The sequence below is a fragment of the Dendrobates tinctorius genome, unplaced genomic scaffold (genome assembly GCF_039654945.1).
Source record: "Dendrobates tinctorius isolate UK_male_01 unplaced genomic scaffold, ASM3965494v1 ptg000016l, whole genome shotgun sequence".
NCBI lineage: Eukaryota > Metazoa > Chordata > Amphibia > Anura > Dendrobatidae > Dendrobates > Dendrobates tinctorius.
The window spans coordinates 51,869,222-53,022,654 of NW_027361684.1; the positions used below are offsets into that span (position 1 = coordinate 51,869,222).

At 43.8% G+C, this 1,153,433-nt stretch overlaps 3 protein-coding genes across 9 annotated transcripts; 1 reads left to right on the forward strand and 2 right to left on the reverse strand.

The window, feature by feature from the left end:
- The first annotated feature begins 49,062 nt into the window (after positions 1-49,062).
- Positions 49,063-62,951, forward strand: KLHL34 (kelch like family member 34). 2 transcript variants are annotated; one of them, XM_073565846.1, is made up of 2 exons: positions 49,063-51,221; positions 61,306-62,951. In XM_073565846.1, the coding sequence occupies exon 1, from the start codon at positions 49,429-49,431 to the stop codon at positions 51,211-51,213; it is 1,785 nt and encodes a 594-aa protein (XP_073421947.1). In that variant the 5' UTR covers positions 49,063-49,428; the 3' UTR covers positions 51,214-51,221; positions 61,306-62,951. The 2 variants fall into 2 exon arrangements, with proteins under 2 accessions (XP_073421947.1, XP_073421948.1); XM_073565847.1 differs by having other exon boundaries at positions 61,310-62,951.
- Positions 62,952-103,507: 40,556 nt separating this feature from the next.
- On the reverse strand, positions 103,508-693,345 carry CNKSR2 (connector enhancer of kinase suppressor of Ras 2). 6 transcript variants are annotated; one of them, XM_073565849.1, is made up of 24 exons: positions 693,007-693,345; positions 527,831-527,994; positions 523,505-523,707; positions 519,386-519,454; positions 511,675-511,762; positions 496,246-496,287; positions 495,791-495,910; positions 469,505-469,564; positions 468,503-468,571; positions 395,745-395,891; positions 389,443-389,487; positions 366,515-366,648; positions 358,666-358,877; positions 325,135-325,224; positions 319,680-319,894; positions 225,284-225,332; positions 213,959-214,131; positions 189,073-189,146; positions 176,972-177,043; positions 164,973-165,040; positions 163,703-163,803; positions 161,950-162,478; positions 107,370-107,563; positions 103,508-103,957 (listed from the first exon to the last, which is right to left on the reverse strand). In XM_073565849.1, the coding sequence occupies exons 1-24, from the start codon at positions 693,068-693,070 to the stop codon at positions 103,742-103,744; spliced, it is 3,198 nt and encodes a 1,065-aa protein (XP_073421950.1). In that variant the 5' UTR covers positions 693,071-693,345; the 3' UTR covers positions 103,508-103,741. The 6 variants fall into 6 exon arrangements, with proteins under 6 accessions (XP_073421950.1, XP_073421949.1, XP_073421951.1 ...); XM_073565848.1 differs by having other exon boundaries at positions 107,370-107,566; XM_073565853.1 differs by lacking the exon at positions 107,370-107,563 and having other exon boundaries at positions 103,796-103,957; positions 693,007-693,343.
- Positions 116,546-134,301, reverse strand: LOC141080563 (uncharacterized). The gene is made up of 2 exons (XM_073565855.1): positions 129,562-134,301; positions 116,546-128,703 (listed from the first exon to the last, which is right to left on the reverse strand). The coding sequence occupies exon 2, from the start codon at positions 128,468-128,470 to the stop codon at positions 126,947-126,949; it is 1,524 nt and encodes a 507-aa protein (XP_073421956.1). The 5' UTR covers positions 128,471-128,703; positions 129,562-134,301; the 3' UTR covers positions 116,546-126,946.
- Positions 693,346-1,153,433: the final 460,088 nt, after the last annotated feature.

Consider the following 1,153,433-nt stretch of genomic DNA (forward strand, 5'->3'; position numbering starts at 1 on the left):
CGTAACAGAATTATTTCTCGCACATGGTTAACATAGCGTGTGTTCCCTTTTCCAACAAGCAACTGTCCTGGTGGATAATTTTTTATATCATCCCTTTTTTGAACGAACGAGTCTTGTGATGCATTTGCATTATCGTTGGGATCACATACATGGGTGTTGTTATGGGTATAGTACAATAGTGGAATTGTGCAATATAACTCTCTGAGACATTCACTACAAAATTATTTGACCCTAAATGGCAAGAATAGTGCTTGTCCTCGATTGCAGTAAGCCACTGTTTTTTGGATTGCATTAGTTGCATAGCCACGGATCGGACTCATTTGATATGGTAATTCATCTTTGATATTATCTCTTGTTTGTAGAGCTGCATGAGTCTTATGTTTTGATGTATCTGCATTATATTTTGGATCACATGTATATTCATCCAGTGGACCATAAAGGACTATGGCACTTCCCTGTATCCCCCTAGTGCACCCATTGACATCGTGAATTCTGGGTCTGGCGTCTGTCCATAATACCTTTCCTTGAGCTCCTCACACACCTGACCTTCTCCTCTTTTTTTCCCTCTCTTGGGATTAGAGAGTGATAGGGTTGATCGTAAAGGGCAAGTGAGGGCAAGTCGACGTTGAGCGAGGACGCCAACTTGCGCAACAATTTAGGGTGCCTATCTCCGTGGCAAGGTAGGGACATTCATCAGGGCGAGAGAAGGGTGAGTTAATATAGGCTTTTTTCCCCACCTCTACCCTACGAGATATACTTTTTTTTATCTAATGCATGTCTGGGTATCCTGGTCTAATTTGATTTTTGATTGTTTGATTTTGGATTTGTTTTGATTGAGGAGAAAAAAGTGCAATGCGTCTGTGAGGTCATTTACTCCTTGAGTTCACAGATTTTGCTTTATACCTTCTTGTCTCTTCCTTTCACCATGGCATCACCATCCTGTCTACATGAGACAGTAGTTAATTGTTCTATTGTGTAAATTATCTGACTAGGGATTGATAGTACTCATACCCAACCTGGGGTTGGTTTCTGACCCCATATAAGCTAGTTTATTGTCCACGCTTATATCTAAAGGGGAACTGGTTTCAGCCTACCGTTCAGGTGTTATTGGGGAATCCTGGCAGCAACGGATCAAAAATTTATATATGTATATTCCCAGCCTGGGACTAGTGATATATATACCACCATAACTGCAAGGCGCCCCGATAACCAGTACGTAACAGGGCAGACACTTCGGTGACTATTTATCCTAGATGCAGTTCCCTGACTGACCTGAAGGTAAGGCGGTGCTAGAGAGTGGTGTCTGTGTAAGCTCTGTGACAGATTGGTAACAGCGATGGGATATCTGTATCCCCTCAACTCTCGTTCATCACACGCCCCCTCCATGGGGCAGTAGGTAGCGCCCGAGGCAAATATAATGTGGAGCAGTTGTCCATAACAACCAAAGCAATCAACTTTTCTGTTTTCTCACCCTGCCATATATTGTCTTATGTGAGAGAATCATGTCAATTATGCTACTGACACTCTGTTAGAGTTTGCTTCAAGTCTCATCCAAGTGTGATCAGATTCCCTTGCATGAGAGAACCACAGCTCAGATGGGACGGAAATGGACCAGGACGTACGGCAGCTGTAGTCTGGGCAGTGATAATCTCCTGCTGATAAAACACTCTTTACATTCAAACAACAGTACACAGCCTAAAAAGTGACCCAATACTGAAATTAGTGTCTCAGCTCATTCATAATGTTGCCCATGGATTACATAGCACAAACCTGCTGATAGCTTCTCTTTAAACATCTGATAGTTTAACCTGTGGCTATGCTGCAATTTAGGCTGCAACAAAGGTCACATAGCCTAAGATCATTGGGTGTCGCTACTACAACACAGTACAATGGGGTCACATTTTGCCTGGAGATATACTACGACATGCAAATTCCAAATAAAACAACTTGTTCTGATTTTTTTGCCACTTATTGTAGTGGATTGCAGTTCAAACGCACTCACATGCATTATGCTGCAATGTAGCAGCTGTGATTTGTGTTGTAGCCGTGTAGGCCCAGCTTAACTCTGACTGGCACAATGATATCGTATAGGTTTTTTATTTATGCATGTACAAATCAATGAATGGACAGCACAAAGATTTATTTAATGATCTGTTCATGCAATCTGTAAATATAGTAAGAAGCATCCATTCTGTCTATACGAATAAAGACTCTACACCAAACTAGAAGGAGTTCTTTACTGTAAAAGTAGTAAGAATTCTTTGAAGTTTTGCGTTTAAAATGGGCCTAGATGCATTTATTGGGAATAATATTACAAGTTAGAAATGCAAATGGGTTTTTAATGCAAGAATTAATTGCAATATATGAGAAGAAGGCTTATCTTAAGAGGAAGCAATCCTCTAGCATCTCATAGGGTTTTTTTTTTGCCTTTCCTTGGATCAGCACTGATAGGTTATATAGGTTGGACGGCATGGATTTGTTTTACCCTTACTATTTCTTTGACATTCAGTTCAACCTTTAATCTTGGGCAAAGTGCAGATGATATTTCTACATCCAGTAATGACTGTTGTGCTGCTCCTCTCTACTTGATCTGAGGAAACATTAATATCTTTATCACTCTCAGTGATGATCATCTTACTGGGAACTTATGTGAAAAGGATTCAGTAAGCAATCTGCAGCTATTTATTCCTATAAAGAGTCTGCGTGCTTCGTACATTTATCATTTGAAGCTGTGAATTGATATTCTGAAGGCGTCTGATCCACTTTGAATAAGTTTTCAGTGTTTCCATTACCCAATAATGGTGTATTAGGTGTCTTACAGGGGCACGAGAGCTTACCCTAGTATGAAAAAGACAACAAAGTTGTTCCTTTTTTTTTTTTTTTTTACTATCCCTATTCAAAGACTAGCAAACATAAAGGGGGTTCTTAATGGCATTTGTGATATTTTTTGCCTCAGAATGTTCTAAGTTGTGGCTCATTGGGGGCAAAGGTATATCTAGATTTTCTGGCACCCGTGGTAAGTTTGGCACTCCCCCAAGCACATGTACGATTTGTACTTAGTAATGTACCTACGAGCTGCTCTCTCTAATTCTCTCAATGTTCAGTGAAAAAACTTTGAGAAGCAAGAAGAGAAGTTCATTACCACAGGACCTTATGTAGGAAAATCGCATATGAAGTGACCATGTGATGACTGATGGAACCAGCAAGGAGAGGTGAATCCTGACAGTGAGGATATTACATGCTGTTAGGATTGGCATGCTACAGGGCTTCATTTTATAATTAAAGAGCTTGTCCAGGTTTGAGATTAATGTCTGGAGTCACTCTAGGTGACTGCAGGCTTCTGAATTCTCACAGCGCATGCACTGCACACTTTTAGAATTTTACCTTGCTCGTGGCAAAAGTGGATGGTCAAGTCAGCACAAGTATGAGATTTGTATGCTTCTGGCCACATTCTGACTGGACGTGTCTGGCCGTCTCACTCAATTCATTTTCATTGAGTGAGGCTATGCATGTCTAGTTGGCATGCAAGGACAAAATTGGACAACACCTTTAATGCTCCTAGCATAAATAAAAGTATGGTCTTGTGCAGCACATCCCCACACAATGCCCTTAAAAATAATAATGTAATGCTCTTGAATAAAAATATCTGCCCTACGCTGAGCACCTGAATAAATAATTGGCCCTCATTATATTCCCTGCAAAAAATATGACCCACATACTGCCCCTCTTATGGTACATGCCCTCTGCACTGCCTCCTACTTTCCATACTGGGCCCCCATCTTCACACTATCATTTCACACTGTGTCCTCCCTATAGGACCTAGTCTATATACTGTGCCCTCTCATCACACACCCCCTCCTTGGCATACTGTTGTAAAGGGGATGCTGTATGTGCTTTGTGCCTTCCCCTTTAATTGCTGTATGTTAGCGTGGCTGGTCTGAAGCCGGAATCTCCAGGAGTGGACCCTCTGGGCCGTGGCACCGAGGGGCCCTGGGCAAGCTGCCAGGTGGAACCGACCCCTATACAGGGACCGTTAGGAGCAGGCCCAGGGGTTCGAGTACCACGTAGCCGGTACCGAGAGGGGCGGCTCAGGATGGACTGGAGTAGGACTGTGGGACTGAAATGTAGATGACAGAACAGAGCTGGAACACAGGAGACAGGAATGGAGTAAGACAGTAGACTGGAACGTGGAGGGATGGCTGGAGCAGGAGCGCAGGAGACAGGATTAGAGGAGGACGGAAGGACTGGAGCAGGATGGAACTGGAACACCGGAGGCAGGACTGGAGTAGGATGGAAGGACTGGAGAAGGATGGAACAGGAACTGCAGAGGCAGGACTGGAGTAGGATGGCAGGACTGGAGCAGGATGGAACAGGAACACCGGTGGCAGGACTGGAGTAGGACGGCAGGGCTGGAGCAGGATGGAACAGGAACACCAGTGGCAGGACTGGAGTAGGACGGCAGGGCAGGAGCAGGATGGAACAGGAACACCAGAGGCAGGACTGGAGTAGGACGGCATGACTGGAGCAGGATGAAACAGGAACACCGGAGGCAGAGGCGTATCTAGGCTTTCTGGCACCCGGGGCAAGAATTCGGTTCGGCGCCCCCCCCCCCCGCATATGCGACTTGAACACTTAGCCATGTACCCACGAGCTGCTCCTCCTAATGCTCTTAATGTTCAGTAAAAAACTGAGAGAAGCAGGAAGAGAAGCTCGTTGTCACAGGATCATACCTATGAAAATCGCATATGAGTGAAGTGTCCATGTGATGACTACGGCAACCTGCAGAGCTGAATCCTGACACTGCAGCTTCTGAATTCTCACAACGAATGCACTGCACACTTTTAGGATTCTCCCTTGCTGATGTACCGTCATGACAGCACAAGTATGTGATTTATATACTTCTGGCCACATTCCGACTAGACGTGCCCGGCCTCGCTCTGTTCATTTTCATTGAGTGAGGCCACACACGTCTAGTCAGCATGTGACCGTATGTATGTATATTACCGGCACAAGAGAATCCTGACAGCGTTCAATGAGCACTGTGAGAATTCAGAAGTCTGCAGTCACATAGAATGACTGCAGACTCAACACAAACCTGGAGAACCCCTATAATGTTCCTAACAAATAAAAACATGAGAATTAGTCAGTATCACAAATAACATTTACATCCAAGTACCTTATAGATGACGTCGTCTCTGCAGTCAGTCACCTTTTCTTCTAGACCCCATGATGAGTTTTCTCATCCACATCTCGTCTCTGCAGACTTCCATCTTCTCCGGTCTTCTGCAGAAAATCTCCACACAATGCCCTTAAAGATAGAAGTGTCATTATAATGCTCCTAAATAAAAATATCTGCAATATACTGTCTCCTCACACTATTCCCCTCTAGCATCCCACCTGTTCACCATACTGTCTCCTCATATATTTACCCCCTCACTCTCTATACTGTCTGCTCACACATACCCCTGACTCCCCATACGGTGTCCATCCACATACATTAACCCATTCGCTCCCCATACTGTCTGCACCAATCCCCCATACTGTTTCCTCATACATACTCTTTATTTTATGTCCTCAAATCTCCCCACACATTAAATCCCCCCATCCCCAATCCCCCACACACATTAAGTACCCCCATCCCCATTCCAAATCCCCCCACACATTAAATAACCCCCCATCCCCACTCCAAATCCCCCCACACATTAACCAAATCCCCACTCATTAACCCCCATCAGCACTCCAAATCCCCCCACCCCCACTCCAAATACCCCCACACATTAACCCCAACCCCACTCATTAACGCCCCCATACATTAACCCCCATCCCCATTCATTAACCCCCGCGCACATTAACCCAATCCCCACTTATTAACCCCATCACCACTCCAAATCCCCCCCACACATTAAATAACCATCTGCACTCCAAATACCCCCACACACATTAACCCCCATCCCCACTCATTGATGCCCCCACACATTAATCCCCATCCCCATTCATTAACCCCCCCACTCATTAACCCCCATCACAATAAATAACCCCCATCTCCACTCCAAATCCCCCACACATTAACCCCATGGCATCCCCACTCATTAACCCCCACACACATTAACCCCCATCCCCACTCTAAATACCCCCACACATTAACCGCCATCCCCTCTACAAATCCCCCCCATCTCCACTCATTAACTCCCCCTCATCTCCCATCTTCGGTGGTTCTTCAGCTCCACAGAGGAGCACACTTACCACCAGCGTTTGCTTTGGGCGCCGGGGAGTGACGTCAGCAGCGTGATCACATGACCTGATCACGCTGCTGACGTCGCTCTGGCCCGGCGGTCAGAGCTTCAATTGTACAGGCGTCTGTATAGACGCCAGTACAATTGGTCCCTGGGAGCCGGCACGGCCTCCTTCTCTGCGCCGGCTGTCAGCTTGACAGCTGACACAGAGAACCGCCTACTTTCAGGCGGGGGGCGGCAGAACGCAGCCGCCAGGGAGTACACTGCGGACCGCTGCATTAGGCGGCCCGACTGCGCCCCCCTGCTGGCTGCGCCCGGGGCAACTGCCCCGGCTGCCCCCCCTAGTTACGCCACTGACCGGAGGCAGGACTGGAGTAGGATGGAGGGAGCACCGGAGGCAGGACTGCGGAATACAGCAGGGAACATGGATAGCAGGACTGAGAGGCTGCTGCAGGGAGCAGACGAGAACGGGACTGCAGGACTGCAGAGAGCACACGATGAAGCGAGGCCCAGTGTGCTAGGAAACATAACGATCAGGCGCCTCCCTCAGGGGGAAGCGACCTGATATGCCCCTGTCTGGTCTGCCCTTGGTCAGGGGGTGCTTCTGGGTCAGGGCATAGCCAGAGCACAAGAAGCAGGAGGGAGGCGCGGCCACGGCCTATGGCGCATGCGCATTGCATGCAGAGACGCCGCCGACCACGAGCCTGTCAGAGGTGACCTCCGTGGATGTCGGGCGGCGGGGGGCTGCAGCGTGGGAGCAGTGGCCGGGTGAGTATGCAGAGACGGCGTGACAGTACCCCCTCCCCTAAGCCGCCCTCCCCGGAGATTAGCAAGAAATCTCTTGAGGATACGGGGAGCATTGATATTCTCCTGAGGTTCCCAGGATCTCTCCTCAGGACCAAAGCCCTTCCAGTCAACAAGGAAAAATGTCCTACCTCTAACCTTCTTCATGGCGATAATGTCCTCCACTTCAAAGACATCATCGGCACCCACCGGCTGAGGACCGGAATCAGGCAAGGAATGGAAGCGATTCAGCACCACAGGTTTAAGGAGAGAGACATGGAAGGTGTTCGGGACCCGGAGCGAAGCAGGCAACCTCAATTTGTAGGCGACTTCGTTGATACGTCCAAGAATTTCAAACGGACTGATGTAGCGTGGCCCCAACTTATAGGAGGGCAGTTTCAACCGGATGAATTTGGACGAGAGCCAGACTTTGTCCCCGACACGATAGGGTGGAGGATCCAATCTCTTCTTGTCGGCATAGTTCTTAATCCGATCCACGGACCTCTTGAATGACGTGTTGGTCTCGGCCCAAATCTTGGAAAATTCGGAGGACAAAGCATTGGCCGCGGGTACCTCGGAGGCAGGGGTTATCGGAAGGGGAACACCAGGATGTCTGCCAAACACAATGAAAAATGGAGACTTGGCCGAGGACTCGCCCGCATGGTTGTTGTAAGCGAACTCGGCCCAGGGAAGTAAGTCAACCCAATCGTTCTGGTGGGCGTTGGAGAAATGACGTAGGTACCCTGTGAACGTCTGGTTGGTACGCTCCACCTGCCCGTTGGACTGTGGATGATAGGCAAAGGAGAAGTTGAGGGAAACGTTCATAAGCTTACAAAGTGATCGCCAGAACTTGGAGGTGAACTGAACCCCTCGGTCAGACACGATGCGTAGAGGTAGTCCATGGAGTCTGAAGATTTGCTGGATGAAGACTTTGGCCAGCTCCGGAGCCGAGGGGAGACCGGGCAGAGGGAAGAAGTGGGCCATCTTGGAAAAACGATCCACCACCACCAAGATGACTGTGCAGCCGGAAGAACAGGGTAAGTCAGTGATGAAATCCATGGCGATGCTTTTCCAAGGGACCGCGGGGCGGGCAACGGAAGCAACATGCCGGACGGAGGTCTTTGTGGCACTTTGTTCTTTGCACAGGATGGACAAGAAGCCACAAAATCGAGTACATCTTGGTGAAGCGTGGGCCACCAGTAGTGATGCGCGATAAGATCCAGGGTCTTCTTAGTTCCGGCATGGCCGGCCAGTTTGGAGGAGTGCCCCCATAGGAGGACTTTTCTCTTGAGGTTCTCAGGCACAAGCGTTTTGCCAGGGGGAGGAGCAAGCCAGTTCACTGGAGCCACTGTGATGATCCTAGTGGGGTCAATGATATGCGAGGGTTCCTCCGTGGTTTCGTGTGGCTGGAAGACCCTGGACAGAGTGTCGGCTTTGGTATTTTTGTTGCCGGGACGGAAACGGAGCTCAAAGTCAAATCGGGCGAAAAATAAGGACCATCTGGCCTGACGAGGGTTGAGACTCTGGGCAGACTGGAGATAGGCCAGATTCTTGTGATCCGAGAAGATGACAAAGGGATGGACAGCTCCCTCGAGGAGGTGACGCCACTCCTCCAAGGCCAACTTGATGGCCAGAAGTTCCTGGTCGCCGACCAAGTAGTTACACTCGGATGGAGAAAAGGCCTTCGAGAAGAAGCCACAAGGGTGCAGACGACCGTAGGCGGATCTCTGGGACAATACTGCCCCGGCACCTTGTCGAGGAGGCGTCCACCTCGAGTACAAAAGGTCGGTTGCTCTCCGGGCAATGCAGGACCGGAGCCGTGGAGAAAGCCCATTTTAGGGTCAGAAAGGCCTCTTCCACCTCAGGTGGCCAATCGTTGGGAGTAGTCCCTTTACGGGTGAGAGCAGAGATAGGTCTTGTGATTGCGGAAAAGTGAGAGATGAATTGCCGGTAATAATTGGCGAATCCGAGAAATCATTGTATCGCCCTTACCCCGACGGGGCGAGGCCATTTGAGAATGTCAGACAACTTCTCAGGGTCCATCCTTAGTCTAGCGTCGGAGATAATGTATCCCAGAAACGGCAGGGAGGTCTGTTCGAAGAGACATTTCTCAATCTTCGCATACAGGCGGTTCTCCCGAAGACGCTGTAACACCAAGCGGACACTCTTTCTGTGGGACGAGAGATCCGGCGAGAAGATGAGGATGTCGTCCATGTACACGACCAAACACGAGTACAAGAGGTCCCGGAAGATCTCGTTGACGAACTCTTGAAACACCGCAGGAGCATTGCAGAGACCAAAGGGCATGACCAGGTACTCGTAATGGCCATCTCGAGTGTTGAAGGCCGTCTTCCACTCGTCTCCAGCGCGGATATGGACCAGATTATAGGCTCCTCTGAGGTCCAGCTTAGAGAAGACCCGGGCTCCTCTGAGACGGTCAAACAGCTCCGGAATGAGTGGAAGAGGGTACCTGTTCTTGATGGTAATTTAATTCAAGCCCCTATAGTCAATGCATGGCCGTAGAGTTCCGTCCTTCTTTTTGATGAAGAAAAACCCGGCTCCCGCGGGCGACGAGGATTTCCCTATAAAACCTTTGGCGAGGTTCTCCCGGACGTATTCGGACAGGGCTGTGGTCTCAGCGGGAGACAGGGGGTAGATTCTGCCCCTTTGGGGGGGTTGAACCAGGAACAAGTTCAATTGGGTAGTCAAAAGGCCGGTGTGGAGGAAGGACCTCCGCTTCCTTCTTATCAAAGACATTGGCGTAGGAACTGTAGGCTGGAGGGAGACCCGTAAGGTCTGGGGGGTGACCGGGGAGCGGCCGCCAGGCGGACAGGAGTCAGACAGCGAGCTTGACACGGGTGCCCCCAGCGGAGTATCTCCCCAGAAGACCAGTCGAGAACAGGCTGATGAGTCCTTAACCATGGGAGACCGAGTAGAATGGCGTGGGAGAGCTTAGGCAAAACGTAAAATTCTATCTTCTCTCGATGTAAGGCACCGACTTGCAACTCCACTTCTTCAGTGGCCAAGGTGATGGTCACCTGTAGCGGTTTGCCATCCACCACGGCAATCTGCAGAGGGTTACATAGAGCAACTACGGGAATTTCGTATTTGTCCACTTCTTCTGGCCGAATGAAGTTACCTGCCGAGCCCGAATCCACGTAGGCTACCTCGGACCCACGTCTATCCCCTGAAACCTGAAGCACAGAAATAGTAAGAGGTTGAGAGGGATCGTCACCTAGGGACGCCTCTCTTACCTGACCTAGGAGGAGGAGTTTCCCTGTCTCTTAGGACAGGTGCGGATATAGTGCAATGAACCTCCACAATAAAGGCACAGACCTTGTGCCCGCCTCTCTTGCTGACCCAACTTGGCCAAGTTGAGACAGTCTATCTGCAAGGGCTCGACCGAGGAGGAAGAAGAAGACCCGGCCGAATGAGGACTGGCAGAACGGGTGAAAAAGGGAGCTGGCCTGGTGGATCTCCTGTCTCTCGCTGACTCCCGAGCGCGCTCCTGGAAGCGTAGGTCAATGCAGGTAGCCAGCGAGATAAGGTCCTCTAAGGTGGTCGGGGTATCTTGACCTGCGAGTTCATCTTTTATTCTGCCTGAAAGACCGCGCCAGAACGCCCCTACCAAAGCCGTGTTATTCCAGGCGAGCTCGGAGGAGATAGTGCGAAAGCGGATAGCGTACTGACCGACCGTGAGAGAACCCTGATGTAGGTTAAAGAGTGATTCGGTGAGGGCAGCTAACCGACCCGGCTCATCGAAGACCCTGCGAAAAGTATCCAAGAAAACCGGAAGACTTGAGACAACGGGATTGTCACGTTCCCAGAGGGAATTCAACCAGGACAGGGCCTCTCCCTCCAGATGGGACATAATGAAGGCTACTTTGGCCCGGTCAGAGGGATATTGCTGCGGCAACCATTCAAAGTGGAGGCTACACTGATTTAAGAACCCCCTGCAGAGCTTAGGATCCCCAGTGAAGCGAGGCGGTTTGGCGAGGCGGGGCGTTGGGAGAGCTGTAGGAGCGGAGGGAGGAGTCAGAGCTGCGGCGGCAGAGTGTAGAGCTGACAAGCGGCCATCAAAGGAAGCCATGTGAGACAAAATATGGGCTTGAGTATCTTGTTGCTGGCCCAGCTCCTGTTGAAGACTGGCCAGTAAAGTGGCAGTTCCAGGATCGGCCACCTGCAGGGCCGACAAATGGGTGTCCATAGACTTCATGATAGACATAATGCGTCCCTGATTCTCCCGCAGGAAGAGTAACTCTTTCTGAGTGGCAGCAGTGGTACCGGCAGGGTCCAAGGCCTGATCGTACTGTTAGCGTGGCTGGCCTGAAGCCGGAATCTCAAGGAGTGGACCCTCTGGAGTAGGACGGCAGGACTGGAGCAGGATGAAACAAGAACACCGGAGGCAGGACTGGAGTAGGATGGATGGAGCACCGGAGGCAGGACTGCAGAATACAGCAGGGAACACGGATAGCAGGACTGAGAGGCTGCTGCAGGGAGCAGACGAGAACAGGACTGCAGAGAGCACACGATGAAGCGAGGCCCAGTGTGCTAGGAAACACAACGATCAGGCGCCTCCCTCAGGGGTAGCGGCCTGATATGCCCATGTCTGGTCTGCCATTGGTCAGCAGGTGCTTCCGAGTCAGGGCATAGCCGGAGCACAAGAAGCAGAAGGGAGCCTGTCAGAGGTGACCGCCGTGGCTGTCGGGCGGCGAGGGGCTGCGGCGTGGGAGCAATGGCCGGGTGAGTATGCAGAGATGGCGTGACACTGGATTTTCGCACCCAGAACATTTTTGGTGCCAAATTGGGCCCATGACGCCCACGATGGGTGGAGCTATTGCCAGCCTGCGCACCATTTTGCTCCATCACAGCACTCACAGCCGCCATCTTGACAATGCTGGGAGCTCCTCCAGTTTCTTTAGGCAACAGTCAGTTACCCTGCTTGCAGCACCACTTTGTAACGGGGGCCCGGCTATCCGTGTCCCCTGCTGTACTCCAGTCCTGCCTCCGGTGTTCCTGTTCCATCCTGCTCCAGTCCTGCTGTCCTACTCCAGTCCTGCCTCCGGTGTTCCTGTTCCATCCTGCTCCAGTCCTTCCGTCTTACTCCAGTCATGCCTCCAGTGTTCCTGTTCCATCCTGCTCCAGTCCTTCTGTCCTACTCCAGTCCTGCCTCCGGTGTTCCAGTTCCATCCTGCTCCAGTCCTTCCGTCCTCCTCTAATCCTGTCTCCTGTGTTCCTGATCCAGCCATCCCTCCACGTTCCAGTCTACTGTCTTACTCCATTCCTGTCCCCTGTTTTCCGGCTCTGTCCTGTCATCTACACTTCAGTCCCTCCACGTTCCAGTCTACAGTCTTACTCCACTCCTGTCTCCTGTGTTCCAGCTCTGTTCTGTCATCTACACTTCAGTCCCACAGTCCTACTCTAGTCCATCCTGAGCCACCCCTCTCGGTACCAGCTACCGTGGTACTCGAACCCCTGGGCCTGCTCCTAACGGTCCCTGTATAGGGGTCGGTTCCACTGGGAGCTCGCCCGGGGCCCCTCGGTGCCATGGCCCAGAGGGTCCACTCCTGGAGATTCCGGCTCCAGACCAGCCACGCTAACATCCAGCTGGCGGGGAGGGTGCCTGGTTCCTAGGCCCCATCCCCTTGTGAGCGGTGCCCGCCTGCGGTGGGCTCGGCGAAGAAAGAAGAAGAGTTACCTCCCACAGCTGATTCCAGGCGAGCAGGAGGAATGTCCGGAGGCTGCTCCACCCTGGCCCGGGAGGGGCCAGAAAGAAGAAACCTGCGTGTCTGGCTGGATGGTGCCATTACAGGAGGACCAAGATGGCAACCGGAAGGAGGAGGCTGACCCAGAAGAGAGTCCTGGCACATGGCAGACCCGGGAGGAGATCACCGGTGATTACGGAGCGGCAGCAGCAGAACCTCCGGTGAGTTCCTGTAACGAATGGAAGTGGAGGCAGAGATGGTAAGTTCACATTCATTTTTATTTTTATGTGGAACCTCGGGACCACAGTCCGGGGGGCTCCAAAGGGGGCGTGACTAGTGAGCCCCGGGTACCCGTAGTAAAACCCCTCAGGCAGGGCCAGAATGGAATACCCGGAGGACACAGGTGCTACCTCCAGTTAGACCCCGAACACGTGGCAGCTGTCCCAGTGGGACCAAAAGGGATAACAACAGTTACAGCAGAGTCTGTAATGAGCTGGGTCCTGGATCCGGTTAGTTGGTAAGGAGTCAGTTCCAGTGACCTTCACACAGTCCTTGGACTCGGATGGCTGTAGGTGGAACGGGATGGCTTAGGCCCAGATGGTTGCTGATATAACCAGGTAACACAGGATACTGATATGCTGTGGAAACAGAGAGCATTAGACAATGTACAGAGACTGCAGATGCAGTGCAGACAGGTTAGCATGAGAACCGGATGTAGCAATGATAGATACTAGTTGCTCCGGCGCTCTCCCTATGGAGGAGAGGCCAGAAATAAAAGCCAGTGTGCTGCCATTGGTTAATTGCATTTTATGAATATTGCACGCTGCCCCTTTAAGAAGGCAAGAGAGCGGGCAGGTGTGCCCTAATAGCCTTAGCTACAGATCTCCTCACAGGACGCCAGGAGGAGGAGGCAGGAGGAAGGACAGAACACTGAGCAGCAGCATGAGAGGCTCAAGGTGAGTGCCCAGAACGGAGAGCAGCGGCAGGCCTGGACGCAGCACCAGGACGGGGGCCAGGTGTAACAGCGGCAGACCTGGGCGCAGCGTCAGGACGGGGACAGGGTGTAACAGTATCCCCCTCTTTACACCCCCTCTTCTTCAAGCCTGCATAGAACCATTTAAGGAGAAGAGGAGCCTGTATGTTCTCCCTAGGCTCCCAAGATCTCTCCTCAGGACCAAAACCCTTCCAGTCCACCAGGTAGTAGGTGTTACCCCTTACTTTTTTTACGGCCAGGATATGTTTTACCTCAAAAACATCATCCTCCGAGACAGGGTCAGGAGTGGTACCCGGATCCTTAAAGAAGGGACTTAAAACTACTGGTTTAAAGAGAGAAACATGAAAGGAGTTAGGCACACGTAGGGAAGTGGGCAACTTCTGCTTGTACGAGACAGGATTGATCTGTCTCAAGATCTCAAATGGTCCAATGAACCGGGGACCCAATTTGTAGGATGGCATCTTTAAACGGATGTACTTAGAAGAGAGCCATACCTTGTCTCCGGGGCAAAAGATAGGTGCATCCAAACGTCTCTTGTCCGCATGCCTTTTCATACGCTGGGAGGCTTTCTCCAGAGCAGTTTTGGTATCCCTTCAGACCTTAGAAAAATCTTCGGAGAAAGTATCGGCAGCTTGGAACGCCAGATGATCTGGAGATGGGAAGAGGTATTCCGGGTTGCATTCCGAAGACAATCTGAAAGGGAGACTTTCCAGAAGATTCACTTACTTGATTGTTGTAAGAAAATTCGGCCCAGGACAGCAAGTCTACCCAGTCGTCATGATGGGCGTTGACAAAGTGACGCAGGAATCCAGCCAGGATTTGATTTGTCCTCTCCACTTGTCCATTGGACTGGGGATGGTGTGCTGAGGAAAAATCCAGTTCAATTCTTACCAGTTTACAAACTGCTCTCCAGAATCTTGAGGTGAACTGGACTCCCCTGTCAGACAGGATGTGGAGAGGGAAACCATGGAGACGGAAGATGTGCCGGATAAACAGATCCTCCAACTCAGGAGCAGTTGGAAGACCGGGTAGTGGAACGAAGTGAGCCATTTTAGAGAAGCGATCCACCACTACCCACACCACAGAACAGCCAGATGAGATCGGGAGATCTGTGATGAAGTCCATCGCGATATGTTGCCAGGGAGCAGATGAAATTGGAAGAGGCTGAAGCCTACCTGCGGGTTGATGCTTGGCTGCCTTGTTACGAGCACAGGAAGGGCAGGCTGTGATGAACGCCAGGATGTCCTTAGCCATGGCAGGCCACCAGTAGTACCGGGAGATGAGTTGCAGAGTCTTTCTCTGGCCGGCGTGACCAGCCAACTTGGACGAGTGACCCCACCGAAGGACACGAGTACGCTCAGAAGCTGACACGAAAGTCTTCCCAGGAGGCAGCCGGGCAAGATAAGTAGAAGCGACCGCGACTAACCTTGAGGGTTCTATGATGTGCTTCGGTTCTTCTTCTTGATTCGGAGGTAGAAAGGCTCTGGAAAGTGCATCTGCTTTGACATTTTTGTCAGCTGGGCGAAAATGAAGAACAAAGTTAAAACGAGCAAAAAACAAAGCCGAGCGGGCTTGACAAGGATTCAGCCTTTGCGCAGTTTGGAGGTAAGCAAGGTTTTTGTGATCGGTGTATACGACTACCTGATGAAGAGCTCCTTCTAGAAGATGCCTCCACTTCTGCAGAGCCAATTTGATAGCCAACAATTCCCGATCTCCAACAGAATAATTCCTCTCTGCAGAAGAAAAAACCTTGGAAAAAAAACGCAGGAATGCATTCGCCCGGAGGACGATTTCTGGGTTAGTACAGCTCCCGCACCTACTGAAGAGGCATCGACCTCAAGAAAAAATTGTTCATTGGAGTTAGGACGATGAAGAACAGGTGCGACAGCAAAGGCCTTTTTGAGGGAAACAAAAGTCTCCTCAGCCTCAGGAGGCCAATCGTTGGGATTTGAACCTTTCCGGGACAGAGCTGAGATGGGCGCCACTCGGGTGGAGAAGTTAGGAATGAATTGTCTGTAGTAGTTGGCGAAGCCCAGAAATCGCTGTATGGCCTTCAACCCAGACGGACGAGGCCACTTGAGTACAGCCGATAACTTTTCTGGATCCATTTTTAATCCTGTGGAGGAAACAATGTAACCGAGGAAAGGCAAAGAGGATTGTTCAAAGAGGCACTTCTCAAACTTGGCGTACAGTCTGTTCTCCCCGAGCCTCTGTAAGACCAAGCGCACTTGTCTGCGATGTGAGACCAAGTCAGTAGAAAAAATCAGAATGTTGACTAGGTATGTAAGAGAATGGTCAGCTATAGTATACTGAGCTGCCATGAGCAACGAGGCAGCCATCTTAGGAAAGTTAGGAAAGAATATATTCAACTTTTACAATAGAAATAATATGATGTACTCTGTAAAAGCAGATGGAGGATGTAAAATGAGATCATGCCCATTAACCAATTTAGTAGATGTGCATACAGGTAAATTGGATCAGCCTCAGGGCATTGAGAAACTAAAACCAACGAATATATGGTGAATATGTGTATTCATGATAAGGTTAGTGGGAAACAGACTTCTGAAATTGTCAAATGTATGAATTTATGGGTTTTAGTCTAAAAGCAGTAATAAGATTAATGACAGTAGCTAGAGAGAATAGTGGATTTATGTGCTTCTTAATGTGGTCTGGTAAAAAGTTAATTACTGATGTAATGCTGTGCCATTTTTTCCTTTGTCCAAAAAGATATGATGTAACCATATACGCCCTTTTCTATAATATGTATACAGCTTGTTTGCATAATGTATAAAAGGCACCTGTAATCTAGCTCGGGGCCTTATCATCGCCAGACTTCCTAGCGAATCTCTGCCCGTCTGAATCCCTGTTTTTGCCCGCATATTTCAACTTCTCTGACTATCTGTTCTGTTTTGCCGTGTATCTCTGAATAAACTACAACCTCAGCTTCGAGAGGAATTGTCTGCAATTTTGTCCGGCTCTTCCAACTCTCCAAATCAGGACTCTCTTTTTTCTTACAAGTGGCGATTGCCAGCCAAGAGATGCGGCTCCGGAGAGCGGCCTCCAGCGGCCTCCAGAAGAACCTTTGGAAAAAGTTGCAGATGAGAGTTTGAGGTTGGAAGAGTGAAGAAAAAATAAAAGAAACGCGAGTGGCCACACGTGAAACTGATCAAAGGAAGCCAGCCTGAAGGAGAACCTCTCGTGATCGCTCCGAGACCGCCTGCCCGATTTTTTATAAGAAAACCACGGACAAAGAAAAAGACTATAAAAAGATGAGTAACTAAGAAGAAGCCATCTACAAGGACGTGAGAATTTTTTTGTGCCCGGTAGCAAGAAGCTTTAAAAGGGCGTGGGGAGACGCCTGGCAAGCTAACGAGTGAGGCTGGAATCACGGCTCTTTTGATATTCTTGGTCGACCCAGCCTGCAGGAGGTCTTCCATTCGAGAGAGGTGTGAGTATCTAACTTTGCTTAAATTGCATTTGTTGATACTAGAACAGAGTAAAATTCGTCCTTGTGGACCACTGTAAATATGGAGTGGTTACGGAAGCAGGCAGAGAAATATGCTGACACACCCCAGCTGGAGGGGGTTAATGTGGAAACCACGTGGTTAAATTGTATGCGTTGGTTTACCACTGAGAACAGGGAACTAGATAGAAAAAATTTGCTAGGTTAAGCTAATAGCCAAGTAGTGGCTTTGTGTAAGACAGTCATAACTTTTGATCAGGCTCTTGATAGGCAGCTTACACAGCAATATGTTAACATGATCACCCGGGGAGGGGCAGCGTATAGGGAGAGATTGGAAAAGCTGAGTGAGATGCTGGAGCTAGCACGGAAGCACAGAGAGGAGGGGTGCGAGCAGCAGCAGCAGCTGAGAGCAGTTATGTCACAGATGGACACTGCAGCTTCGAGACACAGTGCTGATGTAAATACAGTTGTAGACAGGAGTAGAGAGTTAGAAGAATGAGTGAAGTAGTACATAACAAGATATAGTGTCCCAACAGCTCCAGCTTATGCAGACACAGTTGAGGAAAGATATATTGTCCGACAGCTCCAGCACATGCAGACCCTAGGTTAGGTGTGATGCTGCTTTAATCCCAAGAGAAAAAAATCCCAGGCCAAATGTTCCTGGTCCATCTTAAATTTATTAAAAAAATGTTGCCTAATTGGGAGGAAAGTGAGTGTTTTGTTAGGACGATGCAATCCGAGGTGAAGGGTGATGAGCCTAATGCTTTTGCGTACCATTCTCCTCGGGGTGTATCTGCTGATTCAGGGAGACCAGGAGTTCTGGGGGGTATGCGCAGCTGCAGAGAATGGGTAGGTCCCGTTCGGCAGAGCCCCCACGGGATCCCATGAGAGGCCCCCCCCCTTGTGTTACTTTTGTGGACATCTAGGACATGTTAGACGTTTTTGTCCCAACCTTGTGCCAGGGATTGTACCCCTAGAACCCCGGGCACCATTTAAGTCCCAACAGCCCCGGGAGTTCTCTAGACCACCTTTCGGAGTTAGACCTCCGTATCCAGCAGTGAATGACCCTAAGCAGTATCAGCAGTACAACGGTCTTCAAATGGTTAACCCAGTCTCACAGGAGCCTTCTGCTCCTGCTCCCTCCCCAATAGCTTTCACTCATCCGCGCCCGGAGGTCCATGCTATTCAGGGAGGGGTCACTTCTCCTCGTCCCTGTGCTCCCCTGATCAAGGAGCTACGGGAACATGAGGACCGGACCCTGACTAAGGATCTCTTTGGGGCGGAGGTGGCGGCTGTTGGACGGAAGCCGTGTTCAGATGGGGATGATGGATTTTTCGGGCTTCCCACGGCAGGTAACACTGATTGATGGAGTGCTCCCCCTGTTCCCCTTACCCTCCTTGCCCCCCTTTCCCTGGGCAGGGACGGTAGACCTTATGTCAGAGGGAGAATAGAGGAGCTGCCTTGGGAAGACATCCTCATCGATACAGGAGCCTCAGTTTCAGTAACAAGACACAAATTGCAGTCACCCCCTGGACTGCCTGACACCACAACATTGGTGGGATTCGAAGGCTCCTGTATTCAGGCTGTAAAAAGTCATCCAGTGAACCTGAGATTTCAGGACACAGGGGGATTGAAGCAAAGGGGTCTTCGATGCGTTTTTTGGGTAAACCCACATTTACGGTCCACTATTTTGGGAACTGATGTTTTGGGAGCAATGGGAATTGTTGTTGATTTATGTAACAAAGTTCTGTGGCGGAACAAAGAAGCCACTATCTGTTCTGTAATTGTCCCTGTGGAGGAGGAGGAGGAGAGTCATAAATTACCCATTGCTAGCTTCGGATTAGGTGCTAATGAAAATGTTGAAAACACTGACAATGATGCTTTGAAAAATGAATTGAAGCAAAGGTTCCCTGAATTGTGGATCTCAAAGAAAACTGATTGTGGGTTAATGCAAACTCAGGTTAAAATTGATGGTGAAAAACTGCCACCTTTCCAGCGTCAGTACTGTATTCCTGAGGACGCAATCCCTTACATAAGGGTTGCAGTCAGTGAATTGGAGAAGCAAGGTGTTGTTGTGAAAGGTAATTCTCCATGTAACAGTCCTATTCTACCTCTAAAAAAGGAAGATGGCAGTTTTCGAATGGTGGTAGACCTGAGACTTGTAAATAAGTACACTCCCTCAGCTGCTCACCTTGTTGCATCTGTCCCTGAAGTTATGTCACAGCTGAGGAGTGATTGTAAAGTGTTTTCTTGTTTAGACATTGCAAATGGCTTTTTCTCAGTACCCCTAACACCTGAATCTGCCCTCCGCTTCGCATTCACTTTTGAGAATGTGCAATACCTGTTCACGTGGCTGCCCATGGGATTTCACAGTTCTCCTGTGTATTTCCATCAGGCATTAGCTCAGGTGTTAGAGCCCCTTGGTTACGGAGACAAAGTCTTACAGTATGTGGATGATCTATTGATTCAAACTGTCGATGAATGTGAACACAAAGAGACCCTTGGAAATGTTTGTCAGGCTTTACAAGAGGCAGGACTCAAAATGAGTCTAGACAAGGTACAATTAATGAAATCAGAGGTTAAATTCCTGGGTGTGTCTGTCTCGGCAGAAGGAAAGAAACCCATGCATGATAGGGTTAAAGCTATTCAGGCTGTTCCCATATCAACCAATATCACTGAGCTCAGAAAATTTTTGGGTCTTATCAACTTTTCCCGAGAATTTATTGAAGATTTTGCTTATCTGGCTAAACCGCTGTATGATTTATTGAAAGATGTTAATGATGATTTTGCACCTGTCAATGTGGAGGGAGCCGCCTTACAGGCTTTTGAGGGATTGAAGCGCGCCCTTACGGCAGCTGCTGCATTGGTTAACCCTGACCCTTCCCAGCCTTTTTACATTCAGACTGATACTGGTGATGTCTCTATTTCTTCTCTGCTTCTACAAAAATGGCCCAAAGAAAGCCCAGAAGTATCTAGTCAGTTGTATGCCCTAGGTTACTACTCTAGGTTGCTTACCCCCGTGGAAAAAGGATTCACTCAGTGCATGAAGCACCTACTGGGCGTGCACTGGACTATGAACCAAGTGAGACATATAGTGGGGTTTGCTCCTTTAATTTTACAAACCCCGCATGTCACTTTAAAAACTTTGCTGAAAGGAAAAGCTTCAGGTATTAATTCACAGAGAATGGCCCAATGGATCAATGATTTTGAGACCAGAGACTTACAAGTTGAAGTGGGTGAGAAATATCATTTAGCCCAGATGATGCAATATGCAGGAAAAAGTCACGATTGTCAAATTGAACAGGCTAATGTCACTCCCTCCCCCTTCCGAGCAGATTTCCAAGAAGGAATTTCTTGTGCCTATATCGACGGAGCTCAATACTTGCATGAGGGGCATTACGTCACCGGCTTCGCTGTGTGGCTTCCAGCTAAGCCATTGCTGCTGCAGTATAAACTCCCAGGTCATTTCTCCGCTCAAAGAGCTGAATTGGAAGCAGCTTTACAGGTCATCCTTGTGTGCACAGAGCGAATGAATATCTTCAGTGATAGTGCATATGTCGTTTCTTCCCTCACCCTCTATCTCAATGTATGGGCACTGAGGGGGATGGTTGATTCACAGAACAAGCCCTTGCAACATGCAGAAATTCTTAAACAAATTGAGCCACGGGGCAAAGAATTCCCGATTTATGGTCCTTCTGTAAAATTAAAGGGCACCAGAGGTTGATTCCTGACCCCCACATCCTTGGCAATGCATATGTAGACCACGCAGCCAAGGAAGCTGCACTCACAGGCGATGACAAATATCCCCAAGAAGTCATCGCTGCAGTCACTAAAAAATCCCGGACGAGCCCCCTTGTTTTTTCTCCTCTTCAAGATCTCGTAAAGGCCCAGGAGAAGGACGGAGACTCATCCCTGTTCAATTCCCTTGAGTCCCTGCCCATTGAGGGGGAGTGTCTGTACTACAAAAGAATTAATGACAGGCTGGTGCCTTATATCCCAACAATAATGATTAAGTCTTTGCTCAAATTTCAAGCTACAAAGGTGTTAAAATTGTTCATATCGATCAGTGCAGACTTCTTAATTATTTTACTGAGATTTCTGGTAAGGACTGATACTCCACTTTTTTTTTCTATTTTCTCCAGGTCCGCTGAAGATTTTCATATTCGACTCCTAGGACCATGGATTTATTGGATGATTGGGAGAAGATGCTTCACACTATACAGTGGGACTCTGATAGTGTGAGAGGGGGAGAAGATCAGGAAAATCTAGAAGCCAAAGAATGAGAAGAAAAAGACCAAAAGACTTAACTATTGTGCAACTTATTTTTTTCGGGACTATTTGAATTATTTTTTTTTATTTTATTATGTGTTTGTTAGGGACTTTTGCCCACACACACGTGCATAAAGCGCTGAATTACCTCAATATTCTTATTTTCAATAATTCACCCATGAATATTACAGTACTGTATGTTGTACTCTGGACAGAGTACAAGAGGGGGATTTGTAAGAGAATGGTCAGCTATAGTATACTGAGCTGTCATGAGCAACGAGGCAGCCATCTTAGGAAAGTTAGAAAAGAATATATTCAACTTTTACAATAGAAATAATATGATGTACTCTGTAAAAGCAGATTGAGGATGTAAAATGAGATCATGCCCATTAACCAATTTAGTAGATGTGCATACAGGTAAATTGGATCAGCCTCAGGGCAATGAGAAACTAAAACCAACGAATATATGGTGAATATGTGTATTCATGATAAGGTTAGTGGGAAACAGACTTCTGAAATTGTCAAATGTATGAATTTATGGGTTTTAGTCTAAAAGCAGTAATAAGATTAATGACAGTAGCTAGAGATAATAGTGGATTTATGTGCTTCTTAATGTGGTCTGGTAAAAAGCTAATTACTGATGTAATGCTGTGCCATTTTTTCCTTTGTCCAAAAAGATATGATGTAACCATATACGCCCTTTTCTATAATATGTATACAGCTTGTTTGCATAATGTATAAAAGGCACCTGTAATCTAGCTCGGGGCCTTATCATCGCCAGACTTCCTAGCGAATCTCTGCCCGTCTGAATCCCTGTTTTTGCCCGCATATTTCAACTTCTCTGACTATCTGTTCTGTTTTGCAGTGTATCTCTGAATAAACTACAACCTCAGCTTCGAGAGGAATTGTCTGCAATTTTGTCCTGCTCTTCCAACTCTCCAAATCAGGACTCTTTTTTCTTACAGGTAGACAACAACACAGGCGTAAAGCAGGTCCCTGAAAATGTCATTGACAAACTCTTGGAAAACAGCGGGAACATTGCTTAGACCAAACGCCATTACTAGGTACTCGTAGTGGCCATCACGGGTGTTGAAGGCTGTTTTCCATTCGTCTCCATCTCTGATTCGGATCAGATTGTAAGCCCCTCTGAGATCCAGCTTGGTGAAGATCCTGGCCCCTCGGAGACGGTCAAACAGTTCTGAAATTAGAGGCAAAGGGTACCTGTTTTTTACCGTGATCTGGTTCAGTCCTCGGTAGTCGATACAGGGCCGCAGGGATCCATCCTTTTTCTTCACGAAGAAGAAGCCTGCTCCTGCCGGTGATGAAGATTTTCGGATAATCCCTCTGGCCAAGTTCTCCTGGATGTAGTCCGACATAGCCTGAGTCTCTGCCTGGGAAAGAGGGTAAACTCTCCCACGGGGAGGAGATGTTCCAGGAAGAAGGTCTATTGGACAGCCATTCGACCTGTGGGGAGGAAGTTTTTCAGCCTCCTTTTTCCCGAAGACATCCGAGAAGGACCAGTAGGCATGTGGTAATCCAGGCAGGGTAGCAGGTTGGACCGGGGGTGAAGCTGGTTCAATCCGGGTTAAACAACGGTCCGAGCAGGAATCTCCCCAACGTAGAATTTCGCCTGTTCTCCAATTAAGGACTGTTTCATGCTTCTGAAACCAAGGCAAACCTAGAAGCAAGGGGTGAGACAAACCAGGGTACACATAAAAACGGACTATTTCAGAATGCATAAGACCTACCCGGAGTTCCACTGGCTCAGTCTGGAACTGGACGGGTTCGGTCAGAGGCTGGCCATCGACAGCGGTTACCCGCAATGGATTGGGAAGAGCCTGAACTGGTAAGTGGTAGCGATCCACAAGCGTCTGCTGGATAAAGCTTCCGGCAGCTCCGGAGTCCAACAGACAAAGTCCAGAAAATGTTATTGCTTCGCAGGTCATGGAGACTGAGATCTGCAATGAAGGAGAGGAACATTCTCTACCTAGGGTGGCCTCTCCTACTGAGCCTAGGCACAGGAGTTTTCCGACTTCTTTGGACAGGAGCGGATCAGGTGTTTGGAACTACCACAGTACAGACAGCTTCCATTTTTGCGACACGCCACCTAGCGGCTGGCCAGACTTACTCGATCTACCTCCATAGCTTTGGGAGAAGAGGATGAGGTAGATGTCTTGGAAGAATTAGAGTCCAGGTGGTAGGACCTCCTGTCACGCTTAATTTCCATGGAACGCTCCTGAAAACGCAGGTCAATCCGAGTCGACAAGGAAATCAGGTCATCCAAGATGGTAGGCCTGTCCAGTCCCGCCAGCTCATCCTTAATTTTTCCAGATATGCCCTCCCAGAAGGTAGCCAGCAAGGCCTCATTGTTCCAGGATAACTCAGACGAGAGGGTGCGGAACTGAACAGCATATTGAGCCACCATGAGGGTTCCTTGGCGCAAGCGAAGCAGGGCAGAAGCGGTCGACGTGACCTGGCCAGGTTCATCAAAGGTCCTGCGAAAAGTTTCTAGGAAAGATTGAAGATCACTAACCAGCGGGTCTCCTCTCTCCCACAACGGATTCAGCCAGGCGAGAGCCTCTCCTGCTAGATGTGACATAATGAAGCCCACTTTGGCACGGTCAGAAGCAAACATATGCCCCAAGATTTCGAAGTGTAGGGTACACTGATTGAGAAAACCCTGACGCTGAGTGGGATCACCATGGAAGCGGGTAGGAGCCGCCAGGCGGGGGCCTTTGCTTGTCAAGACAGCAGGTACCTGGATGTTGCTAGGTGAATCAGGAGCAGCCGAGTTCTGCAGAGAATCCATGCGGGTGGACAGGTTACGTAGATACGTCGTGATCTTATCCTGTTGATCTCTTAAACGGGTCACCTCTTGGCACAACTCCAATGTCGGAGGCCTCTGGGGTCCAGCGGATTCCATGGCCGGAGCAATCTGTAATGAATGGAAGCGGAGGCAGAGATCGTAAGTTCACATTCATTTTTATTTTTTAAGTGGAACCTCGGGACTACGGTCCGGGGAGCTCCAAAGCACGCTGCCATTGGTTAATTGCATTTTTTGAATAATGCACGCCGTCCCTTTAAGAAGGCAAGAGAGCCGGCGGGCGTGCCCTAATAGCCTTAGCTACAGATCTCCTCACAGGACGCCAGGAGGAGGAGGCAGGAGGAAGGACAGAACGCTGAGCAGCAGCATGAGAGGCTCGAGGTGAGTGCCCAGAACGGAGAGCAGTGGCAGGCCTGGACGCAGCACCAGGACGGGGATTGGGTGTAACAGTGCCTCTCTACCTCACACCCCTGAGCCCAAGCTTGCATGTGCGGATGTCCGACCTCGCAACCCCCCGGCCCCAAGCCGCAGAGTGCCAATCCCACCATGCCGTACCCCCGTTCCGTGGGCCCTCACCTCAGAAGCAACAGGTGGTGAGCCCGTTTACATCCTCCAGGCAGGCGGCCTGGGTGGCAGAAGTTGTGGATGATACAGAGGTGCAGGCATTCCTGGAATTGGACCGGGAGCAAGGAGCACTGCACCCGAGGCCTGTTTTTGTTCGCTCTGGCGCACCAGAGGATGTGGTGGCCAGAAGGATTCCAGAGGTGATGTCTGGAGCACGGGCTCGGAGCCCTGCTGATGCTGAGTGGGATCGGGAGGAATCCGGTGCCAGCACTGGAAAGAAAAGGACAGTGACTGAAACTTGCCATTAAGAAAAGTTGCAGAAGTTGTGCCTGTTGCATAAAAAAAATTATGAAACTTTTGGGATTGTTCCACGTCCCCGAGGGCAGGAGCCCTGGAAGTCGTCCAGATAACGTCTGGATCACTGCTTGATTGAGGACTGTTTGTGTTTTTGTGGGCAGGAGCCCTGATGTGAATACGGTCAGAGTGGCGCCGGGTCCTGAAGGACCGGCAGAAGTGAACTGAGCCTGTGACAAGAATACCACTGTATGTATATTATGTATCTAATGCTATGTTTTGTTTTACAAGTCTTTAGTGATGCCATGGTCGGGGAGGTATGTAAAGGGGGTGCTGTATGTGCTTTGTGCCTTCCCCTTTAATTGCTGTATATATATAATATGTGTTATTGTAATGCTAAAGTAAGGTAGGGACAGCATAGATATGTAGTTATGACACTAGGGGGTACTGTAGAGTTAGGGAGATTAGATGCTAGATGGGACAGCAATAGTTAGCTGGTTTTAACCAGAATTGAAACAGTTAAGTAGCTGTACCAATGGGATTGTTGGTGGGAGGAGTTACCCAGAGGAGACAGAATTGTTCTAGAAAAGTCAGAGTGTGTGTGAGCATCAAACAGCAGTGCAGGCTGGAATTACAGTCGCAGTGGAGTGTGAGAACAGGCAAGACATGGTACAGTGGTCTGAAGAAAGTTTGAAGTTTGGCTACTGGGGAGCACACTCTGGGAGAGGCCAGGAAGAGGATCTCAGGTTGGAGTCTGGGGACACCGTCTGGAACTGTCAGGGACCTAAGGTCCAGTTGAGGCTGCGAACGGCAGTCTGGTTCTTTTGCCAAAGATGGGCAATGTAGACGGGGAGTGTCCAGTGAATGCTAACAGGAGGATTCTGCAGGCCTTGGGCTCAGAGAACGTGCAGGACAAGAAGTGGCAGGGTCAGACCAGGGACTGTACAGAAGATGTCATGTTTACATTTTACTGGAATGGAAGGACTGTAACTGTGCTGCTAGAGCCTGTTTCAAATAAAACCTTAAAGAAAAAGAACAAGGATTCTGCGGACATTTGTTTGTGTTCGGATCCCCATGGGACACTATATCCTGATCAGGCTCCGGTCCCGCAGGTGGGTGAAGAATTGCACACATGCCGCACCAACACCAAGACACACTCCAAAGTTGTAGTATCGGGGCGCCCAGGTGCTGAAGAGTTAAAGCCCCTCATCACAGCTGGCACCCTGGTCCCCGCTACACTGTCCCCTCCTGGCTGTGCCTTTACATTGTCCCCTCATACTGCCCACCCCACTACTCAGTCTCGGTTCTGTGCCGACTCACTATTTTCTCCACCATACTGTCTCCTTACACAATTCCCCTCAATAGTCTCCACACAGCTTTCCACCTCCCTCCTAATAATGTCTCTTCCTCTCAAATCCCCCAGCCAACCATATTGTCTTCTCATATATTTACCCCCCAGTCTCAATACTGCCTCCACACACATCCCCTCGACTCCCAATACTGTTTCTGCACACATTCCTTCACTCTCGCTCCCCTTACTGTGTCCGCAACTTACAATTGTCCACTGGGAGCCAGCATGCTGTACCTTCTCTGAGCTAACTGTCACCTTCACAGCCGGCTCAGAAAATTGCCAAATCCTAGTCTGGGGGGCGGCACAATGCATCCACTGGGGTAGACACTTTGGACTGCTACATTAGACGGCCCGACAGAGCCCCCCTGCCGACTGCACCTGGGGCAGATTCCCCATTTGCTAACTCAGATACGGCTCTGACTGGGGGTGAAAGAAAAGGGAGCTGGCTTTGCTGTTGAAATAAGCAAACAGTCCCTTTCATACACAGCTCATGTTATGTGTTGAGTTGTCAACGCAAGAAATACTATCCTGTGTTGGATACAAATTGGAAGAGGTCCTGTAGGGTCCAAGGAGCCTGTAGCTGAAGATTGGGGCACCTATCAAAAGGCAAGTATATTCATAAGTTGCATAAGGTACTAAATTGGGTGCATTTACCATGATTTCATTTTAGCTGGAAAACTCCTTTAAGACAAACAATCTTGCAGCACGGTGGCTCAGGGTTAGCATTGTGGCTGCTTGTACGTTCAATTAGCAACAAAGACATCTTAAAGAACTTTGTTTTCATGGGTTTCCTCCAGTGGCGTAACTATATAGGTGCAGGGGTTGCAATTGCACCTGGGCGCTGGAGCCTAAGGGACCCAAAAAGTCCTTTTGGCCTATATAAAAAGACCAGTACTTTTAAAAACTTGCAATAATTGGGTTCCCCATTGGAGCTTTTTCAAGTTATGCCACTGGTGCCTTCCCAGACATGCTGATAGGCAATTTAGATTGTGAACCCCAATGGGGACAGTGATGAAGATGATGTTTGTAAAGTGCTGTGGAATATGATGGTGCTATATAATTAAACTAATAAATACAGCTAAAATGGCATATACATTAACAGATGCGGCTCAAGAATTATTAGTTATGAATACTCCAGCTGTCCCTGTATATTAAGGCACCACACATTCTTTAAAATTCGCACTGTTTTTGCATCATTTTCTATTAGCATATGATATGCCAGTTGGTTTGATAATTTATATGCCTGATGCTTGTGGAAAAACGAGACGGTAACCAAGTAGGATGTTCCACCAACGCAGACTTTTAGACAGTGACTCACTGCTGTATAATTTTGGAGCTCATCTGTCTGATGTACCTCCAGGTCAAATAAATAGAAATACAAGTGGCATTTAGAAGATGTTCCTAAGCGGACATAAAACAATATGACAGGTCAGTTCTATTCCATTATTTGAAGGACGAACAGACTGTTTTTTTAATGAGGCTCTATTAGTTTGAGATGTGTTTCTGCAGCTTACGGGAAGTTGTTTGTTATTTTTATGTGTGTCCACGTATGAATTTTCCAAAGGACAAATATTGCACTTACTTGGTTTTTGTTGTTTTCATAAATCTGACATGTGATTGTATTAAAGGGAATCTGTCACCCCTTTTTTCGAATATGAGCTGCCAGCACCGACATCAGGGGCTTATCTACAGCATTCTGTAATGCTCTAGTTAAGCCCCCGATGTAACCTGAAAGAGAAGAAAAATGAGTTAGATTATACTCACCGGGGTGGGCGGTCCGGTCTTGGTCCGATGGTTGTTGCGGTCTGGCACCTCCCATCTTCATACGATGCCGTCCTCTTCTTTCCTTCCTGTCGTAGTTCCTGCGCAGGCGCACTGCTCTGCCCTGTTGAGGGCAGAACAGAATACAGCAGTGCGCAAACGTCGGACCTCTCCTAGTGCCTGCGCACTGCAGGACTCTGCTCTGCCCTCAACAGGGCAGAGCAGTACACCTGCGCAGGAGTCACGACAGGAAGGAAAGAAGAGGATGGCATCGTATGAAGATGGTAGGCGCCGGACCGCAACACCCATCGGACCAATTTTTTCTCTTTCAGGTTACATAATGCTATAGATAAGCCCCTGATGTCAGTGCCGGTAGCTCATATTCAAAAAAAGGGGTGACAGATTCTCTTTAACTATCAATAATTGGTTAGAGGAACATTACAGGTTCAGTGAAAACCACACGACACTCAAAATACCCCTGTAGGATGATACTGTTTTAATAATTACAATTGGATGGATGTTGTGGCAGTAGTGTCTCGTGGCTCCACGGACTGTAGGATCATACACAGTCTGCACAGCCTCTCATGATCCGTTAGTTCAGAGATTATTATCCTCATTAAACAAAGATACTCTTTTTTTCAGATTCATGCAGAATTAATCAGAAGAAAATTCCTGTATGCTTTTATCAATGGAATACAAAAGAACAGTAGAAGGTTCATGCTCCTCTATATGAGCCCTACAAATAAAAACTGTGTTTTTCATTTATTTCTCTGCATTTTTGTGACGTTCACAAATAATTGATTGAAATCAGGTTTATTTCAAGTTTGGCCCTAAATTAGCTTTCCACCAGAAGAAACAAAACTGCCTCTCTAGTCACACCTACAGAAGACAGCTACCATATAAGGCAATACCCTATCCATTAATAAGCCTTATAAAATGACTAAGTTTATTTGCCAACCCAGAATCTGACATCTGGTAACATAATCACTGACATGGTCACTGTGTGTCTGGGCGCAGGTGTTACCGCAAGGCGAACCCATAACACACGTGACCCTGGATACAGCGCCTCCAGTGGGGCGAATTTAAATAATAAAACGTGCAGATGGATACACCGCCTCCACCTGGCGAATTTAGGTATTACATGTTAATAAACATTCTGGAAACCCCGCCTCCAGTACGGCGAATTTAAATAATAAGGGGGACCTGGGAAACATTAACAGTGGTGGGCCCTGCGATAGGGAAAAGGGAATTGGAGACCTCCTGAGCTCCCCTGAGCCAGTGTCCCTGCACTCCTAACGTTCCCTATGCCGGTTCCGCACCGGGCGCCGCACGCGTACCTCAACGCCCTAGCTCGCCCTGACCCTAAACCCTCACTAGGGAATAGGTCGGTGCGGAAACTAATCCCACCACTGCACTAATAACACACATGAGGGAAAGAGACAATACAGGGGGAAACCACTTAGCTTTATGCTCTGTGCTTATGCTCCTGCAACAGAGCCCTCCACCTGCGTGCGTCTTCTCCTCCACCCGGATCCATCACCATAACAGGATCCTGCACCATAGTGCTGCCTAGGAGCAGAGTCCACCACCAGTTGCTGCTGCTTAGTAACAGAGTCCCAAGGATGAGCTCAGCTTCTGCCACGAAGTCAAGCATGCTTGAGTCCAGCTCAGCAGCCAAGTCCCACATGGTGAGTGCCACTCTCCATAGTAGCCACTCCACCAGACCATGCAGACACTTCCCGCTGACACCATCACTGTGACCCCACCACGCCATGCCAGCCCTTCGTCCAGACACCATAGCTGACACACGTCCCCCCTGGCTAAGCTGCGCAGGACTCCTCCTCAGCTCCATCCTTCCACCAGGCTCTCCCAAACTCAGAATAAATGAATCAGTATCACCAGCAGCGATTGCACACCCTGAGACTCCTTTATAGAGCCCCACACCTGATTCCTAATTACGTGCACATTAAACTGAAACCTAAGGTGCGATACCACTAACCACCACCGGGGACAGTCAAGTCACCTTGGCAACTTGCCACAAGGAAAAAAAGTTCACACAGTGCTTTTAAAATTGTCAGATCACTTCAGATCATGACACACACATTCAACATTTCCCTTTTACAATGGACGCCCAGGGCCACGGACCGGGTCACAGCTACTGTGACATCTCCCATTGAAACCAACGGGCCCGGTACCAAGTACTCCACCAGCCCTGGCGGGTGATCCAACTTGGCGAAAATACATAGCAGAACAGGTTGTGCCAGCTTTTCACATAATCTCAGTGCATATCTAGGCTGCAGAATGCTGACAATAAGTAATTTACCTTCTGTGGCTAGTCTGCACGGTTTCCAAGATATCATCTCTTGCTTCTAAGATAAACGTCCAGGGGGGGGTGTTCTGGCATTGAAATGAGAACTTGTTGTTTCCTCCTCCCTCACTAGTTTCACTTTCCATAGATCACTGTTCAGCATGTGTCTGGGGGAGGAGCAGCTGGGTGGTCTGCTTGCAGCCGATCACAGCCATGCCATTAGTTAACATGCCTACATGCCTAACAGGATGTGCCCACACTTCTTAGGTGTCACGACTGTGGCCGCAGACGCGGCCTAGCAGGCGCCTCCACGCCTATGGCAAGGGGCGGGCATCCCCCGGGGACGCAATATGGACCCTCTATACCACAGAGGGGGACTCGGGCCTACCCGAACTAGGGAAGGGCAGCGACCGGGATACTGTGTCAACTGAGCATGTGGACAAGGACTTGTAGGACTTGATGACACCACACAACTTCAGGTATAATAAAGTAAAGTTTACTTAAAGTAAAGTCACAGTGCATAGACAAAACAGGGCTAAACCAGGCTCTCGATTCCACACCTCCCAGAAGGGTACCACCCAGTGGACCCCAAGGCACCATCGGATCACTGAGGCACTCATAAGCGGGACATCGGGTCACCCACAAAACATCAGAGTCACCGGCAGACATCAGATGGGAGTCGTTTGGTTCCGGACATCCAACACGACCTACAGGCACCGCTGCAGTCATCCAGCTCCAGGCAGCGGTCATCAGGTTCCCGACTGCGGTCGACAGGCTCCAGGCATCGGACCTAGGAAGGAACTCAAGCGTGATGGTGCTAACACCGCAGGATTGCTGGGCCTGCATGGAGCTAGCACTGCATGGTAGTCAGAGCACAGCATAGTAGATGCTCAGCAGGAACACCGGTAACAAGAGTCTCAGAGTCACTAGGTGCAGGGCTCCAAACACAGAGGGATTCCAGGAACATAATACAGCAGAGAGTTCAGACATGGTCAGGTACAGGATAGGTACAGGATCAAGGATTCAAGCCTGGATACACCGCCTCCAGGCCAGGGCGAATTTAGACAGGGTCAGGTACAGGACAGGTACAGGATCAAGGATTCAGGCCCGGATATAACGCCTCCGGGGCAGGGCGAGGGTACAGGACAAAGCAGGAATCAAGGCAGGGACTTTGGTACCATAACCGAGACAGGCGAGGTCCAGAGACACAGACACGAGACACACATGGCAAAGTCCAGGAGCTTTGTGAGTAGATCTGGCCCCACCCATAGGGCAGGGTAAGGTTATAAAGGAGCTGCCCCTCAGCAATTGGCTGGGGACAGCATTTCAAGTACACACTAACCCTGATAAAAGCAGGGAAGGTGTGGCTGCGCACGCCCTAAGCACACACAGAAACCATTACAGCACAGTCAGTGCAGGAACTGCAGCCTAGAGCACCTGGCAATGGCTGCCAGCCAAGACACACGTGGAATGTCATGCACCAGCTGCAAATGACCTCACAACCCGCGGACAGCTTCCACAGCGGTGACCAGGGCCCGCACATGCGAATGGTCAAGCAGCAGAGCAAAGACCCAACACCACATGTGCAGCTACGTAGCAGAGCAGGGAACAAAGCAGGCTCTATACAGGTAAAAGCCAGCAGAATCCCAGCTCAATTAGGGGGAAAGGAGTAAGGGGTTAAAGCAAAAAACATGCATTGTCACGCCGACAACCAAATACAAACAGAACGGTGTGACATTAGGATTCCTCATTGGCTGAATCAAGTCAAACTGGCTCATAGCATTATGGGAACTTCCGATTCTGGTATTCGATATGCAAAAAGTATCGGAACTCAGTATCGGAATTCCGATACCGCGAATATCGGCAGATACCCGATATTTGCAGTATCGGAATGCTCAACACTATTACTAATATGTCTGTGATTCCCTATCCCCTGAAGGGTTTTACAGCTATCTTTGTGATCATTGATTGAGGATATTTGAACCACTGTTGGATATTTGATCTATGATTTCTGATTTGCTTGTTGCGATTCAGATAATGAAGGTTGTGTACAGTTTCTAGTATACACGATCCTGGTCTTGGTTGCTGGACTTGCCTTGCCTTCATCATCCTATATCCAGCATTTTGAGAAAATGTGAAATGTGATTTTTATAGTTCCACTTCTGCATTTATGGATAGTTTACAGGAATTTACCATCTACATATATTCTTGGTGTTAACACCTTATTATCATTAAAGGATGTTTGTCTAGACAGTAGGTTCACCATTGTGGATACCTCAGTTTAGTGTGAAGTTATTAATTAGCATTGGCAATATTTTAATGGCAATTATTTAAGGTTATGTTTTATTACCTCATACTTTTTGCCCTATTTTCTATTCACGCGATTTATAGATTATTTGAACTTTATAAGTTTTTTTAATTCAAATTTCACTTTTTTAATTCAAATTTCACACATGCATTCATGTGACACGGGATTTGTGACAGTGTGTGCAACCTAAACCATCTGCAGTCATGTAGAGTGATTGAAAACTTTTCTTCTTAGATTCGAAAATCCATGTAAACTCAGGTCGGGACAGCACTCTCATGACAGTAATCTTGTTTATTTGCTTTCCCCAATTCACAGCTGTAGGATGCATGCTTCAGTTCTCTGCAATTCTGCTGCAATATATGTGATAATTAAATTTGGAGAAGACACAGCGGGAATATAACAGACAGAGGAAAAATAAATGGAATTGCAAACTTCAATAATGCTAGGACAAACAGGCGAAATAATGTAGAAAAAATAAATGTGAGAAACTTGTAACAGTGATAGGGAATTTCTTTAAATCATTTCATTTTTGTGGTGAGTAAATTACACCTATACGGTATGTATTTACAAAGTACAGCTATCAATTACAGTATTAGGAACCAGTAGCGTAGCTACCAGGGTGGGGGGGGTGGGTGCGGCAAGCACACAGTAAAACCAGTATTCAGGAAAGCACTTGTACAGCCTTAACTCTCCTGTTTGTGACTTCACTCCTGTGGAGGTGACTGTGGAGAATGATGTCCCTTGAGTAGATTCATGGAAGAAGGGAGTTTCCTTCCTCTGTCTTGACTAGACAGGACTTAACTAAACTGGGTTATACCAGCTCACAGGAAGTGTGTGTACTGAGCTGGGAGGCTCTTACCAGCCGCTTCCATGGCAGCTTTTTGGGAGGATATTAATCAACTAACTTTCATACGCATACATTGACCAGTATCAGGTAGTAAAGTACCATTTACAATGTACATTTATGAATCCTCATGGTGCGCACATGTAATGTATTACATCTCCTAACTCACTGTGCCAAAAGTAGTCCTGGCACACTGGAACAAATCTACAGCCACATGACAACTGTTTTACTCAGCAGCAGTAGATCGATACCGGGATACCACAAACTACCCCTCGTAAGGAAAGCCATCCTCGGTGTATAGATGGAGGGTGGAGACTTGTACAAATGACAAACTTAAGCCCCCGTCACACACAGCGATCTCGCTAGCGAGATCGCTGTTGAGTCACAAGTTTTGTAATGCAACAGCGATCTCACCAGCGAGATCGCTGTATGTGACACTTATCAGCGACCGGCCCACCTGCCGGGTATCGCTGATCGTCTTGGAATGGCCTGGACATTTTTTTGATCGTTGTTCTCCCGCTGGCACGCATCGCTGCGTGTGGCAGGTGGGAGACCAGCGATCAGTGAGCTGGAGCCTGGTAACCAAGGTAAACATTGGGTTTCTAAGTGCCGCGCGGCGCTTAGAAACCCGATGTGTATCTTAGAAACCAGCGCCCTGGTGCAGGGAGCTGGTAACCAAGGTAAACATTGGGTTTCTAAGCGCCGTGGTAACCTGATGTTTACCTTGGTTACCAGCTCCCTGCACCAGCGCGCTGGTTTCTAACATACACAGCGGGTAACTAAGTGACGTGCGTCTCTTGTTACCCGCGTGTCGCTGGTGCTGATCGCTGGTGAAGCTGCCTGTTTGGCAGCTCACCAGCGATCATGTAGCGACACACCAGTGATCCTGACAAGGTCATATCATTGTCAGGATCGCTGGTGCGTCGCTATGTGTGATGGGGCCCTTAGGAGCACAGAGTGCAAGAAAAGATTACAGTATATCAACAGGATAAATTACTAGTAGAACCAAATTAGGTTGCAAACTTTAAGACACGTTCAGAACACTGTTCAAGTAAAGTAGCTACACATTTTAGGAAAATGTCAAAAACTAGAAAAAATTGCTATAGTAGGTAAACATTAGCATAAACAACATATTTAGCAATTCCCATAATAATGCTACATTTAAATGGAAAAATGAAATTTAAGAGTTCTTGGCTTTGTAAGCCAAGCACAATCCATGACCTGTTACATTAACTAGAAAATGAGCACACATTAATCTGGTAAATCTTAGTATATACAGGTGCTTCTCCCAAAATTAGGATATCATTAAAAAGTTAATTTATTTCAGTTCTTCTATACAAAAAGCGAAACTCATATATTATATAGAGTCATTACAGAGTGACCTATTTAAATTGTTTAGTTCTGTTAATGTTGATGATTATGGCTTACAGCCAATGAAAACCCAAAAGCCATTATCTCAGTAAATTAGAATAATTAACAAAAAACCCTGCAAAGGCTTCCTAAGTGTTTAAAAAGGTCCCTTTGTCAGTTTCAGTAGGCTCCACAATCATGGGGACGACTGCTGACTTGATAGATGTCCAGAAGGCAGTCATTGACACACTCCACAGGAGGGTAAGCCACAAAAGGTCATTGCTAAAGAAGCTGGCTGTTCACAGAGTGCTCTATCCAAGCATATTCATCGAAAGTTGAGTGGAAGGAAAAAGTGTGAGCGCGAAAGGTGCACAAGCAACCGCGATAACCTCAGCCTTGAAAGGATTGTTAAGAAAAGGCCATTCAAAAATTTGGGGGAGATTCACAAGGAGTGAACTGCTGCTGGAGTCATTACTTCAAGAGCCACCACACTCAAAGATATCCAGGACATGAGCTACAAGTGCTGTATTCCTTGTGTCAAGCCACTCATGGCCAATAGACAACACCAGAAGCGTCTTTTTCGCCAAGGAGAAAAAGAAATGTTCTGTTATTCAGTGGTCCAAGGTGTTGTTTTCAGATGAAAGTAAATTTTGCATTTCATTTGGAAATCAAGGTCCCAGAGTCTGGAGGAAGAGTGGAGAGGCCACAATCCAAGCTGCTTGAGGTCTAGTGTGAAGTTTCCACAATAAGTGATGGTATGGGGAGCCATGTCATCTGCTGGTGTAGGTCCACTGTGTTTTATCAAGACTAAAGCCAGCGCAGCCATCTGCCAGGAAATTTTAGAGCACTTCATGCTTCCCTCTGCCGACAAGCTTTTTGGAGATGGAAATTTAATTCTCTAGCAGGATTTGGCACCTGTCCACCCTGCCAAAAGTACCAATACCTGGTTTAAAAATAACAGTATCACTGTGCTCGATTGTCCAGCAAACTCGGCTGACCTTAACCAAGAGGAAGATGATAGACCCAACAATGCAGACAAGCTGAAGGCTGCTATCAAAGCAACCTGGGCTTCCATAACACCTCAACAGTGCCACAGGTTGATCGCCTCCATGCCACACCTCATTGATGCAGTGATTTATGCTAAAGGAGCCCCAACCAAGTATTGCGTGCATTTACTGAACATACATTTCAGTAGGCCAACATTTTGGATTTTAAAATTATTGTTCAAGCTGGTTTTATAAAGTAATAATAGTAATAATTTTATTTCTATAGCGCCAACATATTCCGCAGCACTTTACATTATAGAGGGGACTTGTACAGACAATAGACATTACAGAATTCCAATAAACACATACTGTAGATCAAAACAGATACCAATAGGAATGAGGGCCCTGCTTGCAAGCTTACAATCTATAAAGAAAAAGGGGAGATACGAAAGGTGGATGGTAACAATTGCTTTTATTGTTCGGACCAGCCATAGTGTAAGAATCGGGTGTTCCTGTAATGCTGTATGAACCAGTTAACAGTCTAAATATGTAACAGTACAGACACAGAGGGCTATTAAATGCATAAAGCATTTGAGAACATGATGCAGGCACCTGGTTATGGTAAAAATTTTGAATGGGGATATTTAGGTTAATGCCTTGAGGCGGTAGGCCAGTCTGAACAAATGAGTTTTTAGGGCACGCTTAAAACTGTAGGGATTGGGGATTAATCATATTAACCTGGGTAGTGCATTCCAAAGAATTGGCGCAGCACGTGAAAAGTCTTGGAGACGGGAGTGGGAGGTACTGATTATTGAGGGTGATAACCTGAGGTCATTAGCAGAACGGAGGGCACGGGTAAGGGGGTAGACTGAGATGAGGGAGGAGTTGTAGGGTGGTGCTGAGCCATGGAGTGCTTTGTGGGTGAGGGTAATAAGTTTATACTGGATTCTGGAGTGGATGGGTAACCAGTGTAATGACTGGCACACGGTAGAGACATCGGTGTAACGATTGTTGAGGAATATGATCCTGGTTGCAGCATTCAGGGCAAATTGGAGAGGGGAGAAAGTTTGGTAAGAGGGAGACTGATTAGTAGAGAGTTACAATAGTCCAGACGAGAATGAATAAGAGAAACAGGAAGAGTTTTTGCAGAGTCGAAAGTAAGAAAGGGTCGAATTCTAGAAATGTTTTTGAGGTGCAGATAACAAGAGCGAGCCAGTGATCAGATGTGGGGGGGGTGAATGAAAGCTCGGAATCAAGTATGACCCAAAGACAGCGTTTATGTTGCTGGGGAGTAATGGTGGAACAACACGCGGAAATGGCAATGTGGGGCATAGGTACATTAGTAGAGGGAAGAAACACGAGGATTTCAGTTTCTGACAGGTTCAGTTTCAGATGGAGGGAGGACATGATGTTATAGAGAGCGATAAGACAATCACTTTTGTTTTCTAATAAGGCAGGTGTAATATTAGGAGAAGAAGTGTATGATTGGGTGTCATCAGCATAGAGATGGTACTGGAACCCAAATCTGATTGCTTGACCAATAGGGGCAGTATACAAACAGAACAGGAGGGGGCCTAGAACCGATCCTTGAGGACCCCCAACAGTAAGGGGAAGATGAGAGGAGGAGGAGCCATCAAAAGATACAGGAGCGGTCAGAGAGATAGGAGAACCAGGAGAGAATGGTGTCCTTGAGGCCAAAGGAGCAGAGCATAGTGAGGAGGAGCTGATGATCCACAGTGTAGAATGCTGCAGAGAGATCCAAGAAAATTAGCATGGAGTAGTGACCATTAGATTTAGCTGTTAGAAGCTCACTAGAGACTTTAGTGAGGGCAGTTTCAGTAGAGTGTAGAGAGCGGAAACCGGATTGTAGATTTTCAAGAAGAGAGTTATCTGAGAGATAGCGGATAAGTCAGGTGTGGACCTGGCATTCCAGGAGTTTAGAGATGAAGGGAAGATTAGAGACAGGTCTATAGTTAGCGGCACAGTTTTGGTCGAGGGATGGTTTATAAAGTAATGGCTGTTTGATGGTATGCTTAAATAAGAAAGGAAAGAAACCAGAAGAGAGAGGTTGAATATTTTTGTTAGGCAGCAAGGGAAAGGGACTGGAGGAGATGTGATGGAAAGGGGTCATTGGTGCTAGTGGTAGGGTGAGAAGATGCAAGGAGCCTAATTACTTCTTCTTCTGTTACTGGTTCAAAATCAGAGAGTGAGCTAGATGCAGAGGGGGAGGGAGGACAGTGCATGGTATGAGGTGATTGGGAGTTAATTTCCTGTTGAATATGGTTGGGGCCTGTACTCTTGGGTTGAGTAGGGAATGAAAAGTGTCAAAGAGAAGTTAACTTATACTTGATGAAATCTTCGAATAGATTGGATTTTCTCCACAGATGTTCGGTGCACCAGGAGCACTGCTGTAGGAAGTGTGTTTGCAGTGTGTGCCAGGGTTGTCACCATCTGTGCTGACTTGTTCTATGTATAGGAGGTGTAGGCCCAAGTGGGGGAGGAGGTGGATGTGGCAGTGTAGGTAGAAGAGGTCAGGGAGGAGTAATCCAACATTGTTTTTGTTGGAAGTTTTTTTTGGAGCAGGTGCATTTTTTTCAGCTTTTTTTTTCATAGAACTAACTTAAAAACTACCTTGAATTAACATAACTAAAACTAACAATCTAGAACAAGAAGGCGTAGGTCCAAGTGAAGGAAGAGGTGGAATTCACGGTGTCGATAAAAGAGGCAAGGGAGGAGTAATACAATGTTTTTGTGGGATTTTTAAATTTTTTTTTATGTAACTGACTTAAAACAATCTAAAATTAACAAAACTAAAGCTAGCTATCTAGAACCAGGGGTCGTAGGTCCAAGAGGATAAAGAGGCGGACATGGTGGTGTAGGTGGAAGAGGCAAGAAAGGAGTAATGCAACACTGTTTTTGTGATTTTGGGGGGGTTTCTTTTCTTGATTTTTTTTGGAGGAGTTTAAGAACAGCCTGCCGTTGTTTCCCCCAGGTCTGACTGTGACTAAATGAGGAGACAGTGGAGGAAGCGGAGTAGACGGCAACCTTGACAGAGAAACATCCAGCAATACTCAATAGCGGTAGGACATGTGCTAGAACGCCTTCTGCCTCTGTCCCAGCTGCCACTACATTTACCCAGTGGGCATTTGGGGAGACGTAATGTCCCTGACCGTGCTTAGTGGTCCACGTGTTAGTGGTTATGTGGACAATGCCACTGATGGCATTGTGCAGTGCACACCTGATTTGGTCTGCAACATGTTTTGCTGTTACATATTCTCTGCGGGGAGACAAGAGGCCAAGACCACAGCAAAAGAGGTAACAGAAAGGCTCGGATCTGTCATACTTTTCACGGTGTGTACACCACTGCACGTCGTGCTTGAAATTCAGATGCCTCGTCATGCAGGTGGTGCTAAGGTTCAGAACATTTATGCCTCGTTTCAGGGTCTTATGGTACAGCGTGCAAACCACCTGTCTCTTGTCGGCAACACATTGCCTTAAGAAATGCATGTTCTCATTTCCTCAACGAGATGCGCAGTAGCAACCGACATACTGACTAGGGGCTGCCTCCTGCACCCTTCTCCCTCTTTTCCGGTGCTGCTGGGGCTTCTTTTCCTCTGAACTGTGCACATCACTAGCATAGCCTTCGCTCCTTGTAGGGCAGCCTTAGGCCTCTTTCACACATCAGTATTTTTGATCAGTGTTTCATCAGTATTTGTATGCCAAAACCAGGAATGTCTCCAAAATAAAGAACAGGAGTCAGTCTTTCAATTATATTTTTTTCTTGGTAAGTTCCATTCCTGGCTTTGGCATACAAACACTGATGCAAAATACTGACCAAATAATGACGTGTGAATGAGCCTTAAAGGTACTGTCACACTTAGCGATGTACCAGCGATCCCGACCAGCGATATGACGCGGTCAGGATCGCTGGTACGTCGCTAAGTGGTCGCTAGTGAGCTGCCACATAGGCAGATCTCACTAGCGACATCGCTGGGGACGGGGATCGCTACTTACCTGTCACACCAGGCGATCCTGCGTCCTCCCGCCCGGCTCCACGCGTCGCTCGTCCTCACAGCAGGAAGCGCCACAGGAAGCTGACGACGAGAAACAGTCCTGAACGTTCTCGCGCGATCAGCGATAACCAGCGGGGGAGCCGGTCGCTGGTAAGTATCAGACACAGAGATATCGCTAGCAATATCGCTATAACGTCACTAGTTATAGCGATATTGCTAGCGATATCTCTTAGTGTGACATGCCCTTTAGGCTGATTTCACACATCCTATGTTAACGATACGAGAACACTCTCCCATAACTAGTCTCCTTATCTGAACTGAAGAGCCTCATAGACAATTGAGAGGCTGTTGAAGTTGCCGGTCTGCATATTGCGAGCCCCGGCTCAGGCCGGAAATGTCAGATATATGAAATCTGCATTAATTATTAATTTAATTTTAATATTTATCCTGTTTAACCCTATAGGTTCCAACTGCAGTACTTTGGCAGATTTAAGGTTACACAAATTTATAGGGGAAAATGATGGCTGTCAAAGGTGTTGTTCACTTTGGTAAGTCTGACACATGAAAACTGTGCAAAGCTAAAAAGTATGCAGAGTATCCTAATTAATTGACTACAGTATGTTATGGCTTAAGGGAATCAGGGAATTATGTAAATGCCTTGTATACTGTGTGTCACCTTGGCGGTAAGTGTAGGATGAATTACCAGTCTGCCATCTGCTTACTTAGCAGTCTTATTAGTGCATACATGGATATTTAGTTCTTTTGGCAGTTAATTATGATCCCATTAGGACTTTGTGCTACTCTGGTGTACATTGTTTGCAGCCATAAATCTTTTCTGCTTATTGGTGATGAGAATAGTCAATTTTCAGATTTTATGGCCTGTCCCTGACATTTCAAGGTCACATAATTCCTAAAGTCAGACCTAATCTCACTTAATCCTCATGGTCATATGATAAGATTGTGGAATGATGGCAGTAAGTGCTGCTTGCATTGTTCATTACTGTGCAACATTATACATGAAGACTAACTTTTATCTGAGATTAGTATTAATTTAAAGAAGCATGCAAACATTTATAGTACCTAACAATTTAATGCACACATACATCTATGATTATTTTCTTTAGCCAGGCACAATATAATTTTCTAGAAGACAGAACAATGAATGTACAGTGCTCAGCATAAATGAGTACACCTTCTTTGAAAAGTAAGATTTTAATGACTATCTCACTGAACACAGTTTTCCAAAAATTAGTTTATGCAAAAATGAAATATACAACCCATATCAAAAACTAAGACATCTAGTATTTTGTATGACCTCCATGATTTTTAAGGTCAGCACTAAATCTACTAGGCATGGAATGAAGAAATTGGAGACATATTGCAACATCTATCTATACCTATTCATCAAGAACAACCTCGTTTAGATCCTGGATGGTGGATGAAGAGTGACACTCAACTTGTCTCTTTAGAATTTCCTATAGGTGTTGCGGTTGGGTTCAGATCTGACGACATACTCTGCCATTGAGTCACTTTCACCCTGCTGTTTTTCAGAAACGCAATACTGTCCTTAGATGTGTTTTTTGGATCATTGTCACATTGGAAAAGTGCACGTATGTTTCACTGTAAGCACTGTGCGCTATTTTTGTACTTCTCACCTTTGTGGTGCCATACGGTTTGGAAGCCATCAGTCCCAAAAACGTTTATCTTTGTCTCATCACTCTAAACTATAGAGTCCCAATAGTCTTCATATTTTTTCCATTGATCCTGGAAAATTGTAGGCAGGCTTTGTTGTGCATAGGCTTTAAACCCCTTCATGCCTTCATGCCCTCTGCCTGTTTTCCAGTTCCTGACCAAACCAACATTTTCAATTTTGACCAGTGTCACTTTATGTGGTGTGACTCTGGAACACTTCAACATATCTCAGTGATTCTGAGATTATTTTTATGATGTGTTGTACTTCATGTTAGTGGTAAATTTTGGTTTCTATTCTTTATTAATGAAAATATAGAAAATTTGACAAAAAATTTAAAAATGTTACAATTTTCAAACTTTCAGTTTTATGCCCTTAAACCAGATAAAGTAAAATCCAGTAAAAAAAATGAAATTAAAGATGAACTTTCAATATTTATACAATGCAGAAAATAACCAACTCATATTAAAGAAACAAAAGTATACTTTGGCTGCTGCTCTGCCACAATTAATGACATACTGTTTAGCCTAATGTGATTCCTCTCCAGGGCCCCCGTTACACACTGCGATATCGCTAGCAATATCGCTGTAAAGTCACGGATTTTGTGACGTAGCAGGATATTGCTAGCGATATTGCTACTTGTGATACTTACCTCCGACTGGCTCCCCCGCTGATTATCGCTGGTCGCGCGAGAAGGTCCTGGATCATTTCTCGTCAGGCGCTTCCTGTGGCGCCGACGAGCGACGCGTGGACGCGGGCGGTCGGGAGGACGTCAGGATCGTCACATCTGACAGGTAAGTAGCGACCCCTGACCCCACCGATGTCGCTGGTGAGATCTGCCTGTGTGGCAGCTCACTAGCGACCACTTAGCGATGCACCAGCAATCCATATCGTTGTCGGGATCGCTGGTGCATCGCTAAGTGTAACAGTACCCTTACAGTGGGGACTCTACCTCACAATTGGCATCCCTCTTGCAATGCTGTCCTATATCTGGGCCAAGTGCTCACTGTTGCTTTGGTGGGGTGTTACCTCTGCTTCCCTGGTCTCCTTATGCAATGTCCAGAAGTTCGTATACCAGCTCAAATGGTGAGAACCCCATAGAGACCTGTGAGACTTCTCTAATGGACAACACTAGGTACAGTAGTAGGCAATCCCAGTCTCGGCCATCCTTGTCCATGACCTTCTTGAGCATAGATTCCAAGGTCTTGTTGAACCTCTCCACCAGGCCACCCATCTGTCGTTGGTACACAGACATCCAGAGTTGGGTAATCTGGAGAGCCTTACACAACTCCATCACTTTGGACATAAAAGGAGTCCCTTGGTCCGTTAGGATATCCTTTGGCAGGCCCATCTGGGAGAAAATATAGACCAGCTCATAAGCTATAATCCGGGCTGAGGAGCTTCTCAATGGTACTGCTTCAGTGGTACTGGGTACCGTGTTGCATAGTCCATCACCACTAGGATGTGTTGTGAGTTCATTCTCTGGTTCGGGAGGTGGTGCGGCTGGTTTGATAGGTGGAGATCTGCCACCTGAGAATGAGGATGACGAATGGATCTCAGGATTCTCAGATTGGATTTAAGTCAGCCGACACCCTATTCACCTGGTGATTCCTTCTGGCTTGTCAGCTCTTGGTTTTCAGCTCTGTTCCAGTCATCTAAAGCTAAGTTTTTCTGCTAATGTTCACACTTGATTTTGTTTGTCTATTCAGTTTTTTGTGTGGTCTGCCAGCCCCGGCTGGGGGCTGAGCTGAATTTCCACTCTTATTTATCAGTATTTTGCCAATTGGCTTTTTGTCCCTTACTAGTTCTGTCTCTTTTTGCTCTGTCTCAGAATACTTCAGAGTGCTGATATAGTGGGAGAAGTCTAGTGACTTCAGGGTTAATTTTGCTATCAGAAGTGTTGGACATTATTTTTGTAGGGTTTTTTGCAGGTTGCAGACAGTGTCTTCTCTTTCCTTTCCTGTCTAGTTAGTTTGGACCCCATCATTTGCTCAGCCTATTTTCCTGCCTGTGTTTGTGCCTTCTTCTTGTTTCACCGTTAATACATGTGTGGGGGCTATCTATTCCTTTGGGGTTTGCTCTGGGGCAGATAGTTTTCCCTTTTCTTGCTTTAGGCTTATGTAGTCCACCGGTCGTGACGAGGCGTCTAGGTTCATCGTAGGCACGCTCCACGGCTACTGCTAGTTGTGTGGTAAGATCAGGGATCTGCAATCTGCATAGTTACCAACCTCTCTGGTTCTCTGTGGCTTAGCTTGTTTTGTTTTTTTTCTCCTCGGTGACCCATTCATAACAAGGATGTATTGGTGTCTCCTGGCAGACTTAACTAGGGGCCTTACAAGGTCCATAGCAATCCGATCAAATGGAACTTCTATAACGGGCAACAGTATTAGGGGACTTCGGAAATGAGATATGGGAGCAGTTAGCTGGCAAGTAGGGCAGACAGTAGTTAATCTCTCTGTGACATCCAGGCCAGTAGAACCTCTGAAGGATCCGTGCTTGAGTTTTGTCTAATTGCAGATGCCCACCCAAGAGATGAGAATGGGCCAGTTCTAGTACCCTATGCCTATAAGGACCCGATACTAACAACTGCTCTACCACTTCCTCTCTTAGCTCAGTGACCCGATATTGCAGCTGCTTATTTAAAGTGAAGTGGGGATACTTGGTGTCAGAGCCCGGCTCTTAAGCGACCCATTTATCATAGTTACATTGTCAAATGCCGTTTTAGAGTAATATCCAGCATTTGAGTAGTACCAAAATTTCCCCCAGAAACCCCCAGTTCAGGAATTTCGACCTCATTGGTCACTGTCTCATCCTCGTCACCATCAAGGACACATGGGAAACTCATCCACCTCCGACTGTGATGTGGATTCATTATGGTGGAACTAGCTCCTGTCTGAGTCACCTGGTACTTCCACCTTCTACCATAAGTCCCAAAACATGCAAAAGTCCCACCCTATTATCACCAGGAGTAGTAGGTCCTTAACCACACCGACCTCATGGGTCTCAGGGCCACAGTTCGTTGTTATAGTCCCCGTGAATACAGCAGGTGCCCACATGTCTGCTGGGGATCAACTGGTGGGGGGACTGTGAGACCAAGAACCCTGACACAGTACCTCATTTATTGTTACAAGATATTCCTGCAGCCCCTCACCAGCTTGATAGTCCACACTGCAGGACAGGTAGGCATAGTACGAATAGTGACTTTCCATGCTCCATTCCATCTGGATGTTTGACTGACACCTCTCCATTACTTACCCCTGGGCTTTATGTCAGGAGACATTACACAACTGACATCAACCCCAAAACCATTACCCCAATTGCAAGAGCACAAGGGCAATCAGCAACAGCCGAGGCTAAGCTCGGCACATCTCATGGATACGCCATTTATGGTGTGGCTGATGTTTACTCTGGAAAGGGGTCAATATTCATAGCCCCATACCAGCCTATTAATATCAGCCCTCAGCTGTCTGATTACCCTTTGCTGGTTAGTAAAAGAATGGGCAACTCCATGTCATTCCGCTCCCCATTTTTAATAATCAATAAATGCTATGCAGACAGCTATGAGTATGAGGTGACATTAAAAGGCTGGGGAGATCTATGGATATTGGCCACTTCCCAGAATAATAACACCAGTTCACAGCTGCCTGCTTTCCCTCAGCTGGTTATTAAAAATAAGGGGGACCCCTAGCCATTTTGATCATTTATTTTTATATTTATTAGCTAAATACATTTACAGTAAACAACACACACTGAACTAATTTTATATCTTACTGACATATTTTTGTATATCTATTCTATTTATATATCTATTCTATTCTGATCGTTCAGGCGGTGAATTTACTGTACTTGGCTGATGAAATTTCAGGTTTTCTTGAGACGGGTGAGTAAAAGTCAGACGGTACACAGATAGTCCATATGCGGTGCAATTTTTTTCTCACATTGGTGTGTCTCGACAGTTCTATGCAGCCATACGCAGCATGCAGTGATTTTTTTTTCTGCACCCCAATTCTAGGTGAAGAAGAACACTGCCCCATTAGGTAGCATTGGTGCGAGTGCAATGGATTTTTTATCACAGTGCACTTGCAAATTTTGTATGCAGATGTGAGCAAACCCTAAATCCGAATATTTCTGTTTTCTACTAAACAGATTTCTACTGATATACATGATAGAATGTTCTTTTCAATCTGAATTTTATCCTGATATCACTTTTTTAATGTATCTACCTGAATGTGAAATTATAGACCAAAATTTGGTTTACTCAAAACAAATATAGAACAAAGTGTCTCCTATAGGGCTCATTCCCACGTGCAATGAAATTGGACGAATGCAATCTGATTGAATTCGGACCAATATTATTCTATGATTGTGTCTTCATCTGGGTTTTTTTTTCCAGCTCCGATCGGATCACGATCGGACTGGAAAAAAATCGCAGCATGCTGCGATTGTAATCAGTATTCAGATCTTATCCCGCAATAGAAGTCAATGGGTGCAAGAAAAAAATCGCACAGCTCTCGTACCATGCGAGTGCTGTCCAATTTTTAAGCACCGGTGTCCTTTGAAAAGCCGGCAATTCATGTGCGGCTACAGTAAAATCACACTGACATCTTAGAATAGAATAAATAGAATAGATATATACACATAGAATACATATATATATATATATATATATATACACGTCAGTGACACACACATATATATGTATTTATATTACATAGATAGATATGTAAATGGCGTGGACTCCTGCTCATTTTTTTTAATCAAACACAAAACAATGGATAGCCATGAAAAGCCCAGATAAGGAATTAAAGATACCTTTATATAGTAAAAAATGTCAAATAGTAGTACTACATACAAAGCACGTGCACGTGCCAGGCAAAATATAAAATATTATAAAAAGATTATAGTTGTGTATATAAACCCGCCCCGGTATAGTAGATAGCAGACCAGAAAAAGGATTCAAGACAATTATAAAAAGTATATCCCCCCTTTTTAAAAAAAATTCCACAAGGTATCCCTAGGAGAATTTAAAAGGTACTGTGTGATTGAAAAATTTGAAAATAATAAAATATAACAAAATATAAAAACCAATATCCAAAAAACATATATAAATAAAGAAGGGTATGCACTCAAAGTTAATATGGGGGAACACCCCCTAGTGGGAATGATTAAAGTTCATAAGTATAAACACAAATCATCAATATACAATGCAATACAAAAGGTGTGTAGATGCAGAAAAACTGTAATGTCAAAGACAAATAGTAAAATCATTTCAAAGTGCCCAAGTGCTATGAGGATAGTACAGGAGGAAAAAGGAAGGTGTATACCTTATAAGGTCTGCCTGGTCCTGATAACGCGCACACCCTGATGCACGTTGGAAAGAACTTCCCCTGACGAAGGAAGAACCCCCTATTGGGTGAGGGGACCACTCTGCAGAAGTTAACCCCTCATACACTGTTACTGGCAGTACTACTTCCAGCATCCATACAGTAGCAGGTGAAAAACTTTTCTGCAAATCGCTTTGTACACCTGCATACTTTATTTGATATTATATCATTTTATTGGATGAATATTGGTACCTTTCTCTGTTTATTATTAACACCCCTTCCTGTGCCTTCACCAATTCTGGGTGTCCTTATCATTATTTTGGACCCCCCATCTCTTTGGCCTGTATTAATATTGCTTTTTTCAAAACTTGGCAACAATACACAATTATAGATTATGGTCCTTACCAAGTTGCCTTTTGGCAGGCTGACCGCAGTGCACATATAAGGGGTTTTTACTATACACCCTGGTTACTTAGAAGGCTCCTTATTGATTAAAACTGCATTTAAATACAGATATTGGTATCAGCTGCAGACCTTCCCCTTCTTTTTGGAGGCTTTCTGCCCTGTCTTTTTAAAGTTTATTTTATATTTATTGTTAATTAATAAAGATATATTGTTCTATCACACTTTTCTCGCCTATTTTCACTTCTTTTTGTATGGTACCCACCATTACAAAATATGTTGGACTATGTTTTGAAGTGACCCTTCGCCAATAAGAATAAGGACCATGAGATGAACTCACCGAATCCTTGTAGCTTGAAAAGTCCTTTATTCTATTACATGTGAACAGTATCCAGCAGTATGCAGGTAAATGAGGGAGACATGCGGGGGAAGGAAAGGTGGAAGACGTCCATTTTGCATCTATCTGGCGTTTCTACGGTCCAAATCAGTATACCTGCTGCACTTGCCGTGCCTGCCTGTATCCCCGCTGTTCCTGCCAGCACCTGTTGCTATTGTATCCTTTCCCTTTGGGAGTCAGCTGCCATGCATCCAGGTCTGTCCTGGCGTAGCACCTGGCGTCCATCTGGAACCAAGTCTAAACCCACCATCAGGGGCTTTAGCGAAGAGTCCGGTGTTGGTTTAGCCATGTCCCACCAGGCTCTCCTCGGTCCACAGCACAGTGGGCCTGCGATTCATGTGTGCCCTTAACAGCCACAGAGCATAACATAGTACCGGTATATAGCAAAACTAGCATTAAAAACTAATATAACTAATAAAATATTCCACCCTGTAATATTTACACTATGTAGTATTTAGTATCTTTAACTCCTAATCTGAAATGTATTACTGTTTTTTTAGTGAATATCTAATAAAATGGTGTTTTTAATAAGTATATATTGGTGAATCATTTTTGTTTATAGTATATGCTGTTTAATAGCTATAATTATTGTGTGAAATATTTTCTAGGGATATTTACAACCAAGAATATTTGCAATATTCATTCAATGTTCTATTATAGTTCAACATAATTATGCTTGATATAATTAAGGACCTGTAAGGATTAGATGGATTTTTTTTTATCTATATACTGTTCTGTTATCACTATATACTATTTACACATGTTACAAGGTCACTGAGATTAATTCTGAAATATGTAAGACATGGCAGGGTATGAATCCTAGAGATAAACTAAAAGTATGTAACGCAACATATGTAAATGATGAATACGCATAAACATCGTAATTGAAAATATAACAATAATTTTTTTTACAAATGTCCGACATAACAGTGCTGTATACTATATTGATCTCCAACAATAGGTTGGCATTCATGGAATATGAGATAAGGGTATTCTAATGTGCCATGTGCACAAACAAGTCTGTCCCCTTAAACTGCAGCTCCGCTCTGGGAAAGTGAAGTAATCTGGTCTTGTGTTTGCATGCTATTCCTGTAACTGTGAGTTATGATGATATCATTCACCCAAGACTGGAGATACACATGTCAAACTATGGCGGTCGCTATAGTCTTCTAAATTTGGTCCACCTCTTCTCTGCGGCTGTTGATTTGATCTTTAAACAAATGCTTTCAGTGGAAGTGACAAAGGGTCATCTACATAGAAAGTGCTCCTGGGCTCTGCAACTTCCAGAAGAGGATGACAAACCTTCATACAGAAGGATCCAGGTCTGACTCTCCAGAAGGGAATGGAAGAGAGCTTTTGTTTTTTGGACGATATAAGTCACATCCATGGATTTAGAGAATAAGGAATTTAGTTGCACATCAAGTCCTGCACTGGAGAAGGTGAGACACAAACCATAACTTCCTTGTAGAGATACTGCTCTGAAAATGCAAATCTGAGAATTACAAGTGCTGCATAAGACGTGACCATTGCAAATATTTTTAGATTTCCTGCAATCATTATGCATCATGAGCTATTTCTTGGCTTTCTGCAAGTCCCATCGTGGCATGGTATTAACCCAGTTCCAGTTGCTTCGATCTTATGGCCACTTGTGTGATGTTTCTCTAGTTGTGGATGGACATGAGTTCCCAGCACACAAATCATTGCTTGCTTGCTCAAGTGACTACTTCAGGGCAATGTTTAAAGACTATACAAAGGAGTCCAATGCCTCTGTCATCCATCTTAAAATTATCTCAGCAACAGGTCTGCAAAATATACTGGATTTTATATATACATCATGGTTGTCACTTTCCATGAATACTTTGGAGGACACGTTGGAAGCAGCAACTTACTTGCAAGTGATGGATGCAATTCCGTTGTGCAGCAAGTATATAATTAATAACTGTGACTTGGAAAATTGTTGCTTTTGTGCAAATATTGCATCCCAGTATTATCTTATAGATGCTTTAGTGGAAACGGAGACGTACATTGTTCATAACCTTTGGAAACTGTTACAAGAGGATTTAGAATGGACCGAGCTTCTGGAATTAAATACAAAGTCAATGATCAAACTGATACAGTGTGAAAATATTCCAAAAGTGACTGAACATTGTCTCCTGGATTTAGTTTTGAAGTGGTTGCGGTACGACAGAACCCGGCTGTTACATGCTAAGGTGCTTTTTGAAAATGTACGTTTTGGATTATTGCCATTAGAAACTCTTCGAAAACTTTACACCCAATCTGAGGTTCCTTTAACACCATCAATCAAAAGTCTTGTTATCAAAGCAATCAATTATCATTCATTCCCTGCCAAACAACCCATCTTACAAGAAAAGTATAGCACAATGAGAAACCAGAAAGGTTGGATTCTGCTAGTAGGAGGCTCTGCCAATGGAGAACTAGTAGAGAATGTTCTAGGGTTTGATGTCTACAATCATAAATGGAGAATGGTGACAAACCTAAAAATGAAAGTTCAGCATCATTGCACATGTGTAATCGGCAACTTTCTATATGTCCTTGGGGGGGAAACGCCTGAAAATTTGGAAAGCAACTCAAGCGATGCTTGCTTGTCACCTACAAATATTGTTTATCGATTTGACCCAAGGTTCGATCAGTGGATGCAAGTCTCTGGAATGCTGGAGAAAAGAGCTCAGTTTTCTTGCTGTGTTGTAGATAATCATATATTTGCTATAGGTGGAAGAGGATATCAACTGGCTATACATTCATCAGTGGAAGTCTATGATATAAGTAGAGATACATGGACAAAGTCAAAAGAGCTGCCTTTCAAACTCCATGGTCAGGCCAGTGCAGTACACAAAAACATTGTCTATATATCCGGTGGAAAGTTTAATGGTCAGGCAAGCAGCTGTAAAGATGTATACTCATTTAATAAATTAGAAGCTCAATGGAAAAAAAAGGCTTCAATGACAATTGCAAGGTTCGGACACCAGATGGCCACTGTTAATGATGCCATATTTACATTTTTAGGAATTTATGAACCGTTTTCTGATATAGAGAAATATGATCCATTAAACAATCAATGGACTCGTTTGAGACCAATGACCTTTGACCGTTTTTGCTATGGTCTGGTGGTGGTAGAGCAAACTATACTTCTACTAGGAGGGAAGAAATGGCAGGACTCACAGGAGGTGGCGACACACAATATTGTTGGGTATGATTCAGAAAATGATTGCTGGGAAGAAATCTGCAGCCTAGCATTTCCATTCTGTGGCCTACAGTGTGATGTTCTACAACTGTCTGACTCAAATGAGAGCGAGGAACAACAGATCAAACCATGCACACAAATTAAGTGATATAACTGGTAATGTATAGTAGAATGTATTTCATATTACAATTTTAAGTGATTAAAAGGTCTGTTTCTTCCCAAAAAGTAGCACCAATTCTTTCGATTGCATCTCAGTGCCATTCAAGTGTATAGGATGGAACTGCAATACTAGACCCTACCCAAGAAAAAGAGTAGTACCTTTTCTGGAAAAAATGCAGACTCTTTTTTTTTTTTAAATTTCAGGCAATTCCTTTAGAGTGTTTTTTTTGCAGTTCCTATAGGTTCTAAGCACAGAGAGAAGTTAAGATAATTCAAAATTTAAAGGGAACCTGTCATGAAATTCATGTTTTCCGAAAGACAGGCAGCATAAATCAGGCACAGGCTGTATTATTGCAACCAGGTATTTTGAACTTTGAAATACTTAATATTTCAGAGAAAACACAATCTTTAAAGTGACAGGGCAATATGTGTGTCACATGAGTAGTCTGAGACAGGTCCCCGGCAGCTTCTCTACTTAACTGACAGGTCTAAGTATACACACCCATAGGGAGAGTCCTGTCAGTCTAGGAGAGCCAGGTGAGGAGAAATCTCTGAGGACCTTCCTCAGACCAGTCTTCTGAGATGCATAGTCCCCAGCCAGCCATCAGAAGAAAACATGCAAGGCTGCAATAATGCTGCCAGTGTCTGATTCATGATGTCTGTGGTTCAGGCAGCATTAATCTTGATGACATGTTCCCTTTTAGACTATATGCACATGTTTAGTATTTGGTGCAGAAATTTCTGCACCATTTCTGCATCTCTTGGCAGGAAAAACACAGCGTAAATAGGTTCATTTTTGCCACGTTTTTGTTGCAGATTTTTCCCAACTTAGTATAGTTGAAATCTGCAGCAAAAATGCTGAAAGAATTGAAATTCTGCTGCACCAAACCTTCAAGTCAAAAATAAATCCTTAAGGTTCTGTGACAAATCTACGCAGGAAAAAACGTGAAAAAAACCCGACAAATCTGCAACGTATGCACAGGCCCTTAGCGTGCTCATATTAATGTGTTTTATAAATATTGTTGTTCATTTTGACAATATAAATAAGATAGGTTTTTATTGTCATAGGCTATTGATATAGACTTGTTGGTTTAGTGGAGAAAAAGTAAAGCTCTAGAAGATTACACATAATGTACAGTAAGTCAAATATATTAACCCCTTCATCCTGAAGCCTGTTTTCATCTTCCTAACCAGGCCAATTTTTTCAATTTTGACCACTGTCATTTTACGAGGTAACAACTCTGGAACACTTCAATGTATCCCACTGATTCAGAGACTGTTTTTTTGTGACATATTGTACTTCACGATAGTGGTAAAAATTTATTTGATATAACTTACGTTTATTTGTGAAAAAAATGGCAAAAATATAGAAAATTTTGCCATTTTCAAATTTTTCATTTTTTTACCCTTGAGTCAGAGACTCATGTCACACAAAATAGTTAATAACTAACATTTCCCACATAACTACTTTACATCAGTACAATTTTTGAAACATAATTGTTTTTTATTAGGAAGTTAGAAGGGTTAAAAGTTGACCAGTGCCAGCGATTTTTCATTTTTACAACAAAATTTACAAAACAATTGTGTTTATGGACCACATCACATTTGAAGTTACTTTGAGGGGCCTATATGATACCATTCAAAAAACTACACCTCTCAAGGTGCTCAAGACCATATTTAAGAAGTTTATTAACCCTTCAGGTGCTTCACATGAATTTACCCCTTAATGACCACTGATACGTATTTTAATGGCAGCAGTTAAGGGTACTTATTCCTCAACGCCACTTCTTAACTGAGAAATAAGGGTATAGTGTCACCCAGTGTCTGAAAATCTCCGGGGTTGACTTTTACCATTTCCAATGTTGCTCACTGAATAACGGCGATTGCAAAAAAAAGTCAGATTTCCCATTTATTTCTCTCCCCTGTGATATGATCTAGCATACCAGAGAAGAGAAAAATGGGTTCCCCCGAACCCCTCCCTTTGCCTTCTCCAGACCCTCCATCTCTGTCCACCCGCCCTCCACGTCATCTTCCCGGAAGAAAATGGTGGACGTATATGCAGTGCACCCTCCAAGATCTGCCGGCCGGCACTCGGCAACAGTAGGAGATTTTTCCTATTGGTTCTTTTAGATTACTGTGAAAGACCCTATTACAGTGATCAAAATAAAAAAATAGTAAATCAATACCACCTTTATCATCTCCTCAGTTAGGTAAAAATAACATTTTTCCCTAAGGGTTAGGGTTGAGGTTATAGCTATGGTTAGGGTTGGGCTAGGGTTGGTGCTATGGTTTGGGTTAGAGCTAGGGTTTGGGCTGGGCTAGAGTTAGGCTAGGGTTAGAGCTAGTGTTAGAGTTGGGCTAGGGTTAGGGTTGGGGCTAGGGTTAGGGTTGGGGTTAGAGTTGTGTGGGGGTTAGGGTTGTGTTGGGGTTAGGGTTGTGTTTAAGGTTATGGTTGGGAATAGGGATAGGAGTGTGCTGGGTTTAGGATTGGAGTTAGAGCTGTGTTAGGGTTGGAGTTAGAATTGGGGGGTTCCACTGTTTAGGTACATCAAGGGGACTCCATTGATTCCAGCCAATTTTGTGCTCAAAAAGTCAAACGGTGCTCCCACTCTTCTGAGCCCTATCATGCACCCAAACAGTGGATCTTCCCCACATATGTGTGGGGTGTACTCAAGAGAAATTGCAAAACAAATTTTGTGGTCCATTTTCTCCTGTTACCCTTGTGAAAATAAAAATGTTTGGGTCTAAAGAAAATTTTTTGTGAAAGTACAAGTTTATTTTTTCCTTTCACATTTCTTTAGTTCTCGTAAACCACCTGAAGGGTTAATTAACTTCTTGAGAGTGGTTTTGAGCACCTTGAGAGGTGCAGTTTTTAGACTGGTGTCACTTTTGGGTATTTTCTGTCATACTGACCCCCCAAACTCACTTCAAATGTGAGGTGGTCCCTAAAAAAATGATTTTGTACATTTTGTTGGGAAAATGAAAATATTGCTGGTCATCTTTTAAACTTATAACGTCCTAACAAAAAAATTATGATTCCAAAATTGTGCTGATGTAAAGCTGACATGTGGTAAATGTTATTGATTAACTGTTTTGCCTGACACAACTCTCTAATTTAAGGGTACAAAAATTAAAAGTTTGAAAATTGCGAAATGTTCAAAATTTTTGCCAAATTTTCATTTTTTTCATAAATAAACACAAGTCATATCAAAGAAATTTTATCACTAACATGAAGTATCATATGTCACAAAAAAATATTCTCAGAATCAGTGGAATCCGTTGAGGCATTCCAGAGTTATAACCCCATAAAGTGACAGTGGTCAGAATTGTAAAAATTGGCTTGGTCATTAAGTACAAAATTGGCTCGGTCACAAATGGGGTTAATGGAATGTGGAAGAATAAACATTTCACTTTTTTCACAAAAATTTCCTTTAGACCTATCTTTTTACCTTCACAAGTAAATGGACCATACAATTTGTTGTACAATTTCTCCTGGCACATAGATACCCCATAGGTGGGGGAAAACCACTGTTTGGGCGCATGTCGACGCTCAGAAAGGAAGGAGCGCCTTTTGACTTTTCGAATGTAAAATTTACTGGCATAATTGCAGACGCCATGTCTTGTATAGAGAGCCCCTGATGTGCCTAATCAGTGGAAACCCACTCAAGGGACACCATTTTGGAAACTAGACCCCTCAGGGAACTTATCAAGATTTGTGATGAGCAACTTAAAACCCCAGGTGCCTCACATAAGTTTATAATGTTGAGCAGTGAAAATAAAAAAAATCAACATTTTCCCACATAAATGTTTTTTAGCCCCAAATTTTGCATTTTTATAAGGTTAACAGGATAAAATTGCACAATTCAATTTGCTGTGCAATTTCTCCTGAGTATATAGATACTCAATATGTGGAGGAAAACTACTGTTTGGGCACATGTTATGGCTTGGAAGGGAAGAAGTGCCATTTGACTTTTTGTATGCAAAATTTGCTGGAATAATTAGCAAACACCATGTTGCGTTTGGAGAGCCTCTGATGTGCCTAAACAGTGGAAACCCCCAACAAGTTACACCATTTTGTAAATTAGACCCCCAGGGAACTTATCTATGTGTGTTGAGCACATTGAACCCCCCACGCGCTTCATAGAAGTTTATAATGTTGAGCCATGAAAATAATGCAAAACACATTTTTAACACAAAATGTTTTTTACATCCAAATGTTGCATTTTCACAAGGGTAACAGTAGAAAATGAACCCCAAAATTTGTTGCATGATTTCCTCTGAGTACATCGATATCCCATATGTGGTCAAAAACTACTTTTAAAGGCACAGTGCAAAGCTCAGAAGGGAAGAAGCATCATATTGGAGTTCAGATTTTGCCGGACTGGTTTGATGGTGTCATGTCATATTGGTAGATCCTATGAGGTGCCAGACCAGCAGAACCCCCCCAACAGTGACTCCATTTTACAAACTGCAACTCTCAATTAATTCATCTAGGGGTGCTGTGATCCTATTGACACCTCAGGTGTGTCACAGAACTGTATACCATTGGGCAATGAAGAAAAAAAAATTACATTTTTACCACCAAGATTGTGCTAGTCCCAGATTTTAAATTTTCATACTGGGAAATGGGAAAAAATGGCACCAAAATTTGTCCCACAATTTCTGTTGAATGTAGAAATACTGTATATGGCTGTACCGTACTGCTTAGCCACACTGCAAGACTCAGGAGGGGCAAGCGCTATTTGCCTCCTGGAGTGCAGATTTTCCTAGAATAGTTTGCAGACTCCATATACAGAACCCCTAAATGCTAAAACAGCAGAATTCCTCCTCAAGTGACCCCATTTTGGAAATTATACCCCTTTAGGAATTTATCTACAGGTGTAGTGACAATTTTGACTCCATGGGTGTTTTCCAGAAACCAGCAGCAGTGGATGTTGCTGAGTGAAAATTGCTAATCAGCTATTGTATTGATCAGTACGTTGTAGTGCCTAGTATATTGTAGTCACCAGTACGTTATGCCCAGCTCGCGCTTCTGGAGACATGCATCCGTAAATTAGGTGGGCTTTCATTGCAACAAAAATGCCAAATATGTGGCCGCCAAATGTGGGGTTCAGAAGGGAGAGGGGGCATTTGGATTTGAGAGTTCAGAATTCACTGGATTTCTTTTGGGGGTGAGGTGCCATAGCGCTTTTCCAGAGCCTTTGCACTACCAGTAACATGGAATGCCCCTATATTTCTGTTAGTTAGCAAATGTCAGACCTGGGTGGTGACTCGTTTTTTTTGTGGATTGAGTTGAAGCTTTTTATTGGGAACATTTTACATAACATTTTGGATCACATTTATCCGGCGCTGTACGCTGAGCACTTACTTTAGCATTTCTATCTAACTCTCGCTACAGATAAAACTCCCGAGGGATCGAGAGATCCATGCACTTTAATGAGGCCACAGAGTTACTCTGGACTCTGTTCAGCAGTGTCCTTCTTTTCGGGAGTGCACAAAACTGTGGTCGACCTCGCTTTTATGCTCGCCTAAAAAGACAGACACCGCCGGATCACAGGTCCTATGGCATTCACAGTGTCTCTATCTGCCTCATTGTAAGGAATCTTCCACCAGGGGTTCGTCTGAATTAAGTATTTCAAAGAATTACACAGAGACCCTGACGTAAGCGTTCAGTGCAAAGCGCAGGATAAATGTGAGTGAAGCCATACTGTGATCTTTGAGTTAGAATGAGCAAATCTACAGCAGGTGAAGAATTGCTTTTAATTATTTTTAACACAGTTCCTCGTGCAGTATAAGTGATTAGGCTACTTTATTCTTCGGCTCAGTTCGATTACAGTGATACCAGATTTATATTGGCTTTTTATGTTTGGCTGCTGTCACACACTAAGACTCTTTTTGTTGCAAAAACTAGATTTTGCATCTCCATATTTAGACAGCTATAATTTTTCCATATTTCAGCCCACAAAGTAATGTGTTAGCTTCTTTTTTTCAGGACGAGTTGATATTTTTATTGGTACCATTTTTGGGCATATGACATTTTTTGGGAGGCAGAAATATCAAAAACAAGCAACTCTGGAATTGCTTGTTGGGAGTTTTTTTATTCTATTCTGCTTGTGGTAAAATTGATAAGTCAACTTTATTCTTCAGGTCAGTACGATACAGCAATATCACAATTATACCTTTTTATGTTTTGGTGCTTTTACACAATAAAAACTATTTCATAGAAAAATGTATTATTTTTGCATCACTTTCTTCTGAGAGCTATACATTTTTATTTTTCTGCAGACTGAGTTGTATGGCAGGGTTTTTTTGCAGGTCAAGATGACGTTTTCAACTGTACCATTTTTGTTTTTTTTTTGTATGGTGTTCACTAAAGGGGCTGACTAGTGTAACAGTTTTATAGGTCAAATTGTTCTGGACGCGGCAATACCAAATATGTGTAATTTTTTTGTTCATTTTATTTTACTTGAATTTACTTGTATTTATTGGTGTCATGATCCAGGACAAGGTTTTGTCTTTGTCCCGTCCTGGTCAGACAGGGGTTAATTGTTTCTGCCTCTCTCTGGTGTTAGGGTGGCTATTTAGTTGCCATATGAGCTAGGTTCAGCGTCGGTTATAGTTCTGGTCCCTCGGCTTGAGCAACTGACCTAGGTTACTCTGTTGGTAATCATGCTTCTCTGTATGCATGTCCACTGTTGTGTGTATGACCCGGCTTGTTCCCTGACCTGAGTTTGGTACTGTTTAGCTTGCTCTGGTTTCTGATACCCTGGCTTGTCTCTGATTACTCTCCGTTTTTCCCCCGATACCGCGCAAAATAAAACAATTACAAAAAACAACACATATTTGGTATTGCTGTGTTCAGAAATGCCAGATCAATCAAAATACAAAAAGAATTATTCCAATAGGTAAACGGCGTAAAAAAAAATCAAAACATCACAATTGCGTTTTTGGTTGCTCAACAAGAGGTGATCAAAAGATCCTATCTACATGAAGATGACATAGATAAAAACGTTGTCTTGGTGCTCAAAAAAATAACTCTACGGGTCTTGGAAAATGGCGCCATTTTTTTTTTTTGCAAATTCTGGATTTTTTTTTACCACCGCTTAAATAAAAAAAGAACCTATACATTTTTGGTATCTGCAAACTCGTAATGACCTGGAGAATCATAATGGTAGGTCAGTTTTAGGATTTACTAAACATGGTAAAAAGAAACAATTGTGGAATTTCCCTTTTTTTGGTATTTCACCGTGCTTGGAATTTTTTTCCTGTTTTCCAGTACAATATATGGTAAAACCAATGGTGTACAACTCGTCCTGCAAAAAACAAGCCCTCACATGGCCATAATGATAGAAGACTAAAATAGTTATGGTTCTAGGAAGAAGGGGAGAAAAAAACAAAAATGCAAAAATGGAAAATCTCACTGTGGTGAAGGAGTTAAGCAACAGTCACTGATGACCACCTTGTCTACCACCATCCATAGTTCCATAGTCACGAGGCTAGCTAAAGCCACTGCCAGTAGAATAACCTAAAGGATCTTCCATCTGTCTATTCTATAGATCAAATCATACTGTAAATGTCTACCGGATGAGGATCCAACTCCTGGGATCTTCACAGTCCAACTTGGTCTTCCATTTCGGGTGGAATATAGAAAATGTCATCTCTTTTTCATGAACAAGGGGTCAGGCAATCCCATTCCCATTCACAGTTTACTTAGCAATGTGTTACTATATCCCTAAATCTTCTACATTGACAGGAATGTTACATGAATTCATTTAAAGGATTGTTAACCTTCAGGGACAATTTTTTTACTTAAATGAATGTATTTCGGGATAAAAATTATTTTTGCAATTTCATGAAAATTTTGCACTGATTTGCTTTTACAGGCTCGTTGTTTCGCTGCACATTGAATTTTGATTCCATCTTTGTTGATAAATCAGCTGAGAAGAGGTAAAAAATGGCAGGGCAAAGAGCTAGAAACTCTCCCATTGGATTGTGAGAGCGAGTTCACTGATGGCTTCTCAGTTAACCCACTCTGCAGCCATTAAAAGTCAGTGCAACACAAAACTTTTAAAGAAACCCAGTAACAAAAATGATGTTTAGCTGCAAAAATCCATGCATTTAAACCCTTCAAGAGCTTTGATGTACCCATACATCATGGTCAGATAGGGGTTCCCGACCTTTGACATATGAATATGCCATGGCGATCGTGCCTGGGACAAGACCTGCGACTAAGCTCTCACCACCGGGAGCTCAGCTTAAGAGCCCCAGCACTCACAGCCAAGAGCAGTGCCCACACCGCCCCTGGCTATTTAACCCCCTCAATGCTGCAATCATTATCAATCACATTTGGGAGGCTAGGAGAGGGTGAGGCTCCCTCTGCCTTCTGATAGGTGCCCCCTGACTTCATCGCGAAGGCCTGATTATTGCCATGGCAACCTGTGCTCGTCATGACGACCTGAGGGTCAGCTAGCACTGGCAAGCATGAAAAGATTCTGTCAGAAGCTTGACCTAAGAGGTTTCTGTCAGTGCAGCACTGAAAAGGTACAGTATGAAGCATTGCAATGCACTATACCAGCAATCAAGTAAAAAAAAGTAAAAAAAAAGTAAAAATATTCTAATATTAAAAACCTTATCATGTGTCAAAGTTGACATCAGTGTGTGAATAAGGGCAGACAAAAGGAACGGGTCCCAACCAGTGGACACCAGTCAGGGGAAGCCTTTAAATACAATTTCCAGCTCAGGAGAGGGAGGCCACAACCCAGCTTGCACAGAATGCAAAAACACAAAGAAAAAAAACACAAAAATTTAGCTTGGTTTGAGTTGGTACACATGCAGCATATAAACGCATGTTCACATTGACCATAAAGCATACAAAACCTACAAAAGACAAAATGAGAAAAACCCTGCTGTAATTAAATAAAAAGCAAAAGTGCATTTAAGTAATTCAGAGTTCTTAGTAATACTGTATTTGATCAAATATGGCATAAAAGCCGTCCCACCATCGACAAGGTGACTCTGTGGTCGGGGCGGTTCTACACTGTCTAATATTAAAAACCAATAAGATTATACCAATAAATAGGTATACTTATGTAAAAACAAAGATAAACAAAAAAACATACACATATTTGGTATTGCTGCATCCAAAACAACTCAAACTATAAAACTGTCATACTAGTTATTTCCTTCACTGAACATCACAAAAATGTATAAAAAAAACTATGCATTTTTATCATACAAACAATAATAAAATGTGATAAAAAAGTTGAATATAAATAAAAATGTTACCACTGAAAACGTCATCTTGTCCTGCAAAAGATAAGCCACGATACAGCTCCATCAATGGAAAAATAAATAAGCTAAAGCTCTCAGAATACAGTGATACAAAAACAATTGATTTTTCTATAAAATAGTTTTTATTGTGTAAAAGTGGCAAAATCTAAAAATAAAAATGATATACCGTACATGTGATATGACCCCGTGGTATCCGTCTTTTTAAGTGTGTATAAAAGTGACATCGGACACAGTTTTGTGCACCTCTGAAAATAAGGACACCACTGAACAGAGGCCAGACAGAGTCAAGAGAAATGCTGCTGTCTCACTATAGTGATTGGATCCATCAATGGTTTCATCTGAATCCCGTCACTCAGAGATTTAGATGAACACTCCGATGGAAGTGCTCAGCGTAGAGTGCAGCATAAATGTGATCCCAAATATTATATAAAATGTTACAAATAAAAGCTTCAACACAAGCCACAGAAAAAAAAAGCAACATCTGTAGCCTGAAGACTCTGGAAAAGCGCTATAGCTTCTCAGACCCCCAAAAGAAATCCCGCAAATTCTGTGCTCCCAAATCCAAATTTCTCCCTCTTAGCCCCGCAGCGTGCCTAAACCACATTTAGCGTTCACATGTTTGGCATTTCCATACCAATGAGAGCCCGCTTAGTTTATGGGGTCCATGCCTCCAGAAGCACGAACTGAGCACAATGTATGGGCACTATAATGTAGAGCCCGTATAGATACTTTCAATTATTTTTTTCACTTTGTAAAGTTGTATCTCAACTGATAGATTTTATCTTTCAAGGTAGAGCTGCAGCCCAAAGGAAGTCATGGAGCTGTTTGTAATCTGGACTCCATCTGTCCTTCATAGCTAAAATTACAAAAAGTCACAACCAGAACCGATGGCCTAACTATGGAAGAGACTTTCAATATTTGAACATGGAGTTTCCAACTTTTGGACCCCTGCTTGTTAACTGTGGACTAAGTTGGATTACGAGGAACAGATAAACAATGAAGGAACAAGCTCTGTTCATGGATTAATTACAGTGAGTGGAACAGGCTGCCACGAGAGGTGGTGAGTTCTCCTCCAATAGAAGTCTTCAAACAGAGGCTGGACAGAAACCTGTCTGGGATAGTTTAGTGAAACCTGCATTGAGCAGGGGGTTGGACACGATGACCCTTGAGGTCCCTTCCAATTCTAACATTCTATGATTCTATGATTCATCCATCTAATTGACAGTGGTCAAAGGAATCAGACCGACTCACATACTCTAACACTGGTAGAGAATTCTAAGTAAAGGTTATCACTATTATAGTCCAGAAAATGCTTCTAATTCAACCATTAACTGTTTATATATGGTTACCTCTGTAGTGCTACTTAACATGCCAATATTATTTTTGTAAAAAGTAGCAAAGAGAAGAAACTTTTCTGTATGTTATATTACAGACAAATGCTTCTTTATCCAATTAACAGTAACTTCTTAAAGGGCATGTCACACTAAGAGATATCGCTAGCAATATCGCTATAACTAGTGACGTTATAGCGATATTGCTAGCGATATCGCTATGTCTGATATTTACCTCCCACCCGCTCCCCCGCTGCTTATCGCTGATCGCGCGAGAACAGGCTGGACTGTTTCTCGTCGTCAGCTTCCTGCGGCGCTTCCTGCTGTAACGACGAGCGACGAGCGTGGATGCGGGCGGGAGGACGCAGGATCGCCTGGTGTGACAGGTAAGTAGCGACCTCCGTCCCCAGCGATGTCGCTAGTGAGATCTGCCTGTGTGGCAGCTCACTAGCAACCACTTAGCGATGTACCAGCGATCCTGACCGCGTCATATCGCTGGTCAGGATCGCTGGTACATCGCTAAGTGTGACAGTACCCTAACTCCATGAACTGATTATTTATTCTCAAATACTGTCTACAAATCTGTCTGTAAAGTAATCCTGTTGATTATAAGTCTATAAAGAGGTGGGAAAGTGTTAAAGACAATACACACAAAAAGAAACTGCTGATTTTAGCGCATAGGGAAAAACTGCTGAAATGCAATATAAAAATCATATAATAGTTTGAAATAGTGTTATTTCTCATATATACACATACCAGCTAATTCTGAAAAGTTACCTAAAATAATAGTTACACGTTAAAGGTAAATTCCACCATAAAACAAAAATAATAAGGTGTATATAGCATGTCGAACTGTAATCCTTTCTCTAAAATGAAAAATGCAAAGTACATGGGTACAGAACTGTGCATGATTCCATATTCATTGCATATATTGTAAAGTTTCTGACATTCTTAGAGCAATTATTAATGTATTCACTGCATTTATATGTACTTTCCACTAATAATTTTGAACAATTGTTCTCTGTGGTGTGGACATAGATGTAAATGTACAGTATATACTGCTGGGCTGAAATTCTATAATAAAGCGATTTGGAGTAACAAGAAATACTGGCATGGATTTATTGCATAGAAACTTTAGGAAACTCTTGATTATATGATATTTCCTGATTTTCGGTTAAAACTTATTTTAAAACAACATTTTAGGTCCTTTATGCGAAGCAAAATGAAGTTTTTTGTCTCTGATCAGCTGGGAAGGGAGAGGAAGTGGAGAGGTGTTATGACAGCAGTAGTGGGAAGTGTTATGATTGGGTCACCGAGGAGGAAAACAAGACTAAGCTAAGCAGAAAACCAGAGAGGTTGGTAACTAAGCGGATTGCAGACCCCAGATCCTATCCACACAACTAGCAGTAGCCGTGGAGCGTGCCTACGATGATTCTAGAAGCCTCGACACAGCCCAAGAACTAAATAAGCCTAAAGCAAGAAAAGGGGAAATCTAAACTGCCCCAGAGCAGACCCCAAAGGAATAGACAGCCCCCAAACATATATTGTTGGTGAGACAAGATCAAAGCACAAACACAGGTAGGAAAATAGGCTGAGCAAACGATGGGGCCCACACTAACTAGAAAGGACAGGAAAGGAAAGACACTGTCTGCAATCACGCAAAAAACCCTGCAAAAATGTCCAACACTTCTGATAGCAAAAACTCTGAAGTCACTAGACTTCTCACACTATATCAGCACTCTGGCATATTCTGAAAGCAGAGCAAAAAGAGGCCAATCTAATAAGGGACAAAAAGCAAACTGACACAAACAGTAACATAAGGATGGAAATTCAGCACAGCCCCAGCCGGGGCTGGCTGACCACACAAAACTGAATAGACAAAACCAAATCAAATGTGAGCAATAGCAAAGAACACTTATCTTGAGCATGCAGGGACTGAACTGGAAACCAAGACCTCAGGAGGCAAGAAAAATCACCAGCAGGGATAGAGGGAGTCGGCTGTCTTAAATCCAGTCAGAGACTCCAGATGTCCAATCGTCGTTCTCATTATCAGGTGGCAGGCCTCTGTCAAATAGATCAGCTCCATTACCTCCTGTAACCACCAGAGGGAGCCCGGAAAGAGAAATCGCGACTCCTCTGTCAATGCAACCAGCTCCACTACCTTCACTAGCAACCAGAGGCAGGCCAGAAAGTGAATTCACAACAGGGAAGCCTCTTCTTGATTCTGCATTTCTGATCCATGAAGTCTGGAAGACAGCAGTCATGTTTTTATAAACCAACACAATCCTTTTAAAGAAGATGTGTATACCGTATTTTTCGCAAACTCACCGGATCATAAGACACATCCCAAATTGTGGGGAAGAAAATATATAAAAAAAAGTATTTTTTATAAGATGTGGTCAGAGTTTAAGGTGTATTACCTAGGGGGTGCTGGCAGTGGTGGGGGGTCACAGGAAGCATGATCCCTTCCTCAGGTAGCCAGCGACGGCAGAAGAGCGACAATGCTGCGGGCCCTGACAACGCCAGAAGCATCTTACCTGGGCCAAGGAGGAAAAAAACTGGACTGTTGCTCAGTGGTCCAAGGTGTTGTTTTCATATGAAAGTATATTTGGCATTTCATTTGGAAATCAAGGCCCCAGAATCTGAAGGAAGAGTAGAGAGGCACACAATCCAAGCTGTTTGAGGTCTAGTGTGAAGTTTCCACAATCAGTGATGGTTTGGGGAGACATGTCATCTGCTGGTGTAGGTCCACTGTGTTTGTTTAACCTATCCCCTGTGATAGGGAATGGTAGGCTCAAAACTGTGAGTACTTCCACACTTTAGTGTGTTTCCACAGAGAGCCAATCTGTGAAGGTGCCTCCATCAGTGTAATATTTATTGGACTGAGCATAACATTTCCTCTAATAGCAAGAGAAGAACTCCGCTCCAGCCGCCTCAGAGGCAATAACCAAGCTTGTCTCATGAGGAGAGAATCATTACTTTCATATGCATAATATACTGTGAACTTTGTCTTTAAGAGAGACTGTACCCGTTACCTCTTTCAGTAAAATTGTTATGTTTACAAGTTCACCTGCATGTCTGGCTGCTTGAGATTGCACCACAGGCGCTCCAAAACCTGCACATAGACACCACTGCTACAGGAGTGCCCCGGGGGTCCTATACCATCCACAAGTGCCACTTCCCACTATTGACAATTGTTGTGGACACGAGGGAAGGGTTGAGGCGTCCAGTGACCCACTTCAGCAACCGTGACATCATTATCTGCTGCCAGTGGGACTACATGCCCCAGCTGGCCCTTCTGCAACATCTGGCTCCTCCCCAGTGGCCCACCATACTTAAGTACCAGCTCCACCAGTCTCACGTGTATCTAAGTAGCATATACAAATGAAACGGATAAAGAATAAAACACTTTTCACATAAACGTCCTCCTAGCTACAGACACCAAAAAATTGGTTTGCCAAAATCAGTCACATTTATCAATAGGTGTTTGTAAACAGAGAGCGTAGCTGATTTTTTAGCTCAGAAACCTAAAAACCACTTGATGTTAATTTATCTTGCTCACACCTGAGTACCAGCATAGGGAGCAGTTTTTATCAATCCACACAGCCCAAAACAAATATCAAAATACCACTTATCCAGACCAGTCCATGAAAAAGCTGGGAGGAGAAACTCCGTCAAGTAGGTGATGCCCCAGAAAGAAATCAGTAGAGAAAAACTCTGTCAGGTGGGTGGTAAGTACTTTTTTGAAATAATGTTTTTGTAAGTATAATAAAATCCTTAGAAAAAATAAGTCCAGCGCTGTAAGTCCATAAAATCCATTTTTCTTTTATTCCATCACTTCCAGTAAGATAAAAGCAATTACGTCATCGTCCAGAACATTAAAATCAAACGCGTTTCAACGCAAAACCGTGCGTCTTAATCTTAAGACGCACGGTTTTGCGTTGAAACGCGTTTGATTTTAATGTTCTGGACTATGACGCAATTGCTTTTATCTTACTGGAAGTGATGGAATAAAAGAAAAATGGATTTTATGGACTTACAGCGCTGGACTTATTTTTTCTAAGTTCTGAAAATTTGCTGCACAACATGATCCGTGCGCTCCAGGAGAAGGTGAGCAGACTCTAAACTTTTTTTGCATATTTATAATAAAATCCCTTTAGCAGAGTAACATGTCTTTGTGGCGCCCCTGAGGCTCAATCGCCACAGAGGTACTGCACCTTCTCCTAAGGTGTGGTGCCCCACCATCCAGGTAAGTTGGAGGCTCCTGACCACGCTCCAACACTCGCAACCCACACAATAGAGTAGTTCAGCAAAACCACATTGCGGCTCCTTGCTTAGAGAGAAGCAGAGCACCTTTGGTGGTTCCCTGCTTGGAACACTAAACGTGCTGGGAGGTGGGTAGAGTTGAGAATACATCTAAAAGAGCGGGAAGGCTTTAGGATAGAGGTTCAGTTTCAGTCAGACGGAGAGTCTGAGAGAGGAGGCCACTCGGAGAGGAGTGGGGATCCCTGGAAGAGGGATGGAGGAAGGAGTGCTGCAGCTGCCTCAGTGATCTGAGCCAGCTGGCATGGGAAAGGAAAGAAGGAGAAAGACATTGAACCGAAGCCTGAGCTTCCATAGAAGGGAAAGACAAGTACGGAATGTAGGAGTGAAAGGGAACACAGAGGACGTGGGTTAGAGGAAGAACCCTGCCTAGAAGTTCTAAGCGCAAGGCCGGGGCCCGGTCCCCGAGGTTGTATGGACACTAATGGTTCTGCAGCAGACACCGGTGGAGTAGTGGCCTGTAAATGCACTACTCCCATCTAAGACTTGGGGCACAACAGCAACACGGATAGAGAGCCGGGATTCTGGAGTAGAGAGTCCCCGAAGCAGGCTACAGCTGTCTGCCGTACAAGTAGAGTTCTTGGAAACATCGGTCAGGAGGAACTCCAGTGTAACTCAGTACTAGGAGATCTTCACACTTAAAGCTGCTATAGAGGAGACGTTCAGAAAAGGCACATAAGTTGGCGGAGTGTTGGAAGGGAGCATTCCATCTTGCCTGGAGGTTGACTGAGTCCCTGACCCGGAGGACACGGCACAGAAGCGGGCACTACAGACTGTGAGTAAAGCTTTGGAATTACATGCCCTGGTGTCCTTCATTCCTTCCTGCGTCCGCCCGCCTGGCACTGCTACATCCCCTGCGCCGAAAACTACACCATCTAAGTGTCTCCACATCTACACTGCCCTGGGACAACAGCCCTGCCTGTGGAGGGCTATAACATCATTGCTGCACCACACCATCTGTCCCGGAGGATCTGTCTGCAGCGTCGGCTTAACACCTCCCTTGCCGAACACCACAGGTGGCGTCACGAACTATTCCATTAACTACATTCCACCATTCACATCTTCCTATTACTTGGGCGCCCAGGGCCACATTCCGCCGACACCGGCCCGGTACCGAGTACCTCACAGCCCTGGGAGGGCAACCCATCTTCACTAAGGGAGGACATGTCCTTGTCTATTCTGTTTTAGAACTAGAAAGGAGGAATGCTATGGTTAATAATCCTTTTATTGGCCTTGTGGATTTTTAAAGATCTGATGCCTTTGCTGGCATTCAGGTATGGACTAGATGAAGATCCAAAGGTCTTTATTTTTCTGGGCAAGAAAATCAGCTAAGTTTTTTTATTTGCACACAACTGATGAGAACTGTCAGAAGTATCTATGAAATCTCAGGTGAGATACCAAGCAACATGATCTGGTCTTTTTTTTTTCTTCTCTATGTCAATGTTGTTAAACGTATTTACTAAGACGTAAGCAGGTGTTTGCTGATGCAGATCACAGATAGTTACTGTGTCAAATATACATCTTCACAGGATCTTCAACATTTGACATTGCCTCTTCATTTCAGTGATGACAGCTGTTTGATTACACAAAATTTCAGTAAGTAACTGGATGATCAGATGTAATGAAGTGTGCCAAGACTGATACTTCACAAAATTCATTCCTAATTTATTTGTCCTGTTAAAGATATACTGTACCCATACTGAAGTACTCACATTTTGTACTACTGTATACTTGGAGTCTCCACATTTCCAAAAATTATTGTCACACACCATTAAAGTGGCATCAATCTCCACAGAGAGGAAATTGTATAATAGGCCTCTGACAGACTTTCTACTACAGGCAACCCAACTTCTAGTCTCCCCATTTAAAAAAAAATGCGAAATCAATGCATAACACTAAAAATGACCCCATCGCCTAGTCAGCGACAAGGGTAAAAAAGTCATTGGAGATCCACGACTTGTTGATTTTGATGAAAGTTAGGTGATCTACACTTTCAGGGGACAGCCAGATTCCCTTTTCCATCAGGACACCACCAGCAGTGCTGAAGACACGTTCTGAGAGAACGCTGGCTGCCGGGCATGACAAAACCTCCAAGGCATGCTGGGCGAGCTCAGGCCACTCTTCCATTTTTGAAGACCAAGATGCAAAAGGGTCCACACACCCCTTGATGGCATTGATCTTGAGCTCCAGGTACTCCTGCCCCATCTCCAGTCATTCCCAACATGTCAGACTTGTACTCTGTTCTGCTGGTGCACAGGCTGGTCTAAAAAAAATGTGCGAAATGACTCACAGAAATTGATTATCCCACTTACACTGCTGCTGCTAATGTTTTTGCGATGACGCCTTAACATTCCTGGGGTTGGACAGCTAGAACTACGATGCACACACGGTGCTTTGCTGTTGTGTTGGGGAAAACCACTCTTAACATTGTTTACAAGCATGTTTAAATGCTCCAGAATGTGCATGCCCCTTTCCAGAGGTGGAAGTATCTGGCTAAATTTACTCTTGTACACTGGATCTAAGAGTAGCAACCCAGTGCTATTTCTAAGCCTAAGAATACGAGCATAATGTTGAAGATAGTGCAGCAAGAAAGCGCTCATGTGTATCGCGCTTCCATGAGGTCCAAGTTAATGGTTTATGGTTAATTTGTTCATCGGCTTCTGTACCTTCACTAACCGTTTGTCTGGTACAATGAGACCCCCTTGATCGCTGTAAGCCACCCTCCCATGGCACCCGGCTGTGCAACAACAGTCTGGAAATTTGAGATATTGTCATTCCTTCCACATCCTCCTCTGCTTCCAGCTCCTCCTCTGGGATCACCACCTCCTCACGCAAGCATTTCAAAGTGTGCTCCAGCAAGTAGATGACCGGAATAGTGATGCTGATGATGGCATCGTCAGCGCTAACCATCTTAGTAGCCATTTAAAAACTGTGCAGAAGGGTGCAGAAGTCCTTCATCTGTCTCCACACTGCAAGCATGATTTGCACCACGTCCATACTGCTGTTGGCCCAGGCTATGCAAAAGGACATATTGCATCAGGACTCGTCGCTGCTGCCACAGTCACTGCAACATGTGCAGAGTGGAATTCCACCGAGTTGGAACATTACAAATCAAATAATTAACCGGTAGGCCGAAAGACCTGTGTAGCGATATGGCGATCAAGTTGATGAGCTGTGGGGTGTGATCATCGGAAGTGAGCACACAGCAATTGTGCTTTCTGCAGCAGCACATCCAGGCCAGGAAAGTGGAGGAAAAATTGCTGTACCACCAGGTTGAGGACATGAGCTATGCAAGGGGTGTGTGTGTGAGGTTGCGCCGGCATAGGGCCGCCATCACATTTGCACAGTTATCACACATGGCCTTCCCTGGCTCCAGGTTCAGCGGAGACAACCATTGCTCTTACTCAGCCTGAAAAGCTGTCCACAACTGTTGAGCTGTGTGACTGCAATCTCCAAGGCATATTAATTTTAACAGTGCCTGATTGCGGTGAGCCATGACTGCGCAGTATGGATTCTATCTGCACTGTTGGAATTCGTGTCTGATTAAGGGAGAGGTTTAGGGTACAGGTGGAGGTGCTGGAAGCAGGGGAGGAAGTATTAGATAGAGTTTTTTCTGCAAGCGTTGGGGATTCAAAGACTTGACTGCCTGCCTCCACAGCTACCAGAGTCACCCTGTGCCCAGTCAGCAAGATGTAACGCCCCTGCCCATGTTTGCTCATCCAGGTGTCATTGGTCAAATGCAACCTGGCAGACATAGATTTTTTTCAGGGACAGCTGATGTTGTCTGCAACATGCTGGTGTAGCACAGGCACAGCTTTCTTAGAGAAGTAATGGCGACTGAGCAGCTGGTATTGGGGGACGTTGACGACCATCAACTTCCTGAAACCGTCTGTATCCAGGAGCCAGAAAGGCTGCATTTCCATGGCCAACAGATTGGAGATGGTGGAGTTCAAGCTTATACAGCTGTGCTCAATAGTTTACATACCCGGGTAGAATGTATGCTTTCTTGGCCTTTTTTCGAGAATATGAATGATAACACCAAAACTTTTTCTCCACTCATGGTTAGTGGTTGGGTGAAGCCATTTATTGTCAAACTACTGTGTTTCCTCTTTTTAAATCATAATGACAATGCAAAACATCCAAATGACCCTGATCAAAAGTTCATATACCCTGGTGATTTTGGCCTGATAACATGCACAGAAGTTGATACAAAAAGGGTTTGAATGGCTACTAAAGGTAATATCCTCACCTGTGACCTGTAACAAATACCAGGAAAATTGTTCGGGATGCAAAGAAAAGCACACAAATAATATCAGCTGAAATACTGGACTCTCTGAAAACTAGTGGTGTTTCAAGATGCACAATAAGGAGGCACTTGAAGAAAAATGGGCTGTTTCCCCAAATTTCCAAACACCAAACTGACTGTGGGGAGCCACAAATGGGCCATTCTGCAGAGTTGTTTACACATTCTATCCCATGGGCATCAGAGATCTGCTCTAAAGATTCACAGAATACAGAGCATGTGCACCAATGCCCAATTTTTGGGAAACAAGGGTAATTGGGGTGCTGCCTCTGAGGATTGTACTATGTGTGATGTTAAGGTGGAGGAAGTGGGGTAGAGTAGAGGCCATTTGATGCAGTGCTTGGCATCCACTAGAACACATGCTGTTTGTGAGCCTCCTTTGCAATGCGGACCGCTGTGCAGCTGCCAAAGAAAGGGAGTTGAGTAGCCCATCCAGTAACTGCTAGCCAGCCTTAATACATGTGGGGATTGCATGTTTGTTAGGAAATCTGCACATGTATTCAGGCTGTCTACCTGCCGCAAATCATGCAGCTATGGCGACAGAAACTAAATCTCCGAGGACACCCAAGCATGCTCGGGAAACCTCGAGTAACGAGTATACTCGCTCATCACTATTAATTATCATATTTTACCTTTATGCCTCTGAATCAAATCTCTGTGATTTAATATTTAATATCTACCCTATTATCTTATTTATTCTCATTTTCCAATATTGTGGGTTATGTATGGGACATTGATTTTTTATGTTTAACTTAATATTCTCTTCCTTTCTTCTCTGTAGATTCCACAACAGACAACAAGTATTCCATCTTTTTTCCCCCATTTTCCCTCTCTTTCTTTCATCACCTTCTCCTCTTATTTTGCAGTATTTTCCCATAGCATAATAACTGTATTTAATATATTATTCCATATTCTCTTACTCATTTAACAATGCTACCATCTACATCCTCCCCTTATTCTTGTGTAAACTACATCTCTTCTCCCCTATTCACGGCTCCTTATTAACCTATACGTCTGATGCCCTTGGATGCACTGACCAATTCACCATCCTGCCATTCCTGATTGAAGTACAGGCGCATGCGTGCTGTCTTTCCTTTTTTGCCTGGAGCTGACATCACAGCAAGCACTGACATGCTGCTTTTTTGGTATTTTCTCAGCTAGCGCATGCACTTTTCAGCTCTCTGGACGCCGGCCGGCTTGTAACTGGAAGTGCCTCTGAATACTTCGATCCAGCACCAAGGCATGTGTGGACATTTCACTCCTTCACCTGGCGACCCCATACTTCACAGGTAAATGATAACCTATAGTTATTTTGCGTTTCTCATGATTTTCATCCTTAACACCTTTATTCTACGTTATTCTTCTCTCCTTGTATACCTGAACTACGACTTTAATCCTTTTTCATCTATGCTTACAAGCCTCTTATATATCCCTGATTGGTGCATTATTTCAAGATTTCTCTTGATTTTTTTCTACCTTGTACTCATGTATCCATATAGTATTATACATAAAATCTGCACCATTAGGGTCTAACATACAGATAGATCTTTACTTTGTTCAATTTTTACTATGACCCACTGTCTATTTTGTATTATACCATTTATTAATAGCTATGTTTTTTTACATGTAGCTAGATCTTGAAAAAGGGAATGATGTGCCGAAGCGTTGATGATTTTTTACATATCTGTATTAATTTGGGTCTGAGTATTTATTTTTGCCATCTGTTCAAAAAAACTTCCATTTTTTGGGTGCCAAAGTTTGCCATTTCTACATCACTGTATTAGCATAAAGGTTTTGATTATGAAATCAGGTATGGTGCCTGCACCAATTATCCCATGCGATTTGGATTATGAAATGAGGCCTGGTGCCTGCAACACATTATTAGCACAAAGAGTTTATACAGTGAAGAAAATAATTATTTGATCCCTTGCTGATTTTGTAAGTTTGCTCACTGACAAAGACATGAACAGTCTATAATTTTAAACGAAGGCTTATTTTAACATTGAGAGATAGAATATCAAAAATAAAATTCAGAAAATCACATTGTAGAAATTATATAAATTTATTTGCATTTTTGCAGTGAGAAATAAATATTTGATCACCTACCAACCATTAAGATTTCTGGCTCCTACAGACTAGTTAGACACTCCTAATCAACTTGTTATCTGCATTAAAAGACAGCTGTCTTACATAGTCACCTTTATAAAAGACTCCTGTTCACAGACTCAATTAATCAGTCAGACTCTAACCTCTACAACATGGGCAAGACCAAAGAGCTTTCAAAGGATGTCAAGGACAAGATCATAGATCTGCACAAGCTGGAATGGGCTACAAAACTCATGTACTTCTCATGTACAGCACCATGGAATCAATGGTGCTATGTGAATAAATAATAATAGTAATAAAAAAACATAAGTAAGACGCTGGGTGAGAAGGAGACAACTGTCTTGTGTTATGTGTTAATATGCACTTACATTGTGCATACACATTAATTTATTTTCTCAGTTCAGACTTCAGTGTTTTTTTATCCATTTCATTGTGCATTCAGTGCATATAAGGGTGTGACCGCCCTCTTTCTGAGCTGGGAAAGCCATCCAGTCTGGCCTATGCTTTTACTAGAGGTTCAGTCCCTCGATCCTTGTTCACATTCACGTCACTTGGCAAGTGAAAAGGTTTTAAATACTAGAGTAGGGACTGTCCCACAAGGGTTGCCGTGACGTGGCGGGATGGCTTGTACATCATTTTGATCAAAATTATGTTTACTAAATACCCTTATTATTGTTATCATTACCTTTATGCATTATTTGCAGTATATTTTTTACTTTTTATTTGTGTTCGTTGCTTTTTGCTTTCTCTGGTTAATGGTCATGTGTTAATATGCACTTACATTGTGCATACACATTAATTTATGTTCTCAGTTCAGACTTCAGTGTTTTTTTTGTTGGTGCAATAGTAAGAAAATGGAAGAAATACAAAATGACTGTCAATCGACATCGATCTGTGACACCATGGAAAATCTCTCTCCTCATGGCGTATCCTTGATCATGAGGAAGGTGAGAGATCAGCCTAAAACTACACAGGGGAACTTGTTAATAATCACAAGGCACCTGGGACCACAGTCACCAAGAAAACCATTGGTAACACATTACACCGCAAGGCTATGTGCCCACGTTGCGTTTTTTATGCATTTCTGCCGCGTTTTTGCCGCAGAGGAAAAGCTTAAAAAACGCTATAAAACGCACTCCCATGCAATCCTATGGGATTCTGCACAAGCTGTGCTAATGCTGCGGATTTTTCCACTGCAGAATCGCATAGCGGTAAAATCTGCAGCATGTTTATTATTTCTGCGGAATCGCGGCAATTCCGCCGCCATAGGATTGCATTGAAACGCTCACTTTATGCATGTGTCTATGCATATTCATGTCTGGATGGTACCCAGGGTCTGGAGGAGAGGACACTCTCCTCCATGCCCTGGTTACCATATCCCTGTAAAAAGTAGAATTAAAATAAAAAATAGGGATATACTCACCTTCTGATGGCCCCCAGAGTCCTTCCCGCCTCTCAGCCACGCTGCCAGCATCTTCCGTTCCCAGATATGCATTGCGCGAATGACCTCTGATGATGTAGCGGTCTCGCGTGATGCTACGTCATCAGAGGTCATTCGCGCAATGCATCCCTGGGAACGGAAGTTGCCAGCAGCGTCGCTGAGGGGCAGGACGACTCTGGGGGCCACCAGAAGGTGAGTATATCCCTATTTTTTATTATTTTTAACATTATATCTTTTACTACTGATGCGGCATAGGCAGCATCAATAGTAAAAATTTGGTCACACTTGTCAAGCACTATGCTTGGCAAGTGTGACCAACCTGTTAATCACTTTTCCAAGCGATGCGTGAAATCGCTTGGAAAGCGCAAGCATTCTGCAAGCTAAAAACGCTTGCAAAACTCTTGTGTTTTGCGGGAAAACACATGCGAATTCTGCATGCATTTTACCCGTGGCAGGGAGTTGCGGAAATGCTGCGGACATTTCCGCAGCATTTCTGCAACGTGGGCACATAACCTAAAGGTTTAAAATCCTGCAGTGCCCGCAAGGTCCCCCTGCTCAAGAAGGCACATGTGCAGGATCGTCTGAAGTTTGCCAATGACTACCTGGATGATTTTGTGAGTGATTGGAAGAAGGTGCTGTGGTCAGAGGAGACAAAAATTGAGGTCTTTGGCATTAACTCAATTCGCTGTGTTTGAATGACGAGAAATGCTGCCTATGGCTAGTTTCACATTAGAGTTTTTAGCGCTGTGCGTGCTTTGTGCGCAATAGAATCGCATGCAAAAACGCATCATGCGTTTTGTATGCGTTTGCTTTTTTTAGGCGCATGCGTTTTAACCAGTTTCTAGCCATGTTAACTCTTAAAACGCATGTGATTTTAAACGCAGGCGTGCGCATGTCCATGCGCACGCCTGCGTTCCCATAGACTGTAATGTGATTTTTTTGCACATTCCATCCATGCTTTTTTGAGACAGGTCGGACGGACCAAAAAGGCAACAGGTTGCGTCCGGTGTGTCTAGGCGCACAATAGAAAAAATGCATGCGCACGAAAACGCATACGAATGCGTGCATACGCTAGACCATGCGCCCCCATGTTAAAGATAGTGGTGCAGGATGCATGCGCATGGACGCGCACGAAGCGCGGCGCTAAAAAACGCTAGTGTGAAACCAGCCTATGACCCAAAGAACACCGTCCCCACTGTCAAGTATGAGATGGAAACATTATGTTTAGGGGGTGTTTGTCTGCTAAGGGCACATGACTACTTCACAGCATCAATGAAAGAATGGATGGAGCCATGTACCGTAAAATCCTGAGTGACAACCTCCTTCCCTCTGCCAGGACATTAAAAATGGGTCATAGCTGGGTCTTTCAGCAAGACAATAACCCAAAACATACAGCCAAGGCAACAAAGACACCAACCTGACAAACAAGGCAATACAAACAAGAGTTAACAGAAAACTCCAGGTATACAAAATATTCACTCACATATAACAGAGGAATGCACCGGGGCATGGAGGTAGGGGAACAAACCAAAATAGAGGATAGGGAATTACCACATCTATAAACCAAGCAACAGTCACAGATAACTCCTCCAACGCTCCTTCACATATGAACATACTTGCTCTGACAAGGATTTGTAACAGAGCCCAGATTATAAGGATGAAAGGAGTGGCTAACCAAGCTCAGCTTTGAGCACAGGGATATCCAACATGGCCGATTAACCCCTATTCTTCCAGAAGAACACATTTAAAATGAAGAAGTGCTTCTTCTTAGCACCGAAGTAGAAGCAATCAGATGCTGTGGTCCTCTGGCTACACACTAGCGCGATAACCCCGTGACACCCACCCTTCTAACCATGAGTGGATGAAAGTCCTGATAACTGTATGTATTAGCTCTGCTATTCCTCCTGCTCCACTTCCTCCTGTGCCATCACCTTATCCATCGTGACCTGAATTATTTTTTCCAGCAGTTGTATAAGTGATATAATAATGCTGATGATGACGTCATCAGTGCTGGCCATATTGGTAGAATATTCGAAGCAGCGCAACATGGCACCTACATCCCCCATGGTTGCCAGTCATTGGTAGTAAAGTGGTGTTGTTCTGCAGAGCGACTCAGCCATGCGTGCCGCAACTGAAACTCCACTATTGCCTGCTGCTGCTCTCAGTCTCTCCAGCATATACATGGTAGAGTTCCACTTTGTTGATACATCACATATCAGCTGGTGAGTGAGAAGGTAGAAGTGATGCCACCCAAGATTTCTCTGTAATTGCAAAACACCAGACAGGGCTTGAGGTTCACCGGCACCAACCTGCGCGTTGTGGGATTTGTCCCCAGCGAAGTTTAAGAACAGTCTGCTGTCATTTCTCCCTGGCTGTGCTCATTTGGTGATGCAGGTCTTCCTGTGATCGAATGAGGAGGTGGTGGAGGAAGCAGATAAATGTCCAGCAATACTAGATGGTGGTAGGACATGAGCTAGAACACCTTCTGCCTTTGTCCCAGCCGCCACTACATTTACCCAGTGTATCATAGAATTATAGAATGCTAGCGTTGGAAGGGACCTCTAGGGTCATTGTGTGCTACTTACTGCTCAATGAAGGATTCACAAAACCATCTCAGACAGATGTCTGTCCAGCCTCTGCTTGAAGTCTTTCATTGAAAGCAGTTAGGGAGATGTAACATCCCTGGTTCTGCTTACTGGCCCATGTATCGGTGGTTATGTGGATCTTGCCAGTGATAGTGTTGCGAAGTGCAAACATATGGTCCGCAACATGTTTGTGAAGTGAAGGGATGGCCCGACTGGAAAAGTAGTGACAGCTGGGAACAACGTACAGCAGCAGTCACCACCATCAATCTTTTAAAACTGTCTGTCTCTACCAGCCAGAATGGCAGAGCGGGAGGAAGAGGCTGAAATTGCAGTAAAAGAGGGAGCAGGAGGAGGCTCAGATCTGTCATGCTTTTTAAAGTGTGTACTCCACAGCACCTCGTGCTTGGAATTCAGATGCCTTGTCATACAGGTAATGCTCAGGTTCAGAAGATTTATGCCTCTCAATTCAAGATCTGACAGCACAGAGTGCAAACCACCTGTTGCTTGTTGGCAGCACACTCCCTGAAGAAATGCCACGCTAGGGAGCTATTTTGAGCTGTCTTTGTTGTGCTTATTTCAGCTGCACGGTGGGCAGTAACAGCTGATGTACTGGCAAGGGGCTGCCCGCTGTGCCTTTGCACCATACTCCCTCTTTTGCTATGCTGTTGTAGCAGCCTTGACCATCTCCTATTCCTCTGAACTGTGCATGTCACTAGGATAGCCTCCACTCCATGTGGGATCTAAGACCTCATCATACACCACATCATATTCCACCAATTCCTCAACCCTGCCATCCTTGCCAGTCTGCACAATTCAGAAAGATGCTGCAGTTGGCAACTGAGTTTCATCATCATTTGACATGTGCTGTGGTGGTTCACTGACCGAGAGCACTAGCCCTCCATGTACTCATCCTCCATCCTAACAAATGGTTGGGCATCCTTGCATTCAGTCTCTTCCACTTCTGTGGCAGATGGATGGGCCATGGAACTCCAGCCAGAGGAGTCATCAAAAAGCAAAAGAGACTACTGCATGATGGGGCTCAGACAGCTTGGCTGATTTGCAAGGTGGAGAGGTGGAAGCTGGATGACCAAATTCCTCAGGTGTCAACTGTGCACTTTCTGCAGTGGACTGGTGAAGATAAGGTGAAGGAACTGGAGCCATTCTCAGCCATCCAATCTAACACCTTTTCAACATCTTGTGGCCTCACTGTTCGTGAAGCAGTATTCGGGCCCATGAGAAATGAAGTATAACGTCCTTTCGCCTGTGTGCACTAAGAGGAAGGTGTTGTATTTGGGCATGTAGCAGTTACAGAATGACCAAGTCCTCTCTATGCATCAGCTACACCACCATGACCATCAGCAGTTACACCAGCACCACCACGTCCATGTCCCTTATTTGATGCACTCCTCATTTTTGTAAGTGATTTTTCTCAAAGCTACTACCATTGATATGGCTGAAAAGTTGATTTATTTATTTACAACGGTACTAGAAAAAAAACAGCAGTCTTGAGAAATTATTTCTTTCACCTAGAAATGGCAACTAGACAGCTGATGCCAATTATTTATTTCCCAGACTACTGGAAAACACACATTGGTCCAGAAAATTATTTATTGGGCCTAGAAATAGCAACTAGACAGCTGATGCCAATTATTTATTTCTAAAACTACAAAAAAAAACACCAGATCAGAAAAAAATATTTTTTGGACCTAGAAATGGCAACGAGACAGCTGATGCAATATTATCCTTTGAAAACACACAGTGGTCCTGAAAAATTATTTCTTTGGCCCGCTAATGGCAATGAGATGCCTTATGCCAATTATTTAATTCTCAGACTACTAGAAAACATACAGTATTTAGCGGCTTAAAAGAAAAGTACTCCCACACCTGGGGGGAGCAGGGGGAGGTGCAGAGTACACACAGTGACTTAAGGAACAGTACTCCCACAGGTGGGGGCATTCAGAGTACACAAAGTGGCTTAAAGGACAAGACTCCCACAGGCAGAGGGGGAAAGAGTACACACAGCAGCTTAAAGGGACAATACTCCCATAGGCAGGGGGTGCAGAGTACACAGAGGGACTTTTAGCATAATACTCTCACACATGGGTTTGTAGATTGTAGAGTACACACTGCATTTTTTATCACAGTACTAGCACATAATTAGCACAGATTTGGGTTGCAGAGTACACACAGAGTTTTTGTGCACAGTGCGCAGTCAGAATCTGTCCCTCACTCCAGATGTGTCCTATCCCTACACTGATAGCATAATGGCGGCGACACTTGTGATCCAGCCTTTATACAGCCTGGTCCACCTCCTTCACTGGCCAATCACACCTATGCCAATCTTTGTGCTGCAGCCTTTCAACAAGCTTTATTAAACTGGTGAAACCGAACAGGAAACCGGACGTACAGTAAAAAGTCCATGTTCGGAGTATGGTGACGGACACTAGATGTCTGCTACAGACGTCAAACTTTCCAGTTCGGGTTCACTTATTCCTAGTTGCAGCCAATCGTACAGGAAACATTTTCACAGGTAGAGTGAAGAATGGAATCAGTGAAATTTCAACAAATTCTTACTGCAAACACAACACTAGCTGTAAAAAAGCTTGAGTTGAAAAGAGGATGGCTTCTACAAATGGATAATGATCCTAAAACACAATTCTAAATCCACAATAGACTACCTCAAGAGGTGCAAGCTGAAGGTTTTACATTGGCTCTCACAATCCACTGATCTGCACATCATTGAAAATCTGTGGCTAGACCTCAAAATAGCAGTGAATGCAAGTCAAAAATCGAATCTCACAGAACTGGAAGAATTTTCCAAGAAAGAATGGGTGAAAATCCCTCAAACAAGAATTAAAAGGCTCTGGGCAGGCTACAAAAAGCCTTTACAAGCTGTGATACTTTGAAATGGGGGGCTACTAGGTACTAACCATGCAAACTTTTGCATGTTACTCTATGGCTGTTGTTGTCTTAATAAAGTTTCATCTTGTTTACTTATGCAGCCTACGGACTTTCCTGTCTACCTCTATCAAACATTATGTAGAATACCACACAACCACCTAGTGAGTGAACAGTACAATGGCAGCTTTATCCACCACACATCCACAGACATGTGCCCTATTACAAGTCACCGAAGCGCCAGGCACAGGGCACGGTCAACACTCCCAACAAGAAGGCGCCAACGCATGAACTTTGTACTGGGTTATCTGTGCTCTGCTTGTTGCAAAAATTGGTGTCACTAACAAGATTCTATGTGCCTTACAAAGTTACTCAAAATGGTGGATTATGCACCTTAAAATGGGGGACTTTGTCACATTAGGAAAACATAGGTCATCCCATCGTAGGAGTGTACAGCAAAAAGCTCCAAAACTAGTTCAGCTCACTGCAAAAAAAACGATTGACGAAGTAAAGCCCACAGTAGAAAAAATCTGCCTATCCACTGAAGAACCAATTACCTCCGTGAAGACGCCCATAAAAGGAGGAGCTTAAGAACAGACCATGCTGTTATCTCAGAAGAAAAGCCATTACTGCAAGAGGAGTTTAGAGGAAGTGCAATCTTGTGCATCATGAGCGAGTACATTATCACCCTGAGGACGTTGCCGGAGCGCAACTCCCTAGCAGTGAAGAATTGCTGTTTCCACCACCTATACCTCTGGAGATCAGAGCGCTCCAGAGGCCATCCTGTACCCACAGCCTATGCCGGATGATAAAGCCACAGACGCAGCGCCTATGCAGCACCACTCACTCTGAAGCTGTCAGTTAACAGGTCGCAAAGTCCACTTACCAGAGCTGAGGCCAGTTCAGGCCCAAATCACTGACATCACCACCTAAACTTAAGGCCTGGCATATGTTCTTATGAGATTGGAAGAGGAACCAAAAGTTCCAGGCAGCATGGCCTGATGGCGAACAACCAACCACCGCCGAACCACAGGTTAGTGTGACAGCATTATGGGACCCTCCAGCCCCCTCCACAGTGCCTTATATGCTACAATTGCCATCCATAATACCAAGGGTGAGTATAGGGTCTGGCCTCACTAGGCCCAAGTATGATAGAGATCGAGGAAAGCTCATGGAATTCTGCAACATGCTCTGGATTGCAGAGCAGAATGAAATGATGGGGCTCTGGCGAGAAACTGAACCTTATGTATTTCCAAAATGGTAACCTCCACCAGTCACTAAAATACCTGTCCAGGGCACATATCCTGACTGCAACCATCGCTACCCAGACAGAAAACCTCCTTTTGGCGGTCATCCCGCCAGTACGGGAAGTTCCTGGCCCTACTCAGCCAGCACCTTCCGCCACTGATGCCAGACCACGTGCACTGACTATTGCCATTCCTGCTCAACGTAGACTACTTGTATCTCTCCATAAACGTCACACCACCTGCGCCTGCTGTTACTACCATGACAGCTGTGTTGGACGCCACTCCATGGTTATCTGCGCGCTTCATGTTGCATATATATGATTAAGGGAAGCGGGATCACAATTACCCATATTAATGCCTGAATTTTCAGTTTGTAGGTGAGCACTAAGTGTGGTACACACAATAAATCAGGGCTGTACAATATAATCATGAAAATATTTTCCCTGATATTGGCTAATTAGTATTCATGTTAAGTCTCTGGAGAACTGACTGTAAAAGTCACACTATGCTCCAATCAGATGGATGACCCATGTAACTCAATGATTTTTTTTTTGTTTCTGCCTCATCGCAAAAACAGAGAATGATGTGTTAACTAGAGTTGAGCGACTTTTGGTTTTTTAGGGTCGCGTTTCGTTTCGTGAAACCCGACTTTTCCAAAAGTCGGGTCGAGCAAGATCGTCCGATTATAGGGAAAAGTCGGGGTCGTCCCGAAACACGAAACCCAATGTAAGTCAATGGGGAATAAAAGTCAGCAGTGAGAGGAGGACAGGAAACACACCTACAGTGCCCATTTGAATGCCATAAGCATCAATTCTTCTTACTTAAGCTTGTCAACCTTAATTAACTTCATAATACAAGTTACGCACTGAAAAATGGGGATTATTTGGCTAAAGTTGTGGGGGGGGGGCTGGCTGCAGGTTTTCATGTGCCCTGGGCGAAAGAGCGCCCCTTTAACACATACCACAACTCATCATGCTCCGATACGGCAGATAAATAGCGGTATAGTACAATGAAAAATACCTCACTTTTTACATCTCATGACGAGGCCCATCTATTTCTCCATACAGAATCATTGGTCCCATATAATGTTTGAAACAGTATATGATGAGCTCCACATAATGCTACAGTATATGTTGGTCCCCATGGATGAAGCTCCACTGTCTTATGGGCCCAAATAATGCTCCAAACATAATGGGCCCCATTTCTAATGCTCTAGTGTATAATGGGCCCTGTAAATGCTGCTCCAGTGTCTGAAGTCCACCTTTGGAATGTTCCAGTGTATGGTGGGCCCCATCTATCATTCTCCAGAGTATAGTGCTCCCCAAAAATTGCTGTCCCAACATTGAAAACAATCAAATAAGTCTCCTCGCTAGGGAATCCCTGTACTTGTCTGGACAGGTGCTGTAGCTTGCTTAACAGCTCGCCAGCCGTTCTCACGCCCAGTATGGATTGCACGTGATTGTACAAAGGTTAGAAAGGGTACCGTATCCCTGGATAACATGTATGGATAGCGTACACATTCAAAATATATGTCTCAGGAGGCAGGCTCAGACGGTGTTAGGCCCAGTATGGATTGCACGTGATTGCACAAAGGTTAGAAAGGGTACCGTATCCCTGGATAACATGTATGGATAGCGTACACATTCAAAATATATGTCTATACAGCATGAGGCAGGCTCAGATGGTGTTAGGCCCAGTATGGATTGCACGTGATTGCACAAAGGTTAGAAAGGGTACCGTATCCCTGGATAACATGTATGGATAGCGTACACATTCAAAATATATGTCTCAGGAGGCAGGCTCAGACGGTGTTAGGCCCAGTATGGATTGCACGTGATTGCACAAAGGTTAGAAAGGGTACCGTATCCCTGGATAACATGTATGGATAGCGTACACATTCAAAATATATGTCCATACAGCATGAGGCAGGCTCAGACGGTGTTAGGTCCAGTATGGATTGCACGTGATTGCACAAAGGTTAGAAAGGGTACCGTATCCCTGGATAACATGTATGGATAGCGTACACATTCAAAATATATGTCTATACAGCATGAGGCAGGCTCAGACGGTGTTAGGCCCAGTATGGATTGCACGTGATTGCACAAAGGTTAGAAAGGGTACCGTATCCCTGGATAACATGTATGGATAGCGTACACATTCAAAATATATGTCTATACAGCATGAGGCAAGCTCAGACGGTGTTAGGCCCAGTATGGATTGCATGTGATTGCACAAAGGTTAGAAAGGGTACCGTATCCCTGGATAACATGTATGGATAGCGTACACATTCAAAATATATGTCTCAGGAGGCAGGCTCAGACGGTGTTAGGCCCAGTATGGATTGCACGTGATTGCACAAAGGTTAGAAAGGGTACCGTATCCCTGGATAACATGTATGGATAGCGTACACATTCAAAATATATGTCTATACAGCATGAGGCAGGCTCAGACGGTGTTAGGCCCAGTATGGATTGCACGTGATTGCACAAAGGTTAGAAAGGGTACCGTATCCCTGGATAACATGTATGGATAGCGTACACATTCAAAATATATGTCTCAGGAGGCAGGCTCAGACGGTGTTAGGCCCAGTATGGATTGCACGTGATTGCACAAAGGTTAGAAAGGGTACCGTATCCCTGGATAACATGTATGGATAGCGTACACATTCAAAATATATGTCTATACAGCATGAGGCAGGCTCAGACGGTGTTAGGCCCAGTATGGATTGCACGTGATTGCACAAAGGTTAGAAAGGGTACCGTATCCCTGGATAACATGTATGGATAGCGTACACATTCAAAATATATGTCTATACAGCATGAGGCAGGCTCAGACGGTGTTAGGCCCAGTATGGATTGCACGTGATTGCACAAAGGTTAGAAAGGGTACCGTATCCCTGGATAAGATGTATGGATAGCGTACACATTCAAAATATATGTCTATACAGCATGAGGCAGGCTCAGACGGTGTTAGGCCCAGTATGGATTGCACGTGATTGCACAAAGGTTAGAAAGGGTACCGTATCCCTGGATAACATGTATGGATAGCGTACACATTCAAAATATATGTCTCAGGAGGCAGGCTCAGACGGTGTTAGGCCCAGTATGGATTTGACGGCCCAGATTACACAGCGGAGGAGCAGGGAGAGGTAAAGATTGCAAATGCTGGGGCCCTGCCCAAGCAAGGGGGGCCCACTCGTGGGCGTCGGTACTGGCACTGGGCCCCTCATAGTACAGCGGTGTGTCTGACGGCGGGTGTGCACCACCACCGTCAGAGACACTTGATTGCACTATGAGGGACCCTGTGCCAGTGCCCGCGCCCAAGAGTCGGCCTACCCACCTGTCCAGGGCAACGGCACTCGCACGGTGTCGTGCGCTAGGTGTTGACCCCGGCCATGGGGGGGGAGGCAGCACAGTTAGGGAGTTTTAGAAAGTGGCATATGTTGATGTTGGACATTCAGCTGATGCAAAAGGCGAAATAAGTGAAGTACCAGGAAGAGGTGGACCAAAGCAAGCCATTTTTCTGTCACCCTATGTGTCATCAGGGGAAGGTGGGACAAAATCCTTGGAAACCCATGCGTGGTTCATTTTAATGAAGGTTAGATCATCCACATTTTGGGTTGACAGACGGGTCCTTTTTTCTGTCAGGATTGATCCAGCTGCACTGAAGACTCTTTCCGATAGCACACTTGCAGCTGGGCAAGCGAGCTCCTGTAAGGCATATTGGGCCAATTCAGGCCAGGTGTCCAGTTTAGCGGCCCAATAGTCAAAGGGGAATGACCTGTGTGGGAGAACATCGATATGGGAGGAAAAGTAGTTTGTAACCATAGTTGACAACTGCTGTCTCCTGTCACTTTCCATCGATGCAGTATTACCAGTTGTGTGAGCGGTATTTGAAAAATCAGTCCACAACATTGTCATGAAACCCCTGTCTCCAACGCCACTTCTGCTGTGTGCACCATGAACACCTCTGCCAAGCTGCCCCCGGCCCGTACGGCTCGTGTGAGAACCATCACCGCTGCTGTGTGCTGGGAATGCCTCAAGCAACCGATTTACAAGAGTTGCTTGTTTATTAGCCAATATTAGGTCAAGGTTCTCCTGTGGCATGATGTTTTGTAATTTGCCTTTATAGCGTGGATCCAGGATGCTGGCCAACCAGTAGTCGTTATCGTTCATCATTTTGGCAATGCGGGGGTCTCTTTTTAGGATCCGCAAGGCATAATCTGACATGTGGGCCAATGTTCCCGGTGTCAATGATGCACTGCGAGTGCTGGGTGGAGGAGCACTTTCTGGCAAATCCACATCCCTCCAGTCACGCACAAACCCTGTACCAGACCTTGCCACGCCAACATTTTCACTTGCCCCACGAGATGCATCCTCCTCCCCTAAGTAATCATCCCCATCATCCTCCTCCTCCTCCTCTTCTTCCTCCACCTCGTCCAGGAGAGGTCCCTGAGCAGACAATGGCTGAATGTCATCAAGGATTCCCTCCTCCTCTTCCTCCTCATCAACATTGGCTGCAGACACCTGCTCCTTAAGGTGCGTCAAAGTTTGCATGAGCAGACGCATAAGTGGGATGCTCATGCTTAGGATGGCGTCGTCTGCGCTTACCAGCCGTGTGCATTCCTCAAAACACTGAAGGACTTTACAAAGGTCTTTCAGCTTCGACCACTGCACGCCTGTCAACTCCATGTCTGCTCTCAAAGTGCCTGGCCGTGTATCCTCCCACAAATGCATTATGGCCTGCCTCTGCTCGCACAGCCGCTCCACCATGTGCAGGGTGGAGTTCCACCTTGTTGCAATGTCGATAATGAGGCGGTGGTTGGGAAGGTGGAGCAATCGCTGCAGCTTCTGCATACGAACGGAGTGTACAGGCGACCGGCGGATGTGCGCGCACAGTCTTCGCACCTTCTGGAGCAGGGCTGTTAACTCCGGATAATTTTTGAGGAAGCACTGCACCACCAGGTTCAAGGTGTGAGCCAAGCAAGGTATGTGGCTGAGTTTTGAAAGGGCTATCGCTGCCACAAAATTACGGCCGTTATCACTAACTACCTTGCCTGCCTCAAGATGTACACTGCCCAGCCATGACTCAGTTTGTCGCTTCAAGTACTCGGCCAGCACCTCGGCGGTGTGTCTGTCGCCCAAACACATCATCTGCAACACAGCCTGCTGACGCTTTCCACTAGCTGCTCGATAGGGGGACACATCGTGTGCAACAGTGGCAGCTGCAGATGGAGTGCTCGTACGACTGCGCTCTGTGGACGAGCTTTCGCTTCTGGAGGAGGAGGAGGAGGAGGAGGGTCGAACGCCTACAGCCAACTGTTTCCTATACCGTGGGCTAGGCAGCACTGTCCCACCACCGCTGTCCCCTGTGGACCCTGCATCCACCACATTAACCCAGTGCGCAGTGATGGACACGTAACGGCCCTGGCCATGCCGACTGGACCATGCATCAGTTGTGAGGTGCACCTTTCCGCTCACTGACTGCTTGAGTGCATGGACAATGCGGTCTTTCACATGATGGTGGAGGGCTGGGATGGCTTTGCGAGAGAAAAAGTGGCGACTGGGTAGGTCATAGCGTGGTACTGCATAGGCCATGAGTTCGCGGAAAGCTGTGCTTTCCACCAACCGAAAGGGCATCATCTCAAACGAGATTAGTTTGGCAATGTGGGCGTTCAAACCCAGTGTACGCGGATGAGAGACTGAGTACTTTCTTGACCTACTCATAGTGTCTGGGAGGGTGAGCTGGACTTGAGAGCTGCATATGGTGGAAGTAGCGGTGGACAGGGCGGACTGAGAGAGGGTTGATGATGGTGATGGAGTTGGTGTTCTTTCTGATGGCCTAGAATCAGTCTTTCGTTGATATAACAGTGGGATTCCCTGACTGCTGTGGTCTTGCAACGACACCTCAACATTTGCTGCTGTGCTAACCGGTGGGCTTACAGTGGGGGAAACAATGTAGCGTTGCTGACTACCTTCGTTGTGATCAGTTGCACATGTGGCACTTGAGGTTTGGTGTTGTGTCCACGCTTGCAAGTGCATGCTGGTTAAATGTCTAAGCATGCAACTGGTATTCAAATTTTTCAGATTTTTCCCTCGGCTAAAGGTCTTTGCGCACTTCTTACAGATAACCTTGGCCTGATCATGAGGATTTTGTTCAAAAAAGTGCCACACTGCATTCTTCCTACTTTGGCAGACATTTTGCGGCCTAGCACGCTGTGATCTTTTGACCCTCTGGACAAGCTGTCCAGCAACTCTTTTGATGTTTGGAACCTGTCTTTGGAGTGCTCCGGGCCTGCCAGATAACAGCTGTTGCGATGTCGATGTCTGCTGTGGATGCTCCTCATCTGAGCTATTGGAAGCAGCACCCTCTTCCCCCAATGGATGCCAATCTGGGTCAACAACTGGGTCATCCATCACCTCCTCTTCTATGTCATGTGCACCTTCCTCTGTGTCACCGTGTATGGTGGTATAGTGTGCAGGAAGGGGCACCTGAGTCTCATCAGGGTCAGAATCTGGCTCTGTACACTGCGAGGACAATGTAGTGCTCTGAGTGAATGTACCAGCAGAATCATCCATCAGCGGCTGTGCATCAGTGCACTCCATGTCAGATTCATCTTGGCCTGGGTAATTCACCATTTCACTTGATAATCCAGGCATGGTATGTGAAAACAGCTCCATGGAGTAATCAGTAGTATGGCCTGCGTCATCCTTCAATCTTGGTTGGGGTGAAGGACACAAGGAAAGGTGTGGTTCATGAACATGAGAATCCAATGACGACTCAGTGCTTTTACTTTTTACAACTGAAGAAGCTGGAGGCTGAGTCAGCAATGTAAGACAAAACTTTTTCCTGATGCTCTGGCTTTAAAAGCGGTTTGCCAACTCCTAGAAAACTAAGCGTTCGAGGCCTTATGTAGCCAGACGATGACGCAGGGTCAGCACCTCCTGCATTCGGTCCTATTTTGCTCTTGCCACTACCATCAGATCCACCACCAACACCATCATTACCAGCTGCCAACCCCCGCCCAATTCCATGGCCTCTTCCACCAGCCTTCCTCATTTTTGGTAGAAATGTAGACAAAATCCAACAAACTATATAGTAATGTAAAACAAGGTACAAGGTGTCTATAGGACAGGGGAGATTTAGAATTTCTGCACACACTTGTGGACAGTGGACACTTTTGGATTGTGTGAGGCCCACTGATATATGAGCGCTATGTGACAGGCTCGATGGCACAGCTGTGACCAAAGTGACGAGAGGATAAGGGAGATTTTGAATCTCTGCGCACACTTTTGGACACTGGACACTTGTGGATTGTGTGAGGCCCACTGATATCTGAGCGCTATGTGACAGGCTCGATGGCACAGCTGCCTGTGACAAAAGTGACGAGAGGATAATGGAGATTTTGAATCTCTGCGCACACTTTTGGACTCTGGACACTTGTGGATTGTGTGAGGCCCACTGATATCTGAGCGCTATGTGACAGGCTCGATGGCACAGCTGCCTGTGACAAAAGTGACGAGAGGATAATGGAGATTTTGAATCTCTGCGCACACTTTTGGACACTGGACACTTGTGGATTGTGTGAGGCCCACTGATATCTGAGTGCTATGTGACAGGCTCGATGGCACAGCTGCCTGTGACAAAAGTGACGAGCGGATAATGGAGATTTTGAATCTCTGCGCACACTTTTGGACATTGGACACTTGTGGATTGTGTGAGGCCCACTGATATCTGAGCGCTATGTGACAGGCTCGATGGCACAGCTGCCTGTGACAAAAGTGACGAGAGGATAATGGAGATTTTGAATCTCTGCGCACACTTTTTGACACTTGTGGATTGTGTGAGGCCCACTGATATCTGAGCGCTATGTGACAGGCTCGATGGCACAGCTGCCTGTGACAAAAGTGACGAGAGGATAATGGAGATTTTGAATCTCTGCGCACACTTTTGGACACTGGACACTTGTGGATTGTGTGAGGCCCACTGATATCTGAGCGCTATGTGACAGGCTCAATGGCACAGCTGCCTGTGACAAAAGTGACGAGAGGATTATGGAGATTTTGAATCTCTGCGCACACTTTTGGACACTGGACACTTGTGGATTGTGTGAGGCCCACTGATATCTGAGCGCTATGTGACAGGCTCGATGGCACAGCTGCCTGTGACAAAAGTGACGAGAGGATAATGGAGATTTTGAATCTCTGCGCACACTTTTGGACACTGGACACTTGTGGCTTGTGTGAGGCCCACTGATATCTGAGCGCTATGTGACAGGCTCGATGGCACAGCTGCCTGTGACAAAAGTGACGAGAGGATAATGGAGATTTTGAATCTCTGCGCACACTTTTGGACACTGGACACTTGTGGATTGTGTGAGGCCCACTGATATCTGAGCGCTATGTGACAGGCTCGATGGCACAGCTGCCTGTGACAAAAGTGACGAAAGGATAAGGGAGATTGGATTGCTTTTAAAAAAGCAGTTTGCGGAGCAGTGGGTAAACAGCAATGCCAGCGTGTCAGGAAGCCTTAAAAGGCAGCCCAACAACCAACACCACTGATACACCACTATATAGCCTCCCCTTGCACTGCACACACAGTGACTTGTGTGTTGTGCAGGCCAAATCGCTAGCAGCAGAAGCAGTTTTTTTGTCTTCGTCCCTGCCTAACGCTCTCCCTACAGAATCAGCAGCAACCTCTCCCTATACTAAGATCGGCAGAAGTAAGATGGCGGTCGGCGGGCACACCCTTTTATACCCCCTGTGACGCCCACCAAAGCAAGCCAATCACTTGCATGCCCTTCTGAAAGATGGTGTTGACCCGTGCCTAGGTCATCACGTTGCCCATAGTGTCCGTGGATCCTGATTGGCTGAAAAAGAGCGCAAAACAAACTTTTGAAACGCGACTTTGGCGCGTAAGTCGCCGACCTCGTGGCCGACCTCATCCTAGGGTCGGGTTTCGTTTCATGAAACCCGACTTTGCCAAAAGTCGGCGACTTTTGAATTTTTTCGACCCGTTTCGCTCAACTCTAGTGTTAACCATTCCCTCTATCACTGTATTAATTACAGAGCAAAGATTTATTTTTTAGTTTTAAGAAAGCTATGAAAATACACTGCTCAAAAAAGTTAGAGAACACTTAAATAACACAAAGTAACTGCAAGTTAATCGTACATCTGTGAAATCAACCTGTACAGTTAGGAAGCAACACCGCTTTGCTTTTGTGCAAATGGAACAGACAATGGGTAGAAATTGTAGGCAATTAGAAAGACAACCCCTATAAAGGAGTGGTTCTGCAGGGAGTGACCACAGACCATTACTCTGTTCTCATCCTTTTTGACTGTTTTGGTCACTTTTGCATTTTATGATTGCTCTCACCACTAGAGGAACTGTACAGTAGCATGATGCGGGACCTACAACCCATAGAAGTTGCTGAGATTGATGTGCCATCCTGGATGAGCTGCACTATGTGTGCTGTTGCAAAAAGGGTAGCTGTGTCTGTCAGCACAGTGTCCAGAGCATGGAGCTAATAACAGGAGAAAGGACAGTACACCAGGAGATGTGGAGGGGGCTGTAAAAGGACAACAACCCAGCAGCAGGACCGCTACCTCCTCCTTTGTGCAAGGAGGAACAGGAGCAGTGCTAGAGCTCTGCAAAATTACCTCCAGCAGGCCGCTAATATCCATGTGTCTGCTCAAACTGTCAGAAATAAACTACATGAGGATAGTATGAGAGCCTGACGTCCATAAATGGGTGTTGTGCTTATAGCCCAAAACCATGCAGGGTGATTTTCATTTGTTAGAAAAATCCAAGGTTGGCAGATTTGATATTGGTGCCCTGTGTTCTTCATGGATGAGAGCATTGATCACCAAAAGGCTTAAATATGTAACATAATGGTTCTAATAAAAAGTAAAGTCATCTCTTGATATCATACACTGGAACTAACATAACCCAACCTGTTTCTTTATCATTTGGATCTCTTTGAGTGCCATGGCATTTATCATCACCTGTTTGGGATCATTGTCTTGCTGAAATGTCCACCCTAATTTCATCTTCATCATCCTAGTAGACAGCAGCAAATTTTTATCAAGAATATCTCGTTACTTTTGTCCATTTATCCTTCCCTCAATTACATGAAGTTTGCCAATGCTAAATGCTGTTAAACAGACCCACACCATGATGTTCCCAGTTCCAAACACCACTGTTGGTATGACATTTTAAAATGGTGTGTATTAATGCATACAAAGGTTCGATTTTGCTCACATCTGACCAGACTATATTCTACCAATATTTCACAGGCTTGTCTAAATGTTGTTGAGCAAACTTTAAACACGCTTGTGCATGTTTTTGGTTCAGCAATGAAGTCTTATGTTCTGAGCATGACTACAGGCCATAAAAGTTGAGTGCATTACATATTGTTTTCTTTGAAACAATTGTACCTGCTAATTCTAGGTCTTTCTGTAGCTCTCCACAGGAGGTCCTTGACTCTTGCACAACTCTACTGATAACTCTTTTCACTCCTCTGTATGAAATCTTACGGGGAGCATCTAGTTATGGCCAGTTTATGGCGAGATTATGTTCTTTCCACTTCTGGATTATGGCCTCAACAGTGCCCACTTGTACCTGCAGTTTAGAAACGCTTCTGTCAATGCAAAAAGTAAGTTTTGCAACAATAAGGTTGTGGAGGTCTTGAGATAGTTCACTGGTTTTACCCATCATGATATGTTTCTTGTATGGCACTTTGATAATGAGACACCTTTTTATAGACCATCAGATGAACCAGGTGATTTTTTTTTTTTTTTTTTACTAAGTGTCAGGAGTGCTTCTAGGTTTTAGCTTGTCTCTTGACTTTACATGGTTTTGCACCTTTCTATCGTCATGTGTTCAATACTTTTCCCTGGGTCATTTCTTATTACACATAATGTATGGTAATCTATGGTTTGATCTCTTTTCCTGTGTGGAGTAGATGAGTTGTTACCAAAATCGGATGAGAATTTCAAGTCAATAGTACCTTTTAGAAATATATTTACTTTGAAGATTGGTGACTTGTTCAATATTTATTTTACCCACTATGTGTGATATATATGCTTATCTAATATATAAAGCTCAATGTGGGTGTGTATGTACAGTCATATGTTAAAGTTTGGGCACCCCTATTAATGTTAACCTTTTTTCTTTATAACAATTTTGGTTTTTGCAACCGCTATTTCAGTTTCATATATCTAATAACTGATGGACTCAGTTATATTTCTGGATTCAAATGAGGTTTATTGTACTAACAGAAAATGTGCAATCTGCATTTAAACAAAATTTGACCGGTGCAAAAGTATGGGCACCTCAACATAAAAGTGACCTTAATATTTCGCAGATCCTCCTTTTGCAAAAATAACAGCCTTTAGTCGCTTCCTGTAGCTATTAATGAGTTCCTGGATCCTGGATGAAGGTATTTGTGACCATTCCTGTTTACAAAACAATTCCAGTTCAGTTAAGTTTGATGGTCGCCGAGCATGGACAGCCCGCTTCAAATCATCCCACAGATGTTCAATGATATTCAGGTCTGGGGACTGGGATGGCCATTCCAGAACATTGTAATTGTTCCTCTGCATGAATGCCTGAGTAGATTTGGAGCGGTGTTTTGGATCATTGTCTTGCTGAAATATCCATCCCCTGCATAACTTCAACTTTGTCACTGATTCTTGCACATTATTGTCAAGAATCTGCTGATACTGAGTTGAATCCATTCGACCATCAACTTTAACAAGATTCCCGGTGCCGGCATTCGCCACACAGCCCCAAAGCATGATGGAACCTCCACCAAATTTTACTGTGGGTAGCAAGTGTTTTTCTTGGAATGCTGTTTTTTAGCCTCCATGCATATCGCCTTTTTGTATGACCAAACAACTCAATCTTTGTTTCATTAGTCCACAGGACCTTCTTCCAAAATGTAACTGGCTTGTCCAAATGTGCTTTTGCATACCTCAGGTGACTCTTTTTGTAGCGTGCTTGCAGAAACGGCTTCTTTCGCATCACTCTCCCATACAGCTTCTCCTTGTACAAAGTGCGCTGTATTTTTGACCGATGCACAGTGACACCATCTGCAGCAAGATGATGCTGGTCTTTGGAGGTGGTCTGTGGATTGTCCTCGACTGTTCTCACCATTCTTCTTCTCTGCCTTTCTGATATTTTTCTTGGCCTGCCACTTCTGGGCTTAACAAGAACTGCACCTGTGTTCTTCCATTTCCTTACTATGTTCCTCACAGTGAAAACTGACAGGTTAAATCTCTGAGACAACTTTTTGTATCCTTCCCCTGAAAAGCTATGTTGAATAATCTTTGTTTTCAGATCATTTGAGAGTTGTTTTGAGGAGCCCATGATGCTACTCTTTATAGGAGAATCAAATAGGAGAACTACTTGCAAGTGGCCACCTTAAATACCTTTTCTCATGATTTGATACACCTGGCTATGAAGTTCAAAGCTCAATGAGGTTACAAAACCAATTTAGTGCTTCAGGAAGTCAGTAAAAAGTAGTTAGGAGTGTTCAAATCAAGAAAATGATAAGGGTGCCCATACTTTTGCACCGGTCAAATTTTGTTTAAATGCAGATTGCACATTTTCTGTTAGTACAATAAACCTCATTTGAATCCAGAAATATAACTGAGTCCATCAGTTATTAGATATATGAAACTGAAATAGCTGTTGCAAAAACCAAAATTGTTATAAAGAAAAAAGGTTAACATTAATAGGGGTGCCCAAACTTTAACATATGACTGTATGTATGTATGTATATGTGTGTGCATGTCCAGGATTGGCATCCGCACCGTCGCAGCTACAGCCACAAAATTTGGCACAGTCACACGTCTGGACCCGGAGAGTGTCCTAGGCTATGTTGTGAGGCGAAATTTTAAACCCGCGCGTTCCAATTCACCAAACAATTTTGCTCCTATCTACATAATGGGGAAAAAGTGTGTGTGTATCAAGCCCCGCCCCTCATTACGATGTCATAATGGTTGCCATGGCGACACTGATATCATAGGTTGCAAGCCCCACCGCTCATTATGATGTCATAATGGCTGACTATGGGATGGAGGATGTGTGATGGTTATATGGGCACTGGACTATGGGATGGAGGATATGAATGACGGGTATATGGGCACAGGACTATGGGATGGCGGATATGTATGATGGGTATATGGGCACGGGACTATGGGATGGAGGATATGTATGATGGGTATATGGGCAAGGGACTATGAGATGAAGGATGTGTGATGGGTATATGGGCACTCGACTATGGGATGGCGAATATGTATGATGGGTATATGGGCATGGGACTATGGGATGGAGAATATGTATGATGGGTATATGGGCATGGGACTATGGGATGGAGAATATGTATGATGGGTATATGGGCATGGGACTATGGGATGGAGGATGTGTGATGGGTATATGGGCACTCGACTATGGTATGGAGGATATGTATGATGGGTATATGGGCACGGGCCTATGTGATCGTGGATATGTATGATGGGTATATGGGCACGAGACTATGGGATGGAGGATAATTATAATTTGCTATAACTAACCACAGTAAGTTACTATGCCCGGGCAGCGCCGGGCTCTTCAGCTAGTTTTATATATATATATATATATACACATACATACACACACACGTATATATATATATATAATATATGGTTTACTATGTCTGAGATAATAATACCCCTTTAAAACTTTTCAATAAAACAGTTTTTACATGCAGTTTTTAAATGCATTTCCGAATCAAGATCCTTGCCATCGCCATAATGTTAGTAATGACATATAGTGGCCCTGAAATAATGTGATTCATAATAGAAAATTGACAGATATCAAAATTCATATTTCATATTATAATCTATGGGTAGATGTATATTTTAACATAATTAGTGTATTGCATAGAAAAATGTGCACCTACATGTATGTATGACATATGTATATACCAGGCCTGTTAAACAGCTACGGGTCCCCCGTGATGTGCACAATATGATGACATTTATGCATCCTTAAATTATTTCTACATGTATGTATATTGTAGATTCATAACATATTCATACTAGGTCTGTTTTATTAAAAGGATAATTTGTGCAAAAAATAGTACATTTACAATATGTCTCCCTTGAATTCTATAATGTGACATCACTTGTGAAATTTGTATGATCGGTCTTGGTCTTGTAATATCAGGACGAAAAGTATGATCCAGCTACCCCAGTCTGTTACAACCAGTAATCCTTGGCATGGATAAACACCACTCCTGCTTTTATGTGGAACAGCATAAAAGAAAAAATCCAGATGTTTTCTGGATAAAAATATGCAAATAACTTTATTCCAAAATAGAGGCAATCCCAAAACGACAAAATTTATATGAAAAATCCTACGTTTCAGACTGAAGCTTAGTCTGGATCCCGGGAGAGGTATCATGTTAGGCATAGGGTCCCAACAAAGGGTTACACCTCATCGCTGGCGGGCTCACATGAATTGGCCAATTTGTACTCTAAGTACCTTCATTTTTTAACACGTTCTCTACAGCAGTAATGCAGTTCCAATTTCACATATTCAAGGTGTACATACTATAGCATTTCTGAGTGCAGATTAAGTTTGTTAGTTATATAGAATGGCTCTCTTAAGTGTGAACAAGTGCAACCTGTCTTTTTCTGTTTGAAAGTGCCGGTCAGTTTTTTTTTTTCATATACTGTATTATAAGCTTTAATCTGAAACGCGTAGGGTTTTTTTAAGTTTTCAGGCTAGTCTATAATTAATCTATTTTGGAATAAAATTGAAAAATAAAAAAAAGTATACCTTTATTTGGAAAATTACTTGATTTCTTTTATGCTTGGAATATCGGGAACCTACTACTTAACAAAAGGACTGGATTGCCTGCTGAGTCAGGTGTCACAGCTTAGCACTAGAATGAAACTAGAATGAAATATAGGCCACCAATGTGTTAAAATGACACAATCATTCTCAGTGCAAACCATTACATTCTCTTCATGTCCTACTGTTTGACAAATGGTAACTCAATTTCTAAATGCAGATAAAATGTCCACTTGTTAAGAATTGGAGTTATTTTCTATAATAAATATGCACATATTGAGTCATTCTTATCAGTTTCCTTTTATATGGTTTCTTCTTGAGCCAATAAAACAATAAATCGTAATGCATTTTACAAGAACACACACATTTCAAGAAACAATTTTTTTTCTGGGTAAATACAAAAACAGATACTATCATAGTGTGCAAATTCATATTAATGCAAAAAAGAAATATGTCTCATTATAGATCATTTTCTTTTAGATTATACAAAGTATACCCTGCAGCAGGTTTCCAATGCAGTCAGATTAAACTGTAATGAAAGGCCACGCGTTTACTGTACAAGTGGACTGTCAAAAAACACCAGTGGTCACGTAGATCATAAAATAAACAGAAAAATAATCACTTAACTCTCACATTTTTTAATATCTGGAAAATTTCTGATCTCTGAGTTGTAAAATACATTCAATCCACTGAACATGCGTAGGGAGATGAGAAACCTCTTTATTAGAAAAAACAAAAACACACTGTGTACAGCTAAATCATTGTTTGTGCATTAGTTTATACCAAAACTATTTTCCATCTTACACATGTTACATTGTTATATTTAATTAATTTTCATAATAAACACTTTCATCCAAAATATAATTCACATGTGAAGGTTCATAGATTTTTTAATCATTATAATCAGCTACAATTTGCTCATGTGATACCCTCGCCTGATGTTGATCGAAGCAGTCCAGAGGGCAGAGGGAGAGAAAGTGCAGAGCACGGAAGAGTGGCGCCAGTCTGCAAGTTGATTTTTTTTTTTTTAGACTTTTCTAAGTACATTAATAAAGTGTTTTCCATTAGCTGTTTTACAGTTCAGGTTCCTCAAACTTTGGCCAAAGTGTAGTGCGGGTCCTCTCTGGAGAATCTGTCCCAACCTGAACTACTCAGATAACCCATTTGTAATCCCCTATTCCCTCTATGGTGGTACTTCAAGAAAATGGTACACTAAGGGGCCGATACATCATTTTGGCCACAAAAGTTTTTGAACAATGCAGAGCTGTGAAAAAATTTGGGGGTTTTGGAGTTTTCATAACACTTTATATTAGCTCCACCAAAATGGGAGGAGCTGGGGCTGGACAGGACATGATCACACCAAACTGCTGTCCAATTAATGAAAAGTGTCAGTTTTTTTATGTTAGAAATGCTCCAGTTCCATGCCAATAAGAAAAGGAGATGAATTTATTAACGATCGCCTGCATCTTAATGAATTTGATGCTGTGCAATCTGTCAACTTACATAGCGCCAGTCTGGATGGGTTCGCTCCTACGGGTATGCTCATCATCTGTTTCAAATATGTAGCTTTCATTTTTCTGCACCAAAAACCAGAATGGTGGCAGGAAAACCACTTGGCACAATAAGCATGTTTTTTTTGTGTTTTGATGTGCGTTTTGCAATTCACCGCCACCCTCACAGGCTATCGACAGCACTGGACGGTTTGTGCTTTCTCTATAGATCGTGCTAGACGAGCCATTGCTGTCAATCACAAGTGATTGAAGCGTGGGATGCAAACCAGTGGGCCGAGTAGTCACACCTAGCCTAATCAATTTAAGATCAGTTGATCTGGGCACAGCATAATGTACCATGTATCATGGGCAGCATGGTGGCTCAGTGGTTAGCAATGTTGCTTTGCAGTATCGGTGTTCTGATTGCAAATCTCTTTAAGGACAACATCTGCGTGTTTGCATGGGGCTTCCTCGGGGGAACTCTGTTTTCCTCTCACGCTCCAAAGACATACTGATAGGGAATTTAGATTCTGATCCCAATGGGGACAGTGATGATTTCTGTAAACTACAGCAGAATATAATGGAGCTAAATAAGAAAATAAAAGTAAATCAAACAAGGTCATTGTTGTATTGTTTTGTGTCTTTTAGGATCCCCTTAGAGATATCCTTCTGACCATTCCGGTATAACAATCTTACCCAGTAAAAGACCATATCAGGCATGGATTTAAAATTTTATTGCAAGGTCATCATGCTTTATGAAATTCCTATGTTAACAATATACATTGCTCAAAGTTGCTGGGTTACCTCAACCATATAGAACATTTTGAGGTACAATAATAGAATCCCAAGGTACATCCTGGTAATGTTATTGGCTTGCAACCACTACAGTGAACTTGTGGCCTGTGAAGTGCTAGGGCTCATGCAGACGAGCTAGAACACGGACCGCAATGCACGGACTGTCTACGGGGCCCAAAATTGACACCCTCACAGGCATACTGTATATGAAGTGAACTAGTTCAGGCCAGGTGACCAACGGACAGTCCGTGCATTACAGTCCGTGATGAAATTGAATTTCTCAGATGTCTGCATAAGCCCTTAGTCAACACTATGGTCATGGATTGGCTACAGAGGTCATGCACTGTCAACGCCGGAAGAGGAGTAGAAGAAGAGATTGTAGGGGGATATGGCCAGCAGGAAGAACAAGCAGCTGGGGTCGGAAGTTGAGTAAATCGTGTTTTTGAGCCATACCTTATAGATACGAATGAGGTACATAACCTCCTATATTCCTGTGTGCATGGGGTCATACTGTACTTGAAGAACTTGCATACAGAACACAAACTTTAAATATACAGTATATATTTCAAAACAAGCATCTATATCTTGTGTAATTTGTCTAAAAGGCAACATGCTGCATAAACAGAAGGGTTTTTTAATGCAGTCAAAAAAGGTAAAGTTACCCGCTGCATGATTTTATAATCAACTCAATAAAACTTCATTGTGACTACTTTCTAATACATAATAGTCATCATTCAGGCAGAGAAAACCCAGCTGATAAATGGTTACAAAATGTTTCACAGAAACAGGTTCTCCTATGAATTATTTCTGACAAATAATTTAGAAACCAAAATTGGAGAAGAAGCGAGAGTCATTTTAACACGATAAACATTCCATTTTCATCTTAGACAGCGCTGTCACAATGGACAACACATAAATAAGATGGGACATATTCCAGGAGGTAGTCTTCTAGCAATATGAAATATTCTGGCACTGTTATAACGCTCTCTGAGTATTATGGCTAATATTGTAGCAACAAATAGATTTCCCAGAGTATATTTGCATTAAAGGGAACGTGTCATCAGAAAAATTACCCATTCTTTAAATCAAGGTTTTATGTTAATTGTATTTTTTTAATTATGTGTGTTTTTTCCATATCACAATCTATTAAAAATAACAAAAATAGAAAGCTTTTAATTTTCATACTGGCCACTGGAGCATTATTAGACTCATACTTTCTGTTGTTTCAGGAGATCTATATGTACATTAGCAGCAATAGGCCGACTGTGACCCTAACTTTTGTACTGAAGCATCTAATCAGTGTGTACAGAATTCATGGTGAAGGGAGGAACAGAGGAGCTGTGACATCACCTATTTTGATTGGTTGATCCTGTGTTATTAGCTGTGAAAAAAGGTAACATCTGTCATTGTAATCCTGCATATGATGATGAGACTTATGAAAAACTCTTTCTGAAAGGTCAGGAAGTATGAACCTTAAATAGCCCCAGGGGCCAGTAAGAAAACTGCTAAATTACAATTTATTTTTTTTGCAAATTGTCTCTTCAGAGATGAAAAGAACTAGAACTCTAGTGCCACCTATTGGATGTAGCAATTCTAAAAGACAATGTCGACCCTATAACGAGTTTTGTCACATGACCCTTTAAAACAAGCCAAACCAGAAACTCTATTTGCAGACACTGTGTTTCGGGGTACTGCCCCTCGTCAGTGCAAAGTGTGAGAGGCATCTGATCGGGATCCAAGAAGTATCGTTTTTCCTTGCGGAGATGACATGTTAAGCATGCTGAGATGAGGAGACTTGAAGCCGCAATGCTCCTCTGGGAAACATGAAAATTGTCTCTTCAGAGAGGAAGAGGAGTAGAACTCTAGTGCCAACTATTGGAAGTAGCAATTCTAAAAAAAAATGTGTTTTTTTAAATATACATTGTGATATGCAAAAAAAGTCTTTTTTTTCAAACACATATAACACCAAAGCTTGATTTAAAAAATAGGTAATTTTCTAATAATACACCCCTTTAAGGCTCTGTTCACATCTATGAGTATATTTCTGTCCAGTACTTTTGCTAGTGATACAGATGGTGCTATCCTTGCCATCAAAATACTGGATATTGAGAAACCCTTAGAAGGAATCCATCACCACATTTGACCTATCTAAACTATTAGTATGGGCCTACAGGTTATAGTCTGCTGAAAATAGAATTAGACTTACCAGTAATTCAGTTTCTAATAACCTCCCATGACAGCACACATGAGGATGTCCTCTCATCCTAATAGGGACTGGAAACAGGAAAGAGGTAAAATAGCCCTCCCACCTCCATTCCCCCGAGTGTTGTTATAAAGGACTACAATCGTATGAATGCTTAACGGTATTTATTACTACTAAATCCAATAATTGAGTAGAGGGGAGGGAATTACCTGTGCTGTCATGCTAGGTTATTAGAAACCAAATTACCGGTAAGTCTGATTCTATTCTCTCTAATAACCCCACATGACAGCACACAAGAGGAATACCAAAGACTAATGCCAGGGAGGGACAACCGCCTGGAGAATCCTTCTCTCAAACAAGAGATCCTTCACAAATGTTAAATCAAGTCTATAATGTCTGACAAAGGTGTGAACAGATGACCAGGTATGGGCTCTGCATATCTGCTTAATGGAGGCGCTGGCTTTTTCCACCAACGAAACGGATACTGCTCTGGTGGAATGAGCTGTGAACTTCTCTGGAGGTGTGAAATTCTGAACCTGATAAGCCTCAATGATTGCTCTCTTTATCCAATTTGCCACTGTAGTCTTGGATGCTTTCTTTCCCCTATTCTGGCAATAGGGTTGAATAAATAGGTTCTTATCTTTCCTCCACTCTTTGGTTATGTGAAGATAATGTAGGACCTCTCTTCTTACATCAAGAGAATGGAACTCTTCTTCTTTCTTTCTTGCAAAAAGAAGGTATTATTATGTCTTGATTTTTATGAAAGTCTGTAACCACTTTTCGTAGAAATGAAGGATCCAGACGGAACACCAGCCGGTATTCCAATATCCTCAGGTAGAGCTCTCATATTGAAAGAACCTGTAACTCCCCCCACTCGCCTGGAAGTTGTGATTGCTACCAGGAACGCAGTCTTCCAGGACAGCTTGTCCAACATTATTGCCATTAGGGGCACAAGCGGTGGAAGCGTTAATCCTTTAAGGACAACATTGAGGTACTAGGCGGGGACCAGACTGATTGATCTAGGACGAAGTCGTGTAGCTGCCGTCATGAATCGTCTTACCCACTGGTGTTCAGCAAAGGCCTAGTCAAAGTATGAGCTCAACGCCGCCACCTGTATTTTAAGGATACTGGGTCTAAGTCCTTTTCCAGGACTTCTTGCAGAAAATCTAGGATCTGGGCGATATTGGCCTGTCGGGGATCCGGCCGGTCTGGTGCACACCATGACACAAATGTCCTCCAGGTCTTTTGGTATATGGCGTTTGTAACCGCCTTTCTACTCTTCAATGTTACTAGTGTGATGTGTAATGTTTACCAGGGTTACCAGTATGATGTGTAATGGTTTCCAATGGAACTAGTGTGACGTGTAATAGTTACCAGTGTGATGGGTAATGGTTACCACTGCTACCAGTGTGATGTGTAATGGTTACCACTGCTACCAGTGTGATGTGTAATAGCCGCTCTCTGCTCTCCTGATCTTACTGCAGAGCTGTGTGCGATTACACCTGACACATCTGCAGGCTTTTCTTCAGTGGTAAGTTTCCATCTCACAGGCAGACAGGGTTGCAATATTATTGCAACACAGCAGAGCTGAGAGAGAAGCAAAAAATGTTTGCAAGATGACAAACTTCATTCCTGCTGTTCTGTGTTTGTTACTTGTCTTACACTGGTAACTCACCTTCATGTAAAATAATCTCTGGGGGGGTAGAGTTATCTGCCTGGCAGCATCCTCCCCATAGCCTGGAAGAGGTTATTTACATAAAGTGATAAAAGATTACTTCTAAGTACCAAGGCATCTGATATGAGGCATACGGGCAGGATTTTTTTCAGCATTCTATAACCTGTATGCCCATATTAATAGTTTAGATGGGTCAAATGTGGTGACAGATTCCCTTTAAAGTGGTTGTCCAGGCTTCGGGCTGAAATATGCATTCACTCTATGTGACTGCAATGCCAGGATTCTACGATCCCGGCACCAGGAGCATGTGATTTGCATAGATGCTGTCAAATGCTAACTAGATGTGCACAGCTTCACTCAATACAAATAAATTGAGAAAGGATGGGCACGTCTAGTCAGAATGTGTCTAGAAGTATGCAAATCGCATACTTGCGGTCATATGTGACCGGTCGCTACAGAGAATCCCGTCAGCACGCACTGTGCATGCTGAAAAAAAATCTGGCACTCCCGACGCAGTAAAAATGTTTTATTTTATTCACAATAAGGTAATCCACAAGGTTTACATTGATTTGTGTAACGTTTCGGTCATTATCCTGACCTTCTTCAGACACTATAAACCCTTGTAGCGACCCTGTGAATCCCTTAGCATAGAAGGCAAAAGAAAGAGCCTGGAGTGGTACCGCAGAAGTAGCTGTGGTCCCAGTGTAACATATTCGCACAGCGTTATATAGTAATGCAGATAAATAGGCAAAGTAGAAAAGCTTTGCGCTGAAAGTCAGGATAATGACCGAAACGTTACACAAATCGATGTAAACCTTGTGGATTACCTTATTGTGAATAAAATAATCCATTTTTACTGCGTCGGGAGAGCCAGATTTTTTTTCCGCATATGATTGGGACTGGTATCCTTTTCTGTGCACCCCTCATGAATACCACGGAGGAACGTGTCTCTTTGTTTTACTGCACTGTGCATGCTGTGAGGATTAAGTGACTGCATACTTGAACTTCAAGCCTGGACATCCCCTTTAAAGACCCCAATATAAGTCAATAGGTTTTCATTATAGACTCATAAAGCACCCAGCATAGTCGTAAACAATATGTTATTAATAAAAGCTAAAATAATTCTGTGAACAGAGCCCAAGAGCAGTTGTTCCCACTAAGCTTGTGATTGCCTATCCACAGGATAAATGACAGCTAACTGAACTCTGGGGTATGGGGCTGCGAGGTGCCCTATTTGAATGGAGCGATGGCTGGGCATGTGTGCCACCACTCTATATACTATCTGTGGCACTTACAGAAGTAATCGAGTCAGCACTTGGCCATCTCTGGAATTCCTGTAGACATTGAATGGAACAGTGGCCTGTATATGCATCCACCACTCCATTCAAACAAGGTACTTCAGAGCCCAGTTCTTAGGATCAGTTCTCATAACCTCTATTTATCACCTATACGGGGAATAGAAGATAAGCGTTGTCCTAACCAAGAAAATTAACAGTAACTAATTTGTATTATAAATTTAATTGTCATTATATCATTTAATTTTATAATCTAAAAAAAATACAACTACAGCATTTGATATTTTCTAGCTGAGGCATTGTTACATTTCTTATATATATATATTTATCTATCTGGTTATAAAAAGGTTTTATTTTTTTTCTTTTGCCAAACACTATACTTTTTTTACCCAGAAATAATTTGTGTCATAGAAAAGTAAGTTTTGTTTCAAATATAAAGCCCTAAGCTTGACCAACATATTTAATAAATACATATTTATTAATTTTTACCACAAAAATAACACAAAGCATAGCACTGATCGCATTAAAAAATTACAAATGCCAAAATAAGACAATGGCATCTGGACAATATAATGCTTACGGCACATAAGTCAGCAACATTAAAATATATATTACCAGACTTTGCAGATATTCAGGATCATTTCAGTTAGAAAAAACTTCCATGGTTTAGAGTAGATTCAGGGGATACAACAATTATACATGCGTTTCAATATAAGAATGTGTGAGAGAAAGAGACTGAATAAGAGCATCCACTTCCGAAGAAACGCTTTCACAGTTCTTTACGTCACTTTTTTGACAGATGTCCAAAAAAAGGTCAAGATATAGCTGCTTCCATTCCTGAAAGTCTTTAGATGTCAAATCTGGATTTTCCAGAATCTTATCAATAATAGCTACTTCTCCTTCTTTGGCCTAAAAAAAGAACAGTCAAAAAATATTATTATTAATAAATGAAAACATCCCATAATCACCATAACTTCCAGATTCATGTGTATATAAAGCAGTTATCCAAGTTTTTAAAATGTTTTATTTCAGCACTGGAGTGGCATCACTAATGTAAGTACTCGGCTTCTAGGGTTATAGTTACCAGCCTCCATCTTCAGCTGTTCCCGACGCCACTCTGGTCCTGATCCACCATCTTGTGACCTCAGCTTTTAACAGAAGGGAAGATACAGATCAAATTTTCCAAATGCAAGTTTATGACAACCTTTTTCTGGCCCCTAGGCTTACATAGAGAAGTGACCTCCAGCTCGCCTAGCAAACACTGGAGTGATCCAGCAGGTCACAACCAGAACAATCAGAGTGGCGCCGATAAGAGAAGTGGACGGCAGCTGGTAAGTATTTTACTATGGGCAGTGAACATGCATTAGTTATATCACTATACACAATTTTGGTGAATTCTTTTGCCACCTCTTCAATCATTTGACTGTCATTTGACAGCTTTATCAGGCTACCTTCAAGGTGTGCAGCAGAATGTGAAAAGATCGTCATGACAAATATTGCCTATTCGGTCATATTAAGTTCATAGAGGGTGTCTACCCACCTGGAAACGCCTTATCAGTAAGAATAGAGAGCTGCTATGCAAGAGAAATTACAACTCTGGTAGACACAGCCATCCATGATCAGATGATCGAATGACTGCAGGCTGCCCTGCATTAATAAATGACCACTGAGGGGTAGGTGAGATTTCCATTTGATTGGAGCTTTAATTGCATGTTTTATGATATTTCCTGGAAAAAAAATAGTGCAGCATGCCGCACTGTTTTTTCAGGTAAAACAATGGACACTATGACAGACACCATATTAGGCAAATGTCAGGCTGTTATAATATAATAGATCCAACAAGGAAGTTTTCCATTTTCTGCTTCTATGTATAAATGGAAAATAGGAAATGCTAAGTAGCAGATAGCCTAAGAGAAACCATCTAATGGCCTCGATTGATCAGCGTGATTATGCCAGAATTGTAGAGTAAAACACTTTGACGTGAAAATGCTTTGCAACTTTTGATTTTTGACGGCAGGAAGGGGCGTTGCAGGGTATAGCAGCACCCGCTAGTCAAGTTCATGATGAGCTGTTGGCATCCCTGACTGGAGTAAGATTTATGATGAGAGGCACATACGTGCACACCACTTATCAGATGCACTGGAATCATTAAGAGGCACAGTCAGGAGCGTCTGACTCCACCATGCTCCTCATCATGACTGGTGTGAACAATGTTGGTCTTGATGAATGGGGGCAATGTGTTTATGCCCAAGTCCATGTTGTAGATGCCAAGGGCAGCCCACTGGAGTCATTGGTAGTAACAAAGTACAAACATCCTATCCATTTGTGCAGTTGTTAATGGCGAACTACCATACTTTCTTACTTAGACAGCTAGAACTGGTACTAAAGGCTACTAGACATTGACAAAGGCATATACAGAAAACAATTTTTCCTAAATTTGATAAAATAAAAGTGCCTTTCAACACACAAGGTGCAAAAGTGTTTTATGAACAGAGCCATAATAAAATAAAATGAAATATTATATTATTGTTCTATATTCTATTATTAGTGTACATGACAAAATGATAAAATTCTGCCAGACCATTAAGTGAATTACTACTCCTAAACTTTATCTTCAATACACAAGCTGTACAGCTAGAGAGTTGCTGACTATAGCAGTTAATATTGGGATGACTGTCAGTACATAAAACTTCAAAGGAATGAAAGCACAATTGTGCCTTAATAAGCGGGACCCCATCCTCAATGATTTAAGGCACGTTATGGTTAACTTTGGCTTTCCAACTATTTCTAGCTTCTTAATGGCAGCTTATGGTCATCCACTGCATATGTCAAGCACTTAGTTACCTACCAATAGACACATACAGAATAGATATGTATATATATATATATATATATATATATAGATATATATATAGATATATGTGCACATATATATATATATACTTATTGCACACATACAGGAACTTATCAATACACACACACACTATATATATAGTCCAAAGATTGCTGTTGAGCGTTATTACGACTGACCATGTATTTTTTTACAGCTGGCGCCTTAAACATACCGCAGTTTTCATGCTGGTCCTTTTTGAATACTATATGCATATATCTGAGCATGGTGAATAGAAAAATCTTTTTTTCAGTTTAACTTATTAAAGTAATAACCTACAGTTCTTACTCAGTGAAGAATCAAATACATTTAATTTCAGTGGGCATCACATATTCTTTCATTACCCCTGTGCCGCAGAATTAAACACTTTCTACAGGCTTGTCTTGCAGATGACAGCTGATGGTTGGATATCCTAATAGACACGTTGTGATCAGCCTAGTGTCAGAGGATTCTTGTACATGAAAAAGATTGTTTAGTTTCGACCCTTGTAACACTATGGCTTGATGTTGCATTTGTTGGATGTAGCACTCTGTCTTATGCAACAGTATGTTATTTATAGGAAGGTTGGTATGAAGAGGAAGAAGAGTAGGCCGCCATGGGGGTGTAAACGGGTGTCTTGTGTCTGAATGGCTAATAATGCCGTATGGGACAGCCCACAGATCCCCTGATGTGCTACAGTAACCATCGGCGTAAAAGTGCACACTGTGACAGATTAAGATTTATTTTGGTGTTCTTGGAATTTAGAACCAGCAATCGAAAAGCTATTCCACTTGTCGATATTTGGGTTCTATCTAAATATATATAAGAAAATAAAGAAAAAAATGTATCCTGGGCTAAAAATAAGTTTAGCAATTGGGCTTCATTAAAAGTTTTGCCCACATCTATCTCCAAACTAGGGTTCCTCCGATCTATTTTCTGGCAATTTCCTTTGGCTTTATTCAGAACTTTTATACCTGTGAATACGCCATCATCTCTCCAACTAGTGATGGTAAGATGCCGGGTGCAGGTCTAAAATGTACCTGCACTTATTGGATAATTATGGAATATCCACTGGATAAAACATTAATGTCTCTCGTGAGACAGCGCTTTCAAATTGGGCTATGATAGCAACTTGAAAAATTACAGCTGTTACGGACAATGTGGGTCTTCTATGAAAGCCTATAACCAGACACTCGCCACGTTCATTTAATGGGGAATTTTTCTGCCACATAACTTACAAAAAGTTATGCGAATGAATAATTGACTAAATATAAATACCGTAGGCAGAAATAAACTTATGTTTAATACTCAGATAAAAACAATACATTCTACAAACAAAACTGTCCTGTATATTATATATTTGTAATATTTACAATTAGGTTTATAAAAAAAATGTTGCCACTTTAATATCTTTCCCAAGGATCTCTTACAAATTCTTTTCTAATTTCCTACCTTTAAAGTGCTTTGCAAAATTCGCAGTCTGTGAAGTTTTTCATTGACTACTGGATCACTAGATCTTTTTATAAAAGACTTCTTGTACTCCAATTTGGTTGAAAGACGCTGTTCTCCAATTGGGGACAAACTGGCCTTTTCCAGGGCCCTGTAGAGATCTTGTAATGAGTCTGCTGGCTCCTCATCTACAGTGTCTGCTATCACGAAAACAGAAGGAATGGAGCAATATTAACTAGTGAGAAATTAGGCCAGCAACTTTTTCTTGCTTTCTTTGTGATTTTTTTTTATAGATTTTTTTTTTTTTAGTCTTTGTAATTCCTGGTAAAACTTTGGAGGGAACTTGTCGCTATGAAAATGCAGTCCAATCTTCAGGCAACATGTTATGGAGAAGAAGGAGATGACCAGATTGACATACAGCTTTGTAAAAAAAAATAAATGATTCAGTATAACCCGTGTGTTAGTTATTTAAACCTCTGCTTTTTCAGTCCAGTGGGCGGTCCTATCAGTGACTGACAACTCTCCCTCTATGCACCCTAAGGGTATGTGCACACGTTGCGGATTGGTGCGTGGAATTTTCCGCGCGGAATCTGCATCTCTTGGCAGAATCCACAGGTCAAAATCCACGCTTTTTTATGTGGATTTCCTGCGGATTTATTGCAGATTTTGTGCAGTTTTGGCATGTGTTTTTACACCTGCGGATTTCTATAAAGGAATGGGTGCAAAATTGCTGCGGAATCCACAAAAAGAATTGACATGCTGCGGAAATTGAACCGCTGCGGATTCCGTGCAGAATTTTGCGCAGCATGTGCACAGCCAATTATTTTCACATAGGTTATCATTGTATTGTAAATCACTTGCAGATATGCAGCGGCTAATCCACAGCGGATCCACAACAAATCCGCAACGTGTGCACATACCCTTATACAAAGAAAGCAGTCAGTCACTGATAGGACCGTAGGCTGGACTGAAAATCCCAGAAAGAGAAGAGGATTAAATGATGAAAACTGAGGTTATACTGAATCTGTCATAACAAAACTATGTATCAATCTGCTTATCTCCATCTGCAGATTGGACGGCATTTTCATGGGGCAGGTTCCCTTTGTCAACTTTTGACATGAAAATCTAAAATTAAATCAAAGAAATTTATATATACTTAGTATCTTCTCCTCTGTACGAAATCCTGTCATAAAATACAGGATGTGACAGATTTGCTTTAAACCCTTTCTTCTCCAAATTTAGATCTCCAGTGATTATTTACCAGGGAAAAATAATTTTCAAAAGTTATTCTCAATGGACCCATAGTGTGAGGTAATAATAAAAAGGAAAATCCTACACTCATTCTCTGGACCGGCACTGCTACTCTGCATGTTCTACTGTGTCCCCCCAACTAGTCTCAGAGCATCAATATTGGGAAGTGTCAAATGCCTTGTGTGCCAATCATTGGCAGCAGTTGCATGGCGCACCCACCAATGTTGATGCTCCAAAACCATTGAGGGACACAGGAGCGAGTATGGAATAGCGGTACTTGTCTGGGAGTTGAATACAGGAATTTTTTTTTATTACCCCACTCTGGAAACTCTGAGAATAACTTTAAAGTAGAGGAAAACCACTAAAATATGGAGACTGCATAACCACAGCTGGAATTATGGAAGTGTGGGTCTGTAGGCTCCCAGCAGTTTTGCCACTTTACAAATAAAAATATAATTGGTAAATGTCTACATTTGTCATCATTTAAATAGTCAGATCTACTGTATTTGTGATCGACATTAGTATCTATTATAAAGAAAGAAATCCTAACAAATTATTTTTAATTCATTTTCTTAAAATAGTAAAATAATCAGACTTTGCAAAATTTATTGAAAATCAAAAAAATTGTTAAAAACTTAATATAGTGGGGAATTAGGAAAGGTAGAAATCAGATGCGAGGCCAAGTAGACTTCAAAAATAATCAGTGACCAAATCCTTTTATGGTAACAAGAGAAGGGGCAATAATAATAATTCAGTCATTTTATCACTAGTAGGAGCAATCTCCTTGGCAGTTTCATTGTAATAATAAGTTTCAATACTTTACCTTTTCTACTACAGAAATTAAAAATTAATGTTTTACGATTTTTGCCTTATTTTCAATGCAATGAAAGTTAATAGAGTCAATACAAATATTGTATTTTATATGTGGGGTTAATTGCCACCTCTACATCCATTTTGTAGTATAATGGTTACATGTACTTACAGGAAAAATACGTTGCTTTATTGTGACCATAATGGTAATAAATGGGAAAACAAGAAATTGTTTTAAAAGTAAATTAGACAAAAAGTTTCACTATTTTAAGCTTCTTCACTTAATAAGATAATTTTCTATAAATTCTAGCCTAAACAAGTTATTAAGTTTTCACTGGATAGGTAGTAACAGTTTTATCAGTGTGAGTCCCAACTCTGGACTCGTATCTGCTGTTCTCCCCAGGCCAGGAGGCCGCATCCAGGGGGAGATAAATGGAGGCACAGGTCACGCATGTGCACCATTGCCCCATTTAAATCAATGATAATAATCAAAGATGACCAAGTACGCCTCACTAGGCTTTCTTTGTCAGTGTCATGGACTTTAATGTGGTGGCAGGGTCCGTGTGTAAGATGCCTCTCCATTCAACTCATTGGGGCCAGAAAAGAAAGGGGATTCACTGTTATCACCTATCCAATTGAGATGGATAAGTGAATGGCTTTAGTAGAGGAGAACCGGGGTGTTATAGCTTCATGTACTGTAGACATAACTGCAGGGATAGGAATATTAAAGCAAGTAGTGGACTAAGCATGTAATATATGCCAACAATAAGATAAAGTTATGTATGAGAAGTATATAACTTTAGGGATAGGAATAACATACTATATACTGATGAAAATAAGAAAAAGCAGAAAAACTGATTAGAAAACAAACAGCGTAACACTAATAATACACCTACTCTGCAGAAATGAGGCTCAGATACAGAAAAACAAAGAGCCTGCTCCATTACTGTATATGTGAAACTAGTAGGCAGCACTGTTGTGTACAAGATGGGCTGGGAGGTGGCCAGCAATAAATTCTGCTGACATTTCCTAACTGCTTGGGTTGTTTGCATTTTAGATTGCTAATTAGTACATGCTTTACATCTCATCAGTGACAATGTACGGCAGTGATCAAACTGCTAATTTGATCTGGCACCTTGTGCTGCTCATCAGGAAGATTTATAATTAGCTTCTGCCTAATAAAAGTGTTAGTGCCTAAACGGTATATTGGGAAGAGTCTACAGTTCGGAGAGGTGCAATGAAATGGAGAGACTTCTGAGCAGACACATAAAACAACAAACACAAAGCAGACATGAACGTTTTTGTCATCCATCATTTTTTCCTAGGAGAAGCCAGAGATATCATATGTGTCTGAGCAATTCAAGTTTAAATATGCATTTAGCAGAAAGATCACATTTTTGTTTTTGTTATTGTTTAAGGGGTTTTGCTCTCCACATCTTCACACAGAAAAGCTTAAAAATGGAGATAATATAGGTCCTTGAGTGGTAAGCAGCATTACCCGTTAAGAGTTCTAAATAATAATACATGCCTTGAAAGGGTAGCTGTAAGAAACCCGCGTGATGGTGGGTCTGACACTTTGCCAGTGATATAGATCAGTAGGGCTTGTGACAAAATTATTCAGGACTGTTCATCTGCAATTTTGGGCAGAACATCTGCAGGAGAATGCAATAACAGCGTGTTGGGAAACATTTCAAGAAATTGCTTCCACACAATGTGGATAGTTTCCATCAGTGCTGATGTTTTAAGGCGTTATCCGGGATTTATATTTTTTTTAATTCTAGGTGATAAGCATTTAACAGTAGGTAATTGCCAACTGGGCATCTATCATTTAACTGGCTGAATACCCTTTACTCCATGGTGCTCCCTATGAAGCAACATCTGGAGGGGGAAAGGCATTGAGGAACGGTATGTGGTAAGCATGGGGGCACATATTGGTGAACTCATATTCATGACTTCACCAAGGAGTAACATCCTTTGTTGTATATAGCTTAAACATATGCAGTATACACATCTAGATATCATTAGCCACGTATATGAGGCCGTATAGTAACCTGGTAGGGTGCTTTTTGTCTGTATAAATCACATGCTATATTATAGCTATAATTACAATATATCCAAATAAATGGGCCTACCATTAATGGCACTTCAAAAATACTGATATATCCAATAAGACAGAAGTATGAGCCATAAAATATACAACTTTATTAAAGCACAATGGCCGAACAATAAAAGCACACAATAAAAAGGAGACACCTGGCCAATGAACCAAACAAGGTAAGTATGTATGTATAGTATGTATGTATGTATAAACCCACTAAGGGATGTACCAGTAAAAGATGAAAATCTTATGACTAGAATAGCATCCATAAGTCAAGATAGGTGTATAATAACACATGGTGTATTTATGTGTTATTATACACCTATCTTGACTTATGGTTACACCAATGTGGCCTTAATGCACATTGATAGTTATGTATATATTTGCACATTATCTTCCATATGTCCATTCTTATGTGTTACTGCATATGGTTATTAGCATTGTGCAGTTACTTACCTGGAGCGGTTAGAACATTACACATGTGCACTACTGTTTTATTCTCATTTGGTTTGCAGAGAGGATTAGAATGTACCATGAAGGGAGTTATGTTTGAGCAGTCACCAGGATGCTATTCTAGTCATAAGATTTTCTTCATCTTTTACTTGTACATCCCTTAGTGGGTTTATACATACATACTTACCTTGTTTGGTTCATTGGCCAGGTATCTCCTTTTTATTGTGTGCTTTTATTGTTCGGCCATTGTTGTATATTTATAAAGTTGTATATTTTATGCTCATATAGCTATAATTAGTTTGCTCCCTGAGTATGCAGGTAAGAAATTTTGCTTGTGCTTTTAGGCTCCCTCCATGGGATACATCTAGCCATAACTGTTGGCTGTGATGGCAATGTAGGGCTAGTCATCTTTATCTTCATATTGGCAGTCAAACCAATCTTGGTGGACTTCTCCTGTGTGCTTCAAAGTTACATGATAAATATTACCTTACTGTGAAAAACTGACTGCCGTAATCCTTAGGCTACTTTTACACTTACCACATTTTTTGCGGTCCGTTATTGCAGCCCGTTTTTGCGTGCTGTATGGCCACATTTTCTGTGGTGTACTGCAATAACGGGCAGCAAAAAAGTTTGCGGATCGTTGTTTTTTTTCCCAATACTATGGAAATAGCATTGGAAAAAAAAGGCGTTCCGCTAAACCGTAAGTGACGGCGCACCGCAAAAAAAATTTCCGCAAAAAAGGCCTTCACGGCCATATGGCACACCATGGAATTTTTGCGGGTCGATTTTGCGGCCCCGTAAAAAATCTATTGGGGCAACAAAATCGGCCCGCAAAAATACGGTAAGTGTAAAAGCAGCCTTAATGTTTGCAGGCAGTGTATCACTGGGGTATTCTAGGATGCTTTAGGGTTAGACGACGGTGAGTGGAGGAGCCATTTTACATTTATCTTTAGGGTGCTAATCTCTGTGGTCAGGCACTTTCATACTTAAGGATAACCAGGAATTATCTATTGATTTGCATTTACATCCTTTGATGTTCTTGACTTTACGGCTGTGTGCCATGTCTTCCCTATCCCTAGCTGCTTTTTTATATTGGATAAACGGTGTGTATTTTTTGTTTTGTTTGGGCATTTTTATTACATGCATCAATAAGTAAATATCTTTAGGGGATAGTTTTTTTTTTTTTTAAGATAATCATTGCCGACTACCTGCTTGTTCAGCCCTGCACTGATCTCTGCCAGCTCAGAGTAGTTACAGAACCGCTGCTGGTGGCGATTCTCCTACTTTCAGTGACATTACTTTGACAAAGCAGTTCCTTCTCTCCAGCTATGGCGAATCACTACTGATGTCATGTTGATAGACAGCCGAATCCCAGCTGCTTACCTCAGTGCAGGAAAATAGAGCTAGTGTGATTTACATTGAATGAGCAATATAGTCTGCTAGTAACACGGATACCTAGCATATGCTCTGAAAATCAGAGTCACCGGCAAGGTTCTTTGCATTTCTCACGCACCGGCTCACGCAATGTAAATCGCACTCTCAGCCATCAATCATCATGACAGCGGCAGTGATGCAGCGTCAACAAAGCTGAGCGGAAGAGAAGAGAAGAGAAGAAGGAAGTGGATGAATAGTTGCCAGGAGCAGTTCTGTGAGATGGAAGAGTTCGGTGCACAGCACAACAAGCAGGTAGTTGGCAAATATCTACCGATAAGTGCTTACAACCATAGAAGAAGGCGCTGATAAAAAAAATGAAAAAGCAGTCCACTTTAAGTCCTAAACAACCTCGAGTGTGTTGTTTCACCCAAAGTAAAAGCATGATGTCTTCATTCTTCATAATGACGTTAAAGGGAACCTGTCACCAGGTTTGTCCCATATGAGATACGGCCACCACCTTTCATCCCTGATATACAGCATTCTCATATGATGTATATCTGTCCCCAATCTGGCCTGCAAGCCAAGAAGGACACCATTATACTCGCCTAAGGGGTTGTCATGTCTGATGAGTGTCACTGTAAGAAAATAAAAAAATGGGTGCACAGCCTAGATAACAACTACAGGGTGCTGCATCGCATATCAACGAACATATGAGATGAGGGAGAAAAAAAGAAATACACTAGTGTTGCACACACGAAAAATAAAAACAGCTTTTATTGGTGTACAAGCATAAAAATACAGCTCTGGCAAAAATTAAGAGACCACTGCAAAATTTCAGTCTGATTTTTCTCTTTACAGGTATATTTTTAAGTAAAATGTAAATTGCTCTTTTATTATATAAACTACTGACAACATGTCTCAGAATTTCCATGCACTAAATTTTGTATTTATTTGCAGAAAATGAGAACTGGTCAAAATAACAAAAAAGGCAGTACTTGCAGATCTCAAATAATGAAGAAAACAAGTTCACAATCATTTAGAGCCAACAATACTAATGTTTTAACTCAGGAAGAGTTCAGAAATCAATATTTTGTGGAATAACTATGATTTTTAATCACAGCTTTCATGTGTCTTGGCATGCTTTTCCACCAGTCTTTCACGCTGCTTTTAGGTGACCTTATGCCACTCCTGGTACAAAAATTTAAGCAGTTCTTTGTTTGATGGCTTGTAACTATCCATCTTCCTCTTGATTACATTCCAGAGGTTTTCAATGGGGTTCAGGTCTGGGCTGGCCATGACAGGGATTTGATGTGGTGGTCCTTCATCCACACATTGAGTGACCTAACTGTGTGGCATGGCGCATTGTTTTGCTGGAAAAACCAGTCCTCAGAGTTGGGGAACATTGCCTGAGAAGAAGGAATCAACTGTTTTTCCAGGATAACCTTGTATGTGGCTTGATTCATACGTCCTTCGCAAAGATTAACCTGCCCAATTCCAGTCTTGCTAAAGCATCCCCACATCATCAACGATCCTCCACCAAATATCACAGTGGGTGCAAGACACTGTGGCTTATACTCCTCTCCAGGTCTCCATCTAACCATTAGATGACCAGGTGTTGGGCAAAGCTGAAAATTAGACTCATCAGAGAGGATTACCTTACTCCAGTCCTCTACAGTCCAATACTTATGGTCTTTGGCAAACTTCAGCCTGGCTCTCATTTGCTTCTCATTGATGAAAGGCTTTTTTTCTAGCTTTACAGGACTTGAGCCCAGCCTCTAGGAGCCTGTTACAAACTGTTCTTGCCATGCTCTTCACCCCAGCTGCCATTTTCCATTCCTTTTGTAGGTCACTTGATGGAAGCGGCTCTTTGAGGCCGCGAAACGCGCGTCGGGGAGCTGCACACCCTCCTACCTTGTGCCCTCTGTCCTTCCCTGGTAAGCCAGACTATTTTCATCACCGCACATTGAGCCTCTATCTGTCGCCATATAACGCCTGATGCGCATTGCGCCATGGCTGTTGCTCTCCTACTGGGTAATACTTGTTACTATGGCTCATTAGGTTCACAATAATTATGTGTCATGTTGCTTACCTTTAAGGCATTGCGGCACTTGGGGCTAGTTTTCCCTTTTCTGCCTTTTCACTGGGATCTATGTATTGTCATAATAACTTATATTATGAATATTTGTTAAATAAAAATTTGACTTTTATCTTTAAGACACCTTTGGCTCTTTTCTTCCTCTTATGGTCTTGGTATACTTTGAGCTGGTGCATTTTTTCTTTCCTGGACCGGCAAATGAGATCTAAACTGTCCGGAATATGTTTTGGGAACTTAGTGTGCTTTTTTCTAGCTTTACAGGACTTGAGCCCTGCCTCTAGGAGCCTGTTACAAACTGTTCTTGCCATGCTCTTCACCCCAGCTGCCATTTTCCATTCCTTTTGTAGGTCACTTTATGTCATCCTGCGGTTGCTGAGTGACGTTCAAATAAGATGACGGTCATCCCGGTCAGTGGAGAGTCGTTTTCGCCCTATTCCGGTGTGTAGCTTTATTGTTCCCAATGTCTGCTGCTTGACCTTGTTGTAATGGACTGCCGTCTTAGACAACTGACACTGAAATGGAATGGCTGTCAGAAATTTAGAGAAGGTGATTTTTATAAAACTGTGCTGTGGTCTCTAAATTTTGGCAGAACTGTATATAAAATATCAATGAAACCAATCTGAGCCGCACATAATCAGGTGCTAACATGGGCCAAGATGACATACCAAAAGGTAGACATAGCAACATAATAATACATAATCTTTTATAAATATTGCTAGGAATAGTACAAACTGTAAAATTAGTATATGCCATGCATAAATGCATATAAAGGAACACCATGTAATACCAAAATAATCCTAAGGGACAAAGAAAAATGGTATTCTGTTTCCCGCACCAGTGAAAACAAGGCATACTGGAGATGAGCTACAGAAATATTGAAATATATTATAAAGGTGCACTATGTAAACCAATGTAATAAATCTCAAATAATGTAATAATTAATAGTAATCTCAAATGGCTGTATCCAGATGTTTCCAGTTATCCAACAATAAATAGACACAAGAAAAGCCTATAGCAGGTATATAAAGATGCTTTCAATCTTTCTGTAGCTCATCTCCAGTGCGGGATACAGCATACCATTTCTTTATCCCATAGGATTATTGAGGTATTATATGGTGCCCTTTATACGTATTTATGAAAGGCTTATCTATATATATATAGATAAAGCTGAGTGTATGTGTATGTGTGTATGTATAAAGCCCCGCCCACTCCACAGAGCCCCGTCCACTCTGCATAGCCCCTGGTCTAGAGACAACAGTTGTGACACACAGCTTGGCCTCACATACATTGCATACACAGCTCTGCTGCAGGGACCCTCTGATTTCATATATACAGGGTTACTACAGGGTGGGCCATTTATATGGATACACAAATAAAATGGGAATGGTTGGTGATATCAACCTCCTGTTTGTGGCACATTAGTATATGAGAGGGGGAAAACTTTTCAAGATGGGTGGTGACCATGGTGGCCATTTTGAAGTTGGCCATTTTGGATCCAACTTTATTTTTTCCAATGGGAAGAGGGTCATGCGACACATCAAACTTATTGAGAATTTCACAAGAAAAACAATGGTGTGCTTGGTTTTAATGAAGCTTTATTCTTTCATGAGTTATTTACAAGTTTCTCTTTGTTTACAGCCATTGACATGTCACGTGATGAGCGGATAGAAATAGTGTTGATATCTGGTGAATGCAGTACTCGGGTCATTGCAGCAAATTTCAATGCAAGACACCCTATGCAAGAAAACTGTTACCATTCCCATGTTATTTAGGTGTATTCATAAAAATGGCCCACCCAAAAAAGTTTGCCTCATCACTGAACATAATGTTCTGTGTAAACTGAGGGTCCTGTTCCAATTTTTGTTTTCCCATTCTACAAATTCAGCGTGCCAATCTGGGTCACCAACCATTCCCATTTTATTTAGGTGTATCCATATGAATGGCCCACCCTGTATACTTCACCCAGTGATGTGATACAAGATCCTGCTCTGTGACATGAGCTGACACTTCTACTCCAGCACAGCCCTGCGTCTGACTCCTCCTCCCAAGCACGTGACTGGTCACACCCAGGATCTTGCATCTATCAAAAGTTCAGGCAGGGAAGAGAGGAAAAAAGCAGCAGCAGGCGGCGCCATCCTCTCCGGCAGCAGTGATGGCCCTTCGCTGCCAAGGTGCTGATTGGGATTTAAAGCCTAGAAACTCTCCAGACCTAGGATTGGATCTGTGCACCAGCTGCTGGCCTGGCAGGAAGGAGGAAAGAAGAAACTGACCACACACAGGCAGAGCCCCCGCTGTCAGTGTGCGCTGGATAAGAGCAGCGACATGAACACCAACATCATGTACACCAGCAGGAAGAGGTGCAAACCCGTGCAGAAGGCATCACACCCGTGCCCCGCAGGCCTTATAGGGGTTAACAAGAATGACCTGAGAGAGGCGGAGGGCCACTGCTGGCATGGAGGGGACAGGGCAGCGCTGTCTGCCCGGTGACACTGCCTGCCACTAGGTATAAAAGCTGTGCTGCAGAAAAATGCTGTGTATAAAGGAGGAATGTGAGGTGCAGAAGTAGGCTGTTTAAAAAGAAGGAGCATGAGGTGCAGGAGGAATAAGGCCCCTTAACTGTCGCCGTTATTTGTTATAACTAACCACAGTTAGGTACTATGCCCGGGCAACGCCGGGCTCTTCAGCTAGTACTAATTCTATGTACGATTACTAGCAATATTTGTAAATATGATGTTTTATTATGCTGCTGTTTCTACCTTTTGGTATGTTAACTTGACCCATGTTAGCACCTGATTATGTGCACCTCAGCTCGGTTTCATTGATATTTTATATATTTTTATGCTTGTACACCAATAAATGTCTTGGTCCAGTGCCTCCTTTCTTCTTGCGAGGCCATCCTCCCTCCTGTGCTTTGTGTGCATGATTTGTCTTACGTCATCCAGTGTCCCCAGCATTGTGCTTCTGTGCAAGTGTACTTCTTTCTGCCTTGTTGAGGGCACATCAAAGTACTGCAGTGCACATGTGCAAGAAAAGGCCAAACAGCCCTGGCACATGCGCACTGCAGTGTAATCCACACGAAGCAAAGAATACGGACGGCATCGCAAGAAGAGAGGAGTTACCGGATCAAGACAGCGACGTCCATAGGACCCGACAGCTCCATAGGTGAATATTATAAAAGGTCTTTTCCTTTTCTTGCAGGCCAGATTCGGGGTATATATTCAGCATATTAGAATGCTGTACACTAGAGCTGAAAAATGGTGGCCGTATCTCACACGGGACAAACCTGATGACAGGTTCCCTTTAAAACTGCTTTTGGTGCACATACCAGTCACTATATCCAGGAACTGCTCAGATTTTCATGCTCTATAAATTAACATCTCTCTCTTTCAGTGGGCAGATCAGTATTCTGCCAGTAATATAAGTGATGGAATTTCTTCCCCACACTTCCCAGCATGCACAGCACCTGCCATTATGTTATCCATCTACTATGGCTAAAAGGCCAATACTTGTCAGTGGATAGTAAATTAGACAGAAGTGAGACACCTAAACCTCGATTCATCAAGACTCGTGATTTTCTTGTTAGTCTTGATCAGGTGGCGTGTAGGAATCAGACAGTCCTGATGCATTAAGAAGTGAAAGCCTCTTACTGGATTTGTAGCATCAGACAAGTGGCTAGCACCTCTGTTTGCGCCTTGCCACAAATCTTACTTCCGTCCCTGAATCGTCATTTAGACAAGCTGTGGTTTCACGCCCCAATGCAATCCAACTCTTCCAATGTTGGCAGACCATGGTGAAACTTGCGAAAATTTCAAAAGTTGTTACATTTTTTTAACTCCAGAATACTGGCTAAATTGGTTTGATGAATCAGGGCCCGAGTACCTGGCTACTTGAAGCTTTATTTTGGGCTGGAAACATCAATTTAATTACAAAGAAAGCTTCTTCAAAATGACAGGTACCAATTAAAGTATTATGTTCTCTGCAGTGACTTTCTAGCCTAGCTAATGAGTGATAATTTTGACGCTGGATGAATAAATTGGTGGTTGACCAAATTGAACATCCATTTCAGATACTGTAGCTTTGCAAATTGCTTGTCCATCACAATAAAACATAAAATACTTAAATATTATATCCACAACTGACTATGGGAGATGGCATCTTACTTTTAATGTGATGTCCTTGGTACAAATGAAAAACCTTGAGGAGAAAGGAGCAGACCTGACATGTGATAGGACTACACAGGATAAAGGATGACCTTTCCAAGGCTCAAACCAGCTGGACTTCAAAATAGGGTAGTACTGCATTTTATCATGCACCTCATAGCAAAGACAGGCTTAGCGAGAGTTAAATGTCATACACCGTCCAAAGCCAGACATAGCTGTATTACTCACCAATTAAATTACAAGTGCAGGTCACAAGTTGGCTTTCAGAGCCTGCATTGTTAATTCCTTCATATTCACCCGAAAAAAAATAGTACAACATACCAAGAAATTCTATATTGTAAAATAACAGCATAATGGAACCCAAAGAACATTGGAAGTCAATTAGAAGACAAATAGAAAACTCTAAGAGAACTCAAGTTTTGAGTGCAGGGTTCTAGATACCTTCCTACCACATTGACTTATTTTAGCTTGAACCTCTCTGATGTCTGAATTAGGCCTTAAGAAAATTCTAACGCAAACGACATCATGTGCCATTGTGAAGTATTCATATGACAGTTTTGCCCACAGTTGCTGCTACAATGGTGCAATTATGCTAGAAATGTTATCATATTCCTATGTCGTTCCCACATAATGCAACTTATTACTTTTTGCAGCAATTAGGATGCCTCACCAGTTCTGACTACAGCTTCTACATGTCACATAGCTGTACCACTGCCCAAAATTGTTAAAAAGGTTATAATTTATATTATAAAAATGTTCAATCTGTGTAACTAAATGAGAGTAAGTTTACTGAATTAAAAATATTCACTGTATAAAAATTTACAGCTCTTCATTTAGTGCCATTTCTGATACGCAAGGCAGCGCAATATTCACACTAGTCATCACAATATTGTCACTTCTGTTTTATCACCGCTTAGGTATAAAATATCAGTACTTTACATATAAAAATGACATCTTACCAGAATAAATGCATGTGGCCTGAAAGACTAGATCAATTGAATACAGAAAGATCAAACAACCAGAAAAAAATGGTAAAAAAACAAAAACTAAAATAAACTGTTATTGTTTGCTCAGGTAGAACAACTTTGCTCTCTTGTCAAGCCCTGAGATTGCTTGTAAGTTACAAATATTTTCCTCTCTTCCAAGTAAATTCACAGCATCCCAGCTTCCCAGGCATTTAACACTCAGCACAAGGATAAGGCCCTGCTTGATGTTCTGTGTAAGTCTACATAGCCTCCAGCTACAGATTAGAAAATGAGCCGTCACGAGAGAATCAAAATGGAAGGTAAGGCCGTGGGACAATCTGCCATCTGCACCGAAATTTACTAGTGATAGTGAATCATTACATTTTTAAATGCAATATCATGAATGGCAATAGGAACATAGTATTTGCATAAGCCTTTAGAATATAACTGGAAACAGATTTCTACCTGGCAATGTGATATTTACACTTTTATTAATTGCAGCGATGAGAGGAAGAAATGATAGTTCACAAAAAGTATATAAAGTATCAGTAACATATATCTTTAGGCACGATCTCTATAGGCAGCCCAAAAGATAGAGCACCTACTGAAAAAAAATGTACATTTAAATACACTGAACAGTATGTATTCATATGCAATTTATCATCAGGCAGTCACAGTACTGTGTGCGTGAGAAGAGGACACCCAGGTTTTGGAGGATGGGCTTTGTAATGGAACTGCATTAAATCCTCCAGCTGGCTTGTCATAGTAAATTACATAATATCTATATATAATATATATATATATATATATATATATATATATATATATATATATATAATTGAATGTATGTGTGTATCACCAACCAATCACGAAGCATCTTTCATTTCACCAGAGCTGTTTAAAAGAAGCTGAGCTGTGATTGGTTGCTATGAGCAACAGTTTTCCCACTCCACGACAACACCTCAGCAGACACTGACCGGGTGGGAGAAATCTAGCATCCCCGGGAACATAATCTCCCAGTCATTGTCTGCCCCCCAGAAAGGAGCAGAGAGCACATGACAGAAATGAATACCCCCTCCCTGCCCATATACCCATCACACATCCTCCATCCCATAGGCACATCCTTCCTCTTAAAGGGATCCCGAGTATGGAAGTGAGGGCAAATCCAAACTGCACTTTGGTACTGACCCCAGGCCCCTCTTAAAGGGATCATTGGTATGGAAGTTAGGACTGTTCCACTCAGCACTCTGGTTTTGACCCCAGGCTGACGGGATGATGTGGGATATTAGGGGTAGTGGTCCGGTGGCTCTGGCTGATGGGATGATGTGGTATATTAGGGGTAATAGTCCGGTGGCTCTGGCTGACTTGATGATGCGGGATATTAGGGGTAGTAGTCCGGTGGCTCTGGCTGACGGGATGATGTGGGATATTAGGGGTAGTAGTCCGATAGCTCTGACGGGATGATGTGGGATATTAGTGGTAGTTGTCCGGTGGCTCTGGCTGACGGGAAGATGTGGCATATTAGGGGTAGTAGTCCGGTGACTGATGGCATGATGTGGGATATTAGTGGTAGTAGTGTGGTGGCTCTGGCTGATGGCATGATATAGTGAATGTGGCTTTGCGGAGTTGGTGGGGCTCTACACTCAGCTTTATATACAGTATATAGATATGATCATTATAATTTGTTATAACTAACCGTAGTTAGTTATTATGCCCGGGCAGCGCCGGGCTCTTCAGCTAGTAAATAATAAAAGCAAATAAAATAATCTTGAACAAAACAAATCACCGACTGGTACAGGAGGAGAGAGGACCCTGCCCGCGAGGGCTCACAATCTACAAGGGATGGGTGAGGATACAGTAGGTGGGGGTAGAGCTGATCGTGCAGCAGTATGGTGGTTCGGGGGTTACTTTAGGTTGTAAGTTTATACAGTGTCTTGAAAAATGATTTATACCTTGTGAACTTTTCCACATTTTTTCACGTTACACCCACAAACTTAAATGTATTCATTTGGGATTTATATGATATAGTAACATAAAGTTGCGAGTATTTGTGAAGTGTAAAGGAAATGATACATGGTTTTCTAAATATTTTAAAAATATAAATTGGAAAATTGTGACGTACATTTGTTTTCAGTCCCATGCAGTCTGATACCCCTAAATAAACACCCGGAGTGACCAATTTCCTCCAGAAGTCACATAATTAGTAAATTGAGTCCACCTGTGTGTAACTAATTCTAATTAAAACAACAGCTGTTCTCTGAAGGCCTCAGAGGTTTGTTTGAGAACATTCGGGATCAAACAGCTTCTTAAAAACCAAGGAACACACCAGATAGGTTAGGGATAAAGTTGTGGAGAATAGAAAAGCAGGTTTAGATTATAAAAAAAATAACCAAAACTCTGAACATCCAAGTGTAAGGATTCCGGATTTCCGTTTTGAGCCTGTTTGCCCTCATCCAAGATGGAGTCTGTATCTTGCCCAGTCATGGAACTTCCTGTCTGTCCTGTTATTTAAGTCTGGGTCGTGTGTTCCTCCTTGCCTGAGTATTTTCTGCTGTTGGCTCCTGAGCTCCTGCCTGGTGTTGCTGGTGAACTACCTGCTACTGCTGTTCGTTAATCGGTGGTCTTCCTCACCTCGTTCAGCTGCCTTCCATTTTCTGTGTGCTCCTGGATCCTGACCGGGGTTGCCTATTGACCGGAATACTTGGGTGCTGCCTCTCGCCACACAATCTACAGCAGTCAGTAAGGAATGTTAACTTCTCTATATCTGTTGGACTATGTCTGTTGGGTTGTGGTGCGGGACTTGTCAGCCCTTAAAGACCTTTCCCTGTCTACGCTCCTTCTATGTATTATTGGACTCCCACAAACAAGTGCCTTATGCACGTGTGATCAAGTTAATGCTGGACTTCCTCGTTTAAGTAGTGCATTTTCACTACCCCCTTGCTGGATAACCATGTTTAAGTACTGTATGCATACCCACTGATATCTTTAATTGACTTCCTCATTTAAGTGTCTCGCACACTCCTGCGTCATATCCTTGCTGGACTAGTTCGTATTAGTGGTCACGTCCCGCTATTCTGTTTGCTGTGACTTTCTATATTGTGCTGAGCACCTCGTTTCAATTGCAGGAATATCTGTGTGGCTAGTTTCACACTTGCGCCTTTTTGCGCAGCGTATCGAGCGTACATGAAACGAATGTCAAAAGCGCATGCAAACGCTTGTAAATGCTGAGTTTTTTTGTAGCATTTTTGTGCGCATTCCGACAAAAAATCGCAGCGTTTTTATGCGTTTAACAGCGTTTTTCATGCGTTTGCATTTTTTATGCGCAATGGTGTCACTTCACAGGAGGAAAAATCCTTGAAAAATTCTTGCAACACACTCCACCAATGGGACAGCAGTGAGCGTGTCTTATGGAAATTCTTTATATTGACCCTGTTTACAGCTGAATTCTTCACATTTGCTTGCTTTTGCCTTGATAAACATGGATCTGCGCTGGACGAGTTTTTACTTTGACTTGGATCTGGACATGAGGATGGCTCAGGCTTATGCAGTTGCTTGCCATGAACAGAGGGAGAGAGAGAGGCAGCGAAGACAGCAGCGGCAGCGTTTGTGGATACATCCCATTTTTGAACTCCGGGAGAGCCGTGGAGCGTACCACAACCTCTACAGTGAGCTAAAGGCAAACCTGGAGAAATTTACGGATTATACCCGGATGTCCCAAGAAACCTTTAACTATTTGCTTGGTCGGGTCCAAGAAGTCATCTGGAGACAGGACACGCAGCTCCGGCGTGCGATTACTCCTGAGGAACGGCTCCTGGTCACATTACGGTATGCAGTTTTGCAAAACCAATGCCTGCCTAATTTTCTTTGTTGTGACATGTACTCTTCCAAATCTGGCAGAATTAGAGTTCTGCCATGTAGTTAACAAAAGGTTGCGGTAATTTTTTTATGGCATGTATTGAACAAAAGGCTGCAGATATATATATATATATATATATTTTTTTTTTTTAATTGAATTTTAGGTGTGTACAAAAATCCCTATTCACAAATATTAATTTTTTTTTTCTTTGTGTCACAGATTCACAGATTCCTGGCTACTGGAGAGACCCTCTCTTCACTGCACTTCCAGTACCATATTGGAATCTCCACGTTGTCTGGAATTGTAGCGGACACCTGCCGGGCTTTGTGGAACGTTCTTTGTCCAGAATTCATGCCCCTGCCCACCGCAGAAAAGTGGTTGGAAATCGCCGAGAGATTCTGGACTGTCTGCAATTTCCCTGTTTGGGAGCAGTGGATGGGAAACACATCCGGATTATCAAGCTCAAAAGAACAGGCTGAGTACTACAACTATAAAAAGTACTTTTCTACTGTACTCATGGCCATTGTGGATGCAGACTGTATGTTTATTGCTGTGGACATTTGGGCATTTGGCCATAGGAATGACTCCCAGGCTTTTAAGAACTCGGACATGGGCAGGAGGTTGTATGGCAACCACTTCAATTTTCCCATGCCACATCCTCTTCCCAACACCGAAGGTCCGCCACAGCCCTTTGTAATGGTTGGTGATGAAGCATTCCAGATGTGCCAAAACCTGCTCAAGCCCTACTCCAGCTGGGACTTGGACCACAACAAAAGAATTTTTAATTACAGGCCAGAAGAACAGTAGAGTGTGCGTTTGGTATACTTGTATCTAGATGGCGCATTCTTGGCACAGCCATTAATCTGAAACTGGAAACAGTGGATGAGGTGGTGAAGGCGTGTGTAGTTCTACATAATTTTGTAATTGCTAGAGAGCACCCGAACTTAGATCTTGATGATGTTGCTCCTAACCCATTGCCTGAATTTACTCAGCACCCTCTCAGGTCATCCGTTGAAGTTGGCCAAATGAGGGACCAATTTGTGGCCTACTTCAACTCAGATGTAAGACGGGTGGAATGGCAAGAGCAAATGGTGTAAAAAAATTGTCTTGTTGGTATGTTAATAAAAAAACACTGTTTTGATACCTGTACAGAGTGCATTCTGTGTTTTTACACTCCCAATACTATTAGCAAGTAGCCAGGTGTATGAGTGAATTTATGATGCTGTGTTTTGTGCATCATGAATTCACTAATACTCCTGAGTAGGTAACTATACATACACACACAAGTTGTATTACCTTTATAGTCTCTACAGTGTGTTCAATTAACAGCGACCGTGGAGATAATACAACTAATATTTGTGTTACATGGGGCGATTTTACAAATAGTGATTTTTGGATTCACTGGTATACTTTGAAACATGTAACTATAAATATTATTTGTAGGATCAGCACTGTGGCTTGGATTTTGAAAGCACACTGGTAAAATACCCAGGCCTGGTGTTATGCTGAAGTGACGAATACTTCACAAATTTATCACAAATGGGCAGGAGAATACACATTAAACTGCATCACTACACTGTTCTTCAAATATATGGAGATTTAAGCAACGATGCAGGTTCAAACTCATGTGTATTCACCTGCCCAGGTGTGATAGAGATGATACAAAGTCAGGGTATTTGTGAAGTATACATAACATTTATTTTCACCATCATTAATCAGTTTCTTCAACAAACACTGAATAGGGTATGTGGTTAATTGCAAGGTATATCTACAGTTCCTTGCCTTATCTCTAATAGTTAAATGATGATGGTACAAAATAGGCAAGGTAACAATAGATATGCCTTGCACTCAACACCATCCTCTATGCCAGGGTTTCCAAACTCTAGTCCTAAATGTCCACCAACAGATCATGTTTTAAGGATTTAATTTTTTTTTCCCTCAGGTGATGCAGTTATCACCAGAGTAATGGAATTACTTAAAACATAATTTGTTTGTTGGCCTTCAACACTGGAGTTGGGGAACACTGCTCAATTCATGACTTGTCTTTTCCACAGCAGTCTCCACATTCTTGTAATATTGCACAGACTGGAACCAACAGGGTTCCCCAACTCCAGTCCTCAAGGGCCACCACAGATCATGTTGTAAGGAAATCCATATCTCCGTTGATAACTGCTTCACAAGAGCAAAAAGAAAAAAGAAATTCCATACAACATGATCTGTTGGTGGCCCTTGAGGACTGGAGTTGGGGAACCCTGCTGGATCCAGTCTGTGCAATACTCCAAGAATGTAGAGACTGCTGTGGAAAAGACAAGTCATATAGATTGGTTGTTTTGACAACACATATCTCCAAGACTGACACAAGAAACATGTCTCAGTAATAGAGTTTTTGCCACCAGATATCTCCAAGTGTACGGCGCAGTGTGTGTACGGCGCAGTGTGTGTAGTCGGCGATTGACACAGTAACCAATCCAAATAAGAATTGCACATTTATTTTTACAAAAAAAAAAAAAAGAAGATTTTAATAGGAATGACGTTTGGGGGAAGATTCGGATACTTTGGGGGGTGTGGAGAGACGAGGAAAGGCTGGAGGTTGAGGAAGGGGTTCTAGGAGAAGGGGCGTCGAAAGTACTGGGGGAAGGGAGCTCTGGAATGGACATGGAGGCAGGTTGAGACACATTAGGAGGAGAGGGTGGATGGACGAACAAAGTTTTTTTTTTCTTTTCTTTGGCGCAGGAGTATCCTGCCTGGACCGACTTCCACCGTGTGACTGCCTTACTTTGCTCGACCGCTTGGAGATGGTAGACCGTGGCGTTGACCTGTAAAATATCGAAAGCGGGTCACCACTCTGCTGCTCTGTGGTGGCGGTGCTCCTAGAAGTGGCAGTGGCGGTGCTCCTAGAAGGGGACAAAGTTGTGTCGGTGCTCATAGAAGTGGCGGCGGTGGATGTCATACGAGGAGACGAAATCGTGTCGGTGCCCAAAGAAGTAGCGGTGGCGGTGATCCTTGGAGATGTAGTCGTGTCGGTGCTCCTAGAAGGAGGCTGCATGTCGGTGATCTGAACAGAAGTTCTGGCGGGACTCTGAGGAGGAGAATTGGTGGCGGTGCTCTTTGGAAGAGTAGTGCTGGTGGTGTTCTTTTGATGCGGAGAGCTGGTGGTGCTCCTTTGATGAGGAGTGCTGGTGGTGCTCCTTTGATGAGGAGTGCTGGCGGTGCTCCTTTGATGAGGAGTGCTGGCGGTCCTCTTTTGATGTTGACTGGTGGTGTTGGTGGCCCAAGCAGGTTCTGCTGTGGTGGTGCTCCATACAGGAGCAGCGCTTGCCATAGTGGTGGTGGCGGAGGAGTGTCCAGCAGCACTCAGACTTGGGGTGGTGTAGTGGTGTCCGGCTTCGCTGGGAATGCAGGTGGCCGTGCAGTGGTATGCAGCAGAAGTCGGTAGGGAGGTGTAGCGAGTCAGCGGTGGCACTGTTGGAAATGACACCACTGACTGCTGCACATACCGATTCTGCTGCATAGCCTGCAAGTAAGCAGTGTTACAGGCCTGTAACACACTCAGCTGTTGCTCAGGACTAAGGTGTTCCGCCATGCTCTGTTCAATTTTACTGAAAAAATGGTGCGCTGGTCTGTTGAGGTCGGCCTCCAGACGGTCAAGGCACTGGTCGACAGAGTGGAAGCGGTGTTCCATGTGGTTAAAACCACATTCCATCAGGGAAAAACCGCTTTCCATTCTGGCGGACAGCGCCTTGAGGCTGGCCTGAAAGGCCTCGCTCAAGTACATGAACTCGGGCATGACAGGCCTGTCCGAGGCCCTCTGCCGCTGGTGGGTAGTGCCCGCATAACCAGTGACAGAGACCTGGGACAGGGGAACACCTGATGGACCAGCTTCCTGGTCACCAGCTGTCTGTGTTGCTGACCTGCAAGATGCTTCCTGGCTGTCGGATGGCTGGGAAGGGTCCGAGGTCGATCGATGAAGAACCACTCCCGGGACAGGCTGCAGGGTGCTGCTCCAAGTGCTGTGGAAAGAAAGGGAAAACATTAGTATCATGCATTAACAATAAGCATCAGCTGTGGAATAGAAAAGCACATAGTAATAAAAAAAAAAAAAAAAAAATACTTACGCTCTGCTGGCAAGGACCGGTCTCAGGAAAGCCAACTCGCGATGATAGCTGTACTTTCTTCTGCGCCTTGCCGCTGAACCACTGCGAACCTGTCCCTCAGCACGAACATCAGTGTTGAAGCGGTCCTTCATCGAGCGCCAACGTGTGCGGATTTTGTTCACTGTTGGGAAAAAAAAAATAGAAAAAACGTTAGACAATGCACTGAAGGCAAGATAATTATCAGCACACACACCTGATAGAACTTTGCAAACAGTCAATGCTGCAGCACAAAAAATTCTATATACAATGCAGTCACTGTTGATCCTGAGGACACTTATGTTTCCTGTTAGAATATATGTAGCAGCCAAAACAACAATATCATCAAGAGCAAGAGTGAAAACAGGATCAAGACAGCAGTTGAATACACAAAGCAATCACTGTTTTCCAGAAGGCATTGGTGTGTTTGATGCAAGAATATATCTTGCCACAAACACACCAGCACCATCAGGACCATAAATCAATGCAGCTTAAAGACAGCAGTTCAATACACAAAACAATGTTTTCCAGAAGGCATTGGTGTGTTTGATGCAAGAATATATCTTGCCACAAACACACCAGCACCATCAGGACCATAAATCAATGCAGCTTCAAGACAGCAGTTCAATACACAAAGCAATCACTGTTTTCCAGAAGGCATTGGTGTGTTTGATGCAAGAATATATCTTGCCACAAACACACCAGCACCATCAGGACCATAAATCAATGCAGCTTCAAGACAGCAGTTCAATACACAAAGCAATTACTGTTTTCCAGAAGGCATTGGTGTGTTTGATGCAAGAATATATCTTGCCACAAACACACCAGCACCATCTGGACCAAAAATCAATGCAGCTTAAAGACAGCAGTTCAATACACAAAGCAATCACTGTTTTCCAGAAGGCATTGGTGTGTTTGATGCAAGAATATATCTTGCCACAAACACATCAGCACCATCTGGACCAAAAATCAATGCAGTATCACAGAGCATCTTCATACTTACTGAACGCCCTTTTTGAAGTTGGAGAGGCGCTGTCCCAGCCATCCATCATCGCTGCGGCCACCTCATTCCAGAGCTGCCGGGTCACCACTGTGTCTTTGTACTGCTGGTCACGGCTGTCCCACAACGGGATACGCTCCTCACCAAGGCGGATCAGGTGCTCGTTGTCGATGTACACTTCTTCGACATCCCGTTGTGGAATCTAGGAAAAAAAAAAAAATTAGAATCTTTGTAATTTTGGAGAATGAAAAAGATAGAAAAATAAACAGAGAAGAAGATGAAAATAAAGACAGAAAAAAAAAGGATAGACTATATACTAACATTGCGTCTCCTCGCCACGACTTGGATACGCTGCTCCCGCTCAGACTGCTCCCGCACTTCACTTTCACTGGCAGTGTCCGATGTCTGTACAAGAGAAAAAAAAAAATTAAAACACATTTCTAGAGGCAGCTAAACTTACTCAAAGGCAGCAACATCCTCACCTCACGATCAGCTTGGGCCAGTTCTTGCCGAGATGGCGAATAGACCGATCCAGAAGAAGACATGCTGAAATTTAAACAAAAAATACATTTGTACATTATAAAATCGTACAGGACACACAGACATTATGTTGAAGAATACTCACATTTTGGCTTCTGAAGCTTGAATCCACAGCTGGAAGGCTGTCTTGTCTCTTCAAGGCTGTCTGTAGAGTATTGGTCTGGCCCTGAAGACACCTTCTTTTATCTAGACTCCTCTCAAACAATGTTGCTTGTTTAGGGGGAGGTATAGACAAGTGTCTGGACATTGTTTACCGAAATCGCGTGCGCGCACAAAGCGCTGACGTGCGCGCACCCAAGCGCACGTCAGCGACCCCATAGACTTTAATGCTGTTTTTGGGCGCACACGTGCGCGCGCGATTTTTTATCGATGTAGGCGGAACAAAAAATGCAACATGTAGCGTACGGCGCGTCTGGGCGCACACCTGTAAAATGCGCAGCGCACACTAAACGTTGATGACCCTGCGACCACCATGTTAAAGATAGGGAAACATTGCACGTGCGCGATAAAACGCTAGTGTGAAACCAGCCTTAGTTCTGTTTTGTTTAAATACATCTTTTACTGCAGCTTTCTTCTCAGATGGGTTTTATCCCACGCTATCAGATTCCTTAGTACCTACATAATTGTTACATCAAACTCTGTTCAATCCATCATCCAAAAAATGGAAGGAGTATGGCACAACTGCAAATCTACCAAGACATGGCTGTCCACCTAAACTAAGGATGTCAAACTGAAATACACAGAGGGGCAAAATAAAAAAAAACTTGGACAAAGTTGTGGGCCAACCTTGATATCCATTAAAAAAAATGTCCACAATTGAGGAAGTTTTTCCCTTATCAAATATAATGAAGGACTTTTTCATATGGCATCAAACTTAAAGGGTTTGTGCCCCAAAGTACATTTTCATTAATAGATCTGAAAAGAAACACTATTACAAATGGGGAATACTGGAATATTATTATTTGTTATGTAAAAGCAGTAAAAAGCATATGGCCCAATGGCCTAATTTAACATGTAATAACAAAGGATAAAAAACCGGTCAGACAATGCTCACACCACCCAATGGCTGAAACACAACAAGAGAACACAAAATGACAAATTTGCAAAAACATGACATTGTCTGACCGACTTGTTCACACTTGTGCATGTCACATATGTTTTTAATCCGTTTTTTCCTTGCTCAGCATGGTTTGGGAGACCCCACCCCTCTCCTGTGTGACATGCACATAAATGAGCTGTCTTACACCACAAGCCCAAATACTAGGAGGCACCTGTCTGTATCCTGTTCATTTAGACACTGTTCACATGTTCAGGTTTTAAATACATTAGATAGGGACTGCTTTGTGAAGGGTTACCGTGACGTGGTGAAGCAGCTTGGTATACATTTTTTGCAAAAAACGTATCGACTAAATACCCTGTATTTGTTATACAGCACTTGCTGATTACTGTCATGTTTTTTACTGCAGAGTATTTTTGCAAATTTGTCATTTTGTGTTCTCTTGTTGTGTTTCAGTATAATGGGCCTTACAATATGGGGGCATTCACTGTGTTGCGGGTCAAATATAAGCATTCTACGGGCCAGATTCAACCTGCGAGCCAGAGCTTGACATGTGTGACCTAAACTGACATCCAAAGCAAGGAAAGTACTAATTAGAGAAGCAGCCATGAGGTCCATGATCACTCTAGAAGAGCTGCAGACAGCTACAGCTCAGGTGGGAGAATCTGTCCACTGGACAACTATTAGTCTTGTACTCTACAAATCTGGCTTTTATGGAGGAGTGTCAAGAAGTAAGCAATTTTTGTAAGCAAGCCATAAGAAGTTCCGTTTGCAGTTTGCAAAAAGTCATCTGGAGGACACAGTCAGAATGCGAAAGAAGGTGCTCTGGTCATGTGAGGCCAAAGTAGAACTTTTTGGGGCTAAATGCAAAAACGCTGTGTGTGGAGGATAACTAACAGTGCACATCACTGGAAATGGTGGTGGCAGCATCATGCTGTATTTCTTCAGCAAAAACAGAGAAGCTGGTCAGAGTTAATTCAAAGATGGATGGAGCTAAAGAGAGGGCAATCCTGGAGGAACACCTGTTAGGAGCTGCAAAATACTTGAGACTGGGCCGCAGGTTCACCTTCCAGCAGGAAAACGACCCTAAACATGCTGCCAGAGCTACAATGGAACCATTTAGATCCAAGCATATTCACTTGTGTGACTGGCCCAGTCAAAGTCCAGACCTAAATCCCATTGAGAATCTTCAAGACTTGAAAATTGCTGTTGATCCAATCTCACAGTGTTAGAGCTAGCGTGCAAAGCAGAATGGGAAAGAGACATCCCCCAAAAAACTTGCAGCAGTAATCGCAGCAAAAGGTGGTCCTACAAATTATTGACTCAGAAGTGTGGAATACAAATGCACATCACAATTTTTAGATTTATGGTATATTTTTTAAATACCGTATATACGTGAGTATAAGTCGAGTTTTTCAGCACATTTTTTTCAGAACATGGAGGAGAGGCAGCAGCGGGTCACAGGAGGAAGGGGTCGGCTGTTACAGCTAAAGCCTGTGTCTGCTGCTAAAGAGAAATGAATATTCACTGCACTGACAATGAATATTCATTTCTCTGTAATAACGCGCACAGTGTCAGCCGCAGCAGCACGTGTGCCGCTACTTAAGAGAGGTGAATATTCATTTCTCTTAAGTAGCTGCACACGTGACCACCCGGCGGTGACACTGTGCATGCTACTTAATGCTCACTGCCCTCCACGCATATAGTTCCGGCGTGGAGAGCGGTGAGTATTCTGGCAGTTGTGCTCTGCTTGTGAGCAGCTCATGATGTCCCTGCCATCCGCTGCTTGCAAGCATAAAGCAAAGCAGCTGCTGGAACCGGAACAAGACGCTGCGAGGGAGTGCAGAAAGGTAAGTGTATTTGCTTATTTTTTTTAATGTTTTTTCATGGGGGCTAATCATAGGAAAAGACTAGGGTCATACATACAAGGATAGGGGATGAGGAGGCCGTGCATACCAGGATTCGGATTTGGGGACAATGCATACCCGGCTTATATTTGAGTCAATAAGGTGTCCCAGTTTTTTTTTTTTAGGTATAATTAGGTGCCTCGGCTTATACTCAGGTCGGCTTATACTCAAGTATATACAGTAATTAGAAAACCTTGCATTATTTCCTTTACACATCAAAATTACTTGTTACTCAGTTTTAGTAGATCACATAAAAAACATTTAAAATGTGGAAAAGTTCAGGGCATATGACTACTTTTTTAAGACACTATAATACCCCTGCTTGTAAAAGAGGAAATTACAATGATAAGACCAGTATTATGGGATGCTATGTACACAGATTCATAATTTATTACTGTTGATTGGAAAAAAGAACAAAAGAAAAATTATTTTTAAGAAAGTAATTTTATGTCTATCACTTTACTTTAATTTCCCTTGAAACCTTAAAAATCTTTTTAAAATATTAATACAATAACAGTGCTCATTATACATGTTAAATAGCACAGTTAATGCACATTTCTAGATCGAATAATGCTGAGAAAATGCATCGTTATATCTATGGTTTGTTTGGCGAATTAAAAAAGTACAGTAGTGGGGTAGTTTCATTCTTTTTCATATACTATACCCTCCTCAATGTAAACCTTTGGCCCTGTTCAGTATTGCGTCTGTGATGGTTTATATCAAGATTTTATGTACCGTATTTTGTTCATTTCTGTCTGAGCCAAATTCATATTTCTATTTGGGCCTTCTTTGAAGCCTATTTTTATATATGCGTTTTTTTTTGTTTTGGGGGGGTGTCTTCCACTGTGGACGTGGTTGAGGGTTTCAAGATATTTTCGCCTGATGCATCATTTGCTATTTTTCAAACAGTTTTCAAACAGTTGCAAATGTACTCCCATCTCTTCTTGGAGTGATTTCATGTACACCAGAAGTTTCTGCACATTTTTTTGGAGCAAAGTCAAGAAAGGTATTTTTTTTCGGGGTGTTTTTGCAACTTTTCGAGCTAAAAAGTTACATATTTCACAAAAAAAGTCAAACAAATTGCACATACATTTTAAGAATACATGAAATGACTCCAGGCAGAGACTAATGTACTGGAAGGATGCAGTTTGACAGGTCCTGGATAGGAGATATGTGTCACCTACAGTGGGTACGGAAAGTATTCAAACGCCTTTAAATTTTTCACTCTTTGTTTCATTGCAGCCGTTTGGTAAATTCAAAAAATTTCATTTTTTTCTCCTTAATGTACACTCTGCACCCCATCTTGACTGGAAAAAAAACCAGATGTAGAAATTTTTGCAAATTTATTAAAAAATAAAAACTGAAGTATCACATGGTCATAAGTATTCAGAGCCTTTGCTCAGACACTCATATTTGAGTCACATGCTGTCCATTTCCTTGTGAGCCTCCTTAAGTTGGTTTTACTCCATCATTGGAGTCCAGCTGTGTTTAATTAAACTGATAGGACTTGATTTGTAAAGGCACACACCTGTCTATATAAGACCTCACAGCTCACAGTGCATGTCAGACCAAATGAGAATCATGAGGTCAAAGGAACTGGGCAAGGAGCTCAGAAACAGAATTTTGGCAAGGCACACATCTGGCCAAGGTTACAAAAGAATTTCTGCAGTACTCAAGGTTCCTAAGAGCACAGTGGCCTCCATTATCCTTAAATGGAAGAAGTTTGGGACCACCAGAAGTCTTCCTAGACCTGGGCATCCAGCCAAACTGAGCAATTGTCCGAGAAGAGCCATGATGAGAGAGGTAAATAAGAACTCCAAGATTACTGTGGCTGAGCTCCACAGATGCAGTAGGGAGATGGGAGAAAGTTCCACAAGGTCAACTATCACTGCAGCCTTCCACCAGTCAGGCCTTTATGGCAGAGTGGTCTGACAGAAGCCTCTCCTCAGTACCAGACACATGAAAGCCTGCATAGAGTTTGCTAAAAAAAACAAACACATGACGCACTCCTAGACTATGAGAAATAAGATTCTTTGGTCTGATGAGACAAAGAGAGAACTTTTTGGTATTAATTCTAAGCAGCATGTGTGAAGAAAACCAGGCACTGCTCATCACCTACCCAATACATTCCCAACAGTGAAACATGTTGGTGGCAGCATCATGCTATGGGGGTGTTTTTCAGCTGCAGGGACATGACATCTAGATGCAATTGAAGGAAACACGAATGCGTGATATCCTGGAAGAAAACCTCTTCCAGAGTGCTCTGGACCTCAGACTTGGCCGGAAGTACAGCTTCCAACAAGACAATGACCCTAAGCACACAGCTAAAATAACAAAGGAGTGGCTTCAGAATAACTCTGTGACCATTCTTGACTGGCCCAGCCAGAGCCCTGACCTAAACCCAATTGAGCATCTCTGGAGTGGCCTGAAAATGGCTGTCCACCAACGTTCACCATCCAACCTGACGGAACTGGAGAGGATCTGCAAGGAAGAATGGCAGAGGATCCCCAAATCCAGGTGTGAAAAACTTGTTGCATCATTCCCAAGAAGACTCATGGCTGTACTAACTCAAAAGGGTGCTTCTACTCAATACTGAGCAAAGGGTTTGAGTACTTATAGCCATGTCATATTTCAGTTTTTCTTTTTTAATAAATTTGCAAACATTTCTACATTTCTGTTTTTTTTCAGCCACGATGGGGTGCAGAGTGTACGTTAATGAGAAAAAAAATGAACTTTTTTGAATTTACCAAATGGCTGCAATGAAACAAAGAGTGAAAAATTTAAAGGGGTCTGAATACGTTCCATACCGACTGTAAAATATTCTAATTTACTGAGATAACGACTTTTGGGTTTTCATTGGCTGTAAGCAATAATCATCAACATTAACAGAAATAAACACTTGAGGTAGATCACTCTATTTGTAATGACTCTATATAATATATGAGTTTCCATTTTTGTATTGAAAAACTGAAATAAATTAACTTTTTGATGATATTCTAATTTTGTGAGAAGCACCTGTATGTATTTTTCTCACAAAAATATTGTTTTAGACTATTTTTTTTTAATGTTCACAAGGATAGCAGGAAAAGAAAAATCGACCCTAAAATTTGTGCAATTCCTCCTAATTATACAGATATCCCATATGTGATTGGAAACTACTTTTGGGGCGAAGTGCTCAGAAGGGAATAAGCATCATATTGGAGTTCAGATTTTGCTGGAATGGTTTGAGGGTGCCATGACACATTGGCAGAGCTTCTGTTATACCAGAACAGTAAAAAAAAAACTCATAAGTGACTTCATCTTACCAACTACACTCCCCAATGAATTCATCTAGGGGTGCAGTGATCATAATGACACCCCATGTGCCTCACAGAATTTTATACCAATTGGTGTTGAAGAAAAAATAATTACTGTACATTTTTACCACTAAAATGTTGTTTTAGCCCTAAGTTATTAATTTTTCTAAGGACTAATAGGAAAAAATGGACCTCAGTTTGTTGTAAAAATTTCTTCTGAGTGCGCCAATACCCAACATGTGAACAGGAACTACTTTTGAGGCACAGTGCAAAAGTTCATAAGGGAGCCATATTATACAGCAGATTTTACGGTCATGGCTTGAGGGTACCATTACCCACTAGGAGAGCCAATAAGCTGGCAGAACAGCAGAATGCCCTATAAGTGACCCCATTTTACAAACTACACCTCTCAATGAATTCATATAGGTGTGTCACAGAATTGTATACCATTGGGCAGCGAAGAAAAAATAATTATATTTTTAACACCACAATTTTATTTTAGCTCCAGATTTTATAGTTTCAAACAGGGAAATGGGTAAAAATAGCACCAAAACTTGTTCCACAATTTCTGCTGAATGCAAAAAGATATACCAGCAATAATCTTAATCAGATACCCATCTTAAATGGCGACTCAAATACAGCAATACAAACAAGGAGAAACAATGAGTATATGTTGCCACAATTGTATCAAAAAATATATAAATTTATTAACAAAATGCTAAACAAAATTTGTGATTCAATAGATATCACAATGGTTACATGGGTTTATCTTCCAATGTCGTGACTAAATCCATAGGTTTGAATGACCAAAGAATACAAGACAGGATAAAATTTGCTGAAAATGGCACATATAGTTAAATGTTGCCATTAAATACAGATTCCATATATCTCCATAGCAGAAAACATGTGCCAACAGATATAGTGAAAAAAAGGAGGACTTCCCAATGTAGTGACTATCGCGTCTGCTAAACACTATACCACTCCATATAAACAGTATGAAATGTGAAAATAAGGGTTAACAAAGAATTGTTACCCATAAGTGTTAGAAGGTCCCGGCTTGACCCAGGTAACATACCCCGACGCGCGTTTCACGTACACAAGATGTCGCTTCCTCAGGGGGCGTGGCCTAATCTGGGCCTCAGTCCGGTATACATAGTGATCCGTTCCGGTCACATGACCGCAAGTGAAATAAGAAGTGCGCATGCGTGGAACGCGGAAATGCCTCACTCATCCAATTCAAGCCTTGGTTTCAGCACACAATTCCGGTCACATGAGGGGGCCGGCGCCAAGCACACCACCACGCAACACAAGTGTGGCATCACTCCGGGCATGAAAAAAATGAGGCTGCACATCTGCGATTCTATATAAAAGTGACAGGATTAAGAAAAAATTCCCATAAGTGCACCGTGCGAATAAATATTATGAATGCATGCATCAATATATCCAAAAAAATTACATTTATATAAATAAGTACACAAAAAAATAAAAAAAAAATTATATATATATATATATATATATATATATATATATATACATATTTTCCAGAAAAATAGGGAATGTATACACAGAACATTCAATGATATTGCCATCCAAAAAAAGAGTAAAAAACAAATATGCATTGGACACAATAAATTAAACAGTTAGAGCAAAATATATATGGTATAGTGTTTAGCAGACATGTGATAGTCACTACATTGGGAAGTCCTCCTTTTTTTCACTATATCTGTTGGCACATGTTTTCCACTATGGAGATATATGGAATCTGTATTTAATGGTAATATTTAACCGTATGTGCCATTTTCAGCAAATTTTTTCCTGTCTTGTATCCTTTGGTCATTCAAACCTATGGATTTAGTGACGATATTGGAAGATAAACCCATGTAACCATTGTGATATGTATTGAATCCTGAATTTTGTATAACATTTTGTTAATAAATTATATATTTTTTGATACAATTGTGGCAACATATACTCATGGTTTCTCCTTGTTTGAATTTCTGCTGAATGTAGAAATACCCCATATGTGGCTGAATAGTACTGCTTAGGCCGGCGTCACACTAGAGAGGAATACGGACGAGTGAGAGGTGTTAAAAAACACGTTACACACGGACCAATATTTCTCTATGGGGCAGCTCCCATCAGCCGTATTTTTCTTGCGTATATTTTACGGCCCGTGCCAATCACAGCATCCTGCGATTGTCAGCGTACTACGGCCGTAGTACGCCAATTCAAGTCTATGGGTGCGCTAAAAATACGCATTACACACGGACCACACATGTGACTTGCGAGAAATACGCACCCGGTGTCTTTTAGAAAAGCCGGCAATTCAGTGCGCGATACAGTAAAATCACACTGACAGGTTTAATAAAGAAACGAAAGAATAGATCTAGACACATAGAATACACACACATATATATATATATATATATATATATATATATACACATATACACACACACATATATATATATACACACACACATACACACACACACACATACACATACACATGTCATTGAGACACATATTTATATATATATTTATATTTCACAGAGTTCTTCATAGCAGAATAGCTGCTAATTCAATTGCCGGCTTCTGTCAAATCATTCCCCAACCCTACATGAAATGACACATGGTTTACATACAGTAAACCATTTCATTTCATGTTTTTTATATGTCCCTGACTAATAATTAGATGAGGGTTTGTGTGCAAAATTTGGGAGGTGTAGGTGTTAATTTAAGGGGTTAATTCGTTGTAAAAAAATGCATGGACTCCCGCTGTAATTTGTTATATTAACCCATTCGCCACCGATACAGGGCAATGGGAATAGAGAGGATAAGTGCCAGAATTGAAACATCTTATAGATGCACCATTTCTGGGGTGTCTGGGGGCAGATTTTTGTAGCCGGGGGGGGGGGGGGGGGGGCAAAAACAATGGTCCCTCTCATGGCTATTAAAATCTGCCCGCACTCACCTGCTTTACCTCTCTGGGTGACAAATTACAGAGGGAGTCCACACATTTTTTTAACAACGAATTAACCCCTTAAATTAACACCTACACCTCCCAAATTTTGCACACAAACCCTCATCTAATTATTAGTCAGGGACATATAAAAAAAAACATGAAATGAAATGATTTACTGTAAACCATGTGTCATTTTATGTCGGGTTGGGGAATGATTTGTTAGAAGCTGGCAATTGAATTAGCGGCTATTCTGCTATGAAGAACTCTCTGAAATATAAATATACTCGTATATATATGTGTGTCTCAATATATGTATTCTATGTGTCTAGATCTATTCTTTCATTTGGATTTGAAAACCTGTCATTGGGCTCTATTATATGTCCGTTTTGCCAGCCTGCAAGAAAAAAACGGTATTCGGATGCCATACGGATTCTTACGTGAGAAAAATACGCGGCCACACCCTTACAACGGATGACATACGGCGCACTATTGAGGGACCATTTTTATGCGTATTACGGCCGTACAATACGGTCCGTATTTTTCTACGTTGTGTGTGACTCCAACCTTAGCCATATGGCGAGACTCAGGAGGGATAGAGCGCTATTTGCCTCCTGGAGCACAGATTTTCCTAGAACAGAGCCCCTAAGTGCTAGAAAAGACACAATTTTTTTTTAAATGATACCCCTTTTGGAGTTTATGGACAGGTGTGGTGACAATTTTGACTCCATGGAAGTTTTACAGAAACAAGCAGCAGTGGATTTTGCTGAGTGAAAAGTGCAAACTGCTATTGTAATGCCCAGTACGTTATTCCCAGCTTGTGCTTCAGGAAACACGCACCTGTTAATTAGGCAAGCTCTCATCGGTACAGAAATGCCAAACATGTAGACACTAAATGTGGTTCAGGCACACTGTAGCTCAGAAGGGAGGGGCATTTGAATTTGGTAGTGTAGAATTTGCTGAGTTTCTTTTGGAGTGCGAGGACCCATTTAACTTTTCCAGAGCCTTTGTACTACCAGTAACATGGAAGATTCCTATATTTCCGTTAACAGATGACAGACCTGAGTGAGGACTTGCTTTTTTTGTGGATTGAGTTGAAGCTTTTGTAGGGAACATTTTACATAACATTTTGGATCACATTTATCCTGCGCTCTATGCTGAGCACTTACTTTGGCGATTCCATTTAAATCTCTGAGTGAAGTGATTCATTATGATGAGGCAGCAGAGTTGCTCTGGCCTCTGCAGTCACTCTATGTTACTGCAGACTTGTGAATCGTCATATCAAGTGCACTGCGTGCTGTGAGAATTCTCCGATGCCAGTCACGCAAGCGTCGGGCATGTGACCACAAGTATGTGGTTTGGATACATGCAGTGAAGTGCCACCTATATGGGCATGGCCTTGCTCAATGCAAATCTAGAAGGAATGTGGCATAAGTATGCAAATCGCATATTTGCAGTAACATGACCACACGTTCCTGGCACGGGAGAATCTTCACAGCGCATGTGATGTGATGATGCAAAAGTCCTCAGTCATATAGTGTGACTGCAGACTTGTAGCCTAAGGCAGAACAACTCCTTTTACTATGCATAATACATTTTGTATAGACACACACCGTAAGGTATATTTGCTCCGGTCATTAAAATAATTAAAGGAATTGTCTCTAGCTCCCACTGTATGTGCCAGATTGGAATGACGCTCTGCAGCACTGCTTCTGAATGGCCGTCATAAAAAATTATATTTCTCTGACTGCGGATGTGGGTTCCCTGATACATGTCAGGATAATATTAATATTCCAGGAGAAGAAGGCAAGCTTAATCAACATTAACTAATACCAAACAGCTCCAGCGTGTGATTGGGGGCAATGGGTTTTCAGTGCTTCGGAAATTCTAATCTACATAATGAGACGTTTTTTAAGTTACTAAATTCACATTGTTGTTACTTAGAAGTTTACAAAAATAGAAAAAGTGTTACAATTTCTTCCCACGCCCAGTCCAGGTTTCTACCAGAAAGCTGCGCTAATGAGTGCGGTGTAAGGCACTCAGACATTACTCAGTGATAAGAAGTGAAGTGGCCGAACATGTTTCCTTGGAGATAGGGAAATCATTACTGCAGATGGAAAGCACCACCTCATCGGCGCAGGAATTCTACACAAGCAAAAGTTAAATGCAGCTGCTGAATAGAAATGTGCGGCCTGCGGCTGATCAGCTGCTCTAAAGATACACGTTGTCATGGTGACTGTCGAAGAACGTGAAATTATACACAGATATACATATTTACCTCATACCGCTGCACGTACAAGACGCCTATTTTTAATCAGAAGTCAACAAAAAGCACGGAAGGTCAAAATTGCAATAGAAAACCATATATAAAGATATATAGGAAATGGTGTTCCATTAGAATGAGGCTGCAGTCATTCCATGTCACACACCATGCAAGAATGAGAAGCCATGACTGCAAGGAAAATGGCAGATGCTGGATGCCATCTATTTGCACAAATTATAAAATTATTTACAAGGAAAAAATGTTTTAAGCAAAACACATCTTGACACAGTTACCTTTTCTACCCTTAAAAATTGGAAGCCCATCAATATATTCTGGAATGTTACTGAAATCTTTCTATATAGGTGATTGTGGTGTAATGACCACTGTGTCCGCTAGGGGGAGCTGTGTGGATGTCCCAAGAGAGGATGAGTGGCAGAATATGGAAGGACGGTGATGTATCTCAAGGTGGGTGGCCTTGAGATGGAGACTTATGTGTTGTTCAGCAATGATATTGCTGAGGTGTTGTTTCAATGTGTAAGGGAGAAGTCTCCAGGTAACTAGACAGATGGGTGGACCTGGTTACCTACAAACCCACCCAGGGGGTGTGTTTAAAGCACTGTTGTTTAGCGTGTGTAAAGGCTTGAAGGACCTGTGATGAGGTCAGAGTCATGTGACCCGGTGAGCGTGGCTATGAACCATATAATGTGGCCAGGGTAGGTCACATGGAGTGAATGCTGGGACCCGGTTGGTCCAGTGTGGAAGGTCCCGCTAGGAGAAGCATCTCCTGGCTAACAGCCTGTGGAGTGGTTGTGTGTCATGGCTGCCAGTGTCTGAGTGTCCCAGAGAAGAGAGTGGATGTCTGGAACCGTGGGGAAACAGCCATGAGGAAACCCTGACGTGGGTGAGATAATGATGAGGCTGAAGAGCCTGACTATGGACATTGAGTAACCTGTGTGACCACAGGCTTAACCAGAGTGAAGCTATAATGGACGCTATGCTGTAATGCTGTTTATGTTGCTTCTATGGGTTTATGAAGGAGGAATAAACCGCATGGACTGTGTTATGCTTTATGAAAACCTGTGCCAGATCTGATTTTGTGGCTGCTGAGCGAGTATCCCCTATCCGAATAACAGCGCTACCTCATATGTGGTGGAGAATTGCAAAGGGCAATAATGTAGCCTTATTGCTAGGGGCAACGGAAAAGGACTGCAAAGTTTCGGTTGCTAAGGGCAATGGTTTCCGAAGGCATATGTTACAGTGCTGGCAAGGCTGAGCCAGGAGGGCTGACTGTTGGGGAAGCCACTGCCCGGCTGTGGTTCTGGAACCGTGGGGCGGCCTAGTGAGTAAGGCACTGTCCAGATTGGTGAGCCCAGTGCGTCCGTTTCCCCAGGAGAAAGAGACTGATAGGACACCTCTGCGGTAGAGGGGTCCGAGAACCTGCGCGGCCAGCAGGTGACGGCCGTGAAAGCCGTGTTGTACTGACCGGGGTCAGTGAGCAAGAGACTGGTGATTGATATAGGGTGCCTCTGTGGAGAAGAGGTATCCGAGGACTTGTGTGGCCGACACAGGTAATGGACAGGTGTTCGTGTTGTACTGACTGTGGTCAGTGGGAAAGACTGTGTACCTAGAGGGATCAGTGAGCAAGGTCCTGGAGGGTCAGTGTTGGGAGGTTTTGGGAGAAGAATCGGATCCCTGGAGCACGTGGTATGACCTTGGACCTGGTGAGGCGTGAGTGTTGGGCAGTCTCAGGCAGGAGACGGATGTCCGGAAGAGCACCCGCTGAGCCCCTGGACCTGGTGAGTCCGGTGTGTTAGGAAACCCTGGGAGGGGGGCAGCTCCCTGAATAGCACCCAGTGCGCCCTATGTGTTGGACGGTCTCAGGCGGAGACGGTACATCCTGAATAGCACACAGAAAGGACACGTGAGTTTTGTGTGGTGGTTTTTTTTTCTTTTCTTAACTCAGCCTGCGGTGGCTCAGTGGGAGTCAAGAAGGTGACAAGCGGCTTCCTGTAACTCGGCGGGGTTACGAAGGGGGACAAGCGGCTTCCTGTAACTCGGCGGGGTTACGAAGAGGACACCAGCCGCTGTTTGTGAACAGCAGCCGGTGGTGTCGGTGATCGGTGACAGCATGAGCTGTGGTGGTGCCAACAAAGACTTGTGTGGTATTGTAAAAGAGACAAACTGTTTGATGTGAACTGTGGTCTGAGAAGACTGGTATAACGGACATGGGGAGATCCCGAAAGGGGGTGGAGTCCCAGAAGGGGGCGGTGACCCAAATCGGGGTGGTAGCCCAAAACGGGGTGGAGTCCCAAATTGGGGTGGTAACCCAAAGAGAGGTGGAGTCCACGAGGGAGGTGGTAACCCAAAAAGGGGTGGAGTCCCAAAAGGGGTGGAGTCCCAGGGAATGGGGGCGGAGCATCCCAATGTGGAAAAGCTGGTACAGACGAACTGTTGCCAGGAGCAAATGTCTTATGTCTGTCCTATCTGTCTGGTAAACTACCCAGCCGGCATGATGCCAAGGGGGTGTGGCCTCCAGATAGATAATGAAGATATGGTTGGTCTGGTCAACCCTGAGAGCCCGGTGACTTTAGTGCGGGTTGCTCCGGAGATACCAGGCAGAAAGGTCGGGGTTACTTGCAACCACGGGCGCACTAAGAGTTGCCCGGTCGCCAGGGTAGTCTTTGAGACAGGTTGGGACATCGAGGGGCAGGATGTAGCGATAGTCCCGTATCTGTCCTGTCCAGTGGTGATAGGCCGCGACTCTAGACTTTTCTCTGGCTTGTGGGAGAGGGGAGTTCCTCTACAGCAAGGGGATGGAGACATTTCTAATGTTGGGCTCGCAGACCTTGAGACGGTGACGCCTCCTAAAGTGGACGGGTCAGAGTTAGAAGTGACCGGAGGAAGGGGTACATCTGCCCAACTTACGGACCTGACGTCTCGTGACATGACGGATGGTGGGCTGGGAAATGAGATGACTAGACTAGACCCACGGGTGGACGGCAACTGGAGAGTTCACTCGACTGATGGGGCTGACCCAGTGGTACCCTTTGACGATGTAATTAAAGAAGTAGTGGTGCAACACGTGCTGGCCAAAAGAGAATAAGATCAGGAGATACAGTTAATAAAAGAGACAGTGAAGGAACATCTCGAACGAGAAAGAGTCATGAGATAAACGGCTGAGCACAGAGTGGAGGAGCTCGAGAAAGAAGTCTTGAAGCTCAGAGGTCAGCTGTCAACGTGGCACAGCGTGAACAATACCTTAAGAGAAGATGTGGAAGGGCTCAAAGAAACTGTAAGAGGTCTTCTGCGGGAGAAGAAGTTGGTGGACGAAAACTTACAGCGGCCCGACCCAAGTGAGGACAAGACAAAACTCCCGGTGCCCGTCTTGGCAGACGGTCGTGAAGAGATGAGATCTCGTGAAATTGAGGAGCTGAGAACTGAAGAAGACAGTCACCCGGTAGGGGCAACTGTAGTGAGGGAAGTGTCCGTGGTAAAGCCAGAGCCTCCTGGCCTGGAAGAGAGCAAGGCCACGACCTTCAAGGTTGTGACTGATGTACCAGAAGACATGCAAGAAGCCTGTGCTGAGGAAAGTGTGCATGAGGCTTTCAAAGAGGCGGTCAAGGCGTGTAAGGTGCACTGGGTGCCTGAGACTCGGCAGTTGGTTATAATATCAACCAGGGAAGACACAGCAAAGCGGGTGGCTATCCTGAAAAACATGCATCTGCAATGTCTTCACACCAAACAGCTGGTTAGGCGGAGTAATGTGAAGGCTGCTCGACGCCTAGAGTTAGCAAGGGAGGCTATGAATCGAATGGGTTTGCGGAAAGATGTGGTTCCGGTACCCAAAGCTCTGATTGGGAGAATCATTGGAAGATCCGGGATGGTAATGCAAGACCTTGTGAATATCTCCGGTGTGGTGAGGGTGAGGATCCCTCCTGATGATGAAGACCAGGTATCCAGTGAAGTGGGTAGGATTCCCATCATGGTGGTTGGCTCCATGGAGAGCCTGAGAGACTTTCGGATGCTCGTGGAGTATCGAGTGTGGTACCTGCAAAAAATTGAGCAGTTGAGGCGGGACTGCCGGCGAATTAATAAAGAAGTACGGAATACCAGGTGGCGGCCGCCTGCAACCCAAGATGTAAGGACCCGAAGGGTTCCGCCAAGAAATGACAGGGCAGATGGCCGAAGAAGGTTAGCAAGTGGCAGTTCAATGGGCCGTACGACGTTGAGAGACTGTAGTTCCTGTGAGACCCTGAATGAGTTAGACTCAGGCCAAGCAGTAGGCCCGATTAAGACTGATGACCGTACCAACCGGGGAAGATGGTCGGGGAACGGAACAAACAGGGAGAGGAACGTGGTGACCAAACAGTGTCTGATGATGCAGACAGACTGTAAATGGAGGGCCAAAGATCAGGGCTGATATTCTGACCGCTGGGGGCGTGGGAGGCCTAATGTAGAGATGAGGCCGTATGAAAGATGGAGACGGTTCTCTCGACCTGTGGGGCAAGGTGTAATGAGTGCCCGGTCTCGAGAGCCTGATGTAATGTTGTGTGTTCAACCCCACAAGTTTGAACAGAGGGGGGAGGTATGTGGTGTAATGGCCACTGTGTCCGCTAGGGGGCGCTGTGTGGATGTCCCAAGAGAGAGGATGAGTGGCAGAATATGGAAGGACGGTGATGTATCTCAAGGTGGGTGGCCTTGAGATGGAGACTTATGTGTTGTTACCTGTGATGAGGTCAGAGTCATGTGACCCAGTGGGCGTGGCTATGAACCATATAATGTGGCCAGGGTAGGTCACATGGAGTGAATGCTGGGACCCGGTTGCTCCAGTGTGGAAGGTCCTGCTAGGAGAAGCATCTCCTGGCTAACAGCCTGTGGAGTGGCTGTGTGTCATGGCTGCCAGCGTCTGAGTATCCCAGAGAAGAGAGTGGATGTCTGGAACCGTGGGGAAACAGCCATGAGGAAACCCTGACGTGGGTGAGATAATGATGAGGCTGAAGAGCCTGAGTATGGACATTGAGTAACCTGTGTGACTACAGGCTTAACCAGAGTGAAGCTATAATGGACGCTATGCTGTAATGCTGTTTATGTTGCTTCTATGGGTTTATGAAGGTGGAATAAACCGCATGGACTGTGTTATGCTTTATGAAAACCTGTGCCGGATCTGATTTTGTGGCTGCTGAGCGAGTATCCCCTATCCGAATAACAGCACTACCTCACAGTGATATAATATGCCATTCATTAATAGCAATGTATTGCCATGAAATTAATTATTGTTTGAATCATATTTATGTTAAATTTTCACCTATTTTTTCCTACATTTCTTTCCTAGCTTGTTTTCCCTAATTTTCTTTACTACTGCCAATATAAAAATGATTCTAATCTTTCAGCTTTCAAGCCATTTATTGAGTAATAAAATAAGTTAAAACTTCCAGTTCTGTAGAGATCACTTCTCAGCAGTCAATTCATTATCATCACAGGAAGGATTGCAATGTAATATAATAGCGATGAGCGCAAGTGCTCGTTACTCGAGTTTGCTTAGGGTGCTCGGGTATGCACAGAGTATTGCGGGTGCTCAAGTGACCTGTTCGAGTCCCTGTGGCCACATGTTTTGTGGCTGCTAGACAGCCACAAAAAATGCAGGGGGTAGCCTGACGACCACGGGCAATCCCTGCATGTCCTGAGGCTGTCTAACAGCAGCGAAGCATGCAGCCATGGGGACGCAAACACCCGTGATACTCGGTGCATAACCAAGTACCCTAGGCAAACTCGAAAAGAATGAAAAAAAGTAGTCTACAAAGTAGAAAAACAAACAAACCTCTACAAGAAGGACAAATAGGGTGATAACCTCCCTTGACACATTGGGGAATTGTAATGAAAATACACACAAGAACGAGCATGCTACAGATATAAATGCGCATCATGCTTTCAATTCCAAGAGGCTTTTTTTCTGCAACATGTGAATGGGACTATGAAAACCCCAATTATTTAACAGATTTTTGCTGTGCATTGATGGTGCAGAATCCGCAATGCAAATCAGCAGCAAATCCTGAATTTAGCCTAATAAGGGGCCTATGCACATTAATACCAGGAAAGCTAACTGAAACCAAAGGGACCAGAACAGCTAATATATAACATGATAATATTTGGGGCTATGTTAAGATTGTAAACCGGGTTAGAAACTCCCTTTAAGCTGAATGGCCGCACAGACTCCCTGATTTCTCCCCGATTGCGCAGACTGTTCATGAAGTGCTCTACCTGATCACAGATTGCACAGTTACTGCTGCCCAGCCCTGGCTATCTCCCCACTGCACTTATCTCAAGGATCAGTGCACAGAGAGAACAGAGAGCTGAAAAAGCAGAAGGTTTGCACCAAACTTTGAAGTTATTCCCTATTCTTAAGAGAAAACTTCCGAATCACTGGTGGTCTGATCATTGGACCCCCACTGAAGAACCCCATCTGAATGAAGTGCAGGGTGAAAACATGCACCTCTGATCTATATATTTTCAATGGAAATGCTAGAGATAGCCAAGTGCTGCAATCTCCAGCACCATGGTGGTGAGCATTGCTCTAACTCCATGCTTCAGAGCCAAATTCTCATGACGGGTGGAGGTTTAATCAAACTACGGCACCCAACAATTAGGAACTGATTCCATTTCCTTTTTACAGGCAGGACAAAGCTAGAGCAAGGATGACAAGTATAACACTTGAGCCTAAGTATAAAAGACTAACCCCACACTATCCTAGGTCTATGAGAGGTTTTGAAGTAAACGCTTTCTCTACCTTAGACCACCCAGTATACTGGCATTAATCCTCTTTATGGCATAGACCATCACATATGGAGGCAAAAATCACTTCACTGCCATAGGTTACTCAGGATGACCTCCAAGGATTGTGACCTTAACTCTTTCACTGCTCTAGTCTACGGGGAACAATGTCAATAATCCTAATCCATGCCAGGAATAAAAACCACGGCACATCCACAAGAAAATTTTCATGTAATGCAAATAACAGAAATCTGCATGCAATAAAAATATCTTTAGGCCACGTGCACACGTTGAGTATTTGGTGCGTTTTTTACATCAATATTTGTAAGTCAAAACCAGGAGTGGGTGATAAATCCAGAAGTGGTGACGTGTTTCTATTCTACTTTATCTCTGATTGTTCCACTCCTGGTTTTGGCTTACAAATACTGATGTAAAATACTGACCATATACCCACCATGTGCACACGGCCTTAGAAGAAATCTAACAGCTGATGCATGGTGCCTGATCCACGGACACGTACCAGGCAATGACTTCATGATCTCAGCCTGGTATGTTTGAGAGGAAAACAACTGAAAAGTCGCCGACTAGTTTAACAGATGCGTTCCTGGCGGCTTCTCCTTACCCTCTCCCATGGAGTGATAGGTCACTCCCTACACACGTGTAGGTCACTGGCAGTGGGGGAGGGAGAAGCCACCGGCGACCCACCAATGAATCGGGCAGCATGTATCAGCTGTCAGGTTCTCTTTGGTAAAAAAAAAAAAAAAAAATTAAAAATAATTCATAGTGTCAGATAATCATGCGTCATTACACAAGAGTGTGAATACAGGTGTGTCAGGAGGCATTCGTGCACAGCGACAAAGTAGGAGTTGTGAGAAAGGGAATATTGTATGAGCTTCATAGTCGTCCATACAGCTCGGTTAATTTAAGTATCGTGTAGAAATACCCAATGGAGATTAACTATAGAGGGAAATATCTAAATTCAGCACTGTGCACAAAACACAGAGATGCGAAATCCATGCAGCAAGAGTCTAGCGATGACATAACATTGCTGCTGTGAAAAAGTACAGCAAACCATGCTGCATCTCATTGACATGAGCAATATCATTATCTGCTACAATATTGTATTTTTATATCCCTGGAGCAAGAAGCAGAATCCAAGAAAGATGAACATGTCAGATGTAATGTCAGAGATCAATAGATTTGATTTTATTTTTAGAGGCGGCCTGGTCTTTATTATTGAATAAGAAAAAACGAACTATGGAAAGAAAAATTGCTCTATTTTTATGCAGTGTAATCATTACTGCGGCACATTAATTGGCGGGTAGTATGAGGATTTCTGCAGATTATTACCTGTACTGTACTTGCAGCATACATGTCACTTCAGGAAATAGAAATTAAAGGGGTTCCATAGGAAAGAGAAATCGATAGAGAAAAGCCCCTCGCAAGGATTGCCATGCAAGACCTCGTGTATAAAATGCTGCTGGCTTTCCTGGTCTAGCCTCCAGTGCTACATGATATACTGTATGTCATTACCTTTAATGGTAATATAATGGCAATGAGATCACTTAGGCAAATAACTTTGCTAGGTTGGGGACTCGACTATAGATTTTACATTGGGGCATTTATGAGTATGAATGGAACGGAATTCAAACTCCAGCTCACCATGGTCATGAAGAACAGGGGGCTCAGGACGCCTGTTGTACTGACATGTGGGGCCATAAGTGACATATATTATCTGTCCTGTGGATCGGGGAGAAAGGCCGCCTAAGAAAACCGTTTATATGTACATACTGGCGCAAAAATACTACTGGTAAGGTCTACATATGGGAGTTTTCTAGAATAAAGTAATTATAGCAAGCTGCTGTTTCTGCTCCCACTGAGAAGTTTCCATATCAGAGCAGTAATGACGTCACAACTCACTGACTACTTCTGTACTCATCAATATGAATAACATGCGTAGGAGACGATAACTAACGTGAGGAATCATCACAATGTATCTTCCAAGACACGGATTATACTTGGAACTGTGGAATATGACGGGATAGACTGATTCAGCATGATATTTAGGATCGCGTTGTCCAGGACATTATTAGCGCACACTATGGCTGTTTGCTTTATTATGGTGATGCGGAATTGGAATTGAACACACATTGCCACATTTGCGAACAGATTACAATCGGCTGCATGGCGATCCCTTGATTCAGGCATTTACATGGTACCTTGCTAACAAAATAAAATGTTTACGGTTACATTTTTATGTAGTCTACATGGAGACTTTAATAATGTATCCTATACATGGGTTTACTTGCATTTTGCTGGAGTTGCACCATATAGCTCTACTTATCTAAGGCAGTATTTAGGATTCTGCCAGCTTCTGAGCGAACATTGGGCAGCATTTCCTATGAGATCAATGTTTGCGTTGATGATCTTCATTCTTGGAAGCGTAGCCTTCCAACAGGCACTGTACACTAATCACGCTAATCTGATGTACAATTGGACCAAATCTTCCAGAATGTAGTGTACAAGTGTTAAAGGAAACCTGTCTGTGGATTGTGACATATTGTAGTGGTATTGCTGCATAGTTGCTTGTCCCCCCAATTAAATTGATACTTTTTTTTGTAGAGATTTGATGTGCCAGTTGTGATAAATCTAGCATAGAAACAAATGCAGATCACGCAGTTAGTGCACGGGGAGACAGTCATTGTACTTGGAAGAAGAAGCCCAAGCGCCTGAAACGCCCCCAAAGGACTTCCAGGCTGACTTGCATAATGTTTCGGTGCTAGATTTCTCACAACTGGCAAATCAGAGCTTTACTAAAATGGTAACATTTTAATTGGGAGTCACAACTGTCACAGAGCCACCACTACTTCCATTGCCAGGTTACCATTATACTAAATTGTACCGCATATGTCTGATGAGAAGATGTCAACAGGCAGATTCATGGATTATTCTTGAGTTTTGATTCAGTACAAGATAAATAATGCAATTACAAAGTTACTTCACTTCCATACGCCTTAATAATCTGTAATACGGTATAGTGTATGTGTGATATATCCATGCAACTCAACTGTCTACCATTAAAAAACACAAGAAGGTCCAAACCACCAGATGTTCTCCTCATAGGGATTTTTATTGGTTACAGTACACAAAAGATAAAAAATACAAGTGACGTTTCGGCCACAATACTTTATCAAACCAAATATCATGAGGGGTTTACATCTCCTATTATATTTGGCTTGAGAATGGCCCTAAGAGGTTTACACCTTTTACGATATTTGGCATGAAAATGGCCCTATGTGGCGGAATCATCAATTGTATTCTTTGCACCTCTTTATTTTGCTCACCTCATTATATTTGACATGAAAAAGGTCATAAGTGGCCGAAATGTCACTTGCTTTTTTCTTTTATAACTATTTTTTTTCATTTTCTACACCTTTTGTTATATTTGACTTGTAAACGGCTCTACGTGGTCAAAATTTCTCTTGTATTTTTTACCTTTTGTATGTGATCACCAATAAAGAGATCCCTTGGAGGAGAAAGTCTTGTGCCTTGGAACTTCTTTTATTTTTTAATGATCTTCCAACATGTTGGGAGTTGATCCAAGACTGCACAGACCACAGAGTGGTGCATAGGAGTAGACATCTTTTCAACGATCTACCATGTTATAGAAGTAAGGTTCATTGTAATATAGTAGTTAGTATTTAAACCCAATTCCCATAATGGTACAAAAATGATAAAAGTTTGGGCATTTTCTTTTAGCAACTGGAAAGGAGGTGGTGGGGAACCTCACGTGTCTCCTCTCCCCTGGACACTGTTCACCCGATTACCTGCGGCACCTCATTGTTATTAATGTGTAATGTTTATGTACTGTGATGTCTTGTATCTGCAATGTACAGTGCATATGTTTAGGATTAGGTATAAAGTTAGCATAGAGTAGTAGCGGGGTTAGAATAGGGGGGGACATTAGAGATAGAGAATAGGATAGATAACAGTGTTAGTCTAGGCACAGGGAGCAAGAAGTTAAGTATATGGGAGGGGCACAGAGCAGAGCAGCACAGAGCAGGGAGCTATAGGACAGATACTTCCTGGTTCTGTCAGACGCACAGGCAGTCTGCCCAAGAGCAGGATGTATGCAGTGAAGCTGAAGAATAGTGTAAATGGAAACCAGCTTGAAGGAATCATCCCCAGGAAGGATTCGGGGTCTAAGACTGGGTCAGGAGCAACTGAGATGGCGTTCCCGTCACCTTTTCCTATTGGAACCGGATACGGGGCTGACAGAGACCTGGTGACACTGAAGGTACAGATGGGACATGGACTGTCCAAAGGGGATGCCCGTATGGCAGAAGAAGGGAAAGTACAGGAAACTTTGCCTGTGTGAACGGTGCTGCTGATGTGATGGATGCCTTACTGTTTAGTAAAGTTCAACTGTACTGTTTAGTAAAGTTCAACTGTTGGAAAATAACTGACTCTGTGGTGTTTCCTGGAGCCTGAAAGCCAGAAGCTGGAGTAACAGAGGTAACCAACTGTATATCAGTACCAGGACTTTACTTATCCTTTCATGTACAAGGTGCCGGGGTGCTCACCGACTGTGACTTAGTGAACTCGCCCATGACTACCACCCGGTGCCATCTTGTTACACACTTGCTCCAGACCAAGCCAGCTTTAAATGTCTCAGCTTCATGTTGCTATGCTCTTGTTGAGCTCATTGCAAGCAATGATACTTTATGCATAATTAAGATAACTACATACTAAAGGGGATGTCTCGTGAAAACAAGTTATCACCTATCTGGCACATAGGTGATGACCTGTTGCTTGGTGGAGGTTGGACTGCTGGGATTCGCAGTGACTTGCAGATTGGGGAAATGTTATCACTGTTAGAATTGAGCAACAGTGAAATCGCTCAAATGCGGCTCCTTTCATTCTTCGTGGGACTGTTGAGCACTGCGCTCAGCTTTTTCCCGCAGCTTTAAAAAAAATGAATGGATCAACAGTTGAACATCTGACCTGCTGCTGGTATAAAATTCCCTGTTCTGTTGATCGGTGTGGGTTTCAGTGCATGGACCCCTTCGTTCTGTGGATAGGTGATCATTTCTTTTTACCGAACAACCACTTTAAGACCAAAAATACGACAGGTTCACGAGTGGTATATGGATCCAGCTAGTACAAAAAAAGAGCAACAGTAGATCTAAATTATAATTTCGAAAGAAGACAGACAAGATAAATGAGGTAATGGGGGAAGGCGGGACACCAACACATCTTGCGAGTGCCGAACAACTTCCCATGTCCCAATAGGTGTCCAGATAAACAACGATCAGAGCAGTATTTTTCTTTAATTTGACAGCTGACCTGTCATGTCTAATTACTACAGTCTGTTGGTGCACAGCAAGACAAGCATATATCAATGAGCATCAATAGTGCCACACAGGATGGAATGCTAGGCTAAAAACTAATCTTCTGCTCACTGGGGCCGGAAAGGAAGCTGAATAAGAGTTTGGGGAAAATTGTGTGACAGAATAAAATAAGCGCACCGTCCAACAATTTATGTGACAAAATAAGCAATTATAGAGCTTGTCTACATGGTGTTCATAGTGATAATAGAAATTGTCTAATTACATATTCATGTAATTAAGTAATATTCATGAAAGGATTTACATAATTGAGGTTGGGAATCGGTATGGTTTTGTTGAGCATTATACATATAGCATTATGTAGTAATGAGTACGGTAGGCTCATAGAGGGGGATTTTCTAGAAATCTACAATATTGCTTTCACTCAGGACCCAGCACCCATTATCAGACTGGACTAGCTTAAAGTGAACCTGTCAGCAGGATTGTGCACAGTAACCTACAAACACTGTCAGGTCAGTGCCATTATACTGATTACACTGATACCTAGGTGATTAAATCAGTCTTGTGGTTGTTGTTTAATCTTTATTTACAGTTTTGAGTTAATGATATTCTCGTGCTCCGGGGCGGTCTGTGTGGGGGGTCTTCATGTGGTGCTCTGATTAGGTATTCATTAATATGGCTTCTGACAGGTCACTGATCCCTCAGTGACCTGCTCCCTATTTTACATAATGATTATTATATATGTATTGAAAAAAAGAAAATCCCCTTCTGCAGGCAGTTGCAGGCGGCAGCGCCTGCACTGCGGCATGATTGCATATGTGATATACAGTTCATTCTTTTTTATGGTATCTATAAATTCCTTAAAAGAAAAAAAAAATCAGTTTGAAAATGGTGCCGGCTGCACCAGTAGCAGCTATCAGCAATCCGCTAGAGAAAAAAAAAATTTCCTCCTCCAAGATGGCGCCGCCTGCGCAGTAGCAGCTGTTGGAGATTTTGCCTTTTTACCCAGCTAATTTTTCTGTTCTCCATTAGGCCTATGACATCATATGATAAAAGCTGACTGGCTGAATCCTTCTAAGCTCTGTGTAGAAATAGGAAGTCAATTTTCCATGTATGACTCATGAATCACTGCACAAGTCAATGGCATTGGGTGGAGGGATCAGCTGGATCAGGAGTTGAGTTGAAGAGAGGAATATTTCTACAGGGAAGAGAGACTTCCTGTTTCTACAGAGAGCAGAGAAAAGAGAAGAATTAGCTGGGTAGAAAGGCAAAATGAGCAAATGTAAGTACACAATGCTATGTAATATGATTGCAGTATATTAAGAGGATAAAAACTTTGATGGTAGTGCTTCTTTAACAAACTATGTTTGGTCACATAGATCTTATTAACTGCTGATGTGTAAAAAAGGCTAAAGATAGCAAATGGATGACAATTGTTCTTATTTTCTGCATGTGCCTTACCACGTGGAGGAGGTAAACGCAGCAATTAGAGGTTACAGACCTGTACTTGGAGTTGTCTCCACAGTGTGTCATGGCACGTGCACAAGTACTTATAGGTGAATGTAGAAACTGTAGTGAATCCTGTCATACAGACTTTAGATGTGGTGAAACCTGTCAGCAATACTTTACATGTGGTGAATCCTGTCAGCAATACTTTACATGTGGTGGATCCTGTCATAAAGACTTTAGATGTGGTGAATCCTGTCAGCAATACTTTACATGTGGTGAATCCTGTCATAAAGACTTTAGATGTGGTGAATCCTGTCAGCAATACTTTACATGTGGTGAATCCTGTCATAAAGACTTTACATGTGGTGAATCCTGTCATAAAGACTTCACATGTGGTGAATCCTGTCAGCAATACTTTACATGTGGTGAATCCTGTCATAAAGACTTTACATGTGGTGAATCCTGTCAGCAATACTTTACATGTGGTGAATCCTGTCATAAAGACTTTACATGTGGTGAATCCTGTCATAAAGACTTTACATGTGGTGAATCCTGTCATAAAGACTTTACATGTGGTGAATCCTGTCATAAAGACTTTAGATGTGGTGAATCCTGTCAACAATACTTTACATGTGGTGAATCCTGTCATAAAGACTTTACATGTGGTGAATCCTGTCAGCAATACTTTACATGTGGTGAATCCTGTCATAAAGACTTTAGATGTGGTGAATCCTGTCAACAATACTTTACATGTGGTGAATCCTGTCATAAAGACTTTAGATGTGGTGAATCCTGTCAGCAATACTTTACATGTGGTGAATCCTGTCATAAAGACTTTACATGTAGTGAATCCTGTCATAAAGACTTTACATGTGGTGAATCCTGTCAGCAATACTTTACATGTGGTGAATCCTGTCATAAAGACTTTAGATGTGGTGAATCCTGTCAGCAATACTTTACATGTGGTGAATCCTGTCAGAAATAAAATGATGTCTGTACAGGTTAGAGGGAACTCAGGCTTTTAGAAGCAGGAGATCTTGAGGTAAAAACCTCCTCCACGTGTGTTCTACTCTCCCTGAAGGCATTCCTCAGACTAAAGAACATTCTAGACTTGCCTGGAAAAACAGCTCCTCCTATTGACCATGTGACTAGGAGCTGGCCAATAGGAGACCGAATTCACATCTCAGTTCCTTACCAAACAATAATTCAGTCATTGTACACTTTCACCATTAGATGGTGACAGAACGCAGCAAACGAGAAATGCATTGCATCTAAAATGAAGGTGACTAGAAATGGAGAATTACAACTCACAAATAATGTAGAGAGCCAGTTAGAGAGTGAGCAGTAGTGTACAGAAGCTACTCACAATTCAGTATTACTGAAAGGGACAGACACACTCTGGACTGGGTCACTACATACTTCCCCTCTGAAGATAAGCCGTCCTCGGCGACTGTGCAAGTGGTGGACTACTAAAGAAGGAAATATACAAATAATGTAGAGGGCCAGTTAGAGAGTGAGCAGTAGTGTACAGAAGCTTCTCACAATTCAGTATTACTTAAAGGGACAGACACACTCTGGACTGGGTCACTACACATCTATGCCTCTTTAATGCATCCCATGATTTTATTTGCCATAGTAGCAGCTGCCTGGCACAGTTCATAAATGGCACCACCACCACAAAAAAAAAAAAAAAATAAAAGTTTACACTCACCTTACAGTTAGGTCCATATATATTTGGACAAAGACAACGTTTTTCTAATTTTGGTTCTAGACATTACCACAATGAATTGTAAGCAAAACAATTCAGATGCAGTTGAAGTTCAGACTTTCAGCTTTCATTTGAGGGTATCCACATTAAAATTGGATGAAGGGTTTAGGAGTTTCAGCTCCTTAACATGTGCCACCCTGTTTTTAAAGGGACCAAAAGAAATTTGGACAGATTAAATAATTGTAAATAGAATGTTCATTTCTAGTACTTGGTTGAAAACCCTTTGTTGGCAATGACTGCCTGAAGTCTTGAACTCATTGCTATCACCAGACGCTGTGTTTCCTCCTTTTTGATGCTCTGCCAGGCCTTCACTGCGGTGGTTTTCAGTTGCTGTTTGCTTCTGGGACTTTGCCTGAAGTTTAGTCTTTAACAAGTGAAATGCATGCTCAATTGGGTTGAGATCAGGTGACTGACTTGGCCATTTAAGAATATTCCACTTCTTTGCTTTAATAAACTCCTGGGTTGCTTTGGCTTTATGTTTTGGGCCATTGTCCATCTGTAGTATGAAACGATGACCCATCAGTTTGGCTGCATTTGGCTGGATCTGAGCACACAGTATGGCTCTGAATACCTCAGAATTCATTCGGCTGCTTCTGTCCTGTGTCACATCATCAATAAACACTAGTGACCCAGTGCCACAGGCAGCTATGCATGCCGAAGCCATCACACCGTCTCCGCCGTGTTTTACAGAGGATGTGGTATGCTTTGGATCATGAGCTGTACCACGCCTTCACCATACTTTTCTCTTTCCATCATTCTGGTAGAGGTTGATCTTGGTTTCATCTGTCCAAAGAATGTTCTTCCAGAAGTGTGCTGGCTTTTTTAGATGTTTTTTAGCAAAGTCCAGTCTAGCCTTTTTATTCTTGATGCTTATGAGTGGCTTGCACCGTGCAGTGAACCCTCTGTATTTACTTTCATGCAGTCTTCTCTTTATGGTAGATTTGGATATTGATACGCCTACCTCCTGGAGAGTGTTGTTCACTTGGTTGGCTGATGTGAAGGGGTTTCTCTTCACCATGGAGATTATTCTGCGATCATCCACCACTGTTGTCTTCCGTGGGCGCCCAGGTCTTTTTGCATAGATGAGTTCACAAGTGCTTTCTTTCTTTCTCAGGATGTACCAAACTGTAGATTTTGCCACTCCTAATGTTGTAGCAATTTCTCGGATGGGTTTTTTCTGTTTTTGCAGCTTAAGAATGGCTTGTTTCACCTGCATGGAGAGCTCCTTTGACCGAAAGTTTCCTTCACAGCAAAACCTTCCAAATGCAAGCACCACACCTAAAATCAACTCCAGGCCTTTTATCTGCTTAATTGAGAATGACATAACGAAGGGATTGCCCACACCTGTCCATGAAATAGCCTTGGAGTCAATAATCCAATTACTTTTCGTCCCTTTAGAAACAGGGTGGCACATGTTAAGGAGCTGAAACTCCTAAACCCTTCATCCAATTTTAATGTGGATACCCTCAAATGAAAGCTGAAAGTCTGAACTTCAACTGCATCTGAATTGTTTTGTTTAAAATTCATTGTGGTAATGTCTAGAACCAAAATTAGAAAAATGTTGTCTCTGTCCAAATATATATGGACCTAACTGTATATGAGCCACCCAGTGCCCTTCTCCCTGCACATAGAGTGGGAACGCACAGGCGGAGCAATGCAATGATGTTATTGCAGTCTGTGCCAGAAGATGGATATCATGTAGACACCCGGCCTACAGCAGCCAGTGGACTACAGGACGGAGATTATTATGATAGGTAATATTCCTGCTGTATTACAAGATCCAACAATATCAGATTATATCCAGGACTTGTGTATTGCTTTGCATCTTCAGTGCTAAGACACCGCTTCTACTTCCTTTGTTTTTTCTTTTGTAATTTTGAGCTCCTAAGCATTTTGCACCCAGGGCAACTCTAGTCACTAGATACTAGACCACTGCACTGAAAGTATATCAACGAACATTATTAAATATAACTTCATATAGCAAGAATTACGGTCATTCATAAAATGCACATTTCCTTCACCAATTCATTTTGGATAAAATTGTGCTCTCTCTTTAGTTTTGGCAGCTTGCGTCCATATGTTTGACAAAACTGAGCCATTATGGCACAGTAAGTGTTGTCACAGTGGCATTCATCAGCTGCCTTCAGTACTAAACTTCACGCAATATGAACTTAGCAAAGAAGCCGCCTAGTGATGCCCATACTTCACAGTTTTATGTAACGTGCCTTTTAGTTAATATGTTTACAAATTCACAGTTAAATTTCTATATCAGTCACATAACCTGCATATATTGAGTGTAAAATGTAATAACTGCCAGCTCTTTTCCAAACAAACATTACTACCAAGTACAGTAATTAAGGGCAACATACGGCAATCATACTACAGAAACCGTTCTTAAATGAGTCCTCTGGACAACACGTAAAGCTAAACCAACAGTGGAGCAAGTGTTCCAGCTTTCTTATATACTGTCTGCTATAATAAGGCTGTGTTCACACATTGCGATTTGCAACGTTTTTTGCTGCTTTTTTATGCAAATTGTAAGCTGCGTTTTGCAGTACTAGGAAAGTCTATGTGATTTCAGAAACAATGGCTGAGTGCTGAGTGCAAAAATGCAGCAAAAAAATGCAAGTATCAGTTTTTGCTGCATTTTTGGGGCTAAAACCTAAGGAAGTTTATTCATGATTTTGCCACTAAAGTTTATCAACATGCACAAGAAATAACAAAAAGCAGCAATAAAAACGTAGGAAAACCTGCTTTATCTAACCAGTTTCTTTACTGCCAAAAAAGCGGGTTTTGCCTGCGGGAAAAAAAATAGAGCAAAAACTCAATGTGTGAACATAGCCTAAAGGGCCCGTTACACATAGCAATATCGCTAGCACTGGTTTTGTGACGTTATAGCGATATTGCTAGCGATATCGCTACATGTGATACTTACCTCCGACTGGCTCCCCCGCTGTCTGTCGCTGATAGCCCGAGAACGTCCTGGACCATTTCTCGTCGGGCGCTTCCTGTGGCGCCGACGAGCGACGAGTGGACGCGGGCGGAGGACGTCAGGATCGCCGTGTCTGACAGGTAAGCAGTGACCCCCGACCGCTGCTATGTTGCTGGTGAGAGCTGCCTGTGTGGCAGCTCACTAGCGAACACTTAGCGATGCACCAGCGATCCATATCGTTGTCGGGATCGCTGGTGCATCGCTTAGTGTAACGGTACCCTTAGGCCCACTGCTTTCAAGGACAGTACTTATTGGAGGAGGAGGAAGCATTTACTAATACCTATTCATGGAAGAAGAGACTTTGTGGATGTAGCCTCTTATGTTTGTCGTGGACTAGACACTGAAGTAAATACAGCTAAAACCCCCCATACTCTGAGTAATGTTGGCTGAACCCACTCACAATGACAGATTTGGCCAACACTCTAATCTGTATGGGAGAACTGGCCAACTGATCATCGGGGAAGGTTTTTCAATCGGGCAGGTTTGATTTTGGACTGCTGATTGTTCTCCTGGCGACAGACCACCAAAAGAGATTGCTTTCTCAAAAAGGACACAGAGGAGCACTGTGTAAGGGAGAGATGGCCAATCTGCCGAAGCATTTTCAGGTCGATAGACCAGTTTAAAACCCCTACTCATTACCGCAATCATAGTTCTATTGGTCGGCTCTACTATGACTTTTACTTTGTGAACACAGCTCTTCCACTAAAGAAAAGTCTGCCCCAGCATTAAGTATTTATGTTGTCCTCTTTGAGATTGAGCAAGTGTTCACCAAGATCGCACCCACAGAGTGTGACCAGTACAGAGCTAGGACAAGAAGTTGAATAATCAGCGTCCACCTTACTGCTACAGCGACAAAGTGAAGCCCAGACACCTAGGGAGGTTATGAAGTTGCGTAAACCACTATGCCACAAGTCTCAAACAGTGCCTTCTTCTCTGCCCTAACCCACCTGGAATACAGACATTACACTTTTCTAAACCCTACACCTTAAACCTTTATCTGACCTAGACCACCAGAGATGCTACCAGAGACATTAAGCCTCGACCACCAGGAATCGTTACATGGATTCCTTAACTATCAGACCAGTGGGGATTTCGATATTTATACATATTTCTCTAGACACAAAATATATCTACTTACCTAATTTATCTAATCTAAGATTATGCATCTGGCACTGCTGGCAGATAACTGTGACTCTATAGAGTAAAATATATTGAATACTATAAGGCCCTTTACTGTACAGTCTAGTGCCAGGCTGGTTCATTTTTAGGCAATTTGTCCTGGAGAACCCATTTAATCTCCAATAATAACTCCATGTTACTAAAATCAGTAGGGTCCTGTGTATTGTGTACGTAAAACATTGTCAAAACTCATACACCCGCCTACTTGTAAAAAATATCGGTACAGAATGAACACATTGATCCACAGAAAACATTGCAACATAGGTAGTTAGCTTGAAGCTTAAACATACAGTATATAGCACATAAAAACATCAAATGAGAGACATTGGGCTGTTCGGGCTGCTGTGTGCTTTGTGCAGACATGGTACATTCACATATGTATAGATGTGGAAGATGCATTCTGGGTGTGGGTTGTAAGTTTAGCAGAAAAGGCAACTTCTATGTATGGAAACACTAAATGACACAAATCAATGTTTACTGCGGGGTCCTCCCAAACTGTGAGCATTTAAATTCTTAGCTATAAAAAGATCAGTTCGGTTTCCTACAAAGAGAATCCATTACCTGGAGTAAAGGAGAATGTAAATGTAAATGCTGGGGAGAATGGCTGCTATTACCTCCTGGAGCCAGCTATAATTATGTAATGAATCACTTCCCGAGCATTGTGTTCGTTGCGATTACCAAGTGCCTACTCTAAGAAGATGTATGGACAGGCTGTGAACAGAGAGAGTTCCTATTGTAGCGATTTGTTTATTTGATGTATGGGGAGCCATGACGTGTTTAGTTCATTCATATGTCTCTATTTGATGCATTAAGTACATCTACGTTGGCATCCTTTGTACTCGGGAACAATAAGTGCACTTACTGGCTTCGTCTGGTCTTTCTGGCTCCTGGAAAGTACATTCCTCTTCCGTTTCTTCTTTCTGAAGAAGTTCTGTTGGTTCCAGTATACTTACTGGGGAAAGAGGAGCACAATGGCTCAGGCCTGCATCTCTTGGTAGTGTAAAACTGCGTGGCTTTGCCCCACTGCTACTTAGTACTTGTAATCTGTTCCCTTCTACCAAAGGAAAAGGGCCATAATGGTCCTGTTGATGGCATTTTGGAGCTGGAAGTGTGGACTGCCGCCTGTGATCTGGAGATGCCACTCCTGGTTCAGTGAACACAGAGTCCTCAAGAGGAAGAGTCTGAAGGTAATGAAGTCCTGAGCTGGTTAATGGCGTTTCAATTAAATCTTGCCAAGAGCGTCTCTGGCTGGCAGTTTTACGCACTGGAGAATCAGTGGTGCTTCCTGCTGGTTCCTGACGGTAATCCTCATGGGAAGAATGGGACTGTGAGGTTTCTGTGGAGGACAATCTGCCGTGTTTCTGTTCCACAAAAGGGCTTGCACATGACATCTAGAAAACAATCAAGGGAGAAAACAAAGAAAGAGAAAACAATCATTAATATATAAATGTACTTGTACAATGTTTTTAAAAAAGTTACGTTAAGAATTTAATAATATACTATTTATTTTTATTTCTAAAGGTGGCCCAATTTAAAGAGATCAGCAGTGATCCTTCACTTCCGGCTTAAGCTTCCTTTGTTGGAATGTCATTAGTGTGGTGTGTAAAAAGGCATGCCTGATTTACCTATTTTCATAGTTAAATCTATGACACAGATCACTGATGACATACTGACACTGACAACCCTTTCCTGTGTAGGGCACAGAGGCCGAAGTGTAGCTGTCAAATCTGGGATGTTCATAAGTTCATTATATTAGGAAAAGACATAAAAGTTTTTTTTTTTTTTTTTTTTTTTTTTTTACAGTGGGCTTAAAACAAATTGCAAAAAAAAAAAATCTCATTATAGCATTAGAAACTATGAAAATAAATGTATTGTGAAGCTTCTCTTACCTTTTCTTCTCCAAGCCTAAATTTTAGGAATTCCTTTAATTTTTGGCTTTCAGAATATATGAAGGATTTACAATAATACAGTGGCTTGTGAAAGTATTCACCCCCTCCCCACCTTGGCTTTTTTTTACCCATTTTGTTTAAATGTGTTTAAATATTTTTGTAATCTTATTAAGTTGGTGAAGTGAGAAACATATAGGCACACATTAAATTTATGGAATCAAATAACTAAAAATTGGCATGTGCATATGTATTCACCACTTTTGCTATGAAGTCCCTAAACATTTTTGGTACAAAAAATTATCTTCATAATTCACAAGCTTAATGAAAGGAAGTCCCCATGTGCAATCTAAGTGTCTTTTCTGAAAGAGGCTGCAACATCATTAAGCAAGAGTCACTACTAACCAATCAACATCATCAAGACCAAGGAGATCTCCAAAGAAGTCAGGGACAAAGTTGTTGAGAAGTACAAGTCAGGGTTGGGTTTTTAAAAAATAAATATCCCAATCTCTGGTGATCCTCCGGAGCACCATCAAATCCATTATTAAATGGCAAGAACATGGTATTACAACAAACCTGTGAAGAGAGGGCTGCACACTAAAACTCTCAGCCTGAGCAATATATAATGTATTATGATATCATTGAGGAAGTCATAGCATTTCCGCTATTTACCCCCTCTTCACTCTTCTTGAATTGATCTGTGTAAAAATCCATGAATATATTACTTACTGTTGCAGGTCTGGGGTAAGTGTCATATGGTGGTGGAGGGCTGTCTTGTTTTGGAGTTGATGGGGTTTCTGCCTCTTCTTGGTCACTTTCACTCCAGTAGTCTACAAGACATAAGTAATTGACAACACATGGTTTACTATAAAGACAAGTTATAAGTTTTTTTTTTGTTTACATACAGTGGAACTTCTCTAATAGATTGCTGCTATGAGAAGACCACCCATGTCCTGCAGTGTAGGTGCTGTACATTGGCCATCTTCTTCAAGAGCACAACCCTTCCAGAAGCTCATTGCAATTTTGCCTCAAAGGAAAACACCAAATGTTAACTATTATGTCATTTAGCATTTTTAATTGTATTAATTGCATTTAAGTGAACATATTAGGTAGGAACGGGGCTAGAATTGTCAATAGAAGGAATCTCATTAAAGAAAGCTGAAAACTATATGATTAATTTACATAGGCGAGTGTCCAACTTTATATTAAAAAAAGACCATTTTTTTTTCTTAAACATTTAAAAAGATTTGGTCCCTTAGTTGTTTTTCTCCTTTAACGGGAATCTGTCACCTACCCTACATATTTTTTGAGCACTCTGAAGTCACTCAGTTAGCACACTAGCATGCTCGGATAATGACTTATCTGAGCACGTTCGCTCATCACTAGTAGCTACATGTCATGAAATCCTGGCAACTTATCTAAACCAGAGTGTGAATGAAAATCAGCTCAAATAATTCCAGCTCCCTATATTTGCACATCTAGCCAATGCACAAAACTGCATTCTGTTCTGGGCAGCACGTTGAAGGGTCGCAGTAAACAGAATATGCTTTGGTACACAAGGCACAGGTTATTTTTATCCAACACACATTAGTTGACCACCCACACATGTCCAAATGCCACATTATCTTGCAGGCAACATCTATTTTTATATACAGACCTAAACCTTTAGATAAACTGTGTGGTTTTATTTCTGTATCAGAAGAAATAAATGTTTTGTTTTTTTGCTTTGTACTTCAAAAGCTATAATATAATATGCTTGGTTACACAGGAAACTTTAATTGCTTTGCTTAGGCAAAATATGCTTAAAAATACTAATATGAGAAGCAACAAGCATTTTAGTGTTCCTTTAAAGAGACTTTTATCTCCAAAAACAGAGCCACCTTTTCCTTGGCGGTATCTGGTATTGTGCATCAGGCCCCGTTAACGTTAATATGGCAGAACTTCAATACCAGACACAGGATATAGGATAGGTCAGCTTTGCTCCAAGGACTATGTTCACCTTGATCTTGCTTGATCCGCTCTCTCTCTGCATAGCCAGAAGCAGCAAGGTTAACTCGACTGATCCACCTGAAAAAGAAAAACAATTAAATGTTTACTGCCAGTTGTATTCACAGAGGGAAAAAATGTGTTTTACAGATTTCTATTACGGTATATGTTCTACTAATACTATTTTTATAGTGACATACATTGCCAGTTATGTTACAAGCACAGAATAGTCACGCTCAGAAGTGAAGTTCTATCGTTAGTTGGAATAAACTCATTTAGAATATTTCATGATGAGTCATATGAATAATGGCTTAAAGCAAATTCCACTGATAAGGGTTTTGAAAATAAGCAGATAAGTGCTTTATGCATCAATGTAACCTTGTACTACAAAATCTGTGCAACACAAGCCGCAGAATTGAATGCTTTTCACCAAAGCCAGAAAGTCAATGATACTGTACATTAGTTTTTATTAAAAGATGGAGAGTATACAGATGCCGTTATTGAATTAATGAGTGACAAGGAGGTGTCCTTGACCCTTAAAGGGAACGGTCAGTAGGATCAACCATGCTAAGTCATCTGTATGGACATGCAGGTCATAGAAGGTTAAATAAAATGCTACCTTGATATCTGCACTCAGATGCCTTATTCCCGAGAATTCCACCCTTTTCTTAATATGTAATTGAGCTATTATGATCTATGAGCAAGACATAGATCTCCATGAGAATCTTCCTCCAAAGCTCATTTTAAATGAAAGGAAAAGTTACCAGTGTGAGACATGTACATCAGAGAGCAGACTGTCAGTCATTACAAGTCTCACACTGGTAACACCCTTTTTCATTTAAAATAAGTTCTGGAGGCAGATTCTCAGTGAGATCTATGACTGGCCTATAGCTCTTACCAGCTCATTTTCATACTAAGAAAAATATGGATTTTTTTTAATTAGACATCAGATCGCAGATACCAAGATATCATTTTATTCAGCTTCCTATGATCTACATGCCCATAGGAGATGGTTAACAAGCATTGATCCTACTGACACCCTCATAAAAATATACATATTTTGAAATAAAAGTCCCAGATTTGTCTATTTCTGTAAAGTTGCTGAGATTTTTATTTGTATTTAATATTACAGATTTTTTTATGCCCAATGTCCAAAGGAAAACGCTACTAAAGGAGCTTATACACCTTATATATCTATTCTCTACAGCTATCTCTCTCGTAGCCACACACATGGATTTTGGCTTGACTGAGTATTTATGTTTTTAATGGTGAGAAGGTAGTTAGCCACTGCAAAACACCTCCAATAATGTTTTTTCTGCTAGGAGAACTAAAGTTGTGTAAATTCAAGGTGCCCGAGCCTTTTTGCTCCCAATATTCCCTGTGCTCAGTTTGGAGGCCCCCGTACACATCAGATGATCAGATAGTTCAGACATCTATATTCTGTATGGGGGCTTATAGCCAGTCATCATACCCTGAGGGTCACTCACTCAGAATTATACTATCTCCATCTTTTTATTTCCATGTTTGTCATATGCAAGAACCTGAAGGATCATGATAACCAGTACTAGATGTCTTACTAGATAGGGTGTATAGAACTGTGCTGAATCACATGAAATTGTAAAATTAATTTTTACCTTTAAGAAAATACTGTAAATCAAAGAAAATTTGTCAGCCTGGTAAGACTGCTGTGTCTGAAGGCAGCAAAAAGTACCAACAGGCACGCTGACTTCAGCAGTCTGAGTTTTTTTTTAGAATTCACATCTTACAAGAGTTGTCCCCTTTAAAAATAAATGTTTCAATTACTTAAAAGAAAACAAAAAACTAAACTTTACTTACCTCCCATTGATCCGTAGCTGTGTCTCCTCTGCTTATCCAGTTTCTGTTGTTTGGCTGCAGCTGTGAAATCACAACCTAACCACCAACATCGATGACCCAACTTCTGAGTCCAGTGATTGGCTGCAACGATGGCGCAACATGACATCACCACTGCAGCAAAACAAAAGAGACCGGGGAAGCGGCAGAGACACAGCGATAGACCCAAAGAGGGCAAGTAAAGTTCTGTTTCCTTTTGTAAGGATAACGGAGCCTTTTGGAAAAGGATTTTTTAAAAAAAGTGATAATCTACTATATAATTGTCTATTTCTGTCTGTTTGTCTGTCTGTCTGTAATGGAAATCCCACCTCGCTGATTGGTTGCGACAGTTAGGCCGCGACCAATCAGCGACAGTTGCTTAGTCATCGTGGCAACACGGCCGCATTGCTTATTGTACAGGCACTTTACAGCCGTTAAAGGCATCACTGCTGCGTTGCTCATTACACAGGCACAGTCCTGTATATATTCTGGAGTACAATACATTAGGTAATTAGGTAACAGTAGACCAGTGACTGCAGCTCTGGGTGTAACTTGCGTACAATTCATTAGGTGACAGCAGAACAGTGACTGCAGCTCTGGGTGTTACTGGAGTACATTATGTAACAGCAGAACAGTGACTGCTGCTCTGGGAGTAACTGGAGTACAATACATTAGATAACAGCAGAACAGTGACTGCAGATCTGGGTGTAACTGGAGTACACTACATTAGGTAACAGCAGAACGAGAAAGAGTCCGGGGGCTGTCGGGAGGTGAGTATATCACTATTTTTTATTTTTACAGAGACTCTAGAATACCCGATGCGATAGAATCGGGCCACCATCTAGTCATTTAATATTTGCAATACATAGTACAGCAAGCAAGGAGTCCAATGTATTTATGATATGTAGCAGCAGCTGATTGGCAGGTTTCTTCCGATTAATATGCACAGGGAGGAAGCTGTCAATTGGCATATAGAGGGTAAATGGTAAAAGCTTGTATAAGAACACAGGATCTTTCTCATCCTTTACAGTGACCCTTCACTGGTCAAACACTGCACATTATCATATAATTGACAAAGCTCTGATACAGCAGAGCAACTACTTGACAGATTCCCTTTGAGGCCATTAAAGGGAATCTGTCAGCAGAATTTCAGCTCCCTAACTATTTATATGGACATGCAGATCTTCAAAGTCAAATATAGCAATACCTTTACATGGCCAGTCTGTTCCTCCATTACTGAAAATCAGCGTTTGAACTGATTCGCAAATGAGACTGAAAACTATTTGTAGATCTGAAACCCCTGTCAGTCCAGCTCTATTTTCCACCCAGTGATGCCTCCTCCTACTTGACTGATAGCTCTTATGCCTGAAGCAACTTAGAATAGAGGCTGGAATAGAGCTGGAGTGCCAGAGGCTTCAAATCCATAAAAAGCTCTTCACTCTAGTTTGTACATCAATTGAAACATGTATTTCTCAGTAACTGAAGAATAGACTGGCCATGTAAAAGTATTGGACTTGTATTTGAAAGCGCTACATGCACATATAATTTGGGTAGGGGGGTGAAATCCTGTTAGCACAATCCCATGAAGAAAAAGAAGGAGTTTACTAGGTTTGTGTATCTAAAACTCACATGTAGTATACTTTGTATGCACATACAATATACTGCAACTATACAACTCCTTAGTTTAAGACGTTGCCGCACACCTCATCTTTCTATAGTTTATATTTAGACATCTAAAATTCAGGTTTCCAAAATTCACTTTTAGGTTGATAAAATACACTTATGATTCCTGCTTCACCTTTTGAGATAAAAGCGTGGAGGACTCGAATACTTTCAAAATGACATGTTAAATAGCTCTCAAAGTCAAACGCGTTGGCTCAGAGATGAAGAAGGCTTAATCTGGATGGAGCACAGTGTTCTGTGTTGAGCAGATTGTTCCATGGGCTCTGCGGATATCAATGAGCAATCTTCTATGAATTTGCAAGTCATGTTCAGACTATTTGAAGGAAAGGCGATATCAACTGTTCTGATGTTTTGGCTGGAGTGGTCTCTGTCATATGACAGCTTTTGGCAGTTGTTACTGCCAGCCAATAGGATCTTGTTACAGGTCATATCCCGGTAATAAACTATGTACTGCTGGGTGCATAAAAAACAAAGCAAGTTCATCCAAAGTGCATTTCATTGCCATTACTATAAATATTAGTTGTATTGTTAAAGGCAGATAAAGAAGGAAATGACAGAATTCATTCCCTTCAAAGGTTTCACGTTTCCTACCATCTGGCATGTTATATCTTGGAAATAAATGGATGGAACAAAGTAATGTAGTAAATTAATGATGATAATAAAAGTATCAGTAATAATGATACTAATAATAAAGAGGGTCAGACAAGCCCACTCGGGAACAGGAGACATTAACACTGCCTACCTTTAATGTGTAGGTCCTCCTTATGCCACCAGTGACATGAGGTATACTGCGATTTCTTAGGTAAAGACTTTAGCAGTAAGGCCTTTACCTTTTCAGATGGGGTCTCCATGACTCAGATTTGTTTAACTATTTCAATAATTTGTGCTAGACTAGTTCTTTTGTAAGATCAAATCCAATGATTGTCACCTCACTCTCATCCAGCCTTGGCCTTCCATGATGCTGTCACCAATGGACTTTGCTTGCCCCATGTTTGGCACATGCTAACAACTGCATTATGGGAAAAACCTGTGCATTGGAAATGCTTCGACTACTAGTTCAGCTACTACAGTTTGTTACTGAAACCGCTTAGATACTTTATACTTGCTAATTGTTTTCTGCTTCCAAGATATAAGGTGCTATTATCACATTATATTTAATTATATGCATTTCCCAGAGTGGTTTAAAAGGAGTTGGTGCACAAAAAAGTGTTTATATATTTATTAAATATACACACAATGTATAATGGGGGGATCCAACTCTGGGACCTCCACTGATCAGGATTACAGGTCCTCATTTTCCCTGTTTGATTAGAATAGTTGTCACACATATGTGTTTCTGATCCATCCAATATCTATGAGAGTCTTGGAGACACTTGGGCACTGTACTTGCCTATTTCAGTCCCATAGACACTGAACACAGAGGTTGCACAAAGTGTATGTGTGACCACTGCTCCACTAACACAGTACTATAAAATATATTTTCTTAAAGGACACATGCCAGCTGATACATGTTGCCCAATCTACGGCAGCACATATCAGACACTGGCTGTATGATTTCAGCCATATATGTTTTAACTCTGAAATGCTGTGGCATTTCTGAAAAAAAGAAACAGTTTAAAAGAAGCTGGGGACATTGCCGCATGGGAGACTAGTCAGACAGGTGTGTCCCTGATGGAGACTCTCCACCTGCTGCCATGGAGTGACAGTTCTCTCCCCATACATGCATGCATAGAGAGACTTGTCAGTCACTGCCAATGGGTGGGGAGCAGCCTCCAGGGACCCGCCTGTTAGAGCAGTTTCCCATGTGGCTTGGTCTTCGACGGGTATTAAACTATGTTTTACTCTGAAATGTTGGAGCATTTCAGAGTTAAACATATATGGCTAAAATCATACAGCCATGGTCGGCTACACACTGGCCATGGATCGGGCAAGCATATATCAGCTGTCAGGCTCCCTGTAAAATGCAGGTGGCTTCAAGACATATTTTGAAGTAAAGGTTGTGAATAGAGATGAGCGGATCTTTTAAAATTCAACAAATTTTCCTCAAAAATTGATTTGTGCAAATTTATTTACTGCAAATCTCAATATTGGAAAGTTTGTAATTGTTTAGAAAATACACATTAGGGAGAAGAGAGAAAGACAACCCGACTGGCCATAAGAGCTTACACTCTATAGGATATAGGGGACCCTGCTAATTATAAGAGCTTATACTCTATAGGCAACAGAGAAAGAGTGGACCATGATGACCATAAGAGCTTACACTCTACAGGAGACAAAGAGAGAGAGTGTGGACTATGATGACCATAAGAGCTTACACTCTATAGGATATAGGGGACCCTGCTGATTATAAGAGCTTATACTCTATAGGCAACAGAGAAAGAGTGGACCATGATGACCATAAGAGCTTACACTCTACAGGAGACAAAGAGAGAGAGTGTGGACCATGATGACCATAAGAGCTTACACTCTACAGGTGTCACGATAGGACTGACGAGTAAACTGGGATCAGCGGCACGTTTCCTGGCACTAACATTAGGGGGCGCCCTAGCTCACCCTGCTCCCCGGGATACCTCAGATGGCGAGGATGCTGGGGCCTCCACCCTTGCCCTGTCTTCTAGCTGCAGCCCTGCGTCTGTCCCCTTCCCCCACCCGGGGAAGAGAGGCGACACCGTGTACCGCAGTACACCAACCCGACAGACAGGGGAACAAAGACAAGGGTAAAAGAAAATTCCACTCGCACAAAATATACTCTCATAAATAACAGAGGTATTCCCCAGGGTGTGAAAGAAGGGGGAAGAAAATAAAGCAGGTAAAGGATGAGGAATTTCCAAGCGTACAAACCAGGCAACAGTCGCATAATAAACTCCTCCAGCACTCCAAACACCAGCTTCTCCCTCTCCAGATCTATGTAGCAAGTGCTAACACAGACAAGGATCTGGCCAGCAGGCCTATCTTTTATAGGAGAGCGGTGTGGCTAACCAAGCACAGATGAATGCAGGGATTTCCACATGGCTGATTAACCCCTTTCCCGCTGAAAGAAAAAAAACACATTCAATACACTGGAGAAGTGCTTCTTCTCAGCAGCGAAGCAGGAGCCATCAGACGCTGCTGTCTTCTGGCTCTGCTCTGTCGCGGTAACCCCATGACAACAGGAGAGAGAGAGGGTGGACCATGATGACCATAAGAGCTTACACTCTACAGGAGAAAGAGACTTACTCAGTGACTTTGATAATGGAAAACAACTCTGTGGTACTCTGTGATGACCCAGGTACTGACACCAATGTACACGGTATGATAATCTACTATATGTCATAGCTGCAGGGCTTTATGGGGAGGCCCGCAAGGCCACGCAAAAGGACATTAGCTTTCTAATGTTTTTAGACATCTCATGTTTCATCAGTGTGGAAAACAGGGCAAGGCAAGGTTTTTTTGTTAATTAAATCTCAAAGAATTTTAATTTGCATTAAACTGCCAATTCCAGAAAATTCAACTCAAACTCAATCCTCCACGGATAAATTCACTCATCTCTAGTTGCTACCAAAGCCAGAAACTAAGGCAGAAAACATGAACACAAATTTTCAATACTTATTATAAGGAATGTGTCAGCAGATTTTTGCAAAATGTAGGGACAGACACCTTGATTCCAGTAACATATCACTTAGTTTAGTTGGTCTAGCACTTGCGATAGAATCACAGTTTTCATTTTTGTAGATCTAGAAGAGTTCGTAATGTTGAGCCCTGTGTAACCCCACCCACATCACTGATTGACAGCATTTTGTGTACAATGTACAGTGACAGAGAGCTGCTTATCAGTTCTGGGGGGAGTGTTTGGACTATGAGGCACAAGGCCAGTTGTCCTTTAGTGATAATCTCATGCCGACAAAACACTTATTGTATTTAAACAGAAAAACACAGGCATAAAAGTGACAATAGTGACATATTACTGGAATTAGGGTATCTGCCCCTACATCATGGTGCTCTGATATTACATAGCAAAGACCTGATGATAGATTCACTTTAACCTATTTAAGATGTTGAAAATGCTATATAGAGGAGTACATCCAGAGAGTGAAGCACAATAGATGTTCCTGCAAGGTGGCAGGAAACATTGTCAATTTAGTGGTAATTAATAGAATACTTAATAACTCAGTAATTATATAACCACTTGGAAACACATGGGTAGGGTTCTTACAGCCACAAGTGTTCATAATGAATGAGAGAAAATAGTGGCAACAAAGGCCTACAACCATACTTGACACATGCTGTCAGTAAGAGCAAATTCATTGATGAGGATTTCAAGAGTTAGAGCTCATTGTCTAATAAGTAGTGTTGAGCATTCCGATACCCAATATTTGCAGTATCGGCCGATATTCGCGGTATCGGAATTCCGATACTGAGTTCCGATACTTTTTGCATATCGAATACAGGAATTGGAAGTTCCCATAATGCTATGAGCCAGTTTGATTTGATACAGCCAATGAGGAATCCTAAGAAGTGTGGGCACATCCTGTTAGGCATGTAGGCATGTTAACTAATGGCATGGCTGTGATTGGCTGCGAGCAGACCACCCAGCTGCTCCTCCCCCAGACACACGCTGAACAGTGATCTATGGAAAGTGAAACTAGTGAGGGAGGAGGAAACGACAAGTTCTCATTTCAATGCCAGAACACCCCCCCGGACATTTATCTTAGAAGCAAGAGATGATATCTTGGAAACCCTGCAGACTAGCCACAGAAGGTAAATTACTTATTGTCAGCATTCTGCAGCCTAGATATGCACTGAGATTATGTGAAAAGCCCGGAGAACCTGTTCTGTTATATATTTCCGCCAAGTTGGATCGCCCGCCAGCAGAGGTTGCATTAATGCCTGTCTGGGCGTCTACGACGCACAGGCAGGCGAAAAAACACCTTCAGATTAGTACGATACGTCCACGGGACGCATCGTTCTAAGCTACAGTGGCAGTGAGTTGGACGGAGCTGGGGAAAGGGCAGAAAGGGCAGTATCAGATGTTGCGGAGCGACTCACGTCATCGCGGCAGCTTGTCTCTCAGCGGGTGGTAGCGTGCAGCAGCGGCCGTATGGACACGTGACCCGCGCGACTACGTCATCGCGGCACGCCCTCCTCTGTGCTTGTCTCAGTGGGTGGTAGCGTGCAGCAGCGGCCGTACAGACACGTGACCCGCGCGACTGACGTCATCGTGGCGCGCTCTCTCTGTGCATCTCAGCGTGTGTAGCATCAGTCGGCCTCTCCGCGGCCAATGGCAGCCGGGGGCAGGGCTTGCTGGCTGTGCGTTATTGGCGGCATGTGACGTGGGTGTCACTCGTACGGTGGTCAGCACTATTGTGGAGATGGGGGTGCAGTATATGCATAGTGGGGTGCGGGGCATAGTTATGTTAGAGAAATCCTGATAGCATTTTTGCATTCTCCCTTTTTTTGTCTAGATTAGCGATGGAGTCTGGTAAACGAAAGCAAGTGAGCTTGTTGAACTATTTTAGCAAGAGCAGCACGTCCAAGATAATTGCTCTATTTGTGTAAAAAATCATTGTGTGAAGTTCTAATAACGTTTCCTAATGTTTTTTTTAATAGCACGGCAATGTATACTCCTGTATGGCTAATTTTAATTCATACAAATTGCGTACTCCTCCGTGGTGAAAAATACTCCTCAAAAATATTGGGAGGAGTATTTTTACTCCTCTGAAAAATATGTAGCGCGACCTCTGCCCGCCAGGGCTGGTGGGGTACTCGGTACCGGGCCCGTTGGTTTTAATGGGAGATGTCACGGTAGCTGTGACCCGGTCCGTGGCCCTGGGCGTCCATTGTAAAAGGGAAATGTTGAACGTGTGGGTGATGATTAAAGTTTATGAGTGAATGATTCGTGACGCCACCTGTGGTGTTCGGCAATGAAGATGTTAAGCCGACACTGCAGACAGATCCTCTGGGACAGATGGTGTGGTGCAGCAATGATGTTGTGGCCCTCCACAGGTAGGGCAGTAGTCCCAGGGCAGTGTAGATGGAGAGGTAGTGAAGAGACGTAGATGGTGCAGTGCCAGGAACAGAGATGTAGCAGTGCGGAGTGTGTTGGCACAGGAATAACTGGAGGACACCAGGGCATGTAGTTCCAAAGCTTTACTCACAGTCTGTTGCACATACACGCATCCATGCCGTGTCCACCGGGTCAGGGGCTCAGTCAACCTCCAAGCTAGATGAAGCACTCCGTTCCAACACTCCGCCAACATGTGCCTTTTCTGAACGTCTCCCTCTATTGCTACACAACCCCTTTAACATAGTCAATATCTTTGTAACTCCGAACGTCTTAAAAAAAAAAATTAATTCCTGCTATTCCATTTGATTGGGCTAAATCTCTATGCCTTTAATGTCTCCTCCACCTCCCCCAATACATTCTACATTATTCTTAGTTGTTTTCCTTCATGTAGAATTAACTTACAAGGAAAGAAAGGGTTTATTTTAATTCCGATATTTCTGTCCCATTGACTTGCATTGGTTTCCGGTATCGGAATCGGCGATATCCGATACCCAAAAAGTATCGGTCCGATCCAATCCAATCCGATATTTCCTGATATCGGAAGGTATCGCTCAACACTACTAATAAGGCTTGTGCTGGAGGTCTTTTGAAAAAAACTAAAGCAATGTCCTTGATGTGAAATATGCACGTGGAGAGTTCTGGACCTATCGCAACATACCCATGGGACAAGAATTCTCCATTGGGTTTGTAGCCTCCTTTTATGACGCACTTCTGTTAATAAACCCATGAATGTTGATTTTAAATTTTTGGTGATTCTTTTTATAGAATTTAACATTTAGGTGCTATAGATGATTTTTTTTAGCTCTGGGAGTTTGTAATGAAATTACTACAAAGAATAGTTTGGTCTCCATATGCTTTCAATCATCTCGGTCTCATCACACTGAAAAGTACAATCAGGTTCTCATTCATCATGTAATAGTATTAGGGAAACAAAGGATTAAAATCAGTTTCATTCTGCGGCAAATATACTGTCAAGATCATAGGGTGTTATATTCAATGAAAAGAAGAATAATTATTCAGAATAACCAAGGCTAAAAAATAATAATAAAAAAAAAAATCATAACTCAAATGGCAGCCTATCCTAGTCATGTGTCAGGATATGTTGAAGTCTAAAGAAGCAAGGCTAGTGCCTCAAATCCCAGAAGCTAAGTATAGTAAGCACACATAGCTCACTGCATCGAGGAGAAGGGTTGTGTAATCAGAAGAAATATATCTTCTCCTCAGCTGATAAAGGATTTTTTCTCCAGTCTCTGTCCTCCCTGTGCTGCCAGTCAGCCCAGAAGATGATATATTTTTATTTATTTATTTTATATATTTTCACACTGAATGAGGTATGTTTGCTTAAGATGTAGCACATCTGCCATTGAGACATGTATTGGGAGCTGTGTTTTTTCAGACTGCAGCCCGTCCTGACACGTGACTTGGACACGTTGCTGTTTTGTTTATGTGACGAGGGTCATTTTATATTTGTGGATAGACCCTTTAAATCATCCCTCTATTCCCAATTAACGGGGTTGTCCATTACTAGGATAACGCCTTCTCAATCTAAATGCTTGGCCCCGATAAAATGAAAAAGCTTATACTCCCCTCCCATGCCGGCGCTGTTCCAGCGATGTCGGTACTTGCGGTCCCGGGACTCTCATGCGGTTGCATGACAAGTGGTGCCCGGTGCGCATCAGTGCAGGCGTCTCTATCACTTCCTTCATACGAAATGAACATGAAGAGGAAGTCAGAGGTAAGTTGCAGCCTGGACTTCCTCTTTATGTTCAATTTGACAGAAAGTGGGGACAGTGACACCAGCGCTGATGGGGCGATGGGCACCACGTCATGCAACCCGCACGAGAGCCACGGGACCACAAGTGCTGACACTGCTGGAATGGCACCGGCATGGGAGGTGAGTAAAAGCTTTTTCATTTTATGGAGGCCAAACATTTAGATTGAGTAGTGGACAACTCCTTGAATACATAAAAAATAAGCATACCGTATTTGATATTGCTACATCCATAAAAGTGTAATCAATTAAAATATAAAATGAATTTACCTGTACGGTAAGCCACAAATACACAGAAAAAAAATCAAAGTGAGTAATGCTGATTCTTTTTGATACTCAAAAATAAATTGTTAGGACTCTTAGAAGAAAGGGTTGAGACAATAAAAGCACAAAAACATGGCCAAGTCTCATGGGGGTTAATGTGTGCTAATCGATATAGGATGTATTTGACTAGAGAGTGCCGATGGTCAATTCACTACAAAAGAATAAAAGAAAATGTGATGAAATGAGTGGCAGTCACATAATTAACCCAAACAAATATCTTACGAACTGTGATATGACTTCAGCGTGAACGAGAAATGCCACCTTTGTGCCGAAAAATAAACTCTTAAACTAAGAATAGGCAACCCTTGCAACAACAAAAATATGTGACATGTTTTGTTACCTGTTCATATCATCTAAATTGTCAGCAGCAAAGTAGAAGCTTTTGATCTTGGGATGACATGCTTTAAAGGCACTAGAAAAACAGAGAGAAAATATGTCATGCACACACAGAAACAAGGCAGCCACTCCACTTTATACCCAACCAAAAAGAATTAATAAGCAATGAAGTAAGGTAAAGTCGTTCTCTAAAGAATATTAAAAATTTGGTAAATCCCTCATACTGCTTAAAAATACAGTGCCTTACGAAAGCATTCGGCCCCCTGGAACTTTTCAACCTTTTCCCACATATCATGCTTCAAACACAAAGATACCAAATGTAAATTTTTGGTGAAGAATCAACAAATGGGACACAATTGTGAAGCTGAACGAAATGTATTGGTTATTTTAATATTTTTTGGAAATTCAAAAACTGAAAAGTGGGGCGTGAAATATTATTCGGCCCCTTTAACTTAATACTTTGTTGCTCCACCTTTTGCTGCGATGACAGCTGCAAGTCGTTTGGGGTATGTCTCTATCAGTTTTGTACATCGAGAGACTGAAATTGTTGCCCATTCTTCCTTTGCAAACAGCTCAAGCTCAGTGAGGTTTGATGGAGATCGTTTCAGAACAGCAGCTCTTTCCACAGATTCTCGATTGGATTCAGGTCTGGACTTTGACTTGGCCATTCTAACACCAGGATATGTTTATTTGTGAACCATTCCATTATAGATTTTGCAATAAATGTCTCAGCCACAGCTCTAGCGCTATAGTCTACTCAGCTGCAAAATATTAGGATAATACCACAAAATTACTCCAAATAAATAAATAATTAAAAGTTTTAATATTTGCGCTCAGAGATAGACCTTTATATATACTAAACTCACTCTTCAAGTAGAAGTGGAAAACTAAGTAGCCAACCTAAATTGCAACCTCCAATTAGCGATGAGGGTCAGGCACCGCCTACTTGACTCTTTACAAAAAACTTCAAAAATAGAAAATAAAATAATAAAAAATTTTTTATAATTCAGATTATGCCACGTATACAAAGTTCACCATGGGGCTAAGGAGAATAAAAATTGTCCATAGAAAGAAGAAAAAGAATTACCTTGAGATTAGCTTCTTTGAACTGATAGTGCTTAGCAGTCCAGGTCCTGTGCATAGGAGGTTCCAATGAAACGACAGCGATAATATTAATAAAATCCAGAGTAATGACACCATGTGAGGAGAAGGGTTTGATGCTATAAGTTGCGGACGCTTGTCCCGGCCGGAGACAGGCGTCCTCTCTGCAGTGCGCCCTCCTGGGCTTGAGGCGGTAACGGCGCATGCCGAGAAAAGCTGACAAGGTCCGCAGGACCTTGTGTGACGTCACAGTCACGTGATCACTCATGTGACTAGCTATGGAGAGCGGTGAAGCTCAAAAACATCCGACGCGTTTCTGAATCAACGGATTCCTTCATCAGGGATACTCCATAGCGGATAGATAGCATTTATATACCCTCCACCTTCAGAGGTTCTAATTCAGACATTGAAAGCAAAAAGTTCGATTTCACTATTAAGCCCATTAGGCATCAGAGTGTCCATCATGAAAATCCATCTACTTTCTTCTTTTGACATCTGATGGATGAAGTTGCCTCTCCTCCAACTTCTATTAACCACTTTGATGCCTGTCACTAATGTACCTCTTGTAAGACCCCCATGATTAATTAAAAAATGATTGGAGAGGGGGTGACCGCTAAATTTATTCTTAATATTCCTCAGATGTTCCGCTATCCTTATATGCAATGGACGTATAGTCCGGCCAATATATAATTTGCCACAAGGGCAGGTGATTCCATATATGACCCCCTTAGTTTCACAAGTTATGAAGTCCTTAATTTTGACCTCCTGAAATTTATTTGAAATGGACAATTGCTTTCTGAGACCTAATTTTCTACAATGTCCACATTTGTTGCATGGAAAAAACCCTTTTGGGGGTGTGTGAACATGTACATGACTCGTCAACATAGGTTTAGGAATAGAAGGGGCTATTGTATTACCGAGATTATTTGCTTTCCTAAAAACAAACCTAGGATAAACTGGTAACTTTTCACCGATCACTTTATCGTTTTTTAATATATTCCAGTGTCGGTTAACAATCTTTCTAAGGATTTTACTGTTGGCATTGTACTGCGTAATAATAGGAATATCTTCCATAATAGAACACTCGGTGTTTTTCTTTTGTTGTATCAGTAGATCCTCTCTCGGCATTTTCCTAACAGTCTCCTTGATTTCACCCAGGGCCTTAATGTCATACCCCTTTCGGACAAATTTATTAGTCAGAAACACCGCCTCCTTATCAAAATCTTGTATTCTAGAGCAATTCCTATGAGCCCTAATGAGCTGGCTTTTAGGTACATTCACAAGCCAGCTTGGAAGGTGGCAGCTATCCAGAGAAATGAAATTATTAGAATCTGTTGGTTTATGAAAAACCTGAGTCTCTATGTGATCATTTTCAATAAAAATTTTCAAATCTAAAAAGATAATCTCTTTATGACTGGTGGTGGCTGTAAATTTTAAAAAATATTGATTTTTATTTAGTTCATTTAAAAATTCTCCCAATAAAATAGGCCCACCAGACCAGATAAAAACAATGTCGTCTATGAATCTCTGCCATAGGACCAGGTTCTTCCATAGGGAACCTCCCGGGTAGATGATTTCTTGTTCCCACTTGCCTACATACAGATTAGCATAACTCGGGGCGAACCTGGTCCCCATGGCAGTCCCCCACTGCTGGGAGTAGTAGTGCGCCCCAAATCGAAAAAAGTTGTGAGTTAAAATAAAATTTATACAGTCTAAAATGAATTGAACCTGGTCGTCCGGTAGATCGCCATCCTTAATCATGAAGTATTTTACTGATTCACACCCTTTGTCATGTTGAATGACAGTATATAAAGAGGCAATGTCTAATGTCCCCAAAATGTAATGGTTTTGCCATTCAATATTTTTCAAAATTCTTAAAATATGTGTACTATCTTTCAGATAGGCCGGAAGTTTAGGGACTAACTTCTGTAAATGGCAGTCAATAAATTTTGATAAATTGGCCGTGAGATCCCCTATTGCCGATATAATTGGTCTACCGGGTGGGTTTAATGGATCCTTATGTACTTTTGGTAAATAGTAAAAATAAGGGATCCTAGGGTGCAAATTATTAATAAATTCCAATTCTTGTTTATTTAAAAAACCTCTTTCAAAACCACACTTCAAAAGAATTTGCATCTCAGCGAGATAGACATCAGATGGATCTTTCTCAAGTAGGAGATAGGTTCTTGTATCACCCAGTATACACTGGGACTCCTTTTCATAGTCTCTATTATTCAAAATAACGATCCCACCCCCCTTATCGGCTGGTCTGATGGTAATTTCCTGATTCTGTTGAAGCCGTCTGATAGCTTGACGTTCCTTATTTGACAGATTGTATCTGAAATTATTACATCTGCTCTCAGATATGTTTTTAATGTCCCTTATCACATTATTCTGGAAAGCCTCAAAAGACTCAGAATACTCCTGAATAGGGTTAAAATTTGACTTCTTTTTCAACAAAGTATGTTGATAAGGATCTATCAGCTCAACCGCACCTTCCGCATTTTCACTAGTACATTTTTTCTTCAGATAGTACTTTTTTATAGCCAATTTTGTCATAAATAGTTTGATACCCATGAAGGCCTGAAACTTATCAAACTTAGTGCTAGGGGCATATTTCAATCCTTTATTCAATAGACTCAATTCGTTCTGATTCAGAACGTAGTCACTTAAATTAAAAATCTTTTGGTCTAGAACCACTAATTCCCCTGCTTGGTGTGTTTGGTGACTCTTTTTTTTGGTTGATTTCCCACCCCTACATCCCCTTTTTCGTGTTTTTTTTGGCCTACCTGTAAAAAAGGAAGATGGCTCTGTTTGGTTTTCATTCTCAATGGCGCTTTCCTCTGTTTATTCAGAGGTTTAGTACCCAAGCTCATGCCTGGTTGTGAATGAATATGGTCAACTCTTGAGTTAAGGGGAGTAGTCCCTAAATTGTCTAACACAATGAATCTATTCTGAGTTACAGTAGAAGGCAGTGGGGTAGAGATGGATGGTGATATTTCATCAATATTAGAGTGCGCAGTATTGACCATCAGACTATTGCTCCTAACAGTAGTGCCCTTGGTCTGAGAGTACTCAACATCAGAAGTGAGATGGATTGAAAACCGCTCACTAGATGTTAATGAAGAGTTTTCCACCCCCTGCACTTCATCTATAGTAATCAGTGGACTTTGTGTCCTAGATGAATTTTGGTTCTCACTATGGAGGAGATCATCCTCCGTTGTGTTTATAGGCTCAGATGCTCCAGATCCTGTACAGGGGTCACCCTTCAAGAGGGCAAAATCTCTCCCAAATTTCCTGCGTTTCTTATCCATAATCTCTTTTTCCTTTGACTGTATCCTCTTATGAATATTCACTGACAAATGTAGGATCTCAGGATGCAGTTCATAGGGCTTAATTTCCTCAAAAATATCAGAAATCACTTTCCTGATTTTCATTAATTCATTCCTTCGTTTTTCAATGATAAAACATACTGTTCGTTTGGAAAATTCCTTGAACATAGCATCCCACTCGGCCATAGTTTCACTATCGCCAATGTCCCCTGTAAGGGGTTTATACACAACAAGACCCCTTGGTATACAGTCAAAGGATAAATACCTTTCCAGTGTGGCTATTTCCCATAAATCTCTCATTTCTTTAATCAAATACTGTTCCAATTTCTTTAGGGATTGAAACACCACACTAAGATTTTCGGTACTAGCGGCTTTAGAGGTCTGTGGGTGCGGTAGATGAAAGAACTTTTGAATGTTGTATATTCTTTCTTTCCTATCTGTCCAAAGACCACTCATGTTTAAAAATAAATAAATAAGTGACTAAATAGAAGGCAGTAATCAAAAAAGGAAAAGGGGGGGAGGGGAATACTCCTAAAATAGCACAGCTGCTAAGAGGCAGTAGTGGTAAAAAAAGAATAAAAAATAAATGTCTCAGCCACAGCGCTAGCGCTATAGTCTACTCAGCTGCAAAATATTAGGATAATACCACAAAATTACTCCAAATAAATAAATAATTAAAAGTTTTAATATTTGCGCTCAGAGATAGACCTTTATATATACTAAACTCACTCTTCAAGTAGAAGTGGAAAACTAAGTAGCCAACCTAAACATCCAAACTTTTTGCTTTCAATGTCTGAATTAGAACCTCTGAAGGTGGAGGGTATATAAATGCTATCTATCCGCTATGGAGTATCCCTGATGAAGGAATCCGTTGATTCAGAAACGCGTCGGATGTTTTTGAGCTTCACCGCTCTCCATAGCTAGTCATGTGAGTGATCACGTGACTGTGACGTCACACAAGGTCCTGCGGACCTTGTCAGCTTTTCTCGGCGTGCGCCATTACCGCCTCAAGCCCAGGAGGGCGCACTGCAGAGAGGACGCCTGTCTCCGGCCGGGACAAGCGTCCGCAACTTATAGCATCAAACCCTTCTCCTCACATGGTGTCATTACTCTGGATTTTATTAATATTATCGTTGTCGTTTCATTGGAACCTCCTATGCACAGGACCTGGACTGCTAAGCACTATCAGTTCACAGAAGCTAATCTCAAGGTAATTCTTTTTCTTCTTTCTATGGACAATTTTTATTCTCCTTAGCCCCATGGTGAACTTTGTATACGTGGCATAATCTGAATTATAAAAATTTTTTTATTATTTTATTTTCTATTTTTGAAGTTTTTTGTAAAGAGTCAAGTAGGCAGTGCCTGACCCTCATCGCTAATTGGAGGTTGCAATTTAGGTTGGCTACTTAGTTTTCCACTTCTACTTGAAGAGTGAGTTTAGTATATATAAAGGTCTATCTCTGAGCGCAAATATTAAAACTTTTAATCATTGTAGATTTTGCTTTATGTTTGGGATCATTGTCTTGTTGGAAGACAAATCTCCGTCCCAGTCTCAGGTCTTTTGCAGACTCCAACAGGTTTTCTTCAAGAGTGGTCCTGTATTTGGCTCCATCCAATTTCCCATCAATTTTAACCATCTTCCCTGTCCCTGCTGAAGAAAATCAGGCCCAAACTATGCTGCTGCCACCACCATGTTTGACAGTGGGGATGGTGTGTTCAGGGTGAGAAGCTGTGTTGCCGTTACGCCAAACATATCGTTTGGCATTGTTGCAAAAAAGATCGATTTTGGTTTCATCTGACCAGAGCACATTCTTCCACATGTTTGGTGTGTCTCCCAGGTGGCTTGTTGCAAACTTTAAACAACACTTTTTATGGATATCTTTGAGAAATGGCTTTCTTCTTTCCACTCTTCCAGAAAGGCTAGATTTGTGCAGTGTACGACTGATTGTTGTCCTATGGACAGACTGTCCCACCTCAGCTATAGATCTCTGCAGTTCATCCAGAGTCATCATGGGCCTCTTGGCTGCATCTTTGATCAGTCTTCTCCTTGTTTGAGATGAAAGTTTAGAGTGACCGCTGGGTCTTGGTAGATTTGCAGTGGTATGATACTCCTTCCATTTCAATATGATCGCTTGCAAAGTGCTTCTTGGGATGTTTAAAGTTTTGGAAATCATTTTGTATCCAAATCCAGCTTTAAACTTCTCCACAACAGTATCACAGACCTGCCTGCTGTGTTCCTTGGTCTTCATGTTGCTCTCTGTGCTTCAAACAGAACCCTGAGACTATCACAGAGCAGGTGCATTTATACGTAGACTTAATTACACACAGGTGGATTATATTTATCATCATTAGTGTCATTTAGGACAACATGGGATCATTCAGAGATCCACAATGAACTTCTGGAGTGAGTTTGCTGCACTGAAAGTAAAGGGCCCAAATAATATTGCACGCCCCACTTTTCAGTTTTTGAATTTCCACAAAAATTTAAAATAACCAATAAATTTTGTTCAACTTCACAATTGTGTTCCACTTGTTGTTGATTCTTCACCAAAAATTTACTTTTGGTATCTTTATGTTTGAAGCATGATATGTGGGAAAAGGTTGAAAAGTTCCAGGGAGCCGAATACTTTCGCAAGGCACTGTAAGTAAAGAAATGTTCACAGTCAGTGGTTACTTACAGCTCTGCTTCCAAGGCCTACATGGTCCTACAGGTCTCTGCTTACCGGTCCTGTCCTTGACAATCTGGAAATTGACAGTAATGTTCGCTCAGCAAATCACTGGCTGAGAAGTAGCTGCTCTGACCATAGTTAATTGGGTATTTACGGTCAGAACGCAGAATCAGAAATTAATGTGAATAGAAGAAATCTCTCTATGATATTGCCCATATATAGGGTTTAGTCCTTGGCTGGGGCTACATCAGGCTAGTGTACATTGGGCCCATGGGTCAAAAGCTTTGCACAACAATGCAAGTGAATGGTCCTTGGGTTAAAAAAAAAAAAAAATCACAGCATGAACTATGATCCATATTTTTGCTTTTTCAGGTTAGGCTAGCTAATGGCCCAGATTAATCAAGACCAGTAATTTTCTTGCAGGTCTTGATAAGGCAGAGCGTAGGAGCCAGATACTTCAGATTCATTAAGGCTGTGTGCACACGCTGCGGATTAGGTGCGGATTCATCCGCGCGGATTTTGTAAAATCCGCAGGTGAAACCGCAGGTCAAAAGACCTGCGGTTTTACCTGCGGATTGCTCTGCGGTTTTGCCCTGCGGTTTTTCATCTCCTCAATGGAGGAGATGGCAAACCGCAGGGGAATCCGCAGAAAGAATTGACATGTCAATTCTTTCTGCGGATTGAAAACCGCAGATAATCCGCGCGGAAAATTCCGCACCGTCTGCACTGCACACAAGAAGAAATGCGTAGAGCAAGACAGGGAGGGGGGGGAGAAGGTGAATAAGCCCCGCCCAGCGGACCGGACAGCGGCAGTTTACATACATCTGAACCGATATAAAAAAGGTATTTATGCATGAAAGGTGTGGGGTCAGGGGGAAGCAAAAGTACTAAGGGAATCCTTATGTGACACACAATTGAATGTTATCATTATACGATAGCTCAAAAAAGGGGTGACAGATTCCCTTTAAATGCATCGGATCAAGAAGTTCTACCCCATCATTAATGTTAGAAAAAAAAAGATAAAGTTGCCATTGCGTAGCAGCCTAAGGGCAATATTTGATAACGGGAACAATACTGGTCTTCCATCATAATCGGCTGACAGCGTTACCTGTGTGCTTTGTACCTCAGCCCAGTGTTATACAGACAGTAATTCAGCATCTGTTCTCGCTCGCTGCTTTCTTCAGGAATGATGACATTTAGTATCCATTCCTAATAGTGTGGAGTGAAGTGCTAAATGTCAGAAGTATGAACAATTGGCGGCAGCTAGCTGTGCCCGGTGAATTGCCAGCGTTGTTCCAAACCTTGGGCAGCAGCGCTGCAAAATATCAATATAGCTGAAACATCGGGTCATTATTGTACTATAAGCGTTGAATAATACATGGCAGTTGCAATTGAAGCATGCCACCTCTGGTTTTCAATATCAGCAGGAAAAAGCAATTTCCAGAGCCTACACCATCAACCAGATATAGAGGGAAAGCACACCTTATCTACATGAACGCTTTATTTCTGAAAGAGCTAATTAAACTGAAATAATAGATTTTTTACTCATTTACAGAACATTATTTATGCATTGGTATTTGCAGGAAAGTGTCTCTTTCTATGAGATAGAAATTCTGTTACAAAGTGAAAAAATAACAATTGAATTAGGAAGAATTGGACAGATTTCACAATTTACAACATGGAAAATTAAATCTTCCCTTTGGGTCTCATGCACACAGATATATATGAATAAGAGAGCCACACAGGCTCGACGATGTACAGAGTCATCACATAGATGTCAGCAGAGTCGTTACCTCTGTATGACTTACATGCTTCTCATACACAATACAGCTTCTGATGAGACATGGTACAATTTCTTTCTGTAGGATTCATGCTGCTGTGATGAAAGTGTGGGATAGAAGAAGCTATACTCGCTTATGACTGTCATCAATGCATTAGTTGGTTATGGCACCTGATCAGTTCTGCACATGGCACCCTTAGGGAATCCACCAGCAGGTGTTTGCTATATAATTTGACAGCAGCACAAGGTAGGGACATAGACCCTGATTCCAGTGATGTATCACTTAGCTTACTGGTGCAGCCGTTAAGATAGAATCACAGTTTTCACTGTTGCAGATATAGCAGGCTCAGTTGTTGAGCTGTGTGTAACCCTGTCCACACCACAGTTTCCTGTGTAAGATGTATAGTGACAGAGAGCTGCTGATCAGTGCTGGGATTGTGGTTGGACTAGGATGCACAAGGCCAGTTGTCCTGTACTGATAATCCCTTGCTCGTAAAACAAAGGTTGGATTGAAAGAGTAAAACCTAATAAGTGACACATCCCTGTAACCAGGGTCTCTGCTCCTACAATGTGCAGCTCTCAGATTATGTACCAAAAACCTGCTGACAGAGTGTTTTTTTTAGGTAAGGAGAGAAATAATAGGTAAATGAGATACAGAAGTTTCTAGGTTGAGGAGTGGCTTAGAATATATAAAGGGGTTGTAGAGCCAGAGGGACAGTAGCTGAAGTTCTGTTTAGGAATACTGACAGCAAGACCTGCAGAAAACCGCATTGCAGAATTCAGAGAGGCAGAAGATCTGATACAAATGACGAGTACCACCTATGCTGGAAGCTGGCAGGTAAGGAGAGGTCCCACATGAAGCATCAGTGGAACAGAGGTGCGAGATACGAGTCCTGAGACTGCTGAGGGTTGAGAATGTTGCCCTGGAACAATGGAGGACTGATTGGTGCCAACCTAGGGTGGAAGTTTATAGAGAGAATTCTAAATATTGCCTCATGGAAGACTGGGAGAGCTGCTGATGTAGCTGGATTGCTGGCATTGCAAAGTAGGGACATGTGGGTGCCAAAACTGTAAAATTGTTTGTGATGATGAAGAAACTAAGAGATGTGTTGCTGACCGAATGTAACCACAAAGATGAAGCCTCTGTCAGTGTTACATGTGAGAAGTATCCAGCATTGTTCCTGCTCTCCATTATGGTTGTTCTTCCAAAACCACAATAAATTGAATCCTGGTTTTAACTATAATGGCCTCTCCTGCTTCCTTGTTTGTGGCCTTCACCACCGGATACCTCAGGCTGCTGCCCCTGGCCGGCTCACGAGGAAGCGGTATAGATAGGGTCAGGATGGGAGTTGTGCACATGACACGTTTATCACTCCTGTTGAGAGATCCACATTCGGTCAAAGGAAACTTGATAGTCACATGCTGGATTGGATGCTGTATCAGATCTACTCTGCCCTCGTAACACTACATGGAAGCACTTAAAGCGAGTGCTTAACTTTAGTGACACCCAAAGATCCCGACTGTGTTATACAATTGGCACCCAAGAGAAACTTGCTGATGCCAACCTGACAGTGTCTGTAGTTTACTGACACAACCCTGCTGACAGGTTCACTTTAATGCCTGCAACGATGCAAAATATTTATCCCAAATGTGGAACGTCTAAATGAAAAAAATTAATCTAAATGGCAGAATTATTTTTGTCACGTCACCTAGAAAATATATTCTGGAATAAAAAAAAAGATCAGAAAGTCATGTGGACACCAAAATTGTATTATTCTACTAATAAAAACTAGAGCTCAAACATCAGAAAAGAAGACCTCGCACAAGTCTATAAACAAAAAAAAAAAAGAAAAAACATTACGACACAATCAGAGTCCATAAATTCTTTTAAGTAGTAAACAAAACAAACCCCAAACTATATTTAGCATCACCACAACCTACTGACCTGTACAGCAAAGTTACCAGGTCATTTTTACCACAAAGCTAAAGTCATAAATACAAAACCCAATAAACCGCAGCAGAATTGCAGTTTTGTTTTTCAATTCCACCACACTTAGATTGTTTTCCTGTTTCTTAGTGCATTTTACATATGGTAAAATGAAGGTGTCATTCAAAACGACAACTCATCCCATAAAAAAAATCCTTTATGCAGCTAGATCAATGGTAAAATAAAAAGTTAGGGCTCTTGGAAAACGAGGAATAAAAACAAAAATGAAAAAAAGGGAGAAATATCTCTCTCTCTCTACAAGGTATAAAAGGAATAACAAATTCCGCAGCACAGATCATATTTATGCCGCACTTTTATCATTATACATATGTTAGAAAAACGTAGGGTATTAGAATATCACAGAGTACAACTTATTTATGAAGGATTTCTCACACTTTGTGTCTAGCAATAGGTAGGAAATAGTGATGAGTGAATGTACTTGGATAAGGTGTTACCTGAGCACGCTCCTGTGCTAACAGAGTGGCGTGCTCGAAAAATATGTTTGAGTCCCCGTGGCTGCATGTTTCCCGGCTGTTCGACAGCCGCCGCTTATGTATAGATTGCCCGTTTTTTAGGCAATCCCTGAATGTGTTGCGGCTGTTGATCAGCCGCAAGATATCCTGCCATGGAGACTTGAACACATTATTCAAGCACTCCAAAGATGCTCGGTTACCACCCGACCATGCTCAGATAACCCCATATCCGAGTACGTTCGCGCATCACTAGTAGGAAATCAATGCAGGTCCAATCCGGTGATGTTTTTAAGACAATGGCAGAATTATCAACAGGACACTCGTCTGTACATGAAACTCTTCACACTGCACCTAGTGATAGTCTGCAATGTTTGTATCGATTACCTGTGCTAATTGTTCTCCCCTAATATTGTCGTTTCAAGTAAATGAGACGCTCATGTTTTTTTATTTTTTTTTTATTGCTGCACTTTCTATTATCATTTTGCACACAGACATCATTGCACTTTCTTACGTTCATGCATAATCTTTAGTGTACCGTCCCTAAACTACGATAAAAATACCCCTCCAGGGTATCTAATAAAAGAAACACACAAAAAGCAATAGGACTATACAGGAATTTACATATCTACACAAATGTAGCATTATTTATTTTTTTTAAACACGAAAAAAACAACTGAAAAATAATACATTAAAATGAAACATTAAAAACCCTTTACCCATATATGTGATATAACACACATCATTCTATACCAGGTGTACTTACAATTTCTTACGACACTCGCTAGCTCGATCAATTTTGAACTCAGGTAGGCTGATGAATCCCTCTGCTTTTTCTTCCTGGAATTCAAAAAGAAACCGATATATATAAAAAAAAAATTAAATAAAACTGCAAATAATGAAAACATTTTTCCCTGAAATTTAGACAACGGACATGACATGTCAAATACAGACAATACAATCATAGAAAACATCTTTAACCCCTTCACCCCAAAGCCGGTTTTCATCTTCCTGACCAGGCCAATTTTTTCAATTCTGACCAGTGTCACTTCATTTGGTTATAACTCTGGAATGCTTCAATGAATCATAGTGATTCTGTTTTCTCGTGACATATTGTACTTCATGATAGTGGTAAAAAAAAAAAATGTAATACGACTGGCATTTATTTGTGAACATATCGGAAATTTGGTGATTTAAAAAAAAAAAAAAATGTTGGCAATTTTCAAACCTCAAATTTTTATGCCCTTAAACCACAGAGTTGTGTTAAACAAAATAGTTTGTTCTGCCGATTCTGTGCAGCTAGATATTTTTAAGTGCCGTTACAGCTATGGCCATTAGGTGTCATAAGTTGCCCTTCTCTTTTATTCATGTGTTTGGAATTTCTGTTCCCCAAATGGTTAATTGTTCAGTACCGCCCCTTCTTTCTGCCCTGGTCAACAAAATGTAACCATTTTTCCAGCCGTCTTCTGAGTAGTGCACACCTGCTCAGCTCTCTGCAAACCATTGCCTATATCAAGCGGATTCCGGTAAGATTAATGCAATAATGAGTTATGCATCTGTGTTAGCAGCCATAATGCAGCCTCCCATGATGTTTGCAATGCATGCTCAGCTTCTGTGATGTTATTTCACTACATGTTTGTTATAATCATCCTCTAGTTAAGCATCCTCTGTTCGGTCAGTGCAAGCTTGCAACCATTAGGTGTTTTAGACATCTTTCTCTTTTGCTGTTGTGTATGTTATATTGCTCAGCTCTTATATAATGCATGATAACAGCATCCTGTATCATTGCTACTGTTGTGATAATACCCTGCATTGCTATTACCTACCAGTATGTGTTTTGTGTACTGTCTACCAGTACTGACATGCTGTATTATCTGTCTCTTGTAGTTTTTACCTGAATCATCCACATTTTGTACAACAATCTCCTGAATCATCCACATTTTGTACAACAATCTGCTGAATCATCCACATTGTGTACAACAATAGCTGCATCATCCATATCTGTGTTCAACAATCTCTGATACCATCTTAAACTTGTGCAACAACCCCTGATCTCATCTACTACTGTGTTCTACTATACCATCTATTATCATCTCCAATTGCTGTCCATATCATCCCAATAAATAATAGACTTAAGCACCCATACAGTCTTGTTTCTGGGAGTGGATGAAAGGTTAAGCCGTATGCTGGTATCCACACAGCGTCATACGTGGAAGAAGGCAGAACATAGTTAATAAACATACACTGCCCACATGCCTACTTTACATCAGCACAATTTTTGAACCAGTTTTGTTTTGTCAGGAAGTTAGAAGGGTTAAAGGTTTATCAGAAATTTCTCATTTTTCCAACTAAATTTACAAAAACTTTTTTTTAGAGACCACCTCACATTTGAAGTGACGTTGAGGGGCCTATATGACAGGAAATACCCAAGAGTGACACCATTTAAAAACTTCACCCATCAAATTCCTCAAACCACATTCAAGAAGTTTATTAGCTCTTCAGGTGCTTCACATGAATTAATGCAAAGTGTAAGGAAAAATGAAATGAACATTTTCCTTTTTTTCTCAAAAAAATTTTACTTTAGTACAAAAGTTTTCAATTTTACAAGGTTATCAGTAGAAAATTGACACCAAAATTTGTTGTGCTATTTCTCACGAGTACACAGATACCTCATATGTGGAGTAAAGCTACTGTTTGGGCACACAATTTTTCCAACCACCCCCAGGACTGGGGGAAATTCGGATGGGGGGGTCAATCTGGAGTGTCCTTCACTTCATAAACCCTAAATCTGTGGGTGTTCCCTGAGGTATTCTCCAACAGTTTGCACAGTGTAATTCCGTACCTAGCCCTCTTACAGAGAAAGTATTTTTGGAATTTTAGCTTCCCTTTGAAATGAAACAGAGATTCATCTATACAGATGTCCCATTGGGGGTTGTACGCCTCAGCAATTGTTCTGCTGAAGTTTTCAACTACTGGTTGAATTTTTTTATAGACGATCAAGCTTAGAATTGTCTCGGGGAGGACACTGCGCATTATCACTATAATGCAAACATTTTTGGATTGTTTCAAATCATGTCCTTGTCATGGCCATGCGGAATACCGGTGCACTGTACAGTATATCAGTAATTCAATATTGCGGAAGCTCTAATTTTCTGACTCTCCATATGCAACACAATGCGCGAAAATGTTATCTCTGTTGCATTTACAGGGGTCCATTTGACGTATAATGACATGGGATTTTGGGTGAAAAATTGTTGGCATCCCCTTTAAGAACTGACCGGCCCGGTACCGAGTATAACCCTGGCCCTAGTGGGTGTTGCACATTCAAGCGTGGCTTCTGATTTGCCTCTCTAGCTATCCTACAAGCAGTTCTCACTGAAATTTTGCTTGGTCTTCCAGACCTTATATTGACCTCCACTGTTCCTGTTAACTACCAATTCTTAAATTACATTTCGAACTGAGGAAAGGGCAACTTAAAAACGCTTGACTATCTGTTCACAATAAATAGTAATTTTAACCACGGGGGGGAACAAATGTTTACATGCCTCTGTATAGCAACTTGCTGAGTATTTTTTCCCACTCTCAGAGTTTTCTTATAGAAAACCTGACATCTCATAAATGCAGCCCAATCCATGGGTATCATGCATCAGGCAGTGACAATGTGATCTCAGCTGGGTATGTTTTGACCCTGAAATGCTGTGGTGTTTCACAGAAAAACATAGAAGCTGGTCACCAAGCCGCATGCCATACTAGTCAGAGAGTTGGGTCCCTGGAGGCTTGTCCCCGCCCACTGCCAGTGATTCACAGGCCTCAGCCTACATGCACACATAGGCAGAGACCTGTTAATTCAGGGCAGCGGGAGGAGAGAAGCTGATGGGGATCCGCCTGACTAACTGGTATGCTATGCGGCTTGGTTACCATTGGCTATTAAAAGTATGTTATTCTCTGAAACGCTGCAGCATTTCAGAGTCAAACATACCTTGCTGAGATTACAGTGTCCGTGCTACCTATAGATTGTGCAACATGTATCAGACGTCAGGTTCTCTCTAAGCCATCCACATTATTCTTAAACTAATTTGTAGCTGGGTTGTAGTTCAGTTTAAGCTACAATATGTGAAAACATAGCACATTAAATATTCAAGGCTTCCTATTTTCCCAATGTATTCAAAAAAAGAGATTATCCATCCAAGTGTCACACTATCGCTTTATTATGGTACTTTGCCTAAGGTGGCAATTCTGAGAAATATGTCACAATCACAGAGAATGTCAAAACTGCTAAATCACAAACATGACACATACAACTTTCACAGGATAGTCCTTGCTGAATTAAAATGGGAGCTGTACGCAGTTCAGTACCAAAATCAAAGCAACACAGTGCTGCATGCTGGTGCAAATACGCTCCTAATACTGTGTATGGAATAGTCTCAATACATGAAAGCTCTAACACTTCTTGTTCTAAAATAAGTTTAGTAATAATACACTGGGTCTTTACATTATAACTGCAAATATTGTGTCCAATAATACTGTACATTTGCACCTTTTATTATAATCAATAATATAACTCAGAATCGTATTTACTATTACTATACTACTCTGATAGTCATCTGTGAAATATACTGCAGACCAGTGAAAATAAAAATATACCTAGAACAGAGTTGTTATCCACCTGAAATACTACATGGCAATACACAATCACAGGGGAATTAAAGGGAATCTGTTGCAGGTTTTAGCTATGGAATCTCAGGGTACCATGATATAGAATCATAGAATCATAGAATCATAGAATCGTAGAGTTGGAAGGGACCTCCTGGGCCATCTGGTCCAACCCCCTGCTCAAAGCAGGATTCGCTAAATTATCCCAGTCAGATGTCTGTCCAGCCTCTGTTTGAAGACTTCCATTGAAGGAGAACTCACCACTTCTCGTGGCAGCCTGTTCCACTCATTGATCACTCTAACTGTCAAAAAGTTTTTTCTAATATCTAATCTGTGTCTCTTCCCATTCAGTTTCATCCCATTGCTTCTAGTCTTTCCTTGTGCAAATGAGAATAAAGTTGATCCTTCTACAATGTGACAGCCCTTTAGATATTTGTAGACAGCTATTAAGTCTCCTCTCAGTCTTCTCTTTTGCAAACTAAACATTCCCAAATCCTGCAACCTTTCCTCATAAGACAGGGTTTGCAGACCGGTCACCATTCTGGTCGCTCTTTTCTGAACTTGCTCCAGTTTGTTGATGTCTTTTTTAAAATGTGGTGCCCAAAACTGGACACAATATTCCAGATGAGGTCTGACCAAAGAGGAGTAGAGGGAAATAATGACTTCACGTGATCTAGACTGTATGCTTCTGTTAATACATCCTAGAATTGCATTTGCCTTTTTTGCTGCTGCATCACACTGTTGACTCATATTCAGTCTGTGATCTATTAGTATACCCAAGTCTTTTTCACATGTGCTGTCACTTAGCCCTATTCCTCCCATTCTATATATGCTTTTTTCATTTTTATTGCCCAGATGTAGTACTTTGCATTTCTCCCTGTTAAAAACCATTCTGTTAGTTGCTGCCCACTTCTCCAGTTTATTTAAATCTTTTTGAATCCTCTCTCTCTCTTCTCTAGTATTAGCTATCCCTCCTAGCTTTGTGTCATCAGCAAATTTAATCAGTTTACCCTCAATTCCTTCATCTAAATCATTGATAAAGATGTTGAACAATACAGGGCCCAGGACAGAGCCCTGTGGTACCCCACTTGAGACATTCTTCCAACTGGATGTGCAGCCATTTACGACCACTCTTTGGGTCCGATCACTAAGCCAGTTATGAATCCACCTAACAGTTGCCTTGTCCATTCCATACTTAGTCATTTTTTCAATAAGGATTGTATGAGAGACTTTGTCAAATGCTTTGCTGAAGTCAAGATATACTATATCTACAGCATTTCCTTGATCCACCCAATCAGTGATACCGTCATAGAAGGAAATTAAGTTAGTCTGACATGACTTATTAGTTAGAAACCCATGCTGACTCTGTTTAATCACTTCATTCTTATCCAGGTATTGACATACATGTTGTTTAATAATTTGTTCAAAGATCTTTCCTGATATAGAAGTCAGACTCACCGGCCTATAGTTGCCTGGGTCCACCTTCTTCCCCTTTTTGAAGATAGGAACAACATTTGCTCTTCTCCAGTCTTCTGGCACTTCTCCTGTTCTCCAAGAATTTTCAAAGATTATGGAGAGGGGTTCAAAAATTTCTTCTGCTATCTCCTTCAGTACTCTGGGGTGTAATTCATCTGGACCTGGAGACTTGAATTCATTTAGGTTAGCTAAGTGTTTGCTCACTATCTTTCTGTTTATAGATATCCTGGATTCTTCTATTCCCTTAATAGGACAGTGAATAACAGTTGATGTTGCATTTCCTTTCTGAGAGAAAACAGATGCAAAATAGGAATTTAAAAGTTCAGCCTTCTCAACATCCTGTCTTACCATTTCATCATTTTCATCCTGTAAAAATCCTATAGCATCTTTGACTTTTCTTTTACTTTTGACATATCCCAAAATCCTTTATTATTGCTTTTGACATCTCTTGCAAGCCTCAGTTCATTTTCAGCTTTAGCTAATCTGATTTGTGCCCTGCAGGTTCTGCAGACAGCATTATATTCTTCTTTAGATATGCCTCCCTCTTTCCATTTTATAAACATTTTTTTCTTCCTTTTTAGCATGTGCTTAAGTTCTGTGTTCATCCATCCTGGTTTCCTTAAATGCTTCCTATTCTTCCCTCTTTTCGGAATTGTTAACAACTGTGCTTTGAGAATTTCATTTTTCAAGATTTCCCATCCTTCCTGGACATTTTTGTCTTTAAGGATATCCAGCCATTGGATCCCTCCAATTCTCTTTCTGAATCCCTTAAAATCTGCCTTTCTGAAATCTAACCTTGACGTCTGAGTCTTCACAGGTCTTCCACCTCTAGTAATCCAAAATTCTAAAATAGCATGGTCGCTACCTCCTAGGGTCCCAGCCACTTTTACCTCCTCAACCATTTCCTCCCTGTTTATAAGGATTAGATCCAAGGTAGCAGTTCCCCTTGTTTTCTCCCTTACCTTTTGGAAGATAAAGTTGTCAGCAAGAGAGGATAAGAATTTCCTTGACCTGTTAGTTTTGCCTGAGAGAGATTCCCAACAAATGTCTGAATAGTTGAAATCTCCCATGACAACTATGTCATATTTTTTGGAGAACTTGGCCATCTGATGCATAAAGAGTTCATCTATATCTTCGGCTTGCACAGGCGGCCTGTAGTAAATGCCTACAATGGTGTCCTTTCCATTGTTCTGTCCTTGTATTCTTACCCAAACAGTTTCCACAGAACTCCCAGTCTCTGAAGCTTCAATCTCTGTGCAGATATACGCGTTTCGAACATACAATGCGACACCCCCTCCTCGTTTATCAAGTTTGTTTCTTGCAAATAAGTTGTATCCTTCTAGTCTTGTATTCCAATCCAATTCCAATATAGGGGCAGAGAGCCTGATCTCAGGGATGTGTCACTTACTGGACTGCTTAGTGTAGTTCTGATGGAATATTTGTTTTCTCTGTTGTAGATGTAGCAGTGCTCAGAATGCTGAGCTGCGTATAACCCCGCCCACACCCCTGCCTGGCTGCTTCCTGTGTGCTGTACATTGTCAGCTAGTGCCTATCAGTAGTGAGGGTGAGTTACACAGATTATTTGTTGTGACTTGCACAGGACACCAAGTTCTCTAGTGATAATATCATGCTGATAAAACAATGATTGTATTGAAACTAACCCACACAGTCTAATAAATGACACATTGCTGTTATCAGGCTCTCTGCCCCTGCATTATAATACTCTCAGATTAAATAGCAAAAACCTGCTCACAGATTCCCTTTTAAGGAATATTTCCATTTTGAACATTTATGGGAGTATCAACAAGATATGCCAAAAGTGCATACATCCATGTCACAAATGGTGCCTGAACTCAGGCTTGCTCAGAAAATATGGAACTTCCATACAAGTGAATGCTGACCGTCGTCCCTACCAGGTGGCTCAGAGCATATATTCACAGTGAGCCATTGGCTTCTCATTCTCATATGCCAAAAAGAGTGTCAAGACAGAATGCAATTGAATAACCTGTCCCATACCCATGTGGATTGATTGTAGAAATACGTAAAGTACATATGTATCTTTGTGTCTACACAGTGGCATCTGCCAAAGTATTACATTCTTCCAACTTCAAGAATAGGGCTTCAGCTGATGAGACAGTATTGAATGCATATATGCAAACTGCCTCTTCAGAGAGAAAGAGGACTTGAACTCTATAGCGCCACCTGTTGGAACTAGCTATTCTACAAGCCACAATCAACCCTTTAACGAGTCTTGCAATATGACAGGATAAAAGCCAAATTAGAATCTCAATCTGAATACATGACAGTTTAGCAGAACAAAGCCATAAAGAAAATCCTGATTTGTAAGATATTGTTAAAAATGATAACAAATTTCTACAAACTGACCTAGATTATTTGTAGACATAAAAAAAACAATGGGGTAGTAGTTTACAGCGGAACTGCTACAGCTAGAAAAAAAAAAAATCAACTGATGATGCCATAAACAAATTTGCTTCTGAATAAAACATACAATCATCAGGAAACGGTTTGAAGCCATGAATCCTGCATCGCTACTAACTGCTTGCATAAATATTCAATCCCCAAGATTTGCAAGAAATGGTAAAATCCTGGATACTTGCTAAAGAATATATTATATTCCAGAGGTGGCAGCCAGAAAATAATTTCTAAATATGCTTTGAAGTTCCACATAATTTCTCTGGGGAGAAACGGTACATTTTTGCTCCTGTCATACTGAGAAAAGACTCTGCGCTTACATGAAACTGATCATCACTTTATCACTAGGGTTTTAGCTATACTACTTAGCATAAAATTGTAATTTTATTCTGTATTTTGGTTATTGTATTATGTGAATATATCATGGAAATATTTTATTGACAGTTTGTTTTACATTTGGTGCTTTCTAAGAATAAAGACTATTTCCAATGACCACAAATTGCAGAATAGAAAATAACTGCCTTTACTTATTCTATCCTAAACCTCCTAAGAAAAACATGAAGTTCTTGAAATCCAAAAAGGTTTTCAAACAATGACTTAAAATAGATGGGACAAGTACAACGTGGAATGAAAAAGTAAATGGACTCCATCTTGTGACGTCGCCGTCGGACTCGGGGGCTGGTGTTCCTGCCTCGGCCACTGGGAGGCGCCGGACTGTCACCTCGCCGTCGGACTCGGGGGCTGGTGTTCCTGCCTCGACCACTGGGAGGCGCCGGACTGTCACCTCGCCGTCGGACTCGGGGGTTGGTGTTCCTGCCTCGACCACTGGGAGGCGCCTGACTGTCACGTCGCCGTCGGACTCGGGGGCTGGTGTTCCTGCCTCGGCCGCTGGGAGGCGCCGAACTCCTTCGACTGGTGGTGCCGGCGATAGGAGGGCTATGTCCTCATGTGGACCCGCTCCTTTGACGCATGCCTCAGTCGTCGGGCATCGCCCTGTGGGTGATGTTGGTGACAGAGAAGGGTCCCCTGCGCAGGCGTCTGATGGGTGCAGGCTTTGCACTTCTGTCAGAGGTGAAGGGGTTGGTGCATTGCCATCTGGCCTGGGGGTGGTCCAGATTAGGTCATCAGGCTGTGAGCCTGTGAGGAATAGTCGTATCCTTCAAATATTTTGGAGCCTGTCCTGCAGGCCGCCAGATATAGTCTTGGTTTCCCCAGTGTGCCAATGTTTATATTGCTTTGTGACTCTGACCTTAGCCTGGATTTCTGACCCTTCTCTACAGCCTGCCGATTCTGTACCTCTGCTGCTCTCCCGGTTTTGACTCTGACCTTGGCCTGGATTTTCGACCCTTCTTCAGCCTGCTGATTTTGTACCTCTGCTGCCCGCCCGGTTTTGACTTGGACTCCTGACTATGCTTTCGGTCCCGTTGATTAATCCCTTCCTGGCGACCGTCCTGCTCCGGTCCACTGCGCTCATAGGCAGCTACTCCTTGGGCTCCATTGTAATTCCAGATTCCTCTATAGGGGTAAAGGGTCTAGGGGTGCTGTCTTACTTGCAGCTCAGACTCGCACCAGACGGACGTCACACATCTAGGACGTGGCCATATCTAGCCACAGAAACTATGTCGACTTCAGGTATTAAAATTTGTAATATTTGTTCCTTATAAAAATATTTAGGTTTCCACAAATAAAGGGTATTACGGTAATTGTTTGACAAAACATTATGCCATGATGTAAAATACCCCCAAAATACTGCAAATGAGTTGGCAAGTGTAGTCCTGGAAAGTGCTTTGGCTCTTCACAGTAAATCCTGCCCTTTGCCTTGAATGATGGCTCCAATATTCTCTTATGTACAAAACATTGGAATAGAAATGTTGCACCTGCACCACATGTTCCTAGTCTGGAACATGCACAGCACTCGAATTGCTGTGAGAAATGACTTCTTAGAATGGTAGCTGTTGTGAATTCATTTTCTGCTCCTCCTTCCGTTCTCCCTCTGGTGGTGACAGGAGGTAGTGAGGTTGGTTTAATTGGTAGTGATCTGCCACCTGATGAGGAGGATAACGATTGGATTTCTGGAGTATCAGACTGGATATAAGACAGCCGACACCCTATCCTGGTGCTGGTGATTCAGTCTGCTTCTCAGGTCTTGGACTTCAGCTCTGTTCCAGTCTTCTCAAGTTAAGTTTGTTTTTGCTACTGTTCACACTTGCTCTTGTTGCTCAATTCAGTTTTTTTGTGGTCAGCCAGCCCCTGCTGGGGTTGTGCTGAATTTCTACTCCTATTTATCTGTATTTGCCTTTTGGTCCCTTATTAAATTGGCCTCATTTTGCTCTGTCTCAGAATATTTCAGAGTGCTGATATAGTGGGAGAAGTCTAGTGACTTCAGGATTAATTTTGCCATCAGAAGTGTTGGACATTATTTTGGTAGGGTTCTTGGCAGATTGCAGACAGTGTCTTTCCTTTCCTGTCCTTTCTAGTTAGTCGGGCCCCATCGTTTGCTCAGCCTATTTTTCTGCCTTTGTTTGTGTTTTCATCTTGTTTCACCGTCAATACATGTGGGGGGCTGTCTTTCCTTTGGGGTCTGCTCTGGGGCAGTTTTCCTCTTTTCCTGCTTTAGGCTTATGTAGCTCTCCGGTTGTGACGAGGCGTCTAGGATCATCGTAGGTACGCTCCACGACTGCTGCTAGTTGTGTGGTAAGATCAGGGATCTGCAATCTGCATAGTTACCAACCACTCTGGTTTTCTGAGACTTGGATTGTGTTGTTTTTTCCTCCTCGGTGACCCATTCATAACAGAATCACCAGCCATACCGCAGATTCTAGGGTACTCAAAAGCAGGAGAAAATTGTTTAAAAAGGAAAAAAAAAAACTGTCAGAATTTTTTTTTTTTAAATTATATTTTTTCCTCGTTTTCTCTGGGGCCGTAGGAGGATTTTTTTTTTCCTCTCCTAATGGAGATTAAGCAACTGTCTGATCGTGTGGAGCAACTTGCTGCTGAAGTACAGGGAATTTCCACCTATCTCATTCAGTCACATGCTGCTGAACCAAAGATTCCTACTCCTGATGTGTTTTCTGGGGATCGGTCTAAATTTCTGAATTTTAAGAATAATTGTAAATTATTTCTTGCCTTGAAGCCTAGCTCATCGGGGAGCTCTGTGCAGCAGGTTAAAATTGTCATCTCCTTGCTGCGCGGCGATCCCCAGGATTGGGCTTTTTCTATGACACCTGAAAATCCTATTCTGACTAATGTGGATGCATTTTTTCAGGCCTTGGGGTTGTTGTATGATGAACCTAATACCGTTGATCAAGCTGAGAGAACTCTGTTGCCATTAGACCAGGGTCAGGATCCTGCAGAGTTGTACTGTCAAAAATTCCGAAAGTGGGCGGTCCATACTACATGGAATGATAGTGCATTGGCAGCTCTCTTTCGGAAAGGTTTATCAGAGACCGTAAAAGATGTTATGGTGGGATTTCCTGTTCCCTCTGGTCTGGATGGCTCTATGTCATTAGCCATTCAAGTTGATCGGCGTTTACGTGAACGTAAAACTACACGGGAGGCGCTGCCACCTTTTGAACAAATGTCTGAACCTGTGCAATGTGATGGGGTTCTGTCTAGGGCGCAACGCCAGGAGTTTAGAAGGAGTAATAAGCTGTGTTTTTTCTGTGGAGACGCCTCTCATACTATTTCTGTCTGCCCTAAACAAGAGAAACATTTTTCACACACATTTGCTGTGGGCAGTGTACAACCTAAGTTCCTTTTGGAAATTACTCTGATCTGCTCCTTGTCCACATTTTCCACTAAGGCTTTTGTGGATTCAGGAGCAGCTCTGAATCTGATGGATTTGGACTTTGCTAAACGTTGTGGTTTGTCCATGATGCCTCTGCAGATGCCTGTTCCTTTGAGGGGTATTGATGCCACTCCTTTGGCGGAGAATAAACCTCAGTATTGGACCCAGGTGATAATGCGAGTTACCCCAGACCACCAAGAAAATTGTAAATTTTTGGTGCTGCATAATTTGCATGATACTATTGTTCTGGGTTTCCCCTGGTTGCAAACTCATAACCCAGTTTTGGATTGGAAATCTGTGTCTGTGGTGAGTTGGAGTTGTCAGTGTGTTCTTAGGGACGCTCCTGTTTTCTCCACATCTCCTCAGCCTCATGATATTCCTGATTATCTGGCTAATTTCTCTGATGTATTTAGTGAGAGTAAGGGTGTGTGCACACGCTGCGGATTCTGCTGCGGTTCCGCAGTGGATTTGGCCACTGCGGCTCCGCAGCAGTTTTTGCTGCGGTGTACAGTACCATTATTCCCTATGGGAATAAAAAACCGCAGTGCAGACGGTGCGAATTTTTACGCGCGGTTTTCCTGCGGTTTTGAAACCGTAGAAAGAATTGACATGTCAATTCTTTCTGCGGATTCCGCTGCGGTTTGCCATCTCCTCCATTGTGGAGATGAAAAACCGCAGGGCAAAACCGCAGAGCAATCCGCAGGTCTTTTGACCTGCAGATTTACCTGCGGATTTTACAAAATCCGCGCGGCCAAATCCGCACCCCAATCCGCAGCGTGTGCACATACCCTAAGTCTGCGTCTTTGCCTCCTCATAGGAGTTATGACTGTGCAATTGAGTTGATGCCTGGGTGTAAATTTCCCAAGGGTCGGCTTTTCAACTTATCTGTACCCGAAACATGATGCTATGCGATCCTATATTAAGGAGTCGTTGGAGAAGGGTCATAGTAGACCATCCTCGTCACCTTTAGGCGCTGTTTTTTTTGTGGCCAAGAAAGATGGTTCATTAAGACCGTGTATTGATTATCGTTCCCTTAACAAAATGACGGTTAAATATCAGTACCCGTTAACTCTGGAGAATAAATCAGACATCAGAGGTAAGAGAGCCTGCTGGTTTAATAAGCTTGACCTCAGGGGGGCGTATAATCTTATTCGCATCAAGCACGGGGATGAATGGAAGATGGCGTTTAATACTCCGGAGGGACATTTTGAGTACCTGGTGATGCCTTTTGGGCTCTCTAATGCCCCTTCTGTCTTCCATTCCTTTATGAATGATATTTTCCGAGACTTTGTGGATAAGTTTTTGATCATCTATCTGGATGATATTTTGATCTTTTCTAGTGATTGGGATTCCCATGTGGAACATGTCCGGACTGTGTTCCGGATTTTGAGGGAGAATTCCCTGTTTGTTAAGGGATCGAAATGCCTCTTTGGTGTACAGAGGATTTCATTTTTGGGATTTATCTTATCTCCATCGACTATTGAAATGGACCCGGCCAAGGTACAGGCCATTTATGATTGGGTTCAGCCTACCTCTTTGAAGGCTCTCCAGAAGTTTTTGGGTTTTGCTAATTTATATCGTAAATTTATAGGTAATTTTTCTAGTATTGTCAAACCACTGACTGATCTGACCAAGAAGGGAGCTGATGTGCTGAATTGGTCTCCTGAGGCTGTCTCAGCATTTCAGGAGCTTAAGCGGAGATTTACTTCAGCTCCAGTTTTACGGCAACCTGATGTCTCACTTCCATTTCAAGTGGAGGTAGACGCTTCTGAGATTGGTGCAGGAGCTGTTTTGTCCCAAAAAGACCCTGTGACTTCTAAGATGAATCCTTGTGCCTTCTTTTCTCGAAAGTTTTCCCCATCTGAACGCAACTTGTTGTGAGTTCATTTTCCCCTTCATTACTGAGGCCCGAGGAACTCCCTCTTCTGGTAAAGAAAGGTAGTGAGCCTGATTGTCAAACACCTGAGGCTGATGATTGTGACTGGCTGAGTGGAGTTACGGACTGGATATAATGCTGCCGACGCCCTTCTGCCCTGCGGGTGATTTCTCTGTGGGATCCTTGGAGACCAGTCTGAATTCCTGCTCCTCCAAAGCTAAGTTTACTGCTCGGCCTTTTGCTTTTGTGCTTTGACTTTGTTTTTGCTTTGTTTTTCTGGATTTCTGCCATTCCCTGCTGGGGTGTGCTGAATTCATTTAGCTCTGTCTTCTGAAAATACCTGAGTGCTGATTCAGTTTTGGAAGCCTAGCTGCTTCAGGGCCTTTTTCATATCAGCTGGTTGGCTTATGTCTTTGATAGGGTTTTGGCAGATTGCAGACAGCAGCCTTCCTGTCCTTTCCTATCTAGGTAGTTTTGGGGCCCCGTCTTTGCTCAGTCTATCTTTCAGTCTGTGTTAGTATTTTCATCTTGCTTCACCGTCATTATATGTTGGGGGCTGCCTATTGCTTTGGGGTCTGCTCTGGGGCAGTTTAGATTTCCCCTTTCTTTCTTTAGGCCTATGTATTTCTCCGGCTGTGATCGAGGGGTCTAGGGCATCGTAGGAACCCCCCACGGCTACTGCTAGTTGTGTTGATAGGTTCAGGGGTCTGCAATCTGATAGTTGCCAACTTCTCTGGTTTTCTGGACTTAGCTTGTATTTCTGCTTTTGCCTCCTACGGTGACTCATTCATAACAGCAACTATGACGTGGGGAATCGGGAATTGCTGGCCATGAAATGGGCATTTGAGGAGTGGAGAAATTGGTTGGAGGGAGCAAGACATGAATTTGTGGTCCTCACCGATCACAAGAATCTGATTTATCTGGAGTCGGCCAAACGCTTGAATCCTAGACAGGCTAGATGGGCCTTGTTTTTCACGCGTTTTAATTTTGTGGTCTCTTTTCTTCCGGGCACTAAGAATGTTAAGGCAGACGCCCTTTCTAGGAGTTTCTTTGTTGATTCTCTTAATGTGACCGAGCCTACTACTATCCTAGGTGAGGGGGTAGTTCTTTCTGCCATTTCGCCCGATTTGAGACGCTCCCTGGAGGAATTTCACGAGGATAGGCCTGAGCATTGCCCTATGGGAAGATTGTATGTTCCTGACCAGTGGAGAAAGAGAGTGATGTCTGAAGTCCATTGCTCCGCATTGGCTGGTCATCCAGGTATTTTTGGTACCAGAGATTTGGTGAGTCGGTCCTTTTGGTGGCCTGCCTTATCTCGTGATGTCAGCAATTTTGTACAGTCCTGTGGAACTTGTTCTCGGTCTAAACCCTGTTCTCGTTCTAGTGGGTTGCTGATGCCCCTGCCGGTGCCCAAGAGGCCATGGACCCATATCTCAATGGATTTTATTTCTGATCTTCCTGTCTCTCAGAGAATGACTGTTATCTGGGTGATTTGTGAAAGATTTTCGAAGATGGTCCATCTTGTACCACTCCCAAAGTTGCCTTCTTCTGCTGAGTTGGTACCCTTGTTTTTACAACAGGTGGTTCGGTTACACGGGATTCCTGAGAACATTGTGTCCGATAGAGGGGTCCAGTTTGTTTCCAGATTCTGGAAAGCCTTTTGTTCCAATCTGGAAATTCAGTTATCCTTCTCTGCGTTTCATCCCCAGACCAATGGGCAGACTGAGAGAACAAACCAGACCCTGGAGTCTTATTTAAGATGTTTTATATCTGCTGATCAAGATGATTGGGTCTCATTTTTGCCCTTGGCCGAATTTGCGCTGAACAATAGAGCTAGTTCTGCCACTTTGATGTCACCCTTTTTCTGTAATTTTGGGTTTCTTCCTCGATTCTCTTCAGGGCAAGTGGAATCTTCGTCGTGCCCAGGTGTGGACACTGTGGTTGTGAGAATGCAGCAGATATGGGACCAAGTGGTGGATAAGTTGTCACTCTCTCAGGAAAAGGCCCAGCGCTTTTCCAACCTGCATAGGACCATTGGTCCTCGCTTTAAAGTGGGTGATATGGTTTGGTTGTCGTCTAAGAATATTCCTATGAAGGTTGCATCTTCAAAATTTAAGCCAAGATTTATTGGACCTTATAAGATTTTGGAGATTCTTAATCCTGTTTCTTTTTGATTGACTCTTCCAGTTACGTTCAAAATCCATAACGTATTTCACAAGTCACTGTTGAAGAGGTTTGCTGAGCCAGTAGTTCCTGTGGCGGCACTTCCTGACCCTGTATTAGTTAATGGCAATGTGGTATATGAGGTAGAGAAAATATTGGATTCTCGTTTGGTTAGACGGAGACTCCAGTATTTGGTCAAATGGAAGGGTTATGGCCAGAAGGATAATGGGTCTTGGGTCTCTGCCTCTGATATTCATGCCAATAAATTGGTTCGTGCTTTTCACCGGGCCCATCCTGATCAGCCTGGTGGCATGGATGAGGGTTCGGTGACCCCTCCTCAAGGGGGGGTACTGTTGTGAACTCATTTTCTGCTCCTCCTTCCGTTCTCCCTCTGGTGGTGACAGGAGGTAGTGAGGTTGGTTTAATTGGTAGTGATCTACCACCTGATGAGGAGGATAACGACTGGATCTCTGGAGTATCAGACTGGATATAAGACAGTCGACGCCCTATCCTGGTGCTGGTGATTCAGTCTGCTCCTCAGGTCTTGGATTTCAGCTCTGTTCTAGTCTTCTCAAGTTAAGTTTGTTTTTGCTATTGTTCACACTTGCTCTTGTTGGTCAATTCAGTTTTTTTGTGGTCAGCCAGCCCCTGCTGGGGTTGTGCTGAATTTCCACTCCTATTTATCTGTATTTGCCTTTTGGTCCCTTATTAGATTGGCCTCTTTTTGCTCTGTCTCAGAATATTTCAGAGTGCTGATATAGTGGGAGAAGTCTAGTGACTTCAGGGTTAATTTTGCTATCAGAAGTGTTGGACATTATTTTGGTTGGAATTTTGGCAGATTGACGACAGTGTCTTTCCTTTCCTCTCCTTTTTAGTTAGTCGGGCCCCATCGTTTGCTCAGCCTATTTTTCTGCCTTTGTTTGTGTTTTCATCTTGTTTCACCGTCAATACATGTGGGGGGGCTGTCTTTCCTTTGGGGTCTGCTCTGGGGCAGTTTTCCTCTTTTCCTGCTTTAGGCTTATGTAGCTCTCCGGTTGTGACGAGGCATCTAGGATCATTGTAGGTAAGCTCCACGACTGCTGCTAGTTGTGTGGTAAGATCAGGGATCTGCAATCTGCATAGTTACCAACCACTCTGGTTTTCTGAGACTTGGCTTGTGTTGTTTTTTCCTCCTCGGTGACCCATTCATAACAGGTAGCGTTGGAAGGGACCTCCTGGGTCATCTGGTCCAACGCCCTACTCAATGCAGGATTCACACTGGTTCCATAAACCATCTCAGACAGATGTCTGTCCAGCCACTGTTTGAAAACTTCCAATGAAGGAGAACCCACCACGTATCGTGGTAGCCTGTTCCCCTCTTTGATCACTATCACTGTCAAAACAGTTTTTCTAATATCTAAACTGTACCTTCTCCCTTTCAGTTTCATTCCATTGCTTCTAGTCTTTCCTTGTGCAAATGAGAATAAAGCTAATCCCTCTACAATGTGACTTCCCTTGAGATATTTGTAGACAGTTATTAAATCTCCTCTTAGCCTTCTTTTTTGCAAGCTAAACATTCCCAGATGTGCTGTTGCTTAGTCCTATTTCTCCCATTCTGTATATGCTTTTTTCATTTTTATTGCCCAGATGTAGGACTTTTCATTTCTCCGTTAAAAAACATTTTGTTAGTTGCTGCCCACAGTTCCAGTTTGTTTAGATCTTTTTGAATTCTCTCTCTCTTCTCTAGTATTAGCTATCCCTCCTAGCTTTGTGTCAAAAGCAAATTTAATCTGTTTACCCTCAATTCCTTTATCTAAATCACTGATAAATATGTTAAACAGAAACCTGCGGTACCCCACATGAGACATTCTTCCAATTGGATGTGCAGTCATTTATGACCACTCATTGGTAGAGATGAGCAAATTTGTTCGGATTTTTGCCCCAAATCTGATTTTGACATATTTGTGCCATATTCGGACACTATTCGGGCCAAATGCTTGTCTTATGATCGCTTCCGAACATATTCGGCAATTTCTACTCCCATTGACTCTAATGACGTTAGGCTGTTTTTGACGAATAGACGAATATTGCAAAAAAATATAAAAATTCTATTTAGATCGTATTTGGAACCGAATCCGAACAAATTAGCTAATCTCTACCTATTGGGTCCGATCACTAAGCCAGTTATGAAGACACCTAACTAATGATACGCAGGTTGTTGACCACAGCAGGGAATATAGGGATTTGAATAAGGTTTACAGCACGAAATCAGAGTGCTTGACACAAATGGGAAGTTCGTTTTTTTTTGTAATGCGGCCAAAAAGGGCAAGTATGAACATGTCTTATACCTGGAGAGGTTACTATTTTAGCACCAATAAGGCTCCTGACAGACTTCCATTGATTTATTCAATATTCTAACTCAAGGAGTAAGAGCAAACTGCACAAGTAAAAAAAAATTGTGGTTAAAAAAATAAACTTGGCTAAACAGGTATTATAAACAAAATACATATTAAAGGATCCTTATGTGGTGGGCCACTGGGGAGGCGCCAGATGTTGCAGAAGGGCCAGCTGAGGCATGTAGTCCCACTGGCAGCAGATAATGTCACCGTAGCCGAAGTGGGTTGCTGGACCCCTCAACCCTTCCCTCGTGTCCACAGCAATTGTCAATTGTGGGAGGTGGCACTTGTGGATGGTATAGGACCCCCCGGAAGCACTCCTGTAGCGGTGGTGTCTGGGTGCAGGTTTTGGAGCGCCCGTGGTGTTTGTGCAATCTCCAGCAGCCAGACACGCAGGTGAACTTGTAAACATAACAATTTTACTGAAAGAGGTAACAGGTACAGTCTCTCTCTTAAAGGCAAAGTTCACAGTATATTGCGCATATGAAAGTAATGATTCTCTCCTCATGAGACAAGCAAGGTTATGGTCTCTCAGGGTGGCTGGAGCAGAGTTCTCTTGACTTGCTATTAGTGGAAGTGCTATGTGCAGTCCAAGAAATATTACACTGATGGAGGGACCTTTACAGACTGGCTTCTCTGTGGAAACACACTAAAGTGTGGAAGTACTCACAGTTTCGGGCCTACCATTCCCTTTCGCAGGGGGTAGGTTAAACAAAGTCGGTGGCATGGCAGCCACGTGGATCTGTTCCTTGCTAGAAGCAAACAGGATAACCAGCATGCAGGAGAGCACATGTGCAGCGTTAGCTCTCCTGACTAGAAGACTTCATTCCTTTGTGGAGGAGATTATTTGGAGAAAGATGTCCCCTCAGCGAGGACTCGCATGGAAAACAATGATGGGAACAGTAGTGTTTACTCCCTCAGGCAGCTTGAACCGCCCAGCACTGGACAAACTCAGGAAGTCTGTGTGAGCCCTGAGCTGGGAGGCTCCTCCCAGCCATTTCTATGGCAGCTTGTTGTGAGAAGAATAATCACTTAACTTTCATATACACATTGGAGAGTAGATGGCAGCAAAGCACATTTATGAGTCATCGGTATACAATGAAATGTATTACATTTTCTAACTCACAGTGCCCAAACTAATTCTGACACACTGGAACAAATCTACTGCCACATGACAACTGCTTTAATCACCAGCAGTAGAACGGGTATCGGGATACCACACCTAGAGTTCAGCAGAAAGTAGGGGTCCTAGTAATAACATGAGACGATTTGGTGGCATCACAATATCAGACACACCCACACTGACATAAGAGATCCTAAGCCTTAAATTGTTTTTCTGCTCTTTTATTATAAAGAAGCCATCCTTAAGAAAGAAGTCATACTAAAGAAAGAAGTCATACTTATCACATGAATCTGCCCCGTTTCAACGCTCTGTTGCTATCCGCTCTACCAGAAGTGATGACAGCAAGAACATCAGTGACCTGACTGCTGAGGCCATGGATAGGCTGCAGTCAGGTGGCTGGTGATTGGCATGTCATAGCTTAAAGACCTTCACAGCTGAAGCTATGGAGCACGCAGTGGTTTGGGGTACTAAGTATGGCTTCTGCTAATGAGTGAATTGATTTAATGTAAATTGAATTTGAGCTGAATCTGGATTTCGCTGGATGTGGCAAATACAAACAATTTGCGATTCGCTTCACGCTGCCATTAGCTGCTGCCATTTTACACAATGCAGAAGGTTGCATCAGCCACAGAAAGATCACTTGACCTTGTGCAGGCTTTCACACAAAGCCTTGAAACAATCATACGACACGGTAAAGCCAACCAGGAGAGCGTATTATAGCCAATATAAAAGAAGCAGAAAACGCAGCAGCCATATTGCAGTAAATCTGTATAGTGAAAAGAGGTCACAGATGCACCATAGAGATATGGAGTGAAAGCCATAAAACACCACAGAAACTAAAAAGATAGTCTGTGCAACAGCACAACAGTGAAGATTAATATGGGAGGAAAAGAGACTAGTGTCTCCTCACAAACTGAGTTTCCTGGCAAAATTCAGCAAATCTGGAAAATTCAAATCTCAAAAGATTTGCACATCTTCGACGGCTTCTGTTTTCCATTCTCCAATTATAAGATTCAATTCCCTATATTATCTTTATTAACAGGTCAAAAAACCCCTGTAATAAACAACTAAGGGATGCTTGTTGGAGTGAATGGGGCAAGGCTGCAGCACCACGCACAACCACACACATGGATGAGCCGCAACGCCAAGTTAAACAATAAAGTCCACCTTTCAGTCTGCTAAAGGTGGAGGAACTTCACCAACCAATATCCAAACCCTGTTTTGTTTTTTTTTGGGGGGAACAGGGGTTCCTGTGAGGTAAAACTAAAAAATAATTGCTCAGAGAACACTTATGAGTTGATAATCCATGAAAGTTTGACACCGCTGTCCTTTGCACAAAATTTGGGTGGCTGTAAATGACAACTGGTGGCTCCAAGCTTTAATGCGCTCCAGATAAATTCATTAATCTGCGTGGTGTTTTTAGTGTAGGAAAGGAGTACGATTATGAAAAATTGTATGACTTTTTGAAAAGTCAATATGCAAATAAAGTCCGTGGAGCCTCCAGGGAAGGACCCAGCCAAGGAGTGGCTCCTTTCGGAAACCACCATTACCACCATGTTAATTGGCCCTTTAAGTCAATATCCAGCTCTTTACGAGTTTCCAGATATGACAAGGGAAATACCAAGGCCAGGTATCCACAGACAGCTGTTTCAGGGTGTTGCCCCTCAGTGTGGAGTAGGATTCTGGCTAGGTGGGAGCAATGACTAGTAGGCCAACATCACAAAACAATCACTGACCTCAGGGAGACCAGTCAAAGAAAAGACTGCGGCAGTCGGCAAAGGCTCTCAATCAGTGAAATCCTAGGTGCATTGCTCCCTGGGAAATACGAATATGCAAATAAAGTCTGTGGAGCCTCATTTAAGAGTCTCAAATACAGGACTAGCCAGATCTTCCTCCAGGGAAGGACCCAGCCAAGGAGTGGCTCCTTTCGGAAACCACCATTACCACCATGTTAATTGGCCCTTTAAGTCAATATCCAGCTCTTTACGAGTTTCCAGATATAACAAGGGAAATACCAAGGCCAGGTATCCATCCACAGACAGCTGTTTCGGGGTGTTGCCCCTCATCAGTGTGGAGTAGGATTCTGGCTAGGTGGGAGCAATGCCTAGTAGACCAACATCACGAAACAATCACTGACCTCAGGGAGACCAGTCAAAGAAAACACTGCGGCAGCCGGCAAAGGCGCTCAATCAGTGAAATCCTAGGTGCATTGCTCCCTGGGAAATACGAATATGCAAATAAAGTCCATGGAGCCTCATTTTGTTTCGTGATGTTGGTCTACTAGGCATTGCTCCCACCTAGCCAGAATCCTATTCCACACTGATGAGGGGCAACACCCCGAAACAGCTGTCTGTGGATGGATACTTGGCCTTGGTATTTCCCTTCTCATATCTGGAAACTCGTAAAGAACTGGATATTGACTTAAAGGGCCACTTAATATGGTGGTAATGGTGGTTTTCCGAAAGGAGCCACTCCTTGGCTGGGTCCTTCCCTGGAGGAAGATCTGGCTAGTCCCGTGTTTGAGACTCTTAAATGAGGCTCCACGGACTTTATTTGCATATTCGTATTTCCCAGGGAGCAATGCACCTAGGATTTCACTGATTGAGCGCCTTTGCCGGCTGCCGCAGTGTTTTCTTTGACTGGTCTCCCTGAGGTCAGTGATTGTTTCGTGTTTTTGAAAAGTCAATCGATCAGGCGAAAACACCAAGCCCCAGTGAAAAAAACAAGCAAAAAAAAAAGCAGATGAATAAAATAGACTTAAAAAAAGGCTCCTGGCTGTATATCAAGGAGACAAGGAAAACAAATGATGAATTTGGTTTAAACAAAAAAAACACTAAAACCCAACAAAAAACAGCTGCAAATGCAATAATGGTTCATTGTGTCTTTCTAAATACTAGGTGAAAAGTAGAGGAATCCTCTACTTCTAGAGAAAAGAGGGTTTAATCATTATCACAGACAGATTCTTTACTGTAAGAGAAATGAGATTATGGAACCAACACTCTGACACATGTTGTAATGGTCGATTCACTACAAAAGTACAAGGAGGCCTGGTTGCTTTTCTTGAAAAATATATTAATACAAGCTATAAATACTATATTCTGTGATGGGATGTTGATTCAGGGCACTTGTCTGATTGCTGTATGTGGAGGCGGGAGGGAATTTTCCGCTATTATGGGGTAATTAGACAACCCTGGCATACCCTGGAAACAAGTTTCCTGCAGCGGTGCTCCAGGTGCACCGAACGTCTGTGGAGAAAATCCAACCTACCCGAAGATTTCATCCATTATAAGTTTATGCTTTGAATATACAACACTGCCCTTCACCTCTCAAAACAAACCTATTTCAACACCCTCATCACCTCACTGTCCAATAACCCTAAACGTCTCTGACACTTTTCGTTCTCTACTCAACCCAAGAGTACAGGCCCCAACCACTAAGCTTCGAGCTGATGATCTGGCCAATTATTTCAAAGAAAAAATTGACCAGAGACGACAGGAAATTATCTCCCAATCACCTCATACTATGCACTGTCCGCCCTCCCCCACTGCATCTAGCTCACGCTCTGATTTTGAACCAGTCACAGAAGAAGTAAGCAGGCTCCTTGCATCTTCTCGCCCAGCCACTTGCACCAGTGACCCATTTCCATCACATCTACTCCAGTCCCTTTCCCCTGCTGTCACCCCTCACCTAACTAAAATATTTAACCTCTCTCTCTCTTCTGGTATCTTTCCCTCTTCATTTAAGCATGCCATCATACATCCACTACTTAAAAAACCATTCCTCGACCAAAACTGTGCCGCTAACTATAGACCTGTATCTAACCTTGCCTTCATCTCTAAACTCCTGGAACACCTGGTCTACTCCCGTCTTATCCGCTATCACTTTGATAACTCTCTTCTCAACCCTCTCCAATCCGGTTTCCGCTCTTTACACTCTACTGAAACTCCCCTCACTAAAGTCTCTAATGATCTACTAACAGCTAAATCAAATGGTCATTACTCCATGCTAATTCTCTTGGATCTCTCTGCAGCATTCGACACTGTGGATCATCAGCTCCTCCTCACTATGCTTTGTTCCATTGACCTCAAGGACACCGTTCTCTCCTGGTTCTCCTCCTATCTCTCTGACAGCTCCTTTACTGTATCTTTTGCTGGGTCCTCCTCCTCTCATCTTCCCCTTGCTGTTGGGGTCCCTCAAGGATCAGTCCTAGGCCCCCCCTCCTCTTCTCTTTGTACACTGCCTCTATTGGTCAATCAATCAGTAGATTTGGTTTCCAGTACCATCTCTATGTTGTTGACACCCAATTATACGCTTCTTCTCCTGACATCACGCCTGCCTTTCTAGAAAACACCAGCGATTGTCTAAACGCTGTGTCTAACATCATGTCCTCACTATATCTGGAATTGAACCTGTCAAAGACTGAACTCCTTGTGTTTCCTCCCGCTACTAATGTACCTATACCCGACATTGCCATTTCTGTGTGTGGTTCCACTATTACTCCCCAGCAACATGCCCGCTGTCTTGGGGTCATACTTGACTCCGAGCTTTCCTTTGTCCCCCACATCCGATCACTGGCTCGCTCTTGTTATCTGCACCTCAAAAACATTTCTAGAATTCGACCGTTTCTTACTTTTGACTCCGCAAAAACTCTTACTGTTTCTCTTATTCATTCTCGTCTCAACTATTGTAACTCTCTTCTAATCGGTCTCCCTCTTACCAAACTCTCCCCCCTCCAATCTGTCTTGAATGGTGCTGCCAGGATCATATTCCTCGCCAATCGTTACACCGATGCCTCTACCTTGTGCCAGTCATTACACTGGCTACCCATCCACTCCAGAATTCAGTATAAACTTATTACCCTCACCCACAAAGCTCTTCATGGCTCAGCACCACCCTACATCTCCTCCCTTGTTTCAGTATACCATCCTACCCGCGCCCTCCGTTCTGCTGATGACCTGAGGTTAGCATCCACAATAATCAGAACCTCCCACTCCCGTCTCCAAGACTATACACGTGCTGCGCCAATTCTTTGGAATGCACTTCTCAGGTCAATACGATTAGTCCCCAATCCCCACAATTTTAAGCGTGCCCTGAAAACTCATTTATTCAGACTGGCCTACCGCCTCAACACATTAACCTAATCTATCCCTGTGTGGCACAGCCAAAAGTTTTTACCATAACCAGGTTCCCCGCATCATGTTCCCACATGCTTTATGCATCCATTAGCCCTCTGTGTCTGTACTGTTACACACTTAACATTATGGCTGGTCCATACAATCAGGGCAACTATTACCACCCACCTTTCGTGTCTCCCTTTTTTCCTCATAGATTGTAAGCTTGCGAGCAGAGCCCTCATTCCTCTTGGTATCTGTTATGATCTATGTGATTATTGTTATGCTGTAATGTCTATTGTCTGCACAAGTCCCCTCTGAAATGTAAAGTGCTGTGGAATATGTCGGCGCTATAGAAATAAAATTTATTATTATTATTATTATTATTAATTAGTATCTGCTTCATGGGATTTTTGCCTCAATCAACATGTTAGGTTTTAGGATGAACTTATGTCTAACTTCAACCTTATAAATTATGAAACTATGAAAATACAATGATTCACGCACATATTATTTGGTACATGCAAAATGTAAATTAGTAAAATGCAAAATGTAAATTAGTGACTTCTTATAAATCAGATGAAATTTCACACATACACATAACAATATGACAATTTACCAGTACAGACCGTTGCGAACAGGAAGACGTCTTTACCTCCTCATTGCTGTACCAGTACATGGAAGAATCCTTCAAGACAAACCAATACTTTTTCCACTTCTGTGAAAAATAGCTCTTCGCATCTTTCTTCTTCCATAGCCATCCTTCACAATCGCCCCTTCCCAAGTCTTTACATGATATACGTCTTTTACTTTTCCCAGGAACAGGACCTGGAGAACAATACAATGAAGATAAATGAAGAATGGTGTTAAACCCTTATGAGATTATCTTCTATAAACATTTACTAATGTTGTCCCCACCGGTGCAACTTCGGGATACAAACATCACAGACACAAATAAAAAGCTATGACAGGGACGAGGACACTTTGTGCATGGGGCTGTATATCAAGGGGACAGGGAAGACTGAGAACCACTCTTAGGCACTGTACATATGCTACAAAAAGCGATCTCATGCGCCACAAGCACCCATCTCGCTACAGAGAAAACAAACGTGTACATAGCACGCAGAGGACCGTAAATAACCCCATTTAAGACGCGCAATACAAAATAAGTGTTTGTTTTGCAAGTACAACATTATTGTGTATTTATGAGGGCTTTAAATCATCAAACGCAGGCGTGCTTTCATCTGGCTGAATTCAGAAGCTGGTGACTACGAACACAAAGAAATATCCTGAAGCTATTTTATCTGGAGATCGTGTAACATAGTGCACGAAGCAGAATTTCTATGAAAAGCGGCTCTTGTATTTCACAGGATTTCCCCTGAACACTAGGGAGGAACGGAGGTCAGCCACTGTGATTTATCTAGCTGCAATAGGCAAGGGCAAGATGAAGCCTAGGATGAGAAAGCGATCAAATTATACAATCATCTATCGAGAAAAGAGGTGAAAGTCAGGTGGGAGTTTCAGCTTAAAGCTATTATTAAAATAGCAATGGCATAATCTATACTCCTTTTTTAATTCTCATCTGCCACACTGGTGGTCCCCACCGGTCTCCGCTTGCATCCTACAGTCAATGTGTCTTAGATGCGCATGTGACCACAGCAGCCCATCACTGGCCTTAGTAGTGAAGTTGGCATAAGGCCTGGAACCTCTGAGGCTAGTGATAGTCAGTGGTCAGATGTGCATAGATGACGTGTCATAGCTGAAGGAAGTAAGCAGAAACTGTTGTGGAGCAATGTGACAGAAATGGCAACAATGGCAGTTAAAACGAACAAGAAAACGTTAATGCTTTATTCCACATCTTTTTCATCTGAATGATTTCTAAAAAAATTACCAACAATCCCTTTAATGGTATTCTTAGAGAATATAACAAAAACTATCCTTTATCCAGAGGTAATGCCACTCTAGCCTATGACTGTGTCCGGTAGTGCAGTAAAGCCCCATTTACTTGTATACCAGCTAAATAGTGGAGCCAGAGCAGTATCATTCAGGCATTGTGAAAATTAACATAATGAATGTCATCTCTGTGTGTAATCCTGAATGTCAATGATATAACAATAGGGGCTGACATGGAATTGGTCCTGATCCCCAAGATTTCTTTGAAAGGTCACACGTTTTTATACACAGTACTGATCAGATTGACCTAATGTACTGCATAGTCTTGTCCATAACATAATTGCATGTTTATTTGATTTTAACCACCTATTAGCCTCGGGTATGGCCGAGGAGGCCAAATCCTAAATTTCAAAGTGACCACTTTTGATAACGTATTGTGACAATTTCCTAAATGACTAACTCTGCTCTTTTACACACCAATCGGCCAGAATACTATAACCACATGCCTAATACTGTGTAGCTAATCCTTGTGACACCAAAACAGCTGTGCAAAGCACAAGCCGCATAGACACCATCACATGTTTTTCAACGCAAGCAATGACTAGCCAGGTCTTTCCCCGGGAAGGAACAACCACGGGAAGGGCAGTCTCCAATGAAGGAAACCACCTATGCCAAAACATGGTATCCATCCACAGACAGCTGTTTCGGGGTATTGCCCCTCATCAGTGTGGAGTAGGAAACTGGCCAGTAGGAGCAATGCCTAGTAAAATCACTGAATCACTGCGTTGAGAAACATGTGATGGTGTCTCCGCAGTGTGAGTTCATTCATCCTCATTTTTCACAGTCTTCTACTAGGCATTGCTCCTACTAGCCAGTTTCCTACTCCACACTGATGAGGGGCAATACCCTGAAACAGCTGTCTGTGGATGGATACCATGTTTTGGCATAGGTTTCCTTCATTGGAGACTGCCCTTCCCGTGGTTGTTCCTTCCCGGGGAAAGACCTGGCTGGTCATTGCTTGCGTTGAGAAACGTGATGGTGTCTCCCCGGCTTGTGTTTTGCATATTTTTACATATTTCCCATAAGGGATGGAGGCATTGCTCTAGAATCACTGCGTTGAGAAACATGTGATGGTGTCTCCGCAGTGTTGGATGTTGATCTCCATGAGTTCATTCATCCTCTTTTCACCAAAACAGCTGTTACTTATTGAGGCGCTGACTCTACAACACCCCTGCCCGATGCTATTTGGCACCAAGTTGTCAGCAGCATATTCTTTAAGTCCTGTACGTTGTGAGGTGTGACCTCTAAGGGCTCGTGCATAAGACCGCAAATATCATACTAGTGCTATCTATCGCTCTGACAGATGGCATTCGTCACTATATTATTCAATGGCACAGTGCACATGTCCAATTTTTTCCTGTGACTAAATCTGTTTGAGCAAAAAAAAATTGAAGCATGCACGATTTGCCTCTAATAATCGCATGGCATTCGGTCATTCATGCCTATGGGTCCGTGGAAAACATCAGAACGCACTCAGATGACATCCAAGTGTGGTCCGATTTTCATGTACACACGGCATATTTTTTTTTCTTAAAGAATTGAGAAAATCTGGTCACACAGAGTGATTAGCATGATACAGGCAAGGATGACAGAAATAGGTCATGTAACCCTAGCCTTAGGATCAGACTTTTCTTCCAGCACATTGATTTGAGTGGAGAATTTGGAGGCCAAACACCTTGAAAATATCATATTCCTCAATACACGTCCCGACACCTTCTGTAATTGATTGCCATGTCCCAACACCTTCCTGTAATGATCGCCATGTCCTGACACCTACTGTAATGATCGCTATGTCCCGACATCTACTGAACTGATCGCCATGTCCCGAAACCTTATGTAATGATCGCCATGTTCCGACACTTTCTGTAATGATCGCCATGTCACAACACCTTCTCTAATGATCGCCATGTCACAACACCTTATGTAATGATCGCCATGTCCCGAAACCTTATGTAATGATCGCCATGTTCTTACACTTTCTGTAATGATCGCCATGTCCCGAAACCTTATGTAATGATCGCCATGTTCTTACACTTTCTGTAATGATCGCCATGTCACAACACCTTATGTAATGATCGCCATGTTCTTACACTTTCTGTAATGATCGCCATGTCACAACACCTTATGTAATGATCGCCATGTTCTTACACTTTCTGTAATGATCGCCATGTCACAACACCTTATGTAATGATCGCCATGTCCCGAAACCTTATGTAATGATCGCCATGTTCTTACACTTTCTGTAATGATCGCCATGTCCCGAAACCTTATGTAATGATCGCCATGTTCTTACACTTTCTGTAATGATCGCCATGTCACAACACCTTATGTAATGATCGCCATGTTCTTACACTTTCTGTAATGATCGCCATGTCACAACACCTTATGTAATGATCGCCATGTTCTTACACTTTCTGTAATGATCGCCATGTCACAACACCTTATGTAATGATCGCCATGTTCTTACACTCTCTGTAATGATCGCCATGTCTCGAAACCTTATGTAATGATCGCCATGTTCTTACACTCTCTGTAATGATCGCCGTGTCACAACACCTTATGTAATGATCGCCATGTCCCGACACCTTCTGTAGTGCTGGGAATATTTACTTTTCACCAGTTTATGTTACATTCACTCTTCTGCGTGATTGGATCACATGGCCTTTGCACCCAGCGGGAATAAATGAACCACTCGTGACCATGCCACTTGGACAGTCTCCCTCATTGGTCTATTTTTGGTAAAGACTAAACAATATATACCAAGTAGACTACAAAAGCCCTGTCATGTTTGAGATGTTCTGACCCAGTAGTCTAGCCATTACGATTTGGCCCCTGTCAGGCCTTTGCCCATTTATCCTGTTCACTTTCTACTTAATTGTGAAAGACATAATAAACGCCAACTCATTTTGCCTTTCAGTGGTTTTAATATTATGGCTGATCAGTGTGTATTTTCTATATAGCCTGAAAAGATCATTTTCAAATGACATTATCGGCCAAATCTTAATAACATCTCCTGGCAGCAGTCGTGCCCGTCAGGCAGCATATCTATTTTGTCAAGCTGTCTTACAGCAGCAGTATCATTGTAATTTCACTTATCTCTTTGCACTGCAGATCCAGTAGGACTTATTCACCTACAGAAATCAGATACTAGCACTGCTGTGGATCTACAATCCCCGCCACACACCTAGGCGATAAACTCCCCTCCTTCACTGCTCCATGATCTGCAGCAAATCAGTCATTAGCTGCTTACAAACCTGCTTTTCATGTATCAGCATGCTTGACCTCTCCTAGGCGATAAATCATTTAGATTTCTATAAAATATATTCTTTCCAAATTAAGCATATGATCAAATAATAAAGTCAGGTATATATCTAGGTCTATGCATATGCTGGTGTGTCTACCTACATTTTTCAATTTTGTTAAAGGGTCCAATTTTTCACTATACAAGTTTTACACACTGCTTAAAAAAATAAAGGGGACACTAAAATACCACATCCTAGATATCACTGAATGAAATATTCCAGTTCCAAATCTTTATTCATTACATAGTGGAATGCGTTGAGAACAATAAATCATAAAAATTATCAATGTAAATCCAAATTAATATCCCATGGAGGTCTGGATTTGGAATGATACTCAAAATCAAAATAGAAAATTAAATTACAGGCTGATCCAACTTCAGTGGAAATGCCTCAAGACAAGGAAATTATGCTCAATAGTGTGTGTGTGGCCTCCACGTGCCTGTATGACCTCCGTACAATGCCTGGGCATGGTCCTGATGAGGCGGCAGATGTTCTCCTGAGGGATCTCTTCCAAGACCTGGACTAAAGCATCCGCCAACTCCTGGACAGTCTGTGGTGCAACGTGACGTTGGTGGATGGAGCGAGACATGATGTCCCAGATGTGCTCAACCGGATTCAGGTCTGGGGAACGGGCGGGCCAGTCCATAGCTTCAATGCCTTCATTTTGCAGGAACTACATTAGGAGGAACCCAGGGCCAACCGCACCAGCATATGGTCTCACAAGGGGTCTGAGAATCTCATCTCAGTACCTAATGACAGTCAGGCTACCTCTGGAGAGCACATGGAGGGCTGTGCGGCCCGCCAAAGAAATGCCACCCCACACCATTACTGACCTACTGCCAAACCGATCACGCTGAAGGATGTTGCAGGCAGCAGATCGCTCTCCACAGCGTCTCCAGACTCTGTCATGTGTCACATGTGCTCAGTGTGAACCTGCTTTCATCTGTGTAGAGCACAGGGCACCAATGGCGAGTTTCCCAATCCTGGTGTTCTGTGGCAAATGCCAAGCCTCCTGCACGGTGTTGGACTGTGAGCACAACCCCCATCTGTGGATGCCGGGCACTCAGACCATCCTCATGGAGTCGGTTTCTAACCGTTTGTGCAGACACATGCACATTTGTGGCCTGCTGGAGGTCATTTTGCAGGGCTCTGGCAGTGCTCCTCCTGTTCCTCCTTGCACAAAGGCTGAGGCAGCGGTCCTGCTGCTGGGTTGTTGCCCTCCTACGGCCCCCTCCACATCTCCTGGTGTACTGGCCTGTCTCCTGGTAGCGCCTCCAGGCTCTGGACACTTCGCTGACAGACACAGCAAACCTTCTTGCCACAGCTCGCATTGATGTGCCATCCTGGATGAGCTGCACTACCTGAGCCACTTGTGTGGGTTGTAGAGTCCGTCTCATGCTACCACGAGTGTGAAAGCACAACCAACATTCAAAAGTGACCAAAACATCAACCAGAAAGCATTGGTACTAAGATGTGGTCTGGTCTGTGGTCCCCACCACCTGCAGAAGCACTCCTTTATTGAGTGTGTCATGATAATTGACAATAATTTCCATCTGTTGCTTATTCCATTTGCACAACAGCATGTGAAATTGATTGTCAATCAGTGTTGCTTCCTAAGTGGACAGTTTGATTTCACAGAGGTTTGATTTAGTTGGAGTTATATTCTGCTGTTTAAGTGTTCCCTTTATTTTTTTGAGCAGTGTATATTATCCGGACATACCAGCAAAATCCTAGACAGGCTTCAATTTATATTACTACAACGACTAGGTGATCACAGAAAAGCACACAACTTTTTTTTTTTTAAGCTAGTCATCTGGCTCCACACATAAATAGCGCTGGTCAATTGTAAGGCTACATATGTGTCTTTACTTATCTCACCTCTTGGCTCAATATTGAGATGAAGGGCACAAAATGACCAGCTTTAAAAATAAGTGACTTTGTGATACTCTGTTTGGAGAGGTTTCTTCCTTATTGAACTGCAACATGAGCTTTTTGGCAGGAAAAACATTATTAAAAATGTCTACGTCTTGTAATGGACCATTGCCGGCAAGGTTTGCTTTGCGGCCCCTAATCACCCAGTTACGGTAGCCCTGAGTGTGTGTATGTGCACTGAGGATTTTTCGCTTATCCCTTTTCAGACCACAAGCAGTTTGACAGTATGGGGAACTTAACAGTTTGAAACAATTCAGTGAATTCGAAGTCCGTCGCAAAAAGTTAAAAACATCTTTACTGGCATGCTTACCCTATGCTCCTTCCTGGTTGGAAAATACTTCTCCAAATTTCCAGGACTGGTTTAACACGCTGACCTGTAGCCCACTCCTTGTAGCTGCCTAGGGGTATTACGGCTCCCTCAGCTCTGTTTAATGCACAGAAGTACTCACTGATGGTGAAAGGAACCTTCTTATGACTTCCTTCTATCTCTGCACCCAATCAGTTAGTAGTAGTAACTACTAGTAAACTACTCAGGTTCTGTACAAGTTGTTTTTTGAACTTTTTAACCCTTTAGATACTCTGTCACTAACACACTCTCCAACCTGTGGCCTTCTAATAGACAATACTTCTTATAAGAACTGCCTAAAAACCAAGAACTAGCTAAGTGCCCATGTAACTCCTCCCCACCAGGGCTAGCTTTAACTGTTAACCCTATCCACAGGCTAGCTAAAACACCCTATCCACAGGCTAGCTAAAACACCTGCTGCGTACAGTATACAAAATTACAAGTAAAAAAGTTATTACAGTACATTAGAGCTGTAACTCTTCAAACAGGGTGCCAGGACAACTTCTCCACCTTTATAGTCTCACAGTTTAAAGTCAGGGGGACGTAGTAGAACAAGACCCTTATGACCACTCCCTTAATGATTAGGCACTGCTCCATGAGCATTAATAGAACTGTGTGAGGCAGCACTAACTTCATCAGGGCCATTGAGTTGGTCAAAATGGCAGTCTTTGCACAGCACCGATGGCACCCTCTTGGATGTGAGACAGAAACAAACGCGTCTTCTAGGCTGACTGATCCATGCTGCGGAGACTAACAACCAACAGGTGACTCTGATGCCTCAAGAGCCTACGTCTCCATGAGATGCCATTATATTCATAAATGTTTCTGTCTATAATCTGGCCTCAAGTGTATAAAAAAAAAAAAAAGAGGAAATTCTTATAATGGTGCTCACAGATGTAGGAAGAGCCAAATGAACCACCATGGCAGACTTATCCTGCTCATATGGGCAGTATTAGAACAGTGCGCTACATTAGTGGGCTACAGCGGCCTTGGCAAACTACATTGATAACATTGTTCGCTGCCTGTTCATCTACCACCTGCTAAATCTGTATACTGATATTTTATTTATCAATCTAAAAGGGCCTAAAATACCAACCAGGCTACCTCCTTAATCCACAACCGCTTGTCACAGTATCACACAGTCCTGGCTTCTAAAATGTAGTGTGTGTCATCCCTAGCTGTAACCTCAGCTCCTAGAATAGCATACACTCCCATCCATCCAACAGTGAATTACACACTGGTAGGGACATTAACCCTAATGCTTCCTTAGACTTTCAGTTAACATGGAAACATTTTTTTTCCATATTTTCTATTGCCCAAGGCCGAGGTGCCATCTATAGTTGGGTGCACCTTAGGGAATGTGCTCATGTAGACTATTTGCAGTGGTTTTTTCTGCAACAAAAGCTAGATTGTTATCTGAAAAAGAACTGCACACAAAAGGTGCGTTTATGTGTTTTTAAATGCGTTTTTTTTCTGATGTATGTGAATGGGTGAAAAATGCTAAAATAATTGAAATGCTGCAGATTTCAAAAACCGCATTGTTAGTTAAAATCCACAATGAAAAAATAAGCCGCATGTCTATGAGATTTCAGAAATTCCATTCATTTTGCTGTTACTGTAAAGTGCAGCACTTTTTACCCCTGAAAAATATGCAGAAAAAATGCAATGTCTGAATAAGCCCTTGTGGTCTGAAAAATACTGCATATACTATTTATGTAAATATGTGGCCACCCAGTGGTTGTGACCAGGCCTGCAGCCTGGTGTGCGTTCTTATAGTCCTTTACAACATTTTAGAAAATGGGCAAAAAATACTGTATATCATAAATTGTCCCATCATATACATCTAATATGCTCATAAACATTTAACAAAATGATCACAAAAGAATAGTATTTTTGGCATTTGACTGGTATAGGATGGAATTCTTTTGTTTCAACTGTATTGAAAAATATAAGGTTAAAGGGGTTTATCCAGGACTAAATTATTATTTTTTTTACTATGAGCCAAAAAATGAACAGGCAGATAGTTGCTATGTAGTTAGGAACGACCTATCTGTTCTATCTGGCACCAGCACAGAGACCGTTCATGCTAGCAATGTAGCTCCTGCACGTCAATACAGCAGCTCCTTTTCACTGGGGCTACTATGTTGACGGTGTGACAGCCAATGTTATGCTGAGTGACAGCTTTATTCCCACAGTAATATATAGGGGAGCTAGCTGTCAATCAGCATGATGTCAGCAGTCATGCCCCATCAACTGAGCAGAGTGGAAGAGAAGCCGCAGCTCTGATGATGCAAGGTCAGCAGAAGCCACAGAGTTGCCGTCAGGAGCGGTCAGTGAACGCTCAGTACTGCCAAAAATCTGCCTGCGTAGAACAGGCAGCTAATTAAGAACTGCCTGCCTGTTAGTTCTTAGGTCCACAGTGAAAAATTAATATAGTCCTAAATAATCTCAAATTTTTTTAAATGGAAGTCAATGGCAGACATATTCAACTATACACAGGTGCTTCTCACAAAATTAGAGTATCATCTAGCAGTGAATTTATTTCAGTTCTTCAATACAAAAAGTGAATCTCATATTATATACAGTCATTACAAACGGAGTGATCTATTTCAAGTGATTATTTCTGTTAATTTTGATGATTATGGCTTACAGCCAATGAAAACCCAAAAGTCATTATCTCAGTAAAATAGAATAATTAACAAAACACACCTGCAAAAGCTTTCTAAGAATTAATAAAGGTCCTTAAGTCTGTTTTAGTAGGCTCCACAATCATGGGGAAGACTGCTGACTTGACAGATGTCCAGAAGGCAGTCACTGACACACTCCACAAGGAGGGTAAGCCAAGAAAGGTCATTGCTAAAGAAGCTGGCTGTTCACAGAGTGCTGTATCCAATCAATGGAAAGTTGAGTGGAAGGAAAAAGTGTGGTAGAAACAGGTACACAAACAATCGGGATAACCGCAGCCTTGAAAGGATTGTTAAGAAAAGGCCATTCAAAAATTTGGGGGAGATTCACAAGGGGTGGACTGCTGCTGGAGTCATTGCTTCAAGAGCCCCCACACACAGACATATCCAGGACATGGGCTACAAGTGTCATATTCCTTATGTCAAGCCACTCATGACCAATACAAGACGCCAGAAGCGTCTTACCTGGGCCAAGAAGAAAACGAACTGGACTGTTGCTCAGTGGTCCAAAGTGTTGTTTTCAGATTAAAGTAAATTTTGCATTTCATTTGGAAATCAAGGTCCCAGACTCTGGAGGAAGAGTGGAGAGGCCACAATCCAAGCTGCTTAAGGTCTAGTGTGAAGTTTCTACAATCAGTGATGGTTTGGGGAGCCATGTCATCTGCTGGTGTAGGACCACTGTGTTTTATCAAGACCAAAGTCAGCGCAGCCATCTACCAGGAAATTTTAGAGCACTTCATGCTTCCCTCTGCTGACAAGCTTTTTGGAGATGAAATGTCATTCTCCAGCAGGACTTGGCACCTGTCCACACAGCCAAAAGTACCAACATCTAGTTTAAAAACAACAGTATCACTGTGCTTGATTGGCCAGCAAACTCGCCTGACGTTAACCTCATGGAGAATCAATGAGGTATTGTCAAGAGGAAGATGAGAGACACCAGACCCAACAATGCAGACGAGCTGAAGACTGTTTTCAAAGCAACCTGGGCTTCCATAACACCTCAGCAGTGCCACTAGCTGATCGGCTCCATGCCATGCCGCAATTGATGCAAAAGGAGCCCCGACCAAGTATTGAGTGCATTTACTGAACATACAGTTCAGTAGGCCAACATTTCAGATTTTAAAATCATTTTTCAAGCTGATGTTCAATTTACTGAGATAATGACTTTTGGATTTTCATTGGCTGTAAGCCATAATCATCAACATTAACAGAAATAAACACATGAAATAGATCACTCTGTTTGTAATGACTCTATATACTGTAATATATGAGTTTCACTTTTTGCACTGAAGAACTGAAATAAATTAACTTTTTGATGATATTCTAATTTTGTGAGAAGCACGTGTAGGTAAACACCTATATACATCTGGGACCTACATTTGTTGAAATATGTAAAACGGTCCGGCCAAACATAATGCCCTAGTAGCCTAACAGCAATAATAACTAAGCCTTACTAGGGCACAGGCTCCTACATGCACAGTTACTGTATGTATATGGCGCCACTCGACAAAAACAATGGAATTAATAAAACCCAGGTTCTAATTGTGAAACACCGTAATCGTGCTACAGAATAGTTATTGAAATGTTTACAAGCTCGGATGGAAATATAGCGTTTATATAATTTATATCACCTCCCACATGAAATCTGATATTTCAAACGCAGAATATTTGCAGTTCCTGATTCATCTTATCCAGCTGCTTCTCCAAATGTCATTAGTTTCACAGGAACTTTATTGCCCACACTTTGTAATTATTCACATTACCTTTATTTCTTTTCTTGGATTTATGCTGCAGAGACGACTGCTGGAAAGTCTGAAAAATAAAGGAAACATTCACATAAGAATAAAGCCCATTTTCCTCCTGTACTCCTGTAGATCGGTGTATGCCCATATTTCCTTTTTCAGCAAACCAGTTAGCCGGCTCATAAATGCTCTCCTGGACACAATTGATTTGCCGTCTTTTATTTTTATTACAAAAGTTTAGATTTAAGTCAGTGATGACTATCCTGTAACAGTTACCCATAAGACCAATCTTAAGTCAAGACTTGAAGAAGGGAAAGAAATTAAATATTACATGCAAGATTAAAGCACCTGTCACTGGAAACAAGGAGACTTATGCCTTTCAAAATAGTTAAAAAAAAGTCAAGAAGATTAAAAACATTACTTTCAATATCCTGCATTAATGAGTAGGTGTTATGCTAGGGTGAGTTCTGTACATAAAGCATTAAAGAACTACTGGCAAATTTTGGGAAATTTTGGGAAACTTTTGAGATTTGATTCAAAGAAATTAAGCAAAATGGTAGCCAGGTGGCTGCTGTTCTGTGGTTTTCTTTTGAGGGCCGGGAAGGGTAAAAAAATAATAAAATACATTACATTCACCAATCAGAGGGCATTCAATTGCCCTAACATCATCTCTTTTGCAGCGACCTCTATTTTGGTCTTCAGTTCTCCCATGATGAGGAAAAGGATTGACCTCATGTGGTCGCGTGTGGAGCGCCACGTTTTCATTTATAATTTTGCACCATTCGCCTCCTATAGTCTCTGTGTTGCGCTGTCTATTGCAGGCTGCAGAATAAGTTAACTAAAAATATATAATTGAGCTGGTTCTGACTGTACGACAAGAGTTTGTCATTTGTTTTTTTCTGAGCTCCTCACAGCTGACTTATGGCCACAGACCACTTTAAAAAAAATAATGCGAGTGGAAACAAAGTCTACAAAAGCCAAATAGGGCAAATTAGTCCTACATACATGCATTTGAGAAAAAAGAAAAACAGATCAATCTGCTCAGCAGGTTTCCTGCATTCAAATCAGCATATTTAACTAGAGAGTTTACTTTTGGTTGGTGGGATTAATAAAGGATACCTTTAGCATTACATCTATGAATTTATTTACCGAATATACAGTATAGAGTTTTGGATGCCCATGAATGGATAATATGCAATGTTAGATAGGTCAAGCTACCAGGAACTAAAGGGTGTACTGACTGCAGGTTAAAGGGAATCTGTCACCAGGTTTCTGCTATGTAATCTGAGAGCAGCAAGATGTAGGGGCAGAGACCCTAATTCTCGTGATGTGTTACTTGCTGGTGTGCATGCTATTATTTTGATTTAATCACTGTTTTATCTGGTGTAGATCTAGCAGTGCTCTGAATGCTGAGCTCTGTACAACTCCCCCACACACACACAACTGCCCCACACACACAACTGATTGACAGCTTCTGTGTATACTGTACATTGACAGAGAGCTGCTAATCAGTATTGGGGCGGGGTTACACAGATAAGTTGACTAGGAGGCACTTGAAACCTAGTCCTGTAGTGATAATCTCCCGCTGATAAATCACTGATTTTATTGAAACAGCAATACACAGCCTAGTAAGTGACATATAGCTGGAATTAGGCTCTCAGTCCCAAAATCATGTTGCTCTCAGATTACATAGCAAAAACCTGCTGCGTTAAGGGTTATTAGAGTTGCTAATTTTCTGGAGATAAATACAAGTACTAGATTAGTACATTCCACCAATTTTCCAATTGCATGGCTGACTTGTATAGCATTCAAACTGTACCCAAATTTACAGATTTCTAGGTCTCCAAATTGTCTGCCTATTTCAGTAGAAATCTACTATTACTAAATTAAACGTACTTGTCTAAAAGGGAAAAAAAATATGGCATTGCTGAAAATCTGCAGCATAAATTTATACTAGTACTCTATCACCATGGAAACTAACTTTTTACAGCCAACACATTCTATATAAATGAATATTCCCAGCAGCAAGATCTACCAAAGAAAAATAGAACAAAGCAGAATAAACCGTTCAATCTGTATTACTTAAAATATAGTGTGAATTTACATTTGGAACAAAGATATCAAAACTTTAAGCTCTTCTCATCTCAGTCAATTTTCACCTTTGCACTTCTGGGTTTTTTCCTCCCTCTTCCAAGAGTCATATAACAGGGCTTGTTCTTCAGCATGATGCATTGTAGTCCGGAATGACACCATTCATTTTACCGTACAATGTAATGGAAAAGGTGATCAAATTCCAAGTGCACACAAAATGGAGAAAAAGTGCAACTCTGCCATTGTGTTTTTTGAGATTTGTTTTTACGACGCTCATTGTGGAGTAAAAAATAAGACTGGTCAGTGTGATTCTCCAGGTCAGTACAATTCCGCTGATACCAAACTTGTATAGATTTTTTTTTTTATTGTTTCAATGGTGAAAAAAAAAAATCAGAATTGTGTAAAAAAAAAAAATGTGGTTTGTGTCTCAAATGACTGTTATTTTTCCATCAATTGAGTTGTGTGAGATTTTTTTAGGGAAGGCTAAAATTTTTATTGATATTTTGGAATGCAAATTACGTATTGATTGCTTTTTGTATTGCATATTTTTGCAATGGGTGTGATGAAAAACAACAATTCTGGTCAATTCTGGTAAATCAATTATTTTTCTTCTTTATGGTGTTTACAGAATTATTTACAAAATGTGTTTATTCTTTATTTTTCCATGTCTATTTTTAAAAATGGAAAAGTTGGGTAACATGAATTTGATGTTTTATTTTTTTTATTTAATTTTCAAAAAGTCTTTAAAACTTAACAAGGTAGTCACTGGGGCCTTAAGCAGGATCCAGCTGCCATGAGAAAAAACAAAAAAAAACAATTAGTATATCATGGGGTAGTGGGCAATGGGAGTCCAAAAAGGCACACTCTAGGACTGGGTCAAACAGATATAGATCTTAACAAGTAGTCTGCATTCATAGTAACCATTTCAGAGCAAAAAAATTGTTTAGGGTGAGCCACTTTCACACTTTTTGCATATTCCAGTCAGTATTTTACCTCAGTATTTCTACATAAAATAAGAATACAGATAAAAAGTACTGTATAATGAAAAGATGTGCACTATCTCTTTTTTTAACCCACTTCTGGTTTTGGCTTACAAATACTGATTCAAAATAATGGCAAAAAAACTGAAGCTTTAAAGTGGCCATATAGTGTCACAGACTGGCTAGTCTTCAGTTATCAACACTCATCCCTCCAATAAAACGCATGTATAACTTGGCTGTGAAACAGATTCCAAAAACGTATAAAAAAGGTTGTCCACTACTTAGATCACCGATATCGGATGGGTTGAGGTCTGATACCCAGAAGCCCTCTATGATCAGTTGTTTGCAGCGAAGTTGTCCACAGTGTGTAGGGAAGGTGACCTGACGGACGGACGGACTAGTCAGAGTGAAGAAAGATAGGTTTGCACAGTGTAGGTAGGAGACAGTGATTACAGTGGGGAAACAACTAGAAAAGTGTAGTGGACGTGCAGTACCTTGGGATGACCATTAGATGGCAGGGTGGAGTGTGAGTAAAGGACTTTACAGCAGCTTAGGGCTTTAGAAACCGTTGGTCATGGGGGGCGTGGTGACAGTTAGTGACAGTTTCAAGGAACCGGGGAAGTTATAAATTCTGAGGGAGGGTTCCAGAAGGTTCCAGTCCCCAGGGGGAGCCCAGGTGACAGGAGGACTTCGCCAGTCTGTGTGCCCTGAGGAGAATCCGACCAGGGGGACTGAGGAGAGGAAACGTCAGGGGGGTGGTCCTGACAGGGAAGGACCGCAGCAGAGACAAGGCTCTGGGTGGAAGACACCGTATGTGTAACGACGAGACTGATTAGTAAAGTGCTGTTGGTGTACGGGCCTAAGGCGGCCACAGTAACCGAGCTGTCAGGATTGTCACAGTGTGAGACGGGACGTGACGTGTAAGTACGTCCCTTGTGTAACATACGGTGTTGAAGCGGCCCTGAACACGGAGGGCAGAGAGAGATATCGCGGTGTACCGCGAGGACCGTCAGTCGGACGGTGTGAAATAAACTTGGACCTGTTGCACCCAGAATCTGCCTCATCGTGTCTCTGTATCATCTCTGCGCGGTAAGAAGTGGGATCACCCCCTATCACCCCCCAGCTCGTCCGACCCCCCACCGACCCTACATTTTTTTTTTTTTTTTTTTCTCCAGACTCGGGGACTCCGCGGAGAAGTGCATAGCGCTGTGCAGTCACTGTTCTTGGGTACTGACCGCAGCTCAGCTACTATTCACTTCAAAGACGCACTGCAAGTGACCAAGAGTTCAGAAGATGGTTTCTGGTCATGGGCAGTGCTGGCATGGAGGGGACGGGGCAGTGCTGTCTGCCCGGTGACACTGTCTGCCACTGTGTGTATATAAAAGCTGTGCTGCAGAAAAATGCTGTGTATAGAGGAGGAGCGTGAGGTTCAGGAGGAGGCTCTGTAAAAAGAAGGAGCCTGAGGTGCAGGAGGAATAAGGCCCCTTAACTGCCGCCATTATTTGTTATTACTAACCACAGTTAGAAATAAATATTAAGACTGATCTGATGCACAGTATGATGCCATCTGCTGCTCCTGTACTTCTCTCTATATATAAAGCTGAGTGTGTGTGTGTGTGTGTGTGTATCAAGCCCCACCCACTGCATGACCACTGCACATAGCCCCACCCACTGGCAGTTGGAGAGCAGGGCTGCGGAGGGAGAGAGCGGGACGGCCAGTGAAGACAGGGGTTGCTGAGGGAAGAGCAGGGTTGTGGAGGGAGTGGGGCTGCGGAAGGAAAACGTGTGATGGTGGATGGAGAGCTGGGCTGCAGAGGGAGACAGCGGGGCTATGGAGAGAAAGCGGGCTGCTGAGGGAGAGAGTGGGATGACCAGTGGAGATGGGGCTGCGGAGGGAGAGAGCGGGACGTTGGATGGAGAACGGGGCTGCTGAGGGAGAATGCGGGACGGCGGGTGGAGAGCTGGGCTTCGGAGGGAGAGAACGGAACAGTGAGTGGAGAGTGGGACAGCGAGTGGAGAGCGGGGCTGCGGAAGGAAAGAGTGGGATGGCAGTTAGTTACTATGCCCGGGCAATCCCGAGCTCTTCAGCTAGTACATACGTGCAGCTCTGGCAAAAATTAAGAGACCACTTTCAAATGTTCAGTTTGTCTGATTTTTCTCTTTATAGGTATATTTTTGAGTAAAATGTAAAATTGTTCTTTTAGTTTTGCTAGAGCCGTACATTATAATATATACAGTATATATATATATATATATATACACACACACACACACACACACACACACACACACACACATTATATATATATATATATACATACATATACATACACACACACACACACACACATACACACTGTAGACCAAAAGTTTGGACACACCTTCTCATTCAAAGAGATTTCTTTATTTTCATGACTATGAAAATTGTACATTCACTCTGAAGGCATCAAAACTATGAATTAACACGTGAAATTATATAATTTACAAAAAAGTGTGAAACAACTGAAAATATGTCTTATATTCTAGGTTCTTCAAAGTAGCCACCTTTTGCTTTGATTACTGCTTTGCTCACTCTTGGCCTTCTCTTGATGAGCTTCAAGAGGTAGTCACCAGAAATGGTCTACCAACAGTCTTGAAGGAGTTCCCAGAGATGCTTAGCTCTTGTTGGCCCTTTTGCCTTCACTCTGCGGTCCAGCTCACCCCAGACCATCTCGATTGGGTTCAGGTCTGGTGACTGTGGAGGCCAGGTCATCTGGCGTAGCACCCCATCACTCTCCTTCTTGGTCAAATAGCCCTTACACAGCCTGGAGGTGTGTTTGGGGTCATCCTGTTGAAAAATAAATGAAGGTCCAACTAAACGCAAACTGGATGGAATAGCATGCCGCTGCAAGATGCTGTGGTAGGCATGCTGGTTCAGTATACCTTCAATTTTGAATATATCCTCAACAGTGTCACCAGCAAAGCACCCCCACACCATCACACCTCCTCCTCCATGCTTCAAGGTGGGAACCAGGCATGTAGGGTCCATCCGTTCACCTTTTCTGTGTCGCTCAAAGACATGGTGGTTGGAACCAAAGCTCTCAAATTTGGACTCATCAGACCAAAACACAGATTTCCACTGGTCTAATGTCCATTCCTTGTGTTCTTTAGCCCAAACAAGTCTCTTCTGCTTGTTGCCTGTCCTTAGCAGTGGTTTCATAGCAGCTATTTTACCATGAAGGCCAGCTGCACAATGTCTCCTTTTAACAGTTGTTGTAGAGATGTGTCTGCTGCTAGAACTCTGTGTGGCATTGACCTGGTCTCTAATCTGAGCTGCTGTTAACCTACGATTTCTGAGGCTGGTGACTCGGATGAACTTATCCTCCGCAGCAGAGGTGACTCTTGGTCTTCCTTTCCTGGGGAGGTCCTCATGTGAGCCAGTTTCTTTTAGCGCTTGATGGTTTTTGCCACTGCACTTGGGGAAACTTTCAAAGTTTTCCCAATTTTTCGGACTGACCATTTCTTAAAGTAATGATGGCCACTCATTTTCTTTACTTGGCTGCTTTTTTCTTGCCATAATACAAATTCTAAAAGTCTATTCAGTAGGACTATCAGCTGTGTATCCACAGACTTCTGCACAACACAACTGATGGTCCCAACCCCATTTATAAGGCAAGAAATCCCACTTCTTAAACCTGACAGGGCACACCTGTGAAGTGAAAACCATTTCTGGTGACTACCTCTTGAAGCTCATGAAGAGAAGGCCAAGTGTGGGCAAACCAATAATCAAAGCAAAAGGTAGTGTTAGGAGTCAGGTTCCTGTGTCTGCTCTGCAGGAATCCAGACCCTTACATTCTGCGCTCTTGCTCTTTATCTACCGCAGAGGAGATTGCCTTGCAGCAAATCTCTCCAGGGGCCAAGTCCCTCTGTCCTCCTACTGAGCATGCTCATGAGATGGTTTCCCATTGGAGATCGGGAGTCATGTGCTCAGGTTCTGCTCCAGATCTCATTGGTCCATCTCGGAGATCTGGAAGCTTTCGGAAGGTCCCGGCTGCTATAAAAAGCACGCATGGCCGTTCCGCCACGTGCTAGTATAGACTATACTCTGCACCAGTCTGTGGCAAGCCTTAGGCCACTGTGCACACCGCACCTCTGCGCTAGCGTCCGACATAGTGCCTGCTTTGTAGCTGTGTCATCCAGCGGCAGTGTCCTGCACCGCGCTGCAGTTGCAGCCCTTCTTGGCGTTCGCAGTAGCGACGCTGCACACACGGTAGGTCTAGACGGACGCAGCCCCTCTGTCTTTAGTTCCTGCTCCTGTGACCTTATACCGTGTGTGCATTTACCTGAGGCCTGTGACTCTAACAGGCTCAGCCTTTTGTATGTTTTTGTTGCGGCGCCTCTGTGTGTGAACAGAACCCGCTCTGCGCACTTCAGGTGAAGTTGAACCCGTGCGCATTATATCGCCATATTGCTCGTCTGCCATTACTCAGCAGCGGTTGTAACACCTACTGCACGGTGGACCCTGAGCGGCGAAGCACTTTATTATTATTTTTATTTAGTGCGTTCCACCGTTCCTAACAGGTGGCTACTTTGAAGAACCTAGAATATAAGACATACAGTATTTTCAGTTGTTTCACACTTTTTTGTTAATTATATAATTCCACATGTGTTAATTCATAGTTTTGATGCCTTCAGAGTGAATCTACAATTTTCATAGTCATGAAAATAAAAAAAACTCTTTGAATGGGAAGGTGTGTCCAAACTTTTGGTCTGTACATTATATATACATTATATATATATATATATATACATACACACACACACACACACACACACACATATATACAAACACACACAGTGAACTGTATATAACGCAAACAGGTTGGAGCTCATTCTAATATTTGGGCTGCAGTCATGGGTCGTTCTGGATTCATGGGTACAATGCTCTAAAGTGCCATCTATTGGTTGGAAAGATTAGTGCAACAATTTACAGTACAACTCCTGTATAGGCAAGCCCAAGCAACATGTGTGAAATATCAAAAGCCAGTGAACAAAACACAATATTTACAAATATGTAACACAAAATGACCAAGTTTCCACACCCCATGGGGGGGAAAACGCCATTTTGTCATCAATGGAGGTGTTACAATACTTTAATTATCTAGTTTGCAGATTATTGGATGCATATGCTATTGCATTACAGTTAGGTACCCATCTAGTGTCGTATTCAGCATTTAGTAATGTAGATCATTTGTATAATCGGATCTGGGGCAAACTATGCTGTTCTGTGAAAAGGCAGGATAATATAAGGACATGACTATTCTCCTGCTTGTCCAAATATCAGAAAAAGACAACGGATGGGCTGGTGTGTCCTCATGTTACATTCAACCTCTCAACCACTGCTGACAGGAGTGACAGCGTGCTCCTCTCATGAATTCAACAGGCTCATTACTATGAATCCTGTCTATGTCTGTGTGAGATTCCTCTCCAATGCATATTAGGATCCTGGAAGTATAACATTTATCATTATTTGCCTACTTATATAGCACCATCAACTCCACAGCACTTTACAGATATTGTCAAAATAAGGAACATTTACTGTAATAACTCCAGGTTTTGGTTGCAGGCCCAACTTTCCCTTCTAGCCCTGGTTTCTCCGCAGACCTCAGTCAGTTTAGGTGCTGGGTTGATGCATTACAGGCTTTAAAAATACATATACTTTAGTTCAGGACTGCACAATATGCGGTCCCCCGGAGGATGTTGTACAGTCTGCAGAGAATCGGGAGACTCTGGTTCCCACCTCCCTATATTCAACTGTTTTTCCATCTTTCAGACAGGGAAACAATTAAACACTTCGGCACCGGGACTGGGGCAGAGCAGAGCATCGCTCATCAGCCACTGACCCAATGTGAAGCAGCGTGATGAGGTCATTATGCCACGCTGTGACCTCATCACACTGTTGCTATTGCTGACACTGCAGTGCAGAGAAGGCAAGGATGTACCAAAGAAAGTAACCGCTCCTTGGAGGAGCCGAAGATTAAAGATCCTATTGTATGGGGAGGGGTCTTGCGGTTACTATGAGACCATATTATGGGGCAATTGGGGAGAGGATTGTGAAGGAGATACAGTATGCAGAGGGGCAGGGTGTGTGGGGGTAATATCATATAGAGATGTGTGTGGGGGAATTTACAGAGCGGAATTGTGTGTGGGGGAGGAATTCCGGAGAGGAGCTAAGTGTGTGTGGGGGGATAACGGAGAGAAGCTGTGTGTGGGGAAGTTGCAGAGAGCAGCTGTGTGGGGTGGTAAATTACAGAGGAGCTTTGTGGGGGAATATTATGGAGAGGAGCTGTGCGTGGGGAATATTATGGAGAGGAGCTGTCGTTGAGGAATATTATGGAGAGGAACTGCATGTGGGGGGGATATTATGGAGAGGAACTGCATGTGGGGGGGGAATATTATGGAGAGGAGCTGTGCGTGAGGAATATTATGGAGAGGAACTGCATTGTGGGGGAATAGGGGGAATTACGGGGAGGAAATGTGTAGGGGAATGTGGGGATTTCTTGAAATCCCATCCACTATGCTGTAACATCTGGCCGGCGTTTACTGACTGTGGGAACATACCCTTAGAGGCTTCTAGTCTTCAGTTGGTGCTACTGGTGTGAGGTTTATTTCGGTTGGTTGGTATTATAGTCCTGTATATTCCAAGAAAATGTCTTGTTAGTGCTCTCACCTGGGTAGGGGTTGCTTTTTATCCTGAAGGCAAAGCAAACAAAGGTATCCAGAGGTTTATATATAAAACGTCACCAATTAGTAAAGCGTAAAAGGTTCTAGGTACATTAAGGCCACATTCCCACGATGAGTTTTTGGTGCTTTTTTGATATTCCAGAATTTCAGCACCTATTATGTAATTTAGGTTGAGTTTTTGTTTAATTGCGTTTTGTGTGCATATTTTTAACAGGTGTTTCTATTGCGTTTTTTATACTGCGTTTTGTCTGTTTGGTATGTCATGCCTTAAATAAAGCTGCTTTATTTTTGATACTTCCTGTTCTTTTTCTTTGACAAAACTTTTTTTTGACTTAAGTGAGGAGTACAAGCGTTTTTGATGTGTTTCCACCGTGAAAATGCACTAAAACCGCAAGTGCGTTTTTTGTACCTGCGGAATTTGCATACCTAATACAACTTTATGGTTAAAATTCCACACAGAAAACTCATCGTACCCACCAAAGAAATTTGATTTGAGAAATGGATTAGGAAAACGGACTGCAAGTCAGTTTACGCAGCATTAAAAAGAAGCACAGTGGACATGAGATTTTTGTAAATCTTCTCCATTTCGCTAGAACGTAAGATGCTGCGTTTTTTAGGCAAAGACATGCAGCATCAAAAACGCAGCAAAAGCTCATTGGGGGAACGTAGCCTAAAAGTATTACGCATCTGTTTTTACCTTGATGTGTTATACATAGAGCGGTCTTTAGTTATGGTACTTAATAAATGACTTGTGTTTTGTGTCTGGATAAAAATTCTTTATATCTATCTTGTCCACCAATACATAAACAAAAAAGAACATGAGAAGCCTTTGTTTATACTGAACCTGTGCCTCCCTGTCTCTGACTGCATTGATACCATTTTGCTCACCGCTAGGCAGCTAATTTCCACACCTGATAAAAATGTTGCTCATAAAGTGTGTAAAAAGAATCTCATGTATCACTTTGTAAGCGAACGCCCATGGAACACAGGCCTGATAACCAGGTGCGAAAGGAGAATGGATCTCTGCCAAATAGGAGCAGGTAACTAGTTACGGTATATTGATCCAATCATTATGCAAAAGATTATATGTAACGCATCAACAAAACAAAGTGACTTGTGTGACTGTGCTCTGCACCAACATAGGCCGGCAAATGCAGTAAATGTGCAGTCCAGACAGAAGGGGGTCATAACCAAACCACTGCTGGAAAGAGAAATGTCACAAATGGCTTTCATAAACTCACTATAACAGCAGAAAATACAGTCTGTGCAGTAATTTTGCAGAACAGCACTAACATAAAAAAATGTATATATACTACATGTGTCATGGTTAGGACATGGTTAATGTCCTCTTCTCACAGGGTTAACTTTTGCCGGCCTCTCTTTGGATCTGAGAGAGGTATTTATACTCACTCCAGACTAGGATTCCCTGTCAGCCATACTGATATTCTGGCTGTGTGTCTGACCCCCTGGTGTGCGTGGATACTGCATTGCTTGTTTGATTCCCGTGTATGACCCGGTCTGTCCCCTCACTCTGAACTCCGTCTCTCGTTTTGGTACTATTGTCTTCTCCGGTTCTGACCTCCTGGCTTGGCTATTGTTACTCCGTTATGGTTTGTCCCTATTGTACCGTCCATTGCCCGTTCTGGTTTTCTGATCTATTGCTACGTTCTGACTATTCGCTCTGTCTATCCCTTTGGTACTGTCCTGCTATCTCGTGCTTTGACCTGGCTTGATCTGGTTTACGTACCTGTCTATGCCCCTTGGTAACTTGTCCCGTAGATACCTTTCTAGGAGTTTCCCTGCAGCTCCTAGATCTGTGGAGTTTAGGCCATGCCCCCAGCAGTCACGTGCTTCAGGTCCTGATAGTCTGAAGCACGCATCGTCACCGCTGCTGTCCCACTCCACAGGTATCTGAGCACTGTTTTTGTACTCAGGACCCGTGCACTGGCTCAGTGAGCAAGTGCAGTGCGCTGTTCCTGACACATTATAATATATACACAGACACACACAAATATATATATATTCACGCACACTTTTAAATAGTTTGGTTACTTGTGCAATGTAATCAAATTTTACAGTTTGATGAATAAAAATGTTTTTTTCATGCATTTATAACTTTCTATTTTACTACAAAATACCTATACCCCTACCATGAATTTAAAATGTATATGCCTAATTACTCAGAATTAACTTCTTCTTGGTAGCTAGAAGAAGAAAATAGCGGGCACCACAAGAAATATATAACGGGTAGATGAGGGGTGAGACAACTGACTGCAATTCCCCACAGATCATTATGTATTTTCGCTGCCTGTTGATTAAAAAAATACAAATATGTGGTATCACTGCGCTCATAAAAGTTTTATCTATCAAGATAAAAAAATAATTTAACAGATAGTAACCAGAGTAGACAGAAAAAAAATTCAAAAAGCCAAAATTTAGGGTTTTTTTTTTTGGTTGTTGCAACGCCGCACAATAAAATGCAGGAAGAAGCAAAACAAGAAAAACAAATCTATCCCAAAGTAGTATCAATATAACATCACCTCACCCTACAAAAAATAAGTCCTCACACAGATACATCAACCAACAATTAAAATGTTATGGATCTCCAAAAAATTTTTTACTACTAGAGTAAAAAAAAAAAATTGGGACAAGTTTGGTATCACTGTAATAGTATTTATGAGGAGAATGATGATGCCAGGTATACTATGTTGTAAAATAAATGGAGTCCTTCAAAAATAAGCGCTCAGATGAGTGCAGAAAAATAAACCTTATGGCTTTTGGAAGAAAGGGAGGTAAAAACTAAAAATGTCAAAATGTAAATTGTCCATGTCACTAAGGGAGTAAAGAGAACCTGTGTCCATTTCTGAAGTGTCTATTTTATTATTCCACATAAACAAATAATTCTGGAGCCAGTTTCCGGTTTCCATATAACTTTGAGTTGTTCCATTCCTGTTATACTTCTGGAATATTTATGAGAAAAATGACAACTAGGCTTTACAAATTTGATTGCTATTTAAGTAAGTGTTTCCCTACATAGTCTAAGGAGTAATGTTTCTCCTTGTAGAGAGTGACATGCTTGGCATGCCAGACTGAGGAGGCTTATAAGCCATGCAATGCGTCTCTGGTAAATTAAATATGCAAATTGCCTTTTCTTCAGAGAGGAAGAGGACTAGAGCTCTAGTGCCACCTATTGGAAGAGAAACGTTACCCCTTAGCCTCTCATACAGCATAATCAAATCTCATACTTTTCACTGACAAGGGGCAACATCCCAAATCACTGTGTCTGCAAATTAAGATTCTGGTTTGGATTTTATCCTAAGTCATGTGGCAAGGCACGCTAAAGGGTCAGTATCAGCTTTTAGGATTGCTACTTCCAATAGGTGGCACCAGAGTTCTAAATCTCTTCCTCTCTGAAGAGGCAATTTGCAAATTTACATAGTCTGGAACATTTAGTACTGATTGGACATTGATAGACACCTGTTGTGAATTTCCTTGCTCAGACTTCTGAGCTGGAACTCCCTCTGGAGGTTACAGGGAGTAGTGGAGCTGGCCAGTCTGATGGAAGTTTGCCACCTGACGACGATGATTGGGAATCTGGGATTACTGGCTGGGAGCATATAAGTGAGCAGGCTTCCCTTGGTGGTGGCTGGTGATTTCCTCCTTGTGCATTTGGAGCTCTTCAGTCTCCTGCCTGATCTGCATGGTTCAGTTAGGCTACTTTCACACATCAGGTTTTCGGCGTCAGGAGCGATCCGGCGTCGTGCCGGAGCGCCGGATCCGGCAAATATTTCATAAAACCGGATGTGACGGATCCGTTTTTCTGCCGGATCTGTCTTGTTCTTGACAGACAAAACCGGATCCGTCTCATCCGGTTCATCCGTTTTTCGATCCGTTTTTCGACGGATTACGTCGGATCCGGTTTTTAAAAACACCCCTTGTGGCCTTCCGAACGGGATTGGCTACTGGAAAACTATATATAGCGTGTTCCTACAGCCCTTCTTTGACAGGTTGTAGAGGAGAAAGTGTAGGTTGGAGAGAAGAGCAAGTTACTGGCGAAGATGGATGTTGTCATTGGAAATATTTTGAAGAATTTGGCGGATTTTACAGCGGAGGCGAATCATTTGAGGGTGATTGTTCTGGAGAAGGAGAGAGTGAGACAGCAGCGCATCAGGCATCGCAGACGACGTTTGTGGATCCACCCCATCACAGCCAAGAGAATGACGCGTGGGGTCTATTCTACACTCTGCATGGACCTTCGATGAAACCCGGATAAATTTTTTGGATATGTTCGGATGAAAATGGAGAATTTTGATTACTTGGTGGAGCGCATTGCACACCTCATAAGAAAAGCAGACACCTATTGCCGCTTCTCTGTTTCACCCGCAGAGCGTCTGATGGTGACTTTAAGGTAAGCCACATTTATTGGATATGGTCGCTTTAGAGCACACTTTCACTGCAATCTTGTTGGTGGTAGTTTGTATCTCCAAGTGTTATAGCTGAGTTTTGGTATGTAATGCTGTGATTTAAAACTAATTGATTGTTTTTTAATTCCCCACAGATTTCTTGCAACTGGAGAATCCCTTTCGTCACTGCATTTCCAGTACAGACTCGGGATTTCCACCATATCTGGAATAGTGAAGTACACATGCCGTGCACTGTGGGATTCCTTAGCTGAAGAGTTTTTACCAGAGCCCACAACAGAGAGGTGGATTGAAATTTCAGAAAAGTTTCAACAGATATGTCAGTTTCCCAACTGCTTGGGCGCTGTGGACAGGAAACATATCCGCATTGTAAAGCCAGCCGGATCGGGATCGGAATATTTCAATTACAAGAAATATTTTTCAATTGTCCTCATGGCCATCGCTGACACGGAATACAAATTTATTGCTGTTGATATTGGGGCCTATGGCCGCTCCAATGACTCTCAAGTTTTCAAACTGTCTGCCATGGGGCGTAAACTGTATGGAAACACCTTCCAGTTCCCACCCCCTAGACCGCTGCCGCAAACATCTGGTCCACCTATGCCATTTGTCTGTGTAGGGGATGAAGCCTTCCAGCTGTCAGAACACCTTTTGAAACCGTACTGTAGCAGAGGATTGTCAAGAACAAAACGCATTTTTAATTACCGCCTCACAAGAGCAAGAAGAATGGTTGAATGTACCTTTGGTATTCTGACAGCCAAATGGCGGGTCCTATTGACTGCGATCAACCTCAAGACAGAAACTGTGGACGAGGTGATCAAAGCTTGCGTGGTACTCCACAATTTTGTTATCTGCAAGGAACCCATTTCCATTGAGGACACCTCTGAAGAAACCACCTTGCAAGATTACCATGACATTACCACTAGAAGTTCTGTGACGGTTTCAGTAATGAGGGACAATTTTGCACTATACTTTATGTCACCTCAAGGCAGAGTACACTGGCAGGATGACAGAGTGTGAAAGATTTGTGCCCTTAACCAAAATTGTGTACCTTCTGTACCAACAGTATAAACCTTTGCCAACCAAAGTTGGCTATCTTGTCATGGTCTTACTATTTTTACCTTTAGGCCACAGGTGTGTACCTGGTTGTGTTTTATGCAAAGTATTTCACCTTTTAACAAAAGTTGTGTACATTGTTAGGAAATCACCAACAATAAACACAACTTTTTAGGTGAAATACTTTGCTTCAAACACAACCAGGAACACAACTGTGGCAAAAAGCAAAAATTTACCCACAGTTATATACCTAGTTTTGAATACCATTTTACCTTTTAAATACCCTGTATTTAACCTTTTTGGCCGCAGAAAGAAATGACAGACAACCAGTGTAAAATAATTTAACTTTTATTGAAAAATGTTTATTTAGTAAACTGTTTTTAAATTTTAATAAACTTTTTTAATAAAGCTTTGAAACCATAAAACTGGTCATTTTTATTAAAATACACATATATTATAAATCTGTGTAGTGTGGGGTGGAAATACTGCTGGAGGGGCTGCGGGACACTTCGACACTGGGAGTGTGGAGAGAGGACTGGGATTGTGGTGGGGAAGGAACAGTTAGAGGTGAAGGTGTGGAAAAAGCTACAGAATGGGTGGACATGTGGGAGGCAGAAGAGGTGGTGGGCGGTGGAGTGGAGGGTTGGGCAGGGACTGTAGGAGCAGATGATGTTGATGGCAAGTTGTATGGGGAAGGAGTTTGGTATGGGGCAGGTTGCTGGAAGTGGGGAGATGTCTGGTACTGGGGAGGTTGCTGGTACTGGGGAGGTTGCTGGTACTGGGGAGGTGGATGGTATGTAATAGGAGGGGGAGGATGGAAAGTGGCTGGAGGGGGTGCAGGTGGAGGAACTACTGGGGTGGGAAGAGGAGGTTGGGAGGTAACGTGCTGGAGAGCACCGTGGCATGAATGCATTACATGCATCTGCTGGGTAGGAGATAGCGTTTCCATGCGCTCCACAACAGACCTGAAAAAGGTGTGGTTTGACGAAGATCTTGCTTCTGAATGCATGGTTTGCAGAAGTGTCTTCACCTCCAGAATGCTGGAGTTGATCTGCTGAAAGCCTGCGGAGATTTGCTCTGACAAGACTTTTAGACAGTTCTGGAAAGATGCATTCAGATGCAAGAACTCTGGCGCATAAGTCTTTTCCTGACCCCTCTGCCGCTGCCGCCCAGAACCCGCAGGTGTACTAGAGGTGGCAGGGGCAGAAGGGTGGGGTAAAGGGAAAGCGATCTCCTCACCAGCAGCTTCATGTAATGTAGGCAGCCACGATGCTCCTGTGCTGGTGGATGGGACAGAGGGGTCGAATGTGTGGGAAGGCTGTGAAGGTGCAGATGTACCGGGGCGGTCGAAGTGTCCCTCGGTGCCGGTCTCCTCAGGGATCGCCTCAGAAGGGTCCAACCGTGCAGGCTCCCGAGTGCTGCTCACCGTGCTGTGGAATAAAGAGAAAAAAAAACAATTAAAAAAGTGACATGGCATGGCCCTGGCTGAAAAAAAATTGTTACATCTAAACATTTTTTTTTCACATGTGGTGTGTAATATTTACCTTCTGGTGACCATTGTATCCCGGAGGAACGACAGGGCTTGTGCGTACTTGTACTTGCTCCTGCGTCCTCCAGATCCACTCGGGGCCCGCATCTCTTTATTGAACTCCTTCTTGAAACGATCCCTCACAGACCGCCACCGCTTCACAATTCTGTCCCCTGAAACGAGAAAGGAGTGGTTAGTATACAACATCAGTGTTTCCCAAACTCCAGTCCTCATGGTCCCCAGGGGTCATATTTTCAGGATTTCCATAGTAAATAGAAATCCTGAACACATGATCCGTGGGGACCACGAGGACTGTTGTTCGGGAAACACTGGTTTACATCAAGCAACCGGTACTGTATATACTTACGCTCTTTAATCTGGGCCCGAGCATCGAGGTCCTCCCAGCGGTCCACAAGGAGCGAACAGATTTCCTCCCAGAGTCGTCGGGTAACGATCAGGTCAGCGTGGTGGCGGTCAGCCATATTCCAGAGCGGCTCCCTTTCTCTCACGAGATCGATGAGGTGGTCCACATCGATTCCTCCATCCTCACCGTCAGAGTCGGGAGCACGCTGTGAAGGCTGTTAAAGAAAAAGACAAAAATTACATAATTAGCCTCCACAAAAGAAATGAAATAAAAAGTGCAAAAAAACAAAGCAAAAATATTTATACTTACACGCTGGTGACCGCCGCGTTGCTGTCGCCGACGACCCTGGGAGGCACTGCGAGGACCTCTTGGCCGAGCACCAGATTGGGAAGACTAGAGAAGAAAACAAAAAATGTTATGTCTTTGGATGTAGGCATTTGTTTGCTGTGTGTGGTCTGCAGAACATTGTTTTCTATGTGTTGTGTGTAGTGTGATGTTGTGTTTCTGCGTTTGATGCCAAAAACTTACCAATTGTGAGCCCACTCCAGGTGTCTGTCCACCCCTTCCTTCTTCTTCTGGGAGCTCCTCTTCATCTTGTGATTCCTGTTTTGAAATAAAAGGCAATGAATAGACATATATTACAGAGATGATGGATTTTGGAAATAAAAACTTACCGTCAAACGCTGACGATGAGAGGGAGGGCTCCCAGAAGAAGATGTGCTGTCTTCCTGCTGGCCAGACTCCATGCCTGTGGGTGGTGTTACAGCTGCTGCCAGTGCTGCCAGTGCTGCTGCATCTCTTGGGCGGCTGTTGAATAAAGAGAAACAAAGGGCCAATGAATATCTTGATATTCCATGGCCCTAGTTTGGAGGAATGGGGGATTTGATAATTACCGTCTCTCATCTGCTGCTGGACTCCCCTCCTCAGCATGTTCCATTTGCTGCTCCATTTGGCGTGGTGGTGGTGCTGATGGTGCTGCAGTGGTCTCCTGCCTTCTCCTGCGCCTGGTTGCTGTCTTGGGTGGCATGTTGGGTGTGGCTGAGGGTCCCACTGTCTTGCTTTTATATATGTGTCTTGTGGGCAGAGCTACTGAGCATGCTCAGACCAAAAAAAACGGATCCGGCCACCGGATCCGGCTGTCGCTGGATCCGGCGCATTGCGGCGCTCATAGGCTTTCATTGTGTGAAAAAGCCGGACGCGCCGGATCCGGCGTGTCCGGCTTTTTCGCCGGAGACAAAAAACGTTACAGTAGCCGTTTTTTCCAGACGCCGGATTGAGACACATTGCCGGATCCGGCGAAAACCGGATGAAACGCATGGCCATCCGGCGCGATCCGGCGCAAATGCAAGTCAATGGGGGGGAAACCGGATCCGGCATTGCATTTCGCCAGATCCGGTTTTTGTCAAAAGCGCCGGATCGCGCCTGACGGCGAAAACCTGATGTGTGAAAGAGGCCTTAAGTGATTCTTTTGCTAATCCTTTGCATCCAATCTGGTTGTGCCTTTTTTTTGCTTTCTGCTTTGTTGCGAGGGTTCAGCATACACCATGCTGGGGGCAGCGCTGGGCCCTGCTCCATATGTTACAGCTTGTGCCAGTTTGTTCAGTCCCCTGTTATATTAATATATTTTGCTTTGCTTCTAGTTCACACCAGAGTGCTGATCTAGCAGGGGTAAGGTCGTGCGGCCCCAGGTTTTTTGTATATCAGATGTGTTGGATTTTTTTACGGTTTTTGCGTGATTGCAGTCAGTATCTTTTCTTTCCTGTCCTATCTAGACAGTTTGGGCCCCATCATTTGCTCAGTCTATTTTCTGCCTATGTTTGTGTTTCATCTTGTCTCACAGACAATATATGTGTGGGGGCTGTCTATTCCTTTGGGGATCTGCTCCGGGTCAGTTTAGATTTCACCTTTCTGGCTTTAGGCTTAGTTAGTTCCTGTGCCGAGGCGTCTAGGGCATCGTAGGAACACTCTACGGCTACTGCTAGTTGTGTTAGGATCAGGGGTCTGCAATTCGCTGAGCTACCAACCTCTCTGGTTTCTTGGTGGCTTAGCTTGTTCCTGCCATCTTCCTCGGAGACCCATTCATAACAGACACCCCACAACTGCCAATACCCAGATGTCACTTTACTTCCAATTTTCTAAAATGAATTACTGTGGAATAGCAAGAAGAAAAGATATACCAGAATTGTTATGTTATGGGAAATATTAAATGTGTTAGGAAATACTAAAACAAACATGCCCATACGTCCTCTTTGAACTCAATGTACAGTGTAGCAACAAATCCATCACCGACGAACTAAATCTATTTACAACCGGATCCCAAGAAATTATAATGGTGTATGTCTTGGATCTTGTAGGTTTCTGACATGTTTTATATAAAAAAAAATCACTACAAACTGTTTTATTTCTATCATGAAAATAATATGGAAACACAACTAATTGTAAATATGACAATGTGACAATCAGACACAAGAGCTTTCAGTGTGAAGCTGATCCTGATACCTCAGAAAACAGATGTTTTTGCCAAAGTGTTGGGCAAACACTAAATTAAATTAAATGGCAATTCGTCTTTGATCACTGATATAGTTAATATGCACTAATAACATGTGAACAAGAGCCATCTTTATGAAAACACGCAAGATGCCAAATATTTTATTTTTTAGTAATATAGCTTACTAATTACTATCAGGGCAGAGACAATGGATAGGCACCAGCTTAGGGCACTACCTCAGCTCCTGCCTTCTTGGGGGGGTGCACTCTGCTCTGCCCTTCGGTTCTTTAGGAGGAACGTGAAGTGGTCGACGGCCTTTAAGCAGGATAGGTCAGAGGTGCCATTGTCTATCTGTCTAGGCCATCTCAGCTCATGAAGGAACCACTAGTGACTGCGGGTCAGAATCTCTAGTCTGCATAGGAACCGGCGGGGTCAGTGGCGGTTTATAGTGTGTTTCCCATTTTCCCGAGTTTCTAACTATCATAACACTGATACTGCTGAATGACTGAGGCTGCCCGGAGCCTTCCTCCGCTCGCTAGTATTCAGCACGGTGACGGATGGGTGCAGGCACACAGATAAGCAGTGTCAGTCAGTCACTCACCTGACTCACCCCACTGCCTGCCTGTACCACAGCTGCCGTAACCTCCCCGTACTCAATTGTATTCACTTCTGTAATATGTGCATACAACAGATGTGCTGATGCATCAAAAGCAGGCCACTTCCAACCTGCACCCTGTTGGAGGTGGCACATGCAAATAAAGACAGATGGCGCAATGCAGTGACATCATCGAGCTGTCCAGTGCCACTGCTGTGCAGGATAAGAGAGTAGACAGAGGCTGCACAGGACAGGGGGCCTGGATTAGATGAGTATAAGCTTTTTTTCATTATTCTTATATTGAATTGCCACTGAATGTGAGCCATCAAAAGAGTTAATGGCTGTAGGGGACCATAACACGGGGGGATAGCTGTTTGTGAGGTATACTACTTAGAGCTGCTGGCTCTGGAGGACATTATACTGGGGGTTCCTGGCTGTGAAAAATACTGGTGGTTGCTAATTGTGGAGGACATAATACTGGAGGCTGCAGGCTGTTGTGGACATTATGTGACTGGCTATGATTAACCATATACTGGGGGCTGGCTGTGAAGACTGTGGACCCATCATACTATATAGGGAGGCTGTCGGGGGGACGATACTGTATAGCTGGCTGTGGGGTACGTAATACTGGGGGCTATGGAAACATTATTGTCACAACTGACATGGGTAAGTCCAGTGGAAGACACAACAAACACCAACATGGATGGGAAAAAGGAGAGCGAGAGATGGAGGGAGCAGTAGGGAGCGAGAGATGGGGCACCTCCTAACCACAACCTGTGCCTATCCCTAAAGCTCACCTAACACGCTATGAGGGTCCTTCCCCCCACCGCCGTCACATGCCTAGTCCTTAGCTGTCACTTCGCTATACCATGGCTAGTGCACTGGCCAGCAAGGACGCTAGCATCACCACTGCAGATGGTATAAACACAGGGGATAGTGACAAGCACAAGACAGACAAGGAAAGGGAACAAGAAACTTAGCTCTAGTCTCCGCTGCCAAGCTCCACACAGCAGATGACAAGGAATCAGGAAACCGAACTCCACAGAAGTAGCAGATAAAACCGCTGGTACCAGAGAGCGCCACACTCCTAGGCTGGTCTTCGTAGAATAACTCTATTACCAACATTCAGCTAATGTGTAATGTGACTATTTAGAGGATGAAGGGACTGATCACCACCCACATCAGCTGACCAGCAACAAAACAATTGCCAGCAAGGAAACTGACAGTAACCCTTGCTGGCCCAAAAAGGAAAAAAGCAACATTTCAATTATAGAAGAACCAGAGCTGGCATGAAACCAAAAATTAATTATGACAATTATACTGTCAAAAGGCTGTGATGACCATACTGTATAGAGGGCTGTAGGGGACATACTGGTGGCTGTTCTGACCACGCTGTATAGGGCACTGTGGGGGACATTATTCTGTATAGGTGTTTGTGGAGACCATATTTTATAGGAGGCTGTGGTGGACATCACACTGTTTATTGGGGGCTGTGGTCAATATCATAGTGTGTGGGGTGCTGTGGAGAACATACTGTATCAGTGACTGCGGTCCCATAATACTGTATGCAGTGCTGTGGACGCCATTGTAGTATACATGGTGGCTGTAGTGGTGACACTATATAATGGGGGACTGTGGTGGACATCTTACTTAATGGGAGCCATTGTGGACAACATAATGTATACATGGGGGCTGTTGTGGATATCATACTATATGGGAGGCTGTGGTGACTATCATACTGTGCATGGGAACAATGTGAGGAGGGGTACAGTATGGTGGGCAGTATGAGGGCATAATGTGAAGTGAGGGCACAGAATTGAAATGCAGAGGGGGCAGGATTAAATGGGGACACAGTATGGAGAGAGGTTAGCATGACATGGGTACAGTGTGGACATACAGAGAGTGGAATGGAAAACAGTTGAGAAGGGACAGCCATGGCATAGGCCATTGTTAACAAGGGTAGATAGTGTTACGGTTATAGCTGATAATGGCAGTGTAGTGGTTATAGTTCATTAAGTCATACAGTGTGAATACCATATACCATAGAAGGCTTATTTAGGTCATCGTATGTACAGATATATTTTTTATGCAGAGGGCATTTTATTGACACTCTTATTTAAAGGACACCGTGTTGGGATGTGCTGCATTAGACCGGAGAAGAGGGGAGTCTGCAGAGATGAGATGTGGATGTGAAACATAATCATGGAGTCTGGACAAGATGGAGACAAAAAGAATGAATAACCAATCAGAGATGATGTGACTTGTAAGGCACCTGGATGTAAATGTTTACTTGGGGATACTGACTTGGTCTCATCAATTCTGTGGTTCCTGTATGATCCGATAATGACCGACTAGCAACAACTCCTAGCATCTCCTTAGCATTCTTAAGGACACATTAAGAATTGTAGGTTCATGCGATATACAGGCATATGGGGCTAACTTGACATTACAATTGACTGCTGTACTAATCATGGTGATGTAGTCATGTACTGATGGTGGTTCTAGTGATGTAGTCATGTACTGATGGTGGTTCTACTCACCCATTTATTTATTGATGATGGTTCTGGTGCCTTATTTATGTACTATTGGTGGTTCTGGTTTTCTATTTATGTTCTGGTTATGATTTTGGTTTCGTATTCATGTATTGCTGATCGTCGTTCTGATGAATACACCATAACCTTCATCACTACATGAATAGTCACCAGAGCAATCAGTAGTAAATCTATACAGCACTAGAACCACTACCATTACAGGAATTTGACACCAGAACCACTATCTGTACATGAATACGCCACTAGAACCACCTTCAGTTTTGTTGCAAACTGCATTTGTCGCATGACGGATGCAAAAACCACCATACATATCCCTTTATCTATAAGAGGGTCTGTTTAGTTTTCACTTTCTGTATACACTAAATGCTGGACAACTTAATTAAAACCAAACAGCCCCCATTATATTTTAGTATATATTAATTTCTATGACTATCCTTGTGTCTGACATTTAAAATATAGGACTTTAGGCATGAATATCATTATTTAATATTGAGATTGTGTAAATGGTCTATAAACAATGAATGATTCTATATATAACTTTGAAGTTGCACTCCCTGTTGAGTCTCACCCCTAAAGTACACTTTTTTTTTTTTTTTTTTCATTTTTCTGGTATTGTTTGGTGAAAAAGGTAGCAATTATAGTGGAAGTGGTCATCAGAGCTTGATACCTGATCCATTGGCGGGGGAGTGTGTTAGGGGTTCTGCTATCTTAGGGTATGTTTCCACGTGGCGTAATTCATCCGGATTTCCTGCGGATTGAACGCTGCATACAGCCGCAGCGTTTAATTCGAAGCGTCCAGATGTTACAGCATAGTGGAGGGGATTTTATGAAATCCCATCTCCACAATGCGTGCAAGAATGCGGGTGACACACCCAAAATTACGGACATGTGGCGCGTCTTTTTAGACCGCAGCATGTATTTATCTTGGGTAGACGCTCCGTCTACGCAAGATAAATTACACAGTCTATGGATACGATGAGGTGATACCACATGTGTTCAATACCGCGCGTAGAAAGGGGGGCGGCGCATTGGGCAGAGCGGGGTTTCCGCAGCGTCCAAAGCGCCAGCAATACGCCAAGTGGAAACATACCCTTAGTCTCTGATCCATTCCTTTGCTTGGGTGCTGAGGGTTCATTGGTGGGGTAAGGGGGCATCACTTGCTTCATCTACCTAGGGCAATAAAATACCTTGTCCCGATCATGCTTATTATATCTCGTAAGATAGAACTTGCGTGGTGTAGCTGCATACATAAAAGTCCGTTCTATCAAAATAAAAAAATATTTAACCCAATCGGTAAGCACTGTAAACAGAAAAAAATTCAAACCACCAATTTTGCAAAGACAAGTATCGGGCAGTGCGGAATATGTTGCAACAAGTCCAATCGCCTGTCACTAATATTGCACTTCCCAGTGTATTGTCGTCATTTTCTGACAGTAAAAAAAATAATATATATATTCGGATGACAGTCAATTAATGTAGCGTCAAATTCCCACACAGCCTGTATCAAGGCTAAGGCTACTTTCACACATCAGGTTTTCGGCGTCAGGCGCGATCCGGCGTCGTGCCGGAATGCCGGATCCGGCAAATGTTTTGTAAAACCTGATGTGCCGGATCCGGTTTTCTGCCGGATCCGTCTTGTTCTTGACAGACAAAACCGGATCCGTCTCATCCGGTTCATCCGTTTTTCTATCCGTTTTTCGACGGATTACGCCGGATCCGGTTTTTAAAATTGACCCTTGTGGCCTTCCGAACGGGATTGGCTACTGGAAAACTATATATAGCATGTTCCTACAGCCCTTCTTTGACAGGTTGTAGAGAAGAAAGTGCAGGTTGGAGAGAAGAGCAAGTTACTGGCGAAGATGGATGTTGTCATTGGAAATATTACCACTAGAAGTTCTGTGACGGTTTCAGTAATGAGGGACAATTTTGCACTATACTTTATGTCACCTCAAGGCAGAGTACACTGGCAGGATGACAGAGTGTGAAAGATTTGTGCCCTAACTAAACTTGTGTACCTTCTGGACCAACAGTATATACCTTTGCCAACCAAAGTTGGCTATCTTGTCATGGTCTTACTATTTTTAGCTTTAGGCCACAGGTGTGTACCTGGTTGTGTTTTATGCAAAGTATTTCACCTTTTAACAAAAGTTGTGTACATTGTTAGGAAATCACCAACAATAAACACAACTTTTTAGGTGAAATACTTTGCTTCAAACACAACCAGGAACACAACTGTGGCAAAAAGCTAAAATTTACCCACAGTTATATACCTGGTTTTGAATACCTTTTTACCTTTGAAATACCCTGTATTTAACCTTTTTTTTAAACATAGTTCGCCGCAGAAAGAAATGACAGACAACCATTGTGAAACGATAATTTAACTTTTATTTAAATTTTTTTTTTTTTTGTAAAATGTTTTTAAAGTGCAAAAAACTTTTTTAATAAAGGTTTTAAACCCAATGGGCATTTTTATTAAAAAACACACATTACAAATCTGTGTAGTGTGGGGTGGAAATACTGCTGGAGGGGCTGCGGGACACTTCGACACTGGGTGTGTGGAGAGAGGACTGGGATCGTGGTGGGGAAGGAACAGTTAGAGGTGAAGGTGTGGAAAAAGCTACAGAATGGGTGGACATGTGGGAGGCAGAAGAGGTGGTGGGCGGTGGAGTGGAGGGTTGGGCAGGGACTGTAGGAGCAGATGATGTTGATGGAAAGTTGTATGGGGAAGGAGTTTGGTACGGGGAAGGAGTTTGGTACGGGGAAGGAGTTTGGTACGGGGAAGGAGTTTGGTACGGGGAAGGAGTTTGGTACGGGGAAGGAGTTTGGTACGGGGCAGGTTGCTGGAAGTGGGGAGATGTCTGGTACTGGGGAGGTTGCTGGTACTGGGAAGGTTGCTGGTACTGGTGAGGTTGCTGGTATGTAATAGGAGGGTGAGGATGGAAAGTGGCTGGAGGGGGTGCAGATGTAATAGGAGGGGGAGGATGGAAAGTGGCTGGAGGGGGTGCAGATGTAATAGGAGGGGGAGGATGGAAAGTGGCTGGAGGGGGTGCAGGTGGAGGAACTACAGTGGTGGGAGGTGGAGGTTGGGAGGTAACCTGCTGTAGAGCACCGTGGCACGAATGCATTACATGCATCTGCTGGGTAGGAGATAGTGTTGCCATGCGCTCCACAACAGACCTGAAAAAGGTGTGGTTTGGCGAAGATCTTGCTTCTGAATGCATGGTTTGCAGAAGTGTCTTCACCTCCAGAATGCTGGAGTTGATCTGCTGAAAGCCTGCGGAGATTTGCTCTGACAAGACTTTTAGACAGTTCTGGAAAGATGCATTCAGATGCAAGAACTCTTGCGCATAACTCTTTTCCTGACCCCTCTGCCGCTGCCGCCCAGTACCCGCAGGTGTACTAGAGGTGGCAGGGGCAGAAGGGTGGGGTAAAGGGAAAGCGATCTCCTCACCAGCAGCTTCATGTAATGTAGGCGGCCACGATGCTCCTGTGCTGGTGGATGGGACAGATGGGTCGAATGTGTGGGAAGGCTGGGAAGGTGCAGATGTACCGGGGCGGTCGAAGTGTCCCTCGGTGCCGGTCTCCTCAGGGATCGCCTCAGAAGGGTCCAATCGTGCAGGCTCCCGAGTGCTGCTCACCATGCTGTGGAATAAAGAGAAAAAAAAAACAATTAAAATACTGACATGGTATGGCCCTGGCTGAAAAAAAAAAGTTACATCTAACATTTTTTTTCACATGTGGTGTGTAATATTTACCTTCTGGTGAGCATTGTTTCCCGGAGGAACGACAGGGCTTGTGCGTACTTGTACTTGCTCCTGCGTCCTCCAGATCCACTCGGGGCCCGCATCTCTTTATTGAACTCCTTCTTGAAACGATCCCTCACAGACCGCCACCGCTTCACAATTCTGTTCCCTGAAACGAGAAAGGAGTGGTTAGTATACAACATCAGTGTTTCACAAACTCCAGTCCTCATGGTCCCCAGGGGTCATGTTTTCAGGATTTCCATAGTAAATAGAAATCCTGAACACATGATCCGTGGGGACCACGAGGACTGGAGTTCGGGAAACACTGGTTTACATCAAGCAACCGGTACTGTATATACTTACGCTCTTTAATCTGGGCCCGAACATCGAGGTCCTCCCAGTGGCCCACAAGGAGCGAACAGATTTCCTCCCAGAGTCGTCGGGTAACGATAAGGTCAGCGTGGCGGCGGTCAGCCATATTCCAGAGCGGCTCCCTTTCTCTGACGAGATCGATGAGGTGGTCCACATCGAGTCCTCCATCCTCACCGTCAGAGTCGGGAGCACGCTGTGAAGGCTGTTAAAGAAAAAGACAAAAATAACATAATTAGCCTCCACAAAAGAAATGAAATAAAAAGTGCAAAAAAACAAAGAAAAAATATTTATACTTACACGCTGGTGACCGCCGCGTTGCTGTCGCCGACGACCCTGGGAGGCACTGCGAGGACCTCTTGGCCGAGCACCAGATTGGGAAGACTAGAGAAGAAAACAAAAAATGTTATGTCTTTGGATGTAGGCATTTGTTTGCTGTGTGTGGTCTGCAGAACATTGTTTTCTATGTGTTGTGTGTAGTGTGATGTTGTGTTTCTGCGTTTGATGCAAAAAACTTACCAATTGTGAGCCCACTCCAGGTGTCTGTCCACCCCTTCCTTCTTCTTCTGGGAGCTCCTCTTCATCTTGTGATTCCTGTTTTGAAATAAAAGGCAATGAATAGACATATATTACAGAGATGATGGATTTTGGAAATAAAAACTTACCGTCAAACGCTGACGATGCGAGGGAGGGCTCCCAGAAGAAGATGTGCTGTCCTGTTGATGGCCAGACTCCATGGCTGTGGGTATTGCTGCTGCTGTTGCTGCTGCCAGTGATGCCATTTCTGCTGCTGCTGCTGCTGCATCTCTTGGGCGGCTGTTGAATAAAGAGAAACAAAGGGCCAATGAATATCTTGATATTCCATGGCCCTAGTTTGGAGGAATGGGGGATTTGATAATTACCGTCTCTCATCTGCTGCTGGACTCCCCTCCTCAGCATGTTCCATTTGCTGTTCCATTTGCTGCTCCATTTGGGGTGGTGGTGGTGCTGATGGTGCTGCAGTGGTCTCCTGCCTTCTCCTGCTGCGCTTGGTTGCTTTCTTTGGTGGCATGTTGGGTGTGGCTGTGGGTCCCACTGTCTTGCTTTTATATATGTCTTGTGGGCAGAGCTACTGAGCATGCTCAGACCAAAAAAACCGGATCCGGCCACCGGATCCGGCTTTCGCCGGATCAGGCGCATTGCGGCGCTCATAGGCTTTCATTGTGTGAAAAAGCCGGACGCGCCGGATCCGGAGGGTCCGGCTTTTTCGCCGGAGACAAAAAACGTTACAGTAGCCGTTTTTTCCAGACGCCGGATCGCGACACATTGCCGGATCCGGCGAAAACCGGATGAAACGCATGGCCATCCGGCGCGATCCGGCGCAAATGCAAGTCAATGGGGGGGAAACCGGATCCGGCATTGCATTTCGCCGGATCCGGTTTCTGTCAAAAGCGCCGGATCACGCCTGACGGCGAAAACCTGATGTGTGAAAGAGGCCTTAGCAGTCCAGTAATGCAATAATACAAATTTATCACCGTTTCACGTCTAAGAGTCTTTTTCCCTCACCCAAGAGCAATAGAGATTTAATTGGATTTCCACTGTCCCTTTAGGTTAATGGAGAGAAGTTGAGAAATGAGCCTCCCCATGAACTGGCAGCTGCAGTATCAACAGTTCGTAACTAATGAGTGTTAGTGATTTCTCGATGTCAGGACATGTCACCGAATCATAAGGACAATGTGGCCAAACAGAATGTACATTCTGAAAATCTGCCATAAAAGGTCTCCCTTTCAAGCCTCCTGGTGCAGTAGTATAAGAGTGCACAGCTGTGTAACCTGTACACAATATGGCTTTCAAAAAGCTCTAAGGCAGTGACAGTAGATAGAATATGTGCACGCAGAGTTAAACATTACAGAAAAGAAGAAATAAGATTTCATGCAATCTCTTAACATTTTTTTTTAAGTTATAGGCAATGTTTTCCATGAGGATTGTATTGTAATGTATGGATTAAAAGAAAAGAAGAAGCTAACCACTCTTCACTATCATACACCACAAGATAACCTGGTTGTATTTTTTGCTCTGGAAATTCTGATGTCACTTCGACAAAGCAGCGACTTCTCTTCCGCTCTGCTCTGTTAAAGGGACATGACTGTGGGTGTCATGCTGATTGACAGCTGGGTCCCCTACTGCCTAACTGCGGGAAACTGGATGTCAATCAGTGGTCACACCCAGTTGACCGAGCAACCCAAAAGAGGTAGAGCTGCATTCTTGGATCCTCCAGAGTAATACATGTTCTTGGTAACTGCACGCCACTCGTACTGGAGGTCCTAAATTGGACATCTATTTATTTGTATATAACTCCCTAATAGAGTATTTGAAAATGTTTTATCCAAATCAAACAACCCACCAAATTTTTCAATACAGTCTGCATATATTATTACAGAGAGTTTTAAACCCAATTAGGATAGGCACATTTCCTTTTAAATTTTACATCAAAATGTCTTTATAATACGGATATTAAAATCATTATTTTATGAGTCCAGCTAAAGACTGAGAGCACATGAGTCAATGAGTATTCAATTTCCACCTTCACAGTCTGAAAGACAGCTGCAGTCTGTCCTGAGCAGTGTGAGGTTTCAGCAGCAGGAAGGAGGTCACTGAAGAGCAGTAAGTAAATACACGTGGCTCACCAGGTCTAGGAGATCTACAGTATGCAATGTATATAACTTGTATGTTGAAATCTGGTGACAAATATACTTTAATTTGTGAGTAATCAGTAGCCCTCCATAATGTAAAATTTCAAAACATGAACTACAGAGGTAACAGCACAGTATATGCTCACCCTGCTCACAACCTATGGCTGTGAAAGAAACAGGCACAAGACTGAGATGTGCGCGAAGGAGAATCCTCATGACCGCTGCTTCCACCTGGACCAACTAAGGCCACTTTCACACTTCAGGCTTTCGGTATCCGGCATGGTGCGGCAAAAAACCGGACTGCCGGATCCGGCGCCTGTTACGACCAGATCCGGCTTTTTCCCCGTGCTGTTTCATTGCTGCCGCATTGCGCCGGATGGCAATGCGGCGCGTCCGTTTTTTTCCGGATCCGGAGAAAATAACCAGTCCGGCGTCTGGAAAAAACGTTGCATGCAACGTTTTTTCCCAACACCGGACCGGTTTTTCGCACTGCGCATGCCTGGAAACCTTCCCTGCCAGGAATATATCCGGCAGAAAGAAGGATCCGGTGTCTGCGTTTGTGGCCAGATCCGGTAGTCCGGTTTTTCTCCGCACCATGCCGGATACCGAAAGCCTTTAGTGTGAAAGCGGCCTAAGGGTTGTTTATTAACAATGTAAAGTACTGTAAAAGTAAAAGCAAGGAGTAACAAAGCGCTGCCAATGTAGGATGAGTAAACTTTTTTTTTTTATCTAGAAATATATTCTTGTTCTTTTTTTTATACGAGTCTCAAACCAGTCTGGTTTCAAAATGCATTTTGTTTTTGTCTAGCAATATATTTATATTTTATAAATGCAATTATGTTGTACTAGATGGAGGCCCGATGCTATCTCATCGGGAGGGCGGTAATGTCACTATGGGGGCAGGCTTTGCAGCGTTGAGAATCTCTTCCCCCATGTGCTCACCCACCTGTCCACTCTCTCATTTCCCCATGTGCTGACTTCTCCCATCTGTGCTCTCTTCTTTGACCTGTCTACCCCATGTGCTATCCCCCTTGTCTGCTGTCCCTCTCCTTCCTGTGCGGTGTTCTCCCCTCATTTGCTGTCCCGTTTGAGCTGTCTCCCCCCTGTGCTCTGTCTCCCTCACACCTGTATCTGACCGCATACATAACATACCACAGCTCCTGGGTAGGGGAGGAAGCAAAAGACAATACTGACATTACATCAGGAGATCGCAGAGGATACATTTTGTGAGGTAAAATATTGTTTAAAAGCAGTCAGTGAAATATTTTACCTCACAAAATGAATCCTCTGTGATCCCCTGCTGTAATGTCAGTATTGTATTTTGCTTCCTCCCCTGCCCAGGAGATGTAGTATGCCCTGTACACGGTCAGACACAGACAATTTTTAAAATGAACTTTCATTTGTGGGAAACCCCATTAATGTGACCGGCTTCCTCTGCCTGTAGACACATCGCGCATCTGCCGCCAGGATCAGCCAAATGATTCACTGCGCCTGTGCGGAATTCGTGCAGGCGCAGTGCAATGGTGTTCCGCTGGTGGTACCGCGCAAGAGGCTGCGAGAATCTGAGTGTGTGAGTATGAGTGTGAGTGAGTCTGAATCTGTGTGTGTGTGCGAGTCTGAATCTGAGTGTGTGTGAGTCTGAATCTGAGTGTGAGTCTGAGTGTGTGAGGGTATGAGTATGAGTGTCTGAGTTTGTGTGTGAGAAAGTTTGTGAATATGTGGTGTGAAAGGCGTATAGAGTGTGTGTGTGTGTGGTGTTCCGCTGGTGGTACCGTGCAATAGGTTGGTACCAGCAGCAGTTTCTATATTGAGACACCCATCACTTGGTCGGTGAACTTCCTCCGCTTGGAATTCTGGGATACGGTGACATCTGGACAGAACAGGAAATGAAAACATTACAAGGCAATTATATAAATAGATAGGTTTTATACTTGGTTTCTCATCCTACATGTCAGTACTTCATTACTACCGGGTTTTACGGCACTTTGTGTACTTTAATAAGTGATGTAGCATTATAATTAATCCAAATTGTGTGGAAGTAACCTAGCTTCAGTCTTTTCATATGAATCTCTGATGTCATGGAGGTAACAGATTTACTACACTGATAGTACCCATGAGGAGGATGATCTCATTGAGGTGCAGTATTTGACGAATAGCAGCACTGTGCCATTTCGACCTAATGAAATCTTATGTTCATCTCATACATAGTGCTCATAAATAAGAATTTGATTAATTGAAATAGAACAAAAGAGTGTGTTCTGTTTAAACAAAATACCATAAAGATCCTTGTGTCAAAGTCCATTGATGGCAGAGTGACAACTTATACTTCTAATGAGGAAAAGGTCAATATCGCTAAATGCCAAGAAGGCGACACACACAAGTCGTTTAATAGCAAGAGAAGATATGCTAATGATGGAGAATGACTGAAAAAAACACGAGAATAATTGGTGAGTAAAGGAAAATGCTCATCAGAGTTTAAAGATTTTTAAGGGTTGAGAGTTACGGTACTGTCACACTTAGCGATGCACCAGCGATCCCGACCAGCGATATGACGCGGTCAGGATCGCTGGTGCATCGCTAAGTGGTCGCTAGCGAGCTGCCACACAGGCAGATCTCACCAGCGACATCGCAGGGCTCGGGGGTCGCTACTTACCTGTCAGACGAGGCGATCCTGACGTCCTCCCGCCCGCGTCCACGTGTCGCTCATCTCCACAGCAGGAAGCCCAGCAGGAAGCTGATGACGAGAAACAGTCCAGGACGTTCTAGCGCGATCAGCGATAACCAGCGAGGGAGCGGTCGGAGGTATCAGACATAGCGATAACGCTAGCAATATCGCTATAACGTCACAAAAACCAGTGACGTTATAGCGATATTGCTAGCGATATCGCTTAGTGTGACAGGCTCTTTAGGGTGTGACCACTCATGTGAACAATCTTTCTTAACTTGGGTTAGAAAATCTTGGCTTCGCATGCTCTGCTTCCTTCAAGTCAGCAATCGTCATGATTTCCCAGACAACAAGAAAAATAAATATTCTTGCTACAGACTTATTTCTTATCTATAAGTGTGATGATTACCTCCAGGGATTTTTTTTTCTAAAGTCTGCTGGCCAAAAATTCTACTAGATCTCCAGCGAAACAATGAACAAATGAGAAAAGTACAAATACATAATTATTTTAATGATTAATAAAATTAAAGGGCAATAAATATAGAATCCCTACCTTTCCACGGAACATCCTATCTACAAAACACAGTTCATAAAAGTTACGGATTTGGACAATGTACATGATAAAGGGCATGTGATGATATTTCCAGGCAATGGTTGTGGGTACATTGATTTGGTTTTGATATTGTATGTTTTTGTGTAGTACTATTTTATTTATATCCATGAATGTAGGTCGCTGACATGTCAGGTGATCTATAGTAGTATTTACTGCATGACTACAAAACTAAGTAATTTCCATAAAGGTATTTTAGGCATTTTCTGTACCAAGTGCTTCAGATGGACCATGCCTTGTTTTCTTCAGTCTGGTTTTATGATCTTGGAGACAGGGGTGATGTCAGTGTTTTGTGGGGCACACTAAGAAGGCATACTTCATTCACTATAAATTGGGGGAAAAGGAAGGAGTCGGTGACAATCACTGGTAGATGGGTATCTCAAGGCAAAGCAGAAGGCTTGAACTTTTCTGCTGAACAGCATTTATTGGGAGAGAGTTGGAAACCCCCATAAATGTCAGATGGCTGGACGTTCTTGCAGAAATCCGCGGTTTCCATCAACTTTACGATTATGTGTATGCGGGCCTTTAGTAGTCCAATGGTCGGCATAATTATCAAATCTCTATAAAGGATCTATCTGAAACCTGTATCATGTGTGACCATTTGCTGTATCAACTTGAAACCAATATGTCTGCAACAATTGTAAATCTATATGGTGTGCTTCTGACATCTCACGGATGTTATGCCAGGAAAAATACAGGCTATTATCAGGGTTAAAGTACTGTAAATTGCAGCTTTCACAGAGGCAGGTCATGGGACTGCTTTGTGGCTAAAAATGCTTTCCCAACTTGTGGCAACGCCATAGCAGCTGTCCACAGGCACTACTATCATGAGTTCAACACACACAAATGTATACAGCTCCTGCTCACACTACCTATAAAAGTCAATATTCTGTATTTTTCCTCCTAGTGATGGCTGAATGTAGTCAGCATTATATGATCTCACCAATGCAGCAATATGTCCTCTGGAGCCTGGAACATAGCCACTGCCATGAACATCAAATGGTTAAGTATATAGAGGAGATCCAGCTCAAGATGGGAGTAAAAAATTCTAGACTTTATTTAAATGCATTAACATAGTGAAAACATTAGAAAATAAATGCACTGATTAGCAAGTAGCACCTACAGTGGCTTGTGAAAGTATTCACTCCCTTGAGAGTTTTATGTTTTGCTACCTCACAACCCACAATTTCAGCAGTTTTGCTTATTGTTTGCATCAGGTCATGTAAAAAACATGTATTTCAACAATATGTCCAAAAATATACAGAATGGCACTTCAAAACAAGGCAGAAAACACACTGATGGCCACGAAATGAGCTCACCATAAAGAAGCGAACCAAAACATTAAATAAAAAATTATTTTTATTAGAAAAATCATATACATTAAAAGGGCTACATACCCATAAATACAAAAATACCCCAAAAAGGGGACTGCAGCACTATCATAATAACGTATTGCACAGGTAAGAAAAAATTGATATCCTAAAGGTATGTCCCCTATCAATCTTTAGCATAACAACATACATCCTTATGTAAGGTAAAAATTTCACTAGTGCTATAATTGGCATCTATTAAAAATGATGTTAATTAGCTTAGACAGTGGACTATCTCCAAGGAATCAACATACATCATTCCACATATGATCTCTAATGACTCCTCCCTTAAGACTTTATAAAACAAGGTACATGACGTCATACATTGAACGGCATTAATCCCATATGCCTCTCCCAACACCGAAAAACCTGTTTATACCTTATAAAACAGTATAGAATCTAACTTATATATCAGATTATTAAATAATACCCACAATGGGGAATTTTAAAGAAAGGTGTAGTTAATCAGTGCTAGGTGAAGCACATAGCATCAGCCCCTGCACTCCACTATACAATATACAAGTGGAGGGACCAGTACACTCATAATAACCCAGTAAGGAACTTTAAGAAAATAGAGACATAATATAGCATTAGCCCCTGTACTCCACTATACAATGTACAAGTGGAGCAACCAATGTATTCATAACATCCCCAATAAGGACCTTCAAGTAGATAGAGACATAATATTAATACCTTATAATGTGCTTATGCAGTCCAGCCGCTGTCCCCTGACGCGCGTTTCGCCCTGCTGCTTCTTCCGGGGGAGCATGTAAAGAACATGCCTACAACTGTGAACATTTGGTTTACTTTTTATTGTGTAACAAACAACAAACAGGAAAACATAACGGAAAACTTCAGTGTGCAAACTCTTCACCCCCTGGAGCCAGTAGTTTGTACAGTCTCCTTTTGTGGCAAGTACAGCTGCAAGATGCTTCAGATAATTCTTTATGAGCTTTCCACATCTTCCCACTGGGATTTTTGCCCATTCTTCAAGCGAAATTGCTCCAGCTCCTTCAAGTTAGGTGGTTTCCTTTGGTGAATAGCAATCTTCAAGTCTAACCACAGATTCTCAATTGGATTAAGGACTAGGCCACTCCAAAACATTTACATGTTTCCCCATAAACCACTTGAGTGTTGCTTTAGCAATATGCTTTAAGTCATTGTCTTGTTGGAAGGTGAACCTTCATCCTAGTCTCAAATCAGTGACAGACTGAAACAGGTTTTGCTCAAGAATATCCCTGTATTTCGCATCATCCATATTCCTCTTGGCTCTGACCATTTTCCCGGTCCCTGCTGCAGATGTACATCCGCGCAGCATGATGCTGCCACCACCATGTTTTACTGTGGGGATGTTGTTCTTGGGGTGATAAGCTGTATTTGGCATCAGACATAGCGCTTACCTTGATGGCCAAAAAGTTAAATTTAGGTCTCATCTGACCACAGCACTTTCCTCCATCCATTTGGGGAGTCTTCCACATGTCTTTTGGTAAACGCAAAACGAGCCTTACAATTTTTGTGTGTAAGTAAAGGCTTTTTTCCGCCCACTCTTCTATAAAGGTCATCTCTATGGAGTGTACGGTTTATTGTGGTCATATGGACAGACTACAGTCTCTGCTTGGGAACTCTGCAGTTCCTTCAGGGCTACCTTTGGTCTGTGCTGCCTCTCTGCTTAATGCCCTCCTGCCTGGTACCATATTCTTTCCATTTGATGATAATGGATTTGATGGTGCTCCGGGGGATCATCAGAGATTGGGATATTTTTTCTTTTATAACCCAACTTTGTCCCTGACTTGTATGGAGATCTCCTTGGTCTCCATGGTGTTGTTTAGTTAGTGGTGCCTCTTGCTTAATGGTGTTGCAGCCTCATTGGTCTTTCAGAAAAGATGTGTATATACTGAAAGACGATGTGACATTTAAATGGAACCAAAGTGGACTTCCTTTCACTAAGCATGTGACTGTCACCTAACTACAGTATGGTAGAGAACAAATATGGCTAGAAACAAATGAATACATCATGGTGTTAATCCACCAGTGAGTAGAAAACAATGTATACAGGTATTTGAGATACAATTTAAATCGTATAGACCAAGCAACAATGTCATACATGGTCCAATGATAGTTTTATCAATAAGTCTATACAAGAAGGTTCCCAAGAATAACCCACATGAATGGAAGGAAGAAGTCTTAGGGTACCATTACCCTAAGCGACGTACCAGCGATCCCGACAATGACCTGGTTGGGATCGCTGGTGCGTCGCTAAATGGTCGCTAGTAAGCTGTCAAACAGACATCTCTTCAACGACGCAGCAACGATCCGGCGATCCGTATAACAACCTCGGCAGTCGTTGGGACCTTGTCACACAGCAGCTGTTCTGACGACTCCCGCCTGCGTCCCTGAGTTCTGAGTCACCGAGGTCGCTCGTCAGGCCAAACAGCGATGCATGCTGGCCAGTGGGACACCAGCGATCAAAAAATGGCCCAGGACATTCGAGCACAATCAGCAACATCACAGCGGGGGCCCGGTCATCGATATGTGTCACACGTAGCGAGATCGCTGTTGTGTCACAAAATCGGTGACGCAACAGTGATCTCGCTAAGGATCTCGTTATTCGAGACAGGATCTTTAAGGATAATACCTGTGTAGTAGTTGAATCAGAGAAAAGTGAAGGCTGATAGTTAGGAGTGGTCAGCACAGTGTCCCCACACCCCGACATGTGTTTCACCACTAGCTTCTCACAGGGGCTATGTATTCATTTGTTGGTGGCATTATTTTTTGTTCTCTAACATGCTGTAGATAAGTGACTGCTTAAACTGCTGGAATTGTGTTCCTTCTAATATTCTTTTGTGGTTTCGCCAGTTTATTGCAATTTCATTAGGGATTTTATTTCTCTGACCTGTTGTGATGCATCATATGGGGAGTCACTTGACTTTATAAAGTATCTCATACTGTGATTATCACACTTCCTTCAGTATCGCAGTTTATATGTTTATTTGCTTATCAGTCAGAATTCAGAGGCGTACCCTATACAAGGCACTCTGTATTTATGCTGTTTCTAAAACATTTATTGATTATAGCTTTACTCTGGCTGTTTACCTGTGGCCAGAGTTTTTTTTTTGATGCATTGCAGGAAGTGTAATTTATCTAACAGTTTGGACATTGTGATAATGTTACAAAATAAGAACAGAATTTTGAAAGTAGAGTAAAAAAAATGATGGAAATTAAAGGAATTGGCAACTTTATCTTTATTTTAACAAATATGTAGAGAACATGTTTGTTTGACCTTTTTCACAGACCACCCAGCTGTCCTTTTATCAAAATATCTGCTGATGGAGGCGCAGAAGACCAGACCTGTCCAAAAGCAAATACCAATTAAAAAATCTACAGGAGATTGATGTGCAGGTCTGGTCATGTGCTCCTCCATCAGTGGCCATTTTAAGAACATGAGAGCTGTGCAGTCTGGAAGAAAAGCTGAAGTAACCACTGGGCGCCATTTCAGAAAAATGGAGAACCAGTAATACTTTCATGTTAATAAGGACCTGTCATGATTCATTTTTGGATTTGTGGCAGCTCTGGTTCCACTATAATTTAAATGCAGTTTTTTCCTTTCAGGCCAGCAAGGGTCAAAGGTCTGTTTCTTTGCTGGCAGCTGCTGTGCTGCTGGTCAGGTGATGTGGGTGGTGATCACTCCCACCATCCTTTAAATAGTCACCTCACGCATCAGCTGTCGGCGACAGAGTCTATGTTTACCAAGCCTGGAGTAAGGAGCTCTCTGGTTGCAGTGGTAAATACGCTGTTTTTGCAGAGTTTGTGGTCTGCGTGCCTTACCCTCTGCTGTATGGTGCTTTGCAGCAGAGACCGTTGTTAAGTTCCCCTCTGTCTGTCTTGTGTTTGTCACATTCCCTACGTTGTTCATCATTTGCAGTGGTGAGGCTAGAGACCATGCCTGTCAGTGCATTAGCCATCAATTAGTGAGGTGTCAATCAGTGTCCATACACATGATGGCAGCGGAGGGAAGGACCCGCTTAGGGCGTTAGGGAAGTTTAGGGACAGCCTCAGGTTGGAGCTCAGGAGGTTCCCTATGGTTAGGGCCTTCCTCACCCCATTCCATCCCATTGTAGGTATAAGTTGTGTCGTCCGCTGGTCTTAACCTTGTCCGTCGTGACAGGACCATAAAATTATGTCCCTAACACATTTTGTTAAAGGAATGAAGTCCTTTAATTTTATTGGAGGGGCAGTACATTTGGCAGAGCTCTCAATAGGGAGTGGGTCTCATTCTGAGTTTTGTTTATGGAGCACTTTTATTCATATATACTTAGATATGCAGACTTAATAAAATTGCCACAGTGAAAGAAGGACATATACTTCTGTGGTAAATTTTTATAGATCCTTTACAAAGTCATATAAACAATTTAAGAGTCATCCTAAAAGTCAGAGCTCACTGTGCTATTTTAGTATTATTTAAAGGTTTTTACACCAAACTCACAGATGTGGGCACAAAAGAGTGAATAAAACCAGTAATTGTAAGTACATGATTACAACCGGGGAGCAGCATGTAACACCATTAAAACATGATTTTGGCCCAGCTGTTAATTAAGACAGGAACCCTGCCCTGACAAGTACTGGAATATAACTTAAGGAGATTTGTTCTAGCCAAAAATAGTTGGAGTGAGGATTAAATGTACAGACATTACCCAGTACTTTTTAGATTTTTTGTAAACCTTTTAATGACCTGGAAGATAATAAATGATTTTACTGAAGCTTCATTCAGATTTCCGTGATTCCTCTTGTATGTAAAAACACAGACCCTTGTTCATCAGTGTTTTGGATAGGAGTTTCATCAGCGTTTGGTCAGTGTGTAGTTATTACCATCAATTTATCATCAGTGGTTTTCACTCATGAAAAAATATATATATTGCAAATTTTTCCTATTCTTTGCAATATTAATCATGGACAACGCGCGGCCTGTCCAGTGGTGCCATCCGTGTGCTGTTTGTTATTCTCACAGCCCCATAGACTTGTATGGGTAATTTTGATCCATGACTACGATCAAAACTGGTTATGTATCTGGGATTTTTTGCTGACAATTTGGTCCTCAAAAACGAGGCCCTATAGACTATAGTGTGTACGTGTTCTGTGAAAAACACTTATTGAATAACTCATATCTGTCTCATGGGCGACTAAACGAGGCCTAAGTGTCTATAATTCTTCCACTTCAATATATAAGTGTAGGTGATACGGTACTTCTAAAGTATAACATTTGCAGAGTCCTAATCTGCTTCAGGACCAGGAAACTTTAGCCTTTAGGACCCTCACCAAATTTTGGAATTTTCATTTCAACATTAAGTCTGAATTTACATGTGGTGAAAGTTTACAATAACCAAGACCAAACAATCCGTTTAACCTTTCATTTTAAGAATTATTTGGAGGGGAATGGGGTCAAACGATGAAAAAACTCCATTCTGCCATTATTGACCTACAAGAAGTATGTTCACTACCACTGACCAATTGCTGTCTAGTCAGCAGCTAAATACTATCATTGGGCTGAGGTGGAGTAGAGCGGTCCTATAGATCGTTTAGTGGCCTTTCACTTCTATACTAGATAAGGGACCTCACTTCATCTCATATACAGGTGAATGGAAGGTAGGGTGATAAATGGGAGGGCCATAAAACAACGTAAGGAGCCACACTGTACTGGCTCTGTACATTGCCTATATCTGCCCACTGCTGGAGCAGATAAGTTGTTAGTGAGAGTGCTGGGTTTTAGACCTCAAAGTATGATATTGTCACGCCCTCAGCTGCAGGCCCGGTCTCTGCTGCTCAGGGAGACCGGCGCCTATCTCACAGCTCCACTGGTACTACTCACCCTGTCCGTGGCTCCAGACAATCAGCGGCCCCTTTCTCTGCTAAGAACCTGCATGCTGTTGGCAGGTCTCCTGGTAATGCTCTTAGGAGACGCGCCCCGCTTCCTGCACATACTTAAAACAGCAGGGCACCTGTTCTCTATTAGGGCTATGATGCTCTGTGCATAAAAGGCATCCTCCCTTTGAGGGAGGTGCCTGAACAACGTGTTCATTCTGGGGGATCTCTGCCTTCCACTCAGGCCACACTCTGCTTTGCTCTGCATACTGAAAGGCTGTTGCAATATCCTACTTCCTAATCTCTCTGTCTCCCCAGAATCCTCTGCTGGCAGTACCCTCTCCTGTATCCTTCTGGACACTTCAGTTTCTACGCCAGACTGACCAAGGCTCTCATCTTGGAATCAGCCAGTTACCACTGCCGGCTAGAAGTTCACACAGACCTTTCAGGACTACTGCCACCTCCTCTATTCGGTCTGTATGGGTCGTCCCTCTGGTCCAGGTATCGCGGCATTAAGGTCACCTGGTGTTGCGACGGAGGAGCCCCTGTATAGGGGTACACCTTGCCTGGTGCTCCACTACGTGGTTCTGTGTCGTGGTCCAGAGGGTTCTTCCCTCAGGCACCTTTTCTGTTTGTTTGCTTCATTTAATAAACATCCTTGGTTTTTGGAAGCTCATTCTCCTGTCTCGTGTATCGGGTATACAGCTACCACTGCACCATCAGTGGTCCAGTGAGTCCACTATACACCTTCACGCCCTGTGGGCGTAACAGATATTAATGAATTAATCTACGGTCATTGATCGGTATTGGAGACATACAGATAGATCATCAATACCAATACTAAGCCGGACAACCCTCCAGGAATGGCTAAGGGAGGACAAATCAGTCACACGGTGTCTGGTCCAGAAAACCCAAAATACGCCAGACATAAATTGGCTAAAGAGGTCTACATCAAACCTAAATCATTATTCGTAGTACAACCAGGATTTTCATAAGAAAAGATAAGCTCTAGGAGGTGGGTTTTATATATATTCTCTTAAGAAAGACAAACTCTTGCTGCTTTATTCCAATTTTACTTGTGTATGAGACATTCAGTACATGAAGATAAGTGATAAAGAAAAGATATCATTCAATACTGCCTCAGTAGGTGATCAGGCATGAAAAAGAATGTGGAGTGTGGACCTGTGGAGCCTGGTAGGTTATCTGCAAGACTATAAAACAGATAATCCAGCTAAATATTATTCAGTGTTGTACAGAAAAACTGTCTGCTACACTGCAAACATAAGGAAACAGAGAATCTTGATGTAGCTTTATAAAATATTTTGCCAAGATATCAGTTGGAGTTTTTATACTTAACTGTGCCATGACACAGGATATGTCACGGAACAATAACTTCCCTCTATAGAAATAAGTTCTGCTAAGAAGCTGACATTACTGGCCTTGGTACTGAAAGGAAAAAAAAAAACTAGGAGTGGCAACTAGAAAACAGATTCTTTCAGTCATCTAGAGTTTTTCTCCAGCTTTTAAAACCTAATACATCGCAATCAAAGGAATTTCAATGTAGCTCCAAATCTACATTCCATCATGAAAATTAACCAAATGTACTCAGCTGGAAGCATATTAAACTGCAAATTTGCGAAGTAGTAAATTAATTATTTCCCCCTTATTAAATAAAATAATTAAAAAATAGTTATTATTTATTATGGCGCTTTACATGTTAAAAAGGCTGAACTTTTAAATTCCTATTTTGCATCTGTGTTCTCTATAACATCAACTGATCTTCACTGTGCTACCAAAGGAATAAAAGAATCCACACTATCTATAAACAGACTGCACATGAATCAACAGTGTGATACAGCAGATAAAAAGGCAAACAGAGTTGTGGGATGTATTAAGAGAAGAATAAAGTCTAGATCATGTGAAGTAATAAAGGCCCCGTTACACACAGCGATCTCGCTGCTGAGTCACAAGTTTTGTGACGCAACAGCGATCTCACCAGCGAGATCACTGTGTGTGACACCTATCAGCGACCGCCCCCCGGTATCGCTGATTGTTGTGGAAAGCCCTGGGCATTTTTTTTTATTGTTGGTCTCCCACTGGCCAGCACGTATTGCTGCGTGTGGCAGGTGGGAGATCATCGATCAGCAAGCTGGAGCTGGTATCCAAGGTAAACATCGGGTTTCTAAGCGCCGCGCGGCTCTTAGAAACCCTCTGTGTACCTTAGTTACCCTCGCGCTGATGCATGGAGCTGGTAATCAAGGTAAACAGCGGGTTCCTAAGCGCGGAACGGCGCTTAGAAACCCTCTGTGTACCTTTATGCTCTGATGCAGCGAGCTGGTAACCAAGGTAAACAGTTGGTTTCTAAGCGCCATGCGGCGCTTAGAAACCCGCTGTTTACCTTGGTGACCAGCTCCCTGCACCAACGCGCTGGTATCTAAGGTACACAGCGACGTGTGCGCTCGTCGTCGCTGGTGCTGATCGCTGGTGAAGCTGCCTGTTTGGCAGCTCACCAGCGATCACGTAGCGACACCAGCGATCCATATCGTTGTCGGGATTGCTGGTGAGTCGCTATGTATGACGGGGCCCTTATCCTTGATCATATCTCATCTGGAATACTGTGTCTAGTTTTGGGCACCACATTTTACAGAAGATATCGAAAATTTGGAGCAAATTCAGAGAATCGCTACCAGGATGGTGAGCGGAGTGCAAACTATGTCGTATGCGGAACGATTAAAGGATCTGGGAATGTTTCGCTTGCAAAAAAAAAAAAAAAAGACTAAGGAGACTTAATAGCAATCTACAAATATCTGAAGGGATGTCACAGTATAGAGGGATCGTCCTTATTCTCATTTGCACATGGAAGCACGAGAAGCAATGGAATTAAACTGAAAAGGAGAAGGTACAGATTAGATATTAGATGAAAGGGAGAAGGTACAGATTAGATATTAGAAAAAAGTTTAGACAGTGATGGTTATCAATGAGTGAAACAGGCTACCACGATACGTGGTGAGTTCTCCTTCAATGGAAGTCTTCAAACAGAGGCTTGACAGATATCTGACAGATTGTTTAATCAATCCTGCATTGATCAGGGGGTTGGACACGATGACCCTGGAGGTCTCTTCCAACTCTAACATTCTATGATTCTATGTGAAAAGGGGTATACATAATAAAAACAAGTAGGGATGAGCGAACCCAAATTGTAAATTTCTGGGGGTTTGTACCAGACACCTAGTGTCCGTTACTGAACCACGTACACAGACTTTTTATTGAATGTCTAGTTAACTTTTCAGGTTAGGCAGCCTAATAAAGTTTGTTGAAAGGCTGCAGCACAGCCAATCTACAAGTTTTTAGATTGAGGGCACTTCTAGAGCCATCACAGCCATTGGCATGGCTGTGACTGGCCAGCACAGCACGTGACCCGGCCTGTATAAAGGCCGGATCACAAGTACCGCCACCATTATGCTCTCATTAGTGTCGGGATAGGACGCAACTAGAGTGAGGGTCAGATTTGGATTGCACGCTCAGTAAAAAAGCCGCTGTGTTTACTCTGCAACCCAAATTTGTGGGAGTACTGTGCCAAAAGCCATTATGTGTACTCTGTAACCCATTTATGTGGGAGTACTGTGTCTTTAAGCTGCTGTGTGTTCTTTGTACCCCCCAGTCTGTGGGAGTACTGTGCCAAAAAGACACTATTTGTACTCTGCACCCTCCGCTTGTGAGAGTACTGTGCCAAAAAGCTGCTGTGTGTACTCTGGCCAATTGCCTGTGGTAGTAATGTGCCTTTATGCCACTGTGTCTACTCTGCACCCTCCGTCTGTGGGAGTTCTGTGCTTTTAAGCCACTGTGTGCTTTCAAGTAGTCTTGGAAATAAATAATTGGCTTTAGCCATCTCGTTACCATCTATAGGCCAAATAAATCATTTTCCTAAACCAATGTGTTTTCTAGTAGTGTTGCAAATAAATAATTGGCATCAGCCATCTCATAGCCATTTACAGTCCAAAAATATTTTTTCTGTACCGCTGTCTTTTTTAGTAGTGTGGCAAAAAAATAATTGTGACCATCTAGCTCATTGCCATTTATACGCCAAAGAAATAATTTTCTTAAACTGGTGTGCGTTTTCTAGCAGTGTGGCAAATAAATAATTAGCATCAGCCATCTCATTGCCATTTATAGGCCAAATAAATATTTTTTTCAGGACTGCTGAGTGTTATCTAGTAGTTTTGCAAATAAATAAATCTACTCTTCCGCCATCTCTTTGTGTCTCTAAAGGCCCTTTTACATTTAGCGATGCACCAGCGATCCGACCCGGTCAGGATCGCTGGTGCATCGCTAAATGATCGCTAGTGAGCTGTCACACAGGCAGACCTCACAGCGATGCAGCAGCGACGTAGCGCATGATACTCACCTTTCACACACAGCGATCCTGGCGTCCTCCCGCCCGCCTCCACGCGTCGCTCGTCATCACAGCAGGAAGCCCCAGCAGGAAGCTGACGACGAGAAATGGAGCCGGACATTCTCGCGTGATCAGCGATGGACAGCGGGGGAGCCGGTCGGAGGTAAGTATCACACATAGCGATATCGCCAGCGATATCGCTATAACGTCACAAAATCGGTGACGCTATAGCGATATCGCTATGTGTAAAACCCCCTTAAGGCTACTTTCACATTAGCGTTTTTTTGCACAGTGCATCGTGCGCAAGCAGAAATGCATGCAAAAATGCACATGCGTTTTTGCACGCCTGCGTTCCCATAGACTGTAATGCATTGTTATGACGCACTCCGTGCTCAAGCGAACGCATGCGTTTTTTTGCGCCTTTGGACGGACCCAAAAATGCAACAGGTTGCGTCTGGCGCGTCTAGACACACACCTTGAAAAAAATGCAAGTGCACAAAAACACAGATGAACGCATACAAACGCAAGACCATGCGTACGCCATGTTAAACATAGGTACGCATGACGCATGCGCACAGATGCACACGATGCGCTGCACAAAAAAACGCTAATATGAAACCAGCCTGAATAGTGTTTAAAAAAAACACCTCCAAAAATTAGGAGGGCAACAAATAGGAGATGTGACCATGCTGTTGGTGTGGTAGCTGATGCAGGGAGAAGACGTGGTCATTCTGTGCCTGCCCAAATACAACACCTTCCTCTGGTGCATGAAACCAGCAGGATGTTTTGTGTCCTTTCGTAGGCCCAAATACCTTATGCAGGAATGGTGAGGCCACAAAATGTTGAAAAGGTGTTAGATTGGATGGCTGAGCGTGGCTCCAGTCCCTTCGCATTCTCTTTCACCTGGTCCCTTGCAGAAAGTGTACAGTTGGCACCTGAGGACCATGGTCATCTGATTTCCACCTCACAAATCAGCCAAGCAATCTGAGCCCCAAGTAATGCAGCAGTCTTCTGCTTTTTGAGGATATATGATGAGGTATCTGAATTAGAAGCACAAGGTGCAGTGGCATACACACCTTAAAAAGCATGACAGCTCTGAGCCTCCTCCTGCTTCCTCTTCTGCTATGGTCTTGGCTTTTTCCTCCAGCTCATGATCAAAAGGGCCCCCTGCCTCCCCCACAAAGAGCGGATGTGACAGCATCACCACCACCAGCTACCAGTGTCACGAAGCATCCCCACATCATACCATGGAAGTGTTCAGCTTTCCATCCCCCAAACCCTAGAGAGAAAGACGAGATACCCCCCTAACCACCCATGAGCCATGATACTGCATGACAGCATTTCCAAATTACTTTCCTTTGAAATACTGCCATTCTGGCTGATGAAGGACAGTTTTATAAATCTGATGGCGGTGCTTGTCCCACAGTACGTTATTCCCAGCTGCCAATACTTTTCCAGGTGGGCCATCCCTTCCCTGCACAAACATGTCACAGACCATATCAAGTGTGCACTGCAGAACGCAATCAGTGGCAAGGTACATATGACCAGTAAACAAGACCAGGGACATTACACCTCCCTAACTGCGAATGGGTAAATGTAGTGGTGGCTGGGACAGAGATGGAAGGCGGTGTAACCCATGTCCTACCACCACTGAGGATTGCTGGATGTTTATCTGTTCAGGTTGCCTCTTGATCTGCTCCCTCCCTTGCCATTTAATCCGGTCACAGTAAGATCTGCACTACCAAATTCAACACAGCTCAGAGAAAAACGAAAGCAGGCTGTTCTTAAACCCGTGTTTGGGGGACAAATCCCACTATGCACACGAGCTGTGGACTGGGATCAAACAGAAGACAGATGAGTCGTTAGTGCTGCTGAACCGCAAGCTCGGCCTGGTGGTGTGTGATAACGGGCAAAATCACCTAGAAACTCTGAGACAAGCTGGTTTGATATACATTCCTTGCCTGGCAATTATGCTGAAATTGTAGGTGCAGAGCTCTGTTTCTCTGGGCAGTGTGTGCGGACTTTCGACGCTTTCACCCTACTGCTGCTCCCCTGTCTGCGTGCAGCTTCAATACTGTCTTCCCGCTCACCAGCTGATATGCAACGTACAAACAAGGTGAAACTCTACCTTGCATATGCTGGAGAGATTATGTGAGCATCAGCAGGCAATATGGGAGTTTCAGCTGCAGCATGCACGGCTGAGCTGCACTGCAGAACAACCCCACTTCACCACCAATGAGTGGGCTTCCATGCGGGATGCGTGTGCTGTCTTGCGCTGCTTTGAATATTCCACCAATATAGCCAGTGATGATAATGTCATCATCAGAGTTACTGTACCACTTATATACCTGCTGGAAAAAAAGTTCAGGCCATGATGGATGAGGTGGTGGCACGGAGTAAGAGGAGCAGGAAGAGCAGGGCCAATTCACACCGTTATCAGGCCTGTCATCCAGACATGGCTCAGAGGGTGGGTTACTGTCCCATCAGCGGCCAGGTACCCAACTGTACAGCCAGGGCCAGTTTGGGAGGATGATTATGATGAGAAGGAGGCGGAACAACAGTGTTCAGAGGAGGGTGGCACTCAGCTCATGGGCATCACTATAGAGTGGCTGGTGGGGATACAGAGTACCCAGATGATACACTTTCCACCTAGGACAGCTTGATATTGCATCTGGGCAACCCACCACACATGAGCCAATAAATTCTACAGTGCCTGTGCATTGACCGCCGAGTTGTCCGTATTGTTACCAATGTAGATTACTGGGTGGCCACCCTGCTGGATCACTGCTACAAGGACAAAGTGCCATCATGACTTCCGTCACTGGTGTGGGAGTGCGTAATGTGTGACTAAAAGCAGACGATGGTAGAGAAATTGATAGTTTTCCCACCTGACAGCTGGGGCTCTGTGGAAGAACAAGGCAGAGGAGGAAGCTGCTGATGCAGCTGGGGTACTACCAGCACCTCGGAAGACAGGGTTAGCATGGCTGAAACTTCATGAGCACTCCACAACATACAGCAATATCATGTAATAGGGTGGAAGAGTACATGTCCACACATCTCTGTGTACTAACAGACTGGTATGCCCCATTTAACTTCTGTGTCTCCAAATTGGACACATGGCTTAAGCTTGTCCTATATGCTTTGGAGGTGCTGGCCTGCATTGCGGCAAGTGCTTTTGTTTGAAGGTGTGTTTAGCATGTGAAGGGATCTGATGACAGACAGGCAAATTCACCTGTCCACAGCCAACTTGCGGAACCTAATATTCCTTAAAATGAACCAGATGTGGATCCCACACGACTTGCCCATACCTTGGAAAGACTAGACAACTATACCAGCCGCACCCAACCAGTATTCAAATTTATTTGCTATTAATTTAATTTGGGTGTTTCATCCTCAAAGAAAAAACTCAAACAACTGTGTTGGCTACCTACTCCTTTGACTCTTTGAGCTATACCGCTACATCCACTTCTTCCTCCACTTGGACCTACGCCTTGTGGTTCTAGATAACTAGTTTTAGTTTTGATAAATCTAGGTTGTTTAAGTCAGTTCCATAAAAAAAAATTTCAAAGAAACACAAAATAAATGAAAGAAAAGGAAAAAAAATGTTGGATTACTCCTCCTTTGCGTCTTCCACCCATAACACCACATCCACTTCTTTCTCCATTTGGACCTATGCCTCCTGGTTATAGTATTGTAGTATTGACAGATTTAGTTTTTTAAATTCTAGGTTGTTTCAGGTTACTTCCATATAAAAAAAGAACCCAATGACCCCCCCCCTAAAAAACAGTGTTGTATTACTGCTCCTTTGAATCTCTATTTATTTTACTCAGTTATGTAGCACTATTTACAGTTGCGCCATTTACAGACATCAGCACTGTCCCCATTCGGGCTCAGAATCTGATTTCTCTATCAGATGTGACGCGCACCAGAGGCCGTGGGATACTCGGTACCAGGCCAGTCTTCTTAAAGGGATGTGTCACAGTGGCAGTGACCTGGTCCGTGGCCCCAGGCGGTCATGTAAAAGGGTAGTATTGATTAGGGATAAAGTTTATGTAGTGATTTGTGACGCCAGTTGGAGTGTTCGACTGTAGTATAGCCGGCACTGCAGATGATCCCTTGGGGAGTAGATGGTGATGGCAGTGCTGATGTTTAACCCTCTCCAACCAGGGCTGACCCCCAAGAGATTGTGATGGAAATAGAAGGCATGGAGTAATAAGGCAGGATACAAGGAAAGTCACTTTATCATTTACTGACGTTCAGGTGCAGTTCAGAGGAGATATTACAACTCTCACCAGGTTACAGTCTGCTCTGCAGAATGGGAGTTATCCCAGAATGGGAGTTATTCTCTTTGCTGTGACATGGTGTAAGCTTCCTGCTATTCTAATCCCTTCAGGGACCAACGCTTCCCAGAGTTTGAAACTTTCCAGTATAGCCACTACTCACTGTGTTTTCCTCCTCTGGCAACTTGCAGCTTGGTTCCTGTGTGAAGCTCTTCTTGCACAATCCTTCACTGATCCTAGTTTTCTGCTGTCTTCCCAGGGGAAACACTCCACTGTTGGTTGTATAAACTCACACAGTCTCTCAGCTTACCACCCTGCTCTGAAAGCATGGATCGCCTAGGGGCTGATTCCCTGATACTTCTTAGCTTTACTACTGGAAGGAGCATGGCATGGCTTCAAAGAGTGTTCTCCATCTTTCCTTCTTCACTGAAACAACAACTCTCGGCTCCTCCCCCTCCCAGTTAGGGTATGTCTGCAAAGCTCTAAGCTTCAGACAAGTAAGGGAGTGAGGTAAATTGTGTGTTGTGGTCTCTATCAGAGAAAGCATAACTCCCATTGCTTACAAAACACACGCAAAACAGTACATATTAACCCTTTTGTGGCGACAAAGACACAGGGCGCCGCATTTGTCCTTGGAGTGTGGGACGAAACCGGAGTACCCAAAGGAAACTCATGCAAACATGGGGAGAAGATACAAACTGCCTGCAGATATTGTCCTTGGTTGGATTTGAATCCAGGACCCAAAAGCTGCAAGGTTGCAGTTCTAACCACTGAGCCACCATGCTGTGCTGCCTCTTCCACCTATAATGCCATGTCCACCTCCTCCACTTGGACCTGTTCCTCCTGGTACAAGATTCCTATTTTTTTATTTCTGCTCTGCTTAGCATAGGGACAGGATGCAACTGTAGTGAGTGACAGTATTAGATTTTGTGTATGCGCAGGTTTTTAAAAACAATCTCTATGGGTACTCTGTACCAGGGTATGTGATGGTTACGTACGGTACTAAAAGTTTTTATAATCTTCTGTTGGTGGGAGTGATGTGCGTCCAAACATATTTTTGTATTCTTATGCATGCATGTCTGTGCCAAAAGCGGCTGTGTGCATTCTTTAACCTCTGTAGATTACTGTGCTAAAATACGATGTATGTATTCTTAAAGATTGGTTTCACACCAGCGTTTCTGTACGCAGCCTAGGGCTGCGTACGTTTTTCCTTAAGATCTGCATGTGTCTTGCGTACCTATGTTTAACATTGTGTACGCAGGGACATGCGTTGAATGTGGATGCGTCCCCATGTGTCGTTTTGAGGTGCCCGCCCAATGCAACATGTTGGGCACCTCAAAATGACACACGGGGACGCACCCGCATAAAACACATGTCCCTGCGTACACAATGTTTAACATAGGTACTCAAGATGCATGCAGATCTTAAGAAGTACGCAGCCCTACGCTGCGTACACAAACGCTAGTGTCAAACAAGCCTAGCCCATATCTGTGTGAGTACTGTGCCTTTAAGCCGCTGTGTGTACTCTGCAACCCTGTCTGTGGGCGAACTGTGCCCTGTTGTCTGAAAGTGACATTTTTAATTTGTAATCAGCTTTCTCAGGGAAATCTGAAAACATGCTCTGTGGGTGAAATTTGTTATCAGTTTCTGTGGGGGTACTGTGCACTATGCTCTTTGGGTAAAATTTGTAAGCTGCTTCTGTAAGGGTACTGTGCCCCATGCTCTGTGAGGGAATTTTTTAATCACCTTCTTTAGGGGAACTGTGCCCCATGCTCTGTGGGTGAAGATTTTTAGCAACTTCTCTTGGATAAATGTGGAAATATGCTCTGTGGGTGAAATTTGTTATTAGCTTCTGTGAGGGGTATTGTGCCCAAAAGCTTCTGTTTACTCTGCAGCCGTGTCTGTACAAGTAATGTGCACAAAAAAATATTTTACTCTATCTTTGTGGCTGGGCCTAGTGCTCATTAAAGGATTTAACTCATTCCAAATACAGAGCCTCTAAATCGTCATGGACGGCTATTATGTCGTACTACATCAATGGCTGACTGTTGATAAGTGGTTAATTTGCTTGACTGCTGCCTTTATTGGATGTGGTAAAAATGTATTAGGCTGCCGCTCCGTAATAGAACTCTGATTCTCAGTGTGTACTCTGCAACCCAGCCTGCAGGCAGTTTGAGATTGGATGGCTGAGAGTGCCTCCAGTTACTTCACTTTGTGTTCCACCGAGTCCCCTTTTAATAATGGCCCCAGTTCAAACAAGAAAATAGAGTACAATTCAATTATCCCTTGCTTAAGTATTCAGGTGTGGTTGCCTGTTTTGAACACTCATTTTTTCAAGAGAAACACTTTGGGCCCCCAGGACCCTAAGGCAACAACATTTGGGAGGCGTCCCAAGGTAATGGGGCTGGTAGAAAGCCTCACGTCGGACTGCCAGCTGTATCCAGAATCAAACTACAAGATTTTTTTTATTATCAGCAGCTACTCTACTGTACGCTACTGAAGATAAAAGCTTGGCCCTGTGGGTGAAATTTTTAAGCTGCTTCTGTAGGGGTACTCTGCCCTATGCTCTGTGGGTGAAATTTTTAACTGGACTGCCGGTAGCAAGTCTCACAGCGTACTGCCAGCTCGATCCAAGATTATACTACAAGCTTTTTTGAAACGGGTCACTGAAGTCCTTATAGAAAAAAAAAAATAAACATAAGTTTAACAAATCAAATTTGTTTTACGACCATTTTTCTAAATCTGTTACAAGGATATAAAAAATCTCCTTGTAAACAGGAGCAGACTCTCAGTGGGTGACTAATCCAATGATGACATAGACACAGGAAAGAGCATTGCTGCAGATGGTGCTGCTATTATGTAACGTGAAAGACATTAAATCATTAGCGGGCAAATGTTCTCATTTCAACAGGTGTGATGGGCATACAAATCTCTTGGCTTTTAAAATACATTTCTGTATGCATTTGCCATGATCAATAGCCATATAGGCAAAGGATATACATGGCACATATAACGGGATCATGGAGCTATTTATTCAAGCCTGCAAATATCTTCTCCAGTTCTGTCACTGAAAAGGAAAAAGGCTTTTTTCATTCTAAAAGGAAGTATAAATGTGAGAACCCAGAGGGAGGCGTGGGAGTGAAGCATTCTTCAGACCAAAGGAAATAACAGTGTGGGAGGACTCTGCTTTTAATTCTAAATTCAGGGGGAAAAAAGAAACCTCATTGTATATGCACTTCTGTTTCTGGAACATGCAATTTAAATTTGTTTACCAATTTTAGATTGATGCTTTTCCGCAGATGGATTCTTAGGAGTTGCATTTTGCTTCTGATGTATAGAAATTGCTTTTCTACTGTCTTCTGTACCTTAATTTAGGATGCATATAGGTAGCAAACAATACAATACATATGTGCTCTGTGGAAACATCCTGAATATATAAGTGTAAATGCCTGGGACATGAGAGAGAAGCAGTAGCTTCCATATTTAGGCAAGCCAAAGCCTGTGTAGTACACACACATACATACGTATATACACCAAGTCATTTTTGTTTTACCAAAGGAGTTCATTGTCTTTAATGCACCCCAGGAAAAGGTTTAAAGCGTCAAAAATTAGATAATCTACATATCAGATAATATTTAACAAGATGCAATATATTAGGAAAAATTGTTTTAAATATTATTTTTGGGGAAGTTAGGATGAAAAGGTTGATTTTCTTACTGAGGAATATATTACCTCTGTGTGAATACAGCCTATCACTAAAAAGCCCCATTGATCTCTGCTGAAGGTTGAGCACATTGTTCACATAAAGGCAGATAAAAAAAATTGTGGTAGCCATTATAAATAATAACCCTCAGTGGTTTCCTATTTTTGACAGATGACCAAAACTCAAGTGATTCTCTACCCAATGAAATATTTTCCAAAATGGACACGTGGCCATACACAGAAGATTAAGGTCAACTATTCCCACCATTTTTGGCGGAACTGGATGACAATCTAATCTGTATGGGAGTGTCATGATTCTCCTCTGATGGCAGATGTTTTTTTGAAAAAAAAAAAATGATCAGAGTATTTCAACATAGCGAAAGCTTTTGTTTTCAGAGAAGACAGTTGATCCCAGAAGTGTCTAGCAGCAACTTACTTTCTCCTTGAACCATTCAGAACATGATATGAAACAGATAATTTTTAGGACATCCCAATAATGTCCAAAATACTGGATCCAACTGCATTTTCAGTGCAAATCAATAGTAAATACACTCTGATTTTCAGTTAAAAAAATGCTTTTTACAACAGCTTTTTTTTTTACAAAAATTCTGCACAAGTGAATGAACAACATTCAAACTTCATAAATAAGTATGCAACATAGGGAAAACTAATCCAGCTTCCAGGTTGATTCTTGAAGTTAAAATCTAAAATTATTTTGAGGATGCACATTTAGTCATATTTCTGCTGCATGGTTGTCAAAAAGTCATGCTTAACCCCTTCATGACTGGAGGTATTTTCGGTTATGCATTTTTGCTTTTTGCTCCCCTTCTTCCCAGAGCCATAACTTTTTTTTTATTTTTCCGTCAATATGGCTATGTGGGGCTTGTTTTTTGAAGGACAAGTTGTACTTTTGAATGACACCACTGGTTTTAACATATCGTGTACTGGAAAATGGGAAAAAAATTCAAAGTGCGGTGAAATTACAAAAAAGTGCAATCCCACAGTTGTTTTTTGTTCTGATTTTTTACTATGTTCACTAAATTCTAAAACTGACCTGCCATTATGATTCTACAGGTCATTACGAGTTCACAGAAACCAAACATGCTCAAGTTCTTTTTTTATCTAAGTGGTGAAAAAAATTCCAAACTTTGTTAAAAAAAAAATTGCACCATTTTCCGATACTCATAGCGTCTCCATTTTTCGTTACCTCGGATAGGGTGAGGGCTTACTTTATGCGTGCCAAGCTGACGTTTTTAATGATACCACTTTTGTGCAGATACGTTCTTTTGATCACCCATTATTGCATTTTAATGCAATGTCGTGGCGACCAAAAAAAAATTAATTCTGCCATTTTGACTTTATCGCTACACTGTTTAGCAATCAGGTTAGTCCTTTATTTTATTGATACATCGGGCGATTCTGAATGCGGTGATATCAAATATGTGTATGTTTGATTTTTTTTATGGTTTTATTTGGAATGGGGCAAAAGGGGAGTGGTTTTAACTTTTTTTATATTTTTAAAAACTTTTTTTTTTAAACTTTTTGCATGCTTCAATAGTATCGGTTCTGCTACATACAGGAGATGACCAGATCACCTGTATGTAGTAGAATTATACACTTGCTATGAGCGCCGACTACCAGGCAACGCTCACAGCAAGCCGGTAGTGACAAACAGAGGTCTCCAAGAAACCTCTGGTTGTCATGCCGACCCATCGGCGACCCGCGATCATGTGACAGCGGCATTTAACAGGTTAATAGCTGCGGGTGGATCGCGATTCCACGCATGGCTGTTCCGACCACATGTCAGCTGTTCAAAACAGCTGACATGTGCCGGGAAAGATGTGGGCTCACTGCCGGAACCCACAACAAAGGGAGGAAGTCCGACGTGGGTGTACTATTATGACCATCGTCGGAAAAGGGTTGCGACGCGATTGCGTAGACAACCTTCCATAAGGAGAATATGCTGTTTTAATATAAATTATTCAAATTTGGAATTACATCACAAAAGATGAAATGGAAACTTGTCATGGGGGTAACAATGGTGATTTCTTGCAAGGCAAAAACAACATAATAAAAATCATATCATATGACAAGATAAAAACAAAAGTACAAGAGTCAGATAAACATAAATAAACTAATATGGTAGCATTATTTATTTTTTAAGATTCAAACTTGACAGCATTGTGGTATTAAGATTATATATCCACACGTATAGTGATTAGATAACTGACTAATATCATATAAATGTTCCCTGACCCTGGATTTAAATGCCCTTATTGTACAGTATAAGCTTACATTGGGTCCTGAAATGATATCAACAATATGATCAGAATTGCAATTCATGCTCTCCCTGATGGGAAGTTCTCGGTGATTTTCAAAATTAAAAAAAACCAAACTTTCTTTTGGTTGTAGAGTGTGAACAGGTTTTACGCAGAATTTGGCCACACTTCTACAAGCTTTTTGTGGACAACCAAGATTTTCTATCACTATTCTTTCCATAGGGGCTATACATAGTAGGTGAGAGAAAATAAACTGCATTGTAGAATTTGAGCTGTTTTTTTGTGGTTTGCCTTTTTTTTCGCTGTTGGTTAGTGCCTACAAGATTATCTCGGCATTTATTATTAACATTATTGGAGGCTCTTTGTATTTAGGGTAACCTTTATATTTCACCCTATTCTGAATGATAGATTATTTTTCAAAAACTATGTTAATGCAGCAATTCCATTTAGCCCTGGTGATTTCTCCAACCATTTTACTATATATGTGTTGGATGGTGACTATGTGTGTCATGATCCAGGTTGGATTGTGACAGATTTTGCACAAATAACCTTTTTTTCCTTTAAACTGTTGGCTTAAAGTTAATTTTGCCCTCCCGGTGGCCGTTAGGGTCATTACACTGTGGTTTCTTTAGTTCTAGTTTTGCCCCCGATGGCCGCTAGCATTATTACACGTAATTACCAAGCAGGTGATGAACCTGGCTCCTTCCTATAAAGGAGTAGCAGGTGGTCTCATTCACTGTTGGTGATATTGGTCATTTCCAACCAAGTTTGGTGAAGGAAAGAGCTATAGAGAGGTGTTCCTTGCAGCTCAGTCAGAGCTCTGGTGTAGTAGCTTCAGGTGGAAGCTGAATTCGGGTGTCGTACTCTGTTGCTGGGAGCAATAGCAACAGAGCAAAGCTAAGTGGTGTTTTCCCTGTTTGTTATATTTTTCCTTGTGTGTGTATTAGTGCAGTGATGGGATTAGATTCTGCACCGTCCAATGCACTAGTAAGGGATAGGTGCAGGGCGAGCTAGGGATTGAGGTACCCAGCTCGGCGACAGGTGAGGAACCTGTATAGGGATCGGTAGGAGTTTAGGGACACTGACTCAGGGGAGTGCAGGAGGTCTCCACTTCCCCGTTCCCTATTGTAGGGCCCACCACTGTAACTGTTTCCCCGGTGTTCCCCTTTACTCTGTAAATTCTCCCCGCTGGAGGCGGTGTATCCAGCTGCACGTGACAATGTGCATGAAGAATAATGTTGCCAGATGTAGGTTCTGGGTAAATTTTAGTAATAAAGAATTGCCCCTTCATAACATGCAAGTATATTAGAAATATACTCTTAATACTACACAATTAGGAATATAATTTTTTCTTATATGTTTACCTGGATTTCCTACTCTTTTTTTTATCTTGTCATATCATATGGTTTTTACCTTACAAGAAGTTGTCCTTATAGCCTCAAGGCAATTTTCCATTTTATCCGTTCTGATGTAGTTACGAATTAGAATAATCAATCTCAAAATAAATCACATATTCACGAGGCGTGCCTCATTATGAAAGGTCATCTTGGCAGTTGTGGATCTGGGTAATATACGCATGACTTTTACACAGTCAAATACACCAGGAGTAAAAAAAGAACGTTTAATAACTTTGAAACACATTGGTGAATAATGTTACACTATGATATTATATTTTTCATTGGATCCTAATAATGAAGTTTGGATTACCGTATATACTCCTATATAAGCCGAGATTTTCAGCCAATTGTTTTTGACTGAAAGTCACCCTTTCGGCTTATACGCGAGTCACATACCGGGGGTGAGTGGGGGAGGAGGAGCGGGGGTGTCAGAGACCATACTCACCCCCTCCTGGCCCATCTCTGCAGCACCTGCTTCTCCCTGGGTTGTCTACTTCCTGTGTTCAGCAGTCATGTGGTACCGCTCACTAAACTCATGAATATGCACATATTTATGAGTTTAATGAGCGGTACCACGTAACCGCTGAATGCAGGAAGCAGACGACCGACGGAGAAGCAGGGGCTGCAGAGAAGACCGTGCGCCAGGAGGGGGTAAGTATGATGGGGCGGAGCAATATTCACCTGTCCCCGTTCCATCGCCGTGCACCGCTGTGTCTCAGGCTCCTCCTGTTGTGACATTCAGGTCAGAGGGTGCGATGACATAGTCAGTGCACGCCCTCTGATGAATGAACGCCACTGCAGAGACCCGGGAGACACAGCGGTGGACAGAAATGGAACAGGGGCCGGTAAATATCGCCGGTGACGGGGGCTCAGGACACCGGCACCTGGTCCCCAGCGACAGAGAGGTATGTTCCGTGAAACATTTTTCAGACATCTGTCTCAAAAGTTGTGTGCTTCTAAAACTGTGGAAGATTGGGAATTAGACATTATTCAAGCTGTAAGACTCTAGTCTGAGCTTTTCTCTATGAGGTTATTGATAATTCTAGGAATAACATCCCATAAGGTCAATGTGAAACATAACGTAAATACCTTATTACACATTTACTGCTTCACCGTTCAAACCCCTGGCGCTCTGATAAATTCAAACCATAGGTGAAACAGGGTACATAAAGGGGCGTTGGAGCAGTAAAGGGACTATTAGCACATTAAGTCAGTCATCTCTAAAAGTAGAATATGGAGAATAGTTTGGAAGACCTTCAAACAAGGAAACATAAGTTAAATAGGATCTCCTGATAGAGGAGCAATAATAACTGCTGCTCTACCCCTGGTTAGGCTTTTCAAAAGAACAAAAATAATATAATTATTCTAAAACATAATAAAAAGAAATAACAAACACATTTTTCTAACAAAGACCAGCAACACGGTCTGGCAGCAGCAGAACACAACCATGTTCCTCTCCTCAAATTCTATGTCTGCCTGTGAGACAACTGGCTGCAGCAGAGTTTTCTCTAGTGCAGGGTACCCCAACTCCAGTCCTCAAGGCCCACCAACAATACAAGGGAAATCCTGAAAACATGACCTGTTGGTGGGCCTTGAGGACTGGAGCTAGGGAACCCTGCTCTAGCGTGCCCTGTCTGCAGTTGGATATAATGAATATTGAGGGCCATCCCTTGGCTAATCTTTACCAACCATAGCCGAACAGTAACTAAAAAAGGAACAGTCAAGCAATACATTAAGATGTGCATTCTCTGCAGGATTCGCACATGACCCTTTGGTTCAGAAACATATTGTAGGATACAAAATTTGCTACTGACTAAAACAGTGTAGGCTATATTGCTTGATTCAATAATTTAAAGCAGTGAAAATTATTAAAGGGGTGGTCAGAAACTAACACTGATATAATCGTAAGTGTCTATGTAATAATCTAATTGTTTTTCTAATATATTTTAATTACAAATTCTCTACCTTTCCAAATCAACTTCAACTGCTTTATTTTTTTTCAACCAGCTTCCCGTTTGATGACATTTTGTTTTGTTTGAGAATCTCCAGTGCATGCTGGGAAACTCAAATGAGACATCATCAGGGGGCAGTCTCTGTCCTCACCCTGAAATAGTGACATACATTTCGGGGGCTGGGCTAGTCTCTGCTCTACTGAGCATCTATTGGTTGTCAATTCCGACATGCTCAGTTGGATATTGTCCCTGTGCAATATTCTATTTAAAACACTGATTGCGTGTTCCCTCGCTGGCTCTGATGAGTGCTCTGTCAGTAAACAATGTAAGGCAATAACCCAGTGAATATGAAAAGCAGAGAGGATACCTGTATGTGAAAGTGACATTGGTTTTAGGGTTGGGGACAGTCTCTGCTTTTCCTTGTTAATAGGGTTATCTCCTTACAATGCGCACTGACAGTGTGCTCTTTTGCCAGCTCATCACTTCTCGTTAAAACTGGTGAAGGAGCACATGGTCACTGTCCATTAAAAATATTACACAATGAGAAGATCCTACTGAGCGCTATGTAGGAGTTGACAACTGACACATGCTTCGTTACAGGCTGTGGCAGTGACCACAGCCTCTGCCCCCAAGGACATCCCTTTTGAGTATCCTTGCACGCACTGTGATTCTCAAACGAATCGTCATCACACAGGAAGTAGGTAAAAATAAATAATAAAGCAGTTAAAGTAGAGATGGAACAGTAGGGAATTTTTAATAAAAGCATATTAGAAATACAATTAGATTATTATATTAAATAGATAAGACATTTAGGTTTAAATCAGTATTAGTTTTGGACTACCCCTTTAATAACTTTGTGCCGATTTTGGGGATAATAAAGCTGGACATTTTCTCATGTGTCATATTTGCATTAACAAGTGAGATTTTCCATTTGTTACCACTTTTCAAAGATGATGAGAAAAGTGAGTAGAGTTCACTTGAATGTGACAGAAATTTGGCAAAAATGTAAATGCCTAAAGTAAAGAGTGCCAAAGATGTGCCAAAATTATTAAGAGTATGCCTCCTATACCGATTTTCATTGAAGTAAAATGAGCCAAATGTGTTAAGAGATGCCTAGAAAATGCAATTCTAATTAAATACCCTCCAATACTCTGAACCTTCAGTTCACATTCTCTATGCCAGTAAAGCGACAGAGATGAATAACAGATAGAACAGATGAAGTAGTAACGATTGTAACAGGGTTTGGACAGATTGTTATAAGACTAGACAGGGGTCAAGGTGAAAAGTACTGGAACAAGGATTGGATTAGGCATTGGCAGGTATTAAAGGAATACGTAAACACACAAAGCAAGAAGTGCAAAGGAAACCTGACAAAAATAGGCATGTCAACCTATACTATCCCCACTGGGGTATTTGTGTCCTAACTGAAATTAAGCATTATTTGTTTGTATATCATAATTTCTGGCTATTCAAAACATAAGTGTACACGAACCACAATACAGTATTTGCTTGGACCCCATACAATGAGAGGTTATGGGGTCTAAAAGGAATAATTGTGTCATTGTGTATTTAGATCACAAGAAGTGCCATGTATATTCCTTAAGGGCATGTCACACTAAGCGATGTCGCTAGCAATATCGCTATAACTTGTGACGTTATAGCGATATTGCTAGCGATATCGCTGTGTCTGATACTTACCTACGACCGGCTCCCCCGCTGGTTATCGCTGATCGCGCGAGAACGTCCTGGACCGCTTCTCGTCGTCAGCTTCCTGCGGCGCTTCCTGTGGAGAGATGAGCGACGAGCGTGGAGCCGGGCGGGAGGACGTCAGGATCGCCTAGTGTGACAGGTAAGTAGCGACCCCCGTCCCCAGCAATGTCGCTGGTGAGATCTGCCTGTGTGGCAGCTCACTAGCGACCACTTAGCGATGCACCAGCGATCCTGACCGCGTCATATCGCTGGTCGGGATCGCTGGTACATCGCTAAGTGTGACAGTACCTTTAAAAATACACTTTAAGTGAGTTCCAGCCTGCTTCTAAAACACAGCTCACTTATCTTTGCAGCTGAATGTAGGAAGATAAGGATTGAAATGATCTGAATAGTTATTCCCTGGTGACAGCCTGTGCTAATGGGATTTACTGACAACTGCTATTTCACCAGAAGATTTCCAATGAGAAGTACAATTGTATCTTGCATATTTGCAGGCAGAAACCTTGAAAATCTGTCATTCCCGGCCCAAAGGATCTGTGGATATACAGACGCAACCTCAGGCCAGTGGGCTGAATTAAACTGAAAACCAAAGATCAATTATCCCATTAGCCAAAAAGACACAAAAATATTATGGTTTTGACCAATATCAGCGAACAAAGAATATAAGAGATTCCATCCCTCTTCAGCGGTGATTGACGTAATACAATATATAAAAGACTATCAATCATCTGTCAGATCCACTTTAAGTCTTCAAATTGCCCAAGAAATAGGATCATGCTGAATGCTAGAAAACACAGTAAAATCAATGTTTTAACCCTCACCCATGGATATGCTTCCTAAAAAAGTATAGAAAAAATATTCTTCATAAAATATTTGGTGTAGTACTGTAGATTGCACATGAATGAAAACGTTTTGTAATGAACAAAAAAAAAATCATAAATTAGTGGATTTAGCAAAATAAGACGCTGACCCTTGGGAAAGATGTTGACACACTACTCCTTTTACTTTTGACTCTTTTACATAAATTTTCCTTACATAGTTTATTTGCACCTTGGCAGAAAGCAAAAGGTTAGCAGTTACTGTGACTATGGCTTTCAAAATAATGATCACCGTAAGGGTTATTTCGTCCTACAAATGAGTTGCTTTAAGAAGATGAACCTTTTTCTGTTTCAGCAAGTCTGGCATCTGAAAACCATGGCAATTTCTAAATACAACTTTAACTCACTTAACTACAAAAAAGGTACCAAAATGCCTATTAGCAAATCACTTTAATTAAAAGGTGATGGTGTCTTACATGAAAAAAATCACTAAAAAAAAACTGCAGGCCACAAAGAGACCACAATCTGTCCTGTGCGTGCAGCCAACTGTCTGGCAGTGGAGACCCCCAGATTAAGGGGTGTTGGAGGGCGTAGTATTTGTCATAAAACTGAAAACTGGTACAGCAGAGAGGTAGGCACAATATGTTAGGAAGAGAGGGTAGTAAGTCCCAGCATATCTAGTGCTGGCAGAACTCTGATGAAGAACATCAAATGAGTAAATGGCCCGTTATAGAGCATGAGCATCGGGACGTTTCCAGGACAGATAAGATTGGTAGGAGCATGAAAAACAGCTGTAACATGGCATGAGGAAAACCAGACCATGCTTTTCAACAGGTTTTGGTTCAAGGACAAATATGCTGGCAGTCGGAATGGCAACTTTTATATGGCTTGTTATCCAGCTAGATACAAAAGTACAAATCTGCCATATTATTACATTATGCACACAGCTCCCTTGTATTGTACTATGTACCTAACTTAGCGGAATTACTATTTACAAAGTAAGAACCTGGTGGGGATTTTTTTTGTTTTATTTTAGGGGGAAGTAGGGTTATTTATAATGTATTGATTCTTCACTGTTAGTTCTCATGCACACAAGTATTGTTTAAAATACACTGCTCAAAAAAATAAAAGGAACACTAAAATATCACATCCTAGATATCACTGAATGAAATATTCCAGTCGCAAATCATTATATAGTGGAATGCGGTGACACTATAAAACATAAAAATGATCAATGTAAAGCAAAATTAATATCCCATGGAGATCTGGATTTGGAATGATACTCAAATTCAAAGTGGAAAATCAATTTACAGGCTGATCCAACTTCTGTGTAAATGGAACAAGACAAGGAAATGAGGCTCATTAGTGTGTGTGGCCTCCATGTGCCTGTATGACCTCTCTACAATGCCTGGGCATACTCCTGATGTTGTTCTCCTGAGAGATCTCCTCCCAGACATGCAACGTGATATTGGGGTAAGGAACAAGACATTTTGTCCCAGATGTGCTCGATTGGATTCAGTCTGGGGAAGGGGCAGGCCAGTCCATAGCATCAATGGCTTCATGGAGGAACTGATGACACTTCAGCCACATGAGGCCTTGCATTGTCATGCATCAGAAGGAACCCAGGACCCACTGTACCTGCATATGAGCTCACTTCTCACAATGGGTCTGAGGGTCTCATCTCAGAATCTAATGGCAGTCAGGGTAACTCTGGCTAGCACAAGGAGGGCTGTGCGGCCCTCCAAAGAATTGCCCACCCACACCATTACTGACCCACCACCAAACTGGTCATGCTAGAGGGTGTTGCAAGCAGCAGAACATTCTCCATGGCATTTCCAGACTCTGTTAAGTCTGTCAGATGTGCTCAGTGTGAACCTGCTCTCATTTGTGAAGAGCACAAAGCGCCAATCACCCTGCACCCATTTGTGGACGTCAGGACCTCATATCACCCTCATCAAGTCTGTTTCTAACAGTTTGAGTAGACACATGGACTTTAGTGGCCTGCTGGACGTCATTTTGCAGGGCTCTGACACCGCTCATCCTTTCCTCCTTGCACAAAGGAGGAGATAGTGATTCTTCCGCTGGGTTGTTGTCCTCCGAAGACCCCCTCCATGACTCCTGGTATCTGCTCCATGCTCTGCACACTATGCTAACAGACACAGCTACCCTTCTTGCCATCTTGGATGAGCTACAATACTTGAGCAACTTCTGTGGGTTGTATAGTATCTCTAGGGGAGAGAGCAATGACAAAATGCAAAAGTGACCAAAAAAACAGCCAAAAAGGATGAGAACAGAGAAATTGTCTGTGGCCACTTCCTGCAGAACCACTCCTTTATAGGGGTTGTCTTGCTAATTGCCTATCATTCCTACCTGTTGCCTGCTCCATTTGCACAACAGCTGATTCACAATCAGTGTTGCTTCATAACCGGCCAGGTTGAGTTCTCAGAAGTGTGATTTACTTGGAGTTACATTGCATTGCAACGTATTCCCTTCCTGTGTTAATCCAGCGAACAGTAGAAGTAGGAAGTAGTCTGTGTGGTTAGAATAGGTAAAAGAAAAACTAAAAACAGTTAAGAAACTTTTACAGGGAATAATCTAGAGGTGGCAAGTCATAAACAATTAGTATATATTGCCCCCTACAGAATACTAGTACTAAAATAGTCATGTGACGGAACAGTGCACAGGCGATTGTTTGTTGCACAGACATTTCCCCTGACAATATAACCCTGCAACTAATAACTTTTCAAACACATGGAAGGCCCTTAGGTTACCAAAGTCTTTCACCTTCCCTCCCAAATAAAGTCTAAACAATAGAGTATATTGAATGTCCTTGTCCTTATAAATACTCAAAGGTAAAAGGGTTTATTGGTCTATAAAAATATAACATAACTGTACCTGAAAACTTATATTTCATTGGGAAGTTCTATAGCAAACTAGAATCTATAATCCATAATTAGTGGCTATTTTTTATGGTTAGCGAAAATTAGAATAGTCAAAGAATATTTTCCTATTTAACTGTTGAACTAATATCTTATTACTCCAGTAAGTTTCTTGTCCAAGTTTACATCTAAAAAAAAACGTGGGTAAATTTGCCATTAGTCCACTACCCTGGCTCAGTTACTGGTTTTCCAGAGACATTGTTTCCAAGGCACCAGAGAGACAATTTTATTCCATTATTTATCCAAAATGCTTTTTAAAAGAATGTTTGTGTCAACAAGCAGCCTTTTACCAAGCATAATAATAATAATAATAATAATTTTATTTCTATAGCGCCAACATATTCCGGAGCACTTTACATTGTAGAATGGACTTGTACGGACAATAGACATTACAGCATAACAATAAACACATAGATCAAAACAGATACCAAGAGGAGTGAGGGCCCTGCTCGCAAGATTACAATCTATGAGGAAAAAGGGAGACCCGAAAGGTGGATGGTAACAATTGCTTTCATTGTTCAGACCAGCCATAGTGTTAGAATCGGGTGTTCCTATAATGCATGAACCGGTTGTCAGCCTAAGTATGTAACAGTACAGACACAGAGGGCTATTAAATGTATAACGCATGTGAGAACATGATGCAAGGAACCTGGATATAGTAAAAATTTGGAATGCGCCACACAGGGATAGTTAGATTAATATGTTGAGACGGTAGGCCAGTCTGAAGAAATGCGTTTTTAGGGCACGCTGAAAACTGTGGGCATTGGGGATCAATCAAATGAATCTGGGTAGTGCATTCCACAAAATTGGCGCAGCACGTGAAAAGTCTTGGAGACGCGAGTAGGAGGTTCTGATTATTGAGGATGTTAACTTCAGGTCATTCACAGAATGGAGGGCACAGGTAGGGTGGTAGACTAAGACGAGGAAGGAGATGTAGGCTGGTGCTGAGCCATGGAGTGTTTTGTGGGTGAGGGTAATAAGTTTGTACAGGATTCTGGAGTGGATAGGTAACCAGTATAATGACTGGCACAAGGTAGAGGCATCAGTGTAACGGTTGGTGAGGAATATGATCCTGGCTGCAGCATTCAAGACAGATTGGAGAGGGGAGAGTTTGGTAAGAGGGAGACTGATTACTAGAGAGTTACAGTAGTCCAGATGAGAATGAATAAGAGAAACAGGAAGAGTTTTTGCAGAGTCCAAAGTAAGAAATGATCAAATTCTAGTAATGTTTTTGAGGTGCAGATAACAGGAGCAAGCCAGTGATTGGATATGGAGGATGAATTAAAGCTCGGAATCAAGTATGACCCCAAGACAGCGGGCATGTTGCTGGGGAGTAATGGTGGAACCACACACGGAAATGGCAATGTCGGGCATAGGTAGGTTAGTAGAGGGAGGAAACACAAGGAGTTCAGTTTTTGACAGGTTCAGTTCCAGGTAGAGGGAGGAGATAATGTTAGAGACAGCGGTAAGACAATTACTGGTGTTTTCTAAAAAGGCAGGAATGATGTCAAAAGAAGTGTATAATTGGGTGTCATCAGCATAGAGATGGTACTGGAAACCAAATCTACTGATTGTTTGACCAATAGGGGCAGTATACAAAGAGAAGAGGAGGGGGCCTAGAACTGATCCTTGAGAAACAGTAACGGGAAGATGAGAGGAGGAGGAGCCAGCATAAACAAACTGGCAGAAAAAGTTACTGGTTTGCCACAAATGCTTAAGGATAATGCCCCTAAATAACACTATAATCCTTTTTCTGCCAAGTTTCATGTTTTATGCCATTTCACTTTGCTTCCTGTGAGCTGACACTAGCTCTATTGTCACAGTGATGACTTCCTATTCAGATTCCTCTGCTCCCTTTTTACTACATTTCCAATCATTCCTTGTGCTGGGTTGTAAGCCAGCAGTGAGCACAGACCTGCAACTCCACCTACACACATCCCATTTCTCGTGTCACACACAGCCCCAGCACCATCTCCTGTAATGGACACTGGAAAGAAAAGAAGTAATGCACAAATCACCATTACACCAGCCCTGACAATAAAGGTTATCCCCTACTCCCCCTCACTGACAAGGATAATGGGATAGATGGATGGAATGAATCAATGGACAGATGGGAAGGATGAATGGATGGATGGGGAGAGATCTGAATGTATTCATATTATAAATAGCATACAGGAAGGTGTATGTACTGTTCACAGGGTATTCAGCAGAGTGTGTACATGGATATACATCCTGCTGTATACATACAGATTCAGGGAGAGATGGCAGAAATCAAGTGAGTTTTGTGCAATGCAGCCATGCCTACCTGCACTGCAAACATCACCCATTAGTTGCCAGAGCCTGGAAGTGAGGGAGTATCTGACGTGACATCACAGAAAGCAGGAAAATCTTAGCCAGAGATCATGTGATCAGAAGAGCAGCTTGGGTTACAGAAGGACTTGGTACAGCAAGGTATTTCGTAAAGAGCTCACCCATGGAAGTCCAGCAGGAACCACATCAGCAGCACCCAATCTGATAATGTAATGACATTCCATCTGGATTCATCCTCTTTCTAAAATACAGACCTAGCAATCATCTGATCACATTGGGTACAACAGTTGAAATCGTATGTGATCGGCTGATTTTCGCTTTCTGAATATACCATAATACAACATATGAGGAGGATACACAAATCGTAAGGTGTGTCAATATGATTTAACTATATGCACATTGTACCAGATACACAAACAAGTCTATGTTATTTCATGTATTTACTTCATTATGTTAAATTTACACATTATACATATTAAATTAATCCAATTTGTCCACAAAATTCGAAAATTATCAATGGCACTTCAAACAATTCATATATCACAAACCAGAGTAAATAAACTCCAGATAGAAGCGTTCCATTAAAATAAGATTTATTTCAATATATTTTTAAAAAAGACACACAATAAAATGAAACAAGATGTCTCCAAAAATGAGACGTCACCACAAATCAGTTAACCATCATCCGTATAAATTTTTTGGCAAACAAAAGTACATAAGAATTGAATTCACAGGAAAAAAATATTTTCTCTCTCTCTCTCTCTCTCTCTCTCTCTCTCTCTCTCTCTCTCTCTCTCTCTCTCTCTCTCTCTCTCTCTCTATATATATATATATATATATATATATATACTGCATATACATATACACTTGGCTATAGAGTCATATGCTTAAGTGTGCTTATTTACAACCATCAATTTCAAGGTATACAATATATTGTTATGCCGAACAATTATGGTAGACTGATATAATTTGTATTGAAAAAAAAAAAAATATACCAGGAAATCAATCCTTATATAAAACGGAGCCCAGCTATATTAACCCCATAGTCATATGCTTATTCTCAGTAAGATAAATTATACGTTTCAAGTGATACAGAGTGCATATTAGGCGTTTCCTAAAAGAAATAAATTTATACCTGGTAATATGTAGTGGCGGCGTCTCACTACCCCGACGCGCGTTTCGCGGTTTGCTTCTTCCGGGGGCGTGAAGAAGCACAATGGTTTGGAAGAACCTTAACCCCCGGAGGTATTTTTGTTTTTGTGTTTTCATTTTTTGCTCCTCTTCTTCCCAGAGCCATAGCTGTTTTGTTTTTTAGTCAATGGCCATGTTAGGGCTTATTTTTTTGCGGGAGGAGTTGTACTTTTGAGCAACACCATTAGTTTTAATATATTGTGTACCGGAAAATGGGAAAAAAATTCCAAGTGCGGTGAAATTGCAAAAAAAAAAGTGAAGTCTCAGTTTATTTATGTTTGGCTTTGTTACTATGTTCACTAAATGTTAAAACTGACCAACCATAATGATTCTCCAGGTCATTATGAGTTCACAGACACCAAACATGTCTAGGTTCTTTTTTATCTATGTGGTGGTAAAAAAATGTTAAGCTTTGCTTAAAAAAAAAAAAAAATAGCGCCCCATTTTCCAAGACCCGTAGCGTCTCCATTTTTCATGATCTCGGGTTAGGTGAGGGCTTATTTTTTGCGTGCTGAGTAGACATTTTTAATGATACCATTTTGGTGCAGATACGATCTTTTGATTGCCCTTTATTGCATTTTAATTGAATGTCGTGGCTACCAAAAAATTGTAATTCTGGCATTTTGACTTTTCTCTCGCTACGCCGTTTAGCGATCAGGTTAATCCTTTTTATATTGATTGATCGGGTGATTCTGAAAGCGGCGATACCAGATATGTGCATGTTTGATTTTTTTTGTTTGTTTTATTTTGAGTAGGGTGAAAGGGGGGTGATTTGAACTTTTATTTTTTTTATATTAAAAAAAAAAAAAAAAAAAAATATATATATATATATATATATATATATATATATATATACACACTCACTGGCCACTTTATTAGGTACACCTGTCCAACTGTGTGTTAAGACTTAATTTCTAATCAGCCAATCACATGGCGGCAACTCAGTGCATTTAGGCATGTAGACATGGTCAAGACAATCTCCTGCAGTTCAAACCGAGCATCAGTATGGGGAAGAAAGGTGATTTGAGTGCCTTTGAACGTGGCATGATTGTTGGTGCCAGAAGGGCTGGTCTGAGAATTTCAGAAACTGCTGATCTACTGGGATTTTCACGCACAACCATCTCTAGGGTTTACAGAGAATGGTCCGAAAAAGAAAAAAAATCCAGTGAGCGGCAGTTCTGTGGCCGGAAATGCCATGTTGATGCCAGAGGTCAGAGGAGAATGGGCAGACTGGTTCGAGCTGATAGAAAGGCAACAGTGACTCAAATTGCCACCCGTTACAACCAAGGTAGGCAGAAGAGCATCTCTGAATGCAAGTGCGTCGAACTTTGAGGCAGATGGGCTACAGCAGCAGAAGACCACACTGGGTACCACTCCTCTCAGCTAAGAACAGGAAACTGAGGCTACAATTTGCACAAGCTCATCGAAATTGGACAGTAGAAGATTGGAAAAACGTTGCCTGGTCTGATGAGTCTCGATTTCTGCTGCGACATTCGGATGGTAGGGTCAGAATTTGGCGTAAACAACATGAAAGCATGGATCCATCCTGCCTTGTATCAACGGTTCAGGCTGGTGGTGGTGGTGTCATGGTGTGGGGAATTTTTTCTGGGCACTCTTTGGGCTCCTTGGTACCAATTGAGCATCGTTGCAACACCACAGCCTACCTGAGTATTGTTGCTGACCATGTCCATCCCTTTATGACCACAATGTCCCAACATCTGATGGCTACTTTCAGCAGGATAATGCGCCATGTCATAAAGCTCGAATCATCTCAGATTGGTTTCTTGAACATGACAATGAGTTTACTGTACTCAAATGGCCTCCTCAGTCACCAGATCTCAATCCAATAGAGCATCTTTGGGATGTGGTGGAACGGGAGATTCGCATCAGGGATGTGCAGCCGACAAATCTGCGCCAACTGTGTGATGCCATCATGTCAATATGGTCCAAAATCTCTGAGGAATGCTTCCAGCACCTTGTTGAATCTCTGCCACGAAGAATTGAGGCAGTTCTGAAGGCAAAAGGGGGTATATTTACAGTTTGCCTATATGTAGCAGAATTGCTGACTTGCTATGAGCTCCGATCACCGAGCGGTGCTCATAGCAATCCAGCAGTGACAACCATAGAGGTCTGCAGGTGACCTCTGATTGTCATGCTAACCCATCGATCCGCGATCATGTGATGGGGGTCACGATGGGCAGATTTCCGGCACGATTGCCAGAAGGGCAAGTTAAATGCCGCTGTCAGAGATTGACAGCAACATTTAACAGGTTAATAGCTGTGGGTGGATCACGATTCCACCCGTGGCTGTTAGAGGCACATGTCAGCTGTTCAAAACAGCTGACATGTGTCGGGAAAGATGTGGGCTCACTGCCGGAACCAACATCAAAGGGAGGGTATCTGACATTGGCGTATTACTCCCGATTTCGGAAAGGGGTTAAAGGAATTGTCCGGTCTTAAACCACAAGTCTGCAGTCACTCCATGTGAATGCAGACTTGAGAATTCTCACATTGCGCGCTGTGACTACTCTCCGGAGGGAACATCCTACTTCTGGCCACATTCCGACTAGACTGTTTTCTGAGCACTGAGTGAGGCTTGTGGCTGGGAGTATGTATATCGCTTACTTGCAGTCATATAGTTGCACTTCCTGGCGCAGGCATCAGAAAATCCTCACAGCATGCAGAGCGTGCGATGTGAGGATTCACAAGTCTGTAGTCACATAAAGTAACTGCTTGTAGTTTAAGAACAGACAACCTGTTTAAAAGGCCTCATCATTCCAGCATTGGGTGCTGCTGATGTGGTGACTGCTGGATATCCATCAGGTATCACACACAAGTCTTATTCTAATTAACAGACCAAGTGTACCATGTGTAGGAAGGTTGCCCAGGCTTGCAAAGCATCTCTTATACCGGATGGAGAAATTATCAAAAATAAAATATTTTATATGGTTATTTCTCCAAGTACAATTCCCTGATTTATATTTATGTGACTCCTAACATTGGATTCAGTTGAGAGTCATAAATAACATAAGAATATGGATAATAAAGGCTTCTTACTGTATGACAAATGAAATGTACAGTGTTATGAATGGGTCACCGAGGAGAAAAAAGCAAAACAAGCTAAGTCACAGAAAACCAGAGAGGTTGGTAACTATGCAGATTGCAGATCCCTGATCCTACCACACAACTAGAAGCAGCCGTGGAGCGTACCTACAATGTTCCTAGATGCTTCGTCACAGCCGGAGGACTAAATAAGCCTGACGCATGAAAAGGGGAAAAATAACTGCCCCAGAGCAGACTCCAAAGGAATAGATAGCCCCCACACATGTATTGACGGTGAAACAAGATGAAGGCACAAACACTGGCAGGAAAATAGGCTGAGCAAACGATGGGGGCCAAACTATCTAGAAAGGAAAGGAAAGACACTGTCTGCAACCTACAAAAATAATGTCCAACACTTCTGATAGCAAAATTCACCCTGAAGTCACTAGACTTCTCCCACTATATCAGCACTCTGAAATTCTGAGACAGAGCAAAAATAGACCAAACTAGTAAGGGACAAAAAGCAAATTGGCAAAATACTGATAAATAAGAGTGGAAATTCAGCACAGCCCCCAGCCGGGGCTGGCTGACCACATAAAAAACTGAATAGACCAACAAAATCAAGTGTGAACATTAGCAGAAAAACTTAGCTTTAGATGACTGAGACAGAGCTGAAAACCAAGAGCTGACAAGCCAGAAGAAATCACCAGCAACTGAATATGGCGTTGGCAGTCTTAAATCCAATCTGAGACTCCTGAGGTCCAATCGTCATCCTCATTCTCAGGTGGCAGATCTCCACCTATCAAATCAGCCTCACTACCTCCTGTTACCACCAGAGGGAGTCTGGAAGGAGAACTCAAAACTGGAGAACCAGAGAATGAACTCACAACAGTACAGGTTATGCAAGTTATAAGATTTATACCAGTCCAATGTTCATTTCTTTTGCTAAACTCTGACAACATTAAATATTTTCTGTTATTAAACCAACATTTTCAGTTTTCCCTATCTTAAGATTAATGCGGTAATAAAATAAAAAGGTATTGTCAGGCTCTGCTTCTACTAATAAAAACTTGTGAGCAGTTTTACAGAACATGGTGACAGAAGGTGTCGCATGATATTACGTGGCACAGTATGAACCACCGGAGGCAGAGGGCTGCGGACGGCTCTCCAATCTACTATATTCACGGATATAAATTGGGCCTGTCAGATGTCAGAGTTTTGTTTTTATTGCTAAGTTCCATGTCCTGAAGCTGTACACTGAGGGAGACGTGAGAAATCTAGTAGATCAGCAATTCTTCGTCCTGCGGTTTAGAACGCAGTCAGATTTTTCTGTACAAAATGTAGTACTGAATTCCAGGGGAAGGAACAGAAGAATACACTGTACATACAAAAGGTGGCGAGATAACAGTCTGTGCTACATCATGATGGCAGCTCCTTCAGTAAGCAGATCCGATTTGAGGACAATCTTTTTTTCCAAAATACTTGAATAGTTTGCACCATTTCAGTGCTTCTTCACATTTCCAATTCTTGCAGTTTTTTAGGGAGTTTCAAAACAAGAAGTAAATAAAAACAGAAGAAAGTAGAAGTTTCCTTGTGGAATTTCGTTGCCATTATGCTCCATTATTGACACTGGCTTCACAAATGAGATCCTTGCGCATATTTTTCATCCTTATAATATGTGTTGCACATGTATTAATTATTTTCTTGGAGTTGCAACAAGTTTCAGCATCTCAGAATTATGATGAAGAGCCACCAACATTAAGGAAGAGTAAATGGCATATTACAGAACATGAAATCGGGGCATTTCTTGGACAGAGGAAATTGGTATGAGCATAACAAAAGTTGTAACTTGGCACGAGAAAAGCGAGATCCAAGTTTTTCTACTGGTAGAAGGACAGGTATGCGGACAGTCTGCATTACACCTTTTGTACGGTTAGTTACAGAGCCTCACTAGACTCAAGTACAAATCTGCCTATTTATAACTTTGTATTAACATATTTGCAATTTAAAGGAAATCAGTCAGTATGTTTTTGCTACCTCATCTGATAGCTGCATAATATACCCAAAGAGACCATGAATCCAAAGATGTATCACTTAGTTTATAGGGTGCAGCAGTTCTGACACAATCAAGAGTTCTTAGGTTTAGCAATGCTGAGAAAGCCAACTCTGCCCACACCAGGGTCTGTATGTACATTGTCTATAGACAGTGAGCTGCTTATCACAGGAGGGGCAGAGTCAGACTATCATGCATGCACTTCTGTAGTTGCTGTAATCCCAGCAATACTAACCACTAGGTGATAAAACCTTCAGTGTAAGTAAACAGCACACAGCCTGACATGTGACACATCATAGACATTTGTGTTTTAATCCCTACCTCATGCTGTCTTCAGATTACATAGCAAAAACCTGTTGACAGATTCCCTTTAATGGTCAAATCTGGCAGTTTTTTATTTCATTTTAGGGTGAAATAAGGGACATCTATAATGCACTGATTCTAGGGTGTTGGTTCTCATGCATATAAGCAGTTTTGCAAATAGTTTGCATACAATGTACCATTCGGTGCGTTATGGTCAAGTGTACAGGAGACAGAAGTTGGTATTTGTTGCTATAGTAGCACAAAAAAAATCCTGTCACGGGAAAGAATCGGAAAGAATCTACAGCTGGCAAGCCATAAAGAATTAGTATATATAAACTCCGGCAGAATCTTAGTATTACAACAGTCATCTAACTGAAAATTACCCAGGTGATTATTTGCTAAACAGACATTTCCCCTGACAATGTAACACTGCCAACTAATAACTTTCAGAAGCATGGAAGGCCCAGAGGTTACCTAAGTGTATGACCTTCTCTCCAAAATAAAGTCTAAACGATACAGGATATGGAATGTCCCATGCGTATAAATACTCACAAGAAAAATTGATGATCGCCCGAAAAGTGTGCTACGAATCGGATATGTGGGGCAGCTTTGCCTCTGCAGCATGGGAAAATCACATTAGCACTGATCCACCAATCTGACCAGCTTCGGAGCAGTGCAAACAAGCTGTATTGGAAAGAGCTGGTAAGCTTTGCGCTTATTGCTTAGTAAATGAGCCACTGCTGCTAGACTGCAGAGGTGGCCACTAACCTAGGCAGAAAGCAGGAAGCGATACCATTCTTGAGAATGGCGAATATTTTTTAACAAGTAAATTGCAAATTTGCTTGCTTTTACAAGCATCATACAATTTTAACCATTTATGACGTATTAACCCCTTAACGACCGCCGATACGCCTTTTAACTGCGGCAGTTAAGGGTACTTATGCCTCAGTGTCGCTTTTTAACTGCGCTGAGAAATAAGTGTATAGCGCCCCCCAGAGTCGGAAATTCTCCTGGGTCTCGTCTACCGGGGGTAGCTGAGACACCAGAGAACATGATTCAGGTCGTTTTTTTACTGACCCCAGTGTTACGATCACTGTTATTCATGGAATAACAGCAACCGCAAAAAAAAGTGTCAGATTTCCCATTTAACTTTTCTCTCCAAGGAGAGAGAAATGGGGTCCCCCGATTCCTCCACAGTACCTCCGGTGTCCCCCGGACCCTCCTGCATCCTCCACCCGGCTGTTAGAGTCTTCTTCTGGGAAGAAAATGGCAGGTGCATGCACAGTGCACCCGCCGAGATATGCCGACCGGCACACAGCAACAATAGGAAATTTTTCCTATTGGTTCATTTTTATCACTGTGATAGACCCTATCACAGTGATTAAAAAAAAAAGGAAATCAAACCCCCCCTTTATCACCCCCTTAGTTAGGTAAAAATAATAAAATAAAAAAATGTATTTATTTCCATTTTTTCATTAGGGTTAGGATTGGGCTAAAGTTAGGGCTGGCCTAACGTTAGAGTTGGGCTTAAGTTAGGGTTGTGGTTATAGTTGGGATTACGGTTAGGGTTGGGATTAGGGTTAGGGGTGTGTTAGGGTTAGGTTTGTGGTTAGGATTATGGTTAGGGTTGGGATTAGGGGTGTGTTGGGGTTAGGGTTGAAGTTAGAATTAGGGGGTTTCCACTGTTTAGGTACATCAGGGGGTTTCCAAACGCGACATGGCGCCACCATTGATTCCAGCCAATTTGACGTTCAAAAAGTCAAGCGGTGCTCCCTCCCTTCTGAGCCCTGCCATGCACTCAAACAGTGAGCTTTGCCCCACATACGGGGTATCGGCGTACTCAGGAGAAATTGCACAACAAATTTTTTTTTAACCGTTTTTATTGAGTGTAATACAAAGTATACATATAATGCCCAATAACATAACAGAAGAACATTTATGCAATATTATTAACATTAGACAGCATTTTTTCAACTATAACCCCCCCGCCCCTCCCCCGGGCAAACTCCATAACTTCGTAATTTCAATCCAGTCTAACAGGGATATTACCGACAAGCTGCTCTCTCATATACCAGTTGGTGAGTTGGAAACAACTATGTATCGCCTGGCGTGTGGAAGATGTCTGAGTATTGATAAAAGAGGACCATGTGAAAAAAAAAGCGTTCAGTGTCTTTATTTATTAAGTAAGGCCTTTATCCAATCCATTTTGAAGAGATATGTTACTTTTGTAGTAATTAGGCTTAAAGAAGGTGTTACATCCTGTGCCCACAAATGTAGAATGCTTTTACGTGTGGCTGCCGCCCATATGAACAAGATGCGGCGCTGCTGGACAGTAAGCCTCACCAACTGGTCCTGTGTGAGAATATTAAATATGGCCCACTCCGGGGAGAGAGAGAGAGATATGCCAAAAGAGTTGATGAGATGTTGCAGAAGTGTATCCCACACCTCCCTTATTTTTGGGCAGTCCCAAAGGCAATGGAAAATATCAGCTGGAGAGTGTAAGCATTTAGGGCAGGGATAGTCCCCTGAGGGGGACATTTTAGACTTAGCCTCCGGGGAGATGTATGCTCTATGAAATATCATAAGAGACATGGTTATGTAACTGTCATATGGTAATATAGAGTTAATACACAGAGTGGTTTTCAAAAGGTCATTTACCCGACAGTTCGTTAATTGAGCAACCCATTTTCCAGGGCCTGGTGAAGAGTCTGACCAATGTATAGAAGGCTTTAATGATTCATAAATAAGATTCATAGAATAAGTTCCCATTTGGGCATAAATGCATATTAAATTTAGAGGGTATGTTCTAGCATCATCCAGTATGTCTCGCAATATTGAGCTTACGTAATGTCTAATTTGAGAGATAGTAAAATTGTCTTCTGTAAGGATTGGGTATTTGAAAACCATGTCCTCTAAGGTAAGAAGGCATTGATTATTTGTTAACGTATCTCGGACCAGTCTACACCCATTGTTTCCAAGCACCTTGTAAATGGGAAGTGACTTGCCTTGTAGAAAAGAGGGGTTACCTTGAAAGGGAAGAAACATCGAGATGTGGGGGTCAAGACCGCTAACTCGTCTAGCTTGACGCCATCCCAAGATTACCGACCATAATAGAGGATTATCTCTAACCTCCACTGGAATTTCAGCATTTCGTAGGTGAAGCAATGCTGGGAGGCTGAAGGGTCTACACATGGCGTCATCTAGTGGGGTATTAGTGAAGCGATTAAAGGCGTATAGCCAATCAAGGGAATGGCGAAAAGCAGCCGCTATACTGTAGAGGCGTATATTTGGGAGATTAAAACCACCCAAAGATTTGGTTTGCTGTAGCTTAAAAACACTAATTCTAGAGCCCCCTTCTGAGCCCCAAATAAATGGGCGGAAGGCTCGTGTCCGTAGCCTATCATCAGCTTTAGAAAGTAGAACCGGGAGCGTCTGTAAAGGAAAGAGTATTTTAGGGAAAGAGATCATTTTAATTAGATGGGCTTTACCTGCAAAGGATAATTTAAGGGATTTCCAAAATTGAATTTCTTGTATAACTACAGAAATAAGAGGCTGAACATTTAATTTATAGATATCATGAGGATTTGACTGTAGGTCAACGCCAAGATAAGGTAAAGAATTTCTCCTCCATTGAAAGGGAAAAGGGAATGGCCACCGTTTCTGAGCAATTTTAAAAATAGCTAAAGCATGATGTTGATTAAAGTTTATACGAAATCCCGAAACTGCTCCAAATTCATTAAAAGCGTCCATTATAGAGGAAATGGCTTCCTTAGGATTGGATATCATGAGTAAGATATCATCAGCAATTGCCAACGTTTTAAGTGTATGGTGACCGACCCCTATGCCCCCAAAGGAAGGGATTATCTCCAGATATCTTAGTAAGGGATCAAGGGCAATATTAAACAAAGGTGACAGAGGACAGCCCTGTCTCGTCCCCCTGAAGATGGAAAAAGGGGTTGACTGGATACCATTAAGCTAAATCAAAGATTGGGAGTTAGTGTAAATTGTGCGTGTAAAATTAAAAAAGGTAAAACCAAACAGTCTATACTTCAGAGTTCTGATAAGATGAGACCAGGACACACGGTGAAAAGCCTTATCAGCGTCGAGGCTGACCAGTATATTCTGCTTGGCCTTAGCCTGATAACTATGTTTGATGGCCACTAACGCCGTCCTGATATTGTAAGTGATAGACCGTCCATGGGCAAAGCCCGTTTGAGATGAGGTAAGAATATCAGGAAGCTTAGACTGTAATCTATTAGCTATGATTTTGGTGAGTAATTTAAAATCAACATTTAGAAGGGAAATCGGGCGGTACGAGGCAGGGAGAAGCGGATCTATGCCCGGCTTTAGTAGTAATGACAGACAAGCTTCATTAAATCGATTCGGCAGAGAACCCAAGTCCAAAATATGGTTAAAAAGAGAGGTGAGGTGTGGAGTAATTAAGGGTTGTAACAGTTTATAAAACTCAACCGAGACCCCATCCGGGCCAGGGGCTTTATGCAGTTTTGAAGATTTAATGACTGATCTTACCTCCTCAGAAGAAATTGGTTGGTTTAGGATCTTCCGCTGAGAGTCAGAAAGCCTTGGTGGACAAGCCTTGCGTAGGAATGCATATCCATCCTCCCGAGAGTCCAGAGATGGGCCATAAAGGTCTGCATAAAAGTCTCTAAAAACCACACAAATTTGGGTTGGGTCACGAGTGATAGAGCCATCGGGTAAGACAATATTGGGAACCCTAGTAGCCGCTTTGAATGGCTTCGTTAAAGATGCCAGGAGACGGCCTGGTTTGTTACCCCAACGAAAATAACGGTTACGTTGATGAGCTAATTGGTTGTGTGCTTGCTCATGTAATAGGGTATTTATATTTTGTTTAGCTGTCAGGTAAGCCTCTCTGGAGGAGGGAGTATTATGTAATTTAAAGTCTCTATACGACTGAGTGAGCTGGCCTAGGTGAGGCCGCAAGGAGGACAACAACTTCCTTTTTTTCTGGGACACATAAGAGATAACATGTCCCCTAAGTACTGTTTTAGCAGTGGCCCAAAATAGATTGATATCGTCCAAGTGTTCCAAGTTGTCTTCCACGAAAGTCTGCCACCAGCCTGTTATATAGCGCTTGAAATCATCTGAAGTATAGAGATAAAAGGGGAGGCGCCAGCGCAAAGACACAGATCTATTAGTGGGGAGTTCCAGAGTAAGTAAGACCAGGGAGTGGTCTGAGATAATTGAAGGGAGAATGTCAACTGTATTTAGAAGGGAAAGAAGAGAGGCAGAAGTTAGCCAATAATCAATTCGAGTGTGAACATCATGTACCCTAGAATAGAAGGTATATTCTCTTTCCGTAGGGTGGCAGCACCTCCAGGCATCAACCAAGTCAAGCCTGTTTAACAAGGTAGAAATCTCTCTGGATGGAGGGTGAAATGCGGGCAGGGGGGGAGATCTGTCCAAAAAAGCATCATGAAGGGTATTTAAATCTCCACCGAATAATATACTGGTAGGATGCCAGCCGTGAACCATCTCTTCAAGTTTAGCAAAGAAGGAGGGGCTAGTAGTATTGGGTGCGTAAACATTTATAAGGCAATATTCTCGCTGTTCAATAATAGCTCTGACTAATATATATCGCCCTGCCTGGTCCCTCACCACATCCTGTATAGAATAATCGAGATCCTTATGAAACAAAATGGCCACACCACGTTTTTTCTGTGTAAAGGAAGCCTCCAAACACTCAGCATAATATCTATTATGGAGCGCTGGGTGACCCTTGCATAGCCAGTGGGTTTCTTGTAAAAAGACAATATGGGGGGTGTAGACGAGTAATGTGATCTAGTACTTTTCTATGCTTTACCGGTGAATTGAGGCCAGCCACATTCCATGATAGAAGTTCGATGGAGCGTATATTAATGTGAGAAGCTATGCTATTAGGGGCGGCCATGTTAACCTATTCCACATTGGGGCCAGAACGTAGAAATGAGAAAAAAAGAGTAGTTGGGCAAAGGTCTGTCCCAGCGAGCAAACCTACCAACCCAAGATAGCCAAAAAGACCGGACATAGAGCGTGCCCAAGGAGAGGGAACCCACCCCCCACCCCCAAACCCCATCTGAACTGAGAAACAACATATAAATCAAAAAGTTAAACATCAGGTTACGTTATCTTAACTAATGGTATCCCCTAGAAGGAAAAACATGAGATAAGAATAAAAGTTCAATATAGATCAAGCAATAAGCTCAAAATCAAATCTTAAAGGCAAAATAACATGGCTACAAATCAGAGTCAAGTGACCGGAGAGAAAGCCTGGAAAGAGCGCTCAACTTCCTCTAATGCTTTATCTGGCTCATCAAAAAATACCGGTTTTCCTTGAAGCACCACCCGAAGGCGTGCAGGGTAGAGAAGAGCAAAACGACTGCCTTTGTCATGTAATAGTTTACATATTGAAGAAAAAGCACGGCGCTTGGTCACCACCTAGGAGGAGAAATCTTGAAACATAAGGAGGGAATGGCCCTCATATTTCAATGTGTTTCTGTTCATGTCAGCGGCCATCTTGGATCTCCTGCACAACAAATTTTGTGGTCCATTTACCCTTGTGAAAATAAAAAAAATTTAGTTCCAAAGTAAACGTTTTGTGAAGAAAAAAAAAAAAAAGTTACATTTTCATTTTTTTCCTTCCACATTGCTTTAGTTCTCGTGAAGTACCTGAAGGGTTAATAAACTTCTTGAATGTGGTTTAGCGCACCTTGAGGGGTGCAATTTTTAGAATGGTGTTACTTTTGGGTATTTTCTGTTATATTGACCCCCCAAATTCACTTCAAATGTGAGGTGGTCCCTAAAAAAATCGTTTTGTAAATTTTGTTGGAAAAATTAGAAATTGCTGGTCAACTTTTAACCCTAATAACGTCCTAACAAAAAAATTATGTTTCTAAAATTGTGCTGATGTAAAGTAGACATGTGGGAAATGTTATTTATTAACTATTTTGTGCGATATGACTCTCTGATTTAAGGGCACAAAAAGTTTGAAAATTGCAAAATTTTCACAATCTTTGCCAAATTTCTGTTTTTGTTTTCATAAATAAGCGCAATCTATATCAAAGAAATTTTACCACTAACATGAAGTACAATATGTCATGAAAAAACATTCTCAGAATCAGTGGGATAAGTTGAAGCATTTCAGAGCTATAACTTCATAAAGTGACAGTGGTCAGAATTGTAAAAATTGGCCTGGTAATTAAGTACCAAGTTGGCTCTGTCACTAAAGGGGTTAAAAAACCCTTCTACTGCCACACAGCTCTTGAATCAAACACAAGACAACTCTAACTCCTATCATGACCAAAGGCAACTCTTGAAAAAATAAGTTAGATGTTATTCTCCTGCTATTTTCTTGGTTACAGTGTGGTAACATTTATCAGTTTCTTCATGATTTTAATGGCATCCAATATTTCTGGAATATTACAGCCGCCACCACTATCCATGTATAACAGAAACCCAAAGCTGGGTACTTGATATGAAATCCTGTGTATAATTATCTAATTGACTCACTCACATGCTGATAGGAATGTTTGCTGTTGATCATATCTATAATTGAAATATGGTGAAAAAGTTATTAGAAGAGGTTTAACATGCCTGAGTCGAGAATATACAGTAAGTCACTCACCGGCACTGCACAGTCTGGGGTCCTGTTTCTGTCCTGCACTGAGAAGTTTTAGTTGTATTGTGGTATTATTTAGTCATAGTGTGGCTGCATCATCTAGTCACTTTATGGTGGTGCTTTTTAGTCAAGGTGTAGTGGTGGTAATCAGTCACGTAGGATGGTGTTATGTTGTTATAGTCTGGATATACTGTATTCTGCTGACTAGACGCACCAGACCATAAAATGCACCCAAAATTTGGGGATGTAAACCACCATGGTTACTTACCGGTAGCCGGTTTTTCCGGAACCCATGACAGTACACCTGAGAGAGGGATCCGCCCCGCCAGGACAGGAACCTACTGAGATATAGGGGCGGCACCTCTCCCCCTCTTCAGTTGGTTACAGAGCATTGAGAGGACTTCTTGGTTAGTTACATGTTTATCCAACATCACATCACACAAAAACACCCATACGGTGAAAAGGGGGGGAATATACGAGTGCTGTCATGGGTTCAGGAAAAACTGGCTACCGGTAAGTAACCATGGTGGTTTTCCCTTCACCCATGACAGCGCACCTGAGAGATTTTTGGAGACTTCGAAATACCTTAGGGAGGGACCACTGCTTGCAGCACCCTTTTACCAAAGGTCAAGACAGCAGAGGAGGATAGGTTTAATCTATAGTGCTTAAAGAAGGATGAAAGTGAGGCCCAGGTAGCGGCCTTACAAATTCGCTCAATCGATACCTCTGCCTTTTCAGCCCAGGGGGTCGCCACGGCTCTGGTGGAATGAGCCTTGATGCCATCGGAACACCACTAGCTGAGTAGGCTATACTAATGGCCTCCCTAATCCATCTTGCAATAGTCCCTTTTGAAACTCCATAGCCTTTCCTGGCACCCTGAAAAGCCACGAATAGTGACTGGGACCTCCTCCACTGGCTAGTGACACATATATATTCTAGCAGGGCTCTCTTAACATCCAAATTGTGGAACTTTTTCTCCCCTGGATTTTTGGGATTTTCTCAAAAGGATGGAAGGACAATCTTCTGACTTCGATGAAAATCTGATACTACCTTAGGTAGATAAGCGGGGTCCGTTTTTAATACCATCCTGTCCTGAAAAATTTCTGTATAGGGTGGGTTCACTGAGAGAGCCTGCAAGTCGCTTACTCTACAGGCTGATGTAAGGGCCACTAAAATAATCGCTTTTAGGGTAAGATATTTTATGGGTAGTTGTTGTATAGGCTCATATGGTTCTTTTGTAAGGGCCTCCAGTACCAGGTTTAAATCCCAAGGGGCTATTTTAGGTATTGGGATAGGTCTAGAACTATGGCAGGATTTAATAGATCTGGCTACCCATCTGTTTGCTGCCAAGTTGCAGTTATAGAGCGCGCCCAGTGCGGATACTTGAACTTTAAGAGTGTTTACCGCTAACCCCAGCTGTAATCCTGATTGTAAAAACTCCAAGATGGCACTAATCGGGGGCTCTTGCTCTAACGGCTTACCTAGGAACTGCAGGAATTCCATGTTCTGCCGTAGATATTAGTCGTCACCGGCTTCCTACTTTTTAACACGGTGGCCACCAACCTGGGAGAGAACCCTCTATGCGTTAGAAGCGACCTTTCAAATTCCACACCGTCAGATGGAATCCTTTGACCTGAGCGTGGAATATTGGACCTTGAGCTAGTAGGTCCGGGGAGTTCTGGCAGAACCCATGGATCTGAGAGGGACATAATTCATAGCAGAGCGAACCAGGGCCTTTTTGGCCAGAATGGAACTATTAGGATCACCCTGGCTTGATCCTTCCTGATCTTTCTGACTACTGTTGGGATCAGAGCCACTGGGGGGAACGCATAGGCTAGCCTGAAGTCCCACGGAATCTGCAATGAGACCATCGCCCATGGTTTTTCCTTTGGGTTTAGTGAGCAAAATCTCTCCACTTGCCTGTTTTTGTTGTGGTTCCCCCCAAAGCTGTATTATTTTTTGAAAAACGGACCGATTTAGAGCCCATTCCCCTTGCTTCAGAGTATTGTGGTTCAGAAAATCGGCCTCTATATTCTCTGCCCCCTTTATGTGCAATTCTGTTAGAGAGAGTAGATGCTCTTCTGCTCTGTGAAAAATGTCACTGGCTGCCTTCATAAGGGAGTGTGATCTTGTACCCCCCTGGTGATTGATGTACGCCACTGTTACTTTGTTGTCCGACATGATCCGGACATTGCAGCCACTGAGGAGGGGGATAAAGTGTCTTAGGGCTTTGCTCACTGCCCACAGTTCTCTCCGGTTGGAAGATGCGCCCATTTCTTGAGGCCTCCAGGAACCCTGGGCCACATGACCCCTTAGGTGTGCCCCCCACCCCGAGGAGCTCGCATCGGTCAGTATTATATCGGTTGTCGGTCTGTCCCATGGCATTCCTGAAGCCAAGTTTGTCCTGTCTAACCACCAGTTGAGAGAGTCTCTGACCTCTAAGGAAAGCTCCAGTCTTCCTTCTAAATGCCCTCTCAGCGATTTTTGTGCTGACAGAACCTCCCCCTGAAGCTGTCGGGTGTGAAATTGAGCCCACCTGACCGCCGGAATACAGGACGTCAGGGTACCTAGCAGACACATCGTGTTCCTCAAGGTCATGTGAGGTTGGTCTCGGGCAGCCAAGGTCACCTTCTCCATCTTTTATATCTTAGTATCTGGTAGTAGACAGGCTTGCTGCTCTGAATCCAGGATAAATCCTAGAAAGGTCTGTTTTTTCAGGGGCTGTAGTCTCGATTTCTTGAAATTTATCATCCACCCTAGTTTCTGTAGGGTGTCGGTCACCTGACTCAACTGTACCGTCCAGTGGTCTTCTGAGCTGCCCACTATTAGGAAATCGTCCAAATAGGGTATTATTACTGTGTCATGAATTCGGACGAAGGCTGTCATCTCCGCTACGACTTTGGTAAAAACCCTCGGGGCTATGGATATGCCACATGGAAGGGTTCTGAACTGAAAATGCCTGAGAATGCAATGGATATAGAGAGCCACTCTTTTTGATAATCTGGATGGATGGGGATGTGATAGTATGCATTTTTTAAATCGACTACGGCCATAAAACAATCTTGATGTAGCAATTTTAAGGCTGTAGATACAGATTCCATCTTGAAGGTCTGATTTTTCTATCCACCGATTGAGGCCCCTGAGGTTTATGATTGTCCTGAACGACTGGTCTTGGTTTTTTTTATCAGGAAAAGGGGGGAATTGAACCCTGTTCCCTCCTGTATATTCGGCACTTCGGAAAGAACCTGCTTGTCTAACAGGCTCAGGATTTCTGATTCTAAGGCCAACTGCTCTTCGATCGCCTTCCAGATAGGGGTAATGACAAACGCTGCTTTTGGCTGGCGAAAAAAGGGGATCTTCAGGCCTTCTCTTATGATGCATAGGATCCAGGTATTGGAAGAGATGTTTTCCCAGGCCTAAGAAAAGAGCGCCAATCTCCCCCCTACCGGAATACTGGCGTCATTGTGGGGATTTTTTTTGAAGTGGAGGTGCCTCCACCAAACATAAATCCGGACTCCTTATTTCTTTTATCTTCCCATCTTCTTCTATCCACCGGAGGACGACCCTTGTTGAATTTCCCTCTCCCCCCACCACGCCGGTCCGTCTCACCCGGTCTTCACATTGCCGGTGAAAGTGCAGTAGGGAAGGAGCGGGTCATGTGACAGGCAGGCTGAAGTGACGTGCACAGAGCCTGTCACATGACCCGCCCTTTCCCTGCTGCACTTTCACCGGCAATGTGAAGACCGGGTGAAACGGATCGGCGTGTTGGGGGGGAATGGAGTGGCGGGGGGGAATAGCGCCGGGGGGAAGGGGGCGGAATGGAGCGGCGGGGAGAGGGCGGAATGGAGCGGCAGGGAGGATTTGTTATTGTGTGAGGAGGGCTTCTTTATGTGGTCGGGGAGGGCCTGTAGCTATGGAAGGTGGGGTTGTTGCTACAGAGGGCATGTTTTTAGTAGCGTAGGAGGAAACGACCAGTTGTCATTTCAATGCCATAACACACCCCGCCTTGGACGTTCTGTTAAGAATATCTACAAAACCATGCAAACTAGTGACATAAAGTAAATTACTTATAGTCACAATTCTGCAGCCCAGATATGCCCTGAGATTATGTGAAAAGCCCAGACAACCCCTTTAATAAAAGTTTATTTTATTGCTTCAGCACAATTTTAGACTCCAAATCACTATTAAATATCCATAACAATAGTAACAAAGTTGAACATCAATATAAAGTTGATGAAGTTTCTAAATTAGTAAAAAGAATGAAAAACTAAACGGCAGCAGTTTAATTATTTCTGTACTCTATAAATCATTTCCTCACTGGCATGAAAACAAATATTGATCTGATTTTCCCCATTAAGCAAAGGTTTCCTGCACATGTAGTCTACGGCATATTTTGGTTTAACACTTTAATGTTCTTATCCTGAGAGAAGAGGGATTATATAGCAGTATAGCTCTAAATCTTTGCCTTCCATGAAAATCTTTCCTGAGTGAAATGCTGTAGATGAGTATAACATGCAGCGCATGTTGTCTTTTGCAATTTGGAAATATGCTCATTTTTCCTCTCTAAACTCATATCTCCCTCCTCCCCATCTTCTATTTAAAGGGAGTGTGTCAGCACATAATGACTTTTCAAACTGCTCTATAAAACCAGAGCTGTCAGTTATAGAAGCGATGGGGGTGACGACAGAGGAAAAACAAGTAGGGAGTAAGGTAAAGCACACTTAAATGTTTGGCTATGCTAAGGGTGCATCGGGCATCTGTACATGGTTTTAACCGTCATTCTGTATTGGCAGACTCCCATTAATGCATTACTTCAGGCTGATTTGTGGGATATAGGATTATTACTGAACATTGCTATAAGGAAAGTGCTACAATACCAAACTAAAGTTAGATGAAAAGTGACTCATTTTATGGTTCGGTTCACAAAGGGAAGTTTTTAATTTCGATGCACTTTTTAGCTAAAAGCAGTATGAGGGTGAGCATTAAAAAAAAAAAAATTGCTGCTTTTCAGGCGATTTTTGAAGCCAAAGCCAGAAGTGAATGAAGAAAGGAAGAGAAAAATCGTAGTTACTTACCGTTAACGGTATTTCTCTGAGCCCATGACGGCACCTGGAGAGAGGGATCCGCCCCACGGGGACAGGAAACCTACAGATAAAAAGGCGGTACCTCTCTCCCGCATCAGTTGTTTTACAGAGCATTAACGGAACTTCAGCCTAAAACTAACAACAACTTTAAGAAAAAGAAATTTCTATAATCAATAAACTGCATAGAGGAGACACCACGTGACTTTTTGATTAAACTGTATTTACAATAAGTGCGCACCTCATGCGTGTAGGAAAGGTATATACGGGTACCGTCATGGGCTCAGAGAAATACCGTTAACGGCAAGTAACTACGATTTTCTCTTTCCACCATGACGGCACCACGGAGAGAATTGCAGAGACTATTTATTAGGAGGGGACCACTGCCTCCAGCACCCTTCTACCAAAGGTTAGATCTGAGGAGGTGGCTAGGTCCAGCCGATAGTGGTTAAAGAAAGTCGAAGGAGAGGACCAAGTGGCAGCTCTACATATCTGTTCAATGGAGACACCTGCTCTATCTGCCCAGGAAGTTGACCCCGCTCTTGTGGAATGGGCCGTTATTCAGCCTGGAATGTTCACACCTTGTGACGAGTACGACAAGGTGATGGCGTCCCTTATCCACCTCGCCAGCGTGCACTTTAATGCCTTTCGCCCTTTCTTTGGCCCCTGGAAGCAGACAAAAAGAGACCTATCCTTTCTACACTTCCTGGTGGCCGCTAGGTATTCAATTAGGCATCTCCTGACATTTAATGTGTGTAGGGTCTCTTCTCCCTTGTTTTTGGGATTGGGGCAAAAGGAGGGGAGGGAGATTTCTTGAGTTCTGTGGAATCAGGACGCTACCTTCGGCGGATAGGCTGGGTCTGTCCTAAGTACCACCCTGTCATCCAGGATCTGTGTAAATGGAGGGAAGGCTGACAGGGCCTGGATGTCACTAATTCTACGGGCCGATGTGAGGGCTATCAAGAGGGAGGTCTTGAGAGATATTAATTTTAGCGGTAATTCTTGCAAAGGCTCAAAGGGCAGCTTGGTCAGGGCTGAGAGTACCAAGTTTAGATCCCAGGGAGGGGTGTTTAGGGAAGACACGGGCCTGGACCTTCTGGCTGCTTTAATGAATCTGGACACCCAACAATTCCCTGCCAAATCACAGTTGTATAGGGCCCCAAGGGCCGCCACTTGAACCTTTAATGTGCTGGTAGCTAGACCTTGCTCTAAGCCCTTTTGCAGGAACTCTAAGATCTTTGGTATGGGTACCTTCCCCTTTGGACTGGCCCTTGACACTGAAAGGAACTTTTTCCAGACCCTACCGTACTGTTTAGTGGTTATCGGTTTTCTGCTTCGTAGTAGAGTGGATACCAAATTTTGGGAGAAGCCTCTGTTGAGTAATAGAGCCCTTTTAAATTCCAGGCCGCCATATGTAGGTTCTCCACCTGAGGGTGTAGTACCGGGCCCTGAGAGTAGGATCGGGATATCTGGGAGGACCCAAGGGTCGGAGATGGACATTCTCCTCAACCACGAGAACCACGTCCTTCTTGGCAAGAAGGGGGCTATTAATATTACCCTTGCTTTGTCCTCCCAAATCTTCCTCAGAACTGATGGAATTAGGGCTATTGTTGGAAATGCATAAGCAAGAGGGAAGTGCCAGGAGATCATGAGGGCATCCAGGGCTACTGGATTCCCGGAGGGGTTTATGGAACAGAAGGTTTTCACCTTCTGATTCATCCTGTTGGCGAATAGATCTATATCGTGTTTCCCCCATAGTTTCGTAATATGGTTGAAAATTTCCTGGTTCAACTCCCACTCACCCCGTCTCAGCTGTGTGCGACTTAGAAAGTCCGCTGTGACGTTGTTTGTCCCTTTTTTTGTGGAGTGCCATCAGTGAGCCCAGGTTTCCCTCTGCAAACTGGAGGATTGATCTTGTCACTGTCATTAGGGCGCGGGATCTTATGCCCCCCTGATGGTTTAAATAAGCCACTACCGTGCTGTTGTCCGAAAACACCCTTACTTGTTGGAATCTGAGGGATTCCACAAAGTGCAGGAGGGCGAGTTTTACTGCTAACAGCTCCTTCATATTCGAGGAGGCTGCCTTTTCGTCCTCTGTCCAGACCCCTTGAGTTACCTGATTGTCCAAGTGAGCCCCCCACCCCCTGGGGCTTGCGTCTGTAGTGAGGACTCGAGATACCGGTATTACCCAAGGGCCCCCCTGGATAGCTTGGCTGATTCCGTCCACCACTGTAGTGAATGAGCTGTTTTGGGTGATATGTCTAACCGCCCTTCTAAAACTTCGTGAAGGCAAAATTCAGCCGCTAGTGTTTCCCACTGTAGATCCCTTGTATGGGCTTGAGCCCACTGCACGGCTGGTATACAGGCAGTCAATGACCCAAGTAGGGACATGGCCTTCCTCAGTGTTGTTACTGAGTGAGTTATTGCCCCTGTTGCTATTTGCTTTATGTGTAGCATTTTCCCTTCATGGAGTCGACATTCCTGCCCTGAGGGAATCTATGGTTATGCCCAAATACTCTTGTACTTGGCTCGGGACCGTCCGGGATTTTGGTAGGTTTAGCAGCCAACCTAGGTCGGTCAGAGAATCCATGGTCCTGTTCAACTGGTCCCTGCACTGTGATGGGGAGTTGCCTATTACTATGAAATCGTCCAAGTATGGGACTATTAGGATGTCCTGCTCTCTTAGATGTGCCATAACCTCTGCTATAATTTTTGTGAATACCCTCAGGGCGATGGCCAGCCCGAATGGGAGAGCTTTGAACTGGTAGTGCTTTATCTCTCCCCCCACGGTTACTGCTATCCTGAGGAATTGGCAGTAGTCCGTGTCTATGGGGCCGTGGTAGTACGCGTCCTTTAGATCGAGGACGGAAACAGCATTTTCACTGCAGATTTTATTGTTTCCATTTTGAATGGGTGGATTACCAGGCACTTGTTTAATTTTTTCAGGTTTATTATTGTCCTGAATGTCCCATCTGGCTTCTTCCTCAGGAAGATAGGGGATTAGAAGCCTTCTCCTCTTTCTTGGTGAGGGACCTCTTGCAGTACTGATTTCTCCACCAGGGTCTGAATCTCCTGTTGAAATGCGGCTTGTTCTTCCACCGACTGCCTCTGTGGGGTCACTACGAAAGAGGGTTTGGGTGAGGTGTGAAATTTTAATTTGAGACCTGTTTTTATGATGTCTAAGATCCATTGACTGTTTGAAATGTCTTCCCAGGTTGGGAAGAAGAGGGCCAATCTTCCTCCTACCTGGGAGACACCTTCATTGGGGTGGCTTCTTGTCTGCCGGTTTTCCAAACATGAACCCCTTTCCATTGCCTCTTCTATCTTCCCACTTGTCCTGGGAATTCTTAGGCGGCTTCCTCTGGATAAATTTCCTGCTCCGAAAACGCTTGAAGGGGAAATTGGATGTGTGGCACCCCTGAGGGTTCAGTCGCCACAGAGGTACTGCACCTCCTCCTGAGGTGTGGTACCCCACCATCCAGGTAAGGTGGAGACACCTGACCACACTCCAACACCTGCATCCCACACAACATAGTAGTGCAGCAAAGCACCCTTTGGTGGCTCCCTGCTTGGAACACGAAGCGTGCTGGGAGGCGGGTGGAGTTTAGTTTTGCAACCAAAAGAGCGGGAAGAGTGTGGGATTTAGTCGGTCTGACTAGGTCAGTCGGTGAGAGGAGATCCCCCGAGTGGGATGGATGGAAGGAAGTGCTGCAGCCGTCCTCAGTGACCTGGGTCCACTGGCACAGGAAAGGAACATTGATAAAAAGCCTGACTCTCCATAAGAAGGAAAGGATTAGTACAGAACGTGAGGAGAAGAAGAGGACTAAGGATTAGGGTTAGAGGAGAACAGTTTCCAGTTCTAAGCGCAAGGCCGGGGTCTGGTCCCCGAGGTTGTATGGATACTAATGGTCCTGCAGCAGACACCGGAGGAATAAGTTGTCACCACTTTATTCCCACACCAGACTTGGGGGCACAACAGCATCGTGAGTGAGCCAGGACTAGGTAGTAAGGAGTCCCCAAAGCAGGCTACAGCTGTCTGCCATACAAGTAGAGTTCAAAGGAACACCTGACAGGAAGAACTCCAGTGTAACTCACTAAACGCGCAATAAGGGAGACGTTCAGAAAAGGCATATGTTGGCGGAGTGTTGGAAAGGAGTACTTCATCTTGCCTGGGAGTTGGCTGAGCTCCTGACCTGGAGGTCACGGTACAGATGCGGGCCCTTGTACCACAACAGACTGTGAGTAAAGCTTTGGAACTACATGCCCTGGTGTCCTCCACTTATTCCTGTGTCAACCTGCCCAGCACTGCTACATCCCCTGCGCCTGACACTACACCATCTACGTGTCACTTCACCTACTCTGCCCTAGGACTACAGCCCTGCCTGTGGAGGGCTATAACATCATTGCTGCACCACACCATCTGTCCCAGAGGATCTGTCTGCAGCGTCGGCTTAACATCTTCATTGCCTAACACCACAGGTGGCGTCACGACTCATTCATTCATAAACTCTAATCACCATAAGCACACTGAACATTCCCCTTTTACAATGAGTGCCCAGGGCCACGGGCCGGGTCCCAGCTGCCGTGACATCTTCCATTGAAGCTCATCGGTCCCGGGACCGAGTACCCTGCCAGCCCTGGGAGGGCGACCCAGATGGGTTAGAGAAAGACTTCTTTTTATTCCCCGCTTTGTCAAGTATATCGTCTAGCGTACGTCCGACAAGGAATTCACCTTCACAGGGAATGGAGCAAAGTTATGATTTTGTCTGCAGGTCTCTCGTCCAGCACTTGAGCCATAGGGCCCTTCTAGCTGCGTTCGAGAATGAGGCTGCCCTGGCTGTTAGCCTGATTGAATCTGCGGATGCGTCCGCTAAAAGGGCCGCTGCTCCTCTCATCAATGGGACAGAGTCTGGGATTGCGCTTCTCTGTGATTTGTTTTTTAGCTGGTCCTCCAACTGATCCAACCACACCATAAGGGCTCTAGCTGTGCAAGTGGCGGCTATGGCGGGTTTCAGCCCTCCTCCGGCTGCCTTCCAGGAACCCTTCAGGAACGTATCCGCTTTTTTGTCCATGGGATCCTTCAGTGTACCCATGTCCTCAAACGGCAGAGAGAATTTTTTTTGAAGCTTTTGCGATGGCTACGCCCACCTTTGGTGCTTTATCCCAAAATGAACAGCTTGGATCTTCAAAGGGGTATTTTCTTTTGGGGGCTAGGAGGCCTTTTCTCTCCGGTCTTTTCCACTCCCTTTGTATTAGCGCCTGAACTTTATCGTTCATAGGGAATGATCTCCTCTTCTTCTGCTCTAACCCACTGAACATAGTATCCTGGATAGTCCTTTTGGGACTGGTGTCTACTAGTCCCATAGTGGTTCTGATTGCTTTTATTAAACTATCGGTTTTCTCTATAGGGAAACAGCTGCGACCTTCCTCGGCAGAGGACGAGGAGTCGGATGACGGGCTGTCCATGTCTGATGCAGAGGAATCGCTCTCCCTATCGCTGTGATCTGACTTGGGATCCCTGCTTTTAGGCTTCTTATGCTTTTTATTCTCTCCCTGGAGGGATTTGAGGGTGTTCTCTACCTGATGTTTAATTAGGTTCCTAAGGTCGGAAGCGAAGCCTGAGGATTCCTTGCATATAGTGTGCTCTAAATGCAGGATTGGCAGAGCCTTTTCCCCCACCCTGCGGGGAGCTCCTCTTTACAGAGTGGGCAAGCCTTGTGGTTGGCCTTTTGCGTGCACTTATTCCCCTATAAGAGAAGTAAGACAGGCCCTAATTACAATATGTACATTGACGCAGCTCACTCACCCACTGGACCGAAGAAGGATACCAAGTCTGAAGGGGCTCCCGGATCTGCAGGTGGTTTGTCTTTTGGGACCCCCATCCCACCGGACTCCTTGCTGCGTCGGGACCCCGAGCGGCTGCTGCTACTGCGTCGCTGTGAACCTGTGGGTTCCTTCTTTCGGTGCTTTTGCCGCTGTTGCTGCTGGGGTCCTGCGTCGGAGGACATGTCCCGCAGCTGCTGCTCTTCCTGTGCCAAACTCATGATTCCAGGAACAGGTCAGCGTGGTGCGTCCTGCACCTTTCAACCGAGCGACCGGCGGTTTTTGTTTTTTTCCCGCACGCTCAGCGCCGGCACCCAGAGGGGCCTAGCGCTGCCCCCACGTGACCCCGCGGCACTCCGCCCCACGCGTGCGCACTCATGGGCCTCCCAGTGATGCCTTGCGCCGGGCCCACGTGACCAGGCGGCGCTCCGCCCCACGTGACTAGGCGGCGCTCCCATGCAAGCGTACTGATGCCGTCCCTGGCTCCCAGCAATGCCTTGCGCTGAGGCTGGCGCGTCTGCCTGTGCCTCGCGCGCCCGGCGCCCGCTAGCCTCCACTACCTGCCCCGAACCGCATCGGTCGGTTCTGGGCCCGCTTCTTAGGGGGACGCTATTTTCGGGAGAGGCGGTCTTCTGGAATGTCTTCTGCTGCCTCTCCCCCTGCACACCCTGGAGGCCCGCTGACTCCAGCGGTGGCGCCTTGGGTAACCGACCCAGCTGGGACAGGGGACTCCCGCTGTCGTCCTCCAGACTGGTCGGCCCCGGCATCCCAAGACGATGGTAAGTCTGTAGGTTCCCTATGGGGACAGGAAACCAACTGATGCGGGAGAGAGGTACCACCTTTTTATCTGTAGGTTTCCTGTCCCCGTGGGGCGGATCCCCTCTCTCCGTGGTGCCATCATGGGGGAAAGAGAAATATCTTATATTTTACATTTTATTCCACTTTTTTTGGCTCAAAAATTCAGTTGAGATATTCTAAAGAATGTTGGCCATATTTATCAGGCAAAATGTGCCAGACATCTTGCACCATGAATAGCACCATAATCATTATGGCACATTCTGAGCCTTTTTTGACGAGAGGAAGTGGCCTTGTAAAAAAGGAGCATAAAGCTAACGTGCAAAACTATGTGCCATAAGTGCACCAAGAGTTTGGCACACATTTCTGGCTCAAAGTAATTAGTTGGTGTAAACTTAAAGTGGTCTTCCACTACTGGACACCCCATGCTTAATCACTTCAAGGACCAAATAAAATGAAAACAATGGATACTGAAGTCTCACAGCAGGGATGATCCAGTAATGCAGAAGTGGGTGACATGACTTTGGCTACAGCGGCCACTAATCGTCTGTAACACATCAACATTAAGCCAGTGCTAATATATGATCTGATGAAATAGTACAGGCTGCAGCAGACGCTTGGCACAAAAATATCATGTGACCAGCCAGGAATAGCGGGGGCCAACATGGCTGGGACTGTGCCGATGCTGGAGGCAAGCATCCATTCTTTTTATTTTAAATGGGGTCCTAACGTAGTCAAGCCTAGGTTTTCCACTGTTGGACACCTGATTTATTGAACAGCATGAACCACTATGATAAATCCGGCGGATTTCATGCCTAGTATAAGTTTTAGTTGTCTCAATTATAAAGTAATGATTAGTGATGAGCGAGTATACTCGTTGTTCCGTTGCTTGGGTTTTCCCGAGCATGCTCGGGTGTTCTCCGAGTATTTTGGCTTGCTCGAAGATTTACGGTAGTTTGTGTCAAAGCAGCTGTGTAGGATAGGTGAGAGAGTGTAACCAACAGGGATGGGGGGGTGACCCACTTCTTGCCGCCGACAGACACGAGACTGAGACAAGGATTGTATTCAACAGGTCCGTCTTTATTGGCCACCTCACTGACGATCACCGCAAGTCACCACAGGAATTTCACACTTCTTTTATTCACAGACCCGGGTAGCTTCACTTCTTATTTACATCGTCATGGCGTCCTTTGTGGCTCTTCTCACTGTGGCTGCCCTAGGCCTATCCACCACAGCGCTTCACCATTCCAAGTACGCCGTCCGCTTGGTACCCTCAGACTGTCTACGTCTGCGGCTACTGTCCTTTGGGCCACCCCCCGTGACCGTCTCAACTATCAGTTCCTCTGTGGAGCCTTTCTACCGTCTCTCTCTCTACAGCAGAACCTCCTTACTAGTGAGCTCCCCTGGCTGACTGGACCTTCTAGAACCTTCCCTCAACCTCTCATACTCCCAGTACTGGTAGCTCCGCCCACCATCACCTGACAGTTTCTTTGACCAATGGCAGTTAGGCTGGTTTCACATTCGCATTAAAACGACGCTGCGCACTGCGTCGTTAAGCCCCGCCCCGATCCGGCTCCCTGCCCGCCCCATCCAGGATCACCGCCTACTTTCGCATTTGCACTCATGCGATCGGCGCACCCTATCTTTAGCATAGGGTGCGCAGATCATGCGCTGCCAGTGTGAAAGTAGCGTGCTGCGCACTTTTGACGGTGCACCGTGCGCGCCGAAATGCAGCATGTTGCACTTTGGCGCGCACGGCGCACCGTCAAAAGTGCGCAGCACGCTATTTTCACACTGGCAGCGCATGATCTGCGCACCCTATGCTAAAGATAGGGTGCGCCGATCGCATGCGTGCAAATGCGAAAGTAGGCGGTGATCCCGGATGGGGCGGGCAGGGAGCCGGATTGGGGCGGGGCTTAACGACGCAGTGCGCAGCGTCGTTTTAACGCGAATGTGAAACCAGCCTAACACAGTCAAACTGCTACACTCCTCACTGCCCTCTAATGGTCAAACTACCACACAGCACATCTTTCTCTTTATCTCAGCGCTTTTGTGCCTACACTGCGCTACCCCTCTGCCTCTTCCTACAGGCAGATCTATCCGTCAGTTCAACCTCCCTACACTTGCATAATTTGGGCTACTAGACAGCCTGAATACATGTGGGGATTCCCTAACAAACAGGCAACCCCACATGTATTCAGCCTGTCGACACAAACTAAATCTCCGAGGACGCCAAAATACTCGGAGGACACCCGAGCAACAAGTATACGCTCTCATCACTACTAATGATAAATACAAGTGAAAAACTACTTTAAGTCCTTCATTCATACGTGTAGTTCATTTATATCCACTTTTATTGTCAGATGAAGAAAGCACAAATCAAACAAATCAGAAAACATTAAAAACTCAAACATTACATGAACACATTGAACTGTGAGAGCAAAACTTCAGCCCTACCATCAGACCAAATATGTGATCAAATCTAGTTTATTGTATAGCTAAAACTTGAATATCATATCTAACTTGATTCTCAAATTAATGCATAGTAAAAAACATAAAATAGTAAAATCTTGAAACTTCATACTTGAAAGTAAAATAAAAATCGAGAAGGAATAAAGCGTGCTACTCACATGATATGAAGCTGTATCTGCTACTGATGGACTGACCACTTCCTGCCTTAAGGAGTCCATTTGTGCTCCAGAAAGTAGACCATAATGACTTGGACTTGTATTTTTCTCTCCCTTCTTTTTAGATTTCTTCCCTGTGTCTTTTTTGGTGTTTCTCTGCATCATAAACTCTTCTTGAATTATTTTGTCATTGCTCATGTACCGGAGCAGAGAACTTTCTGAGCAAAATGGAAAGAAAGACTTTAAGAACCTCAAGTTACTTAGATGAAACCAATGATATATTAAAACTTTGGAGATGTTACTATAACATTGTCCTGCTGTAGACTAGAGAAAATTGCATTTATGTTCACTTACAGATAAATTACAATGACTACTTCTTCCCATAGGATGGGTGCTTTTGGGATTTGCACTCATTCTACACGGTTACTGTATTTCTCAGATAGTTTAAACGTATTTCAAGCACTAGAAGATTACATCAGAAACAAAAATTACATTCCCTGGAGGCAGTCTATGATGCTGTGAAAAATTTTAACATTTTCCAAAGACAACATGAAGTATATGCTCTTCTGAACACGATTCTGCTGTTTATCAGATTGCGGCTGCTACAGTTTTCAGAAAATGCTGCTATATTCAGGTATATGAGAAAACGGTAAATTGTGCATTTTGTCTTGAAAATAAAATTAGCATTATATTATATTAAAATATGTACTAGGATTTAGCTTCTTAATTTTCCATAAAAAGAGAAAAAATGTAATAAAAAAATATACTGTATATATCTTTCTTGCAATGGAAGAATCAATAGCATAAAATATCATATTATAGATATACATATGCACAGTTAATGCATTTAACACAAAAAGTATGGGAAAAACAAGAGTAACAGAACCAGGGTAGAGATCATAGAAGAGACCTTTTGTGCAACTAATTAAAGGCAATTAAAGGATTGTGCTACCCCATCTGAGAGCAGCATGATGTAGAGACAGAGACCCTGATAACAGCGATGTTTCACTTCCAGAGTTGGGTGGATCAATTTGTGGGACTTTGTAGATTGGCCAAATCAGTAGTTTCTGGCTGCTGAACGCAAATCTCTTTCCTTCTGGGATACCTGGTACGCCTTTTGATTGGCCGGGCTGGCACGACGTCATCTGTGTGTCAAAACGTAACGATGACATCACACCAGCCCAGGTAATCAAATCTGTCACTGTGGATCAGGGAAGGGAAGAGATACGCAAGCCTCCCATCCAGCCGGCTGAGACTACTCATTTGGCCAATGGACCGAAGTCCTGCAAATCGATCTGCCCAACTTTAACCACAGGTTGCTGCAGTTTTGAGAAAATCCTATTTTAATTTGCTACACATCTACCAGTTCTCTGAATGCTGAACTTTAGAACCCTTCCAACTCCATTGATTGGTAGCTTTCTGTGTATACTGTGCATAGGCAGAAAGCTGCTAATCAGTGATGTGGGCGGGGTTATACAGAACTCAGGAATATAAAATACTATAATGAACACATAGTAAAAATTATGGTACTGCTGCGCTAATTAAATAAATTAAATATACAGATGGCTAAAACACGTATACCTATAATGCTAACAACATGACAGCAGGTTTACTAGTCCTCTAATCTGCTAATAATATAGGGATTTTATCAAAACTAAAAGCAAGTGACACATTTCTGGAATAGGGGTCTCTGTCTCTACACTATGCTGCTCTCTGATTAGGTGCAAAAATGTGGTTATAGATTCCCATTCACATAATTAGTGTATGTGCTAAGAGAGATCTTCACATACAGTTGTGGCCAAAAGTACTCACACCCCTGCAATTCTGTCAGATAATACTCAGTTTCTTCCTGAAAATGACTGCAAACACAAATTCTTTGGTATTATCTTCTTCATTTAATTTGTCTTAAATGAAAAAACACAAAAGAGAATGAAGCAAAAAGCAAAACATTGATCATTTCACACAAAACTGCAAAAATGGGCCAGACAAAAGTATTGGCACCCTCAGCCTAATACTTGGTTGCACAACCTTTAGCCAAAATAACTGCGACCAACCGCTTCCGGTAACCATCAATGAGTTTCTTACAATGCTCTGCTGGAATTTTAGACCATTCTTCTTTGGCAAACTGCTCCAGGTCCCTGATATTAGAAGGGTGCCTTCTCCAAACTGCCATTTTTAGATCTCTCCACAGGTGTTCTATGGGATTCAGGTCTGGACTCATTGCTGGCCACCTTAGAAGTCTCCAGTGCTTTCTCTCAAACCATTTTCTAGTGCTTTTTGAATTGTGTTTTGGGTCATTGTCCTGCTGGAAGACCATGACCTCTGAGGGAGACCCAGCTTTCTCACACTGGGCCCTACATTATGCTGCAAAATTTGTTGGTAGTCTTCAGACTTCATAATGCCATGCACACGGTCAAGCAGTCCAGTGCCAGAGGCAGCAAAACAATCCCAAAACATCAGGGAACCTCCGCCATGTTTGACTGTAGGGACCGTGTTCTTTTCTTTGAATGCCTCCTTTTTTCTACTGTAAACTCTATGTTGATGCCTTTGCCCAAAAAGCTCTACTTTTGTCTCATCTGACCAGACCAGAGATCATTCTTCCAAAATGTTTTAGGCTTTTTCAGATAAGTTTTGGCAAACTCCAGCCTGGCTATTTTATGTCTCGGGGTAAGAAGTGGAGTCTTCCTGGGTCTCCTACCATACAGTCCCTTTTCATTCAGACGCCGACGGATAGTACGGGTTGACACTGTTGTACCCTCGGACTGCAGGGCAGCTTGAACTTGTTTGGATGTTAGTCGAGGTTCTTTATCCAACATCCGCACAATCTTGCGTTGAAATCTCTTGTCAATTTTTCTTTTCCATCCACATCTAGGGAGGTTAGCCACAGTGCCATGGGCTTTAAAACTTCTTGATGACACTGCGCACGGTAGACACAGGAACATTCTGGTCTTTGGAGATGGACTTGTAGCCTTGAGATTGCTCATGCTTCCTCACAATTTGGTTTCTCAAGTCCTCAGACAGTTCTTTGGTCTTCTTTCTTTTCTTCATGCTCAATGTGGTACACACAAGGACACAGGACAGAGGTTGAGTCAACTTTAATCCATGTCAACTGGCTGCAAGTGTGATTTAGTTATTGCCAACACCTGTTAGGTGCCACAGGTAAGTTACAGGTGCTGTTAATTACACAAATTAGCGAAGATCACATGATTTTTCGAACAGTGCCAATACTTTTGTCCACCCTCTTTTTTATGTTTGGTGTGGAATTATATCCAATTTGGCTTTAGGACAATTCTTTTTGTGTTTTTTCATTTAAGACAAATTAAATGAAGATAATAATACCAAAGAATTTGTGTTTGCAATCATTTTCAGGAAGAAACTGAGTATTATCTGACAGAATTGCAGGGGTGTCAATACTTTTGGCCACAACTGTATTTGCCAAACAGAACAGGTACAAATTCCCATGCGTATAAAGGAGGACATAAGAGTGCCATTTTTGTATATATTAAGGTGATATGCTTTGAAATACCCTTTTTAAAATATATAAAAAAGCATAGCTGAATATGTTTTGCAAATTAGTGGCCCAGCCTAATAAAAGCATACCCTTTGGTATTTCCGTTTTTTTTTTTACTTTGGTACCTAATGGACCTCTGACTTGAACAGAGCATATCGATTATAAGAAAAATGTAAAAGTGAATGCCACTAGATAAAATTGTAAGAATGGCCTACCCTTGTATAAGTACTGCAGCATGCAAAGATGTGGCCTACAGTATTAACACACATGTTACCAAGTAAAGGCTGAAGAAATGCCAGATGCGTGTCGCCACTCGTGGTGGCTTCGTCAGGGGAAGTTGTTTGGTGATCCCCTTATATATAGCCTATAACCTTATTCTTCAGTACTCTTCTCTGGGAGGTGGTAAGTGTGAGGGGAGATGAGTCTCTGAAAGGTGCCAAGTGTGAGGGGAGCAGATTCTCTGGGTGGTGCTAAGTGTGAGGGGGAGCAGAGTCTCTGGGAGGTGCTAAGTGTTGAGAGGAGCTGAGTGTCTGGGAGGTGGTAACTGTGAGGGGAGCAGATTCTCTGTGAGGTGCTAAGAGTGAGGGGAGCAGATTCTCTGGGAGGTGCTAAGTGTGAGGGGGAGTGGATTCTCCGGGAGGTGCTAACTGTTAGTGGGAGCTGAGTGTCAGGGAGGTGCTAACTGTTGAGTGGAGCTGAGTCTCTGGGAGGTGCTAACTATGAGAGGGAGCTGAGTGTCTGGGAGGTGCTAACTGTTGGGGGGAGCTGAGTCTCTGGGAGGTGCTAAGTGTGAGGGGGAGCTGATTTTCTGAGAGGTGCTGACTGGACTGTGAGGGGTAGTTGATTCTATAAATCAATCAAATGGTAAAGTGGAGTCTTGTGCTCAGATCTAACTTTTTATGCCATCTTAAAAAAAAAACTGCAAAAATAAGGTCAGAATGTTGCTTTATGTATGGAGAATTAAAAACAAAAAAACTAATTGATCATTTTGCAACCCCTAGTGAGGGCTGTCAAGATTTTTTTCATTGACTTTTTTTGCCATTTTGTTACTTTGCTGGACTAGAAAATATAATAGAAGAATTTATTCATCAATTTTTCTCATAAATCCACCAAAAGTAAATCAGCAAAATGCAAATCTGTACCTCGCCTCCAACTACTTTATCTCAAACTAAATATTGTTATTTATCAGCCATCTAATTTGTCCCTGTGTATAAAGAAGGAATCAGTTGCCTGGAAAGGTTTAATCTGGGTTGGGTTTGTCCCTCACACTGTATAGAGTATGTCAGCCACAATATGCTAAGTAGTAGCTGTGTCAGGACTGAATGTACCATTTATTGCCTTTTCTCCTCCTGCTAACCCACAACACATCCTACATCTATGCTTCCATAAATACATCCAGTTTCAGTAGGAAGAAAACAGTTGTCCACTACCATTCTCCCCCACACAATGGTATCTCCCAGCTCAGAACAGGAACTCTCACACAGCTGATGAAAGGTAAGACAGCTAAGAGCCCCAATGATAACCTCTCTTTCATAAACGAGTAAATTTGAGCAAGCTCAGCTTGTTGGTTCTAGCGGTCGTCACGTGATTGGAAGTATGTGATTTGCATACTTCTGGCCACATTGTGACAGGTCAAGTCCGGGCTCGCTCCATGCAACTGCATGGAGCGAGGCCACGCATGTCTATGTGGCCGATGACAGAATGCAAATCCCATACTTGTGATCACGCACCTGCCGCCGACAATAGAGAATCCTCACAGTGTGCAGTGCACTTTGATACTTTACTGGGCCCTTTATGATTACATTGTTTGCTATTAAGGAATATATGCAAAAAAATAGATGACAATCCCTTTAGGAAAACAAATTGTTAACATAGCGCTCGGACTAGTTCTTTGCAATCTCTTATAAATATAATATTTATTATTTCTATTCACGATACTTGACTTACCTCTCCTACTATCACGTTTCATCTTGCCAGGATCATCATAGTCTCCAACCCAGTTGTATTCTACGGGCATAGATATTGGCCTCAACTTACCTATACGGTAGAAAAAAAGAATATTAAAGGTTAAACAGCAGAAATTCATCAGTAACAAACTACAGTGAGTATACAGTATGCTATGATGAATAATCAAAACAGACTGTTACCGTTAGTGTGAGAATTGTGGCAAAAAAAAAAAAAATCACACTTGTTGAAGGCTTACTGACTAACCTGGGCACATCTTTACAAGTAGTAGTGAACCCAATACTGTCTAGGCATAGAATGTGACCCTCAAAGGTCTGCCATCGCATTCAGCCAGGGCTGAAAAATAGACATTGGACAATAAAATATTTCCTATGTTGGATCTGCTTAACCTACGGTATATACTTAAAGGGATTGTCCCTCGAACAAAGTACATTTTAATAAATAGATCTTGGAATAATAACAAGTTCCACAATTTTATTGTGTTAAAAAAATGTTCCTGTGCTGAGATAATCTTATAAATGTGCTCCCGCTGTGTACTGTGTAATGGCCGTGTCTGACCGTACAGGAACATGGTCTGATCACACCACATCTCCAGGGCAGGTGAGCAAACAAAAGAGAGGATACAGATGACACTGCATGAGTTTGCAGCAGATTTTTTTCTGTGATGTAAAATATTGTTTAAGAATAGACAGGGAAATGTTTTACCCAACAGAATGAATCAGCTGCGATCCCATGCTGTCCCATCTGTATATGTAAGGGTGTGGACTGTATTCCCCTATTCCTGCCCCTGAAAACAACAATTGCGTAATGTGAATAGTGTCATGTGTCTCTATGCGTCTAGTGTGCAATAGGATATGGTGTAGTAATGTTAATATGGTAATGTGAAGTATAATATGCATGATGTGTAGCAATGTATGATGTTGGTAGTGTACAGCATAGGGACATAGATAAGGACCTAGGGCATAATATAAGGACAGATAAGTTTAGTGCATACTGATATAGGCTAAGTTATAGTTAATGTTTGGGATGAGCCCACAGTGGGAGGTGTGAGGAGGTTAAAAGAGGAACGCAATTCCTGATAGTTGTTAGATAGGGAAGTACAGTAACAAGGTCAAGCTCAAGTGCAGTGGGCTACAAGGGCTAGCATGTACCGATTGTTCTAGGCAGTGGGAGGCCATACAGCTATCCCTATGTCAGAAGCCCAAGGCCCGGTGTGGGGGCTCGTGGGCGCAACGTGTTCTCTGGCGCACAGGGGAAGAGGGATGAGGAACCATGTGAAGGGCATCTGGTTAATTCCAAGTACACTGTGTGACTGGACAGGAAATTCCTGGGGCTGACTGAGTCAGTGGGCTTAGGGATAGTCCAGGAGGAGCGAATGGTAGGGCTGAAGATGTGTTTTGCTAAGGAAGTAAGGAATACGATGTGTTATGCCCTATCCCACGTTATAACTTGATGAACTTGAACTGACTTGGAGTCAGCAGAGGCCTGTAGCCTACAAATGAGTGTGATGTACCCCACGCCTGACAGCACACTGGGACACTATTTTCCTGTAAAGTGCCAGAGCGTAATCGGCCAGCAGCTCGATTATGACTACCGCTCTTGGTCACTTTACATACACTCTTTTGCATTGTCCATTTCATAGGAAATATGGTACCGTATTGCACCAACAAGCTAATCCTCTAAAATTGAAGCTGTAGCTTCATAAACACAATCATGTGTATAACATACAACCAAAATGTGAGCACATATTCTATTAAATAGATATAACTATATAGAAATGAGATCACCATAAAAGATTTTTTAATTCAATACAAAATTTATTTAGTAAAATACTGACAATGTCTATGATAACAAGTCATAACAGAAAAATATTTTTATGTGAGAATTGATACACAGCGTGAAACCTCATCACAGAACCCATGAGGGACTCACTGAACGATGAACACCTAGAAATGGCTGAAGGTTCAAATAAATCAGCAACTGACTGTACTGTATATTATAGAAGGTGCTTTAACAATATAAGTGTCTAAATATACCACCTCTATTCCAATTACAAAGAACCTTAGGCACCAGTATTAGTCATAAGTAGGTATACATATGTCTGGAATGCATAGTCCTTGTAAAATAATAATAGAATAATAGTATAAATAACACTACCACTGAACGGCTAATGATCAGTCCAGACACATGTCTAACAAACAGCCCAAATAAAGTGTCTAAGCATACCCACTAATGAGGGTGAAGTATTATACCTGAAGTCATGGTGCCAACAGCAAAAGGTAGGTGCCCCTGCAGGACTCCCACCCCGCAACCTCATATGGTACCGTAATTTGCGGACTGTAAGATACACTGGACCATAAAACGCACCCCAAAATTTTGGGGAGGAAAAAAGGAAAAATATTCTTTTTTTTTTTAATAAAATGGTGGTGCGTCTTGTAGTATAGTTTTACAATAGCATACAGGGGGTCGGCTGCAGTGAAGCAGGGTCACTGCTGCAGAAAGCTGGTGGTGGCAGCAGGAGTAGGGCGATGCTGCTGGACCCGAGCTGGGAGGAGGGCGTGTTCAGATGCTGCAGGCCTTGAGCTTTCGGAAAATGTAGGCGGTGAGTGAAGTCTCAACACTTTCCATGGATTTCCCTGAGGTGGGCTTCAGGAAAATAGCCACCAGGGGCGGCGCATGTGCAGATTGAGATCTCAGGAGCTAAAATCTCAATCTGCACATGCGCTGTCCCTGGCAGCTATTTTCCCCAAAGCCCACTGCAGGGAAATTAATGGGAAGTGGGGGAACTCCACTCACAACCGACACTTTCTGACAGCCCAAGACCTGCAGCACAGGGACACCCCTCTTCCCAGCCCGGGACCCGCAGCATCGCCCCACTCCTGCCACCGCCAGCCTCCTGCAGCAGCAGCCATAACTTCTGTTACCCCACTCCACCACAGACACCCCCCTGGTAAGCTACATACGGATTATAAGACGCACCCTCATTTTCCTCCCAAATTTGGAGGAAGAAATTGTGTCTTATAATCTGAAAAATATGGTATATATTCAGACCATGTCCCTGCATGAACCCAAAAGAATTGTATTCACAGAAATTCCCATATAATACAAAATGTATTTGATAAATAATAAAGCCATGATTGCACAACAAACATTTTCTCTTATTCTTCATTGTGGAGATTGCTGCTTATGCTATTGAGATACTCTATTATAACACCATTGTACTATGCACTTTTGTGGAGGCTAATAATATTAATTTAAAATGGCATTTTGTCACGTTCATTGTATAATCTGGTGTTTTGTTTCATAGATGCAGTTACCTTTTATGTGCACTTATTGCTGTTTATACTTTTATCTGAGCATTATACATTTCCTGTATCTATGATATTGATTTTTGCATGTATAGCAGCCCCTGCAATTCATGTGTTATTATGGATGTATTTTTGATTTATTACTAGACAATCTGGGTGACATATACTGCCCCCTTACCCATCATTGTTTTTTATATTTTGTTTTTTATCTTTTTCTTTCACAGAATTATGCCTTGTATAATTTTTTATTTTCCTTGTTGTGCAATCATGGTTTTAATATTTATCAAATAAAGTTTGTATTATATGCAAATGTCTGTGAATACGTTTCTTTTGGGCTTATGCTTTGTATTTTGGCATTCATGGTACAAATATATGGATTCTTATGTATGGAATTTCTTTTTTATATAGGTTTTGGTTTGTTTTTTCATGCTCCTGCATGGTCAGACATAGCCACTACACGGTACACAGCAGGGACAACTTTATAAGATTATCTCAGCACAGGAAAAATCGTAGTTACTTACCGATAACGGTATTTCTCTGATCCCATGACGGCACCACGGAGAGAGAGGGATCCGCCCTCAGGGACAGGAAACCTACAGATGAAAAAGGCGGTACCTCTCTCCCACATCAGTTGGTTTACAGAGCATTACACAGAAGTTTCAGCTGCAACTCAAATGGTTATAAAAATCCAAAATTAATCAAATTAAGCTTAATAGAGGCACCGTGTGGCTAAGTACTAAAGGTAACTAACTCACTCTAATGTGCACACTTGTGTGTGTGAAAGGGAGGGGATGTACGGGTGCCGTCATGGGATCAGAGAAATACCGTTATCGGTAAGTAACTACGATTTTCTCTTTCCCCCATGACGGCACCACGGATAGAATTACAAAGATTGTACATCTAGGGAGGGACCACCATCTCCAGAACCCTTTTCCCAAAGGTGAGATCTGAAGAGGAGGTTAAGTCTAGACGGTAGTGTTTGAAAAAATGTAGAGGGGGAAGACCAAGTGGCAGCTCTACATATCTGGTCTATTGAAGCGCCGGCTTTCTCTGCTCAGGATGCCACTGCCCTGGTTGAGTGGGCCCTTATGTCCTCCGGGATGGCCACCCCGCAAGAGAAGTAGGATAGGGTGATGGCCTCTCTTATCCACCTCGCCAGTGAGGCCTTCGATGCTTTTTGACCCTTCTGTGGACCCTGAAAACAAACAGAGACCTATCCTTCCTAAACTCCCTCGTGGTTGTCAAATATTGGACCAGGCATCTTTTTACATCTAAAGTGTCTAATACCTCTTCTGTTTTGTTCTTGGGATTGGGACAGAAGGAGGGTAGGGAGATTTCCTGGGTCCTATGAAACTGTGAAGACACCTTGGGGAGATATGCTGGGTCAGTTCTAAGAATTACCCTATCATCCAGTACTTGCATGAAGGGTGAGTGGGCAGACAAAGCTTGTATATCACTAATGCGGCGGGCAGAAGTTAAGGCTACGAGGAGGGAGGTCTTAAGGGACAATATTTTTAAGGGAGCCTCCGCTAGGGGTTCGAAGGGAAATTTGGTTAGTGCGTTTAGCACTAGGTTTAGATCCGGGGAGGGGGGGTGCGTAGGGGGACCGGCCTGGATCTACTTGAGGCTCTAATGAATATCATAACCCATCTATTTTTGGCTAGGTCATGGTTATACAAAGCTCCCAAGGCCGCCACCTGTGCTTTTAAGGTGCTGGTAGCTAACCCCTTTTCCAACCCCCTCTGTAGGAATTCCAGAATCTTGTCTATAGGGATTTTGCCCGTTGGGTCGGAGTCTGACACTGACATGAATTTGTTCCACACTTTGCCATATGCTTTAGTAGTTACTGGCTTTCTGCTTTGTAGTAGCGTGGTTACCAAGTTTGACGAGAAGCCCTTGTTACTTAGGAGTTCCCCCTCAAAAGCCAAGCTCTTATATGTAAGTTTTTTATGTGGGGTTGATACACTGGTCCCTGGGATAGCAGGTCTGGAGTTTCTGGTAGAACCCAGGGATCTGTTACGGACACTCTTCTCAGCCAGGAGAACCATATTCTCCGTGGCCAGAAAGGCGCTATTACCACTACCGTCGCCTTGTCCACCCGTATTTTCCTCAGTACTAAGGGGATGAGAGATATTGGGGGGAAAGCGTAGGCCAGATGATAATCCCAGGGTATCGTGAAAGCGTCTAGAGCTACAGGGCCCCCCCGGGGATCGATTGAGCAGAAGGTTTCCAACTTCCGGTTCTGACTGTTCGCAAATAAGTCTATTTTTGGCCGGCCCCAGAGTTTCACGATCTGGTTGAAGACTAACTGGCTTAGTTCCCACTCCCCCTGTTTTAGACGTGTCCTGCTTAAGAAGTCCGCCGTTCAATTTTCTGAACCTTTTATGTGAAGGGCTGTCAGGGATTCTAGATTGTGTTCTGCCAGATGGAAGATGGACTTTGTTACCTCCATCAGTGGCCGAGATCTGGTGCCCCCTGGTGGTTTAGATATGCTACCACTACCTGGTTGTCTGAGAAGACCCTTGTGTGATGGGAGCAAAGTGAATCTAGAAAATGAATGAGAGCTAGTTTTACTGCCAGCAGCTCCTTCATATTTGAGGAAGCAGACTCTCTTCCCTGGGTCGAGGGCCCTTGTGTCACCTGGTTGACTAGATGTGCACCCCACCCCCAGGGGTTTGCGTCCGTAGTTAGGATCTTTGTCGCAGGCAATGCCCAAGGAACCCCCTTGGCTAGTTTGGCTGGAACTGTCCACCACGTTAATGAATGTATTGTCTCTGGTGAGATTTTTAACTGCATGTCTAAATTCCCATGTGGGGAAACGTCTGCGCCTAATATTTCCCACTGTAAGTCTCGAGTATGGCTCTGTGCCCACTGAACTGCTGGCATGCAGGCTGTCATTGACCCCAATAGTGACATTGCTTTTCTCAGGGTAGTGTTTGAGGAAGCTATCATTTGTGCCATTTTTTGAACCTTCGTCTGCGAAAGATAACATTTCTGTTCGATTGAGTCCAGTGTTCTCCCCAAGTACTCCTGCACCTGACTTGGTAGGAGTCTGGTCTTGGGCAAGTTCAGCATCCACCCTAGACTCAGTAGAGATCTCATGACCATGTCCAATTGTTGTTTGCAGTGGTGAAAGGTGACCCCCTATTATTAAGAGATCGTCCAGGTATGGGACTATCACAATGTTTTGCGCTCTTATGTGGGCCATTACTTCTGACATTACCTTTGTAAATACCCTTGGAGCAATGGTTAGCCCGAAGGGGAGGGTTCTGAACTGATAATGTTTTATCTCCCCTGGATTGTCACCGCCACCCTGAGGTATTTCCTGTGGTCTCTGGGAATAGGCACATGGTAATATGCGTCTCTTAAGTCTAATACGGCCATGAAGCAAGATGGGGGAAGAATTTTTATACAAGATTTTATTGTCTCCATTTTGAAGTGCTGAATTTCTAGGAATTTGTTCAGCCTTTTTAGATTTATGATCGCCCTGTGCGATCTGTCTGGCTTCTTGCGAAGGAAGAGAGGGGAGTAGAAGCCTTTGCCCCTGTCTTGGTAGGGGACTTCTTGTAACACATTTTTCTCTCTTAGATTCGTTATTTCTTGTTGTAGAGCCAGCTGCTCGTGTGATGTCCTTTGGGGCGTTATCACAAAAGAATTGTTTGGGAGGGTAATGAATTTTAGCCTCAGGACTTCCTTTATTATGTTTAGTATCCGTGAACTCGCGGATATTTTTTCCCAGGCCTGGAGAAAGTAGGATAATCTTCCCCCGAAACCGGGGAGTACCTTCATTGTGGCTTCTTATTGTCAGGGGGGTTTGTTAAACATGAAGCCTTTATTCTTGTTGCTTCTATCCTCCCATCCTTCTTTGTTCCCTTTTGGGGGCTTCCTCCGCATAAACCTGTTCTGAAAAGGCCATTTGTATGACTGGCTGGGGAACCCGGGAAAGGATTTCTTCTTGTCCCCTGCTTTGTCTAGGATGTCGTCCAGCATTGGGCCAAATAAGAATTCCCCCTCACACGGGATTGCGCACAATTTGGCTTTTGTCTGCAAATCTCCCGGCCAGCATTTCAGCCATAAGGCGCGTCTTGCAGCATTTGAGAAGGCCGCTGTCCTGGCTGCCAGCCTGGTTGAGTCTACCTATGCATCCGCCAGAAAAGCTGCTGCCCCCTACATTACCGAAACTGATCTCTGCATTGTTTCTCTCGGGACTTTCCCCTTTATCTGAGAATCTAAATAGTCCAGCCAGACCATCAGGGCGCGTGCCGTACACGTGGCTGCTATAGCTGGCTTTAGCCCCCCTCCTGCTGCTTCCCAAGCGTTTTTTAAAAAGTTTCAGCTTTTTATCCATTGGGTCCTTCAGGGTACCCATGTCTTCGAAGTGCAGGGCAAATTTTTTAGAAGCTTTTGCGACCGCTACATCTAATTTATGTGCTTTGCTCCATAAGGAGCAGGCTGGGTTGTCAAAGGGGTATTTTCTCTTTGGTGTTTAGGAGGACTTTTTTATCCGGCTTTTTCCACTCTCGCTTGATGAGGGAGTGGATTTTCTCATTAATCGGCAAAGTCCTCCGTTTTTTTTTGCTCTAGCCCTCCGAACATTATATCTTGGGCCGTTTTCTTAGGGCGTTCGTCTACCAGTCCCATAGTTGTCCTCACAGCTTTTACCAGGGTGTCCGTCTCCTCAATGGGAAAGCAGCTGCGTCCCCCTTCTGAGGATGATGAAGAGGACTGGGAGGATGATGAGTTACTTGAGTCGGATAGTTCACTTCCTGACTCACTGACGCTCGACTCTGGGGATCTATGCCTGGACTGGGGTTTCTTCTTTGAGGTTCTGGTGGCCTTAAGGGTGTCTTCGACCTGGGCTTTTATTAATGTTTTGAGGTCTAAAGCAAACCTTGGGGATTCCTCCTGTATTGTCTGCTCTATGCAAGCCGCACAGAGCTTTTTCTCCCACGTAGGGGGTAGCTCCTCCGTGCATATAGCACATACCATATGTTTAGATTTGGTACTGCATTTACGCCCCTGAAAAAGAAAAATTAATAATCGCAATTTAGCGAGCATTCACGGAGATCACTCACCCTCCTGTGGAACGAACGATACCGTCTCAGGCGTAGGGATTATCTCCACTGCTGAATCCACTTCTGGCTGTGCCGCCATGGTGGAGCTTTGGCTGTGCCGCGATCCCATACGACCACTGCTACTGCGCTGCTGGGAAGAGTCGTGTTGGCGCTGCAGGTGCTGGTGCGGTCCCCGCCGCCATGTCTCCTTCTCCCTCTGCGGTTTCCCACTCATGGTGACAGCTTCCTTCTCCTTCAGCGGGGCTTTTCAAACCTTATTTCCCCCCTTTTTTTTTTAGAAAAATTTGCTGCCGCCGCCCCCCCCTTCCCAGGGATCCCTGCGCCCCGCCGGAAGTCCCGCACGTGCGCACCGCGAGATTACCCAGCGGTGCACCGCGCCTCCTTTTTTTTTTTTTTTTTTTAAAGGGAGCTGTAATGGTGCATGCACACGCCCATCCTACCGGCGTCCTGCGCTGGTATCCTGCGCCCTCCCGGCGTGTCCTGTACTCGCGGCTCCCGGTGGCCGCCACCACCTCCCCCCGCTCCAAGGTATGGCAGTCTCTGACCTGTGGCCCTCGGTGACCATCGCCACCTGCACAGGCTGCCTTGTCCAGCTCGGCAGGGCTCTCCTGTAGTGATCGCCGCCACTATACTGCAGGAGCCCCCTTTTTTTTTTTTTTTTCCTTTTTTGGGATCGGCAGACTTCTCCTGGCTTCTTCACTGCCTCTCCCCACTCACCCTCAAGGCCCGCCGATCCCGGTGGTGGTGCTTCGGGGGGAAGCCTGTCCAAGGCCTCGACCCAGTCGAGGCAGGGTGCCCCGCTGCCTATCACCGGACTGGATCGGTCCCCGGAATCCTGCGACGACTTGTCAGGTACGTGCTGTAGGTTCCCCATCAGAGACAGGAAACCAACTGATGTGGGAGAGAGGTAGCGCCTTTTTTTGTCTGTAGGTTTCCTGTCCCTGAGGGTGGATCCCTCTCTCTCCGTGGTGCCGTCATTGGGGAAAGAGAAAAAATTTATTTTAAATACATTCAATTGTGAAACTTATTATTAGTCCAAGAACTATTGATGAAAATGTACTTTGTTCATGGGAAAACCCCTTAAAGTGTCTTGAGGTGTTCTTTTAATATTGTGTATAGAGGCTTACTTAACAGTCTTGTTTGTTTTCTTCAACTTCCCACTTATATATAACCTGCTAATAGTAGAGAGAGCAGATAATGTCAAGTAACACGTTCTGTAAATGCAGGGTCAGACTACACAGGTTTATCTGTAGTCTGCAACCATGGCGGCATCTAGGTCTGCATGCGAATTGTACATGTAAGCAGGTGGACATTTTCACTCAGGAGTGCACTATATTTAAAGGGGTCCACTTTTTTAAGAAACTAACTTGGCCCGTGCGAAATTTTCGCACATTGGTCGTCGGGGGCGCAGGCAATTTCATAAAAAGCAAGCTGGACAAATGTAAATGTATTTCATGAGATGATAAACACAGACAGGTATTTATATATGTAGATTGGCAATACAATAAATTGGTTTGATAAATAGAGGCTAAAAAATGTTTTGCGGTTGAGGTTCCTCCTGCAGGTTATTGTGTCTTTCTGTAGGTTTATGAAAATGAATGTTTAAACTGTATTTTTTGATAAAATTGTGAATGTGTGGTTTGTTTGGCTGCTTTCTTCCTGAAGGGAGCAAGTTTACCTTTCAAATGATGTATCGTGTGTGTGTGTGTGTGGGGCGAAGAAATTCCCAAAAAAAGCTGTGCATGTTTACAAATGTGTTGGTAGTGTGCTAGGGTACCGTGGTGCCACCTGCAGGTCATTTTTCCTTACTGCAGGTTTATGAAAATTAATGTTTAAACTGTATTTTGTGATCAAATCGTGGTTGTATGGTTTGTTTGGCTATTTTCTTGCTGAAGGGGGCAAGTTTATCTTTCAAATGGTGTATCATTTGTGTGTGTGGGTGCAGTATGGACAGGGATACAAAGGAATCACTGAAAAACAGTGTTTAGAAATAATTGGATAGCACAACAGTTGTTAAAATGTGCACAGGTTTTTGCACAATGTTAATGTGTTCGTTGAGAACATGAGGACGATGCTCGTTTCAAAGACAAAGGTGTTGATTTCTAACCAATCTTAACTTTCAGAGCAAGATCCGAGCAGACAAAATAGTCTCTAAAATGATGAGAGACTGTGTTCTTTTGGAAAACTCGACTGTTATAGAAAGGATAAATACCATCTGTGAAAACCAACAGTGAGGACTGGAGACATTGTGTTAAATGTTACCAGGAAGGAGGTAAGAACATCTTTGCATGTTTTTCTATATTACATTGGACTGATCAATGGAACTCGTGCCAATTTTTGCAAGTGATGTCAACAAAAGAAGCCATTTCATGGTAAATGGTTTATAGATTTGTTCTACAAGGCAGAAATTAATAGGCTTAAAGGGGTTTTCCCATAAAAAGTTAAATTTAAATCAACATTCTAATTTAGTCAATAGATCTTTGAATAATAATAAGTTCCACAATTGGATGTATTTATATCAAATGTTCCTATGCAGAGATAATCTTATAAATGTGCCCCTGCTGTGCACTGTGTATTGGCTGTGTCTGAGTCTGCAAGGACATTGTCTGATATTACCTCAGCTCCTGGGCAGGGGAGGAAGCAAAAGAGAGTATACAGACAGGACAGAACGGGATCGCAGCAGGGAAATGTTTTGCTTCAGAAAAAGAATCAGCTGCAATCCCCTGCTGTAATATCTGATAACTCTCTCTTGCTTCCTCCCCTGCCCAGGAGCTGTGGTATGATCAGACCATGTCCCTGTACTGTCAGACACAGCCATTACACAGTACACAGCTGGTGCATTATTATAAGAGTACACTGTGTTCCAAATTATTATGCAAATGATATTTTTCTATGATTTTCCTAAATAGTCAGTACAAATGACAGTCAGTCTAATAAAAGTCATCACCAGTTAGAGTATACATCGAATTTTATTGAAGAAACCTCCCAATGATAATAGTATAATCTCCAAAATGAATAAAAACTCAAATTGCACTGTTCCAAATTATTAGGCACAGTAGAATTTCTAAACATTTGATCTGTTTTAAAGAGCTAAAAATGTTCATTTGTGGAATTTGCAGCATTAGGAGGTCACATTCACTGAATAAAAAAGCTATTTAACTCCAAAACATCCTAACAGGCCAAGTTACATGCTATCATAGGAACCCTTCTGTGACATCACCTTCACAATTCTTGCATCCATTGAACTTGGGAGTTTTTGGAGAGTTTCTGCTTGGATTTCTTTGCATGACGTCGGAATAGCCTCCCAGAGTTGCTGTTTTGATGTGAACTACCTCCCTCATAGATCTTTTGCTTGATGATACGCCAAAGGTTCTCTACAGGGTTGAGGTCAGGGGAAGATGGTGGCCACACCATGAGTTTATCTCCTTTTATGCCTATAGCAGTCAATGACTCAGAGGTATTCTTTGCAGCATGAGATGGTGCATTGTCATGCATGAAGAGGATTTTGCTCCTGAAGTCACATTTCTGCTTTTTATACCATGGAAGACAGCTGTCAGTCAGAAACTCTATATACAGTACTTTGCAGAGGTCATTTTCACACCTTCAGGAACCTTAAAGGGCCCCATCAGCTGTTTCCCCATGATTCCGGCCCAAAACATGACTCCTTCTCCTCCTTGCTGAAGTCGCAGCCTTGTTGGGACATAGTGGCCATCCACCAACCATCCATCTGGACCATCCAGGGTTGCTCGACACTCATCAGTAAACAAGACTGTATGAAAAATAGTCTTCATGTATGTCTGGACCCACTGCTACAATTTCTGCTTGTGAACACTTTTTAGGGGCGGCCGAATAGTAGGTTTATGCACCACAGCAAGCCTTTGAAGGATCCTACACCATGAGGTTCGAGGGACTCCAGAGGCACCAGCAGCTTTAAATATCTGTTTGCTGGTTTGTAATGGCTTTTTAGCAGCTGCTCTCTTAATCCGATGAACTTGCCTGGCAGAAACCTTCCTCATTCTGCCTTTATCAGCACAAATATGTCTGTGCTCAGAATCAACCACAAATCTCTTAACAGTACGATGGTCACGTTTACATTTTTGGGAAATATCTAATGTTTTCATTTCTTGACCAAGGCATTGCACTATTTGATGCTTTTCAGCAGCAGAGAGGTCCTTTTTCTTTCCTAAATTCCTTGAAACCTGTGCCCTGCTTAATAATGTGGAACATCATTCTTAAGTAGTTTTCCTTTAATTGGGCTCACCTGGTAAACTAATTATCACAGGAATTTGAGATTGATTAGAGTGATCCAAAGAGCCCTGATACACAATACCATCTATGAGTTTATTTGAAAAACAAAAAATTACATCTTTATGACACTTAAATCCAATTTGCATAATAATTTGGAACGCAGTGTACATCAGTGGAGGAGCTTTTTATTTATTTTTTTACACATCTAATTGTGGAACTTACTTTTATTCCAAGATTTATTAATTAAAATATATTTAACTATAACACTTTAGCACAAATAGAAAGGGGTACTGAGACATTAGGAGCTATATTTATACGTTGGAGAATTTTGGTGCCATAAATAGATCATAATTGAACAGTCAGGTAAAGATGCAATGACTCAATGCGACAGGTCTACAGACCAGTATCAGGACTTTAATGATATGTGAGGCACTGTACTATAAATTCTAAGACTATATATATAGAAGCAGTGTCGGACTAGTGTATCAAAGGCCCACCATTAAAACGAATTCTAGGGGCCCACTCTACAGTTACATGCAAATATTTACTGACCATTAACCAGATATTCCTGGCTGATACGTTTGAATGGAAAGTTGACAATTTTTGTGAATTCAAAAACTGACACATTTGGAGAATTAAAGGGAATCAGAATGCTGTAGATAAGCCCCTGATGGCGGTGGCCGCATCTCATAGGCCAAAAATGAGGTGACAGATTCCCTTTATGGGCCCCAATTTACGCCATATGTGAAGCTCTCAGAGAAGTAGAGGAGAGTTCTTGCCTCTGACTGTTTCTGTTCTCAATGCCCTTTCTATGCCTGATGCCTTGCCTTGTAATAAAGGGCAAAGCTCTATCATTTTAGAGTTAATATACTTTGAAGTTCTGCAGTTGATTGACAGATTTATTCCTCGCAGACCTATTTATTAATCTGCAGTGGCACTAGAAAGACACATCCAGGGCAGATCAGGACTAGTCTGGTCTGCCGCCATGGTTGCGGCCTGATCTTCAAAGTATATATTCTATGAAACGTCAGAGAGTTTCATAGAATAGTATACCTGGCTGCATGATTTATGATGCCCTTGGTTTTGATTCCCTTTTAGGCCCACTCCTGCAAACGAGCCCATCAGGGTTTACACATACTTCCCTATCGGTCAGTCCAAGCCTCATTAGAAGTCATCAAAAAGTTTGAACCCATATAAAAAAGCAGAGCGCATTTACGCAGACCAATGAACACATAAGTAGAGATCCCATTTTTCTGAGTTTTACAATCATTTGAGGAAAGAAATGATGGCATTTAATGGTGACATATCACTTACCAGGGTACAATAAAGCCCATGGACTCATTTTATGTTAAATTATTACTCCTCATGCAGCATTCACATCTGTTTCTTTTTGTGGTGTGTGAATGAAATAAAAACCATATCTCGACTGCAGCATGATTCCACTGATAAACAGTCCAAAGGCTAAAAGTGGCAACAGCTCTGGGCCGCCATTGTAGCACCCCTAAGGGTTGTCACATAAACACTGCAGATCTAATGACTGGCACTCTTCAGTACATCTCCACGTCGGGAGTTGTGAGAGTAGCAGATGATGCATTTATTGAGGACATGATGTAGTGTTTTTCACATTTAAGAGCTTTTTCCTCAATAACATTTCTTTTAATTAAAGGAATTGAACTACACAAATATATTTATCTTCTACCAGTCTGGAGAGCAAAACAAAACCACATAGAAAGAACACATCGATTTATTTTGTTCTTTGAATGAAATATCTGAAAAGGTTTCGGCTTTCTTCCCGAATACACAGTGTGGTTTTAGTCACTACTCATTAAAATCTTCTCATACAGTGCAGCCAATGATAACACCATGAAAGGTATTTTTAAACACTTCTGAAATAGAAAAAGAACTTCATCAAAATATAGTTGAGCTGCATAAACTCATGATCATATAGCTAAGCACGCTGTGCCTCCAGATCATTTTACCGTTTGTTGCTCAAACTTCATCATGGATATAAAAAATAGAGACATTAAAGGGAATCTGTCACCCCATAAATGCTTTTTTTTTTATATCGGTTCAGATGTATGTAAACTGCCGCTGTCCGGTCCACTGGGCGGGGCTTATTCACCTGCTCCCCCCCCTCCCTGTCTTGCTCTATAAAAACCAAAAAAACTGAACTGGAGTAGACTTGAATGACATGCATGATGTAAAAGCATGTTCTCACTGGCCATAAAAGCAAGCAAAACCAAAGGAAACAATGTGTGTATATACCCTAATGAAAATAAATAAGTAAGTAAAAAAGCAAGTGCATTAAATAACATAGGGTACTTGGTAAACACCAATTTGATAAAAAAAAACCTATGTTATTTAATGCACTAGCTTTTTTACTTATTTATTTTCATTAGGGTATATACACACATTGTTTTTTCCTTTGGTTTTGCTGTCTTGCTCTATGCATTTCTTCTTGTGTAGAGCAAGACAGGGAGGGGGGAGCAGGTGAATAAGCCCCGCCCATCGGACCGGACAGTGGCAGTTTACATACATCTGAACCGATATAAACAAGGTATTTATGCATGAAAGGTGCGGGGTCAGGGGGAAGCAAAAGTACGAAGAGAATCCTTATGTGACACACAATTGAATGCTATCATTATATGATATCTCAAAAAAGGGGTGACTGATTCCCTCTAAAGGGGCCATGTCAGGACGTCCTGTCTAGTTGATTTCCCATTAGGTTCAATCCCAATTAACCATTTCCTTGTTTGTACCTTTACTACATGCGAAGGAAAGTAGGCCAGAGTCACATTACCATAGAATATGGCCGAGTGCTATGCGAGAAAACATCGCATGGCACTCAGCCCTGTGTTACGGGGCAGCTCACTTCACCGTTTATTTTCTCGAGCGTATTGAGTGTCTGTGTAAAAATCACAGCATGCTGTGATTGTCACCAAGACTCGGTCGAAACTCGCCAACGCAAGTCTATGGGTGCGAGAAAAAAAACGCACAGCACTCGGACCATGCGTGTGCTGTCCTATTTTTATGCACCGGTGTACTTTGAGAAGCCGACAAATTCATGTGCCACGTACGTACAGTAAAATCACAGAGCGACAAGTTAGAATAGATATATACACATAGAATACATAGATATATAGATATCAGTGGCACACATATATACAGTATATATATACAGTGGGGCAAAAAAGTATTTAGTCAGTCAGCAATAGTGCAAGTTCCACCACTTAAAAAGATGAGAGGCGTCTGTAATTTACATCATAGGTAGACCTCAACTATGGGAGACAAACTGAGAAAAAAAAATCCAGAAAATCACATTGTCTGTTTTTTTTTCATTTTATTTGCATATTATGGTGGAAAATAAGTATTTGGTCAGAAACAAAATTTCATCTCAATACTTTGTGATATATCCTTTGTTGGCAATGACAGAGGTCAAACGTTTTCTGTAAGTCTTCACAAGGTTGCCACACACTGTTGTTGGTATGTTGGCCCATTCCTCCATGCAGATCTCCTCTAGAGCAGTGATGTTTTTGGCTTTTCGCTTGGCAACACGGACTTTCAACTCCCTCCAAAGGTTTTCTATAGGGTTGAGATCTGGAGACTGGCTAGGCCACTCCAGGACCTTGAAACCACCATGGTTACTTACCGGTAGCCGGTTTTTCCGGAACCCATGACAGCACCACCTGAGAGAGGGATCCGCCCCGCCAGGACAGGAACCTACTGAGACATAAGGGGCGGCACCTCTCCCCCGCTTCAGTTGGGTTACAGAGCATTGAGAGGACTTCCCGGTTAGTTACATGTTTAATCCAACACCACAACACTCAAAACACCCTAATTGTGCATACCCATACAGTGAAAAAGGGGGGGAATGTACGGGTGCTGTCATGGGTTCCGGAAAAAACGGCTACCGGTAAGTAACCATGGTGGTTTTCCCTTCACCCATGACAGCACCACCTGAGAGATTTTTGGAGACTTCGAAACACCTTAGGGAGGGACCACCGCTTGCAGCACCCTTCTACCAAAGGTTAAGTCAGCAGAGGAGGATAGATTTAATCTATAGTGCTTAAAGAAGGTTGAAGGTGAGGCCCAGGTAGCGGCCTTACAAATCTGTTCGATTGATACCTCTGCCTTTTCAGCCCAGGAGGTCGCCACGGCTCTGGTGGAATGAGCCTTGATGCCGTCAGGAATCGGGATACCACTAGCTGAATAGGCTACACTAATGGCTTCCCTAATCCATCTAGCAATAGTCCCTTTTGAAACCCCATAGCCTTTCCTGGCACCCTGAAAAGCTACGAATAGGGACTGTGACCTCCTCCACTGGCTAGTGGCAGATATATATTCTACGAGAGCCCTTTTAACATCCAGACTATGGAATTTTTCCTCCCCCAGATTTTTTGGATTTTCGCAAAAGGATGGAAGGACAATTTCCTGACCCCGATGGAAATCTGATACTACCTTGGGCAGATAACTGGGGTCTGTTCTTAATACTACCCTATCCTGAAAGACTTGCGTATAAGGAGGATTTACTGAGAGAGCCTGTAAGTCGCTTATCCTGCGGGCTGATGTGAGGGCTACTAACAGGATTGTTTTTAGGGTCAAGAACTTTAGGGGTAGCTGATGTAATGGCTCATACGGATCTTTTGTAAGGGCTTCTAACACCAGGTTTAAATCCCAGGGGGCTATTCTGGGTATTGGAATAAGCTTAGCTCTATGGCAGGATTTAATAAATCTGGCTATCCACCTATCTGATGCCAGTTTGCAATTGTAGAGCGCCCCTAGTGCCGACACCTGAACCTTAAGTGTGTTTACTGCTAACCCCATCTGCAACCCAGATTGTAAGAACTCTAGGATGGCCCTAATCGGGGGTTCTTTTCCTAACGGCTTACCCAAGAACTGTAGGAACTTATCCCATGTTCTGCCGTAGATGTTAGTAGTCACCGGTTTCCTGCTTTTTAGCAGAGTGGCCACCAGCCCAGGGGAGAACCCCCTATCCATTAAAAGCGACCTTTCAAATTCCACGCCGTCAGATGGAATCCTTTGACCTGAGCATGCAATATTGGACCCTGAGCTAGTAGGTCCGGGATTTCTGGCAGAACCCATTGATCGGAGAGGGACATCTTCCGTAGCAGAGCGAACCAGGGCCTTTTTGGCCAGAATGGAGCTATTAGAATCACCCTGGCTTGATCGTTTCTGATTTTTCTTACCACAGTTGGGATCAGAGCTACTGGGGGAACGCGTAAGCCAGTCTGAAGTTCCACTGGATGTGCAACGAGTCCACTGCCCATGGATTTTCCCTCGGGTTTAGAGAGCAGAACCTTTCTGTTTGCCTGTTGTGCTTGTTTGCAAAGAGGTCTATCACCGGTTCCCCCCAAAGCTGATTTATCTTTTGAAAAATGGACCGGTTTAGCGCCCATTCTCCTTGCCTCAGGGTATTGCGACTCAGGAAATCTGCCTCTATGTTTTCTGCCCCTTTTATGTGTAGGGCTGTCACGGAGTGTAGGTGTTCCTCTGCACTGCTCAGAATGTCTGTTGCTGCTTCCATTAAGGAGTGTGATTTTGTCCCACCTTGGTGGTTGATGTATGCCACTGCTACCTTGTTGTCTGACATGATGCGTACGTCTCGACCCTGGAGTAGCGGAATGAAGTGGCTTAGGGCCTTGCCCACTTCTCACAGTTCTCTCAGGTTGGAGGATGCCTTCCTTTCTTGAGGTGTCCAGGCCCTTTCTTTCCTTTCTTGAGGTGTTGAAAGGCCCCTTAGGTGTGCCCCCCACCCCGAGGAGCTTGCATCTGTTAAAATTATATCTGTCGCCTGTCTGTCCCATGGTATTCCTAAGGTCAGATTTGTCCCGTTCAACCACCAGTTGAGAGAGTCTCTGGTTTTTGAGGAAAGCTCCAGCTTCCCTTCCAAACGCCCTCTTAGCAATCTTTGTGCTCTTAGTATCTCCCCCTGGAGTTGCCGGGTGTGAAACTGAGCCCACCTGACCGCCGGAATGCAGGATGTTAGGGTACCTAGTAGGGACATTGCTTTTCTTAATGTCATACATGGTTGGTTTCGGCCCGCCAAGGCCAGATTTTGTACCTTCTCTATCTTGGACTCTGGGAGCAGACACTCTTGCCTTTCTGAGTCCAGTATAAATCCTAGGAAGGTCTGTTTCTTTAGGGGTTGTAATTTTGATTTTTTGAAATTGACTGTCCACCCCAACTCTTGCAAGGTGTTGATCACCTGAGTCAACTGTGCTGTACAGTGGTCCTCTGAACTGCCCACTATAAGAAAATCGTCCAGGTATGGTATTATGACCGTATCGTGAATCCGGAGAAAGGCTGTCACTTCCGCTATGACCTTGGTGAAGACCCTCGGGGCTATGGATATGCCAAACGGAAGAGCCCTGAACTGAAAGTGCCTTAGTGTGCCCTGAATATAAAGCGCTACCCTCAGGTATTTCTGGTAATCTGGATGGATAGGGATGTGATAATACGCATCCTTTAAATCGACTACGGCCATGAAGCAATCTTGATGTAGCAGCTTCACTGCCGTAGTCACTGATTCCATCTTGAAGGTCGGGTTCCTTATCCAAAGATTGAGGCGTCTGAGATTTATGATTGTCCTGAACGACTGATCTGGTTTTTTTATTAGAAAAAGGGGTGAATAAAACCCCTTTCCTTCCTGTAAGCGTGGCACCTCGGACAGTACCCGCTTGTCTATCAGGCTCAGGATTTCTGTTTCTAAGGCCAGTTGTTCTTCGGTCATCTTCCTGATAGGTGTGATGACGACCACGGGTTTTGGCTGACGAATAAAGGGGATTTTCAGGCCTTCTTTTAGGATGCTCAGAATCCAGGTATTGGAGGAGATCTTTTCCCAGGCCTGGAAAAAGAGTGCCAATCTCCCTCCTACTGGAATACCGGCGTCATTGTGGTGACTTTTTTGAGGTGGAGGTGCCTCCACCAAACATAAACCCTGATTATTTCTTTCTTTTATCCTCCCATCTTCTCCTGTCAGCGGGAGGACGCCCTCTATTGAATCTCCCCCTCCGAAAGGGCTGTCTCCTCTGATCCATAGGGAATCTGGGGAAGCCTTTTTTCTTATCGCCTGCTTTCTCCAGAATATCGTCCAAGTTCTTGCCGAACAGGAATCGACCATCGCAGGGGAGAGAGCACAATTTGGCCTTGGACTGAAGGTCACCCGGACAGCCCTTAAGCCATAACGCGCGTCTAGCAGCATTTGATAGTGACGCTGCTCTGGCTGTCAATCGCATAGAGTCCGCCGAGGTATCTGCCAAAAAAGCCGCTGCCCCGTGCAAGAGATACATGTCTGATAAGATCTTCTCTCTTGGGACCCTTGACGCCAGCTTCTCTTCTAACTGCTGCAGCCAGATCATGAGGGAGCGTGCCGTGCAGGTGCCCGCTATCGCCGGCTTTAGACCTCCTGCTGTCGCTTCCCATGCGTGCCTCAAATATGAGTCCGCTTTTTTGTCCAGCGGGTCTCTAAGAACCCCTGCATCTTCCAAGGGCAGGGCCGACCTTTTGGAAGATCTGGACACCGCTGCATCTATTTTTGGGACTTTGTCCCATACCTCCGTATTCTTGTATTCAAAGGGGTATCGTCTCTTAGAGGCGGATGGAAGGGCCCCCGATTTTTCAGGCTTTTTCCACTCCTTCTCAATAAGCGCCTGGATTTTCGCGTTTACTGGAAAGGTTCGTTTTTTCCTCTCCTGAAGCCCCCCAAACATGACGTCCTCTAGGGTTTTAGCCGCCCTTTCTTCCTGTAGGCCCATTGTGGTTCTAATGGCCTTTAGGAGGGCATCTGTATCTTCTACAGGGAAACATGGCTTACCCCCTGTGTCACTATCTGAGGAGTCTGAGGAGGATGATTTTTCCGCCTGAGATGATACTGACGTGGAATCTGAGGGGGAACTAGGGAAATCCTTCCTGCTTTTTTTCCCTTTTTTCAATAAGGACTTAATTGAGCCTTACATTTCTGACCTGAGGGCAGATATTAGATTGGCTGCGAAACTAGGCGCTTCCTCCGCCATAGTCCGCTGAATGCACGAAGCACAGAGATCTTTTTGCCAGTCTCTTGCTAGGGGAGATTTACATATAGCACAACCCCTATTATTCTTCTTGCTTCCCGCTTTTCTGGGCCTTTCCTACAGGGTGAAGCATACAATAGAAAACCCCTATTAATATACTGTTAACATTCACGAAGATCACTCACCACCCGTAATCAAGGGTACCGGACTTGGAGGCTGCATCGGAGCACCTGACCCGCGCTCTTTGGACCTTGAGGAGTGCCCCGACCTGCGGCTGGGGCGACTGCTGCTTGAATGGCTTCCAAGCTTCCTGCCAGAGGGCTGTGAGGGAGGCAGGGACGCTGAACGTTCCTGCTCGGACTCCATTTTGCACCGCCGATCTACAGCTGTCTTCCTCCTTTTAAATTGCATGCCTCCGCCTGGTGAGCGTCTTCCTCCCCTCCCCCCTGCGACCGCCGGCTCAGCGCTTCAGAAGCCGGCCGGCGTCGCACCCGGCGCCATTACACCGTCGCCTTCTGCTGACGTCAGCCGGCGCACCCAGCATTCCAAGCGCCGCCGACGTCAGCGGCCGGAAGACGCCAGCGTCTCTCCCCTACCACGGGGATCGAGATGCGGCGTGCGCGAGGGGAGGGCGGCGCGGTGGGGGCTTCCCGGAGCCGCCGGGATCCCATCCACGCCCGCACGAACCCGGAGCCCCAGGGACCCCGGGGACTGCGCTTCCAGGACCCGACGGCCGGCGCTACAGGTAAGCTACCTGTTCTTCCCGTGCCGGGACGGGCCTGGGTCTTTTATCTTTTTCTTCGCCCATGACAGGCACCGCCACAGTGGGCTTCCTTCCAGGACAGGAACCCAACTGAAGCGGGGGAGAGGTGCCGCCCCTTATGTCTCAGTAGGTTCCTGTCCTGGCGGGGCGGATCCCTCTCTCAGGTGGTGCTGTCATGGGTGAAGGGAAAATGCTTCTTACGAAGCCACTCCTTCGTTGCCCTGGCGGTGTGCTTTTGATCATTGTCATGTTGAAAGACCCAGCCACGTTTCATCTTCAATGCCCTTGCTGATGGAAGGAGGTTTGCACTCAAAATCTCACGATACATGGCCCCATTCATTCTTTCATGTACCCGGATCAGTCGTCCTGGCCCCTTTGCAGAGAAACAGCCCCAAAGCATGATGTTTCCACCACCATGCTTTACAGTAGGTATGGTGTTTGATGGATGCAACTCAGTATTCTTTTTCCTCCAAACACGACAAGTTGTGTTTCTACCAAACAGTTCCAGTTTGGTTTCATCAGACCATAGGACATTCTCCCAAAACTCCTCTGGATCATCCAAATGCTCTCTAGCAAACTTCAGACGGGCCCGGACATGTACAGGCTTAAGCAGTGGGACATGTCTGGCACTGCAGTATCTGAGTCCATGGTGGCATAGTGTGTTACTTATGGTAGGCCTTGTTACATTGGTCCCAGCTCTCTGCAGTTCATTCACTAGGTCCCCCCGCGTGGTTCTGGGATTTTTGCTCACCGTTCTTGTGATCATTCTGACCCCACGGGGTGGGATTTTGCGTGGAGCACCAGATAGAGGGAGATTATCAGTGGTCTTGTATGTCTTCCATTTTCTAATTATTGCTCCCACAGTTGATTTCTTCACTCCAAGCTGGTTGGCTATTGCAGATTCAGTCTTCCCAGCCTGGTGCAGGGCTACAATTTTGTTTCTGGTGTCCTTTGACAGCTCTTTGGTCTTCACCATAGTGGAGTTTGGAGTCAGACTGTTTGAGGATGTGCACAGGTGTCTTTTTATACTGATAACAAGTTTAAACAGGTGCCATTACTACAGGTAATGAGTGGAGGAAAGAGGAGACTCTTAAAGAAGAAGTTACAGGTCTGTGAGAGCCAGAAATCTTGATTGCTTGTTTCTGACCAAATACTTATTTTCCACCATAATATGCAAATAAAATGAAAAAAAAAACAGACAATGTGATTTTCTGGATTTTTTTTTCTGAGTGTGTCTCCCATAGTTGAGGTCTACCTATGATGTAAATTACAGACGCCTCTCATCTTTTTAAGTGGTGGAACTTGCACTATTGCTGACTGACTAAATACTTTTTTGCCCCACTGTATGTATATATATATATATATATATATATATATATATATACACACAGTATATATATATATACACACTGTATATATATTACATAGATAGAAGAAAAGCCATCAATTCATCTGCCGCGTACTGTAAAATCACTGCAGGAGCCGACAGGATAGAAGAGATAGATTACATACAGTAAATATAAATAAAATAGGAAGATATACAGATGTATGTTACAAATACAATTAGTACCGTGTATGTGCAGCTTACTGTACATGTATTTAATTAAATTATTTTTCAGAAAAAAATGGTGTGGGCTCCCACACAATTTTCGTAACCAGCAGAGGGAAAGCCGATGGCTGGGAGCCAATGGAGCTTCTCTGGCTATTAATATCAGCTAACAACTGTATACTCCAAAGACATACTGGTAAGGAATTTAGATAGTGAGCCCCATTGGGACAGTGATGATAATGTGCGCAAACTGTAAAGCGCTGCAGAATATGTTAGCGCTATATAAAAATAATGTATTATTACTACTTAGCCTTTATAGGCTATTAAAATGGGGAAACCTAAAAAATTATGACGTAGGGTCCCCCTATAATTAATAACCAGCAAAGACTATGCAGACAGCTGCGAACTGATATTAATAGCCTAGGAAGGGGCCATGGATACTGCCCCCCCAGGCTAAAAACATTAACTCTCAGCCGCCCCGAAAAAGGCGCATCTCTAAGATGCGCAAATTCTGGCACTTAGCCTCACTCTTCCCACTTGCTCTGTAGCAGTGGCAAGTGGGATGATATTTGGGGGTTGATTTCACATTTGTTTTGTCAGGTGACATCAAGCCCTGAGGTTCGTAATGGAGACGCCTCCATTGCTAACCCCATAGTTTCATTGTAGGTAAACAGAGACACCAAGAAAAAAGGCCTTTAATTGAAAGAATGACACAGACTCCTTTAATAATTTTAATTAAACCATACTTAAGACCTCGCCTATTCCCCCGATGCCCTTGTCAGCTGCAAAAGAGTTAAAAAAACAAAACAAATAATATTCCTCACCTTTCCGTGGAGATGCTTTTAATCCTTCTGTCCCAAGACGGGTCTAGATCTGCTACATCTAGATGGCAGGCTGCATGGTTGCATGATGCGACCATACAGCCTGTTATCCAGCAGACACTGAGCACCGTGTGTTTAGTGTCTCTCTGTTAACTCCTATTACCTATCTTAAACCAAAAAACTATTCCACATAGTCAGGTGGAGGAGCCTCTAGACCAATTAATTATACCAAAAAAAACCAAAACAATTCAGAAAAAATGTCAAAAAAGTATTAACTGAGCATGCTCACATGTTAGTCATATATATTAATATGGTTAAATGCTCAAAATGTAATCATAAACATCAAGAAAATAGAAGCTCAAAATGATTTCAAGAATAATACAAAATTTATTTAAGCATAAACAATGTGACAAAAAGAGTGTCTGGGTACGCACACATGGAGGTAGGAGAAGGGAAAAAAGGGGAGAGAGATTGTCCGGAGTCGAGTGATGAAGATAAGCATGTTCACAATAATCATTTATGCATTATGTGACCCAATAAATTGTAAACACACCCCAGACAAAAAAAGAGGGAGGGGCGAAAGCACTCCTCTGAATCTGCCAAACAGGGCACCGAGATTAAATCAATAATAAAAATACCAGTCTGATAGAAGTAAGGGCCTGTCAGGGTTAAATTAACCAAATCTGAATAGGATGTATAATGACTAAGTTCTAAACTACACTATTCAGAACAAGGTACTGACATAAATATCGCACCCATTATAAATAGAGTGCATTACCTTCAGACATGGTGCGGTGTGACCGTGGAGCAGGGAACAGGTGGCGCTTCCGAAGGCCTCGACGCGCGTTTCACCACCCTTGTGGTTTCATCAGGAGGCGTGATTTTAGTATCGGCGTCAGGGGTTTAAATTACAGCAGCTGCAGCGACTTGACAAATCGGCGCACATACAGTTTAGAACTTAGTCATTATACATCCTATTCAGATTTGGTTAATTTAACCCTGATAGGCCCTTACTTCTATCAGACTGGTATTTTTATTATTGATTTAATCTCGGTGCCCTGTTTGGCAGATTATCTACAGAAGGATATCATCCCCAGAGGTTTGCGTGTCCAACTCTTCCCAACATTAGAAATAGACGATTCTTCTTTTGTTAATAAATGGGAAGACACTCTTACTAAATGTTCTCGAACTTTACTTGAACTACTCATAGGGGCTGACAAAAAAAATCACTGGAGCTTCTGGAGAAAGATATCGAAATATCTCGTGTAAAAATTCAAGAATTAGCCTCTGTTGAGGAAATTAAGAAATTCGATCATATTTTAGAGGAAGATTTGAATAAATGGGAACTAGAGATTCAAAATAACAAAACAAAAAAATATTTACGTGATCTTGAAGACTATCAACTTAATAAAGTGTATCGGTGGCACGCTAAGCAGCGTACTAAACGCACCAAGACACCATCAAGATCACAATCAATCTCTAGTATCTCCACCACCTCGGAAGGAGCATGTGGAGATCATTTTTTAGACAAAAGAACTGGAGCAAGTGAGGGTGGTGGTCAACTGAGCAACCATCATCAGCAGCCCTCTACACCGGTGTCAAAAAAGACCAGATACCCTTACAACATGAGGGAAAAAAGAGGAAGGAGACATTAAAGGTAATTAATTTGTCACATCACGTACTCTCCACTGCACAAGTAGAAGTACTATCTAGAGGCCTTTCTTTTGCACCGGTTGAGGGTTCCGATCACTTCACCCTTATAAAAGATCTTGAACTCTTTGCACGCAAGTTAATTCTGAAGAAACAATTTTCCCCAAGAGCAGATCCTTCATTGTCTGTAATCGAATTGCGTGCACTGAGTGACTTGGAATCTCTGGAGGCGGAAAATATGCTAGTTGACAATTCTCTAGTCCCTGTTCATCTTCACCGTCGATTGCAGGTTTTTCCCCCCTTGTCCGCTTGCCCACAAGTGGAAATTTTTGTTAAATTGGTCAGAGAAGAGATTTCTAAATTAAATTCTTGTATTGTCAATGATAATCTCTCCAGACCACAAAGACAGGCATTGAATTCATTGAAAAAGATGAATGATGTTGTCAATAAGCGAGCGGACAAGGGGGGAAATGTGGTTCTGTGGCCGGTGGAGATGTACGAAGTAGAAGTATTCAAACAACTTAATAATAGGGATTGTTATAGACGCCTTGATTCGATACCTTTGTCAGGATTCCATAGTGAGCTTGCCCATATTCTCGATGATGGGGTTGAAGGTAATATTATTTCTAAAAAGATGAAGGAGGGTTTGCTGCCAGACTTCCCTATAGTCCCCACTTTTTATCTGCCTCCCAAAGTTCACAAGGACCCCCTTTGCCCCCCAGGGAGACCCATAGTCTCGGGACTGGGGGGTCTTTGTGAACCGGCCTGTAGATTCATTGACTTCCATCTTAAGAAATGTGTAGAGACACTCCCTTCTTTTGTACGGGATACTACAGATGTCCTCAGAAGATTGGACGGCCTTGTTTTGGAGGGGGACATGTGGCTTGTTACTTGCGACGTGGAGTCCCTGTACACATCGATATATCACAGTCAAGGGATATGGGCTAGTAAATTTTTTCTTCAAATGACTAATTTGGAGTCGAATCTAATACAATTTATATTGGATTTATTACTCTTTATTTTGACTCATAATTTTTTCGTGTTCAAGGACCGCCCCTTCCTACAGCTCCAGGGAACCGCTATGGGGGCTGCTTGTGCACCCTCGTATGCGAATTTGTTCCTGGGGCTCTGGGAGAAAGACACGGTCCTTGACACGCCTGGCCATAACAATGTTGTCTCGTGGCTGAGATATATCGATGATATTTTGTTTATTTGGCAGGGCTCCACGTCGCAATTGGAGACCTTTCTGGGCCTTCTTAATAATAACGACTACAATATTAGATTGACGTGGAAATACAGTCAACAAAATATTGACTTTTTGGATCTTTTGATCTTAAAAGGCCCTGATGGGACACTCCGTACGGACATCTTTCGAAAAAGCACTGCTACGAATGCTTTGTTGCATTACACATCTTCTCATCCCCCAAAATTAAAAAATTCCATCCCAATTGGCCAATTTTTGAGAGCACGCCGCATTTGCTCTGATGAAGCTACTTTTCGACATCAAGCAGGCGAATTATCACGCCGCTTTAAAGATAGGGGTTATAACATCAGAGATATCCATAAGGGCTTCTCTCGAGCATTATACGCTGAGAGAGATACGCTCCTACATAAACCTACCAAAAGAGTGAAAGACGGCAATGATCATACATTACGTTTTATTACTAAATTCAACTCAAATTGGAAGGATATCAATGATATCCTTAGGAGACATTGGTCAATATTATTGACCGATAGAGATTTACGACAACACTTGACTCCATATCCATCTGTCACATGGCGGAAGTCTCCTCTGGGCGATATTCTCTGTCGCAGTCATTATATTCCACCTATAAAGAACCCCTTCCTGAGTTCCAGTAAGGGACCACCTTGGGGATGCTTTCCATGTGGCCAATGCTCAGCTTGTTCTAATATTCTACGAATCAAAGATTTCTCGAACTCCTCAAAAATGAAAAAATTTAAGATTGTCCACCACATTACCTGTAACACAGAGGCGGTGGTATACTATGCCAGCTGCCCCTGTGAGCTTATATATATAGGCATGACGACGAGAGCATTAAAGAAACGCGTGCAGGAACATATCAGGGACATCAAAAACGAGTCAGATTGTCCCGAACCTCATCTTCTTAAAACAATCCCTAAACATTTTTTTGACAAACATAATTGTGATCCTAGGGGTTTTCTAGTTCGGGGCATAGATCATGTCTATATGGGAATTCGTGGTGGTAACTTGAAACAGAGACTACTTCAAAAAGAAACCAGATGGATGACAATCCTCGATACGCTCACTCCTAGAGGTCTCAATGAGGCCATCAGCTTCAAGTCTTTTCTTTAGTTTTTTAATTCTGTTTTTGTTTTAATCTTCACTCAAATGTCAGGGTATTTTTATTGGGTTTTAATTTCTCTCACCTTTTTCCTAGTGTACCCCTGCTTTTGCTGCTGACTGACAATTTGCCTTTGAATGGATTCTTCGTTGTAACCAGTTGGAACTATTCGTCATTATGGACATTTCATATCCCTGAGCACCTTGATGAAGGACATCTTGCGTCCGCTAATCAATATTTCATATAATCTTTGTATATTATGGTTTTTATGCTCTATAATGGCCATGATAATAGCCTGTTTCCATCTATATGTACTGCTCATATTCTAATATAGTAAGACGTTAATATATAACGTTAGACATTATAAGTAGGATTTTTCATGGTTTTGTATTTCTGATATGGATAGGTATCTGATTTCGTTAGAATCCATTTCTGTCTAGAATCCCTTCATTATTCTTAGCCCCGATATAGTCATATATACATTATGTCCCTTTTTGGGTTTTGGGTTGGTAGGCGCAGTGCTTGGTTAATGAGTGGGAGCGATTTCCCTGTTCCAGCTATGGGAGCGTGTCGGTCCCCTTCTCTCTATTCACGGGCGTTTATAGCGCGCCTATTTACTTCCAATTTATACTTATTATTATTTTCATTTTTACTTTTGTTCTAATGGCACAGACGCACTCCACGCATGCGCTGTTTGCCCGCCGTGGTATCGGGGCGACGCGCACGACGCCTGGACGATAGGTGACGATGATCGGCAGATCCTCCTCCCTATCGCTGAGGGCGCGTGTGTGCCTTCCCCGCCCATGGGCGGTACACAACATGCTGTATGTGCGCCGATTTGTCAAGTCGCTGCAGCTGCTGTAATTTAAACCCCTGACGCCGATACTAAAATCACGCCTCCTGATGAAACCACAAGGGTGGTGAAACGCGCGTCGAGGCCTTCGGAAGCGCCACCTGTTCCCTGCTCCACGGTCACACCGCACCATGTCTGAAGGTAATGCACTCTATTTATAATGGGTGCGATATTTATGTCAGTACCTTGTTCTGAATAGTGTAGTTTAGAACTTAGTCATTATACATCCTATTCAGATTTGGTTAATTTAACCCTGACAGGCCCTTACTTCTATCAGACTGGTATTTTTATTATTGATTTAATCTCGGTGCCCTGTTTGGCAGATTCAGAGGAGTGCTTTCGCCCCTCCCTCTTTTTTTGTCTGGGGTGTGTTTACAATTTATTGGGTCACATAATGCATAAATGATTATTGTGAACATGCTTATCTTCATCACTCGACTCCGGACAATCTCTCTCCCCTTTTTTCCCTTCTCCTACCTCCATGTGTGCGTACCCAGACACTCTTTTTGTCACATTGTTTATGCTTAAATAAATTTTGTATTATTCTTGAAATCATTTTGAGCTTCTATTTTCTTGATGTTTATGATTACATTTTGAGCATTTAACCATATTAATATATATGACTAACATGTGAGCATGCTCAGTTAATACTTTTTTGACATTTTTTCTGAATTGTTTTGGGTTTTTTGGTATAATCCTATTACCTATCTGACAGCACTGCGAGAGTGAGTCCTTTCTGTCGGCTCCTGCAGTGATTTCACGGCAGATGAATTGTCATTTTTTCTTCTATCTATCCATGTATGTAATATATACAGTATGTACATATGTGTGTGTCACTGATATATATATATATATATATAGATATATATATATATATATATATATATATATATATATATTCTAATCTGTCACTCTGTGATTTTACTGCACACGGCACATGAATTGCCGGCTTTTATTCTATCTAGTATGTGTGTGTATTGATGAATATTTCCTTTGAAAATGATGTGTAAATGACAAAGAATTGCTGTATGTAAAAGCTCATGTTAAAATCGCATTGTAAATCTGATGCTAGGTGTGAAAAATCGGATGGTACTACCATGACACTCACATTAAACTCGTGCAACTCTCGACAATTTTTCAAACGTTTTGTGGGACTACGGCCTTAAACTTAACTCAAACATACACTCAACATGAGCAAATCGATTCCATGTTGAATTTTTATGAAGATATGGAACTTAGCAAATTTGAACAATTTAGGAATTGCTTTGTACAAATGGCTAAACCGGCCACGTAGAAGGAAGCATCAGGCAGAGAAAGTTCACATGACCTCTGGCACAGCCACATATGCATCTCCATAATGCCTTGCACTTATCACATCACATCACATATATCACGACTACCATTGCATGTATAAAAGCAGGAGCAGGGAAAACAGCAACCATTTTGTAATTGAATCTTGATAGTGAGAGGAAATCACAGTTCACAGCTTACATAGCTTAGCCACAGACATATGTAGAGAAAATCATAAAACACTCAAGAAACTGTACAGCTAATGTGTTTGACAGCACATAAGTGAAGATTAAACCCTTCAACTCCACGGCCAATTTGTTTTTAGGTTTTTCATTTTTTTTTCTCGCCTTCTTCCAAGAGCCATAACTTTTTTCTGTTCACAAAACCATATGAAAGCTTGATTTTTGTGGGACAAGTTGTACTTTTGAGTGACAATATTCATTTTATCATGTGATGCAAAGTGGGAAAAAAAATCCAGGTTCATTGAAATTGCAAAAAAGTGCAATTTCACAGTTTTTTTTTAATTTACCATATTCAGTATATGTCAAAACTATATGATTTGCAAGGTCAGTACAATTACACAGATAGCAAACATGTAAAGTAAAGTTTTCTTTATTTAAGTGGAGAGAAAGAAATTGGAAATAAGTAAACAAAATATATATATTTTTAATTATCACCATTTTCCAAAAGCCGTATGGGGCTGTGTGGGGGCTTATATTTTGTACCCTGAGCTGATGTTTTTACTGATGTCATTTATATACAATGTTTTGATCGCATCTTATTGTATTTTATTGTAATGTTGCGGTGTCCAAAAAAATGTATTTATTTTTTCCTCTTAACGCCATTTCCCGATTGGATTAATTTATTTTATACTTTAGACCAGACTTTTACAAACACAGAGATACTAACTATGTGCATTTTTTAAAAATTGTTTTATTTTTAATGTGGTAAAGGTGAGTGAAGTGAACTTTTGTATTTTTTATATTCAAAAAATGAAAAAAACAAAAACATTTCACTGTATTTGATAGTCCCCTCAGTTAATGACTTGAACCTGTGATCTAAATGCTGGCTTTCACAGGAGAATCGTCATGACAAGCATGAAGGTCTTTAGCAGACACCCGTCTGTCATGGCAACCCATCAGTGCCCCGCAATCGCTTCCACATCAATGTCAGGAACACAACATATGGTATAAATGTGCATCATATGTTGTGAAGGGGTTGATGCCATCAGAAGACACCTGCTACTGCTAATAACAGCGAGAGCAGACACGGATGATGGGAGTAATCATCAGCCAGCGCCTGCACTGTAAAGCGATAACAGATGCACCTTTTCAGGGCTGCTGTGGGCTGCTATGGGTGTGGGCAATGTCCATGGCCCCTTACCAGCCTGAGAATAACAGCCCCCAGCTGTTTGCTTTAACAAGGCTGGTTGTCAAAAATGGGGGGACCTGACGCTGGTTAAATAATTAAAAATAACAGCATGGTGACCCATCTATTCTTGATAACTAGCCTTGCTAATGCTGACAGCTGACAGTTGCAGCCCCTAGCTGTGAGTTTTGCCTGGCTGGTTATCAAAAATGCTGGGGAACCTACGCCATTTTTTAAAAAAAAATATTTATTTAGAGTGCATGTGCTGGCTGATGATTACACTCATCAGTTGCTTCTGCTCTCAATGTTATTAGCGGCAGTAGACAATGGCTGATGGGAGCAGTGGTTTCATCAGCCGACGCCAGTGACCGGAGATACTGCTGATCACAGCTGAAGGCTTTATTTGACAACGTTGGAACTGTGGCTGTCTGACCGTCGATCAGAAGCAGTGTTTGCCGAACTGTCATGCGCATGACAACGTGACAAACACCCGGTGTTTGCGGGGGCTGAACCCGAACAGTTACATGGACTTCCTGCTGAAGTCAGTGTTCGATGTCCATGCCCAAACAGTAGGTGTTCGGTACGGACGTCGAACTTTACTGCTAGGGTTCGCCCCTCTTTACGCTTACTACAGTATCTCTTCTAATTACAGTGTATTAAGGGCTGTAAAATGTGACCAATAAATTTATATTTGTAATCTATCAGCATCATCTTTCCACTCACTGCTATTGTCCCTTAAACCCTGTGCACATGAGTCTAACTGTGTGAGCTGTGACATTAAGGCTATGTGCCTATGTAGCGTTTTTTAAACGCTCAGGAAAAGGGTTCTCCTTCCCAGAAAACGCGAGTTTTTGCACGTTTTTGGTGCAAAAAAACGCGCTTTTTTTATGCGTTTTTTTCCGCGCGTCTTTTGGACTATAGGAAATAGCCAAAAACGCGGACCTAAGCGGAAATTAATTAACATGCTGCGTTTTTTATCGCTAAGCGTTTCCTTAGCGGTAAAAAACGCATCCATTGGCACAAAAAGGCCAAAATACATTTAAATGAATGGGATGCTTCCTTTAAGCGTTTTTGATGCGGTTTGACCCCGAAAAAAACGCAAAAAAACGCTTAAAAAAACGCTACGTGGGCATACAGCCTAAACGGTCTTGAACAATCTCACCTTTCTAACAGAGTTTTGTGCTACCTCACCTTGTCTTAAGCCATCTGCACAGCGGTTTCTGTTTCAGTTAATGACTACTTCAACCTACATATGAAAATAATGATCATCATCACCAGTTTGGTGTAACTGCACACTCATGCATCTGATTACAATCCTACAAAATCCCTGACATTGTACAAGTGTAAGAGAATGTATGCAATTTTGAAGGCAAAGGGCGGTCACACCAATTATTGATTTGAGCTAGATTTTATATATATATACATATATATATATACACACACACTAAATATATATCCTTATTTCCTAAGTAGCAAAGGCTTACAGGATATGTTGATCATTATCTTCTCTTATTAGTGATGAGCGAACGTGCTTGGATAAGGTGTTATCTGAGCAAGCTCAGATGCTAACTGAGTTAAGCTGGATGCTCGAAAAATATGTTCGAGTCCCCGAGGTTGCATGTCTCGCGACTGTTCGACAGCCGCAACACATGCAGGGATCTGTTTGCTAGGCAATCCCTGCATGTGCTGCTCTTGTCAAACAGTAGCGAGACATGCAGCCATGGGGACTTGAACATATTATTCATCACTAATTATTATCTGTTAACACATAGGTGGAAATGTTCTGCTTTGTCCTAAATAATTCACGATATGCTATAGCAACTTTTATTAAACATGTGCCTGCAAAGTTCAGGTTAGGTTTCTTACATTTTAAAGGTTATGTGATATCAAAAAAATAATTTCCTTACTACATTATTTAATACCAATTGTTTGATAGCAGTTGTCGGTGTCTGTTTTTTAAATTAAAATGGGAAACTTATGCACACTTGCATATGTTAAAGTTTGTGTTTTATAAAACACTCATTTCCAAAAAGCAATCACCTAATCTGCTATCCCCTAAAAAAAAAAGGAATCAATTTTACAAAAACAAGCAACACAAGAACAGATGTAATGTGTATGTTAAAATGCATTTTTTCTTGATTACACTATGTGAACTGCTGCAGATTACAAAAACGTGACGTAAAAGAAGCCTTGTATACACTGTTTCATCAGGCACATAGATCAGTAGCACTTACCATATGTGGGAGTGCTTTCTCTGCGACTCTGCATGTTGGATCTTCCTTTGTCATATTCGTAGCAATAAAGCACTGCATCCTCCTCTACAGTGTTGAATCGTTTTCTATACTCCTGGTCCAGAAATGAGTTTGGAGACTCTGACCCCTTTGATACTGGTTTTCCAACTATATGACGGCTCACGTCTTCACATGGCAGATTGCCTTTCTCGTCTCTTAAAAAAACATATATATTTGTTGAAAACAAACCTTTGGAGCTGCTCTACAGAAATGCTTAAGGAATAGAGTTCTTATAGCAAGCAAGTCTTTGTTCCCTTCTATCCCACTATCCTAATTTACTAGATGGTTCTAGCGACAACAATGAGGCAGCGGCTGCCGAGAATACATTTATACAGTGGGTACGGAAAGTTTCAGACCCCTTTAAATTTTTCACTCTTTGATTCATTGCAGCTATTTGGCAAATTCAAAAGTTTTTCTTTCTTAATAAATTTGCAAAAATTTCTACATTTCAGTTTTTCAGTCACGATGGGGTGCAGAGTGTACATTAATGAGAAAAAAATGTACTTTTTTGAATTTACCAAATGGCTGCAATGAAACAGAGTGAAAAATGTAAAGGGGTCTGAATACTTTCCGTACCCACTGTATCTCCAACTAGCTGCAGCTACAAAGCAACCTACCTGGCATGCACTATATTAGCAAAACTAGTGTATGCATTAGTGTGATGGCACTACTGTCCTACAGGTATGCTTATTATTGCGTATCAAAATCTCAATGGACATGAATACCTTGAAGACATTTTTTTACTCTCTCATATATGCATTTTAGGCTAGTTAGCATTTCTCCAATACGGTTCCATTAAAATGTTGGATTTTTTGCCTTCTTTAGCCTCTGTATTATACTGTATATAGCATACTGCAGAATGAGTTCGGGCTCATTCAGACGCCAGTTTTTGTTGTACGAGTGCCATCAGTGTTTTTTCATGGATAGCACTCATACTTATGACAGTCTAAGGGATAGTTCATATGTTTGCTTTTTTTCCATGGGTTGAGAAGTCTGCAAAAAAGCACGGAGACTTATCCGACATTAATCTGAGAGTTGGATCAAACTCGCCAATGAAAGTCTATGGGTCCATGAAAAAAAAAAAATCAGACAGCATTCAAATGCCATCTGTGTGCTGTCCATTTTTCATGGACTGTTTGATAGAATCTGTAAACCTTTTTTTTCCTACTCGAGAAAAACTGATGAAACTCTGACCAAACTCTGGAGAAACCCGTATACACAATGGAAATCTGATGAAATACTGATAAAGTCACTGATGAAGCTCAGACCATTTTTCTTGCGTGACGTCTTTAATGAGCCCTTAGCAGTGAAATCTCAATTTAACTTACAATTCGTCGGAAAGCAGCTTAGAAGATGATTCAATAGAAGAAAAATAAGGGTTAGAGACCTTGATTTCACACAAGCTCACTGAGGAATTTTACTGTCAAAACTAAATCGTCCCAAGTTTTTATTAAAATACATGCATTAAAAAATAGGCAGCACTCTATTTTTCTGTTACAGAGCTACAACTCCAGTATTTAAGAAATAAAAACATAAAAATACGAGCAATGCATTCATCTAGTCACTTTGTACAGGAGGCATCTTGAAGCGGTCATCACCAACAAAGGCTTTTGTACGAAGTATTAAAGCGAACCTGTCAGCACTTTTGGCTGATATAAGATACAGCCACTGCCTTTCATGGGTTATCTACAGGATTCTATAATGCTGTAGATAAGCCCCTGGTCCGACCTGAAAGATAAGAAAAATAAGTTTTATTATACTCACCCGGGGGCGGTCTGGTCCGATGGTTGTCGTGGGTCCGGGTCCAGCGCCTCCCATCTTCTTGATCTTCTTGCGAAGCCATCTTCCTGCTTGCGTCATGGCTCCCTGGCATCGCGCTCCTGCGCAGACGTAGTTCTCTGCCTTGTTGAGGGCAGAGCAAAGTAATGCAGTGTAGAGACGCCAGGAAAGCTCAGAGAGGCCCAGCGCCTGCGCACTGCAGTACTTTGCTCTGCCCTCAACAAGGCAGAAAAGTACGCCTGCGCAGGACCGTGATGTCAGGGAGCAGTGAACCAAGCAGGAAGGTGGCATCACAAGAAGGCGCCGGTCCCGGACCCACGACACTCATCAGACCGGACCGTCCCCCAGGTGAGTATAATAAAACTAATTTTTTTTATCTTGCAGGTCAGATTAGGGGCAGATATACAGCATTATAGAATGCTGTAGATAAGCCCTAAAAGGCAGTGGCCGTATTTTAAATTGGCCAAAAGTACTGACAGGTTCCCTTTAACTACAATTCATAAGCATGTTCACTACTTTTTCCCGGTCTCATTTTTCATTATTACACATAACTTAATTTGCGGACATCAATGGTTTGATTTCTTTCCTGTGTGGATTGGAGGAGTTGTTACCAACATTTGATGAGAATTTGTTGACAACAGCACCTTTATAAATATTTAACTTAGAAAATTGGGGTCGTGTTCAATACTTACAGACCAAAAGTTTGGACACATCTTCTCATTCAAAGAGTTTTCATTATTTTCATGACTATGAAAATTGTAGATTCACTCTGAAGGCATCAAAACTATGAATTAACACATGTGGAATTATATAATTAACAAAAAAAGTGGGAAACAACTGAAAATATGTCTTAGGCTGGTTTCACATTAGCGTTGAAACAACGCTGCGCACTGCGTCGGTAATCCCCGCCCCGATCCGGCTCCCTGCCCGCCCCATCCAGGATCACCGCCTACTATCGCATTTGCACGCATGCGATCAGCACACCCTATCTTTAGCATAGGGTGCGCAGATCATGCGCTGCCAGTGTGAAAGTAGCGTGCTGCGCACTTTTGACGGTGCGCCGTGCGCGCCGAAATGCAACGCTAATGTGAAACCAGCCTTATATTCTAGGTTCTTCAAAGTAGCTAACTTTTGCTTTGATTACTGCTTTGCACACTCTTGGCATTCTCTTGATGAGCTTCAAGAGGTAGTCACCGGAAATGGTTTTCACTTCACAGGTTTGCCCTGTCAGGTTTAATAAGGGGCATTTCTTGCCTTATAAATGGGGTTGGGACCATCAGTTGTGTTGTGCAGAAGTCTGGTGGATACACAGCTGATAGTCCTACTGAATAGACTGTTAGAATTTCTATTATAGCAAGAAAAAAGCAGCTAAGTAAAGAAAAACGAGTGGCCATCATTACTTTAAGAAATGAAGGTAAGTCAGTCCGAAAAATTGGGAAAACTTTGAAAGTGTCCCCAAGTGCAGTGGCAAAAACCATCAAGCACTACAAAGAAACTGGCTCACATAAGGACCACCCCAGGAAAGGAACACCAAGAGTCACCTCTGCTGCGGAGGATAAGTTCATCCGAGTCACCAGCCTCAGAAATCGCAGGTTAGCAGCAGCTCAGATTAGAGACCAGGTCAATGCCACACAGAGTTCTAGCAGCAGACACATCTCTACAACAACTGTTAAGAGGAGATTTTGTGCAGCAGGCCTTCATGGTAAAATAGCTGCTAGGAAACAACTGCTATGGACAGGCAACAAGCAGAAGAGACTTGTTTGGGCCAAAGAACACAAGGAATGGACATTAGACCAGTGGAAATCTGTGCTTTGCTCTGATGAGTCCAAATTTGAGATCTTTGGTTCCAACCACCGTGTCTTTGTGCGAAGCAAAAAACATGAACGGACGGACTCTACATGCCTGGTTCCCACCGTGAAGCATGGAGGAGGAGGTTTGATGGTGGGGGTGCTTTGCTGGTGACACTGTTGGGGATTTATTCAAAATTAAAGGCATACTGAACCAGCATGGCTACCACGGCATCTTGCAGCAGCATGCTATTCCATCCGGTTTGGGTTTAGTTGGACCATCATTTATTTTTCAACAGGACAATGACCCCAAACACACCTCCAGGCTGTGTAAGGGCTATTTGACCAAGAAGGAGAGTGATGAGGTGCTACGCCAGATGACCTGGCCTCCACAGTCACCAGACCTGAACCCATTCGAGATGGTTTGGGGTGAGCTGGACCGCAAAGTGAAGGCAAAAGGGCCAACAAGTGCTAAGAATCTCTGGGAACTCCTTCAAGACTGTTGGAAGACCATTTTCAGTGACTACCTCTTGAAGCTCATCAAGAGAATCCCAAGAGTATGCAAAACAGTAATCAAAGCAAAAGGTGGCTACTTTGAAGAACCTAGAATATAAGACATATTTTAAGTTGTTTCACGCTTTTTTGTTAATTATATAATTCCACATGTGTTAATTCATAGTTTTGATGCCTTCAAAGTGAATCTACAATTTTCATAGTCATGAAAATAATGAAAACTCTTTGAATGAGAAGGTGTGTTCAAACCTTTGGTCTCTACTGCATGTATATATATATATATATACACACACACAGATATACATATACACACTCAGTGTACATTTGAAGTGTACCAATGATAAAAATTACAGACCTATCCATTCTTTGTGGTGGGAAAACTTGCAAAATCGGCAGGGGTAACAAATACTTATTTTTCCTTCACGCTATATATTTATACACATACATATAAAACACACACACACACACACACACACACACACACACATATACATTCATATATATCTCAATGTCATGGAAAATATAAAAAATACTTGAGGACCCTCATAGATCCCCTCACTTTTTCTTTCTCCAACCGTTTGTCATGAGGAGACAGGAGCTAGCACTCCAACTGCCTTTAAGTAAAAAGCAATGTACAGAGATGTGAAGCAGCTTAATTAAAATGCAAGGATACCTCTTTATGCCCTGGTGACTGAAGAGGATGTGCATTGTCAACAGAGAGAGAGACAGGAAAAGATAATTAGGTTCTGAATTGATCAAAGGAAGATCAGACACCCTTTTCAAATAGCCATGGTCACTGCAGTTACAGTAAATCAGAAGACAGTATGTCTCCGGGAGAAAATATAGAATATTGGAATTTCTATACATCCAGTATTAATGAGACGTACATTTTCAGCACCGGGATAATTAGGCAAAGATACACATATTTTCTCTTAATTATAAACCCCACCAAAAGGCCCCAAATCTATACAACCGCCAGCAGCTAAGCCATGTTTGGTCTCTAAGGGTAGATAATATACCGATACAAAAGATGACACCAGTCTCAAACTTGTTCGCACTATGAGGAGTTATTGCATAAGTTGGGAGTTCCTAAAACCATGAAGGGCTGAGACCAGCCCACATCCGGGACCTTGTGAGGTCATCACAGAGGGATGTGTGGGTGGGACTCAGGGTCTGATAATAGATCAATCCCAATTATCATCAGTGTTCGTGCAGGGAGTTACATATCGTGTATGCATGGATCCCGTTTATTGACTGCCAAATCGAAGCGCTCTCCTTCAGCTAAACTGAATTGTCTCTATGACCGGTATAGTAAGTTCACCTGTTAATCCCTTTTATTTTCTGTAACTGTTTATGCTGTATTGTTTTGTCCCCCTTGTAAAAATCTTTAATATATTTTTCATAAATACTGTCTCCCTTTGGATTAAATATAAAATTTAATAATTTTGTTCCTTCTGTTCTGTAAACTACACCTCGAAGGCATAAGCTACCTTAAGCGGTGTCCATTTGACCAAGACAGAGTGGTGATGGCGGCGAGCAGTCTGGGGCTATCGTGATGTTAGCATTGACCGTTCTGGGCTGTATACACATATTCCCTGTGTTGGAATCCAGAGGTGTATATGCCATATGCTCACCGTTAATTTTCAGATAGCCGGCCTAGTGGTGCGAATAGGCTGTGGCCTTCTCCGTTGATCGTCGGCCAATCTTGTAATTGTCCGGACGATAGGAGGCAGCAGAGAGCTGTTTGCTCCAAAGATCACAGCGGGTAGTACTCGTGACCTTCCCGGCCTGTGTTATCAAGGATTTGTCGGATTAAGAAAGTCCTGACAAATTAATATTCCTGACACTCAACATACCCAAGCCATCTGCGGAAATTATGATCATTCATAAAACCATCTAATTTCCATATCACACACACTCTACAATGCAGTAAAAGCCAAATGAAACTAAGGAAATTAGCAGCATGTCTTTGGAATGTGTTAATACTGTATATAACTAATCTTTGCAAAATAACATGTTTTTAATATATATTTTATATATAACTTTGCTATGCTCCCATGTACAATTTTGGAAAACCAGTGTGACTCAAGAGAGCCGTTCACATTCTCTTAACATGAATAGTTCTCTATTAGCTGCTGAAAAATCATTTTTACTCAAGAGACATAATAACCAGTAAAGTCTAAGAAGTGTTTAACATTCAGTGGGCATTACAGCATCATACCGGTTGATCTGTGTATTAGATTGCTTACAGTTAGAATATGGATCAATGAGTAGTTATCAATGAGTAAGTATTTCAATCTGTTTATGCTGGATGTCTTTGCTACAGGGGATTTTCTATTTCTTTTGACAAAGTGGTAATACTAAATTATATTCTGCCATTTAATTTTATTATGAAGTACATCATTGATGAAAGTGGGCAACCTACAGCTTATTCATCATGACCACCATTAAAAATTAGCCAATGACATTTGAGATTTATTGACAGATCTAGTCCATCTAATGTCTGTGGCCCACCTTGGCAGTTGAATAAAAACAAAATTGTTTTTATCTACCAATAAATATCTCATATAGATGGTTGTATATCGACACAGGTAACAAAATAATCAAAGCATATCAATACAGCTGTCGGCCAAACTGCAATTTCTTCTAACTCCACTTAGGGGGTTTGGTTTTTGCTATCAAAAGGGAATCCAATAGATCCCTCTTTTCCATATCATATCTCTTTTTTTGGAAAGGTGGTAGTCCTCATACATTTACTATTCCCCAACTCCAGTCCTCAAGGCCCACCAACAGATCATGTTTTCAGGATATCCTTAGTATTGCTCACGTGATAATTATATATTGCTTCACCTGTGCAATACTAAGGAAATCCTGATAACATGACCTGTTGGTGGGCCTTGAGGACTGGAGTTGGGGAACCCTGCTTTAGGTCATGACCTGCATGACTCCTAGAGTCTGGATTATGATCATTATAAGGTAATCCTCAAAAACTTGTTTTTTGGACTAGAAGGCTTCTCTAAATATCTCTTTGCCTAACTTTATTAAGCCATATAATTTGAGGGAAGCATTATGCTTGGAGGTATACAATGCCCATATTAGATGATTTTACTCATGTTTTTGTAGGAAGGATAGTTGAGTTGATAAGTAATTTGTTGTGTCTTGGAACATATACCGTATTTAATGCATTTTATTTAAAGTAAAAAATGTGCATTTTTTTCCACTTTTTTTTTTTTAATAATAGCTTTCCTTTATTTTCTTATAAATCAGAATGAAGACATCTTAATTTTTGTCATCATTTTTTATTTTATACTATGTTGTGGTATAGGTCTATAGGCTAGAATATTAGCCTGTGCACTAACAGTATGCTCCTCCAACATACACATTTGATCTCATTACCGTTTAAAAAAAAATATTTACATACGGACTTTCTACAAATTAGGGAATTGAAGAATCTCTAAAATAAGAATCATATTTTGGGATATTTCATTTTTTTTTCAATTTCACCCTGCAGCTATCTTGAAATTTTTAGATGACTGGGCAAGGGCTGAGGACAGAATCTTTGCTTCTATGAATTGTGCCATCTAATTTGTTTAACTGAAATCTGTACAGCATACCTATTTATCTGACATTTGTCAAGGGAACTTGTTTTACCATTAGGCTCATAAACATTATATTGGACATCAAACCGTGAAATATCATTCTTTGAGTCTTACCTTGGTGTGTATGGCTCTGCTGGAGGAGGAGGGATGAAAAGGTCTTGGAGTGCTGTGCTATCTCTTTTCGTAGGTGTGCTGATTGTGCTTGATGGGGTAGCTGCTCCACTTGTGGGGCTCCTTGGTATCAGGGGCTTTAAGAGAAATCATATACTTATTGATACAAAATACTTGCATTAGTCAACCCAAATCAGCACAGATTCATTCTGGCACATTCTAAAATTTGTACATTATATTTTATAGTCTTCTCATATTCTAGAAAATAGTGTCCATAATGTGATGCTACACTTTGCTTTTTGACATGTGGTCAATAAAGTTTAAAAAACATAGCAAGCAATGCAGAAGATAGAAGAGTAAAAGTGGTGACTTCAAACTAAAGAGGCTGGTGCGAGGTGGGGAAAAAACCTAAAGAAGTTGTGGCTTCTTAAGTGCTTTTTCACAAGTGTGAAGCAATATGATAAGGTGGTGCACTGGTGGTGCGACAGCTAAGGATGGTTGTTCCTTGTGTGTGGGAGACGGCACAAGAAGAGAACGCACTCTGGAGCTGAGTAGGTTAAAAGCATCTAAGAGTTCAGTAAGGGAATGGTGCGCGTCACAGGGAGGTTTCCGATACCAATATTTGGTAAAACTTTGCTACCTTTATTTGAATCCACAGGTTGATACTTTTTTTTTACCAAATACTGTTATCAGAAACCTTACTGGGTAGCGCACCGTAACCTTTTATGAACTCTTCTTTGTAACAACAATAGCTCTTGCAGATGAATGAAAACACTTTACTCACGAATGAATGCGGTAACTGATATAAACGGTGTCAACCAATTTACAGTTCATAAGACCAGCATATGTACAAACATGATTTTTTTTGGGGAAAAATCTTACTGATAATACTCATAAATCAATCCCCTGATACATTGCCAGTAGAGATCATTGCATTTTTTTGAAATGCAAATTCACCAGATTTACCGAATAGTTATCAAAAGCTGTGGACGTGTATTAATTTGCCTCAGATCACAATACTGCAAAACCTCCAATAGCCTTGAGAAGATGTGTGCAATGCTCTGAGGTATTCTTGAACTATATCCAACTTCTTTCAAGCTGCAACACAAACACAGCCTTAAAAATGTCAATGTAGCCTCCCTCATCATAGAACCAGATAGAAACCAGTAGGAACCAACAGTCCACTTAATAGCACAACACGTGAAGTATCTTTTTATGTCGTTTTATTTTTTCAAAAATCATCCCTCTTCCTTATTTCTTAACAGACAGACCATTGTGTGCAGAACATGGACTCAAACGGACGGTGTCACTGTCAGAGGTAACATCCTGCTGTGAATGAGATGAGTGATGTGTCATATTCCAAAATACCCTGAAGTTCCTCCCAGCAATAGTCTGGCCTTGAGGCTAAGGAAGCCAATTATGAATTTCATTTTGTAGTGGTACTGCTCCTTTGTAGTAGCATACAGATTTTTCTTTTACCCTGACCATTGCCACTTATTCTATAGCTATGCATTTTGGATAACAAATTAATTTTTTAAAATATTTTCAACCCTAATTACTCATCGTTTACCAAAAAAAGGACACAGCAAGAAAAGCTAGATAGGTGGGTACACTTGCAGAAAGCCAAATGTGGCATCAGGCAGTACTGTGTCAAATTGGACTAGTAGAATGTTCTAAAGTAGGTGTGCAAAATCATGCAAAATTCATCCCTCTACCCAAAAATAATTCTAGGTAGCTAAATGTTCAAAAAGCTAGCACCTGCAACAGGGAGCAGTATTGATGTGGTGTGTACATTAGTCAAATTTTAATAGCAAAGCAGATATGCTAAAATAATTGCCTATGACATTCACATTTTTTGAGTTAGTCAGTCAAAGTGAAATGTTTGGATTTTGGGGAATCCACAACAAAAACAAAATTATTCAACCTTCCCAAAAAAGGAAGCTGAAGAAAAGCCAAAACATCAGCCCAGTTGCTTGTGACTAGCAAGCACATAGTCTGTGAGACAATTGTTTTTTCTTTAACATATACTGTACATTAATGTTTTGGAACTGCTTTCTAGTGCATTATGAATGAAGGAAAAATATGTGTAATTTCAATTCAAATCCAGCAGGACAGATACGCGTATCAGCTACAGCATATAACTGATCAAGTCACACTGAAACTGTCACTGGTGCTGGCACATCTCTACAGTATATCTGAGAATTAAATCTATTCACATTTGTACTCAAACTACTACAATAATTTTCTTCACCGCTGACCTTGTACAACACATAATTGTCTAGGGTATTTGTCCAATGCTTTAGGGCATTCTCATTCTACCTATTGGTTAACTTGGAGCTCAGCAGTCCTCTCACTATTCTAAATTAACTGAAAATGTCTGCCGCATTCCCTGTCTTGAGTTTAATACAGGCTATGATATTCCCTCCTGATTAGCTGTGCTATAGCATGTAATGTGATCGCTGGAATGCATAACGGGAAATCTGCGCAGTCATGCATGAGGTGATGCCTGCCTTCTGTGGCTGACGCATTGTCTTGCAGTGTGTAAAAAATCGGCAGGCTTTTTTTGTCAAGTTGCCACAAATTGAATAGCAAATTATTATATTTCATCTGGAAATACAAATTTGATAAAATTATACTAAAATTTGAGCCAAATTGAATCAATTTGAGGATCTATAAATCACATACTGTATATTTGTAGTATAAATGAGTAAGAGCCATGCAGTAGCATAGCATGGGTTGTCAGTGCCCAGGGCAATGTACGTATTTTACACCCCAACCCATGGTTATTGGTATTTCCCAAGTCCCTTCCACCAGTCCAGCAATGAACCCCTTATCTTTCAAGCATTTGTACTCTATATTTTAAAAATACTGATCTAATCATAATTTTCCCTTTGACACTCTAAGCAAAAACTAACTAAAAGAAACCTGACAGCTGATATCACTTCAGCCATATTTGTCTAACATTTTTGAGAAAATATAATTTAATAACTGCCGGTGACCAAGCAACACAAGAGAATAGTAGGACAAACAGGTCCCTGGTGGTTTCTCCCCGCCTACTTTCTCTGAGTGACAAGTCTCTCCCTGTGTGGGGAGAGACTTGTCACACTGCTGGAAACAGAGGAGGAAAAAGCTGCCTATGCTGCAAATCTCTTCTTTGGCTCTGTTGTCTTCATTGCCAACCACATTCCACATAACAATGTAATAATGAACTATGGGTTTAAAATGTGTAAGTAACTCCCAGAAAATAAACAGCTTTTCAAAGTAATTGTCTCTTCTTTCATAATACCCTGCATCAATTGAAACATTAATTTGTGGGTGCAGATAATATATAGAATATGCCCCCATATGCTGCTCCATAGAATATGCCCCCATATGCTGCCCCCATAAAATGCTCCATTTATTATGCCCCCATATGATGTTGCAAAAAAAAAAAAAAATGCATTACTCACCTCTCCTCCTCAGGACCCGCCACCTGAGATATTCACCTGTCCGGAGTCCATCGCTGCTCACCGCTGTCTGCAGCTTCGTGTGTCAGTGACTGTTCAGTCAGCAGAGGGCACAGCGTGCACTAACAACGTCATCGTGCCCTCTGCTGCCTAAACATCACTGACACAGGATGCAGCAGACAGCGGTGAGCAGCGATGGACCCCGGACAGGTGAATATCGCTATACTCATCCATCCTGGCGCGGTCTCTGCAGCCCCCCCACTTCTCCCACAGTCTCCCTTCCTGCCTTCAGTGGTCACATGATACCGCTCATTACACTCATGAATATGCACATATTCATGAGTTTAATGAGCGGTACCACATGACCGCTGAAAGCAGGAAGGGAGATCGTGGAGAAGCGGGGGGGCTGCAGAGACTGCGCCGGGGGGGTAAGTATGATCTCTGACACCCCTGCTCCACCTCCCCCGCCAACCCCCAGGTATATGACTCGTGTATAAGCCGAGAGGGGAACTTTCAGCCCAAAAAAATGGGCTGAAAATCTCGGCTTATACACGAGTATATACGGTACTTCATTTTCTGGAGTAATTTCAAGTGTGCTAACACTTTTGGTCAGGACTGTATATGGCTGAAATCATATAGCCCATGGATCAGGCAGCATGTATCAGCTGTCAGTTCCCTAGAAATTTGTCAAAATTATAACATTTAAATGTAGATTGTTATATTTTAATTACATTTTTGCATTTTTCATATAATTATGTCTTACCTTAACCCTAATTAGGGTTTGAAAAATTATGCAGTCTTGAAGTTTGTTAAAATGTTAGTTTTTTCCCAGATAATATTTTTTAAAAATTTGAAACAACTACCACAGCAGGTATTTATCTCTCCTCTTAAATAAGTCAGAGGAGAGGCAAGCAACTGTGGGAGAGCATAGTGAAGACTCTGTCATCTCATTAACTGCCTCTGCAGAGCACAGCAGTCAAAATATGAGTGTCATCAGATGCCATGCATGGATAGGTAACAACTGCAATGAAAATGCTCCTTTTAAGATATTGACAGAGCTTCATCTTTGTCCCTACATATGGAAAGCACAGCAGTAAATGACAGACTCATTTTGACTGCTGCACTTCACATAGGAACCTGCGGCACTGACCAAGATGTCACAGCAGTCACTGATTGCTTTACTCATCTGGCTTGCCAGCTGAAGGGAAAGCACAACTGCACAACTTTAATAAGAATCTGCACTGGGGATGGAATTTTGCGCTCCCATAAAATTTGGTGCCCAGGGAAACTTCCCCTGTTGGTTCCACCCCACACTATGCCACGTCAGTCAATATACTATTGTTAATAGCCCCTATTAATGGTGAAGTGAACTGAAAGTGTGTGGATGCTTAGCTTCTACTTCTAAGGCTACTTTCACACTAGCGTTTCCTAGAGCTGCGGATGGCCGCCGTGAAGCTCCGCCCATGGCTGCACCTCCTCCGGTCAGCTCCGCCTATGTGGGCGCATGACACTGCATGTGACCTGCATATCCTATCTTTAGCATTGGGTACGCAGGCCGTGCGCAGGTATGCGTTTGCCGGCGCATGCGTCCTTTTGACGGTGCGCCTACCTGCACCAAACGCACCATGTTGCATTTTGGTGCGCAAGGCGCACCGTCAAAAGGATGCATGCTTTGGCAATGCTAAAGATAGGGTACGCAGGTCGCATGCAGCATCATGCGCCCATAGGCGGAGCAGACCGGAGGAGGTGCAGCCGTGGGCAGAGCTTCACAGCGGCCGTGCGCAAAGTAGCCTAAGGCCGGGATCACACATGCGAGGAATACGGCTGAGTGTCGCATGTTAATACCCGGCACTGCCGCTGGCACTCGGATCGGAGTGCGGTCGCAAAGCAATAAATGGAGCCTCAGGCTCCACTCCTGAGTGCCGGTGGCAGTGCCGGGTATTAACATGCGAGACTCGGCCGTATTCCTCGCATGTGTGATCCCAGCCTAACTTAGACCTATTTAATTAAAGAAGTTGGCATTCATTACAGGTGTGCGTTTTACATTTCTTCTTTAAGACTGTTTTCAACCACTCAATCACTAAGATGCTATTGTATGTTTATTGTACCAGCCAGTGGTGCATACAAAAAGGTGATCTGACAAACAATTTCCCTTTCACATTAATAGATGTGCGAGATTCAAGGTAAAAGTCCAAGATTTTGTACCCATCGATATAGTAAAATACAGAAGACATCACTTTATTATACACAAAACGAAAGATGGACAGAGCTTTTCTAATGTGATAGCAGGCATTTGGGTATTTGCCCTTTTCCAAAATTCCCTAAGTGATCATGATACCATGACCTACTATACAAGTTGTTGTGTGCCCTCAGACTCAAGGATTATCTATGGATATCAACACAGTGTAATTCCAATTAGTTAGTACCAAAACTCAAACTACAAGATCTTTTTTTAAAGTAATCCTATATTTTTTTAAATTATTCAAGCAGCCATTTAAGTTACCTTGCACAAACCATATGAATAGTTTGCAGGCAATGAATACATATACTATTGATATTTAATAATGTTTGTTGATTAATAAATGGAGAAAATTACTTGTATTGTAATTTTCTGGAAAAAAATGATTTGTTGAAAAAAATCTGTTGGTATGGATTTTCTTTGAGTGCTTAGAGCAGTGCGTGCTATAAAGGGGAAAGCAGACTTGCAGAAAAGAGTGAAAGGGAAATAAGATACCAGGGATTTACTATAACCATTCACATCTTCTCTTATTCACTGTACCCAATTCTTGACGATGAAGACAGTACACATGTAAAAGGAAAAGTCCAAACAAGATGCAGGGCTTCAACCTATATACGGCAAAGGGTGAAATCTGCGCAAATCATCAAGTTGCTGCCAATTTAAAATCTGCAGCTTGTGTCACTTTGCACGGATTTCTCATTTTCATTGCTAACCAATGATAGGAATATGAGTAATTATTACCAAAACATTACCCCAATACTTACAATATGTGTCAATTGTTAACTTTCAATATCTATCAATTTCTCATTTTGCAAATTCATTATGGCATGCAAAAAAAAAAATATGTTGATAGACTGGAAGTTATGGCACAACCACTGGGTGGCCTGATATGGTCATATACTGTATATATCATATAGGACTCCAAATTGGGTATTACAGGGGTTGGACAAAATAATGGAAACACCTGGAAACATCAACAAAAGTTAGTTTAATATGGTGTAGGTCCACCTTTTGTGGCGATTACAGCCTCAATTCTCCGAGGTATGGATTCATACAAGGTGTGAATTGTTTCCAAAGGAATTGTAGCCCATTCTTCAGTTAAAACACCCTCCAGTTCTTTGAGCGACGATGGCGGCGGAAATCGATGTCTAACTTGAATCTCTAAATCCGGCCATAAATGCTCAATAATGTTGAGGTCTGGGGATTGTGGGGGCCAGATTAGATGCTCAGCTTCATTAGAATGTTCCTCGTGCCATGCTTTAACGATTCTAGCTGTATGAATTGGTGCATTATCATCCTGAAAGATGGCGTTCCCTTCCGGGAACAGTGCTTGAACTATAGGATGCACTTGGTCACCCAAAATGCCTAAATAAACGCGGCTGTTAATTCTTCCATGAAGGGATATCATTGGCCCGGCGGATCTCCACGAAATAGCACCCCAGATCATCACAGAACCTCCGCCATGTTTTATGGTTGGGAGAAGGCAGTCTGGATGGAATGCTTCTTTCTGCGGTCTCCAAACGTACACTCGGCCGGAGGTCAGAAATAGGGTAAACGATGATTCGTCTGAGAATATCACATGTTTCCACAGCTTGAGGGACCAATTCTGGAGGTTTCTACACCACTCTAAACGCTTGGAAACATTTGTCATTGAGAGCAGCGGTTTTCGAATTGCAGCTCTTCCGTGGAATCCAGATTTGGGCAGCTCCCGACGAACATTTTTCACGGAAAATGCGTTCTGTAGGTGTTCATTGAGCTCAGCAGTGATTTTCGGAGCTGTGGTCTTGCGATCCTCTCTCACAATTCGCTTTAGAGTCCGACGGTCTCTCTCAGTCAACTTCGACTTTCGGCCGGACCTGTGCTTTGCTGTGGACGTTTTTCCTTCTCTTTCAAACGCAGTCATTACTTTGGAGACAGTACCTCTTGACACGCCAAGCATTCGGGCACTTTCTTTTACACTAGCGCCTGCCATACGAGTACCAACAATTTGGCCTCTTTGAAAATCCGAGAGGCCTGCCATTGGTATCAGGTTTTCATCAATGTTCTTACAATTCTGTAAAACAAACAGTTAATTTACAAACAGTTAATTTACATACACATATCACATAACACAAATAATCAACTACAAAACATTACCATATGTCACATTTTGCATGTTTATAACATGTTCGAAGATTATGATGCCAAAACGTTAGGTGTTTCCATTATTTTGTCCAACCCCTGTATAATCACCCTTTTTTTTTTTTTACTTACCTGCTTATTTTTTTGTTTGGTTGCTTTTTAGCTTACCTCCTTTAGTACAGGGATATGATGTATTGCTAATGCTTAGTTACAGTGCCTACTGGGAGTCTACGGTAGTCTGAGACACTCGTCTTGGTTCAGATCGATGCTCTTGCCCTCTACCAGCTGCTTGGCTTCTTCAGATTGGTTCCATGTGTTGCTGTATGTTGTCTCAGTGATATGCAATTACCATTTAAATAGAGGAGAAATATTCCATAGTATGACATATGCTGGAGCATGACATGTGGTTTCCCCAAAAATTGCAGGTAAAAAAACTTTATAGAAAAATACAGTATATAAAAATCTGTGCATTGCTATAGGAAATTAGCAATACTGAAAAAACATTGTATTACATTCCATACAATGATGATCTGTAATGTGATTTGGTGCATGTATTGGGAAGAAGTGGTATTGTTTGTATGGGAGGTAGATTGGTAAAAAAAAGAAAGAAAATATTCTCTAATCAACCATCAGATTTGGCTCCAAAGACTAACATTCAGAAACATAAGAATTCACTTTGATTTATACACTACCTCCCACTGCTAGATGATAAATTATTTGCTGCTCTATCCTTTCCGCTTCATTTAATGTACACACAGGTCTATTTTATTCTGAAACGCATTATTACATATGCAATGTAGTCTAAAGCAAATATCAAAGAGGATGATCACGAACATCAAAGTTGGAAGTCATAGAAAACACGAAGCAGAGGGAAAACCAAGATTCTTTTAATTTCCTACCATATTGCTAGAAGTGTGATTCATTTTACAGGGAGATGGCAGCAAGGTAAGAATCGCAAATCATCCACATTGAAGATGCAATTTACGACTAGAAACCTATTAGCTGTGAATAGAGAATACATTTTCAAGCTAAAATTGATAGAATAAAGTGTGTTTGAGAGCAGAGTCCTACTTATATCTTATTTTAAAACAAAATTTCCAGATAATTATTCTAATAATAAAAATTCTGATTTTTCTTGCCATAGAGCTTATGTACACAAATGTACCATAGTGTATATGCATTAGTCATATATATTTAGAACAAAAAATTTGTTTAGACCCCATCCTGAGAGATGAGGAAAACTTTTCTAAAATATTTTTTTGTTCAGGATCTTTTGTATCTTTACCACAGTGAAAATTTTATCAGAAAATTACACATTTTCAAATAAAGTTTTGATATTAAGAACATTTTTTTTATATATAAATATTTAGCTCTGTACCATCCATAAAAATATCTGTTTTCCACTGGCCACGAGAGCAGGTATAATAGACAAACACATTCAGTTTCCAACAGCTCACTGGACACCTTTGCTGTGCAGATTGGAACAGAGTCAGCAGAGTTATCTCCTTATCAGAAGTTAGTAGATTTTTGTACAGCTGGATGTCTAGATAATGCAGAATAATAACACTATACATAAAGACATGGCTCGGTATGCATCTTTCCTGTGACTCTTGGCTGGGTGGGATGAGGCTGGGTCCATTAGTTATTGGAGACTGTAATAATACAATGACTACCATTCTCTTCAGATCCTTATAAGCCCCTACACTCTCCTGTGTGGTCTATACAGGAAATAAGTAAATGTATTGACCCTCCAGTGAAGTTTAAAGCTAAAAAAAAATATTTTCAAGAAGAAATCCAATCGGCTTTAATCCCAAACATATTACACTAAATATTCAGTGTCATGCACATTAATTTAGAAAATAGAAACTTAAAAATAACATTTTTCCTTTGCAGTTTCATTAGATATTCAATGCACGCAGTTTTAGCCTATTGCTTAATAAGGCTGGAAATAAACACCTCTGGAGAGGCCACAATGGTTTATTCATGATGAATGTAGGACTCATTAAGCGGTCTTCACAATCTTGGTCAAGAGCAATGATCTAAACAATCAATAAGATAAACAGGTTGTGAAAAGGGTCAGGAGCATAAATCGCAAGAGAAATCCATTGTGATAGGAGCCAGTCCTACACTATACTAATCAAGAGTGACCTATAAAACTAAATAAAGGACTTGGGATTAAAGGTCGCAGAAAAAGTAACATATATTAAATATTTTATACCCAAAAATCTCATTATAGACGAGCTACAAAGGCAAAGAGACATTTAAAAGAAACCTGTCACCTCATTTTTCGCATATAAGCTGCGGCCATTCTAGAATGCTGTAGATAAGCCCCCCAATATAACCTGAAAGATAATCAAAACAAGTTAGATTATACTCACCCGGGGGCGGTCCGGGTCCGATGGGTGTCGCGGGTCCGGGTCCAGGTCCTCTCATCTTCATGCGATGACGTCCTCTTTCTTGCTTCTGTCATAATTCTCTGCCCTGTTGAGGGCAGAGCAAAGTTCTGCACTGCGCAGGCGACGGGAAAGGTCAGAGAGGCCCAGCGTCTGCGCACTGCAATACTTTACTCTGCTCTCAACAGGGCAAACCAGTACGCCTGCGCAGGAGCCGTGAAAGAAGCAAATAAGAGGACGTAATCGCAGGCGCCGGACCTGGACTCGCGACACCCATCGGACCGGACCGCCCTCCGGGTGAGAATAATCTAACCTTTCTAATCTTATCTTTCAGGTTACATCGGGGGCTTATCTACAGCATTATAGAATGCTGTAGATAAGCCCCTAATGGCGGTGGCCGCAGCTTATATGCGAAAAATGAGGTAACAGGTTTCCTTTAAGGCATGATACATTTAGGCTAACTTTCACACTTCAGGTTTTCTGCATCAGGCGCGATGCGGCGAAATGTGTAAAAACCGGATCCGGCGCCTGTTGCCACCGGGTCCAGTTTTTTTCCCATAGAGTTTCATTATCACATACGGCGCGTCCGGTTTTTGCCAGATCCAGTCAAAATTGCCAGTCCGGCATCTGGAAAAAACGTTGCATGCAACGTTTTTTCCAAACGCCGGACCGGTTTTTCGCACTGCGCATGCCCGGAAGACCTTCTCTGCCAGGAATATATCCGGCAGAAAGAAGGATCTGGTGTCAGCGTTTGCGGCCGGATCCGGTAGTCCGGTTTTTCGCCGCATCGTGCCGGATAAAGAAAACGGAAATCTGAAAGTAGCCTTAGACATCTGCTTCATGTAAGACATTATCTAGCGTAAACACTTAAACATTACATCAGCAGTAATTTATTAACTTTTTTATCACACACATCCAATACCCAGTACATCATTTTGATTTAATGTAAGATCACAAGTAAAGTCAAATGACACATTAAGAAGGTTATCCCATGAATTTTTTACATACCAAAGTTGTAAAATGCTGTAAATTGATAGTTCTAAAGGGACTTGCAGTATTTCATGCATACAAATATGTTTTTCATTTATTTGCTTGCTTATCTGTTGCTATTCTGTGATGCCACAGACAGGCTCATTGCAGAATTAGTCTCCTTCTCCTTCTGACAGCTAACAATACAGTTGCTTATTTAAATTAAAGGACGGGTTTTCTCAGCTATATCACTATGCTGCTGAGACTCTGCTCTTTACCTGACAAGCAAGGCAGCGGTCAATGAATAAAAGGAGACTCACTGTCATTAGAAGTGCTGCCAAGACCGAAGATGATGTTCAAGTTGTTTGTTTTCAAAGCTCATCTTAATAATCATAATAGTCTGATCTTTTCCTCAGGTCCATGCAAACACAAAGTAAACCCAAGAAAATCAGAGTGAAAGTGATTCTGTGGTCAAGTATGTCTCCAGATCTTAACCTAACTGAAACACCTATGGATAATTCTCAAGAGACAAGTTGATCATCACTCCCCATCCAGCATCCAGGCTTGAAGCAAAGTGATTCTTGAAGAATGGAAAAAGATATATGTTGCAATATGTCACCAATTTGTTCATTCCATGCCTAGAAGACATGCTGTTGTCCTTAAAAATCATGGAGGCAATATATAACATTATATATACTAGTTTTTGATGTGAGGTGTATTAATTTTTGCAACAACTAATTTAAGTAAAGATGAAAATTTTGTAATGAAAATTTTATTATTAACTCACTTTCTTGTTTTGGGCTAAAAAAGTTCTGTGAAGCGCTTTTGCTCAGTTGTTGTGCACGATTCACATGTCTACATAGGAGAATGATCAGAAATGAGCATTCCTATGGATGCTGGTCTGTGTTGTTAGCATGTATAAATGTATATGCTGTCTCTCCTCCCTGGCAATGAGATGAAAACTATATCAATATATATATATATCAATGGGCTAAAAATAGGGTGATTCTAGCTAAAACCGGTTGAGTAAAATTGTCTATATGAAGGGGAAAGTCTCAACAATTTATCTAAATGAAGTTCCTCATTCACAGACCTCAAAACAGCCACAGCGACTGCATGTGTGATACAATCTATGCTCGTATAACCCCCTGTGTGTGTGCATGTACGTGCATGCGTGCGTGTATATATAAAAACACATGCATAGTGGGTGATATGTATTGAACGCATCACCAATTTTCTAAGTAAATATATTTCTAAAGGTGCTATTGACATGAAATTCTCACCAGATGTTGGTAACAACCCATCTAGTCTAAACAGGTAAAGAAATCAAGCCATAGATGTACGTAAATTAAGTTATGTGTAATAATGAGAAATGACCAAGGAAAAAAGTTTAACTGATGGCCTATAAAATGAGTTGCCACAAAATAAACGTTTCATAATGGGTAAAACCAGTGAGCTGTCTCAAGACCTTTGCAACCTTATTGTTGCAAAACATACAGAGGACACTGGTTACAGAAGAATTTCTAAATTATGTAAGGTTCCATAATATGGAAGCAGAAAGAACTCTATTTCACCATACACTGGCTATGACCAGGTACTCCCCGCAAGATTTCAGAGACAGAGGAGTGAAAAGAATTATCAGAAGAGTTGTCCAAGAGCCAACAACCACCTGTGGAGAGCTACAGAAAGACCTGGAATCGGCATGTACAATTTTTTAAAAGAAAGCTATATAAGTAATCCCCTCAACATCCATGACCTGTATGCGTACCCACCACGGAAGACTCCATTGCTGAACAAAAGCATGTTCAAGCACGTTTAAAGTTTGCTCAACAACATTTAGACAAGACTGTGTAATACTGCGAGGATATAGTCCGTTCATATGAGACCACAATTGAACTCATTGGATACCATAATAAACACCATGTTTGCAGATCAAAAGGCACTGCATATGACCTCACAAACACCATATCAACAGTAAAGATTAGAGGTAGGAATATCATGGCGTGAGGCTGCTTTTCAGCATACGACACTTGTAAATTTCATATGATTGAAGGAGGCATGAATGGACAAATGTACTGAAACATTCTTGAAAAAAAGTCTGCTGCCATCTATCAGGATGATGAAGATGAAATGAGGGTGGACATTTCAGCAAGACAAAGATCCCGAACACACAGCCAAGGAAACTCTCAACTGGTTTCAGAGAAAGAATAATTCAGCCAATCACCTGATCTGAATCCAATAGAAAATTTATGGAAAGAAAAAAAGCTCAGAGTTCATAGAAGGAGCCCAGGGAACCTTCAAGATTGTGTGGAAGAATGGTCCATAATCACACATGAGCAATGTATGCGACTAGTTTTTCCATACAGGACGCGGGATAAAGCTGTCACCACCAACAAAGGCTTTTGTATGAATTTCAGTAAGTGTGTTCAGTACTTTTTCCCTGTGTCATTTCTCCTTAGTACATATAAGTTAATTTATGGTCATCTACAGTTTGATCCCTTTGAGTGTATGGATTGGAAGAGTTGCTAGCGACATCTGGTGAGAATTTTGTGTTAATAGCACCTTTAGAAATATATTTACTGTGGTGTGACTGGTGGTCGTGTGGTTAATGGGAGGTATGTATCACAGGGATGGCAGCACCCTGTGATGTAGCCCAGAGTGTTTTTCTGAAGTGTATGTAAATTTTTAAGTAGCTGTTGTTCACATTTGGGTCCGGGCTACGGGTAGCTCTGAGAGTTGGGAGGGTCTGGCTACCAATGTACCTGACTCCGTGGTGAGGGGAGGCTCACTGTACCCCGTTTTGCCTGAAGAGGTGTGTGTGGTTATGAATTTGAAGACCTGTGATCAGACCATGTGATCCATACCTCACCTGTGGGTGTGGTTACAACTATATAAGGAAGGTGTGTTGCACATGAGAGTGTGAGGGAGTCTGTCAGAGTGTGGACAGACTTCCATGTGCCCAGGCGGGATCCTACAGAGCAAGAGGAGTGGACGGGCTTGACAACCGTGAGTAATACTGACCGGGGTCAGTGAGAAGTGCTTATAGGATGCCTCTGAGGATAAGAGGGATCGGGAACCTGCATGGCCAGCAGGTAATGGAATGGAGTCTGTGTTACACTGACAAGGGTCAGAAAGAGACTGTATTTTGTGCTATATTTTCATGCTAGTGAAAAGTGGCTATAGGGTGCCTCTGAGGATAAGAGGTACCCGGGAACCTGTGTGGCTGACAACAACAGGTAACGAACAGGAGTCCATGTTACATTGACCGGGGTCAGTGAGAGACTGTATTCATTTGTTAAAGCTGAATGTGTAACAGACAGTGTAATGGCTGCTGCAACTGTTTTGGTAATAAACTGAATGGACTCGTTTTAACCCTAAGTCTCCCAGTGTATGTTTAAAGACCTGCAGAGCTTCTTCATTGCTCCCCGGCATCGCGCTTCTGCGCAGGCGTACTTATCTGCCCTGTTGAGGGCAGAGGAAAGTATTGCAGTTTGCAGGCATCGGGAAAGGTCAGAAAGGCCCAGCGCCTGAGCACTGCAGTACTTTGCTCTGCCCTCAACAGGACAGGCTGCACAGGAGCGCGATGCTGGGGAGCGATGAAGAAGCAGGAGGGCGGCATCACAAGAAGATGAGAAGTCCCGGACCTGCGACACCCATCGGACCGGACGGCCCCTCTGGGTGAGCATAATAAAACTTATTTTTCTTCTCTTGCAGGTCGGATCAGGGGCTTATCTACAACATTATAGAATGCTGTAGATAAGCCCTGAAAGGCAGTGGCCTCATCTTATAGCGGCCAAAACACGTGACAGGGTCCCTTTAAATGAGAAACTTATGTGAGTAGTCATTAAAATGATGTATTATTTGTCACGCTAAACTGGGCATGAATACAATCTATACTAAATACAATGTACACTATATATAAGCTATAATATACATATAATTCACACTATATACAGAGAATGTACACTATCTATACTACATACAGACAATGTACACAACAGTATATAGGCAGTGGACACTAATTTATAGACAATGTCTTCTATATACAGAGAATGTACACTATATACACTATATGCAGTGTACAGTATATACAATATATACTCTATGTAGTCAATATATACTACAGACAATATACACTACACTATATACAGTGTATATAGTTCATATGCAGTGTATAAAAAACAATGTACACTGTATATAATCTATACTGCATACTGAAAATGTTGAGTACATACAAAGTACATTATATACAATCCAATGCATACTATATACAATCTATTCTACATATATGGATTGTATACTATATACAATTTATTCTACATCCAGACTGTACGCAATGTATGCTATATATAAGGTACATTACTATTATTTTAATTTTATTTTTTTTGTACTTTGTAAAAACAGGGGTGTGGCTCCCCCTTTTTGGGCTGTTCATTTTGCTTATAAAGCTTTCCACCTGTGGGTATCTTAACAGTTCGGTCCCAGGTCCTGCTCTGCCCCTTTCTATTTTTACATCTGCTGACACGGAGTGAGGTGAACTACAAGAGATAGGCATTGTCCTGATTGAGTTATACCTTTACACGGTAGGATGGCTTTTAAGCTTTTTCGACCAAAACAGTGTTAACCAAGTAGTCCCCTATGTTACTTACATGTACTATTACTATTTATTTACTTAGTGAAGGTTATTTGCTTATTTTGCTTTTATCTTAGGATCTTAATGAATATTATATACAGATCATGGATGCTAGGTACAATATCAACCCATGAATGACTTGTACAATCCATACTATGTATTTTATACTATACACATGGATGATAGAGGACTTGCCAGTGTCACCACCTCTGTTGTTCCTCTAAACTTCACACAGGACTACAAGTTCACCAAAGGGCCTTTTGCTCTTTTGTTTCTTAAATTATTCCTGCTTGCTCCCCTGTGTATTTTTTATCTTTTAAAATCAGCCATTCCCCCTCAGTAATGACCATAAAAATTGGCACTAAATAAAAAAGCCTGCATCTCTGGAACCAAATGGTGGATTTAACCCCTTAATGACCACCAATACATCTTTTTACTGACCTGAGATATAGGAGACTAGCATCCCACAAGGGGTGAATATCCAGCAGCTGTCGTCTGTACACTATAAATGACAACTTGCTGCATCAGCCACGATCATTGTTGGCACTGACATGGCAGTTTTACCCCTTGATGCTGCTGCCAATAGTGACTACAGCACTGAAATGGTTAACAGTGTGTGGGGTTCCTCTTTAACCCTATTAGCACTATGACAATTCACAGCTAAATAACGGCCTTAGAGTCTGCCAGATATAGGGACCTGTTCAGAAGCTCGCAACATTTAGGTGCTAAAAATATTTTTTTTATTTCCGGTCATGCTACGTTGCATAAATTCCTGAGATGTATCTGAAGGGTTAATAAAGTACCTGACAGCAATTTTGAATATGTTGACTGATGCTGTTCTTAAAATCATATCACTTCAGGGGTTTTACAATATATAGGACCCCCAATGTCACTACAAAACTGAATAGGTCTCTAAAAAATAAATTTTGTAAATTTCCTTCAAAAAAATAAAAAAATTACTAAATGTTTAAACCTTCTAAAATGCTAACAAAAAAAGAACATTTTACAAATGGTGCTGATGTAAAGCAGGCATGAGGGAAATGTTATTTAGTAATGTTTTGTGTGCTGTGACTTTTTGTATTAAAGGAATGCTCAATGTTTGAAAATTGCTAATTATTGAAAATGTGTCAAATTTCTGATTTTTTTTTAATAAACACAAAATATATCGACCTAAATTTACCACAAAGTGCAATGTGTCACAAAAGAAAACCTGACTAAAAATCAATGGGATACCTTGACGCAGTCCAGAGTTATTACCACATAAAGTGACACTGGTCAGATTTTAAAAATGTGGCCCGGTGACTAAGGGGTTAGAAAACAAAAACACCAGATTACTCAAAGGAGTAGTAGGAGTAAGCAAAAATGCTCGCTGACCTACTGACGTGTCCTCTTTAAAGCAGGTAGCCAAGATACTAACCCAATAACCTGTAGCAGTGTAGGGTTTTGCAATTAGCCCTTTAGCGCATTGGGGCCCTGGGCAATTGCCCAGTTTGTTCACCTCATCCATCGCTGTCCCTGACTATGGAGAGAACTGACTGTAGTTCGAATGACTGAACATGTGCATGCCCACGAGCACTCAGCTTACAAGAAAGACAAGCAGTATGCTATACCTTATTATTATTTATTTAGTTATATCGCACCATATCGAACCATTGATATTGGTGCTGTACATGCGAAGGGGTTACATACACATTACAGATATCACTTACAGTAAACAAACTAACAATCACATACTGATACAGAGGGAAGAGGACCCTGCCCTTGCGGGCTTACATGCTACAGGATGGCGGTAAGGGAGACAGTAGGTCAGGGAGTTGCAGCAGCTCCGGCATTGGTTGAGGTGATAGTTCCGGTAGTTTTGAGGAGGCAGCGGGGTCATTGCAGGCTGTAAGCTTTCCTGAATAGGTGGGTTTTCAGGTTCCTTCTGAAGGATACGAATGTGGTTGATAGTTGGACGTGTTGGGGCAAAATTCCAGAGGATGGGGGATATTCGGAAGAAGTCTTGGAGGCGGTTGGGTGAGGAGCGAATAAGTGTGGAGGAGAGAAGGTGGTCTTGGGAGGACCGGAGATTACGTAAGGGAAGATATCGGGAGATTAGTTCAGAGACATATGAAGGAGACAGGTTATAAATGGCCTTGTAGGTCAGTATTAGAAATTTGAACTGGATACGCTGAGGGAATGGGAGCCAGTGAAGAGATTTGCAGAGGGGAGAAGCGGGGGGAGTAGTGAGGAGAGAGATGAATTAGTCAGACAGCAGAGTTAAGGATGGACTGGAGAGGTGCGAGGGTGTTAGCAGGGAGGCCACAGAAAAGGCTGTTGCAATAGTCGAGGCAGGAGATGATGAGGGCATGCACAAGCATTTTAGCAGATTGAAGGTTGAGGAAAGGACAGATTCTGAAAATATTTTTGAGTTGGTGCGACAGGAGGTGGAAAGAGCTTGGATGTGCGGTTTGAAGGAAAGGAAGGTTACTCCGAGGCAGCGGTCTTCTGGTACGGGGGAAAGCGTGATGTCGTTAATTGTGATAGATAGGTCAGGTAAGGAAGATCTGTGATATGGAGGAAAGATGATGAGTTCAGATTTGTCCACATTGAGTTTGCGGAAGCGAGAGGAGAAGAAGGAGGATATGACTGATGGACACTCCGGGATTCTGAAGAGCAGAAAGGTGACATCTGGGCCAGCTACATTATTGCAGAATACCAGGAGGTGTTATACGATGCAAGAAAATGTTATAGCTTTTCACTTCATTGTTTACTATAACATGTACCATTAATTGAAAATACTATAATTCATGATCCATACAAGGAATATTATGTTACGCTATGTTACCCCTTTAGGCTCCTTTTTAATCATGTACCTTGACTCATTCTGCATGAAAAATATTGTAGATTACTGATTGATTACTGAATATCAATCTGATTTCATATATTATTACTTCTTACACTGGGCTCACACTTTGCAGCCATAGCAGGTATTAGTTGCAATTTTATGAAATTGCATTCGTACTTCAGTTTGTTTTTTACAATGATTTTCTGAAACTATGACAATGCCAAGGTGTTTTGCCATGATTTTGGACATTTAAACAACATGTGTAGCCTCAACATATGCGCCAAGCCGTGTACAAGGGAATTCCACATTTATTCTGTTTTTCAATCATTTTGCATTGTTGACCATGACTTCGCCTAAAGAGCTAATAAATTAGAACAGTTAGACTTGCTGAACCATAGGTGGAATGAATCAGAGTGTTACGCTGCAGATGACGGTGGCGAGAGTGGACCCTCTGGGCCGTGACGCCGAGCCCTCCCCGAGCGAGCGCACCAAGTGGACCGACCCCTATACAGGGACCGTTAGGGAACAGACTCGGGAAGTTCAAGCGCCACGGCAGCCAGGACCAGGGGTCGGCTCAGGAGAGTGAGCAGGTGATGAGGAACAGAGGAAGATCCGGAGAGAGACCAGGGAGACCAGGGTCCAGAAGCTGAGGGAGAAGGACGGAAGAGGATGGCGGGAACCAGGTAGAGGCAAACTAAAAAGGGAAGGAGACACAGAGGTTACCAGGAGGCACAGGCAGGAGTCTAAGAGGGAACACAGGAGACACAGGCGGGAGACACAGGGATTATCAGGCAGAAGGGATACAAGACACAAGGGGTTAACCAGCGTGCAAGCTTGCAGGAAACTAGCAGAGAGCGCGGCCTAGACATAAGAGAGGTAACTCAATAGTCAGGCGCCTCCACTGAGGGAAGGCGGCCTGAAATACCTGGTGGTGAGTTCTGATAGGTCAGGAGGCTGGTCCGGGTCAGGTCACGCCAGGCGGGTAGCTGACGGCAGAGGCGCGCGGCTTAACCCCCCGGCGCGTGCGCAGAGGCATGGTGCGCGCGGCCGAGGGAAGTGGAGGAGAGCGTCGGGCCGCCGGCCGCCGGAAAGCGAGGAGAGCGGGAGCGCGCGTCCAGGACGCGTCAGAGGAGCAAGTCGGACCGGAAGCGGGGGTAGTGAGTATGGCAGCGGGAGCGGCGGAACGGGGAGCGGTGCTGACAGAGAGTCTAGCATTACAAATGTGGACATTTTCTTTTTTTTAACTCCTAGTGCAATGTAACTCAGACTGTATGAAGGACATGCTAAGTACCGCTCAGCACTCATAAGCAAAGGATTCTCATATTATGGACTTAAAGCGAATTTAATCTGTGTTACATTATTCTTTATTCTGTACTTTGGGTTTTTTCATTTTAATTATTAATACAATTACTTTTGTGACATCAGTTGACACAGTCAGATTACCAAATATGATATGTTAAAAACAATTCATACGGTATATTAAATACTGGTATTTGGATTATTCATCTAAACGTCCATTAAGATATCCAACAGATTCAATCACATGGTACCACAACTGCGTCCAATATCTAGGCTTATCTATTCATTTCTGGATGTCACCAGCACCATATTTAAAATACAATCATTTTGGGGGGTTTCCTATTTTCTTGGGCTCCACTAGTTAGTCCATTAATTCAGATGCTTTGCGGTTTCCAGTGCTGTAGTTTTTCATACCATCAGTAAAAATATAATAACTTATTTTTAAAATGTTATGTCTGATTTCAGTAAGAAGCAGAAAAAAATAGCAGATCAAAGTTACAATTATATTATTATGTTCCTAAATTTCAATACATGTCGTTGGGGGATAAGGGGTTCAATACTGGACTGGTGAAAGGATTAGGCCTGTTTCACACATCAGTTTTTTTGTGTCAGTTAAAATCCGCCAAAATGGCGGAAAGCGGATCCGTTGTTAACTGAAGTGAACGGATGCCACTGGACCATTTTTTTGACGGATCCGCCGAATGAAGAATTTTAAAGGAACCGCTGCCCGGGAAGGAGAGAGAGCGAGAGAGAGCGAGAGAGAGAGAGAGAGAGAGAGAGAGAGAGAATTTTTTCTGTCCGCCAGAAATGATTTCAGGGTTAAGTGTCCGCCTGACTTGATTCCTCCGGGCATGCGCACTATAAAAATGCGGATCCTTCAGCACAAAAAACGTTACATGGTCCGTCCAGGCATCTCGGCGGATGGAAAAAAATTGACGGATCCGCAAAAAAAACAGATCCAACGAATGGCCATCCGTCAAGATCCGCCGGTAATGCAAATCAATGGGGAAAAAAACGGATCCGCCAAAAAAAGGCGGATCCGTTTTTTTTTGCAAAAACCACAGATTTTGACTGATGGTCAAAAACGGAAGTATGAAACAGGCCTTAGGAGACATAAGATACTCGCCTTACCCAGGCCCACTGCTGATAGATATTAGACTATCATGGAAGCAACCAGCTATGTACATTGTATGGGGTCCTCCAGTCTCTCCCTCACTCATTCACTCACCTCTGGAAAGGAGGTCAATGGGAGTCCAAAGCTTCATATGGTTTGTCTCATTAAAGTCAATTGCCAGATGTGTGGAAATCTAAATACCAATATTTCATGCAACCAAAAAGCCATGGTGGTGTGCTTATGCTGTGGTGTGAACCTAGCCTTCCATACCAGTGGTAAAACATCAGTTATTTTCCCCGACAAAAATTGCTACTGAAATTCAAATATTTGACTTTCAGTAGAAAAACTGTAAAAAATGTTAGCAATTATTAAAGCAGCACACAACAGCAATGATATCTAAATTAGCTAACTTAATGGATTAATAAGCATTATGGTTTGGATGATAAAATCCATTACATATTCCTCCTTATTCTTTGTTCAGTTTAACATTCCCCAACCTCAGTTTTCTCTCAACTGACATTTCAAATCATCTTTTTAACTGGTCTCCATTAGATAAAGCCAAATTCTAGTAAAACCCCCAAAACTGCAGGTCAACCCAATAATCACCCCACAATGTCTTTCGCTCTAAACCAGTGTTTCCCAAAGTCCAGTCCTCACGGCCCCCAACAGATCACTTTTCCAGATCTCCATAGTACTGCACAGGTGATGGACATCAGAAATTACCAGATGTTCTCACCTGTGAAAAAAACTAAGTAAAATCCTGAAAATCTGATCTGAAGGAGGCCGCGAGGACTGGACTTTGGGAAACACTGCTCTACACGAATTCTCAAAAATCTCTGTGTGAACATACCCTAAGGCCATGTGCACACGCTGCGGTTTTTGCTGCGGTTCTGCTGCAGTTTTGACCGCAGCAGAACTGCAGCAGTTCTGCAGACAGTGTACAGTAGCATGTTATCCTATGGGATTAACATTCTGATGTGCACATGCTGCAGATTTTTACCTGCGGAAAAGCTGCGTTTTTTTTTCCGCAGCATGTCAATTGTTTCTGCGGATTCTGCTGCGGTTTGCCACCTATTCCATTGTCCAGGTGGCAAACCGCAGGGCAAAACCGCAGGACAATCCGCAGGAAAAACCGCAGGTCATTTTACCTGCGGTTTTACCTGCGGTTCTGCAGATATGAATCCGCAGATGAATCTGCAGTGTGTGCACATAGCCTAAAGGTGCTTCTACACATGAAGCTAGATTTACAAAAGGAGTGTCCACCTTTGAAGATATGGAAAGTTTCCATATTTGAAAAACATGCTCTTATATTTAACTTTTTTTTTTTTTACAATTGTTATAGTTTTTCAAATTGCTCTTCTTTCCTCCCATTGCATTCACTAAGAACTAAAAGATGCCTGCTAATAAGAAAGAAAATGATGCTGACATAGGCGATTGTAAAAGCAAACAAGCCAATTCTTGCTGATCGCACGATTACTGCACGTGTTCACACTGGACAAAGATTGGAAATTTCTGCTCGATATAACAGATTTTACAAGATACTCGTTTCATGTTCTAGGAGCTTTAGCACACCTGTATAGATTTTGGACAGATTGAAAGCTTAATTGTCATGTTCTTCTCTTGACAATCGGAGATGGAACATAACAGTGACGTAGGGAAGACAGAACAAGATTCACAAGAATGTCTGCCTGTTCTTAAACTAATGTGGATATCAAACTAAAATCACCCGAATAAAAGGAATACAAACATTAGAAAAGTACTGAAAAAAAAATCACAACTCTTCTGAAATAAAAAAAAAAACTAGCCATCTCTTTCATCCACAACTAGAGAGAAAATACTGTACTAACAATACCGGAAGTGCTAAAAATCTAGTAACATAAAATTGCTTACTGATATACGTGTCCAGGAATAAGTTTTCATTTCATCATCATACCACTAAAAAAATAAGATGACACTTATTATCATTCAATTTTCATATCAATAGAATATGCAGCAGAAGCTTCAGCCATTAAATCAGACTAATAAGTAATGAGTGTGTGGATTTAAAATACAATGGCAGCAATATTAATGAGATCTTCTCAAGCAGCAGGGCTATCCATTATCCGAACATGCCACAATATTCCACAACAGACAAAATGCATATAATATTTCAGTGGTCTACAGCAGTGCATTCTCAGCAGTGACCCCATAAATTGTATTCCGCAACAGCGTTCCAATAATGCATTCCGCCCCCTTGCCCTCCATCATACAGAATGGTCAGTGAGAAGCACAAGCAAAGACATGCATGCTCATTTCCAGGAGAGACTGTGCTAGTAGAAATTCTGATATGGCAAAATGAACCCATAAATGGCCAAGCAATGAACAAGAGCACATCTACTGCACAACAAGCCTTGCTCAATGTAAGCAGCTTGAATGAATCACATTAAAAAGGACACCTATATACACTAAATTAAGGGGGGATTATCCAATTCAAACAGTTCTAATTTACATTTTACTCTAGGAAAGGTTCACACATTTGGTACCCAATGGACTTTCATGGGTCTTATGTTAAATACTTATAGAAATTCTCCGGGATATATAACGGATACATGCAGTCTTGTGTCTAGGGATGGACTAAAGGGAGTAGTGCTTGAGAGAATCAAACACCAAAGAGAAACCATGCACCAATTAGGCGTTGTGCCAGGCATAACATAGTAGAATTTTTTTCCAGAGTGTTTTAACAAGCACTCGTGATTTTTTTTTCTTATTGTCCCCTGTTCACAATCATGGGTGTGTAGAGCGCTTATTTAAAGGAAACCTGTGTCGTCATTTATACCGGCTAAATTACCCCCAATGTCTAACAGGTTAGGCAGTGGGAATCACTAAAATGTTATTCTCAAACTAAACGTTCCAGTATACAAGTTAAAAAAAACCTTTTTAAACTTTACTCAATCTTCTACAAGACCCTGGCTTTCCTGGGTGGCGCTGCATATCGCTTTAGTTACGGTCCTCTGGACAATAATCATGCCCAACGCGGTTTGATTGATGGCCTGGACTGCCCTGACATCACGCCAATTGCTGTAGAAATCTGGCACCTGCGCGCTGACAACCAGCTATCCAGTCATGTATGTCCCCAACTTCATTGGCTATATGTGCAAGCTCTGGAAGCCACTGCGATTCAGAGGCTTTGTGCATGTTGTGAGTATGCATGCACGGGAAGCTGGTTGACCGCATGCAGATTTCCTCAGCGATTGGCGTCATGGCAGATTGTCATGGCAGTGCAGACCATCATTCACACCGAGTTGGGACTAACGACTGTCTAGAAGACCTTGACTGAAATTATATTTAGCACCACCCATATGACTGAAAGCCAGGGTCTGGCAGGCAATTGAGTTAAGATTAAGGCTATGTGCCCAAGTTGCGTTTTTGAAGCAGAATATTCCTGAGCGGAAAAGCACACCATCTTCCCGAGAAAACGCATGCCTTTTATGAAGCGCTTTTGACGCTTTTGTTAAGCGTTTTAGCATGCGTTTTCCTATGCGTTTTTGTAATACAATTGTATGTATGCGAAAACGTGTGCGTTTCCGTAAAATTAATGAACATGCTGTGTTTTTTCCGCTTAGCTTTCCCGCAGCAGAAAAAAACGCACCATTAGCACAGCATGTGCGTTTTCCATTATATTACACTGGATGCTTATCTTAAGCGTTTCCGCAGCAGAAACGCTTGTCTAAAAGCGCTGCGAAAACGCTTAAAAAATGCTACGTGGGCACACAGACAAAGTGTTTTTTTTTCACGTCTATGCTGGGACTTTTAGCTTGAGACCAACATGCCAGCAATGCACATTGCATGATCTGTAAGACATTGGGGGCATTTTATTAGGGAAAAATGACATGAAAGGTTCCTTTTAAATACATATTGGTCACCGTCTTCTATAGTTTCCAATGCCACTCCAGTATCACGTGACTACATTTGAGACCGGTCATCTTACTCAGCGTTTGCTGTGTGACCAGCTGTCACTTTCTCAATGTTAGTGTTTGAAACTCAGAACATTGAGAAAGTGACCTTCTGTTAAAGGGGTTGTCCGAGCTTTTCACATAATCTCAGTACATATCTGGGCTGCAGAATGGTGACAATAAGTAATTTACCTTCTGTCACCAGTTTGCTGGGTTTTCTAGATTTCACTCTCTTGCTTCTTAGCAGAACGTCCAAGGGGTTTGTGTTCTGGCATTGAAATGAGAACTGGTTGTTTCCTCCTACTCTACTAAAAACCTGCCCTCTATAGCAACAACTCCACCCTCCATAGCAACAGGCCCTCCATGTCCACATGAACAAGCCCTCCTCACACAGTAACAAATCCTCCCCCTCTAGCAGCCTCAGTGCAGAGAGCAGAACCACCCAGCTGCTCCTCCCCCAGACACACACTGAACAGTGATCTATGGAAAATGAAACTCTAGCGAGGAGGGAAAATCGTCCTGTATTCTGGGCCACTCCATGATTACAATACATAACTCACTAATTATCAGTGATTCCTTCCCTCACTGTCCCAGGCTGCTGGCAGTGATGGGGCTCGGGCTGGCAGTGATGGGGCTCGGCTGCTGGCAGCAGTGAGAACAGACTGTTGGATGGCCAGTGATGGGGGTCTGCAGCTTCTAATCTGCACAGGGGATGGCAGTCACTGATGTAATCTGTTCTGTGACAAAGCCTCTGCTGTGTGAATGAGACAGCTCTGTGTCACTGATGTCTTCACACAGCAGCAGATTTGGTGCAGTGTATGTTTGAGCATGTCTATTTGGTATACAGCCTGCAGCAGCCATCTATTCTGTATACAGCCTGCAGCAGCCATCTATTGTGTATACAGCCTGCAGCAGACATCTATAGTGTATACAGCCTGCAGCAGACATCTATAGTGTATACAGCCTGCAGCAGACATCTATTGGGTATACAGCCTGCAGCAGCCGTCTATTGGGTATACAGCCTGCAGCAGTCTCTATAGTGTATACAGCCAGCAACAATCTATATTGCGTGTGTGTATGTGTAATATATATATATATATATATATGTAATGTATTATGCTGGAATGGAGGCAGAGCTGGAGTGGAGGATGGGCGGTATCTCCAGGGGACCCGAATATGTTGTCAGTAAGGGACCCTGAGACTTTGAGTGTCAGCCCTGCAGGGATGAGAGTATAGCTGGAAGAAGACATCAAGGTGGAGAGAGCACAGAGGGGAGAAGACAGCACAGGCGAACAGCACACAGGGGGAGACAGCACAAAGGAGAGAGCACGTGAGGGGAGAAGACAGCACAGGAAGAAGAGAGAGCGGACAGGGTGAAAGACAGCTCCACAGAGCTCACCCCATTGTGACATCACTGCCCTCCTGATGCAATAGCATCGGGCCCACATCTAGTATATATACACTCACTGGCCACTTTATTAGGTACACCATGCTAGTAATGGGTTGGACCCCCTTTTGCCTTCAGAACTGCCTCAATTCTTCGTGGCAGAGATTCAACAAGGTGCTGGAAGCATTCCTCAGAGATTTTGGACCATATTGACATGATGGCATCACACAGTTGGCGCAGATTTGTGGGCTGCACATCCCTGATGCGAATCTCCCGTTCCACCACATCCCAAAGATGCTCTATTGGATTGAGATCTGGTGACTGAGGAGGCCATTTGAGTACAGTGAACTCATTGTCATGTTCAAGAAACCAATCTGAGATGATTCGAGCTTTATGACATGGCGCATTATCCTGCTGAAAGTAGCCATCAGATGTTGGGTACATTGTGGTCATAAAGGGATGGACATGGTCAGCAACAATACTCAGGTAGGCTGTGGCGTTGCAACGATGCTCAATTGGTACCAAGGGGCCCAAAGAGTGCCAAGAAAAAATTCCCCACACCATGACACCACCACCACCAGCCTGAACCGTTGATACAAGGCAGGATGGATCCATGCTTTCATGTTGTTTACGCCAAATTCTGACCCTACCATCCGAATGTCGCAGCAGAAATCGAGACTCATCAGACCAGGCAACGTTTTTCCAATCTTCTACTGTCCAATTTCGATGAGCTTGTGCAAATTGTAGCCTCAGTTTCCTGTTCTTAGCTGAGAGGAGTGGTACCCGGTGTGGTCTTCTGCTGCTGTAGCCCATCTGCCTCAAAGTTCGACGCACTGTGCGTTCAGAGATGCTCTTCTGCCTACCTTGGTTGTAACGGGTGGCAATTTGAGTCACTGTTGCCTTTCTATCAGCTCGAACCAGTCTGCCCATTCTCCTCTGACCTCTGGCATCAACAAGGCATTTCCGGCCACAGAACTGCCGCTCACTGGATTTTTTTTCTTTTTCGGACCATTCTCTGTAAACCCTAGAGATGGTTGTGCGTGAAAATCCCAGTAGATCAGCAGTTTCTGAAATACTCAGACCAGCCCTTCTGGCACCAACAATCATGCCACGTTCAAAGGCACTCAAATCACCTTTCTTCCCCATACTGATGCTCGGTTTGAACTGCAGGAGATTGTCTTGACCATGTCTACATGCCTAAATGCACTGAGTTGCCGCCATGTGATTGACTGATTAGAAATTAAGTCTTAACACACAGTTGGACAGGTGTACCTAATAAAGTGGCCAGTGAGTGTATATTATACACATATCTACTATAGACTTGCATTAGGTGCTATATATAGTTTTCATTACACAATATCAATTATCTACAAGGAGTATGGCATGGAACATGTAATGGCCCTATCTATTACCACTGTGGATATGATGCAGATTGTGCTGCTTTCACAGATACAGGATCACTGCTGTGCTCTTTCCAATGCTGGGATGATGATAAAGATGAGTGCTGGTGCAGTTTACTGACAGCCAATGAGTGGGTAGTGGGTGGTGCTGGTCACTGGAGCTTGGTGGGAGCTTCACACATACACTGCACCAAATCTGCTGCTGTGTGAAGACATCAGTGACACAGAGCTGTCTCATTCACACAGCAGAGGCTTTGTCACAGAACAGATTACATCAGTGACTGCCATCCCCTGTGCAGATTAGAAGCTGCAGACCCCCATCACTGGCCATCACAGTCTGTTCTCACTGCTGCCAGCAGCCGAGCCCCATCACTGCCAGCCCGAGCCCCATCACTGCCAGCAGCCTGGGACAGTGAGGGAAGGAATCACTGATAATTAGTGAGTTATGTATTGTAATCATGGAGTGGCCCAGAATACAGGACGATTTTCCCTCCTCACTAGAGTTTCACTTTCCATAGATCACTGTTCAGTGTGTGTCTGGGGGAGGAGCAGCTGGGTGGTTCTGCTATCTGCACTGAGGCTGCTAGAGGGGGAGGATTTGTTACTGTGTGAGGAGGGCTTGTTCATGTGGACAGGGAGGGTCGGTTGCTATAGAGGGCAGGTTTTTAGTAGAGTAGGAGGAAACGACCATTTCTCATTTCAATGCCAGAACACACCACCCCTTGGACGTTCTGATCAGAAGCAAGAGAGTGATATCTAGAACACCCTGCAAACTGGTGACAGAAGGTAAATTACTTATTGTCACCATTCTGCAGCCCAGATATGCACTGAGATTATGTGAAAAGCCCGGACAACCCCTTTAAACACCAAAAGCTGTTCAAGAAGCAGGTCACAAACATAGTAAAAAGATGCCGGCGTGGAAAGGAGCGGCATTGGAAATGCCAAAAGACTGTGATAGGCAAGTATTTCAATACATTCTACACACACACTCATGATTGTTAACACAAAAAAAAGTCACTGGAGTGATCCTTTAAGGACTGTGTTCTTTAATTAACACTGACCGGTCATGATTTGAGGATATACCACAAAGAGAACGTCTGTGTAAGTTTTAAGGAACTCCGAAAATCATGACTGGTTTGCTGTATATGGGGACATACATGCCTTATAATGCAATAGTTAGTGATCTGTGGTTCCTTAGATATTCTCTAGTTAATAATAATAAACCTTCAAGGAATCCTGAAGAACCACATGTTCCAGATCTTAATTTAAGTATAAATGGATGTTTTTTTGCTTTTATGGTTTGGTATTTCTGCACGATGTGACCCTAATATAACGCAGGCTAATGTAGCATGCTGTTGTCAAGCAGTTTTGGTCCCCTCTTAGATTTAGGGTACAGTTTCCCTTTAAAGCATTCCAAAAATTTTTGTTTATGACTAAAATGAAGGCGAATGGCTTATGATTTAGCTTAGTTACCTGCAGCGCAAGAGGTTTCCATCTCATATTTTTCAGTAAAGCTGGTGCTGAGGTAAGCATGCTCTGAGGCCGCTTTTTCAAAGTTAAGATAACACCACTCGGGTCCTCTCGTAGTGCATTCACCAAATTTTTCAACTGCCACCCCACCTGGTAACCAGCAAAATTATTACAATATAATTGAGGCACAGCATACACAGTGTATTGATCCCAGTTACATGAAAGGAGATACAAGATACAGCAAACAAAATGGAAGATTTTGGAAACCATACCCAAGATATTAACTCTGATAATGACGTACAACCTCAAGTCAACATCCAAAAGGAAGGCCATATTGTCAATAACCATTAAAATAAGTGACTTATCACATGACACATTGCACTAAGAATCTATTGCCACAATTTCTGCTCTACCGCGGCTAGTCAAAAAGAATAAATAAAACCTTCATATTTGACAATAACTTATACATTGATTTAATAAACTACTTGCATTAATTGCATTTACGATAAATGTATTATCTGCTTTTCTTGTAAGTGATGAAGTGTCTAAGACATAAATTCATTTTCGAGCAACCTGGATAATATATTTTGGATGGCAGGCTACAGTGACTCTTCACACAATAAGCAGACCTGGTCATCCAGCATAACATACGGTGTCAACCATCAAACGTTAGCAAAAGGAGCATTGTGATAACGGTATACTGTAGGTCACAGCTGTCATTGGCACATTGGACTTCACAGCATGCCCAGGAAAACAAACCCAGTAGAATTTGCTGCTTTTGCATCACTGGGCCAGCAAATTAAAGAAAAAATAAAAATAAACAACCATTTATCGAGATTTTCCTAGTGCTGAATCTATGTGAAATATAAAGATGAAAGGTCTTGGAGTGCCAAGTCCTTTCGTCTTTATTTTAATTGGGGTGGAACCCTACAGGAGTGCAATATATGTTATTGTACTTCGCTATGTAAAATATAAGCACTATTGTATTAGCTATAACATATAAAGACCAATAAGACCGTGTTAAAGGGACAAAATTATTCAATAATTTCTTTTATTATTTTCTTTTATTATTTTATTCTTTTTTATTTTTATTATTTTTTCTCGATGGCTTTCTTTGCTATGAGATTTGGAAAGGGATTTCTGCTTCTGTACCAATGAGCCATGGAATGATATCACCACTCAATCCTCAATGTGGTTTCATTTTTTTTTGCCAGGTAACACAACACAAAACTGTAATATGAAACATAAATCCTCTGTATAGTTCCTGAAGAAGATAGCAACAGCAATTTAGCAAAATCATGATATGTGTAGAGGACAAAATATGAAATGTGGAAAATCTGTTGCCCTATTGACAAATCATTTTAAAAACATATCTACTTAAAAAACAATGAAAAATAAAGTTTTGAAAAAATCCTGAACACCAGTTTCTTTGGCTTAACAGTTTCTATCAAATGTGCTTTCTAAGGCCAAGTTCCCACAACGGGTTTTTTGTGAGTTTTTTTTACCCTGCGTATTTTCAAAAAAAAATGCAAGTAACCTTTCTTGCTCAATAGGTGCAGAAATGGTGCAGAAAATCTGCAACATCAAAAACTTACCAGAAATCATGGAAGGAACATAGCCTTATAAGAGTTTGTTCCCACAATGTACTTGGTGAGTTTTTCATGTTGCAGATTTTCTGCACCTAATAAGTAAATTAAGTTACGGCACTTGCATTTTTTACATTGTGTTTGAGTGCTCTATTTTTTACAGGCATTTTTAAGTTTTTTGTCTCTTCTTGGTATGTCATGTTTTAAACTAAACTGCTTTATTTTGTACTTTGTCGGGTTTTTGGCTCTGACAAAATGTTACTAATACAGACATGTGTGGATTACATGCATTTTTAGTGTGTTTCTACAGCAGAAACGAACTAAAAACACATATGCTTTTTTTTACCTGCAAGTATTCCACATCTAATACAATTCTATGGGATTACATGTAGAAAAATCTACATATCCTCCACACAATTCTGCAAGTAAAAAAAACTCACCGTGGAAACGCATCAAAGACGCACGTAATCCACACCTAAGTATATCGATAAAGTTTTGTCAAAGGAAAAATCCAAGAAGTAACAAACAAAGCAGCTTTATTTACAGCATGACATACCAAAAAGAGAAGAAAAAATGCAGTGTCAAAAACGCAATAAAAATGCATGGTAAAAAACGCACAGAAAAACGTAATGAAAAAAAAGCAAGTAACTTAATTTAAATAATACTGTAGGTGCAGAAATTCTGCAATATTAAAAATGCACCAAAAGCTCATCATGGGAATGTAGCCTTATACTATGTTCACATTTTGCATTTTTGCAACATTTTTTCGCTGCGGTTTTTGTTCATGCAAATTTTAAGCTGCATTTTACAGTACCAGCAAACGCTATGAGATTTCAGAAAACTCATGCACATACATTATTTTTTTCCTGACTGATTTGCAAACTGCAGCATGTCACTTCTATCAGCATTTTTTCAGCGTATTTCCGGCATTTTGTCACCCATAGGAAACAATGGGTAAGTGCAAAAACGCAGCAAAAATGCAGCAAGAAATGTAGGTATCAGTTTTTGCTTTATTTTTGGTGCAATAAACTAAGGGAGTTAAATCAGGATTCTTTTTTTTGGGGGGGGCACTAAACTTTAGATTTACTTCAAGACCAAAATTTCTAATAATACTTCTGTCACAACTCTTAACACAGTATGGGCATCTTGAGAACACCGATTCTGTTAACAACGTAGTAGACAAGGCGGCCCATGACCAGACAGGCCCTTTTGGCATATGCCAGAATTGCCAGATGACCAGTCCGGCCTTGTGCACAAGAGACAACAAAAACGGACCAAAGAAAACACAGCAAAACTCACTTTTTATAAGCAGTTTCTTTACTGCCAATAGAGCAAATTTTGCCTACGTAAAAAAAAACGCAGCCAAGAGCGCAACGTGAGAGCACAACCTATGACTGATAACAAGGAATGACAGCCATTACAACTTTTCTTTCTTTTTTTTTTTTTTTTTTAAAAAAAAAGGTTGTCAGACAGTCTCAGGAACAGAAAGACTTTGAAAAGGCATAATAATTTAAGCCCAGGCAAAAAATTGTCTACAATTTATCATTCCATGAGTTGTAATTACTGCAGTTTCCTTTTAATAGCTTATCGAGAAACGGTTACATTACAGTCCATCCAAATAATCTTCGCCGCAGAAGTGTTCAGAACTAAGGGCTCAGGACCACCATTGTAGTAATAAGTAGGGATCCTGTAGTGGTGCAGTCTAATTTGTATGATTAACTTTAATGGCCTTTCCAAAATTTCTCAACATTTCAATAATGCTGATAACAACTAATTAGACAATTCACTTCAAAGATCATAAACCAATAGACATTATAATAAACGTCTCTAAAGGGGGTTTTACACTAAGCGATATCGCTAGCAATATCGCTAAAACGTCACTGGTTTTGTGACGTTATAGCGATATTGCTAGCGATATCGCTATGTGTGATACTTACCAGCGACCGGCTCCCCCGCTGTCCATCGCTGATCGCGCGAGAATGTCCGGCTCCATTTCTCGTCGGGCGCTTCCTGCTGAGACTTCCTGCTGTGACGACGAGCGACGCTGGACGCGGGCGGGAGGACGCAGGATCGCTGTGTGTGAATGGTAAGTATCGTGCGCTGCGTCGCTGCTGCATCGCTGTGAGGTCTTTCTGTATGAAAGCTCACTAGCGATCATTTAGCGATGCACCAGCGATCCTGACCGGGTGGGATCGCTGGTCGGATCGCTGGTGCATCGCTAAATGTAAAAGGGCCTTAAGTCACAGAGGAAAGTGAATAGAGGCACCAGTGTTAAAACATGTAATCCTTTGTATGGAGGAGATGAGCCAGATTATAGAGCCTTTAGAAACATAAATGTCCAATTTGGAGGTGCTCAGCATATATCAACATGTAGATATAAATAATTCAGAAAAAAGTATGTGGCACAACGGCAACTTGAATGAAAAGTCCTTTATTTCATGACTTTCATCTTAGATGGTAAGGTGCAGAGGGGTGCACTCTCCACTCTCCCTGCACCTTACCATCTAAGTCATGAAATAAAGGACTTTTCATTCAAGCTGCCATGTGAGTGCTGCATGTTTTTTTCTGAATTAACTATGAAAATTGTACCTGACCTAGGGAAGTACACATATCTAAAGTTAAGAGAACTTGCAGAAGTCTTGGCAGTAATTATTTTGAATTAACTTTTGACCATAAGGAAAAAAAAAGAATCGATAAACTCATCTCATCCTATAACAACTTATCTCTCCTTTTGCTCAGTCATCACAGGATTTTGGCCTGAGACAGTCTGCTTAATGAGCAATCCAATATGCTTCTGTTTAAATAAAGACACTTATTTTATCAGGTCTAAAGTATTTGTCAATTGCATGAAACATTTAGTAGTATGCTCAATCGCGATGCCAACAGCATTAATTTAGATACAGTCTACCCAAGAAGAAGTAAAAATAACTGTATTGTTCTCAGTAGTCCTTCAAAATAATTCAGTACACTTATGTATCTTCATTAAAAATAAAGACTCATAAAAAGTGGCACAAGGGAAAAGATCTGACCATAGCAGCCAATCACATTTTGTTTCTCATTTTGTGAGAAACTCTTTGGAAAATATAAGCAGCAATCCAATTGGTTATGAGTAGAGATGAGCGAATATTTCAATATTCAGTTCGAATTACTATTGCCGTATTTGCAACATTCACCAAACATAGCCGAACGCCATTGGAGTCAATGGGAGAATATGTTCAGAAACGATCGTCAAACATAAATTCGGCACAAATATGGTACGAATATAGCAAATTCAGCTAGATTAAGTGTTTAGAAACAGATCAAGGAAATCCAGCCAAACCTTTTGCACCAGATGAAAAAGTTTTGCTACAAGTTTTTGGTAAATTTCCATTCTACTATATTAAATTCAATATAATCTTCACCAACAAAAACCCCAAAACAATATTACATATTAGTCCCTGTGTGGTTTGTGTTTCTATAATTGGGGGTTGCCTCATAAGGACAATCCTTTTTCATATGTCCAACTAGAGCTTACATAAAAGATGACAAAGCTTAGGCTTAGAGTAATAAAATGCATAGCAGTTACCTAAACGGTGTGCTTCTACAATGTATAGACCTAAATTTACTACCTAATAAAACAAAAAAATCAATGGATAGATCCAATGGTTTATATATTAAAAATGTGACAGAGTAAAGTCACATACATAAATATTACCAGTAATTATTTGGGCCAAACAAGATTCTAAATACAGCTTACATATAAAAAGGCAATAACTTTTTTTTACAATCAGGTTTATTACCTGTTCCTTAGCTTTATACTGTAAATAATATATTCCTCATTTTTTCACACTATTAAATTTATGTCATCTTTATTAAATACCTAAGACATTTTAATAATTATCAATTGGAAGACTTGATAAAGCTTCAATAACCCATTTACTATCATGGCAATTGGATGCAAAGGCTGGAATGTAAGGATTATTTGTTACAATATTAAAGCCAGACTTACTTTCAATTAATATCAGGTTAATTATTCTAGGTGCAAGAGCTTGTTTGAAGATATAGAGAAACATGAAATATTTAACTTTCAGGTTCAGTGGACACATAGGATAGGAGGAAGTAGCCAGTAGCAACAGGACTGAAGAACAGAGCCTTTTACTGTCACTTCTTCCCCAGTAACGTCTCCAATGACACTCGGACAGGTACAGGAGCTTTTCTTCATGTTATCACCTACGTTTCCTATTTATGCAGGATATGTGCATTCTGGTTTGAGGAAGATATTTTTCGGCTAAAGAAATGAGAACATGAGCAATTTTAAATCACCCCTTGGAATAAATTAGGATATTTGTTGAATTCCTGACACAGATGTTGACTCGATGGTGGAGCTTTTTGATTTATTTAGGCCTGATGAATATGTTAGAGAGTTTAATCCACAGGATGGTTCTGTTTCCATGTCATTTCTTTATGACAGCCAGACCAGGGCAGTACAAACTTCTTCAGTACGTAATTGGCAACATTCTGGGAGCATTTTGTGATTAGTAGGCCCACAGAACTAACAGGTGTAGGGACCCATAGCAGATCCTATGTCCACAGCTAACAATGAAATACATGGTGCAATAAGTGAGGACTATGAACGATAGAAGAGATGTGAGGAATAAAATCCCAAGTTTTACTACGGAACTTCATAGCTTCTCTGCAGTGTTAATTTTTTCATTACTCCAGTGCCATGACATAATTGCATTATCAATGTACGTATCACATATCGTGCATGTGACACGATGTTTTTTTCTTTATGTCACAATGTACATGTTGAGCTTTGTGTGTTATTCCTATACTCTGATATTAATGGATGTGCTAGAATGCCACATAGCAGAATATCCCTGTACGGTGACACGTCTGTGTGCAGTAACTCTATTACCCCTATGCTGTAACATCACTATGCACATTAAACCCATGCTGTGATCTGCTACTACTATGTCACTTTGTGTCTTGTGTATAAGGGCACAGTCATACAACTGTGTAAATCAGACAGAGACCTTTATGCAGTGCATGGACTGGCCAACAGCTCTCAAGACCCAAGCATTCTGTGGACTTGATTTCGAACTGGGTCTGATTTATACGGCTGTCTGACAACGCCATAGAGGAGACCAAAAAAAATCCCAGTCTAAAATAACTGTTGAAGGAAGCCTGTTAGATTGTGTCCCTTTACAAGTTTTGCTATGGTGCCCCATAGTTAGCTGACACTTACTAAAGAATAAATGATGACTATAAAACAGCTGAGAAAAAGAAGGTACACAAAATATGAAATGTACGATATAAGTTATTTCATAAAGCTAAACAGTTATTGTATTATAGACCTGAGAAAGTCAGGGATTATTAAACACAAACTTAAAACTAAAGAACTATTGAACACTGATATTTTTTCTCCTGCGTGTAAAACAGAATATAAGTCTATAAATTAAGAGACCCGCCCTTAGCTGGGCAGTGATTCATATCCAGCAAGGGAAAATGAAATCACAGGGCCTGCCATAAAAAGCTGTGAGAAATATACATCCATTAGTGTAATGTCACACATTGTGTAGGAGTAAGCAGATGTTATTGGATCAGGAATCCAAAAGACAAGAACCGTCTCCTGGGCTTGATTCTGTTATGTTCTCCCATCACACAACTTTACTGGAACAGCAATTAAAAAATACAACTTGGCTTTTGATTCCAATAAGAAGATTTATACAGAAATCAACAATGAAAACTATATCCTGTGGTTAAAGTGACATTTTTGCGTTTCAACTGAGAGTGTAACAATATAGTAGCAGTTCAAAAGCTTTAAACATTATATGGATAAAAAAATATCTGTTTCATCATCTTGTAGGAATAAAGAAAAGTTTGAAATCAGCGAGGTCAATGTAAAAAAAACACAACAGAAAAGGTGACGAGTTGTAGTGTGCTGTTTCTTAGAACACCAATTCTGTCTTGATTTACCGTAAATACCGAAAGTCATTGACATCTTTGACTAAATGGTAATTTCTATCAAGACAAAAAAAATCAAATTGTTAAAGGAATTATTCCTTTCAGTAAAATAATGTCCATCACTGAAGGTTATTATAAAGAAACACACCGCAATGTACTCATCTTCCCTGGGTCCACCGGTGAGACTTTGCTGCTGCTCTCAGTGTCTGGCATTAGTAGTCAATCAGTGCGCTCAGCAGTAGCACAAGTGTAGAGCGAACATGCTCTTCACAGCCCATGAGCTCAATGATTGACTGCCACATCATTGATGTGATTTCAGTGCCACAGCCAATGCCAGACACCAGGAGCAGTGGTATAGACTTGCCGGTGGACCCGGGGAAGGAGTGTACATTGCGTTTTGTTTCTTTATAATAACCTGCAGCCATAGACGTTCATTTACTGAGGTCCCTTTAAGAATCAGCACACCGTAACTTTTCACCATTCCAGAACAATCCACATGACTCCTAGGAAGTTTTTTACAAATCACGCTCTGAACTCAATTTTTTTTCTTTTTATCAAAGATTTAACACTAAAAATTATTTTTTACTGTGAAAATAAAAAGGACTATATCAACAATACATACATGTAAACACCACAGCTGAAGACAGGTGTCTTACTGGCAAAGACTAGACACAACTACCTGACTGTAAAAAGCAACATCTAATCAAACAGAGAACCTTTCTCCAATTGGGCCAGAAAAAAAACAAGTTTACAGACTTGATACAACTACCCAACATAGTAAAAAGCACCATCTAAATGGGGGACCTTTCCACAGTTAAGCCAGAATGAAAAGCCACACTAAGGTCGGTTTCACACGTCCTGATATTTAGGGTACCGGAGAAACCAGTAACGGAGATATCCATGACTGTGTGTAATACTTGTGGCACACTTGTGGCAACCGTGTGCCGCATCAGACCCACACGTACCGACGCCTAGGAAGCAGCGGTAGAGTTAGCGCTGTTCCCCGACGTCGGGTGCTGAACATCACTCTCACCATTCTCCCCTGCTCTGCCGGCGATCAGCGCGAACAGGGGAGAATGATGAGTTATATTCAACTAATAACAGCGACAGCAGGTGGTGGCTGATGGGACTATTACTCACATGAGCCTACACCTGCTGCCGCTGCTAATAACAGAGAGCAGGCAGCGGCTGATGGGAGTATTCATTAACAGCACTATAAATAAAAAATCCGACGTCGATTGCCCTGTATTTTCTATAACCAGCCAAGAAAAACTCACAGTTGGGGGGCTGCAGTCTTCAGTTGTCCACGTTAGCATGTCTGGCTATCAAGAATAGAGGTGTCCCCACGCTATTTTTTACAACTATTTAAATAAATAAACAGGTGTGGGGTCCTCCTATTATTGACAACCAACCTTGCTAAAGCAGACAGCTGGGGGCTTGTATTCTCAGGCTGGCAAGGGGCCATGGATATTGACTCCTCCAGACTAAAAATAGAAGCCCGCAGCTGCCCAGAAAAGGCATATCTATCAGAAGCATTATTTTAGGCGCTTTGCCTGGCTCTTCCCACTTGTTCTGTGGCGGTGGCAAGTGGGGCTCATATTTGTGGGATTGATGTCTGCAAGACACCTATCCATTACTAATCGTACAGTTGTATGGTAAATAAACACATAGCAAGTGAATCCCTTGTCTCCTGGAATAAAACAAAAATAAAAACAATATCCCTCACCTGCCCGACATTCCGGAGCCGGCAATTGGATGACATCCAGGTCACCAGAGCAAGAAAGTTGCATGATCATCCGCAGTGGAATAAGACATCAGATCGCAGATATCAAGATATCATTTACTTCAGCTGACCTACATGCCCATGTAGATGGCTTACAAGGCTTGACCCTACTGAAGGATTCCCTTTAAACAATATCCTATGCACGGTGTGTTTGGACTTTGCTAGCCTAAAACAGAAATGTCATATTTTCCTTCTTTTTCTGTCTGCTATAACTACTTCAGTAAAGATTGCAAAAACAATAACATTACACTTGCCATAGAGTTTAATCTATGTATTGCTCTCTTATCAATTCAAGGAACATCTCGTCTGGTGAATACAAATTTCTCGTTTCTATCTATAAGTTATGCAGAATTAATTTTGCTAAGAAATGAACAAGTGTACAATTCAGTGAAAGAATGAGCATCCAAATTCCTCATGAGGATTTTAAATAGATTTTTTTTTATGTCAAGTAATTAATGCTCCTGTCTGGTGGATTTAGGGCTGATATATAGATTTTAGGCAAGACAGCTATGTTACAACCTAAACACTGAGAAATATTATAAGACATTTAGGTATGAAGATTTTTGGATGGGATTTGGTGAAAAATTAGGCTGAAGGGAAAGTATTAAATGGAACCCTGACAATTGATACATCCAGCATGAACCATGGGAGGCATTATCAGACACGGGTTCCATCATTTCCGCCAGGTATCTGTCCCTCTGAATGGCTGTAACGTTTTAGAGAAAATATACAAATAAAAGTCAGGGACCATGCCAGTTAAACGACTAGTCTGAGGCAGGTCTCTGGCAGCTTCTCCTTATCCTGCTCCGCTTCAGCGATTAGTGCCTGAACACTTCTAAAAAAATATTTAGAATTGAGAGTCCTCAGTGGTTGATAGCTTTTAATTGCTAACTGAAAAGATGGTAACAAATTGCAAGCTTTCGAGACCACTCAGGTCTCTTCATCAGGCTTACTAATTCTTGTTTTAGTCAAGCCTGATGAAGAGACCTGAGTAGTACTGGCTAACACGGTACAAAGATTATATATCTTTCCTGAACACTTCTATATATTGCCTACATTGCTACACTGTGTGTGTCAAAGAAATGCAAGTATACAAAACCCAAATGACAAATATGTAGATCTGTCCTAATAATACAGCCATAGGGTACCGTTACACGTAGCGACACACCAACGATTCCGACAACGATACGATCTGGCTAAGATCGTTTGTGCATCGCTAGTAAGCAGTCATACAGGCCGATCTTCATAACGACGCATCAGCGATGTCACCAACGACCACGGCGATCGTTGGTACCATGTCACACACTGTCTATAATAGCGATTCAGACTTTGAACAGGCATCCTTCAGCGCTATCTATATGAGTTCGGAGTCGCCAACGAGGTCGCTCGTCGTTGATAAGGGGCGTCAAACACAGCGATGCATGCTGGTCAGCGTGACGCCAGCGATCAAAAAATGATCCTGAACGTTCGCGCAAGGTCAGCGAAATCGCAGCAGGGAGCCGGTCGTTTCCACGTGTCACACTTAGCAAGATCGCTAGCGATGTCGCTGTTGCGTCACAAAATCGTTGTCGCTTCAGCGATATCGCTAGCGATGTCGCCATGTGTAACGGGGGCTATATAGTGCCACAGAATACAGCAAATAATGATGCCCTAAATTATCCAAGCAATATAGATAAGTAAATGTGTGCCCTAGAAGTACATGTATGCGCATATAAAAGAACTGGCAATATTAGAGCCTAGTAGTATCTGTACAATAGTGTCAGCCAATGTCCATTAAATAGCACTAGTCATACGGTAAGTTAATAGTACAAGCCATATTAACCTTTTAATAGCACAAACTGTTTAAATCACATCAGAAAAATAAAAAAGGAAGCATGTGTGTGAAATCCACAATAACCAAGTCCATTCATACAGCACTCCAATTTTTTTTTTACACATATAATGCTACTTCATCATCTTTATTCTCGCAGTCTAGAATAAAGCACATTTTCATCCATACATTTTGAACCTTTCATTATCGACATATGTGTAAAGTAAGCCCCAGTCTGATTATCAGGACAGTATATATTCTGCTTTGTAGTCAGGAGGTTAAACTACCTGTGAAGTACAAAATGACATCCACACCTATTCACTAGACTACGCTCAGTGGTCTCTTCACCCAGTTCTACCTGCCTTGTTCATATGAAAATGCTGCAATGAAGCTGAAGTTATAAGTTCTGCTTCATATAAGAGAGTAGTGAACGCATACAAGCCCATACAGTGATTATCTGCTGAGTTATAAAGCCTGACACTGTATGTTGTATGTGCAGAATGTTGAATGTACCCAATATGATGCAGCGTCAGCCCCCATCTCTCCTGATTCTTGCCTTTAAGACTTGATGGGGAGAAACCAATTACATGTGGGAGGTAGAGAGACTAAGGGCCCCGTCACACATAGCGATCTCGCTAGCGAGATCGCTGCTGAGTCACAAGTTTTGCGACGCAACAGCGATCTCACCAGCATGATCGCAGTGTGTAACAGCGATCAGCGACCGGCCCCCCTGTCGGTATCACTGATCGCTGTAGGAAAGCCCTGGACATTTTTTTGGTCGCTGGTCTCCCGCTGGCCAGCACGCATCGTTGTGTGTGACAGGCGGGAGACCAGCGATCAGCTGGTAACTAAGGTACATGCAGGGTTTCTAAGCAGTGCGCTGTGCTTAGAAACCCTCTGTGTACCTTAGTTACCCGCGCACTGATGCAGGGAGCTGGTAACTAAGGTACACATCGGGTTTCTAATTGACGCACGTCCCTTAGAAACACGATGTGTACCTTAGTTACCAGCTCCCTGCATCAGCGCGCTGGTAACTAATGTACACAGCGACGCCGCGCGCTCGGCGTCGCTGTGCTGATCGCTGGTGAAGCTGTCTGTTTTACAGCTCACCAGCGATCATGTAGCAACTCACCAGCGATCCTGACAAGTTGATATCATTGTTGGGATCACTGGTGAGTCGCTATGTGTGACGGGGCCTTTAATGGAAATACATCATGTAGAACAAATTGCAGCTAATTAATTATCTCTTCTGCACCTAGATAGGACTCCGAGCAGAGAAAATGCAGTGTCACGGTACTCCGCCTCCTCTGCAAAGACAGAGGCATCATGGGAAATGTAGTCTGCATTAGGAGAACCATCTCAGATTCAAAGGTTTAGGCCGGGGTCCGACTTGCGAGAAACTCGGATGAGTCTCGCACGTCAATACCCAGGACTGCCGCAGGCACTCGGATGGCCTTACCCAAGTACACAAGGCATAAACAAGAGCGTCTACAATATTTTTAAAGGTAGTCGGTTAGCAAGTTTATGCTATTTATTCTGAGAACAGAATGATGTAGGGGCAGACATCTTAATTCCTGCATTGTGTCATTTAGTAGGCTGCTTGGTATAGTTTCAATAAAATCAGTGTTTTATCAGCAGGAGATCATCATTAGAGGACTAGATGTCCCATGCCATGTAGTCCTCCTTCTATGTGTAACCCCACCCCTACAACAGTTTGGCAGTTTCCAGCTTATGTACAGTGTACACAGAAAGCTATCAATCAGTTATGTGGGCAGGGTCATACAAAGCTCAATATTCGGAGAGCTGGTAGATCTGCAGCAGAAAAAACAGTGATTTTACTAAAGCCACAACAAGCAACCCATTGCTGGAATCAATGTCTCTGTCACTACCTAATGTTACTCTTGGATTACATAGCAAAAACCTGGTGACAGATTCCCTTTAATAATTTCTTCCGAAACACTGTAAAAAAATAGCTGTAATACTTATTTAAAGGGACTCACAGCACAGGATGAGAGTTTGAACTAACTACCGCCGATTGACCCCGCCATGAAGCCATCAATCATTTAATTACACCTTCCCCACCTGCTTGCTTTCCCTCAATCTACAACCACCTCTTCTTTGATTGACAGCTCTGGCTTCATAGAGCCAGAAAAGGGAGACAGTAAATGGAAACCAAGCAGGTGGGAAGGTATATATATATATATATATATATATATATATATATATATAAAGGATTGGCCCTGCTGTGAAGCACTGAGCGTCTGTACTTGGTTTGAACAGTCATTCTGTACGGACAGGGACCCTTTAAATGTATATTCACGCTTATTCTAGCTTTGGCAGTCTGCAGCTGTTTAAGCATATTCATTTAATTTCTTTTTGGCAACATCTTTGCATATACGACATTAAAAATACTAAATGAATCAAGTGATACAGACATCAAACAACTAAAACCTTAAAACATAAATTGGTCTGTATATACTCAGTCCTAGTAGCTCTTAAAGCCATTATATAATAATATTTCCTGAGATCGCTAGAGAATGATATAGGACTCCATCAACTTCACAATTAGCTCTGTAACGCATACATAAAATGTTCACATTGAGCTCTTTGGTGACAACATAATAGCAGATTACATATTGAACTGCCGGAAGCTTTGAAGCGTTCCGCACAACATATTATGTGGTGGAATAATAGACTCGAATGGATTCTTAGAAATACTTGTTATTTCTATGAGCTTAAAATTTAAGGAGACATTTAGAAAACTGCATTAATTTTAGTTTAACACACAAAACTGCTTGTGCAAAAAGCAAACCAGTGAATTGGCATAGTATAACAAGACTAAAAGGGCAAGCGTGGCCTAATTTGAGTCCAATCATGTATTTCCGAGTCTTGTGTTTTTCCAACCTCATCAATGATTGATCGCCACTTAAATTTGTGAGAAAGCAGATGTGTCACACACGAAGTGGGGCCCCATCTATTGAGCACAAAGGGCACAACTGATCTAGGTAAAGTTTTTCTGCCAAAAAATCAGTAATGGAATTTATTGAGCTAAATCATTGCTCATACTGAGAATATGAGTCAAGGGAATGACCCCGAACAGTAACAGGGTAAGATGTCATCAATCACAGACCATGGCTGCCCGCTGGACTTCTTAACCTAGACTTATCAGATTAAAATCAATACATTTGAAGTTATCCTAAATCCTTCAGTGGTTTGTGTGTAGTCTTTACCCCAGGCATTGTACCTTCTTAATCTGATATAAGAAAAGCAAAGTGGCCCTTCTGTATTACAGGAGCTCAGCTAAACATGTCTAACCACAACCTTCTTTTCTACAACATTTACTGTAATGAGTGTAACTCTGCGCTATAATATAAGCAATAAATTAGGATCAGTAATACCTGGAGTCACCATTAGGAAGTTTCAAATGATGATTTTATTAAGTTCCATGCTTGAACAGTGTTCAGTAAGCCAACCTCATGGTGGCACAATGTTACAATTCAACTCTATAGCTAGTATGGAGATTCGGAGGTGCAAAAAATAAAAGAAGAAAAAAAAAAAAACAACAAAGTTTACGATTTATTGCAGAGTTTTCTCAAGTCCTTAAGTTTTTAAAAATGTTTCTAATATGTATTTATGAATATGTGTATCCATGCATAAATAGTAATACACATATATTACATATAATCAAGATGAAAATTCACTTTAATGGATATTCATAGGGAGCGGATACGATGCAGATATTCCATACGCATTTCCCTAACAGAAATCAGCACCTTGCAGTACTCGTAAACTTGCTGACTTTTAACAAATCTTATCCTCATGTTGCATAAGAAATTTGCGCTAGATTCATGTGTACATCCATATGCAGTGCAGAGTTTAAGGCTGAGTGCACACGTACTTTTTTGCCCTGCGGATTTTTCCGCGCAGAATTGAAGAAATCCGCAGGTCAAATGACCTGCATTTTTCCTGCGGATTTCTTCCATTTTTAATGCGGTTTTCTTGAGGTTTTTGTGCAGTTTTCCACTGCGGTTTTCCCTCAGCGGATTTGGAGATTGGGGAGGTGGAAAACCGCACAAAAGAAGTAACATGCTGCGGATTTTGTACCGCGGAAAAATCCGCAGCATCTGCACAGCGTTTTTTTTTTCATTGATTTACTTGCTACTGTACATAACAATGCGGATATGCAACGTTTCTGAGCGGTAAAATCCGCTGCGGATCCGCTGGATATCTGCATCGTGTGCACATGGCCTAAATCCGCAGCTTATCAGTTTATACTAAGAATTCTCACCAATGATTTTACACTTTGTAATGTAAATGACAAGTACGGACTGGGGATGAAATTCAGCCCTGGCATTTGAAATCACACAGGCCCATGATGTCCCTGTCCCCTAGCACCAGATGGGATATATTACTAATATTACCCTGGATGAAAGAGAGGAAGATTTACTACTAAACCAATATTTCTAATGATACCGGTGGCCTGCTGGGGTAAGTGACGGCATCAGCAACTTTGTGCACCGTCACAACTCTTAACAGTGTGGGTGTCATGAGAACACCGATTCTGTTAACGTAGCAGACAAGGCGGCCCACGACCAGTCAGGCCTTTCTGGCATTTGCCAGATGGCCAGGCCTGTCTTGGTAAACGACAAGGTGGAGGTGTTGGGCTGTGCATTTCAACAAATTGTACTTTTAAGGTCACCCCTCCTCCAGTACCGTCACATCTCTTCATTTGCGGTCAACACGATCAGACTTTTCCAGCCCTTCTCCATGCAAGTGTCCTGAGTGGCAGTTGTGCATAGTCCTCCAGGCCCTTACTATCAGTTCCTCAATCACTTTGCTACTTGGCTTCCACACTTTCTATCCTGTGACATCACCACTCTCATCGCGAGGAACTATAGCATCTCTATTGATGATCCCATCTCCTGCTCATCTTTTATCTCTAACCTCCTCTCTCACAGCCCAACACCCTGCGGCCCTCCAAAGAAATGCCACCCCACACCATTACTGACTCACTGCCAAACTGGTCATGCTGAAGGATGTTGCAAGCAGCAGACCGCTCTCCATGGCGACTCCAGACTGTCACGTCTGTCACATGTGCTCAGTGTGAACCTGCATTCATGTGTGAAGAGCACAGGGCGCCAGTGGCGAATTTGCCAATCCTGGTGTTCTGTGGCAAATGCCAAGTGTCCTGCACGGTGTTGGGCTGTGAGCACAACCCCTATCTGCGGACGTTGGGCCCTCAGACCATCCTCATAAAGTCGGTTTCTAACTGTGCAAACACATGCACATTTGTGGCCTGCTGGAGGTCATTTTGCAGGGCTCTGGCAGTGCTCCTCCTGTTCTTCCTTGCACAAAGGCGGAGGTAGTTGTCCTGCTGCTGAGTTGTTGCCCTCCTACGGCCCCCTCCACATCTCCTGGTGTACTGGCCTCTCTCCTGGTTGCACCTCCAGCCTTTGGACAATATGCTGAGAGACACAGCAAACCTTCTTGCCACAGCTCGCATTGATGTGCCATCCTGGATGAGCTGCACTACCTGAGCCACTTGTGTGGGTTTTAGAGTCCGTCTCATGCTGCCACGAGTGTGAAAGCAAAACCAACATTCAAAAGTGACCAAAACATCAGCCAGAAAGCATTGGTACTGAGATGTGGTCTGTGGTCCCCACCTGCAGAACCACTCCTTTATTGAGTGTGTCTTGATAATTGCCAAACATTTCCATCTGTTGTCTATTCCATTTGCACAACAGCATGTGAAATTGATTGTCAATCAGTGTTGCTTCCTAAATGGACAGTTTGATTTCACAGAAGTTTGATTTACTTGGAGTTATATTCTGTTGTTTAAGTGTTCCCTTTATTTTTTTGAGCAGTGTATATGCTATTAACACCCAGAAACTTATGAAAAATCAGCAGTCATCATTGGCCCCTATCTCCTCCCTCTCATGTCCTGACTTTGCTCTGAAACATTTAATGAAACACATCAAAGTGCTCTGGATGAAGAAATAATTTCAAAGAAAAAATTGACCACATCCAACAAGAAATTCTCTCCCAATCCCCTAATATCATGTATTCTCTTACCTCCTGCACTTCACCTAGCTCACTTCCTGTCTTTGAACCAGTCACAAAAGAAAAGGTTACAAGACTCGTCATATTGTGACGAGCATCAGCTTACGCTGAGTCGTTTTCCTTTTGAATGAGCGGACCCTCTGGGCCGTGGCACCCACCCACTTAGGGCGAGCTGACCTAGTGAGGAACCACCCCCTATACAGGGAGTGTCAGGGGCAAGACCAAGAGGGTGAGCCACCACGGCTGCTGGACCAGACGGCCGGCTCAGGAAGCAAGACAAGACGAGACAAGGCATTAGTTCAAGTAAACTTCATTCAGGAACACTTCCGGGTACAACAGGTGCAAAGGTGAACACACAGAGCACAAAGCAAGATGCGTGCAAGGGCATGCCGAACGCCGAGGTCCAAGGCATGAGGAGCTCTTCAAGGTAAAACAGGTGCAAAACATGAACACACAGAATCCATATAACAAGGTGCGTGCCAGGGCACGCCAAAGTCCAAGGCAGGGTGCGAGGAATCGGACTCCGGAAGGCTGGCAAGGGCTGACAGGGCCCAGGCATCAGAGTGTAGACATCTGGCTCCAGACCTCCAGGCTTCAGGAATCCGGCAGACAAACTAGGAGACAAAACAGGGTGCGTGCAAGGAGACACGCCAGGATCAGATTCACAGAACAGAGACCTGCGCATGCCGAGGGGCATGCCAGGGACGGGTACAAGGACGAAAGCCTGCACATGCGAGGGCATGCCAGGGAGGAGCACAAGGACGGTGGCCTGCGCGTGTGAGGGCACGCCAGGGACGGGTTCAATGGCATCGGAATCCGGGGTGCTGGCATCGACTGACAGGGTCCAGGAATCAGGCTATGGACATCAGCTCCGGACATCAGGCCGCAGTCATCTAGGTCCGGAACTCTGGCAGCGGTCGGCAGGTTACGGAATCCGGCAGGCAAACTAGGGTTCAGAGCATAGCAAAAGAGGCAAAAGGCTTTGTGCAAGAGTAGCACGAAAAGGCACAGTGCGAGAACCAGCGTGCGTACAAGGGAGCACGGAAACCACGGCTGGGGCACCGGCAGGTGGTACCGACGGTGGCATAAGCAGGCGGGCACGACTAGAGGCGGCACCGCTGTGGCTCACGCAGCCGGTAACCACTATAGCACTGGACGGGGGCACGGCTGAGGCACACAGGTGAGCATGGCTAGAGGCGGAACAGCTGAGGCACACCAGGCAGGCACAGGTGACCAGGCACGTGCACGGAGGCACGGAGTCACAAGGCAGGTCTAGGCAAAGATACAGGACAGAGACGCGTGCAGACAGCATGGCAAAGCCTAGTATGAAAAGTGCAAGAGCGCACGAAGTATCAGAGACAAGGCATAGAGTAGTAGACAGGACCCTGCGCATGCAAAGGACATGCCAGGGGCAAAGTACAAGGCGAGGCCTACACGTACCGAGGGGCACGCCAGGGACAGAGCACAGAACGTAGGCCTGCACGTGTAGACCGACACGTCAGGGACAGGGAAAGAGTCTAGCAGCGGAGCATAGGCAGAAGCCCAGAGCCGGGCCAAGGGAGAACCTTGGGACTAGACAGGGTACAAAGCAGAGGCCTGCACGTGTAGGAAGACACGCCAGGGACAGGGTACAGAACGGACATAACAAGAAGACATAGTGAGGACAAACAGAGCACGGATGACAACACGAGACAAATCACAAGACAAGAGACGGAATACGAGCACGGAGCGTGTGCAGAGACGCACGACAGAGCAGAGTGCAAGGGCACAGAATAGAGGGAGCAACCCCACAGACCAAGCAGCCATGCAGAGAAGCAACACAATACTCAGGCCCTGAGCATAGGAAGGGGCGGTCTGATATAGGGCATAGCACCACCACTTCCGGGTCAGGACCAGGAAAGAGCTTCCAGTTCAGATCCTCTAGGATCACAGAGCGCAGTCACATGATCAGGATTCCAGACATGCAGGGATGATTGCAGAACCGGACAGTGCAGGATCCTAGGAAAGGTCACATGATCAGGGTTTCAGACATGCAGAGACGAATGCAGAACCAGCCTATGCTGGAACATAGGAAGGACACATGATGAGGGATTCTAGGCATGACGAGATGATCACAGAAGGCAGAGCAGAAACACAGGCATCCTGCAGCTCAACAGACATGAGCTGAGTGTGCACACTGCTCTAGGAAACATGCAGGATAGCAGACACGAGATGCGTGTGCACACCGCTCCAGGGGTTCTTGAGGCAAAACAGACAAGGCAGACATGACAGACATGGCGGACATGACACATATCTTCTCGCCCTACTACCTGCACCAGTAACCCTATCCCCTTGCATCTCTTTCAGTTCTTTTCCCTAGCTGACACCACTCACCTAACTAAAATATTTAATCTCTCACTCTCATCTGGTATCTTTCCCTCCTCTTTTAAATACGCGGGCATACACCAGTTACTTAAAAATAAAATAAATTCCTAGAACATAACAGTGCTGATAACTACACAGTAGTCTTTAAACTGCCCTTAATTTTTAAACTTCTAAATTGCTCGAACAATTGGTCCACTCCCAATCCGCTATCTCTCAGATAACGCTCTACTTAACCCTTTACAATCCAGTTTCTGTTCTTTACACTCTACTGAAACTGCCCTTACTAAAGTCTCTAATGATCCACTAACAGTTAAATCTTAAGGGGGTTTTACACATAGCGATATCGCTTAAGCTACACCGATTTTGTGACGTTGTGTGATACCTCCGACCGGCTCCCCCGCTGGCTATCGCTGATCGCGCGAGAGTGTCCGGCTCCATTTCTCGTCGGGCGCTTCCTGCTGGGCTTCCTGCTGGCGCCGACGAGGGACGCGTGGAGGCAGGTGGGAGGACGTCAGGATCGCTGTGTGTGAAAGGTGAGTATCGTGCGCTGCGCCGCTGCTGCATCGCTGTGAGGTCTGCCTGTGTGACAGCTCACTAGCGATCATTTAGCAATGCATCGCTGGTCGGATCGCTGGTGCATCGCTAAATGTAAAGGGGCCTTTATAGTCATTACTGGATCTTCTGGATCTCTCAGCAGCATTGGGCACTAAAGATCACAAGCTCTTTTGCACCAGACGGCATCTGTTCCCTCTGAGCTATTCAGATCACTGGACAGTTCCTTACCAAATTAAATACTAGTACCTGTGCTGTTCCCGATGTCTTCCACCTGAGTTCATGCTCTCTCCACCCCAAGTTCTCTCACCCTGTGATGTCCTGATTGAGCATGCTACTTAAATCTTGCACTGCACCTCATCCATTGCAAGATTATTGAGCTCGCAGCCATTAGTCCAACTTCTTCCCACCTGCTGTATAACCTCCTACTGCTGCTCCGTGTACCAACCTCTGGCTATATCCTCACAACGCTACCTTCCGGCGCTACCCCTAATGGTTGCAATATCACTACTCCAACTCAGCTCAGTCCCCAACAGACTGCTTCTTCACTGTATTTTCTCCTGGCTCCTCTTCCTCTTACTGTCGGAGTTCCTCAGAGTTCAGTAATAGGTCCCCTTCTCTTCTATATACTTCCCCCATTGGACAAACCATCAGTAGATTTGGATTTAAGTATCATCGATATGCTGATGACACCCAATTATACACATCGTCTCCTGACTTCACTCACCCCTGCATTACTACAGAATACCAGTGATGGTCTTTTCTGCTGTCTCTGACATGATGTCCTCACTATCTAAAACAGAATCTGTCAAAAACTGAACTCTGTTATGAAAGGGAAACCGAGGAGGAAAAAAGACAACAAGCTAAGTCTCAGAAAACAGAGAGGTTGGTAACTATGCAGATTGCAGATCCCTGATCTTACCCGAACAACTAGCAGCATTCGTGGAGCGTTCCTACGTTGTTCCTAGATGCCTCGTCACAACCGGAGAACTACATAAGCCTAAAGCAGGAAAAGAGGAAAACTAACTGCCCCAGAGCAGACCCCAAACGAAAGACAGCCCCCCCACATGTATTGACGGTGAAACAAAAATATTGTCCAACACTTCTGATAGCAAAATTAACCCTGAAGTCACTAGACTTCTAAACCTATATCAGCACTCTGAAATATTCTGAGACAGAGCAAAAAAGAGGCCAATCTAATAAGGGACAAAAAGAAGATTGGCAAATACTGATTATTAGGAGTGGAATTTCAGCATAGCCCCAGCAGGGGCAGGCTGATTACACATAAAACTGAATTGACCAACAAGCGCAAGTGTGAACATTAGCAAAAAAACAAACTTAACTTGACAAGACTGGAAGAGAGCTGAAGTCCAGGACCTGAGAAGCAGACTGAATCACCAGCACCCAGATAGGGCGTCGGCTGTCTTATATCCAGTCTGATACTCCAGAGATCCAATCATTATCTTCCTCATCAGGTGGCAAATCACTACCACTTAAACCAACCGCACTACCTCCTGTCACCACCAGAGGGAGAACGGAAGGGGAACTCTCAACTAGTGGAGCAGAAAATGAGTTCATGACAGTACCCCCCCTTGAGGAGGGGTCACCAAACCCTCATCCATGCCACCAGGCCGGTCAGAATGGGCCCGGTGAAAAGCACGAACCAATTTATTGGCATGAATATCAGAGGCAGAGACGCAAGAATTATCCTCCTGGCCATAACCTGTTGTGAGTTCATTTTCCCCTTCACCGTTGATGTCTGATGAACTCCCTCTGCTAATGAAGAGAGGTAGTGAAATTGATTGCGATGGGAAAAACCTGTCATCTGAACAGGCGGAGCGTGATTGGACACCCGGAATCATTGAGTGGATATAAGGCAGCCGATGCCCTACAGGGGTGCTGGTGATCCTTTCTGCTCTGAGCTCTTGCAAACCAGTTCAGTACCTGTCTTCTGAAAGCTAAGTTTTTGCTCTCTTATTTTTCCATGAGATTGTGTCTGTTTACTTAGTGTTTGTGTTCTGCCTGCCCTTGTTGGTACAGGCTGAGCTCCTTTTTTGTCTCTGGTCAAGTTGATCTTTTGCTCAGTCTTCAGAATATACCTGAGTGCTGATATAGTGATTTTGAAGTCTAGTGACTTCAGGGCCTTTTTTCTATCAGACGTGTTGGACATTATTTTGGCAGAATTTTTGCGGATTGCAACCAGCATCTTTTCTGTCCTTTCCCATTTAGTTAGTTGGGCCCCATCGTTTGCTCAACCTGTCTTTCTGTCTGTGTTTATGTTTTCATCTGCTTTTCACCGACAATACATGTTGGGGGCTGTCTATTGCTTTGGGGTCTGCTCTGGGGAAGTTTAGATTTCCCCTTTCTTTCTTTAGGCTTATTTAGTTCTCCAGCTGTGAACGAGGGGTCTAGGGCACCATAGGAACCCCCCACGGCTACTGTTAGTTGTGTGAATAGGATCAGGGGTCTGCAATCCGATAGCTACCAACCTCTCCGGTTTTCTGGACTTAGCTTGTATGTTTGATTTTCCTCCTTCGGTGACTTATTCATAACAGAATCACCAGCCATATCGCAGATTCTAGGGTACTCAATAGCAGGAAAGAATTGTAAAAAAAAAAAAAAAAAAAAAAAAAAAGTGTCAGAATTTTTTTTTTTCTTTGTGTATATTTTTTCCTCTATGTCTTTGAGGCCGTAGGGGGAATTTTTTTCTTCTCAATGGAGATGAAGCAATTGTCTGATCGTGTGGAGCAGCTCGCTGCTGAAGTGCGGGGAATTTCCGCCTATCTTGCTCATTCACATGTTGCTGAACAAAAGATGTGTTTTTTGGGGATCAGTCTAAACTTTTGAACTTTAAGAATAATTGTAAATTATTTTTTGCCTTGAAGCCTAACTCCTCAGGGAGCTCCGCGCAGCAGGTTAAAATTGTCATCTCTTTGCTGCGCAGCGATCCTCAGGATTGGGCGTTTTCTTTGAAACCTGATGATCCTATTCTAGCTAATGTGAACGCATTTTTTCAAGCCTTAGGGCTGTTGTATGATGAACCTAATGCTATTGATCAGGCTGAAAAGGCCCTGTTGGCATTGAGCCAGGGTCAGGATTCTGCAGAGTTGCACTGTCAAAAATTCCAAAAGTGGGCGGTCCTTACTACTTGGAATGATGGTGCCTTGGCAGCTCTCTTTCGGAAGGGTTTGTCAGAAACCGTAAAAGATACTATGGTGGGATTTCCTGTACCCTCTGGTCTTGATGATTCTATGTCATTAGCCATTCAGGTTGATCGGCGTTTGCGTGAAAGCAAAACTGCACGAGAGGTGTTGCCACCTGTTGAACAAATGTCTGAACCTATGCAATGTGATAGAGTTTTGTCTAGGGCGCAACGTCAGGAGTTCAGAAGGCGTAATAAGCTGTGTTTTTTCTGTGCAGATGCCTCGCATATTATTTCTGTCTGCCATAAACGGGAGAAACGTTTTGCACACACATTTGCTGTGGGTGGTGTTCAACCTAAGTTTCTTCTGGCAATTACTCTGATCTGCTCCCTGTCCACATTTTCCGATAAGGCTTTCGTGGATTCGGGAGCAGCTCTGAACCTGATGGACTTGGATTCTGCTAAACGTTGTGGATTTCCTATGACACCTCTGCGGACGCCTATCCCTTTGAGGGGTATTGATGCTACTCCTTTGGCGAAGAATAAACCTCAGTTTTGGACCCAAGTGGTAATGCAGGTCACCCCAGATCATCAAGAAAATTGCAGATTTTTGGTGTTGCATAATTGGCATGATACCATTGTTCTGGGGTTTCCCTGGTTGCAAATCCATAATCCAGTTTTGGATTGGAAATCTGTCTGTGGCGAGTTGGGGTTGTCGGTGTGCCCTTAGTGACACTCCTGTTTTCTCCACCACTCCCCAGTCGCTTGATGTTCCTGACTATTTGGCTGATTTTTATGATGTATTTAGTGAGAATGAGTCTGCGTCTTTGCCTCCTCATAGGAGTTATGACTGTGCAATTGAGCTGAGCCCTGGGTGTAAGTTTCCCAAGGGTCGACTTTTCAATTTATCTGTACCCGAGCATGAGGCTATGTGATCCTGTATTAAGGAGTCGTTGGAGAAGGGTCATATTAGACCATCCTCTTCACCCTTAGGTGCTGGGTTTTTTTTTCGTGGCCAAGAAAGATGGTTCATTAAGACCGTGTATTATCGTTCCCTTAACAAGATGACGGTTAAATATCAGTACCCGTTACCTCTGATGTCTGATTTATTCTCTAGAGTTAAGGGTGCTTGCTGGTTTACCAAGCTGGACCTCAGGGGGGCGTATAATCTTATTCGCATTAAGCATGGGGATGAATGGAAGACGGCGTTTAATACTCCGGAGGGACATTTTGAGTACCTGGTGATGCCTTTTGGGCTCACTAATGCCCCTTCTGTCTTCCAGTGCTTCATGAATGATATTTTTCGAGACTTTGTGGATACATTTTTGATCATCTATCTGGATGATATTTTGATCTTTTCCAAGGATTGGGACTCTCATGTAGAACATGGTCGGACTGTGTTCCGGATTTTGAGGGAGAATTCCCTGTATGTTAAGGGATCGAAATGCCTTTTTGGGGTACAGAGGATTTCATTTTTGGCATTTATTTTGTCTCCGTCAACTAATGAAATGGACCCGGCCAAGGTACAGGCCATTTACGATTGGGTTCAGCCCACTTCTTTGAAGGCCCTCCAGAAGTTTTTGGGTTTTGCTAATTTTTATCATAAATTTATAGCTAATTTCTCTGGTATTGCCAAACCATTGACTGATCTGACTAAGAAAGGTGCTGATGTGCTGAATTGGTCTTCGGAGTCTGTTTCTTCCTTTCAGGAGCTGAAGCGAAGGTTCACTTCTGCTCCGGTTTTGCGGCAACCTGATGTCTCACTCCCGTTTCAGGTAGAGGTGGATGCTTCTGAGATTGGTGCAGGAGCCGTTTTGTCCCAAAAAGATCCGGTAACATCTAAAATGAATCACTATGCTTTCTTTTCCCGAAAGTTCTCCCCATCTGAACGTAACTATGATGTGGGGAATCGGGAACTGTTAGCCATGAAATGGGCATTTGAGGAGTGGAGACATTGGTTGGAGGGAGCTAGACATCAAGTCGTGGTGCTTACTGACCACAAGAATTTGATTTACCTGGAGTCGGCCAAACGCTTGAATCCTAGACAGGCTAGGTGGGCCTTGTTTTTCACACGTTTTGATTTTGTGGTCTCTTTTCTTCCGGGCACTAAGAATGTCAAGGCAGACGCCCTCTCTAGGAGTTTCTTTGCTTATTCTCCTGTTGTGACCAAGCCTGCTACCATCTTAGGTGAGGGGGTAGTTCTTTCTGCCATCTCGCCCGATTTGAGACGTGCTCTGGAAGAGTTTCAGGACAAACCTGAGCATTGTCCCATTGGAAAATTGTATGTTCCTGACCAGTGGAGGAAGAGAGTGATGTCTGAAGTTCATTGCTCTGCATTGGCTGGTCATCCAGGTATTTTTGGTACTAGAGAATTGGTGAGTCGGTCTTTTTGGTGACCCGCCTTGTCTCGTGATGTCAAGAGTTTTGTGCAGTCCTGTGGGACTTGCTCCCGGTCTAAACCTTGTTCTCGCTCTAGTGGGTTGTTGATGCCTTTGCCGGTGCCCAGGAGGCCATGGACCCATATTTCAATGGATTTTATCTCGGATATGCCTGTCTCTCAGAGAATGACTGTTATTTGGGTGATTTGTGATAGATTCTCTAACATGGTCCATCTTGTACCACTCCCTAAGTTGCCATCTTCCTCAGAGTTGGTGCCCTTGTTTTTGCAACAGGTGGTTCGCTTGCACGGGATTCCTGAGAACATTGTGTCTGACAGGAGTTCAGTTTGTTTCTAGATTTTGGAGGACGTTCTGTTCCAAGCTGGGAATTCAGTTGTCCTTCTCCTCTGCGTTTCACCCTCAGACCACTGGGCAGACGGAGAGAACAAATCAGACTTTGGAGTCGTATTTGAGATGTTTTATTTCTGTTGATCAGGATGATTGGGTTTCGTTTTTGCCCTTGGCCGAATTTGCTTTAAATAATAGAGCTAGTTCTGCCACTTTGATGTCACCTTTTTTTTGTAACTTTGGGTTTCATCCTCGATTCTCTTCAGGGTAGGTGGAGTCTTCTGCCTGCCCAGGTGTTGACACTGTGGTGGAGAGAATGCACCAGATCTGGGACCAAGTGGTGGATAGGTTGCCTCTCTCCCAGGAAAAGGCACAGCGGTTTTCCAACCGTCATAGGACCATTGGTCCCCAGTTTAAGGTGGGTGATAAGGTTTGGTTGTCATCAAATAATATCTCTATGAAGGTGGCTTCTCCAAAGTTTAAACCTAGATTTATCGGACCTTACAAGATTTTGGAGATTCTTAATCCTGTCTCTTTTCGATTGGCTCTTCCTGTTACATTTAAGATCCATAATGTGTTTCATAAGTCTCTGTTAAAGAGGTTTGTTGAGCCAGTAGTTCCTGTGGTGACACCTCCTGACCCTGTATTGGTGGAAGGTAATGTGGAATATGAGGTTGAGAAGATACTGGATTCTCGCCTGGCTAGACGGAGACTCCAGTATTTGGTTAAGTGGAAGGGTTATGGCCAGGAGGATAATTCTTGGGTCCCTGCATCCGATATTCATGCCGAAAGATTGGTTCGTGCTTTTCATCGGGCCCATCCTGATCGCCCTGGTGGCGTGGATGAGGGTTCGGTGACCCCTCCTCAAGGGGGGGGTACTGTTGTGAGTTCATTTTCCCCTTCACCGTTGATGTCTGATGAACTCCCTCTGCTGGTGAAGAGAGGTAGTGAAATTGATTGGGATGGGAAAAACCTGTCATCTGAACAGGCGGAGCGTGATTGGACACCCGGAATCACTGAGTGGATATAAGGCAGCTGATGCCCTGCAGGGTTGCTGGTGATCTTTTCTGCTCTGAGCTCTTGCAAACCAGTTCAGTACCTGTCTTCTGAAAGCTAAGTTTTTGCTCTCTTATTTTTCCATGAGATTGTGCCTGTTTACTTAGTGTTTGTGTTCTGCCTGCCCTTGTTGGTACAGGCTGAGCTCCATTTTTGTCTCTGGTCAAGTTGATCTTTTGCTCAGTCTTCAGAATATACCTGAGTGCTGATATAGTGATTTTGAAGTCTAGTGACTTCAGGGGCCTTTTTTCTATCAGACGTGTTGGACATTATTTTGGCAGAATTTTTGCGGATTGCAGCCAGCATCTTTTCTGTCCTTTCCTATTTAGTTAGTTGGGCCCCATCGTTTGCTCAACCTGTCTTTCTGTCTGTGTTTTCATCTGCTTTTCACCGACAATACATGTTGGGGGCTGTCTATTGCTTTGGGGTCTGCTCTGGGGCAGTTTAGATTTCCCCTTTCTTTCTTTAGGCTTATTTAGTTCTCCGGCTGTGAACGAGGGGTCTAGGGCACCGTAGGAACCCCCCACGGCTACTGTTAGTTGTGTGAAAAGGATCAGGGGTCTGCAATCCAATAGCTACCAACCTCTCCGGTTTTCTGGACTTAGCTTGTATTTTTGTTTTTTCCTCCTTCGGTGACTCATTCATAACAATAACCCTTCCATTTGACCAAATACTGGAGTTTTCGTCTAACCAAACGAGAATCCAATATTTTCTCTACCTCATATTCCACATTGCCTTTAACCAATACAGGATCAGAAGGTGCCGCCACAGGAACTACTGGCTCAACAAACCTCTTCAACAGTGACTTGTGAAATACGTTATGGAGCCAATCGAAAAGAAACAGGATTAAGAATCTTCAAAATCTTATAAGGTCCAATAAATCTTGGCTTAAATTTTGGAGATGCAACCTTCATAGGAATATTCTTAGATGACAGCCAAACCATATCACCCACTTTAAACCGGGGACCAATGGTCCTACGCCGGTTGGAAAAACGCTGGGCCTTTTCCTGAGAGAGTGACAACTTATCCACCACTTGGTCCCATATCTGCTGCATTCTCACAACCACAGTGTCCACACCTGGGCAGGACGAAGATTCCACTTGCCCTGAAGAGAATCGAGGATGAAACCCAAAATTACAGAAAAAGGGTGACATCAGAGTGGCAGAACTTGCTCTATTGTTCAGCGCAAATTCGGCCAAGGGCAAAAATGAGACCCAATCATCTTGATCAGCAGATATAAAACATCTTAAATAAGACTCCAGGGTCTGGTTTGTTCTCAGTCTGCCCATTGGTCTGGGGATAAAACGCGGAGGAGAAGGATAACTGAATTCCCAGATTGGAACAAAAGGCTTTCCAAAATCTGGAAACAAACTGGACCCCTCTATCGGACACAATGGTCTCAGGAATCCCATGCAACCGAACCACCTGTTGTAAAAACAAGGGCACCAACTCAGCGGAAGATGGCAACTTTGGGAGTGGTACAAGATGGACCTTCTTCGAAAATCTATCACAAATCACCCAGATAACAGTCATTCCCTGAGAGACAGGAAGATCAGAAATAAAATCCATTGAGATATGGGTCCATGGCCTCTTGGGCACCGGCAGGGGCATCAGCATCCCACTAGAACGAGAACAGGGTTTAGACTGAGAACAAGTCCCACAGGACTGTACAAAATTCCTGACATCACGAGATAAGGCATCACCAGGTACTCAAAATGTCCCTCCGGAGTATTAAACGCCATCTTCCATTCATCCCCGTGCTTGATGCGAATAAGATTATACACCCCCCTGAGGTCAAGCTTAGTAAACCAGCAGGCACTCTTAACTCTGGAGAATAAATCAGATATCAGAGTTAATGGGTACTGATATCTAACCGTCATCTTGTTAAGGGAACGATAATCAATACACGGTCTTAATGAACCATCTTTCTTGGCCACAAAAAATAAACCAGCGCCTAACGATGACGAGGATGGTCTAATATGACCCTTCTCCAACGACTCATTAATATAGGATCGCATAGCATCATGTTCGGGTACTGATAAGTTGAAAAGCCGACCCTTGGGAAATTTACACCCAGGCATCAACTCAATTGCACAGTCATAACTCCTATGAGGAGGCAAAGACGCAGACTTACTCTCACTAAAAACATCAGAGAAATCAGCCAGATAATCAGGAATATCATGAGACTGAGGAGAGGTGGAGAAAACAGGAGCGTCCCTAAGAACACACTGACAACCCCAACTCACCACAGACACAGATTTCCAATCCAAAACTGGGCTATGAGTTTGCAACTAGGGGAACCCCAGAACAATAGTATCATGCAAATTATGCAGCACCAAAAATTTACAATTTTCTTGGTGGTCTGGGGAAACTCGCATTATCACCTGGGTCCAAAACTGAGGTTTATTCTCCGCCAAAGGAGTGGCATCAATACCCCTCAAAGGAATGGGTGTCTGCAGAGGCGTCATGGAAAAACCACAACGTTTAGCAAAGTCCAAATCCATCAGATTCAGAGCTGCTCCTGAATCCACAAAAGCCTTAGTGGAAAATGTGGACAAGGAGCAGATCAGAGTAATTGCCAAAAGGAACTTAGGTTGTATACTGCCCACAGCAAATGTGTGCGCAAAACGTTTCTCTCGTTTAAGGCAGACAGAAATAGTATTAGAGGCGTCTCCACAGAAAAAACACAGCTTATTACGCCTTCTAAACTCCCGACGTTGCGCCCTAGACAAAACCCCATCACATTGCATAGGTTCAGACATTTGTTCAAAAGGTGGCAGCGCCTCCCGTGTAGTTTTATGTTCACGTAAACGCCGATCAACTTGAATGGCTAATGGCATAGAGCCATCCAGACCAGAGGGAACAGGAAATCCCACCATAACATCTTTTATGGTCTCTGACAAATCTTTCCGAAAGAGAGCTGCCAATGCACTATCATTCCAGGTAGTAAGGACCGCCCACTTTCGGAATTTTTGACAGTACAACTCTGCAGGATCCTGACCCTGGTTTAATGCCAACAGGGTTCTCTCAGCTTGATCAACGGCATTAGGTTCATCATACAACAACCCCAAGGCCTGAAAAAATGCATCCACATTAGTCAGAATAGGATTTTCAGGTGTCAGAGAAAAAGCCCAATCTTGGGGATCGCCGCGCAGCAAGGAGATGACAATTTTAACCTGCTGCACAGAGCTCCCCGATGAGTTAGGCTTCAAAGCAAGAAATAATTTACAATTATTCTTAAAATTCAGAAATGTAGACCGATCCCCAGAAAACACATCAGGAGTAGGAATCTTGGGTTCAGCAGCATGTGACTGAATAAGGTAGGTGGAAATTCCCTGTACTTCAGCAGCAAGCTGCTCCACACGATCAGACAGTTGCTTAATCTCCATTAGGAAAAAAATCCTCCTATGGCCCCAGAGAAAAAGAGGAAATAATACATAATAAAAAAAAAAAAAAAATTCTGACACTTTTTTTTTTTGTCTAACAATTCTTTCCTGCTTTTGAGTACCCTAGAATCTGCGTTATGGCTGGTGATTCTGTTATGAAAGGGAAACCGAGGAGGAAAAAAAGACAACAAGCTAAGTCTCAGAAAACAGAGAGGTTGGTAACTATGCAGATTGCAGATCCCTGATCTTACCCGCACAACTAACAGCAGTCGTGGAGCATTCCTACGTTGGTCCTTGACACCTCATCACAACCGGAGAACTACATAAGCCTAAAGCAGGAAAAGAGGAAAACTAACTGCCCCAGAGCGGACCCCAAAGGAAAAACAGCCCCCCCACATGTATTGACGGTGAAACAAGATGAAAATACAGACAAAGGCAGGAAAATAGGCTGAATAAACGATGGGGCCCGGCTAACTAAAAAGGACAGAAAAGGAAAGACACTGTCTGCAATCTGCCAAAAAAACCTACAAAAATATTGTCCAACACTTCTTATTGCAAAATTAACCCTGAAGTCACTAGACTTCTAAACCTATATCAGCACTCTGAAATATTCTGAGACAGAGCAAAAAAGAGACCAATCTAATAAGGGACAAAAAGCAGATTGGCAAATACTGATTAATAGGAGTGGAATTTCAGCATAGCCCCAGCAGGGGCAGGCTGATTACACATAAAACTGAATTGACCAACAAGCGCAAGTGTGAACATTAGCAAAAAACAAACTTAACAAGACTGGAAGAGAGCTGAAGTCCAGGACCTGAGAAGCAGACTGAATCACCAGCACCCAGATAGGGCGTCGGCTGTCTTATATCCAGTCTGATACTCCAGAGATCCAATCGTTATCTTCCTCATCAGGTGGCAAATCACTACCACTTAAACCAACCGCACTACCTCCTGTCACCACCAGAGGGAGAACGGAAGGGGAACTCTCAACTAGTGGAGCAGAAAATGAGTTCATGACAGAACTACTTATGTATTCTGCCTCTACTAACCTTCCCAAACCCAATATTGACATTTTCTTGTGTAGTTGTACCATTACTCCCCTGCAGCACATCGATAGAGTTATGTTTGAGCTTTCCTTCACTTCCCACGTCCGATAACTCACTCGCTCATGTCGTCTATACCTCAAAAACATCTCTAGAATTTGATATTTCTTACCTTTTAGGCTGAGTTCACACGTACCGGAACTCTCGCGGAAATTACCGCGAGAATTCCGGAATTCCATTCCGCGGGAAAACCGCATTTTAAATTCCCGCGTATTTAGCTTGCAAAATGCTAGCGTTTTCCAAGCGATCTGTAGCATCGCTTGGAGAACTGATTGACAGGTTGGTCACACTCGTCAAACATAGTGTTTGACAAGTGTGACCAACTTTTTAATACAGAGGCTGCCCATGCAGCCTCAGTAGTAAAAGATAAAATGTAAAAAAAAAATAAAAAATGGTGTTATTCTCACCTTCCGACGTCCCGCGCATCCGTTCCCAGTAATCCTTTGCAAAAATGCCCGCGATGACTTCCGTTCTCGTGGGATCGCGATGCCTCGCGGTAATTCGCGATGACGTCGCGCGAATGACCGCGAGACTTCGCGATCCCGCGAGAACGGACGCCATCGCGGGCATTTTCGCAAAGGATTACTGGGAACGAGAGCGTGGAGAGAAGCGGGAAGGCTGCGCGGGACGCCGGAAGGTAAGAATAACAATATTTTTTATTTTAAATTCTATTTTTTACAGGGATATGGTACCCAAAGCCCGGATGACAGTCTCCTCTCCTCCGGACCGTGGGTACCATCCGCAAATGTTCTGCTTACTTTCCGCATGGTGTGCACAGCCACATGCGGGAAGTAAGCGGAACAATGCATTCCTATGGGTGCGGGATCGCCGCGATTCCACAAAATTAATGAGCATGCTGCGGTTTTTACCGCAAAGCGATTCCGCCGCGGTACAAACCGCAGCATTAGCACAGCATTGCGGAATCCCATAGGAATGCATGGGATGCTTATTTTTCGCGTCTTCGCGGCAAAATCGCGCGGTTAAAACTGCCGCGGAAACGCGAAAAAAAACGCCACTTGTGAACTCAGCCTTACTCTGCAAAAAATCTTGCTGTTGTTCATTCTCATCTAGACTACTGCAACTCTCTACTATTCGGTCTCCCTCTTACTAAAAACGCTCCCCTCTCCCATCCATGAATGTAGCAGAGGATCAAATTACTTTCAAATGGCTAAACCGATGCCTCTACACTATGACACTAAAGACCTAAGGCTAACATCCTCTATAATCCGAACCTTCCATTCCCATCTTCAAGATTTCTCGCGTGCTGCACCAATGCACAACCCAGGACAATTCAATTAATTCCTAATACCCACCACTGGGCCCTCACTCCTCTTGGTATATGGTGAACTGTGTGTTATTCTGCTATGTCTTTATTGTCTGTACAAGTCCCCACTGTAATGTCAAGTGCTGTGGAATATCTTGGTGCTATAAAAATAAAAATTATTATGAAAATGCACAGTCAAACTGTGGACAATTTTATGCTCGGTTTACGTTCCATGTGGACTTACCCATAGGTCACTTGAGGCGCTCATTATTTTTCTGCCATGATTAAAAAAGAAAAAAAAAAAACTCACAATAAGCAGTGATTTTACTGCACTTTTAGAAAATCATGGCAGAAAAATGCATAGAAAACTCATGTGAATACAGCCTTAAAGTTATAGCACGCTATAGAAATTCAAGTAGCAATATATACTTACTACACTCATCTGCAAGTGATGCCAGATGTTAAATTTTAGAGAAGTATAAAATAATGATCTGCATAATGTCATGAACTTTACTTGAAAGAACATGAATATATTAAACTATATAAAAGAACTTATAGTGAATTGTAGAGAATTTCTTAGGACTCTACTGCAGTAGGACTGAAAAGCATACAATGTCTCTTTAACAAACTCTTCCGGCTTCCCATGTCTAGTGACTGCTGTCATAATAAGTTCTCTTTCCATGAGCAGACTGATTATGTCAATAATGAGCTCACCAGTTAAATGTAAAAAGAACTATTGTCAAATTAGATTCAAATAGAAGCAGCTCCAAATCTGTAATGAGCGAGCACAACAGAGAACAAGAGATTAAGGATAACAATAACCGGACATTACAAATTACAAGACAATATCTAGACTGTGCTTTTGTCTTTCAGCAAAATTTTGATGCGCGGACACCCTTGGCAGTAGCTGTGATAAATATCTAATCATGCACAAAATTTTGCATCCCATGGCTTACAGCTCTGATAACTAAATGGAGTAAACACTGATAGACGAAAACGCAGAAGAAAAATTCTAATAAATGCCATCTGATTAACGCTTTACATTCAAAAAGAATAATAAATGCATTTTTACTATGAACCCTTTAAGGTGGTACCTGCTTAAATTATCTACATTATTGTTTTTAGTTTAAGATTACCAGTTTTTAAATCTTGCTATCCTCAATCTTCTCCTAACCCAATTTGGCTGTACTGCTAAGCATTTTCATATATGCGTAAAGAGAGAGGTCCATTAATTAAAGGAGCTGTCCAGCCTAAGGCCTGTTTCACACTTCCGTTTTTTCAAATCCGTCAAAATCCGTTGGTTTCCGTAAAAAAACGGATCCGCCATTTTTTTCAGGATCCGTTTTTTTTGTCCCATAGACTTCCATTAGCGGTTACCGCGGATCCGTCAAAAAAACGGATCCGTTTTAAAAAAACGGATCCGTTTGCATCAGTTTCCGTCAAAAAAACGGAAACGGATCCGTTTGGCGGACACAAAAACGGAAGTGTGAAACAGGCCTAAGAGTGAATGCCTACTTGCAGCCTAAGTGACTGCAGTCTTATTAGCCCTCACATTGTGTGCACTGCGTGCTGTGAAGATTCTCTGGTGGAGGCACTGGGAGTGGGCAGTCGGTCACGTGACTGCAAGTATGCGATTTGCATACTACTGGCCACATCTTGACTAAACTGTGTCTGGAGTCGCTTAAAGGGAATCTGTCACCCCTTTTTTTGAATATTAGCTGCTGGCACCGCCATCAGGGGTTTATCTACAGCATTCTGTAATGCTGTAGATAAGCCCCCGATGTAACCTGAAAGAGAAGAAAAAGGAGTTAGATTATACTCACCGGGGGAACGGTCCGGTCTTGGTCCGATGGGTGTTGCGGTCCGGCGCCTCCCATCTTCTAACGGCGACGTCCTCTTTCCTTCCTGTCGTGGCTCCGCCGCAGGCACACTGCTCTGCCCTGTTGATGGCAGGGCAGAATACTGCAGTCCGCAGGCGCGAGACCGGAGCCTGCGCACTGCAGGACTCTGCTCTGCCCTCAACAGGGCAGAGCAGTGCACCTGCACAGGTGCCACGACAGGAAGGAAAGAAGAGGACGGCATCGTATGAAGATGGGAGGCACCGGACGGCGACACCCATCGGACCGGACCGCCCCCCCGGTGAGTATAATCTAACTTTTTTCTTATCTTTCAGGTTACATCCGGGGCTTATCTAAAGCATTACAGAATATTTGAAAAAAGGGGTGACAGATTCCCTTTAATACACGTTCATTGGGCGAAACAGCGCCTATCTTGTTGGCATGTGACTGCATGTATGCAAATTACACTCTTGCGGTCATGCGCCTACTGCTCCCAGTACGGGCGAGTGCCAAATGTAAATGATATGAAGATTCAAAAGTCTGCAGTCACAAATTCTACAAGTCTGTAGTCACTCTAAGGCCAGACAATCTCTTTACGCCAAACTGAATGAAGAAGCCGAGAACACTGGATAACTTTGCAGCAGTGGAGTCGATCTTTGATAATCGAAGATCTATGGGCCCCCAGTCTTGCCTGGTGGAACACAACTGCTATTTAATTTGTTTCCATTTATTACTCACCATGATTGCCTTAAAAATGTAGAACCCTTTAGCATCTACAGCCTCAATACATCACTATAACAGAATACAGAATTAGTTAATAGGAGTTTAGAGAGTGACCTCTTTCAATGGCAAAATTTGTAACACTTATCTTTCATCTCCTGAGCTTACCTAATCTATGACCACATCAAAGTTGAAGATGTTGCCTTAATATCGAATAAGAAAGTTCAGGTGAGGACAACTAAAATTGTCTGGTCACAGAATAGCCGCTAAAATTAATTCAGAGCTTAGACCAGTGGTTTGGTGCAGGTATCAAATAAGTTTGAGACCTCAGATCAGTACCGTAGAATTGATATGAATCCTGATTTTTCTTCACTTCACAATTTGTGTGCTGGGACCCCAACGATCATTGCATTCAGCACACCGCATACATAAATGCTTAGGGGGAATCACTGCCCTTCACTTGCTGATATTTATAAGCAGATAATCTGGCCCTATTGTTTGTTTTTTTTCTTTTGTATTTGTTGTATTAGAGCTTTCGATGTTTTGGTGTTACTGCTTTCTTGGCTCAGACTTGAGGATTATTTGATTTTCCTCTGGATCAATAGTAAAAAAAACAAAGTTCAAACTTCTACATTTGAGGAAACGTTTCTAGGGAACACCATGCATTTTTATTGGCGGCCTAATAAGGCTCTAATAGTCAGAGCTACTCAAAAATGTCCAACTCGGAAGATATTTAAAAACAAAAAAATGCCAAGCGGTCGGAATAGATATTTTTCTACAGGGTGGGCCATTTATATGGATACACCTAAATAAAATGGGACTGGTTGGAGATACAGTCATATGTTAAAGTTTGGGCACCCCTATTAATGTTAACCTTTTTTCTTTATAACAATTTTGGTTTTTGCAACAGCTATTTCAGTTTCATATATCTAATAACTGATGGACTCAGTTATATTTCTGGATTCAAATGAGGTTTATTGTACTAACAGAAAATGTGCAATCTGCATTTAAACAAAATTTGACCGATGCAAAAGTATGGGCACCTCAACATAAAAGTGACCTTAATATTTCGCAGATCCTCCTTTTGCAAAAATAACAGCCTCTAGTCGCTTCCTGTAGCTATTAATGAGTTCCTGGATCCTGGATGAAGGTATTTGTGACCATTCCTGTTTACAAAACAATTCCAGTTCAGTTAAGTTTGATGGTCGCCGAGCATGGACAGCCCGCTTCAAATCATCCCACAGATGTTCAATGATATTCAGGTCTGGGGACTGGGATGGCCATTCCAGAACATTGTAATTGTTCCTCTGCATGAATGCCTGAGTAGATTTGGAGCGGTGTTTTGGATCATTGTCTTGCTGAAATATCCATCCCCTGCGTAACTTCAACTTTGTCACTGATTCTTGCACATTATTGTCAAGAATCTGCTGATACTGAGTTGAATCCATGCGACCCTCAACTTTAACAAGATTCCCGGTGCCGGCATTCGCCACACAGCCCCAAAGCATGATGGAACCTCCACCAAATTTTACTGTGGGTAGCAAGTGTTTTTCATGGAATGCTGTTTTTTAGCCTCCATCCATAACGCCTTTTTGTATGACCAAACAACTCAATCTTTGTTTCATTAGTCCACAGGACCTTCTTCCAAAATGTAACTGGCTTGTCCAAATGTGCTTTTGCATACCTCAGGCGACTCTGTTTGTGGCATGCTTGCAGAAACGGCTTCTTTCGCATCACTCTCCCATACAGCTTCTCCTTGTACAAAGTGCGCTGTATTTTTGACCGATGCACAGTGACACCATCTGCAGCAAGATGATGCTGCAGGTCTTTGGAGGTGGTCTGTGGATTGTCCTTGACTGTTCTCACCATTCTTCTTCTCTGCCTTTCTGATATTTTTCTTGGCCTGCCACTTCTGGGCTTAACAAGAACTGCACCTGTGTTCTTCCATTTCCTTACTATGTTCCTCACAGTGGAAACTGACAGGTTAAATCTCTGAGACAACTTTTCGTATCCTTCCCCTGAAAAGCTACGTTGAATAATCTTTGTTTTCAGATCATTTGAGAGTTGTTTTGAGGAGCCCATGATGCCACTCTTCATGCGAGAATCAAATAGGAGAACTACTTGCAAGTGGCCACCTTAAATACCTTTTCTCATGATTTGATACACCTGGCTATGAAGTTAAAGCTCAATGAGGTTACAAAACCAATTTAGTGCTTCAGGAAGTCAGTAAAAAGTAGTTAGGAGTGTTCAAATCAAGAAAATGATAAGGATGCCCATACTTTTGCACCGGTCAAATTTTGTTTAAATGCAGATTGCACATTTTCTGTTAGTACAATAAACCTCATTTGAATCCAGAAATATAACTGAGTCCATCAGTTATTAGATATATGAAACTGAAATAGCTGTTGCAAAAACCAAAATTGTTATAAAGAAAAAAGGTTAACATTAATAGGGGTGCCCAAACTTTAACATATGACTGTATCAACTTCCTGTTTGTGGCACATTAGTATATGGGAGGCGGAAATCTTTTCAAGATGGGTGGTGACCATTTTGGATCCAACTTTATTTTTCCAATGGGAAAAGGGTTATGTGACACATCAAACTTATTGAGAATTTCACAAGAAATACAACGGTGTGCTTGGTTTTAACGTAACTTTATCCTTTCATGAGCTATTTACAAGTTTCTCTTTGTTTACAGCCATTGACATGTTGCAGAGATTAACACGTGAGGAGCGGATAGAAATTGTATTGATGTCTGGTGAACGCAGTACACGGGTCATTGCAGCAGATTTCACTGCAAGACACCCTACGCAAGAAAACGGTCACCATTCCCATTTTATTTAGGTGTATCCATATAAATGGCCCACCCGAAAAAGTTTGCCTCATCACTGAACATAATGCTCTGTGTAAACTGAGGGTCCTGTTCCAATTTTTGTTTTGCACAATCTGCAAATTCAGCGTGCCGATCTGGGTCACCAACCATTCCCATTTTATTTAGGTGTATCCATATAAATGGCCCACCCTATGTAAGTGTTTAGTAAAAAGAATTATTACAGCTTTACTAGTCTAAAATATATACAACCATCAGACTCCACACTAAAAAAAAAAAAGACTAAATGAATATTGAAATATTTTATGACATTGGGTTAATCTTATGTAAAACTAGAAAACTTTTCAGTTATACTTTTTGCCAACAAAGGAAGAAAAGCAAAAGACTTATGTTAGGGAAAATTAACAAGACTAAAGAATTTTTAAACTTACGCTAATAATCATAAAAATATTAAACAGAATTTTCACAGAGTCCTCAGAGAGAATATGTGTTTTAGTGGAATTTAATAATGCAGGTGCTTGGACAAATTAAAGGGAGTGTCAAGATTTAAATCATTCTTAAAGGCTACTGGAATATTTTTAAAAAAAAAATCATCATCTTTAGGCTGAGTGCACACGTTGCGGATTCTGCTGCGTTTCCGCAGCGGTTTTGACCCTGCGGAAACGCAGCAGTTCCGCTGACCTAGTACAGTACAATGAAACCCTATGGGTTTTCAAAAATGCTGTGCTGACGGTGCGTTTTTTTCCGCGCGGTTTACAAACCGCAGCATGTCAATTGTTTGGGCGGTTTCCGCAGCGGTTTCACACCTTTAACATAGTAGAGGTGTGAAACCGCAGGGCAAAACCGCAGACCAAACCGCAGGAAAACCGCAGGTCACTTTACCTGCGGTTCCGCGCGGAAAAAACCGCAGGTGAATCTGCAGCGTGTGCACATAGCCTTAGGAGTTGAATCAGGAAAACTTAAAATGGTTTATTATTTAAACAATGGTTAAACTTTATTTACGGTACATTAATTAAAAGCAATTTCTCCACCTTCTCAAGGTCAATGCTTTCTCTCACAAATAAGAACTTTTGTGTTTACAACAGTTGTCTTTAGTCTCTGCAGTTAATACCTCTTAAAGAAGAAAGTTTGCATTATCGTGTCAGGTTCATTTGCATTATTGTATCAGACTATCATCTGTGAGTGAAAAGGCCTGCTCTCTTAGTGTGCATCTTCAGTGGCCGAATATGAAGAGCCAGTGTAAAGACGCTGCCAAATTACGTGACAACAGAGCAAAATGCTCGTTTGTCGGGTGACAAAAATCATTGTTGTCAGCAGCGCATCGTCCTGTGTAAACAGGCATTATGATGCCGACAATAAAAACCATACAATGCTCATAAAACGACCGTGTTAACAATCATTGTGTGCTTATGGTAGAGGGGGCGGCCTGATTAAACAGGCTTTTAAATGACAGTCGATCTACTATATAGCAATTGACCTGATTTAGAGGTCGTTTAACGCCGCAGGTCGATTATTCTAAAATCCATCTTACATTTAACCTATGCTAAGACATTCTAAAAAATGATCTGGACTAGTGATAGCGTTATACTGCTGATGTATTGGTTTTCAGAACATTGATTTACAGGAAACAACAATGCTTCCATTTCATGGTAGTAAGCAAAAATCGTCACATTAATAAAGGAATGCAACACAGAAGAAAACATGTGAATAATGTGCTATTATATAATGGAACAATATTGAGATTAGTACCTAGAAATCCCTTTTATATATCATCTATGAAAGAAACCTTTGGTTTGGTACATAATGACAAGACCTAAAATTTGTATTATAAATGTGAGTTGACGAGAAAAACACATATGTAACTTTATGGGTTCCCCACAAGTATTCCTGCTTCATAAGTATCAGACCGTTCTGAAAGTTAGAATAAAAGGTGTTGTCTCATCTTATCAAATCGGTAAAAATGCAAAGGGCTTGTAAAAACAAGCAACTTTACAATGTATTTCTTATAAAAAATCCTCAATAATGGAGTGATTTTTAATCTTATAGTTTACAGTCGTTGACAAAATAATGACCACCTCAGAGATAGACAGTTTCTTGGTAAAGGAACAAGCACTTGTAAGTTGTTGCTCTGAAGCTGGCCAGAACGCTGTATCCACCCAGCTTCAGAGGTCCTGCGCTCCTCAGAAATTGCAGAGGTAAAGCTTCTGTTGCTTGCGACATTGGAGACCGGGCAGTTCGACACAGTGGCTCAGCCATGCCACCAAACTCTCAATTTTCAGGAGTGCATTATTCCACAGAAAACCATAAGCTGGGAGGCAAGGCAGTGGAGTCGTATGCTGCTAATGAACTGCAGACTATCTCTTTAGAGGATTTGAAGAACAATCAAAAATTATCAACTATCCGGTTTCAGATTGCTGCAAACTTCACTTTATTTAAATCTCCTGCATTCAAATAAAGTAGTGGTGTGACCCAGAAGATAAGACACATAAGACACAACCTTTCAAACAAATGTCACAAGACAGATTCATGGCATATTAACAAGATATCACCTTTGGGACCTTTAACCAACTTCAGAATGGGGGTGTAATTGCATGCTGTGGGTAGAAGCCTCATAGCTCTTAATGGGGCTTCCACTGACAAGCTTTGAACCAGCCAATCCACGTAGCAGTTCCCAGGGGAACCCTGGACTTTACTCTTTATCCCCTATGTAGGGATGTGGACACAGGGTCCCCTGGCTCACAACCATGGATTGACTGCTGGTCGGTGGAGTGTTCTGGCACAGAATTATTGTAGTGTTGGGTCTAAAGAAGTAGATAATTAGAAACACAAGCCAAGGTCAGGAACAAAGCACCAGAAGATTCAAGATTCAAGGATAAAAAAATAACAGATCTGAGTAAGTACAACAAATAATTGGCAACATTGCTGCAGGAGATTTAAATAAGAGTGTGGCCCCATCCAAAGCTCACAGCAAGGAGCTTATTATATCAACAATACTACAACATTAACCCACAAGCTTTGTGCCTGCAAGACACTACATGTTCCAGGAATTTCTTAACTAAAATGTGCTTTATTTTGCCAAGCATAATCTGCAATGAAAGTGCAACACTGGTAAGTGACAAATACAAACGCTTTGACTGGAGACACAGCCACACACAAGGCTCTTCCCGTTATTTTCTATGAGAATTCAAAAAAACTTCAAAGCCCATGATTAAGCCCTCAAACACAAGCTCAAGTCCAAGTGCAGCATCGTTGCAATGAGGAAGCTGATAACTCTTTGGCTTTTCTGATTTTACATACTTTTAGACTAAAAATACTTTATAACATGTTAATATTTATCGACTTTTATGTAGGTGACTTACATTTTATAATTGTAGTTTTTTTTCTGATTTGAAAATAAAAAAAAGGCACAAATCAATAGAAATTTAATTGCAGGAAAGTACTGAGCAATAATAAAATATCTTTACTAAAGAGGGATGTTGCCCCCAAAAATTACAATTATGTGCTGGCTGCACTAGGTAACAAGTGGCCATCCTACTACATAGTAATGAAATGGGTTACTTAGTTTAGAACTAGCCACTTGAGTACGGGGACGGACATTGAGGGAGACCAACTCACAATTCGCCAATGACATTTTTTCCATTACTCTAGCCAACTGAAGAAGATCCACTAAAAATATGACACTGGCAAATTACAGAGAACAAGTAGGCTATGACATTTAACAAGTTTTAGTCATGAGAAATCGTTTTGCCAAATAGACTGCCAAATATTTCAATACTGACCAGATGTTTGATTAATTGGTTATTTTCACATGCTTTTTTTTTTTTTTTTTAACTAAGTTCAGTGGAAAACTGCAGGATATATTTTTAACTCTCTCTCATAACAATAGTTGAACACTCGATCCACAAATTTGGTCCAAAGACCAGCAACAATCCAATCAAAATAGACAACAATCTTCATTGGCCAAATTAGTTCTAAACACAGAAGTCAGCAAAGAAAGATATTGGTGCCTGTCTTCTGGGAGAAACCTAAACCGTTGAAGACTGCCATAGTGGTTGATTCCTTTTTCAAGTAAAGTGCGACACTGCATTCCTCACTAAACTAAAGCAAGAACTGGTCTCAAGACATTAACCCCTTTACCCCCGAAGGTGGCTTGCACGTTAATGGCCAAGCAAATTTTTACAATTCTGACCATTGTCACTTTATGCAGTAATAACTATAAAATGCTTCAACGCATCCCAATGATAGTAAGACAGTTTTTTCATAACATTGTACTTCATGATAGCAGTAAATTTTATTAGATATGACTTGCGTTGATATGTGAAAAAAAAGGAAATTTGACGAAAATTTCGCCATTTTCCAAATTTGAATTTTCATGCCCTTAAATCACAGAGATATGCAACACAAAATAGTTCATAACATTTCCCACGTATTTACTTTACATCAGCACAATTTTAGAACCAAAATTTGCTTTTGTTAGAAAGTTATAAGAGTTAAACGTTGACCAGCGATTTTCCATTTGTGCAACAAAATTTACAAAACATTTTTTTTTTTTTTTTTTTTTTTTTAGGGATCACATCACATTTGAAGTCCCTATGAGGGGTTTATATGATAGAAGATACCCAAAAGTGACACCATTCTAAAAATTTCACCCCTCAAGGTGCTCAAAACCACTCCTGGAATGCTACAATCAAGTTCAATAGCAGCATTTCCGGGGTTAAGGTGCCGGGAGCAGTACTTTAACTCCAAAAACAGATAAAAATGGCTTCAAGTTTTTATGTTTATGTTCCTTACATTATTATACAAGGCGGCAAAAATGAAAATATTCTCTTAATACTTAATAAAGTCTTGTGGATTTTTTGTTTGTCTTTTACAATTTCTACAAGCTAAATCTTGTAGAACTAAAAAAGTTATATACATAAGCAACTATTTTTGTTAACTTTTCTTTGCATCTAATATTTAACAAGAAGCCAATTTACAAACAGTAATCCTAAACTATTTATCTGTCAGCAGGTTTTTGCCACTTAATCAGAGAACAGCATAATAGAGCAAGTGAGCCCGATTCTAAAGATGTGTGACTTACTACAGTTGTGGCCAAAAGTATTGACACCCCTGCAATTCTGTCAGATAATACTCCGCTTCTTCCTGAAAATGATTGCAAACACAAATTCTTTGTTATTATTATCTTCATTTAATTTGTCGTAAATGAAAAAAAACACAAAAAGAATTGTCCTAAAGCCAAATTGGATATAATTCCACACCAAACATAAAAAAAGAGGGTGGACAAAAGTATTGGCACTGTTCGAAAAATCATGTGATGCTTCTCTAATTTGTGTAATTAACAGCACCTGTAACTTACCTGTGGCACCTAACAGGTGTTGGCAATAACTAAATCACACTTGCAGCCAGTTGACATGGATTAAAGTTGACTCAACCTCTGTCCTGTGTCCTTGTGTGTACCACATTGAGCATGGAGAAAAGAAAGAAGACCAAAGAACTGTCTGAGGACTTGAGAAACCAAATTGTGAGGAAGCATGAGCAATCTCAAGGCTACAAGTCCATCTCCAAAGACCTGAATGTTCCTGTGTCTACCGTGCGCAGTGTCATCAAGAAGTTTAAAGCCCGTGGCACTGTGGCTAACCTCCCTAGATGTGGATGGAAAAGAAAAATTGACAAGAGATTTCAACGCAAGATTGTGCAGATGTTGGATAAAGAACCTCGACTAACATCCAAACAAGTTCAAGCTTCCCTGCAGTCCGGGGGTACAACAGTGTCAACCCGTACTATCCGTCGGCATCTGAATGAAAAGGGACTGTATGGTAGGAGACCCAGGAAGACCCCACTTCTTACCCCGAGACATAAAAAAGCCAGGCTGGAGTTTGCCAAAACTTACCCGAAAAAGCCTAAAACGTTTTGGAAGAATGTTCTCTGGTCAGATGAGACAAAAGTAGAGCTTATTGGGCAAAGGCATCAACAAAGAGTTTACAGGAGAAAAAAGGAGGCATTCAAAGAAAAGAACACGGTCCCCACAGTCAAACATGGCGGAGGTTCCCTGATGTTTTGGGGTTGCTTTGCTGCCTCTGGCACTGGACTGCTTGACCGTGTGCATGGCATTATGAAGTCTGAAAACTACCAACAAATTTTGCAGGATAATGTAGGGCCGAGTGTGAGAAAGCTGGGTCTCCCTCAGAGGTTATGGGTCTTCCAGCAGGACAATGACCCAAAACACACTTCAAAAAGCACTAGAAAATGGTTTGAGAGAAAGCACTGGAGACTTCTAAGGTGGCCAGCAATGAGTCCAGACCTGAATCCCATAGAACACCTGTGGAGAGATCTAAAAATGGCAGTTTGTTGAAGGCACCCTTCTAATATCAGGGACCTGGAGCAGTTTGCCAAAGAAGAATGGTCTAAAATTCCAGCAGAGCATTGTAAGAAACTCATTGATGGTTACCGGAAGCGGTTGGTCGCAGTTATTTTGGCTAAAGGTTGTGCAACCAAGTATTAGGCTGAGGGTACCAATACTTGTGTGGCCCATTTTTGGAGTTTTGTGTGAAATGATCAATGTTTTGCTTTTTGCTTCATTCTCTTTTGCGTTTTTTTCAATTAAAACAAATTAAATGAAGATAATACCAAAGAATTTGTGTTTGCAATAATTTTCAGGAAGAAAGTATTATCTGACAAAATTGCAGGGGTGTCAATACTTTTGGCCACAACTGTAGGTTGTGTGCTGTAATTTCAATAAAAATTAGTGTTATCAGCAGGAGATGATTTCACCTATGAACAATATGAAGCATACGCAGCAAAAATCATAAAAGAAAGCAAAAGCCCTTGTAATAGGATGATTGCTTTGTAAAGAGTTACAGCAAACAACATGAGAAATACAGAATTAGACTGGAAAAGAAGCTGATTCTGCAGCTGTGCTACATGCAATGAGATATTTGGACATTTGCTCCTAAAATTACTAAAATGTATAATAGTAACTTCTCTACTAACATGCTCCAAACTACAGAGCCTGTGATGGCAACAGAGTAAAAAGTCTTCTCAAAGCCTTGGTCCAACTCAATAGATAAATGGACCAAGCCACTACTTTTTTTTTTACAATTATTGTTCAATTAAAGGTGTTGGAAAAAAACTTGTTGGACATTATTCCATTTTTAGTTTTCTTTTCTTTTTGCACAATCCCCTTACTTACCAGCAACTGAGTTGGGTTAAGACAGGTTTCTGGCATAAAGAGCTTTAAAAGGTTTGCGTAACAAAATATATATATATTTGTATTGACTACAATCATCTTTTTTGCCACAATGACAATGATGGACAAAGGCCCATAAGGGTCGAAACTTTGCATCATGGCAGAATAAAGTCTTCATATTCATAAAATTTTCAATCACCCGGATGGAATACTGTTCTTTTCCTGTTCTAATGATGGACAAAGGGTCATCAAAAACCAATATTGTGCATAACTGGATGTGATTAAATGTAAATTGCCAAGATGGTTGTGGGACAACAAAAAAGCAGAGTTTGGTATAGAAACTTGCCCTGTACCTTTTCCGTGGGCAACAGACAAAAAACATGAACGCATAGTAATAAGTTATTACCAGTTATACTTAGTACTTGTAAACCCATCACATGTGTGATCGCCAGTAAAACCAATGAACAGACACTTCCTTAGGCCGGGGTCAGACTTGCGAGAAACTCGCACGAGTCTCAAATCTCAATACCCGACACTGCTGCCGGCACTCGTTACGGAGTGTGCGGCTGTATGTCTGTCTATGCAGCTGCACACTCCGGTCCAGAATGACGGCAGCAGTGCCGGGTATTGAGATGCGAGACTCGTGTGAGTTTCTCACAAGTTTGACCCCGGGGAGCTGTGATACCGTACTTAACCAGTTGCCCACAAGTGTTTGGGATATTTTCATCACGATAGGAGTACAAATTGCAGGCTCATATGGCTGATTTATTTGCTGCAACATAATTTTTTTTTTTAAATAAGGATTGTCTTATTTCTGGCAGACAGATAGCTAGGTTTATATGGAAATCTGCTGAACCAAGCTATGACATGACGGGGCTGCACACAATTCTCCGAGCGCTAATCTCGCTGTGCCTGTAATCATAAAACACACTTGGCAAAAAAGAAAAAAAATGTGCCTTATCTTTTTTTGTTTATGTGTGTTATTTCCAGACAGACCATAGGTAGGTGAAAAATGAATAATGCATGTGGATAATTCTAAATTACCTCATTTAGCGAGCACTATCTGCTAACTATCCAGCAAGACTGATAGAATGTTTTTAATTGGAAAGAATTATGTCTCACGGAGACAGCCACACAAACTGGAGAACATTTAGGTTAATTTAGATGAGCAATAAAGTCAACAAAGTAGCAAAAGCATTTACATTTCATTTATAATCTGACATTAGCTCAAGCTTTCCACCACATATTCCTTCATATGGTGACAAAATATATAAAAGGTTTAAAAATCAGAATAATACAAACCTGTCAGATAGTACAGAAATATAATATCTATACTCTCTGGGAAACATGCAGTAATAATAAATATGACTAAATGATGTGATATTCATAGAATCATAGAATCGTAGAGTTGGAAGGGACCTCCTGGGCCATATGGTCCAACCCCCTGCTCAAAGCAGGATTCGCTAAATCATCCCAGTCAGATGTCTGTCCAGCCTCTGTTTGAAGACATCCATTGAAGGAGAACTCACCACTTCTCGTGGCAGCTTGTTCCACTCATTGATCACTCTAACTGTCAAAAAGTTTTTTCTAATATCTAATCTGTGTCTCCTCCCATTCAGTTTCATCCCATTGCTTCTAGTCTTTCCTTGTGCAAATGAGAATAAAGATGATCCTTCTACAATGTGACAGCCCTTGAGATATTTGTAGACAGCTATTAAGTCTCCTCTCAGTCTTCTCTTTTGCAAACTAAACATTCCCAAATCCTGCAACCTTTCCTCATAAGACAGGGTTTGCAGACCGGTCACCATTCTGGTTGCTCTTTTCTGAACTTGCTCCAGTTTGTTGATGTCTTTTTTAAAATGTGGTGCCCAAAACTGGACACAATATTCCAGATGAGGTCTGACCAAAGAGGAGTAGAGGGAAATAATGACTTCACGTGATCTAGACTGCATGCTTCTGTTAATACATCCTAGAATTGCATTTGCTTTTTTTGCTGCTGCATCACACTGTTGACTCATATTCAGTTTGTGATCTATTAGTATACCCAAGTCTTTTTCACATGTGCTGTTGCTTAGGCCTATTCCTCCCATTCTGTATATGCTTTTTTCATTTTTATTGCCCAGATGTAGTACTTTGCATTTGTCCCTGTTAAAAACCATTCTGTTAGTTGCTGCCCAGTTCTCCAGTTTATTTATATCTTTTTGAATCCTCTCTCTCTCTTCTCTAGTATTAGCTATCCCTCCTAGCTTTGTGTCATCAGCGAATTTAATCAGTTTACCCTCAATTCCTTCATCTAAATCGTTGATAAAGATGTTGAACAATACAGGGCCCAGGACAGAGCCCTGTGGTACCCCACTTGAGACATTCTTCCAACTGGATGTGCAGCCATTTACGACCACTCTTTGGGTCCGATCACTAAGCCAGTTATGAATCCACCTAACAGTTGCCTTGTCCATTCCATACTTAGTCATTTTTTCAATAAGGATTGAATGAGATACTTTGTCAAATGCTTTGCTGAAGTCAAGATATACTATATCTACAGCATTTCCTTGATCCACCCAATCAGTGATACCGTCATAGAAGGAAATTAAGTTAGTCTGACATGACTTATTAGTTACAAACCCATGCTGACTCTGTTTAATCACTTCATTCTTATCCAGGTACTGACATACATGTTGTTTAATAATTTGTTCAAAGATCTTTCCTGGTATAGAAGTCAGACTCACCGGCCTATAGTTGCCTGGGTCCACCTTCTTCCCCTTTTTGAAGATAGGAACAACATTTGCTCTTCTCCAGTCTTCTGGGACTTCTCCTGTTCTCCAAGAATTTTCAAAGATTATGGAGAGGGGTTCAAAAATTTCTTCTGCTATCTCCTTCAGTACTCTGGGGTGTAATTCATCTGGACCTGGAGACTTGAATTCATTTAGGTTAGCTAAGTGTTTCCTCACTATCTTTCTGTTTATAGATATCCTGGATTCTTCTATACCCTTAATAGGACAGTGAAGAACAGTTGATGTCACATTTCCTTTCTGAGAGAAAACAGATGCAAAATAGGAATTTAAAAGTTCGGCCTTCTCAACATCCTGTCTTACCATTTCATCATTTTCATCCTGTAAAAATCCTATAGCATCTTTGACTTTTCTTTTACTTTTGACATATCCCCAAAATCCTTTATTATTGCTTTTGACATCTCTTGCAAGCCTCAATTCATTGTCAGCTTTAGATAATCTGATTTGTGCCCTGCAGGTTCTACAGACAGCATTATATTCTTCTTTAGATATGCCTCCCTCTTTCCATTTTATAAACATTTTTTTCTTCCTTTTTAGCATGTGCTTAAGTTCTGTGTTCATCCATCCTGGCTTCCTTAAATGCTTCCTATTCTTCCCTCTTTTCGGAATTGTTAACAATTGTGCTTTGAGAATTTCATTTTTCAAGATTTCCCATCCTTCCTGGACATTTTTGGACATATTAATCAATGTAAATATGATGTGCTCCTATGCCTATTAATATTGTAACATAGTATTAAGAGTTAAAGGGAATCTGTCCCTGGGTTTTTACTATCCCATCTGAGAGCAGCATGATGTAGGGGCAGAGACCCTGATTCCACTGATGTGTCACTTACTGAGCTGCTTGATACAGTTTTGACAAAGTCACTGTTTTCTCTGCTGAAGATCTAGTAGTTCTCGAATGCTGAGCTCTATTTAACCCCGCCCACATCACTGATTGGCAGCTTTTGATTTGAGCAGTGAAAAATGCTGCCAATCAGAGGTGGGGACGCGCTTAAAGAGAGCTCATGAGTAGAGTTGAGCGAATATCCTCAGTTCCCCACTTACTCAGCAAGCTATAGCCCTTGTCGAATAAGCTACAGCGGGAACCTGGCTTCCTGGATCTCGTCGGCTAAACAGCTGATCGCCGCCGCAGCTGCATGTATTGCAGCTGTGTCACTATCACAGCACATGCATGGAGAGCCTTTGGTTGGGCTCTCTATACATGTGCTGTAACACAGTCGCGACGATCAGCTGTTCAACCGGCGCAATCCAGGAAGATGGGTTCCCGCTGTAGCTTATTCGGCAAGCGCCATAGCTTGCCGGGTTCCCGCTTTAGCTTATTCGGCAAGCGCCATAGCTTGCCGAATAAACAGGGAGCTGAAAATATTCGCTCAACTCTACTCATGAATATGAAGGACTACATTGCAGCAAATTAACTAATCCTCTAGTGAATCGCCTGCTGATAAAACTGTGATTTTATCAAAACTACAGCAAGCAGAGCAGTGAGTATCATCACCAGAATCAAGGTCTCCGTTTCTACATTACACAGTTCTCTGATTATGTGGCAAAACAGTGTGACAGATTCCCTTTAAGGAACTTTCCCAATTGCTCAATAGTCATCAGTCTGCAAGATTTTCTGAGGGATCTTGAAAGCTTTTTGCGGTAACAAACTTTTTGGTTGATCTCAACATTCTCTGCCAGAAGGGAGCAGAGGCTCGCCCAGGGGCAGTCGGCTGTCAGAATAGAAGGTAGCTGGGGATATGACTGAAGTCTTTGGATTCACCACCAAATAGATTTAGCAACTTATTTCTTAGTTTTGATTGTAAATACTAAGAAATAAAATCGGAATGATAGGTAGGAATGAAAGAAGTACATTTATTTCTACCAACGTTAACGTTGCTTTAGTATTAGAAATGTAGTTTTAATGGTGATGTTACCCACTGTGCCCGTGCCGAAAAAGGACACAGACAAAGAAAATAAAGAAAAGCTTCAGACATGCCATACATGTTGAGGGCTGTGATAAATGTGAGTTTAGGTGCTTTGACCTCCACTAGAACATTAGAGCAGATGCGGTCTACTAAGTTCTCAATGCATTTTCCTGATAAATGGGGCTGTAACTGTATACGGAGGACTGACATTCTATGAGTCTGTAGACTCATCTCCTCTATAATCTACTCACAGCTATCCCAACTATTCCTAGGTGAGAGAAAGAGAGCTGATAAAAATTAAAGGCAGCACTTCGACCACTTTTCCCTCCTTTCGCTGTCACATAAAAGGTATCCTTTACTCCAATTTTGGAAGATAAAGGGGGCATCTTACTGGTATGTATGTGCCCTTCAGTCGTCACTGGAAGGGAGATCTAGAATTTCATTGTGACCACTTAGATGTCCACCATAGAGACAGTCCTAATGAGGCCAGGGTCACACTTGAGTACCTGGCACTAGGGACCGGAGTGTGCGGCTGCATAGAAATACATGCAACCGCACGCCCCGATCCCGAGTGCCGGCGGCAGTGCCGGGTATTGATGAGAGTTTCTCGCATCACACTCGCAAGTATGACCCCGGCCTAAGGTGTATGGTCAGAGAATATTCCGATAGGATAAACCCTTTAAAAAATAATGGCAAAATAAAAGCACTATAGAACATCAAATGAAAATATACAGAAAGAAAAAAAAATAAAATAAAAGATCATTTTTATCTGTAAATAAAGAATATTCATTCCCACATTGAGTATAGTGAGAAGGTTTTTTTCCTGAGCATTGACAGTCACATTGGAGTAAGAGGTAATGCTGTGCTTTTCATAGTAGCTTGATTTCTGCATGAAAGCCCAAGTGAGCACAAAATAAAATGGCAGGTTATCTACAGAACTGTACATGCTCCCACCCTGGGGGAAAATAAACTAAATGAGACCAATGTGCTGATGCACACTTCAACAAATGCTCACAGTTCAGGCTATATGCAAAAAACTGATTAAGTTATTCTCATGATACAGAAGCCACATCATCAGAGTCAGTGAAAAAAGAAAAACTGGACTAATTATTTACACTTTATCTACATGATAACATAAACCTGCAGTACAAATAAGGCCCAAGACACATTACAACGCTGCGCATGCAATGATCTGTGCCAGCTAGAAGTGCTTCCGACCGTAAGAATTTAGTAAACCACATAACGGGGAGATGTGCTAGGTACAAAGCACCAGAACTGTACGGCAAATTGTGTAAGTAGCATGTACTGTACGGGGTCAGACAAATCAATTTTGGGTTTTCTTAAGATTCTTTTTTCAACTACCGTAACTACACTATTACACAAGAGGATTTCTAAAATGCGTGTTACTTATCAAATACATATAATTATAGTGATTAAAATGTATCAGAGACAGGAGGCCTAAGGCTGGAGTCACTAAGATAAAAAAAAGATGGTTGAAAAATATGGTGGGGTTTAAGGATCTCTCTTCACTCCATAAAATGTATTACTGACTGATGGTATTGTTTTTGAGCATTCCTCTGATCTCATAACTATACGGTATACAGTATATTGGAGTAATAGCCAACACACCAACTTTTGCCAAAGTGACAAGTGTTTAAAGCAAACATATGAAATGGTTTTAGTATCGTGTATATAAAATACTATAAATTACAACATGAAAGCTTTTAGAAATTCTCTAAAATTATAGCACAGAGCTTTCAACCTGTCACATGTAAGTTTAAAAAATCCGGAATACTGTAATTTTACTTGAACAATTTGTGTTGGCCACATAAAAGTCTGTACTTAGCTGGAAAGAACATGTAATCCACATAATAGAACATACTACAAAGGCTAAATGTAAAATTTTAGTTCCTGTTGAGCGAGGTAAATGCAGCCGCTTTATGGCGTAGTGTAATGTAATAAGTTAAGTTCTGTAATAACTTGTAACTGTTCAATGCACTTGTGTTATGAATGGGAAACCGAGAAGGAAAAACAAGACAACAAGCTAAGTCTCAGAAAACCAGAGAAGTTGGTAACTATGCAGATTGCAGATCCCTGATCTTAACCGCACAACTAGAAGCAGTCGTGGAGTGTTCCTACGTTGATCCTAGACGCCTCGTCACAACCGGAGAGCTACATAAGCCTAAGCAGGAAAAGAGGAAAACTAACTGCCCCAGAGCAGACCCCAAAGGAAAGACAGCCCCCCACATGTATTGACGGTGAAAAGAAGAAAATACAAACAAAGGCAAGAAAATAGGCTGAGCAAACGATGGGGCCCGGCTAACTAAAAAGGAAAGACACTGTCTGCAATCTGCCAAAAACAACCTACAAAAATATTGTCTAACACTTCTGATAGCAAAATTAACCCTGAAGTCACTAGACTTCTAAACCTATATCAGCACTCTGAAATATTCTGAGACAGAGCAAAAAAGAGGCCAATCTAATAAGGGACAAAAAGCAGATTGGCAAACACTGATTAATAGAATCATAGAATCGTAGAGTTGGAAGGGACCTCCTGGGCCATCTGGTCCAACCCCCTGCTCAATGCAGGATTTGCTAAATCATAGTAAATAATAGGAGTGGAATTTCAGCATAGCCCCAGCAGGGGCAGGCTGAATACACAACAAACTGAATTGACCAACAAGCGCAAGTGTGAACATTAGCAAAAAACAAACTTAACTTGAGAAGACTGGAAGAGAGCTGAAGTCCAGGACCTGAGAATCAGACTGAATCACCAGCACCCGGATAGGGCGTCGGCTGTCTTATATCCAGTCTGATACTCCAGAGATCCAATCGTTATCTTCCTCATCGGGTGGCAGATCACTCCCACTTAAACCAACCGCACTACCTCCTGTCACCACCAGAGGGAGAACGGAAGGGGAACTCTCAACTGGTGGAGCAGAAAATGAGTTCAAGACACACTTGGTCAAGAACTCGAGAGAGTTTTGCTTTAGAAATCAATTACTGTAAACTCTAGACGTGTATGGTCATCAAAAGGGAACTTTCCCAACTTTACAACATCTACACTAAATTATCTCTCAAGATCAATTAAGTAGTCCTAACATTCACAAGTCAATGGAAAATTATGCTTTTGGTAGTTTAACATAATATTGTACAGCTGGATGTATACATGAAATTATTTGTAGAGGAATTTTATCGAATTTCTCACAAATTGGCAAGTATTAGGGTATGTTTCCACGGGCTCTATCCGACAGCGCTTTGGACGTGGCACATGACTGCTCCATCCAAAGCGCTGCCGGCTTTGCACGCGCGTTGATTCCGCATGTGTTCATTGACTGTGTTAATTATCTTGCGGAGACTGAGCGTCTCTGCAAGATAACCAGATTACTTACCGGTAATACTCTTTTGTGGAGTCCACGACAGCACCCACTGAGAGACGGGATCCGCCCCCGGAACAGGAAACCTACAGAGAGATAAATGGGGTGGTCCCCCTCGCTCCCTCAGTTTGTGTTAGCGAGAACAACAGAGGAACCGCCATACATGTTTTAGTCAATTTATTTGGGCAATTCATCTATCTTACCCCTATGTAGTTTTATGTTTACTAAGTTTAATCACATATCTAACTTAAATCACAATCTCCACCACCAAGGAGACCCATGTGTGAAAAATTCTTACGGGAGGGAAGTGAGCGGGTGCTGTCGTGGACTCTACAAAAGAGTATTACCGGTAAGTAATCCGGTTTTTCCTCTTCGCCATGACAGCACCCACTGAGAGATTTCCAGAGATAATCACTTGGGCGGGCACACCGTGTTAAGGACTGATCTACCAAAAGTTAGATCCTCGGTAGAGGACAAATCTAGTCTAGAGTGACTATAAAAGGTAGACGGAGAAGACCAGGTTGCAGCCTTACATATTTGTTCAATTGGGACGTTCGCCCTCTCGGCCCAGGAGGATGATATGGCTCTAGTGGAGTGCGCCTTAATCCCCAGTGGAGGGTCTTCTCCTTTTGTCAGATACGCCATTGTGATCGCATCTCTAATCCATCTGGATATCGTGCCTGATGTAACTGCAGACCCCTTCCTGCTGCCCTGGAATGAGACAAAAAGAGACCTACTCTGCCTCCAGGGACTGGTCCTATCTAGATAGGCTAGCACGGCTCTTTTCACATCTAAGGTGTGATATTTCTCCTCGTCCTGTGTTGACGGGTTCTCATAGAATGAAGGTAGGCATATCTCTTGAGACCTATGAAATTTAGTTGCCCGTTTGGGCAGGTAGGACGGGTCCGTCTTTAAAATGAGACTGTCTCGTGTTGTTAACAGGAACGGTGGGTCTACTGATAGAGCATGAAGATCACTCACTCTCCTGGCCGATACTAAGGCCACCAGCATAGCCGTTTTTAATGAGAGGCACTTTACTGATGCTGAGCTTATGGGCTCAAATGGTGCCTGAGTGAAGGCATCCAAAACTAGAGTAAGGTTCCACGCTGGTAGCCGAGGCACATGCACCGGTTCTGCTCGTTGACAAGCCGAGATAAACCGAGTCATCCATCTATTTGCTGCCACGTTATAGTTAAACAGGGCTCCTAGGGCTGACACGTGGACCTTAAGAGTGTTTACTGAGAGTCTCAGTTCTCGGCCTTTTTGTAGAAACTCTAGAATGGCCGTAATGGGTACTTCACCAGCTAGTTTTGTTGGGTGAAAGGCCAGGAACTTCCTCCACACCTTAGCATATATTTTTGTCGTGGACTCCTTCCTGCTTTGTAGCAGGGTATTGATTAGGTTCTTTGAGAAACCCTTCCGCCTCAGTAGCTCCCTTTCAAATTCCAGGCCGCTAGGTGCAGGGCTTTGGCCTATGGATGGTAGCAGGGTCCCTGCGAGAGAAGATTCTGGTGCAGCGGCAGGATCCACGGGTCGGTTACCGACATGGCTCTCAGCCATGAAAACCACGGTCTTTTTGGCCAAAACGGGGCTATCAAGATGACCCTCGCCCTATCCTGTCTTATTTTCCTGACTACTGTTGGTAGTAGCACCATTGGAGGGAAGGCATAGGCTAGTTGGAATGCCCAGGGTGCTTGGAGGGCATCTAGAATGTCTGGGTTGTCCGACCTGTAGAGAGAAGCAAACCTTTTTACGCGCCTGTTGGCTCTGGTTGCGAATAGGTCTATCTCCGGTCTGCCCCATTCTGACGCTATCATTTCGAAGACGTCTCTGCTGAGGACCCACTCTCCCTGGTATAGGGCCTGGCGACTGAGATAGTCTGCTCGGGAGTTGTCCACTCCTCTTATATGGAGCGCTGACAAGGAGAGAAGATGGACCTCGGCCATCTCCAGAATCTTTCCCGCGATAGACATCAGTGGCATTGACCGCGTGCCTCCTTGCCGGTTTATATAGGCCACTGCGGTGGTATTGTCTGTCTGGATCTTTACGTGGGCGCCTCTTAACTGCGGGAGAAAGTAGGATATCACGTAAAAAATCGCTGTTAGCTCCTTTACATTAGAGGAGGCCTCTATTTCATTCTCACGCCACCAGCCTTGTACCATGTGCTCCTCTAGGTGGGCTCCCCAACCTAAGGGGCTGGCATCCGTGGTGAGTATCTTGGAGGGAGTCACCCACCACTGTACTCCCTTCGATAGATTGGAAGGAATTAACCACCATTTTAGGGATTCCACCACCTCGGGCGATAGGGACATCTTCCCTTCCAGCCGCCCCTGCAGTCTGTCTCCTGCAGAATAGCCCACTGTAGTTCTCTGGAGTGGAACTGAGCCCATTGCACCGCTGGAATGCACGATATCAGAGACCCCAGCAAGGACATGCCCTGTCTCAATGATATTACGGGTCCTCCTGTAGTATTCTGTACTTTATCGATTATGGCCATTACTTTGGCATTTGGCAGAAAGCACTCCTCAGTTACGGAGTCCACTTGCAGGCCCAAAAACCTTTGACAGGTCACTGGCTCTAGTCTGGACTTCTCCCAGTTAATTAGCCAACCCAGTGTTTGTAGGGATGAGATAATCCTAGCTATTCTTGCTTCACACTGTGTAACAGAATTCCCCACTATGAGTAGGTCGTCTAAGTAAGGGACAACTAGGGTGTCATTCAGCCTTACATACGACATTACTTCCAGCATTAATTTGGTAAATACCCGAGGAGCCATGGATAGCCCGAATGGCATTGCCGCAAACTGGAAATGCTGAATCCGACCTCTGAACCAGACTGCTACCCGCAGGAACCTCTGGTGCCCTCGATATATGGGGAGATGGTAGTAGGCGTCCTTTAGGTCCAAGACTGCCATATAACACCTGGGAAACAAAAGCTTTATTGCAGACTTAATCGACTCCATTTTAAACGACCTTAGTCTTAGGAAGGTATTAAGTTTCTTTAAATTTATTATAGTCCTGTAAGAGCCATCTGGTTTTGGGACTAAAAATAGAGGAGAATAAAAGCCCATCCCTATCTCGTCGTCTGGGACCTCTACTAGGACCTGTTTAGTTAGCAGTACCGCAATCTCCATCTCCAGTGCTTCCTGCTGTGATCGGGACTTCATAGAAGTCAATAAGAAGGAGTTCGGTGGATACCGAATGAATTCTAATTTTAGGCCTGATGATACAATATTTAGGGCCCACGGGTTTGATGTCACCTTCATCCATTGGCGGCTGAATCTTAATAGCCTGCCACCTACCGATGTAACGGTTTTATAGGGATCTGTCTCCCCTGAAGGGACGTTTCCCGAATAGGTTGCCTCTTTGCTTGGGGTCCCTATTTCCCCAGCGGTCCTGGGGTCTAGAGTCCTTCTTTTTACCGAACGGCGGCTTCCTGTAGGCCCTCCTGTTGAACGGAACATACGGGTTAGGGAACCCCTTCTTCCTCTCCCCCGCTTTTGTCAAAATCTCATCCAGTTCCGTACCAAACAGGTACTTACCCTGGCAGGATATAGCACACAATCTAGTTTTTGTTTGTGTGTCTCCTTTCCACCCCTTCAACCATAAGGCCCGCCTGCCTGCATTGGTCAGTCCTGCCGCTCTAGCCGACAACCGGAGAGAGTCCACGGAGGAGTCGGAGAGGAAGGCCGCTGCTCCCTTAATGAGGGGTATAGAGGAAAGAAGTCTACTCCTAGCTACTCCATTCTTAATATTGTCCTCCAAGTCGTTCAGCCACACCAACATTGATCTTGCCGTACACGTGGCTGCTATTGCGGGCTTAAAGGCTGCCGTACAAGCTTCCCAAGATCTTTTGAGGAATGTATCGGTCTTACGATCCGAAGAATCAGCCAAAGTTCCCGAATCCTCTACCGGCAAGGAGGATCTACGGGAGGTAGAGGCCACTGCCGCATCCACCTTGGGGGCTCTCGACCAGGCTGTTAACTCCTCCTCGTCAAAGGGATACTTACGCTTTGACGTTAAGGGGAGGAAGGTTCTCTGACCTTGTTTCTCCCATTCCCTCTTAACTAGGTCTTTTACAGCTGGGACCACTGGGAATGCTCGGACCTTCTTACGGGAAATACCCGCAAACATTATGTCCTGAGGGGTCTTGGGGTCCTTACTCTCCGGCAACCCCATGGTATTTCGGACAGACTTCACAAGATTACTGACACTGTCCGTGGGGAAACACGTCTGATCCTCGTCCTCTGAGGAAAGGTATTCCTGGGACTTATCGGAATCTAGTTCTCCGGTATCTGACGGCGACTTTGACGCCAGCGAGACTCCTCCTTTAGGCGAACGTAATTCTCTCACGGAGGAGTGACCCCCTAGACTACTGGAACCGCCTAAGGCCCGTAGTTCCTCTCTTATCATTGCCCGGATATCCTCCTTCTTTCGTGAGGATTCCTCCTGTAAGGCCTCCTCAATACATGATTGGCATAATCTCTTTGGGTGGCCATCCGGGAGGGGCTGCGAACATAAGGCACACTCTCTATGTTTCGCCTTCTCTGTTCTTTTAGCCTAAAGGGGGTATGGACCAGAAAGAGAAGGCTATCAATTATCTATCCTGACCAAAAAAACACTCACCCGTGAATTTCGTCAGCAACTACCGGCTGCGGTGTCCGAGACCCAGGCTGAGGCGAGGCATGGGACGACTTCTTTTCCTTACGTTTCTTCTCTAACAGCTCATCTTGCCTGGAAGGTCCACTGGATTCCTTCCTAGAGCTGCCACTTTTTCTGGTGCAATTGGTTCTCCTTGTAGCACTGCTCTGTCTACTGCCAAGTGGGGATACCACTAGCTGACCTAATGGGAGCGAAGCTGGGTCATCTAAGGACGACATGACTGCGCACTAGCGCTGTGTCTGTGGCTTCCTTTTAAAGCCTTTGCCATAGCTGCTCCTCCTTTTTTTTTTTTTTTTTTTTCTTCGTCCACCATTTTTTTTTCTTCTTTCTTTCTCCCCCTACTGCGCATGCGCGGGCGTTGTCCCGCGGTTTCTGCCTTCAGCCTGATCCCGGAAGTCCTCCTCCACTTCCGGGTTGCCTCTCCTGGAGCGCTGGGTCACCGCAAATAGTGATGCGGCCGGCGACACCGCGCGTCTGCACCCCCCCTCCACGCACGGGGTCCTTCTCCTGCCGCAGGTATGACTCCCAGCGGCGCCGCTCAACACACACGCTCAAGCCCTTCTGCCACTCAGGGGGGGGCGCGCGGCCTCAGTACACCCAGATGGCGCTAGTAATGCGTCTACCCCCTCGGGGGGGGGGGGGGGGGGGGGGGGGGGAGTATAGCCATGCCCCCAGTGAGCTTTGGCACCACAGTCGCCTCCAGCCTCACCTGCATTACACCAGCTCTGGGGGGGAATACACCTCTCCGCCCGACGCTGCCTCCGGTCCTGGGGCCCCTGCTGCTCATATTCTGCACGCAGGCGGCTACCAGACCAGGCATCCTCTTCTGCGGGTTCCTTTCCAGGAACAGGAAACCAAACTGAGGGAGCGAGGGGGACCGCCCCATTTATCTCTCTGTAGGTTTCCTGTTCCGGGGGCGGATCCCCTCTCTCAGTGGGTGCTGTCGTGGCGAAGAGGAAAAAAATGGACATGCTGCGGTCTAGAAAGACGCGCCGCATGTCCGGTTACGCAGGTCTGCCACCTGCATCTTTGAATGCATAGTGGAGATGGGATTTCATAAAATCCTCTCCACTATGCTGTAACATCTGGATGCTGCGAATTGGAAGCTGCGGCTGTAAGGAGCGTCCATTCCGCAGCAAATACTGAACATAGAAACATACCCTTAGGGAATGTTATAAAAAAATAAATTAGGCTATAGCATTGAATCAGACACTATCCAGCACTAGCTCATTTACTGTAACAGTGAAGATGTCATTTCTATCATTTATGTGACTGCTGTAGCTAAATCTCTTTCTGGTTGGACTTTAGTGCCACTCGACCCTATAACAGTTTGAATGGTGTCATAAAAAACTTACTTATGGTATAGCTTTCATATTACTGCTTTATTCAGAAAGTAGCCATTAGGATAGGTCTTGGATTACAGCTTTACACATGTTGAGTCTTCTCAACATCTAAGTGTTTTTTCCCCAAATAAACAACGTCATTCTCTATAAATCAGAGTAGCCAGAACATGGTGTAAAACAGATATTCTTTTAATTCTAAAATGTCATTAGCATATTCATAGAAGAATATAGAATAGTCAGCATATCAATATAGTATAATTTTGGATAATAAAACAACATGCTCAGCATCTCGCCCACATTGGCTTCTTCAAGGGGCAACAGACTTTTTCTCTTTTTTTTCTTTTTAACAGTTTTGCAGCTTTTTTTTATTGTGCTCTGATTATTTTATAACTGATCTTTATGGTTGAGTCTTCAGAGGTGAGTGATTGGCTGCAGCAGTAACATGAATGATGGATGGGACATTACCACTACAGAACCAGCAGGGACCATTAAAATAGCAGAGCTAGAGTGAGGGGACAGTAATATGCTGTGATTATTGCATTTCTTAGCATGCACCAATGAACATCACATCATTATGCTTATGGGGATACTTTGCAGAATCCTCTTTTTGGTGTGTACTTTTCTTTACATTTTGCGGTAACAGGTGTATTCATGTGTGCTGCACCAGCCAACCTATAGAAAAAATACCATTTGAGTCTACTTCCGAATAAAGGGTTGCAGCATGCCATGTCCTTCTCCCAGGATCTTGTATAACAGGTCCCATTGATGATTCCACTATGACCTACCGTGATAGATTCATTGTAGGAGTGGGGGTCTATGAAAGTAAGTCTGCTGGACCCGGACAGCTGGTGTCACTGTCCAAATTGGTACCATGGTCTGCTAGTTAAGGAACGCTGCTCTATAAAATGTATCAGTTAAAAGAAAAGCTTTCCACATAGACAATTTTACTAGACAGTGCTGTCAGCAATTATATCCTCTTAAATTGCTTTTGCTGTTTGCATGATACTACATTAATAAAATTGATCAGCCAAAACTGATGTAAAGCAGAAAGGTTGTCTAGGCGAGCTTGCCAGGGAAACCACACAGTTTCTGATACGGTCTTGATTGTGTTGTGACTTTCAGCAGCCACCACCCATTAAGTACCTCTCTCACTCTTTTTATCTAATACAAAACCCAGGACGATGTCACAATTTAATATGTTCAAGTTCACATATGGGAGCAAAGTTTCATTTCAAAGACATATTGAGGATACTATGGCAACAATTATCTTACAACATTTTTTTTCGGGGGGGGGGGGTTGTCCTTTCTGTGACAAATGTATTAATGCATTAATGTATGACAATTTGCAGTTTCCTCTCAATAAGAAAGTACAATTACAACAAAAAAACACAAGGCCTAGTCAATCTTTTCTATACCCATTATCCTTGTCATTGAATCATTAATATGAACAAAAGAGACATTCTATCAGAAGATTAAGTAATCAATACACCTATACCATTTTCCATCATCTCTCGGACGAGAGAGCGTTGCCGTGTTCTGTATGTGAAAGCCGCCGACAGACACATGTTTGCCAGCGGCTTACTGTATTCTCTGGGAGAAAGAAAGAGACCATCAGTCCGAAATCAGACATGTCAGATCAACATCTCCAAAGATTAGTTGCCCGACATCCCCATACATAGAATGTTAGCTGAACCTATCGATATTGGCGGGCTCGGCCGACAGTCTAGTGTGTATTAAATAAACTAAAGAGGTAAATGACGTGCACTCTGCTGATATAGTTAGGTGCAGGCTGAACTTGGACCAAGTCCAGAAATCATCACCATGAGAAAACAGCCACACTCTGATATAATTGCAGGTAGAAAGCACATGAGTTTATTTTGTGCACAATATAATTTCACCACAGGAAAATTATTGCGGTAGCGAGAGAAACGAGGTAATGTTTAGACCCAGTCTTTATCAAACCTCCCTTAAGAAATAGAGAAAGTCACCAAAAAGTTGTACTAGACAAATGGAAAACAGAAGTCCCAGATGGGGCTTGATACTGTGTGGGGTCTCGCACCATCTGTGGTGGTGTCAGACCCCACACAGTACCAAGCCCCATCTGGAACTTCTGTTTTCTATTTGTCTAGTACAAGTTATTGGTGACTTACTTTCTCTATGTCTTAAGTGAGGTTTGATAAAGACTGGGTCTAAACATTACCTCGTTTCTCTCGCTACCGCAATAATTTTCCTGTGGTGAAATTATATTGTGCACAAAATAAACTCTAGTGTTTTCTATCTGCAATTATATCAAAAAATTTTTGAGTGTGGCTGTTTTCTTTTGGTGGAGTCTAATGAGTAAGAAGGCCTCAGACATAGAAAATAGAATTAGACTTACCGGTAATTCAGTTTCTAGGAACCTTCCACGACAGCTACATCGGAGGATGTCTTCCCCGCCCTATTAGGGGACAGGAACACAAAGAGGTTAAATACCCCTCCCCTTCCTGCAACCACCAGTGTTTTCCTGGACACCAGTATGAATAGTTACCACCAAAGTGCAGGAATCATCCAATAAGAATATCAGATAGGGAGGGAAATTAGTGCTGTCATGGAAGGTTCCTAGAAACTGAATTACCATTAAGTCTAATTCTATTTTCTCCAGTCACCTTCCACGACAGCTACATAGGAGTAATACCAACAGCTAATTTCTCTAGGGGGGGATCACGGCCTGCAGCACTCATCTGCCACATGTTAAATTCCCACTGAAATTTAGCCTGTAACGCCTGGTGAACGTGAGGATGGATGGCCAGGTGGGGGTTCGGCATTTCCGCTCTGACGAAGCAATCCCCCTTTCTGCCCATGATGCTGCTATCACACGGGTAGAATGTGCCCTCAGTGAGGTGGGTGGAGCCTGCTCCTGTGATGCGTAGGTCAGGCAGATAGATTGCGTGATCCAATTCGCGATCATGTTCTTTGACGCCTTCTTGCCCTTATTTCGTCCTGAGAACTGGAAGAATAAATTCTGGTGAATCCGCTAGGCTTCACTCTATTGTTGGTAGACAGGACCACTCTGCAAATGTCGAGAGTGTGGAAGGTCTCTTCCTTAGGCTGGAGTCACACATAGCGACTCACCAGCTATCCTGACAACGATATCAATGTGTCAGGATTGCTGGTGAATCGCTATGTGATCGCTGGTGAGCTGTCAAACAGACAGCTTCACCAGCGATCAGCACAGCGACGCCGAGCGCCCGGCGTCGCTGTGCACGTTAGTAACCAGCGCGCTGATGCAGGAAGCTGGTGACTAACGAACACATCGGGTATCTAAGGGACGTGTGTCCCTAGATACCCGATGTGTACGTTAGTTACCAGCTCCCTGAATCAGCACGCTGGTAACTAACATACACATCGGGTATCTAAGGGACGGAGGTCCCCTGGATACCCGATGTGTACATTAGTTACCAGCTGATCGCTGGTCTCCCGCCTGTCACACGCAGCGATGCGTGGTGCCCAGCGGGAGACCAGCGACCAAAAAAAAGTCCTGGCCTTTTCTGCAGCGATCAGCGATACCGGCAGGGGGGGCGGTCGCTGATCGCTGTCACACAAAGCGATCTCGCTGGTGAGATCGCTGTTGTGTCACAAAAATTGTGACCCAGCAGCGATCTCGCTAGCGAGTTCGCTATGTGTGACGGGGCCTTTATGGTTGGAAGAGCTTGGGCCGAATGAGGACTGTACAATGTCCTGATCCCTATGAAAGTTTGAGTAGAAAGGCGTGATCTATTCTCAAGATAATATTATCTGTAATGATTGCAAGGTAAGCTTCTTGAATTGACAGGGCCTGCAATTCTCCTATACATCTAGCCGCAGTAATTGCGACTAAGAGGATGGTTAAAGGGTTAGGTTTACATGGTCATGGAATCTTGAGGCTAAAATGGATCTTAGGTTAGGGTGTTGAGCACGGTATTGAGGTCCCAAGGAGGCCCCTGACTGTAGAGTTTAGGACGAATCCTGGCTGCCGAAGCCATAAAATCGTTTGATCCAGCGGTGGCTGGCCAGGTCAAGATAAAAAGAAAAAGAAAAAAGGTGCCAAGAGCTGATATTTATACCTTTAGTGTGCTGGGGATAAGGCCCTGTTCTAGACCTTTTGTAAACGTCTAGGGTCTGTGCTGCACTGGGATGGAAGGGATCAGGGGTGCCTGGAGGGCACCAGGACGTAAACCTTTTCCCAGACCTTGGCATAGATGGCCTTGGTTATTGGTTTTTGGCTTTCCTGAAGGGTTTGGATTACCCTATCCAAGAGCCATTTGGCTCTTAGGAATTCGGCCTCAAGAACCATGCTGCCAGGTTCCATTTGCCTACGTCCGGGTGTTGCAGAGGACCTTGGTGAAGGAGTTCGCTCTTTTTGGCGTAGAAGCCAGGGTCTTCCTGGGCCATGGCAAGTAGGGCACTGTACCAACTTCTTCCGGGCCACAGAGGGGCGATTAGTATTGTGGGAACTCGGTCCGTCCGGATTTCCTGAAATGTTTTTTGCCCGCATCGGCATGGGTGGGCAGGCATATGCGAGGTTGGAATCCCACCATTGGGTGAAGGGCATCTATTCCTTGCACTCCGCCCATGTGGTTGAGGGAGACGAATACCCGTCTTCGCATTTTGCCTGTTGGCGACTAGGTCCACCTCATCTTGAGGCTAGGGACAAGAATACTGTCTGGTCCAGGCGCCACTCCTCCGGATGAACGTCTTCTCGACTGAGGAAATCTGCCTGGGTGCTGTCTGATCCTTTCAGACGCTCTGACCAGTAGAAGATCCTTGCTGCTATTGCCTTCAGGACGGCGTAATTCGTACCCTCTTGGATGGAGATAGGCCACTGTGGTCATGTTGTTCGAGTAGATGCAGATGTGGCGATTTTGGATTAGCGATGATGACGTTTTTTAGCGCTTTTCCTACCGCCTTCAGTTCTCTCAGATTTGAGGAACTAGTGCTGATGCTCGGCATAGGATCTCTCTACTACTGCGCCCCAGCCTCATTGGCTGGCATCTGAGCGGAGTGTTTTCAGGGGAAGCTGAACCCAGCTGACTCCCTTCTGAAAATTTCGGTAGTTCAACCACAACCTCAGGGCCGATTTAACCGGACCAGGGAGGGGAATACTTCCGGACAATGGAATTTGTCGCCGCGTAGGCCAGGCGGATCCTGGAATGTAAAAGCACGTGGCTTCGCAGAATTTGGGGGTGGGCCTGAGCCCAAGAAGCCACCTGGGTGCATGTGGTCAGAGATCCTAGAGCATACATTGACTCTGAGGGTTGGTGCCCGCTGGTCCCTGAACCAGGTTTTTTGTGGACAAGGTCGACCTGACAAACCTTAGGTAGGAAGGATGTCTTTCCCTTTGAGTCTGAGAGAACTCCCAGAAGCTTCCTTCTAGTGGAGGGATAGACCAGGTTCGGTATCCAACCCAGGGATCTTAATATCCCCGGGGTCTTTCCTACGTCCATCTTCTGACATGAGATAGATGGTACAGTGAGGAGGAAGTCGTCCAGATATGGGATAACGCCTATTCCCTGGCGCTGGATGAAAATCATTGCTTCCGCCATGATCTTGGAGAGATACATGGTCGGATGGATTGGCACATGGTAATATGCACCCTTCAGATCTACCGTTGCCACTACCCCCCTGATTGACTCTATTTTGAATTGCCTGTACTGGACCAATTCGTTTAATGGCTTTAGGTTTATGATGATTCGGTTTTTCTCTGATGGCTTCGTCACCAGGAAGGGACGTGCGTAATGGCAGTGTCCTTCTCCCGCTTTGGCACCCGCGCGTTCTACCGGAGCAGATCTCTTGGTAAGGAGCCCTGAAGGTGTGGAGGCTGTAGGACGGTTACCCCTAAGCATTACAGGGAAGGACTCTTGAACCCAATTTTTAGTCCATCTCGTATGGTACAGTGGACTCACTGATTTGTGGAGATGGACTGCCAGCGGGTGAAAAAAAGAGCGAGAGACTACCCCCAACCGTGCACCATTGCTTATCTGGGGTGTGTTGATGGTTAGGGACAAGGGTGTTCCTGCCCTTGCCCCCCTATACTCTTCCTGAGTAAGGCAACAGGACCAGGGATTCCCAGCCAGTCTCTCATGCCGGTACTAGCCCAGGCTCAAGCTGCTTAGCGGCTGTGATCTGACGAAGGCATGCAAATTCAGCTTAGAATAGCTGTTGACAGAGGTTTGGTCACGGGAGGGATGAAAAATCAGTCTCCTAGGATTTCTATGATCCGGAAGAGATCCTTTTGTCCAAAGCCTTGTCCAGGATGTTATCCAGGACAGGCTTGAACACATAGTGACCCTGGAAGGGGATGGCGCACCATTTGGAGACAAGTCGCCTCCCTTAGGATTTTAACCAGGGCACTCCTCTAGAGGAATTAGAAAGGAAGGCCGCTTTTGCGGCTACCTGGACCTGACGAGAGCAGTAACGCTCAGCCTTGAAGAGCCGGTGCATTAAAGAATTACCCGAGACCTGCAAATTACAGGCTTGTCTTCCGTCCTGGTCCCGGCCTGGTCTTAAGTTGTTAAGTGACCGCTAGTGGAAGCATCGGCTAGGAACCTCGTTGCTTTCTGCAGTAGGGGTAGGGAGTCAGGTATCTTTCCCCTGAGGTGCACTGAGTCTGTGCGTAATCATAGAGAAATGGCATGTGGAAGCTATATTAGCTTCTAGCAGATTTGCAGAGGTGTCCCAGGACTTCCTTGATAAGCTCTCAAAAAAATTTATTTTTTTTCCTTGATCCATTGGATCTTTGAGCTGGGAGGAGTCCTCAAAGGGCTAGGCTTTTTTTTTTTTTTTTTTCAGGGAGGCCTCCTTTTATGGAGGATCAGATTCTGTACGTTCTCATGTACAGAACACCTTCTTTGGGCTTCAGCCCAACATCTCATCCTGTACCGTGTATTTAACTTCTTCCTCCTCCACCCCTATGGTGCTCTTAACCATACTGATTAGCTCACCCATATTCTAGGAACCAAATGATATTTTTTGTTCCCTGGTTTTAGGGGCGGACGTGGAAGAGGAACCCTCAATCTCCCAAGCGTCCTCTGAATCCGAGGACTGAATTTCGCCTGAGTCAGATCCTATGGGAGCTTTCTTCCTCCTCCTAGAGTGTGGCGGTCTGGGAGAAGGGAGCCATGGAGGAGTGAACCTCCTGTATTATGAGAGATTTGATGCTATCCAGGAGAGAGGGCTGCTCAGCGCGAAGGACCTCTCCGTACAGGACGTGCAGAGCTTTTCCCCGTATGTCGAGGGAGTCTGGCAGTACACATTTTACACTTGTGGCTGGTCCTCTTAGGGTCAGAGACCTTTTTCTCCCCATATTAGAGAGAGAAAGGTATGCTACGCCATTTTAGGAAATAAATGCTGGATAGCCAGGGCCGACGCCTGCTACTTACAGTAGGAGGGGGTACGCTGGGCTCCGCCGACGCAGAGAGAGAGGGCTTGTCACCGTCCATGCCGTCTACAGTTAATGTCAGACAGGTGTCTTACCTGGTGATCTTTTCACCTGGACCTTGAAAGATCGAGGGTCCAGCGTTGTTTGTGCACCTCCTCCTCCCTTTGGCCCAATGGGGGGAACCACATGAGGACGCCCCAGAATGTGACCACCGGCCCCAGGAGTAACGCGCCCCAGAAGTGACGCGCGCCCCAGTGGAAAGCCCAGTAACGCCCGAAGTGGAGGAACGCCACCCCCGGTCAGCGTGAGCCCCCAGGAACCGGCAGCATGGAGGAGGAGGAAGCCGGGGAGCTATCTGGAGGCCCCCGGCGCGCACATCACCGCCTCGCTTTACCCCCGAAGGAGGAGCAGGAGAAGCGGGAGAGTCCCAAGTCCCTCCATGCAGGCGGAGACGGGAGCAGCCACCGGAGGAGGAGAGCAAGGCCCCCGACCTCAGCTGCCCGGCATCTGACAGGTATGTCCAGCTGGTACTGGACATGGGGTGCTCCCGATCGCCGGCCACGGCAGCACCATCGTAGACCTCTTCATGCCCCATAGGGGACAGGAAAACACTGGTGGTTGCAGGAAGGGGAGGGGTATTTAATCTCTTTGTGTTCCTGTCCCCTATTAGGGCGGGGAAGACATCCTCCAATGTAGCTGTCGTGGAAGGTGACTAGAGAAAGCCCTGGATTTATAAAATCTGTAAATTCAGGAAAAAAAACAATATTATCCTGTTACCTGAGTCTATAGATATGTGGTAGCTAATTCCATATAAAAAAATAAAACACAAACAAAATTATTCCCTTGCCCAGGAGCTGTGGTATGATCAGACCATGTTTCTGTACGATCAGACACAGTCATTACACAGTACACAGCAGGGACACATTTATAAGATTATCTCAGCACAGGAAAATTTTATTTAAACACAGCCAATTGTGGAACTTATTATTATTCAAAAAACAATTAATTAAAATGAACTTTGTTTATGGTACAAATGTTTAGGAAACATTACTAAAATGTGTCCCAAGTAAATAAAAAGAGAGAAACAGGAATATGGAGTTTGACCACCAGTGATCTATAAGGTTATGTCACCCACAACAATGTGTCATGTCACTTGTCTGCTAAACAGATGTTCAATTCACAACAATAAAAGAACCAAAAGAAACTGTACATCTTATCCGATTTGAAAGTATATTAACTACCAGTATAACTCCTATGGTTTCCCTCTAGGAAATTGTTTGCACAAAGTCTATGGTCCAAATAGGTCCCAAGAGTAGTTTTCTTTGTTAATGGATGAGAGATGCTTTGCATACTTATTTTACAGTAAGCATTGCCTATAAAATTTATGCAAAGTTTTAAGGGCCTGTCACACTAAGCGATATCGCTAGCAATATCGCTATAATGTCACTGGTTTTTGTGACGTTATAGCGATATTGCTAGCGATATCGCTATATCTGATACTTACCTCCGACCGCTCCCCCGCTGGTTATCGCTGATCGTGCGAGAGCGTCCTGGACTGTTTCTCGTCGTCAACTTCCTGCTGGGCTTCCTGTGGAGACGAGCGTGGACGCGGGCGGGAGGACGTCAGAATCGCCTCGTCTGACAGGTAAGTAGCGACCCCAGACCCCTGCGATGTTGCTGGTGAGATCTGCCTGTGTGGCAGCTCACTAGCGACCACTTAGCGATGTACCAGCGATCCTGACCGCGTCATATCGCTGGTCGGAATCACTGGTACATCGCTAAAGGCCCTTTTACATTTAGCGATGCACCAGCGATCCAACCAGCGATCCGACCCGGTCAGGATCGCTGGTGCATCGCTAAATGATCGCTAGTGAGCTTTCATACAGAAAGATCTCACAGCGATGCAGCAGCGACGCAGCGCACGATACTCACCTTTCACACACAGCGATCCTGCGTCCTCCCGCCTGCCTCCACGCGTCGCTGGACGTCACAGCAGGAAGTCTCAGCAGGAAGCGCCCGACGAGAAATGGAGCCGGACATTCTCGCGCGATCAGCGATGAGCAGCGGGGGAGCTGGTCGCTGGTAAGTATCACACATAGCGATATCGCTAGCAATATCGCTATAACGTCACAAAACCAGTGACGTTTTAGCGATATTGCTAGCGATATTGCTTAGTGTAAAACCCCCTTTAGTGTGACAGTACCTTTAGACTGCAAGACAATCATGAACGAGTGTGAAACTTGATCATGATCATCTTGCAGTGTAAACAGACTGCTTATCACCCAATGAGCAAGCAGAACGCTCTTTCGCTGGGTGAATTTATCTTTGCGCTGAATAAAAGATCAACGCTGTCAGCAGCACATTATCCTGTGTAAACAAGATTACAGATCAGTCATTGAAAATAGTTTACTGCGGTCTGTCTGTGACACCAGGCTATTTAAGAGTTTACTGATCGGTTGATTCATGCAAATAAAGCTTTTACAGAGAGAAGATCTTCCCAAATGTAAACAAGATCAAAAAATTTTTTTTTCCAGAATAGTTTCCTTTTACTTTTGAGACTTTTACGTAGACACCTCTTCTCTCAACCTTAATGACCATCTTCTATTCACCAAACAAGATACATTTCTTTATATATACCAATGAGCAAGTGCATTTGGGGAACTATTTTAAAGAACACATTTAAAATTACCTTTTATCGCTATAGACCTACTGCATTACCAGTGATTGAAGTTTATTACTCTGTGTTGCTTCAGTCAAAACAGCCCATAAACAAGTCATTCTGCTCCGCTCGTAAATTACAGGTATTATTTTATTGCGCCAACCTCTGACCATTATTCCATAAATGACGCCGCTGACAGTGAATACCCCATTATTATGTTTGACCGGAATAGAGTAGATAATTAAAGTTGACTGAGATTTCCTGTGTTTCTACATTACAGCTATGGTAAATATAGTGAGCCAGCTAGAAAACACACAGCCAAGTGAATAAAGCTTCGGCAGCCTTTTGTCTAATCTGTTCATGCAAGAGAGGAGACAGGGATTTAGCTGACATTCCTCTTATGTTCCTGGGAATTATTTTTTTGGAAGACGCATGTGAAATATACTGTGCCAAGGCTATATCCATACACAGTGTTGGACTGGGGTGTCAAGGGCCCATCAGTAACATTGACTAACGGTCCACTGTTCAGCTACATGCAATATTACCTGACCCTTGTCAACAGACTTACCTCCGCTTATATACAACATTAAACTTAAATTGTTTGTTAAAAGAATTTTGCAATGCTGGTTTTGTCTGTATGTGGTGAAATAAGTGTATTGTATCAACCACTGCTCATGTAGGGGTTGATGGGAATCCCACACTGCTCAGGGGCCCACCAGGGAGTTAACCAGTCACCCGGTGTACCAGTCAGAGCCTGCCCATATAGATCATCTGTACCAATGAATAGATCAACTTAACATACAAAATACATACATTTTATATTACATATATATATTTACATAAGTATTTCCCACATGACCCTATACATGAATCAATTATTCATTTTTACTTGTATTTAAATCAGAGCTTGTAGGCAGGTTCATACTACCCTAGCAATGGGCAGCACATGGTAGCCACGTGTGCTCTATATAAACTGAACCATAACTTGATTCTGAAGTGCTGCGGTCAGTAGCTAACTGAACGCGTAGTTCTAATAAGTGCCTAGCGAAAAGTCTAAGCAGATCCCCTCTGACTTCTCAATGCCCAGTCAAGTTTGACTGATGGAGCGCCATCAATAAACAAATAAGTAGAGACCTGTCAGTCAAGGTAAAGCTAGTAGGGAATAACTGGAGGTGGACGTGTGCCCCCAGGCAAGATAATGATATGAAACTAGGTTGTTGTTTTAGACACAAAAAAACTAGATGAGTTAAGGTCAGGGCACCCATTGGTAATTTATACCGACCTTAGCGAGCATGGCATAATCATCAGTACTAGTCACATTAAATGGATGTTCTGAAAATGAATCAAAAGAACCTTGAAGAAGATACATTCCAAGTACCTAACTGCAATATGTGGACACGTGAGCAAATTAAAAGTTTGTGGCATGCTGGTGAATTAAACTAGTTTGAATTGGGAAACTTAGTAAAGATAATCCTCAACTTTGGATGCAGGAATAAGATCGATAGACAGAGAGATAGATAGATAAATAGATAGCCCTGTTTATCCATGAGACTAGAGGAGCTGTCTAGGACTTTTACATTGATGGTCTTTCCTTTTGATAGGTCATCAATATCTGATCAGAGGGGGATGCGGCATCCCCACATCAGCTGTTCCCAGTGCTGGCGGCATTGGGAAGTGCTCAATTGTGGAGCTGCCCAGTACAGCTCTGTCAACTGTATAGTGGCTGCAGCCAGGCGGATGTGTAGTAACCCGTCACTATACAGCTGTGCACTTCTGGCTGCTGCAGACACTGGAAACAACTGATTGGTAAAGGTGCTACCCCCGACACCTTTGCCAATCAGGTATCCTGGACAACTACTTTAAGTTTTCACAGTACACATCTGTTAGGGATATGAAAAAAAGTCAATTGAGAAATAAGGCCTGAATATTCTACAAAAGAAGCTGTTGAATTCTTCTACTCATTGTAAAATGTCCTATAGTCACACTTATCCCATTAGTCCTCCCATTGTCAGAAGTTCTGAAGAGCTTGTGCCTGAAACCAGTCTCTTTATACTCATCCTTGAGAAACATTGCAGCATAAAAGAACAAGTCAGTCTATAAATGAGAATAGTAGTAGGAAGACATTGCTCTCTAATAAGTAAATGTCCTTAAAAAAAATTACTAAAAATGAATAAAAAAATAAATTGCTACTCTGACAAAAGATTGTAAGACGTCTCCAAAATAAAGTGAACAATAACAGAGTATACGCAAATTATTTAGAATCTCAGAACCAGATATATGTTGGAGTCAACCTTCCCTTGGGTGTTAACTGCCTGCAAGCTTGTAGAAAAGTCACTAGCTAATATGTAAAGCCATGCATGTAATCTCACAATATACAAATTGAGGGTGGGTTTATAATTAATTATCGCCCAGCCTAAACAGGCTTTCATTCATCCAACAAGCGAGCAAAAGATTCATTGGAGAGTGAAATGATTTTTAAATAAATAGGATATGGGCTGCTAAGAACAATGATAACATGCACCCAGAAAAATGAAAATAAAAATTGTTCTGTGCATATGAAAGCATAGTTGGCCTGTTTAAGCAGGCCAGTAAACAAGCGCCAATCAACCTACATGTAGCCAATCACGGTCAGAAGGGAGCGCAAAGAAGGGAGAAAGTAGTTAAAGGTCTTCTTTTTATTACATATCCACAACGCGTTTCAACAGAATGGTCTGTCTTCCTCAGGTGGCAGCCACCTGAAGAAGACAGACCATTCTGTTGAGACGCGTTGTGGTTATGTAATAAAAAGAAGACCATTAACTACTTTCTCCCTTCTTTGCGCTCCCTTCTGACCAGGTTTGTATTCAGAACTGCCATTTTTTCCTCTCTCGAGGTGCCCGGCTGGAGCAGCATTTTTCTAAACCGCGCACGGCTGGCGCTCCATTGTTTGACCGTCCCTACACTATCTGAACTACATGTAGCCAATCGGCAGTCGCTTAAACGGCCGCTGTCAGGAAGTGTAAAGCTACCCCTAAGCTTGATATTACATTTGCGTTACATCAGTTATTCATTCTTACACTTACGTTATCCTTTGCAGATGATGACTGGGTCTAGCTGCACATGTAATAAAGACACTGTACTGCAGCAATTAAATGAATCCTTTTAACATCAGTGATTCAGATCAAGCTGAACTTATCATGATAATGACATTGCTATCAGATGAATGTGGAGAACAGTTTTTGCTTGCAGGACATGCTCCGCTATCCATAAGATGATATTTGAGATGCAGAATACATACCACTGTCTGATGGTTGACTTGAATCACTTCATCACCGGCATGGATCTTCTTGCATCTATCAGCCGGGGACTGTTAAATAAGCACAATGCTTTAGGAGAGGACTTAATTGAGGTTACTCTAGATGATATATTTTCAATGGCAAACGGTCAGATTTCTTAAAGCAAACCAGGCACCTACATCATGCTAGTTTTATTGCGTCACTGTATAGCGATTCCATACGGACACGGATTGTGTGTGATTTTCCCATTGCACTGAATGCCTGTACACATACATCAAACCTTTTATGCATCATACACAAATACTCTTTCTGAATCAGATACAGCATACCTCATTATTATATCAAAGTGACTAGCAAAGGTATTTTTAAAAATGGCCAAAAAGCAGAAGTATGTGATAAAATATAACAAAATAATCTATAATCAGCTGGTAAATCCACCTCTGGCCTTTGTGAACAATCCTGAAGTGGCAACCATTCTCCTGTGACCACTGCAGCTGTTCACTGGCCTCAGCGGACACATGCTGCTCATACAGACTGTGCTACCACAGTCCAATAATTGACCAATCTGGCCAATGACAGTAGAGATCACATGATCGCAGTCAATGTGTCATCACTGAAGGACAGATCTAAAAACCAATGAGACCATTTATTTATTATACTCGCTTATATAGCGCCATCATATTCTGCAGCGCTTTATAGACATCCTCACTGTCTACATTCTGACTCACAATCTAAGGTAAATATGTCTACCAGTATGTCTTTGGAGACCACGTGAGGAGAGATGTTGGTGCATCAGCGGAGGTACACGGTAACTATTACTTATTTTGTTATTTTAAAAGTATTCCGGCTGGGTGAGATTTGAAAAAAAAAAAATCTCAAGACATCTTCCTGAATAATCTCTAAATTCTACGGTCTTAAATATTACAGGCCTACGGTTTCTAATTCCTAAGAGGTGACAGGTTTACCCTAAATACTCTCATTAGCACATTATGAAAGATACTTACATTTTCTGTTGTTCCAGTGATCACATGGAGACCATCATATGTGGATTTAATGTACATTCCCTGGAATTAAACATATATCGATATAAAGAAACGGTATACTGTATGATCATGTCCAACTAAACAAGGTCAAAACAAATCAATATTGGCCCTTTAGATAGATAAAAGAAAAGATGAGTGAATATGTGAAAGTTCCCATAGCAAGTATCTTGCCCAACATCCTTTAAACAAAGCCGTATAAGGCTGGTTTCACACTAGCGTTTTTTTGCGTTGCGTTTTTGAGCATACATGTGCATGCGTCCTTTTCCCCTATATTTAACATGGGTGCGCATGGTCTAGTGCTTGCACGCGTTTTACGTGCGCATGCTTTTTTGTAGTGTGCGCCGGACGCTACCTGTTGCATTTTTGGTCCGTTCGACCTGTCTCAAAAAAACGCATGCGCATGGAATGCGCAAAAAAACACATTACAGTCTATGGGAACGCAGATGTGCGCATGGATATGCGCACATCTGCGTTTAAAAACGCATGCGTTTTAAGAGTAAAAATGGCTAAAAAAATGGTTAAAACACATGCGCCAAAAGCAGCAAACGCATACAAAACGCATGATGCGCTTTTTGTTTGCGTTTGCACTGCGCAAAAACACAGCGCAAAAAAACGCTAGTGTGAAACTAGCTTAAGACAATAGAGCATGACATAGTCTCTTATTCCAATACTGATGACGTCAATGTTTTTTATAACAGTAAAAATTTGCTCAGCTCTGCTTTTAAGTAACGCAAAAAAAAAAAACCACAGTGGGTACATAGGCCCCCTGTTTGATAATTGAGAACCAGTGACCAATCATGCCTCCTATCTAGAAGATACAGTAGATATACATTTTATTCTCTCCCGGAAGGTTCAGGAAACTGAAAATTGTCTCTTCAGAAAGAAAGAGGACTAGAACTCTAGTGCCACCAATAGAAATCCTAAAAGTCATTATCGACTCTCTCAGAGTATCTAGGGGAGACAGCCGAGCATGTGCCCCAGGCGCAGCTGGCTGGGGGGCACAGTCGGGCTACCTAATGCGGCGGTACGCAGTGTCTCCTCCGGCGGCAGCATTCTGCCGTCCCCGGACTGGTAGTCGGCTGTTCTCTGTACCGGCTGTCAAGCTAACAGCCAGCACTGTAGCTTGCAACAGAGTAGCTGCAACGCATCGGCTGCCAGTGTTCAATAGTACTGGCGTCTAACAGAGAGCAACGTCAGCCGAGTGATCAGGTCATGTGATCACGCTGCTGATGTCACTGGCCCGAGTTGCAGAGGCGAACACTAGTAGTGGTAAGTGCTCCAGTGGAGCTCAAGACACCGAAGATTAAGTGCATGGGGTCATTTAGTGTGGGGATGGGGGGGAATTTGGAGTGGGGATGGGGGAATTAATGTGGGGAGATTTGGAGTGGGGATGGGAGATTTAATGTGTGTGGGGAGATTTGGAGTGGTGATGGGGATTTAATGTGTGTGGGGAGATTTGCAGTGGTGATGGTGGGATTTAATGTGTGGGTGGAGATTTGGACTGGGGATGGGGGGATTTAGGACATGTATAAGGAAACATTATGGAGGCATGTATGAGGAAACAGTATGGGGATAGGTGCAGACACAGTATGGTGAGTGGGGTGATGGGTGCAGTCAATATGGGGAGCGAGCGGCTGAACGAAGTATGAGTGAGGGTGATGGGATGTGTGCAGACAGTATGTGGAGTCGGGGGTATGTGTGAGCAGGCAGTATAGATAGTGAGGGGGTAAATAAATGAGGAGACAGTATGGTAAATGGGGGCTGTGAGAAGAGACAGTATGAGGAGGGAGGGGAATAGTGTGAGGAGACAGTATGGGGGGAGAAAAGTGAGTGGGCACGAAATAGACACTGAATAGTGGGGGCATAGCATGGGGAGCAGTGCATGGGTACAGCCAGGAGGGAATAGTATACCAAGAAGGGGGAGTGAGGGAACAATGTAGAGACTGGGCCCTATAAGGAGGACACAGTGTGAGAGGACAATGTGAAGAGGGGGCCCAGTATGGAGGTCAGAGGTCAGTGCAAAGAGCATGTACCATAAAAGGGACAGTGTGGGAGTTATATTTTGTGCAGACAATATAGTGAGGTGCAATTATTTATTCAGGGGTTCAGCGTATTGCAGATATTTTTATTCAGGAGCATTATAATGACACTTCTATCTTTAATGGCATCATATGGAGATTTGCAGCAGAAGACCAGAGAAGATGGAAGTTTGCAGATACGGCTGTGGATGAGAAAACTCATAATGGTGTCTGGACAAGATGAAGAAAAGAAGAACGACTCCACAGACAACGTCATCTATAAGGTACCTGGATGTAAATATTTGTGATACTGATGAATTCTCAAGTTTTTATTTATGTTAGGAGCATTAAAGGGATTGTCCAGGTTTGTGCCGAGTCTGCAGTCATTCTATGTGACTGAAGACTTCTGAATTCTGTCAGGATTCTGTTGTACCAGCGATTTACATACATGCAGTCACGTGCTGACTAGACATGCCTGCCCTCACTCAATGAAAATGAACTGAGTGAGGCCAGAAGTATAAAAATCACATGCTTGTGCTGACATGACCATCCACTCTTGCCACCAGCAAGAGAGAATTTTAAAAGTGTGCAGTGCATTTGTTGTGAGAACTCAGAAGCCTGCAATGTCAGGATTCAGCTCTGCAGGTTCCAGTAGTCATCGCATGGACACTTCACTCATATGCGATTTTCATACTTATGGTCCTGTGGCAATAGACTTCTCTTCCTGCTTCTCTCAGTTTTTCACTTAACATTGAGAGTATTAGGGAGAGCAGCTCATCGGTACATGACTAAGGGTGTGTGCACATGCTGTGGATTCTGCTGCGGATCCGCAGCGGTTTTGGTCCTGCGGATCCGCAGCAGTTTCTGCTGCGGTGTACAGTACCATTATAATCAATGGAAAACAAAAACCGCAGTGCACACTGTGCGGAATTCTCAGTGCGGATTTGCTGCGGTTTCAAAACCGCAGCATGTCACTTCTTTGTGCGGAATCCGCAGCGGTTTTACACCTGCTCCATTGTCCAGGTGTCAAACCGCAGGGGAAAACCGCAGGTTACTGACCTGTGGATTTTGCAAAATCCGTGCAGAAAATTCAGCAGCACAATCCGCGTGTGCACTCACCCTGTGTGCAAATCGCATAGGTGCTGGGGGGGGGGGACTGAATTCTTGCCCTGGGTGCCAGAAAACCTAGATACACTTTTGGACTCTCTAATAAGCCTTATCACATGACTTAGGATAAAAGTCAAAACCAAAATCTCAATTTGTAGACACTGTGCTTCGAGGTACTGCCCCTCATCAGTTCAAATTGTGAGATCTGGTTTGGCTAGGTGAGAGGCATCTGACCGGGATCCAAGGAGTAACATTCCTCCATGCAGAGACAGACACATCAAGCCTAACATGCAGAGGTGAGGAGACTTAAGCCGCAGTGCTCCTCTGGGAAACAAGCAAATTGTCTCTGCAGAGAGGAAGAGGACTAGAACTTTACTGACACCTATAGGAAGTAGCTATCATAAAAGTCAATAATTGACTCTCTAACGAGCCTTGTCACATGAACTAGGATAAAAGCCAAAACAGAAATCTCAATTTGCAGTTTCAGGGTACTGCCCCTTGTCAGTGCAAAGTTTGAGATATGGTTTGGTTGGGTGAGAGGCGTCTGACCAGGATCCAAGGAGACAGAAGAAATTTGGTGATACTTCTTGGACTCTGAGTCCTGGAGCATTTGGAAAATCTCCAGGATGTACAGCTCTAAATTGGGGCAGGGAGAAGATGAGCCACCTGATCTAACACTTACTTCGGAATGTCACAGGCTGTTCTAGGATTGTGGACAGATAGAGGAACAAAGTACTCAAGTATTCGGGAAGCACAATGATGTCACTCCCTCTGTGTCAGAAGCATGCTGCGTGCAAGAACATAGACGACATCCTGCAGTTTGTACTCGGCAAAATGAAGTGAGGTCGATGCACTACCTGCAATTATTGCACATGGATTGGAACAGAACATTAGAAGATCTCACTCCCGCACTTACGGGAGAAGCGTCAAGGGAGTTGATTTTTTTTATTGCCACAAAAGTGGCATATGAAGTCTGATGTGTGGGGGGCACAAAGGAGGAACATTACTGTGTGGTGGCAAAGTTGAGAAATATTTATATTTGGAGGTAATATGATTATTGTGGGGCATATATAGAGATATTATGGTGTGGAGAACAAATGGGGTATAATAATGTGTTGGAGCAAAAAAATGGGTGTATTAATATGTAGAGGCAAATATGGGACACTTTATTTGTGGGTGAACAAATGGGGGACATTACTGTGTGGGGCAATATTATTGTATAGCCATAAACCGGTAACAATGTATGAAGTAAATTTAGAGGCATAAACTGGTGACATTAAATTGTTTGGCACCATTATTGTGTGGTGGCAAAACTAAGGCAAATTATTTTGTGGGGACAGTTATTGTGTGGGGGTAAAAAGAGTATTATTAATATTGTGGTACTGCAAATAATTGTGTGGATGCACGAAAGGAACACTATTACTATGTGGAGGTAGTAAAGGAGCATTACTACCATGTGGGGGCACATAGAGAGCACTTTTAATATATGGGGTACAGTTACTTTGTTAGAAAACAGTAGACCAAAAGAAAAAGGAAAAACAAAAAGAACTACAAGCAGAGAGAATATGTCGCTGCTTTTTCTTGTACTGTATACACATTTAAGGAGTACAGAAGTCGTGTATAATTAGCTGTGTGTAATTATTAACCACCACTATATGGTCACTGATTGGTGGAAATTATCATTTTTAATACAGTGGTTTTGTTCAATATAAGTGTAGTGTAACAGGATTATTCTGTCTGCAAAGTTTTATTTAGAGACAGTATTGTAGTTACTATTCACACATTATCTGTATTCAAAGTGCTATCATGTTGTGTTAAAGGGGTTGTGCAACAAACAAAAGTATATTTCAAATCAATAGATCTTGGAAAAAAAATAAATTCCACAATTGGATGTGTTTAAAAAAAATGATTCTCTTCTGAGACTCTTAGAAACGTGCCCCAGTGTAATGGATGTGTCTGACTGTGCAAGGACATGGTAGGATATACCACAGATACTGGCCAGGGGAGGATGCAAAAGAGTATATAGACATTACAGAAAGTGAGCAAAGCTGATTCTTACTTTGAGGTAAAATATTGTTTAAAAACAGGCAGTGAAATGTTTCACTCACAAAAAGAATCAGCTGCGATCCCCTGCTGTAATGTCTGTATACTCTCTCTTGCCTCCTCCCCTGGCCAGGAGCTGTGGTATGATCAGACCATGTCCCTGTACGGTCAGACACAGCCATTACACAGTACACAGCAGGGGCACATTTATAAGATTATCTCAGCATAGGAGCATTTGTTATTAACACATCCAATAGTGGAAATTATTATTATTCCAAGATCTATTGATTAAATGTACTTTAGTCCTGTTTTCCCATAAACAAAAGGTAGCAATTCATTATATGTATTCACAGAGTGATCACTGTGCTATAGGTGCAGTTACATAGGGCTGTTAGTGACATGTATTACATTTGCAGAAAGAGTATTGTCCTTAAACTTGGTTATCATTACTTTTTTTTTTTTTTACATGTGAACACATAATTGGCCAGTCTCTTTGTTAACGTGAGCTGCTTATGAATCAGAAATATTAGGGAGATATATTGAGAAGGATTAAATCATAAGGCTATTCCCCTGTTCTTAGGATGGATGATAACTTGCTGATCACTGGAGGTACGACCACTGGGACCCTGTGCAATCCCAAGATGGGAGCTTTTGAACTCCAAGAACAGAACACTGCAGAAACATTCTGAAAGGAGCAAAATGTACTCTTGTGCGGCCTCTGCTCCATTCAGTGTCTTGGGGACTAGCCAAATGCTGCTCTCAGCAGTCCCATACACAATAAATGGAGCAGAGGCTGAGCAGGAACACCTCAGCTCCATTCAAGGCCCAGCTCCAGAGCCCCATTCTCAGAGTCCATAAGCCCCAATCTCATTGTCTCTGGGGATTTCAGTTATTAAACCCTGAGTGATCAGCAAGTTATCTAGAATACTACAGGCTAAAGCCAATCTTACAGCTTATAAATATGGTCTTAGTCTTGTCTACCTCATCGGTTAAAATTATAAATTCTTATTCCAAATCATGGCGCTGTCTTTCAACTGTCTGTGTGCATGATACAATCAGTGTGTTTGGCAGACAGATTTTTAACTCCTTTACCCCCAAGGGTGGTTTGCACGTTCATGACCGGGCCAATTTTTACAATTCTGACCACTGTCCTTTTATGAGGTAATAACTCTGGAATTCTTCCATGGATCCCACTGATTCTGTTTTCTCGTGACATATTGTACTTCATGTTAGTGGTAAAATTTCATCGATATAACGTGCTTTTATTTGTGAAAAAAATGGAAATTTGGCGAAAATTTTAAAAATTTCGCAATTTTCCAACTTTGAATTTTTATGCCCTTAAATCACAGAGATACGGCACACAAAAAACTTAAGTAACATTTCACATATGTTTACTTTACATCAGCACAATTTGGGAACCAACATTTTTTTTTGTTAGGAAGTTATAAGGGTTAAAAGTTGACCAGCGATTTCTCATTTTTGCAACACCATTTTATTTTTAGGGACCACATCACATTTGAAGTCACTTTGAGGGGTCTATATGATAGAAAATACCCAAAAGTGACAGCATTGTAAAAACTGCACCCCTCAAGGTGCTCAAAACCACATTCAAGAAGTTTATTAACCCTTCAGGTGCATCAAAAGAATTTTTTGAATATTTAAAAAAAAAATGAACATTTAACTTTTTTTTCGCAAAAAAATTGCTTCAGGTCCAATTTTACCAAGGGTAACAGGAGAAATTGGACAGGAAAAGTTATTGTGCAATTTGTCCTGAGTATGCTGATACCTGATATGTGGGGGGACCACTGTTTTGGCGCATGGCAGAGCTCAAAAAGGGAAGGAGCGCCGTTTGACTTTTTCACTGCAAAATTAGCTGGAATTCAGATCGGACGCCATGTCACGTTTAGAGAGCTCCTGATGTGCCAAAACAGTGGAACCCCCCAAATGACACCATTTTGGAAACTAGACCCCCTAAGGAACTTATCTAGATGTGTGATGAGAACTTTGAACCCCCATGGGCTTCACAGAAGTTTATAACATAAAGCCGTACAATTAAAAAATCATATTTATGCCACAAAAATTATCTTTTCACCCCCAATTTTTATTTTCACAAGGGTAACAGGGCCCCAAAAGTTTTTGTGCAATTTGTCCCGAGTACGCTGATACCCCTCATGTGGGGGTAAACCACTATTTGGGCGCATGGCAGAGCTCGGAAGGGAAGCAGCGCCATTTGAGTTTTTTGGCTGGAATTGAGATCAGACGCCATGCCGCGTTTGGAAAGCCCCTGATGTGCCTAAACAGTGGCAACCCCCCACAAGTGACACTATTTTGGAAACTAGACCCCCCAAGGTACTTATCAAGATGTGTGGTGAGCACTTTGAACCCCCAGTGCTTCACAGAAGTTTGTAACGCCCAGGCATGAAATTAAAAAAAATCATTTTTTCCACAAACATGATCTTTTAGTCCCCAATTTTTTTTATTTTCCCAAGGGTAAGAGGAGAAATTGGACCCCAAAAGTTGATGTCCAATTTGTCCTGAGTACGCTAATATCCCTTATGTGGGAGAAAACTACTGTATGGGCACACGTTGGGGCTTGGAAGGGAAGTAGTGATGTTTTGGAATGCAGACTTTGATGGAATGGTCTGCGGGTGTCATGTTGCCTTTGGAGAGCCCCTGATGTGCCTAAACTGTGGAAACCCCCCACAAGTGACCCCATTTTTGAAACTAGACCCCCCAAGGAACTTATCTAGATGTGTGGTGAGCACTTTGAATCCCCAAGTGCTTCACAGAAGTTTATAACGTAGAGCCATAAAAATAAAAAAATCATTTTTTTTCCACAAAAATGATATTTTTGCCCCCAATTTTTTTATTTTCCCAAGGGTAACAGGAGAAATTGGACCCCAAAAGTTGTTGTGCAATTTGTCCTAAGTAGGATGATACCCCATATGCGGGGGTAAACCACTGTTTGGGCGCATGGCAGAGCTTGGAAGGGAAGAAGCACCGTTTGACTTTTTCAACAAAGAATTGGCTTGAATTGAGATCAGACGCTATGTTGCGTTTGGAGAGCACCTGATGTGCCTAAACAGTGGAAATCCCCCAATTCTAACTCCAACCCTAACCCCAACACACCCCTAACCTTAATGGAAAAATGGAAATAAATACATTTTTTTTATTATTATTATTTTTCCCTAACTAAGGGGGTGATAAAGGGGGTTTGATTTACTATTTATGGCGGGTTTCTATGTTTGGCAGCTGTCACATGCTAAGGCTGGTTTCACATTTGCGTTTTTTAGCGCTGGAAAAAAACGCATACGTGCGCATGCGATTTTTCCCCTATATTTAACATGGGTGCGCATACCTGCGCACTTGTAAGCGCATGTATGCGATTTTCATGCGCTGCGTTTTTTTGGGGTGTGCGTTGGTATTTTCCAGACGCTGCATGTTGCATTTTTTGGCCCTTGAAAAAAATCGCATGCGCACGTATGCGCACGTTTTGCGCTAAAAATGGCCATTATAGCCTATGGATGCGCATACGTGCGCACTGGCATGCGCAGGTATGCGCTTTTTTAGCGCAGCGTTTTTTGGGTGGTGTCCACTTTTTATCCTAGTTAGAATCTTCTAAAGTCCAAAAAAAAAAGGCTATATAAAGGAGGTGCCTGCCAAAACTCTGCCACTACTACACTAGACAGATTGAAGAGCAGACATTCAACCAAGAACCCATTATATCAGCGAAGAATGTGAGTATATTACATTATATGCCTGTCCTTTTAAATTATGTATGTACTAATGATTTTTATTATTTTTACATGCAGTATGTCTTCAGAATCGGAGTATTCCCCATCGCGGCAGGAATTGGCGCAAGCAGACCGTGAGGTGATTATTTTCGTGCATCTGGTAAGTATATCTGCTGCTTCTCCAAATCTCTTACGTTTTTTTCAACTTTCAGACATCGTCATCATCATCTGCGGACGGGAATAGTGAGGGCGAACAGCAGGAGCAGCGAAGCCAATTCCCGGTGGTTATACGTAATGTAAGTATCAAATGATTTGTAATGTTTTTTTTTTTTTTTTATCTTCTATTTTTACTCTTTTTTTTGTTTCTTTTTTTGTAACTTTTTAGTCAATTTAAATTTGATTATTCTAATGAATGTGTTTTGTCTAGGTTCCACAACGGGATGAAGACGTCTACCTGGATAATGAGCAGCTCATCAGCCTGGTCCAGGAGCGTTCGCCGTTGTGGGACAGCCGTGACCGGCTGTACAAGGACAATGTGGTGACACGGCGGCTATGGAATGAGGTGGCCGCAGCGTTGATGGATGGCTGGGACAGCGCCACAGCATCCGCCAAAAAGGCGTTTAGTGAGTATTTCCCTGCTCTGTATTGTGCCGCAGTGACTGTTGTCCTTGACGGCACTGTTGGGTTTCGTGCTAGGCGTATTCTAGCAGGAAACCCAACAGTGTCATCGTGGTCTACAGTGACTGCTTTGAGTATTGTATTGCTACATTGTGCCGCAGTGACTGTTGTCCTTGACGGCACTGTTGGGTTTCGTGCTAGGCGTATTCTAGCAGGAAACCCAACAGTGTCATCGTGGTCTACAGTGACTGCTTTGAGTATTGTATTGCTACATTGTGCCGCAGTGACTGTTGACCTTGACGGCACTGTTGGGTTTCGTGCTAGGCGTATTCTAGCAGGAAACCCAACAGTGTCATCGTGGTCTACAGTGACTGCTTTGAGTATTGTATTGCTACATTGTGCCGCAGTGACTGTTGTCCTTGACGGCACTGTTGGGTTTCGTGCTAGGCGTATTCTAGCAGGAAACCCAACAGTGTCATCGTGGTCTACAGTGACTGCTTTGAGTATTGTATTGCTACATTGTGCCGCAGTGACTGTTGTCCTTGACGGCACTGTTGGGTTTCGTGCTAGGTGTATTCTAGCAGGAAACCCAACAGTGTCATCGGGGTGTACAGTGACTGCTTTGAGTATTGTATTGCTACATTGTGCCGCAGTGACTGTTGTCCTTGACGGCACTGTTGGGTTTCGTGCTAGGTGTATTCTAGCAGGAAACCCAACAGTGTCATCGGGGTGTACAGTGACTGCTTTGAGTATTGTATTGCTAAATTGTGAAGCAGTGACTGTTGTACTTGACGGCACTGTTTTTTTTTTATCAACAGTGGACAAAGTCCGAACACGTTGGCGTTCGATCAAGGACCGCTTCAACAGTGATGTTCGTGCTGAGGGCCAGGTTCGCAGTGGATCTGCGTCAAGGACCAGAACTAGATACCGTCACTATCACGCGTTGCAGTTCCTAAGACCGGTCCTTGCCACAAGATCGTAAGTATTATACATTTTGGGTTTTTATTTTTATTAATCTGTGTTTTTCTAATCCACAGCTGATGCTTCTTGTAAAGGCATGGTAGTAATGATTTTCCTTTCTTCCACAGCACCTGGAGCAGCACCCTGCAACCTGGCCCTGGAGCGGTCCTTCCTCGGACGTCCTCTGACCCGTCCCAGCCATCCGACAGCCAGGAAGCACCTTGCAGGTCCCACACACACACAGCTGGTGACCAGGAAGCTGGGCCATCAGGTGTTCCCCTGTCCCAGGTCTCTGCCACTGGTTATGCGGGCACTACCCGCCAGCGGCAGAGGGCCTTGGACAGGAATGTCTTGCCCGAGTTTATGCATTTGAGCGAGACATTTAATTCCAGCCTCAAGTCACTGTCCGACAGAGTTGAAAGCGGTTTTGCACTGATGGAACGTGGTTTTAACCACTTTGAACACCGCTTCAATTCTGTAGAACAGCGCCTTGACCGTCTGGAGGCCGACCTCAACAGACCAGCACACCATTTTTTTAGTAAGATTGAAAAGGGCATGGCGGAACACCTTAGTCCTGATCAACAGCTGAATGTGCTGCAGGCCTGCAACAATGCTTTCTTGCAGGCTATGCAGCATAATCGGTACGGTCAGCAGTCAGTGGTGTCCTTTCCACCTGTGCCACCATTGACTCGCTTCACCTCACTACCGACTTGTGCTGCATACCACTGCACGGACACCTCTCTTCAAAGGCTGGACACCCACCGTTACACCACCACAAGTCTGAGTGCAGCTGGTCACTTCACCGACACCACCATGGCAAGCGCTGCTCCTGTCTGGAGCACCACCGCCAATCCCATGCATGCGTGGAGCTCAGCCACCACTAGGCAAACATGGAACAGCCCTGCCGCTACAACAACATGTAGTAGCCCTGCCACCACCACTCTGCAAACCTGGGCCATCACTGCCGCCACCAGTCCTCCTGCAAGGACGAGCACTGACCAAGAAGAGCAGCATCAGCCACCTCAGCAGCAGCAGCCAACTCAGCAGCCGCCACCTCAGCAGCAGCAGCCACCTCAGCAGCAGCCGCCACCTCAGCAGCAGCAGCAACCACCTCAGCAGCAGCCGCCACCTCAGCAGCAGCAGCAACCACCTCAGCAGCAGCAACCACCTCAGCAGCAGCTGCCACCTCAGCAGCAGCCGCAACCTCTGCAGCAGCCGCAACCTCTGCAGCAGCAGCCGCCACCTCAGCAGCAGCAGCCATACCAGCAGACGGGGGACCTACATTCCATATTTGCCCCTACTTCAAGGCGAAATCAATCAAGGCGGGCATTGGGCCAAAGTCGGTCCAGGCACACAAGCCTACGGCGACATGCCATTACAACTAATGTAACTGAACAGATTTCCTCTCCTACAAGTGTTCCAAGTTTAATTCCCTTAACTGGACTACCTTCCCCCACAAGTTTTGTTGCCCCTTCCCCTCAAACACCGTCTTCAACTGCAAGTGTTGCATATTCCCTGCACACCCCCAAATTGAAACCATCTGCCCCCAAACGCCGTAAAAAATAATTTTTAATTTTTTTTTTTGTGATAAAAAATAAATTTACATTTGTGGTTCACCATTAATAAGTTTCATTAATGTTGTTTGCGCCGCTCACACACACTGATGGGTAAATACATGTTAAAAACCAACCCAAGGGCTAGTATAGTCATATGTGAAATAACATGGACTAGTATAGTCATTCAAAGGCCTAGTGTAATAACTCTAGTTTTACCAAATAGAATCTGGTTTCATGAAAAACAAATTGTTGAAACTTGTCTAAAAAATAAAGTTTCTTTCTAGTTTCACCACTTTGTTTTTGGTGAAACAAGATGCTAGTTGTTTAAAATGCTAGTTGTTAAAAATCGAGTTATTACAGTAGGCCTTGGTATGACTATACTAGGCCGTGGTATTTCACATATACTACTAGCCCCAAGGCCTAGTATACTCATATTTGAAATACCACGGCCTAGTATAGTCATTCCAAGGCCTAGTGTAATAACTCTAGTTTTACAAAATAGAATCTGGTTTCATGAAAAACAAACTGTTGAAACTTGTCTAAAAAATAAGTTTCTTTCTAGTTTCACCAGTTTGTTTTTGGTGAAACAAGATGCTAGTTGTTAAAAATCGAGTTATTACAGTAGGCCTTGGTATGACTATACTAGGCCGTGGTATTTCACATATACTACTAGCCCCAAGGCCTAGTATACTCATATTTGAAATACCACGGCCTAGTATAGTCATTCCAAGGCCTAGTGTAATAACTCTAGTTTTACAAAATAGAATCTGGTTTCATGAAAAACAAACTGTTGAAACTTGTCTAAAAAATAAGTTTCTTTCTAGTTTCACCAGTTTGTTTTTGGTGAAACAGGATGCTAGTTGTTAAAAATTGAGTTATTACAGTAGGCCTTGGTATGACTATACTAGGCCGTGGTATTTCACATATTACTATACTACTAGCCCCAAGGCCTAGTATACTCATATTTGAAATACCACGGCCTAGTATAGTCATTCAAAGGCCTAGTGTAATAACTTTTAATGGAGCAGATTACATTCATCCACTCAATGCTGACTTGTATTCCCCATGGACTTTCATTGGGGTTGGGTTTTGAGTGTTGTGTTTTGAGAAAATCACATACTTTGTTTTAAACTATTTGCACAATTTTATCTTGAAAAAAAATGGTTTCCTGATTCATGGCCTGCAGCTTTGCTCATTCCAATATATTTCACGCAGACTAGCAATGCTGCATTTTAACTCGTATGTGTATTTACCTGCCCAGGTGTGTGAACATAACAAAATTCAGTTATACATGGGAAGTTTTTTAATTAATCGGAGTTTAAAAAATATAGTGCACTCAGTAATGGTATCAAATAAGGATTTTTATTACCATAAACAACAACATTACACCATTTCATCTTGCCAGTGCACCCGTCCTACATCAGAAATAAAGTAGGCCGCAAATTTGTCCCTCATTTGGCCAACTTCAACGGATGACCTGAGAGTGTGCTGAGTGAATTCAGGCAATGGGTTAGGAGCATCATCGTCCAGTTCAAAGGTCGGGTGCTCTTTAGCCATCACAAAGTTATGTAGAACCACACAGGCCTTCACCACCTCATCGACTGTTTCAAGTTTAAGATTAATGGCCGTGCCCAGAATTCGCCATCTGGAAACAAGAATCCCAAAAGCACACTCGACAGTTCTTCTGGCCCTGGTCAGCCTGTAATTAAAAATTTTTTTGGTGTGGTCCAAGTCCCGGCTGGAGTAGGGTTTCAGTAAGTTTCCGCACATTTGAAAAGCCTCATCGCCAACCATTACAAAGGGCAGTGGCGGAGCTTCGGTGTGAGGAAGAGGCCGTGGCATAGGGAAATTAAATTGGTTGCCATACAACCTCCGGCCCATGTCTGAGTTTTTAAAAGCCTGCGAGTCATTACCACGGCCAAATGCTCCAATGTCCACTGCTACAAACATACATCCGGCATCCGCAATTGCAATGAGTACTATTGAAAAGTACTTTTTGTAATTATAGTACTCAGATCCCGTTCTTTGGGGTTTGATGATCCGTATGTGTTTCCCATCAACAGCTCCCAAACAGTTGGGAAAATTGCATACTGTCCAGAATTTGTCAGCAATTTCCATCCACTTTTCAGCGGTGGGCAGGGGCATAAATTCTGGGCAAAGAACATTCCAGAGAGCCCGGCAGGTGTCAGCAACAATTCCAGACAAGGTAGAGATTCCAATACGGTACTGGAAGTGTAGTGAGGATAGGGTTTCTCCAGTCGCCAGGAATCTGTGAACAGACAAAGAAGTAAAATTAATATTTATGTATATTATTTTTAAAAACTATAAAAAAAATATTAGTACATTCACGAAAACTAATTACCCAAGGTTTTGAATACTAAATTTACAAAAAAAAACATCAGACCACACCCCTTTGTTTTTAAAACATACCGTAATGTCACCAGTAGCCGTTCCTCAGGAGGAATCGCACGACGGAGCTGTGTGTCCTGTCTCCGGATGGATTGTTGGACACGAGCAAGCAAATCCATGAAACTTTCGTGGGACATCCGGATATAATCAGTAAATTTCTCCGGGTTTGCACGTAGCTCGCTGTAGAGGGTGTGGTATGCCCCACGGCTCTCACGGAGTTCAACAATCGGATGTATCCACATACGCCGCCGTCTTCGCTGCCTCTCTCTCTTCCTTTGTTCATGGCAAGCAACTGCATACGCCTGAGCCATCGCGATGTCCAAATCCAAGTTGAAGTGAAAACTCTTCCAGCGCAGATCCATGGTCACGAGAAGAATCAAGCAAATGTGAAGAATACTGTAGACAGGGTGTATATATATTAACATACCACACCCACAATGAAGTCCCATTGGTCTTGTGTGTTGTTGAATGGTTGTTTTTTCTTTTTTGTGGGGTTTTTCCAAAATCTGTAAAAAAACGCAAACGCACAAAAAACGCATACAAACGCGCAAAAACGCTGCGTTTTTTTCCTGCATGCGCATTAAAATGCTGGAAAAAAACGCAGCGTTTGTATGCATTTGTATGCGTTTTTTTAATGCGTTTTTTTGCGGGAAAAACGCGCTGCAAAAAAAAGCAAGTGTGAAACTAGCCTCAAAGACGCTTTTCATTGTAAAAATAGTTTTTGCATCACCACATTTTGAGAGCTATAATTTTTCCATATTTTGACCCACTGAGTCATGTGAGGTCTTATTTTTTGCTGGACGAGTTGACGTTTCTATTGGTACCATTTTCGGGCACGTGACATTTTTTGATCGCTTTTTATTCCGATTTTTGGGACGCAGAATGAACAAAAACCAGCATTTCATTAAATTCTTTTGGGGGGTGCGTTTACACCATGTGGTAAAATTGATAAAGCGGTTTTATTCTTCGGGTCAATACGATTACAGCGATACCTCAATTATGTCATTTTTTTTAATGTTTTTGCGCTTTTATGCAATGAAAACAATTTTATATAAAAAATAATTATTTTTGCATCGCTTTATTCTGCGAGCTATAACTTTTTTATTTTTTCGCTGATGATGCTGTGTGGTGGTTCATTTTTTGCGGGACAAGATGACATTTTCAGCGGTTCCATGGTTTTTTATATCAGACTTTTTGATCGTGCGTTATTGCACTTTTTGTTCGGCGGTATGATGATGAAAGCATTATTTTTGCTTTGTTTTTTATTTTTATTTTTAAGGGGTTCACTAAAGGGGTCAACTAGTGGGACAGTTTTATAGGGTGGGTGTTACGGACGCGGAGATACTAAATATGTGTACTTTTGTTTGTTTTCCAAAAAATGAATTTATCAGGGAATATACAGTATATATTTTTTTAAATTTAAGGATTTTCTATAAATTATTTTTACACTTTTTTTTTAAACAATATTTTATTGTCCCAGGGGGGCACATTACTGTCATGTGTCAGATCGCTGAACTGACAATTTGGACATCACTCTGTCAGATCAGCGATCTGACAGGCGCTGCACAGGCTTCCTCACTGCCTGCTCTCTGAGAAAGCCGCCTCCCTGCAGGCCCCCATGGCCATCTTGGATCCGGTGGCCTGCAGGGAAGGAGGCCCCCAGAGCAGTGCAGCACATCGCGCTGCTTCGGGGGTCTCAGGGAAGCACGGAGGGAGCCCCCTCCCTGCCGATGCTTCCCCAATCCCCCGGTACACTGCGATCATATTTGATCGCAGTGTGCCAGGGGTTAACGTGCCTGACACATAGTGCCGGGTGTCAGCTGTGATAATCAGCTGACACCCGGCTGCGATAAGCGGCAAACCCCCCGGGAGTGCCGCTGATCGCTTAGACGTACTATCCCGTCCCCGGTCATAGGGGCCCGGGTACCGTGGACGGGATAGTACGTCTCATGTCAGAAAGGGGTTAGTCACGTTAGATTATTTTTCTTGTTGATGAGACAAATTATAGTCAGATCAAATGGCCACATACATATGCCAATTTTTATTTAATTGGACAGGAAACTGGTCAGATATCTGTACCCGTAAATGCATCCTTAAGACCTCCACACACATTATACTAATGTCAGCCTAACCCATCAATATTGACCGGTTCGGGCGAAGTTTTAATGTGTATTGGGGTGCCAGGAAACTGATGGCGGATGGCAATGCTAATTGCATTTTTCCGCAGGAGATAAGCTGCTGGCCAATGTGTCAACCAACACCTTTCTCATAGAGAACATTGGAGCACTTGGATGAATGAGTGCTCATGTATGGAAGTTAGTTGAAATGGCTGTCGGCCGAAAGATCAGCTGAAGTAACGTTCAGTTGACGGCCATCTAATGTGTGTGGCCAGCTTTAGCCCAAAGTCACATCCCTAACCAGTTACATTAGGACAAGATCATAACACCGACACCTGATTCTAGAAAGATCTAAGATTCACTGATTTCTACCCAAAGACATCAAAGGACTAGTAATGGGAAAGAAAAGTTAGCATTAGACAAAGAATAGTAAAGTACTTATGAGACTGCAGGATGCAAAGACTGCTCTTGTCTTGTAATAATAATAATCTTTATTTTTATATAGCGCTAACATATTCCGCAGCGCTTTACAGTTTGCACACATTTTCATCACTGTCCCCGATGGGGCTCACAATCTAAATTCCCTATCAGCATGTCTTTGGAATATGGGAGGAAACCGAAGTACACGGAGGAAACCCACGCAAACTCGGGGAGAACATACAAACTCCTTGCAGATGTTGTCCTTGGTGGTTAGCCTTGCAGCGCTAACCACTGAGCCACCGTGCTGCACGTCTTGTATACATGTTTGGTTTTGCCATAATCATACTGACCCCAATAATTATTTTGCCAAGTCATTTTACCACACAATGAATGACTTGTAAATGAAACAAAAAACCTGCTTTTTTCCTCACTATTTTACACTACCTAAGATTTTTTTCTTGTTTTTAAGTACATTATATGGTGAAATGAACAGCGCAACAAACTACAACTTGTCCCACAAATTACAGCTCTTGAAAGAATGGAAAAGAAATAAAGAGCAAGAATTAAAAAAAAAATAGTAATGCTACATGTTAGCCAAGAAAATTGTATAGTTTTACTCACGCAACCATTTTTATATCTACACTATTTTGTTCCATCATCTTTGCGTTATATTTTTTCTGAAACCTGGTGAACAGAGGACAGAAAGCTTGAATAGACTTGGACATGTACTGGAAAATTGTTCATAAATGTAGTGAGACATTTCATCCAGGCTACACTCTGGACAAGAAATGGACCAGATGCATTCCTATTAAAGCAAAGTTTAAAACTAACTATTCAAATGGCAAATGTCATCAGAAGTCATAAGGTGTTGGATTTTTTTGGGATAGTTTGGATTGGTCAACAATTTGATACTACTACAAGCAGCCTTATTTTGTTTTAAAATAGCCTACAAAGTTCGAAGTTCTAGAGTTTACATGTGCTTTTAGCATCAAATGGTTAAATGAGCTGTCCCATCACAGAAAACTCCCCTTAATACGAAAGGGAGCCATCCAATAACTCTGGCAAACAGCTAATTTTGCTAGGCAAAGATGCTGTGTATGTCGTATGAGAATTATAGTATTATACTCACGTGTAAAGCACCATGGAATAAATGGTGCTATAATAATAAATAATAATAATAATACAGAAACAATCAAAGGAGTAGTTGCCGACTAAGCATATCTCCACTATAGCTCATAGAGGGGATAGCATCAAATGATCTTTCAGGCCATATGGAAAGTGGCTATCGAGATGAGAGGCTTCTTATGACTGTCAAATATATTTAATCCCCACTGTCTAGAATTTTAAAAAAAATCTACATTTTCAGCTGTGAATTCATGCTTAAAAAAAAAAGTTTCCAATTGTTTCCTTCTTATCCAAAGTTTAAAATGTTCAGTATAGAGTTGAGCAAAATGATTTGCAAGACCTTGGTCCCAGAGGCCACGAAAGAACTACGAACCTCTTACTACCTGCAACATCTGGTGTCTCTTTTCATTAGTAGACTGTCGCAGTGCAGTTGCTGTGAGTTGCATCTATGACATCTCGGCTTACTAATCAGAAGAGGTACAGGGGATGATGCGGCTAGAAGGATGTTCAAAGTGCTCCACCAGATCGGTAGCTAGGACTACCAATGTGGCTACTGGACCAGCAAATCTTTTAGGTAAATTCTAATTCAGTATATTCCCATATGTACGGTAAAACAATTTGCTGCACATTATAAATATAGGACTCGAGAAAGGTTCCTTTGACTAGTGCTGTAACATAAGCCCCGATTTATCACGCTGGTCTTTATGAGGGGGGCGTATTGAGGTCAGAGGCTCCTGATTCATTAAGAGGAGCAAGACTTAATAAATCAGGAACATCTAACAAGTGGTGAGGTGTCAACGGGAGTAATATTTCTTAAGTAAGATACACCACTGCTCGTCTTGAGTTAGAAGAGCTATGGTGTTCCATCCCAGCTCCACCTGTTTTGGAGCTAGGTAAAACGGTCATGAAAGTGCAAAAAAATTGCTACATTTTTGCACAACTCCACCTTGCGAGAAAATTTTGTGACTCTTCCAAGCAATTTATGCCAGAGTTCTCGCATAATCGTTAGGTGAATTGGGGCTATAATGCATGGAAGAATAAAATAAACTACTTCTTTTTTTTTTTTTTTATAAATAATGTAGTTTGGCAGGGCTGCTAGATCTTGTATTTTATATGTACACACACTATGTGCAAAGTTATTAGGCAGGTGAGTTTTTGGACCATATTATGTCTATGCAGATTTTCCAACTTCATGCTGTATAAATTTAAATGCTTATTGGATGAAGCAAATAATGTGTATTGTAAAATGATTGAGGGCACGGCCTAAAGATAGAACACCCTTTATCAAGGTGTTCAGAATTATTAGGCAGCTTGTTTTCCTCTGGCAAAATGGGCCGAAAAGAGATTTAACTGACTCTGAAAAGTCAACAATTGGTAAACATTATAAAGGGATGCTGCACTCTTGAAATTGCTTAGATATTGGGACGTGATCACAGAACCATCAAAAGTTTGTTGCAAATGATCAACACGGTCTCAAAAAATGCGTTGAGAAAGAAGGACGCACATTAACTGGCAAAGAGTTGTGAGTTGTTTGGTAATTATTCTCTGAAAAAAAAATTGAGATGCGAAAATGTACATTTTGTATTCAGTTGCATTATAATTCTGGACAAATTCAATGGGGGAAATAAGTATTTGATACACTGCCGATTTTGCCACCTACAAAGAATGAAGAAGTCTGTAATTATTATTGTAGGTACATTTCAACTGTGAGAGATAGAATCTTAAAAAAATTCCAGAAATATCACATTGTATGATTTTTATATAATTAATAGCATTTTATTGCATGAATTACATATTTGATACAATAGAAAAACAGAACTTAATATTTGGTACAGAAACCTTTGTTTGCAATTAGAAAGGTCAAGCATTTCCTGTAGTTCTTGATCAAGTATGTGCACATTACAGAAGGGATTTTGGCCCACTCCTCCATACACATCTTCTCCAGATCTTTCAAGTTTCGGGGCTGTAGCTGGGCAATATTGATTTTCAGCTCCCTCCAAAGATTTTCTATTGGGTTCAGGTCTGGAGACTGGCTAGGCCACTTCAGGACCTTGAAATGCTTCTTACGGAGCCACTCCTTAGTTGCCCTAGCTGTGTGTTTTGAGTGATTGTCAAGCTGGAAGACCGAGCCACGACCCATATTCAATGTTCTTACTGTAGGAAGAAGGTTGTTGGTCAAAATCTCATGATACATGACCCCATCCATCCTCCCTTCAATACGGTGAAGTCATCCTGTCCCCTCTCCAGAAAAGCACCCTTAAAGTATGATGTTTCCACCACCATGCTTCACAGTTCGGACGGTGTTCTTGGGGTTGTATTCATCCTTCTTCCTCCAAACACAGCAAGTGGAGAAGATACCAAAAAGTTTTATTTTGGTCTCTTTGGACTACATGACCTTCTCCCTTGCCTCCCCTCTGGATCTCATCCAGATGGTCATTGGTGAACTTTAAACTGGCCTGGACATGTGTTGGCATGAGAAGGAGGACCTTGGTTGCCCTGCAGGATTTTAATCCATGATGGCGTAGTGTGTTAATAATGGTGCTGTTTGAGACTCTCTTCCGGTAATTGACCAGGTCCTCCAGTGACATTTTGGGCTGATTCCTAACCTTTCTCAGACTAATCCTTACCACATGAGGCGAGATCATGCATGGAGGCCCCAGACCGAGAAACATTTACAATCATCTTATGTTTCATCAATTTTCTAATAATTGTGCCAACAGTTGTTGCCTTCTCACCAAGCTGCTAACTAATTGTCCTGTTGCCCATCTCAGCCTTGTACAGGTCTACAATTTTGTCTCTAGTGTCCTTAGACAGCTCTTTCTTCCTGGCCATGGTGGAGAGGTTGGAGTGTGTTTGATTGACTGTGTGGACAGGTGTCTTTTATACAGAAAACAAGTGCAAACAGGTGCAATTAGCACAAGTAATGAGTGCAGAGTATGAGGGCTTCTTAAAGAGAAACTAACAGGTCTGTGAGAGCCAGAATTCTTGCTGGTTGGTAGATGATCAAATAACTATTTTATGCAATAAAAAGCAATTTATTTAACAATCGTAGATGATTTTCTGGATTTTTTAAAAAAAAATTCTCTTACAGTTGAAATGTGCCTATGACACAAATTACATACCTCTCCATTCTTTTAGGTGGGAAAACTTGCAAAATCAGTAGAAAACCAAATACCGTACTTTTTTTCCCCACTGTAGATATTCTCTTAAGAAATACAAAATCTCACTTTTGCTTTCTTAAATAAACAGGTTTCAGCTTTATTAACCTTTTAGATTGACCGACAGCTCTGTACTTATTTAATCATACACGCACATGTATCAGAGCATATACAGTACAAGCTCAGACATTTATTTGAAAGTACCATTTGCTATCATCTATCATTTTTGTGGGCAGCAGCATTTGATGAACTCCATTGAAGCTTACAAGTTTAGAGTCGAGCACATCAAACCCTTATTCAAATCAGGATTATGTCGTGGAGAATAAATAGGATAGAAATTGTACTGAAAATAATTACAAAATATGATACTGTTGGCTGTTCAAAAGGGAAATTATTATCATGCTCTAAGTAATCTCCAAACTAACTAAAGATGAGGTTTGTCCTGCACTGGGAACTACATCAATGAATAAGAGATCACATTAAAAAGGGGGTCAAAATAGCACCTCATACTGTTACCACAGCTCGCATGCTTTTATACTAACTGCAGGTAAAATAGGTTATAACAGCTAATAAGGTATGATCCCCCTGGCAGTTATCAAAGGCTGCAGAGAACCTCACAGAGCATTTGAAGCCAAATCATATGGCAAGTAATCCATTTATTATGCATGAAATAATACTGAAAGCTCACACACCGCATGTCTCCTCGAAAACCGCAGAATTTATACAAAAACTGGCTACCAGCAAATCAGGAAACAAGAACATGTGCAGTAGTAGTTAGCATATATTAGAAGATTTTTTTCCTACATCTTGCTAATTCTACTATTGTGAATCGATAGTGGAGAATTTCTTTTAAATTGGATTTCACTATATTATGTCAATTACTACTATTCAGTGTTCAGAGCTTAAAAACACAAAAAGATGCTGCTGCTACTACTGTAATTATTATTAATTAAAAAAACTGCAACTTGAAATGAAATTGAGCAAGATACCATAGTATCTCAGCGGACAGTCCAGTGTAGCCGTAATGCATAGTTTTTGAGCTCACTGATTGGTAGCCGGACTGTCAACAAGATGTCAACGCTGTAGCCAATACCAGAAACCGGCAGCAGCGGTAGAGACTTATCGCTGAACCTGGAGAAGAGTGTATTGTTTGCTAAAACAAAATATAGTGAGGGACAAAATATATTTGAAAGGGAACAACTCCATTAAACTTTCTTCATGGACTAAAAAAACACTCTTGCAGTGAGCATAGATTGATAACATATAAAAGTTGATCATTCGTTCCCCTTCTCTTTCAGAATAATCAGCAGTGATGATTTCTAGGCCTGCATGAAAGACCTAATAAACGTTTTGACATTTCATCCCTTGCATATTACATATTACTTGGTACAAATATTTGTTCACACACACAATCATTGCCCTGTTTAAAATGGCCTTAGAACATACACACTATTTTCTTTTACTTGGTATTGATAGACCCATTTGGGTTGGAGACTAGTGATGAGCGAACATGCTGGTATAAGGTGCTATCTGACCATGCTTGTGTGTTAACAGAGTGTCTTTGGCGTGCTCGAAAAATATGTTCAAGTCCTCGCGGATGCATGTTCGACACCTGCAACACATGCATGGATTGTCTGTTTTGTTCGGCAATCCCTGCATGTGTTGCAGCTGTCGAGCAGCTGCGAGACATGCAGCCGCGGGGACTCGAATATATTTTTATAGCACGCCGAAGATACTTAGTTTGCACTAGAGCTTGTTCAGATGGCACCTTAACTCAGCACGTTCACTCATCACTAATGGAAACTACTTATTAGGTAGAATCTACAGCTCTTGAAATGTAGCAATAGTGAATATCATACAGTCCTATTTTACCATAATCATTAAGGGGTTGTCACTCTATGTGACTGCAGACTTGTGAATCCTCACAGTGCGCTCAGTGCACGCTATCAGGATTCTAGGGTGCCAGGTGAGGGTGGGCTTATGTTTCAAGTCTGCAGACACTATATGCAATACTGCAAGTGTGCGATTTGCATACATGCAGTCACATGCTGACTACATGTGCACAGTCTCACTCAATACAAGTGAACTGAGCAAGGGCGGACATGTCAAGTCAGAATGTAGTAGGAAGTTTGCAAATCATACACTTCCGACCACATGACTACCCGCTCCCGGTGGCAAAGAAATCTGACAGCGCACACTGCACGTTGTGAGAATTCACAAGTCTAAAAGTCATGTAGAGTGACCACAGACTTGAGCCACAATCTTGGACAACACCTTTAAGAAAAAAGAGCATCAATGGATAATTCACAAAAAAAAAAAATTAAAAAGCAAAGGAGAAAATTACTTGTTGTAATTAGTAGTGAAATACAGTAAGCCATGTGATCCTTCCAGACGAAGAAACTAAAATCGTTTGTTATTAGAATACAACATACACCCCCTTACAGACCATTACTTAGCATGCCAACCACAGTTAAGACTTATATATTAATATCACACACCAAAACCAGACCCTTAAATACATTTCAGACCAGAACTCTTAAGTATATACAGATATCACACATTAGTATCAGTCCCCAGACTAGATGCACTAAATACATTCAGTCCTTTATGTTAATTTTAGGACCCAGATGAGAAACTAACCCAAGATCAAACAGAAAAAAAAACATTCCGACCTCACATTAGACTATATACCGGCCTTCTTGGGTTCTGTCTCTTGCTACATTGTGTCTTAGCACTGGACAACATCAGGTGCTTGAGGCTGGATAATAGCCAGGTGCTAGGCGGTTTTAGTATACAGTCCACCATCTACTGGAACTGGATCCAATAGGTATAATGTCCAATTTTTTAATGAGCTGTGTCTTTTCCACTGGGCAGCAAAGTGAAAATTACATTTAGTGGGTACGGAAAGTATTCAGACCACTTTAAATTTTTTTTTAATTTTTCACTCTGTTTCATTGCAGCCGTTTGACAAAGGCAAAAAGTTCATTTTTTTCTCATTAACGTACACTCTGCACCCCATCTTGACTGAAAAAAAAACAAATGTAGAAATTTTTGCAAATTTATTAAAAAAGAACAATTGAAATATCACATGGTCATAAGTATTTAGACCCTTTGCTCAGACACTCATATTTAAGTCACATGCTGTCCATTTCCTTGTGATCCTCCTTGAGATGGTTCTACTGCTTCATTGGAGTCCAGCTGTGTTTAATTAAACTGATAAGACTTGATTTGTAAAGGATACACCTGTCTATATAAGACCTCACAGCTCACAGTGCAAACCAAATGAGAATCATGAGGTCAAAGGAACTGGCCAAGGAGCTCAGAGACAGAATTGTGGCAAGGCACACATCTGGCCAAGGTTACAAAAGAATTTCAGCAGTATTCAAGGTTCCTAAGAGCACAGTGGCCTCCATAATTCTTAAATGGAAGAAGTTTGGGACCACCAGAAGTCTTCCTAGACCTGGCTGTCCAGTCAGACTGAGCATTCGTGAGAGAAGAGCCTTGATGAGAGAGGTAAACAAGAACCCCAAGATCACTGTGGCTGAGCTCCACATTTGCAGTAGGGAGATGGGAGAAAGTTCCACAAAGTCAACTATCACTGCAGCCATCCACCAGTCGGGCCTTTATGGCAGAGTGGCCCAATGGAAGCCTCTCCTAAGCGTCAGACATATGAAAGCCTGCATAGAGTTTGCTAAAAAAAAAAAAAAAAACACATGAAGGACTCCCAGACTATGAGAAATAAGATTCTCTAGTCTGATGAGACGAAGATAGAACTTTTTGGTGATAATTCAAAGCAGTATGTGTGGAGAAAACCAGGCACTGCTAATCATCTGCCCAATACAATCCCAACAGTGAAACATGATGGTGGCAGCATCATGCTGTGGGGGTGGTTTTCAGCTACAGCGACAGGACGACTGGTTGCCATTGAAGGAAACATGAATGCGGCCAAGTGCAGAGATATCCTGGATGAAAAACACTTCCAGAGTGCTCTGGACCTCAGACTTGGCCGAAGGTTCACCTTCCAACAAGACAATGACCCTAAGCACACAGCTAAAATAACAAAGGAGTGGCTTCAGAACAACTCTGCGACCTTTCTTGACTGGCCCAGCCAGAGCCCTCACCTAATCCCAATTGAGTATCTCTGGAGAGACCTGAAAATGGCTGTCCACCAACATTCACCATCCAACCTGACGGCACTGGACAGGATCTGCAAGGAAGAATGGCAGAGGATCCCCAAATCCAGGTGTGAAAAACTTGTTACATCATTTCCAAGACGACTCATGGCTGTATTAGATCAAAAGGGTGCTTCTACTCAATACTGAGCAAAGGGTCTGAAAACTTATGACCATGTGATATTTCAGTTTTTCTTTAATAAATTTGAAAGAATTTCTACATATGTTTTTTTTCAGTCAAGATGGGTGCAGTGTACATTAATGAAAAAAAAAATGAACTTTTTTGAATTTACCAAATGGCTGCAATGAAACAAAAAGTGAAAAATTTAAAGGCGTCTGAATACTTTCCGTACCCACTGTATCACCATATTTAATAGGTCAGAGAGGCTAAATATGTTGCTCATGAAATGACCAGCTGAGTTAACATATCTCAAAACTCCCAACAATCTTCGATCAGTACCAAAGATTTTCTACTCTGTAATAGCATATTATGATACTAGAAGAATTTCACGGTGAATGCATTTTTCATTTTAACTTGACTATATGAAAAGCATTACATAATGACGGCATTTAACGATGCCTACTTTCCGGCATACTCTTGTAATTAAATTTGTCACTTAAGCCATGTCTGAAATATTCTGCAGTCCTGGAGAAACAGACATACTGTACATCAAGAAACATAGTGCTAAGTTATTATGGCACGTCACCGCAGGCAATAATGTAGGGAGAATGTGCTTGCTGGAAATGAGCTACTGAAGACACTAACATTATGGCGGAATATTTAGTTGAAAGTAGCTGTGTATTTCTTACCAGCCCTTCACTTGGCTTGATGTTGGAAAGTTGTATGACTTCGAGATGGGCAGACTGAGAAACCAGAGGATCAGAGGAGAGAGAAATGATGTGGTCGCAGACACCTGATAGGGTTTTACACTAAAAGAAAATACAGAGATGCATCATTAAGGGTTAAAACAGCACAATCTGATGATGATATGAAGTTTTATTGAAAATGAGAAAGGAAAGAAAATTGTGGAATTTGCTCGATAATCAAGATAAAAAGACTGATTAAAGCCTTAGAAAGTAGATTGTGAATCTTACATGAAGATAATTGGATATAATGAAGTATTATTGCAGAGGATCTTCTCTGTATTCCTAACCTTGTAATTCTGAAATCTGGCTAATGAGAGGGTTCAGTGTACATGTACTATTACTAGCACCATTGCACATGCTGACATACAGGCACATATGTGACCATCACAATTACTCACCACATGAAGGATCTTGTTCTCCGTTTCATACACGGTACATTCCTGAAATAATACAAAGACAATAGTCCATGTAAATAGGGGAGATCACTGTGGTGCTGCACTTACTTCAGTGTTGTATGTATGTTGCGTCAATAATTTAGTTTTGTATTTTAAATACTTTTGTATGAACCTACAATATTAAGTACGGTAATTAAATGGAAACAGTCACTTGGTTTTTTTCTACCCAACCTGAGGGAAGCATAATGTAGAGGCAGAGACCCAAATTACAGAAATGTGCCACTTACTGGGCTGCTTACTGTAGCTTTGATAATCTCCAGCCGATAAAACAGTGATAGAGGACTAGTGAAAATACATGTAGTCCTCCATATTCATGACCTCTATATAAGCCCGCTCGCCTCCTAATTAGCAGCTTTCTGCTTATGCACAGTGTACACAGAGAGCTACCAATGTGGGCGGGGTCATACAGAGCTCAGCATTCAGAGCACTGCTAGATCTGCAGCTGAGAAAACAGGGATTTTACAAAATGACAGCAAGCAGCTCAGAAAATGACATCACTGGAATCTGGGCATCTGTCCCTACATCATGCTGCTCTCAGATGAGGCAACAAAAACCTGGTGTTAGATTCCCTTTAACAAATGGCTGTCTTTTTTTTCCCTGGTGTGCTATAACATATTTTTGGCATGGCTCTTTACAGTCAATGCCAACTATTTTCTTTTCTACTCTTTTGCTTTTTCTTCTCCTTCATCCAAGAGTCACAACTGCTTTATTTTGTAGTCTACATAGGTACATGATGGCTTATTTTTTGCAGGACAAGTTGTAATCTTAAACCACAACATTTGTTCTACCATACAACGAACTAGAAAATGGAGGGGAAAAAATGAGCCATGAAATGGTGAAAAAAAAGCCACTTTTTTAGGTTTATTTTTACAGCATCCTTTTTACATTAAAAATGACCTGCCAAGTGATGAGCTAGTGTGCTCGTTACTCAAGTTTTCCGAGCATGCTCGGGTGTCCTCCGAGTATTTTGGGCATGCTTGGAGATTATGTTTCAGTCACCGAAGCTACATGATTTGCAGCTGCTAGACAGCCTGAACACAAGCAGGGATTCCCCACATGTATTCAGGCTGTCTAGCAGCCGCAAATCATGCTGTTGCTGGGGACAAACATAGTCTCCGAGCACACCCAAAATACTCGGAGAACACCCGAGCATGCTCCGAAAACTCGAGTAGCGAGCACACTCGCTCATCACTAGACCTGACATGATTTTCTAGGTCAGTATGAATACAGCACTATGAAACGGGTACAGTTAATTTATTTTATTTAGGTGATTAAAAGAAATTCAGAAATTTGTAAAAAAAAAAAGAAAAAATGTTATGGGTCTCATGAAAAAGCAGCACAATTTCATTTTTCCCTACTGATGGAGCTTAAGTTTTTGATCACTTTTTATTACCTCTTTGAAGGGAGGTCCAGCAATCAAAACCAAGTGATTCTTACATTTTTATTTTTTGCTTTATAGCGTTTATCAAATCAGGATCCCTATAGCTGGGTTTTACAGGAGTACTAAGATGGCAGCAACAGGTGTCAACACGATGCCTGTGGCTACCAGGGCGATCCATTGCCAACTGACAATTGCCTTGCAGGGAGACCTTTGAGTGCCCAAATTGGGCACAGGGAGATCACACCACTTAAATGCCACTGTCCGAAACTAAACATTTAAGGGGTTAAATAGCAGATATTGGAGCAAAATCAGGACGTTGTTGTTAGAAGTGGGTGCTGGATGGATAACACAGTCAGCAACCACAGTGTTTGGAGCGTACTCATTTCTTGAGCCTGCTCCCTACACCCCCATCCAACTGTATTGGTGGATGTCCAGAAGGGATAAAAATCCCCACTTCAATCTTCTATGCATCTACTTAGTACTCATTGAGTGCTATGCAATTTACAACTGCATGAGCAATGTCACAGCTTCTATTAGACTATCACAAACACAAGTCCGAAAATACGAGGCATCATACAGCCATGTTAATGCAGAGAGAAAAAAAAAAGGCCCATTAACAAGTTAAAAAATGGTATCTGTGTTATTTTCATTAATTATTTTCATTAACTTAGGCTAGGGCTACGTGGCAACACATGCCATATGTCACATGGCAAAGGTTTGCTAAGTGGTGTTGCTGCTATAAAAAAAGTCCAATGGTGTCTGAGATTATACTTGCTTGTTGTGGTCACCGTACCCTCAGATTGCAATACCACCCTCATTGACTTGTATTGCGCTGCGATATAGCAGCAACACCTAACTAACTTTGGCTAAGCACCATGCATCATGGCCAAAGTTGGCAACAGTAGCTCCAGCATTATTCTTTCGTATTGTATATAAAAGTATAATAAAACCACATTGTACAGCCAGTAATATAATATGCTACATACAACACAGATCACAATAGTGTTGTAAAAACAAAAAAAAAAAAAATCTTTGTTTCGTTACAATGTATAGCACAAATTAAACCAGTGACTAACTGCAACTTTCGTGTATTGCGGTCATGAAGTCACAGACATGTGATACAGAAGAGGGTGTCAGTGCTGAATATGAAAGGGCTGGCTGGCTCATGTGGCCTACATGAAGCGCTAATACAGCTACCTTTTCTGTCATAGCCCATGCATAGAATGGGAAATGAGTTGGCTTAGGCCTGTTTCACACATCAGTTTTTTTGTGTCAGTTAAAAGCCACCAAAATGGCGGAAAGCGGATCCGTTGTTAACTGAGGTGAACGGATGCCACTGGACCGCTTTTTTTAACGGATCCGACGAATGAAGAATTTTAAAGGAACCGTGAGAGAGAGAGAATTTTTCCTGTCCGCCAGAAATGATTTCAGGGTTAAATTTCCGCCTGACTTCATTCCTTCGGGCATGCGCACTATAAAAATGCGGATCCTGCAGCACAAAAAAGTTACATAGTCCGTCCAGGCATCTCAGCGGACGCAAAAAAATTGACGGATCCACAAAAAAACGGTTCCAACGGATGGCCATCCGTCAAGATCCGCCGGTAATGCAAATCAATGAGGAAAAAAACGGATCCGCCAAAAAAAATGGCGGATCTGTTTTTTTGCAAAAACGGCGGATTTTGACCGATGGTCAAAAACGGAAGTGTGAAACAGGCCTTAGCTATTGAAATCTCCCCCGACACAGAACTGGCCACATGTCGATACTGTAAACACCTGGTGTGTACAGACCTGGATGTAGAACAGTAGCTCTGAATCTTTAACCAAAAAACTGGTTAGTTACCGTATTTATTCCTTAGTCTCCTTGGATTGGTTATGATTACTATCTTTCGACTCTCTCAGGCTACATTCCTATCTTCTTCTGTTATTTCTTCGAGGTTTTTCAAAATAAAAAGCGACAGACATTTTGAACCAATCTTTGGACCAAAAAATGGTCTAGGACAAAGTTTTTTTTTTTTTTTTTTTTTAATTACTATTGGTTTGGAATCCGTTTGGGTGATAAACTGATTGACCATGAAACACCTGATAATTTCTTCAAACCTTACAATCTCTGATACTATATACTTAATTTTTTTTGTATTTCATGTCTTATGGATTATAACGGACTATTGAGAAAAAAGGGTTTTAACCCAATGATCTGTAGAATGTCAGAATGAGGAAGCAGAGGATCAAAAGAAACAAAGAAAATCATAGCACTCCGGCAAATGAAGTTCTTTGTTGTTCATCAAATACAATTCAAAAAATACATTTCGATAACACACGAGGGCGGCACGGTGGCTCCGTGGATAGCACTGCAGCCTTGCAGTGCTGGGGTCCTGGGTTCAAATCCCACCAAGGACAACATCTGTAAGGAGTTTGTATGTTTTCCCCGTGTTTGTGTGGGTTTCCTCCAGGTTCTCCAGTTTCCTCCCACATTCCAAAGACATACTGATAGGGAATGTAGATTGATAGAGATGATAATGTGTGTAAAGCGCTGAGGAATTAATGGTGCTATATAAATGAGTAAAATAAATAAAATAAAAAATAAGATTTATTGTGGGGTGAGTGCACTGGAATCTGACACCACAACAACCACTATGGATATAGGCCTATAACTACTTGTGTATAACTTATGTTACAGTGCTTTTTTGGTTCCTAATTTTTCTAAAGAGGATTCTGAGAATGTCAGACCCTTTAAATATTTTGTCTTTGAATATGACAGCCTCATAGTGGTAACGTACAAGGCATTATGTCAATTACAGTATGTGGATATGCAATGAATAAAAAAAAAATGAACTCTATTATCCTATCCATCCTTGAGGATTTTAAGGCTCTGAAGAAACAAAACCATCATATTATTAAATCATAAGCAAAAAATTAGCTCCACTTGCATTTCCTAAGTCTTATTTTCTTCTTTCTTCAGCTGAGGTACTTTATAGCCTTTTTATCTTACCCTGGCACCTCTGGAAATGCAGCTACGGATTCTGATATTACAAAGCTAAGCAACATGAAAGATATTGGCTAAAAGTACCCAAAAGCCTAGCCTTTGATTACTAATGCTACTGCATTACAAGATGAATGTCTTTAATATGTTTAGAAAAATGGGCTCAGATTCTTGCTTAAACAAGAGAACACCAAGCTTTAATCAGACCCTTCTGAATAGCAGTTAATATGTATGTATTTAACGATCGTCTTTATAGACTAAAATATTATTTTAGTGGTATTGAAACATCTCTTATGTAATCCGAGTCCCGGAGCCTTGATCAAGTCAATTTCCTGAGCCAAATCGTTCATTTCTCTAACAGCGTGGGATTCATTTTCCGCACACCCACAGGGCTTTTAAGCAACCCTGGTTATGTGCTGATCAAGAAAAGAAAACTTTATTTGAAATAAATAAAGCAGACATTTTTCTTTTTTTCTAATCAGAGAACAAACAAATGGATTAAATATTTGTTTGGGGCAGTGAGGAACGTAAAACTGAATACATACAAATAGAGATGAACTAAAAAAGGTATTGTCTGGGATTACAGAAGAGAGTCTTTTATTTCTAAAAAGCACCGCCGTTCTTGTCCCTGGATGGTGTCTGGTAGTGTTGTTTAGATCTAATTGTTTTGTAAAAGGATGAGCTACAATAGCAGGCACAGCCGATGGACAAAAAGTGTAGCGCTTACTGGATGAAAAAAACAACAATATAAAGGAGACTCTTTTCTCTCTTTTCTATGATTGCCAACAGCCACTTTAAAGAAGCGCTCTCATCAAAATTTTTCTCCTCTTAATAATTTGCAATCACATTATACAGCACTGTGTACTTACAATTGCTCATTTTATGTTTCTACCCAGCTAATTCTTCTCTTTTCCATTAGTTCTATGACAGTTCTATTAGTTCTGATCTATGTAGAAACAGGAGGTAAATTTTTCGTGAAGGAGTCTTAATCACTGCAAAAGTCAATGTCGGGGTCAAAGGGCAGTGCAGCTTGGACAGGAGTTGAAGAGGGGAATGATTTCTGCAGGGACAAGATAGTTCCTGTTTCTAAATACCGTAGATCATAGAAAATAAGCATTTACTGAATAGAAAGGCAAAATGAGCAATTGTAAGTACACAGTGCTACAGAATATTATGATTGCAATTCATTTTTATTTTGCTTTTTTTGCCATTGTATTGGTTCAGAATAAACATAGTAAATTATTAGGATACAAGAATAGTGTGTAGTAGTGGTAGTTTTGGAGGCATGGGGAGCCTCACAGGTTCCATTTAAGAGTGTCATTTCATAATTCCAATTGCCTTAATTATAAATTCTGAATGATCAGCCTACCACACAGACACATATATGATGGTTTTAACAGTTCTACTTTTTACTTTTTTGCATTTTAAAAACATAAAATTAAAGAGGCCCAGAGATATTAAAAAAGTAGATCTTCACCAAATACAGTCCATTCTCTGCGTCTGGAGGAGAGAAGGTTTTACCAGTACCACCAACATAGAATCTGGATTTCCTTGCCTGAGGAGGTGGTGATGGCGAAATCAGTCGAGGGGTTCAAGAGAGGCCAGGATGACTTTCTGGAGCATAACGATATTGTACAGTATATTACAGTTATTAGGTTCTTTAGAAGTACGTAGATCTGGGGATTTATTCTGATGGAATATAGGCTGAACTGGATGGACAAATGTCTTTTTTCGGCCTATGTTACTATGGATATGAGTGGTACTGTAAGTTTATAGGGAACGTGTCACCCCCCCCCCCCCCCGGGGCGTTTTTAACTAAAAGAGTATGAATACTTCATAACACACTGCGGGGCGGGATCAGGGAACTCCAAAACATGCAGGCTTGATAGCCTGATGTCAGTTCCCGGGCAGCGTGCACTGCGCATGCCCGAGAACTTTTGAAACAACGCAGGCGCTCTCCGGCAAGTAAAGCAAACAACAATACAGGAGGAGGTGGGGCAGGGACGCAACACAGTGATGATGGACGGCTGGGAGGCAGCTTAAACGGAGGGACACACCATACATCTGTGATGGAATCTAGGTATGAGGACCTAGTTATAAAAGTCAATATTTCGCCATTAATGGGGGTAAGACACAGAAGAGCCACCTTCACAGAATACAGCCTTAGTGCTGCTGAAGGTGGCTCTTTTAGTTAAAAATGCCCTGGGGGGGGGTGACAGGTTCCCTTTAAAAGCAAAAATGAAACTTGGATGGCAGGATAAAGTTTGGATAATAGCTCTAATTCAATTCGCCACTATAACATCTTCTCTCGTGCCAGGTTGTAGATATCATACTATCCTGGCATGGCCCTCACATTGAGCTAATAACTTGCAAAGTAACTTTCTCTCAAGACTTCTGAACCTACGTTGCCAATGAACGACAAATGCCTGAAACGAAGAGCTCCCACTGTTATGAACGTAACAATTCAGATTCTAGAAACACTGGGCATGAAACCGACAGGATCAGATAAGAAGTCATAATCATGAGAAAAATGTTCCTCTAATCATTGCCCTACAACAATGAATTTAAAAAAAATGTAGAGCTTACTTATTGTTGAGGAAAAGAGGGAGCCGCTATCATTAAGAGTCTTATTGGCAAAGATCAAGTGCCACCGTACAAAGGTAGCTTTGCCACCCTTCAGCAAGTTATGCAACAGTAAGTACCTACATAGAGTGACACTTATGAAAAGATGCTGCGCTCTGGGGCAGAGCCAAATTGGATAACGTTTATATAACACATGCAATTCCCCAAACTGTTTGGGCTCTGTGTCCTATAGCACCATTACACTAATATGCACAAATTCCGCTATAAGTAGCCAATACCACTGCCCCCAATGACTACTATATATAATGGCACCATATATTAACTATGTGAAACCTTGGGTAGTCTATAGTCATGCTCAACAGCTGAGATTGACACAAAATTTGCTGCTTTAGTATTGGTTACCGAAGTGCAATTATGAGAATTTCATACGTTTTTAAACTTTAATAAAAATATCAGATTTATGAAAAAAAGACTATATATTTACACTGTTCACGCTTCGTTATAACTTTTCTAATCCATATTGGCAAGTTGGGTACCAACTTCTGGGTCAAAGCCTGACTGATGGCAACCCATTCATATCTAGTCAGTGCAGGGAGTTTATCAAAATGGGATTTACATATGGGAAGTTTGCAAGAAGCACAGGGAGTGCACAACCAGGACTGGTTATTTTCTCTGATTAAGCCTCTTTAAGACTGTTTGGGACATCTGGAAATATGACTGTCTGGAGAACAAAAGATGAGCGGTACCTTGAGTCTTATGTCATGCCAACGGTAAAGCATGTGGAGACCATTTACGTGTGGGTTGCTTCTCATCCAAGGGAGTGGGCTCACTCATAATTTTGCCATGAATAAATACTCCAATAGTAATTTCTTTTAATGATCCAAGAGGAATTTGGTAATGAACAATGCTATTTGCAGTATGATAGAGCACTAGGTCACAAGGCAAAAGTGATAAAGTGGCTCCGTGAACAAAACAGTGAAAATTTGGTTCTATGGTTCAAATCTCAATATCACTGAGAATCTGTGATCAATCCTCAAAAAAGTGGTATAAGTAGCAAACAAGTAATCTGCCTTCTCAACTAAAATCTGGATTGCCAATATTCAAACAATACAAAAAGGAAAAGATGGCATACATTGAATCATGGCATTGCCCTTTCCAGTCTGTTAGCCTCTAAAAAAAATGCACTGTAGGTAATACTTCTATAACTTGAAACGTGCAAAGAATCAATGTACAGTGCATCAATGTAAAGCAATATTGCCAGAAAATGGGTAAGATTGGCCATATTGATTAATTGCCTGTAAAGGAAGAAGGACATTAAAAGAACAATTCTGTCATTTATTCTATTAGACACTGAGTAAATCCAACGTATAATGTTCTCACTCCAAAAAAAATACAATTTCACCACCTCTAATTGTTAGAAACCGTGTAGCTCTAAATAGCTTCTGTCACACTCATCAGCACACCGTTCAGGTTATAGTAACCTGGGAACACTTTGTCAGCCTGGTGAAGCTCATGCTGTGCGTAATTGCTATACAAGAAGAAAATTTTGACATTTTAAGTATGAAATGGTCTTACTGAAAAGAAGTAAAAACAAAAGGAAAAACAATAGCTGGAGTTTAGATTACAAAATCTATTTAGGATAGAAGGAAGAGGTGACAGTACTAGACCTTATTGCTACATCACCTGTCATATATAACACTAAAGTGCGGGAAACTCTGTACCGTGGATCTGTAAATAATGAAGAATCTCAGCTTCAGGAATCAGTCTGACTGAAGCTCGGAGACCTGTGATGAATTACACACCTCACTTGTAAATTATCTAGGTTCCCCTAAGATACATTCACAGTACATCACAATGTTACAGTATATAGCTGAGCAGCTCAGGAGTATTATATACCGTAAGTCACACACATTTATTAATTTCTGTATGAAGTATTTACACTGGATCCTTTTTTTTAGAAGATAGATATAAAACCTAGATTTTATTTGCTATGTTATAGGACTGCTCTGGGTATTATTGGGAAAAAAGGTAAGTAGATGTTGGTAGATAAACAAAAAAATTTAAAAAAAAAAAACAATAAAAACATGACTAGTTAGTTTTTGTAAAAGAAAATGCCCAACTAATGGATGATTATATGGCATGTATAAGCCATCATCATCCTCACATGGTTTTGGTTTGGCCACGTGGATCAAACATTAGTTGTTAGGCTTTTCTTTGCTTGCTTCCCTTTGATGCCTTAGCTTTATATTTTAAATACAATGGCCAAAGCCAAGTGGTTTAGATGGTTTCCCTCTCCATGACATTCAGCAACTGGACAACAGACCACATGCCTGCCAAGCAACTGCTAGCCACTACCCTGGGATCAACCCTTGAAAGATGATGAGAAGATTGATATATAAGAGTTTTGTAGAAAGGAGAACCAGGGAGCTTGGGATGGTGGGGGTCCCAGTGGTAAGAAAGCTTTCAGACCTTTAGGAGTTATCCTATAGGTAGTGGGATAACTGTTCATTATGGAGAAAGTCCCTTAACAAATCTACAAACAGGGTTGTCAGCCATCCAGAAATTCCTTAACTGTCTGTTAAAAAACGCTTTTTTCCCCCAATCCGTAAAAAAAAAAAAAAAACCTGATGGGGTACATAAAGCTAGAGAAACTTGTACAGATTATTATGACATAATTTTACCATTCACAGTGAATGTAGCTAATACTTTTATATCTGATTATTGGGCAGTTAGATACAGTACTATGCAAAGGCTCATAATAATAGAAGTGTTCATTTATTTTGATCAATTAAAATGACATGTGAATGAGCAAAAGAAAAATCTATATCAACAAGACACAAGGAAATTACTCTGCATCAGCAAGGCATCTCTCAAGCAAAATTTTCAAAGCAGACTGATGTTTTAAGATGTGCTGTTCAAACTTTTTTGAAAGAGCACTAAGAAATAGGAAACGTTGAGGACCATAGACTCAGGGGTCAGCCAATAAAACTTAGTGAAGCAGATCAAAGACACTTCATGCTTACTTTCCCTTAAAACTGGAAGATGTCCAGCAAGTCATCAGCTCACAACTGGTAGCAATTAGTGGGACCTTGCTACACCTATCTACTGTTAAGAGAAATGTGGCTAGTAGTAGTCTTAGGCCACATTCACACATTCAGTATTTGGTCAGTATTTTACTTCAGTATTTGTAAGTCAAAACCAGGAGTGGAATAATCAGAGGAAAAGTATAATAGAAACACGTCACCACTTCTGCATTTTTCACCCACTCCTGGTTTTGGCTTACAAATATTGAGATAAAATACTGACCAAATACCCATGGTGTGAATATGACCTTAATAGAAGAATTGTGGTGAAAAAAAGCAGCTATACCTTTGACAGGAAAATAAAGCTAAGTGACTCAGCCATGCACAAGAACATGGGAACTCGGATGCAAAAAAATGGCAGCAAGTGCTCAGGAATGAGGAGTCAGAATTTGAAAATAAGAAATACAGGCAGAGACGGTACTTGTCCATCATGCTTTACCATGAAGGAAGCATCTGATTGTAGCCAATGTTTCCAAACATACAGCCAAATTTATGAAGTATCTTCAGCGTAAAGAAGAGCAAAGAGTCCTAGAAGGGATTATATGTCCTCTACAGAGACCTGATGTCATTATGGGATCCGTGTGGTATAACATGAAAAGACTGATGATTTTGTGCAGCCCTACATCAACAGGAGATATCTGGTTAGTGTTGTACAACCTCCATGCCCAGTTCCTTTGAAAACTTTGTGCAAGTATGGCGCCCTTGAGGCTTCAGTCGCCACAGAGGTACTGCACCTTCTCCTAAGGTGTAGTGCCCCACCATCCAGGTAAGCTGGGAACTCCTTTCCGCATTCCAACACCTGCACCCCACACACAGGATAGTTCAGCAGGGACCCATCCATGCTTTATGCTGGAAAGGTCATAGGGTGCCTTTTGTGGTCCCTGGCTTCGTAACACGAGAGGTGCTGGGGAGGCGGGTGGAGTTAGATATAAAAGAGTGGGAAGAGTGAGAGTTAGTAGTTAGTTGGTCAGTCTGGGGTGAGTCCCAGAGAAGGAGAGAGAAAGAGAGCAGGCTGACAGCAGGTCAGCCTGAGAGGAGCTCAAGGCGGAGGAAGGCAATCAGTCAGGAGAGGCTGAGGACTGGTCTTAGTGGAACGAGCTCCCTAGGAAAGTTAGAGAAGGAGAAAGAGACGTAGACTGGAGACTACAGATTCCATAAGAGAGATAGAACAGATCAGAACGAATGAGAATTGAAAGGACGGTGGGAAGCTGGTTGAAGAAAGAAGATCGAGAACACTTCCAGTCCAGAGAGCGCAAAGGCCGGGGCCCGGTCCCCGAGGGTGATTGGATCCTTATGTCCGGCAACAGACACCGGAGGAGTAGTGAGCCGCTAACGCCTTGCTCCCATCATAGACTTGGGACACAACAGCAACTGAATAGAGAGCCGGGACGCAGTGAGGAGTCCCCGAAGCAGGCTACAGCTGTCTGTCATATAAGTAAAGACTAGGAACACCTAGAGAGAGGCATTCCAGGGTAACTAAGTACTGGAGTGCTTCGCACCTAAAGGAGCATTGGAGTAGTCGTTCAGTAAGGTACATGTTGGCGTAGTGTGGAGGGTAGAATCCTATCCTGCCTGGAGGTTGGCTGGAGCCCTGACCTGGAGAACACAGTACGGAGGCAGGCAGTTGTGTGAACTGCAAACAGTGAGTAAAGCTTTGGAACCGCATACTCTGGTGTCCTCCAGTTATTCCCGCACCACTACACCTGGGTACCAGCCTCCATACCATTCTGCGCCTCTCCTCATCCATTGCACCTACACTGCCCTGGGACTACAGCTTCACCTGTGGGGAGCTACACCATCTCTGCTGCACCACACCATCAGTCCCAGCGGATCTGCAGGCAGCGTTGGCTCAACATCTTACTTGCCAAACACCACGGGTGGCGTCACGAACTATTCTAATAAACTTTAACACCATTAACATCACTGCCATTGATATTGGGCGCCCAGGGCCACAGACCGGGTCACCGCTGCTGTGACACATTCCCACCTTGACACCGGCCCGGTACCGAGTATCCCCGCTGCCCTGGGCATGCGAGGGCGACCCACAAGTATACCTAAAAGAACTGGTGCTGTTTTGAAGGCAAAGGATTGTCACACAAAATATTAATTTAACTTCGTTTTATCGTTTGTTCATTCACTTGGTCAGTGGATATAAACAAAGAGATTATTAACATTTTATTTTTTAACCCATTCTCACTATGCAGCATTTTTCCACACCTAGTAAAACTTTTGGGAAGTACGGTAGATCACACAAAATCTAATAATTTATTACAGTTTGTTAGTAAAAAATGTTGATTGTCCGTGACTTTATAATTTGCTATACAGAAAGAGTTAAAGACAAAAGTTTGCAACCCTGTCTACAGAGTTAAACGTTACTACCTTTATTGTATAACCAAACTAAACCATTCCTATTCTACAAAAAATTTTCACAATTTTTTACTAGTAAAATATTAATAAAGAAAAAAGGGTATCAGAATATGCTAAAGCCCATCAATGTATATATTGTATATTATAGGTACTCTAGGGTGACAAGTTCTTTGTAAATTCTGCATCCCGGGATGGAACCCTGAAGATGTGTGAACCACGAGTGCCACACATCTTCACGCTTACATGGCGGTATAGAATACGGTATATACATTTACATATGCTGTATATACACACTAGAAGAAATACAATATATGCAAGCTTATTTTATCAAACTACTCCCATGAACAAAAAGAAAGACAGAGACCAAGAAAATAGCTGAAGCATTTCAGTAATAATCAACAGCAAATGAACACTTGGATCAAACACATATTTCCAAACGCTAAATATCTACGAGCCCTCTTCAGTAATGCCAAGAATGGGGACACTACGGAAAATGCGCTCATTTACAATAGAGAACATGACCTCTCGGCTTTCATCCCACATACAGAGCTGAACAGGGTTAGGTCTGCAATCACAGTAAAGCCATGAAGAAGGGAGCCAAATCCTGCCTCTCGTTAACATTCCTGGAGTGGTTCTCTACCAATTGCCAACTTCTAAAGATCAGATTGAGGTTCTCATCAGCCTCAGATTCCATAACAGGACAGGCAGTAGAGATGGCTGTGGGCTGCCTATCACGGTTAGGTGGCTAACGGACTTGAAATGTTTTGTCAATTTTTATTTTTTTAGTAGCAGAAGGTTCATTCATTAATGATGTATGTATTTATCTTTTAAATTATACCCGTTTTGAAAAAAACGCTTAAGGCTATGTTCTGGTTTTGCTGCATTTTTTGATCTATTGGCAGTAAAAAAGCTGCAGCCAAAACCTAGGTTTTGCTGCATTTTTTGCTGTGTTTTTCAGGATCCCAAAGGTTCACTTTCAAGGTGTTGGGCCACCAATACAAGACGTATGTGAAAACATAAAAAACAAATGGAAAAAAGGGCAATTTAATCAAATCATTGAATGGAATGATATAGAGACATCATGGTTTAAACTTGAGAAAATAAAAAAATAAATGGCTTCTCCTCCTGCTATACCGGTATTTTTTTTTTCTTCACCAGAAACGCTGCAAAAATGATGGCAGTTTTTTTGCACTTACTCTCTGCTTTCTAGGAGTGAAAAAATGCTGAAAGAAGTGACACGATGCAGTTTTAAAAAACAACGCAGTTTTCAACTTCAGTAAAGAAAAAAAAAGTGTGCAAGAGATTTCTGAAATCAATTAGCTTTTGTTGATACTGCAAAAAAAAAAAAAACGCAAAATATCAAAATCGCCTTACAATCTTTGTTTTGTTCAGCTTGTACAACCTCTGCATATCACCTAATATAGCAGAATGAGATAGGCTAGCCATACACATTACATAGCATTTGGCTGAAGAATCATTTGGCAACCAGCCATCTCTCACATACAATGGAGCCGCCAATTAACATGTTAGCCGGTGTGTTATGATTAGGTCACCGAGGAGGATTGCCTGGGAATAAGCTAGGCAACCAGTTAACCAGAAAGATTGGTAACTTAGCGGACTGCAGACCCTAAAACTAACAACACAACTAGAATTATCCGTGGGACGTGACTACAATGCCCTAGATGCCTTGGCACAGCCAAAGAATTGACTAAGCATAAAGCAAGAAAGGGGAAAGCTAAACTGCCCCGGAGTAGAACCCCAAAGGAATAGATAGCCCCCAAACATATATTGCCGGTGAGACAAGATGAGGCACAGACACAGGCAGAAAATAGAGTAAGCAAATGATGGGGCCCAAACTGTCTAGATAGAACAGGACAGGAAAGGATACTGTCTGCAATCACGCAAAAAACCCTAAGAAAAATCCAACACGTCTGATATGCAAAAATACTGAGGCCACTAAATCAGAATTCTGGTGTGAACTGGAAGCAAAACAAAAGATACTGATATAACAGGGGATTAGCAATACTGAACAGACTGACATAAGCTGTGGCATATGGAACGGGGTCCAGCACTGGTCCCAGCAGGGAACAATGCTGAACCCACACAGCAAAGCAGAAAGCAGAGAAAGGCAAAAACTGAATCAAATGCAAAAAGATTTCAGCAAACAAATAACTTATCTGAACGACGCAGGACCAAGCAGGGGGCAAGCGGACTTCAAAATGCACAGGAAGAAAACAAAATCACCAGCAACAACTGAGGGAAACTTGCTCACTTAAATCCTCCCAGTTTGCAAAACCTGACCTCCAATCATCCTCTTCAGGTGATTGACTTCTGTCAACCCGACTAGCTCCATTACCCGCAGCAACCACCAGAGGGAGCCCAAACTCAGAAGTCTTATCCAAAGTGTTCACAACACCGGTGGCTTATCTCAAGGAGAACAATACAATTAGCAGTCTGAAATCAGACATGCGTGATCGACATGTCTCCCCACCAACAACAGCCCCATCCACTTTAGGCCATCATCCAAACCAGTTGTTGTTGCTTGTTCAGCCAATAAGAGTAATGTGTATGCAGGCCTCTAGACCCTAACTCGCATCTCCTGATCAAACTTCTCAGTTGACTTATAACAAAGTTCAAGAAGAGAGAGATAATGCCATCAGCACATGCTCAGATTTAACTGGTATCCCATTGTGTTTGCCAAGTACAGTACTACGATGAATATGTGCAGCAGAATCGAAATGGTCAAAAATCTCCTTTATCTAAATACAAATAAGTACAGATAATTTGTATTACACAATGGGGAAATCTATCCTGCATTGTAGAAATGTAGCTGAAGTAAAAGAAACAAACTACACAAATGAAAAAAGTATGATTTCTCCATTTTACAATAATATTGCAGCAAGAAGTAAAACAAATAAGAAAACGTGTGTACCAGCAAACAGTTATTAGAGATTCATGTATTTGCAAAGAGTACAAACCTGCTGAACAATTGTCGTTAATTCCAGGCACAGCTGAATTACATTGTTTCTTGTCACTGAGTAATCTGTTACAGCAGCAAATGGGGATCTAAAAGATAAAAGATAAATTAGCATGTGTGATAGAACGTCAGCAAATTATCACATCAGAAAGAACATGCAACTAAACCTCAAATATTTGTCATTTTCTCATAACTCAGATGATGAATTTTATAAAATTAGTTACCAGACATTAGTGGTGTGCTGCAACATGACTACTAGTGCCACCGAAGCCGCAACATGGCTACTAGTGCCACCGAAGCCGCAACATGACTACTAGTGCCACCGAAGCAGCAACTTGACTACTAGTGTAAGGGGGTGGGATAGAATTACCTCTTTGCTTCCCTTACTGTAATTTTTTTCCATGTGTTGATGTTTACATATGCTAATGTTGGTAATGTCTATGATTAATATTTGTGGTACTGCTACATAGTAATATGTATTATCGATCACTTTATGGTACTGCCACATTCATACATGTGTAACCATTCTTAGTAGAACTATATTATGTTGTGTTCCTTTAGTGTAATACTGTATATATGTGATGATGTGTAATAATGCTTATGTACAGTTTAGGGAAAGTAAAGTGCATCCTTTTGGGACATTAAAGGAGGGCACCTTAGTATATAGTTCTTATAGATAAGGGTAGGTGTAGTTCCTTTGTGGGCTACTAGATGGGGGCATACTAGTGTGCACTGTAGGTATAGTTTATAGTATGGTTATAGGGGGTTAAGTGTAGGAGAGTCTACCGGGTGGCAAGACAGGAGTTTCTATGAAGTTAGATGAGATGGGGCCAGGGTGCCCGAAGTGTCCACATGGGCTATAGGCCCGGACAGCTTGGCAGCAATGAAACATTAAATCGCTGAAGCCCACGTTATCCACGGCCACTGTGCATCATAGCAGTGGGCCAGAACAGGGAAGGAAAGATGTGGCGGCTCATCACCTGGGCGGATGCCTTTAGGGCAGGAGTCGGTTGGACTGATGAGATGAAGGAAGTTGGAGCTTCAACGAGAACGGTACAGAAGGGTCGGATGCTTCATTAGAGGCAGCCAAATCTGGTGACTGATGAATTAGAGTCTGGGGCGAAACAGGCAGAAGGAAGTGTCAAAATGGCGAGGATAGGCCAGGAAGGAACTGGGGAGCAGTCTAGGATGGTCCGGTCCAGGCGTGTGCTGCACAGAAGCGACAGCAAAGCAGGGAAAGATAAGGAAACAAGTGAATTCCATGTTGTGCCAACTATGGATGTAATGTGTGAAGTATTAAGTAAAGAGAATGTTTAAGTTATCTTGGACTGTGTCTCCGTTACTGAGGGTCGCCTGAAAGAGGGACCGTCGTTGCATGGGAAGTGCCCGGGGGGACCTGAATTTGGAGATGCAGATACGCTGAGAAGAAGAATACAGTTTTCTGCAGGGGAAGGTCGGGACACAGATGCTTCAGTATCTCTGGTCACGACTACAGTCCTGCCCTCCCCTTACACTAGTGCCACCGAAGCAGTAACATGACTACTACAGTAGTGCCACCAAAGCAGCAGCAACATGACTACTAGTGCCACCGAAGCAGCAACATGGCTACTAGTGCCACCTAAGCAGCAACATGGCTACTAGTGCGACCTAAGCAGCAACATGACTACTAGTGCCACCTAAGCAGCAACATGGCTACTAGTGCCACCTAAGCAGCAACATGGCTACTAGTGCCACCTAAGCAGCAACATGGCTACTAGTGCCACCTAAGCAGCAACATGGCTACTAGTGCCACCTAAGCAGCAACATGGCTACTAGTGCCACCTAAGCAGCAACATGGCTACTAGTGCCACAGAAGCAGCAACATGACTACTAGTGCCACATGTGAAACATGTTACAGTTATATACTTTTGACCCCTTAACGTCATCATGTACAATTTCATCATAGGTCGCTAAGGAAAGTATGAATCCTGCTTCATACCAGGTAGACGAAGGCTTTGTTCCATAGGAGATATTTGCCAATAATGACAGGAACCATCTCCAATCGCTAAAGTATAACCATATAAATGCCACTCTCAATCTCTGACAGCGGCATTTAAATTTAAGAGCGCACCATCTCCCACCGGACTTACATGACATGCTCGCTGGGAACTAATAGGCTACCACAGCAGTCGGGGGCTTGCTGAAAGTCTCCGTTGCTGCCATGAGGTTCAGTACAGGCTGAGCTTCATAGGAGTATTGCTGTATATAGTATTAACAAACAAATCAGCCTCTCTCAACAAATTAAAAATGAGAAATGTATACCATAATTAGTCAACATATTTGGTACTATTGTGTCCAAAAAAGTCCATTTTACTAAAATGTAAAATTATTTAAACTGGTGTTAAATGTCAACATTAAAAGACAAAAAAAAAAAAAAAAAACACAGATTGCCATTTTTGAAAGACTGCACTTCTCAAAAAGACATTTAATAAAAAGTGATTAACCCCTTAACCTTCAGGTCATTTTCCATTTTTGCATTTTCGTTTTTTGCTCCCCTTCTTCCCAGAGCCATAACTTTATTTTTCCGTCAACATGGCCATGTAAGGGCGTGATTTTTGCTGGACAAGTTGTACTTTTGAGCGACACGATTGGTTTTAAGATATAGTGTACTGGAAAACGGGAAAAAAATTCCAAGTGCGGTGAAATTGCAAAAAAAAAAAAAGTGCAATTCCACACTTTTTTTTTACCATGTTCACCAAATGCTAAAATTGACCTGCCATTATAATTCTCCAGGCCATTACAAGTTCAGACAACAAACATGTCTAGGTTTTTTTTTAATTAAGTGGTGAATAAAAAATATCCAAACTTTGGTAAAAAAAAAAAAAGCGCCTTTTTCTGATACCTGTAGCGTCTCCATTTTTCCTGATCTGGGGCTGGGTGAGGGCTTATTTTTTGCATGCCGTGCTGATATTTTTAATGATACCATTTTGGTGTGAATAAGATCTTTTCACCGCCCGTTATTGCATTTTATTGCAATGTAGCGGCAACCACAAAAAACATAATTCTTGCGTTTTGTATTTTTTCTCATTGTGCCATTTAGTTCACATAATGGGGTCACCGATGGACGGGATTTCCAGCGCCCTTGCCTGAAGCCTGAGATAAATGCATCTGTCAGAGATTAACAGCGGCATTTAACAGGTTAACAGCTGCAGGTGGATCACGATTCCACCTGCGGCTGTTAGAGGCACATGTCAGCTGTTTTGAAAAGCTGACATGTGCCGGGAAAGATGTGGGCTCGGTGCCATAGCCCACATCAAAAGGAGGGATTCTGATGTGAATGTACTATTACGCCCAATGTCGAAAAGGAGTTAAGATGTCATAATGTACCCGAAATTGATATCAATAATATCATCAGAACTGGATGCAATAAATAAATTTCTCCATGCTGTGCCATGGAAGGTAAAGTAAAAAAAAACTCTCAGACAATAGCAAAAAAGTTATTTTTCTTTTTACTAGCAAAATTTAAAAAAAAAAAAAGAGAAAGTTTGATATCTCCTTAATTGTACTAATCTGGATAATCATGTAGTAATTTTTCGCTATTTAACTGCATTTGAAAAAAAACAAAACAAAAACATTTTCCTATTTTCTAGTATATTGTACAGTAAAATGAATGGTGTATACTAGTAACAACTCATCAAGTCTTGGAACAAGGAGATGTAGAAAAAAAAAAGCGCGAAAACGAAAAAATTCTTGGGTCCTTTCTTAGGTTAAAGAATGAAATTATGTATTGTGCATTTATGTAATCTACATAAAGACTGTCATGGTGACTGAAATCAAGGTTACTACTTAGAATCCACTAGCAGATGCATCATTCTTGTTAGATGGGTGGTTTATCTGTGGAGAACAACAACTAGGGCTAAGAGGGTGGACAGAAAGACAAGGCGATACACCTCCGCTACTTAAAGATGTGGGAGACAGAAAACTTAATGAAAAAAAAGCATTTGTGGCAAGAGTTAATCCTTAGATGTAGCCTGGAAATAGCAGGAATAAACAAAATGGGGCAATCTAACAAGTAGAAGCTGTCAAACTATTTCAATCAAGTTTAGGAAAGCTAAAGGTAAAGCCAATTCTGCGTTCTTATCCAAGTCATATTGAGAATATGTAATATCCAGAAAAAGTATATTTGGTAGCATCATTGTGCTCTTTAATTTCACTAGCCAGGTATAATGTAGAAATTTAGGAGGATGAGTGAGGGTTTGGGAGGGGCAACAACCAACTTTTTGGTTCACTATAAATAAAATTGTTATAAGAAATGGTTCCTCATTGAATGTACAATATTTTACCCCAGGGACTTCCTTCATAGGTGCAGGTGTAGAAGATGTATGTGAACTATTCAATTTACAGTTTGGTTACCAAAAGGAATTATTAAAAAAAGTGTGTTAAAATTATACCACTGTTCTGTATAATACTAAATATGAGGCTGATGTAAATGAGAACATCTTCTAATTTCATAGAATCATAGAATCGTAGAGTTGGAAGGGACCTCCTGGGCCATCTGGTCCAACCCCCTGCTCAAAGCAGGATTCGCTAAATCATCCCAGTCAGATGTCTGTCCAGCCTCTGTTTGAAGACTTCCATTGAAGGAGAACTCACCACTTCTCGTGGCAGCCTGTTCCACTCATTGATCACTCTAACTGTCAAAAAGTTTTTTCTAATATCTAATCTGTGTCTCTTCCCATTCAGTTTCATCCCATTGCTTCTAGTCTTTCCTTGTGCAAATGAGAATAAAGTTGATCCTTCTACAATGTGACAGCCCTTTAGATATTTGTAGACAGCTATTAAGTCTCCTCTCAGTCTTCTCTTTTGCAAACTAAACATTCCCAAATCCTGCAACCTTTCCTCATAAGACAGGGTTTGCAGACCGGTCACCATTCTGGTCGCTCTTTTCTGAACTTGCTCCAGTTTGTTGATGTCTTTTTTAAAATGTGGTGCCCAAAACTGGACACAATATTCCAGATGAGGTCTGACCAAAGAGGAGTAGAGGGAAATAATGACTTCACGTGATCTAGACTGTATGCTTCTGTTAATACATCCTAATTTAATAAATGTTCCACCAAGAATACTAGTGGGAAATAAAAAGAAGACATGTTTTCTCTCAGAATGTTAAACATGCATAGTTTGCATCTCAAGGCGACGCGCCGATACTGGGAATGATGTCAAAATGCAAATCAGCTCGCAGAAATCACCAGACCAATCATGAGACCAAGTAAAGTTTTTCTACAATCACAATTTTAACAACGCTTTTCATTGGCCTGAAGACATTTGCAGGAAAGATTTTTGATATTACCATAGGTGTAGCGCTATGACCGGCACCCTTGCATGGTGTCACTTTCCTTCTCCATTCAGGGATGCCGGCTTACTCACCGCCCCCCGGCCCAGCGTGGTCTCCCGGTGTATCCCTTCTGCTTCCTAGTGTGCGCGATGCAGTTCCCGGTAAGATTGTTGCTAAGAGGTATTTAGTATAGTGTACTTCACTTGCAAGATGTCTCCCAGCAAATAGCTTGGAGGCATCTTGCATAAAAGGCACTCTCCCCAATAGGGAGGAGCCTGAACAACCACTATAGTTACTGTTAGGTGGTGTAGTGTGAGTAACTGTATAGTGTCAGGTCCGGAGACGGCACAGTCTGATCCTGTCCCTTGAGTGGCAGTCCTCTCTGCATCAGTCACAAGTTGACGTAATGTCTATGCAGTCTGAACTTGTTCCAGTGGATGTCCTGCCCTATACAGGAGTCTGGATTAACAGCGTAGAACCTTGGGGTCATCTGCTACTGCCAGACGCTGCCTTGGAGTGACACATGGCAGCTACCTACCGCACAAGCCTGACCTCACCACTAGAGGCTCCAGTGAAAACCAAGGTAGCAGGTTAGCCACGCCACTCCAGGGTAGGTCCAATCTGTGGCACAAGTGGGTCCACGAACATCATGCGCCACCTTCATGTGTACCAATAGGTACACAAGATAGAAACATTATTTTCCGTTGTGACCAAAATTTTGGAGACAGGAACCAATTTTGATTCTCCAAAATTTGCCAAAATAAAAAAAAGTTAGATGCTGGCACTGCTACCACACTTGTATAGCAAATAGATCAAGAAGCACACCTTTGGTAAAACAATCTTATGGGTCACCAGATTTAGGAGGTACTTAGCTTGTAGTCAAGCCATATGAATCCATAAGTGTGAAGGCAAAAAAAAAAATGAACAAGAGCAGCCCTCACCACTGGTATGTGAAAAAAACAGCACTTTATTGAGATAATCACAAGAGTTGACATGAGCTTTGTCGTGTAAACTATGCTTCTTCCAGCTCTGGAAGAAGTGTAGCTTAGGCGAAACAGCTGTCATTTGTTTACCTCCTCGTGTTTCCTCTCCTCTTGTGACGACCACAATAAAGTGCCGCTTTTTTCATGTACTGGGGGGGGAGTGCCACGCTTATTCGTTTTTTCTTCTGTTCATGCTTATAAGTTGAAAAGTTTGCTGCTTCAGTGTTTTTAGATCTTTTAGTCAGATATTTCAACGGTTACTGAAGTACAATTATACGCGTTTTTTAAAAGGAAATTTGTCAGTAAATAGGCCTCCAAAAGCCTTCACCTCACTGTACATGCAAATGAACTGGCACCTGCCTGCCGCCAATACTGAGCAAGTTCTTCAATTATGTCGTACCGATCTCATGGCCGAAGCCTCTATAGGAGGCACTTGCTATACTTTCTTGGACACCCTGAAGCTTTCTTGACAGAAATGGAATCTCTATATTTGTTTTTTTTTTTGATGATCAGCTAAATAGTTGATGAATGGTTAATCTTAGAAGCAGGAATGTCCTTGCATGAAAAGCCCTTTTGATCCAGAGCAATGATAATTGTACATGTTTCCTTGCAAGTAGCCATAGTTAAAGAAAATGGGCAATGTTTTTAAGCACGTTTTTTTAAGCACCACCAACCTTCTAAAGAAACTAGTCTGTGCTTATAATTCAATCAGAATGACAAAGTGATATCAGCTGTCTTGTCCTTGTTAACACTTTCTCCTGAGCCAACAAGATCATCAGCAGGTCATTTTGTGGCAGTGGAAATGTTTTTTTTGTGTGATTAAATTAGTTTTTATGGTAAGGAATGAGTTTGCAATTTTTTGCTGCTCGGAACAATCTAGAGGTAATTTAAATTACTAGTATTAAAAAAAAAAATGAAGCAGAAATGTTGGTAAAAACAAAATGTGTGTCAGCCTCAAATTTTTTGCCCACGACTATACTTGACATACAGAATCCAAATGTAGCCCAATTTCCTCGTTGAGCGCTTTGCATGTGATGACATTGGTGTGATTTTTTTCATTCCATTACCAATGAGTCTTAATATAAATAATTGACGACGATGCCCCAAATATCAGCTTTGGCATGCCATAGTGAAGGTGTCTATAAATCTTACTGGAACACCTTTCATATTGCGTAGACACTTTGAAACAGTTTAAGAAAAAGTTCTATTGAAGCCCCTAGGTTCATTGTAAAAGTGAGACGCGAAACATTCAAATATGTATAAGAAATATTACAACGTACATGCATACAAGGTCATACAAATGTATAGACTCTTTAATACACTCAATCAACACAGTAATATCTAACAAGTCATATAACATGCTGTATTACTAAAGGAAATATTTATTAAATGATTAAACAATTGTGTGGATCACTTACTTATCCAGTTTATGCCCTATCCATCTTTTTTTAAGGTTATCAATGTCATCCTGATCAGCGTGGCAATACCTAAAGCAAGAGAAGGACTTAAGCATACAAGAAGGACAGCAGGTAACAAAAGATACAAATCATTTCATTGCACATATTGCTCTCATCTGCAATGCAGTATGTTTACACGGATTCACAAATCGCTGGGTAAAAATAGAAAGCGGAGTCATTAGAAATGCACAGAATAGCTCTTCACGTCTTGTAATGATACCACAGTGTGACATATTACATACAGAAATACAAATTATATCAGGAGACAGAACGGATTCAAATGGAGTTTTAAGCCACTTTATCATGACTTTACTATCACGGGACTCAGGGGATAAAACTATTATTATAAATAACCTTTTATGCATCTTGGGTCATAGATCTCCACACTCACAGTACAAGTCAGATGCTTGGTTGGACTGTCAGCTGTCAGCTTGGTCTCTGCATATAGCCTAAATAACTATGCCCAGCTAGGTACTGAATCATGACATCCAGAAACCTCAAATAATCAACTCCAAGGTGGCCAAAGCAGAATTTACCGTACATTATTTTGCAAAATGCATCCAATTAGAACCGCATCGTCCTACCAAGCAGTTAGTAAAAATATAAAGTAAATGTGGGTTGAGTATAACGGTGAAACTTTTAAAGTTTAAATAACGCGAACAAAAGTTTTTATCCTCTTAATATATTGCAGTGATCATATTACATAGCACTGTGTACTTACAATCGCTCATTTTGCCTTTCTACCAAGTTAATTCTTCTCTTTTCCATTTGGTTTATGCAATGTAATTAAAAACAGACTAGGTGAATCCGTCTAAGGCTATGTCCACATGTTGCGTTTTTGCGGCTTTTTTAATGCAAATTTTAAGCTGCGTTTTGCAGCACCAGCAAAAGCTATGAGATTTCAGAAATCTCATGCACACATTGGGGTTTTACCTGACTATCAACTATCTAGGATAAACTTTTAGAATCCCAATTTACATTTGTTGCAATGCAAAGAAATAAACTGGTACCCTTCTCTCCAAGCAGCATAATGAATTAGAATGTGTATTAGTACAAAACTATTTTCTTGATTTAATCTACGCACATCTTGATTATCCATGAAAGAACATGAAATGTAATTAATTCCTAATATCATGGGCATTCAACAGTAAATCTTATCAGTCATTAAGAATTCCCAGCACCAACGTGTGTATACTGAATACAACATACAGAAATCCACACTGGAATTAAAGAAAGGTTTTCTGTACAGAATGACTAATTTAATTAAAAACCATGTCTATGTCTAATACTATGTATGATAATTTAATTAATGACTCCTTGTACAAATAATTGGACATTTTATTATAGTAAACACCACACTTTAAGTCAGGTACTTTCCTATATACTTAAAGGGAATCTGTCAGCAGGTTTTTGCTATGTAATCTGACAGCACCATGAGGTAGGGACAGAGACCCTGATTCCAGTGATGTGTCACTTAGTTTACTGGGTGCAGCAGTTAGGATAGAATCGCAGTTTTCTCTGATGCAGATCTAGCAGAGCTCAGTTGTTGAGCTGATTAACCCCATCCACACCACATCATTCTGTGTACATTGTATAGTGACAGACAGCTGCTGATCAGTGGTGAGGCATGGATGGACTACACTGCACGTGTCATGAAATTATAATCTGCTGATAAAAACATGGGTTGTATTGAAACGGCACAGTCCAGTAAGTGACACATCACTGGAATCAGGTACTCCGCTCCTACATTAACAGATTACATAGCAAAAACCTACTGACAGATTCCCTTTAATAGAATTTAGGGTTTTGGGCATACTTTTGGAGTGGACTGACAGTTTGCTTCAGGGCAACACACACCAAAAACATCAAGAAAAATAATCTGACCTGGAGTTCTTGTGACACTTTTCTATTGAGATTCTAAAGCCACACCCATTCCTTCTGGACACATTAGTATGTGTCACTAAAAAGCAGTGTAAGGACTTCATAAAAAGGGCATTTGACCAGAGCTATTTATTTTTCAACTTTCTCCAGTTAATTTGTATAAATGCACTGATAAATCTGCACCATTGCAGTGTAATATCATTGCTCAAAGATTAACAGTGATTAATAGTAATTAATCGAAAGGGAATTTTCAGCCTTATCTGGTTTATGTTGAGTTGATGAGACCAAGAAAATCAGCGGCGACAGAGTAAGCATCGGAACGCGTGCTGAGAGGAGGAGATCCATAACACCATACCAGTCTGATTCCTTTTAAAAATAATTTTGTCCACTTTTAATCTAGCACTAAAAGATGCAGCAGCCTATTTTAGGTTAGCAACGCATATTTTTCATATTTTTGGGGGGACTGATGTCAGGTTCCTCTCTTATATGTTAATATATATATATATATATATATATATACATACATATATACACACACACACACACACACACATACACACACACTTTGTCTTTATACCCATCTGACAATCCAGAAATTTGACCTTCTGATACATACATGGTGCCATTAATGCCAAAGTAAAGGAACTCCATTACAAATTTAATTTACTGTAGGGAAAAAAGAAGCCGTAAGGGGTAAATCCCACCCTAGGGTAGCATCATCACTGGAATGAATACTATTTACCTGGGTATCTCAGAGTCTGTAGAATTAACAATTTAGGACAGGTAAAATAAAGTATGGTACAATTTAACATACGCTTGTGGTGACAAACAATATGAAGCCTAGATCCTCATCCTCAGTTGTGTGTCCCACACCAAGGGATACATGCCATGTCTCTATAGGGTCCTCATCCTCTACTGTGTGTCCCACCAAGGGGTACATGCCATGTCTCTACAGGGTCCTCATCCTCAGCTGTGTGTCCGACAAGAGTACATGCCATGTCTCTATAGGGTCCCCATCCTCAGCTGTGTGTCCGACAAGAGTACATGCCATGTCTCTATAGGGTCCTCATCCTCAGCTGTGTGTCCGACAAGAGTACATGCCATGTCTCTATAGGGTCCCCTTCCTCTGCTGTGTGTCCCACCAAGGGGTACATGCCATGTCTCTATAGGGTCCTCATCCTCAGCTGTGTGTCCGACAAGAGTACATGCCATGTCTCTATAGGGTCCTCATCCTCAGCTGTGTGTCCGACAAGAGTACATGCCATGTCTCTATAGGGTCCCCATCCTCAGCTGTGTGTCCAACAAGAGTACATGCCATGTCTCTATAGGGTCCTCATCCTCAGCTGTGTGTCCAACAAGAGTACATGCCATGTGTAACGTCCGTTGCCGGCCAAACCTGCTCTTTCTATGTGGGGACACCGACATACTCCCTTCCCCAGCTGCATACTTGCGCTCCACCTCCTCCTGTGCACACCGCACTGTTTTACAGCGGTGCGCTTAGTGTGCGTGCGTTCACCTGCTCTTAAAGGGGCAGCATGCGCACCTGCAAATATACAGCCAACCAATAGCTGGGAGCCATATTGCATGTAAGGCACCCTCCCTAATAGGAAGGTGCCTGAGCAACCTCTAGATTTAGTTTGTAGTGGTAGTATGTGCAACACCAGGTTGCTGCTTAGCTACGCACCTAACAGGCAAGCCCACTACCCTGGCACAGTGGGTCCATCAACATCGTGCGCCACCTGCGATTGTGACACCATGTCTCTATAAGGCCCTCAGCCTGTGCTGGGAGTCCCAACAAAGGGACACATGCCATGTCTCTATAGGGTCCTCAGCCTGTACTGTATATCCTTCCAAGGGGTACATGTCATGTCTCTATAGAATCTTCATCTTGTGCTGTGTGTCCCACCAAGGGTTACATGCCATATCGCTATGGGGTCCTGAGTCTATGCTGTAGGTCCCACCAAAGTGTAAATACCTTGTCTCTAAGGGGTCGCCAGACTATGCTGTGTGTACTCCAAGAGGTATGTGCCATGTCTCTATGAGGTCCTCACATGCAGTATTCATGATAATATGTATGAACATTACCTTGAGGATATTAGATATTTATATAGCGAGATGTGTTAAAGCATTGGGAGACATTACTCTATGAAATCATAAAGTTATCACTTATAGAAATATTATAAGCTTAAAAAATACTACCTGTCCAACCAAGCAAGAAGGCTCTTTGCTGAACCAATAAGGTCTACAACAGAGGTCAGGAAATCATTCGGCAATTTTCTGCTGCTCTTTCCATCATAATGGCCACTTCTCCTTCTACCAGTTATAAAATTTTGTAGATTTTTGGCAGATGCATTTAATTTATGGGAAAGAGTTTTTAGATTTTCTGTTTCCAATCCATAATTCTGCAAAAAAAATATAAAGTTATTAATCCGATTATTAAATGCAACATTTAAATCACGAACAGACAGACCCAATAAGCAAAAAGTCATTTCTGCTGTGCAAAATACTCAAGAAATGACATGTAATGTTCCAGTTATCTCAGCAGCTGCACGATGTTATATACTGCTGTGTGTCTCAGCTGCTACAGAACATCATTATATATAGCAATAGCTGTAGATAATCTATTTGAAAAGAACACACGTTTTTCTCATCAGTCCACCAATGGCGGCCAGCAAAAAGAATATTGCACATAAAAAAATAAAAGAAGAAACAGTCATCATCAATATCTAAATGATGGATGCTGTTTGTCAATGAATATGTTTTCAGAGGTATATAGAGTAGATGGGAAGAGGCACTACATCTTTCACTGTTTGGCAAGTTTCTAGGGGAACTCTGGGGTATTATATACCAGCTGCATACATTGATCACATATGAAAGTCCTCAATGTAATGAACCCCTAATATTTTGGGGCATATCCCCTTCAACAGACAATATAAATCACATAAAATAACCCCTGAAAGGAGGCAACAACCGAGGGATATTAAAAGTTGTATTTTAGTGAAAAATTAATTAAAAATGATAAAAAAGAATGGCTCAGAATATACATAAACCAGGGACATATCACCATGGAGTACCAACAATGCAAAAAAAAAAGCTGTTTACAAAACAGCATGCCGATCAATATATGTAGTCATATGCCACTAAAAATTGATGTACACCAAAAACATATAACACATGGAAGCCTGCACTATATAAGTGGGGTTATGTAAACAAATACCCCTACCACTGAATAAAGTGCACAGGTGCTTATAATGTAAACATGGCAAAGCCTAACATAAAGCTAGTAAACCTGCTTGTAGAGACTATATAGTCGGACCTCAGTTAAGCATAATTAACACATAGACTGCTGGGAGTAATAACGCAGTCCCTAATTCAAGCATAGGCTACTGGGAGCAATAAGGCAGTCCCTAAGTGAAGCACAAATGGTGTGACCAATTTACAAAAATTGCATAAGTATAAGGGCAAAGGAAGGTATATACCTGTAGTTTGCATGGAGGAGTCCTGGCGTCCCTGCTGCCCTGACGCGCGTTTCGCAATCCTTCTTTGGGAGGCGTGTCAGGGCAGGGGGCACGTCAGGTTTAAGTACATCACAAGTGTGTTCTGATAGGACGCCGTAACCCTGATAGATGGATCACGTCAGCCAATGGGAGTACGTGGCAAAGTGAAACTAATACAGTGGCTGCGGCCGGAAATGACATAGGACGCTACCTCAATCAAACATATCGGCACCCAGCTCACTAACACAGCGGCCGGATATGACAGAGTGCGGCAAACAAATATGACATAGAATACTGCGGCCGAATATGACATAAAGCGCCCACTCAATCCAACACATCGGCGCGCACATTATCTAAACAGACTCAAGAAACACAGTCAGACATAACAAAACGGGCTATTTCAATATATGATATTATAAAATATAATGGTGTAGCCAAATAAATCGAACTTAGCATAAAAAGTCGAATCAGTGTGCCATGTAGTGTCACGGCGCATGCACCAGCTGAACAGACCCATATTGCTAATGGAGAGTTAATACTGCGGTCACGTGGATCAAAGTGGGACGGCACTAAATGATGTAACCACAAGTTAATGAGCACCACTTACTAGGTCAGTGAAGCAGCATAATAGTAATACAAGATATTATAAGGCTATATAGAACTCCTTTATATAATTTTTATCACAAATATTGATGAATAGAGAAACAGCATTGTATGTGATGTAAAGACATAATATATCGTCGGATTTTCTTTGGTCTACTCCTGTGATGCTATGAAAATCTTGGACTAAAGAAAATTCGGCGATATATTACGTCTATACATCACATACAATGCTGTTTCTCTATTCATCAATATTTGTGATAAAAATTATATAAAGGAGTTCTATATAGCCTTATATTATTTTGTATTACTGTTAGGCATGATTATATTTATATTCTTCATGCCACTTCACTGATCTAGTAAGTGGTGCGCATTAGCCGGCTGCGGACCTATTAGGAGTGATATGTGCGGTCTTTAGTGTAACTTGTGGTTACGTCATTTAGTGCCGTCCCACTTTGATCCACGTGACCGCAGTATTCACTCTCCATTAGCAATATGGGTCTGTTCAGCTGGCGCATGCGCCGTGACACTACATGGCACACTAATTCGGCTTTTTATGCTAAGTTCGATTTATTTGGCTACACCTTTATATTTTATAATATCATATCATATATTGAAATAGCCCGTTTTGTCATGACTGACTATGTTTCTTGAGTCTGTTTAGATAATGTGCACGCCGATGTGTTGGATTGAGTGGGCGCTTTATGTCATATTTGGCCGCAGTATTCTATGTCATATTTGTTCGCCGCACTCTATGTCATATCCGGCCGCTGTGTTAGTGAGCTGGGTGCCGATATGTTTGATTGAGGTAGCGTCCTATGTCATATCCGGCTGCAGCACTTTGTGTCATTTCCGGCCGCAGCCGCTGTATTAGTTTCACTTTGCCACGTACTCCCATTGGCTGACATGATCCATCTATCAGGGTTATGGTGTCCTATCAGAACACGCTTGTGATGTACTTAAACCTGACGTGCCCCCTGACATGCCTCCCGAAGGATTGCGAAACGTGCGTCAGGGCACCAGGGACGCCAGGACTCCTCCGTGCAAACTACAGGTATATGCTTTTCTTTTCCCTTATACTTATGCAATTTTTGTAAATTGGTCACACCATTTGTGCTTCACTTACGGACTGCCTTATTGCTCCCAGTAGCCTATGCTTCAATTAGGGACTGCGTTATTACTCCCAGCAGCCTATGTGTTAACTATGCTTAACTGAGGTACGACTATATAGTCTCTACAAGCAGGTTTACTAGTTTTATGTTAGGCTTTGCCATGTTTACAGTATAAGCACCTGTTTTTTTTATTCAGTGGTAGGGGTATTTGTTTACATAACCCCACTTATATAGTGCAGGCTTCCATGTGTTATATGTTTTTGGTGTACAACAATTTTTAGTGGCATATGACTACATTTATTGATCGGCATGCTGTTTTGTAAACAGCTTTTTTTGCATTGTTGGTACTCCATGGTGATATGTCCCTGGTTTATGTATATTCTGAGCCATTCTTTTTATAATTTTTTAATGAATTTTTCAATAAAATACAACTTTTAATATTCCTCGGTTGGTGCCTCCTTTCAGGGGTTATTTTCTGAGATTTATATCAGCTGCATACATTGTAAGAATATTTATTTTAATGTCATTTTGCTCCTTTATAGTTCATTCTGTAGTGCTAGTTTTGTCTCTACTTATTCAGTTGTACTGAGATTTTTAACCAAAATTTAGAAATGTAAATAAGGCAACATGAGTATGATCAAGAAGTGATTTTTGGTGGAGCACAGAGGCATTTCAGCACACAGGTCTTGCTTAAACAATATGGAGGCCTGTGTATCAAAATGTGGCAGGTTTTGCTCCACAAAACAGTAATAACTGATCGTATTCATGAGACTTTGGACAAGGGCAAGAATGAAAGTCTAATTCCTTGTAGACCTGGCACAAAAACTCACATGGTTACACAAGTAGTCAAGTTACAAGATAATGCCAGCTTTTGTTATGGCAATTACCCAACAGAATGTTATAACAATGGCCCACATTAAAACAGACGTTTTGCTCACCAGTCTTAATTAAAGCACCGCTGGAGTAAGATGCACCTAATTTCTCAAGAGGCACATGCCATTACAACTGGCATGTTAGCCCACCAGAAATGTTATTCCAGTCTGGGACTGGAGTACATTTCAGGTGTAATTTATGGCACTAGGATGGGGTAAATTTTTGATGGCTTTCTTCTAACTTTGACAGAGCTGGCTGATACTTGTGAAAAAAATGCTAAAAGCAGCACATTTTTTCACAACTTAGTACAGCAAACATTTTGTGACATTTCAATGTGTTTTCAGCAGAAAACTGGCAAAGACCGCTTGATGAGTTGAGCTTTAAAACGCCTTTAACCAGTAATTCTGCGATATCTTTATATAAACCTGTAATATTTTACTTACTAATGCACACAACAAGTCTACTGCTTCCAAGATTAGTTCCTGATGTCCAATCCTTGTGACCCCCAATTCTTCCAGTTCTTGATGAGTAATACGGAGTAACTGGTCCCCAGCAATTTTCTCCCGCTCAAAGTTTTTGATGTATTGTTGTAGACAGTCATCGAGACCTGATGAAATTGAGGCGGTAAAGTGTATAATTTAACAATACAATTCTAGTGATTTTATTTTATAACAAAATTACCAAAAAAAAGTACAATCAAAAATGTAAAGAGAAAAATCTTAAAAAAAAGGAATCTGTTACCAGATTCATGCTTCCCAAATCATGGACAGCATGAATCAGAGGTTGTCTGCATGATGTCAACAAGGTACACTCAAAATCTTCAGAAATGATCTTACATTTCAGAAAAAATTTAGTTTACAGATCCAGGTGGGGAAAATGGCGAGACTAGTCCCGTGCCACTCTGGCTGGCTTTTCCATGTGCTATTAGGGTATGTGCACACATAGTTTTTTGTCTCTGCGGATTTTGTAGAGAAAACCGCAGGAAATCCGCAGGACAAAGTGCTGCGGTTTTTCTGCGGTTTATCAGCGTTTTTTCTGCGGTTTTGCCCTGCGGTTTTGACCTCATAATGGATGAGGTGTAAAACTGCAGCGTATCTGCAAACAATTGACATGCTGCGTTTTGAAAACCGCAGCAAAACCACGCAGAAAAAAACGCAGCATGTGCACAGCTTTTTTTTATTTCCATAGGAAATAAAGGTACTGTACAACGCAGCAGAATCTGCAGCGTTTCTGCAGAGCCAAAAACGCTACGGAAACGCAGCAGAAACCGCAAAGTGTGCACATACCCTTAGAGGCGATTGGCAAGTCTTTTACATAGCAAGAGACCTGTCAATCACCTGCTGCTGCGCTGGGAAGAGTCGGCCAAGAGTAGATCACGTATAACACAGCCAAGCGCTATCCAGTGTTTTATCAGATAGCACTCGAACCAATGTTATTCCATGCGACAGCTCAGAATGGCAACTATATTCTCATGCTGATTCAGCTCCGATATTCAGATAACGTGCACCCATGAGCGTTTGTGAAACATCGGACTGCTCTCAAATGCTCTCCGATGTATGCTCACAGAGACTATAGACAAGGTAGAGAAGTTACGATCTCCATCTTCTCCACACCTGTGCTCCAATTCTGTCATGCGAGGGAATTGGATCATTCTCAGAGGACACTCGGCTAAACCTCTGCCAGAGTTTGAGCCGAGTGTCATTAGCATAATTAGCCCAATTCTCTCGCATGAGAGTATGCGCCAGTGTGAGCGTACCCTCAAAGTGTACTTTTACTGAAATTCTGTGAGCATTTCCGTATATACTCGTGTATGAGCTCAGCATTTCAGCACATTTTTTTGTGCTGAAAATGCACCCCTCAGCTTACACATGAGTCAACTGTCCCAGAAAGACGGCGGGGGATCGGCAGAGCAGCGGGTCACAGAGGTAGGAGCCGGAGGCTGCGGCTAAAGCCTGTGCCGCTACTAAAGAGAAATTAATATTCATTTCTCTGTAATAGTGGACATTGACAGCCACAGCCGCCGGCTTCCAGCACATATCCTACTTACCTTCCCTGTGTGCCCTCGCTGCATGTCATTCGTACTGGCGCCAGCAGATCTTCCGGCTGAGCGATCATGTGGGCAGCTCATTAATGTACTGATATTCAAGCCTCTTCACTCCCATAAGCGTGGAGTGAATATTCATTTCCTTAATGAGCAGGGCCATGTGATTGCTCGGCCAGAAGAGCTGCTAGCGCCGGAACGAGATGCAGCGAGGGTGCGCAGGCAAGGTAAGTAGGATTTTTTTTTTTATAGGAACCATGCATACAAGGGTAGGGGTTAAGGAGCCATGCATACAAGGATAGGGGATAAGGAGTCATGCATACAAGGATGGGATGGGGGAGACATGCATACAAGGACAGTGACGGGGAGCCATGCATACAAGGACAGGGACTGGGTGCCATGCATACAAGGACAGGGACCAGGGAGCCATGCATACAAGAACGGAGACCGGGGGGCTATGCATACCAAGATAGGGATGAGGGGACAATGCATACCCGGGCTTATACTCGAGTCAATAAGATTACCCAGTTTTTCATTACAAAATTAGGTTCCTTGGCTTATACTCGAGTATATACGGTACATGTTCATTTTGTTTCTGTCTTAGGTTTACTCTGTTTAATGGCAAATATGAACATGCTACTGTTTTGCATGCATACCAACTTATACTCCAGATCATTTTTAATGTTCAAATTTCCCACCGCTAGCCATCTGTAATGCAAGGAACAGAAATGACAACCACCGCATGCCGGCAGGTGTCTGACGTCACTTACAGCGAGGGAAGCCGGGAGAAGGTCCCCTTGCATCACAGTGGCCCGCCAGCAGGAACAAGGGGAGAAGAGGGCCCGGAGAGCTCCAAGAGGCCTCCCACCCGTGAACCCCCAGACCTTACCCAAAGGCTTGGACTGGGGGAAAGGACGTCCTGAACCCCAAGGAGACAGGAGCAGTGTCATGGAGAGAGAGGAGAACCCGTCCGAACTCCTGCTGCCCGGCTAAGGTAAATGCCTCGTGTCTGCCACCAGCACAGAGCACCGGTGATGACCTCTTCATCCCTATAAGGACAGGAAAAACACTGAGGAATGGAGGTAGGCTATTTAACCTCTTTCGTGTTTCCTATCCCTATTAGGATAAGATGACAGCCTTCTGTGTGCTGTCGTGGGGGGGTTATTAGAGAAAAAAATCTTTTATTTTAAACCTTTAAAACATGGACACGAGTACTCACCGTAAAATCCTTTTCTCCAAGACGCTCATTGAGGGACAACACCCTCGCCCCGATTATGGGCGGAAAACAGTTTAGTGCAAAAGCAGTCGGAGAATAACGAAAACACAGCCTTGATGCAGATAATATGTCTGGAAAAGATCCACCCTGACATCAACAAAAAAATGCACATTAATTAAATAAAGCAGAGCCAACTTGGCTAACAGGGTGGGTGCTGTGTCCCCCAATGAGCGTCTCAGAGAAAAGGATTTTACGGTGAGTACTCACAAAAATCCATGTTTCTCCTTCGTCTTATTGGGGGACACAGGACTGTGGGACGTCCTAAAGCAGTCCCTGGGGGGGAAGTTGACTCACAAATCCAAGCTACATGCACCTCCTGTCTAAAGGTGCGCCACCGCTGCTTGGAGAATCCTTCTACCTAGGCTCACATCCGACGAAGCCTGAGTATGGACATTGTAATGTTTAGTAAACGTGTGCAGGCTGGACCAGGTCACTGCCTTGCACACTTGATCCGTCGAAGCCTGGTGCCGAAGTGCCCAAGAGGCGCCCACTGCCCGAGTAGAGAGTGTGCTCTGATCCCTGCTGGAACCGGCGCACCCCTGATGCGGTAGGCCTCCTGAATAATTAGACGGATCCATCTGGCTATGGTCGATTTTGAGGCTGCGAGTCCCTTCCTGCGCCCTTCAGGGGGCACGAACAGCGTGTCCGTCTGACGAAAGTGTGCCGTCCGCGCCACGTACCTTCTGAGTGCTCTCACCAGCTCTAACATGTGAAGAGCTTTTTCCACGTGATGTATTGGCACTGGACAAAACGAGGGCAAGACAATATCCTCATTGACATGGAATGAGGATACGACCTTCGGCAGAAAGGGGGGAGCTGGTCTGAGCACCACCATATCCTTGTGGAAGGTGAGAATCGGTGCTCGGCAGGACAAGGCCGCCAACTCAGAGACTCGCCTAATGGAAGTTATGGCTACCAAGAGTACTACTTTCCGGGAAAGGCACGACAAAGGAACATCTTGAAGTGGTTCGAAAGGAGCTTCCTGCAGAACACTCAGGACCAGATTAAGGTCCCAGGTGTCCAGAGACACCCTATAGGGCAGTACCAAGTGGGAGACTCCCTGGATGAAAGCCCTCACCTGCATATTGGTAGCGATTCTTTGCTGGAACAGGATGGATAATGCCGATATCTGTCTCCTAAGGGAGCTCAGGGCCAAACCAGAGTCTAGGCCTGACTGGAGAAAGGCCAAGATGTTGGGAATTGAAAATGTCAGTGGAGAAAAACCACGGTCTCGACACCAAGCGAAGAAGACTTTCCAGGTATGATGGTAAATTCTCGCCGAGGTAGCCTTCCGGGCGCTTATCATTGTAGCGACCACCTCGCGCCCAAACCCCGCCTGGGTCAGAATCCAAGATTCAATGGCCATGCCGTCAAACACAGGGCCCCTGAGTTCGGGTGGAAGATCGGGCCCTGGGACAATAAATCTGGGTGCTCTGGCAGTCGCCATGGGATGTCGGCGTGTAGCTGCACTAGATCTGCGAACCGCGCTCGACGGGGCCAGTCAGGGGCCAGCAGAATCGCTGGAACCCCTTCTGTTTTGATCTTCTTGATGACCCTTGGGAGTAGTGGCAGCGGGGGAAACAAATATGGAAGGTGAAACTGGTTCCATGGCAGAACCAACGCATCCACGGCGATCGCTCACGGGTCCCGAGATCGGGCGACGATCACGGGCACCTTGGTGTTCACTCTGGAGGCCATCAAATCCACATCCGGTGTTCCCCACCGTTGGCAAATCTGCTGGAAGACCTCGGGGTGCAGAGACCATTCCCCCGACGCGACACCCTGCCGGCTGAGGAAGTCCGCCGCCCAATTTTCCACGCCCGGGATATGGACTGCCGATATTACCGAATGGTTCCTCTCGGCCCAGGGAAGCACGTGTCCCACCTCATGCATGTTTGCTCTGCTGCGCATGCCTCCTTGACGATTTACGTAAGCCACCGCCGTGGCGTTGTCCGATTAAATCCGGACGGGACGTCCTGCTAGAAGGTGCTGAAAATGTTGCAGTGGCAGCCGGACCGCTCGTATTTCCAGCAAGTTGATCGAGAGGCGTGCCTCCTGCGGGGACCATCGTCCCTGGGTGGTGGCGAAAAACTGCTCCCCAGCCGAGGAGGCTGGCGTCGGTTGTGACCACTAGCCAGTGATCTGGAGGAAAGGGTTTCCCCTGCAGAAGGGAGGACATGCTCGTCCACCACTCCAGTGACTGTCTGACCTGCGAGGATATCCGGCACTGATGATCGAGCGTGAATGGGTTCTTGTCCCAGGCTGACAAGAGGGCGTGCTGTAGGGGGCGAAGATGAAATTGGGCAAACGGAATCGCTTCTATTGCTGCCACCATCTTCCCTAGCACTCTCATCCCAAACCGAATGGTGTGCGGGACTGGCTGTAGAAGCTTCTGGACTCCTTGCCGGAGCGCTAGAGTTTTGTCCTGAGGGAGAATTATCAACCCTCGGGAGGTGTCGAAAATCATCCCTAAAAAAGAAATCCTCTGGGCTGGGACAAGGGATGATTTTTTCCTGTTGACCAACCACCCTAAGCGGGAGAGGGTATCCAGCGTGATGCTGACATTCTCCTCGCATGCCCAAAACGAGGGGCCCTTCACCAAGAGGTCGTCTAAGTATGGTAAGACGACTATGCCCCGAGAGTGTAAGAAGGCCATCATGATTGCCATCACCTTTGTGAACACTCTGGGAGCGGTGGCTAGTCTGAAGGGCAGTGCTGCAAACTGGAAATGTCGGTCATTGATGGCGAACCGCAGAAACTTTTGATGCGGAGGAAAAATGGGGATGTGCAGGTAGGAATCCTGGATATCGATCGAGGCCAAGTATTCCCCTTGGCCCATGGCCGATATAACTGAACGGAGAGATTCTATTCGGAAATGTTTGATCCTGATGAACTTGTTCAGGAGCTTCAGGTCCAAAACCGGTCTGACTGTCCCGTCCTTTTTGGGGACCGCGAACAGATCGGAATAAAAACCCTGCCCCTTCTCGTGCTCTGGCACGGGAACAATGACTCCGTTGTGCTGGAATGAGTTGATGGCCCCTAGCAATGCCCTTGCCCGGGGCTCCACTTTGGGAAATCGGGAAAGAAAAAATCGTTTTGGATGAAACTTGAAAACCTCTATCTTGTATCCTGCGGACACCAGTTCCGCCACCCATGATTCGCATGCTATCGTGACCCAGACCTGGCGAAAGCAGAGCAGGCGGCCGCCTACTCTGCTGATGTCGCCTAAAAAGTGCTCCGAGTCATTTTATATAAGGCAAATATATGAAGGGAGAAATTGTATCTTTTATATATGAGGACCGCTGTGGTTTTACTAATAACCTATATAGGTATATATATCTCCAATAATATGAGCACACAATTCTTTTGTATTTTATTATTTATATGTACCACTATTGTTCAATAAAGGTATTATAATTACATTTTATGATTTTATTATTTATTTTAACATATTAATTCTATCCTGACCATAATTTCGAGGTTTTTTCTTTGGTTCGGTATTCAGCCTCTGCTGAACGCATGAAGAGAAGGGCTCCGGCCCTCTGGATGCCGCAGGGCTCTCCCTGGCCATCTCTGGCCTTCTCCGATCAGGTACAGGGGGAAAGGGGGGTAAATCCGGGACGGTGCAGGCGCCCTAGCTCCGTCCTCCTTCCAAGGCTGAGGAGAGGGACCATCTGCCGCCTTGCAGCACCGCCGTCTAGCGTTGGTGGAGCAGTGGGGGCAGCACGGACTAGTTGTGTGCCTCTGTACAAGCCCATGGTTTCCATACCTAGGGGTGGACAGGGCTAAGTCCGGCATCATGTCCCACGTCGCGTGAGAGGATACGTGGAGGGACACTCGCACGTGCTCGCCCGTTGATGGTTTGGGGAAATCGGACCCTTTCAATAGTATCCGTTGCCCCTGTCTAATCTTCATAGTAAAAGAAAAAGAGAAAAAAAAAAAGTCTGGGGAAAATGGCCCAGATATGTCCCACGGTGCGGGAAAGGATATGTGGAGACGATACTCAACACGTGCTCGCACGTTGTTGGTTTGGGGAGATCGGACCCTTTCAATAGGGTCCGTCGCCCCTGTCTTATCTTCATGGGAAAAAAAAAGAAGAGGAAAAAAAAAAAGTCTGGAGCAACCCAGACATGTGTGCCTCTAAAGACACTAAGCATAAAACTGGTTTCCGCCCGTAATCGGGGCGAGGGTGTTTGCGGCGGAGGAGGAGCTAATCTTGTGTTGTTTACTTAGTGTCAGCCTCCAGATGGCGGTAGCACACACCCACAGTACCTGTGTCCCCCAATGAGACAAAGGAGAAATATTATATTTGAGGCTATGTACCTGACTATCCAGAAGTAGACAGTCTCCATTGATGTTGGATTAAAATGATCTTTCAGTACAAAATAAAAATGAATGAAAGTTACGAAGTCTTCAAGAAGTTTACACTTATTGTGATTTTCTTGTAATCATTGTTACATACTGATTGTTCAGGATGACGCAGATTTCTTGACATTTACCAATACACTAGGCGATATTAGAAATGGTTTAAAAACCTTGGTACTGGTGAGTCAGCCAAATCTCACAACAAAAGATTTTACTCCTACAACGTATGCCGTATAAATCAACCCAGAACAACTTAAGAAGGTTTACCTACAATACGGTATATGCTCTGTACATTTAAAGAATTTTCAAGTAAACATTTCAAATTGAAGTAGGTTTACAATTAAATAGAATGTAGCCTAGTGAAGCCTGGTGTGCACAGATGCCAGCACTTGTTAATTAAAGAATCCCTCACATAAAAAATTGTATTTGTTATACCTATGTTTATATAGTGTGGTATGCGTGTGATAACTCCTTCCCAGAATTTGCAGTATACTGTATATATACACACACGTCATAGTCGGGATGTACTTCCCTGTCGATGCAGTATATATGCGCCATTGCGATTTACGGCACACTGGAGGCTGTGCGCGGGTTATCGCCACCGGGTGTCAGCTGAATAGCCGGCACTTAGTTCCGCTCCCAGCAATTTAACCAGCTAAATGCTGCAATTGATATCGATCGCAGCTTTTAGTAGGCATTCAGAGGGAGGGAGCGCCCCCTGTTCTCCAATGGTTGCCCCCAGATGTTATCACGAGGGTCCGATCGTTGCCATGGTGACCCGATGTCCTCATAACAACATCCAGGTCACTAGAGGTACCAAACTTGCTAGTACACATATTTGGTTTTGTTGCGTCCAGAACTACCCGACCTATAAAATTGTCCCACTAGTTAACCCCTTTAGTGAGCAATCGTAAACAAAATAAATAAACTAGGCAAAAAAGCTATACACTTTTTGCTCGGCGGTATGATAAAGTAAAAAAACGTGATCAAAAAGACGAATATAAATAAATATGGTGTCTCTGAAAATGTAATATTGCACTAAAAACAACAAGCTCCATTAGAGGAAAAATTTTAAAAAAGTAATAGTTCTCAGAATGAAGCAATGCAAAAATAATTTCATTTTTTTTTAATAAAAAAGTTTTTAATTGTGTAAAAGCGCCAAAACACAAAAAAATATAAATATGGTATTGCTGTAATCGTACTGACCCAAAGAATAAAGCTGCCTTATCAATTTTACTACAAGCAGAACATTAAAAAAAACAGATAGCAATTCCTTAATTGATGTTTTTTTTCTTTCTGCCTCCCAAAAATCGTAATAGAAAGTGATCAAAAAATTTCATGTGACGGAAAATGGTACCAATAAAAATGTCAACTCGTCCAGTAAAAACAAGCCCTCACATGACTATTTGCTGAAATATGGAAAAATTATAGCTCTTAAAATATGCAAATGCAAAAATTATTTTTTGCAAAAAAAAAACGCAACTTTTTTTGTGTCTGCCAGCACCCAAACAGAAAAATATAATACACCGTAGATCTGGTATTGCTGTAATCGCACTGACCCAAAAAATAAAGTCGTCTAATCACTGCACGAGAAGCAGCGCAAAAAATAAATAAAATCAATTCTTCACAAGCTGATGATTTGTTCATTCTGCCTCCAAAAAAATCGCAGTAAGGCTCGGATCACATTATCCAGCGCTCTACGCTGAGCGCTCACACAGGGGTTTCCGTGTAAATCTCTGAAATACGTTATTCAGACGGAACCTACAGCAGAAGATTTCCTATAATGAGGCAGATAGAGCCACTGTGGATGCTGTGTTGCCTATGATCCAGTGATGTCGATCTTTTTAGGCGTGCATAAAAGAATGGTCCACCCAAAGTTTTGTGCACTTCTGAAAAAAACAACAACGGAGTCCAGAGTAACTCTGCTGCATTTTTATAGTAAGTGGCTCCATCGGAGGTTTAATCTGAATCACGTCACTCGGAGATTTAGAGGAAAACCCCGATGTTAGTGCTCAGCGTAGAGTGCTAGGACCACCCATGTAAACTCATATGCAGTGTGTTCTGTTGTCATTCCTTCTATCCCTCCATATTTTTTCTAGTACATGAATGGAGTATTATCCCTTTTAATCTACTAATCTATATATTTATACTGGTACACTCTGTGCATTACTCTACTGTGTACTCCACCATTATACCTACAAATGGATTGATTAACTTCTACTAGATTCATTGGCAATTGCCTTTACAGGCAAGATGAAAACACAAACACACAAAACACAGGCAGAAAATAGAGTAAGCAAATGATGGGGCCCAAACTGTCTAGATAGAACAGGACAGGAAAGGATACTGTCTGCAATCACGCAAAAACCCTAAGAAAAAATCCAACACGTCTGATATGCAAAAATACTGAGGCCACACGACCTTTCCCCCACTAAGTCAGAACTCTGGTGTGAACTGGACGCAAAACAAAAGATACTGATATAACAGGGGATTAGAAATACTGAAAAGACTGACATGAGCTTGGCATGGCATATGGAACAGAGTCCAGCACAGGTCCCAGCAGGGAACAAGGCTGGACTCACACCAGCAAGGCAGAAATAAGAGAAAAGCAAAAAAATGGATCAAATGCAAAAAGATTCAAGCAGACAAATAACATCTGAAAGATGCAGGACAAAGCAGGAGGCAAGCAGACTTCCAAAATGCTCAGGAAACAAACCAAATCACCGGCAACCACTGAGGGAAGGTTGCTCACTTAAATCTCTCCAGTCTGCAACACCTGACCTCCAATCATCCTCCTCAGGTGATTAACTTCTGTCAGCCAGACCAGCTCCATTACCAGCAGCAACCACCAGAGGGAGCCCAAACTCAGAAGCCAGGTCATGACAGTTTTATCCAGTATTTTACCATTTAGTACATAATTATTCATTTAATTTCTTTGCCCAAGTGCATGACTGAACCATTTCTTGGGAATACAAAAACAAAAGAAGGAGAAAAGACTAATTTTTAAGTGCGACATAGATGACATCAGTACTGAAGATGATCTGGGTAAACATGCACAATGCTTTCATTCCAAGGGTGGGCAATAAGAGACCCTGCATGACTGTGGTTTACAAACACATGGAGCGGACCCTGTCTTATTTTTTAATCCAACTGGCTTCACATTTAGTTAAATTGAACTTAAAATGTGGTCAATCTGAGAAAACCTCCAATAAGGACTAAATAATAGGTTTAGCATAACATCATGCCGCTAACAGAGCCTGCTCCATTCTACAATGTGATTGAAGTTATCCACAGCCTGCAGGCTAAATGAAGCTCATGAAACATTAACAAAGCTCTTCATTCATATACTTTTACATAGATCATCTGGCCAATGGCAAGAATAAGAAATCCTCAAGTTACTTGGCTTATAAAAATAATTGTTTAATGATAAGTGAGGTATTCTACAATGTCATATTGGAGAGCGTAGCTAGGACAAGAAAACGATATGCAATAAAATACTGACATGACAGGCAATCTGCCACAGTTGAAAAATATACGGACTAGAAAAGGCAATTAAAAGAGAAAAGGTGATAATGTTGACATTAAAAAAAGGACTGGTGAACCGTATAGATACACAAGTCACCAGGTAGTATCTTGGGATCCAGCTGCCCAGAATGTCAACATGGCAGCCTGGGTGAACATTTACAACTTTCTTTAACCCCTTAACGACTGCCGATACGCCTTTTTAAAAGGCGGCAGTTAAGGGTACTTATTCCTCAGCACCGCTAATTTAACGGAGCTGAGAAATAAGTGGAAAGCGACCCCCAGCATTGGAAAATATCTGGGTTCTCAGTGTCGGCTACCGGGGGTAGCTGAGATACTCCAGGAAACATGATTCGGGTCGGTTTTTACCGTCCCCAGTGTCGCAAGTTGCAATAACCATTATTCACCGAAAAAAAAAGTTCTGTTTCCCATTTATTTCTCTCTCCGCTGATATGATCTAACACATCAAAGGAGAGAGAAATGGCATCCTCCGAGCCCCTCGGGTACCTTCGATGTCCCCTGGTCCCTCCAGTTCTGTCCCCCAGCCCACTGCATCTTCTCATGGGAAGAAAATGGCAGGCGCATGTACAGCGCGCCCGCCGAGATCTGCCGGCTGGCACCTGGCAACAATAGATTTTTCCTATTGGTTCAATTTGATCACTATAATAGACCTTATCACAGTGATCAAAATAAATAAAAAAAAATAGTAAATCAAACCCCCCTTTATCACCCCCTTAGTTAGGTAGAAATAATAATAAAAAAGTATTTATTTCCATTTTTTCTATTAGGGTTAGGGTTGGGGCTAGGGTTAGAGCTGCTTTTAGAGTTGAGCTAGGGTTGGGGCTAGGGTTAGGGTGGTGTTGGAGTTAGGTTTGTGATTAGGGTTATGGTTGGGATTACGGGTAGGGTTGAGATTAGGGTTAAAATTGTAAACTAACAGCCAACAGCACACAGATGTATGAGATGCACGCTCCAAGGGTCCCAGGACCTGTCAGGACCAACGGTATACACGAATAAAGACCACAATGGGGTCGAAACATTGTATTCTATGATGGCAGAATAAAGCTTCAAATCTTTTCACCTGAATACGGATGCTGTTCCTCCTTCTTTGCTTCGTGTATAGGGTTAGACTGGTGTCAGAGTTGTTAGGGTTATGTTTAGGGTTGAGATTAGGGTGATAGGTGTGTTGGGGTTAGGGTTGCGGCCAGGGTTGGAGTTGTGTTGGGGTTAGGTTTGTGGTTAGGGTTGGGATTAGGGGTGTATTGGGTTAGGGTTGTGTTAGGGTTGGAGTTAGAATTGGGAGGGTTCCACTGTTTAGGTACATCAGGGGGTCTCCAAACGCGACATGGCACCCACCACAGATTCCAGCCAATTTTGCGTTCAAAAAGTCAAACGGTGCTCCCTCCCTTCTGAGCCCTGATATGTGCACAAACAGTGGCTTTCCCCTACATATGGGGTATTGGCGCATTCAGGAGAAATTGCACAACAAATTTTATGGTCCATTTTCTCCTGATAATCTTGTGAAAATAAAAAAAGTTTGGTTCCAAAGTAAATTCTTTGTGAAAAAAGTAAAATGTTCATTTTTTCCTTCCACATTGATTTAGTTCTCGTGAAGCACCTGAAGGGTTAAAAAACTTCTTGAATGGAGTTTTGAGCACCTTGAGGGGTGCAATTTTTAGAATGGTGTCAATTTTGGGTATTTTCTGTCATATTGACCCTCCAAACTCACTTCAAAAATGAGATGGTCCCTAAAAAAATGTTTTTGTACATTTTGTTGGAGAAATGAGAAATCACTGGTCAAATTTAACCCTTATATCGTCCTAACAAAAAAATTATGTTTCCAAAATTGTGTTGATGTAAAGTTGACATGTGGGAAATTCTTTATTAACTATTTTGTGTGACACCACACAAATTAAAAGTGTGAAAATTGCAAAAATTTTTAAAAATTTTGATAAAATTTCCATTTTGTTCATACACACAAGTTATATCGAAGAAATTTTACCACTAGCATAGTGCGTAAACACAATATTATAGTCTTTAAAGGGTGCACAATTTTATGCACTCACCTGATAGAAGACTAATATGGCTTTAGATTGTGTATCCTCAAAAATCCTTCTGGGATACTTTTAAATAGACAGGGCTTGCAGCTTGCCTCGGGAGGATCCAAGTGAAAGAGCCAGATTCAGGCTCACACAGGATGAGTAAATCAAGAAAAGCACATCCATCCCATGAATGGCAGCGCTTCCCAGGACTCATATACAAAGATGATATTTCATATTTCTTTTATTTGATAGGTTAAAAAAGAGGAGATACAAAGCGTTTCAGAAACAGTATATATCCTTCATCAGGTATCATAAAAAAACAGTACAAATCCTAATAGTATAAAATTCAGTTACACTTATATATAGTAGGAAACCTTTTATCCCCGTCTCAGAAACTTGATTTAGGGGTGTGGACCAAGTTCAGAAACACACCCACTGATTGATCCAACCTTGAAAACATAGATGCAAGAAGAAGAAAAAAAAAAAAAAACCCCAGAGGAAGAAAAACCCAGGAAAAAAAAAAATCCATTTGGATATAATGTTCCCAGACGATATATCCAAAATATCTTTTTCCGGTTTAAAAGAGCATTCCTATTTGCAACACCAGAGGGTATCTGCTCCATCAGAGTTACTTTTATGTTATAAATTTTTGTTAAAGTCATAAGAACTGTGCTTTCAAAATATTGGTATATCTTGAAGCGTGACCCTGTTTTGGGAAAATATCTCCCTGATAAACCAGGGATTACATATAGAAGGGGGAAAACTTTGAAAAATTTGGTGGCCCCCAGTAAATTAAAAAAACAGTTGGATTCAAAAGGAAAAAACATTAAAAAAAAAAAAAAAAAAAGTACGGATCAAAATTTTATGTGGCGTTTCTCAAGGAACCAGAGTTTTTAAATGCACCTGTAAAAAATGTTGTACCTGTGAAATCCTAGATCACGGGGCTAAAACTATCAAATGTAATAGTACTGGTAAGGTCTTTGAGATTTCACAAAGACTCACCTGTAGCAGTGATTTTGTTGTATATGTCATCACATGCAGTTGCGGTTTGCAATATGTGGGACGCACTGTGCAGACATTGTGGTCCCGGATTAATGGTCACAGAAATAGAGCAAAAAAGGCTTTTTAAAACATAGTCTCTCAAGGCATCTGCTAATTAAACATAACAACATTTTTAACATAAAAGTAACTCCGCTGGAGCAGATACCCTCTGGTGTTGCAAATAGGAATGCTCTTATAAACCGGAAAGAAACGTTTTGGATATATCGTCTGGGAACATTATATCCAAATGGATTGAATGATATCATAGAGAGAGTTTGAGCGTTGCCTTTTTTTTCTGGGTTTTTCTTCCTCTGGGTTTTTTTTTTTTTTTTTTTTACTTCTTGCATCTATGTTGTCAAGGTTGGATCAATCAGTGGGTGTGTTCCTGAACTTGGTCCACACCCTAAATCAAGTTTCTGAGACTGGCATAAAAGGTTTGCGACTATACAGTATATATGGGTAACTGAATTTTATACTATTAGGGTAAGTGCACACGTAGTTTATCTGCGGATTAGCCTGCGGTTTTGCCCTGCGGTTTCACACCTCATGATAAGGTGTGAAACCGCACAAAGAATTGACATGCTGCGGATTGTAACTCGCAGCAAAACCGCGCGGAAAAATCCACAGCATGTGCACAGCAGTTTTTTTTTTTTCATAAGAAATAAAGGTACTGTACAACGCAGCAGAATCTGCTGAGGACCCACAGAGCCAAAACCGTTTGGCAGCGTGTGCACATACCCTTAGGATTTGTACAGTGTTTTTATGATACCTGATGAAGGATATATACTGTATCCGAAATGTGTTGTATCTCCTCTTTTTTAACCTATCAAATAAAAGAAATATGAAATATCTTTGGATGTGAGTACTGGGAAGCGCTGCCATTCATGTGCTGGAAGTGATTTTCTTGATGAAGTACAATATGTCACGAAAAAACAATCTCAGAATCAGTGGGATACGTTGAAGCATTGCAGAGCTATAAAGTCATAAAGTGACAGTGGTTAGAATTGTAAGGCCATGTGCACACGATGCAGATTTCCAACGGATCCGCAGCGGATTTTACCGCGCAGAAACGCTGCATATCTGCATTGTGATGTACAGTAGCATGTTAATCAATAGAAAAAAAAAACCCGCTGTGCAGACGCTGCGGATTTTTCCGCGTGGTTTTCTTGTGGTTCAAAATATGCAGCATGTCACTTCTTTTGTGCGGTTTTCCACCTGCTCCATTCTCCAAATCCGCAGGGGAAAACCGCACAAAGACCACAAAAAAACAGGAAGAAATCCGCAGGAAAAATGCAGGTAATTTGACCTGCGGATTTCTTCAATTCTGCGAGGAAAAATCCGCAGGGCAAAAAAGTACGTGTGCACTTAGCCTAAAAATTGCCTAAGGGGTTAATCTACAGTTAGGACCAAAGCAGCAACACTGTGGAAAAATCTTGGTTACAGGTGAACTAGTAGCATATCATCATTGAGGCTTAGTTAACCCAACTACCGTTTCCCTGTAAATAGGGCGCCCCCGAAAGTAAGGCATGCTAGGGGGAGCACTGTGCCTGCTAATATAAGGCATCCCCCCCGAAAATAAGGCATACCTTGTTCTGTGCATGGGGCATGCAGTTGTGTCTCACTCCCGCTGTCCGGTGCCCACTGATGCCCGCCACTGCAGCCGCGCTGTTCGCAGGAGTTAATCACAGCCTCGGACCTGTGTGCTGATCTCCGCCCATGAGCCCTGCGCCAATCACAGTGCACGAACCATGGGCCAGCTGACGTCATCCATAGCCTCTGATTGTTCCTGGGCTGTGATTGGCCCAGGGCCCCTGCGCTCTGAAAGTGAAAGTGTGTGTGTGTGTGTGTGTGTGTGTGTGTGTGTGTGTGTGTACGGTACACACATGGGAGGCTGCAGTGGGATGATGGGAGGCTGCAATACTGTACTGTGGAATGATGGGGGCTGTAATGGAATGATGGGGGTCCTGTATTGGGGACTGTAAAGGGATGATGAGGGCTGCAATGGGATGATGGGAATATTTTGGGCTGCAAAATGATGATGGGGCTGCTACGGTAAAGGAACTGCTGTGGGTGATTGTTACGGTAGCGGTACAGTGTCCAGAAAGTGTGTGGGAGCCATTTTAGAGCCCTTATGTTTTGTGGCCCTGTGTGGGAGTCAGGCAATTACAGTACCATACCGTAGTGTGTTACTTTGATTTGTTGTCTGCTTTACTGCTGGTCTATATGTCTGACTACTAGTTTTACGCTACAGAACGTTCCTTATGTAAGGGTAGAGCTCGCTGGAATGTTTCTCATGAAAATAAGACATGGTGCAACTTTCGTAGTAAAAATTAATATAAGACGGTGTCTTATTTTCGGGGAAACAGGGTATATACAAAAATCAGTTGATTTTCATCCTTAATAAAAAAAAAAAAAAAAAAAAAAAAAAAATTTTTATATATGTATTGTACGTTTGGCCTCTGCTTATATACACCAGCAGTAAATAAAAATACAGCTTCTTATGTTAAGAACTGCCATATATTCATAAAAATCGTGTGCTTTAAAGCACCGCACCAGTATTTTTTTTATTTTACCATTGGAGTGGTGACACTAATCTAAGTTCCCTGCCCCTAATATTATAATTACCAGCAGCTGTCTTCTGTCATCAGCACTGCTTCAGTCAGTCTTTTGAAGTTTGTGACCTGACGGATCATTCCAGTGTTTGCTGGGCGATCTGGAAGTCACGACTAGGGTTGATCAAATAGCTTCGGCTAAGAGCTTATCCGAATAGCTATAGCGCTTACTGTATAGCTGCATTGGGAACCCGGATACCTGGAGCGCTCCCGATGATCAGCTGTTCGGCTCCGCAGCTGCATGTGTAGTGGTTGTGTGACAGTCACAGCACATGCATGGAGAGCCTGTTTGTTGGGCTCTCCATACTCATGTTGTGACAGTGAAACAGCCACTACACATGCAGCTGCGGCGCCGAACAGCTGATCATCGGGAGCGCTCCAGGTATCCAGGTTCCCGATGCAGCTATTCGGTAAGCGCTATAGCTATTTGGATAAGCTCTTAACCGAAGCTATTTGATCAACCCTAGTCACGACTCAATGTACGTCTATGAGAGGCAGAACAAGGCCACAACAAGGCTCCCACAGACTAATATTGACAGCTTGTGACCATTACCCCCGACTTCTGGCCAGACAGAAGTTGGGGTCATACGATAGCGAGATCTTGAGCTAGTGCCGCCAACTCCTGGGGCGGTGCAGTGCATTATTATTTATTTATTTAGAAAGCACCATTGATTCCATGGTGCTGTACATGAGAAGGGGTTACATACAAAATACAGGCATCTCTTACAGTAAACAAACTAACAATGACAGACTGGTCCAGAGGAAAAGATGACCCTGCCCTTGCGGACTTATATTCTACAGGATGGTGGGGAAGGAGACAGTAAGTTGGCGGGTTAAGGTTCTGATGACATTTTGAAAGTCAGACTATTAATCTGCGTACTGGCAAAGAAGCTTACTAGGGAGCAGGCTCGGTCTGGCGGGGTACCGGGGAGACCCCCGGTGGGCCCCAGCTGAGGAGAGAGGGGGGGGAAAAATATAATGCATGCATTTATATTTGTAGCCGTAGGCCCTTAAAAAGTGCAGGGGCTCGCACAGTGCTCCGGACAGTGGCAGGCTGGGTCAGGAAGCCGAGCAGGGGGTCACGTGCACTGGGGGGCTTTTAAAGTGCAAGGTGCTCAGTGTGCTGCCATGGGAGCCAGGATTGTGCGCACTGCTGCTGGCCCTTTAACAGTGCTCAGGTCCTTGCAGTCACTGCTGAAGCTAGCAGTGAAGGTGGTGCTAATGGAAGAGAAGGTGTCCGCTGGCTCCCCTCCTGCACTGCTGGCAGCTAAGCTCTGAGGTCAGCATGATCAGGAGGGGAGGCTCCAGAGGAATACAGTGCGGACTGAAGTGAGTAAGGGAGCTCCCCGATTATGGCTCTATCCTGACTCTCTCTTGTCCTCCACATCAACAAAGTCTGGTTTTCCTGTTTACCCCACACAATTGCCCTCTCTCTGTGCCCCACAGCTGCACTCTCTCTGCCCCCCCATAGCTGCCCTCGCTTCGCCCCCCCCACAGCTGCCCTCTCTCTGCCCCCACAGAGCTGCCCTCTCTCTGCGCCCCCCCCACAGCTGCCCTCTCTCTGCCCCCCCACAGCTGCCCTCTCTCTGCCCTCTAGTTGATGATACCACAATGTCTTCCCTCACTCCTGCGTTGTGATGGTGACAGGAGCTCCCCATGTTCACTGGTCACTGGTGAACTTCAAACGGGCCTGGACATGTGCTGGTGTGAGCAGGGGGAACTTGCATGCCCTGCAGGATTTTAATCCATGACGGTATAGTGTGTTACTAATGGTGATTTTTGAGACTGGTCCCAGCTCTCTTCAGGTCATTGACCAGGTCCTCCCGTGTAGTTCTGGGCTGATTGCTGAAATTTCTCAGAATCATCCTTAGCTCACAAGGCAAAACCTTGCATGGAGCCCCAGACCAAGGAAGATTGACAGTCACTTGCGTTTCTTCCTTTAAAAAAAAAAACTGATATTGTGCAGTGCACATTACAGTTCTTTTGCACACTGTATAGGTTGCTACAAGGCACACGTGAGAGATGCCAACAAATCAACAAGTAATAATACCGTTTATGGTAGCCATAGGGTGGGCCCCTAGAGTCAATTACCCTGGTGGGCCAAAGGTACCCCAGTCCGACCCTGCTAGGGAGAGCAGGTTAAAGAAATAAGAGTGACCCGTCAGTCAAAGACAGGAGCCAGGTAGTGGGCGAGGAATAGGGAGAGAGGCATGTGCAGTGTCCCACCTGATGCACTTTCGATTCATAAGAATAAGTTTTCAACTACGGATTTCTCCCAAACAGCAAAATGAATTTATACAATCAATTTAAAGGTGTATTCAGCATTGTATCACCTATAAATAAATTCCTTTAGTTTGAGGTATAAAAACCTGATGAGAGGTTGCATTTAAGTCCTGCCTGCATAGCATTCAATGTATACATTTACTGATATTACAACATTCTTTTTCTTAAACACTTGAAAATGGTTCTTTATTAGTCTTTGTGTTATACATTTCTCACTAGGCGAATGCCATTATCATCAGTTGGATTTCCATTATTATCCAATAGACAGTGGGTGGAATAACTGGGAAAAGGTAGAATGCAATTTTGTATATGAGAGAGCATCTATGGACTATACAAAACATTCCTTTCACAACCACATCTTAACACACCAGTTCTGCGGCGCTCCAGCCCAATGCAGCAGAAGAAATGGAAAAGGTAAATGATTGTAACACCATGACATACGACCATCATAATGCTCAACCATCCTCAGATGCCAAGTTTTATTTTATAAATCTGTTACACAAAAGATGAACAAAAATACAATATAGTTGTCATTTAGCAGAAAATTTAGCGACAGCAGCAGGTCCAAAAAAAAAAAAAGTACAAAAGTCACAAAAACTCATACAAACGAGTAGGGCTGGTTCCAGGTTTTCATGGAGCCCGGGCTAAAGAGTCTCAGTGTGTCCCTTTAACACAAAACATGATTCCTGATGCTCATATATGGCAGACAAGTATAGGAATAGTACAATGCCAAAGAATTCACTTCTTACATTACATGAGTGATATCTATTGTGAATTCTACAATAGGTCAGAAACCGGACAGTATAGTCCTCCATACAGTATTATGGGCACCACATAGTGCTCCATACAGAACAATGTGCTCAATATAATGCTCAATACAGTATAACGTGCTCCATAAATTACTGGGTCCCATATATTTTTCCATACAGTATATGGTGGGTCCCATATAATGCTCCATACAGAATGGACTCCATATAAAGCTCCATTATATGATGGGTCCCTTATATTGCTCCATATATAATGGGCCATATATTGTATATAATGCTCCACACAGTATGCTGTGCCCCATATATTGCTCTATACAGAATGGGCACCATATAATGCTCTATACAGTATATGATGGGACCCATATATTGCTCCAAACAAAATGGGCTCCATATAATGCTCCAGATAAGAGTATAATTGGCCCCATAAGATGTTCCATATATAATGGACCTCATAAGATGCTCCATATATAATGGGCCCCACATGATGCTCTATATATAATAGTAACATAGTAATTAAGGTTGAAGGAAGACTTTAAGTCCATCTAGCTCAACCCATATCCTATCCTAACTTGCCCTTACATGTTGATCCAGAGGAAGGCAAAAAAAACCCATGTGGCAAACAGTAAGCTTCACATTGGGGAAAAAATTCCTTCCCGACTCCATATACGGCAATCAGACTAGCTCCCTATATGATGCTCCAGTATATGATGGGCCCCATATATGATGTTCCAGTGTATGATGGGTCCCATATATGATGCTCCAGTGTATGATAGGTCCCATATAATGTTCAATGTACCTGATTGTCTTTAGCTGCACATATATTCACCACCATGGGTCTGCTCCAGACGTAGTCGGCTCCATCAATTTCAAAGTACTAATTTCTAATTACTTTGAATTAGACTTGAATTCTAGAATGCAATTGGCCACTCATGACTCCTACAGTATTGTCATCATCATCACCATCTGACCGAGATGTTCCTCTGTTCCCACAGGTATGCATTGCTGAATTTCCACCACTTTCTCATGCTCCTGAATGCCCTATGTGAATTGCATTGTATTTTATATGGAATGCATTGCTGAATTTCCACAACTTTCTCATGCTCCTGAATGCCCTATGTGAACTGCATTGTATTTTATATGGTATGCATTGCTGAATTTCCACCACTTTCTCATGCTCCTGAATGCCCTATGTGAACTGCATTGTATTTTATATGGTATGCATTGCTGAATTTCCACCACTTTCTCATGCTCCTGAATGCCCTATGTTAACTGCATTGTATTTTATATGGTATGCATTGCTGAATTTCCACCACTTTCTCATGCTCCTGAATGCCCTACGTGAACTTCATTGTATTTTATATGGTATGCATTGCTGATTCCCTCACTAATCTCAATAACTCACCCCTCCCACTGTCTGACCACAACCTACTGACATTCTCCTCCCTCTCCTCTCCTACTGCGCAACCCCCACTCCATAAACTCGCTCACCCTCGCAGGAATCTCAAACACCTCAATTTACAATCACTCTCTAAATCCCTTCTCCCTCTTACAGACATAGCTTCCCTTCATGGCACAGATGCTGCTGCCACCTTTTATAACACCACAATAACAGCAGCGCTTGATTCGGCTGCCCCCCTCATGCAGAGCAAAACTCGAACAATCAACAGGCAGCCCTGGCTCACCAGCCTGACCAAAGAACTGAGACGGGTTTCCAGGGCCGCTGAGCGGAGATGGAAGAGAACCCATTCTACTGAGCACATCAACGCATACAAGCAGTCCCTTGCCAGCTTTAAGTCCACACTCTCTGCCGCAAAACAAACTTACTTCACATCTCTCATATCCTCCCTGTCTCACAACCCTAAACAGCTCTTCAGCACTTTCAATTCTCTACTCCGTCCCACAGCACATCCTCTCCCTCCTCTCATTTCTGCCGAAAACTTTGCCTCCTTCTTTAAGCAGAAGATCGACACAATTAGACAAAACTTTGTCCCGCAGCCCTCAATGCCCCTCTTAGCCGCTCAGCCCTGTTCTGCAAAAGCCAGCTTCTCCACCATGACAGAAGATCAGCTCTCCACCCTTCTGTCAAGATCACAACTCACCACTTGTGCCCTCGACCCACTCCCATCTCACCTCAGCTCTAACTTGGCCACAGTCCTCATCCCATCTCTAACACACCTTTTCAACCTTTTACTTACAAATGGCGTCTTTCCCTCATCCTTCAAACATGCCTCAATCACACCCATCCTCAAAAAGCCCTCCCTTGACCAATCCTCGGTGTCTAACTATCGCCCAATATCTCTTCTCCCTTACGCCTCAAAACTACTGGAACAGCATGTATATCTTGAACTGTCCTTCCACCTCTCCTCCTGTTCCCTCTTTGACCGGTTACAATCTGGCTTCCGACTGCATCACTCAACTGAAACTGCCCTAACTAAACTCACTAACGACTTACTAACTGCCAAAAGCAAGCGACACTATTCTGTCCTCCTTCTCCTGGACCTGTCCTCTGCCTTCGACACCGTAGACCATTCCCTCCTGCTACAGACTCTCATCTCTTGGCATCACAGACCTGGCCCTATCCTGGATCTCATCATACCTAACAGATCGAACATTTAGTGTCTCCCTCTCACACACCACCTCCTCACCTCGCCCCCTGTCTGTCGGTGTTCACCAAGGCCCTGTCCTAGAACCCCTACTATTCTCCATCTATACCTTCGGCTTGGGACAGCTCATAGAATCCCACAGTTTGCAGTATCACCTCTATGCCGATGACACGCAGATCTACCTATCTGGACCCGACCTCGCCTCCTTACTGACTAAAATCTCACAATGTCTGTCTGCTATCTCAGCCTCCTTCTCTGCTCGCTTTCTCAAATTGAACATGGACAAAACAAAATTCATCATCTTTCCCCTATCTCACTCTACCCCTCCACCAGACCTATCCATCAATGTCAACGGCTGCTCTCTGTCCCCAGTCCCGCACGCTCGGTGCCTTGGGGTGATCCTCGACTCTGCGCTCTCTTTCAAACCACATATCCAAGCCCTTGCCTCCTCCTGCCTCCTCAAACTCAAAAATATTTCCCGGATCCGCTCATTCCTCAACCATGAAACCACAAAAACACTAGTGCATGCTCTTATCATCTCCCGCCTTGACTACTGCAACCTCCTACTCTCTGGCCTCCCCTCTAGCACTCTGGCTCCGCTCCACTCCATCCTACACTTTGCTGCCCGACTAATCCACCTGTCTCCCCGCTATTCCCCAGCCTCCCCCTTATGCCAGGCCCTTCACTGGCTTCCTATCGCCCAGAGGCTCCAATTCAAAACCATAACCATGACATATAAAGCCATCCACAACCTGTCTCCTCCATACATCTGTGACATGGTCTCTAGATACCTACCCGCACGCAACCTTCGATCATCTCAAGATCTCCTTCTCTACTCCCCCCTTATCTCTTCTTCCCACAACCGCATACAAGACTTCTCCCGTGCTTCCCCCATACTCTGGAACTCCCTGCCGCAACACATCAGACTCTCACCATCAACGGAAACCTTCAAGAAGAACCTGAAGACCCACCTGTTCCAACAAGCCTACAGCCTGAAATGATCCTCGGTCTACTGAACCACAGCATGACCTGCTCTACCCTCTCCTACTGTATCCTCACCCATCCCTGTAGACTGTGAGCCCTCACGTGCAGGGTCCCCTCTCCTTATGTACTTGTGTGTCCCTTGTCTTACACATGTTTACTATACTTGTCTATATTTCCCCTTTTCACATGTAAAGTGCCACGGAATAAATGGCGCTATATAAATGCATAATAATAATGGGTCTCATATATTGCTCCAAACACAAAAAAAAAAAAAACCTCTCCTCGCTGGCCTCTGCTCTGGACTTCCCAGCATCGGCGTCTTCCGGATCTCTGTATTGTGACTGTTCAGAGCAGAGGGTGCACAGTACTGACATCATTGCATCCTCTGACCTGAATGTCACAGTCCGAAGACACAGAAGATGCCGCAGCTGCAGAGGAACGGGGGGAGGTATCGCAAGTACCGGGGCCCTGAGCAAGCGTGTGGAGGGGGGTGGCAAGCTTCCAGACGCCGGCACTGGCACCGGACCCCAACAGCGCGCCGGTGTCCCCGACGGCATGTTGTCCCCTGCTTGCTCAGGGCCCCAGCACTTGCTTGGGAGCAGACGCTGACTTTGCAAACCAGTGTTAAGTGAGAAGAATGAGGTATAGAGTGACTCACACCTGACAGGCCAAAGATTCCCTACATAATAATATGATAGGCCTCAGGGTCTACTTTTTCCCCTGTACTCATGGTTATACTATGATGGATACTACATCCCAAATTTTGTCGAACAACAATAATTCATTGTGTTCTATAGCAGAAATTACACAATTGAAAAACATGCATTTTTGAGAGAACTCACCGTAAAATCCTTTTCTCCGAGACGCTCATTGGGGGACACAGAGACTGTTTGGGTGTATACTTCTGCCGCTAGGAGGCTGACACTAAGTGAAAAAAAGAGGTTAGCTCCTCCTCCGCAGTATACATCCTCATCCATATTGCGGGCGGAAATCAATTTGGTGCCAAAGCAGTAGGAGGACAACAAAATCAGCCTTTATACAGGTACAACATATCCAAAACACCACCCTTATATCAAATTAGTAAATGCATATAAATTTAAACAAAACAAGAGCCAACTGGCTAATAGGGTGGGTGCTGTGTCCCCCAATGAGCGTCTCGGAGAAAAGGATTTTACAGTGAGTTCTCACAAAAATCCATGTTTCTCCTTCGCCTCATTGGGGGACACAGGTACTGTGGGACATCCAAAAGCAGTCCCTGGGTGGGAGATTGACTCACCGATCCAAGCTACATGCACCTCTTGATCAAAGCTGCGCCACCGCTGCTTGGAGAATCCTTCTACCCAGGCTCGCATCCGCTGAGGCCTGAGTATGGATATTGTAATGTTTGGCAAATGTGTGCAGGCTGGACCAGGTTGCTGCCTTGCAAACCTGTTCCGTCGAAGCTTGATGCGAAGCGCCCAAGAGGCGCCTACTGCCCGAGTAGAGTGTGCTCTGATCCCTGCTGGAATCGGCGTGCCTCTAATGCGGTAGGACTCCTGAATAGTCAAACGAATCCATCTGGCCGATTTTGAGGCAGCGAGTCCCTTCCTGCGCCCTTCGGGGAGCACGAACAGCGTGTCCGTCTGACGAAAGGGTGCCGTCCTCGACACGTATCTCCGGAGGGCTCTTACCAGGTCTAACGTGTGAAGAGCCTTTTCCACATGGTGCACCGGTGCTGGACAAAAAGAAGGCAAGACAACATCCTCATTAATGTGAAATGAGGAAACGACCTTCGGGAGAAGAGGGGCTGGTCTGAGCACCACCTTATCCTTATGGAAAGTGAGGAACGGAGCTCGGCAGGATAGGGCCGCCAGCTCCGAGACCCGCCTGATAGAAGTGATGGCCATCAGGAACACCACTTTCCAGGAAAGGTACCTCAAAGACACATCCTGAAGTGGTTCAAATGGAGCTTCCTGCAGAACACTAAGTACTTACTATCACCCTTTTTTTTGGCTTTGCAGCTGCTGGCATAGACATCGGGGGCTTATCTACAGCATGCTGTAGCTAAGCCTCCGATGTAACCTAAAAGACAAGAAAAACAGGTTCTATTATACTCACCGAGGTGGGCGGTCCGGTCCGATGGGTGTCGCCGTCTCGTCCGGCGCCTCCCTTCTTCATGCGATGACGTCCATTTCTCCCATCCTGTAATGGCTCCGGAACAGGCACACTGCTCTGCCCTGTTGAGCAGAGTCCTGCAGTGCGCAGGCGTCGGGAGAGGTCTGGCGCCTGCGCACTGCAGAATTCTGCTCTGCCCTCAACAGGGCAAAGCAATGCGCCTGCGCCGGAGCCATTCCAGGACGGGAGAAGAGGACGTCATCGCCCACCTCGGTGAGTATAATATAACATGTTTTTCTTCTCTTTCAGGTTACATCGGGGCTTATCTACAGCATTACAGAATGCTGTAGATAAGCCCCTGATGTCAATGCCGGCAGCTAATAGGGGATAAAAAGGGTGACAGATCCCCTTTAAGGTCCCAGGCGTCCATAGGTGCCCTATAGGGAGGTACCAAATGGGAGACTCCCTGGATAAAAGTCTTCACCTGCAAATTGATAGCAATTCTGCGCTGGAACAAAACGGATAAGGACGATATTTGTCTCCTGAGGGAACTTGGGGCCAGGCCCGAGTCTAGGCCCGACTGGAGAAAAGCCAAGATGTTGGGGATCGAGAATCTCAGTGGAGAAACACCACGGCCTCGACACCAAGCGAAGAATACCTTGCAGGTGTGGTGGTAAACTCGTACTGAAGCAGGCTTCCGGGCGCTAATCATTGTAGCGACCATCTTGCTCCCGAACCCTGCCTGGGTTAGAATCCAAGATTCAACGTCCACGCCGTCAAACACAGGGCCCCTGAGTTTGGGTGGCAAATCGGCCCTTGAGAAAGTAGATCCGGGCACTCTGGTAGACGCCAAGGGACGTCGGCGAGCAGCAGCATTAGATCTGCGTACCACGCTCGACGGGGCCAATCTGGGGCCAGCAGGATTGCCGGCACATCTTCCGTCTTGATCTTCTTGACGACTCTCGGAAGTAGTGGCAGCGGGGGAAAGAGATACGGGAGGCAAAACTGGTTCCATGGCAGAACCAAAGCAACCACCGCGATTGCCTGCGGGTCCCTGGCTCGAGCGACATATGTGGGCACCTTGGCGTTCACTCTGGGAGCCATCAGGTCCACATCCGGTGTTCCCCACCACTGACAAATCTGCTGGAAGACTTGGGGATGTAGAGACCACTCTCCGGACGCAAGACCCTCCCGGCTGAGAAAGTCTGCTGCCTAGTTTTCCACGCCCGAGATGTGAACTGCTGAAATCACCGAGTGGTTTGCTTTGGCCCACTGAAGAACATGCCCTACCTCGCGCATGGTTGCTCTGCTGCGAGTGCCCCCTTGGTGATTTATGTAAGCCACCGCCGTGGCATTGTCCGATTGAATTCGGACAGGACGGCCTGATAGAAGGTGACGAAACTTCTGGAGTGCCAGCCGAATTGCTCGTATCGCCAATAAATTGATCGGGAGGCATGCCTCCTGTGGCGACCATCGTCCCTGGGTTGTGTGGTGGTGAAACACCACTCCCCAGCCGAGGAGACTGAGGTCGGTTGTCACCACCAGCCAATGGTCTGGGGGAAATGGTTTCCCCTGGGTCAGAGAGGAACTGGTTATCCACCATCCGAGAGACTGCCTGATCTGAGAGGACAGACAACACTGCCGATCGAGCGTGAAAGGGTTCTTGTTCCAAGCTGACAGGAGGGCGTGCTGCAGGGGGCGAAGATGGAACTGGGCGAAAGGTATCTGTTAGCGCGGGTGGTCTGGAGCGGGAAACTCCGAGAGTGGACCCTCTGGACCGTGGCACCGAGGGACCCCGGGCGAGCTGCCAGGTGGAACCGACCCCTATACAGGGACCGTTAGGAGCAGGCCCAGGGGTTCGAGTACCACGGTAGCCGGTACCGAGAGGGGCGGCTCAGGATGGACCGGAGTAAGACTGAGACTGGAGTAGGACGGCAGGAGCACTGAAGGCAGGACTGGAGTAGGACGGCAGGAACACTGAAGGCAGGACTGGAGTAGGGCGGCAGGAACACTGAAGGCAGGACTGGAGTAGGACGGCAGGAACACTGAAGGCAGGACTGGAGTAGGACGGCAGGAACACAAGGCAGGACTGGAGTAGGACGACAGGAACACTGATAGCAGGACTGAGGAGCTGCCGAGACTGGAACTGCCGGAGCAGAGTGTGCACGATGGAGCGAGGCCAGAGTGTCAGGAAACACAACGATCAGGCGCCTCCCTCAGGGGGAAGCGGCCTGATATGGCCCCGTCTGGTCAGTCATTGGTCCAAAGGTGCTTCCGGGTCAGGGCACAGCCGGAGCATAAGAAGCAGGAAGGAGGCGCGGCCGCGGCCTATGGCGCATGCACATAGCATGCAGGGAAGGCATCGGTCGCGGGCCTGTCTCAGGTGACCGCCGCGGCCGTCGGGTGGAGAGAGGCTGCGGCGTGGGAGCGGAGGGCGACTGCGGCGTGGGAGCGGAGGCCGAGTGAGTATGGCGGAGCGGTGTAACAGTATCGCTTCCATTGCTGCCACCATGTTCCCTAGAATCCTCATCCCAGATCGGATGGTATGAGGGACTGGTTGGCGAAGTGCCCGGACTCCCTGCCGGAGAGCCAGTACCTTTTCCTGAGGGAGAATCACCAACCCTCGGGAAGTGTCGAAGATCATTCCCAAGAAGGAGATCTTCTGAGCTGGCACAAGAGATGACTTCTTCGCATTGACCAACCACCCTAAGCGGGCAAGAGTATCCAGCGTGATGCTGACATTTTCCTTGCATGCCCGTATTGAAGGGCCTTTGACCAAGAGGTCGTCCAGATAAGGCAAGACGACTATGCCTCGAGAATGCAGTATGGCCATGACAACTGCCATAACCTTTGTGAACACTCTGGGAGGCGTGGCTAGCCCGAAGGGTAGTGCTACGAACTGAAAATGTTGATCGTTGATGGCGAAGCGTGGGAACCTCTGATGAGGAGGAAAAATGGGAATATGCAGATATGCATCTTGGATGTCTATTGAGGCCAAGTATTCTCCCTGCTCCATGGCCGATATGACTGAACGGAGAGACTCCATCCGAAAAAGTCGGATCCTGACGAATCTGTTCAGAAGCTTCAGGTCCAACACAGGCCTGACCGACCAGTCCTTTTTGGGAACCGCAAAGAGGTTGGAATAGAATCCCTGAGCTCTTGCGTGTTCTGGCACTGGAATAATGACTCCGTTGTGCTGAAGCGATTTGATGGCTCCCAATAGAGCCCTTGCCTGGGCATCTACCCTGGGAAGGCGGGAAAGAAAAAAAACCATCTTGGAGGGCATCTGACAAATTCTATTTGGTAACCTTAGTACACCAATTCTTCTACCCCTGCGTTGTGAGCGACGTTGGCCCAGACGTGGTGAAACCAGAGTAGGCGACCGCCCACCCAGCTGGTGTTGCCTGGTAAAGGCCTCAAGTCATCTGGCCGATGACCTTTGGGATCTGGATCCTCTCGATCTGGCCTGTTGAGCACGCATTCTCCCCAATGGGTTGGCTCTATATGAGACCTGCCGCTCCCTATTCTGGTTGGGGCGGCCTGAGGCGGCGGAATTGGGCCTTGTAGTGCACCCGGGGTTGCGAAAGGCCCGAAAACGTGCCTGAAAAGAGAGACGAAAAAGCGGTTTGACCTTTTGTTGAGGGAGAGACCCGCTCTTTCCTCCTGTAGAGTCGGAGATAAGTTGGTCCAACTTTTCCCCAAATAGGCGGCCGCCCTGATAAGGAAGGGAAGTCAAGGACTTCTTAGAAGTAGAATCAGCTCGCCATGTCCTCAACCACAGGGCTCTTCTGATAGAGACTGCATTAGCGGCAGCAAATGCCGAACAATTGGCCGCATCCAAAGACACATTAATTATATAGTCTCCGGCCATCGCCATCTGACCTGCGACTTCCAAAATCTCAGCAGATAGATCCTGTTCGTGTGCGATCTTGTTTAATGTTTCTGACCATGATATCATAGCCTTGGCTGCCCATGTTGCTGCGAGAGAGAGAGCGAGTGCAGACCCTGACGCATCATATTCTGACCAAGCTCAGCTCTCAATAAGGCGGTCCGTGAGATCCTTAATCGAGGAAACACTAGAGACAGATAACAGGGTTTTAGTGGCCAGGCGTGAAACCGGCGGATCCACTATCGGGGATTCCATCCATCTTTTACGTAGGTCCGGAGCAAGCGGATACCTTGTTTCGAGTGCCTTTTGACCCGAGAAACGCCGGTCTGGACGTTCTCTATTCCGCTGCACTATGTCCTCAAACTCAGGGTGAGAGGAAAAAATTCTGTGCGGGCGATTCACTCGCTTAAATGCCACCTTATGCCCCGTAGCCGCTGTGGGATCATCCTCAATCCCCAGGGTCTGATTGACGGCTTCTATGAGGCTGTCCACTGTTTCATGTGACCCTGGAGTATCCAGGTCAAGGGGCTCATCTGAGTCGCAATCCGAGGTCTGCTCGTTATCAACCACTGGTGACGGGGAGCGAGAAGCAGAGCTTACGGATGCCAAGGCACCGGATGGACTGGGCGACACCGTGTGGATTCGTTTCCTCCGGGTCTGCCTAGTGAGGTGGAGGTTCCTTCTAAAGACAGTGAGCCACAGTCCCTGCCCTTATCTGGGGCTTGAAGGGACTCTATTGCTCTCGTAAGCGACGCCATGGATTGTGACAGTGATTGGGCCCACTCCAGGGGATTTGACACATTGGTCGCGTTCGGAATCGCAGGCTTCGCATAAACACTTGCTCTGCGCCCGCGGAAACACAGCCCGACAAGAGATGCATGCAGCTTAAAAGAACGTGTGCACCTTTGCCTTCTTGGACATGCTGTATCTGTCCGCTGCTGGGTCTATGGGGAGGATGTAGCACCTCGTTTTTCCCTGTAGCGTGGCCTCTCTGGCACCTACCCCAGTCCTGCGCCCTCCCCCGACGTGGATCTTCCTTCAAATCGCGTGCCGACATCTGCGGTGCACGCCAGCCTGTGAATACAGGCCTAGGGGCGGTACTTCCGCTTTGCGGCCCTATCCCGCGCTCCGAAGCCAGGGCCTCGATTTCTATCGTCGCCCAGTGCACGGCGGGCGGAAGTGACGCGCGGCCCCCGGGGCGGGACTTCCGGCCGTGGCCTAGCTCCGGCCGAAGCCGCGGCCTCAATTTTTCCCCCTACCAGACCGGGGGGGGACGCGGTATGGCGCTACTGACCGGTGCGGCGTTTCTGACCCAGGTTGCCGCCTGACGTATCCTCTGCATGGCTAGCGCTGTGGGCTCCAGCCCGAAGACTTCCAGGAGCCCTCCCAGACCCTCTCTCCGATGATCCTCTTCCGCCTGCAGCGCAAGTATGTGAGGGATCTTTGACAAAAAACAAATAGGACAGTGCAGGCACCCTAGCTCCATCTAACCCCTTCAGGGGATGAGGAGAGGGACCGTCCGCCACCTTGCAGCACCGCAGTCTGAGCATTGGTGGAGCAGTGGGGGCCACACGGACTAGACTTGTGCCTCTGTACAGCCCATGGTTTCAATACCTAAGGGTGGTCAGGGCTAAGTCCGGCATTGTGTCCCACGTCACGGGAAAGGATACGTGGAGGCGACACTCTCACAAGTTCGCCCGTTGTTGGTTTGAGGAAATCAGACCCTTTCAATAGGATCCGTTGCCCCATTACATCTTCATGGGAAAAAGACGAATATATGAGATGTAAATGAATAACTGCAATATAGACTATATGTCAGGAACACCGCACTGAACTTGCTCACTGAGCCAGTGTGTGTGTCCTGAGTAAAGCGAAACAGTGCTCAAAGATACCTGTGGAGCGGGCAGCAACCGAGTAGATGCGTACTTCAGAGCCGCAGGACCTGAAGCACGTGACTGCTAGAGGCGTGGCCTAAACTCCACAGAGCTAGGAGCTGCAAGAGAATTCCTAGCAGAGTAACTGCAAGTAAAAGTTACCAAGGGGCATAGACAGGCAGAATAGTCAGGACGTAGCCAATGAGTCGTACACAGATATAGCTGCAAGGTACCAAAGGGGCGAGCAGAGAGAAGTCAGGTCACTGGCAATGAGTCATACACAGATAATAACGCAGTACAAAATCCACAGGCAAACTCACAATGGGAAACAGAGCCAGGTCAGAACCATATAAACAAGCTATAGCAACAAACAGGCACACGGGGGTCAGCACACTAGGCCAAAGGCAAAAGTATAACTGGCAGGGATTGAAGCTTCCCAGGGATTTAAGAAGCTCTCCCAGAACCAGAAAGAGGCCACAATCTTTAACCCCAAGTGTGCAGGTCAAAATCTGCACAGAGCTCCAGACATTAACCCCCGGTGTGCAGCTCAAAAACCTGCACTGGGATCATGACAGTACCCCCCTCTCAACGGGGGGCCTCTGGACCCCCAGGCTTCCCCGGGTACTTGGCATGGAAAGCCCGAACCAGGCGATCTGCATGTACCGAGCGAGCAGGGACCCATGAGCGCTCTTCTGGTCCATATCCCTTCCAGTGGACCAGGTACTGCAAAGAGCGGCGCACCCGTCGAGAGTCCACAATATGTCCGACCTCATACTCCAATTGACCCTCCACCAGCACTGGAGTAACAACAGTCTCAGAGTTCTCTTTGACAGATCCTGCGGGTTTCAACAGAGACTTATGGAACACATTAGATATTTTTAAGGAGGCGGGGAGACGCAACCTATATGCCACAGGGTTGACTGTCTCCATAATCTCGTACGGACCAATGAACTTTGGTCCCAACTTAACTAATGGTACCTTTAAGTTGATGTTATGTGTGGATAGCCAAACCTTCTCTCCCACCTGAAACATGTCGCTCGAGGCTCTCTTTTTGTCCACAAAATATTTGTATCTCCCCTGGGCCCGAGAGATATTACGCCGGACTTCAGCCCAGAGGTTTTTTAACCGTTGAACGGACCCCTCTGCTCCTGGACAGCCGGAATCCACCCGAAAAAACTCCCCAAAATGCGGATTAAACCCATAGTTAATCAGGAATGGGGACATGTTGGTGGACTGACTCACCCGGTTGTTAAAAGCGAATTCAGCCAACGGTAACGCATCACACCAATCCTCCTGTCTGGCGGAGGTCAGACACCTGAGAATTTGTTCCAGGGATTGATTGGTGCGTTCTGTCTGACCATTGCTCTCCGGGTGATATGCCGACGAGAAGGAGAGTAAGATGCCCAATTTCATACAGAACGCCCTTCAAAATTTGGCCACAAAATGCACACCTCTGTCAGACACAACATTCAGGGGTACCCCATGCAATCGGACCACATGCTGCACAAACAACCTTGACAATGTTTCTGCTGAAGGTAATGCTGCCAAGGGAATGAAATGGGCCTGTTTAGAAAACCTATCCACCACCACCCAGATCACGGTATTGCCCCTGAAAGGTGGAAGGCCGGTAATAAAATCCATGGAAAGATGAGTCCATGGCCTATCAGGAACCGGTAAAGGTATGAGTTCCCCAGCTGGTCGGGTATGTGAGCTTTTGGAACGGGCACACATGCCACAAGCAGAAACAAATTCCTTGACATCGGACCTTAATGAAGGCCACCAAAAACCCCTGGCTACTGCCTCTCTAGTGGCCGTGATACCTGGATGAGCACTCAGCATAGAATCATGAAACTCCTGCAGAAGTTTAGGCCGCAATGAATCTGGAACAAACAGTTTATCACCTGGCCTGGTTGCCGGAGCTAGGGCCTGAGCCCTTAGGATTTCTTGTTCCAACTCAGTTGAGACCCCCGCCACTACCACCATGGGGGGGGGGAAGAATGGAGGACGGCGGCTCAGGGGGAGACACTGGATCAAAACTTCTGGACAGGGCATCCGCTTTGACTTTTTTGGACCCCGGTCGAAAAGTAATTGAGAACTTAAATCGTGAAAAAAAGAGTGACCAACGGGCCGGTCTAGGAGTAAGCCTCTTAGCAGATTCAAGGTATGCCAAATTTTTGTGATCCGTGACAACCGTGATAGGGTGAGCCGCCCCTTCCAAAAAGTGCCTCCATTCCTCAAACGCCAGCTTGACCGCAAGAAGTTCTCTATTGCCTACATCATAGTTTTTCTCAGCTGAAGAGAACTTCTTGGAGAAGAAGGCACAGGGTTTGAGATTGGTAAGGATGGCCGGACCCTGGGACAGCACAGCACCCACCCCCACAATGAATGGTTTGGACCAACACCGAGGCAGACATGAAACATTTCTTAATCGCTGAGAAGGATGCCTTAGCGAGTACAGACCAATTTTTTACATCAGCTCCCTTCTGGGTAAGATCCGTGAGTGGTTTAACCACTTGTGAGAAACCTTTAATGAATCTCCAGTAATAGTTCGCAAATCCTAAGAAGCGCTGGAGCCCCTTGAGATCTCGAGGCTGAACCCAGTCAGCGATCGCCAGCACCTTCTTAGGATCCATACGAAACCCCTCACAGGACACAATCAACCCCAAAAAAGACAGCTCCTGTACAAAAAACAAACATTTTTCCAATTTAGCGAACAATTGGTTCTCCCTGAGTCTCTGGAGAACTGTCTTTAGATGTTGCAAGTGAGATTGACTGTCCGGGGAATACACCAAAATATCATCCAAATAATAACAAAACGGCCTATCAGATCAGAAAACACAACATTGATGAAATTTTGGAAAATAGCGGGTGCATTAGTTAACCCAAATGGCATTACCAGGTTCTCAAAGAGTCCTTCTGATGTGAGGAATGCCGTTTTCCACTCGTCCCCTTCCCGAACCCTTATCAGATTGTAGGCCCCCCGCAGATCTAACTTGGAGAAGCATTGGGCCCCAGCTAACTGGTTACATAAGTCTGGGATGAGGGGAAGCGGGTAAGAGTTCCTAACCGTTATCTTATTCAGTTCCCGAAAGTCGAGGCACGGCCGCAAACCACCATCTTTTTTCTTCACAAAGAAGAACCCTGCTGCCACAGGTGACACAGAAGGCCTGATATGCCCTTTGCGGAGACTCTCAGCTATGTACTCCTTCATGGCTTGGCGCTCAAGCCCAGACAAATTGAACAATCGAGCCTTAGGTAACTTGGCTCCAGGTACTAAATCAATGGCACAATCATAGGGTCTATGTGGTGGCAGCGCCTCAGCCTCACTTTCGGAAAAAACATCTTCGAAATCCTTCAGGTATTCCGGAATACCTTCCAAATCGACAGACGACACAGACACGGATTTAACAGCGTTAACAAGATGTCCCCGGTTACCACATTTATTATTGCATCCCCATTGAGTGATTTCCCCTGTAACCCAATCAATGGTAGGATTATGGCGTTGAAGCCAAGGCATCCCCAGTACCAGTCCTGCAGGCAAGTTATCTAGCACCAGACAACTTAGTTTCTCCACATGAGTGGAACCCACTTTTAGAGAAAAAAAAGTTCAGACCTGCAACAGATACCGTCTTGGGTAAGAGATGAGTCAATTGCCACAAGTTTAACAGGATCATGAAGCCTGACTGTCCCTATCTTATTAAGAGTCATAACCTTGGTATCAATCAGCTTCACAGCAGAACCGCAGTCAATAAAAGCAATAGTCTGAACAGGACCATAACCAAGTTCCAGTTCCACCTGCAGCACCATTTTTGCACATGAGGAAAATTGTACCTGAAGGTCTGGGTAGCCTCCTCGACTACTACCCAGACCTAGTCGTTTCCCGCCATCTTGGAGGATGACGGACAGGAGGGGCAGTCCTTCTTCCAATGTCCAGATTTCCCACAATAGAAGCACAACTGCTTTTCCCGGAGGCGTCTTTTTTCTTTTCCCTCACAGGTGACAGCGCTCACCTCCATAGCTATAGGAAGAGTCTGGGTCTCATCTCCACTGAAGAATAAGGGCGATTCCCGTTGCATAATGCCTCTAGCCCGCAGCCTGCGATCCATGCGAACCGCTTGGACCATGGCATCCTCCAGGGAGTCAGGCGGAGGATGAAGTGCCAAAGCATCCTTCAGACGTTCACACAGGCCTCTGTGGAACAGCCCCCGAAGGGTGGCATCACTCCAGGAAATCTCCGCTGCCCAACGTCTGAATTCAGTGCAGAACCATTTGGCCGAGTGCTCCCCCAGACAGACACTCATCACTTTGTCCTCAGCCAATCGCACTCTATCAGGCTCATCATAAATAAGCCGTAAGGCTTCAAAAAACGCATCCACAGACATTCTCTCAGGGGCAGAAGAGGAAAGCGAGAATGCCCAGGCTTGTGGGGACCCCCTAAGCAGGGACATCACCACCCCCACCCTCTGTTTCTCATCCCCAGAGGAGCGGGGTCTCAAAGAAAAAAATGCTTTCAGCCCTCCTTAAATGCCCTGAAATCATCCTTGTTACCAGAAAATATATCTGGCAATTTAACCGGGGACTCGGGTGGGACTAAAATGACATCTCTATTCCCCACCTGCTGGAAGCCTGCGGAAAGTACCCCCTGAACTGAGTCCTCCACCCGCCGTTGGGACTGGGCCAGAGCTTGGTGTTCCAAACTAAGCTTCTACAGTGACTGAGTCAAGCATTTCACCTGCTCAGATAAAGCACACATTGGGTCCATACGGCAGAAGTGAGGAGAGAAAAAAAAATTGTAGGCCAGTTATAATGTCAGCAACACCGCACTGAACTCGCTCACTGAGCCAGTGCGCGTGTTCTGAGTAAAGCGAAACAGTGCTCAAAGATACCTGTGGAGCGGGCAGCAACCGAGTAGATGCACACTTCAGAGCCGCAGGACCTGAAGCACGTGACTGCTAGAGGCGTGGCCTAAACTCCACAGAGCTAGGAGCTGCAAGAGAATTCCTAGCAGAGTAACTGCGAGACAAAGTTACCAAGGGGCATAGACAGGGAGAATAGTCAGGATGTAGCCAATGAGTCATACACAGATATAGCTGCAAGGTACCAAAGGGGCGAGCAGAGAGAAGTCAGGTCACAGGCAATGAGTCATACACAGATAATAACGCAGTACAAAATCAACAGGCAAACTCACAATGGGAAACAGAGCTGGGTCAGAACCATATAAACAAGCTATAGCAACAAACAGGCACACGGGGGTCAGCACACTAGGCCAAAGGCAAAAGTATAACTGGCAGGGATTGAAGCTTCCCAGGGGTTTAAGAAGCTCTCCCAGAACCAGAAAGAGGCCACAATCACTAACCCCAAGTGTGCAGGTCAAAACCTGCACAGAGCTCCAGACATTAACCCCCCGGTGTGCAGCTCAAAAACCTGCACTGGGATCATGACACTATACTTACAAAAATTGGCTAATGCACATGTGCATATCAACCACGACAAGATATTATTTCTTTGATCTGAACAAAACCTAATACTTATCAAACATGCCCCTCCTGAACTATAAGCCTACACTATTAATGGGCAGGTTGGGATACAGCATTAATTAAAAACACCCTTGGACTGATGGGTGGAGGTAACCTTGCCATGGTGGATGGGCAAACATGAATTGGTCAATTTATGCGCCAAGTACCTTTATTTTTTTTAAGTATATTCTATATTGCAGTTATGCATTTTAGATCTCATACTTAGGGATGAGCGACTTTGCTTTTTTTCGGGTCGAGTCGGGTTTCAAGAAACCCGACTTTCTCAAAAGTCGGGTCGAACGCCATCGGCCGATTATCGTGAAAAGTCGAAGGCCGACTGAAACACGAAACCCAATGCAAGTCAATGGGGAACCAAGGTCGGCAGTGAGTGGAGGACAGGAAACACACCTACAGTGCCCTTTTTAATGCCAAAAACATCACTTCTTATTACTTAAGCTTGTCAACCTTAATTTACTTTATAATAATAGTTAGGCATTGAAAACTGGGGGTAATTTGGCTAAAGTAGGGGGGGGGGGGTAGGGCTGGCTCCAGGTTTTCGTGGGCCCTGGGCCAAAGAGTGTGACTGGGCTTCTTTAACACATGCCACAATTCATGATCCTCTGATACAGCAGAGAAATAGCGGTATAGTACAATGAAAAATACTTCACTTCTTACATCTCATGACTGATATCCATTTTAAATTCTCCAATAGCTCCAAAAACGGACAGTATATTACTCCATACAGTATTATGGCCACCGCATAGTGCACTATACAGAGTAATGAGGCCCATACATTTCTCCATACAGAATCATTGGTCCCATATAATGTTCCATAAAGTATATGATGAGCACCACATAATGCTACAGTATATGTTGGTCCCCATGGATGAAGCTCCACTGTCTTATGGGTCCAAATAATGCTCCATATACTGTATAATGGGCCCCATTTCTAATGCTCCAGTGTATAATGGGCCCTGTAAATGCTGCTCCAGTGTCTGATGTCCACCTTTGCAATGCTCTAGTGTATGGTGGGCCTCACATATCATTCTCCAGAGTATAGTGCTCCTCAAAAATTGCTGTCCCAACATTGAAAACAATTAAATAAATCTCCTCGCTAGGGAATCCCTGTACTAGTCTGGACTCCTCGTCGTCCCCATCTTCCATCTCACTGCACTTGGACTGTTTAGACAGAGGGCGTACAGACGTGATGTCATCGCGCTCTCTGACCAGAATGTCACTGTCAGGAAACGCGAAAGACGTCACGGCGGTGGAGCAGGGAGAGGTAAGTATTTCAACTTTGCAAGTGCTGTGATCCTGAGCAAGCAGGGGGGGGCCCACTCGTTGGCGACGGCACTGGCACAGGGCCCCTCATAGTACGGCGGTGTGTCTGACGGTGGGTGGAGGGCCATCCCACCGGCAGAGACACTTTTGCGTACTATGAGGGGCCCTGTGCCAGTGCCGTCGCCCATGAGTATGCCCCCCCCACCTGCTCAAGGAACCTGCACTGTCATCTGCACCTTCCTCTTTGTCACCGTGTAAGGTGGTATAGTATGCGGGAAGGGGAACTTGAGTTTCATCATGGTCAGATTCTGGCTGTGTAGAGTGCGAGGGGAATGTTGTGGTCTGGGTCAATGTACCAGCAGAATCATCAAGCAGTGGCTGGGCATCAGTGCACTTGTGGCGTCCCCAGGAGAACGGTCGCCACAGTGGCATTACCTTCCTCCTAGGGAGTGTGATGTCATGCTTGGGAGCAAAGAAGGATCTCTCTAGCAGTTAAACCCACACACAACACAGTTCCCACTCCAGGCCAGCAGGGAGACCTATGAACCTGACTGCTGAGGAGCTGCTCTCTGTGGTCGGGAGGAGGTAAGTTAGGGCAGTCTGTGAAGGGAAGGGGAAGTGTGTGGACGTGAGAAGGGGAGCTGGAGGATGAGCAGAGTTAAGGCTCACTCCTAGCTGGAGCGCATGGTCCGGATTCTGGTCTCCGAGTTTGTAGGGATACTGCAGAAGAAACCGGAGGAAGTAGCAGCTGTAAATGCTCTGTTCCCAACTAAGGCTCGGAGGCCCCAGCAGCGACGTGTGTGAGACAGAAGGAAAAGGCTATGGCTGCCTGCCATACGAGAAGGTTCCAAAAGAGAGTCAACAGGGGGAACTTCAGTGAACTCAGTACTGCGAATACCTCAGATAAGCGCTAGAACGGAGGCCACACTACCTATCTGCAGAGAGAGAATTCCAAATTTGCTTCCAGGCTGACCAACTCCTTCTCCATCTGTACTCTGGGTGGGTCCTAGACGGCACTTACCAAGTACAGGTAAAGGAACTGCACGACTGTGTCTGTCACCTTTCTCTTGCGCCTGGCGCAAGGCTCTGCTACATCCTGCACTGCACACCATCTACCAACTCTTATCTGCCCTGTGACTACAGCCCAACCTGTGTAGGGCTTCTACATCTTAGCTGCACCACATCTGTCCTAGAGAAGCGACACTGCAGCGCGGGTCAATCTGATCAGAAACCACAGGTGGCATCACGTATCATTCACCTATAAACGTTATTCACACATTTGCATGGACGCCCAGGGCCAGGGAAAGGGTCGTCACCACCAACGTGACACATCCCTCTGAGACAACGGCCCGGTACCGATTAACCCCACTGCCCTGGCTGGCCACCCACACTCCATGTCAGATTCATCTTGGACTGGGGAATTCAAGATTTGAATTGATAACCCAGGCATGGTATGATAGAAAGAGCTACATGGACTAATGTGAAGTGTGGCCTGCTGCATCATTCACTTTTGGTGGGGGTGAAGGACACAAGGAAAGGGGTTCTTCGTGACCAGGAGCCAGCACTTGACGACTCAGTGCTTGCATTTTTTTGAAACTTCAGAAGAGGAGGGCATATTTGCTGGAGTCTGTTTTGGCAATGTAAGCCAAAACCAGTTCCTGATGCTCCAGCTTTAAAAGTGGTTAACCTACTCCAAGAAAAGGTAGCCTTCCGGGCGTTCCAGAGCCAGACCATGACGCAGGCTCAAACCTCCTGCCTCAGCTGCTATTGTGCTTTTGCCACTACCAACAGATGCACCACCAACACCACCACCATCAGGACCAGCTGGCAACCCCCGCCCACTTCCACGGCCTGTTCCACCATACTTCCTCATTTTTGTGAAAATGTACCCAAAATACCACCAGCTATATGGTACTGTAAAACAAGGTAGAAGGTGTATATAGTATTGGTGAGAATTTGAATCTCACTAGAGATTTGAGGACGCTGAACTATTGTCTCAGGCCCAGTAGAGATTACACCTGAATGTAACAGGCTGAAATTGGATGGTGTATGACAAGGTGGAGGGTGTATGTAGTATTGGTGAGAATTTGAATCTCACTAGAGATTTTAGGAGGCTGACAATGATGCTCTCAGTCCAAGTATGGACACAGGCAGGATAATAAGCAGGACTGCTGCACACAAAAGGGTGGAAAAATGAACGCTTGGTAACTGCAAAAAAGAGGAAGAAAAGTATTTTTGCTTTTAAAAAAGCAGTTTGCACCGCAGTGTGCAAACAGCAATGCAGCTATCAGGGAGCCTTATAAGGCAGCCTAATAACCAACAGAGCTGATGCACAAAAATATAGCCTCCCCTGTCACTGCACACAAACTGTTGTGTTTTACAGTGGAAATTGCTAACAGCAGAAGCAGTTTTTTGGTTCTTCTTCCCTGCCTAACGCTCTCCCTTATTCTGAATCAGCAGCAGCAACCTCTCCCTAATGCTAAGATCGGCAGAAGTAAGATGGCGGTCTGTGTGCACGCCCTTTTATAGCCCCTGTGATGCCACACAAAGCCAGCCAATCACTTGCATGCCCTTCTCAAAGATGGTGGTGACCGATGCCTATGTCATCGCATTGCCCACAGTGTGCGTCCTCCATCATTGGCTGAAAAAGGGCGCTGGAAGCATAATTTGAAACGCGACTTTGGCGCTCTGGTCGCCGACCTCGTGGCCGACCTCACGCTATGGTCGGGTTTTGTTTCATGAAACCAAACTTCAGCGAAAGTCGCCGACTTTTGAATTTGACCGACCCGTTTCGCTCAACTCTACTCATACTCAATGTTCAAAAAAACATCTTGGCGCTGACAGTGCTGCTGTATTCTCCTATTCGTACATTGTGCAGTCATGGCACTTGCACTTGTTCACACTAGCTTTGTTCGGTATGGAGGTGCTGATTAGTTTTGTTTTTTTTTGCAGTATCCCAAGGATATATCAGGAACGTAAAAGTACAGACTCCTTTTAAACTCACCTGATCTGAGCTTAAAGGGAATCCGTCACCCCTTTTTTGAGATATCATATAATGATATCATTCAATTGTGTGTCACATAAGGATTCTCTTAGTGCTTTTGCTTCCCCCTGACCCCGCACCTTTCATGCATAAATACCTTTTTTTATCGGTTCAGATGTATGTAAACTGCTGCTGTCCGGTCCGCTGGGCGGGGCTTGTTCAACTGCTCCCCCCCTCCCTGTCTTGCTCTACGCATTTCTTCTTGTGTAGAGCAAGACAGGGAGGGGGAGCAGCTGAATGAGTCCAACCCATTGGACCGGACAGCGGCAGTTTACATACATCTGAACCGATGTAAACATGGTATTTATGCATGAAAGGTGCGGGGTCAGGGGGAAGCAAAAGTACTAAGAGAATCCTTATGTGACACACAATTGAATGATATCATTATATGATATCTCAAAAAAGGGGTGACAGATTCCCTTTAAAGCGTCCCAGAATTTGCACTCATTTGTGTAAACTGAAAGTAATGGGTAAGTGATCTGTCCTCTTTAAAGGGAACCTGTGATGTAACATAACACTATTAACCAGCATATATGGGGTTAATCTGCAGATTAATAACATTCTGACACCGTGAGTCGTAGGCACCGGGAGCCCCAATGCTGGGAGGAAATGAACTTTACTCTCCTCGGAAGCATTTGACTTCCATTCATACAGGTGGTGCCTGCACAGTTTCAGTCATAGCCCAGTGTAGAGAGCGGTGGCTGTAACCACTCCCCTGGTACTGAATGACAGCCGGCCCTAATGCTGAGCTGCTGTTAGTCATTGCAGAAGGTACAGTTACAGCCACCGCTCTCTATACAAAGTGCAAACTGCACCTGTGCCAACCTCATGACTGGAAGCCAAACACTGCTGGGAGGAATAAAGTTCATTTCCTTCTGGCACCGGGGATCAGTGGCAGTGCCACATACTGTCAGAACGATATTAACTTGCAGATTAATCTCGCTATTTTACATGACTGGTTCCTTTTATCAGTGCCATGATAGATAGCATTAATTTATAATGGGGTCTACCTACAGTAGGTTTTGGTGTTTGGGTAGCAATAATAATGTTTCAGACTACATAATTCTTGATGTAAAAAACTGGAATATCTACAAAAGTTAAACACACATCTGACAAACTGAGTGTTACATTTCCATCATGCAATGCATCTGACTCAAACGAAAGTACGGAAATAGTTCAAACCATGCTAAACCTATTATGCAGGTTACTTAATAAAGAGAAAAAGAAAAGGAAAAAAGTTTATATCGGATTTCTCAGCCAAGTGATTTCCATCAATGCAGCTATTTTTAATTGTAAGTTGGCATGATAACGACCTTGTGTGGGAGCGCAGATGGCAGGTTTTTTCCCCCTCTTGTAGGAGTAATCGTGATACTAGAACTGAACACATGCTAAAAGTACTTGTAGTTCTGTTCTCTACGAAAAGGTTATGACTAAATTTCTCACTTATGTCACAGATTGTGGGAAAATGTACGTATGTGACTAGCTACCCGCTTTGCTCTATGAAGCCTTCAAATAAAAAAATCAGCTCCATATATACTGTGAATATCATTAAGTGTAATTCTTCTAAATCCTGTTCGTTCTGTTACAGATACAGTAATTCAGTCAGAAAATCCCATAAGCTAGTAAAATGAAATGATTCCCAATGGTATTATCATAAGGGAACGCCCAAAAGAAGGAAAAAAAAAAAAGGCCATTCCTATTCTTAAAAGGGGCTGTCTCATTTATATTATTGTCCCTGAGCTCAATTTGGTATAATAACTGAAAATAAAAAAACATAAAAAAAAAAGCTGATGTCATGTTGACAGGCAATTATTAAACTCAGTGGCTCTGACAGTCAGGGGTTCCCAACCTGTGGCTAGGGAGCCACATGTGGCTAGCAAAACCATGATGTGTGTCTTGTGAATGCCTGCCAGCTTCGTGCATTAGCACAAGGTCTAGCAAATAACTATGAGGAGCAGGTCTCCAGGTGGTGAATTTTGTGAGTAGCCCTGCTCAAAAGAGCAGATCTGAATGTGAATATTTTGGACTTGGGGGGTTAAAAGATAGTTTTCGTATGATAAGCTGGAGATTGGATGATGCGAAGTTGTGATCTGTCGGAGATGGTGCATCTTGGTATATACTGCATCGTGTGTGATTTCTGTGGAAAAGCTTTAGCTATTATTATACCAGTAATGGGGACTCTGTGGGTCGTTACTCTGATGGGGCGGGAGCTGGAAGTGGCTCTCGACTCTCTTAGACCTAATTGTGGCTCACAACTTGCCCTCAAAATTAAATGTGGCTCTCAAGATAAAAGATGGATGCTTAGAGGTGCTGAGCTCATCGATTGGCTGCCCTGTCACCTCATCAGCACCGCAGCCAACACCAGACACTAGGATAAGCGACGGAGACTCGTCGATGGACCCAGAGAGTACAGAGAGGTTTTTGTCTTGTTTTTTTAAAATACCAAACTGACTGCACACAGGACAAAACATAACGGAAAGAGGATAACCCTTTTAACTTCCAGTATTCTCTTTGTAGCAACAAAACATTACTATAATAAATTTTACTTATATAGTGCCAACATATTCCACAGCACTTTAAAATTAAGAGGGGGCATGTACACAATAAAGACATTACAGAGTAACACAAAATTCAACAGTTACAGCAGAAGTGAGGGTCCTGCTCACAAGTACATAATTTATAAGAAAATAGAGGTGGGGAACACAATATGTAAAAAGTGCTCGTCATGTATGGTCCAGCCAGCATTAGAATAAGAAGAGATTTTCAAACAAAGTTGCATGAATCGCTCATCAGCCAGTATCTAAGTACAGATATTGTATCAAATGTAAGCATGTTGAGACAGATGACTAGGAGGACCAGATTCTGAGGTAAAATTTAGAAAAGTAAAACAGTTAGATTAGTGAGGTAGCATAGTTAGCAAGGGAAAAAAAATACATTTTTTCATCCAGTTCAGCCTATATTCTCGTCAGAATAAATCCCCAGATCTACGTCCTTCTAAAGAATCTAATAACTGTAAGATACAATATTGTTATGCTCCAGGAAGACATCCAGGCCTCTCTTGAACCCTTCAACTGAGTTCGCCATCACCACCTCCTCAGGCAGGGAATTCCAGATTCTCACTGCCCTAACAGTAAAGAATCCTCTTATATGTTGGTGGAAAACCCTTCTCTCCTCCAGACGCAGAGTATGCCCCCTTGTGACCGTCACCTTCCTTGGTATAAACAGATCCTCTCAGATATATTTGCATTGTCCCCTTATATACTTATACATGGTTATTAGATCGCCCTCAGTCATCTTTTTTTTAGACTAAATATTCCTAATTTTTCTAGACTCTCTGGGTTTTCTAATTCCCCCATCCCCTTTATTAAATTTGTTGCTCTCCTTTGTACTCACTCTAGTTCCATTATATCCTTCCTGCCCAAAACTGTACACAGTACTCCATGTTCAGTCTAACCAGGGATTTGTACAGAGGCAGTATAATGCTCTCATCATGTGTATCCAGACCTCTTTTTAATGCACCCCATGATCCTGTTTGCCTTGGCAGCTGCTGCCTGGCACTGGCTGCTCCAGGTAAGTATCATTAACTAGGATCCCCAAGTCCTTCTCCATGTCAGATTTACCCAGAGGTTTCCCGTTCAGTGTGTAATGGTGATATTGATTCCTTCTTCCCATGTGTATAACCTTACATTTATCATTGTTAAACCGCATCTGCCTCCTTTCAGACCAAGTTTCCAATTTATCCAGATCAATCTGTAGCAGAATACTAGTTTCTTTTGCATTGACTGCTTCTTCCCGATTCTTACACTTTGGCTGGTCCGAAAAACAAAAGCAATTGTTCCCATCTACCTTCCGTGTCTCCTTTTCCTCATAGATTGTAAGCTTGCGAGCAGGGCCCTCATTACTCTTGGTATCTGTTTTGATCTATGTGTTTATTGATGTGCTGTAATGTCTATTGTCTATGCAAGTCCCCTCTAAAATTTAAAGTGCTGCTAAATATGTCGGCGCTATAGAAATAAAATTATTATTAGCTTCTACCAGATCGATAATAAATATGTTGAAGAGAATAGGTCCCAACACCTACTGTACCCCTGCGGTACCTAACTGGTCGCAGGTAAGGTGATGGTCAGTTTAGAAATATGTGTTTTTAGAGCACGCTTAAAAATAGGAGGGATAGGTATTAATTGAATTGTCTGGGATAGTGCATTCTTGAAAACTGGTGCAGCACAAGAAAAGTCTTGGAGACGTGGCGTGGGAAACCACCATGGTTACTTACCGGTAGCCGGTTTTTCCGGAACCCATGACAGCACACCTGAGAGAGGGATCCACCCCGCCAGGACAGGAACCTACTGAAACATAAGTGGCGGCACCTCTCCCCTGCTTCAGTTGGGTTACAGAGCAGTGAGAGGACTTCCCGGTTAGTCACATGTTTATCCGACACCACATCACACAAATACACCCTATTAACGTGCACATCCATATGGTGAAAAAGGGGGGGGAATATACGGTTGCTGTCATGGGTTCCGGAAAAACCGGCTACCGGTAAGTAACCATGGTGGTTTTCCCTTCACCCATGACAGCACACCTGAGAGATTTTTGGAGACTTCGAAACACCTTAGGGAGGGACCATCGCTTGCAGCACCCTTCTACCAAAGGTTAAGTCAGTAGATGAGGATAGATTTAATCTATAGTGCTTAAAAAAGGTTGAGGGTGAGGCCCAGGTAGCGGCCTTACAGATTTGCTCAATCGATACCTCTGCCATTTCAGCCCAGGAGGTCGCCACGGCTCTGGTGGAGTGAGCCTTGATGCCATCAGGAATCGGAATGCCACTAGCTGAGTAGGCTACACTAATGGCCTCCCTAATCCATCTGGCAATAGTCCCTTTTGATACTCCATAGCCCTTCCTGGCACCCTGGAAGGCTACAAATAGGGACTGGGACCTCCTCCACTGGCTAGTCACTGATATATAATCTAAGAGGGCTCTTTTAACATCTAGTTTGTGGAATTTCTCCTCTCCCGTATTTTTTGGATTCTCACAGAAGGAGGGGAGAACAATTTCCTGGCTACGGTGGAAATCAGATACAACTTTCGGTAAATAAGCAGGGTCTGTTGTTAGGACAACCCTGTCTTGGTACGCCTGGGTATAAGGTGGATTAACTGAGAGGGCCTGTAAGTCACTTACTCTACGGGCCGATGTAAGGGCCACTAAAATAATGGTCTTTAGAGTGAGATATTTTACTGGCAGTTGGTGAACTGGTTCAAATGGCTCTTTCGTGAGAGCTTCTAATATGAGGTTTAAATCCCACAGAGCTATTCTTGGTAGTGGAATTGGTCTAGACCTCTGGCAGGATTTAATAAATCTGGCTACCCATCTGTTTGCTGCTATGTGGCAGTTATATGGAGCGCCTAGTGCTGAAACCTGTACTTTAAAAGGTATTTACCGCTAGGCCCAGCTGCAGTCCTGCCTGGAAGAATTCTAAGATGACCTTGATCGGGGGTTTTTGGTCTAACTGCTTCCCCAGGAACTGCAGGAACTTGTTCCGTGTTCTACCGTATATGTTAGTTGTTACTGGCTTTCTACTTTTCATCAATGTAGCCACGAACCCAGGGGAGAACCCTCTTTCTTAAAAGTGACCTCTCAAATTCCACGCCGTCAGATGGAACCCCTTGACTTGCGTGTGGAATACTGGACCCTGAGCTAGCAGGTCTGGAATCTTAGGTAGGACCCACGGATCTGAGAGGGACATCATCTGCAGTAGCGAGAACCAGGGCCTTTTTGGCCAGAATGGGGCTATTAAGATCACCCTGGCCTGATCTTCTCTTATTTTCTTCACCACTGCTGGGATTAGTGCTACTGGAGGAAAGGCGTAACTAAGTTTGAAATTCCATGGAATTTGCAATGCGTCCACCGCCCATGGTTCTTCTTTTGCGTTCATTGAACAGAATCTCTTTACCTGCCTGTTGCTTTTGTTGGCAAAGAGGTCTATTAACGGCTCTCCCCAGAGTTGTACTATCTTCTGGAACACTAAGTGATTTAGGGCCCATTCTCCTTGCCTCAATGTGTTGCAGCTTAGGAAATCAGCTTGTATGTTCTCTACCCCTCTTTGTGTAGTGCAGATAGGGAGAGTAGATGTCGTTCTGCTCTGTGAAAAATTTCGTTGGCTTCGTTCATTAAGGAGTGTGACCTTGTCCCTCCCTGGTGGTTGATATACGCCACTGTCACTTTGTTGTCCAACATGATCCGGACATTGCGGCCTTCTAGGCTGGGAATAAATATCTTTAAAAGGTTTTGTTTACTGCCCGTAGTTCTTTTAGGTTGGAGGATGCGTTTTGTTCTTGGCGTTCCCAGGGTCCCTGGGCTGCCTGTCCCCTCAGCTGCGCCCCCCACCCCGAGGAACTTGCGTCTGTCAGGATCACATCAGACACTGGTCTGTGCCATAATGTTCCTGTTACCATGTTTGCCCTGTCTAACCACCATTTGAGAGAGCTTTTGACCTTTAAGGAAAGTTCCAGCCTTCCTTCCAAACGCCCTCTTAGCCATTTCTGTACCAATAGAATCTCTGCTTACAGTTGACGGGTATGAAATTATGCCCATCTGACCGCTGGAATACATGCTGTCAGGGTGCCCAGTGAGGACATTGCACCCCTCAGGGTCGTGTGAGGCTGGTCTATGGCTGCCAAAATCATATTCCTTACCTTTTCCACCTCGACCTCTGGCAACAGACAAGCTTGTTGCTCCGAGTCCAGGATGAACCCTAAAAATATTTGCCTCTTTAGGGGTTGTAGTCTTGACTTCTTGAGATTCACCATCCAGCCAAGTCTCTGTAGGGTATCTGTTAACCTTTCCACCTGTTCTGTGCAGTGATGTTCCGAGTTGCCCACTATAAGAAAATCGTCCAAGTAGGGTATTATAATTGTGTTGTGGACTCGGAGGAATGCTGTCATCTCCGCTACGACTTTCGTAAACACCCTTGGGGCTATGGATATGCCGAATGGAAGGGCTCTGAACTGAAAATGCCTGAGGTTGCCCTGGATGTAGAGAGCTACCCTTAAGTATTTTTGGTACTCTGGATGGATCGGGATGTGGTAATAGGCATCCTTTAGATCGACTACGGCCATAAAACAATTGTGGTGTAATAGCTTTATGGCCGAAGTTACTGACTCCATTTTGAAGGTCTGGTTTTCTATCCATTGATCGAGGCCTCTGAGGTTTATAATCGTCCTGAATGAGGATGGTCCGGTTTTTTTTTTTTATTAGGAAGAGGGGTGAGTAGAATCCCCTTCTCTCCTGTTCGCTTGGGACTTCGGTCAGAACGTGTTTGTCTAGCAGACTTAGGATTTCTGCCTCCAGGGCCAACTGCTCTTCTATCCCCTTCCTGACTGGGGTCACCACAAATGATGCTCTCGGCCGTTGAAAAAGGGATTTTGAGGTCTTTTCTTAAAATGTTTAAGATCCAGGTATTGGACGATATACTTTCCCAGGCCTGATAAAAGAGCATCAGCTTCTCCCCCTACCGGGATACCGGCGTCATTGTGGGGATTTTTTTTGCGGATGAGGCAGCTCCGCCAAACATCAATCCAGACTCCTTCTTCCTTTTTTCCTCCCATCTTTTCCGATCCCCTGGAGGACGGCCCCTGTTGAACTTTCCTCTCCGAAAGGGCGGCCTTCTTTGATCTCCTGGAAATCTGGGGAAGCCCTTCTTTCTATCACTTGCCTTTTCCAGGATGTCGTCCAAAATTTTCCCAAATAGAAATTGCCCATCACATGGAAGAGAGCACAATTTGGCTTTTGATTGTAGTCCTCCAGGACAGCCTTTAAGCCATAATGCACGCCTCGTGGCGTTTGATAATCCTGCCGCCCTCGTGGTCAGTCTCATGGAATCGGCAGAGGTGTCGGCCAAAAAAGCGGCTGCTCCATGTAGAAGAAGATACATATCTGCCAAAATTTTTTCTCTTGAAACTTTGGATACGACTTTTTCTTCCAGCTGCTGTAGCCAAATCATTAAGGATCGTGCTGTGCAGGTGCCAGCTATTGCCAGTTTCAGTCCCCCTGCCGCTGCTTCCCATGTATGTCTTAGGTAGGAGTCTGCTTTCTTATCTAGCGGGTCCCTCAGTACACCTGAATCTTCTAGGGGCAGGGCCGATTTTTTGGATGATCTGGACACTGCTGCATCAATCTTTGGGACCTTGTCCCATATTTCCATATCTTTAGGCTCAAAGGGATATCTCCTTTTTTAGGAGGAAGGAAGGCTTCCTGATCTTTCAGGCTTCTTCCATTGTCTTTCAATGAGTGCCTGGATTTTCTCATTGACTGGAAAGGTGCGCTTTTTCCTTTCCTGTAACCCCCCGAACATGACGTTTTCTAGGGACTTAGTCGTTTTCTCCTCCTGCAGGCCCATAGTTGTTCTAATGGCTTTAAGGAGAGCATCCGTATCCTCTACCGGAAAACACGGCTTGCCCCCCCCCCGTATCACTATCCGAGGAGGAGGAGGACATGGGTTCGGCCTGATACTCAGTCGAGGAGGAGTCTGATGAAGAACTAGGGGAGTCTCTTCTACTCTTTTTCTTTAATAACATTTTGAGTGAGCCTTCCACCTCAGATCTGATGACTAATCTGAGGTTAGTTGCCAGGCTCGGCACCTCCTCCACCATAGTCCGCTGGATACAGCTGGCGCAAAGGTCCTTTTGCCAATCTCTCGCTAGGGGGCTTTGACATCTCTATTATTTCTTTTGCTCCCTGCTTTTTTGCCTTTTCCCTAAGGAAAAAATAACACACAAGAAGGACCCTATTAGCAATGTCTAACATTCACGAAGATCACTCACCACCCATAAAGACGGGTACCGGACTCGGAGGCTGTGTTGAAGCATGTGGTCTGTACTCTCTCGATCTCGAGGAATCTCTCGATCTGTGGCTCGGGCGGCTGCTGCTTTTGCCGTTTGAACGGCTGCCATGCTTACGTGCCGAGGTCTGCGATGGGGGCAGAGACGGTGGAAACAGTGAACGCTCCTGCTGTGACCCCATTGTATCACTTGGCCACCCTGCTCCTCGTCCTCCTTTAAATAGGTACGTCCAGTGAGTGATCCATCTTCCCCCCCCCTGCGACGCCAGCCGCTGTCCATTCTTCTTACTGTGAGCGGCGTCGCACCAGGCGCCATCTTGCCGTCGCGTCTGTGACGTCAGCCGGCGCACTCCCAGGGTGCCCCGCGCCGTCAGACGCCGGAAACCGCCCCCGGCTCTCCCTGTCGCGTCCTGAGGGAGAAGGATCTGGCGCGCGCAAGGGGAGGGAGGCACAGAGGAGCGCCCCGTTACAGAGGCCGCCTAACTGCACCCGCACGAACCCGGGGCCTGCGCTTCCAGGCCACCAACGGCCAGCGCTGCAGGTAAGCTGACCTGCTCTTCCCACGCCGGGATGGCCCTGGGTCCATCTTCATCCATGACAGGCACCGCCGCTGTCAGACTGGGATCCCGTTCCAGAACAGGAACCCAACTGAAGCGGGGGAGAGGTGCCGCCCCTTATGTTTCAGTAGGTTCCTGTCCTCTCTCAGGTGTGCTGTCATGGGTGAAGGGAAAATTTGGATTATGGAGGATGTTTGTCTCAAATCAGTTGCAAAAATGATAGCACGCGTGAGGTAATAGTCTGAGATGAGGGATGAGATGACGAGGAGTGGTGCAGAATTGTGGAGAGCTTTGAAGGTGAGCAGGATAGGTTTATACTGTACTCTGTAGTGATGTACAACCAATGCAATGACAGGCACAGAGTAGAGACATGAAAGTAGCGGTCATAATGCATATTCCAGCCATGATTTCTTAATGGCTTTGCTAGGCCTTATTGTATACAGCTTCCTACATCTGGTGCACATGAAAATGAGAGCAATACTTAATAATTACAAGATTTTTCACAGAAACCCAGGATTTACCCTTTTGCACAGTCCCGGTAATAATTCCAGTGATGCCTGTAAGGGTCGTACAGGCCAAGGTGTAGTGCTGCGACCCTAGGTACTAGTGACACAGGTTCCTCCAAGAATGGGTATAATGTTAGTACATTCAAATGTTCTCCATTCTGGCCGCATACCTTCAGATGGTGCTGGAATCCCAATATATTGCAATCAAAAGGAAGAAAACAGTCGATTTTATAAAAATAAAACAGTCTTTACTAACGAAACTGACCTAAAGTATGTACAAGAGATAGGGGGCACAAAAATTATTCCCATCTTCTGTGCAATATAGAAGCACAATCAATGTCATCATATGTGGAGGCTCATTCCTTGCAAAGGACAATTGCTTAGTAATATGGAAAGTGGACTTGAATACTCTATTTCTACAAACTGTTCTTCTGAGTGCAGCTCTCTCCAATTATGTCTATGCCTTAGCTTGGCAACTAAGCTATTTCTTCACTAAAACTCTCAGTACTTGTTCCATGTTGCCTTCCCTTTAGATCCACTTCACCTGTGCCGTCTCAGGACTTTCGGTTACCTAGTTCATTGGGTTCCTGGCCTGGTCGTATCCACTGTAACTGAATTCTCTTTATTTGTCTATTCCAGAGTCCAGAGTGTTCCAGCCATATTACTCTTAATATGGCTGGTACAATACTGTCTTAACAATAACTGCCCTTCACAAGAAAACTGGCCAACTTGCTGGCTAGCTGCTCATTCCACCAACTGGGATGACTAGTTGCTAACACTTTCCTTCGCAATGGTATAAGTATAACCTACTACAGTTCCAAATGGGAGACACCGAAGTAAAATCAAAATAAAACAGCACATGACAATAATGCATATTATCACATCATATAAAAGTCAGCAGGAGGATGGAAGGGACAGACATCTTCTCAATCCCTTTATATGTCTACATACCAGTATGTCTACCACAAATGCGTCAATAATAGTGAGAAAGCAAAATGTCACTATTAGGCCTTTCAGAAAGTATATCAGATAGAAAATCTAAAATAAATACATTAGAAAATTAGGAGTGAGAGGCAATGAATATCACTTGGAGTCCATTGTGAGAAATGCACAATACAAATTGTTCTATAGTGAGTTAATAGGATCCACTATGTACACTATAGGATCCACTATGTACAAGTTTTATAAGAGAGGGTACAAAATGTAAGAGCAGCTGGTGTAGTAACCCTCATTCCATATGTCTTGCTGAATAACAGAGATTGTAAATGGATGCACTTGCAGACCTGCACAAACTCAGCATCGCATAGAGCCCCTAGTGAGACGTGTGGATTGAAGATTAACTTCTTAAAATTAAAAAAAAAAAAAAAAATACAGATACCTAGTTAGGTCCCAAGTAAATCAAAAGCACTATAAAGACCCTCCTACTATTTAAAACAACTTGCAAAAAAGGAGAACCGACGAAAACAGATAACACAAATTAGGTATACATGACTAAATAAGTGACTAAATTTGTAACCTTAAAGAATTAGGAGATAGTCACGCCCAAGACACTAGCTATGTCAATCATATCTCATTGGTTAATTCATTATAAATAGTTGACACACCTCAGACAGATGGTAAGTATTGTGAGCGCTATCTTATATAACCAAATCAGAATGGTGTCTGGATTATGATCCTGTGTAGTCCCTAGGTAACAAATAGAGGTATATTGCACAAGCCCAATGGCCTAGAAATGTTAAATGCACATGCCCTGAAATTTACCCATTCAGATTTGGCCAAACTTACAAATTTGGCCCTAAGCAGTTAAATAATATAAATATACCCTAAGGTATGCATATTGATACACAGGAACATTATCTTAAGTCATAACTGATAGTCCATAAAAGACATATGAATGATGTCTATAAGGTATTTATCGTTCATATTCTGATGTCCATCTCAATGCGTTGACCCCCTCTAATGACAGGGGTTTGTGGCACCCCTGAGGGTCCAGTCACCACAAAGATGCTGCATCTCACCCAGAGGTGTGGTATCCCACAACCAGGTAAGGTGGAGACACGCGATCACATTCCATCCCACATACACGTAGAATAGCAGAGCACCCTTTATGGCCCCTGCTTTGGAACACAAAGGGTGTTAGGAGATGGGCGGAACATAGTTTGAGAGAGGGAGAATTGTAGGTTACAAGGAAGTTAGGTCAGATTCCCTCAGAGGGAGGGAAGGAGAAGGACGTGTCTTATGCAGCTCCAGTCAGCAGGAGTTGCTGGACAGATTGGCTTTTACAGAAAGCTCCCTAAAAGGAAAGGTGGTTCTTCTGAGACACAGTTGGAGCATACTCCCGGTGGGGCTCATCCCACGCTGACAGACGTCAGGCGGGGAAGAAACTTGGTCACAAAGGGTCATGGCCCCTAGCCTAGTGAGCGTACTTCAGGGCGCTACTAGCAAGCCGATATCTGTGGTGACTTTATGGACCACAGCCCCTACCACAGTTATTCTTACCAGAAAGGCAGCTACATAGGATCACAGAAGTGAAGGGTACACGTTGTCTGACAGGATTCAAAGCTGCTGGCCTGGGACGTTAACTGTGAAGTGCTGGAAAGGAAGGAAAGTGGAAAGTAGAATATTGTGTGGACACGGCAAGGAAAGGGTACATACTGACAGGGAGTGCTGGAAGGGTGTACTTCATTTTGCCTGGAAGTTGGCTTGGACCCCTCACCTGGAGAACACAGCAGTAGGCACCTGTGTGCACCAGACTGTAAGTAAAGCCTTGGAACTGCATGCAACTGTGTTACCTTCTTTCTGCGTCACCAACCTGGCACTGCTACATCCTTCACTCCACACTACCTCACCATCTCTAAACTCATCTCAACTGCCCTGGGACTACAGCTCTGCCTGTGGAGAGCTTTACCAACTCTGCTGCATCTTACCATCTGTCCTGGAGGATCTGTATTGCAGCGCTGGTCACCCTGACCAGAATACCACAGGTGGCATTACGACTTATACGCAAACTTTATTCCTATTTCATTCCCTTAATATTACATGAACGCCTGGGGCCACGGACCGGGTTAATGCCACTGTGACACATCCCTTTAAGACAACCAGCCTGGTACCGAGTACCCCATGGCCCCTTGGGCGCCTCAGGTTCATCAGGGGAGCCGTGTAAAAGAAGACAATTTCTATGAGGGCATTATCCCAGATTAGAGTGATCAGCATGCTATGAACGATCAGTACATCATTAACATCATTCATATGTCTATTCTAGGCAATCAGTGCTGACGTTTGACCATGTTTGCATACCTTAGGGCAGGGGTCCCCAACCTGTAGCTCGGGAGCCACATGTGGCACGCAGGTCCGTGATGTGTGGCTCGCGACTGTCTGCCAGCTTGGTGCACTATCACCAGGTGTAGCCAACAGCTCTTAAAGTGCACCTGTCACCTATTTTGGCCGCTATAAGATGCGGCTGCTGTCTTTCAGGGCTTATCTACAGTATTCTATAATTCTTCATCTGCGCTAGCAGTGACGGACCCCCGGACGCTGCAGCCCGCGACCGAGGGTCCGTCACAGAATGATGGCACATCACTAGCGCATGCCAATTTATGGCATGCGCTAGCGATGCGCTCCTAACGGGAGTCAATGGCAGCATTAACGGATTGTGTTACATCGCGTTAAGCCGCGGTTTAACACAATCCGTTAAATGGACTGCATTAATGCAGTATGACCCCAGCCTTAGGGTATATTTTTACTGTGTATCTGTTTAGGTCCTTTGGGCATTTGTTAGTTTGGACAAGTCTAAATATGCAAGTCTGGAAAATCTGAATGCGTCAATTTCAGATGTAGCATCACACAATTCCAAAATTTATATGAAAAAAATATAGGTGGTGTGATATTTGTGACTAACCAGAATCTAACGTTCACGTTTCCAAAGCAGAATAGAATTTAATGCTGTGGGTATTGCCTTATGGTTGGCACCAGTTTTTCTTTTTTAAAGATATCGCAAATTCTTTTCCGGTAAAGAACAGAAGTTAATATTAATCACTGTATACCTGAAAGATGCCCTGAATCCAAATATATACATGGTCATTACCATTAGGCAAAAAGAAGAATGAAAAGACCGCAAATTTGGACTTTGACAAAGCGCTGTAATTAAATTTATCAATACGCTGTAAAGATTGTATATTAGAAATTGATTATAGGTTAATTTGTTCATCACACACAGAAGCAGCTGCCAGATTTATCTAGCTACAAGTCTTTTAAAAGTTGTAAAGATGTTTTGCAGAACTAAAAAAAGCAATAGTTCACAGAAGAAATTTAAAGCAAAACTCCATTTAAAATTGATTCACTCCATTATGTTCAGTGCAGAGCCCGAGGCACTACAGTAACCCTCCTTATGCCCACTCTTCTTCAAGACTGCGAGGACTCTCTGCAGAGAAAATGGAGGCAGACACGTCTTCACAGACTCCACAGACTTCTCTTCAGGACCACAACCTCTTCCGTCCGCTAGAAGAAAAGTGACACCTCTCACTGGTCTGCTCACGGAAGCTGGGAAGGTAAGTTTTTTCAGGAGATTCTGTGTTTGGCTCGTCGAAGACCATTCGGAAGGCCACCAGGAAGGCCTGTAGGTCCGAAGTGATACGTGATCTCCCATAGGGGAACTAGCCAGGTCAGGGCATCTCCTGTTAGGAAGGACATTAGGAATCCCACCTTAGCCTGATAAGAGGAAAATTTAAAAAGAACCTAACCACAACAGCATGATCAGGCATATGTAATGTAAGCACCCAATTCTACCGAACACCTGGGTCCACAATTGGTGCCAGTGGGTGACACCACTGCCTCTTCAGTTGTGCTAGTTGCTTGCCAATCCCCTGTCCATGACACTGGCGCAGATGCCTCCTGCCCTACACCTGTCCTTGCACATTCTGACATACCATCATAAGGTGCTTCCAAATCCTTGTCCCAGCACAGCGTTCAGCTGTCCCTATCCTCGGCCATGGAACGGAAAAGAAAGTCTCCAGCCACCCACTCACAGGTTCAAATACTAAATGGGCATATTTGCAGGCTGCTTGCCGTGGAAATGCTGCACGGAAGACTTCCGCCGACTCATTGCGGCAGCAGTCCCTTGGTACTCATTCCCCAGCTGACACTATTTCTTTTCGTGTGGTGTCCCTGGCTTGTACCAGCACATGTCCAGGAACATCATCTGTGTCATTACCAATGACCTTACTGGACATTGTGGAGGTTGGCATGGCACATGTGCTACTGACACCGAAGATTGCTGGCTCCACTTCTACCAGGATTTCCTCCAACACCAGTTCCTGCACCCCTTCCTGCTCCTCCTCATTCTCCATCTCCAATGTGTTAGCTCCCAGCATGTCATCCACATGAGCTGGAATCTGGAAGCTCTGCCGCACTGCCTAACGAAGCGGAAACAGACAAATTAGCTTCAGCAGAGCTTAAGAGAAACCGCACAGTGCGGCAGTTATTGAAAGGAGTAACAGACCAGACATATCTGTGGCTCTCATCAATGATCCTTCAACCAGGCATGGTCGAGTGTGATAATTGCCGTAACCTGGTGGCAGTTGTGAAGCTTGGCAAGCTCACACAAGTACCATGCATGGACCACGTGCAAAACCCGGTGGTTCAGCGGTTTCTGAAAACCTACCCAGATTTGCCAGAGCTTCTGGGTCAAGGTATGCCGCGTCAGCTACTTCCACTGCGGCAGTGCTGTAATAGCGCATGCAAGTGACAGCTCACCAACTAGTGTGCAACGTGACCACGAGCTGAAACTCCACACTGCACATGCTGGCAAGGTATTGTGAGCAGCAGAGGCCAGTTCTTGAATGTCGGCTCTAACACGCCCGTCAGTATTCTGGTTAGCCTCCGCAAATAACAACTGAAGAGTGGCCATGGTTGTCTGACATTTGTGCGGTTCTCTAAGACTTGAGGATCTCAAAAGATGGTTAGGGGCGATGACGCCATCATCAGCGCTGCAACAATCTTGCTTCTGTGCCCACTTAAACAGTCACTGCTCACAAATAAGCATGAAGCTTTTCATGCAGACCAGGTTAAGATGACGGAAGACTGACAGGGAGACTATGCAGCCAAGCCTCATCTCACCTGCTTAGCGTGAATCGAGTAACAATAAGAAGGTGGAGGAGGAACAGGAGCTGGTTGCTAGTGCAATAGAGGCTAGTACCCACACAAGTTTCATCCTGTCTCTCCTACGTGGATGGGCTGCAAAGAGAGAGAGGAGGCAGAGAAGGAGGTGGAGGAGATGGAGAGTTGTCATCATGGTGGAGACAGGGAAGTGTTCAATGTAGAGAGCTTGGCAGATATGGCCAACTTTATGTACAGCTGCATTTCCCGTGATCCTTCAATTATGTTCATCTTGGCCAAAAAAAAAAGTACTGGTTGTTCATTCTGCTAGACCCACACAACACGGAGAACCTTGCATCCCTCCTTCCTGAGGCGGAGAGGTCTACTAAAATGGTACTATAACAGAAGGCCACTGTGGAAAATATGTTGAAAAAAATCCCATCAGATATTTTTGGCACTTCTTTCTTCCGTCATAAAATTACACTGAATTTTATTTTTTTTATGTACATTTCAATTTTGGTTTAAATAAATTGTTTTTTTAATCTCCTTTTTAAGTTTTCCTTATATACAAGTTGTGGTGTAGTAACCACTGTGTCCGCTAGGGGGCGATGTGTGGATGTCCCAGGAGAAAGGATGAATGGCAGAATACTGAATGGCCATTATGTATCTCAAGGTGGGTGGCTTTGAGATGGATACTTATGTGTTGATCAGCAGTGATACTGCTGAGGTGCTGCTTTAATGTGACAGGGAGAAGTCTCCAGGTAACTAGGGAGATGGGTGGGCCAGTTACCTACAAACCCACCCAGGGGGTGTGTTTAAAGAACACTGTTGTAAAGAGTGTGTAAGTGCTTGAAGGACCTGTGATGAGGTCAGTCATGTGACCCGGTGGGCGTGGCTATGAACCATATAATGTGGCCAGGGTAGGTCACATGTGGTGAATGCAGGTACCTGATTGGTCCGTTTGGAAGGTCTCGTGTGGCTACCTTCCTGACAGCATGTGGACGCTGTGTTTAATGGCTGCAAGTGCCTGAGAGTTCCCTGGAGGGAATTAATGTCTGCAGTATGGAGAAGCAGCCATGAGAACCCTGACGGGGCGAGAACTGTGAGGCTGAAAAGCCTGTGTTTTGGACATTGCTAACAGTGAAGCTCTGTCATGGACGCTATGCCGTTTATATGATCTTTATGTTGCTGGTCATGGTTTATGATGCCTAATAAACCACATGGACTGTTATGATTTTATGGAAAACCTGTGCCGGATCTGATTTTGTGGCTGCTGATCGAGTATCCCCTAACTGAATAACAGCGCTACCTCACAAAGTCATCACAAAGAAAAGAATGTTTCTTAACTTTTTTTTTTTAATTCCAATTTCTTGTCGATTTTGAATGTTTTATTGTCAGTCTTTAAAGTGGAGTAAAAGTGTGACACCATTGTTCTCAGCAGCGATCTGCTGAGTCAGAGATGCTTCTAGCGGTCTTTCCCATGCTATGCTTCCAGTCGGCATTTTTCCATCCATTTCAACATTTTCACTGCCCCTCACACCTCCAGGCCCCTTGAAGAAGGCGGGTCCGAAACGCGCATCAGGGCGGACGCGCTATCCAGACACTGGAGTACCTCCTGACCACCACTGCCGGTAATTATCATAGAATGGGCTTTGTTCCCTGTGTATATAGCGGACACTTTTTGGCGGTAATATAGGTAGTGCAATAGGTGACCAGTCAGGATGTGTGGCTGCATTAATGCATTACCCCATAAACGTTTACTGTCATGTAGAGGCAATGTATGCTAATTATAGTAGCCATTTTTTAGTGGTGGATGCTTAATATAATAGACATCTATAATGTGGTCTCTTTACATTATGTAGTATGTGAGGATATGGTATACAACCTCAGTGGTGAAATCTGAGATAATTAATTTTGGTATATGGTAATTGTAATGTTATTATTAATTATTGATTTATTTTGTTCTCTTTGAGGTTGACCTACTACTTTGAATAAATTGCCATATTTAGATAGCTATACAATTGGAGACATATAGCAGCTCGTATTCTCCATGTGCTGGATGCGTGCGTCTTTTTTGTGTGTGTAATCACAATATAGATATGTGTATGTCTATTTCCCCTTAGTCCTCTAATTGGTGATGTGTAGTATTTTATATATGGTTCTAAAAATAAAGTCTTTTTCATATTAGTAAAAGAGCCTTCTAATCATCTTTTTCTTTGTGGCTATCCCTCACACCTCCTTGTAGGGTCTGCCAGAAAAATGTCAGATTTCCCATTGACTCCCTCCCATTATACTGTTACTCGAAACGAGCATCCGAGCATTAGGAATTGCTCGGTTCGCATAACGAGCATCTGAGCATTTTAGTACTCGCTCATCACTAGCAAGTATCAATTTTCAGCTGGTTCGCTTCGACTGCCAACCAACGTCTAAAACAATTCAAAACATCGGCCATATGGGTTGGATTTTTCTTCATGAATCTGCAGAAATCTGATGTGTATCAGGCCTTTGAGGACCGATTATCCGTTCAACCGATGATGACCAATCATTTGTCAGCCTATCTTCATCTAATGCACATGCGGAGTCTTAAAAGATTTGTTATTTTCATGGTAAGAAAAGGACGTATTCTGGAGAAGATATAATCAGTTTCAGAATATGAAACATTCTATATTCGCCTCTGCTCTTTAACAAGCTGTAAGACCTTTAGCCAAATATAGAAAAAATAGCAGGATGAAACACTGACACATAACACAATTCCACTATGTAAGACCATTTAGTTCACAGTGAAAGGCTACTCCACGGGGTTAGAGAATTTTGCATTTACATAGCATTGACAGATTGTCCTGAGGCAAGCACAAATATGTGAGCAATAGAGAAAGTAGGAAAAACAGACAAAACGAATTGGACAAGAGATGAAGTTACGGTGAAGTAAAATAGAAGTGCGAGACTCATGCTTGTTATATTTTGCATCTAATTCTTGGTTTCATACACAATTAATATCATTTTAGTAGCCACAACAAATATTGTAATAAATGGATGGCTGGAACTGGATATTCTCTTAAGGGTATGTGCACATGATCAGTAAATGCTGCGGATTGGATGCTGATTACTTGTGCAGCTGTTAAAGCTTTATGGATGGAATTTCTAGAAATCCCATGACTACTATGCGCCCACAGACGCCTGCAGATCTCCCATGGAGACTGACATGCGGCGCGTCTTTCCAGGCTGCAGCATGTGAATACGCATCTCCGCAAGAGAAATTTTATCAGTGGAATGTATTGGATTCGGCAAAGCGCTTTGGACACAGTGAAACTGCGCTGCGTCCAATGCGCTGATAGTTCCGGATTGTGGGCAACAGGCCTCAGGGTTTTGCAAGAACCTGTACTCCAGAAGGATATGGTCTTACTAAAGTTGGAGAGCGGAAAGCTTTGATATATATGATGTTTTCTAGCATTTTAGCAAAGTATGATATGTTTTGCAAAATCTTACAGATGTAGTGGAGGAAAAAAAAAGTCAAGAATTAAATTTTAACCTTTCTAAAAATAAAAACATCTGTAGTTTTACCATATCATACTGCTAATGAAAATCTAATAACCTAAAAGAAAATACAACCTACAAAGATTAATGCAGTAAAGGACTTCGACATGATACTTTTCTGTCACATCAGTCCTAAAATAGGGGGTACAGCACAATCCGGATGTAAACAGTCACCACGCTTACCCATCTTACTCACGTTGGACAGAAATCCTTTCTGTCTACAACACTCTCCCTCTATATCTGATGACTCTCAGCCAGCTTTTTGTCTTAATTGCAAAACCATCATGTCACTTTTTCCTCTACTTGCCATTTTTCCTAAATTTGCTCTAAACAATATTATTTCAGCCCTGGTAATGTGAAACTTTAAAAGCCGCTATGGTAAGACCAAAGCTGAAAATTACAATATTTCAATTTATTGTTTTTTATGCAACTGTAAAAAAATTCTTAATATACTTAAGTTTTCAAATTATCATTGAGTGCACACACAAACAAAAGGTCAACATTTCCATTTTTAAGAATTTATTTGCCAACATTGCTAATTAGAATAATTTTATTACCACTAGGTAGTGTCTGAGCTATATCTGATTTTCACTAATTGAACTCGGACCCATTATATAGTCTATGTTGCTCTTCACATGTATGCCAATGCACGTCTACAGCTGTCCAGTGAAAAAAAAAAAAAGAAAAATAACATACGGTATATATTTTTTAATAATAAAAATAATATTTTTATTATTAGACAGCACTTTTTTTTTTTTTTGGGGGGGGGTATTGTCTCATCCAAAAAAGTCCACACTATCAAAATATAACATTAACTAAGCCATGTGCACTGCAGCATATACTAATGTAGATGGCAGAAAATAAAAATCGGTCAGGCATGGTACTGTAGAGGAGAAGACATACAATGTACCGTATGTAGTGCGCAGACGTATAATGTGAATTCTACACTTAGATTAGCTTGATTACAATGCAAAGAGGGGTCTGTCAGGCTCTTACAGGAAAGTGAGGGAGGGGACTGCAGCACTGAGGAGAAGCAAAGTGCTGCCAGCTTTGTGAAGCTGGATTCACAGAGGGGCAGATAGAGATAGAAAAAGATATAAAGGTAAAAGAAAAAAAAAACTTCACGGTGCACATAGTCTGTACATTAACAATAAGTAAGCATTTACTGGGCTTTGTGAATAATAAATTGATTGTGAGAAAACCTTTATTCTTCCCTTTAGAAAAACCTCAGTGGAACATGACATCGAAGCTCCCAGAAAAGGTGAGAGTTTGATCAATGTTCTGCACATCTATCAGGAAACTGCAGACTGAAGGAATTAAGTAATATCATTCATAACATAAGCTGGCACTTTGGGAGCATATATTGATTTTATAACTGCTCAGTGAACCAGAACCTGGGAACACAATATCCAGCCAATATAGAACAAATCCTCACTTGCAGCTGAAAGCTCATTTGCTACAGAAATCAAAGTGAGATCATTATTACTTGCATGAAAAACATTGCCGGGCTTTCTTCATTGTAGACTCCAAACTATATGGGCACTGCAAATTGTTCTTGACCTGATCATAAATCTAACATTAGAAATTGTAAAAGTGTGAGCTTATTCACTACATAGGCTTCAAAAGACAATGATGCAAACTAGAACCACCATAGTAAGAAATAGTGATAAACAGATGCTGAACCAAAAAAAATCTAGGCCCTGTATGCAATTTGAGAGTTTTTTTTTTTCTTTTTACTTTCAGTAAAACTGCATAATATTTGACAGTCAAAAAAACAAAAACAAGAAAACACTGCAGCCGCAATGTATAAATACAGTCTAAAAGTCCAACAACATTAGCAATCAAGGGAGAGGAGTATCTTTTTTTAAAATGTTACAAATTTAGGATAGCAGTGAGGACAAAATATGTGGTAGTCTTACCAGTCCCACAATGGGAAGATATGGTGGTGGACTTGAAACTACAAACCTTGACTTACGGGAGAAATACAGTTCTAAAAGTGAATGCATTCGATGTTTTACATGCATATTTATGTGAATGACATGTATAGAGGGTCACCGTGAATTAATGACATTGTTTTGCCATCTTTAGTGTATACTGCATTTTGATGCTTTATTGTATCTTTTCTTTAAATCACATCATAGTCTTGGTTTGGTACTTTTTCCATGGAAGGGAAAAAAAAACAATAGTAAAAAAAAAAAAATAAAAAAAAAAATCTGCAAGTAATATAAGAAGTAAATTAAGATTTAGACACTTTCTCTCCAGACTAGGACTACATACTGGTTTAGGCCTCTTTCAGACTTTTTTAATTTTTCATGTGAGCAGGTTTTATCATCAGTGATTTTCACATATGAAAAAATGTAAAATAAATACATAGCAAAGCTTCTCCAATACAGCGCAAGGTTAATAACAGACAGCACACAGACTGTACGCTGATGCCATCCATGTGCTTTCCATAAATTTCAAGGAACCATAGACTTGCTTACTTGTTTTGGTGTTTTCATCCATGACTTACCGTATATACTCGAGTATAAGCCGACCCGCGTATAAGCCGACCCCCTTAATTTTGCCACAAAAAACTGGGAAAACTTATTGACTCGAGTATAAGCCTAGGGTGGGAAATGCTCCAGAGATTATTCCACCATATGGTGTCCCCAGAAGACGCTCCATATTGTTCCCCCATATTCTGCCCCCATAAGAAGCTCCATAGATTATTCCCCCATATGCTGCCCCCATAAGAAGCTCCATAGATTGTTCCCCCATATACTGCCCCCATAAGAAGCTCCATAGATTATTCCCCCATATGCTGCCCCCATAAGAAGCTCCATAGATTGTTCCCCCATATACTGCCCCCATAAGAAGCTCCTTAGATTATTCCCCCATGTGCTGCCGCTGCTGCTGCATGTAAAAATAAAAAAAAATGACATACTAACCTCTCCGTCGCTGGGTGTCAGATACTCACCTGTCCTGCGTCCATGGCTGCTCACCACTATCTGCCACGTCATCGGTCAGTGACGTTCAGACTGCAGGGGGCGCGGCACGCACTAATCACGTCACCGCGCCCTCTGCTGTCTGAAGTCACTGACCGATGACAGACAGCAGCAAGCAGCCATGGACGCAGGACAGGTGAGTATCGCTATACTTACCCGTCCTGACGCTGTCGCTTGAGTCCCCAGCTTCTACGCGCTCTCTCTTCCTGCATTCAGCGGTCATGTGATACCGCTCATTATATTCATGAGTTTTAATGAGCGGTACCACGTGACCGCTGAAGGCAGGAAGAGAGAGCGCGGAGAAGCTGGGGGCTCAAGAGACAGCGTCAGGACAGGTAAGTATGACCTGACCCCCCGACCCCCCGATGTATATGACTCGAATATAAGCCGAGAGGGGGACTTTCAGCCCAAAAAAATGGGCTGAAAATCTCGGCTTATATTCGAGTATATACGGTATATAAAAAAATGAACAAGTCACGGTGAATAGGGAGAGATTAATAGAACCATAGATTATGATGGGCGCGTGTTCTCTCCAGGAAAACCATGGACAGAACACGTGCGTGGAAAACTACCACCTCCATGAAGCCTTAATTATATAAAGACATTCATAATGCACATTTACAAAAACAATGTAGAATAAATATCAATTGCACACTCCTTTTGAATGCAAACAAGATTACATTTATTAAAAGTTCAAAACATAGGAGCAACCTTTGAATGTCAATGCGTCAATGCAACCACCCGGAAATATGTGAAATACAGGCTTTGCACATTTATCAACTTACTGTTGAGAGTCAGATTTCTGCGTTTACTCAGCAGGGATCCAGATCCTCACATTCTGCACTCTCCTCCTATTTTTCCACTGCAGAGGAGATTGCAGAGGAGATTGCCTTGCAGCAAATCTCTCCTAAGCTAAGTACTTCTGTCCTCTTACTGGGCATGCTCATGGGACGATCTCCCATTGGAGATCGGGAGTCATGTGCACAGGTCCCGCTCCAGTTCTCATTGGTCCCTCTCAGAGATCTGGAAGCGTGCAGAAGGTCCCGGCTGCTATAAAAGGCGCGCATGGCTGTTCCGCCATGCGCTAGTATAGACTTACTTGCTGCTGTGTGTATGAGGACGGATGCATGATTCTGGTGACTGACTCATTTGAAACCCCTTCCCTCTGATATTACGCATGTGGATAGGGACTGAGTTAGAATCAGCGCCAGCACTCCTCTGCTGCAACATCCACAGCTGCTAGCATCCGACATTGCGCTTGCGCCTTGCCTTTGTCGTTTAGCTGCAGTGTCCACGCCGCGCTGCAGTAGCAGCCTTCTTTGCGTTCGCAGTTGCAACGCCGCGCACACGGTAGGTCTAGACGGACGTAGTGTCGCCGTCTTGGGCTACTCCTGTGACCGTATACCGTGTGTGCGCTTTTTACTGAGTACTGTGACTACAACAGGCTCAGTCATTTGTGTTTGTACTTTTTGGCATCTCTGTGAGTTAACTGAGATTGCTCTGCGCACCTGGGTGAAGTTTAACCGTGTGCATTTCCGCCATATTGCTCCTGCCACCACTTAGCAGCAGTTATATCACCTACTGCACGGTGGACCCCGAGCGGCGAACGCACTTTATTATTTTTATTTAGTGCATTCCGAAGTTCCTAACATTATACTAGCGCCAGGGTCTGGCTAGTGATGGCAGAACAGCGGCAATTCTTAGGCTGGAGTCACACTACAGCGAGATACGGCTGAGTTTCACAGGTTAAAACCAAGCTCTGGCGCCGCCACTCCAGAGCGGAGCGTGCAGCTCCATGTATTGCTGTGCGGCTGCACGCTGCGCTCCGGAGTGCCGGCGCCAGAGCTTGGTTTTAACCTGCGAGACTTGGCCGTATCTCGCTGTGTGTGATCCCGGCCTTACAGTGTATTCGGCAGCTTGAGGGCCGGCTGGCCACTCGAGAGGGCTCTCTCAGCTGCACAATCCACCGAAGCTGCTGTAAAGGCAATCACAGACACAGTTTCCCGTATGTCCACGTCCTCCCCCGCGCCGACAGTTACCCAACTCCCGTTGCCCGATAAATTTTCTGGTGATGGCGCCTCCTGTAGGGGTTTCATCAGCCACTGCTCCATTCAGCTGAAGTTACTGGCTGCGCGATTCCCTACAGAACGGGCCAAGGTGGGGTTTATTGTCTCCCTGCTGTCGGGCAAAGCGTTGGAGTGGGCTACGCCACTATGGGAGCGTGGTGACCCAGAGGTCCGGACCGCTGCTCACTTTCTAACAGCTATTAAGCAGGTCTTCCTCGGTCCACGGGTCACGCACGATACCTCTCTTCAGCTTCTTGCTTTGACTCAGGGTGCACTCTCGGTTAGTCAGTATGCCGTCCGTTTTCGGACACTGGCTTCCGAGTTGGAGTGGTCCGATAAAGCCCTCATCCCTGTGTTTTGGAGAGGTTTGCCGGAGCATGTTAAAGATGCTCTCTCCACTAGAGAGGTTCCTGCCAGTTTGGAAGAGCTGATTGCCATTTCCACCCGCATTGACCTCTGTTTTTCGGAGCGCGGTATGGAGCGTGCTCAATCCAAACGGAAGGTTACTCCGGCTCCCAATTTTTTTGAGCCTTTGGAACTCTCCGAGCCAGAGGTTCCACCTCCAGAGCCCATGGAGGTGTCTCCCGCCATTCTTCAGGCGTGTCCGGCACAAGACTCCAGTCGCTGTCATATTTGTCAACACGCGGTGTCTCAGAACAACAGTGCCCCGCAACGGCCAAATTCTGTACCGCCAGGTAAGGCCCTTGCTCCTCCCCACCTTCAGCCGAAGGTTCTTGCCTGGGCACACACGTCCAGGAGGGGTGGTCACTGTGGCTATATGCAGACCACAAAACTCCTGGCAGGGTCTTACTGGTGGCCGCACAGGGCTCGGGATGTTAAAAATATATTCGGGCCTGCGCCTTTTGTGCTCGGAATAGCCTCCTTAAGCGAAGAGCGAAGACGCCTGCCGACACACGGTGGCGTTCCACTTTAACTTCAGCTCCCGTTGTCTCCAACGGGTCCCTTCTCAAACCTGGCGATCTTGCCACCCCTGAGGCCTTCCACATGTCCCGGGTCTCTCTGTCATCTACCGGGACATGAGACTTGCCTGCGGACGAGTCTGAAGCCTATACCTCTTACGGGCACAAGTTGGTGGATCGTAAGGCTCAGGGGGGGGGGGGGGGGTAATGTTAGGAGTCGGATTTCTGCATTTACTCAGCAGGGATCCAGATCCTCACATTCTGCACTCTCCTCCTATTTTTCCACTGCAGAGGAGATGGCAGGAGATTGCCTTGCAGCAAATTTCTCCTGAGGCTAAGTCCTTCTGTCCTCTTACTGGGCATGCTGATGGGATGATCTCCCATTGGAGATCGGGAGTCATGTGCACAGGTCCCGCTCCAGTTCTCATTGGTCCATCTCAGAGATCTGGAAGCGTGCAGAAGGTCCCGGCTGCTATAAAAGGCGCACATGGCTGTTCCGCCATGCGCTAGTATAGACTTACTTGCTGCTGTGTGTATGAGGACGGATGCATGATTCTGGTGACTGACTCATTTGAAACCCCTTCCCTCTGATATTACACATGTGGATAGGGACTGAGTTAGAATCAGCGCCAGCGCTGCAACATCCACAGCTGCTAGTGTCAGACATTGTGCTTGCGCCTTGCCTTTGTCATTTAGCGGCAGTGTCCACGCCGTGCTGCAGTAGCAGCCTCCTTTGCGTTCGCAGTTGCAAACAGTAGGTCTAGATGGATGTAGTGCCGCCGTCTTGGGCTACTCCTGTGACCGTATACCGTGTGTGCATTTTTTACTGAGTACTGTGACTACAACAGGCTCAGTCATTTGTGTTTGTACTTTTTGGCATCTCTGTGATTTAACTGAGATTGCTCTGCGCACCTGGGTGAAGTTTAACCTTTTGTGCATTTCCGCCATATTGCTCCTGCCACCACTTAGCAGCGGTTATATCACCTACTGCACGGTTGACCCCGAGCGGCGAACGCACTTTATTATTATGTTTATTTAGTGCTTTCTGCCGTTCCTAACACTTACTCAAGGATATCTCTTGAACAATACCTTCCAGACTTAAATTGCATGTCCAGGGAAGAGAAATCCCTTTCTAGAAGAGAATACCTACTGAGTGCAACTGTCGTGAAAAAGGCTTATTTGGCCGAAACGTGTTGACATTCAAAGGTTGCTCCTATGTTTTGAACTTTAATAAAAGTAATCTTGTTTGCATTCAAAAGGAGTGTGCCATTGATATTTATTCTACATGGTCTACGAGGGATCTCACCAATGCCCTCAATTGGCACCTCCGTTAGTGAAACTCAGAGTGCACGCCGATATCTAATTTTCATTTACAAAAAACAAAACATCTCAATGAACAAAAGAAAACTCATCTCCAAACATCTGTCACATAAGTATACCATGTGAGAAGAAAAAGTGTACGCAAAACAATTCCTGCATGTGTAAAACGTTCTCAAAAATGGCATATCTGTGCCATACACATTTCTATCAGGTCCTATATGAGGCTCATCAGTTTTCTCCAGAGCAAGAACAAGTTTTCCCTTATACACAGAAGAGGTGAGAACTATTAGATCAGCGGGGCTCTGAATGCTGAGACTCCCAACAGAACGGGGCACTTGTAGCAGCGGTTGTGCATGCAGTATGTGCTGCTGCTACATTGATTCTCTAAGGCTAGTTTCACACTTGCTTTTTTTTGCAGCGCGTTTTTCCCGCAAAAAAACGCATTAAAAAAACGCATACAAATGCATACAAACGCTGCGTTTTTTTCCAGCATTTTAATGCGCATGCAGGAAAAAAACGCAGCGTTTTTGCGCGTTTGTATGCGTTTTTTGTGCGTTTGCGTTTTTTTACAGATTTTGGAAAAACCCCACAAAAAAGAAAAAACAACCATTCAACAACACACAAGACCAATGGGACTTCATTGTGGGTGTGGTATGTTAATATATATACACCCTGTCTACAGTATTCTTCACATTTGCTTGATTCTTCTCGTGACCATGGATCTGCGCTGGAAGAGTTTTCACTTCAACTTGGATTTGGACATCGCGATGGCTCAGGCGTATGCAGTTGCTTGCCATGAACAAAGGAAGAGAGAGAGGCAGCGAAGACGGCGGCGTATGTGGATACATCCGATTGTTGAACTCCGGGAGAGCCGTGGGGCATACCATACCCTCTACAGCGAGCTCCAGTCAAACCCGGAGAAATTTACAGATTATATCCGGATGTCCCACGAAAGTTTCATGGATTTGCTTGCTCGTGTCCAACAATCCATCCGGAGACAGGACACACAGCTCCGTCGTGCGATTCCTCCTGAGGAACGGCTACTGGTGACATTACGGTATGTTTTAAAAACAAAGGGGTGTGGTCTGATGTTTTTTTTTGTAAATTTAGTATTCAAAACCTTGGGTAATTAGTTTTCGTGAATGTACTAATATTTTTTTTATAGTTTTTAAAAATAATATACATAAATATTAATTTTACTTCTTTGTCTGTTCACAGATTCCTGGCGACTGGAGAAACCCTATCCTCACTACACTTCCAGTACCGTATTGGAATCTCTACCTTGTCTGGAATTGTTGCTGACACCTGCCGGGCTCTCTGGAATGTTCTTTGCCCAGAATTTATGCCCCTGCCCACCGCTGAAAAGTGGATGGAAATTGCTGACAAATTCTGGACAGTATGCAATTTTCCCAACTGTTTGGGAGCTGTTGATGGGAAACACATACGGATCATCAAACCCCAAAGAACGGGATCTGAGTACTATAATTACAAAAAGTACTTTTCAATAGTACTCATTGCAATTGCGGATGCCGGATGTATGTTTGTAGCAGTGGACATTGGAGCATTTGGCCGTGGTAATGACTCGCAGGCTTTTAAAAACTCAGACATGGGCCGGAGGTTGTATGGCAACCAATTTAATTTCCCTATGCCACGGCCTCTTCCTCACACCGAAGCTCCGCCACTGCCCTTTGTAATGGTTGGCGATGAGGCTTTTCAAATGTGCGGAAACTTACTGAAACCCTACTCCAGCCGGGACTTGGACCACACCAAAAAAATTTTTAATTACAGGCTGACCAGGGCCAGAAGAACTGTCGAGTGTGCTTTTGGGATTCTTGTTTCCAGATGGCGAATTCTGGGCACGGCCATTAATCTTAAACTTGAAACAGTCGATGAGGTGGTGAAGGCCTGTGTGGTTCTACATAACTTTGTGATGGCTAAAGAGCACCCGACCTTTGAACTGGACGATGATGCTCCTAACCCATTGCCTGAATTCACTCAGCACACTCTCAGGTCATCCGTTGAAGTTGGCCAAATGAGGGACAAATTTGCGGCCTACTTTATTTCTGATGTAGGACGGGTGCACTGGCAAGATGAAATGGTGTAATGTTGTTGTTTATGGTAATAAAAATCCTTATTTGATACCATTACTGAGTGCACTATATTTTTTAAACTCCGATTAATTAAAAAACTTCCCATATATAACTGAATTTTATTATGTTCACACACCTGGGCAGGTAAATACACATACGAGTTAAAATGCAGCATTGCTAGTCTGCGTTAAATATATTGGAATGAGCAAAGCTGCAGGCCATGAATCAGGAAACCATTTTTTTTCAAGATAAAATTGTGCAAATAGTTTAAAACAAAGTATGTGATTTTCTCAAAACACAACACTCAAAACCCAACCCCAATGAAAGTCCATGGGGAATACAAGTCAGCATTGAGTGGATGAATGTAATCTGCTCCATTAAAAGTTATTACACTAGGCCTTTGAATGACTATACTAGGCCGTGGTATTTCAAATATGAGTATACTAGGCCTTGGGGCTAGTAGTATAGTAATATGTGAAATACCACGGCCTAGTATAGTCATACCAAGGCCTACTGTAATAACTCGATTTTTAACAACTAGCATCTTGTTTCACCAAAAACAAACTGGTGAAACTAGAAAGAAACTTATTTTTTAGACAAGTTTCAACAGTTTGTTTTTCATGAAACCAGATTCTATTTTGTAAAACTAGAGTTATTACACTAGGCCTTGGAATGACTATACTAGGCCGTGGTATTTCAAATATGAGTATACTAGGCCTTGGGGCTAGTAGTATATGTGAAATACCACGGCCTAGTATAGTCATACCAAGGCCTACTGTAATAACTCGATTTTTAACAACTAGCATCTTGTTTCACCAAAAACAAACTGGTGAAACTAGAAAGAAACTTATTTTTTAGACAAGTTTCAACAGTTTGTTTTTCATGAAACCAGATTCTATTTTGTAAAACTAGAGTTATTACACTAGGCCTTGGAATGACTATACTAGGCCGTGGTATTTCAAATATGAGTATACTAGGCCTTGGGGCTAGTAGTATATGTGAAATACCACGGCCTAGTATAGTCATACCAAGGCCTACTGTAATAACTCGATTTTTAACAACTAGCATCTTGTTTCACCAAAAACAAACTGGTGAAACTAGAAAGAAACTTATTTTTTAGACAAGTTTCAACAGTTTGTTTTTCATGAAACCAGATTCTATTTTGTAAAACTAGAGTTATTACACTAGGCCTTTGAATGACTATACTAGTCCATGTTATTTCACATATGACTATACTAGCCCTTGGGTTGGTTTTTAACATGTATTTACCCATCAGTGTGTGTGAGCGGCGCAAACAACATTAATGAAACTTATTAATGGTGAACCACAAATGTAAATTTATTTTTTATCACAAAAAAAAAATTTAAAAATTATTTTTTACGGCGTTTGGGGGCAGATGGTTTCAATTTGGGGGTGTGCAGGGAATATGCAACACTTGCAGTTGAAGACGGTGTTTGAGGGGAAGGGGCAACAAAACTTGTGGGGGAAGGTAGTCCAGTTAAGGGAATTAAACTTGGAACACTTGTAGGAGAGGAAATCTGTTCAGTTACATTAGTTGTAATGGCATGTCGCCGTAGGCTTGTGTGCCTGGACCGACTTTGGCCCAATGCCCGCCTTGATTGATTTCGCCTTGAAGTAGGGGCAAATATGGAATGTAGGTCCCCCGTCTGCTGGTATGGCTGCTGCTGCTGAGGTGGCGGCTGCTGCTGCAGAGGTTGCGGCTGCTGCTGAGGTGGCGGCTGCTGCTGAGGTGGCGGCTGCTGCTGAGGTGGCAGCTGCTGCTGAGGTGGTTGCTGCTGCTGAGGTGGTTGCTGCTGCTGCTGAGGTGGCGGCTGCTGCTGAGGTGGTTGCTGCTGCTGCTGAGGTGGCGGCTGCTGCTGAGGTGGCTGCTGCTGCTGAGGTGGCGTCTGCTGAGTTGGCTGCTGCTGCTGAGGTGGCTGATGCTGCTCTTCTTGGTCAGTGCTCGTCCTTGCAGGAGGACTGGTGGCGGCAGTGATGGCCCAGGTTTGCAGAGTGGTGGTGGCAGGGCTACTACATGTTGTTGTAGCGGCAGGGCTGTTCCATGTTTGCCTAGTGGTGGCTGAGCTCCACGCATGCATGGGATTGGCGGTGGTGCTCCAGACAGGAGCAGCGCTTGCCATGGTGGTGTCGGTGAAGTGACCAGCTGCACTCAGACTTGTGGTGGTGTAACGGTGGGTGTCCAGCCTTTGAAGAGAGGTGTCCGTGCAGTGGTATGCAGCACAAGTCGGTAGTGAGGTGAAGCGAGTCAATGGTGGCACAGGTGGAAAGGACACCACTGACTGCTGACCGTACCGATTATGCTGCATAGCCTGCAAGAAAGCATTGTTGCAGGCCTGCAGCACATTCAGCTGTTGATCAGGACTAAGGTGTTCCGCCATGCCCTTTTCAATCTTACTAAAAAAATGGTGTGCTGGTCTGTTGAGGTCGGCCTCCAGACGGTCAAGGCGCTGTTCTACAGAATTGAAGCGGTGTTCAAAGTGGTTAAAACCACGTTCCATCAGTGCAAAACCGCTTTCAACTCTGTCGGACAGTGACTTGAGGCTGGAATTAAATGTCTCGCTCAAATGCATAAACTCGGGCAAGACATTCCTGTCCAAGGCCCTCTGCCGCTGGCGGGTAGTGCCCGCATAACCAGTGGCAGAGACCTGGGACAGGGGAACACCTGATGGCCCAGCTTCCTGGTCACCAGCTGTGTGTGTGTGGGACCTGCAAGGTGCTTCCTGGCTGTCGGATGGCTGGGACGGGTCAGAGGACGTCCGACGAAGGACCGCTCCAGGGCCAGGTTGCAGGGTGCTGCTCCAGGTGCTGTGGAAGAAAGGAAAATCATTACTACCATGCCTTTACAAGAAGCATCAGCTGTGGATTAGAAAAACACAGATTAATAAAAATAAAAACCCAAAATGTATAATACTTACGATCTTGTGGCAAGGACCGGTCTTAGGAACTGCAACGCGTGATAGTGACGGTATCTAGTTCTGGTCCTTGACGCAGATCCACTGCGAACCTGGCCCTCAGCACGAACATCACTGTTGAAGCGGTCCTTGATCGAACGCCAACGTGTTCGGACTTTGTCCACTGTTGATAAAAAAAAACAGTGCCGTCAAGTACAACACTCACTGCTTCACAATTTAGCAATACAATACTCAAAGCAGTCACTGTACACCCCGATGACACTGTTGGGTTTCCTGCTAGAATACACCTAGCACGAAACCCAACAGTGCCGTCAAGGACAACAGTCACTGCGGCACAATGTAGCAATACAATACTCAAAGCAGTCACTGTAGACCACGATGACACTGTTGGGTTTCCTGCTAGAATACGCCTAGCACGAAACCCAACAGTGCCGTCAAGGACAACAGTCACTGCGGCACAATGTAGCAATACAATACTCAAAGCAGTCACTGTAGACCACGATGACACTGTTGGGTTTCCTGCTAGAATACGCCTAGCACGAAACCCAACAGTGCCGTCAAGGACAACAGTCACTGCGGCACAATGTAGCAATACAATACTCAAAGCAGTCACTGTAGACCACGATGACACTGTTGGGTTTCCTGCTCGAATACGCCTAGCACGAAACCCAACAGTGCCGTCAAGGACAACAGTCACTGCGGCACAATGTAGCAATACAATACTCAAAGCAGTCACTGTAGACCACGATGACACTGTTGGGTTTCCTGCTAGAATACGCCTAGCACGAAACCCAACAGTGCCGTCAAGGACAACAGTCACTGCGGCACAATGTAGCAATACAATACTCAAAGCAGTCACTGTAGACCACGATGACACTGTTGGGTTTCCTGCTAGAATACGCCTAGCACGAAACCCAACAGTGCCGTCAAGGACAACAGTCACTGCGGCACAATGTAGCAATACAATACTCAAAGCAGTCACTGTAGACCCCGATGACACTGTTGGGTTTCCTGCTCGAATACGCCTAGCACGAAACCCAACAGTGCCGTCAAGGACAACAGTCACTGCGGCACAATGTAGCAATACAATACTCAAAGCAGTCACTGTAGACCACGATGACACTGTTGGGTTTCCTGCTAGAATACGCCTAGCACGAAACCCAACAGTGCCGTCAAGGACAACAGTCACTGCGGCACAATACAGAGCAGGGAAATACTCACTAAACGCCTTTTTGGCGGATGCTGTGGCGCTGTCCCAGCCATCCATCAACGCTGCGGCCACCTCATTCCATAGCCGCCGTGTCACCACATTGTCCTTGTACAGCCGGTCACGGCTGTCCCACAACGGCGAACGCTCCTGGACCAGGCTGATGAGCTGCTCATTATCCAGGTAGACGTCTTCATCCCGTTGTGGAACCTAGACAAAACACATTCATTAGAATAATCAAATTTAAATTGACTAAAAAGTTACAAAAAAAGAAAAAAAAAAAAGAGTAAAAATAGAAGATAAAAAAAAAAAAAAAACATTACAAATCATTTGATACTTACATTACGTATCACCACCGGGACTTGGCTTCGCTGCTCCTGCTGTTCGCCCTCACTATTCCCGTCCGCAGATGATGATGACGATGTCTGAAAATTGAAAAAAACGTAAGAGATTTGGAGAAGCAGCAGATATACTTACCAGATGCACGAAAATAATCACCTCACGGTCTGCTTGCGCCAATTCCTGCCGCGATGGGGAATACTCCGATTCTGAAGACATACTGCATGTAAAAATAATAAAAATCATTAGTACATACATAATTTAAAAGGACAGGCATATAATGTAATATACTCACATTCTTCGCTGATATAATGTGTTCTTGGTTGAATGTCTGCTCTTCAATCTGTCTAGTGTAGTAGTGGCAGAGTTTTGGCAGGCACCTCCTTTATATAGCCTTTTTTTTTTGGACTTTAGAAGATTCTAACTAGGATAAAAAGTGGACACCACCCAAAAAACGCTGCGCTAAAAAAGCGCATACCTGCGCATGCCAGTGCGCACGTATGCGCATCCATAGGCTATAATGGCCATTTTTAGCGCAAAACGTGCGCATACGTGCGCATGCGATTTTTTCAAGGGCCAAAAAATGCAACATGCAGCGTCTGGAAAATACCAACGCACACCCCAAAAAAACGCAGCGCATGAAAATCGCATACATGCGCTTACAAGTGCGCAGGTATGCGCACCCATGTTAAATATAGGGGAAAAATCGCATGCGCACGTATGCGTTTTTTTCCAGCGCTAAAAAACGCAAATGTGAAACCAGCCTAAGCGACTGCTGAAAATAACAGAGTGCTGTACTTGGCTCCATGGCAATATCATAGAACGTGAACTGAGCAGGGGTGTAACCACCACTTCATTCTAAAGAAGAAAAAACTGACAAATCGGTAGGTAGAATTTGCCAAAATTCAATGCAAATTATGATAAACACAATTTTTTTTTTGGAGATATTATTTAGAGAACCATAAGTAAATAGGCTGACATTCTGCCATATAGAAAAATAAAACCTTCCGGTAATTTCATATTACATACCGCCTCTTCACATTCAAATCATATGGTGACATGGGTAGCGCAACACCAAAATTGCAGCGACACATTGCAACATTGATATAATATTTCCTTTGATGCCTTACCGACACCTACGGCACAAAGTTACATATTTCCAAATGTGTGGGACTTTCTATTGCTGTTTGCAAGTAACACCAACCCGCTTCATTGGTTTGAATGCATGTTGCACACGACATGCAACTTGTCTGCAACCTACTTTATTATTATTACTTACAACATTTGTGTACCTTGTCTATGACTTGCCATTTTGCAGCTATTTTACAGCTATGATTATGATATTGCTGTACATAACACAGCCAAGTTGAACATTTCTTTAGAAAATACCTACTTGAGGATGGTGGTGGCTATGGCCAGGAAAGAGTTTGCTCATTTCAACTGTTTTATGTGTAGAAGCATGCCCTCCAGGATTTGCAAAAACAGAATGGTATGCCAGAATGCTGACTGATTTGCAATGTCACAACCTGCTTGATGTCGTAACTGCATATGTTGGAGATTCTGTATGAGCAGTGTAAAGTGATCAAGGACTATATAATGCTGCAGCATAGTTTACTACTTTGAGATACTTTGAGATTGACAGTCGATGATAACCCTTTCCTGTGTCACCAACTGAAGTACTTCAAAAGAGGCTACAAAATTTGTTATCTGGGACAACTGCAGCAACACCTATGTCATTCCCATCAACTTTATCTTTGGAAAAATATTCACAAAGATGCAACACAGGATTGAGGAAGAACAGCAACTTGTAAACATTCATTTGAGCATTGGGCTGTTAGGTACCCTGAAGGTATATGCAGCAGAATCTGGAGGGGGAAAAGCAGCAGTAGCAAATGGATGTGGGGCGGAGGGGGAGAAGCAGCAGCAGGTGCATGTGGAAGGTGATATTCCCTTATTCCAGGCACAGGACAAGGCTGACAGAGAAAAAGTGATAATGATATTGGGTATGATGACTATGTGTTGTTGTAGCACAGTGTAAGTTGTATGCTGAAATACTTCCAGGATGAAAGGTATACTGTTACCATCAAACAAAGAGACTATCGTATATCTATGCCTTTACACCATCTCTATAAAAGAAAATGGGGGAATGCATCCAGGCTTCCAAAAGGGAGTCCAAATTCTTGTGTTCCCTGCTCGGCAAAGCTTCTGTCAAGAGGACTTGTGTTGAACACACTGCTATAGAAGAAATGGCCGGAGCTGAGCCTCCGGGCAGTCGGCCCCGTCGGCGTTGAGGGAGCGGCGTTCAAAACGGGTGAGGCCTCCAGACCGGCTCTCACCCGATTTGGCTCCCCGGGCCTTGTGCCGCCGCAGGAGCCCCTCCCGGGACCCTCCAGGCCGGGCGCCATGCAATCCCCGCACGTGCCCCGCTCTGGGAGGAATCCACAGGCTCGGTGAGGCCCCGCGGCGGTGTCTAGTCCTCCGTTTCGCTCTCTGGAGGGGGAGGAGCAGCCACGTGCCAGGCGGCACATTTTACCTGCCTCATCGGGGGCCACGGCGGTAGCATCCCTGCCGCGCGGCCTGCTCCCTCCTCCAGGCCCCGGGCGTTCATCGGCAGAACTGCGGCCTGTCAGTAGGCAGGGCTCTCGTCACCATCCCCCAGTGGTGGGGGGGGCATCAGTTCCTGTGAGGGGCCGCGGCAGCGGAGGGCCCGCAGCGCAGCCTGCTTTGTCAGCCGGAACTAGGTGTGTTAGTCCCCATAGCAGTGTGTCAGCGGCCTGCAGCACTGCAGGGCTTGTGCCGTCGATTCCCACGAACGGAGGCAGTGGGTTCTTTCCGGGCATCCAGGAAGCACCACGGGGGGCCATTGATGTCTCCACACAAAATAACGGTACATTACCAGGAGCTCTCAGCGTGACGACCCGGACAGCTTCGTTATCCGGGGTCCAGCAATCGGGATCCCCCCGGGGTTCAGGCCTCACACCCCTGTTCTGTGGGGAGTCTCAGAGGTCAGCAGCAAGCCGGCGGGACCTTCATCGTCAGGCGGGACGGCGACGATGCATCCGCGGATCCAGGTTTTCCGGCTGGAGGGCACACAGCCCCCTCGCAGCCTGGTGAGTATGCTTCTGTGTCCACTGTGTATCATCCATTTTTGTCATCATTGGAAGGGGGGGTCCGTTGGCTGGATCTCTCGGTGTTGGAGGGGGGAGGGTCGGCGTTGAGTGGGGTAGCCGCGGTCGGGGGAGTTAATGATGTGCTTGCGGATGTGCGCAATTTGCTTTCACTCTTGGAGTGGGGTTTGGTCGCACAGTCTCCGTTAGCAGCTTGGGTTGGGTCGAGGGTCGGGTACCTACTTCGCAGAGCAGACCAGAGCCGGCCGAGCGCGCCGGTGAGCCGGTGTCGGTGCAAACTTAAAAGGAGGAGTGTCGTGTGCATTTGAACGACAGGGTGCATGGGGAGGTGTATGTCTGCTTTGAAGGCCCGCTGGGGGCTCATTTAAAGAAGGAAGTGAAAGAGCGCATTTGGAAGGATGAGTACGTGGAAATATTTTCCTTGTTGCCTCTCAAGAAATTTAATCTGGATAAGAGTAAGAAAGAGGCTAGCAAGAAGGAGGAGGAAGAAAAACGCAGGTGGCGCTTAATCCCTCAGACGTTTATCAACTGGCAGCAGGCCTTTGCCATTTTGGCAAGCGTCATTGGGGAAAAAGCCCCTGACAATTGCTCTGCCCTGTTTTGTTACCTGGATGCTATAGGGGAAGCTTACAGAGTGTATGGGGGTCAGGCGGGGCTGAGGTACAATGAGCAATTTCGGCAGAGGAAGGCTGTCCGTACTGCTATCTGTTGGGACCAGAAGGACATTGGCCTGTGGATGCGTGTTATAGCACAAAATAAGTTTGGGAGCTCCTTTCATGGGGGGCTGGGAGCACCAGCCAAAGTAGCAGTAACTTCAGCGGCACAAGCGGAAGCGGGCAAGGGCAAACAGCAAGTCACAAATTGGGTGTGTGCTGGCAGTTTAACGACGGCCAGTGTAAGTTTGGGGCAAATTGCAAATTCAAGCATCTCTGCTCCAACTGCAACGCGCTTCACAAGGAGCGTCCGAGTGTTTCAAAAAAGAGAAGCCCAGAGCCCGGAGTAGTAATTCACAAGGGGGAGACTCCAGTGAATCTGGAAAAGATGGACCCTTCTCCAAATAGATATACGGACAGGGATAAAGCAGCATTGCTTTATGCGGGTTTTAAGGAGGGTTTTGTTATCCCTCATCCCCCGTTCGTCATTCCGCTAGTTTTGAAGAATTTGCGTTTGGCTCTGTTGCATACCGCGGTCATTTCAGAGAAACTTGAAAAGGAAGTTTCGTTGGGCCACATGGCTGGCCCCTTTGTTTCTCCCCCGTTTTCGGACTTGGTGGTTTCCCGTTTGGGAGTTGTTCCGAAAAAGGAGCCGAATAAGTTTCAGCTTATTCAGCACTTGTCTTACCCACGTGGGAGGTCGGTTAACGACGGTATTGATCCAGAGATCTGTTTGGTGGTTTACTCATCCTTCGATGAGGCAGCACGGTGGGTGTGGAAGTGCGGTCGGGGGGGCCCTCATGGCTAAGACTGATGTCGAATCCGCATTTTGTCTTTTACCAGTCCACCTGGATAGCATGGAGCTGCTGGGTTGCTATTGGGAAGGCATGTTTTTCGTGGACAGGTGTTTACCCATGGGATGTTCGTTGTCCTGCGCGTATTTTGAAGCCTTCAGTTCTTTTCTTGAGTGGGTTGTGCGTGATGTTTCCGGTTTCGAATCGGTCACTCACTACTTTGATGATTTTTTGTGCGTTGGCCCTGCGGATTCATTGCGTGGTCACAGGATCTTGAAAGCCATTGAGTGGGTGGCTGAGCGTTTTGGAGTCCCACTGGCGCCCGGTAAAACGGAGGGCCCTAGTACGTGCCTGCGTTTCTTTGGGATTGTCATTGAGTTCAGGCTGCCTGAGGACAAGGTAATGGATCTGCAGGCGGAAGTGGTTCGGGCGCGCCGTTTGAAGAAAGTTTCGCTGCGTGATCTCCAGTCGCTGTTGGGGAAGCTAAACTTTGCATGTCGAGTTATGCCGATGGGGCGGGTTTTTTCACGTAGGCTGGCAAGCGCTACTGCGGGGATTCGAGCCCTTCATCATTTCATCAGATTGTCGTCGGAACTCAAGGCAGATTTGGCGGTTTGGGAGTCTTTTTTGGAGGGGTATAATGACAGCTCGTTGGTGATGGCTGAGGTTGTTGGTAACGACGCGGGTTTTCACCTCTTCAGAAGCAGGGGCGATTTGAGGCGGCCAGTATCTTTTAATTTATTGGAGCAGTTGGGCATCATTTTGGAATCGGTATGTTCTTCGCGTTACGAGGTTTCGTTGTTTCATCTAGCTTTTTCGTTTGCATTTTTGGGGCTTTACGCGTGGGAGAGCTTGTTTCCTCCAGCAAATAGTAGTTAGGCGGGTTATTGGCTAGAGATGTCATATTGACCTTGCGAGGCGTTGAATTTTGGCTGCGGCGGTCCAAGACGGATCAGTCGGGAAAAGGCCGAGTGGTGTTGGGCAGCGTGCCCGGTTCCTTAATGTGCCCCGTTCAGTGCTTACAGCGTTTTTGGGAGCTTCGTCGCAGCTTGAACGGCTCTCTGTTGTGTCATGTTGATGGTGGTAGTCTGTTCGGCGCCGTTTTCAAGAAATCCATTAGGTTGTTGGGCCTGGACGACTCCCGCTTTGCTCCTCATTTTATCAGGATAGGGGCAGCAACGGAAGCAGCAGCTGGGGGTTTGGGTCCGGCTTCTATACAGCGCATTGGTGGTTGGAAGTCCAATCGGTACTGCAGTTACATTAGGCCTTAATTTTGCTGTCATCTAGTGCAATCTTTCATTTAATGGTACAATCTCTGCTCCTGCTGCAATCCCTGTTTGCTGTCATCTAGTGCAACCTTTCATTTAACGGTATATAACAGTGCCTACTAAATGTTTTCTAAATTCATTTGTTGCATTGAACTCAATACTTACTGCTGTATAGCCATCTTGGGGCCAGTAGAGATGTTATCAGGTGTAAGGTGCTACTAGCATATGGATGTAGCCAGGCCCTGTGCCTTTGATTTGTCTAACATCCCCTGGTGTGCTAGGCAATTGGTAATTTATCCCAAATCAGTTCCCACAATCCATCTCACCTGATCCTCTACTTAGCCCTATATATTCAGATGCCTTCTAGGGGGGCACGTGTGCGGGTCAGGCACACGTGTCTCCCTGCAGCAAAAGTATAGCGAAAATGCAGTTATTACTACGGCAGTTAGTCTTGGCAGGAGTCAGGACCCCACACTATCTACCTGTCTCTTTTGGGTATGTCTGCTGAGTAAGCCATTCTTATTACTTGGACCTAGCTTATTTCTTCACCATGTTTACATATGCCCTCACAGTGTTGTTTGCTCCTTTAGTCCTCATTCTCCTTCGCTATCCCCAAACCCCAGCAGCCTCTAACCAAATAATCATCTCCCCTTCCCTCCCCACCTGACCTCCTTTGCTGAACTGCTCCTCAACCTCAAATCTGTCCGAATGAAACATAAAACAAGCTGCCCACTCTCCTTCTCCCATCTGCTCTCCCTTTCTCTGCTTCTCCTCACTGCTGGCGACATATCTCTCAATCCCGGACCCCCACAGCTCTCACCCCCCACTACTTCCCCTTCCTACCGCTCCCTATCTAATAAGAACTACCACAATCTTTCCAACTTAAAACCTGTGCCATTGACACCCAACCCCCTGCTCCCTCTCTCGGGTGCACATTGGAATGCCCGCTCCATATGCAATAAGCTCCATGTGATTCATGACCTCTTTCTCTCTCACAATCTTGCCTTCCTCGGCCTCACAGAAACATGGCTGACACCCTCTGACACCGCCTCCCCTGCTGCGCTGTGTTACGGCGGCCTCCACTTTACCCACACTCCTTGCCCTGGCAACAGACACGGTGGAGGAGTGGGTCTTCTCCTTTCTTCCAACTGCACCTTCAACCCAATCTCACCTCTTCCCTCCCTAATCCTTCCCTCTTTTGAAGTCCACTCTGTCCTCATCTACTCTCCCTCCAACCACCAAGTGGCCGTCATATACCGACCTCCAGGCCCGACCACTGCCTTCATTGACCAATTCTCTACCTGGTTTCTTCATTTTCTTTCAACTGACACCCCCACTATCATCATGGGTGACTTCAACATCCCCACTGATACCCTTCAGTCAGCAGCCTCCAAACTCCTGTCCCTTACTTCATCCTTTGGACTTACTCAGTGGTCCTCCTCAGCCACCCACACAGATGGACACACATTAGACCTGGTCTTCACCCATCTCTACTCTCTTTCTAACTTCACCAACTCCCCTCTCCCTCTATCTGACCATCATCTACTCACTTTCTCATCCCTGTCCTCCTCACCTGGCACCCATGTCCAGCAACACGCACACCCCCGCAGAAACCTTGCACACCTAGACATCCACCCCCTCTTACTCTATTCTACCACTGGCATCCATATCCTCACTCCATGACACAGACAGTGCCACTGCTTTCTACAATGCCACTCTCGCATCAGCTATTGACACGGTTGCCCCTCTTGTTCATGGTAGAATGCGACGTATCAACAGACAACCCTGGCACAATAACACCACTAAAAAGCTCCGGCAAGTGTCCAGGACTGCAGAGCGGTGCTGGAAGAAAACAAATTCGCAAGATGACCACCACATTCAAACAGGCAACACTCGACTTCAAATCTGCCCTCACCTCTGCTAAACAGGCCTAGTTCACAACCCTCATATCTTCCCTATCTTAGAACCCAAAACAGTTATTCAAAACTTTTAACTCCCTCCTCCACCCACCACTGCCTCCTCCAACCTCCCTCATCTCTGCCGAGGACTTTGCCACACATTTCAAAAACAAGATTGACCAAACAAGGCAAGTCTTCATCACTCAACCACCACAACCCCTTTGTATACCAGACCAATGCCCAAACCCCATAACTTCACTCTCCAACATCAGTGAAGGGGAGCTTAATCGCCTCTTTTCCAAATCGCACCTCACAACCTGTGCACTTGACCCCATCCCATCCCACTTCCTCTCCAACCTCACCACCACACTTATCCCATCCCTAACCCACCTCTTCAACCTATCACTAACGTCCGGTACCTTCACTTCTGCTTTCAAGCATGCCACAATCACGCCTATCCTTAAAAAGCCAACCCTGGACCCAACCACTATGTCCAGCTATCGCCCAATATCATTGCTTCCATTCGCTTCCAAACTCCTGGAACAGCATGTGTTATGAATGAGTCACCGAGGAGGAAAAAACAAACAGCAAGCTAAGCCCAGAAAACCGGAGAGGTTGGTAACTAGCGGATTGCAGACCCCTGTTCCTATCCCCACAACTAGCAGTAGCCGTGGAGCGTGCCTACGGTGGTCCTATATGCCTCGTCACGGCCGGAGAACTAAATAAGCCTAAAGAAAGGGAAAATCTAAACTGCCCCAGAGCAGACCCCAAAGCAATAGACAGCCCCCAACATGTATTGTCGGTGAAACAAGATGAAAACACAAACACAGATAGAAAGATAGGCTGAGCAAATGATGGGGCCCTCACTAACTAGAAAGGACAGGAAAGAAAAGCTGCTGTCTGCAGTCACGCAAAAAACCCTGCCAACACGTCTGATAGAAAAAGGCCCTGAAGTCGCTAGACTTCAATTCCCTATATCAGCACTCAGGTATATTCTGAAGACAGAGCAAAAGAGGTAAACTGATCAGAGACAAAATGGGGATTCAGCCCAGTCCCAGCCAGGGCTGACTGAACACAAAAACGAAGCAAACCAGACGAAAATTCATATGAACAATTGCAGAGAAAACTTAGCTTTAAGAAGGCAGGAACCAAACTGGAAACCAGAAGCCACAGTCAGGAGAAATCACCAGCAAGAAACTAGGGAGTCGGCTGCCTTAAATCCAATCAGAAATTCCTGATGTCCAATCACAGTCCTCTTCCTCAGGTGGCCCGCTGCCTCCTTCTCTCACCACTACTGGTGATATCACCTCAACCAACACCGGAACTGCTGCAACCCACCAACCTACTGTCTCCTTCCCCACCATCCTGTAGCATGTAAGCCTGAAAGGGCAGGGTCCTCTCCCCTCTGTATCAGTCTGTCATTGTTAGTTTGTTTACTGTAAGTGATAACTGTAATTTGTATGTAACCCCGTCTCATGTACAGCACCATGGAATCAATGGTGCTATATAAATAAATAATAATTTTGGGGGTTGGCTCGGGGAGAGCATGGGGGGGTGGAGAGAGAGTTACGTTCACTAGTATTTCAGGTATGTTTATGATTTTAGCAATGCCTTTTTGTTTCAGGTGTCGAGCCTTTGCTGGTTTGCATTTTTGGTCATTCCTTTGTTTATTGGGGAGCATTGCGAGCCGATATCAGGAACGAAGGCAGACAGCTGGGCTTCCCCAGGACCATGGCGTTGGTGCGGTGGCTTGGTTTCAGGAGAATGGAGTGGAGAAGGGTTCTACAGGAAATACATGACTGCGCCCAGTTGGACCGTGCACCGGACATTCTTATTCTTCACGTTGGGGGCAACGATCTGGCGGTCCAACCCTTTCGTGAACTGATAAAGGACATTAAGCAGGATTGTTTGCGGTTGTGGTTGTTGTACCAGGGGGTTACTATCGTCTGGTCTGATATTGTTCCATGCAGGCGATGGCCTTCTATGAGGTCCTTGGCAAAGGTAAATAAGGCCAGGATCAAAGTCAACAAGGCGGTGTCTCCTTTTGTTGTTAGGAATGGGGGAGTGGCTGCGCGACATTTTGACCTGGAAAAGGGCGAGGGCGATTTTTGGCTGGCCGACGGGGTCCATTTAAACGGTGTTGGTTCCGACATTTGGGCTCTCGGTCTTCAGGAGGGCATAGAGAAGGCCATAGCATGGCGGGTTGAGGGGGGATTCAGGCCATTGAGGTGTTCAGGGGCCCTTGTTGTGACGGTTCGGAGGAGGGGGGAGTCCTTGAAGTCGGTTGGAAATTGCTTTTGGAGACTCAGTGTTTAGGGTCTCCTCCATTAAAAAGGTATGTTGGTGGTGATCTGGTGAAAGGTGGATGGGGAGTTTCCGACAGAAGTGGGCGGATCCCCAAGTAGCTTAGTGGACAATATATCTCGGTGTGTTGGTGCTCCTGAGCCTGTGGGGTAACGGCAGTGAGTAATATGATGGGTTTTGTTCACAGCATTTTCGGGCTACTTCACCTAGATCTTGTGGCTTCAAGGACTCCTCCTCAGTGTTCAAGTTTATTGTATTTATGTCATTCATAATACATTGTCTACTGTTTGTTGTTTAATAAAAAGCTGCTGTGGCCATAAATATACAGAGTCTATAGTATACTTGATATGATAAATCAAATGTTTTATTTGCTGTTGTACCAGCCAGACACAATGGCTGAACAGACACGTTCATTCATACATGGACTGTGTCTTCTCTATGGCAGAAAGAAAACCCTTTCTACATCAGAAATGAAACTATAGAAAGTGGATTTCTGGATAAGCAGATTGGACCTTGATATCTTCATCAAGCTCAGAAAACCTTGTATTTGTTAAAATAAAATAGGCATCCATCACTGCCGACCTTTAATCACTTCTGGCTGATGCCAAAGCCTATATAGCTATATCATTCGACTGTCCGCTGTATAATACAGTAATGCTGCTGTCAGTGCATTTCTCCAACGCCTTGCCAGGCATCTCCTCCCTGTTCATCATGCCATCTATATTGTGCTATATAAAGCTGCTACTAAACAGCCATGCCAGTAAAAACATCTCCTGCCTGCTTATGTGTTATAGGGCTACTGTCACGTGTACTTGTCCTGTGTGACATGACCCGCAGGTCGGTAACTGAAACATCAAGACAAAAGGGGAACACCAGGGAAACAGTTACAATGGTGGGTCCTGCAATAGGGAACGGGGACGTGGAGACCTCCTGAACTCCCCTGAGGCAGTGTCCCTGAACACTCCTAACGTTCCCTATACAGGCTCTTCACCTGTCACCGACCAAATACCTGAATTACTCACTAGCCCTGCACCTATCCGTTACTTTGGAAATGGATAGTGCGGACACTGGTCCCACCGCTGCACTAATACACACAAACGAAAAATACACCAAACCGGGGAAAACAAAACATTTATCTTTCTCTGCTACAGTCATCGGGCAGCAGAGGTCATCACCGGATTAGCTTTCAGCAGTGGCTCGACACCTAAAAGCCAGCTGCTACCTTCACCATCTTTCTCTGCTGCAAATACCGGGCAGCAGAGTTCAGCACCAGATCAGCTTTCAGCAGTGGCTAAACACCTCAGAGCCAGCTGCTAACTTCACTGTGGTTGGAATCCACCAAGGACCTGCTATTACCACTCAGCTGATACACCAGGTGACCTTACATAGCAAAGGAGGAGTGGTCACCATCAGCAGAGAAACCAAAGACATGTAATAACCCCAGTGACCACCGGGGGCAAAAGGTAAAGCAAAGAAAACTATCAGACATCTAATAACACCTGTGGCCACCGGGGGGCAAAAACCCATATTAAGGCCCCAAAGGCCTGAAAGGAAAAAAAAAAGGTTTAAATGAGGGAATCCAGAATCTGACACAGATCCAAGAATTGGACTGTGACAGCTACACTGTAATACTGCTACAGGGACTGACAGAGCTGGCTCTACAATGCTGGAAATTTCCTTGCATGCAATGTCTTGCTCTACACTGTCTGCTGTTGCTACTTCCCGTGACACTGCCACTAGACATGCAAACACTCTGTGCTTGTCAAGAGTGCTCTATAGCAATAAATGTTCTGCTGCTGGGAAGTGTACCCTCTTCAGGGTGCACAAACATGAAAAAAGTGCTCCCAAATTAGGGATAATTGTTTCACAATTTGCTGATAAATCATTGCTTTTTCTTCTTAATAGCTAATCTTTTTCTGCTTCCTATAAAAGGGGATAATCTTTGAATGGCTTCGGGAAAAAAAAAAAAAAAAAAAAAAAAACCACATTGCAATTCTTTATTCCATTTTGTTAAATCGCAAACCTGATGCAAATAGCAAATCATTTTGTCTTCAATATGAAAAAAGCAAACATTTAACAAATAAAAAAAAAAAAAAAACACATCGCTTTTACTCGAGCTATCCAAAAATGAGCGCTTCTTCATTTAGCAAAAAGCACACCTCTTGGTGCTCCCAAAACATGTTTGTCTTTTGTGCCCCTCATGAAGCTTTGGCTTCTTCTGTGTATACTGCCCATGTATAAAATCTGCAAGACAGGCATCTTCCCTAAAAAAAGATATAACATGTGGACCATTTCTACAACTAAAAAAGCCTAAAAAGCCTGTGTTACACATCTTTTTGAGGCAATTAAAGGGAATCGGTCACAGTTTTCTTTTTTTGTTTATAAACTATGTCCGTCACCTTTAAGGTCATAAGAATGTGGTTTCTACAACCTCGTTATATCTCAGACGTGCCTTTGCATACCTTAGAAAAAGCCACCTTTTCTAATTGCATGTACGTGGATGATGTCTCTCCGTCATCTGTGTAGTGCCTGAAGTCTCGCGCCTGGGCAGCAGAAACGGAGATCTACGCAGGTGCTTGCCACTGTGCACTATTGAGCAGTCACTGATTCCACTACACAGGTGTGAGACTTCAGGCACTACCAGGATGACGGAGAAACGTCATCCACTTACATGCAGTTAAAGGAGGTGGTGTTTGACGGGACTGGGCCAGCGTTTGAAGGGACCAAGATGACACTAACCACAATCAGAAAACACCAATTGGACCATACCGCGCAATTTACATTCAGCGTGGGACAAGAATAAAACAAACACTTTTTCTGAAGTATACAGCGACATGTCTGAGGATATAAAGAGACAGCAGGAAGCCAATTCTTATGATATTGGAGGTGAAGGGCACAGTTTATAAGCAAAAAAAAAACCAAACAAACTGGTGACAGGTTCCCTTTAAAGGCTTAGTAGTACTGGTGATTTGTAACAAACTGGTTTCCTAAGAATCTATTTTTTTGGAAAAATTAGCTGAACCCAGCAAATTCAAAGTTTAAAAGATTTGATCATCTCCATTACAATAGATACAGAATAATTTAATATGGTACAGTTTTTCACGTAAGATGATAGGGTTACAGACACATAGAACACTACTTTGAAGCAGCTGATCAGGTGCATGGATGGCAGTCATGTGATTTAAAACAATCACAAGTATGATCTCTAGTTAAGCCACAAATAAGGACATCTGACCAAAATGCCTAAAATGGCCACAAAGTCTAACTTTTAACATAACTTGACGTTTAACAAGGATTCAGTCCCCGATTCTGGATAGTTCTAGAATTCTCTCTGGTGGAAGAAGTCTCCATTCATCCATGCACTGTATGGGGAACCATTTAGTGGGAAGTGGTGAGATGATGCCGACCGTTGTACAGTATTTTGATTCATTAGTTACTTATCACTAATAAGAGATATAGGGGTTTTCAAGAAAAAAAAAATACATAAACAGCGTATGCATAAAGAAAATATTCCAGACAGATACAAAATAATTCTAGAAGTTGTAAGACAAGCGTCCCTTTTTTTGGAAAGAGACAATATTAAGTGAAAACGGACAAAAAAAAACCCACTTAATTTCTAGGTCAGATTACGGGTTATGTTACATAATAGGGGGTTTCTAAACCAAAACAATTATGATGAATCAGCAGTGGTCTATACAGTATATAGTAAAAAACAAAACTATTATGGATACACATCTGTATGTCTTCTATATGAGTTTTAAATTTATTTACAGTCCTTATACTTAACTTTGAGTGTGATGTGTGGTGGAGGTCTGACCCTGGGGATCTTACTAATCCTGCAATCTCTTTCATTGTCTTAGTAGGCAAAAGTGGTGCTAGAATATCTAAGACAGCAATGTAATTTCCTGATAAATCTCTTATAGAAATATTAGATTTGTAGAACGTTTCAACTATTTTGGAGAGGAAGGGATGCTTGAGGTCTGTACATGCAAAGGTTGGAAGCGGATGTTGGTGGTTACATACATGCATGCCTCCATATGGTTAAATAGTTTAATTTACAATACAAGCTGCCACAAGGTTAGAAGGTGATTACAGCAGTAAGTGTGTCAAGGAAGGTGACGAGGAAAGGAACATTCATTATACATGAAATTGGCTCAACTAGACACTATAAGTGCTGTGTGAAGCGCCCACAGAATAATCAATACTCCTGAAAGCAGAATTGGGAGAAGATAGGTGTGCATCTAAATGAAATGGTAATTTTCTTTCATTTTCTCTACTGTTATAGCTTACTCTTTATGTTTTTTTATATGGACATTGTTTTTTTACCTTCTCCCAATTCTATGTGGCATTACTGTAACCATCTGTTCATAAAAAAACTAAGTTTTGGGGGAGATCTAGAGCAAAAGATGACATGAAAAAGGGTGGAAGACTACGATAATCTATCTTAACTGTTTATACCAGAGATTACAGTATGTGTGGCAAGTAAGAGTAAAGGGAACTGGTCATCAGATTCATGCTGTGAAACCAAAGGCGGCAGGAATTACCGACACAGTTGCTTATTACAGAATGCTATGTTTTACGATGAAATGCTGCGGCGGTTCAAATAAAAACTTTCAAAGTTGAATTCGGACCAGGGAGAAGAGTAGGGCATGGGGAGATATGTCCACAGAACAAGGATCCTATGGCTTCTCCCTTGGCCAACTCCGCTCCTTCTCTCCCTATGTGCAAATACAGAGGCCGGTAAACAAGCTGGGCTACGTGGAGAGAAGCTGGAGGGGATCTGTCAATCACACACTTCTCCTTATTCTCTTATTCCTATGTTGGCATTGCAGACTGCAGAATAAAACGGATGACAAATTATTTTTAAAGGGATTCCATCACCTTCAAAAATACTATTTAGTTGCAAATCCAGAGGTAATCTGTAGATGAAGAGTACTTAAATAATTTTTGGCTCATTGAATAGAAGCGTGACTATTGAAATAAGATAGCGCTATATTCTCCCAGCCACTACTGACTTCCAGTCAGTGGGGCAGTGCAGAGGGGCTGTATCAGTCACCAATCTGCATGCACATTTATCACACCACAGACCTAGAATAATAGCTGCTCTGCAGTGTGTATGTGTGCAGAGCAAGCTGTCAGCCGTGGTGCAGGGCGAGTGATGACAGTGCGCTGGATTGTGCAGCTCAGCTTCAGAAATTTTATTTCTCCAATATCCTAGAGTACCTCAGCATTACATCAGCAGTACATAAAGGAAAAAAATCACTTTGGAAACATATTGTACAAACAGCTTTAAATGATGTTTCATACACATAAAAACTGACAAACTCTGTAAGCATTGCTGCTAAAAGTACAATTTAATTAGTTTACATACTGTATAAAGATGTACAAAGGGCTTCCATACTTGCACTAATGTACAGTAACTAATCAACATCAACCTTCAAGGTCACTGCATCTCAGCCACCACATGACAAGTACCATGGTACTTGTAGCATCCGTTTTTACACGTACCTATTAAATCCTATGGTGATCTTCACCTGTCCGTTTTATTCCGGTAGCACGGATGACAAGGGCCAACACAAGTTAATGGGTCCGTATAAATGACATCCATGTGACATCCTTGTGCTGTCCGTGTGACACATATCGGAATAAAATGCATTTAAAAAAATTACTGTATATACTCCTGTATTAGCCGAGATTTACATCACATTTTTTTGTGCTGAAAACGCCCACTCGGCTTATACACGAGTCATTGTCCAGAAAGTCGGCGGGGGAGAGGCGGAGCTGCGGCAGGAGCCAGAGGCTGTGGCACAGTGACAGCTGCAGCCTCCAGCTTCCAGAAGATCTCATACTCCCCCCTCCTCGCGCCGTCACTGCATCTCCGTCCCGGTGCCGGTAGCTCTTCCTGTGCTGAGCGGTCACATGGCCCTGCTCATTAAGGTATTGAATATGCATGCATCTCCACTCCCATAGGCGTGGAACTCACATTCATTACCTTAATGAGTGGTACCACGTAACCACTCAGCACAGGAGAGCTGCTGCGCCGAGACAACGGAGATGCAGTTACGGCGCGAGAAGCACGAGTAGGTCAGGAGGACGGTGAGCCATGCATAAAACAATGGGACAGGGGGGGTGGACCATGAATACAACGACGAGACCGGGGGAAGCCATGCATATGTGAGGGAGCACCAGGGCCGTAGTCATGGCTGAAAATATCGGGTCTTGCGCGCCCTGGTAGATACATCAGCATAGGGTTCCATACAGTCCCCATTCTCCACTTTTCCTGCACTTCTTCCTACGGCCTTCAGTACATGCCCGGGTCGTACCGCCTTTTGCGGTAGCAAAGCATCCTCCCTGTTAAGACTAACTACGCTTAGGAGTTCCCTCATCCGTTTTGCCCTGGATCTGAGGGCATCAGCCCATACAGTACGCTGCCACACTGTAAAGCCACCTGTGTCCCCATACTGATGTGGCCTTTGCTGTAGTCTCTGTTCCACCACTGCTGACACATGGCTGCTAAGGCTGTACTTCTGGCTCACTGAGCTACTGGGTAGCTCGGGCTCTAAAGCCCACCCGAGCTGTCCGGGCTCTCTATCCCCTCTTCCCCTAACCAGGAATCTGTTCCTGCCTTACCCCCAGTTAACTCCTCCTTTAGTTAACTATATACAGGGCTACTGCTACTAAACTATAGTGTTCCCCCTCTAGAGGCTTAACAAAGGCACTGCGCTTTCCCTATGTTAACATTATATATTCCTATACACATAGCAGAACATACACACACATATATATATATATATATATATATATATATATACACACATACACACACACACATATATATACTTATATATATATATATATATACACACACACACACACACACACACACACACATACATGTATACATAAAGGATATATTTACATAAAGGAAGGGAGTGGAGTATCACACAGTCCCGGTACACCCCTTACATTCCTCCTCCCTTTAACAATAGTCGTCCCTGACCATTCACCTGTAAAACTTTATTATGTACAGCACTTACTCCATCCACGAAGGGAGGCAAAATATACACTGCTCAACGTGAGCAAAGTCCTTTTCAAACAACGTTTGAGAGTCTCTTCTCTCTTAACAGGTGCCAGGCACATAGTCCTCCAGGTGACACCCGCAGTATGCAAACCAGGGTATTCAGACTCATGAACTTTCCGTAAGGTCAATAGTCTTTAAGGGAGGGCGTACCCCCTCCCTTTGAACTGAGTACTGCCCTTGAATGACAGATACACAGCCTGTACCAGGGCAAATTCCTACTTTCCAGCAGAAAAGGCACAACAGTAGCAACAGAACTAAAAATCAACACAACAGTTACTCTCCTGGCCGTACTGGCCGCATTACCCCCGACTTTGTTTCACGTCACTTTGGGCAGAGGCGCCCTGGAACGCTCACAGTCCCGTATAACCCTTCATTTTATCAATGTAATAGGGTGAAACGAGCACCAAAATTTTTTCAGCAGAAAAAAAAAAGTTTAGTTCAATGGCGCGCGTCCTGTGCCACTTTATCCGAATTAGCATTTTAGGCCTGTGTTCAATCTGACGAGGACTCTGCAGCCACAGAGTCCGTAGGCTGCCAGGACACAGCAGAGGCAGTGTTGGACCGGGCCCTCATACAGTTCCATATCCTCCTCTGGACAAAGTCATGCCCCTGGGGCAGTCCTCTTTATAGACGGACACCCAGTTCCCTTCATCTAGAGATCTCCCAAACTTTACAGAGTCGGTGTTAACACAGATCTTATCGTTGGTGCCCGCCTCACGTATGAATCCAAAGTTTCGATCTACAGTACATCAGCACAGACAAGCTAGCTGTGAGTGCGACGACCGGCCATAGCTCCTCCACCGGATCGGCGCCCAGATCTCCTCCCACTGCTTCTTCCCCTCTATCACACCCGCAATCCAGGCAGACTGTCCAGGGAATGGAAATGGGCCCACCACCAACTGGTGGAAATGTGATGCGCCTAATAATGTACTGGCGCAGACTGTGGATCTGGCCTCCTGAGCACAGTGGCCATGCAACAAGTCCAGAGGCCCCGGGTCACCATACTGTGGCCCGATACTAAAATTACGAGATTGGGGGACAGACCAACTTTCCGGGGTGAGGGGCCGAGGTGTACTCACCACCTCCCGTCTCAGCAGCCTGTGCGCGCCCGTCCCGCACCCGTTGGATTCCTGTGGTCGCAGCTGCGCAGCACAATTCCCGAGGCTGAAGTCCTGGCCCAGCCTTTACTCCGGTGTAGGTTCCTCAAGGGCGGTTGCCGTTTCCGGTCCGCTGGCCTCCAGCTCCTGATGAATCGGTTCCGGCGAAGAGATTCCTGCTCCGGAAGACATCGAAGTTCCGGCTCCGCAAGAAGAGGTTCCGGGCCCCACTGATGTCCCCCGGCTCCTGAAGATGATGTTCCTGTACTGGAAAGCATCGAAGCTCTGGCTCCGCAAGAAGAGGCTCCAGTTCCCACTGATGTTCCGACTCCGGCAGCCACCGGTTCTGCTCAGGTGACAGCACTAGAAACCGGTGAGTCCCGAACTCGTCCACAACTCCTCCTTGCTGTCCGGGTCCTCTCCTCTTCCTTAGGCCATTACCACTCCATATGGCCTACGCCCCTGCAATGGCGCTGCCGGTGCCGTATCTCGTAATGGCACCGCGCAGCAGCATGCAGGGCTTTGTGGGCCCCACCGGTCCCAAGGTGTGATCGATTCTGGCCGCTCCAACCATTTCCTAGCAGTCTGCGGCAGAGGGCGAGGTCTTTTTCTCCGCTGCACCCTCCATGGGTAGGGTGAGGGACACTGCTGAACAGAATTTCGCACCATCTCAGAGTTGTCATGCCCACAAAGGGTGTCATCATAGTTGTCATTCTCCTTGTTGGCTCTATTGTCCATCATCTGCAAGGCAGCCATCTTAGTCACAAAGTATCAGTCAAGTCCAAAGTTTCAATAGTCACAACCAGGGTTACAATATCGTCTATCTTCACGGCATCACCGCCTTGCAAGGCTGCAGGATCCTGCCGACTACACCAAGTGTGAGGGAGCACCAGGGTCGTAGTCGTGGCTGAGATTATCGGGTCTTGCGTGCCCTTGTCCCTCGTCACATGCAAATAGCGTACCACTGTCAGTGTACCTGTTTCTCCATTTTTCCGCACCTTCAGGGTCTTCTCGACGTTGCTTAAGACCCCCCTCCAGGCACTTGTGCATAAACAGACACACAGTCCAATTGTAACTTAAAACATAGAACTTTACTTTTTCCTTTTCGCAGCACATCCTTTTTAGATACATCAGCATAGGGTTCAATACAGTCTACATTCTCCACTTTTCCTGCACTTCTTCCTACGGCCTTCAGTACGTGCCCGGGTCATACCGCCTCTTGCAGTAATGCAGCATCCTCTCTGCTCAGGCTTACTACGCTTAGGAGTTCCCTCGTCCATTTCGCCCTGGATCTGAGGGCATCAGCCCATGCAGTAAGCTGACACATTATAGAGCCACCTGCATCCCCGTACTGATGTGGCCTTTGCTGTAGTCTCTGTTCCACCACTGCTGACACACGGCTGCTAAGGCTGTACTTCTGGCCCAATGAGCTACTGGGTAGCTTCGGCTCTAAAGCCCACCCGAGCTGTCCGTGCTCTCTATCCCCTCTTTCCCTAACCAGGAATCTGTTCCTGCCTTACCCTCAGTTAACTCCTCCTATAGTTAACTATATACAGGGCTACTGCTACTAAACTATAGTGTTCCCCCTCTAGCGGCTTAACTAAGGCACTGCGCTTTGCCTATGTTAACATTATATATTCCTATACACATAGCAGAAAATATACATATATATATATACACACACTATATATATATATATATATATATATATATATATATATATATATATATATATATATATATATATATATATATATATATATATATATATATATACACATATACACACACACACACACATATATATATATATATATATATATATATATATATACACACACACACACATACATACACACACATACACACACACACATTATATATTTAGATATAATATACATAAAGGAAATATTTACATAAAAGGAAGGAGGTGGAGTATCACATGGTCCCAGTACACCCCTTACACATACAACACGGGGAGCTACACATGGGGGCTACACATACCAGGACAGGACGGGGGGAGCCACACACAGCAGGACAGGACGAGGAGCCACACATAGCAGGACAAATCGGGGGAGCAACATACCAGGACAGCGACGGGGGGAGCCATGCATACCAGGACAGTGACGGGGGAGCTACATACCAGGACAGGATCGGGGAGCCACGCATAGCATGACAGGAATGAGGGGACAATACATACCTGGATTTTACTCGAGTTAATAAGCTTACCCAGTTTTCCATGACAAAATTAGGTGCCTTGGCTTATACTCGGGTCGGCTTATACTCGAGCATAAACCGTACTATTTTGTTTGTTACAGATGTGCAAAAATGATGGATAGATAGAAAGATATAGACATCTGTCAGATATATAATTTGTGCCTTGCATGTTGAGCTTGTTGTACATGTATTAAACTTATAAATAAATTAAAAAAATGACGTGGAGTCCCACCCATTTTTGTTAACCAGCAAAGAGTAAAGCAGACAGCTGATATTATCAGGCTGGGAAGGTTCATGGTTATTGGGTCCTTTCTAGCCTAAAAATACCAGCCAGCAACTGCCCCAGAAGTGACACATCACATGAGATGCTCCTATTCTGACGCTTAGCCTTGGCTCTCCTCAATGCTCTGGTGTACAGGCTATCGGGGTAATGGTGCTTGAGGGTGATGTCAGCTGCGAAGTGTCCAAATACACAGCTGACAACAAGCCCTGGTGCTATTAATGTAGATGTGTCAGACCCCAATTTTCAGCCCAGTAATAAAAAAAAAAAAACACAAAAAATACTTTAGTTCAATAAACACTCCATCACTCTTTCCCTGGTTCACCACTATTAAAAAATCTGCGGAGGCAGAGATGGTGAAGTTCACATTCGTTTTTATTTTTTAAGTGGAACCTTGGGACCACGGTTCGGGGGGCTCCGAAGGGGGCGTGACTAGTGAGCCCCGGGCACCCGTAGTAAAGCCCCTCAGGCAGGGGCAGAATGGAATACCCGGAGGACACAGGTGCTACCTCCAGTTAGATCCCGAACACATGGCAGCTGTCCCAGCGGGACCAAAAGGGATAACAAAAGTTACAGCAGAGTCCGTAATGCGCTGGGTCCTGGATCCGGTTAGTTGGTAAGGAGTCGGTTCCAGTGACCTTCACACAGTTCTTGGACTCAGATGGCTGTAGGCGGAATGGGATGGCTTAGGCCCAGATAGTTGCTGATATAACCAGGTAACACAGGATACTGACATGCTGTGGAAACAGAGAGCATTAGACAATGCACAGAGACTGCAGATGCAGTGCAGACAGGTTAGCATGAGAACTGGATGTAGCAATGATAGATAATCGTTGCTCCTGCGCTCTCACTATGGAGAAGCCAGAAATAGCAGCCAGTCCGCTGCCATTGGTTGATTCCATCTTTTGAATAATGCATGCCGCCCCTTTAAGAAGGCAAGAGAGCGGGCGGGCCCTATTAGCCTTAGTTACAGATCTCCTCACAGGACGCAAGGAGGAGGAGGCAGGAGTGAGGACAGAATGCTGAGCAGCAGCATGAGAGGCTCGAGGTGAGTGCCCAGAACGGAGAGCAGCGGCAGACCTGGGCACAGCGCCAGGACGGGGACCGGGTGTAACAGTATCCCACTCTTTACACCCCCTCTTCTTCAAGCCTGCGTAGAACAGTTTAAGAATTAGAGGAGCCTGGATGTTCTCCCTCAGGACCAAAACCCTTTCAGTCCACCAGGTAGGTCTTACCCCTTACTTTTTTTTACGGCCAGGATATGTTTTACCTCAAAAACATCATCCTCCGAGACAGGGTCAGGAGTGGTACCCGGATCCTTAAAGAAGGGACTCAAAACTACTGGTTTAGGGAGAGAAACATGAAAGGAGTAAGACACACGTAGGGAAGTGGGCAACTTCAGCTTGTACGAGACTGGATTGATCTGTCTCAAGATCTCAAATGGTCCGATGAACCGGGGACCCAATTTGTAGGATGGCATCTTTAACCGGCTGTACATAGAAGAGAGCCATACCTTGTCTCCGGGACGAAAGATAAGCGCATCCAAACGTCTCTTGTCCGCATGCCTTTTCATACGCTGGGAGGCTTTCTCCAGAGCAGTTTTGGTATCCCTCCAGACCTTAGAAAAATCTTCAGAGAAAGTATCGGCAGCTGGAACGCCAGATGATCCGGAGATGGGAAGAGGTATTCCGGGTTGCAATCCGAAGACATTCTGAAAGGGAGACTTTCCAGAAGATTCACTTACTTGATTGTTGAAAATTTGGCCCATGACAGCAAGTCTACCCAGTCGTCATGATGGGCGTTGACAAAGTGACGCAGGAATCCAGCCAGGATTTGATTTGTCCTCTCCACTTGTCCATTGGACTGGGGATGGTACGCTGAGGAAAAATCCAGTTCAATTCTTACCAGTTTACAAACTGCTCTCCAGAATCTTGAGGTGAGCTGGACTCCTCTGTCGGACACGATGTGGAGAGGGAAACCATGGAGACGGAAGATGTGCCGGATGAACAGGTCCGCCAACTCAGGAGCAGTTGGAAGACCGGGTAGTGGAACGAAGTGAGCCATTTTAGAGAAGCGATCCACCACTACCCACACCACAGAACAGCCAGATGAGATCGGGAGATCTGTGATGAGGTCCATCGCGATATGCTGCCAGGGGGCAGACGGAATTGGAAGAGGCTGAAGCCTACCTGCGGGTAGATGCTTGGCCGTCTTGTTACTAGCACAGGCTGTGACGTATTCCAGAATGTCCTTAGCCATGGCAGGCCACCAGTAGTACCGGGAGATGAGTTGCAGAGTCTTTCTCTGGCCGGCGTGACCAGCCAACTTGGACGAGTGACCCCATCGAAGGACACGAGTACGCTCAGAAGCTGACACGAAAGTCTTCCCGGGAGGCAGCCGGGCAAGATCAGTAGAAGCGACCGCGACTAACCTTGAGGGTTCAATGATGTGCTGCGGTTCTTCTTCTAGATCAGGAGGTAGAAAGGCTCTGGAAAGTGTGTCTGCTTTGACATTTGTGTCAGATGGGGGAAAATGAAGAACAAAGTTAAAACGAGCAAAAAACAAAGCCCATTGGGCTTGACGAGGATTCAGCCTTTGTGCAGTCTGGAGGTAAGCAAGGTTTTTGTGATCGGTGTATACGAATACCTGATGAAGAGCTCCTTCTAGAAGATGCCTCCACTTCTGCAGAGCCAATTTGATAGCCAACAATTCCCGATATCCAACAGAATAATTCCTCTCTGTGGAAGAAAAAACCTTGGAAAAAACCACAGGAATGCATTCGCCCGGAGGACGATTTCTGGGTTAGTACAGCTCCCGCACCTACTGAACAGGCATCGACCTCAAGAAAAAATTGTTCATTGGAGTTAGGACGATGAAGAACAGGTGTGACAGCAAAGGCCTTTTTGAGAGAAACAAAGGCCTCCTCAGCCTCAGGAGGCCAATCCTTTGGATTTGTACCTTTCCGGGTTAGCGCTGAGATGGGCGCCACTCGGGTGGAAAAAGTTAGAAATGAATTGCCTGTAGTAGTTGGCGAAGCCCAGGAATCGCTGTATGGCCTTCAACCCAGACGGATGAGGCCACTTGAGTACAGCCGATAACTTCTCTGGATCCATTTTTAATCCTGTGGAGGAAACAATGTAACCGAGGAAAGGCAAAGAGGATTGTTCAAAGAGGCACTTTTCAAACTTGGCGTACAGTCTGTTCTCCCTGAGCCTCTGTAAGACCAGGCACACTTGTCTGCAACGCGAGACCAAGTCAGTAGAAAAAAATTAGAATATTGTCTAGCTAGACAACAACACAGGTGTAAAGCAGATCCCTGAAAATGTCATTGACGAACTCTTGGAAAACAGCGGGAGCATTGCTTAGACCAAACGGCATTACCAGGTACTCGTAGTGGCCATCACGAGTGTTGAAGGCTGTTTTCCATTAGTCTCCATCTCTGATTCGGATCAAATTGTAAGCCCCTCTGAGATACAGCTTGGTGAAGATCCTGGCCCCTCGGAGACGGTCAAACAGTTGTGAAATTAGAGGCAAAGGGTACCTGTTTTTTATCGTGATCTGGTTCAGTCCTCGGTAGTCGATACAGGGCCGCAGGGATCCGTCCTTTTTCTTCACACGGAAGAAGCCTGCCCCTGCCGGTGACTATGATTTTCGGATAAACCTTCTGGCCAAGTTCTCTTGGATGTAGTCCGACATAGCCTGAGTCTCTGCCTAGGAAAGAGGGTAAACTCTCACATGGGGAGGAGATGTTCCAGGAAGAAGGTCTATTGGACAGTCATACGACCTGTGGGGAGGAAGTTTTTCAGCCTCCTTTCTCCCGAAGACATCCGAGAAGGACCAGTAAGCGGATGGTAATCCAGGCAGGGTAGCAGGTTGGACCGGGGGTGAAGCTGGTTCAATCCGGGTTAAACAACGGTCCGAGCAGGAATCTCCCCAACGTAGAATCTCGCCTGTTCTCCAATTAAGGACTGGTTCATGTTTCTGAAACCAAGGCAATCCTAGAAGCAAGGGGTGAGACAAACCAGGGTACACATAAAAACGGATTCTTTCAGAACGCATAAGACCTACTCGGAGTTCCATTGGCTCAGTCTGGAACTGGAAGGGTTCAGTCAGAGGCTGGCCATTGACAGTGGTTACCCGAAACGGGTTGGGAAGAGCCTGAACTGGTAAGTTGTACCGATCCACAAGCGTCTGCTGGATAAAGCTTCTGGCGGCTCCGGAGTCAAACAGACAGAGTCCAGAAAATTTTATTCCTCCGCAGGTCACGGAGACTGAGATCTGCAACGAAGGAGAGGAACGTTCTCTACCTAGGGTGGCCTCTCCTACCGAGCCTAGGCACAGGAGTTTTCTGACTTATTTGGACAGGAGCGGATCAGGTGTTCGGAACTACCACAGTACAGACCGCTTCCGCTTTTGCGACGTGCGTCCTGGCGGCGGCTGGCCAGACTTACTCGATCTACCTCCATAGCTTCGGGAGAAGAGGATGAGGTAGACGTCTTGGAAGAATTAGAGTCCAGGTGGTAGGACCTCCTGTCACGCTTAATCTCCATGGAACGCTCCTGAAAACACAGGTCAATCCGGGTTGCCAAGGAAATCAGGTCATCCAAGATGGTAGGCCTGTCCCATCCCGCCAGCTCATCCTTAATTTTTCCAGATAGGCCCTCCCAGAAGGTAGCCAGCAAGGCCTCATTGTTCCAAGATAACTCAGACGAGAGTGTGCGGAACTGAACAGCATACTGAGCCACCGTGAGGGCAGAAGCAGTCGACGTGACCCGGCCAGGTTCATCAAAGGTCCTGTGAAAAGTTTCTAGGAAAGATTGAAGATCATTAACCAGCGGGTCTCCTCCCTCCCATAACGGATTCAGCCAGGCGAGAGCCTCTCCTGCTAGACGTGACATAATGAAGCCCACTTTGGCACGGTCAGAAGCAAACATATGCCCCAATATTTCGAAGTGTAGGGTAAACTGATTGAGAAAACCCCGACACTGAGTAGGATCACCAAGGAAGTGGGTAGGAGCCGCCAGGCGGGGGCCCTTGCTTGTCATGACAGCAGGTATCTGGGTGTTGCTAGGTGAATCAGGAGCAGCCAGGTTCTGCAGAGAATCCATGCGGGTGGACAGGTTACGTAGATACGTCGTGATCTTAACCTGTTGATCTCTTAAACCGGTCACCTCTTGGCACAACTCCAACGTCAGAGGCCTCTGGGGTCCAGCGGATTCCATGGCCAGAGCAATCTGTAACGAATGGAAGCGGAGGCAGAGATGGTGAAGTTCACATTCGTTTATATTTTTTAAGTGGAACCTCGGGACCACGGTTCGGGGGGCTCCGAAGGGGGCGTGACTAGTGAGCACCGGGCACCCGTAATAAAACCCCTCAGGCAGGGCCAGAGTGGAATACCCGGAGGACACAGGTGCTACCTCCAGTTAGACCCCGAACACGTGACAGCTGTCCCAGCGGGACCAAAGGGATAACAAAAGTTACAGCAGAGTCCGTAATGCGCTGGGTCCTGGATCCGGTTAGTTGGTAAGGAGTCGGTTCCAGTGACCGTCACACAGTCCTTGGACTCGGATGGCTGTAGGCGGAACGGGATGGCTTAGGCCCAGATGGTTTATGATATAACCAGGTAACACAGGATACTGATATGCTGTGGAAACAGAGAGCATTAGACAATGCACAGAGACTGCAGATGCAGTGCAGACAGATTAGCATGAGAACCGGATGTAACCATGATAGAAACTCGTTGCTCCGGCAATCTCCCTATGGAGAGGCCAGAAATAGCAGCCAGTGCGCTGCCATTGGTTGATTGCATTTTTTGAATAATGCACGCCGCCCCTTTAAGAAGGCAAGAGAGCGGGCGTGCCCTATTAGCCTTAGTTACAGATCTCCGCACAGGACGCAAGGAGGAGGAGGCAGGAGGGAGGACAGAATGCTGAGCAGCAGCATGAGAGACTCGAGGTGAGTGCCCAGAACGGAGAGCAGCGGCAGGCCTGGACGCAGCGCCAGGACGGGGGCCAGGTGTAACAGCGGCAGACCTGGGCGCAGCGCCAGGATGGGGACCGGGTGTAACAGTAATGCTTATTGTGAGTAACATGCACTCAGCTCAGGTGTAGGGAAAGTGTAGGGTAAGCACAGGATAACATATAGGTTAATGCTTAGGTTAGTAGATAGCACTGTAGATAAACTAACAGTTATATTTTTGGGAATAGCCCAGATTGGGAGGTGGTAGGGGGAAAGTAGAAAATGGAACCACTTCCCTGGTTAGGGAGTAGTGAGAAAGTCAGTGAAAGTGTTTGTTGGAGGCAAGGTGAAGTTCAAGGTGCAGTGGGATGGAAGCACGGTGTGGACGAATCGTTCTGATTGTATGAGATCGCACAATACTCCCTTAGAATATTCTTGCAACCAACAACCCTTCCGTACAGAAGATGGACATGGAACTGCGCAACGGAAATGTAACGGGTCTCAGAAATACTGCGGTATCAAAAAGGAAATCCCTAGGGGTAAGAGGAACTGTTAACCCCTTAATGACCGCAAATATGTCTTTTAACTGACGTGAGATATAAGAGAATAGCATCCCCATACAGGTGACAATCCAGCAGCTGTTGGCTGTACACTATAGCTGACAAATTGCTGCATCAGCCACAATCAGTGTTTGCACCGTCCAAATCATTTTAACCCCTTAGATGCTGCTGTTAATAGTGACAACATCATATAAATGGTTAACAGAGTGTGGGGGCTTCCTCTTTATCCCCATCGGCACCCTGAGATCATGATTGTGTGGTCCTGATGTTTGCCATGGCAATTCAGGACCAAATAGTGGCCTTAGAGCCTGACGGCTGTTGTAACCTGTTCAGAAGTTAGCGGCATTTAGGTAGTAAAAAACACACTTTTTCATTTCTGTCATGCCACTTTGCATTAATGCCTGAAAATGACCTGAAGGATTAATAAACTACCTGACTGCAGTTCTCAATATGTCAGGGGGTGCCGTTTTTAAAATGGTATAACTTTTGGGGGTTTTCCAATATATTGCACCCCCAAAGTCACTTCAAACCTGGATAGGTCCCTAAAAAAATTTTTTTGTAAATTTCCTTGATAAAATGAAAAATTACTACTACATTTTTAGACCTCCTAAAATGCTAACAAAATAAATGAACTTTTTACAAATGGTGCTGATGTAAAGCAGGCATGTGGAAAATGTTATTTATTAATGTTTTTGTGTGATATGACAATCTGGATTAAAGGGATAAGCATTCAAAGTTTGAAAATTGCTAATTTTTTAACATTTTTCTTAAATTTCTGATATTTTTTATAAATAAAAACAAAACATATTGACCTAAATTTACCGTTATCATAAAGTACAATGTGTCACGAAAAAACATTCTCAAAATCACTGGGATTTGTTGAAGCGTTCCAGAGTTATTACCACATAAAGCAGAGTAGGTATTGGTGTGCACTCAAGGTCACTGTAGAAGCGAGGTGCTGGTAGAACGGACCGTGGTGGTCCCTGAAATAAGTAGCAAAAATTCACCGCACACTCTAATGAAATAGTTTGCAACCAACAGTGGAATTTTATTTTTGACAAACAGATAAGTGCCAAGTAACAAAAATTGTTCCAAAACCCAGTAAAATAGAAACACCTGATGTTTCGACCCTCCCGGGTCTTAATCATGGGGCTTACTTGGGTTCAAGCGGAATGGGAGCCAGGGTTAGAGAATAGCCATATATAAGCTTCCATGCAGGTAATGGTAGGCTGTAAATAAATGGTCACCTTTGGAGGATATGGAGTATACCATGTAGTGATAGGTAATAGGTTAGCGGTAACCTTAAGAGGCTTGAAAAACAGGCCCGGTAGAGTCCTATGCAAAAAAAAAAGGCTTTGCTTTTAGTGTGTAATTTTTTTTTTTCGTATCCGGTATGGTAAGACATATGCCAGGGAAGCAGGGAGCAAGCATATCCCGGACGGTCCTACAGCCTCAGGACGCAGTTTCCACCGCTGGCCACCTATGATTGGCACTACTCTGACTATAAGTATGCAGCAATACATATATCTTACCACATAGTGACACTGGTCAGATTTAAAAAATTTGGCTCCGTCACTAAGGGGTTAAAGTAGGGATAGTCTGAGCTGAAAGTAAGAAAATAATGGAAATGTACAGTGTAAAGTAAGCAAGTGGCGAAAGGTGCCCGACACTACGCATTAAAGAGAACCTGTCATGTCATTTCAAGCCTCTAAAACTGTCCCCAGTACGTGGTTAATGATGCAATGTGCATCACTAACACATTTTTTAAATTAAAAATGGAGCTGTAATGATGTCTATAAAGCACTTTATATAGTTACATCGTACTTGCTCATTTAGTCTTGCTTCATTTTTTATTCAGTCACGAGCATCGCCGCCCACTCAATTTGATTGATTTCCCTGGTTGAGCCAACATCACTGGAGTCCTGCCATTCATCAGTGTGGCGCATGGAGCTGCGCTTGCGCAGTGTCGAGTGGCAGTCGCGCTTTTTATTATTATTATTATTTATAAAGCACCATTGGTTCCATGGTGCTGAACATGAGAAGGGGTTACATACGAATTACAGATATCACTTACAGTAAACAAACTAACAATCACAGACTGATATAGAGGGGAGAGAGGACCCTGCCCTTTCGGGCTTACATGCTACAGGATGATGGGGAAGGAGACAGTAGGGTGGGGGGTTGCAGCAGCTCCAGTGGGGCAGGGAATTCCAGAGGATTGGGGCTATTCAGGAGAAGTCTTGGTGGCGATTGGTTGAGGAGCGAATAAGTGTGGAGGAGAGAAGGAGGTCTTGGGAGGACCGGAGATTATGTGAGGGAAAGTATCGGGAGATTAGTTCAGAGATGTAAGGAGGAGACAGGTTGTAGATGGCCTTGTAGGTCAGTATTAGTAATTTGAATCGGATACGCTGAGGGAATGGGAGCCAGTGAAGAGATTTGCAGAGGGGAGAAGCGGAGTAGAGAAGACAGAGATGAATTAGTCAGGCAGCAGAGTTGAGGATGGACTAGAGAGGTGCAAGGGCAGGGAGGCAACAGAAAAGGATGTTGCAGTAGTAGAGGCTGGAGATGTTGAGGACATGCACAAGTAGTTTAGTAGATTGAGGGTTGAGGAAGGGACGGATTCTGGAAATATTTTTGAGTTGGAGGCGACAGGAGGTGGAGAGAGCTTGGATGTGCGGTTTGAAGGACAGGGCAGAGTCAAGGGTTACTCCAAGGCAGCAGACCTCCGTTACAGGGGAAAGCGTGATGTCAATTGTTATAGAAAGGTCGGGTAAGGAAGATCTGTGGGAAGGGGAAAGATGTTTAGTTAAGATTTGTCCACATTGAGTTTGAGGAAGCGAGAGGAGAAGGAGGATATGGCTGATAGACACTCTGGGATTCTGGAGAGCAGAGAGGTGACGTCTGGGCCAGAGAGGTAGATCTGAGTATCATCAGCATAATGGTGGTACTGGAATCCGAGGAACTTTACGAGTTGCCCCAGGCCAAGTGTATAAATTGAGAAGAGTAGGGGTCCTAGAACAGAGCCTTGGGGGACTCCAACAGAGAGAGAGTGGGATGAGGAGGTATTGTGGCAGTGGGAGATGCTGAATGTGCGGTTGGAAAGGTATGAGGAGATCCAGGATAGGGCGAGGTCTTTGATGCCAAAGGAGGAGAGGATCTGTAGTAGGAGGCAGTGGTCAACTGTGTCGAAAGCAGAGGACAGATCCAGAAGGAGGAGTATAGAGTATTGTCCGTTAGCTTTGGAAGTAAGTAGGTCATTGGTAATTTTGGTCAGGGCTGTCTCAGTGGAATGATGGGGGCAGAAGCCAGATTGTAGATTGTCAAAGAGCAAGTTAGATGAGAGGTGGGAGGAAAGTTCAGCGTGGACATGCTGCTCCAGGAGTCTAGAAGCGAATGGAAGTAGCGATATTGGGCGATAGCTGGACGTGGCTGTTGGATCAAGGGTTGGCTTTTTAAGGATAGGTGTGATTGTAGCATGTTTGAAAGCAGAAGGGAAGGTACCAGAAGTTAGTGATAGTTTGAAGAGGTGAGTTAGGGATGGGATAAGAGTGGTGGTGATGTTGGGGAGGAGTTGGGATGGATCGGGTCAAGTGCACAAGTGGTGAGGTGTAATTTGGAGAGGTGAGCAAGCTCCCCTTCAGTGATGTTAGATAAGGAGGTTATGGGGCATTGGTCTGGTTTGCAAAGGGGTCGTGGTGGTTGAGGAATAAAGACTTGCTGTGTTTGGTCTATCTTGTTTTTGAAGTGTGCGGCAAAGAACTCGGCCAAGATTAGGGAAGTCGGAGGGGGCAGTGGTGGGGCAGTGGTGAGCGGAGGAGGGAGTTAAAAGTATTGAACAAATGTTTGGGGTTGTGGGATAAGGAAGATACAAGGGAAGATACAAGGGATGTAAAGTAGGCCTGTTTAGCAGAGGTGAGGGCAGATTTGAGTGCAAGTGTTGCTAGTTTGAGTGCAGTGAAGTCGTCTTGCGAATGTGTTTTCTTCCAGTGCTGTTCTGCAATTCTGGATGCTTGCCGAAGCTTTTTAGTGATGTTATTGTGCCAGGGTTGTCTATTGATTCGTCGCACTCTGTTATGCATGACAGAAGCGACCGAGTCGATGGCTGATGCAAGAGTGGCATTGTAGAAAGTAGTGTCAGTGTCGTGGAGTGAAGATAGAGGACAGTGGTAGAATAGAGTCAGAGACTGTGCGAGTGTCTAGATGTGCGAGGTTTCTGCGGGGGTGCGCATGCTGCTGGACATGGGTGACAGGTGAGGACAGGGATGAGAAAGGGAGTAGATGGCGGTCAGATAGAGGAAGAGGGTAGGTGGTGAAGTTACAAAGAGAGCAGAGGCGGGTGAAGACCAGGTCTAATGTGTGTCTGTCTGTGTGGGTGGCTGAGGAGGACCACTAAGTCCAAAAGATGAAGTAAGGGACAGGAGTTTGGAGGCAGCTGACTGGTGGGTGTCGATGGGGATGTTAAAGTCACCCATGATGATGGTGGGAATGTCAGTAGAGAGGAAATGAAGGAGCCAGGTAGATGTCACGGCCGCCGCTGATACTCACCTGCCGTGTCCTGTGCGCACCTCCCGGCGTGCACCCGCTCCCCGGCGCGTCCCCGCTGCTGACCTCCAGCCTCCCCGACGTCGCTCCCACGCTCCTCTGGCCGGAGCTCTGACGGCGTCATGTGACACTGTGGCTCCGCCCCCAACATGGCGGCGCCGCGTCATGTGATGCGGTGGCTCCGCCCCCAACATGGCGGCGCCCATCAGCTATTTCTGGCAGGCGTCTCCCCAGGTAAGACGCCTGTGAATCGTTCTCGGACTGCTGTCCTTTTGGCCAGCGCCCTGCACGCTCTCAGGCCCTGCTACACTTCTCCTCCTACCCCTGCTCTGTTAGGTTTCCTTGACTGTTCTCTCTCGGTTCGCTCCTCTGGCTGTTCCGTTTCCCTGTCTCCTTCCCGGTGTGCTAGCGCCCTGTGGACTCCTTGTCCGTGCCCTCTCTCACCCGCTCTCTCCTTCTGTCTCCTACCACTGACCTCCCGTGCCGCTGCTCCGCTGACTCTCCACCCTAGTTCCTCTGGTGCTCACCCAGTCGCCCCTTTGGCTCCGGCTGTCACGGTTCCATCCCTTGTGGGCCTGCCCCTAACACTCCCTGTATAGGGGGTGGCTCCACCTGGTCTAGCTCACCCGCAGGGGCTCTGGGGCCATGACCCAGAGGGTCCACTCCGTGTTGCTCTCCTTGTTTTCTGCCACCCGTAACACTCCGTAACAGTAGAGAATTGGTCAATGAAGGCAGTGGTCGGGCCCGGAGATCGGTATATGACAGCCACTTGGAGGTTGGAGGGAGAATAGATGCGGACAGAGTGGACTACAAAAGAGGGGAGGACAAGGGAGGGAAGAGGTGGGATTGGGTTGAAGGTGCAGTTGGAAGAAAGGAGAAGGCCAACTCCTCCACCAAGTCTGTTGCCAGAGCGAGGAGTGTGGGTGAAGTGGAGGCTGCCGTAACTAAGCGCAGCAGGGGAGGTGGTGTCGGAGGGTGTCAGCCATGTTTCGGTGAGGCAAAAGGAAGGAAAACTTACGAGAGGTAAAGAGGTCGTGAATCACATGGAGTTTATTGCAGACGGAGCAGGCATTTCAGAGTGATCCAGAGAGTGGGAGCAGGGTGGTGGTTGTCATGGGCATGGATCTGAGGTGGGAAAGATCTCTGATGTTTATGTTTGTTTTGGTACGATAGAAGGGGGTAATAATGGGAGGTATGAGCTGTGGGGGTCCAGGGTTGGTAGATATGACGCCAGCAGTGAGGAGAAGCAGAGAGAGGGAGAGTATGTGGGAGGAGGGTGGGTGGCTTGTTTTGTATTTTATTAGGAGAGCTCTGAGGTTGAGGAGCAGTTCAGCAGAGGAGGTCAGGTGGGGAGGCAAGAGGGAAGGAGAGATTACTATTTGGTTAGCGGGTGCTGGAGTGTGCGGATAGCCAAGGAGAGTGAGGATTAATAGAGCCAAAACTGTCAGCATGGTGAGGGTAATTTAGAAGGCAAAACAAATTTAGTACATCTAAACGCAGTGGTTAGTCGTTCCTTCTGGTCACTTCAGGCATATTTCAGAATTTATCCTTAGAAGATAAGCTTGCGCAGTGTGTAGCATGGAGCCAGCTATGCATGTGCAATGTTGAGTGGGAAGCTGTGCACGCGGGGGATTCCAGTGACGTCGGTGCAACCAGAGAAAACAATCAAATTAAGTTGGCGGCTATGCCCTTGACTGAACAGAAAATTAAGCACATCACTATAACTAAATGAGCAAGTACGATAAAACTATATAAGGCTAGTTTCACACTAGCGTCACAGGGCGAAGCGCACGGCCGCCGCTAAGCTCCGCCCCAGCTGCACCCCCTCCGGTCGGCTCCTCCTTTGATCGCATGACGCTGCATGCGATCAGTGTACCCTATATTTAGCGTTGGGTATGCTGGTCGTGTGCTGGCACACTTTTCCCGGCGTATTCGCCCTTTTGGAGCTGCGCCAACGTGCGCCAAACGCACTGTGTTGCATTTTTCTGCCCTCGACGCAGCGCCAAAGGGGCGGATGCGCTGGCAAAAGTGTGCCAGTGCATGACCAGCGTACTCAACGCTAAATATAGGGTACGCTGATCGCATGCAGCGTCATGCGATCAGAGGAGGAGCTGACCGGAGTGGGTGCGGCCAGGGGCGGCGCTTAGCGGCAGCCATGCACTGTGCCCTGTAACGCTAGTGTGAAACTAGCCCGAGTCTGTGTGCCCACGTAGCGTTTAAGCATTTCCGCTGCGTTTTTAAACGCACAATTCTGCCGCGGAAACGCTTAAGAAAAGCATTCCATTCAATCATAATTGAAAACGCACATGTTGTGGAATCGCTTAGCTGTAAAAAACACAGCATGTTCTTTAATTTTGCGGAATCGCACACGATTCCGCATACCATCAATTGTACGGGCAAAAACGCATAGGAAAACGCATGCTAAAACGCTTGACAAACGCTTAAAAAAGCGCGTCAAAAACCACATGCGTTTTCCCGGGAGCAGGGTGTGCGATTCTGCTCAGGAATATTCTGCTTCAGAATCGCTTCGTGGGCACATAGCCTAAAGCGCTTTTTGGACGTCATTACTAGAGATGAGCAAATTTGTTCAGATTCGGTTCCGAATACAATCGGAATCAAATTTTATTTTTGCAATATTCGTTGAACACAGCCAAACGTCATTAGAGTCAAAAGGAGTAAAAATTGCCGAATATGTTTGGAACCGATCATAAGACATACATTCAGCACAAATAGTGTTCGAGTATGGCCCGAATATGTCAAAATAGAGAAACAAAAGCATAAGCAGTATGGAGCCATAGACATTCAATTTATTCTACAAACCAAACTGTAGCAACAGAAAGAAATTTACCGTAATTGGAATTTAAAAAAAACATTCCATATAAAGATATAATTTTAACACATTTGCGTTGGTGCCCTCTGGTGTTTTTTTATTCCATCCTAAAACATCTATTGGGTACAGTACTTTTTTTTTTACATGGATTTTGAAAAATCTGCTTTAAAATCCACATCAAAAGGATTTTGATACGGATCCACTTCAAAATCTACTTAAAGAAAAAAAACATTGAAAATTGAATTTAGAAAGCACCAGGAAGCATTGTATAACAGTGATGTCTAAACAAATGCATTTTTTAAGCAATTCAAAAACATTTGATTATCCAACAGAGAAATGCAATATCTATTCAAGAGGCAACCCCTCTAACTAAAGATACCCCAACATGCACTAAGACAACCATTGTATACAGCAAACATTTACCACGTGCATTGCTTCCTTCACCCTGGGGATTCTAGCCACATACTTTTACTTTTGTTCTGCCTTTTAAACAATTACAGAAAAATAACTTCACTAGCGAATATTTCACAAACCTTCAATTTTATTATCATTGTTAAGTTTTTGTTTCTGAACTGATGTTCAGTTCCAATTAATTTTTGTCTTTAATTTGGGTGAGATTTACCGCCTTTCCATATTTACTGTAAATTCACAAAACAAAATGAAAGACAACCGAGATGTTATCATTTGCAGAGCAGATTACAAAATAAATGATCCGAATAGCTGCGGTGATCAACTAGTTCTTATAAACAAGGCCACTAATTATTGTTCCTGGTTTTAGTAGGGCTGAGTTTGAGGTGCAATAATAGGAAGATTTCAGTGGGTATACAAAAACATCATGCAGTCATAAATGTCAAACAGCTTAAAAATGTTTTTTAAAAAAAATCATAACTTGTTATTGTTCCAACCAAGTATATGTGACAGAGAGGGAACAGTAGGCTGTGGGAAGGAGAATGAACAATAAAGGGTACAGTAATTGCTCTTCATTGTATTGCAGAATGAAAAGCAAATATATATTGTATATACTGCATGTTTTTCATTCTGGAATACAAAGAAAAGCAAATACTCTACCCTTTATTTACCTATATATATCTTTATTTTTTTCATATAACATGTCCTAGAAGCAGCAGGGCAGTCATTATTGTGACCTGGTCCCCCACCTTAAAGGGAATCCGTCAACACTTTTTTGGGATATCATGTAAAAATATCATTCATTTTAGCGTCACCTCTGCAGTCTACAAGTACTTTTGATACCCCTTGACTCCCCACCAATGGTTTCGAACATAATCTTTCATTGCATGCGACTCAGTGCAACACTGCATGCGCATGCTCGCAGAGCAAGAAGAAACGAATGGGTCGAAGGCCGACAAAATACAGGTCCTGGCCCAAGCACTGGGGTCTACGGGTATCTGTACAGGAGCTGGATAAAAGGCAATCGAGGCCGTAAGCCTGAGGTTCACCACTGCTGCTTTAGTGGAACAAAACAATGGAAAGGTTTAATGAGCAGGACATTGGAGAGGGTTAGCTATAGTGTGAACAGAGCCCTAAAAGGGGATGTCCATTTTTTCCCCAACATTTTCATTATGTCGCCATAATGGGAAGAAAAAAAAAATAGTATAGTTAGGGGAGTGTAGTCAGGGATGTGGTCCCTTCACTTTGCAGAGGCGCACTGTGCCCATTAAATAATGTTTTCCTTTTTCGCTTCTTCAGATGTTCAAAGGTATGCTTCAGAGGAGAAGCTGCCAGTCTGAGCAGGCAGCCATATCTCTGATGCTGGCATTCACAGGAAATAACAAAATATTAAACATCTGGATGTATTTTACTAACTGCTTGCTGCTGTCAAAGACGTTAAAAGGCTCTGCAATGAGCATAGAAACATATCTGAATGACAGTGCCCCGGGATGACCACAAAATATCGAAATTTCATTTCAGAATCTGTAACATTGAGCCATGTAAAATACGTGATATACAGAGGACTGACACATTGCCAGGAGGACATTTTTTGCCATCATAAGCCTTCTACTCAGCAAATAAAGAAAACTCAAATCTAAAAACTGCCAAATACATGTAACAAAGCAGCACAGGGTGGTAGTCATGGGTGAGAGCCTTAAGCAACAGTCAGTGAGCACCTCGGCACCTTGTACATGGAAAGATAAGTGAAGTCCCAGTCCTGTGGTACAGTCAGTACCTTCATCACACGTTTACTTCGGTTGTAGAGGACCAGATCTCAGAAAACACCACAAGCCACAGTTCTGTTCCAACGATAAAACTTTACTGAACAGTCACAACCGTGGCACGGTACAAACAAGGCAAGGTTTCCTGTACTTTCCCTGCGGCCTCGGTATGTTGCACGCCACCAACACCTATCCTGGACCCGAACCCCGCATTTCTCCTGGGGATGATCCCGCAGAGCCAGTGTCCATCCAAGCTGCCCGGCAAACTAGGGCAGCTTTTATTCCCACTACCGGGGAATCCTCTGTCCTCGCTATGGCGCATGACTCGCCCTGGGCAAGCCTGCCTGAGCTCTGCCCTGAAGGCAGGTAATCCTCTCCCTATATCTCTGAGGAATTGCCCTGTCCCCCTTTATCTCCTCTCAACTGTTTAACCCTTAATACCCCATTCTGTCCCTGAGCTAAAGAATACATTTTATCTTATAGTAGTAAACATCACATTATAGTACAGCACGTTACACAATGCAAGAACATTGGAAAACGGCACATTACATTAATAAAAGGTTAGGAAGCTGCACGCGGCACATGTGCTCAGTATTCAAGAGAGAGGAGGCAAGATCTGACACGTAAAATGATATAATATGCTGCATTATTGGACTATCATCGAAAAAATATAACGAAAAAGATAAAGGGCCTTATTTAGCAAAACAGTCTAAAAGAAAAAATGTCTTTACTGCAACCAAAGTTCAGCTTTAAAGAGGTTGTCCATTACTCAAACAACACTATGTCCCCCCCCCCCCACAAGTAAAGAAACAATAGTTTCACCAAGGCTCCTGTGACACTGTCATGTCATGTGAGCTCTGCAGCCAATCAGTGGTCAGTTCACTCTCCTTTCCCTTGGATAAATCTGACATCCTAAGGAAGTCAGAGCAGCCACAGCTCTCGGCTCCTCTGGATGTCAGATTTGTCCGAAGGAGGGTACATTGAAGCGGACGCAGATTGGCTGCAGGGCTCATGTGGCATAATGTCATTTGACCCCCCCGGGAGAGCCATGTCGACACCGCTGGAATGGCATCTGCACCACTTTCCTATGTATGTGCATATGCTCAAATAACCTGTCAATAACTGCCTTCTGGACATCTGTCAAGTCAGCAGTCTTCCCAATGATTGTCGAGCCTACTGAAACAGGCAAAGGGACCTTTGTAAATGCTTAGGAAGCCTTTGCCGGTGTGTTTTGCTAATTTTTCATAATCATCAACATTAACAGAAATAAACACTTCAAGTAGATCACTCTGCTCGTAATGACTATATATGAGTTTCACTTTTTGTATTGAAGAACTGAAATAAATTAACTTTTTAATGATATTCTAGTTTTGTGAGAAACACCTGTATATACTCACAGTTTTTAGAACTGCTTCACAGCTATGTTGCATAGAGTCAACCAACTTCCGGCACCTGTCAACTGTTATTCCAGCCCAGGTTGATTGGACTACATCCCACAATTTTATGGCATTTGCTGGCTTTGCCTTAGAAACTGAATTTTTGATGTCACCCCACAAGTGTTCTATCGGATTAAGCTGGTCACTCCATAGCCTCAATTTTGTTGGACTGGAACCAAGAGTTTGCTAATTTATTGGTGTGTTTAGAGTAGTTGTCTTGTTGAAACACCCACTTCAAGGTCATATCCTCTTCACCATAAGGCAACATGACCTCTTCAAGTATTTTAACATATGCAAACTGGTCCATGATCCCTGGTGTGCAGTAAATAAGTGCAGTCATAGTAAGAGAAACATGCCCATATCATGATGCTTGCACCACCATGTGTTCAGCGTGTACTGTGGCTTGAATGCAGAGTTTGGGTGGTCATCTGATGAACTGTCTGTGGTCCTTGGACCCAAAGAGAACAATTTTACTTTCATCAGTCCACAAACTGTTTCTTCATTTCTCTTTAGGCCAGTTTGGCAAATTGTATCCTCTTTCCTCATAAGACAGGGTTTGCAGACCGGTCACCATTCTGGTTGCTCTTTTCTGAACTTGCTCCAGTTTGTTGATGTCTTTTTTAAAATGTGGTGCCCAAAACACATAGATTCCATCCTTGTTATAACTGTTAAAAACATGGGTCATATGAATTAAGCCTAAGGCCTCATTCACACATCCATGTTTAAACAGTTACATGGAAAAAATTAAACCGTTACCAAGTGTGGTAACACTCAAATCCTCATAGCGCATGCTGTGAGGATTCTCTGGTGTTGACTGTTAGGGTGGGTGGTCATGTGACCACAAGTATGTGACTTCTATACTTCTGGCCACATTATATCTAGACATGTATTGAGTGAGTCCACAGAAGTCTAGTCTGAATATGGCTGTTAGTATGGAAATCAAATGACTTCTGGATATGGTCTGAACCCTCATTTATTAGCACATAACCCAAACTACATAAAAGACAAAAATAAATCACGGTTATAGTTAGGTTATGTGCACACATTGCAGATTCACCTGTGGGTTTTTCCGCGCGGATCCGCAAGTAAAACCGCAGGTAAAGTGACCTGCGGTTTTCCTGCGGTTTAGCCCTGCGGTTTCACACCTCTACTATGTTAAAGGTGTGAAACCGCTGCGGAAACCGCCCAAACAATTGACATGCTGCGGTTTGTAAACCGCAACAAAACCGCGCAGAAAAAACGCAGCATGAGCACAGCGATTTTGAAAAGCCATAGGGTTACATGTTACTGTACCATGTCAGTGGAACTGCTGCGTTTCCGCAGGGCCAAAACCGCTGCGGAAACGCAGCAGAATCCGCAACGTGTGCTCATAGCCTAAGAGTGTGTTGAAATACTAGGCAAGTATATTCAGAGATTCAAGGACACGTGAGATCCCAGAGCTGCCTGCCATACAGCAATCAGCAGGAAGCAATCCAGGGGAGGTACGCTATGACTTGCTACAGTAGCAAAGCCAGTCCACTTCCAGGGCTCCAATGACCCTTCTTGCAAAGATGCTCATTCCTGTGCCTTAACCCCTTTACCCCCAAGGGTGGTTTGCACGTTCATGACTGGGCCAATTTTTACAATTCTGGCCACTGTCCCTTTATGAGGTAATAACTGTGACGGAGTCAGCTTACGCTGAGTCGATTTCTTTAGAGTGGACCCTCTGGGTCGTGGCACCCACCCACCTAGGGCGAGCTGAACTGGTGAGGAACCACCCCCTATACAGAGAGTGTCAGGGGCAAGACCAAGGGGGTGAGCCATCACGACTGCTGGAACCAGACGGCCGGCTCAAGTAGACACTAGGTACGAGTGTCTGATGACAAAGGACGTGCAGGAAACAAGACAATACGTGAATTCAAGGAATCTTCATTAAGGCAAATTCAGGATAACATTAAGTGCAAAACGTAACAGGCAAACACAGCAAGGTGCATGCGTGGCACGCCAAGGTCCATGGCATGGTACGTGCCAGAAGGTAAGCCTGGTTACCGGCAAGGACATGATGGCATCGGACTCCGGACAGCTGGCAAGGATCAGGGCATCAGGCTGCGGACACCAGCTCCAGACATCAGGCCGCAGTCTTCATGCTTACGATCTCTGGCAGTGATGGCAGGTTCCGGGAATCCAGCAGGCAATCCAAGGTACAGGCAAGGAGGCCCGACAGATCTCCAGACATGGTGCGTGTTAGGGAACACGCCGAGGTCCAAGGCAAGATTCCAGGCAGGGTGCGTGCTAGGGGCTCACCAGGGTCCAAGGCAAGGTGCAAGGTGCGTGTGTAGGGGACACGCCAGGTTTAACGTGCAAAGTACGGTGCGTGTGTAGGGGACACGCCAGGGTTCAAAGTTCAACATACGAGACAGGGTGCGCGTAAAGACATGCCAGGGTTCGAAGTCCAAGGCAAGGTCCTGCGCGTGCCAAGGGGCACGCCAGGGCCAAGGTTCAAGGCAGAATCCTGCGCGTGCAGAGGGGCACGCCAAGGTCAGGGTTCGAGGCAGAGTCCTGCGTGTGCAGAGGGGCACACCAGGGGCAGGGTTCGAGGCAGAGTCCTGCGCGTGCAGAGGGGCACGCCAGGGTCAGGGCTTGAGGCAGAGTCCTGCGCGTGCAGAGGGGCACGGCAGGGTCAGGGTTAAAAGCAGAGTCCTGCGCGTGCAGAGAGGCATGCCAGGGTAAGGCTAGGACCTGTGCGTGCTAGAGGGCACGACAGGGTACATGACAAGACCTGTGCGTACTTTTACAGAAGCACGCAAAGCACAGTGCAGAGACAGCGTGGGTGCAGGGAAACAGAGAGCACAGCTGGGCACTGGCTAGCTGGGCGGGCTGCAGCACAGACAGGCGGGCAAGACTCCAGCGAACCCGGCTGGGGCATAACAGGCGACACAGCTGTCACTGGCAGACGAACACGGCTGAGGCACAAGCAGGCGGGCATGGCTAGGGCGGGCACGGCTGAGGCACAAACAGGATTCTAGGAAGGCCAGGCGCATGCAAAGGGCACACGAAGAAACAAGGCAAGGCAAGAAACCAGGAAGACAGGAAGACAAGGTGCAGGGCAATGAGCAGAACGTAGGCAGAAACACAGAATCAGGTCAGAGTGAGAACAGAGCTAGCAGCGGAGCGTAGGACGAAGCCCAGAGCAGGGTCAAGAGGGACCCTTGAAACTAGCCCCGAAATGTGCAAGGGAGCACAAAAAACGTCAGAGAGCAGGAATGGTGCATGTGCCAGGAGGCACAACAGAGCACCATAGGTAAGAGAGGAGGAATGGTGCGTGTGCCGGGAGGCACCACAGAGCATCATAGGTCAGAGCAAGGAAGAACAAGCAAAGACAGAGATCATAGGAAGGACCACAAGGCAAAGCATAGCAGAGGCAAGACATGGCAAAGCAGGCAAGGCAGAGAACACAGGAAGAACTACAAGTCCAAGCATGACAGAGACAAAACATGGCACAAAGGACAAACATAAGACAAGGCACGGGACAACAGGCAGAGTAAAAGCACAGAGCATGTGAAGAGACAGGGCAGAGTGCAGGGGCACAAAATACAGAGAGCGACCGAGCAGACCAAGCAGCCATGCAGGGAAGCAACACGATACTCAGGCCCCGACCATAGGAAGGGGCGGTCTGATATAGGGCATTAGCACCTGCACTTCTGGGTCAGGACCAGGGGCAAACTGCCGGTTCTGTTCCTCCAGGATCATAGAGAGCGTTGCTAGATCAGACTGTGCTGGACCATAGAGAAGGTCACATAATCAGGGGCTCCACAAACACTGAGAGGTTAGCTGGGTCAGGCAGTGCTGGAAAATAGGAAAGGTCACATGATCAGGGGCTCCAGGAATTCAGAGAGGATTGCAAAATCAGAGCAGAGACGGATGGTTACCTAGCAACGGCGTGCAGCCATGAGGTAAGGCACGCGTGCACACTGCTACAGGTATCTTGCAGCACACCAGTCACGAGGTCCGTGTGCACACTGCTTCCAGGGATCTTGCAGCATGAGACATAACGGGCATGAGAATTTAGTGCACGTGCACACTGCTCCAGGGTTCATGCAGCACAACAGACATGGCGGGCATGACAGGCATAACGGACATGGCGGGCATGACAATAACTCTGAAATGCTTCCATGGATCCCACTGATTCTGACCTTGTTTTCTCGTGACATATTGTACTTCATGTTAGTGGTAAAATTTCATTGATATAACTTGCGTTTGTGAAAAAAACGGAAACTTGGCGAAAATTTTTAAAATTTCGCAATTTTCCAACTTTGAACTTTTATGCCCTTAAATCACAGAGATGTGGCACACAAAAAACTTAATAAGTAACATTTCACATATGTTTACTTTACATCAGCACAATTTTGGAACCAAAATTTTTTTTTTTGTTAGAAAGTTATAAGGGTTAAAAGTTGACCAGCGATTTCTCATTTTTGCAATACCATTTTATTTTTACGGACCACATCACATTTTTATTATTATTATTACTATTTATTTATATAGCGCCATTGATTCCATGGTGCTGTACATGAGAAGGGGTGACATACAAATTACAGATATCACTTACAGTAAACAAACTAACAATCACAGACTGACAGAGGGGAGAGAGGACCCTGACCTTTTGGGCTTACATTCTACAGGATGGTGGAGAAGGAGACAGTAGGTTGGGGGGGTTGCAGCAGCTCCAGTGATGGTGAGGCGGTAGCTCCAGTAGTGGTGAGGAGGTAGCGGGGTCATTGCAGGCTGTAGGCTTTCCTGAAGAGATGGGTTTTCAGGTTCCGTCTGAAGGATCCGAGTGTGGTTGATAGCCGGACGTGTTGGGGCAAAGAATTCCAAAGGATGGGGGCTATTCGGGAGAAGTCTTGGAGGCGGTTGGGTGAAGAGCGAATAAGTGTGCAGGAGAGGAGGTGGTCTTGGGAGGATCGGAGATTACGCGAGGGAAGATATCGGGAGATTAATTCAGAGATATTGAAGGAGACAGGTTATAGATGGCCTTGTAGGCCAGTATTAGTAATTTGAATTGGATACACTGAGGGAATGGAAGCCAGTGAAGAGATTTGCAGAGGGGAGAAGCGGAGGAGGAGCGAGGAGAGAGATGAATTACAGTTGTGGCCAAAAGTATTGACACCCCTGCAATTCTGTCAGATAATACTCAGCTTCTTCCTGAAAATGATTGCAATCACAAATTCTTTGGTATTATTATCTTCATTTAATTGGTCTTAAATGAAAAAATACAAAAGAGAATGAAGCAAAAAGCAAAACATTGATCATTTCACACAAAACTCCAAAAATGGGCCTGACAAAAGTATTGGCACCCTCAGCCTAAAACTTGGTTGCACAACCTTTAGCCAAAATAACTGCGACCAACCGCTTCCGGTAACCATCAATGAGTTTCTTACAATGCTCTGCTGGAATTTTAGACCATTCTTCTTTGGCAAACTGCTCCAGGTCCCTGATATTTGAAGGGTGCCTTCTCCAAACTGCCATTTTTAGATCTCTCCACAGGTGTTCTATGGGATTCAGGTCTGGACTCATTGCTGGCCACCTTAGAAGTCTCCAGTGCTTTCTCTCAAACCATTTTCTAGTGCTTTTTGAAGTGTGTTTTGGGTCATTGTCCTGCTGGAAGACCCATGACCTCTGAGGGAGACCCAGCTTTCTCACACTGGGCCCTAGATTATGTTGCAAAATTTGTTGGTAGTCTTCTGACTTCATAATGCCATGCACATGGTCAAGCAGTCCAGTGACAGAGGCAGCAAAGCAACACCAAAACATCAGGGAACCTCCACCATGTTTGACTGTGGGGACCGTGTTCTTTTCTTTGAATGCCTTTTTTCTCCTGTAAACTCTATGTTGATGCCTTTGCCCAAAAAGCTCTACTTTTGTCTCATCTGACCAGAGAACATTCTTCCAAAACGTTTTAGGCTTTTTCAGGTAAGTTTTGGCAGACTCCAGCCTGGCTTTTTTATGTCTCGGGGTAAGAAGTGGGGTCTTCCTGGGTCTCCTACCATACAGTCCCTTTTCATTCAGACGCCGACGGATAGTACGGGTTGACACTGTTGTACCCTCGGACTGCAGGGCAGCTTGAACTTGTTTGGATGTTAGTCGAGGTTCTTTATCCAACATCCGCACAATCTTGCGTTGAAATCTCTTGTCAATTTTTCTTTTCCGTCCACATCTAGGGAGGTTAGCCACAGTGCCATGGGCTTTAAACTTCTTGATGACACTGCGCACGGTAGACACAGGAACATTCAGGTCTTTGGAGATGGACTTGTAGCCTTGCGATTGCTCATGCTTCCTCACAATTTGGTTTCTCAAGTCCTCATACAGTTCTTTGGTCTTCTTTCTTTTCTCCATGCTCAATGTGTTTCACACAAGGACACAGGACAGAGGTTGAGTCAACTTTAATCCATGTCAACTGGCTGCAAGTGTGATTTAGTTATTGCCAACACCTGTTAGGTGCCACAGGTAAGTTACAGGTGCTGTTAATTACACAAATTAGAGAAGCATCACATGATTTTTCGTACAGTGCCATTACTTTTGTCCACCCTCTTTTTTATGTTTGGTGTGGAATTATATCCAATTTGGCTTTAGGACAATTCTTTTTGTGTTTTTTTATTTAAGACAAAATAAATGAAGATAATAATACCAAAGAATTTGTGTTTGCAATCATTTTCAGGAAGAAACTGAGTATTATCTGACAGAATTGCAGGGGTGTCAATACTTTTGGCCACAACTGTAGTCGGGCAGCAGAGTTAAGGATGGACTGGAGAGGTGCGAGGGTGTTAGCAGGGAGGCCACAGAAAAGGATGTTGCAGTAGTCAAGACACAAGATGATGAGGGCATGCACAAGCATTTTAGTAGAGTGAGGGTTGAGGAAGGGACAGATTCTGGAAATATTTTTGAGCTGGAGGCGGCAAGAGGTGGAGAGAGCTTCGATGTGTGGTTTGAAGGACAGGGCAGAGTCAAGGGTTACTCCGAGGCAGCGGACCTCCGGTACGGGGGAAAGCGTGATGTCGTCAATTGTGATAGGTCAGGTAAGGAGGATCTGTGAAATGGGGGAAAGATGATCAGTTCAGATTTGTCCACATTCAGTTTGAGGAAGCGGGAGGAGAAGAAGCAGGATATGGCTGAGATACTCCGGGATTCTGGACAGCAGAGAGGTGACGTCTGGGCCAGAGAGGTAGATCTGAGTGTCATCGGCATAAAGATGGTACTGGAATCCGTGGGACTTTATGAGTTGCCCCAGGCCAAGTGTATAGATTGAGAAGAGTAGGGGTCCTAGAACAGAGCCTTTGGTGACTCCAACAGAGAGAGGGTGGGATGAGGAGATAGTGTGGGAGTGGGAGACGCTGAATGTGTGGTTGGAGAGGTATGAGGAGATCCAGGATAGGGCAAGGTCTTTGATGCCAAAGGAAGAGAGGATCTGTAGTAGGAGGCAGTGGCCAACTGTATCGAAGGCAGAGGACAGGTCTAGAAGGAGGTGTATAGAGTGTTGTCCGTTTGAAGTCACTTTGAGGAGTCTATATGATAGAAAATACGCAAAAGTGATGCCATTCTAAAAACTGCACCCCTCAAGGTGCTCAAAACCATATTCAAGAAGTTTATTAACCCTTCAGGTGCTTCACAGGAATTTTTCGAATGTTGAAAAAAAAAAAATGAACATTTAACTTTTTTTCATAAAAAAATTACTTCAGGTCCAATTTTTTTTATTTTACCAAAGGTAACAGGAGAAATTGGACTGCAAAAGTTATTGTGCAATTTGTCCTGAGTACGCTGATACCTGATATGTGGGGGGAACCACTGTTTCGGCGCATGGCAGAGCTCAGTTGGGAAGGAGCTCCATTTTGACTTTTTCAATGCAAAATTGGCTGGAATTCAGATCGGATGCCATGTCAAGTTTGGAGAGCCCCTGATGTGGGGGGTTTCCACTGTTTAGGCACAAGTGACCCCATTTTGGAAACTAGACCCCCCCAAGGAACTTATCTAGATATGTGGTGAGAACTTTGAACCCACAAGGGCTTCACAGAAGTTTATAACGTACAGCCGTACAATTAAAAAATACTTTTTTCAACAAAAATTATCTTTTCACCCCCAATTTTTCCCAAGGGAAACAGGACCCTAAAAGTTAGTGAAATTTGTCCTGAGGGGGTAAACCACTATTTGGGCGCATGGCAGAGCTTGGAAGGGAAGGAGCACCATTTGACTTTTTCAACACAGAATTAGCTGGAATTGAGACCAGATGCCATGTTGCGTTTGGAGAGCACCTGATGTGCCCAAACAGTGGAAATCCCCCAATTCTAACTCCAACCCTAACCCCAACACACCCCTAACCCTAATCTCAGCACTAACCCTAGCCCTAATGGGAAAATGGAAATACATTTTTTTAATTTTATTATTTTTCCATAACTAAAGGGGGGGGGATAAAGGGGGGTTTGATTTACTATTTATAGCGGGTTTTTATGTTTGGCAGCTGTCATATGCTAAAAGACGCTTTTTATTGTAAAAATAGTTTTTGCACCACCATATTTTGAGAGCTAAAATTTTTCCATATTTTGACCCACCGAGTCATGTGAGGTCTTAATTTTTTTGCGGGATGAGTTGACATTTTTATTGGTACCATTTTCGGGCACGTGATATTTTTTGATTGCTTTTTATTCCAATTTTTGGGACGCAGAATGAACAAAAACCAGCATTTCAAGAATTTCTTTTGGGGGGTGCGTTTACACCGTTCCGCATGCGGTAAAATTGATAAGGCGGTTTTATTCTTCGGGTCAGTACGATTACAGCGATACCTCATTTATGTTTTTTTTATGTTTTGGCACTTTTATGCAATGAAAACAATTTTATATAAAAAATAATTATTTTTGCCTCGCTTTATTCTGCGAGCTATAACTTTTATTTTTGGACTGATGACACTGTGTGGAAGGCTCATTTTTGCGGGACAAGATGATGTTTTCAGCGGTATCATGGTTATTTATATCCGTCTTTTTGATCGCGCGTTATTGCACTTTTTGTTCGGCGGTATGATAATAAAGCATTATTTTTTAATTTGTTTTTTATTTTTATTTTTTAAGGGGTTTGCTAAAGGGGTTAACTAATGGGACAGTTTTATAGGGCGGGTCGTTACGGACGCGGCGATACTAAATATGTGTACTTTCCTTTTGTTTTTTTTATTTCCAAAAAATGATTTAGAGGTTTTTTATAAATTATTTTTACACTTTTTTTTTTTTTTTAACTTTATTACACTGTCCCAGGGGGGACATTACTGTCACTGTCGCTGATCTGACACATCACAGATCGCTGTGACAGATCAGCGATTTGACACAGGCACTGCACAGGCTTCCTCCCCAAACGTTTTGGGGGAAACTTGAAAAACTCTATTTTGCAACCTGTGGACACGAGCTCCGCTATCCATGAGTTGCGTGCTATCGTGACCCAGACCTGGCGAAAGCAGAGCAGGCGGCCGCCTACTCTGCTGATGTCGCCTAGAAAGCGCTCAGAGTCATTTAGCTGATGATCTCTGAGCCCTGGTTCCCCTTGCCCTGGGCTGGCGAGCCCGCATTCTCCCCAATGGGTTGGCTCTATATGAGAGCTGTCGCTCCCTATCCTGGTTGGAGCGACCTGGAGCGGCCAAGCTGGCCGCTGCTGTCCACTCGGGGTTGCGAAAGGCCCGAAACCGTGCCTGAGCCTGGCGAAACGGCTGCTTGACCCTTTGTTGCGGGAGGAAGCTGCTTTTTCCCCCTATAGCATCGGAGATGAGCTGGTCTAATCTTTCTCCGAACAAACGGCCACCCTGAAAAGGCAGGGAAGTCAAAGACTTCTTGGAAATTGAATCGGCCCGCCAAGTCCTTAACCATAGGGCCCTCCTAATGGCTACCGCATTTGTGGCCGCAAGGGCCACACAATTGGCCGCATCCAAGGAAGCGTTGACTAAGTAGTCACCGGCCATAGCGATCTGACTCGCGATCTCTATCCTGCAAAACCTTGCTCAATGACTCTGCCCTTGACATCATGGCCTTAGCCACCCACGTTGCCACAAACGAGGGAGAGAGTGCTGATCCTGAAGCTTCGAAAACTGAGCGAGCCAACCCTTCTATGAGCCAATCCGTGGGGTCCTTGATAGAAGGACCACTAGGCACCAATAACAAGGATCTCGATGCCAAGCGTGAAACTGGTGGATCCACCATTGGGGATTCCGCCCATTTCTTACAGAGCTCTGGAGCAAACGGATATTTTGCCTCTATCATTTTCTGTCCCGAGAAGTGCTTATCTGGCCGTTCCCTGTGACGCTGCACTATGTCCTCAAACTCTGGGTGAGTACCAAACACCCTGTGCGGATGCTTAACCCGCTTAAAGGATACCTTATGGCCTGAAGTCAAGGCGATGTCATCCTCAACCCCCAGAGTTTGATTAAACGGCATCAATGAGGCTGTCAATTGTTTCCCGACACTCCAGGGTATCTAGGTCCAGTGGCTCATTTGAGTCATAGTCTGAACTCTGCCCGCTCCCAACAACTGGTGATGGCGAGCGTGATGCCGAACTTACGGATGCCGAGGCACCGGATGGGTCGGGCGAGGCCATGCGGGTTCCCTTTCTTTGCGCCTGCTTGGAATGAGAGCGGCCCCTGCAGGCCGAAGGGTCTTGTGAGATGGAGGACCCCTCCCAGATCAGCGAGACACTTTCCTTGGTCCTATCTGGGGCATGAAGAGACTATCGCCTTTGTGAGCGAAGCCATAGATTTTGACAGCGATAAGGCCCATTCCGGAGGATCTGAACTCCTGGGTTCGGTTACGGGGGAGGGCTCCTGGGCGCGTTCGGAGTCGCAGGCTTCGCATAATTTATTGCTTGTGCCTGTTTAAATGTCGCCCTACAGGCCATGCATGCAGCATACAGGAATGTGTGTGTTTTCCCTTTCCCAGCCATATTGTTAATGCTGCCCTACTAGGAGTAGTGGGGGGAGAGGAGAGGGAGGAGTACCAAGAAGGGGGGCCAGGAAAGGGAAGGGACGCGCTGAATCCTGTCAGCTTCCGCTGACCAGCTCCGGCCTCTGGACTCCGCAGGGCCCTCCCCGGCTATCACATCCACGTCATCTGGCCGCACTTCTCCACTCAGGTAGAGGGGAAATGGGGGGGGGGATAACCAGGACGGTGCAGGTACCCTAACTCCGTCTAATCCCTTCAGGGGGTGAGGAGAGGGACCGTCCGCCGCCTTGCAGTGTTGGTGGAGCAGTGGGGGGCCGCACGGACTAGTCTTGCACCTCTGTACAGCCCATGGTTTCATACCTAGGGGTGGCCAGGGCTAAGTCCGGCATCGTGTCCCACGTCGCGGGAGAGGATACGTGGAGGGACACTCGCACGTGGTCGCCCGTTGATGGCTTGGGGAAATCGGACTCTTTCAATAGGATCCATTGCCCCTGTCTAATCTTCATAGCACAAAAAAATAGATGTCTGGGGAAAAAGGCCCAGATATGTCCCTCGGTGCGGGAAAGGATACGTGGAGACGATACTCGACACGTGCTTGCCCGTTGATGGTTTGGGGAGATCGGACCCTTTCAATAGGATCCGTCGCCCTTGTCTTATCTTCATGGAAAAAAAAAAAAAAAAAGTCTGGAGAGATCCAGACACGTGTGCCTCCAAAGACACTAAGCATAAAACTGGTTTCCGCCCGTAATCAGGGCGAGGGTGTATGCAGTGGAGGAGGAGCTAACCTTGTGTTGTTTACTCAGTGTCAGCCTCCAGATGGCAGTAGCATACACCCACAGTACCTGTGTCCCCCAATGAGACGAAGGAGAAAAGGCTTTACAATATGAGACACTAATAGTATGTACAATTCAAATACAAATAAAAAAAGCAGAAATTAAACTTACATATTACTTAGATCATTTCAGGCAGAACCATGCGGGGAGGAAGAGCCAGACATCATAATTCATGGATATGGTCTTGTGGCAACAGCTCCCAAGCAGCAACTCACTAGGAGGGGCTCAGTTGCAGACTTATAAGTCTGGGCTTGTGACATCACTAAAGGGGCTGTCTGGTGACAGTCCTCCCCCCTACTCTTACAGTTACAATCTGGCTGAAAAACTTAGAACCATAACTCTCAGAGGGTACCTCGTATAGAAACGCACATAGTATCTTCATTTGCAGCCTATAGCTGGCATTCATCCAAAACCAAACTCGAACTAGTTATTTCACACCATTCAGGAAAAATCCATTTCTCTGGTTCTGTTTGTGCTGCGACCGTGAAAAACATGCGCTAGGAAGCTGAGTCGGCACAAGTCGCAGAAATGTAATTTTCATATTTCTGTCACTGATTGGGTCTGAGATACGGCCTCTTTATTATTTCCCACACTTATAGCCACGCACATGGGCTCAGACAAAGAAAAATTCTCTGATGGCTAATTAACATTTCTTGCAGTGAGGAGGGGGGGGACAGGAAAGAGCTAGTGTAGTGTTAGTGAGCATGTGTGAAGCTGCAGGCACAAGGCTGCAATGTGTGAAAAGGGGGAAAGAGGAGGGTCGCTTGGCTCTGTGCTGCTAAGAATCATTCTTGAGAATGTAGAGAATGCAAGATTCTGGAATGTTCTGGAAAAGTCATACATGATATTTTTACATTATCATTACATACACACACACACACATACGTTCTATATATATATATATATATACACACACACACACACACACACACACATATAGTATGGATATTTTTTTAAGTTAAAATATACATTTTACAAAAAAACTGTCCCACTAGTTAGCCTCTTCAGTGAACACCGTATGAAAAAGAAAAAAAAAAAACACAATGGGGCAAAATATGATGCATGTTGGACATATCACCGAACAAAATGCAATCATAAAGTCCAGGAAAAAAGCAAGTCACCATACAGCTTTATCAGTGAAAAAATAAAAAATTTGTAGTGCTCAGAATACAGCAACGCAAAAATAATAAACGGTACCGATAAAGTCAACTTGTCCAGCAAAAAACAAACCCTTACATGACTCAGTGGGCATAAATAATTACTAAAAAGAGTAATTCTGCTGCCTCATTATAGTGTGGGAGGAGATTCACAGCATGTCACAGCCCAACATCACGCGGACTTGCAGGAGCAGGAGAAAGCCGGCGTGATGCTGGGCTGTGACGTGCGGTGAAACTGCACCCACAGCCAGTTACTCAGGGACAGTGGGTCCCTCCTTGGTAATGCCGAGTCAGCTTCCAGTTCCAGAAGTTGACGTGATATTACCTGACAAGAGAGGCTGCAGATGCAGCCAGGTACCACGTGACAAGGGCTGAGCGGATAGCAATAGCACGACTCACAGGTACATTAAAAAAAAACACAAGGTATTTGAAGAAAACCCTTATTTCCAATATTACAAATCGATCTGCCCACTACACAAATTAGTAGACAACCTCTTTAAACTACCAAAACTGCAAAATTAGATAAGTATCCACACATATGCCCATGAGCACAGATACTTGCAGTGTTATTCCCCATCACTAGCTTCCAGGGCCGGACAGGGACTAAAATTCAGCCCTGGCATTTGAAGTTACTCAGGCCCACTAGTCACATGGTGACTATATAATATCTTTGTACACTTGTAGGTTACAATAAGCGAGAGGAGATTAACACGACTATATAACATATAGTCACAGCTGTGCCCAGTATTTCAGCTCAGTCCTATTTATTGCTTTTAGTTGCAGTACTCCTCCCAAAGCTCTGTCCCCTTTTGTATGCACGGTGACAGAATTCCTGGCAGAACTGCTATCCATTGGGCAACCAGACCCCCTGGTCATAGCCGCCCCTATCATACCTCCCAAGCTTTGAAGGGAAAGAGGGACAAAGGCTGTGGCGCGCTATGTGCGCCGCTGCAAATTTTAGGCCATGCCTGACCACACCCATTTTGCAACTAGTCACACCCATGTCCATGCCCAACCGCACCTATTTTGTTACTGCTGATCACTGACTGGTACTGAGGGCACAGTGGCTGACATTAAGGGCACATTTGCTGGTAGTGTGAGAACACTGACTGGTACTAAGGAAGAGTTGAAAGAGAAAAAAGAAAAGAGAGAAAGAAAGGAGAGCAAGAGAGCGAAAGAACAGAGAGAAAGAAGAACGAACAGAGAGAGAAAGAGCGGAAAGAACAGAGAGAAAGAAAGAAAGAATGAACAGAGAAAGAAAAAGAAAGAGGGGAAAGAAAGAACAGAGAGAGAAAGAAAGAGCGGAAAGAACAGAGAAAGAAAGAAGTAAACATAGAAAGAACAGAGAAAGAAAAAGAAAGAGGGGAAAGAAAGAACAGAGAGAGAAAGAAAATGAGGGAAAGACAGAACAGAGAAAGAGAAAGAAAGAAACAGAGAGAAAAAAATAAAGAAAGATTCTATAAAGATACTATAGCAGTCCAGCTCCCACTGTAGTGCCCACCTGAGCCTCCCGGTGCAGGACTATATCATGATCCGCTCACGTGGCCGGCATCCCCGATTCCAAGGCAATCCTGCTGTCTGCGCTGTCGGAGGACATGGTGATGGATCTGAAGCATTCCTATTTCCGTCACAATCTTCTCATGAAATTATCTCATTTCCGGTCAGCTTCCAGCACATCACTTCCAGTGGAACGTCATGTGCAAGTTTTAAAATGCTCATCGGGGCTCCGCCGTGTACTTCTGTGTCTGTGGGAAAAGCCTACTTTGTATGGCTCCACTACGTACACACGCGGCTCGGCTCCGCGCGCCCCGTACACACGCGGCTCCGCTACATCCACCCAGTAAACCCCTCCTGACCCCACACAAACTTACTCGCATCCAGCGTGCACCATGACATGAACCAGCACAAGAGTCCTGCAGACACACGGAGGCTCCTGATCATGTGACCCCCCTGACTCCTCCCCTCCTGTGACCTCACCACAGGTCCTGTAGTCACTCCTCTCCTGCATTTGTAGCGTCTTCACTCCGCATATCATGTGACTCCTGACTCCTCCGCTCCTGTGACCTCATCACAGGTCCTGTGCGCACAGAGCAGCCAATTGCAGCCTGAGAACGAAGCTGCCTGTGGGGGGGGGGGGGGGGGGGGGTCAGAAGTGCCGTGCAGCGTCTCATCCTGTCATTGCAGGAGGGGGACCCCGCATTTGCATGCAGTGCCCTGGCTGCGGATTGAGCGGCGGCGGCCCACTGCAGGCACCAGCCCTTCTGGCATTTGCCAGAAGTGCATGATGGTCAGTCCGGCCCTGCTAGCTTCTATAATCTCCAACCAGCTACAGTTGTATACAACAGCTCTCATGAAAACATCAGCCATCACTCCCCGGGGTCCACCACTTTGATCAACCATCAAGTCTGGTAAGTGAAATAGTCATAATTGAACCCATGCTTGATTAGTAAAGCTAAAAGAAAAACAAAATAAGCCTTTTTTATAAAAACTTTTAGATGCAACAAACCACTAGTTGAAAACCAACCTGTCGGCACAACCTGGATATCTGGGTATTGCAACCTTTAACCCCTTAATGACAGGCGCTTTTTTCATTTTGGCGTTTTCGTTTTTTTTGCTCCCCTTCTTCCCCGAGCCATAACTTTTTTATTTTTCGGTCAATATGGCCATGTTGTGTGCTGGAAAACGGGAAAAAATTCAAAGTGCGGTGAAATTTAGAAATTAAAGAATGCAATTCCACAGTTGTATTTTTTTTTTTTTCACCATTTTCACTAAATGCTAAAACTGATTTGCCATTATGATCTCCAGGTCATTACAAGTTCAAGAAGATTATTAATGGAAAGCGGAAAGAAAAAATTGAAGATACCATGTTTTACGTATTATAAGACACACTTTTTCCCCCCCATATTATTACTGCAGTGATGTATTTTATTTTTTGGAGTATACTTTTTAAATGGGGGGCGATCCTGTTACTGTGTAGAGTGATACTATGCTGCCTTTTTTCTTCATGTAGTGTAATGTAGAAGTTGGGAAAAAAATAAATAATGTGTTCTGCAAGCGGAGCTCTAGATAACTTATTTCTTGCAGAGACGAGCCCTGGCTGGAAGAAGTGATGGCGGTTTGTGCTGGATGAAAGATGAAAACCGAAGATGAATGACTTCACCAAGAGACGTCACTGGTGAGTCAGTGTGTTACCTATACACTGTATACTATATACAGCTGTCCTGTGTATAATGTCACCATTGATCACTGTATTACCTATACATTATATACAGAGTTCCTGTGTATAATGTCACCATTGATCACTGTATTATCTATACATTATATACAGAGTTCCTGTGTATAATGTCATTGATCACTGTATTACCTGTACACAGACACTGCATACTAAGTACAGATCTCCTGTGCATAATGGCACCTATAGTGATAGTATTGTGTTTTTTTTTTATTACTGATCAATATTGTAGTATTCAGTCACTGTGGTGGTAATATGTGGTCTGGACATGTTGTGGCGGTATTTGTTCCTTGTATGTGGTATTAGGTCACTATGTGGTGGTAATATTGTGTCTGGTCATAGTGCGATGGTATTTGTCCCTTGTATATGATATTATTGGTCATATTGAAAAACAAATAAAAATATACCTAAATTGTATTGCATATTTTAACAAATGTTTAATAGGGTAGAGTAGAGCTCGGACAAAAGAGTCTACCGTGTTGTGGTGGCGGCTTAAAAAAATCTTTTGGCCAAAACAAAAGCTGCCGGCTATATGTGTGATCTGGTGATGTGAACTGTTAATGTGTGATTGGTGAGAAGTGGAGAGCGGTGGGACTGTGGACAGTTTGAGGGGTTGACGTGGGGCTGGGGTGGAGCCTGGGCGGAGTCCCAAGGAGGCCCCCGAAAATTTTGCCAGTATGGGGCTCCAAAATTCCTAGTGGCAGCCCTGAGGGGGTGTTTGGAGGTGCAACATTGTGGGTGTTCAGTGATGCTGTGGAAAACTACTGTTTGGGTGCACGGCCTGGCTCAGAAAAAAAGAAGTACCATATGAGTTTTGGAAAACCAAATTGTCTGGAATAGATTGTGAAGCCATCTCACGTTTGGAGGGCCCCTGATGTGCCTAAACAGTGGAAACCAAACACAAAGGAAACTACACCCATCAAGGAATTTATCTAGATGTGTGGTGAGCACCTTGAACGCTCAGGAGCTTCACAGAATTATATCATATTAAGGCATGAACATTTTAAAAAACAAAAACATTTTACCCACAAAAATTTTGTTTTAGCCCCAATTTTGTATTTATTTTTACAAGGGTAACAGGAGAAAATGGATGCCAAATTTTTATGTGCAATTTTATCTGAGTACGCTAATACCCCATATTTGTTGGAAAACGACTGCTTGGGCGCAAAGCATGGCTGGAAAGGAAATGAGCTCTATTTTTGGCTTGAATAGGTTGCAAATACCATGTCACATTTGAAGAGACCCTGAAATACCAAAATAGCAGAAACACCCACAAGTGATTGTATTTTGTAAACTACACCTCTCAAGGAATTCATCAAGGTGAGTGAAAAATATTCAGGATTGAGAGTCCTCAGTGGTTGATACCTTTTAATGGCTAACTGAAAAGATGGTAACACATTGCAAGCTTTTGAGACTACTCATGTCTCTTCATCAGGCATAGACTAATACAAAATCTGAAGAGTCACATATTTATGCACAACACAGCACAGAAAAAATTCAATAGATAAGACAAGGTATCAACCACTGAGGACTCTCAATTCTGAGTATTTTTCTATCTACTGGCTATAACACGGTACAAAGATATACATCTTTCCTGTATCTAGGTGAGTGAGCATTATTAAACCACAGGCAATTCACAAACTTGTTTAACATTGGACTGAGTAAACGAAATACTACTATTTTTCCACTAAAATGCTACATTTTCTAACTTTTTCTTTAACCATTTTTTTACTTGGTCCCTGTATTTTTCTGATCACTGGTCTCATGCATTGCAATACACGTGTTGCAATGTATGAGATCTGTCAGTTTTACACTCTCAGATCACCTGTTAGATTAAAGGTACTGTCACACTTAGCGATGTACCAGCGATCCCGACCAGCGATATGACGCAGTCAGGATCGCTGGTACATTGCTAAGTGGTCGCTAGTGAGTTGCCACACAGGCAGATCTCACCAGCGACATCGCTGGGGACGGGGGTCGCTACTTACCTGTCACACTAGGCGATCCTGCGTCCTCCCGCCCGGCTCCACGCGTAGCTCGTCGTCACTGCAGGAAGCTAACGACGAGAAACAGTCCAGGACGTTCTCGCGCGATCAGCAATAAGCAGCGGGGGAGCGGGTCGTAGGTAAGCATCACACACAGCGATATCGCTAGCAATATCGCTATAACGTCACAAGTTATAGCGATATCATTTAGTGTGACAGTACCTTAATAGGCCACCGTAGTTGGCAGACTCAGAGGTCATCAAGTGACCTCCGGCTGCCATGACAACGCTCGTATCCCCTGTGATGTGATCACATCTCATCATAGGGGGTGTCGGAGCGGTAAGTAAAGCAGTGGTCTCTCTCTGCTATCTTCAAGATGCCGAGCTCAATAGAACAGCGTCAACCTGTCAGTGTATGTAGTTTACTTGGCAAAATCCTACTGACTGGTTCACTTTAAGGTGAAACTTGGCTTGGTCACTAAGGGGTTAATAGCTTTTTCAGATAAAAACAGTTTGCACTTATGCAGCTTAATCACTATGACCTTACTGATCACCTCCTAGGCCATCACAGTCAGTGACTGCGCTGCTGAACTACGTTATCAGTCAGGATCCAGCCTGGTAATAATGCTCTCAGCCACACACTACATAGTAATACGTATCCTGAACAGATCTTGCATTAGCTACATCTGGTAAATGAGCAGCTGCACATAGGAGCCTGGGTACATAATGAAAAGACATCTACGGTACATACAGGGCAGGTGGAGCAAGTAATACAGCCAATAGACAGCTCCAAGCAATAACCTGAATTATGTCCCTACAATACACATAATACCTGATCAACCATATACATGGTTAATACATACAGAACCACCAAAATGTCAGCTCTGTGAACATAAGATACATTAAAAAATCCTCATCCCATTTCTAGTCCTGTGTGTGGGATTGTTCTGGCAAACAAGGGACAGCAGGCAGAATCATAAATATATATACATTCATATATGAGACCGGACACTGAGTTCTCTGATATTACCAGCTTCTAAAGGCTTCAGGGGGCTGTGAGAAATAAAGACTGAATATCCATATAATCTCATACAGATTCCTGGCCTCCACATACAGAGACAAGAAACTAATGACCTGTACAGCAGCATCTGTATATAGCACTGATAACATGGTGTCTGATACCAGAAAGATCTGTATACAGCACTGATAACATGATGGTCTGATAGCAGAAAGATCTGTATACAGCACTGATAACACGGTGGTCTGATACCAGAAAGATCTGTATACAGCACTGATAACATGGTGTCTGATACCAGAAAGATCTGTATACAGCACTGATAACATGATGGTCTGATACCAGAAAGATCTGTATACAGCACTGATAACATGGTGTCTGATACCAGAAAGATCTGTATACAGCACTGATAACACGGTGGTCTGATACCAGAAAGATCTGTATACAGCACTGATAACAAGGTGTCTGATACCAGAAAGATCTGTATACAGCACTGATAACATGATGGTCTGATACCAGAAAGATCTGTATACAGCACTGATAACATGGTGTCTGATACCAGAAAGATCTGTATACAGCACTGATAACACGGTGGTCTGATACCAGAAAGATCTGTATACAGCACTGATAACATGATGGTCTGATAGCAGAAAGATCTGTATACAGCACTGATAACATGGTGGTCTGATACCAGAAAGATCTGTATACAGCACTGATAACATGGTCTGATAGCAGAAAGATCTGTATACAGCACTGATAACACGGTGGTCTGTACCAGAAAGATCTGTACACAGCACTGATAACATGGTGTCTGATACCAGAAAGATCTGTATACAGCACTGATAACATGGTGGTCTGATACCAGAAAGATCTGTATACAGCACTGATAACATGGTGTCTGATGCCAGAAAGATCTGTGTTATGAGTTCATTTTCCCCTTCACCATTGAGGTCTGATGAACTCCCTCTTCTGGTGAAGGAAGGTAGTGAGGCTGATTACCAAGCACCTGAGCTGGGAGAGGATGACTGGGCGACGGGGATCTCTTACTGGATATAAGACTGCCGACGCCCTTCTGCCTCGCTGGTGATTTCTCTGTGGAATTCTAGGAGACCAGTCTGATTACTGCTCCTCAAAAGCTAAGTTTTCTGCTTTGTCTTTTTGCATTTGTGTTTTGGTTTTAGTTTGCCTTGCTTTTCTGGATTCTGCCATTCCCTGCTGGGGTGAGCTGAATTCCTTTTTTGTCGGTTTGCTCTGTATTCAGAAAATACCCGAGTACTGACATAGTCTTTTTGAAGCCTAGCGTCTTCAGGGCCTTTTTCCCTGTCAGTCTGTTGGCTCTTATTTTGATAGGTTCAGGGGTCTGCAATCCGATAGCTGCCAACTTCTCTGGTTTTCTGGACTTAGCTAGCATTTCTGTTTTTGCCTCCTACGGTGACTCATTCATAACAGAATCACCAGCCACTGTTATGAGTTCATTTTCCCATTCACCATTGAGGTCTGATGAACTCCCTCTTCTGGTGAAGGAAGGTAGTGAGGATGATTACCAAGCACCTGAGCTGGGAGAGGATGACTGGGCGACGGGGATCTCTGACTGGATATAAGGCTGCCAACGCCCTTCTGCCTCGCTGGTGATTTCTCTGTGGAATTCTAGGAGACCAGTCTGATTCCTGCTCCTCAAAAGCTAAGTTTTCTGCTTTGCCTTTTTGCATTTGTGTTTTGGTTTTAGTTTACCTTGCTCATTCACATGCTGCTGAACCAAAGATTCCTACTCCTGATGTGTTTTTTGGGGATTGGTCTAAATTTTTGAATTTCAAAAATAATTGTAAATTATTTTTTGCCTTGAAGCCTAACTCGTCAGGGAGCTCCGCGCAGCAGGTTAAAATGGTCATCTCTTTGCTGCGTGGCGATCCCCAGGATTGGGCGTTTTCGTGGAAACCTGATGATCCTAGTCTGACTAATGTGAACGCATTTTTTCAAGCTTTGGGGTTGTTGTATGACGAACCTAATGCTATTGATCAGGCTGAAAAGACCCTGTTGGCATTGAGGCAGGGTCAAGATTCTGCAGAATTGTACTGTCAAAAATTCCGAAAGTGGGCGGTCCTTACTGCCTGGAATGATAACGCCTTGGCAGCTCTCTTTCGGAAGGGTTTGTCAGAAGCCGTAAAAGATACTATGGTGGGATTTCCTGTTCCCTCTGGTCTGGACGATTCTATGTCATTAGCCATTCAGGTTGATCGGCGTTTACGTGAACGCAGGACTGCACGAGAGGTGTTGCCACCTGTTGAACAAGTGTCTGAACCTATGAAATGTGATAGAGTTTTGTCCAGGGAGCAACGTCAGGAGTTCAGAAAGCGTAATAAACTGTTTTTTTGTGGAGATGCCTCGCATATTATTTCTGTCTGTCCTAAACGAGAGAAACGTTTTGCACACACGTTTTCTATGGGTGGTGTTCAACCTAAGTTTCTTCTGGCAATTACTCTGATCTGCTCCCGTCCACATTTTCCGCCAAGGCTTTTGTGGATTCGGGAGCAGCTCTGAACCTGATGGACTTGGATTTTGCTAAACGTTGTGGATTTCCTATGACACCTCTGCGGACGCCTATCCCTTTGAGGGGGATTGATGCTACTCCTTTGGCGAAAAATAAACCTCAGTTTTGGACCCAGGTGGTAATGCGGGTCACCCCAAACCATCAAGAAAATTGCAGATTTTTGGTTTTGCATAATTTGCATGATACCATTGTTCTGGGGTTTCCCTGGTTGCAAATTCATAATCCAGTTTTGGACTGGAAATCTGTGTCTGTGGTGAGTTGGGGTTGTCGGTGTGCACTTAGTGAGGCTCCGGTTTTTTCCACCTCTCCTCAGTCGCATGATGTTCCTGACTATTTGGCGGACTTTTATGATGTATTTAGTGAGAATGAGTCTGCGTCCTTGCCTCCTCATAGGAGTTATGACTGTGCAATTGAACTGAGCCCGAGGTGTAAATTTCCCAAGGGTCGGCTCTTTAATTTATCTGTACCCGAGCACGAGGCTATGCGATCCTATATTAAGGAGGCGTTGGAGAAGGGTCATATTAGACCATCCTCTTCACCATTACGTGCTGGGTTTTTTTTCATGGCCAAAAAGGATGGTTCATTAAGGCCTTGTATTGATTATCGTGCCCTCAACAAAATTACTATTAATTAAATATCAGTATCCGTTACCCCTGATTTCAGATCTATTCTCCAGAGTTAAAGGTGCTTGCTGGTTTACCAAGCTTGACCTCAGGGGGGCGTATAATCTTATCCGCATTAAGCATGGGGATGAATGGAAGATGGCGTTTAATACTCCGGAGGGACATTTTGAGTACCTGGTGATGCCTTTTGGGCTCACTAATGCCCCTTCTGTCTTCCAATGCTTCATGAACGACATTTTCTGAGACTTTGTGGATAAATTTTTGATTATCTATCTGGATGATATTTTGATCTTCTCCAAGGATTGGGATTCTCATGTGGAACATGTTCGGACTGTGTTCCGGATCTTGAGGGAGAATTCCCTGTATTTCAAAGGATCAAAATGCCTTTTTGGGGTACAGAGGATTTCATTTTTGGGATTTATTTTGTCTCCGTCAACTATTGAAATGGATCCGGCCAAGGTACAGGCCATTTATGATTGGGTTCAGCCCACTTCTTTGAAGGCCCTCCAGAAGTTTTTGGGTTTTGCTAATTTTTATCGGAAATTTATAGCAAAATTTTCTAGTATTGCCAAGCCATTGACTGATCTGACTAAGAAGGGTGCTGATGTGTTGAATTGGTCTCCAGAGGCTGTTTCTTCCTTTCAGGAGCTGAAGCGAAGATTCACTTCTGCCCCGGTTTTGCGGCAACCTGATGTTTCACTCCCGTTCCAGGTAGAGGTGGACGCTTCTGAGATTGGTGCAGGAGCTGTTTTGTCCCAAAAGGATCCTGTAACATCTAAAATGAATCCCTGTGCTTTCTTTTCCCGAAAGTTTTCCCCATCTGAACGTAACTATGATGTGGGGAATCGGGAACTGTTGGCCATGAAATGGGCATTTGAGGAGTGGAGACATTGGTTGGAGGGAGCTAAACATCAAGTCATGGTCCTCACTGACCACAAGAATTTGATTTACCTGGAGTCGGCCAAACGCTTGAACCCTAGACAGGCTAGATGGGCCTTGTTTTTTTACACGTTTTGATTTTGTGGTCTCTTTTCTTCCTGGCACTAAGAATGTCAAGGCTGACGCCCTCTCTAGGAGCTTCTTTGCTGATTCTCCTGTGGTGACCAAGCCTGCTACCATCTTAGGCGAAGGGGTAGTTCTTTCTGCCATCTCGCCCGATTTGAGACGTGCTCTGGAAGAGTTCCAGGAGGACAAACCTGAGCGTTTTCCCAGTGGAAAGTTGTATGTTCCTGACCAGTGGAAGAAGAGAGTGATGTCTGAAGTTCATTGCTCTGCATTGGCTGGTCATCCAGGTATTTATGGTACTAGAGATCTGGTGAGTCGGTCTTTTTGGTGGCCCGCCTTGTCTCGTGATGTCAGGAATTTTGTGCAGTCCTGTGGGACTTGCTCCCGGTCTAAACCTTGTTCTCGCTCTAGTGGGTTGTTGATGCCTTTGCCGGTCCCCAGGAGGCCATGGACCCATATTTCAATGGATTTCATCTCTGATATGCCTGTCTCTCAGAGAATGACTGTTATTTGGGTGATTTGTGATAGGTTCTCTAAGATGGTTCATCTTGTACCACTCCCTAAGTTGCCATCTTCTTCTGAGTTGGTGCCCCTGTTTTTGCAACAGGTGGTTCGCTTGCAAGGGATTCCTGAGAACATTGTATCTGACAGAGGAGTTCAGTTTGTGTCTAGATTTTGAAGGACGTTCTGTTCCAAGCTGGGAATTCAGTTGTCCTTCTCCTCTGCGTTTCACCCTCAGACCAATGGGCAGACGGAAAGAACAAACCAGACCTTGGAGTCGTATTTGAGATGTTTTATTTCCGCTGATCAGGATGATTGGGTTTCATTTTTGCCCTTGGCCGAATTTGCTTTAATTAATAGAGCTAGGTCTGCCACTTTGATGTCACCTTTTTTTTGTAACTTTGGGTTTCATCCTTGCTTTTCTTCAGGGCAGGTGGAGCCTTCTGCCTGCCCAGGTGTTGACACTGTGGTGGAGAGAATGCACCAGATCTGGGACCAAGTGGTGGATAAGTTATCTCTCTCCCAGGAAAAGGCCCAGCAGTTTTCCAACCGACATAGGACCGTTGGTCCCCAGTTTAAGGTGGGTGATATGGTTTGGTTATCATCAAAAAATATCGCTATGAAGGTAGCTTCTCCTAAGTTTAAGCCTAGATTTATTGGGCCTTACAAGATTTTGGAGATCATTAATCCGGTGTCTTTTCGGTTGGCTCTTCCTGTCACATTTAAAATCCATAATGTGTTTCATAAGTCCTTGTTGAAGAGGTTTGTTGAACCAGTAGTTCCTGGGGTGGCACCTTCGGACCCTGTATTGGTTGAAGGTAACATGGAATATGAGGTAGAGAAGATACTGGATTCCCGTCTGGCTAGACAGAGACTCCAGTATTTGGTTAAGTGGAAGGTTATGGTCAGGAGGATAATTCCTGGGTCTCTTTGATATTCATGCCAAAAGATTGGTGCGTGCCTTTCATCGAGCTCACCCTGATCGCCCTGGCGGCGTGGATGAGGGTTCGGTGACCCCTCCTCAAGGGGGAGGTACTGTTATGAGTTCATTTTCCCCTTCACCATTGAGGTCTGATGAACTCCCTCTTCTGGTGAAGGAAGGTAGTGAGGCTGATTACCAAGCACCTGAGCTGGGAGAGGATGACTGGGCGACGGGGATCTCTGACTGGATATAAGGCTGCCGACACCCTTCTGCCTCGCTGGTGATTTCTCTGTGGAATTCTAGGAGACCAGTCTGATTTCTGCTCATCAAAAGCTAAGTTTTCTGCTTTGCCTTTTTGCATTTGTGTTTTGGTTTTAGTTTGCCTTGCTTTTCTGGATTCTGCCATTCCCTGCTGGGGTGAGCTGAATTCCTTTTTTGTCGGTTTGCTCTGTCTTCAGAAAATACCTGAGTACTGGCATAGTCTTTTTGAAGCCTAGCATCTTCAGGGCCTTTTTCCCTGTCAGTCTGTTGGCTCTTATTTTGATAAGTTCAGGGGTCTGCAATCCGATAGCTGCCAACTTCTCTGGTTTTCTGGACTTAGCTAGCATTTCTGTTTTTGCCTCCTACGGTGACTCATTCATAACAGATCTGTATACAGTACTGATAACATAATGGTCTGATACTAGAATGTAGACAACACTACATTGCTGTATGAGGTAGATAATGGAGAAGCACAATATCTGGAGGTAAAACTTTCCTCTGTATGTGATGTAGATGACGCTACACTACTACATGAGGTAGATAATGGAGGAGCACACAGTGTCTGAGGTAAAACTTTCTTCTAGATTTGCGTTAGATGACACTACTCTAGCACATGATGTGTAAAGAGAAATTGTAGTCATTAAAAGCAAGGCATTTGTTGTGACAAAATTAATGAATGTAGTCGAAGTGTGGAAGGTGTAAGGATAAAGGAAAACTGGACGCGTTTCGAACACACTGAGATTCAGAACAAGCTAAGTGTTGGAAACGCGTCCAGTTTTCCTTTATCCTTCCAGCTGCCACACTTCGACTACATTCATTATTTTTTGTCACAACAAATACCTTGCTTTTAATGGCTACAATAAAAACTTTCTAATTTTACCTGTGGAAGCTGGATCTTTTTTACTTAAATGCACCTTTTGCCTGTACGTCTGGCAGAGACGTGATCCTGAGCTTCGTCTCATGAAATTCATTGGGAATCAACTAAGGGTGAGCTGAAAAACCTCTACCTTTTGTTCATGTGAAGAGAAATTGCTCAGTTCTGTGAGGTAATAAGCCCTGTATTACCCTCCCTGAGCCTGTACACATGCTTCTGCCATGTCTTCTGGTAGGAGGAGACAGTACGGTAAGATATGTTTTCATTACCTCCTCCCTCCAACAGTAATATATAACCAGGCAAATGGACGGCTGCTTCTAAAGTGGGAAATGTCCAGCCTAATACAACCAATATAAATGTTGATAACTCCAGGACTTGAGGGTGCCCCCTTTTTACAGTCCTGCTTCCCCTTTGCCTAGTTTTGTGGGGAGTTTATACTTGTGGTCACATGACCGCCCACTCTCCTTGTCAACACCAGAGAATTCTCACAACCATAGGCGTAGCTAGGGATTCAGCTCAGGGGGCGGCGAAACATGTAAGTGGGCCCCTAACAAGCGGACTTATCATTAGTGCAACCTGCTCAGCCGCACATGGGCGCAAGAAGTAAGGGGGAAAATTTCTACCTCTAAAGAAGGTGCAATTTTGCATTTTTAGGAGCTCTTGAGCTGCAAAGGGTCCATATATCCATATATTGCTCTTGCACATGAGCCCTTTTCTGTCTGTGTCCGCCTGCGGCCCCTAACCAGGTAACCATGATTATAACTATGGTGGTACAGGGGAACCTCAGGAGCTGTCCGCATTTTTATTGAAAAAAAAATCTCTATACAAAGACCAGCTCTGATATTACCGCCATATGGTGACACAGTGGTAGATACCAGTCCTGCAGATCACAGTACAGATAGTGACTTACAGAGGACGTTCTTTCTGGTGGAGTGGTTAACTTTTCCTGTCTTTTCCATCTGGCCCAGACGGACAACTTCTCCCGCCAGGACTTATCTGCAAAGACTACAAAAAGACACATTTGACTTCACATATTTCCAGCACTGTTCACATCTATTCCCAATCTGCACAAACTGCTCATCCTGCCAATACCCCAATACTGAGCTGCCGTATGTGTCCCTATTTCTGCACGTAATGTGTGGTACAATAACGGCTCCTCTTCGTGCCCCACATAGTAATGTCAACACTGTGCCCTCACATAGTAATAATGCTGCTTCTGTGCTCTCTAGATGGTAAAATTGCCCCCTAGGAAATATTAATTTCCTGTGCATGTGCTCTCCACATTCCATGTGCAACTTTGCAAGTCATAATACTGAGCGCCTCTCTTTATAATAATGTTTAAGTGCCCACTTAACACTTAATAACATCCCCCTAGTTCCCCATTACAACACCCCTATATACAGTATGCTGGGCCCACAGATCCCCTATACACCATATAATGCTGACGGAGCTCCCCTATACACAGTATAATGGGCAAACAGCTCCCCTACAAACAGTGTGATGTGCCCCAGAGTTCCCCTATAGAATTATGTCCCCACTGTCTCAAAACACAGTAGAATAACTCCCACAGTAGTCCTCACACTTTATGATGTCTCCCACAGAGTATATTGGCCCCCACAGTAGCCTTGACAATGTTTATTGGTCCTCACAGTAGCCCCCATACTGTGTTATGTCCCTCACACTTCATAATAGCTGCCACAGTAGTCCCCACACATTATGAGGGCCATGCACAGTAGTCCACACTGTATAATGGCCCTTCCATTAGCTCCCCCACAGTGGTCCTCACACTGTATATGGGCTCCCCCATTGTATGCTGGCCGGCCCCCCCAAACTGTATAGTGACCCTCTCTTTAGCTCACATTCTAAGGCCTTTTTCACACTTCATTTTTTTGGCGTCAGTTCCAAACCACCAAAGTGTGAAAAAACGGATCCGTTTTTTGGACGGATCCACCGCAGTCGCCAGTGTATGAAATTTAAAGTAACAGAACTACGGAAAAGGAAAAGGTAAGATAGAGAGAGATAGAGATTGAGATTTTTTTTTGTTTGTTCCAGAACGGCTTTTAGGGTTAAATTGCTTGCTTCCGGGCATGCTCAGTTTAAAAAAGTGGTCCGCCGCTGAAAAAAAAACATCACTTTGTCAGTCTACTCCAGACAGCGGACGCTGAAAATCAAACGGATCCTTCAAAAAACGAATGCAACGGACGACCATCCGTCACAATCCGCCGCTAATGTAAGGCTAGTTTCACACTAGCGTTTCACTGACCTGCATCGGTCTGCACATGGCCACTGCTAAGCTCCGCCCCCTGCCGCGCCTCCTCCTGTCAGCTCCACCTGCGTACCCTATCTTTAGCATTGGGAACGCAGGCATGTGTTTGCCAGCGCATGCATCCTTTTCATGGAGCGCCGAGTGCACCAAAATGCGACACGGTGCATTTGGCGCAGGTCGCATACCTGCATATGGCCTGTGAAACGCTAGTGTGAAACTAGCCTGTCTATGGAAAAAAACGTATTCCGCCAAAAAATGACGGATCTGTTTTTTATAAAATGGATGGATTTCATTCTGTGCATGCACCGGTGACTCAGCCAATGCATCACCCTGCCGTACTGTAGACCACAGGCTTACAGCAACCGGTGATCTACAAAATGGAGAGCGGTAGTGCAGGTTAGATCGTGTCTGTCTACTGCAGAGATTAAAGGGAACCTGTAATTTAAAATAATTCTATTAACCTGCAGTTTAATAGTGTTTTGACACCGTGCGGCGCCCACACTGAAAGCCCCGCTGCTGGGAAGAAGTTAACTTTATTCCTCCCGGCAGCCTTGCTCTTCCATTTACAGGAGTGGTGCCAGCTCATTTTCAGTCACTGCTCTGTATATAGAGAAGAGAGGCTGTAAACGATACCCTGGGACAGACTGACAGCTGCTTCAGCACCGTCGGACCCCGTATCTAGGCTCCAAATAATAATGCTTCATGCCTACTTAATATTTAACGAGTCCCCCTATGTACAGTCATAATGGCCCCAGCATCACTGATGTGAGCAGGGGGTCATTGTGTAAATTCTCTTCTATTGAGAGGTCAAAGTTAACTAGTCGATACGTGCAAATAGCAAATGGGGTCACACGACCACCTGATCACACCAGTGGTATTGGGGTCTTATGACGGCAGGCGCACCCCATCATGTTTTGGCAGTCTGTAGTCAGAGTGACTGCGCAGACATTTATCCTGAGCCTTTAATAACTTAATAATTTCATAATAAGCAATTTATTATTATAAAGAAGAATGCAGCCAGTGGTTACTGTATTGCTATACTTGTTAGGGGGCAGACAGACTGGACATATTTTTATCGTGTGAGGATCGCATGGCAATCCTCGGACTGACCATCGTCTCTCCTGACCTGAGCACGATAGCTGCATAATTATCCATCACGCTGTCACACGTCAGGAGAGGTTTCAGGCAGTCTGAGGATTGCGATGCCATCTGCCTGCGCCCTTATGTTAATACTTATCCTTGTTACACTAATACTTAAATATTAACCTATTAGTAAAGTATTAATGCTACTAACTTGTATTGTTATGCTGTTATACTAATACATATAAAAGACCCAGCTCACAAGTATAATAACAATAATCTTTATAAAGCGCCAACATATTTCGCAGCGCTTTACAGTTTAAGGCTGTGTGCCCACGTAGCGATTTGTAAGCGTTTTTGCTGCGATTTTCGGCGCGAAAGCGCTGCGAAAACATTTAAAAATCGTGTACAGAACACCCCCCATGCATTCCTATGGCATTCCGCACATGCTGTGCTAATGATGCGCTTTTTTCCGCGGCGGAATCGCATCGTGGAAAAAAATCGCAGCATGCTCATTCTTTTGTGCGGAATCGCAAACAATTACCGCGATTCCGCACCCATAGGAATGCATGAGAACCGCTTACTTCACCGCATGTGGCTATGCGGGAAGTTAAGCGTCTCATGTGCGGTTGGTACCCACGGTGTGGAGGAGAGGAGACTGTCCTCCAGTCCCTGGGTACCATACCCCTGTAAAAAAAAAAATAATTAAAAAAAAATAAATAAATAAAAAAAAAAAAAAAAAATCGGCGTATATTTACCTTCCGGCGTCCCGCGCTGCATTCCCGGCCTAAGCGTTCCCAGTAATGCCTTGCGGCAAGGCCCTGTAATGACGTGGTCTCGCGAGATCGCTATAGCAACGCGAGACCACGTCATCACAGGTCTCGCAAGGCATTACTGGGAACGCTGAGGACCGGGATGGCAGCGCGGGATGCCGGAAGGTAAATATACCCCGATTTTTTTTAATTTTTTTAGCATTTTAACATTCTTTTACTATTGATGCCGCATAGGCGGCCTCAATAGTAAAAACCTGGTCACACTTGTCAAACACTATGTTTGACGAGTGTGACCAACCTGTCAATCACTTTCCAAGCGATGCTTCAAATCGCTTGGAAAGTGCTTGAATATCGCAAGCGAAAATCGCGGAGGAAAAAACGCGTGATTTCTGGGAAGGAGTCCGGTTTTTAGTGAGCGTTTTAAAACGCTACGTGGGCACATAGCCTAAAGCTCCCGACTCCTCATCTCCAGCCCCCAAGACAGCAACTATTACATGTGATGGAGTGCAAATAATATCATAACATTAAACAATATAATAATCAGCCCCCCAGTGCCCTGTCCCCGCTCACCCACCTCAGCCCTCACAATACCCTAAAACAGTCACATTCACCCCCCAGTGCCTTGTCCACCTCCCACACCCCAACACCCACAATAACCCCCATCCTCTCATTCACCCCACAGTGACCATGACATGCCTAAATCGAATTAATCTAATAAATTCCATCCCCACTTACCGATGAGGTTTGTAGGCAGTCAGGCAGATCAAGGAAGTGTACAGATAAATGAAGAGAGGGCATTAGGACCCAGAGTGCTTGAGACTGTAGTAATGGCACCTGTTTGAACTTGTTATCAGTATAAAAGACACCTGTCCACAACCTCAAACAGTCACACTCCAAACTCCACTATGGTGAAGACCAAAGAGCTGTCGAAAGACACCAGAAACAAAATTGTAGACCTGCACCAAGCTGTGAAGACTGAATCTGCAATAGGCAAGCAGCTTGGTGTAATGAAATCAACTGTGGGAGCAATAATAAGAAAATGGAAGACATACAAGAACTCTGATAATCTCCCTGGATCTGAGGCTCCATGCAAGATCTCACCCCGTGGGATCAAAATGATCACAAGAACGGTGAGCAAGAATCCAAGAAACACACAGGGGGACCTAGTAAATAATCTGTATAGAGCTGGGACCACCATAACAAAGGCTTCCATCAGTAACACACTAAGCCACCAGGGACTCAGATCCTGCCCATCTGAAAAACTTCACACTAGACCTCAAGCAGCTTGGATTGTCTGTCTCCCCGATCTTTATTAAGACTCTAGGACCTTGACTTCCAAGGTCTAGTGTGAAGTATCCACAATCAATGATCGTTTCGGGGGCCATGTCATCTGCTGTTGTAGGTCCATTGTGTTTTATCAAGATCAAAGTCAACGCAGCCGTCTACCAGGAAATTTTATAACAAGTCATGCTTTCCTGTGCCGACAGGCTTAATGGAGATGGAAATTTCATTCTCCAGCAGGACTTGGCACCTGTCCACACTGCCAAAAGTACCAATTCCTGGTTTAAAAACAACAGTATCACTGTGCTTGATTGGCCAGCAAACTCACCTGACCTTAACCTCATAGAGAATCTATGGGGTATTGTCAAGAGAAAGATAGGAGACACCAGAGAAAACAACGCAGACGAGCTGAAGGCTGCTATCAAAGCAACCTGGGCTTCCATAACCCCTCAGCAGTGCCACAGGCTGATCGCCTCCATGCCACGCCACACTGATGCAGTAATTGATGCAAAAGGAGCCCAACCAAGTATTGACTGCATTTACTGAACTTACATGTCAGTAGGCCAACATTTCGGATTTTAAAATAATTTTTCAAGCTGGTGTTATAAAGTATTCTAATTTACTGAAATAATGACTTAGGTTTTCATTGGCTGTAAGTCATAATCAACATTCACAGAAATAAACACTTGAAATAGATCACTCTGTTTGTAATGGCTCTATATAATATACGAGTTTCACTTTTTGTATTGAAGAACTGAAATAAATTAACTTTGTCTATGATACCACTAAGGCTACTTTCAGATTTCCATTTTGAAGCATCAGGCGTGATGCGGCAGAAAATGTAAAAACCGGATCCGGCGCCTGTTGCCACCGGATCCGGCTTTTTTCCCCATAGACTTACATTATCGCCGCATTGCGCCTGATGGCCATGCGGCGTGTCCGGCTTTTTCCGGAAATGACAAAAAATGCCTGTCCAGCATCTGCAAAAAAATGTTCCAAGCAACGTTTTTTTGACAGCGCCGGACCGCTTTTTTGCAGAGCGCATGCGCGAAGACTCTTTCTCCCTCTCCCTCTCCTGCACCGTATCCGGCAAAAAACAGATGATCCGGCGGGCTGTGGCTTCTACCGGATCCAGTTTGACAACTTTTCGCCGCAGCCCGCCGGATTTAAAATCTGGAAATCTGAAAGTAGCCTAAGCTGTACAGGTCCATGAAGGAAAATATATCTGGTAATTTGACTATAGGTGTCAATCTTAAATAGATACCAAAAATCCAGAGGCTCTTGTGGTTGTAGAAAACACGTCTGCTGAGGGTCGGACTGGGGTGCCAAGGGCCCACCAGGGGAATTGACTCTAGGGGCCCACCCTGTGGCTACCATAAACGGTTTTATTACGTGTTCATTTTTTGGCCTCTCCCACTAAAACGGGTGCCTTTTAGCAAGTTGACAGTGTGCAAAAGAGAACGCTCTCAGCCTCCTTTATATCGTACAGACCACACTCTCAGCCTCCTATATATCGTACAGACTGTTCTCTTGGCATCCTATATCACATACAGAACGCACTCTCGGTCTCCTAATACAGATACTTTCCATGAGAGGCTGAGAGTGAGGTATGTACAGTATATAGGATCCCGATATTGCGGTATGTATGGCATACTGGCCTCGTATATGACATACAGACTGTCGGCCTCCTATGAGACATGCAGACTGTCGGCCTCCTATTAGGCCCCCTATAAGATACTGAGTGTCGGCCTCCTATTAGGCCCCCTATAAGACATACAGAGTGTCGCCCTCTTAGATACTGTACAGACCGCATTCTCTGCCAATGTACGGCATACAGGAGGATGATAGTGCGGTCTGTACGATCGGTATACAGGCCTCATATGACATATTAGGCCATATAAGAGTGTGGTGTGTATCTTATATAGGAGGCACTGGCAGAGATTGTGATCTGTGATGCTGCATCATGTCATGTGTATGAGCAGGGCCGGTTTTAGGCAAAGTGGGGCCCTAGGCAAAGCTTAAAATGGGGCCCCAAATGCTAACATATTGCACACCTCACAGAAGCATTTCGTTTGTATTTACATGCGCTGAGTTCAGGACGCTAAATGAGTGTGATCGACAATATTGAAGTCGTTCAACACTTGTTCCCCCATAATCCTCCATATAGTATAATACACTAACCTTGACCCAACTGCTATGCCCAGCTATCGCCCCATATCACTGCTCCCGTTTGCTTCCAAACTCCTTGAACAGCATGTCCAGGCTCAACTTTCCTCCCACCTCTCATCTAACTCCCTTCCTTGACATCCTGCCATCTGGCTTCTGCCCCCACAACTCCACTGAAACTGCCCTGACCAAAATTACTAATGACGTACTCACAGCCAAAGGTAACAGACAGTTCTCCATTCTCCTCCTTCTTGACCTGTCCTCTGCCTTTGACACAGTTGACCACTGCCTACTGCTACAGATTCTTTCTTCCCTTGGCATCAAAGACCTTGCCCTGTCCTGGATTTCCTCATACCTTTCTGACCGCACATTCAGCGTTTCCCACTTCCACACTACCTCCTCATCCCACCCCCCTCTCTGTTGGAGTCCCCCAAGGCTCTGTCCTGGAGCCCCTACTTTTTTCCCCATCTATACTCTTGGCCTAGGACAACTCCAAGTCCCATAGCTTCCAGTACCACCTGTATGCAGATGACACTCAGATCTACCTCTCTGGCCCAGATGTCACCTCTCTGCTGTCACGGTCCAATTCTTGGATCCGTCTCAGAGTCTGGGTTCCCTCATGAAAACCTTTATTTTCAGGCTTCTGGGGGCTTGATATGCGTTTTTGCCCCCAGTGGCCACAAGTGTCATTACATCTGATACTTTCTTTAGTTTACCTTTTTCCCCCAGTGGTCATTGGGGTTATAGCAGCTTTTGGCCAGTGATCATTTGACCATTCCCTTTTCCTATATAGGGTCACTTGGCCTATGAGCAGGTGTTGGTAATAGCAGCATTTTCCTTTTGGATGAGAACCACAGTGAAGTGAGCAGCGGGCTCTGAGGTGAAGAGCCACGGCTGAAAATGGTGTGAACTCTGACTGCCCGGTGTCCGCAGCAGAGTTAGATGGTGAAGGTGGCAGCGGGCTCTTAGGTGTTGAGCCCCTGCGAAAAGTTTATCCGGTGATTCACTCTGCTGCCTGATGACTGCAGCAGAGCAAGATAAGTGTTTTGGTGTTTTTCCCTTTTTCCTTTGGGTGTTGTGCAGTAAACTTTATTCCCTGTCTCACCTCCTGGGGAGGGGGTTGGGGGATTAGCTCAGGGCTAAACAGGAGATAGGGACAGGTCGGGGACTTGGGTCTCACTACCTTCAAGTGTACCCCCAAGTAAGGAAAGTCAGGGCACTTCTTTAGCCTGAGGGGCAGTTCAGGGGCCCAGGTTCCACGTCTCCTGCTTTTTTTCCCAACTGCCCCGTGACATCTGCTGTCCAGAATCCCGAAACGTCTATCAGCCATATTCTCCATTTTCACCTCTCGCTTCCTAAAACTCAACGTAGACAAAACTGAACTCATTATCTTTGCTCCATCTCATATATCTTCCCTACCCGATCTATCTATTATGGTAAACGGCATCACGCTCTCTCCAGCACGTGAAATCCACTGCCTCAGAGTAACTCTCGACTCTGCCCTGTCCTTCAAACCACACGTCCAATTTCTTGCCACCTCCTGTCGCCTCCAACTCAAAAATATTTCCAGAATCCGTCCCTTCCTCAGTCTACTAAACCTCTTGTACATGCCCTCATCATCTCCCGCCTTGACTACTGCAACACTCTCCTCTGTAGCCTCGATCCTAACTCTATTGCACCACTCCAGTCTGTCCTCAATTCTGCTGCCTGTCTAATCAACCTCTCTCCTCGCTACTCCCCTGTCTCCCCCCTCTGCAAATCCCTCCATTGGCTCCCAATTCCCCAACGAATCCAGTTCAAACTACTAATACTGACCTACAAAGCCATCCACAACCTTTCCCTTCCCTATATCTCTGAACTATTCTCCCAATATCTTCCTTCACGTAATCTTCGATCCTCCCAAGACCTTCTACTCTCCTCCACACTTATTCGTTCCTCACACAACCGCCTCCAAGATTTCTCCCGATTATTCCCTATCCTCTGGAATGCCATGCCTCAACACGTCCGATTATCCACCACCCTCGGATCCTTCAAACAGAACCTGAAAACCCATCTTTTCAGGAAAGCTTACAGCCTGCAATAACCATTCTGCCGCCTCACCACCGCCCGAGCTGCCGCCTCATCACCAACAGAGCTGCTGCACCTCCGACCTTCTGTCTCTTCCCCATTATCCCGTAGAATGTAAGTCCACAAGGACAGGGTCCTTTCTCCTCTGCACCAGTCTGTCATTGTAAATTTGTTTACTGTTAACGATATCTATAACTTTGTATGTAACCCCCTTCTCATGTACAGCACCATGGAATTAATGGTGTAATAATAATAATAATAATAATAATAATAATAATAATACACTCCTCATAGCCCTCCATATATTAAAATACTCAGTCCTCCATATAATATAATACACTCCTCATAGTGCTCCATATAGTATAATACACTGCCAGTTATCCATGTAGTACAATTCACTTCCTATAGTATAATGCACCCCATAGTTCTTCATATAGTATAATGTATTCCCCATAGTCCTCGATATAGTATAATGCAGCCTAGATATAGTATAGTATAGATTTTTCCGCGCAGATTTCGTAAAATCCGCAGGTAAATCCACAGATCAAAAGACCTGCATTTTATCTGCGGATTAGCCTGTGGTTTCCCCCTGTGATTTGACACCTGTACAATGGAGCAGGTGTCAAACCGCTGCGGATTCCACACAAAGAAGTGACATGCTGCGGATTTAAAACCGCAGCAAATCCGCGTGGAAAAATCCGCAGCATGCGCACTGCGGTTTTCATTTTACATAGAAAATAAAAGGTACTGTACAACACAGCAGAAACTGCTGCGGATCCGCAGGGCAAAATCCGCTGCAGATCCGCAGCAGAATCCGCAACGTGTGCACACACCCTTAGATCATGCAAGTATTGTATATAAGGCTTTGATAGAACCACAGCGAGCCTGAAGCCTGCATCCCTGGATTTGCCTAATCCCAGGTTCAATAATATAATTGGATCAGTGCCGTACGTGTACCGGTCATTAAATTAAAGAAAACCTAATAAGAACAGCACAGCTACAGTACAAGTCCGGCTGAAATGAGGAAATATTAAGAAACACAATAGAGTAGACATTCTAGCTAGGAATTCTCCAAGCTCACATTACTATTAACTCGCCTTACTCACCCAAGAACTGTATCAAGCCCATAAGCTATTATCACCAGTCATAGTGAATATTTTGTGGGCTTGTGTCTCCCAAAGATCACGCATTTACACAGGACTTTACTAACAAGTTTTTACATGTGATATTTGCACCAAAACACCAGCATGGATTCTGCTGTAATCAGTGTAGCAGTTACCATGGCGACAGGCCGTATCCATCGCTTGATTATACATCCATATCGGGCATCTGTTTCGCTATAGATAGACTGTATTTCTTTTTCTTCATAAAAGTGATGTAATTGAAACAGCAGTAAAGAAAATCCCTGACATTCTCCTACAAATACTGAAAACTCCAAAACTGGCATTTTCACTACAACGTCAGTAGAATTACTAAATACACCAATAGATTGTTCCTCAGAATGCTCCTGAGTAGAGATGGGAGAACCCGTTGGTAAAATCATTACCGACAGACAGCTGCAGTTCCCACGCTGTCAAATGACAAATAATTTAAAAAGAAAACCTGCTGTGGGTTCCCCTGTATGTTTGATAAAAAGCCAGGTAAAACTCACAGCTGCGGGCAGCAACCCTCAGCTGTCAGAGTTTGAAAGGTTGGCTATGAAGAACTGAAGGGTCTCTATGCTGTGCTTTTTTATTGAAATAATTAAAAAAAAGTGTGCCCCCCAACTTTTGACAACCAGCCTTGCTAAAGCAGACAGTTGGGTGCTGGTATTCTCACGCTGGTAAGGGGCCATTGATATTGCCCCACCCCACTCCCCCTCAGCCTAAAACCGGCAGCCCACAGCTGCCCAGAAAAGGTGCATCTATTAGATGTGCCAATTCTTGGGTTTGCCCAGCTGTTCCCACTTGCCCTGTAGCAGCTGTGCTTTGTGGTCATTTTGCCACCCTATTTCAGGTGAATTTCAGAATTTAAGGGCATGAGCTCTGGATATCTTATAGACACTGGCGTACTTGCTAGGTTTTGACAGAGGAAGATGCTTCAGTAAAACAACTGCAGTGTTGTTTCTGAAGTATCTTCTCTAGCATTTTTTTGTACGTTTTTACGTACGATGGCTTTGCAGCTGAAATCCTTTTTAAACTAACTAATATACATATGCAAAACAAAAAAAACAGGAGTTTTGATGAAGGAGTTGGAGAGTTTATGCTCCAAAAACCTTGCGATGTGTTCAAACTAAGTTATGAGGAAGTGGTGTGATCACCACGAAACGCGTAGAAGTCTATTTTCTATTACCTCCACTTGGACTCCTCTGGTCCATCATCCTGACGGTGAGCAGCGCAGTCTGATACCCCATTCTCTCCATCTAGCAAAGGATCAAACTAAGTTATGTGCATACAGAGTTTTTCTGAGGGCAGTCAAATATGTCAAGCTTTTTATGCGAACTGATTCAGGAAACACTCCTTCTTTAGGGAGTTTTTAGAAGAGTTTTTCTTTTCCTGAAGCAATGTTGCAGAGTTTTTCCTGAATTTTTTTTCTGGAGTACTTTTTTGCAGCTTTTTGATTGGACAGTGACTAGTTTGATTTGTTTACCATCAGGATATGTTTGAAAAAAAAAAAGTGACATGCACTTACTTTCTCCCAACAGGAAATTTTCAAAACATGAAGTGAAAAAAAAAAAAAAAGTGCTCAAAAGTCAGAATATACAGTATCGGCAGAAAGTAATTTTACAATAGAAATGAATAAGAGCTTTTCAAGCTTCCGAGTGTAATTGCTTCAAAAGATTTCTCAAAAATCCTCTGAGACCGATTGTGAAGAGGATGTGCTGGAGTCAGACGCTCCTGATTCACGAAGCGGTGCATCCCACCGATGTTTACAAGAGGAAACGCTTTAGGAAAACCCTGGCAGTCATTTTCTAAAGTGCTGGCATCTTTTCATTCGTTTTTGAAAAGGCTCCACTGCCAGCATCTTTTCTTGATCATTGAAACTATAAATAGTGAAAAGTTTGCGAACAGAAGCCTCCTGACGAATGAAATGTTTATTTCTTTTTAAAGCCGCTTCATAGATTTCAAAGCCTGAAGTGGTTTAAAGAAGTTCCAGAAGACTGTACATATGTACAGCAAGTAGCTGTTAGGAATCTGTGTCCTGCCATACATATGCAGAGATACAGATCCTCACATTTGTCTCCAGAGGCTAAGTCCTTTCAGCCAGCTTCTGAGCATGCTCGTGGAATGAGCTCCCATTGGCGTTCAGGAGTCACGTGCTCAGGTCCTGCTCCTGATTCCATTGATTCAGCTCAGGGCTCTGGAGACTTCCGGCAGGTCCCGTACGCTATAAAAAGTGCGCATGGCCGCTATGCCATGCGCTAGTATTTTTCATACTGCTGCTGTATGTATGGTGATGGATGCTTGGACTGGTGACTGACTTATTAAGAAACCCCTTCCCTCTGATATTACAATTGTGAGAGTGATTGGGCAGCCGCCAGTAGCAGCGCTAGCGTCAGCGCGCTCCAGCTATACTTTTCCAGCAGCTAGCGTCCTGCATCGCGCCAGCGAGTTTGCGGTGTCTCTTCTGTGGCTCCGTGCACACACCGCGCTGCGGTTGCAGTCTGTCGGACGTTCGCAGTTGCGACGTTCCGCATCTTTTGTTACGGTAGGTCTAGACGGAGTAGTCCTGCGGTTTAAGGCTACTGCTGTGACCTTAAATACCGTATCTGTGTTGCTGTCAGTCTGTGACATAGAACAGACTCAGCGTTATTGTATACTCTGTGCTGGCAGCTCTGTGTGTGAACAGAGCTTGCCTCAGTGCATATTGGGTGCAGTTATACCCAGTGCACACTACCGCCGTAGTGCTCTGCCTCTGTTAGCAGCGGTCTTTCCATCTGCCGCACGGTGGACCCCGGGCGGCGAACACGCTTATTTATATTTTTTTTTAAGCGTGTTCCGCCGCCGTAACAGTAGCTTTTTCATTATGTTCATTCTTTGTGGCACTATTTCAAGCAGAATCTGTCTGGAAAAGACACCATATGCACATCCCCCAATATGACTGCATTCTCCTACCCTGTAACTTCAACTTTTGTTACGGTATGTGCACACGCTGCAGATTCACCTGCGGGTTTTTTCCGGCAGAACCGCAGGTAAAACCGCAGGTAAAATGACCTGCGGTTTTGTTCTGCGGTTTCACACCTCTACTATGTTAAAGGTGTGAAACCGCAGCAGAATCCGCAGAAACAATTGACATGCTGCGGAAAAAAAAACGCAGCTTTTCCGCAGGTAAAAAACCGCAGCGTGAGCACTGTGGTTTTGAAAACCCATAGGCTAACATGGTAAAGTACCATGTCTGCGGAACTGCTGCAGTTCTGCAGGGCCAAAACTGCAGCAGAACCGCAGCGTGTGCACATGGCCTTACGCTTTAAAGGCTTTCTGCCAGCACTATGTGAGCTGGAACATCTTTTGCATCACTTCCCAGCGTGCAATTGCCTAGAGGCTTGTGGCAAAGTAAACTATGCAAATAATGAGTATTATACTTTCTTGGGTTATTTTATTGGTATTCAGGAGTAGTCCAGACAAGTGATTGAAAAACACAAAAAGAATAGTTTTGAGAATAACTCCAGAATAATTTCTAATCTGCATCTTGCTGTACACACTGCTTTTTCTATGGCCATAACAAATGCACTAGCAGGATTATGGAGGGGTTGGCTACCTAGTAAAAAAAAAATTGCACACAAATGAGGCTGGCATAGAACGCCAGTCACACAGGTACAGTGGGGCAAAAAAGTATTTAGTCAGTCAGCAATAGTGCAAGTTCCACCACTTAAAAAGATGAGAGGCGTCTGTAATTTACATCATAGGTAGACCTCAACTATGGGAGACAAACTGAGAAAAAAAAAATCCAGAAAATCACATTGTCTGTTTTTTTTTCATTTTATTTGCATATTATGGTGGAAAATAAGTATTTGGTCAGAAACAAAATTTCATCTCAATACTTTGTGATATATCCTTTGTTGGCAATGACAGAGGTCAAACGTTTTCTGTAAGTCTTCACAAGGTTGCCACACACTGTTGTTGGTATGTTGGCCCATTCCTCCATGCAGATCTCCTCTAGAGCAGTGATGTTTTTGGCTTTTCGCTTGGCAACACGGACTTTCAACTCCCTCCAAAGGTTTTCTATAGGGTTGAGATCTGGAGACTGGCTAGGCCACTCCAGGACCTTGAAATGCTTCTTACGAAGCCACTCCTTCGTTGCCCTGGCGGTGTGCTTTGGATCATTGTCATGTTGAAAGACCCAGCCACGTTTCATCTTCAATGCCCTTGCTGATGGAAGGAGGTTTGCACTCAAAATCTCACGATACATGGCCCCATTCATTCTTTCATGTACCCGGATCAGTCGTCCTGGCCCCTTTGCAGAGAAACAGCCCCAAAGCATGATGTTTCCACCACCATGCTTTACAGTAGGTATGGTGTTTGATGGATGCAACTCAGTATTCTTTTTCCTCCAAACACGACAAGTTGTGTTTCTACCAAACAGTTCCAGTTTGGTTTCATCAGACCATAGGACATTCTCCCAAAACTCCTCTGGATCATCCAAATGCTCTCTAGCAAACTTCAGACGGGCCCGGACATGTACAGGCTTAAGCAGTGGGACACGTCTGGCACTGCAGGATCTGAGTCCATGGTGGCGTAGTGTGTTACTTATGGTAGGCCTTGTTACATTGGTCCCAGCTCTCTGCAGTTCATTCACTAGGTCCCCCCGCGTGGTTCTGGGATTTTTGCTCACCGTTCTTGTGATCATTCTGACCCCACGGGGTGGGATTTTGCATGGAGCAGCAGATCGAGGGAGATTATCAGTGGTCTTGTATGTCTTCCATTTTCTAATTATTGCTCCCACAGTTGATTTCTTCACTCCAAGCTGGTTGGCTATTGCAGATTCAGTCTTCCCAGCCTGGTGCAGGGCTACTATTTTGTTTCTGGTGTCCTTTGACAGCTCTTTGGTCTTCACCATAGTGGAGTTTGGAGTCAGACTGTTTGAGGGTGTGCACAGGTGTCTTTTTATACTGATAACAAGTTTAAACAGGTGCCATTACTACAGGTAATGAGTGGAGGAAAGAGGAGACTCTTAAAGAAGAAGTTACAGGTCTGTGAGAGCCAGAAATCTTGATTGCTTGTTTCTGACCAAATACTTATTTTCCACAATAATATGCAAATAAAATGAAAAAAAAACAGACAATGTGATTTTCTGGATTTTTTTTTCTCAGTTTGTCTCCCATAGTTGAGGTCTACCTATGATGTAAATTACAGACGCCTCTCATCTTTTTAAGTGGTGGAACTTGCACTATTGCTGACTGACTAAATACTTTTTTTCCCCACTGTATGTGTGGTGCAAAGTGTCCAGCTTACAACCTGATGACGCCCATATGGCTAGTTTCACACTAGCGTTTTGAGGCGCAGCGTACGCTCGCCGTGAAGCTCCGCCCCTGCCACGCTTCCTCTAGTCAGCTCCGTCTATGGGCGCATGACCCTGCATGCGACCTGCGTACCTTATCTTTAGCATTGGGTACGCAGGCTGTGTGCAGGTATGCTTTTGCCAGCGCATGCGTCCTTTTTACGGTGCGCCGGCCGCACCAAAATGCAACACGATGCATTTGGCGCAGGTCGGCACACCGTCAAAAGGACGCATGCGCCGGCAAAAGCATACCTGTGCACGGCCTGCATACCCAATGCTAAAGATAGGGTACGCAGGTCGCATGCAGCGTCATGCGCCCATAGGTGGAGCTGACCGGAGGAGGCGCGGTGGGAGGGGTGGAGCTTCACGGCAAGCGTACGCTGTGCCTCAAAACGCTAGTGTAAAACTAGCCTAATATTAGCAGGTGGACTGCCCAGCACTATATATATGCACCCCACAGAGACAGACGCTCCAATGCACCAAGCCAACAAAAAGGGGCTTAGCTGCATCCTCCAAAAAATGATTAAAAGTGTAATAAAAGATGAAAAAAATTAATATGATAAATGCATTAAATGAGGTATTGGTTAATATTTTGGCCAAAATAGATAAGCTCTCAGTCCAATGTCAAGGGTCCTCATGCTTGCGAATACTTTGCACCACACATACAGTTGTGGCCAAAAGTATTGACACCCCTGCAATTCTGTCAGATAATACTCAGTTTCTTCCTGAAAATGATTGCAAACACAAATTCTTTGGTATTATTATCTTCATTTAATTGGTCTAAGGCTGGTTTCACATTTGCGTTTTTTTTCGCGGTAATTTAGCGCTAAATAGCGCATGTGTTTTTTTTTCCTATACTTTGCATGGGATGCGCTTATGTGCGCATACACATGCGTTTGTACGCGTTTTACCGCGCATGCGTTTTTTTGCAGTATGCGCTCGGGCGCACAAAATGCAACTTGTTGCATTTTTTGTGCGTCCGATTTGCCTCAAAAAAACGCATGCGCGCGCAATGCGTTTTTTTACAGCAAGACACCCATTATAAGTCTATGGTGAGCATATGTGCGCATTGGCATGCTTATGTATGCGTTTTTTTGCACATGCGGTTTTTTTTTTACCATTAGTTTAGACAATGGAATTTAGGGGTTTGGGTAAAGTTAGGGTTAGTTAAGGGGGTTTAGGGTCAGGGTCAGGGTTAGGGTTAGGGTTAAGTATGGTTTGGTTAAGGGTTAGGGTCAGGGTTAGGGTCAGGGTTAGGGTTAAGTATGGTTTGGTTAAGGGTTAGGGTCAGGGTTAGGGTTAAGTATGGTTTGGTTAAGGGTTAGGGTCAGGGTTAGGGTTAGGGTCAGGGTTAAGTATGGTTTGGTTAAGGGTTAGGGTCAGGGTTAGGGTTAAGTATGGTTTGGTTAAGGGTTAGGGTCAGGGTCAGGGTTAGGGTTAGGGTCAGGGTAAGGGTTAAGTATGGTTTGGTTAAGGGTTAGGGTCAGGGTTAGGGTCAAGTATGGTTTGGTTAAGGGTTAGGGTCAGGGTTAGGGTTAAGGTTAGTTAGGGTTTGGGTTAGGGTTAAGTATGGTTTGGTTAAGGGTTAGGGTTAGGGTTAAGTATGGTTTGGTTAAGGGTTAGGGTTAGGGTCAGGGTTAGGGTCAGTAAAGTCATGGTTTGGGTTAGTGTGAGGGGCCACTTAATGTTGGAAAAAAACGCAAACGCGGTAAAAACGCACTAAAAACGCATACAAACGCATACAAACGCATACAAACGCATACAAACGCATACAAACGCTGCGTTTTTTTCATGCATGCTCATAAAAATGCTTGAAAAAAACGCAGCAGTTGTATGCGTTTTTCAATGCGTTTTTTTGCGGGAAAAACGCGCTGCAAAAAAAAGCAAGTGTGAAACAGGCCTTAAAGGGGTTGTCCGGGCTTTTCACATAATCTCAGTACATATCTGGGCTGCAGAATTATGACCATAAGTAATTTACTTTCTGTCACTAGTTTGCACGGTTTTCTAGATATTCTGAACAGAACGTCCAAGGGGGTGTGTTATGGCATAGAAATGAGAACTAGTCGTAACCTCCTACTCTACTCCAAACATGCCCTCTATAGCAACAACCCCACCCTCCATAGCTACAGGCCCTCCCCGTCCACATGAAGCAGCCCTCATCACACAGTAACGAGTTCTTCCCCTTCCCTGATGTTTTGGGATGCTTTGCTGCCTCTGGCACTGGACTGCTTGACCGTGTGCATGGCATTATGAAGTCTGAAGACTACCAACAAATTTTGCAGCATAACGTAGGGCCCAGTGTGAGAAAGCTGGGTCTCCCTCAGAGGTCATGGGTCTTCCAGCAGGACAATGACCCAAAACACACTTCAAAAAGCACTAGAAAATGGTTTGAGGGAAAGCACTGGAGACTTCTAAGGTGGCCAGCAATGAGTCCAGACCTGAATCCCATAGAACACCTGTGGAGAGATCTAAAAATGGCAGTTTGGAGAAGGCACCCTTCTAATATCAGGGACCTGGAGCAGTTTGCCAAAGAAGAATGGTCTAAAATTCCAGCAGAGCATTGTAAGAAACTCATTGATGGTTACCGGATGCGGTTGGTCGCAGTTATTTTGGCTAATGGTTGTGCAACCAAGTATTAGGCTGAGGGTGCCAATTCTTTTGTCTGGCCCATTTTTGGAGTTTTGTGTGAAATGATCAATGTTTTGCTTTTTGCTTCATTCTCTTTTGTGTTTTTTCATTTAAGACAAATTAAATAAAGATAATAATACCAAAGAATTTGTGTTTGCAATCATTTTCAGGAAGAAACTGAGTATTATCTGACAGAATTGCAGGGGTGTCAATACTTTTGGCCACAACTGTACCTCTTTTGTGTGCAATTTTTCTACTAGACAGCCAACCCCTCCATGATTTGCTAGGTGTGTGAATAGCTGTTTTTATCAGTAGTGTGCACCTGTGCTGCCCCCTGCCTTTATCATTGGGGCCTGCTTCATCCTGCTAGTGCATTTGTTATTGGACAGGTTTTGGGAAGGCTGTATCCTTATGGTATGTGTTTTTCTATGGCCATATCAAGCATGTCTAAGTGTAGCCATTAGAAATATGCGGATCTTCAGAAAATAAAGTTTGCCCACTTATACCTAAAAAAAAAATTTTGATTTGCGCAAATTTCAACTTTGAGAGATCCGTACTAACCAGAATTTACACACTAGAGGAGAGAGAGACTTAGACTATGCTCACACGTTCAGTATTTTACCTCAGTGTTTGTAAGCCAGGAGTTGAATAATAAGAGGGAAAGTATAATAGAGACACGTCACCACTTCTGGATTTATCACCCACTCCTGGTTTTGGCTGCCAAATACTGATGTAAAATATTGAACATGTTAACATGGCCTTACTCAGTGACTATGTAAATGGAAAAAAATTCTGCCATACAAACTGTGCTGCACTGGGAACTGCGGATCTGTGATAACTCAGATATCGCCCACCACTGCACAGGGTATGATTTATATTTTTTTAATGTATCAAATCTCAAATGTACGAATGTGTGTGGAACTATGAATTTCAGGAAATTCAACTTGAACGCAATCCTGTGTGGATCGATCTGCTCATACCCATCATTAAAAAAAAAAATCTCCCCCTTGATGGTGTGAATATCCGAATCCTTGGTGCATTTTAATATGAGGGATCTTTTTTACCTTTCAATAAAGGACTTTTCCTATAAATTGTGTTTACTTACCTACTTACAAGTCAGGTAATAAATATTTGATTACTAGTGATCTGTGGAAGCACAGCAGAGTCCAAAGCCCTTAGGGTATGTGCACACGGTGCGGATTCTGCTGCGGTTCCACGGCAGATTCTGCTGCGTTGTACAGTACCTTTATTTCCTATGGAAATTAAAAAAAGCTGTGCACATGCTGCGGATTTTTCGACGCGGTTTTGCTGCGGTTTACAATCCGCAGCATGTCAATTGTTTGGTGCAGAAACACTGCCGTTTTAGGCTAAGTGCACACGTACTTTTTTGCCCTGCGGATTTTTCCGCGCAGGATTGAAGAAATCCGCAGGTCAAATGACCTGTATTTTTCCTGCAGATTTCTTTCATTTTTAATGCGGTTTTCTTGCGGTTTTGGAGACTGGGGAGGTGGAAAACCGCACACAAAAGTGACATGCAGCGGATTTTGTACCGCAGGAAAACCGCGCGGAAAAATCCGCAGCATCTGCACAGCGGGTTTTTTTTTTTTCATTGATTTACAAAATCCGCACACCAAAAAAACTAAGTGTGCACATATCCTTACTCTTCCTCATAGCTGTGGGAAATTAAATGGAGTGCATGATCGCAAATGTGCACTCCTGCTCTATTCGATGTCTATGGGACTGTGCAGTCAGTGCAGTACAGCGCTCAGCTCTTTGGAGTCTGAACCTCTAAGGCAGGGTTGGGGAATCTTTTTTCTGCCAAGGGCCATTTGGATATTAATACCATCCTTCGGGGGCCGTACAAACTCCGCCCACAAAGTACATCCTGACTCTGGCACTGGTTTCATGACTTAATCTTTCATTGCATGCCCTCCAATGTTCAGTAGTGAACACTGCGTGTGTGTGTGCTAACAGAGCAAGAAGAAATTAATGAGATTGTGGCAATCAAAATACAGCTCCCTGCTCAAGAATACAGTCCATGAAAATCTGCCCGGGGGCCTGATAAAAGGTCATCGAGGGCCGTAAATGGCCCTGGGGCCTGAGGTTCCCCACCCCTGCTCTAAGGCCTGTTTCACACTTCAGTTTTGTGGCGTCAGGCAAAATCCGGCAGAGTGTGAAAAAACGGATCCGTTTCCGTTTTGTGACAAACGGATGCAACCAGATCCGTTTTTTGTACAGATCCGCTTTAGACACTAGTGCATGAAATTTAAAGTAACACGACTGTGGAGTGGGAGAAAGGAAGAGAGGGAGAGAGAGATCCTTAAAAAAACGGTTGGAACGGATGACCATCCGTCAAAATCCGCCGCAATGCAAGTAAATGGGGAAAAAAAAACGGATCCGCCAAAAAAAAATGGATCCTTTTTTTTGCAAAACGACGGATTTTGACTAATGTCAAAAAACTGAAGTGTGAAACAGGCCTTAGTGATTACTGGTGTTCATATCGGAGGTGCTCCCCAGCTAATCAGTCATAATTAACTATGATGTTACTAAAGCAATCTATCCAGAGTAGAACAAATATGGAAGAGGGGGTGTATCTGCAGTTTGCCATTCAGTGAAAAAAGCATAAGAAAAGCCCATCTAGTGAGAAAATAAATGTTAAGAAACCAGCATAAGCAAGCAATGCAACTCCCACCTACTCAAAAACATAAAACACAAGATGCCTTCATAGAAATCATGCAGTCATTTGCAGTTGATGCAGACTTTTCTGCCCTCACTGAGGATCCTCTTTTTATATTGTTGCCCTAGACATTGGGTAATGTATAACTTGATAAAAATGTCAACTTCCCTTGTAGGGTCTAGGCACAGTGAGTAAGTAAGGCAGACGCACATACCTATCTTCCTCTAGGTAAGCTCTCCTCTCTCCCACCGTGGCATATACCCTTTGGTAACCCCTAGTGCGTCACCATTTGACTTTGTCACTTTATAGGACGTTCACGTTAACCAGTGCATTCATTTCCCTTGCGGTCCATATATGACAGCCCCTTACTTAAAGCGGTAGGCCATCTTTTTCATACACTTTGACGGTCACCCTCTAACTGGGTTATACGAATATTTACGTTCTTTTTGTCTCACACCTCTTATAGATTCTGTGACTGTTCACTATGATATAATTCATATAAGATAACAAGCTCTCACTGCAGTCTGGTAGGTTTCCTCCCCTACTCCTCCTTTACCATATAAATCATGTTTTTTGAGGAATATATGAACTGTTCTTGCATCTACTTTGGGCATTACCCTAACATGACTGTCTTATCTTATTATTTCTTTGGCTATTGTATATACTTCATTTGATTTTTGCATGTCATTTATAATGTGTTCTCATTATGTACACCACTTTGAATTTATGTTTCTATAGTAACTGAAGAAGGTCATGTGGGGCCGAAACGTATTTTGCTTGACTGCATTAAAACTTATTTACCTTTTCCAAAGTTGAGTGCCAAGTTTAATTTACTTATCTCTGATGGTGTGGGAACCACATGTGCACCCTCCGTAGTCGTGCATACAGTGTTTTTTCTTAGGCACAGTGAGTAAACGTGACATATCAATGTTAATTAATGGGTGCCATTACCTTACTCATTGCCTTGTACAGAATTAGTGTGTCCAGTACCTCATATTTTTAGTTTATTTATATAAAATAGAGTGAAAGATGCAAAGTTACTTGCCAAGCATGGATTCTGAGCTAAAGCTTGCAGTAGAACCAGCTTTCCCATATGATGGTCATGATGCATAATGATCAAAAGGGGCACATAAAAGTCATAGTTGAGGGGGTCTCTTTGGGGTTGTTTTGCTGTGGTGGATCAAGGCCTTCCATCCATTGCATGGACCACAGCATCTGATACTTCTACCCAGAAAAGGTTTCCCCCAGTGATTGAAACAAAGTGACATGGATAAACAGTTCTTCCCTCAGTAAATGGCAGATAATCAACCTTTGGAGTCGAATGCCATGTGATTGTTTACATACTAGCGCCATTGAGAGACAACCCATAGAAATTAATGCCAATGCATCATATGGGTGGTTCAACAAGTGTGTGGCATTTCTGCAGTTGAGGTTCTCCATAACTTTTATGCAATTTGAAACTTTCATGTGACGACATGCTGACCACTAGAAGGGAAAGGCATACTGCAAGTATTGAGCCCCATTCGGAACAAGGCAATGACTTTCACCACCAGAGAAACAAACCAGAACACAAAGTCTAAAAAAGTCAGTGGGATGCCAGTGTCATAAATGGACATGCTGGTTAACCACATCAAAACTCCATTCCGTCTAATGGATTGAAACCATTTGCGTGTCAAGCTAACTTTTATCAAGGGGTAACGTTTCCCTCAGCTAGCCAAACTCGATTACCAGATCTCAAACTTTGCATTGATGAGGGGCAGTACCCCCGAAACACAGTGTCTGCAAATTGAGGTTTTGGCTTTTATCCTAAGTCATGTGACAAGGCTCATGAAGGGTCGACATTGACTTTAAGGATTGCTATTTCGTTTAGGTGGCACTAGAGTTCTAGTCCTCTTCTATTCTCATGTATTATTATAAAAACAAATGCAGCTATAAGTAAACATGTAATACAGTTCTATGTTGGAATAGTACATTTATTTAGGCTGTGTGCGGACAATGAGTTTTTGACACTGTATTTTCGCTGCGTCAAAAATGTAGAATCTTACAGTTCCAGAAAAGTGGAAGGGATTTATAGAAGTCTCATGCCCACTCTTTTTTTTTTTTTTTTTCCCCCCCACACACGATCATCTCAGTTTTGTGAAAACCAAATACGAGGAAATGTAAAAAACATAACATACCAAAATGGACAAAAAAAATGCCTAGTCTAAAATGCAATAAAATCTAAGAATTTAAAAAAAAACAAACAACACTCAAACGCAAGTGACCCAATTTACTTAATAGGTGCAGAAATAATGCACCATCAAAAATTCACCAAAAGCTCACTGTAGAACACTTGTGGTCAAATTTGATTAAATTCCATTATCTTTAAAAAAAAAAAAAACTTTCCTAAAAAAAATTTAAACAAGGATTTTTAAATGATAAGACCCGTTTCCAGGTCTGGGCACTTAATATTCCGTAAATCTCTGACAAAGAACCAGATTACTAAGGGTAGGTTTCACAAGTCTAATTTCTGCACATCCAAGAAAAACAGTCTGATTATTCTGCCCAGAGTGGCATCAGTTTTTCTAGAATGTGCAAAAAAAAAAAAAAAACTTCACCTTCTCTGGTCCATGAAAATCAGACTGTTCTCGGTTAGAGAGAAAAAAAAATATTGAACAAGTGCACAGCCCCATGGCACTCGTTCCTGTGATATTCTGTGAAAACAACAGATTGGTTTTGATTAAATTTTTCTCATTTGAGTGCTAATAAGATAAAAAAAATAATAAGCAAATACCCTGCAGAGTAAATAAACAAATAAATATATCGGCTGTTTGCAAGACCCCCAAAGATGTCAATACAGCCAGGAACCAGGTGAATATGAACACTGATAAAATACGCTGCAAAGCTGCGAGATGACGTACTTATATTAGTATAGATGTAAAAGAAGATCTTATTCACAGCATCATTAGCTGCAACCTTCTGAACATAGAACTAATAAATTCTTAAAGTTTGTTTGTAACAGTTTTTGGATGTGGATTTTGAAGCAGATCTACTTAAAAACCCATATAAAATAAAATGGTGTGAATATTCTGTATGTTCACACGTAGTGGATATGCAGCATATTTGCCACCTGGATTTTTATTTGACAAATAGTTTTTGCACATACCAGTAGCTGGAAAGAAGGGATTTGATCAAGTCTAAGGGCATGTTTCCACGCTGTGTAGTAGCAATGCTTTGAACGCAGTGGAAGGCCCGCTCCACCCAAAGCGCTGCCCCTTTTTTCATGCATGGCGATAACGCATGTGTTTATTGAACACATGCGGAATCACCGCATCCTATCCATAGACTGGGCTACTTATCTTGCAGAGACGGAGCGTCTCCGCAAGGTAAACAGACATGCTGCGGTCTATAAAGACGCGCCGCATGTCTGGTTTCGTGGGTGTGTCACCCGCGTCTTTGTACGCATAGTGGAGACGGGATTTTATAAAATCCCATCCACTATGCTGTAACATCTGGACACTGCGGATTCAATCCGCAGCAAACCCTGATGTGTTACGCCACATGGAAACATACCCTAATTCACACACTGCCGGAACAAAATCTGCAGCAGAAATTAAACAAGACAATTTATGTTGCAGATTTACAACTGTATATTCACCGTGTTAGATGCAGATTTACAGAGGAAAATACATTTTTTATGATTCAGACATCAATGAAACACCGGTCACACACTGACTTGGCTATCTGGACCATCAGCTTGTCTTGTGACCCGAACCCAACAGCCTTAGGCCACGTTCATACGTTCAGTATTTTATATCAGTATTTGTAAGGCAGAACAAGGAGTGGGTGATAAATACAGAAGTGGTGACGTGTTTCAATTACACTTTTCCACTGATTTTTCCATTCCTGGTTTTTTGGCTTACAAATACTGAACGTATGAACCATGCTTTAAAGGCATATATGAGGTTACGGAGTTCTGGTTGGGAGATTCCTGGATGGTCATTGCATCATGATCTGTGAACCACGGATGTGGGAATCCAGCCCTTCTGTTGATTGCTTGGTTGCCTTTCAGTGCTGGTGTCATAGGCTTCAATCCAGCCAGTAAAATCTGCATGGTGATTGTATGTTCTGTGTTTGAGAGGGTTTCTATTGGTTTTCTCTATATTATAGGTTTCTTGTGTTTTTTTTTTAAATAAAATTAGTGCACAGGTTGTATTTAACACTATTACTGATAGTTACTGAATGAGTAATTTTAATCTCTGTACAGCGCTGTTAGCACCATTAAAAAAATGGAGACAAATATAGAAATTATCCTGAATTAGAAAGCTGTATGTGGGCATTGAAATCATGTAGGTGGATGTGAAAAATGAAAAACTGTGAAACACATAAGGCAGAGCATAATGAAGCAAATTTCAGTTTAATAAGAGAATGTGGCAAATTATTATGAAGTGCACAGACTGAATAGTCTGGACCGTCCAACCAGCAAACGAGCGCAAACAGCTTGCCATAGAACATTAGTACAATCTAGGTGTCACTATAGTGGCAGGTTAGACTATTGCGTAGCGAGAGATATGAAGCCAGATCCTGTAGGATCAAGCCATAATAATCATATAAGAACACACCATAAAGAATCCTTACTTTAAAGAACCCGGCACAGAAAGCCAACAGCAGATGAAGGGTTAATAATCTGGCCCCCTACACAATTGTGAAGGGTCATTAATCCATGTCTGTTGGCAGCACAACCCTGCACTAGATCCATCCATCCACAAGATCCCCTTCTTCTCCAAGACAAGAGGTTTTCTATAATAGATCTGGCACCATTTCCATGCCCCAATTTTGCGTTTTGTTCTGAAAGCCTCTGAAAAATCCCACCAGGATTCACAGCTCATCCAAACGCTAAAAGAGGACAAGTGGGTCTGGAAAGCAATCTTTACTTCACACCAGCCTTAATTAGGCAATTAGTTGGTGTTAACCTAAGTCTTGTCTTCTAGAAAGAGAAAAATATGACCAGAAATGTAGTTGGTTCTGACCTATTTAGCAGGCTAGTTAGAAATTAAGTAAAACGTGTATACATCTATTTTATAGGTGAATATTGAGTTTCCATTAATCTTAAAAGGTCAACACAACATTTATGGTGATGATGATGTGTCTATACCAGCTGACCACACTGGTCCCAGGTAGCATCATAAGTCTTGTCTTCATCCAGCAGTGGTAGAACCAGACATCCATTTCCTACACCTTCATCTGCTGGAAAACTTGCCAAACTGACATGTGGTTGGAGCTATGAAGAAGTCAGATGCTGCTGACTCCTCACTAGCACCTGTGTGACAAGAAGCAAGGTGGCATCTCAACACTTCCAGACCTCTGCTCCACAGCCTAATTAAACAAGTCCCCCATGAGTTGCAGTAGGAAATGCAAGTAATACACAACCTCAGAAAAGACATGACATTCATCCAAAGGTTATCAAGAGTTAATTCAATGACATTACCTTTCATCCAATCCACTACCTGACTGGGAGACCATTTGCTCACAGGTTCCATTATTAATGCCATGCTGAACTTTGCTAGTTGCCCACAATGATGAACAGATACAACCCTGGGCTTGTCAGTCCTCCTGGCTTCCAGCAGCACAAGAGCAGGCTTTGAAGGAGGGGAAGCTGCTGTGGATGTCAGCAATGCTGCTCAGTCCAGGCTTCCATAAGCAGCAGCATCAGTTGTCAGGCTTCTGCTCTGTGCACAATGCTGCTGCTTCACACCATTCACTCAGTGCAAGCCAGGCTCTTCAGTCAGCTTCTCCCACTGATCTTCCCCACCTCCCATCATGACATCATCCCTCCACCCACAGTCACACACACACAGCACACATTCCTCCACCAGAAACAGCATTTACTTCTACTTTCCTGAGCCTGTGATGCAGCAGTGCCTTCTCTAATGCACCTTATAGCAGTTTGTACTCAGTAAACACACCAGAAAACAAAAGTAGCAAAAACTTAATACATAGAGATTCCTAAATCCAGGCTTTACAGCAGGAATCAGGGGAGTTGTATATACCCAATGTAATGTGTTTCAATCCATATTGAGGTGACGCTGCCATGGTTTTTTTTTTTAATGGAAAAATCAGATAGTAAAACACGCTGCCTGTATGAGAGACACACATAATCATTGATTTGCTAAATGTATACCCCCTCCAAATAAACTACGTCCATCACACAGGCTATATAGACAACCACAATAGATAAGAAATTGTGAGGTTCTTGGAAGCAGTACACCTGACTTTTAATCTCTTGTCAAAAAAAATAATCACTGTAAGGCCAAGTTTACATGAGTGTTAGGCTATGTTCACATGGTGCGGATCCTGCTGCGGATCCGCAGCGTTTCTGGCCCTGCACGACAACGCAGCAGTTTCTGCTGCGTTATACCGTACCATTGTTTGCAATGGTAAAACCAAAAACGCAGTGCACATGCTGCGGATTTTTCTGTGCAGATTTGCTGCAGGTTACAATCCGCAGCATTTCAATTCTTTGTGCGGATTCCGCTGCGGTTTCACACCTTCACCATTGTAGAGGTGTGAAACCGCAGGGCTAAACCGCAGGCCAAACCTGAGATGTTACCTGCGGATTTTTACAAATCCGCACGGAAAAAACCGCAGGACCAAAATCTACGTGTGCACATAGCCTAAAAATTTAGACTAGAGTGCCTGGGGTTCACAGGTAAAATTGACTCTAGCCTAGCGGACCATATAATACTTCTATATGTAATGTAACTACTACCTGTTAGCCATTATCCATGTTAGGGTCTGTGCACACGTTGCAGATTCTGCTGCGGATCCACAGCGGATTTGGCCCTCCGGATCCGCACGTTGTACAGTACTTTTAAAGTCAATGGAAAACGAAAAACGCAGTGCAGATGTTGCGGATTGAAATCAGCAGCATGTCAATTCTTTGTGCGGAATCGACAGCGGTTTGACACCTGCTCCATTATAGAAATCCGCAGGTGTCAAAACGCAGGGGAAATCCGCAGGCTAATCCACACTAAATCCGCAGGTAAAATGCAGGTCATTTTACCTGTGGATTTACCTGCGGATTTAGTCAAATCCGCTCGGAAAAATCCGCAGGGCAATCCGCACCGTGTGCATATACCCTTATAGAGGAGCATCGACTATAAAATACAGGTGTCTCCTGCACATCTACTTTACGCACACCATAAGGATATGTTCACACGTGCTGCAGAAAAAAAGCAGGTTTTGCTTGGTGTTTCTTGCGTTTTTTGCTGCGTTTTTGTCATGCTAGATTTCTCTCTTGTGCATGCTGATAACGTTGACAAAAGAAAAAAATATTTTACTTCATAAGGTTTTGGCACAAAAATGAAGGAAAACCTGGTACCTGCGTTTTTCAGTGTATTTTCAACGTTTCTCATTACCCAATACTTGCAGTGGATGTAAAACGCTGAAAAAACACTGAAAAAAGTGACATTCTCCAATCTGCAAAAACCAAGCAAGGCACAAAATACTGAGAGCAAAAGAAAACAAGCAGTGTGCATGAGATTTATGAAATCTCATAGACTTTACTGGTACTTTAAAACGCAGCTAAAAATTTGCATAAAAAAGCAGCAAAAAGCGCCACGTGTTAACATACTGTAACTGTGATGTCCAATTTTGGTAGTTTGCATTTAAGGGCATATTTAGGGAAAACAAGTTATCGGATAGGCGATAACTTGTCAATCAGTGGGGTCCAACCATTGAAGAAGAATTGGGAACTTTTATCGCCGACAGGACACTTTTATCCCCACCTTTAAAAGGAGCGGCAGCTCAGATGTCTGTATAAACTTCCCACATTAGGCCAATCGGTGCGGGTCCCAGCAGTCGGACCCCCACCAATCAATAAGTTATCACATCTTAGGGGAGGGGGTTAAGCTTCCAGTTATTTAATCTCCAATGGAAATCTCCTTATTGATATCAGTGTGAACTAGTCACCTCCATATGCAACACAATCTACTATACTAAGACCAATATACCAATAATACCACATATCAGGGACCAGGGCTGCCATGAGACTCCACCCAGGCTCACCCCATCTCTGCCTCCACCCTCAAACCTTCCACAGTCCCACCACTCTCTCTTGGAAAAACTCCACTTCTGCACCACGTCCTCACCAATCACACATTAACAGTTCCCATAGAACACCAGATCACATACATAGCCAGCAGCTTTTGTTTTAGGCAGAAGATTTTTTTAAGCCGCCACCAGAACAAAGTAGACTTTTTTTTGGCAGGGCCCTACTCTATTAAATATTTGTCAAAATAATCTATACTCTTTTATGTATATTTTTACTTATTTTTCCTTAAGGGATTGTGCCACATACATTTTTAAAATGACCAAAAATACCACATACTGTACAAGTGACAAATACCATCACACCATGACCAGACCACATTTTACCACCACAGAGTGACCAAATAATACCACATACAAGGAAGAAATACCACCACACCATGACCAGACCACACATTGCTACCACATAGTGACCAATAATACCGCATACAAGAAACAAATATCACCACACCATAACCAGACCACATATTACTACCACATAAAGACCAAATAACACCATATACAAGAGAAAAATACCACCACACCATGACCAGACCACATATTACCACCACATAGTTACCGAATAATACCCACATACAAGGAACACATACTGCCACGCCACGCGTGACCAGACTACATAGTGACCAAATACTACAATACTGATCATTACTTAAAAAAACAATTCTAATATTACAATAAGTGCCATTATACATAGGAGCTATATACATAATATACAGTGTATAGTGTACAGGTAATACAGTTATCACCAGTGACATTATACACAGGAGCTCTGGATATAGTGTCAGTATATAGGTAATACAGGGATCACCAGTGACATTATACACAGGAGCTCTGTACACAGTATATAGTGTATAGTGTCAGTGTACAGGTAACACACTGACTCACCGGTGACATGCCTTGTTAAAGTGCTTCATATTCGCTTTTCTTTTTCATACAGCGCAGACAGCCATTACTTCTTCCAGCCCGGACTTTTCTCTACATAAAATAACACACAGTTAACTAGAGCACTGCTTCCAGAGCACATTTCCCAACTTCTACACTTCACAGCTGCATACAGATGTGCACCCACAATTAATATATAATTAGTTATTATGCAACCCACCATTCCAAATATAAATAGTAATCTACCACTATGCCCCCACTAACTATAAATAGCCACTTTCCCAAACCAATAAATATATAAATTACTTAGCACTTGTATTCCTTCCCTTAATTCATTACCAGTCACACTCCATCCTCAACGCCTCCACCTCTGTATCTCCGGCTCCCCCGATTCATTACATTTACATGCATCCCTCTGCCCCAATTCATTGTCATGTCCGCTTTCTCTCCCACCACCACCCTTATTTCATCATCATTTACTCTCCCTCACCCCCAATTCATCATTTGTTGTTCTCCACCATCAATTCATCATTTGCTATCCCACCCACCCTCAATTCATCATTTGCTTTTCCCCTCTACCCTCAAATCATCATTTGCTCTCCCCACCCCACCTTCAATTCATAATTCGCTGTTTCCCATCCTTAATTCATAATTTGCTGTATCCATGCCCCACTCCCAATTCATCATTTGGTCCCTCAGAGGTTTAGAGGTTTTCCAAACGCAACATGACACCCGCAGACCATTCAATCAAAGTCTGCATTCCAAAACGTCACTCCTTCCTTTCCGAAACCCTGCCATGTACTCAAACAGTAGTTTTCCATTACATATGGGGTATCGGCATACTCAGGAGGCAATGCAGTACAAATTTTGGTGTCCATTTTCTTCTGTTACCCTCGTGAAAAAAAAATTGTGGCTAAAAGAATATTTTTGTGGGAAAAATGTGATTTTTTTTTACTTTCATGATTCCACATTGCAAATTTCTGTGAAGCAACTGGGGGTTAATGGTGCTCACCACACAACTAGATAAATTCCTTGAGGGGTCTATTTACCAAAACGGGGTCATTTGTGGGGGGTGTCCACTGTTTGGGCACATCAGAAGCTCTCCAAATGTGACATGGTGTCCGCTCTCAAACCCAGCCATTTTTGCGTTCAGAAAGTCAAATGGTGCTTCTTCCCTTCTGAGCCCTGCCGTACACCCAAATAGTAATTTTTCCTCACATATGTGGTGTCACCGTACTCAGGAGAAATTCCACAACACATTTTGGAGTCCATTTTCTCCTCTTACCTTTGTGAAAATAAAAAAATTTGGGGCTAAAGTAAAAATTTTGTAAAAAAAAAAAAGTTAAATGTTCACTTTTTTCTTCCAAATTGCTCTAGTTAATGTGAAGGGTTAATAAACTTATTGAATGTGGTTTTAACCCCCTTTACCCCCAAGGGTGGTTTGCATGTTAATAACCAGGCTAATTTTTATAATTCTGACCACTGTCCCTTTATGAGGTAATAACGCTGGAACGCTTCCATGGATCCTGGTGATTCTGACATTGTTTTCTCATGACATATTGTACTTCATGTTATTGGTAAAGTTCCTTTGATATGACTTGCGTTTATCTGTGAAAAAATGGAGATTTGGTGAAAATTTCCAACTTTGAATTTTTATGCCCTTAAATCACAGAGATACTGTTTGTCACATAAAATACTTACGGTAATAAGTAACATTTCCCACATGTTAACTTTACATCAGCACAATTTTGTAACCATTTTTTTTTTGTTAGGAAGTTATAAGCATTAAAACTTAAACAGCGATTTCACATTTTTACAATACCATTTTTTTAGGAACCACTTCACATTTGAGGGGTCTATATGATAGAAAATGCCCAAAAGTGACACTATTCTAAAAGCTGCACCTCTTAAGGTGCTCTAAACCACATTCAAGAAGTTTATTAACCCTTCAGGTGCTTCACAGGAATTTTCGGAATGTTTATATAATGAACATTTTACTTTTTTTCACAAAAAAATTAAATCAGATCCATTTTTTTTTAATTTACCAAGGGTAAAATAAAATATATGAAAAAAATATATAGTCATGAGAGAAGATTTTTGCTTCATTTACAGACAAAATTTTTTCGAAACATTTTTTTGTGTACATAACACATGAGATAATGAGATAAATAAATATGAAAAATAATAAATAAAAATGAAAAATAGAAAATAAATAAAGTAGAAAAATTATTTAATAATGAATATTAGATATATAAATATCCACTGGGCAAATTCCTCTTCAAGGTCAGGGGATAAATGGCAGCTGGAAATTGTATTTAAAGGCTTCCCCTGACTGGTGTCCACTGGTTGGGACCCGGTCCTTGTCTGCCCTTATTCACACAGTCGTCAACTTTGACACATGATGAGGTTATTAATATTAGACAGTGTAGGACCGCCCCGACCACAGAGTCACCTTGTCGATGGTGGGATGGCTTTTATGCTATGTTTGATCAAATACAGTATTACTAAGAACTCTGTATGATTTAAATGCACTTTTGCTTTTTACTTATTTAATTTTAGCAGGGTTTTTTTCATTTTGTCTTTTGTAGGTTTTGTATGCTTTATGGCCATGTGAACATGCATTTATATGCTGCATGTGTACCAACTCAAGCCAAGCTCAATTTTTGTGTTTTTTCTTTGTATTTTTGCATTCTGTGCAACCTGGGGTGTGGCCTCCCTCTCCTGAGCTGGAAATTGTATTTAAAGGCTTCCCCTGACTGGTGTCCACTGGTTGGGACTCGGTCCTTGTCTGCCCTTATTCACACAGACGCCAACTTTGACACATGATAAGGTTATCAATACTAGACAGTGTAGGACCGCCCCGACCACAGAGTCACCTTGTCGATGGTGGGATGGCTTTTATGCTATGTTTGATCAAATACAGTATTACTAAAAACTCTGTATGATTTAAATGCACTTTTGCTTTTTACTTATTTAATTTTAGCAGGGTTTTTTTCATTTTGTCTTTTGTAGGTTTTGTATTAACCTGTAAATATAGCCAGACCAGTATTGATTTCCTTGACACCAAAATCTATAAAGGTGATGATGGCTTCTTGCACACGGAAGTTTTTAGAAAAGAAACGGCAGTAAACGCAGTATTGCATGCAACTTCCTCACACCCGAGACCTCTTAAAAGAAGTATTCCGTATGGTCAATTTTTAAGAACTAGAAGGATTTGTTCTAGTGATTCCTCTTTTTCCAGACAATCTCTTGAACTGGCACAACGATTTTCCGACAGAGGGTATTCCAACAGAGTTATCCATCAGGGCCTTAATAAGGCACGGAATCAACAACGAATAAACTTACTTCAACCGAAAAAAATGCTACCTTCAACCCCAGAGGTGAGATTCATCTCTACATTTAATGAGAAATGGAAGCCTATGAGGTCTGCTCTTCAGAAATTTTGGCCTATTCTCATAAGTGATACAGTACTGGCCAAGAACATTTCTTCAAAACCTATAATTACCTACAGAAGAAGCCAGAATCTGAAGGATTTGCTGGTGCATAGTAATTATAAAGGACAGCCTGTGGACAATAGCTTTGGTACCAAGGGACCGAGATGGGGATTTTTTTCCATGCAAACAATGCCTGGCATGTTCCAACATGGACAGGGCTGTTAAATTTAAGACCGCCCATGGTGACAAGACTTACCACATTGCGCAGCATATCACCTGTGATAGTGATCTGATCACGTTATTTACTACGCTACTTGTCCCTGCCCTCGTATTTATGTGGGTATGACCACCAGACAGCTAAAAAAACGCACTAGGGAGCATGTCCGCGACATCTCTAATGCGTGTGATGTCACTACACTGAAACCCATACCTCGCCACTTCAAGAGTGTTCATGGATGCAACGTGAAACTTTTGAGAGTGATTGGCATTGACCGTATCAATAAGGACTCTAGAGGTGTAGATTTAAAAACCAAATTAGCTCAAAAGGAAACAAGGTGGATTTCTATGATTGGCTCACTTCAACCTCATGGTTTGAATGAGGTTATGAGCTTTGCTCCCTTTTTATAATTTATATTGGATCTGATGGTGCTTGATTCTGTATTTTATGTGGAAAATTTTATGGTTGTCTGTGCTTACTCTAACATTAAGTTTTTTTGTGCTTTTATAGAATTTATTATACGTTTATCTTGTGATTGTTCTTTCGCCTTCTTTGAAGCCCAAGTGGATTCGAATCTACCTACCTGATGTCTTCTGCCATTTATACCATAACCTTGAAGAGGAATTTGCCCAGTGGATATTTATATATCTAATATTCATTATTAGAGTTGAGCGAAACGGGTCGAAAAAATTCAAAAGTCGCCGACTTTTGGCAAAGTCGGGTTTCATGAAACGAAACCAGACCCTAGGATGAGGTCGGCCACGAGTTCGGCGACTTACGCGCCAAACTCGCGTTTCAAAAGTTTGTTTTGCGCTCTTTTTCAGCCAATCAGGATCCACGGACACTGTGGGCAACGTGATGACATAGGCACGGGTCACCACCATCTTTCAGAAGGGCATGCAAGTGATTGGCTTGCTTTGGTGGGCGTCACAGGGGGTATAAAAGGGCGTGCACGCCGACCGCCATCTTACTTCTGCCGATCTTAGTATAGGGAGAGGTTGCTGCTGATTCTGTAGGGAGAGCGTTAGGCAGGGAAGAAGACAAAAAAACTGCTTCTGCTGCTAGCGATTTGGCCTGCACAACACACCAGTCACTGTGTGTGCAGTGCAAGGGGAGGCTATATAGTGGTGTATCAGTGGTGTTGGTTGTTGGGCTGCCTTCTAAGGCTTCCTGACATTCCTGCATTGCTGTTTACCCACTGCTCCGCAAACTGCTTTTTTAAAAGCAATCCCAATTTTTTTTTTTTGTCCTGCTGAGAAGAAAAAAAAACTGCTTCTGCTGCTAGCAATTTGGCCTGCACAACACACCAGTCACTGTGTGTGCATTGCAAGGGGAGGCTATATAGTGGTGTATCAGTGGTGTTGGTTGTTGGGCTGCCTTCTAAGGCTTCCTGACATTCCTGCATTGCTGTTTACCCACTGCTCCGCAAACTGCTTTTTTAAAAGCAATCCCAATTTTTTTTTTTTGTCCTGCTGAGAAGAAAAAAAAACTGCTTCTGCTGCTAGCAATTTGGCCTGCACAACACACCAGTCACTGTGTGTGCAGTACAAGGGGAGGCTATATAGTGGTGTACCAGTGGTGTTGGTTGTTGGGCTGCCTTCTAAGGCTTCCTGACATTCCTGCATTGCTGTTTACCCACTGCTCCGCAAACTGCTTTTTTAAAAGCTATCCAATCTCCCTTATCCTCTAGTCACTTTTGTCACAGCTGTGCCATCGAGCCTGTCACATAGCGCTCAGATATTCATTGGGCCTCACACAATCCAAAAGTGTCCAGTGTCCAAAATTGTGTGCAGAGATTCAAAATCTCCCTTATCCTCTAGTCACTTTGGTCACAGCTGTGCCATCGAGCCTGTCACATAGCGCTCAGATATCAGTGGGCCTCACACAATCCAAAAGTGTCCAGTGTCCAAAAGTGTGTGCAGAGATTCAAAATCTCCCTTATCCTCTAGTCACTTTGGTCACAGCTTTGCCATCGAGCCTGTCACATAGCGCTCAGATATCAGTGGGCCTCACACAATCCAAAAGTGTCCATCCAGTGTCCAAAAGTGTGTGCAGAGATTCAAAATCTCCCTTATCCTCTAGTCACTTTGGTCACAGCTGTGCCATCGAGCCTGTCACATAGCGCTCAGATATCAGTGGGCCTCACACAATCCAAAAGTGTCCAGTGTCCAAAAGTGTGTGCAGAGATTCAAAATCTCCCTTATCCTCTAGTCACTTTGGTCACAGCTGTGCCATCGAGCCTGTCACATAGCGCTCAGATATCAGTGGGCCTCACACAATCCAAATGTGTCCATCCAGTGTCCAAAAGTGTGTGCAGAGATTCAAAATCTCCCTTATCCTCTAGTCACTTTGGTCACAGCTGTGCCATCGAGCCTGTCACATAGCGCTCAGATATCAGTGGGCCTCACACAATCCAAAAGTGTCCATCCAGTGTCCAAAAGTGTGTGCAGAGATTCAAAATCTCCCTTATCCTCTAGTCACTTTGGTCACAGCTGTGCCATCGAGCCTGTCACATAGCGCTCAGATATTCATTGGGCCTCACACAATCCAAAAGTGTCCAGTGTCCAAAAGTGTGTGCAGAGATTCAAAATCTCCCTTATCCTCTAGTCACTTTGGTCACAGCTGTGCCATCGAGCCTGTCACATAGCGCTCAGATATCAGTGGGCCTCACACAATCCAAAAGTGTCCATCCAGTGTCCAAAAGTGTGTGCAGAGATTCAAAATCTCCCTTATCCTCTAGTCACTTTGGTCACAGCTGTGCCATCGAGCCTGTCACATAGCGCTCAGATATCAGTGGGCCTCACACAATCCAAAAGTGTCCAGTGTCCAAAAGTGTGTGCAGAGATTCAAAATCTCCCTTATCCTCTAGTCACTTTGGTCACAGCTGTGCCATCGAGCCTGTCACATAGCGTTCAGATATCAGTGGGCCTCACACAATCCAAAAGTGTTCAGTGTCCACAAGTGTCTGCAGAAATTCAAAATCTCCCCTGTCCTATAGACACCTTGTACCTTGTTTTACATTACTATATAGTTTGTTGGATTTTGTCTACATTTCTACCAAAAATGAGGAAGGCTGGTGGAAGAGGCCGTGGAATTGGGCGGGGGTTGGCAGCTGGTAATGATGGTGTTGGTGGTGGATCTGATGGTAGTGGCAAGAGCAAAATAGGACCGAATGCAGGAGGTGCTGACCCTGCGTCATCGTCTGGCTACATAAGGCCTCGAACGCTTAGTTTTCTAGGAGTTGGCAAACCGCTTTTAAAGCCAGAGCATCAGGAAAAAGTTTTGTCTTACATTGCTGACTCAGCCTCCAGCTCTATCGCCTCCTCTTCTTCAGTTGTATAAAGTAAAAGCACTGAGTCGTCATTGGAGGCTCATGTTCATGAACCACACCTTTCCTTGTGTCCTTCACCCCAACCAAGATTGAAGGATGACGCAGGCCATACTACTGATTACTCCATGGAGCTGTTTTCACATACCATGCCTGGATTATCAAGTGAATTGGTGAATTACCCAGGCCAAGATGAATCTGACATGGAGTGCACTGATGCACAGCCGCTGATGAATGATTCTGCTGGTACATTCACTCAGAGCACTACATTGTCCTCGCAGTGTACAGAGCCAGATTCTGACCCTGATGAGACTCAGGTGCCCCTTCCCGCACACTATACCACCATACACGGTGACACAGAGGAAGGTGCACATGACATAGAAGAGGAGGTGATGGATGACCCAGTTGTTGACCCAGATTGGCATCCATTGGGGGAAGAGGGTGCTGCTTCCAATAGCTCAGATGAGGAGCATCCACAGCAGACATCGACATCGCAACAGCTGTTATCTGGCAGGCCCGGAGCACTCCAAAGACAGGTTCCAAACATCAAAAGAGTTGCTGGACAGCTTGTCCAGAGGGTCAAAAGATCACAGCGTGCTAGGCCGCAAAATGTCTGCCAAAGTAGGAAGAGTGCAGTGTGGCACTTTTTTGACCAAAATCCTCATGATCAGGCCAAGGTTATCTGTAAGAAGTGCTCAAAGACCTTTAGCCGAGGGAAAAATCTGAAAAATTTGAATACCAGTTGCATGCTTAGACATTTAACCAGCATGCACTTGCAAGCGTGGACACAACACCAGACCTCAAGTGCCACATGTGCAACTGATCACAACGAAGGTAGTCAGCAACGCTACATTGTTTCCCCCACTGTAAGCCCACCGGTTAGCACAGCAGCAAATGTTGAGGTGTCGTTGCAAGACCACAGCAGTCAGGGAGTCCCACTGTTATATCAACGAAAGACTGATTCTAGGCCATCAGAAAGAACACCAACTCCATCACCATCATCAACCCTCTCTCAGTCCGCCCTGTCCACCGCTACTTCCACCATATGCAGCTCTCAAGTCCAGCTCACCCTCCCAGACACTATGAGTAGGTCAAGAAAGTACTCAGTCTCTCATCCGCGTACACTGGGTTTGAACGCCCACATTGCCAAACTAATCTCGTTTGAGATGATGCCCTTTCGGTTGGTGGAAAGCACAGCTTTCCGCGAACTCATGGCCTATGCAGTACCACGCTATGACCTACCCAGTCGCCACTTCTACTCTCGCAAAGCCATCCCAGCCCTCCACCATCATGTGAAAGACCGCATTGTCCATGCACTCAAGCAGTCAGTGAGCGGAAAGGTGCACCTCACAACTGATGCATGGTCCAGTCGGCATGGCCAGGGCCGTTACGTGTCCATCACTGCGCACTGGGTTAATGTGGTGGATGCAGGGTCCACAGGGGATAGCGGTGGTGGGACAGTGCTGCCTAGCCCACGGTATAGGAAACAGTTGGCTGTAGGCGTTCGACCCTCCTCCTCCTCCTCCAGAAGCGAAAGCTCGTCCACAGAGCGCAGTCGTACGAGCACTCCATCTGCAGCTGCCACTGTTGCACACGATGTGTCCCCCTATCGAGCAGCTAGTGGAAAGCGTCAGCAGGCTGTGTTGCAGATGATGTGTTTGGGCGACAGACACACCGCCGAGGTGCTGGCCGAGTACTTGAAGCGACAAACTGAGTCATGGCTGGGCAGTGTACATCTTGAGGCAGTCAAGGTAGTTAGTGATAACGGCCGTAATTTTGTGGCAGCCATAGCCCTTTCAAAACTCAGCCACATACCTTGCTTGGCTCACACCTTGAACCTGGTGGTGCAGTGCTTCCTCAAAAATTATCCGGAGTTAACAGCCCTGCTCCAGAAGGTGCGAAGACTGTGCGCGCACATCCGCCGGTCGCCTGTACACTCCGTTCGTATGCAGAAGCTGCAGCGATTGCTCCACCTTCCCAACCACCGCCTCATTATCGACATTGCAACAAGGTGGAACTCCACCCTGCACATGGTGGAGCGGCTGTGCGAGCAGAGGCAGGCCATAATGCATTTGTGGGAGGATACACGGCCAGGCACTTTGAGAGCAGACATGGAGTTGACAGGTGTGCAGTGGTCGAAGCTGAAAGACCTTTGTAAAGTCCTTCAGTGTTTTGAGGAATGCACACCGCTGGTAAGCGCAGACGACGCCATCCTAAGCATGAGCATCCCACTTATGCGTCTGCTCATGCAAACTTTGACGCACCTTAAGGAGCAGGCGTCTGCAGCCAATGTTGATGAGGAGGAAGAGGAGGAGGGAATCCTTGATGCCATTGTCTTCTCAGGGACCTCTCCTGGACGAGGTGGAGGAGGAGGATGATGATGGGGATGATTACTTAGGGGAGGAGGATGCATCTCGTGGGGCAAGTGAAAATGTTGGAGTGGCAAGGTCTGGTACAGGGTTTGTGCGTGACTGGAGGGATGTGGATTTGCCAGAAAGTGCTCCTCCAACCAGCACTCGCAGTGCATCATTGACACCGGGAACATTGGCCCACATGTCAGATTATGCCTTGCGGATCCTAAAAAGGGACCCCCGCATTGCCAAAATGATGAACGATGACGACTACTGGTTGGCCAGCATCCTGGATCCACGCTATAAAAGCAAATTACAAAACATCATGTCACAGGAGAACCTTGACCTAATATTGGCTAATAAACAAGCAACTCTGGTAAATCGGTTGCTTGAGGCATTCCCAGCACACAGCAGCGGTGATGGTTCTCACACGAGCCGTACGGGCCGGGAGCAGCTTGGCAGAGGTGTTCGTGGTGCACACAGCAGAAGTGGCGTTGGAGACAGGGGTTTCATGACAATGTTGTGGACTGATTTTTCAAATACCGCTCACACAACTGGTAATACTGCATCGATGGAAAGTGACAGGAGACAGCAGTTGTCAACTATGGTTACAAACTACTTTTCCTCCCATATCGATGTTCTCCCACAGAGGTCATTCCCCTTTGACTATTGGGCCGCTAAACTGGACACCTGGCCTGAATTGGCCCAATATGCCTTACAGGAGCTCGCTTGCCCAGCTGCAAGTGTGCTATCGGAAAGAGTCTTCAGTGCAGCTGGATCAATCCTGACAGAAAAAAGGACCCGTCTGTCAACCCAAAATGTGGATGATCTAACCTTCATTAAAATGAACCACGCATGGGTTTCCAAGGATTTTGTCCCACCTTCCCCTGATGACACATAGGGTGACAGAAAAATGGCTTGCTTTGGTCCACCTCTTCCTGGTACTTCACCTATTTCGCCTTTTGCATCAGCTGAATGTCCAACATCAACATATGCCACTTTCTAAAACTCCCTAACTGTGCTGCCTCCCCCCCATGGCCGGGGTCACCACCTAGCGCACGACACCGTGCGAGTGCCATTGCCCTGGACAGGTGGGTAGGCCGACTCTTGGGCGCAGGCACTGGCACAGGGTCCCTCATAGTGCAATCAAGTGTCTCTGACGGTGGTGGTGCACACCCGCCGTCAGACACACCGCTGTACTATGAGGGGCCCAGTGCCAGTACCGACGCCCACGAGTGGGCCCCCCTTGCTTGGGCAGGGCCCCAGCATTTGCAATCTTTACCTCTCCCTGCTCCTCCGCTGTGTAATCTGGGCCGTCAAATCCATACTGTGCCTGACACCGTCTGAGCCTGCCTCATGATGTATAGACATATATTTTGAATGTGTACGCTATCCATACATGTTATCCGGGGATACGGTACCCTTTCTAACCTTTGTGCAATCACGTGCAATCCATACTGGGCCTAACACCATCTGAGCCTGCCTCCTGAGACATATATTTTGAATGTGTACGCTATCCATACATGTTATCCGGGGATACGGTACCCTTTCTAACCTTTGTGCAATCACGTGCAATCCATACTGGGCCTGGCACCGTCTGAGCCTGCCTCCTGAGACATATATTTTGAATGTGTACGCTATCCATACATGTTATCTGGGGATACGGTACCCTTTCTAACCTTTGTGCAATCACGTGCAATCCATACTGGGCCTAACACCGTCTGAGCCTGCCTCCTGAGACATATATTTTGAATGTGTACGCTATCCATACATGTTATCCGGGGATACGGTACCCTTTCTAACCTTTGTGCAATCACGTGCAATCCATACTGGGCCTGGCACCGTCTGAGCCTGCCTCCTGAGACATATATTTTGAATGTGTACGCTATCCATACATGTTATCCGGGGATACGGTACCCTTTCTAACCTTTGTGCAATCACGTGTCATCCATACTGGGCGTGAGAACGGCTGGCGAGCTGTTAAGCAAGCTACAGCACCTGTGGTTTGCACACGTAAGTTTTTCATTTTTTCAGGAATGACGGTTAGGCCTAATTCCCGAACTGCGGTTGACCTGCACTTACTGGGAAATCATTGTTCGCGGGTAATAATTGTAATCAGTGATCCCCATCACTAACGTTGTTCAGCGGGTTATCTGCACCTGTAAGCGACAAACGCTGGCCTTTTCAGTGTAGCGCACATGCAGCCACGGACATGTAAGGGCATGACACACCAGTTATTGGCCAATCTCATGTGCCAGAGCCTCACGTGTCCCTCTAGTAAGCCGGACTCGGACCGCGGGGCATGACGGAGTCTCGTTCGTTAACGGAATTAAGCTTGCAATGTGTGCATCTGTTCTGTAGCTGGCATGGTTGAGGTTTCCCAGGTGGAGTCGAATTTAACCGTAGGCTCCACTCCTGGTGGTGCCCTTCTGGACATTCCTTTAAGGTTCAGCTTTGCAACCATACTGCCCACGTAAAACAAACACTTTGCCTTCATGAACGCTGTTTGGAGGGTCATGACTCGTGGGAATAACGCCGCCCAATCAGTTAACCTGCTAGAGAGATCCTTCGTTGCTCCCAAGCATGACATCACACTCCCTAGGAAGAAGGTAATGCCTCTGTGGCGACCGTACTCCTGGGGGCGACACAAGTGCACTGATGCCCAGCCACTGCTCGATGAATCTGCTGGTACATTGACCCAGACCACTACATTCCCCTCGCACGCTACACGACCTGAATCTGACCCTGATGAAACTCAGGTTACCCTTCCCATATACAGTTCCATCTTACACGGTGACAAAGAGGAAGCTGCAGATGAAAGTGCAGGTTCGGCCCACCCGCCATCAGACACACCACCGTACTATCAGGGGCCCTGTGCCAGTGCCGTCACCAACGAGTGGGCCCCCCCTGCTTGCCCAGGATCACAGCACTTGCAAAGTTGAAATACTGTGCAGTGAGATGGAAGATGGGGACGACGAGGAGTCCAGACAAGTACAGGGATTCCCTAGCGAGGAGACTTATTTGATTGTTTTCAATGTTGGGACAGCAATTTTTGGGGAGCACTATACTCTGGAGAATGATAGATGGGCCCACCATACACTGGAACATTCCAAAGGTGGACATCAGACACTGGAGCAGCATTTACAGGGCCCATTATACACTAGAGCATTAGAAATGGGGCCCATTATGTTTGGAGCATTATTTGGGCCCATAAGACAGTGGAGCTACATCCATGGGGACCAACATATACTGTAGCATTATGTGGAGCTCATCATATACTGTTTCAAACATTATATGGGACCAATGATTCTGTATGGAGAAATAGATGGGCCTCGTCATGAGATGTAAAAAGTGAGGTATTTTTCATTGTACTATACCGCTATTTCTCTGCCGTATCGGAGCATGATGAGTTGTGGTATCTGTTAAAGGGGAGCTCTTTCGCCCAGGGCACATGAAAACCTGCAGCCAGCCCTCCCCCCCCACAACTTTAGCCAAATAACCCCCATTTTTCAGTGCGTAACTTGTATTATGAAGTTAATTAAGGTTGACAAGCTTAAGTAAGAAGAATTGATGCTTTTGGCATTCAAATGGGCACTGTAGGTGTGTTTCCTGTCCTCCTCTCACTGCTGACTTTTCTTCCTCATTGACTTACATTGGGTTTCGTGTTTCGGGACGACCCTGACTTTTCCCTATAATCGGACGATCTTGCTCGACCCGACTTTTGGAAAAGTCGGGTTTCACGAAACGAAACGACCCTAAAAACCAAAAGTCGCTCAACTCTATTCATTATTAAATAATTTTTCTACTTTATTTATTTTCTATTTTTCATTTTTATTTATCATTTTTCATATTTATTTTTCTCATTATCTCATGTGTTATCGTGTACACAAAAAAAGTTTTGAAAATTTTTTGTCTGTAAATGCAGCAAAAATCTTCTCTCATGTTTATATATTTTTTTATATATTTTTATTTAATTTTTTATATGTGTGCATATTACTATTTGCTTAGTTTTTATGGGGTATGCACTGTTACACTTATTAATAACTGTGTTCATTTTATTAATAAATATGTCTTTGTATGCATATTATTATTTGTTTAGTCCCAATGGTGTATGCACTATTCTCACATGTTACACTTATTAATATTTATGTCCATTTATCTTCATATTTTTCATTTTTTTACACCCATATAACATTTAATTCACTCTTTCACATTCTTTTGTTCCGTGGATTTCCTCTTCCTCTCTTTGTCAGCACATTCCTCCCCTTTGCAGCGGTGAGCGCTTGGTTTGGCTGACGTGACCGGGTTGCCGTGGCAACGCGTCCCTTCGCGTTATCCTCCCCTCCCTCCTCTTGACGCGTCAGAGGTGGACGGTGACTGATGACGTGGGACGCCGGACCCGCCGCTCCCTGTGTCTCTGCTCAGCTGATCTAAGCGCCGCATTACCGCGCATATACAAAAACCGGCACCCTCACTCCTGTCACATACTCGTCCCCCTGAAAGAAGCGACTTGCGAAACGCACGTCGGGGCTATCTCCTTGCCCGATCCACACGGTAATTATGCCTCCTAGTGACAGTCAGCTCCATTAGATGCCTGCGTTCATGGTCACTTAACCAGCTGTCAGAAATCTCTTTGTGCACTTGCACTGTCATATGCATCTTTGATTTACTACCTCAATCTATTGTTGCACTATTGCACTTTTGTTATGCTTTGCTGACTGTCACTGTATACTTATTTTTGCACTATTACACTTTATATGTAAATGATCTTTGCCTATTACTATATTAATGTGTTGTCACATTGTTAGTTCTTTGCAGCCATTTTGGTATTACTAAATGCAAATAGCTTACATAATTAAATAGGTTTCACGTGGTATTTATTCTTTTTTTGGCACTTTTCAATTTCTGTGGACCCCTTGGAATTCATTTTGTTAAGTTTCAGTCCCTTCATATTTATGTGATTTTACCTTTCTGTATATTCAATAAATTTTCACTTTTAATTATATATTTGGTTTCACACCTCCGCTTTTTGGTGTCTGACGTCTGTAAATGTTGTTGAAGTCCCTTGAACTGGAATCCTCGTACAAGAACCTTGGAAGTGACACCCACATGTCATTGAGTTTAGACGTGGTGGTGAGTCTTGTCCCTCGGTCAGCTGGATTCATGTCAGTAGGGACGTAGTACCACTGGTCAGGGGTAGAAAATCTTCTGATACGTTCTACTCTATTGCTGATGTAGACATAAAATTGTTTTGTTTGGTTGTAGATGCAACCAAGTACCACTTTTCTGTCTGTGTAGAAGGTAAGTGAATCAATAGCAATGTCCATTTCGCCCTTTATAGCTTCAGCTAACTCCACTGCCAGAACAGTGGCACAAAGTTTGAGTCTTGGAACAGCGTTAGCAGGTTTCGGGGTTAGTTTTGCCTTACCGAGGATCAATCCATAATACACCTTGTTATCTTCTTCCAAGGCCTTCAGGTAGGATACGGCAGCTATAGCCTCTGTAGAAGCATCAGAGAAAATGTGGACTTCTCTTCTGATGGTGGCTGAAAGGGTGCCTGGGGAGTAACAACGTGGGACTTGGAAATACTCTAAGACCTTCAGAGACTTCTTCCATGCCTCCCACGTTTGTTGTTTCTGGGATGGTAGCGGAGTGTCCCAATCCGTACTCTCGGCAGTCAACTGTCTCAACAGTATCTTGCCTTGAATGGTGATGGGTGCGATAAACTCGAGAGGATAATAGATGCTGTTCACAACAGATAGGACTCCTCGTTTAGTGAAAGGTTTATCACAAGCTGACACCTGGAAAGTGAACGTGTCCTGCTTAATATCCCAAAGCAGACCGAGGCTGCGTTGCATGGGAGGAACATCAGAACTCAGAACAAGATCCCTTACACCAGCAGCATGATCCTCAGATGGAAATGCTTTCATTACCTTTTTACTGTTGGAGACGATCTTGTGGAGTCTAAGGTTTGCTGTTGACAGCATTTCCTGAGTCCTAGAGAGCAGATCGATTGTCTCTTCACTTGTGGGAAGAGACTCAAGCTCATCATCTACGTAGAAGTTTCTTTCCACAAATAGACGAGAATCAGACCCATACTCTCTCTCACTTTCCTGTGCTATCCGTCTTAGTCCGTAGATGGCCACTGCGGGAGAGGGGCTGTTCCCGAAGACGTGCACCTTCATCCTGTAGTCTATGACCTTGTTGCGGACGTCCTTGTCTTTGTGCCATAGGAATCTGAGGTAGTTTCTGCTATCTTTCTGCTAGCTTCTCTCATGATAAAACAATGAAACATTTGTTGAATGTCGGCTATTACTGCGACGGGTTCTTGTCTGAAGTGAATCAGCACTCCTATAAGGCTGTTGTTTAGATAAGGCTCAGTGAGGAGCAGGCTATTTAGGGAGATGCCTTCATACTGAGCACTGGAGTCAAACACCATTCTAATTTGGTCGGGTTTGTGAGGATGGTAGACACCAAAGGATGGAAGATACCAGCATTCTTCACCTTCCTTTAGCGGGGGTGCGGGTTCTGCGTGACCTCTGTCGAAAATATTCTGCATGAAGTCGAGAAAATGTTTCTCCATCTCTGGCCTTCTCTTTAAGGTGGGTTTTAGGGATGAAAACCTTGCCCTTGCTTGTTGCAGATTATCAGGTAGCCTTGTTCTTGGAGAATGAAAAGGTAAAGGTGCCACCCAGCTATTTGAATCGTTTTGGGTGAATTCCTTTTCCATAATCTTTATGAATTCTTTGTCCTACCTTGCAGGTGCTAGCTGGTTGCCATCTCTTGTAGAGTTGAACACTGTTGACCTGAGGTCATCATTACGGGACAGGAATATGTTTGTGTCATAAGAGGTTTCTTTCTTCCACTTGTTGTCGCTTATCTTCTCTTTCACCCAATAATGATGTGGGTATGGTTGAAAGTAAGTGCTGCGACCATTTGGTAGGACGTGAGTCTTAAATGAGGAAATCCTTGTGGGTCTCTTCATCTTTCCTATACAGACAATGCCTAGGATAACCTAACCTAGGTCAAGGCATTGAGCAAATGGAGCGTCGTGTGGCCCGTTGATTTGCTGACGTACCTTGTGAAGTCGCAGAATGTCTGTTTGCACAATTGTCGAGAGCTGGTATCTTGCCTGCCAAAGTCCTTAGATGAAGGTGATGGAGTGCAGCCTCTGGAGTTGGGATTTCCTCTCTGTTGGATGGTATCTGGTTGCATTCGACCAGAGTGGGTAAGGGTATCTCCACATTGTTCTCAAGAGAAGACACGATGAGTCCATTGGCTCTTCTCCCAGAGACCTCTGTAACACCGCTGCAGGTGCCCAGAGTGTACGGGTGAGAGTTTCCCTTTAAGTCAAACATATCAAAGAGTTCTGACCTTGGGTGCAGGATGCGGGTAAACACTCTGTGTCCTGTTGTCTCAGGGGAGCATCTGTGCGGTCAGGAAGGATTGCAGGAGCAGGGGGAGCACTGTATTGGCCTTGTTCATAGTCTCTAGTACGCTTGAGAGGGTCTTCAGTATCAAAATCACTTAAACTGATGCTTTCTCTTTGGCTCCCACTGATGGCTTGTTCCAGGACCTTTAACTTTGCCATGGCTGTGACGTGTTCGCATTCCTTCTCTAGGGCCTCTATTTCTGCCCTTTTTTTGCCTTTCTGTGTACTGCTTCGGCTGCCTCTATTTCCATCTTAGTTTTCTTTAGAGCGAGGGCAGCTCGTATTTTCATGGTCTCAGATTCTGCATGTGCTCTTACGAGCTGTTCGCTGAGAGTTGAGGATTTTGAAGAGCGTGACTTAGTTGATCGCTTTGACTGTCTGGCTGAGCCAGAAATACAAGATGACATCTTGGCTATTAGCTCGATTCTTGCCTCTGTCTTGGCATTTATATCGCGCACCATGTTTTCTCTCTCAGAGTTAAGTTGTTGGAAAGCTTGTGTCATGATCTCAGTGCGGGTCTGACTCGCACACGTGGGGTTAATGTCTGGAACCAGTGCTGATGACTGGCATTTCTGGGGTTATAGGTTGTGATCCCAGTGCAGGCTTACCTGCACACCTGGGGCTATGATTGTGGCCTCTCCCTGGTTCTGAGAGAGGCTTCTTATAGCCTCAGGACGCTCCCATCCCTTCAGTTATACTTTCGCCCTTGGCATTGTGTGGTGACCCCTGAGTGTGTTTGTGCTGTGTTCTGGTTGCTTGATTCTCTGTGTACGACTCGGTCTGTTCTCTGGATATTGCTTTGGATTCTGCTTGGTACCTTCTATGTCTGCTTGGCCCTGACTATCCGTTCTGTCTCATCCCTGGTACTTTACTGATATCTCTGTGTATGACCTCCGTTTTGCCTGACTCTGAGTATTTCTGTATAGTGTCCTCCCATCTCTGAAAGCAGGACGCTAAGCCCCGCCCCCTTGCAGTCACATGACCGTAGGTCCTGTGACTGCTTGCTAAACTTCAGCGTCCACAGGTCCTGTGTATCTGTACTTTCCGGCTGTACCTGACCCCGGGCCCCCTACAGTGTGGGTGAGTCCCTGCTCAGCGGAGGCTGCACGCCGGCGCTGACAGGATCCTGACATTATAACTGACCGTTAAGTTTTTGGGTTTTTTTTTTTCTCTGCTGAGAAATATGGATCCCATACAATCTCTTGCTGAGCAAATTAAAAATCTGAGTCAGATGTTTCAGGGTTTATCTCTGGAGCAGCAAGCTCTGGCTCGTTCTCAGCAGCAGGTTTCTGAGACAGTGCAGGGGGCTTTAGCTGCTGGGTCTCTGGGGGTTGGGGCGAGTGATGTTGTTTTGGTGTCCCCAGAACCACCTGTTGAACTGCCTGATTTCTTTTCTAGGAACAAAAAGGAGTTCAGGGTCTTCATGGAGGGGTGCAAACTCTTCTTTAGTTTGAGGCCACGTTCCTCTGGGAACGAACGTCAGAAGGTTGGGGTTATTATGTCACTGTTAAGAGGGTCCCCACAAGCTTGGGCTTTCTCCCTTCCTCCCACTGCCCCTGAGAGAGTGTCTGTGAATGCATTTTTTGAGGCCCTCGGGCACATATATGAGCCGGACCGAGTGCGATTGGCAGAGGACATGGTGATGAGTGTCTGTCAGGGGAAACACTCGGCTGAGTGGTTTTGTACAGAATTCCGCCGCTGGGCCGCAGAGATCTCTTGGGACGACACCGCACTCCGAGGACTCTTTCACAGAGGCTTGTCCGAGCGGTTACAGGATGCCTTGGCATTACATCCCCCACCTAACTCACTCGAGGACGCCATGACCCAGGCCGTCCAGATGGACCGCAGGCTGCAGGCCAGGGGGGTGATGCAGGCGGAGACTCCATTGTTCCCTAGTGGAAAAGAGACTGTTTCTGTGCCCATGGACGTAGGGGCTCTCTCCCTGAAGGAAAAGGAGAGACAACAGCGGAGAAAAAAGCAGTTATGCTTCTACTCTGGTAAAACGGGACATTGGAAAAGGGAGTGTCCTGATTGTCCATCCTTAACCCGGTCGACTGGAAACGACTAGGTCTGGGTAGTCAGCGGGGAGACTACTCAGACCCTCAGGTACCCTTTTCCTCGTTTTCTAAGGTGTTGCTTCATGTGGAACTGTTAGTGGACGATTGTTGTTTTCCCTCTACAGCTTTCGCGGACTGCGGATCATCCATCAATCTCATTGACTCCCAATTGGTCACACACTGTAAGATAGGGACAGTTAGACTTAAGGTTCCGATCAAAGTGGTGGCCATTGACTCCTCCCCCCTCACTAAAGAGGGAATTCTCTTTATGTCTGACTTGTTTTCGCTCAAAGTGGGCGCTACCTATGTGGAAAAAGAAAGTTCTTTGTTTCTGGAAAATCTACCATCAGTTTTGGTTTTGGGCATGCCCTGGTTACAACGCCATAACCCAGTCATTAACTGGAAAACGGGGGAGATTGTTCAGTGGGGGTTTAATGATTCGATGTTATGTGATAAGTCTGCACTATTGGTTGAACCTGTTAAATCTGTATCTGTGTCATCTGTCGAGCTGGAAGGTATTCCGGAGTACCTGAAAGAATTCGAAGATGTGTTCTCTGAAAGCGAGGCCGAGACGTTGCCGCCACATAGACTCTTTGACTGCGCTATCGAGTTAGTCCCCGGGGGCTAAATTGTCTAAAGCCCGTCTGTTTAATTTATCTGGCCCTGAGTGCTTGGCCATGAAAGATTACGTTGCTGAGAGTCTTTGCAAAGGACACATACGTCCCTCAGTCTCACCTGTGGCGGCAGGGTTTTTTTTTGTAAAGAAAAAAGATGGTGGTTTACGTCCCTGCCTCGATTTTCATGAGCTCAACAAGATTACTGTACGAAATACGTACCCCCTTCCGTTGATTCCCGATTTGTGTAACCAACTTTCAGGGGCAAAATGGTTCTCCAAACTGGATCTTCAGGGGGCATATAATTTGATAAGGGGCCGGGAGGGGGATGAATGGAAAACCGCGTTCCTCACGACCGAGGGACTGTTTAAAAATTTAGTCATGCCGTTTGGTCTTACCAATGCCCCAGCCATATTTCAGAATTTCATCAACGTAGTATTCTCGGATCTCATTGGTCGTTTTGTTGTCATTTACTTAGTCGATATTCTGATATACTCTCCCGACAGTCAATCTCATCTGAATCATGTACGAACCGTTCTCCAAAGACTGAGGGAAAATCATCTGTATGCCAAATTGGAGAAATGTGTGTTTTTGTTCAAGAATTGTCTTTTTTGGGAATAATTGTGTCCTGTGAGGGTTTTCGCATGGACCCCAAGAAGGTGCAGGCCATTGCGGATTGGGTGCAACCCCGAGACCTTAAGGGTCTTCAGCGCTTCTTGGGGTTCGCCAATTATTACCGCAAATTAATTCGGGGGTTTTCACAGGTGGTCAAACCACTCACACATCTTACTTGTAAAGGTGCGGATGTAAGAAACTGGTCCTCGCTCGCAAAAGAGGCCTTTGCGACCCTGAAAAGAAGCTTTATGTCTGCTCCTGTGTTAGTACAGCCAGATCTGTCCAAACCATTTGTCGTGGAAGTGGACGCCTCTGAGGTGGGGGTGGGGGCAGTGTTGTCCCAAGGGCCTGCCACTCTAGCCATCCTCAGGCCATGTGCTTTCTTTTCCAAGAAGTTCTCTGCTGCGGAAAGAAATTACGACGTAGGCAATAGAGAGCTTCTTGCGGTCAAATTGGCGTTTGAAGAATGGAGGCACTTTTTGGAGGGGGCCAGTCACCCGGTTACGGTGATCACGGATCACAAAAATTTGTCATACATTGAGTCTGCTAAAAGACTAACGCCCAGACAGGCCCGTTGGTCACTTTTTTTTTCCCGTTTTCAGTTTATGATTACATTTCGCCCAGGGTCTAAGAATGTCAAGGCTGACGCCTTAACGGGCTGTTTTCAGCCGTTGTCGCCCCCTGAGCCACCGTCCTCCATTGTTCACCCTGGGGTTGTGATAGCTGAGGTCTCATCTGAATTGGAACGGGAGATTCAGGGGGCCCAGTCGTGGGCCCCGGCGGCTAAACCGGAGGGGAATTTGTTTGTCCCAGAGCAACTTCGCCTGAAACTATTGCAGGAGTTCCATGAATCCAAGCTGAGTGCTCACCCTGGTATTTCAGCAGTGCGTCTGGCGGTGGCTAGGATCTTTTGGTGGCCTACCCTTGGTTCGGACATAAAAAAATTCATTGCTGGTTGTGGGGTCTGCGCTCGTTCTAAAAACTTTCATCGCCGGCCGGCAGGGGAGCTGATGCCCTTGGCAGTGCCCGAAAGACCATGGACTCACTTATCCATGGATTTTGTTACCAATCTCCCTCCATCTAAGGGTAATACAGTGGTTGGGTAGTGGTGGACAGGTTTTCTAAGCAGGCTCATTTTGTACCCCTGTCCGCACTACTGTCAGCTGAGACATTGTCCAGGTTGTTTGTGCAGCATGTGATCCGGTTGCATGGGGTACCCCTGAATGTGGTGTCTGATAATGGTGTGCTTTCTGCAAAAAGTTAGGGATGTCTCTGTCCTTTTCCTCTGCATACCATCCTGAGAGCAATGGTCAGATGGAGCACACTAACCAGTCCCTGGAACAGATCCTGAGGTGTCTAACCTCTGCTAGACAGAATGACTGGTGCGATGCACTGCCGTTGGCTGAATTTGCCTTCAATAGTCGGGTGAGTCAATCCACGGGTATGACTCCTTTTTTGATCAATTATGGGTTCAGTCCTCATTTTGGTGAGTTTTCTCGTCTGGACTCGGGGTGTCCCGGGGCTGAGGGCTCTGTTCAGCGATTACAGAATACGTGGGCAGAAGTTCAGAGGAGTATATCTAGGTCTCAGGGCAGGTATAAGTTTTTCGCAGACAGGAAACGAACACCAGGGCCCACGTTTCAGGTTGGAGACAAGGTTTGGCTCTCCACGCGAAACATTAAGTTGAAGGTTCCTTTAGCCAAGTTGGGGCCCAAATTCATTGTCCCATACAAGATTGTGGAAAAAATCATTCCAGTGGCGTATAGGCTGTGCCTTCCACCCTCTTTCAAGATCCCTAACATCTTCCACAAATCTCTACTGAAACCTTTTGAAGCAGTCCGGGGAGACTCCAAGTCCGCTGCTCCTCCTGTTTTGGTCAAGGGGCAGGTGGAGTACAAGGTTGGTCATATTGTAGATTCCAGTTCGGTACAGTACCTGGTTCATTGGAAGGGGTATGGACTGGAAGACAGGTCCTGGGTACCGGCCCGGTTGATGCATGCTGATCACCTGGTGCGGGCTATCCATGCTAAGTACCCAGGCAAGCCTGGGGGTCCAGAGGCCCCCCGTTGAGAGGGGGGTACTGTCATGATCTCAGTGCGGGTCTGACTCGCACACGTGGGGTTAATGTCTGGAACCAGTGCTGATGACTGGCATTTCTGGGGTTATAGGTTGTGATCCCAGTGCAGGCTTACCTGCACACCTGGGGCTATGATTGTGGCCTCTCCCTGATTCTGGGAGAGGCTTCTTATAGCCTCAGGACGCTCCCATCCCTTCAGTTATACTTTCGCCCTTGGCATTGTGTGGTGACCCCTGAGTGTGTTTGTGCTGTGTTCTGGTTGCTTGATTCTCTGTGTACGACTCGGTTTGTTCTCTGGATATTGCTTTGGATTCTGCTTGGTACCTTCTATGTCTATTTGGTTTTGACTTCTGCTTGGCCCTGACTATCCGTTCTGTCTTATCCCTAGTACTTTACTGATATCTCTGTGTATGACCTCCGTTTTGCCTGACTCTGAGTATTTCTGTATAGTGTCCTCCCATCTCTGAAAGCAGGATGCTAAGCCCCGCCCCCTTGCAGTCACAGGACCGTAGGTCCTGTGACTGCTTGCTAAACTTCAGCGTCCACAGGTCCTGTGTATCTGTACTTTCCGGCTGTACCTGACCCCAGACCCCCCTACAGTGTGGGTGAGTCCCTGCTCAGCGGAGGCTGCACGCCTGCGCTGACAGGATCCTGACAGCTTGCAGCTCTTTGCACGGAACTGACGAGTTAAGTCTCTGTAACACAGAGATGTACTGACCTGCTGTTTCTGCATACAGTTGATAATCTGAACACAGTTGAGCAATGGTTCCCTCTAGTGGTCATTCGAGAGAAGCAGGCTGAAGCAGGCTGTCTATGTGACTCAGCAGTTTTTGCCATAGCTCCGCTATAGCACGGAGAAGATCATGTTTACTGAATTCTAGATTCTCCCTTACTTGCCATGTCGGCTTTGTGGGACGTCTAGCCTTCTCACTAGGTGGTGGATTAAGTTCTATGCACTCTTCCTCTATCAATGGGTCTGGCAGAGACCATGTAGTCATTCTTTCAGCCATCCTAATTCACAGGGAGAAGGGGAGCTGTATAGTCTCTTATATGCTGAGAGCAGATGCTCTGCAGGAAGTTCTGTAGCTTTATAGAAGCTGTGGGTGGCTTTACAGATTAATCTGGTAAGTCTCTTTACTATTCTGTCGCCGGGGCCTGTGGCTGCAAATATGGCTCTGTGAGATACAGGATCTCTTCGCCTAACTTACAATTGGCGATGGTTGCAGATAGCTTAACTCAGCTGCAGGCACACATGTTATGAAGAATCCCGAAGAGACCTTGATTTCTTTAAGAATTCTTGTTGAATGCATACAAACAGCAGCAGGTAAAAAAGACTTTCTTCAGGCAGGCTGAAAGCACATGTGCCGGTAATGAAGCCAAGATGGAGACTGAGACACAGGGAGAAGAAGAAAGAAGTGACATCACACCAGAAGAGGGAGATGGAGACAGAAGGAACAAACTTCATGGAAAGGGAGGATTTCAGCTATGCAAAATACAGGAACACATAGCAACAATAAAACAATATGAGAGACTGCAATACAGCATGTAAAATGTACAAGACAGTCTCTAAAATGTCTCATTCTTGGGACATAACAGATGCCATGTCGCATTCGGAGAGCCCTGATATGCCTAAACAGTGGAAACCCCCCACAAGTGACACCATTTTGGAAACCAGACCCCCTAAGGAATTTATCTAGATATGTGTTGAGCACTTTGAACCCCCCAACTTCACTGAAGTTTATAACATAGAGCCGTAAAAATAATAAATCATATTTTTTTTCACAAAAATGATCGTTTTGCCCCCAATTTTTTATTTTTCCAACCCTAACCTTAATCCCAACTGTAACCATAATCCCAACCCTAACCCTAACTTTAGCCCCAACCCTAACCCTAACTTTAGCCCCAACCCTAACTTTAGCCCCAACCCTAACTCTAAGCCTAACTTTAGCCCCAACTGTTATGAATGAGTCACCGTAGGAGGCAAAAACAGAAATACTAGCTAAGTCCAGAAAACCAGAGAAGTTGGCAGCTATCGGATTGCAGACCCCTGAACCTAACAACAACAACTAGCAGTAGCCGTGGGGGGTTCCTACGGTGCCCTAGACCCCTCGATCACAGCAGGAGAACTACATAGCCTAAAGACAGAAAGGGAAATCTAAACTGCCCCAGATCAGACCCCAAAGCAATAGGCAGCCCCCAACATATAAAAACCAGGGGAAGAGTCTTGAGGAGATCATTTGCATATTCCCAGTGCCTTCTGGGATAAGCGAAGAGTCTGCGCGACCTCAACGATCACTGGGTTTTGGCTGTTGCTGCTGAAAAGAGGAAATCGGAAAACCAGGGGAAGAGTCTTGAGGAGATCATTTGCATATTCCCAGTGCCTTCTGGGATAAGCGAATAGTCTCCTCGAGCTCAACAATCACTGGGTTTTGGCTCGCGAATTTTGGCTCATCTTTCATCGTTTTTAAGAAATCTCAATATGGAAGAGGCCAGGAGCCATTTGGTGAGCTGCATTTCTTGCTACATGTTCACAGACTTACCAGTGGAAAAGCCAAACTTCACATGCCACAAATGCAAGCTTGTGTCCCTGTTGGAGGAAAAGTTGCAAAATCTCGAAGAGAGGTTAGCTACGTTGAAGATCATTAAGGAAGGTGAAGAGTTCTTGGACAGAGCAGAATTATCTCTTCATGTCACAGAAAGAGAAGAAATTCGAAGTGCACCTGAAGAAAGAGAGGAATGGAAGCACGTGACCCAGAAAAGCAGGAGGATCAGGAGGCAGTCAGCACCCATACTGCTCAGGAACCAGTACCAGGCTCTCACGCAAGAAAACGAAGAAATACATCAGGATAAGACTTTGCCAACAAACAGCAACCTTGTATGCCTTCAGAGTCCTCCTGGATGGAGAAAGAAAAATGTTGTGAAGAAGAAACGGAGAGTGGTGGTCATGGGGGATTCCCTGTTGAGAGGAACAGAGGCCGTAATCTGCAGACTGGATATAACTTCAAGAGAAATGTGCTGTCTTCCAGGTGCAAAAATTAAAGATGTGTCTGACAGGATATCAGAACTCTTCAGACCTACAGATGACTACCCATTCCTGCTACTACATGTGGGGACAAATGACACCGCAAGAAATGACCTGGAAACCATCTGCAGAGACTTTGAAGACTTAGGCAAGAAAGTGAAAGAACTTGGAGCGCAGGTGGTCTTCTCTTCCATCCTCCCAGTGGATGGCCATGGAACAAGGAGGTGGAATAAGATTCTGCAGGTGAACAACTGGCTACGTCGATGGTGCCGTCAGCAAAGATTTGGATTTCTGGATCACGGAGTGAAATACTTATACGATGGACTACTTGCTAGAGATGGGGTGCACCTTACGAAGACTGGAAAGCATGTATTTGGAAGTCGCCTTGCTACACTTGTAAGGAGAGCTTTAAACTAGAACAACATGGGAAGGGAAGCAAAAGACCAGAAAAAGCCATACACCTGACAAATGCTATTGAGAACTCTGCTATTAGAAGTGGAAAGGAAGAACAAAGACAAAATAATCTAATTAATAAAAAAATTGGAGAAAGAGAAACCAGTCACAAACTAAAATGTTTCTATACTAATGCACAAAGCATGGGCAACAAACAAGGAGAATTGGAACTACTAACACAGGAAAAGAAATATGATGTCATTGGAATCACTGAAACTTGGTGGGACGATACACATGATTGGAATACAAGACTAGAAGGATACAACTTATTTGCAAGAAACAGACTTGATAAATGAGGAGGAGGTGTTGCATTGTATGTTAGAAACGCGTATATCTGCACAGAGATTGAAGCTTCAGAGACTGGGAGTTCTGTGGAAACTGTTTGGGTAAGAATACAAGGACAGAACAATGGAAAGGACACCATTGTAGGCATTTACTACAGGCCGCCTGTGCAAGCTGAAGATATGGATGAACTCTTTATGCATCAAATGGCCAAGTTCTCCAAAAAATATGACATAGTTGTCATGGGAGATTTCAACTATCCAGACATTTGTTGGGAATCTCTCTCAGGCAAAACTAGCAGGTCAAGGAAATTCTTATCCTCTCTTGCTGACAACTTTATCTTCCAAAAGGTAGGGGAGAAAACAAGGGGAACTGCTACCTTGGATCTAATCCTTATAAACAGGGAGGAAATGGTTGAGGAGGTAAAAGTGGCTGGGACCCTAGGAGGTAGCGACCATGCTATTTTAGAATTTTGGATAACTAGAGGAGGAAGACCTGTGAAGACTCAGACGTCAAGGTTAGATTTCAGAAAGGCAGATTTTAAGGGATTCAGAAAGAGAATTGGAGAGATCCAATGCCTGGATATCCTTAAAGACAAAAATGTCCAGGAAGGATGGGAAATCTTGAAAAGTGAAATTCTCAAAGCACAATTGTTAACAATTCCGAAAAGAGGGAAGAATAGGAAGCATTTAAGGAAACCAGGATGGATGAACACAGAACTTAAGCACATGCTAAAAAGGAAGAAAAAAATGTTTATAAAATGGAAAGAGGGAGGCATATCTAAAGAAGAATATAATGCTGTCTGCAGAACCTGCAGGGCACAAATCAGATTAGCTAAAGCTGAAAATGAATTGAGGCTTGCAAGAGATGTCAAAAGCAATAATAAAGGATTTTGGGGATATGTCAAAAGTAAAAGAAAAGTCAAAGATGCTATAGGATTTTTACAGGATGAAAATGATGAAATGGTAAGACAGGATGTTGAGAAGGCCGAACTTTTAAATTCCTATTTTGCATCTGTTTTCTCTCAGAAAGGAAATGTAACATCAACTGTTCTTCACTGTCCTATTAAGGGAATAGAAGAATCCAGGATATCTATAAACAGAAAGATAGTGAGGAAACACTTAGCTAACCTAAATGAATTCAAGTCTCCAGGTCCAGATGAATTACACCCCAGAGTACTGAAGGAGATAGCAGAAGAAATTTTTGAACCCCTCTCCATAATCTTTGAAAATTCTTGGAGAACAGGAGAAGTCCCAGAAGACTGGAGAAGAGCAAATGTTGTTCCTATCTTCAAAAAGGGGAAGAAGGTGGACCCAGGCAACTATAGGCCGGTGAGTCTGACTTCTATACCAGGAAAGATCTTTGAACAGATTATTAAACAACATGTATGTCAGTACCTGGATAAGAATGAAGTGATTAAACAGAGTCAGCATGGGTTTGTAACTAATAAGTCATGTCAAACTAACTTAATTTCCTTCTATGACGGAATCACTGATTGGGTGGATCAAGGAAATGCTGTAGATATAGTATATCTTGACTTCAGCAAAGCATTTGACAAAGTATCTCATACAATCCTTATTGAAAAAATGACTAAGTATGGAATGGACAAGGCAACTGTTAGGTGGATTCATAACTGGCTTAGTGATCGGACCCAAAGAGTGGTCGTAAATGGCTGCACATCCAGTTGGAAGAATGTGTCAAGTGGGGTACCACAGGGCTCTGTCCTGGGCCCTGTATTGTTCAACATCTTTATCAATGATTTAGATGAAGGAATTGAGGGTAAACTGATTAAATTTGCTGATGATACAAAGCTAGGAGGGATAGCTAATACTAGAGAAGAGAGAGAGAGGATTCAAAAAGATATAAATAAACTGGAGAAGTGGGCAGCAACTAACAGAATGGTTTTTAACAGGGAAAAATGCAAAGTACTACATCTGGGCAATAAAAATGAAAAAAGCATATACAGAATGGGAGGAATAGGGCTAAGCAACAGCACATGTGAAAAAGACTTGGGTATACTAATAGATCACAGACTGAATATGAGTCAACAGTGTGATGCAGCAGCAAAAAAGGCAAATGCAATTCTAGGATGTATTAACAGAAGCATACAGTCTAGATCACGTGAAGTCATTATTTCCTTCTACTCCTCGTTGGTCAGACCTCATCTGGAATATTGTGTCCAGTTTTGGGCACCACATTTTAAAAAAGACATCAACAAACTGGAGCAAGTTCAGAAAAGAGCGACCAGAATGGTGACCGGTCTGCAAACCCTGTCTTATGAGGAAAGGTTGCAGGATTTGTGAATGTTTAGTTTGAAAAAGAGAAGACTGAGAGGAGACTTAATAGCTGTCTACAAATATCTAAAGGGCTGTCACATTGTAGAAGGATCAACTTTATTCTCATTTGCACAAGGAAAGACTAGAAGCAATGGGATGAAACTGAATGGGAGGAGACACAGATTAGATATTAGAAAAAACTTTTTGACAGTTAGAGTGATCAATAAGTTGAACAAGCTGCCACGAGAAGTGGTGAGTTCTCCTTCAATGGAAGTCTTCAAACAGAGGCTGGACAGACATCTGACTGGGATGATTTAGCGAATCCTGCTTTGAGCAGGGGGTTGGACCAGATGGCCCAGGAGGTCCTTTCCAACTCTACGATTCTATGATTCTAATGACGGTGAAGCAAGATGAAAAAACACTCACACAGATAGAAAGATAGGCTGAGCAAATGATGGGGCCCAAGCTAACTAAATAGGACAGAATAGAAAAGCTGCTGTCTGCAATCCGCCAAAACCCTATGGAAACAAGAGCCAACCGACTGATAGGGAAAAAAGCCCTGAAGACGCTAGGCTTCAAAAAGACTATATCAGTACCCAGGTATTTTCTGAAGACAGAGCAAAAAGGAATTCAGCTCACCCCAGCAGGGAATGGCAGAAATCCAGCAAAACAAGGCAGAACAAAACCAAAACAAAAATGCAAAAAGAAGAGCAGAAAACTTAGCTTTTGAGGAGCAGGAATCAGACTTGTCTCCAAGAATCCCTCAGAGAAATCACCCGCAAGGCAGAAGGGCGTCGGCTGCCTTATAGCCAGTCAGCAATTCCAGTCACCCAGTCATCATCATTCTGCTCAGCTGTTTGGTAATCAGTCTCACTAACTTCCTTCACCAGAAGAGGGAGTTCATCAGACCTCAATGGTGAAGGGGAAAATGAACTCACAACAGTACCTCCCCCTTGAGGAGGGGTCACCGAACCCTCATCCACGCCACCAGGGCGATCAGGGTGAGCCCGATGAAAGGCACGCACCAATCTTTTGGCATGAATATCAGAGGCAGAGACCCAGGAATAATCCTCCTGACCATAACCCTTCCACTTAACCAAATGCTGGAGTCTCTGCCTAGCCAGACGGGAATCCAGTATCTTCTCTACCTCATATTCCTTGTTACCTTCAACCAATACAGGGTCCGGAGGTGCCACCCCAGGAACAACTGGTTCAACAAACCTTTTCAACAAGGACTTATAAAACACATTATGGATTTTAAATGTGACAGGAAGAGCCAAACGAAAAGAGACCGGATTAATAATCTCCAAAATCTTGTAAGGTCCAATAAATCTAGGCTTAAACTTAGGAGAAGCCACCTTCATAGCAATATTTTTTGATGATAACCAAACCATATCACCAACCTTAAACTGGGGACCAATGGTGCTATGTCGGTTGGAAAACCGCTGGGCCTTTTCCTGGGAGAGAGATAACTTATCCACCACTTGGTCCTAGATCTGGTGCATTCTCTCCACCACAGTGTCAACACCTGGACAGGCAGAAGGCTCCACCTGCCCTGAAGAAAATCGAGGATGAAACCCAAAGTTACAAAAAAAAGGTGACATCAAAGTGGCAGAACTAGCTCTATTATTTAAAGCAAATTCGGCCAAGGGCAAAAATGAAACCCAATCATCCTGATCAGCAGAAATAAAACATCTCAAATACGACTCCAAGGTCTGGTTTGTTCTCTCCGTCTGCCCATTGGTCTGAGGGTGAAAAGCAGAGGAGAAGGACAACTGAATTCCCAGCTTGGAACAGAAAGTCCTCCAAAATCTAGACACAAACTGAACTCCTCTGTCAGATACAATGTTCTCAGGAATCCCATGCAAGCAAACCACCTGTTGCAAAAATAGGGGCACCAACTCAGAGGAAGGTGGCAACTTAGGGAGTGGTACAAGATGAACCATCTTAGAGAACCTATCAAAATCACCCAAATAACAGTCATTCTCTGAGAGACAGGCATATCAGAGATGAAATCCATTGAAATATGGGTCCATGGCCTCCTGTGGACCGGCAAAGGCATCAACAACCCACTAGAGCGAGAACAAGGTTTAGACCGGGAGCAAGTCCCACAGGACTGCACAAAATTCCTGACATCACGAGACAAGGCGGGCCACCAAAAAGACCGACTCACCAGATCTCTAGTACCAAAAATACCTGGATGACCAGCCAATGCAGAGCAATGAACTTCAGACATCACTCTTTTCTTCCACTGGTCAGGAACATACAACTTTCCACTGGGACAACGCTCAGGTTTGTCCTCCTGGAACTCTTCCAGAGCACGTCTCTAATCGGGAGAGATGGCAGAAAGAACTACCCCTTCGCCTAAGATGGTAGCAGGCTTGGTCACCACAGGAGAATCAGCAAAGAAGCGCCTAGAGAAGGCGTCTGCCTTGACATTCTTAGTGCCAGGAAGAAAAGAGACCACAAAATCAAAACGTGTCAAAAAACAAGGCCCACCTAGCCTGTCTAGGGTTCAAGCGTTTGGCCGACTCCAGGTAAATCAAATTCTTGTGGTCAGTGAGGACCACGACTTGATGTTGTTTAGCTCCCTCTAACCAATGTCTCCACTCCTCAAATGCCCATTTCATGGCTAACAGTTCCTGATTCCCCACATCATAGTTACGTTCAGATGGAGAGAACTTTCGGGAAAAGAAAGCACAGGGATTCATTTTAGATGTTACAGGATCCTTTTGGGACAAAACAGCTCCTGCACCAATCTCAGAAGCATCCACCTCTACCTGGAACGGGAGTGAGACATCAGGTTGCCGCAAAACCGGGGCAGAAGTGAATCTTCGCTTCAGCTCTTGAAAGGAAGAAACAGCCTCCGAAGACCAATTCAACACATCAGCACTAGAGTTGAGCGACTTTTGTTTTTTTAGGGTCGCGTTTCGTTTCGTGAAACCCGACTTTTCCAAAAGTCGGGTCGAGCAAGATCGTCCGATTATAGGGAAAAGTCGGGGTCGTCCCGAAACACGAAACCCAATGTAAGTCAATGGGGAATAAAAGTCGGCAGTGAGAGGAGGACAGGAAACACACCTACAGTGCCCATTTGAATGCCAAAAGCATCAATTCTTCTTACTTAAGCTTGTCAACCATAATTAACTTCATAATACAAGTTACGCACTGAAAAATGGGGGTTATTTGGCTAAAGTTGTGGGGGGGGGGAGGGCTGGCTGCAGGTTTTCATGTGCCCTGGGTGAAAGAGCGCCCCTTTAACATACCACAACTCATCATGCTCCGATACGGCAGATAAATAGCGGTATAGTACAATGAAAAATACCTCACTTTTTACATCTCATGACGAGGCCCATCTATTTCTCCATACAGAATCATTGGTCCCATATAATGTTTGAAACAGTATATGATGAGCTCCACATAATGCTACAGTATATGTTGGTCCCCATGGATGAAGCACCACTGTCTTATGGGCCCAAATAATGCTCCAAACATAATGGGCCCCATTTCTAATGCTCTAGTGTATAATGGGCCCTGTAAATGCTGCTCCAGTGTCTGATGTCCACCTTTGGAATGTTCCAGTGTATGGTGGGCCCCATCTATCATTCTCCAGAGTATAGTGCTCCCCAAAAATTGCTGTCCCAACATTGAAAACAATCAAATAAGTCTCCTCGCTAGGGAATCCCTGTACTTGTCTGGACAGGTGCTGTAGCTTGCTTAACAGCTCGCCAGCCATTCTCACGCCCAGTATGGATTGCACGTGATTGCACAAAGGTTAGAAAGGGTACCGTATCCCTGGATAACATGTATGGATAGCGTACACATTCAAAATATATGTCTCAGGAGGCAGGCTCAGACGGTGTTAGGCCCAGTATGGATTGCACGTGATTGCACAAAGGTTAGAAAGGGTACCGTATCCCTGGATAACATGTATGGATAGCGTACACATTCAAAATATATGTCTCAGGAGGCAGGCTCAGACGGTGTCAGGCCCAGTATGGATTGCACGTGATTGCACAAAGGTTAGAAAGGGTACCGTATCCCTGGATAACATGTATGGATAGCGTACACATTCAAAATATATGTCTCAGGAGGCAGGCTCAGACGGTGTCAGGCACAGTATGGATTGCACGTGATTGCACAAAGGTTAGAAAGGGTACCATATCCCCGGATAACATGTATGGATAGCATACACATTCAAAATATATGTCTCAGGAGGCAGGCTCAGACGGTGTTAGGCCCAGTATGGATTGCACGTGATTGCACAAAGGTTAGAAAGGGTACCGTATCCCTGGATAACATGTATGGATAGCGTACACATTCAAAATATATGTCTCAGGAGGCAGGCTCAGACGGTGCTAGGCCCAGTATGGATTGCACGTGATTGCACAAAGGTTAGAAAGGGTACCGTATCCCTGGATAACATGTATGGATAGCGTACACATTCAAAATATATGTCTCAGGAGGCAGGCTCAGACGGTGTCAGGCCCAGTATGGATTGCACGTGATTGCACAAAGGTTAGAAAGGGTACCGTATCCCTGGATAACATGTATGGATAGCGTACACATTCAAAATATATGTCTCAGGAGGCAGGCTCAGACGGTGTCAGGCACAGTATGGATTGCACGTGATTGCACAAAGGTTAGAAAGGGTACCGTATCCCCGGATAACATGTATGGATAGCGTACACATTCAAAATATATGTCTCAGGAGGCAGGCTCAGACGGTGTCAGGCACAGTATGGATTGCACGTGATTGCACAAAGGTTAGAAAGGGTACCGTATCCCCGGATAACATGTATGGATAGCGTACACATTCAAAATATATGACTCAGGAGGCAGGCTCAGACGGTGTCAGGCCCAGTATGGATTGCACGTGATTGCACAAAGGTTAGAAAGGGTACCGTATCCCCGGATAACATGTATGGATAGCGTACACATTCAAAATATATGTCTCAGGAGGCAGGCTCAGACGGTGTTATGCCCAGTATGGATTGCACGTGATTGCACAAAGGTTAGAAAGGGTACCGTATCCCTGGATAACATGTATGGATAGCGTACACATTCAAAATATACTGTATGTCTCAGGAGGCAGGCTCAGACGGTGTCAGGCCCAGTATGGATTGCACGTGATTGCACAAAGGTTAGAGAGGGTACCGTATCCCCGGATAACGTGTATGGATAGCGTACACATTCAAAATATATGTCTCAGGAGGCAGGCTCAGACGGTGTTAGGCCCAGTATGGATTGCACGTGATTGCACAAAGGTTAGAAAGGGTACCGTATCCCCGGATAACATGTATGGATAGCGTACACATTCAAAATATATGTCTCAGGAGGCAGGCTCAGACGGTGTTAGGCCCAGTATGGATTGCACGTGATTGCACAAAGGTTAGAAAGGGTACCGTATCCCCGAATAACATGTATGGATAGCGTACACATTCAAAATATATGTCTCAGGAGGCAGGCTCAGACGGTGTCAGGCCCAGTATGGATTGCACGTGATTGCACAAAGGTTAGAAAGGGTACCGTATCCCCGGATAACATGTATGGATAGCGTACACATTCAAAATATATGTCTCAGGAGGCAGGCTCAGATGGTGTTAGGCCCAGTATGGATTGCACGTGATTGCACAAAGGTTAGAAAGGGTACCGTATCCCCGGATAACATGTATGGATAGCGTACACATTCAAAATATATGTCTCAGGAGGCAGGCTCAGATGGTGTCAGGCACAGTATGGATTTGACGGCCCAGATTACACAGCGGAGGAGCAGGGAGAGGTAAAGATTGCAAATGCTGGGGCCCTGCCCAAGCAAGGGGGGCCCACTCGTGGGCGTCGGTACTGGCACTGGGCCCCTCATAGTACAGCGGTGTGTCTGACGGCGGGTGTGCACCACCGCCGTCAGAGACACTTGATTGCACTATGAGGGACCCTGTGCCAGTGCCCGCGCCCAAGTGTCGGCCTACCCACCTGTCCAGGGCAACGGCACTCGCACGGTGCCGTGCGCTAGGTGGTGACCCCGGCCATGGGGGGGAGGCAGCACAGTTAGGGAGTTTTAGAAAGTGGCATATGTTGATGTTGGACATTCAGCTGATGCAAAAGGCGAAATAGGTGAAGTACCAGGAAGAGGTGGACCAAAGCAAGCCATTTTTCTGTCACCCTATGTGTCATCAGGGGAAGGTGGGACAAAATCCTTGGAAACCCATGCGTGGTTCATTTTAATGAAGGTTAGATCATCCACATTTTGGGTTGACAGACGGGTCCTTTTTTCTGTCAGGATTGATCCAGCTGCACTGAAGACTCTTTCCGATAGCACACTTGCAACTGGGCAAGCGAGCTCCTGTAAGGCATATTGGGCCAATTCAGGCCAGGTGTCCAGTTTAGCGGCCCAATAGTCAAAGGGGAATGACCTGTGTGGGAGAACATCGATATGGGAGGAAAAGTAGTTTGTAACCATAGTTGACAACTGCTGTCTCCTGTCACTTTCCATCGATGCAGTATTACCAGTTGTGTGAGCGGTATTTGAAAAATCAGTCCACAACATTGTCATGAAACCCCTGTCTCCAACGCCACTTCTGCTGTGTGCACCACGAACACCTCTGCCAAGCTGCCCCCGGCCCGTACGGCTCGTGTGAGAACCATCACCGCTGCTGTGTGCTGGGAATGCCTCAAGCAACCGATTTACCAGAGTTGCTTGTTTATTAGCCAATATTAGGTCAAGGTTCTCCTGTGGCATGATGTTTTGTAATTTGCCTTTATAGCGTGGATCCAGGATGCTGGCCAACCAGTAGTCGTCATCGTTCATCATTTTGGCAATGCGGGGGTCCCTTTTTAGGATCCGCAAGGCATAATCTGACATGTGGGCCAATGTTCCCGGTGTCAATGATGCACTGCGAGTGCTGGGTGGAGGAGCACTTTCTGGCAAATCCACATCCCTCCAGTCACGCACAAACCCTGTACCAGACCTTGCCACGCCAACATTTTCACTTGCCCCACGAGATGCATCCTCCTCCCCTAAGTAATCATCCCCATCATCCTCCTCCTCCTCCTCTTCTTCCTCCACCTCGTCCAGGAGAGGTCCCTGAGCAGACAATGGCTGAATGTCATCAAGGATTCCCTCCTCCTCTTCCTCCTCATCAACATTGGCTGCAGACGCCTGCTCCTTAAGGTGCGTCAAAGTTTGCATGAGCAGACGCATAAGTGGGATGCTCATGCTTAGGATGGCGTCGTCTGCGCTTACCAGCCGTGTGCATTCCTCAAAACACTGAAGGACTTTATAAAGGTCTTTCAGCTTCGACCACTGCACGCCTGTCAACTCCATGTCTGCTCTCAAAGTGCCTGGCCGTGTATCCTCCCACAAATGCATTATGGCCTGCCTCTGCTCGCACAGCCGCTCCACCATGTGCAGGGTGGAGTTCCACCTTGTTGCAATGTCGATAATGAGGCGGTGGTTGGGAAGGTGGAGCAATCGCTGCAGCTTCTGCATACGAACGGAGTGTACAGGCGACCGGCGGATGTGCGCGCACAGTCTTCGCACCTTCTGGAGCAGGGCTGTTAACTCCGGATAATTTTTGAGGAAGCACTGCACCACCAGGTTCAAGGTGTGAGCCAAGCAAGGTATGTGGCTGAGTTTTGAAAGGGCTATGGCTGCCACAAAATTATGGCCGTTATCACTAACTACCTTGCCTGCCTCAAGATGTACACTGCCCAGCCATGACTCAGTTTGTCGCTTCAAGTACTCGGCCAGCACCTCGGCGGTGTGTCTGTCGCCCAAACACATCATCTGCAACACAGCCTGCTGACGCTTTCCACTAGCTGCTCGATAGGGGGACACATCGTGTGCAACAGTGGCAGCTGCAGATGGAGTGCTCGTACGACTGCGCTCTGTGGACGAGCATTCGCTTCTGGAGGAGGAGGAGGAGGGTCGAACGCCTACAGCCAACTGTTTCCTATACCGTGGGCTAGGCAGCACTGTCCCACCACCGCTGTCCCCTGTGGACCCTGCATCCACCACATTAACCCAGTGCGCAGTGATGGACACGTAACGGCCCTGGCCATGCCGACTGGACCATGCATCAGTTGTGAGGTGCACCTTTCCGCTCACTGACTGCTTGAGTGCATGGACAATGCGGTCTTTCACATGATGGTGGAGGGCTGGGATGGCTTTGCGAGAGAAGAAGTGGCGACTGGGTAGGTCATAGCGTGGTACTGCATAGGCCATGAGTTCGCGGAAAGCTGTGCTTTCCACCAACCGAAAGGGCATCATCTCAAACGAGATTAGTTTGGCAATGTGGGCGTTCAAACCCAGTGTACGCGGATGAGAGACTGAGTACTTTCTTGACCTACTCATAGTGTCTGGGAGGGTGAGCTGGACTTGAGAGCTGCATATGGTGGAAGTAGCGGTGGACAGGGCGGACTGAGAGAGGGTTGATGATGGTGATGGAGTTGGTGTTCTTTCTGATGGCCTAGAATCAGTCTTTCGTTGATATAACAGTGGGATTCCCTGACTGCTGTGGTCTTGCAACGACACCTCAACATTTGCTGCTGTGCTAACCGGTGGGCTTACAGTGGGGGAAACAATGTAGCGTTGCTGACTACCTTCGTTGTGATCAGTTGCACATGTGGCACTTGAGGTTTGGTGTTGTGTCCACGCTTGCAAGTGCATGCTGGTTAAATGTCTAAGCATGCAACTGGTATTCAAATTTTTCAGATTTTTCCCTCGGCTAAAGGTCTTTGCGCACTTCTTACAGATAACCTTGGCCTGATCATGAGGATTTTGGTCAAAAAAGTGCCACACTGCACTCTTCCTACTTTGGCAGACATTTTGCGGCCTAGCACGCTGTGATCTTTTGACCCTCTGGACAAGCTGTCCAGCAACTCTTTTGATGTTTGGAACCTGTCTTTGGAGTGCTCCGGGCCTGCCAGATAACAGCTGTTGCGATGTCGATGTCTGCTGTGGATGCTCCTCATCTGAGCTATTGGAAGCAGCACCCTCTTCCCCCAATGGATGCCAATCTGGGTCAACAACTGGGTCATCCATCACCTCCTCTTCTATGTCATGTGCACCTTTCTCTGTGTCACCGTGTATGGTGGTATAGTGTGCGGGAAGGGGCACCTGAGTCTCATCAGGGTCAAAATCTGGCTCTGTACACTGCGAGGACAATGTAGTGCTCTGAGTGAATGTACCAGCAGAATCATCCATCATCGGCTGTGCATCAGTGCACTCCATGTCAGATTCATCTTGGCCTGGGTAATTCACCATTTCACTTGATAATCCAGGCATGGTATGTGAAAACAGCTCCATGGAGTAATCAGTAGTATGGCCTGCGTCATCCTTCAATCTTGGTTGGGGTGAAGGACACAAGGAAAGGTGTGGTTCATGAACATGAGCCTCCAATGACGACTCAGTGCTTTTACTTTTTACAACTGAAGAAGAGGAGGCGATAGAGCTGGAGGCTGAGTCAGCAATGTAAGACAAAACTTTTTCCTGATGCTCTGGCTTTAAAAGCGGTTTGCCAACTCCTAGAAAACTAAGCGTTCGAGGCCTTATGTAGCCAGACGATGACGCAGGGTCAGCACCTCCTGCATTCGGTCCTATTTTGCTCTTGCCACTACCATCAGATCCACCACCAACACCATCATTACCAGCTGCCAACCCCCGCCCAATTCCACTGCCTCTTCCACCAGCCTTCCTCATTTTTGGTAGAAATGTAGACAAAATCCAACAAACTATATAGTAATGTAAAACAAGGTACAAGGTGTCTATAGGACAGGGGAGATTTAGAATTTCTGCACACACTTGTGGACAGTGGACACTTTTGGATTGTGTGAGGCCCACTGATATCTGAGCGCTATGTGACAGGCTCGATGGCACAGCTGCCTGTGACCAAAGTGACGAGAGGATAATGGAGATTTTGAATCTCTGCGCACACTTTTGGACACTGGACACTTGTGGATTGTGTGAGGCCCACTGATATCTGAGTGCTATGTGACAGGCTCGATGGCACAGCTGCCTGTGACCAAAGTGACGAGAGGATAATGGAGATTTTGAATCTCTGCGCACACTTTTGGACATTGAACACTTGTGGATTGTGTGAGACCCACTGATATCTGAGCGCTATGTGACACGCTCGATGGCACAGCTGCCTGTGACCAAAGTGACGAGAGGATAATGGAGATTTTGAATCTCTGCGCACACTTTTGGACACTGGACACTTGTGGATTGTGTGAGGCCCACTAATATCTGAGCGCTATGTGACACGCTCGATGGCACAGCTGCCTGTGACCAAAGTGACGAAAGGATAATGGAGATTTTGAATCTCTGCGCACACTTTTGGACACTGGACACTTGTGGATTGTGTGAGGCCCACTGATATCTGAGCGCTATGTGACACGCTCGATGGCACAGCTGCCTGTGACCAAAGTGACGAGAGGATAATGGAGATTTTGAATCTCTGCGCACACTTTTGGACACTGGACACTTGTGGATTGTGTGAGGCCCACTGATATCTGAGCGCTATGTGACACGCTCGATGGCACAGCTGCCTGTGACCAAAGTGATGAGAGGATAATGGAGATTTTGAATCTCTGCGCACACTTTTGGACACTGGACACTTGTGGATTGTGTGAGGCCCACTGATATCTGAGCGCTATGTGACAGGCTCGATGGCACAGCTGCCTGTGACCAAAGTGACGAGAGGATAATGGAGATTTTGAATCTCTGCGCACACTTTTGGACACTGGACACTTGTGAATTGTGTGAGGCCCACTGATATCTGAGCGCTATGTGACACGCTCGATGGCACAGCTGCCTGTGACCAAAGTGACGAGAGGATAATGGAGATTTTGAATCTCTGCGCACACTTTTGGACACTGGACACTTGTGGATTGTGTGAGGCCCACTGATATCTGAGCTCTATGTGACAGGCTCGATGGCACAGCTGCCTGTGACCAAAGTGACGAGAGGATAATGGAGATTTTGAATCTCTGCGCACACTTTTGGACACTGGACACTTGTGGATTGTGTGAGGCCCACTGATATCTGAGCGCTATGTGACACGCTCGATGGCACAGCTGCCTGTGACCAAAGTGACGAGAGGATAATGGAGATTTTGAATCTCTGCGCACACTTTTGGACACTGGACACTTGTGGATTGTGTGAGGCCCACTGATATCTGAGCGCTATGTGACAGGCTCGATGGCACAGCTGCCTGTGACCAAAGTGTCGAGAGGATAATGGAGATTTTGAATCTCTGCGCACACTTTTGGACACTGGACACTTGTCGATTGTGTGAGGCCCACTGATATTTGAGCGCTATGTGACACGCTCGATGGCACAGCTGCCTGTGACCAAAGTGACGAGAGGATAATGGAGATTTTGAATCTCTGCGCACACTTTTGGACACTGGACACTTGTGGATTGTGTGAGGCCCACTGATATCTGAGCGCTATGTGACAGGCTCGATGGCACAGCTGCCTGTGACCAAAGTGACGAGAGGATAATGGAGATTTTGAATCTCTGCGCACACTTTTGAACACTGGACACTTGTGGATTGTGTGAGGCCCACTGATATCTGAGCGCTATGTGACAGGCTCGATGGCACAGCTGCCTGTGACCAAAGTGACGAGAGGATAATGGAGATTTTGAATCTCTGCGCACACTTTTGGACACTGGACACTTGTGGATTGTGTGAGGCCCACTGATATCTGAGCGCTATGTGACAGGCTCGATGGCACAGCTGCCTGTGACCAAAGTGACGAGAGGATAATGGAGATTTTGAATCTCTGCGCACACTTTTGGACACTGGACACTTGTGGATTGTGTGAGGCCCACTGATATCTGAGCGCTATGTGACAGGCTCGATGGCACAGCTGCCTGTGACCAAAGTGACGAGAGGATAAGGGAGATTTTGAATCTCTGCGCACACTTTTGGACACTGGACACTTGTGGATTGTGTGAGGCCCACTGATATCTGAGCGCTATGTGACACGCTCGATGGCACAGCTGCCTGTGACCAAAGTGATGAGAGGATAATGGAGATTTTGAATCTCTGCGCACACTTTTGGACACTGGACACTTGTGGATTGTGTGAGGCCCACTGATATCTGAGCGCTATGTGACACGCTCGATGGCACAGCTGCCTGTGACCAAAGTGACGAGAGGATAATGGAGATTTTGAATCTCTGCGCACACTTTTGAACACTGGACACTTGTGGATTGTGTGAGGCCCACTGATATCTGAGCGCTATGTGACACGCTCGATGGCACAGCTGCCTGTGACCAAAGTGACGAGAGGATAATGGAGATTTTGAATCTCTGCGCACACTTTTGGACACTGGACACTTGTGGATTGTGTGAGGCCCACTGATATCTGAGCGCTATGTGACAGGCTCGATGGCACAGCTGTGACAAAAGTGACTAGAGGATAAGGGAGATTGGATTGCTTTTAAAAAAGCAGTTTGCGGAGCAGTGGGTAAACAGCAATGCCAGCGTGTCAGGAAGCCTTAAAAGGCAGCCCAACAACCAACACCACTGATACACCACAATATAGCCTCCCCTTGCACTGCACACACAGTGACTTGTGTGTTGTGCAGGCCAAATCGCTAGCAGCAGAAGCAGTTTTTTTGTCTTCTTCCCTGCCTAACGCTCTCCCTACAGAATCAGCAGCAACCTCTCCCTATACTAAGATCGGCAGAAGTAAGATGGCGGTCGGCGTGCACGCCCTTTTATACACCCTGTGACGCCCACCAAAGCAAGCCAATCAATTGCATGCCCTTCTGAAAGATGGTGGTGACCCGTGCCTAGGTCATCATGTTGCCCACAGTGTCCGTGGATCCTGATTGGCTGAAAAAGAGCGCAAAACAAACTTTTGAAATGCGACTTTGGCGCGTAAGTCGTCGACCTCGTGGCCGACCTCATCCTAGGGTCGGGTTTCGTTTCATGAAACCCGACTTTGCCAAAAGTCGGCAACTTTTGAATTTTTTCGACCCGTCTCGCTCAACTCTAATCAGCACCCTTCTTAGTCAGATCAGTCAATGGCTTGGCAATACTAGAAAATTTTGCTATAAATTTCCGATAAAAATTAGCAAAACCCAAAAACTTCTGGAGGGCCTTCAAAGAAGTGGGCTGAACCCAATCATAAATGGCCTGCACCTTGGCCGAGTCCATTTCAATAGTTGATGGAGACAAAATGAATCCCAAAAATGAAATCCTCTGTACCCCAAAAAGGCATTTCGATCCTTTGACATACAGGGAATTCTCCCTCAAGATCCGGAACACAGTCCGAACATGTTCCACATGAGAATCCCAATCCTTGGAGAAGATCAAAATATCATCCAGATAGATAATCAAAAATGTATCCACAAAGTCTCGGAAAACGTCGTTCTTGAAGCACTGGAAGACAGAAGGGGCATTAGTGAGCCCAAAAGACATCACCAGGTACTCAAAATGTCCCTCCGGAGTATTAAACGCCGTCTTCCATTCATCCCCATGCTTAATGCGGATAAGATTATACGCCCCCTGAGGTCAAGCTTGGTAAACCAGCAAGCACCTTTAACTCTGGAGAATAGATCCGAAATCAGGGGTAAGGGATACTGATATTTAATAGTAATTTTGTTGAGGGCACGATAATCAATACAAGGCCTTAATGAACCATCCTTTTTGGCCACGAAAATAAAACCGGCACCTAAGGGTGAAGAGGATGGTCTAATATGACCCTTCTCCAACGCCTCCTTAATATAGGATCACATAGCCTCATGCTCGGGTACAGATAAATTGAAGAGCCGACCCTTGGGAAATTTACACCCCGGGTTCAGTTCAATTGCACAGTCATAACTCCTATGAGGAGGCAAAGACGCAGACTCATTCTCACTAAATACATCATAAAAGACCGCCAAATAGTCAGGAACATCATGCGACTGAGAGGTGGAAAAAAACGGAGCCTCACTAAGGGCACACCGACAACCCCAACTCACCACAGACACAGATTTCCAATCCAAAACTGGATTATGAATTTGCAACCAGGGAAACCACAGAACAATGGTATCATGCAAATTATGCAACACCAAAATCTGCAATTTTCTTGATGGTCTGGGGCATTACCACCTGGGTCCAAAACTGAGGTTTATTTTTCGCCAAAGGAGTGGCATCAATCCCCCTCAAAGGGATAAGCGTCCGCAGAGGTGTCATCGGAAATCCACAACGTTTAGCAAAATCCAAGTCCATTAGGTTCAGGGCTGCTCCCGAATCCACAAAAGCCTTGGCGGAAAATGTGGACAGGGAGCAGATCAGAGTAATTGCCAGAAGAAACTTAGGTTGAACACCACCCACAGAAAACATGTGTGCAAAACGTTTCTCTCGTTTAGGACAGACAGAAATAATATGCGAGGCATCTCCACAAAAAAAACACAGCTTATTACGCCTTCTGAACGCCTGACGTTGCTCCCTGGACAAAACTCTATCACATTGCATAGGTTCAGACACTTGTTCAACAGGTGGCAACACCTCTCGTGCAGTCCTGCGTTCACGTAAACGCCGATCAACCTGAATGGCTAATGACATAGAATCGTCAAGACCAGAGGGAACAGGAAATCCCACCATAGTATCTTTTACGGCTTCTGACAAACCCTTCCGAAAGAGAGCTGCCAAGGCGTTATCATTCCAGGTAGTAAGGACCGCCCACTTTCGGAATTTTTGACAGTACAATTCTGCAGAATCTCGACCCTGGCTCAATGCCAACAGGGTCTTTTCAGCCTGATGAATAGCATTAGGTTCGTCATACAACAACCCCAAGGCTTGAAAAAATGCGTTCACATTAGTCAGAATAGGATCATCTGGTTTCAAAGAAAACGCAAAATCCTGGGGATCGCCACGCAGCAAAGAGATGACAATTTTAACCTGCTGCGCGGAGCTCCCTGACGAGTTAGGCTTCAAGGCAAAAAATAATTTACAATTATTTTTGAAATTCAAAAATTTAGACCGATCCCCAAAAAACACATCAGGAGTAGGGGTCTTTGGTTCAGCAGCATGTGAATGAGCAAGGTAGGCGGAAATTCCCCGCACTTCCGCAGCGAGCTGCTCCACACGATCAGACAATTGCTTTATCTCCATTGAGAGAAAAAAAAATTCCCCCTACGGCCTCAGAGATATAGAGGAAAAAATATACACACCTTTTTTTTTTTCTTACAATTCTTTCCTGCTATTGAGTACCCTAGGATCTGCGGTCTGGCGGGTGATTCTGTTATGAATGAGTCACCGTAGGAGGCAAAAACAGAAATACTAGCTAAGTCCAGAAAACCAGAGAAGTTGGCAGCTATCGGATTGCAGACCCCTGAACCTATCAACAACAACTAGCAGTAGCCATGGGGGTTCCTACGGTGCCCTAGACCCCTCGATCACAGCCTGAGAACTACATAGCCTAAAGACAGAAAGGGATATCTAAACTGCCCCAGAGCAGACCCCAAAGCAATAGGCAGCCCCCAACATATAATGACGGTGAAGCAAGATGAAAAAACACTCACACAGATAGAAAGATAGGCTGAGCAAATGATAGGGCCCAAGCTAACTAAATAGGACAGAATAGAAAAGCTGCTGTCTGCAATCCGCCAAAACCCTATAGAAACAAGAGCCAACCGACTGATAGGGAAAAAAGCCCTGAAGACGCTAGGCTTCAAAAAGACTATATCAGTACCCAGGTATTTTCTGAAGACAGAGCAAAAAGGAATTCAGCTCACCCCAGCAGGGAATGGCAGAAATCCAGCAAAACAAGGCAGAACAAAACCAAAACAAAAATGCAAAAAGAAGAGCAGAAAACTTAGCTTTTGAGGAGCAGGAATCAGACTTGTCTCCAAGAATCCCTCAGAGAAATCACCCGCAAGGCAGAAGGGCGTCGGCTGCCTTATATCCAGTCAGCAATTCCAGTCACCCAGTCATCATCATTCTGCTCAGCTGTTTGGTAATCAGCCTCACTATCTTCCTTCACCAGAAGAGGGAGTTCATCAGACCTCAATGGTGAAGGGGAAAATGAACTCACAACAGCCAACCCTAACCCTAACTTTAGCCCCAACCCTAACTTTAGCCCAACTCACTTTAACCCAACAATAACCCTAATGGGAAAATGGAATAAATACATTTTATTTTGTGGTCACCATTATACCGTTAATAATGGCGATCGCAACACAGGGGTCAGTAAAAACCGACCTGAATCATGTTTTCTGGGGTCTCGGCTACCCTCTGCAGCCGAGAACCCAGCAGGGAAATTCAGACGCTGGGGGGCGCTATAATCTTAAACCTCAATGCCGTTAAAAAGTGGCGCTGTGGTTTAAGTACCCTTAACTGCCGCTGTTAAGGCATGTCGGTGGTCGTTAAGGGGTTAAATGTAACTCTCATCAGTCTCCCCTGCTCGTGCTGATCACTGGCAGAGCAGGGGAGAATGATGAGAGCCGTTTTCAGCACCCGGCACCGGGGAACAACGCTTACTGGACACTTCTTCCCTGGCGCCCGTCTTTGTGCTACAGATGCGGCACACACATGCCACACGTGTGCCGCAAGTATTACACACAGGGACACTGACATTTCCGGTAAGACTACTTTCAGACTTGCGTTATGAGGCGTAGCGCAGGGCTGCCGCTAAGCTCCGCCCCCGGCCACGCCTCCTCCAGTCATCTCCTCCTATGGGCGCATGACGCTGCATGCGACCGGCGTACCCTATATTTAGCATTGTGTACACTCGCCGTGCGCTGGTCTGCTTTAGCCGGCGCATGCGCCCTTTTGGCGCTGCATCGACGTGCGCCAAACGCACCGTGTTGCATTTTTTTGTCCTCGGCGCAGCGCCAAAAGGGCGCATGCACCGGCAAAAGCAGACCAGCGCACGGCCGGCGTACCCTATATTTAGTGTTGGGTACGCTGGCATGCAGCGTCATGCGCTCATAGGAGGAGCTGACCGGAGGAGGCGTGGCCAGGGGCGGAGCTTAGCAGCAGTCTGAAAGTAGCCTAAAGGAAGCATCATGACGTGTGAAACAGGCCTTATAGCGGGTTTTTATGTTTGGCTGCTGTCACATGCTAAGAAGCCTTTTATTGCAAAAAATAGTTTTTGCATCACCAAATTTTGAGAGCTAAAATTTTTCCGTATTTTGGTCCTCAGAGTCATGTGAGGTCTTATTTTTTGCAGGACGAGTTGACATTTTTATTGGTATAATTTTCGGACACATGACAGAGGGAGGTAGAATGAGCAAAAACCAGCAATTCATGAATTTCTTTTGGGGGGTGTTTACACCGTTCCACGTTTGGTAAAATTGATAAGGCAGCTTTATTCTTCGGGTCAGTTCGATTACAGCGATACCTTATTTATATAACTTTTTTGTGTTTTGGAGCTTTTATACAACAAAAACTATTTTATATAAAAAAATAATTATTTTTGCATCGCTTTATTCTGAGAGCTATAACATTTTTATTTTTTTGCTGATGACGCTGTATGGCAGCTCAATTTTGGCAGGACAAGATGACGTTTTCAGCGGTACCATGTTTATTTATATCCATCTTTTTGGTCGTGTGTTATTCCACTTTTTGTTTAGCGGTATGATGATAAAGCATTTTTTTGCCTTTTTTTATGAGGTTCACTTATGGGGTTAACTAGTGGGACAGTTTTATAGGGTGAGTCATTACAGACACGGCGTTACTAAATATGTGTATTTTTTTTTAATTTAAATAAAGATATGTATTCATTAGGGAGATATATATATATATATATATTTTTTTTTTTTATTTATTTAGGAATTTAAAAAAATATATATTTTTAGATGTTATTTTATTTATTTTTTTTACTTTTTTTTTTACATTGTCCCAGTATGGGACATTACTATATGACGACACCGGAACACTGTGATCTTGTTTGTTCGCAGTGTTCCAGGGTTAAAGTGCGGGGAGCGGTCTGTGACCGCTCCTGGCACTTATTGCCAGGTGTCAGCTGTGAGAATCAGCTGACACCTGGCCGTGATCAGCCGTACTCCTTCCCCGTGAGTGCGGCTGATCGCATATGACGTACTATTCTTGTCCATGGGAATTAAGTCCCAGGGCACATGGACGAAATAGTATGTCTAAGGTCAGAAAGGGGTTAATGGGTGCAGCAGACACAATCAGAGATTTAGCAAGAAGTACAGCTGAGAAAGCTTACCACGTCCACACCAGGTTCTGTATGTACATTGGTTATAGACCATGAGCTGCTCAGCAGAGTAAGGGGTGGAGTCAAACTTGCAAGCACTTGCTAGCTAGTCACAGCATTGATAATGTTGTTGTAATAAAACCTTCAGTGAAAGTTAACAATACACAGCCTGACATGTAACATATAATTGAATTCTGTGTTTCAGCCCCTACCTCATTCTGTCAACAGATTACAAACCAAATCCTGCTGATAGATTCTCTTTAAGTGACTGACTTTTAGAGAATTTTCTTTTGTATTTTTAATAAAACAATTATCACCATCCTCCACCTCCCTCCTTCATAAAAAACGTTTGCACAAGAAATGCAAAACTCAACAGTCACTTGTGACAAGCTAGCTCATCGTGTGACACTGTTTACAAATTTTATTCCTGTGAACACTCTTTTTCTCTCTTGTGTCTGCTTTCAATTAAATTATCCCCTTAACACCCAGACAATATTTCACTCTTGTATCTTTCGTTTTTTTCTCCTCTTCTTCCAAATACCAAAACTTTATTATTTTTCCTTCGGCATAGCTTTATTCATCTTGCTGTACAATGTACTAAATAAAGAAAAAAACATCCAACTGGAGTAAAATGTTGAAAAATTTGCGATTCTGCAATTGTTTTTTGTTTTTAGAATATTCATTGTATCCTAAGAATTAAATAGAAACTGTCATGATACCAGTGCTTGGTGACTGGCACTTCTGGGGTTAATGTTCTGATCTCAGTGCAGACTCTCACCTGCACACCTGGGACCTATTATGGTGGCCTCTCATTGGTTCTGGGGAGACTTCTTATAGCCTCAGGAAGCTTCCATCCCCCGTCAGTTATACTTTCGCTCTTGGCATTGTGTGGTGACCCCTGAGTGTGTTAGTGCTGTGTTCTGGTTGCTTGATTCTCTGTGTATGACTCGGTCTGTTCTCTGGATATTGCTTTGGATTCTGCTTGGTACCTTCTACGTCCGTTTGGTTTTTGATCTCTGCTTGGCCCTGACTATCTGTTCTGTCTCATCCCTGGTACTGTACTGATATCTTGTGTATGACCTTTTGCTTTGTCTGACCTTCCGTCTGTTTATCCCTCCTGTACCTCGCGTGCCTGTATTGTGCTTGACCACTGCTTTGCCTGACTCTGAGTTTTCTACCTTCTCTGAAAGCAGGACGCTAAGCCCCACCCCCTTGCAGTCAAATGACCGTTCACATGACCATAGGTCCTATGCCGGCTTGCTAAACTTCTACATTCAGGTCCTGTGCATCTTTATTTTCCGGCTGTTCTTGTCCCCAGGGGCCCTACGGTGCAGGTGAGTCCCTGCTTAGCGGAGGCTGTACACCGGCGCTGTCAGGACCCTGACATTATAACTGACCATTAAGTTTTTTGGGGGTTTTTTATGCAGAGAGTTATGGATCCCATACAGTCTCTGGCTGACCAGATGAAAAATCTGAGTCAGATGTTCCAGGGTTTATCTCTGGAGCAGCAAGCTCTGGCTCGTTCTCAGCAGCAGGTTTCTGAGACAGTGCGGGGGCTTTAGCTGCTGGGTCTATGGGGGCTGAGGCGAGTGATGTTGCTTTGGTGTCCCCAGAACCACCTGTTAAACTGCCTGACATTTTTTCTGGAAACAAAAAGGAGTTCAGGGTCTTCATGGAGGGGTGCAAACTTTTTTTTAGTTTGAGACCACGTTCCTCTGGGGACGAAAGTCAGAAGGTCATTATGTCTCTGTTAAGAGGGTCCCCACAAGCTTGGGCTTTCTCCCTTTCTCCCACTGCCCCTGAGAGAGAGTCTGTGAATGCATTCTTTGAGGCCCTCGGGCACATATATGATGAGCCTGACCGAGTGCGATTGGCAGAGGACATGGTGATGAGTGTCTGTCAGGGGAAACACTCAGCTGAGTGGTTTTGTACTGAATTCCGCCGCTGGGCCGCAGAGTTCTCTTGGAACGACGCTGCACTCCGAGGAAACTTTTGCAGAGGCTTGTCCGAGCGGCTGCAGGATGCCTTGGCGTTACATCCCCCACCTAACTCTCTCGAGGACGCCATGACCAAGGGAGTTCGGATGGACCGCAGGCTGCGGGCCAGAGGGGTGATGCAGGTGGAGCCTCCATTGTTCCCCAGTGGAAAAGAGACTGCCCCTGAGCTCATGGATGTAGACGCCCTCTCCTTGAAGGATACGAAGAGGAAACGCCGGAAGGACAAGCAGTTATGCTTTTACTGCGGTAAAACGGGACATTGGAAAAGGGAGTGTCCTGATTGCCCGTCTTCAACCCGGTCAGCGGGAAACAACTAGGTCTGGGTAGTCAACGGGGAGACTACTCAGACCCTCAGGTACTCTTTTCCTTGTTTTCTAAAGTGTTACTGCCTGTGGAACTGTTTGTGGACGGAAGTTCTTTTTCCTCTACAGCCTTCGTGGACTGCGGGTCATTGATTAATCTCATTGACTCCCAATTGGTCACACACTGCAAGATAGGGACAGTTAGGCTCAAGATTCCGATCAAGGTGATGGCCATTGACTCCTCTCCACTCACTATGGAGGGAATTCTCTTTATGTCTGACTTGTTTTCGCTCAGAGTGGGCGCTACTCATGTGGAAAACCTAAGTTGTTTTGTGCTAGACAATCTACCTGCAGGGTTGGTGTTGGGCATGCCCTGGTTACAACGCCATAACCCAGTTATTAACTGGAAAGCGGGGGAGATTGTTCAATGGGGGTTTAATGATTTTAAGTTATGTGATAAATCCGCACTGCAGGTTGAACCTGTTAAATCTGTGTCTGTATCATCTGTCGAGCTGGAAGGTATTCAGGAATGCCTGAAGGACTTCGAAGATGTATTCTCCGAAAGCGAGGCCGAGACGTTACCGCCACATAGACCCTTTGACTGCACTATTGAGCTGGTCCCGGGGGCTAAATTACCTAAAGCCCGTCTGTTTAATTTGTCCGGTCATGAGCGCTTGGCTATGAAGGAGTACATTGCTGAAAGTCTGCGCAAAGGACACATACGTCCTTCAGTCTCACCTGTGCCGGCAGGTTTCTTTTTTGTAAAGAAAAAAGATGGCGGGTTACGTCCATGTCTCGACTTCCGGGAGCTTAATCAGATTACTGTACGGAATACGTACCCCCTTCCGTTGATTCCCGATTTATGTAACCAACTGTCAGGGGAAAAGTGGTTTTCTAAACTGGATCTTCGGGGGGCATATAATTTGATAAGGGTCCGGGAGGGGGATGAATGGAAAACCGCGTTCCTCATGACCGAGGGACTATTTGAAAATTTAGTCATGCCGTTTGGTCTTACCAACTCCCCCGCCATATTTCAGAATTTCATCAACGTAGTATTCTCGGATCTCATTGGTCGTTTTGTCGTTATCTACTTAGATGATATCTTGATATACTCCTCCAACAAGCATTCTCATTTGGAACATGTACGAACTGTTCTCCAAAGACTGAGAGAAAATCATCTGTATGCTAAATTGGAGAAATGTGTATTCTGTGTGCAAGAATTGTCTTTTTTGGGATTAATTGTATCCAGTGAGGGTTTTCGCATGGACCCCAAGAAGGTGCAGGCCATTGCGGATTGGGTGCAACCCCGAGATCTTAAGGGTCTTCAGCGCTTCTTGGGGTTCGCCAATTATTACTGCAAATTTATCCGGGGGTTTTCGCAAGTGGTCAAACCTCTCACGGATCTAACATGCAAAGGTGCGGATGTGAGAAATTGGTCCTCACTGGCAAAAGAGGCCTTTGCGACACTGAAAAAATGTTTTATGTCTGCTCCTTTCTTGGTACAGCCAGATCCTTCCAAACCATTTGTGGTGGAGGTGGATGCCTCCGTGGTGGGGGTGGGGGCGGTGTTGTCCCAAAGGCCTGCCACTCTAACCAAACTCAGGCCATGTGCCTTCTTTTCCAGGAAGTTCTCTGCTGCTGAAAGAAATTATGATGTAGGCAATAGAGAGCTTCTTGCGTTCAAGTTGGCATTTGAGGAATGGAGGCACTTTTTGGAGGGGGCCAGTCACCCGGTTACTGTGATCACTGATCACTAAAATTTGTCTTACATCGAGTCTGCTAAACGATTAACGCCCAGACAGGCCCGTTGGTCACTTTTTTTTCTCGTTTCCAGTTTACTATTACATTCCGTCCAGGGTCAAAGAATGTCAAAGCTGACGCCTTATCTCGTAGTTTTCACCCTGTGTCTGTCCCTGAGCCACCGTCCTCCCTTCTGCACCCTGGGGTGGTGTTAGCAGGGATCTCGTCTGAATTGGAATGGGAAATTGAGGGGGCCCAGTCGCTGGCTCCTGCAGCCAAGCCAGGGGGCAAGTTGTTTGTCCCAGAGCAACTTTGCCTTAAACTCTTGCAAGAGTTCCACGAATCCAAGTTGTGTGCTCATCCTGGTATATCAGCCACGCGACTGGCGGTGGCTAGGATCTTCTGGTGGCCTACTCTGGGTTCTGATATAAAGAAATTAATTTCTGGTTGTGGGGTCTGCGCTCGTTCTAAAAGCTCCCATAGCCGGCCGGTGGGGGAGCTGATGCCCTTGGAAGTTCCCGAAAGACCGTGGACCCATCTGTCCATGGATTTTATTACCAATCTTCCCTCTTCCAGGGGTAATACGGTGGTATGGGTAGTGGTGGACAGATTTTCATAGCAGGCTTATTTTGTACCCCTGTCTGCATTACCTTCTGCTGAGACCTTATCCAGATTGTTTGTGCAGCATGTGATCCGCTTGCATGGAGTACCCCTGAATGTGGTGTCTGATCGTGGTGTGCAGTTTGTGGCTAAGTGTGCTTTCTGCAAAAAATTTGGGATATCTCTGTCCTTTTCGTCTGCATACCATCCTGAGAGTAATGGTCAGACGGAACGCACTAATCAGTCTCTGGAACAGATCCTCAGATGTCTGACTTCTGCTAGAAAGAATGACTGGTGTGATATACTGCCGTTGGCTGAATTTGCCTTCAATAGTCGGGTGAGTCAATCCTCTGGTATGTCCCCTTTCTTGATCAACTATGGGTTCAGTCCTCATTTTGGTGAGTTTTCTCATCTGGATTCGGGGTGCCCCGGGGCTGAGGACTCTGTTCAGCGGTTAAAAGATACTTGGGCAAAAGTCCAGCGGCATATATCTAGGTCTCAAGGCAGGTATAAGTTTTTAGCGGACAGGAAACGAACACCTGGTCCCATGTTTCAGGTGGGAGAGAAAGTTTCGCTCTCCACGCGAAACATTAAGTTAAAGATTCCGTCAGCCAAGTTGGGCCCCAAATTCATTGGCCCATACAAGATTGTGGAAAACATCAACCCAGTAGCGTACAGGCTGTGCCTTCCACCCTCTTTCAAGATCCCTAACGTCTTCCATAGATCTCTACTGAAGCCGTTTGAAGCAGTCCGGGGAGAAACCAAGTCCGCTGCTTCTCTGGTTTCGGTTGAGGGACATGTGGAATATGAGATTGGTCACATCGTAGATTCTAGGTTGGTATGGCGGTCAGTACAGTACCTAGTTAATTGGAAGGGGTATGGGCCGGAGGACAGGTCCTGGGTGCCGGCCCGGTTGATGCATGCGGATCGTCTGGTTCGGGCTTTCCATGCTAGGTACCCGGGCAAGCCTGGGGGTCCAGAGGCCCCCCGTTGAGAGGGGGGTACTGTCATGATACCAGTGCTGGGTGACCGGCACTTCTGGGGTTAATGTTCTGATCTCAGTGCAGACTCTCACCTGCACACCTGGGACCTATTATGGTGGCCTCTCATTGGTTCTGGGGAGGCTTCTTATAGCCTCAGGAAGCTCCCATCCCCCGTCAGTTATACTTTCGTCCTTGGCATTGTGTGGTGACCCCTGAGTGTGTTAGTGCTGTGTTCTGGTTGCTTGATTCTCTGTGTATGACTCGGTCTGTTCTCTGGATATTGCTTTGGATTCTGCTTGGTACCTTCTATGTCCGTTTGGTTTTTGATCTCTGCTTGGCCCTGACTATCCATTCTGTCTCATCCCTGGTACTGTACTGATATCTTGTGTATGACCTTTTGCTTTGTCTGAACGTCCGTCTGTTTATCCCTCCTGTACCTCGCTTGCCTGTATTGTGCTTGACCACTGCTTTGCCTGACTCTGAGTTTTCTACCTTCTTTGAAAGCAGGATGCTAAGCCCCGCCCTCTTGCAGTCACATGACCGTTCACATGACCATAGGTCCTATGCCGGCTTGCTAAACTTCTACATTCAGGTCCTGTGCATCTTTATTTTCCGGCTGTTCTTGTCCCCAGGGGTCCCTACGGTGCGAGTGAGTCCTTGCTTAGTGGAGGCTGTACGCCGGAGCTGCCAGGACCCTGACAGAAACATGATGCTCCACATACAGTAAGTATGATCACCGAGATACTGTAACAAGGTGGCACGGGGTGGTAGTTGCAGGCGAGTCTACTACAGCAGAGTCAGTCCACACCTCAGCCCCTCACACCTAAAATGACAGTTCTAATCCCAGCCCCAGGTCACAGTGGGTTACCTCAGTCCTGTGGCTGTTCTATTTCATGGGACGGCGTCCTCCGGATGAACCACACATCACACTGTATAGGACCCAACAGTGGCAACTTGTATTTTAATAATGAGGAAGTAGAACTAAACAAGAGACGTGTAATTCTCGTTCTGATACTAATCATAGCCACGGCTGCAGCAGCAGAGTCCAAAACTCCTAGCAAGCTCTCTGGAGCTAAAAGTCTATGGTGTGGCACACATCCAGTCCCTGTGCCCAACAGTCTTGGCAGCCTATGTTCTCCCCAGCCGGGGGTTGGTTCCGTCCCAGAGAGGGACACAATATTCCCCAGACGGGGGTCCCTTCTGTCCCAGACACGGACACACGTCCTGCCTCAGGCAGTCCTGCCTGGGCTCTTACCAGGAAGCAGGAGCTTCTTCTTCCCTAGAGGTTGCTGGCTCAGCCCCCAAAATTAACCCCTTCTGTCCCTGCCTCTAGCATGTGCATAGCAAACACAGGACAACAGTAGTGCAAGTTAAGACAGACTAAAAGAGACATCACACATTGCATAAACACATATATGAAACATTGCAAACACAGCACATTAATAAATATCAATGCATAAGTGGTACATAACATTACACATTACTGAACAACAGCAGAACATTAATATGTTAAAATATAGGTACACCATTCTGGTGCCGCATAAAGTGCACAGGTCCAGCACATGGGAGAGAGGGGAGGCAATGAGGTTCTCCGCCACCTCCTTACAATACCAAACTTGCGTGGTTTTATTTAAGTGGTGAAAGAAAATATAGTTTGTTAAAAGGAACTTTTTTTTTGTCTGCCATTTTCCAAGACTTGTAGCGCTTTTACTTTTTCATCAATGGAGTTGTGTGAGGGCTTGCTTTTTGCCATAAGATGATTTATTCAATTTATTTTAGGTAGGTGTGGGGACCGAAAAAACACACTTCTGGCATTTTGATTTTTTTTCTTATTGCAGCGTTTACAGAAGGGGTTAATTAACTTTATATTTTGATAGATTGGACTTCGAAGGACATGCCAATATCCAATATGTTTATTTTTTATTTTTTTAATTTCTCTATTTTTAATAGGGAAAAGGGGGATGATTCAAATTTCTATATATGTTTTCTATATTTAAAAAAACATTTCATTTTTTTAGTCCATCTAGGACCTGCAAATGTCTGATCACTTATACTATATACTGCAGAATTGCAGTACATAGTGTAAATGGCAATATACTTTGAAGCTCCGCATGTAGCTAAGCATTAGAGGAAGACCGAAGTTACAGCAACAGGGGCCTTCATAGTAACCCAGTGGCACACTAGTATTACATCACGGTGGAACGATGGGAGCCGGTGTGTATGCATGCCAACAGTGACATCAATTAATACACCAAAGACGCGGTTGGTAGAGACAAAGGCCGGATATTTAATATGGCCATCACACACACGGTCACCCCAGCGCAGAGCGTACAGTTACATCCATATGTTTGAAGCGGTGAAGGCTGCATTCACTTTTGTGTTACTTGTCCATGCTATTATAAGTTGGAAAAAACCTGAGGAAGTCCATGAGAAACCTGCGTTAGGGCTGGTTACCTGCTTGCCCATGTGGGGAATATGTGTAAGAGCCAATAACGATCCTTTTTGCTTCAGGCATCTTTGAGTTTACGTAGTAGCCTATTCGGGATTGGTACGGGTTTTTTTCCACTGAGATACTTCAGCTCATAGTAGTAGCTCTATTTGAGAGACATGATGCATCTAACAAAGATATGATACTATGTTCAGGCACTGGCACTTTACTATTTATGATTTTCCTTGGACAAAATCCATTACCCCTTACACTAAATAGTGGGTGAGCAGGTTTTGTATCATCTGAGCTTTTTCTACTTGACCTTGTCTATTTATAATAATAATAATCTTTATTTTTATATAGCGCTAACATATTTCACAGCGCTTTACAGTTTGCACACATTATCATCACTGTCCCCGATGGGGCTCACAATCTACATTCCCTATCAGCATGTCTTTGGAATTTGTCTATTTGTATTTATACATTTGTCTGTGTACCTCTCCTTTGATATCTTGAATAAAATGTATGACTTTTTTAGTGGACTTACTGACTCCATGCTGTTTTTGTAATTGAGTGTGTCCATAAGATGTGTGGCCCATGAACTTTATCGCATATGGCCTCAAAAATAATTAATTCTATACTATGAATTCTGTTTGATTTATATTGTTTCTAGACAGAGTGAGACAGTAGGGAGTCAATAAGGGGCTAGGATATGCAAGGAAAGCAAGGAGTAATGTACCAATAGCATTAAATGTCTGCTGGCAAATGTGAGAAGTCTTGCAAATAAATGAATTGGAGACTCTTAAGGCCCCTTTACATTTAGCGATGCACCAGCGATCCCGACAACGATACGACCCGGTCAGGATCGCTGGTGCATCGCTAAATGGTCGCTAGTGAGCTGCCACACAGGCAGATCTCACAGCGATGTAGCGACGCAGCAGCGGTCGTTACTTACCTTTCAGACTCGGCGATCCTTACGTCCTCCCACCCGCGTCCACACGTCGCTTGTCATCGCCAGCAAGAAGCCCAGCAGGAAACGCCCGACGAGAAATGGAGCTGCACGATCTCGCGCGATCAGCGATAGCCAGCGGGGAAGCCGGTCGGAGGTAAGTATCACACATAGCGATATCGCTAGCGATATCGCTGCTGCGTCACAAAATCAGTGACGCTTTTGCGATATTGCTAGCGATATCACTATGTGTAAAGGCCCCTTTATGGCGGCCACCGAATACGATGTGGTGGGCTTTACGGAAACCTGCCTTGATGAAAGCCATGACTAGGTGACCAACATAGAGGGTTACACTACATTTAGAAAGGAGAGGAAAAAATATATATTTTCATTAAATCCAACTTAAAACCTGTGCTAAATGATTACATTGGTGGGAACTGTGAGACTGTAGAGTCAGTATGGATAAATATACATGAGGATGGGAATAATGGAAAGCTGCTAATTAGAGTTTGGTACAAGCCTCCTAATATAGCTGAAGGATGAAATGCTGCAACAAATTAAAAAGGCAGCAAACAATAATAGAGTCCTTATTATAGGGGATTTTGACTATCCAGACATTCATGTGACATATAACATATCCTTAAATGGTATGGTACCATAAAAGAAGGAAGTGAGAAGAAGATTTAAATTTAAAACATATATATTTTTATTTATAAATAAGTAAAATACGTGATGTAAAAGACAAAAGACAAAGGGGGAACCTCCAAATGCAGGGGGAGACTGTGCCCAGCACTAGTTTATCAACTTCTTGACATATCAGCACATTGTTGTAGGTATGTCTAAATTAATCCTAAGTTGATAAAAAGGAATATAAATAAACAAGCAAAATAGCTAAAGTGCACAGTGCAAGTATATAGCAGCAAGTACAGAGAATAAATGAAGTACAAAAAATTTATCTAGGTGCCCTTAAAGAATAAGCGAGGTGGTTATATTATGTCACCAGTAGTGCAAGACAATGTTTGCTATTCAATACTGGGGAGTGAGCTGAGCACTAAACAATTGATATACCACCATGATAATGTGGGAGAAGGGAAAAGGCACAGTATGATAGAAGATTACCTGGCTGCTGCTGATGAAAGTAGCGCACAACTGTGCACAGAGGATGGTGTGCAGGGCCAGCTCCCCCACGCCCGACGAGCGCCGTTTCGCAGATGCTTCTTCACAAAAAGGGGGCCAAGCATCTGAATAGCAAACATGGTCTTGCACTACTGGTGACATAATATAACCGCCTCATTTATTTCTTTAAGGGCACCTAGATATATTTTTTGTACTTCATTTATTCTCTGTACTTGCTGCTATATACTTGCACTGTGCACTTTAGCTATTTTTCTTGTTTATTTATATTCCTTTTAATCAACTTAGGATTAATTTAGACATACCTACAACATTGTGCTGATATGTCAACAAGTTGATAAACTAGTGCTGGGCACAGTCTCCCCCTGCATTTGGAGGTTCCCCCTTTGTCTTTTGATACAATTTCAAATCTACAGGTCAAGCAGCATTAGGGATGCAGTGACCATAATATGGTAAGCTTCAATGTAATATTCAATAAAACATTTCAGTGGGGAAATGCAAAAACCTGTAACTTTAGGAAAACGGATTTCAACAAATTAAGGGAAGAGCTTAATCATGTAGCCTGGGACCATATTATGGTAACTAGGGACACCGAACATAAATGTCCAGGAATAAAAAGAAACCATTATGCATAAATAATACAGTACAGAGTTTAACAAGACAAAAAAGCATTCAAAATGTTGAATGCCGAGAATACAGAAATAGCATTTCAGGAGTATAAAAATCTCAATAAGAAATGTAAAAAAAGAAATCAAGCTACCAAAATTAGCAGCTGAAAAACAAATAGCCAGCAGCATTAAAATAAATGACAAAAATGGAATGCCTAAAAGAAAAAAGTTGATGTTTTGGTGGCTTAAAAGATAATAATAACAACAAGTTAATTACAGAGGACCAAGAAAAGGTAGAGATATTTAACAGGCACTTTTCATCTGGGTTCAGCAATGTGCTGACTGTTCCAGGGATCATTCAACAAGGCAAAATTCAAGTTCACCACCTGATATAACTAGTTTGACACAAGAAGTACTCCTGTGCCTCAGCAAATTAAGCACTGACAAATTCCCCGGTCCAGATGTCATTCATCCATGGGTATTGAGGGAATTAAGCTCAGTAATTGACAGCCCACTGTATCTAATCTTCTTAGACTCTCTTGTAACAGGGTTGATGCCACAGGATTGGAGAATGACTGATGTGGTACCGATATTTAAGAAAGGTAAGAAGGTGGATCCTGGCAACTACCGTCCGGTAAGTGCGATATCAGTAGTGTGCACTCAGCACAGTGACTCCGAGGAGCTAGGAAGTAAAACTTTCACTGGCAGGAGAGAAAAGTCTGGCAAGATTTTATAGCAACAGGAAATGACCAGGTCAGGAACAGCTGTGAAATGGAGCTGCAAGTTTCTAACCAGCATAGAAAGGGTCGTTAACCTCTTCAGCACCAAAGGAAGTGAAATTTAAAATGAAACACAAGCACACAGGCTAAATGAAAAATCTGCGATTCACAATGTGTAGTGATCTTCTAACTCCAGATCTCCCAGGAGAACGTGACACACTCGTGACATTAACATCTAATGGATAATTTTCATAGGTTGTAAAATCCATGTCTAATGAAAGTGTATCAATTTTCATGCAAATTTTTTTTGTGTGAAAATTTGCATGGTGTTTGCTAAGAGTTTTTTAAATGAGTTTAGAAAAAAAAGCCTGAAAAATTGCTCAAAAAAGGCTTGAAAGACTCTTCCTTTTTATTTATATTGGAAAAATACTTTGGTGTTCATACGTTCAGAGTTTTTTTCCCCACTTCAGATTTTGAAAAATGACTGTTCACCAAAAAGAAAGTCCATGTCATTTCTTTGATGTGGCTCCTTGGAGAATTTGCTCCAAGCTAGGCAGTGTCCAATGAAAAGGCTTAAAAAAAACTCTTCAGGAAGAAACTCCCAAAATGTCATAATGGTTTGTGCATCTGGTGAGTGTTTCCTGTCAAGAACACGGTAGGAAGGCACTGGTAGTGTTTCTCCTAAAGTGTCTTTTTTACATCTTTCCTGACATTTTTAGAAGCAGATCTGCTACTTGCTTAAGCCACTTTGCAGCTTTTGAAGTTTGTAGTGAATAAAAGAAGTTACCAAAGATTGAACATTTGCACTGTAAGTCAATTTTAACATTGTTATGCATATGATCATTATTTACTGCTTTTTAAAATAGGTTCCAGACTGTATCTGCTTAAAGAAAGCCTAAAAAAACTCAGTGTGCATATGTCAGCATAGTTAATGACTGTAAATGGCCATATCTTGGCAGCCAGGTCTTAAAACCCTTGGGACTATAGGATTATTTTTTAATCTTTGATTTAAAATGCGACAGACAGGAAAGTTCCAAAAAGACCCTTGCACTGCTTTCAGACATTGTGGATAAGGAATTGGGCATTGTTAGATCACATAACCTATGTAAGACTAAGTAAACAGACTCTACATATTTTATGTGAACATATTATAAACCTTTCAAAGACTTAAATTACTTAAGGGGCAAAACAGTGAAAAGAAAAATTGCATTTCACATGGAAAAAATTGCTTCAAAAACTTGCCAACAAAACACTTTATTTTATAAAGATGCATTTACGCTCAGTGGCAATATGCTGCACAGTCTTCTTCATTTTGATGTGTTTTTTTCCATGTTAGAGCAGTAATGTGTGAAAACCACATGGCCAAAACCACAGTAAAACAAACACAAAATTTGCTGTAAAATCATAAAGTCCTTCTTTGTGTTGATACACAATACCATATCTGTTTTTGTAACATTTTTGTCCTTTTTTGTAAAATTGAAAGAAATGTATTTCCCTTTTATTTTTTCCAAAACAAAAAATAAAATATAGCTTTAAAGGGTTGTCTAAGTGAGCTTCTTATATGTCTAACTACTGCACCTTGTCACAAATCTTTTGTGGCGTAAAGAATGCCTCCGCTCATCATAAATTTGACAAGCAAAGGTTGCGATGCTCCCATTCTGGGTCCCTTACTCCTACTTTGTTGCAGCTGGGCAAAAATGGCATGAGAATACCAAGAGTCGCAAAATTTTAGCGCATCCATGAGATGTGCCAAAAGTTTGTGACTTTTCAAAGCTTTTTATGATAGACATCCCCATTTTATATGCTGTTAGTGAACTTATACTGAGCGTTTGGGAAGACAATCATAGATTATTATTTCCCCCAAGCCTGGCTGACAGCACTAGTGGAACCCATTTAGCCTTTTACACATATACAAGTTATTTTTTTTTTTTATAATTCTTTATTTAAAGACTCACAACGAAATCCAGGTTAACAAAATAATTGAAACCAGACAAGTAGACGAATACAAGTAATACAACTTAACTCGCAACCACGACAATCGTCCACGAGTTCTTAACATCCGGGGACCCGGTAGTCGAGGTCAATGACCCAATTTGGAGGGTCTTAAATTTTTTAACTTTTAACAAACAGTATAGGAAAGAAAAGACAGAACAGAGGAAGAAGAAGGAGAGCAGTTGAAGCTAAAAAAGAGAGTAGGGGGAAAGAAGTAACGGAGCCAAGAGATGCAAAAAATAAAAAGGGGGAGGGAAGGAAAAAACGAAGGGGTAAGAGAAGGAGTACCCACCCGACCAAGTCCACCACTCAGCCTGATGTTTTCAGTTAATCTCAGGGGTGTTTGCCTCCAGCATTAGATCACAATACTCACTAGAGCTTCGAAAATCCATCCATCCAAGCCAAGTAGCCCAAAATTTTGGGTATGATTCATGTATGGATGAGGTAAGGTCCTCCATATACATAATTTCATTGACTTTTGCGATCCACTGAGTTATGGTTGGAGGAGCGGGACTCTTCCATCTCTCCGGGATGTAAGCCCTCGCAACCATGATCAAAAATTTCAACAAAGAGGATTTATAGATCCGGAGAGGGATTTCATTATGATGGAGTAGTATCAGAGCCGGAGTCAGCTTTTCGGAACAGCCCGTAACCTGACAAATAATTTCCCACACCCCCGTCCATAATGATTGCAATATATCACATTGCCAGAAAATATGAAAAATCGTGCCCTCTGCCCTTCCACACCTCCAGCAGTTGGGGTCAAATTATGGTGTGCAACCTCGAGGGCACTCTGTACCATCTGGACAAAATCTTATAGTCAGCCTCCTGGATCCTAGAGCTAATCGAGGCACAGTGTATAAGGGTAAAAATTTGAGTTCTCTGATCTTCCGTAAAATAAATATTTAAATCTCTCTCCCACTGCGCAAGGAAAGAAGGGGGCGACCGACTTCGGGGGTCCATCAACATAGAGTAGGTTTTAGCTAAGGTGTGTCTGATTGGGTCCTGGCTATTACATAAAAGCTCAAATTGGGTTTTGGGTCGTCTAAATGAACTTTTAGGGGGAAGGCTGCTGAAAAAGTGGGTAAGTTGCATACACCTCCAACTGCCCAGGGGTATTGGATCTGTTTTGGCGGTAAGGTCCCTCAGAGAAGGCCAGGAGGCTCCCTCTCCCCAGTTTTCTACTCTATCCATCCCTGAATCTATCCACAGACGAAAAATGGAGTCCGAGCAGCTAGGCACAAATTTAGGATGGCTCAACACCGGAGTGAGAGGAGAAGTCTCTGGGAGTAAATGTAAACGGACTAGTGCTGTATTGCAGTATTTTAAAGTGGATCCAATAGTTGGATGGGATTTGATTTGCTCTGGGGCTGAAAGTAAAACCCATGGGAGGGTCTTCAATGGGGTCGGGCAAAAACTTTGCTCTATTTGAACCCATGCCTTATGGTGACCATTTCTGCACCAGTCTATCTTTCTAGCTAGGTGGCCTGCCAAGTGATACATTTTAGGTCCGGAAGCCCCACTCCCCCCAACCTCTTGCGTCTGCAGAGAACCTCTCTCTTTAGTCTAGCAGATTTTTTTCCCCATACAAACGAGACTTGAATGGACCCTAATTTTCTAAAAAAGTTAGCAGGGATATTGATGGGGAGAGCCTGTAGAATATAAAGGACCCTCGGTAATATGTTCATCTTAAAAATTTGGCATCTGTCAAACCAGGTGAAGGATATCTTGGACCACCTATCACAGTCTGCTTGAATAGATGTTAAAAGGCTAGGGAAGTTCCATCGATAGAGAATTGATGTCTGCAGATAGTCTTACTCCTAAATATTTCAGGTGTTGGGTAGCCCATTTGAAACTGAAGGACTTCTGTAAAGATCTTACAGGTTCCGGGGAAAAATTAATGTTAAGCGCCTCGGATTAAGAAAAATTAATCTTGAAATTAGACAATTGGGCATATGTTCTGAATTCATTCATTAGGTTAGGCAGGGAGATCTTAGGTGAGGTAACGAAGAAAAGAAGATCATTAGCATATGCTGCTACTTTATAAGTGTTTTGAAGTACATGAATACCCGAGATATTGGGGTTGGCTTTAACATGTCTAAGAAAGGGTTCAAGGGTGAGGATGAAAATGAGGGGGGACAGAGGGCATCCCTGTCGTGTGTCATTATAAATAGAAAACGGATCTGAAAGTGCATCGTTCACCTGGACCCTGGCGGAAGGGACTGAATATAGAGACAGGATCCGCTGTTCCCAGATCCTTGTTCCCAGACCCAGGTGAATGAGGGTCTCTTCCATGAAAACCCATTTAACTCTATCAAATGCCTTCTTGGCATGAGTGAATAAGAGGATTGATGGGACATTCTGGGATTTAGCATGATGAATTAAGTTAATAGACTTAATAGTTTTATCTCTGGCCTCTCGGCCTGGCATAAATCCAGCTTGGTCCGGGTGAATGATTCCCAAGAAAAGGGGAGCAAGTCTAGATGCAAGGATCTTGGCAAAGAGTTTTACATCAACATTTAACAGGGAAATGGGGTGGAAGCTAGCACACTGGGTCGGGTCTTTCCCTTCTTTATGTATCATCGCAATATGGGCTCTCAGAGAATCTGGATGTGGGGGGTTATTTTTAGACAATGAATTGAAGGAGGCTAACATTCCCGGGATTAGTAAATCTCTGAATTTTCTTTAGTAAAAGGGCCGGGAAGCCGTCGGGACCTGGTGCCTTACCCATTTTAGAGGCAGAAATAGACGAGCACTCTTCTTGTTCAGTTATGGGTTCCTCCAGCATCAAGATGTCACTGGAGATCAGCCTTGATAAACCTGCCGTCGTAATATATTCATTTACCCAGGAATGAAAACCGAGCGAGGCGTTGGCAGGATTTTTATTACCTGAGTTGTAAAGGTACAGTTTTTAAGACTGTTCACAGCTCAAGAGATGTGAACAGCTATCCAAGCCAAGTTAAAGCAATGGCTGTCTCCCCTGAATCTGGAGCCAGGAAATGCCGTGTGAATAACTGTGCAAACCTGGTGGCGGCCCTATGCCCAGTCAACCTTACACATGTGCCTTGCATTGCTCATGTCCTCAACTTGGTGCTACAGCAATTTCTCCGCCACTATCCTGGCCTGAATGCGCTGCTGCAGAACGCACAGTTGCTGTGTGCTCACTTCTGCCGATCGCACCCCACAGGTCATTGACTTGCATTGTTACAGAGGTCTTTCGGCCTACTGGTTAACCATTTGATCAACGATGTTCTGACATGATGGAATTCCACTCTGCACATGTTGCAGTGACTGGGGCAGCAGCGACAAGCCCTGGTGCAGTATATCACTTTGCATAGTCTAGGCCAACATAGTACAGTTGTGGTGCAAATCAGCGCTTGCGGAGTGGGCACAGATGAAGAACCTACTGCACAGTTTTGAAATGGCTACTAAGATGGCTAGCACTAATGATGCCATCATCAGCATCACTATTCCGGTCATTTACATGGTGGAGCACACTTTGAATTGTCTGCGTTAGGAGGTGGTGGTCCCAGAGGAAGAGGTGAGAGCAGAGGAGGATGCGGAAGGGATAACAGTATCTCAAATTTACAAACTATTGTCGCACAGGTGGGTGCCATGGGAGGCTGGCTTACAGCAATCGAGGGGGACTCATGGTACCAGACAGACTGTTAGTGAAGGTGCCGGAACCGAGGAACAAATTGAGGTGGACTAGGTGATGGACACACAACAGTCAGGAAATTAAAAGGATAATGATCCCCCTCTGTTGTTCATGGTTGGTGAGATGGGATGGAGGAAGCAACCTTGAGTGTTACCCAGCCACCAACACACCATGGACTTGGACCTTATGGAAGCACCCAACACATGAGCGCCTTCTTGCTTCATCTTCAACATGATGCCCATATTCTTAGTGTTATAATTAGTGCTGACAACTGGGTTGCTTCTCTATTAGATTCACAGTACAAAAGTAAACTTAGCCAATTATTTCCCCCTGGAAAGGAACGTGCACATGCTGGAATATCGAAACACGCTTGTAGACAATCTTAAGAGTGGTTTTCCCTAAGACAGCAGTGAGGCACAAAGTGTGAATCCCAAGTTCTAGACATCCCACCCCAGGAACGTCAAGACATCTTCGTAAAAACATTAGCAGCAGCGGCAGTGTCAGTGGCATAAGCAATTTCTGTGAGTCGTTTCACACATTTTTTAGACCAGCCCGTGCACCAGCACAACAAAGTACAAGTCTGACACGTTGTGAACGACTGGTGAGGATGGTGTTTGGTGGGTTTGGACCCTTTTTCATTTTGGTCTTCAAAAATTGAAGAGTGGCCTAAGCTCGCCTGTCACGCGTTGGAGGTTAAGTTATGCCAGGCAGCCAGCATTCTCTCAGAATGTGTCGTTAGCGCTGCTGGTGGTGTCCTGACAGATAAGCACATCCGGCTGTCCCCTGAATGTGTAGCCTGCCTAGCTTTCATCAAAATGAACAAGTCATGGATCCCCAATGACTTTTTCATCCCAGTCGCAGACTGGGTGGACTAGGCAATGGTGTGGTTTTCAGTGTTATGCATTTATCTTGCATTATTGCTGTCTGTGCCACTTTTGTGGTGGCTTCCGTGCCTGCTGTTGCTACTGCTGCTGATGTACCAAACAATTTTTTGAAATGTGGAGACTCCATGCTGTGTCTCCATCTGATGGGTTGCCTGTAATAGAGGGTGTGTCAGAGGCCTATTATACTGTTTATACTTTGTGAAAATTAATGCTACTTTAGTGGTGTGTGACAATAATTTTTATTAAATGTGGGGACTCCAAGTTGGGTCTCCATATGGTGGGTTGCCTGTAGTGAAAGATGTGTAAAAGGCCTATTATACTGTCTATACTGTGTGGAAATTAATGCCACTTTAGTGGTGTGTGACAATAAATTTTTGAAATGTGGAAAATCCATGTTGAGTCTCCTTCATGTGTGTTGCCTGTAGAAGTAGGAATCACAGACTTTCAGTCAACTACCTGTGTTGCTTTCCTTACATTTTTCTACCAATAGTACTGTATGAAAATAATGTTTGCGCCATTTGAATGTGGCTGGAAAAAAAACTGAAGGTGTTGCATGAGGTATCAGGGCTCCCATCTAAGAAGGCTTACATGGCTCCCTTAACTACCAGGTCCTCATTGAAACTTCAATTCCAAGCTGAAAATGCTGGGCCAGACCCTGATACCTCACGCATGGCCCATGGATGACTGCTGCCATGCCATTTGCAAAGTTCTACTGTGGGTCAAGTGATGCCACCTTTAATGCTGTCTTTTCCTTATTTTAGTTGTTTGGGAAGCTTTTTGTCACAACTTAAGGTGTATACATATGGGTTGGCCTCCCATTGAATCTAATGGGGTTCTACTGTGGATCAATTGATCAGTCAACAACATGTGTTACTTTCTTTACATTTTTATGCCAATAGTACTGTATGAAACTGATTTCTGTGCCATCTGAATGTAGATGGGAAAAAAAATTGGAGGTGTGGCATAAGGTATTAGGGCTCCCAGCTAACAAGGCTTACACCGCTCCCTTAACCACAAGGTCCTCATTGAAACATCAATTCCAAGCTGTAAATGCTGGCCCAGACCCTGATACCTCATGCATGGCCCATGGCTGACTGCTGCCGTGTCATTAGCAAATTTCTACTGTGGGTCAATAGATGCCACCTTTAATGCTGTCTTTTCCTAATTTTAGCTGTTTGGGAAGCTTTTTGTCACCTCTTACGGTGTATGCGTATGGTTTGGCCTCACATTGAATCTATTGGGGTTCAGGTACATTCTTCAAACTATTTATCTAACATTGTGGAGGAAAAGGAAGTGTGTCTGCACATCCATTCAGGATATAAGTAAAATCTTTCTTTATTGAAAAATAGATTAAAACATGGTAAAATAAACCTCAGGAAACCTGACACGTTTCTGGTGTTTATAAAACACTTATTAATAGTTTTCCTATGAGTAATATTGATGGCTCATACCTCCTTTTGCTGGTAGGACAGCACCCCTGACCGATTTCCTAAAGGGAAAGAAGTCCGTCTTGGTACGGTGGAAACCACTGGCAGAGGAAGCTTGCCAATGAAGTTGGCGTTGTATGGGCAGCCCGTCCTCACCAGCCCCAACTTCAAGAAAGACTTCATCGTACAAACGGATGCCTCTGAGGTAGGTCTAGGAGCGGTCCTGTCACAGGAGGTGAACGGAGGAGAACATCTGGTCACCTACTTGAGTAGGAAACTTACCAGGGCCGAGAAAAATTATAACGTAGTGGACAAGGAGTGATTAGCCTTTAAGTGGGCCTTGGAGTCCCTATGTTATTATTTACTCGGGCAACAGTTTCTCTTGGTGACAGACCATTCACCCTTGGTCTGGATGAGAAATGCCAAGGAGAGGAATGTTCAGGTCACCAAATGGTTCCTGTCACTGCAAAACTTTAGCCTCACAGTGGAACGTCAAGCGGGGAAGGCGCAAAGAAATGCGGATGCCCTGTCACGGGCACCCTGTATGGTGACAAGTGTTCCACCCTACAAGTTTGAACAGGGGGGATATGTGAGGCAGTGAGGGGGATCATATACAAGGGCCAGTATGTGTACCCCAGGATGCCTATAGAAACATATTAAACCCACTGAAGCCCATTGTGTTTACAGCAAAACATCTGTGAATTACAGTACAAGGCAAAGTTAGTTTGGATTTGGTCAAAGTAGTTGACCAAGTCAGATTTTAGGAAAACCCGACATGGGCTTTTATTTTTGGAGGGATTTGCAGGTTTCGCATTGGGGCGAATCCTTCCCTCTAGTCCGGGTTTTGGGAGTGGCTCTATGTCCACGATTCCCATTTAAACTCTCAGCTTTGTCTTGTGTCAGTTTTGTTTTGCAAGCTGCAGAGCAGGAGGCTCTACACAACTTAGGCCTGTGTGAATCTAACACAAAGCCTGGGACATCAAAGCTGCTGATGCACCCACGTGATACGGCGGTGCAATTGGGCTTGAATACGGAGTATTTGAAGAACCCGTCTGTGAACCGGAGGATATTATTTTCTTGATTATGTGAGTTTCCTGGAATAAAAGACATTTTATGTTGAACTGTCTGTGGTCCCTACCTATCTGTGTGAACACTGCTGCACTACAATGGTCATCACAATATTTGTGGTTAGGACGTGATGTAGTGTCACTTCATATGACCATTCCTCATCAAGAGGCTAAAAGTGAACTTGATTTCCATTTAAAAAAATATTGTGGTTACTCTACAGAATTTCAAAGTTTTATTAAGGATGTCACTTCTTTCCTTATCACCAATGATGATTTTAGCTTCAATAGCAAATTTTTCACCCAGAAATTTGAAGTAGGGACCAAGTATTTACCATCTTTTACTAATCTAGTAATAAGCTGGTGGGAGGAGCAATACATATTTAATTATAACAATCCATTTGTTGAGGTCAATTTTTGATACTGCAGGTACCTGCTAACTATTTAGAGGTCTGATGTGCCTACTGTGAAATCTTTTATTAGCTATATAAATTGGAATCCCTTCAATCTTAAGTTTACGTTTGTACATCACAACAATATTATCCATTTTCTTGCTCTTACAAGAGGTATTCTTGACTCCCCAATTTGTTAGGTAATATAATCCTGCATGCCAGGAGCCATCATCTCAGACATACCATACAAGCAATACTAGTAGGTGAGCTCACACTAGCAAAATGTAATTGCACTACTAATGATAATTTCACACATGAAGCAGAACAAATGCAAAAAAGATTAAATATCAGAGAATGCAAAAAATGGATGTTTGACAGGGAACAACACATAGTACAAAATAAGTCACAATCACAAATGGTCAAATATTCACAGGCAAAGGATAAAATCAACCAGCTCCAGTTGTGTCTCTTGTATAACAGTACAGTAATTATTTTCTTACGAAACTTACCCTTTCGGGAAGAGGATGAAACTGTGGTTAGGCTGTTGGATAAAGGGTGTAGGGTAGTTGCAAGATTTGCAAAGTTCTCAGATGGTACATTGTCCTCAAGTTAGCTTACAATAAATCTAAGTGGTGTGAGGGGTTGCCACGCTTAACTGCTTCCTCAGGCACACACAGGAACAATTTGGTAGTGAAACACCTGCTGGTTTCTTAAAGTCAGCATAGACCAAGGCAGGGTTCAGAAAACAAAAGCAGACCACAGCCTTCCTGGCTAAATGGAAAACAAAACAAATAAAGTCCTTTGTCTGCAGGTTTCAACCTCCAGACACCTGGCAATGTCCTCCGCTCCTTCTTGGAGCTCCGTGGGAGTACCTCCTCTACCAAGACACACACCCCACTGACTCTCCAGACAGGCTTTTTAACCCAGACCATGTGATGATCATCTGACTGTGACCTCATCACAGGTCCTGTTAACACACATGCTGCTGTCGGCTCTGCAGGAGGAGATATGGTGACAACGCCCTCCCACTCTATGAGTGCTCACATAAAACCAGCCCATGTATGCAGCTTTCTTTAACCCTCCCAACACTTAGTGTGCTGGAGGAAAAATAATAAATAAATAATAATAATCTTTATTTTTATATAGCGCTAACATATTCCGCAGCGCTTTACAGTTTGCACACATTATCATCACTGTCCCCGATGGGGCTCACAATCTAAATTCCCTAACAGTATGTCTTTGGAATGTGGGAGGAAACCGGAGTACCTGGAGGAAACCCACGCAAACACGGGGAGAACATACAAACTCCTTGCAGATGTTGTCCTTGGTGGGATTCGCAAGGCTGCAGCGCTAACCACTGAGCCACCGTGCTGCCCAAAAAATATTGTGGTTTCATACCACTGATGCCAACATGCGCAGTGACACAAATCTCCCCTCGTACACTGTGCCAGTGACCCTGTGACAGTGGTTATGAACTAAAGGTTTGTACAAATGTGGCATGAATCTTCTAAAGTATGCTCCAATGTACAACTATAGAAAGTATTCAGTGATTCGTCTGAAAATTAAAAATTCCATATCAGAATATTTATTAACTATATAGTTTTGTTTTATACAACTGTATGTAATAGAATGTGTAATATAATTTAATATACTGTATGTATCAGGGAACCCCTGTATGGTATTGAGAACTACTAAATCAGCAGAAATATATCTCAAGTTTATTTCTTGCCATGAAGGAAATGTTGCATCACTAAAAGAGTATGCTATAGATCAAATTTACAATCGTAAGAGAGGCAGGAACAGGGAATTTCATCTCAGGAACAAAGAGGGGTGGTGTAAACCTGTTACTACTACAGGATATAATGTTACATTACTAATTTATGTGCTATTTTTCAGCCATTTCTCTCTGTCCTCTTGTATGTACTGTGTCATTCTCAGGTGCTGCTATCTAACCATAAACTACTCACATCATACAACTGCTGTAAGTAGGTGGGATGAATGGCATGAGATAATACAATACCTTTTCTACTTCTAATCCCATTTTAATAATGAGACATATAATAAGTACCCGACACATTGCTTAGTGGATAAATATTGGCCACGGCCTTTATTAAACTTAAACTTGTATTTATACCAACAGTATAAATTATTCTTCATTGTATCAAATAACCATAAATGTAATCACAAATATAACTATAAATACAATTATACAACTTTTAAAAGCTGCTTAACCTCATAGGCTCAGGCCCGTTTACCATCAGAACCTCTGTCCATCCATTACCTAGACCACTAACCCCTGGCCGTAACTAAATTTAACTTTAAGGTAGGGCGGGCAAGACAGCTCTAGGTATAAAACGCTGGTGGTCCCTGAGACAGATGCAGACCCTCAGTGCAGCACCCTCTTATCCCTGCACAGCCCATATTTACAAAACACATTCATCTCTTTTACCAGCCATCACCAGCGGAGACGAATCTTTCTCCCCCATTGATGGATTCGGACTGGATCATCCTTTTATCCAAATCACCATGCCCTGGGCCAATTAGCCCAAAGCATGGAAATGCAAAAGTTTTGGCGAGAAAGCATTTCCCGTTAATTAATCCTTTCATGCGAGCAAGACATGGCATACAGTAATGCCATGCATTCCCCTCGTAAGGGTTCCGGGGAACATCATTCTCTCTTTATATAGCAGAGTTTATCTCCCTGCAATTCACTTTTAAAAATAAGGCTACATTGTTCATTCTATTCTTCCCTTATCTCTTATGTTTTTCCCTCTTCACCTTGAACCCATTATGCTGCTTTTCTAGCTTTCGCCACTTATATGAATTGTTTTTAATATGCAATGTCAGTTTGTTTCTAATGTATTATATGACATCAACCCAATTAATCATTCCACTGGTGTATTAACCAGAAGGAAGTAGCTATTTATACTGACTCCTGACACCGTTTGAAATACCATACGCAGATGGGCAACTGATACTAAATGGAATAACCCGGCTATCAGAAGCCAATTTCTTCAGGGCCTTACTGAAAGGTTGAAGGATGCTTTGGCAGTGTGTGAAACCCGAGTCCTTGGAGGCTGCTATGTTGTTGGCTATTCACGTTGATAGACACCTTCGGGATCAGTGGGTAAGACCACCATCTCTGAAGCCTCTTTTTCAGGGTATTTCCCCTTTGCCAGGGTAGTAGTCCAGTGGTCAACCAGTTCTTGGAAGGGTGGAGGAACCCATGCATTTAGAGGGTGCCTCTGCATTGTACATTTCACCGGAGATTCGAAAAAAGAAGGGAGTGTGGTTTTTTTGTGGAAAAAACAGACATTTTTTTGGGGCCTAAGCAAAAGGAGACTTGTTTAAACCCTTGGTAGTCTGGAGTTGAATAAGCAAGGGGTGCATTTATCGTCAACCTGCAGTTCCCGGTTTGTCTTGGCAGGAGAGGTGGTGCTAGAGAGCAAAACTGAGATTTCTGTGTTGATAGTAGAGCTGGAGTCAGCATGATTGATGTGGAGTTTGCAAGAACTCATGGGCTGGCTTGCTGTACTTTAGTTAAGCCTATTCCCATCTTCACCATCGATTCAGCACCACTTGCACAGAAAGCTCTAGCTCAGATTGTACATAATGTAAGACTGAGGGTGAGGTTGATTCATTGTGAGATAATTAGTGGCTAAGTCCTGGACAGTCTTCCCACCCCAATTGTATTGGGTTTTCCAGGTTGGTGAAACAATCTGTTGGTTGATTGGCAAGCAAGGGAGATCGTTGAGTGCGGGGATTACTGCCATGAGAATTGTTTAAATATTTCTCTTTCTACAATCTCTACAGTAACTGTACATGCTTTTTGTCGGGTTTTGAGGACGTTTTTTCTGAGAGGGGTTGTCAGGATTTGCCACCCCACTGTACATATGACTGTCCTATTAATCTGACCCCTGGATGCCTTTCGGTCTGACCTAATTCACCTGCGGTATTCCAACTTTTCATTCATGACAGTTTCCATAATTTGTTGGGCAGGTTTGTGGTGGTCTATCTGGATGATATTTTGGTTTACTTACCTGATTTTGAAACACATCGGGGGCATATTAAACAGGTGCTGCAAAAGAAATAACAAACTATATGCCAAACTAGAAAAATGTGTTTTCGCCGTCCAAGATGTGCAGTTTTTGGGGTATCTGTTGTCATCTTTGGGTTTTCGGATGGATCCTGAGAAGGTCTGTGTTGTCCATGATTGGGACCGTCCTGGGAAACTGAAGGCTCTACAACGTTTTCTGGGCTTTACTCATTTTTACCGGATATTTATCCAAAATGATTTAGTAATTGTGATATCCCTTACTGACATGACAAGGAAGGGGTCTCATTTTTCCAAATGGGCAGATGCCGCCCTGCAGGCTTTTTCCTCCCTAAAGAGCTGTTTTGCCACGGCCCCTATGCTCAGTCAACCTGATGTTTCCCAACCCTTTATTGTGGAGGTTGATGCATTGGAGGTGGGGGTTGGGGCTGTGTTGTCTCAGGGTCCATCCCCTGGTAAATGGTGTCCATGCACTTTCTTTTCTAAAGAATTGTCTTCAGCTGAGATAAACTATGACATGGGTAATATGGAGCGTTTGGCGATTAAATTGGCATTTGAAGAATGGTGACATTGGTTGGAGGGGGCTGTCGATCCTATTACTGTTATCACTGACCATAAGAACCTCTTAATCTCTTCATTTGGCTAAACGTCTCAACCCTAGGCAAGCTAGATGGTCCCTTTTTTTACTAGATTCAATTTTGTTGTCACTTTCCATCTAGGGGTCAAAAATTTCAAGGCTGATGCTTTGTCCCGGTGCTTCCCTGGTGGTGGTGACCATGAGAACCCTGCCACGATTTTGCAGAAGGGGGTAGTCATTTTGGCATTGTACCCTGAGCAGGCGGATGAGGTGTTGGAGGCCCAGGGGGACACCCCTGCCTCCTGCCCTTCAGGCAATATTTGTACCATCTAATCTGTGCCACAAAGTAATTATGGAACATCACTGTGCTTGCTGGTCATCCAGGTGGTAAGGCAACTGCGGACCTCATTTATCGTAGGTTTTGGTGGCCGGGGTTGCATTGGGATGTGGTTGAACATGTATCTGCTTGTAGTATCTGTGTGCATTCTAAATTATCGCATACCCTTCGATCTGGTACTCTTCTTCCGCTACCTATTCCTAGCAGGTCATGGACACACTTGTCCATGAATTTTATTACTGACCTATCTGCAGGCAAGACTGTGGTTTTGGTATTTGTAAATAGGTTCAGTAAAATGGTTCACTTCTTCGCATTACTGACACTTCTGAATGCCAAGACTCTTGCTCAGGTATTTATAAATGAGATCGTGAAGCTTCACGGGGTTCCCTCCGATGTGTCAGATTGGGGAATCCAGTTTTGTTTCCAAGCTCTGGAGGGCGTTCTGTTTGCGACTGGGGGGTGCAGCTGTCCTTTTCCTCTGCCTTCCATCCCCAGTCGAATGGACAGACAAAGCGCACTAATCAAAATTTGGAGATTTACCTCAGGTGTTTTGTCTCCGAAAAAATCAGGAGAATTGGGCATCCTACTTACCGCTGGCAGAATTTGCTAGAAACAATCATCGTCAAAAGTCTACCGGCAGGTCACCGTTTTTTGTTGCATACAGTTACAATCCACAGCTTGGTACTTTTAGTGGGGGAAGGGCTTTGGGAGTTCATGAAGAGGAACGCTTTGCTTCGTCGGCCTTCTCATTGTGGTGGGGGGCTCTGAGTAAATTGAAGATCATGGGAGACAGGTACAAATGTGTGTCTGACAGAAAGTGCTTGCCCGGTCCGGCCCTGAATATGAATGACTGCTGGCCGAATCTAACAAGCCACCATAGCTGGCAGACCTGGAGGTCATCATGTGACTTTCGGCTGCCAGGATCCCCCGTGATGTGATCGGATCTCATCATAGGGGGTGTAGGAGAGGTGAGTATAGCAGTGGTCTCCCTTTGCTTTCTTCTAAATGCCATGATTGCGGAATCTAGAAGATAGCAAAGGGTTAACATAATTGGGAACTGATTCAATCCGGACCCGATGATGTCACCTGTCAGAGCTACCACTCTGCACAGGAATCGCAGCACTTGCAGGACCCAGGGGGTCCTGAGCTCTGTGAGACCACCGACAGCTCATAAACGTGAGCACTGCACAAAGCCCAGCAAGCGCTGACGTTTATATACAGTGGGCGGGCTAGAAGCGGTTAAACAATGTTTTTTGCTGAAACGCTGCAGCATTTTTTAGAGATAAACATATATGGCTGATATTATAAAGTGTATCAGCTGTCAAGCTCACTTTAAACAGTAGGTCACTTTCTGATTATATAGTTTCTTTAAAGCTTAAGAGCCACTTGTCATGTCGGACGCTGTTCACACCACAGCATCCGGCGGGCAGAGGTAGTTCCACCTCCAGCCACTATAGCCTCAGTGGCGCCGGTTTGATCTTCAGGCTCTCGGGGGTTAATCCTGCTGAAGACCAGGTTGGAAGGTTAGTCACGCCCACGGTCTTTAAATAGTCATACTGGCATATGGGCGTCGCCGATTATAGCTTGTGTTTCATACCAAGTGGTTCCGGTCTGGAGTGGAGGTGTTCAAGAGAGAGAGATTCATATCTGGTGTCGTATGATCCGTCGTTATCCTTTCTCCTTCCCATATTTGTGTTTAGTTGTGCCCTGTTCACATTACTGTTTATTCCTGTGTGTGTGCGGCGCAGTGCAGTTTAAGTTCTCCCTGTCTGTCATTATTTGTGTGGGAGCTTTGGTGGTGTGACTCCTCACTGGGTGGAGGGTGGAGGGTTAAGTGCAGGGCTGAGCAGGAGATAAGGAAAGGTCGGAGGTTCAGGCATTTGCACCTTCAGCAAAAACCCTGGGTTGAGGGTCAGACAGGGTTTCCCCTAGTAAAAGGGACACCACAGGGGCCCCGGGTATTTCAGCCTTAGTTGAACTAAGCCCCCGTGACATTATAATCGGCCCACATTTTTTCAGGAGTCCATGGATCCATTAGATTCCATAACCCGCCAGTTGGCGGCGCTGTCCATACAGGTCTCCGAGTTGAAAGGGGCAGTTCACAAGCAGGGCCTGGTAGTAGCAAAGGTGCAAACGGCATCTGCAGGTATCGGTGCAGAGCCGAAGTTTCCGCTGCCAGAACGATTTTCAGGCGATCGCAGCAAATTTGTCGTATTTCGGGAGGCCTGCAAATTATACTTCCGCATGCGGCCAATATCCTCAGGTAATGAGGCCCAGCGAGTAGGGCTGGTGTTGTCATTACTGAGTGGTGACCCCCAAGCATGGGCATTTTCCTTACCAGCTGACTCTGCTACATTTCATTCGGTCGATAATGTTTTTTCTGCCCTCGGGCTCATTTACGATGACCCTGACCGACTGGCTCTAGCGGAATCTAAAATCCGCGCCCTCCGCCAGGGGGAGCGCTTGGCAGAAGACTATTGTTCGGAATTTCGCCGCTGGGCTGTAGACACACAGTGGAATGACCCAGCACTGCGGAGCCAGTTTATTCATCGGGTATCAGGGAGGGTGAAACAAGCCCTCCTGATGTATGAGACTCCGGCATCATTGGAGTCTGCCATGAGTTTGGTGATACGTATTGATCGCCGTTTTCGTCAGGGGGCACAGGAGACGCTACCTCTGGGGGAAAACAGAGGTGCAGGTGTGGTTGAAGTAGATGAGTCCCCTGAACCTATGCAGATTGCTGGCGTGGCACAGGTTCAGCCTCGCGCTCCGGGATTCCGGAAACCCGGAGCATGTTTCTACTGTGGTAAAGGAGGTCATTATGTTAACGTTTGCCCGGTACTACCTAAGAGGGTCACACCGGCGGAAAACTGTTAAGCTCAGAGGGTATGGAGGAGACCCAACTGAGCGTATGCATATCCTCCATGATGGTATCTCAATGTATGCTCCCTGCCAAGGTTATTATCGCCGGCAGAGAGCTACCTATATCAGTGTTTGTGGATAGCGGTTCCGCCACCAATCTCATAGATGAGGAGTTTGCACACACCGCCGGGTTTAAGATCAAAAAACTTCCTCACCCCATACAGGTGGTGACCATTAATGCTGTTCCCCTCCCTCAAGGGGAGATTACTGAGTTTGTGGCAGAGGTGAAACTCCACATTGGGGTCCTACATTCTGAGTCGGTTACATGTAGGGTCCTCCGTAATCTCCCAGCTCAAATGGTCCTGGGTTTTCCATGGCTGTCCAGGCACAACCCGGTAATTGATTGGAAAACTCAGGACATAGTACAATGGAGTGGTTTCTGCCAAGACAATTGCTTGGCCACATGTGTGTCCGCCGTGACGCCCAGCCTGCCGGAGGCTTTGCAGGATTTCGCGGATGTTTTCTCTGAGAAGGGTTGCTCAGAACTGCCTCCACATAGAGCCTATGACTGTGCTATTAGGTTAAAACCCGGGGCCAAATTACCTAAGGCCAGGATGTTTAATATTTCTGGTCCTGAGAGACAAGCTCTGAAAGACTACATCACGGAGAGTCTGAGCAAAGGTCACATCCGGCCTTCGTCCTCGCCTGTAGCCGCGGGGTTTTTCTTCATTAAGAAGAAAGATGGGGGGTTACGCCCGTGTCTGGATTTCCGAGAGTTAAACCAGATTACGATCCGTGATCCCTACCCAATGCCGTTGATCCCGGATTTGTTCAACCAGGTAGCGGGGGCGAAATGGTTTTCCAAGCTGGACCTCAGGGGGGCATATAACCTCATAAGGGTCCGTCAGGGGGATGAGTGGAAGACGGCGTTTAACACTCCTGAGGGTCATTTTGAGAGTCTGGTTATGCCGTTTGGGTTGACCACCGCGCCTGCCGTTTTCCAACATTTTATTAATGATGTATTTGCTCATGTCCTGGGGAGATTTGTGATTGTATACCTGGATGATATCCTCATTTATTCTAGCGATCGGGACACTCATTTGGAGCATGTTAGGCAGGTGTTACAGTTGCTCCGGGAGAACCAGCTCTATGCTAAGCTGGAAAAATGTTTATTTTTTGTCCAGGAGTTGCCCTTTTTGGGATATATTGTGTCCGCAGCCGGTTTTAAAATGGACACCGCTAAGGTGCAAGCGGTGTTGCAATGGGAGAGGCCGGAGAGTCTGAAAGCACTCCAGCGGTTCCTTGGGTTTGCGAATTAGTATAGGAAATTTATAAAACACTTTTCGACTGTCGCCAAACCGCTCACGGACATGACAAAAAAGGGTGCCGATCTGGCGAACTGGCCTGAGGTGGCTATACGTGCATTTGAGCGTCTGAAGAATAGTTTTGCTTCAGCCCCCATTCTGGTGCAACCAGACGTGTCTAAACCTTTTGTGGTAGAGGTTGATGCGTCGGAGGTGGGAGTGGGGGCAGTACTGTCTCAAGGCTCGTCCTTGAGCGAGATGCATCCATGCGCCTACTTCTCCAAGAAGCTGTCGCCGGCCGAACGGAATTATGATATCGGCAACAGGGAGTTGTTGGCCATCAAACTGGCTTTTGAGGAATGGCGACACTTCTTGGAGGGGGCGGCTCACCAGGTCACAGTTATCACCGACCATAAGAATCTGCTCTATCTGGAGTCGGCCAAGCGTCTGTCTCCTAGGCAGGCTCGCTGGGCATTGTTTTTTACTCGTTTCAATTTTCTTGTGACGTACCGTCCCGGGGCTAAAAACACCAAGGCGGATGCTTTGTCTAGGTGTTTTCCGGGGGGAGAACCGCGGGAAGAGCCGGTACCCATCCTCCAGAAAGGGGTAGTGGTCTCGGCTCTCACGACTGAGGTAGAGGCGGAGATTGCCGAGGCCCAAGAGGAGGTACCACCAGGACTTCCCGCCAACAAATCATTTGTACCCCTTCATCTTCGGCCTAAGGTGTTGAAGGAACACCACGATTCGGTACTGGCTGGTCACCCAGGGGTGAAGGGCACCTTAGAGCTGGTATCGCGTCGTTTCTGGTGGCCCAAGATCCGGCAGGACGTGGTCTCGTACGTGGCAGCTTGCATCACGTGCGCTAGGGCTAAGTCACCCCGAACCCGTCCTGCTGGCACACTACAGCCTCTGGGGGTACCCAATAGGCCATGGACAGAAATCTCCATGGATTTTATCACTGACTTGCCAGCCTCGGCAGGGAACACGGTCATCCTGGTGGTGGTTGACCGTTTTTCAAAGATGGCGCATTTTGTGGCGTTGTCCTCTTTGCCCAATGCTAAGACGTTGGCTCAGGTATTTGTGAAGGAGGTGGTCAGACTCCACGGAGTACCGTCTGACATAGTATCTGATAGGGGTACGCAATTTGTGGCGAGGTTTTGGAAAGCTTTTTGCTCAAGGTTGGGGATCAAGTTGTCACATTCATCGGCGTTTCATCCACAGTCTAATGGACAAACTGAGCGCATGAACCAAAATCTAGAACAGTATTTACGATGCTTTGTGTCCGACAACCAGGAGGAGTGGTCTACTTTCCTTCCTCTGGCCGAATTCGCATTAAATAATCACCGCCAAGAGTCATCAGGAGAGTCTCCATTCTTTTGTGTGTACGGTCAACATCCTCAGTTTTGTACCTTACGTCAGGGTGACTCCGGGGGTGTCCCGGAGGAGGATCAGCTAGGAGCCCAATTGTCATCAGTCTGGAGGCGGGTGAAACAGCGTTTGTTGAGCATGAGTGCCAGGTACAAACGGGTGGCTGACAGTAGACGCGTGCCAGGTCCGGACCTGTGTGTGGGTGAATGGGTGTGGTTAGCTACGAAGAACATAAAACTCAAAATCCCATCTTTAAAACTGGGTCCAAGGTTTATTGGGCCTTTTAGGATTTCTGCCATCATTAACCCAGTGGCTTATCGGTTGGAACTTCCTGCGGTGTACAGAATACATAACGTTTTTCACAGGGCTTTATTGAAAAAGGTGGTAGGCTTGGTGGACACGACGCCGATGCCACCTCCAGTCATGGTGGATGGCAAGTTAGAGTTCGAGGTCGCCAAGGTAGTGGACTCTCGAGTAGTGCGCCGTACTCTTCAGTATTTGGTGCACTGGCGGGGGTATGGTCCAGAGGAGAGGTCTTGGGTTCCAGCCTCAGACATACATGCGGATCGGCTGGTCAGTTCTTTTCACCGTCGTCATCCGGACAAGCCGGGTCCTATGAGTCTTGAGGGCCCTGGGGTCCCTCGTAGAAGACGGGGTACTGTCATGTCGGACGCTGTTCACACCACAGCATCCGGCAGGCAGAGGTAGTTCCACCTCCAGCCACTATAGCCTCAGTGGCGCCGGTTTGATCTTCAGGCTCTCGGGGGTTAATCCTGCTGGAGACCAGGTTGGAAGGTTAGTCACGCCCACGGTCTTTAAATAGTCATACTGGCATATGGGCGTCGCCGATTATAGCTTGTGTTTCATACCAAGTGGTTCCGGTCTGGAGTGGAGGTGTTCAAGAGAGAGAGATTCATATCTGGTGTCGTATGATCCGTCGTTATCCTTTCTCCTTCCCATATTTGTGTTTAGTTGTGCCCTGTTCACATTACTGTTTATTCCTGTGTGTGTGCGGCGCAGTGCAGTTTAAGTTCTCCCTGTCTGTCATTATTTGTGTGGGAGCTTTGGTGGTGTGACTCCTCACTGGGTGGAGGGTGGAGGGTTAAGTGCAGGGCTGAGCAGGAGATAAGGAAAGGTCGGAGGCTCAGGCATTTGCACCTTCAGCAAAAACCCTGGGTTGAGGGTCAGACAGGGTTTCCCCTAGTAAAAGGGACACCACAGGGGCCCCGGGTATTTCAGCCTTAGTTGAACTAAGCCCCCGTGACACCACTAATGTAGATGAACTAAGGCTAAGTTCACATTTGCGTTACTGTGCGCAGCGTAGGCCTGCGTACTGTCCGCATGTGTAAGAGGAGGAACCAGTTCATCTGAGGCAGTGAGTAACCGGAGACAGAGAAGGGTTAACAGTTTTTACTAATCATTCGTTCATAGCAATACTCTTCTCAGGGAGGCAATGAAAAAGGATAACAAGAACATGCCAAACAAACAGTGAACTTATCGGTTGACGTTCTGGCAGGAGGAAGGCTAGAATATCTCCCAGCGACGTCTCAAATGGCACACAAAGTCTCTGGCTCTATTCCGCAGGAAGGAATAGCACTGTCGCCCGACAGTGCCGAAGGATTCAGTCCTCTTTGTCTTTACTGTGCCGTAACGTGGAAACAATCCTATGGATGACTGTCCCAGGAATGGCGCCAGGCACGGTTCGCAAGCACGTGCACTGTCCACAACAGTTCGCAGTCTCCCGGAGTAGTCCCTCAGCAGCGCCAACAGTTTCTTGGCCGAAACAACAATATCCACTGGTATGCTCACAGACGGGTAACTCAATAGCGTCCGGGGTAATCGCTAAGTCAGCACACGGAGGTCTGGAAGCAGGGGAGTCATCCGCAGGAGCTGCGGAGAGGGAGTCAACTGTCTCCTGTTGCCTTCCTGCCAAGTCTGCCCTTTTCCCACACTCAGTCCCCCTTAAGTACCCCGCGCCCCCTGCTGTCTGACCAGATGGTTTCTCCCTCCCAGGGGAGATCTCCCCCGCTAGCAGTGGTGACAGCCCCGATAGTTCCAGCCTTAAAGGGCACCGCACACCGCTGATTCTGTCTTGTCTCATCTTCTTACACATGCATCTTGCGTAACTATATTTAACATTGTGTATGCAGGGAAAGGCATTATAAGATTACACTTCTCTAGACCTGGACACAGCTTGGCAGATCTAAAAGTCCTAATATTGAAAGGTCACTTAAATAGTGACAGAGAAAGGAAAAATTGGGAGTTAAAATTTATAAATATGTTTCACTCTCTAACAATAGGACTGAATTTGACACCTGGATTCATGACTCATTACTAGAGTTGAGCGACTTTTGGTTTTTTAGGGTCGCGTTTCGTTTCGTGAAACCCGACTTTTCCAAAAGTCGGGTCGAGCAAGATCGTCCGATTATAGGGAAAAGTCGGGGTCGTCCCGAAACACGAAACCCAATGTAAGTCAATGGGGAATAAAAGTCGGCAGTGAGAGGAGGACAGGAAACACACCTACAGTGCCCATTTGAATGCCAAAAGCATCAATTCTTCTTACTTAAGCTTGTCAACCTTAATTAACTTCATAATACAAGTTACGCACTGAAAAATGGGGGTTATTTGGCTAAAGTTGTGGGGGGGGAGGGCTGGCTGCAGGTTTTCATGTGCCCTGGGCGAAAGAGCGCCCCTTTAACACATACCACAACTCATCATGCTCCGATACGGCAGAGAAATAGCGGTATAGTACAATGAAAAATACCTCACTTTTTACATCTCATGACGAGGCCCATCTATTTCTCCATACAGAATCATTGGTCCCATATAATGTTTGAAACAGTATATGATGAGCTCCACATAATGCTACAGTATATGTTGGTCCCCATGGATGAAGCTCCACTGTCTTATGGGCCCAAATAATGCTCCAAACATAATGGGCCCCATTTCTAATGCTCTAGTGTATAATGGGCCCTGTAAATGCTGCTCCAGTGTCTGATGTCCACCTTTGGAATGTTCCAGTGTATGGTGGGCCCCATCTATCATTCTCCAGAGTATAGTGCTCCTCAAAAATTGCTGTCCCAACATTGAAAACAAATAAGTCTCCTCGCTAGGGAATCCCTGTACTTGTCTGGACTCCTCGTCGTCCCCATCTTCCATCTCACTGCACAGTATTTCAACTTTGCAAGTGCTGTGATCCTGGGCAAGCAGGGGGGGCCCACTCGTTGGTGACGGCACTGGCACAGGGCCCCTGATAGTACGGTGGTGTGTCTGATGGCGGGTGGGCCGAACCTGCACTTTCATCTGCAGCTTCCTCTTTGTCACCGTGTAAGATGGAACTGTATATGGGAAGGGTAACCTGAGTTTCATCAGGGTCAGATTCAGGTCGTGTAGCGTGCGAGGGGAATGTAGTGGTCTGGGTCAATGTACCAGCAGATTCATCGAGCAGTGGCTGGGCATCAGTGCACTTGTGTCGCCCCCAGGAGTACGGTCGCCACAGTGGCATTACCTTCTTCCTAGGGAGTGTGATGTCATGCTTGGGAGCAACGAAGGATCTCTCTAGCAGGTTAACTGATTGGGCGGCGTTATTCCCACGAGTCATGACCCTCCAAACAGCGTTCATGAAGGCAAAGTGTTTGTTTTACGTGGGCAGTATGGTTGCAAAGCTGAACCTTAAAGGAATGTCCAGAAGGGCACCACCAGGAGTGGAGCCTACGGTTAAATTCGACTCCACCTGGGAAACCTCAACCATGCCAGCTACAGAACAGATGCACACATTGCAAGCTTAATTCCGTTAACGAACGAGACTCCGTCATGCCCCGCGGTCCGAGTCCGGCTTACTAGAGGGACACGTGAGGCTCTGGCACATGAGATTGGCCAATAACTGGTGTGTCATGCCCTTACATGTCCGTGGCTGCATGTGCGCTACACTGAAAAGGCCAGCGTTTGTCGCTTACAGGTGCAGATAACCCGCTGAACAACGTTAGTGATGGGGATCACTGATTACAATTATTACCCGTGAACAATGATTTCCCAGTAAGTGCAGGTCAACCGCAGTTCGGGAATTAGGCCTAACCGTCATTCCTGAAAAAATGAAAAACTTACGTGTGCAAACCACAGGTGCTGTAGCTTGCATAACAGCTCGCCAGCCGTTCTCACGCCCAGTATGGATTACACGTGATTGCACAAAGGTGAGAAAGGGTACCGTATCCCCAGATAACATGTATGGATAGCGTACACATTCAAAATATATGTCTATACATCAGGAGGCAGGCTCAGACGGTGTTAGGCCCAGTATGGATTGCACGTGATTGCACAAAGGTTAGAAAGGGTACCGTATCCCCGGATAACATGTATGGATAGCGTACACATTCAAAATATATGTCTCAGGAGGCAGGCTCAGACGGTGTTAGGCCCAGTATGGATTGCACGTGATTGCACAAAGGTTAGAAAGGGTACCGTTTCCCCGGATAACATGTATGGATAGCGTACACATTCAAAATATATGTCTCAGGAGGCAGGCTCAGACGGTGTTAGGCCCAGTATGGATTGCACGTGATTGCACAAAGGTTAGAAAGGGTACCGTTTCCCCGGATAACATGTATGGATAGCGTACACATTCAAAATATATGTCTCAGGAGGCAGGCTCAGACGGTGTCAGGCCCAGTATGGATTGCACGTGATTGCACAAAGGTAAGAAAGGGTACCGTATCCCCGGATAACGTATGGATAGCGTACACATTCAAAATATATGTCTCAGGAGGCATGGTCAGACGGTGTTAGGCCCAGTATGGATTGCACGTGATTGCACAAAGGTTAGAAAGGGTACCGTTTCCCCGGATAACATGTATGGATAGCATACACATTCAAAATATAAGTCTCAGGAGGCAGGCTCAGACGGTGTTAGGCCCAGTATGGATTGCACGTGATTGCACAAAGGTTAGAAAGGGTACCGTTTCCCCGGATAACATGTATGGATAACGTACACATTCAAAATATATGTCTCAGGAGGCAGGCTCAGATGGTGTTAGGCCCAGTATGGATTGCACGTGATTGCACAAAGGTTAGAAAGGGTACCGTATCCCCGGATAACATGTATGGATAGCGTACACATTCAAAATATATGTCTCAGGAGGCAGGCTCAGACGGTGTTAGGCCCAGTATGGATTGCACGTGATTGCACAAAGGTTAGAAAGGGTACCGTTTCCCCGGATAACATGTATGGATAGCGTACACATTCAAAATATATGTCTCAGGAGGCAGGCTCAGATGGTGTTAGGCCCAGTATGGATTTCACGTGATTGCACAAAGGTTAGAAAGGGTACCGTTTCCCCGGATAATATGTATGGATAGCGTACACATTCAAAATATATGTCTCAGGAGGCAGGCTCAGATGGTGTTAGGCCCAGTATGGATTGCACGTGATTGCACAAAGGTTAGAAAGGGTACCGTTTCCCCGGATAACATGTATGGATAGCGTACACATTCAAAATATATGTCTCAGGAGGCAGGCTCAGACGGTGTTAGGCCCAGTATGGATTGCACGTGATTGCACAAAGGTTAGAAAGGGTACCGTATCCCCGGATAACATGTATGGATAGCGTACACATTCAAAATATATGTCTCAGGAGGCAGGCTCAGACGGTGTTAGGCCCAGTATGGATTGCACGTGATTGCACAAAGGTTAGAAAGGGTACCGTTTCCCCAGATAACATGTATGGATAGCGTACACATTCAAAATATATGTCTCAGGAGGCAGGCTCAGACGGTGTTAGGCCCAGTATGGATTGCACGTGATTGCACAAAGGTTAGAAAGGGTACCGTTTCCCCAGATAACATGTATGGATAGCGTACACATTCAAAATATATGTCTCAGGAGGCAGGCTCAGACGGTGTTAGGCCCAGTATGGATTGCACGTGATTGCACAAAGGTTAGAAAGGGTACCGTTTCCCCGGATAACATGTATGGATAGCGTACACATTCAAAATATATGTCTCAGGAGGCAGGCTCAGACGGTGTTAGGCCCAGTATGGATTGCACGTGATTGCACAAAGGTTAGAAAGGGTACCGTATCCCCGGATAACATGTATGGATAGCGTACACATTCAAAATATATGTCTCAGGAGGCAGGCTCAGACGGTGTTAGGCCCAGTATGGATTGCACGTGATTGCACAAAGGTTAGAAAGGGTACCGTTTCCCCGGATAACATGTATGGATAGCGTACACATTCAAAATATATGTCTATACCACAGGAGGCAGGCTCAGACGGTGTCAGGCACAGTATGGATTTGACGGCCCAGACGACACAGCGGAGGAGCAGGGAGAGGTAAAGATTGCAAATGCTGGGGCCCTGCCCAAGCAAGGGGGGCCCACTCGTGGGCGTCGGTACTGGCACTGGGCCCCTCATAGTACGGCGGTGTGTCTGACGGCGGGTGTGCACCACCACCGTCAGAGACACTTGATTGCACTATGAAGGACCCTGTACCAGTGCCCGCGCCCAAGAGTCGGCCTACCCACCTGTCCAGGGCAACGGCACTCGCACGGTGTCGTGCGCTAGGTGGTGACCCCGGCCATGGGGGGGGGAGGCAGCACAGTTAGGGAGTTTTAGAAAGTGGCATATGTTGATGTTGGACAGCCATTTTTCTGTCACCCTATGTGTCATCAGAGGAAGGTGGGACAAAATCCTTGGAAACCCATGCGTGGTTCATTTTAATGAAGGTTAGATCATCCACATTTTGGGTTGACAGACGGGTCCTTTTTTCTGTCAGGATTGATCCAGCTGCACTGAAGACTCTTTCCGATAGCACACTTGCAGCTGGGCAAGCGAGCTCCTGTAAGGCATATTGTGCCAATTCAGGCCAGGTGTCCAGTTTAGCAGCCCAATAGTCAAAGGGGAATGACCTGTGTGGGAGAACATCGATATGGGAGGAAAAGTAGTTTGTAACCATAGTTGACAACTGCTGTCTCCTGTCACTTTCCATCGATGCAGTATTACCAGTTGTGTGAGCGGTACTTGAAAAATCAGTCCACAACATTGTCATGAAACCCCTGTCTCCAACGCCACTTCTGCTGTGTGCACCACGAACACCTCTGCCAAGCTGCCCCCGGCCCGTACGGCTCGTGTGAGAACCATCACCACTGCTGTGTGCTGGGAATGCCTCAAGCAACCGATTTACCAGAGTTGCTTGTTTATTAGCCAATATTAGGTCAAGGTTCTCCTGTGGCATGATGTTTTGTAATTTGCCTTTATAGCGTGGATCCAGGATGCTGGCCAACCAGTAGTCATCATCGTTCATCATTTTGGCAATGCGTGGGTCCCTTTTTAGGATCTGCAAGGCATAATCTGACATGTGGGCCAATGTTCCCGGTGTCAATGATGCACTGCGAGTGCTGGGTGGAGGAGCACTTTCTGGCAAATCCACATCCCTCCAGTCACGCACAAACCCTGTACCAGACCTTGCCACGCCAACATTTTCACTTGCCCCACGAGATGCATCCTCCTCCCTTAAGTAATCATCCCCATCATCCTCCTCCTCCTCCTCTTCTTCCTCCACCTCGTCCAGGAGAGGTCCCTGAGCAGACAATGGCTGAATGTCATCAAGGATTCCCTCCTCCTCTTCCTCCTCATCAACATTGGCTGCAGACGCCTGCTCCTTAAGGTGCGTCAAAGTTTGCATGAGCAGACGCATAAGTGGGATGCCTCATGCTTAGGATGGCGTCGTCTGCGCTTACCAGCCGTGTGCATTCCTCAAAACACTGAAGGACTTTACAGAGGTCTTTCAGCTTCGACCACTGCACACCTGTCAACTCCATGTCTGCTCTCAAAGTGCCTGGCCGTGTATCCTCCCACAAATGCATTATGGCCTGCCTCTGCTCGCACAGCCGCTCCACCATGTGCAGGGTGGAGTTCCACCTTGTTGCAATGTCGATAATGAGGCGGTGGTTGGGAAGGTGGAGCAATCGCTGCAGCTTCTGCATACGAACGGAGTGTACAGGCGACCGGCGGATGTGCGCGCACAGTCTTCGCACCTTTTGGAGCAGGGCTGTTAACTCCGGATAATTTTTGAGGAAGCACTGCACCACCAGGTTCAAGGTGTGAGCCAAGCAAGGTATATGGCTGAGTTTTGAAAGGGCTATGGCTGCCACAAAATTACGGCCGTTATCACTAACTACCTTGCCTGCCTCAAGATGTACACTGCCCAGCCATGACTCAGTTTGTCGCTTCATGTACTCGGCCAGCACCTCGGCGGTGTGTCTGTTGCCCAAACACATCATCTGCAACACAGCCTGCTGACGCTTTCCACTAACTGCTTGATAGGGGGACACATCGTGTGCAACAGTGGCAGCTGCAGATGGAGTGCTCGTACGACTGCGCTCTGTGGACGAGCTTTCGCTTCTGGAGGAGGAGGAGGGTCGAACGCCTACAGCCAACTGTTTCCTATACCGTGGGCTAGGCAGCACTGTCCCACCACCGCTGTCCCCTGTGGACCCTGCATCCACCACATTAACCCAGTGCGCAGTGATGGACACGTAACGGCCTTGGCCATGCCGACTGGACCATGCATCAGTTGTGAGGTGCACCTTTCCGCTCACTGACTGCTTGAGTGCATGGACAATGCGGTCTTTCACATGATGGTGGAGGGCTGGGATGGCTTTGCGAGAGAAGAAGTGGCGACTGGGTAGGTCATAGCATGGTACTGCATAGGCCATGAGTTTGCGGAAAGCTGCGCTTTCCACCAACCGAAAGGGCATCATCTCAAACGAGATTAGTTTGGCAATGTGGGCGTTCAAACCCAGTGTACGCGGATGAGAGACTGAGTACTTTCTTGACCTACTCATAGTGTCTGGGAGGGTGAGCTGGACTTGAGAGCTGCATATGGTGGAAGTAGCGGTGGACAGGGCGGACTGAGAGAGGGTTGATGATGGTGATGGAGTTGGTGTTCTTTCTGATGGCCTAGAATCAGTCTTTCGTTGATATAACAGTGGGATTCCCTGACTGCTGTGGCCTTGCAACGACACCTCAACATTTGCTGCTGTGCTAACCGGTGGGCTTACAGTGGGGGAAACAATGTAGCGTTGCTGACTACCTTCGTTGTGATCAGTTGCACATGTGGCACTTGAGGTTTGGTGTTGTGTCCACGCTTGCAAGTGCATGCTGGTTAAATGTCTAAGCATGCAACTGGTATTCAAATTTTTCAGATTTTTCCCTCGGCTAAAGGTCTTTGCGCACTTCTTACAGATAACCTTGGCCTGATCATGAGGATTTTGTTCAAAAAAGTGCCACACTGCACTCTTCCTACATTGGCAGACATTTTGCGGCCTAGCACGCTGTGATCTTTTGACCCTCTGGACAAGCTGTCCAGCAACTCTTTTGATGTTTGGAACCTGTCTTTGGAGTGCTCCGGGCCTGCCAGATAACAGCTGTTGCAATGTCGATGTCTGCTGTGGATGCTCCTCATCTGAGCTATTGGAAGCAGCACCCTCTTCCCCCAATGGATGCCAATCTGGGTCAACAACTGGGTCATCCATCACCTCCTCTTCTATGTCATGTGCACCTTCCTCTGTGTCACCGTCTATGGTGGTATAGTGTGCGGGAAGGGGCACCTGAGTCTCATCAGGGTCAGAATCTGGCTCTGTACACTGCGAGGACAATGTAGTGCTCTGAGTGAATGTACCAGCAGAATCATCCATCAGCGGCTGTGCATCAGTGCACTCCATGTCAGATTCATCTTGGCCTGGGTAATTCACCATTTCACTTGATAATCCAGGCATGGTATGTGAAAACAGCTCCATGGAGTAATCAGTAGTATGGCCTGCGTCATCCTTCAATCTTGGTTGGGGTGAAGGACACAAGGAAAGGTGTGGTTCATGAACATGAGCCTCCAATGACGACTCAGTGCTCTTACTTTTTACAACTGAAGAAGAGGAGGCGATAGAGCTGGAGGCTGAGTCAGCAATGTAAGACAAAACTTTTTCCTGATGCTCTGGCTTTAAAAGCGGTTTGCCAACTCCTAGAAAACTAAGCGTTCGAGGCCTTATGTAGCCAGACGATGACGCAGGGTCAGCACCTCCTGCATTCGGTCCTATTTTGCTCTTGCCACTACCATCAGATCCACCACCAACACCATCATTACCAGCTGCCAACCCCCGCCCAATTCCACGGCCTCTTCCACCAGCCTTCCTCATTTTTGGAAGAAATGTAGACAAAATCCAACAAACTATATAGTAATGTAAAACAAGGTACAAGGTGTCTATAGGACAGGGGAGATTTAGAATTTCTGCAGACACTTGTGGACAGTGGACACTTTTGGATTGTGTGAGGCCCACTGATATCTGAGCGCTATGTCACAGGCTCGATGGCACAGCTGTGACCAAAGTGACTAGAGGATAAGGGAGATTTTGAATCTCTGCACACACTTTTGGACACTGGACACTTTTGGATTGTGTGAGGCCCAATGAATATCTGAGCGCTATGTGACAGGCTCGATGGCACAGCTGTGACCAAAGTGACTAGAGGATAAGGGAGATTTTGAATCTCTGCACACACTTTTGGACACTGGACACTTTTGGATTGTGTGAGGCCCAATGAATATCTGAGCGCTATGTGACAGGCTCGATGGCACAGCTGTGACCAAAGTGACTAGAGGATAAGGGAGATTTTGAATTTCTGCAGACACTTGTGGACACTGGACACTTTTGGATTGTGTGAGGCCCACTGATATCTGAGCGCTATGTGACAGGCTCGATGGCACAGCTGTGACCAAAGTGACTAGAGGATAAGGGAGATTTTGAATCTCTGCACACACTTTTTTCGACACTGGACACTTTTGGATTGTGTGAGGCCCAATGAATATCTGAGCGCTATGTGACAGGCTCGATGGCACAGCTGTGACCAAAGTGACTAGAGGATAAGGGAGATTTTGAATCTCTGCACACACTTTTGGACACTGGACACTTTTGGATTGTGTGAGGCCCAATGAATATCTGAGCGCTATGTGACAGGCTTGATGGCACAGCTGTGACCAAAGTGACTAGAGGATAAGGGAGATTTTGAATCTCTGCACACACTTTTGGACACTGGACACTTTTGGATTGTGTGAGGCCCAATGAATATCTCAGCGCTATGTGACAGGCTCGATGGCACAGCTGTGACCAAAGTGACTAGAGGATAAGGGAGATTTTGAATCTCTGCACACACTTTTGGACACTGGACACTTTTGGATTGTGTGAGGCCCAATGAATATCTGAGCGCTATGTGACAGGCTCGATGGCACAGCTGTGACCAAAGTGACTATAGGATAAGGGAGATTTTGAATCTCTGCACACACTTTTGGACACTGGACACTTTTGGATTGTGTGAGGCCCAATGAATATCTGAGCGTTATGTGACAGGCTTGATGGCACAGCTGTGACCAAAGTGACTAGAGGATAAGGGAGCTTTTGAATCTCTGCACACACTTTTGGACACTGGACACTTTTGGATTGTGTGAGGCCCAATGAATATCTGAGCGCTATGTGACAGGCTCGATGGCACAGCTGTGACCAAAGTGACTAGAGGATAAGGGAGATTTTGAATCTCTGCACACACTTTTGGACACTGGACACTTTTGGATTGTGTGAGGCCCAATGAATATCTGAGCGCTATGTGACAGGCTCGATGGCACAGCTGTGACCAAAGTGACTAGAGTATAAGGGAGATTTTGAATCTCTGCACACACTTTTGGACACTGGACACTTTTGGATTGTGTGAGGCCCAATGAATATCTGAGCGCTATGTGACAGGCTCGATGGCACAGCTGTGACCAAAGTGACTAGAGGATAAGGGAGATTTTGAATCTCTGCACACACTTTTGGACACTGGACACTTTTGGATTGTGTGAGGCCCAATGAATATCTGAGCGCTATGTGACAGGCTCGATGGCACAGCTGTGACCAAAGTGACTAGAGGATAAGGGAGATTTTGAATTTCTGTACACACTTTTGGACACTGGACACTTTTGGATTGTGTGAGGCCCAATGAATATCTGAGCGCTATGTGACAGGCTCGATGGCACAGCTGTGACCAAAGTGACTAGAGGATAAGGAAGATTTTGAATTTCTGCACACACTTTTTGACACTGGATACTTTTGGATTGTGTGAGGCCCAATGAATATCTGAGCGCTATGTGACAGGCTCGATGGCACAGCTGTGACCAAAGTGACTAGAGGATAAGGGAGATTTTGAATCTCTGCACACACTTTTGGACACTGGACACTTTTGGATTGTGTGAGGCCCAATGAATATCTGAGCGCTGTGTGACAGGCTCGATGGCACAGCTGTGACCAAAGTGACTAGAGGATAAGGGAGATTTTGAATCTCTGCACACACTTTTGGACACTGGACACTTTTGGATTGTGTGAGGCCCAATGAATATCTGAGCGCTATGTGACAGGCTCGATGGCACAGCTGTGACCAAAGTGACTAGAGGATAAGGGAGATTTTGAATCTCTGCACACACTTTTGGACACTGGACACTTTTGGATTGTGTGAGGCCCAATGAATATCTGAGCGCTATGTGACAGGCTCGATGGCACAGCTGTGACCAAAGTGACTAGAGGATAAGGGAGATTTTGAATCTCTGCACACACTTTTGGACACTGGACACTTTTGGATTGTGTGAGGCCCAATGAATATCTGAGCGCTATGTGACAGGCTCGATGGCACAGCTGTGACCAAAGTGACTAGAGGATAAGGGAGATTTTGAATTTCTGCAGACACTTGTGGACACTGGACACTTTTGGATTGTGTGAGGCCCAATGAATATCTGAGCGCTATGTGACAGGCTCGATGGCACAGCTGTGACCAAAGTGACTAGAGGATAAGGGAGATTTTGAATTTCTGCAGACACTTGTGGACACTGGACACTTTTGGATTGTGTGAGGCCCACTAATATCTGAGCGCTATGTGACAGGCTCGATGGCACAGCTGTGACAAAAGTGACTAGAGGATAAGGGAGATTGGATTGCTTTTAAAAAAGCAGTTTGCAGAGCAGTGGGTAAACAGCAATGCCAGCCTGTCAGGAAGCCTTAAAAGGCAGCCCAACAACCAACACCACTGATACACCACAATATTGCCTCCCCTTGCACTGCACACACAGTTACTGGTGTGTTGTGCAGGCCAAATTGCTAGCAGCAGAAGCAGTTTTTTTTTCTTCTCAGCAGGACAAAAAAAAAAATTGGGATTGCTTTTAAAAAAGCAGTTTGCAGAGCAGTGGGTAAACAGCAATGCAGGAATGTCAGGAAGCCTTAGAAGGCAGCCCAACAACCAACACCACTGATACACCACTATATAGCCTCCCCTTGCACTGCACACACAGTGACTGGAGTGTTGTGCAGGCCAAATCGCTAGCAGCAGAAGCAGTTTTTTTGTCTTCTTCCCTGCCTAACGCTCTCCCTACAGAATCAGCAGCAACCTCTCCCTATACTGAGATCGGCAGAAGTAAGATGGCGGTCGGCGTGCACGCCCTTTTATACCCCCTGTGACGCCCACCAAAGCAAGCCAATCACTTGCATGCCCTTCTGAAAGATGGTGGTGACCCCTGCCTATGTCATCACGTTGCCCACAGTGTCCGTGGATCCTGATTGGCTGAAAAAAAGCGCAAAACAAACTTTTGAAACGCGACTTTGGCGCGTAAGTCGCCGACCTCGTGGCCAACCTCATCCTAGGGTCTGGTTTCGTTTCATGAAACCCGACTTTGCCAAAAGTCGGCGACTTTTGAAATTTTTCGACCCGTTTCGCTCAACTCTACTCATTACATGGACACAGTTCACACCTCCACAAGAAGATCTTCATATCTCTAATAGAACACTTGGTCCTTTTCTGCATGTGTAACCAAAAACCTTAATTTGATTTCCTTGGTCTGTCTCTAATTAGCATCACCTCATGTCCTGTTATAATTCCTAGTTAAATGTTGCTGTCTCTTCTCAGTAATTCACTTGTAATTTAGCATGATGTAGGGGCCTTCTGAGCCCTGAAAGCTTGCTTGCAAATATAATTTCTCTGGTTAGCCAATAAAGGTATCACACCTTGAATACTTTTCTCAATTTTTTTGGGGGGACATAAGTATTTACATCTATTTTTCTGGCTAACACGGTACCACAATATTATTTTGTATTGTACATCATTATCAAAGTTGTAATTGAATTTGGATTAAGTGTTGTATTTTTAAAACTATATGACTTATAATTTATGTTTTGTTTTTTTTTGTTTCTTTGATGTATAGGTTCCACAACGTGAGGAAGAAAAACTCTTTATTGACAATGACAAATTGATTCCTTTAGTGCAAGAGCGAGTAGCGTTGTGGGACACCAGTGATCATCAGCATTCCGGCTCACGATTGATTTGACGACTTTGGGAAGAAGTGGCCATATCGCTGTTGGATGATTGGGCCCATGCCACCCCACAAGACAGAAACGATTTTTGTAAGTATTGCAATGTGGTCTGACGCGTCAGTGAACCTGTAAATGTAGGTGCCTTATTTTACAATTTATTTAATTTTTTTCTTCCCCCTTCACAGTGAAGAAAGTAAAATTCTGTTGGCATTCGATCAAAGATCGCTTCAATAAGGATATGAGAGAGGAGATTCGAGTTCGAGTGGTGCTGCTCCAAAGATTTCAAAATACAAATATCGCATGCTGACTTTCCTGAGGCCTGCGGTTGCTCGGCGAACGTGAGTATCTTTTATGTTGTATTACTGTAAACTTTAAGCATGGCCATGTGTAAATTTTTTACTATATAAACTTATTTTTTATTTTGTTAGTAATGTTTTTAATTTATTTTGCACCCAAAACCTGGAACAGCACCACAGAACCTGGATCGTCCTCAGTTGTAGCGGCCCCTCATCGACCAGCAACCGAACAGTACAAACCATCCACCAGCAATGTAGCAACCAGGCAGGCTTCACAGGCAGGGGAACAGGCAGTCGGTCCCTCAGGTTTTCCCCTCTCCCAGTCCTCTGCCAATGGTTTTGTTGGATCTGCTCGCTAGAGGCAGAGGGCCTGAGAGAGGTCAATCATGCTCGAGTTTGTTCACTTAAGCTCGATCTTCCAGGATGGGATGAAGTCTGTTGTACAAAGACTGGAAAGTGGGTTCACCCAGGTGAACACACTTTTCCAGGAAGTCCACAGACGCATTGACCGCCTGGAAGGTGACCTTCAGAGACTGGCACAACATTTTTTTCTGCAATAGAGCGGGGCGTGGCGGAGAACCTGACGTCTGAACTCCAGCTGTATGTAATGAATGCCTGTCACGATGCTTACAGACAAGACATGCAGCAGTCCCAAACCTACCACCCGCAGTCAGGATGTCACCAGCAGGCACACCTTTCTTTGCTTACACGGCAACAAGGGTTAACACAGCATCAGTGGCAGAAGACAGCACCACTGCACAGATCTCAAGTCATCTATTCTCCACCACCACCGATGGACATTAAGGCAGTTCCTCCAGTTCTCAGGTACACCACGCTGCAGAGTGCAGCACCCCTGCAGCATGAAGCTTCCACCACACAGCCGAGTGAAGCACCCCGGCTGCATGCAGCTTCTACCACACCGCCGAGTGCTGCACCCGTGCAGCATACAGCTTTCACCACACCGCCGAGTGCAGCAACCCTGAAACATGCAAGCAAGAAACACCAAGGGAACACCAAAAACAGGCGCCCAGTACTGACTCTGCTCAGCGCACAAAAGTAAAGTCCGGGAAAAGAAAAAAACGCCAAAAACAGTACCCACCACCTCCACTCTCACTTCCCAATGTGTCTCTGTTTTCCAATCTTTCTACACCTTCCCTTGTGTCTCTCTCTTCCAATGTTTCTATCCTTTCCAATTTATATTCAACTCCTAATGATCCATCTGCTCCCGTTGTGTCATCTGCCCCATTATTTAGCCCCATACATGACATCGTTGACTGTTATGAATGGGTCACCGAGGAGGAAAAAACCTAAACATGCTAAGCCCAGAAAAACCAGAGAGGTTGGTAACTATGCAGATTGCAGATCCCTGATCCTAACCACACAACTAGCAGCAGCTGTGGAGCGTGCCTACGATGAACCTAGATTGTTATGATGAGTCACCGAAGGAGGAAAAAACAAAATACCAGCTAAGTCCAGAAAAACCAGAGAGGTTGGCAGCTATCGGATTGCAGACCCCTGGACCTATCCACAACAACTAGCAGTAGCCGTGGGGGGTTCCTACGGTGCCCTAGACCCCTCGATCACAGCCGGAGAACTAAATAGCCTAAAGACAGAAAGGGGAATAACTAAACTGCCCCAGAGCAGACCCCAAAGCAATAGGCAGCCCCCAACATATAATGACGGTGAAGCAAGATGAAAACACTAACGCAGATAGAAAGATAGGTTGAGCAAATGATGGGGCCCAAGCTAACTACATAGGACAGGATAGGAAAGCTGCTGTCTGCCATCCGCAAAAACCCTATCAAAATGAGCCAACCGACTGATAGGAAAAACAAGCCCTGAAGTCGCTAGGCTTCAAAAGACTATATCAGCACTCAGGTATATTCTGAAGACAGAGCAAAAGATCAACAGATCAGAGACAAAAATGGAATTCAGCTCACCCCCGGCCGGGGATGGCAGAACTCCCAAAAAACAAGGCAAAACAAAACAAAACTGAAGAGTACAAAGCAGAGCAGAAAAACTTAGCTTTGAGATGTAGGAATCAGACTGGTCTCCAAGAATCCAGCAGGAAAATCACCAGCCAGGAAGAAGGGTGTCGGCAGCCTTATATCCAGTCCTCAATTCCAGCCACCCAGTCATCATCTAGCTGCCCAGGTGTTTGATAATCAGCCTCACTACCTTCCTTCACAAGAGGAGGGAGTTCATCAGACCTCAATGGTGAATGGAAAAATGAACTCACAACAGTACCTCCCCCTTGAGGAGGGGTCACCGAACCCTCATCCATGCCACCAGGGCGATCCGGGTGAGCCCGATGAAAGGCACGCACCAATCTTTTGGCATGAATATCAGAGGCAGAGACCCAGGAATTATCCTCCTGACCATAACCCTTCCACTTAACCAAATACTGGAGTCTCCGTCTAGCTAGACGGGAATCCAGTATCTTCTCTACCTCATATTCCATGTTACCTTCAACCAATATAGGGTCAGGAGGTGCCACCACAGGAACTACTGGTTCAACAAACCTCTTCAACAAGGACTTATGAAACACATTATGAATTTTAAATGTGACAGGAAGAGCCAACCGAAAAGAGACCGGATTAATAATCTCCAAAATCTTGTAAGGTGCAATAAATCTAGGCTTAAACTTAGGAGAAGCCATCTTCATAGCGATCTTTTTTGATGACAACCAAACCATATCACCCACCTTAAACTGGGGACCAACGGTCCTACGCCGATTGGAAAACCGCTGGGCCTTTTCCTGGGAGAGAGACAACTTATTTACTACTTGGTCCCAGATCTGGTGCATTCTCTCCACCACAGTGTCAACACCTGCGCATGCAGAAGGCTCCACCTGCCCTGAAGAAAATCGAGGGTGAAAACCAAAGTTACAAAAAAAAGGTGACATCAAAGTGGCAGAACTAGCTCTATTATTTAAAGCAAATTCGGCCAAGGGCAAAAATGAAACCCAATCATCCTGATCGGCAGAAATAAAACATCTCAAATACGACTCCAAAGTCTGGTTTGTTCTCTCCGTCTGCCCATTGGTCTGAGGGTGAAACGCAGAGGAGAAGGACAATTGAATTCCCAGCTTGGAACAGAAAGTCCTCCAAAATCTAGACACAAACTGAACTCCTCTGTCAGATACAATGTTCTCAGGAATCCCGTGCAAGCGAACCACCTGTTGCAAAAACAAGGGCACCAACTTAGAGGAAGATGGCAACTTAGGGAGTGGTACAAGATGGACCATCTTAGAGAATCTATCACAAAACACCCAAATAACAGTCATTCTCTGAGAGACAGGCATATCAGAGATAAAATCCATTGAAATATGGGTCCATGGCCTCCTGGGCACCGGCAAAGGCATCAACAAGCCACTACAGCGAGAACAAGGTTTAGACCGGGAGCAAGTCCCACAGGACTGCACAAAATTCCTGACATCATGAGACAAGGCGGGCCACCAAAAAGTCCGACTCACCAGATCTCTAGTACCAAAAATACCTGGACGACCAGCCAATGCAGAGCAATGAACTTCAGACATCACTCTCTTCCTCCACTGGTCAGGAACATGCAACTTTCCACTGGGACAACGCCCAGGTTTGTCCTCCTGAAACTCTTCCAGAGCACGTCTCAAATCGGGCGAGATGGCAGAAAGAACTACCCCCTCGCCTAAGATGGTAGCAGGCTTAGTCACAACAGGAGAATCAGCAAAGAAACTCCTAGAGAGGGCGTCTGCCTTGACATTCTTAGTGCCGGGAAGAAAAGAGACCACAAAATCAAAACGTGTCAAAAACAAGGCCCACCTAGCCTGTCTAGGATTCAAGCGCTTGGCCGACTCCAGGTAAATCAAATTCTTGTGGTCAGTAAGGACCACGACTTGGTGTTTGGCTCCCTCCAACCAATGTCTCCACTCCTCAAATGCCCATTTCATGGCCAACAGTTCCCGGTTCCCCACATCATAGTTACGTTCGGATGGGGAGAACTTTCGGGAAAAGAAAGCACAAGGATTCATTTTAGATGTCACAGGATCCTTTTGGGACAACACCGCTCCTGCACCAATCTCAGAAGCGTCCACCTCCACCTGAAACGGGAGTGAGACATCAGGTTGCCGCAAAACCGGGGCAGAAGTGAATCTTCGCTTCAGCTCCTGAAAGGAAGAAACAGCCTCCGGAGACCAATTCAGCACATCAGCACCCTTCCTAGTCAAATCCGTCAATGGCAGGTGTTTGATAATCAGCCTCACTACCTTCCTTCACAAGAGGAGGGAGTTCATCAGACCTCAATGGTGAATGGAAAAATGAACTCACAACAGTACCTCCCCCTTGAGGAGGGGTCACCGAACCCTCATCCATGCCACCAGGGCGATCCGGGTGAGCCCGATGAAAGGCACGCACCAATCTTTCGGCATGAATATCAGAGGCAGAGACCCAGGAATTATCCTCCTGACCATAACCCTTCCACTTAACCAAATACTGGAGTCTCCGTCTAGCTAGACGGGAATCCAGTATCTTCTCTACCTCATATTCCATGTTACCTTCAACCAATATAGGGTCAGGAGGTGCCACCACAGGAACTACTTGTTCAACAAACCTCTTCAACAAGGACTTATGAAACACATTATGAATTTTAAATGTGACAGGAAGAGCCAACCGAAAAGAGACCGGATTAATAATCTCCAAAATCTTGTAAGGTGCAATAAATCTAGGCTTAAACTTAGGAGAAGCCACCTTCATAACGATCTTTTTTGATGACAACCAAACCATATCACCCACCTTAAACTGGGGACCAACGGTCCTACGCCGATTGGAAAACCGCTGGGCCTTTTCCTGGGAGAGAGACAACTTATTTACTACTTGGTCCCAGATCTGGTGCATTCTCTCCACCACAGTGTCAACACCTGGGCAGGCAGAAGGCTCCACCTGCCCTGAAGAAAATCGAGGGTGAAAACCAAAGTTACAAAAAAAAGGTGACATCAAAGTGGCAGAACTAGCTCTATTATTTAAAGCAAATTCGGCCAAGGGCAAAAATGAAACCCAATCATCCTGATCGGCAGAAATAAAACATCTCAAATACGACTCCAAAGTCTGGTTTGTTCTCTCCGTCTGCCCATTGGTCTGAGGGTGAAACGCAGAGGAGAAGGACAATTGAATTCCCAGCTTGGAACAGAAAGTCCTCCAAAATCTAGACACAAACTGAACTCCTCTGTCAGATACAATGTTCTCAGGAATCCCGTGCAAGCGAACCACCTGTTGCAAAAACAAGGGCACCAACTCAGAGGAAGATGGCAACTTAGGGAGTGGTACAAGATGGACCATCTTAGAGAATCTATCACAAATCACCCAAATAACAGTCATTCTCTGAGAGACAGGCATATCAGAGATAAAATCCATTGAAATATGGGTCCATGGCCTCCTGGGCACCGGCAAAGGCATCAACAAGCCACTACAGCGAGAACAAGGTTTAGACCGGGAGCAAGTCCCACAGGACTGCACAAAATTCCTGACATCATGAGACAAGGCGGGCCACCAAAAAGTCCGACTCACCAGATCTCTAGTACCAAAAATACCTGGACGACCAGCCAATGCAGAGCAATGAACTTCAGACATCACTCTCTTCCTCCACTGGTCAGGAACATGCAACTTTCCACTGGGACAACGCTCAGGTTTGTCCTCCTGAAACTCTTCCAGAGCACGTCTCAAATCGGGCGAGATGGCAGAAAGAACTACCCCCTCGCCTAAGATGGTAGCAGGCTTAGTCACAACAGGAGAATCAGCAAAGAAACTCCTAGAGAGGGCGTCTGCCTTGACATTCTTAGTGCCGGGAAGAAAAGAGACCACAAAATCAAAACGTGTCAAAAACAAGGCCCACCTAGCCTGTCTAGGATTCAAGCGCTTGGCCGACTCCAGGTAAATCAAATTCTTGTGGTCAGTAAGGACCACGACTTGGTGTTTGGCTCCCTCCAACCAATGTCTCCACTCCTCAAATGCCCATTTCATGGCCAACAGTTCCCGATTCCCCACATCATAGTTACGTTCGGATGGGGAGAACTTTCGGGAAAAGAAAGCACAAGGATTCATTTTAGATGTCACAGGATCCTTTTGGGACAACACTGCTCCTGCACCAATCTCAGAAGCGTTCTCCTCCACCTGAAACGGGAGTGAGACATCAGGTTGCCGCAAAACCGGGGCAGAAGTGAATCTTCGCTTCAGCTCCTGAAAGGAAGAAACAGCCTCCGGAGACCAATTCAGCACATCAGCACCCTTCCTAGTCAAATCCGTCAATGGCTTGGCAATACCAGAAAAATTAGCTATAAATTTCCGATAAAAATTAGCAAAACCCAAAAACTTCTGGAGGGCCTTCAAAGAAGTGGGCTGAACTCAATCATTAATGCCCTGTATCTTGGCCGGGTCCATTTCAATAGTTGACGGAGACAAAATAAATCCCAAAAATGAAATCCTCTGTACCCCAAAAAGGCATTTCGATCCCTTGGCATACAGGGAATTCTCCCTCAAAATCCGGAACACAGTCCGAACATGTTCCACATGAGAGTCCCAATTCTTGGAGAAGATCAAAATATCATCTAGATAGATAATCAAAAAATTATCCACAAAGTCTCGGAATATATCGTTCATGAAGCACTGGAAGACAGAAGGGGCATTAGTGAGCCCAAAAGGCATCACCAGGTACTCAAAATGTCCCTCCGGAGTATTAAACGCCGTCTTCCATTCATCCCCATGCTTAATGCGAATAAGATTATACGCCCCCCTGAGGTCAAGCTTGGTAAACCAGCAAGCACCTTTAACGCTGGAGAATAGATCAGAAATCAGGGGTAACGGATACTGATATTTAGCAGTAATTTTGTTGAGGGCATGATAGTCAATAGAAGGCCTTAATGAACCATCCTTTTTAGCCACGAAAAAAAACCCAGCACCTAAGGGTGAAGAGGATGGTCTAATATGACCCTTCTCCAATGCCTCCTTAATATAGGATCGCATAGCCTCGTGCTCGGGTACAGATAAATTGAAAAGCCGACCCTTGGGGAATTTACACCCCAGGTTCAGCTCAATTGCACAGTCATAACTCCTATGAGGAAGCAAAGACGCAGACTCATTCTCACTAAATACATCATAAAACTCAGCCAAATAGTCAGGAACATCATGCGACTGGGGAGAGGTGGAGAAACAGGAGCATCACTAAGGGCACACCGACAACCCCAACTCACCACAGACAAAGATTTCCAATCCAGAACTGGATTATGGATTTGCAACCAGGGGAACCCCAGAACAATGGTATCATGCAAATTATGAAACACCAAAAATCTGCATTTTTCTTGATGGTCTGGGGCGACCCGCATTACCACCTGGGTCCAAAACTGAGGTTTATTCTTTGCCAAAGGAGTAGCATCAATACCCCTCAAAGAGATAGGCGTCTGCAGAGGTGTCATAGGAAATCCACAGCGTTTAGCAAAATCCAAGTCCATCAGGTTAAGAGCTGCTCCTGAATCCACAAAAGCCTTGGCGGAAAATGTGGACAGGGAGCAGATCAGAGTAATTGCCAGAAGAAACTTAGGTTGAACACCACCCACAGAAAACGTGTGTGCACAACGTTTCTCTCGTTTAGGGCAGACAGAAATAATATGCGAGGCATCTCCACAAAAAAAACACAGCTTATTACGCCTTCTGAACTCCTGACGTTGTGCCCTAGACAAAACTCTATCACATTGCATAGGTTCAGACATTTGTTTAACAGGTGGCAACATCTCTCGTGTAGTTTTGCGTTCACGTAAACGCCGATCAATCTGAATGGCTAATGACATAGAATCGTCAAGACCAGAGGGAACAGGAAATCCCACCATAGTATCTTTTACAGTTTCTGACAAACCCTTCCGAAAGAGGGCTGCCAAGGCACCATCATTCCAGGTAGTAAGGACCGTCCACTTTCGGAATTTTTGACAGTACAACTCTGCCGAATCCCGACCCTGGCTTAATGCCAACAGGGTCTTTTCAGCCTGATCAATAGCATTAGGTTCATCATACAACAACCCCAAGGCTTGAAAAAATGCGTTCACATTATTCAGAATAGGATCATCAGGTTTCAAAGAAAACGCCCAATCCTGGGGATCGCCGCGCAGCAAAGAGATGACAAGTTAGGCTTCAAGGCAAAAAATAATTTACAATTATTCTTGAAATTCAAGAATTTAGACCGATCCCCAAAAAACACATCAGGAATTGGGAATCTTTGGTTCAGCAGCATGTGAATGAGCAAGATAGGCGGAAATTCCCCGCATTTCAGAAGCGAGCTGCTCCACACGATCAGACAATTGCTTCATCTCCATTGAGAGAAAAATTCCCCCTACGGCCTCAGAGATATAGAGGAAAAAATATGCACACAAAAAAAAATTTTGACACTTTTTTTTTTCTTTTTTTTTTTTTTTTACAATTCTCTCCTGCTATTGAGTACCCTAGGATCTGCGGTATGGCTGGTGATTCTGCTATGATGAGTCACCGAAGGAGGAAAAAACAAAATACCAGCTAAGTCCAGAAAAAACAGAGAGGTAGGCAGCTATCGGATTGCAGACCCCTGGACCTATCCACAACAACTAGCAGTAGCCGTGGGGGGTTCCTACGGTGCCCTAGACCCCTCGATCACAGCAGGAGAACTAAATAGCCTAAAGACAGAAAGGGGAAAAACTAAACTGCCCCAGAGCAGACCCCAAAGCAATAGACAGCCCCCAACATATAATGACGGTGAAGCCAGATGAAAACACTAACACAGATAGAAAGATAGGTTGAGCAAATGATGGGGCCCAAGCTAACTACATAGGACAGGATAGGAAAGCTGCTGTCTGCCATCTGCAAAAACCCTATCAAAATGAGCCAACCGACTGATAGGAAAAACAAGCCCTGAAGTCGCTAGGCTTCAAAAGACTATATCAGCACTCAGGTATATTCTGAAGACAGAGCAAAAGATCAACAGATCAGAGACAAAAATGGAATTCAGCTCACCCCCGGCCGGGGATGGCAGAACCCCCAAAAAACAAGGCAAAACAAAACAAAACTGAAGAGTACAAAGCAGAGCAGAAAAACTTAGCTTTGAGATGTAGGAATCAGACTGGTCTCCAAGAATCCAGCAGGAAAATCACCAGCCAGGAAGAAGGGCGTCGGCAGCCTTATATCCAATCCTCAATTCCAGCCACCCAGTCATCATCTAGCTGCCCAGGTGTTTGATAATCAGCCTTACTACCTTCCTTCACAAGAGGAGGGAGTTCATCAGACCTCAATGTTGAAGGGAAAAATGAACTCACAACACTAGATGCCTCGCCACGGCCGGAGGACTAAATAAGCCTAAAGCAAGAAAAGGGAAAACTAACTGCCCCAGAGCAGACCCCAAAGGAATAGACAGCTCCCACACATGTATTGACGGAGAAACAAGATGAAAACACAAACACAGGTAGGAAAATAGGCTGAGCAAACGATGGGGCCCAAACTAACTAGAAAGGAGATGAAAGGAAAGACACTGTCTGCAATCTGCCCAAAACCCTACAAAATAATATCCAACACTTCTGATATCAAAATTAACCCTGAAGTCACTAGACTTTTCCCACTATATCAGCACTCTGAAATATTCTGAGACAGAGCAAAAAGAGGCCAATCTAATAAGGGACAAAAAGCAAATTGGCAAATACAGATAAATAAGAGTGGAAATTCAACACAGCCCAAGCCGGGGCTGGCTGACCACACAAAAAACTGAATAGAACAGCAAAATCAAGTGTGAACATTAGCAGAGCAACTTAGCTTGAGCTGACTGGAACAGAGCTGAGAACCAAGACCTGACAAGCAGAAGGAAACACCAGCACCAGAGTAGGGCGTCGGCTGTCCAATCTGAGATTCCTGAGGTCCAATCGTCATCCTCATTATCAGGTGGCAGATCTCTACTAATTAAATCAGCCTCACTACCTCCTATTACCATCAGAGGGAGCCTGACTGGTAGACCAGAAAATGAACTCACAACAGTTGACCACACCATCCATGACCCAATCCTACATTTTATTTCCCTTTCCCCTGTAACCTCTCCATCACCAACTCATACCCAATCATCCCAGCCTGACACCCCACAGGTCCACAATATCACACCATCGAACAGACCACAAAGCTAAAAAAAAATTGCAATTTATTTGTTCAAATTTTTTTTATTTAAAAGAAACCATGTTTTTTATTTTTATTAATAAAAATTGAATTTTTTTTCACAATCCTTGTGTTTTTTTGTCTCTTTATTTGAAAACGTACATATGTATGTATTGTATTGTTGAGTGAAGTAGTAATGGGTGTAGTCAGCAATCATTACAGGTACATAAAAGCAGGTTAAACAATTTCTTGTTGCCACGCCACACGTCCAATATCCGAAACAAAGTAAGCAGCAAAGTTATCCCTCATTTGGAGAATTTCCACTGTTGTCCTCAGAGGGCGATCTTGGTAATCCTGCAGTGTGCTAGCAACTGGTTCCTCAAGTTCTAAGGGGTGTCGCTTTTTCGCCAGGATGTAATTGTGCAGAACAACACACGCTTTGACAACCTCATCAGTTGTCCCAGTTTATAGATTGATTGCTGTTCCCAAAATGCGCCATTTAGATGCCAGCAAACCAAATGCACACTCCACAGTTCTTCGTGCCCTTGTCAGTCGGTAGTTGTAAATCCTTTTAGTGTGATTCAAGTCCTTACTAGAGTACAGTTTTATGATGTTGGCACACATTTGAAATGCCTCATCCCCAACCACAACAAATGGCATTGGCGGGCCTTCAGTGTTCGGAAGAGGTCATGGTGTTGGAAAATTTAAATTATTCCCATACAAACGTTGGCCAATGTCAGAGTCTTTGAAAGTCTTAGAGTCATTTCCCCGTCAGCCAATGTCCATGGCAACAAATCGACAGTCAGCATCTGAAATCGCTATGAGAACAATCGAAAAGTATTGTTTGTAATTGAAATACTCGGATACACTTCCAGCAGGTTTCATAATCCAAATGTGTTTGCCGTCCACAGGTCCACAGCCTCCAAACAGTTTGGAAAATTACAAATGTCCTAGAGGAGCATTGCACGGCGAATAAGTCTTCTTACCTTGACAAGCCAGAGCTGGTATGTCACTCTCCACAAGGAGAAACCTTACCCCTTAGACCTCAGTCCAGAGCCTCTCACCTAGCCAAATGAGATCTCATACTTTGCACTGACGAGAGCCAATAGCTCGAAACACCGTGTCTGCAAATTGAGATTCTGATTTGGCTGTTATCCTAAGTCATATTACAAGACTCGTTAAAGGGTCGATTGTGACTTGTAGGATCGCTACTACCAATAGGTGGCTGTTAAGAATGAGTCACCGAAGGAGGAAAAAACAAAAATACAAGCTAAGTCCAGAAAACCGGAGAGGTTGGTAGCTATCGGATTGCAGACCCCTGATCCTATTCACCACAACTAACAGTAGCCGTGGGGGGTTCCTACGGTGCCCTAGACCCCTCGTTCACAGCCAGAGAACTAAATAAGCCTAAAGAAAGAAAGGGGAAATCTAAACTGCCCCAGAGCAGACCCCAAAGCAATAGACAGCCCCCAACATGTATTGTCGGTGAAAAGCAGATGAAAACACAAACACAGACAGAAAGACAGGTTGAGCAAACGATGGGGCCCAACTAACTAAATAGGATAGGACAGAAAAGATGCTGGCTGCAATCCGCAAAAAACCCTACCAAAAATGTCCCAACCGTCTGATAGGGAAAAAGGCCCTGAAGTCGCTAGACTTCAAAATCACTATATCAGCACTCAGGTATATTCTGAAAACAGAGCAAACAGATAATCTGATCAGAGACAAAAATGGAGCTCAGCCCGTCCCAACAAAGGCAGGCTGAACACAAAACACGAAGCAAACAGACAAAATCTCATGGAAAAATAAGAAAGCAAAAACTTAGCTTTCAGTAGACAGGACTAACTGGTTGCAAGAGCTCAGAGCAGAAAGGATCACCAGCACCCCTGTAGGGCGTCGGCTGCCTTATATCCACTCAGTGATTCCGGGTGTCCAATCAAGCTCCACCTGTTCAGATGACAGGTTCTTCTCAACCCAATCAATTTCAATACCTCTCTTCACCAGCAGGGGGAGTTCATCAGACATCAATGGTGAAGGGGAAAATGAACTCACAACAGTACCTCCCCCTTGAGGAGGGGTCACCGAACCCTCATCCACGCCACCAGGACGATCAGGATGGGTCTGATGAAATGCACGAACCAATCTTTCGGCATGAATATCAGATGCAGGGTCCCAAGAATTATCTTCCTGGCCATAACCCTTCCATTTAACCAAATACTGGAGTCTCCGTCTAGCCAGGCGAGAATCCAGTATCTTCCCAACCTCATATTCCACATTACCTTCCACCAATACAAGGTCAGGAGGTGCCACCACAGGAACTACTGGCTCAACAAACCTCTTTAACAGAGACTTATGAAACACGTTATGGATCTTAAATGTAACAGGAAGAGCCAATCGAAAAGAGACAGGATTAAGAATCTCCAAAATCTTGTAAGGTCCAATAAATCTAGGTTTAAACTTTGGAGAAGCCACCTTCATAGAGATATTCTTGGATGACAACCAAACCATATCACCCACCTTAAACTGGGGACCAATGGTCCTATGATGGTTGGAAAACCGCTGGGCCTTTTCCTGGGAGAGAGACAACCTATCCACCACTTGGTCCCAGATCTGGTGCATTCTCTCCACCACAGTGTCAACACCTGGGCAGGCAGAAGATTCCACCTGCCCTGAAGAGAATCGAGGATGAAACCCAAAGTTACAAAAAAAAGGTGACATCAAAGTGGCAGAACTAGCTCTATTATTTAAAGCAAATTCGGCCAAGGGCAAAAATGAAACCCAATCATCCTGATCAGCATAAATAAAATATCTCAAATACGACTCCAAAGTCTGGTTTGTTCTCTCCGTCTGCCCATTGGTCTGAGGGTGAAACGCAGAGGAGAAGGACAACTGAATTCCCAGCTTGGAACAGAAAGTCCTCCAAAATCTAGAAATAAATTGAACTCCTCTGTCAGATACAATGTTCTCAGGAATCCCGTGCAAGCGAACCACCTGTTGCAAAAACAAGGGCACCATCTCTGAGGAAGGAGTGGTACAAGATGGACCATCTTAGAGAATCTATCACAAATCACCCAAATAACAGTCATTCTCTGACAGACAGGCATATCAGAGATAAAAATCCATTGAAATATGGGTCCATGGCCTCCTGGGCACCGGCAAAGGCATCAGCAGCCCACTTGAGCGAGAACAAGGTTTAGACCGGGAGCAAGTCCCACAGGACTGCACAAAACTCCTGACATCACGAGACAAGGAGGGCCACCAAAAAGACCGACTCACCAAATCTCTAGTACCAAAAATACCTGGATGACCAGCCAATGCAGAGCAATGAACTTCAGACATCACTCTCTTCCTCCACTGGTCAGGAACATACAATTTTCCAATGGGACAACGCTCAGGTTTGTCCTCCTGAAACTCTTCCAGAGCAGGTCTCAAATCGGGCGAGATGGCAGAAAGAACTACCCCCTCACCTAAGATGGTAGCAGGCTTGGTCACAACAGGAGAATCAGCAAAGAAACTCCTAGAGAGGGCGTCTGCCTTGATATTCTTAGTGCCGGGAAGAAAAGAGACCACAAAATCAAAACATGTGAAAAACAAGGCCCACCTAGCCTGTCTAGGATTCAAGCGTTTGGCCGACTCCAGGTAAATCAAATTCTTGTGGTCAGTAAGGACCACGACTTGATGTCTTGCTCCCTCCAACCAATGTCTCCACTCCTCAAATGCCCATTTCATGGCTAACAGTTCCCGATTCCCCACATCATAGTTACGTTCAGATGGGAAGAACTTTCGGGAAAAGAAAGCACAGGGATTCATTTTAGATGTTACCGGATCTTTTTGGGACAAAACAGCTCCTGCACCAATCTCAGAACCGTACACCTCTACCTGAAACCGGAGTGAGACATCAGGTTGCCGCAAAACCGGAGCAGAAGTGAACCTTCGCTTCAACTCCTGAAAGGAAGAAACAGCCTCCGGAGACCAACTCAGCACATCAGCACCTTTCTTAGTCAAATCAGTCAATGGTTTGGCAATACCAGAAAAATTAGCTATAAATTTCCGATAAAAATTAGCAAAACCCAAAAACTTCTGGAGGGCCTTCAAAGAAGTGGGCTGAGCCCAATCATAAATGCCCTGTACCTTGGCCGGGTCCATTTCAATAGTTGACAGAGACAAAATAAATCCCAAAAAAGAAATCCTCTGTACCCCAAAAAGGCATTTTGATCCCTTGACATACAGGGAATTCTCCCTCAAAATCCGGAACACAGTCCGAACATGTTCCGTCTTCCATTCATCCCCATGCTTAATGCGAATAAGATTATACGCCCCCCTGAGGTCAAGCTTGGAAAACCAGCAAGCACCTTTAACTCTAGAGAATAGATCAGAAATCAGGGGTAACGGATACTGATATTTAACAGTAATTTTGTTGAGGGAACGGTAGTCAATACAAGGCCTTAATGAACCATCCTTCTTGGCCACGAAAAAAAAACCCAGCACCTAAGGGTGAAGAGGATGTCTCATATGACCCTTCTCCAATGACTCCTTAATATAGGATCGCATAGCCTCGTGCTCGGGTACAGATAAATTGAAAAGTCGACCCTTGAGAAATTTACACCCAGGGCTCAGCTCAATTGCACAGTCATAACTCCTATGAGGAGGCAAAGATGCAGACTCATTCTCACTAAATACATCATAAAAATCAGCCAAATAGTCAGGAACATCATGCGACTGGGGAGAGGTGGAGAAAACAGGAGCGTCACTAAGGGCACACCGACAACCCCAACTCACCACAGACACAGATTTCCAATCCAGAACTGGATTATGGATTTGCAACCAGGGAAACCTTAGAACAATGGTATCATGCAGATTATGCAACACCAAAAATCTGCAATTCTCTTGATGATCTGGGGCAACCCGCATTACCACCTGGGTCCAAAACTGAGGTTTATTCTTCGCCAAAGGAGTAGCATCAATACCCCTCAAAGGGATAGGCGTCCACAGAGGTGTCATAGGAAATCCACAACGTTTAGCAAAATCCAAGTCCATCAGGTTCAGAGCTGCTCCCGAATCCACAAAAGCCTTAGCGGAAAATGTGGACAGGGAGCAGATCAGAGTAATTGCCAGAAGAAACTTAGGTTGAACACCACCCACAGCAAATGTGTGTGCAAAACGTTTCTCTCGTTTAGGGCAGACAGAAATAATATGCGAGGCATCTCCACAGAAAAAACACAGCTTATTACGCCTTCTGAACTCCTGACGTTGTGCCCTAGACAAAACTCTATCACATTGCATAGGTTCAGACATTTATTCAACAGGTGGCAACACCTCTCGTGCAGTTTTGCGTTTATGCAAATGCCGATCAACCTGAATGGCTAATGACATAGAATCGTCAAGACCAGAGGGAACAGGAAATCCCACCATAGTATCTTTTACGGTTTCTGACAAACCCTTCCGAAAGAGAGCTGCCAAGGCACCATCATTCCAGGTAGTAAGGACCGCCCACTTTTGGAATTTTTGACAGTACAACTCTGCAGAATCCTGACCCTGGCTCAATGCCAACAGGGCCTTTTCAGCCTGATCAATAGCATTAGGTTCATCGTACAACAGCTCCAAGGCTTGAAAAAATGCTTTCACATTAGTTAGAATAGGATCATCAGGTTTCAAAGAAAACGCCCAATCCTGAGGATCGCCGCGCAGCAAGGAGATGACAATTTTAACCTGCTGTGCGGAGTTCCCTGATGAGTTAGGCTTCAAGGCAAAAAATAATTTACAATTATTCTTAAAGTTCAAAAATTTAGACCGATCCCCAAAAAACACATCAGGAGTAGGGATCTTTGGCTCAGCAACATGTGAATGAGCAAGATAGGCGGAAATTCCCCGCACTTCAGCAGCGAGCTGCTCCACACGATCAGACAATTGCTTCATCTCCATTGTGAAGAAAAAATTCCCCCTATGGCCTCAAAGACATAGAGGAAAAAATATACACACACAAAAAAAAAAATTCTGACACTTTTTTCTTTTTTTTTTTTTTAACAATTCTTTCCTACTATTGTGTACCCTAGAATCTGCGGTATGGCTGGTGATTCTGTTATGAATGAGTCACCGAAGGAGGAAAAAACAAAAATCCAAGCTAAGTCCAGAAAACCGGAGAGGTTGGTAGCTATCGGATTGCAGACCCCTGATCCTATTCACCACAACTAACAGTAGCCGTGGGGGGTTCCTACGGTGCCCTAGACCCCTCGTTCACAGCCGGAGAACTAAATAAGCCTAAAGAAAGAAAGGGGAAATCTAAACTGCCCCAGAGCTGACCCCAAAGCAATAGACAGCCCCCAACATGTATTGTCGGTGAAAAGCAGATGAAAACACAAAGGCAGGCTGAACACAAAACACGAAGCAAACAGACAAAATCTCATGGAAAAATAAGAAAGCAAAAACTTAGCTTTCAGTAGACAGGACTAACTGGTTGCAAGAGCTCAGAGCAGAAAGGATCACCAGCACCACTGTAGGGCGTCGGCTGCCTTATATCCACTCAGTGATTCCGGGTGTCCAATCAGGCTCCACCTGTTCAGATGACAGGTTCTTCTCAACCCAATCAATTTCACTACCTCTCTTCACCAGCAGGGGGAGTTCATCAGACATCAACGGTGAAGGGGAAAATGAACTCACAACAGGTGGCGCTGTAGAGTAAAAGTCCTCTTTCTCTCTGAAGAGGCAATTTGCACATCTGAAATTTTGAAGCATTTTCCAGCCAGTGTTCAGTTGGGGGAGGAACTCGTCATGCAGAATGTCACATAAAGCAAGGCAGGTGTCTCCAACAATCCCAGAAAGGGTGGACACTCCAATCCGGAACTGAAAATGTAGAGATCTTAAGGTCTCTCCGGTAGTCAGGAATCTGCCCAACAGAAAATGTAAAAAAAAATCAGTACATGGCTTTTATAACAATAATAGTAATGACGTGTTTTTTTTCAAATTTGCATACCTCAGGGTCACCAACAGACGTTCCTCAGCAGGAATTGCTTGACGTAGTTGTGTGTCCTGCCTGGTGATGGATCCTTGGACATGTAGCAGCAAGTCATTGAAGCTCTGTTCCGACATCCTTATTTAGTAGAAAAACTTTTGATGGTTTTCACGCAGCTCTGTGTGCAGTGAGTGGTAGGCTCCACGGCTCTCTCGGACTTCAACGATGGGGTGTTGCCAATGCGACGACAATGTCTTCTCCGTCTTTCTCTTCTTCTTTCTTCTTCACAAGCCACAGCAAATGCAAAGGCCAATTTCAGTGACAAATCAAGATTAAAATTGAATCTCTCCATACTAAAATCCATCTTGCAGTGGGATACAGCAGAAAAAGACGAGGATTTCATCTCTGCAGAGTCTATATATAGAATTCCCATGTGACACACCCATTTTGAGTCACTTGTGTCAAAGAACTTCTACTGGAAAAGCATTGTCCGCATACCCAAATGCTCCTGGAAATATAGAATGCATGTGCATAAACAATGAAAACGCATGCAAAAACTCATACAAACGCAGTGGTTTTTTTTTACGTCATATGTAAGCTGATGCTGATAAAAAATGCAGCCATGGAATGCGTTTAAATGCGTTTTGGTATGCGTTTGCGCATGCAGATGATACGCTGTGCACAGTAACGCAAATGTAAACTTAGCCTAATTGATGAGTTTTCTGTAATCTTAATTTTTACAAGTTTGAATTTATGACAGAGGTATTGTCACGCATGGACATGGGTAAGTCCAGTGAATGACTTAGCATATAAATATGATGGGATGGAAAAGGAAGAGGATGGCCCTAACGGTAGGGAGCAGAGTATGGGACACCTCCTGACACCAACCTGTGCCTGTCCCTAAGCTTCCCTAATGCTCTAAGCAGGTACTTCCCCCACATCTGCTGTCACGTGCCTAGTCCCTGACTGTCACCTTAATGTACTCTGCCTAGTGCACTGGCTGGCAAAGACGCTAGCCTCACCACTGTAGATGGTAATACACAGACAAAAGGGTAAGCACTCAGCTTTGGCCCTGCTGCTAAGCTCCAAAGCAGCAAAGAAGGTGGCACCAAGGATAGCAGAACTCCCACAGTAGCAACACCATCGTCACACACAAGCTCCACACACCTAACTGGTCTGCATAGAAGAAGAACGCCATAATGAATGATCAGCTGATGGGTCCTGTGACTATTTAAAAGGGGGTGGGAGTGGTTACCAACCAACGTGAGCTGACCATGCTAAAAGAACTGCCAGCAAGAGACTGACATTAACTCTTGCTGGACCAAACAGAAAAAGCAACATTTAAATTTCAGGAGACCCTGAGCTACCATGAATCCATTAATGATTCCTGACAGGTATCTTGTCCCTCTCTTACAATAAAAACAAAAAAATGCCTTATTTTTTGGTCCACTCTTAATTACCTGACCAAGAGGAGCACAGACCACTCCTCTCAGTTTCACACCTGAATGCACTTTGTAGCACATATATTGCATAGCACAAGTCTGCCAAGACTTTAGTCTGCAGTGTGTATCCTAGAAGTGTGTATCTTAAAAGCGTGAGATGATATCAAAATATGAATTAATCCAGAATTGAACCAGAAGGGAACAGAAGGTAACTGGAAAGAGTCACTGTAAACAATGTTTCTGTTTGTTTCCACTCTAACCCCTATAATCCTTCACTTTCTGATAACTTCACTAATCCCTACACCTAGTAAGGAACTGTTCATCTCTTCTTCAATCCTTCCAATCCATCTCACCTCTTCCTCAGATCTGTTCCTCAACATACAATCCTCTGTCTCCAAACACAGACAGCCCCCTCATGCCCTCTCCTGCTCCTACCTGCAAACACTCTCTCTGCTCCTCCTCACTGCCGGCGATATCTCTCCAAAACCTGGTCCTCCTCATCACATTCCCACAGTCATTTCTACTTCCCATCCATACCCAATCACAACTTTCCGTAACCACTCCAACCTTATACACATTCGCCCAGCCCCAGCTTCCCCAGTCCCACTAACAGGAGCTCTGTAGAACGCTCGCTCTGTCTGCAACCAACTTTCTTTCATCCATGATCTTTTTATTACTAACAAATTTTCCTTCCTCGCCATCACCTAATCCTGGCTCACCTCCTCTGACACAGCCTCTCCTGCTGCACTCTCATATGGTGGATTCCACCTTTCCAACACCCCCCACCCCAGCTGCAAGCATGGTGGAGGAGTTGGTTTTCTCCTGTCAGATAACTGCTCCTTCACCCCAATCCCACTGCCGCCCTCTGTTACCCTACCTTCCTTCGAGGTGCACTCTGTGCGCATCTACTCCCCTTCCAACCTCCAACTAGCTGTCATATACCACCCTCCAGGGTCAGCCACTACCTTCTTTGACCACTTCACCACCTGGCTACTTCATTTCCTTTCCACTGATATCCCCACTATCATCTTGGGCGACTTCAACATCCCCATTGACACTTCCCTCTCAGCTGCCAATAAAATTCTATCTCTCACTTCCTCCTTCGGCCTCACTCAATGGTCTTCTGCAGCCACTCACAAAGATGGTCACACTCTAGACCTCATCTTCACCCACCTCTGCTCCCTATCTAGCCTCTCTAACTCACCTCTTCCTCTCTCTGACCACAACCTACTTACATTCTCTTCCCTCTCCTCCTCAGGTCCACAATCCCCACCTCAAAAACTTGCACACCCTCGCAGAAATATTCAACACCTCGATCTACACTCACTGTCTGAATCCCTCCTCCCTCTTACAGACATAAGTTCCCTACACAATGCGGATGCCGCTGCTGCTCTATATAAAACCACAATAGCTGTAGCTTTGGAATCAGTTGCCCCTCTCAAACATACCAAAACTCGCAAAATCAACAGACAGCCCTCGCACACCAGTCTGACCAAAGAACTGAGGCGGGCTTCCAGGGCTGCTGAGCGGAGATGGAAAAAATCCCACTCCAATGAGGATTTCATCACATTCAAACAGTCCCTCACTACTTTCAAGGCCACACTCGCTGCAGCAAAACAAACCTACTTCTCATCTCTCATATCCTCCCTGTCTCACAACCCTAAACTGTTATTCAGCACCTTCAATTCTCTCCTCCACCCCCTAGCACCTCCTGCCTCTCCACTCATCTCAGCTGAAGACTTTGCCTCATTTTTCAAGGAGAAGATTGATAACATCAGAGACAGTTTTGGTCAACAACCCCCATTGCCCTTCCTCCTACCTGCCCTGCCCTCCTCCCCCAAAACCAACTTCTCCACCATTAGATCAACTCTCCACTCTACTCTCAAGATCACATCTCACTACCTGTGCACTTGACCCGATCCCATCCCACTTCATCCCAAACCTCACAACAGTCTTCATCCCAACTCTAACCCATCTCTTCAACGTATCACTAACAACTGGTGTTTTCCCCTCAAGCTTTAAACATGCCTCAATCACACCTATCCTCAAAAAGCTCTCTCTTGATCCATCCTCTGTTTCTAGCTATCGCCCTATATCACTTCTCCCCTATGCCTCAAAACTACTGGAACAACACGTCCATCTTGAACTATCCTCCCACCTCTCTTCTTGCTCCCTCCTTGACCACTTGCAATCCGGCTTCTGGCCACTCTACTCCACTGAAACTGCCCTAACTAAGGTCACCAATGACCTACTAGCCGCCAAGGCCAAGCGACACTACTCTGTCCTCCTCCTCCTGGACCTGTCCTCTGCCTTTGACACAGTGGACCATTCCCTATTACTACAGAGCCTCTCATCTCTTGGTGTCACAGACTTGGCCCTATCTTGGATTGCATCATACCTAGCAGACCGGACATTCAGCGTCTCCCATTCGCACACCACCTCCTCACCGTGCCCCCTATCCGTCGGAGTCCCGCAAGGTTCAGTCCCAAGGCCCCTGCTCTTCTCCGTTTACACCTTCGGCCTCGGACAGCTCATAGAATCTCATGGCTTTCAGTATCATCTCTATGCTGATGACACACAGATCTACATCTCTGATCCAGATATCACCTCCCTACTAAACAGAATCCCTCAATGTCTGTCTGCTATTTCATCCTTCTTCTCGGCTAGATTTCTAAAACTTAATATGGACAAAACAAAATTAATCATCTTTCGCCCATCTCACGTGACCCCCCCACGGACCTATCCATTAAAGTAAATGGCTGCCCACTCTCTCCAGTCCCACAAGCTCGCTGCCTTTGGGTTAAACTTGACACTGATCTCTCTTTCAAACCACATATCCAAGCCCTTTCCACTTCCTGCCGACTTCAACTCAAAAATATTTAACGGATCTGTTCATTCCTCAACCAAGAATCTGCAAAAACCCTAGTCCATGCCCTCATCATCTCCCGCCTTGACTACTGCAACCTCCTGCTCTGTGGCCTCCCCTCTAACACTCTCGCACCCCACCAATCTATTCTTAACTCTGCTGCCCAACTAATCCACCTGTCCCCCCGCTATTCCCTGGCCTCACCCCTCTGTCAATCCCTGCACTGGCTCCCCATTACCCAAAGACTCCAGTTCAAAACCCTAATCATGACATACGAAGCCATCCACAACCTGAGTCCTCCGTACATCTGTGACCTAGTCTCCCGGTACTTACCTGCACGAAATCGCCGATCCTCACAAGATCTCCTTCTGTACTCCCCTCTTTTCTCCTCTTCCCACAATCGCATACAAGATTTCTCCCACGCATCCCCCCTACTCTGGAACTCCCTACCACAACATATCAGACTCTCGCCTACCATGGAAACCTTCAAAAAGAACTTGAAGACCTACCTCTGCTGACAAGCCTACAACTTGCAGTAGCCACCGATCCACCAAACCGCTGCACGACCAGCTCTACCCTCACCTACTGTATCTTCACCCATCCCGTTGTAGATTGTGAGCCCTCGCGGGCAGGGTCCTCTCTCATCCTGTACCAGTCGTGACTTGTATTGTTTAAGATTACTGTACTTGTATGTATTATGTATACCCCTCCTCACATGTAAAGCGCCATGGAATAAATGGCGCTATAATAATAAATGATAATAATAATAATACTGTGAGGGTAATGTCAATCCACTTAATCAACATCCAGCTTCTTATTTGTACAGTATCCTAGGAGTAACTAATAAAAGGCCTGGCATGCGATTTCTCTTGCAGTCAAGATTGATACCCCATTTCCTTTAGTGAGACAGGTGACAATTTGAAGGAATGTGTTGGCTATGAGTAAAGTGTATAATGTAATCTGCTTAACCCAGTTAAATTCTGGATCCGTCTGCGCATCAATGAAAGTATCGATCTGTTTTCATGGATGGATTACATAAAGAGTGAAACAATTATGTTATTGCTTTGGTACCATGGGGCACGGTACTTGTAATAATACAGATAAGTGATTTCTGCACTCAAAGTGAATGTTATATAATTATCAATAAAAGTTACTTTGTATGCCTCTTCCATGAGAGGAATATTAACAATGATATCATCTCTCGTCTTCGCAAAGGAAAAAAATAAAAAAGACAAAGGTTAATGGATTATAATGGATGAGCCTGTCAACAGGCAGTGATAACACTGGGAATCAAGAAAGGAAATACAATATCTTCTCATATGGATGTCACACCTACATAACAAAAAAACATGTAGCTTAGCCAAAGACCAAACCTGTGTGCATCGTGTCAAGTTGTGAAAGGACTTGGTAGATATGGGGGCTCATTTTAACCTTAGAAGAATAAATATTTGTTTTTCCTGTTGTCTTCTAAACCACATCCTCCATATGGATTTGAAAATATTGTTAAAAGAGGTGAGATTGCTTAAAATTAATTTATAAAATGATTTTTGATAATAGAAAATTAGCTCCTGTACTATAATTATTTTTTTTGCGTATACTAAAGATACACTTTAAATACATGGCATCGGGTAGCAACTGTCATTGACCCTAGAAGGTATTTAAAGGCAGTCAGTCACTAGATTTTTGCTAGTTTTTCTGAAAGCAGCCTGATGTAGGAAAATAGACCCTGAATCCAATGATATGCCACTTCTTTTACTGGGTGCAGTAGTTATCACACAATCAAGAGTTTTTAGATTTAGCAAAGCAGCAGCACTGAGAAATCTAACCCCACAGTTAACTGCTAATCACAGGAGGGGGGAGTTGGATAACTGCCCGCATACCAGCTAGTCACAGCAATGATAATGTCCTGGTAATAAAACTTCTACTGTAAGTAAACATCAGCACACAGCTTGATAACTGACACATCACTAAATTCTGTGTTTAACCCCTAACTCATGCTGTCCTCAAATTACGTAGCAAAAACTTGCTGACAGATTCCCTTTAAAAGTGATGTTCATATTTATTCCATCTACCCTCTGTTAAACCATTTTACAGTGATATACTATAGTATCATAGCAAGATAACAATGAAGCCAAAATGATCCTTTCGGTCTGCTTTGTGGCCAAAGTTTCAAGAGTGAAAGAAAATGCTATTTTTAAAACCAAATACCTGACTAAACACACTCAATACTTTTTATGTGTTTCACATGAAATTATAGTGCTTTTTTTTGTAAATTTTTAAAATGTAAAATATGACTATTTGTTTTGCCTAAAATACAATAGAAATGTGTCATCTTTAACTGTAGCCCTTTTAGAGATCAATTAATCTTGAATTTACTTAACTGCACACAATAACTGTAATTTCAGGTGCTTCTCACAAAATTAGAATATCATCAAAAAGTTAACTTATTTCAGTTCTTCAATACAAAGAAGTGAAGCTCATATATTATATAGTCAGTACAGAGTGATCTGTTGCAAGTGTCGCCTGAACTTAACCCCATAGAGAATCTATGGGGTATTATCAAGAGGAAGATGAGAGACACCAGACCCAACAATGCAGACGAGCTGAAGGCTGCTATCAAAGCAACCTGGGCTTCCATAACACCTCAGCAGTGCCACAGGATGATCGACTCCATGCCACGCTGCATTGATGCAGTAATTGATGCAAAAAGAGCCCCAACCAAGTATTGAGTGGATTTACTGAATATACATTTCAGTAGGTCAACATTTCAGATTTTAAAATCATTTTTCAAGCGGGTGTTCTAAAGTATTCAAATTTACTGAAATAGTGACTTTTGGGTTTTCATTGGCTATAAGCCATAATCATCAACATTCACAGAAATAAACACTTGAAATAGATCACTCTGTTTGTAATGACTCTATATAATATATGAGTTTCACTTTTTGTATTGAAGAACTGAAATAAATTAACTTTTTCATGATATTCTAATTTTGTGAGAAGCACCTGTAGATTTATGTATAGTCTGAGTTTTTCAAGAAATGCTAATACATTCAGGTGTGTGTGATGTCCCCCAGAGGTATTCCTTGTTCTATGTGATTTTATGATAAAATACATATTTTTTTCAATAATCTTGTAAAGAATTTATTATATCATAGGTCTCGTCTTATTTATCTGTGACATGGGTTATCGCAGATTGAATAGGTTGATACATTTTTTCTGAAGTGCTATGGCTAACTATAGGAAAAAGTTTGATTATTCATGTTCAAAAATGTACAGTATATATTTACAGGGTTGTCCAGTCAATGAAAATCATTTTTGAAAAGTATTATGCTCCTACCTTTCACACACGTGGTCCGTGGGGACCCACTGTGTGATGGGTCGGGCCTACCTAAGAGGGGCATGGCTAAGCAGTTACATGGTGTTCACTAGAGCTCCTGATGGCGTAGTTAGACTTAAGCTGCAGCTAGCCACCTAGTACCACTCCTAGGCAGTCCCCAGTACTGCCACTGCTGATCACAGACACGGACATGGACTTATTTAATCATTTTGACATCTTCATATGTTTATTTTGCAGCTTGTGCAGTTTGTCTATTATTTTCTCATTTTCACTCCACATTACCCTCTCCATGTCATTTTGGCTTACATGCATTTACATCATTAGTGATCACATTTGTCCCCACATATTTCCATTCCAACTCCACTCCACACGGTCAGTGTTTGTGTCACATTAATTATTAGTTTTCTGTCCATCACCCATCGATCAGTTTCTTTCATTATTTTATACCTTTCTACTTTCTTTTTCTTTTTTTAAACCATACGTTTTTATTGAATTATAACAATAAAAATTGAACATACAAATTATGGGTAGTAGTATTCATTTTCATTTTTGTCCAGTCGGTTATCCTTAATAGTAAATAATTGTCTATATTCTGACTTCCAGTTTCCAAATATTAACAATCAATATGTAACATCGAAACCCCAATGATTGTACCTCTACTTTGACACCAGATTTACGCGAGCACCAGCATTCCCCATTTCCTAATCTCGCCTGGAATCGGAGTAATCCAACCACTTCCCCATGTGACTTCAAACTTGTACCCTCTATTTTTACTGATTGCTATCATCCTCTCCATACTGCAATTATGTCGCATCTTGGCCTTTAGTTCTTGAGCAGTCGGTACCTGCGATGTTTTCCATTTGCTCGCGATGCACACTCTTACCACTGTCAAGAATTGTATGGTTATTATTACATCGTTGTGGTCCATGTCTTCCAGACCTATGGACAGCAAGGCAGTTTTGGGCTCCAGCTCCACACTGTAACCCAGTATCGAGCTTAAGCACTGTTGTGTCTCTGTCCAAACTGGTTGAATCAGCTCACACTCCCACCAGATGTGAAGCAATGAGCCCGGCTATTTGTTACACCTCCAACACGTGTCTAAGATTTGAGGATATATTTTCTGTAAGCGTGCTGGTGTATAATACCATCTGTACAGAATTTTCCTTGATGTTTCCAAGTGATTAATACAGTGAGACATTTTTTTGTGTATTTGAAAAGAGTAATCCCATTGTTCTTCCCGGAATTGTGTTTTCAAATCAATTTCCCATTTCCCCACAAAAGGTAGGGAGTGCGGGCTGCGTGTGTCATTCAGGACCTCATACGCCCTTGATATTCCCCCTTTTGTGTCTTTGTTAACCTCAAAAAAATTTTCATATGGTGAGACCAACTCCTGTTGTTCTGTTTTAACACTTGATAATAAGTGTCTGATTTGGAGGTATTTGTAAAAGTCCCTCTTGTTTACCCCAAAAACACTAACGAGATCACCAAACGGTCTAAGTTCCAAGGTGTTCATAATGTCTCCTACTTTAATTATTCCTTTTGAGATCCAGTCTCCCAAATCTATATTTTGGATCAAGTTACCCACAATATTCATTGGAAGCTTATGTATTCTCGTGGGGAGTAATTTCTGCCCTATCGTCTGCATTAACCAAGTGTTCGCGACTGCTCGTATTGTGGGGTGTCCTGGCAATTGCTCTTTTTTGGCCAAACGGAGGTGCCACATATATGAGGCCATAGAGGGGTGCCCCACTATTTGCGCTTCCAATTTTACCCAGGCCTTTGGAGAGTTCTCATCCCACCAGTATCTTAGTTGATCTAGCATCGTGGCTCAGTAGTATGCGCGTACACATGGGCATCCTAGCCCCCCAATTTTTATTGGCATTAACAAGAATTTCGCTGATACTCTCGCTCTTTGTTGGTTCCATATGTAATTCATTAAAGCTGATTGGAGCCTGTGGAGGGTATGCAGTGGAACTTGAATAGGCAGGTTGCGAAAATAATATAAAATTTGGGGTAATACCATCATTTTTACAACTGATATCCAGCCTAACCAGGATATCATTGCCTTGGGAAATGATTGTATTTCCTTATGGATATTTTGCAATAAATGCGCATAATTTATTTTCCCCAGGTTTTTGATCGGGTAAGTTAATTGAATCCCTAGGTATGAAATTGTGTCAGCATTCCAAGTCAGTGGATATTGTTCCATTAGTTTCTGTTTTGTGGCCTGTGGGATGCCCATATCAAGAATTAAACATTTACTTAAATTAATTTTATAATAGCTAGCTTGCCCGAATTGGGTAATTAGTCTGAATATATGGGGCAGGGAGACCTCAGGATTCGTGATGCATAGTATGACGTTGTCAGCAAATAGACCTATCTTACTCTCCACAGCGCCCACGCTGATCCCGGAGATTTCTTTCTCCATTCTTATAGCTTGGGCAAACGGTTCCATCAATAGGACGAATATCAATGGGGAGAGAGGGCACCCCATTTGTGATATTAAAACCCGGAGACAGGTACCCGTTTGCATATACCTGGGCCGAGGGCCTAGAATATAGTGCCATAATGGAAGATAGAATGGGTCCCCCAAAACCAAAGTATCTAAGCGTCCTCTCCATAAATCCCCAGTGGATTCTGTCAAACGCCTTCTCCGCGTCCAGTGACAGGAGCAGCGAAGGCATTCGACCCCCCTCCACCTCAGCAATTAAATCGATAAGGCGTCTGGTTCCGTCACTGGTTTGTCTATTTTTGACAAATCCAACTTGATCCCAGTGGACCAGCTTGGGAAGGATGTGCAGGAGCCTTAGAGACAGTGCTTTAGCAAATAATTTGACGTCCTTATTCAAGAGCGAAATTGGCCGAAAGTTCGCTGGGGTGTCTGGGTCCTTTCCTGGCTTGGGCAAGGTAATAATATGAGCGTTCAGCATTTCTACTGGGAAGGCACTGTTCTTGGTAGCCTCGTTGAACACTCTCACCAAGTAAGGGGAAATTGAGTTTTTATACTTTTTATAGTAGTCGTTTGGAATGCCATCTGGTCCTGGGGCCTTATGTAATTTCAAGGTATCAATAGCTCTATGAATTTCCAATATTGTGAGTGCCTGAGATAGGGTTTCTTTCTGTGTGGGTGATAATGTTGGTAAGCTTTCTGAGTCTAAGAATGTCCCTATTTCTGCATCTCTTGGTTGGTGGGTTCGGTCATCTCCTTTTAAGTTGTATAGGGTTTCATAATAATTAGCAAGTTCGTTTGCGCTTCGCTGAGAGTCTATTATTTTTCCCTTATTGGGGCCATTTAAATATGGGATACGGGATTTTGCCATGCGTATTTTCACCTGTTTGGCCAATAATTCCCCTGATTTATTTCCATGCCAATAATATTTCATTTTGAGTTTTTTGAGGGCCTGCTCGTATGTGTGTAAACTAAGCTCATGTAGCTGTTTGTGTAGATCTGAAATCTCTGCCGCTCTTGTGGGTGAGTAGGATTGCTTATGCATTCTATGTAAACTTCCCAACTTGGTTTGGATATCATTTACTGCAGTTTGCGTAGTTTTTTTGTAGTGAGAAGCCTGTTTTATAAAATGCCCCCTCATGACCGCCTTATGTGCACACCATAGAGTTGTGTCCGATACTTCTCCGTTGTCATTTTGTATAAAATAATCGTGGATGGATTGTTGCGTTTGTGATGCATAAGTGAGGTGGTTCAGGATATAGGTGTTAAGCCTCCAGATTGGAGATCTATCTGTTTCGTGCTTCTCCTCTATTTCTAATGTGATAGGAGCATGGTCGCTCCAAGTTATATTTCCTATTTTGGCAGTTAACACTCGTGGGATTACTGTTTTATCAATTAGAAAAAAATAAATTCTCGTGTAGGTATTATGCGGGTGGGAAAGAAACGTGTAATCTCGTGTGGATGGGTTTTTTAGTTTCCAAATGTCGTATAATTCTTGCATGTGAAACAGTTTTGTAAGTGGGCTAGGGTTGAGTTTATTCGATCTAGATGTGGAATCCATGTTGGGCCACAACGCTACATTGAAATCCCCTATTAGTATTAGAGAGCCTTTCTTGACTTTGATGGCTTTTACTATTGTCTTCTTGATGTGAGTATATTGTCCTTTGTAGGGGGCATATATGGTTACCAATGTGTATGGGATATTGTTGATTAAACATTGCAATATAATGTATCTTCCATGAGGATCTATAATGGTTGGTTTGGGAAAAGGCCACCGAGTCCCTTATTGCGATCGACACCCCACCTTTTTTTCTATCCGCCGGCGCCAGAATCACATGTGGGAATCTTTTATGTTTTAATCTACTTGTGTCTTCACTGTTTAAATGAGTCTCCTGTACACACAATATGTCTGCATTGTTCCTCAGTGCTTCTTGCCATAAGATTGACCTTTTGTATGGGGAATTTAGGCCTTTGGCATTCACAGATAAGAATTTAATCACCATCTATGAATGTGGTCAAGATTGCTGAGTGTCTCTGCTGTGTATATTTTATCCCCCTTGTCTTGTGTGTACTGGTGGGGTAGACTAATTTAGTGTCATACTCATTTACCGCGTTTCTTCTCCTATGGTAGTTTTTTGGAACCTGCTGTACGTGTTTTGTCCCTCTTCCCATGTGTGGGCCTACAGAACATGGTGTCAAACATACAATCTCATACTCATCCGGGACACTGGTGCCTACGGCCATTGCTTGTTCAAATTGCTTCTTGCCCCCCTTTTCCACCCCTGTAGATCCGACTGGAAAATGCTGCCACTGTGGATAAAGAAAAAAATAAGCACAAACACAAATAACATTCAAACTAATAACTATGCTCTCAAAGGCACAAATACAGGGAGCCCGTGCAGGCTGCCTGTCACGGGTATCATGAGCCCAGCAGAAGTCTAACGGACCAGATGCGGCCTGGGCTCTGACATATGTCCCAAAAAAGAACCGAGAAGAGAAAAAGTACCGGGTCCGGAGAAAAACATAAAATAAAACCATAAAAAATAAGAAAAAATGAAAAATCAAAAAGGTTGCATGTAAGATCTCAGTGTGAAGAAAAAAACAAAACAAAAACAGGAGGTCAGAAAATCCTGGTAAATAATCCATGTCCAAGTCCCGATAGCCGTATCCGATGGGGTCCTGCCATAAGTGACCCCCGGCTTCTCAGACCCGGGCTGTCTTTCCCCAAAGGGGCTTGCTGCTCTCAACTTGTATAACCAAAAAGCGAAACCATAAGGGCTCCCCCGAAAAGTGTTAACTAACAGAGGACCCCTCCAGGCCTCCATATCCTGTTCCATGAGACTAAACCAGTTCCTTGTTGCATGCTGATCACGCTTGGGACCATTCCTCCAGAATTGGTCGTGGTAGTGGGTTTCTTTCATGGCCTTCCCTAGCGTTGAAAGGAAGATTCCATTCCTTGCAAAGGTGTAAAGCTTGCTCCTGGTTGTTCACCACATGCTTGCGCCCATCTTTTGTTATTACCAGCTTCACTGGGAACCCCCATTTGTACGGGATATTGTGTTCCCTCAGGATCCCCGTGCATGATGAAAATGCTCTCCTGCGTGCTAGGGTGAAAGCTGATAAATCCGCATATATAGATATATCTTTAAAGCGGTCGGGCAGAGACGGCGGGTTTCGAGCAGCCTCCATCACCTTCTCTTTTATGTGAAAGAAATGGATTCTAACTATAACATCTCTCGGTATCGCGGTCGGGAGACGGTTTGGCTTGGGAAGCCTGTGGGCCCTGTCCATGATCAAATCAAGCTGTGTGGTGTCCGGCAACAGGCATGAGAAATAATCAGTAAGGAATTCTTTGAGGTCTTCAGTTTTCACCGTTTCTGCAATGCCTCTCAGACGGACGTTGTTGCGGCGAGATCTATCTTCCATATCCGCTACTTTAAGTTTAAGTGCATCTACCTCTTCATCCATGAACACCAGTGAGTCCACCACCTCGTTATGCGCAGTGGTCAACTCCGCCATCTTATCTTCTATGTGGGACGTGTGTTCTTCTATAACATTAATGTCCCTTTGCATAGATCTAAGCATGTTTTGCATGTCTTTTTTAAAGGTAGACATTATTTCAGACATAAGTTGTCTCATAGTGTGCTCTGTTAATGGTTCTCCAGCAGTAGCTAGTGCAATGCTCTGACTGTATTCTGTGGGGCTGCTTGTGGCCTTCAGGCCTCTTCTAGGAGGGGAGGCCAGGGGCTGGATTTCTGGGTCCTCCCCCTGGTCCCTGTCTTCCTGAGCCGTGGGGACCCCGGAGTTAGCTCCTTCATGATCCTCCCTGCCAAAGTCAGATAGGCTGCTCCCCTTGCGTTTCCCCTCCGCAGTCCCCCGTGGAGTCTCTCCTACTTCTCCCCGTATGCGTGGGGCGGCTGGACGCTGTACCTCCATGCCGCGCCTGTGCTTCCCAGCGCGATTATGCTCGCTCTCCGCTGCCAGGTAGAACTGGGTGAGTTTAAGGGGGCTTTTCCTCCCCCTGCCTCTGCTGCTGCGTAAATCTTTCATGGCCCCACACTCCTGCTGCCTTCCGCTGTCCGTCGAGTCTGGAGCCGCTGCTTTAAGTAGCTGTGTGCCGCTTTATGGGGTCAGTATGCACCGGAGAAGCTCTACTGTGCTTCTTTCTCCATGTGCTGCTGGCCACGCCCCCCCCTACTTTCTTTTTCTTAATGATTGGTGATATCATTGCATTTCCTTGTCTAGACTTAGACGTCTTTATTCCACACTTATTTGCCTCCCCATTTCTCCCAGCCTGGACTCCATGCCACCACCTAGCAGTCTCCTCCGTTCATGGTATTTGTCCTGAGATGCACACATGCATGGCCAGTGTCCTGCATTGATCTCCGCCTTCAGCGTCTTCATGTGTCCGGCACGGCACGCCTAGTCACAACCACACGACTCGCTGTCATCAGTCATGTGACGCGAGTGCCAAAGACTTCCGGGACCTCATGGCAGCGCATGCACCAACTCCTCTCTTGTCTCTTCCTATCAGCGCCGTGCATCCACCTTTATAATCTTCTGGTTCATTGTGGCATGTCACACCCTGACGAAGGACACATTCCAAAATGCGTGTCGGGGTGTGCGCCGCACTTGGACCCTTGGACCGCCAAGGTATTGCCACTCTGCCTGTTTATCTTTTCCACCCTCACTATACACCATGGTTATTCTTTCCCAGCTATTATCTTGGTGCATGAAACATATTCATCCAGTATACATAGACCTCTGCATTCACGTCTTACGCCTGTGTACATTACATGAACTATTTCATACCTATATTTGCTTCTGGATAATTCAAGATGGGGAAAGCTAACCCAGCCTCCAGGAAAACTGATAATTGAATAGTATGAAACCTGAGGCAAAAATAACATTTCTTTGCAAGAAAATATTTATTTGTTGGAACATGGAACATAAGGCAATACAGAATCCCCAACGTTTCGGCTCTTTCAAGCCTTTATCAATGGTTTTAATCTATAAAAAATAAAGTAACCATAACATAATTAACAAAGTATGTTGGGAGAAAATTTTACCATTTTAATACATGGTTTATATATCATAAAGAAAATAAATCAAAATAGTAAACAAATTGAATACACATCATAAACATAATGATTCCATCCGGTGAGTAAATCCTAGTACTCAGTTAAAAAAAGGAGAACACATTATATATGTAAATATATGCGCATATAGAAATATGAAAGTGGTCATAAGGTATCATACAGAAGGTGGACAAATCAATCAAAGTAAATAACTATGTGATCATATGTTCCACTCTTATATGTTCTAAGAAATAAAGAAGGAAACAAAGTCTGAATACCAAGTAAAGATATAGCCCAGAAAAACAGGAAGGAAAAAATGACATGTGAGCAGACCTGCATAATAATGACTCAGAGCACCGGGGACCACGCCGCCGTCTGGTAAGGAAGAGTGTGTGAGAGACGGAGGAGAGGTAAGTTTATTTATGCACCCAATAACTAATAAAATGCAATACAGCTGTGGATTCAATGAACGCGCGTCATAGTGCTAATCGCGCAGGCGCACTGCGCACTAAATGACGGAAGTGGGGAAGAGAGACAGGAAGTGTGGCAAGAAACAACGTTGGTGCAGGCGCACTGGAACTATCTTAACTAAAGCTGTGAATTCAATGAACGCGTGTCATAGCGCTTATCGCACATGCGCACTGCGTGCTAGATAACGGAAATGGGGAAGAGAAACAGGAAGTGTGGCAAGAAACACAAAAAAAACACAAAAACAACACTGGCGCAGGTGCACTGGAACTATCTTAGCGATAGTGAGGAATACAGGAAGTGTGTCACACAATCAAATGGGGAATACAGGAAATGTGGCATATCCCTCACCAAATAATGGTGGTAGTGTAATATATAGTACAATGAAAATGTGGAGATGGCAAAATGAACCAGATCTGTCAAATATAAAAATCTGATATTTTGATATGAGTTGTACCGCTTAGTATGAATGAGAATGTATGATTTAGAAAAAATATATGAAACAACCTAAGAAGGTCGTTTTGTGCAATTGAAAAAGAATACAAACCACCAAAACAAAAGGAAGAAGAAGGGGGAAAAAATTATGAATACCTTATTTCCGCATACTATTAAGTCTGGAAAAGAAAAATTAAAATAATAAATACATACGCATATATGCACACATATACCCACCTGTATACACATACATATATGCATACACATATGTAAACTCCTGCATATATATACAAACACAAAAAGATAATTTTATATATATATTTATATAAATACGCATACATAACCATACATATATATACACATACACATATATATACGTTAAACAAACTAGTTTATAATATTATGCTCACTGGTCTTAGAAGAGAAAAGCAAAACAACATCACTATGAAAATGATGAGAGTTATTTTGATAGAGAATCTTTCAATAGAAAACCTCATATTCTCTATTAAGGCCAAAGGGTTCCAACTTTTGGAGAACAAAAATCCAATAGGCCTCTCTCTCCTTCAACTTTTGTATCCTATTACCACCTCGTCTTGCCTGTGGTACATTCTCTATAATCTGATAACGGAGTTGTGAGATATTATGATAATGAGAAATAAAATGTGCTGGAATAGGTAAAAGTTCTCTTGCATCGAATCGTTGATTTATGTTGTGAAATGCGGTTACGGATATGTTGCGTGGTCTCACCAACATACCCTAGACCGCATGGACACTTGATCAAGTAAATGACATATGATGAATCACAGCTAAAGTAGTCCTTAATTGGAAAAATCTTTCTTGATCTGGGATGACTAAAAGTATCCCCTTTCATAATATTAGAACACTGTAAACAGTGTAAACATGGGAATGTCCCTTTATGTTGAGATCTAATAAATCTTTGTTTGCCGATCTCCCGTGTACTACCAATATCAGCTCTCACCAAAAGGTTACGTAAATTTGGAGGTTTCTTGTGACAAATCAGGGGTAAGCTTTGGAACTCTGGAATATGGGGGTAGGAATTAGAAAGAACTGGCCAATGTTGGTGAATGATTTTATGAAAAAGGTACATGAAAGGGTGATACATGTTCACAAAAGCCACCCTCTTTGTCTTAATAGTTGATTTAGATGTCGACACTGGGGAATGTGTCAAAAAAGAATTAGGATATCTTCGCGATACGAATTTCAATTTCATCTCGCTAAGACGAAGAGTACGTTTAGAATCATCGGAAACGATCCGATCAACTCTAAAAAACTGTGACCTTGGAAGAGATCTCTTAATATGCTTCGGGAGGCAGCTGGTGAAATGTAGGAGACTATTTTTGTCAGTTGGCTTCACAAAAAGATCTGTGGAAAGGAAACCATCAATCTCCTTGATCACCTTAGTATCAAGAAAGGAAATAGAATCAGGATCATATTGCATCGTAAAAGACAAGCCATCTACCTTAGTATTAATGTCCTGATAAAAGGTTTCCAAAGAGGACAAATCACCTGATCAAATGAAAAAATTATCATCTATATACCTATTCCAAAGTACCACATACTGTTGGAAGAGGGAATGAGAATAAACAAACTCAGATTCGAATTCCGCCATAAAAATGTTGGCATAAGGAGATGCCACATTGGACCCCATGGCTGTACCACTTACTTGAATGAAAAATTGATCCTCAAAAAGGAAGAAATTTTTGGTGAGAACAATCGTAAGTATAGAAATACAAAAAGTTTTAACATCCTCAGAAAAACCAGTATTGCTATCCAAGAAATTTTTTACAGCTCGGATGCCCCTCATGTGATCAATGCTGGTGTATAAACTTGTCACATCTAAGGTAACTAAATAACAATCATTTAGGGCCAAATTTAAAGCTCTAATACTGGATAAAAAATGTGACATGTCCCTAAGCCGATGTAAAAGAGGAGAGAGAGTCTTCTCAAGAACTATTGATAAAGGTGATAACAATGAGTTCGTGGAGGCTACAATAGGCCTTCCTGGAGGTCGTGTCAAGTTTTTATGTATTTTTGATAGTGTATAAAACACTGGTATAATAGAATGAGAATTGATTAGATATTCACTCAATTTGGTGTCAATGACACCCAAAGATAGAAAATGTTGCACAGCATCCCTTATTTCGGACACAATAGAAGAGGAGGGATCAGTCGAAATAGATTGATAAGTATCCTGATTACTCAATTGAGAATAAATTTCATCAATGTAATATTGTCTATCCATTATCACAATTGCACCGCCCTTATCGGCCGGTTTCACAATCAATTGTTTATTACGGAATAAGCCATCTATAGCCAAGCGCTCAGACCTAGACATATTATTCAAAATGTGGTAATGACCATTGTGAATTTCATGTATTTTACTTTCCATGTCCTTTTTCACCAAGCTGATATAGGTTTCAACCGGATGATAGGATCTTGGTGGAGTAAAACTACTAGATTTATACAGGTTCAGCTGTTTTAAGGTCAATACATTCACATTAGAATTCAAATCAAGTGAAGAATCCTCTCCAGAAGGTCGTGTGTCAGATGTATCCTTCGAAAAATGCACCTTCAACCATAAGGACCTAAAAAAAGTTCAACCTCTTGATCTAGGGTAAATTCATTAAAACTTAGTGTCGGTGTCGGACAAAAGGATAAGCTTATTTGAAGCGCTGATATCTCCGAAAGGGATAAAATATGTGACGAAATGTTATAGACCAATTGGTCAGGAATTACCTGAGGACGAGTCTGTATCCGAGATGAAGTCGAATCAGACCCTCCTTGGGTTCCCCTATTGCTCCGATTTCTCTGTCCTCTTCCACGTCCCTGAAAGAATGTACGAGAAGTACTTCTAGAAGTGTCGCTGTCTGAGCTGTTAGAAAAAGTAGAGTCCCACCGTCTCGTTGTTCTCCTTTCTCTTGATATATTTTGATTTCTCCAAAAATAAACATTGTTATGCGCCAACGTTGTTTCTTGCCACACTTCCTGTCTCTCTTCACCACTTCCGTCATTTAGTGCACAGTGCGCCTGCGCGATTAGCACTATGACGCGCGTTCATTGAATCCACAGCTGTATTGCATTTTATTAGTTATTGGGTGCATAAATAAACTTACCTCTCCTCCGTCTCTCACACACTCTTCCTTACCAGACGGCGGCGTGGTCCCCGGTGCTCTGAGTCATTATTATGCAGGTCTGATCACATGTCATTTTTTCCTTCCTGTTTTTCTGGGCTATATCTTTACTTGGTATTCAGACTTTGTTTCCTTCTTTATTTCTTAGAACATATAAGAGTGGAACATATGATCACACTGTTATTTACTTTGATTGATTTGTCCACCTTCTGTATGATACCTTATGACCACTTTCATATTTCTATATGCGCATATATTTACATATATAATGTGTTTGTCATGGTCACGTGTGTCAGGACGCAGATGTTTCCGCAAGGCGGACCCATAACACACGTGACCCTGGATACACCGCCTCCAGTGGGGCGCATTTAAATAATAAAACGTGCAGGTGGATACGCCGCCTCCACCTGGCGAATTTAGGTATTACACGTTATACATACAATAATCAAATAATAAAGGGGGAACCTGGGAAACTTTAACAATGGTGGGCCCTGCGATAGGGAATGGGGACATGGAGACCTCCTAAGCTCCCCTGAGCCAGTGTCCCTACACTCCTTACATTCCCTAAACAGGCTCCGCACCTGTCGCCGCACGCGTACCTTAACGCCCTTGCTCACCCTGACCCTAAACCCTCACTAGGGAATGGGTCGGTGCGGAGACTAATCCCACCACTGCACTAATAACACACATGAGGAAAGAGACAATACAGGGGAAACACCACTTAGCTTTGCTCTGCTGCGTGCGCTCCTAGCAACAGAGCCCTCCACCTGAGTGCATCTTCTCCTCCACCTGGATCCATCACCATAACAGGATCCTCCACCTTAGTGCAGCCTTGGAGCAGAGTCCAACACCAGTTGCAGCTGCTTAGTACCAGAGTCCCAAGGAAGTGTTCAGCTTCTGCCATGAAGTCAAGCATGCTTGAGTCCAGCTCAGCGGCCAAGTCCCACATGGTGAGTGCCACTCTCCATAGTAGCCACTCCACCAGACCATGCAGACACTTCCTGCTGACTCCATCACTGCGACCCCACCACGCCATGCGAGCCCTTCGTCCAGACACCATAGCTGCAACACGTCCCCCCTGGCTAAGCTGCGCAGGACTCCTCACCAGCTCCATCCTTCCTCCAGGCTCTCCAAACCAGAGTGAAACACAAACTCACAATATCACAGGCAGTGAGTGAACACCCTGAGCACACCTTTATAGGGTGTAACACCTGATACATGATTAAGTGCACAAAACCTAAAGTGCAATATCAAAACCACCACCGGGGACAGTCAAGACACCTTGGAACTTTCCAAAGTAAAAAAAGTTCACCCAGTGATTTAAAACTGTCAGATCACTTCAGATCATGACAGTACCCCCTCCTTAATGAGGGGCCTCTGGACCCTCAAGACCACCCCTCATTAGGGAAACACCCACAGCGGGGACGCCCAGACCCTGAGTTCACCCTACCACTACCTGACACTTCAGGTTTATGACAAACGCACCGCTGGTATTGGCAATAAAGTTCATTTTGGAGGCACCACTCATCTCCACAGCGCCGACCTGGGGAACAAGTTTATGTATGTGTACGTTTGTTTGTTATGAGCTGATCAGGCTCCACAACACACTTCCACAAGATGTTTTTTGGTGGCACACATACACGCTCGTTCACACACAGGTCCGGACCTGAACGTTTATTGCACACATACATTTGTCATAACTTGGTGAACTCACTCTGGACTTTACAACAGAGGCGTCCCCCTGTGTCACCACACTCACACCCCCACTATTCACCAAGGGACACCACCCTCCAACCCTTTCACCATGAGGACTGCGCCTCCTAGGGTTGGTTAATGGCGAGCGTTGAGATTTGTCCCTACTCCCCCGCAGCACACCTGCTGCACACACCAGGAGGAGAAGGGGACGGGGAAATGGAGGAAATATACTCTCGCTGGTCGCCTCCACACGACCAGGAGGGCGGCTTCTTCGATGGTATGAAGATTTGGCGTAAAAACCCCGCGGACTCTCACACCAGTCAGTTCACCACAGGGGCGTACCCCTTCACCTCGGGGAATACCAGGCAGCTCCGTGGGGCACCATTCCTCCCACCTGCCTGGGTGCGCCCACCTGCATGAACCAGTCCTGCTCCCCAAGCAGCGACTCTAGGGGGCTTTAGTACCATAGCCGCAGGAATATGGAGGAAAATATATATACTCGCTGGTCGCCTCCACACGACCAGGAGGGGCGGCATCGAAGATTTGGCATGAGCCCCACGGACTATTCACCAATCTGCTCACTACAGCGACGTACCCCTTCACCTCGGGGAATACCAGGCAGCTCCGTGGGGCACCATTCCTCCCACCTGCCTGGGTGTGTCCCCTGTAAGAGCAAGTCCCGCTCCCCAGCAGCAACTACACACCTAGTCTGCTCACCACAGGGATGTACCCCTTCACCTCGGGGAATACCAGGCAGCTCCGTGGGGCACCATTCCTCCCACCTGCCTGGGTACCTCCCCATGCGAGAGCAAGTCCCGCTCCCCAGCAGCGACTCTAGGGGCTTTTGCCAGACTGCAGCCGCCATTTTTTTTCCTCTGGTTATCTGAGCAGAGGCCCCAGACCGTGATAACTGCTGCTGCAGCGGCTCCAAACACCTTGCCGCTCCCCACTCACATCAGTGAGGCCCGGCAGCAATTACTCAGCAGTCTCCACATGGCCAAAGCTCACCAGTAAAAAAAACTGTAGGGCCTGTGATAATGTCATGGTCACGTGTGTCAGGACGCAGATGTTTCCGCAAGGCGGACCCATAACACACGTGACCCTGGATACACCGCCTCCAGTGGGGCGCATTTAAATAATAAAACGTGCAGGTGGATACGCCGCCTCCACCTGGCGAATTTAGGTATTACACGTTATACGTACAATAATCAAATAATAAAGGGGGAACCTGGGAAACTTTAACAATGGTGGGCCCTGCGATAGGGAATGGGGACATGGAGACCTCCTAAGCTCCCCTGATCCAGTGTCCCTACACTCCTTACATTCCCTAAACAGGCTCCGCACCTGTCGCCGCACGCGTACCTTAACGCCCTTGCTCACCCTGACCCTAAACCCTCACTAGGGAATGGGTCGGTGCGGAGACTAATCCCACCACTGCACTAATAACACACATGAGGAAAGAGACAATACAGGGGAAACACCACTTAGCTTTGCTCTGCTGCGTGCGCTCCTAGCAACAGAGCCCTCCACCTGAGTGCATCTTCTCCTCCACCTGGATCCATCACCATAACAGGATCCTCCACCTTAGTGCAGCCTTGGAGCAGAGTCCAACACCAGTTGCAGCTGCTTAGTACCAGAGTCCCAAGGAAGTGTTCAGCTTCTGCCACGAAGTCAAGCATGCTTGAGTCCAGCTCAGCGGCCAAGTCCCACATGGTGAGTGCCACTCTCCATAGTAGCCACTCCACCAGACCATGCAGACACTTCCTGCTGACTCCATCACTGCGACCCCACCACGCCATGCGAGCCCTTCGTCCAGACACCATAGCTGCAACACGTCCCCCCTGGCTAAGCTGCGCAGGACTCCTCACCAGCTCCATCCTTCCTCCAGGCTCTCCAAACCAGAGTGAAACACAAACTCACAATATCACAGGCAGTGAGTGAACACCCTGAGCACACCTTTATAGGGTGTAACACCTGATACATGATTAAGTGCACAAAACCTAAAGTGCAATATCAAATCCACCACCGGGGACAGTCAAGACACCTTGGAACTTTCCAAAGTAAAAAAAGTTCACCCAGTGATTTAAAACTGTCAGATCACTTCAGATCATGACAGTGTTCTCCTTTTTTTAACTGAGTACTAGGATTTACTCACCGGATGGAATCATTATGTTTATGATGTGTATTCAATTTGTTTACTATTTTGATTTATTTTCTTTATGATATATAAACCATGTATTAAAATGGTAAAATTTACTTCCAACATACTTTGTTAATTATATGTTATGGTTACATTATTTTTTATAGATAAAACCCTTGATAAAGGCTTGAAAGAGCCGAAACATTGGGGATTCTGTATTGTCTTATGTTCCATGTTCCAACAAATAAATATTTTCTTGCAAAGAAACGTTATTTTTGCCTCAGGTTTCATATTATATATTTGCTTCTGGGGCATTTTCTCCATCCAGGTGTCTCCTCATTGTTGAGAGGACACACAGATTAGATATTACAAAAACTTTTTGACAGTTAGGGTGATCAATGAATGGAACAGGCTGCCACGAGAGGTGGTGAGTTCTCCTTCAATGGAAGTCTTCAAACAGAGGCTGGACAGACATCTGACTGGGATGATTTAATGAATCCTGCTTTGAGCAGGGGGTTGGACCAGATGACCCAGGAGGTCCCTTCCAACTTTACCATTCTATGATTCTATGACTGCCTACATCGCTCATGATTTTATATTTTTGTCCTTCAGGACAATATTCTGACACCTGTCTCTTTAGTCACTGCAGTAGGTCCCCCTCCTCCATTTCATTGTGTCCACTGCAGCTTCACTCCTTTACTCTTTTGGCCTCCTTTGTTGCTTTTTATCATTTTCCATCCACTCATTCGATTGACACTAATCCTGTCTCACAAGTGTGATGCAGTGACCCCTGTGACAGCTAGGGGGTGCTGTATGGGCTTCCCAGGACATGCATGCAGGCGTTTCCTTTATTGTGATGGGGAAATGGTGAGCGGCAGGGTTGTGAATGGCAGATATGTATCACAAGGGTGGGTGCCTTGTGATGGAAGCTGGAACATGTGTTGATCAGCAGAGGTACTGCTGAGGGTTTGCTGCAGTGTAATAAGGAGAGCTTCCAGGTGGCTGGTGAGATGGGTGGAACCAGTGACCTACAAACCCACCCAGGGGCATGTGTCTGAATGCCCAAAAATGTATATGTGTGTGTATGGTTGGGTGTCTGAAAGGACCTGCAATGAGGTCATAGCCATGTGATCACCTGTGGGTGTGGATATGTACCATATAATGTGCCTGAGGTCTAGTCACAGGGTAGAGAGTGTGTACCTGGATGGTTCAGGGTGGAAGGTCCTGGAAGGTCTAGGTGTTGGAAGGTGTGCTGCCTTCCTGAATAGCACCTGCTGTGACCTTGGACCTGGTGAGGCTGGTGTGTTGGGAGACCTAAGGAGTAGGGTCGGATCCCCGAACAGCACCCGGACCAGCCACAGGTGTGAGCAGAGTCTGTGACAGCCTGCGTTTGGGGAAGCCACTGCCCGGCTGTGGTTCTGGAACTGTGGGGTGGCTTAGTGAATAAGGCACTGTTCAGATCGTTGAGCCTAGTGTGGCCGCTTCCCCGGGAGCCTGTTACTGGACATGGCACAGCCTGTGTGGCCTCAGAACTGAGAGAGAGGAGCTCTAATGTAAACACTGATCTATCTGATACAAGACTGTTTTCTTTGTGTTGCCTTATATGGTTTATGCCGTTCAATAAACCACATAGACTGTTTAAAGGAAAGTGTTCCTGTGTTACGTGAATGCGCTGCCAAGTGAGTGTCCCCCAACATTAGCAATAAGCGCTACCTTACATATAGTGGAGAATGCGGGCACTGCTGTAGCCTTGTTGCTAGGGGCAGTGGACGAGGACTACAATATCGGTTGCTAGGGGCAACAGTTTCAAGAAGCACATGTTGCAGTGCTGGCGACGCTGAGCCAGGTAACGGACAGGAGTCCGTGTTGTACTGACCGGGGTCAGTGAGAGACTGTGTATGTGTTTTTTTTCCCTCTCTCGCTATAAGAGCTGAAAGTGTTTGCTGTGACTCAGTGGGGTCACGAAGGTTGCTGTGGATTGGTGGGTCCACGAAGACGGCGCAGCGGAAGTGTGCACAGACTTGTGGCAGCGGGATCTGCAATTGCAAGTTGTATCATGAGGCTCAGCAGCATCAGGAGCTTCAGTGACACCATCAGCTGCTTGTGAGTGGCAGCCGGAGGTGCCGGTGGCTGTAGGTACAGCTGGAGCTGTGGCAGTGCCAGCAGGAGCTGGTGGGGTGTCATAAAAAGACGTCAGAGATACAGAATGTACAACCTCTTAAATGGCCAGTACCAGCCCCAGAAAGACATTGGGTCTGTGTGAACTTGGACCTGAGCCTGCTGTGGGGGTGTCCACGGAGTGTACTCCGGAGACGGGTGGTGTCCCTAAACGGGGGTGGTATCCCAAAAAAAAGGGGTTGGTAACCCTAACAGGGATGATTGCCCAAAAGGGGGTGGTAACCCATACAGGGATGATTGCCAAAAAGGGGGGGTAGCCCACAATGGAGTAGTTGCCCAAAAGGGGTGGAGTCCCAAAAGGGTGCAGTAACCCAAATTGGGGTGATGGCAAAAAAAGCAGCGGAGGCGAAGGCATCATTGGACTGTAGCTGGGAGCAGCGAAGTTCCTGCTATACTGTGGATAGCTCGGTCAGTGAAATGAAACTACAGTGCCCCTTCTGGCTGGATGGAGAATGGGTGATGGGATTGTTAGACCCGGGGAGTTGGGTGTCTAATCTGAGGACCCCTCCTGGACATTCTGTGTCGCCTGGGACAGGGATGAGAGTGAATGGCTTTGGTGGGGACGTTAAAGAGCCTTTGACAGCATACCTCTACATTGACACGACTGAGGGTTCCACGTACCATGAAGTGACGGTAGTCCCAGACTTAAGGTGTACTATGGTAATAGGGCGTGACTTAGAAGCCCTGTGGGACTGGTGGACAAAAGGAGAAGTGTCTGTAGAAATAATGTGTGTGGGAGGTAATAGTGTGGAAAGTGCACCCCCTAAAGTTGACAGTCCTAAGTTAGGCATGACCAAAGGAAATGGTGGACGGGCCCAACTTAGTGACATGACGGTAGCAGCCATGTCCGAAAGTATGACCAGAGAGAAGTGTGCATTGGCCCAACTTACGGACATGATGTCACCTGACATGTACCACAGGGTGACTGATAGTGGTGTGGTAATTAAAAAGAGTGGAGCTGACACCCGAACAGAGAGCAACATGAGCATTTACCATACTGAGGGGTGTGACACAGGCACCGGGCGTGACTGTAATATGTTATTGCCATTAAAAAGCTCACAGTTTCTTTTGTAGATCAGCTAAAAATTCAAATTTTATTCCAAAGATACAACCACCCAATAAATAAAAAATATCATTACGTCATACCAAACAGAAATGAACACCACTGGGAGGTGCCTTCCCCTGCACTGGCTATTCTCTCCCTACATATCAGCGGAGGTTGGAGCCCTATGACTTGCGCAATTGGCCCCCCACTCAACGACGGCTCACCCTGCTACCCCTATAGGGCCCTTATGCAAGCAAAAAAATGTGGAAACCACAAAATACGACCAATCGATCCTTAATTTGCAAAAATAGTATCAATCTTTATTGAAATGACACAAACAGGGTAACAATGAGAGAACTTGTGCAAAAATCAGCAAAAAGTGCAATAGTGCTAAACGGACGTGCAGACACAACCACGGCCAAGGAATACTTAATAGGATAATATATATCACAATTTCAAGTATAAACAATTAATACTGCCATATTATATTAAGGGAGCACATAAAATCAAAATATTAGTATATTACTACTTGTATAATTCCCTTCAAACATAAACAAAGCCCCCTGACGAAGGAGTGTTCCTCCGAAACGCGCGTCGGGGTGACGTGCTGACCGCCTGGCCTTTTGGAACCTACTGTCTGAGGTACTATCTTCCCACGACTGACCATTGGTGTATGGGGGGTGGGACCTTGCATCTCCCCTCGGGGCGGTTTAGTGCTTTACCGCCATTAATACCTCTACTGCTGTGGGTCCTCTATTGATTTGGTTATGTTTGCCTCCTTATGGGCGCTTATTCTGAAGCTGCCGTTACTATTTAAGGATTAATGGGCAATATTTAGGTTGTGCCACTTTGTATTATATAAGGGCACATGGGGGGTATTTTCTACTATATTTACCCCGTTACACATTGCAGCCTTAGAGTATGGTCGCTTTGTTTATGTTTGAAGGGAATATACTAATTGTTACAGAACCACTCAGCACCCAGAATATGTTGTGCAGTTATATGTATATATAATAGGTTCCATGTGAGATGCATGTCCCTAATGTATCAGCAGTGTCCGCCCTCCCCCCACCTTTGTAATTCCCACAGTAAACATCCGCAGGCTCCGGCCACCTGCGGCTTTTGTAATGCATGTCTGGCCTGACGCTTGTCTATTGGCCGGCCCTCTGTATCTGTGTGATATATTCTGTGTCCTGTGAGTAAAGTGTTGTCAGACTGGAAATACGTGGAGAAGCAGTGATCTTTTATATGCACCCATGCACTCAGAGGAATTCCAGCCAGCGTCATTCATTCAGACTCCAGCCAACGCAGAGCGGACCTCCGAAAACACGGGGTGGTACTGAAAGAGGTACCCCAGCTTGGAAGACCCCGTTACACTGGTGGCAGACAGCGGGATTTGATACCCCTTCTACAGGAGGAAAGGAATGAATGGAAAATAACTACCAGAAGTTAAAGAGGACTACATTAAAAGATCTGGTGGAGGCCCGAGGGTTGATCGTCAGCAACAAAACAAAAGCGGATTTGATAGCAGCCATCATGGAACACGACAGTGCAGCGCCCCCCAATGTGAACGTGGAGGAGACCGAATTCCAGAGGCAGGTAAAGAACAGACTGGCGTTCTATGGCCCAAACCCTGCAGTAGAGATCATACGAGAGGTGATGGCTGATGTGCGTACTGATCTGAAGGAAAAGATGGCCAAGCGGACCAGGAAAGAGCTAGCCAAGATGGAAATGGCAGAGCGGACCAAAGTGGAGCTGGCCAAGATGGAGATGGCAGAGCTGAGAGAGGAGAGTCAGCGAGCAGGGGGAGCTCTGGCCTTCGACCAGGTACATTCAACAGTAAGCCACAAAAAGATCCAGTACAATGCCTTCCGACAGTTGGGGGTGGCAGAGGAAGACATTGATGGCTTTCTGCAGGACTTTGAGCGGCAGTGTGCCCTTCATCAAGTAAAGCCGGAGGAACGGGTTCAGATTCTGGCCAGCAAGCTGACAGGCCGGGCAGTGGATGCCTAACGCACGGTACCTGATGAGGACTGTATGGACTATGAGCGGATCAAAGAAGTGATCTTGGCCCGGTATGCGCTGACACCAGAGGCCTACCGCCAAAAGTTCCGCAGACTTATAAAACGCGTAACCGATACCCACACTGAATGGGCCTGTAAATTACGGCGGTCACTGCTACAGTGGGTACAAGGGAGCCAAGCAACCACTAAGGAGGACGTCCTCCAGCTCTTCCTGTTAGAACGATTCTTTAATGGACTAAACCCCGAGACACAGGAATGGCTTCGGGACAGGCGGCCAACGACTCTTGAGGTAGCCGCTCGTCTGGCTGATGAACATCATGATGCCAGGACGCCGCAGTTCTCTGGATCAAAGGTGGTCACTAGGGGCCCGCCCATGGACCTGGAGGGCCCCAAACCACCGAAGATTGTAGGGGGATCAGCTAGAAACCCGACCTACCACAGTCCCCCTGGGGCGCGATGCCACACCTGCCGTCAGCTGGGCCACCTGCAAAGACAATGCCCCAACCGGACTCAGCATACCCAGTGGCCAAAGGCGGGAACAGCTACCTTCAGCCGGGCTGCTGTACACTGCTACCAAGGCGAAGCTGACCCGGCATTGGGGGCTACGACTAACCAAGGGGTGGAAGAGATGGAGGAAGTGCTGCATGAAGTAGACCCCATGCAGGCAGCCCAGACAGATAATCTACAACAGCATCGACAGGTCGTGTGGGTTAATGGGAAACGTATGCAGGGACTAAGAGATTCCGGAGCAACTTTGACCCTTGTGAAGCCTCATCTCGTCCGGGACCAAGAGAAGACGGACCGGACAGTGGCAGTCCGTGTAGCAGGGGGAGCCATACATCGACTACCCACTGCCAGGATTCACCTGAACTGGGGAGTCGGGGATGGCTTGATGGAGGATTTGCCTGCAGATGTCTTGCTGGGAAATGACTTGGGGCCCATGTTGTCTGCATTCTCGGTGGCCCCTCTGGCTGAGACCTATCCTGTGACCACCCGGAGACAAGCTCGAGCTGCGGAGGCGGAATCACACTCAGAGGAGGCCCAGGTAAGACATCCCAGCCCTGCACGTATTCCCATAGCCGGACACATTTCTTGGGCCACCCCAGATGAATTTAAGAGGGAGTTACTTGAGGATCCTTCATTGGAGGGATATCGTGGGAAGGCACAGGAGGGGAGAGGAGTACTAGAAGGGGAACAGTTTGTATGGAAGCAGGAACTCCTCTACCGGATCACAGAGCAGCACCACACAGGGACGAGCCCCACTATAAAACAATAGCTGGTAGCTCCCAAGAAGTATAGGCAGGAGCTACTGCGAATCTCTCATGATATACCCTTGGCCGGGCACTTCGGCGTCAGTCGCACCAGGCATCGTCTGACACAAAACTTCTTTTGGCCGGGGGTAACCTATGATGTTCATCAGTACTGCCAGACCTGTGACAGTTGTCAGCGCATTGGCAAGAGGGGGGATCGATGCAAGGCCAAATTACGCCCTCTCCCCAATGTGGAGGAACCATTTACCCGAGTAGCGGTCGATTTGATAGGGCCGTTAGCCAAACCCAGTCCGTCCGGGAAAAAGTATATATTGACAGTGGTAGATTATGCCACACGGTATCCAGAGGCGGTTGCGTTACCTAATATACTGGCAGAGACGGTGGCGGCCGCCCTCCTCCAGGTTTTCTCACGGGTTGGATTTCCCCGAGAGATTATTTCGGACCAGGGTACCCAGTTTACAGCAGAGGTGACCAACCAACTGTGGAAGCTGTGCGGCGTAAAGTCCATTAGAAGCGCCCCGTACAACCCGCAAACCAATGGGTTGTGTGAACGCTTTAACGGGACATTAAAACAGCTCATTGGGACTTTTAACAGGACCTACAGGGACTGGGAGAAATTCTTGCCACACCTCCTGTTTGCCTATCCGGAGGTGCCCCAAGAATCCACGGGGTTCTCCCCGTTCGAGCTGGTGTACGGGAGACGGGTAAGGGGACCCCTAGACTTAGTGCTGGAACACTGGGAAGGGGAGGGCCTCATAGAAGGGGTACCTATTGTACCCTATGTGCTGGAATTCCGGGACCGCCTACAGGAGCTGACTCAGGCTGTACGTGAGAACATGCAGGCGACCCAGCGGCGCCAGCGCATATGGTACGATCGGAGGGCCAGAGAGCGCACCTTGGAAATAGGATAGAAGGTCCTGGTGTTAGAGCCCACTAAGCAGAATAAGTTTCAAGTTGCATGGCAGGGACCCTACCAGGTAGTGGGGAAAATAGCCAACACAACCTATAATGTCGCCGATTGTGACGACCTCAGGGTTATCCGCATGTTCCACGTGAATATGCTGAAGCCCTACCGGGAGCGCCCTGAAGAGGTAGTGGCCATCTGTGCACCTGAAGCAGAGGATTTAGCCAGACTTCCCTTGCCGGATGTCTTAGGGGAAAGGACTCAGTCTAAAAACATGGGACCAGGTACACTTGGGAGAAGACCTAGGCCCCCGGGAGAGACAGCAGGTGGAGGCGTTGTTGAGGCTGCGACAGAGGATGTTTTCAGAGAGACTGGGGTACACTCGCCTGGCACAACACAAGGTTGAGACCCAGGATCAGACCCCCCTGCGACAAAACCCCTTCCGCATCCCTGAGTCTGTACGAGAGGGGATGCGACAAGACATACAAGAGATGTTGCGTTTAGGGGTCATTGAAGAGTCAGATAGTCCCTGGGCATCCCCCGTAGTGTTAGTGCCCAAGAAGGATGGGACTACGCGGTTTTGTGTAGACTATCGTAAGCTTAATGAGAAAACAGTGAAGGATGCATACCCCATGCCGCGTGTGGATGAGTTGTTAGACCGGCTGGCGGGGGCAAAGTATTTGACCACCATCGATCTATGCAAAGGCTACTGGCAGATTCCCCTTAGTCCTGACGCTATTCCCAAGTCGGCATTTGTCACCCCGTTCGGCTTATTCCAGTTTCGAGTTATGCCATTCGGGATGAAGAATGCCTCGGCGACCTTCCAAAGGTTGGCTGACCGGCTTCTGGATGGTCTCCAGGACTATGCTTGTGCCTACCTGGACGGCATCGCCATCTACAGTGCGACATGGGAAGAGCATCTAAATCACCTAGAAACAGTATTGGACAGGATCCACCAGGCCAGAATCACCCTGAACCCAAACAAGTGTCACGTGGGCAAAGCAGAGGTACAGTTTTTAGGGCATTGGGTGGGAAGTGGGAAACAGCGACCAGAACTGGCCAAGATTGAGGCCATAGCCAAATGGCCCATGCCACGCACTAAAACCAAGGTCATGGCGTTTCTAGGGACAGCGGGGTATTACAGGAAATTCGTTCCCAATTACAGCAGCGTAGCCAAGCCCCTCACTGATTTGACCCGTAAGAACCAACCCCGCCAGGTAACCTGGACCTCAGAGTATGAGGAAGCCTTCCGCCGACTAAAGGACGCCCTCACCAATACCCCTGTATTGGCCGCACCCGATCCAGCTACACGTTTCCTTGTTCATACAGACGCTTCTATGTTTGGATTGGGGGTAGTACTGAGCCAAGTCGGGCCGGACGGCCAAGAACACCTGGTAGCTTACCTGAGTTGGAAACTACTGCCCCGTGAAGTAAGCTATGCGGCCATCGAGAAGGAGTGCCTGGCGGTAGTATGGGCACTCAAGAAGTTGCAACCATATTTGTATGGACGACAGTTTTCCCTCCTAACGGACCATAATCCCCTAGTCTGGCTTAATCGGGTCTCTGGAGACAACGCCAGATTGCTGCGGTGGAGTTTAGCCCTACAACCTCTGGACTTCACCATCCACTACAGACCCGGCAAACAAAATGGTAACGCCGATGGACTAAGTCGACAAACGGAACTTGTACCAACCCCATAAACTTCGGTCATCCCCAAACTGATCCGTTGAGGATCAGACTATGTATGCCGATCGCGTCGCTGAAAAGGGGAGCCGTGTTACAGAACCACTCAGCACCCAGAATATGTTGTGCAGTTATATGTATATATAATAGGTTCCATGTGAGATGCATGTCCCTAATGTATCAGCTGTGTCTGCCCTCCCCCCACCTTTGTAATTCCCACAGTAAACATCCGCAGGCTCCTGTGTTATGAATGAGTCACCGTAGGAGGCAAAAGCAGAAATACAAGCTAAGTCCAGAAAACCAGAGAAGTTGGCAACTATCAGATTGCAGACCCCTGAACCTATCAACACAACTAGCAGTAGCCGTGGGGGGTTCCTACGATGCCCTAGACCCCTCGATCACAGCCGGAGAATTACATAGGCCTAAAGAAAGAAAGGGGAAATCTAAACTGCCCCAGAGCAGACCCCAAAGCAATAGGCAGCCCCCAACATATAATGACGGTGAAGCAAGATGAAAATACTAACACAGACAGAAAGATAGACTGAGCAAAGACGGGGCCCAAAACTACCTAGATAGGATAGGACAGGAAGGCTGCTGTCTGCAATCTGCCAAAACCCTATCAAAGACATAAGCCAACAAGCTGATATGAAAAAGGCCCTGAAGCAGCTAGGCTTCAAAAACTAAATCAGCACTCAGGTATTTTCAGAAGACAGAGCTAAATGAATTCAGCACACCCCAGCAGGGAATGGCAGAAATCCAGAAAAACAAAGCAAAACAAAGTCAAAGCACCAAAGCAAAAGGCCAAGCAGCAAACTTAGCTTTAGAAGAGCAGGAATTCAGACTGGTCTCCAAGGATCCCACAGAGAAATCACCCGCAGGGCAGAAGGGCGTCGGCAGCCTTATATCCAGTCAGTAACTCCACTCAGCCAGTCATCATCATCAGCCTCAGGTGTTTGATAATCAGGCTCACTACCTTTCTTTACCAGAAGAGGGAGTTCCTCTGGCCTCAGTAATGAAGGGGAGAATGAACTCACAACACTCCTGCCACCTGGGGCTTTTGTAATGCATGTCTGGCCTGACGCTTGTCTATTGGCCGGCCCTCTGTATCTGTGTGATATATTCTGTGTCCTGTGAGTAAAGTGTTGTCAGACTGGAAATACATGGAGAAGCAGTGATCTTTTATATGCGCCCATGCACTCAGAGGAATTCCAGCCAGCGTCATTCATTCAGACTCCAGCCAACGCAGAGCGGACCTCCGAAAAAACACAGGGTGGTACTGAAAGAGGTACCCCAGCTTGGAAGACCCCATTACACTAATATTTTGATTTTATGTACTCCCTTAATATAATATGGCAGTATTAATTGTTTATCCTTAAATAGTAACGGCAGCTTCAGAATAAGCGCCCATAAGGAGGCAAACATAACCAAATCAATAGAGGACCCACAGCAGTAGAGGTATTAATGGCGGTAAAGCACTAAACCGCCCCGAGGGGAGATGCAAGGTCCCACCCCCCATACACCAATGGTCAGTCGTGGGAAGATAGTACCTCAGACAGTAGGTTCCAAAAGGCCAGGCGGTCAGCACGTCACCCCGACGCGCGTTTCGGAGGAACACTCCTTCGTCAGGGGGCTTTGTTTATGTTTGAAGGGAATTATACAAGTAGTAATATACTAATATTTTGATTTTATGTGCTCCCTTAATATAATATGGCAGTATTAATTGTTTATACTTGAAATTGTGATATATATTATCCTATTAAGTATTCCTTGGCCGTGGTTGTGTCTGCACGTCCGTTTAGCACTATTGCACTTTTTTGCTGATTTTTGCACATGTTCTCTCATTGTTAACCCGTTTGTGTCATTTCAATAAAGATTGATACTATTTTGGCAAATTAAGGATCGTTTGGTCGTATTTTGTGGTTTCCACATTTTTTTGCTTGCATATGTGTTGTTTAGCGACTGATCCTATAATGGTCCTGCTACAGCAGCTGAGCTAATTTTTGGGGGGCATATATAGGATGCTGCTATATACCTTTGTCATCATATTACCCTATAGGGCCCTATAGTGGCAGGGATGTGATAAAGAAATTAAGTAGGTAGGTGAGAACGAAAGAATTGTGTATTCTGATTCTTTTGGCATAAATTGCAGATGGTCAATGCTTTACTTTCTTCTTCAGATGGTATGGATGCTAGCTACATAGCCCTATTCTTTCAAAGGAGATGTACTAATTTATATATCCCTTATTCATCTATCTTCACATGTAAAGAGTTCCCTTTGTTATATAGAGTAATAAAAGGAAAAGAGCAAACACATGATATGCCAGATCATCAATTAATCAATCTTTAACCCCTTACCTACAAAGGACGTAATATTCCGTCCATGTGACCCTGGACCTAACTACCATGGACGGAATATTACGTCCCAGCGATCAGCGGCGCCCACGTGGTGAGCGCCGCTGATCGCGGCCGGGTGTCAGCTAATTATCATAGCTGACACCCGGCACAATGTGTCAGGGGCGGTCACGGACCGCCCCCGACACGTTAACCCCTTGTACACCGCGATCAAACGCGATCGCGGTGTACCGGGGGTTAAAGGGAAGCATCGGCAGGGAGGGGGCTCCCTCTGTGCTTCCCTGAGCCCCCCACGGCAGCGCAATGTGCAGCGCTGCTGCAGGAGGCTCTTTCCCTACAGGCCCCCGGATCCAAGATGGCGATGGGGGCCTGCAGGGAGCTGACTTCCTCACTGCCTGCAAAGCGCAGGCATGAGGAAGTCTGCAGCAGTGACTGTGACAGATCGCTGATCTGTCACAGTGATCTGTGATATGACAGATCAGCGATCTGTCACAGGACAGTGATGTCCCACCTGGGACAAGGTAATAAAGTAAAAAAAAAAAAAAAAAAAAGTGTTAAAAATAATTTTAAAAAAATCGCTAAATAAATTAGTAAAAAAAAAAAAAAATATTCCCCAATAAATCCATTTTTTCAAAATAAAAAAAAAACAAAAACAATAAAAGTACACATATTTGGTATCGCCGCGTCCGTAATGACCTGCCCTATAAAATTGTCCCATTAGTTAACCCCTTTAGCGAACCCCTTATAAAATAAAAATAAAAAACGAAGCAAAAAATAATGATTTATTATCATACCGCCGAACAAAAAGTGCAATAACGCGCGATCAAAAAGACGCATATAAATATCCATGGTACCGCTGAAAACGTCATCTTGTCCCGCAAATACGAGCCGCCATACAGCATCATCCGCAAAAAAATAAAAAAGTTATAGCTCGCAAAATAAAGCGATACAAAAAGAATTATTTTTTATATAAAATTGTTTTCATTGCAAAAAACCGACAAAACATAAAAAAATGACCTAATTGAGGTATCGCTGTAACCATACTGACCTGAAGAATAAAACCGCTTTATCAATTTTACCGCACGCGGAACGGTGTAAACGCACCCCCCAAAAGAAATTCATGAAACGCTGGTTTTTGTTCATTCTGCGTCCCAAAAATCGGAATAAAAAGCGATCAAAAAATGTCACGTGCCCGAAAATGGTACCAATAAAAACGTCAACTCGTCCCGCAAAAAATAAGACCTCACATGACTCGGTGGGTCAAAATACGGAAAAATTATAGCTCACAATATGTGGTGATGCAAAAACTATTTTTACAATAAAAAGCGTCTTTTAGCGCGTGACAGCTGCCAAACATAAAAACCGCGATAAATAGTAAATCAAACCCCCCGTTATCACCCCCTTAGTTAGGGAAAAATAATAAAACTAAAAGAAAATGTATTTATTTCCATTTTCCCGCTAGGGTTAGGGTTAGGGCTAGGGTTAGGGTTAGGGCTAGGGTTAGGGCTAGGGTTAGGGCTAGAGCTCAGATTAGGGTTAGGGGTGTGTTGAGGTTAGGGTTGGAGTTATAATTGGGGGGTTTCCACTGTTTGGGCATATCAGGTGCTCTCCAAAGGCAACATGGCGTCTGATCTCAATTCCAGCCAATTCTGCGTTGAAAAAGTCAAATGGTGCTCCTTCCCTTCCAAGCTCTGCCATGCGCCCAAACAGTGTTTTACCCCCACATGTAGGGTATCAGCCTACTCAGGACAAATTACAAAACAACTTTTGGGGTCCAATTTCTCCTGTTACCCTTAGGAAAATAAAAAATTGGGGGCAAAAATATAATTTTGCAGAAAAAAATGTTTTTTTTATTTTCACGCCCAGGCGTTATAAACTTCTGTGAAGCACTTGGGGGTTCAAAGTGCTCTCCACACATCTAGATAAGCTCCGTGGGGGGTCTAGTTTCCAAAATGGGGTCACTTGTGGGGAGTTTCAATAGTTTAGGTACATCAGGGGCTCTCCAAACGCACATGACACCCGCAGACCAATCCATCAAAGTCTGCATTCCAAAACGTCACTACTTCCCTTCCGAGCCCCGACGTGTGCCCATACAGTAGTTTTCTCCCACATATGAGGTATCAGCGTACTCAGGACAAATTGGACAACAACTTTTGGGGTCCAATTTCTCCTGTTACCCTTGGGAAAATAAAAAAAATGGGGACTAAAAGATGATGTTTGTTGAAAAAATACGATATTTTTATTTTCACGCCCGGTCGTTATAAACTTCTGTGAAGCACTGGGGGGTTCAAAGTGCTCACCACACATCTAGATAAGTTCATTAGGGGGTCTAGTTTCCAAAATGGGGTCACTTGTGGGGGGTTTCCACTGTTTAGGTACATCAGGGGCTCTCCAAAAGCAACATGACACCCGCAGACCATGCCATCAAAGTCTGTATTCCAAAACGTCACTACTTCCCTTCCGAGCTCCGACGTGTCCCCATACAGTAGTTTTCTCCCACATATGGGGTGTCAGCGTACTCAGGACAAATTGGACAACAACTTTTGGGGTCCAATTTCTCCTGTTACCCTTGGGAAAATAAAAAAATGGGGACTAAAAGATGATGTTTGTGGAAAAAATACGATTTTATTTTCACGCCCGGACGTTATAAACTTCAGTGAAGCACTGGGGGGTTCAAAGTGGTCACCACACATCTAGATAAGTTCCTTGGGGGGGTCTAGTTTCCAAAATGGTGTCATTTGTGGGGGTTTTCTACTGTTTTGGTACATCAGGGACTTTCCTAACGCGACATGGTGTCCGATCTCAATTCCAGCCAAAAACGTCAAATGGCGCTGCTTCCCTTCCGAGCTCTGCCATGCGCCCAAATAGTGGTTTACACCCACATGTGGGGTATCAGCATACTCAGGACAAATTGCACAATATCTTTTAGGGTCCTGTTACTTTTGGAAAAATAAGAATTGAGGGTGAAAAGATCATTTTTGTGGAAAAAATATGATTTTTTAATTGTACTGCTGTACGTTATAAACTTCTGTGAAGCCCTTGGGGGTTCAAAGTTCTCACCACACATCTAGATAAGTTCCTTGGGGGGGTCTAGATTCCAAAATGGTGTCATTTGTGGGGGGTTTCCACTGTTTTGGTACATAAGGGGTTTTCCAATCGCGACATGGTGTCCGATCTCAATTCTAGCCAAAAACGTCAAATGGCGCTGCTTCCCTTCCGAGCTCTGCCATGCGCCCAAATAGTGGTTTACCCCCACATGTGGGGTATCAGCGTACTCAGGACAAATTTCACTATATCTTTTAGGGTCCTGTTACCCTTGGAAAAATAAAAATTGGGGGTGAAAAGATCATTTTTGTGGAAAAAATATGATTTTTTAATTGTACCGCTGTACGTTATAAACTTCTGTGAAGCCCTTGTGGGTTCAAAGTTCTCACCACATATCTAGATAAGTTCCTTGGGGGGTCTAGTTTCCAAAATGGGGTCACTTGGGGGGGTTTCCACTGTTTAGGTACATCAGGGGCTCTCCAAACGCGACATGGCGTCCGATCTGAATTCCAGCCAATTTTGCATTGAAAAAGTCAAACGGCGCTCCTTCCCTACTGAGGTCTGCCATGCGCCGAAACAGTGGTTCCCCCCCACATATCAGGTATCAGCGTACTCAGGACAAATTGCACAATAACTTTTGCAGTCCAATTTCTCCTGTTACCCTTGGTAAAATAAAGAAAATTGAACCTGAAGTATTTTTTTTGTGAAAAAAAGTTAAATGTTCATTTTTTTTTTATATTCAAAAAATTCCTGTGACGCACCTAAAGGGTTAATAAACTTCTTGAATGTGGTTTTGAGCACCTTGAGGGGTGCAGTTTTTAGAATGGTGTCTCTTTTGGGTATTTTCTATCATAAGTGGCTTCAAATGTGATGTGGTCCCTAAAAATAAAATGGTGTTGCAAAAATGAGAAATCGCTGGTCAATTTTTAACCCTTATAACTTCCTAACAAAAAAAAACTTTGGTTCCAAAATTGTACTGATGTAAAGTAAACATGTTGGAAATGTTATGTATTAAGTTTTTTGTGTGCTGTATCGCTGTGATTTAAGGGCATAAAAATTCAAATTTGGAAAATTGCGAAATTTTCAAAATTTTCGCCAAATTTCCGTTTTTTTCACAAATAAACGCAAGTTATTTGAATGCAATTTTACCACTAACATGAAGTACAATATGTCACGAGAAAACAATGTCAGAATCACCGGGATCCATGGAAGCGTTCCAGAGTTATGACCTCATAAAGGTACAGTGGTCAGAATTGTAAAAATTGGCCCGGGAGTTAACGTGCAAACCACCCTTGGTAGTGAAGGGGTTAATATATCCAAAAGATTGATCCCACCAGAATAAACAATTAGGCAAAACACAAATTATCAAAAACCCAAAAGTCCATCTATAATTGTGGATCAAAACCAAAAGCCAGTGCTTGAGCTCCATAGAACACCATAAGCCACACACAATATGTATAAATCACTGCAGCCAATCATGCAGCTTCCAATATAGACAATTACTCATTTTGCGGTATATAGATTGCAATAAACAATATATCGATATGCCTTCCTATCCAATCAGAATGGCACCAATTCAAATAGTTTATATGGCAAATGGGCAAAATACCCCTATATTAGATGATTGAAATCAGCTCAAATCTGGCCAATATAACTCCAGTTAAGAAACAAGCTCGACGCGTTTCCCCTCCTAAGAGGTTCATCAGGAGCAAGATGCAACGGAGTACTTAGCTTATATAATGTGTAGGATGTCTATTTGGTAGTCAGGTACAATGCCCTATTGGTATGATGCATGGAGTCAGTGACACTAAGACTGCCCTTTATAGAAAATAGAGGATCCACAGCTGACACAGCGTGCGTGTCAGCTGATTGCGTGCCAAGGCAGGAAACATACAGATTCCCCCTGGATGCCGTCATGCACAGAGAGCGCAGGTCCGGATGTAGATCGCTATATGGCCGCGCCCGCTCTTCAAACTGCGCATGCCCACTGTTCTAATACATTCCACATGAGAAAGATAAGGGGCCGGACATACCAATCATGTCCATTGCGCATTCCCAGCCCACTCAGCAGAGAGAGCATGCCCGGTGTCGGCGCACACTCCATATCAAAAGAAGCGAGAGACCGGATATGACCTTGCACATGCCCAGCTCTCCTGCACACTACAGGACCTACTAGTGATAGAATTAAACATTCCACATAGCGTCGCTCAAAGTACTCTGCACTGCGCAGGTCAGAATGTAGCAGACCGCGCATGCTCAATGCCCTTATTTATATAATAACAGCACAACAAATAGGACAATGATGCAAAATAGCGCCTGTTTGATATATATATATGGTGGGGTGCATTTAAAAAAAAATAAAAAAACACAGTTATATCAGTCCTGGCATCCCAGTATCCTAATATGATTTTCCATATGCGCATATTCATATAACGCCTGTAACAAGCAACATAAATTCCTGTGCTCAAAATTATATTCTCCTATACTAGTATATGTACTTCACAATTAGTTCGTATAGATAGATACTTTGAAATTTATTCATATAAATAAATCACATTTATATGACAATCCATGTTTATGTTACACACTTAGGAAACCAGATCAGACCTATTGGGCAGTAAGTCACTAAATGTACTCCATAATAAGATATCTTCACCCAATATGTCGGGGAGAAAAAAGATATTATGTTCTAAATAGAAACAGGTAAAACCATGCAGAGCCCATTAGGGCCGATAGACATGGGGAAGCAAAAGATGACCTCAGGTCCACCAAAAAAGGGAGATTCATAAAGCACCAAATAAACAAAGGGAGAAAAAGGGGAGGGGGGGGAGGGTCAATATAAGACAAGAATGTCACAAAAAACAATTAAATTGCATTTGTTCATTCAAACCCTTTGGAGATACCGTATCCAATCTATATATCCAATTCAGTTATTTTTGTAGGATCCTTTTATTCCAGTCACCTCGACACACTGATGGTACAATAACCTCAATAACACAAAAAGAGAAAGAGTTCAAATCTCCCTGATGTACCTCCCTGATGTATCTGGAGATTGGAGTATCTCTGGCATGATGAATGTCACCCGGATGATCACCAACCCGTCTTCTCAATTCTCTTTTGGTTTTTCCAACATAATTTAGTGGGCAGGAACATTCAAAAAGATAAACAACCCCACTCGTTTTACAGTTGCCGAAGTGCCGACTCATAAGATTTCCCCGTCGAAGCGCTGGAAAAATCTTTCCCAACCTTAATAAATCCACAAAAAGAGCAACCTCCACATATAAAAGTTCCTGTTGCTCTTCTATCTAGCCAAGTGTTCTTTTTGGGTGGTGGAGTATAGAAGATATGTACCAACTGATCACCAACGGATCTACCCCTCCTATAGGTGATAGCAGGAGATTCTGGTAGAAGATCACAAATTTCTCTGTCAGCGTTCAAAATGCCCCAGTGTTTTTTGATTATATTTCGTACTTCATATGAACACCCATCATAATTTCCAATGATATGCATGTTTTTGTCAATCAATTTTTCTTTAGGCCGCAAAAGACTACTTCTGGTACATACTTCAGCCTCCTGAAATGCATTGACAAGAACTTCATTTGGGTAGCCCCTGTCAAGAAACCTATTTTTGAGCTCCTTCGCTTGTTTATAGAAGCCAGATGGCTTGGAGCAATTCCTCCTGACCCTAAAGTATTGCCCCTTGGGGATACCTTTACGTAGGCTCAGGGGGTAGTTGCTCCTCCAATCAAGTAAGTTATTGGGCAAAGATGGCTTCCTGAATATTTTAGTTTCCAACGAGCCATCCACTCATTTCTGAATATTAATATCCAGGAAGTTTATAGATTTCAAATTTACCTCAGAGGTGAACTTGAGGCCAATGTCATTAATGTTAAGTTCTTGAACAAACTTGTTAAATAAAGATGTATCCCCCATCCAGAAAATCAAAATATCATCAATGTAGCGCCCCCAGAAAATAATCTGGGGGCACCACCATGCCGTCTTGTCATCACCAAGGACGACAGTGTCCTCCCACCAGCCCAGGAGCAGATTAACATACGTAGGTGCACAGGGGCTGCCCATCGCATTGCCCCTGAGCTGGTGGTAGTACACGCCATCAAAAAGAAAATAGTTGTGTGTCAACAAGAATTGTAATAGAGTACAGATGAATTCACTATGTGCTTTACAATGCACTCCTCTTGATTTCAAGAAAAACTCCACTGTTCCTATTCCCATATCATGAGGAATGCTACTATATAGAGCCTCAACATCAATTGAGGCCAATAATACAATAACTGTAACGTCCGTCTTCGGTTCTGGGCTGCAGCCAGGCAACACCCCGAGAAACACTGATACCCTTTACCCCTATACAGGGATCTGGATTTACAACAGAGCCCAGGAGGTAGCTGTCTGAATATGAGCAGCGGGCCAGAGCAGGACGGTCGTCAAAGTGAAGTACAAAAATGGCAGGCAATAGCAGAGTCAATTTCAGGCCAAGGTCAGAGTCAAAAACCAGGAGGGCGGGAGAGGAACAGAATCGTTAGGAAGTAGCAGAGTCAGAATATCCAGGCCAAGGTCACAAACCAGGAGAGTAGCAGAAGTACAGAATCGTCAGGCAAAAGAGGGGTCAGAAATCCAGGCTGAGGTCAGAGTCAAACAGAAATCAATCACTAAGTAACACACAGGGGAACCAAGAATATATCCGGCGGCTTGAAAGACCAGTCCCAAGGTATTTGAGGGATCAGGTCATCCCTCACAGGTTCCTGGACTGGTGATGTCATTAGGGCCGCCCCCAGGACCAGGCCAGACGGTGATGCAGTAACTCCCTGATGACTGACAGAGGGGCGGAGCCTACGCCCACCAGATGCCTGAGCAGGAGCCACTTCTCTGTCACCACCATAACTCACGGGTGGACCACGGCGCCTCCCAGTGGCCGGGGCAGGAACAGCCGTCCCCGAGTCTGACGGTGAAGTGGCGGTCCGGCACCTCCTAGTGACCGTGATCGGAACAGCAGGCCTCGAATCCAACGGTGACGTGACAGACCGGAGCCTCCTAGTGGCTAAAGCTGGGACCATAGGCCCTGAGTCTGACGGTGACATAATAGAACCACGGCGCCTCCCAGTGGCCGAGGCAGGAACAGCCGTCCCCGAGTCTGACGGCGAAGTGGCGGTCCGGCGCCTCCTAGTGGCTGCGACCGGAACAGCAGGCCCCAAATCTGATGGAGACTTGACAGTACCCCCCCTTCCAAGAGGGGCCTCCGGACCCTCAAAACCTGGTTTGTCAGGGTGAAGGAGGTGAAACCTTCTAATTAGTGCTTTTGCATGGATATCCCTCGCAGGGACCCAGGACCTCTCCTCCGGGCCGTAGCCCTTCCAGTGTACCAGATACTGTACGGACCCTCTTACAAGGCGGGAGTCAAGGACACCCTGGACTTCATACTCCAAGGATCCTCCAACCGAAACGGGAGGAGGAGGGGACGGGACAGGGTGAATTGGGGAGCGATACAACTTGAGGAGAGACTTGTGGAAGACATTGGGTAATTTGAAAGACTGAGGGAGTTTTAAACGGAAGGCCACCGGGTTAATCACCTCTATAATCTCGTATGGACCAATAAATCTGGGACCCAGTTTGGCAGATGATACTTTAAGCTTGATGTTTTTGGTGGAGAGCCAAACCTTGTCTCCAACTCCCAGGTGTGGTCCTTTGGATCGCCGTTTGTTCGCTGCCGAGGTCTGTCTAACCTGGGTCCCTTTCAAGTTCGAGTTTACCTCAGACCAAATGGTTTTTAAACGATGTATATTTTTCTCTACCCCAGGAAGCTCCGACATTCTGGCCGAGAATGAGCCAAAGCGCGGATGCAGCCCGTGGTTGCAGAAAAAGGGGGTAGACTTAATGGAGTCCTGATACTGATTATTTAGGGCAAACTCGGCTAGTGGCAGATGTTCTGCCCAATCGGACTGGTGTTCTGAGACGTAGCAACGAAGGTATTGCTCCAGAGCCTGGTTGACACGTTCGGTTTGACCATTGGTTTCAGGGTGGTAAGCCGAGGAAAAAGATAGCTGTCATGATCTGAAGTGATCTGACAGTTTTAAATCACTGGGTGAACTTTTTTTACTTTGGAAAGTTCCAAGGTGTCTTGACTGTCCCCGGTGGTGGTTTTGATATTGCACTTTAGGTTTTGTGCACTTAATCATGTATCAGGTGTTACACCCTATAAAGGTGTGCTAGAGGTGTGCAATCACTGCCTGTGATATTGTGAGTTTGTGTTCACTCTGTTTTTGGAGAGCCTGGATGAAGGATGGTGCTGGTGAGGAGTCCTGCGCAGCTTAGCCAGGGGGGATGTGTTTCAGCTATGGTGTCTGGACGAAGGGCTGGCATGGCGTGGTGGAGTCGCAGTGATGGTGTCAGCGGGAAGTGTCTGCATGGGCTGGTGGAGTGGCGACTATGGAGAGTGGCACTCACCATGTGGGACTTGGCCGCTGAGCTGGACTCAAGCATGCTCGGCTTCGTGTCAGCAGCTGAACGCTTCCTTGGGACTCTGGTTCTGGGCAGCTGCAGCTGGTGTTGGACTCTGCTCCAGGGTTGCACTGAGGTGAAGGATCCTGTTGTGGTGATGGATCCGGGTGGAGGAGAAGACGCACGCAGGTGGTGGGCTCTGTTGCTAGGAGCGCACGCAACAGAGCAAGGCTAAGTGGTGTTTCCCCTGTATTGTCTCTTTCCTCATGTGTGTTATTAGTGCAGTGGTGGGATTAGTTTCCGCACCGACCTATTCCCTAGTGAGGGTTTAGGGTCAGGGCGAGCTAGGGCGTTGAGGTACGCGTGCGGCGCCCGGTGCGAAACCGGCATAGGGAACGTTAGGAGTGCAGGGACACTGGCTCAGGGGAGCTCAGGAGGTCTCCATTTCCCTTTTCCCTATTGCAGGGCCCACCATTGTTAAAGTTACCCAGGTTCCCCCCTTTATTATTTAAATTCGCCTTACTGGAGGCGGTGTTTCCAGATATTGTATGTATAGCGTGTGATGCCTAGATTCGCCAGGTGGAGGCGGCGTATCCACCTGCACGTTTTATTATTTAAATGCGCCCCACTGGAGGCGGTGTATCCAGGGTCACGTGTGTTATGGGTTCGCCTTGCGGCATCATCTGCGTCCTGACACACGTGACCATGACAATAGCTCAATACCAATGCGTTTACAGAACGCCCTCCAGAACTTTGACACGAATAGGGTACCCCTGTCAGACACAATATTGACCGGGGCACCGTGTAAACGTACCACATGTACAATAAACAGTTTACTCAACGTTTCCGAGTTAGGTAACCCCGACAGGGGGACAAAATGACATTGTTTACTGAACCTGTCCACCACCACCCAGATACACGTCTTTCCATCTGAGGACGGTAGGTCCGTAATGAAGTCCATGGAGATGTGGGTCCATGGACTCTCGGGGGTGGGCAAGGACTGGAGCCAGCCGGCAGGGCGATTATGGGAGGACTTGGCGCGGGCACAGACCTCACATGCTAAGACATATTCTTTGCAGTCCTTAACCACCGTCGGCCACCAAAAATTCCTAGTTATCAATCTGGCGGTATTATTGAGACCAGGATGGCCTGCCAAGACAGAGTCATGTGATTCTCTAAGCACTTGTAGGCGAAACGCAGGCGGAATGAACAATTTGTTGGGTGGCGTAGTGTCAGGGGCTTGTTCTGGGGATTTACGGATCTCCTCCAGAAGGTCCAATGACACTGCGGACACAACGATCCCAGTGGCCAATATCGGAACTGGTTCACAGTCCTCAGCTTGTGAGGGGCAGAAACTGCGAAAGAGGGCATCGGCCCTCACATTTTTTGTACCAGGGCGGAAGGTGATTATAAAATTAAACCTAGAGAAAAACAATGCCCACCTTGCTTGTCTAGGATTTAACCTTTTTGCTGATTCTAGGTATGTCAGGTTCTTATGATCGGTAATTACCGTGATCTTGTGTTTGGCGCCCTCGAGAAAGTGACGCCATTCCTCGAAGGCCCATTTAATTGCCAAATAAGAACAATAGGTAGCAAGATGCGCTGGAAGAATTAGTCAACCACATGTTCATAATGAATGTACTGGGGACCACAAACAAGATTCCAGCACATCATGGGACAGTGCAGGACACACTGTATATGTAACTATACAAACACCAAGAAAAACCAGTGTAAAAAGTTCAGTATAAACGTAAAAATCACAGTCTTTATTATAAACAAATGAGGCACAATACAGCTAAAAAGTGACACTATAAAAAGGCAATGTATAGTGGGCCACAAGTATAGGGATGGTATAACAGTGCAACAATACATAGATATTGTGAACACCAATAGTGAAAAGGCAAAAGTACGATATAGGAGGCCATCAAAATCAAGGGAAAAATCCCTGGCTAACCATTCAAGGATAAAATTGTTGCCTAGACATAAGTGGAAGGTCACATACCTATAGAAGAGTGTGGCACAATAAACACAGCCGTGCCCCAACGCGCGTTTCGGAAAGGTTCCTTCCTCAGGGGGCGTGTGTAATGGCCGTTTTAAGTTCAATATATAGTGTGTAGGTAAAAACCATTAGTGGTGCCCGGTGTGTATACACCCATCCCCCCCATCCCGACATGGCGACCGCCGCTGACGCTGGCACACAACGGGGCCCCGTGGTGTCAGACGTCAGACAGTGGGCGGAAGGGAGGAGGAGACCGATGACAACATCCGGGAATAGGACCCGCGCATGCGCAAACGGACTAAGAAGAGGCCGCGGCCATCTTAGAAAGGGGCATACCGGTACAGTAATGCTGAATGATAGCGATGTATGGAAACATCGCTAAACGGGAAGGAATAATTAGAGGGCGGGTGTCTAGGATGCGATTGCCATACTATGTAAAATATAATTAAAGATAGTGCATAGATGGAAACATGCAACCATATTTTGTATAACAAAAAACCGCGCATATGTAAAAACGCGATATAATCAGATAAATAATCTGCAGAGGGGCTATTCTAAAAAGAACAACATAACGATAACAAATATATAGAGGAACAAAGTCAAGGGGAATAATCCTGCAGACTATAATAATGATAGTGATAGATGATACTGGCATAACAGTGGAACAATAATAGGGGCACAATATATTCATAATCCATATTTAATAAGTATTAGATGAGTACAAACAACAGTACAAGTATATTGTATCCATAGAAAAAGACAAGAATAGTGTGGTATAATAAAAAAATGTCAAGAGTAAAATATACATATGATCACTATCAGATATATTTGTTAATACAAGTAATGAAGCAGACATGAAAGCAGTGTTCACAAAAATATACGAGTATGCCACTTGAAGACGACACACTGGGCCAGATTTTCCAAACTTCAAAGAGTAAACTTGGGGAGCAACAAAAATGTAGAGATGGGTCCATCACCAAATTGAACGAAAGTCGGCCAAAATAGAAGCAAAAAGTCACTAGAATGAAAACAACACATAGTTAAAAACACACTAAAAAGTGTCACATAAATACACAGATGTACAAAGGATTATAAGAAAGGAGCAAAGGAAAGGCATTCATTAAGTCCATATGGATGGACTGTCTTAAGTTGCCATATCCATTTAGATTCAAGTTGGCCAAGTCGCTTGGAAAGATTGCCACCCCTAATGTCGATGTTTAGGGCATCGATGCCCCTAACCATAAACTGGGTAGCATCACAAGCGTGATGGTCTTTAAAATGGCGTGGAATGGTCTTTAACGTAGTAGAGTCCTCATGTGTGGACGCTGACAAAATCCCCAACACGTGTTCCCTAACCCTCACCTTAAATTGCAGGTCTATTAAGAAGGCCTATAATAGGGCGAAATACACCTCTCGTCAGGAATTACTATATCGTTCCCATCCGACCAGTTCTGTTAATACAAGTCAGACGGTCAGATTCGTGACGACATTCAGTTCTAGATCTGATGCTGTACGTCAGGCACTTAAGAAAGCATGGCCTATTTTACAGATTGATCCTATTATTAAGAATTTTTTGACTGATCAGCCTGCCATGTCTTTTCGACGTGCCAAAAATCTTAAGGATCATCTGGTTAATAGCCATTACTCTGTAGATAAGCCGATTACATTTTTGAATATGTTTACCCCTAGGGTTGGGTGTGTCCCATGTGGGAGTTGCGTGGCATGTCCAAATATACTACGTAGCAGTTCCTTTTCTAATTCTAGTGGTTCCCAAACCTACTCTATCCGCCAACGTATTACGTGTACCACAAGGTATATCATCTATTACGCTACTTGCCCTTGTGATTTGATATACGTTGGTCTTACTACGCGTCAATTTAAGGTGAGGGTTAGGGAACACGTGTTGGGGATTTTGTCAGCGTCCACACATGAGGACTCTACTACGTTAAAGACCATTCCACGCCATTTTAAAGACCATCACGCTTGTGATGCTACCCAGTTTATGGTTAGGGGCATCGATGCCCTAAACATCGACATTAGGGGTGGCAATCTTTCCAAGCGACTTGGCCAACTTGAATCTAAATGGATATGGCAACTTAAGACAGTCCATCCATATGGACTTAATGAATGCCTTTCCTTTGCTCCTTTCTTATAATCCTTTGTCCATCTGTGTATTTATGTGACACTTTTTAGTGTGTTTTTAACTATGTGTTGTTTTCATTCTAGTGACTTTTTGCTTCTATTTTGGCCGACTTTCGTTCAATTTGGTGATGGACCCATCTCTACATTTTTGTTGCTCCCCAAGTTTACTCTTTGAAGTTTGGAAAATCTGGCCCAGTGTGTCGTCTTCAAGTGGCATACTCGTATATTTTTGTGAACACTGCTTTCATGTCTGCTTCATTACTTGTATTAACAAATATATCTGATAGTGATCATATGTATATTTTACTCTTGACATTTTTTTATTATACCACACTATTCTTGTCTTTTTCTATGGATACAATATACTTGTACTGTTGTTTGTACTCATCTAATACTTATTAAATATGGATTATGAATATATTGTGCCCCTATTATTGTTCCACTGTTATGCCAGTATCATCTATCACTATCATTATTATAGTCTGCAGGATTATTCCCCTTGACTTTGTTCCTCTATATATTTGTTATCATTATGTTGTTCTTTTTAGAATAGCCCCTCTGCAGATTATTTATCTGATTATATCGCGTTTTTACATATGCGCGGTTTTTTGATATACAAAATATGGTTGCATGTTTCCATCTATGCACTATCTTTAATTATATTTTACATAGTATTGCAATCGCATCCTAGACACCCGCCCTCTAATTATTCCTTCCCGTTTAGCGATGTTTCCATACATCGCTATCATTCAGCATTACTGTACCGGTATGCCCCTTTCTAAGATGGCCGTGGCCTCTTCTTAGTCTGTTTGCGCATGCGCGGGTCCTATTCCCGGATGTTGTCATCGGTCTCCTCCTCCCTTCCGCCCACTGTCTGACGTCTGACACCACGGGGCCCCGTTGTGTGCCAGCGTCAGCGGCGGTCGCCATGTCGGGATGGGGGGGATGGGTGTATACACACCGGGCACCACTAATGGTTTTTACCTACACACTATATATTGAACTTAAAACGGCCATTACACACGCCCCCTGAGGAAGGAACCTTTCCGAAACGCGCGTTGGGGCACGGCTGTGTTTATTGTGCCACACTCTTCTATAGGTATGTGACCTTCCACTTATGTCTAGGCAACAATTGTATCCTTGAATGGTTAGCCAGGGATTTTTCCCTTGATTTTGATGGCCTCCTATATCGTACTTTTGCCTTTTCACTATTGGTGTTCACAATATCTATGTATTGTTGCACTGTTATACCATCCCTATACTTGTGGCCCACTATACATTGCCTTTTTATAGTGTCACTTTTTAGCTGTATTGTGCCTCATTTGTTTATAATAAAGACTGTGATTTTTAAGTTTATACTGGACTTTTTACACTGGTTTTTCTTGGTGTTTGTATACCATTTAATTGCCAATAGTTCCCGATTCCCTATATCATAGTTTTTCTCCGTGGAAGAGAATTTGCGGGAAAAAAACGCACATGGACGAAGCTGAGTGAGGGATGTAGTACCTTGTGATAGCACTGCTCCCACTCCGACTTCAGAGGCATCCACCTCCACAATAAACGGACGGTCCAGATCCGGCTGAACCAAAACTGGGTTGGCCACAAAGCACTCTTTTAACGTAAGAAACGCCTGAATTGCCTCAGGATTCCAGTTGGCCACGTCCGCCCCTTTCCAGGTCAGATCCGTGAGTGGCTTGGCAATCTCTGAGAAACCTCTAATAAACTTGCGGTAATAATTAGCGAACCCCAAAAATCGCTGCAGCGCTTTCAGCGATTTGGGTTGCACCCAAGCCTTAATAGGCTGGACCTTGGCAGGATCCATGCGGAAGCCTTTACCTGAAACCATGTATCCTAAAAACTGTACCTCCTCAGCAAAAAAGACACATTTCTCCAGTTTAGCAAACAAGGAGTGTTCACGTAGTCTTTGTAGCACAGAACAGACGTGTTGAGAGTGTGTCACAAAGTCAGCAGAGTAAATCAGAATGTCATCTAAATACACGACGACATACACCCCACAAATGTCTCTAAAAATATCATTAACAAAGTGCTGAAATACGGCAGGTGCGTTGCTGAGTCCGAACGGCATTACCAGGTACTCAAAATGGCCAAGGGGTGTATTGAAGGCCGTTTTCCACTCATCTCCTTTTCTTATGCGGACCAGATTATATGCCCCCCGGAGGTCAAGTTTAGTAAACCAACGGGCTCCTGTTAGCTGATTAAAAAGATCAGGGATGAGTGGAAGCGGATACTGTTTTTTTATAGTGATTGCATTCAGCTCCCGATAATCAATGCAGGGTCTGAGACCACCATCTTTCTTCTCCACAAAGAAGAACCTGGCCCCAACTGGAGAAATGGACGGTCTGATAAACCCTTTTCTTAGGCTATCTGCAATATAGTCATTCATGGCCTGACGCTCTGGGCCAGAGAGATTAAATATTCTTCCCTTAGGGAGACGGGCATCCGGAATTAGATCAATAGGGCAATCATACTCTCTGTGAGGGGGTAGCTTTTCAGATTCTACAATAGAAAAGACATCCTCAAAATCTCTGAAAGCAAACGGTATGTGGGTGGTTTTAACCTTAACTTGGTTTACTGCCAAGGATATGCAATTTTTCTGACACTGTGGGCTCCAGCGTACAACGTCACCCAAGTGCCAGTCGATGACAGGATTGTGCTGGCGTAACCACGGCATACCCAGAATAACTGCAGAGGTTAAATTGTCCATCACAAAAAATGACACAAGCTCAGTGTGTAAGGCTCCCACAGACATAGCAACCTTGGCAGTAACGAACTTAACCCCCTCCTGAATAATGGATGTGCCATTAATAGCCGTGTTTTTAATAGGGGCATTAAGTTTTAGTAGTGTTACACCCAGACTCCTAGCAGTCAAGGAATCCATAAAATTTCCTTCAGAGCCACTATCCACATATGCGTTTAAACACAGCATTTTCTGACCACATGAAACTGAGATAGGTAATAAAACTTTAGCCGCATCTCCCGACAATACCTGAGCCTCTGGGCAACCATAGCCAGAGTAGTTGCCCAGAGGTCAACGTGCCAGGAGCATGGATCTCTGAGGTGCAGCTCTCTCCCTGAAGACTCCAGACTGCCGCAGAGTTGTCCAGGAAAATGAGAGTGATCTTCCAGGCTGAGCAATGCAACAGGTGTTCAGGCTAAAAATCAGCTCAGTCAGAAGAAGGAAAAAAAAAAGTTCAGGGAGACTGCTTTTGTATATGTTGGGTACATACACAAGAAGCAGTTAATTTTATGGCCGGATATAATGTAACGTCCGTCTGCGGTTCTGGGCTGCAGCCAGGCAACACCCCGAGAAACACTGATACCCTTTACCCCTATACAGGGATCTGGATTTACAACAGAGCCCAGGAGGTAGCTGTCTGAATATGAGCAGCGGGCCAGAGCAGGACGGTCGTCAGAGTGAAGTACAAAAATGGCAGGCAATAGCAGAGTCAATTTCAGGCCAAGGTCAGAGTAAAAAACCAGGAGGGCGGCAGAGGAACAGAATCGTTAGGAAGTAGCAGAGTCAGAATATCCAGGCCAAGGTCACAAACCAGGAGAGTAGAAGAAGTACAGAATCGTCAGGCAAAAGAGGGGTCAGAAATCCAGGCTGAGGTCAGAGTCAAACAGAAATCAATCACTAAGTAACACACAGGGGAACCAAGAATATATCCGGCGGCTTGAAAGACCAGTCCCAAGGTATTTGAGGGATCAGGTCATCCCTCACAGGTTCCTGGACTGGTGATGTCATTAGGGCCGCCCCCAGGACCAGGCCAGACGGTGATGCAGTAACCCCCTAATGACTGACAGAGGGGCGGAGCCTGCGCCCACCAGATGCCTGAGCAGGAGCCACTTCTCTGTCACCACCATAACTCACGGGTGGACCACGACGCCTCCCAGTGGCCGGGGCAGGAACAGCCGTCCCCGAGTCTGACGGTGAAGTGGCGGTCCGGCACCTCCTAGTGACCGTGACCGGAACAGCAGGCCTCGAATCCAACGGTGACGTGACAGACCGGCGCCTCCTAGTGGCTAAAGCTGGGACCATAGGCCCTGAGTCTGACGGTGATGTAATAGAACCACGGCGCCTCCCAGTGGCCGAGGCAGGAACAGCCGTCCCCTAGTCTGACGGCGAAGTGGCGGTCCGGCGCCTCCTAGTGACTGCGACCGGAACAGCAGGCCCCAAATCTGACGGAGACGTGACAATAACCTCCAGTGACATATCCTCTATCTTCATCAAGAGATCTGAAGTATCTCTAATATACGATGGTAAAGCTGTCACAAATTGTCGTAGCACCCTGTCTATATAGATTCCACAATTCTGAGATATAAAATCATTGCCCGAAACAATTGGGCGTCCCTGCAAAGGGGACAGCCCCTTATGCACTTTTGGTAGAGCATAAAAAATTGGAACAGTGGGTGTTTTCTGAAACATGAATGTTTTTTCATTCTTCGAAATAATGCCCGATTCCAGGTGCTACGACAATTTGTGACAGCTTTACCATTAGAAAGGAGTGGATGGCTCGTTGGAAACTAAAATATTCAGGAAGCCATCTTCGACCAATAACTTACTTGATTGGAGGAGCAACCACCCCCTGAGCCTACATAAAGGTATACCCAAGGGGCAATACTTTAGGGTCAGGAGGAATTGCTCCAAGCCATCTGGCTTCTATAAACAAGCGAAGGAGCTCAAAAATATTTTTCTTGATAGGGGCTACCCAAATGAAATTCTTGTCAATGCATTTCAGGAGGCTGAAGTATGTACCAGAAGTAGTCTTTTGCGGCCTAAAGAAAAATTGATTGACAAAAACATGCGTATCATTGGAAATTATGGTAGGTGTTCATATGAAGTACGAAATATAATCAAAAAACACTGGGGCATTTTGAAGGCTGACAGTGAAATTTGTGATCTTCTACCAGAAACTTCTGCTATCACCTATAGGAGGGGTAGATCCGTTGGTGATCAGTTGGTACATAGCTTCTATACTCCACCACCCAATAAGAACACTTGGCTAGATAGAAGAGCAACAGGAACTTTTAAATGTGGAGGTTGCTCTTTTTGTGGATTTATGAAGGTTGGGAAAGATTTTTCCAGCGCTTCGACGGGGAAATCTTATAAGAGTCGGCACTTCGGCAACTGTAAAACGAGTGGGGTTGTTTATCTTTTTGAATGTTCCTGCCCACTAAATTATGTTGGAAAAACCAAAAGAGAATTGAGAAGACGGGTTGGTGATCATCTGGGTGACATTTGTCATGCCAGAGATACTCCAATCTCCAGACACATCAGGGAGGTACATCAGGGAGATTTGAACTCTTTCTCTTTTTGTGTTATTGAGGTTATTGTACCATCAGTGCGTCGAGGTGACTGGAATAAAAGGATCCTACAAAAAGAACTGAAATGGATATATAGATTGGATACGGTATCTCCATAGGGTTTGAATGAACAAATGCAATTGAATTGTTTTTTGTGACATTCTTGTCTTAAGCCTCCGTTACACACTGCGATATCGCTAGCAATATCGCTGTAAAGTCACCAATTTTGTGACGTAGCAGCGATATTGCTAGCGATATTGCTACATGTGATACTTACCTCCAACCGGCTCCCCCGCTGATTATCGCTGGTCGCGCGAGAAGGTCCTGGATCATTTCTCGTGGGGCGCTTCCTGCTGTGCTTCCTGTGGCGCCGACGAGCGATGCATGGACGCGGGCGGGAGGACGTCATGATCACCGCGTCTGACAGGTAAGTAGCGACCCCCGACCCCAGCGATGTCGCTGGTGAGATCTGCCTGTGTGGCAGCTCACTAGCGATCACTTAGCGATGCACCAGCGATCCATATCATTGTCGGGATCGCTGGTGCATCGCTAAGTGTAACGGAACCCTTATATTGACCCTTTCCCCCCACCCTTTTTCTCCCCTCCCCCCCTTCTTCTCCCTTTGTTTATTTGGTGCTTTATGAATCTCCCTTTTTTTGGTGGACCTGAGGTCATCTTTTGCTGCCCCATGTCTATCGGCCCTAATGGGCTCTACATGGTTTTTCCTGTTTCTATTTAGAACATAATAACTTTCTTCTCCCCGAGATATTGGGAGGAGATATCTTATTAAGGAGTACATTTAGTGACTTACTGCCCAATAGGTCTGATCTGGTTTCCTAAGTGTGTAACATAAACATGGATTGTCATCTAAATGTGATTTATTTATGTGAATAAATTTCAAAGTATCTATCAATATGAACTAACTGTGAAGTATATATACTAGTATATGAGACTATCATTTTGAGCACAGGAATTTATGTTGCTTGTTACATGCGTTATATGAATATGCACATATGGAAAATCATATTACGATACCGGGACGCCAGGACTGATATAACTGTGTTTTTTTTTTTTTTTAAATGCACCCCACCATATATATATATATATATATATATATATATATATATATATATATCAAACGGGTGCTATTTTGCATCATTGTCCTATTTGTTGTGCTGTTATTACAGTGGGGAAAAAAAGTATTTAGTCAGTCAGCAATAGTGCAAGTTCCACCACTTAAAAAGATGAGAGGCGTCTGTAATTTACATCATAGGTAGACCTCAACTATGGGAGACAAACTGAGAAAAAAAAATCCAGAAAATCACATTGTCTGTTTTTTTTTCATTTTATTTGCATATTATGGTGGAAAATAAGTATTTGGTCAGAAACAAGCAATCAAGATTTCTGGCTCTCACAGACCTGTAACTTCTTCTTTAAGAGTCTCCTCTTTCCTCCACTCATTACCTGTAGTAATGGCACCTGTTTAAACTTGTTATCAGTATAAAAAGACACCTGTGCACACCCTCAAACAGTCTAACTCCAAACTCCACTATGGTGAAGACCAAAGAGCTGTCAAAGGACACCAGAAACAAGATTGTAGCCCTGCACCAGGCTGGGAAGACTGAATCTGCAATAGCCAACCAGCTTGGAGTGAAGAAATCAACTGTGGAGCAATAATTAGAAAATGGAAGACATACAAGACCACTGATAATCTCCCTCGATCTGGTGCTCCACGCAAAATCCCACCCTGTGGGGTCAGAATGATCACAAGGACGGTGAGCAAAAATCCCAGAACCACGCGGGGGGACCTAGTGAATGAACTGCAGAGAGCTGGGACCAATGTAACAAGGCCTACCATAAGTAACACACTACGCCACCATGGACTCAGATCCTGCAGTGCCAGACGTGTCCCACTGCTTAAGCCTGTACATGTCCGGGCCCGTCTGAAGTTTGCTAGAGAGCATTTGGATGATCCAGAGGAGTTTTGGGAGAATGTCCTATGGTCTGATGAAACCAAACTGGAACTGTTTGGTAGAAACACAACTTGTCGTGTTTGGAGGAAAAAGAATACTGAGTTGCATCCATCAAACACCATACCTACTGTAAAGCATGGTAGTGGAAACATCATGCTTTGGGGCTGTTTCTCTGCAAAGGGGCCAGGACGACTGATCCGGGTACATGAAAGAATGAATGGGGCCATGTATCGTGAGATTTTGAGTGCAAACCTCCTTCCATCAGCAAGGGCATTGAAGATGAAACGTGGCTGGGTCTTTTAACATGACAATGATCCAAAGCACACCGCCAGGGCAACGAAGGAGTGGCTTCGTAAGAAGCATTTCAAGGTCCTGGAGTGGCCTAGCCAGTCTCCAGATCTCAACCCTATAGAAAACCTTTGGAGGGAGTTGAAAGTCCGTGTTGCCAAGCGAAAAGCCAAAAACATCACTGCTCTAGAGGAGATCTGCATGGAGGAATGGGCCAACATACCAACAACAGTGTGTGGCAACCTTGTGAAGACTTACAGAAAACGTTTGACCTCTGTCATTGCCAACAAAGGATATATCACAAAGTATTGAGATTAAATTTTGTTTCTGACCAAATACTTATTTTCCACCATAATATGCAAATAAAATGAAAAAAAAAACAGACAATGTGATTTTCTGGATTTTTTTTTCTCAGTTTGTCTCCCATAGTTGAGGTCTACCTATTGTGTAAATTACAGACGCCTCTCATCTTTTTAAGTGGTGGAACTTGCACTATTGCTGACTGACTAAATACTTTTTTTCCCCACTGTAGGGGTAGCAGGGTGAGCCGTCGTTGAGTGGGGGGGCCAATTGTGCAGGTCCTAGGGCTCCAACCTCCGCTAATAGGTAGGGAGAGATTAGCCTGTGCAGGGGAAGGCACCTCCCAGTGGTGTTCATTTCTGTTTGGCATGATGTAATGATATTTTTGATTTATTGGGTGGTTGTATCTTTGGAATAAAATTTGAATTTTTAGCTGAGCTACAAAAGAAACTGTGAGCTTTTATGGAATTAGTCTTTTGTTATATACATTTTTTGAAACTGTATGTTATTGCCATTAGCAACCACTAGGGATGAAGACAATGTTTGTCACACAGAAGCACGAACTCAGTGTAATGGCAGTGCTCCACAAGGTGAAGGCAGCAGGACACTGGTAGTCAAACCAGAATGTGTGACCATTGAACAGGAGAAGCTTGCCAATTTGACCGCTATCACCCGACAGCTAGAGGGTCAAGTTGACAAACGACCAAGGAAGTGTGCTCGTGGAAAAAGCGAGTTGACATTTTTCACCAAGTAGAAGCACACATACAAAACTCAAAGAGAGTGCGCGAAGAGATCTGTCAACAGCTGGCGAAGGAGTGTTTAAAGGTGGCGAGTATGGAAGTCACCAACTCCACACAGTTGGAGCGGCTACGCCACCTAGAGTCCGAGCTCTTGGCAGTCAAGGCCCTGAGGCAAACAGCCGAGCACAGAGTGGATGAGCTGGAGAAGGAAGTCTTGGAGCTCAGAGATCACCTGACAATGTGGCAAGGTGCGAATAAGGCTCTAAGAGAAGAGGTGGAAGTGCTCAGAGAAGCAGTGAGAGGTCTTCTGCAAGAGGAGAAGGTGGTGGTCAAAAACTTACAGCGGCTGTGCCTGACTGAAAGCAAGGCAGAACTGCCAATGCCCATCTTGGAAAAGGGTCCTGAAGAGTGTAAATCTCAGGAAGATTGTGAGCCAAGAGCTGAACAAGACAGTCACCCGGTCGTGGCAGATGTCTTGAGGGAAGTGTCCGTGGTAAACCAGGAGCCATCTGTCCATGAAGAGAGTGAGGCTTCGCTCTTCAAGTACATGATGGAGGTACCCGAAGACATGCAGGAAGAGTGTGCCAGTGAGGGTGCGCATGAGACCTTTAAAACGGCAATAAAAGCCTATAGTGTGAACTGGGCCCCAGAGACGAACCAGTTGGTGATAATGGCAGATAGGGAAGTCACAGAGAAGCGGGTGACTGTCCTGAAGGAGATGCACCTACAATGTCTCCGCACGAAACAGATGGTCGTGTTGGGTAATAAGAAAGTCGCTTGACGCCTGCAGCTTGTGAGGAAGGCTCAAAGTCAGCTGGGATATGTGGAAGACATAATTCCGGTACCCAGAAATCTGGTGGGGAAAGTAGTTGGAAGATTTGGAAAGGTGATGCAGGAGATGGTGAATCGATCCGGTGTAAAGAGAGTGAGGATCGCACCTGCTGGTGAAATCCAAGTAGCTGTTGAAGATGACATGGTGTTAGGTGTCGGATTCCTGCAGCGGCACAGCGGGAATCCAGAGCCATATATCCAGCGGTCTCCCATTCCTTTCTGACCCCTCAGGGACCTGCACAGCAATCTCGGCGATCCAGGCACCCTGCTCAGACCAGCTCTCTGGGTCTGCATGTTGCTGCCACCTCTGGACCAGCAATGGTAGTGCAAACTTCTTTGCAGGAAACCACTCCAGAGGCTAAGTCCTCTCGCCGCGCTACTAGGCATGCCCACAAGATGATCTCCCAGTGGAGATCGGGGGTCACGTGCTCAGGTCCTTGTACTGATCTGATTGGCTCATCTCAGAGGTCTGGAAGGTCCCGGAAGCGCATGGCTATGAAAGGCCCAAATGGCCGCTCGCCCATGCGCTATTATAGACTATACTTGCTATGTGTGAATGGTGATGGATGTATGATTATGGTGACTGACTCATTATGAAACCCCTGCCCTCTGATATTACACATGTGGATAGGGAATTAGAGTTATAGTCAGCGCCAGTCAGTGGCAAGCCATACGCCACAGTGCATACCGCACCGCTGTACTAGCGTCCGATAATGTTTTGACTCACGGCACTGTCGTACAGCGGCAGTAGTTACCGCCGTGCTGCAGTTAGCAGCACTTACTGGCGTCCGCGGTAGCGACGCCGCACGCACAGTAGGTCAAGTCGGACACCGACCTCTGCCTTGGGCCGTGTCCTGTGACCATATACCGTGTGTGCATGCCAGCTGAGATCTGTGAAGCTAACAGGCTCGGCATTTATGCTTTATTTGTACTAAAGCACCTCTGTGAGGTTTACAGAGTCCGCTCTGCGCACCTCGGGTGACGTTTAACCCGAGCGCAGTATACCGCCATATAGCGAGTCTGCCATTACTCAGCAGCAGCTATTACACCCACTGCATGGTGGATCCCGGGCGGCGAACGCACTTCCTATTTATATTTAGTGCGTTCCGCCGTCTCTAACACATGGTTCCAGTCATTGTTGTTGGCTCGGTTGGCTTCCCAGGACATGCATGCAGGCATTTCCTTTATTGTGATGGGGAAATGGTGAGCGGCAGGGTTGTGGATGGCCGATATGTATCACAAGGGTGGGTGCCTTGTGATGGAAGCTGGAACAGGTGTTGATCAGCAGAGGTACTGCTGAGGGTTTGCTGCAGTGTAATAGGGAGAGCTTCCAGGTGGCTGGTGAGATGGGTGGGACCAGTCACCTACAAACCCACCCAGGGGCATGTGTTTTGAATGCCCAAAGTATATGTGTGTGTATGGTTGGGTGTCTGAAAGGACCTGCAATGAGGTCAAAGCCATGTGATCACCTGTGGGTGTGGATATGTACCATATAATGTGCCTGAGGTCTGGTCACAGGGGAGAGAGTGTGGACCTGGATAGTTCAGGGTGGAAGGTCCTGGAGGGTCTAGGTGTTGGAAGGTGTGCTGCCTTCCTGAATAGCACCTGCTGCGACCTTGGACCTGGTGAGGCCGGTGTGTTGGGAGACCCAAGGAGTAGGGTCGGATCCCTTGACAGCACCCGGACCGGCCACACGTGTGAGCAGAGTCTGTGAAGGCCTGCGTTTGGGGAAGCCACTGACCGGCGGTGGTTCTGGAACCGTGGGGCAGCCAAGTGAATAAGCCACTGTCCGGATCGGTGAGCCCAGTGTGGCCGCTTCCCTGGGAGAAAGGACTAACCAAGAGTAGGCATCTGGAGCAGGAGCTCCTCAGAGGTAACCCCCAAAAGGGGAAATAACTGTGTTGAGGCTATAGAGCCTGTTACTGGACATGGCACAGCCTGTGTGGCCTCAGAACTGAGAGAGAGGAGTTATAATGTGAACACTGATCTATCTGATACAAGACTGTTTTCTTTGTGTTGCCTTATATGGTTTATGCCATTCAATAAACCACATAGACTGTTTAACAGAAAGTGTTCCTGTGTTACGTGAATGCACTGCCAAGCGCGTGCCCCCAACACTAACAATAAGCGCTACCTTACACAAGGCACACCTCTACTGCACACATTTGTGCTTTCCCTTTCGATTACAGGCAAACTGTGATATTTATCTAACTTACATAATTCATTAACTGTTTGGCATACCCCATCTTCATTCAGTGGTCCAAGGTTTTTTGTTTTTTTGACTAGCTAATTAAGGTATATATTAACATTTATCTATTTATTTTTTTATCTTGTATTGTCATTGTTGTTCATTTCATGTGCGGGCACTTCTTTGCCCCTAATGCTACCATTTACCATGCTTGTTTAATAAAGGTACTCTTATAGCATTCATCCCACATTTCTTTTTTGGAGCTCAGACTCCAATGTAGAGAATGTAGCTTAAACAAAAAAAATGTTTAAAGGGAGATTTATCAAGAATAAAAGTGGAATCAATAGAGTGTGCAACAACTTAATGCCTTGGCATTAAAGGGGTATTCCTATGTTCAAGATTCTATTCCAATATGTATTGCGTATAATATTAATAATATTGCAAATACATCCAATTAGAAATTTTATATAGTTCTTCAGATTTGGTATGCCACTACCTTATGTAGGGCATTGCAGTAGCTTAGGTATTTGCTAATATTATTATCACGTGGACCCGTTGAAGCGCTTGCTGTGTGAAACGTCCGTCGTCGGTCTCCCTTTCCCCGCATAACGGTACACACCTGCTGTTCCTATGGACCTTGTTTTAACCTCACAATGGTATAATAAAGGACTTCGGTTTTTACTGCATCTGGGTGAGTGCCGCATCTCTCTTTATGTATTATTATTATTACACCTACTACATATTGGAATAGGATCTTTGGGATGGGAACACCCCTTTAATAGTTGTATGCTATTTTTCTCTTCATACAAAATAGTATTTAAACTTTTTCTTCTGATCCAAGAATTGAAAATAGCTGCTGTAGATTAGGTAGAAAATAGGTTAACATTTAACAAAAGTATTATTGCAGTCCATTGTTCTACTTTCCATAGTTCACAAGCCTCTAGAATCCATTTATAGCATGTGCAGATAAGGTGCAATATACTGATATTTGTGCAATCTGAGAAAATGAGTTCTGAAGTAAGATTGGTCCTAAATTGCTCCCTAGGAAGGCCATCTTCATTTATGAATATTGTGACAATGTATGTGGCTATTTCAGGAAGAACTAATGCAAGAACATCTAACAGGTCTTCAGATTCCCATTCATTCTTCGCTGGATAAATATAGCTCCCTTAGGTGTTGAGAAAAGAACTAGTTCACGATGCTGGAAAATGTTAACCATAGATAGTATGTCTCATATGAAAATATGTGATCATAAGACCAGGTTCACATCAAGTTTTAGCAGCCCGTAAAACGCATAGCGTTGACCGGCTGCTAACGGTACAGCATAACGCGATCGCGTTATGCTATGCCCGCTAGCGCAGATGAATCATCTGTGCTAGCACAGATGATTCATCTGCGCTAGAGGTGACGGAGCCTCAGACACCACAGGCTGCGTCCGAGGCTCCGTCAGCGAATGACGGCACATCGCGAACGCGTGCCGCTTTACAGCATGCGTCGCGATGCGCCCGACAATGGGGCTCAATGGCGGCGTTAACGGACTGTGTTACACCGCGTTATACCACGGTGTAATGCAGTCTGTCAACGGACTGCCTATAACGCAGTGTGACCCCGGCCTAAGAAGCTAATTTCCATATGTTCATATGAATTGATGAATTACTTCTTTTGATGCACTACCTTGACAACTTAGCCACAGTTAAGGCAATTTTCTTATAGAGCTTTAATAAGGCTACGTTCCCATGATGAGTTTTTGGTCAGTTTTTTACACTGCGTATTTTAGAAAAAGTGCAAGTAACCTATTTTACTTAATGGATGCAGAAATAGTGCAGAAGGTCTTCAACATCAAAAACTCACCAAAAGCTTAACATGTGAACCTAGCTTTAGAAGACACACAAAAACAGATTGAATATTCTATATCAGCTCACTGCCCACTTATAGGCCTGCACCTGTCATAGTTCTACCACACTTATGTAATAGGGTGCAGGAGATGAGTATGTGACCACGGAACAGACGGACCAACAGTTAAAGGGAGGTTTATTTACAGGGGATAACACTGACAGAATTAACAGTGTAAATATGAATATAATGAAAACGAGTTAAGCAAGCATACAAAAGACATGAACAGTATAGAACAGTAATAAGGGTAGTTTGCCTATGGGGAACTTATCAGTCTGAAGGGGTCTTGATTGAAGGGTCACTCTTCTCCAACATTGGCGCCGAATCACCAGCAGCGCTTGTAGTCTGAAGTACTCTGTATCCTGTGCCTTTAACAGTGTCCAGCCGAGATATGCGGGGTTACTGCGGGAGCCAGAGGGGCATGAGACAAACGATATCCCCTATGCTTCAGGTCCTTCCTTCCAACTCCGCAGCGGTGCTTTACCAACAGTATCAGGGGCTCTGCATTAACACAGGGGTCCCGGAACTTCGTACGTGGTACAGTCACTCTAAGCGGGTCACAGCCCTGTCACTGGGTGCTGTCTCTTTGCAGGGAAAAGTCTCAGCACAGAACGCAGTCTCTTTGCAGGAATAAGTCTTAGCACAGAGCGCAGTCTCTTTGCAGAGAAACGTCTTATCACAGAACACAGTCTCTTTGCAGGGAAACGTCTTATCACAGGGGGGAGTGAGCAACCTTCCTGACACTGCAGTAACCGGCTTCACATACTCATGGTCTGCAGTCTTTTACACGGTCTCTCTGACTCTGGCGGTTGTACCGGAGATCTCTCTCCCGATCTGTGTCAGCATCCTCCCTTCTGATGTCTGTGCTGCTCTGAGGAAAACCTGCACACTTTTCCCGCTCTCAGCTCTCCTCCCTTCCTGTTCCTGGCTGCTGAACAGGCTGCTTTTTTGTCCCCCGGGGAACCTGCTGCCCAACTCAATGGTTCTGGGCACGGAGCAGAGGAAGCAACTCTCTCTCTCTTGGCTCTTCCTGTACTTTCACCTCCTTACACTTACAATGAGTGTTTTACTGATCAGTTTAAAATAAGAAGACCTCAAACTTTTCGGCAGATTTACTGTCTAATTTTTACACACTGTAAACACTAAAGATAATTAATTGTGCCAGATTTGGCCCATGCTGTTTGATAAATTTGGTGTATAGACATTTTATATGTCTTTATACTGTCTGTTAGTTGACTGTTTTCCATCACAGGCCATGCTCGTTTGCCACCAATGCACACTTTTTCTTCTATATTATCTTGCACCTTTGCTCCTATATTATCTGCCAGCCTTTGACTTATCACACATCTTCTACGATTCTGTATCTGCAGTGACCTCAGCATCGTGGGAAAAAGTCACTGAGTTCACTGCAGATCACCGTGATCTGCAGTGAAGTCATTGACCTTGAACTGCGGTGAACTCAGTGACTTTTTCCAACAGCACTGAGGTCACTGCAGTTCAGCCCAGCTGGGAACGCAGCCTCAGTGACCTGGATTTATCTCCGCCTTCCTCGATGACATCACCATTAGTCACTGATGCTGCGCTTGCCGCAGTTCATTCACTAGTGGTTCTCAGCCTGGATGGTCAGATCTTGGCATCGTCCAGGTTGAAAAGTATTAATCACCCAGACATAGATTACGGAGTGGGGCAGAACTACGTACAGGTGAGGGATATTGTTGTTTGTTTATTTTTGCTTTTAATACAGGTGACTAGGAATCTAGTGGAATTAGGCGTTAGGTGAGTTTAACTGTGTTTGTTATTTTTAAATAAAAATGGAAAACTGAGTTTTGTTTTATTTCTAATAAAATACTTTATTCTGGCTGTGTCTTTATTTACCATATAACTATAGGATTAGTAATGGATGGGTGTCTTACAGAAGCCTCTTCAGTACTAAGCCGTGGCCTTGATGCCACCTGACAATACAAAGGTGACATCAACCCAACAAATATGAACCCCACTTGCCACCGCTAATTGGCAAATGGGAAGAGCGGGCAAAAAGAGCCAGAATTGGTGCATCTAATCGATGTGCCCTTTCTGGGCATCTGCAGGCTGCTATTTTTAGGGTGGGGGGGGTCAATATCTGTGGCCCCCTACCAGCCTGCGAATATCAGCCACCAGCTGTCAACTTTAGCAAGGCTAGTTGTGAAAAATGGGGGGGGGGGGGGACCCTATGCCCTTTTTTAAACTATTTATTGAAATGATTAAAAAAAAAACATGGGGACCCCTCTATTCTTCATAACCAGCCTTTCTAACCCTTACAGCTGAGGGTTGCAGCCCTCAGCTGTGAGTTTCGCCTGGCTGTTTAAAAAAATATAAGTGAACCCATGACATTTTTTTCATTTATTTATAGCGCAGGCGGAGGGTGAGGAATACTCCCATCAGCTGCCGCCTACTGTCACTGTTATTAGCAGCAGCAGGTGTCGGCTGATGGGAGTAATAATCCCATCAATCGCCGCCTGCTGTCATTGTTCTCACTTGAATATAACTCACATCATTCTCCTCTGCTGATCACCGGCAGAGCAGAGGAGAATGATGAGAGCTATCTTCAGCACCCGGCGCCGGGGAACAGCGCTTCCTGTACTGCTTCTTCCCTGACACCTATGCGTGTCGCACGGATGATATCCATGTGTTTCATTCATGTGCACGTGTGCGGGATGTGCGGACATGTCAGCATGTTTTGCCCACGGACACACGGCCTGTGAAAACACACTGACATGTGCACAGACTCATTCACTTGAATGGGTCTATGTGTGTAAGTGTCTCCTGTACATTTGAAAACTGTCACCACATGTACTGGACACACTGACGTGCGAAAGAGGCCTAAGAGGAGGTTGTGATACCCCTAAAGAGCACTTACGGGATGTGACGATAGTGAGGAAAGACTGCTGTAGGCTGGCTGGGCGAAATCAGGAGGAACCAATTTGTACTGGAAGAATTGCAGGGGGAGCAGCTATGTGTGCTGGACCTGGTCAGGTGACTCGCAGGACAGACGGACACTGCAGCAAACAGCATTTTACACTTGTAAGTGCACTATTCAATTTCAGCCGTCTTCTGCTTATTTGGGAAAAGTGACCCAGTTATACTCTTTTACTTTAGGTCTTATACTCTGTTCCTAATTAACTATCAAGACTTTTACTCATAATCGCTGATTGTATATTCATGTGTATCCCTGCATTAGTGCTCAGTAGTTCTGTTTTTTTGCTCAAAATTTGTATTTTTGTTTTAACTGTTTAAAATAAAAACTAGTTTTAGGGTAAGTTCACACTAGGCATTTTTTCAGCATTTTTTCAGCATTTTTTCAGCATTTTTTTTTCTGCAGCAAAATCTGATCTCTTGGCAGGATAGAAGCTGAGGAAAAAAGCTGGTTTTCCTGCTTTTTTTTCTGCATTTTTTGCAGTGGTTTTGGCATGTTAGATTTGTCTCTTGTGCATGTTGATAAAGTTTTGTGTTGAAAAAAATTCCTATTCCTTAGAATCAGGTTTTGGCACAGAAATTGCAACAAAACATGATACCTGCATTTTGGGTGCCTTTTTTCAGTGTTTTTTCACCACACATTCAAGTCAATAGGTGAAAAACACTGAAAATGCTGTTTTTACCATCTTACTTTCATTGTCTGCACCAGAAAGTCATCAAATAAGCGCGGGGGGGGGGGGGGGGATTGTTATTGTGTAGTTTGGGGTGGACATCTGCAGAAACCAAAAAATACAGCATTTATGCAACTTGTGAACACGGCCTTACAGACACAAAAAAGCCAGATGTCATAAAGTGAAACTACATAAAGATGAGAAAATTCTGGCTGCTCCGATTGTGAATGAAGCAACAAAAAATAAATAAATACAGATCCCAAATAGAGATGAGCAGAACACACAGGTGACACCCCGCCAGCCCTGATTAATCAAAAGCTGCACCGGTGATGCCAAGATGTTAAGAGATTTGCGGCCTCCCGTCAAGCTGCCATGTAGCACTGACATGCATCCTGGAACGGAGTCCTGTGAATCGATCCGCTCAACTGTAAACCCAACTGTCCTGGATACAGCAGACAGTCCTGGATTTGGGTCTACGCTCTGCAGTCTTGGCGTCTGCTGAATTTCTCTCATTACCACTGCCCCTCTGACATTTCCTCCGGCCAGGGTAGAAAGAAATGGTAAATGGGTATAGATATATAGATAGGGGTGTGTGTTATGATTGGGTCACCGAGGAGGAGAGCAAGCCCAAGCTAACCCACAGAAAATCAGAGAGGTTGGTAACCAAGCGGATTGCAGACCCCTGATCCTATCCACACAACTAGCAGTAGCTGTGGAGCATGCCTACGATGATTCTAGATGCCTCGGCACAGCCGGAGAGCTAACTAAGGCTATGTGCACACGCTGCGGTTTTTGCTGCGGTTCCGCTGTGGTTTTGGCCGCAGCAGAACTGCAGCAGTTCTGCAGACAGTGTACAGTAGCATGTTATCCTATGGGATTTACATTCTGCTGTGCACATGCTGCGGATTTTTAACTGCGGAAAAGCTGCGGTTTTGAATCCGCAGAAAGAATTGACATGTCAATTCTTTTCTGCGGATTCTGCTGTGGTTTACCATCTCCTCCATTGTAGAGATGATAAACCGCAGGGAAAACCGCAGGCCAATCTTCAGGTAAAACCGCAGGTCATTTTACCTGCGGTTAAAAAATCCGCAGACCAATCTGCAGCGTGCACATAGCCTAAGCCTAAAACAAGAAAGGGGAAATCTAAATTGCCCCAGATCAGACCCCAAAGGAATAGATAGCCCCCAAACATATATTGCCGGTGAGACAAGACGAAAACACAAACGCAGGTAGGAAAATAGACTGAGCAAATGATGGGGCCCACACTGACTAGACAGGACAGGAAAGGAAAGACACTGTCTGCAATCACACAAAAAACCCTGCAAAAAAGTCCAACACGTCTGATGCAAAAAATACTGAAGTCGCATGACTTTGCCCACTATATCAGCACTCTGGTATATTCTGAAAGCAGAGCAAAAAGAGGCCAATCTAATAAGGGACAAAAACAAACTGGCACAAGCAGCAACGTATGGATGGTGACTCAGCACAGCCCCAGCCAGAGCTGGCTGACTCACACAAAACTGAAATAGACAAAGCCAGATCAAATGTAAACAGAATAGCAAATGAACAATTAGCTGAACATGCAGGGACTGAGCTGGAAACTAAGACCTCAGGAGGCAGGAAGAAAATCACCAGCAGGGATAGAGGGCGTCGGCTGTCTTAAATCCCAGTCTGAAACCCCAGAACTCCAATCGTCATCCTCGTTATCAGGTGGCTAGTCTCTGTTAATCAGATCAGCTCCATTACCTCCAGTAACCACCAGAGGGAGCCCAAAAAGAGAACTCGCATCCCCTCTGTCAATTTGACCAGCTCCACTACCTTCGGTAGTAACCAGAGGTAGGCCAGAAAGCGAATTCACAACAGGTGTCGCCAAAATTTGCCACTGCATGGTGCACGCACTGCATGGTGTGTCTGTTGGAATGTTTGGAGCAACAACTCCATTCCTGTCTATGAGTGTTTAGTTGCTAGGTTTATATGATGTTTATAAACTTAAAAAAAAAGATCCCAGAGGCTCACACAGGGAGAGCATGTGACTGTATTTCCTGTTTTCCTGTGTATGTGTATGAGAGAAGCAGCCTGCTGCAGATGATGCACAAATAGAGACACAAATGATTTATTCCTGATCTATTAAGCTTATCAAATATTGTTCCTGAATAAAGAAGCTCTGTTGTCATACGCTTGGAGAGTATCCTGAATAATCCACTGCCAACAGGTTATGGGCCCAGAGTGACACAGAACCCCAGAGTAACACAGCAACAGAAGCCCAGAGCAAAAGCAGCACAGTAGAGAAGATGTCCACTACCAGCAATCCTGTCAAGTTTTCAGTGCCAAGCCTCACTAACCAGAACTACCAGTCCTGGAAATTCAAGGTGAAGACAATGCTCATAAGGGCCCCATTACATTTAGCGATGCACCAGCAATCCCTACCATGATACAACCCGGTCAGGATCGCTGGTGCATCGCTAAATGGTCACTAGTGAGCTGCCAAACAGGCAGATCTCACTAGCGATGCAACTGTGGTCGGCGGTCGATACTTACCCTCAGACGCAGCGATGATGTCTTCTTCTGCCCGCGTCCATGGCTCACTCGTCGGCGCAACCGGGCGCCGACGACAAGAAATGGACCAGGCTGATCTTGCGCGATCAGCGATAGCCAGCGGGGGAGCCGGTTGGAGGTATCACATGTAGCGATATCGCTAGTGATATCGCTGCTGCGTCACAAAATCGGTGACGCTTTAGCGATATTGCTAGCGATAGCGCTATGTGTAAAGGGCCCTTAAGAGAAGGTACGTGGAAATATACTCAGGAACAAGTGCCTCATCCATTACCAGATGATTGACTAGAGAAGGATCAGAAAGCCCAAAGCATGATGTCCCTTAATGTAGCTGATAATCAGATTGTGCATATATGCAAGTGTTCAACTGCAAAGGAGATGTGGGATGAGTTGCAGAAAGTGCATGAAAGATCAAATCTCATCAATAAGCTTTATCTCATGAGAAAGCTGTATCAGTCTAGGCTAAGTGATGGACAGAATGTGCAGGACTATATAAGAAACACCCTAGAAATTGTGGAGCGTTTCAGGGGTATCGGAGAAGAAATTAAAGATTTTCATGTTGCTGGACTTCTATTAATTGGTCTTCCGGAAAGTTTTGACACACTTGTGACTGCACGAGATCAGGGCCGCCATCAGGGCATGACAGCCCTTACAAGTGTATGGGGCCCCGGTGATTGGGGGGCCCGCCCGGCACCGGAGCACACTGGCAGCCCGAGCTCTGTCTGCTGTGTGCAGGACCTGTGATGAGGTCACAGGAGGGGAGGAGTCAGGGGTCACATGATCGGGGCCTGGACGTATACAGGACACTGCTGTGCTGGTTGTCCTGTACTGCTGGATCAGGTAAAGTTTCTGTGCGGGAACCCCGGTGATTAGGGGGGCCTGGCGCCCGAGCACACTGGCAGCCCTGTCCGCGCTCGGCCCCTGGCCCCCCTACATTTTGTTCAGGCTTCTCCAGCTCCGTCTGCTGTGTGCGCATAGGACCTGTGATGAGGTCACAGGAGGGGAGGAGTCAGGGGGTCACATGATCAGGGATCTCATGTATGCAGGACTCTGCTGTGCTGGTTGTCATGGTGTACTGCTGGATGAGGTAAAGTTTCTATGTGGGGTCAGGAGGGGTTTACAGGGTGGATGTAGTAGAGCCGTGTGTGTACTTTGTGTACGGAGCAGAGCCTCATGTGTACTTTGTGTATGGAGCGGAGCCGTGTGTGTACTCTGTGTACGGAGCGGAGCCGCGTGTGTACGAGGTGCACGGAGAGGAGCTGTGCGTGTACAAAGAGTATGGAGCGGAGCCGCGTGTGTACGAGGTGTATGGAGTGGAGCCGTGCGTGTACGAGGTGTACGGAGAGGAGCTGTGCGTGTACGAAGAGTATGGAGCGGAGGCGCGTGTGTATGAGGTGTATGGAGCGGAGCCGTGCGTGTATGAGGAGTACGGAGAGGAGCCGTGTGTACAAGGTGTACGGAGAGGAGCCATGCATGTACGAGGTGTGCGGAGAGGAGCCGTGCGTGTACGAGGAGTACGGAGAGGAGCCATGTGTACAAGGCGTACGGAGAGTAGCCGTGCGTGTACGAGGTGTACGGAGAGGAGCCGTGCATGTACGAGGTGTACGGAGAGGAGCCGTGCGTGTACGAGGTGTACGGAGAGGAGCCGGGCGTGTGTACAAGGTGTACGGAGAGGAGCCGTGCGTGTACGAGGTGTACGGAGAGGAGCCGTGCGTGTACGAGGTGTACGGAGAGGAGCCGTGCGTGTACGAGGAGTACGGAGAGGAGCCGTGCGTGTATGAGGTGTACGGAGAGGAGCAGTTCGTGTGTACAAGGAGTACGGAGAGGAGCCGTGCGTGTATGAGGTGTACGGAGAGGAGCCGTGCGTGTATGAGGAGTATGGAGAGGAGCCGTGCGTGTGTACAAGGAGTATGGAGAGGAGCTGTGCGTGTACGAGGTGTACGGAGAGGAGCCGTGTGTGTGTACGAGGTGTACGGAGCAGAGCCGTGCGTGTACTAGGAGTACGGAGAAGAGCCGTGCGTGTACGAGGTGTACGGAGAGGAGCCATGCGTGTACAAGGTGTACGGTGCAGAGCCGTGTGTACGGTGCAGAGCCGTGTGTACGGAGCGGAGCCGTGTGTACGGAGCGGAGCCGTGTGTGTACGAGGAGTACGGAGAGGAGCCGTATGTGTACGAGGTGTACGGAGAGGAGCCGTGTGTGTACGAGGTGTACGGAGAGGAGCCGTGCGTGTACGAGGTGTACGGAGTGGAGCCTCGTGTGTACGAGGTGTACAGAGCCGCTCGTGTATTTTAGCATTGGGGGGCCCCATTAGAAAGTTATTAAGTAATGTGGGTGGTGGGCGCTTATGGCCGTGTGAAGGGGATAAGGGAAACAACGCTTCAGATAGGAGTTCTGCAGCAGCTGTGATATGACTGCGGCTCTCATGCTGGGAGTGCACGGCTCTGTGGGGCAGCGGCTCCATCCAGCTCAATAAACCTGTCTCCCCCTGAGGGGCTGCAGTGCCATTGTGGGGCGGGGAGCCTTAGGGTAAATCCCCGTGTTGTACCCCACAGGTGCAGACTTCCACCCACCTGCCCTATATTCTGTGCTGCAGAGCCGGCTCTTGCCCACTTACGCCACTGTTACAGATTGCCCTATGTGCATGAGATGTCATCTTCTAGGGGGTCTTTCACTTGTCCCCAGATGACTCCCAATGCAGTAAACAAAGCCCCCCAGTCCTCTCCCTCCCCTGCTCTAGCTGCAGGGTTCAGACATAGGGGAGGGGGTAATATTATCTAGTCTTTTCTTACCTCAGGGATTTTTTGGGGTCACCTTTTGACAACTCTTATGAAGTCACCTGCTCTATTCTCAATGTGCAAGGCAGTGGACAAGTCTGCTTTGGTTTGACCTCATGCGAACTTGTTCCTCCCCCCATAAAAGCTTCACACTTCTCATATGTTGGTGTTTTTGCAGTGTAAAATTGACTGGGGGCTTTATAGCTCCACTGGTTCTCAGTCCGTTCTGGCTGTGCCATTTTTAGGGTAAGGGCTCTTTTGTGGGGTTTTGACAGAACAGATTTGTGATGGTAATGTAACATAAAGTTAAGTCCTGGGACCATTAGATACTTATACTGTAGATATGCATTGATATTTCTCCAGGAAATGTGTGAGTAAATACAAACAAGTGGTAGATTCCCACTCAAATGCGCATTTTAAAATCCACAGTGTGTCACTTGTATGTGACAAGATCCACACGTGTGACATGATTTTGTTGAGGAAAGTCCACATTGACTGTGCTGCTTGTGCGCATACTCTTAGGGCTGACCCTCACTACAGGTCGAGTGCTGAACATTGGGGATTTTCTAGTTTCTGATTAGAGCACAAAGAAATCCCCTAAGTCAATGTCATGCAGGTAAATTGATATGATTGGCAGTTCACTATCAGATCTGTAGCAGTGGGGGGGACATATTAGTCAGGGACATGGCAGCCCCTCCATTCTCAGCTTGTAATCTTTGACCGCTGGGACCTCGGATACAAGTGTCAGCGCTGATCATTGGCGATTTGCTAGCACAGTCCGTGTCTACAGAAGCATGTCTGGTCTGAAGGGCTGATGTCTGCGATCTCTCATGTTTTGGGGTGCACATACACCTTACATAGATGGCAGCCAAAAGCCCTTTTCTGAGAAGTTGGTGTCCTAAAGCGATGTTTGAATGGAGCATGAGGGATTTTGTGTGACCATCGCCCATAGGCTGTGCCAGCGCGCCACATGGTGGGACCGGGCTGAGAGCAGAAAATGGTGACCGTGGACGGCAGCGGGACTGCGAGGTGCAGATGGCAGGCACTGGGAGACCAGCCATGAGGCGGTGGCAGTGAGCGAGCAGGGTGATTAGACTGTCTGTCTGTCTCTGACTCTCTCCGACATCTCTGTGGCTCTGTCTCCGATGGCATGGCGGCGGTGCCCAAAGAGCCATGACGGGGGAACAGAATCTGGGGGTCTCATGGGGGTACAATAACATTGACTTAATATGTGACCAACCTAATATAAGGGACTGCTTTTGCCACCTTGCTGGAGTAGGTTAGAGTTAGACGGGCACTGACGGTATCATCTGGTCATTGTCTGAAGATGGATGCACAATAATGGTTAAAAAAGTTACCAAATGTTTAATAGGTTAGAGTAGGGCCCTGTCAATAGAGTCTACCTTGTCATGGTGGCAGGCTTAAAAAATCTTTTGGGCAAAACTAAAGCTGATGGCTATGTATGTGATATGGTGTTAATGTGAGATTGGTGAGGGCGTGATGTAGAAGTGAAGTTTTTCCAAGAAAGGGCGGAGGGATTTTGGAAGGTTCACGGTGGTGGAGGAGGAGCTAGGGTGGAGGCGGAACTGGGGGTGGAGTCTGGGCGGAGTCTCAAGGGGGGCCCCATCAATTTTGCCAGTATGGGGCCCCAAAATTCCTAGTGGTAGCCCTGCACGAGATGCACGACCAGATGATGAGCTGACACTAGAGTATGTTAAAAGCAAACTTGTGGATGAATTTAAGCAAAAAAAAGCAGCATGTAAGCTGCAGTAATGAATCCAGAGCAGAAACAGCATTAAAGACAGAGGATTTCCCTAAATATAAGAGCGATCTAAGAGAAACTCCTGAATGTCTTGTCTGTAAAAAGTCTGGCCACCTTAAAGCAGACTGCAGAATTTGGAAAGCAAGAATGAGTCAGCTTAAAATGCAGAACAGTCATCAAAGGGTTAAAACAGCTGTAAAGGAAGATTCTGCATGTGTTGGACCTGCATTTAATGCCTGTACAGGCCCATGTTATGATTGAGTCACCGAGGAGGAAAAGAACAAAACACAAGCTCAGGCCAGAAAATCAGAGAGGTTGGAAACTAGCGGATTGCAGACCCCTGATCCTATCACACAACTAGCAGTAGCCGTGGAGTGTTCCTACGGTGATCCTAGACACCTCGTCAACGCCGGAGATCTACATAAGCCTAAAGAGAGAAAAGAGAAAAACTGACTGCCCCAGAGCAGACCCCAAAGCAATAGGCAGCCCCCAACATATAATGACGGTGAAGCAAGATGAAAACACTAACACAGAAAGAAAGATAGGTTGAGCAAACGATGGGGCCCAAGCTAACTAAAAAGGACAGGACAGAAAAGCTGCTGTCTGCAATCCGAGAAAACCCTGCCAAAAAATACTACCAACACAACTGATAAGCAAAAAGGACCCTGAAGTCACTAGACTTCAAACCCTATATCAGCACTCAGAATATTCTGAAAGCAGAGCAAAAGAGAACACTGATCAAGGAAAAAGAATCCAGCACACCCCCGGCCGGGGATGGCTGAACTCAAAAAACAAGGTAAACAAAACCAAAACTAATACGTTCAATAGCAGAGCAAAAACTTATCTTTGGGAAGCAGGAATCAGACTGGTCTCCAAGAATCCAGCAGTTAAATCACCAGCGACTCAGAAGGGCGTCGGCTGCCTTATATCCAGTCTGTAGTTCCCGTTACCCAGTCACGATCCACCTGATCAGGTGTTTGGTTTCTTTCATCCAAATCATCCTCACTACCTTCCTTCATCAGAAGAGGGAGATCCTCGGACACAAAAGATGAATGAACAGATGAGCTCACAACAGGCCCATCTGCAAAGCATATATGGTGTATAGATTCTGGTGCAAGCAGTCATATCACAAATAACAAGGATTTATTCAATGACCTTAACGAAAGCAAGTAAGAAAAGGTCATCTTAGCTAATGGTCACTATATGACTTGAGAAGGAGTAGGAGACAGCTATCTCCACTCTCCAGTTTTCTCAGCACAAAACAGAAAGATCGCAATAAAGGATGTTCTCTATGTCCCAACCTTGAAAGCAATCTTCTGTCAGTAAAGAAGCTCACGCAAAAGGGGAATGTAGTTTTAAAGATGGCAGCAGCATCATGTCAAAGAAGGGTCACACTCTTGCAGAAGGAAAAATCCAAGATGAACTTTATCAGCTAAAATGCAAAGAAAGAGTGTACAGTGCTAGACAAGACATAAGAACTGTATCCATGTATGGTACTGACGTCTTGGGCACAGAGACCCAGAAGCAGTAAGGCAGCTAGCTCAACTTGCAAATGGTGTTGAAATTAACCAGTGTAGTCAAATGATGAAGCACACTAGCGATCTTAAAGGGAAAATGTCCAGAAAATCCTTTCCTAAAATAAGCACTACTAGATCTGCACAGTCACTGGATCTGATACATACAGACGTATGTGGTCAAATGAGTGTTCAAACTCCTAGCAAGAAGAGATATTTTCTCACGTTTATTGATAACTACTACCTGCTTCCCAGTATGGATGAAGTTCCACAGAAACTTAAAGAATATCTAGCTGTAGTGTTTAACAAATTTGGAAGAATGCCAAAAGCCCTGAGTACAGATAATGGAACCGAATATACAAGTGGTAAGGTGCAAACCATTAAGAAAAAGGATGAAATCGTGTTCCAAACTACCGTTCCATACAACCCAGAACAAAATGGCATTTCAGAGAGAAAGAATCGTACTATCTGTGAAAGTGGAAGAAGTATGTTGTTTGATGTTAATCTACCTACAACGTATTGGGGAGAAGCCATCATGACAGCTTGTATCTTCAAAACAGAGTGCCAGGTAAAGCCACAAATAAAACTCCATATGAACTATGGAACTGTGAGAAGCCTAACCTAAAGCATCACAGGATATTTGGAAGCAAAATGTTTGTGTATGTACCCAAAGAAAAACGTTCCAAGTGGGAATCACACGCAAAGCAAGGATTCCTGGTGGGATATAGTGAAACTCTAATGGGATACAGAATCCTGTACCCAGAGACCAACACAGTAACAATCAGCAGAGATGTAGTGTTTGATGAAAACTCGGTATTGCTCAAATTCCATGAAGTCACACCAGTTATTCAACCTATGAAGCAAGAACAAGAATTTCCATCACCAAACCCAGACACCGAAAAGGAAAACATTGAAGTGTGGATAAGCTCTGAAGCTACCAAGGGGAACACGGAAGAACCAAGTCAACCTCCAGTCAGTAGATCAGAAAGGTCAAACAAAGGTATCCCAGCTAGATGCCTTTCTTATATGGCAGAATACTTCCTGAACCTGAGCCACATTCATGAGAAGAGATGCAAAAACTGCCTGTAAATGAGAAACAGAAGACGATAAATACCACTAATGAAGAGATGGAGTCCCTTCACCAACTCCAGACACGGGAGCTAACTGAGCTACCACAATGAAAAGAGAAATTGCAAAGCTAGGTAAAATTCTCAACCAGCACTTTATGATTAAGGACCTTGGAAATGTGACATATTATTTGGGAATCCCAATCCAGAGAGAATAAGTTTTCTTCTCAACCAAAGTTCTAAAATTTCTGCAATCCTAAATCAGTTTGGAATGTCAGAAGCCAAAGGTGTGTCAACACCAATGGATCTGTCCTACTTAAAGTTGTAAGAAGAAGATGATCTGCTACCCAGCAATTAGAGTTACAGACAAGCAGTGGGGGCATTTCTGTACATGGCAACCACAACTCATCTGCGTATCATAGCCACAGTCGGAATTCTCTGCCTATGTGTAAGCAAGCCACACCAAAGAGACTGGAATGCAATTAAGAGAATTCTTCAATATCTTAAAAAAACTCAAAGGCTAAATCTTAAGATATCTGCATCAAGAGATCTCACTCTCAGAGGTTATGTGGATGCAGATTGGGCTGGAGATCCAAGTGATCAGAAATCAACAAGTGGTTACTTGTTCAAGTTAGGAGAAAATTCAATTTCTTGTTCCAGAAGAAAACAAGTGTCAGTCACATTATCTACTACAGAAGCAGAATATAGGTCTGCTGCTTATGGAAGTCAAGAAGTAATTTGGTTGAAACAACTTTTGGAAGATTTTGTCAAGCCACTAGCTTAACCAACAGTTATCAATGAGGACAAGCAAGGATGCATTAAACTTGCCAGCCGTGAGAAGATTGGTGCAAGTACAAAGCACAGTATGTCTTTGGCGTGTGCGAGGAAACTGGAGTTCCAGTAGGAAACCAACCCTTACATGCACAGAGGGAACATACAAACTCCTTGCAGATGTTCTCCTTGGTGGGCTTTGAACCCAGGACTCCAGCACTGCAGAGCAATAGTGCTAACCACTGAGCCACTGTGCTCAGACTCAATCTGAGCAATGTAAACATTAAAACATACCTATCATTTTAGGTAAGTATTCATAATAAGCTCTATTCTGTTTATATAAGGAACAATGCTATTATTGCCATTATATATCTAAAATCCTGCATTTTTCATCAGATTTCTCATCAGAATTATTATTTTTAAAGTGTCATTAATTCCATGGTACTTTACTTGTGGAGAAGGTTTACCTACATTTAATAGATACAGTATAAAAATAGTGTAAACAAACTATTAGAGACAAACTGGTACAAAGGAAGAGAGAACTATGCCATTACTGGCTCAGAATCTACAGGGAGGCTCTATGTCTGTACTCTCTATCTCTAGTTTTCAGTTCTCTCTTTGCCAGTGGGTGGACATTCGCTTATACTATTAATTCCATGGTACTTTGCATGTGAAAAGTGTTTAGGTACATTCAATACAGATATAAAATACAGTAAACAAACTAATAGTGGCATGACAGACTGGAACAAAGGGACTGAAAACTCTGCCCTTACTGGCTCAGAATCTACAGGGAGGCTCTATGTCTGTATGCTTTATCTCTAGTTTTCAGTTCTCTCTGTGCTAGTGGGTGGATATTCGCTTGTACTATCAATTCCATGGTACTTTACATGTTAAGAGGGTTTACATACATTTAATACATATACTGTATAAAATACAGTGAACAAACTAATGGTGACAGACTGGTACAAAGGGAGTGAGTACTCTGCCCTTACTGGCTCAGAATCTACAGAGAGGCTCTATGTCTCTACACCCTATATCTAGCTTTCAATTCTCTCTATTCTATCAATATTCACTTGTACTATTGATTTATGTAAAGTTTGTAGAAACTACAGTGGCTTTTTAAAAAATATGACCAAAGAAAAACTGTCAGGACATTGTCTATGGCATCCTCAGATTGTTCTCATCTCAAATGAGCAGAAAATCCAGAAGAATGAAGCTAAGGCACCCTGGTGGCAGCAGTACATCCCTGTGGATTCCCTTGAGGTAATTGTACCTTATGTATTTGGACATGGATCCTGTTCATATAACACTTTATGGGCACAGGGGTTAATTGTATTGTGGGGAGGTGGTGTCCTTATAGAATCATAGAATCGTAGAGTTGGAAGGGACCTCCTGGGCCATCTGGTCCAACCCCCTGCTCAAAGCAGGATTCGCTAAATCATCCCAGTCAGATGTCTGTCCAGCCTCTGTTTGAAGACTTCCATTGAAGGAGAACTCACCACTTCTCGTGGCAGCCTGTTCCACTCATTGATCACTCTAACTGTCAAAAAGTTTTTTCTAATATCTAATCTGTGTCTCCTCCCATTCAGTTTCATCCCATTGCTTCTAGTCTTTCCTTGTGCAAATGAGAATAAAGTTGATCCTTCTACAATGTGACAGCCCTTTAGATATTTGTAGACAGCTATTAAGTCTCCTCTCAGTCTTCTCTTTTGCAAACTAAACATTCCCAAATCCTGCAACCTTTCCTCATAAGACAGGGTTTGCAGACCGGTCACCATTCTGGTCGCTCTTTTCTGAACTTGCTCCAGTTTGTTGATGTCTTTTTTAAAATGTGGTGCCCAAAACTGGACACAATATTCCAGATGAGGTCTGACCAAAGAGGAGTAGAGGGAAATAATGTCTTCACGTGATCTAGACTGTATGCTTCTGTTAATACATCCTAGAATTGCATTTGCCTTTTTTGCTGCTGCATCACACTGTTGACTCATATTCAGTCTGTGATCTATTAGTATACCCAAGTCTTTTTCACATGTGCTGTCACTTAGCCCTATTCCTCCCACTCTATATATGCTTTTTTCATTTTTATTGCCCAGATGTAGTACTTTGCATTTCTCCCTGTTAAAAACCATTCTGTTAGTTGCTGCCCACTTCTCCAGTTTATTTAAATCTTTTTGAATCCTCTCTCTCTCTTCTCTAGTATTAGCTATCCCTCCTAGCTTTGTGTCATCAGCAAATTTAATCAGTTTACCCTCAATTCCTTCATCTAAATCGTTGATAAAGATGTTGAACAATACAGGGCCCAGGACAGAGCCCTGTGGTACCCCACTTGAGACATTCTTCCAACTGGATGTGCAGCCATTTACGACCACTCTTTGGGTCCGATCACTAAGCCAGTTATGAATCCACCTAACAGTTGCCTTGTCCATTCCATACTTAGTCATTTTTTCAATAAGGATTGTATGAGAGACTTTGTCAAATGCTTTGCTGAAGTCAAGATATACTATATCTACAGCATTTCCTTGATCCACCCAATCAGTGATACCGTCATAGAAGGAAATTAAGTTAGTCTGACATGACTTATTAGTTACAAACCCATGCTGACTCTGTTTAATCACTTCATTCTTATCCAGGTATTGACATACATGTTGTTTAATAATTTGTTCAAAGATCTTTCCTGGTATAGAAGTCAGACTCACCGGCCTATAGTTGCCTGGGTCCACCTTCTTCCCCTTTTTGAAGATAGGAACAACATTTGCTCTTCTCCAGTCTTCTGGCACTTCTCCTGTTCTCCAAGAATTTTCAAAGATTATGGAGAGGGGTTCAAAAATTTCTTCTGCTATCTCCTTCAGTACTCTGGGGTGTAATTCATCTGGACCTGGAGACTTGAATTCATTTAGGTTAGCTAAGTGTTTCCTCACTATCTTTCTGTTTATAGATATCCTGGATTCTTCTATTCCCTTAATAGGACAGTGGATAACAGTTGATGTTGCATTTCCTTTCTGAGAGAAAACAGATGCAAAATAGGAATTTAAAAGTTCAGCCTTCTCAATATCCTGTCTTACCATTTCATCATTTTCATCCTGTAAAAATCCTATAGCATCTTTGACTTTTCTTTTACTTTTGACATATCCCCAAAATCCTTTATTATTGCTTTTGACATCTCTTGCAAGCCTCAGTTCATTTTCAGCTTTAGATAATCTGATTTGTGCCCTGCAGGTTCTGCAGACAGCATTATATTCTTCTTTAGATATGCCTCCCTCTTTCCATTTTATAAACATTTTTTTCTTCCTTTTTAGCATGTGCTTAAGTTCTGTGTTCATCCATCCTGGTTTCCTTAAATGCTTCCTATTCTTCCCTCTTTTCGGAATTGTTAACAACTGTGCTTTGAAAATTTCATTTTTCAAGATTTCCCATCCTTCCTGGACATTTTTGTCTTTAAGGATATCCAGCCATTGGATCCCTCCAATTCTCTTTCTGAATCCCTTAAAATCTGCCTTTCTGAAATCTAACCTTGACGTCTGAGTCTTCACAGGTCTTCCGCCTCTAGTTATCCAAAATTCTAAAATAGCATGGTCGCTACCTCCTAGGGTCCCAGCCACTTTTACCTCCTCAACCATTTCCTCCCTGTTTATAAGGATTAGATCCAAGGTAGCAGTTCCCCTTGTTTTCTCCCTTACCTTTTGGAAGATAAAGTTGTCAGCAAGAGAGGATAAGAATTTCCTTGACCTGTTAGTTTTGCCTGAGAGAGATTCCCAACAAATGTCTGGATAGTTGAAATCTCCCATGACAACTATGTCATATTTTTTGGAGAACTTGGCCATCTGATGCATAAAGAGTTCATCCATATCTTCAGCTTGCACAGGCGGTCTGTAGTAAATGCCTACAATGGTGTCCTTTCCATTGTTCTGTCCTTGTATTCTTACCCAAACAGTTTCCACAGAACTCCCAGTCTCTGAAGCTTCAATCTCTGTGCAGATATACGCGTTTCGAACATACAATGCGACACCCCCTCCTCGTTTATCAAGTCTGTTTCTTGCAAATAAGTTGTATCCTTCTAGTCTTGTATTCCAATCATGTGTATTGTCCCACCAAGTTTCAGTGATTCCAATGACATCATATTTCTTTTCCTGTGTTAGTAGTTCCAATTCTCCTTGTTTGTTGCCCATGCTTTGTGCATTAGTATAGAAACATTTTAGTTTGTGATTGGTTTCTCTTTCTCCAATATTTTTATTAATTAGATTCTTTCGTCTTTGTTCTTCCTTTCCACTTCTAATAGCAGAGTTCTCAATAGCATTTGTCAGGTGTATGGCTTTTTCTGGTCTTTTGCTTCCCTTCCCATGTTGTTCTAGTTTAAAGCTCTCCTTACAAGTGTAGCAAGGCGACTTCCAAATACATGCTTTCCAGTCTTCGTAAGGTGCACCCCATCTCTAGCAAGTAGTCCATCGTATAAGTAGTTCACTCCGTGATCCAGATATCCAAATCGTTGCTGACGATATATATAATGGATTAAGGCTACTAGTATATTATGAGAGTGTCTATCCTTTGTTGGGTAGATAGGAGCACCTTGTTTGCAGCAGGCACTGTTTATATCAGATATATCTTTCATGCTGCTTCGGTTGCTATATATATTTCTCTATGGATAACCCCCCCCCCCCATGATACATGGTACTTTTTGTCATCTGGCTATGCATGTCTATGAGTGATTATAGAAGGTGGGCATTTTGCCCACTCCCTTTTTCCCTTTATCTTGGCATTATGGTTTTAATGGATTTCTCTAATAAAATTTATATTTTTGAGGTTAAAATTGTGCCTTGCAATCATCTCTTTTTTTTTGTATATGTCTATGTGGTAATTGATGATAGGTGTTAGTAATCCATATACACACATGAATATAATTTTGTGATATCATGTGTGTTGGTCTGATTCGTTGTCACTTGGTTATTTTTACTGTACAATAAATGTCACACAAACAAACAAAACTCAAACATCAATGGTGGAGTTGCTCTTATTTTTCATAGTTTCACTGTACTTGGAAATGTGTTTCCATTTTCAGTACGTAAATTACCCATACAAAAAGTATGGTCAAAAGCTCCACCCGAAGAATGAAACGTTCAATCTCCAGAGGAGACAAGGCTCCATTACCATAAAAAATATTAATCTGTGGAATGGTTTACATCAATAGTTGGTCACAATGGGAACCGTTGAAGGTTTACAAAAAAGCTTGGTTGCTTTTTTAGAAGAAAATAACATAATTGAATATGTAGATGATTAAAGTTCTTTTCTGAATGTTAGGTCCAATAGATCAGCAATTAGGATCAGTAAGGAAAATTTAGTTATTGTTAGGTGGACTGGATTATGCATTGTGGTTCTGCATGTGGTCCTTTCTAAAGTGGTCCTTTCCCTGCCATCAGTTGAGCTTCATGGACATTTGTCATTTTTAACAGCAATAACTACATAAGTATGTAATGTGTGTTAAAATGAGTGGTGTTATTCAAATCTACATTTTATCCCATAGAAAACAAGTCCTCATATGACTTTGTCGACAAAAAATAAATAAAAAAAAGTTATGGCTGTGGAAGGAAGGGAGGAAAAAAAAATGAAAAGTAGCCTCGAAGAGAAGTGGTTAACAGCACTGTGCTATTAGTTAGATTTACAATACTTTGCAATATTGGACACAGTTTTTGAAGGAACTCCGCAGGAAGGTTGTCCCAAACACATTGAAGAACTAACCAAAGATGAACTGTGGCTGTTGACTTGAGCAAATCCTTCTGTCATGTTCACGCCCTAACTGGTGGACGTGAGCCAGGGGGTTGTGGCCCCACTGTGCCACAAACCAGACTACTCTGGAAGGGGCGTGAAAAGGACAGCTGTATTGACCTTCACTGGAGCCTCTGATGGTGAGGTCAGGCTTGTGCAGCAGGCAGCTGCCAGGTGCCACTCCAGGGTGGTGTCTGGCTGTGGCTGCTGATCCCACTTGGGGAGATGGTGGCACGGGTGAGACACTGGCAGGCAGGCACAGCAGAGACACGAGCAGTCAAGTAAGGCTGAGATACTGGCAGGTGGGCATGGCTGAGACTCAGGGCAGGCTGGCACGGCTGAAACACAGGGCAAGCAGGTATGGCTGAGTCACAGGGCAAGCAGGTGTGGTGTATGAAGGAACAGGCAGAGACCCATTCACACAGCAGGTGCTAGCACCTGCACAGACAGGAAAGAGCAGAGCATGATGGAACAGATTTGGACCCGTTCACACAGGAGGAGCAGGCACGGGTACTGACAGGAAAGAGTGGAGTATGATGGAACAGGTTTGGACCTGTTCACACAGGAGGAGCAGGCACGGGTACTGACAGGAAAGAGTGGAGTATGACAGAACAGGTTTGGACCTGTTCACACAGGAGGAGAACCGCAAGGTTGTGGAGAAGAGTTGTAGAGCAGCGAGAGGTTCTGCAGCAGCAGAACCAGAACCAAGCAGAACCGCAAGAGTACGGAGCACAAGCAAAGCCTAAAGAGTACAGAGCACGCAGAGTCGCAAGAGAGCGGAGCACAAGCAGAGCCGCAAGACTGCGAAGAAGAGTAGCAGAGCCGCAAGAGTTTCTGCAGCAACAGAACCAGAGCTAAGCAGAACCGCAAGCGTATGGAGCAAAGGCAGAGCTTAAAGAGTACAGAGCAGGCACAGTTGCAAGAGAGCGGAGCATGAGCAGAGACACAAGACTGCGGAGACGAGTAGCAGAGTTGCAAGAGGTTCTGCAGCAGCAGAACCAGAACCGAGCAGAACCGCAAGAGTACGGAGCAAAGGCAGAGCCTAAAGAGTACAGAGCAGGCGGAGTTGCAAGAGAGCGGAGCAAAAACAGAGCCGCAAGAGTGCGGAACACAAGCAGACAAGGAGGACACAAGGAAAGACACAGCAGGGCAAGAAGCCAAACACAAGGAGACAGACGGACAAAGGTAGGACAGAATTCAGACAGGGCAACAGTACGAGAGAGGGTAAAGGACACAGGGATCAGAGTTTACACAGGTACAAAGCAAGGCAAGAACAAAGACACAGAGACCAGGATATTTTGCCTCATGGAGGGCAGACAGAGAAGTACCAAGTAAAGCTAGGAGTAAAGCCTCCAGAGAAGTAGGAACACAGAGCAAGACGCGGCAGCTCAGTAGCAAGACACTAACTGAATTAACACATTGCACAGGCAAGGTTCCATTGGGTGGAGCTGCCCTAAATACTAGAGGGCTTTTGGTAATTGGTCAGGGACACATTAAACAGGTGCACCCTGACTCCATAAGAACCAGAGAGTTCTGGCGCCACCCCCCTATGCACACAGCCAGGAAACATGCACAGAGCAGATAGGAGACAAGCAGCACAGAGCATGGAGCTGGCAACAGACAGAAATCACAGCAAGACCTGGAGCAGTGAGTAAGTTGGTGTGTGGGGGATGGGAGGCCATGAAGTGATGCCAGCAGGGTTGTTACACCTTCTATCTCTTCATGCAATCTCAGACAAACTCAATGATATTGAGATCAATATGTGAGGGACATATCAGTACTTCTTACAGTAATTACAAAGATGAAACCAAAGAACTGTTTCACCCCTTCCTGACATGCGCCATATATATACTGTTCTCGCAAACAGCAGTATATGTACGTCGCCGCAATCGCGCGGCCTCACGCTGAGTGCCACGGCAATCTGGTGCGGGTGTCAGCTCTATGTGAGAGCTGACACTCCGCAGCAACACCCATGATTGGTCCTAGCACCTATCGTGGGCATTTAAACCCTCTGATCCTGCTGTCAGTAGTGACTGCGACAAAAAGGAGCATCGCGCAGAGATTGGGCTCCAGGCTCGCTTCCATCAGGACAACGCGATGCAATCACATTGTCCTGATGGTCTCCATGGAGACCCCCAGCTGCAAGATGGGTGCAGGGTCCTTCAGGGAAGGTGGCGTGTCAGTGCCTGCTCAGAGCAGGACCTGAGACACCTCCTTCCCTGGCTGTCAGAAGCTGATCTGATGCTATACATGGAATAAATGGTGCTATAAAAATGAATAATAATAATAATAATAATAATAATAATACAGTAATGTCCCATCCTGAGACAATGCAAAATAGTAAAAAAATTATTGAAAACTAAAAATATTTTTTTAAAAATCCCCCAAAAAAGAAATAAATAATTTCCCAATAAATACATTTATTTATGTACATAAAAAAATAAACAATAAAAGTCTACATATTTGGTATCACCATGTCCGTAACTATCCTCTCTTTAAAACAGTCTCACTAGTTAACCCCTTCAGTGAACATAGTAAAAAAATAAAAAAGGGCTAAAAACAATGCTTTATCATACTGCCGAAAAAAAGTGCAATAAAGCGCGAAAAAAAGATGAATGTAAATAAACATGGTACTGCTAAAAATGTCATCTTTACCTACAAAAAACAAGCCATCATACAGCTCCATCAGCAGAAAAATAAAAAAGTTATAGCTCTCAGAATAAAGTGATGCATAAATAATTATTTTTTCTAGAAAATAGTTTTTACTGTGTAAAAGTGCCAAAACATAAAAAAATATAAATTGGGTATCGCTGTAATCGTATTAACTCTAATAATAAAGTTGCCTAACCCATTTTACCACACAAGCAATGGTATTAAAAAAAAACAAAAAACAATTTCTGAATTGCTGGTTTTTGTTCATTCTGTCTCCCTCAAATCGGAATAGAAAGCGATCAAAAAATGTCATGTGCTGAAAATGGTACCAATAAAAACGTCAGCTTGTTCCTCAGAAAACAAGTCCTCACATGATTCTGTCTGCCGAAATATGGAAAAATTATAGCTCTCTAAATATTGTGATTAACTAGTTTTTGCAATAAAAAGAGTCTTTTAGTGTGCAACAGCAGCCAAACATAAAAAAAAAAATATAAATCTGGTATCGCTGTAATCGCACCGACCTGATGAATAAAGTTGCCTAATCACTTATACCACAAGAGCTATGGTGTAAAAAATAAATAAAACCAATTCTTCACCTGTTGTTGATTTTTTTCATTCTGCCTCCCAAAGATCGCAGTAAGGCTGGGTGCACATTTGCTCTGTGCTCTGCGCTGAGGTATTACATTGGGGTCTCTGAAATATGTGATTCAGACAGAACCCCTGGCGGAAGATTCCCTATAATGAGGCAAATGGAGGCACTGTGGACGCCATAGGACCTGTGATCAAATGGTGTCTGTCTTTTTAGGATTCCATAAAAGTACCGTTGGCCACAGTTTTGTGCACTTCTGAAAAGGACAACGCTGAACAGAATCCAGATGGAGACCACAGTAACTCTGCTACCTCATTATAGTGAATTGATCCATTGGGGGTTTCATCTGTCACGTCATCCAGCTAGTTAGATGGAAATCCCCAAGTAACTGATTAGCATAGAGCGCAGGATAAATGTGATCCCAAACGTTATGTAAAATATTCCTAATAAAAGCTTCAATTGAATCCACAAAAAATGCAAGCCCTGACTTGGGTCCGTCATCTGTTAACTGAAATATAGGGGGCTTCTACATTACTGGTAGCACAAAGGCTCTGAAAAAGCAACAGTTTTCCTTGCAAACAATCACTAAACATCTCTAATTTCACCAGAGCTGGTTAAAAGTAGCTGAGCTGTGATTGATTGCTATGACCAACAGTTTTCCCACTTGACAACACCTCAGCAGACACTGACATGGTGGGAGAAATATAGCATCCCTAGGAACATAAGCTCCCAGCCATTGTCTGCCCCCCTGAAAGGAGCTGAGATCACATGACAGAAATGAATCCCCCCCTCCCGTGCCTATATCCCCATCACACATCCTCCATCTCGTAGGCACATCTTGCCTCTTAAAGGCACCACTGGTATGGAAGTCAGAGCAAATCCATCCAGCGCTTTGGTACTGACCCCAGAGTCTCTTAAAGGGATCATTGATATGGAATTTAGGGCAAATCCACTCTGCACTTTGGTACTGACCCCAGGCCTTTCTTAAAGGGATCTCCAGTATGGAAGTCAGGGCAAATCCATCCAGCGCTTTAATTCTGACCCCAGGCCTCTCTTAAAGGGATCCCCAGTATGGAAGTCAGGGCAATTGCCTTCAAATGCTCTGGTACTGACCCCAGGCTCTCTTAAAGGGATCCCCGGTATGGAAGTTAGGACAAATTCAGCGCTCTGGTTCTGACCCAAGTCTCCTCTTAAAGGGATCCTCGGTATGGAAGTGAGGAAAAATCCACTCTTCGCTTTGGTACTGACCCCAGGCCTTTCTTAAAGGGATCTCCGGTATGGAAGTCAGGGCAAATCCACTCAGCTCTCTGGTTCTGATGCCAGGCCTCTCTTAAAGGGATCCCCAGTATAGAAGTTAGAACCGTTCCACTCAGCCCTCTGGTTCTGACTCCAGGCTGACGGGATGATGTGGGATATTAGTGGTAGATGTCCGGTGGCTCTGGCTGATGGGATGATGTGGGATATTAGTGGTAGTAGTCCGGTGGCTCTGGCTGATGGGATGATGTGGGATATTAGGAGTAGTAGTCCAGTGGCTCTGGCTGACAGGATGATGTGGGATATTAGGGGTAGTTGTCCGCTGGCTCTGGCTGATGGGATGATGTGGGATATTAGTGGTAGTAGTCCGGTGGCTCTGGCTGATGGGATGATGTGGGATATTAGGGGTAGTAGTCCGGTTGCTCTGGCTGACGGGATGATGGGATATTATAGTGAATGTGGCTATGCGGAGTGGGCGGGGCTCTGCACTCAGCTTTATATATATATAGATATAATCATTATAATTTGTTATAACTAACCGTAGTTAGTTACATTGCCTGGGCAGCGCCGGGCTCTTCAGCTAGTAGTACATATAATAGAAACTAAATTATCTTCATTCTATTCCCAACTATGACAGTTAGTTTTATAATAGTATTGTGTGGTATGGTTGTGGCACGGTAACTTTGAGGACTTTCTCATGGGAGGTCATCTATGTCACATAGTAACCTTTGCAAGTGTTATTTTTAAAAATACTTTTAATTTCCACTTTGTAATTTACTATAATGATCACTATATTCATTTTCTGGATCTAACATTGGCCAATAGAGATAATAAGATTGTAATTGTAATCAGTACATATTGTTTTGGCTCTCCTGCTCCGGAATGGAGGTTTGGGATGATAGTCTGTCACTAGCATTAGAGAGCCCCATATTACTATGTGATCTTTGCTCTTTTCATGTCCCTAATATAAAATGAAACAATAAGATCATTGTTTATTTTAGATTATAAATAAGTACAATATGATTTTAAAATGGTTTTTGACAGCTATGAAATGCTTAGATAATAATAGAAATAGAAGTATTGTTATAATGAGGCTTTAAATGAAGCTTTCAACACAGGTATCCAATTGGGTATATAGCAGCAACAATTTCACAATGTCTTCAAAGGATTAACACTTTTTGGCCATTTATTTCTACTTGATTAATTCAAGAGTAATTAATCGAGATCCAGGCCGTTCTATTATTGACTGAATTTAGAATTAACAATTAAATAGTGAATGAGAGAATATTTAGGAATACATTATCACATACTTAACAGATTATATGAGAATGACGTCAAATATCTTTTATGTTCATAAGCAGAAAACTAATTATAATTGCATGCTTACCATCAGGGATTGTTTATTTTTGTATGTGGTGAAGTCATTTGATTTTATACAGCTCAAAGCAATTAGTTGTTTTTCTAATTTTCTAATTCTATGGAGGTCGAGATTATAAAACCTCTTGTATATATTGGCCACCACGAATTTTGGCCCTACAGTAACTACTTAGCCGTAATTACTCTGTGCTGTCGTATAGTGCCTCTGGTTGACATCATGTTACTAGAGGTCATTTTTCTAGGAGAGGATACCTCAGTAATATGGTACCTGATAGAATACGAGAATACAGCATGTATTCAAGAGAACAGAAAGCTTCATATGCCTCGGCATAAAATTGGAGGATTACAGTCATCAACAGGTTTATCCTGTTGACTTCTATTGGTGCTATATTATTGCTCCGCATGAATCAGAGCTTTACAAATCCAGCATATGCGTCTTATGAATTTCATACACTCTTTCCAATTTCTGTCTTGTTTCTCCTGCATTTCTATGATGTTTGCCAAGCTAATCTCTTCTTAGGGTATGTGCACACATTGCGGATTTGGCTGCGGATCCGGGGCATATTTGGCCCTGCGGATCCGCAGCAGTTTTCCATGCGATGTACAGTACCATGTAAACCTATGGAAAACCAAATCCGCTGTGCACATGCTGCGGTAAATTCCACACAGATTTGCTGCGGTTTATTTTCTGCAGCATGTCAATTTTTTGTGCAGAATACACCTCTTATATTATAGGAATCCGCAGATATAAAAACGCAGGCGAAATCCGCACTAAAGCTGCAGAAAATCCGCACTAAATCCGCAGGTAAAACGCAGGTCATTTTAACTGCGGATTCAGCCAAATCCGCGTGGAAAAATCTGCAATGGAAACCGCAATGTGTGCACATACCCTTATGGTTACAACAAGCCTGTGTAGCATATAGAAGCAGCTCTTTCTATAGCAGTCTTGTATAAGTATTTGAAACAAAACTGTCTTCCTAGTGCCACCTAAAGTTAGCCACTAGAGGTGAGCAAATCGATTTGTAGCAAATTAAATTCATTATTAATTTTTCCCAAAAATGTTGGATTCTGGCAAACTTGAAACTTTTCAGATTTGATTCGGAAAAATCCAGCAAAATGTCCCTCCTTAATTTTGCTAGATTATATTTGTTTAATTGTCCAGTAAGGGTAAAAATTATAAACAAAAAACACATTAAACTCACCTGTCACAGGCGCACACCTGACTTCTTGTGCATATGCATCTCATGGTCCTTTTGTATGTTTTTTTTTGGCTCTTTCGTTGCTGACACCTAAGAGATAATTTGGGGGACAATGCACATCACTGACATCAATGGCATCCCATATAACTCATATAGGTCTCACCACCAAAAGAACCAAAGATTTCTCTGGAGGACAAGGCAACTGCAGCAGCACATGTGGTATAAGGAATCAGGTGATGGTGTAGGACAGGAAAAAATAATGTGTATTCCTTAACCCCTCTTCTCCATTCATCATGCTTTGTGGTTTGGAGAGACCTCAGAGCTAATTTGACGTCTCTTCATGGCAAAGCAGGCACTTTTGTAAATTAATAGTTGGTCCAGTTGTCCACCAATTAAAGAGCCTTAAAAGATGCCCATAAGTATTGATGAAAACCGTGACATTAATCTGTAGAGTGCTGCTTGAAAGTTTGTGAACATTCCAAAATTTTCCATAACTCTGCAGAAGTTTTTTCCATCTGAACTTCATCAGATGTTCACAGTAGTACTAAAAGTAAAAGTGAAAAATATGCTTATTTTTTATTTTAGGAAAATGATCCAATATCTCATACCTGTAAATGGCAAATAAATGGCAAAAGTATGTGAATCGCTTCTTTCAGTTTCTGATGTGATACCCGTGTACAGCAATATTTGCATCTAAACATTGTTAATTAATTCTGCACATTGGCTTGGATGAATTTTAGACCATTCCTCCTGTGAGGCAGTTACCCCTGTTACAGCTAGGGGGCACTGTGTGTTCTCCCCAGGATATGCACGGAGGTGTATTGAGGCTATGAGGATGCATTGCGGTCACAGGCGTAGCTGGTATTGCAATGGGGAAGGAACGACCAATGCCACAGGTAGGGATCGCTGTGTAGTCTCCCCAGGATATTCACGGAGGTGTATGAAGACCATAGGTGTGTATGGCAGTCACGGGCGTAGCTGTGACTGCAATGCAGATTGATAATAAAAGTGTGGAAAACCTGCTCTGGATGTTGTGTTTGAAACAGATTGCAGGATGATAGTGTTGCAGTCTGTTCCATTCTAGATCCAGGTTTCTGTGAAAAAAGCCCTGCAGGAAAGGGTTTGTTAGAGACTGAGTGAGTCTCAGGTGTGTCAGGGCCAGAGAGAGGCCTGGCAACTCACAGTGTACATAGAGATGCATGTCGTCCACGATGACTGGTCTCAGATGTGGACAGTCCTGTGCCCGGAGGTGAACCAGAGGTGGATGTCCTGGGCCCAAAAGAAGACTGGTGTTGGTAACGATTACAGAACAGGTGGATATGGTGCCCGGCTGCGATCCGAAGGATATCCTGGACTATGTGCGGCTATGTGAGTAAAGTGACTGTGAAGCAGTGGTGCAAGACACCCATGGGAACTAGTCAGAAGACTAGCGTGTGTAGTACCTGCAACATGTAATGCTGTGTGAATAGAGTCTTGGATACGGTGCATAGACACCCACGGGAACTAGTCAGAGGAAGACTGGCGTGTTTAGTGTCTGTAAAATGAAGGATGCCATATAATATATATTCTGCAAATGGTGAAATGGATACTAATTATATGCACTGAAGTTATATCCACTTGTGTGGATTGGACTTTTCTGTGTGAAGATAACACATTAAAGAGACTTTTGTGTTTGAATTTTCACTGCGTACGGTGCTACCGCTGCCTTAGACTCCCTACTAAACAGCTTTAACTTTGTAACGTTGGTGGGTTTTCTCCAAAGAAGTTCTCGCTTCAGGTTCTTCCACAACATTTCTATAGGATTAAGATCAGGACTTTGATTTGACCATTCTTAACTTTATTCTTCTGTAACTATTCTTTTGTAGAATGACTTTGTGTGTGTTTTGGGTCATTGTCTTGCAGCATGAAACATTTTCTCGACATTCAGCTCATAGACAATTATCATGACATTTTCTTTTAGAATTAATTGTTCCATCATGGATGGCAAGCTTTCCTGGCTGAGGAAAATAGACCTAAACAATGATGCTATCACCAACGTGTTTCAAAGATTGTATGGGATTTTTATGCTGTACTGTAGCACTGCACCTTTAAGGTCAGAGACCCACTAAGAGGTTCACCTTGATGTGAAATTCTGAGGCATCTAGATGGTTATCATCCTCAATAATCGGAACCTCCCACTCCCGTCTCCAAGACTATACACGTGCTGCGCCAATTCTTTGGAATGCACTTCCCAGGTCAATAGGATTAGTCCTCAATCCCTATAATTTTAAGCGTGCCCTGAAAACGCATTTATTCAGACTGGCCTACCACCTCAACTCATTAACCTAATCTATCCCTGTGTGGCACAGTCAAAAGTTTTACCATAACCAGGTTCCCCACATCATGTTCCCACATGCTTTATGCATCTATTAGCCCTCTGTGTTTGTACTGTTACACACTTAACATTTTAACATTATGGCTGGTCCATACAATCAGGGCAATTGTTACCACCCACGTTTCGTGTCTACCTTTTTCCTCATAGATTGTAAGCTTGCGAGCAGGGCCCTCATTCCTCTTGGTGTCTGTTATGATCTATGTGATTATTGTTATGCTGTAATGTCTATCATCTGTACAAGTCCCCTCTGAAATGTAAAGTGCTGCGGAATATGCTGGCGCTATAGAAATCAAATTTATTATTATTATTATTATTATTATGGTTAACATCTAGATGGCCAAATAACGACCTTAGAGTCTGCCAGATATAGTTACCTATTCATAAGTTAGCTGTGGTGCTAGTCACTACACGTGGACAAGCCGTGAGGCTGGGTAATCAAAAGGTCAGAGGTCAGAAGCCTGGAAGGTACGTCAAAGACAGAGGGGTGAGACAAAAGGATAGTCAGGTCACAGTCCATGGGTCAAAATACCAGGAAGACAGTGGATCAAGCAAAGGGTCACTGCAAATGGATGGTCAGAGCAAAGTCCAGGGTCAGACAGCAGTAGATCAAAGCACAGTGAAACAAGGCAAATATACACCAGTGAGTAAGAAGCTACAAATGACACTAGTCTGGGGAAGAGAGATAACTAAATAGCCAGATAATTATCTGAACAGTAGATACATTGATGAAGCCCAGGCAACACCTTAACTGCGATTGGAAGGCTAAACTGTCATTTAAACCACTGGCAGTTTAGCACGCCCCAGGATCTGATTGAGCAGCTGAGCTCAACAACAAATACTGACAGCAATTCACTGCAACCAGACACACTGAAAGACATCTCATTTGGGTGGTAAAAATATCATTTTTCTCTTGTCATACCTCTTTGCATTAATTCCTGAAATGCACCTGAAGGGTTAATAAACTACAGCAGTTTTGAATACATTGAGGAGTTCTGTTTTTTTTCTTTTTTTTTTTTTAATGGTATCACTTTTGGGCTTTTTCCAATACATACTGTAGGTCCCCCAAAATCACTTCAAAACTGAAAAATTCCCTAAAATCAATTTAATACATTTCCTTGAAAAAAAAAATTACTACTACAATTTTAAAGCTTCTAATATACTAACAAAACAAAAGAAAATTTTACAGATGGTGCTGATCTAAAACAAACATGAGGTAATTGTTATTTAATTCCTATTTTGTGTGGTATGACTATTTGGATTAACCCCTTCACCCCGAAGCCTGTTTTCAACTTCCTGATCAGGCCATTTTTTTCAATTCTGACTATTGAAGCCATAACTCTGGAACACTTCAAAGGATCCCGGTGATTCTGAGACTGTTTTCTCGTGACATATTGTACTTTATCTGTTATTTGACCTTTCATTATTGATTTATTTCAGATAAATTCTTGATAAAGGCTTAACAGCCGAAATGTTGATTATTTGTTTATCTGTGGATTCTCAATTACCTGTATTTATTTGTTGGTCCGACTTCATCAATTATGGATGTATAAATAAACAATAAATCGTTGACATTTTGTGTGCCGAGGTTTTTCTATATCATATTGTACTTTATGATACTGGTAAAATTTCTTCCATATGACTTACGTTTATTTGTGCAAAAAACGGAAATTTGGCGAAAATGTTGAAAATTTAGCAATTTTTGAAGTTTGAATTTTTATGCCCTTAAATCAGAGAGATGTGTCACAAAAATTTGTTCATAAATAATATTTCCCATCTCTATATAATAATAATCGTCTAAGTCTGTCTGTCTGTCTGTAACGGAAACCCGCGTCGCTGATTGGTCGCGGCCTAATGTGCGGATGGTAGCCAGGGTTGGGAGGAGAGGAGGCTCTTCCGAACCCTGGGTACCATAAAACTGTAAAAAATAGAATTAAAATTAAAAAATAGTGATATACTCGCCTTCGGACAGCCCCCAGACTCTTTCCATCCTCTCACCACGCGCCTGGCATCTTCCGGTCCCAGTAAGGCTTTGCGCCAAAGACCGTTAATGACATCGCGCTCTCTCGAGAGTGACGTCATCTTCGGTCCTTCGCGCTAAGCCTTACTGGGACCGGAAGATGCCGGGGCAGGAGTGCGTGTGAGAACCGCGCATGCGCATAGGGCTATCCGGCGCCATTTTCTTGAAGACACATTTGCAGTGTGTCTTTAGGAAAATCGCGCTGGATAGCACGGTATGGGCATGTGCGTACTCCGGCGCCAGTGCCACACTCCTCCCCCAGCATCCGGCAGAACGGGACAGCGCTGGGCCACAGGAAAGATGGGTGAGTATAAATGTTTTTTTTTTATATGTGTACAGTTTCCTAGGGGTGAGAGGGACCATGCATACCAGGAAAGGGGGGTGAGGGTAACCATGCATACCAGGAAAGGGGGGCGAGGGGGACCATGCATACCAGGAAAGGGGGGTGAGAGGGACCATACATACCAGGAAAGGGGGGTGAGGGTAACAATGCATACCAGGAAAGGGGGGTGAGGGGGACCATGCATACCAGGAATGTGGGTGAGGAGGACCGTACATACCAGCAAAGGGGGTGAGGGGATCATGCATACCAGGAAAGGGGGGTGAGGGTGACCATACATACCAGCAAAGGGGGGTGACGGGACCATGCATACCAGGAAAGGGGGGTGAGGGGGACCATGCATACCAGGATTGGGGGGTGAGAGGACCATGCATTCCAAGATTGGAGGGTGAGGGGGACCATACATATCAGGATAGGGGGGTGAGGGGACCATGCATACCAGGATTGGGGGGTGAGGGGTATCATGCATATCAAGATTGGGGGGTGAGAGGACCATGCATATCAGGATTGGGGGGTGCATTATTGCATTATTATTAAATCTTCATAAATAAACTACATTCATATTCTAGAATACCCGATGCATTAGAATCGGGCCCCCATCTAGTGTCTAATATACATCAGCACAATTTTGGAACCAAAATTATTTTTTTGTTAGGAAGTTATAAAGTTGACCACCGATTTTTCATTTTTTCAATAAAATTTACAAAACCATTTTTTTAGGGACCACCTCACATTTGAAGTCACTTTGAGGGGTCTATATGACAGAAAATACCCAAAAGTGATACCATTCTAAAAACTGCACCCCTCAAGGTACTCAAAACCAAATTCAAGCCATTTATTAACCCTTCAGGTGCTTCACAGGAGCTGAAGCAACGTAGAAGGAAAAAATGAACATTTAACTTTTTTGTCACAAAAATGATCTTTCAGCAATGATTTGATTATTTTCATAAGGCCGGGGTCACACTAACCGACGCAAAATACGGTCCTTAGTTTACATGCGTAATACGGATGAATGACCCCTAAATAGTGCTCCGTATGTCATCCGTAAGCAAGGTGTTGTTGCGTATTTTAGGCATGTCTGCATCCGTATGTAATCCGTATGGCATCCGTATGCAATCCATATGGCGAGATTTTCTCGCAGCCTTGCAAAATGGACATTTAATGGTTTTGAGGCCTGCTAACTATTTAAATCATTAGCCTGCACCCTATTTATTGCCTCAGGAACAGGTGGCTGACTCCATTCTGTCCATTTGTGACCTTGCATTCACTAGGTGTGTTGGTGTTGTATGTGCAACATAGCAAACAGTCTGAGTTTCAACACAACTGAGCAGGTTCTCTTCAACTGGCTTTTGTCATGCAGCTTTGGCCAACCATACCCAGTGATAGTGGATCCGCGGAGGAGTAGACGCATGTGGGTCCATCCACTTTTGAGGCAACGACTCACAAGAGGTCATTTTCACCGCCTCTATTCTTCTATGCGGGAGCATCCTGTAAAATTCTACCAATACTGTCGCATGAGCCTTGCAACATTTGATCTACTTTTGGAGACAGTGTGCCCTGGGATAACCTTTCAGGACACAAGGATGCGCAAAGCTATATCTGCAGAGGAGCGACTTCTACTCACAATACGGTATGTACTATACAACCACATTCTCTATGTTCATAATGTGTTGGCCAAAGTATGTATTTTTGGCTTATTGGACTAAGTTTAATGCCCTCATCTTTCTCCACATATGTTTCAACTTACAGACCAGAATGTTATGTGTAATATGTACTGAATATCACTTAGTAATTGTGCAACCAAATATGTGTGTGTTAGTCGCTCTGAATTCCTAATAAGTTTGGTATGTATGTACCTGCTTTTTTTTAATTTGTGCATTCTAAAATCTTCCTTTTCTGTTGTTCTTCAGCTTCCTGTCCACTGGCCTGTCTTATGCCGCCCTCCACCATGAGTTTCTCATTGGAAGATCTACCATTTCTGGCATAGTCAGGTCAACATGTATTGAAATCTGGACAAGACAACATCAAGTCGTCATGCCCGAGCCCAGGATGGAAGACTGTTTGAGGATATCAAGGGACTTTAAGGAGGAATGCCAGTTTCCAAATTGTATTGGGGCCCTTGATGGCAAACATATCCGGGTGCGTAAGCCGCCGAACTCTGGCTCACAATACTTCAATTATAAACAATACTTTTCTGTTGTATTGTTGGCTCTGGCCGACCCTCAATACAAGTTTATAATTGTTGACATTGGGGCCTATGGAAGGACGGGAGACTCTTGAGTCTTCAATACTTCCATTATGGCTCGGCGGCTACGCACCAACCAGTTGGATCTACCCCCACCACGCCAGCTACCAGGCTCCACTCAAGAATCTGTCCCTTATGTCCTTGTGGTAGATGAGGCGATTCAGTTAACATGCAATGTCATGAGGCCATATCCCCGGCGCAACCTTGACCACAGGCGCAGAATTTTTAACTTGCGCCTATCACGTGCTCGGCGACTGGTGGAGTGTTCCTTTGGCATTCTTTGTGCCAAATGGCGGGTACTCCAGTCTGCCATTCAGCTGAGTGAGAAAAATGTTAATGAAGTAGTTAAAGCCTGTGTGATTCTTCATAACCTCACCAGGATACATGATTGTTCCTCCTCTGCTGGTGTTGTGCGTAGGCCGGACAATGTGCATAGGGTGAGACCACCTATCAACCCTCAACGTAGACCGCTCTCTGGGCTCAAAGTGCGTGATATTTTCACTAATTACTTTGTCACCTGAGGGGGAAACTTCTGGGCAAGAGCATGCTGTATCTATGTTATAATTTTTGGTTTTATGTGTGTCTAAATATATATATTTCTCCCCCTTCTGATTCTATGACTGTTTCATTGCATTGGTAAGCGTATGTTAGTATGCTGACACGGTTTTTGAGAATTGAGACAGAGACGTAAATTGTAGTAGACAAATTTTTACTTTTGCCTTTTTTTTTGTTTTGTTTTATATATGATAACTGGGGCAATGGGCCAAATTGGCCTTTTTGCAGATGTGAACATTTTGGAAAAATACAATTTTCACACATATCCAAACAAAACAGAATGTAAGAACAAAATTGCTACATTACACATTTTGAATCTAAAGGAAAAAAGAGGTGGTCTCCATCAACAAAATTATATAAAAAAGATAAAACTCGCATTTATTAGGAAGGTTTTCAAATCATATTAATAAGCCACCATGACAGGCAAGGCTACCTTACGCGTTTCTGACACATATTACATGTCTGTGAAAAAGACAATATTTCACCAAGCTATACTGGGAAAGTCAAAAGATCAAAATAGACTACTCACTTGATAATACATAGAGAGAGCGAGATGTTCTTGAGGCTGTTCGCCTTGATTTGGGAATACATTTAGCTGCCAAAAAAGTGACTAATTGAATAAGGGCAGCACGCCTTTTCTAGGCATTATCAAGTGAGTAGTCTATTTTGATCCTTTGACTTTCCCAGTATACCTTGGTGAAATATTGTCTTTTTTACAGACATGTAATATGTGTCAGAAACGCATAAGGTAGCCTTGCCTGTTATGGTGGCTTATTAATATGATTTGCAAACCTTCCTAATAAAAGTGTGTTTATCTTTTTTATATAATTTTGATGATGGAGACCACCTCTTTTTTCCTTTGGATTGGGATTTAGAGCACCAGTTGAACCACACTGGACATCTCCTGGCATCAGACCGCTTATGGACACTGATATACGGTATGCGTAAAGAATTTGCATGTTTTTATGCTCTTATAAATTGTGGAAAGTTGGGGAAGGAGAAGGCGGAAGAGCAGCCTGTGGTTGCTGCTGGCTACTTTGCCCAACATCGCCCTGTGTGGGGGCATACTGTTGCCCATGATGTGGGTAGTGTCCTTCCTCCTGGGATTGTTGGGGGTACTGGCCAGAGTAATAATGATCAGAGGCGTATCTAGGCTTTCTGGCACCCGGGGCAAGAATTTGGTTCGGCCCCCCCCCCCCAAGTACATATGCGACTTGCACACTTAGCCATGTACCCACGAGCTGCTCTCCCTAATGCTCTCAATGTTCAGTAAAAAACTGAAAGCAGGAAGAGAAGCTCGTTGTCACAGGACCATAACTATGAAAATCGCATATGAGTGAAGTGTCCGTGTGATGACTACTGGAACCTGCAGAGCTGAATCCTGACATTGCAGCTTCTGAATTCTCACAACGAATGCACTGCACACTTTTAGGATTCTCCCTTGCCGATTTACAATCATGTCAGCACAAGTATGTGATTTATATACTTCTGGCCACATTCCGACTAGACGTGCCCGGACTCGCTCCGTTCATTTTCATTGAGTGAGGCCACACACGTCTAGTCAGCATGTGACCGCATGTATGTAAATTACCGGCACAAGAGAATCCTGACAGCGTTCAGTGAGCACTGTGAGAATTCAGAAGTCTGCAGTCACATAGAATGTCTGCAGACTCAGCGCAAACCTGGAGAACCCCTGTAATGCTCCTAACAAATAAAAACATGAGACTTAGTCAGTGTCACAAATAACATTTACATCCAGGTACCTTATAGATGACGTCGTCTCTGCAGTCGTTCTCCTTTTCTTCATCTTGTCCAGACCCCATGATGAGTTTTCTCATCCACAGCCGTCTCTGTAGACTTCCATCTTCTCCGGTCTTCTGCAGCAAATCTCCACACGATGCCCTTAAAGATAGAAGTGTCAGTATAATGCTCCTGAATACAAATATCTGCAATATACTGTCTCCTCACACTATTCCCCTCCCTCCTCATACTGTCTCCACATATATTTACCCCCTCACTCTCTATACTGTCTGCTCACACATATCCCCGACTCCCCATACTGTGTCCACATACATTCACCCGTTCGCACCCCTTACTGTCTGCACCCAACCCCCATACTGTTTCCTCATACTCTTCATTTTGTGTCCTCAAATCTCCCCACACACATTAAATACCATCCCCACTCCAAATCCCCCATCACTAATCCCCCACACACATTAAATAACCCCTCATCCCTACTCCCAAATCCCCCCACACATTATGTACCCCCACTCCAAATCTCCTCACACATTATGTACCCCCACTCCAAATCCCCCCACACATTAACCCCCATCTCCACTCATTAACCCCCACAGTCATTAACCCCATCTCCACTCATTAACCCCCCAATCATTAACCCCCATCCCCACATTAACCCCCATCTCCACTCATTAACCATCCACATTAACCCCCATCACCACATTAATCCCATCTCCACTCATTAACCCCCATCTCCACTCATTAACCCCCACACATTAACCCCCATCTCCACTCATTATCCCCCCACTCATTAACCCCCATCCCCACATTAACCCCCATCTCCACCCATTAACCCCCCACTCATTAACCCCATCTCCACTCATTAACCCCCATCCCCACATTAACCCCCTTCCCCACATTAACCCCCATCTCCACTCATTAACCCCATCCCCACATTAAGCCCCATATCCACTCATTAACCCCCATCTCCACTCATGAACACCCCCATCTCCATCCATTAACCCCCATCCCCACATTAAGCCCCATATCCACTCATTAACCCCCATCTCCACTCATGAACACCCCCATCTCCACTCATTAACCCCCATCCCCACATTAACTCCCTTCCCCACATTAACCCCCATCTCCACTCATTAACCCCATCCCCACATTAAGCCCCATATCCACTCATTAACCCCCACCTCCACTCATGAACACCCCCATCTCCACCCATTAACCCCCCACTCCTTAACCCCCATCTCCCATCTTCGGTGGTTCTTCAGCTCCACAGTGGAGCACACTTACCACCAGCGTTTGCTCTGGGCGCCGGGGAGTGACGTCAGCAGCGTGATCACATGACCTGATCACGCTGCTGACGTCGCTCTGGCCCGGCGGTCAGAGCTTCAATTGTACTGGCGTCTGTATAGACGCCAGTACAATTGCTGCCTGGGAGTCGGCGCGGCCTCCTTCTCTGCGTCGGCTGTCAGCTTGACAGCTGACACAGAGAACCGCTGACACACAGGACGGGGGGCGGCAGAACACAGCCGCCGGGGGAGAGACACTGCCGACCGCTGCATTAGGCGGCCGGGCGGCCCGACTGCGCCCCCCTGCTGCCTGCGCCCGGGGCAACTGCCCCGGCTGCCCCCCTGGATACGCCACTGATAATGATGAGGGGTATCTTGTTGGCTCGGGTAGGCCCGTGTCTCATACCCACCAATATAGCTATGTCGTCCTCAACCAGGTTGGGACCAGCCTCCAACACTGGGTGGGAAAAAGTGGCCATATTGGTGGGGTTGGCTTGAGGCAGACATATGTTGCTGCTGTTGTAAAGGTTGGGTAGGGGGAGGAAGGGGGTGAGGTGTAGGCCCACGTATTTGAGGATCCTCAGAGCCTGCTTGAGCAAGCATCTGTGTGGGTGGTCTCATGCGCATTAGATTTCAGGGGGAAAGCTGCCACCTCTCCAGATATTGAAACAGCTCATATGGGGTATTGGGGGGTGTGCTTGCATCAAGCAGGATCTGAAAACATCCTCGAGTACAGAGCCTCACCTCATGGGAAAGGGCACATAGATAAAGGGCCAGGCTACATGAGTATGCCTCCTCCTCATCATCTGTATTCACTCTAGCCAGATAGTTGAGGACCCCTGTGTCCACATTGGTCCGGGTATCTTGGGCAGGGATCTGGCGCCTTCTTTGTCCTCGCCGGGATGTTACAGCAGGCTGTGGGGAGCCCCAGATCTGGGCAGTTGGGCTGCTGCTCATGTTGCCCTGCTCCTCCAGTATGGCTGATGGGGCAGCAGCAGACGGTCCTGGTGGTGGGGTTTGTGGCGCAGTCAATGGGTTCTCCTGAGAGGATTCTTCACCCATGCTTCTTGTAGGGGGAGAAGATGGGCCAGCCACCTCATCCCCTTACAGGATCAATGATGGGCTCTGTATCTGAGCCTGTTCCTGTATCCGTAAGGTTGGACTGAGTTCTGTTATGAAATAGAACAGAGCCAAAAATACATTAATAATTTTGGCCCTGTAAAGTACCGGTGTAATGTGGTGTGAGGTATCTACTTACGGTCTCAGATCCAGAATAGGGGCGAGGAAGGAGAGGCAGTCATAATAGATGTATTTTCGTTTGACGTAACCCGCATCACCACTCTTGGACCACTGCTGACGTTCCCGCCTGTACTGATCACGGATGCTGCGCCAGCGTTTCATCACATCTTCCACTGCAATGTGGCAGGAAATATTCTCAATTTAACTTATTTGATCTGTCATATTTGCTACCAGTTGTCTAGGCATGTGGCCTTCTGGGGTGTGCTTTCTACCCAAGGTGGCATATCTAATTGGGGCATCCAGGCCAGATACACAGGGTCAGAATAGTTCATGTATCAAGTAACTACACTTAATAACTTGGTTGGCTAAGAGGATGAGGAGCTTGTGGCCTAGGCCAAATTATGGCAGTGTCAAACCATGTGTCACATCAAAATCTACCCGCCTCATGAGGAAAAAAGTACAAGCACAGGAAGGGGGGGCTGATTCTGTATGCATTTTTTTGATGTGAGGTAATTTTAATCATTTTTTGGCTTGTACTTACTCAGTTTCTGCTGCTCCTCACGTGACCGATCACCAAAATCATGGAACATCTGGCAACATATGCGCCTCCATGACGCCTCCTTTCTTGCCCGGTCCGCATAATGGGTATCACGTTGGTCCCAGAGTTCTGGCCGCTCCTGCACCAGTACAATGAGCATCTCCACATTTAGGAAATATGGCGCCATGACGCTGCTGTACTCCGTGGAGGCGTACTTCCTGGATGTCTGGAGCGCTTTTTGAGCTCATTTGCATGTCTAGGCTTCCTGATGATGGATTGGCCCATTTCCTGTCACCAGCCAAAAGACCTGCGTATTTCTCGCAAGTCACACGTGTGGTCCGTGTGTAATCTGTATTTTTTGCGCACCCATAGACTTGCATTGGCGTATTACGGGCGTAGTACGCTGACAATCGCAGCATGCTGCGATTGGCACGGACCGTAGAATACGGACGAGAAATATACGGCTGTTGGGAGCAAACCCATAGAGAATCATTGGTCCGTGTGTAATGCGTGCTTTTAACGCCTCTCACTCATCCATATTCCTCTCTAGTGTGACTCCGGCCTATGGGTAAAAGGAGAAAGTGGTCCACTAAAGTTGTGCAATTTCTCCTGAGTATGCTGACACCCCATATGTGGGGGAAAACCACTGTTTGGGCGCATGGCAGGGCTCGGAAGGGAAAGAGCGCATTTTGACTTTTTGAACGCAAAATTGGCTGGAATTGAGAGTGGGCGCCATGCCGCGTTTAAAGAGCCCTTGATGTGCCTAAACATTGGAAAACCCCCACAGTGACCCAATTTTGGAAACTAAACCCTTTAAGGCACTTGTGTAGCTGTGTGGTGAGCACTTTAACCCCCAAGGTGTTTCACAGAAGTTTATAACGTGGAGCCGTGAAAATAAAAAAATCACATTTTTTCCACAAAAATGATCTTTTAGCAACAATTTTTTTAATTTTCACAAGTGTAAAAGAAGAAAATAGTCCACTAAAATTGTTGAGCAATTTCTCCTGAGTACGCCGATACCCCATATGTGGGGAAAAAACATTATTTGGGTGCACGGCAGAGCTCGGAAGGGAAGGAGTGACGTTTTGGATTGCAGACATGGATGGAATGGTCAGCGGGCGTCATGTTGCATTTGAAGAGCCGCTGATGTGCCTAAAGAGTGGAAACACCCCACAAGTGACCCCAATTTGGAAACTACACCCCTGAAGGAATTTATATAGAGGCTTAGTTTTATAGTAATTATTATAATGCTTTTGGTTTTACTGATGTATGAATTTATAATGTGGTGTTATGTGTAAGATGTGCGGGGTACATCAGATTATAAAACTGTGTTGTGTCAACAGGGTGTAATCTAATTTTAGTAATATGTGGACGTGTGGTATACTTTGAAACAATCCTTAATGCAAAGACCAGGTTTCTCAGGGCAGGTTTCTCAATGGTAAGTTGTGTCCTTTCGGATTCCCCTCTTGGTGCATACTCTGCACCGTTTTTGTGATCGGCCTGTCGTCGCTGTTTGGGGAACCTGTCCTGGGAAATGTTGACCTTGGACAATATGGGCACTATCAGATTCAGAAGTACTGAGGCCCTCACCTCCCTGAGTGCCAAAAATTAGGGCCTTGATGACTTCCTCCTGAAACTGAAGGAAGGTCCCCGTATTGCCTGCAGATCGGAACAGAACAAAAGCATTGTACAGTGCCATCTGTACAATGTGCACGGCCAATTTTTTGTACCATACTTTGGCTTTTTGCATGGTACTGTATGGTTGGAGGACCTGATCTGAGAGATCACACTCCTCATGTGCCGATTGTAATCCAAGATACAATATGGCTTTGGGACTTGTGTTGTGGTCCCATGAGCAGTGACAAGGGTGCTGTTGTCACAGTGTCTGTTGGTCTGGATAAGTATAAGGATCCTTTTGTCCTTATACTTAATCAGCAGCATGTTGTCACTGCAATGGGCTCTGCTTTCACCTTTTCTCAGCGTTTGCCTAATTAACGGCTTAGAGAGGCCTTGCTGATTTTTTTCACACAGTGCCACATGCAGCTGTACCTCTGGCAGAGAGGGCCTTGAAGAGCGGCATGCTGGCGTAAAAGTTATCAATGTAGAGGTGATAACCCTTATCTAGCAGTGGGTGCAGCAATTTCCACACAATTTTCCCACACCCCCTGGACAGTGGGCATTCAGGGTGGTTAATCTGGGTCCTTCCCCTCGTAGACCCTAAATCTGTGGGTGTGCCCTTAGGTACTCTCATACAGTTTGTACAGCTTTATTCCGTACCTGGACCTCTTACTGGACAGGTATTGTCGGAATTTTAGCCTCCCTTTGAAGTGAACAAGAGATTCATTAATAGCGAGGTCCCACTGGGGTGTCTACGCCTCAGCAAATTTTCTGTTGAAGTTTTCAACCACTGGCCGAATTTTATATAGACGATCAAAGTTTGGATTGTCTTGGGAAGGACACTGAGCATTATTACTACAACCCCTGGCAAAAATTATGGAATCACTGGCCTTGGAGGATGTTCATTCAGTTGTCTAATTTTGTGGAAAAAAAGCAGATCACAGACATGGCACAAATCTAAAGTAAATTCAAATGGCAACATTCTGGCTTTAATAAACACTAAAAGAAATCAAGAACAAAAAATGTGGTAGTCAGTAATGGTTACTTTTTTAAACCAAGCATAGTGGAAAAATTATGGAATCACTCAATTCTGAGGGAAAAAATTATGGAATCATGAAAAACAAACCAACAAAAATACACTCCAATACATCACTAGTGTTTTGTTGCACCACCTCTGGCTTTTATAACAGCTTGCAGTCTCTGAGGCATGGACTTAATGAGTGTCAAACAGTACTCTTCATCAATCTGGCTCCAACTTTCACTGATTGCTGTTGCCAGATCAGCTTTGCAGGTTCGAGCCTTGTCAGGGACCATTTTCAACTTCCACCAAAGATTTTCAATTGGATTGAGATCCGGACTATTTGCAGGCTATGACATTGACCTTATGTGTCTTTTTTCAAGGAATGTTTTCACAGTTTTTTCTCTATGGCAGGATGCATTATCTTCTTGAAAAATGATTTCATCATCCCCAAACATCCTTTCAATTGATGATAAGAAAAGTGTCCAAAATATCAACATAAACTTGTGCATTTATTGAAGATGTAATGACAGCCATCTCCCCAGTGCCTTTACCTGACATGCAGCCCCATATCATCAATGACTGTGTAAATTTGCATGTTCTCTTCAGGCAGTCATTTTTATAAATCTCATTGGAACGGCACCAAACAAAAGTTCCAGTATCATCACCTTGCCCAATGCAGATTCGCGATTCATCACTGAATATGATTTTCATCCAGTCATCCACAGTCCACAATTGCTTTTCCTTAGCCCATTGTAACCTTGATTTTTTTCTGTGTAGGTGTTAATGATGGCTTTCATTCAGCTTTTCTGTATGTAAATCCCATTTCCTTTAGGCGGTTTCTTACAGTTCGGTCACAGACATTGATTCCAGTTTCCTCCCATTCGTTCCTCATTTGTTTTGTTGTACATTTCCTGTTTTGGAGACATATTGCTTTGTTTCCGGTCTTGACGCTTTGCTGTTTTCCTTGGTCTATCAGTATGTTTGCCTTTTACAACCTGTATTTGGTCCAGATTTTAGACACAGGTGACTGTGAATAACCAATATCTTTTGCAACATTGCGTGATGATTTACCCACTGATTTTTAAGAGTTTGATAATCCTCTACTTTGTTTCAATTGACATCTCTCGTGTTGGAGCCATGATTCATGTCAGTCTACTTGGTGCAACAGCTCTCTAAGTTGTGATCACTCCTTTTTAGATGCAGACTAATGAGCAAGATCTAATTTGATGCAGGTGTTAGTTTTGATAATGAAAATTTACAGGGTGATTCCATAATTTTTTCCTCAGAATTGAGTGAATCCATAATTTTCCCCTATGCTTGGTTTAAAAAAGTAACTATTACTGACTACCACATTTTTTGTTCTTGGTTTCTTTTAGTGTTTCTTAAAGCCAGAAAGTTGCCATTTGAATTGACTTTAGTTTTGTGCCATGTCTGTGATCTGCTTTTTTTTACAAAATTAAACAACTGAAAGAACATCCTCCAAGGCCAGTGATTCCATAATTTTTGCCCAGGGGTTGTATAATCTCGGTTTATGTGGTGGAAAGTTACCTAAATGAAGGCCATACGAGACAAAGTGCTGGCTGCGTCCCACACCCAGATGCACGTTTTTTAATTTTAATTTTATTATTAACTTGCTGAAGAGCCCGTCGCTGCCCGGGCATAGTAACTAACTACGGTTAGTTATAACAAATTATAATGATCATATATATATATATATATATATATATATATATATAAATAAAAAAAGCTGAGTGTATAGCCCCGCCCACTCTGCATAGCCACATTCACTATAATATCCCACATGATCCCGTCAGCCAGAGCTACCGGACTGCTACCCCTAATATCCCACATCGTCCCGTCAAAGCCAGTAAAAGTAGAATAGTGAAATTGCACAGAAACATGGTTCACTAAGATCCTAGGTTATTCTACTGATCAGGCTGATATTCTCACTTATCTGCCACCACAAATATCACAGTCATGCTTTTCACCAATGGACAGTGGGGCGTATATGATACTGCCCCTATCGTTATAACTCATCAACAGGTGTCTTTCATTAAAGGAGATTATCCATGATCATTATATAACTTGCGGGTATTGGATTTGCACATTAGCACTTCAGTCCTTTGTATGTGTTGTTTGTTTTGAGCACCTTGCACTTTGAATCCTAATTGTAAATAAAAGTTACATTTTAATCTTATCCAGTTGCTACAATACATCTATATAGGAGTGGATATACCAGTGCTGTATTTTGATTTGTATGATATACTATGGCAGGGCTCCTTTCAACAGGAATTGATACTAACAGTTGGATATCTGAAGCCAGGGAGGTTTTTTCAGATTGCACGTTTGTACAGAAGAGATACACCCCCTCATACAACGCTGCTTTCAAAGAATTAACAAAGACATATAAAGACCAGATTTCATTGTGGTGGGAGGTGCAGAGTTTGGACAATTACATCAGGGCTGGAATAGTCCCAAGACATTTACGAATAACTCTTGCACCAGGATATAGATATAAGAGCCCAGGACTAATAGCTAAATGGGAAAAAGAAGCCACTGAGAGTTCCATCAGGTTAATGAGACTATTGTTAGAGGAAGAAAAAGTCATCCTAAATAAGTTAAACGACACCCTAAAAGAACAGATCGAGATCACAAAAAAGTTTGCAAGTGAACCCGATTTTGCAGCAAAGGAGTTGAGTTTACAGAATAGTCTTTAAAGATTCCAATATCACTTAAAGGAACGGAAGCACAAATTCTATAATAGAGATTTGCTAGAATTCAGAGAGAACAAAGCCTACTCAGTATCCCTGGGTCGTAATTTTAAGGTCCCGGAGACAGACATCTCCTCCTCAGAGGCAGAGGTCTCTGATACGGAGACAAGACCTAGACATCAGAGGGGTAGAGGCAGAGGGAGGAGTGGTCGTGGTGGCAATAGAGGAGGGAATAAAAGGTCACCTCAAAGGGATTTTTTAGACCTAAGTTACCCTTTAAGGAATCGACAAAACACCCACAACGCCCCATAGAACCACAAGTCCTCAATCTCTCAAAAAGGTCTTTAACGGATATGGAAATGTGTGTCCTAAGTAAAGGACTATCTTTTGTCCCTACTACTGACTATGATTGCTTTGAGACAATTAAGGACCTTCATCTGTTTGCCCGTAAACTTAAATGGCGTAAGCATTTTGTAAAAGAGGACAAAAGAAAGTCGAACGAACTAGGTATTGATGACAGTTTGTTTGCAGATGTGCGTTTTTTATTTCATCTAGGAGACCTGAATCCCAAAGTAAAAGGAGATGGCCCCTTTACTAACTTAAAAAATAAAAGCACTAAGATGCCACCCCTAATGGGAGACTTAAATTCTATTGACGTATTTGTCAACCTGGTATCCAAAGAGCTAATAGAGTTGACAGGTTCCACCAAAGTAAAATATCATAATCTTTCGAGGGAAGAGATGAACAGTTTAAGGGATTTGGAGAAGGACAGCAGTATCATAATTAAGCCCTCTGATAAAGGGGGAAACGTGGTAGTAATGGATATTTCACTATATAAATCCATGTTTATTGCCATTTTGGAAGACAAGGACAACTATGAAATATTAGCAAGTAATCGAACTAGTAAGATCACTAATAATCTTTCTAGTCTGATCAATGAGGGTTTTGATGCAGGGGTGATTGATAAAAATGAAAGAGATTTTCTCATCCCCACATACCCTGTAATGGCTACATTTTACTGTCTTCCAAAGGTCCACAAAGGATTAAACCCCCTGAAGGGGAGACCAACCGTGGCAGGTATTGGTAGCATAACACAGAATCTAGGTTTATACCTAGATCAGGTACTAAGACCTTTCGTTCTTTCTTTGAACTCGTATGTACGAGATACCACGACTTCCTTGGAAAATTGGATGGGATTTGGTTAGAAACTGACATGATATTGGGGAGTATAGATGTGGAATCACTATACTCCTCAATCCCCCATGAAATAGGCCTGAGAGCGGTCGAAAGCTACTTACAAACAAGAAGTCTACAATATAAAAGGCATAATGAATTTGTGATGAAGGCCCTTGATTTTTGCCTTACCAACAATGTTTTCTTATTTGATAACAGGTTCTTCCACCAGCTCAGGGGCACAGCGATGGGGAGCCCATGTGCCCCCACATATGCTAATCTGATTCCTGGGCTGGTGGGAAGAGAATATTGTTTTTTATGATATCTCGGGTGATTTGGGTAACAAAATTGTGCTATGGTTACGCTATATAGACGACGTGTTCGTCATATGGAGAAGCACCAAAGTAGATTTTGAGGACTTTGTAAGAGGCTTGAATGACAATCAGATAGGACTCCACTTCACTCATGAAACCAGTGAATGTAAATTAGCATTCCTTGACATCCTAGTCCAGAAAAGCGAGAATGGGGAATTAATAACCAAAACATATCGGAAGCCCACTGCCACAAATTCTCTTCTAAGATGGGAGAGTAGCTATCCAAAAGCTTTAAAGAGAGGCATACCGAAAGGACAATATTTAAGGGTCCGCTGGAATTGTTCTGATCTAGGCAACTTCAAGGAACAGGCGGACGACCTAAAAATGAGATTCCTTGAAAGAGGGTACCTGTTATGAGTTCATTCTCTGGTTCACCAGTTGTGAGTTCCCTTTCCAGACTCCCTCTGGTGGTAACAGGAGGTAGTGAGGCTGATTTGATCGGTGGGAATCTGCCACCTGAGAATGAGGATGACAATTGGACCTCAGGATTCTCAGATTGGATTTAAGACAGCCGATGCCCTATTCAGTTGCTGGTGATTCCATCTGGCTTGTCAGCTCTTGGTTTTCAGCTCTGTTCCAGTCATCTAAATCTAAGTTTTTCTGCTAATGTTCACACTTGATTTTGTTGGTCTTTTCAGTTTTTTGTGTGGTCAGCCATGCCCGGCTGGGGGCTGTGCTGACTTTCCACTCTTATTTATCAGTATTTTGCCAATTGGCTTTTTGTCCCTTACTAGTTCGGTCTCTTTTTGCTCTGTCTCAGAATATTTCAGAGTGCTGATATATAATTTTGCTATCAGAAGTGTTGGACATGATTTTTGTTGGATTTTTTGCAGGTTGCAGACAGTGTCTTTCCTTTCCTTTCCTGTCTAGTTAGTTTGGGCCCCATCATTTGCTCAGCCTATTTTCCTGCCTGTGTTTGTGCCTTCATCTTGTTTCACCGTCAATACATGTGTGGGGGTTATCTATTCCTTTGGGGTCTGCTCTGGGGCAGTTAGTTTTCCCTTTTCTTGCTTTAGGCTTATTTAGTCCTCCGGCCGTGATGAGGCGTCTAGGAACATCGTAGGCACACTCCATGGCTATTGCTAGTTGTGTGGTAAGATCAGGGAACTGCAATCTGCATAGTTACCAACCTCCCTGGTTTTCTGTGACTTAGCTTGTTTTGCTTTTTTCTCCTCGGTGACCCATTCATAACAGGTACCCAAATAATGCCCTGACAGAGGCATATAAAACCTCTCTGGTGAGAAATAGTAAAGATCTCCTGAATCCCACAGTATCTAAGAAAGAAGAAAATTTGTCACGTTTTATCACAAAGTTCTCTAATGGAGCAAGAGAAATTAGAGAAATCTTTGAACGTCATTGGCCCATTTTGCGCATGGACATGGATGTCAGGGATGCAGTGGGGCCTACCCCTCAGATCACCTTTCGTAGAGGCAGATCATTGAGGGACAGGCTGGTCCACAGTCACTTCCAGCCCTCAAAGAATCAGACATGGCTGAGTTCACCGCCAGCAGGATGTTTTAGATGTGGCAAATGTAAATTTTGTACGCATGTCTCACCTGGGAAAACCTTTATAAGTAACAATACTGGAAAGGTGTACTCTATCAGACAGTTTATTAACTGTCAGAGTGTGGGCATTGTGTACAAGGCAACCTGTGAATGTGGGATGGAGTACATAGGAAAAGCAAAAAGAGAGTTTCGCAGAAGGATAGGAGAACATATAGGAGATATTGTGAATAGAAGAGACACATCAATAGGCAACCATATCAACAAGTACCATCAGGGTGACCCGAAGAAAATCACTTTTAGAGGGATTGATAAGATTAATTCACCTGTGAGAGGCGGAAACTGGGACCAGAGGATCCTACAAAAAGAGACTAAATGGATCCTTTGGTTACAAACCGTACATCCAAAGGGCCTCAACGACCAACTTTCCTTTGTTTCTTATGTGTAGTATAGGGACTACAGGGTGTACAGAGAGGGACAGCCATCGCCGAGTGGGGACGCCATCTGCGCAGGTTTTAGGGTGCCAGTCTCCGCGTGAGGTAGGGCGCAGGTAAACTAGGGCCTGTAGGGAGATGATAGTATACTTTCCCTTTTCATCCCTCGGTGTTTTATTCTTAAGGAAGTCAGTGGTGTAAGTACATATTGAATTAAATTCTTTGATTTAATTCTATGTATCCTGTCCAATTCCTAATGTTCATCTGTTCATTATCTGGTTACTTGTGTATATAATCAAGAATTTCTTTTGGGATGTGCCTTTTGAGTGGGGTGTGCTTTCTTGTGTTGACGTTCATATCTGTGATCCTCCATGATGTCCAAAGATGTCTGCTAAAAGGTTTTATTTTTGATTTGGAACCTGCATATAGTAAAGTGGTAATGATCCATGAAATCTACTGCAAGGATCATTTTTTTGGCCTACAATCAGAAGGCTATAGAGAGGTTTCATGGGGGATGTATTTACTGCTGTTTGTTATAGAATATTCCCCATTACAAGTGCCTAAGTGTGGCGCATGCGCTGTGACTGGCTGTGGCGGAGCAAATACCTCATTTATGATGCTTGCTTGTCAGTCCTCGTCTCCTCTCCAATAGGAGCAGCGCAAACTAGCGCATGCTCAATGGCTGATAACCGCGCTCTCAACGCGCCAAGCATTCCACAGAATGGACGCGCTGATGACGCTAGCGGTCCAGCCACAGGAAGTGAAGAAAGCCGGAAACCGGAAGTCTTTCCTCCGGTAAGCAAGGCGCGAATATATAAACGAACGACGCGCCAATATGATGCACACACTATGGCGGTCTGGGCACGGAACGTCCACCCATGACGCTCTGCTTCTGTGGCCCCATCTGACTCCCCTGATGAGCAAAACAAAACACGTCGGGAGAAGGGGTAGCGCATTCACTACGGGGATGTAGTCATTTTTCTGACCAGAGCCTGAAAACCGGTGAGACCGTTCCTGTTATTATATGCTATTGGGTCTTTCTTTATGTCATGTTAGTGAATCCTCATCACAGAATGAGGTCCAAATAGGGGTATACATGACAATAATACGTCTTATTGAGAACGTTGTTAATATGACCCGCATATATATGTGTTATTAATAAACCCCTAGGAACTATGAGCTAATGAGTGTGGCTCAATTAGGGGTGATACTGATTGTGCTAAAGGTAAAAGTGCACTTTATTTTCTTGAATGCTAAGACCCAGGGTATGGCTTTTGTATATTCTAGTAGAAGCATTTAGACATGATATGCAGTACTGAGAATTTTTCATAAAAGACTGGGTAAAGCGCTGTGTCACTATATACCTGATAATTGGAATGGATTAGTTATGTGCACTATCCTTGCTTTACTGCAATTTAAGAATATAGGCCTATATGGGAAAATGCAATAAAACCCTGATTATGAGCTGGTTACTTTCCATAGGCCTTGTGGATAGTTGCAATAAGTTTTGATCTGTAGGCACCTTTGTTATATAGAGGAGCACCAAAAAAGAATGGTAAGATGCTGTGAATGAAGGGCATCTTTTGGTGTATTATGAATTTTGTCTGAGAAGACGCATATCGGCTATAGGGCGTTTATGATATTGCACCTACTTTTTATACCTCAATTTCTGGTGCATTAGGGTACCTGTAAGCCTGGCTGAGAGGATATAATTTTTGATGTTGGGGCGTATATGATACTGCGCCTATCGTTATATCTCATCAACAGGTGTTAAAGGAGATTATCCATGATCATTATATACCTTGCGGGTATTGGATTTGCATATTAGCACATCAGTCCTTTGTATGTGTTGTTTGTTTTGAGCACCTTGCACTTTGAATCCTAATTGTAAATAAAAGTTACATTTTAATCTTATCCAGTTGCTACAATACATCTATATAGGAGTGGATATACCAGTGCTGTATTTTGATTCACCAATGGACAGGCACAAACCTTATACATTAGTACAGTAGAGAAACCTTCACACACATTTTCATGCACCGTCAACTTGTAGTTTGGCCGGCTGAGTTGCTCATGAATGTACAGCATCTGTATGCAGTATAGTATTATATTTAATGGGTTGTTATGGGAAAAGCATTACGTGTTATATGGGTATATTCAGGTGAATTATGGGGAAAGTAGCACTTTAAAAAAACTCACAGCATCCAAGCACAGTAACACATCAATAATGCATAAAGGTGTCTGTGAGAAAATATTAAATCCACATGACATTTAATATGTGCACTTTCCTACATTCATGTGTGTCCCCTAATGATACCACACAGGAGGAGGGGATTCATTTCTGCCATGTACTCACTGCTCCTTTCTGGGGGACAGACGATGGCTGGGAGCTTATGTTCCCGGGGATGCTAGATTTCTCCCACCATGTCAGTGTCTGCTGAGGTGTTGTCAAGTGGGAAAACTTGCTCATAGCAACCAATCACAGCTCAGCTTCTTTTACCCAGCTCTGGTGAAATGAGAGATGCTTAGTGATTGGTTTCAAGGAAAACTGTTGGTCATAGCAACCAATCACAGCTTAGCTTCTTTTGAACAGCTCTGGTGAAATGAAAGATGCTTTGTGATTGGTTGGTGATACACACATACATACATTCATTTTTATATATAGAGATAATAACTAATTAGGAATTGTTCTTTTCATGATTCTTGTTTACACTTCTTTACTCTGGATCCCAATCCAGAGTCTGTATTTGTTTATGTTATATGAAATGTGACCTTTATATGTAATGTCTAATATGCTTGCTAATGATCTTATACAGTTAGCTCATGCGTGGTGCTTCAGTGGGAACTAATTAAATGAGTAAATCATTTTTTGTTATTGAGATACACAGAGACACTGGGAAAATTATTGTGACTTTCTAGTCATTTATGGTGCGGTTAACAGTAACAGATGAATATGCAAAAACGGCTAGTGATTGCAGTGATGACGGGGTTATAACAAATGAACAAATATTTCTTCTTTCAACAGTTGAAACAGATAATTAATTCTAGTCATCACACAATAAGAGCTGTATTTGCTGCTTTTACATGACCTCCCTTACATTGATCATGACATTGGGAATATTGGTAAATTTGATCTCCAGTACTTGCAGGATCCTGCCTAAAGCATTGTCTTGGTACCAGATTCTTTCATCCTTTTTTTCCAGAGCGGAAAATCTACCTCTGAGATTTAGACATTCATTTTGTTGACAATGTCAAAAAGAAGTACAAAAATAGCTGTGTGATCAAGATAAATCTTTGTGCCAGCAGGGATTTGATTTCTTAGTCTACTGCTTAGACAAGTGCCTCAACAAGCAAGGCGATTATGTTGAAAAATAGAAAATGTATGTGTTTACATCTGTTGAGTAGTCAGTTCAATGCAACTTGATTACATTAAAAACTAAATGCAGGAAACTTTTTTTTTTTTACTTCCCCTCATAATTGACTTCTACCAAACAGAAAATTGCCAAATTAGGAGATTAAGTATTGTGCATGTGTGGCGCCCCTGAGGGTTCAGTCGCCACAGAGGTACTACACCTCCTCCTGAGGTGTGGTACCCCACCATCCAGGTAAGGTGGAGACACCGGACCATGCTCCAACACCTGCACCCCACACCACAAAGTAGAGTAGCAAAGCACCTTCGGGGGCTCCCTGCTTGGAATGTAGCATAGCACCCTGTTATGAATGGGTCACCGAGGAGGAAAAAACCTAAACATGCTAAGCCCAGAAAAACCAGAGCGGTTGGTAACTATGCAGATTGCAGATCCCTGATTCTACTGCACAACTAGCAGTAGCCGTGGAGCGTGCCTACGATGAAACTAGATGCCTCGTCACGGCCCGAGGACTAAATAAGCCTAAAGCAAGAAAATGGAAAACTCACTGCCCCAGAGCAGACCCCAAAGGAATAGACAGCCCCCACACATGTATTGACAGTGAAACAAGATGAAAACACAAACACAGGTAGGAAAATAGGCTTAGCAAACGATGGGGCCCAAACTAACTAGAGAGGATAGGAAAGGAAAGACACTGTCTGCTATCTGCCCAAAACCCTACAAAATAATGTCCAACACTTCTGATAGCAAAATTAACCCTGAAGTCACTAGACTTCTCTCACTATATCAGCACTCTGAAATATTCTGAGACAGAGCAAAAAGAGGCCAATCTAATAAGGGACAAAAAGCAAATTGGCAAATACAGATAAATAAGAGTGGAAATTCAGCACAGCCCAAGCCGGGGCTGGCTGACCACACAAAAAACTGAATAGAACAACAAAATCAAGTGTGAACATTAGCAGAGAACTTAGCTTGAGCTGACTGGAACAGAGCTGAGAACCAAGACCTGACAAGCAGAAGGAATCACCAGCAACTGAATAGGGCGTCGGCTGTCTTAAATCCAATCTGAGCCTCCTGAGGTCCAATCGTCATCCTCATTCTCAGGTGTCTGATCTCCACCGATCAAATCAGCCTCACTACCTTCTGTTACCACCAGAGGGCGTCTGGAAGGAGAACTCACAACTGGTGAACCAGAGAATGAACTCACAACAGCACCCCTTGGTGGCTCCCTGCTTGGAACACGAAACGTGCTGGGAGGTGGGTGGAGTTTAGTTTACATAAAAGATCGAGAAGAGTTGAGTGAGTCATTCAGTCAGTCAGTCATTCAGTCAGTGAGTGAAGATGTAGAAGGACAGAGTGTGAGACAGAGAAGATCCCCGGGAGAGGGATGGAAGAAGGAAGTGCTGCAGCAGGCCACAGTGATCTGGGTCTGCTGGCACAGGAAAGGGACAGAGAAAGGAAGCTTGATTCTCCATTGGGAAGAAGGATTAGCACGGAACATGAGGAGAATAAGAGAACAAGGACTAGGGTTAGAAGAGAACCCTTTTCAAGTTCTAAGTGCAAGGCCGGGTCCGGTCCCCGAGGTTGTATGGATACTAATGGTCCTGCAGCAGACACCAGAGGAATAGAAGTAGTGACCACTTTATTCCTACACAAGACTTGGGGGCACAACAGCTACATACCAGAGAGCTGGGACTTAGTAGCAAGGAGTCCCCGAAGCAGGCTACAGCTGTCTGCCGTACAAGTAGAGTTCATAGGAACATCTGACAGGAGGAACTCCAGTGTAACTCAGTACTAGGAGTACTTCATTCAAAGGCGCTATAAGAGGAGACGTTCAGAAAAGGCACATATGTTGGCGGAGTGTTGGAAAGGAGTACTTCATCTTGCCTGGAAGTTGGCTGAGCTCCTGACCCAGAGGACACGGCATGGATGCGGGCACCTGTACCTGCAACAGACTGTGAGTAAAGCTTGGAACTACATGCCCTGGTGTCCTCCACTTATTCCTGCGCCAACCCGCCCTTGCACCTGACACTACACCATCTAAGTGTCACTTCACCTACACTGACCTGGGACTACAGCCCTGCCTGTGGAGGGCTATAACATCATTGCTGCACCACACTATCTGTCCCAGAGGATCTGTCTGCAGCGTCGGCTTACATCTTCATTGCCGAACACCACAGGTGGCGTCACGAATCACTTATAAACTTTCATCACCCTAAGCACACTGCAACAACCCCTGTTACAATGGGTGCCCAGGGCCACGGGCCAGGTCCCAGCTGCCGTGACATCTCCCATTGAAGCTAATCGGGCCCGGTACCGAGTACCCCACAGCCCTGGGAGGGCGACCCAACTTGGCGTCTGGAACAGGATGACGAAGCTCGGTGCTACCGGGTTCTGTGTGCGTACGATTTATTGGACTTAAACGTTTGTGGAAATGTGCAAAATACCCAATTTGATAGACTGTAAAATGAATGCTAAAAATGGCCGCCAGCTCGGAGAAGAAGGGCGTGACAATATGGGTGGTCCTAAGAAAAGACCGCGAACTGTCCTGGGCCTCCCCTGTCTGAACTTCTATGTGACAGCAACATGGCCTACCCCCGAGGGGTTCGTATACTGGCCTGGTATGGAGGAGTAGGAAAATGATGCCGCCCCCAGAAGGAGGAGCGGGAGCTGTGGCGGGAAAAGAGGCCAGACAGGAAGAGAAAGGAGAGAACACCATGATGGAAGGAGCACGGAGGCCAGGAGAAAACTGCGGGGAGAAGCCATCCTCCCCAAGCAACCCCCGCGGAGTATACGGCTGCTGCGACACCCTTTACAGCGCCACCACCACCTCCAGGCCAGTGCTGTCACTGGATGCGGCCTGCCAGGAGAAGGTACATGAGGGTTCCGGAGGTGGTGGGACAGGAGCTGAGTCCCAGCCCGGCTCTAGTGCGGCCGCGCAGACTTTTACCGGCATGCCCCCATCCTGTGCCTACACGGGCGCCACTACTGGCCGTTCATGAGTCCACTCCAGGGGTTGCGGCTGCCATCATTCATCCCCCGGTACCTCAGCAGGAGTCAGAACATCACCGGGAAGCACCAGGTATGGTCGCCACTCCTGCCATGATCCTGGTACTAGGAGCCGTGCCTGTGGACAGAAATGGTCCGGTGATTACCCAGACCTTGAGTGGTGGCACTCTAATGGCATCCAGCCCGCAACAACAGGCTGTAGTACCGCCAACTGTGGTACCACTTGGAATCACAGAGCAGCATCTATCGATACCAGCCACAGCCCTTGCTGACTTATTGGCAGCAGAAATACCCTCTGCAACAGCTAATGTGCAATCTGTATCGGTAGCAACGACAATCGCTGCCATTCCCCCTATACCAGTAGATGCCAATCTCACGCCAGGAGAAAAGGAATACCTGCAATTTGTAGACCGCCAGTATCCAAAAAGATACTGAAAGTAGGGGTGTAAATTGGTATTCTGATAACATCAGATACTTACAGTTAATGTATAATAAGAGCTAAGAATAATTATAGCTGGCATCAGCAAGAATATTGATTTTATATCTGATTCTATTATCAGAGCACCGTGAAAGAGAATAGATTCTGTCACCGTCAGTTTGGAAGCTCTCATTGCACAATTGTAGTACAGCGCATACTGGAGATATGATAATTATATTAACAGTAGCATCCTACAATGGGAAAGTCCATGTAGTTCAACTTATTATCATGGAATATTGAATTTAGAATGGAAATTAAATATGGAATTTAGAATGGAAAAGTTCTTTCCCTAATTAAAGCATGGCAGTGAGAATGAATCTCAGAATTTTAGTCTCCTGTAATCTAATGACTATGATTTGAATATTATATGGAGACCACTTTTAGATTTGCAACCCTTTCCTGACATGTGCCTAAAATGTACAGTATCTCACATGTCAGGTGCAGTTGTACAAAGTGAGTTTGGAAGCTAACACTCCATACACGGCAGGTGCCAGCAGTCTTATACAGCTGACACCAGGTCACAACTGCTGTAATTAGAACTATGGCTGATTATGACATTTATACATTTTTGTCAATATTGTCAATAGCCACCATGGCAACAAATTGGTTAGGCCAATAGAGGGTGCCTGTGTCACGTTACTGGAGATCGCAGTGTTGATGGATTCTCATCATGCCAGGAGGCCTAATGAAGACATTCCTACCAAGTCTTGCCATTGGGCTTAAAGCACCACTACATTTATTTTGTATTTGACTGCTGGAGTGATAGAATTAATCTAACTTCCCTGCACTTAGTCTCATAATTACTAGCCGCTGTCTTCATCTGTTCCCCGATCTGCTCCTGTCACTTCCTAGCAGTTTGTGGCTTATTGGATCACACCAGTGTTTGATGGCCGATCCGGAAGGCACAACTCAATCTAAGGTTCCCTTTTCACTTAGCAACGCACCAGCGATCCCGACAACGATACGACCTGGTAAGGATCGCTGGTGCAACCATCCAGCGATCCTCGGCGGTTGTTGGTACCTTGTCACACAGCAGCTTTTCTAAACGATTCCAGCCTGCACCCCAAAAAAATAATACTAAACTAAAAATGCCCATAGCTCTGGAAGAGTATGGTGTATTAAAATAAGTAAGTTATTCAGGTGAGCAGTGGAAATAAAATAGGAGAAAAAACTGACCACTTTTGTCTCGATGATAGGTTCCCTTTAAGTAACTTTATTTCCAATTTGTTAATCCCATGTAGTTACTTCATTAATTTATAGGCCACACATATGAATGAATCTTTTTCACATACTTAAATTAATTTTCAGTTTAGTGCTTTAAGTGTATTACTATTCTCCTGTTCATGTACTTTTCAATATTGTACTATCAAAATGAAAGGATTTTATTCCATAGCCCAAATACCTCATTTAACAAAATAAAACTTGACAAATAAAAGAAATGCAGTGATACTTTAATAAATCAGTCCATGAGTGTGCTCCAGGGCGCTATAAATACAATGTTCCTGCCAAGCTACTGTTCAAGTATCATGGTTATTATTCAGTTTAAAACAATTGACCTATTGTGCAGATTCACACTATATGCCTATTGGTTTGACATCAAGAATGAAGATAACTTTTCCCATCTCAGTAAGTTATTGCTAAGGTATATATGCACAGCAATGGCTGAAAGTTTTGGCGCCCTTGAAATTGTTACAGAAAATGAAGTATTTCTCCCAGAAAATGACACATTCTTCGCTATACATATGTTTATTTCTTTTGAGTGTATTGGAACACAAAAAAGAGAAAAAAAGCAAAATGGACATCATTTCGCACAAAGCCCCAAAAATAGGCCATACAAAAATGTTGGCACCTTTCCAAAATCATGTGTAAACAACTTTGTTTCAAGCATGTGAAGTTCGTTCATGAATAAGGTGACAGAACGTATCAGTATTTCAATGAGGGCATTGAATATGAAAAGGGGACAGAACTTTTCACTACTTAAATGATCATATCTAATATGAATATGTTGCCATAGTAATGTTATTACACTGTGCCGATGTTGCAGACTGATGAGAATATTATCATTATTTGGTGTTCACTGCTTTATGTATAAGTTATATATACTCTGCATTGTCAAACTGCCTACTGCTTAATTGGTAGATTGATTAAATTTATCACATATAAGATGCATTAAGCATATCCCCTCTCTTATTGATGTATCTGTCTGGCAAATTGGTCAGTAGTCTTTCATTGAGGCTGCGTTCACACGTTGCGTTTTTTTCGCGGCGGTTTTTAACGTGCGATTTTGCCGCGAAAATGCAAAAAAACCCAGCATCCCATGCAATCCTATGGGATTCCGCAATGCTGTGCTAATGCTACGGATTTTCAGTGGCAGAATCGCATCGCGGAAAAAAAAAGTAGCATGCTCATTAATTTTGCGGAATCGCGGCGATTCTGCCCACATAGGAATGCATTGTTCTGCTTACTTTCCGCATGTGGCTGTGCCCACCATGAGAAAAGTAAGCAGAACATTTGCGGATGGTACCCAGGGGATGGAGGAGAGGAGACTCTCCTCCAGGCTGTGGGTACCATATCCCTGTAAAAAATAGAATTAAAATAAAAAAATCGGGTTATATTCACCTTCCGGCGTCCCATGCAGCCTTACTGATGCTCCCGCCAACTCCCGTTCCCAGTAATGCCTTGAGGTAAGGACCTGTGATGACATAGCGGTCTCACGAGACTGCTACAGTATTGCGAGACTGCTACTTCATCAAACGGGAACGGGAGCATCGTGATGATCGGGAACGCTGCGCGGGATGTCGGAAGGTGAGAAAAACATGATTTTTATTTTTTTATTATTTTTACCATTAGATCTTTTTACTAGTGATGCTGCATAGGCAGCCTCAATAGTAAAAAGTTGGTCACACGTGTCAAACACTGTGTTTGACAAGTGTGATCAACCTGTCAATCAGTTCTCCAAGTGATGCTATAGATCGCCTGGAAAATGCTAGCATTCTGCAAGCTAATTACGCTTGCAAATTGCTAGTTTTTCCGTGGGAAAATCACGGGAATTTAAAATGCAGTTTTCCTGCGGAATGGAATTCCGGAATTTTCTCATGAGACCACTCTTATATAGCAGTTCCTTAATTACATATTATGATGCACCTGGCACTTTATCTATTTTAAGGCCCTCATTGTATGCAAATCTATCTTATGGCCATTATGGTGTATGGTTTTTCTGACCTCTTAAAATACCTCCTTTTCTATTGTAGTATGGTTTACACATATTTGACTGGTCAATACCAATGTGTCCAGCCTTTTGGTCCTGAACCTCTTTTTCTTGGCTCCATCGCAAGGGCTATATAGGATTAGAAGAGTTAGCCGTCAAGGAGCAGGGGCACCATTGGTACATATTTTAGGGTGCCAACCTCCGCTGCAAGGCAGGAAGAGTATAGTAAGCTGAGAAGGATAAGGCACTACCCACAGACTCATCTCTGTGTGCTGTTTATTTTGGTGATCGTGGTTCTATTCTCGTTTATTGACATATTGTCTGGTTGAATATTTTAAGAAAATCATTAAAATGTAGATTTTATTATATCTTTAAAGTGCAGAGGTTTTTTTATGGTGAAATAATCTGTGTCTAAATACTTGTAATAAGGTATCCTTGTGACTGCTGTGAATGGCGAGTATATACACCAGAGGCAAGTGGCCAATACCGCACAGCTGACACAATTTAGGATGGAGAGCTCCAGTAAATCAACTGAACTGATTAACCCTTGCAAGGAAAACCTGCACTGTTTAATATGATGGTGAAGTAGTTCTAATCAATGCAGGAGTTCGTGTAACCAGACGCTGCCATCCTCTGCTCCTCTCTGTCTTGGTATCCTTGTGACAGCTAGACTGCAGAGTTATGACTGAACAAGCACATGAGTAGCGAACAAACAAGGGGAACAAAAACTTGAACTTGACAGATTCCTGTTCAGACTGGTAAAAGTCCTACTCTGTCCCACGTCTGTCCCTACCTGACAGTGGAGTTTTGCACCCTAAGCTAATACAATGACACCCCCTCTTGACAGCAGCTCATCCTGAATGCCCCTCCTAGAATATCTATGCCTATGTAAAAACTCACTAGGGAAAATAGGTTATACACTAAAAATTGAAACTGACCCTGTTCCTGTACAGAATAGATATCCTGACTCCTCAATTCCTAGGGTGCAGAGATAAACCTATCCACAGACTAGGAGGTAGCAACCCTCACCAGAACTACATTAAAGGCCCAAGAGTTGCTTCACATTCCTCCTAAAGAAGCTGAGGGCAGAGCAGAGTGTGAATTACCTACAAAATGAGAAGAGTGCTAAACAAAGGAAATCTCTCAGAGTGAATAAAGTAAATAACAAAATACCAAGGAATAAAGCAAATACTGTTAACAAAAATACTGCCTACTTTCTAGTGATAAACAGTATTTTAGTGCAAAGTATAAAATAAAACATTTCAAAGGGGTAATGCAAAAACCTGAGATTTTAAGAAAGTGGATTTCCACAAATTAAGGGAAGTGCTTAATTGTGTAGACTCAATCTTTTATGGAATAAAAATCTTGGACTTATGTGCGCTGCTGGACAAAGTATAAAATCCAGGTTATGTAGAAAGATTAACCATTTATTTCCCAACGCGTTTCAAAGTATATAACACTTCTTCCTCAGGGGATGACATGTACGAACAAATAGAGCTGTCTCCAGTTATATACATCCACTGTTTGAAAATTGGCGCCAATAGTAACATGTGATACAGCGGTGATGTCAAAGTTCACACAAGAAAAATAGCGTAAAAATATCATAATGCTTAATCCTAAGTTGATAAAATCGATTTTTCTTTTAATTATTTTACAGAAAAAAAGGGTTTTAAATTAAAAAAGAAAAAAGTAAAAGAAATGGAAAGAAATAAAGAGCGAACGCTTGTTAAGGAAAAAGAAGGACCAGCAGTCCAACACTTATACCACCACACCAGATGATAACATATTCCGGAGGGGAAAAAGGAGAATATATATAAAATGAAAAAAAATATATATATAAAAAAGTGTATATTAATAAAAAAGATTATATAAAAATTCCTTTGAAAAAAATAAATATATATATATATATATATACAGTGGGGAAAAAAAGTATTTAGTCAGTCAGCAATAGTGCAAGTTCCACCACTTAAAAAGATGAGAGGCGTCTGTAATTTACATCATGGGTAGACCTCAACTATGGGAGACAAACTGAGAAAAAAAAATCCAGAAAATCACATTGTCTGTTTTTTTTTTCATTTTATTTGCATATTATGGTGGAAAATAAGTATTTGGTCAGAAACAAAATTTAATCTCAATACTTTGTGATATATCCTTTGTTGGCAATGACAGAGGTCAAACGTTTTCTGTAAGTCTTCACAAGGTTGCCACACACTGTTGTTGGTATGTTGGCCCATTCCTCCATGCAGATCTCCTCTAGAGCAGTGATGTTTTTGGCTTTTTGCTTGGCAACACGGACTTTCAACTCCCTACAAAGGTTTTCTATAGGGTTGAGATCTGGAGACTGGCTAGGCCACTCCAGGACCTTGAAATGCTTCTTACGAAGCCACTCCTTCGTTGCCCTGGCGGTGTGCTTTGGATCATTGTCATGTTGAAAGACCCAGCCACGTTTCATCTTCAATGCCCTTGCTGATGGAAGGAGGTTTGCACTCAAAATCTCACGATACATGGCCCCATTCATTCTTTCATGTACCCGGATCAGTCGTCCTGGCCCCTTTGCAGAGAAACAGCCCCAAAGCATGATGTTTCCACCACCATGCTTTACAGTAGGTATGGTGTTTGATGGATGCAACTCAGTATTGTTTTTCCTCCAAACACGACAAGTTGTGTTTCTACCAAACAGTTCCAGTTTGGTTTCATCAGACCTTAGGACATTCTCCCAAAACTCCTCTGGATCATCCAAATGCTCTCTAGCAAACTTCAGATGGGCCCGGACATGTACAGGCTTAAGCAGTGGGACACGTCTGGCACTGCAGGATCTGAGTCAATGGTGGCGTAGTGTGTTATTTATGGTAGGCCTTGTTACATTGGTCCCAGCTCTCTGCAGTTCATTCACTAGGTCCCCCCGTGTGGTTCTGGGATTTTTGCTCACCGTTCTTGTGATCATTCTGACCCCACGGGGTGGGATTTTGCGTGGAGCACCAGATCGAGGGAGATTATCAGTGGTCTTGTATGTCTTCCATTTTCTAATTATTGCTCCCACAGTTGATTTCTTCACTCCAAGGTGGTTGGCTATTGCAGATTCAGTCTTCCCAGCCTGGTGCAGGGCTACAATTTTGTTTCTGTGTCCTTTGACAGCTCTTTGGTCTTCACCATAGTGGAGTTTGGAGTCAGACTGTTTGAGGGTGTGCACAGGTGTCTTTTTATACTGATAACAAGTTTAAACAGGTGCCATTACTACAGGTAATGAGTGGAGGAAAGAGGAGACTCTTAAAGAAGAAGTTACAGGTCTGTGAGAGCCAAAAATCTTGATTGCTTGTTTCTGACCAAATACTTATTTTCCACCATAATATGCAAATAAAATGAAAAAAAAAACAGACAATGTGATTTTCTGGATTTTTTTTTCTCAGTTTGTCTCCCATAGTTGAGGTCTACCTATGATGTAAATTACAGACGCCTCTCATCTTTTTAAGTGGTGGAACTTGCACTATTGCTGACTGACTAAATACTTTTTTTCCCCACTGTATATACAGTGGGGCAAAAAAGTATTTAGTCAGTCAGCAATAGTGCAAGTTCCACCACTTAAAAAGATGAGAGGCGTCTGTAATTTACATCATAGGTAGACCTCAACTATGGGAGACAAACTGAGAAAAAAAAATCCAGAAAATCACATTGTCTGTTTTTTTTCATTTTATTTGCATATTATGGTGGAAAATAAGTATTTGGTCAGAAACAAGCAATCAAGATTTCTGGCTCTCACAGACCTGTAACTTCTTCTTTAAGAGTCTCCTCTTTCCTCCACTCATTACCTGTAGTAATGGCACCTGTTTAAACTTGTTATCAGTATAAAAAGACACCTGTGCACACCCTCAAACAGTCTGACTCCAAACTCCACTATGGTGAAGACCAAAGAGCTGTCAAAGGACACCAGAAACAAAATTGTAGCCCTACACCAGGCTGGGAAGACTGAATCTGCAATAGCCAACCAGCTTGGAGTGAAGAAATCAACTGTGGGAGCAATAATTAGAAAATGGAAGACATACAAGACCACTGATAATCTCCCTCGATCTGGTGCTCCACGCAAAATCCCACCCTGTGGGGTCAGAATGATCACAAGAACGGTGAGCAAAAATCCCAGAACCACGCGGGGGGACCTAGTGAATGAACTGCAGAGAGCTGGGACCAATGTAACAAGGCCTACCATAAGTAACACACTACGCCACCATGGACTCAGATCCTGCAGTGCCAGACGTGTCCCACTGCTTAAGCCTGTACATGTCCGGGCCCGTCTGAAGTTTGCTAGAGAGCATTTGGATGATCCAGAGGAGTTTTGGGAGAATGTCCTATGGTCTGATGAAACCAAACTGGAACTGTTTGGTAGAAACACAACTTGTCGTGTTTGGAGGAAAAACAATACTGAGTTGCATCCATCAAACACCATACCTACTGTAAAGCATGGTGGTGGAAACATCATGCTTTGGGGCTGTTTCTCTGCAAAGGGGCCAGGACGACTGATCCGGGTACATGAAAGAATGAATGGGGCCATGTATCGTGAGATTTTGAGTGCAAACCTCCTTCCATCAGCAAGGGCATTGAAGATGAAACGTGGCTGGGTCTTTCAACATGACAATGATCCAAAGCACACTGCCAGGGCAACGAAGGAGTGGCTTCGTAAGAAGCATTTCAAGGTCCTGGAGTGGCCTAGCCAGTCTCCAGATCTCAACCCTATAGAAAACCTTTGGAGGGAGTTGAAAGTCCGTGTTGCCAAGCAAAAAGCCAAAAACATCACTGCTCTAGGGGAGATCTGCATGGAGGAATGGGCCAACATACCAACAACAGTGTGTGGCAACCTTGTGAAGACTTACAGAAAACGTTTGACCTCTGTCATTGCCAACAAAGGATATATCACAAAGTATTGAGATGAAATTTTGTTTCTGACCAAATACTTATTTTCCACCATAATATGCAAATAAAATGAAAAAAAACAGACAATGTGATTTTCTGGATTTTTTTTTCTCAGTTTGTCTCCCATAGTTGAGGTCTACCTATGATGTAAATTACAGACGCCTCTCATTTTTTTAAGTGGTGGAACTTGCACTATTGCTGACTGACTAAATACTTTTTTGCCCCACTGTATATAGAATAATAAAAAATGTTTTAAAAATACATATGTGTGTCTATCATTTGCCAACGATCATTTGTTTGTTCAAATGTCAGGAACAATCTTAGGTACCAGGTTAGAGGAACAGACCTACAAAGAAACAAATCAGCAATTCCAGAGGAGAACAAGATTGCTTCCCGCATTCAGAAGAGAAGAACGAAACAACCGTCACTTCTAGATCAATACCAATACTTTTAAGAAGAACTAATTAGGATAAAAAAGATATGAAATTAATTACAATACACATTGAACCCACATACTAGAAGATATAAACATTCAATATACATAAAATTCACTATCGAAATTGATATATATGGTATATAAAATCGCATATGACAAAATACAATAAAAATTAAAATATATTAAAAATAAAAATATGATTAATATGGATATATAATAAAAAAAATTTTTATGAACGAAATATGTTGAAGTTTTTCTGTAAAATGATATAAAATCATCATATTTCGTTCATAACAATTTTTCAATATATATCCATATTGATCATTTCCTCTGTAGGTCTGTTCCTCTAGCCTGGTACCTATAATTGTTCCTGACATTTGAACAAACCAATGATCGTTGGCAAATGATAGACACACATATGTATTTTTAAAACATTTTTTATTATTCAATATATATATATATATATATATATATATATATATATATTATATATATTTTTTTCAAAGGAATTTTTATACAATCTTTTTTATTAATATACACTTTTTTATATATATATATATATATATATATATATATATTTTTTTTTTTTTCATTTTATATACTGTATATTCTCCTTTTTCCCCTCCAGAATATGTTATCATCTGGTGTGGTGGTATAAGTGTTGGACTGCAAGGTCCTTCTTTTTCCTTAACAAGAGTTCGCGCTTTATTTCTTTCCATTTCTTTTTACTTTTTTCTTTTTTCATTTAAAACCCTTTTTTTCTGCAAAATAATTAAAAGAAAAATCGATTTTATCAACTTAGGATTAAGCATTATGATATTTTTACGCTATTTTTCTTGTGTGAACTTTGACATCACCGCTGTATCACATGTTACTTTTCAAACAGTGGATGTATATAACTGGAGACAGCTCTATTTGTTCGTACATGTCATCCCCTGAGGAAGTAGTGTTATATACTTTGAAACGCGTTGGGAAATAAATGGTTAATCTTTCTACATACCCTGGATTTGATACTTTGTCCAGCAGCACACATAAGTCCAATAATTTTATTCCATAAAAGATTGAGTTTTGGCGGTCATGGAGTGGACCTTTGGACGTGCAGCAAGCTGACAACTGATCTGATATACCCTAATCTCTCCTGGAAAGGGTGAGTAAATTCCTTTATTTCTTCCAATATATACCCGGATAAGACCCTATTGCGCTCTTTTTTTCCTATAGTTTAAACATAATTGTGTAGACTGGAACAATCTCATGGCATCTGGGGATACTGAACATAAATGGAGCATGCTTAAGGATATACTACTAGAATACTGTAGAAAACATATACCCACTGGTAATAAAATGTCCAGGAATAAAAAGAAACCATTATGGATAAATAAGACAGTACAATCTTTAATAAGACAAAAAACAAGGGACATTCAAAATCTGGAAGGCCCAAAATACAGAAACAGCATTTCAGGAGAATAGAGATCTCAGTAAGAAATGAAAAATGAAAAATTAAATCAAGCTTGCAAAGATGTCTACTGAAACACAAATTGTCAGCGACATTAAAATAAATTCTCAAATTTTTTATAAATACGTTGTATGAAAAAGAACAAAAGGGATGGCACTCACCATTCTGAAGAAGTGAATTTATTGTCAGATAAAAAGCATAGGCTCGGAAGAGATGTGTGAACTGTGGACAACGGCCGTTTCATGCCAGCTGCGCTTCAATGGGTCCTGGAGTCAGGTAACAGGAAGGTCGAACTAAATACACTCACAGGTGTGAACTAGTTACCGACACCTACTCCCACTTAATAGAGTGAACAAAAATGTGAATATACATATAATACAGTTAAAACACAATAACTAAATACAGAAAAACACCTCAACACTGTTGATATCATTATAATTTTTACAAGAAAACAGACATATCAATTTTTTCATTTAGTCTTAGTGGTCCTGTGGCATTAGACCGCAGAATCTATCTGGCTTCTCTCTGTAAGAGAAGTCTGCGATGATTCCCTCCTTGCTGCGGTAAAAAAACTCTCTCTATTCCTGCAAACCGCATAGATTCTGGGTTGCCCTCATGCAGTTCTTTTATGTGATCAATCAAGCGAGGAACCCCTTTTCCAGAGGATATGGAGTAAAAATGCTCCCTAAATCGAACATGTAATGGGCGAATAGTTTTTCCTATATATTCTGTATTTAGTTATTGTGTTTTAGCTGTATTATATGTATATTCACATTTTTGTTCACTCTATTAAGTGGGAGTAGGTGTCGGTAACTAAGAGGTGTGTTCACACCTGTGAGTGTATTTAGTTCGACCTTCCTGTTACCTGACTCCAGGACCCATTGAAGCGCAGTTGGCGTGAAACGGCCGTTGTCCACAGTTCACACATCTCTCTCTAGCCTATGCTTTTTATCTGAAAATAAATTCACTTCTTCAGAACGGTGAGTGCCATCCCTTTTGTTCTTTTTCATAAAACGCAGCCATGCATGTTTTTCTTTGGATTGAGCACCCATTCTGTGGGTAGCTGGCGTGCAGCCCAGGTGTGTGAGTTTGTACCGCACTATAGTGCACATCAAGGTGTCGGCAGTGGTGCCGAATTTTCTTCTTTGTTCTTGATGAATCCAAAGGGAGTTTGTAGCTATATTCCGCGCTGCCGCTTTAGACAAATTCCAGGAGAATACTGTATGATTGCAGTGGTTTTATTCTACGCGTTTCAGGGGTCTCATGCCCCCTTCATCAGGAAATGTGGTATTTCCTGATGAAGGGGGCATGAGACCCCTGAAACGCGTAGAATAAAACCACTGCAATCATACAGTATTCTCCTGGAATTTGTCTAAAGCGGCAGCGCGGAATATAGCTACAAACTCCCTTTGGATTCATCATTTCTTTGGTCACTGAAGACCTGTGGATCTGCAGCAGCCGCTACCTACACGCTCTTATCTCATCCTAACCAGGTGAGCATATTTCATGATATACTGTCTTTTGTAACGTGGATAAGACCCTATTGCGCTTTTTTGTCTCCCCCTTTTTTTGCAATACTTCTTTGTTCTTGGACATTTGACTTTTTTATAAATACATCAATATCAAAAATAAAAATCGGATTGTCACGGGTTTACCAAGACAGAGAGGAGCCAATTTATTTTTTACTTTTTTTATTTTAGGATATTTGTTTTTTGTTTTTGGTTTTCTCTGTGTAAAGGTCATGTGTTTATATGCATCTACATCTTGCATTCACATTAGTTTACTTTTTCAGCTTAGACCTAGTTTCTCATTTAGTTCAATGTACATTCTGTGCATATAAGGGTGTGACCTCCCTGTTTCTGAGTTGGGAAATCCATCCTGTCTGGCCTATGCTATTACTGGTGATTCAGTCCCTCGGTCCTTGTTCACATTTACATCACTTGACAAGTGGAAAGGTTTTAAATAACAGAGTTAGGACTGTCCCACAAGGGTTGCCTTGACGTGGCGGGGTGGCTTGTACATTCTTTTGATCAAATTTATGTTTACTAAATACCCTTATTATTATTACCTTCATGCAATTTAATTTTTACTTTTTTATTTTAGGATATTTGTTTTTGGTTTTGGTTTTATCCATTACACTAGCATGGAGGGCTAGAACATCAGAACTGTTAAAAAAGCGGGAAAAGAAACTTACTGAAAGTTCTTTACAGTTTATGGGCATCCTGTCGGAAGAAGAAAAAGTAACACTGGAAACAACTTCCAAGAAGTTATCTGACCTCACAGAGGAGGTACTTAAATATAAAACAAACACTGATTTTTCCAGAAGAGAAGCTACCCTGCAAACAACTATCGAGCAATTCCAAGGGGAGATTAGGAGTAGGAAACATAAACAGTTTACAAGTGATTTGCAGGAATTTAAGGAGAAAACAATCTATTCCTTCCTCGAGGAAGAAAGAAGAGTGGAGGGTATGACTGATATCTCATCCTTGGATCTTGAATTATTGGATAATGATCGAGGAAAGAATATATTCCCAGGAGGTAGAGGTACAGAGGAAAAATTTCAGGGCAAAATGGGAGAAGGAAAGGAGGAATTATATACCCACCAGAAACAGCTATCGAAGGGACCTGTCCTCATTAAGATCCTCTGCACCATCATCCTCGGGTTCGCTCTAGTTTTTAGAGAAGGGGAGAGGAATGCGAATGGACCCCTCGGGGGAAAAAATCGGGGAAGGGTAAAACTGCCAAAAAGTAGATGAGAATAAAATTATAAATGTTTCCTCCTACCCATTATACCCACTGGAAAGGTCTGTTCTATCTAAGGGACTGTCCTTTGTACCAACAAATCACTTTGATGAATTTGGCTGGGTGACAGATATTAGTTTGCCTGTAAGCTAAAATGGAAGATATTCTTCAAACCCCATAACCGTGCCAAGTGCAAATCTCTGGGAATTACTGAAGAAGATCTTCCTAATGTTAGAATTTTGACAGACTTGATGAAAGAAAGTGATGGATAACCAGGACTAGGTCCATTCAAGGACCTAAGGGTTAAAAGTACCAGGATGCCCCCATATCTGGATCACAATAGTATTGATATATTTACTAAACTAGTGACGAATGAACGAAAGCTTATTAGTGATACCCCGATGAGGAACTATTCTAAAATGTCGAGAATAGAGTGGGAGGCTCTCGACCGACTAGCAGATAATAAAGAACTCATCTTTATAACCTCAGCTAAGGAGGGCAACCTTGTTGTGTTGAATCATGAGAAATATCTACAAATGTGCAATAGGATCCTGAGAGATGAGGGTACCTATAAAATCTTGAAGGAAGATCGGGCCTCTCTGACCTTTCCCAGCGCCTACGCACTGCAGCACTTTGCTCTGCCCTCAACAGGGCAGATAGGTACGCCTGCACAGGAGCACGATGCTGGAGAGTCATGAAGCAAGCAGGAAGGCTGCATCGCAAGAAGATGGGAGGCGCCGGACCAAGACCTTCGACACCCATCGGACTGGACCACCTTGCAGGTGCGTATAATAAAAGTTATTTTTCTTCTCCTTCAGGTAGGCTCGGGGGTTATCTACAGCATTATAGAATGCTGTAGATAAGCCCTGAAAGGCGGTGGACGTAACTCATATCGGCCAAACCTGGTGACAGGTTTGCTTTAAGCAAAAAGTAGTAAACACTAAATTTAAAAATACCTCCGTTCTTGAGAACAAAGAGGATTTTAAATGACAAGTAAAATGGAAAGTTGTTTCTTTTTAACAAGCATTTTGCAATTTTATCCATATAATGTGAGAATAAACCTTATAAAATGACTAGATCAGTCCTAGCAACAGCAGCAGCCATGCTAAACCAAATGATCAAACATAAGATACACTAATTTACAATGTGGTATGGTAATTCTACAAATGACTTCTGTGACAGTTATTCAACTAAATCTTACTTTCATCACACTATAGAAATACTGCCAATTCTTTGCAGATTTTACTTTTAGGAATTTTTTGGGGGAAAATTTGACCAGATATATAAATTGCTGCATCAGAAAGTCCAGATATTACTTTTTGTTTAGGTTTTCACAATAACTGTTTAATTGGCTATGTCTAGCAATAGCAAAGGATTATATACTCACTTTTTAAAACCTTCAAAACATTGCTTAGCTAACTATGCCATTTCCAACCAATAGGTCTTGTTAAACTACAGGCATGAGGACATCACTATGGGCTTGAAATTACCACTAAGGCCAATGATTGGCTGCTGCAGTCACTGAGCCACAAAGTTAAAGGGAATCTGTCACCCATTTTTAGTGATATCATGTAAAGATATCACCCAATTGTGCATCCCATAAGGATTCTATTAGGACTTTTGAATCCGTTATTTTTCAGTGCGGTCTATGCCCCGGAAGTTTTCACATGCAGGACACGCTTCCAGGGCATAGACCACGTTGAAAAATACTGGCGCATGCGTAGTACCGATTATATGCTTTGCCCACAGTTGGGCAAAGCATACTGTGCAAGAGCCGTAGGCCTTTTCAATGCGCAGGCGCGGAACACTACGGCATCTGTGATATTTACAGATAAAGATTACGCTCAGCAAGCAGAGGAGGGAGGGGGAAGAAGGTGAATAAGCCCCGCCCATCGGACCGGACCGCAGCGATTTCCATACATCTCCACCAAGATAAAAAAGGTATTTATGCATCAAAGGTACGGGGTTGGGGGGAATCAAAAGTCCTAATAGAATCCTTATGGGATGCACAATTGGGTGATATCTTTACATGATATCACTAAAAATGGGTGACAGATTCCCTTTAGGAGACACCAATTATATTTGTATTTTTCTGAACTTTTGCAAGTTCATGAAAAAGGACAACACATACTCAGGCTAACCTTAAGGGTACTGTCACACTTAGCGATGCACCAGCGATCCCGACCAGCGATATGACGCGGTCAGGATTGCTGGTGCATCGCTAAGTGGTCACTAGTGAGCTGCCACACAGGCAGGTCTCACCAGCGACATTGCAGGGGTTGGGGGTCGCTACTTACCTGTCAGACGAGGCGATCCTGACGTCCTCCCGCCCGTGTCCACGTGTCGCTCGTCTCCACAGCAAGAAGCCCCAGCAGGAAGCTGACGACGAGAAACGGTCCAGGGCGTTCTCGCGCGATCAGCGATAACCAGCGAGGGAGCTGTCGGTGGTAAGTATCAGACATAGCGATATCACTAGCAATATCGCTATAACGTCACAAAAACCAGTGACGTTATAGCGATATTGCTAGCGACATCGCTTAGTGTGACAAGCCCTTAAGCCAAGAACAGGGACTAAAAATCCCTTATCCTCATATCCTCAGCAATGGTGGTGGTCTTATAGGACGATCCCCATCTTTATCTTACTTTTCTGAACTGTCTTAGAGATTATAGAAGAAAGGGAAAAACAGTTGTTGTGAGACAACCTTTAAAAGGCATTTCTTCAGATTTTAAATGGACACTGACTGTAATTTTGCTTTAGCTGGCAGTTTTTGCTATTTTTTCTTTTCTACGATGTCCTAATTTATAGTTTTTCTTTTGAAGACTGCCAGATAGCAATGAAAGGGAATGACATAATATAAAAAGCGATATACTTCTGTGGAAAGGATGATAAGTCATTAGAAAACATTTCTGAAAGAGTATCGTTATTAGGCTATTTCTGTACAGAACAAAGACAAAAACATATATCACAATACACTATCATGTCACAGTAGAGCAAAAATCCATTTTTTTTTTACCAAGGTCATTGATAGCTATAATATATTTTTCAACATCTAGCCTAAAATATTTTACTTTTTTTTACGATGCCTACCCCACTAAAAGTTACAATTTTTGTGTAATCCCTTTTATATTTATATAGATTATGTAATGGGATATGTAACAGTTTTTGACTTCTATTTTTCTTTGGCCATCATTCCTATTTTTCTTAGGCCACGTGCAGACGTTGAGTATTTTGTTAGTTTTTTACATCAGTATTTGTAAGGTGAAACCAGGAGTGGGTGATAAATATAGAAGTGGTGCACATTTCTATTAAACTTTTCCTCTGATTGTTCCACTCCTGATTTTGACTTACTGATGTAAAAAAACCTCACAAAATACTCAACATGTGCACGTGGCCAAAAGCCTAAAGATTTCATTGTAAAGTGCTGTAGAATATGTTGGCACTATATAAATAACATTTTTATTATAAGACTAAAATGTCTATGGACTACAGGTCACTCACTATAGCCAGAAGTTTGTGTTTTTCTGGGGTGCTGTAAGGATATGGACATGCTGTCAACATTTCCCTCTTGAAAAAATAAGAGAGAAGACTGAAGAGAATGGATAGCAAGATCCGGATCACAATTGACTAAGAGACAGAGTGGTTGTTCCGGAAAGGCATCTTAGGAGAGGACGCCTAGCCACGAGACCTCGAGCTTATATTACTGAAAGGTAGCAGGCCTAAACATGACTAAGTACGTGGGACGAGTAGAGAGTCCCGGGTGGGAGTTCCAGAGCATCAGCAGTACCTGCTATTCTGCCACCTTAAAGAGAAAAATGGATGGAGAATCGCAGAATCATGTAAAGGACACTTGTTAATCAGGACTATAGTGTTAAGGCTGGGTTGTGGTATGGTAGGGAGAAACAGTGGACAGAGAGAACCCTGGAGTAAACCACTGAGAAAAGAAACTTTGTGGAAAAATCTTTCAGTTGTAAAGGAAACGTTCATAAGACTTTATAGCCGTTGTGTTTTGTACATAACCCTTATCAAGTTGGCATTTAGTAAAAAGGGTATTATTGAATGGTGATCTCCCTCACTGAACTGTGAAACATCTGGTCCTGGCAAACCAGCAACATCTTTGCTCTGGGACTATTGCTCTAGAGCTATTTTCACCTCAGCTGCGCCACATCAACAGTCTCAGGGGAACAACACCGCAGCGCTGGTCACCTCTGACCAGAATACCACAGGTGGCGTCACGTATTTAATCATCTACAACATTATTGCCACACTTCAACAACAACAAACAACTTTTCTCCATCCCCTTTCATCATTTTTATTTAATGGACGCCCCAGGGCCACGGACTGGGTCGCCGCCGCCATGACACCGTCCCCCGTTGAAGTCGACGGGCCCGGTACCGAGTACCCCAAGGCCCTGCACAGCGAGCGCGCGTGCCCTCTCTCGCCCTCATGCCATGCGCGCCCGGGAGCTCCACTATCCTTTCCTCTTATTGGATTCTTTCTATTGTATGCTCAGCTCTGAGCTGCTTGGGCATTCAGGAGATGTTCCTTTATAATAGGCATTATGGCTGTAATCCGGTCCTGCTTACTTGTCACATGCTCTAGAATGCTTTTATGAAGTTTGGGCTCTTGTTCCCAGATTTCTTTGGCTATGTCTAGCAGGCCTCTCTGATGGCTACCATATAATACACTGCTCAAGAAAGTAAAGGGAACACTAAAATACCACATCCTAGATATCTCTGAATGAAATATTCCAGTTGCAAATTTGTATTCATTGCATAGTGGAATGTGTTCAGAACAATAAAATATAACAATTATCAGTGTAAATCAAAATGAATATCCCATGGATGTCTGGATTTGGAATGATACTCAAAATCAAAGTGGAAAATCAAATTACAGGCTGATCCAACTTCAGTGGAAATGCCTCATGACAAGGAAAAGATGCTCAGTATTGTGTGTAGCCTACACGTGCCTGTATGACCTCTCTACTGTACAATGCCTGGGCATGCTCCTGATGAGGCAGCGGAGGTCTTCTGAGGGATCTCCTCCCAGACCTGGACTAAAGCATCCGTCAACTCCTGGATAGTCTGTGGTGCAACGTTACGTTGATGGATGGAGCGAGACATGATGTCCCAGATATGTTCAATTGGATTCAGGTCTGGGGAATGGGCGGGCCAGTCCATAGCTTCAATGCCTTCATCTTTCAGGAACTGCTGATACACTCCAGCCACATGAGGTCTGGCATTGTCCTGCATTAGGAGAAACCCAGAGCCAACCGCACCAGCATATGGTCTCACAAGGGGTCTGAGGATCTCATCTCGGTACCTAATGGCAGTCAGGCCACCTCTGGCGAGCACATGGAGGGCTGTGCGGCCCTCCAAAGTAATGCCACCTCACACTGTTACTGACCCACTGCCAAATTGGTCATGCTGAAGGATGTTGCAGGCAGCAGATCACTCTCCATGGCTTCTACAAACTCTGCCATGTCTGTCACATGTGCTCAGTGTGAACCTGCTATCATCGGTAAAAAGCACAGGGCGCCAGTGGCAAATTTGCCAATCCTGGTTTTCTGTGACAAATACCAAGCGTCCTGCATGGTGTTGGGCTGTGAGCACAACCCCCATCTGTGGACATTGGGCCCTCAGACCATCCTCATTGAGTCGGTTTCTAACTGTTTGTGCAGACACATGCACATTTGTGGCCTGCTGGAGGTAATTTTGCAGGGCTCTGGCATTGCTCCTCCTGTTCCGCCTTGTACAAAGGTGGAGGTAGCGGTCCTGCTACTGGGTTGATGCCCTCCTACGGTCCCCTCCACATCTCCTGGTGTACTGGCCTGTCTTCTGGTAGTGCCTCCATCCTCTGGACACAATGCTGACAGACACAGCAAACCTTCTTGCCACATTTCGCATTGATGTGCCATCCTGGATGAGCTGCACTACCTGAGCCACTTGTGTGGGTTGTAGAGTCTGTCTCATGCTAGCAGGAGTGTGAAAGCCCATCAACATTCAAAAGTGACCAAAGCATCAGCCAGAAAGCATTGGTACTGAGATGTGGTCTGTGGTCCCCATCTGCAGAACCACTCCTTTATTGAGGGTGTTTTGATAATTGCCAATAATTTCCATCTGTTGTCTATTCCATTTGCACAACAGCATGTGAAATTGATAGTGGACAGTTTGATTTCACAGAAGTTTGATTCACTTGGAGTTATATTCTGTTGTTTAAGTGTTCTCTTTATTTTTTGATCAGTGTAGTTCAAATGGAAAGAAGCCCATTGAGGACTACGGTATCTCCCAGATGGCAATCATTAAATACGGCAACAACATATCCCAGTTCTTCTGTCTTTAGCTACCACCTTTTTTATATAGATTACTAGCTGAAGAGCCCGGCGCTGCCCGGGCATAGTAACTAACAGTGGTTAGTTATAACAAATTATAATTATCCTCCATCCCATAGTCCCGTGCCCATATACCCATCATACATATCCACGATCCCATAGGCCCGTGCCCATATACCCATCATACATATCCTCCATCCCATAGTCGAGTGCCCATATACCCATCACACATCCTCCATCCCATAGTCCCATGCCCATATACCCATCATACAAATTCTCCATCCCATAGTCCCATGCCCATATACCCATCATACATATTCGCCATCCCATAGTCGAGTGCTCATATACCCATCACACATCCTTCATCTCATAGTCCAATGCCCGTATACCCATCATACATATCCTCCATCCCATAGTCCCGTTGTCATGGTCACGTGTGTCAGGACGCAGATGATGCCGCAAGGCGAACCCATAACACACGTGACCCTGGATACACCGCCTCCAGTGGGGCGCATTTAAATAATAAAAACGTGCAGGTGGATACGCCGCCTCCACCTGGCGAATTTAGGTATTACACGTTATACATACAATATCTGGAAACACCGCCTCCAGTAAGGCGCATTTAAATAATAAAGGGGGGAACCTGGGTAACTTTAACAATGGTGGGCCCTGCAATAGGGAAAAGGGAATTGGAGACCTCCTGAGCTCCCCTGAGCCAGTGTCCCTGCACTCCTAACGTTCCCTATGCCGGTTTCGCACCGGGCGCCGCACGCGTACCTCAACGCCCTAGCTCGCCCTGACCCTAAACCCTCACTAGGGAATAGGTCAGTGCGGAAACTAATCCCACCACTGCACTAATAACACACATGAGGAAAGAGACAATACAGGGGAAACACCACTTAGCTTTGCTCTGTTGCGTGCGCTCCTAGCAACAGAGCCCTCCACCTGAGTGCATCTTCTCCTCAACCTGGATCCATCACCATAACAGGATCCTTCACCTTAGTGCAGCCTTGGAGCAGAGTCCAACACCAGTTGCAGCTGCTTAGTACCAGAGTCCCAAGGAAGTGTTCAGCTTCTGCCACGAAGTCAAGCATGCTTGAGTCCAGCTCAGCGGCCAAGTCCCACATGGTGAGTGCCACTCTCCATAGTAGCCACTCCACCAGACCATGCAGACACTTCCCGCTGACTCCATCACTGCGACCCCACCACGCCATGCCAGCCCTTCGTCCAGACACCATAGCTGCAACACGTCCCCCCTGGCTAAGCTGCGCAGGACTCCTCACCAGCTCCATCCTTCCTCCAGGCTCTCCAAAAACAGAGTGAACACAAACTCACAATATCACAGGCAGTGATTGCACACCTCTAGCACACCTTTATAGGGTGTAACACCTGATACATGATTAAGTGCACAAAACCTAAAGTGCAATATCAAAACCACCACCGGGGACAGTCAACACACCTTGGAACTTTCCAAAGTAAAAAAAAAGTTCACCCAGTGATTTAAAACTGTCAGATCACTTCAGATCATGACACCCGTGCCCATATACCCATCATACATATCCTCCATCCTATAGTCCCATGCCCATTTACCCGTCATACATATCCTCCATCCCATAGTCCCGTGCCCATATACCCATCACACATCCTTCATCTCATAGTCCCGTGCCCATATACCAATCATACATAGCCTCCATCCCATAGTCCAGTGCCTATATACCCATCATACATATCCTCCATCCCATAGTCACGTGCCCATATACCCATCACACGTATCCTCCATCCCATAGTCCCGTGCCCATATACCCATCATACATATCCACCATCCCATAGTCCAGTGTCCATATACCCATCACACATCCTCCATCCCATAGTCCAGTGCCCATATACCCATCATACATATCCTCCATCCCATAGTTCAGTGCCCATATACCCATCACACATCCTCCATCCCATAGTCCAGTGCCCATATACCCATCATACATATCCTCCATCCCATAGTCCCGTGCCCATATACCCTACATACATATCCACCATCCCATAGGCCCGTGCCCATATACCCATCATACATATCCTCCATCCCATAGTCCCATACCCATATGCCCATCACACATCCTCCATCCCATAGTCCAGTGCCCATATACCCGTCGTACATATCCTCCATCCCATAGTCCAGTGCCCATATACCATCACACATCCTCCATCTCATAGTCAACCATTATGACATCATAATGAGCGGCGGGGCTTGCAACCTATGATGACATCAGCGTTGCCATGGCAACCATTGTGACATCATAATGAGGGCCGGGGCTTGATACGCACACACTGTTTCCACATTATGTAGATAGGGGCATTATGACATCATAATGAGGGGCGGGACTTGACACGCACACACTTTTTCCCCAGTATGTAGATAGGGGCAAAATTGTTTGGAGAATTGGAACGCGCGGGGTTAAAATTTTGCCTCACTACATAGCTTAGGACGCTCTCGGGGTCCAGACGTGTGACTGTGCCAAATTTTTTGGCTGTAGCTGCGACGGTGCGGATGCCTATCCCGGACATACACACACACACACACACACACACACACATACACACTTTGAGCTTTATATATTAGATAGGTTCTTATTAAATGGAACCTGTCAGCTGCAGATAAGCCCCCAATCTGACCTGCAAGATAAGAAAAATAAGTTTTATTATACTCACCCGGGGGGGGCGGTCTGGTGCGGTCCGGTCCGATTGTTATTGCAGGTCTGTCACCTCCCATCTTCTTGCAACACCATCCTCCTGCTTGCTTCATGGCTCCCCAGCATCCCGCTCCTGCGCAGGTGTACTTCTCTGCCCTGTTGAGGGCAGAGCAGATTCCTGCAGTGTGCAGGTACTGGATCTCTCTGACCTTTCCCGGCACCTGCGCACTGCAGTGCTTTGCTCTGCCCTCAACAAGGCAGAGAAGTACGCCTGCGCAGGAGCACGATGCCGGGGAGCTATGAATCAAGCAGGAGGGCGTCGTCACAATAAGATGGGAGGCGCCGGACCAAGACCTGTGACACCCATCGGACCGGACCGCCCCCTCGGGTGAGTACTGGCTGTGACATGCCCACAAGGTCTGTGGGGTACCCAGTGATCCATTTCCGTGGCCCTGGCTGTGTCATAAAATAGAGGACACTACCCGTGGTGTTCGGCAAGGGTAGCCGACGCTGCAATGCATATCCTCTGGAATGGTGTTAGGGCAGGAAAGATGGTTAAGCTCTCCATGGGTAGAGCTATGTCCCAGGGAAGTTAGGATGATAAAAGCGATGATAGTGGCAATTGTGGTGAGTGTGGTGCAGGGCAGGTGAGATGTGAATGACTCAGATGACACAGCAGGGTGCAGTTTCCAATGCTTTACTCACAGTTCACTTGTGCACAGATGCCCGCTTAGTGCCATGTCCTCCAGGTAAGGGGTCCAGCAAACTCCCAGATAGATTGGGATACACCTTTCCAGGACTCCCTTCTGTCTGTTTCCCTCTTGGCCGTCTCACTGTGCTGGTTTTCGCCCTCCTGCCCAGCACCTTCACAGTGTCCCAAGCCAGCAGCCACGAACCTTGTCAGGAGACATCCTCTGAGTCCCCTTGCTCCTATATGGCTGCCTTTTTGGTGAATGAATGTGGTTGTGGCTGAGGTACGTACAGCTACCCCAGCCTCCAGCATACTAGCTAAGTTTTGTAGTCCTCCACTAGTCTCAGGGTCAGCTCCTCCACTGCAAGCTGGTCCCTCCATTTCTGGATACGGGCCCCATGGGTGGTCTCCGCACTTCCCGTGCCCTAAGGACCACTTCTCTCCTCCTGGGAGTTTCTTTCAGGCTCCCCTCACAACTCTTTCTCCAGCTCTTCCTACTGCACTCCTTCTCCTTCTCTGTCTCCTCACGTTCTCACTAATTATCCTCAGACTCTGTCAGCCCTCACTCCTTCTCTACCTACCCTCTGACTGACTGACTGACTCTTTCTAGACCAATCTTCTTACATCAGCACTAACTCCTTCCACCAACTGTCACTCCCTTAAGCTCCTCCCCTTTTTCCTACCTTCCCCACTCATTCCCCAACACTCTTTCCTAGCCAGCCTGGGATGAGGCCATCCTCCCTAAGGGTACACCCAGATGCCCTGACTGAACTTGTGTGTGCTGGGTGTGAGTGTTAGAGTCCTGGGTAGTGCTCCCTCCTTACCTGAGAGTGGGATCCCACACCTCTGGATGAGGTGTAGTACCTCTGTGACGACTGGACCCTCAGGGGCACCACAGCTGCATAACCAATTCTTTATGCAAGGATGCCACTAGCAGGATGTGCACCCTGTACAGCTTGAACCAGGTAGGGGCACAGATCAGCAGCGCCAGTACTTGCTTAGTTCTATAACAGTATATGATAGATACCCTTAGTTATAGGTGTCTCTTATAGTAAAAGATTTCCATTCATGTAACCAACATTAGGCGCTTTCTTCTTTTCTCTGAATTCATCACGCAGAGCAGGCAATTTTGTCTTTTCTGTGACTATACACAAGTATTATTATTATTTATTTATATAGTGCCATTAATTCCATGGTGCTGTACATGAGAAGGGGGGTTACATACAAAGTTATAAATATCGTTAACAGTAAACAAATTTACAATGACAGACTGGTACAGAGGGGAGAGGACCCTGTCCTTGCAGACTTACATTCTACGGAATAGTGGGAAGAGACAGAAGGTCGGAGGTGCAGCAGCTCTGTTGGTGATGAGGCGGCAGCTCAGGCGGTGGTGAGACGGCAGAATGGTTATTGCAGGCTGTAAGCTATCCTGAAAAGATGGGTTTTCAGGTTCCGTTCGAAAGATCCGAGGGTGGTGGATAATCGGACGTGTTGAGGCATGGAATTCCAGAGGATAAGGGATATTTGGGAGAAATCTTGGAGGCGGTTGTGTAAGGAACGAATAAGTGTGGAGGAGAGTAGGAGGTCTTGGGAGGATCGAAGATTAAGTGAGGGAAGATATTGGGAGACTAGTTCAGAGATATAGGGAGGGGAAAGGTTGTGGATGGCTTTGTAGGTCAGTGTTAGTAGTTTGAACTGGATTTGTTGGGGAATTGGGAGCCAATGGAGGGATTTGCAGAGGGGAGAGACAGGGGAGTAGTGAAGAGAGAGGTGTATTAGTCGGGCAGCAGAATTGAGGACAGACTGGAGTGGTGCAAGAGAGTTAGCAGGGAGGCCACAGAGGAGAGTGTTGCAGTAGTCAAGGCGGGAGATGATAAGGGCATGTACAAGAGTTTTAGTGGATAGAGGGCTGAGGAAGGGAAGGATTCTGGAAATATTTTTGCGCTGGAGGCGACAGGAGGAGGCAAGACTTTGGACGTCTGGTTTGAAGGACAGGGCAAGTCGAGAGTTACTCCGAGACAGCGGATTTCAGGTGCGGGAGAGAGCGTGATGCCGTTTACCATAATAGATAGATCGGGAAGGGAAGATATGTAAGATGGAGGAAAGATAATGAGTTCAGTTTTGTCTACATTGAGTTTTAGGAAGCGAGAGGTGAAAAAGGAGGATATGACTGATAGACACTCCAGGATTCTGGACAGCAGAGAGGTGACATCTGGGCCAGAGAGTCAGATCTGAGTGTCATCTGCATACAGGTGGTACTGGAAGCCATGGGACTTTGAGTTGTTCTAGGCCAAGAGTATAAATGGAAAAAAGTAGGGGCCCCAGGACAGAGCCTTGGGGGACTCAACGAGAGAGAGGGCGGGATGAGGAGGTAGTGTGGGAGTGGGAAATGCTGAATGTGCGGTCAGGAAGGTATGAGAAAATCCAGGACAGGCAAGGTCTTTGATGCCAAGGGAAGAAAGGATCTGTAGCAGTAGGCAGTGGTCAACTGTGTCAAAGGCAGAGGACAGGTCAAGAAGGAGGAGGATGGAGAACTGTCTGTTAGCTTTGGCTGTGAGTAAGTCATTAGTAATTTTGGTCAGGGCAGTTTCAGTGGAGTGGTGGGGGCGGAAGCCAGATTGCAGGATGTCAAAGAGGGAGTTAGATGAGAGGTGGGAGGAAAGTTGAGCATGGACATGCTGTTCAAGGAGTTGGAAGCAAACGGGAGCAGTGATATGCAGCGATAGCTGGGCATAGCAGTTGGGTCAAGGTTTGATTTTTTTGAGGATGGGTGTTATGGTGGCATGTTTGAAGGCAGAGAGGAAGGTACCAGAAGTTAGGGATAGGTTGAAGAGATGGGTTAGGGCTGGAATGATCATGTTAGTGAGGTTGGGGAGCAGGTGGGAAGGGATGGGGTCAAGTGCACAGGTGGCGAGGTGTGATTTGGAAAGGAGATGAGTAAGCTCTCCTTCAGTGATGTTGGAGAGGGAGGTGTTTTGCTACTTCTGTAACACAGAATACAATGGATTTGCGTGAAATAATTGTTTTTTCTATTGTGACAGTTTGATCTGTCACGAAGGGTTCACATTGATGCTACAGAAGTAGATACAGTTTAATATGTGAGGTATTTCTTTAGAGATGTTAAAATGACTAATACAGTTTGTCTTACATATGCTATGCTAAACAATGATATTTTAAAAAAGATAATAATTAATGACTTTTCATAAAATCAAAATGACTTTGACTTACGGGATTAATGTTCATGAAATTTCTGGCAAAAGTTACCTAATACAATATAATATATACAGTATATATTCCAAATAGAAAAAGGTCGCACTCTGCGGGATAGTTGTGAATGTTTATTGACACATAATTACATGTCACGTCGGGGATGTGATGATGAGAGTGTCAAAGGGCTGACAACGGCCGTTTCGCGCTACTCGAGCGCTTCCACGGACTTTGACCCGTGGAAGCGCTCGAGTAGCGCGAAACGGCCGTTGTCAGCCCTTTGACACTCTCCTCATCACATCCCCGGCGTGACATGTAATTATGTGTCAATAAACATTCACAACTATCCCGCAGAGTGCGACCTTTTTCTATTTGGAATATACTAGTCGATTGCTACGAGGTCAAGCACCCGGGAACCCTGGATGTGAGCTCACTGCCTGCTGCAAGCCACGGATCCAAGCACGGTAACCGCTTCTTTTGTATTATAATATATATATATTTTGTAGGCATCTGTACTCACTCGGCTGCAGTTGAGGCAGGCACAGGAGACGGTGTTACTGGAATGTCCAAGCAAGTTTATTACACTGCATAAACTGCTCTGCATAGAAACAAATTAACAGTCTTTTCCAGCACAATGTGAAAACAAACAGAAAATAATTAGCTCACATTGCTGGAGCTAATAGCCGCGATGATACATATCTCCCCTCAAGGACCATCTTACTATATATTATATATATATATACTGTGTATATATATATATATATTCTGCTTGGCTACTTGCCCCCTAATACTTTTTATGTGTTTGTGCTTAAACTGTATTGTGTTATGAGCTCATTTTCTCCTTCACCTTTGATGTCCGATGAACTCACTCTGCTGGTGAAAGGAGGTAGTGAGTGGATATAAGGCTGCCGACGCCATGCTGGGTTGCTGGTGATCCTCTCTGCTCTGAGCTCTGGCCTCCAGTTTAGTCCTGTCTACTAAAGCTAAGTTTTTGCTCTGCTATTGTTCCATGAGATTTTGTCTAGTTTACTTAGTGTTTGTGTTCAGCCAGCCCTGGTTGGGACTGGCTGAACTCCATTTTTGTCTCTGATCAGTTGATCTCTTTGCTCTGTTTTCAGAATATACCTGAGTTCTGATATAGTGATTTTGAAGTTTAGTGACTTCAGGGCCTTTTCTATCAGACGTGTTGGACATTATTTTTGGCAGGGTTTTTGCATGATTGCAGACAGTTGCTTTTCTTTCCTGTCCTATCTAGTTAGTGAGGGCCCCATCGTTTGCTCAGCCTGTCTTTCTGCCTGTGTTTGTGTTTTCATCTGTTTTCACCGTCAATACATGTTGGGGGCTGTCTATTGCTTTGGAGTCTGCTCTGGGGCAGTTTAGATTTCCCCTTTCTTTCTTTAGGTTTATTTAGTTCTCCGGCTGTGAACGAGGTGTCTAGGACCACCGTAGGAACACCCCACGGCTACTGTTGGTTGTTGTGAATGGGATCAGTGGTCTGCAATCCGCTGGCTACCAACCTCTCTGGTTTTCTGGACTTAGCTTGCATTTTTGTTTTTTCCTCCTCCGGTGACTCATTCATAACAGTATTGTATTGTCTTGTATATGTACATGCGTTTCAGATCATGACCCAGCGCTCACGTTTCCAGAATTTATAATATTAATGCTCAGTATGGCACATACGGGGACGATATACATAATGAAGCTCGTCTGAATCTGGAATGACACAAATGTGGTCATAGTGGGGTGTCTGAAGGCAAGGCAGAGCAGCACGATTTCCTCTGTTGTTGTATGCTAGGTCTTATATGATACTACCATTAGAGACAAGAAAGTATATGGGATATTGATTTTTACTTTTAATTTCAATTTAAAAATTAATTAATTTAATTTTATGAAAATCTTCATTTGCCAAAAAGCAGGTTTAGTCATTTGCTTCCACGCAGATTCAGCAAAATGGCGCCCCCTTCACTCCTCACTTTTTCTCCATCTGGTCCTCGTCACAGCTTCTATTTGTCACTGCAGAGCTGAAATCCCAGGCCTCTTCATCCTAGGCTGAGAATTTTAGCTCTGTTGAGACCCAGGACAGTTCTGAGCAGTCACTCGCTAACGTATCGATGTATGCCATGACCTTACACATGCATGCGCAGAACAATCAAGAGCATCTTCAGAGCCAAAGCCCTGGCCCAGCAGGGAGAGGTCTGGGATTTCTCCGCTCACAGTGGTGATAAGAAGATGCAACAATGAATGAACAGTGGATGGTGAGGAGCTATTTTAAAAAAAATATTATGCTTTCTATGCTTTGGGGTCAGGAGAGAACATAGAGCATAATAAGGGACATTCAATTCATGGAATATAGCTTCACTGCAAAGCAAATTTCTCTGGGAAATTAGAATGTTTCCAAATACTATCTCAAATTGCCAGTACAACTGAAATTAAACTACCAAAGCCAGAGGACCAGAGTAAAATGGCAACAATAAAATGTAACAAATTCAGTAATTGTGGAACCATACAGTCTCATATCATTGCTCTCATACTTTACTGACCTGGTCTATACATGTGAAGCAATAGTTCCAGGTTTACTTAAGCAAACAAGTGTTGATAATGCAAAACATATTCTGTATTGGCAATACTACCGAGGATTGATGATCAAGCTATAAGTATAACATACCCAATAGTTGTGCTCACCAGATGTGTAATAGATGGAAATTCTATCATAAACCTGATATTTCCATTTTATGGTACAGTGTGTGGCTGTACCACAACTCATAGCTAAGCAGCTCACTCACTGTCTCAGGGCTTGACTCAGATCTTTTCTTCACTCCCTATATCCACTCTCTCACTCACTTATGTCACCTGCTCATCCAAAACATCTCTAGAATCTGAACTTTTCTTACCCTTGAAACCGCAAAAACTCTTATTGTTGCTTTTATTCGTTCTTATCTGGATGACTGCAGCTCATTATTCCCGCGGTCTCCCTCTTTCTTAATTCTCCCCCTTTTTAATCTATCCTGAATGGTCATATTTCTGGACAGCTGCTACACCGATGCCTCCAACCTGTGCCAGAGTTTACAATGTTTGCCCATCCACTATAGAATACAACATAAACTTATCACACTCACCAACAAAGCTTTCCATCATTCTGCAACACCCAACATCTTCTTTCTCATGTCTACCATCATACCCATGTTCTCCAGTCTGTTACAGATCAAAGATTAAGATCCTCTATAATCTGAACCTCCCACTCCCATCTCTAAGACTTTTCTACTGCCACATCAGTTCTCTGGATTTCATTAACCTAGACAATCCGGTTAATTCAGACTTTGCCCAGTTTGAAGTGTGCCATAAAACTAATCCTTTTAGATCTCACCTCACTAATATAACTGTTCACTGTTCTAGCTTCCTAAATTTTCCTCAGAATCTGGTTCTTTCTATCAGCTGTCCCTACACTCTTCATACAGACATTAACACTTTGTATATATACAGATACTGGCTTATGATTGGTTCATGCAGTTCTACTTGAATTCCCATATTTATAATAGTGATAGTTGGACCATACAATACTATCAGTTTTTACCTTTTGTGTCTCCCTATTTCCTCATTAGTCATAAGCTTGCAAGCAGGGCCCTCATTCCTCTTGTTTAAATTGTAGAATAATGTGTTATTCTGTAAAGTCTAATACTGTCTGTACATGTCCTCTAGGAACTGTAAAGTGCTGTGGAATATGTTGGAGCTATATCAATAAAATTATAATTTTTAATATTATAATAAAATATCTTAAGTGGCATGGCAAAGCCTTACTACACTGAGCAAATACCTCAATTTTCAGATGTAGATCTAAGATGAGGAGCTGAAAGCAGATTTCATTTCTGGACTCTTCAGTTTTCAGTACTCGATTTAACACTGGCATCAAATTTAAGGGGTAGCCAGAAATCCAAATTAATTTAAATCTTAAATCCCTATCTATTTGATGCCATAATTGAAACTATTTTCTAAAATATTTGAATTAAAAATTCCCTATCATTCCTTATATATACTTTCTAGCTGCTTTTCTTTCTTTTTTCTACTTCCTTTTTCATGATGATTCAATTGAGAATCCCAGTGCTTGCTGGGATACTCAAATGAAACGTCATCAGGGGTAGAGACCGCAGTCACTGCCGAGCCTCTTCACCCTACTTGAAACAAAGCATCATCAGTGATACTTGTTTCAGGCGCTGGGCTAGTTTCTGCACAATGTGCATTGTGTGATGTGCACAATGACAGCGCGCGCTCTGTTGTCAGCTAGGATCAGGTTCAAGAAGTTGTAAATGCAGGAAGAATGTGATCATCTTACCCACAAGTTATAAACCACTCTGGAGATCCAAACAAGCCTTCATAATGGTTGCTCTATTGCTCCAGTCTGGCTGCTTCATAGGAACAGATTTGAAGAAACTAGGTGAGTATATTTTTTGGGTAGAGTGAGCCTTTAATCTAGCAAAAGGGGCATTTTTTAAACTTTTTCCTGGAAGATACTTTTTTTTAGTAATTAGAGAGAAAGTTTTCTGCCTGATAATCATTGCCTTATTGCTTTTGTAGCAGGGCTCTTTGTACACACCAGGGTATACACAGAAAATTGCTTTAATGAAACTCCTTAATATATTCTGATTTAAATTCAGCAAATTAAATTAATGTATGATTTTGAAAGAAGTTAATTATGCCAGAGTTAATTCACAAATGGTATTAAAACAAGCTGGGAAAATTCCTAGTTTTGGAACCTTTCTATTTTAGAAAAGTAGATTTATTAAACGTTGTGAAAATGTAAGAAGAATAACAACCAATTTGATTTATTTTAATTCAGTGTTATTAGCACCAGAAGTGTATGATGGGAATATAAATCTTAAATATTATAGGAATGATTTCTTTAATAAGAAACATATTTGTATTATATTCCGAAAGGTATTTTTGTGTTGTGATTTATTATTATTATTTGTTATGTTGCACAGTCATTCAGTATATATTCAGTATGTGACCTCAGGCTATTCATTAATCAAATATACTTGCCTTACAATGTCTTCTGTTTGCTAAACATTGCAGCAAGATAATGCACCAAGTTTCTATATTGGTTGTTTATAGCTATCAATTCTGCTGTAGTGTAGGGGGATTTATATACTGTGACAACAAACACTTCAGTTGTCGGGTTTATTAAATCATTTATTTTGCAATGTAAATATATCAGAATGAAAAATTATTAAATCAGTTATTGAGACTTGGCTAAACTCTACCTCTGTTTTTTTTATCAACCTACAAAATCAATCAAATGTTTTGACACATCTGTTCATGCAAAGATTTTTCTTGTTAATGGAATGTGCACATTGAAGATTCAGAAAGAAGGCAGCAAAACCATGAAAGATCAAATATGGAAACAGAGAGTAAAGAAACACACCTGAAACAAACCAGAATATGTGTTAAAATTTAGATTTCTCTAATCCCATTGCTTTTACTCTAAAGACAACTTTACACCCTCTTGGCATTTTCCCAAGCAGTTTCATTAGGGGGTCACCTGTAATGGCTTCCAAAGGACAGTTAATTTGTGGAATTACTGACTTTCTGAAAGGTGTGCTTTGCAAATGCAGTGTTGATACATAGCTCTATACAATGCTGAGCACTGTTTCACAATTAATCGTAGCCAGGGTATGGCAAAAAAAACTAAAATAAGTCAAGTGAAATGACAGTCCATCATTACTTTAAGACATGAAGTTCAGTCAGTCCAGAAAATTGCTAGAACCTTGAAGGTAATATTTTCAAGTGCAATCATGGAAACCATAAATCACTATGAAGAAACTGTTTCTAATAAGGACCACTCCGGGAAAGGAAACCAAGAATTACCCTCTGATTCAGATGATAAATTCATCATAGTTATTAACCTCAGACACCACAAATTGACAGTGCCTCAGATAACAGCCTTCATAAATTATGCATAGATACCAAGTCTCAACCTCTGCTGTCCTGAGTAGACTTCAAGAAGAAGGCCTTTATGGGTAAATTTCTGCAAAGAAGATACTCTTGAGGACCACGTACAAGAACAATGTAAGTGCCGACTGATTTTTTTTTTTAGAAAAAAAAATAGTTAGTACAGTGTAGTTTCATAGCGAGGTAGCATATTAAAGTAGCGGATGTCACACTGCTAGGGAAGTCCAATTTTCTTTCAGAAAAAAATTGTACTTAGTACAGAGTAGCTTTATATTTAGGGAAAAAGCTTTTTTCTTTTGCAAATAAAAAGAAATTGTTTGTGAAGAATAAATTCTTAGGTAGTACATTAGGGGAGCGTACATCATTTTTTTTTCTTCTAAGTGTTTCTTCTAAATTTTTCCTTTTTACTATTTTTCTCTACTTGTATAATAAACACAACTATTTGAACAAGCCCACACAGTGGGTTATGTAAAACCACAAGTGTAAACAAGTGTAAAACCACCACTTACACACACACATGCCCAGTGTTTTGAAGAATAAAATAAAAATTGCCCATTCATCAAGAAGTCACTATTCACCAGAGGAGGACTCTGACATGGATTCAGCCAGTGAGGAAGATCCCACATTCCCCTATTCCTCTTCCTCCTCCTTATCTTGTGAGGAGGAACCCCCAGCAAAGCGCCCTAGGAACTAGGCAACCACTACAGCAATTGATCCAAAATGGACCCAACCCCCAAAAAATTATCAGCCTGTTATTCTGGATTTCATGAGCAGCTCAGGAATCCAATTTGATGTTACAGGCCTCACTGAAATTTATTTTTTCAAATTCTTTTTAAGCGAGGAAATAATAAATCTTATTGTGGCCCAGACAAATTTATATTCCCATCAATTTTTCACCCAAAATCCTGTGTTATCATGTGCCAAATGGACCCCTGTCAATGCAGCAGAAAATATGACATGTTGGGGCATTGTGAGCCACAGCTTTGGAAATATTGGAGTGCTGATATACTCTACAGTACACCGGTATTCCGTATGCCCATGAAAAGGACACAATTTGAAGTGATCCAAACAGTTTTGCATTATAATGATGTGTAGTGTCCTTCACAAGATATCTAGAGATGCCTCTAGATAAATTCTTTGTAGGGTCTTGTTTCCAAAATAGGATTACTTTTGGGGGGTTTCCACTGTTTATGCACATCAGGGGCTCTCCAAGCGCAACATTGTGCACGCAGACCTTTCATCAAAGTCTGCGCTCCAAATTGTCCCTTCTTTCTTTCCGAGTCCTGCTGTGTGAACAAACAGTAATTTTTCCACACATATGGGATGTCATCATACTCAAGAGAAATAGCACAACTAAGTTTGGAGTCCATTTCCACTTGTTTCCCTTGTGAAAATAAAAAAATTGGGGTTAAAACATCATTTTTTGTGGAAAAAATGATTTTTTATTTTCACGGCTCAACGTTATAAATTTCTGTGAAGCATCTGAAGGTTCAAGATGCTTACCATAGACCTAGGTAATTTCCTTGAGTGGGCTAGTTTCCAAAATGGGGTCACTTGTGGGGGGTTTCCACTTTTTAGGCACATCAGGGGCTCTCCAAACGCGACATGGCGTCTGCCCTCGATTCCTGTCAAACAGTGCTTCTTCCCTTCCAAGCTATGTTGGGCTCCCAGTGGTTTTGCCCCATATGTGGAGCATCGGCATACTCAGAAGAAGTTACATAACAAATTTTGGGGGCCATTTTTTCTGTTACCCTTGTGAAAAATAAAAAAATTGGGTCTAAATTAAAATTTTGGTGAAAAAAGTTAAATGTTCAAATTTCCGTTTTTTTCACAAATAAATGCAATTTTTTCAAAGAAATGTTACCACTATTATGAAGTACAGTACAATATGTCAAGATAAAACTATCTCAGAATCAGTGGGATCCGTTGAAGCTTTTCCAAGTTATTACCTCATAAAGTGACACTAGTCAGAATTGAAAAAATTGGCCTGGTCAGGAAGGTGTAAACAGGCTTCTGGGTGAAAGGGTTAATGTTTAAGACGTTGTGGATTGCTTAACATTTCTTTGCTCCTTGTTTCCATGTGTCTTTGTGGTTTTGTTGCCTTCAGTCTGAATCTACAATACGTTCATGCCATTTAGAGAAAGGAAACCATATCATGAATAGGTGTAAACTTTTGAATGGTTCTCTATGTAACTATGAGATGAACAGAAAGAGTTTGTAAGTTGGCTAAATCTTATGTCAATGAGACTTGTAGCCCCTCTACAGAGGAGGAACAGGTTGAGGACAGAATGCATTTTTCTTGTCCAATCGTAATGCTTAACTCCTTACCACCAAAGCCAATTTTGACATTCCTGACTGAGTCTCATTTTTTAAATCTGGCATATGTCACTTTATGCGGTAATAACTTTGAAATTATATTTTTAATCTAAATGACTCTGAGAATATTTTTTATGACATTTTGTACTTCATGAAAATAGTAACCTTATGTTAATAAGATTTGCATTAATTTATGAAAATATCAGAAATTTGGAAAAATTTGGAAAACATTTGAAATTTATAACACATAGTCATACCATAAAAAATATCTATGTAATACATAAGGCAAACTTAAAAAGGATAAGTTGGTAACCTACTTCCCTACTTGATCACCTTGTGCATTATTTTCATAAATATTATCAAATCTACTAACACTTAGGATTTGGAAACCACTGACTAATTATTGGAGTAGTGGGTTAGGGCAAAGCCAATTACGGTAACTAAGCAATTTCTGTGGAAGATTATATGTTTTTTTCATTCTGGAGACATTCTGATATCCATTCATTAAACAAATAGTCACTGATTTGTACAAGAACCGAACGAGGGGCTATATTCACCCTGTAACAATGTTGCTGGGAAAATGAACACATGCCAGTTTTTTTTGACAGATTGCAACTGATCACTGGTGGTCTCAGCTACAGAATTTTATGTGAGTAGGGGACTTTTCCAAAGAAAGTAATTGTCAAACGAGTACAACATGGACACAATATTATATAACATACAAAGGGATTGTAAGTTGTCACATTTTTAATTACTACAGTTACCAAAATAATTTTTCTCTTACACATAAAGAGGTTGTCTCAAAAAGACATCGCCTATACATGACGTAATATATTAGAACATATAGACATTATAGGGGTCCCCCTCTATGAGTTAGAATGGAAGGCTGCCATATACGAGCTCCTGTTCAGGCTGACTTAAAAGGAATCTGTCACCCCATTTTCAGCCTATAAACTGCGGCCACTGCCATCAGGGGCTTATCTTCATCATTCTGTAATGCTGTAGATAAGACCCCGATGTAACCTGAAAGATTTAGATTATACTCACCCGGGCGTCCGGTCCGGTCCAATTAGTATCGCGGTCCGGTCTGGCGCCTCCCATCTTCATATGATGATGTCCTCCTTCTTACTTCTCCCTCGGCTCCTGTGCAGGTGTACTTTATCTGCTCTGTTGAGGGAAGAGTAAAGTACTGCAGTGCGCAGGCACCGGACCTCTCTAACCTTTCCCGATGCCTGCACACTGCAGTACTTTACTCTGCCCTCAACAGGGCAGATAAAGTACGCCTGCGCAGGAGCCAAGGGAGAAGTAAGAAGGAGGACGTCATCGTATGAAGATGGGAGGTGCTGGACCGGACCGCGACACCCACTGCAACCAACCGTGCCCCTGGGTGGGTATAATCTATGTTGTTTTTTTATCTTTCAGGTTACATCGGGGGCTTATCTACAGCATTACCGAATGCTGTAGATAAGCCCCTGATGTCGGTGGCCGCAGCTTATAGAGCTAATATGGGGTGACAGATTCCCTTTAACCTAACTTTGCATTACAAGGCCTATCATTAATTTGGATGGCAGCCACAAAAACGTAATGCTACAATCTTACAATTTCCTGGCAGGTTGTGGTTTTGTCTGACAGCTGTTTTGGGTATTTCAGTATTGGGTCCAGGGGCAGTCAGCTGATCAACCCATGAGCTGCCTTTTAAAAGATGCTTTCCATAACCTCTTTAATTTCTGGTCTAATGCCTACCATTGTCCCCAACAGGCATAAGTAAAGGACATGAAGAAGAGGACAATTTTTGCTAGCATTGTTAAAAAGGTTGCATTATATTTTAAAGAATTACTATCACTTTAAAGCAAATTTCAATTTGATCCATTTCCAAAATCCAGTATTAGCATCAGAGAGTCCATCTGGTATTTTATTGTAAGATACATGCTGTGTTTCGAACAGTTCCTGCAGCCGGTATGCACTTTTTTTTCCTGGTTAATAGTCATGAGCTTATCTTGGCAACTACGAGGTCCTTCTGGTGGACTTCTGCCTTGTTCTGTGAATATTATATTGTACAACATGTACAGCTGACATCATTTCTAGCTATTAAACTCCATGAATGAATATATTCTAGCCATACCAGAAAACAACTAAAGTAATATCTGAATTAATGACCAGTTTCATTATTGAAATTATAAACATTTCACCTAATTAAATTCCGAATACATCAAACAAAATATGCTAAAATATAATTTAAATTCCAAACCTTCCAATGCATTCATGTACTAAGTTATTTAGCTCACTTGTAATTGATGTGATACTCCACCTTGGAGCTACTCTAAATAATATATTAGTGAATTGGTTTAAATAGAAATTCTGTTACATAGCATTATCAGAATTTATTCCTTTAGGAGTGTTCCAGTAATAACTTTCAATGCCTCTGAGCCTGTCGTTAACCATGACTTGCATACACCATGTTAGCAGACACCAGATGTTTTCAGCGGACAGAAAAATACAGTATAAGGTAGGATTTCTTTATAAAGAAGATATGGGTAACACTATGAAACCATTCAAAAATAAACAACTGTGCAAAACGCAAGCAGGAAGAATTTCTTCTTCTATATACTGTATATGGGAGCATTGTGGGCGTACTGTATATACTCGTGTATAAGCTGAGTTTTTCAGCACTTTTTTTGTGCTGAAAATGCCCCCCCTCAGCTCATACACGTGTCAATTGTCCCAGAAAGCCGGCAGGGGAGGGGGAGTGGCAGGACACAGAAGAAGGAGTCGGCGGCTGTGGCTAAAGCCTGTGCCGCTGCTGTAATAGCCCACAATGATTCTTAATAAATATAATTCTGGATTAATTATTTAACGGCTCATATACAAAAAAATCAATCCTTAAAAGATACTTTATTGACCAATCATTAAAAAGTTTTCAAAACTTCAAAAAACAGGCAAACAAAAATAGGCTTATTGATGATTTTCAAAATCCAGCCACAAACACTAGAGAGTCGTTGCAATGTCAGGTAGAGGGTCACAAACCTATTTGTCCCTGTAGGGCCCTATATCTCTCTCCTACCTGACAGCGGAGGTTGGCACCCTCTTGATACGCAAATGGCGCCCCCGCTCCTCGGCGGCTCTCCCTAATCACCCTGTTGACTCCTATCTAAATAACATCAGCTTGGAGTACAACAGATGGCAGGCGACAAAAATATAATAGATAATAACCCCATGCCACAAACCACCAAGACAAAAATGTAAGGAATAGTAGCTGGAAAAAACTCTAATTTTTGGCAGATTTGTAAACATTTGCTTTGGGAGGAAAAGGGGTCTAAATAACCCTATTTAGGTGTCTCCCTGCCTGACAGCAGAGCTTTTACATCCTATGTTACTCTGGTGCCCCCGCTCCACGTGGGCTGACCCTTACTGACCCCTACACTTCTCACCCAGAAAGAGGAAAGAGGGTGTCAGAACATATGGCCAAGGGAGACAGGGGTAATAACTTAGAATTATCCCTGAAAAAATACCCCCCAAAGACAAAAAATGTTTTAATAATAATAAAAAAATATATCTGCAAACCGATGTATACAGTGTACGAGATAATAGTGCATTAGCAAAGGCAGTTGCAAGTAAAGGGGGTAAGATATCAATCAGAACAGATACACAATCATTTAAATGCTGCTTAAGACTGCATCAACCCGTGTTGACCTCCTGCCATCGTCTGAGACCTGTGATGTTCAACCTTCCTTGATGTGCGGAATCAGGAGCCTAACATTGTAATGTCTTGTGTTCTGTATCATGACTTTGTGTAGTAAACTTTATGTTTCTTCATACCTGAAGTTGTGCCGTGTCATCTACTCCTGCATGTCAGCACCTTGCCCACATGTTCAGTTGCCACAGATCCCGGTCGCTGCCGTTCTCTAATCCGGGTACCCCTCTGTGGTCCAGTGGGTCCACATTATATTACCATTACGTGGTCGTGGCCTGGCAACGTGGGTGCGCAAGCTAAGTAAGCTAAGCCGCATCCATTCGTGACAATATTATTATAGCTCCATTTATTCCAAAGCACTTTACATGTGAAAAGAGGCATACATAATAAAAAAACAAGTACAATAATCTTGAACAATCACGAATCACCGACAGGTACAGGAAGAGAGAGGAACCTGATACAGTGGATGAAGGTAGCGCTGGTGGTGCAGCAATATGGTGGAACTAGGCTTACTGCAGGTTGTACACTTGTCAGAAGAGGTAGGTCTTCAGGTTTCTTTTAGGGTTATATTCATTGTGATGTCATGCAGTGATGCTAGAATGGCCTTTTGTACTAAACCCTTCATCAGGAACAACTGATCCTACGGGCGCACCTCTTTTAGTTTCATTTCTCCCTCCTCACCAGATTGTCAGGAAATCCCCCACCTCCAATACTTCCTGACTCTTGATGCTTTGTGAAACCTGATATCCCAGTTGTACTGCAGAGACCCATGAGAGCAGATATAACTGTGCTGGCTCCTCAGACACATTGATTGTTCCCAAACACATCACACTATATAAGGTTGGTATTTTATGTTTTTAGTCATCACAATTCTTAATTTAGCTTGTTTTATGAATGGATAGTGCAAAGCTTGTGGATATTTCATAGAAATAAGTAAGGTTTTCTTACAAATGAAAGTGTGCTTCTTAGGCACATTGTTCTCTAACACATATTCTTTCTCTTGCTTCAGATTATCTGCTGAAGTCATAGAATCATAGAATCGTAGAGTTGGAAGGGACTTCCTGGGCCACCTGGTCCAACCCCCTGCTCAAAGCAGGATTCGCTAAATCATCCCAGTCAGATGTCTGTCCAGCCTCTGTTTAAAGACTTCCATTGAAGGAGAACTCACCACTTCTCGTGACAGCCTGTTCCACTCATTGATCACTCTAACTGTCAAAAAGTTTTTTCTAATATCTATTATGTGTCTCCTCCCATTCAGTTTCGTCCCATTGCTTCTAGTCTTTCCTTGTGCAAATGAGAATAAAGATGATCCTTCTACAATGTGACAGCCCTTTAGATATTTGTAGACAGCTATTAAGTCTCCTCTCAGTCTTCTCTTTTGCAAACTAAACATTCCCAAATCCTGCAACCTTTCCTCATAAGACAGGGTTTGCAGACCGGTCACCATTCTGGTAGCTCTTTTCTGAACTTGCTCCAGTTTGTTGATGTCTTTTTTAAAATGTGGTGCCCAAAACTGGACACAATATTCCAGATGAGGTCTGACCAAAGAGGAGTAGAGGGCAATAATGACTTCACGTGATCTAGACTGTATGCTTCTGTTAATACATCCTAGAATTGCATTTGCCTTTTTTGCTGCTGCATCACACTGTTGACTCATATTCAGTCTGTGATCTATTAGTATACCCAAGTCTTTTTCACATGTGCTGTTGCTTAGCTCTATTCCTCCCATTCTGTATATGCTTTTTTCATTTTTATTGCCCAGATGTAGTACTTTGCATTTTTCCCTGTTAAAAACCATTCTGTTAGTTGCTGCCCACTGCTCCAGTTTATTTATATCTTTTTGAATCCTCTCTCTCTCTTCTCTAGTATTAGCTATCCCTCCTAGCTTTGTGTCATCAGCAAGTTTAATCAGTTTACCCTCAATTCTTTCATCTAAATCGTTGATAAAGATGTTGAACAATACAGGGCCCAGGATAGAGCCCTGTGGTACCCCACTTGAGACATTCTTCCAACTGGATGTGCAGCCATTTATGACCACTCTTTGGGTCTGATCACTAAGTCAATTATGAATCCACATAACAGTTGCCTTGTCCATTCCATACCTAGTCATTTTTTCAATAAGGATTGTATGAGATACTTTGTCAAATGCTTTGCTGAAGTCAAGATATACTATATCTACAGCATTTCCTTGATCCACCCAATCAGTGATTCCGTCATAGAAGGAAATTAAGTTAGTCTGACATGACTTATTAGTTACAAACCCATGCTGACTCTATTTAATCACTTCATTCTTATCCAGGTACTGACATACATGTTGTTTAATAATTTGTTCAAAGATCTTTCCTGGTCTAGAAGTCAGACTCACTGGCCTATAGTTGCCTGGGTCCACCTTCTTCCCCTTTTTGAAGATAGGAACAACATTTGCTCTTCTCCAGTCTTCTGGGACTTCTCCTGTTCTCCAAGAATTTTCAAAGATTATGGAGAGGGGTTCAAAAATTTCTTCTGCTATCTCCTTCAGTACTCTGGGGTGTAATTCATCTGGACCTGGAGACTTGAATTCATTTAGGTTAGCTAAGTGTTTCCTCACTATCTTTCTGTTTATAGATATCCTGGATTCTTCTATTCCTTTAATAGGACAGTGAAGAACAGTTGATGTTACATTTCCTTTCTGAGAGAAAACAGATGCAAAATAGGAATTTAAAAGTTTGGCCTTCTCAACATCCTGTCTTACCATTTCATCATGGAGTGGAAAATGTATGATTTGTCAAAACCCCTTCATGTTGATGACATGAAGATGCTGTTAGATGATGATGATGCAGACCCCACACTGCATGAGGATTTAGGAGAAGAAAGTGAGATCAATTCTCATGCTGAGGTGGAGGTGTGGCGCCCCTGAGGGTTCAGTTATCACAGAGGTACTGCACCTCCTCCTGAGGTGTGGTACCCCACCATCCAGGTGAGTTGGAGGCTCCTAACCATGCTCCAACACTCGCATCCCACACAACATGGTAGTTCAGCAAAGCCACATTGCGGCTCCCTGCTTGGAACACGAAACGTACTGGGAGGCGGGTGGAGTTTAGAATACATAAAAGAGCGGGAAGGTGTAAGATTTCAGGTCAGTCGGTCAGTTAGTCGGAGAGTCACTCAGAGAGGAGTGAGGAATTAAGATCCCGGAGAGAGGGATGGAGGAAGGAGTGCTGCAGCTGCCTCAGTGATCTGAGCCAGCTGGCACAGGAAAGGAAAGAAGGAGAAAGACGTTGAGCAGAAACCTGATCTTCCATAAAAAGGAAAGACTAGTACGTTACGTAGGAGTAAAAGGGAACAGAGGACGTGGGTTAGAGGAAGAACCCTGCCTAGAAGTTCTAAGCACAAGGCCGAGGTTGTATGGACACTAATGGTTCTGCAGCTGACACCGGTGGAGTAGTGGGCTGTAAGTGCACTACTCCCATCTAAGACTTGGGGGCACAACAGCAACATTGATAGTGAGCCGGGATTCAGGAGTAAGGAGTCCCCTCAGCAGGCTACAGCTGTCTACCGTACAAGTAGAGCTCTTGGGAACATCTGTCAGGAGGAACTCCAGTGTAACTCAGTACTAGGAGATCTTCACACTTAAAGGCGCTATAAGAGGAGACATTCAGAAAGGTACATGTTGGCGGAGCGTTGGAAGGGAGCATTCCATCTGGCCTGGAGGTTGATTGAGCCTCTGACCCGGAGGACACAGTACGGAGGCAGTAACCGGTGTGTACAGCAGACTGTGAGTAAAGCTTTGGAACTACAAGCCCCGGTGTCCTCCATTCATTCCTGCGCCAACACACCTGGTACCGCTACATCTGGGTACCAGCTTCTACACTGCCCACGCCTCTCAGCTACCCCTACATCCACACTGCCCTGGGACTACGGCTTCACCTGTGGGGAGCTTCACCATCTTGGCTGCAGCATACCACCAGTCCCAGAGGATCTGAATGCAGCATCGGCTTAACATCTCCCTTGCTGAGCACCACAGGTGGCGTCACAAACTATTCATCAATTCTACTTCATTGTTCTTGCACCCCCTTTTGCCATGGAGCCCCAGGGCCACGGACCGGGTCACAGCTTCCGTGACAACTCCCATTGAGATCAACGGGCCCGGTGCCGAGTACCCCGATAGCCCTGGCCGGGGTGCTCCAGAAGTATGTGAAATTAATTCTGAAACAGAGCAAGATGGTGAGAGTGATGAGGATGAAGAAGACATAGAAGCATATTATATGGGAAGAGATAAAAAAAACAAATGGAGCAATAAGCCACCCATGCAAACTAAATGTAGGGAAGCTCAAAACATTCTCACTCACCTTCCTGCAGTTAAAGGAACAGGAAGGAATGCTAAAACTGCCGCTGAATGCTGGAATAGTTTATTCACAGATGACATTCTGGACTCTATTGTCGCATATACACAAATCAATATATAGACATTATAACGGACAAGTTTATCTGCAACAGAATCATCAAGCCTACAGATGAAATAGAACTGAAAGCTTTTTTTGGATTGTTATACTTTCAGGAACATATAGGGAAAATCGCCAGAGTTTGGAGGAATTTTGGGGTATAGATGGTCATGGAATAGAAAAATCTGGCCCTGATATGTGTTTTAAAAGATTCAAGATTCTAATTTGTTGCCTTCGATTTGACGAAAGAACTAACCGAACCCAGCGTAAAACATATGACTGGCTTGCTTTGATTCTCAATTTATTAAAAAAAATTTGTTGAAAAGCTATTGCCCTAGGGAGAACGTCACTATTGACAAAATGCTCCTAGGTTTTTGTGGCAGATGTGCATTTTGTCAGTGCATTCCATCAAAGCCTAGCAAATATGAAATTAACCTCTTTCTGACCTTGGACGCAATAGAACGTCCAAGGTCAGATTCCCCGCTTTGATGAGTTCTCCGGCGGTGAACCTGCATCTAAGCCATGAACATGAAGTTTTGAACAGCTGACATGTGCCCACAATAGGCACAGGTGGAATCGCGATCCACCCGCGCCTATTAACTAGTTAAATACCGCTTTCAATCGCTGACAGCAGCATTTAACAAGCGCTTTCTGCCGCCGGGTCAGAAATATGCGCATCGCTGACCCCCGTCACATGATTGGGGGTCAGCGATGCATTGTTATAACAACCAGAGGTCTCCTGGAGACTGCTATGGTTGTTGATGCCATATTGCTATGAGCGCCACCCTGTGGTCGGTGCTCATAGCAATGCTGTAATTCTGCTACATATAGGCGATCTAATCATCGCCTATATGTATCAGAGGCGATTGAGTTGTGGCAGCTTCTAGCCTCCCATGGAGGCTACTGAAGCATGCCAAAATTAAAAAAAGGTTTTTAAAAATATAATAAAAATAAAAAAATGTAAAAGTTTAAATGACCCCCCTTTCGCCCCATTCAAAATAAAACAATAACAAAAAAAATCACACATACACATATTAGGTATCGCTGCGTTCAGAATTGCCCGATCTATCAATAAAAAAAGGATTAATCCGATCGCTAAACAGCGTAGTGGGAAAAAAATCAAAACCCCAGAATTATGTTTTTTTGGTCCCGGTGACATTGCATTAAAATTCAATAACTGGCGATCAAAAGTTCGTATCTGCACATAAATGGTGTCCTTAAAAACATCAACTTGGCACACAAAAAATAAGCCCTCACCCAACCCCAGGTCCCAAAAAATCGAGACACTACAGGTATTGGAAAATGGCGCAATTTTTTTTTTTTATCAAACTTTGGAATTTTTTTTCACCACTTAGATAAAAAAGAACCTAGACATGTTTGGTGTCTATGAACTCATAATGACCTGGAGAATCATAATGGCAGGTCAGTTTTAGCATTTAGTGAACCTAGCAAAAAAGTCAAAAAACCTGTGTGAGAATGCACTTTTTTTGAAATTTCACAGTACTTGGATTTTATTTCCTGTTTTCGAGTGCATGACATGCTAAAACCAATGATGTCTTTCAAAAGTACAACTTTTCTAAAAATTATTGGCAGACAATACCAAAGTAGCATAAATTTCACCACAGTAGAAGTAGTATAATAGGGACCCACAGGTCTTCCACTAAACCCAATCAGTGACATTAACCCCTTCGCGCCGGAGCCCATTTTCATTTTTGCGTGTTTGTTTTTCGCTCCCCTTCTTCCCAGAGCCATAACTTTTTTATTTTTCCGTCAATATGGCCACGTGAGGGTTTATTTTTTGCAGGACAAGTTGTACTTTTGAACAACACCATTGGTTTTACCATATTGTGTACTCAAAAACGGGAAAAAAATTCCAAGTGCCGTGAAAATGCAAAAAAAATGTGTAATCCCACACTTGTATTTTGTTTTTTTTCCACCATGTTCACTAAATGCTAAAACTGACCTGCCATTTTGATTGTACAGCTAAATAAGATTTCATAGACCACAAACATGTCTAGGTTCACTTTTATCTAAGTGGTGAAAAAAATTCTAAACTTTGTTAAAAAAAAATATATCACAGAGTGCAGTTATGTGACATTAATGCATCACACTAAAAAATTCAATATCACCTAGTCTGTTCAGTCTGCGATTGGGGTGCAAAAGTCCTTAGAGATCCATGATTTCTTCATCTTGATGAAAGTTAGGCGGTCTACACTTTCATGGGACAGCTGCACCACCAGCAGCACTGCAGACACGTTTTGAGATAACGCTGGCTTCCCTGCACAATAAAACCTCCAAGGTGTGTGAGGCGAGCTCAGGCGACTCATCCATTTTGGAAGACCAAAATGTGAAAGGGTCTAAACCCTCCATGATGGTATTGATTGTCAGTTGTAGATACTCCTGAACCTTCCTCTCCATTCGTTCAGCACGTGAAAGAGTGGGATCCTGTTGTGCTGGTGCACGAGTTGGTGTAAAAAAAAGTGTTAAAAGACTCACAGAAATTGATTGTTCCAATTCCACCACTGCTGTTGCTGCTAATGTTTTGGCGCTGAAGAATTGATGTGCCGGAGGTTGGACGTCTAGAGCTGCGATGCGAACAGTGTGCTTCACTGCTGTCTTGGGGAAAAGCTCTCTTAAGGTTGTGTAAAAACGTGTTTCAATACTCGAACATTTGCAGTTCCCTTTCCATGGCAAGAAGCATCTGACAAAATTTGGTTTTATAATGTGGATCTAACAGAGTGGCAACCCAGTAGTCAGCAGTATTGCTAATCATAACTATGTATAAGGGGATCATGTTGCATATAGTGCAGCAAGAAGGCACTCATATGTTGGGCTCTACCATGTGGTAGAAGCCTATGATGTGTTGGTGGCTGCGTAACAACGAGGCTCGTTTCTTCCATCCCCTCCCGACAACCACAAACAATGGAGAGAGGAGTATTATCCTCTTCACCTGACAGTTGCTTGCCTATCACCACTTCCTCATCCATTTGTTCCTCGGAACATGCACCTTCGATATCAGTTTTTCTGTATCACCAGCCCCCCTCGATCGCAGTAATCCCCCCTCCCTTGGCATCAGCCTGTGTGGCGAAAGTCTGGAACTTATAGAAAATGATATCCCTTCCGCATGCTCCTCTGCTTTCACCTCTTCTTCTGGGACCCCGATCTCCTCTTGCAGGGTAATCAAAGTCTGCTTCAGCATATAGATAACCGGAATAGTGATGCTGATAACAGCGCTGTCAGCACAAACCATCTTTTTAGTCATTTCGAAACTGTGCAGAAGGGTGCAGAGGTCCTTAATCTGTGCCCACTGTGCAAATATGATATGCGCCACATCAGTACTGTGTTGACCCAGGCAATACAACATGACATAATGCGTCAGGGCTTGTTGCTGCTGCCAAAGTCGCTGCAACATGTGCAGAGTGGAATTCCATCATGTCGACACGTTGCATATCAACCTGTTAACTGTGTGAGGCAGCGACTGGTGTTATGCACGAGGGTCGCTATGTGTCCTCCAGGATGCACACAGAAGCATATTGAGGCTGCAGGAGTGCAATGCAGTCACAGGTATAGCTGTGATTGCAATGCAAAATAAAAGTAAGTGTTGGTCTTGGGCAAGCTATATGTCCAAGGCAGATTTAAGAAAACCTGCCATGAGCTTTTATTTCTAAACAGACTACAGGATGGTAGTTAGGCAGTCCGTTTCCTTCCCGGCCGGGTTTTCCATGTGGCCGACGGACACAGAAACCTTGTAAAAACCCCATGCAGCAAAGGGTTGGGTGTGTCAGTTTGGTTTTGCAAGCGTGCAGAGCAGAAGCCTGTGTAGAGTTCTACCTGTGTGAGGCAACATAGGGCCAAGCAGAGCCAAAAGGCCTGGCACTCCTCAGTGTACACAGCGGTGCAGTCGCCCACGGCAACTGGTCTCGGTCACGGACTGTCTTTGTTTCCCGGCTGCGATCCAGAGGATCCTATTTAATTTCTGTTTGTGAGTACACTGATCATTAAAAGAAACTTTGTTTTTTCGTGGGTCACTGCCTGATGTTGTGAACTCTCTCGAATTTACTTCTGAGTTGGGGCTCCCTCTGGTGGTTACTGTGGGTAGTGGAGCTGGCCGAAGTCTGCCACCTGACGACGATGATTGGAAATCAGGGTTTAATGACTGAGTATTTAAGTGAGCAGGCTTCCTTCAGTGGTTGCTGGTGATTAGTTTCTTCTTGTGCATTCTGAGGTCTGCCATCTCCTGCCTGACCCTGCATTTTTCAGTTAAGTTGTTCATTTACTAATCCTTTGCATCTGATCTGGTTTTTGCCTCTTTCTGCTTTGCTGTGAGGGTTCAGCGTGCTCCCTGCTGGGGCAGTGCTGGACCCCACTCCCTATTTTACAGCTTGTCAGTTTATTCAGTCCCCTGTTATATTAGTCTCTTTTGCTTTGCTGCCAGTTCATACCAGAATGCTGATATAGTGAGGGAGAGGCCGTGAGACCTCAGTGTTTTTTTTGTACATCAGACGTGTTGGATTTTTTAGGGTTTTTGCGTGATTGCAGACAGTGTCTTTCCTTTCCTGTCCTATCTAGTCAGTTTGGGCCCCATCATTTGCTTAGTCTATTTTCTGCCTGTGTTTGTGTCTCATCTTGTCTCACCGACAATATATGTTTGGGGGCTATCTATCCCTTTGAGGTTCTACTTCGGGGCAGTTTAGATTTCACCTTTCTTGCTTTAGGCTTAGTTAGCTCTACAGCTGTGCTGAGGTGTCTAGGGCATTGTAGGTACGCTCCACGGCTACTGCTAGTTGTATTGTTAGGATTAGGGGTCTGCAATCCACTAAGTTACCAACCTTTCTGATTTCCTGGTGGCCTAGCCTATTCCTGCCATCCTCCTCAGTGACCAGTTCATAACAGCCTGATCTATCACAGTGCACCAACCCCGCTGCACTACATATGGTTAGAGTGTAAGGAGGAACACTGCGGGTACCTGCGCTGAGCTGGGTCGGAAACTGTCGGGGCTGCGTCCCATGTTGCCTGGGAGAATGAATAGTGGACCAGACAAACCCCATAACTCAGAAAGAGGGGGTGTGTTAGGAGACAGGACAGAGCTGAAAGCACACGAAGTAATCAGCGGTTTCTCCCTGTCTGGGAGAATGCAGGGCAGGGAGAAGCGAGTAGATGCAGCAGATCGTGGTTATGTGAGAGGCACTCTCACCAGCTATCCTGATCCATTCTGAGGCCCTGTAGAAAGTCTAGACAGCACTGAGGAAGATGAATCCTGATTACGATATGGAAGCCTGCATCACCAGCGGTAGAGCTTGCCGATGTCACAGTGGCCTGAAATGGTGGCACCCTTCCTGACCGGAGGTGCCCAGAAGGCCTACCTGGATCTCATTCGGGAGGATGCCCTGGAATATGAGAAGCTGAGAGGTGAGATCCTTGCCCGGCTGGGAGTTAACACATATGTACGTGCACAACAGGTGCTCCTGTTGTCTTTTGTGGAATCTCATCCAGCCAGGTCTCAGGCACATGACTTGCTGTAGCTGGTAAAAAAATGGCTCCAGCCTGAGACTTAACTCCTTTCCAGATGGTAGAGAGGGTGGTGGTCGACCGGCTGGTGAGGTCTCTGCCAGCAGCCATACAGCGTTGGATGGGGCAAAGGTACCCGGGCACTCAGGAGTCACGACATTCTTGACTTTATATGGGACACTGCTCCACTTCGGCTGTCACATAAGACCCTGCCAGCCCAGGAGCCTGGGAAAAGTCCATGACCCTCCAATGGGCCCAATCCGGACCAAGCCCATACTGAGTGGGGTATCCTGAAGGGAGAATGACAACAGATCTGTGTCCCTTAAGTCAGCCCCAAGGTCCACTCATGCCACAGCTATTAAGTGTTGGCAGTGCCAAGGTCCCGGACATGTGGCTGCCAACTGCCCCCTAACAACTGAACCCATGGACTGCAGGTACACTCGCCGAGTGTCTATGTATGCCCAGCCCGTCTGCACCACAATTAAAGGCACTGCCGGCAGCGAGCCTAAACTGCCAGGTACTCATCAATGGGTACTTGATGGAGGCTCTCTTGAACTCAGTGAACTAATTGACTCTGGTCCATGGGTCCCTTGTTACCGGGGACAACCTTCATGGATGGAAAGTTGGGGCCATGTGTATCCATGGGGAACTCCGAGAGCACTCGACCGCAGAGGTTAATTTTTCCACACCGTGTGGAGAAATCAAACATGTGGTGGGAGTAGTGAAGACTCTTCCATATGGGACTTTGTTGGGAAGAGACTTGCCCCTATTCTGGTCCCTGTGGGAGACCAGGGTTAACCCTCCCAAGGTAAATGTTAAGCCGGGCATGGAACCCGAAGATCTCGAGTCAGGGATACCAGCCGTAGGGGTCACCAACCAAGGGACAGAGTGTAACCCCGATAGGTTTACCCTAGAGGTATTGGCAGGAGAGGTTGAGGAGACCCCACCAATTCCTGAGCTGGAAGTGTCCCAAGGTAAGTTTGGGACAGCACAGCTCCAGGATACCACCCTGGCATGGGTATGTGAAAGGGTGGTGGAAATAAATGGGGTGGCTCAGCACCCAGGGGCAGAAACAGTTTTTCCTCAGCTGTCAACCAAGACTTATTATATAGGGTTGACCAAATCTGAGGTGAAGTGGTAGAACAGTTGGTGGTGCCACAGTCATACTATCGGGCGGTGCTAGAGATGGCACACACACATGCTGGGAGGACACTTAGGGGTAAAGAAAACCCAAGAATGCATACGGCAGTGGTTCTTTTGGCCCAGAGTGTATGCAGAGGTACAACGGTATTGTGAGTTGTGTCCCAAGTGCCAACTAACCACACCCATTCAAAGTTCCAGAGTCCATTGGTGCCTCTACCCATCATAGAGGTACTCTCTGAGCAGATAGAAATGAATTTGGTGGGCCCTATAGTGAAATCCGCCTGGGGCCAACAACATATTCTGGTCATAGTGGATTACACCACACAGTACCTAGAGGCGATACCACTTCACCACACCTCGGCAAAATTGATCGCCGGCAAGCTGTTTGCAATGTTTTATCATCTTGGGCTGCCAAAGGAGATCCTTACCAATCAGGGGACTCCTTTTACATCCAAGGTGACCAGGGAGTTATGCAAGCTGCTCCAGATCAATCAACTTTGCTGATTTAATAAGACCCTTAAATACATGCTTAAAAAGGTGGACTCCAAGGATGGGAGGGATTGGGACTAATGTTTGCTATCCATTAGGTACCACAAGCGTTCACTGTTTTTTTTTTTCCACGTTTGAGCTATTGTATGGCAGGCATCCGAGGGGGTTGCTGGATGTAGGCAAGGAGACATGGGAACAGGAGACAACTCCGCGTCGGAGTGTGATCAAGCACGTGGCAAGCATGCAGGACTGGATTGCGGCCGTCAGGCCCATAGTCAAGGAGCATCTGTTGGATGCCCAGGCCGCGCAGAGCCACATGTATAATAAGAGAGCCATAGTTAATAAAGGGGACTGGATGTTGGTACTGGTGCCCACCATAGAGAGTAAGCTCATGGCCAAGTGACAAGGGCCATATGAGATAAGCGGCAAGGTGTGAGAAGTGGATTATTGGGTGTACCAACCCGGAAAAAGGAAACCCGAGCAACTGTACCATGTCAACCAGCTGGAAGGACCGGGAATGTTTGGTCATGGTGGCTACTACGGTCGTACCCACAGGGAACCGTCTGGCACTGGCCAAGGATACAGCCGGAGGTCAGGCTAAAATAAATGGCGCTCTGGTGCAACAGAATATGGATGTATTCTCAGAGCTTCCGGGGCGGACCTCAGTGATACAGCATGACATTTTCATCAAGCCCCGGGTAAGGGTACTTAGGTTACGTGATCGACAGCGGGGTTAACAAACCCCAAGTAAACAAGATCGAGGCCATTCAAAACTGGCCTAAGCCATTAAGTACAAAAATAGACAATGCCATTCCTTGGCATAATTGGGTCCTACCGCCGGTTTATACCCAATTTTGCTGGGAAATTGGCACCCCTAACTGACTTGTTAAAAGGTAAGAAGTCGGTGATGGTCCAGTGGAATCCTGAAGTGGAGGAAGCATTCCAGTCCCTGAAGTTGGTGTTGTGTGGACATCCAGTCCATATCAGCCCCAACTTCAAGAAAACCTTCATCGCAAAACAGATGTCTCAGAGGTAGGTCTAGGAGTGGTGTTGTTGCAAGAGGTGAACATGGATGAACACCCAATCACTTACTTGAGCAGGAAACTGACCCTGGCAGAGAAAAATTATAGCATAGTGGAGAAGGAGTGCTTGGCGATTAAATGGGTCTTGGCGTCCTTACACTACTATTTGCTCGGGTGCAGTTTAGTTTAGTATTCACCCCTCGTCTGGATGAGAAGCACAAAAGAGAGGAATGCTCAAGTCACCAGATGGCTCCTGTCATAGGGCATGGAAGTCACAGGAAATGCAGATGCCCTGTCACGGGACCCCTATGTGGTGACAAATGTTCAACCCTACAAGTTTGAACAGAGTGGGGGTTTCTGAGGCAGTGACTGGTGTTATATGCGAGGGTCGCTATGTGTCCCCCAGGATGCGTAAAGAAGCATATTGAGGTCGCGGGAGTGCATTGCAGTCACAGGCATAGCTGTGATTGCAATGCAAAATAAAAGTGTTGGTTTTGGGCAAGCTATTTGTCCAAGGCAGATTTATGAAAATCTTTCATGGGTTTTTATTTTTTAAACGGACTGCAGGATGGTAGTGGGGCAGTCCATTTCCTTCCCGGCCGGGTTTTCCATGTGGCCGATGGCCACAGGTACCTTGTAAAAACCCCTGCAGCAAAGGGTTGAGTATTTCAGTTTGGTTTTGCAAGCGTGCAGAGTAGAAAGCTGTGCAGAGCTCTACCTGTGTGAAGCATCACAGGGCCAAGAGGAGCCAAAAGGCCTGGTACCCCTCAACGTACATAGCAGTGCAGTCACCCACAGCAACAGTTCTTGGTCACGGACTGTCTTTGTTTCCCAGTTGCAATCCAGAGGATCTTATTTACTTTCTGTTTGTGAGTACGCTGAATATTAAAAGAGACTTTGATTTTTCCTCGGTCACTGCCTGATCTGTCACACTGCACCAATCCCCCCGCTGCACTACAAGTGACATGGACAAAGATTTCTGTATCTATTAAAGTCGATGACCTGAGGGGTGCGAATGGCGAAAATGCAAGGTACGTGTGTGATCTTGCCTTGTCATAGGGCCGCCACCAGCTTTGCACTGTTATCGGACACTGCCTTCCCTGGATGCAGGTTCAGTGGAGACAGCCATTGATCATACTCAGCCTGGAGAGCTGTCCACAACTCTTCAGCTGTATTACTGTGATCTCCAAGGCATATCAATTTTAATACTGCCTGATTGCAGTGAACCCTGGCTGCGCAGTACGGAGGTGTTGGGGATTTGCTCTGCATAGTTGGAATGCGTGTCTCATTAAGGCAGAGATTGAGGGTGCAGGTGGAGGCCATAGAGGAGAAAGAGGAAAGAGGAAGAAGCAGAAGCAATGGAATAAGTGTTAAATGTAGAGGTTTGTCCTGCAGGCCTTGGGGTTTCCAAGACTTGTGGACCAGCGCCAGCCCTCACAGCCACCAGAGTCACCCAGTGCCCAGTCAGCAAGATGTAACGCCCTTGGCCATGCTTACTCGTTCAAGTGTCTGTGGTGAAATGCACCCTGGCAGACAAAAAATTAGTCAAGGAAAGGGTGATGTTGTCTGTGACATGCTGGTGTAGAGCAGGCACAGCTTTCTTAGAAAAGTAATGGCAACTGAACAATTGGTACTTAGGGACTGCGGCAGCCATCAGCTTTCAGAAACCATCTGTATCTACCAGGTGGAAAGGCAGCATTTCTTTGGCCAACAGATTGAAGATGGTGGAGTTCAATCTCATAGCTTTATCAAGAGTAGGAGGAAGCAATCTTTTGTGTGACCACAACTGCAGAACCAGGCTGCAGGGCTGAGATAGGGCAGAGTACGGTGAACCGAACAAACTGCTTGACCGTGAGAGAGGTGCTAGCGAAGATGTTACGATGGATTGATAAAGTTGTGGTGTGCTCGTTCTCTGAGATCGGTCAGAAATAGCAAGCATGTCTGCTTCTGTTACAGCTGACGGCGTGCTCTCAGTCAGCATGACATGAGTGGGTAAAGAACCCGAGGTTCTGCGGTCGAAGATGTGCATCTCAGTAGTTGGCATGGTACCAAAGGAGGAGGAAGAAGCAACACATGTGATTAATAGGGCGGCTGATGGGTGTTGAGGTCCACTGGTCCGTAATTTTGTGCAGTGGGATTCCCACAGTAACACATCTAGATTGCACATGTGAAAGTTCATACATGTAGTTGTCAAATTATTATTACTTTTTACCTCGACTTTTACCTACTTTTACCTTTTTTTGCAAAGTTGGCAGATTACGTGAGTTGGCTCATCCTTTGAAAACAAGGCCCAGGCTAGGCTACCCTTGCCATTTCTGTGAGCTGCAGACCCATGGACGCTGCTGGTCACAGCCACAGCAGTGGCTGAGGATGCATTGCTCGTTATTAGAGTTGAGCGACTTTTGGTTTTTTAGGGTCGCGTTTCGTTTCGTGAAACCCGACTTTTCCAAAAGTCGGGTCGAGCAAGATCGTCCGATTATAGGGAAAAGTCGGGGTCGTCCCGAAACACGAAACCCAATGTAAGGCTGGTTTCACATTTGCGTTTTTTAGCGCTGGAAAAAAACGCATATGTGCGCATGCGTTTTTTCCCCTATATTTAACATGGGTGCGCATACCTGCGCCCTTGTAAGCGCATGTATGCGATTTTCATGCACTGCGTTTTTTTGGGGTGTGCGTTTGTATTTTCCAGACGCAGCATGTTGCATTTTTTGGCCCTGCAAAAAAGCGCATGCGCACATATGCGCACGTTTTGCGCTAAAAATGGCCATTATAGCCTATGGATGCGCATATGTGCGCACTGGCATGCTCATGTATGCGTTTTTTTGCATATGCGTTTTTTTTTTTTAACCATGGAATTTAGGGGTTTGGGTTAGAGTTAGGGTTAGTTAAGGGGGTTTAGGGTTAGGGTTAGGGTCAGGGTCAGGGTTAGGGTTGGGGTTTGGGTCAGGGTTAGGGTTAAGTATGGTTTGGTTAAGGGTTAGGGTCAGGGTTAGGGTCAGGATTAGGGTTAAGTATGGTTTGATTAAGGGTTAGGGTCAGGGTTAGGGTTAGGGTTAGGGTTAGGGTCAGGGTTAGGGTTAGGGTTAGGGTCAGGGTTAGGGTTAGGGTTAGGGTTAGTTAGGGTTTAGGGTTTGGGTTAGGGTTAAGTATGATTTGGTTAAGGGTTAGGGTCAGGGTTAGGGTTAGGGTTAGGGTCAGGGTTAGGGTTAGGGTCAGGGTTAGGGTTAGTAAAGTCATGGTTTGGGTTAGTGTGAGGGGCCACCTAATGTTGGAAAAAACCGCAAACGCGGTAAAAACGCACTGAAAACGCATACAAACGCATAAAAACGCTGCGTTTTTTTCATGCATGCTCATAAAAATGCTTGAAAAAAACGCAGCAGTTGTATGCTTTTGTATGCGTTTTTTCAATGCGTTTTTTTGCGGGAAAAACGCGCTGCAAAAAAAAGCAAGTGTGAAACTAGCCTTAGTCAATGGGGAATAAAAGTCGGCAGTGAGAGGAGGACAGGAAACACACCAACAGTGCCCATTTGAATGCCAAAAGCATCAATTCTTCTTACTTAAGCTTGTCAACCTTAATTAACTTCATAATACAAGTTACGCACTGAAAAATGGGGGTTATTTGGCTACAGACTGTGGGGGGGAGGGCTGGCTCCAGGTTTTCATGTGCCCTGGGCGAAAGAGCGCCCCTTTAACACATATCACAACTCATCATGCTCCGATACGGCAGAGAAATAGCGGTATATTACAATGAAAAATACCTCACTTTTTACATCTCATGACGAGGCCCATCTATTTCTCCATACAGAATCATTGGTCCCATATAATGTTTGAAACAGTATATGATGAGCTCCACATAATGCTACAGTATATGTTGGTCCCCATGGATGAAGCTCTACTGTCTTATGGGCCCAAATAATGCTCCAAACATAATGGGCCCCATTTCTAATGCTCTAGTGTATAATGGGCCCTGTAATTGCTGCTCCAGTGTCTGATGTCCACCTTTGGAATGTTCCAGTGTATGGTGGGCCCCATCTATCATTCTCAGACGGTGTTAGGCCCAGTATGGATTGCACGTGATTGCACAAAGGTGAGAAAGGGTACCGTATCCCCAGATAACATGTATGGATAGTGTACACATTCAAAATATATGTCTATACATCAGGAGGCAGGCTCAGACGGTGTTAGGCCCAGTATGGATTGCACGTGATTGCACAAAGGTTAGAAAGGGTACCGTATCCCCAGATAACATGTATGGATAGCGTACACATTCAAAATATATGTCTCAGGAGGCAGGCTCAGACGGTGTTAGGCCCAGTATGGATTGCACGTGATTGCACAAAGGTTAGAAAGGGTACCGTATCCCCAGATAACATGTATGGATAGCGTACACATTCAAAATATATGTCTCAGGAGGCAGGCTCAGACGGTGTTAGGCCCAGTATGGATTGCACGTGATTGCACAAAGGTTAGAAAGGGTACCGTATCCCCAGATAACATGTATGGATAGCATACACATTCAAAATATATGTCTCAGGAGGCAGGCTCATACGGTGTTAGGCCCAGTATGGATTGCACGTGATTGCACAAAGGTTAGAAAGGGTACCGTATCCCCAGATAACATGTATGGATAGCGTACACATTCAAAATATATGTCTCAGGAGGCAGGCTCAGACGGTGTTAGGCCCAGTATGGATTGCACGTGATTGCACAAAGGTTAGAAAGGGTACCGTATCCCCGGATAACATGTGTGGATAGCGTACACATTCAAAATATATGTCTCAGGAGGCAGGCTCAGACGGTGTTAGGCCCAGTATGGATTGCACGTGATTGCACAAAGGTTAGAAAGGGTACCGTATCCCCGGATAACATGTATGGATAGCGTACACATTCAAAATATATGTCTCAGGAGGCAGGCTCAGACGGTGTTAGGCCCAGTATGGATTGCACGTGATTGCACAAAGGTTAGAAAGGGTACCGTATCCCCAGATAACATGTATGGATAGCGTACACATTCAAAATATATGTCTCAGGAGGCAGGCTCAGACGGTATTAGGCCCAGTATGGATTGCACGTGATTGCACAAAGGTTAGAAAGGGTACCGTATCCCCGGATAACATGTATGGATAGCGTACACATTCAAAATATATGTCTCAGGAGGCAGGCTCAGACGGTGTTAGGCCCAGTATGGATTGCACGTGATTGCACAAAGGTTAGAAAGGGTACCGTATCCCCAGATAACATGTATGGATAGCGTACACATTCAAAATATATGTCTCAGGAGGCAGGCTCAGACGGTGTTAGGCCCAGTATGGATTGCACGTGATTGCACAAAGGTTAGAAAGGGTACCGTATCCCCGGATAACATGTATGGATAGCGTACACATTCAAAATATATGTCTATACATCAGGAGGCAGGCTCAGACGGTGTCAGGCACAGTATGGATTTGACGGCCCAGATTACACAGCGGAGGAGCAGGGAGAGGTAAAGATTGCAAATGCTGGGGCCCTGCCCAAGCAAGGGGGGCCCACTCGTGGGCGTCGGTACTGGCACTGGGCCCCTCATAGTACAGCGGTGTGTCTGATGGCGGGTGTGCACCACCACCGTCAGAGACACTTGATTGCACTATGAGGGACCCTGTGCCAGTGCCCGCGCCCAAGAGTCAGCCTACCCACCTGTCCAGGGCAACGGCACTCGCACGGTGTCGTGCGCTAGGTGGTGACCCCGGCCATGTGGGGGGAGGCAGCACAGTTAGGGAGTTTTAGAAAGTGGCATATGTTGATGTTGGACATTCAGCTGATGCAAAAGGCGAAATAGGTGAAGTACCAGGAAGAGGTGGACCAAAGCAAGCCATTTTTCTGTCACCCTATGTGTCATCAGGGGAAGGTGGGACAAAATCCTTGGAAACCCATGCGTGGTTCATTTTAATGAAGGTTAGATCATCCACATTTTGGGTTGACAGACGGGTCCTTTTTTCTGTCAGGATTGATCCAGCTGCACTGAAGACTCTTTCCGATAGCACACTTGCAGCTGGGCAAGCGGGCTCCTGTAAGGCATATTGGGCCAATTCAGGCCAGGTGTCCAGATTAGCGGCCCAATAGTCAAAGGGGAATGACCTGTGTGGGAGAACATCGATATGGGAGGAAAAGTAGTTTGTAACCATAGTTGACAACTGCTGTCTCCTGTCACTTTCCATCGATGCAGTATTACCAGTTGTGTGAGCGGTATTTGAAAAATCAGTCCACAACATTGTCATGAAACCCCTGTCTCCAACGCCACTTCTGCTGTGTGCACCAAGAACACCTCTGCCAAGCTGCCCCCGGCCCGTACGGCTCGTGTGAGAACCATCACCGCTGCTGTGTGCTGGGAATGCCTCAAGCAACCGATTTACCAGAGTTGCTTGTTTATTAGCCAATATTAGGTCAAGGTTCTCCTGTGGCATGATGTTTTGTAATTTGCCTTTATAGCGTGGATCCTGGATGCTGGCCAACCAGTAGTCGTCATCGTTCATCATTTTGGCAATGCGGGGGTCCCTTTTTAGGATCCGCAAGGCATAATCTGACATGTGGGCCAATGTTCCCGGTGTCAATGATGCACTGCGAGTGCTGGGTGGAGGAGCACTTTCTGGCAAATCCACATCCCTCCAGTCACGCACAAACCCTGTACCAGACCTTGCCATGCCAACATTTTCACTTGCCCCACGAGATGCATCCTCCTCCCCTATGTAATCATCCCCATCATCATCCTCCTCCTCCTCTTCTTCCTCCACCTCGTCCAGGAGAGGTCCCTGAGCAGACAATGGCTGAATGTCATCAAGGATTCACTCCTCCTCTTCCTCCTCATCAACATTGGCTGCAGACGCCTGCTCCTTAAGGTGCGTCAAAGTTTGCATGAGCAGACGCATAAGTGGGATGCTCATGCTTAGGATGGCGTCGTCTGCGCTTACCAGCCGTGTGCATTCCTCAAAACACTGAAGGACTTTACAAAGGTCTTTCAGCTTCGACCACTGCACACCTGTCAACTCCATGTCTGCTCTCAAAGTGCCTGGCCGTGTATCCTCCCACAAATGCATTATGGCCTGCCTCTGCTCGCACAGCCGCTCCACCATGTGCAGGGTGGAGTTCCACCTTGTTGCAATGTCGATAATGAGGCGGTGGTTGGGAAGGTGGAGCAATCGCTGCAGCTTCTGCATACGAACGGAGTGTACAGGCGACCGGCGGATGTGCGCGCACAGTCTTCGCACCTTCTGGAGCAGGGCTGTTAACTCCGGATAATTTTTGAGGAAGCACTGCACCACCAGGTTCAAGGTGTGAGCCAAGCAAGGTATGTGGCTGAGTTTTGAAAGGGCTATGGCTGCCACAAAATTACGGCCGTTATCACTAACTACCTTGCCTGCCTCAAGATGTACACTGCCCAGCCATGACTCGGTTTGTCGCTTCAAGTACTCGGCCAGCACCTCGGCGGTGTGTCTGTCACCCAAACACATCATCTGCAACACAGCCTGCTAACGCTTTCCACTAGCTGCTCGATAGGGGGACACATCGTGTGCAACAGTGGCAGCTGCAGATGGAGTGCTCGTACGACTGCGCTCTGTGGACGAGCTTTCGCTTCTGGAGGAGGAGGAGGAGGAGGGTCGAACGCCTACAGCCAACTGTTTCCTATACCGTGGGCTAGGCAGCACTGTCCCACCACCGCTGTCCCCTGTGGACCCTGCATCCACCACATTAACCCAGTGCGCAGTGATGGACACGTAACGGCCCTGGCCATGCCGACTGGACCATGCATCAGTTGTGAGGTGCACCTTTCCGCTCACTGACTGCTTGAGTGCATGGACAATGCGGTCTTTCACATGATGGTGGAGGGCTGGGATGGCTTTGCGAGAGAAGAAGTGGCGACTGGGTAGGTCATAGCGTGGTACTGCATAGGCCATGAGTTCGCGGAAAGCTGTGCTTTCCACCAACCGAAAGGGCATCATCTCAAACGAGATTAGTTTGGCAATGTGGGCGTTCAAACCCAGTGTACGCGGATGATAGACTGAGTACTTTCTTGACCTACTCATAGTGTCTGGGAGGGTGAGCTGGACTTGAGAGCTGCATATGGTGGAAGTAGCGGTGGACAGGGCGGACTGAGAGAGGGTTGATGATGGTGATGGAGTTGGTGTTCTTTCTGATGGCCTAGAATCAGTCTTTCGTTGATATAACAGTGGGATTCCCTGACTGCTGTGGTCTTGCAACGACACCTCAACATTTGCTGCTGTGCTAACCGGTGGGCTTGCAGTGGGGGAAACAATGTAGCGTTGCTGACTACCTTCGTTGTGATCAGTTGCACATGTGGCACTTGAGGTTTGGTGTTGTGTCCACGCTTGCAAGTGCATGCTGGTTAAATGTCTAAGCATGCAACTGGTATTCAAATTTTTCAGATTTTTCCCTCGGCTAAAGGTCTTTGCGCACTTCTTACAGATAACCTTGGCCTGATCATGAGGATTTTGGTCAAAAAAGTGCCACACTGCACTCTTCCTACTTTGGCAGACATTTTGCGTCCTAGCACGCTGTGATCTTTTGACCCTCTGGACAAGCTGTCCAGCAACTCTTTTGATGTTTGGAACCTGTCTTTGGAGTGCTCCGGGCCTGCCAGATAACAGCTGTTGCGATGTCGATGTCTGCTGTGGATGCTCCTCATCTGAGCTATTGGAAGCAGCACCCTCTTCCCCCAATGGATGCCAATCTGGGTCAACAACTGGGTCATCCATCACCTCCTCTTCTATGTCATGTGCACCTTCCTCTGTGTCACCGTGTATGGTGGTATAGTGTGCGGGAAGGGGCACCTGAGTCTCATCAGGGTCAGAATCTGGCTCTGTACACTGCGAGGACAATGTAGTGCTCTGAGTGAATGTACCAGCAGAATCATCCATCAGCGGCTGTGCATCAGTGCACTCCATGTCAGATTCATCTTGGCCTGGGTAATTCACCATTTCACTTGATAATCCAGGCATGGTATGTGAAAACAGCTCCATGGAGTAATCAGTAGTATGGCCTGCGTCATCCTTCAATCTTGGTTGGGGTGAAGGACACAAGGAAAGGTGTGGTTCATGATCATGAGCCTCCAATGACGACTCAGTGCTTTTACTTTTTACAACTGAAGAAGAGGAGGCGATAGAGCTGGAGGCTGAGTCAGCAATGTAAGACAAAACTTTTTCCTGATGCTCTGGCTTTAAAAGCGGTTTGCCAACTCCTAGAAAACTAAGCGTTCGAGGCCTTATGTAGCCAGACGATGACGCAGGGTCAGCACCTCCTGCATTCGGTCCTATTTTGCTCTTGCCACTACCATCAGATCCACCACCAACACCATCATTACCAGCTGCCAACCCCCGCCCAATTCCACGGCCTCTTCCACCAGCCTTCCTCATTTTTGGTAGAAATGTAGACAAAATCCAACAAACTATATAGTAATGTAAAACAAGGTACAAGGTGTCTATAGGACAGGGGAGATTTTGAATTTCTGCAGACACTTGTGGACACTGGACACTTTTGGATTGTGTGAGGCCCACTGATATCTGAGCGCTATGTGACAGGCTCGATGGCACAGCTGTGACCAAAGTGACTAGAGGATAAGGGAGATTTTGAATCTCTGCACACACTTTTGGACACTGGACACTTTTGGATTGTGTGAGGCCCACTGATATCTGAGCGCTATGTGACAGACTCGATGGCACAGCTGTGACCAAAGTGACTAGAGGATAAGGGAGATTTTGAATCTCTGCACACACTTTTGGACACTGGACACTTTTGGATTGTGTGAGGCCCACTGATATCTGAGCGCTATGTGACAGGCTCGATGGCACAGCTGTGACCAAAGTGACTAGAGGATAAGGGAGATTTTGAATCTCTGCACACACTTTTGGACACTGGACACTTTTGGATTGTGTGAGGCCCACTGATATCTGAGCGCTATGTGACAGGCTCGATGGCACAGCTGTGACCAAAGTGACTAGAGGATAAGGGAGATTTTGAATCTCTGCACACACTTTTGGACACTGGATGGACACTTTTGGATTGTGTGAGGCCCACTGATATCTGAGCGCTTTGTGACAGGCTCGAAGGCACAGCTGTGACCAAAGTGACTAGAGGATAAGGGAGATTTTGAATCTCTGCACACACTTTTGGACACTGGACACTTTTGGATTGTGTGAGGCCCACTGATATCTGAGCGCTATGTGACCGGCTCGATGGCACAGCTGTGACCAAAGTGACTAGAGGATAAGGGAGATTTTGAATCTCTGCACACACTTTTGGACACTGGACACTTTTGTATTGTGTGAGGCCCACTGATATCTGAGCGCTATGTGACAGGCTCGATGGCACAGCTGTGACCAAAGTGACTAGAGGATAAGGGAGATTTTGAATCTCTGCACACACTTTTGGACACTGGACACTTTTGGATTGTGTGAGGCCCACTGATATCTGAGCGCTATGTGACAGGCTCGATGGCACAGCTGTGACCAAAGTGACTAGAGGATAAGGGAGATTTTGAATCTCTGCACACACTTTTGGACACTGGATGGACACTTTTGGATTGTGTGAGGCCCACTGATATCTGAGCGCTATGTGACAGGCTCGATGGCACAGCTGTGACCAAAGTGACTAGAGGATAAGGGAGATTTTGAATCTCTGCACACACTTTTGGACACTGGATGGACACTTTTGGATTGTGTGAGGCCCACTGATATCTGAGCGCTATGTGACAGGCTCGATGGCACAGCTGTGACCAAAGTGACTAGAGGATAAGGGAGATTTTGAATCTCTGCACACACTTTTGGACCCTCGACACTTCTTGATTGTGTGAGGCCCACTGATATCTGAGCGCTATGTGACAGGCTCGATGGCACAGCTGTGACCAAAGTGACTAGAGGATAAGGGAGATTTTGAATCTCTGCACACACTTTTGGACACTGGACACTTTTGGATTGTGTGAGGCCCACTGATATCTGAGCGCTATGTGACAGGCTCGATGGCACAGCTGTGACCAAAGTGACTAGATGATAAGGGAGTTTTTGAATCTCTGCACACACTTTTGGACACTGGATGGACACTTTTGGATTGTGTGAGGCCCACTGATATCTGAGCGCTATGTGACAGGCTCGATGGCACAGCTGTGACCAAAGTAACTAGAGGATAAGGGAGATTTTGAATCTCTGCACACACTTTTGGACACTGGACACTTTTGGATTGTGTGAGGCCCACTGATATCTGAGCGCTATGTGACCGGCTCGATGGCACAACTGTGACCAAAGTGACTAGAGGATAAGGGAGATTTTGAATCTCTGCACACACTTTTGGACACTGGACACTTTTGGATTGTGTGAGGCCCACTGATATCTGAGCGCTATGTGACAGGCTCGATGGCACAGCTGTGACCAAAGTGACTAGAGGATAAGGGAGATTTTGAATCTCTGCACACACTTTTGGACACTGGATGGACACTTTTGGATTGTGTGAGGCCCACTGATATCTGAGCGCTATGTGACAGGCTCGATGGCACAGCTGTGACCAAAGTGACTAGAGGATAAGGGAGATTTTGAATCTCTGCACACACTTTTGGACACTGGACACTTTTGGATTGTGTGAGGCCCACTGATATCTGAGCGCTATGTGACCGGCTCGATGGCACAGCTGTGACCAAAGTGACTAGAGGATAAGGGAGATTTTGAATCTCTGCACACACTTTTGGACACTGGACACTTTTGGATTGTGTGAGGCCCACTGATATCTGAGCGCTATGTGACAGGCTCGATGGCACAGCTGTGACCAAAGTGACTAAAGGATAAGGGAGATTTTGAATCTCTGCACACACTTTTGGACACTGGACACTTTTGGATTGTGTGAGGCCCACTGATATCTGAGCGCTATGTGACAGGCTCGATGGCACAGCTGTGACCAAAGTGACTAGAGGATAAGGGAGATTTTGAATCTCTGCACACACTTTTGGACACTGGATGGACACTTTTGGATTGTGTGAGGCCCACTGATATCTGAGCGCTATGTGACAGGCTCGATGGCACAGCTGTGACCAAAGTGACTAGAGGATAAGGGAGATTTTGAATCTCTGCACACACTTTTGGACACTGGACACTTTTGGATTGTGTGAGGCCCACTGATATCTGAGCGCTATGTGACAGGCTCGATGGCACAGCTGTGACCAAAGTGACTAGAGGATAAGGGAGATTTTGAATCTCTGCACACACTTTTGGACACTGGACACTTTTGGATTGTGTGAGGCCCACTGATATCTGAGCGCTATGTGACAGGCTCGATGGCACAGCTGTGACCAAAGTGACTAGAGGATAAGGGAGTTTTTGAATCTCTGCACACACTTTTGGACACTGGATGGACACTTTTGGATTGTGTGAGGCCCACTGATATCTGAGCGTTATGTGACAGGCTCGATGGCACAGCTGTGACCAAAGTGACTAGAGGATAAGGGAGATTTTGAATCTCTGCACACACTTTTGGACACTGGACACTTTTGGATTGTGTGAGGCCCACTGATATCTGAGCGCTATGTGACCGGCTCGATGGCACAACTGTGACCAAAGTGACTAGAGGATAAGGGAGATTTTGAATCTCTGCACACACTTTTGGACACTGGACACTTTTGGATTGTGTGAGGCCCACTGATATCTGAGCGCTATGTGACAGGCTCGATGGCACAGCTGTGACCAAAGTGACTAGAGGATAAGGGAGATTTTGAATCTCTGCACACACTTTTGGACACTGGATGGACACTTTTGGATTGTGTGAGGCCCACTGATATCTGAGCGCTATGTGACAGGCTCGATGGCACAGCTGTGACCAAAGTGACTAGAGGATAAGGGAGATTTTGAATCTCTGCACACACTTTTGGACACTGGATGGACACTTTTGGATTGTGTGAGGCCCACTGATATCTGAGCGCTATGTGACAGGCTCGATGGCACAGCTGTGACCAAAGTGACTAGAGGATAAGGGAGATTTTGAATCTCTGCACACACTTTTGGACACTGGACACTTTTGGATTGTGTGAGGCCCACTGATATCTGAGCGCTATGTGACAGGCTCGATGGCACAGCTGTGACCAAAGTGACTAGAGGATAAGGGAGTTTTTGAATCTCTGCACACACTTTTGGACACTGGATGGACACTTTTGGATTGTGTGAGGCCCACTGATATCTGAGCGTTATGTGACAGGCTCGATGGCACAGCTGTGACCAAAGTGACTAGAGGATAAGGGAGATTTTGAATCTCTGCACACACTTTTGGACACTGGACACTTTTGGATTGTGTGAGGCCCACTGATATCTGAGCGCTATGTGACCGGCTCGATGGCACAACTGTGACCAAAGTGACTAGAGGATAAGGGAGATTTTGAATCTCTGCACACACTTTTGGACACTGGACACTTTTGGATTGTGTGAGGCCCACTGATATCTGAGCGCAATGTGACAGGCTCGATGGCACAGCTGTGACCAAAGTGACTAGAGGATAAGGGAGATTTTGAATCTCTGCACACACTTTTGGACACTGGATGGACACTTTTGGATTGTGTGAGGCCCACTGATATCTGAGCGCTATGTGACAGGCTCGATGGCACAGCTGTGACCAAAGTGACTAGAGGATAAGGGAGATTTTGAATCTCTGCACACACTTTTGGACACTGGACACTTTTGGATTGTGTGAGGCCCACTGATATCTGAGCGCTATGTGACAGGCTCGATGGCACAGCTGTGACCAAAGTGACTAGAGGATAAGGGAGATTTTGAATCTCTGCACACACTTTTGGACACTGGACACTTTTGGATTGTGTGAGGCCCAATGAATATCTGAGCGCTATGTGACAGGCTCGATGGCACAGCTGTGACAAAAGTGACTAGAGGATAAGGGAGATTGGATTGCTTTTATAAAAGCAGTTTGCGGAGCAGTGGGTAAACAGCAATGCAGGAATGTCAGGAAGCCTTAGAAGGCAGCCCAACAACCAACACCACTGATACACCACTATATAGCCTCCCCTTGCACTGCACACACGGTGACTGGTGTGTTGTGCAGGCCAAATTGCTAGCAGCAAAAGCAGTTTTTTTTTCTTCTCAGCAGGACAAAAAAAAAAATTGGGATTGCTTTTAAAAAAGCAGTTTGCGGAGCAGTGGGTAAACAGCAATGCAGGAATGTCAGGAAGCCTTAGAAGGCAGCCCAACAACCAACACCACTGATACACCACTATATAGCCTCCCCTTGCACTGCACACACAGTGACTGGTGTGTTGTGCAGACCAAATCGCTAGCAGCAGAAGCAGTTTTTTTGTCTTCTTCCCTGCCTAACGCTCTCCCTACAGAATCAGCAGCAACCTCTCCCTATACTAAGATCGGCAGAAGTAAGATGGCGGTCGGCGTGCACGCCCTTTTATACCCCCTGTGAGGCCCACCAAAGCAAGCCAATCACTTGCATGCCCTTCTGAAAGATGGTGGTGACCCGTGCCTATGTCATCACGTTGCCCACAGTGTCCGTGGATCCTGATTGGCTGAAAAAGAGCGCAAAACAAACTTTTGAAACGCGACTTTGGCGCGTAAGTCGCCGACCTCGTGGCCGACCTCATCCTAGGGTCGGGTTTCGTTTCATGAAACCCGACTTTGCCAAAAGTCGGTGACTTTTGAATTTTTTCGACCCGTTTCGCTCAACTCTACTCGTTATGTCTGCGACTTACGGTGCAACGTAACCTCCTCGTCTTTCTTCCTCATTGTACCTACTCAGCTGTGTGCCTCTATGTTCATGCCAACTGGGATCTAATACCTCATCATCATCCTCTGTGTTATCACATTTCTCACCCTTGGAGTCACCCTCCTCCTCTTCCTGCCCTGACGGCACAGAACAGTCCGTAAGAGCCTCAGATATCTTTGTCTCATCAGTATCACCTCCCTCAGTGGTTATCGTCTGATGATGCGGGTCAGGATGCTGTTCGGACCCTACTTTTTCCTGCCCTGGATCCAAGCTAAAAAAAAACTTGGGGTATCGGTGCAGATTTCCTCCTCTTGACTCTGTGAAGCTTTTGAATACACTTCTGATGCCCATGGCATAGAATGTGTGTACAGATCTTCAGACTCAACTATGTGGTTTTGCACAGTCCGTTGTACGGTTGGAGAGTTGGGATGCGGGGGAAAGCAAGGGCATTGTAGTGGGTGTGATGTTGAGGTGAAGGAAGAGAGGAGAAGCTGCGCTTGCCATCCACTCAAGCACATGCTCTTTCTGGGCCTCATCAACAAGGCATACCGCTGTGTGTCTGCCAAAGAAAGGTAGTGGAGTAACCCGTCCAGTAACAGAAGTTGTCAGTTGTCTTTGCATAGGACGTGACGTTGGTTCACTAGTGCTTTCACAAACATTATCACCTACCCCACATACACCTTGAACACCAAGCCTAATTCCCCTTCCACCACGGCCTCATTTTCTCCCAGTCATGTTGCTCATATAGTGTGGTAGGAATACAGTATTAACAAGAAAAAATTAGATTTTAAACTCTGCAACACCTCTGAAAACAGCTGAATTTCACTGACAGTAAATTCCGAGGTGAAATATGGCGTGCAGTATCGTGTTAGTCACAGAAGAAAGAATTGTTTGACAGAGAAGATATGCTACAAACAATTTGAAATTCAGATGTCCACTACTGTATTACACCAGGAACAGAATAATTTTTTGTTGGCCTCTCTATAAGGCTTCTATAACACGCTAGATGCTGCAAGCTATTTTAAAATCAGGTCCCCTACTGTATGACACTAAGAACAGAAGAATTTTTTGTCACCCCTAGATCAGGCATCTATAACATACTATTTGCTACAAACTATTTTAAAGTCAGGTCCCCTACCGTATAACACTAGGAAAAGAAGAATTTTTTGTGGCCTCTGGATCAGGCCTCTATAACACACTAGGTGCTACTAACTATTTTAAAGTCAGGTCCCCTGCTGTATGACATTAGGAACATAAGAATTTTTGGTTGGCCTCTGGATCAGGCCTTAGTCTCTATAGCTTAATTTCAACTCAACAAAATGACAAATTGTGATACAGCGGGCTGTCTAACATTTTGTAACTGAAAAAAATTATAATTTTTTCTACATGCCTTAGGCTACTTTCACATTAGCGTTTTTTAGCGCTGCACTTCGTGCGCAATAGAAATGCATGCAAAAAATGCATCATGCGTTTTGCATGCATTTGCTTTTTTTAGGCAAATGCGTTTCTAGCCATGTTAACTCTTAAAACGCATGCGATTTTAAATGCAGGCGTGCGCATGTCTATACGCACGCCTGCGTTTCCATAATCTGTGAAGTGTTATTTTGGCGAATTTCGTGCGCATGCGTTTTTTTGACACAGGTTGGACGGACCAAAAATGCAACAGGTTGCGTCCGGCGCGCCTAGGCGCACAGTACAAAAAACGCATGTGCACGAAAACGCATACAAATGCGTGCAAATGCTAGACCATGTGCCCCCATGTTAAACATAGGGGCGTATGGTGCATGCGCATGACGCGCACGATGCGCTGCGCTAAAAACCGCTAATGTGAAACCAGCCTTAGGTCTGCAGACAGTTTCAAATCACCACAGCATTAAATGACAAGGTGGGATACAGCAGGCTTTTTCACATTTAACTAGTGAAAAAATATTATTTAAAATGCTATACTCATGCAGGGAGCACAATAGAAGCAGTGCACAACACACTTGTAGAACATGTGCCCTGCTGGGGCATTGTCTGTGGACCTCAGTAATGGCAAAAAAAATGCTGGAAGGTAAATTTAACAGCAACACTGGACACTAGCTAGCAACACTATCTGACTGATATAGAACTCAATAGCTAACTAGCTAAAATATTGCTGCTAACAGTGGCAGCATCAGGAGCAGTCTCTCTGCGCTATTACAGTGTCAAAATGGCACTAAAACAAGATGTCCGCTCTTTATATGGAGAGGGATATGTGATTTCAGTAGCCAGTTATACAATTCGTTGTGTCAGGACATTGTGGGTGTTTCCTGCGCCCTGATTGGCTAGCACACATAAAGTTAGGGGAAAAAATTACTGTTTACAAGAACGCTGTCTGAGCTCTGAAAACCCCCTCCCCTCATCAAGCACATGCCAAACACTTATAATACACCACCTTTATCATTTCTAAAGTGTTAAAAATACTTTTGTGGCAGCGCAAATATTTTCCCGCACTAGTTACCGAATGTTACAAATATATTCAGATTTTATAAAATTTTGCTTGTGTTTCTGATCACTAATCTGAATGTGCCATATTCGTGCTGAATTTATGTTTGGCTATTGTTTTCCAAACAAATTCGCTCATCACAAGTCTCATCATCATCATCATGATGATGATAACATCGATCCTGGGTCTGAAGCACAAAAAAATCCAGAAATAATTACATTTTGTAATGCAACCATAGGTGGTGTTGATACAGCTGATCAGATGTGCTCAACTTTCAGTGTCAGCAGAAACTCCTGGCACTGGCCAATGGTCATATTTTTCACTATGTTGAATTTGGGTGGAATAAAATTGGCCCATGAACTAGTGCTTGGAGAGCTACGCAGGAGAAGTGCGAAAATTATCGGTATCCCTTCTAGCCTTCAAGTTTGGCTCAAAAGATTCCGGCCAGAAGATGATAGTGAAAATCCACAATCTCTACCGCCTCCCAAAAGAAGGAGATACACCACCTGCACCATGGAAAGCCGACACAGAAGGCTTTCTATTTATGAATATCACAAATGTCATAATGCAATCTGCCTGACGCATGCAAAAATGATGTGCAATTCTTGCTTTTTGCTCTGCAAATGTGTTTTTTCTGGTGAAACTTTAACATCTAATTCTGAATGATTTGAAGTGTTTAATACCATTTTAGGTACCTTAAAATTACTTTTAAAGTTAATTATTTTTATTGGAAGCAAATGTTTTATTTTGCACCTGACTATGTGTACTCCCTTTTATTACATCCCTATGAAGGTCGCTGATCACTGTTAGAGCACTGAAATTGAGAAAATTAGATATTTTAGGCATTTTTCTAGCCTGCGCCTGACAGACGCATTGAACCTGAACTCGTTAATGAAGGCATTGTTCCTGACGGAGGGTTATGCAGGTCACGTTGGCTATGTGTTTCACTTCTGACATCGTCTGAGCAATTCTGTAAAAGAAAAAAAAATCCTAGACAATATATTTCAATAGTAAAATGTTTTTTGTAAAAGAAACGAACATTTCGGCTACAGTATATTAATTTGTCTATATAAGTCTACTGAGAAAAAATTCAGTATGATACATTAAAAAATATTGTCATAAATATATTTAGACCTTCTCGTAGTTTCTTACAGACTCCTAGTAAACATACTGTATATCACCATTGCCATGTCGGATTGCTGTTTTCAATGCCGTTGTTTTTATTTGCACTAGTAAATTCTCAAACTCCAAACCCAAACACAAATCCTGATATATTAGTGACAATTTTTCTTTCTTTTACCAGTTAATATCTTCTCATAATCTATATATTCCTTCCATGCCAAAAGTTTTTTTTGTTGCAATATATACATATTGTTTTTAATATTTGCATGTTTCAAACGTTATTGTGTTTTATTCTTTCCTTAACAAGCATAGCGTAATACAATTATTGCTGTAAAATGTTGCATTTTCTGTATCTGGGCACAACTCCTACCAGGGCTAATACATATTGATGACTTAAGTTGCCAGTTGTTTCCTAAAAGTATATTGTTTCCCTAGCCAGTGGCTGCACTCATCCATAGTATTTATGCAGCCGGATAGCAATCTGTTGCTTTTGCCTCATTAAGAATTGGGTTTAGAGTATGAGCAGCCAGCCATGCATATCTTTTTGTGTCACACTGGATACTGATTTCCTTTGACATTGAGAATGGAATGTGAAACATCTCTGGAAATGTGGATCCTAAGCTTCACTAAACTGGATGCTGAAGGGAATGATAAATAGAAACAAATGGATGGCCTTTTATCTTTTCTGTTGGTTAACCTGACTTCTGTATGTCGCTCTCCTTTAAATGATGAAAATCATAAAATCCTTTGATTATTTCTGACTTCTAATTATCCTTAGATTTAATTGTGGTATTGAACTTAACAAAAAAAATGCTTTTAGCAAGCTCCTTTCAACATGCAATGACCCTATTTTTTGTACGATTAGTACTCAACCTTCTTCTAAGGCCCCTTCACACATACGTGTTTCCAGTACATGTGGAGAAATAACTATGGACCTTCCCAGCCAGATAATATTAGCTCTCAGCGGTCTGCTTTACCTTTGCTGGTTACAAACAATAGGGGGAACCCCACATCATTTTTTTAATTTTCATATTAGGTTAATAGAAAGCTGTACAATAAGCTCCACACACAAGGCATAAAAGGATGCAATTAAATAATGTGCCGTGGGGTTGTGAAATTATATATTTGCTGGATATCTATCTATCTATCTATCTATCTATCTATCTATCTATCTATCTATCTATCTATCACATCTGCACATCTTTAACACATAAAAATCAGTAATTTCTTGAATGCATTCTACACTATGATGTCATCTGTGTGCTGTACATATTTACACCGACCCATTGACTTCTATTGGCTCTTGTTATCCTTGCTGCCGGAAAAAAACGTACCGGAAACACATACATGTGAAAGTGCATAAGACAGAGTACTTCCCAGTGCTTTAACTCAAGACTATCATGGCACTTGAAATGACCTAGACTGCCCTTTGGAACAACACAGCGCTACTATAAATGGCATAGGATAGGCTTCATTTTCTTGGGTTGGGGTACTTTGAGCCCATTCTCTATCTATACAGATCATATCCACTTTAATTGCATAGTAAACTTTGCTGATTGAATACAAAGGACATACCATCATATGATTGGTTATTTATCATCAATTAACAATGCATTTTCAATATTATTTGCTATTAACTATAGATGAGCGGATCACTTTGTGCAACCCCAATCATCTGTCCAGGTCAGTGTGCTCTGGATGTGGATTTCTTGAGCTTCTGAGTTTCCTGGTATGGAGTTTGATTTGCCGGTCTGGAGTGATATCATTTGAGCAGCGTGTGGTCCACAGGTGACGTCTCACCAGCCTGACTAATTGTAAGCTGAGCCTTGGAAGGTAAGGAAATTCGCACAACAAATATTCACAGCCAGAGAGCACTGACTTGGATCATTGCCTGGAGTTGCGTAAAGTTCTATCTTCCTGCTGGTGTGTAGGTCCACTGTGTTTTATCAAGACCAAAGTCAGCGCAGCCGTCTGTCAGGAAATTTTTGAGCACCTCATGCTTCCCTCTGCCGACAAGCTTCTTGGAGATGGAAATTTCAATCTCCAGCAGGACTTGGCACCAGTCCACACTGCCAAAAAGTACCAAAACCTGGTTTAAAAACAACAGTATCACTGTGCTTGATTGGCCAGCAAACTCGCCTGACCTTAACCCCATAGATAATCTATGGAATATTGTCAAGGGGAAGATAAGAGACACCAGATCCAACAATGCAGATGAGCTGAAGGCTGCTATCAAAGCAACCTGGGTTTCCATAACACCTCAGCAGTGCCACAGGCTGATCGCCTCCATGCCACGCCGCATTGATGCAGTAATTGATGCAAAAGGAACCCAGACCAAGCATTGAGTGCATTTACTGAACATACATTTCAGTAAGCCAACATTTCGTATTTTAAAATCATTTTTCAAGCTGGTGTTATGAAGTTTTCTAATTTAGCCATAATCATCAACATTAACATAAATAAACACTTGAAATAGATCACTCTGTTTGTAATGACTCTATATAATATATGAGTTTCACTTTTTTGTATTGAACAATTGAACTAAATTAACTTTTTGATGATATTCTAACTTAGTGAGAAGCACTTGTACGTACAGTATATGTGAACTAATAACCTGCAGATTTTAGTTGTAAGCAATAGGCTCCAAATTGGATTGTCTTCTGCTGAACCTATGAGGCTTCAGTGATGAAACAGCAGTTTATCTTAATTAACCAGATGTCTATTTTCAGTAAGCCAGGAGGAATAGACTTATCTACATGTTGACTTTCGAATGCATGAGTTTCTTTCTTCGGTTGGTCAAGAGTCTGAAATGATGACTCTTCTTGTAGGTTAAACTGATATTTTTAAATTGATGAATGGTTGTTATTTGCCTTTTATATCGGCTCCTACAGTTTATTGTACTGCTATCTTTGCAAAACAGGGATGCAGGGTCACTGAACAATGATATTTGCTGATCTGTTGATTACACATTATACCAGGCCATGAAGTTTGGTGACTTGCAAACATTAAAGGATAAACTAAATAATCAAACAATGTGAGTTAATCACGGCTTCCCTTTGACCTGTGAATAATGGCTTGAAGAACAATTGTGAACTATAATAATGATATGCCTCTGTGTTAGGTGTCGGGTTCCTATTGCTGCACAGCGGGAATCCCGAGTCCTGCTCCCAGCGGTCTCCCATTCCTCCCCAGCCGCAGAGGAGGTTGCTCAGCAAACTCATCGGTCCCGGCACTCTGCCCAGACCACCTCTGTGGTTTTGCTTGCTGCTGCCACCTCTGGCACTGCTATGGCAGTGCAGGCTGCTCAGCAGCGAGATTCTCCAGGGACTAAGTCCTCATGTCGGGCCACTGAGCATGCCCGTAGAGTGATCTCACATTGGAGATCAAAGGTCACATGCTCAGGTCCTGCTCCTGTTCGGATTGGCCCATCTGAGATGACAGGAAGGTCCCGGACCCTCGCGGCTATAAAAGGTTCGCATGGCCGCTCGGCCATGCACTAGGATATACTGTATTTTCAGACTATGAGGAGTGAGTGATGTATGCACGTATGAATGTCTCTGGTGACTGACTCATTATGAAACTCCTACCCTTGGTACGCATGTGTTGTGCAGTCTAGCCTGCTAGCGCCCAGGCTTAGGTGTAGGTAGGGCAGAGTCGGAGTCAGGCATTAGTCCCCATCAGTGACTCGGCACGCCACAGTGCACATGCTCCACACTCCGTAGCGAGCGTCTATAGTGGCATTCGCGGCAGCGATGCCATGCGCTCAGAGGGCCTAGATGAACTCTAACCCGGTGTCCTTGGGGTAGAGTTCTGTGGCCGCTTTCTGTGCGCTTTTTGGCCAGGCTCTGTGAGCTAAACAGGCTCCAGTATTTGCGTTCAGCGGCTGTGCGGCTCTGTGAGTCAACAGAGTTCGCTGGTGTTGACACTGGGTGACGTAACCCACGTGTGACTGTTTTCACGCCGCTCTATTCTTCCGCCATTGCCTAGCAGCAGTGTACCACCTCTGCACGGTGGACCCCGGGCTGCGAATGCACCTACTATTATTTATAATTTGGTGCGTTCCGCCAGCCCTAACATTATCCTAGCGCCAGGGTCTGGCTAGTAATGGCAGATGAACAACGACTGCACAGGTACATCCAGCAGTTGGAGGGTAGTTTGACAGCGCTAGAGCGTTCCACCTCAGCTACGGATGTTACTTCGGTCGCTGTTCAAGCAGCTACAGAGGCTGTCGCCCGTGTCTGCACGGCCAGCCCTGCCCCGACCTTGTCTCGCCTACGGCTGCCCGAGAAGTTTACCCGGCCGGGAAGGAAATGGACTGCCCCACTACCATCCTGTAGTCCGTTTAAAAAATAAAAACCCATGGAAGATTTTCTTAAATCTGCCTTGGACAAATAGCTTGCCCAAAACCAACACTTTTATTTTGCATTGCAATCACAGCTGAGCCTTGGAAGGTAAGAAAATTCGCACAGCTCCTATTCACAGCCAGAGCGCACTGACCTGGATCATTGCCGTAAAGCAATCCGCTCATCTCTAACTTAACCATTAAAGTCTGAATAATCTCTCACCTCTGCAAGCTTATAATTAATGGTACATATACATGTTATTGGTTCTATCTTCCAAATTGCTGCACTGTTATCTCTTTCACCTTATGAGTTTTATGATCCTTCTGGCCTTGAACTTTGTTTCTCTTTGCATATTATTGCCTTCTCCAGTAAGTTGATTAATTGGTTAACAAGTTATATTAGACCCAGTACTTAGCACATATATCTCGTATTTAGACCTGCATCTAGAGAAGGTATGTGGGCAGGGAGGCATTCATGCAGAATTTATCAAAGTGCCATCATTTTCAAAGTACCACACAGTTAAACATGGCAGACTGGGCTGGAGACATGCATGCAATTCAATGTTTACTTGAGCTGCAAAATGTTGTTCTTATATTTATTAGCTTTATCTATGTTCCATCTGCTACTTTCCCTGAGTTAAACCGCCCTTCCACACAAACGGTGCACTGTATCCACATCAGTTCCTCTCTCCTGCTTTTTCCCATATACAGTAGAACACACAAGCTCATATGTTTAAAGAAAAAAGTCCTCTTCCACCAGACAGCGCAGGACATTGTCTCACAAATTACTAAACCATATGCTCACTCTCTTGATTCTCCTTCTTTTAGTTGAAGCATACAGTATGATCCTGGCCCTCGTTGTACTAGTTATGTTAACTTCTATCCTGCTACACATAGAAACCCTGCTAATCTCATTAACATTTGTTGTATGTTTTCTTCGCTCAGTGATTAGCACTGCAGCCTTGCAGCGCTGGGGTCCTGGGTTCAAATCCCACCAAGGACAACATCTGCAAGGAGTTTGTATGTTCCCCCTGTGTTTGTGTGGGTTTCCTCCGGGTACTCCGGTTTCATCCCACATTCTAAAGACATACTGATAGGGAATTTAGATTGTGAGCCCTTCGGGGACAGTGATGCTAATGTGTGCAAACTGTAAACCGCTGTGGAATTTGCTAGCGCTATATAAAAATAAAGATTATTATTACCCTCTAGAACTCATAGTCTGCATATAAAAATGTACCTACATTCATAATTTCTTCCATTATAATTGCCTTCTGACTCTCACTGAAACCTGGATTCAATAATCCGATACCAGTTCCACTGATGATCTCTCATATAGTGGGCTATGTTTTTCTCATAACTCCAGAATGGAGAATAGACATTTGGGGTGGTTTTGGTTTGCTACTTTCATCAAAATCTGATTTTCTGGTGATCCCCTCAGTATCTTCACTTATAAAAATACTCTTCCTCCCCTTTCTGCGAGTGGCGGTTATATACCACCCTCTGGGCTGACCCACTACTTTCTCTATCATTTTGAAATGGGCTTCCACACTTTCTGTCCTTTGATATTCCCACTCTCATCATGGGGGACTTTAACATACCCATTGATAATACTCTGTCCCCATCTGCCACTCATCTTCTGCCTTTAACCTTCTCTCAAGACCTTTCACAGCTTACTATCTCTTCTACACATGAAGATGAAAACACATTGGACCTGGTCTTCTCCTGGATCTACTCAGTGTATGATTTTACAAACTCCCTTCTCCCACTCTCTGACCACAACCTTCTTTTCTTCTTGGCCAAGATTTTTCATTCCACTCAGGACATTCCAAGACACTACACATACATTTAAATACTCAGAAAAAGTATGAACAATTTACAGTCATCTTCTCCCTCTCATGTCCTGACTTAGATTTAGCATATTATAGTATGACACTAAAAAGTGCCTTCGATGAAGCAGCACCCCATACACACAGAACAACCCAGTTTGTGACTAATAATGACAAACATTGAAAAATAAGAAGTAAAACATAATTGAAAAACAGACAAAACCACCAAAAACTAAACAAAAAAAGGCACAAATGTAATAATGAATGGGTCCAAATTCCTTATGTGGTCTGTTTAGTGTTTTATAAGTGGTTTAATTATTTTTTCATAATGTGCATCTATGGCTCTATGGTCCTATTTATCTTGGTATCAGGTTTGGTAAAATGTAAAAATAAAAAAGTTATATGTTGCAACAATATAAACCATATATATATACCCACATCAAGAACAAGGCATGCAGTGTCATGAACAGAGAATAATAATAATCTTTATTTATATAGCTCCAACATATTCCGCAGCGCTTTACAGTTTAACAGTTTCAAAACACAAGTCATGAGTAACAACATTAACAATACAATGATTAACCCCTTAGCGACAGAGCCAGTTTGCAGCTTAATGACCAGGCCAATTTTTACAATTCTGACCACTGTCCCTTTATGAGGTTATAACTCTGGAACGCTTTAATGGATCCCGCTGATTGTAAGAATGTTTTTTCGAGACATATTGTACTTCATATTAGTGGTAAAATTTCTTCGATAAGTCTTGTGTTTATTTATGAAAAAAATGGAAATATGGCGAAAATTTTGAAAATTTTGCAATTTTAAAACTTTAAATTTTTATGCCCTCAAATCAGAGAGATGTGTCACACAAATTTCTTAATAAATAACATTTCCCACATGTCTACTTTACATCAGCACAATTTTGGAAGCAAAATTTTTTTTTGTTAGGAAGTTATAAGGGTTAAAAGTTGACCAGCGATTTCTCATTTTTACAACAAAATTTACAAAACCATTTTTTTTAGGGACCACATCATATTTAAAGTCATTTTGAGGGGTGTACATGACAGAAAATACCCAAAAGTGGCACCATTCTAAACACTAGACCCCTCAAGGTGCTCAAAACCACATTCAAGAAGTTTATTAACCCTTTAAGTGCTTCACAGGAACTAAAGCAATGTGGAAGGAAAAAATTAATATTTAACTTTTTTTTGCAAAAAATTTACTTCAGAACCAATTTTTTTTATTTTCACAAGTGTTAAAAGAGAAAATCAACCACAAAATTTGTTTTACAATTTCTCCTGAATACGCCGATACCCTATATGTGGGGGTAAACCACTATTTCAGCACACGGCAGAGCTCACAAGGGATGGAGCGCCATTTGATTTTTTCAACGCAGAATTGGCTGGAATTGAGATCGGATGCCATGTTGCGTTCGGAGAGCCCTTAATGTGCCTAAACAGTGGAAACCTCCAACAAGTGACCCCATTTTGGAAACTAGACCCATTAAGGAACTTATCTAGATGTGTGGTGAGCACTTTGAACCCCCAAGGGCTTCACAGAAGTTTATAACGTAGAGCCGTGAAAATAAGAAATCTATTTTTTTCCACAAAGATGATCTTTTCGCCCCCAAATTTTTATTTTTTACAAGGGTAACAGGAGAAATCATACCCGCACAGTTGTTATGCGATTTGTCCTGAGTACGCCGATACCCCATATGTGGGGGGGAACCACTGTTTGGGCGCATGGGAGAGCTCGGAAGGGAAGGAGTGCCATTTTGGAATGCAGACTTTGATGGAATGGTCTGCGGACATCATGTTGCGCTTGCAGAGCCCCTGATGGGCCTAAACAGTGGAAACCCCCCACAAGTGACCCCATTTTGGAAACTAGACCCATTAAGGAACTTATCTAGATGTGTGGTGAGCACTTTGAACCTTCAAGTGCTTCACAGAAGTTTATAACGTAGAGCTGTGAAAATAAAAAATTCATTTTTTTTCCACAAAAATGATCTTTTCGCCCCCAAATTTTTATTTTGAAAAGGGTAACAGGAGAAATCATACCCGCACAGTTGTTATGCGATTTGTCCTGAGTACGCCGATACCCCATATGTGGGGGGGAACCACTGTTTGGGCGCATGGGAGAGCTCGGAAGGGAAGGAGTGCCATTTTGGAATGCAGACTTTGATGGAATGGTCTGCGGGCATCATGTTGCGCTTGCAGAGCCCCTGATGGGCCTAAACAGTGGAAACCCCCCACAAGTGACCCCATTTTGGAAATTAGACCCCCTAATGAACTTATCTAGATGTGTGGTGAGCACTTTGAACCCCCAAGCGCTTCACAAAAGTTTATAAACGCAGAGCCGTGAAAATAAAAAGTCTTTTTACTTCCACAAAAGTGATTTTTTAGACCCCAATTTTTAGACCCCCAAAGTTGGCAAATAGTGGAAACCCCTCAATTCTTGCTCCAACCCTAACCCCAACACACCCCTAACCCTAATCCCAACCCTAACCCTAATCCCAACCCTAATCCCTAATCCTAATTCTAACCCTAATTCTAGTTCGCCCTAACCCTAATTCTAACCCTAGTCGTGACCCGAGCCCTAACCCTAGCCCTAGCACAACCCTAACCCTAACCCTAGCCTAACCCTAGCCCTAACCCTAGCCCAACCCTAACCCTAGCCCAACCCTAACCCTAACTCTAGCCCAACCCTAACCATAACCCTACCCTAACCCTAACCCTAGCCCTAACCCTAACCCTTATGGAACACTGAAAAAAAAAATATTTTCTTTATTTCATTATATTGGCCTATATAAGGGAGTGATAAACGGGGGGGGTTATGTACTATTTTTTTTTATTTTGATCACTATGATCGTTTATCATAGTGATCAAAATAATGAATGGAATCTGCCAGCCGGAGCCGGCAGATTCCCGGCGGGCGCACTGCGCATGCGCCCGCCATTTTCAAGATGGCGGCGCCCATCGGAGGATGCCGGCGGGACGTGGGACCACCGGGAGGGGACGGAGGGCCACGGAGAGGTACCGGGGGGGATCGGGGACCCTATTTCTCTCTCCTCTGATGTGCGATCACATCAGAGGAGAGAGAAATTAAATGTAAAATCGCGGCTTTTTTTTTTGCGGTCGCCGTTAAAGAGTTAATAACGGCGATCGCAAAAGCAGGGGTCGGTAAAAACCGACCGATTCATGTTCTCTGGGGTCTCGGCTACCCCTGGCAGCCGAGACCCCGGAGGAAATCCGACACTGGGGGGCGCTATTCACTTAAATCACAGCGCCGTGAATTAACGGCGCTGTGGTTTTAGTACCCTTAATTACCGCCGTTAAAAGGCGTATCGGCAGTCGTTAAGGGGTTAAAGCAAAATAAGACAACCCTGCTTGTGAGAGCTTGCAATCTACAATGAGGTGGGGGAGTTACAAAGTACAGGTGTGTATTTACAATGATGGTCCAACGATCTTGAGGGAGTGAGGGATGGATGGAGATAGTGAATGGGCTACACATGCACACTTACACATAAAATGACTTTGATTAGTGAACATGATAGGCCGCTCTGAGCAATGTACTTTGAGGGAGCGCCTGAAACTATTCAAATTGTGGATAGTCCTAATTTCTTGGGGTAGAGCATTCCAGAGAAGTGAACATGGCTATCTCCATTCATTTCCATGGCAGTACTCAAAACTGCAGAGCATGCATTAAGTTTACTGTGAACTATTCCTTTCAGTTTTACCTTATGCTCCCATTTAGTGAGTTCTCCTTGTAGGTATTTTTCTTTTCTTATAGAGGACCAGTCACCAGGTCAAAACTGGTCAGGTTTTACTCTTATTTTATTTCCAATGCTTACCTGAGTATTTTTTTTTCTTTTTGTATTTGTTTAATCTGCCGTATGGTTCCATTGATATGGGCTTTTCTATTTAGTGCTAATTCCTATGATCTTTACTAAAGGGGTGGTGGTCTCAGGATTTTCTGTGAGTGATGACATGTCTTTAGACTGTTCTGCATTATTACCCTGTAATCCACATATCCTTTGTTAAGACCATAAAAATTAGCACAAAATAAAAAAGCCCATATCTCCTGATACATATTGTGGATTTAAAACAAAAAATGAAAAACCTGAATACCTAAGAGAGCAGCAGGAATAACATAAGGCTGATCACTTCCTCTTTTAGTGCAAAGTTCCATTAAATACAAATGCTTCTCACTAAATTAGAATATCATCAAAATGTTAATTTATTTCAGTTCTTCAATACAAAAAGTTAAACTCATTTATTATATAGAGCCACTACAAGCAGAGTGATCTATTTCAAGTGTTTATTTCTGTTAATGTTGATGATTACAGCCAATGAAAACCCAAAAGTCATTATCTCTGTAAATTAGAATAATTAACAAAAAAAAAACCAGCAAAGGCTTCCCAAGCATTTAAAAAGGTCTCTTAGTCTGTTTCAGTGGGGAAAATTGCTGACTTGACAGATGTCCAGAAGGCAGTCATTGACACACTCCACAAGGAGGGTACGACACAAAAGGTCATTGCTAAAGAAGCTGGCTGTTTACATAGTGCTGTATCCAAGCATATTAATGGAAAGTTGAGTGGTGGAAAAAGGTGCACAAGCAACCAGAAGAACCACAGCCTTGAAAGGATTGTTAAGAAAAGGCTATTCAGAAATTTGGAGGAAAGTCACAAGGAGTGGACTGTTACTGGAGTCACTGCTTGCATTCCTTGTGTCAAGCCACTCATGAACAATAGACAATGCCAGAAGTGTCTTACCTGGGACAAGGAGAAATAAACTGGACTGTTGCTCAGTGGTCTAAGGTGTTTTTTGCAGTTGAAAGTAAATTTTGCATTTAATTTGTAAATCAAAGTCCCAGAGTCTGGAGGAAGAGTAGAGAGGCACACAATCCAAGTTGCTTGAGGTCTAGTGTGAAGTTTCCACAATCAGTGATGGTTTGGGGAGCCATGTCACCTGCTGGTGTGTAGGTCCACTGTGTTTTATCAAGATCAAAGTCAGCGCAGCCGTCTGTCAGGAAATTTTTGAGCACCTCATGCTTCCCTCTGCCGACAAGCTTCTTGGAGATGGAAATTTCAATCTCCAGCAGGACTTGGCACCAGTCCACACTGCCAAAAAGTACCAAAACCTGGTTTAAAAACGACAGTATCACTGTGCTTGATTGGCCAGCAAACTCGCCTGACCTTAACCCCATAGAGAATCTATGGGATACTGTCAAGGGGAAGATGAGAGACACCAGATCCAACAATGCAGACAAGCTGAAGGCTGCTATCAAAGCGACCTGGGTTTCCATAACACCTCAGCAGTGCCACAGGCTGATCGCCTCCATGCCACGCCGCATTGATGCAGTAATTGAAGCAAAAGGAACCCAGACCAAGCATTGAATGCATTTACTGAACATACATTTCAGTAAGCCAACATTTCGTATTTTAAAATCATTTTTCAAGCTGGTGTTAAAAAGTTTTCTAATTTAGCCATAATCATCAACATTAACATAAATAAACAATTGAAATACATCACTCTGTTTGTAATGACTCTATGTAATATATGAGTTTCACTTTTTTGTATTGAACAATTGAACTAAATTAACTTTTTGATGATATTCTAATTTAGTGAGAAGCACCTGTATGTACAGTATATGTGAACTAATAACCTGCAGATTTTAGTTGCAAGCAATCGGCTCCAAATTGGATTGTCTTCTGCTGAACCTTTGAGGCCTCAGTGATGAAACAGCAGTTTATCTTAATTAACCAGATGTCTATTTTCAGTAAGCCAGGAGGAATAGACTTATCTACATGTTGACTTTCGAATGTATGAGTTTCTTTCTACGGTTGGTCAAGAGTCTGAAATGATGACTCTTCTTGTAGGTTAAACTGATATTTTTAAATTGATGAATGGTTGTTATTTGCCTTTTATATCGGCTCCTACAGTTTATTGTACTGTTATCTTTGCAAAATAGGGATGCAGGGTCACTGAACAATGATATTTGCTGATCTGTTGATTACACATTATACCAGGCCATGAAGTTTGTTGACTTGCAAACATTAAAGGATAAACTAAATAATCAAACAATGCGAGTTAATCACCGCTTCCCTTTGACCTGTGAATAATGGCTTGAAGAACAATAAAAATGATATGCCTCTGTGTTAGGTTCCTGTTGCTGCACAGCGGGAATCCCGAGCCCTGCTCCTGGAGGTCTCCCATTCCTCCCCAGCCACAGAGGAGGTTGCTCAGCAATCTCGTCGGTCCCGGCACTCTGCCCAGACCACCTCTGTGGGTTTGCTTGCTGCTGCCACCTCTGGCACTGCTATGGCAGTGCAGGCTGCTCAGCAGCGAGATTCTCCAGGGACTAAGTCCTCATGTCGGGCCACTGAGCATGCCCGTGGAGTGATCTCACATTGGAGATCAAAGGTCACATGCTCAGGTCCTGCTCCTGTTCGGATTGGCCCATCTGAGAAGACAGGAAGGTCCCGGATGCTCGCGGCTATAAAAGGTTCACATGGCCGCTCGGCCATGCGCTAGGATGCACTGTATTTTCAGACTATGAGGAGTGAGTGATGTATGCACGTATGAATGTCTCTGGTGACTGACTCATTATGAAACCCCTACCCTTGGTACGCATGTGTTGTGCAGCCTAGCCTGCTAGTGCCCAGGCTTAGGTGTAGGTAGGGCAGAGTCGGAGTCAGGCATTAGTCCCCATCAGTGACTCGGCACGCCACATTGCACATGCTCCACACTCCGTAGCCAGTGTCTATAGCGGCGTTCGCAGCAGCGACGCCGTGCACTCAAAGGGCCTAGAGGAACTCTAACCCCTTGTCCTTGGGGTAGAGTTCTGTGGCCGCTTTCTGTGCACTTTTTGGCCTGGCTCTGTGAGCTTAAACAGGCTCCGGTATTTGCGTTCAGCAGCTGTGCGGCTCTGTGAGTCAACAGAATTCACTCGTGTTCACACTGGGTGTCGTAACCCACGTGTGACTGTTTTCACGCTGCTCTATTCTTCCGCCATTACCTAGCAGCAGTGTACCACCTCTGCACGGTGGACCCCGGGCTGCGAACGCACCTACCATTATTTATAATTTGGTGTGTTCCGCCAGCCCTAACATTATCCTAGTGCCAGGGTCTGGCTAGTAATGGCGGACGAACAACGACTGCACAGGTACATCCAGCAGCTGGAGGGTAGGTTGGCAGCTCTAGAGCATTCCACCTCAGCTGCGGATGTTACTTCGTTCGCTGTTCAAGCAGCTACAGAGGCTATCACCCGTGTCTCCACGGCCAGCCCTGCCCTGACCTTGTCTCGCCTCCCACTGGCCGAGAAGTTCTCGGGCGATAGTGCATCATGCAGGGGATTCGTGAGTCAGTGCTCCATTCACCTGAAGTTGCTGGCCACATGATTTCCCTCTGAGCGGGCCAAGGTGGGATTTATCATCTCCCTCCTGTCGGGCAGGGCCTTGTAGTGGGCCACCCCGCTGTGGGAGCGTGGGGACCCCCTGCTCACTCTGAAGCAGGTGTTCCTGGGACCTCGGGTCACGCACGACACCGCACTTCAGTTGCTGGCCCTAACCCAGGGTCCGTCTCTGGTCAGCCAGTATGCCATCCTCTTCAGAACTCTGGCCTCCGAGCTGGAGTGGCCAGATAAGGTTCTCATACCTATATTCTGGAGAGGCCTGGCTGATCATATCAAAGATGCTCTGGCTACCAGGGAGGTGCCCACCACTTTGGAGGAGCTCATTATTGTCTCCATCCGAATTAACGTTCGCTTCACTGAGCGAGGGCTGGAGCGTTCCAAGTCCAGCCAATGATATAGGTTGGCGCCAAATTTTGCTAGACCACTGGAATCTCCCGGTCAGCTGCCGAGCCTCCAGAGGCCATGGAGGTGTCCCGCACGGGGTCCAAGTCCCGGCCTGCACGGGTATCTCCAGTCTGTATCCATTGTCTGCAGACTGAGCACGTTGCTAACCAGTGCCCGCAGCGGTCGGGAAACGCTCACGTCTAGTGGTTATCGGAGGGGGCCTAGACACAGCGACTTTCTCCTCCGAGCTCCTGTTTAAAGGGGCATTAGAGTTCAATTCTTCCACTCTGATTGTGGAGGTTTGTGTGGACTCTGGGGCGGAGGGCAATTTCATGTCGTCTGCCTTCGCCCAACAACACGCAATCCCCCTGGTCCTGCTACCTCAACCAGTCACTATCAGAGTGGTGAATGGTGCGACACTCCCATCCCAAATCACCCACCAGACGGCTCCACTGAGACTCTCACTGTCTCCTTCTCATCAGGAGATGCTGTCTCTTCTTGTTATGCCCGAAGGTATCGACCAGGTCCTCCTAGGAGTTCTCTGGTTACGAGCTCACTCTCCTCACATAGAGTGGTCCTCGGGAAAAATCCTCGGTTGGAGCAAGTCCTGCGAGGGTAGGTGTCTGAGGGACTGCGTACAGGTCGCTACCTCTGTGGTTCCCGCAGATTTCTCCTCGCTTCCCAAGCCGTACCAGCAGTATGCAGACGTTTTCTCCAAGAAGGCGGCGGAGACCCTTCTGCCGCACCGCCCTTACGACTGTCCTATTGACCACTTGCCCGGTGCTGAGCCTCCCCGGGGTCGAGTCTACCCCCTATATCTCCCAGAGAAAGAAGCCATGTCTCAGTATATCAGGGATAATCTGGCAAGAGGATTCATTAGGAAATCAGAGTCTCCGGCGGGAGCGGGATTCTTCTTTGTCCAAAAGAAGAATGGAGAATTACATCCGTGCATCGATTACAGGGGTCTTAACGCCATAACCGTTAAGAACAAGTATCCTCTACCCCTGATATCGGAACTGTTCGATAGGCTACGGGGAGCAAAAGTGTTTACTAAGCTTGATCTGAGAGGAGCCTATAACCTGATTCGCATCCGTGAGGGGGACGAATGGAAGGCGGCATTTAACACCAGAGATGGGCACTATGAATACCCGGTGATGCCCTTCGGGCTATGTAATGTGCCAGCCATCTTCCAAGACTTTGTGAACGATATCTTCCGGGATATGCTTGCCACCTCGGTAGTAGTCTATCTGGACGATATTCCCATTTACTCTCCAGATATTGACTCCCACCGGAGAGATGTTCGCAAAGTTTTCGATCTCCTGCGGGCAAACTCCCTTTACGCCAAGTTGGAGAAATGTGTGTTTGAGCAGGAGTCCTTGCCTTTCCTGGGCTACATCATCTCTGCGCAGGGTTTGGCCATGGATCCTGCCAAACTACAGGTGGTGATGGATTGGCAAGCACCCCATTCTCTCAAAGAGGTGCAGCGCTTTATGGGGTTCATAAATTACTACCGCCAATTCATTCCCCATTTCTCAACTTTGGTAGTGCCCTTGGTAGCCCTCACCAAGAAGGGTGCAAACCCCAAACTGTGGTCGGAAACTGTCTCCAAGGCTTTCGCTTCTATTAAATCCCACTTCGCTAGCGCTCCCATTCTACATCACCCTGATGTAGATAAGCCCTTCATTATGGAGGTGGATGCCTCTTCTGTCGGTGCTGGAGCGGTCCTGTTCCTGAAGGACTCGCAAGGTCGGAAGCACCCATGCTTCTTCTTCTCTAAGACCTTCACACCAGCGGAGAGGAATTATTCCATCGGGGACAGGGAGTTGCTAGCAATGAAGCTGGCCTTCTCAGAGTGGAGACACCTGGAGGGGGCTCGCCACCCTTTTCAGGTGTTCACCGACCACAAAAATTTGGTCTATCTACAGACAGCCCAGCGGCTGAATTCTCACCAGGCCAGATGGTCCTTGTTCTTTTCCCGATTCCATTTCACCCTGCATTTTCTCTCCGGGGAGATGAACATCCGGGCCAACGCTCTTTCTCGCTCCGTGGTGTCATCGGAGGAGGAGCCTCGGCTGATAGTCCCATCGGAGGGCCTGAGGACCGTGGCTCCGGTTGCTCTCGAGTCAGTACCTCCAGGCAAGACTTTTGTCCCTGCCCATCTGCGACTGGAGGTCCTCTCTTGGGCTCATTTGTCCAGGGTGGGGGGACATTTTGGGACCAAACGGACCTCTGATCTCCTGGCAAGGACGTACTGGTGGCCGCATATGGCCCGTGACGTCAGGGACTATATTCAGGCGTGCGTCTCTTGCGCCCAGAATCGGTCCTCTCAGCAGCGGCCCGCTGGGTTACTCTATCCCCTGCTGGTAGCGGACACGCCCTAGGAGATGGTCGGTATTGACTTTGTGGTGGGTCTGCCCAAATCCAGCGGCAGCACCGTCATATGGGTGGTCACCGATCATTTCTCCAAGATGGTGCATCTGGTGCCATTCTCGCGGCTGCCTTCTGCACGGGCCTGGCAGCGTTGTTTATTAAACATGTCTTCTGCCTACATGGCATACCGGATAAGATTGTCAGCGACCGGGGTCCTCAGTTTGCGTCTTGGTTCTGGAGAGAGCTCTCTTCTCTGCCCAGCATCGAGCTAAATCTCTCCTCGGCCTATCATCCCGAGACGAACGGGTTGGTTGAAAGAGCCAACCAGACCCTGGTGACATATCTGCGACATTTTTTCTCGGCCAGGCAGGATGACTGGGCATCCTTGCTGCCATGGGCGGAGTTCGCTTTGAACAACGCTGTGGTCGCCTCCACCGGTAAGACTCCATTCCTCTTAAATTACGGCCAGCATCCGCGCGTCCCCGTGCCCATGCCCGTGTCATCCACCGACTCTAGGGTGGCAGACTGGGCGGTGGAGGCACGTGACATTTTGGATCGCACGCAGGATGCTCTCCGGGCCTCCAAGGAGAGAATGAGGGCCTCCGCTGATGCACACAGGCGTCCTGCTGTGACCTTCACCCCTGGTTACTTAGTGTGGCTTTCTGCCCGAAACATCAGGCTACGGGCTGAATCCGCTAAGTTGGCACCGCGCTAAATTGGCCCTTTCAAGGTCCTCGAGCAGATCAATCTGGTGGTCTACCGCCTGACCCTTCCACCACATTTGGCTATTTCTGACACGTTTCATGGTCCCTGCTTAAGCCTGTACACAGGTCCCGGTTTTCTGAGCCATCTGCAGGGACATCAGACTTGTCGTCTGATGAGTATGAGGTCAATGCCATTGTGGGATGCAAGATGATGCGGGGCAAAAAGTTTTATTTGGTGGATTGGAAGGGTCATGGTCCAGTGGCTCAGTCCTGGAAGCCAGTGGAGAACATCCACGCTCCACTTCTCATTGCAGAATTCGAGCGGAGCGAGGCTCAGAGAGGGGGGGTAATGTTAGGCATCGGGTTCCTGTTGCTGCACAGCGGGAATCCCGAGCCCTGCTCCTGGCGGTCTCCCATTCCTCCCCAGCTGCAGAGGAGGTTGCTCAGCAAACTCGTCGGTCCCAGCACTCTGCCCAGACCACCTCTGTGGGTTTGCCTGCTGCTGCCACCTCTGGTACAGCTATGGCAGTGCAGGCTGCTCAGCAGCAAGATTCTCCAGGGACTAAGTCCTCATGTCGGGCCACTGAGCATGCCCGTGCAGTGATCTCACATTGGAGATCGAAGGTCATGTGCTCAGGTTCTGCTCCTCTTCAGATTGGCCCATCTGAGAAGACAGGAAGGTCCTGGACGCTCACAGCTATAAAAGGTTTGCATGGCCGCTCGGCCATGCGCTAGGATGCACTGTATTTTCAGACTATGAGGAGTGAGTGATGTATGCACGTATGAATGTCTCTAGTGACTGACTCATTATGAAACCCCTACCCTTGGTACACATGTGTTGTGCAGCCTAGCCTGCTAGCGCCCAGGCTTAGGTGTAGGTAGGGCAGAGTCGGAGTCAGGCATTAGTCCCCATCAGTGACTCGGCACACCACAGTGCACGTGCTCCACACTCTGTAGCCAGCGTCTATAGCAGCGTTCGCGGCAGCTCAGAGGGCCTAGAGGAACTCTAACCCCGTGTCCTTGGGGTAGAGTTCTGTGGCCGCTTTCTGTGCGCTTTTTGGCTGGGCTCTGTGAGCTAAACAGGCTCCGGTATTTGCGTTCAGCGGCTGTGCGGCTCTGTGAGTCAACAGAGTTCACCCCTGTTCACACTGGGTGACGTAACCCACGTGTGACTGTTTTCACACCGCTCTATTCTTCCGCCATTACCTAGCAGCAGTATACCACCTCTGCACGGTGGACCTCGGGCTGCGAACGCACCTACTATTATTTATAATTTGGTGCGTTCCGCCAGCCCTAACACTCTGTAACAATATACATCCAGACATTCAAGGCATCTGAAAGATCCAAAGATCCAGCGAACCAGAGACTCTTTAAAAAAACCACAGCCAGGAACATTTTACAGGTTGTTAGCCTAGGTTACCATGTACCCAGCTGAAAGAATACAGATCTGCTCTATTGATCATCACTGAACTCATGGATATGTTTGGGGTTGTCAGAATTTGCACCCACCAGTCATCTGTATACATTTGGGAAAGCCAGTCATGAGACCCACTGGTCACATGGCTCCATAGAGATGTTTGGATAAGCCAGCTTGTGACCCTCTGGTCACCTGGACTTTTACCTCAATGGACTGTCAGCTTCCTAAGCTTGTCATTACGTCCTCTCTCTGCGTGCCACAGGTTGAAGTAGTCGGCCCTGGTAGCTCTGAAGTCACAGCTGATCTTATCCCGGCGAGTCATTAATTAACCTAATGTTTATTTTCAGTAAGCCAGGAGGAATAGACTGTTTTCTATATGTTGATTTTCAAATGTGTGTGTTTCTTTCTTTGGTTGGTCAAGAATCTGCAATATTGACTCTTCTTGTAGCTAAAGCTGGAGTCACACATAGCGACTTACCAGCGATCCCGACAACGATATCAACGCGTCAGGATCGCTGGTAAGTCGCTATGTGATCGCTGGTGAGCTGTCACACAGACAGCTTCACCAGCGATCAGCACGCCGACGCCGAGGTGAGGAGCGAGCCCGGGAGCAGCGGACAAGTGTGCCTGCTGCTCCAGTCCTCCACCAGCAGAGGGCGCGCCTGCATCCCCGGCCTCTCCTGGTGGCGTCCTGCTGCCTCCTGGTCCCCAGCGTGCAGCGGCGGCAGGTACACACTCCGCGGGCTCCTGGTCCCCAGCGTGAGGCGGCGGCACCTGTAACTCGCTGGTAACTAATGTACACATCGGGTACCCGATGTGTACGTTAGTTACCAGCTGATCGCTGGTCTCCCGCCTGTCACACGCAGCGATGCGTGCTGGCCAGCGGGAGATCAGCGACAAAAAAATTGTCCAGAGGTTTCTTGCAGCGATCAGCGATACCGGCAGGGGGGCGGTCGCTGATCGCTGTCACACACAGCGATCTCGCCGGACCTGACACCCATAATGTGGCGATGCACCATCTTGCTGGAAAAACTCAGAGAACGTGCCATCTTCAGTGCATAAAGAGGGCAACACATCATCATTTAGCAATTTCAAATATCCAGTGGCATTGAGGTTTACATTGCTGAAAAATGGCCCCACTATCTTTGCACCCCATATACTACACCATGCCATCAATTATGGGTGTCAGCTCCAAGCATTCCTACATGAACAGTTTCCTGGAAAGTGGATTGGTCGTGGGCCAGTTGAATAGACACCAAGGTTTTTCTTCTGCGGTGTTGCAAAAAGTGTGTCAAGAGTGGGAGAAGAGGGTTGCATTGACAATCCAACACAATTGGCAGCACTTTGAACACATTTTATAAGTGGTCATAAACTTGTAAATAACTCATGAAAGAATAAAGTTATATTAAGCACATTATTGTTTTTCTTGTGAAATTCTCAATAAGTTTGATGTGTCACATGACTCTCTTCCCATTGAAAAAAATAAAGTTGGATCCAAAATGGCCTACTTCAAAATGGCCGTTATGGTCACCACCCATCTTGAAAAGTTTCCTCCCTCCCATATACTAATGTGCCACAAACAGGAAGTTAAAGTTGATATCACCAACCATTTCCATTTTATTTAGGTGTATCCATATAAATGTCCCACCATGTGTATCACCAAACCACGAGCAATGCAGAAATTCATAATCAAAACCACCAGCAGTACAGAAATTCATCAGAACCACCAGCAGTACAGAAAATATCCATATAACCCCCAGACACACATACATTTGTATCACCTGAACCTACAACTTCCAGTAAGTCCTTATCAGTGGAAAGGAGACACTGGGAGTTGTTCCTATCAGACATCATTAGACTGTGAACCTTACAGGAACTTCGGTACTGATGAGAAGTAACTAGTTTCAAAGCCAAAAATTTACATCCAGGTACCTTGTAGATGATGTTGTCTGATTCGAGTCATTCTCTTTCTTTTCTTCATTTTGTTGAGATGCCATGATGACTTTTCACAGCCACAACTCATCTCTGCAGACTTCTGTCTTCTCCGATCTTGTGCAGCACATCCCCAGATTCTCCTCAAAATTCTCCCCCTCGTTCCCCATATTGTGTCTGCTCGCATACATCCCCTTGCTCTCCATACTGTATTTGTATCCATCCCCCCTCGCTCCTGATATTGTGTCCTCAAATTCTCACCTCTCGCTCCCCATACTGTCTGCACCCATCCCGCCTCCTTGCCCATACTGTGTCTGCACCCATCCCCCTTGCTGTCCATAATGTGTCCTCAAACTTTTTCCCCTGTTTGCTCCCCATACTGTGTCCAAAACACTACCCCCCTCATTCCCCATACTGTGTCTGCACCCATTCTCCCTCGCTTCCCATACTGTGTGTGCATACATTCCCCCACCTTCTCTCCCTAAACTATTTACTCAAATTACTTCCCCTCGTCTCCTAGTTACAATAAATCTTCAATGTCTTCAGCTCCATTGGAACACTTACCACACGAAACATCTGCACCCATTCTCCCTCGCTCCCCATACTGTGTGTGCATACATTCCTCCACCCTCTCTATCCAAACTGTGTACTCAAATTACGTCCCCTCTTCCCCTAGTTATAAAATCTTCGATGTCTTCAGCTCCATTGGAACACCACATGAAACATCTGCTGCCTATGCAACGTCAGCAGTGTGATCACATGATTTGATCACGCTGTTGATGACGTCCTGATCCGGAAGTGCCAGTTTTAGTCAATATGGTAAAATCGATGTTTTAGTTTATGGAATCTCTCCTTGCTAATTGGTCAAAAATTATTCTCAGAGTATTAACTAGTATGTTATACTGACCGCACTATTGCTGATTCTAAAATTTAAAAATGATTTTTTAAAATAATAATTTAAGTAAACTAAACTTGAATTTTTTTTTATAAAAAATTGAATTTTTAGTGTAATTTATGAAGGAAGCAAGAAGTGCCAAAAATTAAAGACTCAGATACACCCTGTATACACATTCTTTTCAAATTATCATGCAGTGGGATTCCTAGACTCATAAAGGCATACACCCTTGAAGGCACCAACTGTAGTGCCTCACAAAAAATTAGGAAAGTGCACTTGTGGTACTTCTACACTCAATTTTTTATTTATTTATTTATCTAGTTACAAGTGCAGCAAAATACACACCCAAGGTAACCTTAGTTCACAGCCTCCAGGTGTTCCAGCAGCTGAAAAATCCAGTACCCTTAAAATATCCTTCAAAGTTTCCCTTGAGGTTTCCGGACCTCTCACCTTCCGGGAGACCTAGTGGCTGAGTTAAAGCCACCTTGTATCATGGTAGTTCCAGTGCCGGAGTGCCGAGTGCCGGACACAAGGGTGTTCATTGGCCCACCACTGGCACTTGTAAAACAAGAGAAACAGCGGCTATCAACTCAGGTGACCTTACTGTTACTGTTAGTAAACAAAAATTTTTTTTAAAAAACGCATGTGGGTCTCCCGTAATTTTCATGATCAACAGAGAGAAAGCCGACGGCTGGGTACTGATGTTAATTTTCTGGGAAGGAGACAACATCCATAAATGTTACCAGGCTATTAATATCAGCTCACAGCTGTTTTCTCATCCTTTACTTATTATTATAGGGGACACCACCCAAAAAAATTACGTGGATTCCCCCTATACCCAATAACCAGCAAATTATTCAATTAAAATATTGGCGTATATAGGTAGCTGTTATGATTGGGTCACCGAGGAGGAAAGAAAGACCAAGCTAAGCCACAGAAAACCAGAGAGGTGGTAACTATGCGGATTGCAGACCCCTGATCCTATCCACACAACTAGCAGTAGCCGTGGAGCGTACCTACGATGATTCTAGATGCCTTGACACAGCCAGAGAACTAAATAAGCCTAAAGCAAGAAAGGGGAAATCTAAACTGCCCCAGAGCAGACCCCAAAGGAATAGATAGCTCCCAAACATATATTGTCAGTGAGACAAGATGAAAACACAAACGCAGGTACGAAAATAGGCTGAGCAAACGAGGGGGCCCAAACTAACTAGACAGGACAGGAAAGGAAAGACACTGTCTGCAATCATGCAAAAAACCCTGCAAAAAATGCCCAACACGTCTGACAGAAAAAACACTGAAGTCACTAGACTTCGCCCACTATATCAGCACTCTGGTATATTCTGAAAACAGAGCAAAGAGAGGCCAATCTAGTAAGAGACAAAAACAAACTGGCACAAACAGTAACATAACGATGGAAATTCAGCACAGCCCCAGCAGGGGCTGGCTGACCACACAAAACTGAAATAGACAAAACCAAATCAAATGTGAACAATAGCACTTAGCTTGAGCATGCAGGGACTGAGCTGGAAACTAAGACCTCAGGAGACAGGAAAAAATCACCAGCAGGGATAGAGGGAGTCGGCTGTCTTAAATCCAATCAGAAACTACAGATGTTCATTCGTACTCCTCATTATCAGGTGGCAGACCTCTGTTAATTAGATCAGCTCCATTACCTCCTGTAACCACCAGAGGGAGCCCAGAAAGAGAACTCGCGACCCCTCTGTCAATATAACCAGCTCCACTACCTTCACTAGTAACCAGAGGTAGGCCAGAAAGTGAATTCACAACAGGTAGCACTTCCAACAATATGAGAAACCAAGAAAAAATGGGGAAGCAAAGGCAGCTATCAGTATAAAAATTGATGCAACTTTATTAAATATATCCAACCATTTTAAAATTAACAAAAACACAAAGGGGAAGTGTCAAATAGATCCAACACATCCATGTTGGCAGAGGAAGTCGTAGTACAGTATATATGCAAAAGAAGTTTTTATGCATGAATAGTTGGTCATACATAATTGTTCTGCCTTCATACCCGTTGACACGGTTTGCAATCTAGCATACAGCATAAACCACTTTCTGTCTTCCAAATAAGCAGACTGTTCTCTATAGTCTAACTTGTTTTTTGGTGAACAGGTATAGAACATGCTGTAAAACTACAAGAATACAAACAACATAGGTAAGTATTGGGCAAATAATCACACAGCTAACACTTACAATTAACAGGAAAGTATACAGTGTGATGCAAGCTTTAACATGGAAATGCACAAATTTCTAATCACATCTCCTATGCACTGGCTGCTATACAGTTAATCACATCTCTGTACAATACTGCATTGCAAAAAAAGAGATATTAATCTTACTAGATATGCTTTACCGGGATAGCAAACTCAAGTTGGGCAGTTACAGGAGGACAAATAAACACGTGTGTCCTATGAAGTAAAAAGAAGAAAATTGAATCTTCTTCTTCCCAGTATACCTTGCTTCAATCCCACAATGCAACACTCTGTCTGCTGTTATAGACACAGGCTATAAATTCAGCCACCACTAGATGGTGCTATAACAACCAACCAGCACATAAATACAAACATATTGCCCTATATTCAGAGGGCAGAACACTCCCCGCTTGGCATCAACTGATGCCACTTACAGGCTCTTTTGGCAAAAACAATAAAACTAGTTCCGCAACTGGTCTGAGGAATAGTTTACTCTCCCAGCCTTCCACACTTTGACCTCAACCTTGCTCACCTTCTTGTCCTTGATTGGGAATACCTTGGTGATGAGGCCTAGTGGCCACTCATTTCGGTGTGACTGGCTGTCTTTCATGAGCACAATATCACCGGGTTTGATGTTCGGCTTGTCGATCTGCCACTTCTTCCTAGGCTGTAAGGTGGAGAGATATTGCTTTCTCCATCTGTCCCAGAAGGTATTGGAGAGACTTTCAACTTGTCTCCATTGACGTCTGAAGAGGTCCTTGTTGCTGAATTCTCCCAGTGGAGCACTGGGAGTGTTGGTTTTCTGAGTGAGTAACATGGCGGGAGTGAGAATGGTTGGATCTCCAGCGTCACTGGAAAGTGTAGTCAATGGTCTTGCATTTTCCAGGTATGAAGCGGTAAAGGCGTGCTTGCAGTGGTGCCAACCTTTACAAGGATTCTGACTGGCAGGTGATGTTGACTTGTAAGACTGAGCCACATGAATTAAACAAGCAATGGCACGAACAAGCGAGTCCCAGGTTGAGAACCTGCTGAAATGGTGGGATGTGAGGTGATTGTCTGAAGTCACCGTACATAGAACGGATACCTGAGGGCAGATTTCTTCATCTGCATCTGGATCTACCAGTTCAAAGGTGTCTGATTTGTCACTGTAAGGCATTAAATGGTATAAGGATGCAGGGCCCATAAACCAGGTTGTGTCTTTAAGGTGTCTTGATTCAACAGATCTAGTTGTGTGGTCCGCAGGAATGTGGTGTGTGGACACATAGCGCCACTGTTTAAGGCAGGTGGACCTCCTGATCCTTAGCACCCGATTGCTGACGTAAACATAAAACCTTCGAGTTTCCCTGCAAATATAACCAAGCACTACCTTGCTGTCTGAGTAGAACTCAACGTCCTTGATTTCCAGGTCAATTTCTGTCGAGATAAGTTCAGCTAACTTTACTGCTAGCACAACCGCAGAGTTCCAGTATGGGTATTGTGTGCTCATGGACTGGTGCTAGTTTTGTCCGGCTCATAACTTGCCTTAGGCTACTTTCACACTTGCTCTTTTTGCAGCACATTTTTCCCGCAAAAAAACGCATGGAAAAAACGCATACAAACACATACAAATGCTGCGTTTTTTTCAAGCATTTTTATGCGCATGCATGAAAAAAACACAGCGTTTTTATGCGTTTGTATGCGTTTTTAGTGCGTTTTTACCACGTTTGCGGTTTTTTGCAACATTAGTTGGCCTCACCAAAAAAATCAAGATAGGGTTAGGATTAACAATAACCCAAACCATGACTTTACTAACCCTAACCCTATCCCTAACCCTTAACCAAACCATACTAACCCTAACCCTAACCCTTAACCAAACCATACTAACCCTAACCCTAACCCTTAACCAAACCATACTAACCCTAACCCAAACCCTTAACCAAACCTTACTAACCCTAACCCAAACCCTAACCCTAACCCTAAACCCTAACTAACCCTAAACCCTAACCCTTAACCAAACCATGCTAACCCTAACCCAAACCCTAACCCTAAACCCCCTTAACTAACCCTAACTCTAACCCAAACCCCTAATTTCCATTGTCTAACCAATGGTCAACAAAAAAACGCATGCGCAAAAAAACGCATACATTAGCATGCCAATGCGCACATATGCGCACCCACAGACTTACAATGGGTGTCTTGCTGTAAAAAAAAGCGCATTGCGCGCGCATGCGTTTTTTTGAGGCAAGTCGGACTCCCAAAAAATGCAACAGGATGCATTTTGTGCACCCGAGCACACACCACAAAAAAACACATGCGCGTAAAAACACATACAAACGCATGTGTATGCGCACATAAGCGCATCCCATGCAAAATATAGGGAAAAAAAGCGCATGCGTTTTTTAGCGCTTAAATACAGCTCAAAAAAACGCAAGTGTGAAACCAGTCTTACATGGCATTGTTCTTTAATGTAAGTAGTTTTCAGATATGCTACTGCTGCAATCGCTTTGGTTGAGGCATCGCAGAAGATACAGAGCCTTTGCGTCTAGATTTCTGTTGATTGTACGGAAGCGTATGGTTGTGCCGCGTAAAAATTTGACAAGGCTTCTAAAGATTTCTTCCATCTTACCCAGAAATCTCTCTTCTCCATGGGAAGTGGATCATCCCATTCAGACATCTCTTGGGTGAAGTCTCTCAACATCATTTTACCTTGGATAGTTACAGGGGTTACAAATCCTAGAGGATCATTCAAGCTGTTAATCACGGACAGGACGCCTCTATGCGTGAAAGGTTTCTCTCCTTTGTTGATCCGAAAGGTAAATGCATCTCTCTTCAAATCCCAAAGCAAACCAAGGCTCCGTTGCATGGGAAGGGAGTCTGTGTTTAAATCCAAGTCTTTTGGATCGGTTGAGTAATCTTGAGAGGGAAAAGCTGTCATCATTTTTTGGCTGTTGGAAGCAATTTTGTGCAGCCTCAAATTGGACAAAGCGAGCATTTCTTGTGTCCTTTTTAGGAGACTAACTGCCGATTCATCGGTGGGTGTGGATTTCAAGCAGTTGTCCACGTAGAAATCCTTCTCCACAAACGATCTAACATCCGACCTGTTCTTTGCTTCGCGCTCTCTGGATGAATGTCTAAGACAATAGATGGCGACAGCAGGGGAAGGGCCGTTCCCGAAGATGTGTACTTTCATCCGATATGCCATGATGTCTTTGTAGGGGTCATTATCGCAGTACCAGAAAAACCTCAAATAGTTTCTATGTTCTTTTTTGACAAGGAAGCAATGAAACATCTGTTGTATGTCAGCGATGAATGCCACTGCATCTCTACGGAAGCGAAAAAGTACTCCTAGAAGTCTGTTATTGAGATCTGGGCAAGACAGAAAGACATTGTTTAGCGAGACACCTTCATATCTGGAGCTTGAGTCAAATACTACTCTTATCTGACCAGGTTTCTTAGGATGATACACGCCAAAAATGGGTAAATACCAACATTCCTCGGAATCTTGAAGTATAGGTGCAATTTCTGCATGGCCATTCTGAAATGTTCTTTCCATGAAGGCAAAGAAGTGCTCTCTGATTTCAGGTGCCTTCTGCAGTTTGCGTTTGAGGGAGACAAATTGACCATAGACAAGTTCTCAAGTGTTGCCGCTGGGGTTTAAATGATAGAGGGGCCATTTAACTCTTTGATTCATCTCTTTCCATCTCTCGATCCATGATGTCCTAAAAACAGTCTGTCTTCTATGGACATTGCTACCTTGTTGTCTTCTCTTGTTCTGTGGAAAACTGTGCACCCTATGTGACTTTGGTCGCAGTCACATGTGTGGTCTTCACAGGAAGGATCAGCTAATGAACAAGGTAGAGGAGCATTGCATGGCAACTCTTTTTCAGGAAGCTACTCTTACATTGCTGGAAGAGAGACGGACGTCCATTTAAAGAGTATTGGTGAGCATACTGCTGACTGAGGTCGGTTTGTGTGCTCCATCTAAACAGAGGTCTCCTACAATGACCCATCCCAGGTCAAGTCTCGGAGCATATGGGCGTTCTGTAGGCCGTTAATCTGTGCTCTAGCTTTATGGACTCGTAGTATGTGTCTTCCAAGGAGTAAGACAATCGGAGCTTCTTGATCCAGTTCAGGTATCAGATGGGCTATACGCTTCAGATGAGAATGGTGAGTTGCTACCTCTGGCGTAGGTATATCAGACCTATTGTCAGGAATCTGGTTGCACTCCAGTATTGATGGCAAGGCTATGCAGGTTAGACCATCTATAGATTCTACCTTTAATCCAGTTGCTTTTCTCCCCGCAGTCTCGACAGTACTCACACATGTTTTCAAGGAGTAAGGAGAACCAGGGCCAGCAATGTTGATTGTGTCAAAGAGAAAGGACTTGGCTAGAGACCTGTTGCAATGATCATCCAAGATTGCATACACCTTGATTACCTTATACCGGTGGCTCACTGGGTAGACTCTGACAAGGCAGATCTTCGAGCAGGATCTTCCTGTTACAAGTTCCTTACAGATCTCTGTACACTGAGAAGTGACTACTTGGGTGTCTATGTCGGTGACCATCAGCCTTTTGCCACACTCTTCTACTTGTGATGATACCCCTGAGGGAGGACCAGGGTGTAAGGCTGTGTTGTGCTCCATGCAACCACATTCCTCGCATTTCACACTGGTTTCACAGTTCTTGGCGAAGTGCGAGGTCATCGCACAGCATCTGAAGCATATCTTGTTTTCTTTGAGGAAACCTTTGCGATCTTCTAGAGACTTCTTCCTGACGGCTCTGCATTTTAGCCGAGGATGTGGTTTCTTGTGTAGGGGCAGTGTTTGCTGAGATCCTGAGGTTTGTCTTTCTGAGGAGAGGACTTGCTTGCACTGTAAGGAAACCCTGTGGGAGTAACATTAATTTTGTGAACTGTCACTGGTGTTTTACAGGGATTGACACCAGGGGTAGTGCTACACGACATAGTGAAATCAAAACTGGGGTCATTTCTAACTCTTGCTTGCTGAGTAGCAAAGTCTACGTACACCTTGAAAGGGGGAAATAAGGCCTTATGTATCTGTTTGTAATGGGCCCCATGACTGACCCACTTCTCTTGTAGGTTGTAAGGGAGTTTTTGAACAATTGGGTTGACATCTCTGGCAGTGTCCAGGAATGCCAACCCTGGCAGGTCTCCTTCTGTCTGAGCAACATGTACCTCCATTAACAAGTCACTCAGTTCCCTGAGATTTTGATAACCTTTATTCACTAGTCTGGGAAAATCATCAATTCTTTTATACAAAGCATTTTCAATAGCTTCTACTGACCCATAACATTCATCAAGTCTCCCCCACACCATACGGAGGCCTATGTGTGGGTACTTTATGTTAATGTTTCTGATTCCTTTGGCGTGTTCAGCAGACTTGTTCCCAAGCCACTTTACCAGAAGATCTGACTATTCACTACTAGAAAGATCCAAGTCTCTAATGGCATTCCGGAAGGAGGCTCGCCATGCTCTATGGCTCTCAGCTCGGTGAATTTTACAAGTCCCTTGGTCACAATGAGCAAAGAACTTTGCAAAGTTCATAGTGGCTGGATCAGCACCAACATGAGCTGGTGTGCTGTTGTCATGCTGTGTGTGTGGTGCATCCTCATACCTGTAAGGAGCTTCTGGCTTAGGATAGTCTGTAAAATACTGTTCTGATGCAATTTGTCCCTTTCAGTCTGGGTGGAGGCTGTACCTTCTGTTTTGTAGGGCGGTAATTGTGGTCAATGTTATTCTGTAGCATATTTTCTTACTTTGAGTACTGTGGTTCAAAGGAGGATCTCTGATAATCTGCATAGGCTGGTTGGTGTAATGGATCAAGGTTGCCGTCTATTCTGGGATGTTGGTAAACATATTCTGAGTTACGTTGTGCTGGATCCTGTTGATCTAAGTCTGGTCCAAGTACGTCGCTGCCTCTCTCAGATTACGGAAACTCCACGGCTTCTAAGAACTCAGCCTTGGCTATAGTGGCTGCTGACTCTTTTTCTGTGGTAAGTCTTTCCAAAGACGCTTGTAGGCGTGCTTTATCTGCTTCTTGATCTGCTTGTCTTAGCTTTAATTGCATCTCTTGTGCAGAGAAGGAGGATCTTACTTTTGCTGCCTCAGCTTCTGCACGGGCGAGAGCCGCAGAATTCTTTGATGAAGACTTGCTAGAGCAGCTTGCATGGGACCTCGTCCTGAGTGAAGATGTCTGGCTTGTGGACATCATGTGTCTGTTTGTAGACTGCAGGGAGTCTCATAGTGGGTAAAAGCAAACTTCAGCGTGTTCTTAGCTGTGTCGTACTTGTAGGACGGCTGCACTCTCGGTACTTGTGACTGTATGGCGGCCGCTGCAGTATCCGCAGGTAGTGCGGTGTGGGTACAAGCGGCTCCTTAAGTCGTATTCCCTATCGCAGGCATCTAGCATCTGTTTTACTGTTCTGCCTTCATACATGTTGGCATGGTGTGCAATCTAGCATACAGCATAAACCACTTTCTGTCTTCCAAATAAGCAGACTGTTCTCTGTAGTCTAACTTGTTTTTTGGTGAACAGGTATAGAACATGCATGGTAAAACTATAAGGAATACAAATGACATGGGTAAGTATTGGGCAAATAATCACACAGCTAACACTTACAATTAACAGGAAAGTATACAGTGTGATGAAAACTTTAACATGGAAATACACAAATTTCTAATCACATCTCCTATGCACTGGCTGCTATACAGTTAATCACATCTCTGTACAATACTGCATTGCAAGAAAAGAGATATTAATCTTACTAGATATGCTTTACCGGGATAGCAAACTCAAGTTGGGCAGTTACAGGAGGACAAATAAACACGTGTGTCCTATGAAGTACACAGAAGAAAATGGAATCTTCTTCCCAGTATACCTTTCTTCAATGCAACAATGCAACACTTTGTCTGCTGTTAGAGACGCAGGCTTTAAATTCAGCCACCACTAGATGGTGCTATAACAACTAACCAGCACATTAATACAAACATATTGCCCTATATTCAGAGGACAGAGCAATAATTCATAACTTGTTTACAATTTATAAATAGTTGCATTTCCATGTAGGATATTCATGAAATATTAATAGAGAATTCCAAACAATCATACATCATATTAGGCACAAATAATAGTACTTTCTCACTCAGTGAGCAGTGCTGTGAGTGAGGTGATTGCGATTCATCAGCTATGAACTCTGGTGACTTTTCGAACGGGAGCTCAACACTACAAATTGCAGGAGCGTTCTCATGCACCTGTCTCAGTGTGTTCCAACTGACATGTATAGTGATCACATCACTAATGCAGGGCCGACATTAGGGGAAGGCAAACTAGGCATTTCCCTAGGGTCCCCACTCCCTCAGGGGCCACCAGTCAGTGGCATGCCACTAATAGCAGCACACCACACTTCTGCTATGGGGCCTATGAGTCAGGAAGGTCCGGTGCCAGCGACAGTTCTAGTCCCCCCCGCATTGCACATGGATGCCGATACAGTTGAACGTAATGATGGAGGAGAGAGCATCAGCTGATGTCCCCTCTCCCATCATTCCCCCTCTGCATCTGATGCAGCTGGCGCGATGACGTCACTTAATTGCTCGCCACACTGCTGAAGAAATGCGCTGCAGAGACTGGAGCATTGGGGTAATGGGGAGAGGTGAGTATAGTATTTATTTATTTTTAAAAATTGCTGAGGGCTGCATTATACTATATTCAGGCTGCATTATACTCCATGGGACTGCATTGTACTCCATGGGACTGCATTATACTCTTTAACAGCTGCATTATACTCTATATGAGGCTGTGTTATACTCTATGAGGCTGCATTATACTTTAATGAGCTGCATTATACTCTATGGGGCTATATTATACTCTATGAGGCTGTATTATACTCTATGGGGCTGCATTATATTTTATGGTCCTGAATTATACTCTATGAGGATTGCATTATACTTTATGAGAGCAGCATTAAACGTTATGGGGCTGCATTATACTATTTGGGACTGCATTATACTACATCACACTCATTATACTCCATGGCACTGCATTATCCTCAATGGGGCTGCATTATACTCTATGACAGCTGCATTATACTCTATATGAAGTGCATTATACTATATGGGGCTGCATTATACTCTATGAGACTGCATTGTACTCTATGGGGCTACATTATGCTGTTTGAGTGCTGCATTAAACTCTGTGGGAGCTGAATTATACTTACGAGGCTGCATTATACTATATAAGGCTACATTATGCTATATGAGGCTGCATTATACTCTGTGGCTGCTTTTTACTCTATGGGGCTGCACACCTCTTTGAGGTTGCATTATATTCTATGGGGCTGCATTATATTATATGAGGCTGTATTATACTATATGGGGCTACATTCTACTCTATGGGACTGCACCATACTCTATGAAAGCTGCATTATACTCTATTAGGGCTGCATTATACTATATGAGGCAGCATTATACTACATGAGGCTGTATTATACTACATGAGGCTGCATTATCCTATATGGGGATGCATTATACTATATAAGGCTGCATTATACTGTATAGGGCTGCATTATACTCCATGGGGGCAACGTTATACTCAATGGGTGCTGCATTATACTCTATCATGGAGTAAAGGCTGTGTATTATACTATATGTAGTATATGGGGGTTGCAATATTCTGTATTGAGTACTATGGAGGGTGCATTATGCTTTGTGGAGGACTATGGACAATGCATTATGCTGTATGGATGACTATGAGGAATGCATTATACTATATGAAGGACTATGGGGTGCATTATACTATGGGTAGTGCATTGCACTATATGAAGGACTATGGGGGAGCATTATGCAATATAGAAGACAATGGCAGCATTATACTATATTGAGGACTATGGGCTGTGCTTTATACTGTATGGAGGACTATGGCTAGTGTATTATACTATATAGATGATTATGGGGAGTGCATTATACTGTATAGAGTACTATGGGGTGTGCATTATACTATATTGAGCACTATGGGGAGTGTATTATATTATATGGAGGAATGTGGGGAGTGTATTATACTATGTGGAGGTGTAAGGATTCCAGATGTTACTTGGAGCCTGTTCTGTCCTTGTCCAAGATGGAGTCAGGTACTTCGCCCTGTCCTGGAACTTCCTGTCTGTCCTGCTATTTAAGTCTGGGTTGGGAAATCCTCCTTGCCTGAGTATTTTGTTGCTGTTTGCTTCCGAGCTCCCTCCTGGCTTGCCTCTGGAGTCCCTGCTGCTCCTTGTTACTCAGTGCTCTGCCTCTCCACTACCAGTTGCCTTCAGTCCTCTGTGCTGCTTCCGGATCTTGCTGGGGTTACCTACTGTCCTGGCTTCTAATACTGTGTCTGTGCGGGCTGCTGTGCTGGACTTGAGCAGGACTTTTTAGCCTAAAAAGATACTCTTAAGGATCTTCTTGTTATGCTCCACCCGTGTTTTTCTGGACTTCCCTGAAAGGTGTCGTCTCCTCTGTCTGCATAGTTCTAAACTTCCATGTATAAAGTGCCAGTCGCACTCTTGCCTCTTATTACTGCTGGACTTCCGTCACACTGTGGCTTCTTATTATTCCTTGACTTCCACATATAATTGCTGTTCGCACTATTGCTTGACTTCCATGTATCAGTGCAATTTACACTCTCACATTATATTTCTGTTGGACTTGTTTGCTTTAGCGGATGCGAACCACTATCGCGTTTGCTGGACATTTCTGTTTTGTGCTGTGCATTTCGCCGTAATTGCAGGAAAGCTTCTGTTAGTTTTTGTTGTATTCCTTACTTTGTTAAAATACAGTTTGTTTGTCTCAACTTTGGTCTCAGATCCATTTATCTCATGCAATCAGATTCTGTAATACCTACATAATTGCTACAGGAGGACTATGAGATGCATGATACTAAACAAGCAAAATGCTGCTGATTCATCAAGTGATTGGATTGTTTCTGCCGGAATAAAAACCTTTGTTATCAGCAGCACATCACTTGGTGTAAACTGCAGCTGTGTTGCTGATATGGAGACAGGTTGATCTACTAGAGATTGTTATGTGCCCATCATTCTTCCTCAGCTGGTGTAAAGACGCTGGGAAAGAAGTTTCAAACTACTTCAATATTGTCGATCACGCTCATTTAACGGCCTCAACTCATCACATTTAAATACAACCAAAATGTTTATATGTGATGGTGCGATTAGTATTTGGGGCCTCACTTAAATTTTTTCCCAAGGCCCCACTCTGTCTAAAACCGGCCCTGCACAAATCTGGCTGTTATCCAAATCATTCGAATCGTCGTGGGACATGGCCATCAATAGATTGTCATTGATTAGGTGAGGAATGTGGTTGGTTATATTTTTTTTAATTTTACAGAGGACATTGGCATCAGAGGAATATCTTCGCATAGGACAGGTGAGGATTATGGTGGTTTATTATTTTTTGTCTTTTACAGGGGATTGGTGCTTCAGTAGATTATGGGTAAAGAGGAGTATAACTTTGCTTTTTTATTTTAAATGAAAGTGTCAGTGTCTTTATTTCAATTAACCCCTTAACAGCGGCAGTTAAGGAAACTTATGCCTCAGCGCCACTTTTTAAAGGCCCCCCAGAGTCGGAACAAAGAATAAGAGAGACCAAAAACAATAAAAAAGGATTTTGGGGGTATGTCAAAAGGAAATGAAAAGGCAAAGATGCTATAGGATTTTTGCAGGATGAAAAGGTTGAAGTGGTCAGTAATGAAATTGAGAAGGCCGAAGTTTTACATTCCTATTTTGCATTTGTGTTCTTTAAGAAAACAATTGTAACTACAGATGAGCAAACCTTTCAAGGTTCGGTTGGGTTTAGTGAACGTCCCGATGTTCAACGAACAATTCGTCAAAAATATCCGAACCCTACTGAATTCAATGGGGGGCAAACCAAGTGCATAGACAACACCTTAAGGGGGGCAAACAGCTGCCAAAACAGCACAAATTAGGGACAGACACCAGGAAAAGTGGAATCAATTGACCCAGAGTACAAATAGTATAATTGCACAGCGTGAATACATGGAACGGGCTTGGGACAGGGCTTGGACCAGCATTTCTAGCTTAACCCTACTGTTCTGTTTGGTCAAAAATGACCGAAATTTAAAGGCTGTAGTTAAGGGAGCTTATGCCTCAGCGCCGCTTTTATACAGCACTGAGAAATAAGAGTATAGCGCCCCCCAGAATAAGAATTTCTCCCCATAGAACATGATTTGGGTCGGTTTTTACTGACCCCAGTGTTGCGATCGACATTATTAACAGAATAAAGGTGACCGCAAAAAAAATAAAAATGCCAATTTTCCCTTTAATTTATCTCCTCTGTTGTGATCGTACATCAGAGAAGAGAGAAATGGGGTCCCCCGATTCCACCGGTACCTCTGGTGTCCCTGGACCCTCCTGCATCCCCCGGTCCTGTCCCTCGACCGCTGGCGTCTTCGTCCGGGAAGAAAATGGTGGGTGCATGCGCAATGTGTACGCCGAGATCTGCCGGCTGGCACCTGGCAACAATAGGACATTTTTCCTATTGGTTCATTTTGATTGCTGTGATAGACCCTATCACAGTGATCAAAATAAAAAAAATAGTAAATCAAACCCCCTTTTATCACCCCCTTAGGTAAAAATAAAATAAAAAAAGTATTTATTTCCATTCTTCCATTAAGGTTAGGGTTTGGCTAAAGCTAGGGTTGGGCTAGTGTTAGGGTTGTGGCTATGGTTGGAATTACTGTTAGGGTTGGGATTAGGGTTAGGGTTAGGTTTTTGGTTAGGATTATGGCTAGGGTTGGGGCTAGGGTTGTGGTTAGGGTTATAGTTAGAGCTGGGATTAGGGGGGTTCTACTGCTTAGGTACATCAGGGGGTCTCCAAACACGACATAGCGCCAACATTGATTCCAGCCAATTTTGCGTTCTAAAACTCAAACGATGCTCTCTTCCTTCTGAGCCCTGCCATGTGCCCAAACAGTGGTTTTCCCCCAGATACAAATTTTGTGGTCCATTTTCTCCTGATACCCTTGTGAAAATAAAAATATTGGTTCCAAAGTAAACTTTTTGTGAAAAATGTGAAATGTTCATTTTTTCCTTACACATTGCTTTAGCTCTCGAGAAGCACCTGAAGGGTTAATAAACTTCTTGAATGTGGTTTTGTGCACATTGAGGTGATCAGTTTTTAAAATAGTGTCCCTTTTGGGTATTTTCTATTTTATTAACCCCCCAAACTCACTTCAAATGTGAGGTGGTCCCTAAAAAAATGGTTTTGTAAATTTTGTTGGAAAAATAAGGAATTGCTGGTCAAATTTTAACCCTTGTAACGTTCTAACAAAAAAATTATGTTTCCAAAATTGTGCTGATGTAAAGTTGACACGTGGGAAATGTTATTTATTAACTATTTTGTGTGACACCACTCTCTGATTTAAGGATACAAAAATTAAAAGTTTGAAAATTGCAAAATTTTCAACATTTTTGCTAAATTTCCATTTTTTCATAAATAAATGCAAGTTATATCAAATAAATTTTACCACTAACATGAAGTACAATATGTCATCACGAAAAAGCAATCTCAGAATCAGTGGGATACGTTGAAGCATTCCAGAACTATAACCTAATAATTGACTGTGGTCAGAATTGTAAAAATTGGTTTGGTCATTAAGTACCAAATTGGCTCTGTCAATAAGGCGTTAATCGACTTTATTCTGGCTTTTTTTTACAATCTGACTATGGGGTTAGTAATGGGGGATCTTATAGATGCCTCTCTATTACAAACCCTGGGCTTGCTGTCAGCGTATGTAAAACTGCTGACATTAGCCCCAAACCTTTTACCCCATTTGCCACTGCAAGTGGGATGAGCCAGGCAAAGCAACAAAATTGGCACATCTGTTACATGCGTCTTTTCTGGGGCATCTGAGGGCTGCTTTTTTTAGGCTGAGGAGGGCCAATATCCATGTCATCTGTGTGACATAATGGGAACTGCTGCTGTCTGACTGGCGGTAACAATCTAGTCGCCGATCAAAGCCCGTGTATGCCGCACTGTCACGCAGATGACAGCGTGGCAAACAATGGGTGTTCGGGCCCCCCATTCGTTGGAATGGGGTCCAGGTTCTGGTTTGGGTACTGTTCTGGAACCAAATGTTTTTTAAGTGATCGGCCGAACCCACCGGACCTAAACATCCACTGGTTAGCCCAACACTATTGTTATATGGAAGTGTTGTATATCACAGATATGTAGCTTATAGCACATAATACTCTATTGATGACAATATAGTCAATTTTTGCACCAAAAAATAAAATCTGGTCATATGTAGCACCTATATATTTAACAATGGACTTTGAAGCACTCAGCCCTGCCTTGACCCTTTATTCTACCACACTCCCTGCTCCTGCAACTGTCCCTAGGCTAAATGCACAATGAATTTGATACAAACAGCAAAGCACAATATTAGCCCTTAGAAGGACTGTTAGTGTGATGGTTCATCATCAACACCAGTATCAATGCTAGAGCACTCAGACTAGTTAAACTGTGCACACACAGGCCAGAAAAATTGCTCTCTCCCTCCAATACAAACTGTCTCTAATCTGTGCAATTGCGTCAGTGAGCCGAGCAGGATGGCATTTGTCCTTTTATACCCTTAATAATGTAATATGGCCAGGCAATCACAGTAATGCCACTACTAAGATGCCTATGGCATTACAGTGGCACGCGCAGATCATCCCCGCATGCTAAGTGTCTGTGTAACAGACACCAAACATGCGGTGCGGGGTTTTCAAACTTTAAATTGAGCACCGACCAATGCTCGCCGAGTAACGAGCACATCCGAGCATCCAGATGCTCGAGTGATATCCGAGTATAACCGAGCATGTTCGCTCATCCCTAATCAAGACATATTGCATAACCTTATAAAGTCAAGGAAATTTAAGAGTGAACACATCTTTAGGCAACTAGTCACTTGATAGCTTCTGAGGATATCACTGCGATATATCCAAAATCATTTTCTACATTAATCTTGAACGATACACATGTGGATTTTGCTGTGTTACTTTAACTTGACAAGCTACAAACAAATAATAAGAAGAAATAAACAGTGGCCCAAAGTGGTCAATTATCTTCTTAGAATGTTGCCTGCCAGGAGGAGTGTATAGCTCATCAGCTAAAGTTATCACTCACAGAAGTGAATGCAATTACACCACAGCAGTTTGGAGAAATAGGCTTATGATACAGTGAATATAAATCAGATCTGTAAAAATCCAGCCTCTATCGTCAGGTTCATCAGATGACTAACACAGTCTTTTCATCAATGTCTGTCTGCTTTTCCAGCTGATACCTGTCTGGATGCCAACAAGTGTAACAAAGTGAATGGCATGATGTGAACTGACAGTGACACGAACAATCTGTGTGAGTGATTTATTTTTACCGACTATGACTTATTTTTAAAAAAATATACAAAAATTTCCTGCTCCTGGTTAAATTTCTTGTAACTTTAATTTATCAAAAAATTATAACCTGTGTTCAAGAAATATATGTGCAAAGCAACACATTTTAAATGGATGCAAACGTTCTTTGTCAAAGCTTCTTACCTTTCTAAAGAGAATCTGTCACCCCTGGGACGTATATGACCTATTAATATGGGCATACAGGTAATAGAAATGTTACACTAGTCCTACCTGTATGCCTCATATTAATGGTCTTGTTGTGTAAAAATGTTATTTTATTTCTGCATGCTAATGATTTCTTTAAGGCTCCAGGGTGTCTGGTGCGTGGAAGAAATCCCTGCCCCTGTCCTCATTACAATACTATCCCCTTCTCATGCGCGTCAGTTATAGCACCGTAATCCTGCACCCTGCACACCCTCATAAATATATACTTTATCCTCCCTTCTATGGTGCTGCACTCAGGGATCTTCTGCGCAGGCGCCGGTGAGTCACTGTAACCTCTGGTGTGCGCACTGATAAGATGTTCTCCGCATTTCCTCCTTGCATAGTCATCGCTAGGAACCATGTCTATATAGCACAGGTCTTAAGTTGGATTTAACAAAAATGCACACTCCTATACCTTTTTTGTCTTTCCTGTCCTTTCAGAATGTAGTGTAACCCTCTACATTTGTCACGCAGTCATGGCTTTTGTCAAGTCAGGTTTCCATAATTCCCACTACATCGTATTCTGTGACCGACATAAGAGTCTCCAATTCATTCATTTTGTTTGCAAGACTTATGGTATTGACCAGCATACATTTAATACTGTTAGCAAATGTATTACTCCAACTCACCTCCCTAATTTTCTTGCATATCTCAGCCCCCCCCTAAATCCGGGGGTGAAGAAGCCCACGCTAAACACGCATTGGGGCTGCTGCTGTCTGCACATTAAACACACAGGTAAATATGAGATATTTCCTCTTTGATCATCTGTGCCATGTTTTCCTAGGATAATGCTTCCACAGACTTTATTATTTTTACTTATGTCTGTACTTTATGGTTGTTGTCGCTATCTTTTTGTAAATATCATGGCATACTTGTAGGGAGGAGGACCCCCCGTAGAGTGTCTGGGCCGGAACCAAGGGGGCCGCCATCTTGGTTCCTAGAGAAACAGTACCTGGGGGACAATGGAGGAGAGCGGGCTACTGAAAGTGACAGGTCAGCAAGGGGTGGGGCGAGTATAAAGAGGGCAAGGAGCGCGCAGGGAAGTCAGTTGGTAGTTCGCCAGACACAGAGAAAGAGACTGTGGGGGTGTGTGAGAGCCAGAGTGACTGACGGTGACCTGAGGAGAGATCAGCAGGAGACAGGAGATCTACGGCGGCCTTCAGAGAGGAGGTACCGAGCTTACCGGCAAGAGATTGTCGCCCCTCTCCAAATTGGGCCCGCGACCTGCCCACGGTTTTCCTCAACTGCTACCGCTGCACTTCAGCCTGTTGCGGCCTGCCCGGTCCCTCCCGCGGCCGCTGACGCGCCACTTCAGCCTGTGGTTGCGGCCTGCCCACTGCTGCCCCACCTCCATCCATGGTTGTGGCCTGTTCATCACCGCCCATAGCTGCCATTACCCCGCTGCAGTTGGCAGTTGGGGCCTGCTCCTCGCCTACGGAGAGACTCTTTGCACAGGCCCAGTCCGTGCGCGTGGCCTACCAACCACCACTCTTCCAGACTACGTCAATACCCTGCTTGAGGGGACTGGAGTCCCCGTGGACTCGCTAACGAACGGGACCCTGCTGTGGCTACAGGGTGTTACCGCAATGAAAGACTTCCTTAGGGCCTGTTGTGCCCCAACTTCTCCTGGGTGCTGAGATGCCTGAAGACTACTACAATTCCTCAACAGCTGGGCCCAGCGGCTGCGACACTAAAGGAGCCACATCAGCGACACCAAAGCAGCCACATCAGCGACACCAAAGCAGCCACATCAGTACACCAAAGCAGCCACACCAGCGACACCAAGGGACGTCAGGAAAGAGAAGTTGACTTAGGAAATAAGGACCCGTAGTTGGCTGTTTCGTGGCCCCATAATATCCGGCCCTGCCGGGTCAGTCGCATTCTCGTTAAAGAAAAGTGTTGTTATTGTTGTTGAGTCCCTGCGAGGACAATTAGTGTTACCCCTTTATGGTTGCTCAGTATAGCGCTAGCGGCTCCAGTTCATAAACGTTACTTTCCAAAGCAACACTCAGTCTCGTGTCTCATCACTGCATCCTGTGAACCTGCTGTTACCTACATACTTATGCAATAGATCATATTGGTGTTCTCATTATTTATTTCTGGTGTTTCCCCTTATGTGTACTTTTTCCCCTACATTAGTTTTTTATAGAGAAACACCATTTTTGTGAACATCTATGGGTCTTATGGATTTATCTTAATTCCCATGCCTGTCAATATTATGTGTATGGATGTGAGGCTGTTAGGGCTGGCGGAACACACCAAATTATAAAATAATAGTAGGTGCGTTCGCAGCCCGGGGTCCACCGTGCAGAGGTGGTATACTGCTGCTAGGTAATGGTGGAAGTATAAAGCGGTGTGGAAAGGTCACACGTGGGTTACGTCACCCCGTGTGAACAGGAGTGAACTCTGTTAACTCACAGAGCCGCACTACCACTGAACATAAATGCCGGGGCCTGTTTAGCTCACAGAGCCCAGCTAAAGCGCGCACAGAAAGTGGCCACAGAACCCTAGAAGGACCTGGTCGATACCCTTGGGCATGAAGAGGAGGGATATCGTCTCCTGATGAGATGGAGACACCGAGAGTGACAGTGGAGCGGTTTGGTGGGTAATCTGTGAGGGCAGAGTCGCGCCATTCACTACTCTGATGGTGACTGGCTTGGACATCATAAGCAGTGGTATCGCATGCCGTTGAGCGAAGGTAGATGACTTAAAATTGCCCTCCGCTCCGGAATCCACGCAAACCTCCACCGCCATAGTGGAAGAACCAAACCCAAGTGTCCTCCTAAAGGACAACTTGGAGGAAAACGCCGCGGATTCTAGTGAGCCGCCTCCTACGGCCACTAGAGGCGACTGTCTTCCCAGTCGCTGTGGGCACTGGTTGGCAAAGTGACCGGACTGCCGGCAACCACGACAGATCACAGGGGCTCGAGCGGGCCGGGGCCTGGATCCCTCGCAAGAAACCCCCTGATGCTCAGATGCCCGATTGGGAGATTCCAGAGGTTTAGCAAAACTGGGTGCCAACTTAAACCTCTGCCTACACTGGGACCGCTCCAACCTTCGCTCGGCAAAGCGAAGGTCTATACGGGTGGAGATGGTGATAAGCTCCTCCAGTGTAGCAGGAATCTCCCTGGTGGCCAGAGCGTCCTTCACATGGCCAGCCTAACCTCTTCAGAATGCCGGAATGAGGACCTTATCTGGCCACTCTAACTCCGAGGCAAGCTTCCGGAACTGGATGGCAAAGTGGCTGACCATGGACGAGCCCTGTGACAATGCCAGCAGCCAGAGCGCGGTGTCATGGGTGACTCGCGGTCACAGGAAGACATGCTTCAGAGTGTTTAATTGCAAACTTCCAGTAGATTATATATTCAGGATTATGTACTCTAAACAGAACCAGAAAAAGAATAATCCCTAAAAATTAACTTTTAATTCAATCACTAAAAAGCATAATACAGTAAAATTACCTCAATACATAGGGAGGTAGATAAATAGATAGAGGGTCAGGTAACCAAATGGTTCAATAATTCACAGACAATAAGGGCCAAAAACTACTTCGCCCTAGTATGCCCTACCAAGACCCTTCCTGGTTGGCACCCTAATTGTTGACGATGAACAATCAACTTTAAACCTCATGAAGTACCGCCTTATATCAATACTGTTGCTCATATTGACATTGTGTGCATCTTTTGAGGTTGACTGAGCCTCAGGACATATTGGGCTGATTAAATTTATGCACATGTGCAACAGCTGTCTAACAGATACTATTTTTCCATTATTTAAGTGTGCAGTGTTTACAGTGTTTTTTGCTGGTTTTCAATTTTGAACAAATATGTGTACTTTTATTGTAGACTAGCGACATTGATCTCTCTGTATACGTTTTTTCTAAGATTTTCTATTATGGGTTTGATTTACTTCAGCAGGGTAGTATAATTTTTTTGACTACGAGATAAGTTCTATTTTTTCTGCTGATACCCATTCTGTGAATTATTAAGAATTTTTAGACTACGAGATAAGTTTACAGTCCTATACTACGAGATAAGTTTACAGCACCTAGCACTTTTTTTAGCACGAGACAATTATTGTCTCTCCACTATTCTCAGTATTGTGGGTGTGAGTGTGGGTATTTTTTGTGTCCCCTATTTTTGTATACTGTATGTAGGGAGGTCTAGGGCGTTACTAGGGACGTCGACGTTGAGCGGATGCTGCAGAGTGTCCTAGAACTGTGAGGCACTCTGCACCACATGATTACCACGCTCCCACAGCTGTGTAGCCCACTCCAAAGCCCTGCCCGACAAGAGGGAAATAATAAATCCCACTTTGGCCCGCTCGGAGGGGAATTGTGCTGCCAGCAGCTCCAGCTGTATCGAGCACTGGCTCACAAAACCACTACAAGAGGCGCTATCACCCGAGAACTTCTCGGGTAGTGGAAGATGGGACAAAGTCGGGGCAGGAATGGCAGTGGTCACACGGGAGACAGCCTCTGTGGCTGCTTGAACAGCGACCGCAGTAACATCCGCAGCTGAGGCTGAACACTCGAGAGCCGCCAACCTGCCCTGCAGCTGCCGGAAGTACTGCAGCAGTCGCTGTTCGTCCGCCATTACTAGCCAGACCCTGGCGCTAGGATAATGTTAGGGCTGGTGGAACGCACCAAATTATAAAATAATAGTAGCGTTCGCAGCCCGGGGTCCACCGTGCAGAGGTGGTATACTGCTGCTAGGTAATGGCGGAAGTATAAAGTGGTGTGGAAAGGTCACACGTGGGTTACGTCACCCCGTGTGAACAGGAGCGAACTCTGTTAACTCACATAGCCGCACTACCGCTGAACATAAATGCCGGGGCCTGTTTAGCTCACAGAGCCCAGCTAAAGCACGCAGAGAAAGCGGCCGCAGAACTCTACCTCAAGGACACGGGGTTAGAGTCCCTCTAGGCCCTCTGAGCGCGCGGCGTCGCTGCTACGAACGCCGCTATAGACGCTGGCAATGGAGTGTGGAGCACGTGCACTGAGGCATGCCAAGTCACTGACGATGCCTAAAGCCTGACTCAGACTCTGACCTACCTACACCTAAGCCTGGCCGCTAGCAGGCTAGGCTGCACAACACATGCGTACCAAGGGTAGGGGCTTCATAATGAATCAGTCACCAGAGACATTCATACGTGCATACACCACTCACTCCTCATAGTCTGAAATCACAGTCTATCCTAGCGCATGGCCGAGCGGCCATGCGAACCCGCGTCCGGGACCCTCCTGGCTTCTCGGATGAGCCAATCCGAACACGGGCAGGACCTGAGCACGTGACCTTCGATCTCCAATGGGAGATCACTCCACGGGGATGCTCAGTGGCCCGAAATGGGGACTTAGTCCCTGGAGAAATTCGCTGCTGAGCAGTATGCATTGCCATAGCTGTGCCAGAGGTGGCAGCAGCAAGCAAACACACAGAGCTGGTCTGGGCAGAGTGCCGGGACTGACGAGTTTGCTGAGCAATCTCCTCTGCGGCTGGGGAGGAATGGGAGACCGCCGGGAGCAGGACTCAGGATTCCCGCTCTGCAGCAACAGGAACCCGACGCCTAACAGACACCATGTGCCTTTGCCGTAAACCTTATACTTTGCATGTGGTAGCTTTTTTATTTTGCCTATAATAATCTTTTGTATTTTTTAGTAAATTCTGGTTTGATACTCCGAGTCTCTTTCGGGGTACTCACTCTATATGATTGCAGACTTGTGAAACCTCACACCATGCACATTGCACCCTTTCAGAATTTTCCAGTTCCAGCAGCGAGACCAAATAGATGTCCTTGCTCTATTCACTTTTATTGAGTGAGATTGTGAACGTCTAGTCGGAATGTGGCTGGAAGTTTACATATCGCATAATGGTGGTCACATGACTGCTCGGTCTCGCCACTAGCACCATATAATCCTCACAGCAAGCCCTTCTCACGATCTGTGGATTCACAAGTCTGCAGTCACATAGATTGAGTGCAGATGTTCATGATAAGCCCAGACAACCCCTTTTAACCTTATTATTTGTTTTTTAACAAGCTTTTCTAGTGATTTTAGGTCTCTGTGTTACAGTTGTCTACTTTATTGATGAGTTCAAGAAGAACATCTAGAAAGTAAATTCTATAGAAACCTCTGACATGCAGAAAATAATGTTCATTGTAAGACCTCATGGTATGCAGACTGATCTACTGTACGTTAATGGTTTTTCTCTTGCGGGAAGAAATCCAGGGACCATAATATCAGTAAGCGCTTTGTCGCTTGAAGCACCTAAATATTTGCAATGATAGTAATCATGTGCAATCTGAAATAAAGAAAACAAGGTTTAATGGTGAACCGAGTCCTGGATTATCATATACTCGGGATGTTTTTTACTGGGAAGCTGACCCTGCTTAATCCTGTGCACATGATCATATGAGTGGAACATTTGAAGATTAGAGGCTGTGGGGTGGTGAGCGGATCTAAAAACTCTATTATTTTCTCTTCATGTGCTTTTCCTCCTTGCTTATAGACTGTTTTCTCTGTTCTCCATAAAACTTTAGATAGTTTTCTTCTCTCTCCACAGTAGATCTGTCTGCAATCCCATGCCTCTCTCTTCTGCTACGTTTAAGGTTACATTCACATGAGCAATAAAAATTCATCTGATTTTCATTACGCAGGTAAAAAAATTAAAAGATCGAATAGCTGTGTTGGTTTGGCGCCAGACATAGCATTTAACTTCGTGGCTAAAAAGTTTAATTTTGGTCTCATCTGACCACAGCACCTTCCTCCATACATTTGCGAAGTCTCCCACATATCATCTGTCAAGCTTAAAATGAGACTTACAATTTTTGTGTGTAAGTAAAGGCTTTTTTCTGACCACTCTTCCATAAAGGCGAGATTTTGCTAAATGAAATACCGTTACTTATTGCACAATCAGTAACAATCTCAAAAAGAAGGAAGAATTGGAAGCATTTAAAGAGACCAAGATGGGTGAACACAGACTCTTAAACACTTTTTAAAAAGTAAAAAAGACATGTATATTAAATGAAAAGAGTGGGGCATATCTAAAGTAGAATATAATGCTGTGTGCAGGGAATCCAGGTCAATTGTTACAAGAGCAAAAGCCAGTAATGAAGTGAGGCTTGCAAGAGAGACCCAAAGCAATAAAAAATGATTTTGGGGGGTATGTCAAAAGCAAATGAAAAGTCAAAGATGCTATAGGATTTTTGCAGGATGAAAAGGGTAAAGTGGTCAGTAATGATATTGAGAAGGCCAAAGTTTTAAATTCCTATTTTGCATTCGTGTTCTTTAAGAAAGCAATTGCGACTAGAGATAAGCAATACTTTCAAAGCTCAGTTGGGATCGGTGAATGCCCCGATGTTCACCAAACAATTCGTCAAACATATCCGAACCCTACTGAATTCAATAGGAGGCAAAACCAAGGGCATAGACAACACCTTTGGGGGGGGGGCAAAAAGCTGCCAAAACAGCACAAATTAGAGACAGACACCAGGAAAAGTGCAATCAATTGACCCAGAGTACAAATAGTATAATTGCGCAGTGTACATGCATGGGACAGGGCCTGGGACAATGCTTGGACCAGCATTTCTAGCTTAACCTTGCTGTTTAGTTTGTTCAAAAATGACCAAAATTAAAATTTGATATCCTGCAGATTTTTTATCATGCAAATCTGAAACTTATGGTTTATTCTATTTTCCTCATTTGAGGAGTTCTTGCTAGTAGTGTTTTTTGTTTACTTTTTGCTACACGCTCACTATTACACTTGTACTGTTCGGTCAAAAATGACAGATAGCCTTTTATACTGATCTCCTGCCATATTTTCAGTAAAATGAAGGCGTTATAATTTATCTTGGAACTATTTGTTGCATCTACTATTGTTTATCAAGTTATCCAGTTGCTGTAGGTGCATGCAGATTTACACATGCTTTCAGTACAAGCCATACACATTAGCGTTCAGTACAGTTCTGTGCAAATTTTTTTTTTTGCTGTATCTTAATTACCCTGCTGTTCCTCTAAAAATAAATCAATTCAGTTTTCAAGAGTGCATATTGTAAAAGAAAAGAGGTTTTTTTTTATTTTCCTTGTGTTACTTGGTTTTATTACTGTGTAAAGCTGACCTGAAAAGAGTTCTATGTTTTATTTTACTGGAGATACAACAGTGGTTTCTTATCTTTCCAAAAAAAATAAACAGATTATTCTGATGAGCACGATGCACCTTGACAATGCAATAAGCAATCAAGAACACAGAAAGCCAGACATGAAATCACATTGCAATGCCACAAAAGGGGCCGTGATACACTTGATCAACTGATAACTAATTATACATGCAAATGCAAAACCAATCGGTGGCCAATGATTGTTTTTTTTTAGTATTCTTGATGTGTTCGCATACAATGCATTTGTCTTATGTTGTGAAATAGACCCCAATTGGAACAGAAATAAGCTACATAAAAGAAGACTGTTTCTGGAAGAATTAGGAAAATCCCTTATTAGGCCATATATTGAAAGGAGAAAATTGAATCCCAGAAGTGAAGGAGCAGCAGCCATTGTTCAAAGTATCCTGCAGCGTGCTCCAAATGAAACCACAGCCTCCACCAGCAATGCTACAGAATCAGCGTCCTCCACAAGCCCTGCTGTCAGCCTGAAAAGGAAAAGAAGCTGCTTTTCCTCCATCAAGTGACCATAAATCAAATGACTTGTATTAGTTGTGTGAAATATGTATGTAAAATACATGTGCATTATTATTGTGCTGAATGCATAAATAGAATAGTGTGAACCTTTTCAGAAAAAAAATGAAGTTTTTATTTTTCCTTTTTTTCCAAAATGTTTACATAAAGTTGAATTTCATGTTATAATTATAATTAGTTGAATTTCATGTTATAAGTATAGTTAGTTGTATTTGTTATAGTTGTTGTAGTTATAGTTGTTATAGTTATCAAAGCATAAGTTTGTAATTTCTGTGCAGAATGCAATAAGGCCGTGTAACCTTAGTCAAAACAAAATAAAGAAAAAAATTAGTTTTTTTTTATTTGATAATGACCAATCATGTTCACATTACAGTTTAATAATGCAACAGGTATTCAAATAATACACTTAAAGCAGCTAAAAAAACACTTTAATAGGTCCGGTCAAAAATGACCGGAACAGTACAAGTGTATAGTTAACCCGAACAGAACAGAACAGCAGGGTTAAACATTGATGAGTAACAGGTGGATGAGTGACAAGTGTAGACCTGGTGCTCTGAGAGCCCTGCCAAATTCAGGCAACACACATTAAGGAGACCCAACTTGGAGTCCAAACGTGTCCAAAAATTAGGGGCAGACACCTGGAATAGTGACGTCAATGGACCCACAGTAGAAATTTGATAATGGCGCAGCAGCAGTCAGTTATGGGCTACGCATGAGGTATCAAGGTCTGGTCCAGCATTTACAGCTTTGAGCTTAAGTTTAAATTAAGACAAGGTGGGTGAGGAAATGGTGGAGGCCTGCTGTACTGGGAGCCCTGATACCTCATGCAGCAGCTCAATCTGTTTTTCTGCTCAGCCACACTCAGGTGCAACAAACATCAGTTTCGTAGACTACTATTGGTAGAAAAAATTAAGCATAGTAACACAGGTAGTTGACTGATCAATTGACCCACAGTAGAAATTTGATAATGGCAGAGCAGCAAACAGCCATGGGCCATGTAAGCGGTATCAGGGTCTGCGTTAGCATTTAGAGGTTTGAATTTAAGTTTAAATGAAACCCTTCACCTCCGAACCTATTTTCATCTTCATGACTGGGCCAAATATTACAATTCTGACCAGTTTCATTTTATGTGGTAGTAACTCTGGAATAATTCAATGGATCCAACTGATAATATTTCCTCGTGACACATTGTACTTTATGATGGTGGTAAAATGTATTCGATATGACATGCATTTATTTGTGAAAAAAATAGAAATTTGGCAAAAATTTTTAAAATTTCGCAGTTTTCAAAACTTTGATTTTTATGCCCATAAATCAGAGAGTTATATCACACAAAATACTTAATAAATAACATTTCCCACATGTCAACTTTACATAGGCACAATCTTTGAAACATGATTTTTTTGTTAGGAAGTTATTAGGGTTAAAAGTTGACTAGCGATTTCTCATTTCTCAAAAAAAATTTACAAAACCATTTTTTAATGGGCCATATCACATTTGAGGTGATTTTTAGGGGCCTATATGACAACAAATACTCAAAACTGACTAGGGCCACCACCAGGTTTGCACCGTTGTTGCATATGGCCTTCACTGGCTCCAAGTTCAGTGGAGACAGCCATTGCTCAAACTTGGTTATGGATAGATGTCCACAACTCTTGAGCTGTGTGACTGCAATCTAAAGGCATATAAAATTAAACACTGCCTGATTGTGGTGTGCCCTGGCTTTGCAGTTTGGAGGTGGGGGGTATTCTCTCTTGGAACGTGTGCCTCATTAAGGTAGGGGTTGAGGGCACAGGTGGAGGCCCTAGAGGAGGTGGAGGAGCCTGAAGCAGTGGATGAAGTGTTAGATACAGAGGATTGTCCCGCGAGCCTTGGGCATTCCAAGACTTGTGGAGCAGTCCCTTGTCTGTCTTCCACTACAGCCACCAAAGCCATTCAGTGCCCTGTCAGTGAAATGTAACCCCCCTGGCCATGTTTGCTCATGCAGGTGTCAGTGGTAAAATGCACCCTGGCAGACATAGATTTTTTCAAGGAACGGGTAATGTTGTCTGAAACATGATGGTATAGCACAGGCACAACTTTCTTAGAGAAGTCATAGTGACTGGGCAACAGGTACTGGGGAATTGCGACGGCCATCAGCTTTCGGAAATCGTCTTTATCCACCAGGCAAAAAGGCAGCATTTCCGTGGTCAACAGATTAGAGATGGTGGAGTTCAAGCTCTTAGCATTGGCATGTGTAGGAGGAAACATTCTTTTTGTGACCACAACTGCGGGACCAAGGGTTGGATGTTGTGTTGAGAGAGGGTGAAGTAGTGTGAACATGACATATTGCTGAAGTGTGAGTGTCAGGACTTGAATACAGCAACAGCACAAGGCAGCATCTCTTACCTCTGAGCTATTCAGTTAGCTGGACAGTTCCTTTCTAACCCAGATACTTGCCTGTGTTGCTTATGATTGTCTCCACCCTGAGTTCCTGATTGTCTGCACCCTGAGTTTCTGATTGGCTCCACCCTGATTGAACACCCTACTTAAACCTGGCATTGTCATTCCTTCCTTGTGAAATTATTGAGCTCTTAGCGTTTAGTCAATCTTCCTTTCAACTGCTCCTTTATTTCAAGATTATACTGCTGCTACCATTTACTGACGTCTGGCTATTCCTGACTACACTACCTGCTGATCTTTTAACTAGATTACTTCTCCTGTGTTATAACCCCAGGCTTTTCATGACTACGCTACCTGTTGATCCTTTAACTTCATTGCTTCACCTGTGTACCAACCACTGGCTATTCCTGACTATGCTAGCTTCTGGTGCTCCCCCTAGTGGCTGCAATACCACTACTCCAAACTAGGGCAGTCTATATCAGTGAGTGAGTTGCAGACGGAGATGTTATGGTGGATTTATAAAGATGTGGTGTGCTTGGTGAAACAAAAACAGCACATAACAGCTGACGGGCTCTCACCCACCCCGAATGCAGGGGGTAAAGAAGTGGAGGCTCTGCAACCTGAAACCTGTGTGATAACACTTGTCAGAATGATGGAGAAGGAATAAGTAGCAGATGCAGTTGATGGGATGGCCAGTGGTTGGCGAAGCCGGCAAGTCCGCATTTTAGCGCAGTGAGATTCCCAGACTAACACATGTTGATCACACATGTGCCATTTCATGCATGCAGTAGTCAAATTATTGCAATTTTTGCCTCTACTGAGTTGTTTTTTTGCATAGTTGGCAGATAACCTGAGTTGGGTCATCTTTTGCGGTCTCATAAAAGGCCCAGGCTAAGCAATCCGTGTCACCCCTGCAAACTACTGCTTCTGACCACAGCCAGAGTTGTGGCTAAGGATGCAGTGCTCATCATGGTTGCATCACATGGTTGTGTCTCTGCGGCAAGTCAACACGTAACCTCTACTTCCTCCTCCTTCGCTGAGCTACTCAGCTGCGTGTCTTTGGGTTCACAATAAGTGGTATCTACAACCTCATCATCATCCGCTCTGTTCTCCCACTCCTCACCCTGAGAATCATCTTCCTACTCTTCCTGCCCTGACAGCACAGTACAGTCCGCATGCACCTCAGGTATCTGAGTCTCGTCAGGATTACTTACAACCCCAGGGGTTAACGTCTGGAGATTAGGTTTTTGGATTCTGCTCGGACCGTACTTTGCTCTGCCCAGATCTAACTGACAACATTTTTGGGCATCGGAGCAGCTGCTTTCTTCTTCTTGATTCTGTGAATCTTTGGAGCAGACCTCTGATGCCAATGGAATAGACTGTGAGAACCCCTCTGCAGACTCACCCATCTGTGGTTCCCCACAGTCAGTTGGGCAGTTAGAAAGTTTTGATGTGAGGGTAATCAAGGGCAATTGGAGTGCCACCTCTGAGGATGGTACTGTGTGTAATGTTAAGGTGGAGGAAGAGGAGAAGAGGCCACTTGATGTGGCGCTTGCCATCCACTGGAGCACATGCTCTTTCTGGCCCTCATTTACAAGATGCATTGCTGAGCACTGCCAAAGAAAGGAAGTCGAGTAGCCCATCCAGTAACAGATGTTGTCAGTTGTCTTTGGATAGGATGAGGCCATGTTTGTTCAGTAGAGTTTTCAGTAACATTACCACCTAACTCACATACACCTTGAACATCATGCCTATTCCCCATTACAGCAAGACACACTTATGCTGGATGTACCCTTCCCCTCTTTTAAGCAGCTGTTTCACAACCCCTGTCACAGATCAGTTAGTCACCTGTCACTAAATTAACAATCAGAATTTATTTGCTGAAACAGTGTGCCTGGACTACACTATTAGCCGAAAAGATTTAGATTTAGAAATGTGGGCTGGTGTCTGGACCCACACTTTTAGCAGAACAGATTTAGATTCTGAAATGTGGACTCCTGGCTGGACCACACTATTAGCACACACGATTTAGATTCTGAAATGTGGCTTGGTGTTTTGCCCACACTATTAGCACAAATGATTTAGATTCTGAAATGTAGCCTGGTCTCTGGCCCACACTATTAACATAAGAAATTTAGATTCTGAAATGTGCCTAGTGTATGGCCCATACTATTAGTAGAAAGGATTTAAATTCTGAAATGTGGACTCCTGGCTGGACCACACTATTAGAACAAACTATTTTGATTCTTATATCTGGCCCGCGGAATGGCCCACACTATTAACAGAAAGGATTTAAGTTTGTAAATGTGGCATGGTGTCTGGCCCACACTATTAGAACAAACTATTTAGATTCTGAAATATGGCCTTGTCTCAGACTGGCGCTATTAGGAAAAACAATTTAGATTCTGAAATGTGGCCTGGTCTCTGGCCCACACTATTAGCATAAACAATTTACATTCTAAAATGAGGCCTGGTGTATGGCCCACACTATTAGCAGAAATGTTTTAGATTTGAGAATGTGGAATCCTGGCTGGCCCACACTATTAGCACAAACAATTTAGATTCAGAAATGTGGCCTGGTGTATGGCCCACACTATTAGAACAAACAATTTTGATTCTGAAATGTGGCCTGGTTTATGGACACACTATTAGCAGAAAGGATTTAAATTTTGCATTGTGGACTCCTGGTTGGACCACACTATTAGCTCAAACATTTTAGATTCTGAAAAGGTGCCTGGTGTATGACCCATACTATTAGCATAAAGGACTTAGATTCTGAAATGTGGCTTGGTCTCTGATCAACACTAATAGCACGAATTATTTATATGCTGGAAGGTCGATTTCACACAGGATCCTATCTACTGTATCTGAACTATCTGACTACTTGCAGCAGCAGGAACAACCTCTATGCGCTGTTACACTGACAAAATGATGCAAAAACAACATGTCCACTTTTTATATGGAGAAGGACATGTGACTTCGGCAGCTAATGTCAGAATCCCTTATGTCTGGACATTGTTTCTGCGTCCTAATTGGCAGCTAGAATCTCTACACATTAAGTTAATTTAAAAAAAAAAAACAGTCCCTCACTCCTCTGACATCTCTGCACCCCCTCCCCTCTGCAAACATTTCCAATTTGCTCATCATCCAGCACCACTATCCTAGCCAAAGTGCAAACAAAGGCACTAGTGGAAACTTGATAATTTACCGAACTTTGACCGAATTTTGCCGATTTTATGGAAAATCCTCGGGTCTTCCGAACACGATTCCGAATGTGCAATGTTCGTGCCAAATTTGAGATTGGCAAACATTTTCTGAAAAGTTCGTTCATTTCGAGTCATGGAGAACCTCTAATAGGGACTGAGTTCCCATGACTCCAGACCGCTCCGCCCCACAAGCACATAATGTATGTAAATGTAATAAATGGTTGATTTGACTAAAGTTTAACAGTTCTATATATAACTTTTAGAAAAAAAAGGATGAATCATGCAATATGCTGAAAAAAGGTCATAAATCATATATTGATTTAATGCCGCATAGAGTGTGCACTGAACCTCATCTTGGGTTATATACAGTGGGTACGGAAAGTATTCAGACACCTCTTAAAAAAATTTTTCACTCTTTGTTTCATTGCAGCCATTTGGTAAATTAAAAAAAGTTCCCAAACATCTTCCATTTAAAGATTATGGAGGCCACTGTGCTATTAGGAACCTTGAGTACTGCAGAAATACTTTTGTAACCTTGGCCAGATGTGAGCCTTGCCACAGTTCTGTCTCTGAGCTCCTTGGCCAGTTCCTTTGACCTCATGATTCTCATTTGGTCTAACATGCACTGTGAGCTGTGAGGTCTTATATAGACAGGGGTGTGCCTTTCCAAATCAAGTCCTATCGGTTTAATTTAATACAGCTGGACTCTAATGAAGGAGTGGAACCATCTCAAGGAGGATCACAAGGAAATGGACATCACGTGACTTAAATATGAATGTCTGCGCAAAGCGTCTGAATACTTATGACCATGTGATATTTCAGGGTTTTTTTTTAATACATTTGCAAAAATTTCTACATTTCTGTTTTTTTTTCAGTCAAGATGGGGTGCAGAGTGTACATTAATGAGAAAAAAAAGAACTTTTTTTTAACCAAATGGCTGCAATGAAAAAAAGAGCGAAAAATTTAAAGGGGTCTGGATACTTTACGTACCCACAGTATATTATTGCCTAGCGGTATTAGATCAATGTGTGTTTTAATTTTTCTGGACTTGCCCTGCTCCCATTTGGCACAGGTGATTTTAATTAGCATGAGACTGAAAAGGGAGTCAAGCCTATATTTGCTCTCATTTGAGATCTTGAAGAAGGTAAGTTTCAATGCTACTTTCATTTGGTGTTGGTGCTGTGTGGCGGCCATTGTTCCTGTGGTTTTGTGCTTGTCTGGAGTCATGGGAACTCAGTCTTGCAGCATGGATGGTGTGAGGCACCAGGCCCCCGCCCTGCTGGTACATTAAAACCTCAAAAGAGGAAAAAAATCCTCCAAAAAACTCAGTTACAAACCAGACAGGCCCAAATGCATCTGCACTAATACAGGGTGCAGCAGACCAAAGTAAAATGGCAGCTGCACAGGTGCATAAATACCAAATGAAACAGCCAGCCTACAATCAGGGATTGGCCGTGTGGTACACCAGTGCAGAAAAAATAACCCGCATGTGGCAGTGTTCACACAGGGAATGCAGGGCTTCTGGCTCACAACCTCTTCAGTAACACCATATAGGGAGGCTGCCCAGTGCCAACTAGAATGCATCCCGTGTGAACAGAGGCCACAAGTTTGCAGAATCATTTGGGCCCAACTGCACCCTGGAAAAAATATAAAAAGTGCACAAAAAACATAGCAATATATGTAAGGTATTGGTTGATATTAAGGCCTTAATACGGAAGCTGACAAACTGCGTCAAAGTTCCTTACACTTGTCAGTCCCTACTCTAACATGAAAACCTCAAAAAGAGGAAAAAAATCCTCCAAAAAACTCAGTTACAAACCAGACAGGCCCAAATGCATCTGCACTAATCCAGGGTGCAGCGGACCCAAGTAAAATGGCAGCTGCACAGGTGCATAAATGTAGAGGGTCGGTGGGCCGAGCTGGGGGGGGTGGTCCCTCTTCCTTACCGCGCAGAGATAAAAACAGAGACATGATGGAGGCAGATTCTGGGTGCAACAGGTCCAAGTGTATTTCTCACCTGCCGTCCGCCTGACGGCCTCAGAAGCACACCGCACTTCCTTCACCTCACGGCCCTCTGTTTCCAGGGCCGCTTTCCACACACGGTACGTTACACTGGGGACGTGTATGCACACACCGTCCTCTCCTCATTCGTCGACGCTCCTAACAGGTCCATCACTGTGGCCGCCTTAGGCCCGTAAACCAACAGCGCTTCCACTGATCAGTCGTTGTGTCAAATACGATGTCTCACACCCAGTGCCTCGTCCCTTCTGCGGTTCTTCCTGTCAGGACCACCCCCCTGATGTTCTCTCTCCTCAGTCCCCCTAGTTTAGATTCTCCTCACAGCGCACAGACTGTCGCAGTCCTCCTGTCACTGGAGCTCCCTCTGGGGACTGGAACCTTCTGGAACCCTCCCTCAGTATTTACAGCTCTCCCGGTCCCCTGTCACTGTAACCACGCCCCCCATGACCAACGGTTTCTAAAGCTGTTGTCAAGTCCTTTGCTCACACTCCTCCCTGCCATCTAATGGTCAACCCAAGGTACTGCACGTCCACTACACTTTCCTAGCTGTTTCCCCACTGTAATAACTAACACCTACCTACACTGTGCAAACCTTTCCTTCCTTCACTCTGACTAGTCCATCCGTCCGTCAGGTCACCTTCCCTACACTCCTCCTTCCTTTGTCCATTGTCGTCCTCGACAATCGTCATCCCTGCCTTCGTCGTTCTGAAGCTACACCTACATTCTGTTGTCGGACCAGCTGTTGAGCCAAACCCACTATCTGCGGGGGCCGAACCATACTGGGAGCACTATGCTCTGAGCAGCCTACTGCTACTCACCAGCGCGCACGCCACATGACAACGTCTTTCAAATTGGGCTAGGTACACCCATATTCTCTCTATGGCGTGTACCTTCCCCTACTCTCCCCTACTGTCACCTTCCACTATTCGGTACGCCATGATCGAGGTCTCTTACTTTCCAGATCATTACCAGCTCCCGCCTTCCTCCTTCAGGGGTGTCCGTGGTGTTGGGGACCTGACCTAGGACGGCTGTCTTCCTCACGTCTTCCAACTCATTTTCCTTTCTTTCAATAACATGTCATGGTCGGCGTCCCGGTCTCCTAGACCTCCTCAACTCTTAGATCCCTACCGGATCTCACACTTTCCTTTGGTCCCGCAGACCTTCCCTTACCCGGACCTGTTGCATTTTACCTTGGCATATTATGCATTAAACAACTTTATAACAGAACAAGTACCCATTTTTATTTTTTTTTTTTCATTTTCTTTTGCTTCTAAAACCAACATATAACAAAAAACATTGCATGTCTTCTTTCTCCCCCCTTCCATGGACCTGAACACTCCTCCACTTCTCCGTATCCCCGTTCTGTCAAGTTTCAAATCAGCAAATAACATCCTGTAAGAGGAACATACTAAAAATAAACTCAGCACATCAAACCTTTTTTTTTAAACTAGAACTGTTCTTCAGAACCTGCACTACAGTGCACCGAACTCTCGACAGTCTACTTCACTACGCAGTGGCTAGTAGTGAGGGACCCCACAGCCGTGGAGCCCCCGGGGATACTGAGGGTGTCCATTCAAGTCCTCTTCTTTTCCATGCCGGCCTCTCCTTGAGTGTGGAGCAGGTTCCACACTTCCTGCTCCCGGGCCTTCTTCTTCCTGATCACCTCCGCTACCCACACGGAGGGAACAGCACGGGCCCTGGAATCCGGTGGGCGGGACTCTGCTGAAAAAGACCGCAAGACAGAAATGGCCGAAGATTTCTGTGGCCCAGCAGCCGCTGGGGTCAGGTGGCAAATGGGGACAACCGGGTCCTCGGGGGCTGGAATCACAGGGCCCGCTAAGTCGGTCGCAGCCGACTCCAGCAGCGGCATAACCGCGGCCTCAGGACAGGCCGCATCCACTACTTCCAACAGAGCCGGAGTAACGGCCGATTTCAACGATGCAGCTGCTATTAGCAGGGGAAGCGCAGCAGCGTCTTCTTTGGGTGAGTTCTGCACTGGTGACTCCGGGCAGGGTAGTTCGGGGACATGAGCGGGGTCCTCGGTCAGCTCCGCATACACCACGGGGCCTGTGGTAACTAGGCCTTCCGGTGCGCAGGGGGCCACGTGCTGCAGCAGAATGGTGGGGGCCGCTTGCGGAGGCACTGGTGGTGCCAGGGGTACTCTCACCTTCCCCGGTGCTGCGGCCTCCATCACATCAATACGCGGCTTCACCCACAGCCTCCATCCCTCGCTCCACTGTCCCGCGGGTCTTTCCCCCAAACTCGGGGGCTCCGCTGAGAAGTCCTCTGCTGGTATTGGTGGCGGCCGTTCTCGCTGACTCCGTTCAGGCTCCGCTCCCCGGCTCAGCATCCCGCTGCCTGCCCGTGGTTCTGAAGATGACTTCTGGTGCAGCTCCATCTCTCGCCGCCATTGCCACTCTAGGCGGCCGATGCCCCGACATCTGCAGCATCTCATACCGTCCGTTGGGCAGCACTCGAATGTCGTCAGACAGCCGCAGCCAAGTTTTTCTTTTGTGCCACTCCTCCTGCTGGGTGGGGCGTTGGCAAACGTTGGAGGGGGTCCCAGTCTATTCAACACGACTGCAAACACCCGGACCTCTCCCCTGCTCTGTGGCAATGCCGCCATCTTGCACAGCTCCTGAAACCTCCCCGGATCTTCTGTCAGCACCACAGAGTCACCACAGCACTCCCAATTTGTAATACACAGGTAAGCCAATTGTAATCCACAGGTATTTATTATCCAAGCAGCATAGTCCAAGTCCTTTTCCATTCTTTAAGGCAGGCCTGCCGCAGAAGATGATGTATTAGCGGCGCGATCCTGCCGACTACGCCAAATGTAGAGGGTCAGTGGACCGAGCTGGGGGGGTGGTCCCTCTTCCTTACCGCGCAGAGATAAAAACAGAGACACGATGGAGGCAGATTCTGGGTGCAACAGGTCCAAGTTTATTTCTCACCTGCCGTCCGCCTGACGGCCTCAAAAGCACACCGCACTTCCTTCACCTCACGGCCCTCTGTTTCCAGGGCCGCTTTCCACACACGGTACGTTACACTGGGGACGTGTATGCACACACCGTCCTCTCCTCATTCGTCGACGCTCCTGACAGGTCCGTCACTGTGGCCGCCTTAGGCCCGTAAACCAACAGCGCTTCCACTGATCAGTCGTTGTGTCAAATACGATGTCTCACACCCAGTGCCTCGTCCCTTCTGCGGTTCTTCCTGTCAGGACCACCCCCCTGACGTTCTCTCTCCTCAGTCCCCCTAGTTTAGATTCTCCTCACAGCGCACAGACTGTCGCAGTCCTCCTGTCACTGGAGCTCCCTCTGGGGACTGGAACCTTCTGGAACCCTCCCTCAGTATTTATAGCTCTCCCGGTCCCCTGTCACTGTAACCACGCCCCCCATGACCAACGGTTTCTAAAGCCCTAAGCTGTTGTCAAGTCCTTTGCTCACACTCCTCCCTGCCATCTAATGGTCAACCCAAGGTACTGCACGTCCACTACACTTTCCTAGCTGTTTCCCCACTGTAATAACTAACACCTACCTACACTGTGCAAACCTTTCCTTCTTCACTCTGACTAGTCCGTCCGTCCGTCAGGTCACCTTCCCTACATAAATACCAAATGAAACAGCCAGCCTACAATCAGGGATTGGCCATGTGATACACCAGTGCAGAAAAAATAATCCGCATGTGGCAGTGTTCACACAGGGAATGCAGGGCTTCTGGCTCACAACCTCTTAGGCCATGTGCACATGCTGCGGTTTTTGCTGCTGTTCTGCTGCGGTTTTGGCTGCGGTTTTGGCCCTGCAGAACTGCAGCAGTTCCGCAGACATGGTACTTTACCATGTTAGCCTATGGGTTTTCAAAACCGCAGTGCTCACGCTGCAGTTTTTTACTTGCGGAAAAGCTGCGGGTTTTTTCCGCAGCATGTCAATTGTTTCTGTGGATTCTGCTGCGGTTTCACACCTTTAACATAGTAGAGGTGTGAAACTGCAGGGCAAAACCGCAGGCCAAACCACAGCAAAACCGCAGGTCACTTTACCTGCAGTTTTACCTGCGGTTCCGCTGGAAAAAACCCGCAGGTAAATCTGCAGTGTGTGCACATAGCCTAAGTAACACCATATAGGGGGGCTGCCCAGTGCCAATTAGAATGCATCCCGTGTGAACAGAGGCCACAAGTTTGCAGAACCATTTGGGCCCAACTGCACCCTGGAAAAAATATAAAAAGTGCACAAAAACATAGCAATATATGTAAGGTACATTGTTGCTGCGGCGGTGGTTAGCGCACAACGCCGCTCTTTTAAGGCAGAAAATGTTAGGATCCACTGAGAGGTTCACCATGACGTGGCAATGGGCTTCATACAGTCTGATCAGAATTTTAAAATAAGAATCTCATGTTCAGTTACAAATATTTTTGCTTGGTGGCGTTTATCAATGCATCATTTTTTGGAGGTGCTGTCCATTCTCTTTTTTCAGCATACTGTTATATTTTACTTTTTTATTGAACAATATTTTTCCTGTCATGAACTCATTTTCTGCTCCACCAGTTGAGAGTTCCCCTTCCGTTCTCCCTCTGGTGGTGACTGGAGGTACTGCGGTTTGTTTAAGTGGTAGTGATCTGCCACCTGATGAGGAAGATAACGATTGGATCTCTGGAGTATCAGACTGGATATAAGACAGCCGACGCCCTATCCGGGTGCTGGTGATTCAGTCTGCTTCTCAGGTCCTGGACTTCAGCTCTCTTCCAGTCTTCTCAAGTTAAGTTTGTTTTTTGCTAATGTTCACACTTGCGCTTGTTGGTCAATTCAGTTTTTTGTGTAATCAGCCTGCCCCTGCTGGGGCTATGCTGAAATTCCACTCCTATTAATCAGTATTTGCCAATCTGCTTTTTGTCCCTTATTAGATTGGCCTCTTTTTTGCTTTGCCTCAGAATATTTCAGAGTGCTGATATAGGTTTAGAAGTCTAGTGACTTCAGGGTTAATTTTGCTATCAGAAGTGTTTTGTATAATATTTTTGTAGGTTTTTTTTGGCAGATTGCAGACAGTGTCTTTCCTTTTCTGTCCTTTTTAGTTAGCCGGGCCCCATCGTTTGCTCAGCCTATTTTCCTGCCTTTGTACTTTCATCTTGTTTCACCGTCAATACATGTGGGGGGCTGTCTTTCCTTTGGGGTCTGCTCTGGGACAGTTAGTTTTCCTCGTTTCCTGCTTTAGGCTTATGTAGTTCTCTGGTTGTGACGAGGCATCTAGGACCAACGTAGGAACGCTCCACGACTGCTGCTAGATGTGCGGTTAAGATCAGGGATCTGCAATCTGCATAGTTACCAACTCCTCTGGTTTTCTGAGACTTAGCTTGTTGTCTTTTTTTCCTCCTCGGTTACCCATTCATAACAGTTTCCCTTTAGTCAATTCAACCATTTATTATGCTTATATACGCTATGTGTTTTTATAATCTGAGAAATGTTAAAACTTTAAAAAAAAGTAAAATTTAAAAACATTATACACACAGTTTATTTTTTGCATACCTGTTTGACTATTCCACTTCGTAATTGTACAGCCTGCAATTATACTGAGGTTACTGTATACTCCTGGCTATACTTAATTATACTCCTGGCATCTGTTGTTGCTATGCATTTTATTTTGGACAAAAGGAATTTATCTGATTTAACCAAAAATTTGAATCGAAATTATAAGAGAAATTAAGACATTTAACTGTGCAAGTCTGTTTAGGCACGCCTGTTTTATTTGTCAAATAACTAATCTCACTGACAGCAGGATGATGTTGTCTCTGGCAGAGACACCATCAGCATGAGTCCGTGTTGTGCTCAGTTCACCTCCTGCACCACGTTACACTTTATATTGTACATAGTGACAGTGACACCTGTTTCTGTTCTGCCTCATAGTTCTGTAGCCCACAGTGCCCCCTGGGCTAAGGAACATACATCACCAGAACAACTTTTTCCAGGTGATCTATTGAAACAGATGAAAAATAAGCCTTTGTACTCAGATGACATGGAGTAGGAAGCTGGGTTGCTGGCTCTGCAGGGAACGGTGATATGGACAATGGCAGTGATAGTAGCACTCTGAGCCAAAGTAGCACTTGAACAAATCCCACAATGGGAATCAGGTAGAGAGGTAAGTAGCTAAAGTCATTTCTCAATGGTAACTGTCAGTTGAATTATGGATGATGATAATGATGATAATTCTAGCAGGTGATGCCCCATATAGTGTTAGCAAAGGAGGATTAACAGCGCCTGAAAGCTGCAGTAGGGTTTGTGGTGTTGGAGATTCCTATGTGCGTGCATCTCTTGTTTGTAAATTTATTTCCACATTGCTGGATGACCAATCTATTGCAGTGTGCAGGCTGTGCTCTGGGAAAATAAGCAATGGACATCTTGGCATTATATCACTCTGTCAGTATATGAAATCCCATCACCTGCTCATGTGGGTAAAACAAACTGACCAGCAAGATGAGGAAGGCTAAACTCTAGCTGTACATCTCATCGTGATAGTTTTTCTAGTCTACACCTAGAAGTAATGCATTGTTGCTGTCATCAGCCACATCATCATCCTCATCTACAGCTTTCTGTGATCTTCCTCCTCTCCCTTCATTGGTTTATATGTTAGGCTTTTTAGGTGCTCAAAAACCATGCGTCCAGTCATCCATTTATGGGAACCCGAACTTCCACATTTCCAATTTCACCAAAACACTAAGCAACATAGATTGTACTGACTTCTGTGAAAGAATCACATGTGCTAAGCCTCAACGAAAGATAACTAGCTGACATTATTTTGTAAAAAAAAAAAGCCATGTCTGCCAGGTTTTTGTATGAAATGCAGAAATTCAGTATGCTCCATGCATCAGATTTTCAATACAGTTCACGCTTCTCACCTTCTGTGGAATTTTGGTTGCAATGAAATTTTATTGTGCCTGCATGTGCCTTTCTCGTGTAGCATACTGCACAGCATTAGCCCCTGGGTAGGACAGGGATCAGAGGTCAAGTATTTTTGTAGCTTAACAATCAGAATTGTTAGGATTCCATTAATTATATTTCCTACTTTAACATGTACAATTTTTTTTTAAATTGTTAATGATTTTTGGGCTGAATGAATTAGTGTTTTACCAGGATAAGCACAGAGGCATAAGAGGCAAAACTGTTGTAAATTACCAAATTAAAATTCTAGGAATTCTGTTGCATTTTTCAATAAAAAACATTCTTAATTTTTTTTTTTTTACATGCAAAATTATTTTTGTTTGGCAACACTTCACTGCACATGCTATCACTACTGCTACAACACAACAAGTAGCTAAGGCAATAGCAGCAATTACAGTATATATCACATGATGGAACAGAAGTTTTAACTGCCGCTGCAGCAAACTGATGCACATGAGGAAGGAGAGACGCACAATCTGACCAGCCAGGCTCAGTTGTACATGTACTGTCATTTCTCTGGTAGATACCCTGAGCCCCAATTCTATGGATTTTATGGCTCAGAAGGTTGAATGAGTGGCAAGAACTGACCTAGATTGTTATAGGTGTAATGTCATGTCCAGCCTCCAGTGTACTGTCAGAGAGAAGTTTAAGTGTGACTTGTTGCTGCCTCTACACTGGTAGACATTTTCTTGCCTACCCTTTCCTAACGATTTACCCTGCGGCTTCTGCCGCTACCACTGTCACCGCACAGCCACACCATGCACAGATTTTGTGGTTGCACACTGTGTTTTAATAGTAAGATTTTGTACTACTGATGACAAACATACTCCCATAAAGGTACACAAACATTAGCAACTCACAAATAAGGCTCATTTTAGGTAGACACCAATCCATTAACTCTTCATTTTGAAAACAGCTAGCCTGTTCCTCCTCTCTAAAAAAGAGATAAGTTTTAAAAGACTTTTACAATTTACTTGTTGTGGAATAGAAAACATGTTGCAGATCCCAAAAAAGTATAGTTTTTTTTCTACCAGTTGAGCAGCCATTAATTATCCACGTTCAAAAGTTATGGCCACATCTGTTTTTGTTTCCTGAATAAAAGGATCATTTCTGGGTGCCTTGTGAAAACTCCCCAAACAGGCATAATTTTTGCAGCATTCCATATGAAAAAGTCACTGCACTTTTCTTTTGCACATCTGTGCACAAGCACCAACCAAGCATCATTTTTTGATAATTTCCACAATTTAATTAAACAAGCAATTCTGTCTGATGCTGCAGTGTATTGTTAAATAGCCTTCATCTGTTTCCAGCTAGCCAAATGCTGTGTTTGCATTAAAGAGTTGAAAACTAGATTAATACTTAGAGACGTCCAAGTGTTAAACGCCTATTTTCAGGACAATTACGTGCTTTGCAGTATTGAGATTCATGCACTAAAATTTTTACGGGAAATTCAGAAAAGCTATAAATTTGAATTTTAAACGGTTCAATTATCTCTAACTGGTAATAATTTGTGAGACTGATTGGGTGGTAAACTGGATTTTGCATGCCATAGTTAAGAGTTTAATGAAAAATAATGGGTGGATGTATATTCTTTCTAAGAGGCATCTATCAATGTATACCATACAGTTTCTCTGTCCTGAAATGCTTTGTCTTGACTTATGTTACTTAAATAATAAATACAAAGCTCGGGAAGCTTGTGTAAAGTCTCAAGCACACAACTATGTGTTCTTAACCCCTTTACTTCCAATCTTTGCAATGTGTGATGAAGGCTTAAATCGAAATAAAAAAAAAACAACTATTTTCTTTTTTGCAGCAGGTGGTGCCTGGTAGTGTCAGTCCCACCCCACAATCTCTCAACCAATTCTTAATGGTTGGGTACACTGCATAAGGTGCTCAGCTTGATCATTAATAGAATTGTGCAAAGCAGCACCTACTAACTGGGGGCAACCATCTTAGTCCCAGCAGCAGCTCTCACACAGGAAAAATGGCTTCTCTAACTTACCAAATACCCCCTCTACCTTTTGTGCCTTTGTTATCAATTGCTTGTTTCTCTTGTAATCCAATGCAGCATCTACTTACCTGAGGCCACTATCTTGGTCCCAGAGTCAGCCTGTACACAGCAAAGTTGACGTCTCTACTTCACTAGATAGCTAACACTACCTTTTGTGCTTAAAGCGATCTGTCATCAGGATTTTGCTAAGTAAACTACATGTATTGTCAGGTTGGCGCTGTTACACTGATTAAAATAATATCTGGGTTGAAGGAATCCATCTTGTGATTTTTGTTTAAACTGTATTAGAAGTTTTCAATTAATGAGATGCTCGTGCTCTGGGGTGGGACTGTGGGCAGCTGTTTTTTCATGCTCTGGCCTCATCATCATCATTGTGGCTCAAATGACAGGTCACTGAACCTTCAGTGACCTGCCTCCCTCTTTAAATATTGCGCTTGTGTAGCTATTATTGTGGTCTTTAAAAAAATGTAATGCCAACAAAACAACAAAATAGCAGCAATGGCACATGGGCCGTAACATCTATCGCTTGATGATAGATGCTACTGTGCATGCGTCACCGGCATTTTGCTGGAGCCAATATTTTTTCTCCAACAAAACTGTGGCGCTACATGCACAGTTGCATCTATCAGCAAGCGCTGCTCTCAACCTGCACAAGTGCCACCCATGCACCGCGGCGCATGCGCCGGCACCATTTACATTTATTTTAAAGACCACAATATTAACTGCACAAGCACAGTATTTACAATAGGAGGCAAGACACTGATGGCTCAGTGACCTGTCATTTAAGCCACAATGATGACAATGAGGCCAGCGCACCAAAAAGAAAAGTCTTCCACAGTCCCGTCCCAGAGTATGAGCATCTTATTATCTGAAAACTTCTAACACAGATTAAACAATAACCACAAGATGGATTTCTTCAACCCAGGTATCATTTTAATCAGTGTAAGGCTGGTTTCACATTAGCATTTTTTAGAGCAGAGCATCGTGCGCGTCCATGCACATGCGCCATGCGCCCTTATGTTTAACATGGGGGCGTATGGTCTAGCTTTGCACTCGTTTGTATGTGTTTTTGTGCGCATGCGTTTTTGTAGTGTGTGCCTAGGCGCGCCAGACGCAACCTGTTGCATTTTTGGTCCGTCCAACCTGTGTCAAAAAACGCATGCGCACGGAATGCACCAAAATAACACATTACAGTCTATGGGAACGCAGGCGTGCGCATCAACATGCGCACGCCTGCGTTTAAAATCGCATGCATTTTAAGAGTTAACATGGCTAGAAACGCATGCGCCTAAAAAAGCAAATGCATGCAAAACGCATGATGCATTTTTTTTATGCGTTTCTATTGCGCACAAAGCGCAGTGCTAAAAAAAAACGTCGGGCTGCGGCGAAAAGTTGCCAAACCGGATCTGGTAGAAGCCGCAGCCCGCCGGATTATCTGTTTTTGCCAGATACGGTGCAGGAGAGGGAGAGGGAGAGAGAGTCTTCGGGCATTCGCTCTGCAAAAACGCGGTCCGGCGCTGTCAAAAAAGTTACAGGGAACATTTTTTGCAGACGCCGGACAGGCATTTTTTGCCATTTCCAGCAAAAGCCGGACACGCCGCATGGCCAACAGGCGCAATGCGAGGATAATGCAAGTCTATGGGAAAAAAGCCGGATCCGGTGGTAACAGGCGCCGGATCCGGTTTTTACATTTTCCGCAGCATCGCGCCTGATGCTTCAAAACGGAAATGTGAAAGTAGCCTTAGAGTACCAACCTGATAATGCCTGTAGCTTACTTAGCAAAATCCTGATGACAGTTTTGCTTTAACCTGTTAACAGCATTTTATGTAATTGTGCAAGCTAGCACCTACTTAGCTTGGGCCACAATTTCGGTCTAAGTGGTGGCATGCCCACAACTCTGATAGTGCTCATGAACTTCCTGGACAGTCCTTTCTACCTTTCGTGCTCTAATAACATACATCACCTTCGAGCAGCCAATAAGGATTAAGTTGTTGCTTCAGCTGAATAGCATACTTGTAATTTTCTCAAAACATCACTAAACATTTCCTTACTACATTAACCCCACTTCCTTATCCAAATCAAGTTCAAATTGCTTTTCGTACATACATAAACTAGTCTGTCACTGTTTTTATATTCTGTAATTTACCAGTCACATATTTTTAGTGTGCGATTCCTCTTCATCAATACTCTGCCAGCACATTAGGTACTAAATATTCCTTACCTTACTTCCCAGCTTGCACTGCTGCTGAAATTCTCCAATGGTTTTCCTTCCCTAATCTTAAAGCTCTCCTCTTTGATATGCCAGTCTGCATACAGAAAGGCAAGAAAGGAGGAATAAAGGGACCCAGACCGTCTGCACTTGCTGTGAAACAGATTACACTTGACAACAGTCGGTGGACAGCAAATTAGATAGAAGGGAGACACGTAGTGGCCAGCACTTTGGAATGCCTTTTTAAGCTGAAATTGTTATTTTAGGTGATCAAGTACAATGTGATTTTTTATAGTTAATTTATAGGCCATCAGATGAACCTAAGTTTATGAAAATCACAGTGACATTGATTTAAAGAAAAAAGTTTTGACAAACCAATACTCATTAATGCAAGTAAAAGAATTCTTAATCTCAGAAAGGTCTAAAGTTAGATTCAGATATACAGTAAAGTATAAAAATGACATAAAATAATACCTTGTAAAGTGCTAGACACTAGTGAAATCTAAAAATCTAATTAACAATTTTGTTCTTGCCTTTGTATTGACTTTTATATCTAGTCATAAAACCAGCAGTTCATTTTTGCTCTGACTTTTTCAGGTCTCTGATGAGTTTGTGAACTATGTCCTGTTTCTATTTAATTTACCACAGTTCATTTTCCATTATAAGTAATAGAAAAATACTAACCGGATAGAAGAACAAAATCCATTGTAGATGTAAAGTAAATGGAGATTTTTCCTGCTTTCCCTTGTGTAACTTAAAGTTTGATGACAAACTCCAAAGTTAAAGTGTATTTAATAACATGCTTACTATGGCATTTGTGTGTACTTTCACAGATAACTAAAGCAAATGTTTACATGTCTACTAGCTAAAACATTTACATGTAGACCAACAATGGCATCTATATCAATTATTAGAATTTTTGTGGGGTTTATGACTTTATTATTGGTAAATCCGAAGGCTGGAGAATGAAATGCTTTAGGACTACCACCCGAAAAAAGTACATTCTCCCATTCCATAGGGTTCCAATATAAAGCAATATATCTCCATTTAAGGGGGGGGGCAGTCCCAGCTTCCACTCACTTCTCTTCATCATCATTGCTCCATGGCTCCTCCTCCTTACACACTTATATTAAATAAACAATTATCATCTTTTCTTGTGATCTGGTCTCCCCAAGAATCATACTCACAACCTACATACTTGCATGAAGTATCTAAAGATGTGATCCACAGCCTAAATTGACATCACAGGAGGATTTTCTATAGTTGAAGATGCATTGCAACCACCAAACCCACAGGAACATGAAACTGGTACATAGAGATACATCTCTACATAGCAGTGTATTTCTATGTCATTGCCTTCTAGAAATAAAATAAGATTACTGAAAAATGATGAAAAAACAATTGCAATAATTATATTTGAATGTGCTTTTTAAAAAAAAATTATAAGCATCACAAATCAGCAAATAACGAAGACATATTAGATGTCACTGTATTTGTAACAACCCGCACAGCAGATTATTTATGCTGATCGGTAAAAGATGACGTGATTGTTTTTATTTTCTCTATTAAACCCATTAAAATGCAATAAAAATGTAATGCTTTTTTTCTGCATATTTTCTACAGATATCTACACCACATGATGTTATAACATAATCTTTGGCTAATGCATTTTTGCTGCTTTTTTTATGCCTTTTCCTCCTTATTTGATGCGTTTTGGTGCAGATGTGAAGCAGCATTTTTAATGCTTTTTTAGCGGTACAGAAAAGCTTTGCTTCTGCTTTTAAAAATGCAACTGCTCTTCTTTTTTTACATGCACTTTTTTAAGGCTCCACGTAGAAGCCTCTAGAGAAAACATGCACCAAAACTGCACAGTTTATCAGCATCTTTAGACACACCAAGGGCAGAGTTTTCATGAAATCACATCCGTGTGCTTCAAAAGTTGGAAGGTAAGATGTTTGTTCTATCATTAATTTGTGTCTTTATTTATGAAACAGTATGAGCAAAGCTAACAAAATTTGTAAACGCTTTCACTTTCCGGATTCCGAGTGCTTTGGACGCAGCGGACACCCGCCCCACCCAAAGCACTGCCCCCTTTTGTACATGCCGTGATTCCACATGTGTTCATTGAACACATGCGGAATCACTGCATCCTATACATAGAACAGTGCCACTTATCTTGCAGAGTTAGAACGTCTCCGCAAGATAAATAGACATGCTGCGTTCTATAAAGACGTGCCGCATGTCTGTTTACACAGGTTTGCCACCTGCGTCTTTGTACGCATAGTGGATAAAAGCCGCAATGCTCCTCTGGGAAATATGCTAATTATGCAAATTATGCTCCAGAGGAGCATTGCGGCTTTAAGTCTCCTCACCTCGACATGCTTAGCATGTCATTCTCCGCAAGGAGAAATGATACTTCTTGGATATCGGTCAGACGCCTCTCTCACAGCCAAACCAGATCTCCCACTTTGCACTGATGAGGGGCAGTACCCCGAAACACAGTGTCTGCAAATGGAGATTCTGGCTTGGCTTTTATCCTAAGTCATGTAACTAGGCTTGTTAAAGGGTCAACATTGACTTTTAGGATTGCTACCTCCAATAGGTGGCACTAGAGTTCTAGTCCTCTTCCTCTCTGAAGAGACAATTTGCATAATTAGCAAATTTATTAATTACACATAAAAAACAAAAGCCGAAAAAAATGCCCAGTAGGAGGCGCACAATTTCCCTAACAGAAATAAGACATGTGTAGGTAATATAAAATCAGATGTGGAAAACAATTAATGAACCATAGTTAACCCCATAAATCCTCACAAAATTGAAAAGTGGGATGAGCCCATGTGTTTAAATAATGAGGTACAGTGACAACATGACAACTAAGTCTAAGTCCCTAAACCAATAAAAGTAAACAACCAGCTACCCAGTGAGCCGAAGGGAATGGTATAAAAATGAATAAGCCATAAATGACATTACCTGAACACTGTGGATAAGCCCATATGATTAAATAATGGGGTACAACGGCAACATGACAACTAAGTCTAAGTCCTTATACCAATGCTAATAAACAACCAGCTACCCAGTGAGTCAAAGGAAAAGGTAGAAAAATGAATCACATTACCTAAACACTGTGGGCACAAGAAACGGTGGGTGCTGCAGCCTACACCACCCCAGCGCGCATTTCACAGCAAGCTTCTTCCGGGGGCATGTCCCAATGACAGGCGGGCTGTGTTTAAATAGTGCCGATGTCCAATCACAGAGCGCAATGTAAGGTACGCTTGACCCGATGATATCTCTGCCTGATCTAAGCGGCACATGTGCTGTTGGACACCGCCATATGAACGTCACTTCCGGTGACGCGCTCACTGAGACCACAGGCAGAAAAGCCCATAGTACACAGTATAGAGCGCTCCCGGAAATGAACGGCCGTGACACAGCTGCGCAGGCGCACAGTCAATGCAGAGATAATAACCCCATGAATAATTTAACAATAATATATAACACCAGAATAAGTGAAAATGAGGGTAAAACATATTCCATATTGGTTGTGATGAAATAATGTTAATCAAGGTGCAAAAATACCCAATAGATCCTCAATTATAAAAGTGAATAATGTGCATAAGTGACATTTACTTAATATATCTTTTATTAGAAAAATATACATTAAATATAAAATTTCAGAAGTGCTCAATAAATGAGCTAAATACAAAATATATATAATGTGAATGACAATCTATAATGCTCAATATACCGTGCTAGATACTATAAAGTGCATTAGTGCTAGTGCAAACATGCTTACAAAAGGGACAAGCGATATATCCAAAAGCGCTCATAAAAAGAAAGACCGCAAAAAATAATCCATCCTACTATAAAAACTTGCTCAAATCATGTATACAATGTCAGTAGCGATTCTATTCCAAATATATGACTAGTGTAACAAAATATGTAATTTCTACATATTACCTAATCAAAAACATATTAGAGACCTTCCACTATTATATAAGCATGCTTGAATCAAATCAAATCAAATCAAATTTATTATCGCCAAGTACATATTACATATATACAAGGAATTCTTTGTGGCAAAGAGGCAACATAATATATAACAACAGATACAACAAGTAACATCTAACAAGACAGATACAGTATATAGTCTATACATGACGATTTAATTGTTGAACAGAGAGTGGATAGAAGCTGTTCACATGGCGGTTGGTGCTGCATTTGGGGACTCTGAAGCGACGTCCTGAAGGGAGTAGTTGGAATGAGGAGTGTCCCGGGTGAGAGGGATCGGATGAAATTTTCAATGCGTGGGATCGAATACTCTTATCATAAAGATCCTGGATTTTAGGCAGGGGGGAGCCTATAATTCTCTCTGCTGTTCTGAAAGTCCTTTGTAAGCGGAGTTTGTCATGCGCAGTGGCTCCCCCATACCAGACTATCAGAGAGGAACAAATCACAGATCTGATGACAGCATTAAAGAATAAGATCAGCAGATTCTTAGACAAACCATATCTTTTCAGCTGACGCAGGAAGAACATCCTCTGTTGTGCTTTTCTTATAACAGCATCCACGTTTTTCCCCCATTTAAGATCATGAGCGATGATAACACCAAGGAATTTGGTCTCTGTGACCCTAAGAACCACTTCGTCATGGATGTAGATTGGAAGTATCTCATGTTGATCTTTCCTAAAATCCACAACCATCTCAGCAGTTTTTTTAGTGTTGAGTACAAGATTATTGGCTTTACACCAGTCACATATTCTTTCCACCTCACTCCGATACAAGTCTTCAGCATTTCCCCTGATGAGACCAATCAGTGTCATATCATCGGCAAATTTCAAGATTTTTACTGAGTCTGCTGAAGAGATGCAATCATTCGTATAGAGAGAAAACAGTAACGGGGACAAAACACACCCCTGAGGTGCCCCGATGTTTGTGACCAAGGTGTCCGAAGTGAATGGTCCAACTTTTACACTCTGTATCCTGGCTGTCAGGAAGTTATAAATCCACCAGCATAAGTTAAGAGGGACTCCAAGAGCTACCATTTTCTTATGAAGTAAATTCGGATCAATGGTATTGAACGCTGAGCTAAAGTCCATGAAAAGAATCCGGACATATGAGTGCAGTTCATCTGTATGATCCAAAATGTACTTCAGTGCCAGATTGACAGTGTCATTTGCCGAACGATTCTCCTTATAGGCAAACTGAAGCGGGTCCCATAGCTTCTGCGTGAATTTTATCAGGTGGGACATCATAATTCTTTCCTGCATATAATCAAATCCTGCATATAATCAAATTTCGGAAAAAATAAAAATAAATAAACAACTCCATTATTATCTAAGCATGCTCAAATCTTATATATAACAGTGTGAAAGGTAATTATATCCAAATGTTACCACAAATCATGTTTTACTAGTATATAAATATCTATAAATTCCACATTTGATCATATAATGATCAAAAAATGATCATATTATAAATATACTACCATAATATAAACATGCCCAAATCCTATATAAATATGTGGAATATATATCATCATCTACTACACTCTAAATACATAATAAAACACATATAAGACAATTCAGTAGAAAAATATCAGCATGCTAGAGTCCATATTAGGAAAAAATCCTGAAGGTATGTCCAAAAATTGTTTCCATCACTTGTTATAATAAGGATCAAGGGATATATCCATCAATCCCAAGGATGTGTCCTTTAATGCTCAGAAATAGTAAAGGCGTTCCGAATGGATATCCAGAAGCGATCAGACCTTGAAAAACGTACTTGAACAGGGACTTCAAAAAAAGACATAATCTAAATGAAACTAACACAATAATGAGTAAAACATAAAAAACAACCGACCCACCCATAAAAAATGCCACTCGAGAACAAGAAAAATATATAACTACCAAAAAATTCAGAAAATTGTTATAGAAAGGCGGCAAATCCAAAGCTTTCGTTGAGACCAAAAGGACTCATAGTACCTAATCGGTAGATCCATTGGATTTCCTTTAGGGCCAGGATTCTACCAAGATCCCCACCTCTAATGTCAAAGGAAACCAAATCAATCCCCCTTACTACCAATCCTTTAGCATTGCACTGATGATGACGTTTAAAATGCCTAGGTAGAGTTTTTAAACTAGAGTCATCCACTATATTTTTGGCCTTCTCAATGTCCCTCACATGTTCTCATACTCTGACTTTAAGTTCATGTGTGGTAAGACCTATATATATCCTACCACACGGACATTGGGCATAATAAATAACCCCATGTGAGGAACAATTGATATGTTTCCTAATCTAAAAAGTCCTAGATCCATCTTGACTGGAGAAGGAATGACTTTTAATCAAATTCAAACACCCATTACACATGCCACATGGAAAAAAGCCGGGTTTACCTGAATTTTTAATGGTTTTCTTCTTTGAGTCACTTGATGTATAGTGACTATGCACTAAAATGTCCTTCAGGTTTTTAGACCTTTTTGCCACAAAAGTAGGAGCAGATGGAAGGAGCTGTTTCAAAATTGGATCCACAAGATGCGTGTGCCAATGCTTTCGTACAATATCCGTCAGATTTTTCCATTGATTGTTAAATGTAGATATAAAATGTACAGTATTAGAATTTGAAGATTCCTCCTGTTTTTTGAAGACTCATATAGTAGTTGGTGTCTGTTGACCCTTGAAGCTCTAAGATATTCCCGTTTAATAGATTTTTTTTGCTATAACCCCTCTCCATAAATCTCTTAGAGAGGTCCTCTGCTTGTTTCTCAAATGTCTTAGTAACCGAACAAATTATTTTAATTCGAAGGAACTGACCAATGGGTATTCCTTTTATCATAGATCTTGGATGTGAGGACTGTGCTAACAAGAAGGAATTTGTTGCCATTGGTTTACGAAATATGTCCGTATTCAAATGCCCATCTGGAGAGGCCGAAATGAGGATATCAAGAAATTCCAGAGTTCTTCCATATTTGAAAGTAAGTTTCACATTGATGTCATTATGGTTAAGCCTGTTGATGAGAGCACATAGATCATCATTGGAGCCCATATAAATAGAATATCCCATATAAATAGAATATCGTCGATGTACCTCATCCAGTTATGGACATGGTCCATACCTTGGATGAGGTCATCTTGAAAAATGCTCCACGCCCACGCCCCTAAAACAAATTAGCGTAAGCTGGGGCACATGACGCCCTCATTGCTGTACCACGCAGTTGTAAAAAAATTCCTCCATTAAACGTAAAAATATTATGATTAAGGAGGAACTCTAATAATATAAGAATTAAGTCAGCAATGGAGTAATCAATATTGCTGGAGCTCAAAAACAATTTAACAGCTGCCAATCCATCCTGATGTTTGATTGACGTATATAGGGACTCCACATCTGCTGTTACCAAAGTCATGTTGTTGTCCAATTGAATCTGATCGATTCTTTGCAACGCAGATGTGGTGTCCCTAACAAATAATGGCAGTTCTGCAGCCAATGGTTTCAGGAAAAAATCAACAATGTCTGAAATAATCTCACACAGGCTGGAATTACCTGCCACAATGGGACGTCCTGGAGGGTCCAATGAGTCCTTGTGCAATTTGGGGATAAGATAAAACGTAGCTAATCTGGGATGAAGATTTTGTATGTTATCCAATAGCTTCTTAGAAATAATGCCCTGAGAAAACGCATCCTCAAGGATGCTGACCAATTTGACCTGAAAGGAAGACATCGAATTGTAAGTTAACTTTCGATAACATCTAGTATCATTAAGCAACAGATTAGCTTGTTTTTCATATAGATCAATTGGCCAGATAACTAGATTACCTCCTTTATCTGCCGCTTTGAAAACAACGTCATCCCATGTTTTAAGCTCCTCCAGAGCTAATTTTTCTTTCCTGGTCAGATTAGATTTACCATATTTGGATTTGCACAACACTTCAATATCACTAGTTACTAGTTGTGTAAATATGTCAATAGCTGGACATATCCCCAAAGCTGGAAATTTTTTTGACTTATCAAATAAGTGACTAGGTATCATACTTCTTCAATTTTCTTCTTCAAGGGATTTCAAAATTTCCAAAGCTTCAATTTCCTCCTTAGTACTAAAAATGTCATTACTTAGATTTTTGAAATGTTGTTTCTTCAATATCAGTTTTCTAGAGAATAAATGTGTATCTTTTACCGCTGTAAAAGAATCAATATTTGTAGAGGGTGAGAACGTTAAGCCCTTTTCCAATAAATTCAATTGAATTTGGAGATAAAACATGATGAGATAAATTGACTACCTTAAAATGATCCTTCCCTTTGCGTCCACGTTGGGGTTTATTAAACATATCTGGAAATTTCCTCCTCTGATTAGTACTTCTAAGTGAAAAATCTCTTCTGTATTCACCATCGCTCTGTGATACGTTACTCTCAGCACCAGAAACGGATGCCTCAGAAGGTTCCCGTGATCTATTTATCTGAGGCACACGTTTTTTCTGTTGCCATTTGTAGATTTTACCAGTTTCAAAATCAATAGAATCACGTTGAAATTTCTTTAATTTGTTGAGGCTCACCTCTTCATCCAATTTTCAGAATTTTTTGGTAGTTATATATTTTTCTTGTTAGTTCTCTAGTGGCATTTTTTATGGGTGGGTCGGTTGTTTTTAATGTTTTACTCATTATTGTGTTAGTTTCATTTAGATTATGTCTTTTTTTGAAGTCCCTGTTCAAGTACGTTTTTCAAGGTCTGATCGCTTCTTGATATCCATTCGGAACTCCTTTACTATTTCTGAGCATTAAAGGACACATCCTTGGGATTGATGGATATATCCCTTGATCCTTACTATAACAAATGATGGAAACAATTTTTGGACATACCTTCAGGATTTTTTCCTAATATGGACTCTAGCATGCTGATATTTTTCTACTGAATTGTCTAATATGTGTTTTATTATGTATTTAGAGTGTAGTAGATGATGATATATATTCCACATATTTATATAGGATTTGGGCATGTTTATATTATGGTAGTATATTTATAATATGATCATTTTTTGATCATTATATGATCAAATGTGGACTTTATAGATATTTATATACTAGTAAAACATGATTTGTGGTAACATTTGCATATAATTACCTTTCACACTGCTATAAGATTTGAGCATGCTTAGATAATAGTGGAGTTGTTTATTTATTTTTATTTTTTCTGAAATTTGATTATATGCAGGATTCAAGCATGCTTATATAATAGTGGAATGTCTATAATATGTTTTTGATTAGGTAATATGTAGAAATTAAATATTTTGTTACACTAGTCATATATTTGGAATAGAATTGCTACTGACCTTGTATACATGATTTGAGCATGTTTTTATAGTAGAATGGATTATTTTTTGCGGTCTTTCTTTTTATGAGCACTTTTGGATATATAGCTTGTCCCTTTTGTAAGCATGTTTGCACTAGCACTAATGCACTTTATAGTATCTAGCATGGTATATTGAGCATTATAGATTGCTCATTCACATTATATATATTTTGTATTTAGCTCATTTATTGAGCACTTCTGAAATTTTATATTTAATGTATATTTTTCTAATAAAAAGATATATTAAGTAAATGTCACTTATGCACTTTATTCACTTATATAATTGAGGATCTATTGGGTATTTTTGCACCTTGATTAGCATTATTTCATCACAACCAATATGGAATATGCTTTACCCTCATTTTCACTTATTCTGGTGTTATATATTATTGTTGAATTATTCACGGGGTTATTATTTAACTATTTAAACACTGCCCACCCGTCATGGGACACGCCCCCAGAAGAAGCTTGTTGCGAAACGCGCGTTGGGGTGGAGGAGGCTGCAGCACCCACCGTTACTTGTGCCCACAGTGTTTAGGTAATGTGATTCATTTTTCTACCTTTTCCTTTGACTCACTGGGTAGCTGGTTGTTTATTAGCATTGGTATAAGGACTTAGACTTAGTTGTCATGTTGCTGTTGCACCCCATTATTTAATCATATGGGCTTATCCACAGTGTTCAGGTAATGTCATTTATGGCTTATTCATTTTTATACCATTCCCTTCAGCTCACTGGGTAGCTGGTTGTTTACTTTTATTGGTTTAGGGACTTAGACTTAGTTGTCATGTTGCCACTGTACCTCATTATTTAAACACATGGGCTCTTCCCACTTTTCAATTTTGTGAGGATTTATGGGGTTAACTATGGCTCTTTAATTGTTTTCCACATCTGGTTTTATATTACCTACACATGTCTTATTTCTGTTAGGGCAATTGTGCGCCTCCTACTGGGCATTTTTTCGTTTTTTGTTTTTTATGTGTAATTAATACATTTGTCATTTTAAAATTATTTCTCTGGATCTCTTCATTTTTCTTGGCAAATGCTATTATGTAAGTTCGGAAAACTTTTCTGATCATATGTATCTTGGAATTGCCAGATCCTAGTTATTTATTGGACAATTCTAGTGTATTTAATATTAATTATGGTATTATGATCTATTGAACTTCAAAGGTCCCATATAATGTTCTTGCACAGGGGCCCTTTTATGTCTGTGACTGCTCCTGTTTTTAACTAAGTAGATTCATTGGATTGAATATGTAGGAATTTTCAGCGTCTAAAGGCCCCGTCACACTAAGCGACTTACCAGCGATCCCGACACCGATATCAAGGTGTCAGGATCGCTAGTAAGTCGCTATGTGATCGCTGGTGAGCTGTCAAACAGACAGCTTCACCAGCGATCAGCACAGCGATGCCGAGCGCCCGGCATCGCTGGCCATCGCTGTAAAAAATAGAATCAAAATAAAAAATATAGTTATTCGTCCCGTTCAGCCGTCCTGCCCCTCTCCACGCTCCGGTCCCAGTGATCCTTTGCACGAATGACCGCGAGATGTCACGGTCTCGAGGGATAACAAAGTCTCACGATCATTCGTGCAAAGGATCACTGGGACCGGAGCGTGGAGAGAGGCAGGATGGCTGAACGGGACGTCGGAAAGGTGAGAATAACTATATTTTTTATTTTTTTTATTATTTTTTACACCTGATCGCTGGTCTCCCGCCTGTCACACACAGCGATGCGTGCTGGCCAGCGGGAGACCAGCGACCAAAGAAATGTCCGGAGGTTTCTTGCAGCGATCAGCGATACCGGCAGGGGGGCTGGTCGCTGATCGCTGTCACACATAGCGATCTCGCTGGTGAGATCGCTGTTACGTCACAAAAGTTGTGACTCAGCAGCGATCTCGCTACCGAGATCGCTTAGTGAGACGGGGCCTTTAGTGTAAAATTAAGTGTTTTGGGTTTCTGACAGAATGGGAGAAGAATTTAAAAAAAAGTAGAGAATAGCACATTAATTACAGTTCGATTTCATAAGAAGTATTTTCATAAACAGCAGATGGAATATTTTTAAGAGAAGAAAATGTATGCACGGTAAAACCATAAATTTGTTGTGTATTTTGTAGTATGTATATAAACATTTTAGAGAGTAAGGGTCCCGTTTCACTTAGCGATGCACCAGCGATCCCGACAACGTTACAACCTGGTAAGGATTGCTGGTGCGTCGCTGAATGGTCACTAGTAAGCTGCCAAACAGGCAGATCTCTTCAGTGATGCAGCAATGATCTGGTAATCCATGTAATGACCTCGCCGTCGTTGGTACCTTGTCACACAGCAGCTCTTCAGACGATTCCCGCCTTCGTCCCTGTGTTCTGTGTCGCCAATGAGGTCGATTGTCGGCGTCAAACACAATGATGCGCACTGGCCAGCGGGACGCCGACGATGAAAAAATGGCCCAGGACATTCGAGCACGATCAGTGATATCCAGTGGGGGGGCGGTCGCCAATGCGTGTCACGTGTAGCGAGTTCGCTGGTGAGGTCGCTGTTGCATCACAAAATCGGTGACGCTTCAGCGATCTCGCTAGCGATCTCTCTATGTGAGAAGGGGCCTTAAGAAGGCCACCTATTCTAGGAATCAATGCTAAAAGTCAATACTGACCCTCTAATGTGCCTTGCCTGATGCTATCAAGGGTCAATATTGACTTTAAGGATTTAAACCTTCAATAGGTGGCACTATAGTCTCCGTTCTTTTCTTCTCTAAATCAGCTATTTAAAATTCCAGAGGAGCAATACATGACCTGTTTGTCTCACTATGCCAACTTTCTCTCTGTTTTCCACCAGGGAAAGCTTTACTCTTAAGACCTCATATTTTGCAACTTACTTTTTAAATTCATGTATCAAAGTATGAATTGGTCAGGTCTGCAGAGTGACTTATCAATATCAATATTACCATGATGCAGACTTAGTGTTTTGCTGTGGGGAACAAGGTCACAGGAGATCTCATTATGACCATTGAAAAAGTCTTAGGCCAGGCTCACACTAACCGACGCAAAATACAGTCCGTAGTTTACATGCATAATACGGAGAAATGTCCCCTAAATAGTGCTCCGTATGTCATCCGTAATCAAGGTGTGGTCGCGTATTTTGCGCATGTAAGCATCCATGTGTAATCCGTATGGCATCCGTATGCCAAGATTTTCTCGCAGGCTTGCAAAATGGTTAAAGGTTTTGAGGCCTGCAAACTATTTAAATCATTAGCCTACACCCTATTTATTGGCTCTGTAATAGGTGGCTGCCTTCATTTTGTCCATTTTCGACCTTATCTTGACTAGGTGTGCTGGTGTTGTATGGCCAACATGACAGACAGTCTGAGTTTCAACACAACTGAAGTTCGCTTCCACTGATTTTTGTCACGCCGCTTTGGTCAGCCATACCCAGTGATAGTGAATCCGTGGAGGAGGTGACGCATATGGGTCCATCCACTTTTGAGGCAACGACTCATAAGAGGTCATTTCCACCGACTCTATTCTTCTCTGCTGGATCATCCGGGAAATTTTTTTCAATACAGTCGCATGAGCCTTGCAATATTTGATCTACTCTTGGAGACAGTGTGCCCTGGCAAAACCTTTCAAGACACAAGGATGCGCAAAGCTATATCTGCAGAGGAGCAACTTCTACTCACATTACGGTATGTACTACACAACCACATTCTCTATGTTCATGATGTGTTTCCCAAAGTATGTGTATTTTCTTACGTGGGCTAATTTTTTCGGCCTTATCTTAGTCCAGATATATTTAAACTTACAGACCAGAATGTTATGTGCAATGTGTACTGAATATCACGTAGTCATTATGCTTGAAAAAATATGTGTTAGTAGATATGAAAAATGAAAATGTTTGGTATGTATGTAGCTGTTCTTTTTCTCATTTTTGGATTCTAAATGTTACATTTCTGTTGTTCTTCAGCTTCCTGTCCACTGGACTATCTTATGCCGCCCTCCACCATGAGTTTCTCATTGGAAGATCTACCATTTCTGGCATAGTCAGGTCGACATGTAGTGAAATCTGGTCAAGACTACATCAACTCGTCATGCCCGAGCCCAGGATGGAAGACTGGTTGAGGATCTCAAGGGACTTTGAGGAGGAATGCCAGTTTCCAAATTGTATTGGGGCCCTTGATGGTAAACATATTCGGGTGAGTAAGCCGCCGAACTCTGGCTCCCAATTTTTCAATTATAAGCAATACTTTTCTGTTGTATTGTTGGCTCTGGCCGACCCTCAATACAAGTTTATAATTGTTGACATTGGGGCCTATGGAAGGACGAGAGACTCAAGAGTCTTCAATACTTCCATTATGGGTCGGCGGCTACGCAACAACCAGTTGGATCTACCCCCACCTTGTGGCAGATGAGTGGTTTCAGTTAACACGCAATGTAATGAGGCCATATCCCCAGCGCAACCTGGACCACCGGCGCAGAATTTTTAACTTGCGCCTTTCACGTGCTCGGTGACTGGTGGAGTGTTCCTTTGGCATTCTTTGTGCCAAATGGCGGGTCCTCTAGTCTGCCATTCAGCTGAGTGAACAAAATGTGAATGAAGTTATAAAAGCATGTGTCGTTCTTCATAACTTCACCAGGATACACGATTGTTCCTCCTCTGCTGGTGTTTTACGTGGGTCGGACAATGTGCATAGGGCGAAACCACATGTCAACCCTCAGCGAAGACCGCGCTCTGGTCTCAAAGTGTGTGATATTTTCACAAATTATTTTATGTCACCTGAGGGGGAAACTTCTTGGCAAGAACATGCTGTGTCTATGTTATAAATGTTTGCTTTTTGTCTGTGTAAATATATATTTTTCAACCTCTTATGTTTCTCTCACTTTGTAATTGCCTTGGTAAGTGTATGTTAGTATGTCGTGAACTTTTTGCATAATTGAGACAGAGATGTAAAATTGTGTTGACAAATTTTTACTTTTGCTAATTTTTTGTGGGGGGTTTTCAAACCATATTATTGCTATATGGTAAATGTGGCAATGACACAAAGTGGCCTTTCTGCAGATTATAAAAGTTAGAAACAACACATTTGCAGAACAAAAAAAAATAAAAAAGCAAAAAAATTGCAAAAACAATATTCCAACATTACAAATGGTGGTAGGTCGAGGGAGGAGAAGGCGGAAGACCAGCCTATGTTTGCTCCTGGCTATTTTGCCCAAAATGGCCATCGCCCTGTGTGGGGGCATACTGTTGCCCATGATGTGGGTAGTGTACTGCCTCCTGTGATTGTGGTGGGTACTGGGCAGACTGATACTGGTGAGGGGCCTCCTGTTGGGGCAGGTAGGCCCGTTGCTCATACCCACCAAAATAGCCATGTCTTCCCCAACCAGGTTGGGACCAGCCTCCAACACTGGGTGGGAAATGGTGGCCATATTGGTGAGGTTGGCTAGAGGCAGACATATGTGGCTGCTGTGGGCAAGGTTGGGTAGGGGGAGGAAGGAGGTGAGGTGTATGCCCACGTGTTGGAGGATCCTCAGAGCCTGATTGAGCAAGCATGTGTGTGTGGTCTAAGGGGCACCAGATTCCTTGGGGAAAGCTGCCACCTCGCCAGATATTCAAAATAACTCATATGGGGTATTGGGGTGAGTGCTTGCGTCACGCAGGATCTGAAAACATCCTCGAATATGTAGCCTTACCTCACGGGGAAGGGACCGAAGATAACGGGCCAGGCTGCATGGGTACGCCTCCTCCCCATCATCATTATTCACTCTAGCAAGATAGTTGAGTACCCCTGTGTCAACATTTGTATGGCTATCTTGGGCAGGGATCTGGTGCCTTCCTCTTCCTCGCCGGGATGGTCCAGCAGGCTGTGGGGAGCCCTGTAGCTTGGCAGGTTGGCTGCTGCTGATGTTGCCCTAATCATCCTATATGGCGGATGGTGCTGCAGCAGATGGTCCTGCTTGTGGATGTGGTCCTGGTGGTGGGGTTTGTGGTGCATGTCCACATGCAAGGGCAGGCGCAGGATGATCAGGAGAAGAAACTTGACCCATGCTTCTTGGAGGAGAAGATGGGCCAGCCACCTCTTCCCCTCCAGCCACAGGATCGATGATGGGCTCTGTATCTGACCCAGTTTCCCTTTCCGTAAGGTTAGACTGAGTTCTGTTATGAAATATAAAATAGCCAAAACAAAACAACATTAGTTTTGGCCCTGTAAAGTATCTGTGTAATGTGGTGTGAGGTATCTACTTACGGTCTCAGATCCAGAATTGGAGCGAGGAAGGAGAGGCGATCATAATACACATATTTTCGCTTTGTGTGGCCGCATCACCACTCCTGGCCCGCTGCTGACGTTCCCGCCTGTACTGGTCGCGGATGCTGCGCCAGCGTCTCATCACATCTTCAACTGCAATGTGACAGGAAATATGCTAAATTTCACATATTTGCTAAATAAAATTTACAACAAGTAGCATAGTGATGTGGCCTTTTAGGGTGTGCTTTCTACCCAGGGTGGCATATATAATTGGGACAACCAGGCCAGATACACTGGGTCACAATAGCTCAGGGGTCAAGTAACTACTCTTAAATTGTTTGCCTAGGAGGATGAGGAGCCTGTCGACAGGGACCAATTATGTCAGGGTAAAACAATGGGTCAAATAAAAATCTACAGGCCTCAAGAGGCAAAAAGGCCAAATACAGGAAGGAAACGGTGGCCTTATTCCAAAAGCCTTGTTTGATGTGAGGTAATTTTCAACCGTTTTTTTGGTTGTACTTACTCATTTGCTGCTGCTCCTCTAGTGGCCGATCACCAAAATCGTGGAACATCTGGCGACATATGCGCCTCCATGACGCCTCCTTTCTTGCCCGGTTGGCATAATGGGCATAACGTTGTTCCCAGATTTCCAGGCGCTCCTGCACTAATACAATCAGCATCTCCACATTCAGGTAGTAGGGTGCCATGATGCTGTACTCCATGGAGGCATACTTCCTGGATGTCTGGAGTGCTTTTTGAGCTAATTAGCATGTCTAAGCTTCCTGATTATTGGTTGGCCCATTTCCTGTCACCTGCCAAAGTCCTATTTCTCACAAGTCACACATGTAGTCCGTGTGTAATGTGTTGTTTTTGCGAACCCATAGACTTGCATTGGCGTACTACGGGTTTAGTACGCTGACAATCGCAGCATGCTGCAATTGGCATGGACCGTAAAATACGCGCGAGAAATATACAGCTGATGGGAGCAACCTCATAGAGAATCATTAGTCCGTGAGCAATGCTTGGTTTTTACGCCTCTCACTCGTCCATATTTCTGTCTAGTGTGACCCCGGCCTAACAAAGTCTTATTTTTGTGATCAATTTACCATAACTTGTAGGCAACCAAGAATCTTTGCGTTGCCTTGGCAGTACTTTAAGCTTTTTCAGTCAAATGTTTTTCTCTGTGTGTGATATTTTTTCATTTTTTGACCCATTTTTATATCTACTCTTAAACCCACCCATACGACTGGTCACTCTCATATACTGAACATTTGAAAGGCAGCTTTTGTTTTCTGTCTTTCTGGTATAGAAGATTTCCAGTGTCGCTTGGCACTTTCTGAATACTTCCTTTCCAAATCAAAGCAATGAAAATAAAAATGTTACCCACTCTTCTAAGAAAAGCTGAAGCATACATCTTGTGCTTGGAAATCTGTGAATTATGATACTGGCATGCATCCATTTTACATTCTCATCGCCTACAAAAATGTTTCCCTCTGCTGTGATTCTGATTAAAGCAGACTTTCTGCTTTGTAGTTGGCATGCAGGTGTGATATGGGAGTGTCTATATCCTCCAATGTCTACATTAGACAGGCATTTTTATTTATATATTGGCAGTGATGGTTTAAGGTTAAATAAAGATTATATGGGGCTTAGCAGAAAGTTTAAAGGGAAACTCCAGAGAAAGTGAAGACACTGCTATGACTGCTAGATGACATTTATGTACTGTATAGCTGGGAATTGTTCACATGGCTGGATGTGCTGCAGAATTTCTGTCTGGAATTTTTTGGCGCTAGGTTCAAGCTCCATCCATAGCTTTTAAAGGTACCTGATGGCTGATTAAATCAACCAACATGTGCGGTGAAAGACACGGGCTCGGCGTGCAAGCCTGCATCAAAGGTAGGGAGACGACATTTGATGTACCAGAAGGTCAAAGGTCATGAAGGGATTAACTAGATTAGTTCCAGGGAAAAGTAAAGTTAAGCCAGGCCTTCAGATGTGAAGAGTATTTGTGAGTAACAGCAGAGTTACATCCTGGTTATGGTGAGTCAGCAGTTAGTAGTGAAGTGAAGCCAGTCACAGGGAGTATGACAGACTGGGCCGCATACTGAGGTGTGTGAAGAAAAGAAGCAGAGCAGAGATAGCAAGATTCTGTCACTTGATCAATGGCAGATCAATATGATTGGAACATCCTGGACCCTGTGTGGTGAAGTAGAATAGAGACAGGAGAGCTCAGCTACACTGGATACAGCCAGTAGCTCAAAGGAGGTATAGCTGTGGAATAGTGGGTAACCCTGTGACAGCACAGGCAAAGTGCAGCTGAAGTGATGGCAATGTGTAAGCCAGACCTGGAAGTTATAGTGAATAAATACTGAACTTGCCAGACAGGGGCAAGGTTATCACTAAAGAGGGCTGTGGCCAGTGAAGGACAAATAGAAGGAATGGAGTATTCAGGTTAGGCCAGCCGTACTGCTGAAATGTCATTTACAAGCAAAGTGCTGCCATGTGTAACCAATAAGTCTGTGCCTCTGTCTAAAACAGATGATGTGAGCAATACATTTTGTCCCTGCCATCTATTGTACAAATATTACACCAGTGCCATCAGTGTTTTATTTTTATAAAATGGACTGCTTTCTTTCCTGTGATTCCTGCATTTTCTGAGGGTCTATAGCCTGAATACAGAACATCTGAATGCACTAACTACACACACACTAAGAGGAACCCATTTCACTGGTCCTGGTGTCGCAGTGTAAGGGTGGTGGGACAAGGGTCTGCCCCCTAGCACTCTAAAGGGTTAAGTGTACTTGATATTTATTTATGCTATAAGAGGGTGACAGTCACTGAGGCTGCCTTTAGCTTAGACAGGGTCAACTGTAATGGCCAGCCCAGTTTGCGAGGAGGAACTGAGTGTCAGTGTCAGTCCAGGAAGTGACAGTCAGTGTGCGGAAAGTATTCTGTGAAGCAGCAGGCTTAAGTCAGAGGTTGTTAGGGACAGCAAGAGCCTAATACTCGGGGAAGTGGATTGCCAAAAATACCCTTCCGTGTGATTGTGTCTAATGGCCTGGGGGTACCTCGAGATGGATGTTGGGGGGCCTCACTCAGCCTGTCAAGCTACAGGGAAAGAAGGACTTAGACTACTTAGGCAGAAGGTATTGCAATCCGAATATACTGCTAGTGGTGAAGCTTTCCTAGGGCGAGGGAAGCAAGTGAGAGGGAAATTCTACCTATACCAGGAACCAGGGCTGAAGTTGTACCTGGTACCTGTGGGAAAGATGTCAACCCCTTGAGTCTTATCCTCTATATCTGCCTGTAAATACTGCCATTCACCAAGTAAATGTTGGGTTGTTTTTATGAACCTCATATCTCCTAGATTGATTTCTGCCCCTCCAGAAGAGGGATTCCTGGAGGCAGAAAACGTCTGCAGTCCTGAAGTAAGATACACCTCACACACATCAGCACACCAGGACTGGGACACGAGTTGTCTGTAGGATGCCAAAGCGAGTAGGAACAGAAGCTCACCCACGACTACCTTGCTTGGGCATCTTACAGCAGCACCATCAGCACCTACATCTTTCTTTCAGTTTCTATTGCTTCAATCTTATTCGCTTTTCTATCCATCTACTTCATCTGATTGGCTGAAATGGCCATAGAAAATTTCTATTGACTGCTACTTCCGTACAATTATAGATGGGGAAATGAGGGGAATCTGCAACAGCTGAAAATTCCTGTGCTTTTGTGAAAGCAGTGGAAGCTTCTAAACAGGGAGGCTCTTTTGTTGGCTCAGTGGCAGAGGCGTAGCTAGAATCCTATGGGCCCTAAGGCAAAATTTGGATCTGGGCACCACACTAACAGAAGATAAGATTAGCGTAGCATTGCTAGATTTTATAAAGACATATTTTCACCTCTCTCCCCACCCACGTAAAAAAAACTACAGATAAAAAATATATAATCTTGCTGAAAACGCAGAAGAAAAATAATATTCTAAATAATAGTCATACAGTATGAAAATAGCAAATTATTGCCATGTTGTTATTGCACAAATTCCACTATACCAAAATCAATGTACCAATAATACCACTAAAAAGTGATAAATACCACTACATCATGAAAATACATTATCACCAAATAGTGTCTGACTATAATCACCATCATGCTACTGAACAAAATCTAAAATACAAATATGAATATATTTATAGCACCATATGCAAGTAAGAAATACCACCAAACCATGATGATACCACATATTACCTCCACATAGTCGCAGAATAACACTACCATATTGATTGTTAACAAAAATCACAGTACTAACATTAATATTATCATGGACAGAGCTTGGCAAGAAAAAAATGAGCCCTCACCCAGCCCCAGATCCTAAAAATGGATATGCTACAGGTCTCAGAAATTGGCACTTTTTTCACCACTTAAGTAAAAAAAAAGCAAAACAATTGTGTATTTGCACTTTTTTGCAATTTCCACTCACTTGGATTTTTTTTTTAGCATTTTCTAGTACACTATATGATAAAATCAATGGTGTCGTTCAAAAATACAACTCGTCCTGCAAAAAAAAAGAAGCTCTCACGTGGCCATATTGCCAGAAAAATAAAAGTCATGGCTCTGGGAAGATGGGGAACAAACAAACGAAAAAGCAAAAGCGGAAAATCCCAAGGTTGTGAAGGGGTTAAAGGACTTATTTCTGTGTGTGTCTTACTTTTGATTACGGGGTTAGTAATTGGGATGTCTTATAGATGCCTCTCCATTACTAAACCCTGGGGCTTGGTGTCAGCGGATATTGCATAGCTGACATCAACCTCAAAATTATGCATCCAATTATAGGCATTGATTTTTGCTTTTCTTCATCCAGTACAGACCACTATTATGTCTCACATAAGAAATGCCCATCCTTGTTGCCACTATACAGTATTAATGCATACGTCTCATTCTGTGGCCCTAATACAATTGTAAAATACCCTTTTGTGTCTTCATACAGTCATAATGTCCATCTTTGCAATCAAATACAGCAGGAATGTCCCCTCAGTGGCACCCATACAGTAACAATGTATACCTTTTCTGCCCCACACAGTATAGCGGTTGCCTTTTCTACCTGAATACAGTTGGAACGTCAAACTGTGGCCTCGTCAATTAATAATTATTAAAGTATGGGGCAACTATGGGGACATTATTAATGTATTGGTCCACAATGTGGGACAATAATAATTCATTCTACCCCGCGTTTAGCCCTATGCAATAATCATTTCCCCCATTCTGTCCCCATACAGTAATAATGTTCCAAATTCTGGGCCTAGTATAGTAATAATGCCCTTCATTGTGGTCCACCTTGTCCTCAATAAAGTAATAATATCCCTCATTCTGGCCTCAATATAGTAATAAGGTCCTCCAATTGGACCTTATACAGTTATAATGTCCCCCACAGTGGCCCAAAACTAGTAATAATGTCCCCTATTATTATAGCACATACTTAGTATTCATGACCCATATTTTTTCCCCAATTATTATGTACCAATTGGCCCAAATATAGAAAAATGTTCCCCTTTTCTGGCCTCAGTATAGTAATAATGCGCAGATTGTGGGCCCCCTATATAGTAATAAAATCCCCCATTCTGGACCCCATATAGTAATATCTCTTTTGAGCTTTATAACTGTGAAGATGCACATCCAGCTGAAAACAGCACTAGCATCGGCAGGCCCCTCTCTCCTCCAGGACTTAGTGCCCCCTCGGTTGTTATGACCCTGATCAGGAGCCTACTGGAGGAAAACTAGAAAAAAACTAAATATGCTGCGTACATAAACTTTTCTAATCTGATATACATCTAATGAGAGGTGAGATTTTAATATCCTGGTCTAAAGCACTTTTGGCTAAAGCAAAGTGTAAAGTTTTTATATTTGTTATTATTATTATTATTATTATTATTATCATTATTATCATTAATAATAATAATATTATAATAGCATGTATTATACTGGTTATTGTAATGTGAGACCTGTTTGCATTTGCTAATGAATGGGATTGTGTTGAATCAACATTATTGCTGCTATTTAGGCAGCTAATCGCTCTGTATTGTGTTTAACCATGAAAAACAATCTGGAAAATTACTGACCAATGTAAGTGGTGCACAGCAGATATATATTACTTACCACACCACCTAGTTGTGGAATTAATATTTATTCATTATCATTCCATGTAAGTGCTATATTGTGCTTACTGCTTCTATCCTGTACAATATAATTTAGAAGACTATAAAACAAGACATTTATCAGTAATGTTTATGAATCATCTTGCTCAGTCAAGTTTAATAACCAGAGAGGAAGCAATAAGAAAAGGTATCTGCAAAATGAGAAATCATGCAAGGTAAAAATAATCCTTTAAACCTGAACATTCTGAACATGTTCTTAGAATGCAATTAAGATCCAACAAGTTCTTCCCTTAATTTGACTTTTCAGATATTATTTTCTTGAACTAATAGTATGCTCAAGTCTTGCTGAATATAAATGTCCCATTTATTTCACAAAGGCTTCAGTTTTAATTTAAATGACATCTACAGTGATACTTGTGAAGAGAAACTATGTGTTTCTGCAAAACTGAAAAACTTGAAACAATTTCAATATGTGTTGGAGAAATATAAGTTGCTAATTGGAAAAATGCTAATTCTGTCTTGAGAACCTGTGGGCTCATGTTGGCAGCTCCATACGGGGATGTTGTATGTAGTTGAGAAATACAGTATAATCTGTAACTAAATTTGAGGAAATGGATGAATTTCTCGATAATGCCAACCATTGTTAAATAAAACATATAGTAGTATTCTTGTTACATCATGTTCCATCATGTCATGAGGAGCGCCGAGAGATGGCTGCTCTGGCATGAGGCTCCTGAGTTTTTTTAGTTTTTTACCCCGTTTAATTGTTTAACTCCCTTTGGTTCACTCACCATTGCGTAGCTACAGGATTCGGCAGAGCTGGGAGTAGTGTGGAGACTGCGATCAGCTGGGACCAGTGTCTTTCTGTCCTCGTGGAGCTCCGTGCCTGGATTCAGCTGGGAGAGAGTGAAGCTGCTGGCTGCCTGCCAACTTTCCTACAACTTGTACCCATTTCCAGCAAGCAGATGATCCCAGGATAGGAAACCTGGTGGAGTGTGCGGTGCTGGAGTTGTTCTGGAGATCTTGTGGTCCACGTGGAGCTGTAGGGCTACAGGATTCGGCAGAGCTGGGAGTAGTGTGGAGACTGCGACCAGCTGGGACCGGTGTCTTTCTGTCCTCGTGGAGCTCCGTGCCTGGTTTCAGCTGGGAGAGAGTGAAGCTGCTGGCTGCCTGCCAATTTCCTACAACTTGTACCCATCTCCAGCATGCAGATGATCCCGGGATAGGAAAGCTGGTGGAGTGTGCGGTGCTGGAGATGTTCTGGAGATCTTGTGGTCCAGGTGGAGCTGAAGGGGTGAGCTGGGCAGGTTTGGACTGACTGTTGGCGTGTCCCCTGATGTCGCTGTCTTGTTGCACCCATGCCCTCCCCCCCCAGCAGTGCTGGGAGCACCCTTTATGGAAAGTTGTACATTTAACTCTGCTAAGCTGTGACTGTTCAATCTTTATAGCTACAAGCTGAGTGTAATCATGGCCACTGCACTCTGTAAACCTACTCTTATGATTTCAAGGGACGATTTATTATTCTGGAATCATCAGCATTTTCTCATGGACTCCCCTTCTTGGAGCATGATTGCTAATTCAACAATTGAGTACATAAAATCCATTACTTCTGTGAAACCTGTGGAGGTGTACTGCAAGAGAGGTAGGAGAGGAGGCGTCCTGGCACGCCTTCGGAGGAGAGGGTTCAGAACAGCTCTTCCTTCACTCCACTTGGCTAATGTCCGTTCCTTATCTAACAAAATGGAGGATCTGAGCTTACTTTGTAACATGAGATCTGATATGGCCAATTCAGCTGCTCTTTGTTATACTGAGACCTGGTTGAATGAGACCATCCCTGATTGTAGTCTGGATCTACCTGGTTTTGTTATCTACAGAGCTGACCGTGATTGTGTACCTTCAGGTAAACAAAGGGGGGGTGGGGTATGTCTCTACATCAACACTAGCTGGTGCTGTGATGTTAACATACTGGGAAAAGGTTGCTCTCCAGATCTAGAATACCTTGCACTCAATTGTAGACCATTTTACTCTCCAAGAGAGTTTTCATCTATGGTTCTGGTTGCAGTATATATTCCCCCTCAAGCATCTGTTAAAGCTGCTACTGGTGAATTAGCTTGCAAAATATCAGAATGGGAGAAAGGATCTCCAGAAGCATTTGTGATCGTAATGGGGGACTTTAACAAAGGAAAACTCAACCTGGATCTCCCCAAATTTACTCAACATATAAACTGCTTCACGAGAGAGAACAATACGCTTGATCACTGCTATACAGTCATAAAAGGGGCCTACAGGGCAGTGAGGAGAGCAGCAGTGGGCTTTTCAGATCATTGTCTAATTCATTTACAGTAATTCCAGCCTACAGGCAAAGGTTGAAAACATCCAAACCTACAGTTTATACAAAGAAGACATGGTCTGAGGAGGCAAAATTGCAACTACAAGCATGCTTCGAATGCACGGACTGGGAGGTATTCCAGGAAACATGCTCGGGTCTGGATGAATGGGTTGATGCAGTGTCCTCATATATCCGTTTTTGTGAAGACACGTTTATTCCATCCAAATCTGTCCACTTTCGGGGAAACAACAAGCCGTGGTTTACAAATAAAGTCAGGTTGATCCGTAAGAGAAAAGAGGAGGCTTATAAAGCAGGCGATATTACTGAATTCAAGAAACTTAGGAACTCACTATCTAAAGAGATCAAGTTAGCCAAACACGAGTATGCAAAGATTCTGGAGGAAAGGTTCTCATCAAAAGATACTAGATCTGCATGGAGAGGATTAAGAGAGGTCACCAATTATAAAAGCCACCCCACTATAGTGAACCCCAGCAGAAGTCTGGCAGCAGAGTTAAATGAATTCTACTGCAGATTTGAGGCAAGCTCTACACACAGTGGCTATTCATCTCTAAGCTCCTCAGTCTGTTCATATAAAGATCATTCATTGTGTAACACCCAAGTAGTGATCTCCGAGGCAGAGGTGATACGCATCCTGAAGGGACTTAAGGTCAAAAAGGCACCTGGCCCTGATGGTGTATCTCCAATGTGTCTGAAAGTATGTGCTACCCAGCTTGCCCCTATACTGACAAATATATACAATGTGTCACTGAAAGAGTGCGTTATAACTCAGTGTTGGAAAAATTCCACAATTATCCCTGTCCCCAAGAAAGTGGGATCCTCTGAGTTGAACGACTATAGACCAGTAGCACTCACATCTGTAGCTATGAAAGTCTTCAAAAGAATTATGATGTCCCACCTGATAAAATTCACGCAGAAGCTATGGGACCCGCTTCAGTTTGCCTATAAGGAGAATCGTTCGGCAAACGACACTGTCAATCTGGCACTGAAGTACATTTTGGATCATACAGATGAACTGCACTCATATGTCCGGATTCTTTTCATGGACTTTAGCTCAGCGTTCAATACCATTGATCCGAATTTACTTCATAAGAAAATGGTAGCTCTTGGAGTCCCTCTCAACTTATGCTTGTGGATTTATAACTTCCTGACAGCCAGGATACAGAGTGTAAAAGTTGGACCATTCACTTCGGACACCTTGGTCACAAACATCGGGGCACCTCTGGGGTGTGTTTTGTCCCCGTTACTGTTTTCTCTCTATACGAATGATTGCATCTCTTCAGCAGACTCAGTAAAAATCTTGAAATTTGCCGATGATATGACACCGATTGGTCTCATCAGGGGAAATGCTGAAGACTTGTATCGGAGTGAGGTGGAAAGAATATGTGACTGGTGTAAAGCCAATAATCTTGTACTCAACACTAAAAAAACTGCTGAGATGGTTGTGGATTTTAGGAAAGATCAACATGAGATACTTCCAATCTACATCCATGACGAAGTGGTTCTTAGGGTCACAGAGACCAAATTCCTTGGTGTTATCATCTCTCATGATCTTAAATGGGGGAAAAACGTGGATGCTGTTATAAGAAAAGCACAACAGAGGATGTTCTTCCTGCGTCAGCTGAAAAGATATGGTTTGTCTAAGAATCTGCTGATCTTATTCTTTAATGCTGTCATCAGATCTGTGATTTGTTCCTCTCTGATAGTCTGGTATGGGGGAGCCACTGCGCATGACAAACTCCGCTTACAAAGGACTTTCAGAACAGCAGAGAGAATTATAGGTTCCCCCCTGTTTAAAATCCAGGATCTTTATGATAAGAGTATTCGATCCCACGCATTGAAAATTTAATCCAATCCCTCTCACCCGGGACACTCCTCATTCCAACTACTCCCTTCAGGACGTCGCTTCAGAGTCCCCAAATGCAGCACCAACCGGCATATGAACAGCTTCTATACACTCTCTGTTCAACAATTAAATCGTCATGTGTAGACTATATACTGTATCTGTCTTGTTAGATGTTACTTGTTGTATCTGTTGTTATATATTATGTTGCCTCTTTGCCACAAAGAATTCCTTGTATATATGTAATATGTACTTGGCGATAATAAATTTGATTGATTGATTGATTGATCATGTTGGTTTCAACTTAAATGTTATTAAACTTTTTAATACCATTAAGGGTATGTGCACACGTTGCGGATTTGCTGCGGGTCCACAGCGGATTTGCCCCTGTGAATCCGCTGCAGATCCGCAAGTGATTTACAGTACAATGTTATGCTATGGGGAAAAAAATTCTTTGTGCAGATTCCGCAGTGTTTTTACACCAATTCCATTGTAGGAATCCGCAGGTGTAGAAACGCATGCTAAATCCACACAAAATCCACAGGAAATCCGTATAAAAAACGCGCGGATTTTGACCTGTGGATTCTGCCAAGAGAAGCAGATTCCGCGCAGAAAATTCCGCACAGCAATCCACAACATGTGCACATACCCTAAAGCTTTGCAGAGGTTCTCTTTAAAACTTTGCCTTAGGGCAGGGGCAGATGGCCGTAGATTCTCTCATTGGGGAGAATCGTGCCAATTATGCAAATAACAATCTCATCAAACTTTGATCAGAGTTTAAACAGAATGTGAGCATAGTACAATCCAATTTTCTCAGATGAAGAGAAAAAGGAGAAAAAAAATCTCCGTATGGAAAAATTCCCATTCCCAACTCAAACTCTTTAAAGGGAACCTGTCAGCAGGATTGCGCACAGTAGCCTACAGTGTCAGGTCGGCGCCGTTATACTGATTAAAATGATACCTTGGTTGATGAAATCCATATTGTGGTTGTTGTTTAATATTTATTTTCAGTTTTCAGTTAATGATATGCTTGTGCCCGGGGGCAGCCCGTGGGAGGTCTTAATGTGGTGCTATGATTAGGTATTCATAATGCAGACTGCTGACAGGTCTCTGATCCTTCCCTACCCTGCTCCTAGTTTACATAATGAATATATGTAAATACTGAAAAAAAAGCCTGCAGCATAATCGCATGTTTACTGTGTTAATAAATGTGATTGAGGTTATCCTGATTTATAAAAAAAAAATCCATTTGAAAACGGTGCCCGCCGCACCTGTGCATTAGCAGCTATCAGTGTACATAGAGGTGATCAGATAGCTGCTATTGCGCAGGCTTGCCCCATGTATTGAACAGACTGGGGGATAACGTGTCTCCTAAACACCATTGGCAAGAATTCATACTAGTTTGTCATCCTGATATAGAAGGGGGACTTTTTATTAAAAATAGATATGATGTCTGAATAGTCAGAATTAAAGGAAGTCACAATGGTGATTTTGTTTGCCGTAACAGCACATTAGTAATTTTTTAAATTTTGTAAAAGATAGCTATGTGGCTTGGATTTAGCTGTGATGTTGATACTACCACTTACATTGTCACCCCATAGGTGGATGTCCAAAAATAGTGTGTGTGAACCAAGGATATGTGAAAACTTGTGGGTCTATTGGATTCTATGGTTCTGCCAAATAAAGATCAGATCATCTATATATCTTCCATACCATACAATGGATTTGCAGAAAGAGTTATTGGTAGAATAAAGTACATTCTCCTCCCACCACGCCATGTAAAGGTTAACTAAGGAAGGTGAGAAACTAGCACCCACAGAACAATCAAGAATCTGAAAGTAGAATACTCTGTCAAAGGAAAAATAGTTGTTGGTTAGTAAAAATAAAGTAACCTGTAAAATGTAATTGATGAATGATGTTAATAAATTTTTATTTTTGTGTAAACTAAAAGATACTGCATCTATAGATTTACTATGAAGAATACTAGAGTATAGTACAGCTACATCACTGGTTACTCGCATAATGTGTGGGAGATCAATGCAGATTATACATGATTGACAATAATTGTTTGGTATCCTTGATCCTTGTTTATAGATAATACCAGCAATTGCAATATATTGTCCAGCCACGAAGAGCAGCGTTCAGTAAGAAATTGTATACCCCCGACGATCGGTCTCAGCGGGGGACAAAATACTGATTTCTGAGTTTTGGGTAAGGCGTGAAAAATGGGACAAATAGACGACTGATAAAATATATTCCTTTTCCCTTGCAGATAAAAAATGTGGGGATACACCTTTTTGGAGAAATGCAGACAGGACATGGGCAACTTGCAAGGTAAGATCATATGTAACTTTACAATAGGTGGAAGTATCAGGCAACAAATTTATGACTTTATCATGATAAAGCATTTTGTCTAATATCACAATCGATCTGCTAGAAATTGTCCATGGCTGATGCTCTCAATTGTATGGGATAGAAAGAAGGATTGGACATTTTAGTAAGGGGTAGTCTATTGCATTGGTCTGAACAGTCATCCACTTGCAAATCCATTAGAACAGAAAGGTCACATTGTTCCTGAAAATTGAGTACAGAATTCTAATTATTGTCCACATTATTAGTAGAATTCTCAATAGGAGAAATTGGCATGGATTTAAAATTGTCCTAAAAAATGTCTCAACGGTTAGCAGACTTATGAATTTATTGAGGTTTAGTAATGTGGTAAATAGGTCCGCTTTCCTTGTGGGGACGAAATTAAGTCATTGGGAGAGTATACGTAATTGATGTAATGAAATATAAATGGCATATAAATTCAGAACAATAAATATGTTGATATGAGAATTATTGTGTGATGTCAAAGAAATCATCTTTTCGTCAGTGTTGATTACATGTGGCCTTCTCCATTATTGAAAAGTGTGGCTGGCACTCATTGGGAGGAGCACAATTATTATATTTTTTTCTGTTTAATTATGGTATGCTCCAGTTCAGACCCACTAGTGTCCGTTTTTGTCTGAGAGGTCATCAGTAGAGTTGAGCGAAACGGGTCGAAAAATTTCAAAAGTCCCCGACTTTTGGCAAAGTCGGGTTTCATGAAACGAAACCCGACCCTAGGATGAGGTCGGCCACGAGGTCGGCGACTTACGCGCCAAAGTCGCGTTTCAAAAGTTTGTTTTGCGCTCTTTTTCAGCCAATCAGGATCCACGGACACTGTGGGCAACGTGATGACATAGGCAGGGGTCACCACCATCTTTCAGAAGGGCATGCAAGTGATTGGCTTGCTTTGGTGGGCGTCACAGGGGGTATAAAAGGGCGTGCACGCCGACCGCCATCTTACTTCTGCCGATCTCAGTATAGGGAGAGGTTGCTGCTGATTCTGTAGGGAGAGTGTTAGGCAGGGAAGAAGACAAAAAAACTGCTTCTGCTGCTAGCGATTTGGCCTGCACAACACACCAGTCACTGTGTGTGCAGTGCAAGGGGAGGCTATATAGTGGTGTATCAGTGGTGTTGGTTGTTGGGCTGCCTTCTAAGGCTTCCTGACATTCCTGCATTTTTGTTTACCCACTGCTCCGCAAACTGCTTTTTTAAAAGCAATCTCAATTTTTTTTTTTTGTCCTGCTGAGAAGAAAAAAAAACTGCTTCTGCTGCTAGCGATTTGGCCTGCACAACACACCAGTCACTGTGAGTGCAGTGCAAGGGGAGGCTATATTGTGGTGTATCAGTGGTGTTGGTTGTTGGGCTGCCTTTTAAGGCTTCCTGACAGGCTGGCATTGCTGTTTACCCACTGCTCTGCAAACTGCTTTTTTAAAAGCAATCCAATCTCCCTTATCCTCTAGTCACTTTTGTCACAGCTGTGCCATCGAGCCTGTGACATAGCGCTCAGATATCAGTGGGCCTCACACAATCCAAAAGTGTCCAGTGTCCACAAGTGTCTGCAGAAATTCAAAATCTCCCTTATTCTCTCGTCACTTTTGTCACAGCTGTGCCATCAAGCCTGTGACATAGCGCTCAGATATCAGTGGGCCTCACACAATCCAAAAGTGTCCAGTGTCCACAAGTGTCTGCAGAAATTCAAAATCTCCCTTATCCTCTCGTCACTTTTGTCACAGCTGTGCCATCGAGCCTGTCACATAGCGCTCAGATATTCATTGGGCCTCACACAATCCAAAAGTGTCCAGTGTCCACAAGTGTGTGCAGAAATTCAAAATCTCCTTTATCCTCTAGTCACTTTGGTCACAGCTGTGCCATCGAGCCTGTCACATAGCGCTCAGATATTCATTGGGCCTCACACAATCCAAAAGTGTCCAGTGTCCACAAGTGTCTGCAGAAATTCAAAATCTCCCTTATCCTCTAGTCACTTTTGTCACAGCTGTGCCATCGAGCCTGTGACATAGCGCTCAGATATCAGTGGGCCTCACACAATCCAAAAGTGTCCAGTGTCCACAAGTGTGTGCAGAAATTCAAAATCTCCCTTATCCTCTCGTCACTTTTGTCACAGCTGTGCCATCGAGCCTGTGACATAGCGCTCAGATATTCATTGGGCCTCACACAATCCAAAAGTGTCCAGTGTCCACAAGTGTCTGCAGAAATTCAAAATCTCCCTTATCCTCTAGTCACTTTTGTCACAGCTGTGCCATCGAGCCTGTGACATAGCGCTCAGATATCAGTGGGCCTCACACAATCCAAAAGTGTCCAGTGTCCACAAGTGTGTGCAGAAATTCAAAATCTCCCTTATCCTCTAGTCACTTTTGTCACAGCTGTGCCATCAAGCCTGTGACATAGCGCTCAGATATCAGTGGGCCTCACACAATCCAAAAGTGTCCAATGTCCACAAGTGTCTGCAGAAATTCAAAATCTCCCTTATCCTCTCGTCACTTTTGTCACAGATGTGCCATCGAGCCTGTGACATAGCGCTCAGATATCAGTGGGCCTCACACAATCCAAAAGTGTCCAGTGTCCACAAGTGTGTGCAGAAATTCAAAATCTCCCTTATCCTCTAGTCACTTTTGTCACAGCTGTGCCATCGAGCCTGTGACATAGCGCTCAGATATCAGTGGGCCTCACACAATCCAAAAGTGTCCAGTGTCCACAAGTGTGTGCAGATATTCAAAATCTCCCTTATTCTCTCGTCACTTTTGTCACAGCTGTGCCATCGAGCCTGTGACATAGCGCTCAGATATTCATTGGGCCTCACACAATCCAAAAGTGTCCAGTGTCCACACAAGTGTGTGCAGAAATTCAAAATCTCCTTTATCCTCTAGTCACTTTGGTCACAGCTGTGCCATCGAGCCTGTCACATAGCGCTCAGATATTCATTGGGCCTCACACAATCCAAAAGTGTCCAGTGTCCACAAGTGTCTGCAGAAATTCAAAATCTCCCTTATCCTCTAGTCACTTTTGTCACAGCTGTGCCATCGAGCCTGTGACATAGCGCTCAGATATCAGTGGGCCTCACACAATCGAAAAGTGTCCAGTGTCCACAAGTGTGTGCAGAAATTCAAAATTTCCTTTATACTCTAGTCACTTTGGTCACAGCTGTGCCATCGAGCCTGTCACATAGCGCTCAGATATTCATTGGGACTCACACAATCCAAAAGTGTCCAGTGTCCACAAGTGTCTGCAGAAATTCAAAATCTCCCTTATCCTCTAGTCACTTTTGTCACAGCTGTGCCATCGAGCCTGTGACATAGCGCTCAGATATCAGTGGGCCTCACACAATCTAAAAGTGTCCAGTATCCACAAGTGTGTGCAGAAATTCAAAATCTCCCTTATCCTCTCGTCACTTTTGTCACAGCTGTGCCATCGAGCCTGTGACATAGCGCTCAGATATTCATTGGGCCTCACACAATCCAAAAGTGTCCAGTGTCCACAAGTGTCTGCAGAAATTCAAAATCTCCCTTATCCTCTAGTCACTTTTGTCACAGCTGTGCCATCGAGCCTGTGACATAGCGCTCAGATATCAGTGGGCCTCACACAATCCAAAAGTGTCCAGTGTCCACAAGTGTGTGCAGAAATTCAAAATCTCCCTTATCCTCTAGTCACTTTTGTCACAGCTGTGCCATCGAGCCTGTGACATTGCGCTCAGATATCAGTGGGCCTCACACAATCCAAAAGTGTCCAGTGTCCACAAGTGTGTGCAGAAATTCAAAATCTCCCTTATCCTCTAGTCACTTTTGTCACAGCTGTGCCATCGAGCCTGTGACATAGCGCTCAGATATCAGTGGGCCTCACACAATCCAAAAGTGTCCAGTGTCCACAAGTGTGTGCAGAAATTCAAAATCTCCTTTATCCTCTCGTCACTTTTGTCACAGCTGTGCCATCGAGCCTGTGACATAGCGCTCAGATATTCATTGGGCCTCACAATCCAAAAGTGTCCAGTGTCCACAAGTGTCTGCAGAAATTCAAAATCTCCCTTATCCTCTAGTCACTTTTGTCACAGCTGTGCCATCGAGCCTGTCACATAGCGCTCAGATATCAGTGGGCCTCACACAATCCAAAAGTGTCCAGTGTCCACAAGTGTCTGCAGAAATTCAAAATCTCCCTTATCCTCTCGTCACTTTTGTCACAGCTGTGCCATCGAGCCTGTGACATAGCGCTCAGATATCAGTGGGCCTCACACAATCCAAAAGTGTCCAGTGTCCACAAGTGTGTGCAGAAATTCAAAATCTCCCCTGTCCTATAGACACCTTGTACCTTGTTTTACATTACTATATAGTTTGTTGGATTTTGTCTACATTTCTACCAAAAATGAGGAAGGCTGGTGGAAGAGGCCATGGAATTGGGCGGGGATTGGCAGCTGGTAATGATGGTGTTGGTGGTGGATCTGATGGTAGTGGCAAGAGCAAAATAGGACCGAATGCAGGAGGTGTTGAGCCTGCGTCATCGTCTGGCTACATAAGGCCTCGAACGCTTAGTTTTCTAGGAGTTGGCAAACCGCTTTTAAAGCCACAGCATCAGGAAAAAGTTTTGTCTTACATTGCTGACTCAGCCTCCAGCTCTATCGCCTCCTCTTCTTCAGTTGTAAAAAGTAAAAACACTGAGTCGTCATTGGAGGCTCATGTTCATGAACCACACCTTTCCTTGTGTCCTTCACCCCAACCAAGATTGAAGGATGACGCAGGCCATACTACTGATTACTCCATGGAGCTGTTTTCACATACCATGCCTGGATTATCAAGTCAAATGGTGAATTTCCCAGGCCAAGATGAATCTGACATGGAGTGCACTGATGCACAGCCGCTGATGGATGATTCTGCTGGTACATTCACTCAGAGCACTACATTGTCCTCGCAGTGTACAGAGCCAGATTCTGACCCTGATGAGACTCAGGTGCCCCTTCCCGCACACTATACCACCATACACGGTGACACAGAGGAAGGTGCACATGACATAGAAGAGGAGGTGATGGATGACCCAGTTGTTGACCCAGATTGGCATCCATTGGGGGAAGAGGGTGCTGCTTCCAATAGCTCAGATGAGGAGCATCCACAGCAGACATCGACATAGCAACAGCTGTTATCTGGCAGGCCCGGAGCACTCCAAAGACAGGTTCCAAACATCAAAAGAGTTGCTGGACAGCTTGTCCAGAGGGTCAAAAGATCACAGCGTGCTAGGCCGCAAAATGTCTGCCAAAGTAGGAAGAGTGCAGTGTGGCACTTTTTTGACCAAAATCCTCATGATCAGGCCAAGGTTATCTGTAAGAAGTGCGCAAAGACCTTTAGCCGAGGGAAAAATCTGAAAAATGTGAATACCAGTTGCATGCTTAGACATTTAACCAGCATGCACTTGCAAGCGTGGACACAACACCAAACCTCAAGTGCCACATGTGCAACTGATCACAGCGAAGGTAGTCAGCAACGCTGCATTGTTTCCCCCACTGTAAGCCCACCGGTTAGCACAGCAGCAAATGTTGAGGTGTCGTTGCAAGGCCACAGCAGTCAGGGAATCCCACTGTTATATCAACGAAAGACTGATTCTAGGCCATCAGAAAGAACACCAACTCCATCACCATCATCAACCCTCTCTCAGTCCGCCCTGTCCACCGCTACTTCCACCATATGCAGCTCTCAAGTCCAGCTCACCCTCCCAGACACTATGAGTAGGTCAAGAAAGTACTCAGTCTCTCATCCGCGTACACTGTGTTTGAACGCCCACATTGCAAAACTAATCTCGTTTGAGATGATGCCCTTTCGGTTGGTGGAAAGCACAGCTTTCCGCGAACTCATGGCCTATGCAGTACCACGCTATGACCTACCCAGTCGCCACTTCTTCTCTCGCAAAGCCATCCCAGCCCTCCACCATCATGTGAAAGACCGCATTGTCCATGCACTCAAGCAGTCAGTGAGCGGAAAGGTGCACCTCACAACTGATGCATGGTCCAGTCGGCATGGCCAGGGCCGTTACGTGTCCATCACTGCGCACTGGGTTAATGTGGTGGATGCAGGGTCCACAGGGGACAGCGGTGGTGGGACAGTGCTGCCTAGCCCACGGTATAGGAAACAGTTGGCTGTAGGCGTTCGACCCTCCTCCTCCTCCTCCAGAAGCGAAAGCTCGTCCACAGAGCGCAGTCGTACGAGCACTCCATCTGCAGCTGCCACTGTTGCACACGATGTGTCCCCCTATCGAGCAGCTAGTGGAAAGCGTCAGCAGGCTGTGTTGCAGATGATGTGTTTGGGCAACAGACACACCGCCGAGGTGCTGGCCGAGTACTTGAAGCGACAAACTGAGTCATGGCTGGGCAGTGTACATCTTGAGGCAGGCAAGGTAGTTAGTGATAACGGCCGTAATTTTGTGGCAGCCATAGCCCTTTCAAAACTCAGCCATATACCTTGCTTGGCTCACACCTTGAACCTGGTGGTGCAGTGCTTCCTCAAAAATTATCCGGAGTTAACAGCCCTGCTCCAGAAGGTGCGAAGACTGTGCGCGCACATCCGCTGGTCGCCTGTACACTCCGTTCGTATGCAGACGCTGCAGCGATTGCTCCACCTTCCCAACCACCGCCTCATTATCGACATTGCAACAAGGTGGAACTCCACCCTGCACATGGTGGAGCGGCTGTGCGAGCAGAGGCAGGCCATAATGCATTTGTGGGAGGATACACGGCCAGGCACTTTGAGAGCAGACATGGAGTTGACCGGTGTGCAGTGGTCGAAGCTGAAAGACCTCTGTAAAGTCCTTCAGTGTTTTGAGGAATGCACATGGCTGGTAAGTGCAGACGACGCCATCCTAAGCATGAGCATCCCACTTATGCGTCTGCTCATGCAAACTTTGACGCACCTTAAGGAGCAGGCTTCTGCAGCCAATGTTGATGAGGAGGAAGAGGAGGAGGGAATCCTTGATGACATTCAGCCATTGTCTGCTCAGGGACCTCTCCTGGACGAGGTGGAGGAAGAAGAGGAGGAGGAGGAGGATGATGGGGATGATTACTTAGGGGAGGAGGATGCATCTCGTGGGGCAAGTGAAAATGTTGGCGTGGCAAGGTCTGGTACAAGGTTTGTGCGTGACTGGAGGGATGTGGATTTGCCAGAAAGTGCTCCTCCAACCAGCACTCGCAGTGCATCATTGACACCGGAAACATTGGCCCACATGTCAGATTATGCCTTGCAGATCCTAAAAAGGGACCCACGCATTGCCAAAATGATGAACGATGATGACTACTGGTTGGCCAGCATCCTGGATCCACGCTATAAAGGCAAATTACAAAACATCATGCCACAGGAGAACCTTGACCTAATATTGGCTAATAAACAAGCAACTCTGGTAAATCGGTTGCTTGAGGCATTCCCAGCACACAGCAGCGGTGATGGTTCTCACACGAGCCGTACGGGCCGGGGGCAGCTTGGCAGAGGTGTTCGTGGTGCACACAGCAGAAGTGGCGTTGGAGACAGAGGTTTCATGACAATGTTGTGGACTGATTTTTCAAATACCGCTCACACAACTGGTAATACTGCATCGATGGAAAGTGACAGGAGACAGCAGTTGTCAACTATGGTTACAAACTACTTTTCCTCCCATATCGATGTTCTCCCACACAGGTCATTCCCCTTTGACTATTGGGCCGCTAAACTGGACACCTGGCCTGAATTGGCCCAATATGCCTTACAGGAGCTCGCTTGCCCAGCTGCAAGTGTGCTATCGGAAAGAGTCTTCAGTGCAGCTGGATCAATCCTGACAGAAAAAAGGACCCGTCTGTCAACCCAAAATGTGGATGATCTAACATTCATTAAAATGAACCATGCATGGGTTTCCAAGGATTTTGTCCCACCTTCCCCTGATGACACATAGGGTGACAGAAAAATGGCTTGCTTTGGTCCACCTCTTCCTGGGACTTCACCTATTTCGCCTTTTGCATCAGCTGAATGTCCAACATCAACATATGCCACTTTCTAAAACTCCCTAACTGTGCTGCCTCCCCCCCCATGGCCGGGATCACCACCTAGCGCACGACACCATGCGAGTGCCGTTGCCCTGGACAGGTGGGTAGGCCGACTCTTGGGTGCGGGCACTGGCACAGGGTCCCTCATATTGCAATCAAGTGTCTCTGACGGTGGTGGTGCACACCCGCCGTCAGACACACCGCCGTACTATAAGGGGACCAGTGCCAGTACCGACGCCCACGAGTGGGCCCACCTTGCTTGGGCAGGGCCCCATCATTTGCAATCTTTACCTCTCTCTGCTCCTCCGCTGTGTAATCTGGGCCGTCAAATCCATACTGTGCCTGACACCGTCTGAGCCTGCCTCCTGATGTACAGACATATATTTTGAATGTGTGCGCTATCCATACATGTTATCCGGGGATACGGTACCCTTTCTAACCTTTGTGGAATCACGTGCAATCCATACTGGGCCTAACACCGTCTGAGCCTGTCTCCTGATGTATAGACATATATTTTGAATGTGTACGCTATCCATACATGTTATCCGGGGATACGGTACCCTTTCTAACCTTTGTGCAATCACGTGCAATCCATACTGGGCCTAACACCGTCTGAGCCTGTCTCCTGATGTACAGACATATATTTTGAATGTGTACGCTATCCATACATGTTATCCGGGGATACGGTACCCTTTCTAACCTTTGTGCAATCACGTGCAATCCATACTGGGCCTAACACCGTCTGAGCCTGCCTCCTGATGTATAGACATATATTTTGAATGTGTACGCTATCCATACATGTTATCCGGGGATACGGTACCCTTTCTAACCTTTGTGCAATCACGTGCAATCCATACTGGGCCTAACACCGTCTGAGCCTGCCTCCTGATGTATAGACATATATTTTGAATGTGTACGCTATCCATACATGTTATCCGGGGATACGGTACCCTTTCTAACCTTTGTGCAATCACGTGCAATCCATACTGGGCCTAACACCGTCTGAGCCTGCCTCCTGATGTATAGACATATATTTTGAATGTGTACGCTATCCATACATGTTATCCGGGGATACGGTAACCTTTCTAACCTTTGTGCAATCACGTGCAATCCATACTGGGCGTGAGAACGGCTGGCGAGCTGTTAAGCAAGCTACAGCACCTGTGGTTTGCACACGTAAGTTTTTCATTTTTTCAGGAATGACGGTTAGGCCTAATTCCGGAACTGCGGTTGACCTGCACTTACTGGGAAATCATTGTTCGCGGGTAATAATTGTCATCAGTGATCCCCATCACTAACGTTGTTCAGCGGGTTATCTGCACCTGTAAGCGACAAACGCTGGCCTTTTCAGTGTAGCGCACATGCAGCCACGGACATGTAAGGGCATGACACACCAGTTATTGGCCAATCTCATGTGCCAGAGCCTCACGTGTCCCTCTAGTAAGCTGGACTCGGACCGCGGGGCATGACGGAGTCTCGTTCATTAACGGAATTAAGCTTGCAATGTGTGCATCTGTTCTGTAGCTGGCATGGTTGAGGTTTCCCAGGTGGAGTCGAATTTAACCGTAGGCTCCACTCCTGGTGGTGCCCTTCTGGACATTCCTTTAAGGTTCAGCTTTGCAACCATACTGCCCACGTAAAACAAACACTTTGCCTTCATGAACGCTGTTTGGAGGGTCATGACTCATGGGAATAACGCCGCCCAATCAGTTAACCTGCTAGAGAGATCATTCGTTGCTCCCAAGCATGACATCACACTCCCTAGGAAGAAGGTAATGCCACTGTGGCGACCGTACTCCTGGGGGCGACACAAGTGCACTGATGCCCAGCCACTGCTCGATGAATCTGCTGGTACATTGACCCAGACCACTACATTCCCCTCACACGCTACACGGCCTGAATCTGACCCTGATGAAACTCAGGTTACCCTTCCCATATACAGTTCCATCTTACACGGTGACAAAGAGGAAGCTGCAGATGAAAGTGCAGGTTCGGCCCACCCGCCATCAGACACACCACCGTACTATCAGGGGCCCTGTGCCAGTGCCGTCGCCAACGAGTGGGCCCCCCCTGCTTGCTCAGGATCACAGCACTTGCAAAGTTGAAATACTGTGCAGTGAGATGGAAGATGGGGACGACGAGGAGTCCAGACAAGTACAGGGATTCCCTAGCGAGGAGACTTAGTTGATTGTTTTCAATGTTGGGACAGCAATTTTTGGGGAGCACTATACTCTGGAGAATTATAGATGGTGCCCACCATACACTGGAACATTCCAAAGGTGGACATCAGACACTGGAGCAGCATTTACAGGGCCCATTATACACTAGAGCATTAGAAATGGGGCCATTATGTTTGGAGCATTATTTGGGCCCATAAGACAGTGGAGCTTCATCCATGGGGACCAACATATACTGTAGCATTATGTGGAGCTCATCATATACTGTTTCAAACATTATATGGGACCAATGATTCTGTATGGAGAAATAGATGGGCCTCGTCATGAGATGTAAAAAGTGAGGTATTTTTCATTGTACTATACCGCTATTTCTCTGCCGTATCGGAGCATGATGAGTTGTGGTATGTGTTAAAGGGGCGCTCTTTCTCCCAGGGCACATGAAAACCTGGAGCCAGCCCTACCCCCCACAACTTCAGCCAAATAACCCCCATTTTTCAGTGCGTAACTTGTATTATGAAGTTAATTAAGGTTGACAAGCTTAAGTAAGAAGAATTGATGCTTTTGGCATTCAAATGGGCACTGTAGGTGTGTTTCCTGTCCTCCTCTCACTGCCGACTTTTATTCCCCATTGACTTACATTGGGTTTCGTGTTTCGGGACGACCCCGACTTTTCCCTATAATCGGACGATCTTGCTCGACCCGACTTTTGGAAAAGTCGGGTTTCACGAAACGAAACGCGACCCTAAAAAACCAAAAGTCACTCAACTCTAGTCATCAGCATAATCCACTTCAGAGGAACTGAAGCTCACATGTGACTCAGAAAAGCGTTGTCTTTTAGAGAAGTTTTTGAGGATTGTCCTAGGGCTTTAAGATTTTCTTTCAGTATGCCACATATACAGTATACAGAGTTATTTTTGTAATCTTTAAGGTCTCTGTTCATTTTTTATTTTTTAATGGACAAGATGAAATCTTCACTCTCATTTATTGTCTTTTGCACAAAGTAAGGGATGTTGTAGGATTATATGCATGTAAATGAGTAACCAATTATACCAAACAGACTATGATCATCATTTTCATACATAGGTTGAAAGACAGTCATTAGGGCGGCACGGTGGCTCAGTGGTTAGCGTTGCAGCCTTGCAGCGCTGGGGTCCTGGGTCCAAATCCCACCAAGGACAACATCTGCAAGGAGTTTGTATGTTCTCCCCGTGTTTGCATGGGTTTCCTCTGGGCACTCTGGTTTCCTCCCACATTCCAAAGACATACTGATAGGGAATTTAGATTGTGAGTCTCATTGGGGACAGCGATGATAATGTGGGCAAACTGTAAAGCGCTGCAGAATTTGTTAGCGCTATATAAAAATAAAGATTATTATTATTATTTGCTGCAACAGAAAGAGCTGTGTAGGAGACTTAAAATTGGATGGTGAACACCCAATCTCTGCCACTCCATGGAAAGATTGAGAACAGCAACAAGACACAAGGTAGTTATACTGCATCAGCAACGTAATTCCCAGGCAAAGATTCAAAGCAGGCTGTCTATTTCTTTGTGCTTCTTCAAAAGAGCATCTTAAAGATGCTCTTTTGAAGAAGCACAAAGAAATAGACAGCGTTGATGACTGCAGACGCAGTGGTCAGCCAAAGGAACTTAGTTCAACAAATGAAAGACACATCATACTTACTTCCCTTCAAAATCAGAATATGTCATACAGCAGTGCCATCAGCTCAGAATTGGCAGAAACCAGTGGGACCCAGTTAAACCAATCTACTGTTCAGAGAAGTTTGGCCAGAAGTGGTCTTCATGGAATAATTACAACCAAAAAGCCATACCATGAAGTGGAAACGAGGACAAGTGACTATTATGCTAGAGTAGCTACTCAGGATAATAGTTAAATACTGCAACTGACCCTGCCGATTCCTGTACAGACTAGCGATCCTGACCCTGCAGTCCCTAATGGTTCCTGTGTGAGCAGAGATCGCCCTATCCACAGATGAGAAGATGGAAACTCGGACTTATGCTGCCTTAAAGGTCATCGAGGGCATCACATTCCTCCTTAAGAATCGGAGGGGAGAGCAGAGCAGAGTGTGAATTACCCACAAAGGGGAAAGTGTGCTGAAAAAATGAAATATCCCAGAGCTAGTAAAAAAAACCATGAAATACAAAATAAAGTATGAAGTACATTTGGCTAGAAAATATTCCACCTACTTTCTAAAAAAAAAAACAGAAGGCAGGTGCAGAATAAAAAAGAGAAACAGCAAGGAGAAAAACCTTAGCTAGAATTTTGCTAACTGGCTTTAAGCTAGAGCAGAATGTCTGAACACCAGCAATAATAATAATAATCTTTATTTTTTTTTATATAGCACTAACATATTCCGCAGTGCTTTACAGTTTGCACACATTATCATCACTGTCCCTGATGGGGCTCACAATCTCACAATCTAAATTCCCTATCAGTATGTCTTTGGAGTGTGGGAGGAATCCGGAGTAACCGGAGGAAACCCACGCAAACACGGGGAGAACATACAAACTCCTTGCAGATGTTGTCCTCGGTGGGATTCAAACCTAGGACTCCAGCGCTGCAAGGCTGCAGTGATATCCACTGAGCCAGCTAGAGCAGAATGTCTGAACACCAGCAATAATAATAATAATCTTTATTTTTTTTATATAGCGCTAACATATTCCGCAGTGCTTTACAGTTTGCACACATTATCATCACTGTCCCTGATGGGGCTCACAATCTCACAATCTAAATTCCCTAGCAGCAAATGCATCAACAGCCTCAGTAGACCAAAAGGAAAAGTCAGTACCCCTCATGGTCATATCTGTAAGAGGTGTGACTATGACTGAAACTTTCTTAATAAACTAGCGATAATAATTAAGAAAAGGCGAGATCTCATAAATATAGATAAACAATTAGAGAAACAAAATTTCCCCCCAAAACGTTACCTCATGAGTCTCCCAATTCATGGTTGGATTATGTCTCCGCATGCAGGGCATATCCAACAGAGCTTTAGGTGGCAAAGAAGGACGAACCATGAATGAAATAGATGCTGTGTGTAACACACCAACTCTCATGCACAGATTCTCCACCTTAGAAGTAATATGACTTTTGGTAAGGGGAGAATATCAAGTGTGGTTACTTGAACGGGATGTTCAAGAGTTGAAACTGTGTACCCTCACTCGATAGCAAAATCACTGTCAATGAGATCTAAGGCAGAACTTGAGTCAACAAATGCAGAGATAACTATAACTCCTGATTTGGTAGCCAAAAACACTTGTAAAAAACAACCAGTAGTATGCATGAGAGATAACCTCAAACTTTTAGAACTAGTGTCTTTACATATTAATGATTATTTTGTTTTCTTCTCTTTAGTTTTAAGAAATTCATTATTGTATCTGAAATACTGAATCACTACATGACACGTTCAATCACAGTATAGACGGAAACGAGCAGGTGTTTCAAGTTGAATTTACTCCTGGGACTCTCTGCAGGACCTAATTTGCATCGGTTCTCCTGCCTCAATATGATTGTTCTGTCTCCGACATTTAATTTAGAATCCCTGATTATCTGCTTTTTGAATGTTTTCAGTGTTTTCTGGCTCCATCTAGTGACAAGATTCTTAACCGCAGTGTTATTGTGTGTTTTACTTTCATTTTCCCATTTCCTTCCATTCGCAATGTACCCTGGTAAGCTTTGCAAAGGATTATGGTTAGTCCAGCCCCCATTTTCACTCCAGTTCTCCATTTTCTCTCAGCTTGTATCCTGGAAGCATCTCATTTCTCTTCTCCCCTTGTGACAGCTTCGCTGATATGTAATCATGCTTCCTGTATCTAATTTCTGTCCCATATTAGCCTGCCTAGTTAGTTTTCCACTGATCAGCTAGTAGTGCAGATGTTGATTTATAATGCATATATGTATTCCAATGTACCCCGTACTGACTCAGTATATATATATATATATGTTTTACTTGTAGTTTCACCATGCCAATATACCATCACGTTCAATAAAGCACAGATTCAACCTACAGTCTCCTTATTGGATCCTGGTACAGCGGTTTAGCTGCCTGTATAGCTACCTGAAGTCTGCTTCATTTAGTGAGGACAGAACAATGAGGAGAGAGAAGTCACAAAAACACCCTTGATTGCTTTCCTATCACTAAAGGTACTGTCACACTTAACAATGTACCAGCGATCCCAACCAGCGATATGACGTGGTCAGGATCGCTGGTACATCGCTAGGTGGTCGCTAGTGAGCTGCCACACAGGCAGATCTCACCAGCGACATCGCAGGGGTCGGGGGTCGCTACTTACGTGTCAGACAAGGCGATGAAGATGTCCTCCCGCCCGCGTCCACGCGTCGCTCGTCGTCACAGCAGGAAGCCCCAGCAGGAAGCTGACGACGAGAAACGGTCCAGGACATTCTCGCACGATCAGCGATAACCAGTGGGGGAGTGGTCGGAGGTAAGTATCAGACATAGCGATATCACTAGCAATATCGCTATAACGTCACAAAAACCAGTGACGTTATAGCGATATTTCTAGCGATATCGCTTAGTGTGACAGGCCCTTAAGACGTCTGTTTAAACGTACTTCCAGTGACATTCTTGTATCACACTAGAAAGATCCTGGCAAAAATGACTGTGGAGAACTTGGTCATTCCACAAGGTTTCCACTGCCCAGCCTCAGAACTGAGAGAAGCATTCCTACACACTACGATTTCCCTGAACCAACCTGCAGATCATTGATAAAGCAACAAGTTTATCGGGGTCGTCATAAATGAGCCCCAAAGCAGAGAAAAAAATCATCAACTGAGGAAAGCCCTGGAGAATCGTCAGTCATTGAAAATGCCCAAACCTCAGGATCTCCACGGAGCAACACGTAACAGTACCCATGTGTTAACTCTCTCTTCCGGATGAGGCAGAATGGAGAAGAAAAAAATAACTTACATGAAGAAAGAAAAATGGAAAATTTACTTTGGTCCCATCTAAACAATCCAGCAAATTTACCTTAGGCTCAGAAGGTGGTTTTAAGTGTAGCAGAACATGTGTAGTGGTGTTACAAATGCTGTTGTTACTGCTTGATATCTGCCCCTCTGACGACAAGGAAATACAAAATAATGTATAATATTATTATATATTAATATTATATTTATAATAATATATTTATAATATAATATTGCGCATGGATAGAAAATATGCTGCAAGCTTCCTAAAAAGAAATAGAAAGTAGATGCAGAATATAGAACAGAAACGGCAAGGAGAAAAACCGTAGCTGGAATTTCATTGCTTGGTTTTATAGGGAATCTGTCATCCCCTGAAAGTTTTTAATCTATTAATATGGACTTACAGGTATCCAATGATAAAAACAGTCATACCTGCATGCCTCATATCAGCAGCATTCTTGTTTCTTGTGTTATGATGATGAGTTCTTCCAGGCTCTGGGGCGTGTGGTGTCTGGAAGAAAACTCTGCTTCCTGGCTTCATTTTCATACCAGCCCATCAGCGTCATCGTGCCATGAGACGTGGAGTGCGATTACACATCACGGTCACACTGGCGAGTGACTTGCCAGAAACGCATAGGTTTTAAATCCCTTTTATCTTCCTTTGATGTGCAGTCACTTCAGCCTTCCCTTAGTTCCTTGCACAATTGGTTTAGCACCCATGGCAATTTTAAATGCGGGCTGCAAAAATGTAATTTATGCAAATATATGATTAGGACGTCCCATTTCTTGTCATACAGATCCACTACCACTTACAACATCAACTCTTTCATAAGCTGTAACACTACCAATGTTATTTATTTGGCTGAATGCCATATTTGTACTGTACAGTATGTGGTGTGCACTACATGGAAGCTTAAAGTGAGGGTTTTGCAGCACATACATGATGCTAAATTCAACGCTTTGAAAATTAAGCGCACCATATCCTGCATATCCAGACATTTTCTGGAAAAACACCAGGTGATATTTCTTCACTGGCAATCACTGGGATGGTAAAAGTGAACCGTCCCCATCCCGGAGGTGATTGGACAAGGATCCTCCTCAAACAGGAGGTACATTGGATCATGAAACTTAATGCAAAATTCCCTAAAGGTTTGAATAACAAAACAAATGTATTATATCTATATTAGCATGAATTTAATGTATATTCCTTCGTTTTTTATACATCTATATTTGGAGACGGTATAAAGTACATTCCAGGATTCGAATTTATCATTCCCAATTTTCATATGATCATACTTTGACAATTGTAATGCATTTTTTTAGATGTCTGCATTCGCACACTCGTGTATATAGGGTTCAGGCATGATATGTTGATTTGCTATGTGCAACTCCATTGTGGCACCTGTGTATACCTGATTGGGTTTCTTCTACTTCATTAATGGTTGTTAATTCCACAGTGTGTTTTCTCCTTCTCATTGGTCTTTTTCATCTGTGTTCCTCTATATAACCTAGAACTATGGACACAAATGTTGTCAAGACTAAGAGCAGTTATGCTCAAAACGAGTAGATCCATGGCCTTTTTACGTTTCCATATGTCTTCTTTTTTCTTTAGATTTTTTTTTAATTTTTTACCATGTCGCCAATAACATAATGCTTTAACCTTTTTCCTGCAGAGGCTGGATCTTCGTATTTGTGCAAGTGTACCTAGAAAAATGAATGTTTGTTTTGAAGAGAAAGGATGGTCACATCAAATATTGATTTGGTTTTGGTTTCTTTAGTTCATTCAAGTTGTATTTTGTTATTTGATAAAAAAAAAAACTAGTAAGCCTTCTGTTATTGAAAGCATTTTTTCATTTCATTTGCAACATTTTTTCAACACCTGCTTAAAACTTTTGCATGGTAGTGTACATAAAATGGTAAATCATATATTTAGTAAATGTAGACCTTTAACCAAATACTTGGTAATTTTTCACTCATTCCAGCCTTTTTAGACCAACATAAATAATTTTCCTTTTTTAATTTTGTTCTCTCCATACATTCATACAAATAAACCTGCCTCTTCTAATGTAAAGCAGGACCTCTAAGTGACTTGACATTGCCTAAAGCAGAAAATCTCTATAGATATCTAATATCTCCTACGTACATTGCAGCACTATGACTCGTACAGTAACTGCTTAGCTTGTTGAAGATTTTCAAAACACAGCAAAATATGATTATTTTCATTCTTTATTCATTAGAATTTTTAGCAATTAAGTTACACAACTATGACAAATCAGTATAGTTTAACATAGGAGGAAGAGTAAGCAAAACACTGAAAATAAAACTAACAACACCACATTTTTTTTTGTTTTGTGATTTTGGATTACTAGCCTCAGTTGTATTACATATACATATAACATAATGAAACTTTAAATCTCAGTACTCTTAGCAGCAAAGTTGCTGCAGTGCACGTGTTGTAATCATAGCTATCTCAGCATTTCCAACATTCCCCAGGATTCTATTCTATTTTTGCTTTTGCCTTGTATGCAGATCTTTAATTTAACCCATTTTGGGAAGTAGCTCTTAAATTTCTACACAACAAAATTATTTAGTGCTTTCAATTAAATAATTGCACTGCCAATAATTTCTTAATACCGTTTATGGTATATGTCTGCTGGTTTCTTTAAATGGGAAAAATTCTGCAAAATGAAATCCTAATGTTTTCATAGTAAAGTTGATAACAAGAAATGAGCTGTTGTTGTGTCATCCTGCACATTATATCAGGCTTCCTCAACATACTACAGATTCTGGAAATAGAAGCTGTATTCTATGGAACGGGTCATTTCTTAACGCCTTAAGGACCAGGAGTATTTCCATTTTTGCGTTTCCATTTTTTGCTCCCCTTTGTCCCAGAGCTATATCTTTGTTATTTTTCCATCAATATGGCCGTGTGAGGGCTTGCTTCTTATTGGACGAGTTGTAGTTTTAAACGGCACCATTGACTTTACCATAGTGTGTGCTGGAAAATGGGAAAAAAAATTCAAAGTGCCATGAAATTGCAAAAAAGCGAAATTCCACAATTGTTTTTTTTTTTTATCATGTTCACTAAATGCTAAGACTGACCTGCCATTATGATTCTACAGGTCATTACGAGTCCATAGATACCAAACACGTATAGGTTCTTTTTTATTTAAGTGGTGAAAAAAAATCCAGAGTTTGTTAAAAAAAATGTTGCCATTTTCTGAGAGCCATAGCATCTCCATTTTCTGGTATTTGGGGTTGGGTGAGGGCTTATTTTTGCATGCCGATCTGATGTTTTTATTAATAACATTTTGGTGTACATACAATCTTTATTTCATTGCCTGTTATTGCAATTTATTGCAATGTTGCAGTGACCAAAAAAACGTAATTCTGGCATTTTGATTTTTTTTCTCGTTACACTGTTTTCCGATCAGATCAGAATTCTTTTTATATCTTGACAGATAGGGCTATTCTGAACTCAGCGATACCAAATATGTGTAGTTTTATTTTGAATGGGGCGAATTGGGGGTGATTTCAGCTTTTATATATTTTTATTTTTTTACATTTTTAAAAACTTTATTTTAAACTTTTTACTTGCTTCAATAGTCTCCATGTGAGACTAGAAGCTGTGATCATCCGATTGCTTGTGCTACACACAGCAGTGCTGCAGCCTTGCCATGTGTACCAGAAATGCCCACTTGCTATGAGTGCTGACCACTGGGTGGTGTTCATAGCGATCTGGCAATGACAACCACAGGAATGTTCTGCAGACCTTGGGTTGTCATACCAACCCATCGGCAACCCGCAGTCATGTGACACTGACGATCGGGATTAGTGACGCGCTTCCTGCGCATGCATGTTAAATGCCGCTGTCAGAGATTGTTAACAGCCACGGGTTGATCGCGAGTCCACCTACGGCTGTTAGGGGCACATGACAGCTGATCAGATAAGCTGTCATGTGCCTGAAATAGTGCAGGCTCTGGGAATGACATGGGGAGACGTCCAATGTTGTATATATCCGTCATTGGACGATAAGGGGTTAAGGAAATGGCAACTGAGTGTTATGCTCTTCAATTTTGACCTGCATTGCGTGGTTCTCCATAGACAGTATATTGAGCTGTGTATGAACCTATAGGACTTTTATAGCTCGGTTCTTCAAGTACACAGCACTCAGCTGAGTAATTCTGCCCTTTGGTTTTACCACTCAGTGGTTATCAGCATCTGAAGGACATTTACTGATCAAAAGTTCTGACATATCACTATGACTCTCCATCTCAGTGTCTTGTCCTTGATCTAATTTTTTTGGGAAAAGTCAATAAAGACGACAAATTCAAATTTTAAATGAACCGCCTAACTCTAGGGGTAAACTGTCTCATCTTTAACTTCCTCTGATTTCTAGAATTGATAAACATTTCTAAAGAATTTGCAGGCAGGGAAAAGTGAACATAAGACTGCTGGAGAGAGTATAAATGTTATTTTTCCCTAATAATATGTGTTCTAAAGTTTACATATTTTTGTGTACTGCTGCTTCATACAAAAAATAATATTCCAGTGGTAACTGAATTTTGAAAAGTTGTTTCTCATTCATATCAGGAACAAATCATATTGTGTGTGTGCGTAAATAGTCTTACCAGCCAACAGTGCCAATTTAAGATGGACAGTCCTTTGAACTCAAAAGATGAGGGTTTATGTAAACGTTAGGAAGTTTGGAGAAAGCCACATTTTTCGCACTATAAGATGAACCGGACCATAAGACGCACCTAGGTATTGGAGGAGGAAATTAGGGAAAAAAATTGAAGCAAAAAATGTGGTCAATTCTGCACTTAATATTCCCTATCCTGGTATATATGGTTTCTTCATCCCCATCCTGATACACATGGCCCCCTCATCCCTATCCTGGTATGCATGGCTCCCTCATCATCCCTAACCTGAAATGCATGGCCCCCTCATCCCTATCCTGGTGTGCATGGCCACCTTATCCCTATCCTGGTATGCATGGCGCTCTCATCCCTAGCCTGGTAGGCATGCCCCCTTATCCCTAGCCTGGTAGGCATGGCCCTATCATCCCTATCCTGGTGGGAATGGCCCCCACATCCCTATCCTGATATGCATGGCCCCCTTATCTCTAACCTGGTAGGCATGGCCTCTTCATCCGTATCCTGGTAGGAATGGTCCCCCTCATCCTGGTATGCATGCCTCCTCATCCCTATCCTGTTATGCAGGGTCCCATCTCATCTTAGTATGCATGTCCTCATCCCTAACCTGGTATGATTGGCCCCCATATCAGTCCTGGTATACATGGCCCCATCCTTATTCTGGCATGATTGGCCCCCACCCCCATCCTGGTATGCATGGCCCATATCAGAAAACATTAAAAAAACAAACCATTACACTTACCTTCCCTGTGCTCCGTCACAGCATCCTGCTCCGCTGCCAACAGCTGCTTCATGCTTGTAGGCAGGGACGTCATGCGCTACTTGCAAGCCAAAGGGCAGCTGCCGAAATACTCACTGCTATGCACGCCGAGACTGTGTGCAAGGAGAGCTGTGAGTGTTCATTGCTCTTCAGTAGCAGGCAGTGTCAGCTGGAGCCTTTCTGTAGCTGCCGGGGGTAACGTGTGCTGCTACTTAAGAGAAATGATTATTCACCGTATTTCACTCCCATGGGCGTGGAATGTGGTAAATATTCATTCCATTTAGTAGCGGCACACTTGACCCCCTGCACCTATGGGAAGCAGGCGGCTGACACTGTGAGCACTACTGAAGAGTAATGAATACTCACTGCTCTGCGTGCACACAGTTTTTCGGCTTGCAAGCAGCGCATGACATTCCTGCCATGCACTGCTTACAAGCATAAAGCAGCTGCTGGCAATGGAGCAGGACGTTGCGAGGGAGCGCCGGGTAGGTGGTAGGTAAGTATAATGGTTTGTGTTTTTTTAATGTTTTTTGATGGGGCCATGCATACCAGGATGGGGATGGGGATGAGGGTGCGGTCCAATCATACCAGGATGGGGGTGGGGGCCAATCATTCCAGGATGCCAAAGAGAAATGATTATTCATTGCCCTCAATGCCCATAGATGTGGAATGCAGTGAATATTAATTTCTCTTTAGCAGCGGGCACAGAAGTTAGCCGTAGCAGCCAGCTCCAGCCTCTGTGACCTACTGCTCTGCTGATGCGGCTCCCCCACCTTCCCACCACGGCCAGAGATGGTACATCCGGACTATAAGAGGCACCCCACATTTTCCTCCACATTTTTGGAGGAAAATAAGTGTGTCTTATAGTCCGAAAAATATGGTACTCAGAACTGGGCATGAATATCGTAATTTTGCTTATCTAGATCTTGAAAAGTATGGAATATTAACACTATTTATGTAAGGTACACCTGGGGTGGACCCGCTAGACCGTGGCAACGAACCTCCCGGGGGCGAGCTGACCAGGTGGACCACCCCCTATACAGGGAGCGTTTGGGGCAAGCCCGCGGGTAACTATTACCACGGCAGCTGGTACCCTGGGAGGTAACGACAGACAGACTGCTAGAGCCGAGTTGGGGATACAGGACTGACGGTACCGGCTGGGAACCACAGGACAGACAGCCACGGCTTAGAGACACGAGACAGGTGGATACGGCCTGGGAGACACAGAACTGGCGGCACGGCTAGGAGACACAGGATAGGCGGGCACGGCTGGGAGACACAGGATAGGCGGGCACGGCTGGGAGACACAGGATAGGCGGGCACGGCTGGAAGACACAGGATAGGCGGGCACGGCTGGGAGACACAGGATAGGCGGGCACGGCTGGGAGACACAGGATAGGCGGGCACGGCTGGAAGACACAGGACCTAGGAGAGAGGAAAATGGAGAGGTGAATGAGCAACGGATGGACAGGGCGAGAAGGCATGCAAAGAGGACGGCCAGAATCACTAGGAAAGAACAGTGATACTCAGGCACCGCTGGCAGGAAGAGGCGGCCAGATATAGGGACTGGTAGGAGGACTTCCGGGTCGTGACCTAAAGGAGGGAGAGCAGGCGCGCGTCCTCAGTAGGAGGAGGAGGGGGAGGCGCGCGCGTGCCCAGGCACAGTATGTGCGCGCGCCTGCCAAGCAGGAGGGGCGGGGGCGTGCACCCGGCGCGGTCCGGAAAACCGGATGAAGGGGACCGCCGGACGGAGAAGAGGAGCCGGGGAGGACCGTGGAGAAGACCGCGGACGCCGGCGCAGAGGGAAGCAGGATGCCGGAGGAAGGGTAAGCTGCGGCCGGGAGGAGGCAGAGAGAGGAGCGCGCGGCAGCCGCCGCGTGACAGTACCCCCCTCCTTACGCGCCCCCCTCCGCAGTCCGGAAAGGAATTTGGCCAAGATTCGAGGGGCCTGGATGTTCTCTTGGGGCTCCAAGGACCTCTCCTCGGGACCAAAGCCCTTCCAATCAACCAAGAAAAAGGTTCTCCCCTTTTGCTTCCTCATGGCCAAAATATCTTTAACCTCAAATACATCGTCTGCGGAGACAGGCGGAGGTGAGTGAGGGGCCTTAGAAAGGAAACGATTGAAGACGACTGGTTTTAGCAAGGACACATGAAAGGCATTAGGGATACGGAGAGAGGCAGGAAGCCGTAGTTTATAGGAGACATCATTAATACGGGACAAGATCTCAAAAGGTCCAATATAACGGGGACCCAGTTTATGGGAAGGGATCTTGAGGCGAATAAACTTGGAGGCCAGCCAAACTTTATCACCAGGGTGATATGGCGGAGCATCCAGGCGTCTTTTGTCGGCGTGTCTCTTAACTCTGTTACGTACCAACTCGAGAGCGGCCTTGGTCTCCTGCCAGATCCTGGAGAATTCCCCGGTCAGAAGGTCAGCCGCCGGTACACCCGAGGCAGGAGGAACCGGTAGAGGTACACCAGGATGTTGCCCATAGAAGATAAAGAAAGGGGACTTGCCTGAAGACTCGCTGGCGTGGTTATTATAGGCGAACTCAGCCCACGGGAGAAGTTCAGCCCAGTCGTTCTGGTGGACATTGGAAAAATGCCGGAGGTAGTTCACCAAGCACTGATTTGTCCGTTCAGCCTGACCGTTGGACTGGGGGTGGTAAGATGAGGAGAAGTCGAGAGTGACATCCATTGATCTGCAAAGGGCTCTCCAGAAGCGAGAGGTAAATTGGACTCCTCTGTCAGAAACAATATGTTGGGGCAGTCCATGAAGACGGAAGATGTGCTGAACAAAGATCTTCGCCAAGGCTGGGGCCGATGGCAAGCCGGAAAGGGGAACGAAGTGTGCCATCTTAGAAAACCTATCAACCACCACTAGGACGACTGTACAGTTGGCAGAGTGGGGTAGGTCCGTAATAAAGTCCATGGCAATGTGTTGCCAGGGGGACGAGGGTATAGGAAGCGGGTGTAGAAGCCCAGAAGGCAGCTGCCTAGGCACCTTGATCTTGGCACAGGAGAGACAGGAGGCGACGAAATCCCGGACATCCTGGGGAAGAGTCGGCCACCAGTAGTAACGGGATACCAGGTGAAGTGTCTTCTTAAGCCCGAGATGGCCAGCCAGCTTGGAAGCATGTCCCCAGTGGAGGATTCGTCCTCGGTCCTTCTCCGGCACAAAAGTCTTGCCAGGTGGAGGTGAGAGAAGAGAAAGTGGTGCCACCGTGATGAGCCGGGATGGATCCAAGATATGCGTGGGTTCTTCTTCGACATCTGCGGGAAGGAAGGACCTGGACAAGGCGTCAGCTTTGAGGTTCTTGTTGCCTGGACGAAAATGTAGATCAAAATCGAATCGAGCGAAGAACAGAGACCACCTGGCCTGGCGTGGGTTGAGTCTCTGCGCAGACCGAAGATAAGCTAGATTCTTATGATCTGTGAAGATTGTGAAGGGATGTGCGGCGCCCTCCAATAAGTATCTCCACTCTTCTAGAGCTAACTTGATGGCCAGCAGTTCTCGGTCCCCTATGGAATAATTCCGCTCTGGGGTGGAAAAGGACTTGGAAAAGAAGCCGCACGTGACGAGTTTACCGGAAGAAGATTTTTGAGACAAAACCGCTCCGGCTCCAGTTGCTGATGCATCCACTTCGAGGACGAACGGTTTGTTGACCTCAGGACGATGGAGTACGGGAGCCGTGGTAAAAGCTCGTTTTAGAGATAGGAAGGCCTCCTCTGCTTCAGGGGTCCAGACGTGCGGGTTGGCTCCTTTACGAATCAAAGATGAGATAGAGCCGGCCAATGAGGAAAAATGAGGGATGAACTGCCGATAATAATTTGCGAAGCCGAGAAATCGCTGAACGGCTTTCACCCCTTGGGGACGTGGCCAGTTGAGCACGGCAGACACCTTCACCGGATCCATACGCAGGCCGAAGTCGGAGATGATATATCCCAAAAATGGAAGGGAGGACTGTTCAAAGACGCACTTCTCCAATTTGGCGTACAGGCGATTCTCCCTCAATCGGAACAGCACTCGGCGGACATCTCTTCTGTGGGTGGACAGATCGGGAGAGAAGATCAGGATATCGTCAAGGTATACAACCACACTGGAGTACAGAAGGTCTCGGAAGATGTCATTCACGAATTCTTGAAAAACTGCGGGAGCATTGCACAACCCGAAGGGCATGACGAGGTACTCGTAGTGTCCATCCCTGGTGTTGAAGGCGGTCTTCCATTCATCTCCGGAGCGAATACGGACAAGATTATAGGCTCCACGGAGATCCAATTTAGAGAAGATTCGCGCACCTCGCAGCCGGTCGAACAGCTCGGGGATGAGAGGCAGAGGATATCTGTTCTTGATGGTAATCTGGTTAAGACCTCGATAGTCAATACAGGGGCGGAGAGACCCGTCCTTTTTCTTAACAAAAAAGAAGCCAGCCCCAGCGGGAGAAGAAGACTTTCGGATGAAGCCTTTGGCCAAATTCTCTTGTACATATTCAGACATGGCCTGGGACTCGAGTGGACTCAACGGATAGATTCGCCCCCGGGGCGGAGTCGAGCCGGGTACAAGCTCGATGGGGCAATCATATTGCCGGTGCGGTGGAAGAGCCTCTGCCTCTTTCTTATCAAAGACATCTGAAAAAGCCCAATAGGCCGAGGGCAAATCCGCAGGACCCGAGACAGGCGACGAGCATTTGAGGGGTTGTACTGGACGAAGACATCTAGTCTGGCAAACGCAGCCCCAGCGAAGGATGTCTCCGGTCCGCCAATCCAGGACAGGTTCATGCATCCTCAACCACGGAAGGCCCAGGAGCAAGGTGTGGGATAGAGACGGCAGCACGAAGAAGGTTATTCTCTCACGGTGCAGGACCCCGATCTGTAATTCCAGCTCTTCAGTGACCAACGTTACGGTCTCGCGCAAGGGAATCCCGTCGACTGAGGCTAACTGCCGGGGAACCTCCAAGGACCTAACAGGTATCCCCAATCTCTTCACTGCCTCGAGTTGGATGAAATTACCAGCAGCCCCTGAGTCAATATAGGCTAGCTCCGAGAAACGTTTGGATCCCTGGATAAACAAAACAGGAAGGGTCAAAGGTAGAGAGGTGTCGAAGGCACCTAGGGAGGCCTCTCTTACCTGTCCTAGGCGGAGGAGTTTCCCGGCCTCACAGGGCAGGAACGTAGAAGGTGGGAGGCACTGCCACAATAGAGACAGAGACCATGAGTGAGTCTCTCCTGGCGGCGTAGCTCTGCGGGCCTGAGTCGGTCAACCTGCATGGGTTCAGGGGCTGACGCCGAGGTGGAAGGCCGAGCGCGGGGAGGACTGCGCATCGGAGGAGAGAACCGAGTGGGTCTTCTCTCCCTGACGGCCTCGCGGGAACGCTCCCGGAAACGCAGGTCAATTCGCGTTGCCAGCGAGATGAGATCTTCCAAAGACGTAGGTGTATCCCTGCCTGCCAACTCATCTTTGATTCGGGGCGACAAGCCTCGCCAAAAAGCCCCTACTAAAGCCTCATTGTTCCATCCTAGTTCAGAAGACAACGTACGGAACTGGATGGCGTACTGTCCCACAGAGAGAGCACCCTGGCGAAGGCAAAATAAGGACTCGGTAGCGGAGACCAGACGCCCGGGCTCATCAAAGACCTTGCGGAATGTTTCCAAGAAGGTTGCGAGCTGGGAGACTATCGGGTCATCTCGCTCCCACAAAGGATTCACCCAAGCCAATGCCTCACCCTCTAAGTGGGAAATCATAAAGGCCACCTTGGCCCGGTCGGAGGGATACTGCAGGGATGTCAGCTCGAAGTGCAACTGACACTGGTTAATGAACCCCCGACAGAGCTTGGGATCCCCACTATAGCGTGGGGGTTTAGCCAAGCGGGGCGAGGACTGGGAAGCTGCCGCAGGCGCAGGGACAGCGGCCGCCGTCTGTAGAGCTAGAAGGCGGTTATCTACAGAGGCTATGTAATTTAAAATATGGGCCTGGGTGTCGCGCTGCTGAGCAAGCTCCTGCTGTAAGCCGGAGATTTGGGAAGCAATCCCCGGATCGGAGGTTTGTAGAGATGAAAGTCTGGACTCCATTGACTTGAGGAACGACATGATCCTCGCCTGATTCTCACGAAGGAACAAAAGTTCCTTTTGGGTCGGGGTCGGGGTACCAGTGGAATCCATGGCCTGAGTATTCTGTAAGGTACACCTGGGGTGGACCCGCTAGACCATGGCAACGAACCTCCCGGGGGCGAGCTGACCAGGTGGACCACCCCCTATACAGGGAGCGTTTGGGGCAAGCCCGCGGGTAACTATTACCACGGCAGCTGGTACCCTGGGAGGTAACGACAGACAGACTGCTAGAGCCGAGTTGGGGATACAGGACTGACGGTACCGGCTGGGAACCACAGGACAGACAGCCACGGCTTAGAGACACGAGACAGGTGGATACGGCCTGGGAGACACAGAACTGGCGGCACGGCTAGGAGACACAGGATAGGCGGGCACGGCTGGGAGACACAGGATAGGCGGGCACGGCTGGGAGACACAGGATAGGCGGGCACGGCTGGAAGACACAGGATAGGCGGGCACGGCTGGGAGACACAGGATAGGCGGGCACGGCTGGGAGACACAGGATAGGCGGGCACGGCTGGAAGACACAGGACCTAGGAGAGAGGAAAATGGAGAGGTGAACGAGCAACAGATGGACAGGGCGAGAAGGCGTGCAAAGAGGACGGCCAGAATCACTAGGAAAGAACAGTGATACTCAGGCACCGCTGGCAGGAAGAGGCAGCCAGATATAGGGACTGGTAGGAGGACTTCCGGGTCGTGACCTAAAGGAGGGAGAGCAGGCGCGCGTCCTCAGTAGGAGGAGGAGGGGGAGGCGCGCGTGTGCCCAGGCACAGTATGTGCGCGCGCCCGCCGAGCAGGAGGGGCGGGGGCGTGCACCCGGCGCGGTCCGGAAGACCGGACGAAGGGGACCGCCGGACGGAGAAGAGGAGCCGGGGAGGACCGTGGAGAAGACCGCGGACGCCGGCGCAGAGGGAAGCAGGATGCCGGAGGAAGGGTAAGCTGCGGCCGGGAGGAGGCAGAGAGAGGAGCGCGCGGCAGCCGCCGCGTGACAATTTACATCTATTACATGATATCTTGAATTATCAGTTTTCCCTGAGCTGGTCTCATGTCTTCTATATGCCGCACACATAAAGAAGAGGAGACCTTGCTCTGCTATCTCTGCCTTTCATATAAAAATTGTACAATAATTGTTATTCAGCTCTCCAGTGCTCCTTCTGCAGCTGCTGGCTCTCTCTGCTCTTCTGTGTGTCAGGTTGTCTCAGTAACCCAGTGCCTTCTATCACACACCCAGGCCATCCAGCCAAGCTTGGGAGCAAGACACTGCCTTAAAATTCAAGTAGTTAGCATCTACCACCATTCCTTCTAAAAAACATTCTGTGCCTCCTAACAAACTCAGCTCAGCTATACATCCATTGTCCGCCTGCAATCAAACTCAGCTCTACTATACTGCCAAGGTGTTCCTTATGACAAACCCAGTTCTGCTACACTTTTACAGTGTGGTATGCATCCTGGCATACTCGGCTCTGCTAGGTAACAAGACGCTGCAATTTTACCCTTCTAAAACTTTGTACATATCCAACAATGGAACATCACTACTGTGAAATATCTGTCTACTCTACTATCTTTCTTCAGCTCTACTTCCCCAGAGGCCATCCCGTTTGTTTGCCTCCAAAGTTCCAACCGGACCACATTGTTGCACCCATGTCTTCAGTCTCTTTTGCATTCCCACTTCTCTTCCAGACATAGGGCTTTGAGGATCCACCTCATCAGCTGAGATATAACAAGCCACAGCATCATGCACAACAAAATACTGTGGTAATGAGCAGTGTTTCTGTGAATCCAGCACTGGAGTGAGATAGCATGACACTTACTAAAGCCAACAGCTCCTCTTCCCCTCCTTAGACATCTATAAATGGAAAATCTGTCGCATATTTGCCTCCTGAATGTTTCATCACCAGTTGATTGAGAGTAAGTGAACAGTTATAATGTGTGCCTTTGGTATCAGGTAGGTAGAAAGAGGAATCTAAAATGTGACGTAAAATATATTACAAAGTTTTCTAGGCTTGGCTTCTTATATTGATTTTTGAGAAAGATAGTTACTCTTTACATACTTATGTTAAGAGACATATACATACATTTTAACAGTTCTTACTGCATGGGGAGCTCTTGGTACTGTTATGTTACTTGCTCATAGTGCTATAAGATGTCATACCAAGGCTTTTCTGTTATTTAGGGGTAACCTGTTTTACAAGTCACATAAAGTTTGTAATATTAAATAAGCAAAGCATTGTATTTTCTTCTAGCCATGTGTGACTGCACTTGAAAATAAGATATAGAACAGTGTCATTTTTATAAAAGTGTTTCAACTTTGCTGCTTCAGGGGCTCAACAGTGCAAGCTGCCAACCATAACTTTAAGTGATATTCTGTAGAATTATTTCTGTGGCGTTTAAATGCAAACTAACCACAATTTCCCTATTTTGCCTATTGTTTTTGAAACCTTTACTTTTCATTATAAATTATAATATACTTAAGTTTCTAGAAAAATGACACATAATAGTAAGGGTACAGGCAGTGAAATTGTCTTACTTTTTGAAAGAGCTGGCACAAAATGTAATTATAATAAAAAGCTGACATCTTATGTGACAGAACCTGAGTGGGCAGGCTACATTTATCACCTCCTGTTCTCGTGCTTTCCTTTTTCAAATTAGTAAGATTTATCTTAAACGCCCACTCACCTGGCTTGGCATCAGCAAGTACATACCGAAAATATAGGCCTGGAGTATAATCCAGGGAAGAAATTCTATAACCTAGAGAATGCTCTGGGCTTCTCTTTAATAGAGAGAGACTGCACAACACAGATCTAACATTGACACAGGTCTTCTTTAATTTGCCGAGAAACTGCTTGATAATTAAATATTAATACACAAGGCAGCAGAAAATGTTTGGAGTGATGGAAGCATTTAGTTTATCAAAGTGATGTGTGGATTAAGTTACTGTACTGTAGGGAAAAAAGTGTTATAAATTGTACATTATTAACAAAATGTAATGACTTCTTAGAAACAATAGCACATAGTGATGTACACAAAACATCCTGTCGTTTATCCAGTTCATGATCGAGCCATTTCCCCCCCCCCCATTCTTCAGCAGAAACATTTTGTGGTTTTAGAATATATGAACTTTTAATCGCTATAAAAAATGTCCTCCCAACTATATTAATATAGTTTTTTGCCTATTTTTTGTGATAGATGGGGATCAATTTTTACAGAATGTTGATATTCCTTTTTTTGTCTGGAAAATATAAAGAAAAAACTAAATTTTTGTCATTTTTTACAACCTCAAACGCCCATTAAAAATATCTAAAAATGTGCTCCTTTTTATATAAATTTTTATATATTTAACATTTTTTTTTCAATAGGGGCAGGCCTGGAAATAACAATTCCAATGGATTTTTTTATATATATTTCTTTAGCAAGCTTTTTAGCTATTTGTTTATTTATTTGTGTATTTTACACACTGTTCCCCCCATAAATGGACTAATAAAACCTTAGGGTGGCATTTCAACACATTAGTTACATTTGTTTATTGCTGATTTTTGCTGTAACTGCGGCTCATGTATTTGGCCCAGCTACATGAGAAAATCATTCTTTTCACTGCACTGCAGAGCTGAATGGGTTTCATAGGATCCCGCAGCTCTTGTTCTCTCCCTACACTCAGAGATCACATAATTTCAGGATCTTCAGGAGAAAACACGCTAAGTGCATCCTAATCATTTTTTTAATCTGCATAGACAGTGCTGTTCACACTGTCCTTATTAGTAGCATTCTGAACCAGGGCTAATCTCAGGTTGGGAAGCATGCTTCACATGCTGTTGGAGAAGGCTCTACAGTGTCTGAAAAGCGAGGATGTGGTGGTGGCGAGTCATACATGCGGGCTTCGTGAGTGTGAGTTCTTTTGCAGATTGCCGCAGGACGATTACACTTCAACAGCCAAATTGGCGCAGAATTGAAGATTACATTTTCTGAGTGGCTCTAATTTTCAAGATCCAGAGGAGGTTGTAATTACGTATGACACCTTTTATGCAGGCTTGTTGGATCTGGCCCAAAGTAAGGCTGGACTCTCAGGTTCCATACTACAGCAGTGGAATCTCCTAGTAGGCAATGTTCAGATTTCTTTGTTCCATAACCATGATAAAGATATTGTCCAATATTTCTTCATGGAAGGCAATCTTGGAGCATGCAACATCAACAGTTTAATGGAAGCTCTGACGATAAGCCATAATGCATAGGAATGGGGGTTCTTCATCAATTAGTCCAAAACAAGCCTAAAAGCAGTGTTGCTGCATAATGGCCATGCATTACCTTCAATTCCAGTTGGTTATGCAGTCCACATGAAAACAAATGACAACATGAAACAGCTGTTGAGTTGCCTAAACTATGACCAACATTTGTAGCCATTCTGTGGTGACTTAAAGGTGGTTGTCCTCTTACTTGGTCTCCAGGGTGGTTACACAAAGTACTGCTGATTTCTGTGTGAGTGGCATAGTCGTGCAACAGAATATCACAATAAAAGAGACTGGACTCTCCGACATTCACTTCAACCAGGGAGTAAAATGTTCTGCATCCAGAACTTGTTGACCAGATGCAACATGTGCTCAAACGCTGCATGCACACAATTTAGCCATATTCCTGCTACAAGTTCTGGATTGCCTATACATGCACAGTTCCTGTGTGTAAACACAAATATAATATTGTTTCATATGGTGCTTCCCACCTTATCTTTCTGCCTGCCATCTTGCATACCCTTTTTCCTTGGATCTCACTGCTCCACATGTCATCTGCAAAGACTCGCTCCGCTGCACCACGGTTTAACCACTTAAGGACTGAGCCTCTTTGAAGGTTAATGACCAGGCCTCATTTTTTTAATCTAACCACTGTCACTTTATGAGGTAACTAGCTGAAGAGCCCGGCGCTGCCCAGGCATAGTAACTAACTGTGGTTAGTTATAGCAAATTATAATTATCCTCCATCCCATAGTCCCGTGCCCATATACCCATCATACATATCCACGATCCCATAGGCCCGTGCCTATATACCCATCATACATATCCTCCATCTCATAGTCGAGTGCCCATATACCCAACACACATCCTCCATCCCATAGTCCCATGCCCATAGACCCATCATACATATTCTCCAACCCATAGTCGAGTGCCCATATACCCATCACACATCCTTCATCCCATAGTCAACCATTATGACTTCATAATGAGCGGCGGGGCTTGCAACCTATGATGACATCAGCGTCGCCATGGCAACCATTATGACAGCATAATGAGGGGCGGGGCTTGATACACACACATTTTCCCCATTATGTAGATAGGGGCAAAATTGTTTGGTGAATTGGACCGCGCGGGGTTAAAATTTTGCCTCACAACATAGCCTAGGACACTCTCAGGGTCCAGACGTGTGACTGTGCCAAATTTTGTGGCTGTAGCTGCAACGGTGCGGATGCCAATCCCAGACATACACACACACACATACATACATACATACATACATACACACACACTTGAGCTTTATATATTAGATGAGGTAATAACTCTGGAATGCTTAAATGGATCCCGCTGATTGACCTTCATGACAGTGGTGAAATTTCTTCTAAATGACTTGCGTTAGTTTATGAAACAAATGGAAATTTGGCAAAAATTTTGAATATTTCATAATTTTCAAACTTTGAATTTGGATGGCCATAAATCATATAGTAAAATAGCTTTTCTTTTTAATATGAATTTGAGATTGGCGAACATTTTCCGATCAAGTTCGCTCATCTCTAGTTACAATGGTTAAAAGTTAATCAGCGATTTCACATTTTTCCAACAAAATTTACATCATTTTTTTAGGGACCATCTCACATTCAAAGAGACTTTGAGGGGTCTATGTGACAGAAAATAGCCAAAAGTGACAACATTCTAAAAATTGCACCCCTCCAGGTGCTCTAAACCACATTCAAGAAGTTTATTAACCCTTCAGGTGCTTCACAGGAACTGAAGCAATGGAGAAAATTAACATTTAACTTTTTTTCACAAAAAAAATTAGACCTTCTGTTATGTTCACAAGGGTATTAGGAGTGAATGGACCCCAATATTGGCTGTGCAATTACTCCTGAGTACGCCTCTACATGACGTGGTTCAGATGAAAGCTCCAAGGAATCCAATCATTATAATGAGACTCAGTTAGGCCAGGATCACACATGCGAGAAACCCAGATGAGTCTCGCATCTTAATACCCGGCACTGCCACCGGCACTCAGGAGCGGAGCATGCTGCTGCATTTCTTTCTATGCAGCCACACGCTTTGCTTCTGAGTGCCAGCGACAGTGCCGGGTATTAAGGTGCGAGACTCGTCCGAGTTTCTTGCATGTGTGATCCCGTTCTTACTTTGTACTCTGTCTGGTCTATGTTCAGTGCAGTCCTTCTTTTCTTAAACAATGTTTTTATTAGAGTTTTCAAAAAAAAAACAGAAATATAAAACATACATTCATATAGTGTGAATCATTTCCATATGGCATTTGAACATTGTATATCAAAGCTATACAATATAATACAATTTTCTTTCATGTATCAAAGACATGGACACTAGAGATGAATGTGAACAACAATAAACAAATCGAACCAATAGGCAAGTGTATAAGCACCGGCGGGCATCTGGAAATATGAAGTTTTGAGTATGATGTGAGTAAGGAAAAGGGAGAAGGGAGAAAAAGGGTTCAAGATATGAATACATTTTCTATTTTAGATTTAAGTTCAATCCATTTATTCCATCTATCTCCAAATAATTTTATTGATAGATTATTAATATAATGAATTTTTTCATATGTATAATGTTTATCGACCAACATAATCAATGTAACAACATCAGGAGGTTGCTTGTTGTTCCAACCTTTCGCTATTAGATACACAGCAGACATGAGGATATGAGCGACCAAAAATTTTTCTTTTTTAAACCTGTAGATTCCAATGAGTAACAAGGCTAGAGCTGGGTGTGGGTGGACACGCCAATTACATATAATCGAGATTAATTGAAAAACCTTGAGCCAATATACCTTTAGAATAGGGCATCCCCAGAACACATGAGGCAAGTCAGCTTGTGATCCACATCCGCGCCAACATAGACCAGACCCCCCTCCTCCAAAGTGTCTGAGTCTATTTGGAGTGAGATAGTATCTATGGACCAGCTTATAATGAGTCTCAAGAATATTCATACATTTTGTGGCTTTTGCCGCTATTTTGAATGATGTTGTCCATTGGGGAATTTGTATTTGTTTCTGTAAAGTGGTTTCCCACTTCTCAAAGCATCCTTTATTGGAAAAGGTATATTTATTAGTTAGAGTAGTGTATAAGGGTTTTAAGGAACTCTTGTGGCTGGGAGGTGTGTTAATTAAAAAATTGTAAATAGTATGATTAATCATGACCACTCCACAGAAATGTTTCTTATACTTGTCATACTCCTCTTTGAGCAGGAGATATGTCATGTATTCAGTATTGGGGACGCCATACTTGGTTTTAACCAGTTCAAAAGGTATGACTCTATCAAGTAAATCATCAACAAACCTAATGGAGAATTCTGTCCAGCTGTCAAACAATGGTCTCAAAGAGATTCTGACAGGCGACAAAAAAGGAATTCTCAACTTTTTAGTCGAATGAGTGTAAGCATTAAATTTCCTCCTGCACATGTGTGACCAGCAAATCATAGAAGCTCTAAGTATTGGGTTCTCTATATTTGTAATCTCTTTCCTGTGCAGGAGAAAATAAGATATGTATAGTAGTGGCTCTTTGTTAGGCATCAGATTTCTCTCAATTTCTGGCCACCCCAACTCGGTCTGTCCTGTAAACCACATTTTTGTTAGCTCAGCCATAGTAGAAAAATAGTATGCCTCTAGGTCTGGGAGGGCTATCCCACCATTTTCTTTGGATTTGAGCAGAGTATTTTTCCTCACCCTAGATTTTTGGTTGTTCCAAATATATTTGTTCATTTGAAAGGTGAGTTTCTGTATGGACTGCATTGAGAGAGGTAAAGGTACATTTCTATAAAAGAACAGTACCTTTGGGAGGCAGAACATTTTATACAGAACTATTTTACCCATCCATGTGGCTGGGGTCTTTGACAGTTCTCCCAACTTGAGCTCAAGAGATTGCAAAAGACATTCAGTGTTCACCTTGCCCATGTGTGTGAGATTACCTGTGAGCCATATTCCGAGATATGGTATCTTAGTACAGTCCCAATTAAAAGGGTATCTTTCTCTTAGTTGCTGTTTAATGGGTGCTGGAATGAAAAGTGACAAAACATTAGTGCAGTCCTTCTTTTCACAAGTGTACAAATCTGTGGCAACCACTCTTTTATGAATGCCTAAAAAGACAGACGCCGCCAGATTATAGGCCAGACAGCATCCACAGTGCCTCCATCTGCCTCATTATAGGGAATCTTCTGCCTTGGGTTACGTCTGAATCAAGTATTTCAGAGATTTACATGGAAACCCCATTGTAAACACTCAGTGTAGGATAAATATGGACCGAGCCTTATTGCAATCTCTGGGAGGCAGAATGAACAAATTAACAGCAGGTGGAGAATTGTTTTTATTTATTTTTTACGCCATTCCTTATGCGGTATAAATTGATTAGACGACTTTATTCTTCTGGTCGGTGCGATTTCAGCGATGCCAGATTTATATTGGGTTTTATGTTTGGCTGCTGTCACACACTACAAAATATCATATTTTGACATCTATAATTTTTCCATATTTTGGCTAACAGTCACTTGATGGCTTGTTTTTTGCAGGATGAGCTGACATTTTTATTGGTAATATTTTCAGTCACATGACATTTTTTGATTGCTATTTCAATTTTTTTGGAGGCAGAATGTAAAAAAACAGCAATTCAGGAATTTTTTTTGTGCCATTCACCATGTAAAATTAGTCAGACAGCTTTATTCTTTGGGTCAGTATGATTACAGAGATACTACATTTATATTTTTTTGTGGTTTTGCACTTTTACACAATAAAAACTTTTATAGAAAAAAAGAATTATTTTTGCATCACTTTATTCTGAAAGTTATAACTTTTTCATTTTTCCATTGATGGAGCAATATGGCAGCTTGTTTTTTGCAAGACAAGATTATGTTTTCAGCGATACTATTTTTATTTGCATTTTGTCTTTTTGATCATGTTTTGTTCCACTTTTTTTCAGTGGTATGATGATAAAGCATAGATTGCGTCATTTTTTTGTTTTCATTTTTGGCATTCACTAAAGGGGTTAATTTGTGTGACCATTATAGATCTGTTTTTTCTGGATGTGACAACACCAAATTATGTGTACTTCTGTTTATTTAAAAAAAATTACATAAAAATGTGCATTTATTAGTGTAATATATATATATATATATATATATATATATTGTATATATATATATATATATATTATTTAGAATTATTTTCATATATATAGTTTTACATTTTTTTTACATTTTTTTGCTATTTACTTAGTCTCTATGTGATTTTCACTTTTTTTTACTTTGATTGCATGTATAATGCATTGTAATGCACCAGCATTATCTTATACCTATACTGAAACCTTATAGAAGTTTTCCAAAGCTTGGTGACTTGGTGAATCATCGTGATGACCCTGGGTCATGATGGCAACATATGGGCCACCACCATAACATCGCAGGGATGCCGATCTGAAGGCCTCCCTCTGCCTGCCTCGTGAATGTTGCGATCATACTCGATCACAGCATTAAGCATGTTAATAGCCAGGGGCAGTGCTGGCTATGCTCATGGATGTTTAGTGCAGGAGCTCAGCCACTGGAAGCGCTGAGCTCCTCCACTGATCGGGCAGGAGATGCTGATATCTCAGCATCTCCTGCGCAATCATGCTGTGATCGGTCAGTCAGGATACATGACCAATCACAACGCTCTCGGTGCGGGGACCGATGGCATAGGTCCCTGTACCTCTTCCCATGCCTCTCAACTGTCAGTGACAGCTATCGGCGTTGAACTGTCACCGTGTGCTTACACACAGAGACAGTTCAAAGTCTTGAAGGACATAGCATGTCATGGTGCAGGAACTGACAGCTGCTCATGACAAGTTGTGTCCATCATTGGACGTAAAGGAGTTAAAGAAGCCACCTCACAAAGTGAGCTCATAACAGCCTAATAGATTGACCATCTAAAATGTTTCACATACTATCTGGATGGACCTGATCTTCAGTACCTTAGCATACACTTAGGTAGGAAGGAAGGATCATCCCCGCGCTGCCGCAAGAAGAATTCCAAAAATTGTAGAGGTTTCAGCGTGGTTTATTCTACGCGTTTCAGGGTTCAGGTGACCCCTTCATCAGGACAACCACAAATATTGTACAACCAGGTCCTGCACTAACCTGTGGATCTGCAGCAGCCACCATTAATATATGTCTTTCCTTCACTCTCACCAGGTGAGTAGTTCTCTTGGTGGGCAACTCTGTGTAACGTTTGATAAGACCCTATTTGCGCTTTTGTGTCTCCCTCTTTTCTCTTCAGTACCATAGAGCAGACATTAGATAGTAGGACAAAGTTGCATTGTTCAGCTCTGTCACTGTGTCTGGCCACTTCTGGATGTGCTAGCAGCAGATCAGTGGAGGTGTAGCGTGTGTGTTGGCCCCCCACCTCTCTGATATTGGAGACTTATATTATGGGTCATCAGAATAGTTGTAGTGGACAGCTCTTTTAACAAAAAAAATAAAAAATATAAAAGTGCAACATAATGAAATGAACACATGACATCTCTTGAAAAAACAAATGGGGGAAAAAAATAACAGCTACCAAATGAATGTATTACTTTACCATGTTTGTCTATGTTAGGACATTAAACGTGACCTACTTGGGGAGAGGTATTAATGTAACTTCTTTTCTAGTAATTTCTGCTAGATAATATGTTAATGTTAATAATATGTTAATGTGTCAATCACTAATTCACTTTAAAACAGAAATAAAAAATGTCTAAATATTTATTTTTTGTTCAGTGTAATCAGGAAATATAAAAATACAGCATGGAAATGTACAAATCAGAGTACCATTTTTTCATTCAATTTTCTGCATAAATATTTGCAAAATACTGTGAATAACAGCCTAATAACACAGTAATACAAATCAAAAAGTAGAATACATCAGGCAAAAAAATCAAGAATTCATACTGTGGAAATGAAAACTCCATACACTGCTGTTAAAATGACAATTTTTGTCATATAACAATATCATACTAAGAATTATAATTTCAGAACCTTTTTCACCTTTACTGTCACCCAAAATCTGTACAAATCCACAGAGAAACAAACTGAAGTCATTTTGAAATGGGAAATAAAATAAAACAAAATAATGGGGTTCAAATGTGTGAGCACTCTCTTATTATTGGGGATGTGGTTGTGAATTAACCAATCACATTTAAACCTATATTAAATAGTAGTCAGTACTCAGCTGCCATCATTTACAGTGATTCTGCTTAACCCCATATAAAGTTTAACGCTTTTGTTAGGAATTTCCAGATATTTTCTAAGGGCCCCGTCACACATAGCGACTCACCAGCGATCCCGACAACGATATGACCTTGTCAGGATCGCTGGTGTGTCGCTACATGATCGCTGGTGAGCTGCCAAAGAGGCAGATCTCAGCAGCGATCAGGACAGCGACCGCGGCGCTTAGAAACCCGATGTTTACCTTGGTTACCAGGCTCCGGCTCGCTAATCACTGGTCTCCCGCCTGCCACACGCAGCGATGCGTGCTGGCCAGCGGGAGACCATCGATCAAAAAAATGTCCAGGCCATTCGAGCACAATCAGTGATACCCAGCAGGGGGGCCAGTCGCTGATAAGTGTCACACAGAGCGATCTCGCTGGTGAGATCACTGTTGCGTCACAAAACTTGTGACTCAGCAGCGATCCCGCTAGCGAGATCGCTGTGTGTGACGGGGGCTAAGTTGCATTTTACCACCAAAGCCACGGCCCCTAAATTGCTTACAGCACAGCAAAGAGATCCAATTGTTGAAAGCTCTCAGGAGAAGAAAACAAAACAAATGTAAAGGCGAGAGATATGCTATGGAACACTGTGAAGACAGTCATCAAGAGATGGCTTAATTTTGGCATAACAGTGACATTAACTAGAAATGGACTTCTTATACAATTTAACTTTAAGTTTAATCATAATTTTACGTTCTGTCTTTTACTCACCATGGGTAACATTACAAAAAACACATTGCAGCAATATATTAGATAATGTGAATAAAAGTTTAAAGATCTCCTTTTGTACCTAACTAGTTTCACCAACAATAACCCTCTGGTTGCTTTTCTCAGGCATTTGAATCAACCTTAAACAAAAGACACAATTTCTTATATTTTAAACACAAAGTTTCCCAGAAACATGAAATGCTGAGTATTGATACTACACAGCTGCAGAACTTTCTCTGTATACTGCCATGCTGTGTCACTCAACCATAGGTCCCATTGTGTTAACACCTGCTTGCCTATTGCTGTGAAGGTTTTCTTTAGAATTTTGGGTAAGGTGTGATGTTTGCGTTGGAGTGTTGATAAATTTTGACAATAGTGTGAAGGTTATTACGCATTAATGGCGTTTTCATCCTTTACCTAACTGAAAAATACATCAAAGTAGTTGTACATTATATTTACAACTTCACATCACTTGGAAATATTCATTTTTGATCTAATCTCTTCTTTTAAGTTTCTAAAGTTTCTATTATTTGCAATTACTATAATGCATCTTTTTAGTGTTTTTCCCATGTACTTTAATATAAAATTTCAGAAAACATTCTGCAAATCTAGTGGAAACACTCAATTAATATTAAGAAATAGCAAGTTATAAGCAGGAATGAGCGAACACGAACTGCAAAGCAGCAGCCTACACACTGGCTATGGGCCACCCACAGTGCTTTTGCATCATGCTTCCTGACACCCACATCATCTTCCAACCACTCCTCACCTATGCCTTCCTTGCCAGTCTGTGCACTGCAGAAAAGTGCTGCAGTTGGCAACTGTGTTTTGTCATCCTCTGAGATGTGTTGCGGTGGTCCACTGACCATGTGCACTAGTCCTCTCACGTACTTATCCTCCAACCTAACAAGTGGTTGGGCATCAGTGCACTCAGTCCCTTTCATCTCTGAGGAAGGGTCAGGTGGATGGACCATTGAACCCAAACCAGTGGAGTCTTCAAAAAGTAGAAGAGACTACTGCATAGCTTGGAGCTCAGTCCGCTTGGCTGATTTGCAAGTGAGTGAGGAGGAAGCTGGATGACCATGGTCATCAGGTGCCAATTCTGCACTTTCTGCATTAGACTCGGTGGAAGATTATGCGGAGAAGCTGTAGGCACTTTCAGCCATCCAATCTAACACCGCCTCAACATGTTCTAGCCTCACCATTCGTGTAGCGGTACTTGGTCATACAAAATGAGGAAGAATGTCCTGTCACCTGAGTGCACCAGAGGAAGGTGTTTCATTTGAGCAAATGAGCAAACCAAGGAGCTTCCTGGCTTGGCATTTCTTCAGCCAATGTGCTGACGACAAGACATGGGTGGTTTTCATGATGTGATGTCAAGCAAGGTATAAATGTTCTGAACCTGAGTGACACCTGTATGACAAGGCATCTGAATTCCAAGCATGAGGTGCAATGGAATACACATCTTGAAAAGCATGACAGATTTGAGCTTCTTCCTGCTCCCTCTTCTGGTGCATTCTCGGCCTCTTCCTCCTGCTCACGATCAACAGGGCCATCTACCTGACTGCATAGAGAGGATGTGACAGCACCACCACCACCAGTGTCTCCAAACTTATCCACACTGTTCAATGGAAAAACCCACCCATGAGCCATGGTCTTGAATGACAGCATTTCCAAATTACTTGTCTTTGAAATGCTGCCATTCCGGCTGGTGGAGATGGACAATTTTAAAAAACTGATTCAGCTTTCCATCACCCAAACCCTTGAGAGAAAGAGGAAATACTCACCTACAACCCATGGTCCTGCATGACAACATTTCCAAATTACTGGCCTTTGAAATGCTGCAATTCCGGCTGGTGAAGACGGACAGTTTTAAAAAACTGATTCAGCTCTCCATCACTCAATTTTTCGAAAACTAATAGTGGTGACTGTCCCGCAGTATGTTGTTCACAGTTTTCCAGGCAGACCATCCCTGCCCTGCACTCACATGTTGCGGACCAAATCAGGTGTGCACTGCACAATGCCAACAGTGACAAGGTCCACATAACCACCGATACGTGGACCAGGAAGCATAGCCAGGGATGTTACATCTCCCTAACTGCTCACTGGGTAAATGTAGTGGCTTCTGGGACAGAGGCGGAAGGAGTTCTAGCACATGTCCTACCACTATTGAGGATTGCTGGACGTTTATCTTTTCAGGATGCCTCCTCGTTTTCCTACTCCACTGCCTCGACTGCCTTCTCTTCTAGTCATAGTAAGACCTGCAGCACTAACTTCAGCACAGCCAGGGGGAAACGACAGCAGGCTGTTGTGAAAATCATCTGTCGGGTGGACATATCTCACAACCGCGAGGAAGCTGTGAATGGGGATCAAACAGCAGACAGATGAGTGGTTGGTGCCAGTGAACCTCAAACCTGGCCTGATGGTGTTCAATAATGGGTGAAATCACATAGCAGCTCTGGGCCCAGCCAGTTTGATGCACATCCCTTGCCTGGTGAATTTGCGTAATTTGGTGGTGTAGCGGTTTCTTAAAAATTACCCACATGTCAGAGATACTGCAGTCTATGTGCACTTTCGGAGTTCTCACCCTGCTGCTGCTCGCCAGTCTACTCTACCACTCACCACCTCATATGCGACTTGCCAAGAAGGTGGAACTTCACCTTGCATATGTTGGAGAGACAGCAGCAAGCAATAGTGAAATTTAAGCAGCAGCACACATGGGTGATTTGCTCTGTGGAACAACACCACTTCACCATCAAAGAGTGGGCTTCCATTCGGGCTGTGTGCAATGTTGTGCTGCTTTGAATACTCTACCAACATGGCCAGCACTGATGACGCCACATTGAACATTACTATACCACTTCTATGTCTGCTGGAAAACACTTCAAGCAATGATGGATGAGGTGGTAGCACAGGAGGAAGAGGAGCAGGAGAAACAGGGATCATTCACACAGTTATCAGGCCTGTAGTCTCGGAGGGTGGGTTCCTGTACCAACAGCGGCCAGGTACACAACTTTTCAGTCAGGGGACAGTTTTGGAGGATGATGAGGAGGAAGAACCGTGTTTACAACAGAGTGGCACTCAAAGTAGCTAACGAACATCACTGGAGCATGACTGGGGGGATATAGAGTACCCAGACCAAACACTTCTCACCGAGAACAGTTTGTTGCTGCCTCTGGGCAGCCTGGTACACATGGGCCAATACATTCTACTATGCCTGCGCAACAACCGCCGAGTTACCCGAATTGTTACCACTGCTGATTTCTGGGTGGCCATCATGCTTGATCACCACTACAAGGACAACATACCATCATTTTCTCCATCACTGGAGCTGGATCGCAAAATGCGGGAATACAAGATCACACTGATAGAGGAACTACTGATTGCATTCCCACCTGACAGCGGGGGCTCAGTAGAAGAACACGGCAGAGCATGATGAAGTCGCCAATGCATTTGGAGAACCACCACCACCTTGGAAGGCAGGGTTAGCATGGCCGAAATGTGGAAAAACTTTTTCAGCATGCCACAACATCCGGCACCACCATCTGATACTGTCTGTATTAGCAGGAGGGAGCGGTACAACAACATGGTGGAAGAGTACGTGTACACACGTCTCCACATACTAACTGATGGGTCTTCCCCATTTAACTCCTGGGTCTCTAAATTGGAAACATGGCCTGAGCTTGCCCTTTATGTCTTGGAGGTGCTGGCCTGCACTTCGGCAAGTGTACTGTCGGAAAGTGTGTTTAGCACAGCAGGGGGTGTGATCACAGTCAGGTGCATCCGTCTGTCCACAGCCAATGTGGGGAAGCTAACATTCATTAAAATGAACCAGGCATGGATACTACAGGGCTTGTCCGTACCTTTGGCTGACTAGCAACTACATCAGCCTCACCCAACCATGTATTTTTCACCTCTCTGCAGCAAAGATGTTAGCGATCAAAGTAGCACATAACAAAAATACTATTTAAGTCCAAATGGGGATTACCTGAGAAATTTTACTGGGGTTACGTATTTCTCCCCCTGTATGATGCTGATCAATCATAAGCAACACACTGGGGAAATCAAACACGCTCCATAATGGCTTATAACATTCTCAATGTGCTCTCAGTGTGAGACATTCATTGACAGTCTGCTCTCCTTACTGCATTGTGATGACTTTCTGGAGCACAGCAGACTTGGTTGGCTTCTCCAGATAAATGTAGAAAGCTGTCAGTTAATCAAAGTGTGGGGGAGTGGTTGTGGTGCACAGTTAAGTTTCATTGCAAACACTTCTAATAGCCCTCCTCTGACAGTGCTGCTAACCGTGCCAATCATGATCAAGCATCCATATACGACAGGAAAAAGAACATGCCCTCAGCCCCCCATTACAGCTTGGAACTGGCTCTGTCTGCGTGAGACATAATGACAGTCTACTCCCCTCACTGCAGAGGGTTACATGTTCCACAGCACTGCATACCTGATTGTGATTAACACAGCTTTTAGCTTCTTATATGTCTTCTTCACCCTGTATGACACAAACCAATCATAAGCTGGCGGCAACCCACAGGTGAAAGAACACGTACTTATTATATTTTACAAGAGGCTCAGCATGAGACATGTATTGACAAATATTCTGCTCTTATTGCAATGTGATTACATGAGATGGAGAACACCAGACCTGAGTGTGATTAAATGACAGCTTTTTGCTTTCATCTCCAGCACTTAGAATCGGGGGGAGCCACAAGAGAAAAATCACTTGATAAGGATGCCAGTATGGCATTGAAATGCACTGTGAATGAAAAAACCTTTTTATTATCATTGTTGCTGCAGAATCAATTTACTCCAACAGCACAGCCCACCTCATGTATTTTATCCAACTGGGTAGGCAAATTACCACTTTAGACAGGAAGAGGACTAGAACTCTAGTGCCACCGATTGGAAGTAGCAATCCAAAAGTTAATGTGAGTCTTGCCATATGACTTACGATAAAAGCCAAATAAGAATCTCAATTCGCCTCTCACCTAGCCAATTCAGATCTCATATTTTGCAGTGATGAGAGGCATTACCCCAAAACACTGTGTCTGCAAATTGAGGTTCTGATTTGGCTTTTATCCTAACTCTTTCTGATAGCACGCACAGGGACTTCCAAAACTGAATTAAGTGCCAAATACTCTAATCAATAATATCTTCACAATGGAGAGGCAAAATGTAAAAAAAATGTTTTATTCTGCGCTACAGTGTCTATGACATCATGTGTCCAGTTCAGCATGTAAAATTTGGTGAAAAGTCCTTTATTATAAGCTTAAATGTTGAGATATGAGCACAGATCATATTTCCTAGCCCTGCTTTCCCACCTCCTTGAGGCAAAGATATTTATTAAGGAAGCAGGTTGACTGGCTCATTTCAATTGGTAAGCCACCCTTCCTGTTTATTAAAGTTGAGGCAGACCTAGAGAAGGGAACTTGAAATAAGCCAGAGAGCCAGTCCTCTTCATACATGTTACCAATGCAAGGGACCTACCTGCAGTGGGGATAACAGCACTGGAGCTGATATCTCAACAGTGGTTTAGTAATTTCAAAGTTTATGAATATGATTAATTTTTTTTTCACTTATCACACATACAACTTTTTTTCTAGCTAGATCAACCATTTAATGTTTTGACTTCATGTATTTAAAAAATAACAATTTAAGATTAAATGGATAATTCACTAAAAAAAACCAAAGAGACACTTTATGGGTATAAATTCTAAAAGGCGTTGTTCATCACTGTAGTTGCATAGTTACATAGGTTGAAAAAAGACCTAGGTCCATCAAGTTCAACCTTTCTCCATCAATTATACAGTTTTTGCCACTAAAGTATCTATAACCCACAATGTTGTGCGTAAGGGTTAATCAAAACTTACTGTATTGTTGGAGATTTGTGATGTAATACATGATCTTGCCAGTAGAGGGCATTATCTAATATTATCTAATCTTTGTGCATGTCTGCTGATTACTGCTGTACCCCTCATCCTGCCGCTTTACCTTGTCCATGTTACACTGAGGAAATCATCCAGTCCTTTTTAAAACGCTGTTATAGTGTCTGCCATTACTACCTCTTGTGGTAGAGGTAGAGCATTCCAGTCTGACCGCTCAAACTGTAAAGAACCCATTCCTATTTAGCTCCCGGAATCCCCTTTCTTCCACACATAATAAGTGCCCCCTGGTCCTTTATATGGTCTTTGGAAGGAATAAGTCATTTGCCAGTGTTTTGTACTGGTCACCCATATATTTATACGTGTAAATGAGATCCCCTCTGAGGCGTCTTTTTTTAAGTTAAACAAGCCCAACTTTTCCAACCTCATCATATGAGAGGCCTTCAATCCCTTGCAATAATCTAGTCGCCCACCTTCAAACTGACTCTAATTTCAGAATATCCTTTTTAATATGGGGAGCCCAAAACTGGATCTCATATTGTAGATGTGGCCTCACAAGTGATTTATAAAGAGATAATATGTTGAGATCCCATGATTCATATATCCTAAAATCTTGTTTGCTTTTCAGCTGCTGCTTGATATTGAGTACTGCTGATCAGCTTACTGGTAAGCAGAATACCCAAGTGCTTCTCCTGTTCTGTAGTGCCGAGTACATTCCCATTTAATGTATATGCAGCAATAGGATTACTCCGTCCTAGGTGCATTACTCTACATTTATCAATAAATAAATCTCATTTTCCAAGCGTTTGCCTATTCAGATAGCTTGTCTAGATTGTTTTGTAAAATTGCAAAGTCCAGAAAAATCACATCAGCCACATTACCAACATCCAGATTTGCACTTACCTCCTCACAGAAACCGATCATGTTGGTTAGACACAACTCATCTTTCATGAATCCATGCTGTTTGTCTGTTATTATATTATTCTCTGCATTATATTTCTGCAGGTCATGTAATATAATGCCCTCAAAAACTTTACACACTACTGATGTTAGACTTAATGGACGGTAGTTGCCTGTATCCAACTTCTTACCTTTCTTAAATATCGGTGCCACATCGGCCATCCTACAATCCTGTGGCACCGCCCCTGTTGCTGTTACTGAGCTCATTTCCCTCAATATCTGTGGATGAATGCCATCTGGCCCCAGGGGATTTGATTTAATTTGCTGAGGTGCTGGCATACATCATTGGTGAAAACGGATGAAAAGTGCCTTGCTGTGGGGACCTTTGTGGAGTTGGCTGTGGGGACCTCCATGGGTCTGGCTGGGGAGACCTCTGTGGAGCTGTCTGTGGGGTCCTCCATTGTGCTTGCTGTGGGGACCTACATGAGGCTGGCTATGGGGAAATATATTGAGCTTGCTGTGGGGACCTATGTGGAGCTGGCTGTGGAGACTTACGTGGAGCTTGCTGTGGGTACCTATGTGGGGCTTGCCATGGGGACCTACATGGGACTGGCTGTGAGGACCTATGTGGGGCTAGCTGTGGGGACCTATGTTGGGCTGGCTTTGGGGACCAACATGGGGATGGCTGTGGAGTCTTACATGGGTCTAGCTGTGGGGACATACATGGGGCTAACTGTCGGGACATACGAGGGCCTGGCTGTGGGGTCATACGAGTGACTGGCTGTAGGGACATATGTGGGGCTGTCTGTGGGGACAGATGTGGGGCTGGCTGTGGGGAGATATATGGGGTTGGCTGTGGGGAAGTACATGGGGCTAAATGTGGGAATGTACGTTGGTCTGGCTATGGGGACATATGTGGGGCTGGCTGTGGGGACATATGTGGGGCTGGCTTTGGGGACATATGTGGGGCTGACTTTGGGGACCAACATGGGGCTGGCTGTGGAGTCCTAAGTGGGTCTAGCTGTGGGGACATATGTGGAGCTGGCTGTGGGGACATACGAGTGGCTGGCTGTGGTGACATATGTGGGGCTGGCTGTGGGGACAGACGTGGGGCTGGCTGTGGGCAGATATATGGGGTTGGCTGTGGGGAAGTACATGGGGCTTAATGTGGGATGTACGTTGGTCTGGCTATGGGGACATATGTGGGGCTGGCTGTGGAGGCATATGTGGGTCTGGCTTTGGGGACATATGTGGGACTGACTTTGGGGACCAACATGGGGCTGGCTGTGGAGTCCTAAGTTGGTCTAGCTGTGGGGACATACATGGAGCTGGCTGCAGGGACATAAGAGTGGCTGGCTGTGGTGACATATGTGGGGCTGACTGTGGAGACATATGGGGGCTGACTTTGAGAACATATATTGGGTTGGCTGTGGGGAAGTATATGGGGCTAGATGTGGGGGTGTACGTGGGTCTGGCTGTGGGGATATACATGGGGTTGGCTGTGGTGACATATGTGGGACTGTCTGTCGGGACATATGAGCGGCTGGCAACGGGGACATAAGAGGAGCTAGGTGTGGGGACCTAAAAAGAGGAGTTTTGGAGGACGTTATATTTTATGGGAGACTGTGGGAAATAATATACTGGGAGCTGTGGGGACATTATACAGTGCTTTGCCAAAGTATTCGGCCCCCTGGAACTTTTCTACTTTTTCCCACGTATCATGCTTCAAACATAATGATACCAAATGTAAATTTTTGGTGAAGAATCAACAACAAGTGGGACACAATTGTGAAGTTGAACGAAATTTATTGGTTATTTTAAATTTTTGTGGTAATTAAAAAACTGAAAAGTGGGGCATGCAATATTATTCGGCCCCTTTACTTTGTTGCGCCGCCTTTTGATGTGATTACTGCTGCAAGTCGCTTGGGGTATGTCTCTATCAGTTTTGTACATCGAGAGACTGAAATTCTTACCCATTCTTCCTTGGCAAACAGCTCGAGCTCACTGAGGTTTGATGGAGATAGTTTGTGAACAGCAGTTTTCAGCTCTTTCCACAGATTCGCGATTGGATTCAGGTCTGGACTTTGACTTGGCCATTCTAACACTTGGATACGTTTATTTGTGAACCATTCCATTGTAGCTTTTGCTTTATGTTTGGGATCATTGTCTTGTTGGAAGACAAATCTCCATCACAGTCTCAGGTCTTTTGCAGACTCCAACAGGTTTTCTTCAAGAATGGTCCTGTATTTGGCTCCATCCATCTTCCAATCAATTTTAACCTCTTCCCTGGCCCAGCTCCAGAAAAGCAGGCCCAAACCATAAAACTGCCACCACCATGTTTGACAGTGGGAATGGTGTATTCATGGTGATGAGCTGTGTTGCCTTTACGCCAAACATATCGTTTGGCATTGTTGCCAAAAAATTTGATTTTGGTTTCATCTTACGAGAGCACCTTCTTCCACATGTTTGGTGTTTCTCCCAAGTGGCTTGTTGCAAACTTTAAACGACACTTTTTATGGATATCTTTGAGAAATGGCTTTCTTCTTGCCACTCTTTCAAAATGGCCAGATTTGTGCAGTGTATGACTGATTGTTGTCCTATGGACAGACTGTCCCACCTCAGCTGTAGATCTCTGTAGTTCATCCAGAGTGATCATGGTCCTCTTGGCTGTATCTCTGATCAGTCTTCTCCTTGTTTGAGATGAAAGTTTAGAGGGACGGCCGGGTCTTGGTAGATTTGCAGTGGTATGATACTCCTTCAATTTCCATATGATCACTTGCACAGTGCTCCTTGGGATTTTTAAAGTTTTGGAAATCATTTTGTATCCAAATCCAGCTTTAAGCTTCTCCAAAACAGTATCACGGACCTACCTGTTGTGTTCCTTGGTCTTGATGATGCTCTCTGTGCTTCAAACAGAACCCTGAGACTACCACAGAGCAGGTGCAGTTATACGGAGACTTGATTACACACAGGTGGACTATATTTATCATCATTAGTCATTTAGGACAACATTGGATCATTCAGAGATCCAGAATGAACTTCTGGAATGAGTTTGCTGCACTGAAAGTAAAGGGGCCGAATAATATTGCACGCCCCACTTTTCAGTTTTTGATTTTCCACAAAAATTTAAAATAACCAATAAATTTCGTTCGACTTCACAATTGTGTTCCACTTGATGTTGATTCTTCACCAAAAATTTACATTTGGTATCTTTATGTTTGAAGCATGATATGTGGGAAAAGGTTGAAAAGTTACAGGGGGTCGAATACTTTGGCAAGGCACTGTACCTGTGCTGTGGGGAGATCATACTCTATAAGATATGTGGGGAAGCATAATACTGTATAGGGGGGCTGTGGGGAACATTTTGCTGGGGCATTATTACAGGCTAGGGGACATTATTAAGACCTTACTACAGGACAGGGGACATTATTACAGGACAGGGGGCATTATTGCATAATTTGGTGCAGTTTTAAAGGATAAAGAACATTATAACATGACATGGGACATTATTACAGTACATGGGACATTATGACAGGATTGGGGACATTATTACAGATCATGGGACATTATGACAGGATTGGGGACCTTATTGCAGGATGGGGGCCAGAATTACTCTAAGGAGCTAATTTTAAAACAATAATACTGTCTGCAGCTGATTGGGGGACAAAAAAAGGAAAACATTAAAAAAAAGTATGAAAAAATAACAGAAAAATATTTGGCCGCTAAAAATGCTGTTTTATATAAAAACCAAACTAAAAAAAGAATATCTGTATCATAAATCATATCATAAACACCATGAAAAAGAATTTAAAAAATGCCAAAAATAAAAAAATGATAAAAAGTCATATAGAAAAATAATGGTGTCACTGAACATGTCTTCTCCCGCAAAGAACACAACCCTTAATATTCAAATTTATTCTATGTGCGGCCCATTTACTTGGCTGAGTTTGAGACCCCTGAGACTCCCTGTTGAGCCTCACACCTAAAATACATAACTTTTTTTACTTTTTCTGGTATGTTTTGGTGAAAAGGTAAAACTATAGTGGATGTGGTCATCAGAGCTGGTTATCTGACATGTCGGAGGCAGAGTAGGTGGGTTAGGGGTCCTTTTAGCCTCTGACCCATTCCTTTACTTGGTGGTTGAGGGTTCATATGGGGTAGGGGGGGTGTGCCATTGGCTTCATCTGCCTCTGGCATCAAAATACCTCCTTGTCCTGGCCCTAGTGAGCAGCCTCTATAGCCTTAATATGCCATCATTGCCTACAGCATCTTCAGACTTGTCTCACATAGAGCACATCTGGGATGTAATTGGTCGGCAATTGTAAAGGAAGCTGCTAGGAGCAGATCTTGATGATTTTTTTGTGCCGCAGTGCGTTCAGCGTGACAGAACATTCCTGAATTATTAATACCTCATTGATAGCAGCAAAGGCCTATATGTGTACTTAATTTTGTGCTTAGTGCTCATACTAAATACAGAATAAATACAATTTTTCATCATTTGTTTATCACTAACAGGTCTATTGATCTAGTGATCTCAATAAATCCGTGACTTTTCCATCTTTGTGCTGGAATTTCAATGTTGAAAAGAATATATATGGTCATGGCCGACTGTACCCTTGAAAATGTTCCAGAAAATGAAATATTTCTTCCAGAAAATTATTTCACTTACCCATTTTTTGTTACACACATGTTTATTTCCTTTGTATCTATTGGAACAGCACAAAAACTGAGGTGAAAAGGCAAATAGGACATAATTTCACACAAAATTCCAAAAATGGTCTGGACAAAATTGTTCACACCTTTCCAAAATCTTGGATAAACAATTTTGTTTCAAGCATGTGACACTCGTTCAAACTCATCTGTGAAAAGGAACAGGTGAGGGTAATATGAAAACCACACCTAAAACCAGATAGAAAGGGGAGAAGTTGACACAATCTTTGCATTGTGTGTCTGTGTGTGCCCCACTAACCATGGACAACAGAAAAAGAAGACAACTGACTGAGGACATGAGAGCCAAAATTGTTGAAAAATATCAACAATCTCAAGGTTACAAGTCCATCCCCAGAGATCTTGATGTCGCTTTGTCCTCAGTGCACAACATAATCAAGAAGTTTACAACCCAAGGCACTGTAGCTAATCTCCCTGGATGTGGACAGCAGAGAAAAATTGATGAAAGGTTGCAATGCAGGATATTCCGGATGATGGATAAGCAGCACCAATCAAATTCCCAAAAAAATTCAAGCTGTCCTGCAAGTTAAGGGTGCTTCAGTGTTAGCGCAAACTATCCGTCAAAATTTGAATGAAATGAAACATTATGGCAGGAGACCCAGGAAGACTCAGAGAAATAAAAGTGCTAGACTGCACTTTTCTAAAATGTAAATGAGAAAGCCAAAATCCTTCTGGGAAAGCATCCATCTTGTGGACATATGAGACCATGATAAAGCTTTTTGGTAAAGAACTCCATTCTCCTCTTTACCTAAAATGGAATGAGGCTTACAAAGAAAAGAACACAGTACCTACAGTCAAATATGGTGTAGGTTCAAAGAAGTTTTGGGGTTGTTTGGCTGCTTCTGGCACCAGGTTCCTTGACTGTGCACAAGGCATCATGCAATCTGAAGATTACCAACGGATCTCGGGTCACAATGTAGTACCCAGTGTCAGAAAGGTGAATTTGCATCCTAGGTAATGATAATGCATCCTAAGAAAATGACCCCAAACATACTTAAAAAAGCACCCAGAAATGGATGCAAACAAAGCGCTGGAGAGTTTTGAAGTGACCAGCAATGAGTCCAGATCTAAATCCCATTGATCATCTGCGGAGAGATCTTTGTTATGATTAGGTAACCGAGGAGGATAGCAGGGGAATAGGCTAGGCAACCAGATAACCAGAGAGGTTGGTAACTTAGCGGATTGCAGACCCCTAAACTGACAACACAACTACAATTAGCCGTGGGACGTACCTACGATGCCCTAGACGCCTTGACACAACCAAAGAATTAACTAAATATATCCAAAAAATTGGGCCTAACTGAATGGCATTTTGCAATAGACTACAACATCAAATAAGGTTCAGGAAGTACAAAGCCATAAAATGAATTGCCTTTATTGAAGTAACAAAACCTTAAAATTCATTAAAAGGAGATATATGTCCAATATACTAATACAAGGTGCGTATGCAAATATACATGTGTACAGATATGTAGGACATAAAGATAGGCACATACAAAAAGATCAAACAGTGTCCATATTGTAGTGTAACACACAATGTCCAAAACCATAGTTTGTAATATATGTGTATATGCCTATTATATATTCCACAGAAACAGCCCTAGTAATTGCAAAATGCATCTACACAGGAATCACAGATTGAAAGTGTGTCCAAAAATCTAACAAAAGAGGTATACATAACCTCAGCAGTATCAAACAAGCAAGTGCCAAGTAAAATGTAAGTATGGCATACAATGGCCACTAAAATTAGTTAACACATGAGATCCTGCACAGAGCTGCTGGATAATGTAACGTGCAGTTAAGACCAATATAAGGGAGTCAAAATGCATTCCCTATGAGGCTGATATAGCATGACATGTCAAGCACCATAGTGCAGTCACAACCTGAAAATCACTTACACCGCTATAACAATGGAAGATGTAAACAGCAACATATAATGTATATGGGGAGAATACACTGTCATAACAGAAGGACTTAATTTCATCCATGGGGATCCAGATGAGATTCTAATGTCCATGAACCTGGAAATACATAAAGTGATACACCATAGTAATCATATTCATCCCTATATGTCCATAGACAGTAATCCTCTCACATTTCTTCCTCCATCCATATATAAGGGGACTTGATAGCAGAACATGGTCCTATAAGTAATCCATCATAACAATCGTATTCCTCCGTCCTCTCCATTCCATATAGCCCATAGGTGAAAAACACTAAGATAAAGGGTACAAGAAAAAATAATAAGATTCTTAAAAACATCTACTACAAATAAAAACACTTTAGAGGAAGGGGCGAAACTCAAAACCTCGTTAAGACTTCTTGGTTGTACAGAGCCTATCCTATAGATCCATTGAGCCTCCATTTTAGCTAATCTTTTTATCAAATTTCCACCTCTCTGATCAACATGAACTTTATCAATACCCATCACTTTCAATAACTTAGGATTACATTCATGATGGATTTTGAAATGCCTGGGTATTGGCTTGAGAGTACTGGTATCCTCTGTTTCACATGCATTCTTAATATCCCTATAATGCTCCCTAATGCAAATTCTCAACGGTCTGGAGGTAATCCCTACATAAATCTTCATGCACGGACATGTGGCATAATAAACCACTCCCACTGCATTGCAGGTGATGTGTTGGGTGATGGTAAACGTTTTGTTACCATCACTAGAAACAAAAGTGGTTGCCCGTACCATGTTAGGACACGAAATACATTGATTACATGGGAAAAAAAAACATTTTCTCTAACTGCACGTTACATTATCCAGCAGCTCTGTGCAGGATCTCATGTGTTAACTAATTTAATTTAGTGGCCATTGTATGCCATACTTACATTTTACTTGGCACTTGCTTGTTTGATACTGTTGAGGTTATGTATACCTCTTTTGTTAGATTTTTGGACACACTTTCAATCTGTGATTCCTGTGTAGATGCATTTTGCAATTACTAGGGCTGTTTCTGCGGAATATATAATAGGCATATACACATATATTACAAACTATTGTTTTGGATATTGTGTGTTACACTACAATATGGACACTGTTTGATCTTTTTGTATGTGCCTATCTTTATGTCCTACATATCTGTACACATGTATATTTGCATACGCACCTTGTGTTAGTATACTGGACATATATCTCCTTTTAATGAATTTTAAGGTTTTGTTACTTCAATGAAGGCTATTAATTTTATGGCTTTGTACTTCCTGAACATTATTTGATGTTAAAGAATTAATTAAGCCTAAAGAGAGAAAGGGCAAAGCTAAACTGCCCCGGAGTAGAACCCCAAAGGAATAGATAGCCCTCGAACATATATTGCCGGTGAGACAAGATGAGGCACAAAACATGCCTATTTACATTCATTTTTGACGCCCTCCATGGCATTATGGTTGTATCATTGCCCACTTGTTCCTTATTACACTAATTTTTAGCCTTTGATTTTTTCGATACTAATATCATTGTTACACTTAATAAAGACAATTTGCACTTTTACAGAAGCTTGTCTTTTGATGACTAAAAACTGTTTGGAGTACATTGTTGCTAATGGGATCAAATAAGCTCTCTGTTTCTTAGATGGTTCTCAGAAAATAGAGTAAGCAAATGATGGGGACCAAACTGTCTAGATAGAACGCGATAGGAAAGGATACTGTCTGCAATCATGCAAAAAACCCTAAGAAAAAATCCAACACGTCTGATATGCAAAAATACTGAGGCCACACGAACTCTCCTCCACTAAATCAGAACTCTGATGTGAACTGGACGCAAAACAAAAGATACTGATATAACAAGGGATTAGAAATACTGAAAAGACTGACATGAGCTGTGGCATATGGAACAGAGTCCAGCACAGGTCCCAGCAGGGAACAAGGCTGAACTCACACCAGCAAAGCAGAAATCAGAGACAAGCAAAAAATAGATCAAATGCAAAAAGATTCAAGCAGACAAATAACATATCTGAAAGATGCAGGACAAAGCAGGAGGCAAGCAGACTTCCAAAATGCTCAGGAAGAAAACCAAATCACCAGCAACAACTGAGGGAAGGTTGCTCACTTAAATCTCTCCAGTCTGTAACACCTGACCTCCAATCATCCTCCTCAGGTGATTGACTTCTGTCAGCCAGACCAGCTCCATTACCAGCAGCAACCAGCAGAGGGAGCCCAAACTCAGACGCCAGGTCAAAAGTGTTCACAACAGATCTTAAAATTTCTGTTGGGAGAAGCCACCCAGAAAATATGAGAAACCTGGAGCAGTTTGCAAAAGAAGAGTGGTCCAAAATTCCAGGTGAGAGGTGTAAGAAGCTTTTTGATGATTATCCCCTTACTGCCATTGGACACAATAGTACGTCCAATGGCAGTACCCTCGCTTATATGACAGCTCCGGCAGAGACCCCGCATCAAAGCCAGGACATGTCAGCTGTTTTCAACAGCTGACATATGCACGCAATAGGCGCAGGTGGAATTGCAACCCGCGCCTATTAACTAGTTAAATCCCACTGTCAAACGCTGACAGCAGGATTTAACGAGCGCCTCCGGCCGCCAGGCCAGAAATACGCTCATCGCTGACCCTGTCACGTGATCGGGGGTCAGCGATGCATTGCTATAACAACCTGAGGGCTCATAGAGACCTCTATGGTTGTTGATGAGGCCTTGCTATGAGCGCCACCGGGTGGTCGGCGCTCATAGGAATGCTGTAATACTGCTATTCATAGGTTATTTGCTCATCGCCTATATGTAGCAGAGCCGATCAAGTAGTGGATGCTTCTAGCCTCCCATGGAGGCTATTGAAGCATGCCAAAATTTAAAAAAATGTTTTAAAAAATCTGAAAAAAAACCATAAAAGTTTAAATCATCCCCCTTTTGCCCGATTCAAAATAAAACAATTAAAGAAAAAATCACACATACACATATTAGGTATCGCTGCGTTCAGAATCACCCGATCTATCAATAAAAAAAAGGATTAACCCGATCGTTAAACAGCGTAGCGGGAAAAAAAATTGAAACACCAGAATTATGATTTTTTTTGGTTGCTGTGACACTGCATTAAAATGCAATAATGGGCAATCCAAAGATCGTATCTGCACACAAATGGTACCCTTAAAAATGCCAGCTCGGCATGCAAAAAATAAGCCCTCACCCAACCCGAGATCACGAAAAATGGCGACGTTATGGGTATCGCAAAATGATGCAAAATTTTTAATTTTTTTTTAGCAAACTTTGGAATTTTTTTTCACGACTATGATAAAAAAGAACCTAGACATGTTTGGTGTCTATGAACTCGTAATGACCTGGATAATCATAATGGCAGGTCAGTTTTAGCATTTAGTGAATCTAGCAAAATAGCCAAACAAAAAACAAGTGTGGGATTGTACTGTTTTTTGCAATTTCACCGCACTTGGAAATTTTTTTCCTGTTTTCAAGTACACGGCATGCTAAAAGCAATGATGTAGTTCAAAAGTACAACTCGTCCCGCAAAAAATATGCCCTCACATGGCCATATTGATGGAAAAATAAAAAAGTTATGGCTCCGGGAAGAAGTAGAGTGTAAAACGAAAACGAAAAAATGAAAAAAGCTCCGGTCATTAAGGGGCTATAGTAAGCGAATGATTGCAGTTATTTTTTTCAAAGTGTATGTAACCAAATTGTTGAGGGTGACAACACTTTTGTCCAGCCCATGTTGGGGTTTGTGTGTGAAATGCAGTCCAATTTGCCTTTTTTTCTCACTTTTTTATTGTGTTATGCCAATACATAAAAAGGAAATAAATGTGTATAGTACAACATTTGTAATTGCAAAAATTTACTAGGAGAAATACTTCAGTTTCTGGAACAATTTCAACGGTGCCAACACTTTTGGCCATAATGTGTACCGTATATATCTTTTTAGCCCGTTTCCATACTATGTAGAAGGAATCTTGTTCTTTAGATTCAGCGCCTTTATCAAGTGGATAAGACCTTTTTCAGATGTTATTTCTGTTAACATTTCCTAATCAGAGATGCTATTCAGGTTGTGTCACTAAATGTTGAATCCTCCAGCCTTTGTAATGTACTGTAATATTGTCAAGGGAAATGCTCATAGCAAGTGAGTCATAAAGTACAAAATGTACCGATCGCTTTGTGAGGAAAACCACACGAGATAAAATATCGGTTTAACATCAAACATAAAGAATACTTGTGTTCTTTAATTACACAAGGTCTTACATCCTGTAAGCAAAACTGGTATTTGCTTAGCATCACCTTAATAAACACGCACGAGTAAGTACTGTATATGTATGCATGACTGTTATTAAGAGTCTGAACAATCAATCTTGATGCAATTAGAGAAAATGCTCAATTTAAACCTTTCCTAAACATTCTCTGCTTTTTACTGGTTTGTGACTAACAGGGAATGACAATGACTCCAGGCACCATGAAATGAACCCTACTGGGAGAAAGAGAAGTATACCTGGGCATGCATAAAACAGTATTTATGTTATTTATGGATGTTGGTCAATTTATCCCAACACAGATGTTCCTTAGTGGTTTCTCACATTAGTGATAACTGTTATATTTAGTCTCTATATAGCAGTAGTACTTAGCACTGTATAGCACTATTATTTTTTCACTGAACAGAACGATCAGTGGCAAGTATGGTACTATTATTTGCCATAATGTGGTGTTTTTCTTTTAGTAGTGTACAAATGCATTTTTCAAGTCAAGCCTAATACAGATAAGATAGAATAGCCATGAAAAGATACATCAGATAATTCAAAGAAGAGAAATATTGAAATAAAAGCTACCACTATGAAATTAATAAAAATCCAATGTTTTATCTCACTTAGACCGGGATCACACTACCATGTAAAGGTCATGTGTTCATATGCAATTACATTTTGCATGCACATTAATTTACTTTTTCTGCTCAGACCCAGTTTCTCATGTGTGATGCGAGAAACCCGCACGAGTCTCTCACATCAACATTGCCGCCAGCACTCAGGAACGGAGCTGCGGCTGCATGTATTTCTATGCAGCCGCAACTCCGGTCCTGAGTGCAGGCGGTAGCGCCGGGTGTTCATGCGAGAGACTTGTGTAAGTTTCTCGCATCACACACGGTAGTGTGATCCCGGCTTTAGCAAGGGTAATCCTTGATTAGCTTCTTCCAGAAGACTAGACATTATGCAGCATGGGTAGTTGCCTCTGGCACATCAAAGTGGACAAATTTCACCAATGGAGCAGATGTAGCAAATCTGGAACATCAGCAACTGGAACTTTGGAAATTGATGTAGCAGAGATGTAACAATAACATCTGATGTAGAATAATTATAACCATGTCAAATTGGTGTAGGAAAGTTGGAATCAGTGCAACTGAGAATTGTATACCACAATATAGCAGAGATGTTATCACGATGTAGCAGAGTTGAGTTGGCACAATGATGAATCAAAGTTTGTAAAGTGATAAGGAAAGATGCATGATTGTTGTAGCAGTGCTAGGGAATTCAAACATTGACTATGAAATTTCAACTGTATTACTGCTATATAGAATATTTCTATAAAAATTACTGTACTTAGCACATAAATTGGCCTATTCATGTGAGCTCACCAGCCCCGACAAGGTGTCCCTAAGGTTTTTTTTATAATTAGTGCTGTATCCTACCTGCCTTTTAGATTTGTAGGCTTTTAGCCCAGGAGAGGCATGTTTGATACATATTAGGTGGTAGTTCAGTCAAAGAAGGTTCGCCATGTTGCGGCTGGTAGATTTTCATGAATTGGTCAATTTATGCGTTAAGTACCTTCATTTTTATAACTATACACTATATAGCAATAATGCAGTTCAAATTTCATATATTCAATGTTTGCATATATCATAGCACTTTCAGAGTGCTGCTGTATTCTTCTGTTTATGATATATATATATATATATATATATATATATATATATATATATATATAGACCAGTCCATAGCTTCAATGCCTTCATCTTGCAGGAACAGCTGACACACTTCAGCCACATGAGGTCTGGCATTGTTCTGCATTAGAAGGAACCCAGGGCCAACAGCACCAGCATATGGTCTCACAAGGGATCTGAGGATCTCATCTTGGTACCTAATGGCAGTCAGGCTACCTCTGGCGAGCACATGGAGGACTGTGCGACCCTCTAAAGAAATGTCGCCCCACACCATTACTGACCCACTGCCAAACCGGTCATGCTGAAGAATGTTGCAGGCAGCAGATTGATCTCCACGGCGTCTCCAGACTCTGTCACCTCTGTCACATGTGCTCAGTGTGAACCTGCTTTCATCTGTTAAGAGCACAGGGTGCCAGTGGCGAATTTGCCAATCCTGGTGTTCTGTGGCAAATGGCAAGCTGTGAGCACAACCCCCATCTGTGGACTTCGGGCCCTCAAACCATCCTCATGGAGTCGGTTTCTAACCGTTTGTGCAGACACATGCACATTTGTGCCCTACTGGAGGTCATTTTGCAGGGCTCTGTCATTGCTCCTCCTGTTCCTCCTTGCACAAAGGCAGAGGCAGTGGTCCCGCAGCTGGGTTGTTGCCCTCCTTCGTCCCTCTCCACATCTCCTGGTGTACTGGCCTGTCTCCAGGTAGCACCTCCAGCCTCTGGACTCTATGCTGGCAGACACAGCAAACCTTCTTGCCACAGTTCGCATTGATATGCCATCCTGGATGAGCTGCACTACCTGAGCCACTTGTGTGGGTTGTAGAGTCCGTCTCATGCTACCACGAGTGTGAAAGCACAACCAACATTCAAAAGTGACCAAAACATCAGCCAGAAAGCATTGGTACGGAGATGTGGTCTGTGGTCCCCACCTGCAGAACCACTCCTTTATTGAGGGTGTCTTGATAATTGCTAATAATTTCCATCTGTTGTTTATTCCATTTGCACATCAGCATGTGAAATTGATTGTCAATCAGTGTTGCTTCCTAAGTGGACAGTTTGATTTCACAGAAGTTTGATTTACTTTGAGTTATATTCTGTTGTTTAAGTGTTCCCTTTATTTTTTTGAGCAGTGTGTATATATGAGCTTGTGCAGCAAGGACAGAAAGCAGATTTTACTTTATTAGAAAAGTTTTCACTTCCACTCCACGATGCTCCAATCTGCCTGCATGTCACCCTGCTCCCTGCTCTAATCCGTGTGAGAACACTCCACAGTACTGAAAGTTATCTCTCTGTTCTAAGCTGGAAGATGTTGCGATAATTTGTGAGATCACGCTGTTCAGGTAAGAAAGATAATCTCCTGAGCTACAGAGAGACATAATGTATTAGAGACTTCCAATCCAACTGCCTGATAGAGGCTTTCAAAAGAAAGTCAGCAATTTGCATATCAATGCCTTAAATAATGATTTTTTTATGAATTCTTTAGAAGTTTGTTTATTTTTTTAAATGTGATATCTGTATCAGAATAAGGATTTTAATTTAATAAGTTTAACCCCTTTACGACCTATGACGTATAGGTACGCCATAGGCCGCCTGCCCCTCTTTGGTGCTGGCCACAGTGCTGAGACCACACATTTTCTGGCACATGACGGCTGATTTCATCAGCTGACGTGCACCTAACAACTGTAGGTGGAATGGCGATCCACCCACAGCTGTTAACTTGTTAAATGCAACGGTCAGCAGCATTTAACTCACGCAAACCGGATGCTCGTCATTAGCTCCAACCTTCGGTGCGCCTGTCACATGATTGGGGGGCGCCGATGGGTTGGCATGACAACCCAGGGTCTGCAGGAGAACCCTGTGGTTGTCATTGCCAAACTGCTTTTAGCACCGTCCCATGGCCGGCACTCATAGCAGATGAGCATTTTTGCTACAAAAAGCCCTGCTATGTGTAGCATAAACAGAAGATCACAGCTTCAACTGATGCATGTAAAAAGTTTTTTAAAAAGTTTTAAAAAATATGAAAGAAATAAAGTTCAAATCACCCCCCTTTTGCCCTGTGAATCTCATAATGAGAAAAAATCAAAATGCCAGAATTCTGTTTTTTTGGTCACCACAACATTGTAATAAAATGCAATAACGGACTATCAAAACATTGTACCTATCCCAAAATGGTATGAGTAAAAACATCAGCTCAGCACACAAAAAATAAGCCCTCACCTGGCCGCAGATCCCAAAAAATGGAGACGCTATGGGTCTTGGAAAATGGCATCATTTTTTTTTTCAAGCTATGGATTTTTTTTAACCACTTAAATGAAAAAGAACCTAGACATGTTTGGTATCTAAGAACTTGTAATGACCTGTAGAATCATAATGCCACGTTACTTTTAGCATTTAGTGAACATGGTAAAAAAAAAAAAAAATTGTAATTGCATTTTGTTTTTGTTCCCATGTTCCAGTACCTTAGGCCCCTTTCACACGTCAGTGTCTCCGGTATGTGTGGTGAGGTGACAGTTTTCTCTCGTACCGGAGACACTGGCACACGTAGACCCATTCAAATGAATGGGTCTATGTACATGTCAGTGTCTTTTAACGGACCGTGTGTCCATGTGCAAAACACACAGACATGTCAGTTTTGACCCGGACACACGGGCCGCAACACGTGCTGCACACGTGCACACGGAGAGCAGTGTACACTGTCCTCCATGTGCACGGACGGCTGCCGGGGAAGTAGTGGTACTGTAAGTGCTGTTTCCCTGCATGTGGTGCTGAACGCGGCTCTAATTCTCCCCTGCTCTGCCTGCAACAGCGTATCTATTAGATGAGCCTATTCTGGAGCTTTGTCGGGTTCTTCCCACTTGCGCTGTAGTGGTGGCAAGTGGGGTAATAAGGGGTTAATGTCACCCTACGATAGAAAGGTGACAAAGCTCCAGATCTAATAGATGAGCCGTTTCTGGGCAGCTGCGGCCTGCGTTTTTTAGGTTGGGGGGTCCACATTCATGGCCCCTTACCAGCCTGAGAATAGCAGCCCGCACCTGATACTTTTTCCAGGTTGGTTAAAAAAATATGGGGGACCTTACATCATTTTTTCATTCATCCTTCCCTGCTCATGCTGTTGCCAGCAGAGCAGGGGAGAATGTCAGCCACGTTCAGCACCACATGCAGGGGAACAGTGCTTACTGCAGTGCTACTTCCCCTGCGGTCGTGGTACTGATGCGGCACACGTGTGCCACACGTAGTACGCACACGGACACGGATATCTCCGGTACCATTTTTTCCGGTACCGGAAATATCAGGACGTGTTAAACCGGCCTTATATGGCAAAATCAATGGTGTTGTTCAAAAGTACAACTTGTCCCGCAAAAAACAAGCCCTCCCATATTGATGGAAAAATAAAAAAGTTCTGGCTCTGGGAGGAAAGGGAGCAAAAAATGAAAACACAAAAGTTGAATATTCCAAGGTGCTAAAAGAGTTAAAACTGGGTTTATTTATTCATGACATGCCCCTCGTATATTTCTCACATCAGTCCTACAGATTGAAGTTTGTATAGACTAGGGCTCCATCCCTTTGTATCATTACAAAAATGGCAACGCAGGAGAAAGCAAACATGGACCATGGTCTGCAGACAGCAAGGTTAATTGTCACTGTCTGAATCCAGTTGCTAATGGCCAATTCTCCATTTGGCACAAATGCACTGATGTGGTCAGTAGAAAATTTGAAAACCTGATGCCTTGTGGCCCTGTGACTATATGATACTTTCTGTTCACTCACATCATGCAAACATTGAATAAATGTAGTTTACTCCTGTCATATAACCTATATACTGTGCAATAAGTTCTCACATTGTTAAATGGGTTGTACTAGATATTTAAAAACTGGGCTAATAGCAGAAAATGTATTAAATTAATAAAAAAAAACATTGCTTACTTATTCATCCCTCCCTGTTATGGCCATGCTGCTCGTGCTGGTCCTGTAGCAAATGGCATCATAAACATCGTTTATATAAATGCATCAACCAATCACAGGCCTCACCAGTGGTGTTTACTGTATACACAGTAATATATACAGCCTATGAACACTGAAGCCAGTGATTGGTTGCAGGCAGTGATTGAGCGGCAGCTCTGGAGTATTGAATAGGTGAGCAATGCTTATACGTCATCATATTTCCTGCTTTTCAGGATATATTTTTATATATCGGATACATTTTATTTTAGGAAAAGTAACAATAATTTTGATTGGCTTTGGCTTATTTTCTTTTCTTCCTGTTATTTAGTTTTCACTTATTTCACAAATTATTCCCCCAATAAGGTGATAAAAAACAATAGGGGAGAATTTCAACATTTAAATACTTTTTTTTTACCTGATTTACCCTGTAACAGTGGCTGATATATTTGCCATAGTTACAGAGGAAATTCAGCCTCCTGGCTGCATAGCAGAGCCTTCTGAGTTTCCTAGGACCCATGCTTGCTCCCTACATCCAGCAATCTCATGCCCGCTGGATCTGTAGGAGAAACTTGCCCTTAGCTCTTTATAGTGCTGTAATCACAGCATTTTTTAGAGCTGTCAATACAACCACTGGGAAGACAAATACTGTAATAAACCATCTCTACCTTCTCTATGCGAAGTTCGTCAGATATGGATGATCCAAAAGTAGTTAATAATACTCAATTTGTCTTTGTTACAACCAATATAACCATTGAAGGGAAAATTTTTATAAATTTATAAAAAAAAATCTACTAAGCAGCAACTGCAACAGGCATTTCTTGAGAAAATCTGTAAAAATCAAGTCGAATTGTGTATGGTAGTAACAAATGCCATCCTTTATCATATAAAAGTTGAAAATACAGGAGTACAGTCTATAAAAGGTAAAACGTAGACCACAGAAACATTTTCAACTACATTTTGCATTCTTTATCTGTAACCAAAAGAAAACAGAAACATACACTACTGTTCAAAAGTTTAGGATCACTTAGAAATTCCCTTATTTTTGAAAGAAAAGCACAGTTTTTTTCCAATGAAGCTAACATTAAATGATTCAGAAATACACTCCATACATTGTTAATGTAGTAAATGACTATTCTAGCTGCAAACGTCTGGTTTATAATGCATTATCTTCATAGGTGTATAGAGGCCCGTTTTCAATAACCATCACTACAGTGTTCTTATGGGACTTTGTGATTGCTGTGTAAGAAGGCTAATGGATGGTTAGAAAACCCTTGAAAACCCTTGTGCAAGTATGTTAGCACAGCTGAAAACAGTTTGGCTGATTAGAGAAGCTATAAACCTGACATTACATTTGTTGGTTCCATTAAACTCTCAAAATGGCCAGAAAAAAAGAACTTTCATGTGAAACTCAACAGTCTATTCTTGTTCTTAGAAATGAAGGCTATTCCTTGCGACAAATTGCCAAGGAACTGAATATTTCCTACAACAGTGTGTACTACTCCCTTCAGAAGAGAGCACAAACAGGCTCTAACCAGAGTAGAAAGAGAAGTGGGAGGCCCCACTGCACAACTGAGCAACAAGACAAGTACATTAGAGTCTGTAGTTTGAGAAATCGTTGCCTCACAGGTCCTCAACTCGCAGCTTCATTAAATAGTACACGCAAAACGCCAGTGTCAATGTCTACAGTGAAGAGGCAACTCCGTGATGCTGGCCTTCAGGGTAGAGTGGCAAAGAAAAAGCCATATCTGAGACTGGCTAATAAAATGAAAAGATAATATGGGCAAAAGAACACAGACATGGGACAGAGGAAGATTGGAAAAAAGTGTTATGGACAGACAAATCCAAGTTTGAGGTGTTTGGGTCACACAGAAGAACAGCTGTGAGACGCAGAACAACTGAAAAGATGCTATAAGAGTGCCTGACGCCATCTGTCAAGCATGATGGAGGTAATGTGATGGTCTGGGGTTGCTTTGGTGCTTTTGAAGTGGGAGATTTGTACAAAGTAAAATGGATTTTGAATAATGAAGGCTATCACTCCATTTTGCAACGCCATGCCATACCCTGTGGACAACGCTTGATTGGAGCTAATTTCATTCTACAACAGGAAAATGACCCAATGCGCACCTCCAAATGATGCAAGAACTATTTAGGGAAGAAGCAGGCAGCTGGTATTCTATCTGTTATGGAGTGGCCAGCGCAGTCACCAGATCTCAACCCCATTGAGCTGTTGTGGGAGCAGCTTGACCATATGGTATTCAAAAAGTGCCCATCAAGCCAAACCAGCTTGTTGGAGGGGCTTCAGGAAGCATGGGGGGAAATTTCTCCAGATTACCTCAGCAAATTAACTGCTAGAATGCCAAAGGTCTGCAATGCTGTAATTGTTGCAAAGGGAGCATTCTTTCACGAAAGCAAAGTTTGAAGGAGAAAATTATTATTTCAATTAAAAATCTTTTTTTCGAACCTTGTCAATATCTGGACTAGATTTTAAATTCATTTGGCAACTTATTTGATTAATAAAAGTATGAGTTTTCATGGTAAGCACAAAATTGTCTGGGTGACCCCAAACTTTTGAATGGTAGTGTACATTTGTGCTCAAATGTTTACTTACCCCAGCAGAATTTTTGCTTTCTTGGCCTTTTTTTTCAGAGAATATGTATGATAACACCAAAACTTTTTCTCCACTCATAGTTTGTGGTTGGGTGATGCCATTTATTGTCAAACTACTGTGTTTTCTCTTTTTAAATCATAATGACAACCCAAAACATCCAAATGACCCTAATCAAAAGTTTACATATCCCACTTCTTAATGGTGTGTATTGCCCCATCTAACATCAATGACAGCATGAAGTCTTTTGTGGTAGTTGTGAATGAGGTTCTTTATTTTCTCAGATGGTAAAGCTGCCCACTCTTCTTGGCAAAAAGCCTCCAGTTCCTGTAAATTCCTGGTCAGTCTAGCATTAACTGCGCGCTTGAGATATCCCCAGAGTGGCTCAATGATATTCAGGTCAGGAGACTGAGATGGCCACTCCAGAACCTTCACGTTGTTCTGCTGTAGCCAATAACAAGTAGACTTGGCCTTGTGTTTTGGATTGCTGTCATGTTGGATAGTCCAAGTATGTCCCATGCACAGCTTCCGGGCTGATGATTGCAAATTTGCCTCCAGTATTTGCTGATAATGTGCTGCCTTCATCTTTCCTTCAACTTTGACCAAGTTTCCAGTGCCTTTGTAGCGCACACATCCCCAAAACATCAGTTACCCACCTCCATGCTTTACAGTAGGCCTTGCTGATCTCTTCTAGAAATGTAACGTTTATGGTTGCCACCAAAAAGTTCCATTTTGGTCTCATCACTCCAAATTACTTTGTTCCAGAAGTTTTGAGGCTTGTCTTTGTAGTGTTTTGTGTATTGTAGGTGAGATACTTTGCGGCATTTGCGCAGTAATGGTTTTCTTCTGGCGACTCGACCATGCAGCCAATTTTTATTCAAGTGCCTCCTTATTGTGCATCTTGAAACAGCCACACCACTAGTTTTCAGATAGTCCAGTATTTCAGCTGATATTATTTGTGGGTTTTTCTTTGCATCCCGAACAATTTTCCTGGCAGTTGTGGACGAAAGTTTTGTTGGTCTTCCTGACCATGGTTTTATTTTTGCAGAGCCCCTGATTTTCCATTTGTTAATCACAGTTTGAACGCTGCTAACTGGCATTATCAATTCCTTGGATATCTTTTTGTATCCCTTTCCGTTTTTATACAGTTCAACTACCTATTCCAGCAGATTCATTGACAATTCTTCTGCTTTCCCCATGACTCACAATCCAGAAACATCAGTGGCTGGATGAAAGATGCAAGATTCTGTCTGGATCCCAGAAACTCACTCAGATTTTATGCACACAAGCTGATTACAAGCAAACAGGTCACAGGTGAGGAGGTTACCTTTAGAAGCCATTCAAACCCATTTGTGTCAATGTCTGTGCATGGTATCAGGCCAAAATCACCAGGGTATATGAAATTTTGATCAGGGTCATTTGGATGTTTTGGGTTGTCATTAATAATAATAATTTTATTTCTATAGCGCCAACATATTCCTCAGTACTTTACATTATAAAGGGGACTTGGACAGACAATAGACATTACAGCATAACAATAAACACAGATCAAAACAGATACCAAGAGGAGGGAGGACCCTGCTCGCAAGCTTACAATCTATGAGGAAAAAGGGGAGACATGAAAGGTAGATGGTAACAATTGTTTTAATTGTTTGGACCAGCCATAGTGTATGAATCGGGTGATCCTGTTGCTGCATGAAGCAGTTAACAGCCTAAGTATATAACAGTACAGACACAGAGGGCTATTAAAGGCATAAAGCATGTGAGAACATGATGCGAGGAACCTGAATATGGTTAAAAATATTTTTAATTGAGCCACACAGGGATAATTAGGTTAGTGAGTTGAGGCTGAAGGCCAGTCTGAACAAATGCGTCTTTAGGGCACTCATAAAACTGTGGGGATTGGGGATTAATCGTATCAACCTGGGTAGTGCATTCCAAAGAATTGGCGCAGCACGCGTAAAGTCTTGGAGTCGGGAGTGGGAGGTTCTGATTATTGAGGATGTTAACCTCAGGTCATTAGTAGAATGGAGGGCACCGGTAGGGTGGTAGGCTGAGACAAGGGAGGAGATGTAGCATGGTGCTGAGCCATGGAGAGCTTTGTGGGTGAGGGTAATAAGTTTGTACTGGATTCTGGAGTGGATGGGTAACCAGTGTAATGACTGTTCACAAGGTAGAGGCATTGGTATAACGATTGGTGAGGAATTAAGATATAAAAAGAGGAAACACTGTAGCTTGAAAATAAATGGCTCCACCCAACCACTAACTATGAGTGAAGAAAAAGTTTTGGTGTTATCATTCATATTCTCTGAAAATAGGCCAAGAAATCAAAAATTCTGCTAGGGTATGTAAACTTTTGAGCACAACTGTATTACTGTGCACATTAAATGCCACCGTTAGCTCCTTCCTGGTCTGGAAACCACTTGCTCCATATGATAATGGCTATTTCCATACCTACAGTAACCCATTATTTTACATAATATTAGTTGCTTATGTAACACATTGATTGCCATTTGCCAGGTTTTGTTTTTTAACATCTTATGTCTCAATCATTCATGTTTATTTTAGCACATCATTTTCTGAGGCCGTTCTATTTCAGGTTCCGTCATTAAATTATCTTGACAAGATGATCGTTGATGTCAGGCTTTAAAGTACATGGCAAAGACAGTTTAAGTAAAGTATGAATGTGAAACTGGCATCTGCAATCCAGAGGATACACACTGATGATATTGCAAATGTCATCTCATTACATTACTGACATTGAAAATATAATTTAGTTGCTTATGATTTTTTTGCAACTCTTTAAACAAATTTTCATCTAAAATGTCAGGGTGTCATGTTCTGATTATAAAGAGAAAAAGATCACATCTTAATTAAAAAAAAAACAACTATTTTTTTTTCATACCTTTCCTGATTTAACCTGCCACTTGATATTGAATACCTGAATTAGAAGCGTTTATAGGATTTTATGTAGCTGTGGGCACAGACATCAATGAGCATATTTGCAAATACAAAGTGTGGGTCCCCTCTGTCAGCAGGCCTAAGCTTTCCTCTCCAGAGCGGGTCTTTGCAGGGGCTTTATCAGCAGCGATGTGGAATCTGAATATTCCTTTACCTGCTTCTAAACTTTAAGCCCTCCATCCCCAAACCTGATTTCACCTTCCTGACCAGGCCAAATTTTACAATTACGATCAGTGTAATTTTATATAGTAGTAACTCTGGAACACTTCAACATGTCCCAGTGATTCTGAGATATCAGAATTTTGGCTAAAATGTTGCAATTTTGAAACTTTTAATTTTTATGCCCTTAAATCAGATAATTATATCACACAAAGTAGTTAATAAATAACATCTCCCACATGTCTACTTTACATCAGCACAATTTTTGAAACAATTTTTTTTTTTTTTGTTAGGAAGTTTTAAGTGTTGAAAGTTGATCAGTAATTTTTCAACATTCCACCAAAATTTAAAAAAAAACTATTTTTATAAGGACCCCATCACATTTGAAGTAAAGTGACTCTGGGGTGCTTATATGACAGATAATACCCAAATGTTTCACCATTTTAAAAACTTCACCCCTCAAAGTGTTCAAAACCACATTCAAGAAGTTTAATAATTCTTCAGGTGCTTCACAGAAATTAAAGAAATGTGAAAGGAAAAAATGAACATTTGTATTTGTCAGATCATAAGACACACTTTTTCCAGTGAAAT

Excerpts from the sequence above, each read along its gene's own strand:
- KLHL34 (XM_073565846.1), top strand. The coding sequence starts at position 49,429 with ATGAGCTATTTCTTGGCTTTCTGCAAGTCCCATCGTGGCATGGTATTA.
- LOC141080563 (XM_073565855.1), bottom strand. The coding sequence starts at position 128,470 with ATGATACTAATGTTTTCCCTTTCTTTCCACAGCACTTGGAGCAGCACC.
- CNKSR2 (XM_073565848.1), bottom strand. The coding sequence starts at position 693,070 with ATGGCATTAATAATGGAACCTGTGAGCAAATGGTCTCCCAGTCAGGTA. Across the intron at positions 319,895-325,134 it reads GAAACGTGATAGTAGGAGAG|AAAGTTCTCTGCTCCGGTAC; the intron begins GTAAGTCAAGTA and ends CATTTTGCTCAG. Across the intron at positions 165,041-176,971 it reads AATTTAGATGATATGAACAG|GTGGATCAGTCGAGTTAACC; the intron begins GTAACAAAACAT and ends TTTCTTTTTCAG.